The sequence below is a fragment of the Camelus dromedarius genome, chromosome 1 (genome assembly GCF_036321535.1).
Source record: "Camelus dromedarius isolate mCamDro1 chromosome 1, mCamDro1.pat, whole genome shotgun sequence".
NCBI classification, from domain to species: domain Eukaryota; kingdom Metazoa; phylum Chordata; class Mammalia; order Artiodactyla; family Camelidae; genus Camelus; species Camelus dromedarius.
Window position 1 is genome coordinate 63,939,532 of NC_087436.1, and position 1,153,433 is coordinate 65,092,964.

The following is a 1,153,433-nucleotide window of genomic DNA, read 5'->3' on the forward strand; positions in this document are numbered from 1 at the left end:
TCTTAGGAAAAGATAACATAATAAGACAAAAATTGCATCCTTGCTTCTTTGAATTATTCACCTACAGATTTATTTTTCTGCACTTAAATTTGATTCATTTTCCACCATCACTTGATGTGGATACCAGAGAAGAATTTAAATTCAACTTTGATTGTTCAAGCCTATCTCCTTTTTTGTTATAGGTTAAGAAGTGATAGATTTAACTCAATATATTAATCACTGACTAGACATTATAATAGACAGATGTTTCTTTGGGTCCAAATTCTGCATTGTTTTAAGTATAGAATAATTTCCCATGAGAAATATAAATTGGGAACTATAACAAAGAGGAATTTAATTGAGAATGTCTTAATCCTACCTTAAATGAATTTACCAGGCAAAGAGTAAGATATCTTTTTGAGTTTGGATTTAACCATCAATTCCTCCTTACCTAGGACACTGGAAAGTCTCTTCCCTCCAATTTTTTTCACTGTCCTCCTTTTGAAAATAAGTCTTGACTTATTGTTCTTTGCTTCTCTGCTCTTCTGTTTTCTTCATTGGTGCTACGGAGCGGATTTGCAGAGGCCCTTCACTGTGATGCATAGTTTAGTTAATCCAGAAACTGGGGCTTTGTGACCTTCCTAAGAATCCCAATAACCCCCATACCCACTCTCCTTCATACTCTCTCTCTTTCACACTCTTGCCCTCAATATGTGCAAGTAAGTGTTTGGTGAAAGTTTTGGTTGCCAATTTAAACTATTTATTGTCTTCACTGCTTCAGCTGCTGCTGGATTTCTGAACTTAATCTGCCGACAACTTCCATGTAACACATGCTCACTGCAGTTTTCATCGCAGTTGCCAGTTGCTGAACTCTTTGTACACATTCGCAATTCGTTGTGTTACCCCTTAGTGCTGCTGCTGGCATCTGCCTTAACTGCTGGATTTTCAAGTATAGAGAGGTTCAGCAATTCTCTTCACAAACTCTCAGCCCAGTGGGAGGTGCTATTATTTTACTTTATTTGGAGGAATTGGCTATTCCCCCAGAAATCAAACAAAACCCCTGTCTTTTATACGTCCTCATTTTCTCACATCTGACTAAAGTCAAAAGGTATTCCACCCAGGAGCATTTTCTGTTTATTTTATTTTAAATGCCAGACTTTCCACTCAACGAGGGTGTAAAATCCAACTTTACAGAGTTACGAGCTAGCTGGTAGCTAATGTTGCTTGAGCACGAAAGTGTCAAATCATATGCTAATTATTCACGAGATTTATTTCAACTAATTTCTACAACAAACATATGAAATACATACTGTTTTCCCCCTTACTCAGATAAGTAAACTAAAGTTTAGAAAGTTGAAGAAATTTCCCCTAGTTAACAAAATCTGACATTTAAATATAGGTAGGTATAGGTAGTAAAGAAACTAACAGATGGCAATTGCTTTACTTCTACAGTACATCACATCTCAGACCATCAACAACACTCAGAAAAGAATGATTTTAGAGTGAGAATGTGACCTCCTTGTTCATGACCATTAGTTTTTAAACAGACGGGCAGTGTAATGAGAGCCTAGGACAAGAAGAAAATTGCACTTCACATTATGCATATGCATTAATTAGAATAGATACAATCAGAACCAAGTTACCGCTGTGAATAGAACCAAGCCTAGCTCAAATGTAGTAGAAGTTCATTACTCATTCATGTAACGGTCCAGGGGAAGAGCAGGTTAGTTCTCCTTGACGCCATTAGTCAGGGACCCAGGCTGACAGGGCTTGATCGTTTATAATGTATGGTTTCTGGTGTCTCTCTAGACACCTTTGATTATCATTATTCCAGCACCCTCCACCCCCCCCAAAAAAAAGTTGAGAAAGAACCTGATTGGGCATGTCACAGAGTTTTCATAATCAGCCTCGGAAGTGGAACATGGCACACGTTACTCCTACTCATATAGGAGAACAGTGGAACCATTGGAAGAGCATAATCTCAGGACAGCACCTAATTAAGTGCAAAGAAACTTGGGAAACACGGCGTAGCTGGCTCGCCATATGTATCCCTCATTACAATGGAAGAAAGGGGGAGAAGGTTCTGAGGGGCAGACAGCCATCTCCACCACAGTCCACTTACTGACCAACAAAGATTTGTCAGTAGATAAAATAGACTCATTCCCTCCCCAAGGAGACAATTCAAAACCTTATCCAGTTGCTGCAACCAGTTCCAAGTCCAGTATCTCTGAAATGTGAAGTTTCTCCTCCAGGGCTGGATGTTTTGTTTTGTTTTGTTTTTAGTGGTATAGAGGCCAATAACAAATGTTATCTGCCATAGCCTCAGTCAATATATGTTGATGGAGCTGGATGACCACAACAAAAATACCTATTAAAAGGAGGAGAACACACAGAGAAATAGGAATGCTCTTTCATTACCTGTAGGCATGCAAAGTGGTTCAGCCATTTTGGAAGGCAGTTTGTCAGATTCTTACAAAAGTAAATATATTCTTACTGTATGATCCAGCAACAAAGCTTCTTGATATATACATAAATAAGCTTAAAACTTACATCTACATGAAAACCTACACATGAATAATCCGTAATTGCCAAACGCTGGAAGCAACCAAGATGTCCCTCAATAGATGAATGGCTAACCAAACTGTGGTACATCCATGCAATAGACTATTACCCAGTGAATTACAAAAGGAACTATCAAGCCATGAAAAGACATGGTAAAACCTGAAATGCAGATTGTTAAATGAAAGAAGCCAATCTGAAAAGGCTACATGCTGTATGACTACAACTATATCACATTCTGGAAAAGGCAAAACTATAATGACAGCAGTAAAAGTAGTGGTTGCCAGAAGCTAGGGTGGGACAAGGGTGGTGGTGGTGGTAAGGCTAGAGAACAAAGGGAGAGATAAATAGGTGGAGTACAGAGAATTTTTAGGGTAGAAATTATTCTATATGATATTATAATGGTGGATATATGTCATTAAACATTTGTCAAAACCCATAGAATATGTAAAGAGTGAGTCCCAATGTAAACTATGGAATTTGGTTAATAATGTAACAAAATTGACTCATGAGTTGTAAGAACTGTGCTACACTAATGGACAATGTTAACAGTAGGGCGAGTGGTGAGGGAATACATAGGAATTCTGTATTTTCTGCTTTTTCCATAAACCTAAAATTTCTAAAACAGAAAACAAAAAATGTCTATTTCTTTTAAAGAGAAGACTGGGGAAAATTCCACAACCATAGTTTGTTGAAACGATGCACTCCCACTGGGCTAGCATTGGGTGAGACATTGCCCTGGTGACAGAGAGGATGCTCTTATTAGGTGTGATTCTGCTCCCTGGGAGAAGCTCCCTTTTCTATCATCTGAAGCCTGTGGATTTGCCTTCTGAGAGGTTCTTTTCTCTCCACCATCTCCATGGCACATCTGTAATCAACTCTGAGTATGTGCCCTCCTTACAGGTCAGAGGATCAAAAGCTTTCTCAGGTGAGGCTTCTGGTTTCTTTGGCAGTACAATTCCCTCAAAAACTAAATAGGTCTTTGGTCTATTTATTTCTTGTCCCTTCCAAGAAGCAGGGACCACACCCCCAAAATTTCATCTGTTTTAATTTTCCTGTAAAGTGTGCAAAGTGTGTGTGTGTGTGTGTGTGTGTGTGTGTGTGTGTGTGCACGTGCATGCATGTGTGAATTTAACAACAGCTACCTTGAGGACATCTAAAACTATTGGGTGGGGAGATATCACTCTTCCCCTGATTTTTGCTGCAAAGTTAAGTGCCTTAATTCAACTTAGACATCTTATTGGGCCTTTGCATTTGAAGCCTTTTTATATCTTATTTCCTGTTTGGGTTTCAGAAGCAGTTAGCTTTTCCAGCTCCGTTAAGGCCCTTAATCTGTGAATTCTCTTTCTCCCCTTCAATCTCTATGCACAAACCAGCCAATTCCTGTAATATCTCACTTGAAGCAATGAATAGCAGCCAACACATATAAATATTCCAGCTCTTTCCAACCAGTACACCTAAAACTATACGAGCATGTGGACTACATTCCAAATTATAGTTGGAGATAGTTTTAATAAATGCCAATGTTTTGCCATGATATCATGTATCTCTCCAACTTTTCAGACTGTGACACCATAGCCCAAACTGGATTGGTTACTAGAGGCAAATTGGTTGAAACAAACACCAAAATTTCAGCAGTTTTAAAAACATATCTATAATCTTTCTCTCATAAAAGTCAGGATAGGAGTTCCAGGGCAACCCTGGCTTTTCTCCATGCCAACATACAGGGATTCGCCTGATGGCGACTCTGCCATCTTCAACACACATGAGTTCCAAGACCTCGCTGGTTATTGTCATGCAGGTTAGGCAGAAGGAGGAAAGAGCATAGCAAAATGCTCAGGAGGCTAACAGGCCAGGTCTGCAAGTGGGAAGTATCACTTCATCACATTACACTAGGGACATCTCAGTCATGAGGCAATATCTAACTGCAAAGAAGCTGGGAATGCAGTACAGCTTATCGATCATTTGCTCAACACTCCAATTCGAACGGAAAAAAAAGAATACATTTTCATAGGCAGCAAGATTGCCCAAATCACAATAGGCATTAGCCCCAACCTAATTTCATGGAATAGTGACTGACTTAGATTCCACATCACACAGGAGAATCTCGACTCAAGTCTACATCTAGACACCCAAAGAGTCAGTTAATCAGAGCAAAAAATCAATTCCTCTTCCACTTCACTTAAAAGCTTACCTTTTAATTTTCTGTGCCAGAATCTTCCTCTATTAAAGATTGTTGTGAGCAGAAAAGTCAATTCAAGAAAACCTCCATTCCAGGAACAGGCAGAGATGTCAGAGCACAGTAGTGCATATGACTGTCTCCATCTGGGTTAGTCATGTGTAGAATCAACAGCGGTTTCTGTGTTGCCCTTGCAGCCCTGTACTTTACATGTAGTCCTCCTGCAAGAGGCAAGGGTCAGCCTTGGAGTTCATTCTGCAGTCTTCTGTCCAAACAAAGGATGCACATCTTCATGAAGAACAAAAATTTGTTTACTGGCAAAGTGCAGTCCCAATCTAGACAGAGAAATAGTGTTTCTTTTAAAAGCAGTGATATTCTCAGAAACATACTCATCACTAATACTAAGCCACTTACCAGATATGAGACCGTACTGGAAGAGGTTTACTTGTATTACTTTACCTTATGAAATATTATGCCCCCATTTTACTGAGGAAAAAACTGAGGTTAGGAGAGGTTCACTAACTTGCATAAACAAAGGCAAAATCATACATTAGCAAACAGCCTACTTCGTTTCTCGGTCCACAACGTTTTCATTTGGGTGAACAATTACCTCAAATTTTTCTCCAAGAACAATGCATAATTCAAAAATGACTCCTACTTTACATTTGTGCAATTAAAGGTCCATTCAGGAGGTTTTCCCAGAGTGAAGGAACTTTCAGCTCCAGAGGAGTATTCAAGTCTTTACCCATTAAAGAAGCTACCTGTAGCTTCTGTATGATAGTTTTTACAGCTTTTACTTTTACAGCTTCAGAACACACAGTTAGAAAACCTTGTAAGTGTACAGTTGCTCAGAAGCAATCTTAGCCTCAACCCATTAAATATTTGAATCATCTAAAGCCATTTGTTCTAATTCCACACTTACCAAGCAAACTTCTGATTAGGAATTGGCTTCCCATGTGGTTCTGCAACAGGGAAAGAATGTGCTGATCAAAAGGATTTGAGATTATTTAGGGTTTCTGTGACAATAGCTTCTTATGGCAAATTAATAAGTGGTTTAGATTATAATATGACTTCCCATGACAATTACCAAGAAAGGAAAGTGCAATGATCATGCAAACTCAGGTGTTCTCACTATGCAATATATAAATTTATCACTGAAAATTAATAAGTTGATATTCTGGGACCTAGGAAAGATTGAACATAGAAACCAGAAGGCCTCACTGGCCACTTTGGTGCAAAGACTCTAGGCTAATAGTAAAAGATGAAGATAAGAAAAGATCAATGAAAAGACTAGAAATTAAATTTTGCAAAATTTTCAAATTTGATACACATGATGATAAGGAGGAACTATAGGATTTTATGTACAATGAGAACTTGCTTAAACTAACAAAGTGTATAATTTTACACCACATAAAGATAACCTTTAGAAATTAATCCAGAAGAAATTGATTTAAAATTTCCTGCATGATGTTATTCAGACTCAGACACTAAAAAGAATAAAGAAATCGAATTCAACTGAAATCACTGCAGGGGGAGAAACTATAAAAGCAAAGGCTCATATAAGATTCCATGTTTGAGAGCTATGAGAAATGGGTGTGTTTCCAAAAGTGATGTAAAAGTCAAATGGGAAACATGTTTTTGTTTTCTAAAAAGTTGTGTCTCACTCTTTTCAGATTTTGATGGAATTGATTCTGACAGATGCCTTTTGAACATCTGAATGATTCCAGTGCTATACTAGGTGCTGGATAAAATATGAGAGAAAAAATTAAAATGGGTTCAGTTTATATGAAGCTTTAAATGTTATTGAATAAATAAGACAAATATATATACATAGTTTCAAAACAAGACTGAATGAGTGATAGAGATTGCAAGCTCATTAGATATTCAGAAAAGAGAGACAATAAGGCAAACTAGAGCTGGGATAAGAATTCTTGAAGGAAAGAGCACTGGATATCATTACTTCCCAGAAGATTTTAGGCATCATCATCACAAGACACAAAAAGATAGCTAAGTGATGTAGCAGTCACAGAAGAAAGCTTTGGAACAATTATAGCCTGCTCCTCTCCCCTCCAAAATAAGATATATATATAAAACTCTTCTCAAAATTCTTGTGAGTTGAAAAGTTCTGTGACTAAGAAGTGGAGATAAGAGACTGAAGACTTGTTAGATATGCTCCGGTGACCCTTGATGATCAAAAGTTAGAGGATGGTCATACTGGCTTCCAAGTTTGTTAACACACACACACACACACACACACATTTTCAGAAAATCAAATAAAACTCTAGCCACATCTGGAGTTGTATCTCTTTTGCTTACTATCTGCAGCTACACTGGAGATAACTTTCATTTAGAAGAATGCACTATGAAAACCCCAACCAGATTCAGACACTACTCATTCTAAAGTACCTCTTTTGAATTACTATCTTAATTGTTATATTTGGGAGTGCAGAAAATCCTCACCTTACATCAGTTCCATGATCCAAGTTTGATGATCCTTCTGGAATTAATCAGGTTCATAGCATTTGACTAAGACAGATTTATCTAACATATTAGCACTATTCCACTTTAAGGCTGAAAGTGATAGGTACTCAGAGCAAAATAACAGTGTTTTAGAATTTTACTCCTTTAGTTAATAGAAGTTTTAATATCTTTAATAACCTACATAGCATGTAACAAATTATAAGGCAATAAATAATAGTAAAAAATTATAAACTAGAGTAATTTACAACATATTTGAAATCACATTAAACTTCCATTTATTCAATTAAAAAGAAATATTTATATATTTTATCATTAATAGAATTATATTAAGGTAGATAAAAATTTGAATAATATAAACACCTTGAAGTCATGTCCTAAAATGCTAATATTCTGACTAGAAATGAAATCAAGGTTAAAACACAAAGCAAAACACAACCTGAATGTTCTTGGAGAAAAATAAAATGCCTTTTGAAATTTGAATTTGCACACTAAGGCAGGCAATCATACACAATATTGGAAAATCAAAGCTATCAAGCAAGAAAAAAGCTTTCCATTTAGAAATAATACTTCAGAATGTAATAGACTTTAAAAGAATACTTTCAAGGTTGTTAGGCCATTTTTGTGTCCTCTCTCAAGAATTGTTATATTGTGAGACTCTTTTCCAAAGAAATACAGATATTTTATCCCCAATTCACTCTTCCTCTATAGAAAAACAGAGAGGAAAGAAAAGTAAGGTTGCCCTACAATTTTTTTCCAGAAGCACATCATTATACCTGTTCTCTAATTCTTTATTCCGATAGAAATATCTAGCAAGTAAGTTGATATTCTTTTTAAATCTGAAGGCATTCTTCATGGTCAATTCTTGCAGCAAAACTGAATTAGTGGATTCCCTACTTCCTGTTGTTCATGGCCTTGTATAACTCCTGCCACGTTGGATAGAACTGATATATGTAACTAATGCAGTATTAAGGCTAAGACAGTGTGAATTCCAAGACTAGATGAAGAAAGAAAGCAGCTTCTACTTCACACCCTGTTGGATTACTTTCTCTGTGAGAAGTTAGCTGTTACATGTTGAGGATATACATGGTCCCCCATGAAGAGGTCCATAGGAAGAAAAGTGAAGCACCCTGCCAATAGCCAGTAAGGAACGAAGACCTTCTCCAGACAGCAGTCATACTGAATGAACCATCCTGAAAGTGGTTCTCTCAGCCCTTGTCAAGCCTTCAGATGAATACCACCTCAGCTGACATCTTGCTTGCAAGAGATGAGAAAACTCAATTGCCAGAAACACCTAATTAAACTGACCCTCAGAACTCGAGATAATAAATGTTTATAGTTTTAATTAGCTAGTTTAGAGAGTAATTTGTTATAAAGTAATAGATAACTAATACAATACTGACAACTTTTTACCTTTTATTTTTTAAAATGCACATTGTCATCACTACCTTATCATACACACACACAAACATGCACCTGTACATATACAAATGAAAAACATATTCTAAAAATTATTTTTTACCCCAAATGCACACAGAAAATATTCAACTTCTCTAAATAATTCCTCATAGTTACTTTCATTACACATTAAAAATTGCTATAATTTTATGAATTTTTAAAATTATTGCATCTAAAAGTCAGGAATTAAATTTACTTTCTAAATATTTGTGTATTTACAAAATAAATTTAATGTAAAGCATCTACTTACTAAGAATAAACCCAACTCTATTACATAAGTATGTCATTAAAAAATAAACCATTTTCACTCAGACATTTGGTTTTCCCATGACTAACACAGTTTATGTTACCAACAAAGAGTTTCTATTTTCATGTACATAAAGGCATTCTCAGGAACCACAGAAAAGTTTGTACCTGACACTAAATACGGAAGTAAATTTGCCATTAACACACAGTGCTTCTTGGCTAAGATCTTTACCATAACACATAAGCAAATTCATAAAGGCTGATTGTTTTTCTGCTGGTTTGCCTACTTGCCATGAAGAACTCTAAAGTGCAACATCTTGAAGACATTCCTTATATTTAACACCACAGAAAACCACTTCTGCACTCACAATTTGTTGTGATTTTTTTTAAGTGGGGACACCACAGATTGGAAAAGCACGCAAGGGTTGTTTGTTTCCCATAAACTGGCCATCTTGCTGTGAGGAGAGGGTAGCTCCTATCAAAAGCTCCTGCAAAAATGCGCTGATTGGCATTCTGCTGACTCGTTGATCTTAAGCACAGCCAGCAGAAGCCTGATTGTAATTATTCCTGTTTCCAGTCTCTGTGTATACATCAGGTGCAGCAGGGCTCTCAGGGATGTGCTGTTTAGTATCAAAACCCAGCAGAGTCAGAGAGCTCCCCTTACTCATTCACGGTAGGCAAGGAAACACATTTAACATGGCTAAGTTGTTTGCAAGCCAAGTCAAACATAGCAGGACTCATGATTGGAGCCAAGCCAAGAGCTCATAGTGGGTGGTCAATGCACATTTGTCTAATTTAATTGAATGATCACAGAGAGCTTTAAACTAAACTGGAGCCTTAAAAAGTTTCCATTATAAGTGCCAGCTTTAAACCCTAAAATATGGTGGCAGATTCATATTCTCAGAACGTGATTATCAAGGTCTTCTGGAAACTTCCTGTGGCGTAGGCTAGAATTAGTATATGTGACCAGTGTGGTCACAATTGAAGCGTCTGCCATAATTTTCTGCCCTCCTTGAGAGGTAATGAAATATCCAATATCCCTTTAAAGAATTCATTCTCCTTTTCAAATGTTTTCTGTTTCTTACAACTGAGAATCTTGACTGATACAGGGAAGTTTTAAAGAATATATTCCAGAATGTGAAGCTTTTAGGGAACTAAAATAAAGAAACTAAATACTGATGGAACCAATATAGAGCTGGCAAACACATCATATTAAAATATGACATTTCAACATTATATTATTTTTAAGTGACATCATAACACTAAAAAGTAAGAGAAATAATTTCTGAATTTACAAGTCCTTTAGACTTATCATATGCAGCTTCAAGGCAAAGGTAGTAATTTTTCACAGTGAAAACAGTACTCCACAAGTATATGGAAATCACTACTCTAGAACAATCCACTGAATGCATTCTCCTAACCACTTTTCTCACCATGTCTTATAAACTGCCATCTTATGTTATCTTTCTTACCCCACAACCTGTCTCCTTGCATTCCTCTGTCATGACATTGTAATGGATTTAAATAATTTATCAGTCTACAGGATAAGCTAGGTTGGAAAAAAAAAAAAAAAGGCTTAAAAAGATGTAAAACCCAAAACTGATCTATAGAGGAAACACAATCTCTGTCAAAACCCCAAATGGCCTTTTTTATAGAAATTGACAAGCTGTACCTAAAATTTAAAAGGAAATACAAGAGACCTCGAATAACCAAAAAATATTGAAAAATGAAGAAAGCTGGGGAATTTCCACTTCTTGATTTCAAAACTTACTAGAAAGCTACAGTAAACAATACTGTGTGGCGTTAACATAAGTATATATATATAGAGGTTAACAAAATAAAATTGACAGTTCAGAAATAAACCCATACATTTAATGTCAACTGATTATCTACAAGGGAAGTCAATGAGAAAAGAATAGTTTTTTCCAACAAATGGTGCTGAGACAACTGCACAGCCATGTTCAAAAGAATGAAGTTGAACATGTATCTCACACCATATATAAAAATTAACTCCAAATAGATCAAAGACCTAAATGTAAGACCTAAAATTATAAAACTGTAGAAGAAAATATAGTCATAAATCTTTGAGACCTTAGATTAGGCAGTGATATTCTAAGGCATGTCACTCAACTACAGAAAAAATAAACAAACTGGATTTCATCAGGATTTGAAACTTTCATACTTCAAAGGATAATACAAGAAGGTGAAAAGAAAACACAAAGAATGGAAGAAAAATTTTGCAAAATATATATATATGATAATGGTCTATTAGCCAGAACATATTAAAAGCTATTATATTTCAACAATAAAAAGTGAAATAAACCAATTTAAAACATGGGCAAATGAACTGAATAAACATTTCTTCGAAGAAGATATCCAAATGGCCAATATGCATATGAAAAAGAGTCATCGGGGAAAATGTAAATCAAAACTAAAATAAGATACCACTTCACACCCATTAGAATGACTAAAATCAAAATAAAGGAAAATAAAAATGTTAGTGAGTATGGGAAGAAAGTGGAATCCATATACACTGCTTGTGAAAATGTAAAATGGTGCAGTCACTTTGAAAAACAGTTGGCCAGTTGCACAAAAGATTAAATATACAGTTACCTTATGACCCATTCTGGAAAAGGCAAAATTTTAGGAATGGAAAAAGATCAGTCATACCAGAGTTTGAGAGTACAAGGAGCAGTTGCCTGCAAAGGGTCTGCAGAAGAAAATTTTAAGGTGATGACATTTTCTACATAGTACTGGGGTGTCAGATACAAGACTATGCATTTGCCAAGATACACAGAATTATATACAAGATTGAACTCTCTTATTTGCAAATTTTTAAAAAATCAACCAGCATATCAGATTTCAGGATGGATGTAGACTGTGAACAAAAAGTCAAATTCATTACAAATATATGACACAACTTCACTGAAGGGGGTGAGGAAATAAACAAGCTGACTTAAATAACTTTAAAACAATGTTTTGACTGGATTCTATAAGGCTAAAGACAAAAAGAACCATATACAACCAGTAGTCTTACTGGTAAATTTATCTCTCAAAGAGGTATGGATTAGCAATTCTAAAACTACTTTACATGTATATAGGGTTAAACATATAATTAATTAAATTATACATAATTGGGGACCTAGTTTCTCACTGCCAGAAAATATAGTTACAAACAAGCAAGGAAGAAAGTCTATCATGAATGTCACAGTGCTGGTTTAGTTTCAGAGATGTCAATATGAACTTATTTTTATTTTAATATAGGTTCAGTAACATAGATACATATGTATACATGGGCTGGTACATATACATGTACTTCCTAGCTTTATCAGCTAAGGACCTAAAAACTGACATCTAGTAACAATAAGCACACCTCACACCTAGATCTGCTTTCTCAATACCTAATTCCGAAAAGAACTAGGGCTTTGAAGAAATGACTTATTCTAAGGCTGGAACTCAGAAAATACAAGATGAGTCTTGTGCATATTACAGTATAAGAAAGTAAGAAAGGCTGTGGAGAAAAGGGAACCCTCCTACACTGCTGGTGGGAATGAAGTTTGGTGCAGCCACCGTGGAAAACACTATGGAGATTCCTCAAAAGTTTAGGAATAGATTTACCATAGGACCCAGGAATTCCACTCCTGGGCATATATCCAGAAGGAATCCTACTTCAAAATGACACCTGCACCCCAATGTTCATAGCAGCACTAACTGCAATAGGCAAGACATGGAAACAGCCTAAATGCCCATTGACAGATGACTGAATAAAGAAGAGGTGGTGCATTTATACAATGGAATACTATTCAGCCATAAAAAATGACAACATAACGCCATTTGCAGCAACATGGATGTCCCTGGAGAATTTCATTCTAAGCGAAGTAAGCCAGAAAAAGAAAAATACTGTATGAGATCACTCATATGTGGAATCTTAAAAAAAAAAAAAGAAAGAAAGAAAAAGACAAATGAACATAAAACAAAACAGAAACAAGCTCATAGACATAGAATACAAACTTGTGGTTGCCAGAGGGAGGGGGGTGGAAAGGGACAGACTGGGAGTTTGAAATTTGTAGATATTGACAGGCATATGTAGAATAGATAAACAAGATTATACTGTATAGCACAGGGAAATATATCCAAGATCTTGTGTTAGCTCACAGTGAAAAAGAATGCAACAATGAATATATGTATGTTCATGTATAACTGCAAAATTGTGCTCTACACTGGAAATTGACACAACATTGTAAACTGATTATAATAACGCAATAAAAAAAGTTTAAAATTAATTAATTAATTAATTAATTAAATTTAATAGAATAAGCCCCCCACCCAAAGAAAAAAAAGGTCAGAGAAGAGAAACAGAAAGAGCTCCTATTGGCCAAAGCTGGAAAAATTTCCGTAATATAATAAATAAATATGTTGAATTATAAACCCAAAGAATATAATAAATATTTATACATCCATGGTAATATAAATATTGATTCAACAAATGGGGAGGAGGAACAAATTTCTTTATAGAAGAATTCCAGTGAATAAATGTAGAAGGAATGAGAGAAACAGAACACTACTAGTAATTGCTGTCCGCAAAGCCCACTGACTAATGCTAAAACTAGTAGGTAAAACCTTTAAGAGAAAAAGAATGTATGCAAATCTTCAAAGTATCTCCCAAAAATTATTTATTAATAATTTTTTCATGTGTCCACAAATTGTTGCTACTCTCCCGCTAGATATTAAAATTTAATTCCCTTCTCCTTGAACCTAGGTTGGGTTTAGTGACTTGCATGTAACAAGGAAAATACAGTAACTTTACAGTGGAGAAGCTTAGCAGACACCACCTTAAATGGCACCTGAAGTGGTAAATCAGTATTCTAAGACTATGGTAACAAAGTACCACAAACTCTGGCTTAACACAATAGAAAAGTATTTTCTCATAGGGAAGCTAACAGACTGAAATCAAATTGTTAGCAAGGCCATGCTTCTTTCTCTGAAGGCTCTAAAAAAGAATCCATTCTTCCCTCTTCTTGCTTTTGATGGTTACTGCCAATGCTTGGAAGGCCTTGACTTCGCTTCAGTCTCTGCCTTCTTACCTGCCTATCTGTGTTTATTTCCAAATTTCCCTCTAAGAGAAAAACAGTCACTGGATTTAGGGTCCAATATAATCTAGTATGACATCATCTAAACTGATTACATCTGCAAAGAACTTATTTACAAAAAAGGTCAAATTTTCATGTTCCAGGTGGACAAGAATTTGTGAGACAGTATTTAATCTGGTACAAGTGATCAAGATCAATACCAATAGTAAAAAGTCATATTGATATCATCTACCCACTGGTTTTAAAATAGCTGATTTAGTGTCTTTGTAGACAATTCCAACATCTTGAGGTTGGAGTCTGTTGATCGTCTTTTCTATGTGAGTTGTGATTTTCTTGATTCTTCATGTGCTGAGTATTTTTGGATTTTACCTTGGACAATCTCAATATTATGTTATGAGACTTTGGATCTTATTTAAACACTGTGGATATTCCTGATGATTTTGTTTTAGCAGGTCCGGGTTTCAAGATCAGTGGGTACAGGTTTCAAGATCTGACCAACATTCCATAGGTTGTTCTATTTTTAAAGCCTACACAGTATTATTTGGATCTGTCCTGTGTGTTTGTTGCTCATTGGTCAGCCTAGGACTTGAGTGAGTATCTACCCCTTAGTTCATTGCTCAAAGTTACTGGTATGCTATTTAGGATCACAGATATATATATCTCAGGGGTAATCCCAAGAGTTCATAATAAATTTATACAAGTTGCTTTTTTAAGCTCCTTCCTCTCCATGATTCCCCTGGTACTTTTCAGTTCACTGAGGCTCCCTTTTCCAGTCTTCCATGCAGAAATCTGGGCCTCTATTTACCTGACTATCTCACACACTTCCTGATGTGGAATAGAATCATAGTAGGATAGAGAGAGAGAACAGCAACCAGGGTTAACCCCACCCCCTTGGGAGCACAGCTCCTACCTCTCAGTTCTGGGCACTAGTTGGCCAGTGCTATCCCACTGTTACTACAAGATCTCTTTCCTGCCCATCACCATGTAATAGAGTGCTTCTCCTAGAGCTTTCTGTCTGTGCTGATGTCCATTTCTGAATTTCAGATTGCCTTGAGACTAGGCTAGGAAATAACTGGGAGAAAATTGTAAACTCACTACCAATCCAAATGTTACTAAAATTCTTGGTCTTTTTTTTTTTTTTTTTTTTTTTTTGCTTCTATTTAATTTTCAGAGTCTTCAGATCACTGCTTCATACACTGTGTCCAAGTTTTATAGTTCACTCAGGAGAAGAAACTGGGTAAAATATGCTTACTACTTTTACCTGGAACAAGAATCAACATAATGGAAATAAACTAGAAATAAACAATAAAAAGATATTAGAAAATTCTCCAAATATTTGGAAGTTAATAGCATACTCTAATTAAACAGAGTGTATCAAGGGATATTAGAATTTGTTTTAAACTAAATGAAAATGAAAATACAACGATTAAAATTTGAGGAAAAAAGCTAAGGTGTGAAAATTATGCCACCAGATATTCATACAGGAATGGAGGATATAAAAATCTGTAAACTAAACTTTGACAGGAAGCACAGTATACCTCCCCAAAATATGTCAGCTTTGGATACTGATTATTTTAAACTGTAGACACTTGAAATATAGCAAATACAGGGAGAGGCTTTTTCTGAACTCCCCTTATCTACCTAAAGACAGAACCTCCAAAAGGAACTCAGTTGTCATAAATTCTCTGCCCAAGAGTCTCATCAGCCATGGAAGATTGACATTTATCATAGGAGATGAGACTAAAAGTTGACACCACACCCAGAATAACTGTCATAAAATATCATACTTTCCATCTATTCTTCTAAGGGCCCATTCATCTCTCCTAAAAATTATCTACTCTTCCCTAAGAAACCTACAAACCACTACTGTTTCCCTATTAAGATGGTACTCAAGTTTGAATTCTAAACCACTTATTTAAGTTACTCATTTTTCCCTAGGTATCTCCCATGCTTCTGTTTGTTTTTCTCTTGTTAATCTGTTTTTTTTTTCTCTTATTAATCTGTTTTTTATTACAGGGATCTCAGCTAAGATTCATACAGCTATAGGGAAAATTATTTCCCCTACATTTTCTATCTCCAGAAATTGAATAAATAACAACTATATAAATATAAACAAGGGGAAGAAAAGACATAATAAAGACAAAAACAGAAATCAATAAAATTTAAAACAGAAGAGAAACAATAGAGAAAATCAAAAGATACACGTTGCTTGAATCAAGAGGATGATAGAGTAGACGTGATGAGAAGTAGTCAGATTCTAGATATGTTTTGATGGTAGAGCCTATAGGGTTTTCTACATACTAGTAGAAAGCTGTGAGAAAGAGTATCAGGGATGTCTTCAGGGGTTTGAGCATAAGAAACTGGGAAAGGAAAATTGCCATGTAAGAGAAAGACTAAAGAATGAGCAGGTTTGGGAGGTATATCAGTAGGAACTTGTTTTTGTCTGTACATAACAGAGGAACCAAAATATATAATCAAATTTAAAAATATGTAAGCTTATTTGTATCTCATACAAAACAATTCTGGAGGTAGATAATCAAAATATTATTGGGAGATTCAAGTTCACATATTTATGGTCTGCTATCCTGGCACGTGTTTTTCAGTCTCAATGTCACCTATTGTCCAGATGAGACCTAATCCAGCAAATACATGCAAATTCAAGCTAGAAATAAGAAAGTCAGGTTTTCATGAAAGGAGCTCTTTCACGTGTCAGTTCTCTTTAAGCTACACAGGAGGTCTCATGTAACAGATCCATTTATATCACATTAGTTAGAATTAGTTGCATGACAATCCCTATTGCAAGGAAAACTAGACAATATATTATCTTACTCTAGGCACTGATGTACCCAACTAAAATCAAGGCTCCAGAGGTCACAGTGTAAGTCTTTTGTGTGATGAAGAGAAAGAGATTAAGAGATATACAGAACCACATGGAAATGAAATATGGCAATGAGAGAATCACGGGAATTTGGTGATAGATGTACACAGTGATACAGGGCATAATGGCATTGAGAGCAGCATTAAAATACTAACCATTTGTAGTATGTGGCATATATGAAGGTGCTCCAATGGCAACATTTCTAAGATCTAGTCTATTGAAAAAGCCAGTCAGAAGGACACAAACATTTTGAAAGAAAAAATTCAGGTGTTACTGAACAGGATAGAAACAAGGAAAAACAAGCAAAAAGTGGTTCAAAGTGAAAGACAAGAGGCAGGATGCAGAAAAAAAATTATCTGAAGAGGATAGCAGCAAAGACTCTTCACAGAGTGCTTGTAAATACATTGGTTCAAAAGATTTTTGTCTAGTACATGAGACAGAAAATAAAAAATTACCTCTTTGAAGGCTAGCTCATTTCATCACACATACCAGTGATGAGGGAATGTCTAAGAGGAAATTCATATGGAAGTAGAAGAGTATAGAAGATAACTGGATGATCTTCTTCATGATTATTTCCCATCATTATTTAAATCCACCCATGTAAAATCATCAAAAAAACAAACCCACTCCTTTCCTTTCTCTTTTTAAAGACTCAATCTACAAGAAAAAAATCCAAAATATTTTTACTTGAGACTATATAATTTGACCCAACATTATAGAAATGCCTAAGTTTTCATTAACAGCTTCCTTGTCCTTCTATTCAAATTAAGTTGCTGGGGAAATTAATTCCTGTAAGCTTGAAAATGATTGCAAATATCAATAATTGATTCAGTAATTACTGGAATGGTTGTTTGATTTAAATCTATACTGTTTTATTGGTTCTAAATGAATCTATGATAGTCACTGTCTTATAAGAACAGAAACTTTAAAAGATAATTCTTCCATACTTTCATGGCCTTAAAACTGTCTGGAAGAAGCCTCCAACAATAGTGTTTCATCCCATGGTTATATGCCACTTTCTATAAACGAAGAAGTGAGACTCCATAATATAAACTAAAAGGAAACATGTAATAAAACTTGAGCAATGTATTAAAAGGGAAACTGCCCTTTAAAGATAATGGATCTATTCTCTACTCCATGCATGAATGCAACTCCCATTAACGCTAATGGAAGTTACACGTGAGCACCAAGGAAATATATCTGGCATAGCGAATTTCCAGAATGGGTAATGGCATCTAATCTATTCCTGGCATAGTTGTATCTTTATGCAGCCAAACAAAAGTACTCCTAAAATTTGGGGATAGAGAAAACCATTTAAGTAAAGAATTTGAAAGTAATAAGAAACTCTGAGAATGTGACAGTACCTTTGCATTTTTCTTCTCACTTAAAAACTCCTTTCAGTCACTGAAACTTCTCTCCTGCTATTGCATGGACTTTAAGAGACTGGTTTTAAAGCAATGATGTTGCCTAATCAATTAGCTAAGATAATTTATAATACAGCAATGTCTGACACAAAGTTAGTGCTCAGAAAAGTTCAGTTGCTTTCCTAATCTCGTTTGGATATTCTGTATTAAAAAAAATTGTCATAATAGTAGCTATCAACAGTCCAAAAATCTTTTTTCTCTGAATTCAAAGGTTCCTGATTATTGATTATTTGTTGAGTTTTTGGTAGCTTAAGTTAGCTTCCTGAAGCTTTTTTAGTGTGGAATTTTTAAAAATCAGATAATCACAACATTCAAGCAAATGGAATTTTTACTACACTAATTATAAAGATAATTTACCTAATTTACTGAAGAGTCAAAGTTAGGTATTAGTATAATGTTGAGATGTAATGTCAGAGTTGAACTTGTGTTCAGAAACTCTCCAGAATAGACTCTCTCTACAGCTGGTCTGTGTTCAACCATATGACAGATAATAGCTAATTGTTTTGAAATAAGCTACTTCACAGTTATTGATCTTGGTTTTTGTTTATGTAACTAATTACTCTCAGTACATCTAAGGAGAAATTCTTATCTATTTCATAGCGATATACTAAGAGTTTTCTCTCATCTTACCTCAGCAAATTCTTCCTGCTAAAATTCTCAAAAGCTTCCCAGTCAAATTTCTTGCTTCTTGTTCAATGAGAGGGATTACCGTGGTCAACAGGAAGATCTCTCTCTTTTCCCTCTCTCTTTTTCTTTCTCTCTCCCCATCTTACTTCTCTCCCTTTTGCCTTTTGCTTTCCTTTCTGTCAACTCTACATATTGCGTAAGCATCTCTCCTCCCTTTATCCCATCTAAAAGGGAGGAACAAGTTAGTTCCATTGAAGTTCTAAAGAATAGTGGGCAAGATAGGGAAATAGGGAAACTGGCTTAATCCTGACATAAACATCTTCATATTTTCCATGACAATCACTCATATAAGTATACCACTGAAATACTTTGAAAAAGATTGAAGCCATGCCTTTTGAGATCTATAATTTGAGTAAGAAGGGAAAAAGAGAAGGAAATTCTGGCCTAGAATCTGAAAACAGCATAGATCAAACAAGTAGTAAAGGGAACTGACAAGGATAGAATGAGCGTGATTGGAAATTTCCTATATGCCTAACACTTTAAACATTAAGTATTACTGCCATACATTTAGTATCATCCAAAGAGACGGAAGCTCTGAGAGATCTAGGTAATTTCCCAAAGACATACAGGTTGTAAATACATATATATTTGACTCCAGAGCTCCTGAACTTTCCACATCTAGGCAAGGCTGCCTCATTAATAAATGGAATGCTATTTAGCCAACATTCTCTGTCCCCTGAGTAGGTCATCCAAGTCATCAAATTAGAAAGCTTTTGGTCTCCCACAAAACTTCCAACTATATGTACCCCAAATCACATGACTTGTACAAATAGAAAACAACATCTTCCAATTTTCAGAAACCTCTAGTGGCCAAATTATTGGGATTCATTAGGAATGAATGTGCATTGTTCTTAATCTCAAATATAGTAATTTTTCAAGTGTATGTCCTTCCATTATGATTCAGAAGAACACTATTTTCCCCCAATTTCTTCATATAAAAAGGATAACCTGCCTTCCACCCTCACACAGTTGTTGAAGGACAAAATTTATGCAAAATAATTGTTGTTTTGTGTGAGCTATTTTGTAATTTTTCTGCTCCAAGACCTAAAATAATGCATAATAATTCTAAATAAATTTGAATGCATGACCTTTGATTTTTCAGTTCCAAATACAGCTCCAAAGAAGAAATACCATTTAACCATAACCTATTATTATATTACAATTAAAAGAATCCATTTTTAGTGTTCTAAAGACAAGACACTTTAGGCATGTAACTACTCTACCATTTTCTTCATTTACATCTGTTAACTTCGCATTTAAAGTCGAAAATGTGGTATAATAGAAAAAGCATGGGAAATCCCCCAAAGTATTTGATCAAATCCCTCAAAATTCTTGTTATAAGGTTTATAATTTTTATGAAAGATAAAATAATTTGTTTGTGCTTCTGTCTTTGCAAAATTAGAACTGAATATTTACCCCACTGATTTGTTAAGATGAAAAGGCACTATATCCATTACATATTACACACAAAATAAATCATTGTTAATTTATTATCATCACCATCAACAGTATTCAAGTCAATACGAGACTAAAAAGAATTACTTCATAATCTAGCATTTATATGCACAATTTACTAAAACGCGTTTTTTTAAGGTTGTGAACAATACTCGCTAATGATGGTCATTGAGTTAATTAGGGCACACAAAGCACTAATTGCAGGGAACAAAAAATATCCCCTAACACAAGTCTCACAATATAGAGAATGTTGGTGTATCATCTATTATAGTGTATGAGTTCCATCAGCACAACACCATACTTTTTTTCTCTACAAAATCTAAATTTGTATACTCAAATAATAAATCTGTGGCCTTGGAAGCATAAAATAACCAAAAAGTTTCCCTTTCTTCCTTCCTTCCTTCCTCCCTCCTTCCCTCTCATCCTCCTCTTTCTTTCTTTTTCTTTCTTTTTTTTCTTTCCCTTTCTTTTTCTCTTTTTTCTTCCTTCCTTTCTTTCATTCTTTTCTTCATTTCCAAAAATTTAAAGTTCATTCAATATTCAAAAAAAAAAAACCAATTTGCTGACTTTTGTTTATTTCATTGTTTTTGTCTTTCATCCCATTCCCCAAACTCTATTTTCCAGTCCCTTTACTTGTCTCAAAAACTCATTCACTCTAGAATAGAAAACATAAAGACCATATGATATCACTTATATGTGGAATCTAAAAAAGAGACAAAAAAACTTATTTACAAATCAGAAACAGACTAACAAACATAGAAAACAAACTTGTGGTTACCAGAGGGGAAAGCAGGAGGGAAGGGATAAATTGGGAGTTCAAGATTAGCAGATACTAACTACTATATATAAAATAGATAAACAATAAGGTTATACTGTATAGAACGGGGAACTATATTCAATATAGTAACCTATAATGAAAAATAATTTGAAAATGAGTATGTTGTGTATGTACATGTAGACTGAAACATTATGCTGTACACCAGAAATTGACACAACATTGTAGACTATACTTCAATAAAAGAAAAATAGATCAGACTTACAGTGTGACTAGCGAAAAGGAAAAAGGCGTTATTTTACATTCAGTTTATATCAAAGTACTAAGTCATCTAACAAGCACTATCAAATATGAAAAATTGGCTACCAAAATTCTAACCATCTCATGGATGGCCTCTTTAATGAATTTTCATAGCTGCACGTTTACAAATTCCCTAAATATTGTCTCAGCACTTAGAGAAAAAATGTAACTGTCAGATGCAAAATAGAAGCATGAAACACACAGAAAATCAGCTATCTACTTGTAAAGCACTCATTGTGATTTTATCCCAAACTTCTTATCAAGGTAAAGCATTGAATATTAATAATAGATTAGAAAAACCCTGAACACTAATTTGTGGAAAGATCTACCACTACCATATCCAAGTTATTTATGTCCCCTTTCCAACATTTTCTCTCCGTTAATGGTATACATATGCCTTCTAGAAACAACACTAGCTTTATTTGCTTAGGAATCAGTAAGGCATCCTTCCATCTTGGTCCATATTTACCAATGTATTACACCTTCATGTTTACTGTATCAAACAGTAGCATCCAGTCAACATCCTAGCCATATGCTCTCCAACCTTTGACAAGTATAATGAAATTCTGAGTATGCCTTACAGAATTGCCCTCTGTTCTATTCCGAATTCGCCTTATACTATGCCACGTTTCTTTTTAGGACTGAATAACAAAACCTTAAATTTGATGGATTCAAGCAATGCTTTTTTATTAAAAATATATACTGAGAAAAATAAACTTAAGAAAGAATCAAGATTGACTCTGTAAATTGGAACATATAAAGCTGAAAGCATAAAAGAAAGTGTAGTTCCATTAAAATAAGTATAATTTAAAAGTCAAATTTAAATATATGCAGAAAGCATATGAAATTGTATGTATTTTAGCCATCAAGAACAGACAATATTATTTGCCTCAAAATTTTTAAGATCTTTAATGAAATAATGTAATGTTTAAAATATGGGGAAAACCACTGTAAAAACTGTTACCATGACAACAGAAAACCATTCAACTAGTCTTAGGCTAAGAAAAGTGAAAATGGATTCTTACTTCATGAGAAATATTAAAAAAGGAATTGTAATGTACTAGTTACACTTTTGACTTAATAAATATTCCAGTAATATTTAAAAGCATGTTTCTTATAGATACATTATGAGTCTTTAGAAATAAATTTTTTAAAAAATTAAGAAAAAGTGGCCCTATTTCTGAAGAAACACGTGATGTCTCAGGATATAGATGAAAAAATTATTTTACATGAAAAAAATTTATTTTTTGCTTCATTTAACATATTTATTAGATTTCTACTATGTTCCAGCACTGTGACAGGTACTGTGGATAAACAACACAATCCCTATTATCTTGGAAAGAAAATGAAGTAGGAAAAAAGGCACTAATAATTTAATCATAACCATAAAATCTTTGTATATGTTGTGTCTGCTAGTGGAAAGGGAAGAGGGAAAGAATTCCTGACACAGGGAGAATGTATGGTCAATCCTCAAACTATTTTTAAAAATCCAGTAAAGGCCCAAACATACATGATTTTGTACCAATTAAGACTTTGATCTTGTCTAAAGCCAATAGAAAGCTATTGAAGTGCTAATCAGAAAAATGAAATGATCATATTTTCGTCTCAAAGAAAATTAAATTTCAGACTACACCGCTCACCTTTGTTACAGAAACAAACATCAAAAGCTTATGAAACAACAAAAGATTTGTATGTGAATGGTGCTGGTCAGCTGCAGCTCAGTTCTAGCTGTCAGTCTACACTTTTGCTCCCCGAGACTTCTTCATTTTCAGATCAGGCTGAAGGATCCAGCTCCAATCTGGCACACCTCTTCTCATGGCACATCAAAAAGAGCTCCCAGCAATGCACAATGTTCTTAAAGCCTCTGGGTAAAAGTGAAACAAGGTCTTTTTGGCTCCAATTTCATTGGCTCCCACAAGTTACTTGTCCATGACTGACCAAGTGGTCAGAATGTCTACTTAACTAAATGAAAGGATTGGCAAGCCATGTGGCAAGAAGGGAGGAAGGGAGATACGTAATCCTTCAATAGAGAAGGAATAGAAGAGTTAGGAACAATAAAACAACCTACCACAGAGAATTTTCAAAATTACCCATGTTAAAATACACTTTTATGACTCTAATGAATAGAAGTATAAGATCGAAGAGCAAGGTCACTGCATTCTTAAAATCACCTTGCTTGTTACTAGGTATGAGGAAGCATGTTGGTAGATTTATCACAAGTGAAACATTTAGAGGAGGTATTCAAGGGTGACTACTTAAGCAATATTTGAAGGCGCATTACAACTTCATAAAATGTGTATCCTCCAATAAAAAAAGAAAACAAAATTAAAAATCATCTCCACTAATAGATTTCAATGCCTGCATTTGTAACTCATGTGTATTTATTAGTTTATTTCATCTATATAAAACAATTTAATTTTAAAAATTTCAGAACTAGAGCATTAGGGCTTATCTCTAGTTATTTGTGCCCATATACATCAAAAATATACACAGCAATATCTCGTGTAAATAAGCATTAAAACTTAGCCAAGCACTTCCTATAAAATAAATGTAGTTAATTCATGACCACAGTGAGAGCAATAGTTCAGAACTTAAAAAATATGAATCATATTTCATTTGAGAATTGATAGTTTAACTTCATCGAAGAATGAATAGCCAAAATCATGTACTGACTAAGGTAGTAACTTACTCATTTTGCACTTTATAATGATGAGGGAATGTTTAAACACACAAACAATTATCCCTTGCCACTGAAATGTGTGCCTAGTGATGCGGCCTCCCAGAAGTTTCGTCAGTCTGTCTAGAAGTTTGAACACCTGCCTGATCAGAGCATCTCCAAGCACAGGATTTTTAATATTCCTTAAAAAGTACCTCTTTCATGCTAACAAATACTAATTTTCATAAGTATCATTCCATGAAAGTTTATTTTCATTAAATACTATGCCCTTTTTAAATGAACCGTTTGCAATGTATTAGCTTTCTATTGCTATATAACAAATTACTACAAACTTAACTTTTTACAACCATATAAATTTATCTTCTCACGTTTTCCTTGGGTCAAGAACTAAGCACAGGCCAGCTGGATTCTCTGCTCTGAATCTCACCAAGCTGAAATCAAAGTGTTAGCCAGAACTGCAATCTCATTTCAGGCTCAGAGTCTGCTTCCAAACTTACTGGTTGTCGGGAGAACTCGGTCCCTGAGGCTGTACAGCCTGAAGTCTCCATTTTCTTGCTAGTTGTAAAATGGAAAACTCTCAGCTCTTAGGGGCCACCCTCAGGAACCTGCCAAAGCCTCACCCCCACAGGCAGTTCACCATGTGGTAGTTTACTTCTTCAAGGACAGCAAAAGAATCTGCTGTTTGACTTGCTGACTTCATTTAAGGGCTCAAATGATTGCATCAGGCTCACACAGAAAATCTCCCTTTAGATGATTTCAAAGTCAGGTAATTGGGGACTTACTTATCTCTGCAGAATCTCTTCTACCACATAAGGTCACATAATCACAGTAATGATATACCATCACATTCACAGCTCCTTCCCATGCTTGAGGGGAATGAATGAAATCTTCAGGGTCATCTTAGAATCTGCCCACAAAACGTGGCTACACTTTTTTCTCGCCCTACTGTTTTCAACTTACCAATCTAAAATGGATAAATACAAATTCATCTCCACACAATTTGACACACAAGTGCAATTTGATAATTAATACAACTGGAAGATCCTTGGTGGGGGGAGATTTTGCCAACTATACCATGTTGAGAAAACTTTTCCAATTAAAAACTGATTTCACATAAACATATATTTAAACTTAAAATAATTTTACTGTAAACAATGAGTTAACCAGAGAGGTCCAAAGGGGTACTAAGATGGGTTTATTATCATTCCTCTCCCGCAAATTCCTCAAATTCAATCTTTTCCTTTCACTATTCCCTTTCCTCTAGGGATGATCCTGCACAAGCATCAACATGGAGAATTTATAATAGCAACTTCAAAAGATAGGAAATTAGTAAAAACCATCATCTCAGTATACTTTGGGCTCATGAAAATTGTAAGCTAGATTTTCAGTAAACAAGCAAACAAATCAATGAGAGAGAGAGAGAGAAACAGAGTATTGGCTGGCAACCTCAGTCTTGTCCTGAACAATGCAAATACTGAAATTTGTGTTTTAAACTGAATATTCAGCAAATTCCAAAATTACATTTATTTTTGTTTGTCTTAAATTCTTGGGGGAGCGTATAGTTCAAGTGGTAAATAAAGCACATGCTTAACATGCACAAGGTTCTGGGTTCAATCCCCAGTACCTCCTCTAAAAATAAATAAAACTAATTTTCCTCCCTCTGCCAAAATTAAATAATTAAATAATACAATAATAAATAAAAATATTTTGTGAGGGGAGGATATAGCTCAGTGGTAGAGTGCATGCCTAGCATGCACAAGGTCCCAGGTTCAACCCCTGGTACCTCCACCAAAAGTAATAAATAGATGAACCTAATTACCTCCCTTAAAAAATTAAATTCTTAAGGCAACCTATGCATTCAAAAATATACATATATTTCAAATGATTTTTTTCATTAGGAATTTATAAGAAACTGAATATCTGAGGGTGAAAATTAATAAATGCTAAATTATGAAGGAAATCATTATCTTTTAATATGAGTAGAAAAGCTCTAAGGCTAATAAGGAATAAAACCTAGACACCATTGGAGTTGCCATTTATTACTGAAAAAAATCATCTAATTTCAGCATGGTATAAATTACAGTATAAATATTTAATTGTTTATCAAAACTATTCTAGGGAGAGATGGGTTTTTAGGTACATTCTGCAGGCAGGCATAAGGAAGTGCTAAATAATCCAATTCAATTAGAACTTGAAAGCTTCCCACTTAGAGATAAGCTGCCCATTTTGAGATTCGCTGTCAGTTTGAGTGGACTGATATTTACCTCATTATTTTTCTGTGTTTTTTTTATTGTTTATAAGGTTCTTCCACTTCTAATATGTTTTATCCTATTATGAAATATGTGGTTCAGATTTGAGAATATGAAGATATAAACAATAAACTGTAGTTTTACCATGCTAAATAAGATGAACCCAGACATACAAGATAGAGAGATTAACCAAAACATAACTTTAAAATATAATAACTTTCTACCCTCCATACATACAAAAAGTATGAAAAATGGATGGCAAAATACACTGAAATCTCACTATACCACTTTAATCCTAAAAGGAATTCAGCAGATAGAAGCTTATCTTTCATTTTACCAGAGATGTTTGGAAGGTAAAAATAGAAAAAGGATCTTAACTCTAAGGTGATCCCTTGCTCTGATCCCTAGAGGACTATATTATAGAAAGACTTCACAGTATCTCTTAATTCAGCAATAAAATGAAAACGTATTTGAATATTCAGAACTTTATTAATAATTCTGAAAATATTTTTAATTGAAGTATAGTCAGTTTACAGTGTTGCATTAATTTCTGGTGTACAGCATAATGATTCAGTTTATATATATATATTCCTTTTCATGTTATTTTTCATCATAGGCTATAACGTGATATTGAATATAGTTCCCTGTGCTATACAGTAGGACCTTATTGTTCATTCTGAAAATATTTTTATCAGTGCTTCCTACAAAACATTAAAACATCATTCAAACATTTGGATAAGAGTGGAAATTAAGACAGTACTAAAAATCAAATCATCTTTTAAAAACTTTTTTACTTTGCAAATTTACTTCAGTAAACTTGACCCTTTCTGGTGTTCAGTTCAAGAAATCATAATACACATTCTTGTAGCTACCACAACAATCAGGGTCTAGAATAGTTTCATCACCCCCCCAAAAAAATTCCTTGGAACTACCTTTTATGATCACAGCATGCCCCAACCTCTATAAAGTACTGATTTGTTCTCCGGGCGATAGCTTTATCTCTTCCAGAATTTCACATAAATGAAATATGCAGTATGTCACCCTTAAATGTGGAATGTTGTATGTAGGTAGGTACAAAAAAGAGTAATCAAAAAAAAAAAAAAAAACCCAAACTCAGTACAATCATGCAGTGCTCATTAAAATAACCGTGGAAATACAGCTTAGAAGTCTGCCCACAGGCCTGGAACTGAAGATGAACCACTTCTAGATACGAGGTCAGAATGAAAGGATAGAAATAGCACCTTCTTTCACCAGAGTAGGACATGAAAATGTAAAGCTGTCCCCAAATTCACCTCTCAGAAGTATTTGGCTTTTAGATATGTTCTACAACTTTACGATTCTTTTAAGCTGGCTATTCCCACTTCCCTCTTTGGAATATGGAACTCTAACATACACCTGTTAGAGTCAATTAATTTGTGAAAGAGCTCCAAAAGCTGTAAGGAAAAGCTCCTTTCCATTTATTAAGGAATCACAGAACGGCCATATATTAATTGCTAATCCGTTTCTCACTTAGAATAGTGAGACAACACAAAGGCATTTAAATTACAGCTTTTTAAAAAAATATAAATGGATATTTCTGTAACAATAAGGATAAGCTTTCCTCTAAGAATTTATTCCTTATTTGTGAACTTATTTTTCTAGTCCAGATTTTGGAGGAAAAAATATGGACGGAGGAAAAAATATGGACAGCGGAAACAAGGTTTTTCAAATGATTTTTGATTCATCTTTATAAATGGATTGAAGAGCATGGATATAATAATTTATAATAAAGAACAACTCTATAAATATTAGCTTATGATGGAAAATGTATAACTTCATATCAATTAAGAGATTGTCTTGTTAGCTAGGCCTTTCAGATAGCAAAGTGATGGACTAGAGAACACTAAATAAAATTACTGCAACCTGATGGGGCTGCTGTATCTAGAAAGTGATAAAGAAAGCCTCGTATTCTCTTGTGAATTTACAATATTTTATTGGTTGTTGTATAGTCTGAATGACAACTTTGAATCTCTAACAATCAGAAAGGTTAAGGAGAAAACTTCCAAAGTATTTGATGGAGATAAGGATCCTTATCCATTACAGCAGTATATTAAAAAAAAATGCAGTGATTGGAGAAAAGGAATCAATATTTCAATGTATCCTTCCTATTACTTGCTATTTTCTCTTTTCTATTATAATATAGAACTTCAAAATCCATCATTTAGTCATATAGTTTTTATAAATTGCTGAGAACATACTGATTCACATATACTTCACCACCCTGGAAGTTTGCAAAATACTAACAATGAAAGTTGCTCTTATAAATAATAAAATAGCAAAGCTTTGTCTTGAAATACTGTGTTTTGATCATTGCAGATTAAAGAGCTATCACACAAGATTACAAAGGCTAAAATACAGCCCACAATTTGCAGGTCGTTGGGAAACGTCTATTTTCCAAATAAACCTCAAAATAATATTTTTATTTTGTTCTTGTGCACTACAAACTCATGCTACAGCTGGTTCATTACTCCACTGAGGACAATTAGACAATTCATGCATTTTCCTCTATAGGATATTCTCTTCCATAAGCTACTTAAGAAGTCATTGGCCTTGATTACCAACAATAAACATCTATTGAGCCTCAACTATGTGTCAGGTACTTTATTAGTCACACTTTTACAAGAAGAGAGTCACTCCGAAGCAAATATACCCAGTTAGTTTCCCTATTTCCAATCCCTCTGAGGACTGCATGTATCCAGCCACTTGGAGCATTCCTTCACATGAAACGGAATCTGCACCTGCTCAGTTGATGAATTTTGTACTTCTACAAATATGACACAGAAGAGTCTGTGTTATATCTGGGAAGCAGCTGAAGATTAGCAATCTGGATAGGCAATCAAGGAGAGGTCAAGAGTAAGGACTCTGGCTGAGGGCTTATAGGTCAGAAAGGTAACATTGGAATAGAACAGGAATATAACAAAGGGGGCCTTGATTTGATCCTGTGGAAACAAAAGAAGGATCAATTCCATGCCAAAGCATGAAGCAGCATATATTTAGTGTCTGCCACTCAACTTAGTATTGTCTTTGGCTCCATGGAAACGGTAGTTCCTTTTCACTTACCCAGTGTAACTAGTGTTTCTCTATCCACCCACAAAGAAAATTTGCTCTTGAAAAGGATATAGCTTCCTTCACTTTAAAGTGTAAAATATAGATCTTCAAATTCTACCCAATTTGTCAAGCACTGGAGAAGAGAGACTTAGCTAAAAGATAAGAGTCAGTGTATTTATTATGTAAACAGCACCTGCTGATCCTGCCACCTTAAGGTCTGCTTTTTCTCTTCCCTTAACAATAACAACAAAAAAAGTGTTTAACCTAACTCTGGGCAGGCCATTCTCCTTTTGGGGATTTGGAATCATGGGAAGCGGAAATAAGCAAGAGCTAACTACTCCAGGGACAAATGGAGAAAAATTTTAGATGTTTAATTATCCTTCTCCGGTTATTTCAGTTTTGTCCCTGACTTTATTTTTGGGTTTTGTCCCTATTAAGCTGACTTTGCATCTAGTCACTGTAAGCTCATAAAAGCACAATGACAGCTAAGCAATGATTCAGGACCTGAGCCCCTTTGTAAGCCCACACTCTTCCTCTTTTGTCAAATGAAAAGCAACATTCTATGCTTTTGGTTCCAAATTCATGATTCCTTATGGTAACTTCATACTTTCCTTCAAACTTCACCTCCCATGCTCTGGTTTGCTGATGATACAGGCTCGCATTTTGGACACAATTCTCTACTATTTCTGCAGTTTTCTATAGGCCTGAGTTTTTCAAACACTGCACATTCCGGAGAAAGAACTGTCTTCAGGACAGACCCTTGTCAGGCTTCTGTAAAATAATCTCAGATCCATCCCCCCAAAAGAGGTGCTTTTGTCAAAAGCAATGGATGGACAGACCAAAAATAAACATCCACATACTTGAGTGGCATTGAAGGGTTTTACAGTCAAATCTATGCCTAGATTTTGTGCTGTCTCCCACTACCCCTTGCTCTCCACCCAATTTCGCATCCGTCTTTAGTTATAGAAGGTTACTCACTATTGTACTATCACATGCTTCCCTGCCTCTACGTCTCTGGTCATGCTGTTGCCTGTGTTCAGTAGATCTTTCCCCCTCTTCTTTATCTTTTGAAATTTTATTTATTCATCAAGACTCAGTTCAAATGTAACATGTTTGGTGATACTTATTATAAGCCACTAATTAGAATCAATTTTTCACTCTGCTAATTTACACACTCAGTTTATACTTTTATTATAAATTCACTGTCTTAGAATTAGTTGTGGGCATCTATAGCCAGCAGAAGATTAAAGAACAGGAAAAAATGTGTCTTAATTATTTTTATCCCCTCTAATTTACATGAGTAGCTGGCTTTGTATCCCCTTCCATAATTTTTTCTCACTGCTCTCCATTCCCCTCATCTTCAGTTTATTTTTTGTTTGTTTGTTTGCTTTTATAGGGGGAGGTAATTGGGTTTATTTATTTATGTTTTTTAACAGGAGGTACTGGGAATTGAACCCAGGACCTTGTGTGAGTTAAGCATGCACTCTACCACTTGAGCTATACAGTCACTCCCTCCTCCTCATCCTCAGTTTATAATGTAAATACAGAGCATAATTGTTATGCAAAAATAGTGTCAAGACAAGTCTAACTTCACCTTTCCACCAGATTGCAACCAATAAACACAACCCATAATGAATATTCTGGAATCACTTCTAATCCTAGTGCTTTGATCTAAATAAACAGTAAATATATTAATTGAATTTGATTGAAGTAAAAAGCTACCGAGTTTCTCTTAAAATATTCTCATTGGCCCACAATGAATCATCCTACTAGTTAGATGACAAGCTATTGAATATTAAGGTTTTTAAGTAACAAATGTTTAAGCAAGACTGTAGGATGAGAGTACATGTAAGTATAAAAGTGGATTTAACTTGGATACATTACATAAAATAGTTATTTTATATGCATGTCTAAATATCAGAAAGAATTAATCATTACTCATGAATAAATGGATCATATATCATATACAAAGAAATTACAAAGGTCACTTTTTTAAAAATAGCACATTCATAATCAATATAATTAGTTCTATGACCATACCTATTGCTGCCTATTTTACAGGAGTATGACTCCTGGATCACAACCAAATTTATCAGCTGAATTTCAGCTGCAGAATTCATGTTTCTCATAACTACCTGAGAGGGAGAAGAAGCAGTTTCATTTTCAGCCCTAAGTTGAGACCACAGTGTCAGCTGGAAAATGACAAACTTTAACTTTCAAATGAACTCTTTTTATTGTGGAAATCACTTAGAAAGAATAAATATGAAAGCAGTGATAGTGTATTTTCTGATGCATTTCAGATTTTAGCCAAAGCCAGAAAGGGTGACTGTAGTGCTACAGAAAATATTTTCCTGCCTATGTCTTATAATGCATATAGCTGTCAAAAATAATCTCACTAGACCAATATATACATATATTATACAGATTCTCATAACATAAATAGTCAGTACAAAGCAATTAGCACATCAGAATTTTTAATTTAATGATTTAGATCATATTTTTTGGCCTTTACTTTCATACATTTTTTCCGAAAGCTGAAATTTATTATATGCCATAGTAAGAAATAATAGTTTCCAGTAAGTGTGCAATTGGGATTATATTTTAGTTTGTTTTTAATTTCTAGGTTCATTCCTAGAATTGAAGACATTTTGGTTTCACGTTATACATTTGTTCTTTCTTTTTATCTTCAGCTTGAAAAAATTAAACAAGAATAATGTTTGATATTTAAATATGTGGATGTAAAACATGGCATTTATGATCGTTAATCCGTGTGCCTACCATATCTTCCTAGCTAACCTTTCTTCTGCTATTGTACAATAACAGGATGATTTAGTTATGTTGACCCTCTCAGACAGCAGAATAGTCCAATAACAATATCTTTCACTTACTGATAGCATGTATTAGTCACAACACCAAAGACTGTATATACTATCATGAAAATAAGCATAGAATGGTTTAGACCTGCAAATATTTGGGTTCAAATACCAGACCAATCCCTGAGGACTTATGTAACTATGGGAAGCTACTCAAATCTCTTGTGACCCCTTTACTTCACGTATGATTTCATGATAATGACAGCCCTTAGCTTACAGAGTTTCTATGAGCATGAAATTAGTTAATATTTGAAAAGCTCTAGACAAATTGTAAGTACTCAAAAATTATTTATGTTCTAGTCCTAGCTTGGTCACTAAATAATGTCAAACATTATGCAAGTTACTTATTCTCTTTTGTCAAATGAAAATAAGACAGCTTCCTTAATTAGTTATTAGAGTTGCCATAGGTGCAAAGTTTTAAAATTTTAAGAATTTACATATTATGAAAGGATGTTTCCAATATGAGTGATCAATCTTAAAGGAAATGGAGCAGACTTAAAGATGTGCCATAAGTAGGTATAATGGTAAATGGACCAAAAGGGAAGAGAAAAGAGAGAAAGAAAACAAATAAACCAAAGTGTTGTGTATTCTTGAGTTAGGAATTCTACAAAAATTTAAAAGAACGTGTGACATATACAGACCAAAACTAATAATGTTTCTAAAACACAGAAACCTAGAAAATACTATAAACTTACAATAGAGCAATGGTTTTAGAATGTGCAATGTGATAAGTACTCAATAAATATTCATTATTATGAATAAATACCTTCAGAACACTTTTACAATGTATGTGTTTTTATTTCTGATTTACTAATTGTAAAATAAAAGTTAGAAATTTAAGTAAATTACCAAAGATTTGCAGCACAACTAAAGCTAGAGTTCAGGTTCAAATTGAAGTCCTAGGCAGGTAAAGACTGCATGCTTTAAGATAATAAACTGCCTCTCAATTCCATGAAATCATGTCTAAGTCTGTCTGAGGCAGTGATGGAAACCTCAGCTGAAATACCCAGTACATCTTACCAAACATTTTAGAAAAATTGTTTCTCTTCCATTTAAAAAAACATTGATTGACACTAAAAATACAGTAACATTGCATGAGTGAAAGGAATTAACATAATCTTCTAGAAGCTTGTATAAGGTAACTATGTATATTTTATATTGTACTATATTTTATACATAGAATTCTACAGGGAATTTCAAGGATAGTTTTGCTATGTGCAATTTTAACCTTTCACATGAGCTTTAGGACCTAACATTACACTTCCCATCCACTGGCAAGAAGCAAATTTAATCTGTTCTCCTTGTATGATACTCAGGCGTCTTATGCTCCCTACATTAATGAAGGTAGACTAACCGCTGCAATCCGCAAATGTCAAAATTTCAGTAGTTTACCACAGTAAACATTTCTTTCTTATTCAAAAATCCTTCAAATTGAGTTTTCCCAGTCTGTGGGTGGTTCCCCTTCAAGCTGTGACACAGGGACCTAGACCTCTTTCATACTGTGAATGTGATCTCTTATCCTTAGCACATGGCTTCTAAGATCTATGGACCGTCTTGCACAGGCAGAAGAGCAGAGAAAAAAAAAAAAAATTACCTGCGGGAGGTCCTGTAAGCCTGACCTGGAAGTCTGCAGACTTAATAGCATTTTTACTATATACATATTGTACATTATATACGTTACAATGTCTGTACAACATACATTCATTTGCCAGAACTCAGTCAAATGGTTAAGAAACTGAGGGTAGTCATCAGTCAGATCCATTAAACTATAACTTGCTTAATAAATAATAAACTATAACTTGCCTTCATTGACAAAGCTTGCTTTGTTTTCACAAAAACTGCACATCCTCCGAGCGACAGGTACGCTAAACAATAAGTTATTTTGCCAGAGTTGTTCGTCAGGAACTTGCAGTCAACTGTGTCCTGTTTGAGCTCAAGCCGGTTAAAGCCGGTTGAGACTGACAACCCTCCAACTGGGCATGCGCAAGTGTCTGCCGTGACCTTTTTACCTCAGAGGGCCGAAAGCTCCGCCTTCGCTCAGAAGGGCTCGCATCTGCCATTTTCTGAGCATGCGTCCCATGAAGAAGCCCGTAGTTCAGCTGCACCTGCACAGGACGATTACCTCATCTTTTTATTTCCAGTCCCCTTTCCCCACAACTCTACAGCTCAGACCACCCTGCTTCTCTATCCCATGAATGTCGGTCCCCTTATCTTCTGGGAGGCAGATTTGAGATTTGTTCTCCTTGCTTGTCTGCCTTGTGATGAACCCTTTCTCTGCTGCAAACTTCGGCGTCTCAGCATTTGGCTTGCTGCACTGCGGGCAAAGGAACCTGGTTCGGTAAGAGTTACACATATCTATAATAGAGGATGAGAAAAACAGGGTCACTCTATGCACAGGAAGGTTTGGTGACAAACTAGCTAGTTTGAGACATAGTCTCACTACCTGAAGACAATGTCTCGTTTTACAGTTCCAAATACTTTGAAGCCCAATCCAAATGCAACCTTCTTGGGAAGTTTTCTGGGTTCTTCCAACAAAGATGTGATTTCTGCCATAGGTGAACTGTTAAACATGTTTAGAGGGGTTTGGTTTGGTTTAGTTTAGTTTGGTTTTTATATTGCTCTTAAAGCATTTACCCTAGAGGCAAAATAGAGAGGTTAAGGCTGTGACTTAAGAGCCAAAGTCACAAGTTCAAATGTTTACTTATTAATTTCATGACGTTGGAAAGTTTCTTTAACCCTCTGTGACTTAGTTTACTTATCTGTAAAACAATACTCTCCTTAAAATGTAGTTAAAAGGTTGAATTGGTATGATATATATAATGCGCTTAGAAGAGTGTCTGGCTCATGATGAGTGTTTCAGTAAATGTTATCAGTTATCTTAAATCTGCCACTTATTATCCATTTACTTATCTCATTACTGTTACTAAACGGTGGACCTCCTGAGGGTCATGATCATGCCTTATTCACTTTGGGATCCTATGTATTCTTTCTATAGTAGCTTAAGAATATCAGGCAATTAGATATTTGTTGAATAAAACAAGTAATTTCTTTGTTAGTCTTTTATAAAGATTTTATATGCACTGTCATTATAATATGGTGGAAAAGTATGCATCAAAACAAAATACATAATGATGCTTCATATTTAGTTGCAAAATATTAAAAGATATTCATAATTTTCCCCATTACTTCATATAGTTTAGTACATAAACATCTACTTAAATGTATAGAATGGTATTTATTATTGAGTTTTACCCTGTGTGCCCTTTATATTAATGTAAACTCTTGAACAGTGACCAAAAATCATTACAGCTTGATGTCTTTTCAGTGGCCAAAATGAAATGAATTGGTCTCAGTCCAAGTCCTGGTGGACAAGTGTCTAAATCAAAAAACACCAGCACAATTAGCATTACTTAAGTTAATAGTTTTAACCACTGAGGTCAAGGATAAAATAAATAATAAAATTTGAACTAACCTTGCAATAGACATCGTAACTCCTTCCAAAATAGAGATTGGATGAGCTTAAAGGATGCCTGCTAACTAGTTAATTTATAGAATAAAAGGAAGAAAGGAACACCAATGAGACTGACTAGGAATTTATGTAATTTTGTGAAAGCAAATTTTCTATAATACTTATTCCTTTTCACAAATAGCCTTAAAGTTCTTAATGAAAAATTAAATTCCTACCAAAACTAACAAGAATTTTCAACCTACTATTAATTTTGCAAATAAAACTGAGTATTTAAATACACATGTATTTATTACATTCCCAAGTCCTCGCATAGAAGATTCACTGGTAAATTTATAGAAACTAGGAGGAACATAAATATTCCCTGGAGTCTTTACAGAAAAGTAGAAGAAATGAAATCTCTGGATCCAAAGAATTTCATCAAAGTATTTCAAAGTACAAAGGTTAAAAGTCTTTTTAGCAGCAGAACGGTAAAACCTGAATGTTCATCTCTTCATAGAATATTGGGATTCTCTGTATTTTAAGAGTCCAGACATTTCATTTTTACACATGAGGTAATTTAAAGTTTGATAAATTGAGTTGATTTACCTAGAGTAACACAGTGATCTTCGTGTTGTCCTTAATGCTTACCCTAAAAGATTATGCAATATTAAAAATTCTTATGTATGAATACAGTTGTATATGTGTGCATGTGTTTAACATTGTTCAAAGCTCTGAGAAAAACACCAGTGAACAAAATAGGCAAAACTCCCTGCTTTCATTGAAATTTGCATTCTAGGGATGAGAGAGAGAGAAAATAAATGAGAAATATATTTAATAATGCAACAGTACAAGTTTAGGGAGATCAGTTTGCAAGGTGATGTATTAGTTTGCTAGTGCTGTCATAACAATATACCACAGACAGGGTGGCCTAAACAGCAGAAGATTCTTGTTTCACAGTTCCGGAGGCTGAAGTCCAAGATGAAGGTATTGGCAGGATTGGTTTCTTCTGAGGACCTTAAGGGAAAGATCTGTTCCAGGCCTCTCTCCTTGGCTCCTGGCATCTTCACATTATCTTCCCTCCATGCCTGCATCTGTGTCCCAATTTCCTCTTCTTATGAGGACACCAGTCATACTAGAGTAGAACTCACCCAATGACCTCATTTTAACTCATTTACTTCTTCAAAGATCCTATCTGTAAATTGTAACATTCTGAGGTACTAGGGCTTAGGACGTTAATATATAAATTTTGAGGGGCTCACAATTCAGCCCACAACAGGAGGAGGAGTGATATTAGAATTTTAAATGGAGTGATCTAGTCTGGTTTCAATGAAAAGGTGATGTTTGAGCAAAGGCATGAAGGAGATAATTTACAGAACAAAACAACTCAAATTGCAATCTTATTTGTAATAAAAGCCAAATTTGCAATTAATAAAAACCAATTAAGGCTACTAAGATAAGAACAATGTGGTTTCACACAGGACCCAAGAAAAGGCCTTAGCTTGGCTTCAGGAAGGTTCTAAAATCAACAGCCAGAAAGCCTCCAAGAACTAGGTGGTGCTATGTTTCTCCCTGGCTTGTCTCTGCTTCTCTCTGCACGTCTCCTCCATTCTCTGTAGACCTCCTCTCTCTGCTTCTCAGTCCAGCGATTAACAAAGGCTCTCCATGGTTTGCATTTAATACATATCCCATTTTCAGCTGTTTGTAGAGATTTAATAGCCATTCCTGAATGCTAATTCCAAATTCCCAGGAGAGAAAGACCAATTGGCCCAGGTGACTGTGGACAAAGACCTAGGATCATGTAGAACAAAAATTCCTGCCTTTCTCTGTGGAAGGGCAGGATCCCTCTCCATGGAAGAAAGAGGAGGCTTGTGGGCAAAGTAAATGACTCCAAAATAGTCTATGACAGTAAAGTTTTGCTGTTCAGCTACTAGATACCATTTTTTAAAGAAATTATTGTAGTCCTTTTTCCACTCTTAAACTTTTCTCAACAAAATTTACCAACTCTTGTAAATTACTCTGTATATTTCTTCTCTGATGTGAAAAGGTAGAAAGAGCACAGGAAAAGGAGTCATAAAAATTAGGTGAAATCCTAGGTTTCACATTACATATCCCTGTGATCTTGAGCATGCTGCTTTACACCTCTCAACCAGAAAAGGCATCTCTTAAAGCTCTTATCACAATATAGTATAATTGCTTCTTTATTTAAATCTCCACTGACTTACTTAAAATTCATTTTTTAAAAAGTTTATTACTTTCTCACTGTGGTCCAGGCACTCTAATGAAGTATCCAATGGTTGTGAGGAGGTGGGGTCTGACCCATTATCTGCACTTAGGAATTACTATAGAGTGAGTATTTGTGCCTCCTGCACCCCAGCCCCCAAATTCATGTTAAAATCCTAACCCCCAAGAGATGGTGTTAGTAGGTGGGAGTCTTTGGGAGGTGATCAGTATCCTCATAAAAGAAGCCATGAAAACTCCCTCACTCCTTCCATCACCTGAGGTTACAGTGGAAAGATGATCAATGAGAAATGGGGAAATGGGTTCTCATGAGACACCAAATCTCCCAGCACCATGATCTTGGACTTCCTAGCTTCCAGACCTGTGAGAAATAAACGTATCCAGCAGTTACAGTATTTTTATTATAGCAGCCTGATCAGACTAAGGCAGAAATTATTTACAGTTTAAAATTCCAATCCACTTTATGCAAACCTTCATTTATCTGAGTAAAATTTGAAGCAAAGTCCGCCTATAAAAGGGAAGCAGGGAAAATGGAGATAGAAACAGTAAGTTTCCAGAGAACAGAAACTGAATTTTGCTACCTTAAATATTCAGGATTTCACATATTTTAAAAGACTAAGTAGTGATCTTTTGTAGACCATGCACCCCATTCTCATATCTTGCATCTCTAAGCAACTCTTAGGAGGGAAGTTTCAGGTGAGACAGATAACAGATGATTCCATGACAGACTAGTGAGTGATAAACACCTTGAAGATAAGACTATGAGAAAACTATGAAATAAAAGCTTTCTGTTTGTCACATACCATTTGTATCACAGAACCTTTTTAAATCTCAAAAGATGTTCAGCCTCCTTTTACCTCTAGATGGATTACTCAAAATTTCACATACAGTGATAGTTTTATTTTACCTCTAATTTCAGCCTCTAACCTTAACATTCATATTCCCAAATGTAAGCAATCTATGAATAGCTACACAATTTAGAGTTATTAATTAGAATAAAGTTGGCAGTTTGACTGCAGAGTTCAGCCTGTTTTCTTGTAATTCTTTAATGCGGTTGACTGCCTGCAAACATTTAAATGATTCCCCTGCCACTTGTCGATGTATTTAAGCAAATAGACTATTACAAGAACAAAGACCTACTTGGTTTTTCTAATTTGACAGACGATAAAAGAAGGCTTTCGCAGCTTTGTTTTATTTCTAAACTCATTTAGCACCAAGTGCATATCTACTTCGACTCTTTTGGAACTGGTTCATTATGAAAATGGTCTAATAAAGAGTAGTTGGACCTAGAGTTTTTATCCATCCCTTAAAGAGCCCAAGCTTGTTTCTCATTTCTTTATTTTGTAATTATGCTCTCTTTCAGCCCATTTTGTGGTCTCCTTCTAAACATGCTCTCTTTTATACTATGTTTCCTTTGATTTTGAATACCTCATTATATGTAGTAATTTCTATTACAGGTCTACAGTATAAAGTCATTAATTGAACTCTAGGTGTCTATTTTTCTCAAATAACCCACTGATAAATATAGATACTTGCTCAAAAATCTCATCACTGCATATTAGAGAAATATAAGTAAAGGAACCATTAAATAAATGAGAATATAAAATATAAACATTTTGTAACTCTGAGGTTGAGCAATGCCCAAGCCAGAGGCTTACATGCAGATTTTTTTTGGGAATGTGACTCCAGAAAGCAGATGTGGGGAGCAAGGACAGGAGAACGTAGATGGCGGGAAAGTAATGTAAGATTGCAGAATCTTAAAAATTGTGTCAGGACCCCAGCTCTTTTACTTCTCTGTAGGTGGGACTTTTTCTTATAGAATCCTGTAATTGTCTTGAATGGGCTCCTAAATGCTGACTGTTAATTTTCAGAAATTTTGAAAGTTGATTTTCAAACAATCGGAAACTGGCCGTGGTGGTGGTATTTATACCACAGAACTGAGCAAACACTCCTCATCAGGGCAATTATTTTTATCTTCAGAGACACCATTAATGGGTACTTTTATCTCTTCTATCAGGGTCTACAGACTATAGTAACATTTTTGTCAAGTTTTATTTGAACACAGCTGCACTCATTAATTTATGTATTACCTAAGACTGCTTTTGCACTACAAAGCCAGATTTGAGTAGTTGAGACACAGATCATATGGCCTACAAACCGTAAAATATTTACTATAGGGCTCTTTACAGAGTGACTTGCCAATTGCTGTGTTGAACTATGCTGAATGAAGAGAAGTTCTGCCTGGGTGAAACAGACTCCTACAGCTGGATTATTCCGTTTACCTCTTTGCCTTTGCTTATCGATATGATAAAGAGTGTACTCTCACTCTTCCCTCAGGAAAGTTCATGCATATCTGTCCCAGTCTTGTGCTTTGTTCCCCTTTTGTAGGTATACTTCTTGACTCCTTAAATATATCTGGCAACTCTAGAAAAATTTTAAACAGCATCAGATTTTAAGCTACTAGACCCTTGTATAACCACACCCTAGAAAAACAGTGTAACAAAATTGTCCTTTCTGTGGTGCTTTTCATCTTTATTTTCCTCTAGCACTGGACGTATAGTGTGTGTGTGTGTCTCCTTTGTGTAGCTGCTGGCTTAACCTTCTTGGTCTTCCCCTTGGCCTTCAGTTTTGCATGACCCAGGGTCCCCATTATTCCATCCACTGACTTCAGTATACCTCTGGTCCCTGAGAGCCAAGGGGCTACTTTGATATTTACACAGTGATCTTAAGATTCTGCTTCTACTTGTTTTCTGGATCTTCACTGAACTCCATTTCCCCCTCTCCTCTTTCTTATGCCCATCATCCCGCCTCTAAAATAAAATGTGCTTAGTTGATATGGACCTAAAGCAATATATAAAATTTCTCCTTGATTCTTGGGCTTTTCGTACATTTCAGTATTCTCAAGGATTTTTTTCTGTAATGTTATTTAATCCAATATTTACATAACTATATTTTTAAAGCACAGCTGCTCTTTTCCATATTTGACTGTTTCACTTATTAACTGCTAATCCCAATATTAATCATAATGGCTGATCAGAGTTTAATAAAATTTAAAAGCATGGGAAACTCCTTAAAGAATTAGATGCCAAATATAACTTATGCTCTGATTAAAATCTGTATTTTTTCAAAAGATTAAAGTCTATATTTTTTGAAATTATTTTGATCCAAAATGCAACCGTAAAGACCAAAAAGTAAAAACACACCACGTTTTTACTTCCTTTTCTAAGATTCTAAATATTAGAGGAGAGCCATCTTTTTATAATCACCAGGAAAATAAAAAGAGATGAGTTACTTCTCCTCCTTTCATCATCAAAGTATATTTTAGGTGTTATATTTGTCAAGAATCTTACAGTGAATGAAATACAGCTTCAACTAAATTAAGCAAAATGCAGTAGACTCAGAGATGAAAGTGGGATACACTTGGCTAGATTCAAGAGTTTCTCTCTCTCTCTCTCTCTCTACTTCTCTCCTCTGCTTCCCCCTCTGTTGGCTTTGTTCTCAGGCTGACTTTCTACATATAACAAAAACCGTGTTCTATAACAGTTTTAGCTTACATATTACCTGTTAGACACCAAAGAGAGGAAGAGCCTGTTTACCAATAGCTCAAGAAAAACTGTATCCTGGGGACTTTGATTGTCCCAACTAATAGGAACACATTTGTCTTTTCCTGACTTGATCAGTGTGCCTGGGGGCGGGAGAGAGGGGGATGATATACTGTGATTGGCCAGAGCTGGATCACATGATCACACTGTGGCATTTCAGAGAAAGCCATTTAAAAGCCTCAAAGAATAATAAATTCTCTTTTAAAAAGACAAAAACAGAGGAAGGGGGAAAAGTGTCATTGTATCTACCAATGTCTTCTCTACGGAGTATCAATAGCTGCTTATTTCTAATGGGAAAATTCCCATTATGATGGTGTGTACTGACAAGAAATATAACTAAACATTGAGTACCATGGCTCTTCTCTGAAAGGATTTGCTCCATTTCAGATGGAAGAATAATGAATGAGTGGATGAATGAATGAATGAGTGATGAAATCTGGACTCATTTTCTCTGCCCAGGGTAATTTCTACATTTAAGAACTTCAAGGTTAAACTGACCATTTGTCAGTTCTTAAAAGAGGTATAATCAATCAGGGTTGAAGTCATACTCCTGTGTGACTCCTGTATCCACATTCCTGAAACAGGTCTAGAACCAGAAAAGCTAACAGAGAAAGTTTAGGCCTGAGGAAATGGTCAAGTTTGAGCTCAGTGGCAAAGTTCTCAAGAACATGAATGTTAAAGTCTTTCTTCACATATCCATTTAAAGACAAGGAAGTTCTAATCTGATAGCTCTCTTGAAACTTACGAATAGCTGGATTTTGTAAATTCTCGCATGCTTCAATGACATAAAATTCCAATCACAACAGATATATTACAATAAAAATTCTATTTTTTTACCTTAATCAGCATAGAACAATCCCTGATTTATTTGCCCAATTTTTGCAATGTTGCTTTGAGCAAGTCACAAGTCACCTGTTTTCTGAACTATTCTCCACCCTTCCTCCCAATACTTAGCTCTTTACCTTCCCTATCCTCTCTTTGCCGTCTCCAAATTCCATCCAGAATGGATGAATCTATTTGCTTGCTAAACACAGCACTCAATTTTAGCATTTATTTCATTAATTTGTAATTATGAGTGTATGGGTGTGCATTTCCTCTAATAGATGGTAATTATTTTGAGAATGTGGCCTCATTAATAATTGTATCTCTAGTTCCAAATCCAGTGGAAGAAGAGCAATTATTCAATAAAATAATTTAGTTTATTTCCAAATTTTCACATGGAAGTATGTGTGTGTCATATTTGGAATAAAATAAATTTTAATTTAGAAAGAATAGGAAGCTTTCTTAAGTATTCTTATTGAGACCTCTTGGTACTTGAAAGGCCTTAGAGATTACTTTCTATAATTTCAAATTCAAACTGTAAGACTTTTCTTTCCCTAATATAAGAAGCCATGATTCTTTCATTCTCTCTCTGTCTCTCACTGTCTCTCTCTCTAAGACAAAAGAAAAAAATAGTATATTCTGTGGATAAAGGCAAAAGTGAAGGATGAGTAGAGAATGAGCAAGTAGAAGAGTAAAGAAAAGTAGAGAGATGGTCACACAAGCAAATATTTTACATTTGATGGATGTTTACATATTATCATTGTGGAGTGGGTTTGATCCTATGTGATGTGAGAAGGAAAACCATTGTTATCTTTACTTAACAAATCAGTAACTGGAAAATTAGAAAGTATGGAACTAGAGCAGGTTCATGAATCAAGTTAATACATAGTTCAGCCTGTAATGTGGAGCAGGATTATAATTACAGTGAAGTATTTCAATCTCCTTCACTTACTATTAAATTATATTTGATAAGCATCACCCCCTTATGCATCATTTTTTTTCATTTTGAAACAAGAATTAAATAGCACCCACCTGATAAAGTCCTGGTGAGGAAGAGGAAAGAATGCATGGGAAGCACTGCTCAGTAAGAAGTGTTGTTTTGTGGTGTGACCACTTCAGCAGCTTTATCTACTTTGCCATTCCAACCTGCCTTGTTTAAGAAAACGTTTGCTTGGAAAAGACAGAGCAAAAGTGGAAAATAACCATATGTTGAACTTGCAGAGACATAAAAGGAAAGGCACTAAAAAACCTGGTCTGACAATTCATTCTACAGACCAACAAGAAGTATCACTGGGTGAGAATGGATTGATCGCCATGGAAGAAGGGATGTGTGGCTCAGGTGGTGAAGCAGCCTCAGGGTCAGATGGGCAGGGAGAGAATTTATAAATATTGAATACCACATTTCCCTTGAAAAGGACAAGTGGAAAAATCAGGACCTATGCTAGCCAATGTGAGGAAATTTTGCAGCCTCATAAAAAATTTTCTATATTGAAATCTAGTTTTAAGGACTAGGACACTAAAGTACAAATTTTAAGAAAAAAATACTGGTAACATTGGTGCATTTTTCATATGCAAATTGCTTGATATTTATAGACCTCTAATATTTGAAACCGAAAAGTTACTATAGACATTTCTGTTAGGTGTGAGGTGTGAGGAGAAACTCTGTGTAAGCTAAGTGTTGTAAGGTCTGGGTTAGCAATTTACATAATCTGTCAGAGTCCTTCCAGACCCATAAGTATTACCACTTTCTATTTCATTTAATATTTAATGAATATTAACTTTAGATTCATTCTAGTTCTCATGAATCAACAATTCTTCCATTTTTAACAAAACATTTCTGATATTTATTTTTATCATAATTACTACTATTATTATTTGAAAGAAACTGTTGGTTCTCCCTTCCTTTATTTATCTATTATATGATGAATCCTAAGATGAATAATATGCAAATACTCCTAGTATCTTGCACACACCCAAGTCCTGTGATCACAAACAATGCTGTCTTTGCTCCTTCTGACTCTCCCCACCAAACATCCTACCTTGTGCAATCCAGTTCTTTTGAGCTGCAGAATCTAACACTGCGCAGAGAAAGAAAAGTTGTGAGAATGAGGGAAAAAAAAGTTGCCACAAGAGGCCAACTAGATACATATGATAAACCTGAGAAGGAAAGAGGAGGGAAGAAGCCACATGTGCTAGAGAAGCAGGAAGAGAGAGGGATATTTCTTGATGTTTGGGTGGTGAAGGTAAATGAAACCCAGAGTGAGAAAAGATTATGACTGTATATTGAGTTTTTATTAAAGTGACCTTTATCATTCAGACACTGGAGTTCTCTGGACACATGGGTCCAGGAGTCAAAAGAGATACATTTGAATGGCTCATCTAAGAGTTTGAAATAATCCTGGGATAGAAATCAGGACTGCTCAGAATTTAGCATGATAATACAATCAAGTTTAAGAAATTTGAGTCTTTATTAGAAGAAGAGTTCTAAGTTCACCCTTGTGTGGTAAGTGAGTGGCTTCTCCCCATTGCTCCATCATCAATACCAAATCTTTGAAGGGCTTGGTGTTAAAAAGGGACTTGTTTTTTTTTTTAGAATTTTGTTTTTAAGTTTTGAATTATGTATGTATGTCATTTGCCAAAAGAATTTGGAAAATAGGCAAGAGCTGCTCAGAATTTACAGAGAAATGCCATCATTTTTAATTAGTCTTCAAGTTTTGCATTGGGATTTAAAGCTTTAAAAACAGTGTATCTATAAAGGGACTAAGTCCCTTGAAGAGGGGTAGGCAAATAATGTCTCAGAAGCTAAAACCAGCCCACTACATGTTTGCTTATTTGTTTTTCTACCTCTCATGAGAATTGTTTTTATCTTAAGTGGTTAGAAAAAATACCAAAAGAAGAATTATATTTGGTGACATGGGAAAATTATATGAAATTTAAATTTCAGGGTCTGTTGTAAAGTTTTACGGTGACATAGTAACACTCATTCATTTACATATTATTTATGGTTGCTTTCATATCACAAGGCCAGAGTGGAGAATTTGGGACAGAGACCATATATGGCCTGTACCACTTAAAATGTTTATGAGCTGATCCTTTACAGAAAAAGTTTGCCAAGAGTAGGGAGGGTATAGCTCAAGTGGTAGAGCACATGCTTAGCATGCACAAAGGTCCTGGGTTCAATCCCCAGTACCACCTCTAAAAAAATAAACAAACCTAATTACCTGCCCCCAAATAAAATAATTAAATAATACAGTGGTAAATAAATAAAATTTTAAAAATAGCTAAGATGATATATTTTTAAAAAAAGAAAAACTTTGCCAACCACTGTACTGAAACAAGAATAGAGTAGATAGCACTTCTGCCTCTCCCAATTTCATAGATGTACATAAAGCCAGAGAAACGTATTTGGTTTCATGGATAGGCTGTATTAACTCTCGTGGATAATTCCACAAGGGACTGTGGAACAAGACATGAAGTCTCAGAAGTAAGTTAAAATGGAAGTGATTTAGAGTAAAGAAGTCATACATTCTATTGAAATTCCCTGCTCTTTCAAAATCTCCCAGATTCTCACTGTTGGTGAAGCAAATCAGAGCTAAAGAGGAAAATAAGGACAAATTAGAAGCTTTCAGGAAATCGGATCAACTAAAGAAATTCAAAATGAAGTAGAGAATAAATCTGATAAACCAGAAAGGATAAAAGTGTCTCCGCCTTTAAAAGTTAAAAAAGTCCAGAGGGCTGAAATAAACAGTTTCCCTAACCTTACTCAGTGGACTCTGCTAGTTACAAGCCAGGACTGGACCTAAGGAGAATACTGTGCTTGCATTCAGAATTCAGTTAGGATAAAATTGCATTCAGAACTCAGCTGGTTACACATTTGCTCTGGTTTTGGCAAAGAAAACTATCTTTCAGTGGTAAATAACAATATTGTTATAAAGTAAGCAGAATTAGTTTTTCAAACTACTGTTCAGTGACGTCTGGAAAGTGCAGGAAATTATTGGCAAGTGCCCTTCCCCCAGCCTAATGTGGAGAGTAGGGGAGACTGTGATAAACCCAACAAGGCTCTGCTTGGCGATGTTTCTGGATTTTCTCCAGGTAAATTACACAGTACTCGCCAAGTCCTCCTCCTCTGCCCCTGGTAAAAGAATGAAAAGAGGGAGTCAGTTTGTCAATACAAGGATCATCTAAATGTGCCATTTAAGTAACGGATTTGCCTTTGAAGGCAACTGTAAGGATGGACCAGGGTCAATATGTTACAAGGGTAAAAAATTTAATTCATAAATTTCCCCGTTCTTTTTATCTCATTAAAGAGAATGTACTCTTTCCCTATTTAGTTTCCCCCGATGAAGTATGTCTTTGTCAGAATATCATGATGCAGAATCAGATAATAGAAAGAAGAAAGAAGTAAATGTAGTAAGGAAAGCCTTTTATGAGGCACTAAAATTACCTACATAATAGAAGTAACTAGATACTCAAAAATAAATCAGGAAAAATCTGCATTGATTGGGAGGTATTGAAAAGGGGGATTTTATCACTTACTTATACTCAATATATTTTGATGTATTGGTTTTAGAGAAAGACAGACTCCAAAGCAATTTAGAGTAGAAGACAATTAGAGAGACAAGAAAAGGGGAAATGAAAAGTTCCAAAATTTGGATATCAGAAGTATCATTACATTTAGTTTTCTGCATACCTATTTGAATATGATCATGCATAAGATGGAATCTGGAGTTCTAGGATTCATAGTTTGTAATATACTTTTACCATGTAGAGCACTTATTCAGTAAGTAATTTCTGCATTAGATCTTTTATCTGGAATAGTATTTCATTCATGGGGTGAATCAAATTTAAGCCTAGGTGACTGGCCATAGAATTTCACTGCACCCTAAAGGTTTTTGGTTTACTGGCTTTAGGCATCTTGGGCATCACTTTGCTTTATATTAGTGTTAACATCATTTTTTCTATAAATGTTCACTCTAATTTGTAAACATTTAGCCATACATCCTCATTTTTTAGATGATGCAACACTATTCATTTTTCTTGATGGACAGTAGACTCTGTTTTCTCTGCTCTTGGAAATAACTTGACAGCATATTTCCCTCATGCTCTAAAAGGATGATAAATATAATCAGTGCACAGTGAAATATTTATGTGCATAACTCTGTTTCTAATGCATTGACAAAGTATCTGTTAGCACCACTTAAATAAAAGTTTAAAATGTTGTGTTTCTCTAATCAGACAAAGGGTATGTCACAAAATCTTTAAAATGTAAAGGACTCACACATTTTGGGTGGCATTTTGATGCACTGGTGCAGCAATCTGACAAAATTGTCTCCAATCAGACCTCCCACAAGTGAGGAAATAATTTATGCTCAAAGACTGAACACTACTTTTTTATTTCAACCTGGAAAATACTGTTTTAAAAAATGTCTTTTAGAGATATCCTGCTACTGAATAGGAGGGTGAATATAAGTGAAGAGCAAATATAGTCAAAAGAATGACTTTTGATGAGTGGCAATTACTTACTCCTCCACTGAAGAGAATTATGTCAAAGAATCAGTAAAACAGGGTCCATAGGCACTCATTGAACTCAACAGTCATTTATTAACTATCTTCTTCATGAAAGGCAATGTACTAGGTGGATGTAAAGATGAGAAAACCACAAGCTGATGTGAAATAAACATGCCAGTTTCTCCATTCTAATGCCAAACATGCTAGAGAGCTACAGTGTGCTATTAGAGAGGGAGAAAATTATGCCGACTGTGGGACTGAGGACAACTATATGCCACGTGTAGGTTTAAGTTGAGACTTCAAGGATTGTGACCAGTTGTGATATTGGGGGAATAAGTAATTGAGCAAAAGAGAAAAGGCACACAGGAAAGGAGGTAGGGAGGAAATGTATGAGTGAATTAATTAGAGGAACTAAGTCCAAAGACACTCCAGAGATTGAATTAATAGAACACAGGGCACAATGCTATAAGACTTGGGTAAGAGAGTTAAGGTTGGAAAGTCTTCATTTGGAACATCTTCCTGCAATGTTATGTCCCTAAGTGATACTGAAAATTCAGAATAAAAGGTAAGTTTTCAGGAAAAGTAAATTGATTCTGTTTTGAAGATGTTTTATTTGGGTTGACTATAGGACATTCAACTAGAAATAACCAGCAAGTAGTTTAAAATCCTAGTCTCTGGAACACATGAGAAGCTCCAGTTAATTATTCATTCAATGAATAGATATTGAGTATGTATAATATATCAGGCACTATGGTGGACACGGAAAGTATAAAAATTAATCAATATGACCCCACTCTTTTGAGGCTTCCAACCTAATGGTGGAGTTAGACCTGTAAACAGACAATTACAAATCAATATGACATGTGGTCTCCTTAAAAACAAAGGAGTTATATACAAAAGCCTGTAGAAGGAAAATGGAGGAAAGAGGGGACGTACAACTCCACCTGAGAAGGAGAAGGGAAAGCTGACTTCAGGATTAAGGCAGGGCTGACTGTAGGGAAGGCCAGCCCTGTCTTCTTACTCTTTTTGGCTAGAACTCCTCTCTATGGTTACATCCTGCTAAGAACTTGCATAGTGGTACCACATCAAGATAATTCTCCTGCATTTAATATATTTCTACATTCATCCTTATATGAACATCTGCACCTTCCACTTTGCAATGAAAAATTTTCTCATAGGACTGAAGTACGTAACAGGACATTTTGTGTATACACACACACACACACACACACACACACACATAGTTTCTGATAAAAACTTTTCTCCCCTTTAACTCCAAACTTACACATGTAATTGTCTATTTGTAATCTTCACTTGATCACAAACTTAGGATATTCAAAAAAAGTTTGCTGATAAACCTTCCTACCTCTCACTTGCATAACCATTTGCTTCTGCCTCAAGATTCCTCATCTCAGTAAATTGTGCCTTTGTTCTTCTGGTTGCTCAGCCAAAAAATATTGGGAGCTGTTTTTCTCACATGCTCACATCCGAAATGGTCTCTCTGATTCTGCCTTGGCTCTCAGGGCAGGATTTAGGGTGATTTAAAAAAATCTGATCTAGTTATTCTCCAACTATCTCAGAGTAAAAGCCAAAAGTCCTCACCATAATCTATAGGGCCCTAAAGATCTCTCTAATCTCTTCTCTTGAAACATTGCAGGCAGACACTCACACTCCCCTGCTACATCTCAAATACAACAAGCACATTCCCTTCTCAGGGCCTTTGTACTTACTGTTTCCTCTGCATCAAATGGTCTTTGCCCAGACATCCCTATACTTACTCTCTCCCCTCATTCGAGACTTTACTTAAATTTCTTGTTTTTAGCAGACAGAACCTACTGGGATCATACTCTCTAAAAGTTAATCTCCTTCCTCTCACATCCACACATACAATACACTTCCTCTATTTTTTCTTTATTTTGTTTTACTTTTTAATACATACCACTAGAATGTAACTTCCATGAGGTCAGAGTTTTATCCACTTTTTTTTCACTATTTTATCCTTTGTATCTAAAACAGTGCCAGAAACAGAGGAGGTGACCAATAAATACGTCAAAGTCATACTTTAAAGCTAAATGAAGTATAACCCTTGAATAACTGCTAAATGTATTCCTTTAATAGGAAGGAAGGAAGGAAGGAAGGGATTAGGAAATAAAGGAGGAATGAGAGGGAAGAGGGAGGGGAGAGAGGAAGAGGAAAAAAAGAAAAGAACAAAGAGAGGGAAAACATTTTTCAAGACAATTTACAGGATATCCATGCAAGACACTTGCTCACAGTACAAGAGTCTCACTCTCAGATCTTCCTGCCTTAAGCTCATCTAGAGCTTAAAATGAATGTAGGACCGAATTATCAGAGATGTTGAAATTAAAGAAAGAATGCACATATGAGAAAAAAAGGAATCCAAGAGGCAAATTTTGCTTAGGATCAGTTAGCTCCTCTGTAACATTTGACTTTTCCCAATTACCAAATTAGAAGTCATCACTCCATTTTTTTCATTTTTCTCAACATTATTCTGTGTATAAGCCTCTGACAGTACTGCTGGAAGCCAGAATAACTGATTTCATGTTTTCAATTACTTCTACCTGACTGTGAAATAGAAGGCCATGATAGAGTTTCACTTATCTTTGACCCTCCAGTCTAGCATGCCACTTATCACGTAATAAGTCATCAATAAATGTTGACTGATTTTAAGTGTGTGCGGAATAGAGAAATGTAAAGAACAACCTTAGAAGTACAAACTTACTCAACTTTAACATTAATAGACACCTCTAGCCCTCATTCCCCATCCTGTCCTTTTAATATGGTCAGATTTGAATGAGGTGAAAAACACACACATACATTTTTTTTCCTATGTAGCCGTGTCCCCAAGTTCTCAGTCTTCTATGTCACCCTTCAACCTACCCTGAAATTTAAACATTATTTACCTAGAGACTATTCCTTGATGACTACTAGATATCCGGTCCCTTCTACCAGTAGTTTTGGTATTTGCTGTTCATCTCTGATCAGTGCATGCCCATTGCTCAAAAAGTTGTGGGTCTCTTTGACTCACTTTCACTACAAAATACACATACCAACCTCTCCCTCTATCATTTAAATTACCACTCATCTAAGACCTTTGAATTGAACATTCTAAGTGTTAAGAAATAACATAACAATAAAACTAAAATTAATCCTCAAGTCTAGAAGATCTCCTCTTACTCTATGTCCCTGGTGGTTGTCCTTCCCCTTCACCACAATTTGTCACCATGATCCTAGAGCTTACCTCTTCAATTAGAGACCCCTTCCTAAATTCTCTCTTCATTAAGCCCCTGGACTCCACATCTGGTCTGAGTCCTCACATAACAATAATTACCTGTACAGAGATAGCCCTACTTGAAACAATTCCACTGTGAAACAGATTTGTTTAGCATCCTAGCCTGAAACATTTGCTTTCGGATTATTCTCAATTTGAGTGTCTCTATAGAAAAGTGGAATTATATTTTTGGTATTTACCTAACATCTGCATGACTAGAAATACTCTCAAAAGTGTTAGCTTCTAGGAACAAGGGAGAGTCTGTGATAAAAAATTATGGCTTCTATCCTTAGAGCTATTGAGAGTTCAGGAATATCAGAGTTCAGTCTCAACATATTCAACAAATTAATGTAAGCACAGCAATTGAAATTATGGCTCTATTTAAGTAGTAGTAAGCATTGACGACTCTACAACTTAGTGCCAAGGAAAGTAGGACCACTTATAAATATCCTCAAACATTCAGAAACTCATTCTGAGTCCTGGAGTTATTGCAGTGAGGTGCCAAAAACAATTTTTGATAATAAACGTTTCTGAGTACTTATAAGGATATAAACCTGATTGTCCAGTGAATGAATGGTGATAATTTTAAATTTGAACTGAAGTTACTTTCCTAAAATTTCCATTTACTGAAACTTTCCAATAAATAATAATTGCTTTGGGTTATATTTTGAGAATTGCACGCTGATACCAGTTGCTTTGCTTAAATGTGTTTGAATCTTCACAGCCCTTCAAGGTGGGTCTTTCCTGTTTTTTTCAGGCAAACACACATAAGAAAACATTTAATGGCTCTAAGGCTCATTCTCTGAGTCCACTATACTATACTGCTCCAAAGAGAGTGAACAGAATAAACCATTTACTAGACTGATCCATGAAACATTGAAGAATCCCATGAAGTTAAGAATAATACAAAGTGTAGCCTGAAGATAATTATTGCAGCTCAAACACATATTAATTATCACTGAGACATCTTTATCATTCATCAATGTTTCTCTTATCTTTGACATTGTGCTTATATATACTTCATAGGCAAGTGAATTCTAAAATTTTCTTCTAACCACATTCTGTCATATGAATGATCCATCTCTTGCCTAGTCTTTCAAATCACATTTACAAAACACATTATCTATACTTTTTTCGCAAATAAATTTTAAACATAATCTGTGTTCATCAAAAGTTCTTATTGCATTCTTACTACAAACAAAGAAGGCCTCTCATTTCTGCAAAGCTATTTGTGAAGGGTGAGGGGAAAAGGAGGGGTTAATTTGAAGAGTTTTACATCACAAAGGTCATCCACAGAGCAAAGATTAAGAACCTCTGTAAAACAAAATTCAAAATGAAATCTTTCTTGAGATCCAAGGCTAAGAAAATACCATTTGTTTTAACAATGTATTAAATAAAATACTTAACACATTAGTATGCACAGGTGGTACTTACTAAACACCATTTTAATACTATGATTTGTAATGAATTTAAACAAAGCTTGCCGCAGACTATGGTGAATTTTCACATATACCTGTTTTTAGCATTGTCATTTAAATGCATTACTTTAAGATTTATGAAACATCTTTTAAAAAAATATCTCTTCCTAAGTGTTGCTTCTATAGTGTGTTCAAGTGCTAACAGTATTAAATAATTAATTGATTTTTTTTTAATTGCCCAGATTCCTGTAGGCATTTCGCATATACTCCTATGAATAGTTAAGTGCAATCCAAACATCAGATACTTACATATTTTGCACCTAATTCAACTGAGCTAGAAAAAGAATTTAATTTTTCCCAATTTCTTCTCAAATTAATCGTATGTGTTTTAAAATGAAGTAAGGGGTCAACTTGGTTAAGACTACTTAAAAACTAAAATAAACACAAAGAATTCTAAATTTCAGTTAAAATGTTATAGGCTGCAGTAGAAATAATAAAACTTCCTCCTTTAATATTTAAAAAAATTAAATGTTTTTAAATATTAAAAAAATCTAAAGGCACACAGGAATTAGTGTTTTCTTAGTGTACTATAACTGCTGAATTTTACACATTTCCTTAAAGTATACTAATTTTTCTATTGACTGAGTTTTTTCAGAGACTTCATTTATCCTAGTGTGTACTCATTTTTTTTAAATTGAAGTATAGTCAGTTTACAATGTTGTGTCAATTTCTAGTGTACAGGGTAATAGTTCAGTCATACATATACATACATTTATTTGTTTTCATATTCTTTTTCATGATGAGTTACTACAATATATTAAATATAGTTCTCTGTGCTATGCAGTATAAACTTGTTGTTTATCTATTTTATATACAGTAGTTAGTATCTGCAAATCTTGAACTCCCAATTTATCACTTCCCATCCCCTTCCTGCCCTGGTGGCCATGTTAGTATGTGAATAGATTTTATTTCTGGTCTAGATCTTAAACTGTGCACTACAGACGTATCCTAAAAATGATTTAACAAAGCAAATAATATTGAGGGTTCCAGCTTTCCAGGTTTTAAATGCTGGATTGAAGAATGACTGATAAACACTAAATAAATGAGGGAAGATCCAAGAAATATACTACCCATATTTATCATGATTAAATATGCTTTATGGTTTATGCTTTATGAACCTCTTATATCTGAGATGCCTGGGGCTTGCAGTCTACTTTATTTTACAGTAGGCAAGGCAAAGAAAGAATGACATTTTCGTTGGCCTAAGCCCCCATTCAATACTAAGGGAAAAAGTATTCAACTTCATACAGATGAAAGAGACTGAGCTTTGGAACTGACAAATCTTTGTTCCAATCCTGCGCATGCCCTTTGTTAACTTTTGGAAATTAAATAAGTTCTTTAATTTATTTTAACCTGAGTTTCTTCATTCATGAAGTGATACACTTGTAGGTATTCCTACGTATATAGGAATTGTCAAGGAGGGGGAGATTTCTCCCTCTACCACTCTTGAGTGCTTGTGGCTGGACTAATAGAAAAACAATGACACAGGACAGATTCACAGGAGAAGAAGAAACAAATTTTAAATTCATGAACACAGAGTTCCCATTGAAATGGAGCTAAGAAGTGGCCAAAGCAGGCAGCTTTTATACGTTTTAGACAAATAATAAATTTGTGAGAAATTGACAGGACAAAGAAACTTGGGGTTTGGGTGCTCAGTTAGTGAAGAATCTAAACAGAGTTGGGGCTTGGGGTAGTAAAGTAACAAGGTTTGCTTATATAGGCTTTCCAGCTCTAAATTCCCTATCTTTGGTGATAAGAGTGTCCATCCACCTCCGGATGCAGAGAGTGCACCTTTCATATGAGATACTTATTTTTCCCTTTCCGGGGGACAGGGGAGGGTCATGGTTTCCTTCCTGCATAGGCTGCTTCTCAAGCAACTTCAATTCAAAGTAATCAGTATGCCATTGTGGCATATTTTGGGGTGGCCTGCCATGATCTCCAAGAGAATACAAATACGTATTTAAAACTCTTGGTCTATAGTAGGCATTCAATTCCTGGATAGCCTGACCCTCTATTGATAAATATTCTATTCAGCAAATCAAAACAGTTAATTAACAGCAAACAACGTTAACCAAATCTGAGGTATGTGTAAAATGACTAAAACTCATAGTGTGCTCTGCCTCTTGGAATCAAATCCCGCAATGAACGTTCCTCATTTAGCTAATACACAAGTGTTATGATAAATACCTCAAACAGTTGCTTTCATAGTGGGCTTTGCCAGGTCTTGTCCTGGATATGCCTCTTACTTAGATGCTGAAGACACTTTTGCTTGGAGCACATTTCAGCCTTAGATGAGGGGAGCCTCTATCTATTCATAACATTGCTAGTCCCTTTTCTTTGCTCTTTCTGAAGCAATTCTTGCTCATAAAAATTAGGAAGTGTGATGTGTGTGTAAGTGTATGTCTCCTTTCCAGCCTCTTCCATCAAAAATGCCAGTCCTTACCTTCCCTTTCAAGGAAAATTCTTGTTTTCCTTAATTTTCTTGTGCATGCTTTGAGGTATATGTGACTTTATTTTCTTGTGGTCTTTATATCCTGTTTGAAGTTCATTTTCCAGATTGAGGATTCATACAAAAGAAGTATAGAATTTCTAGGGGCACTCATGAATGCACTTAGTGAAATTATGTAAGATATGTGTCACTGCTAAATCTGACTCACTGAGATTCAGTTAAAAGGTCAACTCTACCATTAAAGTTTCCCTAATTAGCCGAGTCCTCCTCAGAACTCCAATGGCAATTTATAACACTCTCACCTCATATACTTGGCCTTATATTACAGTTTTGTATGTACATGGCTTCATTTTTTTTAAGCACCTGGGAACAGCATGAAGAAAAAAAGAACATGGACTTTGGTTATCACACAAGCTCAAGTTGAAATTCCAGTCTCACTATTACTGACTGTGTGGCCTTAAAAGTTACCTTAATCTTGGCTCAATTACTTACATACTGTTTGACACTTAATTTCTCTATGTCCAAATCTTCTCATCTATAAAATGCAGAAAACAACAGTTTTTAGTTAATATACAAATATTGTGGTGAATAAATAAGATATCTCATGTTAAGTGTTTAGAACAGTTACTGGTACATGGTAAATGCATTAAAATATTAACTTTTATAATAATAAGGATTATGTTATATAATTATTCTTATTATCAAAATCTCCAAATTTGATTTTTAAAATATGTATAACCATACTTTCTTTTCAGGGATACTGTATGAGTTAAATGTAATATTTTATGAATAGAATGTCTAGAATATTTTCTGACAACTGATGTATATTTTGTAAATATAGTACTATTTTCTACCTCAAACACTAGTTAAAATCTAATTTTCTTCAAAACAGATAGAATGTTTTACTCATTTTTGAAAGTCTTAAATCTTTTTGTACATAATTGGATCTCAATAAACATTTGTTGAATTAAATTAAATCAAACTGAGTCAAATAGAATTGACCCGAATAGCATTCTACGAAATAAATTTTTGTTGGTGGGCCTAGTTTTTATCAGCAATCTTCAGTGGTTTATCATTTCTGATTTTGAGAATTTGCAGTTTCTGACAAATAGTACTAACATTTGCTATTCAATTTTATCTTTTGTTGTTGTTGGGGGAGGTAATTAGGTGTATTTATTTATTTACTTATTTATTTTAAGTGGAGGTACTGGGGATTGAACCCTGGACCTTGTGCGTACTAGGCATACACTCTGTCACTGAGCTGTACCCTCACCCCTGCTATTCTCTTTTAAATAATTTAAAGATTTCCCCTCTTTCTCCAGTCTTGTGGAGAAATCTGTTTTTTTTTTCTTAAACCTAAAGAAAATAATCTGCTGAAATTCATAGAGAATTTAAATGAGAAGTATTCTATATACTCAACATCAAAATCCAGAAATACCTAAAGGAAAAATGATAAGTTTGTGAAACTATCAAGTGAAGACATTTGATTTAACAAACAATTGTTGAATGCATATTATATTTACTTCAAGGATGGACATTATGGGCAACAAAGACATTTAAGAAATAATAATTTTATATTTTTAATAGGTAACAATATTTTAAGTGAAACAAGGCATGTAACTGAATGAAAAAATTGTTGATTCTTATGGTATTCATGAAACAAAGTACTTCATGAATCCTGAAAATAAGAATATTTCCAGCTGAAAGTGAGAAAAGACTAAATGTAGTATCTGAGCTGTCTTAAAGGAGGTATAAATGTATTGACAAGTCAAGATGGAGAGAAGAGTACCAGCAGACTTTCCAGAGTGAAGAGAGTCTTAGTGGGTTGAATTATGTCCTGAAAAAGACAGGTTCCAGTCTTACCCTCTGGTACCTATGAATTGACCTTATTTGGAAATAGGATTTTTGCAGTTGTAATCAAATTAAGTTGAAGTCATCCTCGATTAGGGTGGGCATGCTATCCGATGGTTGGTGTCCTTATAAAGAGAAGGAGATTTGGAGATGCTTGGATACACACGGCAAATAAAGCTTATTCCCTCTGACTGGCAGAGACTGGAGAGATGCAGCTATAATCCAAGGAACACCAAGGATTGCTTGCACCCACCAGAAGGAAAGAAGAGGCAGAGTCTTCCCTAGAGTCTTCAGAGGGAGCCTGACCCTGCTGACAGCTGGATTTCAGACTTCAAACTGTGAGGCAAGTTTCTATTGTTTTTAAACCCCCGAGTTGTGATTATCTGTTATAAAAAGCCCTAAGAAACTAATGCAGTGGTCAAAAAGATGTCTTCAACAGTTTACCTCTTCTGTTGGAGTGGACTTTAATGAAGATAATTTGAGCTTTAATCCTAATTTAAATCCTGAATATGCCATTTTTACTAGATGTGTAGCTGTGGGTAAATTAATTAACTTCTCCTAGCCTCAACTTCACTATAAAGAGGATATGATGATTCCCACCTTACAAGTTTTTTTTAATTTTCTTGTAGATCAATTGAGATAAAGTGTATATGTTATCTGATACACAGCAGATATTCAATCAAGATTAACAGTGATAGTGTAATTAGTGATGACTTTTATACAGGAGCTATTGCTGATTGCAATTACCAAGAGCACTGATGGTGGCGTGATAATTAATAAAATAGATAACCTCAGAGTTTAAATTATGCCTCGTTTAAATTTACTTAAGATTTTGAAGATCTAAGATGTACCTGTGACTTTTTAAAATTTTTGAAGAGTCAAGTTTTTTTTTGGAAAACAGGTAAGTTTTAGTTACTAGATACACCAGAATTTTTTTTTCTCTTTTTTCATAGTCACAAGCGATACAACTGACTGTAACTATCATGTTTGATTGGCATTGGTAGTAGTCAGACAATATGATTAAATTAACACATGTTATTTTGTAGCCGGTTGGCAATATGTTGGCATTATATTAAATAGTATTAGATATGGTACAAGAAATGGACACATTTCTGGGTACTGCATATAATTGTGTAACTTAAGGAGTCACATAGTCCCAGCTTTATTCACTTTTGATAAATAGAAGACAACAGTACCACGTGCTTTGACCATGCTTCTCAAAATAAGGTTTAGAAGGTAGGTACAGCACTGTGCCAGGTGACACCTGGCAACTCTAGCAGATAAACAGTATAGATGTTTTAAGGCATATTTTAGGGAGACTTCTAAAAGGAATTAAGTGTGTAATACCAAAGCAAGCACAACAATGAACAGAGTTAACAGTGCAGGTTCTAAAGCCAAAGAGCCTCAGCTCATTTTCTTTGGCCATTCATTAACTTTGTGAACTTGGGCAAGTTTCCTAACCTAGGTATGCCTCAGTTTTCCTCATCTATAAAGTGGGGAGAATCATTAGTATCAAAGTATTTAATATGAATATTAACTAAGCTAATACATGTAAGCCACTTAAAAGTACAGTGCCTGACACCAGAGTTGAATTTACCATGAAGCTGTAAACCTTAGTGTTGGGTTTGTTTCTTTGCCTTGCTCATTTCAAGCCTTGGGAGGCACACTTGCAATGTTTCACAAGCTCACATCTTTTTATAAATATGCAAAAATAAAACATTTATCTATAATCTCTTAAGACATATGTCTGTTTCCATTCTGATTCCCTTTTCATCAGCTTTCTTTCATGTCGAATGAATTGGAGTGGCCCTGGTATTTCAGAACCAGCTATGGGTAAGCTGAGTTGGGGAGTAAAGGTGTTGTAGAATAGCTTGCATGTATAGTTAAGGTACTACTGACTATCCTGGTGAAGGAATATATTCCAGGATTACTCCTTGCATACTGTGCTGATTTGTCCAGTGTCATAACATGATGGTACAGGACAAAAGGATGAACTTATACTGAAGCACCTGGTGGTGGAAGTGTGTGGGTAGTTGAGAAGAAACAAGGTTTGAATGTATGCAGCCAGAATCTAGTTTCTAGAAAATTCTTCCAAGTCTTGTAGCTTATACATGAAATAAAGTCCATAAAGATTTCCCCAAATTTGAGCAGCCCCCAAAAATTGACATCAATAATGTCATAAATAATGAGTTGTGATGCTAAAGAAGTTTTTCTAATGTATTATTAAAAAATAATAACCAATCAGTTATGCTAGAGGGACACTACATTATCTTTCTATTCTCTCTGTAGTAAGTGACAGTTTACGATTCTTGCCATAAAAAGGCAAATCAAAGGGTATGAAGACAAAAGAAAAGGAAAAGAAAGTAGTTCAGAGGTATGTTATGCATTTAATTAATAAAGATGTTTTATTTTTCCTGGATTTTATGATCCTTGTGATATTTGCAGTGATTTCTCATTCTAAGTAAATGTTCCCTTACATACTTAATTTTATATACGTAATTTTATATTCATTTTCTTAATGAGCCAACAAAATTTTATAAGCTTCAGAATCTACAAAACCTGGATAGGGTGTATATTAAGTATTACGTAATAAAACCACAGAGCCATTAAAACCTGTGTGTGAATATATATAAACATAAACACATACATACATATACATACAAATGTTTCAAGTGCCTAATTTTTAAATATAACTCTGAGAGTCCAAAGAAATTTACAGCTCACAGAGAGAGAGCAAACTCTACCATGGAATTCTGAGATTGTCTGTTTTATTGAAACCATTCAGCAAACATTTATTGAGCTCCCATTAAGTGTTGACTGGAATACAAATTGAACACTTCACTGCCTTCATCTTCAAGGAGCAGAATATCTAGAGAGAGAGAGAATTGCTGTAAGATAAATGAATGAAAATGATGGAAGGAAGAAAGGAAGGAAGGTGGAAGGAAGGTAGAAGGAAGGAAAGAAGAAAGAAGGGAAAGAAAGAAGCAGGGAGGGAGGGAGGAAATGTGGCAACATTTCTACTTCATTTTGTTTTCTTGAGACCTTGGATTTTGTTATATCTCTTATTATTTTCTGAGTATTAGTCATCCTCATGTCATCCCCAAGAGAAATTTGTTAACAATAGTAAGCAAATAACTAGAATGCAAAATATTTCCAGATATTACTAAGTCAAAAGAGGGTTTCAGCAATAATGTTTGACAAGCAAAACATGGTTTAGAAGAAAAATTTGAAAAGAGAAAAACGGACATAGGTGTTTTCCCCTTTAGGTAACTGATATTACCCTGGAAACTCAAAATCCAAATTTTATAAAACCCCTGAGAGCTATTTCTCAACATAATATAGAAAACCTCTTTATAAAATGAAGATTAAATTTAATTATTTTTGAAATAAGCTAAAAAATAGCCAACTGACAAAAGTAGGGAATCAGCCTGAAGATACGGAAGCAAAGATAGTAAGTTACACAAATCAATGGAAAAGCTTTGGTGAATTAACATAAGGAAGTAAAAAAGAAGAGCACAGGAATCAATTGTAACATCTTTACTGGGTCCCTCATCAGGTAATGAGTTAAATAAAATCTTTGATGTGTTCATTTTATATTTCCATGAAAGTCTTAATTTTATCATCTTAAAACCCATCCACCAAGATGCCCAGTGGCTTCACATGACAGAGACTGATAAAATGTGCTGCCAGATGACTGCATGTAATAGATGGCAAGCCCAGGCATACTTTTCCTTGAGCTCCCAGAGATGAATCATAAATATCAATAGAACTTTTCTATTTCTCTAGCTTTTCTCTGCTAATTTTTTGTTTAGTTTTTGGTGCGCAGAGGGCAGATAAATTATTATCAATTGGTGGCATCAATGATTGACAATTTGGTTTTATGGTTTGATCACTTAGTGATTTCTGAAAATAGATTAATAAATTATAGAGATTTATTCTCTGTTGGGTGAGAGCTCATGGAGAATCTGGTTGATTTGTCTTCCTTTATTTATTTTGAGCTCAAATAATTCAAGAATGTTGTGTCCACCAGAAAGGATAACAAACAACTCTTTGTATATGGATTTCTGAGGTGTGTTTTTATGCCTCCTGTATTTCTTTATCTTAAAATTGTAGATTTTACCTTATAAGCTTATTGTATGTCTTCATTTCTATGTGTTGGCAATTCAAAAGGCCTTTATATGTTGATCCATTACTATGAAATGTTTTTCTATTTCCAGAGAGTATTAATAATTAGATTATAAGTTACTTAAGAGAGCTCTGCTCTGATTTGTTTTAGAGGTAAATAAATGAATATATAAATTAAATATTCCTAAAATTTCTGGAGAATAAGAAAATTTAACTTTAAATATTTTAAATATGCTAGACAAAAAAAAGTCTTCTTACAGAAACTAACTCAGAAATGTTTTAAGATTCCAAGTTCATATACTTAAGGCCTAATAAATTATATGAAGTTGGTAAATTTAAGGTCAGTCTCCAGCAAGGTTCTTAATCCTGTTACCATCTAAGAATTTTTTCTATGCTTTATTGTCACTTTAACTAAATGGTTAACCAAGTACTGTTTCTCAGGTATTCATGATCCTCTTTTTAAATCAAGTGTCCAAATTTCTCCTAAAAACGTTTTTCAATTTACCTTTCAAAAATCAGGACTTAAATGCAGAAAAATAAGATAAAATTTTCAAGTTATTTTTATATCTAAAATTATCAGACTATATCAGAGGGTCCCTGGAAAATCACAACGATTTGTTCTTTTATCTCTTAAAAAGAGATGCTAAAAGTATCTAACTGGGTTTGTTTGATGAATTGCATAGGCAGATTTGTCATATCAGAAGACACTCAGCTTTCCTTAGGTTAAATTGATATTGGTAAAATGTTATTAATATAAATATTCCAGAAATTTCACAATTTAGGGGAAGTCTTTGGGTATTTGTTAATGCCTTTGCTTCCAATAATATATCTTACCTCAGGGAAAACATTGATCAAAACGCTTATGAAATAGATTTTTCAAGTTTCTCTGAATTTTTCAGTTTCTGTTGGTATTTTATGTAATAATATTAGTCAATAACAGCATAATGTTATCAGTCATAATTTCAATTATTACTTAAAATGTTTACGGACCACCACCTTCTTTAATTTGGATTTACTAGCTTCTAGGCCAGTGATTCTAAATGGGATTCATATCAAACTAACCAATGTATAAGTCTTACTCCAGGGTTTACTTGGTATTTTTCATGTACCAAGGATATGTATGTTATGTTTCAGGATCATTATATGTTGTATCAAGATTTTTTTCTTCTATAAAAAATTCCATCCATTTTTTAAATAATCAGATAAAACAATCACTGACTTCCTTAAAAACAAAAAAGATCAGTCTCCTACAATGAAGGACAGTCCTAAGACTTGTGGGAAAAGACTGTTCTAGGTACTTCACACTATTGACACTTCAAGGAAAAGAATGTTGGATACATGCTTCTGACCTGACATCGTTTAGACCAGTTTTAGATTGTACCAATAGACTAAGTCAGGATTTCCAGAATTCTTCATTCAAGAAGCAGATGGCTTCATAAAAATGCTAACCCAATATCCAACAGAACAAGAATTAATTACAGAGGACTGAATGAGCTGATGAGGAAATTTTAATGTGTTTTTTTAAGGGAGGGGAATATTATTAATATGGCTTTAGTGTTCTATTTCCTGGATATAATGAAGTGTTTTCTCTTTTTGAAGCTCTCTGAAACTCAGAACAATTGAATAAACTCTGGTTTTGTAAATTGAAAGGAATTATTTTAAATGATACCTAATTCTCACTTACCAAATTCAGAAACTCTTACTATTTCTCTTTACTTTTATGCCAGTATAGTTATTTGTATGGGTTTGATAAGAATGTCTTCCTTTTTACCAGAGTATAATAGAACAAGATGATTGTACAACCATGGCCTTATCTCAAGACTGTCATATTTGAGAACAATGCTCATTTAATCAGATATGACAAGCTGCTTTTGAGAAACAAAAGCTAACTTTATTATGGAGACAATGCCTACAAACCTCTCCCAGGAAAACTGCCAGATACCTGGTTTAGAGGGCCCTGTCTTAGAGGTAATAAGGAAGGTTACTTCCTGATAGATCAAAAACATTAGAAAATCTGAGGAACTGTGAGAAGAGAGAAAAATCTCACCAATTTAGAGCTACTGCAGGTGGATGTGGTGGAGAGAGTATCTGGGGCTTCATTTCATCACCTTGAGCTAGTAAATAACACAAGATTTTATAAGTCAAATCTGAGATAATTTATGAAAATTTCCAAGCAGAAGTTAACCCTTTGGTGTTTGTAATTGTTAATTATTGTATGGTTCTCGATTTGCAAGAGGTTTAAAAAAGTCTGTGTAGTAAATTAATACTCTTACTGCACCTGTGTAAATAATCAGGCCAAACTACTGAGACCAGCCTTGTTTTGTAAGTAAAAAAATCTTTCTTTGGGGTTTTCGTGATTACAAGGTAAGGGGAAACTGTCAGGGAAAACTGTGAGAGACTTTGAAAGGTACCAGAAAGATTACTAGATGTCTTCAATGGAAAATCATGTATTGTCTAGAGCACACCTTTTCCAGGTTTTCTGACTCTAAGGGATTTGCACTTTTCATCACTTTGATTTATTTTATGATTTTTTAAATTGTAGCATATCAGTGTGAATGATTCTTGACCATGGAAGGGCAAATTAACTGTGCTTGGTGGAATGAAATTGATTATTGCTCTGTGAATATTGACCAATTTTGCCAGTTTTGCAATTTTTTTTGAATGTTCAACAAGAGCCTATGTAAGGTGTCTGCTCTTTAGATTTTACTGCAAACTGGTTATAACATCTTACTGGTTCCCTCATTACTCAATGAATTATATAGAATTTTTGGCATATGTTTTTAAAAATATAAAATGTAACCTATGATAAGTAGAATATTTGAATAAGTAACAAGAGGAAAATTATACATACCACCACAGGTTCAAGATTACACATCTTAAATTTAAAAGGTAAAAAGTGTAATTCAGCCTTCATTTTAATCTCACAAACACGATGAAGAGAGAAGCCATTAAAGAAAAAAGCTTAGATTTTAAAGTTTTATGTCAGCATATTTTATATATCTTTATTTTCTATAACACTGGTTGTTCTATCTCTTAGAAATGATTTTTATGAGCACTGTTCAATCACATCGTTTCATTGATTTAAATTGGTTAAAAGGCACGACGGTTGCATTTCTGAAGCAGTGCAAAAGTTCTGTCACCTAAAAAATGGTATATCTGAAATGAGAAAAACTAAACTGTATATATTGAATAGTGCACTCTTGAAGATAGATTTCTAAAAAATGACCATTTTTATCAGCCCATAAAATTCATATCCCTGCTCTTGCTTATCAGTGTCATGAAAATAAGGAATCCAAGGTAAAGACCATTAATGGTCCTCAGGAAACATACGCTAACACCATTTATGTAAGTAGTATAAGAAATACTAGTTTTAAGGAATGGTGATAAATATTTAAGGCATAAAGAATTCAGTGTCAATTAAAACTGCCAAAGAAGATTCTCAATGAAAATTAACATATTAGAAGTTCTGTGCAAACTCTTACTATTAAAAATCATTTCTGTGAAGCTTTAACTAAAGTGAAGTTTTACAAACATTTGTGAGCATTTATACCCAGAATACCTATTAACAGCACGTAGAATAATGTTCCTCAGAACAATGGTTTACAGTATGCTGTACTATCATGAATTGTTTATTAGATTGTCAAAAAACTCCTGATAAATCCTATAAAAATAAAGTATTTTAATGATAGCAATTATAAATGCTTATAATAGAAAGAAGTATAAACAAGAACAAATGGAAATATAAATCACTCATAGAGGTAACCACTTTTTAACACTATGTGTCATTTTTGTATCGATGTAAGTTCATTTTTATAAAAAAAGGAATCATACTGCATGTTCTCTTCTATAACCTCCAATTTTTCATTAGACATATTACAAACATATTTTAGGCTGTTAAATATTTGAAAGCAATTTTAATTGCTTCATGATATTCCATTTATAAATGTACCATGATTTTTTAGACAAATCTTATCAATGGGCATTTAAATTGGTTTGATTTCCACTATCATAAATTCCATCATGGATACCCTTATGGCTCTATTTTGGGTACATCTATAATTACTTCTTTAGGATAAATTTCTAATCCAAACACAGTAGATCAAGGAATATGCAAACTTCTAGTGCCCTTGGTCTTTATAAATGTTTGTCTTCCAACTTCTGTTTGGTCCTCTAAGCTGCAGACCTGTAATACGTGTGTATTTTACTATCAGTTCTCTTTCCAGTTTTTGAAGATGTTGAAAATCATGACCCCTCTCTTCAAACCTTCGTATTATTATCAGCCAGATGACTTTAGATCCTTCTTTTGAGAAAAAAATAGAACACACACTTCTTTACTTAATTTGCATCATTGTCTGTCCTTTTCACCTTCTCTCAGATTAAATATGTCCTTGTTCCACATGTTGGGTTCCATTTTTTCACATTTCTCAGAAGACCTTCAGATTTACTTAATTACCTGTTCTCTCTTCTGCATCATCAACCTCCCCATCTCTGCTGCTTCCTTCACAAAATATTCCTCCAAACTAAAACAAAAAACCAAAAAAAAAAAAAAAGCAAAAAACAAAAACAAAACCCTTAACGCCATAGTCCACTTCAGCTATTGACTTATACTTGTACCTCTGCAAACTTCTTTGAAATGTTGTCTCTACTCACTGTCTTCATTTCCTCACCTCTGCTTAAGGCTCACTGCACAAATCTGACCTGCCTCCATCGCTCACACTGCTCTTGCCAAAGGTATGTTTTTACTACTAATTCTAATGAAACTTCTCATTTGGTCCTTATTTTATTTGCTCTCTCTGCAATATTTAGCTCTCTTGATCACTCGGTCTTTGAAACATTCACTTTCCTAGGTTTCACTAAAGCGTACTCCTCTAAATTTTCCTCCCACCTTTCTGACTCCCTGATCACTCTCACTTTGACAGCTTCCTTTACTCTACCAGTGCTTTAACATAAGCTATTTCTCAAGAACTGCACCAGGCTCTTTTCTCTTTATTTTATTTTATTTATTTTTTCTTTTGGTTTTTCTCTCCCATACAACAGACTCTGTTGAGGAAATATCATCCATGGTCATAAGTTTACCATCAGTCTCATGTTTACCCTGTCCTACAGTGCTAAGTATCTAATAATTTCCATGTACCAGCTATATCTTTAACCAAAGTTACTTAAACTGTCTCAATCTTAGTTTTCTCATCTGTAAATGGATGTAAAATGTAAAATGGAGATAAGAATTGTATATCTGCTATGGGTCACGCTATAAAGCATCAGTGAGATAATATAAGTATTTTAGTAGCGTACCTGGCCAAAAAAACAAGTGCTTAACAACTATCCTTTATTCCTAATCTCTAGTATATACAAAATAATTTTGGACAAAATTCTGTAATACTTAAGTAATTCATGGAAAAAAGTCCTTGGTTAATAACAAAATAAAAACCAAAATGTACACATTGATATGTACATAAAAGACTGTATTAATTAAGGTGGTACTAACTGCAATAACAGACGAATCTGAATTTTTCAGTGGCTTAACACAATAGAATTTAATTTTTACACTCACTTAAAATACAATAGGTGGGGCAGAGGCTTTACCCCACCCATTTATTCAAGGACACAGATGGATGCAGATCTGGTATGCACATAGTCTGCCTTCTAGGATTTTCACAGACAGTATTTTTGCCAAATGTTTCGCCACTGCTTATCTTGGGTCTCAATCTTTCCAGCCCCTGACACAAATTTTCTTGCCATTCGCTGACTTCCTACTAAGTCATGATATATCTTTTAGGGTCTTTCTTTCCTTTTTTTTTTTTTTTTTTTTTTAATTTCCTCTTTGATTTCTTTAGTCACCAATTGATTAAGTTTTTTTCTTTTTTTAATTTTAATTTAATTTAATTTTTATTACGTTTTTTCTTTTTAATATTAAAAATTTTTTTTTTTACTAATTGGTTGTTTAGTAGCACATTGTTTAGCTTCCACATGTTTGTGTTTTTGCAGTTTCTCTTATGGTTCATTTCTAGTCTCATCGTGTTGTGATCAGAGTCGATGCTGAGTATGATTTCAATTTTCTAAAATTTATTGAGACTTGTTTTATGGCCTAATATATGATCTACCTAGGAGAATGTGCACTTCATTCATGTGTTTCAGCTGCACTTAAAAAGAATGAGTATTTTGCTGCTTTGGGTTGAAATGTTCCATATATATTTATTAAGTCTATCTGGTCTAATGTGTCATTTAAGGCATGAGTTTCCCTAGTGATTTTCTGTCTGGATGATCTGTCCATTGATGTAAATGGAGTGTTAAAATCCCCTACTATTATTGTGTTACTTTCAATGTCTCCCTTTATGTTTGTTAACATTTGCTTTATGTACTTAGGTGCTCCTATGTTGGTGCATATGTATCTACAATTGTTATCTCTTCTTGTTGGATTGATCCCTTCATCATTATGTAATATCATTCTTTGTCTCTTGTTGCAGTTTTGTTTTAAAGTCTATTTGGTCAAAGTGTTGCTACCCCAGCTTTCTTTTTGTTTCTATTTGCATCGAATACCTTTTTCTCTCCCCATCACTTTCAGGCTTTGCTTTAGATCTGAAGTAAGTCTCTTACAAGCAGCATATATGTGGGTCTTTTAAAAAAAATCTGTTCACCAACTTAATGTCTTTTGCTTGGAGAATTTGGTCTATTTACATTTAAAGTAATTATGAATAGGTGTTTACTTATTGCCATTTTGTTCATCATTTTGTGTGGAGTTTTTTGGTAATTCTTTTTTGTTCCTTTCTCAAGTTCAAATGCATTTTAACAACCTTGTATTTTCACTCCCTTCCCCAATGTTTAATGCTTTTGACATAACATTTTACATCTTTTTGTTTCTTGTATCCCTTAAATATCTATTGTGGATATAGATGATTTTACTACTTTTGTCTTTTAACCTTCCTACTAGCTTTATACATTGTTGACCTATTACCTTTAAAGCATGTTTGCTCTTACCAGTGAGATTTTTTTCCTTTCATAATTTTCATATTTCTAGTTGTGGCCTTTTCTTTTTTACTTAGAAGTTTCTTTAATATTTCTTGTTGAGCTGGTTCAGTGATGCCAAATGCTTTTAGCATTTGCTCATCCGTAAAATGCTTTCTCTCTCCTTCAAGTTTGAATAATAACCTTGCTGGGTAGAGTATTCATGGTTGTAGGTTTTTTTCCCCCCCTTTCATCACTTTGAATGTATCATGTTACTCTCTTCGGGCCTGCAAACTTTCTCCTGAAAAATCATGGGGTTTGGCAGCCAACTTCCCTTTGGTCACCAGAGCTAGTTGCTCTAGGGGTACCCCCTGTTTGGGCTCTTCTGCTGTGGTGGGTTGTCTGTTGTGGGCACAGTGGTAGACAGAGATGGCCCCAGCCCATTTGGTTGCCATGTTCTGCCTTATGCAGTGGCGGCCAGCCCATGATGGGCAGTAAGCCCTCAGCACTAATAGGCTAGAGGGAGGACTCCAAAACGGTGCTTGCCAACACCAGTGTCCTTGTGCTAGAACAAGCTTCCCAAAATGGCTGCCATCAGCATCTGTGTTCCCAGGGGCAGTCCTAGTTGCTTCCTCCTTTTCCAATAGACTCTCCAAGATCAGAAAGTAGACCTGACCCAGGCTTCTTTCAATTTACTGCCTCTGTGTTGAGACTTGGAACATATGAGATTTTTCACATGCCCTTTAAGAGCAGAATCTCTGTTTCCTAGAGCTCTCTAGCTCTCCTGTATGCTAGCCCCTCTGCCCATCAAAACCAGATGTTCTGGGGTCTCATCTTCCTGGTGCAGGAAGCCTGATGTGGGCCTCAGACCCCCACTCTTTGGGGAGAACCTATGCAGTTGTAATATCCTTCCAGTTGTGAATCACCTCCCTGGGGGCATAGGTCTTGTCTGTATTGGATCTCTACCCCACCTATCCACCCAGCTGTGGTTTTATCTTTAGTTGTGAAAAATCTTTTCTGCTAGTCTTCAGGTCATTCTCTTAGTTGTTCTGTAAATAGTCCTAATTTTGGTGTGCCTATAGGTGGAAGTGAGTTCAGGCTCTTCCTCCTACATCATCTTGGCTACACACAGTAAAATTCATATTGATCACAGAAAATTTACAAAATACAGATATATAGGAAAGGAAAAGAAAATTACTTGTAATCACATAACCCTGAGATCTGTCATTAACATTTTGATGTATATCCTTCAAGCAGCTACTTTATAATTAATAGGTACTCTGCATTTAAATAATTTAGGAATAATAGTGTGTGTATATGTGTGTGAATATATATATAGTGTATATGTATATATATAGTGTGTGTGTGTGTGTATATATATATATATGTAGTATATCTGTGTGTGCATATATAAATAGTGCTTTCTATGGGCTAAGTATTTTTCTAAGCACTTCACTGAACAAATAGTAACTTTTTAATCTTCACAAGGACTTTCTGTTATTGCCCCTGTGTACAGATAAGTAAGCTGAGGTCCACTATATCCATATTCACATTGTTTTTCTAGCTGAGTAAAACGGTTTAAAAGTTACTAGTTTATAATACCAAGTGTTGGCCAGGGTGAAGGGAAAAGGGAACCCTCCTACACTGTTGGTGGGAATGAAAATTCGTGTAGCCACTCTGGAAAAAGTACAAAGTTTACTCAAAAAACTAAAAATAGAACTACCTTATGATCCAGCAACTCCTTTTCTGAATAGTTATTTACCCAAAGAAAACAAAAACACTAATTAGAAAAGATATGTACCCTTATGCTCACTGCAGCATTATTTATAATAGCTAAGATACGTAAACAACCTAAGTGTTCATTGATATATGAATGGATAAAGATGTGATTTATATATATATATAATGGAATATTACTCAGCCATAAAAAAGAATGAAATCTTGCCATTTGTGACAACATGAACAAATCTGGAGGGCATTATGCTAAGTGAAATAAGTCAGACAGAGAAAGACAAATACTGCATAATCTCACTTATATGTGGAATCTAAAATTAAAAAAAAAAACAAAACAGTAACAGATTCATAAATACAGGGAACAAACTGGTTGTTGTCAGAGGGGAGGAGGATGGGGGGTTAGATAATATAGGTAAAGAGGATTAAGAGATAAATACTTCCAGTTGTAAAATAAATAAGCCTCAGGGAAGTAATAAACAGCATAAGGAATGTGGTCAATAATACTGTAATAACTTTGAATGGTGATAGATGGTTACTAGACTTATTGTAGTAAACACTTTATAACATATTTAAATGTTGAATCAGTATGTTGTACACCTGAAAATAATTTAATACTGTACATCAGCTGTACATCAATTTTAAAAAGTTTTAGGAAAAAATTTTAAGTTATTAGTTTGAAACATTTGAACACATTGTTAAGCATATCTCACTTGTTTACATTTTAACAAAAACCTTTCACTGTCATACTCATAGGTTTGAGTAAATGATGAAAGAACAGGAGAAAGCCTGACAAATCTTTAATCACTGCTTTTTACACACACACACACACACACACACACACACACACACATTTCTTCCATCTCTGCATAGAGCCAGTCCAGAGGTCAGTATTTCTCAGAAGTTACTCTGGGTTCCAGCTACTGGAGAAGCGTATAGATCTAGGTTGACATCTCATGTGCTATAATCAGGATGAAGGGGGCTGTTCTGAGGTATCTACTGACTCCTTTCTCCAACAACTTAGGTCACATCTCCCTACACTTTATGAGATCTGGAAAACACATGTCCTTATTAAGTTCAGGGAATAACAGAGGAGCCAGAGGTGATCTAAAACCTAAAATATAGCATATTGGGAACTTTGGTATTCCTCTCCACTGCCAGAGTCAAGAATCAGTGGAATGTCAAATCAAGCAGCATTTAATAATAACTGTGGTATCTCTGCATTGAGGGAAAGTTGCCGAATACGCTTACTATGTTGTATTCTCTTCCTTAAGATAAAACATTCAATATACATGATATATGTAACTCTTGGTGATTATATCTTTGCCACTTTGATTCCTGGGTGATGCAAGAAAAATTTCACTTTTTGTTACATGTAAACCTAAAGAAATATATAGGATACATTGAATAAATGATCTCCCAAATATGCTATAATAATGGCATAAAACATTACTATAATACACTATGTATTGTGTATGCAAGTATATGCTACTATAGTTTGATCAGTATGGATGTCCTTTCAAATTTAATCTTCATGAAATATCAACTTGGCTGTCTTGTACATGTACACCACTGTATCCCTTAGTGTGGCTTGAGGCCAGGCACATACATGTATTCATTCATTTAATAAATATATGCGACTACATATTATTAACAGGGAAATAAGTTACAGAGAGGCTAAGTAACTTGCCCAAGTTCACTTAACTAGCATACATTGGTTTGAATTCAAGATTATTCCTAAAACAGTCCACCATGACTGCTAAGGAAAAAAGGTCACAGTGACAGTACTCTGGAACTCACACCAATATGCGGGTCTACCCCAGATGTGTGCCACTAGGAAACATTTTCAGTCACAGATTTTGAATCACTGTCAAGATCCATATCTCTGTCTGCTTATATTACAGGTATGTTTGTCTCCAGGGTAGATTGTGACTCCGTAAAGAATGGACTTAATGTCTTATTCATATGTATTATATTGAGCTAGTATAGTGCCTTGTACTCAGTAGAGTTCTGATGAATTGAATTACAGGTACACAATATGTTAGTGGCACAACTAATTTATAGAAATGAATATCCTTTTTATTGGACAAGGCAGAATATAAATATATACTTATAAACATATGTATGTACATGCACACAGAATGATGTAATCTACAATCAACATAGCATCAAACTCCAAACCAAACTAGAGGGCTATGAAGTGAGGTTTCTTTCTAACTTTCTACAGAGATAAAAGAATTTAAAACCAAGCTAGATTTTCCAACAACAGAAGGAATACTTGGCACTGTGTTCAGCGGTCCTGCGGATCTGTCTCTTGCTTCAACAGTGTTTGGACCGAACAGACCCAGGGATGCCCCTTGCTCCAGCCTCCAACCACCCTTCAGCCTTTTTTCCAGTCACAACCTTTGGAACCAGCCACTCTGCTATCCTCAGCCTCTGGGACCAGACTTTTTTTTTTTTTGAGCTTAACTCCTTATTACTGATCAATCATGAGCACCCAGATTTCGTCAGAATTATTCCACCGAAGTGGAGGCTGCCTTCAACCGCCTGGTCAGCATGCATCTGTGGGCTTCCTACAGCTACCTCTCTCTGGGCTTCTATTTCGACTGCGAGGATGTGGCTCTGGAGGGTGTGGGCCACTTTTTCCACGAATTGGCTGAGGAGAAGCAAGAAGGCGATGACTGGCTCTTGAAATTGCAAAACCAGCACAGTGGCTGCACCCTCTTCCAGGACGTGCAGAAGCCACCTCATGACGAGTGGGATAAGACCCAGGACGCTACGGAAGCAACTGTGCTCCGAGAGAAGAACCTGAACCAGGCCCTTTTGGATCTGTGTGCCCTGGGTTCTGCCTGTGCAGACCCCCACCTCTGTGACTTCTGGGAGAGCCATTTCCTAGATGAGGAGGTGACACTCATCAAGAAGATAGGCGACCTCCTGACTAACCTCTGCAGGCTGTCTGGTCCCCAGGCTGGGCTGGGTGACTACCTCTTGGAAAGGCTCACCCTCAAGCACGACTATGAGCCTCTGCAACCCAGCAGCCTTTGATGTCAGGGCTTCTGCCTGACGCCTCTCTCTGCAGTCACCAGGCAGCTTTTTAACCATCCTGGAGCCCTCTCCCAAGCCATGGACCAAATGGAAACAATAAAGCTTTTAGCAGGAGAATAAAAAGGGAATACTTGACATGGGTTGAGGCTGGCAGTGTTGGGCATGAATCTCAAACTAGGCATAGATGCTAAGTTGTAAAAGACACCTTGAAAGACAAATAGTAGAGGAAAAGTCAACCAACTAAAATATGGGACAGATAACAGAAACGGCCTAGATAAGTGGTTAGCATTAATGTGAATAGACACCAGCACCTCCTATTGGACTCTTAATTCTATTAATATGCATGTATGTGCGTATATACACGTGTGTACACACAGGTATGTGTGCATACGTATATATAGCAACAGACAGATGGACAGAGAGGCTCCCATTCAGAATAGGGTCTACCTGGCCAAGGATAATAAGACTACCTATGTAGATCTGGCCTTTACAAGCAGGGCTTCCATCTGGGAAGAAGAGAGACTGTAGAAAAAATTTGTCATAAAGAAATGCTCCATTCCCAGAGGAAATGAAATATGAAGACATGTCGAGCACAAAAGAATAAAGCAGCCATCCCAGCGACACTGAGTTGGATACAGAGCAAGAACTTGTTCAGTGAATCAAGACAGAAATCATTAACTTAAACTGAAGAAAACAGGGCAGAACCAGACTTGCAGCAAAACTGATGAAGTGTTAAAATTGCCTACCTCTCCTTTCTCTTTCAGTCTCTTTCTCGTCTTTTCCTCTTTTTCTTCCTTATCTTCAACAGGAAAGGGAGGGATCTTACAAATTAAGGTCACACATAACAAAACTGTAACATCATTTGAACAATGACAACAGACAAGTAATGATGAGAACCATAATCATCCCAGACAACGAAGTCTAGGGGAACTATTGCTATTGTGCACAAAACCAAATGCTTATCTTTCTGGCATTCAAAGCAAAAGGGGAACATAATAGGATACATAGCCCTCAATAGCTAATAAGTAGAAAACCAAATTATCAGAAAAGAGATATTTCCCTGGCTCTGAAATCTGAGAAGAAACATTGCACAGATCTACATTGAAACTTTTTAAAGCCACATAGACAATATGGTAATAAGGTCTTTCAGGAGAACAACAAAAAAAAAGAAAAGATATAAAGAAACTTTGGATGAATGATGAATTCATAGAAATAAGGAAGAAAAAATCAGCAATAGAAGCAAAGATGGGACATCTAAGACTAAAGGAGACAGGCAGAAATACATAATCACAAAAGATAAAGAAGCACAAAGAAGATAAAAGTGGTAGAATCATTTTCACAATTGAACTGGACAAGAAAAAATATAGATTTTAAAATGATGTAAAATACTATGAACCAATATTTGTCACTGTAAATGTCTACATCTTCCCTAGAAATATATTCATCATTTTCATATAGGTCTCTCTGGCAAAAGTCATTATGTTTCAGAATTATTATTTTAATGTATTGGTTACTAAATTAAAATTTCAACTATTTTATAAAAGTTCATTATGTTATCTCTTAATATCTTGCTTAAAAAGATTGCTCTGTTCCAAAATGCCACAGTACTTTGTAGAGTTGATCTTTTGCAAATGTAAGAGAAGGAACAGGAATTAGTTTTGGAATTATTCAGGCTTAGGTTTGAATTGAGCTCTTCAACTTACTGCCTGTCTGACCTTGAGCAAGTTAGCCAGTCCTTGGCCTTTTTAATTTAGAATATGAAGTAAATAACTCCTGTATCTCTGAGTTGTTTTTATTATTAAATGAGATCATGTATATAATGTTCTCCACAAACTTCTAGGCAAGTATTAGATCAATATTACTGCTGTGCTTTGATGGGCTTGGAACTCCATATCTTAACTAGGCAAATGAACACATTTGTGTCGGGTAGTAAAAAAGAAACCTTCGAAGGAAAGAATTTCCTAAATATTTATATGGTAAAAATAACCTTAAGAAATAACCCTGTGTCTGTAGTTTTTAAATTGCTTCCTATTCAACAGTTCATTCATTAAATATCTATTCCATATGAAACGCATCATGCTGGGTAATATATGCGCTAAAATAAATTTTACCTGCTTCCTCAGCAGTCTAATGGTGGACAGACATGTGTAACTAAATTTTGAGGATTAGCCAAGTTCTGAGGAAAACACATGAGGCTGTGGAATGTAGAACAAATGGAAAAGTTTCTAGTCATTCTAGAAAGGGTAAAGAAATAATGATGTTTCCTAATTTTCTGTACGTTAAAATATTCTACATGTTAATAAATGTATGCAGCACTGTAATGATTTTTGCATCTCATGAAATGATATTTCTTCTCAAAAGGGTTTCAGTGATTTTTATCCCAAGAAATTTATAAGTACCAGGATTCTTCAGTACAAAATAAGCAATATTTATACCCCTGCAAGTTTAACTTCAGTTTTCCCAAATCAAATTGGAGGTCTGATCTCTCCTTTTCTAATAAAATACAAATCAAATTTAGTCATTCTTTTACCCTTGCTCCACCACCTGAGACCCACCAGTTTCATACAGTTTTTGTTTTTCCTTTTTTCATTAAAACAAATCTCTGTAATACGGCAACCACACTACTTTCGTTCTGTAAAATTATTTTAAGTTTTTTTTCATGATTTATTTTGTTACTTAGGAGATATTTCAAGATTATGGTTTAGCTCAAGGTACCAGCAAATTTTTTTTTGTAATTATTTAAGGAAGTTTTTTTTAATTTCAAAAAATGTTTCTCATAATATTTGTAATAATTCCCTGACAGAATAAGAACTCCCCAGTGCACCAAGGTGGGCTACAGAAAAGTAATTCCTCCGGCTCACCTACCATAAGCATCCCATGGTTCTCAAGAGTTGTGTAAGGCTAGAGACCTGCGGTTAGTTCAAAGCCTGGTTGGCCTATTGCAGAATTATTCTTGAAGTTTTAAGTGTTGAAGTGGAAGTAACAGCACATTCTAGGTTAAGCCACACAAACCAATTTCACTAAGGGAATGGAAAACTAAGTTTAATGGAAAACCAAAATGATATTTTTAGCCATTCATATGTTCAGCAAATATTTATTGAACATTGCTATATGGCAGGCCCTGTTTTACTTGCTGGGGAAATATCAATGAGCGAAACAGACAAAAGTTCTCATCCTCCAAGAGCTTACATTCTGATGGGGAAACAGCTACAAATCAGGGCCAACTTATCCATTACCTACAGGGCCTAAGCCCCACAGTACTATGAAGGGCCCACGAGAATGTTTTAATTTTAATGTGTTTTAAAACCAGAAGGAAAAATAGAATGTTACAATAATGCATCCATCTGAATTATATTTTTCTTCATACCGATGCAGTCATAAAATATAATTTAAAATATTTTTATGGAGGAAGGGGATCATTAAGGCAAAAGAGCCTTGAGGCCACAGAAGTCACATTGTAGGCCTGCAATAAACACAAGTGAATAAGTAAATTATGTGGTGTATTAGAAGGTGAGAAGTTCTGTGGAAGAAAAAAAGGAAGTGGGATAAGATTGTTTGTAATTTTAAGTGGAGTGTTAGAAAAAGCACCTGAGAAGCAACTTTTGTTCACAGACCTGAAGGAAGTTAGGCAAAGAGCGGTGTGAACCTCTGGGTGAAGAGCACTCGAGGTGCAAAGATTAGCAGATGCAGAGCCCTGAGACAGGGGTGTGCCTGGAATGTGGAAGGAGCAACAAGGAAGCTACTATGACTGCAGCAAAGTGATCTCTGGGGAGAGATGCTGAAGATCAGGCCATGGAGCTGGTGGGAGTCAGACTTTGCAGGGCTTTGCAGGCCACTTCAGATTTAGTCTGAGTGATAGAGGGCACAGCTGGAGGGTTTAAGGCAAGGCCATTGTTAGGAGCTGAACTGTGCACCCCCAAAAGGTATGTTGATGTCCTAACCCCAGGTACCTGTGAATTTGGCCTTATTTGGAAAAAGGGTTTTTGTAGATATCATCAAGTTAAGATGAGGTCATTAGGGTGACTCCTAATCCATTACGACCAGCCTCCTTATAAGAAAAGGAAAACACCATGCAAAGACAGACATACAGGGAGAGCACCATGTGATGAAGAGGCTGAATTTGGAGGGATGTAGCTGCCAACTGTGGAATGCCAAGGATTGACGGCCACTGTCAGAAGTTAGCAAGAAGCAAGGAAGGGCTTTATCTAGAGTCTCAGAGGGAGATTAGCTCTGCCAACATCTTGATTTCCAACTTCTAGAAAAACAGTGAGACAATAGAATTCTGTTGTTTTAAGTTACCCAGTTTGCAGTACTTTGTTACGTTAGCTCTAGGAAACTAACACAGTTATTTTGTTCTAACAGCATGTCTCTGGCTGAGTGTTGAGAAAAAACGATAGCAAAGGCAAGGTAGGAGCTAGGAGGCTACTGTAGGTCAAGGGTCCTAGGAAGCAGGTTCTAAGATGGGAATGCGCACAGATTTATCCAGAAGTGCTCTAAGGAACAATTCAGGGTGGGAATGGGGATGGACGGGGGTGTGGGATGAGGGACTCAGAACTGGCTAGAGGGAAGAGTGGGGCTCACGGAGCCACCATCAGTTCAGTGGGGGCTCCAGGAACATGAGATGGTCCTTCAGAGTCATCTAGAAGTAGGAAAGGAACCCACCATAATTACTGCTGTGAAGGACAGATGTTGAATTATGTTCCTAGGGAGGGAATATCATCTTGAGTAAGATATCTCCCTTCAACAGAGGGAGGGAATACTTGAGGAACTCATCTGTGAGCAGCTTACATTCTTCATGCTGTGGAATTAATACTTTGGTCCTGGGAAGAAGAAACATGCAGGTGCATCGTATCATCTCCAGAAGAGGATACAGCATTTATGGACAAGACATTCAAGCAGCATGGGAAAACATGAGAATCAGAGTATAGCACACGTAGTTCTATGCGTATAAATGGTGTAGTTGTGTGTGTGCGTGTGTGTGTGTGTGTCCTAGCAAGGATCTTCCATTTGCACAGTGCTCTAAATTTATAATATACACAATTTGGTGGCCACATTAACCTTGTAATGCAGGTAGGACAGATATTTTAAAATAACAATTCTTCCAACAGGGTAGATAAAATCTAGAAATATCAACTGACTTGCCCAATCCTCCGTGCATTAGTGGTAAGGACAAGACTGAAAATAGCATCTTCTGAATCCACGTCCTGAGTTCTTTGTACCATGACATACGGCCAGAATATTACTTCAGTTAAGTGGCAGTGATTATGCTGCACAATTCTGAATATTCTTTTATGCTTCATTATTTCAGAACTGCCAAGAGAGTATATGGCAAGAACAGCATAGTTATTTATCAAACTCACATCAATTTCTTCCTGGATCCAAAGGTAGATTACATTTGCCAGCCTCCTTTACAGTTAGTGTAGCCATATGACTGAGTTCTTGTGGGAATTTGAGTGGTGATAAGGATCATGCAGGCCCATAAATAAAATGCTAAGAAATCACCCCTCACCTCTCTTCCCCATGGTCTGCCCAGTGCAGTGGAGAAAGCCATGTGTTAAAGATGGCAGAATCGCCATTAACCGGGATCTCTGAATGTTTGAAAGCAACAAAGGTATCTTACCTGTATACCACACCCTCTTCAGTTTAGAGTCCTAATCCAAGATTTTCTTAACCATTAGAGAATCAGAAACACAGTATGCATACCTCAGTGTAAGAGGTACAGTATAGATTTGGAATTTTGTTTCATGACATTTCACGTAGACATAACTAATATATCTAATTAAAATCTAATATTAAATAACATAAGGTAAAGATATACCAAGCTGTTGACATGTGTACACTTAATCTTTTCACCATTTTGTGAGAAAATTATTATTTTATTTTTCTCATTGTTAAATACCTGAGAAGCGGCTTGAAATAATATAACTAATTAACTGATAATACATACATATATACATATATACTTCAGATATGCATAATTCCAACTTGAAAACACATCAGCGAAGGAGGTAAAATTTCTCTATTCCAGTGTTTATATTTTGCAAATCTCAGGGAATGCCTCTGAATAGTCTGGCTTAAGTCATCTGGCCATCTATAACAGATCACTGGGGTAGAGCTGGTTACAATATATGATTTGGCCTGCATCATCTGCCTTCCCTATGTGGGCTGGGTACTGCAATGGACAGATCATTACTAATATATAAAGCACAGAGGAAAATGACACCTACGGAAGAGGCATGCTATTTTCAAAAGTAGGAAGATGGAAATGGCCAGACAAAACTCATTAATAACTATGACAAAGTTATGCTGGCTTCCTCAAAAAGGAGAATATACTATAATACCTCAAGGGTTGTTCTTCAGAAACAAAGTACAGAAATGTAGCTGGATCGCAGGAGAGAAATAGAACCCTGGTCCAAAAAGCCATCCAAAAGCTCTCTCTCTGCATTTCATCTAGGCTCACTCTGCGCCCGTGTTTTATGCTCTTTCTGCAGAGTAGCGTTCTCTTCACTTCTTCTGCTGGGTGGCTAAAGGCAAGTTCAACTGATGATTGACTAGTCCAGGCCTCCTATCAAAAGTGAAACATCTCTTATTCTTGAATTAAAGTGGCAAGGAAAAGAGGGCCACACCACAGCTTGGTGACTTACATGGCCTATTCAGAGAACGAAGCAATGACTTTCTCAGCCCCGATTCCAATTTCCCCAGGAAGAAGGCTTGAGTAGCCAGCTGTTGATCAAGCAACTTAACTCCTCCCCTTCCTGATCGAAAGAACTGTAGCCAAGGAGGAAGGCTCTCATTGTAAAAACTTGCTTTTAGAATCTCTATCAGCGTACACAGAGGTTTAGTAAGACACACTTGTCCAGATGGCGTACTCTACTGAGTAATAATGATGTTAACGAAGTGGAGATAATACCTATGTTGCTGGTTTCTTGGGAGGATGAGGCCCCGCCCACAGAAGGTAAGGGTCATTACTTTAAAGGAGTTGTAGTCTAAAATTAATCCACACGAAAATTTAGTCATACTTTATATATTTTTGAACAAAAAAATATTTTCTCCTGGCTTGACAACTAATTAGATGACTTCCAAGCTCTTTTCCAGTTCTTTGATGCCAGTGATTTTTTTTTTCCTGTTGATTCTAAACCACTAGCCAAAAAAGTACTTTAAAAGCAAGAGATTTGCTGATATCTCAAGGCTATTCCAAAGCATGCCATAGCATAAAATGATTTCAAAAGGGTTCAATTTGTTTTGAACAACAGCAGCCTCCTTTACTCAAGGTGACTAATTTAAAGTTGATAGCGCTCATTTTGATATATAACATCTACTAATACGTAATCTTAATAAATGATAGATCTATTAATATAAATCATAGTTTAATAGATACATCTTATGTATTTTATAGCATATATCATATAACGCTTGCCTTGAATTATTTCATTCACGAAACATTTATTGACTTATCTTATTGAATATCTTATATGGTCCTGAGCACCGTATTTTTAAATAGGCAATATTTTTCCTACCACTCTTCATTTTGCTTTTATAAGAGGTGAGGTATATGATTAAAGCAGATACCAGAAATGAGAAAATCTTCTAACTGGGAGTACTACAAAGATAATGTGACTAATATTCTGAGAAGAATAATGCAATTTGCCTTCTGTGGGCTCAGCTTTCAGGAAAATCCAGCAGGCAATTTTACAGGAAACTTATTGTCCTGGGTATCACCCTCATACAGAGTGTATGTTAGCACAATACCTGCAAGTCCATACAGAATTTCCCCCTTGTTTGGCAGTTTAGATATAGATGCAAAAGAAGAAGGAATTTCTGATTAAGGCTAGCAATACTGTAAAAATCTGATGACATTCTTCAGGAACATATTGCACTAAGTCAGGTTTAGATAGCACCACATCGTAGAAAACATGGCCATGAATAGCTACTGAGCCTCCTCTACCATCAGGGATGTTGAAAGCCTTTGCATAATATAGTCTGAAAAGTCCTAGGGAAGGATGTTGATTAGCCAAGTTTGGGTCAGCTGCCCTTGGCCGGATCAAACACGGTCAAGGGACAGGGCCAAGTAGTATGGACAGAGCCTCATACACACGTATAGGAGCCATTCTCAGAGAAGGAGGAGTAATTATGAGTCAGGTATCTCCTCTTGGTGTCTAATATTAACTTAAAGGAACGAGGTTGAGAAGCAGAATCTAACAGGGTGGCAATATTTTATAAAGAAACAAAGAGTCTTTCCCTTCTGTTATAAGCCATGACAGTCATTATTAAACATCTGGTTGACCACGATATTTTCATTTGTAAAGTAAAAGCACCTTTGCCTTTATAAGAGGGAGACCCAAAAACTGTTTGAGTTTTTGAACATTTTCATATTTCTAGAGTCTCGAATCTAGAAACTGTGATGTGACATTTTTAAGGCAACTTTGTATGAATGCTGAGTACTTTTGCAAAAACCTGTGTTCTACTGCTAACATTGATAGTAAGTAGCTTAAAGCATTTGGAGTTAAACCTAATTTAAATTATGAAAGGTAATTTAATTGTATGATGTGAGACAAAGTAGCTAGGAAAGTTAACAGGGGAAAAAAAAAGAACCAGCAGCATATTGTTCCCTTCACAGTTGTCCAGAACTGGCATACATGTATGCAAACATTAGAGAAATTATGAAAAAACGGTTCTAAGGAGACTCTTCCATTGAGAAGAAAAAAGTCAGGATGTAAAAAATGTTAACCATTTAATTAGCAGAAGTTCTTTTTAAAAACATCTAGATGGTGGGGGGTGGTGTATAGCTCAGTGGTAGAGCGCTCACTTAGCATGCAGGAGGTCCTGGGTTCAATCCCTAGTAACTCCATTTAACTAACTAAATAAATAAACCTAATTACCCCCTTCCCCCACAAAAACACCAAAAAAAAATCTAGATCTTTATTTACTTTATCTAGATCTATAGGTAAGCTTCCAGGTCATTAAGATGTAGAACACACAGATCTTCTTTTGGAGTGAAAAAGAATAAGGGGGAATTGCTTGAATCAAGGAGAGAATAGAGGATATCAAATTAGCAAGGCTATATCACCCGGGTAAGAGTCTATAGTCTGGTCCTTTGCTGTACATTCCAGAGAACAGAGAGCATCACTGGATTCTTAGAATTAAACTATCCTGTCAGTCAGTCAAATACGTTCTGATAATATATATAATCTAAATTTGAGTCATTATTCTACTGAGCCCAAGACCCTTTAGAATTCTAATCATTACATGGCCTAGTAGGAGTCTGAGTACTGCTGCTTGCTTTGCAGATGTGATTTAACCCTGATTACCTTGATTTGTCAGTGTATCTAGGCCCAGTAGCATTTAAGAGAGTAACTGCAGATATTTGATTGAGTATTAGAGAGCATTTTTTCCAATGACAGAAGCTCAGGAATTTAAAATTCTGTGAAAGTTTATGTCAGGTTGAGGTAGAAGGTCATTTCAAGTGAAGGTGGCATTGTCTAGTGTCTGCAGTAGCTATTCATTCAGTTGCTGAAAACCTCAAGTATGGAAAGCTCAGCCTAGGGCAGTGCACAGTGTTAAGCCATCAGCTGAGGAAAAGACAAATCAGGAAAGAATTCCGATTTTCAACTGGACACATGACAGCCTGGAATAGTCAACTTTTCCTATTAGCCTTGCAGCTAAGCGTTACCAGCTCACCATTTCTGAGTAGGAAATGAAAGGGTAAATGGTGTGTGCAACTTTAGGAAAATGTCTGTGGGTGTGAGCCTGCCATCTTTTCCTCCTTTTCTTCTCTGCTCCTGGAATGTAGGCATGATTGCTAGAACTGGAATTGGGAATCATGGCCATGAGTGGCTGAGCAAGAAGATAAAGAAGGTATCTATTTCACGTTGCAATGCTTTGGAGGGCCACAACAGCCCAGGATCAAAACAGACATTCACCTGAAAAAGAGACTTTTATATCGTTTACTGTTATTTTGGTTTCTGTTGCTTGCAACCAAAATGAATCCTAATACAGAATACGTGGATCATTCAAAAAAATTTGTTTTTGCTTTACCAACTTTTTCTCCACTAGCTGAATAACTAGCAATTTCAATCAGATAAGAGGCCATTTACTGAGGGTGAAAAAACAAGATAACTTACATACTTACTTTCCTTATATAACAATTACAACTGAGATGTGTATCACTGTACAAAATCTTTGTTCATACCTTTGTTTATTTCTGTAGAAGTGATATCTGTAAATAGAAACAGTGGATTAATGATGTACATATATTCTATAAAGCAGTTGACATATATTGTCAACTTTCTTTCCAGAAAAATTGTGTCAATGTACATCACTAGCATAGAGGTAGGGCTGTCTCAGCACAGTTTTGTTAGAGTTTAGCAGTAGGACACTGCTACTTTTCAGCTAATTTCATGGGTGAAACATGAAACATAAGGGATGTGGTAATTGTGTACATTTTATGTATTGGACTTGTATAGGCAGAACATATTTCTTTAAATTTACTGGCCATTTACATTTATTTTGTGAACAGGTTATCCATGTTCTTTTTCTAACTTTCATGCTATTGGAGATCTTAGTGTATTTCTTATTAATCTGAAAAAGGTCTTTTGGTCAAGAAATTTTAAAAGTTATTAAAATATTTTAATTGTGGTTATCCTGTATGATTGGCCATTTGGCTTTTTAAAAAGATGTTAGGGAGGGGTTCTTTTCCATTTGGTAAATATTGATTTTTTTTTTTTCAGTTTTAATGGAATTGAAGCCAACAGTGCCATCTTTATCAAAAACAACTCTAGCACACAGAACTACTGAGTATAATAGCATCTTTGCTCAAACATCATCTGTTATATTATCTTGTCCCTGAGAAGAAGGTGTTAAATAGAATTGTGTAGCAAAGAGGGCACAGTGTTTCGCTTGATTTTATTTTTGTGGCAGGTTCATCTTAGAAAAATATTGGCAAGAGTCATGGATTTCCTGGCAATGGAATATTGACACTTTGTATCTTAAATCAAATATAGAAGACTATGCCCATCAGATTAAAAATGATTTGGAAACATGAAGTTTGAGCCTAAAATACAGGTAGCTGCTGTAAAAAAAAAAATGCTACCTTGACATTTGATTAAGTTGTATAAACAATTAACCTATTCTTTTCTCTCCACTGCTTTTCATTAACTATCAGTTTTTTTATTTACTTTTTTTTTCTTTCTTGGTTTTTTCTCCCTCATTATTCTGTTTGTAATTTTGCTTATTTGCAATCAACTCCTCTGCGGTGAATACTTTTCATCACTTTTTTAAATTAATATGCTTAGTTTTCAGTTAATGTGTTTCATATTTTGGTAAATACGTTAATTCTATTTTGAAATTTTATTCCTTTCACATGTCCTACCAGACCTGCCATATTGTGATGTCTGATTCTAAAAACTGGTCTATAGGTAATGCTTATTTATATTTCTGCTGCTATCACTAATAACATTGAATATCTATACATCACTTTTCATTTTACATTCTATTACTTTACTACTTTTCTACGCATATCCATTTGGGAGATGAATTGAGTACTTTCCATTTTGCCTCCTTTACAAATAAGATCCTCTTGTCACAATTGGTTAGAGTTAACTCTTTCCAAAATTATTTAAGTAACAAGGGACCCCAGACGTCAATTTATATATATATTTTTTGGTATTCGCGGGAGTTCATAGATGCCCCATATTAGGCAAATTCAATTAGCCTAACTTGAGCCTGTGAACATTTAATTGGTCAGAGATCAACAATATCAATATTGAATCCGCTTCCCATTAAAAAAAAACTTACAATATGCTGTGTATACAGTTACACTGATGATTAAAAGATGTAATTTGCATTCCAGAAAAAAAGCCTATAATGCTAGGAGGCATATAAACAAGGAACTAATAATTTTAAAAGAACAAGAAAAAAGCAGAATGAAATAGGTGTTCTTGTAGAGATACCATCAAAGTGCTATGGGAATATAATGGAAGGGGTGATTATTTTGAATGGGACTGGTGAAAAAAGGCTTTTTGGAGCAGTTGGTACTGGAGTTGAGCTTTGAAGAATGAATCAGATTTCTATAGTCACTTGTATTGGCTATGGTCTGTTAATTCTCAAGAGCTTTTTGGTTCTTCAGATGTGCTGTGGTTAACTTTACCTCCCTAAGAGCCGGGAGGGCATTAGATCATTCTGAATATATACACTCAAAAATAATTTGGATAAAATGTGCTTGTTGGATGCATATAATAAATTTTAGTTTCTCTTACAACTGTAACTCAAATGTACTGATACAGAAAATAACACTTTAGCTATTTCAAATCATGAAATTTTAGACTAGGAAAAGACCTTAGAAATTACCTACTTAACCTTCTCATTTACAAAGAAGGCAGAAAGGGGTTCAGTAATTGATCAGGGTCACTCAGTTAACTTGAGCAGACTTTCCCTCTATCAGAAGGCATTGCTTTGGAATAGGCACCTTTGTATATCCATTATGGTCATTTTTATTGATGTGAAATGAAATCATTGAATCCCCACATCGGATTATCAGAGAAGGATACTTTAAAGTCTGCAATGAATTTGCACGTAGATGTAAGTTTGAAGGAACATAAAATGGACCGAAGGCAGAAACCGCACTGGGACTCAGTACCTGCATAATGAAAATACGGAATAATCTACACCTGTAAAAAGAGACACTAGCCGTACTTTCAGTCTGACGTCGCTTACTCACCTAGGGTGGAGTGAAGGAAGAAAAGAAGGGAGAGAGGCGGAAAGAAAGAAAGAGGGGAGAGGGAGAGGGACGAGGGAAGGCGGGTTTGGGGGGGAAGGAGAGAGAGAGCGCGCGCGCGAGAGGGAGAGAGAGAGGGGAGAGAGATACAGAGAGAGTGAGAGAGCGCGAGCGAGCTTGCCTTAAAGCCGCGAAGAGAGGTACCCTTTGTTTGACAAACCCTGAAAGGAAAGCCTCTTGTAGCAGCTCTCCCGTTCCCACCTCCAGGCGTTTGTCGAGCTGCTAGGTGGAGCGCGCGCGGCGGAGCCCGAGCGCATTCCAGATCCGGGTTTTGCCTCCCGCCACCCCTTCCCCCGGCGCGAACCCCCTCCTCTGCTCTCGGCGCACTCGGCGCTCGCCCGCCCGCGGCTCATTTTGGCCTCGGCTCGGGCCCCGGCTGCGTCCGCCGCACGCAGGCTGCACGACCTCGGCGCGCCAGCGCTTCGGCCGGCTCTCGGCGCGTCGCCCGCTCTCCCGCTCTCCCGCTCTCCCGGCACTGCTCGCCCCAGTTCCCAGAAGCGGGGATGCAGATACTGCCGTTCGTCCGGGTGGGCGCCGCCGCTGCCGCTGCCGGCTTTTCCCGGACTGCTCCTTGCCTACACTCCCGCAGCTGCTGCTGCTGCCGCCTGTGACTCGCCCCCTCCCCTTTCTTTCTTCTCTTTTTGCCTCCGTCCTCTTTCTCCGGGTGTGCGCGCGCGCGGGTTGCACGGTTGGCTTTGGCAGGAGCTCGCTCGTGTGTGCGCGTGAGTGTGCGTGTCTGGAGAGCTCCAGAGCTTTGCTCGCTCTCGGGGAGTCGAAGAAGAGAAAGAACCGAGGAGGCGGCGGCGGCGCGGAGCCCGGGGCCGTGCGATGAAGCTCCCACATGCCCGCAGCTGCCCGGCCCGACCGGCTAGTTAATCAGCCACTCCTCGGGCTCGGGGCTCCGCGGCCCCCGGGACGCAGCCCTCGGAGGCAAAGCGCCCGCTCCGCCCGCGCGCCCCCGCTGTGCACCCGGGAAGGAGTTTGTTTGGCCCTCGCTCCAGCTCTCCGCGCAGGTTGCGGGCGTGAGAAGAGACCCTCGGCGAGGAGAGAACCTCGGGAGAAGGAGGGTTTGGCGGAGAAGAAGCCACCCCTGGCCCTCGCAGCTCCCCCTACCTATTCCATCGCTCCCGCTCTCAGGCGGAAAGGGGAGGACGAGGAAGAAGAAGAAAAAGAGAAGGGGGTGGGGTGGGAGAACTGGATATAAAAATCGGCTTGGGGGATGGTGGAAGATTTTTGGTCTCTTCAGCAGCGCCTTTTCTTAAGCGGCAGCAGCAGGAGGAGGAAAAGCAGCCCCAGCTATGACTGCCGCATGTTAATAGCTGCTGCTTGGGTCCCTTGGCTGCTGTTGGAGACAGAACCTGACTCCGAAGTTGTGCAACTGTGGACCGGGGGAGACATTTGAACCCTCCACTCTCTTTGCTCCGTTTTTACCCTCTTGGTGTGTGAAGCGAGGAAACGTAAAGGAAGACAAGCATTTGGTCCCCCCCTCCCCCCCGCTTCCCTTTTCTCCATGGCTGTGTAGCAGAAGAAAGGGGGAAGGAAAGACTTTTTGTTGTTTCCTTGGCTGGGGTCTCCACCTTCCTGCTGCCTTCTCTGCGCTTTGGTTATTCGTGGCTGCGTGTGGTGGGGGAGTCTTCGCTGGGGCCACTCGGTCTTTTGCCCCGGGCTCCATGGCTGGATTGTGGAAACTGCACTCGGCTGCAGGTTGTTGAACAACTGATGGGACGATCTCGGGGACCGGCGGTTACGAAAGGTAATTTATTCTTTTCACTCTTCCTAATAGTGGTGGCCCTGGCCCGGGTCGGGCAGCTGCGTCCGCCCGGCGGGCAACCGAGGGGGTGCAGGTCCATGCACACTCACCCTCCCACTCGCCCTCGCCCGCACACACTCGCCTGCACACACACTCATCCGGTCGTGATGTGGGGCGGGAAGAGAACCTCATGGCTGGTGGGCGCTGGGGGCTGGCATGGGTTTGAGGTTTTTCCAGCTATTGGGCGATTTGGCGGATGAGAGGGGAGAGTAGACAGGGCGCATTCGCAGTCCAACACTCTGGGGGATAGGAACGGTTTCCACCCTGGGGATCTTCCCTCCTCTCTCACCCCAGTGTCATCCCCTGGTGGGAGCTGAAGGCAGAACAGGGGGCGCCTTCTCTTCGCCGGCCCAGGGCCTGTGCCGCTGGAGGCGGGAGGGGGCTGGAGGACCGACAGGGACCGGGTGAGGAGCTGGGCTCAGGGGTAATAAAGACTGCGGGACGGTGAGCCCTACAAGATTCTCTCCAGACGCCTGCCGGCAGCATCCATGGTAGCCGCGTTTGGCCAGGTCGCTCCCCTGAGCCATGGAGTCGCGCTACCTCCCCGCATCCCGCCCGTTGTGTCCCCTTCACGGCAGTTTGGTTTAGACCTGCTTGCTCCGGCTTTGTTAGGCGGCTTTGGCTGGAGAAAGCTGGCACTTTCATGGGTGGCCCAGGGCGGCGAGGTGTTGGGAGTGGGCACGAGGTGGGGGGCGGTGTTGCACGAACGGGGTGGCCGGGGCGCCTGGGCGGGGTGGGCAGAGCATTGGCAGCCGCGGTGGGCTGGGTTACAGGTAGGAGGGCAGGCGCCCTGAATCTTCTTACGGGAGAAGGGGAGGCTCCGGGCTGCAGCGGAGCGTCGATGCCGCCGCGCCCCCGCGCCCCGTGGATGGTCCGACGTTGGAGCTCGGGGGCTAAACGTGTCAGGCCCCCTAGCAGTATAGGTGGGTGGGTGTGTATGTAGAGGGTAGAGGGTACCTCTGGTATCAGGGGCTAGTTGGCAGCAGGGTTGGCGTGTGCGTGTCTGTGTGCGCGTTCTTGCGCTCCAGGGATAGCCCGGAGATATTTGTGAGGATGGCAGAGCTGATGCTACTTGAGCTGAGCTTGCTTATCGAAATCGCTTGGGATCCGCTTAACTGGAAAATCTGGTTTGAGGAGGCCGCCGGGGCCCCATAGGGGTTGCGAGGAAGCCTCTCTGTGTCCCCTCTCTCCTCAGCGAGGAGCACAGCCGCGAGATGCGTGCGGCGCGTGAGAGTCTGTGGTGCAGCGCGCGATGCACCCCAAATTGGCCCTGATGAGGACTGAAGGATAGAGTAGTTGTCTCTCGGGCAGATTGAAATAACCGAGTCAGGCCAGCATAACCCCTGGTCCCTGGAATTCTCTGGCCACTTTCCGATAGAAACGTGAGCTGCTTTATTTATGGCCAGAGATACCTTAGCAATTGGGAGAACTCGAGGCTTGCGAGCCACCTCTGGGTGTCTCCTCCCTGTGCCTGTGTGTGATCTTGCCTGCAGTAGTTAGAGCACACTGTAAACAACTGTGTAAGCAGCCCTGCCACAGTCTCCTTTAGAGCTGAACCTGATGATGTCTGTTGTGTTTACTTTCCTGGGTAGATTACTCATTAGGAAGTAGCCTTCTTGCACCTCTGATTTTACATCCTTCCAGCCAGCTGCTGGGGAAATGAGGAGACGCATAGACTCTGGCAGGAAGGAAAAATTGCCTTCTGTTTTGCTCTGAAGTAAATAGGCGGTCTGCTAATTTAGTGTCATATGGGCTATCAACACTAGTTAAAGAATGTCATTGTAGAATCTACAAAGAAACAGTTCTTTTAGTAATTTTTCACTTGGAGAATGCTCTTTATTTTCCTGTGAGATTAAAGAGAATGTAGCTAGATTTCTCTGGTTTATTTTTCAATCGGTAATGGTGGTAAATGACCTGGAATTCTACCGCCCGTTTGTCAGAATATAGATTACAGTTAGAATTCTCAGTTCTTTTTTGGTATCACCAAAAGAAGTTTCCAAGTAATTTGTGTAGGAGTTAAAAGGATATTTGCATTGAAATATCCCTCACCCTTCTTTTACCGAGTCTTTTTTTTTTTTTTTGGGTAACCAAAGCAAGGGTTAAAATGTACAAAGATAAATAGTTTTTAAAAAAGTTGGAAAGCTAAACTGTTTTTCAGTTTCAATGATTAAAAAGACATTAAATTCCTTAGTTGGAGATTAGCTCAGATTGCTTTGGTTTTTGTTGCAAATGGCTGTGTTCTATTTTGTTGAAAAAAAAGTATGTAAAAGGATACTTTGTTTCTAGGTACCATTTCAATTTTAAGGTGCTGACTTCTTGAAAAAGCCTAGGTTGAGGAAAAAAGCAGGAATACTGAATCATTGGTGCCTGATTTTGATTAAGTGATATTTTTATGATAGTGCTAGTGGTAGTCATCTTAATAGGAAACTTAGGGACTTGTGATTTCATTCATGGGACTCTAGCTTCATATATTTCTTTCCTTTCTAGAACGTATATGTCAAAGTCTTTGAACTTGCAAATATTTCTGAAGATGAAAGGATACTTCTCCTCTAATTTTAGAAGATCTAATCACAATGATTCCCAGTCCTTACGTTACAAGTTTTGATCAGATCTGTTCTTTGTTTCCTAGCGGCATGTGTTTCCTAGCAGTCATACATTCCACAGGTCCTGATGTCATTAGGACTGTGTCAGTGTATTGTGCTGTCTCTAGCTGAAGGTGACTGTTTCAGAAGTGCTTGAATGCCATTCGCTAGCACTTCTTCATAATCAAATATTCAGTAACTTGCTCCATTGGTGCATATGGTTGACTGGACTCTTTCTATAAACTTGGGGTAGGAGGAGTGATTAGTATAAGGTTTTTGTGAACTATGTAAATTTTTCAGATGGGCATGTTAGGCTGCTCCAGGCATCCCTGGCCTCCAGAGTGATAAGCCAGCATGTGATTTGCTTGATGGGTAAATGCTTTTGATGTCACATTTTAAGTTGCTTCGTGTGATTATCCTTTAGGTTAAGAGCCCTCCAGGAAAATATGAAAGGAGGGTCTTTTAGAGGTGATTTCCTTAATGATGATCTTCTTGCTGTTTGGAAATTTAAATACTCCTTTCCACCGGGAATAATAGTGAGTATGAGACTTACTGGCTCCGGCTACTGTGCCTGGCATTGTTTCTAGTAATTAGAGGAGGCAAAATTCTTATGGACTTGTTTTCCTTATAGTCAAGTTAATCCTAAATAGACGGTTAAAAAAAAGGTTATCAAATGAAAAGAATCGAAGTTAGTCAAATAATATAATGCTAAACTGAATTGTTTTTCACATTTGATTTGGGCTGCTTTAACTGCTTGTTGAAGCTCTCTTTGAAAAGAGCTTCCAAATAGGAGTGACAGTTACTGTTAGAAGTAGGGCATTTTTGCCCAGAAATCAAGGAAAGCTGTGTATTTAAAAATGAAGAGTGATTTTGAGAAATGCCATGCAGCCTTACTTTAGCCTGGTGTCAAGGCTAGAGCAGTTGGAATTGGAGGGAGATGATCTTTCCTTAAGTTTTGCAAATGACTATTTCCCCTTTGATTTCTTAGATTTGCATCACATTCAAAATATGCAGTCGCTACATAGGGAGGAACCGTCAAGACCGAGGCTCTATTGTAATTTAACATTTGTTTGCCTTCAAGGACATATTTACCCTTAGATTACTGTTGCATTTATGTCTTTTTCTTTCATGCAAATACATTTCTTTGTAGAATATTTTATTATGAAATATAAGCTAAAACATTCAAATATGAATAAGGTCCTCCTGACATTTTTCCTTTCTTATCTGTGTGAATGCATGTGTGTGTGTGTGTGTGTGTGTGTGTGTGTGTGTGTGTGTGTGTTGTTAGGGAGCTGTTGATCAATGGGGAAAAATCCAGATTTTCCTTTGACTGTGATATGGATATTGATATTATTGGTCAGTTTGAGAGAAGAGTGCAGGCATGCCTGTGAATAGCATTGATGAGTTGAAATATATGCATATCCCCCCATCCTTTAATAACTTTACCCTAGTCTAAGTGTCTGTGTGGCCCAATAAAAGTAACTCTTCTACTGCAGAAGTAACCAGGTGTAATTTTTTTCTTAGAATTGTTAAGTGTGCTTGTGCACTCACAAATAAAAAATATGTAAAAAAAAATTAGCTGTCCTACTCTGAATTAATCGAAATTCTCCATTTGTTTTAGGGAATGGGTGAAAAGGGAGAGTTCTTCCTATGTTTGATCATAACAGATTCTATAGATCTTAATTTATCTTATGTCTTATTAAAACAATAATGTAGTTTAATAGTAACAGATTTCTTCATAAGAATGATTATAAGTATATATTAGAAGAAGTTAACATTTGGTCCACAATATTTAAGAATTTAAATGGAATATTGTTGGTGGTAATCCTAATTATTGTGAACATTATCTTGGGGATGGAAAATTAAATCAACCAACTGAATATTGTTGTCTGGTAAATCTTCTGTGTCAGTTATTTTGTAGAACAGACAGTCCTTTCTTCTTAAAGTGTGTTCTGGGGAAACCTGTGGGTCTTTGAGACCTTTTCAGAGGGTCTATGAAGAGAACAGCATTTTCATGATTATGCTAAGATGCTATTTGCCTTTCACACTCATACTTAACAAGTGTACAGTGGAGTTTTCCAGAAGGTAACATGATACGTGATGACATCATTGCTTTGATGGCATATGGCATGTGTGCTGGTGTATTCCTGTGTTTTAAAATTTTACCAGTTTAACTATTAATATGTAACTATTGATAGTTATAACCAACGTAATTAAAAGTTGCTGTAAGTCATCAATTTTCAAGTGTGTAAAAGGATCCTGGAATCAATCTGAGAACCGCTGATGTTGACTTTTCAAGATCTGCCTCCTTGTACTCAAAAGTGTCATCTCATTGGACCATATACAGGGCTATCTAGGCTGAGAAAACAAGTAGCTTCTTAAGCTTTAGAGACACAGCCAGATGGGTATTTTATTAATTATTTGACATTTTCACTTTTCTCTTTCTAAAGAAAGCTTGTTCTTAGTATTTTTGGTTCCCAGTTAGTGAAATGGCAACTTTAAAGCTGCAGGTCTCCAGCAGAGGAGCTACTGGGAAAATTTATTATGTAGGTCTTGATATTCTGATATCTGGAGAGGCAGAATGGTGTAGTCCTGAAGAGAAGGGACTCTGTGGTATATTTCCCTAGGCTTGGTAAATTATTTGACTTTGGACAGTATGCTGAGTCTATCTCTATTCCTCAATTTCCTGGTAACTTTCAGTGGGTAGGTACAACAACTGTACCTAATTCATAGGTTGTTGGGAAAATTTAATGGGAAAATATTTGCAAATTTCTTAATAGTTCCAGGTATGTAATATGGCATGCAACTATTTGCTATCATTATTATTATTTACTATGTCTCATGAATATCACAGGAAACTTAATCAGTTCCCCATGTGATTATGTGATTCAGACATGCAATTATGTTTTACCTTATTGCTTTAGAGTATGTCTTAAAATGCTATTAAATTTGACAATTTCATATAAATGATAATCTTGGCTTTATTTTACCCTTACACCTGAAAACTCATGAAGAGTTTTGGTTTTTTTTTTTTTTTGGTATAGTAAGAATTAATAAAACACCTTTTTTTAGCTTGGGCAAACTTTGAAATTCAGTAGAGGTTGAATATCCAATTAAAACTAGATTTCAAAGACCCTAATTGAATATTTATGTATCTTGGGAATTATTAGGGAAGAAATCACTTTTCTGAAGTGATATCTAGACTCACTATACTCCTAGTGTGTTAATCATTATCTAAGCATCACAATAGGACATTTTCAATGAAAAGGATCCTTGGGTAATTATATACTGCAGTTCAGTTTGTTGATAAGTGGGGATAGGCCCAGTGAGTTACAGAAGCCCTACATAGAGATTCATTTCACTAGATGCTAAGATTTAAAGAAGACCTGTAATACTTCTGAATGGCACTGACATTTATTTGAAAACTTCATAGATATATGTATCTTCATAGATACGTTTATTTATATATATATATTTGAGGAGGCATATTTCATGGCTAGTGTAATTCTTGACTCAGGCCTTCCACTATGAAATTAGTAGTGTAGCACTGACTTTCTGCAGCACTTTGGCTAATCCTGATTTAGTGTTGTTGAAACTACATTATGCTCCTTAGTGGGCATAGCTGGCCACTGTCTCTAATTATGAACTGCTCAGAAATGGCCTTTGGAATAAAAGACATTTGAATACAGTCCCAGTTCCACGACTTGCTAGCTCTGTCATCTCTGTTTGTAAAATAAAGGTGATAAAATCTACATTGCTGGTTTGGGGTGAGGAATAGGAAGTAAATAGAAAAGTACCTGACAGAAAGAGCATTTAATAAATGGTACCTATTATTATTAGTCATAGTATAATTAGAAATGTCCCTAACTACTAGTACTCAGCAAACTTCGTTAAATTAAGTATCATTTTCTTATTGAAGAATTCTGGATGAGCTATGAAAATCAATAGCATTTTCTTAGGCAGGAGAGAAAGGTTTCACATGTATCTTTTGTCTTTTCCGTGTTCTTTCCCTCTCTCCTTTTTAACCTTTAGTTAAGTACCTATTTCTGAGCTCTTCCTCTTAAACTTAAAATGTTATGCTGTGCTACTTATTCTCCCCCCAAATCATAATCCTGACAGGAAAATATTTTTGACAGCGACCAAGTGCCATGGCTGAAGATCGACTTTAAATCAGGTATAAAATGAAAGTAGCAATTTAACTTAAGACATTTTAAATTAAACTCCTGATCATCTTTTCACATGGTGTCAGCAGCTCTTTAAGCTTTAACTGCATCAGAATTTTCTACCATGTTGTAACTAAATCATCATAAACTTCCAAGATTGAAGAATTTCCCATACTTTTAAAAGATTTATAATCCCAAAGTTCAAGTCCTCATAAGATTGCTGTAAATGCAGATGAACCCTTAAAATTCAGATTCCAAAGTTGCTTTAAATGCTAGAAGTATGGAAAGGGTCATAATTAAGTCCATATTTTGGAATTCACATCTGTATTTCAGTGACAATTGCCAGTAAGGGAAGTTATTAAAATGTGTGTCTCTTAACATCTAATCATTTCGCGTTTATGTTGAGGCGGAAAGAGTACAACATGGCAGGTGGTAAAAATGAATGAAAAAATAAACTGCACATTGGACGGCTGACTTGCCGAATTGTACCAGACTTAAGTGTTTTAAAGTGTGACTCAAGAAAACCAAAGCCAAGTGGAAACGACACCCCCTCCTGTTTGATCAGCTTGTGTTGGTGTTTATGCACCCCGCAGAGGCAAAGTGTGTTACTATTCAAGACAGCCCCAGTGGCTGCACAGTAGCCTGGATCTGTGAGAATAGGGGAGAGACTCAAGCCCAGTTTTTGATGTTCTGCGTGGGTGGGTAACCTGAATACTAAAATGCATTCCATTGACAGCTGACCCTGTAAGAGGTTTTTCAACAGTCTCCTGTTTTGTTTTGGTTTGGTTAGGTTTTTTCCCCTTTTCCTTTCCTCAAAGCTCTTCCAAATACTTTTTGGATGAGAGCAAATGGTCCTGATGGATGGTCATCTTTTTGAATGAGATTTTATTTCTGGAATGAATGGAAGGGCTCAACGGTTTACATTTCTGTCTTTTGTTTTTTCATATTTTCAGTGTTCTTGATTTGTCAGTGGCTGATACTTGTTGTTTGAACCTTGACTCAGAATACTGATCATGACTCCCAGGAGTGGACAAAGAGTCTATTGAGAAATAGGTTTGTGTTAACATGAGGCATGTTTATATCTACAGACTGTCTTTATATTGGCTTTAACTCTTCAGTTGAATTTGTCTGTTGAATTTTAATCATTTCACTCAAAATTGACTTTGGAAGAAGAGCTGTAGCATCCATTGTCTTTTAAAATAATATAGTTTTTTGAATTTGAGGTATGTTCTGTTAAATTTTACTTTCATTTTCAATAAATTTTACATATTATTGTTAAATATTATTTTGTAATTATTCCAAAATGCTGCATATTTTATGATAATGCCTCAGTTGTCATATGGACTTAAATTCAACTTAAAAATTTTGATAGAATGGGTGTATTCATTATTTTTATTTTAATTGCAAAGACACCTCCAACTAGCTTTAGACCATAGTGATTAATTTATTGGGAAGTTATTGTGTTTCTCACTTAAAAAATCTTAGGGAAGGATCAGGGTTTACCTGGGTATCAGAAGAAATTAGCACCTTGAATACCACTAAGATTCTGTACCAGGTGCATGCCCCTATGCACACCACCACTGTTCCTTCTTCTAAACCTTTCACCACAGGCTGAATTAAGTACCCAGCTTTAAATTGGTCTACTGTTACCAGCTTAGTGGAGTCAGTAAGGATATTGCAGTTCCTCTGTGGAGGACAAATGGCTTGATGAAGGAAAGGCCTATTTAAGAGAGGGATCTTGTCTGTAGTAAAAGGTAGAGGGGCTGATAAAACCTGAATGTCCACTACAGTGATCCTTTGTTAACTCAGACAGACCAGGCTTTAGAAGGACTGGTTAGGAAAACCATTAAAAATGGGTTACTCTTTTCTTGTAAGCAGCCAAAATGATTGTGGAACATGGTTTCCTACTCACTTGACCCAGAAAACCCAACAAAAACATGCAAATCAAAGGATTCAAATTTTTGGATTTAAGAACACCTGTGAAACTGCCCAAGTTTTCAAGGCTATGCATATCTGAAAAGCCACCAAATATCTGAAAGCCGTCATTTACATAAACAACGTATGCCATTTCGTCATTCAGTGGTGGAGTTACCAGTGTTCAGTGCCAAACAGGGACACTGGAGACAGGTTCAGTGGTACATAGAGTGCTGAATTTTTGTTACTCATGCTTAAAAATGCCAGTTTAAATGTGAAAAAAAATTTTTTTTTCTGCTGCTGAAGTAAAAGATTTAAACTATGTATTTAAAACATGAGGCCCATGAAAAGGGCACGAACCGAGATAGAGGTATTTTCCATTTTCATCTTTTTCTGCCAGGTTTAAATAAAGATTGTTTAGGCACTGAGTACATCCAGGTGAAAAAGCCCCCAAAATGTGCCACTGGGCACAGAACTGATGGTTGAAATAACTTATGTATGAACTCCACCAGCTACACTGGGATGGTTCTTACTGAAAAGGAACACATTATACTTAAACCAGAAGTGGAAGTTTCACAGAAGAAAAAGATCCCAGGAGAAACTGAAGAAACAAAAACTTATGGCATGGGAATAAATATAGCATAAAGTAAATGCAAATAGAAGTAAAAGCAGAAAAAGTGGGTTTACAGATATGAATCCATCCATCTGTTTGAGACATTTAATTGTTTTACACTCGCTGGTGTACTCATTATGTCATACTACTGATGGGAATATATGTTTATTCAATAAACCTTATGTTTAGAGGCAGGATATTCAAAAGTACATCATGTAGAATATTTCAAATAACTGTGTGGATAACTTTATTAGCTACAGAATCCAATGGGAATTTACTTCAACCTATCCAATAATAATGTTATTGAAATGACAGACGTCTACTATGGATCCATTATTACAAAACCTAGAGTCTGGGTAGTGTTTAATGCTGCCTCTTGGCCAGCCGAAGTAAAATGGTGCTTTAAAGCCATCATTCATATAAGTTGGGAGAACCTCTTACATTTATTGGTTTTTATTATTTTTTTCTTTATTTGAAATGGAAAATTGTGTTGACTTTTCATTTTAAATTACCAACTATATATAAATAGTAATGTAAAATAATCTGGGAGAATTTTTAAAGGTAGGTAGATACCCTAATTAGAAGAACTCTTTCCTCATTGTTGCAAACCCTTGAAGAAGAAAGAGCCCTAAAAATTAGTAGGCTGTCAACATTGTATTTTTATGACTTGACATTATTAAGCAGACTTTGGGAGTATTTCTGTTTTTGGTGCATTTGATTAAATGTGTGATCATATCTGGGCGAAACAGCCTGCTGGGCTGCAGACAGTTGTGTTCAGAAATGAAATTTGCTTAGAGCCTCTAAGCAGACACTTATTCAATGAGACTCTTACTGAATAATGGATGATGGTGAAATTGCAGTAGTGTGTATGTGTGTTTTCTTCCTTGAAAATAGGGGTTGAGATAGAGCAACAACAAAAAAGTAATGGTGTATGAAAGAAAGCATTAGATTTATAAATGAGAAATTAACCTACATTATTACAAGTGAATGAACGCTCTGTGTGAAGGACTCATAGTGTCACTGTCAAAGGATGGTATGCTAAGCCATCTGCTTTGTTTTAGTAATCTTGCTGAGTTACTTCCTTTTCTGCAACTCTTAGCTTGGTAGATTTATTCTGGGATTTGTGCTACACTCATGTATATCATATATGTGTGCTCTTTTGATTCTACTTGGGTGCCAGTAATAGCTGAATTTTAATTCCTATTTATTCTTCCCAGTGCACCTTATTCCACATTCTCAATGATCATATTTTTAAAAGTTTTTTTTCTGATTATAGTAGATGCTCACATTGAATACTTGTGAAACACAGAGATACATAAAGTCAAAATGGAAAACAACCAGTATATCATAATATAATTGTTCATTGCAGTGTTCAGTGTGCAGAGGTTTTTTCACACGTTTTTGGCTTGATTATCCATGTATTTTATCCATGACTTATCTGTATTTTATGTGGGTGTGTGTTTGTTTTAGTAGAATTGAGGTTAAAATATGTATACAGTTTGTATAATTTTCTCCAGTTTCCCAATGCCACTAATTTTTGAGAGCACCATTTTTAATACTGTAAAATACTTCATAGTGTGGGCACACTATGATTTATTTAAACATTTCCTTATTCATGTGGGCTGTTAATATTTTGCTAGGATAAGTAACATAAAGCTTGGCCCATTGTCTGATGATTTCTGTAGCACAGATTCAAATTAGCACAAATGTACTACAAATGTCAAATTATTAGGACAAAGAATAAATAATGACTATTTGACTTTTATTGCTTGGTTACAATGATCCACATGTGTTACTGTCCTCTGTGCATACTCATCTTCTTTTGGGAAAATTTTTTTCCTTTTTTTTTCTAGCCTATCAGTTATTTCTTTAAAAAAACTGAAGTAGAGTCAGTTACAGTGTGTCAATTTCTGATCATACTGTTTCAGTCATACATATACATACATATATTTGTTTTCAAATTCTTGTTTGTTATAGGTTGTTACAAGGTATTGAATACAGTTCCCTGTGCTATACTGAAGGAATTTGTTTTTTATCTGTCTTATATATAGTAGTTAGTATTTGCACATCTTGAACTCCAAATTTATCCCTTTCCACACCCTTTCCCCCCAAGTAACCATAAGTTTGTTTAGGGAAATTTTTGAGAATTGTTAACTCTCAGTTGTATATAGTTAGTAGTTAATAATTCTTGGTTATTTATAGTTAATAAAGCTAGTATTTACCAATTGTTTGATAATTCTTAGGAATTACTAACTCATTTATATCAATGTATAAAATCTGAGGGCAACTAAATAGTAATAAAAATGAAATTTACTGACTATTAACATTTAAATAGGACTATGCCTAAAGTCTTTGATTTTAATCTAATATTAAAACAAAACCAAACGATGAAACTGATTTATGAAGAATTAAGAGGTCCAGCATCTACCTTATGTTCCCATAAACTTTCTTAGTTTTGTTCTCCACTCTGAGTGGACTTATCTCTTAAGTTCATCTAAAAAAAAAAATCAATTTAACAGAGCTCTTCTGTACCAAACCTCTAAGGGAACAAGAAAATCAGTGGGCTTGGTGTGGGCTACTCTAAAATTTAAGGATGAGAAGGAGGAGTAAATTGTCAGTAAACACATTTATAGTAATTGAAGTTTGTCTATAAAAGGAGAGAGAGAGAGATCAGTAAAGAAAAGTAACTAAACAGAACATTCTGGCTCATAATTAGTGAACAAGAACTCAAATTTTGCTAGATTTAAGTTCAGGTGGAGGTCTGTCTATAAGAATAAGAGTGAGGTACAAAATATGAGGTATTTAGTAGTGCTTAAGTCAAATAGAAGAGGAAAATAGTAGGCATATGATGCAACTTTTTATCATTTTTACAATAATGCCAATACCTACAGAATTTAATTTCATTAGTTCATTTTTCAGTAAGAGGGACTAACGAGTTCTACTTCAGGCAGCATTTTTGTGATTTCTGCTTCCAATCTGAAAGACATATATTTAAGGTACATTTCTAGCAGTCAAATTGGAAACCAATTCTTACTTCACTTTCTTTATTTTCTTTAAATCTGTATCAGAACATATTTATGAGACCAAGTTTAATGCTAGATTAATAATGAATGTATAACTGCATGAATGTGCTTTATGGACCTAGAAGAAACAATTGAACATGAAAGCAATTTTTGAAGTTACTGTTGCAAGATAAATTCAAGTGCCATTGAAAACTGCTCTGTACCTGCATGTGGAATAATAAAGGCATGGAAGGAATCTTAAAAGACACACTCTTGTACGCTCTGTTTGCTCAAAAAAATTAAATTGTTGATTAGCAATTCCCCATTTACTAATCAATGGGTATTTATACAAATAAAAATAAAAGTAACTAGTTGTCAGGAATTGAACTGTCTTGCCCAAAGTGACGTGGATGGTTTATAGCACTTGCTGCCTTTTATCAGTGGATTTCTCAGCCTTGCTCTAGAGAATTCTCATTTCTGACTTCAGGCATCATCTCTCGGTAGCTGCACCACATTGGTCATGTAACTTCTCAAGGTCTGTTTCCTTGTAGTTAGGGAGTAGGACTACGTGTTCTTTCTCTCCAAAACATCCACAAGGTAAAATAACATGGATAAAGTTCATTAGAATAGAATACCTTTGTTTACAAGTTAATCTTTCCAAAAACTTACCTTAATAGGTAGTTGATTTTATAAGAATTTTCACATTACATTCGTCTTAAAGAGCTGAGCTATGGTATTGTGGTATTAGCATATTTTCAAAAGATAAAATAGGTTATACATTCTTTTCTTGAAGGTTTAAAAGAAAGTGCATGGTGAAGATATTTTACATTCTTTACAAATGTTAAGGAATCTAGTACGTTTCTCTCCTATTTCTCTATATTTTATTTCCCTATTATTGAGGATACTAATAAGTTTTATTTAATAGTAAATCATTTGAGGATATGAAATAGGATTTGATAGCGTTTTTTATATCAGCTTTATTTCCCTTATGTTTATAGATAAAATAAATTCTACATCCAGAGCTTTGGGCTCACAGTACTATTACATTGTACAAAGGCAGTTTCACCATCTCTTCATTTATAAAGTGGAAGCGTATACATTGATACACTTAGTATATACTTAATGTTTCTCTTTGACTCCTTTTTTATTCACATGGCTGGATTTATTTACTTAAAAGTATTAAAATTATTTTAAGGCTTAAGCATTAACTTGCATGTGATGATCTTTACTGAAAGTAAATACGCATGGAGAGAAGTACAAAATGCAGCAATGTAACGTATGCTCATGAGAGAAGCAAAGAGGTAAAGTAGAAAAGAGACAGAAGGACATGATTTCCAACCCTCTCTCTGTATAGCATATGATGCTGGGAAAGTTACTCCCCCTCTCCAAGCCTTAGTTTTCTCATGTGCAAAATGGGGATAAAAATAATACTTACCTTTATTGTGAGGATTAAATGAGATGATGTACACAAAATGTATAGCATACCGACCGCTTTTATAGTTAATTTTAATAGGTTGTTGAATTGGCTATCTTCTTTTAAGTGGAACTCTAAATTGTTCTGCTTTCCTGCACTTCTCAAAAGGCCAGCTTTGTTAAGTTATTAATTTTGTCATTCACTATGTATTTGTTCGTACCAGATGTCTGCTGGGTGCCGGGACTGTGGAGCATAACATGGCAGAAAGAGCCTCTGCCTTTAGCACTTGCAAAATCATGGAAATGAAGTGTTAGGCGAGGTATCTATGATGCATTATTTGTTAAAATCTGGTAAGTGCTACAAAGGTTAAGCCCAGGATGCTGTGAGGTGGAGCAGGATCAGACCTTGTCTGAGTTGGAGGTGGGCTGGTCTGCAGAGACTTCCCAGAGCGGGCGACATTTGAGCTAAGATGTGAAGGTTGAGTAGGCAGCCCTGGAGAATGTGCTGGTTCACTGCTCCCTTCACATTCTGTCATCGGAAGAGCTCATCACAGACCCAGGCATGTTCTAGTGGAGGAGGTTAATAGAGGTGAGTAAAGGGAAGAAAATTAAGCATAGTTACCTTGATTTGGCAATAGGGACAGCACCCCCGAATTTTTCATTTTACAGAGGAACTGAGTGAACACAGAATGGTTTAATATCAGTTGTCTGCCTATAATATTAAATTTCAGAATATCATAAACTATCTGTTGACCATAAAGAATGGGCAAGGCACTGTAATTTGAGATGAGGAGGGTATGTCAAATCTATACAGATATTGAAACCAAGATTTCTTAGTTTATTTTTAGAGATATATAAATGTGTGTCTGTGACTAGGAGGGAGTTTTACTCCAGAAGGTTGGTTTCTGTTCATTTTTAGTCTAACTTCTCCCTGTCCCCACTGGCTTACGTCCACAGAAACTCTGTAGAAATGTAGGAACTAGCTTTAGGAATACCAGTGCTCAAGTTTGGCAGTGCTATGGTTATGACTCTTACTTGTCAAGGAACAGCAGTAAAACACCAATCTGGAAAACAGCTGTTAAGAGAGATTATCATTTAGTAAAGACAGTAGACTGTCATATCTCCACTGCTAGAATTAAACTTATCATTTAAATATTTGAAGGCTTTCCACAGTGTGTGATGATAAAACTGACTGTATTTTTATTTAGAACAAATCATCGAATATTAATAAAATAATGGTAAAGTATGTTCTAGAAAACAAATGATATTAGTTTAAGATATTGCTCATTAATTCTATGAGCAAAATGATAAATAAGTGTGGTTTAAGAAAATTATCTTAGCAGAATACAGTTTTTAATATAGGGAAAATAGTAAGAAGATAGTAAGTTTGGAACCATTTATCTTTTTCATCCATTTGTCAACGTTTATTGTGTGCTTCCTGTGTGACAAAATTAAGTATAATTGTGATAGAGATTAGAAAAGGGAAAATAATGAGTTTTACGGGAATATTTTCTCTAAGGATCTCAGGCCATCCAGATGAGAGATTTTCTCATCCTGCTGAGCCCTGGAGGATGTGAAGGAGTTGGTCAAGCAGACAGGCTTCCTGAAGAAGGGAATCAAAGCCTAGGGTGAGACAGAGCTCAGCTCATGTGAGAAACTGCGGGGAGGTCCTAGTAGCTGGAACACAGGATTGAGAGAGGAGGTGACGTGAAACGTGCTAGGAAAGTAAATGGGAGTCCATAATGTGTTGTCTGTTTTTTAAGTATTTTGGCCTTTATCTTAGGAGCAGTGGGCAGTCATTAAAGGTTTTAAGCCAGGTTGTAACAAGATGAGATTTTCGTTTGACAAAGATCACGTTGGCTGTTCTGTGTAGATGTAATTGGAGGAGGCATGAAGAGGGGAGGTGGAGAAACCAGTTAGATGCCAGTCTAAGCTTCTGCTACACCCCTTCCCAGCTGGGAAGTGTAGGCCAGAGCTTGCCTCTTTCTGGCTTCAGCTTATTGAGGTGCAAGGAAAGGGTTTGTATTAAATAATATCCCTTTCAACTTTAATATGCTGTACTCTCATTTTATTGTAAAAAGCTAAGTGATGTGATCATTATTTAAATTACCTTATAGGAACTTGTTATTAATTTTTACTCATCTTCCTGTTTATATATTGTTATAATGCTATATCCAATTATTTAGTTAGATTTTTTTTTTTTTTTTACCTAAAAGGTTAAGTCTATTCTTTGGAGACCTATACCCATAACTAGAATTTTTATATGTTTGTATTTTAAATGCTACACAAAAATCATAAAATCAGATGTTGGGACTACATTTAATTTAGTTAAGAGGGTTTATGTCACAAAATTCTTCTATTTTGAGCAAAGTGATTTATTTATTTGTAAATCCTCATTCCTGAAGTCATTAAATGGATTTCCTATTTTAACGATACCTGAAAAGACAGTAATACATTGTTTCTTGTAACACTACAGCGGTCTGATAGTCTGAGTGACAAATGCAAAAAAGTTGACTGTTTATTATGTAAGAATTTATAAGATGTTTTTCTACTTGTGTCTTTCATTAATAATGTAAATATTTTGTTTCCCCTTTGTGTTCTGTTTTCTAATTCCCCTAAACTCTTTTATATCTCTTTTATGGCATTTATGACATTCTGCCGTGGCGTTTGATTATTTCTCTTCTTGTTTCATACTTATGTGGAAATATAATTTCATTGAAGGCAGGGACTGGTTAGTCTCTTTTATCATAACCTGGAGTACCTGATTATGTCAGTGGAGATGGTGGTTTATGTTGATAGGTTGAGTTCTTCAAAGATGGAGATGTAGTATGTTAGCTAAGTGTCATATATGATATGTCTTTTTTGTTTAAAAAATTAATAGCACAGACTCTATAATTACTTGGCTGTGTCCATGAGCCTTAGTGACTTAGAAAATGGACTCTAGGATCACATGAACTTAAGCCTAAACCTGGAAACTGTGTACCCCATAATAGCTGTGTGACGTTGAGTCATTTTCTGAGCCTCAGTTTACTCTCTGTATTGTTGGGCTAATGATATGTATTTCATCGTGGGCTTATGAGAATTAAATTAGTTTCTGTCAGATAATGCATTGCATAAGGTCTGGTTATTGTATGTGAGAGCCGGATGGGGAAAATCGGGGCTGTCACCCTTGCACGTAGCAGGAAGGAGTGGAACATGGTGCTTCAAGCCATCTCTTTTTATCCTTTGTTCCCAAACTTTTTGCAAGATTGATATCACTTTATATCTGTTGTCTTCAATCCTCATGGCCTTCCATTTGGAATCATTTTGTCATGTTACTTCATGTACACTATACAGTTTTTTTTTTTTAAATCTCTGACTACAATCTTTTTTATCTCTGACTTATTCTGAAAGGAATGATTATCTCGCAATTTATGAGGTACAAATGGAATCCAGAACACTGGCAGGCACTGTCAGATAAGAATGTCAGAAATGCCTTTATTACTTATTTCTAATACATTCTATAGGCATATCTACCTAATACATTTAGGCTATAAAATGTAATTTGTATATGTCGTATTTCAGGGCAGACGTAGTCTTCCCCTGTCCCCAGTGTACATTTCCCTGAAATCAACTGTTTTTAGAATTTGAAGAACATTGCTTATTTTAAAAGTGACAATCTGAGAAAATAGGATTACTGTCACAAAGAATGAACTGTTAAGGAGGACAAGGTGTGAGATCAGAGTACTTCATCTTGAATAAACTTCTCTTGTGTTGGATGGAGTACAGCTTTATAAAACCTTGAAACAGTGAGGAATCATAATTGGGTAACATTCAGCAAAATTACTGGTAGTTTTGAGAAAAAAAAAGCATACAGTTGCATGCATAATGAAAATAGTGTAGTTTTGGAAAAATAATTTGAAGCCAGCTATTCTGAAAGCAATTGCAAATGTGTATGAACTGGGACATGGTGCCCTTTGTATGGCCTGTGAGAACTTGCTTTTCAAAGGTAGGCTTGTAGTATGATGTCAGTGTTTGTGTCCTCTTGAAGAACCGCTATTTCAATATAAGATATTCCCTGTTCTCTGATTATAGCATGTGGAAGAGATATAGTTTTAAACCTCTCAACAGCTGAAGGGACTGTTTCAAAGAACATTAAATTTTTTTTTTTGTTTGTAGGTTCGTTCGTTTATTTACATTTGGAGGAGGTACTGGGGATTGAAGCCGGGATCTTGTGTGTGTTAAGAGGCGCTCTAGCACTTGAGCTATACCCCTCACCCCCCATGAAAACTCCCCAGTTCTTGTCCTGGGCAATCAAATATCTGATATGACTTGTAATCCTGACTGCTCTAAAAGTGAATTAGTAATTTTTCTGTGAGTTTTTAAATCTCTTACTGGAAGTAATCATTTCTTCCATAATTAAGTTGTTTTATTATTTATTTTTTCTGAATGTTGTATTAAAAAGAACTCTTAAGCACAGTGTGACACAGTTAAGTGTATAAAAAAAAACTTTGTTTTGAATAATTTTGGGTAATTGTAGCAAACCAGATGTTGCTAAGTTCTAATTTAATCAGAGATAAAAAATATTCGCAATATAGTTTTGTCTAGCTGTCAACTTAGATAAATGAATCCATTTCAATCAGCATGCTCCTAGTGGAAAAAGGAGGGGATATCATAACATTTTTCTAGCTACATTTGTTGAAAATAAATATTAATCTTCTATGTGGTTAAAACCATGCTGTGCCAATTTTATCATAACCATAATTGCAGAGAAGCCTTTTAGATTTTTTATTTTGATGAAGTTTACTTCTTTTTATCCTCTGGAGGCATCGTGTTAGATTCTGATTTTCATTTCGGTTATATGACCGTGTAGGTTTGTGTTCATCTTTTATTATCTTGAGGCTACTTGTTAAAAGACACTGTTGGGTGGTTTTATTCTGCAAACATAAGGCTATGACATGGTCGAGATTTTTTTTTCCCCTCTCAAACCTAAGCCTCTGTCTTTAAAACCTACACTTCTGTTTTTACCTTTTTAAAAAATCTGTTGTAATTCATGGGAGAAACTTAAATAGTAGTATTTTATATATTCCCTGTTCTCTTTTGTTCTGTAGCATTACTTAAGACAGAATACTTCCAGAGCTCTGCCGACTTCTCAGAAAATGGTGCATAAAATAACACACTAAAGGAAAACAAAAAGCAAACTAACAAAACAAAATAAAGCAAGGCATAAGGCCAGGAAAAATAATGTTAATTTCAAGCTCCATTAGAAATGCCAGTGAGAAGAATGGCAGGAAAGGATGATAGGTACAGGGACCCAACTGGTAAAGAATGAGTTTATATGTTTGTATCTTCTTATTGTGTAGTTGGGAAAGGTGGAAAGGAAACCTCAGGCCATAAAGTGAATAATTACCTCTTAATACCCACAACATCACTTTTCTATACTAATAAAAGTTTTGAATTATTTGCTGTCTTAGGGGCCTTCAGTATTGCTGTATAGAAGGGCTGTGGTAAGGGGATTCAACATGGCTGTAACTGATGATTTTTGTCATATATATGGGAAGCTTGTAGGGAAAATTGTTAGTTCAGTAGAAAACCACTTTAGCTGTAATAATTACCAGAGCTAATTGATTGTTCCAGTTTATGTGGATGTTTGTCTAGGCTAGTCATCGAGGAAATACAGAAAGTGAAGATTGAAGTTGGAATTTTATTTCCATTTCTAAGAATAATTCTGAAACATGTGACTCAGATTTTTTTTTTCAGGTCAGACTCTCTTATCTCAGTTTTGTTCATGTCCTCTTCAGAAAGCAGGTTTTGAAAGTGTTCTTAATTGGTAGATAGAAAATTGGTTGGAAACATTTCACAAAATTCTCTTTGGAGAGAGACAGAGATGCCAAGAAAGAGGGGGGAAATCATACGTGTAGTTTTATCTCCTTTTGCTTTTATTACAGCATTTTGAGGAAAGAGTGGAAAGCACATTTAATGGTCTCTCTGCAGTTAGGATACTTTGTACAACATGAACAGCGAGAAGAAAGTGAAGCAGAATTTTCCTTTTATGGGTTTCTCATTGGTCTTCCTGCTTTGGTGACTTGACGCAAGAGAAATAAAACAATTCTCTTAAGATCTCCTGGAACACAGTGGTTTTGAATGTACGTGTAGAACCAGATTGGTGAGTGGTGGTGTCAGTCATATGCCTATACTTGGGTTTCAGATTTATGTGTCAACATTGTGGGTGTTTTGCCTACACACTATGGGGTAACAACCTGTATTTTGTTTTTATTTTTTTTCCTCTGTGCTGAGGGTGTGTGTCTGAATGTTTGTGACCTAGTGATTGTTTGGGCAGAAGAGGTAGGTGGTTTGGAGTCGCCTTGTCTTTCTTACATTGCCTAGTTTCTGTCTTCCCTGTGCCTCTGGAAGCACAATAGAAATGACAACCTAGAAGCAAGTGATCAGCTCCCAAGGGCAAAATATGAAAAGGTCCCAGACTTGAAAAGTGTTATTTGTGGAAGTCTCCAAATATTACATTCAGAAATGTGAGTTCACAGAGTACTAGGTAAGTGTCTTTATGTTTGTTAACCTTTCTTTCACTTGAAATTCTTGATGCATCCTTTAAATACATTTTCTACTCATAAAACTTCTATATTGGTAAGTTAGAACTTATTTTTGGAATAAAGTTTAAGAATCATACTTTATTTTTTTTTATTTCCAGAGAGGATCTTTGTGTGTACCTGAGTGGGGTTGCAAAGACAGATCTGATGTAAATTTCCTATCTAATGAAAGACCTTTATCATTGCTCTTTCTTCCAGCTTTCAGAAAGCTTTAAAGGTGTTTATTTTCCTTAGCTATAAGCTTTGGGTGGACTTACTCGTATCTCAGGTGTGTTTAGGTGCCTCTACTCAGGTGTTTACTGACATTAGAAAGTATGCTACATGAATGTGGAAGCCACTCTTTATTCTTTTAAGACTGGTTACAATTTTGATATAGTAGTGGCCAGAAACTTGAAATGTATGAATTTATTTTGATACACAAATGAAAGTTCCTCAGTGAAAGATTTATTGCTTCTTACTAAAGTCCTGTATGTTTGTAATTTTTTTTTTAACTGAAGGCCAAAAAAAAAAAAAAAAAAGAGAAAAGAAAAGAAAAATTGGACTGAGTCTTCCAGATTTTCTCTGGAGGAAGTAAAGAAAAGTCTTACATTTTTTTTAAGGTATGCCTAGTGTAATAGTGTATAAAATGTGTATGCCTAGGGAATGATGGTGTTTAAAATGTATGAGGAGAGGTTTAACAGTTCGTAGTGGTCACCTGGAGGTGTAGAAATGAGCACCCAGCTGCTCGTTTGAGGGCATCTCTTTGAATCCTTGGCAGACGCGGTCCAGGCTCAGCGGCTTGGCTAACTTGTGTGCACCCCTGGGCTCATCGACAATTAGAAATCCTTGGCAGGGCACCTGTGCAGGGAAGCGTCGACTCCAAGGGTGTGGAGGCACCAACCCACTGCCTTCTCCAGCTAGGTAGTGACACTTCACCATTTCTGTTGCCTCTGTATGGCCAGGGAACTTGAAACAATCTATAAAAGAAAGACAGTCTTTCTACACATTAAATGTCATCTTCCGCATAGAGCACCAGCCACCCCTGCTTGCAGGAGCATGCAGTCGTTGCGGAGGCTGGAGGGGGGCAGAGTGCCTCTCTCATGCTCCTTTAACTCTGCTCACCAGTCCTCTCACTGATGGCCTAAAATCTATGTGTATCGTATCCCTTTGCAAAAGGAGGGGGAGATTTTTATCATTTCATCCCAAAGTTATAAGCCATTCCTGGAATTAAGCAATTTGGCCTCTGGTGCTTTCAGTGTAGCTGCCTGGTAGAGCAGAAGGGCAGTCCAGTGACCCCAGGGAACTGGAAAAGCCGTGTTCCTTTGGCATCATACTGTGACATGTGCCATTTCCTGGGTGGTACTGTGGGCTGGTTAGCTCCCAATCAAACCCACCTTCTTGGAGTTGATGGTCCCACGATTGAAAGGCTATGTAAGACTGAACCTTGTCTTACATGTAGAAACATGCCCAGTTTTACATAGCTACTGTGCCAATGTCTGCCCTTCCCTTTTCTTCTCTTCCCATCTCCATTCTGACAGGGACATTATCCTTCCTGCCTTAACCTCTTCAACCTCAGTGTTGTCCTAGGACATAAATATAATGTCATTTAACTATCAAGTAATAGGGCAAGATAGTCCAGTGTTTATCTGTGCAGATAATTGCAAATACCACCTTGTTGTTCACTTCAGCAAAATATAGATTAATACATTTTAACAGGCATCTGTTTAATAGACATCTCTGTTTTTACTTCCTTCTGTTTGTTTAGTGACATCTAGTTTAATTCCAGAGCTGAGCTTACTTCATTCTTAGAGAAGCAAGGCCCTTTCTTCTGAGCCCCAGTCAACAGTCAGAACTGGTCTTTCAGCAACAACCTTGGCTCATCAAGTTCTTTGGGTTCAGTCCTATGTATCTCTTTTCTTTCCTGGCCCATGGTCAGAGTGAAAATCCAGTGACGTTCCCTACTTTCACTTATCTTTTCCATCACTGCTTTTTTCCCTTTTTGTTCTTAGAATTCTTTTGCTGAAGGCTCTCAAGTTCTCATTTTTCTGTAACAGCCTCTCAGAATGCTCCCCATCCCCAGTCTTTGTCTACCCAAGAATTACCATCTAGAATTTATGGTGACTCTTCGTGGGTGACAGGTGAGTCACTGTGCCAGACTTAGATTTAGTTTTCTGTTGTTCCTTTTCAGTTCACATATTAGCGTACACATGGTCATTTCTGAGCCGGTTATAATTACCATGCTCCCATCAGACGTTAGACGGCCCCTCACCTTGGCTCGGTGAGGGGCGTCTCGGAGCCTGTAAGTTACCCGAATGGCTGAGATTAATGATCACTTCTTTAAAAGAAAACACCACGAGTTCACTTTAGAGTTTATTTTGGCTATAACTAGAGAATCTTTAGAATTTGTAACAGTAAATAAATCATTTCATTTTGAAGTGTGCGAGACAAGAAAAATTTCCCTCTCTCTTTGTTTTTTCCTGAAATGTCATATTAGTTTCTTCATTGTCAGAAACCACTTGTTTTCTGTGCATGTGTGATTATTCTAACTCTAGGGTCGTTAATAGAGCTGAGATCTTGATATGGAGTGGCCAGCAGAAGACCATTCATTTCACGGGACTCTTTTTAGATTCTTGACCTTAGATGAAGTGCAAATACCACTGCTGAGGTGAATAATCTTTGAATTATAAAGTAGAATGTATTTGACCTTTGTTTACTGATCTCACTTTAAGGGAAAAAGGAGGAAGTGAAAATCCTGGGGGATTTTCTACTTCTGCTTCAATTTGCCTAGCAAACAACTTGAGGGGACAGCTCAGGTGGGACTGTGGCATGAAGTTGTAATTCCACCCCACTCTGGAGACATGTAGGTGTTAGCTGGAAAAAAAACGATGGAAAAGGGATGTTCTACAAAATCCAACTCTTGTCTACTACCCTTAGAATAAATAAAAGGTTTATGAAAGTGGAGCCTCATTATCTTCATAAATAGAGATTATTTAAACTCTTAACGAAGAAGGAATGGGAAATATATCCTACTGATAAATCATATTTGACCTCTTTAAGATACTTAGAACTTGATTATTTTACTAATCTGTGCTTTGGAAGCAAGTTATATATCTAAATGATCATAAAATCTTTTTTATTTACAGTTTTGTTTTCTGGAGCTCAGCATGAAATGCAGTGCCTGGCACATAATACATGCTTCATAAATGCAGATTGAGTGAATGAGGGGTAAAGCTTTGTCTTGCAGTTACAAAGATGTCTGCGAAAGATGGCTTAGGGAATTTTAACCTTTCCTTATGGCCACATATTTTCCTGTAAAGTGTTTCTTATCTTTCAGAATTATATTACAATCCTAATGGAAATGAATGATCTGGTTTTTTTTTTAATTCTTGCCTTGGCTGACTGGGCCTTGGAATTTTATGACTAATAAAATACAGTGTTTCCCTTTTCACTTTCAAATGTAGCACTTAGATTTTCATTTTTCATTCATGGGTCTATCTTTGTAAAACCATTCTGCTGTCAACAATCAGAGGGTAATAAGCCCTAATTGTTAAACACAGTCAGTAGAAGCTGTGATATGCTGATATTCTAAAGCTTTGAATATTTAAAATGGTCGTCATTTGACGTTCTGTGACATCTGGACTGCTCAGCAAGCTACTCTAAAAAAAGAACTGGGAATTTTCTTAAATGTTTTATTTTGGATCAATTTCAACTTAGAGGAAAGTCGTAAAAATAGTGTGAGGAGTTCTCATATACCTCTTAATCAGCGTGCCTTAATGTTACCATTTATGTAACTGTTACGGTCTGAATGTGTCCCCCTGAAATTTATATGTTGAAATCCCAATGTCCAATGTGACAGTATTAGGAGATAAGTCCTTTGGGAGGTCTTAGGTCATGAAGGTGGAGCCCTCATGAATGACATTAGTGCTCTTATAAAAGAGACCATACCGAGCTCCCTAGCCATCCCCTTCTACCCTGCGAAGACACAGTGAAAAGACTGACACCTATGAACCAGGAAACCCTACCAAACACTGAATCTGTGGCACCATGATTGCGGACTTTCAGCTTCCAGAACTGTGAGAAGTAAATTTCTATTATTAATAAGCTACCCAGCCTCTGGTATTTTGTTATAGCAGCCCAAACAGACTAAGACAGTAACTTTAGTTTGATTATGAACATCTGGAAATTAACTTTGGTAAAATACCATTTACTCAATTCTGAGTTGCAGATCTTGTTCAAATTTCATTAGTTTTTCCACTAATGTACTAGGAGAGTTTTAAAATGTCGATTAAGTTATAGTTGGAATTGTGTAAGACTGATAATTTTTGCCATTGTTTACTTTCTTAAAATAGTAATGACAGGTCATGCCTCTTTTAATACATGATGCTGTAATAATGGTGTTCCTTTTTTCTTATCCTGGAGTTCATATTCGAATGCTATCATATGAGAAAAGGAATACCATTATTATTTTAGGAATTCATTAAATGTTACTGATGTTAACGTTTTATTTGTATCACCATTTAAACGATCTTTTCCGTAGCATGATAAATTTTGCACTTCCGAGTCAGTGTGTCTATAGAATCAAGTTAAATATCCTAGTTTGATTTTAGATCTGTCATACTATAAAAGCTATATGTATACTTCATCAATCTCATCAATCATAAAAACCACTATTCTTATAGTAGAAGATAGTAAGTGGTAAAAAGTAAATGTTTCAGACTAAAACAGGACTGAGAGGAATTTAAGCATAGCAAACTGTGATAGAGGAAAAATTTGATTATTTGGTAAAAGGCCTTCCTTAGTCCTTAACGTATCTAACAGCCCGCTATGTGGGAAATTTTCCTGTGTGTCTAATTGTATGCTGCAGCATAGATTAAATCCCTCTTTGTCGGCAACCGATGATAACTGGTTGTCAGCTCATCGAGGGCAGGTTCAGCTCTTCTTTTTCGTTACGGGTTTCAGCGGAGCATGGTATCTGGCACACGTGCACAATCAGTGTCTGCTTACCTGAGGGAGATTTGGTCTAGAGGCAAAGCAAGGACTTGAGAGGCCTGCTCAGTTATCTTCCAGCTGGTAGGCCCAGGCTCTGAGCATTTTCAGGGAATCTTCTGGAACGTTCCTCCCTGTCACCTAGTCACACCACACAGCTAGTGGTCTGCCTGCTATGCACGGTATTTCGTGTGTTTGTGTCTTTGCTCCTGTGCTTGTTGAAGCCTCGTTTGTCTGTTTATGGGTAGTGAGCAGTAACGAAACAGCCTCTGCCACATAAGTTGTATATATAGTAAATTTTTGAAATAAAATCTTCCAAATAAGTATTAATAGGGCAATGAAAAGAAATACTCTGGTAGCCCATCTAGACATTATTTATTTCATAATGTTTTGAGAAAACTTGAATTTTTGGGTAGCAGGGTTTTTTTTTTAACATTTGAATTATAATGTACATATTAGACTTCTTGATTTTCAGGTTGACATTGGATATCTGACATTTTTTTACCTTAATTTTTTTCTTTTAACCATACATGTGGTAATTTTAATTTATTTTAATTTATAAATGTGTGAAAAGCCAGGCTAACTCAAATGACTTTATGAATCAAAAATCCAGAATGTACTTTAAAAGAACTTATTTCAGCATCTGTTGTTTAAGTGAGGGCTAAGTAAATTCTGGAAATCAGAGTGCCTAGAGTGTAGATTTTGGCTCTAGCAATTATATGATATTGGCACGTCCTGAGTCTCTTGCAAATTGGGGATCCTAAGTAGACTTATATCAGTAGTGTTAAGGTTCATGAGATAAGAGACCTAAATCACATAGTGCAGTGTTTGGACCACACGGAAGACTTAATAAATATTAATATAACTCTTTAAAGAAGGCATCATTTTAGTGTTTTAAATCACCGTATACCATATGATAATATTTTGAGAGAGGACTGAGGATAAATTAGTGTAACATATCATTGCTTGGGAATTAGAAGTTACACTATTTAAAGTTATATCATTTAATTTTGGTATGTGTTATTTTCCTTTTAGATAAAGAAGAGATTTGTTAATTTACTTTTGAATAAATTTAGAGATTATCATAACATGTAAGTGCTTTATCCGAGAATGGCAGATAATCAGGCAACTTTAAGAATAAAGAGCAGTGGAGAGATGGGAACAAGCGAGGAACAGTATGACAACAGGAGGAGAAGAGAGCTGTCAGATGATGGTGACTAGTAAATTTCCCCTTGCTACCATAGTAGTTACAGTGCTGCCACAGAGGCATTTTCATTTTACTGGGCTCCTTGAATAAGAATATTGCTAAATTCAACCAAGTGAAAATCTAAATGAGATAATGAAGACAAATATGCATAAAGAGATTTAACCAAATACAGCTTTGTCTTCTTTCTTGGTGCAAAAATCATTCCAAAGGGGAGTAGTCCCAAACTAGTGCAGCAGGTTGGTGATGACAGTCAGACCTGAAACTGCTACTGCTTTATAGCCCGGTCATGTTGCTCTTATGTCCTTTGGGCTCTCATGGGCCCACCATGGATGCTTTCCTTTCAGCCCCTTACATTCCAGGCGTTCATGTCAGCCATGGGAGGGAGGAGAAAGTTGTGCAAAAGTGTTGGAACTAGGATTGGGAGAGGAAAACCTCCCTAGAAAACACTCAGCCTGTATGTCTTTCATCAGTGGTGAGCTGCTGGGCCACTCCTAGCTACAAGGGCCTCAGGGGAATCAAGTAATTTTTTAAAAAGCACATTCTTACTCCAAACAATATGAAGTTTCTGTTACTTTGGAAAAGGCGGGTGAATGATAGGCCACTAGTCCTGTCTGCAGAAGCCCTCGGCACAGTTCTTGGCACACAATGAATCCTCCGTGTCTGGTAGCCATTCTGCTGTTGTCCTTATTGTTACTGTATTGGATTGCATTTCTTTTAGATCATCAGGATTGGTCCTAGTTTGGTTAAATGCAACAGTACTTAGTAGAACTTCCAAAAATTGCATATATTCCAAATATCGCAGCCCTTCTTATTTCTGAATTTGTAATGTGGGCTTAATTGCGTAAGTTGTTAAGAAAGTGTAATGAGATATTTTCCCCAATGTTTTTAAACCTTTTCACTCCCATTGTGTGTTTTTTTTTTAATTTGCACAGTTAGGTTTACAACAGATAACATATTTACTGTTTATTTGAACCACCTGTCACATGAGTTTTATAGTAGCATAGCTTTAGTTACCCATTCAACAAAATATTTACTGTGTGCCTATTAGAAATGTGTATCTTGATATGCATAATAATATCTTGAGGTTTATCAAGCTTGTCGATCACTCTCAAAGATTTTAGTCTTATATAAAAGTGAATTGTCTCCTGCGGGAAAGCACCGATAAGAATGGGGTGGTGTGGCTTGGGCTCAGCCAGGCAGGCTTCTGTCCCCTGCAGGCAGCCAGTCCACGCTGGTATTCATTGCGGTGGACAAGGAAACCGACGCAGCAGCCCAGCTGGGTGCAGTGGCCCAGGACAGTGAGGCTTGTTAGAAGGATCCCTAGGAGAAGACAGCCTCAGCAGTGCGCAGGGCTGGACCAGGCGTGCCGGATGAACCCTGTGCTGCAATGAAAGGAGATACGTGCGATGCCAGTGGGTGGACTGAAGCTGCTGTTGTGCCTGTAGTCTCCTCTGGCAGGTGGGTGGAGCAGAAACTGAAGCCGGAAGACATCCTGTGATTCCAGGAGAGAGGGTTTGAAGCAGGAAGAGGCCAGCAGCTGACTAGTGATTCACTCAGGGCAATACTTTATGGAGGTTGTTGGGAGGGGACAAAACACAAAAACAAACCGTCTCCCAGAATTAGGCCCTGGTCCTTTCCTTTCCTTGGGAATACTGTACTTTACCTCCATCTCACCATCCTTCCCTCTTCACCTGGCAATTTCAGGCATGTCATTTAGTGTCAGATTAGAAGTCACCCCCTCTTCCCCTTCCCCTGAATCTGGATAAGGTCGTCCTTCCTGAATTTCCTTAGCAACTGCACTCCCTTTGCTGTAGCAGTTCTCAGCGCTTCTGGTCACTGTCTACCTGCTTTGTTTCCCACAAACTGTACGTGTGCTCTTTGTTTTATCCTCTGGGGCTGTCTCACTGCCTGGCACATGGTAAATGCTAAGCGTAAGTTAATCAAAGGTATCCGTAATCTCATATACTGCATGGCAGTTTACAGTGCCTGCGTAGGAGTATATTTGAGCGTATAACACTGAGGAGTATGACTGCGCTGTGCTGTTTCAATGCCAGAATGAGACCATTAGCTCGGAATAAGGAGAGAAGCGTTCCTAGGCAGATAGATGAGGAAAATTCCAAGGTGTGAATTTGTGCAGGTGCTTTACCGCCCAGAGCCCCAGTTTCCTAATCTGAAAACCTTGGAGAGGATGGTGACAACTCCCAGCTGGGACTGTGTGAGGATTAAGTGTGGAGAAACCAGACTCAGGCTTGTTACAGGGTAGGTGATCAATTACTGTGATATATATTAGATTATACACTCTGATGTAGTCTTATCTGGATTTAAAGAGAATGTCGATTTTGGAGCCTGTTCACTTAGGTCTGAATTCCAGTTCTGCCAGTTACTAGTGATGTCACTTTGGAAAAGTAAGTTTATTCATCTTGAAAGTGGGCTAATGATAGCGGCTGCCTCACAGAGCTGTTCTGTGGACTAAATGGCTGAAGACATGTTTAGAACAGTGCCTGACCCTTGAACATGTGCTCTAAGATACTCAGTTATTAGTATAGGCAGAGACACTAAAAATACTGTGTGAAGAGGCAGGCCCTCAGCTTTCATCAGGGCAGTCTCCAGACTATGACCAAAGGAGGCCACGTCGTATGTGGAACTGCCCCCAGCACCACCACCCACCTGAGGTTGTCATCAGTCATGGTGAGTTTGTTCTTTGTGTAAGCTTGAATGTGGGTTGAGGTGGTGTCTCAGTAGTTCTATAATGTAGCTCTATTCCAGAATTAAGTGCTCGAGTAATTATTATTACTGCCTTTTAAAACAGATTTCTTTATTTTATAATTAGTACTAAAATCCATTATGAGAAAAGCCATCTAGTTTATTCTAATACATCAGTGAAAATGTAAATATCAAATATAATATATAAAATACCAAATATAATAATAATAAAATTTTGTATTCAGCATATTAAAATTACTTTTATTTGAGTTTTATTTAAGTGCTTCTGTACACATTTTTCACTTAGAACCATGTCATCTATTTACTTTTGAGTGTATGGAGTGATGTGAGTTAAATCCCTACAGTTCTTCCTTTTTAAATTAATCTCCTTTTCCTTTATTTTAGTTTCCTGAGCTTCTGCCTTCTTTCTTTTCAAGGCCATTGCTCTCAGCCCTTTTATAACAGATACACATTTTATATTTTTTCCTCCCTTCATCCCTTTAGTTGCAAGATGTGTTAGCTGTTCTTCCCAGGCTTTACTGCTAACATAATACAATGCTTGTACTTTTTGAGCTGGATGAAATATTGTATTTACCATCCAGATCCTCCATTTTATAGACCAAGAAGTTGAAGTTGTGAACAACAGTAATGAAGTTAGCCTGAAAGCCACTATGTCTCCTGGCTCAAGTAGCCCATGTGGCCGTGCTCTCTGTGCTGTGGGAGGTGGAGGCTCTTTAGATTGGAGCTGGGGAACTCTGGAGGGTCGTCCAGACAATACATGAGAAGATATAATGAGGTTAGTTCCTGCTGTGCTGACCATGGAAATGTTCCAGTGTTGCAATTAGAATTCATCATAGATTTGTGTAATGCTTATTAACCAGTTAATGAGACAAACAGGTGAATTTAAATTGTGTATTCAGCATGCAACAATTACATATTTGAGTACCTGTTAAAAACCGTTGGCGTTGGTCTGGTTACTAGGGATCATAAATTAACAACAGTGATTTTTGTCCTTGAAAATTTTTCTAGAGGGGAGTTTTCTAATGCATAATAAACTTAAAAAAGTGAGTAAATTACATTGCCTTTAGGAAGATACGTGCTGTAGAAAAAAAGACAGAGCAGGATAAGGAGATTAGAATGAAAGGTTGAGGAGAATGGAAGGCAGGTTGTCACATTAAATAGGGTAGGCTTCATTGAGAAGGTGACATTTGAATAAGACTTGAAGGATGTCACAACATATAAGGAAGTTTAATCCAAATTTCTATACAATTTCTAATTGTATGGAAGTTAGGAAATGAATAAAGAAAGGAGTGTGTATTTGTTATCTCTACTGTTTAGACATTGTTACATGTAATCCATAGCTATACCTATGAACCCTGCTCTAGAGGTGAAAAGTAGATTTCAAAGACACTTGTTAGGGAAAACTTCAGTTACTAATAAGGAGTGAGGCAAAATGTATTGATAGGATGAGGATGAAAGATAAAATGGCTTGCTCAGGTTAAGGATTTTGGCATTCTCCTTACTCCCACCATGGAAACAGCCTCTTTGAGAAGAGACGATTTTTTTTCCTTTTGAAATATTACACTTTTTTCACATTTATAGTAAGTTTATCATATCTTAAAATATGTTTGGTGAAATGGCTACTGGATTTCTAATGACATTTGCATCAATTTTGGTGTGGAGTTGCTTATGAAAGACTGTTAATGTTAATCTGAGCGAGTGCAGGGGCTGCCCTCCAGGTTCAGCATCAAATTTAACTTGTTTCTTGACACTGGAAGTCATTATAAATGTCAGAAGTGCTTGCCAATAACTCTAAGCTGTACACCCACATATTCAGTATTCCCAATCTAAGTAACATTAACAACATTTTATGAGGGTAGGGATTTTTCACCACGGTGAGCTCTAACTGCCAAGTAACTCACAAGTCCTAGTGTAGTAAAGTATGAGCCCTGTTAATACTGGAGGATGCGGGTAGAAAAGCTTCTTAACTTGTGACAGAGAAGAGTATTAGAATACACTTCCTTCAAAATTCCTGTTATGGTAGAAGCTGTGGTTTGGCAGTTGTGGTTTAGCACATCTAAGCTGCCAAAGTGCGAGTTGTATCTGTTATCACTTAACTGCAAGGAGAATGCTGCAATGTCAATAATCATGCTCTGGTTTTAAAACATATTGTGGATCAGGCCAGTCAACAGAGAAGTTGAAACTGGTTTCCTGAGACTGCATTTGATGTTGGATCAATGTGGCATTGACCTGAATATTGTGCTGAATGGTGTGGCAGAAAGAGGATGAGCTTTTGGAAATTTTGGGGGTGTGTGTGTGTGCATGGGTGTTGTGCTGATGGGGTTTTTAGGAGGAGTCAGGAATTCTGATGAGTAAAGCAAGAGAGGTGGGTGTCAGCCAGCTGCTGGGTGTTGACACCCTGATAAGGAGTTTGGACTTTCCTGCAGTTAGCAGGTGGAGGAAGCGAGGATATGTAGTTCTGTGAGGGAGGCTGGTTTAGAGATGCCTCTGGGAAAGGTGTTAAGGACCTAACCAGGCAGTAGCCATGGGGATGGTGAGAAGTGTACTGGTATAAGAGGTTCTAAGGAAGTAAAACATTTAGGAGTAAAGACTAAATCAAAGATGGATAGTAAAGGAGAATGAATCTAGGTTTATTTACATGTTGCTTTCCTGGGAGGTAGAGAGGATTGTGGTGTCATTTTATGGTCTTAGAAGACCATGAAAAAATTTTGTTGGGAAAGATTGCATTCACTGTAGGACATTTGTTTCCTTTCTACATGGGTATGGGCTGGATATAGATTTCTGGAGCTACAGGCGGGATTTGGGCTAGAGATTTAGATTTTGGCATCTTTGTGCAGAGGTTGAGGCCAAGGTTATGAATTAAATTACTAGGAAGAGTCATAAAGTGCAGGCGTAGGATATAGCCAAGGATAAGTTCGTGGGGAACTCTAACATTGAAGGATCAAAACTAGAAAAGGGAAATAAGAAGGAATGGTCAAAGAGCTTGGAGGAGAAACACTTTAGTTTAAAAATGGAACCAAAGACAGTGTTTCAGAAGTTCTTATTTCAATGTAATTAGTGACTTTTTTCCAGCGCAGTGTTACTGAAGGGTGCTGATGGCTGAAAGATGTTTGCGGGGGGTTGGTGATTGAATGAGGGGGTGAATAAGAACAGACAGCACGTGTAAATTATTTCCCCATTTATTGGAAAGAAGAAGAGAAAGCTTTGGCAGCCTCCAAAGTAGAACTGTAGACAGCTGTGAGGGTTGGTTTTTATGTGTTTGCTGCTCCGCTCACTTGCACTTTGGTGATAAGGGAGGCTGGAATGTGATGCTGAATGGTACAAGTCACTCAGGAAAGAAGATCTGAGTAAAAGCAGAACTTAACAGAGCGAGGTCCCAGAAGACATGGAAGGAGAGCCTTGGTTTGTTCTTCTGCACGTAGAGATAAAAATACATACTTTAAGGCTGTAAGGAATTATTGAGAGAGTATGTGCTCATTTGTCTAGTTAAATGCCTAGTGGTAAAAGGCACTCAGTAGATGTTAGGGCCACTCAGCCACCAAATCCTCACTCCCAAAATGTGCCTTGCTGACCTAGAGTTTGCACTAGCAGATACGTAGTAAATGAAAGTACTGAACTGCACTGTGTTTACTTTACCCTACATTTATGATAATATAAGAAGGGTTGAGCTGGTTGATCTGTAATTCTTAATTTGCCAAGTTTAAGCTTATGATTTGGCTAACTTTTTTAATTACCACATCTTTTCTGGTGATGTCACTGATTGTATAAAGCTTTACAAATATAATACTTGTAGTTCAGAATGATAGTGCAGCGTGCTAGAGTTTGTGGACCAAACTGTTGCTTATGAAATAGAGACAGAAGGGACATAAAGATTCCTCAAATGGTGAGAAGCACAGAATGGATAAAACATAGGTGTGTAAAACCATCTCAAAGTGACTGAATTGCTCCCTGGCCTGAAGCTCTTTGCTAGGACTGAGTTGAAGTATGACTAGATCTGGTGAAGTAGTGCGTCACTCAGGAGAAGAGCTGGGTAACTGTGAATATATAGAAAAGGGATTCTTTGCTCATTGGTGAGACCATCACTTTGCTGAGCTGGATAACTTGACCACCTGTGGAGGTCTTTAAATACTTGAATCAACTGATGCCTCTTGTTCTAATTTCTTGTTTGTCTGACTTGCCCTGAAGTCTGCCTTTGGGGACTGATGGATGAGAGACCTCTGATACCTGGGTCCCAGTGAAGGTCATTTCTTCTTGTAAATTAGTAAGTTGACATTCTGTTTATGTGTATCAGTCTCTGTGGGCTTGGGTATAGTGAAATCTGCTCTTGAGAAGCCTTTTTTCCCCTAAATGTGCAGCTTTCATCAGTGTATCTAAGCATGTGAGAGTGACTCCTTCTCTCTGCAATGTGGCAGTGAGGAGACACCTTGCAGCTTTTTCCTGGCCCCATCAGTCATTTTTCTACCCTGTGCACCATGGAGGTACAAAATTTATACCATTGAAACTCTTCTTGTTTATTCTTTGGTATTATATGAAGACAGTCTTTATTACATATGAATATTATTCTAATAAAGCTTTCTAGGGATTATACATATAAAATAAATTTTTGCGAGCATGCATCAATAATATGATAACAAACTATTTTTAGTGATTTTTAGCCTCTGTGAGTGGAGGTCAGTGTAAGATATATAGGTTTCTGCAGTCTGTCTTATTAAGTTTAAGAAAACCATGATAAATTCTAGTAATAATTCCTCTGAATTACAATTGTCACATGAAGTTGTTTTGGAAAAATATTATTTATTTCATAATTCAATAAAGTGAATTAGAACTAAGTTTCCTCAGTGGGGTATGTATCAAAACTCTTTTGTCTGCACAGTGAAATCATTACTGTAAATCTGTCTAGGCCGGCATTCTTCCTGTCCTTTTACACAAACAAGGCTATGAACTTGACTTTCTGGTTCAGATTTTACTACATTAAAATCTTTTGCTCCATGTGTGAATTTACATATAATTCTTCACTCATTTGTTTTCAAAATGAAAAGAAATGTATTTATTCATCTGTAGTTGTATTCCATCTGAGTTTATGGTTTTATATTTTACTTCATGATTGTTGCTGACTAGTAAGGAATCACTTGTTTATTTTCCTTAACGTGTTGTTGTTGTTGTTGTTTGTGAATGCATGAACAATACATTCTGAAAATGTTAGGACTCTTCACATTTTCCAAGTATACATTCATTTGGGCTGCTGGAAATTTTAGGTACCTTAAACTTTTCAGATTTAAGAGATTGAAAGCTTTATATAATGTGTTTTATGTATTTTACTATCTCTTACCTATACATATGTCATACTTTTTAGTTTCGTGGATAGGTTTCTGCTGAACGTTTGAGTATGTTTTGGCCATCAGTTCTGGGTTAGCTGCATTTTCCTCCACTGGGGGAAGGAGGGACAGAGGTATTAGACTCTCAGTTAGTCCGTTAGCCGCTCTATTCTTTGACACAGGGAGAAACACAAAATGAGACGGCAGAGATCACCAATAACAAAATCCTAGAGTTTTTTGTCTATGACAACTCCATGAGTGAAGCTGAGAAATGCCGTTTTTTTCTTTGACCTGAAGTGTAACCCTGTCTGCATTTTAGATGTTCTGAATATTGATAGAGATCATGAAAGATAGACCTAACCGTTAGCTTTAAGAAAGCAAAAAAAAAAAAAAAGCTGTAAGATAATAATTAATGCAGCTGAGCTTTTCTGCAGTTATTAGTGTTCTGGAAATACTTCACTAACTTGCATTAGCTTTTTGAAAACTGCAACATCTATTTTTAAAAATTGGTCAGTAATCACATCTCTAGTGCATTAAATGTTAAACAAGTTCTTAAAAGCCAGATGATATTGTGATATTGCATATGAAAACAATATGCAAGTGAATGGTCAGGATGAAATGCGGAAACACAATAAAAACATTTCGGAATACCTTTTGTAACAATGTGGATCTGAGGCACATACTTTGACACTAGCTCTTTTGCACTTCTGAGATTGTGCTGGTGTCAGTTCATTGGAGGCTGACAGCTTTCTCCTTTTAGCTGATTGATTTTGAATTTTTCAAGCTGATTAATGTTTTCATTTGAATGGTAATGCTGACTTTGCAGAAGATGTGATCTTTTAATTAGCAGATGCTGAGATTAGCATTAGGGCTGAACAGTAATTAGCATTTGTTCTTATAGTACAAGAGCACAAACTAAGTGCTAAAGCAGTAGAGCTACTGTGTCGACTTTTCATTGCCTCTTTAGATCTTCTTTATGGGAGAGGTTAATAATTATTGAAATACTTAATCACTGTGGTACTAAAAACATTTTAACAAATTGAGGATTCACTTGAGAGAAAATATCTATTCTTCAGTTCTTTTAGACTATCTGTATATATGTATGATTCTATTTTCAAGGTTTCCCTAAACTTTTACAAGGAAACTTAAACATTATTTTGTGAAAGTTTAAATTCTTATTTGTGTGTGTGTGTGTGTGTATACACACAATATGTAGTTATCTGAAATAGTCCCAAGTCTTGGTTTCCAGACTGACCATTTCAGTAGCACTCACTCTATTTCAAAAGCGGTCTTTAGAATCAGCTTAAAATTGATGAGTCCTAGTTACAGACAGTAGAGTGAAGGGGTGAAGGATTGGAGTTTGGGTTCAGGCAAACTTAGATTCAAATCCCTGCTATGCCACTTCCTAGGGCATATCACTTGACAGTTCAATTCTCAGTGTCCTCAACTGTAACATGAAGATTGTAATAGAATTGCTGTGAAGATTGAAACCGGCATTTTACATAAAGCATGTAGTGTACGTTAAATGACAAGTAACTGTTACTGTTTTTAAAAACATACCATGTATATTAAGTAAAACTCATTATGACCTATATTTTTAAAAATACAGAAAAAAGATTTAGCTTAGTTAAGCTTGGCAAAGAAGATAATTATTAAACACCTGTAGGGTAACTAAACCCTCTTTATTTTTTTTAATTTTATTTTTTATTGAAGTGTAGTTGATTTACAATGTTAGTTTCAGGTATACAGCAAAGCGATTCAGTTATACATATACATACATAGGTATATATATTTTTTCAGATTATTTTCCATTATATGTTGTTCCAAGAAATTGAATATAGTTCCCTGTGCTATACAGTAGGTCCCTGCTGTTGTTAAACCCCCTTTAAATAAATATATCTTCTTTTTCCAGATAGGTTTGCATTTCACACTGTTTTGTGAGCATCGTGTGTGCCTCCGCCTCCTCTCCAGACAGCCCTGTCCATTGTGTCCATTCAGCTCGTGTTCATTTAGGAATTTGACAGATCGGCGGAGGTGTCCTCTCCAGAACTGCTGCTGAGCAGGGGCTGTTTTTTTTTTTTTTTTTAAATGGTTTCTGCAACAAAAGATAGGGAAAAAAAATCAAAGTGTGAATGATGACATATAAATTCAAGTCCGTTTGGCCACATATACAATGTGGACTACATTTTTAGGTTGAAGGTAGAGGACAGGGTGATATTTTATATGGAATGCTAACCTTGTGGTTGACTCCTTAATGTATATCGAATTTCAGTGTAGTGAGACTTTAGCCACTGGTATTTAAAGAGGAAATTATTGCTAATTCCTAGTGCCTGAATTGGTAGGGTCCTAGGTAGAGTTTTTTTAAAACTAGCGATGGCATTTAGAACAGCCCTAAAGTAAGTGCTTGTACATCTGTTACTATGGATGTTACGCTCTCCCAGGAGACATCAAATAGAACACAGACTCTGAGTGAGCAGAATAATTGACAGTCTAAATCTCCATCCCGAGTGTTTGCTGCGTGCCCACTTAAACACAAACACAGGGGGAGAATAACAAATGAGTCAAAGTAGATGTCTAGAAAAAAAAAAAAAAAAGAGAGAGAGAAGAAGCTACAAGATATAATGCTTTATTTTTTTGAGAGGGTTTAAGTGGTACTTGAATGTAATGAAATTTTAACATGAAGAGAATAGGATTTTCTTTTAGAGTATCACTTCCACTGAAAATAGGTAAAACTAAATATGACATTGAAGTAGGACAGTTGTTACTTTAGACTTAAGAAACAGTTGAGAAAGGCATTCTTGAGAAAGAACTGGCTGCTGCAAGTTCATAAAGTTCATAAACTGAAATATGCGAGTGTGTATTTAGTGGAGTATCAAGATAATAACGCGGTTGATTACTTGGCAACCACTTCAGTTTTCAGATCTGACTCACTGGGGTGTTTTCCAAACTGATCTCAGAAGAGCTCCTTTTCTGCCTGTCTCCACAAGACCTTTGCTTTGCAAGCGCAGTATGAAGAAAAGTTCATTGTTTGAGTAAAGGAGAGCAAAGCAGAGCTTACTTTAATGTATATAAAATAGATGTAAAGGTCTTTGTCATTGTTTTCTTACTCTTTTAATGCTGAAATAAAATGTAGTTGAGTAGGTGATAGCTTTCTACATTTACTAATGGCACATTTTAGGGAAGTTCATGGGTATACAGAGCTCTATACAGATATTTTGATGGTGATATACTCATGAGCTACCGGCAGGTTCTTCGTAACCGCTCATTTCTTTCTCGATACTTGCCAAAGGATGTACTTTTTTTTTCATGCATTTACTTGTTTAGTGTTTAAGGTTTCATGAGAGATAAATTTATCTTGTTCATTACAATTTTCTGAATAGTACATCTTTGATAATTATTTGTTGAATGAATTGGTGAAAGATTTTGTTGAAGCTAATGGTGGTTACGATTTTAGTGGCTGTTGTATCTGCATAATATATAATACTTACTGAGCATTTACTGTTTGGTCTTTCATCCATTATTTTATTTAAATTATTGAATTGTGTTCTGTTATGATAATTATTTTAGATTAAAAAACTTTATACACGTATATTCATACGAAATGTGGTGAGATTTATACTGAAAGTATAAATCTTTGATAATTTCTAGACATAATCTGATAAATTAATTAATGGAACAAACATAGCACATGTTGGGCCTTAAAGGATAGAACCAATATAGCAATGAGATGAATAAGTAGAAGGACCATTCAATAAAGATGACAAAGACATTATGATAGTTTTCATAAATGTTTAGGGTAGAAGTTTCAGAAGCGGTTATGTGGTTCAGGATAGATTCCAGAAGATCTTCAGTGACAGGCATAGGATTTTTTACCTCATCAAGAAATTGGTAATACCTCATCAAGAAATACCATGTAGATTCTTGAATAAGGCATCAATATACTGAAACTACTTTCGTCAATACCCATTTTAGGCAGATTAATCTGTAAGTGACTTGGAAATGCTTTTGAAGGAAATTACTTTTCTTATTTTTAGGATGGGTATTGTAAAGAAATTTTTTTTATGAATGCATCTTTTTTTTTTAATTGAAGTACCGTCAGTTATAATATGTCAATTTCTGATGTACAGCACAGTGCCCCAGTCATGCATATACATACATATATTCCTTTTCATATTTTTAAGAATTTTTTAAATTGTGCTTTCTATATTTGGTTTTTGTAAAATATGTTAGTTACTTATATTTGAATTGGAAATGACCTGTCTTCCATTGTCCACTTTTAACCAGAATCTTTCTGAGATTTTAGTAAACATCACCATTATCTATTGCTTGGTTACAGAATAATGTAACTTTTTTTTACTCGTGAGCACAAAAATACATTCAGGTATGTCATTCCTTCTTAGTATAGTTTGAATTCTATATTTTGCTAGCAATATACTATTTGAGAGAAATATGTCTTGTGTTTCATTATATTTACATGTAAACATTAAAAATAACTAAATTTGCAGTTGCGTGTGGCTTGATTTGGGTTATCAGAATATATTTGGTCATGAAGCTCCTCGTTCACCTCTTTCACCTAACTCCTTTTTATCCTGGGCAACACTGAGTCACAGTTTTATTTGCTTGGTTATCTGTTTAACATCTGGGGCTTTGCACAGTTGTAACCTCAGTGAGGATGGGGACCGTGTCTGTCATGTTGCACTGCTGTGCTTCCAGTTCCTGCAGAGGACCCGCATGTAGTTGGTGTTCAGTAACTGTTCAATGAGGTGAATAAATGTCTTCCAGACCGATGAAATTGTGCTTCAATGTTTTTTAAACATGGAGGATTGTTGATTGCCACAAGGAAGCCTGTGAATAGCTATTTGAGTGCATCTGCAATTTTCCTTTCTTTTTTCTATTATTTCATACATTGATTTATATTTGAATCAAAGGACATTTGCATTATTTTAAGAACTAAATCTCTTCTGTATATATAAGCATAAAATTAGGATCAATGACTGAAATCTCAAGAAAAACTAGGGCCTGGGTTTATCAGTGAGGACCTTTCCAGTGAAAAAGTTGCCTACATTTTTCATGAGAACTAGCAGTGCAGAAAATACATAGGAATTCCCAGTACACAAGTTATCATTGCCTGAGGGCTGTTGGCTAACAGTTTTCCCTAAACTGTTTAGGAATGCGCTCTTATTTGTTGGGTAAATAGAATATATATGATGATTTCATTTTTGTAGACTATCCTCATCATACTTCATAAACACATTCTTAATTTCAATGTTTTAACATTAAGGAGTATATGCATTTTAGAATTTAATCTAGCAGTTTTTGAACAGTTCTATGCAAGACACTGTTCAAAGGGCATACCAATAATTTACTGTCTCTGGCTTTATTTGTAAGCTAGTGAGGAAATAGGACAAGTGCACTGCAAAGTGCCATGCGAACATTGAGGAGAAACAGTTTCAACAAGGGAATCAATTAAATGCTCACCAAAATAGGTAATATTAGACATGAACATTTAAAGACGAGTAGAATTTCAGGAGGTGATTTGGTAAGAACCCAGTGGCCCCACAGTGTGTTAGGAGTAGGGACTTCAATTTCAAACCAACGGGGAAATACACACAGGAATCAGATGGAAATCAAGCTATCTATATTATTGGTAGATCTCCATGAGAAACCATGGTCTGGACCTGCAGCCAGTGGTTTTTCAGATACTTCCCCCTCAAGCTTAAGTTAAACAGACCAAGTGAGAAAAGGCACCCACGTCATGGGCAGACTTTTTACACCTTTTTCTTGCTAAACTGAAGTATGTAGAATTCAGTAATAGACTCTCAAGGTCCTGCCCACCATGTAATCTCTGCTTCTCTCGTGAGGAGTGAAGATTAGATGGTCAAATGTGTTTTCCTTTTAGGAGTAGAAGTTTCTGCATGAGGGAGGGGATTAGGGTTTCCCCTAACAGTACATATCTTAATAGAAAATAGCTTTTAAAGTTTAAATGTTACTTGTAATATTTAAATAAGGCCTTGTTAGTTCTAATATTGGCTTCTCTTTACAGCTGTCATTTTGTTTTGAAGGAAAACTAATTGCCATTCTAGTTCCTCTTCCTTCAAAGACCTTTAAAGGGAAGTTATGTTTGTATTAGTGGAAATCTTTGGCAAATAATATTATAAGGCTGTTATGTCTGATTTGTGAATGAAACCCAAGGTTGATTTTAATACCATCACCATAAAATAAGTTAAAGGACTTTATTTCACTGTGCAGTCTAATAAAGCTAACCACGCTATTAAGATTGATTTAAATTCAGTTTTACTTTACGGCTAGAATATTTTGATGAAATACTATCCTTGGACTTGGGATATCTTTCTGTATTGAAGGTAAATTTGTGTTGGCAATTTTAAATACAATTCATGGATAGGATACAAAAATGAGGATCATTTGCTGCTATCCAGATCTACCCAACTTTCCCAACCTGTCATATTTTATAGAGCAAATATTTGTGGGTTATGGAGTTCAGCGTGAGACTTTGGCTGTGAAAGTTTATTAGCTGACTTCAGTTACAGTGATTTATACAGTAGTAAATATGATGAAAGGGGAGGAATTGTGTTTTACTGATCAGAAAACAGATTGGAAACTAAACTTGTATTTCAAGTCGTCTATTCTCTGGGGTATATTTTCCTTATAAAAATGCTTTAATAACATACATGTCCATTTGACAGAATAGAAATAAAAGTCTCTTAAATAGTATTATAAAAGAATTGCTGAATTTGGTTTTCTTTCTCTGTGGGGCCTAAATAACTAGAAGTAATAAACATAAAACCAATGTGTCATCTCTCCCTTAAAATAGACGTATGCATGTGTAACTGTAGGTATGGCATGTTCTCTTATATCATGTGAGTTTAAATCTATAATACTGAGAAAATAAAACTAGCATTTAATCTTTTAGGATTATTGTGCAATAACAAATTCATTTAAATATAGCCCCATAAAACCCATTCTTGGATTTCTTGCTCTGAGGCAAATGCACCCTGAGTTGGTAATTGGGAACACACAGATGGAATCATCGTTCATGAAAACCAGTTAGGAACTTGGTAGAAGCTATGGACTCTGGCAGAGATAGAATGGTATCAGGAACACTAAACAGTGACTGGAGAAGTAGGCAGCCTGATAATCTTCATCTCAGCGTTTGCCCTTTGCAGTGTGATGTGATTTCACTGGATGCCTCCTGTGCCAGCTTCCTGATCTGCTTTATATGCTATTATTTCCACCACTCATCTTGGCTTATTATACCTTATTCTGTTGCTGCTGTTTTTTTGATGAAAGGATGTTTGTTTAGAGGAAAGTGAAGGGTTTACTAAAGGGGGCCCTCTCCACGTAATCCCCCGGTTTCCCTGCTCTTATGCAGATACTGGTGTGAAGAACTAGGCTGAAACCCGGGGAGAGGGTTGGACCACGGGAGATGGAGAGACAGCATCCGGAGCATGGTCTTTCTCCCTTTCTCCTCCTCTTCTCTCTGAAGCACATTCAAGTTTGCTGTCCTTACCTTGGCTTTCTTTGCCAGGTTGTCAAGGCCAGCTGAAGAAAAATCGGATAGATTTGTGGATCAGTGCTATTACACGTGTAAGGCTTTTAGCCCCAGCCAAGCCTCAGCAAATCCTTTCACTTGTCTCTCAGCTTCCTTCTCCATCTATCATGGTCTTTATATTTGCATGTGCATGTGCTGTTTTTTCCCTGAAATACTTTTTTTAAAAAGTTCCTCTTCAGATAAACCCTAGTCATCCTTCAAGGCTAGCTGGAATGGTCCCTCAATTTCTGAAGCTTTGCAGCCTGCCCCTTCCCTCTACCCCCATCTTCTGCAGGTCTTGTCCTCAGTGGAGTTCTTGTCTTTCTTTTGCATGCTTTGAGCGGATCACAAGTAGCATCATCGTTGGTGTTGAAGCCTTTCTCTCCCACATGCAATTACTGGAGACCATGTCCGTGCCTCATGAGCTGTTGTCTGGCCCAGTCGGGGGCCCATGGTTGACATCAGTCTAGGTTTGCTGAGTAAATCAATGTCTGTGAATATGGCATCGGTCTCAAAACATGGACTGCTGGGGAAGTCGGAGTCATCATCTTCTTAATATTTGTCACAAATTTCTTCCTGTGTATAATTATCATACTTTATTTACAGTGCATCACTACATAGTCACAGCATTAAGCGGTAAACGGGTGGAAAGGTGAGGAGAAAGTTCAAATGATAATCCAGTTTTCCTACTTTCAGATAGGGTAATGAAATACCTTCCGGCACATATCTATCTGTTCTTTCTTCTTTTCAAACAAGGTTTCTCAGGTTGCAAGCTCCCATAATATCTATGAGTAGTTTCTGCCACAGTTCACTCGCACCAGGGTGCTGACCTTTTCTCTCATTCTTTTCTCTGTTTCTCTTCCACCCTGCTCTTTGCTACTCTCTGTTGCCTCCTGTGACTCTTTCACAACTCTGCATACAGTCTCCACCTCCTTTCAGAGCTCGTTTTCATCGACCACCTGCCAGCTGTTGAGGCAACAGCTGCTTTCTGTTATATGGTGAAAGGGTGGGGCTGCTGGTTCACAGCTGCCAAGCTTCTGGTTCTTTTCCCTCACCACCTTGAAAACCAAGTCCCTTATTACGTAAAGTAGCCCAGCTGCTAGCTGTCTTGTAACAGGTGACCAGGGAAGCCTTTCCTTAGATTGATTAATAGTGGGACTAGTTCTGGGGGAAGCTAGGTGGTGCCTAATAGAACTGAGAGCAGACATTAGCTTTGGGCTAAGTTTAGTCACTGCTCTTTTGCTGTGACTTGGGATTCCTAAAGGGTATTCTTCTATGAAGAACTTTACAAACCACCAGGACCTGATTATTTGCATGTATCCAGAGTTGTTTAGTTTCTCCATATATTTAACCTTAAATATGTATTTAGGTTGGAAGTTAGCAGTAGTGGCTTTGAAGATGTCCCAATTTGATGCAGATTTCACTTTCTTTCTTGTCTTATTTTTGTCATGTTATTATTTTAATATTGTTTTGTCCAGAACAAGTGAAGATTCACTGTGCTCTAAATAAAAGATTTATGATAATAGTCCTTTAACTATATAATATTTTAACTAAAATGAGGTTTCAGTTTTGGGGGGTAATGGATCAGAATTGGGGTGAATGCTTTTTTTACTAGGATAACCTATTGTGGGGCACCAAATTTCACCATCGGCTTACAGGAAGGAAACTCAATTTACAATATATAAGACAACACAATTGAGTGCTACTGCTGATTATCTTTCAAGCAAACACGACAATAATATAACAATCTGAGACTGAGAATTTTTTTAAAGAAAAAGAAACCCTTATTTTTTTTCTATAGGCCTTAGTTTCAGATATCTTTGTCATGAGCATATTGGCTTTTTAAAGCATGATGGAAAGCAATCACGTTTAGTTTTAGCTGAATTCGTTTAGCCGTTAATTTAGCATATAATTTCCCAGACACTGAACTACATCCTGTGGATAGAGAAATGAGTATGACACACAAAAAGCCTGCATCGTATTCTATTGCAATTCAGGAGTGCTTTCAGAAACAGAAATCTTGCCTGTATACTCCCTCCTGTAGGCAGACCAAGATGCATATGGCACTGTGTGTTGTAAATTCTATAAACTTTTTAGTTCTTTTGTAAAAGTTCACAGGACATTCAGTTTTTGATAGTACAGATTGTAAAACCAGGGTAGGTTTTTAAATACGCCATTTGCATTGTTTGTGATGGGAGTCAAAAATATTTCAAAGGGCTTATTTCCCACCATACTTCCCACCTAATGCCAGAGTTCACAGTTGTCCATTTCCCTGCCACAGAATGGTGTTTAAGTAATGACACTGTTTGGCAAATTTCAGTCAGTTGCAGGGGTTGAATAATAGAAGAAGAATTCTGCTGTCATTTATACCCTATAGCGTTTTATAGTTTTAATACATTTTCACCTAAAATACCTGATTTCATCCTCCCAACCTCCCTGAAATGTAGGTATACCAGAAATTATTGCTCCTTTTTTTCAGATAAGAAAATAATACTCAAAGATGTCCATCATATCATAATAATAACAACCTGTCATTTTAGATCAGGAACAAATATTTGTCAGAAACAGTACCAGGAACTATACAGCATGGTGCCTGTGGAAGTTATGCATTATTAACTTCTTTTTATAGTTGAGAAAATGGAAGGTTAGGGATGGTAAATGCCAAGCCTTGGCTACATCAGGATTTGAATCCAGATCTGCCTCTGAAACTTCCTTGGAGTGTCTTTCTGTCATACTGTTGTGTCCCCCTTGCATGAATTAACAATTCAATGAGATACCGGAGCTGGCATATCCAGATCTGATGGAACACAGTCTGGTGCATCATCATCCACTGACTCATTATTCATTCAGAAATTATTTATTGCATGCTGACTCTATTCCTGTGATTATTCCTTGCTCACAGAGTTAAGAGCAAAGAAACCAATTTGAATTTTCAGTTTATTAGTAATGCTTTAAAGAGACATGAAACCATTCAAAACAGAATTAGTGTGATTTATGCTTTAGAGCTTTTCTGTTTATTCCAGAAACCCCCTACAAGGAGAGGAGTAACTTAGTTTGAATCCCATTTAAAAGTTTCAGAGGAGCAAATTGCTGTATGTGTGAAATGCAGTGTTGACTCACTGAGTTGAAACATTCTCATTTGCTTGTCTTTGCTTCTTTAGCAGTTAGATCAGATGGTATTGGAGAGTAAATTTTTTGTCATTCTTATCGATTTTCAGATTATCTTCTAAAACAGACTCATGATGAGTTGTTGAAATGCTTCACTTTAGAAAGTTACATATGACTAAGCATCCTCTAAATTGAAAAGTTAAATTAAATTACTCCTTATGTAACATTTCTTTCCAAGTATATTGAGTTTGATTTCCATTACTTACTAAGCAACTCATCAGTGATTTTATTTTCACTGCCTTAGTCCATTTATTGTTTGTTTAAAGTCCTTTAAAAAAAATTCACTGCTGATTTTATAATCAGTTGACTAAACAGCAAATACTGTGTTAATACTAATAGATTGATTGTTTCACCTTTTTTGGTATAATTTGATATGCAGTTAAACCTAATCTGACATGATTTGTTTCTGGGTTGATGACACATGGGCAGAAATGGGTAATAGCTAAAGCATCCAAAATTAGCTGTCTTATATTTGTCTAAAATACTCTTTGAGACACCAACCAATTTTTCCTTTAACAGCACATCTAATCAATTTCAAAGTAAAATAAAGCCTGAGCCAGTTTTGAAAATTATTCCTCCTTGAAATGTTCTGAGTGCTGGAATTTATTTTACAGTTCCAGCTAAGCAGACTTCAAGACTGAAAAGAAGGGGATGAATAGTGTCTAAATCTGCTTTAGGAGAGAGCTTGTTTATCGAGCTACACCTCATTTTCTTTGATCTGTCACTGCGTAAACAATAGGTAGAATTTCTTGGTTGGTTGTGTTGTACGTGCACAGCATAAAGCTTAGAGTCAACTAACTGTAGCACTTCTGATTCTTTCTTAATCCATCTTTTACTTGCTAAGCTCCCTTCCCCATCTCACCTTCCTGCCTGCAATATGATCCAGGCAGAATTATGTCGTTTAGACAATGATAGTCTTCAGTGTCTATCTTTAAATTTGTACGTTTAGCCTTGAAATGGAAGTACAGCTCCTCTGCAGGATGAAATAGGAATTATAGTAAAGTAGACTCTGAGGTACAAATTGATTTTTTAATTGTTTTAGGAGCTTTCAGCATTTTGTTTGGCGATATTTTTCTGTAAAGGTAATACATTAGTAAGGATTAGTTGTGTCTCATAACATTTATCAGGAAACTCAACATATTAGAACTTAAACATTATAGAAATTTCTCTCTCTTGGGAAAAGAAGTCTATCAGTGGGTAATGTGGGCCCTAGGTCATGACTCCATGATCTTCAGAGACCAAGATTCCTGCCTCCTTCATCCTCATTTTGTTTCTGGCTTTCACTCCCAGGATCACCTCATGTCACAACGTGGCTTCTGGAGCTGAAGCTATCTCATCTCCATCCCCTGTTGCAGGAAGGAAAGATACAAAGCAGAGAACACAAAAGGAATACATTTTCAGCTGAATCAACAACCTTCTAGGAAAATCCACCCAATACTTATTTATCATTGGCCTGAATGTAATGACATGGCCAGCTGAACATGTGGTTGGGAAACCTAGTCTAACTGGGTGCTTTGCCCCCTTAAATGAAATAAAGAGAAAAAAGAGAATGGATTTTATATGCAATTGTCATTGTTCACATGTGCGATGGTTGCTTCTCCAGTTTGCAGTTTTCTCATCTGTCAAATGGGCAGAAGAGTATCCTCCCCGTGGTGTTTTTGTGACGGTTACAGGGGAATGCTGTATGAATGATACTTAGTCCTGGAACAGAGTAAACATTATCATGGTTGCTTTTCTTATTCTCATTTCCCTTGTCATTACTGCAACATAAGGCTTTATGGACACTTAAGATATGATATCCACATTAACTTGTGAATTACTTCACTTTCTGGACTAACATGTGCTTTGTTTGCAATTGGTGTCTCCTTGTATTGTCTGTCTTCTATAATGCCTAAGCGTGGGGACGTTATATCTTCATGCCCCAAATATTACCGAGAACTGGGGATTAGCCACTCTTTGAAGTGGAAAAGGATTAGCCACAGCAACGATTAATCTATTCTGAAATTTTGGGGACTACAGAGTTCGCTGAAATAGTTGGTCTTCTTAAAGAAGCAGCCTGCTCCTTAGTAAAGGGCACTGAATGGGAGTCAGAAAAGAAGGGCAGCCCTGGGCAAATCACATGACTGTTCTCCTTGTCAGAGGAGGGATTGGATTGGCTGATCTCTGAGGACCTTCTTCCTTTTCAGCAATATAATTGTAGGAATTCCACTCTCTTCAGATCTTTTAAGATCATGTAGGTCTTGTGGGTTTTGCTACCTTTCATATGAAGATGAATCGTGAGGGTGGGCTGATCTGGTAAGCTTTAAGAAGTGCTTTGCAATTTTATACCATTGAATTTTGCTGCCTGAGATATGGGCTTCTTTATTTTCTGCTCTTGAGTTCTAAGAATCTCAGAGTATTCAGATTTGAACTATTCCAAGTAAATACTATTGAGAATGAAATACTTAAGTGATACTTACATTAATACGTTTTTGTTGTTGTAAAAATGGCTATAGGTTTATACATTATTTTCCTTTATATTAATACATTTTTGACATGCACTTTTATGAAAGGAGCTGGACTTTTTTCCTCCCAAATGAGCAGTGCCTTACTATAACAACTAAATTCTTCCAAATAACTCCAAGTAAATAATGGTTCTGGTGTTTGCTCATTCTGTGGCTTTGGGACATCAGTTAAAATCTCATCTGTAGAAATGGGAATATTTATTATACTTGTTTTATAGGTCCAGGAGGGAGAGTTAAAGAAAACCATGAATGTGAAGTGTTAACCGTTTATCCAGAGCAAGAGATTATGACAATTATTATTTTATCACTAGTACTACTCCTGTTACTATTATGGACATGGACTTAGAGAGTTCGCTGATTTAACTAGGGTGACAGTGCATTTATTTATCTATTGGTACGTAACAAAGTGTCCATCACCATTTTATTATGCTCACAAATCATGTGGGCAGAATTCTGACAGGCACAGAGGGCTTGTGTCTGCGCCGCACTGGTCTGGGGCCTCAGTGGGGAGGATTCCGAAGGCTTCAGGGCCTCAGGCTGAGGCCTGGAATGTCTTGAGGCTCCCTCACTCACAGGCCTGGTTTCCCGGCTGTGGGACTTGAAGGCTGTGTCCAGCTGGACGGTCAGCTAGAGAACCTATACATGGCCTCTCCATGTGTCTTGGACTTCTCCCAGCATGACAGCTATGTTTGAAGGGGGGACGTTCAGAGATCAAGTGTTCCAGGCTACCCCAGGGGAAGCTGCATGGCACTTCATGACATTGCTTCAGAAGGCTCATAGCATCACTCCTGCCAAAGTCTATTAGTTCATGCGATCGCTAGCCCTCCCAGATCCCAGGAGAGGGGACATAATGTGTCATTGGAAGGGGTGTGAAAGGATGTGGGGCCCTCCTCCTTGCCCTCCTGTCCTTATAGAAGGGTGAAAGATGACAGGGAATAAACATAATTTGGTTTGCTAATAGTTTTTCTGTAAATCATTCTCAAAAGTAATGAAACTCTAATCTGTCAACATCTAATTTGAGCTGGCAGTTAAAGGTTTTCATCAAAGGCCTAAAGTCACTAAATGTAATCCTAGCTTTTAATCCTGCTAATATTGAACCTTTATACTCTCAACTCCAGGATAAACCTTTCTTTTTAAAAGCTTAAAATTAGTCATTGTGATTCTCAGGCAAGCACATTTTATTTTTCTCGTATAGAAGTTACCTCTTCCTAAGGTTTTTATGAAGTTTAAACTGCCTATTTTTAAGATGCCTGGAACAGTACCAGGTATATATACTGTAAGTCCAATATAAGTATTCATTACATTAAAAAAATGCCTATAAATCCCTTTTAAGGTGCCATAAGGAATAATAGGAAGTAAATTCTTTTTAAGTCAATATAATATTTACCAATATATTTTTATTTTATTTTATTTTATTTTATTTTATTTTATTTTATTTTATTTTATTTTTTAACATTTTTATTGATTTATAATCATTTTACAATGTTGTGTCAAATTCCAGTGTAGAGCACAATTTTTCAGTTATACATCAACATATATATTCATTGTCACATTTTTTTCTCTGTGAGCTACCATAAGATTTTGTATATATTTCCCTGTGCTATACAGTATAATCTTGTTTATTCTACAATTTTGAAATTCCGTCTATCCCTTCCCACCCTCCACCCCCTTGGCAACCACAAGTTTGTATTCTATGTCTATGAGTCTATTTCTGTTTTGTATTTATGCTTTGTTTTTTTGTTTTTGTTTTTTAGATTCCACATATAAACGATCTCATATGGTATTTTTCTTTCTCTTTCTGGCTTACTTCACTTAGAATGACATTCTCCAGGAGCATCCATGTTGCTGCAAATGGCATTATGTTGTTGGTTTTTATGGCTGAGTAGTATTCCATTGTATAAATATACCACATCTTCTTTAACCAGTCATCTGTTGATGGACATTTAGGCTGTTTCCATGTCTTGGCTCCAATATTATACCATTAAGATTATCACTACAATGTTTTCCCAAAAGATTTGAAAAAGAAACAGAAGTGACTTTGATAAATTTATTTTAAGGATCGAAATTTGTTGTCAACAAATTAGTGATTCAAATTTTAAAATTACAGTGAATGATGATTCTTTCTAAGGACTGTATCTACAGTTATATTTCAGATGTGATTGTCTCATTAATTTTCCAAATTGATCTTTGTTATTTATTTGGAAGCAAAAATATATCATCAAACTTGGTTAATAGCTCATTTGTTCACATTGTTTTATTTTGCATAATTTCTTATTTGTGCTTCAGTCATCTCAAATTTAAAGAACGTTTTTTTGAGGGACCCCAGTAGTTTGTTTCAGAACCTGAGGTTATAGCACCCAGTGGTTAATTATGCTGTTCTAAACTTACTAAAAGCGGAAAGGAAATATATTTACATCTAAATGACCATGCTGTCTTCTGCTTACTATCACGTGTACTATTTCATTTTTATTTATTGTGACCTCGTACTAGGAGTACCTTGCATAAGCAGGAGTCTAAAAATTTTTTGAACAGCCAGGGTACATTTATCTTTTCTTGATGCTTGATTTCTGAGTGAGGTGAGGACACTGAGGCTAAAGGGTGTCATGCATGATTTTTTAGTTACTCATTCTCAGTCTAAGCCAGGTATATGAGCAGTTCTGACAGTTAGCTTAGTAAATCATTCAGGAATCTTGACTGCTTTCTCAAAACATACCTGGGTCTTGAGGAAGGAGTCTAGGTGATTGCCCCTAGATGTTTGCCTAAAGATGATTTAGAAAATTGGTTGGGAGCTTTGCTCGTCCCCAGTGATCAAAAATTAACCTGCCAGAAATTCACAGGCGCAGCAACACTGTGTTAATGATTCTGTGACTCATGCACAAGACTTCTTTTTTTTTAAGCTGGCTTTTCCAAATTCCAGAGATACAGCATTTATTATTGCTAATTTACTTTTGTATTTGCTCTATGAATAGGACCTTCAGTATCAGGGTCCTTCACTGTCTCAGACCTCTAGGGCTTTGACTCAGTGTATGGATTGGAGGCAGATAACCGGTGTTCTCTTACTCCAGTGGTAAACACAGTTGGGAAAAAGGGAGGAAAATCTTTGAACCAAAGACTTAACTCCAAGAGGGACTGTTGTCTGACTTCCAAACAGGCCAGAATACACTGTGCTGCAGAATCCCCTCGGGTGTTCATTAAACCATCCTGACTGGCTCACAGGGGTGAGAGCCAAGAGGGGCCTGGTTTGGGACATGTGTACAACTCTGTTTACATGTTAAGTTTCACTCATATATGTGTCCACTGCAGAAACTGCACAGCTTAAAAATTGAGAATTACATTTCTTGGGGCAGATTTTCTGAGAACTTCAAGCCCAGGAGATAGCCTCTCAGGGAGCTCTGAGGGCCCTCTCTGAAGAGGTAAGAGAGGAGCCAGGATCTATAGGAGTTTTTGCAATTAAGACCAGGTAGTGGGAATATCAAAAGGTTACTATTAATTAAAGAAAACCAGGCATCTCAAGTTAAGGAACTTAGCACTTGGCTGTGTATGGGAAGATGCAAGAGTCTGGGCTCATAGAAAGCATTCCTTTGATAAGCATGATAGCTATCTAGGGCCTGTTCTTTCCCATCCTGAATGCCCTCTGGGTGGACCACTGGAGAGGCTGCAGGGGCTTGACACCAAGCAGGCTGCTTGTTGCCACCTGGAGTGCCCTCAAGGCTCACCATCAGGGCGACTGTAATGGCTTGATGGCTTCAACATCCTTTGCTTACTGATAGGGCAGGCAGCAGTTTTCATTCACACGTGAATGTATTTATGATTTAGTATATAGTCACAGCCTTTTGACAAAGTTATACATTACTAAGTTCATTTCTAGAATTATTATGTACTTTAAAATTAAAGGAAGCTTTAAATGCTTTGAGGTTTTACATATAAGTTAGTTAATTCTTTCATCTGTGAGGATTGACTTAGACAATCTGCAAAGGCTTTTGCCATTCTAAATCCCTATAATTCTGTGACCCTGATTATTTTTCTAGAATTGAGCCTCCACCTTTATTTCCCTTTGCTTAATTATGAGTGTAAACAGTAACGTGATCAAAGTGCTGCACAAGCCATCAAGCAGCGTTATCAGTATTAATGGTGGGAAGAGGAAAGCTTTCTACCTTCAGCTTTCTACCTTCAGCTTTTCCTACGTTAACCACTTCTCAACCTCATTGTGCATTTTTTCATTCCAGCTAAAGACTTCATTTACATTCAGAATCTTTGGATGTAGTCAAAGTGCTTAAGTGTTTACTGTTCCATCACCCATTAACTCCCCATCCTGTAGAGTGTAGTTCAGTCCTTTGAAATTTTGAAAACTAGGACCATAAACTCAGACATTTCAAGGGCTAACGGATATTCTGAATGAGTGAGGCACATATTGTGTAATTGCTGCTAGACCTTCAGATTATTTTTTCTAGAAACCAGAAACCTAGATTTTTATTGTTAAATATTCTGCCTTCTTGGTGCTATTTGAAATTATTTTGAAAAAAAGGAGTAAAGGTGCTATGACGCCACAAGATGGGGTCTACCAGTTCCATAACCTGTTTTAGCACCAGCCATGCCCTTCAGCTTCCTGCTGGTAGATGTTCTGTTGTGAATCATGCCCCCACATAGACCCCTCCCCCTGGGGATCTGCACTCTTCACTGCTCTGTTGTACAAGTGCAGACTTGCCTGGACACTATAATTAGCCCTGGATTTTGACACCAGTTCCTCAGTTAGTCATTACTGTGCTTGTTAAGTTCCTGGACAAATTTCTGTTTCTGCACTAACACCAGGCTCACAGGCATCCAGGATTGATGCCCATCCTTGGGTTATCCTTGCACCCAAAGCTCTTCCTTTTTACAAAAGTCACTTTTCTTTCTTTCTCCTGGATCTTTTTATGTGGTTTCCGTTTATTCTTCATCTGGTGGAGTCATCCCTGCTCTTGACTCTTGCTCATCTGAGCACCAGTGGTTTCTTTCATTCTTGTTATCTTTTCGTTTCTGTCACGGTGTGCTCCTTGTTACCACTTTTAACCCTCTTGCACTTTTCTGCATGAATGGACAGAATGGGGTGGATAATGTACACAAACTGATTTAAATTGTTGCAGGAATATGGTAACCACACATTAGACTCAAGAGCAGTGCTATGGGTTGATATTAGAATGACATTACCTGACTGCTGAGTCCATTCGTTGTTGGCAGTCAGGGTGGATATCCCCTCGCACTTGAACATAGACTTGCTCGCTTTGGGGAAATTTTTAAAGTGGCACGGTCTCAAGAAAAGGGCTTCTGTTCTGAGGTAGCTCTTCTGGTACGGAAGTGACAGTGTACACAGACTGGTGAGCTCCTGAAATGATTCACCTGGTCCTCTTATGAAAGGCTTTTTGGGTTCCTCTCATTAAACACTGGTTCGATTTTATTTCTGTATGTCCCATTGCGTGGACGAGACTGTCATGAGTGATCTTGCCAGTTGCCTTGCAGGACTAGTTAAACTCAGTCTTCTGCACTTCCCTTCTCTAGGTATCTGGTATGTTCAGAAAGGATGATCTTATAGTTAGAGATGACATTTTTGATTATTTACTCTGAGGAAGATGTTCATTATTGTCCTCATGTTGTAATGAAGACCTATTAAATACGTTTCATTTTCACAACAATATTATGAAGAGGTGCTATTATAACTATTTTGCAAATGGGAAGCCAAGTTGCGTGGAGTGGAAATTACTTGCTCAGATCACACGGGTGGTGACTAGTCCTGGGAGCTCTCACTATTAACCATTGCACTCCTCGGTCTGTCTCTCATCACTGCATTTCAGGTAACTCATACTTAGTGTAGCCAGGACGGCCCCTGACAAACAATAAATCCTGCTCTGGCACCATACAAATCAGTTCCTAATAAGTTGTCATGGAAGCTTTTTAAAGAATAATGAGAAACTCTTCTGTCGATATTTTGAAGAATTTACTCTTCTCCTCTTCTCCAAACTGAAAATGCATTCGTCTGAGCCTGCTTGATGTCTTCTGGCCCCTTGCCAGTCTTTTAAGTTCCTTCAAAGATCACTGCATTTGTTGGATCTATTTTGCAAGTCCTCTCAAAAAACCTGCTCTTTAATCAAATGGTCCAGGAGATTGGAACACTTTGCCAGCAGCAGAGTATTTCGCAAAACACATTTCTTATCTTCAGCTTCACCTTTCCTTCTGACCAGTTTTCCTTCTGCTCTTTCCAGTTGAGTGGTCCTTCTCTGATGGAGAATTCTAAGCCGGTATGATCATTAGTTGTTTGGCTGCCTTTTAATCATCCTTTTAATTATCTATTATTTTTTACACCATTAATTAAAAAATATATGCCTCTTCTGTCCTTGTTTGTGGGTGTTTCCTTATTGCTCTACACTCCTGCAGTGCATGTTTGGTACTTAGTTGGTAGAGAATTTAAAAGTAAATCAGAAATTACCTTTATGCCAAGCTGACTAGATTTTACTAAAACTCCAACAGTTTTCTCTGAGGTGGTATCAGTAATTACTAACATTTTTTTCCCCCTCTGTGTGAACCAATAAAAATACTTGGCATTTTTAGGAATATCATTCATATCTTTCAAGATAAATCTCCAAAATTTAGCTCCTTTTGTGTGTTTGTTTTGTGTGAAGAACTATTGTTGAGTTAATAAACAGGAAATCAAACACAGAAAGCACATTTTTACCCTGCTTTGTGGTTGCTTTACTTTATGTTAATTTTTGTTTTTCATTAAGTATGATCTAGAACAAACTGAGTTTCTAAACTCTTAGGATGATTGAGGACATCCAGGGAAGAATCCATGTTTAAAGGCAAAGCCAGTCAAATTTATAATGCATTTGACTACGTGTAGTTTCAGATCCTGTCATTTGTATTTGTGGAAAAAGAATCTGTGTCTTTGAAAAACTAAATTTAATATTTTCCTTTAAAAACTTTAACATTTTTGCAATTGCCATTCTTATTTCATATGTTTGGGATATTTTACACACACACATAATCAAATTTCAGGATGAATTGAAATGTGAAAATTAGAACACAGTATGCCCAGCTGAACACAGAAGCGTACAGAAAAAAGCTTCACGTACATTCCACAAAGCCAATGACAAATCTTACTCTTAGTCCTTAGAGGCAGTTTCATTGTAAAATGTATTCAGTGCATTTATTTCACCTTTCAATATCTTGAATTCCTCAGAATTGAAATGCAGTATGTCTATTTGATCCATATTGCCAAGTCTGTCTCTGACACATTGGCCCTCCTGTGAATAATATTGTAGTCCGTGATGGATCACAATGTCAAGAAGCTGATCTTGGTCCAATTTTTAACTCTGTTGGAAGAAATAAAAAATTTGATTTGCTTCCAGATTTTGAAGAGAAGAAAAAGTTATCTGAAACAATAGTTTTAATGTTTATTCATGGTTTCTAATTAATGCTGTTTATTATTGTTATTTTAAAAACCATAGTGATCCTTTGGTAGCAAGTTTATATTGTGTGGGCCTGTGAATCTCATAGGCCAGGTATGTATTTAAAATGATCAGTGTTCAGTGAATTGGACATACTAAATAGGACAACTCAGGAGCACTTTAAATGCATGCTGTGAGTGCTGGATTTAGATGAGGGAGGTAAGTATTAACATTCAGTTAAAAAACCTACTATTGATGATCGTTAACAGTCTTTTTTTTAACTGAACTATAGTTGATTTACAATGTTGTTTTTTTTTGTGTGTACAGCATAGTGATTCATATATACATATATATTCCTTTTCATATTCCTTTTATTGTAGGTTTTTACAAGATATTGGATATAGTTCTCTGTGCTGTACTGTAAGACCTTGTTGTTTATTTTATATATTTTATATATAGTATTTGGTATCTGTAAATCCTGAACTCCTAATTTATCCACCCACCCCGCCCAACCTGGTAACCATAAGTTTGTTTTCTGTGTCTGTGAGTCTGCTTCTGTTTTGTAAATAAGTTCATTTATGTCGTTTTTTTAAGATTCCACATGTAAGTGATATCATGTAGTATATGTCTTTCTCTTTATGGCCTGCTTCTCTCAATATGATAATCTCTAGGTCCATCCATGTTGCTGCAAATGGCATTATTTCATTCTTTTTCATGGCTGAGTAGTATTCCACTATATAATATATGTAATTATATATATATAATATACTATATATTATAATATAGTATACACGCACATATTTTATACACACACACACACACACATACACACACACACACATCTTCTTTATGCAGTCATCTATAGATGGGCATATAGGTTGCTTCCATGTCTTAGATATTGTAAATAGTGTTGTTGTGAACATTGAGATGCATGTATCTTTTTTGGGGGGGTTTCCTCTGGATATATGCCCAGGAGTGGGATTGCTGGATTATATGGTAACTCTATTAGTTTTTTAAGGAATCTTCATACCTTTTTTCATAGTGGTTGCACCATTATTACACCACAAATTACATTCCCACTAACAGTGTAGGAGGGTTCCCTTTTCTCCACACTCTCTCCAGCATTTATCATTTGTGGACTTCTGAATGATCGCCATTCTAACCAATGTGAGGTGATAACCTCACAGTAGTTTTGATTTGCATTTTTCTGATAATTAGTGATACTGAGCATCTTTTCATGTGCCATCTGTATGTTAACAGTCTTGACATAAAAATCAGATAAAATATTATAATGTTATTATGTTGTCATTGGTGTTCTGTATCAGTTTATATGAACTTATTAAAGATTATTTCACTTCATACCACTTTTTGTTCCACTTTGCTTACTTGAGGTAGAGCTGTGTGTGTGTCTGTGTGTGTGTATACATTGTGCAGGTGCACTTTTGGGCAGAAAGCACAGCCGTTGCTTTGTGAGGGAAATACGTATGTGGTCTCAACTGCCTGTTTATCCCCAGAGTAAGAAGAGATGAGTGAATAGGTACAGGTTAGGGTCCTTCAAGTTCCTCACGTTAGCTGCCAGCCCCCTTGTTGGACTAGTATTTTTTGTAAACCTTAGACTGAGTGTTAGCATTTGTACCCCACCAATACTAAAACACTGGTAACCCCAGGGACTCTTGTTAACACTGAATGGACTCATGGAACAGATCCCTTGATGACATTTAGTCTGGGTTCCAGTAAGAAAGACCTCCTTCTTGTAACATCAAAGAATCCCCAAATGAGGATGCTTTTTGCTCTACAAGCCACCACGAACCTGGCACTGATGATCATTTTCCCAACTGTACTAGAGTCCTTTCTGTATACAGCTCTTGCAATATTTAGAACCCACCAGGGATGCACAGGCGCATGGCATATGTTACATCCTCAAAGGGTAGTTCATGGGGCCTTAGGGGCAAGTTTTTGATCTCTTCTGGGATGTGTGACCTTGAGGATGTTATGTTACCTACCTTCCTGATCTCTTTTTTTTCCTTGTAGGAGGGCAATTCAGTTAGTATCTGCTTCCTGATTGTTATACTATTTAAATAACAGAATACATATGAAGTGCTTAGTTCTGTATCAAGCACATAGTAAAAGTTCAGTCAATGTTCTTGAAATCAATTAATAGTCATTGACATTCCTGAGACATCTAACCGGAGGAAAAGTAAAGTTAGAGTACTCTTCATAGCCATTCCTTTTTAGCCCTTAGACCTGTAACAACAGTGTGTCTGTAGACAGTAGATAAGTTTAACTACTTCAGCAATAATCACATATTATTCATATATATATACTAAAAAATAAAGTAACAGTTTTGGAAGTACAATTAGTTAATACTGAATATTGCAAGTGCAAAAATAGTCCTCATACACTTTGCTTCCTTTTATCTCATGTCCAAGGTAAGAATATACTAATGTGGCCTTTCCTCTCTGCATGCCAAGATTTTTAAGCACTCCGCTGTTTGCTTTGTTAGTTCTTAATATCACTTCATGCTTCTCCGTCAGTTGAGCTTATCTCAAAACTAATTCACGATATATTCCAATAAAATCTTCCACCAGCATCTTCCCATTGTCACTGTATTTAATTACTTTTAAATCAAGACAAACAGCATGACAACTTGACAATCAGAATTTGTCAGGCTTCTTCCTAAATCTAGGCAACACAGCAAAGCACTTTTTCTCTGAGCCTAGTGTTTTGTCCTCTCAGTGTTTTCTTGCATGAAGTGTCACTGAGCTGCAAGTCAGTCCTTGTCTCTCAGTGACATGGTGAGAGAAAGGAGGACGAGGATATTGTTGCCTTTTTGTGTCTTTCTTTTGTACCTTTTTTTTTTCTTTGAACATATTTATATTCTAAAACACATTCATTGGAAATCTATGAGATTCTATTATAAAATGATGCAAATCAGTGCAGATTCAAATAGATTACTGAGATATATGCCAGTGTCATATTAGATTTCCTCTTTTCTACAGTTTCAAAAATCATTACTTTATGATTCAATTTAGGAAACATTTGATAAGTGCTTAGTGTCTAACATGGTGCTAGAGGCTTCAGGGATTCCCAAAGAAGGATAAAGACGGTTCTTACAATCAAGGAACTTCAGTTTCATTGGTGTTTACGAGATGTGTATGATTAAATGTCAAAATGGGTGATGGACATAGTAGATATTATACCACAGGAGGCCAGAGTCAGAGGAGATTAAATTAATTCATATATTTGAAGATGGTTTCATCGAATATTAAACCTGTAAAGATGTGAAAGTTTTGAAGGGTACTGGGATCATAATAATGATTTGGTTATTTTATACTTTATGGATAAAAGGTAGACTAGATAAAGGCTCAAATGAACTGTATAAATTCTGTATCTCCTACCAAAGCACTTAGCCAACAGCTGTTTATAGAAAGAACCCAAAGTGTACATTTCTCTTCTTTTCCCTGGACATCGCTTGATTAACTTGTTAATAAATAATGAAAACACTAGAGCGTGTAGAGAAGTACAGCTCATGTCAGAAGTAGAGCGCAGTGGAGAGGACAGAGGCTTCAATGTCAACAGTGTGAATTTGCCTCTTATTTTTGATACTTATGTCCTTTCTGATTTTGGAAAAGTTATTTAATATTTTTTTATCCATAAATATGTACTTCATGGTGTTTGTGAGAATTAAGTAGAGTAAGTGAAACGTGCATACAAATTTAGCTATGACTTGGACTGAGAGACCTGTTTCGGACCTTTGAAATCTTCTGCAGCCAAATTGAGGTTCTTCATCTGCACTAAGAGAAAAATACCAATTTAACAAGATGATTTTAAGGATTTAATTGGTTACTATTTTGAAGTTGGCCCTGATGTGTGTGTGTGGGAGGGTGGAAGTTGGTGGGGTGTGATATTTTGCTAAGGAAATTGATAAACACCGCAAATCAGGGATCTTTATTTTTTCAAGAGCTGATTCACAAGCACAGTGCTGAATAAAAGAGACAAATGATTAAAGAATCATAGTAAATAGTAAAGTATGATACAAAGTACAATGCAGTGTTTCAATTTAGAATTTACAAGGACTTTGGAACCAGCCAGGGCTGTCAAGGATAACATCTTTGAAAAGAAGTAACATCCTGAACTGAGTTCTAAAAGATCGAGGATTTGCGGTGCAAAGCGTGGGGACAAAAGTATTTGAGACAGAAGGAACGATCTGAATCTAAGTGAGGACTGTTCTTTCAAACACCTGAATGGTGGAACTTGCCCTTAGACTTCTGTGGGAGGTATAGATGCGAGGGATGATAGATTGAAGAGATAAAACAGAGATCAGGGAAGGACTTAGCAAACCATGGTTAGAAGGTTCGACTTTCAACATTATTCCAGGTTGAAGTAATCCAGACTTACCTATGAGGGTCATCTTTAATATGAAATAGTTATGAAACTTATTATTTGTATTTTTTAGCAGTGCCAGAGATTCTGGGAAATCTGTGCTCATTCATAGCCATTGATGTGGTGTCATTTAACCATCTCTTAATTATGTAATTATAACATGATTTTCATTCTTTTGCATTATGCATTTTATTTTATTTTTTTTTAAATAAAGGCCTTTATGAAATTCAGCATACTGAGTATTAGAATTCTGCCTGATAGGAGTAACTCTCTCAAAATTAGAAAATAAAGTTGATTTGGCCTGACTTTCCTAGGAATCACCGCTTCCCCTGTAATTGCTAATTCTATTTCATATCTGTTCCAATTTTGCCAGGAAGAGCTATTAACTTTAGCCTTGTGTTTTATATAGATGTCATTCTTTTGAAAAAATTCAGGCAGTGCTGGTTTTCACATTTACTCAACAGTATATTAGTAATCACCACTGTCTGATCTTTGACTAAATTGGGCTGCTTCTTGCCTGGCCCTGAATTTTTAAAAAAATTTCCTTCTTGGTTTCTTTCCATTTTCTTCTCAATTTTGGGCCCTAATTTTCTCCTAGTCATACTTGTTATATAATAGTCAATATTAAGAGTATTTTACCTTGATAGAGAAAAGAGAAAAAAAAATGAGCAGAGGACTTCTCTCTTTTCTCTAATTTTGTCCTACTTTATACAATGCCCCCTGTTCGCCAAGAACTAGAGACTTTTTGTCTTTCTTAATTTTGAACAATAAAAAATCAGTTCATTATTTTTATCCTGTGATGCACTGCCACCACTCTTAAAGACTGCTGTGACTCAACCATAAGAGGGTATGTCTTTTAAAATACTTCTGGACAGACTGCCAGCACCTCAGCTTTCAAGTGGTAGTGCAAGGAACGCTTACTCAGTAGTGCCCAGGTGCGTTAGGAACTGTGCATATTTAGATGAGTTTAGACTCTAGCATAAAGGTGAACATTTCATATTTGAGGTTTCTGAAAATTGTTGAATGCAATGCACTAGAGAGATAATGAATAACTAAACTAAAATGTTAGGTAAATGTAAAGTTGTTGCAAAAACAATTTATCCTCGATTTGCTTTCTGCTATATTATTTCCTAGGTATACTATATGCCATTTTGTTAACATCATTAAATGAAAATAACAGGAATGAGATTGACAGTGTATAAAGTATTACTTACAAAAATTGAGCTTTGCAGTAAAGATACCACTAATTTTCCCAGAAAGAAGGGATTTAAAATAATTCGTTAATTCACTTTGGCATTTAAAAAAATGGGAAATTCCTAAGAGAAATAACCTGGTGATTGGGGTTTAATCCTTTTAATCTTAGCTGTAATTAAATATAAATTATAAAGCAGTTGTCTTTATAGCTAGTACAATTTTTAAAAGACTCTGGAAAAGTCTGATCTCTGAATTTCTATATGTAATTCTAGCCCTTCATGTTGCAGGAAGGAAAAATATTTCTAAACTTTCTCATTTGGATGGAGTGTCTGTCTACTGTAAGGTGCCAGAAAAAGCCTTATATGATACGTGATGTGCTGCAAGTCGTGTAATGAGGCATTCAGTGCAACGTGATTAGGACTATGGTACTCCGTCATTTCAAATTCTATCCATCAAAACTTGTGGGCACTAGTTTCTCAAACGAATCAAAAAGTTTCCAGGGCCAGGGAGACATAAGTACTGAAATACGAGAACCAAACTTGCCATAAAGTAGAGGTGACCGGCTAAGAGCAAACGTAATGTAGAGTGCATCATGATTGTGGATAAAATAGACTGTGCTTATTTATCCATTTTGAGTAGATTTTCCTCGTTTGTTCCAGGTTAATTTTGACTTTCTTTGAAACAAATGGAAATCATTTTGAGATAGACTTGTTGATATCCTTGATTATCTGTGTGGTGTCTGCATGAAAGAAAAAACAAGTAGATTTCAGGAAGCTTCCATTCTAGTTACGGATGCAATCAAACTGGCCAGTATTGGGAATCACTGCTCCATAAATCATTGTGGTTGGTTTCTAACTTTGATTTTGTTCAGGCTAATAACAAGTATTGCTCTAAAGATAATTGTTGACGGTTGCAGACACTGATTTCATTCAATTAAGCTGGTAACCTTTTTAAGAAACTGCCTGGGAGAAAGCCAAGAATTCCAGTCAACTGATTTCTAGGGGAGCTGAATTGAAATGGTCTTAGCCTAGAAAATGTTCTGTGTAGATCGCAGCTGTGTTAATTAACCTGTTTCTTAAACTACCTACTCCACACAGAACTCCAAATGGGCAACATAGCAGAGGATCATGTTATCTGGATTCAGATTTTGCTCAGCATGATTATATAGTTAGAAAGACATGACAAAATATGTTTGAGACATATCGTAAGATATGAAAGATATTCTGTCTTTCTAAATCCATTAAAATTCAGATTATCCCTCTCTCCTTTTTTTCCTTTCTAAAAGTCACTGATGTGTGTATTCAGCAAAAGCAAGACCAGTGGGTATTACATACAGGTTTGCTTTCTTTACATCAAATTTCAAATCCATAATGATAAATGCTGTGCTTGAAAGACATTGAAAACTTGGTCAAACATACTTCTTTCCTCATGAAATGCCAAATTATCAGTGGTATAATTGACCTATGACCGTTACTGCTAGGACTGAAAATGTGTTATGTTTTGTGCTCTCCAGAATGGGAGAGGGGGAAAAAACACACACTGTTGAAAGTATACATTATATCTGGAAAAAAAGTGTTTCTTTAAATAAACAAAGCCTTTTGAGTAAGTACCAATACAAGCTAGGAAGATTCAGGTCAGAGGTCCCAGGAGGGGTGTGTGTTAATAAAGGGCATCGTATGTGCCATCGCTACAGCCAGTCATCTGTGAAGTTGTATTGTTGATCATGCTAGTAAGAGGCAATTCAAGATATGCTCACATGAATGGTCAATAGATGTTATCTTTATACACATATATATTTGAGTGAAACTTTATTAATTGTATCAACTTGATTAATATGTTTTATATTTCTGAAAAAAATAGAATTTACCAAAGAGCAACTTGCTAAAAACTCTTCCTATCATGGCTATGGATACTGGATTTTAGTAAGTAATAGTTCATCAGCTGCTGATGGTGTTTACTTATCATGTTCACAGTTAAAAGGGTTATTTCTAAGCTGGTTTTGATTGACTCACTTTTCCCTGGCTCTGTGGCAGGGCTGCCGTATCCCTGAGGATTCTAGGCTGTATCTTCTTCATTTTATGTCTACCTCGTGACAGTGGCAGTTATTTCCTATCTTTCTGGTCTAATAAAAGGAGGAGAGTAGTTGATAAGGTGGCTTTGAACAGCGGCAGAAGATTGTAATGGGTACAACTCTTGTTGTAAACAACTTCTAATCTCTGTGAGCAAAAGCTCTAAGTAATATAAGATTAAAAAAAAAAAGTATAACACCAGGAGTTTTGCTAGGGGAGGAAAAAGGTAATTGTCTAAAATGGACAAGTTTTGAAATTTACTAGCCTTGAACAAGGATGAAAAGTGCTGAATCAAACTGACTTTTAAAATAAAAACAATATAACATACTGTGGAGGTCAGTCAGCTCTAGTCAGTGGGAGGTCCTGGCACACATAGGAAGATAATGTGAAAAATTAGCTTCAGGCTAAGATTTTTGACCTTCAGTACAATTTCAGTCAAAGTTAAAAGAGATTAACTTAAAATAATGAGTTTTAAAATTTGCATTTTGGAATTTGTCTTCTCCTTAGTCCTTGCAAAAAACAGATAGTGATGCACATAGATATTTGGGAAAATTATCCACAGTGGTGGGAATTTCATAAGGAATTCTGCCATATTAACTTTTGAATATTACATCTTTTGGTCTTGATATATTTTCCAGATTCTTATTCAGGCAGTTACAATTTGGTGGCAAACTCCACAGTAATTTGTACCATTTCAGGTTATAGTTTTGTTTTTGTAGTCAGTCTGACAGTGATGTCATGTTCAGAGAGATTCTCTGGGCTTCTCCCTCATGCCTCCTCCACCTGCACAACTGTATTCTCAGGGTCTTCCTGTCCTGGACTTGACTCTCCACTTCATGGTCTTTGTGACTTGGGACTGCTTTGGACGGAGCTCCATTCTCTAGGCTTTTTCTGCACTTCACTACAATATTAACTTTTGAATGCATGTAGGGATACTTTAGAAAGATTAATTTGTACTCATACGTATTCGTAAGGCAGAATAAAAAGTTCACTCTTTTATTTGGGGGAGATTTTGAGAGAGTAGGCATTCTAGACTCTTAAGAACATGCCATTCAATCTTAACATTTCTATTGGAAAAGGAGATTTGTCATATATTGCTTTGATTCACTCAATCCTTACTGGATGTTTTTGGACATCCTTGGACAAGAATTTATGGACAGGGAATGTTCTGCAGTGGATCCCATACTGAGATTTGTGGGACATACATTTTGATAGACTACTCTAAAAAATACAGGGATAAGGATTTTCAGGAAGTAATTTTTCTGCTCTAGTCATTCATTTTTGTAAAGTGAAAATGGTCTTATATGTCAGAAGAATCTAATCATTCCCAAAATATTTATGCCTGACTCAAACATTGTTTTGATCCAAATGATAGTAATCCAGTAATTAAAGTAAGCCATGGACTAGTGTCAGCGCCTTTGTTCTTTAACAATAAATTCACAGGAACATTATTGTAAGGCAGTGGAGAGTTAGTGTTCAGAATTGTACATTTAGTAATGAAAATGTGCTGGACTACTGCTAATAAATGAATTTTAATTTAGTTTGGATAGTATTTTATTATATTTTTCTAAGTATTATAATTCTGAGCTTAATTGCAATTTTGATGTGTTGAATGCCATATTTTAAAACGTATTGAAAAGATTTCAACAGACTCCAGTTGCATGCATGAAAGCAGTTACAGTTCTAGTTGGAAAATTAAGCTTTCAACTCTATTGGAATATATTTATAATAACCTTTTCTAAAAACAAAATTAACATCTTATAAAATAAATTGCTGGCATGTGATATTTAAGAGCCATCAACCAGTATTTATTTTCAGTAAGGGTCACAGCTGCAACTTAGCATGAATAAAAGTCTCGGCCCCCTCCTCTCCAAAAGATTTATATGTTTTAAGTAAGAGTTACACAGAGAGAGTACTTGTAATACCACTGTACCATCTCAGAGACTGGCCAACCTGAGACACCTTCCTCCTTTCTCCTGCTGCATCAGCCCTGGAGAACTGAGGCGGCCCAGATTTGATTCATTTGCACTGAGAGGGTCAGTTTTCTCATCTTTCTTTTGATCGTAGCTCACCTAAAAGCTACCCTCAACATTCCATCACAGACCAGGAAGAACATTTAAAGCGAGTTGATGTCAGCTTGGTAAATAAAGAGGCTATCCCTCTCCTAACATCACGGTTAACATCAAAAAGGATGTCTCTCCCTTTCAGGTCCTGGCTCACACAGTCTTTGAGCTACTCAATAAAAGGCAGGCTGTACATGGACTGAATCTCTGGATCTGTTTCAGTCAAGGCATCATCTGTCCCAGATCGGAATTGGGCATGGAATATTTCAGTTGTCTTCACATTTTTATTTTGATACTTTTGATTAAAGTATTGTATTTATATAATAAGCAGTGTACCAGTATCTACAGGGTGGTGTTGAAATGCTTTTGAAAATACAGAATCTTAATCAGGTAAGCTTTGTGGAAGCATATGAGCATGCTCTTAGTCCACAGTCTTGGCAAGAGAACATCGATAACTGATTTTTAAAGTTGTGAATATGTATAATTATCGGATTGGCCAATGTGCCATTTTTTATAATCCCATGTATGATTGTTTTCTTAAAACATAGGGATTCACTTTTTAGAGAGAGTCTATAAAATTTATTTTGCTTTTGTTATGAATCCAATTTATTAACTGATCAAAATGAAAAAAAGTCTAAGTAGTTTAGGGAGAAAACGGTATGTCTTAGTAAGTTAATATTGCTTCAGTTCTTTTGAAAAGTATCTATATTTTGAGTGAACAAAGTCAGCTTCTTAGTGTAAAATCACAGGCCTAATATTTCAATTTGAAATAACTGCAGGTTTTCTCTCCTGAATTCACTTTTTTCCCTCTTTGTAGATGCAGAAAAGAGAACTTTATCTCAAGAACAGTTATCCATTTTACTTGTTGACTAACCAAATTTACATCTTCTTACTATCAGTTATGTTTTAGTCTAGGGTCTAATAAAGTGTAGAAAAATTTATTAGGCTCAGCCATTTTTGGAGGTTAGTTCTGTGGTTTAAAGAAGATTTTCAGATATCATAATTTCCTATGGAAATGCCTTATGAAATATTTAACGTCGAGTTGCTGGCATACCTTTTTGGTGCTAATAACCTAGTCTAAAGGAAAAGAAATGGCCTTCTGTTTCATTTTATTCTAGTTATGTGCAACATATTAAAATTTGACACATATTTGGAAAAAGACATCATGTAAAATTAAGTGTTAGACCTGTAATACATCATTTATTAATTGGGCAAGACAATTTCTTGAGAAATAAACTGCTACTATCCTATTGAAAATACGACTGAGTTTTTCAGATGGCAAAAACTATATTAATTCTTTAAAACTAAGGACATTTATTTGGGGAGCGCTCTTGGGAAAATGAATAATTATTCATTATTTGCCCTTTACGCTTAGAGCTTTAAGAGGTGAATGCTAAGTGATAGTATATCCAGTGCTTCTTGGCCATTCAGATAGTACCTTGTTCAATTAAAAATTCTTGTTAGGTCAGACATAATGGATTCTTGTTGTTACTTTAGTATTTATTCAATGAAAGGAATCAATATTTTTGTCCCCAAGGGAGCTACACTGATAAGAGACTCTGCAGTAAGTCTCTCTGGTCATTATAAACTTTTGGCTGGCAGGTGCAGTGTCTGCTGTATGACTGATTTTAATTAGAAGATCAAGGTGGAGTAAGAATTCAGATGTTCTTTTTCTCCCTTTTTAGTAGCACATATGCTTTGTTAGTGCGTTTTACATTCTCCTCCCTGTTCTCTTGTGTGTGCTCTTTTTAGAAGGGATTTCTAAAAGAGACTTGGAGAACAATAGGTCTGATTTTGAGAAATTTAACTATCATGCACTTGAACTCTGTACAGAGCCCATTTGTTTCCAGTTTGAATAGATTAAATCTTATCATGTAATATACCGACTGGTGGTACCAGATAGGTAGAGAAATAGTCATTCATCATTAGCATAGTTACCTTTGCCAAGTGTTAAATGTATCTTTGCTTAGATTTAATGAAACTGATTTGTGATTTTTTCCAAAGCATGGCATTAAATAAAGCTATAGTAAAATCTATTTTGCTTTGCTACTTGAAGCACTTCCCAAATATGGCCGAATGCTCTATTCAAGTAATAATGTCATTTGCAGAACAAGCTGTCAGATTCGACTAGCTCTAAATTTGGCTAGAGGCATTATTTAACAAATTAAACCAAAATGCAAGTCTTTGCCGTTCCCCAGCAAAACCTTACTCAGACCATCACATTTAATCTAATAGATGATTTATTAACTTGCCGTTTAATTCATCTGAGTAAAAGATTTAAATGAGATCATCAATCTGAGAACTGGCAGGAAACTTTCCAAATTACTTACTTCTGCCCCCTTGTTTTACAGATGGAGAAACTGAGACCAAGAGAAATTAAGTGGCATACCCAAAGATACATATCAAATTGCTGCCAGAAAAATGAGTTCCCCCAACCCAGTCTTCTTTTCAAAGTATCATGTCAGAGAGACTGGTTACTATTTACAAGAAACAATAATTGTTTAAAATTTATTTATGTAAACAAGTTTGTTTTCAGATTCTGATTTACTTAGAATTCTCAGAGTACAAATAATTTAGACCTGTGCAGCTTGCAAAAACAATCACATTTAAAGGTCAGAATCTGTAAAGGTTAAATGTTAGAGGTCCAGAAAAGATAGATACAGCCTCCAAGCTTAAGCTTAAAATTGTAAGCTCCTGAGTGCAGGGACCCTGTTCACTTTTATGTTTCTATAAAAGAAAACTTATAGGGTTAAAAATTCTTACAGAATTTTGTTACATGACTGATTTAATACCTTAGAGGGAGGAGTTTGAGAGGATTTTATATGTTGCTAGCACCCAAATTTCCCACACCAGAATCATACTATTTGTATTACTTTTCAGTTAATATTCTTAATAAGAAAAAAATCCAAGTCTTATCTGAGATTAGACTTTCCTGGAAGCATGTATCTGTCTAATCATGAAGGTCCTAAGTATCTTGGGAGATTGGCAATTATAGTAGGTTAGATTTGCTTGTAAGATAACACTGGGTCAGAGGAAAAGTATAAAATGCAAAGGCAATTGGAGAGGTTGTCAGGAAATTAATATTATCTGAAGCGTGTTTTTACTATTGCTGCCAACAGGCAGACGAAATGTAAGAAGGCCAAGGAATGCAGAATGTCCTAAACACCTGCCATTTATGGCAGCTAATGAAGTAAGAAAGCAAGCATTTCCTTAAATATGGAGTCCAGCCCTTCTATGCCAGAAACACCTAATTTTATTTTTATAAACTTAACTAATCAGACTTTTCTGATTAATTCCTTCATTGACCACAGTTCTGTTGAGACTTAATTTTGGAAGACTTGATGCTGGTGGGTTCCAAACTTATTTCATATTGTGCATATAGGAAATGATAATATTTGTATGGTACATTCATTCCTAGAAAACTCTGTCTCGTAATAGACTGAGGAAATGTGTGGTTAAAGGAAACAACAGAAAGAAGTAGCAGTTACTGAGTACACCTTATATGAGAGGAATTTGAGACCTCTTAGAAAATGCTAAAGTTAAGTTTTAGTGGGTTTTTTTCCTATAAAACGAATGTTCAGGGAAATATAGCTAAGAAATAGTAGAACCAGAATTCAGATCCAGATTTTTAGAGTCCAAGTCAGGACTGTAAACTGAAATGCCTTTAGGAGCCAAGAAGGTAAAATGAAACTGAAATTTATATGTGTTGTAAATCTTTGCTCATCACTGTTGTATTAAATGTCTAAATCCTTGCCCTTCAAAGATTTGTTGGAATTGAATGTTACCTAGTTTTTCAAATATCTCATCTCATATGAGTTTATGCTATGACATTAAGAAATATAATTACCCTAGAGCTTTTGAGGGTTCAGAATAAGTATTGTTAAAGTTTTGTTAGTTTTTCAGATATTACAATAAATGGGAAAAATTTGCAAAATGAAATCTACCTCATGCCCCTAGCACTTTTGTGTACACGTCAGTGTAAAGTAGGTCTTTGTAGGATTGATTTTGTGGTATTTAAGGAAAAAAAAAAAGGTAAATTACTAAAGCCTGAAATGGGTAAGGCAACAGAGAAGCCTACTCCTCTTCTGAACTCTTGGCTGAAGGCAGCTGCTTCCCAGCTCACTAATTTATGGGAGAGTATTCACTGCTTTTGAGCTTCAGATTATTCAGAAGCAACATTCAAGGCCAGCCCAGAATTAATGTGTAAGTGACCTTTCCCAGAACTGGGGCAGAGGAAACCGTCACTTATCATTGGAGGAGGTAGATTTTTAGATGTCATGAACCTCTCGCGCTTCTATTTGAGCTAAATGGTGGAAGGGTTTCCTTTTCATAGACGTTCATTTTCATTAAAGAAGGAATGAGTTCCATCTAATATAGTATAGTTCCATGTAATTCTGGGTTCTTGCTCTTCATTTGTGTAATGTTTAAGGCAAAGCAAGAGGAAAGAAAGTGATGTGTCCCTTTAACAGAGAACCTTTCTGTATATGTTACATTTACCATCATAGGTGAAAATACATTGTTTTTTAAGTGATTGACCTTCCTGAGATCTTCAGATAACAAAATGAATTCATAATTCATAGTCAATTCCATGTAATTTGGATATTTGGGAATTATTTAGAACAACTGATTTCTCTAAGTAATGGTGTCTCGTAGGACACTATAAAACATTTTACTTTCTTAATATCAATTAGTGCTTGAGCTAAAATAGAGTTTCTATAGAGTTTCAAAAAAGTTGTGGCTTTCTGACAGTGAGGTTAAAATTTTTGTGTCTGTTTTTTGGATATCAGTGACAAACTTTTAAAATTTTAATGAAAAAAGTCAATGCTCATAAACGTAAGTATGCTCAGAAGTCATGTATTAAAATAACCAGAAAAACTGAATCTGAAAAAGGGAGAGATAGCATATCTTACATTTTTCAAACAAAATTAACATAATTTATTGGTAAGATTAATGTTGCATTCACTTATGTAAATCAAAATCTGTGTAAACCTTGCACTTTATGTAATGAGGGCTATAGATTAGGTTTTATTTTTTGAACAACCTTTTTAAATTAAAAAAAAAATGCAGTCATGATCTTCATTAAGTAGAAATACGCCGTTCTAACATTTCCCTGGACAGCTTCAGATACACTGCGAGTGAGAATCCTGCTGTGGCCTCCACGAGGCCTCCGTAATGTATGCTAACTAAAACTAACCCTGGTTCTGTTGGTTTTTTGACATGTGTAATAGAACGAAAAGTAGGTTTTGAATGACTTTAACTGTCCATAATATTGAATTTATTTTGGTATTTTTGAGAAAAGAATCTTCATTTAAAGTTGGGGAAATTCTGTATAATCAAATGCCCACTGAAGAGCATTCAGATTGCTGTATACGGTGTATTCTACCTAGATAGTGAGTTGAAGATAAATAAAATGTACTTTGAACTATTATGTGGTATTCTAGAGTGATGTGTATATATTATACTGTGGATTCGAATATCATACTGTCTAGATTTGCTTCTGTCCTCTACACGCTGGCTGTGTGGCTTGAAGGTCACTTACTATTATGTGTCAATATCCTCATCAATATACAGGGATGATGATAAAAACTGCTTTTTTTTCTGGGTCAGGGGGTGCGTGGAATGAGATGGCGCATGTAAATGTTTAGTACAATTTTTGGCATAAATGTTAGCCAAAACTTATTGTTGTTGTTTTTAACAGAGAGTAAAGACACATGTTGACTCACTCAGGACCAGATTTCAGCTTCCTGTGTTGAATTTATATGATTTGGAAAGGAACGTAAATATTTAAGTAAAACCACTCTCATTAGTCTGAAGCTCTCTTTTCCCAAGTATGATATTTGAAGGAAATTTGCCAGGTATTGCCTCTCTGCAGTTGGCAGGGACAAGTCACTGCTAAGATACCCTGTCCTGAGGGGGGTGGTTATAGCTTGGTGGTAGAGTGCATGCTAATCAGGCATGAGGTCCTGGGTTCAATCCCCAGTACTGCCATTAAAAAACAAATAAATAAAAATCCTAATAACTCTCCCCCCAGCCCCAGCAAAAAAAAAAAAAAAAAAAAAAATGTCCTGTCCTGGATTTGGAAAAAGCTAGCCTAGTGCCTTGGACTCCGTGTGAGTGGCAGGGCTGCCACTCTTGCTCCAAATGTGCCCATCCACCCAGCCATTTCTTCAGAGTCCTCCAGAGATCCTGTACTTGCTGAAAAACACGCTTGTGTGGAAAGGCCTTGTGGCATATTTTGTGGAATTGAATTACTACCATCTGTTTCTTAGTCAATGTTAAAAGACAAAGGAAAAATAAGAGGGAAGTGGTAGTAGAAAATGGAAGTGTAGTTTTATAAAAGCTGTGGTAAAATTTTTGTTTATGACCCATCCCCCACCGTCCACCATGCGGTGCATGAGAAGAGAATGGTTTCCACACTCACTGTTTCGAATTTACCAGTTCACAGCTGTGTATAATAAAAACATTTCGAGGTTTTAAAGAGTAGTTTCTCTGTTAACTAACATCTGTCCCCCCAAATAGAATTTGTGGTACAAGTCTTAATGGTTCTTTGTTATTTACCTAATATATATTTTAATGGGTATTTTAAAAATATTTCTTCCCACAAGGGTATCTGTTATTGGGCATAATGAGTGCCATTTTAAGAGAAATTGAGATAAGAAATATTAATGGTCTGAAAGACTGTGAAAATTCTGACTTTTCCAATAAATAATCTGTTGTCCTCAGCAATCTCGGTTATAATAAAGGATGCTAAAATGACCATCGTTTTATTAAAAGGTGAATCTGCATCAGCATAATAAATGAGCAAAGAATTAAGAAACCTTGAAGTGCCTATATGGCAGTATTAGAGGAAGAAGATGCTATAATTTGAATAGCTTTGGCAAGAAGAAGTTAGCTAAAGTGTGGAAGTCAGAGAAATGTTTGATGACAGAGTTCTGGCATGAGGAGTTCTTTCCTACCTTTCAACATGAAGAGTCTCTAACAGTTTAATGAGCAAATACAAAAATGATAAATGTTAACATTATTACATAAACCGCGGGAGAAACTGCCATCTCCAGTATGAAATCGAGGAGTTCTAAATTGTATCCCATTAGTGGAAGACAAGAAGGGAAAAATACGTTATGAGCCTTAAACTATGTTGGCCCCATGTTGCAGACAGCTCATTCCCCAGGGCACTGAATTTCCACGAGGACAGGACTCCTTACACTGTGTTTAGCAACTTATACCCCAGTGTCTAGCCTAGCTCTCTTCAGTAAATGTGCTGGATGAATGACTATATGTATTAGAATGAATGATTTAAAAATAACATGTTTAGGGTTTGTAATCTATCTCCGCTGGATGTTTCTTTGGTTATCAGAGGTAGAGTGCTGGTCAGTAAAGAATAGGAGATGGACACTTAGAAATCTGCTGCTGGCTTGGCCACTAACTAGTTTTATGACCTTGGACAAGTCACTTTCTTTTTATTCTACTTTTTGGAAAACAGTGGTCTAGAATTGCGGCTGAGAATTTAGCCTTCAGACTTTAACAGAGGTTAGGGGCAACTTTCTGTACTGTCCCAGACCATACATACTGTCCATACGGTGGGGACAAAGTAATTATTCTTTGCTGTCAGTATTGCCTGCTGTGCCATTTAAACCTGCATTCTTCTCTCTCTTGTATTATCAGATAACTATCTCCTCCATTACAAGTTTATAGAAGCTTATCGGAGGGTAGGCATCTTGCCCTTATCAACTTTGACTGCTGCCTGTCATAGTGCTTTTTTATACCTGACAAAATGCTTTCTTCACTAATAACAAAAAAGTGTTCCTATTGGTAATAACTGAATTTTTCCAAGAGCATCTGACCAGCATGGTAACTGAGGGGTATTTGCTTTTAATTTATCATGCCGCACATAACACCAGCTCCTGTTGATAAGGATATACCGTCCTGTCACTGTGTTGTCAGAAAGGAAGCACTGGGCCCCTGGTTCTTCTCTGTTCTCCAGGCGTCACGCCATGAATGTCCCTCACAATCTATCCCGTCTGCGAAGTTTCTCTCTCCGTGCTCTTTACAAACCTGAATTAGGTCCCTGTAGAGGAGCGTGCATTCTTTAGTTTACCATAACTCACTTCTTCCCGGTGCTTCAACCCAGCCCACTTGACTCATTTATGTAGCCTGCCTGGTTCCTGCAGGCCCTTGAGTTGGAACCATGTCTAGACAGATCGGGGTGGGCATTCAGTTACTTACATATCTAAAGTAAAAGTGATGTCTGTTGGCCTCAGGGGAGCTCCTGTTGGATCTATTTATTCTCTTAAAAATAGAAGTAGAAAACTAAATAAAGATTAAAGAAGTAGACATTTGTGATGCTACTTTTTTTTTTTTTCTTAAAGCATTAGGTCCGAGACTATACCACAAGCTAAAGGCAGATGTTAGGAAAAAGACAATAAGCAGGCATCAGAGTTCATGATATGAGAGTCTGGGCCCAAAACAAAAAGATGGGAGTTACTCTGCCAAATGAGGCGTTAGGAACCTGGGGGCAAAGGCTGTTAGACAAAAGAAGCTGATCATCCTATTCAGCAAACCAATCCATTTCAATAAAAGTCGTGCTGCTGGGCAGAGAGGAATCCATTGTATTATTTTCAGCATCTTCAAAATGTTGCTGTCCACAACAAAGAGGGCTCCTTCCCCATGTTAACCCTAGAGCTTCCCTGACTAACCCCATCAAAGGCATGTCACCGTAAGTCTGGAAGTTTTTAAGCCATTTATGGTTTCAATCTGTACAATTTCTTGGGTTCACATTTAATGGTTGCAGTATAGGAAATGTTTCTTTTTATTTGTTATATGTCTACCTCTTTCAAAGTTAAAAGAGCAGCACTCAGTTCTGCTATATATGGCTTTAGAGAATGTCTATTCTCACTAGTCATGATTTTACAGATTTTAATTGTATTTATTCTTTGTTTTTGGCTTTCTGGACTATAACGTACTTCATTCTTTAGTGGGGTTTCCACAGGTGTGTTTGAATAATCATTTTGTATTATAGATTTTGGAATTCTTGCTGTTTGTTTATAATTCCTTTTAGTCAACTTAGTTGGTGATGTGTAACTGAGTTTTGTTTAATGTTTACCTATTTTCCTTATTCAGGACAGTCTTCCCAGTTTTGCTTTTTTGCAAGCTGGTACATTAGTAAGAAGGAGGCTGAAATTTAGAAAAACTTGCATTTTAATTCTCTTTTTCTAAAAGTTTTAACCATGAAATCTTAAGCCTGTAACTTAACTTTCTTAAATTATAGTATACTTATTTTTAAAGTAGGAATATTATACATAATAGATACTGTTGTGAGATTGAAATGATTAATGATTGTGAACAGAAACTGGAAACTCTGAAGTACTAAATAAGTTTAAATTTTTATTTCTTTCTTATTGTAGCTATTAGAAGAGAAATCCCTCAGGTTTTTTTTTTTATTATTTAAAAAAATAATGTCTGGACATTCAGCAAGTGTTTTTTGTTGGATTCTGGCTCCTTATGGGTGAGGGTTATAATATATACATGATATTTCCTCAAACTTTACTAGGGCCAGCCACCTGATTTCAGTTTCTGACTTTTCCCAAAGTTGCACATCAATTCTATGGCAAATAAGTCATTTAACTTCTTGAGCCTCAAGTTCTATATTTTGTGGGTAATAATATAAGCCTGGCTGAGTTATATGGGCTTGAGTTATGCATGTGAATCATAGAATAGCACATGGATTCAAATACTTCAGTAAGGGGTTAATATTATTTTATCTTGATGAATGTAGGTAACATAAAGTAACTAGCATATGGCATGATCTGGATAGACATGTCGATACTAATTATTTTTCCCCTTATTAAGTTATGGCATATATATATATATATATATGTATTTTACTTTAAATGCTATATTTTGGTCAAAGTTTCAGTTACTTACGTAAGTGTCAACATCTTGGCATAGAACTTGACTAAAGTCCGGAATCTACAATCACAGGACTATCGTGGAAAGAAAGTTTGACTAGGGAGTCTCAAGATCTTAATTCCAGTCCCAGAGCCACACTTTACCAGCTGTGTTGTTCAGAACAACTTACTTAACCTTCCTGAAACCCACCACTTATTTATAAAAATAAGGTAATAATGTCTATGCTCTGTAACACCAGGAAAGACTATTGTGAGGATCAAATAAATGAATACATGTCAAAATGTATCATAAGCTTTACTGCACTATAAAAATAAATGAAGCTGTTGTCCAGATTAGGCGAGGCAACGCAAATACTATGAGGGGACACTTCAGGAGAAGACGGACCCTCAAACCTGGAGAAGAAGGAGTAATGGCCTAATCCTGGGAGGGAAGCCAGCCAAGAATTTCTACCTGCTGGGTAAATTCTCAATTGTAAGGCTTTGTGACTGAGCAGTCAACAGTTTCCGAGGGGGCTGGTCAGGAAATTAAGAGAGCAGATTAAAGTAAAATTGGGTAATGTTTCCCCTGGATCTTTAAACTTGAAATTGTTCAACTGAGACAGCTGATCCTTTCATTTTTAAATTTTTTAATTTTTTTATTTAACTATTGTAGCTGGGTTTGGCTGCCTGTAGTTATGGCATGAATCATGTTTATATTCTGAAAAGATGGTCTCTTTTATCTGCCCTTTTCTTGCCCCACAACATGCAGCTAAGATCTAAAAGTATTTTTTCTTCAAGGGAATTTTCTCCTTAGATCAAAACTCTGGCATTTTGAGCAAAGATAATTAATGAGCTAGTAACACAGTGAATTTTAGCTTTTCTAAGACTATTGAAATATTTCTTATGTTATTTCTAATAGTCTTCTGAATTGAAAATAAAAAATGTGATATCAAATTGAAAAACCTTAAACATTGCATTGGTATGTCACAGGAAAAAGAAACAGTTTGTTGGGAATAAATGGTTTTGCGTCTATATGTAAGTGGAACAGATATGCACATGTACAGTATCAAAGTCTGATTTATACCACAGGTTTAGGTATATTTTGCATACAGACATGCCAACTCTTAGTTCACATTGAACAAAACTCCTTTAATAATAAAGTCCTTATGTGGCTACAATTTAGTGCCTTAAGTATATTGCTTCTCCATGTCTGTTCGTGATCATAAAAGAGAAATATTTCAGACTCCAGCAGATTGTGTCTGTCTAGACTGGTTTCAAAAAGATATTGCATTATTTGATAATGGAAATTGTAAGATTTCAGCCTAGAGGCAGCTCCTTTTAAAATATAGATCTATTTGGACTGAGCCTTGAAGCCAAAAGGGTGTCACTTCTGAAACTTAGTTTATTGGTACATAACTAAACTGCTGTATCAAAAACTGGGTGTTCATTGACATTTCTGAGTGATGTTTTGTTTTGTGTTTATTAGGTGAAAATGTTTGTTTCCCTGAACTAGGTTCATTCATTGTCTTGTATCGGCAGACTGACTGTTTTCCGTTCATCCGTTCAGAGTACATTTACTGAGCACCTTATATAAATGATATGATAGGAGAGATTGTTGAGACTGTGACCAAGGAAAGTATCTTTAAAGGGATGACATTTAAGCTCAGGCCTAAAACGTTAGAGCTCGCCCTGTACCTCTGTAAGGCTGGCTTGGTGATATCTAAGGTCACCTCTGTGATTCTATGTGTACATGAGTAATATACTAACCTCCTATGACTGGCTTTACCATTGTTGTTCATGGTTTTATTTTACAGTTTGAGAACTCACTAGATTTCTGCAGCTGCTTTTTATTTAACCTACTTTCACATCTATTATTTATTTTATCCCGTCTCCCCCTGCCCCTCGACTTGTCTTTGCTTCATGACAGAAGCACTTGGCTTTAGGAGATTGATGTCAAAGGCATTGTTCTTATAATGGTTCTGTTAATAAATGTGTGGTTATGGCCAAGTCACTTAACCTCTTTGGGACAAAGTTTCCTCATCTGGAAAATGAAGATAATTATGTAACTACTTCAGAGTGCTAGGAGGTTATTAATATTTCAGTATTAAATGTTCATGTGAAAGTCTCTGAGAAGTATAAAATATGTTGGGAATATAATGTGTTCTGGTACCTTCACCTCAGGAGAGGCTAACACTATAAGAAACGATTTAACCCATTTGATTCATTTATCTCTAAAATAAGTACAGAGTATTTTTTTTAAGAAAAAAGATACATTTATGGAAGTAAAATATGTTTCTGTATAAAGTCCTGTTTGTTGTCTCTGATATGCCTATATACTATGTTGCCGCTAAATATACCATGTCACTTTGGGAGACATTAATAGGGGTTAAAATATTGGATGATGTTAAACTAAAATCCCTTCACCAAAGCACAGCTTTTAATTATCTGAGATTATTTTTCCTGAGAAGATTATTTCAGCGTAGATAGCCTTTCTAAATTACAAAGTTGTTATTGTTTAATGATTTAAAAGGTGTTACATACTTTTTAAAAAGGAAATAGACAATTAACCACAGAAGTCCATGAAAAGATATGTATTTTATTAGCAAGATATCAGAATCAATTTTTATGTCTAACAAAAAAGAGATTAATTAAATATATTGTGAGAGATTCACTTAGAATGCTTTGCAACAATTCAAACTGTTGATTCAAAATTTATACCTATTGACCTGGAGAATAGCTATGATATTTTACTGAATAAGAAAGATGGGTCACATAGTATGACTAAAACATATTGATATATATAATAATACAGAATGTTTTAAAATACTGTATATCAAAATGTTATTTTTAATTAAGGCTTCTGGTAATTTCTGCTATTTTTCATTTTAACATATACCTTTATATATATATATATATATAGTATATATATATATATTTGCAAGTTAGCAAATACTACTTTATTATCAGACAAAAGAATAAAGCTATTTTTAGTTCTTTTGGAAAAATATGGGATTCTTTGAATTTCCTAAATGGGGATGCTGTTCCAAAGACTAGTAAGATATGATATTCAAACCTGATTTTTAGTTATATTTGTTGCTGCAATAACTTTTAAGCTTTTCACATATAAGCTTCTATTTGTTATGAATCTGGCAATATTTCTCTGACCTAACCTTTTGACATTGGAAGAGTAGTGTCTTTTGCATGAGAAATTGTATCCTAATGAGGAGTAAATATTTTACGAGAACTTACAGATTTGGAGGTAGCTCTTTTTTTTTTTTTTTTTTTTTTTTTTGCAGTGAGGAATTGTTAAGCATTGAGAATACCTATGGGGACTTGATTCTTGGATGAAGCATTAAGTTATGGACAGATGTGGAAAAGAAGTCAGGATTTAGACTTCAGAGTCTTCAGGCTGAAACACTCCTTCCCTTTGATTCTTTCGAAATGCCTTAAGGCCAAGGGTGCAAAGGCAGGAGAGAATAGAGTGAAGTAATTCTGTAGAATTTCATTTTTAGATCTGGCCATGTTGGCTGACCTTGACCCAGCACTGGTTGTTTGTCTGGCTACAGTCTTCTTGTGCAGCATTCCATTTCTTTTAATTGACAAAACTGTAACATTGATTTGGGAAAAAGCATTTTTAATAGGAGTATTAGATTAGGAAAGTAGGTATTTTTCAAGGTTCAGAAAATCTTTTTAGTTTGTTATTGTCAGTATCATCTTTCCAGAGTCACCAGGGTGAATGTGTGTTCCAAACTACCCATTTTGTTTCCCTGGGCTGGTAAGGCACTTGACCCTTAGTCTCTAGGTCGTCTAACTCTGGGAACTGCATCTAACCTATTTTTTATTTTACTATCTAGACTCTAAAATGGGGAGGCACTGCTGCCTTTGCTTGCCTTCCAAATACGGAACATCACAATAGAACAGAATGTAATAAAATTTAAAAAATGATAACTTCAGTCTCCTCTAAGTGGGATGAAGCTTGGGAATAATTGCATATCTTGAAGTTCGAAGTAGTAGGCAGAGTAGTCTGTAGAGAATGCCATTTATATGTCTTCATTCTTTTCTCATAGTACTGGATTCTGATAATCAAAATTTTCAGTTAAAGAGGATTAAAAAAAGGTAAATCTCATGATTTTAAAGTGTGTTTAACAGCTACTTTCACAAGCTCAAATTCAGGACTGTATAAGGAAGTTTCACATCACATTTAAAAATCCACATTTGGTTACTAAATTGATTGGTAATCACTTTAATACTCTTTAAGATAATTTTGTGAGTTTTTTTTCTTTCTTTTTTTTTTTTTTTTTTGCACGTGTGGTAGTGTAGCAAGCATAGTGGAAAGTTGGCTGTGGGAGTGAGGAAGGTAGATTCATAGGGCTTTTAATTTTGTAATACCTTATGAGTTTTTGAGTAACTTTTGAATGATTTGTGGCTTCATTAAAGAGATCCCAACACCTTTTATGTGTAACATAGCAAATTCTTTTTTAGTTCTTATACTTATACATCTTTGTATCTTATCTGACACTGCCTAGAACTGTTTATTGAGGGTGATCGTTGGTGATAGATTTAAAATAAATAGCATTGATACAGATAAAATCTGAAATTCCACAGTAATTGAGATTTGATTTTGATCTTTAGACTCACGATTTAAACTTAAGGAATGGTTGGAATTTGTTGCCTGGAGTGTGACAAACGGTAGTGACTTCATTCACTTACAATTACTTGGCAGATCCAAAGATTTTATTATTCATTGAAAGACTGAATGTGAAGGACTTCCTCTTAATATGAAACATGAATTTTCACACTGGAGACTGTTTTATTTAATCATGGTCCAGCTACTTTTCATACTGGAGGTCAAATCTTTTTTTGTTTGTTTGCTTGTTTATTCATTGTCCAGCTACTTTTTCAAATCTACACCATTCTTCTTTTGTAATATGTTCTTATGCCAAAGACAGTCATAGTAGAAGGTTGCGTTTAGCTAAGTAGCCAGTCACACTTTGTTAGGGTCTTCTGTAAGGCCACCAATAATTTTATCACACATTACCTTATACAGTTTGGAAAAATAAAAGTATTCCTCTCTGTTTCCTTTGTGTTTATGTTTTCTTGCAAGTTAAGTGACAAATGTGTAGCTTGAATGTATAGAAATTGATTAGCCTTCCTGTTTGTGATTATAGCTCCCTCTGGCTTGATGGCTAAAATTTAGATTCCCCAGAAATTGCCAGTTAAGAATGAAGAGTTTTTCAGGCCTCTCTCTTGAGTGGTGCTCATGAACAGAACCTTCAGTTTCTTCACTTCCAGCTTCTTTCTTTTTTCACCTTTTCTTTTCTTTTACCCTCTCTTGATTTCTCTTTCTTTCTCTCTTTCTCTCTCTCTCTGTTTTGTTTGTTTGTTTGTTTCTATTTTGCAACAGCTGCTTCAGGTGCTGATTACCTTAGTGAGATTTGCCTTTGTCTGTCCCTTCAGCTTTGCTGATCACAAATTCTGTGACCTAGGAAATAAGAGACATTGCTCACCCTATTTGCAACTAATGTTCAGAAATGGTGCAGATTCTTTCTTCATTTCTCCAGAGTACAATGGAGATCAGAATATACTGGCAAAGTTCAAGGATAACAAAGGAAAAACACACACACACACACACACACACACACACACGCACACACACACACACACACACACAGTAATTCACAGATATTGTTAAAGAAATCTCAGATCTCAAAGGCTTATCTAGCTCCTTACCTGTTTCCAAAACTCTGGGATAGCTTACCCTACCAAGTACAGTACTTCAGGTGCAAACCTCAGTGCCTCTGCCTTCTGGTCTAATCAGAGGGGGCCATGCCCACGTCCTTAGCTCCCCTGATGTGGAAATGATTCAGAGTGTGAAGGTCCATACTCCAAAGCATCCTTTTCCATTTAGTCTTACAATTATGTATGTAACCATTCCTGCTGCATCCACAATTATAAGATTGTGGTCCTGTTCTCAATGCATAATCAAACCCAGTACATCTTGTCTTGTTTATCCTTGATAACAGAACTTGCCCATTTCAGTGTCTTTCCATGGCTTGTTAATTGATGTGAAGTGACATTTTAACTGGAGTCTTTACTCCAGATCTCCTGCAAACCACTTAAACAAGCACCAATTTTTAGTCATAGGGCTCTCTCCAGAAGTAACAAAACACCATAACATTGTAACACATTTACAGAGTATTAACTCATTTAAAAAATGTAACCAACTTCCTTAACCAGAGTCCACTGACTTCCCTTCTGAAATATCTTCACCAGGTGATTTTACTGTTTTTAGGTTTCCCACAAGAAAGAATTGGCAGTTATTTGCTTTATATTCCCCTAACAGGGCCAGAGTCTGCACCCATAGGTACAGAAAATTGTATGGCAAATACACGTTAAAGCTCAGCACCTAGTCTTTATCAAGCGTCTCACCGCATTGCTCATAAGCTGCAAATGAGTGATGGATCTGGAGATGTATCTTTTCTTTTTCTGAAAGTATGCCGAGTTTTTATTTATTAATCAGTGTTTTTGACTACCAAAAAAATTGGAGGTTTTTATTTATAAAAATATTTTGCTTTAATTAATATCAAAATTTTAGAAGTCCATAACTAATTGCTCTTAACTGAACTTTGCCTAGCTGCGAAAGTAATTGGAGGGATATATTCAAAATTTCAGGATTGGGATATTCATTAATCATATTGGGCAATGGAAGAATTCCCCTTGAAAGAATGTGTGCTTTCCTTAAAACACCTAAACAAATGGTGAAATTGTACCATATTGTGGTGTGGTGGGAAGTAAAACTGAAAAAGGCATCAGCATATGTGAACAGTTCGTGCTTCGTTTCCTTCCTCCCTTCTGTCCCTTCCTTCTTTCTCCTTCAAGTTAGCCTTCCTCTTTTAATTCTCTGTATTTTTTGTGTGCATTTTACCAATGGCTTTTTTAATGTTTCTATTATTATTTAATGATCTTAATGTTAAAAAATAGGAATTTGTGAGATGGTTAGCTACAGGTAGGTGGGTATGATTTCTAGCAATGAAAGAGAAAGTGCTTAATGTGTAGAGAAAGAAATATGACCCTGGCTTTATTTAATACAATGCTTTAACCAAGTGGGTACCACACAGAAAAAGACCACGTCTCTAGATGTTAATTACAACAGAATAATTTACCACCTGCATTGATTAAATCAACCTTTAAAAATTGAGCTTCTCTTACTAATTAAAAATGCAGAATATTGATCAATATATGGAAGAGCTGAGCTACATGGTTCTCATCCCTGAGGTAACTGCTGAGTTTCAGGTGAGATATATGTATCACTCACACACACACAGTGAGGGGTAGATGTGTATAAATTCTTACAATTTATTTGTCGGTAGCTAGAAATAAGTAATTTTTCTGATGTTAAACTTGACAAAATATATTTTCTAAAATAGAAAGTGTTTATCAGCACTTTTTTTTCAGTTTTCTTGACTATGCACCTAGGTTGCCCATAAGTCCATTGACTCAATCCTCAGGTATTTAGATTTTCATTGAGCAGCGTTGTCCCACAGTCACATTTTGCAAAACCAATGTCAGTGTCTTGCCAGGTGCTCTCCTGGGCCATTTGGTAAAGGGGTGGTGAAGCAGGACATTCACTGTTGTAAACAATGGAAAACATGTGTTCTCTAACCTCACTTTTAATCTATTCTTGCTTTAGTTAGAGGTTTAAAAGAAGCCAGTTTGGAGCCTGGTGCTATGCTAGAGATTGTTGCGGGTTCTGTGAAATGCTTTGTCCTTTTGGTGCTCCCCTTACCCTGCAGTGAACTTGAATTCATTAATATTGTACCATTAAGAATGGAGAGCGGGCTGGTCCCTCTTAGGAGATTAAAACAATCATTTGCTTTGCCTGCCTGACAGCTTTGACTTGGGCTTCTACTTTGCCTTTCCTTTTCCTTTTTCTTCTTTCCTCCAGCTCATGCATAGGAGAACTACAGAAGGGTGTTTAATTCCCTCAGAATCCTTAAAAAAAAAAAAAAAAAAAAAACAAAATCCTAAATATATTAAAATACTTTGATTTATTCTGCAGTAAAATTAATCTCCTTTGTGGTCAACTATTTCACAGCATCTTGGCATGGGGATATATAGTGTGTTTTTAAAAATACAGTTATTTGAAACTTGATTTATCTTTTTGGCTCAAATATGTGAACCCATGGAATATTTCACATGGATTGCATTGCCAAATTCATGTCATCCTCGTGAACAAAACAATGAAATTTGTTTTTTGATTGCAGTATAGAGTCCCTTATTTAGTGCTGCTTACAACAGTTAAGATTTTTCACTTTGTTATGAAAGCCAGCTGGCTTTGGCAATGAAATTTTTAAAGAATGTTTGATTTTTGACAATCATTTTCTTTTGGAAGTCAAATTGAAAAGTATTTTCTAGAATATTTTAGAGCATTTCAGATGATGACAAAAGTCATTAAATGAGAGAAGATAAATTCAGTCTGACACATAAGATGGTATCTGTATAACTAAGGCGATTGATTGAATTACATATTCAACAAATGAATTGGGAAACTATGCAAATAGAAAATAAAATACTCAGTGCAACATGAATTTTTCCCTCCTTTGTATGCCCAGATAAACCTTGCGGATGGTTGTAAATTCTTATGTAAATTCATCATATTCATTGATTTTTTTTTAAAGTGATATATTCTTTCTAGAAGTCCTAATTTGAATAACAAAAGGGGGAAAAAACCCGCCAAAATTCTATCCACACATACATACACACACTCTCTCTTTTAGGTGTCCAATGTTGGGGATAATATTTCTTTCAAAGTTATAAAATCCGTAATTTTTCTTTTTAAACAGAGGTCACTAGTTTTATGCACATTTCCTTCTTTTTAAATTTTATCCTCTTATTTTTATTAAACAAGATGTCTATATTCTTTAGTAATCATTAAAGTCAATTTATGAGAAGATAAACAGGTCCAACTTTACTTTCACTGACTCATGTTTAATGATTGAATATCACCAACAAATATGGGGCTCTTTTTAGTAGAGATTTTCCATATGTAGAAAAGACCATGTTTTCTGTCTTGAGTAGAAAATACATTTTAATGCACCAAGCACAAAACAGCCCAAGCACAAAATATTTGTGGATCTTGCAGTCATCCTGTGGAAGTGTAGTGGTATAGAAGTTGCATTTTGATGACCATTTGCCTTCTTGAACATCTTAGGATTTTAGTAATAGACAGCTACTAATGCAGTCATCTGTGCTATGGCCCTGCACCAAGAGTCTAAATATGTTTGATGATGTTGTTAAGGTGACACATCCTGTTCCAGTATATTGACATTTTCATTTTAATGCATTATACCTATCTGGTGAGGATAATTTTAATACTCTCTTGAAACATTAAAAAAATTACCTGGTAAGTAAAAATGTCCACTCTAACGGATTAGAGGCAACTTAACTTACTGTTTTATTCTGTATTATAGAAAAATGATTATTTGAATAAATATTACTGTTTTGTGTACATTCATTAAACGGCAATAATTCTATAAGCAGCTTTCTGAATGGTAATCAGAAGCAGAGAAATTTGGTGCCATGCTTGTGTGGCATTTTTTTCAAAGGTGCTCTTTATAGCTCTACCTCTACAGGAGAAATTGATATTATAGGATTTGGATTCAGATTTTTGGTAACTTGAGAAAAACCTATCCTTGAGGAATAATACCTATCTTACATAACTTTAGTAAGCTAGAATAAATTGTTTAAATGGTTAATGGTTGAGATATATTTTTATTGAAGTGTAGTTGATTTCCAATGTTTCATTTGTACAGCGAATCAGTTTAGTTACACATATGCAATATACTCATATATTTCAGATTATTTTCCATTACAGCTCATTACAAGGACAAATAATTTTTAAAGTTACCCAGCAAACCCCACTTACAAGTCTTTAACTAGAATTAGGGCACATAATAATTCCTAGCTGAAGACCGATGTGTAAATAAACATCAGGGTATTCACCACTCATAGCAGGGACTGTGCCAGGTAGAATGTGACTGAGAACAGCTGCATGGCCAATGTCTCCCACGATGTTGCTTAGAGTAAGTAAGAGACAGCTTCTTTTGTTTTATGTAGAATCATGGAAGTATGAGACTAATCCCATACTGAAGACTTTGTAATGAAACCCACTTTTTCTGCTTTAGTTCTTATGCTTTTTTGATTGCTCTGAATCTTTGGATAGTGTTATTTTAATAAAATATTTAATATAATGGAAGTTGGTTATGCTAAACTTGTTATCCTTGCTTCTTTCTTCAACCAAGGTGCTAATAATGAAAACAGGCTGGGTCAAAATAAATTATGCAAAAATTAAAGTAAAATGATCATATATATACACACAGAATAAGATACATACCTAGATATGTGTACATATTACCATGTGTTATGGAGGTATGCCTTTCCATGATGTAGCACAACTGAGGAAATTTAGTAATTTAAAATAGCCTCATCATATTTTCCTTTCATTTACTGATTTCCAAGCTTTTCTCCTTTCATAGGCTCAGATACCACTATCTTTCCATTCAAATTATATGACCAGTGCAGTCTATTAGCAAGAAATGCTTTAGATATGTTTTCACCCATAGAAAATATTAGTGTCTTCCCAGAGAGATGTTTGCTTATAACATTTCACCCACCTTTCTCTTTTTCTCATTGTATGTCTGGCTAATAAGATGCTTATCATTGTACCAGACTTAAATAATTATGACATAAATATTTTGTTTCACTGGTCACTTCCAACATTAGAAGACAATGAACATGTTGCATAGTCAATTCCAGAGATATACATTATGGCAATGATTGTCTTTATGGCATGGTCATAATTTATATGAGAGTAAGGCACCCATTTAGAGATAAGTTCTAACATAATAATTTTTTTTCTCATGCTATCAGAATCAGAACTTCTAAACCAATCTTTTTGAAACTTTTAAACAAGGCAAATATTTGGATGTTGCTATACCAAAGATTCTCTCCATGATTGTTATTTTTGGTTCAGGTTAGATAAATTAAAAAACAAAAACAAAAAAGGAATAAAGGCAAATTTAGTGGTTCTGCTATAATGTAAGATAGTAATAGGATACTTGAGGACAGGGTGTCCAGGCTAGTAACCCAGCTGACCACTTATGAGCTGTGTGACCCTGAGTCACTTGCTTTAGCTCTTTGTTCCTCAGATTACTTTTCTATAAAAATGAATGTTGTGAAGATTTAATGAAACTACCCATGTAAGCACTTAGCATACTGCTTGAAATATGGTAAGCACTTAGGAACTGTTAGTGGCTGTCATCATTTAATTTGTAAAACTTGTAGAAGTGATACTTAACATTACATTTTGAAAAATGGAGAACAAATAGACAAAACAAACCTCACCTCTGATTACTAAAGAAGCATTGTGGATCTTCATGTGTCCATGGAATATTAGATTATACTTATGAAAAGACTGAACACTCATTAGGCTCCATGACTATATCCATCCTAATCAGTCACAATTTTTGTAATTTCTCCTCAAAATTTAAAGGAGATTAATTTAGAATAGATGACCTCTTGGAGTTGTCATTCATGTATTATCGCAACATACAGCTGGTTTTGCCAATAAAAATTAAAATAGTTACCTGTCAAATTCAGCATTCTAATTATATGGCATTGTCATATAATTAAAACATGAATGTGTTGACATATTTTGTCTCCTTATTTATCTATGTTTACACGCACAGACATGCACACATAATGTTAAGGAACACAAGACTATAAAATTATTTTCATCCTCACATGTGATTTTATTTACAATGAGGTGGACCTTGATTGACCATTGATTAATTTCCTGTTTTCCCGGTTGTAAATCTGCAGCACATTATTATTTTTTTAGCTCCAAAAGTTAAATTTCTAAATAAAAATAATGCAACAAGTTGTAAGTGAATAAGCTTTTTAAAAATGTGAGTACTTGATTTCTTAAAAATGGACTGCTACCTTTCTTTTAAGTCACTTAGGGACACTAGTGAAAATACCAATCTTGACCAAAAGGGGAATTTAGAAGTTGTGAAAGAAAGATCATTGCCCATGCCACTGTGTTTCCTTGTAAATAGCAACTGTGGTGTAGTTATTTTGAATTTCAAAGGCTTAAAATTTTACCTGGGTTCATATACGTGTGTGTGTGTGTGTGTGTGTGTGTGTGTGTATTTGAGTAAATGAATGAATGGTTTAATACAGAGGTCAAACAATAACTTCTCATGAAAGATGTTACTTGCCCTTATATCATTTTCAGCATATAAAAAATCACTACTGTCAAGATAGGAATATAACATGAAGACATAATGAGAATAATATAATGACCGTTTTAAAATTATTTAGGAGAAGATTTTGTTTCCTTTACATCTAATTTGCATTCTGTAGGCTAAGTCTTTACACTGTTTATGGTAGGACAATTTTTTTTGCAAGTTGAAAATACACTGCTTTTCTTTGTTGAAAGCATCAGTTTTAGGCTCTGATATTAAAAATTGGAGTTTTAATCACTGTTAATTTTTGAATCATGCAATTAAGAAAGGAGGAGCAAATATTGCCCCCGTTAGAGTAGAGTAAATGAGATGGAAACGGTGTTTCTCCAGTGTCCGTTGACTGGTATGAAGTTTGTAGGGTCAAAAGTACAGAGCCACAGTTAATATTGAAGTCAGCATTGATCTCAATAAATAAACAGGTATAATGTATAGAGAAGCCAAAATCTCTTATAATTAAAACTACCTATGGGGCTTACTGAAATATTCTTATTTTTCATTGTGACTGAAGTATAAATTATCATTCTGGAATATGTAATCTAGTTTATTTAGTTCAAAGAGAAAGTCCTCTAAATTTGATGGCAAAAGGAATATAATAACACAAAACAATCTCTGGGAGTTTTGAGGTTATAGTTTATAAGACTATTAACATTGACTGTAGTTTTCTGGAAGGCACAGGTAGTGTTTGGGAATCAGATTATTGTTCAACTAGATGGCAATGTTGCATCATTGCCTGTAATTACCTTTTGTTTATATGGAAACATACATGTGTGTGTAACTGTGTATCCATAATTTGAAGATTAAAAAAAAATACCTGTGAATCCTAAGACTGCCTGTAGCATAGTCCCTTCATGACTGTGATAGCTCCAGTGAGTGCATGGTGCTATTGGAATGAAGAATCCAAGTGCAGAGGGTCAGCCTGGGGGCTTTTCTTTGTTAATAGCAAAATAAGAGACCTGGAGTCAAAGAGGGAAAATCCTGAAAGCCGGGAGGTAGGTGGAAGGGAGGAAATAATCTAGTTCACAAAGGTGGAGACCTTTGATGCTTTTCTGTATTCTCTTCGATGCCTTTTCTCAAAGTGCTCCTGGTCTTCAGATTGCACTGCTGGGAAGGCAAATAGAATCTTCTTGACTCACAACCAAGACTCATTTGAACAAAATGTGTACCTGAGTGACTTGACTTTATCTTCTGACCTGTCATTTCCTGGGATCACCTGTTCAATTTGAGGCCTCAACAGAACAGTAAGGAGGGATTTCACAGACTATTCCAGTGAACCTTCTCTGGTGCCTCTATTACAGTCCCAAATATAGCTAGTTCTCAGACACCGAACACTTGCTTCAGCAAAGCAAGGGATGAGCAGGAAACAGAGTTGGCGAACTGCTGAGACACATGATGTAGCAGCTGGAGTTCTGTGAAGTGGAAGACACCAAAGTCAAGCCCAAGCCCTACTTATACTGAGGGGATAAAACCATGGAGCTGACTCTGCAGAAGGAAGAGTGATGATATCTGGAGTGGAGGGAATAGTTGCATTCCCTTCCTCTTTTGTCTTTTAAACCATTAATTCCCCTTAATTACGTTGGTAATTAATTACTTTGGTAATCGAGGGATCTCCCTAAGACATGGTTTCTGCTATGTTTATCTTACATTTGATTGTTGAATAAAGCCTTCTTGATTCGCTTGCAAACCATATGATTTAAAGCATTGCTCAGACAGGTGAATTTATTTTCGTTTCCTCACAATGTTATCAAAACTCTACCTTTTCCTGTAAATGGAAGTATATAAATAGCTGAGGTGCTCAGAATTTAGACTTATGACTTACTTTACTTGTTATGATACACATACACAGTTGTGCTGTAGCAAACACCTTACCTATGTGTTTGCATCACATCTGCATTCATTAATCAGAAATTAATAGATTCAGATAAGAATGTTCTGATTAATGCTACACTGGGGATAATACTTAGAAGAAAGTGACAAAATAGGGAAGCATATTCTATTGGCCCCAAGTATTTGTTTACTCAGTGTTTAATAAGCAAATCTAATTTTAAGTCTGTTAATTAAGAATTCAGATCTAGCAAGTAGTAAGCATTGAGGAGGATTCAAACAACGTGGGATTAATTTTAATTCCTAGCTCTGATCTTCCTAGTTGTGTTACTGGAGCAAGTAACTAAATCTCTCTTTGCCAGTTTCTTCACTTTATAAGTATGAAAAGCTCTCTTGTGCTTTTTAGGGATAAGAACCTAAGATAAGGACTTAAGAGTTTTGCACAGCGACTGGGACACACTGTCACTTACCCACTCTAAGGCCTGTATTACATTCATATTTTAACATATCTGAAAATGGATGCATCACAGTATCTGATATTCTATCAGTTTAATTGGCAACATGCTTTTTTCCTTAATGGTACATAAAATTATGTTCTATCTTATAGTCAGAGGCATCTAATTTTTGTTTTGAAATATGATTCATAAAGTGGTATCTAAATAGTCTGCCCTTCAGTGAGAGGTATCTTAACATCTTACAGATATGGGAATAGGTGTTCCTTGTTAGCTCCTTTTCTTTTTCTGTGGAACCGCTATTTGGTGTCCTCGGCCACTGTTCAATACTAATGACCATCCAAGTCTCAATCTAGGCTCCTTTTTTGATTTTCAAATTAAATATATATACATGTATATATATAAATATAAATTATTTTTGATTAATAAAATGTAGACACAAATGTAAAGCAAATAAAGGTACTGAAATTTTTGTAACGAAGCAAGTTAGTAATTGCTATGATTTTGCTGCATATATTTTCACACCTCACAATTGATCTCTGCTTAATGCATAAGGGTGAAAAAAAGAAGACTCCATCCAGTCTGGACTTGACAGTGTATGTTATGTGTTCTTAAATGGACGTTTTCATAGCTTCTCATCTAAGGTAGACTGATTTTTGTGGCTGTATAGCATGGATGCGTGTAATTACTATGTGCAGTACACAAAGGATGCTGTGAAATAGGGGCTATTTAATTTTTCTGATAAGAAACAAAATCACAGTTACCTTCATAACACTGTTTCTTCTGTTGCTTTGGCAAACAATGTGATGAGGGAGGCTTGAGTGCCACAATGAAAAATCAGGATCAGAACGTGACAGGTTGAGAATCCCAGGAAATGAAACAGAAAGTAGACTGACTCTGCTGAGAAAACATCTCAGGTTCACTTCAAGTCTGGGGCTGGCAACAAAGACAAACTCATTGCCCTTTCATGTAAACCTGGTCACGAGGGAGCTTTTTATGCCCTGGTGTGCCTTTCAGCAGATTTGTAAATTCAGTTGTGTATGAAATAAAAATCAGTATTCGGGAGTGAGTGCCTTGCTTTATGCTTTGGTAGGTAAATTGCTTAAGGATTTACAGTCCATCCACAGTAAGGATGATATACACGGGATTAGAATTAAGGGATTTATTTGGTCTCCTTTTCCCAGAAAACCAAGATTACTTCATGTCAAAACAGTGTCTTGAGAAAGTGTAAATAGCAAAAGGCTTTACTTGAAACTTCATTTGGAAATGAAGATTGTCATATTTCCAAAATAAATTATCATTATAAGATAAGATTTTGTGTACCTGTATTTCTAAAGGTAAGTAGCTTGCTTTACACAAAGCAAAGCTTGTTAAATTATGTTTATAAAATATTACTTTGTCAAAGTAGCAGTGCTCAAATATGTAATTTATGTCTATTCTTTAGCTCATTACTTTAAAGTTACATTACTTATATTTATGTAGTTAGAGATGCATTAGGCTGGTATATTTGATACATTCATATGATTTGAAAACTATAGCCAAGGCATTTCAAAGAGGGAAGATTGGTTTGATAGCAGTTGACATTCCCCCGACGTCTCCTTAAGAGACCATAAGTAACATAGAAACAGTGGATCAGTGTGCAGCACTGTAATTGATGTTGCTTGTTGTGCTCTTTGACTGCATAGGTAACAGTTTGTTGTACAGTTATTCTATTTCCTGGATAAAATGGATAATTCTGACCTCTGAATGGCTACCTTGAAGACCATTACTGAAGAGATACCAGAGATGTGTTTGGTGTCCCTTCAATCGCACTGAGTCAGTTCATGAGTCTGGCTCTATGTCTTAGGTAATATATGCCAAATCACACGTTTCAAGCCTTTGTCAGTGGAATGGGGATGTTTATATGTACCTTGGAAACCTATAGGAAAAAACAAAAACACGGAAAGTTAACTTCTAATTTATTAATGGCGATGATAAAAGTCTGCTGCGTGTTTAGTTTCTACTTTGAATTTTTGTAGAGCGTTAGGGTATAGTTTTTATTCCCAACAGATGAATTTTCTTCCCTCTGTTTTTCACTGGAATCATACCCCTTTCATTGACGGCACAGGGAAAATGAGTCCTGGGGAAAAGGAGGGCTTTTGAGTGAGGCAGAACCTTGTCTTTCACCTCAGTCAGATGACTCCATTCTCTCATTTCTGATGTGAGGATACAGGGGAGAAAAAATATTTTTCCCTCTACCCTTCTGAGTTCTTAGCTGAGACCCCTGTAATGAAAGACAGGTTAACAAGACAAAAACAAAGGAAGTTTATTAACATGTATCCCTTGTGCATCCATGGGAGATACTTAGGAAGAATGAGTAGTAACTCCCTGAGGTGGCTTAGAATTCTGTCTTGAATACCACCCTCATAAAGAAAGGCTAGGGGTGCAGGCCTGCATGCTGGGGAGAGCAGGGGATTTTTAGGAGAGAAGAATGGGCCTTTAGAAGGACAGATGGAAGGAGGTATGATAGTTTGTGACAAAGAGTGTTTGGGTGTGGTGTCAACTTCTGGTCTCTTCTGTGACAAGTGTTGATCTTTCCTTATGAATCAAAGTCCCAGGAAGGGGTTTATGACACTGAGTTCTTCCTGGAGGGTCTGTCTTTTTGTAGATGAGGGAAGTTCAGAGAAAGCCTCTCCCTGCAGTGGCTGTTTTGCTGGGCCTGCAGCTCCCAGTAATCGGTGTTCCACGTGGGCACCCCACGTTCCACGGCAGCATCATTTGGGGTGAGATGTCCTGAACTCCTGTAGTCGTATTTTGAGGTGTATACTCTGCCACACTTCAAGGGTCTGCTTTAATTAACTTAGGAGTTTCTTGTGAGGGTTAAATAAGGTGATGCCCTCTGGAATGCTCCTTGGTACTCATACCACTATTCCCAGCAGCAGCAGCACCGTCCAGTGCTAGAAACCTTATCAGTTGCCAGGCCTTCTGCTATGTGTTTTGTTTGCAGAATCTTGTATAATCCTTCTGGTAGCCATTTTACACGTATGGAAACGTGTAAGAAGAACCAGCTCCTCAAGCTCACATAGTTGGTGCATATCAGAGCCAAGAACTCCAGCAATTCAAAAAAAATAAATTTTTGGTAATTTATGGCACTTTTGTTGCAGACGAATTTGAGTATGTGTTCTAATTCTTAAATATTCTGGAATTAATCATTAAGCTGTCTATGCAGAAGTTATTTAAATGGTTCCTACGTCTATGTGTTTTTTGGTTTTTTTTTTTGGCAAAAGCAAGAAGATATTAAGAAAGCTGTCGTGAGAATATCAATAATAACATTAAGGGGGATAGAATCAGATTAATTCCATTTATACCGTGTTAACCAGCTTGCATTTGTGAGCCATCTACTTGGGCGGACAAGCTGCTCACTGTATTGTGCTGGGAGAGATAACCCCTAATTCCTCTGTATCCTGTTTTTGAATCATTTCATTAAACAAAAGCCTTTGAGTCTTCTTTTGTTGTGGAGAACAAATGGTTAGATTTTAGGAACTGTAGCTACTTTTGTTATTCACGAATTCCAGAGCCTTTCAGAATTTATCATTCACATTCTCAGCTCTGCACACAATCAGTCATTATGTCAGCAGCTGCCCGGGGAGCCGTACTTCAGTTCATTCAGCCAAATAATAATCATCAGGACAACCATCGCTACATTAAAAATAATAATAAAATTAAATCCTTAAATAGCGGAGTTCTTTACTTCTGTAGTTAAAAATTAATTACTTGTATTCAGTAGATACCCCATTGTACATTTTGACAGGAAGGGAAAAGCAGTATCTGTGTTGAAAATTAAACTTATTAGATTGATATGTTTTAATAATAGGGAAGGTTATAAAGGGTTCCATTTCCAAATAAATGACTCCCAATGATTTATTATAGGCGACCATAACTTAATCAGATGTTGGCTTTTGTTTTTGTAGTTTATTGAGTGAGCAATCAAAAATCTGTAACCATTAGAGTAATCATATATTTTGAAATAACTTTAGTGCACACACATACTGGAGTCCACTTTTCTCCATTCATGATAATAAGCACATTACATATGGAACATTTAGCTTGCTTCTGAATATGTGATACAATTTATTTATGATTAAATTATTAAGAAAATGATTATTTTAAATTACAAATTACAAGTTCTTCGTCTTTCTCCCACTGTTTACAGCCTCCCTGTCTTTTTTTTCCCATTTTCTGTGATGTGTCACATTCCATAGTATATCACTGTTTAGAACATTAAAGTAACACTTCATATATTGCAATCAAAGCATAAGTATAAATATTAATTTATACAGCATCATTGTGAAACTGTGTCAGGGACACTCTCACAGAACTCATTTGTGTAATGTCAGGTTCTCCTTATTGAAATGTCCTTGATCGTGTTCTTCTCTGCTGGTGTCTTAAATGAAAACCCATGTTTTTGTCAGCATCCTCATTTAATTTCCTTCTTATTCTAGAAATAAAGGAAATGAGATGTAAGTGCTGACTCAGATGATCAGTTTGCTGGCAATTTGCTGTAAAGTCAGGTATGGAATTAGAGGCATCAATTTATACACAATATTGCCACCTTTTGCTGAAAACTTTACATCTTTGGAAAGATTTGTTTTACTTTCGGAGTCAGTATCAACTTGAGCAAATGAGGGGCGTTGGGTGTATTTAAATTCAGTTTTGGTTATATGAAAAAAAGCCGCCTGTGTCAGAGATGACCTGAAGACTCCTTTTTCTTTGATGTTTGTGAGGGCTATTGTTAAGAATCTGGATAACTTTCCTCAAAGATTTATGTTGTATATTTTCTCAATTATTGGCAAAAGCTTAATAATGAACAATTTCACTGTTCATTGGCAAATCCAGCATAATAGATGTGATTTCTTAAATGGTTACCAAGAAAATTTTAGTGTTTATAGTAGAAAATGTATATGGTATCCTTTATTATTAATAATATTATTATTATTATTACCTTTCAGGTTTTTGCTTATTGTCTTATCATCAAATATTGAGATCCAGCTTTCTTTTTTTTGACAAGCATAGCATCTTGTGGAAGAGTGGATTTTTTATAGGTTTAAGAATACATTCAGCTTATATTTATTAATACTGGATAGTTCTCTTACTTTATTTTAATGAAAGAAAATTTATTTAATTGAAATTTAACAACTTCTTAAAAGTCATGTTCACTGACTGAGTAGCTCATTCTCATGTATAATGCCAGTATTTTACCTCTATTTAATCTCAAGTTACCCGTGTCATGGTCTTCATTTAGTGTTTCAATGCATATGTTTCTAAAGGGTTACTATCATTTTGCAAATGCTTTAAAACCTGTAAAACAAATATACATGCTCTAAATGCATAAATCTTCTAAACAATCTGATACAGGATTAATATGAAACTGGAATGGGCCAGCCTAATGAATGCCAAGCTTAATGTACAATCTATTTTTTTGAATAAATCATACAGGAAAATTGCAGAAAGTGTAAATTACATGGCCATCATAAATCAATATCCTTAGATTGCTCTGCCTTAGATAAGGGGTAGCACTGCAGAGGCCATGACATACGAAGGTGAGTGAGAGGAAGGCAGTTAAAGTGAGAGAGGGACACCCATTAAGGAGAGGTAATGTTTAGAAAATGATTATAAAAGTTGAGTACACAAATCACACATCCCTGGGCACTGGTTATTTAATGCAGAGTGCACGGATGAATGAGATGGCTCATACTGGGTTTCATTCTGTGACTGTTACAGAATTCAGTTAAGATGTTTGGACTGATCCTGCACATTTGCCCTAATGCTTAAGAACAAGTTCTCAGATCTCAGCATTGTTAAGGTAGTTTCTTAATAAAGATTTTGTACTCATTGGTAAAGCCATAGATCCTGGTCTCTGTTCTAATCTCAACTTGGTGTAAGAAAATGAACTTTCATGGAGGATACTGATCATCTCTTAAAGATATTTCACTATGGACCATCTAATTATTTTCCTATAAAAACATACTTTGTCATTCACTTGGCATTTGTATTGACTAAATGAAGAACAGTATTAGCCAGCGATAAAAAGGTTGTGACGTGAAAATACTACTTTAAAAAATACTGTCTCTACTGGCAAAACAAGTTTTGTGAAGAGATGTGAACACTTTTTTTTTTTTTTAAAGCTTTTTCACAGGATCAAATTAACTGCCAGGAAGTTTTGCCAAACAGATTTTAAGGGGAAAATTAGGCTATCCTAACTGTCCAAATGTTTTCTCACGTTTCAAACGAGCAGCTGCTGGGAGTCCATGCCAGTCATAAACCTTTCAGGCAGAATGTGAACAGCTGCCAATCTTGTGTCAATATTTTAAATTCACTTACAACCTTCTTAACTGGTATAAAAATTTCTTTCTCCCCAAAGGGCCAGCAGATAACTCTTTTTGATTCTTTGTCTCCTCTTACTCCCCTAGTGGTGAAATAGCCAGATAAGCAACTTTGGTAGAGAAAGAGAGATTTCTTTGAATATTAGGAGTAAGAACAAATCTCAGTTTGTCTGTTGATGAGGACAAATCTGAAATAACAAAAACAATAACAACAATAGGAAAAGTGTCAAAAATTATAAGCCATGAATAGTTCTGCAAATACTTGTGTAATAAATTTATTTAGTTCTTACTGCTAGAGATTTTATTATTATTATTATTATTTTTTTGAAGAAGGAAAGTCCAGAATTTGACCTTCGGAAACTTAACAGATGAAGATTGGTAGAGGCAAGAAATACATGCCTAGAAATTTCTTTGAAGATAGCTATTAAGCTTAAACACTGGGGAGTAATTACCTACTTGACTCTTGGATTACAATATAAAGATTATATCATAATCTGTGGTCTAAAGGAGTTTTCTTTAAAGTAGATGACACTCAAAAGTGCTTGGAATTATTGCAGTTGTAAATTGAGAGAAAACAGTGGCAGAAGATTATGTTTGAGATAAGACTGGATGAATCTTTGTTTCCTAGAGTAGGAGGATTTTATTACAAGGGTGATGATGGGTAATAGTAGGGTGAGAATAATGAAGGGAAGAGATGAAGGAATAGCAAGAGGAGGCCACTTGTTTGCTTGGAGAGTGAGACTATCCAGAGCTCAAGACAGCAAAGTGAAGGCTAGTGAAGACTCTGAAGCAAACAGTTTAATTACATCCTGTCCTTGTGTGTTTTTATCTGACAAATATGTATAGGGGATGTTTTATTAAAAGTTGAACAGTTTGTGGAACTAAGCATTGTTTACTTCTTCTTGAACAACCTTATATTTTCTCTCTTTTTCTCTCTTTTCTCCTTCCTTCCTTCCTTTTCTTTCTTTTGCCTAGCACTGAAAAAAATTCCTTTAGTTACAGGTCTTTTTTATAAAATTTAATTCTACCTCTAATGTTTTGTTGAGTTTTTATTATTCAGGGCTTCAAAAACTGCTAGCATATATCATTATGCATTTTAATAATGGTTAAAAATATCCATAAAATAAAATTCCAACTTGTTATTCGTGTTCGATTATGAGATATAACTACAAGATAATGTGATTTTAAAAACCCAACTTCCAGAATTAGGACAATTAATGCAAATAAGGCAATTTTTGAAAATGGTCATTTTGGAAGACTTTACTCTTATTCTAGTGATCAGGATATTGCTAAATCATTTTTGAAACTTCTCATTGGAATTATCTTTATAACCAGTAATGGATAAGAGAGTACATCCCACTGTTTTGCCAAAAAAAAGTATGAACTATTTCTTTGTCACTTTATTCACCTGGCTTGGCTCAAAATAAATTTAACTTTTCAATGAATGAAATCTACTCTCCACAGATAGCAGTATACTATAACATGTAATATGAACCTCATAAGGACCCCGAAAACTTTAGTCTAACAGAGGTGCTAAATTGAAAGAGGGGTTCCAGTACCCTTTTTTAAATTAATTGAAATTGTGCTCTATTAGTATTGCATACATTTTTAAGGTGAGTTATAAGGACTCACATTCCCTAGATGTATAAATTCTAATAAGCGTTTAAAAAGTAAGTTAGTTTATTTTAGAATATCAACTCATGTAGCTATCCAAGTTTATAACTTTCCTGTATGGAGTTAACACATACGGTATTCACTTCTTGGGAGAGTAGTGTGGATACTAGTTGTGTGGTAGTTAGATTCTCAGAGCCTGGGAGATGGAATGCCTACTTTGAAAGGCCAGCTTCAGCTTTTACTAGCTCTGTGGTCCTAGGGGGGAAAAAATCACTTTGTCTTCCTGTAATAAACTTCCTCCTCTGAATATTGGGAATAATAATAGTGTCTCCTTTATAGGTTGTTTTAAAGATTAATAACTTACTGCATGTGAAGTGCTTAGAATGGTGCCCTGAACATGGTAAATGTTATCCAAATAGTGACAGTTATTAAGTTAATACTGATAAAGTTGAATTTATCCAGTCTTTTTTTTTTTTCCAGCACTGGTAAATTTAATGTTAAATGGTCCTATTTGTGATTTTCACCTGAAAATACTTGTGACAGAAACTGTTTCTAGAAAAGTACTGTTACATGACTAAATCTGTCATTTTCTTTGATTGTTTGGAGTCTTACACTTCTACAATAAAGACCAATTACTGAGATGTGTATATATTTTACATTTCAGGTTGCATCCTTAAATGTGTGAAATGTGGGATTTTTTAAGGTTAGCGCAGCTTTCGTTCTCAGGGTTTTAAAGTAAGGGATTTGTGGTGAATTTTATGAATGGTTCCACAGGCTATCTAGTGTAGTTTGATTCCCTCATTTTAGTTTAATAAATTTTAAAGAGTGCACACCAGTTTTGGATGGTTCCATAAAACATGGATGTGGTGGAAAAATAAAGATAATATTAAACCTTGCAAAAATCACAGTTCAACCACAGCACAGACTCTCTGCTGTATTAACAGGCATCATGTTCAGAATCAGCAGATGATAATAGATAGCTTGTTTTTTCAAGGGTGTGAACATGTTCATTCTGTGCTTGGGTAGCAGCTGTGGCTGCTGTGCACAGATGTGACAGGCTCTCCAGGTAAATAGAGCCACAATGTTGTTTGTGTAGCTGCTGCTGATAATTGTGGAATCTTTGTGCGGTAGCCCTCCTGCCTGGCTCTTCTGCTGCATTCATAGTGGTAAAGACCTCGTCATGGGATTGGTTTTTGCCTTCAGGTAATTGATTCAATCCTTGTTTCTCGTTTTGTAGTGCAATGCATTTGATTTTAATCCAATAGTCGTGCAGCTCTGCTGGGAATTCCCACTGCACTCTGGTAGATGAAACTCTCCCCTTGCACTGCAGGTCAGGGGGCTTCCCGCTTGTTTGTTTATGTTACTGGGTAAAGTGGTTAAATGCCCCACCCTCTTTGGGTTGTGCTACTGGAAGACTCTCCTGAATTGCTACAAACAGTGAGGAGGCCTTTTTTCAGAAATTTAATTTTGAAGCTTTGTGGCTGAGGCTTTTTACTTTGTGTTTGATCACACTTAGTAGTGTATGAACGTCTTCTGGCTTTTGTATGCTTGTTAGTGCTTTCTTCTTGTGCTTCTTCAGATTTTTGTTTTAGGTGAAGTTAATTGTGTGTGTGTGTGTGTGTGTGTGTGTGTTTGGCTTCTTTGTAATAACATGTTTCTGATAATGTCTGTTTTAACAAGCTCCATAGGACCTTGATACAACTTCTCTTGGGTGTCTTCTTATTGATTTAAATCTCATAAACAAGTATTACTGCTATAGTGAGTGCTTGCCGAAATCTCGGAGCGTCATGGACTTTTGATAGGACGGCTTTTCCCATCTTAGGAGTCACGTGAAGTGATCCTGACAGTCTTGGAAGTGAATCAGTTTCAACAGTGCAACACTGGTGCCAACCATAGAATCCTTTGTCTTTGGATTCTGCTCAAGTTGTAGGCAGAGAAAGCAGAGTTCCGGGTCAGATTTATTAAGTTACAAGACAAGATTAAATTATTAAATTCTGAAGACAGATTCTGTTATTCAAAATCAAACACCCAGTGTTTGTTACCAATCATAAGTCTTGTGTCTTGTGTAAACCATTTGCAGGAATGATTTGGAGCACTTAATTCTTTGAAACAGCAGATGTTGCAAATGCCTTTTTCAGCTATCTTACTTTAAGTCTATAATAAACAGGATATACTTTAGTTACAACACTTAAATTGTGTTTATCTTCCTTGGAAAAATGAGTTTTAATCTACATTTGGGTTTTCAGTGGTAGGATACGTGTAATAGAATTTCTACATTACTATATAGTTACAGAACTTATGTAGCATCTTGTACCCCTTCTGAGGAGAGCAAGTTTAAAGTAACAAAATACCTACATTATATATGGTGTCATAGAATGATTATAACATCGGTGAGGCTTCTGTTTACATAAGTATGTGTGGTTGGTGTAGGAAATGCTAGAGTTGATAAGGTCTGGGACAAACTTTCCAAAAGGTTAGCTTTTATTCACCTTTAATGATTGTTGCCTTGAGGAGATGTGCCTTCATCAGATCTTCTGATTTTTAGGAGAAATAGGGCATCTAGATTTCCATGTGCATTTTCCTAGATTTTCAATGTTGCCTACTAGTTCAAAATTTTTGATAAACATTTAATAATAAATGGTTCATGGAAGAAAACATGTATTGTTTTATAAAGTCTTTTGTTTTCTAACTCCTGGATTAGCCTGAGTTTTACAAAAAACTGAGGCATAATTAACATAAAATATGCAGACCTCTTAAGTGTTCTCTTCAGTTATTTTTGACAGTTATATACAACATGTGTGACCATCGTCTAAAACAAGATTTAGAACCTTCTCATCACCTAGACAGTTTCCTGGTGCCTCTTTCCAGTCAATTCCTCATCCCCCATGTGTGCATCTATTTTCTGGAGCTTTATTTTATTTTGTTTTATTATTATTTTTAATAGAGGTATTTGGGATTAAACCCAGGAACTTGTTCCTGCTAAGCACGCACTCTACCACTGAGCTGCTTCCCTCCCGTCAAGGACTTTATTTTAAAGGGCAAAGAAATTCTGTCTTCAGATCAGATGAAGTTTAAAGGCTACAACTACCATTGGCAATCTGCTGTAAAGAAAACAACTCATTCCTTTGGTCAAGGGAAGGGAGGATGGGAAATAATATCTGTTTAATGCTTACTCTGTGCTGACCACTTAATATTCATTATTGAATCCCTGTGTGCAAAATTCTGCAGGTTTTAAAGCATCAGTTTCTAGATGCAGGGACTGAGACTCAATGAAAAGATGACTTGCTGGATGTCAAACAATTAGTAGCCAAAGTGAGAAAGAAAAAAACAGAGTCATAGTTGTAAAGATTTTCTACCATAAGCCAGGAAATGTATTTTTGAATATTAATATAATAATGAAAAATGGTTATATATGATGATTACCATATGAAGATGACAATATCTAAAATATATTGGTCATTGATTAATTACCTGACACTATTCTGAGGTATTGTTTTCAACCTCACATTCAAATTTACTAGGTAGGATTTTTATTCTTATTTCACAGATTAGGAAAATAGGGATTAAGGATATTAAATACCTTGCCCAAATTCACATTTCAAATGAGTCGTCGAGCCGGAATTTAAACAGGAATCTTTAAAGATTGTGCTTTTTATAAAACTATTTTGTTATTTGCTATATTTTAATGTTTTAATATTAGTGACTTTTATATTGAAAGAAAACTGATGAGTTATTCATTCTGCGACAAATATGTTTATGGATATCAATGAATGGATATGAAATATGAAAGTATGCAAACAATATAGGTGTTACCAAAAGTATGGAAACAATATGGATGAAAAATGATATATTTTGTATATAAATGTAATATAATACTAAAAAATTTATAGTGCAATTAAGATATATACCATATTTTACTGAAGGGTGAGTTCTGTAGTCAAGAAATTGGATAATTAGCAATTTAATTTTTTATCCCATTGGTTGGGGTTGAGTAGTACACACTAATCACACCCTTTGCTCTGTCTCATTTAGAAACCAATTGGGAAATTAAGATCAAACTTTTTGGAATCATCGAAGCTAATTTAAGAGGATGCACCTTGAGTGAAAAAATAGTGTTTCAAACTATTCCCCTGAAATGGTCTCACCCACCCATTTGTAGAAGGATAAGCTGGAGAATCAAGATCTCTCTGAAAGCAAGCTCAAGGCTTGTCCTAGTGACTCTTCCTAGTGGGAAGGAAAAGGTGCTTGTGGGCCTTGTGGTCTGTGAAAAGGGAAGGAGCCCAGGCCGGGACCTACATAGGAGTGTGATCGTTAACATTTGTTACTATGCTCAGATTGAGTATATGACTCACCCAAGTCTTCCTCTCCTTTGAGGGGAACAGATACGGGATGGAGGGAGAGCAGAGTCTTCCACTCTGACACTGCTCCTGAGAGTGGAAGGATGACGGGAAGCACCAGCACTTCCCTGGAAGGGTGGCAGTGCAGAGAGGGCGGGAGGAAGGGTCCTATCTTAACTGTTGCTCGTTGTTCTCATGCACCTTGAAGTTTCACTGTAAATGACAGGAAAATGTTTGTGTATTCATACTTTAATGTTTTTAAGACTTCCTTAGGGGACCCTTACTGTGCTTAACCTGTTCATTCACCTCAGTCAGCTGCTAGTGTGTTAATTCATTCTGGCAACATAACTGCATTTGAAATTCCCAAGAAAATAGAAACCCTCAGTGAAGGTATCAGCCAGTAATACAAATAAGGTCTGCAAAACTAGTACTTTAATTAAAAATGGGGGCCGTTGAAAATGAGAGATTAATGGAGTCCGTAAAGTAGAAAAATGAAAACGCACATGTAAAACTGAATGGAAATAATAGTTCTGAAGATTTACCTTGTCTTAGAATGGTTTCTGAAACCTTCCTCTCTTCAATTAGATTGCAGTTCTGAAGGTCATGAAGCCAAGGAGGGAGGAATTTCCACAATCATTATTGGGTTGGCAACAGGGTATTACAGTTCACTATTTTATTTAAAAAGATAATACAGTAGAAAACAATACTATTTTGCCTTTCTGCTTTATTTTTCTTCCAAATAAAGTATGTATTTAGCAAGTTCTTTAATTATATTTTTGCTGCACATGTAGACAAAAGAATATTTCAAATTATATGGCCTCAAAGTAAATTAAGGTCCAAATATTTTGATTTGTGAAAATGTAAAGCTTTAAATGTTGCTCATTTCTAATTGATTTTACAGAGGGGAGGAAATAGGAAAGTCACATCTGTCAATTACTTTTCTGGAAATCTATTTGAATTCAGTAAATTAAGAGATGGCTTGGTCCACTATGTAGTTCAATATCTGAGGTCAGGACATCTGGTACCCTAATTTGGCTCTGCTACTGTTGTACAGTGGGGATTTGGGTCAGGTCATTTAAACACCTTTTTTTTTTTTTCCTTTTCTCCTCTACCAATCCTCTACAAATTAAAACGCTGGAAGTAAAGGCTGGAGTATGTTACTCGCACCTTATCTACTCCTTGTCTACGTGTGAAAATTAGCAAGACAATTGCCTCCACCATAATGCTTCCATATTGCTATGTAGCAATGATCATTTATCCTACTAAAAAAATCTCTTCCTTATTACAGAACTCTAATAAATCATGTTTAGCATAGCAGTGTCTTCAGATAAGAATAAAATCTCATGTTTTAATGATGTTAGAAGGAAAAGAAAGGTAGATTGCTGATAATTCATTGGTTCAGAGTATTGGCTTTTAGAAGTTGTCACCAGTGTACTTAGGCAGTATATGGACATTTTTCACTAAAACCTCACTACCACAATCTTCCATCGCCCCTCAAAATGAAAGCTATGGTTTGGTTGTCCCATAAATCATCTTTCCAAGAAAGCGAGCTGTTCTTGCAATTGGATGGCAGATGGAACAGCTTTTTACCAGTGGGGGGTTTTGTTCTCTGCTGCCAAGGATATTGAGGAAAGAACGAATTATGTTAATTTATCTGTTTTTCTCCTTTGCAAGCAGTTTTACATATATAAGGAGCTCATTCATTTTGGGATCTAAGTTATTATTTTTGGCACTTGGTACATAGCACAAATTGTATGCTGAATGTATATGCACTGGTTAACCTTTAATCAGATATAAATGCAATATATTGTGAAAGGGTCTTCTGCTTATTGAATATGAAAAAGTCAAGGGAAGGTTAAGGTCTATAAAACATTCCAGGTAGTCTGTCTTGCTGCCCAGTTACTAAGATGTGCAGAATTTGGGAGCTCTTACAGAAGTAGAGATTTTCTGTTCCTTAGCTAAAATTTGATTTAAAAAACACACAAAATGGACCAACTCTTATTCTGAGTAACCCTTCAGAGATTATTTATTAAATGACCAGATTTATAGAAGAATAGAATTCTTAGGCTCTTGGTAAACTTTACTCACGGTATTGACTACTGATATATGTACAGATAGTTTTACTGTCTCCCTGGACTTTACACAATGACTGCTTAAATCTGTTTTCTCTCTGTGAAAATAATACCGAGTTTCCATTCTTTGCCAAGGGCACGGGTTATTCCAGGGTGTAGTCAAGTGATCAGTCCATCGGGACACATAATTATATCCTGCTTTTGGTGCCTTCAAAGAGAATATTTTGAGAGAATTATTAGTTTTCTCAAGCAGTCACATGTGTATTGAAATTGCAAGATCAAATCCAAAGTCCTCTGAGCTCTTTTGGGATAAAGACATCATGTGAAAATGATGAGCAGCCTCATTACAATGACTGCTTTCTATGAAACCCTTTTTCCATGCCGAAGATCAGCTTATTTTTTTATTTTTTATTTTTTTTAGAGTTCCTTTCTTCCCTTTTCTTTCATCTGCTGTTTTTCACTTGTCCCACTTCAGGGGAAGATAATTGAATCACCTCAGGGTAAGTGCTTATAGACCCTCTGAATTCAATGCCTCTAAATAAATTAGGCATGCTATACTGCAGTTAGAAAGAATGAAATGGGTATATTCCTGTCTAAGGTTGTGAGTTCCCATGAGTGGTTAGTATCTTAGGTGTTTTGTGTTATTTCGATAGAGGGGGAATGAAAAAGGATATCTAGATCTTAGGGAAGGACATTCTACTTTGTGCCAAACTTCAACTTTAGGTAAAATAAGTCTTATGTGTTCTGAGTTTCTTATATTGACTAAATGATGCTGACCAAAAAACAAAACTAAAAAAGCATCCTACTCTTTTTAGTGTATAATTCAGGATAGTATAGGATATGTAGCGGTGACAGATAAAGATTGTAACGCTATATAGATTTGTTCCTTGCTTGTATCCATTTCACATCAGGTGGTTTTTCTTGGGCACTTCTCTAAGTCATAATTTGTAGACACAGGTTGCTTATATTTTGTTCTTATTCTTTATGGAATATATGGCTTCTAACATTGCTGTGGTCATACAAAAAGAGCTAGACCAGGAGCTGTATTTGAGGGCCAGGTCTGCCCACATTTCCTAAACCAGAACTTACCTGGCCTGCAACACCACTGCAAGGAGAACTGGGAAAAGCACTCTTTTCGTATATCTGGGAAGATGTAGCCGTGAGTGAATAGTCTCTGTTGGCTCTGCACCTAGGTAGGGCTCTTATAAACTCATATAACACAACCTATGCTTTTGCCATCAGAGACACTTTCAAATTCTGTTACTCATACCTAGATACATTATGTATCTTGATGTTCATAGAACATTAAGGGAAGACCAAAACTGAAGACTGACACTACCCGACTTCAATATTTGCTATAAAGCTACAGGAATTAAGTTACTATGGTGTTGGTGGAAGAGTAGACAAACTATTTTTGTCAAAAGATGAGTGGAACAGAAAAAATAATCCACAAATAGACCCACACAAATATAATTAACTCATCATCCACAAAGGAGCAAGGGCAATTTAATGGAGAACGGATAGTTTTTTTTAACAAATGGTACTGTGACAACTGTATATCCACATGCAAAAAATAGGAACAGCCCTTAAGCATCTCACAAAATTAGCTCAAAAATGGACCAAAGATGTAAATGTAAAACAAAAATCTTTAAAACTCCTAGAAGATAATAAAGGACAAAGTCTAGGTGACCATGTGTTTGGTGAATAAATTTTTATACAACAACTGAAGCACAGTCTTTGAAAGAAAAACATCAATAAGTAGGACTTCATTAAAATATAGAAATATCTGCTCTGTGAAAGACACTGTTAAGAGAAATGATAAGGGAAGTTATATCTGGGAGAAAAATCTACAAAACATATCTGATAAAAGACTGATATCCAGTATATACAAATAACTCTTAAAATACAATATAAAAATGAATAAACCAGCTAAAATGTGGGCAAGAGATCTGAACAGACAACTCACCAAAGATGACATACAGTTGGCAAATAAGCATATGAAAATATGCGGAGAATTATTTGTCATTGTGGAGTTGTAAATTGAAACAATGAGATACTACTATACATTTATTAGAATGACTAAAATCCAAAACACTTCACAACACCAATTGTTGACAAGGCTGTGGAGCAACAGGAACTCTCATTCATTGCTGATGAGAATATAAAATGATACAACTACTTTGGAAGACAGTTTGAGTTTTTTTTTTAGTAATACTGTTACTGTATGATTCAACAATCATGCTCCTTGGTATTTACCTTAATGAATGAAGCTTTTTATAAACTCTTATTCGTAGAAGCTTCATTCATTATTGCCAAAACGTGGAAGATGTCCTTCAACAGATGTGTGTATAGACAAACTGTGGTACATCCAGACAACAGAATATCATTCACAGATACAAAGAAATGAGCTATCAGGGCACAAAAGACATGGAGGAATCATAAATGCATTTTGCCTGGTAAAGAAGCCAGTCTGATTCCACACTGTATGATTCCAATAATATGACATTTTTGAAAAGGCAAAACTTTAGAAACAGTAAAAAGATCAGTAGTTGCCAGGGACTCAGGAGAATGAGAGAAGGATGAACAAATAGAGCACAGAGGATTTTTAGGGCAGTGAAACTGTTCTATAGGGTACTGCACTGTTGGGTACATGTATAGGTTCTAAGAGTGAACCTTCTGAGTTGAGATGGGGAAGAGTGTGGCAAGCGAACAGTATTCAAAGCAGAGCTGACATTCTTCAGAGACTGATAAGAATCAGGGCAGATTTCTCAAGAGAAGAAACTGCTCAATTCTAACCTAAGATCGTAACTCACAGATACCTTGTCCCTGTATTCCTTCCATTACTTCTGATCAGATATCTATCTAGTCCCTTGGTTGGCCATGGACAGTTAAGTGATTGATTTTCTACCCCAATTCCAGGACACAGAACTAATGGCTTTGTGTGTCCCTCCATACCACTCAGAGGAGTTGAGTGGAAGTTCTGATGTCTAACCTAGATTAGTCACAAGTCCCCTGGTGGCGAGCCTCAGGAGGTTAGGCACGAGCTCTGTATAAAGCCTTCTTCTGTGAGGCTAGGGACTAAATCTCCAATGACACTGTTAAAAGCGTAGCTCAAGTGATCTTAAAGGAAGAGCTTCAGAGGCAAAGAATTAGGCTGGTCTTGATTTTAAGTCTTGCATATATAGGTTTAACAGGTACCTTCCTCTTATCAGCAAATTCTGGAAACCGTGAAAGAAGGTTAAAAACCTTGGGTTTTGTGGGGTTTTAAATGCTGTTTTCTAAACTGCAGTAAAACTATTCTCAAATCTCAGCCTAGATGGTAAAGAGTCCTCAAGATGACACTACTTTTTGGCAGCAAGTTAAATGCCAAATGAACTTAAAGGATAAGTTTGTCTCATTTTCTCCCCATTTTCTAGCTATGTATCCTGTAAAAATACATCTTGGAAGTATCCTCATTTATATTCTTCATAGATATTTATTACCTCCTATGTACCAAGTTTGTTTGAGGCACTGGGATATAACAGTAAATGAAAATCTATCCCTGCTGTTATGAAACATAATTCTACTTGGGGGAGACAGACTATGAAAAAATGTAAAAATAGTCTAATTAGTAATTCCAGATAGTGTTGAACACAAATAAAATAGTACAAGGGAAAGGAACAGAGAGCGATCTGGGAATGAGGCTAACCTCGGCTTCGTTAGGGACTAAGATCTGAGATGAGACCAAGTGATAAAGAAGCTTTTTGTGGCTCTGAGGGAATAAAAGCAAAAGCCCCGAGATCCAAATAAATTCGGTTTATCTCAGGGGCAGAATGGCTGGCATTCAGTGTACCAGGCCAAGTGAGGTAAAATGTAAAATTAGAAGATGAGACAGGGTCTAAATTATGTAGGGTGCTGAAATCTGGATTTTCTCCTACTTTCTCACAAATCATTTTAGAGAGTTAGAAGGACGAATGCCAGTATCTGATTTACCTTGTAAATAATGAACTGGGAGTGAATTGAGGGTAATATGAGTAGAAGGCAGGAGATCAGTTACAAGCCCTTTGCAGTTTTTTTAGGTGAGAGATAATGGTAAGTTGCTAGAATTGTGCTAGTGAACTATAAAAGGAGCTAGTTTGATGCAGGAAATGACTTGGAATTGTTCCATTCGGTTCTGTGTTATTTTCCTGTTTTTAGGACTTTTCACCTTGGAATCGTTTAAAATAGTTTGGTACATTTTTGTCAAAATAACAAGTATTATATATATATATGTCTGTATATGTATGTACACATAGATATGTATATAAAATGTGGCCTCTTTTTCTCTTTTCTTTTTTATATTTCTGGGAACTATGGAAAGAGGAATAGGGAATTTTAGGCCATTTTCCTAATGTTTTTTCTTCAAGATGTTTTTTGTTAAAGATTGTAGTAAAATTCCTGACAATAGATAAATTGAGCGGTGTAAATTGATTTCTTTTGAAGTTTTTTCCTACGGCTTTGAAACTTCTAAGCGTCCACCCAGACTTACCTTTGGAGGGTATTTGTTTTACTATCTAGAAAGGTAGAAGAGGGGAGTAAACTCTGAAATTGTAGAAATGAAAGCACTACCAATTTCTAAATTCCCTTAGAGCTCTTTGGGCAATTTCTGCTTGTGTGACTGTTGTATGATAAACCATGAAGCTGGATTATGCGTTCTTCAAGCATGTTAGTACATTTCTTGGAGCTAAATCCGGGAGGGGATCTGGCAGACCAATATCCTAGCTACCAGCAGTATTGCTAAAGAAGTAGCAGTTATTTGCACTTTAAAAAATACAAAACAGATTTTTTGGTGGAACCACATTCAACTACCCTAGTAGGATGTAAAGCACTTTTGACCCAAAGATTAATGGGATCCTTACAAAGCTTTCACCATGTTGTAATTCTGCGAGTAGTTAGAGCACATTCATTATGTACAGCCAGGATCCTTAAGGGGTTTTCTGGATGGCTGGAAATGGATCTCCCTACATCAGAAGCTATTAACTTGTTTTTTTCCTTCTTGCATAAGTCATATATTAGAAGGCTTTCTTTATTCATTGGCTTTGGTACTGTTTTGAAGGGCACAGTAAGAATGAATTGTGAAATGTGAATGCAGATTAGTGGAGAGCCAAGTAGCTTATTTCGCAATCATATTTTTTGACTGGGGAAGAAAAGGCAAAAGTGAAAAATGTGGCTTCTATCTGCATTATAAAAAGAAAAAAGGATTTTATTGTAAATAAGTGCTGTTTTTTCAAATTCAATCTACTCAACTTTGGAAGACATTTGTTTGTTACAAACTACACTGCACAAGGAGACTCGAGATAAGGATTTTAGCTCTGGTTTTGCTAATGGGCCAAAATTTTACCTTCTTAGAAATACAGTTCCCCTAGCAGCAAAAGGGCAATAGTATTTGCCTTGTCTTCATGTCAGGACTGTTTTGAGGATCAAATGAGGTAATGCTTGGAAAAGTTAGTGAATTATGAAGTAGGACAATAGCATTATGGGTCCCATGATTTGAGTCATCGTCCGTTTTCAAAAGAATTAACTACGTACACCGTCTGCTGAACTGTCTTTTCACTGTGTTCTGTGGAGTTAACCCATGCTGGTCTACAAAATAACACAGGCACTATGAACGCAGTCTTTAGATGAGCCTCAGAGTCCCTCGTCAGGGTGATGGCCCGGCATCACCCCAGTACGCTGCAACTGCAATTACAGTGCACAATTTTGTCCAGTTACAAACCCTGTAAGATTTTGCAAACATGAAAACTCCCTGACTTAAATTGTCTGTGTTTTTTACCCTGGGCAAATTTACTATTCCAGAGAATTTAAAATATTTTAAGTAGAGGTATTTTGTTGACAGTCACAATGCTAATTAAATGTCTTATATATTTAGCATGTATTAGTTGTCAGATATTTGGCAAGGTCTAGAAATTCTCTAATCCTTACAATAGTCTTGCATTATCGTGCCCATTTTAGTTAAAAGAAATCTGAAACTTAGAGATAGTAAATATCTTGTCCAGGGTACAACTGGTAAATGGTGCAGTTGCAAACCAGGGTTCCCAATTTTAAAATATGTAGTGAAATGCTACCTTATACTACCCCCCCAGGGTCATTTTTGGTGAAAAATTTAAGAAAAATTTTAGATAGAAATGTAGCATTTTCAGAAACTCAAAAAAAAAAAAAAAAAAAAAAACAAAACAACCCACCACTTACTGAAAACATGACAGTCCTTCACTTTTATTTCATTCTGGGGAAAGAAAATTTGAAAATTTCAGTCTTTTCGAGAACCACTTGGAATAAATTACTAAGTAATTTGATAAAAAGTCTTCACATCAGTATTACTGTCTCTCCTGTATGTCCAAGATACTCAAAGTTTATCTTCTATTCTATTAAGAACCCTGGGTATATTTCTATGTTTATGCTTAGAGTTAAGGAAGGGATAGAAAAGTATGACTAATTTCTGAAAATTGACTTTAACATATTGTGTTAGTCTATAAATTCTTCCTCCTTCTTCCCTGCGTCACAGTTGATGAGCAGTTTTGAATATGCCAAGTCTGTAACATTTAGAATCAACAGATGTAGGTTCAATCCCAGCTCACTATTTGTGAGACTAAAGGATTGAGATTCAGTGTATCCCACTGAGGTCTAATTTGGTCATATAATAAAATGACAATAACTATTAATGTTTCTCTAATCTGTTTGAGAGTGTTTTAGAAACCATCAAATGCTATGTAAATAATTATATTATGTAATAAATTGTAGATCCCTAGCAGTTAAGCTAAGATGCTCATATCTGTCTGATTTTCTTAAGTTTTAAATATAAAAGCTACTAAAATATGTGCATGTGCTTTGAAGAATTGTTTTTCTTCTGCTTTGGGATGAATCCTCCCCCCACCCCATCTCCTGCGCCCATTCATATGTTGGAAGTCCTGACCCTAGTGTGACTGCATTTGGAGACAGGGCCTGTAAGGGAGTGATAAAGCTTACATGAGGTTATAAGTGTGGGGCCCTAATCAAATAGGACTAGTGTCCTTATAAGAAGGGAGAGAGACATCAGAGTTCTCTCTTCCATGTGAGGACACAGTGAGAGGCCAGCTGTCTGCAAGCCAGGAGGAGAGTGTCACAAGGAATCCATTTGGCTGGCACCTTGATCTTGGACTTCACAGCCTTCAGAACTGTGAGAAAAAAATTCCTGCTCTTTAAGCCACTCAGTCTGTGGTATTGTGTTCTGGCAGCCCCAACTCACTCATATACTTGCTTCAGTATACTAATGTCCCTAAGGGTAGTTGTAGTAAGTAAAGCTAGTAGCAAGTTATTAGTAGTAATTTATGCAGAGAGAGAGAAGGAGGGAGGGAAGGGAGATTGATTGATCCAGGTAAAAGTTGAAGTTACCGTCTTGAAACTGAAGGTGGTCACTCAGGATTTCTGTGTTGCAGCCTGGAGGTATATATTTTTATTCCTTGGGGAACCTTGATGTTTGCTCTAAAAGCCTTCAGCTTATTGTAGAAAGCCGACCCACGTTAGGAAGAGGAGTCTGCTTTATTTAAAGTCAACTGATTGTAAATGTAAATCACAATGAAATACCTTTACAGAAACATCTAGAGTAGTGTTTGGCCAAATGGTTGGTCATTGTTGTCTATCCAAGTTAATATAAAATTAACCATTACATTGCTATAACAAATTTAATTGTTAAAACAACATTAATTTATTCTCGCAGTCTGAAGGTCAGAAGTCTGAAATGGTTCTCAGTGGCCTATAGGCAAGATGTTGTCAAGACTGAGTTTCTAGGAGAAAATCCATTTCCTTGTCTTTTCCAGCTTCTAGAGGCTGCCCTCGTTTCTTGGCTCGTGGCCTTATTCCTCCATCTTCAAAGCCAAGTCCTCCTTATATTACCATCTCCCCAGTTCTCTCTCTTCTGTCTCCTTCTTCCATTTGTAAGGGCCCCTGTGGATACATTGGCCCCACACAGATAATCCAGGATACTCTCCCGTCTAAAGGTCAGCAGATTAGCATCCTTAATTCCATTTGCAATCTTAATTCCCCTTTGCCATGTAATATAAGTTATTGATGAGCTTCTGGGGCTTAGGACATGAACATCTTGAGGGTAGGGGACATTCTTCTGCATACTTCACTAGCTGATCTTTGTGGTCAGAGAAGCAGATGGTAATTGGTGAGACTAGACTTTTAAGTGAAACCACCTGAGTTGGCAGTCCCAGCTCTTCCTCTAATTAATTGAACTCACCGCTTCATTTTGTCCCAGTTTGCTCATCTATAAATTGAACTGATGGTTTCTGAAAGGATTCATTGTGCTGATACTTGTAAAGCACTCAGAAGAGTGATTAGCACATAATCAAGAAAACAGCTCACTTATCTGTTATTATTTTGTTTACAAGTTTCAATTGTGATTGTTTTAGAGAATTGAAAATGATACGAATTGGTTAGGGGAAGAAGAGAGTTATAATAATTAGCAGTTTGTTTCGTAGCTTTTCTTTAGGTTTTGTGCAACCCAAAGTAAGTTACGTTTTCTGTCTTAAGTTATCTTGAAATTTAGTGACACAGTGATATTTTTTACACTTGTACATCTATGTACTAAATAAAAGATACTTCATGCCTGGAAATAGAAAAAGCATCACCAAAATTGTTAATGAGCATATTAAAATAAGAACTTGACAGAGGGGTTGATTGTGTGCTGACTTTCTTCTGATTTGAAGGAGGGTGTGGGAGTTTTAGAAAAAGAAAGAGTTAAGGTATACTTGATTATTTTTAAGAATATATAACCTTATAATTAAATATTAAACATTCTCAGTAGAAAATCAAAAGCAAAGCCAGATTAGTTTACCAAATCAACTTGAGCCAACTTCAGGTGTAGATATGTGTTTGTGAATTTATTTATTAATTTTCTGATTTTTATTGAAGTATAGTTGATTTACAATGTTGTGTTAGATTCAGGTATACAGCATATTGATTCAGTTATACATTTACATATATATATATTCTTTTTCAGATTCTTTTCTTTTCTAGGTTACTATAAGATAGTTGATATAATTCCCTGTGCTATATAGTAGGTCCTTGTTGTTTATCTATTTTATATATATAGTGGTGTGTATATGTTAATCCCAGACTCCTAATTTATACCCCCCACCCCTTTCCTCTCTGGTAACCATAGTTTGTTTTCTATGTCTGCAAGTCTATTTCTGGTTTGTAAATAAGTTCATTTTGTGTTTGTGTTTTTTATTGTTGGAAATGAGAAGTAAGCTGCCAACTATTTCACCTCTTAGGACCTTGCAGCTCAACAGGAAAATATGGAAGCAGCGTAGATCATATATCTTTATATTGAATTTGAAAATATTTACAGAAAGTTTCTGCATACAGAAAGTAAGCACCTGGGTAATATAATCCATTAAATCATATATGAAATACGATGTTAAATTCTAAAAGCCTCAAATAATCACCTTATTGTCATAGTTGTAATACAGTTCTTATTGTGTGGAACTCTCATTTTACAGATTACTGAATACCTTGCTTAAGAATAGTCTATATACAGTTTTATCAAATTTTGTACTGTTATTTTATTTATGTTGTCATGCATTATTTGGATATTAACATGTGCTTAGGAACTAAGGCAGAAGTACTATTAAAATGTGAGTAGAAAGAATTTTTTCAGTAGCTCTGAAAGTTGCATGTGAATTCTCATTTAACAGGCTTTTGCTTTTAAAAATTTTTTCATTTAACAAATATTTAATCCAGCTAAGATTGTAGGTGTTGAGGGCAAGTTAACAAATTATAAAAGATTCTTTTCCTACACATCTCATATTCCAGACTTTTCTTTTTTACTAGTATGATATTTTTAAACTTTTCTGATAATTTTATGGTATTATTCTTTTGTACTGGATATATGAAATAAATTAGAGGAGTAAAAGTATATTTAATGTGATAAATCATTATGTCAAAAGTTAATTTAGAACTAATAGGATTAAATAGATTACTGTGAAATAGAAAGAGAAGGGGGTCATTGAGTGAATACAAAGTTCCTGATTACTTGCATATTGTAGAGAATCATGTTCCTTTGGCAATAATAGAACCTATTACACTGAGTAGCATAACTTCCTTATAGCAAATTAAGAAATAGGCCCAGATGGAAACTGGGACCTTAGAGAATGAAATTGTTTGCCTGTGATTGTACAGATGAGGAAGCAGGACCCTTAGCTGAGACTGGAAACGAGGTGTGTTTCATTCCAACATAAATACTCTTAACGCAAATGAAATGTGGCATCTTGGCTTGTAAGTTACTCGTTTTCTTGAGTGAGATGTTTCTAGTGTCTGCATGATATTCATATGTACTGTATTAGGAGGAATTTGAAGTCTCTAGGCCATGTTGTTTGTATGTATTAACTATCACAAGAAGGAATCCTCTAACCGCAAAACCGTCATAACCTATTGGAATCCACATGTAGGTAATAAAACAGACTCATTTGTCTGCGTCTTACTGGGAATTCTAGGAAATACATGATTTGCATATAAGTTTTAAATGTGCACTTAAATATTTCAGAATTGTTTAGCAAAATAAACATTACTTGTGTAATTGTAGAAAAAGAGACCCTTTGTAAACTTTTTTAATCAAGAAATTTAAGTTTGAATCTCTATAAGAATGAAATCATTTTCTGTAGATGAGATTTACCCGTTTTTTCTTAATTTTCACACACATGGAAAATGTTTGTCAATGTAATAAAAAGTTTATATTGTTAATATAAAAAATACTATATATTTAACAAAGTCTTAAAATAAGCATTTCTTGAGTAGTTACCATTTGCTGTGTGCTGGGTATAAGAGGGGGAATTTGCCAGTCTCTTTCCTTAAGAGCTAATATTTAGAGATCTATTCATGTCATTTAAATGCTGTCTGAGGCACATAAGGACATAGCTGGTTATTTGCTTTGTTTTATTAGATATTTTTAAGAGAGAAAGTATTCATAATCATACCTATTTTGTTATTTAAAACCATTGTAAAAGATAGAAATAAAAAAATTGGGGGAGCCAACTAATATTACTCCTAATAGTAGCTACAATTATTTGTTTAATATAGCAAAATCCACGAACATTTATTAGATTTTATTTAGAAGAATTAGATTTTAATTATTAATTGTTTTTGCAGTGTTATATTCAGCTAGCCAGTTATTCTAGTTTAAAAATGTTATTAGAAAAAAAGGAATTCAGAGTTTGATATTGGAATATATTTAGTCAAGAATTGTCTGAGAATTGATATTGTCAGAGAATGGTGTTTTTTCCCATCTATTTTCATATTTTATACAATATGCTCTAAATTCAAACATGAATTTAAATTTATGTAAGCCAAAACTTTGGAAAATGTTTAAAACAGAAATTTGAATAAATAAGGCACAAAAACATATTTAATGCTCTTCTTGTACTGAAAGTTATTCATAGTTAAAAGAAAGTCATATAAAGTAACATTTAAAAGTAAGCAGATCAAAAAAGCATATAAACATTTGCACAAGACTACTAAGCCAGCTAATAGTGAATTTTTGAGTGAAACTCTAATTGAAATATTTGGAAGACTTTCTCTTGGAGGTTAATCTTAATGGGGTAGAGCCCGTCATATTAAAACTTGCCACTCAACTGTTTTGTTTTTCCTTTGAAGGTAGAACAACTATTGTTAGGGGCAAGAATGTACTTTCTGAGTTTAAGAATGGTGAATGGGTAAATTATACCAAAAAAGATAGATTTGTGTTGGGAAACTTTAAGTCTCCTTTCTTTTGGGGAGCTTTTGCTGAGATGCTTTGGGGTAAATTTTCAACGCAGTGTGTGTTAAGATTGAACCATGCAACCCTCATTGACATTAATGGGAATCTCTAGGCTAAATCTGCTCATGCTGTGCTGAAAATGTATCCCCCCAGTGTTTGAGTAGTTTTTCAGCTATCAAAGATGCTAAAATAGAGTGATTATGGGCCACAATATAAATATATATTTTTATAGTTTTAAAATATTTTTGATATAGGGTTATGTGAATTGTTATATAGAGCTCCAATCTAATGTGCTACGGCTTAATATTGAAAACAGTGGTGTTCAGTGAACTGAACTATATATTTTACTCCAAACAGGACAAAGATGCTGTGCTTCATTTTGACTTCATTTTACTCCTTGCTATGATTCTGAAAAGAAGCCACTGTGGCACAGAGTGAGAGCACCCAGTGGATTTGTTAATGTAGTGCCATATGCTAGGAATATTCTTAGAGCTTCCCTCTTTTCCCTATTGTCCTTATTTTTAATCTGAGTACATCCAAGGCTTCAAAAACATTCTACCTAGTGTAAGCTACACATTGCGTTTTGCTCATTTTTTTCTTCATTTTGCTGGTTGAGGCAAAGTGCACTGCAAAAATGTGTTCCTAGCTTGTTTTCATATTCTATTTAACACTAAAATGCTTTATCATTAAAATACTTTGCCATTGCATCTTTTTAAAATGCTCTATTTTGGACCTAGAGATTATCATATTGAATGAAGTGAGTCACATAGAAAAAGACAGAATCTATATGTGGAATCTAAAAAAAAAATGATACAAATTCTATTTACAAGGCATGAACAGACCCACAGACAGAGAAAACAAACTATGGTTACCAAAGGGGAAAGGATGGGGAGGGATAAATTAGGGGTTGAGGATTAATAGACACTTACCGTATATAAAAGAGATAAGCAACAAGGACCTTACTATATAGAACAGGGAACTGTATCCAATTTCTTGTAATAACATAATGGAAAAGAATCTGAAAAGAAATATATATATTTGTGTGTATATGTATGTGTGTGTGTATATATATATTATATATATATATATAATGTATAACTGAATCACTTTGCTGTACATCTGAAACTAACATTGTCAACTACACTTCAAATAAAAAAAATGCTCTATTTCGAGAAATCAAACCTATTGTAAAGCTAACTTATCAGATATTTACTGTTTTATAAGCTGTTTTAGATGGTTATAGAACCTTGTGACTCTTTAAATAGTAAACCAAAAAATAATTTATTGATCACAGAAGAAAAACTATAGAACATTTCTTATCTAGTGCTTTTTGATTAGCAGAGTTCAAGTCAGAAACATACCAAGTTTTGCTCTGATTGCTAATGTTGTGGTAGTGGGTAGTAATGAAGGTATTTTTTGACTTTGGTAAAAGAATCATAGACTAATTTCACAACAGGCCTAACTTACTAAGTTTAGCTTTCCCCATGTCAAGAACACTTTCCTTTTGATTCACTTTACTGTGGGTATTGAATATTACCATCTCGCCTAAAGCACCATTAGATACACTCTCCAAGATAGAAAGATGAATAAAGCACTTGGGGTAGGAGAGAGATTGCACATTTAAAAGTGATGAAAACTTATTGGAACTTCCTGAGTTCATCATGCCTCTGGATGCCATAAAGAAGTGCCTTCCAGTCAGATCAAAACTGAAATTCTTAGGTTTGGGGGAGAAGTCAGTTCAAGGGACTGATTCTCCTGTCATGAACATAGAGGTGGTAGCTGAAATTCTAGGATTGGAGTAGATCACTAAAGAAAAGGAAGTAGTATAAGAGGTGAAAAGTCTGGAGAAATCATACAAATAAAGAGAAAGAGACAAAGAAAATTTCAAGAGTTAAAAAGATACTATAAAAATGATAAATAAGAAAGAAACAACTTTAAGAGAGATGAAATGATCAGATATCCAGTGTTTCTTTATGCTCTTGGCATATCAACTGAGAAAACACAATTTAATTTGTTAATTCATGAGTGTGTTTAGTAGTTTTTAAGAGACAGAACTTGGGCTCTAAAATATGGAGGCATAATTGGAAATGAAATGGAAGCTGCCATTAAAACTGTCAAAAATTATTTTAAGAAATTGTCCACGAGAAGAAGGAATCGAGTTTGATGGTTCTGTGAAATGGAGCAGGAGTTATAAGAGGTTATTCTGTTGTTGATTTGTGTCTTTTGCATGGGCAGGATTTGCATACTTTTTTCACTAGGAAGATGGATTAATTTATAGTCCAAACTGGGTCACCTCTGACAGTATATAGGGGCTATTAACATTTACTCCAGGATGATTGGCGTGCACTGGAACTGTGCCTAGCAAACTAGGATATAGTAGATACCCTATTTACAGTAGAGGGAATTAAGCTTTATAATTTTCAGTTCTAATTTGGACAGGCTGGGATAGCATAGAGAACTTCTAGGGTTCTGGGTGATACAGAAAGCAAAAACATGGTGACATTCGTTCCTAAGATAATTGGACCCAGTGACACTTTCCCAATGACTGACTATAAAGCAGAGGAAAAACTTATAAGGCCTATGCCAATTGTTTCATTATATACTAAAGAGTATCTTCCTTGCAATGAAATGGAAAGACAGAAACATAGCATACGACCTTCTAAACAAATTTTACTTAGGTGCGTATCCCCAGCCTGTAAAGGGACATGGCAAAGAGAACACCATTCATCACTAGAGAAAATAGCTAGATTTGAAGGTTTTCTGTTTTTAAATTTAGGTTAATTTACTTTGTGGAGATGTATTAAACAGAATTATATAAAATTTAGACGAAACTTTATTTGCTTATTTAAATCATTGTTTTTCTAAAGCAGAATATTTTCCTGATAAATATGGCAGGAATGTTAGGTGATATGATCGGCCTCTCTTTATACTAAGAGGATCTCATTTAGTTTGGTTTCTTACACTGTTGAATTCTCCTGGTCCTCCTCCTGCTTTATTGTGTACTGTTCTCCATAGTCCCTCAAGCTGAAAATTGATCTCCAGTCAATAGAGTGCAGTGATTCGACCTGCTCCGTAATCAGTCCCGCTCTGTGAATGAAATCCATCGTGGGAGACTTGATTACTATCTCTGTTTGGACTGACCTGGTTGAAAGCCCTGTCAAGCTGCCTGAAATTTGGATGCTTTGGATGTTAGCCGTAAGGAATTCTTTGCTCACCAAAGGAGCTAAATTGAGCAGAGATGAAGGACTGGTGTTTATTGATTTTTAACCCCCTTGCTTCTGAACAGCTTAGAGGACAGGATACAAATTTAAAAGCTATACTCTTAGCATTTAAGTAAAATACTTGTCTACTCTTGCAAGTCTTCCTGATATGGTTTCAAATAACTTTATAAAATAAAACAAGTCTTATAAAAAAATTTAGCTGGCTAATAGAAATTCAAAGAAATCTGACAACATTATATCATTGCTTGTACCTGCTCTTGAAAGCTGATAGTAATGTCAGCATTTCCTTCCTATAAGGATCAAACCATCCTTTGTAGGAAATGAAATGTTAGTCCTTTGATGTTTCCCTGAGCCTTTTCTTTCTGTTACTCATTTCTTTTATTTCTATTATGATTTGTTTCAAATGTAGCAATTTGATTTTTCCTGATTTATTAAAAAACGATAGGTGCTCAATGAAAAACTAACAATGCAGAAAATCATAGAGGAGAATAAAATCACCTGACATCTCTACAAAAATAAATTTCCCTAAATTTAGGTCGCTGTCTTTTCAGATATCTCTCTGTTTTCATAGATTGAATTGATGGTGTTCAGTAAACTTTTTTCTATACTCAATGTATGTTGTGACCATCTTCTAGGACAGTAAATATAGGTCTGTGTTCTCTTTGTGTGACTATACTGGGTTCAGATATTTAACTGATTTTCTAATGGTGGGCATAAAGAGGTGTTTCCAGTTTTCTAAAATCGTAAATAAAGCAGAGGAATTACTGTCTTACTCGTTGTTTGGTGTCAGGAGAGAGCTATTCAGGCTGTCTGAGCACATCAGGAGACAGGTGCACCTCAGAGCACCTCAGGATATTCAGTGCCTTTGGGTCTCCTTTAACGCCTGAATCAAGAAATAAATTGGGTTCACTTTGAGGCACATTTTGTTGTCTTAACTTGTCTTTGGCATCTGCTGGCTGACTTTACAACTGTGTATATGGTGGGAAATGGTTGTTCCACTCCTACATATGCTCATGATTTAAGACTGATGAAAGTTTTCATTTTTTATTTCCAAATTCTGTGGAGAGAAACAGTATTTGGTCAGCATGAGTCAAGTGGCTTCTGCTTTTCTGATTAGTTAGGTTAAAGCGGAGGGGTAATGCAGACTGTGCACTTAGCAGGGACAGTGGAGACAGTATATGTACCACTTTGCTAAAGAGAGGGTGTGATGGTGGAGAGAAGACTTTCCATGTACTTTGGTACTCGTCTAATTATAACCCTAGGATAAAAACCTCAAAGTAAAATTTCAAGAAAAAAGGTACATATTGTAGAGTTTAACATATCCAGCCAACATGATTATCAGAAAACTTGTTCTGGTAGACTTTCCTTCCAATAGTATCTAAAATGCTTCCCTTCCTTGATGCTTGGCAATGACACTGAATTCTCAATCTTTTAACTTTGAACTTTATGATAGCCAAAAAATTACGACCAATTATGTTTCAATAAATTGTATTTAGAAATGAAGTTAAAACTATTTTACATATTTTCCCAGTGTTTTTTCCTTCTCTTTACATTTTTATAGATGAGTTTTTTCTATGATCACCTTTTGCTAAGTTTATAAGAGCTTTTTCTTAACACTTGGGTTATTAAAACTTTGTCTATCATTGATTAGAAATTATTTTTCCATTTAGACTTTCAACCTTGTTTATGATGGTCCTGCTATATGGACATTTAAATTTTTATTTAGACAATTAAGCATTATGGAATTGGGGGTTAGAGAAACATACATACTAAATAAAACTAATTTCACCTATAAATAATAGTTTCTAACATTTCTAGATATAAATTGCTAGTATGGATTTTTAAATGTATGTAATTACTTGCAGAGTTTAGTCATTTTTCTAACTCAAATGCATACATTGCAATTTCAGACGAGTCTTTTCTTTCTTGACTTGGGAAAATAGGAGCATAAAATTTGAAGCTCCCTCATGCTATTGTTGCTTACAAAGGTGGGCACATTCACTGTTCCTTAGGAGTGAATAAGTCTCTTAGATGTTGTGGATGTTGTTTCAGCTGCTGTAAAGTAAGGCATTTCAAGTGTAATTTCTACAAATGTGTATTGAGCATCTATAATTTATCAGGCTATTTACATGTGCTCTTTATTTATTCATCGTTTCAACCCTGTAAGACAGTATTATTGCCTGCTTTTATGTGTGGAGAATCTGAGGTTTAGAGAAATGAACTGAACTTTCTTATCACTATGTAGTTAGTATATGATAGAACTGAAATGTGAATTTAGTTCTTTCTGAATTTAAAACCTGTCCTTTCTCTGATTATATCATATATTTATATTAAACTAATATAGACCCTGTGCTTTAGAAACTTGGTTTCTAACTTCTAACTGGGAAAAGGATATTTTAATGAGTATTTGTCATCCAGGCCAATAATTCTTCTCTAGAATGGTACCACACCTGCAGCATTTGAAAACATGCAAGAACATTTTCCTTTGTCACATTGACTGGGAGTTGCCATTGGCATTTAGTGACTGACACACAGGGATGTTGAACATTTTGCAATGCCTGCTTCAGGCTCCTAGAACAACGAATTTTCCCCCATATTTGCCCTTGGTACCCCATTGAGAAACACCGTTTTTTCCTGTGATATCCATGAGGGCAAGTGACATTTCTTCTTCTTATATTATTACTGCCTACTAGAAGGTATAATGCCTTTTAGCTTAAATCTCTTATTATGTGTACTGAAAACTTCCTAGAGTCATAGCCACAAATGGGAACAACCATATTAATAGGACAATAGTTATTGCCACCTTTTAGCATCCAACCGGGGTTTCAATATTGAGCACATTTGTTTACTAAGACAATATCCAAAGCCTTCATTGTGTTATAGACTGTGTATCACAATTGCTCCTATCATCTGACTTGTTCTCTGTCAGACTGTTTCACTGGTTACTTCCCTCCTCACACTTCTATTCATAATAAACAACCACAGGAGTCCTGCTCTCCGCTCTTCCGTGTTACTCTCTCTTGGGTCTTGTTCTTTCCTCTACTAGGAGTGCCATTCTCATGTTTCTTGACCTCAGCAGCTCAAACTCACTCTTCATTATTCAGTTCAGGTATATTCTCCTCCTGGGGGTCTTCCCTGAAGCCCGAGGTATAGGGGTAAGTGTTCCTCTTCTGAAATTCTAGAAAACCCTGTTCATATCGCTATTAAGGAGTTTACCTCAGTCTTGTATTTTAGTTTTCTGTTCTTGTTTTGCCTCTAGCTTGTAAGGTCCCTAAAGGTAAGGGACTATGTTTACTTCAGTAGATAAACAATTATAGAGTACTCCCTCTGTAAGTGAAGGTTAATTATTGTTTGATCTATTTTTAATGAAAATACCACCAAGGTAAGAACCTTGAGAGCAGTTTTAGAACAAACTGCCCTTCCACCAGTTTAAACTATACAAACATTGGATTATGTCTTGGCATTCTTTTCTCTGGAATGAATCTTGTAAAAATCTTAGTATATGTCCTCTTCACAGAAGAGATATTTATATAGGCTTTAAATCCATCATGGATTTCTAAATCTATCCTCCAGTTTGGCAGTAGACACATTTTTTTGGCTTAATTAGGCTAAATTTTTGTTAAAATTTACTCTCTGTAAAGACTTCATTCCAAAAAAATTTAAATCATTTACTTTAAATAAGCATTTGTTCAAAGTAGAAGATAATCACATGTACTTTGCAAGTGAAGTAGGAAGAGGAAGTAACACCTATGAATAGGAGAGAACACTTGGAAATCTATTATTTCTGTTTTGCACTAACATCACAAATTGACTTAAAAGCAGACTATATCTTGATTACATCCTAAAAAGGAAATCTTTAGTGAGCCTGTGCCACTATTAAGAATGCAAATATTTGATATTCAAACTTACAAGAAATCACTAATAAATGGAATTCTTGAGTAATTAAGTATCCTGATTTAAAGGAGCTTCAAATTTATAGTTTGAGCCAGTTACTTCAATTTTTCAGTTGTATTAAAATATTTCTAAAATGCTTTAGCACTTTAATTTTTAAGTAGGGCATTATAAAAATGATATATCCTCTTTGATAGAGATTCTTACAGAACCTGAGGACCTTTTTTATTTTTGAAATATGAAGCTTTTAATTGTAATTACAGGTTCTGGGTGAAATTAGTGACTTATCTCTTGAGTCCAGGACCTACACTAGGTGATAGTGTTTTAAGAATAATAATTTATAATATGCTTTGTTGTGATTTATTTTTCTCTTAAAAACTACATACAATAAGAAAGAGTTTAACATAGTTGGGGTTTTATTGATAATTATGGTTTTAATAAGTCTTAAATATAAGCTCTTTTGCTGATCGATGCTAATGACCAAAGTGAACAATAGAAACATTGTTTCAGATAAGTAAATGGTTAGGGTTTGAGAGAAAAAAAATAAAAATATCACTAAAATTAATCAGGTGCTCTTTCCTATTATGTTATATATCTGAAGTTGCTTTTAACTTATAAACATGCACACTTACATGTGAAGAAAGTTAAGCTGTTCCATAATTCTGTTAAAAGTAGTGTGTTATTTCATTCTACTTTTCATGTAATTCAATTGGAAAAAAGTGTATAAAGTAAGCTTCAATGAAAATAAAGCTGTCATCTCAAGCTCTGTGGATTTTGTCTTGAAAAACATGCTATTAACCTGTTAGATCAAGGTTAAAGAATTTATTGTCTTTGAAGACTCTGACAATTGGGTTGCTGGCATGGTGAAAGAATCTGTATTCCATTAATGGGTGAACTTCTCACCCATGTAATAAATAGTGTACTTTACAAATACATAAAATGATGTGATTTATTTCCTCTCCTTCAGGAACATGAGGCAAGGTACCTATGGCTATCTTGACTTAAAAAGCTGTCTCCTTGTCAATAAACCATAGATAAAAGTGGCTTGTTTGAGTCCAAGTTATAAGCACATGGAAATATTTAATGAAACTTTATTCTCTTTAGACTCATAGACTCTTGTAAATCAAATGAAAAATAATACATTGTGAAATTTTAACTCTGATGTAAATAATACTAATATTGCTGGCAGAACTAATTTATTTATTATAAACTAGGTGTGTAACATGTCTTTAGTACAAAGAGCTGTATTCACTCAGGGAACGTGATTTGAACCTGAAACTTTTGGATCCTTATAATTATGAACCAATGGGATTCTACTTTATTTTTTGTTCTGTTGTTCAGGACACAGGTAACACATCACAAAATATGTGGTATAATATCCTAAGGATATCCTAGATTAGAAGCTGTCTTAATTTTATTTCGGAATGCCACTTAAATGCATTTCATTTTATCTGAACATATTTAATTCTTATTTAACCTTTCAACTTTATTGAACCTCCTGATTATCAAAACATCCTTCAATATAAATTTCATTGGCAAAAACTTAAAATTTTTTTTTTCATGGTTTGCAGGTAATTGAAATTTATTTCTCTATTTCAGGATTGGAATAGATTTTCTTGAGCACTGGGGAGAGAAGTTCCACCCTTGGACCTTTTTGTAAATTGCTCCCCTTCCTCTGGTATAATCAGGAATGAAACTCTGAGAAACATAGCTGTGTTGTGGAGAGGTATTAATTATGTGCAGCAAAATGTAAAAAGGTATATTTGGCATGAAATGAAGGTAAAAGGAAGCATTTTAAACTTTAGATACGTAATGTTTTCAAAGAAAAAACCAGAGTGGTCACTATTAAGAGCCACCAGGAAATGTTTCAGGGACAACCTTCCTTTCCTTATATAAACTGTGAGCCATTCCCAGAGGTCTCTAACATGTGCCTTAGAAGCAAGGTTTTTCTAGTCACATTTTAGGACTCTGGGGAGACTTCTGCAGATGTCTCCACTTGTGTTTTACTATTTTAATCTCCTTTTTTTCTCCCTTTGTTAGAGACAACAAACATGAATAGAATGTTATATATTTTAACAGACTCTGAGACAAGACTGTAAAAGACATGTTTTTCAAATTCAGTTGAGTTAGATTTGTGAGACAGCTTTAGTTGGATTTTTCTATTCATCAAATTGGATTTAGAAAGAGATTTGTTACCCTAATCGGTTAAATGGGGACAAAATCTAGTCTTAAATTGTATCTATTGAATAAAATTTCCCAAATTTATATGGCAGATACAATATCTGCTTCCTCATTAAGCATAAAAGAATAACTTGTATAATCCACATGGATTAAATTCATAACTCTCTCTTTTAAAACTCTCTCTTTACATTTATAAACTAATTATTCCTGTGAAGAAAAGAATAATTTCTGATTTTCCTTGGAAAAGATTGCTTAAAATAATAAAACTGGTTTATTAAAAACTAATAAAATGTTCAGTTAATAACCAATTATCTATGTTTTGTTTGAAGAGGAGACATTTAAACAAATTTCATCTCTTAGTGGAGAATTTGCATCTGGGATTATGAGGACGGACTGGTCTCACATTTAGGGGGGATACTTAGAAAAGCAGTGCTAGTGCATAGATTCCTTTCATTCTGTTTTACTCTTAAAGTTATTCAGCTTTTAAAGAAATATCATTACTGTTTAAGATTATCCCTGTAATGAGAAATCACAGCGTGCATCTTGAAAAATGGTTCCTCTTCATCTTTTCTCATTCATCTCCTAGTGCAATAATAAATGCATGAGTGCAGTGTATGACTATTCAGGTCAAGTTCTCTTTCAGGGCTGATGTTCCTGTTATACAGTTTATCCATCTATTAACATGCTGAAATGTCAAAAGCTTCATTTTTGAAGAGTAGAATGGCAGCTTCTCTTTTACTTATAGCAATTTACCCAGCAAAAAAAGCAAGAGATTTGACAGTTGCAGGCATCAGGGCAAAGACTGGCTGATGATTTGAGGAAATAGGAGTAAATGTTCAGGTGTGTGTCAGGGTGCTCACAGTTTATGTGTTTCTAGGACAGTGCAGGAGGTAAAAGGGAAGCACTGATCAGAAAGATCCATGCATGTGGACATAAAAAGTTGCATCTGATTCCTACATTTCAGGGTTTGAGAAATACTTCTTCATTCCTATAAACTCTAAATATCAAACTCTTAAGTGACTTTTGTATTGCAACTCAGGGTGTCATTGTGATAGCATGAAAGTAAAGAAGTTATCAGTTAACTATTGTTTACATCTGAATATTTGAAACTATCATGAAATGCTTTTCATTGATTAGAATTTTATTTTATTGTGTGTATATTGATAAGGAAGAAACCAAGAATAGCATATGTACCTGGAAAAGAAGTTGAATAGAGAACAAAGATTCTATATATTAATATAGAATATATACAATATCTTCTATAAGTTCTTATATTGTAATATATGAAATTTGTAATGTACACCATTGCAATTGCTTTAAAATACTGTAAATATGAATGGTAGCTCAATTGCAGTGATCATTTCACAGTGTATGCATATATTAAATCATCACATTGTGCACCTTAAAAATTAAAAAGAGAATACAGTGAACAGTATTTGGATCAATGAAAGACTACCCAAGCACACAGTGTTCAAGTTGGCAATCAAATCCAAACAGTAAGCTTCTCAAATCTCTGAAAAGCCTCCTTTTATGAGAGAATGGATTGGGGTGGCTGTTTTTCTGGTCCGTTTCAAAAATGAGTCGGACCTGAGGTATGAGGTAGTTGTTACCCACATTCCAGGTGGATTGAAAATAACCTTCCTACACACCCATTTGTGTGGCTCGCGTAAGTCGACTCAGTCCTGTAAAGTCTTTAAGGCCGAGTCTCTGCTCCTTTCTTTTATTTTCATTCTCGGGATAGGACTGTGCTGTCTTAAAGAGGTCTATCTGTTTAGAGTTTTCGGCCTTAAAAAGCGAGTAGAGGGCATAGAGGGTAGCAGGTTATTTGGGTGGCTTTCTTGCCTCGCTGTGTAGTATGTGGGGAGGTGTGAGGGTGGAAATCCGGCTCATTATGCCTTTCAGTGTATTCGTTTGTTGGTCCCCTGTCACCCTGCCAGCCCTCTCTGTGGGATAACTGCCCTTTGTATCATAATCTGCTAACATCCATGGTGGTTGCATTCACTGTACCCATTCTTCTGTGGAACTTCATTACAACTGGGGTTTGAATGCAAAGCTTCATGATATCTGGGTCTGTAGACAGTGTGCTGAGCCACAAAGGCATCCTTTGTATTTCTTGGTCTTCTTATAATCCCTTAAAAACAAAACAAAACAAAACAAAACAAAACAAAACAAAAATCAAACTAGCTTTGAAGAGGAGATTTTCTGCAAATAGACAGGAAAATATATGCACTTACCAAGCTGTTCCATATGTTCATAATACAATGTTTAGGAAGTGGGGTAAGTTTCTAATTTTTAAAAACTGATGTGTCTCTGGCTCAAGTAGGCTACATTTTGAGGCTCGTTTTCTCCCTGTGGAGGTGTGGGTGAATTGGCCTTTGTTTTCTTGCTGTTACCTTGCCGGGCAGGTGGCTGCATTGATTATTCTTGGCATGTGCTTTAGAAGCGCCTCTCTGATCCGTGTAAGCTCTGGCTTTTGTCCACAGGAGTCCCGGAGAATTCTTAACCCTGAACTCCCTTCTCAGAGGAAGATGTGCCTCTGACCTCTTTATGGTTACCTCCTCCGAGTCTTGTTTATTATGTCTTGTCTCTGGGCGTGTGAAGTGGTTTTGAGAATAAGGAATGACAGAATCTTCTATCCGCAGACAAGTGACAATTACAAATGAAACCAGGAAGGCTTGTTTTCCTTCCCTTCACACCCCTACCCATTACTGTAGGGACAGAATTCGAGCCCTGAGTTACGAGGAGGAGCAGCATAGCTGGGATGCTACAGCAACTCAGAGAAATGCTGCCCTCCTGGCCCTCCCGGGGGCTGGCGCGGACTTGGTGAGGGTCGAGGTACTCTCCTCCTTCCTTCCTTTTGTCTGTCTTGTTTCTGTTGAAATGCTTGATTTGGGTGGAAATGATATATTTACTCTTCTTATGAAAAACCATTGTAAACTGATATTTAAATGATCACATAAAACTGTTGAGCACTTGCCCAGCAGTCTGCTTCATGTGTATTTTCTCATTTACCTGGTGAACTTATTTTATATGTGACCATGGAAGTCAGAGCTTCCTTTGGAGAGCCTTTGGTTTTTTAAGAATTGTAAGTCTGTTCATATTACTGTACCTTAGTTGTTTGAGCAGAGCACTGACTTGCATAAATTCATATATATGTAACACACATATGTATGTATATAATATATACGTACACACACGTACACATACTAACGATAGCAATGTATGCTAATGTCCTAGTAAGTACAGATGGATGCAAGGCAGGTCCTAGGCCTTTTAGCTACTGTAGTTAAAAGAAAAGTCCTTGTTATATGGTGGTCTCTCTAATGTTGACTTTTAATACATCTTTCGAGTAGTACCTTAAGGACTTTCATGACAACATAAAATGGAGGAAACTTATCTTCCTGTTTTTCATGTTTGTAGGAGGTTCTCAAAATTTTATGTGCATCTGATTCACTGGTGTTATGGTGTGTTTGACAGAGATTGAGAAGAGATTGATTTGATTTTGCAGGTATTTTGGTGGCACAGAGATACACGTATTAAAGAAACATTTTGATTTTCATACAAGAGGCTCAGAAACCATAGTTTGAGGACCACTGAGAAAAGTCATCTGGTGTGACCTCTAATATTTTAAAGGTATCATTCTTTGTTAGGCTCTGCATATCACCTGAGCTATTTTAGCTATGCATTTCTAAATTTGATCACCAGGAGAACAATTAATTTTATACAGAGTCATTTTTTTGTATATATGTATTGCAATGCTTTATAGATAACATATATTATTTTTCACTTGTAATTCAAAATACTTGAATAACAATTAAGTGAAAGTCAGTGTATAAATCATAATGAATATTTTATATGAACATGCATTATTGTAATCGTCTGACAAATTTTAGGTAAACTAAAAGAATATAACAGTATCATGAAAATGTATTTTACATTAGGTAGAGCTTATCAAGTAACTGTTTCCCTGTGTCTAACTTGACATGATAAATTCCACTTTGTGCATATATATTAATTCCTAATCCATGCCACCTCTTTCATTAATGAGTACTGATGGTAGTATTGGAAAGATTTTACTCTTATAGTCCACCAATATAGTATCTAAGTGCTTTCTTATCAGACTGACTCTAGCAATGATTGATCCAAGTTCACTCTTTTCTAGTCTTTGCTCAAGATACTTCTCAGTACTTCCTATTATACAGTTAGAAAAATAATTCTAATTCATGGGTTTATTTTGAAACTTGATGAAAACCTACATGCATAGCCCTTAGCACAATGCTTCACACACTAAACCTTCCATAATTGTTTAGTTAGTGGTCAAGAGTGTCAAGGAAACACAAAATCTCCAGATTTGTTGATTTTGGGTATCAGTACTTTTATTTAGATGTTTGTTAAACTGAACAATTCAGTAAGATTGGTTTATTTTACATTAAAAGAGGTCGTAGAGATTTTTAAGCAAACACCCGTGCCACCGTCTTTCATTTCATAAGCTGAGGAAATTCATACCGAATAATGAATGAGCTGGCATTGGAATAGGTTTACTTGCTCCAGCTATGGAATACATCTCTTCTAGCCTCACTCTATTTTTGAATATTAAATTATGGTGCCTTAACTTACAGAGGTTGAGTTATTATCATTGAATAGCAACCATTTGATAATCATTTACACTGTGTAAGATATTTCATATGTATTTGAAATATTAGCAGGAATATGAAACATTTTTATGCTAAATTTTTACTGGGTTTTTTTGAGTTGGATCTTGTAAAAACATATAGCTCCACAGATAGTTAAACACCCAGTAACTAAAATAGTCTTGCACTTTGTATATTAATATACATTGGCAGAGCTGGTTCTGTAGTTTGGCAGTGGTTCTGCATGATGACGGTGCCCAGGGGGGCAATCTTAGATCTCTTGGTCCTTGGGTTTGTGAAGCTCAGGTGTTTTGGAGCCAGTCTGCTGCCAGCTGGCTTATTCTCAGAGGAGGTGCTCTGGCAGTAACTCTCCAGGCAGATAGATACAAGCAGTCGGGTTGGTCAAAATAATTAAAAGGCAATGCTATTGGAATCCTTGTTCAGGATAATTCCTTTTCAGCTGGCGCCGGCTGCCATGTGAAGAGGAGCACGGATTGGGGTTGGGCGGCTAACTGCTTGTTCTGCACTTTCTAATGTAACTCCATCGGAGGATGCAGTGCTTTCATGTGGTAGCTGTGATGTGGTGATTAGGCTTGTACTTTAGACAGGACATGCATCAGAGCCATCATCCCTCAGATTCAAACTAAATTGGACATTTTGCTCTAGGGAATAATTCTGTTCTACTCACATCTGACTGCTTGCTGCTTACCAGAGGGTAGCCTGACTGGGCCGATTAATCCTCATTTGAAAGTCTAGTCTAGAATATTACCTTCTCAGTAAATCCTTTCTCACCTTCCTCTTTTCTGCCATATCTTCCTTGTTCTTCTGTATTATAGCAATTAGTGATTTCTGTTCTTTTTTTGCCCTCACTTTTGGAGGGCAGGGAGAGTGAGTTGGGCATTTTCATACACTTTATGTACAGCTTTAATGTTTCAAGGTCCTAATATAATGTCAGGCACATACTAAGTGCTTAATAAAAGTGGAACGAATGAACCTGTCATTTGGGTACCTCTTTGTAAGGTAGACCGTGGTAGACTGGTCCTGAGTGAACAATGTTCCTGTTGTCTGGTGTAACTAAATGTAATTTATACCAGTCCATTGCTCTTTTTTTTTTTTTCTTCCTTAATGGAGGCACGAGGGATTGAACCCAGGACTTCTTGCAAGCCGAGCATGCGCTCTCTCACTGAGCTATACACCCCACCCACCAGTCCATTGCTCTTAAGGTATTTATCTTGCTCTGGAATACTACCTCTCATCTGGAGAGTTCTGCTCAACTTTCTCCTTTAAAAACACTTTTGCAAAGCTGTTTTTCACTAGTGAATAACAGCAACTGTAATAATAAATAATACATTAAGAGCCAAAGGACTTTCTTCAGGTTTGTTTGTTGGTGTTTATAGTTTTCTTTTTCTCTCCCCTTTGAGATGTCTGTGTGTGAGAGGTGGGACGGGACACGCAGTGGTGGCAGCTGTATTAGTTTGAGGAACTAAGATGACTTTGAAGTGAAAGATTTAGTAATGATTTTTAAAAGAGTTTGCTTTAAATGCACCCTCTGGATGCAACTGTGGCAAAATAACATTGAGGTTTTTTTAAATGTATGTATGTTTTGTATTCTTATGTTTGGTATAATGAGTATTGTGTGGTATTTTTTGTTATTGTTGTTCTAGTTTTTATTGCAAAACCATTCTGTTAAATGTATAATCTATTGAAAACAACATAATTTTGAGGAATAGCTGCACTGCATATTTTCAAAACTGTTAATCTAGGGAGATGTTTGTTAATATGGGGATATTAGTTACTATTTTCCTTTGGGTAAATTTTATTTTAACATATTACAAAATAACTTATGAATAAAGTAATTTACGAATTCTTATTAAAAAAGTCAAAGACTACAGAGGTGTATCAAATTGAGTAAAAATTCCACCTCCTCCTATACGTATATACAGTCATATGTAGAATAGTGTATTTATGTATGTAATATATGTCTATACATATATAGTGTATGTACATCTAAAGCACATAAAATATCATTAAAAATAGAAATGTGACTTACGCAGAACTTTCTCAGATGTTTTTGTCACTTCAAAGCTCATCTTAGAAATCTTTTCCTATTAGTGTATGTATAATCTTTTTTTCTCCCATTTTTATCAGTTCTGTGGTGATTCATTATATACAAGTTCCACAATTCAGTCTCCTTTTCTTGGCCTTTCTCATTGTTTTCAGTTTTTTCCTACTTTGATTATTGCTGCAGTCACCGTGGGCATACTTACGGGTGCCTTGGTACAAGTGTTTGGGGAGATTATATTTATAGAACTGGAGTTATAGGGGAAATTATGAAATACGTAATACATGTTTTGCTAAATAATGCCAAAATACTCTCTAAAATGCAGGAGTACTTTCTTATCCACAGTTATTTTAAAACCAGGATTTTGGTATTTTAGAGAAAGTACGTTTTTTTCCTGATTATACAATAATGTATATTCATTGTAGAAAATTTAGAATTGTAGAAATGCTAAAGAATAAAAAGAAAAGCTTTATAATCCTACCATTTAGAAGCAGACACTGTTGCTCTTTTGATACATTTACTTCCAGTCCATATTTTCCTATGCATAATTTTTACTGTGTTGATACTCAGATTTTCTTATTTAGCATTATAGCATAGGCATGTATACCTGCATTGTTAGAAACACTGAAACACCCAAATACTTATTACCTCATTGTTTATTATATAGCACTAGCATTACTAAACTTTATGCCTCTGTTTTATTTTGACATTTAATGTCTCTATTTTAGCAGTCATAAATAACAAGAAGTATTTTTCATGTAAAGCTTTCTCTGTATTTCATATTAGTCTCAGCGCATATTAAAAGTTATATAAATATTAGGTTAAATATTAGTAATGTTATAATGCATTTTGTTGCTCTTTGCCGAATTATTTCCCCACAAAGATTGTGCCAATTACAGTCCCTTCTGTAGGATTTAAGTATGCATATTTCAGCATTCCCGTGCTGCTGCTGAAGGGTTTTTATGATGCTTGGAGGGCTACAGTCCATTTCACTTCTGTGAGTCTAAGAGTTTTAGTTCTTATTTGTTATAGGAACTTCAGTATACTTCTGGCTTAAAGTTTCAACTTGGCTTAAACCTCTTGAGCCTGTCAGTTCTAAAATTATTAGACCCTTCATGACTGTTTACTTGTGTAGTTTTATATGTGTTGCATGTGTGTGTGGTGGGGGTGGGCTAACCAGTGATAAACTATAGAATTATATAAATGTTTAATGGTGATAATGAAGACTTAGACTCTCTCCCCAGAGAAATGCCATCTACATAAAATTTCCTTTCAACTTTGTTTATTTCTGCGTGATCCCTGAGGAGACCGTGTCTTCTGCATTGATTCTTCATACACCCGGGGTACCTCAGAGAAGTAAAAGGTGGGGGGGTCAGTATCTTGTTTACTTGCCATTTCCTCTCTCATACTTACCTTCTTTTTGTGACAAGCCAAGATTCTTTTGAAGCTCTTGCTGCTAGGTTTTACCACCTTCTTTCCTCTTGTTGCTGCCTTGACTGATCTCATCACTTTCTCATTCAGGGAACCTTCCAGTCAGTCTCGTGGCTCTCCTCTCACCTAACCCTTAACTTCAGTCATGGTTTTCATACAGCTCAGTTTTGAAGCCTAACCATCTCTTACAATGTTACCTATCTGCCATGATTATCCTAAATCTTATCATGACCAGATATTTCAGCTTTCAAAACCACAGAAATCAGACCTACTTCTGACTACAGCCCTGTTCCTTCCAACCAGCTTTCTCAGGCACTCTCTTAGCATCAGCACCATTAAAGCATTGATTTTCGTCCTTATCCATGTTCGATTCCCCTGGATCATCATTTTTCTTACAGCCTTGTGCAGATACTCTTGAAAACCTTGCTCCTCTCTCTCCATCACACTAGCCTGGCAAGATGCCATACCCTGTGTCAAAAATGATGTGTTGGAAGGACCCTGGCCACGCCAGGCGTTAGTCCTTGCTCTCATGCTGACTAGTGGTATAACCTTGGCAAGTCACTCCACTAATCTAGGCTATATAAATGGTGATGTTTGGAATAGATGATCATTTTCTAAAACATAATAAACAATAGACCCAGATGTTACATGTTAACAACAACAGAAAAAGAGTTCCACATTCGAATGCATTCGGCAAACACAGCATATTATTCCCTTTTACAAATTCACAGTGCATAATAATATCTTAAAGGCTCTGAGAACTCCTATAGGGAGAAAAAAAGCAATTTAACATTATTCATTTCAGCATTTGTCAACTATTTGACTATGGGACTTCACACACTTAACTCATACCCACAGAACTTGGGTTGCATTGAACACACTTTGAGGAATGTTGGGCCAGATTATCTTTGGCATTATTTATTTATGATCTTTAATTTTATGATTCTGTACTTCATTTTATGTGCTTGTTCAGTCACTAAGCATATCTAGGATATTCAGCATCTTGGAAATTCAGTGAGATGGATTTATGCTACATATCACTCACCAATAACAGTGCATTGACAGTGGTCCTTCTTTAGGAAGTGTTCTTTTGAGCTCAGCAGTATTTTATATGCTGTATCAGAGAGAAAGAGAAACAATTCCTATGATTTATTAACTACAGTGTGGCAAGTAATCTTTATTCCACAGCCATCACTCATTGAAAATGAAGGTTTCTTTAAGACCTTCCTTCAAAGTCACTTAAATGAAAAAGTAGATACATTTGGAGGGAGAATTCATATATATAAGAATTGCCAATACTTGCTTTGCATAATTTAGTGATTCTGATAGGTTGCTTGAGTAAGTACAAGTTAAACAGATGCATGCAAGTACAGGATTGTAAAGTTCAAAGGAAATGCAAACTTGATTAACAAAAGTCACTGTCAGAGACTAATTGTAATTCTGCAGCATGTGAATCCTTGAAAAATGTCCCCTAAAAGGTCAGCCAAAAGTCCTGCTTCTGTCTGCTGTTCCCTTGAAGAGAATTTTCAAATTTAGATTTTTCTTGGCAGCATAAAAGACAAGAAAGCTATGAGACATTAAAAAAATCTTTTATAAGTTAAAACAACGTAAGATTGGTGAGAATGATAGTTGAGACTTTTCTGGTCATTAAGTAATAGAGATTTAGCCTTTAATTAAGTTAACTAAGGATACTACATGTGAATCAAAGCTCTAAGTTGTATACGTCCCCTTATTTATTGTTTCCTATTTCATTGTCTTAAATTTATTTTTTTGATCACATACTTCTAAATTTGACCCTTTTCATTATTAAGTTAGCATATTAAAGATTCATGAGGATGTTATTAGTTATGCATTTTAAAATAATTATGTTGGTTTTATTATAAATATAGGATATAATTCCCCAAGAGCATAGCAGAAATAATGAATTAGTGCTTAGATATTTTTCAAGCTCTAGTGATTAAATGATTGCTTTAGTAGTGTAATTTTTCGACTCTACATAATTAATGACTCTGAATAAGCAATTAAATTATGTTTAATTTTGATAACTGTTATGATTAAATAATTACATATTTTGTTATTTCTAAAAATGAATTGTTTTCTTGGCTGTGATGTTTAGTTCTTACTTAATTTACTGATTTTTGTTTTATAGGAAACATTTTCTAAGTCAAACAAAAAGTCCATGACACAGCATGGCAAAATCTCTATATGTTTATTACACAAAGAAGAATAAAAACTGTGGTCTAAAATACAAGATCAGTTACAAATATTACTAACTGATTCACAAACTATACCAAGAGGATGGTCATTGATACTTTCTGAAAAGAAGTTCTTAGTGACATACTACACTTTTCTGTCTCTTTTGTCCTGTTATAAAATGTTCAACACTTCATTAATAACTTGAAGAGGATATCAAAGGCAGTTTCTGCAGATTTGCACACAGCACTTACCTGGTAGCAAAATATTACATTTTAGAAATAAATTCCAAAATTGGTCTATAAGGCTGTAAAATTTGCATGAGTTATAGAAGAAGTTTATGGCATCTTATTTTCTTCATGAAACCATCTGAGGAAATACTACATCATGATGAAGTGGGTTAGGAGCTGCTTTGTGGGGTAGGACTGAGGAGTTTTTATTCATTTGTCAAACCTGAGGGCTGACCCAGGTTCAGCTGCTCCTGTGCCCCAAGGCACTTACAGTAACTGCTGGAATAGATATACACACATTCGTGATACTCAGTAGTAGAGGTGCTCTGTCAGAAGTAGCAGGTTTGCATAGAAACAGAATTAAAACCATTTTAACATAGGCATCACTTTGGAAGTTTGAGGTTTTAGTAACCTTACCACAATTTGACACTGCGGTGATGTCTTTAATGATAATTAATATTATCCAGAATAAGGCAGTTATATGTAGTACTGAAAGGAAAAAAGCTTAAGAATTAGGGCCATTCTTACAAATCCTAATTATGAAAAATTAACGGTGATGAAGAAGTTCCAGACCATATTATAGAAGAAATATTGAAAGACTATTTAGCCTAAGGAAGAGAGTACTTGGGGATATGACAGCTCTGTATTGATGCCTGCAGTTGCCATAATACATCTTTTTCCTATTCTGTGCCCTGCTGTAAGTGTCTAGAATATTTGTGAGAGTTAGTGCAACTTTCAGAATACCCTAAATTACAAACAGTGAGGGTATTAGGAATCTTAAAGCTTCTGCACTGGTATGTGAAACTTCCTTAGATTGGTCATAAGGAGAATTGCTTTAAACTCATTATGTGCCTTTGATTACACCAGAGGGGATATTTCCAGCTTTAGAAAGAAAAACATAAGTTATATTATATACGTATATGTACATATATAATTTATTTTCTTTCTACCAAGTAGGAAGAAGGTATATTCAACTTGATTCACCCTGGTAACTGAGTCACTTCCTAAAGCTGTGGGAAGGTGCATAAGCTCCTTCAGGCCAGGAGGTATCATTTAATGCATCCTCTAATTCATAGTGCCCATTGCCTTGTTAATATACCAATGTGTATACAACCCACAACTACTTAGATTGGTGTTTTGAACTACAGTCCTATAGTATGATGCCTGAATTCACCAAAGCAACACCAGCCAGTGTAATGTCTGCCTATGTTAACCTCCTGATTCATGTTTAAAGTCCCAGGGAGAGTAATGACTTGATTCAGATGAAAGGACCTATCACAGGTACTTGGAAATCTTGAATATTCTGTGAGAAAAAATGTTGAAGTTTTGTATTTGCAAAAACCAGAATCAAGAGGTGGTTTCAGTTTGCTCCATGGTATGTTTCTTCATTAACCCATATTTTGTACATCTTATATATGGAGAGTTGGCAGTTATGTTATGGTAAAAAAAGTCAGCTTGAGATACTTGCTACAATATTGTTAGAAAGCTTCTATCTTTATTCTTTCTGTAGCTATCTAAATAGGCTATATTCAGAATTTTTCTTCTTATTTCTCAAAAGGACTCTGCTAGTGAATTATTCTACCCCTAATGGACCATTTCTTGTCTCTCATTTATTACAGGCAGACAAGCTGACTTGTTAATATTTCATCATATAAAACTGCCGGAAAATACTCTTAGATAATTTTAGCACTTTTTTCTAAGCTTGTATTAAAAGCAAATATTATTGAGTAAATAGAAAATATGATTACCAAAGAGAAGAAACCAAATTAAATCAAATCCCCAACCCCAAAGACAGACACTTTTTGTTCTTTTATGTACATCTGAATGTTTAAATCAAAATGATTATAAAATGATTATTTTCCTATATTTTGCATATATTTATATCACATAGTTTGAAATTGCCAGAAGGGTGATATTTGAATATGCATTGAGACATGTGTTAATCTTTTTATTAAAAAAAAAGTCAGAGCTTGCTCTTTCAACATTTTGTAATTATTCTTTCCGGAGCACTTTAATGAGATCATGTAATAAATACTCTTTATTATTGCAAAGCAGAGTTATGGAAAAAAACATGGCATATTCAAATGAATATGCTAGTAGTACTGCCAGAATAAATGTATGTTCTTAAAATGTGTTAACAAAACTTATATTCTTTGGAACGTGGAAGCATAATTTTCAAATTAAACTTTTACAAGACAGAATTAAGGCTATTTAATGGGGGAAAATAAATTTCTATAATACAGAAAGCTTAAATATGAGAGAAGGACTAGTCAAAGGTGTAAAATATGGTAGATATAATAATGAATTTAAAAACCTTAGTAAATCATGACTGTGCCATTTTATTAGACATTGTTTCATAAACTGGAAGACCTGGCAATCTGATAAATCTGCCTTTTAATATTCAGTGGTTAATTTTTTAAATAAAGTATTCCTTTGTCTTCTACTGCAGTAGTTAGCTAAATCTGTCTTCAGGAATGTGGAAGTCTGCAGTCATGCCAAAGTAATAATACAAATGTAAGTACAAAATTCTGGACTTAAATCTAGAATTATTATTTTAACCAAGTTCTTGATATAATTTAAGAAGAGAATTTTGAAGCAAAGGTGGATGGGTTGGGAGGTTAGTCATTTAAGATATATACATTTCATTTATCTGCCTTAAAATATTTATCTTATTTCTGTAAGGGGTGATGATGATTGAACGCTAAGAAAATAAAGTTTTTATCAGAAGTTTCGAGTTTCATGTATATAATGGCAGTGCTATATTTAAAAATAACAGAACATTTTGAATCTTATGAAGTAGTGAAACTTGATGAATAAACAGGCTTTTATTTTGGTATTTAGAGATGTGTTCCATCAATATGTGGATTCCTTTCTTCTATTCTCTGAATAGCAGAAAACAGTAACAATTTACAAATATTTTCATTCTGTGGAGAAACATTTATGATACGTTTTTACTTGAAAGGTAATTAAGCATTTGGTTATTGCTTTTCTTTGAGTGATTAAAGAAAATACAACACAACGATAATAACCTATGGTTATTTTAGCCATAAATCTCTTCCTCTTCCCAATGTGCTTCGCCACGATTCTCTATATTCTATTTATATTACGCTCACCATACTATAAGATGTAGTGTCCCTTTATAAAGTTTGATCAAATCCAGTCTCCTTGCTGCATCTCACATAAGGCTGCAATGACCTAACCTCTTTTACCTTCTGTTAAATGGCATAGTATCAGTACTTGTCTTATAGTTTGTAGTGAGAATCAATGAAACAGTGCTTAACAAGTATGAGTACATTTATATAAATTCAAAAATGTTAGATATCATTATTTTCCATTAAACTATGAGGTCCATAGGGCTTTGTTCTCTGTAATACTTATCCATGGCTCCTAAAATTGTGCCTTCCCATAGTTGATATTTGTTAAATGAATCAGTAAATAAATGATTGAATGCTTTGTAGATTTTTACACTTACCTTGCTCCTACTTGTTTTTGAGTTAGCCATTGAAAATATAAAAACATGCATTCCTTCTTTCATTTATGCTACAAATATTTATTGAGTAATCACTCAGAACAAGGATGCTCTCTGAAATTGTTAGTAGGTTAGGATACATTTAGTTAAAGGGTCATTATTTTCACAAATATATGCTGAGTACTTCTTCTAGGTATGGGCCAGGTGTTGTAGAGAATGTTTCAGAAGGGACTCAGATTGGAAGCAGGGAAATGAGTTCAAACATAATACTGATAACAACCAGAGGAAATTATTTGAGATCTGACATCCATGGAGCAGGAATCCATACATGTAATATTTTTAGCTAATACAGCCCTTATTTTCCTTTTTGGATGTTGAATTCTATTCTGAAGAGTAATTATGAAGTAGAGGGTATAGTTTTTATGAAAAGGTATGCCTTCCCCCAAATATTCTCATAGAGTATTTCCTTTCTGCCTAGGCAAATTTAGACCTTCACAATAACTGTACTGTTAGAAGTATAAAATTAAAAGCAGTGATGCAGTGTCCTTTCTGTTATTCATCATTACTGCTTCTGTCCATTCAGGCATCCGATGATTTGAGTGATAAAGTTATGAATTGAAAATATTCAATGCCCGTTACTTCCCAGGCTTGTAGTTCAACATAACTGGAAAGGACCTGAGTCTCTCCATCACTTTGACTCCAGGTTTACAAATCCCAAGAGAGGAATCTGAGGTCTAGTTACCTGTAGCTTAGGGAGACTGGCCCTAGCACTTCTGAGATGAAGGAATTTGCTGATGTTTTGGACAAAGTGGTCCAGGTGATCTAAGCAGTCATTTATTTGTCTCCTGTTTTGAATAAGTAAATAAGTCTGCATATATGTCTATATATACAAGCAAACATTATTCATACATGCATATATTTATATGTGTACAAACGTATGTATGTGTATATATGTGATATGTGTGTATAGCTCTATACATATACATGTATAAAAATGTATTACACTGTGCCACTTTACTAAATTTCTATTTCTAATGTACTTTATGTTATGAATTGTTTCCACAGTAAACCTGGTAAAAAGCCCATTTAGTTGTTTAGAGATTTATATATATGTGGATTAAAAAAGATCAATGACCATTAGTATGTTGTCTGTTGCATCCCAAGGGGGTGTCTCAATAGGTAGCTTTACCTTTCAAACTGTTTTTGTATAAACGCCTATTTTAATTTACTTATGTATTTTTTAATCATTTTTGTATAATTATCTAAGTTAGTTACTGGCAACTTTGAGGATAAAAGGGAAGCAACTTATTTTGTTTTTCCATACATTATTTTAATGTTTACATTTAGGTTTTGATATTAAATTTGTTAAAAGATAATAGGTAAGGAAGAATTTGACCTGTGACATTACTGGATGTGATTAGTGAGGGTTACAAAATTTAAGTTGTAGGTAAAAATATGAACCTTCCAATTCTGTTTTGAGAAGTTGTGGTTCCTTTGGCAGGTTTATTGAAAGAAGTGGAAACCTTGGAAAATTTTGAAAAGTATTTATGATTAGATTAAGAAGTATGAACAAAATTTTGTATAGTTTAAAAATAATTGGTGGCTGTGGTGTATTAATAGTTAAAATTAACATAGGAAAGATGTAACTTAAAAATGTATCACAATGGGAGAAGTTCTCTTCTAGATTAAAGCATCATTAAGAACTATTATTTAAATACTGGATGTAAACCATTATTTGTTCCTTTTTGAAAAAATCAGCAAGTAAACCATGATAAATTGGATAGTGGGTGATATTAAATAGTGATTGTTAAATCAGGTGTGAAAGTAGAGTAGTGGTTAAATAGAAAACATTCTCATTTTTTAGTAATTGGAAATGAAAGGCATTTTGTGTATAGTTAATTTGAAAATAGTTCAGCCTCCACCCACCATCGCAAAAGAGATGAAGTGGGAAGATATTTAGCAGTTTCCAAAATGTAGATGATGGGTATAAGTGTGTGCTTTGCCTTTTTCTCTTTACTTTTCTGATTGGAATTAGTTTTTTGTGAAGTAATAAAGTTTATCACTATGGTTCTCTACTTTTCTTTCTAATACCACAAATGGGTTTAATAGCCCCATTTTTATTGTCTGGATAAAACCTACTCCCAGCCATATTTTGTATTTTTGTCTCTCTTCTTTTCTCTCAGAAACATATACCATATAAATAATAACTGTAATACCACATATTTATTGTTGCTTGCTGTTTGCCGTGTAGGGTCTAAGTGATTGACTTCTGGGAAACCTTTGAATCCTCACAGCGAGCCTATGATTTAAGTAATGGCGTATTGCCTTTTCATAGGGGAACAAACTGAGGTATAGAGAAGTCAAGTGGCTTGTCTTTGATCTCACAACTAGTCATTGGAGTACTGGGGATGGGATCCTTGGCTGTCTGTCTACATTGCTCATGCTACTAACCACTGCACTATGCTGCTTCTGTAGAATCATTTATTCCAAGTACTTGGATGTTCCAAGTATTACAGTACATATACCAAATTACAATATAAAATGGACTGAAACAAAATCTTCCAAGCAAAAATTATGTTCAGAGGAATATAAATAATTATAGAAATGAAGGAAGGGTTAATTTGAGAAGAAACTGTAATGGCTGAGATTGTTTATTTGGGAAATAAAGCATGATGGCATATATTACAGACTTTATAATAAAGTCCGCTCTTCCCCGAAGTTGGTAAGACTTTTCTTGATGCTTTAGTGACCCAAATAAAATTCAAACTTTGAACTCTGACTCAATAAGCTATTGTAAGATATATAAAATTTTCAAAATTATTAATCAGGAATGTGAATGATCTACCCATTACCTCTGGGTTCAGAGAGGCCAGGACAGTGGGTTCTGAAGAAATTAGCATGATTTATTAGTAGTTCCAAGTCGTATTCATTTCAATTTATCAGCACGACCTTGCTAAGACTCTTTAAAAAGCTTCCAGTGTTCACCTTGAGTCTCTGTTCTGCTTTGGTTTGAACAGTGGTATAGTTTTATGGCCTTTTTTCTCTTTTCAGTTTATACTTGCTAGAGCAGGTCAGTCTCTGGTTTCAACTTTTCCTTCTGTCACAGTCTGAATTGATCAGAATATTTAAGGTCAATGGACCAGAATAATTTGTCCTTGGCCCTTTCTGGAGTTTCTTAGAAGTAAAGATATAAAGACTAGATTCATTTTTTAAAAATAGGAGCATAGAAGTCTCCTTTCTGTTACCAATTCTTTAAAGGCCTGATGGGTAATATCAGACAAGACATGTAACTAGGTAAGTTTTGACGTTCTCATCTGAAAATTTGGTAAGATGAAATCTAACCTGTTTACTATTCAGAAAAGTAAAATCAAGTAAGATAAAACATTTTCTTAAGCTACAAATGGATCCCACATCTGTGTGCATTATATTATTATTATAATTGATTCTTATTAATATTCCTGTATTAATTTTAAGCCTCTTCCAAAAAGACTTCCTTTCAAGGATATGCATTTTGCTCTTAGAATATATATATATATATTCTGTATCTGTAACATATATTTTTTGATAATTTTGTAATCCTTAAATAATCATGAGGCGTTATTCACCACACAGAAATTGAGATGGCTCCTATTACAGAAGCACAGCGATTGTGCTTGGTTTAAAAGCATTTCCTAAGTCCTCAGATAAAGAAGGTACATATCAAAATCTGGACACCCCCGGTGGTAAAATAGAAAGGTAATAGGTAGGTAATATCTTTAGAAAAGTGGTAATTTGAAAATTAAATTGGGTGTTTTTAATTGGTGGATGGCATGCAGCTGAGCTCTTTGTGGCCATGTCTATCTGGACAAAATGTGCCTTGGCAGTCAGCGCAGACACTGGCCCACTCTCCTTAGGATATGTATGTATCTATGTAGTTTTTTGGTTGCTGGCCATTTCACCTATGAGTACCTAGCAGAGAAGAAAAGGAATGACACATTTTTAATAAATGTTGGTTAAATGAGTGAAGAATAAATTCCACAAGTTTTTGTTTCAAGGGTAGTCCTTTGGCTTCAGAGATAATGTTCATAGTGATATTCAAGTTTTGATGTGTAATCCTGAGTCTGTTAATGTGGTATTAATTTGTTTCTTTTTTAAAATTAGTAGTAATAATAATTTAATGATTCATTTTTTATTAGATCCACACAAAGATCTGTATACAGATGCTATTTCTGTAGGAAAGCTTTGATACTAGATCCTCATATGTAGAATGTGATATTTACAACTGGTGAATAGAGGACGTTATACACTTTTGACCACAATTTTGTTTCTTTTATCTGTGATAAATTCATTTTCTTTTCTCTAAAAATAGAAGAACATTTGGCACTCCTTAGGCAGATTACCCACCTATTAATATTCTCATTGATATGTAGGTAGATTTCTGCATTCCGAAACAATGATGTTGGAAACAAGTGCATTTAAGCCCCAAGAAATATTTTAAGTAGAATTTTCCTCTGCAAGATACTTAAGACTACATCAAATGTACTGTGTTCTGGCACCTCATTAGTGAAATGGTACATTGTTTCTGTTAATACAGTAAAAATGATTCCACACAGTAAGAGGAAGAATCCAAGATTATTTTTCTTCAAAGAGGAAAAAAATTCAGTTATGTAACTAATGACCATATACAGTAGCTTTTTTCATTTCCATAATTCTAATCATAGTTTTTATTCCATTTTGCAAGCATTTGTAGTACTCTAGTGAAGCAAACACAATTCATTCCATGTGATATTTGACAAGGTCACTGCATTAAATAGCTTCTTCAATTTTTGCTTCTTAATTTTCTTTGCTTAGTTTCAGTTTAAATTAAAAACAAACATTAAAATTTTCCTTGCAGTTTCTCTTCGTAAATAAAATGGCTTGCAAATGCATTTTATCATTAATCGTTAAGAAAGAAAAAGATAAGCGTGAAAAAACAACCAATTAAAGTACCATGACTGCAAAGGCTTGCCCTGAAAAGTTCTGTATTTTTCTGTTTGAAGCAGTTGGTGAGAACATTGGGCACTTTTTCCTCCCTGAACACTTTAAACTGAATCTGAACTTACTCATTGGTATTTGGCAACTTGCTATTACACTTTTGACAAAATATAGTAGTTTATATGTATTTTTTCAATAAAATGTTAGTGAGATTATATGTGCAAAGTGATTTAATCAGTCAATTAAAGTGGCATTGATTTTAAACATTGTCATCACACATTCAGTTCGTTACCCACTGGCATTAGGGAATTTTAAAGTTTATTTTATCATGTTGCTCTGGGGAAAGTAATGACCCATAGCTGCCTTTTGTCAAATAATTACGTTTTCTGATTTTACAATATGAGTATACTAAATTAACTGCTTATTAAAGGTTAGTATATATTTCTCTTTGTATATGAGGTTAATTAAAACAGTAGTATGAAATAAGAAAGCTTTTTTAAGGGCATGACTTTTGGTATAATTAGAATTAAAGCAGTAGAATTTTTTGAGTTAAACTGAATGATAATAGTAGAGCATGTTGCTGTTTTTCTGTTATCATATTAATGCATTTCTGTTAAGGAGCAAATAAGAAAAGAGGAAAATGAGAAATTTTGATTTACGAGGTCACCAATTTTTAAAATATTCAATATATTTTATTTTATCCTTTTTATAGCTACTTTTGAAACAACTTTAATAACTACATATTATATCTACCTTGGTTTCCTGCTTTATTTGGTTCACATTGTATTATAATTCTTAAGACTGTTTTACACTTTTCCTATTGAGAATGGTTTCATTTAAGCATCAAGACCCACATTTTTCATAGCTATGTAGCATTAGTACCTGGGGAGCCTCTTGGTGAATATACACAGTTATAACAGTTTTCAGATAAATGTGAAAGTTGTTTAAAATCAAAAAACACCGATCTGTTTGGGGAAAAGCAAAAATGAATGAAGAACCCAAAGAAATGATACTTAATATGTGCAAAATAGAACATTTCTATGACAAAAATTAAAATAAATCAGAAGCAGTTACTTACAAATGATATGTGAAGGAAACTTCAAGGTTTAAAGAAGAATATGGCCCAGTGGTTAAGGTACAGACTTTAGAACCAGAATGACCGATTACGGACAATTAGCTTCGGCATTCTCACAGGGCATTATAAGTCGTTGCGGTGATGAAAAGGGCTAGTAGAACTGTCCTGCTTCATCCTCTTTTAAACCCATTTCCATGTGGCTCTAATCCTGACTATTCTGCCAGAACACTGTTTCAGTATTCATGTTGTTAAATTGAGAGATAAATTCTAAGTTCTCATCTTACTTGATCTTTGATGCAGTTCATCTCTCCTCCTTGAAACACTTTTTTCAGCTATCTTCCAGGTCATCCCATTTTCCTAGTTTCCCTTGTATTTTTCTGCCATCTCCCTCAGTTTTCTTCAGTGGTTTCTTTTCATCCTCCGCAGTGTATAAATCTTGGAGATCCTCAGTCGTTGCTTCTTTTCTGTCTTCTGTTTACATTCACTCCCCTGGTGATCTTTTAGTTTAGCATTCAATATTATCTAAATCCTGATTACTCTTGAATTTTATCTCTAGCTCAAACATTTACACCAGCTCTAGGCTCAGATATGTGGCTACTTTCTCAAATATCTCCACTAAGATTTTTATTATATATCTCCAGCTTAATATATCCCAAACTAAACTTTCTTTCTTTCTTCACACCTAAAATGAATTTTTCTGAAGCCTTTTACAGTCTCAAAAATGGTGACACTTTACTTGCAGTTGCAAAAGTAAAAAACATTGACTTTTCTGTCTCTCATACTTCATAGGCAATTCACAGCCAAATCCTATTGGTTCTGCCTTATTTACAATTGAGAATCCTTCCACTTCTCACTGATTTCACTGCCACCACCTTGTAACCAAGTCAGCCTCCTCACTCACTTGGATTATTGTCATTTTTCTAGCTCATCCACCTGGCTCCCTATAATCTGGTCTCAACACAACATCCAGAGTCATCTTTTAAAAATATAAGTCATACCATTTTCCTCCTCTGCTCAGACTGTTAGAGAGGTATTTTACCTCACTGGGTACAAGCCAGAGTATGGGTAATAGCCTACACAGTCCCACCAGAATTAGTATGGAGGTCTCCCCGCCACTCAGCTGTCTGGTCCCTCCTGCCATTCTGCCCTCAGTCAGGCTGCTGCAGCCTTTTAGCCTTCCTGCTGGTATTTAAATGTCCTTTTTAGCTCTTGCCTGAGGGCCTTTGTACTTGTTCCCTCTGCCTAGAATGCTCTTGCTGTAGATACCCACGTAGCTTGCTGCCTTGGTTCCTTCAGGTCTTGTACTCAGATGTCATCTTCTCAGTGAAGGATTCTTTCATCATACTGTCGAAAAATGTGAAATCTTTAACCCCTCCACCCCCCAACTTTTTTTTTAATCACAGCACACTGTGAAACATACCCTGTACTTTACTTATGTTTTGTTTTTGTTTCATGGAGTTAGGAATATTGGTTTTGTTCATTACTATATTCTCATTACCTAGAAAAGATGCCTAGAACATAGGAAAAGCTCAGTACATGTGCTGAATTCATTAAATATTTTTTGAATGAATGAACTTTAAAACACTTAGTACATGTTCAATTTAGAATATATATTCTTATTATCATGTTCTTGTTTTCGTTATTATACCTAATACATAGTATTATGTATGGCATGGATTAGTCTTTATCTGCAGTATTGGCTTTTTAACTGATATTGCTTGGAACCTAGACAGTTTCATATTGTAATTTTAAAGATTGTAAATATTTCTAAGAAATATGAATACAGTTTATGATATTCAATCCAATGTAAAAGGGACAATTTATTAGGTGTCAAAATCCTAAAAAATGACCAAAATCATTATAAAAGATGATATATGTAAAATTTCTAAAGAATTTGAGATTAGTTAGCCTGAAGAAGAGAAATGGCAGGCTTTATGTATATGACAAAGGGTACTGACCAAAGAGTTTCAACAGCTAGCAAAAACAGAACAAAGAAAATTAAGAAGTGGTGTTTGGCCCAAGCTATAAAAATTTCCTGTCAGCTAGAGTTGTTAAATATCAGCATATGTTACTAATAAAATTTTCTTTCCATGATAATATTTTTTTAAAAGAAAGGCTTTTTCCTGAAAAGGATCTATAAACTCTAAGAGGGATTTGGGTTTTAGGTGAGTAAAAATAGCTCTTGGACACAACATCCTTCAGTGGACGTTTCTCTCTTACAGTAAAAAATACTGGAGGCTAAAATCCTTCAGACATTTAATGAGCATCTTTTTGTTGTATGCTCAAAACTAGAGATGCAACATTTTTGTGTATGCAGTGAACTTTCAAATAGCTCTTTCCCTGGTGGATGGCAATGTCACGTAAATAGCGATTATAATAATAGCAACTAAAATGTATGTATCAGTGTCACCAGTGAGCATGTGCCGGTGTTATTTCCTTTAGTTCTCCCAGCAGTACTGTGAAGTAGACACTATTTTTATATTAATATTCATACCAGTGAAGACAGAGAGAGTAGGAGGGACCACAACCCACCGAAGGCCATGAATCTGATAGGCAGGAGGCCCAGATGTGAGCCCACTGCTCCTCATCCTGTTCTGCTCTTCCCAGTAGACAGTAGAATGCCGTGAGCCCTGCATGATATGGGGAACACAGCTGCTTGGGTTGAGTTTTTACCAATCCTGTGACTTCCTGTGACTTTTTAAATGCTTTGGCCTTCATTTCTTACATTTACAAATTGGGGAGAATTATGTTACCTATATCATTTGTGAGGTGAACAGTGCCTAGCATTTAGTGAATATTAATAAGTGTCAGGGATCAGAGAAGAATAGCCACATGTGATGAGTAGAAAGAGGGAAGGTTCGTTTTGACTTGATGGCCTGATTGTCAAAAGCTTTATTGAAGTATCTGCTTTTGATTTGAGCCTTGGAGTGTAAATAGCATTAAGCCAGCCAGGGAAAGTAGAGAGCAAAATGAAATGGTTGAGAGAGTATGGGCTTTCGGGTTAAACGGCCTTGATTTCTAGCCCAGATCTTGTCAATTCCTAATAAATTTCTGTGTCTCTTAAAATCAGGACAGTAATGATAGCTGTCCTCATGACATTGGGAAGATGAGTGGCTGCATGCAGAAGGGCCTAGAACAGGGCCTAACATATGATAAAGTTAGCTGTTTTTATTATGGATTTACTTGTATTTTAGGACAAGTACTCTGGAAGCAATAAACAGTATAAATTGGCAGAAAGAGAACAGGAGATACAGAAAACTATGATTGATTTCTATAAATTAAAATTAGCAAAAATGTTATAAATGTTATTAAAAATACTACAGAGCTTAGTGTTTTTTAGAAATATGCATAAAGATTAAAACATACATATTCAGTCATAAAATTGAAGACAAATATACAGAAACAGTTAAAGGAGTTATAAAATTAACTGTGTGTCAGCTGAAGTACAGAAGTTCTCTGGGGATGGATGCAGTTTCTTTTATGCTACAAGGATATATTTTGAAATGCTATTTTATATATATATTTCTTACATAGATGTATGTAAGAAAAAAGTGATTGCTTCCTATATACTTCTACTATAATAAATCCCAATGTCTTTTGTTAATGTCTGTTTTTCAAAGCTTTGTATAGCCATTTACCAATGATATTCTCATCCTCCCATATTGTAATTCAGAGCATAACAGACTGACACCAGTGTGTCATGACTAGGACTTAACTACCTTTTCCCCGAGTTTGAATTCTGTATTGTAGATACAAATGTCTAGCTTGAGGAATTTAAAATATTTCCTTCAGAACTTTATATTGAAAGCCTGTGAGATTAGCATGGCTGCTTCTCTAGTTAAGCAGTTTGTTGGTATGAGTAGCATTTGTCCTAACTAACATTAGTCTTAGAGGAGATTATTGTGATAATCATCATGTAAGCCTAGTGGAACTCTTAGGGATGTTCTAGCTTCCTACTCCTGTGAGGGCAATTTCTCATTTCAGTTGTTGGAACAATGACTATATTCAAATTATTGTAATTATTCTTTCTAAGGCTATAGGAAAAAGTTATTAGTATTAATATAACTAGTAAACTAAATTAATGAATTACTTAAAGGATTAATATAAGCTTGATAAGAAAAAAAAAGTGCATAATTTTACCTAAAATGCCATGCATTTTTATATCTAAATGTTATATGGTATAGTCTTACTCCAAAAGACTTAAAGATGTAAGTTTCATTTAAGTACTTTATGATGGTGTAGTACAAAATATCATCAGAAGTGATTACTAAATGTTCTTTTTTATTTATTAAGAAAGAATGCATTGATATTTTGTCAGGATTCCTGAGACAAGGGTTTCAATTAAAAAAAATCAAAGTCAAATCAAAAGCTAGTAATATTTGGCTATGTAAGATTTTTTTTTTTAATGTTTGAAAAAATTTTGCCCTTTGTTTTTACTCTGGTAAGTTTTCTTCTTGTAGTGATACTCACTTATTTCTTGAATGGCTAGAATTGTGAGCACAGGTTATGATGCCCAGCATAATATTAGCATGTCATTTCCTTCTTTCCTTTTTGCATATTGTAGATATATATTGTCTTATAACTCTGCCCTTTAGTAACTTGTTCATGTTGTTTACATTCTCTATGCTGTAGATGCCTCCTCTGTTGAACAGTGATAATGTTATTTACTTTATAAGTTAAGATTTTAAAAAGCTTATGTATATAAACCATTAAATCTATTTAGACCTTAGTAGCTAAAAATGTTGTGCCTGTTATGTGCTAAAGATAGCTCTAGGTTTTTCATGGGGTTTACTTTCTAAAATCTCAGTAGTACTTTAAGATAGTTCATAATCCCAATTTTATAGATGAACAAGTTGAAGCACAAACAATTTAAGTAATTTAAGCTTGCACAGTTAGTGTCAGAGTTAAAATTTGTAATCAAGCAGCCTGTTTCCAGAGCACTTTGTTTTTTTTCATTATTATTATTTTATTTTTAGATATTATATTTATGTATATAATTTGTGATAAATGATTGGGGGAGTGGTCAAGCCATTCAATAAATGATATATTCTGCCTTCTACAGGTTTGTCATATGGTGGATGATACATGAATTTAGTTTGTAGGATAAATGAATGAACAAATAAATGAAGCCATTAACATGGATGGATACTCAAAGAAAGACATTCTAAACGTGGGTCACCATATGTACACACAGGTTGGAGTTAGAGATGAGGACAGGGCATTTGAGAGATCACCAAAATTTGGAAATAATAATGATTACTGTAATGTGACTTGCAGTACTTTTTCCAGTAGTAACCATACTTTAGTGGCATCATCAAATTTTGAACAGCTGTGTTTTGCACAGTATTATAATAGATGTAATAAACAATAATTCTGCGCTCATGTCCTTAAAACTGTTCTAGCAATTATGACAAACCTTACTTTAGCCTTAGATTGAATTTCTAGAGGGAACATTAAGCAGTAGGAGATTCCCTAAATGACAGCAGCACAAAATGCTTGTCTGGTCAAGAGAATGGAAGATGAGATGGGTATTATAGGCTAATATCATTATGCCCAAGCCGTAAGGCAATGGTTATGACATTATGATGATCATGCGGATACCATTGCGTAGGTGTCCTCCTAACTGAAGTTGGTTGCTCTAAACGGGGAAGGAAACAAAAGGTAAATTTTTACTGTTGACTTTACTTCACTATTTGACTTTGGAGATCACAATGCCAAAAAAAATCCAACTTCAATGCAGTCTACACTCAGAAGTTTAAGTGATTTTTGTAAAATGCAAAATCTACTTTTCTCTAGCTCTACAGAAACTGCTGAAGAGACCGATACTTTGGGAAATGGAAAAAGTGTAGAGGAGACTCTCAGCAAACACAGGCTACTTCATATTTGAGACCATTTGAGCTAAACTGTCTCAAAAAGAATTACATCCTCCACATACTGGAAGCAAGGGAAATGCATCCTTGGTGCCATTCCTGCTGTACGTTTTCATGTGGTCCAAGTGTAGTTCGCAGTGGTCCTGTTGCATGTCAGGACCTCAGTTTTCGAATCAACAGAAGTTTTGAGGGCATGCTTTATAGCAGCAAACCTAAAGTTGCTTTTGATTCAGCACTAAAAGCAATTCCTGGAACTCCTCAAGCTTTGCACCAAAATACTTTCTTAAGTGCATAGAACTGTAGAACACCAGTTAATATCTTAGAAGCTTCAAGTATTAACCAAAAACTCATTTTCCTTCTCTTTTCTCTCCCCTTCCCAAAAAACAGAAAACAAATGAGTATTTCTGGTTTGTACAGTCAAATTCTTATAATGCCTGCAACATTTTCAACAAAGGATGAATATAGATTTATGAGAATAATGATGAAAGGAAGAAAGATGATACTTGTTGAGCTTACAAAAGTTATTATCTGAATTCTGTTGTGAATTTCATTCACTTTCTCAACACATTAGACGACTTATTAAATAACTAATTTGACCTAGGGTTTAAAATTTACAATCTGATGAAATATCAGCTACTTTCCCTGAAAATAGGGTAGTACTTTGAGGGGGGAAAATTGACTTTTTTTTTTTTTAAAGAAATGATGCTACTTAATTGCTTTATTTTAAAACAACTCTTTTCCTTCCAATATGTATAGAGTCACTAGAGATGCTGAAAAGGTTCTAGATTTCTGTAAAGCCACAATTTTATGGAATATTTAAGTGGCAGTAATTTGGCTAACTTCATCATTAGCCACGTAAGCATCATTGTCTACTGACACATTATAAAGGCACAAGTGGAATGCAGCCTGGCATGCTGCTGTCTGTGCTGAGTTTTAATAGTGCATCTGCATCATTTTTCCCAGTGGAAAAAAACAGGATGTCGCCTTGTAGGGTTTTTTTTTTTTTAACTACTGTATAATAAAATATAGCCGTAATAAATAGAATCTAAATAAATAAAGCAGATTTGGACTGAATCCATTTTGCCTTCATCACTTAGTGTAGCCCAGGCTTTTAAGTAGTTGTGTATCCTAAATTGGCTTAATTAGATCAAGTTGCATTTGACTTTCTTTGACTGCAGTGAAGTAGAGAAAGATTTTATTTTTATTTGTCATTTAGGTAATATTTTCAGTATATTTTCCTTTGTACTTCACTATGCTATTAACATAGTTTGTCCAGATTGTAATCTAAATTGTGCTTTGATTAAGTTAGTTGACCTCTTAAGCAATTTTTAGTGTTGTTTTGTTGTTACTGTTATTATTTGTATCCCTAATATTGATAATTAAATAGCTCCAAACCAAGATGTTGTACATTGTGAAGAATTTTCACAATTGGCTCCGAGGGTCCTAGGAGCAGGAGTAATGTCTAATTCACTTTTGTAGCTCTGTTAGCTAACCCAGCTTCAGGTTTACTCTGGCTTTGTTTATTGGATTGATTATTGAATGAAAATGACTATGAAGTTTTCTTACTTGAAATCTAAATAGATACAGAAGTTTGCCTTTTTAATGTATTCTAAATTTTCATCCATTTTAGTAGAATGGAGGTTAAAATTACAAGTTGAAATATTAAAATTTAAAAGCTGTTGCCTATTAGTAGGAATTTTGCCAAGGATTAGAAGAAAAAAAAATCAATTTTGAAGGGTGAAAAAAGATTTCAGCCAAGTTTTTCAAACTTTTTCTCTCCTACTCTTCCAGAAATACCTTGTTCATCTTTGATCTTGATTTTTAACTGTAATATGTATAGCTTGCCATTCATACAGTTATAACAGGGATATAATAATCATGTAAGAGGGGATAGGTATATGACTTTTCTATAAAACATGGTCACTTAGATTTCAGTGCTGTCTTGAAGAAATATGCGATGTAAAACTTTATTTTCATTTATAGTTATAAATAAATTTATATTTGCATGCTTTATCTCATATGAATATGAGGATTTAACTTTATTTGTTAGAAGAAAAGTAGAAAAAAAATAGAAAATATTTTTATTTTAACAGTTAGTGTTTCCTTTTATCCCTCCTAAATCCATACTTCAAAGTAAATTCCTTCTATTCAGTAACAATGGACTCTAAATTCAATACCAAGTAAGTTTAAAAAAAACAATATTTTAATTCAGTGATCTCAGTTTTTTTGTGTTATGTTACGTTTTTCGACCTGTTATCTGTGAAAAATACTGTTTCAGTTTTATAGACCTTACTTTTTAAAGTTGTATTGATTGCTTAAGCAATGCTCATTACTTTTAAAATATCTGTGGATAAGTACTCTTCCTCCCCAAAAAAACCAATTAAAAAAAAATTCTAGTGGACATTATTTGGAAGGAATGATGTGAATTTTCCCCCACATGGGGACATGATATATAAATAGCTTAAAATGTGGGTTTATGTGTTTTTCTTTTTATGTACATAATTTATGGAAATAAAATAGATGTACTTAAAAGTAAGGTAATCCAGAGAGGTGTGTAAAGTGTATACATATGTATACGCATACTTTAAACTTTATCAAGGGTGTTAACTTTTAATTGTAATACCAGCATAATTTGACTTTATTGATTGATGACCGGTTTGAATTGTGCGTGTGTAAGAAATCAGTTATATAGAACCTTGTTTGGGCAAGGTGTTCTTTGCACACAGAAAACTTTCTGAAAAATTGAGGCAAATATGCACCCAATTAAAGTGGCCAAACTCCAGATGTTTGGTAGTTTGAATTAAACCATTTCCAATGTTTCTAGGTAGCTTTTGGTTTTCCTCAGAACTTTAGGTGTTTGTGGTGGTGGTTTGTCTGTCAGTATGTCAGTGTGCTGTCTCCCCTGATTTCTATTTGAAAGAACTCTATAGAAAATAAAGAATAACTAAGTGTTAATTGAGGGCCTCTCCATGAGTCAAGTTCATTGAAGTTTAGTGCAGTGTGACTTTTTTCTTTTTTCAATGTATTTCCTGATTAAGGATTGTACATTAGATTGATCTGATTTCCAATTGGTGGAGTCTCAAATAAGGCACTGATTACTGTGGCATATAATGCACATCAATTTGAAGATCTCAGTACTCCAGATTTTCTGCTTGAAATCTTATACAAAATGAGAAGTAAAGCTTCATGCAATGAACTACAGGCAGTGTAAGAATGGGACAGAAAAAAAAAAAAAAAGAGGAGAAAGCAAAGTAGCAGCGCAGTGGAAATCTGGTATTTGATATGTAAGCTAATCCCTTTTAGTCCTGCAGCCAGATTTTTTTTTTCACTTCTGCAAAAAGCATTTCTTTCTTTCTTTCTGGTTTTTGATCCCACACCCTGCCCCCTGCACAGCTGGAACGTGCCCAACAGACTTTGGCAGAGGTCACTTCTCAGAAGCTTTTTAAACTTTAGTTAGAATACATTTATTGATTTTTTTTTTTTTTTTAATGACCAGTGGAATGAGGATTTTTGGAAAAAGCTCATCTGAGATTCAGTGTCTGATTTGGCAATCCGAACTCTCTTAAACCTTTGAGAACACTTCATTAGACGCCAGGTCCTCATATTGAGTAAAACTCTGTGCGGATTCTGGCATATTGTATTTTCCTTGGGACTGATATCAGCTGACAATTTGGCCTCATAGACATGGGAGATGAAAATCATCTTTCTAGAACTGACAGTCAGAAACTCCTTAAGTATAAAAAATCCAGGAATTATGTTTTAAAAAATTCATTTGTTAGCCTGCTGAAAATATCTGGTAGTATGAGTTGGCACAATAAATTGTTCTTAGGGAATTTTCCTTATGTGTAATTGTTTGAGATTAATCTGTTTTATTTGTCTTAATCATCCGTGAAGGGAGAGTACATTTTTGTGAACAGAAAACCTGATAATTAAGGATAGGATAATGTTTAAAGAAAAATATCTTTTCAGTGCATTTTAAGGTTTCTTATTTAAATTTCAAACATGAAATAAACACAAGATTTCCTACATCCATAATTCTGAGATAATTCCCATATGGATCAGCAAGTGTACTCCCTGAGTTATTCTGGGTGATACTGTTCTAGCACCTGGATTTCAGGTTAGGTTCCGGTGTCTGTTTGGCTGGTGTCAAAGGAGAGGAGATGGATCGATGGTAGACTGTTTAAATAATACACATTGAGAGTTGATTATTATGCATTTTATTTCAAAATTACTTAGAGATCATTTAAATAGCAAATAATTCCATTACATTCAAAATAAATTAATTCATATGCAACTTTTCAAATATACATATGTATAAAGAAAAAGGTAACTATATCTTTTCTTTATGTAATCCATCTTAAAAAAAGAGGAAATACTATGAGTTTTAAAATGTATGTTCAAAGAAGCAGTAGCAATCAGTATCACTTGGTTGAGGTACATTTTAAAAATTAATTGTATATAATTTATGAATTGTAGTTTCCTATTTTAACAGGAATTCTGAGACCCCATTTTTCCTGACTCTTCTGTATTTAAAAAATACTTACTATTTAAAATTTGTAATATTGCTACTGAAGTTGAAACAAATGAACATTGATCTAAATAATCTTCATAAACAAAACTCCTTAAGTACTAAATTATTGTTATATTTTCATTACTTACAATGCAAACTGTTCAAATTATTTTAAACCATTCTGCCATAGACATGTAAACATGTTTTTTTTTAACAGTTAATACTATGTGTTGTAAGTAATAAGGTAGATTTCAGTGTGTTCCACCAGAGAATGTTTATTTTAAATTATAGAGTAGGCAAATTTTATTTTAAATGGAGGAAGCTAGATAACTCCTATTATCATAGAATTTGGAAACTACAATTAGGATGCAGGTATGTTATGTATCATTATAGTTAAAACATAGCCAGTTTTGAGGGTTAAAAACACAGGTTCAATTGGATGATTGCTTTTTATATTGAAAAGTTGAGAGCTGTTTCTCAGGCAGAGAAAGAAAAGAATGTACATTGTTGAGGAAATAATCTTCCTGGAGGCTCACCAACTCTTCTTGGGGTTAGAGCCACAGGCTGCTGACTACTTGTAATGCAGAAGTGTTAAAGGAGAGCGGGAAGCCCTTCTGCCCCCAGTCATTAATCCATCCTGCCCACACAGAGTCTCCATTATGAACAGTCTTTTTCTAGGTATTGGTTCTAACCTTCAGTAGTCACGCCTGTTGTATATTTGACCATCTTTTCTCCCATCATAGGAAGCTTCCTATTTTCCTGAGAATGACAGAATGCTTGAACTCTTTCTGATGCTGAATTATTCACAGCGGGTTGCATCGTCTCCCTTTTGATAGGGCAGTACCTGTGTGGTTCCTTATGTAGGAACAAGGTAAAGCATGTGAGTCAGTCCCAGGCAAAACCTGAAGAAGGAGGTGCTTGTGGGTATGAAAGCTTTGGCTAGTTTTGTATACTTGGGAGAGAATAATGTTCTTGCTTGTTAGTATCTTTATCAAGGCCAAAGAATACAGCAGAGACAGACCCGTGAAGGAATTGCCTCTTAATTACAGTGCCTTAACCAAGATGAGAGGTTTGGTGTTACAGATGCTGTGAACCTCTGACTAATCAGGACATTACCATTTCTGTGGGGCAAAAAATATCTTTGTGTAAATGAATTACAAACTAAGTAAAAGGCCCATTCTTTGGTTTTGATTTTAATAAATAAAGACTGTTCTCTCTGAGGGCGAGAACTTTGTGTGCGCTGTCCTAATCCTAGGTATTAACCACAGAGGCTGTGTATACAGTAGACACTAACTAAGGGTTCTTCCCTTCTCTTCCATTTGCCTACCCTACCCTGTCGTATTCTGCTTTATCTTACCCTATCCTAGCCAATCCTATCCTCTGTTTGCAGGCAACCAAACTGACTGTCACCTTAATACATTTCTTCCCTTATCTTGCATTAATTATAACATTTTGATATTCATCTCAACAAAATTTAGCCGTTTATAAGTCAAAATGTTGGGTAATATATTGATTGAGTTTTGAGGATTATTCTCAGTTTTGGATTGTCTGCAATCCTTTTCCCCTAATAAACTATCATTTGTTCATTTGTGTATTATTTATATCTTTTGTAGGTCTGTTGGCTGTTCCAAAAAACATGTTATATTTTTTCCATGGGGAGAAAGATTATGAGTAATTTATTCTAATTTATTCGTGTTAAAAATGAAAATACTAAGGGCTGAAAAAGGCACAGAATTTTTGATAATGTAAAATTAATAGTTAGTGGGAGTGCTTTCATTTTAACATTGGTCTTCTGGTCAACATTACACATTTTTTCCTTTATTATTCCCTTCTTTTAGATAATTTTGCATTTAGTTTGCTCTTTTCTTACTTCCATGTAAGGTATAAGCTTTAGTTATTTGTGTGGGAACATACTTCTTTTCTAATACAGGTATTTAAAATAAGGAATTTCTTTTGAACACTACTTTAGCTGTGTTCTGTAAAATTTGTTTTTTTGTGCTTTAGTTTTCCTTCGGTTGAAAATATCTTAAAATTTCTCTTGTGATTTTTTTTTCTTTGATGCATGGAATATTTAGAGAAAGTTTTTAAAATTTGCAAATATTTAGGGATTTCCAAAATTTGTCTTTTTTATTTTTAGTGTAATTCTATTTTGGTTAGACAACTCATTTTATATGATTTCAGTCCTTTTAAATGTATTAAGATTTGTTTTATGACCTAAGAGTCTAGCTGGAGATAGGGGGAGAGATGAGAAGATTTCTAGGCAAAAATGCCACAGCATCCCCACTGCTCTTTCCAAAATAGAGTAGTTCTTCTGGTGTAAGTACTCAACTTGTTGTATGACTAGTCAATTTCCATAGTCCTGAAACAGTTGTTTTTGGCGATTTTGTCCAAATGGCGATTTTATTGATTTAAAAGTCTTCCCCAAGGTACTCTTCTTTATACAATGGCATGCATTCTTGGGGCCCCAAAACTACCACATGTGGAAAATATGGCACATTTAGAACTAAACTTGGTATTCCTGATTTAAAACGTACCAGGAGTTCAGAGATGTGTTTATGCTCAAAATGTTGAGGATAATTTCATGGGAAGATTAGCCCTTAGCATAATATTAACATGGTAGTCAAAGCATGCAGTTAGAGAAAGTGCAGTAAGTGAGCATTCTTGGATCAAGGGTTTACATTAACAGGCTACCTGAGGAGCCAGTCAGGAACCCAAGCTGGCTGATGGGAAATTCTGTTTAATGAAGTAGTGTCAAAGAGATGTTTATAATGGAAAAAAGGGTATTCATTCTACAGAGGATCTTGAAAGCCAGACTCTATGGAAAGCAATAGGGTGGTTTTTTAGATTACTCAGCAGAAAACCATCATGAGGAAAATGAGGTCTCAGATTACTCTCGCAACTGTTTGCAAGGTAGATTTAAGAGGAGATAGAATAGTGCTCAGGATATCAAGGTGCTATTGCAATATGGCAGGCTGGGGGCCAGTGGTGGCAACATGTAACAGCAGGTGGCCAAACTAAGAGTCAAATACTTTGGATTCTTGCCTTGGCCCCATCACTTGATAACCATGAAAATCTTTATGAGATGCAGCTTTCTAATCTGTAAAGTAGAAATAATTCCCCTTTGCTTGCTTCACATGGCTGTGATGGTTATGGTATTGGGAATAGAGCTGAAAAACACATCTGAATACTCTACAGAGAGAGTAATATGGTAGTATATAATGATGGTTATAAATAAGGAATTAGGGTAGAAAAGATCTGAGGATAACTCATATAGACTAGTAGATGGAGAGCCTGAAGGGGAGTAGTCGGAAATGGCTTGAACATCGTAAGTAAAGAGACAACATTTGAAGGGCTAGTTGAAGTTATGGAGGTGGAATTTCATAAATGCCATTAATGTATCTATAGAGCTTTGTCTCATAAATTCTTAACTTCCAAATAATTTGAAATGATAGATGTGAAGGCCATATACTTCCTTTTACAGATAATTAATTGTGGGTACCCCATATTTGTTTAAGTCTAAAAGTGATTTAAGGACTAACACTCTTAGGCAAAAAAAAACCCCACAAAAAAACCTTATAATGATTTCTTCGATTCACTGTATTTCAAAAAAAAATCTCAGTTCTCATTGATCTTTTAAAAATATCACTGTCATCTTAGGCTGCAGACCATCTATTAACTGACACCAGAATGATCCTTTAAAAATATGTTTGTACATAGCACATCTTCATTGCCTCATGATCCTTTCCTGGACAGTTCAGTAGGAGATATCGTCAAATACTTTTGGAATTAAAGTCACACAGGCAAAGACAATAAAATGTCTTTTCATCTTAAGTCCAGACTAATTTTTACTGGGATTTCCTGGAATCTCATTTAAATATCAGAATGTGAAGTCACCTTCTAATAGTCATCAGTGTTAGGAAATTCTGAGGTGACTATTTCCTGAGAAATTCATATAAGGACGCTTATTTTCTGCCTTCCATTATGAACATCCGCTTAACATACATGAACAGTAATAATCAGTAAGAAACTATTTGAGAAACTCCAGGGTATAGGCTCTGAATTTGGACAACTTGTATTTGAATTCTGACTTTTCCACTTAGTGTCTCAGAGTATTTATTTATAAAATAAAGATAAAGTTCATACCAACCTCAGAAGATTTTTGTAAAGGTTAGGTGAGAATATAAATTAAGTGTTTAAGTTCTTTAATTTTTTTAATTTAAATGAGGATATAAATTGTTCAAAATTGTGTTTAAATTTTTCAAATATTTTTAATAAATCTTAAAAATATTAAGTCAGGCTTTCTCTTTTTCTTTCTCTCTTTTCCTCATTCATTTCTTATTCCCCATTGAGAATGTAAGTGTAAACTCTATAAGTGATGTTTTTTTCTGTTCAGTTCACTCCTGAATCCACAGTACCTAGGACAGTGCTTGGACAACTGAGTAAACTTGTAACTCTTAAGTGAGGGAAGGAAGGTAGGAAGGAAGGGAGTTACTCTACTTTTTTAACATGCTATCTCAGGATTAGAAAGTTTACCTTGAACATTCATCTTTATCATGTTTTTTTTTTTAACTAGAGAATCAAACCTTAATGTTAAAATATTTTCCATTTTTGATGTCTTATATATGTGTTTGTTTTCATTTTATCTAAAGCATGGTTTAATTTAACTTTTAATTAACGCAATCTAGCGTTCACACCCAAAGTATTTCCATCTAGTTTTCAAAAGCTAGAGTGAATTGCAATAATTTTGAGTGTTTTCTGGGTAACTTTTGAACAGTGATGAAAACATAAACACGCCAAATTTTTATATCCTCCACGAGTGCTTTTCTTCAAAGTAGTCACATCGCTCAAAAATAATTCTAGTAGCTCATTTTAAAAAGCCTTTTTAGACAGGGTTCCTAATTAGAAAAGAAACTCAGGCTTATTATTTCATAGTGATAGAACAATATCATTTGATATGATACCTTTCCTTGCCTTCTATTTGCTTTTCTGTTCCTCTTACCTGTCCACACCTCTTTCCCTTTCCTGTATTTTACCTTAGATCTGGACTTCTTCCTCTTGGGAGGCTCCATGACCCTATGTGTGCTTGTTTTCCTCCGAGCTGTCTACTAACTCTTAAGTGCCTTAAGTGGCTGTAATTGAATAAAGTACTGAGATGTTGAATAGAGAAACTAAACTGAAGAACCTCTGTTCTCCTGTATAAATAGAAAAAGAACCCATAAAGAATGTTATGTGAACAAAATCAGAGATACATATAATGGTGCATTTTTGTTCTTGGTCTCAATTTATGTGAGGCCAATACAAACAGTTTCCAATAAATAAATTTAAGTTCTTAACTAAAAAAAAAAAGTAATGTTTTGTTCACCCAGGCAGCATTTTTGAGGCCATATGAGGTGCTTAGTTCTTTAGGGAGGGGTAGTTTAAATTGAAAAAGTGGTCCCAGTCCCTGTTCTCAAGCAATCCACATTACAGTGTACGGTTCAGCAAAATAGAAGAATACACAAAGAGCTGTGGGAGCATCAGGGAAGGTATGACTGGTTCCTTCTGTGATGGAGTGGGTCTGGTGCAATCAGGGAGAACTTTGTGGAGTAAGTCTTGCTTGGGTCTCAGAACTTCCTAATGCGAGGAAATAAAGAAAGATCTAAAGGGTGAGGATGTTTGCAGGAGGACCTGTTCTGTCATTGTTCATGCTTGTTCAGATATGTAGAATATTGCAAAAGAGGATATGCTTTGTCTTCAAAAATCAGGAGAAAATACTTTATGTAACGAGCCAGTAGTTCTTAAAGGAACATATTTGATTTGTTGAAAGAATGGTTCTGCAGAAAAACTCAAGAGGTTGATTGAAAAATAGCTTTTAGTTTCCTGTTCAAGGAGTCAAATGTGCCATTCAAACGTGGACTTAGATTGCTCTTGTGGTACAAAACCTCAATAATTGGCCAGATATGGGTAGTCAAATCTCACAAAAAAAATAGTGATTTCCATTGCTTTAATATTTTAAAATTCTCAAACAAAATGTAATGCTTTTATCAGTGAATAGTTTTTCACTAGTTTGCTCACATAAATATCTGATGGTAATCAATAGTGATTCTGTAAAGGAGAATTCAATTTTAATTTTATGCTAATGACTTTCTGCCTGTATTTAATCCCTTATCCCATTTGGGGACAAGAGTCTAGAATAGATAATAGACACTTGTCATTGTTTCGGCACATATATGATTATTTAACCGTCTGCTAGTAGCATAATAATATGAATAGCATAATAAATACTAAGTATCGTATTAGTTAAAACAAGTGGTGTTTGTATAAAGCCCTTAAATAGACTCACTACAAAGTTCAAAAATTGATGTGGGCAATTGCAGAACACTTAGAAAACACTGAAATTCCAAACAAAATACTTTGAAATGCTACTCCTTTTTGAAATTTATTTTTATATATTTATTTTTTTAACATTACTCCTTTATTGTAAAATGTCTGGCATATTAATACTAGTTTAATCATAACAGACATAGAAAATATTATGGCAATTTAAAGAAAATGAAGACAAAAAACCTTATAAATTTACCATTTAAATAAACTGTTATCTTTTATTTTTTCTTAATGTTTCTAAAATATGAATTTGTTTAAATTATTGTAATCACAGTCTCAGTATTTATACATAAATACACAGAGCATGCATATTTTTTATGTTTGTGTTTGTGTATGTGTGTATGTATGTATATATAATATATAATAAAGTAGCAAGATGTACTAAGGTATTTCTCATTTTTTCCCCATAGCAGTTCTTGTAATAAAACTGATTAAACACATCCCAGAATCTTAGCTAGAAGTACCTGTTACAGGAAACTCGAAAATTTCTTGGAAATCTCAGAATTTATTTTAAAAACTTGTATGTTCTTTTAATTGGGAAAACATTTAAATTTCATACCTACCAAATTCATAAACTTTTCCCAGTGAACATTATAGTAAATTAGATGATATAAGAAGATGTGTCAGGTGGATTGAATTTTGTTTTCATAGGTCATTCTGCTGCTATGCCCTAAGCATTGTGGGAAAAAATGTACTTGACAAACAAAAGAAATTCATAAGTTACTCAAATAGTCTTACAGCTATAATCTTAAAGTATGTGTTTTTCTCATCTAATTAAATTTTTTTTTTTTTACAGAAATGCTTAAATGTTCAGTAAATTGGAGGAAAAAAACATGGATTTTTAGCAACTGAAGAGAAAATTAAGGTAATTATTAGTTTATTGCTGCCAGTCATGATTGTTAGTAACTTAAAAGTATATTTAATATATTTATATTCAAGTTAGTGTATGCTTTTATGAGTATAATATTGAAAATTCAGCATATTGTTTAATCAGTTACTAAAATGTAATTTTACATATTTTTAGAAATAACATTTCTTTTGAACTAATATGTAAAAATATTTCAAAGTATTTGCTATTGTAAGGAAATATACCATATCTATAAAATGAATGGGCTACTAAAGATAAATAATTTTAGTAGGATTATACCCCTTTCAAAAGGCAGTTTCTATCTTACTGTCTTAACTGTCTAATTATAGAATAACTATTCAGATTTTTAAAAATTAGTACATGTATACCAAGAAAATTAGTTAAATCATTCTTATTTAGTTCATTCTTTTGCTCTCAATTACATATCCATTATGGTGAATATGAATATTAGGAAATAAAATTATGCATTTTATAGACCAAGCAAATTCTTTTCAAAAGTAATGTTTTTATTTCAACATAAAAGACTTAAAGGAATATAATGTTAGGCCAGTATATGTATTTGCATCTTCTTCAGCAAATCACTTAATAGTAAGACAGGTCTTTATATTAGTCAATCAGAAGTAAAATTGGAATTTTCTTTCTTCTGGAATTTACTGAAGTTAATTTCTGCAAGGGGACTTTGTAATGTCTAGAATGTAAATTATTGTAGATATTCAGCTTGAAATTAGAAATATCAACTTTCTTATTATTTTCCTTCATATTAAAATAATTCATGTTTATTTGATTTTGAATTATTGCTGTAGTTTATATGCATTAAATTTTTTATAAATCTATATTCAACTATTCTGTATTTTTCTTTAACTCTAAGAGTACTGAGTGATTTAAGACTACCAAAACACTGCATTCTCACTATTGTAGGTACGAAATTTTCCAATCGATACTCCTTCTTTTTGAGATTTTTGCCTTAATTTCTTTGTCACAGCTTAGTTCTACACATTCATTCATTTATGCAGGAAAATAATATGATTTCTCTCTTCCAGAGTAGATATGATTGAATCTACTTTATTTGTATTTAATAGCTTATCCACACATTGACATAAGTTTTGCAGACATTCTTTTATTACTTGAGTGAAATGAATTTTTTGGTACTTAGTGCTATAAATACATTCAATTAACAAAAACTGGTTGGTTCAATCTTTTTTTTTTTTTTCCTTTAAATTAAGCCAAGTAAAACTTAGATGTGCCTGCTCAGGAGAAATTGAATTCTGGTGGGAAAGATATGAAACTCTATAGAAATTATTATATGCACTTTAAAAGAGTCTATGACAAGCTACTAAGGAAACAGTGGTGGGAGAAGTTCCCTTTTGTTGGAGGCTCTTGAAACCTTCATGGAGGCTGTGGAATTCACTGAGGGGGTTGCTCAGACCAGGAGGGTGAGGTCATTCATTCCAGGGCAATATAATAACTTGTGAAAGGGCACATCAAGGAACAGGGGATGGCCATTGATGGATTGATAGTTCCGTTGTGACTGATGGATTACACAGGTGGTGGAACAATGTCAAGAGATGAGTCTGGAAAAGTAGGTTTGGAGCAGTAGTATGTCATGTTTGCCAGATGAAAGCTTTATTTTCCAGCCTAGCTGTCTCTAGAGTGTTAAGGGTATCCCGAGTCTTGTGAGAAGAAATGTTCAGAACCTTTCCTGATACTTTTTTCATGAAAAAGTATAAGAAAAACGAAGAGCTTATAATATTCAATATAGTGAATACAACTGGACCCCCAAGTGTGAAGTTTAATTATAAGCATTTTTACGGTGTTAAATGATAGGCAGTGTTGGTGTCATAGTTTTTAAGTGAGATACAATTCATAAACCATAAATTCACCCTTTTAAAGTTTTTAGTATAGTCACAACGTTCTATAGCCATCACCACTATCTAATCTAGAACATTTTTATCATTCCTACATACAACCCCACATCCATGAGCAGTTGCTCTAAGTTTCTCCCTCATTCTGATGATTTACCATATACATGGAATCATACGGTATTTTTTTTGTATCTGCCCTTTTCATTTAATATAATGTTTTCAAGTTTTACTCTTGTTGTGTGAATTAGAACTTCATTCTTTTATGCATGAATAACAGTATGTTATATGGATAAATCACATTTTGCTCATCCATTCACTAGTTGATAGACATTGGAATTTTTACACTCTTTGGCTATTAATGAATAATGCTGCTATGGTCATTTATATACAAGTTTTTGTATAGGCATATGTATTCATTTCTCTTGGATACATACCTAAAGTGGAATTGCTGGCTTTTATGAGAACTGTGTGTTTTACCTTTTGAGAAACTTCCAAATTGCTTTCCAAAGTTGCTGTACCATTTTACATTCCCATCAGAAATGTATGAGTGTTTTAATTGTGTCATGTCCTTGCCAAAAGTTATTATTGTCATTTTGATTATAGCCATCCAAATGGATGTCAAGTGGTATCTCATTGGATTTTGATGGCAGTGTTTGTTTTTAAGAATATTTTAGTGTACTAATGTTACATGTGTTTGGATAAGTGCATTAAGTGGAATTACTGTCAATTTTAACTTGCCTGGTTCTCATATTTGGACAATATATTTTATGAAGTGTTAAATAAAATTTACAAAATGAAGATTATTTGATTGATACAAGCATAAGTCAATAAAAAATGATAGAGCTGGCATTTCTTCTATCCCTGTTAGAGAATATTTTCGGACTCATTATATAATTAAACAGTGCTAATCTCAGATTTAATAAGGATAGCAAAAACTTAAAACTACTGAAATGATTATGAAATAGGGATTTATCTCTTATATCATAAGTGATTAAACTCATCCTGAGAGCATATTTATCTTGAGGTATAATTTAATGATAGTGCATAGCATCATTAGTAGCAAGAATTTTAATAACTTAACATCTGGAACACAAATGCATATACCTCTTTAGGTTTTTCAGCAAAGTTTAAAGTCATACTGAATCTAGTCATCTACAAATTTCCGCTAAATTTATGATAAATGTTTATAAGCCTTATTTGAAATTTCCTGCAGGGAAAGAATGAAATCATTGGAGAAACCCTAGTTCTTCCTGCTGTGGTAAAAAAGGTCAAAATCACACAAGATAAATTATATGGCAGCAAGTAATATTGTATTACTCCATTAGCAAGTACCGTTGGAAGATGACATTAAACACATTACTTTAACCAGAAAAAAAGTATTAGAACAAATTATACACTATGATGTATTCACTTTACCTTTGGACAAAAATGTATGCATTTCCAGCATGCATCAGTTTATGCTATTTGCTGGATTATTTTTTTAAATCAGGTTTATTGATATATAATTTATGTATAGTGAAGTCACTTTTTAATGTATAATTCTGTTTTGACACATAAAGTCGTGTGAGGGTATCATCAAAATCAAGACAGAGACCATATCCTTCACCCTCAGAAGTTCTCTTGTGCAGTTTTGTAGTCATTCCCTTCCACCTCCATCAGCCCTGGGAACCTCTAGATTTTTCTTTAACAATAAAATATCCCCCAAAATAAATAAAACAAACACTTGAGAGGAAGAAGCAGATTAGAGAGGTCAAGTTTTGAAGACAAATTCTCTGTATGATCTTCTAAGTGTAACTTATGTAGACTGAAATAAAATCACACGAAGTGAGAGTTGTGGGTTAAGTTTTACTTGGGGCAAAATGAGGACTATAGCCCAGGAGACAGCATCTCAGATAGGCCTGAGGAACTGCTCTGAAGTGTTGGGGGGAGCTCAGTATATACGTGATTTTAGTGAAGGGGATACATGCAGTCAAGCACACATTTAGACAGAGTCTTGCTGCTGGTCATGAGGAGCAGATGTCACTGTTAATGCTTTTAGTGCTTTTCTAGATATGAGGAGATGCAAGAATTTGGGATCATAAAATCTTCCCCTGAAAATATCTAACTATCTGAAGGCCTGTTCAGCCAGTTCTCCCAGAGCATAGAGGGCCTCATTTCCTGATCTCCACCCTGAACTCCTTTCAGGGAGTGTTGGAGGTCAGTGGCTGCAGTGGCTTGTGATTTAATCCAAGATGAGGTAGGTGGCAAGTGCCAGCATGATCCAATCCTTATAGAGGCAGATGGCAAGTGTCAATTTCTAGTTGGCACTTATACTCTCTGCTTCATTTTCCTTCCTAGAAATAAGGGGTTTAACAAAATGCTCTACCATGTGTCATTTAGTATACAGCTAGATTTATCTAAGCACTTATAAACACTTAGTGTTTTTACAGTAAATTATAGTTTCTTGAACTTTGAAAAAAAGATATATTGGAGAAGATATATTTTCCACTGTAAATGACCTCTTAGAATAGATTCAACCACAAAGCATGAAATCAAAATTTTCAAAATAATAAAGCCAATTCAGAAACATCATGCTCACACAAGTTTTGGTTAATGGCTCCATTCTTCGAATTCCTTAGGCACAAATGCTTGGAGTGAATCTTGACTTTTCTTTCACATCCTTTGCACATTTGTCAGCACAATCTCTCTGACTACTGAGCACCTCCTTGTCTCCTCCCTCGGTCCAAATCACAGTCCCCTCTTGGCTGGACCGTTACAAGTCTCCTTTTTTCCTGCTCCACTGTTTTCACTGTGCAGCACTCAGAGCTCTGTTCTATCTTCAGCCTCCTGCACACTCCAGCTGCCCTGGCTTCATTGCCATTTGCTGAACACAGGAGGCCTCTCTCCACTGGAACCTTAGCCGGTGGTCCTTCCACCAATCACACTCTCCCTAGTTACTCCCATGGCTTATATCCTAGCCTTCAAATATCCTCTTCGCATGGTAGCCTTCCTTGAACAACCTGCTTGAAACTGAACTGCCTACGGGCACCCTCTTTCCTCCTCTCCTGCTTTATTTTTCTCTGGATCACATAATACCACATTATATACAATTCTGTTTATTGTCTCATTCCATCAGTTAATATATTCTAATTTTTTTCTCTTTAAAGCCTCCTTTTAATTTCTAATTTTATGTGTCTTTTTTATTGTACCACTGGTCCTGTGTATGGATTTGGACATTAGAAAGTTACTCTGGAGGCAGACAGTGTGGATGACTGTGTGACCAGAGGCAGGAGGATTATGTGGAAAATATTTACAATAACTCAGGTGAGGTATAATAAAGGTCTGGTTTAAAGCAACAACACTGGGGATTGAGTGTTAGTAACACATTTGAGACAGCGTTTAAAAGGTAAAATTGACACGTCTTAGTGACTGATTGTATTTGAATAGTGAGAGTTGAAGTCACAGTGGCACAAGTCTCAGGCTTGAAACTGGCAACCCCTTGGGTGGTGGCACCATGCACTGAGCCCTGGGTAGTTGGGGAGCAAGGGTTATTTGTGTTGTGTTTTTATATGGAATGATAATTAATGTTTTTACAGAAATAATAAGGATTTTTTTTTGCAGAAATAACATCCAAAATTGGGTGTTAATTTTTATCTCTATGTAGGAATGATCAGTACAAATACAACACCTTAAACTGAAGGTCATTAATTGTCTCACTTCTTTACCCATTTGTTTATAGAAATTAAGAAAAAATATTTTGGTTTTGTTCCGAATTATTTTTTCTAATTAATTTCAAAACCACAGTCAGAAAGTGTGGGATGTAAAAACTGGCCATAGGCAGAGTAAAAAGCACATTCATTATTCAGACAGTCATCCCTGCTTATTCCATTCTTGGAGATACAGTGGCTGTCAGAATCTGTCAGCTGTATAGTTAGTGCCCTTCGGAATTTACATGCATAAATGGTGACCTTTGCAAATTTGCATAAAGATAAGTCTGGCATTTGAATTGATAGCTGCCAGTCAGTTTTGCAAAGCAAAAGTTGTCAGCCACGATTTAAACCACAGAATGGGCTGTGAAACAGGAATAGCAAGTAGAGAATATACAAAACAACAGTAATACTTACTTCACCAAAACAAAAATGCAGCCTACTTTAATAGATTTGTACAATGGCTAAAAAAGGTATAACCAATTACTGAATATCCTTGGATCAGTATTTTTTTTTTTTTTTTTGGTATATAGCTTTTCTCTCATTTTTGGTTAAACTTTTTGTGTGTAAAAATATCAAAAATTTAAAATTCAGTCATTTAAATATTTATTAGATTTTATATTATAAAATCAATGTATACTCGCTCATTATAGAAAATTTAGAAATATTACAGAGTTAGAATATTAATATTATTCATAACCCTACACACAGAGAAAGCCATGGTTAATGTTTCAGTGTAAATTCTTAGTTATCTGTTTAAATAAATATTCATAGCTTCATATATGGGCATATTCTTACTAACATTGTACTGTTTTTTACTTATCGTAAATACTACTGAGATCAATATATATTTTGGCACATAAGCGATTATTTCCTTGAATAGATTTTTAGTGGTGGAATTATTGGGTTTCAGTTTATGACTGTAAAGCTTTTAATATACGTTGTTGAAATGTCCTTCCAAAAGGTTTCACTTTCATAAGCTGTCAAATTTACCTGAACACTCACCTTCTTCTTCTAATCATTTTCTCATGTTATATTTTAAATGTTTGATGAAAGCTTGCCATGTGGGGAGTGTTGTATTGAAATATATGTAAGGCAGAAAATCATTTTCAATTAAAATATCTTTTTCTTTGATTATTGTTACCAATTTCAATTACTGTGTGTAGTAGCATGTCATGACCATTTACCTCACCCATCACCCTAACTTCAGAACAGTGCTGAGTAACTAAAACTAAAGTAAAAAAAAAATTTTTTTAAATCTTCGAGCATTCAAAATAATTATACATAAATTGTTCAAAAGGACAGACACTATCAGAGGAAAAGTTTACCCTTCATCACCTGTCATTTTTTGCAGTACATCCCTGCCTATTTTAAACACCAATGTCTCTTCCTGCTTTGTCAGACAAGATAGTGACCACTGTAATATTGGAAAGCAACCAGACCTCCTTTAGTTTCTCCCATCTTGAAAATACCTGAACATGTTTCTTAACTCAGTACATTAAACGTAAAACAAAAAGATGAGTTGAGAATAAACTGTGAATGGATATGCAGTGTTTTCCTGACATAATAATAATAATTTGGACATATTATGGAAAGTATGCTACCCAAGTCAAACCTCTAAGATGATTGGATATTCACTTTCCATTATTTCTTATTTTTATGGATAAACCTGAACTAGCAGTGCCCTGGACAGAATCCTGTGTCCTGATCCTTGTTCTTGACCAGATCTTCTTTACCTTAAACTATCCAGTGCTCCTCTAATTTACAGCATTGAAAATACTATGACGGTTCAGAAAAGACTGCTCCTTTCTGCCAGAATCAAGGATGATCTGTTGAATATAGAGAGATCTGCTGCAGACCATAAATATTCATAGATTGAGGTTTGTGCCATAGCTGAAAACTAAAAATAGTTCATTATTGACTATTGATTTTATTTGTTTTTTGCAGGAGAGTGATTGGTTATACTTTTTTAATTGAGTATACACATTTAAAATTTTAAAATGTTTAAAATTACCCATTGTAAACACTTGAGGAATTTTATCAAATGTATATACCCATGCAACCATGACTTTTATTTTTCAGTCTGTATATCTGTCTGTATATCTGACTGTCTATCTATGCTTACAGCATTTGTTTTGTTTTTGGTATGCAACTCTGAGATTTAAGACTTGTATAGAATTGTGTTTTTATCACTACATGTAGGATACAAAAAGATTTTATCATCTGAAAATTCCCTCATGCTGCCCTTTGGTAGTCATTTTCTGCTTGTGTCCCTAACCCCTAGCAACCACTATTCTGTTCTGCATTTCTGTATTTTAAGATTTTTTTAGAGTATCATATAAATGAATTGTACAATAAGTAGCCTTTTGAAACTGACTCCTTTCACTCATTATAATGAGGATTATGAGATTCATCTTTGAGTATATCAGTAATTCACTCATTCTTTGTTATTGGGCAATATCCCATTGTATGGATGACTCACAGTCATTTATCCATCCAGTTGTTGAAGACATTTGGGTTGTTTCTAATTTTCAGTCAAAATAAAGTTGTTTTAAACATTCTTATGCAGGGTGTGTGTATTTGCGCGCGCGCGTGTGCGCGCGTGTGCGTGTGTGTGTGTTTATTTAAATAAATTTTTATTTCTCCAGAGTAAATACCTGAGAGTTGGGTTTCTGGGTCATGGTAAATGTATATATTATTTTTTTTATTGTCTCTGTTTTGTATTTCTAGCTGTATTTCCTGTTTCTATCTTATTTATATTTTAAGTGACATTGTTACTGTATAAATTTATGTTGTACAAAAAGTTTAATTCTTCAAGTGCTAGGTTAAGGTGTTAATTTTTTAACACTTTCTTAACTATGACAGGAACTGCTTTTATTAGTCTCTGAATTTAAGTAGAAAAAAATTACATCATCCAAGTGGAAAATGCTGCTCTCATGAATTTTCCTTCTGAGATATTTTTTGCTTATCTTTGAAAGTGTGCCTTATTTCCTTTAGTAAATGATTCCCAAACAACTAACCACAGGAACCACAGCCTAACTGTTTCTGCAGTTATACGGTATTAGCTGTTTTATCTAACTAAAGCACTTTTTACATAGAAAAGACCTTTATTGAGGAAAATCGTTTATAGTATGTTCTAACAGATTGGATCATCTAGCATTCAAGACCAGCAGATTAAAATCAGCAAATTATAAGAGTAGAAATACTAGAAACTAAATACGGATCTTACATTTCATATTAAGACTGGGGCCCAAATGAACATGGAAAGGCATCATAAAAAATTTAGTAAGTATAGCAGTCTGGATCTGTTTTATGTCAGAGCAAAGTTTCCTTATGTGTCTAAGAGCTTTTGAATTACACATATTTTACAAATGGGGTTCTGATTAGGAACAACTCTAGATCAGGTTACCTTCCCTCTAGGCCTGGCCTTGCTGTTAACTTGCTGTGAGATTTAGGGCACATCATATAATCTCTCTGGATTGTAGTATTCTCATTTGTCCAATTAGTGAGGATAGTACTAGATTATCCATAAAGGGCCTTCTTACTCTTAAAAAAAATAAGATGCTGCAATTCTGTCGTGATCTTGGGTCACTGAGAAGAAAAAGGCAGTTTGCATGTATTTAATATACTTTGTCAGAAGGCAAGGATATATACAATACATTTTAAAAGACTTAAAAAATATATATAACTTTGAAAAACAGTTTTGGTCTTTGGAAGAAATCCACTAAATTTTCAGAAAACTTGACTATTATGGGATCATTGATTACTCTGCTATTTTTCAAAATTTTAATAATTAAAAGAATTCTTAGATTTTGTTTCATATTAAGTATTTATATGAGTAGAGTAAGTATAAATTCATATCCCCATTTTTAGTATTATGTGTCTTTACTGAAAATTATATTTTTAATTTTTTCAGAATTCCTGATATCAATTAAAATGTGTTGGATTAACTTCTCACCTTAATTCTGAAACAAAGGGTTATAATAAACTCTCAATTTTTTTCAGAGTAAATATGATTTTTCTAAATAATTTTAATTATGAGAATAATCATAATCGTGAGAAGAGGCTTTGAAAGTATCATCTTTGGTTACATTGGCTTAATGCAGAATAACTATTTCTCCATTAGTAACACATTTCAAATGCTAAAGAATGTCATCATAAATCTTGACTAAAGATTGAAACAATTTTAATTTACTTTTTAAAAATTATGTATTTAATACCTATTATATTAGTTTCTGGTGCACAAAAGACCGCTGTTATGTTCTGGAGTGATGGTGCCCTGACCTCCAGAAAATCACAGGTCTAGTTGGGGACACAGAAACATGTAAAACTAGCTATGTTATAATGTGCTAAATACTATAAAAGAAACATTAGAAGAACGGAGTAATTAATTCTAAATAAAAAGCCTTAGGCAAGCTGTGCAGAATTGGTGGTATATGAAAAGGATTTTAATACTGGAGAACAGAGAATGGATATTCTAAGAGAATGGATATTCTGAGTATTCATTAGTGAATATCCTGTTCTGGGGGCATATAATTTCCCTGGGTGATAGAGTTTTAGGTAAAGGTGCTTGAGGAAATTTAAGAACATTAAAAGTCCCTTTTAATATTGTTATGTATTTCGGATAAATCCAATTGTACAGGTATTACTGCGATGTTTAAAGAACAGCATTTCTTGAAAGTGTGAGAGTTGCATTAAAGGTAGGAAATAACTATCAGATAAAAATCACGAAATAGCCAGAACCGATTCTGTATACTTTTTGCAAAAACCAGTACTCTTGAGCACTGATGAAATTTCAAATGCTGAACTCCCTCTGCTGAATTTTTACATAAACCTTTTAAATATATATCTTTAGAACTTATTTAGCTCAGGAGGACTATGGTTTTTTCTTCTTTAAAACATAAATTTTACACTCAAAGTTTCTTTTATAACTTTCTAATCAATCTAGTATACATTATATGCATTTTTTCTTGAGTCCTAAGATGTGTCTGTGGAAGTGAATTTTATTGCTTTAGAGAAAAAATGAAATAAAGAAATTGGATTTCTGGGTTTGGCTTAGTGCTGCCTTCAATGTTCTGAGAACAATAATGCAATTAGCTAAAATGTTTATCCACAAAATTTAATTCCTGGGGAGTAGCTTCTCAAATTGCTTCTTACAAGTGTAACGGAAGCAAGCAGTTGTTTGCTGGCTTTGTTGCCAAAAATTGTAAATGGCTAGATTTTTGTAAAACTTGGTGGTAATGCATATATAATCATGTAAACTCTCCATTGTCAGTTTGAAAGAGAAAACTGAATTTTGTAGATAAACACTTTTCGTTATATTGTATCTCTGTTCTCAGCCATGAGTGAAGAAATCTTTGATGTTATTAATTACTCCACAAATGAAGTTTTTAATAGACTTCTTTTTCATTTCAATTTAGTTTCATCCTTGATTAAATATATTGAATTAGCAAAATTTTTGGATTATCATTTTTATGGATATCTAGTGATAAGCAGTTGAAAATGGAAGTTTGATATTTATCCTGGGCATATGTAAATATCCAAAGAAGGTGAATGCTTCTTATCATTACACCTGTATCAGGAAACACTGTAGCAATAATTCCCTCTGATAGTACCTTTAAAAAGCATTGCTAATAGGAAAAGAACAACGTGTATTAGAAAACTTTTGCTGTAAATATAGCTTCTGAAAAGTTATCCCTGAGCAAAAGGCTATGCAGATCATTTCTAACAACTTTGCCTTACTGTACTGTTATTTCAGGTGCTTTCTATCTCAACTGAACTGTTTCCAAGCTGCAGTTAAAACATACCATTAGGTTAATCCTATATAATAAATATAATAAAAATATGAGGGTTATAATAGGTTATTAAATCCACTAAGCAAAATATCACAACAAATTAAAGCTTTCATTTAAAAAATAGTCAATTGCAGCCCATTTGTTATAGATAAGTTGTATGATAAGATAGCTAAGAATATTTGAACTGGCATGGACTTCAATATAATGCTAAGAAATAGATTTAATATAAAACAGTTTGCAAAACATTGATACTGGTATGGAGGTGGGTAGCTCAACTGTTATTTTAGAAAGAGTAACACTAATTGCCTTTTTATCCCATCTTCTGATGGGGCATCTTGTGCTATTAACAGACAAACAAGGAATAATGAGCTAATGGAGTCTCCACCAAACTATTCACCATCAGTTGAAGACCAAATCTGAATTGAGATCATTTCCAAATTGCATTTACTGTAGTCAATGTTAGCTAAAGAGAGAAAGGATTTATTGTGAAGTGCTACTTACATTATGCCTTTCACTCAGATGCCTGACACATTTCCTGTAGGTTTTGAGATCCAGTGACAAAGTTCTTTTAACTTTAGCTATAGCAGAAAGTAAACTTCTAACAAAGTTTCAATTAATGAAATAACATTAGATTTGTTCCTTATTATGTATATTCATCTTTAATATATTTAGAATGCAAACTCAATTATAATGCTGGCCCATTCTGCCATTAGTGATAATAAAGTCTTTAAAGTAAAAAAAAAAAAAAAAAAGCATTTTTTACTCTCTTTGATAGTGCCATGGATACTTTTAAACTTAAAAGAATGCACATATATCAAGTTACATGACAGTATTTTTATTATGTTACTCTGGAAGGAGAGATTCTTATTTTGACTTAGACTGGAAATTTGCTATTGCCATCTTGACTCATTTGAACTGAGTTCTTGAGTATTTTATTATTTGAAGGATTTTAATTTCTGATAAGATACTGTATAGTAAAAATACGAATGAAGAGTAACCAACATTCTTTTGGCTTTCCCAGCCACTGCCTTTTTCTGTCACATCAAAGTTTAACTCATCCAGGAGGAAAATCTTTATTGTTATATTGATGTATATTCTGGTTATTATAAATCTATGTGTTCTCCAGCTAATAAATTAGTTTATTAATTGACACCAATAACTTGTATGGTACAGGGCTTTGACTGGGGTTTTTGATATTTCTCACATTCAGATTCACAACTCTTGAGTGTGATGTCCCAGGTCCTTAGAAACATATTTTCATGTACTTTGTTTAATAATTCATTGACCTAGTAAGGAAGAGATTATTGAATTAACCACTGAGAGGAATGGAAATTTGATTTAGTAGAATAAAGTTTTACATTTCATAATCAGTTTCCTATAAATTAAGCCTGTTAAAACTGTGAAATAATATGTAACAACAATATTAATGCAGTTTCTAGGAGTTCAGTCATATAAAAATGTTATTAAATCATTACATCATCATTTAGTAATGATTACAGAATTATAGAAAGTTAGGATTTTTACACAACAAACTTTTTCTTTCTTGCATATTAATATAGCCTCTGCTTTTTTCCCCTCTAACAATTTTTCCTTCTTGTTATTCTCGTGGAACTTTCTGAATTTTAAATAATTTTGCTAAAGAAATTAAGGAGCAGAACAGATGTGACAGAAGCAGAGTGACCTTTTGTGTCTGTGGTCTGATCAGCAGTAAAAAACAAATAGTCAAAAGATACTTAAAAGGGAAATGGAGCAAATGCAGGGATATGAAAACATGAAAGTATGTGTGTGATCTTTGGAGGTTTTGCTTTTTAACTCCTTCAGGGACCACCTTAATCCTGCAGGGAATCGTGTATTTCACAGCATCTTTCTGCCTCTCAATTCCAGGTTAGCAGAGTTGTCTGTTTCCTCACCAAGTCTTCCTCCTTCTTTTGCACCAGTGTTTCTAAGATGCTGGTTGAGACTAGTCCTTTTCTGTTCCTTATATTTTCTAAGTGCTATGTGTGAGTATCTATCTTGGGAAAATTTGAATAATTGCAGGAGTTGCTAATCTCCAGTCAAAATTTTGAAAACAGTAACTGGTCTTTTCAGGTTCCAGAGGGGTATGTCGAATCTCTTATCTCTTAAGAATCATTTCTTCAAAGAAGAGATTATAAAGCTTAAAGATTCTACTTCTCTGTATTTTACTCTGAAGATGGTTTGAGTGTATAGTTTTAGAAACAGAATAGGTCAGTAATAAATCGGTCACTGGAGAGCAGTACCAAACCGTATTTTGAACTGTGAAGTAAGTAAATCTGAAACTTGAAAGTTCCGGAGTGAACCATTCTTCATACTATTTTAGAAGTCTTTATCACACCCATCAGGCTGGATTCTGAATGATGAGCAAAGTGATATCAGTTTTGAAGTATTTTATTTTGCCTTGAGAAAAAAATTCATTGAACAATGTTTCACTGAAACTGTAATCCTGAAAATTTGTCAGTGCCCTTTGTGAAATGTCTAAGAATTAAAATTAAGGAATAGTTGAAATGAGTGTGATAAAATATCATTTATTAAATAAGAAATCAACCTTTGAAATTCTAAAATTCCATACAAAATATGAGATTTTAGCTTTGAATTTTGGATTTTGATTGATTGAAAGTATCTGTATAAGCAGACCCTTCATTAGCTGTCAGGGGGTGAGAATTACTAGTCTCGGTAAATGTGTTGACAGTAAATGGTACCACAGTTCAGCTTGAACAGTATATTTTTTTAATTGAGATAAATTACCTTACCTTTTTTCTTATCTGTTAATACTGAAGACATGGCAAGAAATTTCATAAAGTCATCATCTGGACTTGGTTAGCAAGTTTAATTCATGATAATTCTATCCATCAACCTCACTTGGTTTCAGTAATACATAGTAAAATAACATCTTATTTTCTGCTTTTCCTGGCTTTCCTAGGTTTGCTGACCATTCCACCTTTATGGCTTTCTCTGTACCTTTGTCCTCTAACACCATATGTGGAACCTCTGGTATAGAACACTTTTTTAAAAATATGTTTGACTTCCTTGCTATACCCCTGAAATGAACTAACATATTCAAAGGATCTTTCAAAATCCAATATTTATTTAAATAAGAAAATCAGATCTGATGTAGAGAACATTTTAAAAAAGGAATCCTCTCTTCTTCTTTTTCACCTCTTCCCTTTGCCATGTGATTTTTCTCCTTCCACAACTGTCTCCTTAACCCCTGGTCCCCCTACACACACACACACACACAGACACAGACACACACACACAGACACAGACACACACACACACACACACACACACACACACACACACACAGAGTCCTCAGTCCTTTTCTCTCCTTTATTCTTTGTTACTGCAAGGAAAGAATAATGTATACTAGGGTTACTTAAATTTATTCACATATTCTAATTAGAAATAAAAGTACTGAATGGACCATTTATAGGACAGGACAATCCCTTACTTGTAAGAAGAAAGTATATGGAAATAGAAATTCTCCATAGAGTTAGACATCACTGAAATTATTATTCATTCAACTGTCAACATATTTGAAGATAAAACTGCTTATTTCAGTTAGTAGTCAGATTGTTACTAATAGACAAATAACATTAAATGAACTGTGTGAAACTTCCAGGAATAGATTTTTTTTTATATTTTTCATAATAGGAATTAATATTAATTAGTCAAGGACATTGCTGACTAATTTGGCACTGATTTTGAAAGTATGTTTTTATGGCTAAAGGAGAGTATCTTCCATATGAAATGAAAAATCATAGAAGTCATATATTAGACAATAATGTATAACAGAAATATTAATTTATCCCTATTTCATCTTTTGGGCCAATTCCATTAATTTTCAAGATCTATTTCATAGATATTATATAAACTTTATGTTTTTAAGGTATCTAAATTTGTAAATAAAAGTAGAAAAAAGGTATCTAAAGATAAGAGCAATATCACTCTTTACAGTGAATAAAATACTACATGTGTCCATAAAACTACCACTAATGGTTCTGTCACTAGACGTGTTAAAGGTGGGAATGAAGTTCCCTGGGCCTGAATTTCTACCCTGAAACTTGACAGCATTGGACTTTCTGACCAAGGTATCTTCCTGACTCTAAACGTTTAATATTTAAAGTCTTCCCTCTTGCTCTACAAACTTAAATTCTTTCTTTGGGATTTTGGAAGTGGGAAGGAATGTCATTCATGTTTGCTCTTTTATATGGTAAGGTAGACAAGAAGCTCAGTCAGAATGACAGGCTATGATTTCCAAATTTACACTGTTGTGTTGACAAATGCAGTAAATTTGTACTTCGTTATAAACAGAGGTGTTCAGTTATAAGTAGAGGACACATGATCAGTGCAAGTGTGCCCCTGAGACAATATAATTTTCTGCAAATCAAAATAATTAGCAAGAGAGCGTATATTTCCTTAATGGAGTACTGAGATTTTATCAGCTTCTATTAGAGTGTTCATTAAAAAAAAAATAAAGAAAAAAGAAGGATCCAGTTGAATTTTTAAACCTCAGTTAAAGAAGATGGTTTTGCATATGTGATATCTTAATGATTAACATATCTAGAAGAGATGATTCCATGTTGAAAGCAGTGTAATAATTATAGAAATGAATATAATTATTATAAAAAAAACTTGCTCCAGTCGAACAGTCAAGTGAAATAAATATGGAATTTAAAAAAGACTCTTAGAGTATAAAAAAGAGGGAAAATGATATACTTTATTTTGTAGAGGAGACTAGAGAGTCGGCTAGAAATCACTCCTGTTTAAACCTGGCATTTTGTAGAAGAGAATCATCACTATATATTGTCCATGAGATTCCCTGTGAATTACTGGCAATGTGAGGCTGTAGTAGTCAGAGCTCTTTATTCCTTCCAAACCAGTTATTGTGCTACTAATTAGAATTGGATATTGGTGGTAGTGGAAATGAGGGAGACTATCAATGTTACTTTGTGTTAAATTTTAATCACACAAGTTAGGACATTCAGAATTATGGTTTCCATGGTAACCACAACACTGAGCCCTGTGTGAAGGCATTACAGTGGGGGTCTTTGATTAAAAGAAAGTAAACCAGAAGTGAAACAAAATGCTCCATATGTGCCGCTAAAGTTACCAAAAATTAAAGAAAAGTCCAACTACCTTGTCCTTAATTATATTTGCTTAATAGTATGTCACGTGTCTGTGCAGTACACTGAAAAGTCTGTTGTAATTCTCGTGTGGATGCTTTGTTTTCATTAGATTTTAAATGATTATTTTTATAGCAGCTTTTGCATTTTAAAAATTTATTCAATTTATAATTTTCATTTTAACAGAATCTGACTTTAGAGAATTCAAGCTAATTCATATGGAAGGGGATTTTTTTTTTTCACTGAAAATTGTTTACAAAATGCATAGATTGAATTGTAGTACTGGATCTTTGTTTGTAAGCTTAGATTTTGAATATATGGGTTAAGATAACTACTTAAAGTTCCATTTTTACTGTTAATTTTTATCATCAACTTGAAAAGATTCCCAAGTAAGAAATGAGATTGTTGACTAATTCAGAGCATGTAGCAATTGGATTTATTAAGAGATTGATGCAATAAAAAGTAGTTGGAGATGCTGATCACTAAAGATAAAATGTATTTCGAGAAGATTTATTTTTGTAGAATGAATTTTAGTCAAATTGGAGATAATAATCATTACGCCTTTATGTTACATTCCTGTCTCATTTTTGATAGAAATGCAATGTTTAACATATATTGGAAAACAAATGTTTCGTGTGATTAAATATATATATATAGACATTTATATATATGTGTATATATAAATGTCTATATATATGTGTGTATAATGTGTATATATATATATATATAAAAGCATGACAGAGTAATATTTGTGCTGTAGAAACAGAATAGACCCACTCAGATAAGGAATTTCTCCTGTATTATAGTTGTGTTTTATTGAGCATCTATTATAAGCTGAGTTACGCTAAGTTCGTCATTATCTGAGTTTATATGCCTTAAGGAGCATATGATCTGGTGACATTTTTGACAAGAATAAGTAAAAATAATAACATATTTTTCTCCATTTTCATTTCTAAATAGAGAAAATGCTAATTCGGACTAATACTTCTCATTAAGTAGTTCAAAAACCTGTAATATATATTCAAATCAATAACATAGATTAAGTACTTTTCTATGAATACTTAGTCATGGAAGAATGCCAGTGAGTCAAACTTTAAAATCAAATACTGTTTTACAGACCATTAGTCTGTTGCAGATATCAGCAAACTTTTTTCTCTAAAGGGCCAGAGAGTAAACATCTTAGGCTTTGTAGGACATGTGTCTGTCCTCACTGCTGAACTCTGCTGTCATAGTGTGATGGCAGCTGTAGTCAGTATGGTAAAAATGAGCATAGCTGTGTTCCAATAAAACTTCAGTAGGCCCTGAACTTTGAGGTTCATGTAATTTTCACATCTTGAAATATTCTTTTTCTTTTAACTATTATAAAATATAAAAAAAAAATTCTGAGCTTGTGGGATGTACAAAGACAGGGAGTGCTGCAGATTAATCTTGTGGGCTGTAGTTTACCAAACCCTGGTCTTTTTATTCTCTGATTTTTTTGTTTTTTGGTTTGTTTTTTGGGGGTAAAGGGGTTGTTTATTTCTTTATTGACATTCAAAATATAATATCTACCTGCACGTCAAAAATGAGTACTTAAACACCAAACACTTGTTCAAAATTATGTTTCAAAATTCTACATCAATTTCCATGGATGATTTGAATATTCGATGAGACATTCTATTTTGAAACAGTAGTAACATCATCTACATGGATTTGATGGGCCCTAAAATTGCATGTTTCTTCCATATGTGAGGTTAAATCAGAGTGAGAGCTAGGCAAATATTTGGGTCGATGGAGATCACAATGTTAATAAAGTGATTGGAGAATGTGGCTCACACATACAGCTGCAATGGGCTCCCTAACGTTGCATCCCAGAATTAAGCAGCTTCAAGCTCAGAGGGATACATACAGGCCTCCTCATGTGAGGTGCTGCCACTATCAAGTTTATGGGATGGAACAAAATACCAGAATCTCTGTTTCCTGCTTGTGCCTGACTGTTCGCTGATGGGAGAGGGAAAGGACACTAGCCGGGTATGTCAGTTTCCTTTCCAAAACTCATCCGTTAGGTAAGTCACTTTTTTTCCCTTTAGCAGAGTGAACAAAGGCTGGCAAGTGCCAAAAAGTTACATTAAATCCTGTTCTTTCCCAAGGAAAAAAAAAAGAATTGAAAGGAAAGGTTTTTTGTTCCTGTTTTTCCTGTCTTTTATCCATTCATTTATTTAATCATTCAGCACTTTTTTTTTTTTTTTTTTTTAGTTGCCCACATCTTTTTAGTTGTTGGCTCAGACTGTCACAACAAAACACCATAGTCTGGGTGACTTAAACAATAAAAAATAATTTTCTCACAATTCTAGAGGTTAGAAGTCCCATCTCTCGGCACCTGTTTGGTTCCTGAGGTGGACTCCTTTCCTGGCTTTCAGCTGACTGTCTTCTTAATGTCCTCCCATGGCCTTTCCTGCGTACACCTTTGCAGAGAGAGAGAGGGAGTGAGCTCCTTGGTGTCTCTTTTTAAAGGGACGCTAATCCTGTCAGATCAGGGCTTCATCCTCATGATCTTATGTAACCTTAATTACTTTTTTTAGCAGCTCCATCTCCAAATACAATTATATATGAATTTTGGAGGGACACAACTTACACCTTAACAACTACTCTGTGCCAGGCTCTGTTCTAGTTACTGGATATATATTAGCGAGTTCCTGGTACCATGGTGTTTGTAGTCTATTGGCAGAGACAGGTATTACTTGAGAAATTTCACTAACTAATGTGTAATAGCAAACTGAAATAACCTCTCTAAGGGAAAGAACAATATTTTTGAGACCATTATAATAAGAAAGTCCATGTATGTAATATATAATAAAAAACCTAACTTAGGTTCAGAGAAGGCATCCCTGGGGACTGAAGAGGAATGTTCCAGAGAAAGGAAGCATCTTATGAAAAAAAGCCTTGTCACCGTAGGGAGCGTGGTTCTGTAGTCTTTCCTGCTCAGTTACTGTGAGAAGAATAGTATCTTTCTCTTTCAATTGCAGCTTACTTATTGGCCTGCAGAGGTACAAGAATAAATCCATGTTCCATCGAGATTATTTAATTGTATTTGAAACAACTTATCTGAAAAAGTTTAGAATCATATCATTTAACACTTCTTTATCCTGCCTTTACTGTTTATTAATAGAGAATGCCTCAGCTAGGTGTTACAGCTAAGAAGTGGAAACTTTCTTTCAATCCTATCAATTTTTTATTGCCACTCTGAAATATAAAAATCTTGATACTGTATATTCGTAGTTTAATATGAACTGTTCACGAGAATAACATAGAAAATGATGATAGACAAGTATACAGACAACTAAGATGTAAATAAGAGATGGTGAGTATGCTTACAGTGTACTCCACTTGACCTGTTTTTTTGCTAAACTATTTCCCAGACTTGAGTTTGGGTAGTTTTCGTAGTAACTCCTTCTGAAAGAGATGGAATTAACTGGGGAGGGAATGCAGACATCAGGTGTCTTTGGAACCACTGCTACTTGCACATTATTGGAGAATACAGAAATATTGGCAGATTAAAAACCAGTCATGATTTTACAGTGAATGAACAATTCCATTTGGAAAGGAAACATAAAATTTCATAGGCCTTGATGAATTTTTACATGTGTGTCAGAAACTCCGTCTTAACTGCACTCGGTATTACAGTAACTATTTACATTTCTTCTTACTGTATGTAAACGGGCACAGTTCTGGAAGAGGTGCTATTTGTAAACTCCTAGCACTTCATCTTAATTGAATTAGTTATGATCTACCTAGTCCAGATACATATCTATAGTAATACCCAAAAGATTATTTTTTTAATCTGAGATTTATAATGACAGTAAAAGCTTTCGTTAAGAGTGACTGAAGCGTTGCCATGGCATGAGAACTATTCATTAAGCCCAGTGGAACACCAGATTGTATTCTTGAAGATACCATTTATTTCAGTTGATTCAAATCCTTCCTAATTCTGAAGTAAAAAATATATGTAAAATTTTAAGTAAATATTAACACTATGTGAGACAGATTTATTGAAATTTAGGGATGCAGAGTGATATTTAGATTTTGACCCTAACTTTACCAAATTCTTATGTTGAGAGGCTTCTTTGTGTTAAATGAAAAACATGTTTTCCACATCGCCAAACACTAAGCTTTCTAAATAATTAACGTTACTCAGTGTTGTGGTCAGCCACAGCAGAAAAAGAATGCATTTTGATCTGTATAAATCAACATCTGCTTGACACTACAGTGCTAAGCCTACCAGAAATACTCTTTGCCAGATGTGACTTACGGTTACATCATATTTTATTTCATTCAACAAAATGTATTTGAAGAGAAGTCAAAAGATACTACCAGGAACAAACAAACCTAAACAGTTTTTTCTTTCATTCACTGAAATGGTAAAAACGATGAAAATAGTTAACATTTATTGAGAAGGACCTGCCCACCTTCTATTTGCATATATAACTTTGTTTAGTTTTAGCACCAGTTCTGTGAGAACAGATTCTATTTGTTCTTTCTGGTATGGATGAGAAAACTGAAGAGAAAATAGTTGTGAATGGTCCCACAGCTAACATGTGGGAAAGGCCAGCTTGAATCCAAGCTGAGACCAAAGTGCTACACAATACAACCTCCATCTATGCTGCTTTAGTTTCTAGTGTGACTTTTGACCCTACCTATAAGAGTAACGAGTGTTTAAATTTACAGGTCAGATGACTTAATTTCTATAATGTTAATGAGGGACTATATGCTGATCCTATGAACTACCAGTCCATTTTAAAGATGATGTATTATTATTAAGGGAGATAGAAAAGATAATATTACATTAAGATTATTTTCCTCTAGTGAGCATACAGATTTTTTTATTGAGTTTAAAATTATCTTTAATGTATCTGTGTTGATAGATAATCCATTTTTATTTTTAAAAAGTCATTTCCAGATTTGTCTTATGTTAGACTTAAGCCTCTTTTCGTTTTCTTACTTTTTAAACTATAATAGGATAGATAATGTGGCTGATGAATCATTGGAGTTAACAAACCTTTGCAATATTACACATTCATACTTGGAGAGGCAAGGGTATGGTTCAGATATTTTAACTATAATGTGTTTGTATAGGAAAATATTCTGTGCAACTTACTTGACATGCCAGGTTAGTAAAAATATAAAACACTGTTAGTATTGTTCTTTGATAGGTGAGCTTATCTCCTATAATGGCTAAATGATGTCATTGGTATTTCCTTTAGCTAATAACAGTATGCTGTATGCCACAAATCATTCCATGGAACCAACTGTCATAAAATAGTGTGTAAGGTTTTATATTACAACTAAGGTTAAAAATAACAAAACAATATTTTATGGATATGATTACTTCAGTCAGATCTGTATACGTTTTATTTCATTCCTATATCATTCTAAGTTAGGCGGGTAATTGTATACGTAATTCGCAGGATTTCTGTTCTTTGGTTTCAGTGGTAAAATTTATATTCAGTTCCTAAATCTGATACCAAAAAACTTCATAGTACTTCATTATAATTTTGCAGAATTAATAATAAAGAAAATATGACATAATCTTTTCTAACTAGAAGCCAAGATTAGAGCCACATGGAAAAAGCTACAGTGAAGAATTATACTAAAGTAATATGCATAAGAAATAATTTGCTTTGATATTGCAGAACAGGATATGTCACTTGTCTTTCACATATTAATTTTCTCTTTGCTCAAATTCATAATGAGAGTGTAGTCCCAGCCCTTTAAGATCTGGACAAAGCCTGAAAGCATAATTCAATAAATACAGTAATTCTTTAATTCCCTTCCTTTATATTCTATAAACACCTCAAATTTCAAGATTTGACGCTTTCACAATCTTTGTTAGTAACATCCTGATGTGTCTTACAGTTGTCCACAAGGAACAAAAGAAAATGCCAGCTGTGTAAACCAATACAATTTACAGTGCGTCTTGTTTTACCTTCCAAACAAAGCTCTATAACAATAGTTTCTCTGTCATCATTCTAGACCATCTTGAAGGATTGGGAAAAGGGAATAGAGAGTCAAATCTCAAGAGATGGAGGAGGCTGGATTAGCTCATATGTAATGTACATACTTTACCATTAATTTCACAAATGCTTACATTTAAAGTTATAAAAATTCTTTTGGCTTAGATTCTTGAGTATAAATGTGTGATTCTATAGCTGAATGAATGAATTCATTAGAGAATGAGTGAATAAATTAGTAAATGAAGGGATTCTTTTATAAATCATGAACTCAAAATATAAATTAGTTTCCCATAACAAACATTTTGTATATTCATGAGGAATGTATCTCGAAAAATAATTATCTAAATATACATGATGATGAGTCTATTAAATCATATTTTGAAAAAGAGGGTGAGGGAAGAAAGAAGAAGGAAAAGAAAGTAAGATAAAGACATGTTAAAATAAAGTGTCTGAGAACTATTTATAGGATAGATTTATGGTTCTCACAGAAATGTCACAAAATTTTAACATCCAGCAATATTCTTTGGAAGATTGCATTAAATTGACTTTTGTACTCTGCTGTATGTGTTCTTTTTTGTGTAGATTTTCCCTTCTCTTTGCCTACAATGAATTCCAAATATGCCAGGCATATTTTGGTTCTTTATTCCCTTGCTGGGCCCCAGTTGGCCAATGAGAAGTCTATTTTAAACTACTGACCCTGCACCTGCGTATTTGTAGCCCGTGGGGGTATTAGCTGCTGTCCATTTTCCCCCTTCTTTCCTGCTTGAAAAGACTTGCCTGGCTGTAGGCTCTACAGAGATTAATTTTGATCATCCTCTGCTTATGAGAATAGGTTACCAGAAGCCCTACATCTATTTTCCAGCTCTCACTGTTATGGGGACCAACTTTAGACTGAAGGCTGGTGTTCTGTCTTAAGCCTTGTGCAAATGTCCCCTGCTTACCAGTATTTAAGTTGGCAATTGATTTTTAACTTAGATTATTTTATTTATGGGAACTACAAAAGAATCAGCAATGATGAACTTTAAAATTCTGAAAACTAATATGTATGGTTTTAGATAGACTGAGGTTCAAACCTAAATTGAGTGATAGCCTGATTTTTTTTTTCCTGGAAATTCAGTAAGAAAAGACTGAGTTTATATGCTGCCAAAGTGTTTGTATTGCCTCTTGCTAAATCCAACATGCTATTCAGCTTATTTCTGAGCATATTGAAATTGTTTTTATAGATTGATTAATTTTTATAAATTAATTTAAAAGAATCATTAGTGAGGAAGAGAGTTGTTGATTCTTCTGCTTACATATATTGACTTTAAAGTCTAAATAATGCAATTTCTGTATTAACTTTGTCTTCTTGACTCTTAATGTGTCATAAGAACAATGATTTTGGCTGTGGGATTCTGATAATGGCATTCTGTGCCCCAAGACTAACTCTACCTGGTTTACTACTCTTTATTCAGCTATCTTTTAATAGAAACAAACATATACTTTGAGAAGAGTCACTGTCATTCCCATTTTGTTAAAGAATTTTATGACAACTATGTCTCTTCCCAAACTTTTCCTTGTCATATTTATCAAGCAGGACACATAGAATTTATTTTCTTTTTTGATATCTCTGGAATATTAGGCATTGTGATAACCTTAATTAAGTCACAGTCTTTTGACACAAATGAAAGAAAGGCATCCAAAAAATACAAATTGTGTAGAGGTCTAAATGTTTCAGTTATACGCAAAGTCACCTCATTCATTTTTTTTTTCTTGTCAGGCAATGCCCAAAAAAAAAGAATATTGCCATAAGCCCTTTTAACCAAAAATTGAACCAGAAAGTAAAATGCTATACTTCCTTTTTTTAAATGACTTGTAAACATGGAATCATATATCTTTACTAGGACTATAAAAATAACTGTACTGGTTTTCATGTTTGATTTTTATTATTAAAATAAAAATATTATTCATGATGTACTGCACCTTACTTTTAAAGATATCTTATCCTGATATTTTTAAATGAACTTTTTGAACATTTAACTTTTTATAGAATTCAAATTTATTCAGAATTTAATTAAGAGATCACAGAATGGGGGAAATAGAGATAACACATTATGGTTACATTTTTGTCCAAGAGTATAGATATACTAGATTTTACAACAGTTAACCAGATAAGTGTGTGTGGTTTCTGTCTGTGTATGTGTGGTGTAATATTCTTTTGTGGGGAAAAAAAAAGCCTAAATCAGGATTTTGGCCAATATAAGGGAAGAAAAAATTGAAACTCTAAAAGACACTTGTTTCTAGTCATTCATTGCTTTAAAAGATTTGGTGTTTACAATAACATTTTTTTCATAACTTAATATTGATAATCCATTAAGCCTGGATTATAAAAATGAGTAGTATTGAGAGGTGAGCTAAGTAGGATTTTCTTCTTCGTTTTATTTGACATACTGCATCTTGCAAATTATACAAAATTTTTCTGTCTATCCTTCAACTACATTCCCCCAAATATTAAAATTTTACTTGTTACTACAATTGCTAAAAAAAGACCACCATTTTTTAACACAGTGGAGATATGTGCTCTGTCATCCCACCAGGCTTCACACGCAAAATTACAAATGCAGAGATAAACCTGTGAAGCATTTCAAGATGACTACAGAAGAGCATTTAACTCCAAATGTTGATCTTTTTGAGCATGGGGCTTCTGTGACTGCACTGCTTGCATGCCCATGAAGCCAGCCTTGTTTATAGGTCTTGTTCAGTTGTTGTCAGTTGTCCTAATCGTGTCCATGATAGCAAAAGAAAATCCTTGATCATGCATTACATTCAGTGGTCATCCCTCTTTAGTTTCTTTTTTCTTTCTTTCTTTCTTTTTTTTTTTTTCCTGAGTGGTTTCTCAGTCTTTCTTTGCATCTCATGACATTGAAAATTATGAATAGTATAAGACAGTTATTTTATAGAATGTCCCTCAATTTGAGTTTTTCTGGTGTTTTCTCATGATTAGATTCATGTTAGGCGTTTTTGACAGGAACGTCACAGAAATGATACGGTGTTCTCAGTGCATTATATCAAGAGGCAAGTGATGTCAGTAATAATAATTTGTCAACTCTCCTTCCTCTGTAGAGATTATGCTGTAACAGAATAAGCAGGACTCTTTCTTAAATAGCTTGCCAAGTTTTTATTTGCCTCGTATATGGATGACTGACTGTTTCAAACATTGTATGACCCATGCTCCTGCTTAAGAGCAATATTTAACTTCTAGGATTGAATCGTTAATGATATTTCTGTACTTTTACATACAGTTTTGGCTAATAGCTCTTTCAGTCTTTATCTTTTGTTGGGAAAAGTATCAATATTCTTTACCTTATTTTTAAATTTTTTTTCTCCACAGTTTGTGACCTGTCAGAAATTTCAAGTACATCTTAAGCTGAGCTGTGGGAATGACTTCTTATATTTAACTTACTGGATGTCAGGAAATACTTGGGAGATTTGAGAGATTTCCCAAACACTTTCAAATGTAGTGATTTTACCAAGAAAAATCACATAAACTCAGCTAATGAAGTGATAATTCTATTTTAAAATGAGAACCACGTTTTGAAAGGATTTAAATACAAAGTTGTTAAAACTTTTCTTATTTTTTAGATTAAATATTATGAGTTTATTAACCCTTATTTATTCATTTAATAAACACTAATTGAGTTCTGGATAAGATATCTTCTCAAGGATAACTTCACCCCAGCTAACTAGATGCTATGATAGCTTGTCTCAGAAAGCTCACTGTTAAGCCAGAGATACTGATAGGTAACTGGATAATTTCCATTCACTGGGGCTAAGTCCTATGAAAGGGCCGTGTAGAGGATGTTCGGAGACCACTGATTTGGATGCCTGACTCAGCTTAGGAATTCATTGAAGTGTTATGTTTCCCAGTAAACTTGCCCTAGTATTTGATAAATTTTGAGTGGAGGCTCGGGACAGCATTCTAAATTTAAGAAATAAATTGTAGATATGGTGCTTACATCATCTTTTAACAGTTATAATGCTTTCTTAGTAAATTTGATTTAGTTTTGTTGATTCTCCAAAAGAGGTCTCATAACTCTCTGAAAGTATCCCCCCATGCCAGCCTCAAACAAGAGGTGACACATAGCATTAAGCATAGAATGGGCTGGAGAGGATATTCAGATACATTAATTGACCTGGAATGAATGATTGTTTAATTAAATTGAAGCTGTAACTAATGCCGCAATGAGCATGAGGGTGCATGTATCTCTTTGAGATAGCATTTTTGTATTCTGTGCTAAATAACCAGAGTGGAATTGTTGGACTATGTAGTAGTTCTGTTTTCACTTTTTTAAGGAAGGGCCTCCATTTTGTTTTCCGTAGTGGCCGCACCAATTTACATCCCACCATGGTTCCCTTTTCCCCACATCCTCGCCAACGCCTTTTTTATTCTTATCTTTTTGATAGTAGCCATTCGATTTGTGCGAGATGACATTTCACTGCAGTTTTGATTTGCATTTCCCTGATGATTAGTGAGATTTTACATTCTTATTTCACTCTAATATATATTAAGATGAAAGATTAGATTTTTTAAGGTAGTCTTTTTATTTATTCTGTTAATCTGAAATGCATTCTCTCAAATATTTTGGGTTTTCAAGGAAAATGATTTAAAGGGAGATATGACATTATTGCAACTAAACTTCTTTTTATTAGTAAGCTTTGTGATATTTGTGATATTTCAAACAAATTTTTCTTTAATATCTTGGGAAAAGATTCTCCATACATCTTAAGTGGTGTGTGAAATGTTTATCAGTGTATAATTTGAAAAAATATTTTATTGTTATATTACAAATTGCAACCTATGACAGGAGCTTTGGGTCTGATAATATTTTGTAAAATAATAAAAAAAAATAAAATATTATAAAATACCCACAGTAAAATATTCTTATATATTTATAATAATTTGATATATTAACTTCATTTTAAGAAATTTCAAATTCCTCAAATGTATTAAATATATGTACTAGCTTTTAATATTTCCATAGTATACAATGTTTAGAATCTAAAATGTACTAAAAAGTAAAATAGCTTTTTATTGAATTATATCACTTTCATAATTTTCATAGAATTTTTAGTAGTATGTAAAAAGGAAGAGACAAAAGTAGTTCTTGAAGTTGTATTTGCATTCTAAAAAATTGATACAAAACATTTTTACTTTTGCAGTTTACAAAACAATGGTTTGAAATTTGTCCATTCAAAATAATCTGCTAGAATTAGTTAAGTAATCACATAAGTATACAATTACTCTTATTTAACTTAAAATTAGAAAATATGAAATGTTTCCATTTTGAAATAGTGGTTAAGTTTTATATGCATAACTAATAAACAGTTGAGTATGTATGCAAAAAGTGCTGGGAATTAGGATACACAATTTCCCTAAGATTTACTTGACTAATCACTTTAGTAAATGTTTGAACATTTTATTATTTAGATCAAATTTTTGATGTCTTTTTGCAAATTATTTGGAAAACCTGATCACATTTGTATTAACTTACAAATTCACAAATACAAATAATTATAGTGTCTCATTATTCCATGTTACAATCCCTAACTAAGACCTTGTAGTAGAGGATTATAAGTGAAAATTGTTTCAAACAAACTTTAATATTTACTTTTTAATTTTATTTTGAATTAAATTTTTTATATATTAAATTTATAGCTAAATGTAGATTAACATATAAGAAATGCTACAGAGAGTTTTTTTTACCTTTTACTAAGTTTTCTCCACTGGTAATACTTAGCAAAACTACAGTAGAATATTATAAATAAGGTAAGACATTGATTACAGTCAGGATACAGAATGTTGTCATTACTCCAAGGATTTCTCCTGTTACCATTGTATAGCCACGTCTATTTCCCTCCAAACCTTACCCCATCCTTAACATACAGTATGTAATCTCTGGGGATTTTTTTTCCCACTCAGTTTAATTCTTTGGAGATTCATCTAGGTTGTTACATGTATCAATAGTTCATTCATTTCTATTACTGAATAGTACTCCGTGGTACCACAATTTGCTTAACTATTCACTTTTTTCAAAAGACAAGCCAGGTTTTGGTGATTATGAATAATACTGCTCTGAAAGTTTATGTATAGATTTTTATGTGAATATGTTTTTGTTCTCTGGGAAAAATAATATACATGAGTGCAATAGCTAAGTCATATAATAATTGTATATTTAATTTTTTTTGAGAAACTGCTAAATTGTTTCCACTGTACCATTTTATATTCCATTCAGCAATGTATGAGTGCTTGTGTCTGTGCTCATTCAGTAGTTGTCATTATTTTTTATTTTACCATTATGATATGTGTGAAATTATATTCTATTGCTGCTTTAAATTGCATTTCCTCAATAGCTAATATGGTGATCATTATTCATGTGCTTTTTTGCCACCTTTGTATCGTCTTTGGTAAAATGTGTCTGTTCATGTCTTTTGTCAGTATTTTAATGAGAAAATTTTTTTTTTTTTTGCTATTGAGTTTTTAGCATTCTTTATATATGCCAGATACCACTCCTTTTTCTGATATGTGGTGTAAATATTTTCCTCTCATCCAAAAATTTTAACTGTGGTGAAGTCTTAATTGATCAATGTTCCTCTGTGGATCACACATTTGGTGACAAGTGTAAGAAGTCTTTAGCCCTGGAGCCCAAAGATTTTCTCCTATGATTTTCCCTAAATTTTTTTTTATTGTTTTTTGTTTTATGTTTATATTTATATATTGTTTTATGTTTAAGTCTGTGATCTATTTTAATTTTTGTAAGATGTGAAATTAGATCAAGATTCATTGTTTGATTATGCATGTCCATTTGCTTCCATAACATTTGTTGAGAAGGCTCGCTCCTCAGTCGAATTGCATCTGGAGATTTATCAAAAACTAGTTGGGCATATTTGTCCTGGTCTGTTCTTTCTCAGTGACTGATGTGGTTATCCCTCTCCCTGTGGCATACAGACTTAATTATTCTAGCAACACAAGACTAGTGAGAATGGGCATTCATGATCTGAGGGGGAAATCATTTAGTCTTTCACTGTTCAGTATAATGTTAGTTATCATTTTAAAAAAAACCGCCCTTTGTTCAATTGGGGAATATCCCCTATATGCCTGTTTGTTTTCAGTGAGTTTTAACCATGAGTGGGTGATGGCTTTTGTAAAATCCTTTTTGTGCTCTGATCAATATGATCACATGTGATCTTCTTTTTTAGCATTTCTTAATTGATTATATTGATTGATTTGAATACTGAACCAATGCTGCATCAGTGGAATGAGCTCCTATTGGTCATGGTGTGTAATTCACTTATTTATATGAATTTTATTAGCTAATATTTTGTTAAGAATTTTTGTGTATATGTTCATGAGTGATGTTCAGCTGTATTCAACTATGGTATTCTGTTGGTTTTTTTTTTTTCTTTGTTAGTCTTGCTAGCAATTTGTCAGTTGTATTGATTATATCAAAGAACAAGATTATTTTTTGTTTCGTTGATTTTTCTGTTTTTTTTAATTTGTTTGCTTTAAATTTCATTGATTTCTGCTTTTATCTCTTATATCTTCCTCCTTCATGTTATGAGTTTGTTCTGCTCATTTTTTTTTGTAGATTCCAAAGGTGGGAGCTTAGATTATCCATTTACATTATTCTTTTTTTTTCTAATATATGCATTTAGTACTCAAAATTTGTCTCTTAGCACTGCTTTAGCTCTGTCCCACAAATTTTGGTGTGCTTTAAATTTTTAAATTTTTCTTGAAACTTGATTATTTAGAAGTATGTTGTTTATATTAGTGTTCAAAGATTTCCCATTTACATTTTTGTCATTGATTTTTAGTTTGATCCCATTTTGTCAGTATACTCTGCATGATTTCAATTGTTTTAAATTTGTTGATGCTTATTTTATATACCAGGGTATAGTCCACCTGTGTGTGTGTTCTGCAGGTCCTTAAAAAGAATATATATTCTGATGTTTTAGGGTTCAGTGTTCTACAGTATCATTCAGAGTCTGATGACTATTGTTGTTTTTGAGTTTTTCTATATCCCTGATTATTTGTTTGCTGTTTGTCTTTTCAATTATTGAGAATGAGATGTTGATGTCTTTAACTATAATTATGGATTTTTTTTTAATTTCTCTCTTTGGTTCTAACAGTTTTTCACATATTTTGCAGCTTTGTTGTTTGATGCACACACATTTAGGACTAATGTATCGTCTCACTGGATTGACCCTTTTATCTTTATAGTGTCCCTTTCTGCTTATGATAATTTCCTTTCTCTAGAGCCTTTTTTATATGACATTAATGTAGCCAGTCTTGCTTTTCCACTCTTTTACTTCAATTTGCCTATATCATTGTATTTGAAGTGAGATTCTTTTAGATACCATATACTAAATCTTTGTCTTTTATTTGGTGTGAATTTACATTTAATATTGATACTTAATACTTTAATATGTTAGGGCTTAAATTTTTGGTGCTTTTATATGGTAGATTTTAGGTATTACATTACATATAAATGGCTTATCCTAGTCTACTGTTGTCAACATGTCACAGTACAAATGAAGTGTGGAATCTTTATCTTCTTTATCATCCCCTTACCCTCCCTCATTTAGAATATTGTTGTCTTATTTTCTCTACATCCATTCAGAAACACATCAGTGTGAAAGTTTTGCTTCTAATGTCAAATACAATTTAGAAAACTCAAAAAAAAGAAGGAAAGTCTATCGTATTGACCCTTATTTTTTGTTACTGTATTCTTTTATCCTTCCTGATAATTGAGGATTTCTTCTTTTATTATTTCAGTTTAGAGAACTACTTTCTTTAGAATAGGTCTTGTGGCAACAGATTTTCTTAATTTTATTTCATCTGAGGATGTTTTTATTTCTCTGTGATTCCTGAAGGCTATTTTTCTTGACCTATAATGTAACATGTTCACAGATTTCAACAACTGGTATGTGGACATCTTTGTGGGTCTTTGATGGGGTCCATTTTGTGCCTGTCAGAGCAGGAGTGGTATATATTTTAGTATAGTTTCTGAGGTTCTTTTCAATTATTTTTAAAAATATTTTTCTCCTCTTTGGTTTAAATTCGGTAGTTCTATTGTTCAATGTAAAGTTAACTGATTCTATTCTCTGTCCTTTCCATTTGGCTCTTGAGGTTGTGACTTGAGTTTTTTTTACTTTGGTTGTTATATTTTTCTGCCCTAAATTTTCTCTTTGGCTCTTCTTTACATCTTAGGTTTATTTACTGAGACTTTCTATTTCGTTACTCAGATTGTTTTATCATTTGTTTCAGTAACTAAAGAATTACTGAGAAAAGGTAGTTTTTTTTCCTAAAGTAGTGTATCCAAAACAATTTTTGAAGAACATTAATACTAGATGGTTAGAGAAACTCCAAATCTAGAAATTGATCACAGGAAAGCAATAACAATTTAGAAGTTGTATCACCTAGCACATCATTGTTTCCTTAAGGTTGAGATTCTATTTTTATAAAGACAATAAACTTAACTTCTAATGAGTAATGGTAACACATTGATTTGAAGTGTTAGTCTTATTTTACTCTATTCTGTCTCTGCTCCACTTCCTTTTACCAATCATTTCTTCTTTCTCTCCTTTTTCTCATTTTCTACCTTTTCATTAAAAAAAAACTTTATTTAAAATCTCTCTCTTTTTTTTTTCAATATAGAGTATATTTTAGCTTTTCAAATACAATCACTTGATAGAGCCAGGAATACATTTCAATAACGTGTCTTGGGGTTTCTCATTGTAGGGAATCTAGATGAGGACATTTTTTCCAAGTTCTGACACTAACGTATTACTCTGGCCTTTGAGCTATTCTCCCAGTAAAGTGCTGTAGAGCTTAGTAGTGGTCTTTGCCTTTTGAAGGCTCTCTCTTCCCTGCATCTGTGGTTTAAATGTTCATCAATATTCCTCAGTTTCCATTGTTAAGAAGTATAGGTTAGCATAGAATGTGAATTTTAGAATATAAAAATACATTTTTCCTTTATCTTTTCTGTGTGCTCATTTTTAGAATAGGTAAAGATGTGTGAAATATTATAATGTGTTATTTGAAGCTATAGTTAATATATTTCCTCAAGCATAATATTGACTTGTTATCTATCTCAATTTTGCTGAAAACATATGATGGGAAATAAAAAGCTTTTAGTAAAAGCTAGGATTTCCAGTGTTTTTAATATTTCTATACCTATGAGAAAAAAATAACTTTTAAACTTTTAAAAGCCATTGAACTTGCCTTTTTTCTTGAACAAAAACTTCCACAGATTCCTCAAACTAATGTTACTTAATTCAACTTGTGGTAAAGAAAAAAGGATGGTTAAAATTGAGTTAGAGTATATAGGAAAAATATTTAGAAGAACGTATTTGCCTCCATATTTGAATTCCAACATAAATGACTTAGAAAAAGGGTAGAAAAGTATGGGCTGCAGATCAATACCCACGTGCTAATAACTGCTTGTTTCCAGAGTGCAGCAAAGCAAGGAAAGGTTGAGATTAAATTTTGGGAAACTTTTATAGCAATTTGATATCTGTTGCAACACCCAAACATATGATCAATGGGCTTGTTTTGCTGAGAGGGATGCATTTCATGAAAGAGTTAGTCTGTGACAGATTGCATTTAAATAACAAGTTCTTCACCACAGATAGTCTGTAAATCAGTGGGTAGAAAACACTCCTCTTGTCTGGTTTGATATCTTATGTATGGCTATTTTTGAGAAAATTTAGAAAAGTTTTCCTTAATGTTAAAAAAATGATAGTAGATGTTTTAAAATAGTTTAAGCCAAAATATTCTTTTCTTTTCACTTTGAAGGGAGATGTACATAAGTATAATGGAGGATCCAGTTTTGTGTTTAAATTGTGTCCACTCCATGAATGAGACATATGGGTTATGAACTTTGGTGAGGAAGAAAGTTTTGGGGGAAAAACCTTTGACTGCTGAAGTGATAGATCCAAGAGATCAGATTGATTGTAGGTTGGTGGTAGAGCAGTGAAGACTTCCAGTAAACATTTGCTGAATTTTGTTTTGCTTGTTATTTAATGATAGACACATTCTAGGTGAGTGTATCAGATAGCAGTCAAGCTTGGTACAAACTGATTAAATATAGGATTTTAAATTTTTCCAAAGATGAGTCCTCCTGACACAGGGAAGTAAGGCTGGTATAGTTCCATAGGACTCAGTTTTCCTGTTGTCGTTATGTGTAACTTTCATTTTCCCACTTTTGAAATGGTTACTAACTAGCATGTCCATCAACATGTTCTGGCTGGAACAGGAGGACAAGAAACAAAAGGCCCATTTTATCTATGACTGCCATTCATTTTGGAGATTTTCTAGATGTTGTGCGTAATAACTTTCTCTTATATTTCATTCGACAAAATGATGCCATGTATTTTTCCATGTTGAAAGAGTGGAAGTATAATTTCTTTTTAAGGTGACAACAGAGATTCTGCCAACAAAAATGAAATTCTGTTAGCATGGAAGAACGAAAGAATGGATATTGGGTAATCACCTAGTAGTCTTCTTATTGATACTTTTTTTTTTATCTCAGCAAGAGCTTTGTTTTTTGATAAAATGATACACATTAATAAATTCTGCAAAAGAAAACCGCACCTTGAATGAAAAGAGACCTTTTGAATGGGGAAACAGAATTCTGTTCAGAACATTGTCAGTAAAGCTCAATTTTTGTTTTGTTCAGTCTATTCATCATTCATATGTGTTAATGAATGTGATATGGCTCAGCACTTAATTTTATTAACTGTGTAGAATATTCATACATCTATGAAGGGAGTTTAAGAGGATATACTTAATTGGATATACAGGTAGCACAGAGCAAAATTTAAAGACTGTTATATATAGAATTTAAAAAGTATGTTAATTTAGTTATTTTTTATGTTTTATTGATTATAATTAGAAATCCTATGTCATACATTTCAATAGTTTACTTGATTTGGAGTGGTTTCCATGGATTTACAGTTTTCTAAATTCATAGATGGCAATTATTGTATTAAGAATGTGTGTATAATACATGTAGGATACATGCGAGTAGATTATTAGTGTCATTCTGACTATATTATTGTGGTTATTTCAGAGAAGTAAAATATATTTACGTGTTTTAAATAATCTATTTTTATAACTTTAGGTAGACTGGTTGTATTTGACTACAAACTTAAAAACTTTAAGGCATTCCTTTCTAATTCATTTTTCTCTAACACGATATCTTTTACATTAGGAAGTATCACTATGTGAATGGGCATTAGATTTACTAATCAGTAATAAATATTTTGGTTTCTGTAAATACACACATGGGTTAGTATTTCTTCACATATATTTTATCATGCTAAATTCTAGAATAAGAATAAAATATTTGCACTGGATAAAAGTTTAGATAGTAGTTCAAAGTCTCATTTTTGTAGATGAAGAAACTAAAGCATAGAGTAATTAAAAATCTTGCCCAAGGTCAAAAAGCCACTTAGTGAGTGAGGTGAATTACAACTTCATTCTCAAAATAGTTATTTTCCTATTACCTGTGTCAAGAGGAAGGTTGCACACCAGATGAGAAATCCTACTCTAGTTATTTTGGAGTACTAGTGGAAGACCTATATTCAAGTTTTAGCTCTGTCTCTTAAAAACTGCACAGCCTAGGGCAAAAAAACTTGTCTCTTATCAGTTTTCTATAAAACTGGCAAATGCCATCTTACTAACAAATTCACACAATTGCTGTGAAGGTCAAGTAAGATGCATGTGAATAACACTAGAGATCTAATAATGGTACCAAAAACAAAGATAATTTATGTCTCTATGGCACTTTTAGAAAGTGCTTTTTATTATTGTTCTAGTGCCTGATTCATTTGACCTGCTTATTTTTCTTAATTTCATGCAGAGAAATCATTTACAATATTTGTACATGCTGTGATACTAAATACAAGAAGGAAAATTTATCTTGTGATTTCAGCATGATTAAGTTAATTATTTATAAATTTTACAAATCAACTAAAATGAATTTCTGTAAATATCACAATCTGTATTATCAAATAACTAAATATTAGAAACTTCAGTAAAGTCAGCACATAATAGTTCCAGAGGTGTGATTGATACCCATGAGTCAAAACACCTTGATGGCACTGATGTTAGTATTTATGTTCAAACATAGGTACTCCTTGCTGGAAAACAGAAATACACCTTGCAACTGGATGAAGCGTCTCTCATACGTGTGTAGCTAAATACCATTTCAGTGTTTATAATTAGATGTGAATTTTCTTCAGGCATCCTTAATTTGTTGCATCAGCCTTTCTTGGCCTTGAAAACATGTATTCATCCTTCAGGTCCCAAATTGATACTACCACCTTTGTGAATAACTTTTCCTAACTTATCTTTTAGTTTATGTAACTTCTAACTTGTACAAAGGATGTGATAGAAACTTTGTCCCAACAAAGGCATGCAGAAAGTTACTGCTTTTCATTTTCATGTCTTTCCATGTTTTGAAGGGAACAGTTAACAGATTTCGATGTGTATATTTTGAGGATGGGAAGTCTTGAGATTCTTTCGTTTAAAGTAACCTTTAGAGCCTTAGAATTCAACTGGATGTATAACCCTTTTACGCAGGTAATAACTTTAGTGTCTCTGAAAAGGTTACCGACTAGAATATCCTCTTTAAAATGTCTTTCTTAGAACAGTCTTAACCATTTGAGCTTTCTAGATAAGAAGTAAGTTTCTTTGATTTCTAGCTTATTTGATTTCTCATCACATATTTGAGCTAAGATTGTGACAAGTGTGTCATTATTATGCTTGTCAATATATACTAACAGTCACAAACATATCATGTTTATGTGAACACACAGATAAGACAAAATTGAAGTATTATGGAGCATTTTATTTTTTATTCAATTATATTATGTACTAAGGTTTCCAAGATATTTTTTGTAAACATGATAACATCAAAATTGGTCCAAAATATTCTTCTATTAGTATATGCAGATAAGTATTTGAGCCTAATAAAAATGCTTCAGAATATCTAATTCATTGGTATTATAAATGTCAAGTTTGACATGGAGAGTATCACACTGTCTTATTAATTAATAAATTTTTGGTTATATGATTTTATTTTTTAATGAATAGGTTTTAAGAACTTTTATATTTTTAATATATAAACTATACATGTAAGAATACATATGCTTAAGAATAGGTACATTATGTAGATAGATAGATAGATAGATAGATAGATAGATAGATAGATAGATAGAAAGAAATTATAAATTGCTGCCTTGGTTTGGCCAAAAAGTATTATGCTAAACAGAGACCTGAAAAAGTAACAATTTTGATAGTGAAATTTTGATAAACATAAAATTAGATGAAACAGTAAGTCCTAGCCTTAATAGTATGAAGAGGTATTGCTGAGAGGTCTAAGGGGACTGTATTAAGTGGGTTTTGACATTAATTTTATGTGGGAGGGGAATGACTGAGACTTTTTAAAATTGAGATGAATTAGATTCTGTTTTCAGATAAAACTGTATCAGTTGTCTAAGTTGGTTATATTTTGATTACTCCTGAAGTTTTACAGTTTTGTTTATCTGGTTTACATAGTATTTCTATTGGAGCTAAACCTTGGAGGTGAGAGTGGACTACTCTAGTAAAACATCGTAAAGGCACTGATCCTACCACTAAGGAAACAGAGTTATTAAGGTTCTGCTAGGTAGAGAAGAAACAGGTGGGAACAGAACTCAGGGAACAGCATGGATACAAGAAGCTTTGAACTCTCATTATATCCTAGGGACTGTTGAATCCAGTGTGGAGAAGATTAGCAAGAGGTGAGCTGGAAAGCTATTTTTGAGGTTGAATTTCAGGAGTTACTGAACGGTATGGTAGGGACTTTGGATTTCATGCAACAGCAATGTGAAGTCATCTAATACTTGATGAAAAGATAGGGAAGGACCTTTTCAAATAAGTCCCGTCTGGCAGCAGTGTGGAAGGTAAGTTAGGAGTCAGATAAGAGTTCACGGGGCTCTGAACTTGTGGAATGACAGTAATGGAATGAAGGGGATAGTGTTAAGAGGTATTTTGGACTTGGTTTAAAGGAATTCACAGTCCTATATGAGGAGAAGAATGTCGAAGAGGGACGTCTCTACCATTATAGCAGGATTTGTAATGTGGCAATCTGGAAGGCCAATGATGATGTTTTAATAGATTGAAGTCACGGGAAGTGAAAGCACTGGATTACCCATAGAGGGTAATGATTGTGGGATGTTTCAGAATTGCAGGAAATCTTGGTTGTTTTGTTTATTATGCAGTTGGAAATGTACTGTTTTGGAACTTAGAAGCAAGGCCAAAGTTAAATCGAAATATAAAGAATTGGACACAATGTTTATAGTAGCCATAGCCAAGGAAGGAATGCAGGGTAGAAACATGTTTAAAAATGGGACTTTGATGAACAGCTCCATTTAAAGATGAAATAGAGGATGAGGAATCATGAAGGAAGCTGAGAATGGTTAACATTAGAGATTCAGATGGAAACCCAGAAGGGGAGGACAATGTTGTAGGAGTTATTATTAAAGAAAATTTCAAAGAAAACAATCAACAGTGTCAAAGGTTACAAAAGTTAGGTCTGAAAATACTCTGGGATCTGAAAATATAGTTTGTATTCAAATGTTGAGGAAGTATGTATACCATGTTGGGTGAGAGTCAGCTCAAGAGCACAGGAAATAAAGAGAATCGAAACTTGAAAAATTTAAAGTAAGATTTAGCAGAGGAAATTGTGTTGCCTAAAGAAGTATTTCCAGTAATGGCAAATTAAAGACTCACATCAGTATCTAAAGAATCATCGCCCTTAACGTTCTTTCCATCGCAGTCTGTTGTTCTTCTAGAAAAGAGAGCACTGGGTTGAATGCAAGCTGAAAAGTTAAAGGGGAAGGAAAATCGAGCATATATTAAGTAAATAGATGGGGAGAGAAGACACTTTGGATTGGAATCATCACAAGTATATGGGTTCATGTATCAAGTATCTTTTAATACAGTCTCAGTTACTACACAAGGTAATTTTACACTCAGTTGAATTGATTTTTACCCTCTCTGCTCTTTGTTTAGAGTAAGGGGAATGATTCGAGGTTTATCAACTTACTCTTTTTTACCTTTGAACGTAAGAAGTTGCTCTATAAAATCTCATGTACATATTTTAAAAAGGCCAATAAATGGTTGAAAAATGTTTCTGTTTTGTAGGCAGTATGATTTGAGAAATTAGGGCAATAGCTTGCCTACGTATTGGATATTCAGAGACTCTCAAGTTATTATGAATTATGATTCAGAAATATGAATGGGAAATAGTCATTTTAATTAGGAAGATACACTTAGAAATGAAGTAATTTTTTTAAGGTAATTTCCTTGGTGAGTGTTTTACTGATCACTTGAATTTATTTACTACACAGATGTCACTATAAAATAGGTATTTATGGGGTAGTTTTTAATTAGAAATAATGGCTTGTAGAGTTGAAGTGATGAATCATCTTCTCTGTATCTTGGCTCTAGTGGCCCTAGTGAAAGAGGATCCCATGGACAGTTTTGGAGTATCCTAACTGAATGCTTTGTCTTCTAAAACACAGCAAAGTCTGTCTTACATTGATACTCAGAAACTCTGCATCAACAGTGCAGTACAGAGATAATCACTTTGGAAACGAACAGGGAATTTTACCTTTCATCATCACTGAAGCACTTTATAAATTAATAGAAAAATAAGTTATAAGGCCACATATTTCTAAATGTAAATGGGATTGGAGGCAAATCAGCCAACCTTGTCAAATTTATGAGCATGAGTGCAATAGTGAAGCTGATGAGATGGCTTCACAGGTAGGAAGGAAATGTCATTCAGAAGGACACATTGATTCGAGTTAGTTCTTTTCTGTTTGTTTGCATTTAATTATGTCCTAAAAGGATTGGTATAGAGAATAAAATATACGTGAACTAGCACTTCTGATTTATAAAAGTATATTAATGACATTTCAATTTCAAGTGCAACCTCTGTAGGGAGAGTAAGACTGTACATGCAACCTGCATTAACAATATTGAAATCAAATGGAAATTTATTTCTCATTCTTCTTTTAGCCAAGATATTTTATTCCTACTGAAATGTACATTTTAACATTGCTAGTACTTAAAACCCACAATCCATAAAACTAAATAAGTAAAATTTGAAAAAAATATGTATTGAAGTTCATTCTTTGCTCATCCCTTGTAAACGTGGTGTTTCTCAATGCCCCTTAGGTAATAAGGAGTGAAGAAGTTGAATCTACCACTAACTGACTATGCAGAATTAAAATTTTTCTTGTGAATGCAGCACACATCTGAAATGTTGACATCAGAATATTTTGATGTTAGGGAGAGCAGAGGTTTAGTGGCAATGTCAGAACTGGAAAGTCAGGAAAGCCCCAGGGTGGTTATGAAAAGCAGTAGTTCAGACTGCGTCTTTGATGTGCACATAGTCATTGAATGCTACTAATATCCGTTCTCTTTCCATAAGTCTTGTTTTTTTTCTCAAAAATTTGAGCCACAGCCAGGGTAAGATAAACTGGCTCTCTCTTAATTTTTAATTACTTGTCATTGTAGTCATTATTATCATCACTTGTAACCAAAAGAAAGGAAAAAGGAAAAAGGTGGATTGGGGGCACCATCTCTGTATACTTTGTTTTTTGAAAGTATCTTTTGTATCTAATTGAAACTCTCCATCTTTGTGAGGAATCTGAGGTAAATTGCACCAGCCATGAAATAGGATCTTTAAGGTGCTTAAACAATTCCTCTATAAAACAAACCCAGTAGATGTGATGACCATCTGGCGGCAACAGCTGTCTTCCGTCGCCCTTCCTCGGTGGCTGCTCTCATTCCACAGTAGGCACCCCTTTCTGTGTCAGGGGAAGTTGTTGTCTCTTTAGAGACTGAACATTCAACAGAAGATGGCCTACTGAGATAGAGGACAACTATTTTTTGTCAGAGTACTCAGTCTCAGATAACTGGGGCTGTTTGTTACTACCTCTAACAAGTTCCATTGACATTTAACTGTTCTAATTTTTTTTTTTGCGTAGTACAGAGAGCAAACTAAATACTGTTGATGCTTGAACAACACCGGTTTGAACTGTTCAGGTCCACTTATATGTGGATATTTTTCAACAGTAAATACTGCATTACTACACGGTCCATGGTTAGTTGAAACCACAGATGCAGGGGAATGGAGGGTACCTGGACTGAATATAAATTATAAGAGGATTAGCTCCTGCATTGTTTGAAGGTTAACTGTATCAACAAGATGAACTGGAATATAGCAAAGTTCTGTTGTAAAATCACCTTTTAAGAAATGATTGGGAAAAAAATGAAAGCAAGAAAATCTGAAAAGACAGATTTTAATATTAAATCTCCCTCAGGAAGGAAGCTATTTTAAGCCATATTATGAATGTCAATAATAGCTGATAATAGCTTATATAAATCTATATATTAAACTTGTCTAATAGAATATTTTAAAAGTAACTTAAGCTCTTATTAAATTTATAGCAATAATATGTCCTGTCTAAGTGACCATAGGTAATTTAATGTATTTGTCTCTGTTTTAGTTTTCTCATAGGTAAAATGGGCATAATAATAGGTACTTTATAGTTTTGTTATAGTGATTGAGCCAGTATATGTTGAGTATTCAGAGGGTTCCAGCACAGAGTAAGTTAAATATTTGCTATCATTTTTTAATCATTAATAATAACAAACTGGACTTACTGGGCTTTCCTTTAGCCTTCTGGAGAATCACTTGCTTTGTCTGACATGTGTAAACCAATTGATCTTTTCCCCTGAAGAATTAGTATAAGACCAAGTTCTTGAAACGGGCTTATTTCAAGATATGATTGAAATTGCACTGCTGCTTTTATGATTCTGTAAATGTCATAAATTTTTGTTTGTAGTAATTGTACAGATAAAAAAGTTGACTCTTTTAAGTCAAATTATTATGTCATATTAACCTGGTTATGACTGTTCTACCATGACATATTTCTTCTAAGCTCATCCATTTTGAGTCCATTTCACATCAATATAGTACCCATTATGCAATAAGATTATAAAGCAGGCTTTAACTTTTAATAGACTAGAGAAGCCTGATAAGTAACAAGTACATTGGACTCTCTCCTAACCCTAAATTAGTGTTGCCAGTGTCTCATTAATTAGAATACTTTTCTTATTCGTGCTCAGTTTTTCCTGTTTCTGGTGCTTCATTTAGGCATGGAGTTACTAATTTCCTAAAACATAGGATCAGGGTGTGCTACAAAACAAATAGTCATTGAAGGGCTATTTTAACATTTAGAAATGGCATTTCTAGAGCAAAAATGAATAGAATGGAGAAATTAAATGATTATTTTTATGCATTCCAGTGACCCATATTTTTTCACTATGCACTGTTTATATCTGGTATTTTCAGTGTTTCCTATGTATATTTGTATTATTACGTTCATTGTTCATTATATATAAATATTACATCTTATGTATTATTCCCCTTTGAATTGTCAGTTCACAGTAGATTGCTTGTCACTTAGTGGAAATTTAATAGACAGTTGTTAAATTTAATTTATGAATGTGTATATTGTGTATAAGATGTTTAGATACTGTCTTAGATGGTGAAATGTTTACAAGGCATGACTTTTGGTAATTCTAGCTTCAGCATTGTGAAGAGTTTTTTTTTTTTTTCCCCCAGTTAACCTATCAGGCCACCTCACTCCCCAGTAATGCTGTCACTTCTGTGTTGCTAAATATGGTGGATAATTTCCAGTTTCATCTTACCTAAGTCTCCGTAGTATTCAGAGCACTTGATGACTCACTTTTTTCTGACACTTTTTTCTTTTAATGTGATGAACTAAATCACGTCTCTTGCACTTCCTTTTCAATTGGAGGCAGTACTGTTTATTTGCCTCCTTCCCCTCTTTCCTGAGTTCTTTTGGTTTTCTGTCCTCCTTGTCCTGCCACATTCCTATTCTGTAAATACTGACTCCATATCACTGACTCATAAATTTATATCTATATGGACTTGGTTCCAGACTCATCTGTTCAGCTGCCTCTTGACATCTCAACTTGGGTGTGTCATAGGCTTCTCAAAGTTAACATTTTCAAAAAGATTTAAAAACAGATCTGTCTCTGACATCCATAACTGCTCTACCCACCAATCTTCCCCATATCAATAAATAAGACTTCTGTCATGCCAGCAACTTTTGAATCATTTGTGATACTGTGTCTTTCTCACTCCAGAAGCTACTCCTTCATCAGGTCTTATTCATTGGACCCCAAAACATGTCTCAGATGGATCCAGATTTCATTATATTCCTAAATGCCATCTACTTAACCGAAGCCATTTAGTTTTCTGATTCAGTCTCCTTTACTAGAATGTATGCTTCTTAAGGGCAGTAATTAGATATGTCTTGGTTGTTATTTTTCAAGGGATTAAACCAGCACCTGGCTCACACTTGGTACTGGAAGACATTTGAGGAATGAATGGATTGATCTGGGTTATAGAGGAGCCTCTTCTATAACCACTGATAAATGATACCTTGAGAAAGAGGTCTGCCATAGTCATGGTGGGGAGACTGCTAGCAAATCTTGTGTTAATTGACACTGATATTATTTGAGGTGAATTCCAACACCTTTTTGATGAAATCTTTCTACAACTTTGACACAGTGGTAAGTTTTGAGTGACTCATGATTTAGATAAAAGCAGTGTTGTATATGCCATGTGCACATACATCTTTAACTCAAAATATATATCTGACTATGAAAGTCCATACATTTAAAGAATAATAAAATGAAATGATATTTTGACTTTAGTCCTTTGTTTGTAAGATCAGAATAGGTAATGGACACACACTGAATAGTTCCCTTTAATGTTAATGGAAATGAAAGCTTAATGATTATTCTGAATCGTACTGACTATTTTAAAACTGTTCTCAAATTTAAGATGTAATAATTTTGAATCAGAAAGAGCACTTTATACTGCTGTTTTTGGTGACTATTTAGCTTCTTATTCGTTGAGTAATTTTGAAATTAACCCAAGTACTTCAGATATGCCTTTTTTTTTAAATTTTTGATTAAGGCTGATTTTAAAACATACTCACAGCTTGGTTTCAACTGCCAGTACTTGTGAAAATGAAGATTTGAGAAATTAAAGATGTATGTGTCATTACTCTCATTTTTTAATTCAAATGGACTTTGCAAATATTTTAAAATATTAATTAATTGTAATTTATATTTATAAAACAAAACTGATTTGTATGGTAACATGACCACTGAAATTTAAAAATGACTTTATTCAAGTCCTGTGAGAAAGTTTTCAAACATTAAATTGCAGAACATAGAATTCATAATTCTGTATATTTTAAATGTTGTTGAAGTAAAAACAAAGTAACCCATATTTTTAAGTGCCAGAGCAATTTTGCTTTGCTATATATATATAAAAATTTTATCAGTAATATATATGATCATATGCAATTATCATATTTTTGATGAATTTTTGTGTGATGTGACCATTTAAATTTGATATCCTTTATGGAGACAGGACGACATTTTTTTTTATGGAGCTGTAGCCCCTGAAATTAATGATGAGTCAATGACTTTGCTATTTATTTGATTTTTTTATGATTTGACTTATTTTTATTGTTTCAAAAGGAAATAAAAGAAAAATGAAAATACTAATAAAAATAAACTATTAGAATACCAGTAAAAGATAAATAGTAAAATACTAATAAAAATAAAAGGAAAAAATAATAGCAAGTGTACAGAGCAAAAAGTAGAGGGCCCTTTCTAATCCTCTTCTTAAATTTCAACTCCTACCAGACATTTGTGGATTCATCCTAAATATCTTAATTTTCCCATGTCAGTGCATTTATTGGTGAATGCATATGTACCCGTTTTCATTGTGAAAATAGAAAGATCGGTTTAGGTTTCTATGTAGAGACTCTAGTTATTTTGTTTATAATCTGTTGTCTATATAATATTGTCTTATTCTAAAATATGTATTGATATGATTACTTTTCACTATCTCCTTTGATCAATGCATAATCCAAATGATTTATCCCTCACCTAGACAAATGTCATCAGTCTCCTGTCTGGTCTTCTACTTTTTTATTCCCCGACAGTCCATTTTCCAGAAAATGGCCAGTGAAATCATCCCAAAAGATAAACCAAATCTCATCACTTCTCTGTTGAAAACTTTCAGGTTAGACATGGTTATTTGATTATTTTAGGAGGTCTGAGTTAAAGTCATCAATGGGAAAATCTTAATTGTGTCAGTTTCTCTCTTAGAGTTAGTATTCCTACTGGACCTTTATTAGTAACACTTTTACTATAGTTACCGTTATAAAATGTTAAAGATCTCAAGGTAATCATTTTAATATTAGACTATGGCAAATATCTCTAGGAATATTTCAGAATACAAATTAAAATCCTTTGGAACACTGGACTATTTAGTATTTATTTCCATGTTTACATAACCATTTATTGCCTATATATTACAGATTTCCCTTTGCAGGTTTTTCTTATGTCTAAACTATAGTCTTATTCATATGTGATAGTAGTTGGTATATTGTAAAATGTTGAGTCTATTCCTAGGCCATTTATTTCTGAGGAGGTTATAAAATATTGTTTATACAAAATATAAGAAATATCTTTGCTAGATCAAAATTCAATCTGAGGCAAAATTAGAGGGGAGAAAAGCTCAAGAATTATTTGAAAAGATTCTTATTTACATTTGTGGCATGCTCACATAAAAAAAATGCACTTCGTGTCAGCTCACAAAAGGATATGGAGCGATTCCGGCTTCATAGTATCCATTCTTTTCTGCTAGTGCCTCTGTTTTCATAAGGACAAGGAGATTGAGTGGTGTTTGTGTATGTGTAGTGTGGGGGTTCATTCTTGTGCATCTACTCTTTTGATAATAAATATATAAAACTATATTTTGAGATTTTTTCACATATATTGATGAATATACATACTGTTTTAATTATTGGCTGTGGTGGTAAGTCAGTTAAGGAAGAGAGAGTGTAATTATTTTTAGGAGACATATAGTAGAATATGATCTATCAGATTGAGACAAATTTAGAGAATGCATCTAATTTTATGAACATTTGTATCCTTTCTAGTTCTAGTGTGTTTTCTTGTCCCTACTCATCACCTTGCTTTACTTCTCTCTCTACTCAGTGATTTTTATCCTATTTTCTTAAAATACAAAACCAAAAAAGGAACATCTCAGTTGTATATAATCTAGCATATTTAAAAATATGTATTAAAAAGTTAAAAGTAGTTCCTACTGTATAATGCATATACATAAATATGAACCTTGCATAATAGACACTTTTTACAAATTTGGAATTTACTCTAAACATTTAATTAGTATGTAAATACTTGCAGACTTGATACACCCTAAACAACTTCATAAGTATGAAAGGACAAAAAGAATTCATTTCCTTTGCATTGTAATTAAGAGTAACGGATGATGGGTACTGAATAAAGTTTGATTCCAAATGTGAGCAGTTTTTGTATAATAATACTTTTTTTCAGTACTAATTAGTACATTGTCTTTGGCATCTATTTATCGTTTGTTTAAAATTTACTTTTTGTTTTTTGGAAAAATTAAAGATGACAACTCTGATTCATTTCTTTACTTCTTTCTTAATTTTAAAGTGTTTCCACATTTTGATTTTATTTGTGGAATAAACATTTATTGATATGTAATTTGATTAGCACTTCACCCTAAAAAGACCATGATTAATAGACCACTTATTATGTGGATAATCCTGATTCTTATGTGCCTATTCCTTGATCCATCCATGAACAGTCACTGAGTGTCACTCTGTTTTCTGTCTTAGTACTTAGTACTGGCTGGACAGTTTCTACTCTTAAGGAGCTCAGAGTTCAATTATGTCATAGTTGATTTGGGAAGATCAACTTTTAAATAGAAAGTTACAGGAAAATGTAGAAAGTTTCTTAAGAGATGTATATGCAAGGGGCATTGCTGAAATTTAGGACAGCAATGAAATTTGCCAAAGTTCACAAAGGAAAGAAGCAAGACCTAGGAGTTTATAGCACTGGCAGCTGTTCTTTCCAGGCAGAGAGAATATGTTAAAAGGCCCAGCGGTGTAAAACAGTGTGGAGGTACCCAAAGTTAAGGTACAGCAGTAGAGCAGGCTCCCTGTAACTGTTGAGGGCAGTTTTTGGAAACTCTATTGGTAAGGTTTATAGATGAGAAAATGAAAACCTCATAGGAAATGCAGGGTGGGTACAAAGCCATTGTTCATATGTAAGAGTGTTTGAATAATGCTTTTGATTGGTCGGCATAAAGGTAATAGAGAAAATTTGGAATTGCCTAAAATTTCCAGGAACATTGAACTTGATAGATCTCTAGCACTTGCCAACTTCGTTTCTTGTTAATACACACATATCTAAAGATCACAAGTAATACTGCCTAAATAATGCTGGTAGACATCTAAAAGCAGGGAAATGGGAGATGAATACACAAAATGCTGTTACATGTGAACGTAGAAAAATCACGTTTGAAGTGAAGGGCATAATGACCATAAAACATACGCAACATATAATGAATACTTCAAAAAATCTTTAGGATTTGTGTTAAAAATGTGAAGACATCCCCCCAAAATATTGTGGTTTTGTTTTTTGTTTTGTGATTGCGAAGTTTATTCAACAGGAGTCTTTAATGTATCATAATATTACTGGCAGTAAGGCAGATACTTTGCATTGTTTTCCTGGCAGTGATAATAACCTTGACAGCTCCCTTTTTTCATACTTTTAGCCTCCTCGTCAGTCACGAAGTCTTGTCTGTGGGATCTGTAACAGTCTTAGATAGGTGCTTTCTTATTGCCACTGCTATTTCTGTTTACATTAAAGCTGTCACCTTCTAATTGTTTAAATTTCCTCTCTTCTTCCCTTTCAAACTGCATATTGGTCTCAGAATCGTCTTTGTAGAATACACTGTTACTGTATCATTCTCCTCAGAGATAACTGAATGACCTGATGTATCTAGATAAAACTTGATGAACAAGGTTCTCCTCAAGAAAACCTCCCTTTCAGTACAAGCGCCCCCTTCTATGTAGGCTCACCTCAGACAGATTTCCTCCATACTCAGTTCCTGTTCTTCTTCCAGCTTAGAATTTCTTGGTCCTTCTCCCTCCATTTCCAGTACTTGCTGTCACGTCAGAATTAAGATCAAATCCTATTCTCCTCCACTGGACGCCAGTGACACTTCTCTCTGAATTCTTTTGGAATGCTTCCACACTTGGAAATAACCCAGACTAATGGTTAACACCATTAACAGCTTTCCGTGTTGACTCCTCAGGCTTCCGTACCTTGTTTTCCCTAGGTCCCGGAAAACTCCACCCGGGCTGATTACACCTTTTGTACTTCTTGGAATTCCTTAGTCCTCAGCGTTGTGTTACTCAGATTACAGTCTTTCAGCATGTTTTGATGGAGTGATATAGCAGATGTGCCCTCAGTGAGGTGATGAATATGAGTATGACAGAGTGGAAAGGAGAGATGAATATTCCAATACCCTGCTTAGGAATTGCATGCTAAAATGCATACGGAAACATAAAACTGTCTGTATGTTTCTGAGTCACTCTGTCACTCTCTTTCACATTAACCTATTTCATTTCCTTCCTAGCACTAAGTATTTTCAGAAGTGAAGTGATTTATTTACTAATTTGGTTGCATTTTTGTCTCATTGATACATAGGCTAAGCTCCATCGGTAAAAGCCCAGCATCAGCATAGCACCTGGAACTTAGTTAATATTTGCTGAAATAATTAATTACCTTAGCAGAAACACACAATGTTCATACCCCAAATGGGGTCTACAGATAATAGGATAACTGGGTATTAAACTGAAGGAAAGAGAAACCCAGGAGAAAGATACTGATGTAAAAAATTGTACTGGACACCAAATTCAAGGTACTTGTGAAAACATGAGGATGTAGTGTTCTCTTCATTTAAAACCTCCAGCTTTGGGCTGAATTTGATAAGGAAGATTCTCTGTAAATCTATCTGAGATGTATTAACTCTGAAGTGACTATACTCAGAAATTATTGGAGGAGTCAAACACGCTAGGAGGTTGAAAGGCAGAATTTGATAAGAGCAACTTTTCCTTAGCTTACACTCCTGTCAAGATTTGGTCCCAAGTAATGCTGAGAGTGACCCACTTATAAATGAGTGATGATGTTTTTCTTCTGAAAGAAATGTAATAAATATCTTATTGGCTGAATTTTTATTTTGAATAGGTTTCTTTTTTTGATCTTAAAAAGATGATCCTTAGAAGTACACATTTCAGAAAAAACATACTGCTTTTTTTTCTACACTCATTCTATACCTCCATCTGCCTTTTTTCCATTTGAATACCTTTTTTACACCTGTACATATACATGCATATACACACAAATAGATTTAATATGTATTCATGTCATATGCAGTAAAATTATTGCAATCAGCAATTCCATCAATGATGTATCTGTGCTGTATTTCTTATAAAGCCTGTGGTTCTTGCATTTAGAATTTTTGTTCACACTTCATTTGGAAACTGACAAAGTTTAGAAGAAGGGCTTAGTAATCGGGCTGCTCAAGTCATATAACAGGTGATTCAAATTCTATTTATAAAACACCATCTGTTGTCTCAAGGGTCTCCTCCAATGTATCAGCCATGTCAGTAGATTTCTTATAGTTTGTGAAAAGTAGCTTTTCTTAAGAGAGCATGATGAGGATGATTTCATAAGAAGCTAACATCTGCGGATGGTTTCTACTGAGTCACTATTGGAAAATTTGAGATTGAAATTCATATAATGTATCAGAATATGTTGTTGACCCACAACGTTCCACTCATTTTTCCTACCATGATATATATTGTGCTGTTAGCCTGATTCTCACGGCTCCTTGCCTTTTCTCTTTCTTCCCCTAACAGTCATAGAGATGGCGATGCTGATGATAACAGCAGCAGGAGCAACAATAAAAAGAAAGATGAAATTAGTTAACTTACTCAAGTCCTGATATGTGGTAAATCATGTGCTATTCAATGTAAACATTATGCCAGTTGATCCTCATGATGGTCTGAGACTTAGGTTAAATTATTGGTTCAACATTGTGCAAGTAACAAATGACAGAACCGATGTCTGAATTCAGGTCTCTTTGAGAACTTGTTGAGTGCCTCTCTAAGTTTTATTTTTTCCTGCTATTCCTCTTCTTTTTGTACTTTATCTTTCTTACGAAGCTGATTCATTCTTGCTCTGTCAGTTTTCACCTCATTGTAGATAATTCTTAAATTGTTATCTATAACCCCATCCCTCTCTTTCTTCTGACTTCTAATCTATATCTCCAAATGCCTAATCAGTACCTCTACCTGAAAATACTCTGGAGATATTACCATCTTTCTGGCAATACTTACCCCATATTCTTCTTGTTTAAATCATTATTTTTTTAAAAACCCAGACTCAGAACATTCTGTCTCTGTTCTCTCTTTCAGTTGCTATCTACAAACAGGCAACACGTTTGTTGAGGTTTATCCTGTTCCCTTCTTTCCATCATTGTCCTATAGCTACAGTATCCCTGAGATACACAGCATTCTTTTAAATATTGTTGCTATTCAACATGTTCTAAAGCCTGCAAATAGCCATACAAATTACCCCTACATGTCGAATAATGCTGAATAACCTTTATGAAATAACTGTAAAGATTCTCTTTATTCTTTGAACAGTCTTCATTGCCTGCACATTTTCAAAAATAATTAGAGAGGGCACACTTGCCATATTTCTATCTTGATATTCACAGTCCTCCATAATTGCATGCCAACAAATACTGGTTACATCCAGAAATCTCTTCCACAAATCTTAAATGTCAGTCAAGCTAGGCACCTTTTCATTACTTATCAATGTGTCCAAGTCCTGGTTCCTGCCTCTTTTATCTCCCTGGAATATTCTGTTCTCCTCACGCCCTTATTAACTGCCTTCCTGAATTCTATCCTTCATTCTGATTAGATAACTTATCCAGTGGGAAGTAATCTCTTCCATGAACAAATTGACCATGCCTGGTTGAGCTTTATTTTTTCTGTTGTAGATGTTCAGTGAATGTTTATTGAATTGAATAAGCTTTGTCCAAATTCTAAGGTTGGCTGTTACAATATAGACAATTTTATAACTCTCAGTTCACATGATGTATTGTTGCTGGAATCATAATTGATTTCTGATTTTGGGCATATTGCTTGACTATGCTTTCATTCTTGACTAGATAATATGGTTCAAGATGATGTTCATAATACTCTTGTTTAGAAATTGAGAATATTTTTGAATTATGAATTATGAATTTTTTCTTTTTAAAGTATTACTTGACTCTGTAAAACGTATTAAGTCAATTATTTTGAATGGGGAAGATATTTAGAGCACCTAGTAGGTGCACTGTACTGGGTGTCTGGGAGATGAAAAAGACCTCGTGTCTGTGCTTAAAACAGAACGCTCAATATTAACAAAAATACTTTTATGATTACTATAATGCTAGTTCAAATAAAGTATTTGAGAACTGGAGTTGGTTATTTTACAGAAAGAGTTATAGCTGAGTATAGGAAAGATACTACAAGGGGAAAGTGTTGGACAATTTTTGAGAAATGACTATTGTGTTGTGCTCGGCGAAGAGTAAGCAGAGCTGATGAGGCTACAGTATCAGATCCATGGGAGACAATGACAAGAGGTTAGGCTTAAAAGTAAGCTGGAATAGGTGAAGGAGAGCCATTGGAGCCGTTGGATCCTTTTAAGTGGGGAGATGGCACAGTCGTATTTACGGCACTGTATCTGCTGGATTGGAGGGAAAAGAGCTGGTCAGAGAGATCATTTAGGAACCACTTCCAGCAATCTAGGAGAGAATATCATGCTTGCACTGCGGAAGGGAATAAGAATGGAGGGAGGTAAGTGTGAGAAGTGAAAGAAAATAGTACTCCACTGAGTGTGTGTTTAAAGGAGAGGGTTACTTAGATGTTTATCTTCAACACTGAGTGAGTGATAAAACTACCAATTTAATATAGAAAGCAGGAGAGTTTAGGAGAGGGAGCAAGCATAATGAATTTGTTTCAAGCTTATTAAATGCTTAATTTAAATTCCTTGAAGTCAAAACATGATTATGCATCTTAGTAATTCATATTTTAAAAAAACACAACATAAACATATATTTTTATTATAGTTCTCCATTCTCAAGCATGGAAGTTTTTTGTTTTTGTTTTTGTTTTTTTTTAATAGCCAGAAAGAGAAAGGAGGAAATGTAAAACATTCTTATTCAAGGCACTCACTGCTATGGGACATTGTTCATTTCAAATTCATTTTTGTCCTAAATTATGTTTAATATGATATATCTTGGAAACATAATATGGACTGTATAGCATTTTAAACAGAAGTTAAAAGACTCAGATACAAAATCGTTTTGTTCTAAATCCAGTGCACTTTTTCTGACCCTTTTTGTGCCAAACTGAGCCTGTTTTTTTTCTCAATGAAGTCATATAGTTTCCTCAACTAAAGGCCACTTAGTTTTTGTTTTATGCAGCACAGTCTGTTTACCAGCAAATGAAGTAATTTTCCAGTTCCCATTGGAGCATACACAACTACATTCTTTACAAATGCTCTTTATTTTTAAATGTTAAGTGAGGATTTACAGGAACTCGTGCTCTAAAGAATATTTCAGTACTTGATATTTAATCTTAAAATTTAAGTCTTATTTTTTCTTTTAAAGCAATTGGAGCCATTTCATTTTATGATTAACAAGGTTATTTATTCTATTACTGTTCAATTTTTTATGGTTATTATCTTATCTAAGAAAGCCTTTTAAATAATAAGTTTAGCATATAAACCTGCCAGCATTTAATTTTGTTTTTTTTCAATATTTCTTTTAATTTAAAGATATTACTGATCATATGCTATGAACACTTCATGTGATCATGGTTTTCCTTTACTTCAGACCAGTTATGTGTGAGCAAGATAAAAGTTTATTAATGTATTTTGGCCCTCTATACTCTGTATTTCTCATTGAAAAACCACCTTTCAATTTTTCAAAGGAAAAACAGAATGGGGATAAGCCATCACTAACTTCCAATATCAAAACCTTTCATTGTTTGTCAGTGAGAGTGATGATGGCTACAAGGACAAATTTCAGTATAAATTATGTGAGATTTATATGAAAAACTTAATAATTCACCAACACTAGGATTAGATGGTTTCATTCTCGGTGGGTGTCATTTTAAGTACATCGCAAATGTATTTGATTCTGATGCCTGAATCAGTGTGTGCTCTTAGATGAAAAACAATGGTGGGAATTTATTTTATATTATGCAGTATAGGCAAAGGGACTCTATTTGCTGGAATAAAAAGGCACCCCTTATTTACATTATCAGATCAGTTCTATGCATTTAATAATCATAACATTTAAGGACAGAATGACATTCCGTTCATGAAGGCATATTTGCATTACTCCTCGCTCGGTGTATTTGTTAGTTTAATGTGATTATTTCTTTCAGATGAGCAGCTTTTAGGAATATTGGAGCTCTGTCTGGGATCAGAGGCCTTTGATGCTGTTTTCCCAGCTTATCAGTTCTGGAGTTCTTAGGCTGTCTCCTTCCCAAACTCATGGATTGGCCTATGGACGCCCCCAGCCCCAACCTCCGGCACCTCCCGCCCCTGGCACCTCCCGCCCCTAGCAGCAGGCATCAGGTTTGATGAGTGGTTTTTGTCTTGCTATCTGGACCCAGCCTCTAATTTGAACTCCCTTTGCCTCAACCTGCTTTTTATTCCTTTACTTCAGTTTGTGTGTGACTAGATTTCTGTCTATCTCTTCTCTAATCTTCTAATAAATTCCAGGGATCTTGGTTCTGGGCGCTAGATCTCACTTTGTGGTGATCCTTGTGTCCTGCATATCATTTACTTTTGTAGTTTCATCTTTCATTATAGACATCTCTTTGGGTCACTATTTCTCAATTCACTCAAGTTGCACTTTGTTTTTATAATCTATTACTGGCTTTCAACCAACCCAGTGTGGCCTGTGATGTCACAGGCCACACCATGGTTGTAAGCTATTCATGGAACAGATTTCATAGTTTTTTTTTTTTTTCCCCTCAGTCATCCCTGGATTTTTAGAACAAACATTTTAGACTAGGTTTCTTAATCCTACCTACGAGATAAGATCAGCAGCTGACAGATTATTAAAATGTGCTACATCTGTGTGGGATTTCGTTTCATGTTTGCAGGTTCTGCATCTTGGAAGAAAATCCAGGCTCTAACCCAGGTTCAATGCTGGTAACACTCCCCGTAGGGAAAGATGTATTTTGCATGTCCTGCTTTTAGGGAAGTTGGAGAAAATACAGATGAGCATACCAAAAGTCAGAGCAGGTTTCTAGAAAGGCAAGGGCAATCTCATTTTTGTTAAATTCCCAGAATTTCCCTCAGTGGCATGCACAGTGTGCTGATAAAATCTTCCCCTGCTTCATTCTCAGTTGTTGGCAGCCAGGTGTGTATTTATTTAACTGCTTGTAGGCTTAGCCTAGAACAACAACAAAAAAATGTATTTGCTAGCAAATTGTTTGCTGCTACAAAGCTGAAAATATAACTATTAAGAGGAAGTGGTCATAGGGACAATATGAGAGATGAAAGACTTGGAGAAATAATTTTAAGCAACCTAGCTGTTAAGGATGAGCTTGTCTTGGGGAATTTGGAGTATGTGATTTTACTTGTCTGTGCATCAGTTTCTGCCCTTATTTGTGAATAACAAAAGTATTTCACAGATTATTGTGAGGTTTAAATGACAAAATGTATGTAAAGTGCTTAGAATACTTATCAGCATATGCATTATTTGATCAGTTAACACCTAATATCCTGAGGACTTTAAATAGTTAATTTGAAATATAATTCAAACATATATCACTAGCAGCTTTAAAGGGCAAGAATGACCATGGAGGTTATGTGTAGGGAAGTTGAAATTGGCAATAACATCTTTCTTTGTTCGACTGCCAAGGGTAGTTGGGATTCAGGGTTAACTGATCAATTCACTGAACATGCACTGATCATATAATTAATTGAAGTGTTCACATAGTCACTTAGTTTTTTCATTATAACTAGATTCTTAGCTCATCTTGATAAGTATTTAGTAAGACCCCTTAATGAATTATTTTTAGAATTTGGAGGGATACTGTTTGCATGTGTCAGACCAGAGAATAATGTACATGTAGGGAAAAATAATGTATTGTTTTTCCAGTCTTTTGTAGTCTTTGACCATGGGTGTTTATAATCTGTAAAGTGTATAGTTTCCTAAGAATAATAGTGTATGAACTGATAAGCTGCCTTTACTTTACTTAAAATGAAACAAAGAAGAAAGTATTTGAAGGAGGAGGGTATAGCTCAAGTGGTAGAGTGCATGGCTAGCATGCACAAGGTCCTGGGTTCTGTCTCCAGTATCTCCTCTAAAACTAAATAAATAAATGAACCTAATTACCACCCCCCCAATAAGTAAAAAATTTAAAAAAGGAAAGTAGTTTTTAAAAGCATTTGAACAAGCCTATAGAATAAATATTATTTTATTTTTTTCTGTTTCTCTCTGGTGATGTTCCATTAAATTTTTCTCATAGCAGTATAATTTCAAAGCCTATAAGCAAAATATTTAATCACATGATATTTTCGGACAACTTTTTCTTGTGCATTGCTTTCTAGGATTTACTGGTTGTCATGTATGATGTACAGTTTGTTTACTATACAAGTAAAGAAGCCAAAGAAAGCCTGAAAGCCAGACTCTGCTTTGCTTCTCAAGGCATATTCTCTAGAATGGGGTTGAGAGTGCAGAGATGGGATACCTTTTTTGAATAAATTTGCACAGAATTACCTTATGGGCTAAAAGCAGCCCCGAATATTTGGGTTTGACATTCATTTAATGTACAGTAAACATTAGATAATATAATTGACTCTGTCACAGTTCAGTTATATTTACTTTGCTGTTATTCCCCTTTTTTATGAAGCTAGAGAGCCACTGGGGAGTTTCACAGCTTACATTACTAGGTATATCATTTTTTATTCCTTATGTTAAATTCTTTGTGTCTTTATGTATAAATATGTTTCTTCTTTTAAACAAGATCTGTTTTTCTTATTACATAGCACAATTATAAGTGACAATGTATAGTTTAGTCTTATGTTTTATCCAACCTATCAATCTCTACCTATTTCATTGATATATTGTGTCTAATTATATTTAATATAATCATTTATGTATTTTGGTTTAAGACTATTATGTTCATGATTCACTTCTATTTGCCCCTTCTGCTTTTTGTTCTCTCAGCTCACTTTAAATGCAATTCTTTATTTTTGAAGTCTGTGTTTAATATCTGTTTAAAAATAAAGATAAAAGAGTTTTCTTTATACATAGCTTTTTTTATGTAAGCAAAATAAGTTTGTAATTTTGCTATGAAAATTTCCAAACATTACAGCCTTAAACATTTCAAACATCTATGAATAATCCTAATAAGAAATATTTGAGAACCATTTAATGAGCACTTATTGTTTACTGTTTCCTTCTTAATTATTATCTAACTTAATAGTTTAAATATTTTTAAAACAGTAAATTTGATACAAGAATAGTCAGTAAACCATTAGAATAGAATATAGATAGTCCAGAAACTGACTCTGATGTATATATAGGACCTGATTATAATAGAAGACCCAAACATACAAAAAAGAGGTTGAACTTTTTAAGAAGTGTTCCTCTGATATTTTGTTAGACATTTCTATAAAAGTGCATTTCCTCTCTTTCATACCATATCACTAATAACTTATAGATGGTTTAAAGACGTAAGTATTGAACATATAACATTTTAATGAAAAAAAGGCAAAGCAAAACTTATTCTGAATGGTGGAGATTTTATAGGCTTATAGGTAACGAAAAATATCACCAAGGCTGTACAACCACTGTGTTGAATATCGGTAGGTTCAACAATTTCCATATTGGTAGATAGACCAGCTCAGATATCACCAAGGTAAATAGAAAGGTTTACTTATATAATATATTTTTTAAGATCTCAGAGCAGTCTGGATACATGGCAGAGAGATTGGCAATATTTTCTAGTATAAATGGGCATGCAAACTTTGAGCTCAAGTTTCTCACCAAAGGATACAGAGATGCAGAAAATAACACTTGATTGAGTGAGGATTACATTATGCCTTCTGGAAACCCACATGTGATCCTCAGACTCTATGTATGTGTACAAATGTCTATTTGTTCAGAGTAGTCCAATATATATCCTAATCTGGATGTATCCTGGATACCACTTCAACTGGCAAGCAGCCCTCTTTAATCATTTCTGATCTGAGTAGAATAGAACAGGGGTCAGTTTCCCAGAAGTCACAGGAAGACATGGTAACAAGCAGACCAGCTGAAGAGTTTCTGCTATAGTAGACTAAGGTTAATACATACTGAACTCTGATTTTGCATGAGTCTATTTTCAAATCCCTTGCTTTCAACCTACACAAAAGAAATCACTAGTTGGTTATGGATATTTTATATACTGTTCAGATTCCCCCTCACCCTTTGAACTGATCTCCCTATTTGCCTGGAGTACGGCTGCTTTGGGCTGACAGCTGAATCTCTCTTGTAAGAATTTCCCTCAGGCAAGGAGTTCCCTTGCTCAGGGTTATGTCTCTGTCCAAAGAAAGTCTTCCTCCAATAAGTGAATGATACTAGGGTACCCATCCCCTCTCCATTGCCTTCTACGACTACCTCCAAGGGCCATTTTGCCTTGCAGTCTCCTTATTAAAAGGGTGAGGCCTCTGTACTTTGTAACACAGTTCACAGGTCTGCTCAGCTTTGCTTTCTTCACTCCTCCTGGGTATTGTTTCCAGTAATCCTCCTGCAAAAGTATCTTGGACTTAGGATTTGTTCTCAGGGAATTTGACCTAGAATACTAGTCATATTCATGATATCCCAAATCTTACAGATGTTATCTCAGTTTTTATTGATTCCTGGAACAGGAAGACAAGCTGTTGTTCTTAGTTGAACTTGTGGTGATAATGTTTGAGAATCTTTTAAGTGTATTTGCTTGGTGTTTGAAATTATATTAGCATCTTTTGAATCATTCACAGGGCTTTCAGGCACAAAACGTGTAAGTCTAATTCTGTATTATCCTCATTCTTACTAAAATTTTAGGCATAACTATAATGACTATGATATGTCCACATTCCATTTTGAGATTTGGAGAGTTTGTGATGTGAAATCTCATGATATACTTTCATTAGATAATGGGGAGCAAGTAAGACAACTCTTATTTCACAAAATGCCTGAAACAAAACGCCAGCATGTAATAAAGTAACTTGGCAATTATTATTTACCTGATTTTTAAAGTTCTGTTGTGTAGACTGCTTAGAAGACATTCATCAGAAACTTAATATTGATTTTTCAGTAACTCAAACATGGAGACATGCATAGATTACATTTTTAGGATTCATATACTAAGTGCTAATTAAGTGATATAGTCTGTAAGTGCCATTGTTTTCCTAAAGTATCATAGTGTGATTGGGAAGGATTCATAAAGTAGAAGAGGCTAGGTCAGTGACGATAGATTTAATGGGAGAGCATTCTGAGTATAAGGTCAGGTAAGATGGAGTAGGTTCTGAAAGGGTGTGAATGTTGGTCTGAGGACATTGAACTTTCTTTTTTAGGCTGGATGAAATTTTAAAGGATTTAAGGGATAGGGAACATGTGAGAAATATATTACAGATAAAAAAGTGATATGTGAAATGAATTGGTAGAGAAAGAGAATGATGGAAGGGCCCCATTTAGGAAGTGATCTCAATAATGTAGGACACATTATTGATTATCATGGTCTCAATTCCATTGTTCAAAAATCGTACAAATATATTTATGTTACATTTCCCTTGGGTTGATTCCTGGGGGTAGCTGTTAACACGATTACCTCAGATTATTTTGTAAATGTCAGTTCCCTTTTAAGCAGTGGGATATTGGTGCATTTAGTCACAAAATTATCGTTTGGGTTTGTAATGGATATTGTATCGATTAAAATCACAACAGTCGCTGAAGTCCACAGATTAAATATATTGCTTTCTCCTTATCTACATTGCCTCTAAGTTTATCCCAGGAGAGAACTAAATTGGTGTGGAAGCATTTATACTTTACAAAGCCTTGTTGGGACCTACCTCATGCTTGTGCAGATAATTGAAAATTGATTTGAATTTATAGGTATACATTAACCTATAACTCATAATTACTGTCCATTTCTTATACAGAGAACTGGTTTACCTCTAAGCTTCTGTTAGTCTCCACTAACTTCCTTATTTCATTTCAAAAACATTACAATAGGTAGTAGCCCTGGGAGTACTATCTAAAAGGTGCGTGAGTCCTGTACACAAAAACATTTGATCCATATATGTGCAAAAATATATATAGATATGCAGATATTTTGATATGTAAACAAGTATGCACATATATATTTGCTTTAATTACTTTCAAATTGCTGTCATTGTTCAGTTGTTCATTTTAATTGAATTAGTATTGGTGATTCAGATAGCCAGTATTTCAAATTGGAGCAAATTGTTTGGTATCTTCATTTATATTTCACTTGTTTTAGATTCTTTGAACTTCACATTTGCTAAAAATGTTCCTTGTTTCCCATGTAGCTGATGGAAATAAGAATTATTACCTTTCAAACTAAGATAAACATCATTCTGAAACAAACTTGTGTCTTCCTGATTTCCAGCTATTTCACTTAATTATAAATGTAAGATATTATTAAAAGCTATGTGACTTCTGTAAGCAAAACACCTGTTTATGTAAACAGAGGTTTCATTAAGAGTTAACTAAGAAGTAAAAACTTGAAGTGTGAAGTTGGCAGAACTAAAAATTCAGATATATCAAATTGTACCATTTTATTTTTAGGTTTATTATAGAGAAATAATCTCTGTTATATTCAGTACTATTCAGGAATTTTATAAACAGGTAGCAAAATTATGAAAAAAATATATAAAGTTATTTTCAAGAAAACTTACCATTTCATCTATTAATAACAATGACTTTTCTTGGTTTTATTCATATTGTGAAAGATACTATACATTACTAGTGTTATTAGTGTTTTTTAATTATTTTCTTGTCCCAGCTTTCCTTTTTATTTTTTTATATGTATTCCTGTTCTTTTCCCTGATAATATTCTTTAGGGCCATTGCTGTATATGTATCGTTAGATAAGAAAAAGTTGCATAGATGACCTTGGTAGAAATTACTATAAAATTAGTTTTCAGTGAGACATACGATTCTTATGTAGAACTCATAAAGGAAAGAATAAAACAAAATGTAAAGTTTATTTCTGCAGATAAATGAGTAGTGACTGTATATGCAACCTTTTGCCTTCATGTCTCTTATATTTATTTTTACTTTTAAATTTGTTGTATTTTTACCTTGAAAAATTAAATCGAATTGTTTCTGGCAGTTTGAATATTGTTTTCCCTTTACTGAGCATGTGTTTGATTCTGTGTTTGGTTAATGGGTATTTTAAATGAGCGGTGTTAATTTTCATTTAACTTTAAGTTTTAATCTAATGAACATATGCTATAGTAATAGATACACTATTTTCACACACATGACTATGGTAATATCTGTATACACAACTTACTCCTTCTACATAGAATTTTTAACAATTGTATACATATACTTAAATACATGATAATCTATATTATTTTCTAATGTGAATTTGTTATGCAGGCCAAATATTTAAATATAAGTGATAAAAAACTGTAAACAAAAGCACACACTTCTAAACCTTCAAGGCCAATTGAAACTGAATCATTCACTCTTCAATCTGTAAGTTAGATTTCTGTTTCTTTGTTTCTTAATTTATTGATGTGGCTTTTTGAAATAAACTTTCTCTGAAATTCTTTGAGATTTAAGAGATAATATTTATTTATACATATTGTTTATATTACAACATCTTGATAAATGATTTTGAATCTATTGGACAAACATGTGTCACATATTTTACTGTGAATCCATATAGTTGATGTTTATTTGTAAAATTTTATCTTGAATCCTTTCTTTCTCTGTTCCCCACCTGCAAGGCAGAGATGTTGCCACACATAGTGAAAATATTCACTGATGGAGTGCTATAATTACTGGATTTTTCTTCTCCTTTTAGTGAAATTTGGAATTTAAGGCTAGGTGAAACTGTATTTCTCTCTCTGAATGATCATTCCTAATAGCAAAAATAGAAAATGTAAGCGATGTTAATGCATTTTAAAATTGGTAACCTAAAACATATATAACTGGCCTGTTTTGCGAATCATGGTTTCTTTCCATCCAGGCCTTCCATGCACAGCCATTTCCAATTGTGAATGCATCCTCTGGAGGTACTGGTGTGGGCAGAGGGGCAGCTGTCAGGCTCACTGTGACTTCACAGCAGCTGGCCGTTTTCCACAGCTTCGCCTAAAAACAAAGCAGCATATTTTATACTATTTTTTCTGAACTGTCAGTTATGTTTCATTTTATGTATACAGCACCATGCTAACTAATACTTTGATCAGGAATACAAAGGTATTAATGCTCACCATTTTTTATAAAATATTTTAATCAGGAATTTTGATTTGACATGAATAGAGTTCTTAGGGAACTTATTTCCAGGATTTAAAATTGCTCTTAGAGATAGTGATAGCTTTCTCCTTGCAATTTATAGATCATTTTGGAATAGCAGCTGATATGTAGACTTTAAAATGTTTTGAAGCTTCTGCTGGTAAAAAATCTATTATTGCTACATTTTTCTGGGGAAGAAAGTAATTGGACATGAAGAGACCTAAAAACCTATGTCTAGACATTTCAATTCATTGTGAAGAACAATTAAAATAAGATATTCTTGAAAAGGAGCTGGATATGTAGGACAACACAAAGTTTAAACTCATATATATTTGGTAAGAAACATTTATGATGGAGAAATAAAATGTAGTGGTGAAGAGAATGGTTGTGGACCAGTTAGGTTTCAAGTTTTGGTGAGTGGCCTTGGGCAAGTCACTTACAGTCTCCGTTCCTTAGCTTATTTACAGACAGAGTAAAGGTACAAGAGTCCTTACTTTGTAAGGTTGTTGTGAATATTAAGTGGATTAGTTTAGTAAATTATTACTACACTTATTAAATTATTAAATACTTATATATTAAATTATTACTATTACTTATAAAATAATATTAGTGGATTAGTAAAGTGCTCAGCACAGTGCCTGGTAGAAAGGAAAGCTTCAATTATCTTGATTGTTTATCTTTGAATTATAATTCTTCCCGCAGCTCTGAATTGCCATGAGGTTTTAATTAAATAGCTCCTGTAACTAAGGTTCACCTTAATTTAGTGGCCTTAGCAAAGAAGTTAAGAAAATCTATACTTCTACTTTCTGAATACAAATTTTACTGAGAAAAATATAAGGGATCTTTAGGAAAAATAAGTGCTTTTCATCATTGATTTTTTTTTTTCTTTGCTTGAGTTGTTTTTCATTCCTACCTTTCTTTTAAGATAATATTTACATAAATCATAACATGACACAAATATTTTGCATTTAGATTTGCTTCAAAATAAAGGTTTATTTTTAAAACAGAACAATGAGAATGGATGCAAATAGGATTTTTTTTTGGTGATAAGTATGATGTATTATTACATTGTACTGGAGTGTAAAGGGCTTGATGTATAACTGTGGATAGTTAATGGATAAATCATACATTGTAACGGCGAGCTGCTTCTGAGATTTAGAAAACATTATTTTACACATTGAATGAATTTGGCTGAACAAGTGGTAGGTTTTAGTTTGTGTGCATGTGCTCATATATAGGCATGCCTGTATATAGGTATACACACCTATAGTCTTTAGTCTTTTGTCCATGTAGACTTATATACAAATATTTTTATAACAAACTAAATCATACAAATATATGGTTGAATGGAATGACCCCCCCCCCTTATTCTGTAAGTGAGACGAATATTTATCTTTGGAATTTCTTTTGTGTAGAGCTTACATTCTCAGGAAGGCATGAATGCATTTCACGTTGGAAATGTGACAATGTTATTATAAAAATGAGAAATGTCATTATATGACTAGTAATATATTTTACCTATTTGTAAAAGCAAAACAAAACAAAACTCTTAAAACAAACACTTTATAATCTTGAACTAAAATTTAGTTGGTTCTCCTTTTGTGTACCTAAATGTAATCAATCAAAAATAGTGGTGGTGGGTGGAGAAATATTTTAGATCTGAAACACTTCAAAGAGGTTTTTTTTAAAGTAATGATGACTACTGAGGCAGAAAGAAGATCCCACAAAGGCTGGAGTAGTGGACAAGGCAGTAGGAAAAGCATCAAAGCAGTATTATTAAAAATGAAACAGAAGAATTAATCATAACTTTGGTATATTTTCAAAGTTGAAAATGTTTTTCTATGACAGGGATTACAGATGAGGACACTTGTAACTAGAAGAATTAAAAATATGATGAGAGCTTAGCTATATCTTAAGGCTAGATGCTGAAGCCATAATATACTAAATAATTCATTTATTTATTCAACTGATTTACTGAGCATCAACCATGTGCCAGGTCCTGAGATTGTAGGTGTGAACAAAACAGGCAGAAAACATTGTTTACTTGGGATTTATATTTGATAGGGGAAGTAGATAATTAAATAAATATTTATATGTATAATAAAATAGCTTTATTATGTTAATAGTACTATTAACTGTTCTAAAACTATCCAACTCTACTGTTCTTCTCTATTCTACACTATTCCATTCCATTCCATTCTACTGTATTCTGTTCTGTTCCACTCCATTATAGTGTTTACTTGATTCTGAATTACAAAGAAATTTTTCCAGATAATAGCCCTATTCTACTTAAAGAAATACGTTCTTTTTACATCACTGAGATATTTGAAATTGAATAAACCTGTTACTTCAGAATTAGATGTAAAACACCTTTGATCAATAACAACATAGAGATGTATGTTTAGTTATTTGTTACATACACACACATACACACAAAAACAATTTTCACATAGATACTAGAAGTTATATCTGTTTTATTCACTTGATCTCTACCAAATTGTCTATTAGTTCCACATGTATTTATTAATAAAACAAAATAGATATTTGAACAAAATATTACAAAACAAATGCTAAAGGAATGCAATGACTTAGTTATTTAAACATCCTTTATTCTGTACCTATTGCCTGCCTTTGCTTTATAACATAGGCAGATCAAATGTAAAGTAAAACATGGTCCCTGGAGTTTGGGGAACAGGTAAGAAGAAACAAAATGATACATGGCTCAGATAAAACTATATAGGGATACTTTTGAGTCTAGAAGAGGTAAATTAGAGTTTTGAAATGTGGTGTATTGAGGTGAGTCTCGAAATATGCTTGAGAAGTTATCAGAAGGAGAAGATGGGAAATGACTTTTAATTTGTTGGTTAAAATTTTGTCATACAGATTTTATTATTTGGTAAAATGTAAGGAGTTATATAACTCAGTTTTTCTTCTAAATTCCTTTTTATGTTTTTCAACCAATGAATATCATTTATTCATAAATTTATACGCTTTTTTTAGTCTTTTGGAAAACTATGTACTTATGTTTTTTTCTTCTGATATAGTCTTTATGGACCAGACTGCATGTACAGTTTGTGTCTTTTACTTAAATTAATATATCATGAGGTACTCTCCTTGCCCTTAAGTATTTCTCAGAATGTGATTCAATGGCTGTTTTCATTGTTTCTAAAAAAACTGTATCCCTTTATTAAACCATGGTTTGAAAATATATAATTGCTTAAGTTAGTAGTTTTTCCAGATGTAAAAACAGTTAATTACTAGTTAAGAAAGTTATTTCACAGGTTGTATGTAGTAATCCTCAAATATTTATGGGTTGGCACCCAGTAGTAATAGTGATTAATGTGGAAGATTTTGGGAAATTGATGATTAAACATAAAGTAATAAAAAATATCATTTTTATTAAATCACTTACAATCTCATATACTAAGAAAACAGTAAAAAGAAATTTAAAATTCAGGAATTTCTGTCCATTACCCCTTTTTGTGAGTACAGGTGTGATAGCAGAGCTCTCAGGTTAAATCATGTAATAGTCATGTTCTGCAGTAGTTTAGTTTGAAAACCTCTGTTAAAATGCAAATTACATACAGTTGAATAATGGGAATTTAATCAAATAATGGGGCTTTAATTTACATCTTTAATCCCTTCTGACTTGTTTCTTGTTCTTTGTGACTGGTCAGATTTAGTATATTATTCTAGAATGAAACCTAAACTGGCAATTAAGATTCATGAATTTGCTTTTAAGGTCTGGTACTGTAAGTGTGAATATTATGAAAGTCATTTAACATGTCTTACTTTAGTGAGTTGACTTATAAAATGATTAGATTGGACAAAGTTGGAGTTTCTTATTTATTTCTGAAGATCTTGAGTTTCTATATAAAATCATACACACACACACACACACGCGCGTGCGCGCACACACACACACTCATGCATGCATGCGCAGGTTTTTGGCCTGGAGTTCTGAATCTCCAAAAATAAATTTAAAAAACATTGATTTTTAAGGTCTCTTGCAAATAAAGAATTCAGTCTTTTTGAAAGTCTTCACATATCATGAAATGCTTTTTGACACAAATTTATCAGAATGCTTTGTCAATGAGTTAACATCTTTGTAGATATTAACTATCTTAAAATAGATTGCCTGTGATAGTATTCTTTTTGTCATAATCAAGAGAATACTTTGCACTTTGCATTACTATGTTAGACTGCTGCTATTTGACTTATATTTGTTTTCTGAGATGTGAAAATAAATTATTGGATATGTCCATAGATAAAATAGTAATATTTTAGTTCATAAAAATATAATGAAACAATTGCTAAATATCTTTAGTTCACCTATAAAATTTCAAATTTTGAAAACTGAGTTAAATAAATTACTTTGCTTGGTTTTCCAAGGAAATTTCTGAAAAAACAATAAATAAAATCTTCATTAATAATTATTTATTCAGAAGGATTAATAAAATTTCAAAACTAGAAATATCACCTTCAGTGATGGTTCTTCATGTACTAAATATGTACTAGGTACATGTTTTGAAAATCTACTTAATATATGAGCATGATCTAATAATATTCTAGTTAGTTTTCAAGTAGTGATTTATCTTAGAAGAAACAAATTTGGAAAAATATAGGAATAGGTAAATTCCTAAAATTTGATCTTGAATATTAACTTATTCCAACTTTTAAATAAGACGGTATAATGCTTGCTTGCCAAAAAAAAAAAGAGTTTACCTCATAAAATTTTCCAATACAAATTGTTTAGGTTACCTAATGTTAGTGACCAAAATTCCTTTAAAATTGTACAGGAAATACATTTTTAATTAAGAAGTGTTTATTTATTTCCTTTTTGGAAGCCTGTTATCCATGAATGGACTCAAGATATTTTATTTTTTGAAATAGTGAAATCGTAATATGATTTGCATGACACTAGGATCTCAAACTTTCCATTCCACTTATTTTTCTAATTCCTGTTTGTCACATTTTCTTTTAAATAATTTGATACATTAAAAATATCACCAATAAGGTGTTTGTTCAAAAACAATATTTAATGACATAACTGATGGTGATTTTTTAAAGAGTTCTGTTGAATGTTAAATACAATGCCAAGGTTTAAAAAGTAGATTATTTTCTTTTAAATAATACAGAGGGTAAAAAGAAATAAAAAATGTATAGTCAGGTTTTTAAAATGTGTAGTCAAATTATTTTTGTGCAGAGATTGCATTTTAAACTATCCCTGTATTCCCATTCATTTATTATTTAGTTAACAGATGTTTAATGATATCTGATTAGATACTATTTTAGGTCCTTGGTTTATAATATGGCCGTAAAAAATAAAATAAAATCAATGTTCTCTTGGAATGTATGTTCTAGTTGGAAGGATAAACACAAGTACTATGTTAGAAATAGAATACTATGCCATTTATTAAAAACTGATATGGAGGAAACAGGTATAGAGCCTTATATGTAGGTTATTAATAAATGTGCACTTACTAAACTGAAACGATGAACTTTATATCACAGTCAAAAATAAATTTCAGTTTATTTTATTTAGCTCATATTTTATTATCTATGACTTATCTTTATAAATGTCTCATTAAGGACACACATTGAATCTTAAGTTTTAAATCCGTTTTCATTCATTGATGCTAAATTTTTAGGTACTTATCTTAAAAAACAAATAATTTTAGAAATCATTATGAACGGATTGTTTCATCTTTCTAAGTCACCAGCACAGATCTTAGTAGACATTATGTTGAGTAGATCTATATAAACACTGTATGGGAACAAATAAAAAGTAGACTGGATCAATGATTTACCTCAAGATTATAGCTAGTTCCAGTGCCGTGGAACCGGTGTGAGTCAGCTCACAAGTGCATCCTTTATTTTTTGTTATTCATCTGTTCAGAGAGGCTGCCTTTTCCTAATTAAAAAAGAAAATCAAACAAACAAAAACGTTATAAATGCCCAGACATGTATTATTAACTGGATAAGGTATAATACAATGTAATATTTATGTGTGTAATTAAGTAACATCTTGTTATAAAATTTAGATTTGACCTTTCATTTTTATAGCCTTTTTAGAAACATGGTTATCTCCGTTGAATGCATAGGTGGAGATAAGAAATATGATTTTGTCAAGTGGTTCTAATTTGAGCTGAATTTAAAAATAGGCATAGTCAATTGTTGTTTATATATTGTTATTTCAAGGGTGCCAGAAAGCGCCTGGATCCTCTAACCTCTTACTTTGTTGATGAATTAAATCTCCAGTAAGATCAATTCTTGGCTCTTATTGAAATGCAGATGCTCCTGGGAAGGATAACAACTTGAGCCCCAGTGGACCTTTACTCTTTAGGTAAAGGAGCTTCTTAGCACATTGTTTTCTGAGTAAGGTAGGTAAGAAGGAGTGAGAGTTTGGGAGAAGGGTGCCTCTGAAGGGAAAAGGAAACATTAGAGTGGGACAATAGCTTCAAAATAAAGGAGACTGGGCAGTTGTCTCCGGGATGCTTTGGGCTTGGTTTGGTCCAGTTCACTAAATCAGTAGAAAAATATATGTACTAAAACATAATTAGCAAAAGATATGATGACTTGATAGTGTTGTTATCCCTAGATAAACTATTTCTTAAATGTCAATTAACAGAAAAGAATAATAGAGTTGAGTATTTTAGAGAAGTAAAGAGAAAAGATAGTTCTGTTGAGTTCTGCTTTAACCTTGGCTGAGTATTTTGGGCCAGTCAGCCTAGCCAGGTCTCACCCAGGATAAACAGCCATTGTTTAATTAGTATAATGCTTGTACAGTACCTGCTTCTTGGCAAAAGATAGAGGGCCAAAGCCAAATAGCACAATTCCTGCACCAAAGAGATTAAGGGTTAGTCACATTCGGGCCTCATCAGAGCTGTTTCAATGGCCCCCTGCTTAGAAGCTCGCTTTTCCCACCCCCAGGGTGTTGGGTAGAAAATGTAAGCCTCAGTTAACAGAGCTCATATTCTTCCAAAGGTGGAATAGTTTAAAAGTAAAGTGGATGTAGAAAGGAAATGACAAAAGGAGCAGACATAGCTACTTTTAACTTCCCTTGTCCCTCGATGTGGTTAAAGGGGCAGGGAGAATACGTATAATGACTTGCAATACCCAAGACATACTGATCCTCCTCAAGTATTATCTGTTCATTTGAAATTCACGTTTCACCTAGCATACTGCATTTTTAAATTTTAATCTGGCAATCCTCATTTAGGGGCACAACACTCAAAAACTTCATCAGTGACACATTAAAAAGAAAAAAGGTATATAATAAATACAATATGTATGATGCTTTACCATGAAAAAGATTTCAAGTTTGTTATGGAAGTGGGTGTCAGTTTGAGAGTTATTGTGAGGAAGGAGTGGATATGAAGATTATCTGAAATGGATGGAAAGTTCCAACACCAGAGGTAGATCAACTGAAGTCACCAGCTGTCATTTAAATGTGTGTTTGTGTGTTTTGTGTCCTCTGCATCTGGGTTCAGTTGAGTGCAGCCATTTTACTAAAGTGCCAGAGATGAGCTGTTACAATTACTCAACTCTACCTTTGAAGCATGAAAGGAGTCATAGACAGTACATAAAAGGATGGGCATGGCTGTCTTCCAGTGAAACTGGCCACCTGCTGGTTTTGCATGGGTTTGCAGACCCATGGCTTAGTTTTTGCCTACAAAGTCTCACATAAGCAAATACAAAAGGTGCATTATACTCAAATAGTTTTCCAACCACATGAATTGCACAACAGGGTAAAAATTAAATAAAAAGTCATTAATGCCTGTCCTGGAAATATAAATATAAAAATATGTTAGCTGAGACATGCTAAGTCAGATTCACTTTATCTGCCCCAGAGTGTTTTCATTGTTCCATTTCTTAAATTTTATTTTTTTAATTTTACTTTTGGTTTGCCTTGTTTATATGTATGATTTTCAAATATCTGTTTACTACAGAAATCTCTATAGTTCCTTTTATATTTAATTTAGACTTTTGGAAAACATTTTAACTAAAGTTCTAAAATCAGAGCATTTAAAATGCATTTCTATTAATTTAAAATAATATGTAACTAATATTATAATTCCTAAAGAATTTACATTATATAATACACATTTTAATATTAGAACTAGGAATATGCATTGCTTATAATTGATATGGAAGGTGTTCTTTCTTGACCACTTAATTTAAAATGCTTTAAATTTTAGATAGAGCATTTATTAGTTCTATGTTCCCTAGAAAACTTATCAAGGTTTGGAGCATATAAATACATTCTTTACTGCCTTCTCTAACGCAGGCAACCTGTTTGTGTTTATGGTGTATATAGTTGGTGAATGCCTCAAGTAGTACCGTCGCCATATTTCTCTATAGAACAGTGTAACTATTCCTCTGATACCCATACCTTCTGAATCTCAAGCTGAACTAAAAGGCTTTGGGGTGTCCTTTAGAATTGTTCTTTATAAATTTTTGTTGTAAACTGATCTCAACACTGGGATCTTAATGTCAGTAATTAAACTAATAATTGAGAACATTTATTGTATAAAAACTAAGAAAGTGCACTTAAAATTTTACAGAACCCAGCTTGAACATCAGCTTTGGTGATTTTAGACCAGCTCCTTTTTTCTATTTGATGCCGAGTGGCCACATTAATAAAATATGGATGACAATACCTAATTACAAAACCATTATAAAGACCCAATGAGAAAAATGCACTTAAGGCACTTAGCACAATGCATAAAACATAGAAACCATGCATTTTAAAAGTAATTAATTAAAAAACTTTGTGTATGAACTGATACATTCATCAACTGTGTGATAATCACTTGCTGTACCAAGTTTTGGTTTAGATCCTGGGGATGAAGAAATGAATAAGAAGACACAGTCTAGAGATCTTCGAAGTAAAGCAGAAGCAACAGTTATAAAAATGAATAATTACAATAATAAATTTTTAATTTCCGTAATAGAGATATGAACAGTAAAGTGTTAATGGAGACATGCATTTTTGTCTTAGGTATCTTTTGTTCCAGTCTCTTTCACTATCAGTGTCAAAGCTTGATAGCTGGTTAAAGCATAGTCCTGTTACATTGACTTCCTTACTCTATTCTTGAAATTATTTTTATGATGTTTTAGATCATACATTTAGTTAAAGAATTTCAGTGTTTGCTACTCTATAAATAGTTGTTGAATGGATGAATGAATGAACACATTAATGAGAAGGTTGATTACATTTCAGGTGTGGACACATACATGTGGGAAATAAATGAATATTGAGGTAGATGTAGGTGGAGAACAATTCCTTTAAGAAATGTAGCAGTAAAATGCACTCTGATTTAAAGTTGAAACATTCTGGAGTGGAAGAGATCTCTAGTTTCCTTGTCACAGTTTGTGTGCATATAGCTAAATCACCTCCTAATTATTTGACACCTCATTATCCCATTTGTAATTTTGCAGATTTTTCTTTCCTTCAACAATTTGCCTTTTTCATTAAAACAATCTTTGATTAATTATCATTCTCTCTCTCTCTCTCACATACACACACAGATCTATTTTTGATTTTTTAAACATTGAAGATGTTTTGGAACATTGAAAATATTTATGACTACAACTATATAGTCTCTTCTCTATTCATGACTGTGACTGCATGTCTGTCTGCTTTTCTCTGTATTTTTAGTTACTTAATTGACATGTACAGCAGAGGAACATTTTGTAATTATTGTAGAAAATTATATCCTTGTTACCTAAATGTCGTTTGTCACACCTCTGGCCACTGTCAAAGGAAGAATGGATTACACCTTGGTTAAGGCATGATATCTCAGGTAACATAGATTGAAAAGGACATGGAGAAGAACAGGGGTGTCCAGAGGTGAGAACGTGTGTTTCTCTCTGTGTATTAGGCAGAAAGGGATGCGTTGGAGAACAGAGAAGTAGCCACCTTAGATGTGCTTCACCCAGCACTGGTCAGTAAACTAGTGTGAGACACACGCTGTATTTTAAACTTTGGACTAATTTAAGCTGGTCAAAGTGCCTCTTTCATAGGAGGAAGCTAGAGCTGTGGAAACAAGGCAACAAAAAACCTTGAGGAAGCTTTAAAATAGCAGCATGGAATATTGATGCAAAAGTTTTAAAGATATCAAGTTATTTGCCTTTGTTTCATTGAATGTCTGTTGCCATCCTCAGGAAATATTGCTTTGTAGAAGTCCACATATAATAGCTCTATGCTATGTACAATGTACAATAATTTAGGATGAAGTAATTTAACATATGTGAACCTATGTTCTGACATACTCATACACATATTGCTTTCCTTTACTTGTGTGCTAGGGAAGCAATAAATAGCCAGGCTCTAACAGTCTTTCCCCTGTAGTCTTTATAGTTATAAAAATCGCTTCAGGCTAACAGCTCTCTAAATCATCGCAGCATATATTGCAACAGGTGCTGCAAAGGAATGAAGCATAAAAGGGAATAAAACAAAGTAAAAAGCCCATTGTTGAAAAACAGTTACCATAGGCATAATTTCTTCCATCCCTTCTCCTAAACCCCTACCCATATAGCTGCCACCGTCACTTAAGCGATAGGTCGCTTTGTGAAACCGTGTCTGTGTTTTCCTGCCAGGCACATAAATACCAGGTAGGTCGGTTCCAGCGATTGTTTTCCTGACTTTGTGGCTATGGTGAATCATTATGAGGTGCAGCTGGGACCCCAGAGCTAGACGGTAGAGAGGGATCTCTTTTTGAAAACAGGTCTGCCTTTGTCCAGTCACCCTGAAAGGAACCATTTTTCTCTAAAAGACTTTTTCCGAGTGTCCTAAATATTCTGTAATATACAGGATGATTAGGGTTTAGACAAGATTTTACCTTATCAAAATCTTAATCTCAACTGAGTTAAAAATTCTTTCCCTTTTTTGTCCAGAATAATAGTGTCTTGCGAATCTGCATGTCGGAAATATTAGAGAGAGCAAACTGAGACTGGCAATAGAGGCTGGAAGTAGGACCAGGATACCTCTTAACAACTGTGAGAGGTCATTGTTTCTTGTTTAATGGCCTTAGGAAGCAGGGCTCTGTGACAGTGGCTGGCATAAGGGGGAATGCCATTCAGCAGAGCCTACATTGCAGACTCAACCAGGGAAAGAAGGGCACCTAACTTCCCTCCTTCAGTCATTGGCTGTCATCACAACCACCCTTGGTACTCCAGAGCTTCCCGTTTCTCAAGTAACTGGTAAAAACAAAAGATTAAATAGGTTACTAAAGTATATATAAAAAGTTATAATTAAACTCTTCCTACTTCCTTGTGTCCCTTGAACCAGACTCAGAGTTCTGGGCTGTTTGCTCTACTTGGCTGGGCTCGGTCATGTAACCCTGTCCTTACTCCAAGGACAATTTTTCTCTGTTCCTAATGGGAGGTTCAGCTACCTTTATACTGTGTGACTTCTGCTCAGCCCTCAGATCTTACAAGGAAGGGCAGCACAGTGCCTTGTGGTTTTGAGTTGAGCTCCTGAGGAGCTGCCTGGTTTGAACTCCTTTTTGGCTACTGTGGGGCTTTGTAAACAGTGATGTCTTCTTGGAAAATTATTTAATTGTTCTGTACCTCAGCTTCCTCATCGGGAAAAGTAATGACAATAATAGTGTATAACTTAAGTATTATGAGGATTAAATTAATTGAACTTTTCCAAGTGCTTTGATGTTTTAAATGAAGCTGAGCATATAGTAGGTATTTAGTACTAAGTAAAGACATCTGTTTATAAGATCTCACAGCCCCATGGATTTCTCTTTAGAAGCATTGGTCAGAGATGCAGTTTTACCTTTGTGTGTGTGTGTGTGTGTGTGTGAGTGTGTATGCGTGTGATTCAAGTCTGTCTCTTCATTTGATGGCTGTGCTCTTGGACATTTAAAAACTTGTTTTATATTAAAAAATCATTTTTACATCATCCTAATAACATTTTATTCCTTGTAAAATATTCTTGGTCACTCTTTTGAAGTTGAATTTGGATAGAAAAAGAGATAAATAGATTTTGCCATATGAATCTTCTAAATTCTAAGTGTTACCCACTTTCAAGGCCAGTTATAGTTTACAACATGAGAATATTGCACAGAATACAAATGTCAAGAGAATATATAATATGAAAGTGAATTTAGGATATGGTTATGTGTGAATTGTTTGAGAAGTCATGCACAACTCCAAAGGCCCTAACTATATGTGCCTGGGAAGGAAAAGAAGGCAGTATATTTTTTATTATGGTTGTACCCCCAGTAAGAATTAGTTTCACTCTGTCTTATCTGTTTAAAGAAAAAAAATACCTTGAAAGAATGGGGTATACTATCTACCAGCTGGATGTTTTATTTTACATTGACTATGCATACTGATTACATAAGGCTAACTTAAATTCAACTTTTCAATTCTAGTTACTTTGTCACATTTTTAGACAGTACATCATGGTAAGATGTGCAGCTGAGAGGAAATTCTTTTTTTCATATCATCAGAAAAACTATGATTTTGAAAGGGGCTGAGGAGAAAAATCTTGATCCTAAGTCCTTCTGAGGCAGATTCATTTAAAAAAACAAAAGAGAATATGTTGAATTTTAAGACCTGAAAATTTATTATCTTAAAATTACCTGAGATTCCCATACCTTTTAGAGAGTCTTTCCATATTCCCAGAGTAGACATACCCGAGTTTAAAAAATGCTGTATTAAAACCCTTAGGTAACAACTGAAAATAACAGGGTAACCAAAAAGACAGAGTAATTCTTATCTGATTTATGGAAGCATTTAGATAACAGTGATTTCTTAGAACTGTGGAAGTGGTCAATATAGATGTTCTTGGACAGAATTTTTGCTAATTTTGGACATTTTTATAATATTTTGATACCTACTCTAAGGTCACAGATGTTATGATCACAAACAGCAAAAAGAAACCATATTTGAGAAACAATAACCAAGGTAGCACAAAGTGGAAGATTGTGGTTGGCTTTGGATACTAGAGTCAGTATTTTTAGCATATACTTGATCTGTTACTATGTTTATGACATTACTTATTGATTAACAGAAAAACATGCTGTATGTAATGGTGTTGGGAGGATAATGGAGTAGAACAATACAAAATGCTTTGGGGTGAAGAGATACTTAAACTATTACAGTAGTATCAGACAAGATGTTATATTATCTTGGTGCATGAAAGAAATTACTCAAATTATTATCTTGAAACAAACATTATCTCGAGTTATGTGGGTTATGAATCTGAGTGTTACTTAGCTGAATGCCACTGGTTCTGTGTCTCTCATGAGATTGCAGTCAAGCTGTTGGCCTGGACTACAGTCTCATCTGTAGGCTTAAGTGTAGGAGAATCCTCTTCCAGGCTTACTCATGTGGGTCTCTCTACTGGGCTGCATCATGACATGGCAGCTGGGTTCCTCCAGAGTAAACCATATGAAATAGAGAGTGTCTAAGACGAAAGCCACAGTCTTTTTACTATCTAATCTTGGAAGTGACATCCTATCACTTCTACAATATCCTGTTTGGTAGAAGTGAGTCAGTAGGTTCAGTCCAGCCTCAAGGGGAATGGATTACATGTGGGTATAGATACTTGCAGGCAAGAATCACTGGGGTCCATTTTGAGGCTGCCCACCACAGATATTAAAGCCTGAGATATAGATTTGGTAGAAGTACAAAGAAAGATCTGCATTGCTTTGCAAAAGCTTTAAAGTTTAGTTAGGTCCTGTTTGTTTATTTTTATGGCCTGGATAGATTGCCCTAGGAGAACATTGCTAAGATTTATGCCAGAGAATGTTTTGCCTATGTTTTCTTTTAGGAGGTTTATAGTTTCTTGTCTTAGATTTAAGTCTTTAAGCCATTTTGAGTTTATTTTTGTGTATGGTGTGAGGGAGTGTCTAACCTTATTGATTTACATGTAGCTGTCCAGCTTTCCCAACACCACTTGCTGAAGAAACAGTTTTCTCCATTGTATATTCCTGTCTCCTTTGTGAAAGATTAATTGACCGTAGTGTGTTGGTTCATTTCTGGGCTCTCTATTCTGTTCCATTGATCCATATGTCTATTTTTGTGCCAATACTGTGCTATTTTGATTACTGTATTGTCTGAAGTTGGGGAGGGTTATTCCTTTAGCTTCATTGTTTTCTTCAGAATTGCTTTGGCAATTCTGGGTATTTTTGATTCCATTTAAATTTTAGGATTATTTGTTCTAGTTCTGTGAAAGATGTCCTAGATAATTTGATAGGGATCACATTAAATCTGTAGATTGCTTTGGGTAGTATGACCATTTTAACAATATCAATTCTTCCAATCCAAGAACATGGAATATTCTTCCATTTCTTTGAGTCATCTTTAATTTCCTTAATCAGTGTTTTATAATTCTCTCTGTATAAGTCTTTCACGTCCTTGGTCATGTTTATTCCTAAGTATTTTATTACTTTTTTTGATGTGATAGGAAACTATAAACAAAACAAAAAGACAACATGCAAAACAGGAAAAAATATTTGCAAATGATGTGACAGACAAGAGCTTGATTTACAGAATATACAAACAGCTCATACAACTCAATAACAAAAAGACAAACAACCCAATCAAAAAATGGGCAGAAGACCTAAACAAACATTTTTCTAATGAAGACATACCAGTGACCAATAGGCACATGAAAAAAATGCTCAATATAGCTAATTATCAGAGAAGTGCAAATTAAAACTACAATGAAGTGTCACCTCACACACATCAGAATGGCCATCATTAAAAGTCCAGAAGGCGTAAGTGTTGAAGAGGGTGTGGAGAAAAGGGAGCCCTCCTATACTATTGGTGGGAATGTTATTTGGTGCAGCCATTATGGAAAACAGTATGGAGATTCCTCAAAATACTAAAAACAGACTTACCCTGTGATCCAGCCATCCCTCTCCTGGGCTTATATCCACAGGAAACTCTAATTCAGAAGGACACATGCACTCCAGTGTTCATAGCAGCACTGTTTACAACAGCCAAGACATGGAAGCAACCTAAATATCCACGGACAGATGACTGGATAAAGAAGCTGTGATATATTTATACAATGGAATACTACTCAGCTATAAAAAATGAATAAAATAAGGCCATTTTCAGCAACATAGATGGACCTGGAGATTGTCATACTAAGTGAAGTAAGCCAGAGAGAGAAAGAAACCATATGATACCACTTATATGTGGAATCTAAAAAAAAATACGAATGAACTTACTTACAAAACAGAAACAGATTCACAGACATAGAAAACAAACTTATAGCTACCAGGGGGAAGAAGGAGGTGTGGAGGGATAAAGTGAGAGTTCAGGATTTGCAGATACTAACTACTATGTATAAAATAGGTAAACAGCAATGTCCTACTGTATAGTGCAGGAAACTGTATTCAGTATCTTGGAATAGCCTATAATGAAAAAGAAAATGAAAAGGAATATCTATATATCTATATCTATATCTATATCTATATCTATATCTATATCTATATCTGAATTGTTACGCTGTACACCAGAAACTAACACAAAATTGTAAACCAACTATACTTTAATTTTTTTTAAAAAGGAAAAATCTACACTGAAGAAAGTATTGATGGACTTTGGAAAGGTAGCCTCAGTTTTTAACCACAGCTCTGTGTCTAACTTAAGATACAACACTGAGATAATTTACTTATCTTCTTTAGGCCATAGGTTTCCCATTTGTATAGTGAGGTGTTAGGCTCAATTATACCTCAGGTTTTGTTATTTGGTGCTATTTCCGTTTCTCTTTTGCATACAATTGAATTTTAGGAGCCAAGAAATCTGATTAGTATAAGGGTCAACAGTGCTACAGATAAATTAAATAGATTGAAAACTATGAAGAGGTCTCGGGGTTTGAAAATTTTAATAAAGCAGTAGGGGATTTTTTGAGAGAATTTTCACTGAATGAGGGAGACAGAACCTGGGCTGGAAGTAATTAGAGGCTGATGTGGCTGTGAGGTTAATGGAGTTGACATTTACTGGCTGCTAAGGTGAAAATTTTGGCAGCGGTATGGACAGGACACCTCTTTGTATGTGTTTAAATGTATGTATATTTTTTAAGCATGAGAGACTTTCATATATTTCTGAGAAGGATGGAGACCAGGAGTAAAAAGGAGCCCTTTCCTTGTTCACCTTTGTACCCTAGATACTTTTTCAGTACCGGGAGCAAAGCAAACACAGGGCAAGGGTCTGGTGGGTGAATGAAAGCAGCTTTTCCATCTCCCATCATCAGAGGCTGGGGTATATGGCTAAGAGCAGGCACTACACTAAATCCTGGCTCTAGCACTTCTTATTTTGGTGACATGTATTTGAGCAAGTTCCTTAGATTTTTGGATGGCTCAGCTTTTCCATATGTAAAATGGGTGTATTTCCAGACTGTACAAGACATAAATGAAGGAAGAAACAAAGAGAAACCCAAAACATAAGTAATGTTTACAATAGGGCATAAGATGTGCTAAGAGCTTAATACGTATCAAACCTTATTATTAACTACTTTTATTTAAGAAGAAAAATTTTCAGTCATTTTCTGTTTGTCCTAACTTCTAATTCTCTGTTGTTTGGAACCTTAATCATTGGTTTGTTCAATTACAATTTAGTGAAGAAGAAATTTATTGACCTTCTATGAGTTGCCAAGCCTTGTGCCAGTCGATGGGAGTGTAAAAATAAATAAAATATGACATCGTCCTTTTGGGTCTTATTTTGAGCCAGGAGTTGCACACATGTGAACCAAGAGAGTAATAAAGTATTCTTGGCCTTGTGATAGAATCTTGAATAGGCATTTTGAGGAATTATCAAGGAAAGCAATCCATGAATGTTATAGGAGTAGGGCTTATTTTGTGATGAAGAGGTTAACAAATGGATTGACGATGTAGATGATTAGGGAACTCATGCTTAATTCTTTATTTTTACAATGTAGCCCACAGACAGTATTTTACAAGAGTGAGTTCTGGCATACAATAAGAATGTTAGGACAACTTGTACAAAGCCCATCTGAAATATTCAAGATGTAGTCTTGCCATTTAGGTGCAGTTGTCTTATATGAACACCTTCTAAATAGGGCAAACAAAAGAATGTGAAGATCCTATCACCTTTTGTGAATCACAGCAAGAAAAATACATCAGAGTCTTTTCTGTGGGAGGCGTTGTTCTGTCTTCCTGCCAGATGAGCTCTAAAAGTTAAGGACAAGTAACAAACACATCTCAGTGAGAGTTGTGTTAAGTAGCACTTTTAGGACACTGAGATAATTTATTTATTGACATTATTTGTTGCATACGGAGGTTTTATAGGATATTATTAGTTGCCAAATTCATAGAACCAATGTGATACCATTGCCCAAAACTGTTCATAATTTTTTGAGGGTGAACACGCTAAAATTTGTCTAACAAGAAGTATCAGTGAGAACACTTCAAATAGCAAAATAAACAAAAAATGAGAAATGTTCTTATTGTGTTTCTTATATAATTTTTTTTTTCACATAAACAGTAATGGATATGTTAACTTTAACTTCATCAACACCATAATAGATTTTATTAACAGGGAAAGACCTACGTATCTCAAAGCTTTAGCACTAAGGAATTACCAGCTCTTTAGTATCTAAAACATACATATATTTCACTTGAGTGCTATTGTAATTCATCTGTTTTACAAATGTAGTATATCTCCTCCAAAGGTCAATCATTTGCCCCCACAGATTTCGTTGCTGGTTAAATTAATGTAAATTACTGTCCAATTCTCATTAAATCACTATTGCCCAATTACACAAAGTTACGTTTTTAATTTAAAATGATAAATCTCTCACCAAAGAACTGTGGGCTTCATAAAGATCAATTAAACTATTTTAGATGAATCTAACAAACTATTTTAGAATGTGGTGGAAAATGTGAAATAAATATCTTTCCACTGTGCTGTAATTGAAGATTCTGAAAAGAATTTCCTTGTCCTTCTTTGTTTATTACTGATTTGTTCTATAGTACTATTTCTCGCATGTCACATGCCACAGGGTCCCTTAATCCTCTATGTAAAAAATAGTGATATTTGTTTGAATCATGAAATTTTAAGCATGCTTTATCGGAACTTGGAGGAGATGAAAAAAGTTGAGATACTGTTAACAAAACTGCTATGTTACCTCAGCCAAAAGAAAAAATTATGGTCGATTCTGATTGAATTCAGAGCTCGTTTCTGAAAGTGACAAAGATTTATAGTTTCTTTTCTTTCAGTCCCGCTTAGTCTCCATGGTACTAGATCTTTTTGGAAGTACATAAGAAACAGTGCTAACGGAAGATATTTTCTATAAAGGTGTATTTTAAAAGTGGATTTGGGAAATGTTAGCAAAGCCACTCTGATTTTTTTTTTTTTTTGGTAACAGTGATGAATTATGTCTACCAAGTGTGGGTCTTGATTAATATTCATAAAATATATCTTACATTTTCTTTGTTTTGTCGAAATACTTGCGAAGATCTTGTGTTAACTGCTACAACCATAGCAATTTCTAAGGAGCCTTGATAATATTTCAAGGATTTAAACTTTAATTCAAGAATATTAAATCAGGGATAAATGAAACTTCTAAATTCTATTACCTCAGTAGATTTATAGACTATGTGCATTTAGTGTTGAAATCTATAGACATCATCTTATTCATTGTGAAGCAAATCTGTAGATCATTCATTGATGAAAAAATGACAACCTTTAATTTCAAAAAGTACATGATGTTACACAAGTGTTTTAGTTAATAATTTAGACTTTGCTCTTAAAAGATTAAGTGGCTTCTCAGAAAAAATGTGGATGGATTAGCAACATTACAATTTGTCTTGGCCCAGGGGCACTTTTTCAGGCTGTGTTCAGTTGGGGTCATAACTTCTAATATTCATCATTGTATTTGTAAGTTAGATTTTCTCTTGCCCAATAGCTACTATTTTACCTTCGGGCTAATTCATCTCTAATTAAGTATTCTTTCTAACCTAAGCTACCATAATCAAGTATTCAGCAAATATTCTTCATATCAGTAGTTTATAAGGGTAATTGTTATTGTTAGCAATCTTCTGTCCCACCTTATACTTCCTATTTTATTTATTTATTCAATAAAAGACTTGAACTCAGTTCATGGAAAAACACCGAAGAAATATACAGAAATAAATGAAAAGATATTGTACCGAAACTTACTCTTTGTGGTTTGGAAAAAAAGAATTATATAGTAATACGTCTGATACATAATTTTAAAAAAATCTTTCTTTCATAGCTTTTCAGTAATTTTTGGTTCACTATATCTAAACTAATTTCGACTATAGTTTGGGTCTCCACACAAATAATATAAAGTCAAAAAAGTCAACTGCACTGGATAAATTAATGAGAGTCCTCATTGTTATGTTAGAATATTCATGGCCAGAATTTTTATCTGGCAGTATGGTCAAGCTTTGTTGTGGTGGTCATTTCTGTTTTGTTATTATTAAGCTGTGGTAGCATTTACTTTCTAAAAATAGTGATACTTTAAGATAGCAATAACCCACATCAAAAATTATAACAAAGAATTGAACCAAAAAGGCCTACTATCTTTTTTGTAAAGGTATTAATTTTCCATGAACCAGTGAATTCTCTGGACAAAACTGCCTGATACGAAAAATGTGTGAAATCAAAAGTTTGTACCCTTTCATTCCCTATGAGCAGAAATTTCCTTCCCAACAGTATTTTACATTTTCTTCAACTTCCCTAAGACATTTGGCAAATATGTCCCGGTACCAAGAGTGTGCAGGGGTAGGATGCTGAGAGCTTAGGTAAGTATACAACATTATCTCCTCCTTACTTGACCTAAGGCATTGAAAAGTCTATACATAATTTAAAATGTATCTTGGAGTATGTTTTGGGATTGGAGTTACTACTTTCTGCCTTAATATTATGGTCCTTTTTCTATTTTTTTTAAAGCTTTGATTATTTTGGTGCAAAAATATACTAGTAATAGAGTAGTCATAAAAAACTAGTCAGTTTTTAATATTTAATGCATTACTTTTCTCCTCTTAAAAAAGGCTTGAATTTGATGATTTTAAGAGTTTTCCTTAGTTCTGACATGCCATAATTACCCAAATATGGACTGTGTACTTTTTACATATATTAAACTATTTAATTAATTTCTTCATAAAATGTCTTGAGTCACATGTTTCAATTTTATTTCCTTATACATTTTCTTGGAGAATAGAGCATAAAATAATAATTACTTCATTTGGAATAGAATCTCCCAAAGCCAATAAAATGTTGATCTATGTCAGAGTAATTTTTATCAGTGTCTAGGATGAACTCTATGCTAAAAGGATTAATGCTACATTTCTTTCCAGATAACTTAGTATCTCCTAGGTAATTTTGAGATACACAGGCTCACATTGAGAAACCTGTTTGTATAAAAGCATCTGCACTGATAGCAGGGTGTTCTGGTAACGGTATTAGTGATCCTTTGCTTTCTTGGCTGGACCACTGTAAGTTAAAGCAAAAGAGAAGAAATAAGAAGGAAACATAGTGGAGTCACATCTGAGAGGAGCTAATGGATGCTTTTGTTTAATGATGTCTGAAATGTATTTTTTTTAATACTCCTTAGCATTCAAAGAAAATTTTCCATTACATTAACTGTTTTAATCCCTGGAAACACTGATGTTCTCCAGATTGCCAATCACATTTCATTTTGGTCTCTGCTATATATCTTCATTTCTGAATCTCCGAAAAATTTAGGGAATCAGTGTATTTGACTCTTTCTATTTGAGATAAAGAGAATCATTGCTATATCTCTATCTTGGATCTGGATGATGAAGACGTTTTACAGTTTGATGTTTACTGGCAGTCTTCAGCAAATTTGCCCTTAACTATTGATTTGTAATAATACATCCCTTTCTATCTAAAATTTTTAAATGTGCCTGTGTGTGCACGTGTGTATGGTTTATTTATGTTCATGTGTATTTTTTTATGTTCATGTGAAATAATAAAATAATTAAAGTAATACTATGTTTCCATGATGAAGGAAACAAATGTATAGACATACTTTTAAAAACCTCTTTTCTTTCTATAACATGTCACATAGGAAATAATGTATTTTTGTTGTTTGGTAGACACGGTTGCTGTATTTCAGCTGAACTGACAAAGGTTTTTCCTTTTTCTTTTTTTTTTTTTAATATTAGTTATTAGCAGATTAACTCTAGACAGAATTGTCAAGAAGATGCGTCTTTGACATCTTAATTCTTAACGTTTTTTTCCCCCTTCCTATGGAATTCCTTGGTGGATAGTACATTAGAACCATAAAGCATTCCTGAAATCTGTAAAAAATATAGAATGTAGGGTATCATTCTTTCTACTGACTGGATAGGCCTGAATCTTAAAGGGAGGTCTATGTTGGAAAGTTTTAAAAAATATTTTTATTATAAGTAACTATTAAAAAGTTTAGGACATTGGAGAAGATTTAAATCAAAAACTATTTACTGAGCCCACCACTGGGGAATATAACATGGTGCATAATTCTTCCTTAAGGTGATTAAGGAAATTTGAGGGGTAAAAAATAGTATAAATTCACTGGAAACGTGTATATCAGAGGTGAAATTACCATATCTGTTTACATAATATTTTAAAATTTGAGGTCCACATTAATATTGTTCCCAATGATATAATTTTTCCTTTTTAAAAAATTAACATTGTTACATTCCAAGAATGAAGATGTCTTAATTTTAAATTATAATGAATTACTTTGAAGTCATTAACTTTACACCTGAACAGTTTATAATGGTCAATATGGATACTTTATATACAATTAAAAAATTAAAATGTATTTAACACACCTCTAGTAGTATATTGACTTTGATAAGGCACATTTATTTCTGACAGCTAGAATCTGAAACTATATAATGGTCAGTGATCTGATTCATAAATAGTCGTAAGCTCAGTGATGAGATTTAATCAAATTAAAAGATTTCAGGCATTTCTTCATTCTGACAAAAGTGGCTTGGTGATTGCAAAGTTTTCTTTTTACAATGAATATATTAAAGAATAGCAATGAAAAAGGGAAGAAGAGGAAAAACAAGATAGCGTGTGCTGATCAGTGTTGCCACTGGGTAGACCTTGGTTTTCTCAGCTGCTTCAGGTGTGTTGAGGGACCTGGAGGAAGATGGACTTTGGCAATACTGAACTTCAGTAGGTGAATAACACCCACCAGAAATACTCATGCCCTGCATGTGGGCAAAACTGATGCAGTTATTAGAATTTTAAAAAATGACAAGATTATGGAAAGCCATTAAATAAAATTAATCCATTAAGACTTTCATGTTAGGAATACTTGGCATTTTATATATCAGTTAGGTTCCTTTGTCAAGACCATGGGGAAGTTTGAGAGAAAATACATTTATCTATGTTTATATTTTTTCCTTCCAGTTTTGTTGAGATATGATTGACATATAGTACCATATAAGTTTAAGGTGTGCAGTATAATGATTTGACTTACATACATCATGAAATAATTACCACATTAAATTAGTGAACACCTATCATCTTATACAGATACAAAATAAAAGAAAAAGAAAAATGTTTTCCTTGCAATGAAAAATCTTAGTATTTACTCTCTTAAAAACTTTCATATACAATACAGAGCAGTGTTAATTATATTGATCATGTTGTCCATTATATCCCTAGTATTTAGTTATCTTATAACTGGAAGTCTGTACCTTTTGACAACCTTTGTCACCATATAAAAACATTACATTGTTGTTGACTGTATTTCCCACTCTGTACATTTTATCCTTGTGACTCATTTATTTTGTAACTGGAAAAACCACATATTAGAGTATACATTTTCATTAAAGGTGAAAAATAAGACATATCATAAAAAAAAAGAAGAAATTCTTTTTAAAAGGACATTATTTTAGGTGATGAAATAATCTTATTCTTTCACAGAGAAAAATAATTATCTTTATTTTAACAGTTTTAAGGAAAAAAGTAAAGGATGTAATCTTTCTGTTTAAACTGTCATATTTATGCATAGCATTAAAAATTACTGTAATGGTATATCTTCATAAAAGCAAGACTATATTTCTTTGGGAATGCAATTTTTTGAGATATTTCAGGGAATACCTTACTTTGAAAAATCACTAAAAAATAAATCAATGTCTAAAATGCAAGGATAAATAATCTTTGGGATGCTTTCAACTGTATCTTGTTCAGTAATCACAGATATGCCAGAAAAAGCAAAACCAGAAAACATAAATAACTGTTGATTCTAAAAAAAGATGAAAGATTTGTAATTGTTGTAATTCACCCATAAAAAATTAACTCCTCCAAAATTAGCACAAATATAATTATTGCTTTAAAGAAATGTTTTTAACCTTAAGATGTTTTAGCATCTTCTACAGTAGGTAGTTAACTGTTTTGGCTTTTTATCTGCTATCATTGCAAAATATATTAGAATATTTAAATAAAATGTTAGTTAAAAGGATTCAGATATCGTTGTGTATAATAATCCACCAGCTTGGTTGTTTCTGATGGATTTTCCATCACAGTCGATCTGTGGTTCCCTTTACTATATTTCTAGTTAGAGCCAAGTGTTGAACAATGACACTATATATCTTTTTGTACAATTTGCCAGTTTTGGTTACTTTAAAACCTAGGTGCTCCTGAATTGTCCTTGTGAATCATCACTGTTCTGCAGAGAAAGGACTGAACAAAGAAATGATTTATGTACTGGAACGTCAATGCAATTTTTAAACTACATAACTCAAAGATATTTTTACCAAAGCCAGAGAAAAAGGACTTTTTTATGAGGATCAACACAGTGGTATCTCTAAACAAATAGCCATTAAACTACTTTAGATTCTTAATTATTAAGAAAATTAAATTTTATGAGAAAAGCTTCTAACAGGCATTTATCTTAAATAATAATCTTTGTCAAAATAATTTTGGACAGCCACTTTGTGCTGCTCTTTTTCAAGTTTTCTTTCCTTATGCTTTTCAGTTGCATAGTCTCTGTGTAGAATGGATTGCTGTTTGGCCTAAATTAATTTAAATATAACTTGGTGATAATTATGTTACATATCCTATTACTTAATGGGAAATTCTTTCAAAGTCACCTTATAGCTCCTTATAGAATAGTATCTTGCTCAAATCACTCAGATGATTTCATTGATGTATCCTTTTTTTTTTTTTAACACTTTTAAAAGTATAAATGCCCAGAGGGCACAGCATAAGGGCCTCCAGGTGCGATATGTGCCGCCCTGTGGTAGCTCTTCATACACGTTCACATTTCGTCATGAGGCTCTTCGTTTTCAACAACAAAAAATGACTTCGTTATTCTTCCCAGTAACCAAGAATCCTTTCTGTTTGCTTGTTTGTTTTACAGTTATCTTAGCTGTCACTGTTTTTTATTGGTTTAATTGTCTTTCTACATCAAAAACATGTACTATTATTTGTATAGATATCTTTAGGAGTTACTGAGTGTAATTTTTTAAATAAGTGCTTGACATTATATGATTTGAAGTGCCACTTATTTTTACCATTATAAAATATACCAAATATACCGAAGGTATACTGAAAAATAACAATTGATAACTTTAAATTACGTATTCATAAACATTCTCATGTTGTACTAGGTTAGTAAAATCACAAAAATTTTGAGCTGCAATATTTACTGGATAAAAATATGAATGGTATGATAAAAATGATCCATTATCATTGTAGTTATATGTACATTTATATAAATTATATATTGTATATGATTGAATAAATTAGTATATTAATAACTAAGTATAATAAGTGGTTATAAAATTCCTTAATTATAGGAATCCAAATAGGGCCTGACTTCTGTGTTCCTTCTCTAAATACATCCTTTATTATCCTGCATATAAATGTATTAGCCAAACCTGTTTAGCGATTCCTTTTCCATTCAGGTACTGTCATTAGAAAATTCTCTTTTTTCCTTTTTCTTTCTGTTTTCCTTATATTTCGTTTTCTCACAACCTTTCACTTACTTATTCACGGCCCTAATTGATGCTTTTTAGTTTTTTTGTTTGTTTGTTTGTTTTTTAATGGTACTCCAGGTCAGTTTCTATGGTGATAGGACTAACAGAAACAAGATGAATGGAGCAAAAAGATGGTTTTATTCTGATTTCACCTTACTTCAGGTTTGCCATTCTGCCTACCAGTTAAAACCCTAGAAGCTGAGATGTTTTTGATGTAAAAAGAGACATCTTTGTCCTACAGCAAGAATGCCAGTGTCTCTATGTTATACTTATTTTTATAGCTCCTGAAGAATAGATGTTATGATGCTTATTATTTCTACTAAATTATATACATTTTACTATAAAGATTAAATTTACTTTAGTATTTTTTTCTTCCCCATGAAGAATATCCTTTGGGGTCTAAGCAGCTATCTTTAAAGTTAAGTTTTATAAAATGACCCATTTCATAATTTGGTAGCTATCTATAAATGCTAATTATCAGAGCATTACTGTAAAGATGCATTGATACATTAATATTTTTAATCTGTATCTTTGGGTTATGCTAAACCTTACTGTGTTAGCTATTGATTTTAAAACTATAAAAAATGTATTTAAATAAACTCCCAGTCAGACTAAAGTTACAGCAGAAATATTGCATCATAAGCTACAACCTTAGAAACTCTCCCTTGGCAGTAATGGTCCCTGACTCCCTTTGGGTATTTTAGGCATTGATACTTCATAATGGGCCATTAAAGAAGATGTTTAATTTGAGACCTATCCAGGTGTACCCGATTGAGATGAGATAATTTCAAAACATGTGTATTTTCTCTCCTGCCTGGTTACTACCGATACACTAACTACAAGGAATGAAATATAGCAAAGTTATCTTGTGATACTTTATGAATCACAGAAATGTATTGTCTTTCATAATCTCAAGAACAAGATATTTAAAGTATGTAGATGTCCTTTGCAGGAGATTCTGAAAGAATTATTTTGAGACCTTGTCTGGTATGCATTTTTTAAAAATTACAGTATTTTATGGTAATCTTGTTCTTATTAATACTTGTTTAAACTTCTTTTGAAAAAGAGACTTATTGAATTTTTTTTTAAATGTGGATATCAAGGGTTTCAACTCAATTGTTTATATGAAAGAGATGAGTGGGACTGGCCAGTCATGATAACTAAACCATAGTGAAAGTCTGTAGAAGAACCTCACTCATAATGAGATTTAGCTTCCCCTGCATTCCTCTTGGTTTTGGATAGCCTTCAAAGAAAGTGCAAGTAGATGTGTGTTTTTCTTTTCCGCCTGAAGGAGTTGGAATAGAATGAATTTGACATTACTACCTCAATTTTTGTAGCTTTCCTATTCTAGGCTTTATTTTTAAGTCTGTTCTTAGTAACTGTCATAGTTTTCAGGGAACTAGTGTTAAGAAATGAGATTCTCCCCCTATCCCCAGTTCAGCCCCTAAACCCGTACTGTAGCTTAATATGATTCTGGCCATCTAATTTTTCGGGGAAAGTTCACTGTTCTCAGCTATGGAAATAACTTTTTCACCAGTCTCAATTGTAGTGCTATCTGCATTGATAATAATATATTTTAGAATTTTGTAGAAGACGTGATTATTTTGGCTTTATATCAAATTCTGGAACTTCACTTATAACACATACTTACACTAGATATAATATATTGTCATGGTTGTTAATCATGAAGTACTTAGTTAATTTCTATTATAAAATTGTCAAAAAGGAAGTAACACAATGTACTACTAGTCTACCACAGTCATACTACCTCTGTAGATAATAAAAATTGAACAAATATTAGAAATACTTGAGGTTAGCTTGGTTGATTATTAATTTGATTTTAAATTTAAAATAAGTATGATAAAGTCACAAATAATCCTGCTTTGAAGACATATTTGCTTCTTCTTGGTAACATTCCGAGTAGTCTGGGTTTCCTTTTTGGAAAAATTAGTAACAGAATTAAAGAGTTATGCTGTTTGAAATTAAATTGGTAGATATTGAAATCTTTTCAGAACTTTATTTGGCAGATAGCTTTTATTTTCTATGTTTTCCTGATTGTTTTCAACTTTTTATATAATTTAAGACGCACTTTCTTGGCTCCTAAGAACCTCCAAGATCATCATTCCTGGGTTACTTTGCCTGATGAAGTCTGGTGGTCCTACCCTTCACTCACTAAAAACAAGCATGAATAAAAATGGGTCATTTGTATCTATTCAGATATACCAAAAGATGTATGATGCCAGCTAGTAATTATGCAGAAGTGAAGATAATGAAGACCTTCTGTTAATACCATGATTCTCTCAATCTGAAGTCCCTTTGACCATTTCAATATATATATAGAGAGAGCCATATTCTAGAACTTCATCTCACTTCATTCAACCCATATCACCTTCATACTAGCGAAAGGTTCCTTACGTGTATATGAAGTATTGTCTTGTCACAGGGTGTGATAAGAAAAGTACCACAGGCTGGATATCTAAATAAACAACACACATTTACCTCTCACAGTTCCAGAGACTGGAAGTCCAAGATCAGGGACCAGCCTGGCTGAGTTCTAAAGAGAGCCCACTTCCTGGGTTACAGACAGCTGTCCTCTTGCTGTAACCTCACATGGAGGAAGCGACTGTAGAAAGCTGTCTGGGGTTTCTTTCCTAAGGCGCTGATCTCAGGAGGATTCGGTTCTCATGGGCGTATCACCTCTCAAAGGCTTCACCCACAAATGCCATCACATTGGGATCTGTATTCAACATATGAATTCTGAGGGGAACCAAGCATTCAGTTTATAGTAGGTATGCCATAGGATCAGTAGTCAATAGAAGCAATGAGAGACAGTAGGAACTAATGCATGAAAGCACAAAACATGGGTCTAGAGGGTTTAGGTGCAAATGTGAGCTCTTTTATTTTTAGCTATGTAACCTCAGTAAGGTCTTCAACCTCTTGGTCTCTCAGCTTCCTCATTTGCCACTTAGGAATAATAATAAATCTTTCCTTTGGAGTTGTTATAGGATTGACAATAATATTTATATTTAAAATCAATTAAGTGATTTAATATGTGGAAAGCTCTTACAACAATGCCTGATAGTAAGGGCTATTGTTATAAAGAGGACTATTATTTTGCCTGGTGCTCTAGATTTTGGAATAGATTCCCATGTTCCTGTTAGAAGTGGAATTATTTACTTTGAAGTAGAAACCTGTGATATTCTGCATGTTTTTACTGTAGCTTGTGTGCCTTTCCTAATTTCTACTTCCCTTGGAAAGAGAAATCTGTAATGATTATGATCATGAATGAAATATTGTAAAGCAATTGTTGATTTTTTTGAATAACCTTTTAAATAAGGGCTGTATTCATTCAGATTTATTTTTTGCAGTGAATATTGACGGTAAAAATTAGAAATTTTATGATTATTTTCATTTGTGAAGAGCAGAGAATCAATTTTAAAAATCATATACATGGAAAGAAATACGAGATCCAGTTTTCAGTTGTAATTCTCTCATTTCAAGCAATTGAGTTATTTTCCAAGCTAGTTGCATTAAAGTAATTATTTATACTTAGTTAAATTTCAAACTCTTTGATTATATTTCCTATTGAACATATCAGTGGGGAAAATTTTATCCTATTCAAAGCTTGTTGGAAGCACACTCCAATCAGATGCTTTGGGGGATCTCAAGGAAAAGGTTAACTCAAGGACACCTTGCAAGAAAATGATCCTCTGTAAAATATCAATCATGGTTAAATGATAGGCTGCCTTTAAGCCAAAAATAGCATTGTTCATTAAATCCAACTTTGTTCCTAAACTTTAATGGATACTTGTTAGATCGTAACACTATCTGAAAGACAGTTAAATGGTTCTTTTACTCTTGAGAACTTAGTAAATTTTTTTAACATTTTTTATTGATTTATAATCATTTACAATGTTGTGTCAAATTCCAGTGTAGAGCACAATTTTTCAGTTACACATGAACATATATATATATATATTCATTGTCACATTTTTTCTCTGTGAGCTACCATAAGATCTTGTATATATTTCCCTGTGCTATACAGTATAATCTTGTTTATCTATTCTACAATTTTGAAATCCCAGTCTATCTCTTCCCACCCCCTGCCCCCTTGGCAACCACAAGTTTGTATTCTATGTCTGTGAGTCTATTTCTGTTTTGCATTTGTGCTTTGTTTTTTTTTGTTTGTTTGTTTTTTTGTTTTTTTTACATTCCACATGTGAGCCATCTCATATGGTATTTTTCTTTCTCTTTCTGGCTTACTTCACTTAGAATGACATTCTCCAGGAGCATCCATGTTGCTGCAAACGGCATTACGTTGTCGGTTTTTATGGCTGAGTAGTATTCCATTGTATAAATATACCACATCTTCTTTATCCAGTCATCTGTTGATGGACATTTAGGCTGTTTCCATGTTTTGGCTATTGTAAATAATGCTGCTATGAACACTGGGGTGCAGATGTCATCCTGAAGTAGGGTTCCTTCTGGATATATGCCCAGGAATGGGATTCCTGGGTCATACGGTGAGAACTTAGTAAATTTACCTTCCTAGATTGCTTGTTTTCTAACATAGCACCAAATTATGTTTTAAATATAATTGTAAGGAAATATGTATTTTACTTAAGCAATAAAAAGTGTTGTTTGTTAGTGTTCAGACAGCGTATAGACATTGAGTGTTTCATTGCTTGAAAAGTGTGGTTAGTAACCTTCAGAATTTTTTCATTGAATACAAATAGGTGTTTCCTTGCTCTGATCTCTCTGAAACTTAACTTGTGGAGGAGACAGTAGGGAAAGAATGAAGGAAGAATGAAGACTTGAGTGAAAATTCTAGTGGAAATGTAGTTTTATTCCTGAACTAATCTCCATAATTCCAATCTGATTTAATTTTTCTTGTATCTTCTGTACCCATTTTCTGTTTTTTCCTTCTATTTTTCTCCTGATTTTTTCCCTTTCCACCCTGACAAAACATATAATTTAATAATTCTATAACTTGAAAAACTGCTGTCCTGACTTTTGTCAAATAATATATATTTTAAATCACAATTCTGCACTTGTAGGTCATTGTGAATTTCCAACATACTAACTAACTCTGGCTAATATTATTACTGATTCCATGAGCCTTTTTTTTTTTCCCCTCTCCATTTTTTCCTATATACCAAGACCAATTTAATCATTTAAAAGCATGATGTTTACAATGTACCTTCTGATTTTATCCCCTTTCCCATCCAACTACTCAAAAATTCCTATCAAATGTTCTTCTGTCCTACTCACCATTAAATGTAGTCTCATTTACCATTTATAACCCTACTTTTGAATATAAAACCCTTCATTAAATGAGAAAAAGGATTTTTCTCACTTATTGAATGCCTACTCTTGCCAGGAATCTTTATATGTAATATATATATGTATATGTGCGTATGTATATATATAAAACTTTTATTTAAGCCTTCTAACCATCTGGTGGAATAAGTATTAATTTTAGATGTGAACATTAGAGTATAGAAAATTTAAGTAATCTGCCTGTGGTCATACAGCTCACAGCTTGAAGAGAGAGGACTTAAATGCCTTTCTCACGCCAAAGCTCATATCTTGTCCTCTTTTCATGCTGCTTCTGATGGTGCTGACTTATGCAATGTTTAATACTTGATGACAGGAGCTTAGATTTTTTTTTAAATATGTGCAGAAAATTAAGGACTAAGAAAAGTATGACCACATCCACTTCTAGGTCAAGGCAAACACATACTTAGTGTATATGAAATTTCTTCCAGATTGTATTTGTCCTGAATGTGTTATAAAGGACACATCTGTACAGATAAGTCATATAGATACAGTGTGTTATTTGGTAGTAATACACTGCCAAATGCATACAATACCATTGTGTTTAAAAGTGTACTGTTCTGGAATCAGTATTTGATCTCAAATAGGATAATAGTTGCTTAGCAATGTTATGCAACTTTGGAATCCTGACAAAGTATCATATTAAGAAAATGCAAAGGCTGCTTTATTTTTGTGTGGTATTGTGTTAGGTACTATCTAAATACTAGTTTACTAATTTAATGATTCACTTAATACCTCTGTTTCGCTTAATATCTCCAGTAACTCAGGCTCTTTATTTCAAACCAAAGGTCATTTACAGAAATTAAATTCAGAGCAAAATGTTCAAGTGTCTAGGAGCAATACAGAGGATTATAGACATTTTTAGGATGTACTCACTATAAATATTTACCCTCAATCTTAAAAGACAATGCTTGCGGTGGTTTTTATTTACTTACGTAATTTGTGCTTTTAGAAAATAATAAGTATTGTTTAAATTTTGAAAACATCATGGTTGGAAACTAACCAAATTGAATCCAAATTTTTTTGTACAGATTTCAAAACCTGTCCCATTCTGCCCCAATTCATCATCTGTGTGGTCTTCTCTTACTTCTGATTTACTCGGTAAACTTGACAAAACAGATGACTTGCAGTTCGGTAATTTATGCTTTGTCTTTTACCTGCTCTTTACCTTTCTTTGTAACAACCCTTAACCCAGAATAATATTCTTCCAATCATTGTTCAGTGAAATTTTGCCTGTTCTTTATACTCCAGCACAAGTATCATTCTCTTCTTATAGGTCTTCCAGATCTTCCAAGCTGGGTTATCTCCTTTATTTTTTTACCTCTCTTTTTAAAAAATCAAATTTTTCGATTTACATTTTATTATTTTATGTTTTTGCATCATCTCTTTCCTCCTTTTTTCTGTCTCATTGTTGTCTTTTTGCTACTCCTTTTCCTCCTCTTCCTTCTTTAGTGCAAGAACTGTGTCATACATATCTCACATACCTCCCGTGATCACAGATTGTATTGTTTGTATCCAACAATGATCTCTTGGAACACATTGATGAATAAACACATATGTGGGTTGATTGAATTTAATATTTCTTGAAAATATTAAATGAGGTGACTGAGAATTTGTCCTCTATGAATCTCCAAGGGGATCTAGCACTATTTAAGAAAGTATTTACTGCTAAGAAGCATTCAGCACCTTACTGCTACCAAATAGGCTCCATAATTAAGTACTTTTCAATAGTTATTTAATATAAGGTTCTTTGACTCCATAAACATTGAAAGAAAGGAAAGATCCTTGAAACTTATTGTAGTGCTTTGGTTTTCAGAGCCAAAATGTTGAGAAAGTGTTTAATTGTTTTTAAAGTATGAACAATAGTAGGACCCAAAATAAAGTGCTTTACAATCCGTAGTACACTCACATGCACTCTCAGTTGAGAAGTAACGTTTTTAGCAAACAACAAGAAAACTTTTTTTAAAAGTATATTTTAGGTTTTAGACATTGTAAATTACATTTAACATTTAAAAAACAGTATCTAGTTTACTCAGTTTAGACTCCTTTAAAACTTGTTTGCTTTTACCTAGTGATCATTACACCAAAGATTTTAACATTTTATAGCATGATGATGCCAGGAAGTTGTGTTATAGTCATCTAATTTTTCATCTTGCTGCCCTACTTCTTTTCCCTAAGAATTAATATCACAGAACATCATTCACATCAGAAGGAGTCTTCCATGTTGAACCATTTCGGGAAGACATTTCTTTGGAGAATAGATGGCATCCATCATTTGATAGGGCATGGACTATGGAGCATTGATGTATATGTGCTTATGATTATGCAATATTAGTAAATCATGGAAATATTGCCATCTTAAATTTGAATACTGATCATTAAATCTCATCTAAGCATCTATGCATAGTTAAATACTCTAGATGAAATTTTTTTCAGCCTTATTAAATGAATATTTCTTAGAAATATTTGACACTTTTGGTTAATATGGATGACTCTTATTTATGGATGTAGTGAGCTTTGTGCACATAAATCATGTTTAACTAGATGTTCTGTTATGATAACAGATATTTGCTTTACTCGTTAAGTTAGTGACAAATGTTGAAATAACTGTTAAACTTTTTTGAAATTTACATCACTTTTCATGAGTTACCACATACCAGTTTTATATAGATAAAAAGTTAATATTTGGTTTGTTAATGAATGTAGTTTGAAATCATTTAAATTTCAAAATCCATCAAATAACCTGGTAGAATAGAGGTAACATTCAAGCAATATTTATAAATACTTCTAAAGTTGGAGGTTTTGTTTGTTGCTTTCTTGTGGTTTTTTTTTTTTTTTTTTTTTTTTTTTTTTTGAGGAAATGACTACAGTTTCCCTATTTTGAATGAGGGAAAAAATGCCAAATGGGAAAATGTGAAATTATAGTTAACAATGGGGTTATAAGACTATATACCAATTAATTATTTAAATAGTTCCACAAGGCATTTTATACATTTGACATGTGCCAAACATGTTTAAAAAAGCCCATTGAACTCTAAAAAGACTAATATGGCAAAAATATGTAAATATGCAAATTAAAATGTGGGTTAATAAAATTTTGTATGGTTGATAAAGAAGAAAATTTGGAGTTAGCAAAATTGCTAATAAGCGAACATTTAATAGGTGGCAAGATGTAAAAATATTATTGAAAAGTTATTATAGTATCTTGTCTAGGTTATTATGAGGGGGAAGGTATAATGATAACATGCAATTTACTTTGGGAAAAGATTGAGAGTAAGTTATCTAATAGACATGTGATTAAGAGCAGCTAAAATAGAAGTAACAATTCCAGGACGACTTGTAACTCAGATTCTAATACTAATCTTTAGAGTGTAGAAAGAAACCAAATATAAAAATGGAAGCTTTCAAATATGATTTGAGAAAGGTATATGAAAAAATTAAATGGGAAAAATGAATTAGACACCAGAATTTAAGGGAAGAGTTTCCACAAAGTAAAAAAATCAATGTTTTAAATTTAGAAGAAATTTTGTTTCAGCAATAAAAAAATTTAAATATGTTCTCAGAATTATTGTGCTAAATATGAATGGAATTTAGTCTAAATGTAACGTAAAGAATATTCCATGTGGTTTATGATCAAAGACTTTATTTACATAAAACATTTATAGATTATCTTTCCATGTTGTGATTTTTTTAACATTTAATGGAACTTGAGTCAAATTACACAGTTTCATAATTATAATCTTAAATATTAATAATATAAATTAGGATGCTTTAATCAACCTCACTTTTAAATTTTGAATATTGTGAAAAGTAGTGAAGTTAAGTTAGATAGTTTTGTTGGAGGACATATAAACTCCAAGTACCAAATCAAGGTCTACACTAGAAATACACTCCTTTCAAGTTTTAGACGGGGTAACATGCAAAAATGTTTCCCATATTGTGATAATCTTTGATAAAATTTAGAAACACCATCCTTCAATAATAATTTCTATATCATTTAATATGCTGATTTATTAATGGAAACTAGTAGCTTAAATAATAAAACATATTTTAAAGAAGAGAAGCATACAGGAAAATCCTTTTTTATAGAACATCACATTATTCTAGTATCCATCTTTCAGCCATTAGAATTCTCAAGGATAGTATGCATAGAATTCTCTAGGAGAGTGTTCATTTCTCTCAAGGAGAGTATGTTATTAGTTTCCTGAACTTGTAAGTGAGACGGATGGGAGTCAGGCAAATGGTCTATTTGTCATTATTGAGAGAATTAAGGAAACAAAGGAATTGGTGAATGAGAGACATGCATTAACAGGCATGTCCAATCGCATGACATCTCTGCATCAGACAATAATTTACGTTATCACTAATCCTCACAATCTACCTACAAGGGGAATATTATTCTCTCTTTTATAGTTGAAGAAACTGAGATTCAGAGAAGTTTGCAAACTTGACCAGCACCAGAATATTCAGTCTGCATGCTTTTAAATCTCTTGCTGTTACACACAAAAGAAAGTCTGGCAGTTTTTTACTGTGTGTTTCTAGAACATCTCATGGAACACATAACACATTTTGCACAGCACTATAATTATTGGTGACTATACCTTCTAGCGTCCATGTTTTACTGCACATTGTTTTAAAATGGTGATCCTATTTTAGACGTACAGCCACGCTTCCTCACTTGACCATAGTGTTAGTGCAGGGCTCGTACGTGGAGAAGGCTAAAGAAATTTTATTGGAAATGGAAACATGTTGAAATTGACTTGTTAAATGCTTTGTATCATTGGTATATCTTTTTATGAGTAATTATCTTGTCATATGTGACTTAATGAGTCCCTAATGTCTTTTCTTGTTTTTTTTTTCTTTATGTTTTGAAGAGCTATGTTTCAGAAATGAGTGAAAACTCCCTTTTGTATGAGAACCGATTGGTTTGGTGAAGTTAATGACAATACATAAATTGGAGAAAAATCATCCCAGAAACTTTTCTTTCTTTTTTTATGTTAACATTTAGAGAGTGGTGGTTTATCTTTCTGTAGGTTATGAACAATTTCATCTTACAAATTATTTATTAAAATGTATGTATTTTAATTATTGCAATTTTATTAAATATACCCCCGAGTTAGCACATTATTTTGGGGCTGTATAGGGTGAGAATTCGGGATAGGGATGAGGCTAGAATGTGAGGACATGTTACCCTCCTCATATAATAGCTTCTGTTCATCTGAATTCCTTTCCCCACCTCTGTTTCCAGTCATCATGAGAACAAACTTTTATGCCCAAATCAAATACAGAATAATCTTAGTACTGTGGTTTTATGCCCTGCTGTGCTATCTTAAAATAAGCCATTGTTATAAATAATAGATAAGCATTTTCTTATTCTTTCTTTAAAGTAACTTTCTCCCATTGCTTCATCAAGGTGAAAATATACTATATCATATGAGATAAACCGTTCTGGTTTTCTCTAAAGCCAGACTGAAGTTAACAATAGCAATACTCCTGTTTCACAGTGGAGATAATCTTTTGGCTCCTCCAAAGGTACAATGCTATAATTAGGCTGTTTTCCTTTTTGAACATGTATTTCTTTCGTTTCTCTTTGTCCCTTCACTCCTACCTCATATATCTGTGCTGTCCTCCTATTCTTCACTCTTCACGATCAAGTAACATATTTAAGCAAGGCCTAAGTCTTCCTTGGAAACTTGCTACCTTGTCCCCTTCCTTTGCACAATTAATACCCCTAGTTACTCTTTTACATTTTCTTGTTTGCTTCTACCATAGAGAAAGGAAAGAGCACTGATGTTGGAGTCAGACATTTGGTTTGAAATTCTTGCTGAGTATCATGTCTGATTTTCTTCTTTAGTAAACAGGAGACAATATTATCTGCCTTATAGATGTGTATGGAGAATTAAATCACATAATCGTATAATATCATCTAGAACATTGCTTGGCATATGATACGAAGTGAAAAAATGTTAATTCTTCTCTTTATATGGAGACTTCATTTACTGTGTTCTGTTTCTCCCATTACAGTGGGAGTTGTGAAAAAAAATTGTTCTAGTAATTTGCATTCTCAATAATACCCACCATGGTAGTTATTTAGTATATATTTTTGAAATGATGAATAAATAACTCACCTAGATGCCTGCCCTCAATTTTTTTTCAGTTGCAAAATAGTTCTGTATATATTTATCTGACATACATATGTGTCTGTGTTTGTGCATATGTTAGTGTGTATACACATTTCTTTTGATGCTGTAGTTACAGAGGAAAAAAAGGACAGTAACTGAGTGTTGAGGGATGGGGCAGTTCTTTACTTGTTGATGCATCAGTCATTTTAAGTATCTATCTTTAAGTATCTATTAATTGTTACATGCATGTTAAAGAATGCACTTTTAAATTAGCATCTGCTTTCAAATTTATTTTCAGAAAGAGTTTTACATATATAGCATTTGTGGCAATTAAGAATATGTTCTAAATGTTTTCTAGTAAGTCAGTGTGAATAAAGAAAATGAAAGGAAAATGCTGCTTATGAATCATTTTCACAGAATTTGTTTTATCTCAATCAGTTTTTTCTTGTCAATTCTTTCTCTATTTGTTAAGTGTTATGAAAGTGTCCATTATGAGCTTTTTTTTTTATAATATCTGTGAGATTAGGAAGAAAATTATTTGATTTGTTGTTTCCAAATTTAGTATTCTCTGAGCCGGTCTATACAATAGTGACTGAGTAAGTATTTTGGGATTGAATTATCTAGCTTCTTACACATCCATGTTAAAGAATATGAGTAGGATAAAAGTAAAAACTGATGAGATACATAATAATTGTTAAGACATATAGCACTTATCACATAGTAGACACTATTGTGGGCAGTGCATATTTTTACATATTTTATATAATTAAAATGACAAATTTTAGTTCATTTACTGTCCATATAATCATATGAATTAAGTAATATTACTCTCTCACCACTAACAGATAGGAAACCAAGGACTGAGGGTTTAAATGATTTGCCCAAGGTCATAGTACTAGTGCAGCTAATAACTGAAATTAGGTGGTCTTGCTTCAGAATGTGTGCTCTTAATTACCATGCTGTGAATAACAATGCCAGAAATTCAGATAAATCTGTGTAATTTTGTCTTATAATGAAGACAAGCAGTTAAATATTTTGGAATGTGTTTCTTTAGAACGTGGCTTATTAATATAATCCACAGTAAACTCTGTTCTGAATATCCCCTTCCAGAACAATTTTAAATTTGTGCCAAAATATGAAATTATTTTAAATATATGTAAGCCACCAGAAGAGAAAGGAGAGAGAAAGAGAAGAAAGGAAAGAAAAGGAAGGAAGTCCCAGTGTATAGTTGGTTGATCAGTTTTAAAGATACTGTGAAAGACAACATCTTCAAAAGTTGGGTCAGGTTCCTTCACTATTTTCACTTCGTAGGACAAGTCTGTACAGATTGTTTTGCAAGCGGCTCTATCAGTTTGGTTCAGTAAAACTGCTTTAATGCTGAAGGTTTTTAATGTGTTCCATATATATTCAACACTTTTAAGCAAGACTCCTCGTTTTAAGTTGTAGGATCCTGGATAATAGGTTGTGTGTTTTATTCTATATTCTATCCTATGTTCCTAGCCTGGTGCTTTGTATTGCAGTGGGCACTCAATAAACTTACGTTGAATGCATTGATTATGGTTGAGCATAATTAATCAACATAAATCTATGATATTCACAAGTGTAATTACAAAGATATTTAGAAAAGTAATATAATTAATATGTAGAATATTTTCTGAGTGATTATCAGGACCTGGAATGAAAGTAAGACTCATTTATTTAACTTTTTTTGTTTAAACACAGAGTAATGATACTGAATGATTTTTTTTTTTTACCTTCCTAATATTAGTAACAATTATATTTGGGAAAATGTTTACAGAATAAGTACCAGATTTATTTAAACATATTAATAAATTATAGAAATTAATTATTATTATATAAAATAATATTGGATAGTCATATTAATTTGTCCAGTATGACTGGATTATTCATTTCAGTCAGTGTGGGGACTGGGGAATAAGCACTGTAGTAATTCATGCATAAATAAATGTCCTTTAGGTTACTTACTCATTTTTGTATTTAATGCGTGTATTCGTTAAAATGAAGAAGAGAGGAGGTATAAAGATGCTCTAGTCAGGAAAGAAACTTTCAAGGTAATAAGAAAACTGCTGTAATTGATAACCCTTTTTTTTTTCTTGTTTATAGGATTCAGATTTGGGATATTGGTGTTTCTGTTTCTGAGGAATATTTCTTTTTGAGTTTTTTTTTTTAATCATCAGTCTTGGAACATAGAAGAAGAATCAGAAAGACATTTATTTCATTTCAAGTCTGGCACACTCTTGAGGCACTCATGCCCAAGTACACAACCATGTGGCCATCACAGCTACTAGTCTGCATGATGCTCTTAGCACCAACTGTTCACGGTAAGAACTTTAATTTGATTTTTGTGTGGTGCTTAATGTTGTCCCAGTTTTTCACACTAGACCCTTTCTTCTAAATCTTTGCTCTATGATTTTGCAGCTTTTGCCTACCATATATTAATAGCAGTAAGTTATATACCTTAAGCTGCAATAAATACGACTTTGATTTCTTAAAGTACCATTTGAAATGTATGTACAATGAAAGGCTTTTTAAAATAAATTTTACATGTTTTATTCTTTGTTTTACCACTTTTAAGGATCTAAATTAATCTAAATTATTAACCTTATCATTTATTATGAATTTTTTCTTTTACATATTTTTGTAGTTAAAAATCACTTTTAAGATAGTATGTGTGCACATTTGAAAGAAAACAGCCCAAAAATCTACATCAAATCAAGTAATCAAGAAATAACTCCTTTGGAAAATTTTATAGAATATATAATTATTCAATAAATAAGCAAGACAAATTACGTGCCACTTAGTATGGTACTCACTGAATCTCTCTAAAAGTTGGCAAATTAAAGTCTATATGTATGTTTCTTTTTCCCAATTAAAAATTTTCTACTAATTATTATTGGTTTTATACTAAGATGAAAATGGCATATTATAATCACTATCTCATATGTCAATGGTAATTAGAGCAAAGAAAAAGGGGCACAGGTGTATTTGCCACTGCTTAGAAGGTCTCAGAATATTATAGTGTATCAAGCAGCTGAAATGAATTTTTAGCCCTGTTAGCTCACTTTTGGTTTTTAATTGACTACAGAAATCTATTGTTGTTTTTCAGTGATGCGATTCTAAATTTGGCTCATATTCATAATTTCAACATGAATTGCATTCTGCTGTCAGTACAAAAAACTGGATAAAATTACTTGCCGCTTTTGACATTTCCCCTAAAGTTGCCCTGATTTTAACACGTTTATTTCTAACAAATCATTATAGGATAGTGCTTTAAAAAAATTAGTTACATTACCACCTAGTTTTACCAACAATGTAAATTTGTCAAAATTTCCCTTTAATTCTTATACCAGTGCAGCATTTATACATTCATGTACTTGGGCATGTATAATATTTTGTGGTATGGGACAATACAAGATTTCTGTCACTTTAAACAAGTGCTTTCTAATTATCAGTGTATCTCAAGATGATTCTAATTAGCTTTTTGATGTTATAGAAATGTCTCCCTCAAGGTTATTTTGAGGATTAAGTAAAAAGCATAAGTAAAGAATCTAGCACAGTGCATGACAGATATTAAGTGCTTGAACATGTTAATTTCATTCATTATACTGTCTACCTCTCCAGTTTATTTCTGTTCCAGTAAGTTTTAACAACCAGGAATTAGCTAATCATGAGAGCTATTTCATTTGATGTTGATATTCAGAAAAAATCTCCATGTATATGTACAATGCATGTTTAAAAAGTCAGTTTAAAATACACTATTAAAGCAAGGTAGGTTAAAAAATGGCAGAATCAGGCATTGTAAGAAAGACTCTTGTCAGAGGTGAAATTTCTGGTCTTCAAAAACTGACACCTGCTATGTATTTCAGTGGGCCCCAAACGTGGCTCAGCCTTAGATCATGGGTCTTGAGATCTGTATTAAACACACACACACACACACACACACACACTCCAAGCAACACTGAGAAGTATTTAAAAACTCCTAAGTGGGCACATACAATATTGACCTGGTATACAAAATATTTTTGGCTAAAAACAAAAGTATTTTTTTCCCATTTTACATGAACTACTTTATATTATCTTGACTTTGAACCATATGAGACTAAACAATATAGAAGCTTCTACTTATAAACTTTGTTTTTATTACTTTGTTGTAAATATTTTAACACTTTGCACTGGAGAAAATGCAACTCAGTTTTGTCTGCTTTCTATGGAAGGCTTTCTCCACTGCCTTTGTGATACCACTTTGGACTTATAAGGGCTTCACATGAACGGCTTTTCGGAACCCAGCTTGCTCATAAACAGGAATATGTGTACCTTTGATCAGTGCTGAAATCTAATAGGATAGACATTTTTGGAGTCCCCACTGGTCCTGGTTGAAAGGAATACCATGTAACTTGAAACTTTACAGGACTGAGTCAAAAGGGATGTCTTAGTTATAGAACTACTCTTGTTTCCAGATCATCCCTTGATAGTATCTCCTTGCCCTACTGTTGTTGAGATGCCCAGCTTCATTGGTCCTCCAATCCACAGAGAATTAACTTTCCTGGGTATGGCCTGAGTTGCTGGCCTTTTCTCCAGAGTAAATAATAATGATGACTACTAATTCTACAGCCATAAACTTTGGGTGTATTGGTACAACTAATTCTCACAATATTCTCCTAGTTTTAATATTATTTATTATGATCATCATCATTAACTTTTTATAGTAAAGTTATTGGGGTACCGAGTGGCAAAGGAACTTGACTAAAGTTACACATGAGACCCAGAGAGGCTTGAAAATGAAGAACCTAGCTTATTGAGCTCTAGTCTTAATGCCGCTGATCAATTCCTATCAAGGCCATTTTTCCCTACAGCAAATCCCACCTCAACTCTCCTGGGCATTGGGGAGCAGGTGAGGCAGAAAGCTAAAGCACCTGCCTCTTCTGTGTTCTGGACACAGACAGACTGGCCTTTGAGTCTGACAGACCTGAGATAAAATTTTAGCTCTGCCCTCTACCAGCTCTGTAACACTGTTACTTGGTAAACTAGTTGACACATATTTATCACCCACTATGAGCCAGAAAACTGTGCTAGCTGCTAAAGATATGGTAGTGAATAAAGAATCCTTAATTCTTTCCTCAAGGAGCTTACAGTAACTTAAAAATGTTTAAGCCTACTTTTCATCTGCACAGATGAACACTTACTCCATGCAGTTATTTTAAGAAATGGATGGAATAATACATGTACAGCTTCTAACATAGAGCTTGGCATTTGGTAAATCTTTATATTTTATTTTATCACCCTTACCTACCCTGAAATAGAACTAACATTCTCAGTTTTAGATAAGGAAAAATGCATAATTATCCTTGTTCTTACCCTGAGAATTGAAATGTTCCACTACTTGAACCTAAGCATTTAGGTTTTGCCAGAAATTTCTTAATACTAGTACCAAAAAAAAAAAAAAATTATCAAACTGGTATGTAGAAAGGCTTAGTATATAACATCAGTATATAATAGCATGGTATATAATTGTCAGTGATGAAAATATATAATTGTCAGTGGTAGTAGCACATAACTGGTAGCATATAATTATCAGTGATCCGTTTTTTGCATGATTTCTTTAAGGGTCAAATTAGAAACTAAGCTAAAGAATTAATTCTGAGTAACATTTATATTAGTTGAATAATCTCCCACATCATCCTAGAAAGTCTGGCCAGAAAACAAAATTAATTTGTACATCCACACTGTGTATATATATATATATATACACACACAATTTAAAAATTAGGAAATGTCTCTGGTTCTGTGTTTATCTGTCCATATTTTATGTCTCTGTGTACTTCTGTATTTCTCTTTTTCTGTTTTCCATGACTGTGCCCTCTTCCTGTACAGATATAAAACCCTTATCTATAATACGATGACACCTGGCAGAAGTAAAGAGAAGCAGCTAGAGCAGATGGCTAGTTCTTTGCTGTTAACTAATGTAGTGTTGCATGAAGATAAAAGATTTTTTCTTGTTCTATTGATGTGGTTGGGAACAAGGGAAGAAAAGGGAATTGGAGAACAAAAATCCAGTGATAACATGGGAACCTGGGACTCATCCTGATTGTCAGTAAACCGATACTGTGGTTCAATGTAGGATCTGGACTAGGAGATCTGATCCATGGTGGGGTTGGGGGAGTGGATGTCATCCAAGCCACAAAGGATTCAGAGTTGAAAAGATGATTGAGGTGCTCAGATATTTTAACTACATCTCATCTTAATTAAACTGTACGTATAAACTGTGTCACAATTAAAGATAGAAAACAGGATCATTGGAACTTACTGTGGGTAAAGGGGGACAGTATTTTTTATGGTACTTTTGCAGAAAAATACAGGATTTCAAAAAATTCTCCTATAACTACCACATGTGTACTTTTTCCAGCAAGTCTATTTTTTTTTTGTCAGAGTTGCATGTGTGTTCATACATATTCATGAACTTTATAGGCTAAACTGCCTTTTATTATGTTTAAGAAGTTAATTATTATAAATAGTTTTTAACAGGGACAAAACAATGATCAAATGCATATATATTTAGTACCATATGTTTTATGTAATTTGTATTTAATTATTCATCTATTTTTACAGTTATAATACTATTTAATGTGTCATTTTTAACCTTTTATAAGATATGAAGCTTGAGAAAGTACAAAATTACAACATAACATCTTATCACATAATTTTTTATGAAGTCATGTTTTATTAATTGTGAAAAAGACAAATTGACTTCTAAGCTCTACTTAACTTTGTTATTTTTAGAAATTAATCATCCTTTAAATGTTTATAATGTTTGCCAGCCCAGGTAATTTGTAATGCTTTCAGTAATATCACTATTTTTATGGTCAAAGATGTTATACAGAAAATCTTTGTCATTGTCATGATATATGAGGTTACTACGAACACATCTGATGCCATCTGCATTAGCATTTGGTACTAAAATTCAAAATATGTATTTCAAAAGTTAACTTTGTAGTCTCTAATATCACAATATATACTACAAATATGCCTGCTGGTAGCCTTCCTTTGTACGAATGTGTTTAGAAGTCTTCCCTACTCACTTGGTAAATAGGTTGGCAATTGGAAAAGAATTTTCTTTTTTGCCTTTGCACTTGCAAAACATGTTATATGTGACTTTTATTTTAGTGATACACTATGAGTAACAAGTGTATACCCTGAGAGTAAAATAGAGTTTTTTTTTTAATTTTGAGATTTTATATACTGTGACTATTTGAGCTATTTAAGATCATTTCTTATTTTTTTATATTTCTCGACCTTGGGCTGGACCATTACTGTAATAGGATAGCTGTTGTATACTTGATGTTGAGTGAATTTTAAAATATTTTGATATGTAAGATACAAATATCTAATTATCTATTTTCCTCTTCTTTGCATTGCTATTTACTTTCATTCTCAATGTCAGAATAGTGCTCTTGCATTTATAATTTCATGTAAATAGCCAGAGTACATTTTTCATGTATTTATTTCCTCCATTCTGATTGGGAAATGATTCCTTAAAGAACAGTCAAAAAAGTGAAATGCAACAGGAAAGAGTCTCGTTGATTTGTCGTGTAAATAAGAGACTAAATATTGTATTATGATCTATTTTAATATGACTGCTTAGAATAAGGCCTTGTTGAAAAATAGGGTTAATTAATTCTCTACTTTTTTTCAGGTTTCTAATTGATAAGTTGAAAATAAACTCTTTAAATTTTATTAATAATTGCATTTTATTTAATTTGAATCTGTATTTCCCCTATATTGCCATCATAGCAGATTGAGGGTTTTTTGTTTGTTTGTTGTTAGAATTAGATTCTTTAAATATAGAAAATTGTCTTTTTATCAGAAAAATTATATATAAAGGGTTTGATCAAATAAGCTAGGCTAGCTAAGGATTTGCAAGAGAAATATGCTGGTTGTTCTTACAAAAGTAATAGATATAGGTCTTTGTACAGAAATAGGCTCTCATAGTGACATTTGGTAAGTTTTCTGTGTTTATTTCATCTACACATACTAGAGTTTGTAGTGATCTGAATGTCCTGGAATCAAGGTTGTAGGTTACTGATAAAGTACAAGAACATAGTCTCATACATTTCTTCGTCATTAGCAGTGTCACCTACTTTATTGTCAAATATTTCTCCTCATACAAATTTAAGTCAGAAAGCAAAAATCCTATAATTCTATGACCCAGTGGTATAATTAATATTAATGTTTGTTAGATTTTTCTCACAGTTGTGTGTGCACATATTTTTAATTGTAATAACTTTAGAAATAAAATTTATATCTTTCATTTTGATTTAACATTAAAATAAAGACATTTCTAGCCTCTCATCAAAAAAATGATGCTAACATGTTATATGAATGAACCATTATTAGTGTAACCATTTGTTGATGGCTCAGCATTGAAGGTCATTGATACATTACCATTACAAATAGCACTATAAGAGAACATGGCTGTATATAAAATTTAAATGCATCTCTATATCCCTAGAAGAAAATCTCTTGAGATCTGGAAAGTAAAAGAATGATTTATATTTAGATTAATTAATAACTTTCTAAAATGAATCATAATAAATGATCAATACAACCTTGTTTATTATCACTACAATTTGTTTAAAAAAAGGTTCCATGAGTTTTGGCTACTATAATGATGAACAAAACATAAATAATAATAAATATTCAAATATTAAGATATAACTATTGCTTGTAGGGGTATAATGATGTATTCAGAAAATTCAAGAAATAGTAACTTTCTCAGTGTTAATGAGAGCACTGAGTTCAAGTATATGATTCACACATGCACATATGATTCTAGTCAGCAATGAAATACGTGAGTTACTTAGGAAATGTCATAACAGGAAATATATGGAACTTATGAGAAGAAAACTCTGAAACTAAATGGGAGTTATTAAAGAAGACATGCAATATACCATGTTCCTGGATGAAAAGACTAGGAATAGCAGAATTATAAGTTATTTCCAAGTTAATTTATATACACACACACACACACACATATACATATGTATACACAAATATTCACACAATTGCATTCAGAGTACTGATATGAGCTTTTCTATGTAAAAATTCAACAAAATTATTATAAAATATATGTTGAATATTAAGAGAAAATTTAATAAAAATGAAGTAATAATCATAATTTGAACATAAATTATGTATTATAAAAATACAGTAAGTAAGATAAAATATTAAAATTAGGCAGGTTGATCAATTATAAAAATGAAATCCCTGAAGCATCACTGTACTGTATATATTTGTGTGGTAATTTGATAGGAATGACTCTCCTCAGAAAATCAAATGTCTGACAGGAAGTAGCCAAATAGGGAACAAACCAATTATTGTGTGTGTGTGTGTGTATATGTTTCAAATTATATAATATGAAACTTCTGGAGAGAGAGTTCTTTGAGTTACTTCCTTTAATTTCCATTTTTGAACAATGTATTAGATAGAATAAACTTAGGGCCATAGTCACAATAGATACTAAAATTAATAATGACTTCTAGGGAATATTATCTTGTTTACTAAACATTCCAAGGCAAGTAGACAGTTAGACAGTGTGTGTATGGTTGGACAGTGTGTGTATGGGAGGGTTGGTAGGGGAGGCCATTCTCATGCCCTCACATTTATTCCAAGACCCAGTCTAATGGCACAAGGGTTCTAAAATCTTCCAGAGGGTCGTTGCCATTCATCTCCTCAGGAAGGAAGAAAAAGCATTGAGAAGACTCTAATGGGGAGTTTTTATGGCTATAGTAGTGCACATTACTTTTGCTTCCGTTTCCATTAATTAAAACTCAACCTCATTGCCACACCTATAAATGAGTCTGAAAAGTATAGTCCTCTTGTGATTAAGGAAGAAGAAAATATTTATGAAAGAAACCATGTAGTTCAAAAAAAAAAAAAAAGGCAGGATCTGATGCACCAATATCTTTTTTAATGTGTAAATGGAGATTAAAAAATACCTTTATTGAGGTTCATTTAACATAAAGCTCATCCATTTAAAGTGTTTAGTTCAGTGGACATTAGTGTATGTATAGTCTTACACCCATCACTGAAATCAATTTTAGAGTGTTATCAGTCCTCTAAAAAGAAACCCTATACCCATTAGAAGTCACACCCAGTTTCCTTTCTCTGAAGTGCCTGGCAGCCACTAATCTATGTCTCTATGGATTTGCCTATTGTGGACATTTTGTATAAATGGAATCATACAATTTTTGATCTTTTGTAACTTGCTTCTATCATTTAACATAATATTTTAAAAATTGATGTATATCATAGTATGTATCAGTAGCTAATTCTTTTTTGTTTTCAAATTATATTCTATTGTATGAATATACTATGTTATATATATCAGTTGATGGAACTTGGGATTATTCCTACTTTTTGGCCATTTTGCATAAAGCTAATATGAATATTCATGCACAAGTTTTTGTGTGGAAATGTTTCACTTTTCTTGGATACATACTTGAAATTACCGAGTCACATGATAGCTATGTTTAGCATTTTAAGGGACTGCTAAGTTATTTTCCAGCATGGTTACATGGTTATACATTCCAAACAGTAATATGAGGGTTCTCACATCCTCACCCACGCTTGTTACTGTCTTTTTTCTTTTAGCCATCCTAGTCAAGATGAAATAGTATCTCATTGTGGTTTTGAGTTGCATTTCTCTAATGCATAATGTTGGCTTTCTTTTCATGTACTCATTTGTATATCTTACTTGAAGGTGTATTATTCAGTCATTTCTCAATTTTTAAGCTTTTTGTTGTTGATTTCTAAGCATTCTTTATAGACATGCCTTTTTTAAAAAGACCACAGGATACCATTGTTAAAATACATTTAGATTTAAGAATCCTTTAGACCGCATTTTCTAAGAGAGGCTTTTTGCTTGGATTTACCCACTTAAACTTCATCTATTTTGAATTCACTTCAAAATTATTTATCATTTGTCTAGCCTCACTTCACTTCCTCTTTTGTTTATTTGATTTTAAAAATAAGTCATTAATTCACGTTTTTATTATGATGGCAAAAACTAGTAATTGGCCGTTTTTGAAACTTTATTCTGGTGTGTGAACCATACAGTGGTGACATAACAAAATAGCAAGGTTATTCATTGGGTTCTTCTAGTTAGTTTCTAACTACTCCTCCTTAAGAAAATGATAAAGGACTTTAAGCTTTATCATGGTGGCCAGAAATAGAAATGTCTCTATTTTTGCTGTAGTTTGTATTCTTGGACTTCCAGTGTCTGGAAATCCCTTTTTGACATTTTTGTATCTTTGCTCAAATTTTAAGTATTGAGCTATTTATTTCCATAGACTTTCTCTGTTATGTCCTACAAACAACTCAGTGCCTCTTTTGAGTCATCTCAAGAAATTTATGCAATTTACGTCTCTATCAAATTTATATATTTTATATTAGTGTCCTCTGTACTCACTCATATCACATTTTTACACAAACAAACAGAAAAAGATAAGAATCGAAAGAGAACCTGAGGTTTTATATGGGAAGGATCCTAGTAAATTTGTACTTCAGCCCATTGGACTCATCTGAAGTATTACTATTTCAGAAGAAAAGATTAAGAGAAAACTAAATAAAGATAATGAGTGATTTGTAAATATTAATATTGAACAGCTCCTGCAGTTTTAAAGAACCCTGAATAAAGGAGGATGTCACATATTTAGAAAGAAATACGTACACGAAGCCCAGAAACTGAAGTTTACAACATTGTCTAATCTAAACTGATTTAGAATCCTAATTTGCATGGTTCTGTTGAACAAAGTAGAAGGATTTCAAGCGTTAGAGTCTAATTCCAATTCTGTTACTTCTAAGAAACATGACCTTAACCAATTTGAATCACAGTTTCCTTATTTGTTAAAGGAGTAATTAGGCCTACTTTGTTATAGCATGAGGATTAAGTAAAACAATGTATAGAAAGACCCGAACACAAAGCCTCACACGTTTAATCTTGGGAAAATGTGGTCATTAAAACATACCTTCAGGAATTAGAACCAAAACCCAAATGACCTGGATAGCAAGCAAAATTTAAAATACATCACCATCTTGGGGTCACTTATTTTCCATAGTGTTTTTCAAAGACTGCATTGTATAGTCTTAATCCCCAAATGTGACAGTTTCTCTAATTATGAGCCTACACATTTGTACACACATTCCATCATTATATTCAGGACTCACCCACTGGACTGTAACTAAGTCTTTAATGAGTTACTAATGAACATCTTAGGCTTAGATCAGCAAAAAAAAAAAAAAAAAAGAAAGTTAGAGTGTTGAAAAGCTATTCACAGTTAAGCCTGTTGCTTTTAATTAGACTATAAGCCTAATAAAATTTCCTGTCTTCACTATTCTTCCCAGGTTTGACAAAACAATAATGAGTGACAGATGTATCCTCACTTTGATATTATCAGTTTAATGTGAAGTTAAAAGGGATAAATACATTGAGCTAAATTAGAGAAACTATTGTTTGGTTAAATACTAAGATATAATATGCATAATCAAAATAGTGTGTTTTACAGTGATTCATTTTTTTTTCTTGGACTCAGATGACTTCAAAACAGATTTTGTTGTTGCATTAGAAAATAACAGATGACATGAAGAAAAAAAAAAGATCCAGATATGACTTAGATCATGTAGATTAAAAAAAAAAAATAAACCTCTATGTTTATAAAAGAACAGTCAGCTTTCACACATTGCTGCTTCTCTCCAAGCTGTTAGAGATACCACGAAAGTAGTCATCATAGACACTACCTGAATTAGATCAAGACTATTCGTTTCTGTGCCTCTTGTTAAAAATCAACAATGGTGGTGACTATTTAGCAATGATCCTTTTTTTTATTATTATTATTATTCCTTTTGATAGTGAGGTTGGTGAAACCATGCAAGCCTTAAGGGCACATGATTTAATAATGAAGACAGATAATACATAAAATTCAAAGCAACAGGCTGGTATGATGCTCTCCCTCCAGGGAACACAACAGTTTTGCTTAAAAGGAAGCCTTTTATATTGGTCACAATGGCTCAGGACAGTTGGAAGAGCTGTGATAGCCCAGATGTTTAATGGGCTACAGGCTGTTGCTAGGAGGCAAACTTGATGTCGTGCCTCTGCACACAGATTAAAAACCACTATGTTGATTTTTAAAACTAGATGTCTGATAATAATCACGCTCGATGTATATACTGTCGATATATGTAATCAATCAGTTTGATACGTGAGCCCGTCAACATCTCTGCTTCCTTGTGAGCCAGCATTTAGGCATTCATTTTGTATGTGTTGAGGAGGGAATGAAGAGGTAAAAATCTCTTACTACCAGAAAAAAAATACATAAAAGTTTCCATTCCTCTCAACTATCTTCAGAAATGCTGGTTATGATTAACTTAGTATGGGGAGAAAGAACTCACTCACAAGACAGATCTCTGTCAAAATATGTATGGTTTTTGCCACTCCCACACACACATTAAATATAATTGACAGTGTCATTAGGGAAAAGTGCCCTATTACTATAGTTATAAAGGTTTTTAAAGAAATTATTTACTTACAGCATTCTGAAAGCACATTTTCTAGATCATTAAAATTTTAATATCCTTTAAGAGGGGATTAGAGGAAGGGAAATTAAAAGTCAGTATTCTCCAAAGAACAAATTCCAGGGTTTTAGTTTTGTTATCATTAATTTAAATCTATTTGAATTATATTTACAAAGAGGCAGGTGTTTTTAGTTGGAAAGGCTGTTAGTTATCACTTTTCTGATGAATGATATATACTATGCCTTTTATTTAAATTTAATGAAAATAATATCTTTTTGTTGGAAACTGATTTTTTTTTCATAAATTTATGTCACTAGCAGAAATTTTACTCTCTGCTTACTCATTTTAACAAATATTTAAGGTGTTTATATCACAATATTACAATCTAGACAACCATTACAATGAATCAGCCACACTCTTATTCTATTTTTTGGACATGGAAGATGCCACACTTGGAAGCTAATTAAAAATAATCTTTTAATGTTGTTTCTTTTATTATTGAACATTAGGAGTTAAATTTCCCTTTAGCTTTATTCATAACAAGTGTTTGGTTCTTCCACTATTCTCAGAATGTCTTTTACAGCTTTTATAACTTGACTGTTCAGTTTTCTGGTGAAAGTTTAGCATAATGTTTTATTTTACTGTAACAAGTTGTGTTGTAGAGAAGAACAAGGAACCCAGTTTGAAGGTAAAATTGCTTATCTTCATAGGGCATACCTACTCTGCATAGAGCAGTTCAGTCTAGAAAGTCTGTTGGGTTAAATTGAATAGTATCCATATATGCATGAAGTTGCTTCATCATACACAGGTGGACAACACATCACTATTGAGCCATTTTCTTACAAAACCCAGAGGTGAAACAGACTTTTCTCTGTGTTTGAACATCCATGGTGTAATTTCTGCCTGGTGGCGTCCTTAGTCAGGTGCTTGAATGGGAACTTTTATGATGATTGTTAGTGATGACTACCCAGCCTATAACGGAATTATGCAGCTGTCACATGCACTTTGGGGAGAAATCAGGAAAGAAGTAATTTATTTATATGAAGTAATTTATTTATATTTAGTAATATTAATATTAAGTAATTTATTTATATTTAAAATGAAGGTGCTGGGAGAAAGGTAGAGACTTTCAGGTATGTGTAAGGAAGCAGGATTGGAAAATGAGCCTTTACTTATAAGAAAAGAAATGAAAGTGGTCGTCTCTGTCCTCTCCACCTCTTTTCCCTTTTGTTCTCTCCCTCTGCTTCCCCCCTAAGATGGATGGATGGATGGATGGATGATAGATAGATAGATAGATAGATAGATAGATAGATAGACAGATAGATAGATAGATAGATAGATAGATAGATAGATAGATAGATAGATAGAGATGTTGATATACATATAGCCAGATGGATCTGTATATGTCACTCAGATTGGATTAGACATTTTGTATTAATCAACCATTTGTTGTTATAAGTTTTTCCATATAGTTTCTAGCATTTATGTAGCACTTCACAGCTGAACACTTTTGCGCACAATCGCTCAGTATGTACTCATGACAATCCCATGAATCACAGGTAGTAGTCTCAGTAATTTTAAGATAAAAAGAATAAACTTGGAACCATCAATCTAATGATGCAGTGACATTTCAAATAGATTAGAAGAGAAGCTCAAATCAAAATTTCCTTAACCAGCTCAAGGAGGCTTCTTTGAAAGGCATTTTAATCATCTACTGAACATTGGCCTTATTTTATAGACCAGTTATTTAAATTAGAAATAAACCAAGGAAAACAGCATCAAGAAGAATGAGCTAGAAACAAAAGAAGAAAACAAAAGAAGTAACACTGATAAAATTTTATTTAAGGACGAAGGCAATATTGTGTTTGCTTAAATCTTGGAAATAAAAAAGAAACCAAGACTTTAAGTATTTAGAAGATTTAATTTAAAAGTAGATTTAAAATTTTAGATTTAAGTACAGAATAGAGGGGAAGTAGTGTGAAACTTGTTGCTGATTATATACATTGTGAGCAGTTTAGAAAAAAATATGGGAATAATGATACTGAGAGTATCATTTGGAAGCCTGAGCTGTAAGGGAAAGAATTTCCTATTAAGAAGGATAATTTGAACAAAGGATTAGGCAGTTATGTATAGAGAACAAGTTTTGTATTCAAGAGATAATAGTGAAAGGCAGAATTTAATATGTAGGTTAGGGTCATAGCTGTAATTACACTACATTTAAAACTCTGTAAGGCTCATAATTAGCTAATTATTTTAAAAGCTATGGTAAAATATTACCCCAGTACACGAAAACAAATGATTTGTGAATATGAAAGTTAAACCACTTGTAACTCTGGCAGATGATGCTCCGATGATGTCTTGTTGTAAGCATTTCTCTCTCCTTACAAATATTTTAGTACTGCATCCCATTGTGGGGTCTAGATTCCAGGCTCATGATTATGATCAATAGATGTTTGGAGGAAGAAGCTGAGTAACTGACTGAATTATATAGCTGCTCATCTAAGGTGAACAAGAAATTAGTAGCAGTGGAAATTGTTTGAAAAAAATGCTTACTTAGTATCTTTTAAATTATTTATAAATCAGTTTTGATCTTTGAAAGCACATATCATTGAAATCTGATATATTTGATATTTATTTCAATTATAAGCTCCACAGGTAAGATGAAAACTCCAGTCCTACCATCACAAATACTTTACCTCTAAGGAATAATGTTCCTATTCTTCCTTTTCTTACATCTTGCCTCATATTTACCCACAACCAATATTCAGAAACTTGGATGCTCTGATGGCCTTTGATGTTTGTAGTCCACACATAAACGTAGGGGAAATATTTTGACTGTTTTAGTAGGTTGTGAAATATTAATTTTTATATTTCATGCTTGCCCACTAGGAAAGCAGAATCAAAGTGTTTAAATAGTAAAAACATCTGAATATGAAGTAAGTATATGGACAACTTAAGTATGGCAACAACTCACATTGCTTATGATGAATATTTAATATCATTTATGATTAAAGCAGTTCAGAATTTTAAAAAATAGTGAGTCCCTCTTTTTTTTTAAACGCAATTTTTAAAGAAGTTAAGAATGAAGTGTTTCTTCCTTTGAAGAAGGTCTGAAAGAAAGAAGAACAAGATGTATTAGCCTTATCATTGCTTCCTGCCCTAGAACTGAGATTCTTTCAGACATCTTAAAATTATATACAAAAAGTTTGAAAATGTGGTCTCAAAAGGAGATGGGTGTGGAGTATAAGGGGGCTGTCTTCCACCTACAGTTCATGTCACAACATTGTGGAGTACTTTTCATAGTTAATTTGAAAGAAACCTTTCCCTTTATGAATCTGGAGAAGAAAAGAGACATTTTTGATGTGAAGCCTTCAAATATCTGTGAAGCCCAGTGTTTTCTAGGAGTAGCTTATTGTGTTTTGCAAATAGCCCATTTTTTATAGAATTTAGACAAGTGAGAGGAGAATGCAAGAGTATAGATATTACACTTTTCTCAACATGGAGAAGAACTTGTTGCTTCAAATGGAATTGGGTGCCCTAAGAGCAGAGTGAGTTTGTGATCACTGTCTCTTCGTGTGAAATTGGGAGATTTTTAGCAGGAAAGCTCGAAGGGTTATTATCTATCGTGTGAGTTGAATGATTCTTTCCAGACTTGGGATTCCATGCTTCTAATGGAATACTAGAATTATAACTGTAATGTTTATCTTGAAGTTTATTTTTTAAATAGCTTCAGGAAGACAAATTAGATTTATATTTATAACTCAAATAAATATTCCCCCAGAAGTTACACAATACATTTAGTATAACATATACAATAATTTTAAAAACAAAAATGAAGATTTAGGCTCTGTTCTCACAGCCCTTCTCCACATGGGTAGTGTAACAGCTCCTCCACTTTCCCTTCCACTGATCGGTGACTCTGGATTCCATTTATCAAGATGTCAATTTGAAGGAGAGTCTGATCTATAGACACATAAGGTACTCCAGCTTCATGGAACACCTTGGAGTCTAATATCCTTCAATTTAAGAGTCAAAGTCTATGTAACTTCCTGGTATTTTTGTATTTCTCTGTCTCACTACATAAAATTATTTTATTCTCTGATCCAAACCCACTCTTTCTAGGTCACTAGACCTTGCTTTCTAGTTGTAATTTGAACATTAATTTTTTTTTTGTTTAAGCTGTGATTCTTTCATTTAATACAGACAGTATTATATTTTTCAGCTGATGGTGATTCCACTCGATATGCATTTTAAATCAGTTGTCACTCTCTGCCTAATCTAGAAATTGACCTTTCCCGAAATTGATCTCTTTCAGTAGAAATCATTATCCCTGTGCTTTCCCCCTATCCTGTCCTATTCTTTTTCTTCCCAGGAGCTGTATTCAGTATCCTAAATAGATGGTTGATTGTCCCCAAACTAAACTCCTTACCCTGCTTTACAAAGCTCAGGATCTGGCTGTTGCTTACTCCTCTGATCTCATTCCAGATCATTCATCTCCCAGCCCACTGTCCACAGCTTCATTGGCCATTGTGCTATTTCTTGAACAGACCATGGTAGTTCCAGCCTGAGGTCTTTGCAGCAGACTGAAATGTTCTTTACTCCTGGTTTTTGTATGCCTGGCAACTTCCAATATCATTGAGATCTCATTTTAACTTTTACTGCCATAGATAAGTCTTCCATAAAGTCCTAAACAGAATAGCATTTAATATTACCCTGTTTAAACTTTGTTTACTGCGATTTGTCTGTGTCTCCCCCCACCACCATCCCATTGTCATCTGGATGTGGTTCTACTTTTTATTGGTCTCTTCCCCCCTCTTCTCTCTAACCCCTCTGCTCCCGTCTCCCCAGTACCATTTGTCTCTTGCTCTTTCTTGGGCTCTGTACAGCTCAGCTTGTATACACTGTGTACACACAAACAGCCAAGCAAAAACCCAATGGCAAACACTTTAAAAAAAAAAAACTTTCTGTAGATTACATATCTATATGGAGTTTAAAAATGTCTATGAATTTGCATATTTTCTGTCTCCCACACAAGAATGGGTGATTCGTTAATGAATATAGTCTGTTTTGTTCACCAAAATCTCTAGCACCTAGAAAAGGACCTGATACATAATGGGAACTCAAAACATGTTTGTTGAATGAATGAACAAATAAATGCATGCTCCATCACTTCAGATGTCCTTATATGTTAATTTGGCTGAGTATGAGATTCAACATTATCATAACTGAAGCTTGCAAGATAAATAACAGCTTTATAATCTTTTCCTAATTTCCTTCCATAGAGTAGTTATAAAGATAGTAGGGAAAACATACCTGTACATAAGTCATATAAAAATAATAAAAAAAATTAGTCACATTGTCATTTTGGGTAACAAGGAGAGGGATATTTTAGAACTCAAAAGATCAAAAAAGATGCCACTAGTGGCAATTACTTAGAGATTTATTTTCACAAATTTTTTGGTCTTAAACCTTATTTTCTTCTTTGACACCCTTTTCGTTCACAAGAACTATCAAAATAGCATTCAGATTACCTTTTGCCTATATATTTTAGTATACATACATTATACTGAGTTTAAATAAAGATGTTTTTTCAGGGTGATGCCTTAAAGTTACATTCTAAATCTTTTCATCATAGATGGATTGTTTGACAAATTTCTTAATATCAGTTTGTTTCCTATAAGAGCTATATCATTTGTTGTGATTTGGAAGAGAACATGTTTTTCATTCTTAATTTGTGGAAATTTTATATATCAAGAGATTGTAGTGCTACTGTATAAACTTCCAGTATTAGAAAGACGATCATAAAATCCTCTTGCATGTTCACGTTTCTTATTTTCTCTCCTGCCTATGGAATGGTACCTATGCAGCATTATTATGCATGTTGTAGGATGTTAAATATAATTGTGTAAAGCAAAGTCTTTTCCCTTGTAAAGTCTGTTCCCTTCTGTTAGCAGGAACATTTTCAGTATCATTTCTATTTATTACACTAGTTGCAATTAGTGTAGAGAAATGTGTATCTATGTACCAATTCATCAGAAAAAAAAATCCTGTACTTAAATAGCTCTGTTTTTCATAGCATATAATGTATAACTGTTTTGTGAATATTAAAAAAGTCATGTGTGTACAATTTTATTTTTTTCATTATTGTCTTGGTCTTCCATATTTATTCATTTATGTACTATGTACCATTTGTCAGTAAAATCACTGTGTATATAAATGGCAAAAATGTATGTATATCTTTTTCACTTTAATGTCCATCACAGACTTAATACAGAATCTATCCTAAAATGTGAAATGACCTGAAACATATAAATAAACATAAAACAATCCATGTAAGTGTAATAATACAAGAACAAACAAAACTAATAAAAAAAAAAACCTCTCTGAAACTTTCTTCACCCATTACTTTATCAAGCTTTTTGTGTGTAAATATTTAGTTCAGTAACCAATGTTTTATTGACACGGATATTAGTGCCCATAAATTACAACAGAATACTGTAAATCTATTTAAAATATCAATAATATTTCTATTTTTTCAGGTAGTTTTCTCTGCTTTCAATAACTATGTTTAGTTTCCTAATCGTTGTTAGGAATTAGGATGAGGTTTTTGGCTTACTGAAGACAGTGTTTAACTAGGATGGAGTTACACAGTCAGCATCACAGTAGGGACCAGGAGCTGTGACCTCCTCAGCTCCAGGGTTGTGTGAGTGGGGCCAGGGGTGGCTGGAGTCCCGGGCCTACGGCCTGCATCAGAGAGCAGCCTTGGGAAGAGCCTCTAGCAGGGCTCCAGTGAGGCCGGCCTGAGCTGAGCGGAGTCTGATGGTGCGCCCTGCGGTCCCCGCAGGTGGCAAGCACAGTGAGCGACGTCCAGCCCTCGCTGTTCCACTGCGACACGCGGAGCGCAGCCCAGGAGGCGCTCTACCTCCCAGACATCTCCTTCAGCAGCCAGCTGCGGAGCGCGCCACTGCTCATCGCGGACCAGGGCCCCGTGGAGCTACCAGAGGAGTTCGTGGTCCAGGTGCCCAAGGAGCCCAGATCTCAGCCCAAGGTGCGGCCGGCGGTGGGGGAAGAGGGCTGGGGGTGGCTGGGCAGGGACTCCTGGGAGGCTCAGCCCCAGGCAGTAGCCCAAATTTGTCTTCCTTTGTCTCTAGCCTCTGCGTCCGCTCGCTGTGGCTGATGTTTGCACTTAGTGATATCCTGGCCTGTTTAACAATGCATGCTTGTTCTGCATTAGAGCCTCATCACTATTTCAAAATGTTTGACTTTCAATTTCTGATTGGGTTTGAAATATCTTTGCATTATCATAGGAAGTTTAAAATTACTTTTAGTGACACTGACAACTGTTGTAAAATTTGAATGGTTGTAAAAGACACAGTTTACCATTTCTGATCATCTATCTGCTTGTTTGGAAAAAAAAAATCGCATTAATGGATACTACCAAGATTTTTGAGAAGATTATGATGAAAACATATTGGTTAGGAATAGTATATAGTCATTTAAAGCATGAAACCTGATAGAAAAGTGTTAGTTACAGAAGCAACCTAATTTTCTTATGAAGATGTTGAAAAGTGCCTTATTTATATTATTTATAATATTGTCTCTGTAGCTGGCAAGTACAGTGAGTGACATCCAGCCCTTGAAGCTCCAGTGAGGAGCATTATGTCATATTTGCACAAAACTCAGTGATTTTTTTTCCTTAATACTTTAAAAATATGTATGTGTGTGTGTATATATATATATATATATATATATATATATATATATATTCATCTTTACTAATATTTAGGCAGTTTCTCACAAAATTCCATATAGACATTTATCCCTCTAATTTCCCATGGGGATTGTGTGTGTGTGTGTGTGTGTGTGTGTATATATATATACACACACACACACACACACGTATACATACATATACACACACATATATACTATATAATATATTATTTAGATATTTAATATACAAACTATTTATATTATATATTTATTAAGTATTTATGTATTATGTATTATTTATATAAATATTGTTTTATAATTTTCTTTGTGTGCCACAACTCGAAAAATGCTGGGAAGCACTTGGCAGGTGGAACCATAAATATCAATCCTTGTCCCAAAACACAGTCACCTCTCCTACCCCATAATTTCTTCAAGGGGATGCACATATGAGAAATACTGGCAAAGGAACATGAAATGCCACTATATTAGCTGAAGTTACCTTCTAAACCCCATTCCAGAACTCTCTGGTAAAATAAGTTGGAATACTGTTTTAGCTCAGGGACTAAGAGTGATGCATCATAAATCAACTTGAGATTTAAGAGACCTGTGAGTGTAAACCTAACTCTTCAGTTACTGTCACCACATGGAAAGAGTAAGTGTGGGGATGACTGTGGCACTCATAGAGGCGCTGTCCACTCAGGAACACTGTTCAGTCAATGGCCTAGAATGTTTCAATTCAAATAAGCATTTCTTCCTTGGTGGTGGTGACTTGGGGGCAATGGTGGTGGGTAATTGCATTTATTTCTACAGAAGCATGAAAAATTGACTCTTAAGTGTTTGGAAAAATCAGGGGAAGTGTAGAGTAAACATTATTTAAGAACTTGATTTTTTTTTTCTTTTTTCTTTTGTTTTGCATTACCATTTCAAACCTGAAATTCTCTAAATTGGGTGCACTTATGTTTTTACCAAAATAGACTTCAGAAATCACAAAGTTTTCATCAGGATGTTGACTTTTGAATGATATTGTAAAGTAGTAATATGAAATTAATATTATTTAATTTACACAAATGCATATATGTTCATCACAGTTTCTAGTACTACTGAGGAAATGAAATCCAGAAATAAAGTTTAATTTTTGAGTAGATGCTATAAATGTTTAAATCAGCAGCTAACATAAACACACACACACACATACACACACAAACACCTGCTGGCCATTCTGTCTTGTGAGAAAAATTCAGAATAGCAGTAATTAGAATAGTTTTTCGTATGGTACTTTTACTAAGATGTTGGCTGAATTTATACATCCCCTAACTTTTATAGCTTAATAAGATTTTTCTATATATCTAACCTTTACTTTTTGCCATGTATGTGGCAGGTGATTAAGTTATGTTTTTCTGTCAATTTACACATAGGAAAATTGCATAATATTCTGTTTTGGACAAAAAAGTAAGTGAAGGTACAGTCAACCCTTATGTGATCTCGTGAATGAAGACTGAAGTAAATGTCATTCAGTTTAAAAGGAGCCTGCAGAATCATGTTAATCTGTTATGATGAGGCAATGCTTTTCGAAAGTTGCTGTTGTGCAAAAGTAATTTTATCAGTGAGATACAGAGCAACTGAAGGTCATCTTCGAATGCTCCCTATAGAAAGAATAAAGAAGAAGAAGTAAATATTACAGGGGCATAATCTTTTTTGATACAGGAGATAGTACATACAGCTAGAGTGCTTGGACAGGTATTAAAAATGAAATTAAAATGAGATACCACATTACTTTGAGCTCTTCAGATTGAAAAGACATGGAAGAATTCAAACTAGAAATTATCAGTGAATTCCAGTTCCCTCCCTGCTTCCCTCCTCCACCTTTCTCAAAACAAAAACAAGAGTCTGTTATAGAAACAGTATACTTTGAGACATAGGAAACTCAGAAAAAATAAAAATAATAAAGATTAATATTAATGCAATATTTGATTGAAAAATAAAGTTGATATTACTTTTTTAAAAAGTTAACCTCTATTTGTTCTATAGATAGGCAAACAAGCAAATAGAAACCCAAGAAAAACAGCCTTAACCATATAACAAAAAGCCTTTTATTGGTTTGAAATTAAACTTTGGCCTTTTTTTTCCTCTTTACATTCATTTGACTCCAGATAGCTAATAGCAGTTCTTGAGAGTTAACGAGTGTTTGGATTCACAGGAATTAGGACTTCACAGTAGAGCAGCAAAGCATAAAGAATTAAAAAAACATTGTTCTCAGAAGACATGTTTCTCTTTAGCATATTAAGGCAGAAGGAAGTCTGAGGGCAGATTGCACAGCTAATGACTAGATATCAAGACTTTTCCTTGAAGCTAGAGGAATGTTAATGTGTTTTTAATCAGCATTTTCCTTGCTTTAATTGTGATTTTCAGGCAGATGCGTAAAAAGTTCATTGAGATGATCTACAAATAACCCTCCTGCAAGCCACATGTACCATGTGCAGAGTTCATACAGCTAAAGCATTTCAGTCCTGACCAGTCATAAAGACTCTACCTGGTGCTCATTTTTAAACTTTCCTTTTGCCAGAGCCAACATGCTTTTAGTGGGGCTTGTGTATTCTCTTAATCCTCTTAGTGAATCACAGCCAACCTGCCATCACTTTTTTTTCCCATTTTCTCCCATTCTTCGGTTTTTATGTTTATAGATGAGAATGCTTTTATGATAATTAAAGCAAGGAGAAAACTCCATTTAATTTTTTATTGCTTTAAACAAAAATCAGCCTTTAAAATTAGTCTGAATTATTAAAAATGGATGGCTCCTTCATTCATTCTTGCCCTCACGTATTTTTTCAACATTTAGTTCAGTGCAGATGCATGCCGGGTACTGCACTGAGTGGCAGGAAGGCAAAGATGGAAAACTCATAAACTTTGATCTCTCAGTGGGTATTGGGGCACAAAAATGGGACAGTGTGGTAAATGTTTGCTAGAGGGTATCTTCCCTCTGCACCCAAAAGGCAGGAACCTTGTTTGTAAAATGGTAATTAACGTAAGCCTTTGTGTGTGTGCAGGGTCGCATGTGTGTTTGCTTGAGTGGGAGTGCCAACTGCAGGAGCATGTTTTAAGCATCTATAATTCTTATGGAAATCTAAGAATTCTTGAGTACTGGACCTTGGTAATCAATAAATACCAGAATTTTCTTTTCTTTCCCATGGGCCTGGTTCTTTGGTTCGCCTCTGACTTTCCAGCGGCTTTCTTTGCTCATTAACATTGTTAAGTGACAACCCACATTGTACATCACTGCTTTTAGCCACAGCACTCACCACCAACTGGCACTTGTCTTGCGTTTTAGTTTGAATTTCCAAAAAGAGAATTTATTCCCCATCAGATTAGGTGAATATCCCTGATTTAATTATTCATGTTATTGGCTGTCTCATGATGTAGACCCATGTAGAAGCAATTGTGTAGCAAAGAGGCAGTACTGGGAATACCTATTACAAAGATGAGTATAATGTACTACGGAGCATGTAGAGGGAATATCCACCCAGTCTTAGACGAACAGAGAAGATGCTCCTGAAGAAAAGAGGCATTTAATCTGGGACCTGACAGAGAAGTAGTAGTAAGCCAAGGGCAGAGGTAGAAGAAGAAAGACACTACTATAGATGGAGGAAACAGTAACACAAAGGCATAGTTCAGTATGATTGGAACCATACGTGTCCAGAGGGTAATTTCTAGATTTTAGTCCAGAAATGATCTGGATCTGATCAGGATAGCATATTACATTATGAGGAGTTTGGAATTTTCCTGATGACAGTGAGGAAACTATTAATCTTAGAGGAATTAAGGGTGGCACCTGGCACCTGCATTTGAAGAATGAACCAGAGGCTTCAGGACTGGAAATGGAAGGTTATTCTATCAATTCAGATAAGAAATGATGGTGGGCCTAACTCTAGGAGTGAATGACATTAGTGATAATTAGGACCGGCTGATGTAGAGAAAGATTCATTGGATAGGTGAGTAAGAAGAGGGAAAATCCAAAGAGGACTACCGGATTTCTTGCCTGAAAGATTGTGTGATGAATGATTGTATCACTTATTGAGATAAGAAAGACAAAAGGAGACACAGAATGTTGGTAAGAAATGATGGTAACAAATGACTTCTTCAACATACTCTTTGGAATAGAAACCCAACTTTCTGGCCCCAAATATAAGAACCCTTAACTTATATATATATAATATATAAATCTGAAAAAAAGGTAATTTAAAGTGCTATTTGTTAAGCATGTTATTCTCATCAAAAAGAAAAAAAATGTTATCACTGTTAGACATTCTATTTTGGCTTAGGTGTGATAAGATTCTGCAACAAAGGAGCATCTGCTGGGATTTTCATTCAATCCTTCCTTCTACTTCCCAGTAATACCTAGCTGGCCCATGTTGGAGCAAAGATTAGATTGGATTTTGAGCTCCCCTGTGTTCTCATGAAACAGCTGAGAGAATTCTTACTGTATATGTTCTTTTGCAATATATACTTTTCATTACTGTGGCAAGGAGACAAATTGAATGACGTTAAGAGTGTTGATCTGCAGGCCTAAATATATTTGGCATTCATTCAGTTCTTAGTCCAATGTTCCATGTCAAAATCTGGAAAGAAGTGGGAGACTGATCTACTCATGTTTGTGTTCATTAACAGTGTAACATAGCACACAGTTTAATGAAGTAATAACAAAAAAATCTTCATGTGTCTTTTGAGAATGCCTCCGAAATGAATCTTGGTTTATACTCTTGCCTAATTAAAACTGAGTATTAAAATAGAATATCCCTTGATGACATTGTAAAGTGATGCTTTATCTTAAGGAAATGTTTAACGTTCTCATTGGTTAAGAGCCTAGCAAAATAAAAGCTGCGCTCCAAAAAATGAACACTTTTAAAGTCATAGATCCAAGACCATGGTTGAAGAGCTCATCTAATTTTACATAAGAAGGCTTTAAAATAAACTGATCGAGGCAGGGAAGGGGTGGCAAACCACTCATTTATTGAAATTATTGTAAGACAGTGATTTGGGAATGGAGCCAATTCTTTTGTGCACCATGAACTCACCAACATGATAGGGCAGGTCATAGACATTAGAATAAAGAGGGACAGGGAGACAAATGTGGGATGCTTTAAAACCTTTGAGCCAAAACACATGCAGCCAGTCAATAAGATTAGTTGGCAGCACATTTTCTCTTACCTCCGACCACATCCCCACACATATCTTTTCCTTCATCCCCATGGAAGTTCTAATAATTGACTAGACAAACCATGCCCCCTTCCTTCCACATCTTCAGCAAATGATATCATCTTTGCTGGTTGGAATGCCCTATACCTCCTGAGTCCTATTCAGCTCAGCTAAAAATTCAATGTTAGGTTAACTTGAATTGATTTTCCTCTGCCTTCACTCATCCCTAGCCCTTTTCTTCTCCAAACAATTCTTAGCGTTCCTCTGATTCTGAATTAGAGTGGCCTGAAAGTTGAGTGTATGCCTTTGATAAACAATTTCTCTTTACTTCCTTCTGGTTTTTATATTTTCATCTGATATAACTGATGATCATTGGAAAATTTGGGACTTTTTTACTCTGAATATGTTTTTAATTGTGTTATTTATATTGACTTTGATGAGTTAAGTTATCCTTCTGGTGTGTTCTCATGTTCTTACTCCCCTTACTCCCCAAGTTTTGGGAAAGCTGGTTCTAATTTTCTTGTTACATTATAGTCGGAAGGATATAGGTAAAGTCCAGGAATTCATGGGGCAGTGGGGAGATGAAAGAACTTGTAACAGAAGAACAGAGATTAATGCTGCTACAGGAATGGGAAACCCTCTGTTTTACAAGCTCAGCCTTTTGGATTTAACTGTTCCTGCAAGAGAATAATATAATGTGGCCTTCAAAGCGCTCTGTTAGCTTCTGGTTTTATATGACAATACAATATTATTTCAGATAAAAGAACTGGTTCACATTTATTTGTGTCCCTCAGTGAGGTTTGCCAGTTTAGACAAAATGTCAGGTCTAATTGATATGCAAAACACATTCTTCGGATATTAACTGTCTAGAATTCTTAGGTACATAGTATTATATTTTTATATGGAAAGAAGGATAACAGGCATCTAGGGAAATCGGTAAACTATTGAGGTTCAAAAATAATAATAAACTTTGCAACCCTAAACATGATTTCAAAGCATTTCTATGAATACCAGAATGATGTGTCCAAATGAAAATAAAATGTGTTGGTGAGTTTGGCCTTCAATTATTTCCAGGAAAATGTGAAAAACTCTTTTGTTTCTCTGACATAAATTTCAAATTATTTTCCTTTTCCATCTGAGAAGTAAAATTCGAGTAGCTTTCAAAATGCTTATGGAAATTATATTTTTCACCATTATATTTTTCTTGTTACAAAGAATATGAATAATGGAAAATAGATGCTAAACTTTGACATCTGGCCAAAACATGTTTTGTTTCTTCTATTTAATTAGGAAAATATTATAAATTATTTTATTAATTCATTAATTGAGTATCTGCCACATAATAATAATTGTGTATATATTCCAGCATATACCAGTAGGTGTTTGACTCATTGATTTGGTGAAATGTGGTGTCATATAAATGCTGTAGTATTTTAAAGAAAGAGGAGATGGCATCCCAGTTATGGGATGGAGGCAAAGAGAGTGAGGAAGAAGAAAGCTTCCTTTGATAATGTGTTATTTTAATGAACTCTTGAAAAATCCCTACGACCACTTGCAAGCTTAGATGGGAGGTGCTGGCAGAGGAAGAGTGTTTCAGAGAAGTGAATTATGTGAACAAAGTTATAGTTGGGGAAAATTGAGACATTTTTATCAAACAGTGAATAGTCTAATTTAACCAACAATAAGGATGTGAGGTAAGAAGTAGTGGGGCAGGAAGTTGAGAGGTGGGCTATAGTCATCTTGTGGAGGATCTGGGACTTTGTACATAATTTTGTCCATGGTGGGGATTCTTTAGAAGCTCTTGATCAGAGTTGCAGTTTAGAACCTATCAGAATTATGTGGGGAAAATGTAGGGTAGAGAGGAACTATACGTGGAGAGATCAGTTAGGGTGTTGCCATAGGGCAGAAGGTAATGAGTGTCTGGACTAGGGAGAGAGCAATGGGGATGGAAAGAGAGGAAGGATGTGAGAGATGCACAGAGGTTGGATCTGTAGTGCTTGGCTTCTAATTGGATGTCAGAGGTTAGGATGAGGGAAGAATCAAAGATGCCTAGGTGACTGGGTGGTTGCATTCACAGAATTAGGATCTCAAGAGGAAGCTTTGGTTTTCAGAGGAAAAAACGGTGAATCTGGTCTTAGAAATACCGAGTTTGAAGTGTAGATGTGAAGCAAAATCTGAAATATTAATCTAAATATTGAGAGAGAAGCTATTGCTAGTAATAGGAGTTAGACATTTTCAACATAAAGGTGATAGTTAAGGTCACCAGGGTTTATGAGATTGCTGAAGCAGAAAAGAGAATGGGCAAGGAGAGAAGCTGGGGGTATGCTTTCATCTAGAGAAGGGAAATTTATAAGCTGATGAAGGTGATCGAATCGTGTGGGTTGATACTACTGGTAAAAAAGCCACAAACTTTTCTTATGCTTTGCCCCTATGGCAGCCTCCACTAATGCTAAACCACAGAAAGCTCATAGATAGGTGATAAGATGATGACAGAGCATGAACTAAATGGATGAGAAAATAAAGTGTTTTTGATTCTCACTGATAAATTAGTGACGTGGTGATCTTTCTCAAATGCCCTATAGCAAGGAGAGCAAACAACAAAGGATTAGATTTATGAGGATATATGATGGAATTGGGGAAATGTGACTAAGTTTAATGATTTTCTTCTGTTTTGGAATTGCAGTTCCCTGTTCTTTTTTGATCATTGATTAACTGTAAATCATCAGGCTTAAGTAGTGCTGGAGTGAACACATATTCAAAGTATATAAAAGTTTTTAAATTTTTCATTTCTGGAATGTTGTAATACTGTTTGAAGTAATAGAAAAACACTGGGATATCTTTTGATGTGACTTGGAAATTAACAAACTGGATATTTTATATTGTAGTAAGTTTTAACTGGATTAATCTAAACATACTTATATATAGTCTATAGCAAAAAAAAAAAAAGCAAAGGCTTGTTTAGGTACTTAAATCACTTTAACATTTAAGAATTATACCATGGAAAAAATATTTGTCTTTAATGATATGTTTATCAAAACTAGCCTTGAATTTGCAAATATTTGCAACATGTTTTTCTTAGACATACAAAATATTTATATCCACCTTCATTTCTATATTAAAAAGTAAGCACATTATGACTTTCATTCTTTAAAAATCTTAGGAATTTAAAAACAGATTGACTTCTCAGTTTTATTTGAAATTACTGGTCTTATAAAAGTAATTTATTCCTACAGTTTCACATATGAAAGGAAAAAATGTACCATGTTGTTCATCTGGTATTTATAAGTTTGTTTTCATTCATATTAAGTAATGTGATTATTTATAGCATTAGAAAAACAATGTGGTTATTTCAATAGGAAGATATTCTAGCAGAATTATTGGAATGGCTTATGAAGATATGTTTTGTTGGTTTATTTATTTATTTATTACCTATATTTCATTGTTGAAAAGTTACTTGTATGGGATCTATTTTTGTATTTCTCACATTTTTCATTGCCAAATACACATACACACCTGCATATCCATAGGCTTACATATAATAATTACATTTGTGAAATTTAAACAAAATAGAAATGGATAGAACTCTAGATTAGATGCAAATTCTATTAAAATCTTTACTTGTATTGCATTGTAGTTCAGAGAATGTGGAATATTTCAATAAGATATTGCCACAAATTAAAAGAAAGCTATCATTAATTGAAAGTCTCAAGGCTTGTTTCAATTTTTGTGTTTCATGCTACATGATGTATTCATTTACTTTCCCCTTATAGGATTGTGAAGTAGACTTGAATTATGGGGCCATGTGAAAAGGGAGGTGAGAAGGTGTTTTGGTCAGGAATTTGATAAGCTCATATTCTGAGCCCAGCCTAATTTAACAGCTTCACTCTTACAGTTCCTCATACCTATGCCATGTTTTAACTTTGCTTAAGTATGGCTGTTATCTTGATTTGGGTTCTCACATTCCCATGCCCTTCTCTCCTTTATTTGCCTTTCTAACTCTCATTCATATTTTAGTTCTTGGCACCTGGGATATGAGGCAGTATACTTTAATGATTAAGAGGATGGTTTCTTGAGCCAGAATGTGTGGCATTCAATCCTGACTCCTCCACTTGCTAGACATGTGACCAATCTATGCCTTCCTTCTATTTTTCAGATAGGAATAATAACTCATAGGGATGTTGTGAGTATTAAATGAGTTAGAAAATGGTATAGCATGCAGTAAGCAATAAATGTTAGTGAGTCTTTTATTTCGATTCTGTTCTCTTTTATTTTGTCTTATTCTATATTCTTTGGTGTCATTTCCTCTGGGAAGCTTTCCTTGATCCCTGAAGGCTGGGATATGACAGTACTTTCATACCTTATCTGTTTACCCCTCTCTTTTCCTCCTTGGACTCTGTTTAAGAACAGAAGCTGTGTCTGTTATTTTTGTATCCCAAGCACCCAGAACTGAACATACTGTGTGGAAGGTACTCACGTTTGTTGAAAGAGTAAATAAATTAATGGGATTTTGGAGATATGTGGTATTGTGTGGGAATTTATATCAATGCAATAAAATCCTGTACATAAACTACCAGGCAAGCGATAACAGAGGTCATGACTGAAAGGCTCACAAACCAAGAAGCCAAGATTCTGGAATCACATGCCTTACTTATCTGTCATTGGAAGCCAAGGACAAAGCTCTAGGGTAGGTTTACACAGTTTTGGGATAGGGTTCCATTGGACAGTTGGAAGGATCATACTTTCTTAATTCTGTTTTATGCAGTGTTGCAATATCTCGATTCACTTTCTGCTTCGTCAGCTATTTCTGCTGATGGTGTGGTTACAAAGGCCAGATAAAGGTGGAAGCTCAGTAGTTGGAAGGTGCCTGCAGGTAACACAAGCCCGCTTTGTTGGAGAGATGCAGGGACTCGTACACCTGACCACAGCTGTAGCTCACTGTTTTAATGTATTGAGCTGCTATGACTTATATCTGTCTCTTTCAAGCTGAGAGCACATGGGGTCAGAAAGGGACCATAATGGTTGTCACCAGGGGAGGCAGATTTAGGGGTGAATATTTGTCAATCTAGAAGTCATATGATGTGGGATTCATGTATATTTAAGGTTTATGGGCTTTATATCCCTTTCTAAGTAACACACTATTTGTTCCATTCTCATAATTTTTCCATCAGTTCTATATTGTGTCTAAGGGTTTCTAGCTTTCTCTTCTTAGTACATCTTATGAATTCTGCCTGTGTCTCCCAAGTTACTTGCCTATACATTATGCATATTTAACACGTAAGTTTTATCTATCCCATTTGTTTCTTCATTTATATCTATAGCAGATTGAATATTCTCAATTAAAGCAGCAAATACACATTGAATGTGTTGTAGTTAGGCTAACCATATATCCTGGTTTCCCCAGAGAGACCAAGTTTATGACAGTTGTCCTCCGGTAATCCTTAACAGTGTCCTCGTACATTCTCAAAAGTGTCCTGATTTGGGTGATAATGTATATAGTCACCTTAGTATTAATCCGCCATCTGCTACTTGTATAACTATGTAAATTGAGGTAAATTATGTAATATCCATCTGTAAAATTAGTGGATTGGCTATTATTTGTCAAGTCCTTGCCAAATCCAAAAATCTTTCATATTTATAGAAAAAAATATAAAGCCTTTTACTCCATTGAGTCTATTCATATGACTGCTACCCTGAAGACAAGTGCATTTTTCCATTAAAACTGGATCTAAATGCAAGTTGCATATAAATGTATGCATTAACTACTTTGAAATGTGCAAAATTAATGTTTTAATTTATACTTGGGGCAAAATATTTCAGACATTGCGACCATAGACTTTAAAGCTGAAAAACTAAAAGCACTTTTATTAATTTCTTTAAAAATGGAGTATATTAAATAAAAGGTTTTGAAATATATGTGGATTTTAAAATACTTTATGGCTGTGAGTTCAACCTATGCTTATGTTCCTTATCTGTACTTTGAATTAAATAGTTGGCAAGGAATACTGGTTTCTGAGGAACATAATGATTTTAGTTTTCAATGTGATATATTTTCAGGTGTCCCTGGCCAGTTCTGTAGGGATTTTGAGAATAATGGGAATTAAAGTAAATCAGATCTTTAGCAACAGATTTGTATATCACCTACAGAAAGGAAATCACATAAATGTATGAATTGTCCCAGAAGGGTTAGTGTAGATGTAAAAGGGGAGTAAAGAACATCTGGATAGCATTTCCGACTTTTTTTTTGCTGATCGGTTAATTCTTGTTTTGGGGGACTTTGAAGACTGATAACTAAAAATCTTACCATTTAAGTAACTGGGTTTGCTCCCTGCTTTAGAAACAAACAAACAAACAAACAACTTCACAGAATTTATGGATATCTGAATTGTTTCATTTTAAAGCAACATTGCATATTTTAGTTTTTGTCATGGCTAGAAAATGCTATGGCCCAGCATGGAGTTTGGTGAATACAGACTATATGGAGATAGAGTTTGCCTTTTGGAATTTTGTACTTACATTGTTATCCAGTTTGAATGAGGTAGAAGTGTTACCCCAGAAGGGGAAGGGAAAAGACCCCAGTTCTTGTCTTACCCGAAAGATAAGATTACAGACAGGAGACAGCGCAGTGTATATCGAAAGATTTTAAAGGACTTATTTAGAAAAGGAAAAGTACACTTCCAGGAACAAGAGGCTGACTGCTCCAAGGGAGGAAAAAGCCACAGTCTTTGTTTGCCCCTTCTCCATACCCTCACTTAGAGGTGGTCTCTTGACTGATTGATGGCTTTTGCCCCTGGAATGCTTAGTCATGTTTGTCCCCTTTGTGCATGTCCTTACCCATGGTTAACACAGAAGACTCATGGCAAGGCCTAAACTGCAACGTTAATTATATTACAATGAGCATTGGGTCATGTCTGATTAAGTCCTTTCTGCTACCGAGCAGTTGCGGCTGTCGGGTTCTAACCGGTTTCTTCCTGGCACTCATTTAGAAGTAGTAAAGCCCCTTTGTGCTGGAGATGGGCATAACGCCATCTTCAGGCCATCCTCCCTCTCCTCCACCTTTCTGCCTGGTGCCCCCACTTATCTAAATGCTTAACAGAGGCGATACATTCATTTGTTATTCACACTTCCCTACATCCTGGCTTAGCTGATCTGACACCACTGAAAAAATTGTTCTATCAGCCTGCTGTGATATCACCTTAATTTTGAAAATCAAGAAATTTGATGGGTGATTAAATGATTTGGGCTTGGTGGAAACTTTCTCATTTTTGTAGGTGGATGGAGATGCAAGAGTGACGGAAACGTACTGATCTGTGTATTACTCGTGGTTTACAGGAATTAGTATAGGTGTGATGGTGACACTTGGCACTTAAATGTCATGGTAGATTCTATCACACTATCATAGTATAGTTATGTATATATGTGCCTTTTCCTCCTTACTTGATTATAAAATTATTGAGATAATTAACTATTTTGTTTATCATGTATTTGCCAGAGTTCTTAATATTATCTATGGCTTGTAATATTTACCCAATAAATATTTCTTTAACGGTATATTAATTATAAGGTAAATTGCAAAATATTTGTGATCAGTAGACTACCATATATGACAGTAGGAGGTAGCTGATAAAATATTGGCATGTTTGTATGACATATCACTGACGAGCCTATTAAGCAAATAAAAAAAATGAGTCTATGTGTTTGCACACATGTTCTTTCACAGGCTTGAATCTCACCAAAATAATTAGGTGCTTTGCTCCCACCTCTGCCCTGCAGGAGACACGTTTTTCTCCTAGTTTAACTTGTGTTATACTAACAGGCTGCAGTTCAGATTTCAGTTGTTTGCTTCTGGGCTTTGTAGAAACTGCTCATTAAGTCCTTTGGGGTTGTGGAGGGGAGGAAAGCTGAGTGCCTTGCATCATTCTGTGATAGCCTCAGGGGTTCATTCAGGAACCTTAGTGGCTTGCTGTGGTGAGAGCAATGAACAGCCTTCCAGTTGGAAAGACACTGTAATTAAAGCATTTCATTTCCTTCATGCAGTAAGCATTTACTATGAACCTACTGTGTGTAAATGCACGACTCTGTTTACCTAAGTAATAGGAATCTGGAGATTTAACTCCTGCTTGGGAAGAAATGGTAAGCCAATAGATAAATTGTAAAATGAAGCAGAGAACAGAGTGACCCTGACTTAAATCATCATTGAGGGCTAGGGGATAAACTGTTGGAATAGAATTTCCATGTGCGATGTGCTCTCTAATTTTCTAATAGTATATTGTGTTTCCTCATGTCTGCATTACTTTGCCTTTAGTAATTCTTAAGAAAAACAGACAGTTCTTTTTATCCTCTATTATACTGTTTGTTAGCCTGTGGAAGTATTATTTCTACCTCCCATAACCTAACTTGAAAGTATGTAATATAGTGTCTGTGTTTCAGATGAAGGTGATGTGTTTTCTACAACATGAATATATATGAAATAAGGAAAGGGTCATTTTAAGCCTCCGAGTAATTACTTACTTGATTTTATTCAGTCTGTTTTATAATACCAAATAGTTAACAAGCTAAAACAAAATATTTGGCAGAGCTGACTACCCCCTTCCTTAGGAGAGATCTTGGAATCAGAAGGCGTACCTCAATTTATAGAAAGGTCACCAGTTTATACTGAGTGTTTAGGAAGGGAGGCTGTCAGATATGCATGGCTGCATCTAGACGGGGAAAGTCTTGCATTTATAGCCACAGCAGCCCTTGCTTTATCTTCAAAGTTAGAATAAAAGCTTGTGTGACTTGGAGTGGGAAAAAAGTTTATCAGCAAGATCATTAATAACTTGGTACTCAGCTTTTCAAGTTACAATTAGCTGCTCAACAGCTGTGACCTTCAAGAACTACTCATTATTGTTGGTCCTGATTGTTCACTCCCACTCTAGAGCTCTTTTCAGAAATAGTTTCTCTGACATCATTGACCCCAGGGGTCAGAGTGAGAAATGAGTCTTCAAGCACTCATTTGTAAGTCTTGTTCCTGCAGGATGCTGTGTGTGTGTGTGTGTGTGTGTGTAAGGAATTAACCAATGGTTAATGCCTCATTGTAAATCCAGCTGTTTGGTCAGATCCCAATTAGGATGATGCCTCTTTGAAGAAGGGGCATTCCTGGGAGTAGCAAGATTTAGTGGCCTCAAAAACAGAGTGAAACTGATGGTAACATAAGCTCCATTTTATTTAGATGTTAAAAAAAAAAAAAGGTCTCAATGCACATGCTTGCCAAACTCTGTCATGCACTGTGTAGCATCTCAACGGATCAGCAGGGATTTTAAGCATGCTGTGTGTTTGGCATACAGTGTGACCCAAAGAGAAAGTGGGGATTAGAGAAACTGTAGTGAAGTATGAAATGAAAGCTCAGCTGGAAAAGGAGGACTGGATTATGTTCAGCTTCTTTGCCTCAGTTCCTTTGGATATTAAGAACATGGGGCTCCTAGGAAGAAGGGATTTGCTTTCTCAAGGTACAGTGAATAATCTCTGTGTTCTGAAAGGAGACTTAATTGGGGAAAAGCTATCTGTCATAAAACAAAGAATAAGCACACCGGCAGGAAGGTTGGTAGAATTTGTTATTGATGAGGACTTTTTTGGCCAATTAAGAATCAGAATTAAATGTTTTACTCTTTGGGGTGTCTGGTCAGTAAAATGTATCTATAATGAAGCTTGTGAACATGCAGCCTTGGCAGTTTCAACCTAAGATCTCAAACATATGAGGTCATTGTGACTCTGGATGGGAATCTCTGGGTAGGACAGGGTGGTCTGGTTTGTAGTTCTGACTCATTTCCTTCTAAACCATGTGATTCAGGACGGCACCTCTGATCTGTGTGCTTCTGAATTCTCATTTGAGAAAATGATGGGACCAGGTTAGATTTGGATGATATGTAAAGTTCTTGGGAAACTGTAATTCTTGGCATTGTAATCTCTCTGAAAGCATTTCTTTTTCTCCATCACTAGCTTCATTGGTTTCACAGTTTTAACTAGCTTCACTGGTTTCACAATTACTAGCTTGAGTGACTCAAAGAACCATTGAATAAAATCTCAATAAATCTTGGAGGTCTCTTCCTTTGCTCTTTGGACATTAGTCTCTCTATCACAGCATTGTTATTTCTTTGCCATGTCTAATGTCAAATGGTTAGGTTGTCTATATTCTATTTTTTGAAATATCCATATTCATGAATTTTCTAATACTAGGATTTCTAAAGCATAGCTTTGCACTCACATTTCTGATAAGGCTCCTCTAAGACATAACTTATTAATGATGAAATTGAAATTATGGTTAATACTTGCAGTGAAAAGAAGATACAGATGAACAATAACAGCAGTAGTAATATCTTACTCATTAAAAATGTGCTGTGTACCAGGCACTTTTTTAAGCACTTTGTGTATTAACTTATTTACTCTTCATAACCAACCTATGATGTAGGAACTATTATTATTCATTTTACAAATACAGAAATTGAGGCACAAAGAAATTAAATGACTGGTCCAAAGTCCTGGCAGAAGTAGGCTTTGAACTCAGGCAATCTGCCACAAAATCTGAAATCTTTACCTCTATTACCGCACTAATACTAAGTGAAATACAATAGACTTTGCAGATGTTTTAGACATTAGAATTCTTACACACATTCCTAAAACTGGATAAATATAGTAAAATCTTGAAGGAGATCTGAGAATACAGCACAATTGTGAAGTTTGAATTCATTGTGCTTAAAGATTAACCTGAACTGAATGTCCAGGTTGATATTTGAAAGGGACGTTTTAAAAAAGATCACATCTGTGCATATGGGAAATCCACCACTGATTATTATAACTGATTAGTGACAGAAAGAGGCATCTTTGTGTATAGAAAAGAAGTTAAAATATACAATGTTAATCTCACCAGACTTTAACAATGGTTTCGTTTGATAAAAAGTGAACTATTCCCCAAAAGGAAAAAAAATTAGCCACACACCTTTATTCATGATGTAATTAGGATCAGCTGGACTGACTGAGCTGGGGATTTAATGACCCAGAGGCTTGGTAAGCAGAACCTGCAAGGACATTGTTATCAGAGACAGAGTCAGAGAAGCATTCCAAAGTTCACAGAAAGCTGGCAGCCTGGAGAGTCGTAGGAAATGAAAGGTCCAGGGCAAGGTGGGCAGAAGGAGTTCATGGCCCAGGAGCCAAAAAAAAAAAAAAAAAAAAATACTGAAGCAGCTTGATTGCTCAGTCTTGACTGTTTTTATTTGCTTCACCCCTGGTGAGAGTTCGTCCCGAGAGAACCTGGCCAGCAGGTGAGAGTAACTGAAAACAGCTGGCTGTTAGTGAGGGCAAGGGTAGAGCAGATGCTATCTTCTGGTAGGTTTTTTTTTTTTTTTCTTCCCTAACTGGGCAAGTCACATGTAGTTTACTCTTTTAGCCAGACATTATAATGGTTCTTCTTATAATCCCATGCCCACAGGCCTGCCATTCTTACATGCTTGAAGGCTGATGTGTCTAAGGAAATATAAATAAAGGATTGGGAATGAAGCATTGATATTGTTCAGTAAGGTGGATTTGCTGCCATCTCATAGCTGAACTCCAAAGTCATCTTGACAGGAAAGCTGTCATTGGAAGGTGGAAGAGTGCTCCCAAGAAAGCCAGAAGGAATAAACATGAGCTCTGTTCAGCTGGATTACCTGGAGAGCAGTGCCTCTGCACATTTCCAGAGGGAGCTCTGTGCTAAAAGAACTACATGGTTAGCCAAAGTTCCCTTGAGCCTGGAAGTGTGTCCTTCCCATCTCTCTTATCAAACCAAATAATCTATAAAGAAAGGCAACCAACCAGGCAAATGGATATATTGAGCCTTAGACATACATACACTAGCATTTCAGTAGCAGCGCTGGTTGAGTTTTGAAACCATTCAAAATTGTTTCAGTCTGTCTGTGCTTGTGACAGTATTTAATGATATCTTGCTGTCGGGTTGTGACAAATGCATCAGGACCTTGACAAACTCTGATTACCAGAAGTAGTCTAAGAGAGTTTCTTTTTTCTGATCATTTTTGACCTAAGTAAATTATGTAGATTTTGATGTAAATAAAGGTGACTATGAAAGTAGGAATGCAATTCAAATCTGGATATTCTCATAAAATGTTTAAACTTGGAAGGAACATTCAAGATTATATCCACAATCCACTTATTTACAATTGAGGAAATTGTGGCCCAGAAATTTCAAGTGACTTCCCCATAGGTAATGGGCTGATGCCAGTTATGAACTGAGTTCCATTTCCAAACAGGTTTCACAGTTTCTTTATTGTAAACACATGTATATTTTTAAGTAAAATATTTATGTTTAGATTTTAGTTGTTCAAACAAAGACAATTTTGAGGGCTCTTACTGTGTCTAAACATTTACATTATGTCTGGGAATTAAAAATAATTCATGTTCATAATAGAATATTGGGAAAACAGGAAGTTTTTAAAGAAAAAAAAATAATGTATCAACCTGCTAAAGGCAATCACTATGCAGAGTTTCGTGTATTTTTAAAATCTTTTTATCTGTGTTATCTATTTTGCCTATATATCTATGTATTTTTGCAGTTGTGATTACAGTATAATTTTTATCTTTCTTTTTTTTGTAAGATTTTGGCTCTTTTAAAGTGTTTACAACAGTTGAATTTGCATGATATTCCATTAAGAGATAGAATAATTTATGTGCTCTATTTTGTGGCATTTCATTTTTACTATTAGATTTTTGTATACTACAAATACATTTTATAGAAGTGACATTGTGTTTTATCACCATTTCCTCACCTCACATTCTCTCCTCAATCCACTTTAATTCTACATTCTTTGCTTCCACTGTGCTCAGATTGCTTTGATTAAGGTCACCAAATATTTCCATTTTGCCAAGTTCAGTGTTTGCTTCTTCTATCCTTATCTTAGTTGACTTCTCAGCATCATTTAACACAGCTAACTCCCCAATCCTTTTCCTACGCTATTTTAGGACTTCAGGCACACAGAATTGAGTTGATTTCATTCCTCATTGGGTGTCACACTATCATCACTTTCCCAATTTGTTAAATCTTTGTTTTATTTACTTATTTTTATCTTTCTCTGTGGCAGAGAGAATAATGGCCTCCCAGAGATAGTCCTCATTCTAATCCCTGGAACCTGTGAATGTGTTACCTTGCAGGTTAAAAAGGACTTTGCAGGTGTGGTTAAGTACCTTGCAGTAGGCGGATCCAGTTTAATCACAAGGATTCTTAAAAGTGGAAGTGGGTGGCAAAAGGGAGAGGGAAGAAAGAAAGGCACAAAAGTATGCAACATTTGTTGGCTTTGGAAATGGACAAAGGGGACCTCTAGAAACTAGAATTCTCTCCTAGTGGCTCCAGAAAGGAACACAGCCCTCCTGACTTCTTGATTTTAGCCTACTGAGAACCACATCAAATTTCTGACCTATAGAACTGTAGAATAATAACATTTGTGTTGCCGTAAGCCACTTAGTTTGTGGCAATCTGTTAACAGCAGCAATAGAAAACTAACACATACCTTTCATCCTCCTTTCTCAAGCTTGTTCTCCTTCCCCTCTCTAGTGTATTTAATATACTCTTCCACTCATACTTTCAAAGTTTACTTAAATGTACTTACATCCTTAAAAAATTAGAAAATATTTTACGTTTTTAATACACATAACTGCATAGGTGGTATTGTGCTGTTCATCTTATCTGTTTATTACTTTTTTCACTCAGTGCTGTTACTGAACTCCATATTGATATGATGTTTGTTTAGTGATTCTAACTACATCATACTCCATTATTTGAGTATTCCACTGCTGTATCACATTTCATCATATGTATGTAGCACATTTTACCCATCCAGTCTTCTAGTGATTCTGTCTGCCCATCCTTGTCCATCATATGTGTGGTTCACATTTTACTTATCCAGTGATGGATACTGAGGATGCTTTTACTACTTTTTACAAAAACAATGTGCCAAACATTGCCTTAGATATCTCTTTGTGGATCAGTATGAGAGTTTCCTTGTGAATACCTTCCAGAGTAGATAACACACATAGCAAAAACTAACTTCACTAAGCACTGACAGGTTGCTCTTCAGAATGGCTGCAACAGTTTCCACTTGAACAAATAGGTCAGAACTCTTCTTTCTTTTTAGCTTTACCAAAGCTTAATGGTAGAAGCCAGCTTTTTTATTTTTGTCTACTGGATAGATATTAAGTGTTTTCTCATCCCTTGTTTTAATTTGCATTTCTCTGATTACTAGTGAGACTGAAGATCCTTCTTCAATACTAATTAACCAATTGGGTAGTTGATTCTGTAAATTGACTCTTCAGTCATTATTTTTCTCTTAGGTTGCCCCCCTCCCCCACGTTGTAAGAACTCTTGATCGGAAGCCTTTGCCATTTTCATTTGGGCAAATATCTTCTTCCTTTCTGTTGCCCTTTAAATAAGTTTGAGCAGGAATCATTCATTGAAATATAGTCGGAACATGCCATTTTCTCCCTTTTGGTTTGTGATTTGCAGGTGTTTCGGAAACCATTCTTCACCCAGTGTCATTAATATTTTATCTTACACATTTAGAATCACTCTTAGAATTCAAGTAGATTAACTTGAAGTTTTTATGTTATGAGTTAGGAATACAACACTTTTGGCTGTAGTTAGGCATTTTTTTTTAAATATACATCACAAATAATGCAAGCTCTCTTCAGTGGTTTGTGATTCTATTTCTGTATAACAAATTCCCATATACTCATAGACTCTTTGTTCTCTTTTACTGGTTCATTAGCCTGAATCTAATCCAGGATACCAGTATGGCTTTGCAGTATTCTTAATCCCTCCCTCTTTTTTACTCCTTTTCCAAAATTGTGTTAAATTTTTAAAAAAATAGATTGTCAAGTTCCTCCCAAATTTTATGATTGAATTTTGATTAAAAATTCATTGAATTTGGATTGATTTGTGGGAATTTGATAAAGTGAATCATGTTAACATCTAGTCTGAAATCTTGAAGCCTTCTTGCATTTCTTGTTTTTGTTTACGTCCCCCATTCTACTACATTACCTTTAATATTTAATATTTAATATATTTACTTAATTTATTAATAATTTATTTAATATTTTATATATATATATATATATATATATATATATATAAAAGAATTGCTGTGAATGTGATATGTGGGTTTTCTACGTCTGATCTATGGGCTGTGCTGCCTCCACCTGAATCCATCAATTAGTCTAGTCAAGCTACCTCTAAAACATCATTGCAACAAATACAACCTTTTCTAAGCCATCGTTCTTTCTCAACTAAGCTTTTACAGTAGCTTCTATCTGGTCTTCCTGCGTATGTTTTTCCTTTTTGGAATCAATTCTCTAGAGTACTGAGAAGGAACATTTTAAAACACAAATGAGTCATATCTCTCTCGTGATTTCTACCCTCTAGTGGTTTTTCTTTATTCTTTCAGTGAAATAAAAACTCGCTTCATTGGTTTACAAAACCCTTTCCTGCTATGTCCACGTTTACATCTGCAGCCTCATTTATGTCACTTTATATCCATATTGAACCAGCGTGCTGGAGTCAGCTTGCTTTGGACCTGTGGGAAGCAACTGGTAAATTTTCAGAAAATTAGCAAGCCAGTTGTTAAAACCAACTATTAAAAATACTATATAATCTTACAATTAAGTAAATTACATCACAATCAAATGCAGTAAATACTCCAAGATCATCACTTTCTAATCATTTTATTACATTTTACTATTATCTATAAAATATATAGATATTTGGGGGGTCTTTTCATGTGTACTGTATGTATATGATCAAAATACTATGTAATGGTTTGCTTTTGCACCTCTCTTCCCAATTTCATGTACAGTGAAGTTGTGTTGATAGCTTCAGATCAACTCTGGAGGGAGTGTTTAACCATAGAAATGGGAAAACATTATAAATCAGGGCTTACTTAATGTTTCATTGATTGTCTAGACGTGCGAAAGTATTGGAGAAAATTATTAGTGTAGATTTAACAGTGTGTCTGTGTAGCTGTCACATTATGAATGGCATAAAAATTCGAGGAGATATTCCAGAATTTAGAAACTATTGTGCAATATAGCAAAGAAATTACTCACATTACCCAGGAAATAGTGAAGTTTCAACATTTGTCTTTGTTGTTTTATTTTCATCTTGCTCATAAAAATAAACAGAAATATCAATCAGCATTCACTTAGGAACTACAGTTATATTAGTTACAGCCTAACTTTGGCTACAGATACAAGAATTCAGAAAGTCAGTGACAGCTTTCGGTGAGAATCAATTGGCTATATAGAATTTACAACATAGGCTATTGCATATTTTATTATTGTTTGCAAATTGTGTGTTATATATCTTTTATATCAGTAAAATTTATAATAAACTGAATGTATATTTCTATATACACATGTATTTTTCTAGAAAGCCTGTTAAACATTTATCAACACACCTCTGCTCACCCCCCTTACCCATGAAGCTCTCACTTCAGCGCCTTTGCCTTAGTTATGCCCTCTGCCTTGATTGTTCCTCCTCATTTTTACGTGAATATTTCCTCTGCAGTCCTCAGTTTGTCACCTTCGTAGAGACCTTCTTTGACAAAAAAGTAAAATAGTTACTCTTTACCACATCATCCTATTTTAATTCCCTGAAGAAGACTAGATACTTTCATTAATTATTTTCTGTTTATTATCTGCCTCCCAAGTTCTACCTTTATCCCTCTAAAATATAAGATGCCATGAGATTTGGTATCTGGCTTAATCACTGCTGTATTCACAGGGCCTTGAACAATATCTAGCATTTATTAAACACTAGAAAATATTTTTTAGCTAAATCAATTAGTATAATGAATCTATGCGATGATTAGTAAATGATGTGACTGTTTTAAGAAATTGGTGAAATTTTGTTTTTTCCAGCAACCTAATATAAACTTAAACTTTTCAATAAATTCGTATATTTAAGGAACTTAATTTAAGGAACTTTTTTCTTTTTAGATTATCACAGAAATTTTACATTTAAAGATTGCAATTTGATTTTTAATTACATTTACAATAAGTGTGGTGAAATGTTATCAAAACTGACATTGCTCTGACTTGAGGGTACTTGTTTGAAGAGTATAATTTTTTTTCATACTGCAATGATGCAGGAAGAAATCAAATTATTTACCTTTCTGGAAAAATACAGAAATAGCATGAAATATACCACTTGAAGGTTTATTCTGTCTTAATCTGCAGGTACTATCTAGTATATTTGTTGTGGAGGAAACCACTGCACTGAAGACTGATACTGCGTTTTAAATACATCAAATATGTTTGATTCTTAAAATTCATACAGTATCTTCATCTTTACAATTTTTTCTGATCAGAATAATTTTACTTTGCAATTCAGTTGAGGTGGAGAAGATAAGTAGAGTCATGGAACTAGATGGTGTTTTCTTCTGCTGTGTTTTCTGGGATAAGAAGACTAACTGGAGGGTCCTAAAAAGGATAATACATGATCAATTAAAATAATTCACTTCTCTTAGAGAATTTCCAACTTCTTTACTTTTGTTACCGACCTTCCTGGGTCAGTCCAAGGGTCAGGTCCTTGGGGCGGGTCCTTCTGCCCTGTGTAGTTCAGGCCAATAGAACAAGACTGAGTTGGGCTCAGAAGGATGGGAAGGCTTCATTCTCTGATCAGACCGTGGATTGGTGCCAGCTGGTGCTCTGGAGGCCACGCGCGCCAGGACAGGCATTGGGAGGGGCTGCTTTAGAGGGATCTGGTCAGCGGGTCGGGGAGCGGGAGCAGTTCTCGCGGGGCGGGCGCAGCCGTGCAGCTCGCGGGACTTCAGCGCTCGCTGGGCGCCCGCGCAGCGTCTCTGCACACCGGCCGCCGCCATCTTGCAGTGTCCCGCGCTGCGCTGCTGCACGCGCCCCCGTGAGGCGTCCGCCCGGCACTTCCCAAGAGGAGCTCCGGTCTGCACGGCCCTGTGAGCAAGTGAAAATAAGAGTAAGCACGATGGAAAGGAAAAGGGAAAAAAAATGGTTAGACTTTATTTTATTACCGACAGTCTGTTTTTATTTCCGGGGAGTTGTTAATGGGGTTTGCCAGAGACGCTTTCTGAGAAAGAGGCGGCCTTACCTGAACAGTAATTCAGGTATGCACGCACACGTGTGCACGTATTCTAATTGGATACGCCAATAAAGTATTATGGGAATACAGATTACTGCAATGTCCTGTAATCGTCATTGATTCACTTTATGAAGTAACAGACTAAATATTTTAAGTAATTTGCTGTGGTGAATGGTGAATCAGCGATAAAGACAGTAGTCAAGGGATAACAAAGGAAAGAATATAAATATTATTCCAGAAGTATTCTTCCTTGTGAGGCTGAATCATTTTGAGAGACTGGCTAAGGCATAGTTTTAAAGTTGTGTTATATTTATTAATTTATGGGTCATTAATCTAGGGAGCTGGCCAACTAAGTAGTTACCCTATTAAATAATGGCACTATAAATCCAGGTAATTCCTAAATATCTCACTATTTACATTCTAAATTGAGCTAGTCATAGGACCTTTCAGTGCTTGATTGTGAGTTTGTGTGTGTATGTGTGTGATTAGACACTTGTAAATTTTGACATTGACGATGTTAATCACACTGTAGCTACCTTGTCCTTTTTCGTATCAACTCGACTGTTAGTAGACTTTAGCTAAGCACCTGATCCAAGAGTCACTGTATATTTCTTTTAGATTAAGCTGAGGATTCTATGGATATTTTTTTCCAGTACTACGCCTTGAGGCAGGTGTAACTATTTCAAATCATATAATAAATCCTGACTCCTAAACTTAATTATTTAGAAACTTGCCTTTCAAATATTGGCAAATTCTAGTGATGTTTTGTGTAATTATAAAACCAGTCATGTGCCGGTAAGGGAATAAAAGAATTTACCCTCTTCCCTTCTAGGTTCTTTGGCTGGTCTAATAATTAAGCTGATATGAAACAGATTAACAGGAGAAGAACAAACAAAATTATGTATGTGCAGGAGCCCCATAAAGATGAAGACTCAAAAGGCAGCTGGGTAACTGAAGCTTATATAACATCCTAGCTAAGGAAAGGGGTGGAAGACCATACAGAGGAAGGCAGAGATGTTTAGAAAACAAAAGTTACTCTGTTACCTGATAAGTTTCTTAAGTAGAAAGGTATCTCTGGTAATAGCTCTTTTCCTTGTACAGGCCTCCTATCCAGTGGAAATTAAGGCTATTGAGGGAGAGGTAAAGAGCTGTCCCTGAATCGGTTGGGATTTTGATTACCTTTAGCTCAAAATTATCTTCATGCCAAAATGACATATTTGGGGGTGACAAAATCTGCTCCCCTTCATGCTCAGTGGAAAAAAATGGGTGTACCTCAAAGGTCATAATTAATCAGAATTCTTTTTTTAGCTAGAACAGAAAGTATTAAAAAAAATCATGACACTATGGATATTGTCATGTTAAAAATGTTTTGGTAATTTTCCTCTTCCTTATATTGCTTTCATCAAATATGAAAATTAAAAGTAATAACTCTGGAGGAGACTGAAGAAATGTAGAAGTTACCAGTCTATTAAGGGAAAAGGAAAACACCATTTTTTTGTTAGACAAGTTTCACTTATTTAACAGTTTTGGGCTAATTATTTTAAGTGTTTATGATACATATTGATTATAGGAATAAGCGCTTATTAGGGAACAGACTCAATAAATACAGGTACATCAGCCTAGTGACAATTACTGACCTGAATCAAATAGTACTGCCAGATACTCATCCAACAAAGATGAGTTTATTCAGGATCAGCAAAGAATTGCACCTGGGGTCTACAACCATGACAGGCCACTTGCAAGCCCTCACACAGCAAGGGACGGGGAGGGCTTTTAAAGAGAGGAAAAGGAAGTTGGGAGGGCTATAATAAAGAAAATCCCTGGCTTTTCATTGGCTGGATCCTTGCTAGGAAGAGTGAGTCCTCTTCTTATTGGGTTCTGCTATCAGCACAGGCCGCGAGAGCTCCCCTTTTGTTTTCCCAACTGTTTATTTCAGGTGTCTGGTTATTAGTTTTTTAAAATGATTAAAGGCTCATATATGTCATTTACACACTACCTCATTCAACCAAATTTATTGAACGCCTAATGTAGTATCAAATGAAGTACTGTTTGATCATAGTCTGCTGTCTCAGATTTTATTACCAATTGCTTTCTTTACTTTTTCTTTTTTAAATTGAAATATAGTTGATTGACACTACTTAGTTTCAGGTTGCTTTATTTTCTAATCTGTAGGTAACTGGTTTAGGTAACTGGTTACAGATACTTGATGTAGACTTTTTTTTTTTTAATTGAGTTATAGTCATTTTACAATGTTGTGTCAAGTTCCAGTGTAGAGCATAACTTTTCAGTTATACATGAACATACATATATTCATTGTCACTTTTTTTTTTCACTGTGAGCTACCACAAGATCTTGTATATATTTCCCTGTGCTATACAGTATAATCTTGTTTATCTATTCTATCTATGCCTGTCAGTATCTACAAATTTTGGTCCAGACTTTTTAATTTAAAAGTATTCATTTTTTACTTAATAAAAAAGGAAATCCTCAGAAGATTGCTTAACTTTGCATCACAGGGTAGTACTACTACACTGAGTCATATTTTCCTTTTATGTGTGGAAGGCCTTTTGTCAGTTGTCTTAGTTATATCAAGGCCAAGACTACATTATTGGACCTTGTATACTAAAAATATAAAAATTTACTTCTCCATTTAGCTTCTTTCCTTGTTTTCTCATTTATTCTTCATATTCTGTCCTACATTCAACTTCTTATCTGTTTCCATAAATATTTTGAAGAGCCTAAAATCTGTCCCATGCCATGCCAAGTTCTGGGAAAGATGTATACTTTCAGTCTTTGCCTAATGGGTGATGAAACACAAGGTAACAGGTAATTTCAGCATATGTAAAAGGTGTCGGCTTATTGCACCTTGCTGTTTAAATTATATGCTGCCTCCAGTCACTTTTAGAAATGGGGATGAGTTATAGGTGCATTTTTCACATTTGGAAATGTGAACTATGTTGGCTGGCCAGATTTCTCTTAATCAAGTTTTATACAAATAGTCTGTGACAAAAGTGAAACAGCTGTTACTTCTGTATTTCCACTCTCCTTTATCTTGAAATTCCAAAGCCAAAGAAAGCATGTCTATGTATATAAGCATCTCTGTACCTAAAATATAACTATAAAAATAAGCATAAATAAGTTTTCAATGCAGTAGATAAAATGGAAAAATATATTTAGATTTTTAGACAGAAGAGAAAGAGATTTCTTTTTTTCTGGATAAAATAGCACAACTATTAATTATGTTCCCACAAGCATACAATACTTCCCAGAAGGCTAACTAAGGAAAGTTAAACAGTGCAAATGATTTAGCATTAAAATAGATTCAGCCTCATCAGTTGATTACACAACTCGTCAGTTTGTGTGATTTTTAACCATTATTTAACTTTATTTTTTTCCCATATGGACTTGTTAGTTAATTAATTGATTTTTGGCTGACTCACAATATAATAAATTAGCTGACCTCACAATATAATAAAATGAATGATTATTTAAGTATTAAGAATAAAAGTAAGCATAAAAAGGAAATCACAATAATTTTAACTCATTGGGCATTTTTCTATCAAGTGCTTACCCTTGTTGACCTGAACTAAATCGACTGCTAGATATTTCTCCAACAAAGATGGATTTATTCAGGATCGGAAGAGAATTATTATTTGGAATCTGCAACTGTGGTGACCCACTTGCAAGTCCCCATGAGCACTTTTATAGGGGAAAAAGAAAGTTGGGAGGGCTCTAGTAAACAAAGAGTCCATGACTTTTCATTGGCCAGGTCTTTACTCGGAAAGAAGAGGAGTCTTCATGTTGGGCTCTGTTATCATCAAAGGGTGTGAGAGCTCCCCTTTCTGGTCTCACAATTCTGTTTAAGTGAGGTTTCCACTTACTAATTTTCCACACTGTCTTTTTCTAAGCGTCTCACCCAGTGGAAGTATTTGGTTAATTAGTGGCTAGGCAACAGGATGTTTTGTAGACTTGGTGGAAATTTCTAAACTCCTCAATTAACTTGTTCAATTGACATCTTTGGATTTTCCCATTCTCAAGCTCAAAACAAAGTTAGCAGCCCATTTTTAAATTAGCTTATGCAAATGAAGAGTATTTGAGCTGAGGCAATCAGAATTTACATATCAATGTTATGTGGAATTTTCTTTAGTTTAGTGCTAGGGCAATACCTCTACACATTGGTGGACCCAGGAGAAAGTTTTTGAGTAGAAGCTATTAAAAGGGGGGAAAATGAAACAAAACAAAAAAACAAAACAAAACAAAAAACAGTTCCCATTTTGCCAATCTTTGTTTTAGGAATTTATTGTAATCCTTATTAATTAATAAGATTATTAAGAAATACTTTTAGCCCAATTTGGAATGAAAGCTCTTTAATGAGAATATCAAAGTGTTAATTAGCTAGACTTTTATTGTTAAAGACTTGGACCTTTTTTTACATTTAAAATATGTGGTTGTATTTATTTATAAAAATTTTTCTCTTAATATTAGATGCTTAGTTCTGTCGTTTATATTTGTATTTTCTATGACCTATTTCCTAACCCGCCACCTCTGTGTGTGTGTTTGTGTATTTGTGAGAGAGAGAAACAAAGTAGGAGAGACAGAGACAAAGGGGGAAGAAAATTGATTCTGAATCTAAGTGTATAAAAAACAATTACTAAGTAATACAGATTTTTTATTTTATGACATTTACACTTTAATTTCAGGGGCACACTGAATTAAATTGTATGTTAGTGTAAAAGAGGTAAAACTTTCCTCTTTGCTTTCTTAGATTCAAAGTTTGGAGCCTCCACATTAAAGTGACGCGAGACAGATAAGCAGGGGAAAAGATTTATTTTGTATGCATGTGGGGGGCATCCCAGAGAAGAAGTGGAAACCCAGAAAGTGAGTTACATCTGGGGGCCTATGTACCATTTTAACAAAGCATAGAAGAGTATATATCAGAGACTTGATACAGAAAAATGTTTGGGGGCTTCTGGGAAAGGGAAGGAATTGTGGGAAATATGTGGGGAGCATGAGTAATAAGGATCATATAGTAAGGTTTGTTGTGCAGATTTCTTTCATCTCAGGAGATAAGAGTTGTCTCCAGAGTAGTTCTCTTAATCCTGGTACGGGGGAGGAGGATACCTCTACAAATGTAAATTTCCCTTCTATAAGGGAAATTTATATTCTGCTTTTAGGTAGAAAGTGGAAGGGCAAATAGCTCCTCTTGAGTTTGCTGTTTCTTAATTGCTTTTAGCTCAAAATAATCCTTAAACCAATGTGGCATATTCTGGGGTCACATAGTCTGATCCTTTTCATTCTCTTTAGAATGCCATTAATTGTCCAGCAAGAGAATTTTCTTCCAATTTGTATTGATGTATCTTAACTTTAACATACTGTATCCCTTACCTCAATATTTACTAACTAAAAGGTAGCAGAAATGTGTATCTTAAAGCATGCAAATGGCAAATGAGGCTATTCAAAAAATAAAGTCCAGGTTGTATGCTTTCCACCTTTTATCAGTAAGTATTAATTGACTACCAGTATGTTCTAGGAGTTGTTTAGATACTGAGAACACAGCAATGGGATAGAAATGAGCAACAGGCAGAATATTTTGCTTTCTTGGATAGGCAGTCTAGGAGGAGCAGATAGAGAAGAAAACAATGGAAATATAGTTCAGTGAAATACTGTACCAAAGAAGGTTTTCCTCTACCCTTCTAGCTTCTTCTGGTGTTACTGAACCTAATAAATTCAGCCTTCTCCCTTGATGCATAGCAAAGCCAAGTTACTAAAACTAGGTTGTAGTGAAGGAAAGTACAGCATTTATTTGCAGGGCAACAAGAAGGAAGAAGAGGCAGGTCTCCTCAGAAGACCTGAACTCCCTGATGACTTTCAGGGAAGAGTTTTTAAAGGCAACTTTTGGGATGAATGTTGCACAGTACATGACTTTCTTCTGATTGGTTGGTGGTGATGCAACATGTGGTATTTCAGGAATCTTAATCATCAACCTTCTGGTTCCAACCAGTCTGGGGTTGACATGCTTGTGGTCAGCATATAGTCACCGTCTTCCACCTGGGCAGAGGTCTTAGTTTCTGCCTAACAACTCAAAGATACGCATCAGGTTAATAACAATATATTTGAGGAGGAACTAGGACTTTGTTTTATGGCTGAACTGTTACTTAAGCTATCTTGCTTAACTGCTTTTCCTTTATTCTGCATTCCATCACTTTAACATGTCACTGCTTTAGTCTGATCTTTGGAACTCAGGGAAGACCTAGGAGACTAAAATCTTTTTCTACAAATGAGAAATGGGGCACATGGAGGGTATTCTGTATCTGGGAGGCTCTGCAGGGTTCTGTTTGGTTTCAATCCTTTCTTTGATACTCTTCAATTCTGAGGGGAATGGGGTGGGACAAGAAAGAGAATAAAGTTTTGAATAGAGAAATTAATCATAAACTTAGTTTTAGTGGGACTCTGTTTCACTGGCTGATTTAAAAATTATTCACATGGGACAGATTAAAATGAGAAAATTGAATTTAATTTTTTACATGTGCTATCCCCATATATATGAGAAGTTTAGAGACAGAAAAGGTAAAATGAGATCTATATGACATCCTGACCTAAGGAATGGGGTAAGGGCCTGGGGCACTCAAGGACAGGAGGGTCATTCACAGGACAATAAAAAGAACAGATAAGGGGTAATTTTTGTTCATCTGCCCTGTCATACAGATAAGACCACTTAGATTAAATTTATCTGATAATAAATAACTCTTTCTGTGGGGGGAAAAAGGGGGAGGGCAGTAATTTCTCTTGAACCTCAGGGTCTCCATTGCTTAACTTAGCTCAAAGTAATTCACATGCCAACGTGGCACATCTTGGAGAAGCCTGTTCTAACGTCCTATGATACCGTTTATCAAAACACATGGTGTATCATATGTCAAAAAGTGATACAAAGAAACATAAGGCAGGGTAGATGAAAAGGTTGCAGCTATAAAGAATACAGTCAGAAAGGATCACAGTGAAAAATGTGACTTCTGATCAGTATCTTGGGTAAGAGCATACCAAACAGAAGGAACCAGTAGTAAAAGAAGACTGTGAGACAGGTATTTGAAGAACAGCCAGGAAACTGGTGTAACCAAAGCAGAATGAGCAAGGGGGTGAGTATGAGAATGCGAGAGTTATGGAAGTGGGAGTTGTTGCTGGGAGGTTATTTGGGGCAGAGTAAGGGCTTTGGGTTTGAGGAAAACTAGAAGGCTTTGAGTAGCAAGATTTGACTTCTCTCTTTCCAAGATCATCTGGCCTACTGTACAGAGAACAATGGGGAAGGGCCTTCCTTATTTTGAAATGAAAGGTTTTGCTAAACACTTAAAGCTCCTCACTCAACAAACATAGATGCCTGCCAGGCTAGGAGACAATGTAGAAGAGTAAACTAAATATGGAAAGCAGCTTGTTGTTAGATAAATAGGTATTTGGCCTCAGTGATGAGAATTTTAGGGTGTGGTGAAGGCTGCGGCAAATCAGATTGAGGTACCCAAGATGAAGGAGCTCTTATTGCTAACCACCAGTTTTTACAATGTGATGACATGGGCCCAAGTGTTGCCAGGTCTTGAGATTTTTTAGTAGAAACCAAAAATACAGGTTTTTATGTTCAATCTTCTATCTTTAGAAGTATGGTTACTCACTCATATTTAAAACCCTTAATAGCCCAATACTGTCTGGATTGATTAAAGCATTTTTGAGCATAGGATTTAACAGAAAGTCTCCAGTTTGCATTCTCTAATCTATATACAGCAAGATAAAGCTCATAGGAGGTCCAACACTGGTAAATAAAAGGTGAGATGAAGATGAAAGGAGAGAGATCAGTATCTATATTCTGATCTTTTCAGGTAAAAGGCTTATCAACTTTTTCTTCTTAAAAATTATTTAGTCATAATCCAAAAGTGAATATAACCTAAATTATTGTGCCGTAATGATTTTTAATTTGCTTATCAGACTAAAATGATTCTTAACACAGACATACATTAGCAAACTCCATCCCTAAATGAGGATGAGAGGAACTCATACATACATATTATCTAACACAGATTTTTATTACGGATTTTAATGGATGCATGGTACAGTTTTTTTTTGTTGTTGTTGTTACTAATGTATCATTGATTCCCAAACATCAGGCATCAGGAATTGCTGGAATCCGTAGACTATGTGGTTTTATTAAAAATAAGGCAGTAAAAGTTGGTAACACATTTATTATCTGTGTGTACCCTCTAGAGAATTGGGTGTTTTAATGATAGCACTGCCTGTTCCAGTGGATAGAGCTCCCTAACAGTGGCATTTATAAGTCATTACTAATGTGAAATTACCCAACAGGCTGACTGCCTGTCTTTTACTCTGTAATGCTAAAGTGCTTTTGGTCCCCAGAGTTGCAATTAATAAGAGCACTCAAGAACTAACTTAAGGAATTTCTCACAGGGTGTGGTTTCTTTAGTATGAAAGTATGCATACACTTTGGCTATTTTGCTTTAAATCATTGATAAAAGTTTCAGTAGTTGTCTTCTTCTTCTTCTTCTTCTTCTTCTTCTTCTTCTTCTTCTTCTTCTTCTTCTTCTTCTTCTTCTTCTTCTTCTTCTTCTTCCTCTTCCTCTTCCTCTTCCTCTTCCTCCTCTTCTTCCTCCTCTTCTTCCTCTTCTTCCTCTTCTTCCTCTTCTTCTTCTCCTTCTCCTTCTCCTTCTCCTCCTTCTCCTTCTCCTCCTTCTCCTCCTTCTCCTTCTCCTCCTCCTTCTCCTTCTCCTCCTCCTCCTCCTTCTCCTCCTCCTTCTCCTCCTCCTCCTCCTCCTCCTTCTCCTCCTTCTTCTCCTTCTTCTCCTTCTTCTCCTTCTTCTCCTCCTTCTCCTCCTCCTCCTCCTCCTCCTCCCCCCTCCTCCTCCCCCCCCTCCTTCTTCTTCTTCTTCTTCTTCTTCTTCTTCCTCTTCCTCTTCTTTTTTAAAGAAATCATTACTGTGGTGGGAAGGGTATAGCTCAGTAGTAGAGTGTGTGCTTAGCATGCAGGAGGCCCTAGGTTCAATCCCCAGTACCTCTATTAAAATAAACAAACAAACAAACAAACAAAATTACCCTCAAAAAATTTATTAGAGAAAACATTAAAAAACTGTGATTGACTCCAGCAGTTTTTCATAAGGGAATAACAGGTTGTCTGGATAAGAATATTTACAAAACAGTTGAGGTAGCATGGATCTTTATCTGAAAACCCTGTTTCAAACTCTTGGATTAAAAAAAAAAGCAACCTTGATATGGTGGCTAGTGAAATATGATTTTAAAAGTGTCTCAAGTTTTGGGAATGTCATTATATATGTCTTACATTTTATTAAAGTACCCCTGTTGAGTTAGTTTGATTTTTAAAGTTTATATTTTTTCCCAACACAATATCTTTAATTATCTGGCTACAAAATCTGATGAAATCTGGAGTTTTGATAGAATTGTAATACTTTTTTTTTAAAGGATTTAAAATAAATTTGTGGATTATATATTGATCTCTGGTTAACATGGGAAACTTGTTGAATTATACCTGTTTTTTCCTTTTTTCAGTTTTATTAGGTAGAATTATTATATTTTGACTGCACATAGACATCATATTGCATGTAAACTCATATATACGATATACTGCACATTTTTTTAGTTACGTATATTTACTGATTATTGTTTCTAAGACCAGAGCTTTAGCTTTTTAAACTTAAAATAGTTATCAAAGGAATAAAGCCAACTACAAAGTAAGAATCAACAGAATGCAGTAATCCGATCATAAAGGACAGTCAAATATGTTTACACATATTCAAGAAATCAGTAATACTTTTAAGTCATTTTTGTTATGTGTTCCTGGCTCCTTTCCTTCTGGACTTTACCATTCTTCATTGGATGCCTATTTTACATGCTAGTTAAGAAAAGGTGGCACTTTGAAATTAGTATTTAGCCCTTTGATAAACCTCTAACCCATAAAATTGCTTTTGGTTCTCTTATCTTTTACCAGTACCAGAAATAAGATAGATCTCTCTTTTTCTTTCTAGATATATACCTGTCTACATATCTGTCTATTTACACATCTATCTATCCAAATTCACTGCTAGTAAGATTGCTTGAAGAACATTATTGCTATTATTCAATTGCTGTTCAAAAAATCTCTTAAGATTTCTACAATTGAACCATTTTATTTTAAAGAGGGATCCTATTATGCTTCTGGCAGAAATGGGTACTAGTTCTAGGTCATGAGGAACATATTAAACATACCCAGATCTCTTATACAATTTCAAAGTACTGTTGAACAGTAAGTGAATGACTTGAACTTTGTGAGCCTTCTTGTCTCATTGGTAAATCTGGATTATAATACCCCTTGGTTTATAAGGATTAAAGGAGAATGCTGTGGGTACACAATAGTTGTATTGAGGATTAAATGAGAATAATGCTTAGTACAGGTACTGGTGCAGAATAAATGCTTTGTTGTACTTAGAGATTATCATCATCATCATCATCATATATTGTGCTATGTAAAGAATAAATGGTGCAAGTTATGTTGCTACATCTAGGGCTGTCTGGCACAGAGTGAGCTCTCTGCAGTGGTAGCTTATTTGCATCATCACCACCATCACCATCCCTAACCGTTGGCACTTTCTCAGTACATAAAATTCCAAATTTTATTCTCTGAATCATAAATAAAATTATCTAAGTAGAGAAATAAGTCAGTGGCTACGCACTGATTTTTAGTTTCCTTTAATTTTTGCATGGTGACTTGAAAGTCTTCTGTCAATTGCCCTCCCTTTGCCAGTATAAGCTGCTTTTGTTTATGGCCTGTCTGGATACTTAAATAAAAATTAGAAAATGAAAAAGTTTAAAAATAAAAGCTTGGATTGCACCCACCATGGCATTTAGTGCAATGAGGCTGAATTTGGCTTCTACTTGTCTACTAATAGTCAGTGCATCTGACACATTGGCAGTAGGTTTTTCCAGCACAAATGTTCGTGCTTTGTAATATTTTGTACTTAGTGTGTGGACATATTTGTTATGTGTTACTTTTTTTTCTGGCAGTACCATAAGGGGATGAAAGTGTGACTAAAAATGTAGGAAACAAGGAAAGCATGAGTAAAATATTTGTGTCTTTCTTCGCTATTTGCTTATGTCCGTATTGTCCATATTAGTGTGTACAGTCCACTGACCTAAAGTGGAAATAATTGGGTGTTTATGCATAATCAAAATCATGTTGTTTTTAGTCTAGTGTTATATATGTTTTATAGAACAAAAATTAGCTTTGAAGGAATTGAATATGATACTCCATGCACTGTTACCCTGTGGACATGCCATCTTCAGTCATGCCTATTCCCTCTATATGAAATTCTTTTCTTTCTCTTTGATCTTTAATCATCTCCCTCTGATTCACATGACAAGCTCCTAATTATCTTTCAAGATTCAGCTTTAAGGCTCATTATATCCTAAAGAGGCCCTTCTGTGCTGTTACTCTTTGCCTGGCCAGGCAGAATTAGAGAGGCCCCTCTCTGCTCCTGTAGCCTACCTTCCACACTTCTATTTTGGCACTTAGCCTATTATATTGTTATTGATTATTTGCCTGAAGCAAAATAAAAGTATGAACTGGGGAGGAATGTTTCTTTTTGAATGTGTCTTTGTTGTTGTAGTATGGTGACTGGTTTGTGATGTACAATAAATAATTGTTTCGGGAAATAATGCATGCTAACTGTAATTGTTAATAAGGTATCTTTTGTGTATCCAGAAATCACTTGTAATGTAACATCATTTCCCTACATTTTAAACTAGTAATTGTAAAAACTAATGGTAATCTTACTATATTTGAACTTTAAGTCACTAGGAGATTAAATTTCCAAGGGTCAAATTATTATATCTTGAAATTGTTGTGATAGTTAGGTTTGTCTTCTGCGAAATGATGGGATAGTCTGAGCACCTAGTTATTAAGGTGGACACCTGCCTTTGGAGGTCACAGAGTGTTAGCAATAGAGAAACCCAGTCCTGCCAAATATGCCGGATATTCCAAATCTCATTGAATCTGCTTGATTTTTTTTAAACCTTACTTTGAAGAAGGGAGGGTAACCTACCTTTTTTATAATAACCTAAATAAGCCATTCATCTCCATCTGGCTGGTTTCATATGGCCCCCCAATTTAGGACCTGCTATCCATCAATCTCCCTTACTGTGACAGTAGGGCAGTGGGAAGGAGAAATGTCTATTTGCTTTCCAGTTATAGCTTTGTTTTCATTGTCAAAAAAATACAGATTCTCTGATTTGTTTATGGTAATAGCAATTTTCTTTTAGGGGAAATGTTTTCTTTTAGGGGAATGATAACTTAGGTCACTAATAACTTAAAAAAAGTTGAGAAGGCTATAGTATAATGTAGATAAATAAGCATGGTACCTTTATTTTGACTTTATCTCAAGGTGCTTAAGGAATGTAAGTATGCTTTATTAATAATGCTGATCACTACTTAAACATTCTAAGTTTTTTTATCTTTTTTTTTTTTTTTTTTGCCATCCAGGGAAAATTCTACCATTCAAGACTCATTTCTATTAGGATTCAGTACTTCATGGTGAATACCTTATTTGGTAGTAGATAAATTATTTAACAATGCTGTCTTAAAATAATTTTGAAAAAAGTATTTCATTTCCAATCTTCTGATTGAGGAAAATTGTTAAGAAGGTAATACATGTTTTGGATAAAGATAGACCTTTTAATTAACAAGATTTAGTTATTTCAGCCTGTATCTCTATAAATGATAATCTCATCTAACTCTAGTTACCTTAAGTTCCCGATACATCTTCTCTTCTCCAGGAAGAAAAATAAGTAGTTTACTGCTATTTTAAAACATCTGATTCAGGGACCTAGAAAAGATGAAAGACAAAAATCTCTTCAGGATATTGATTCTACTTTAGGACGCCTGAATTTTCCATAGCCTATGCTAAGTAAGTATTAGTCAAGTCCTTGTAGAGAAAGCAGATATTCTCTGCACATGTTTCTCTCTATTATGAAACACCCTAACATTTGTTCTAATTCTGTTTCATGGAAAATTAGGAATCACAACCTATAAGTCTCTTACAAGTCTGCCAATAAAATATGAATTATTATTTTAATTCTCACTGAGGTTGACTTTAGAAATTCTTTTTATCTGTATGTCATGTTTGTTCTTATCTTGCCATAGCACCTGTCCTGTGGTGTGCTAATTCTAAGCTGAGAGTTGCTATCTTGAGAGTTTATTTGCTGCTCATAAGATGACCCTAACTCTATATTAGTGTTTTGAGTAGACTTACAATTTATATTTAATCACATATCATTTTGGCATTGTCGATGAGGATATAGGGTAATAAATCTTGTCTAACTGTCACTACATTATTTCTAAAATAGAAGACAAAATCAATGGAACTTAGGTATATCAGTTTATGCATGTGGGCTTTTCAGTTTACTTTGATTTGAGGATCTATTTCAGCTATGATACTCTAAAATGGTCCTTTTTCCCCCTCCTTTGCTTGATTTTGTATGGATTTATAAACTGTTTACTTGAGATTTGTGATTTCCAAGTCATAGTTTTGAAGAGAAAAGTCTAAAAGTATATTGATTCTAGGAAAGGGAGATGAGAAGATTTGCCCAAGAACGTGGAACTGTAGGGAGTTTATTAGTTTATTAGGGCTGCTGTAATAAAGTACCAAAAACTAGGAGGCTTAGACAACAGAAACTTACTGTCTCTCCGTTCTGGAGACCACAAGTCCCAGATCAAGCTGTTGGGGTTTTTTTTTTTTTTATGATCTGTGAGGGAGCAGTTTGTTCCAGGACTTTCTCTTAGGCTAATTGATGGCTGTCTTTTCTCTGTGTCTCTTTCTGTAAATATCCCTTTATATTTTGTCTCTATCTCCAGATTTCCTCTTATAAGGATACCAGTCATATTGGATTTTGCTCTATCCTAATAACCTCATTTTAATTTGATTATCTTTGTAAAGATCCTATCTCCAAATAAGGTCACATTTTGAGGTACTAGGAGTTAAGACTTCAACAGAGAAATTTTGGTAGGGGACACAATTCAACACATAAAAGGAAGGAGAAGTTGCACTTCAGAAAAAGCAAACTAGACTTTTTTTCCCTAGTAAGGCTGTAGCTGCTATTTAAAGTTAATTTTTAAAATATGAATCATTTCTCTTGGTATCCATGGTACATTATAGGAGATTAATAAAATATATTTTGTCATAGGCTCAGTAGTTTTAATGTGTCTGAAGGTAAGACATGTATGATTAATAAATAAAATTGTTACATATATGTGCAATTTTGACAGTTCATGCAAGGAAGTTTGTTCTTAAAGAATATCTTTGAATAACTTAGTGTAAAAATTGTACCATTTTACTATCATAAGCAATATATGTGTGCCTTTGTTTCCTTTGACTGTTATTTAAAAAATTCCTTCTTTGATTAAATATGATCTATTTGCTCAACAAAAAACAAGACATTCTAACTTATATAACATGAAATTAGCCATGTTGTATCATCAATCACCTATTTAACTTGGACTGTGAGCTTGAAGAACATTATTAATCATTTACTTCCCACATTTTATAATAACGAAATAGGTGCCTGAAGCGGAGAAGAAGTTTACCAAATTACTATGCAATTAGTAGAAAATGTAGGACAAGAACTGAAAAATTACAGAAAAAAATTCAACAAATTTTACAACTTTAAATGACCTTTGAGTTCGTCAGCTCTGTAATTTTCCAGATAAGGAGCTAAGGCTCAGAGAAGTTTAATAGTTTGTCAAAGTCATATAGTTAGTTCAGTAGTAGAAAAAATGTTAAAATGCACACTTAACTGGTGCACTCATTTCTAAATCAAGTCCAGCAAGATTAGTGTCAAGGGATGTTTTAGGGGCCATTAGGTGTCCTACACTGATCTTCATCACCCCTTCTTAGAAATAACCCTACATATAACTACTAAAAAAAGTTAAGCAGATACATACATAGGTAGGAAAATTAGGGATAGTATCTACAATCTTTAGACTATTGAGGTCAAGCTCAATTTGTACTACTGTTGAAACAAGGAACCCAGCATTAGGAAGAGAAATACATTAAAATTTAAGGACAAGACCCTCTGTTCTGCTATCATCTAAATATCCAGTTAGACTGGTACTCCTCAGCCCCTCTGGAGCTCCTACTGAATTCACCAGTCTTCCAAACATCTTTCTTTTCAAGGCAGGAAGTAAATTAGGTTGAATTATTAACTTGTTCTATTGTGGTTTTTGTACTTACTATGGTGCCTTATATTTTTCCTCACTCAAGTTTCATTTATCTTTTAATCTACCTAGTTATATCATTAGTGTATTATCTGACTTTATTTGAAAACTTCCTTTTCTATCAGCATGTAATCTTCTCTCCTTTTATTTTTAATCTTTTTGCATGGTCCCATACAAAATCTTTATAAACATTTCTAAGACTTTTCCAGCAAAACATGCTCAAACAAGCAAACAACAAAATAAAATAATAACTATGATAATTTTAAAAAGTCTATATACTATCCTACCCTTCAGTCTATTGTCTTCTGATGCTTTTTTGTCAAATCATACTAACAATTTAGAACTAAATTTATTCTTCATCTTTAGTGGATTCCAATTCCTTTCTTTCCTACTATCGTGTAGAACAAATTTTTGATAAATTTGAAGCAGTAGAAGAAGGGCATTGTGAAATAATTGCTTACATTCATAGTTGAGGCTCTGAGGAATTGAGAAATTGTACAGTGGTTATACACTTAACAAGTGATGAAGTCAGAATTCTGTAACAAGGAATTTTTCCATTGTTTATGTTAGTCTCACTATAGTAAGTTAAGGCAAAGGCATTAAGTAAATGTCTTAGTCTGCTTGGGCTCATGTAGCAGTCATACCATAGACTGGGTGACTGATAAACAACAGAAGTTTATTTCTCTCAGTTCTGGCAGCTGAGGACTCCAAGATCAGGGTGCTGGCACATATGTTGTTTGATGAGGACCCGCTTCTTGGTTCATAGTGGGTCATATTTTTGCTGTATTCTCTCATGGTCGAAATGGAAGGTAATCTCTCTTAGGTCTTTTTTGTTAGAACACTAATCTCATTCACCAGGGCTCTGCTCTCATGATTTAATCACCCCAAAGGCCCCACCTCCAGATACGATCACATTGGTGATTGAGTTTCAACATTCGAATTTGGCTGGAAGAGGGACACAAACACTCAGTCTGGAGCACTATGTTTGCTGGTTCCTCCATGATCCCCTGCACTACATTCAATTCTGTAAAGAATAATCATTGTTCTCCTCTTCCTTCTTTAATTCTTTTTCTTTTCCCTTCATGTTTCCTTCTTCTATTTTTAACCCCTTCTCCCAAAAGTGAATCTAATCCTTAAGAAAGTCCTTGGCTACCTTATCTTCTCTAGAATAGTATTTTTGTCAATCTATAGATATGACTGATGATTGAGTCAGAAAAAACAATTTAATGGATTCAGACTAGAATTATTTTAATGAACTAGTATAGAATAGAGTGAGCTTCATATAGAGACCATTGGTATTATTTGGGGAGACTTCTGTTTCCATTGTGTGTAGGTGTGTGTATGTGTTTTGTATTGGGTTAGAGATAATAATGTATTTATTATTATGTGTCAAGGTCAAAAGAGTTTCAGAAACATTTCCCTGTTTAGATTGTCTTCCTTGGTAGTTTAAAAAAAAAAAGCTTTATTTATATGTAGTTTACATGCCATAAAATTTATCCTCATAAAATATACAGTTGAGTGGTTTTTCTATGTTTACAGAATTGTGCAACTGACACCACAATCCAGAACTGAGAATATTTTCATCATCACAAAAAGAAAAACTATACCTCTTAGCAGTCATTCACCATTTTCCTTTAAATTCCCAAGTGCTAGGCAATACTAATCTACCTTCTGTCTCTATAGATGTGCCTATCTAGATATTTAATATAAATAGAATAATACAATATGTTGTATTTTATGACTAGCTTCTTTTACTTGGCATAGGGTTTTCAAGGTCCGTGTAAGTTACAGAATGTAACAGAATTAAATTTTTTGTTTTAATTTTTCTGTAGAGGTGAAAGTCACATTGCATAAAATTAACCATTTAAAATTGTATACTTATATGTCATTTAATACATTCACAGTGATGTGCAGTGACCACATATATCAAGTTCTAAAATCTTTTTGTCACCTCCTTCATTCTATATTATTGCTGAAAGATCTTCAATTGTATGAGCATACCACATTTTGTTTATCATTCATCAGTTGATGGACATTTGGATTGTTTTCATTTTTGTGTATTATTGCTGCTATGAACACTTGTATACAAGATTTTGTTGGAAACCTTTTTAAACTCATGGACTTCATTTTTAATTCAGATGGTAATCAGTTATGTTCCCCAAGATTGATTTATATAAATACTTGAGGTTTAAGGGCTAGTTACTTAGTCTTTTTCTATGTAAAGACTTCCCTTAAAATGAACTTACCTTTGTCTCCCTCCCCACCAACTTGAATACTCCTGATTGTTTCTTTTTCTGCTACTAATACAGCTGTCCCTATCAACTTAGATACCATCCCATTCTTTCTTCTCACATCCTAAAAGTCAAAAGAATTTGAACTGATTTCTACAAGTCTCTTCGAGTTATACTCTCTATTCTTTATTAACATGGTCATTTCTTCTTATCCTGGTGGTTATAATTATCACCTTGTTATTCTTTCTTTTTCTCTGAATTCTCTGAAATCCATCTCACTCATCTCAAGCAGATTATATTTTCTAACATGCCGTTATAACCAAATCAAGACTCCCCTCAAAGATAACACTGCCTCATCTCTGAAACAGCTCCCTTTCTCTCATGGTCTGTGTCCCCTGTGTCCTACGCCTGTTGATGGTGGTGCTGTCAGCCAGGAACACTGGAGACATTCTATGGAACCTGTGTTATCTGTAGTGAGCCCCCCCACCCCCAGACATTTCTGCCACTGAGGCTGTTGTGGTAGCTGGACTGACCCTTGTAGGTTCTTACTATGATTTCAGGATACACTTCAGCAAAAACTGTCAAGGAACTTTAACGACAGGATTTTTTATTCACAGGTCCTGCAGGGTACACAGCATGCCGAAGGGCCACACAAGGAGGTTGTGGGTAGAAAGAGAGAAAAGGCATGGGCCTGGGGTTCTGCCTTTATTAGTATCTGAGGGCAGGGTGTCTGGGGTTTCTTGGGTTCACTCTTACTGGCTAAGTTGAAGTATAAAAGTAGGAATTAGGGCTCAGGAAGGGAGAATCAGGATAACTCCAGAGGTCAGTTTTCTAGGTTACCAAGGGCTTTGTGAAAGAGGGACCTTCCTGGTGGGGTGGCCTAGTGCCTTATCAGGTTGTTTTGCTATTAACTATGTCCCATAGCTGGCAGTGTTTATTCAAGGTAATGGGTACCTCGGCAATCAAGTTTAATATCAGGCACTTACACTACAGTTAGAAAGCTTAATGTCAGGACCTTACACTGCAGTCTATTAGATTTTTTGCCATAATACTTCCCCCTAATGGATACAACATAAATTTATGGTTCATTTTCTGTCTCTCCCATTCAGAAATTGAGCTGCATGTGGGTAGAGATTGTTTTCTGTTAGTTTACTGCTGTCCTCCAGGTTTTTGGATTACATGTAGGAGCTCAATAAGTATTCGTTGAATGAAGAAAAAAAAACTAACCCAGTACTCTTTTCAACATAACCTTATTCACTAGTAACATGTATTGTTTTTTGTCTTACACCTGTAGCTATAGCCAGACTAGACTGAATGAACATATGTTATCTTACCTCTGTGTTTATTTCAATTTAAACCAAATGGAGAAATGGGTAAGAATTAAAATGATTGAGGCTGCAGTGCAGTGACTCTGGATTATGGGGAAAGGTTGGTCAAAGTGATTCTGAAATGAAGGTTATCTCAAAAGACATCTTTCAGCAGTGAAGACACAAAAGGATGTAAGATATGATCTGAAAAAAAAGCATGAAAACCAAAAGAGATTTACATTGAAGCAGAGACCACAAACATAAAATACTACATTTGCAGACATCAAGGCAATTAGAGGACTCAGATCTGAGGAGTGTACAGGTTTGGGGCAGCATGGTGGCATATAGTTATTTTATTGGATGCCTGTGTGTACTTAGGGCCCCCAGATGGCTCTCTATGCCTTTATTTATACCCTTTCATCTACCAGAAATGATTTTGTATATATTTCTTACATTCACTTAAAACTCTGGCAGTATTGAAACATACTAGATATGTCATTTTGATGGAGTGCTTATTATGTGCCTGGCACTATGCTTGACAATTAATTTAATTCCTATGAAGGAGGTTCAAATTATTATCCTCATTTAATACAGAAGAAAACTACTGCTTAAAAAGTTTGAGAAAGTTGCTCATGAATAAATAGCTTTTGGATAGGAACCATAAATATTTATATTCATTACATTCATAGTCATCTCCCAGAGAATAAAGCTTATTTTTTGGCATATAATACAACTCAACAGCTGTTTGTTGAATGAATAGCTCAGTAGATAGATAAATAAATTGTATTAACTTACAAAAAAAAAATAAGAGGTTCACATCAGATGATTTTTCCCAAATAAACTGTTTGAGTTTTTTTGAAGATTTTAAAAATATTTAAGAGAGTTTTCAAAAATTCTCTTGGCTTGTTTTAAATCCTTTTTCTTGGCAAAACTTGCTTTAATACATTTAGTGTTACAGTAAACAAGCCCATAAACCATACAAAACACTATAATTATGCAATTCACCACTTTTTTAAAAGTGCAGATATTATTTCAGTGGGCTTACATTTTCTCTACAGAAACTGATCAGGGGACCACCAGTACAGAAGAGACTTCAGCTCTCCGTAGATCGTATCTGTGCAGTTACTCTTCCTCGTGTCATTTTTTTGCTTCAGTAAAAACCACAATTCATTCAGCTTTACATAGTCTTCTATTTCGTTTTGTGAACCAGTTTATAGTTTAGAATGTCCTTGGACTTAGAAGTTAAAATTCCTAGTTTATCCAGATGTTGTAGTGTGAGAAAAGAAATACAGTTTTAAATGCATATGCTTTTAAAAAGAGCAATTTATGAGACAATGTGAATTATCTAAAAGAATACAGATTAATCCCTTTTTTAATATAGACATTGAAAAATACATTTCCCAGTCATAGAAAATTTAAACCGTGTGACTTGTGATATTTATGGCAATGTGATATCTCAAAATACTATAAATTAAACAACATGCCAGCAACTTGCGATTAATAAAAACCTCACTTACTTATTTCACAGTTTTCCCCCATAAATTGCACTGCATTAATTTCTATCATGTGCAATTAAATAATGCAGAGATTTGTAAGTACTACAAATGTGAAAATTTTGTGTGCTCTCAAGGCTCCATTCTGTGATCTACTTCATCTTTGAGACCACCCAAACAGATGCTTGACTTTGAGTCTCTAAACATCTTTATGTAAATGATCATCTTTTGCCAAAAGTTCAGTTTTTTGTGGCAAATTCTTAGTGCATTTCTGAGATAAGAATATAGGACCAAAATAACAGTTATTTATTACTGAACAAACTAGAGATATAAAGGCACTTATTCAATAAGTGCATGCTAAGCATGGTGTTAGGTATTGGGATCTGGTGGGATCTGTTCTATTGTATCTGAAAAAATAACTTCATAAAATAAATTTAATGTATAATTTCAGTTGGCCCTAGTATTTTATAATCTTGAATATTCTAGGGTTTCAGATTTTCTCTCACTTTCTTCCAAATATGAGCTATTGATTAGTGAAATTGGATTTAAATGTTATCATTGTAGTACATAGATTTTAATTATATCTGCGTCCTGGCTCCCTGGAGAGGAAACATTTTATTTTTATTTTTAAATTTTCAAGTGCCTGAACGTATTCCGTACATGGTAAATAGACATTTAATACATATTGAATAAGTGAGTGATTGAATGAACATATATCTGTTTCTAGATTTTCCCTTTTCCCTACTCTTCTTTTCAGGAAAATTCCTTATATTCATAATATGTTATAAGAGTTTTTTCCTAAATTAATATTCATGTAATAGTAAATTATGTTTCTGTTAAATAGAAATCAAATCATTCATATTTTCCCACAAATTTCTGAACTAGAATAGAATCTCTTTTTGGAGTGACTTTGTATTAAAAAACTATTAAATTAAAATTGATAAATATAAAGAATTTTTAAAAATATCTCTACTGACTTGTATTCAATATATATCTATAGAAAATTTACTCAATTGCATTCACCTGACAGATGTAAAACATAACCAAAGAAAACATTAAGTGAGAAAGCTAGATATTATTCACACTTTATTATATAATTATAGTTGATTTTTTTTTTTAATAACCAATGGTATCTTTTTGTTAAAAGTTCATATGGGGTAAAAAACAGTACAAAACGTTGGCCAAATAAGTGTATAAATAAGAAAAATAAACACTTTAAAGTGCATTAATGGTATTTTTTAAACTCTTTAAAGTGAAATATATTCATTCTCAAGCCAAGTGACCTCTATCCTTCAACCTAACTCTATTTTATGACTAAGGCATTTACTGGTAACCAGTCACCTTGAAAGCATACTTCAGATCAAACCAAGAAAAATAGTGTAGCTTCATCAGACCTACACCATCAGCAGTACTAGAAAAATAACTTAAAAATTCACATTTTTATAAGGCAACCATATGTATGTGTGTGTGTGTCTGTGTGATTTGTGATCCTTGTATATATTGAGAAAGCAAGCATAAATAAATGTAATAATTGCAATAAGGTGTATGTGTATAGTCATTTGTCAATATCAGTGTCACTTTAGAACTTTAATAACTAACTTCAAATTTTAGCTTTTAAATAACTTGGCAGAGTGCCTTCTGAAATCATTGTATCAAGTCATTAAACAAGGTAATAAAAAAATCTTCCTTAAATATTAAGAACAGAATCTTGTTTAAAGAATAGTGAAATATATCAACATGAAAAAGAATATATACATGTGTGTGTATGGAACTGAATCACTCTGCTGTACATCAGAGACTAACACAGCATTGTAAATCGACTATACTTCAATTAGAAAAAAAAAATAGTGGAATATATCAACCATAGTCAACATTAAACGAGGATCTTGGAAGTACCAGAGGATACAAAGTGATAAATATGAAAATAGATGATCAGCTGGATATAATTAAAGTTTAATTCAGTGACTCCAGTATGGTTGACAAGAAGATAGGTCAACTTGGGAAATAATTTTGAATTTATATATTTTTAATGATGGATTTTTTTCTTGGAGTTTGGCAAATTTCTAGGTATTAAAAGGATTCTTTCATTAAAAACAACTTTCATTTTTTCTTGTAATCCTGAAGTCCTGAAATGACAATTTGGAGACTTAAAATCTGCAAGATATCTTTGCCCACATAAACTATTTTTAGAAATAGAGAGATTGGCAAATTTGTTATTAGTATAACTCCATATATTATTTGTTATTAATATTAGTAGTCTCCTCTATATTTTTGTTAAATTTGAATACATCTGGAGGGAGGGTGTAGCTCATGATAGAGTGCATGGTAGGGCACGTGCTTAGCATGCATGAGGTCCTGGGTTCAATCCCCAGTACTGCCATTAAATAAATAAACCAGTCAAACCTAATTACCCCCCCTCCACACACACACACACACACACACACAAAATATACAGTGCTGTATGTCAGTTATACCTCAGTAAACTGGAAGGCATTTTTTTTTAAAGTATTGAATACATCTTACAGCTGCATTCTCAACAATATGTATTACATTCTATGCCAATTAAATCAAAGATCTGAACACCTACTCTTTACAAATGTCAACATTTTCTTATTATCAATCTATTTAAACCTACTTGTAAAGTGGCAAGGTTTGATTGAAGTGGGAAAAATAATGCACTTTATTCCTTCATTCTTTTTTGGTATGAATCACAGAAAGCCATTTGTGAATGTAATCATTCTTTCTGCTCTCCCCTCCAACAACTTCTGATTCAAGTAATGTCTGTAATAATATGTTTTCAGAAGCTTCCTCTACTAAGAGTTTGAGCAAGACTTAATGAAATCATTTATTTTGAATAACATTGAACATTATAAGATTTTAAACTTGTGTTTTAGTAATTTTAAAAACAATCTTGCTAAAATCATTTTAGACATTCCCAACTTTCTTGGGTAAATCAGAGACAGATACATTGTTCAAGCTGCAGTTGGTGAAACTGTGCTGTTTTCTCTCATAGTATCATATTTTGTTTTGTTTTGTTTCCATCAGAGTTCTTATTATTATTTGTGGGTTATTTAATCATTTGTATATTTAATTGTTTTCGATGTTTATCCCTTTCTCCCATCTGCTTTGTAAATTCTGTAAGGTCATAGATCAATATTTTATTGGCCATTGAATACCCGTAACCTGGAATGGTGTCTGGCACTTTCTTTAATTCTTAATTTATATTTGCTGAATGAATAGAATTAAGTTCATCACTGATATGAAGGATTGATATTCATCATTCAGGCATATCAGAATATGTATTTCTCAACCATCATTTTGAAAATTCGTTTTTATTTCACAACTTATTTGTTTAATGATTTGAAGAAACATTGATGTAGATGTTTAGAACTTTGATTATAATCTCTTTCAAGAAACTTGCTGTGTGGCCCTGAAAATGTATTATATAAATGCATTCTATTAAATTTTTTTGTAGGTGGGAAAATTTTACTAACCTCAATGGTATATTTTGTGGTTGATTTGAACAAATATAGTAGAGTGCTATACATGCCCTCTGTCATTTCATGACATGTTTTCCACTTACACAAATAATCCTGAATATAACCTTTATCATCCATTTCCTGTGATTTTTAAAAATGTAGTGTTTGAATTCAATTCATATGGCTTTTGAAACTTAAGTGTGTGAGGTGCTTTTCTCTTTTTCAGAATATTTTTGTTGCTTTTATTTTTGTTAGAGAAGAGAAAAATCTATTCAGAATTTTTCTGGTGGGTTTGCTTCAAAGCTTGGAAGAGATGAGGGTTCACTTCTGAACCAGCCCAACATATTTCACTTTCAGTCGAAAGATCTTCATTAGTGTCCAGAATTAACCAGTGTATTCTTGGTTTTTTTTTGTTTGTTTGTTTTGTCTAGAATTTATGGTTTCATTTTGGCTAGCTTATTTCACATTCTGATCTTTTTTTTTCATGCTTTGGAGAAAAATTTGTCATTAAGTATTTACAAAAACAAGACAAAAAAACTGTCTGGCTAGTCTTCCTATCCTACAGTTTGTGTTTGGCAAATTTGGCAAACATCTAAAGTTTTCATAGGCTGAGGGATTTGGTTGGCTAATACAGTCCTCATTTACTGATATCACTAAATGGAGATTAACTGTATTTAAAGCCAGGACTTATATTCAGCATTTAGTGTTTAGTCAATTTCTTGATGAAAATGTATTTGTTTGAAAACATTGCTAATAACAATAATAATAAACATTGCTAATTATTTTATCCACCAGGAATAAAATAAAGAAGAAGCATTTCATTTTGCAAGCAGCACCATCAATTTGCAAACTTATTCCTAACAAATACATTCTAGTGGAATGAATGTTAACTTTTAGCTGCTATAAATAGGTAATAGGAAACTTTGGCTAGAAATCATATCAGTGTGGATTTGGTCTGGCTCTTTATGGTTAGATTTATTTTTCTAACCTCAGGTGCATTACTCAGACACTAATGTTCAACACTGATTGGGCGAGTTTATATATATGAAAGCTGTTGTAAAGCTTATGGATAAAGGATTTATAAACAGTGTTGTATATGTTTTTCAATATTGAAGATTACCAGAGAGGTTATTACGAGGTCTTTTCTGCAGAAGATTTATGCTGCTGAATTAGAAAGAGTCTTAACATTGCTTTCCTTAAGGATAAAACAAAACAAAAATTTGTAAGCCACTGAAAGCTCTTTATCCTTTCCAACGAGTAGAGTGTGTTTGGGAAGTGGGAGGAGGGAAAGGATGCAAGTGCTGCTGGTGTACTTCTCAGTAGTATGTTCAGTGCAGTAGAGAGTTTATTCACTGTTTAAGAATTCCTTCCCTTCAAAATTAAATATTGTTTAGTCTTAACCTGTGTCATTACTGTTTATTCAAAACTTATATTTATCCTCTCTAGATTTCCTGTATATCTCTTGTTAAAATCCCTATGACTACAGATTTTCTCTGTTGTATGACAAGAGTAACATAAACCTTAAATTCAGTGATTTGCAAAAAAGAAACCTATATATTTATATACTGCAATAAAGTATAATGACAGCATTTGAGAATTAATGCCACATTTTCAAATTAAAGTCTTGACTTTCCATCTTACTGCAGTAGATTTTCACACAAAGGAAATTTTCGTATTAGTTTTTCTGATATAATATTAAAGTGTATTAAAATGTTAGGAAATATACTTAAAATTCTCAAACTAATAATAGTATGCTATTATGGTTTGTGCTATTTAAAAGAAAAGCCCCTGTCAGACACGGTAAATGGAATATTTAACTTTCATTTCTTATTCAGAAATTAGACTTCATTTCACCAAAGGAATGGCAATCCATAGGCTTTATATTATTGATAATTAGTGTGATATTTTCATATTGCCTTATGTATATCCTGACAGAACCCCCCTTCCTTTGTTCTCTCTGTGTGACACACAAGGAGAGTCATTGCTTCTTTTTTCTCACCTATATGACTTTCTGGTTCATGCCTCCCAGTCTTACCACTTTGAGCTAAGCCATAGTTTCTTGGTATACTAAATGGGGGTGATAATATTAACAAGATTTATAGTTTGGAGTTTGAAATACAATGATACTTTTTAAAAACTGAAATGATACTTTTAAAGCACTAGATGTGTATAAGCAATTATCATCATCATATTACTGCAATATTTTTCTCATTAATTCCTAGACTCTGTTATCTTTCACTCCAATCTGAATAATATATTTTAAGCTTCTGAAGATTAATTTCATTAATATTATTATTATGTTATTCCATTATGCTGTAATCTTCCATTGCCCTGTATAAATTGGGCTATATTCTCAATCTGATTTTAAGGCTCTTTTTGATTTCACTACTATTTAATTCTTTCTGTGTACTCCTGCATCTCTTGGGAATATATCTTTTCCCCCATGTTTATTGAGATAATTGATGTGTAATATTGTATATTTTAAGGTGTATAACATGTTGATTTGATACACGTATATGTTGTGAAATGATTACTACAGTAGAGTTAGTTAACACCTTCATCACCTCAGATAATTGCCATTTATTTTTGTGGTAAGAACATTTAAGGTCAACTCTTGTAGCACCTTTCAAGTATATAATACAGTTTGGTTGACTGTAATCACCATGCTATATATTAGATCTCCAGAACTTATTAAGTGTATAACTACTAGACATTTATACCCTGTGACCAACATCTCCCCATTTACCTTATCCCGCAACCCCCACCAACCACTATTCTAATCTCTGTTTCTATGAGTTTGGCTATTTTAGATTCTATATAAAGTGATATCATACAGTATTTGTCTTTGACTTACATCGCTTAGCATAATGTCCTCAAGGTTCATCACTGTTGTTACAAATGGCAAGAATTCCTTCTTTCACATGACTAAATAATATTCCTGTGTGTGTGTGTGTGTGTGTGTGTGTGTGTGTGTGTATCTGCTCTATCCATTCATCCCTCGATGGGCACTTAGGTTCTTTCCATGTCTTGGCTATTGAGAACAATACAGTAATGAACACGAGGGTACAGATAATTCTTCAAGATCCTCACTCAAGATACTGAATATAACTTTCTTTACTCAGAATTTCTGCCTGGAATAGTTATTATCTTTTTGCCCATGTTCACATAGTATTTCATCTTTTAAGGCTATCTCAAGTTTGCTTCCTTCAAAAATCTTTCTTGAGCAATGAAACGTATAGCTTCATTACTTTTTCATCTGTTTTACACTTTCATCGTACTTCATGATGGTTAAGCTTTGCATAGGTGTGTGCGATCTCTCTGTGACTGTAAGCTTTTAGAGTGACATGGAGAGACTTAGGAAGAGTCTCAGTACTTTTGCTCTGGATCATCTGCCCGTCTACCCTCCCCTGTCATGAACTTTCACCCATCTGATCTTACTGTCGTTATTCTATAACCTTTGGTTTTAGGAATCATGGATACTGTCTTTTGGCTTTTGGGATTTTTGCCACACTCACATTGTTAGTCAGGGTTCTCCAGATTGTTTTCCAGTTTGGTTCACAAGGAATGAAAATTTCTAAAACTGTGTCATGTTTCCTTATCACAATTATCTATATGTAGATATATATATATATTTATACTGGAGTTAGTGAGAGATTAATATAAAAATATTTAATATGAGAGATTGACTTACCCAATTATAGAGGCTGAAAAGTCCCATGATTTGCTATCTGCAAGTTGGAGGCACAGGAAACAAGTGATGTTCCAGTCCAAACTCAAAAACCTGAAAACTCAGGGAGCCTATGGTGTATGTCCCCATTGGAGTTCAGAAGGCCACTGGTAAAAGTCCAAAGGCCTGAGAACCAGGAGCACAATGTCAGAGGGCAGAAAATAGATATCCCAGCTTAGGCAGAAAGAAAATTTACACTTCCTCTGCCTTTTTCTTGTATTCAGACCCTCAGCAGCCCACCTAAATTGGTGAGGTTGCTCTTTGTTAGTCTTACAGAAAGAATCAAATGCTAATAATCTTTGCTAATCTTTTCCAGAGACACTCTCAGGGACATACTCAGAAATGTTTTACCAGCTACCTGGGCATTTCTTAGCCCAGTCACATTGACACACAGAATTAAACATCACACACATGAATGTTTATCATTTTCTTGATTTTGTGTGATACCTCTGAAGCTCCTTCTGCCACACTCTTGGAATCCCATTCTGTACAGAATAACTCCTAGGTCTGAGATAATCCCAAAGTGGAGAGGGAATTTAAACAACAACCATGTCTTATGTTTAATAACTCCCAGCAGCCACATTGTAGCTGATAAATATGCATTTAGAAATTAAATTGCCATATCCCTTAAAATTTCTTTTGAATTGTATAATTCTTTTTACTGAATTCTTGTTTGTCTTGAAATTATAATTTTTACTCTTAGAACATTTTGAACAGCCAGTTTGGAGTTTCTGACATTTAGAAAAAGCCTGGGATAATTGCGGTATGTGAAACTTGACACAGTTTTAGAAATTTTATCCCTTATGAATATAATTGGAGGACAGTGTGGAATGTAATTTTATTAAATGTTGAAAACTTATAACAAGTAGATATGAATTGATTTATTCAGACACTTGCTATGTTTTTAGGCAATCTCCATGTGGACAATTTAATTTAAAGGTCACCACTTTGTATATGTATCCTCAAAAAGTGTGATTAATGTTACCCTCATGCCAAAGCTTCATAAGTCAAAAGGAATAGCTTTATATTAATTGTTTTATAATAGTCCACTCATTCTAACATTTTTTCCGCTGTAATTTTGGTAATTCTAAATTTCACGCTTTTCTTTTTGACCTCAGAACATAATTGCCTTTGGTTATTCCTCCAGGGTGTTAATTTTAATTGTCACTGTGTTACACTTAATTAAATACTAAGATATTTAAATTATATATATTCTTTGTTGAAATAGACTTGCTGAAATTCAGTTTATTAGATGTTTAACTCGTAGTAGATGTACTTTTAAAGAAAGTAGATGATAGATTGATATTTCATTGGGTTTCCAGTGTTATTTTTGCTTTCAAGTATTTCAGACTAGATTTTTGGGGCACATATTTTAAAACTTGGATAAGTGTTGGCATGTAAAAAGGCACAGAAAAATATGTACATTTAAAAATATCATGTCATAGGCTCTGCTGAAACTTAAAATTGGGAATATTTGCTTTTTGGCAGCATTTAAGTTATGAAGTATTTTTAAAAGTTATTGCTGATAATTTATTGTAGAAAAAAACCCACTTCCAGATATGTAAATGTCCTTCTCTATAATTAAGAAACTCCTTTAAAGTCATTAGCCTTGACTTAGAAATATTTTAATTTACTTCTTCTTCATAAGGAACCAGATCTGTTTCCTTTTTCACTTTAAAGTTTTCAAAAGAGCCTTTTTTCCTTCTTACGATCATTGGTAGATAGGAGAAAAAATTGTTTTTAATCCTACTGGTAATCTATTTATAGTGCTGAAAACTGAGTATTTTTATATTATATATAATGTATGAAATACATGATTAAATAATAAAATAAGATTAAAATATATTATATTAAGAAAAAAAAAACTAATGGCCTAAATAATGTTTAAGCAAGAGGATGGTAATAGACTATCAGTGTGGGTCCATTCATAATGTTTCTCTTTTACTAATTTGGTAATTCTTAAGTATCATCTAACAGTTTCAATGTCCACTCTTTAAACATTCTTTCAGACTTAATTAATTCTGCACTGTATTGGTAATATATAGCCCAAAACTTAGTAGCTTTAAACAAATACTTTACCCTCTATGGATTCTTTAGGTTAGCAATCTGGGAGTAGTTTAGCTTGTTGATTCTGACTCAAGGTTTCTCCTAAGGTTGTAGTTACCCAAAGGAAGAGTTTCTGGTAGCTGGACGGTCAGCCTCCAAGATGCCTCACTCTCCTCCTTGCCAGTTCATTCTGGCTGTCAGCAGAGTTCTTAGTTCCTTTTCTAAACTTCTCATGGGCTGCTTGTTAATAAACTGCTCTTGGAAATAAATAATACACTCTCATTTCTACTAGGCTATGTCCATTAGAAGTGAGTCACTTAGTAAAGCCCACATTCAGGGAGAAAGGGGATAAAAATGGAGAACTATCAAAGGATTGTAAACACATTTTAAAATTATATATGTCCAGTGATTAAGTAATATGCTCTTCATTTCTTCAGTGTCCGCTGATATTCCAACTTCTGCATTCATTCTCTTCCACTCTGTAGGCACTCCTTGAGCTACTTCATGTTTATTACCATGGTTTTAGCCTGAGTTCTAGACTCATGAATGCAAATGAGGACTGAACATTTCTGAGTATTATCCTGACACCTTAAATTCAACGTGTTTAAAAACTTAATTACACTGGGTTAATTCCGTCAACCAACTAGCTGGCTGCTTGCCTCCTAATCAGTGTTGAATCTTTCACTTATATTTATTTATATACTTTATCCTAGAATCCTATGTCTCAGATAGCACTTCCTTTTTGCATACTCCCTTCTAATGTCCTAGGGTTATCCTAGCAAGTCTCTGACCTCTGTTCCTTGGAATCCAGGAGGAATTTTTTTTTTTGCCTTACATTTAAATTTTTTTAATATAATTTTAAAGGTTACACTCTGTTTATGGTTATTACAAAATATTGACTATATTTCCCATGTTGTACAATACATCCTTGAAGCCTATCTTACATGCAGTAGTTTGTACCTCCCACTCCCCCACACTGTATTGCCCCTTCTCTGCCTCACTGGTAAACACTAATTTGTTATCTGTTATCTGTGAGTCTGATTTTTTTTGTTTCAATCATTTCTTGTATTTTTTAGATTTTGCATATTTGTGATATCATGCAGTATTTGTCTTTCTCTGTGTGACTTATTTCACTTAGCATAATGCTCTTCAGACCCATCCATGTTGCTGCAAATGGCAACATTTGTTCTTTTTTATGACTGAGAAATATTCCATTATATATATCACATCTTCTTTATCCCTTTATCTGTTGACAGGCACTTAGGTTGCTTCCATATCTTGGCAAATGTACATAATGCTGCTATGAACATTGGGGTGCATGTATTTTTTCAAATTTAGTGCTTTGGAGTTTTTTGGATATATATCCAGGAGTGAAATTGCTTTGTTACATGGTAGTTCTATTTTTAGTTTTCTGAGAAACCTCCATAATGTTTTCCACAGCAGCTGTACCAATTTACATTTCCACCAAGTGTAGGAAGATTCCCTTTTCTTCACATCCTCGCCAACGTTTGTTATTTTGATGATAGCCATTCTGACAGGTGTGGAATGATACCTCACTGGAGTTTTTATTTGCATTTCCCTGATGATTAGCAATGTTGAGCATCTTTCTATGTGCCTGTTGGCCATCTTCATTTCCTTTTTAGAAAAAAAGTCTATTCAGTTCTGCCCTTTTTTTTTATTTCACTTAGGAGATGGATCCAAAAAGATATTGCTGCTATTTTTGTCGATGAGTGTTCTGCCTATTTTTTCCCTCTAGGAGTTTTAGAGTATCCAGTCTTACATTTAGATCTTTAATCCATTTTGAGTTTATTTTTGTACACAGAGTTAGAGAATGTTCTAATTTCATTCTTTGCCTGTAGCTGTACAGGTTTCCCGGCATCACTTATTGAAAAGACTGTATTTTTCTATTGTATATTCTTGCCTCATTTGTCATAGATTAGTTGGCCAAAGGGCATGGGTTTATTTCTGGGCTCTCTATCCTGTTCCGTTGACCTCTATGTCTGTTTTTGTGCCATTGCCATACCTTTTTTATTACTGTAGCTTTTCATATAGTCTGAAGTCAGGGAGAGTGATTCTTCCAGCTCTGTTCTTGTTTCCAGAGACCATTTGGGGTATTTTGTGTTTCTATACAAATTTTAAAATTATTTGTTCTAGTTCTGTGAAAAATGCCATTGCTATTTTGGTATGGATTTCTTTGAATCTGTAGATTGCCTTCAGTAGTATGGTCATTTTAACAATACTGATTCTTCCAGTCTAAGAACACATTATATCTTTCTATCTGTTTGTGTGGTCTTCAGTTTCTTTCATCAGTGTCTTACAGTTTTTGGAGTATAGGTATTTTGCCTGTTTAGGTATTTTATTCTTTTTGATATGATGGTAAAAGAGATTGTTTCCTTAGTTTCTTTTTCTGATACCTCACTGTTAGTGTACAGAAATGTGATAGATTTTTCTGTATATTAATTTTGTATCCTGCAACTTTATCCTGCAGGAGTAATCATTTTCCTGTTTGGTCTCTAGCTTTTAGCCTCCTGTCTCCATCCTCCCCCCTCCATCTTTAGATTAGTCTCTTTAGTTAGCATAACTCACAATTCACCAAGAATTTATAGCATTTTGAGTCCGTTGTCACCAAGCAGGATTACAGTAAGAAAGCCCGAGGAAAGACTTAAAAAAACAAGAGGTTTCAGCAATATAATGGCTGATGTCTCAGAAAAGGAAAAATGAATCGGAGTGATTTATACTGAAACAGCTAATCATGAACAGGGAGCTATTTCTCTTGTTATTTAATCCTGGGTCAGGAGCGCTTTTAGTTAGGCATGTGTTTGACATGGAACTTGGACACATCCTGAGTTTCTGGCCATCTTTAGCAGAGAAGCTCAATTTTATTTGTGTCTCCATAGTCCCATGGTGAATGGGTAGTTCCAAAGTACAACATCTTACCAGAAGTCTACCAGATTCCACATCTAAAGCTTTTCCAATTTATTCAGCCAATGTATATCAGACACCCAATAGGTGACATTCTGTTCCTTGTTACAGAAGATTAATAACTCATGGGATAAAAGTGGGAAGGAGCTCAAGTCCCATATTATTTTTCCATAGTCACTTCACAGTGCCCTATGCAATATTACCCTGCTACAGAATACAACAGACTTCTTCATTGACTAACCTGAATTTGAATTGTTGACATTTTCCATATCTTAATCTTTTTCTCTAGTAACCAAAGTCTCTCCATTGTTAGCATGATAACTGAATAGTAAACAAAACAAAGACCATTTACCTTAAGCATATTTTTTCATTGAATGTTGGTTGTTGATTAAAGCATTTTGCAATATAATTAAAAGTAGTTTAAGTAGCTAATTAGATAATGTTATACAGTAATTTCCAGTAACACATTCCTTTAAAAGAAAGCATCCATCATTTAGGAATGCAATTTATCACTGAGTTACTGTTACAAATGCAATTATATATTAAATGGAAGAGAGCATCACAAATCAACTCTGGTATTCTGTAAAAATTTCCGTATCTATAACTTTTGAATAATTCTTAAGGGGTTGAAGAGATATGTGAGAAATTTGGGACTCCATATTTTAGTTGACCTTGCAATTGTCTGGGATCTGGTTCTAAATCATATTTTTGGCAGTTAAGACCCAGATTAAAGCTAAGTCTGTGTACACGTTTTGACAAAATTGACTGATGAGTTTAATCAACCAGATTGTCCACTTAGTCAAACAAATGCTTTGACTGTATGATTTGCTTATTTGTTTTTTTGTTAAACCAACTTGTTTTAAACAATTAACTTAATTGGTTAGGTTAACAAAATATAGCAAGATCATCTCAATGTTTGGAAGCAAGTTCAATGTGATTTTCTTTAAAATGGCTATACCAAAGTTAAGAAACAAATTGTCTCTTAGCATATGCTCTAAAGTTTACTGTAAAACATTCTGACAAATTCTGATTTCAAGAACCTTTTATAAAAAAGCAAACACAAAACATGTAGGTTCTATTTAAACTGATTAAAATCATGAAACTGGATTCCCAAATTGGAACATTTTTATTGTTCAATGATTTTATTATTTAAAATACTGTATATACTAATCAAAATATCTTTTTCCATTAAGATAGAATCTTGGTACTAACAAGGACTTCACGTTTAAACAGCAAACTAATTTCAGAATGATAAATAAACATGTATACTTATTTTAGAAACAATAGAAACACGTATTTCAGAAATTCAGTGTCTATTGTGAGACTGTCCTGTCAAAATGCTGACTCAACATCAAACTTCAGAAATAATGTTACAGCCAATTTCTGTTTATATTAATCTTCATAACATTTCTTTGATCAGTGGTGTGGATGTGCTAGTCTTGTGTGTGTGTGTCTGTGTGTGTGTCTGTGTCTGTCTGTCTGTCTGTCTGTCTGTCTGTCTCCCTGCCTGTGTTTGAAGAGAATAGGGGAGAAAACAGAACAGATGTTGAATGATAACCAGTCCAGAATGGAAATAACTGTGCAGTGCAGCTTGAGCACTTTAACCTGCTTTGAACTTATTCTGGGGTCTTTGGTACGTTTATAGTTTTTCCAAAATATTATAGAAATGAGGTAAAAACTAATCTCTTTCTCAATTTTGAAATAATACATGTGGTTCCACAACCAAATCAATATTTTCTGTAAGTTTCAAGGGAAAATATTTATAGTAAAAAAATTTCTCTTTCCTTATTCCCACTCTTTTAACATTTTCTCACTTCTCTCTACTTTACCTTTAACATTTCATGTTTAGTAAAAAAAAAAAGCCATAAGAAAAGTTGAATGTATTTATTTAAATATGTTTTATGTATGTGAACATTAGTGAGTTAATCAACTATCCATGCAAATTTATAGCTATCATGCATTTATCCCTATGATTAATTCTTTTATGTGAAAATCAACTTATTAGCTGGCTGGTAATCACAATTTTAGAATTTCAACTATGTGCTTTTAAAAGACGACTTGTTGAGTTTTTACAATAAAATATTTGACTGTCTTCCAACAATGTACTGATTATGTTCATAATCTAGGAATGTGAAACTCTTAAACCCGACATGAAAAGATAGACGATTTTCTGTATAAAAATGAAACATGTATGTTCAGCAAACATCTGAAAGCAGTAACAAACTGGAAAAACATATTTGCCATGAATATAAAGAACAAATTTTCAATTTTCTTTTTTGCCAAGAACTTTTGCAAAAACAAATTATGTGTAAATGTGAGCAAACAATTCACAAAAGAATTATGAAGGGTCAATAAATATATGAAAGTATATTGTGTAAGTAAAATAGTGAAAATTAAAGATATTGTGTCTATCACATTGTCAAAATATAAAGGAATTGTTAACATGTACTTTTGAAGAGGAAAGTACTGCTGGTGGAAATGTGCATTTGTAGTAAGGTTTTTGGACATCTTATTCATATTTGCCAAACTTCAAATATATATGCCTCTTCACCAATTTCATTTATAGAAGTATACCATAAAATGTATTTGGATAATTGTATTTTTCTATATTATCCAAGGTACACAGATATGTTTATTTTTCTTTGCAATATTATGGCACAAAAACACTGGGACATTTCTAAATGTCCATCAACATAAGACCAATTAAATTATGTTTTATATGTATATATAATGCAGCCATTAAAATGAGGGATATGGCATAGAAATGAAAATATTTCCATCATACACTGTTAAATTAATAAATAAAATACATCAAGGTCTCAATATGTGTAGTGTTATATTACCTGAGTAAGTTACTTAGGTAGGATTAAAAGAGGGGTAGGAAGAAACATAAAATGTTTTTTTTTTTTCCTATAGAAAATTCTAATACAAAGGTTACCACATTGTTAACTGGTTGTCTTTTGATACTGGAGGAAATATGTGGGGAGGGAGCTGAAGGAAAATTTAATTTGTCTCCATACAAATTTCTATTTTCTTAAATAAAGAACATTCACTATTTATATAATTAACTCATACCTGAAACAATAAAACAATTTAAAAATTGAAATAGACTATTTAAATCAGTATGTACAAACTCAAGAATAGTGCATTTTTTTGTAATGGTTTCCATATAAAACAAAACAAAACATGCACACGATATTCTTGAGGTTAATCTGACAGTTTGCTCTACAAACTGCATGATATTTCTGTATTGTCTTTAGCTCACATTCCAGCCAATATTTTAGAAAATCCATGGTGCTTTTTTCCATTTATAAGAAAAAATAACTTACATTTTTTATATACATATAAGGTTTTTAAGAAATAATTATTATTGTTAGCATTTTAAAAATCCTATGAAATTACTGAAGTGTGAGAAATCTATTTTTAGTTAAAATTATGAGTCACAACTGCTTTATTCCTTGTTTTAGCTTATTCTAAACACATACTTTTCCTTTGTAGATAAAAAAGATGATTTATTTTTCTTTCTCCTCCTTCTGGTAGCTTTCAGCCGTGCCCCAATTCCGATGGCTGTGGTCCGCAGAGAGCTCTCCTGTGAGAGCTACCCCATAGAGCTCCGCTGTCCAGGAACAGATGTCATTATGATCGAAAGTGCCAACTATGGGAGGACTGATGACAAAATTTGTGACTCTGACCCTGCTCAGATGGAGAATATACGATGCTATCTGCCTGACGCCTATAAGATTATGTCTCAAAGGTATGATATTTCTAATATTCTTTGTGCATTTAATATAAACTTTCAAAATGCATCTGTGACATATTGAGTGTAGGTAAGAACATAAAAAATTTGTGTATTTTAGGATTCTCTGAACTTCTTTTTCAGTATTAAACTATTCCCCATATCACTGAAATGCTACTTTTAAAATTGCAAGTACTTTTTGGAAAATATTAAAATGTATTAGATTATTTTTTCATGGTCTACTCTTTGTTCTCTCAAACTGGGCTCATTAGTTGAGAAACTAAATTTGTTTTTCAGTTTTCAAAAACAGAATTTTAGAATTTTCTCCATAAATTACAGAAAAACTGTTTTACTACTAGCAGTTATTTTCCATCAGTTTAGATAAAGAGAATAAAATTTAAATTGACAGGAAATATTTATAGTTATTAATCAAAATATAGTAAAAGACTATTGATTAATGACCATTTGACCTTGGAGAACAGTAAAGAAAGTATTACTTTGATAACTAGTATGTAAATTAATTCATTTAATATATTTAAGCTATCTGAAATATTACCGTATATTACCAAATAATATAAATTAAGGTACTATATAAAGTCCCTGGATAAGTAAAAGAAGATCTTTAATTCTAAAGAGACTGGTAAATAGGAATCCATATTATAAAATTTTTATACTAAAAATTCTTGATAAATTAGCTAAATATTAAATATATTTCAAATATGTGTTCACTATTACTACAATTTCTCAGAAATCAGTGACAAAATCGTATACTATAAGCCTACTATAAGCCTTCATACTTTCTGATTACTTGCTCACAAAGCAGTTCTTAAATAATAAATGATTTACTTAGTGAATTTGTTTTTCATTAGAATTTCTATTTAGGCATTTCTTTTGTTTAAGGATTTCTTAAAATATGCAGGAAATCATAGCATATGTAAAAATAAACAAATTGAAGTATAAAAGCAACAAGATTTAAAGAATTATCTTTCTTGTGCTTAAGAAAGCCTACCTTATTTTTAATCTTCTTGATACTGAAAATTTTGAGAGATACATATATATATGTATATATTTGTGTGTAATTAATACATTGATAGTCAATATTTTTAAAAAATTATGTGTATAAATTATTAAAAGAAATTATATCATGCCAAGATTTTGGTGATCAAAGCTTCTGAGGCATACTTGATGGATAGTGGTCTCTCTGGGGAAATCTGAGGGCTTTTATTTGTCTATTTCTAAAATGCTGACTCATGCTAAGGTGAATTTTAACAGAAAATAAGCCTTTAAAATTAGGGATTCTATTTGATACAAGTTTGGTTGCATTCAACTCTTCTTGTGTGTGTCTCTCATTGTTATATGTTTGACATATCTCTAACTATGGTTAAATTCTCCAATGTTATATCTAAAAGAAGTCTAAGCATTTCATTACATGTAAGTGTTGTAATCATCTTTCAAGAGTGTACTTTTCCATAAGTAGTATAGAATAGACACCATGACTAAATTGTCATTTTATTTGTATCAGTCAGATCATCAAACATAGGATTTTTTAGAATCCATTCTCGATGTGAGTTGAGGAGGATTTTCAGCTTTCCTGTGATTAGGTTTTCATTTAGAATGTAGCAGAAGCATTAACATCACTAGCTCTTTGATCTCTATACGATTTTCATTGAAATTGCCTTAATCCTTTCATTGATATTATTAATGGCTCCCAAAATAAGTCCTTAATCTTATAATTATTGCAAAAATTAGTTACAATGGATCCTCTGGAGCTACTGAATTATATAGGATGCATCTATGAAGTGACAAATCTGCTGAGTAAAACTGCTTCAGGCACCCTGAGTAAATCATTTGTAGAAGCCCTCCTGGGGGGTTCTCAAATAAAAATTGTCAGTTAGCTGAAATAGCTGTGGTTAATTCTCCATGGAGGCTAGTTCCTTGTTTGTATTTGAACTGTTAAATGTACTAAATTGACACTTGGCTGAAATAAATGCTTTGGCTCTTGGAGAGAAGAGATCGTCTTCCATCTTGTAAGCTCCCAAGAGATGGATGATCATGTCCACTTAAGCTGCTTTATAATGAACTTTCACTGTCATGCCAATGATAGCATGTTAAATAAGGCTAATAATAGCTAATTATGATATGGGCATATATATAAATTATGTTATGGATAGTTAAATGTGTTTGAATTAAAATCATAATAGAAAACATGTTTTTTAAAAGATATTTTAGATTTTTTAAACTTCTAGAATGACACTATGTCAGAGTCTAAAATTTCTAAGCATGTCTCTACATGGGAGGATTATCACTAAATACAAACAATTATTTATGTATCTTTACATAACCTTGTTAAAAAGCTTCATAACTTGCTTCAGCCTCAAAAATTAGACAGATGTCACAGGCAAGGACAGGCATGAAATGTTATTCACACAAATGTTTGAATACATATTCAACAAATACATAATTAAAACTGTATACTAAAATGTTAGTTCTAGGTGTGAAAAAAGGAAGACTTGAAACAAAAAGGGTATGACATGTGATTTCTGCATTTTTTTTCCCCAGTAGAACTATGCAGTTTGACATCTGCTCTAGAGAAGCCAGTTTCCTCATTGCCTTTCAGATTGAGCCTGGTATTCTCAAATCCAAGTGTGTTCTGTTGCTGTTCTGCCCCCAATCCCTGTGCTTTACCTCTTTTTCGTTATACTACTAGAAGCCTTGTTAAAATGTAGAAATGCTTTTATTATCCTTCTCAGAACTTCTAATTTCATTCACTGACTATCAACTACATCCATCTTTATTTCGTCTAAACAATAATCCTATATTGTCACATTTCAGTCAGTTGCCTCATCTTAAGTAAATTATAGACTTCTAGAGGGCAGACTTCTTTTGATTTTACTCAAAAATAACTTTTGATATGTAATGATACATAAGTGAGTGAATAAATATGCTCTCCAATTTTGTCATGCTGTTTGAAAGCTTCCCTAACACTATTATCTGAGTAATTTTTTGTTTCTTTTTATTTTGTCTTTACACACTTCAGAGTTTAAAAAAACAGTACATATAGCTTTGGAATCTAAATGTGAAATGACTGTTGGCAACTGATAACTGCAGAAAAAGTTTTGCATTTTGAATGCAGCTGAGGTTTCATGTTATCTTCAGTTATTAATGGAAATACTTACATTTTTTAATTCCACAAACACCTGAAAGTCCATGATTTGTAGTTCATTATGAGAGTTACTCTGGAGTTCAGTGGATGAATAAGCCAGGCCTGGTTCCTGCCCACAAAATTGTAGTTTTTTGGCTGATATAAAAACAAATAGCTATATCATTAGCTCAGTAATTTACTTTCATCTCATTTACATTTATTGAAGAGTTCACAACAAGTGGGAAATCTCTTCTACCTAGATAGTTTTATGGAATGTTCACTGAAGAGGAAATGTTAGGCTGGTCCTTGAAGGATTGGGCATAGGTAGAACCAGAATAACCAAAGTGTCTTTAGATATATAAATGGACAAACACCAAAAAAGAACACAAGGAAACAGTTTCCCTTCAGTGACCCTTCACCCATCCTTTTCTGGCAGGGCTTTACAAGCTTATTGGTGTCTGCCATGCACCATTTAATCTCTCTAGACCCTCTTCCAAACATGCCTGAGACCAGTCCCCCACCACCAACCATCCCTATAGATCCAGTGCACATGCTCATATGAAACCTTGATAATTCTATGGTAAATTAGTTTGGATACACTTCCCTTGTCAATAACCTCCTAATGGTGTCCATTTTTACAAATTGGACATAAATGCCATCTAAATGTGTGAAGTTTGAATATCATATGTTATGACATCCTCATGCCAGCTTTTTATGATAAATATTTTAAATATGTGATATAACAGCCTTACTTTACATAGAATTGCCCATATGTTTTAAACTAAAAAGGAATTTTGAATAAGCGTATATATGTATATATGACGTACATTTATTTATTGAGGTATAAGTTGTAAACATAAGTTTACAACTCACTGAATTTTCACAAACCAAGCTCATCCAATTAACCAACATGTGAAGACTGAGAACATTATGGGCACCTCAGACACCTGCCTTGTGCTCTGTACCAGCCATACTCCCCACCAAGAATTGCTGCTATTGAGCCTTCTATCACCTTAAATTAGTTTCGCCCATTTTGGAATTAAATAAATGGCTTCATATAGTACTTGCATTTTAGTATCTGGCTTTTCTCATTCAATGCATTCATTTTTTAATATAACTTTATTAAAATATTTTAATGTACCATATAATTCACCCATTTCAAGCGCACATTGATTTTTTTTTTTTTTTAGTAAATTTACCAAGTGGTGCAGTCATCACCATAAATCAGTTTTACAATATTTATATCACTACAGGAAGATTCTGCATGCCCATTGTTGTTAATCCCCATCTCCTTCCTCACCCCATGAGATGATTTGTCTATTTTCGTCTATCCTAAATGCATTATTTTTTAAGCTAAAACAATATTTGAAATCAAGCTAGGAGTAGTGGATGTTTCAGTGGGGTTGTTATCAAAGATATATTAACCGTTATTTCTGGAGGCATGGACATAAATATGTTCCCTGCCTTTTGATTTCTCTAGAATCAAAAGATTATGAATCTAGACATTTAAAAGATGCTCTAGAGTTTTCTGTCAAGGAGCGATGTTAAATGTATAAAGGAGTATTTTTTTTCCTATTTAAATGACATTTAAGTTTGACTTTTAATCTTCTAGCAGCATTTTAGCAATATTACATTTTCATGTGTCAGAGTCACATCAGAAACATGCAAAACAAAAAGAGGCAGAGAGGAAAGGAGAAAGAATTATTTCTCACTTTTCTTGAAAAGTTGTATTTCAGTTTATATCAGTACCACTGCAGGGGATTTTACAGCATACAAAAAGGTCTTGGTTTCTGTTGTATTCAATTCTGGTGAAGTTAAGAACCCCTTCAATAGCAGTAGAAGAAGAAATGCCAGTGGCAGTTTTTGTATGTACATAGCTGAGTAAATAATTCTGCAATAACCGTGTATAGACATGAGGGTTTCTTTTTTTCCAATTTGAGTATTCTCCTTTGCTCCTTTGACATATTTATTACATTATGTCTTATATTTCTTTTATGAATAATAACAGATCAAATACAATTCTTCATTTCAGGGACTTTCCCATGAATACAGTAAAATGAACAAAAGAACAGATAGGCATAGGAACTATAATATATGACTAATTGCCTTAAGTATTACTGTTTGTTTGCAAGTTTATTAAGAAAATAGAAAGAAAAAAAAGGAGGGAAGAAAATAAAGGAAGGAAGATAACTTCTATTCCCAAATCCCAAATGCAGAGACAATGGAAACACTGGAAAGTTTCTGTCTGGAAGATATTTATCTCTTCTTTTTTAATGTTTTGTCGCATTTCAATTCTGAGAATATGTATTTGATAATATTCTACTAAAATGCTTCCTGGTACAACTTACTATTAATTTAATTTTGAATGAAATTATATATAATATATGTAGTTCAAAATTTAAAAATTTAATGATTGAAATGTTTCTTGAAAGCTTAGTATAAAAGTGAAAGGGAGTTGTGTTGGTTGTCTTATAGACCTTGAGAAATATTCACACTTTGTGCTAGGCACAATTTGTGGAAACTTGGAATCCCTGAGTCCTCTATGGGGATTCCACATGGCCAGAACTATTTTCATAACAATATTAACATATTATTTTCCATTTTCATTGTCTTAGACATAGACACTGATGGTGCAAAAGCAATGGTAGCAAAATTGCCCACATCTTAGCAAGGATCGAGGTAGTAGCTACAATGTACTTTAAAAAAAGTCTTGAGTTATTTTAGTTCTAATATGATAAGTATTGATAAGATATAACTCACATAAACTGATAGACTTTGGGAATCTTAATAATTTTAAGAGTTAAAGAGATCATGAGACAAAACCTTATGAAAATCAATGATTTAATAAACAGTTATTTTTTCATTTCTACTTACTGGCTGAAAATTAATGATTAATGTTTTGTTTTTTATTATTTTTACATCACATAATACTCATTCTATTTGCTTTAAAGTCATTTAGACTTTTTCTATGAGTGAATTATTTTTGAAGGGAAGAATAGCTATACGTCATACAATAGCCCTTGCTAATAAAGAACCAAATAAGAATTAGACCCATTGCCTGAAAATTACTAGCATCATTTTCTGTTCAGAAACTCATGTGATAAATCTTTCTTAGAATTGTGAAAACCTGTTTAATTTAAAAGTAAAATGATTAAAACAATGGAAAATTAGAATAGCAAATTTTTAAAATAAAAATACTGCACAAATTAACAGTATGTTTTTATGGAGGGGAGAGAGAGTCCTGTCATGACATAATTCTAAAAACAAATATGTTGGAGGAACTAAATTTATAAGTATGTATACTGGAAAATATGTTTTTCATTTTAATGTATCATTGTCAATTTTCTTTTTTAAAAAGAATCAACCTTGTAAAGACAGAATTTAAAGAGTTTTGAGCAGCTCTTTCCTGGCACTCTAAATTTTCTGAGTTCTTTTTAATTTAGCAGTGTTAATGGTAACTCCAATGCCTGTAACCATTAGTAAATGCATTGGCAAACAAACTAAACCTGAAAAAAACTAAATTAGAGGTAGAGTGAGAATGGTAGATTTACCTGGAATTTTACCTGTTTCACATTTAATTTATAAAACATAAGAATCATAGTTTTTCATTCATAATAAATGATCACATAGTTGTTCCCATACCTCTAGCTTCTTAGTTGATTTTACACTCTATAGTCAGCCTATAGAACTTGGCATCTTGTGGAAAATATTTAGAAGATACTACCAAAGAAAGAAGATAAGAAGTTTTTGAAAATTTGAGGATATAGGATTAAAATGCTGAAGTAGTTATCTTGGATATAGCTTAAATCCTAATGGAAAAGAACTAAGCAGATTATGAGCATAAATTCTGTCACTGATTAATTAGACATCACTGGACTCTAGAGGAAAATATGTTACGATGATATCTAGCAGACATTTAGAATAAGAACCTCAGTTTCTCTATCATAATGACTTTAAAGATTGTTGAAGCTATTGGGGGAGGGGGTGGCTTTCAAAGTATTTTGACTGCATTGATGAGGCTGAGTTACATGGACGTAAGAAATTTACCTGAAATTACTTATTATTACTTATTATATGATGGTACAAACATGCCTGCTCTCTTTGGGTACAAAGTCCATGGTTTTTTTGCTGTGCCTTTTTTTTTCTTCTTCTTCTAAGACACTAGAAAAACTTTTTTTCATTTTTTACAAAGTTGAAGTATAGTTGATTCACAATATTATGTTAGTTTCAGGTGTACAGAAAAGTGATTCAGTTATATATACATATATTTTTCAGATTATTTTCCATTATTACAAGATATTGAATATTGTTCCCTGTGTTATACAGGAAATCTTTGTTGCTTATCTATTTTATGTATAGTAGTTTGTATCTGTTAATCCTATACTCCTAATTTTTCCCTCCCCTCAACCTTTCCCCTTTGGCAACCATAAATTTGTTTTCTGTGTCTGTGAATGTATTTCTGTTTTGTGTGTAGATTCATTTGTATTATTTTTTGAGATTCTTCATATAAGTGGTATCATATAATATTTGTCTTTCTCTGGCTTACTTCACTTAGTATGATATTCTCTATGTCCATTTATGTTGCTACAAATGGAAATATTTCTTTCTTTTTATGGCTGATTAATATTCCATTGTATATATTTATGTGGATATATATATACCTATAAACACACACCCCCCAACATCTTAAGCCAACCATCTGTTGATGGGCATATGGGTTGTTTCCATGTCTTGGCTATTGTAAATGGTGCTGCTCTGAATATTTGAGTGCATGTATCTTTTCAAATTAGAGTTTTCATCTTTTCCAGATATATGCCCAGAAGTGGGATTGCTGGATTATATGGTAGCTCTATTTTTAGTTTTTAAGGAACCTCTGTATTATCTTCCATACTAGGTGCACCAATGTACGTTGCCATCTACAATGTATGAGGATTCCTTTTTCTCCATACCCTCTCCGGTATTTATTATTTGTAGACTTTTTGATGATAGCCATTCTGACAAGTGTGAGGTGATAGCTCATTGTGGTTTTGATTTGTAATTCTCTAATAATTAGCAGTGCACTAAGAGTAATTTTTGTCACAAGGAAAGATCTTTTTACTTTTTTAGTAGATAAGAAAAAGCAAGTGAAATATTCAAATTGTTCACATTTTATATAATTCAATCTGTTGGTCAAATAAGAAGAGGATTTTAATGAAACCTGCCTTATAAAATTGATCAGTATAGCCATTTAGTTTTATCTTTGGGAAAATATCCTTTCCTTGCTTACTGATTTTACCTTTAGCTAGAATTTTACTATCTAGTATATTATGCTCTTGAATAAGTAGGAAGCATATTAAGTTGTTATTGTTTGCAATAATACCTGTTAACATTTATTGTGTGCTTTTTATTTACTGTAAACTCTGGTGATGAATTTACCTTTGGTTATCTCATTTATTCCTCTCAATAACACTGAGAAATATATATCATTATCACTCCCATTATATCAACACGGAATTAAAGCACATAGAAATTAACTTAGTGAAGAACTTATTTTAAAGCCAATATACTGCCTTATTTGAGGCGCTTGGAATTTTGTTTATTGTAGCAAGCATGATAAAATAATAAAGTGTTAAGATTAAGAACAGGGCTCCTGGGGGCGGGTATAGCTCAAGTGGTAGAGCGCATGCTTAGCATGCATGAGGTCCTGGGTTCAATCCCCAGTACCTCCCCTAAAATAAATAAATAAATAAACCTAATTATGTCCCTCCCCAGCCAAAAAAAAAAAATATTAAAATAAATAAATTAAAAAAAAAAAACAACAGGGCTCCTTATCATGATCATGATGGTGGGAAAAGAAACTCATTTCCTCTCATTGAAACACTCAACCATATATTGGGTTTGTTTGGCTCAAGTGTTATTAATATTCAACTATAGCTATACAAAATTTTTATTATTGAAATTTTTGATAGAAATAATTCGATTACTGTGAATCTTAAACTCTCCAGTCTTCAACTCCTTTTTTATTTGAATCAATTACGTTTATAAAGTGTTTCGGGTAATCAATGCTTCTTGAAAAAACATGCGTTGATAGAACAGAGCTGATTGTATTACTAAATGTTACCAGCTATAACCATATATAAGCAATATTAATTGAGAACTTTGTATGAGTGATACGGTGTTTTAGGGACTTTATATGAATTAACTCTTTAATTCTTCCCTCATTCCCATGAAATGGATACCACCGTCATTCCTTTCCTGATGGGGGAACTAAAGCATAGAGAGTTTAATTAACATATCCAAGTTACACAGTTAAATGGCAAAGCTGCAAATTTAACCTAGGCAATCCAGCTCCAAAATTCACAGTAACTACTACAGTCAATCACCTGGTGTCATTTGTCTAAAATATGCACTATTTTTAGTAAAAGGACTATCCCAGGAAACAAGTATGGATCAGTCACTATTACTGAAAAGAAAATACACACATGTGCATGTGTGCGTGCCAAGCCACACGCGTACATACACTATTAGTGACATAATGAAAACCTGGCATGAAGCTTATTAAATTATACGGCATTTATTTTCTGCCTTTGGATAAGTTTTCAGAAAAAAATCACTCAAGTACTTGTGGTAAAATTTACTGATTTACAGATTTTACTATTGCTTTTAACATTTTGGAGTTTATAGAGACACAATTATCTATTGGAATATTTCAGTAAAAGAGAAGTTACTGATAATATTGGAAAATAAGTTTAAATTTGCATGTTATATGGAAATAAAAGAAAACTGATAGCACTTAATGTGCAAACTTTAGACAGTGAGGGCTCATGAGTTAAAAACTTAATATATCACATGAATACTTTGAAATATTTGTAAATGAGAAAATGTATTATGCCAGCCTTTCTTAATCAAACTTGAATATAAATAACAGTGTGCTTCAAAATTTCTAATGCTTTATATAATGAGAAATTTAGACAGCATACATCTCCACAAAGCTATTGGTAATAGTTATAAAAATGAAAGTGGATCTTTATTTTTACCACATATGGTAACTTCATTTTAGTATAGATGTCAGTTTATTCTTGTTTAGTATTTTCCATTTCCTGCCAGATTATGCTGAAATATATTGTAAATTTGCTTCCCTGAATACTCTGTTAGACACAAGCTTTAACTGATTTATTATTTCTTTATTATTAAGACTATGACCAAATGAAGTATAGTTATGAAGTCACTCTATGTAAAGCATTTTGAACTTTCCCATGATGTGTTGATGTGATTATAGTTTCACTATAGGGAAAAAATGGTATTTCTCAAATTGTTGGGGGATAACCATTACTCTAATATTTGTTAATATGAAAAATTACATTAATTGATACCAGTTTCTATAAAATTAGATATTTACTTTGTCATATTTGTTGCAGAAAGATATGTAAATCATGTTTATTTGTAACTAGGTTTACCAAATGGTAAGAGCAAAACATGTTTTTTCATGCATATGGACTGATTTCGATTTATAAATATATGTTTCGGTACTTTGGCTCAAAAAGACTTGAGGTCTTTCCAAAACTGCTAGTACCCAGAGCTATTAGTACTATGAAAATAAACATTTGGAGCCGTTTCTTAGACTTGTTAGTGTATTGAGGAAGTAATATTTGGAAAAGAATTCAAGCCTACAAAAATATTAAAATATAAACAGAGAAAATATTTCAAAAGTAATAAAAAAAGATAAGAAGAGATGGAGATGATTGTTACAAAAGGAGGAACTTGATGGTTATGGGCTTGAAGGGAAGTAGGTGACAACTGAACTTAAAAAGAACCTTTTCAGATAGAATTGTTGATGTTGCTGAATTATTTAGAGATACTTTGATGTTCCCAGATCTTCACCACTGGTCATCTAAACAATGCTGTATGTTTTATATTTAATAAGTGTACTCCTGGAGATTTGAATTTACTCATCAAATATAGTGTAGTAATTTTATGTGAAAGATTTACAGCAGTCCTCTACCAATATGAACATCTTATTAAAGATAATATTCTAATATTATCTGTTGATTTATTAATACTTACTTTTTAATTTCATGGCAATAGTATTTTTTTGTTCTCTTTCATAATTATACCCATAAAGCCTACCTGGCCTAGCTGTGTGCTACATCCTTGGGCATTTCTGTTACATAAGAATATGTTATATATGTGACTCTGATATATGTTATATCTGCATGGTTCTAACTTTATTTAGATACTGTTTTTTACTATCTTAATTCTCCCCTCAAACCACAAATATTTGTCTTTTCTTTAGAGTATGGTGTAAAATATCTATGACTAGTTTTATCATTTATAACCATCTAGACAGTATGAATTATTTCTCTATGTATTTTAGAAATTAGGTTCACAAAAATGCACTCCTTTTTCACAAATTAGTCTCTGCAAAATTTGTCATAATAAAAGGCCTTTCACCTTACCAAGGAATTCAAGTAGATCATCCTTGCCTGAGGAGATAGGATTCTGAATTACTTTCCAAGTTCAATTCTTGGGGGGAAAAAAAGGGTAGAGTCCTTCAAATGACTTACATTAAATTATTTCCTCCAAGAGCACTTCCCTGCTGTGACATTTTAAAAAAAAACCCTACAACTATAACAAAAATTATGTGTAATCTTTCAGTGAAAGTTATAGAAGTGAAAAAGTATAAATTATTAAAAGCAGCACAAGCCCACATGGATATTGGAAAGGAATATGAGCTCCATCTGCAAACTAACAGGAAAAAAATTTGTCTCTGTAAGATGTGAAGTATATAACCTGTCTAAAATGTTGCATCATTACACATGAAGGAAAAGATAAGTATCCATGTGATGTAGTTGAATACATATTTGATATCAAGCTGTAATTGCATTATAAAATGATGTCAGCAACAAATGACAAAAAGAAGCTACAACATACATCTTACCTGCTAGAATCCTCTAGTCTGTTGTGTCACAATTTCTCGTGGGAAACAATGGAAGAACATGTTCTATAGCATGAACTCAGTGTACCCCTAGCGTGGCAGCTTTGAAACTATTTATGCCAGCAGTGTTGGTATACCTGTGTATACAACATGTATACAAATACAAATAAATGAGAATATCTGAGATATAAGTGTATAGAGCATTTATGATGTGTATTTCTAGGATGCTGATTAATTCCATTAAAAAATGTATTTACACTGGAATCATATAGTTATATTGTTATCTAATGGTTCAAGATTTCAAAAGGTTTACTTTTCCTCTCATTTATTAAGAAGTAGAGGAACATGTTTCTCATCCATTTATTTCATTGTTTTATTTTTAAAAATTTATTATTTATATCAGGAAGATAAGACATTTTATTTTAGTATTGATAGTAATGATGCTCAAACAGATAAAATGATTCATCCAAAGTTAAATGTGATCCTGAGCCTTTATATATTAATTAATCTATTTTCATAACTAGTTTATTTGGAAAGTGGACTGACTCATTTGATATTGTATGTCTTTCATTTATTGGCAACATGAAAAAACTTAGTTTAAATTCTTAGACTATAATTCAAAAATGAAATTTCCTGATTAAAGAGGAAACAAACTGGAAATGAGATATTCAACAGTGATATAGAGATTTTTTAAGGAAAACATGTCTTAGAGTTCCAAAATTATATTAGTTTTAGGAAGAGGTTTAGAAACCAACTCCTTCCTCCTTAGATACTTACATCTCCCCTTATAGGTTCAGAGCATGTGCTTTGCAATCTTTACAGCAGACTTTGATTTGAAATCCAAGCCATGTGTCCTGGTGCACATTGCTTCTATGAGCAAGTTAGAGGTAAAATACTTGCCTTGAAGGATCATACTGAGGATAGAAAAATCTGTTTTTTCACGTGTATAATAGCACAATGCTAAAGTAGTTACTATTATTATTACTAGAGATTCATATTTTTGTTTTATCCTCTGTTGTTGAATTAGAGGTGTCAATCAGGATTTTGGTGTTTGTTTTCCTATATAAGTCAAAAGTGAAGTATTTAAAGAATTTCTGTCTCAGAAAGAATCTCTCTCCATTATGTCTTTAGCAATACATCAACTTCTTTAGCAATATATCAACTTCATATTATGATCTTTGGATAGAGACTTTTGGTTCTGGGAAAAATCCTTAAAGCACATGAATTTTTCCTTTGAAACCAGGAAGTTTTTTTTAAAAAAATTTTTGTGGGGCTTTCATTTCTTTAAATTCTGGGACCTCAGGCCTCATTTCTGTAGTATGTATAGTCTCTTTTCCCTACCCCATTCCTTGTTGTATAGTCCTATGTAAGAATGTCATCACTCTTACTAAAGTTCTCTCTGAAGCTAAGAACTGTTCCAATTTCAGGTAAAGCACATGCCTCAAAATGATGGAACAATGCTCACCAAAGTTTTATATATATATATTCCTGATAGAAAATGAGTGAAATAGATACTGGGGAGATAATGAAAACTATCCACCCTTACTCCAAAGGCAATTCAAAATTTTATGTGGAATATCACAAAATAACTTACCCTTTAGAAAGAATCATGCCAAATGTAATACTGTATAATATATTACAGATACAAACAAAGCTATTATTATTTCTTGAAAGCATTTACTTCCCACTTAAAAGTTCATCTGTATACTTAAAGAGGCTATATTTTGAGCCATAAAAATGTCACTAACTTGACAAGAAGTGTGGCCTGGGAATGTATCCACAAACCATTCCTTTAGTCTTGAATTGAATGATATTGAATGATAAGATTTTGTAGATTTTCTCTCTTCTATTTATGTATGATATTTCAAGCAATAATCTTCATAAATTTTTTAAGGAAGGCCTATGCTTGTGAGTTTCATCTCACCAGTGTCATTTTATTCTGTCAGTGTTGTTTGAAACATCTAGATAGGCCACATAAGGAATAGTCACCCACACACTGTTTACGTTAGTAATTAACAGAGAATTTTCAGAAGGATTATAGGCAATGTCATCACTCCAGCATTTTCTTCTTAATGAAGTAACCAGCACAGTGGGAAGCCAGCTTCAGTTTTAAACCCAGCAGGCGAAATTGTGGAATAGAAACTATTAAGTGTCAGAAGGAAGGGTTTGAATACAAAGTTTGCTATTACTGAAAATGATAGGAAGTTCTCTTGTAAGGAAATACCTCTTGGAGAATCTAGTCTAGGAGCTTAGAAAACTTCAGGGCTCTTTTCAAATATACATTACGCATTTTCTTGTAGTTAGAAATTCCACAAACCTAAAGAGGATCAGATTTTGCCTTGGCTTGTGAAGACCCTCCCCCGTAAAACTAGGACAAGGATTGTTTAAGTAGGCTCTTTCACATATGCCCATAGGTTTGGGGATAAGTAGTCATCTCTCAGCACTTAGAATATTTTCAGAAGAAAAAACTGAACAGGAAACAGCAGCCGTTTGAAAAACGAATCTAACTCCCATTCCTCTTAGTCTCCCTTCCCGCCCCCTTTTGCCTGACCTCTGGCCTTTGGTTTAATGGCACTAATGACTAAGAATGGTTCTGATCCTGGGGGAGGCACATGCCTAAAAATAACAATGCTCAACAGAGGAAACTCTGTTCTTGACAGAAAACAAGAGAAATAAATGCAGGGAGATAATCAAAACTCTCCTTCCCTTACGAAAGTAATTCAGAATTTCATGTGGCATATCACAAACTGGTTTTCCCTTTACTGTAATTAACAATGCCAATCACAAAGACTCAGAATCTTTCAGGTCTCTGCAGTACCACTTCCCCTCAACAGAACCAAACCAAGCCAAAGAAGACAAACAGTGTTCCCACAGGGGAGCACTCCAATTTTGAAAGAAAAGCAGTGCCTCTGTTTCAGTCTCACAGCACATAGAGCACGGGAACGCCTTGTCATCTGATTGGAGGTCCTACATTAAAGAAGAGATATTTGGCAGGAATTAAAGTTGAATTCAAATTCTTTTTTGTTGTTGTTGTTGTTTTGTTACAAGTTTTACATAAGGCGTTTGCAAATTCTCCTCCTCTTTTTGTCACTGATCTGAGGAGCCTAGCAGTGAAGCCTTGGGCTGGTACTCACCCCTGAGTGTGTGCTGATGCTTCTAACCAAGACCTGGTCCCTCCTTTCTGTCACTGCCAGCTCTGCACTCCAGCTTGTTGGAGGTGCAACTAGAAAGAAACTGGATGTGGGAAGCACTGGCCAGGCTTCCTCCTAACTACAACCTCCAAGATTCCTTAAATTTAAAAAAAAAAATCAGTGGTATTTTTATTCTGAAATAAAATGTTCATAAAAGGTAAAAAGAGGAGAACCATCACATCGTACTCTTGGAATGAAATAACTAGTGAATTCCATATGGAAAAAATTAAATGTTTAAAATTGCATATTATGACTTACCAGGAAAAAAAAGTCTTAAAACAATGCAAAATATCAAATGAGCCTGTCTTCCCATTTGTCTACTTTAAATTACACTTTAAAATTTGATAGAACAATTCCATATGTTCATGACAATAATTGCTGCAGTTTTTACAGCATCCTAACATCTCTTAACACATGTACTAAATGAAACATTGCTAGATGTTTTATAGTAAATGGTATGATTCATTTGTAACAGAAAATAAATATATATTGCTTTTATCAGCAACCAAACATTTGAAAACTATTTTCCATTTCAGTCAGAATAGAAAAAAATAAATAAAAATTATATTATAAACACATGAAGCCCATTAATCTACCAAAAATTAGGAAACATTTTCATTATAGGAAAAAACTACTGTGCACTAAAATGGAAATCAAAAGTTAATTATTCAGGTTTTTGGGAAGCCTTTAAAGTTGTATTACTATGAAAAGACAAGAAAGGAGAGAGTCCAGATACTATAAAAAAGAAAAAAAGTATTTCTATCTAAAGCCCTGGCCTTCAAGAATGTTACTAATTAACCACTTCGAACTTGTCAGCCTTGTTACCTGGCTAAAGTGTCTAAGCCAGAAATGGAGGGAGATAATGGAGCTTTTCTCACCCTGAGGATAGAGTGTAGAAAAGGGTGGTGTGTATAGGGAAGGGTCAGATATGTAACTCCCTTTGGCCTGTGTGCATCTGGTCCAGAACTAGTGTTCACAAGAGCCAGTCTTTAGCTTATTTGTACCATCCTTCACTGTTGCCATGTCCCCTATCAGAGAATGTAAATCATTTTAATGTTAGGCCAAAATAAACAACCTTTAGGGTACACATGTTGTCAAAAAAGATAAAGTGATATATGCTAAACCAAATGAAAATGACTTGGATTATCTACTACTTGGGTCATCGGGTTCGCGGAAGATTAGTGCAAGAAACTACAGTTTATTGAGGGCATTTTAGTTTCTTCTACCACTTCAGCAAGACTTTGTCCAGACTTTTCTCTTAGCTTCTTGCCTTGACTGTGGTTCTTTGTGACAAGATGCTTTGGTTTGTAAAACATAATGTGGAATAAAGGATCCACTAAAGTCAGAGTGGGGGAGGAAGGAAACCAGGAAGTAAATTTTGCAGAATTTGGAGCTTCAGAAAGTAATCTTTTTCAGCTTCTGTGCATATGCATTGAGTAAAGAAGATTGTTAATTTTGTTTCGTAAGAGAAAACATTGTTTCATAAGAAATGTCGACAGCAAACCTGTGTCTGCAAGAATAAAACATACAGTGTGATGCTACTTCTTAGAAGTATCTGGCAGCTCCAGTTGAGTCAGTCATAATAAATGCAAGAATATATACTTTCGTTAATCATTCCATATTCTGTATCAAAACTGTGATGAACAAGTAGTTCTGCTTATAGTCTAGGGATATGGTTATATTATAGATAGTTTAAGACCCTTCATTTCAAAGTAAAAGCCTAAAAGAAACCAAAAGGCTGTTTGGTTTTGTCAGTAAAATTACTTTAATACAAAAGAATACGAGTTTTACTTTTCAAACAGCCAAAAAATACTCAGAGTCTCTATATTGCCATAGATCTTTATTGAAAGGTTATATATATGAAATGAGTATTGAGAGCTGATGCTGAGCAAAGTCCAGGCTTGACAGCATAAATGTACTTAAATTAACCGTAGAGATGAGCTATTACTAAAGATGCTTCCACTTACACTGCTGTGCCATGAGTCCTGCTAAGTTCCAGGAACTTAAACATGATGAATATGGTTCCTCACTATAAGGAGTTTTAATGGAGAGGATTACATAAGCAATTGCATTGAATAAAATGTAGTAGATGCAGTGAGAGTGATACAGATAACTAAATGACTAAATGAAAGGGCTCCTAATGTAGCCTGAAGTGGACCGGAAACATAAGGGGTGGAATCTTAGCTAAGTCTTGAAGTGTGCGTAACAAAGGCATCAGAAGGGCACTGAAGGCTAAGGAGTAAGCGTGGACTGAAAGGAGAGATTTGGGATTGCACGGAAGTGAGGGTACTAATGCAGTTCAGTGACACTGGAAGTTAAAGTATAGATCAAGGACTAGGAAAAGATGAGTTACATAGAGGAAAAATGATGACCTTGATGATCATATTCAGAATATTGGATTTTATAATAACTGTAGTAGTTTGCTAGGGCTTCCATAACAAAATGGCACAGACCATGTGACTTAAACAACAGATATTTAAGTTCTCACAGTTCTGGAAGCTAGAATTCTAAGATCGAGGTGTTGAGAGATTTGCTTTCTCTTGAGGTCTCTCTCCTTGACTTTTAGATGACTTTGTTTCCTTCATGGCCTTTTCTCTGTGGATGGGCAACCTTGGTCTCTTCCTTTTTGTATAAAAACACAGTCCTGTTAGATTAGGGCATACCTTATGGCTCATCTAATTTTTATTTATTGCAATGTAGTTTATTTACAATGTTTCAGGTATATAGCAAAGTGATTCAGTTATACAATATATATATATATTTATATATATCTTTTTTCATATTCTTTTCCATCATATGTTATTACAAAGTATTGAATATAGTACCCTGTGCTATACAGTGGTCCTTGTTGTTTATCTGTTTTCTGTATAGTAGGGTATATCTGTTAGTCCTCAATCCCTACATTATCCCTCCTATCCTTTCCCTTCATTTAATTTTAATTACTTCTTTAAAGCTCCTAACTCCAATACAGTCATTGGAGGTTAGGGCCTCAACATATGATTTGGAAGAACACAAATCTATCCATAGAAATAACTATGAAGAGGGCCCACTGAAGGGTTTTAAGTGAAGACGTATGGTAAATTCCTCCATTAGGAGAGTTTGTGTCTAGATGCATAATGAAGATTGATTTGAAGGGGAAAGATAACGGAGGCCTGCATGTGTATAATGGAGATACTGGAGGTAGACATGTGTAACAAGTTGTCCAGATGTGAGAGGCTTGATCTAGGGCAGTTGTAGAATAAACAAAGAATGAGAGACTGAGTTGAGTGAAATCTGTCATTAATTGAATGTGGTACATATGGGGTAAATAATAAAGTCCCAACTTCTGTCTTAGGAAAATAGTGGTTCTACCACATGAGTACAGGCCTACATAGAAAGGGAATAAATTGGACAATCTGCTTCCATTATGCACCTCCCACACTTGCCCACACAGGTTTTCCTCTCAGATCTTGTCTCTGTACTCCCAGTCTTACTCCTTCTGTTTCAGCTATGATGATGTCCTTGAACATAACAGACATAAACCACCTAACGATGCCCTTTGTTCTTCCACTGATCAAGTTAACAGCATAAACATTGTTCCCGTTACCTTGCTGTGGAAAGCTGTAGACAGTTTCACAAGTATAAACAGGAAAATAATAATAAGACCTCCTAGGCAGAGTCAGCATTATAAATAAACTGAGAAAACAAAACAAAACAAAAATCTGAAAACAAACAATAACTGAGGCAAAATTAGAAATGAAAATGGCAAAGAAAAATAGCATTTTACAGACTCACTCAGTGTTTGTGTATTGAGATGTAAAGACAAACTACTGTGGCTTTAGGGTAATAATGGTAAGAACTGTGTTAAACTAAAGTACACTGTCTAGAGGTTTGTTGTTTCAGTGCTAGCCATGTGCAGTTGGATCTTATTATTATTATTAAAGAGGAGAATAAATTAGATTTTTTAATAAAAATTCCATGAATTCAATTAGATCACTTAAAAATACACTATGTGAATTGAACAAATAATATCCGGAAAAAAAGAGAGTTAGCTTGTATTTGACTGGTGTCTTCTAGAATCTGGGATACAAATATGAATTATCATGAATGACAGTTATCACTTCAAGAGGTCAGTGAATGAGGCTGTATTTAATCTTCTGCTTAAAATGCATTTCAGTCATTCAAGGATCTTAATTAATGTAAGCAATCTCTCAAGTTCACAGACCCAACAATGTCAGGGTTTATCTCAGTTTACTTTTAAATTCATAGCATGCACTTATGTTCCAGTGTTCTTTTGGATGGTAATAATGAAAGGAGGAGCTGAAGACCATCGGGGTATAACTGTGCAACACAAACTGGAATTATGTCAAAGCTAGGTTTTCATAATTACATTTGGTCAGAGCCAGATAGTAAAATAATGAATGATTATAGGCTTATTAGAAATGTTTTCCCTCAGACATGATGTCATTAGGAATGGTATGCCTTCACTTATTTGTAATTTGAGAAGATGTTGCCTGAATGAACCAAATGAGCCAGGACAAATTATCTTTGATTTTCATAGTTGAAAAATATAGAAACATAACTGTTTATAAATTTCCAGCCAGGACAAATTATCTTTGATTTTCATAGTTGAAAAATATAGAAACATAACTGTTTATAAATTTCCAAGTGTAACTTAGTTATACAGGGGCCAAACACCTCAGATTTGTCACATAATTATTCTTTCATTTATCTGGCTCTTTCGTTGGCCTTTTCACATGTTTTACCATATGTGTATGAAGAGAAGGAGGTGAAATTTTTCATCCAATATCTTTTAAACATGTATCTGTCTTCTTTTCATGAGTTAAGTCTTTTATGGGAAACCCTACAAGATCATAGGTATATGGAGTTTACTATACCTTTTATTTATACTATTAATTGAGAATAATCTAAATCATTGATATATGCAGTAGCATAAAGATATGACTTAGATTTGAAATATACCTGAGGAAATTGTTAGTGATATACAATCAGCTCAACCATATGACAGTGTTTTAAAAACAAAATTATTATCTTTTTTGGAAAATTAATATTTCCCTGACTTACCCATAAACTCATTTGTAGTTTCTTGCTTAAGATTCAGAGGGAAAAAATTATTCTTTTGTGTTAAAATTGTCTCTTTCTTTTTGCATTTTACAGTTTAGCATTCTGTTTGAATGCTTATAATACTTACTTGTTTGTGTTTATGTAGATAAGCCTTATCAACTGTGACGCTGTTAACTGTATAGAGGAAGTCACAGCAAGGATGAGGCAGGAAAATCCTTCCAGCAATATTCTTATTGGTCAGTCTTTTTGCCAACTTTACGTGGAAAAAGATATCTGAGTTCCAAATCGTTTAATATTGAGATTAATTAAAATTTACTCATCAGGATTCCCAGAGAAATCTACACTCATGTGTTATTCCATACCTTCTGAAATAATAAATTCTAACTCTGCACAGTTGTGCAAATACCTCATTAATAAGCAAGGTACAATATGCTGTATATACTATTTTGGACTACACCCTAAAGACTATTTTAAAACTTTTACTAGGTTTCATAAAGTCATTTATGAGTAGGAATGTGCCTGATTAATTTTTGTAGATATTAATATTTAATAGCATAGCTCTTAAAATTATAAAAGTAAACATGGTTCATGGGGAAAACACCCAAAATGGGATTATTTTTAAAGAATTGTTTCATACTTTTACATATTATTTAGTTCAGTTTCTCTGTATTTTGAGTATTTTAGAATTCTTCCTTCTGAATTTTCTTTCCTGTATTTATTTGTACAATCCTGATTATGCAACGCAACTTCACCTAATATTGTTATATCTTAATCCTTCCTTCCCTTTGGCATGCCCTATGTTATTTTCAAATGTGTAATATTGTGATAACAAATATATCAAATTAGGACCCTCCAGCTTCTGATATGAATTTTAAATATTTCCTATGAGTGGCTGGTTTTAATATACAGAATAAAATTGGGATAAATTATACATGGCTATTTTTGGTACCATCAGTAAACTTTCCCCTCAAAAGAAACTGAAATATAACAAATATATAATAGTTACCAAAGATACGTCATATGTAGGGCAATATGTATTTTTGTCTAAGGAGAAACATTTTTGAAGGTCAAAGTAGGCAGTGTTAATATTATGTCAAAATTATAAGGGTATACCAGGAGAGTCCTAATTAGAACATATGTATGAAATCTACCTACCAGAATCAATTATATTTTTATGAGTATTTCATGTTAAAACAAGAGAAGTGATACTTAATACCTCTTTTTATAAAATTACTTGATTTAACTTTTCATGCAAGGAAATCTATTATGCAAACATTTAATTATAGATCCAATGACTCCTTAACTTAGTACTTTTCTTTAAGACAAGTGCCACATTCCTAAAATCCACTCTTAATTTTAAACTGATGTGAGTAGTGCATTGATTCTTCATCTCTAATGGATCCTATTTTCAAAGATTGCTCATGGGTAAGTCAACAAACTACAGTTTAAAAGATATGCAATTTCAAATTTAGACATGATAGGTCATCTTCTTATATCAGAACTGATCTTTAACAGATGTGATGGGCAGAGAAGCATTATTTCCAGCCTTGAAGAAATACCACTTAATGTTTGATACTGTAAGTGATCTGGCAGATTAAAAGAATAACCATAGTCTTAGTATTTGTTGAAAAGAAATCCTCTAGAAATAATTTCACAGAGGTAATAGTGAGATGGTCATGCGATTATAGCATATCATATTTTTTCTTGACTTTTAGCAAGAATATAGGGAAACATTCAAATGTTCTGTTTATTCTTCTAAGATGTTATTTGCTTGTCAATGGAAAGAAAAAGAAAGGTTTTAACCACAGGGAACAGAATACTACGTTAATACATTGAAAGAGAAAGTCTTTTATTTCTTTTAGATTACAAATTCATTTCTTAAGGGTCAAAAAATAAATACTAAAGAGATAGAGAGGTGAAGTATGCTTGCATATAATCAGCATTAGCAATTTCACTAAAAAGTGACAACTACTTATCAAAATCTTTTAATATTCTTAGGCATAGGGAAAATATTATTTTTCTTTTTGTTCCTCTCAAGTCCATTATGTCAAAATGTCAATATATGCAGGGCCATTCTATATTAAGGAAATGCTAGATGCTCTTTTAAATAAGCCCAGAATTTTAGTGGCTTAACACAGAGAAGTGTATTTCTTGTCCTTTTAAGACTTTGGAGTTGATACTTTGGCAGGTGATTTTCTTTCATATGGTTATCAGAGAACCTAGGATCCTTTTAACTTATGATTCCCATTTTCCCTAGGGCCTAGGAGTTCCTTGCATCCAGCTAGCAGGGGAGACAGTGTACAAGACTAGATACAGAGGAACCTTAACAGCTCCTCAAAACCCTAACCTGGAAAGGTCACCTACTGCTTTCAGTCATGATCCACTGGCAAGAACTAAAGCCACACCTGTTAAAGGTGTTCTGCCCATCTGTAGTTTCTATAGGTGGCTACTTCCCACACTCTGGAATAAAGAACACAAAATTTTGTTGACAAACTAGCTGTCTCTACCATAATAACTATGGTAAAATTAATTTGATAGTGAAAGTCCATTCAAAAGATGAGTATTAACAAGTCATCAGAGTGGTTTTTCTACGGAGGTGAGCTGGGTCCCTGAGGGGAAAAATATCTTCAGTTAATATCTTTTTTACATTTTGAATTAATACCATATCCATAAATTAACTGATTAAATATTAATTATATTTTAAATACTCGTATGTGTAGTTTTAATGGAAAGTAATTTTAGTAATCATTAACTTATCTACCCCAATGTTTTAGTGTAAACTGTATACATTATCTATTCCCTTAGCACATTACAAAATGAGGGAATTTGATTATTTAAAGAGAATAAAAATTGAAAAGATGAAAGAGGAGTTGTTTAATTTTCCTCTTGGAAAATGTTTCTGCTAATTCACATGATGAAAGAAAAAAAAATCCCTTTATCCTGTTTGGACTGAATGTGGCCAGTTAACCATACAGTGAGTACTTTAGAAATGAAAGCAGATAGGGCACAATATAACTGGCATGATTTGGGTATCATTCAATCTTTAAGCCACGAGGTTATTGTGAATTTTATTAATCGAAGCATTTACTGGTTGGAAGTCAGCTCTCTTCAGCTCTGAAAAATCTTCAAGTGATGTCATTCTGCTAAAAGACTCATGAGAAGACAGAAACAACAGTCAAAGCCTCACCAGATGCTAGATTGTGAAAGGAATCGTGATCATGCCTGTGTTTTGTCCTGCAAATATTTATCATTACTTATTTGTGGACCAACCAAAAATATGAAGAGTCTTTTATCTAGTTCTAAAGAGTTCACCTTACAACAATGACCTTTTCCTTACATTTACAAGATGGTTGTTACCCTTGGTAGAGATGGTAACACACCTTGAGAGAGAATTAAAAAATGAAGGCACTCAACACTGCAAACCCTATCCAATACTAAGCAAATTTTTTACAGAACTATAATTTTAAAATTTGTATAGAAACACAAAAGACCCTGAATAGCCAAAACAATCTTGAGAACAAAGAACAAAGCTGGAGGTATCACATTCTCTGATTTCAAACTAATACTACAAAGCTAGAGAGAGAGAAATAAGTCAGACTAGAGAAACACAAATACTGTATGGTTTCCCTTATATGTGGAACTTAAACAATAAATGAATAAACATAAAAAAGTGAAGGCACTCAAAAAACCCTTAAATGCAAAAATCAGTCCTTGGGAAAATGAATTATATTACTATCTACAAACAGGTGGTAGATTTAGGCTTTTGCAAACTAGTATCCAGAATAAAGGGCCATTAATAGATTTCACTACTCTGAGCACTGCTTAAATTTATTGTTATACATGGGATGTCTGGAATGATGTGCTCAACGGTTTAGTCTAGCCAATGTGAATGTGAAATTGGCAGTCCTTTGTTAAGTTTTAGTAGGTGAACTCTCAAGGGCATGGCTCAGGGCTGTTATCTACTTCTAGGGAGAAAGGGGAAAAGAAGAAATCGTAAAGCTTCTTTAAATCTTAAGAGGGTGAATGTATTTGTTTTATTTTTTTCATCCTAAATCATTGTATAGGACCTCTGTGTGCAATTTAGACAAAGTCCCTACCCTCATAGATCTGAGCTAATTTAACAAAAATGTTAAAGGAACATATTAGCCACTAAATAATCATATTGTGTGCCTTACCATGGTCTTCAAGGCTCAATATGATGGGAACCCCAACTCCCGTCTGACCTTATCTCCTACCATGTTTCCCATTCTCCCGAAATTCCACCTGACTGCTGTTCATGACTCTGGATCCATTCTTTTAAATTTTTCTTTATACTGGTCTTGGAAAACTTTGAAGCTGGCTTAAATAACAACATGATTTTTATTTCTCTTATCTATTTTTCTCCTTTTGAATATTTTACGACAAAGAATGATATTTATAAAGCCTAAGCATACAATTCTGTGTTCTGAAAATTTTCACTGATGTTTTCTAAGGATTGTTGTATGTTCAAAAACTTGGGCAAGAGTGGGTTCTGCAGATATGTTGCAGTAGTAGATTCAATTATGATAATACAAGTACAGTGTTAAATGACATATATAAACTGAGATGCAAATGTGCAAGTATATCTTGTAAAAAAATGAATAGTGTGGTAGCAATGCTGCAGTTTGACACTATGGAGTACAAGAGTCCAACTGTGAAGAAAGAGGCACCTGTTAAATTCCTAAATGGTATATTCATCAAAATTGTCAGTGTAAAGTTGTCCAGAATTTATTGCCAGGGATGTTTTATGGATAATGAATTTATTCCCCACAAGTTTAATTTGTCATGAAGTTGAAAAAAGTAGTATTTTTTACAAAGGAAATAAAATATTTAGAGCCCAAGAAATTATTACAAAGTAAAAAGTTACCACAGCTAACTATATTTGCAATATTCACAGTCACCAGCCAGCACAGAAATTGCCTTTGGAAGATTCAAAGGCTGCCAGCATGCCTCTCAATACAGTACTCTCACTAATAGCATTATTCATGCATACATTGAGAATGATCTCAAAAAAATTGAATTTATCCCAAGTGGCAAACTTCAGAAGGCTCTCTTTCTAAACTTTATAGTATGTAGTTCAGAAAGTGATTGATCTTATTAAGCAACTGTTGTTGTCTGCTATGAGGCAGCTGATGCTTAAGGTCACTACTTATTCTGTGTACCATTTATCCCTACTGTGAATATTTGCACTACAGGATGTGAGCAATCAGTTGGGATCCTGATGGCTAAAATATTAGAGCTAGCTTCTGTTAGTTTCAATAAGCTGTACTAGATTTAAAGTACCTTTTAGCATAGTAATCACCCTAGTGCTAAGAGAATTAAGATGAATTTGTCAAGTCTAATAGAGAAAGAAAAATCCAGGATGCCAAGAAATGACATACAGTACATGGAGTGATGCTCACTTTATTTAGTCTCTGCTTAAAACTTACCTCTGAAAGAATCTTTCCTGGTACTCCATGTCTCAAAGAACAGTTGAGACCCTGTCACCCCAGACCCACAGACACATTTATTTTGTCTCCTTCTCCTCATTTATTTTCCTTCAGACATGACTACAAGTCCATATAATCTATTTAAATTCATATATGTATATATGTGTGTATCTATTTATATATATATGTATGTATATCTCACTCAACTAGAATATCAGCTCTATGAGGGTAAGGACTGTTTTTTAACTCACTGCAATATGCCAGTGTCTAAAACAGTGCCTGGAATGTAAGTGACATTTAAAAAAAATAAACGAATGGTGTAGAGTGAAAAAGGAATGTATTATTCTTTTTTTCCCCACTGAAACCAAAGTGAGGAATTTTTAAAAACAATTTCAGAATACAGAGAGTTTTACAGAGAACCTTTTATAATGAAAAGGAAGCTATTAATTTATAAGATAATGATAATAAAAAGTACAGTTTGAAGGGAAACAAATTAATATTTATATGAGGTATGCATAGGGATGAAGATGTTAAGAAACCAAATGTTATCCTGAATTATGACTGCTATAAGTTTGTTTTTAATAATTATTAAATTATCCTTACTGTGCCTGACATTATACTAGATATTAGGCATAAAAAGATTAACAGAGCATATGTCTCACCCTTCAAAGGTTCACAGTTTGGAGAGAGTGGAAAGCAACTACAATATATTTAAATCAATAATGTATGTATTAAAATAAAAGCTAGTACAAGGTTTTGTGGGAACAAAGAAGGGAAATGTCTTACAATTTTATGGGAAAGTTTTGAGAAAGAGGTACTATTTAAATTGAATTTTGAAACATGACAGATATTTGTTGGTTGGTTAGACAAAGAGACAAAAAGGAGGAAAGACGTGAGAATTTGCATATTCTGATCAACACTGTGTGTAGGTGTGTGTGTTATGTGATGGCAGGAGACTGATAGAGAAAGAGGGAGCAAATTATGGTTTTGAATATCAGAGAAGAGAATACCTTTTAATTTTATTGGTGATAGGAAGCTGCCAAAAATTTTTAAGCAAAGGAATATAACTTGAACGCTTGTGTTTTAAATAAATGATTTTGACGTCCAAGGTAGGAGACTGATAACTTACCCCTCTGGTGTTTCCCAAGTATGTTAAATGTTTGAACACTGGTTTTAGGGGATGTCCATTGAGAGTATTTGAAAAAAGGATCATATGGTCCGTTATGTTTTGGAAATATTAAGTTAAGCAAAGATGAAATGTTTATTATTTGTATTGTCTTATTATTGTAATTATTATTATAAAACTTCTTAGCAAATTCAGTACATTTATTAGCATCATGAATCTCTAAGTTGGGAGAATGTTAAATCGTATTTACCGAACATAATTGACATGGAACCATGTACCTTCTCTCCTCCTGTCAATTGCCACCTGCCCCGTCCTATTATACATGACACTCTTGAATTATCCGTAGGGCTAGCTTTTAGGTGGGCTTTCTCAGCTGGGCTTCTGTGAGAAATTAAGCCCTCTAGAAAATTATTTGAATGAGTCTTCTGGCAATTCTCCCAAGCATGTTTCATAAGGAATACCGTTCTAGATGCATAAGGAAGCAGCTAATTCCTTACAGGAATGCTCTTGGACATTAGTAATTGATCCTTTAATAAGACTCTAATTGAGAGGAACACACTTTGAAGACTTGAGTTAAAGCTATAGGAGTGTTAATAAAGAAACGGCCTCCCCATTCTTTTGGGGAGGAATTTATGGTTTGTGTAGACAGCTGTTATCAAAGATTTTCTTTATTGAAGATATATAAATAATACAGCAAAAACTATTTCAAATTTGTATATATTTGAGTTTATGAATCTGACTTTTTTCTCCTCATAATTACATGAAATCAAGGCAGAGTCCTGATCAAAATGATTTAGAGACACCTTAATGTAAGGAACACACTTTCTATAGAACATAATGGGCAGGGAAAGTTTGCGTCTCAAAGAGTCTGGGAATATATGTTTCAACAAAACTGGCCATTTTGTTGAATCACAGAAAATACATTGAAAATACACTAAAGATCACATTGAACATTATGAGGAAATTTGATACTGAGAGAAAATGGTCCAAAATATTTATTTTTAAAGGTTGACAATACAAGTGGTAGGAAAAGAAAACATGGACTTAAGTTATTTGATCAGAATAATTAGTGGTTACATAATAGCTGTGACATAGGGATATGTTGAAAACTGAAACATTATTAGAAATAAAAAATTTTAAAAGCAGTTTGAGATTTGCAAATATTAACTATTATATGTAAAATAGATACACAACAAGTTTCTTCTGTATAGCACAGGGAACTGTAGTCAATACCTAATAGTAACCTATAATGAAAAAGAATATGAAAACAAATATATGTGTGTATATGTATGACTGAAATATTATTCTGTATACCAGAAATTGACACATTATGAACTAACTATACTTCAATTTAAAAATAGCAGTGTCTTACTGAAAATATGAAAATTTGCATGGTAGATGCCCAAACTTCATACAGTTAACATTTTAAAGTATGATTAAGTCCATTTATATTTTTATTTTGAGAGTGAAAGCTGTTGAACAGTTTAGTGGGCAGAACAATTTTATCCTACTGGAGATTAATTTTCACTTCAGTAATCAGAGAAAGGAATTAAAATTTTGCTGTCCTTAAAAGATGTCTTCTAGAATTTTAAGCAACACAAAGGCCACAAAAGAAGGCTTGTTTTTCACAAACAGCTTGATTGGTGGAAGATTTCTTTCTTTTTTTTAAGTAGTGCTATTTTGCCAGTTGGGTAGTTAGTCTCTATCCAGCTATTGACTACAACCTTCCTGTGTTGATAAAGATTTTTTCTTTCTGAATATTTTTTCTTTAAAATTTTGATCGACACCTGGAGAAGGAAAGGCTAGATTTTTATTACTATTTTGTGACTTTCAGTTCTGTTATCCAAAATATACAATGTGACTAGTGATAAAAATAACCTTTTATATTATAAGTATGTTATATTCTCTTATGTTGGTATCCAAAAGTAGAAAAATTATTAATGGATGGATTATTAATATTTAAACATGATACTACAATTTATGGTTTCTTCCTATAGTAAAATCTTATCTTTATGCTACAGTGAATATTTCTTTTGTTCTTATTTCATGAAAATCAAGACTTGCAAACGTACTTTCATAGGCATAGGATTCATTAATTTTGATTCCTAAGAGATTTAATCACAGATGTAAATGGTCTGCGTTGTTCATGTCAATGATATTTTCCCCATATTTTATACAGGTGTGAAAATACAACCTTACATGTAAACATATTGTAGTTTTACTTAATATGGTGCTTATCAGTTCTGATGTTTATGGTATTCAAGACAGATGCTAGCCTTTGGAATTTTAATAATTGATTGAGTACATTCATTTTTCCTTATTTTCTTTCTTCTTTTTAACTTTTTTTTCTATTGATACCATTTACATTTTCTTAAGATTCAAGATTCAAAAGCAATTACTTTCTCTACGCTGTTTCATGAGCACTTTCTTTCTAGGTGTTTAATTCCTCTCATTATTTTTGGTGATCACTAACTGGCTCCCCCACTTTTTGCTTTTTTCCCAAAATTACTTTGAGTGCTTCCAGTAAGGCCATCACCTCTGCTGCTCAATCAAAAAGACCTTTCTTCAAAGCTGCTCCATTTATAAAACGAGCAAGTAAGAGGCAGCCAAGAATTCAGTGTCTGCCCCCAGCTCAAGTCACTTCAGTGTTTCTTGTTCAACAACTCTAGTTTTTATTTCTTGAACTGTGGATCTGATTGATGTAGTTTGAATTCTGAAGACATGCTCAGTATTTTTTCCCTAAGCAAAAACCTTGACCTATCTATTCTGTAACTTTCGTTGCAGATCTTACTAAAGTATCTGTTTACTTCTGTTATCTACCTAAGGTCTCTCACTGCTCTGTATGATCCAAATCAGAGAACTTCTACTAGTAAATTCAGCTCAGCAACATAGTTGGGATGTCTACTGTTTTAAAATGTTTAATTGACCTGAGTATTAGGGCTTAACTGACAATGAGACATCTTCCTGACTTTGAAGAGTTAAAAGTGTAGTAATAGAAGAAGTCACATAAATAAGTAATTTCAGCCTAATATCTAAGTCCTGTAATTGAGGGTATGATCAAGATTCTGTTGGAATCCAGAGAGAAATTCTTGGCTTGATCTTGAAATTGAAGGATAACTTCCTGGGAAAAGATCTATCTTGAAGAAGTAAGCAGAGTAGTAAGATATTTGTAGTAGCAGAAGCTCAGATACGGAACAGAATGAATGTGAGAAAAACTAGAAATTTTATATTTTATTTGATAAAAACTGTTGTATTATTTTTAATACCTGTTTTAAATTGTTTTTTATCCTTGTGAATTTTAATCCAAATAAGATAGCACGTACAATTACTGTGTCATCTGTTTTTATTTAACAAATCACTTTACAACTTAAGGTCTTAAAACAATAAACATTTATCAGATTCACAGTTCTGTTGGTCAACTGTGTGATTTTTCTGATAAGATCTTAGCCAGCCAGGCTGAGGCTTGATGGCCCAGAATGGCCTCACACACATTTCTAGCGGTTTGCAGAGTGATTTGTTTGGTTAGAGGAGAGTTGAAGGGATCATGTGGGACTGATTTTCTGAGCTTTCCTTGATCTCTGATTCTCCAGGCTTTAAAAAGTGATCTCAAGCTTCCAAGGAGCCGCAAGCAAGAGCAACGTCCAATATGCTAGCACTTTTCAAATCTCAACTTCAGTCACTTTTTTTTTTTAATGAACCATTAGCCAAAGCAAGTCACGTGGCCAATCCAGAGGCAATCAGTAGAGAAAGAAGCTTCACGTCTTTAAAGGAATAGTTACAGTTCATGTTGCAAACATTTATATAGGGTAGGAAGAAACTTGTGGCCTTTTGTGCAATTTACCAGTCACTGTAGACTTTATAAATTTTCATCATCTGTTATTTTTTTCCTTCATTGTATTGTTTTCACATTGAAAAGCACATCCTAATTTGCCGTAGAGCCAATTATTAGTCATAAATTTACAAGAAGGGCTGATCTGTTTTTTGTTTGTTTGCTTTTGTTACTATTAAATAAATACATTTACATGTTCACAGATCTCCTTGTTCTTTCTGTTTGTACTTTTTTAATGTAATTTTCCATAAAGAAATTCCTCCAAATACTTTTTTTTCTAGAAATCAAAGCAAAAAAGTAATGATTTCTTTGGAAAGAGATACTGAAATTATTTTTAAAGACATTTCTATGCTACTCATTGTCCACATTTGAAATATTCTCTTTTCTTTTGGTAGCTTTATTGCTAGACTCTTTTTTTCCTGATTCACCCCCATCTTATTTAATTTTTTCTCTTCTGTTTTCTTTTTCCAGTCACATATATATACATATATTCATTTTCATACTCTTTTTCATTATAGGTTACTAGAAGATATTAAATATAGTCCCCTGTGCTATGCAGTATAAACTTGTTGTTTAATCTGTTTTATATATAGTAGATAGTATCTGTAAATCTTGATTTCCTAATTTATCCCTTCCCACTACCCCCATCCTTGTAACCATAAGTTTGTTTTCTGTCTGTGAGTCTGTTTCTGTTTTGTAAATAAGCTTATTTGTGTCTCTTTTTTAGATTCCACATGTAAGTGATATATGTTATTTTTCTTTCTCTTTCTGGCTTCGCTGAGAATGACAAACTCCATGTCCATCTATTTTGCTGCAAATGGCATTATTTGATTATTTTTATGAATGAATAGTATTCCATTACAAATAAATAAATAAATACATACACACACACACACACACACACACACACACACACAACTTCTTTATCCAGTCATCTGTCAATGGACATTTAGGTTGTTTCTATGTCTTGACTATTGTAAATAGTGCTGCTGTGAACATTGGGGTGCATGTATCTTTTCAAATTAGAGTTCCCTCTAGATAAATGCCCAGGAGTGAGATACATATGCTGTATCATATGGTAAGTCTATTTTTAGTTTTTTAAGGAATCTCCATACTGTTTTCCGTAATGGCTGCACCAGACTGCATTCCCACCAGCAATGTAGGAAAGTTCCCTTTTCTACACACCCTCTCTAGCATTTATCATTTGTGGACTTCTGAATGATGGCCAGACGTGTGAGGTGATACCTCATTGTAGTTTTGATTTGCATTTCTCTGATCTTAGCGCTACTGAGCATTTTTTTCATGTGCCTATGGGCCATTTATATGTCTTCACTGGAGAATTGCTTGTTTAGGTCTTCTGCCCCTTTTTGGATTGGGTTGTTTGATCTTTTTTATTATTAGGTTGTATGAGCTGTTTGTATATTATACAGGTTAAGCCCTTGTCAGTTGCATCGTTTGTAAGTATTTTTCCCATTCTGTAGGTTGTCTTTTTGTTTTGTTTATAATTTCCTTTACTGTGCAGAAGTTTGTAAGTTTAATTAGGTCCCATTTGTTTATTTTTACTTCTATTTCTGTTGCCTGGGTAGACTGCCCTAGAACATTGCTAGTATTGCTAGACATTTGCAGAATGTGTTGTAGATACATTTTTTGCTCATGCCTTTGGATGTATAGCAACTTTTATGATATTTTTGATCCAGTTTTTCCCTAGTGTCCAAAGTACTACTAGCTAGTAATTGAAACTCACAAGGCTCATTGCTGCTTTCTGGCCACCTGGGTGCTATTTAGAGCAGAGCCACTGTTGCCACTGCAGTTCACACATGAATGTTCTAGAGACTGAAACTTTGCTCACATTTTTCTTTCTTTCCTCACTTAAAATATGCCAACTGTTTCAAAAGAAGCATCCTACCAAAGGACTTTACGTTCTGGAGAGAGCAAATTTCATTTCAGAAAAGTACTGCTAAGTAAGCAAAAATGTGCTGCTACCCATTCTGATAGAAACAAATAGTTAAAATTTCTCTGCGTCAAGTTCCTGGTGGAGTTTTTACCAGTAGAAAGAGTAGAATGGAATAAAATTATTTTAAAAAGTTAAAATCTATTCTTAGATAATTTAGGATTTTTTTCCATATTGTAGGTACACATACACCTATATTTATATAGATGTATAATATTTATATATATGTAGATGTGTGTATATATATATAAATATAATAGTAAGAGAAGGGTGGATTTAGGCTTCTTACTTAAAAAACTGTTGAGGGGTTTCTTTAATAATATACGAAAGTACATACAAAAACACTTCTCAGTAAATGTAGCAGTTTTAACTCATAAAACTAATTTCCCTCCCTTATGAATACCATTCAAATGACAGTAAAAAGATTTTTAGGACATAAATTCTACAACAATGGAAAAAACGAAGGAAACAATAACGAGACAACTTTGGAAGCTGGAAGGTAGATGAATGAATGGTAACTGAGCTTAGCTGAGAAGTTTCAGTTCTAAACCACTGCAGAAAGCCTAAAACCAACCCCATACAAAAGTTGAAGGGGTTGATGGTATAAGGTCCTTCTGGAGGTGGAAAATAAAATAAAATACAACAGTTGTTTGATAAGCCACAGTCACAGAGAAGCCCAGGCCCTTGAATCTACACAAGTGTTTTTGGTGTGTCTTTTATTCTTTCCCACCTCTTATGCAGTAGTATACAGTTAGGCTAACTTATTTTCTGTTCTTGTATATAGTGTATGTAATGTAAATTATGCCTTCCTATAGGATAGTTCATTTCTGCAACTATTATAATTTTATGTATTTATTTTTTGTTTGTTTCCTTTTTGTTTTTTTGTTTTCAACAAAACCTTAGGACTATGGAGAATTACCCTCATTCAAAGAATGTATATTAATAATGAACAGTCTTACGGCTTTAATACTGATGTTTTTCAATCTTTTTTTCTTATTTTTCTAACTGTTTCCTAAGTTTTTCTTTACCCATATCCCTTCTCTATTATGTAGTTTATTTTAATAACATGTATGAATTGAAGCCTGAAGATTACAATTAAATTATCACAGATTAACTTCTAATCTGGAATTTAAATAATAACAATGATGACAAACACAGTAATTTCTAAGAAAGATGTTTCACCCTTCATTTCCCTAATGGACCTCAAGATGCGGTTGTAAATTTCTTAGTGTTTATGATTGTTAGAATACTTCCCTTGGTAAATTGGTAAAATTTGAATGGAAAAGATTTTAATTTTGAATCTTTTTTCATTTAAAAAAATCTTCAGTGTTGAAATCTTATTATATGTGTTAACATTTTGTTCCTCTTCACTCAACTGTTTAAAAATATTATGCTCTTAATGTTAGTAAAAATCTTTATACGTATATTAACTGTTTCCCAGTATAACCAACATTACCCTTTTTTCGCTCAGTGTGCTTAGTTAGTTCTTTCAAAATAGCTAATTTTCTTTTTACTTACTGTCACCAGGACAGCAGAGCTAATTAATTTGAGTACAAAATGGCAGTTTTTAGGGGTGTCTTTTGGTGCTTTTAATTTTTGCTGTGAAATTTGAAATTAAAGAAGAAAAAAATAGCTTTAACTCTTCTTTCCTGCCTTGCCAGTGGAGAAAGGCAATTTCTACCTCTATAATTTATTCAAGTGAAGACCAAGGGTAGAAGAAATTGCTGTTTTCATCTATGTCTTACTTGTAAGCAAAATTTTAGTCAGACAATTAGACTAAGTAGTTATTCATCAAGAGACTGCCTGTATGTCTGTCACTGCTGTTGGTATATTTATATCAAACCAGTGTTGATTTCAACATTTTTTTAAAGTTTACAGAAACAAGTTTGAGGCATGTGTACAAAACACTGGAACTGCATCTCTTTTATCCCTTGCAAAAAAAAAGTAGTCTTTTAAAGGAAAATTATATATAATCATTGACCTACATCAGAGCCAAAACTCTTCATTTTCATTGAAAACATTCCATAAATCCTTCTATATTCAGATTGAGGATAGTTTGTTAAACTAAAAGAATAATAATTCAAACCATAATTAATATTATGGCATGTGGGTTTAAAAATGTCCACATCATGTTCTCTCTGTGCATTATGAAGGATTCATTTCCTAGCATGCTCATCATTATTTCCCATTTCCCTTAAAATTCAGTCTGGTCTGTTAAGATATCTTTTTATACATATGGCAAGATAATAATAAAAATAGAAATAATAAAAATGAAAATAACACTAGTAATAATTTGATAATGATGGTGGAGAAGAGAACAGTTAGCATTTATTAAATATTTGCTATGTGTAGGCATTTTGGTGGGTCTTTATGTAGGTTATCTCATTTAATCTTCACTATTAAGTAGACTAAAAAAAATTGCTTCTAATTAAAGAACTGGAGCAGAGAGAATTTAAGAACTTTTCCCAAAGTCATACAGCTAGTAAGCAAAGGAGCTGAGATTGAAATCAAAACAGTCATTTTCAAGAACTCGCCCTCACCATGACATTCTACTGCCTCCTCCTCCTTAGTGGTCAGTTTAGTCATAAATTAAAGTAATTCTGATGATGCCATTCTTCTCAGGAATATTGAGAAAACCAGCTGTTCAGTTTCTAGTCTTTACATCTAAGAAGGAAAAAAGAAAGGTTGAAAAATAAATGTTTAGTATTTTTATTATTTTTATATGACCGTTATTATAATGGTCATATTAATAGGCCAGTGAATAAGAAATTGTTTTAAAAGCTAACTTGAAACTGGCTTTTTATCCAAGTATTGCTCTCTCCTGCTGTGGCCTAGAATTCCCCAAATTCAGGAAATGATGCGGTCTCACATTCTTCAGACCTTATTCTGCTGTCCTATTTCATCTTTGCCACATGTCTTCCCTAATTTAAAACCCTAACTTATTCTTCCCTGACTCATTTTATTTTTTCACATCTTCCCAATAAATGAATCTTTACTTAGCAGTTTTCGTTTTCCAAGAGGCCATCCTAGTCACTGTGTGTTAGCCCTTTCAAAACAAGATAACTTTAAAAAAATGAAAAAGAAGGGTTATTTTCAAGTAGAGCCATGTGGTCACAACTCTAGAATTTAAAGAGATTTTAACATGAATTGATTTGGCAACACAAAAATTTTCTATCATCTTTCATGAAGTTTGAATTTTAGGATGTAATACTTATAGAAATACTCTTTGTGGATTTTTCCAAAGATAAAATGATAAAACATTCATCCTTCAGGAACTGATACAGTCCCCTCCATCATTAACCTCTACTTATTTGCTAGTAATTGGTATTTGGCTTGCCCCGATCTTAATAATTTCAGCAAATATTTATTATGTTCCTAGCATGTGTTAGACATTATGCTAAGGGATAGGGAGAAGATATTGTCTAATGAAGAAGACAAACATTCAAATAATAACCCCAAGAAGAATATTACTCATCTGATAGAAGTGCTCTGAGCAATAGGAGCACAATTCTAAAGAGTGTTTAACAAAGGAATCTGAGCTAGTCTGGGTGGTTGGGGTGTGTCGGGAAGAATCACCCTAAAAGAAACCTGAGCTGAAATGCTGGAGAAGGCTCAGGAGGCATATGGAGGTGAGCTGGGAATAGGATTGAAGAGGAGGAAAAGTATGGCCAGTATCTCTTTCAAGGAACTTAAAAGACTTCATTTATAATATGTGGCTGGTGCTCACAGTATAAGGCAGTGAATGAGTCCACAGTGAGGCTAGAGATACAAGAATGTCACAGGTCATGCAGGGTCCTCCTGGTGACATTAGCACTTTGGTTTAAACCTAAAAACAAATGGATCTAAGCAATGATAAACTAATTTGTTAGATTTGCATTTTGAAAAGATCTAGCTTCAGAGTGGAGTTTGAGGGCAGAATATCAAGAGTCACTATCCAAATTGGAGTCAGGAAATAGCTCTTGTAGATGCCTAGAGTCTAAGAGAAGGACAGTAGCAGTTGTATAAGTAATGGTCGGTGAGATATAAAGTATGAGGCCATGAGATATGTTCAAAATGAGTCCTTTTTTTTTGGCTTGTATTACACAGTATATATATATTAATAGTAAAAAAGGAAAACTGGGAAGAGGTTCAGATTCAAGCAGAAGATTTATTCAGCAAATATTATTGAGTGCCTACTCAAGCCCTTCTCAACCTGGTTTTCTTGAAAGAGTTAAGCCCTAAGTACCTCTCAAGGCATCCATTGTATATATTGAATTACCTCTTTCCTATGTATCTAAAATGATACCGGTCTTGTGACATCCTTGGAAGAACTGAGGAAATAGTCATTCAAGTCACTTTATGTAGGGTTTCATTATCTTGGAGAATCCTGGTTGAGAAAGACTGTGCTTTATGCCAGATACTATTTTACCTGTGTCTTGAATATAATGAATATGAGACATCTTTAAGCATTTGAAGTAAAGAAAAATCATTGCCATGACAAAATTAACCATAACAACTTAACTGTGTTTAACAGTTAAGATACCACAGAAACAGCTTATATATTTTGTTATGTAGAGTTAAGAAATTCCTTTTAAAAACTTGTAAAACATCTCCTTAATAGTAGATATGTGCCATTAATGTACGCTTTCTCACATGCTTCAGAAATAAGGTTTTTGCTTCTTATGTACTTGCAGTTCTTTTTGAAGTATGCATAGCTTATTATTTTTGAAGTAGAAAACTAGGAATTATTTTGAAAAATTGCCTGTATGGTGATGAAGACCCAAAATGAAAATGTTGAAAATAAAATGTAGAAAATGAAACAGTGACATCTAAACTTTGAAATTTAAATGTAATTACATTAAGATAAAGTATTGTTTTTCATCCAGTCATTCAGTACTTATTTATTTAGTGTTTGGTATATGCCAAGTAGCATTTATGACACTGTCATAAAGCAGTGAACAAAGTAGATAAAATAAATGTTTGTGGGTAGGGTAGGTCAGATTGCTATTTATATAAGGTCTTCAGAAAAGTTCTCATTAAAAAATTACAAACAAGATTGATAGTATTTCTTACAAATAGTATATGAACTTTAATTTTAAAACTTTAGGTAATTTTTGCTATTATTTTGCTCTTTTTTATTAATAAACTTAAGTGTTAGAATGAATAAAGAATGTAGAGACCTGTATATTGGTTATAATATATATTTAAGTTTAAAAAATCTATTTATACCAACCCTAACTTAGATGTTTTACATTTTTAAAATTTGAGTATTTTTTAATTTGCGTATAGATCATTTGTCCCTTTGCAGACCTGAAAGCCCTAATGATGGTCAGCCAGATACATAAAGTTGCATAATACAAAGCTAAGAACTTGGATGGGGTCAACACAGGGTGATAAGAGATCACACTGGTAAAGTTCGTGGTTCAGCATAGGTGTGATGAAGGAGATGTTACAGAGAAGATATTAACTACTTGAGAGAGGAACACAGTTGAATATATTTGTGGCTGTGGGCACTCTTGTCATATCATTAAAACTGATTTTTAAGATAATGGGAAGTAAATACATAATGGGAAGCACTGCATCAAGTGACAATATTTTCTTTTGCTCTTTTATATATTTTTTGTATATGTATACCACAGAACAAAGATTAAGCAGTTCTGCAAATGGTAACTGTTTATTAAGTAGAACTCTAAGAATTTGCAGAGTAAATTAAGTGCCATTAAATTACAGTTGACTCCTGACCAACACAGGTTTGAACTGGGTGAGTCAACTTATACGTTGAATTTTTTCAATAAATATACACATATTTATTGTGGTTGAATTTATGTATGCAAACCCCATGGATATGGAGGGCCAACTATGGGACTTGAGCATCTGCAGATTTTGGTATCCATGAGGACCTGAAACCCATCCCCCATGGATACTGAGGGATGACTGTATATTTCCTAAGAATGTTATAGTTTTGAGTAGTTGTTTACAAAGCCTTTTATTTCACTTCATCTCAAATTAGAAAACTGGGTAGAGATACTAAATAATTTCTCACTTTAAAAATGTATAAGAATCAAGAACCCTTTTTTACATGATTTAATGATTTATTTTATTCAGAAATATTACTGTTTTAGTGATTAAATGAATGTTTTACACAGAGTAAGTTTTGTCTATGTCTTCAGCTCCATTTCCTCTCCTCTAAATACCTACTTATTTGGATTAAGTCACTTGTCATCAAGCATTTATATTTTCATACAATTCATGATTCAGCATATTTCTTCAAACACAACGGCTCACTAAGAACTAAGTTGGAGTCGTAGACTGTATGCTCTTATATTCTCCTCAGACTTTTTTAAAAGATAATGTCTCTTTTGCTCTCTGTGGCATTCTCCTGTTAGTATTGTCTACCCTCTAGCAAAGTTGAAGAAGTTAAAAATGTTCTTCCTCAAGAGGGATCAAGAACAACAACAAAAAAATTAGTCATTAATTAAAAATTGTATTTCAAGTCCAATGATGTTTCCTAATTTATGCTTATAAATGGTTTACTTTCTAATTCCATTTTCTGTTACACCTTTATGAAAGACAATTCTGGAAGTAGTTTGGTGCTGATGATCACAGGCTTTAAAGTGGTAGAAGCCTAAAGTTATTAACAATCTTTGTTTGTCAGTGAGATTACCTATATTTGATCTTCACAGTTACTATCTTAATCTCTAAAATTGGAACAATTATATTAGATGTATAGTTTTCATGAAAGTTAAATAAAACATTTACTAGTCACCCTGCAGTGTAACTGATGTAGAGGTAGTTCACAATTGTATTTCCTTCTGATTTTTGTCATTTATTAAATTAGACATCTACCATTATATTTGAGCACCTAAAACAGTAAATACTGCATCAATTTATGGTTTTAGTCGGGGTTTGCCCTTTTCCAAAGAAATTGGAAAACCCCTCTCTCCTGTGTTGCTTCTGATTAATATTAATATTTATATTGTTATTTCCCTCATATATCAAGGGGCATAGTCATTCTGGTATTCTGTAGAATTTTTCATCTTTACTAGACCCTGTATTCATTATACCTTATTTTAAATTTATCTTTTCTTCTTGTGCCTTGTGAAAAATAATAGTCATCTTTCCTTAAGTGTTCACACATTTTCCTTTAGAGCTGGTACATTGGTAACTATTAATAACAAATTCTAGCTCTTGGTATATTGGAATTATAATAACAGATTGCACAGAAAAAAAGTACAGAGTAAGCGGCAGCATTTGGCTACTTCAAAGTGAACAGTACCCTCCTTTAGCCCACTCTGCTGGCTTACTTATAGCCTTAATTTCCCAATCATTTAAACCTTTCTTTTTTGCATTAAAGTTTGTTTTAAAATATGAACACATTACTTTAAAGATTATCTTTGTGTCACTATCATATATTTTGTGATTGGGTGGGACAGAGCTGGAAGAGAGGAAAAGAGGAGATGCAAAAACAAGGGTATGTAGGTAGGAAGTAAACCTGGGTAACAGTGACTCTTCAACCAAATCTGCATATTTCATGGTGGCTGCCCTTGGAGTTAACTTGATAGCATGGTAGGAAGAATTACATAGCCTAATAATAATGAGGAAAATAATAGTAGCTAATGAACAGCATACCTATGCACAACTTAATGATTAGTAGGACAAAAATAATGCATGTTTCAGATTCTTTGACAAAGTATTTGTTTTAAAACAAAGGAGTTCTTGGAGAATAATGAGTATTTATAATGTGGTTTACTCATGACTGAGTTCATTAAGCAATTTCATATAACAATCTCACTGATGATAACTTCAGTTTAATTATAAGTGAACAGTAAGAGTTTAAGTCACATTTTGACATCTTAACCTGCCTACTTGGAAAATTTTGGTATGGTTCCCTATCATGAAAGATGGTCGGTTCTTTTCTCTCATGGATTATTCTTTCTATTTGTTGTTGTTGTTATTCTTTACGTTTCGAGGGCAGTGTTCCTTTCTCAAAGAGATGGCTGTTAAGGAGGTTGGGAACTGCTTTGCCAAAACTCAGCTTTTCCTGCTTCAAAATACAGCTTAGGGACAGCTAAGAATCCTCGTATTAAAGAATTTGAAATTGGACCTTGCTTTTTTTGATAGTATATAAAATGCCTGGAGAATAAGTGTTGCCACAGCATAGTAGTGGTTCTTTCTGTTTATATTAAGCCTCTTCCTACAAAGCAAATACAACCTTGTCTGCATGAAAGCCTCTGAGTCTTTGAAATGTGAGATCTTGCTACCTCACTCGGCTAACAAATCGATGCTGAAAAGACACATGAGACTTTGTGAGACTGATATGATTTGCAGATAAGCAAGGTGAGAATGAGTGAAACCTACTATATACAGATGGCGATTCTCTTAAGGAAACTTTTTGCCTTTAAAGTGCCATGGAGATAGAAAACATTCATTTTCATTTTCTGAAAGAACAGCTGGTAATGTTCACAAACGATTGATACTGGTATTATCAGAAATTGTAGGGTGAAATGTATATTTTCATAGTGATACAGTGAGGTTAGTTATTTCTATCTCCATTGTCACTTAATTTGTGAACTTGCAGTTCAACAACATATATCTTTCATAGTTTTTGGGGGCCATAAATTATTAGTATCTGAAGTTGTACTTCATGTTTCTCCTCCATCTTTAAAAAAATCGAAGTAATTTCAATTCATCCAAAAATCAAAATGTGGATTGCCAGAATCAGAGTCATTTGCATTGAACATGTGTCCTAATTGTATCCATGTGTTGGCATGATTTCTGTAGAGACTAATTCTAATCAATTCTGTCTAAACATTCTGGATTTCCCATAAATTACTATGCTAAGTCCTCGACAGAATTCCTGCCAATCTTTGGCAAATGCCTCCCAGTACTACCATTTTAACACCCAAGAGTGAGAGCAACATGACAAATCTTTTCATCTATGCATTTTGCATACCCACTTTATTTAAATGTGAAAGATATTACTCCTGTGAAATCTGTACTTTAAGGGTATTACACTTTTCATGGATTATGTTTTACTGTGTAGATTGGAACAGTATATTATCCCAATTTTCTGAACTGAATTGACAGTTGAATTATTAGAATATGTTTATACAAATGTAATATTCAAGCATACTTTAACCCTTCCAACAAATAACAATGCTTCTCAAAAAGTGAAGTAACTTTTTTACTGTTGACATTATTATAATTTCAGATATGTAATATTATTCATGACATTTCTGTTTTAAATATAGGTCTTTTTACTGCAAGAAATAAGATCTTAGTAAAAATAGCTTGATTGAAAAAGAAAATTTTTGTAAAATATATTGTGTCATCTACTGAATTCACATTTTCCTGGAACAAAGAACTGTATAAAGGCATTAGGGACTCAGTAAGCTGTGTGTCTTTCCCTGTTCCACTAACTTTCTCATTATTTTTTTTCCCTTATTCTCTTTATAATTCCTTTTTTCACTTATTTTTCTCAGTGTTAAATGTTTCTTACAGCTAATGTGTGGAAATGGCCAAAAAATCCCATTGAAATTCTGTTTACATGTCTGCAGTTCAAGAAACTAGCCAAAGCTGGCTAGCCAAGTACCCAGGAAAGAACATTTGAGTTAGATTATAAATCTTGATCACAAAGTAGATACATGAATATTTGAAAAGTGACTATATAAATATGGAGCTTTTTTTATGAACAGGGATGTAGGTGGTAGTTCACAAAGAATAAGTGGGCAGGCACTCTGAAAGATGTCTACTTATATTATCATTTAGAGGATTTAGAGGATATTGTTTTCAATCATTAAACTTTGATGGTTGAAATAGTATGATAGTTTTTTTCTTCATTAGCCACCTTCCTAGCCTAAATAATTCTGAATGCTAAGTAAATATTTATTGCATGATTAAATGAATGAAGTAATGGCAGGCATACCTATCAGTATCTCAGATTATGCTGATAATTCCATTGTTTTCCCATCTCCCAAGCTAAAAACTGTGACAGTAATCTTTGACTAGCCCTTATCTTTCATACTTCTTTAGTACACCCTCAGAGGTTTTACCTTCATCATGCTTAATGAATTTGTACCTTTCTCAAAATTTCCAGTGGCATCTTCCTACCTAAACCTGACTTCCCCTAAATCAGCACTTTCTAAATTCAGTTTTGTGGAATAGTCATATCCAGTGAGATATTAATGAGTGTTCTGGGGAAAAACAATAAAAAGTTTCCACTTTCAAATAAATTTAAGAAAGCTGCATACTCTGTCACCCCTTGGAGATTCACAGTGTACATTAGTGCTTTGAGAAGTTCTGTAATAAAGAAACCTGTTTAATGTTGATTAGCCTAGCACTTCTTTAAAGCATTTGACCATGAATTATTTATGTCATGTCATAGATCAGTGTTTGGGAAATGCTGAGGTGGAGTATTAGAAGGAATTCTTAACTGCTTTCTCTTAGTTTAGTGTCTTTCTGAGTCTGCATTCTATACATTACTGTTGAAATAATTGTTATGAACTAGAACCATGTAATGGTCATGTAGAAAGTGGTTACTAATCCTGTTGACTAGATTTACTACCTAGAGAAACAAGAAAATGAGTTTAATTAAAATCAGAAATTACTTGCTAGAATGTGACATTTGTTAGTTACTTAAAATAAGCTTAAGGTAATTTCAAAAAGAGTAATGTAACTAATATTGTTTTACTTAAAAGCTATTATTTACATCCTTATATCAACAAGGCACCTATAAGAAACTATGAAACAAAATACCTAGACAACTTCTTGTAACACACACCAACTCAAAGATATAATTGCTAATAGGACAAATCAAACTATTAATTTTGATCATTGCTTCTTTAATTTGCCCATATGTATATTATTTTATTTTAAATGAAGATACTGGGAAATATTTTCCAATTTTAAATTCCTACCAAGGAAAATATTTATTTATTTTGTGTACTAGAAATTTTAAGGCCATAATATTTATTCCACCTTAAATATCATGTTTATAGAAATATTGTGAAAGTCATACTAAGAATGAGAATGTGTTATTGAGTCTTTAAATCTTCATGAGTATTAGCTTGTTCTTTTAAGTTAATGAAAGGAAGCAGTAGTCATCATCAAAGCATGTATTGTTTAAAAATCAATGAGGGAACTGCCCTCTGTGTTGCTCTTGCCACTTTATTTTTTTTCCCCTCTGCCTAGAAGCTTAGGAAGGGTCTTTGTTCAGCCTTTCGATGTACAGTCTGGTGTCATGCCTGTTAAGTCCATAATAAAAATGGAATAGCATCCCAGTCTAACCTAGATACTGGCCCTTGATGCTTTATAACTGGAAGCTAATTATTGTTTCCCTTTTCAGAGCCTCATTACCCCCAAACAACTTTTCTGTTCTCATGCTTATTTTATTTCTCTGGCTAAGGATAATTGCATATAGTTCTTGTTGCTTTCCTTAAAGGTGTAAATATAAATTATCAATACAGTGTAATTGTTGGCTGAGGTAAATGACCTTTCTAGGTTTCCAGAGTGTTTTCACCTTAGTTGAGCTACCATATATATTGGGCATTAATGTATTGTATGTGAATTCACATTATTAACAATAATTTAAAAGGCTCATTCCTTTTTTTTGAGGGAGTAACATTGATAACTTTTAAAGTTTAGAGCTTCCCAGTAATAAAAATGATGCTCATATCTTGTATTTGAAAGTGATTTATAGGTTTGTAGGTGTGCCTTCACATATGTTACCTTATTTTGTCCTTACAGCAACCCTATGAAGATCATAGATATCACTATTCCATAAAATGTAGGAATGAACTGTATATTGGAAAGTCAATTACATTGTGTCCTCATACACATAGTAAGTTTTAGAGCTAGGACTGCAAAGCAGTTTTCCTTACTCTTTTATTCCTGAAGCAGTAACATGATAAAATTGGACCCATGTTGCAGTTTTTGGTTTTAAAGAATAGTTATATGGCACATACACGTAGCCTTAAGATCTACTTCATGTACAGTCCTAAGTTTATTTTATCTTTTGCATGCCCTTTTTATAATGCAAAAATAAAGTGAGCAGACTCCCAACATTAATGCTAATTGCAGATCACTTCCACAGTACTCTGTAAGCATACGATTTCACATATTCTAAAGGCACAGAAAAGAAACAAATATTAGTGTGTTGAAAAGTAAAAGCAATACACCAGACAAGAGCTCCTATAAAGTCAGACGACTTGGGTTTTAATTCACTACTTCCAAGCTCTGTGATCTGGTCCAACTTACTTAAGACTCATTTTTCTTATGTGTAAAGAGAGTACCATTTAAGTATTTTTCTTGTAGAATTGTTCTGAAAATTAAATGGCATAACGTGTAATGCCCTTAATATAGTGTGTCTATTTAGTAAACACTTGATAATTTTTAGCTATGAAAAAAAAATAATGGAGTGAAAACTTCACACCATATTGAGACCACTGAGATATCAGAATACACAGGCACTGAGAAAAGAGGGAAATGATGAGGAAGGGAAACCGTTAGGGGAATGAGATAGGGTAATTAAAAAGAAATGTGATGGGGCTACTGTTTCTGTTTAGGATGTACACTGTTGCAAGAGAATGCCCCTCCCAACCTGACAATAAAAATAAGCTGTGTAAACCATAAAATCAGTTATGTTAGCCCATTAAAGAGTCAGGCCCAAAGCAATTGAAATATATTAAAATCAAAAATTTGACAAGCATCTCCTAGGATATACAGTACTCAAAGCTGCTTTCATTTTTGAAATGTGGGAGGAGGAAGTCACTACAGATGCAGTGAAAATATAGCAGCTGAACTTTTAAATTTTAAATGCCGGATGTGGGCTGGTGTAGGAGTGTAGAATTCCTGGGAGTCCTCGCTACAAGGGGAATCGTTGCTCTCTCATCATCTTTGTTTTTCCATCAGCCTTCACTTGAGAGCTAATGAGAAAGGTTGGGGTGAGGGCAAGAGAACTTAGAAGTGCATCCTGTGAGGAGCAGGCACCGTGTGTGCAGTGGTCTGAGTATGAAGAATGAGAACTAAGAAATGCTCTGTATTCTGGGCCTTAGTTGAACAAGAGGCAGAAGCCACCTGCCACAGAAGGGGCAGGAAAGATCTCCACCACTCTCCATCTGAGGTGCAGTGGTGCAAGGCTGGACCCTAAGCAGAGGGTGGGAAAGTGTGTGTCGAGGGGTGACTAGCAGAGCAGAGACTTCGCATGCAGCATGCTGAAGTGTGAGGGCAGGAAGGACTGAGAGAAGCCCACAGACAGCGTCAGTGTCTGTCTCCCATTAGGGGAGGGAGAAGCCCTCTAGGTCCCAGGTGCAGATACCCTGTTGAATGAAGTCTGAAGATGGAGCAGGAATAGGTGCCGTCAGTGCGCTGGGGGTTGAGATCGGAACCGAGAGAAACCAGACAGGCATTCTGGGCCCTGTACCACCGGGACAGGAAAGGGATTGCTGAGATACACCTTGGGGGCATCTGAAGACAAAACCTGTCACTTAGATTCTAAAATGGAGTTTCTAATTTCACCCTCAGACTTTAAGCCTGTGGTGAACTGACTTTAACTAAAACCACAGCAGAGCCCCAGCCCATCGCATTAGTTTGGTAGGTATGCTGTGGTGAACAACTACAGACTGAGGGACTAGAACAACAGAAACTTATTTTCTCATGATTTTGGAGGCTAGAAGACTGAGATCAAGGTGTCATCCGAGTTGGTTTCATCTGAGACCTTTCTCCTTGGGTTGTAAATGAAGGTCTTCACACAGTTATCCTTCTGTGTGTTTCTCTGTAGAGACTTCCTCTTCATATAAGGATTTCAGTCATTGTGGATTAAGACCTACCCTAATGAGTACATATAACTTAACTATTTAAAGACCCTCTCTTCAATCACAGTCATATTCTGAGGTACTGGGAGTTAGGACTTAAGCATATGGATTTTTTTGAGGTGACACACTTGAGCTTATAAAACCTGTTTGAACTATACTAACATCTAGTCCAAATGAGAGATGTACCCTGTCTGTGTGTAAATATTATTTACCTCAGTCCTTATTGTTCTTTCCCACAATGTTCTCATTCAAGGAAAAGAGAATGAGAGAAGAAATACTTGAAAAATAATTAATAGTTTTCCAAAATTAATGAAAAACATTGATCTATAGATCAAAAAGCTAGAGAACTTCAAGCAGTATAAATACAAAGGAAAACATACCTAGTCATATCGTAAAAAAATCACATACTGAAAATCAAAGATAAAGAAAACTCAAGGAAGTAACCAGAGAAAAAAGACGTTAAATACGAGGGAAGTGATACAAGGGATGCCCCAGTTTCTCATCAGATGTAATGGAAGCCATGAGGCAATGGAATAACATCTTGAGGTTCTGACAGACAGATTTATCAACCTAGCATGAATACCCCGCAAAAATATTTTTCAAAAAAGAATATGAAATGAAGACATTTTTCTGAATTAAAATAGCTGAATTTTTCTAAGAATTCTCCACTATCGATATGTTAAAATAAAGAAAAAAATCCATCAGGCTGTAGGGAAATGTTACCAAATAAGTATCTGGTGATCTCTGAGGTAAAGAATACCTCAAAGAGTCATATGTAAATTAACATAAGAAATATATTTAAATATATGGAATATATACATATGAATATATATGTGTATATATAGAAATGTACCAATATATACATATATTTTATGTAATAAATACACACACATTAAATTTATTATCAACATAGTTAAAGATATTTGTCTGATTAAGGAAAAGTAATATGTTTATAGCATATTTAGAAGTAAAACATGATAAGAAGAGAAAAATGGGAGGCTAATCACTGGAAATGTATAATTATAAGGTTTTTATGTTTCTTATGAACTCATGGAATACTTTTTTAAAGTAGACTGTGATAAGGTAAAGATGCATATAGTAAGATTTTTAGCAATAACTGAAGTCAACAGAGAGAGACATTGTTATGGATTGGATTCTTTCCCCTCTCCCAAATTCATATGTGTAAATCCTAACCCCCAGTATCTTAGAATGTGCCCTTGTTTGAAACTAGTGTCACTGCAGTTAAGATGAGGTAATTAGTTAAGATGAGGTTATACTAGAGTGGTTTAGACCCCTAATTCAGTGTCACTGGTATCTTTATAAAAAGGGGAAATTTGAACACAGCCAAGAACCCAGGGAGAATGCCATGTGAAGATGAAGGCAGAGATCACAATGGTGTTTCAACAAGCCAAGTGACACCAAAAATTGCCAGCAAACCACCAGAAGGCTGGAGAAAGACATAGAACAGATTTCTCCTTCATAGCTCCCAGAAGGAACCAACCCTGCTGACATCTTGATCTCAAACTTTTAGCTTCTAAAACTGAGACGATTAACTTCTGTTGTTAAGCCATCCAATTTGTGGTACTTTGTTACAGCAGCCCTTGCAAATTAATGCAGACATAAATAAAAAGTCGGTAGGGAAGATAAAAAGGAATACCAAAAATACGAGGTTAACTCATGCCCAAAACAAGGCAGAAAGAAGGAAGAAAGAAACTAAATACAGACTGGATGAAACAAAATGAAGCACCTGGACAGTAGAATTAAATCCACACATTGCAATAATTGCTTGAATATAAATGGACCAGACACTCCAATTAGAAGGCAGAAATTGTCAGATTAGATAATAGCTGTTTGTCAGTTTCTCATAAAAATTAACATACATCAGTTTTATGACTCATTCCAATACTAAATATTTATCTATGAGAAATGAAAAAATACATCCACAAAAATACTTGTACAAGGATATTGATACTAGGTTTATTGATATTAGCCCAAACCAGGAAATAGCCTAGATGTTCATCCATAGGAGAGTAGATAAGCAAACTGTGGTGTATTGCTACAGTATGAAATCACTCACCAATGAAAAAGAACAAAGCACTAATGCCTGCCACAAAAAGGAAAACTCTCAAAAACATAGCTGAGTGAAGGAGAAACTAGGCACCACAAAGTATATACTGTTTAATTTCTTGGTAATAGAAATCAAATGAGTAGTTTTTTGTGTATGTGCCAGCAGAGTGGGGATCCAGAGGGAAAGGCATATGAAGTAAGTGGTAATGGGAATTACCTGTGCTTCACAAAATTGACTGAAACACATTTAGGGTCATTTTATGTGTGTAACTTGGAAAAATTGGACTATGAAACACATGTACTGGTGTGCAATTTTTTCAAATTTGAGTTTGTCTATATTTAGTGACCAAAGTATACTATGTTTTAATCTACTAGTATACTACTACCACAACTGTTTAATATTAACGTTTATACTGAGTCTCAGTTTACAAAGTAGTCTACGTACATAGTTTTTATTCAGGCTTCTAAATTACTCTGAGTTGAACAGGCTCAGTATGATTATCCCTACTTTATAGAGAGGATAATGTCACTCAGGTTTATTTATCCAGAATCACAGAGGTGATCAGTGGCCAAGACAGATCTTAAATGACAACACTTTGACTCTGGGTCATTTCAGTGAATTTCTTCTACTGAAAGTAGATGTGTAGGCAAATTTAATTCCCCCACCTCACGCCATCCCCTTCACTTAACCAGCTTGCTCACGACTCATTTATGTGAAGTAGTTCTCTCTGGGCATTAGGTGGCATAAGGCTTGGTGGTTTGTTGAATTGACCTTATGTCCTAAGCCAGTCGTATTTTACTTCCATGTCCCTGAATGAAATCTGGTTACTGAAAGCAGCCAGAACATCAATGATAAGAGTGAGATTATTTCCTTTGTGCATATAATAGATTTAGAAGTAGAAGAAATGCCAACTCAAGATGTCTTTGAACTCTAAAGTAGAAAACCCATTTGTTTTAACCATATTTTTCTGCGTCCTTCTTTCCCTACCTCCCCAAGGCTGTTAGACGTGTGATGATTATTGAAAAGCCTTAGATTGTTGAGGTGTTAGGTTTTTTCAACTTCTTAAGGGGAAGATAAGACTTTGGAATAGTGTTTAATGTAGTATGTGAATAATGCAGTATCTTAATAAATAAAATCATATACACAATTTTTTAATTAGATAATGTATCTCCAAAAATAGAATTAAACATTACTTCTGTGTTCTGAAATTGGTTGTCAAAGTTTATACACTTGTGAGATCTTAGAAAGGACATTTCAAGAGTTATATTTGCAACTCAAAATAGGAAAGGGTGAATATAAATTAGAATCTCTCTGGAAAGTAGGTTTATCATATGAAATAGGACTAATTCATTAGGGGGATTTATTTTACTCAATTAATAAAATATAATATCCTGCTGAAGACTCTACTGAAGCAAGTATAAACTGAAGTAGCAGAGAGGTCATAAAATCTCATTAAAAAGGATTTTAAAATTGTAATCTCAGTAGTGGGTTAAATTAAAGAAAATGAGTCCACATATTTCTCATTCAGAATTATGTTTTCATAACCATAATTTTTAAACTTCAATCATAGAGCCCCTATTAAGTTCTAATTAATATTGACCATCTTTTCAAATAATGTTAGTATCTATCTAGATTTTTACTTAGTCTTTCATGTTACAGATTACATGGAAAAATGATTGAGACCATCTCTATTTCATAGAGGCTAACCAATACTAACACTCATTAAAGGAAAATGGAATTTTCTGAATAAATTACTTCTGACTTTCCTGCTGACAGGTGGAATCTAGAGAACGGTTTAGAGTATAATGATATCCTTACCTCCCTAAGCAAGAAGTGGTCAGAATAGTTAACACCTCTTTTTACTTCCAGCAAACTGACTGCTTAGAATCATTTAAACTGCTGTGATAAAATAATCAGGTAGGATCATGCTGCTGCCACCAACTAAATCTGTTCAGAAAGCAGAATATGGCAAGAGGAAATAATTGAATAAATCTTCATTTTGAGTGGGGAAAAAAAGAAAACAAGAAAAGTAGTAATTACGTACAATACCATGTTTTTAACAAATATCATCGTTTCAAAGTAAGTTACCTAACAGATTGTTCTGCCTCTGACAACATCCACTGGAGGATACTTTTGCCCTCTGCAGGGTGAAAACTAAGAAGGTTAAAGGTGCCCCTCAGCTGTTACATAGTTAGCTGTAATTGCCTTTTTAGGGTTCACAGGCTGATTTTGTGGGCTTTTTGTGAGCAAATCCCTGCTCACTCTATCCTCCATGCAACCTTATAATGATACGTCTTCATCATACTTTTTGATTTTTTAGATCATATCCATCTCCTCTCAGTGGACTGACTCCATGTGTGTGACTAACTCCATGCATGTGAAACTGCTTTTCATTAATTTATCTATCAGTTCTAGTGATCCTTGTCAGGACTTGACACATAATAGACACTCATTAGGTAGTTTTTATTTGTAATACTTTTTTACTAAAAAAAAGGATTGATTTCTACCAGTCAGTACTTTGAAAAAGAGACTATTTTTTAAGTCATTCTTTACAGATCAGTGGGTCTCATTGTTATGCTTGAGTTTTGCTTGGATGGGCTTAATTTTTAAAGAAACAAAAGTGCTTTATTTTTCTAGGATAAGCTTGTTTTCCTTTGTGAATTAACTAGCATTTGACAAAATAGGCTTCTGTTTAATTTTCAAATGTCCAGTGTTATGTATTAATTGATACATCTTTCAAAGATTTTTCTTTAGAATTTAATTTTTAAAGCAGTTTGTGTGTGTGTGTGTGTGTGTGTGTCTTGTATTCTGCCCACCCCTTCTATTTATTTCTCTTTTTTTAAAATTTTTTTTTAAAAAATTGGGGGGAGTAATTAGGTTTATTTATTTATGTAAGAGGAGGTACTGGGGATTGAACCCAGGAACTCGTGCATGCTAAGCATGTGCTCTACCACGTGAGCTATAACCTCCCTCCTAAAACAGTTTTAGATTAACAAGCTTGAGAGGAAGGTATAGAGATTTCCCCTATAGCTCCTACTTCCCCACATACACAGCCTCCCCCATTATCAATATCATTCACCAGAATGATACATTTTTTAATCAAGCATGAACTTACGTTGACACATCATAAATACCCGAAGTCCATAATGTGTTTTAGAGTTAGTTTTTGGTGTTAACACTTTCTGAGTTTGGGTAAAATTATAGTGACATATATCCATCAGTAAAATATACAGAATATTTTCACTGCCCTGAAAATCCTCTGTAGCCTGTTCATACCCAGCCCCCACCAACACCCACACAACCACTCATCTTTTCTGTTGTCTTTATAGTTTTACCTTTTACAGAATGTCATATTGTTGGAACCATAGAGTATATAGCCTTTTTAGATTCACTTATTTGACTTCGTGACATAATATGCTTTTAAGGCTTAATAGCTCATTTCTTGTCAGAGCTGAATAACATCCATTGTCTGGATGCATTCACCTACTGAAGGCCATCTTAGTTGCTTCTAAGTCTTGGCAATTATGAATAAAGCTGCTCTAAACATCCGTGTGCAGCTTTTTGTGTGGACATGAGTTTTCAACTCCTTTTGATAAACATCAAGGAATACCATTGCTAGATCCTATGTTAAGATTATGTTGAGTTTTGTAAGAAACTGCCAAACTGTCTTCCAAAGTGCTTGTCCATTTTACATTCCTCCCAGCAGTGTATGAGAGTTCCTGTTGTTCAAATTTTCACCAGCATTTAGTGATGCATGTGTTCTGGTTTTTGGTCATTCCAGTGTGTATATGGTAGTATCTAGTTTTATTTTTCATTTCTCTAATAAAGTGATGTAAAGCATCTTTTCATATGCTTATTTGCCATCTGTGTATCTTCTTTAATGAGATGTCTGTTAAGGTCTTTGGCTCTTTTTTAAATTGTATTATTTTTAAGAGTTATTTTATATTTGGGATAACAGTCCTGTATCAGATGTTTCCTTTGTAAGTATTTTTTCCCAGTCCGTGGACTATCTTTTCCTTCTATTGATGTTGTTTTTCACAGAGCAGAAGTTTTTAATCTAGGGTTTCAGTGTGTTGCTTTTAAAAATTGGGGAATGAAATCTGAATGTATTTTTAAGTTGAAGACAGCTCTTAATGAGTGAGTTTCTGTTCTGCAATGTTGAAATGAGATGCATTTCTTTCTAGGTCACTAAGCTATCCAAGTTAAAGATTTGTCTCCATTGTCATTCCTATTGCTCACAGATATCATTTGTATTAGGAGGATTTAGGGTTTTTTCTTCTTTTCTTTTCCTCTTCTTTTTTTTGGGGAGGGGGGAGTTTAAAAAAGTCCTTCCATGCTGAGTAATCCTCTTTCAAGTCTGTGAAGCTACATGTCTATTATGCCACGTTTCTATTCTCTAATGAGAGGAGAAAGAATAGTCTAGAATATGAAACATCATTGCCTTTTATTAATGAACAAGGGAGGAAAATGAACAAACTGACATTTATTTAGTAGCTGCTATGTGCCAGGCACTGTGAAGTACCTAACGTATCATTTCAATTACTTCTCATCTAATTCAGACATTTAGATACTGTTTCAGTTTTATTGATGAGGAAATCAAGGCCTATTGGATGTGGTAATTTTCAAAAATAATTTTACACCTAAAAAGTACTAGGGATATGTAATAAGAACACAGTTTCCTATGACTTTAGTCATTCCTTCCCTGTATTCTATATACTATCTTTCTCCCTTTTGAGTTCTTTAAATTATAGGAATAATGTTTTCTAACAAAACCACATCATAGCCCTTTAAAGTAACCACTTTTAACAATTTTATTGCTGCATATAGTAACTATATAAGAAAGTGGGATCTTACTGTATTTATTGCTGTACATATAGAGCAGTTGAAATAGATATTTGTAGTTAAAATATATTTTGGAAATGAATGCTAGTAAATATACTGCTATCTCATTCTTTTTAATAGCTATATATGGAAGTATAATATTATTTACTAATTAATGAAAAAGTCAAACTCAAAAAAATTTATGATAATATGATTATAAGATATATATCCCTCTAGTATTTGGTATTTTATTAATAAGATGAAGGTTTGTAATTAATTCATCCTTAATAGCAGCAACATCTAAATTTGCCAAATTTTTAAGGCTTTGGGTCTATTTTTATTCTCTGATATGCTTATCTTTTATTTGTATGCCTTCATTTGTTAGTACATTTATAGGTTGAACTTTGCTTTGTCTTTTTATATTATCCTTTATTTTTTAGAGAGCCTTTATTTCTTTTGCTAGATCTACAGGTTATTCATATATTTTGTGCAAGGGTTTAACCTTTTGTCACATCTCTTTATTTGGATGATTTATTGTTTTTTTTTAAAGCACTTAGCAAAACACAGAATGCCTTTTGGGCTAACCTCAGTGATTGGTTATCTTATTATTTTACATCCTTTGTTGTTTCAAATAAAAGTTTTAGAGAGTCCAATTCCTATTTTACAGATAAGAAAATTAGTGTATCAATTCCAATGTTCTTTGACCTGTCAATAGCAAAATTAGAACCAGAACCAAGCACTTTCTAGTTAGTATCTTCAGAAGATACTGCTCTGTGGACTTGAGTCCACACTCAGTTTACTTTCCTGTTACAGTGATCTTTCATATTTTAGGAGGGAATTGTGATTCTTGTTCCAGTAAAGATGACAAAGATTTACTGATCTAAACTTGTTTAAGCTTCACTGTGACCTTTTTCAGAATGGGCAGTTGGAGTTGGAGCTGCAGCTATTGTAAGGTATCTTATCTGCTCTTTTTGAAGAGTACTGTATCCAGTTAACAATAACAACTTATATATTGTAACTAGCTAACAGTGTGAAAATAGAGAAGCAATTTAAATCTAACAAGGGAAATACTTTTATTACTTTGTCTTGAACAATAGTAAATTATTCATATGACTTCTTATGTTACCTGGATATACAATGAAAATTTATCAAGGAGTATATCAATAAAATAAAATGCCATTTTATAAACTATAATCAAAATTAGACTGATTCTATCTCAAAATACTTATTACTTTTTAAGAAGTAAGTTGTAACTATGGGTAACATGTACTCAGTAACATTAGAAAAAAGTTTATTGAATGAAAGTGTATTATAAGGCTTCCAAAATTTGACCAGGTTCAGTATGCAACGATATTATCAGCACTCTTAATCTTGGCTGAAGTTACTCCATTTTATATTTTTTGTAATGATATATTCCTAAAACTTAAATAGTAAGTTCCAATTTTAATGTTTATACCACAATGTTTATTTTAAGAGGTATGACTACTGGCTTTCATGTTTTTGTAATGTTTTGGTATTTTCATTTTAATATGTTTTCTGTGGGTTTTTTGTTGTTGTTGTTGTTGTTTTGTTTTGTTTTGTTTTGTTTTGTTTTGTTTTGTTTTGTTGTTTTGGAATTTTTTTGGTCATAAAGCTGACCACCAAGTGAACTAAATGAATAAATGGTATTAATTTGACCTGGATACTTATCAATTGAAGAAGACAACTTGACTTTTTAAATACAAGGTCATGATGGAGATCATACTTCACCTTAACCATAGTACATAAAATAATTAAAATAAAATAAAATGTGAAAATTAATTTGGACCCTATATATTTATATATGAAGTGGTAGTGAGTTGGTAAAAATCTATGCTTATTCTGGACACTGAATGATAAATAATTTTAAGAAAGGTATTTTTAAAATATGTTTGGTTGCTTAGGGAAAACAAAAAGGCATAATAGAAAAATACAGCCAGGGATCAACAAAAGGACAAAGATTTAAATAATATAATCAACCTCAATCATTGTGATTCTCAAACAAAATTTTTTTTTTTCTTACTAATTTGGTTGTTTTAAAATGTTGGGAGGAAAGGTTTTAACTTATGGAGGCACTTTCCATATGAGAATGAGGTTAGAAATCTTAGCAAATCATTATTAACAGTCCATTAGAAAGTAAAAATAATTCTTCTGGGGGATCATATTGCAAGGGTAATTGCAATCCCCAAACAACACAAATGGGATGATGAAAACTGATAAACAAACTGATACATGTGCACCAATGACTTAAATCCTTTTTACTGTTTCCTAAATCACTAAAATATCACTAAATATATGATATTCTTTATTAAATCAGTTAAAAAATAACTAAATTATTAACATTTCAGTGTCATTAATTGCTATATGAGAGCATTGCTAGTATACTATAGCTTTATCCAGCAGCTGCAATTTTGAAGATATATTTAAATGGTAATGCTTTTAAGATTTGGGATGAAAATTATTCATAGAGAGACTACTATTTTGGGGGGTAGTGCTTAAACCATTTATAAATAATGTTTTTAAAATAAATTACTTTTAAGATAATTTTAATAATGTTTTAAAAATAAAAATTTTATTAAAAATGAAAACATTTAAGTCAAAGAAGAAGAGGTAATTAATTATTACTTCTCAGACTTTCTGACAACATTTGTATATGCTCATTAAGAAGGAATTTAATACTCTAACAGAACTGGGAAATGTATAGGACAAAACATAATTTATTCTCTATGTTTTGCCAAGCATCTAAGGGATAGCCTTAGTAGAGATAATGTCATCAGAATATTGCAGAATATTGGAATGTTTTTCTTGGTGGTGGTGGTGATTTTGCTTTTTGTTGTTATTAATTTTGCTTAGTTTTGTTTTAGATACCAACATATGTGTGGAATGCAATGCTGTATTATTTTAAATTGGGGGAACTTTTACTATTAGTTAATCACAGAATGCATAGGATTTTAATAATTATTTTTCATTTTGTTTTTTACCCAGTCTGAAAGTTAATGATAGCTACTATTGTTGAAATCAAAATAGAGGGTTCTTCGGATTGATTGCTTGAATAAAGCAAGGGAGAGCAAGCAGTGGCCTTCATTCCAAACTATGCCTGTTGTAACACAGCTTATTTATTTGTTTATTGTTACTGGAAATTTTCTTGCTACAATGACAGAGTTGAATAGTTGTGACAGAGTCTGAAAGGGCCTAAAATTTTTACTATCTGACCTTTAAAGAAAACTTTTGCTGATTTCTCAAAGAAATACATACATATATATCATAAATAGGTCATCACCATATTATAGGATAGTAAAAATCATTATGTAGAAAAGTGTTTGGATATAGAACCTGTAAGTTCTTCTAAGATTATCTCTTTTTATGTTTCCCTGACTTATTTATATTTCTGTCATAATTATAATCACCCGTTTATTCTTCTAAGAGCATTTTTATATAATGGTAGCCAATAGAATAATTCATTAATGCATTAATCAATTACTTAGCACTTACTGTGCACAAAAAAAGTATTAATGATAAAAGTGAATGATGTTGTTCACAATCCAAAGAGAGAGTCACAGATAATATAAATAAGCACATGCGTTATATGCACTAGACAAGATGTAGTCAGGCTGAAGAAAACTCAGCAACTCTGAATTGCAAGGAGCTCAAGCGTAACTTAAAATGACTTACAGAGAAGGAATTTAGTCTTTTATCCGAAAGCCCCAGGTTTAATTGACTTTAGCTCTGTCTTCATCTAGGTGCCCAAGTGATGCAGTCAGATATCTGTCTTTTCCCACTTCTCTTGTCCTTTATGTTAGCTTCATTTTTAGGTATTAGCATATTGACTCCCAGCAGCACCAGACTTATGTGCTTGACCTTTCAATCTCAGTTTGAGTTTACCAGCAATCTCTTTTCCAGTGTGTTCAGCAGAAATTCCAAATTTGGATATTATAGACTTCTGTTGGATTGCAAGCCCATCCCTGATTGAATCACTGTGACCACAGAGATGCATTAGGCAGGCATTGGCTCACATGCCCAAATAGATTGAGAATATGAGCAAATGATTCTACAGAAGAATGTCCAGATGCACTTGTAGGAGTGGGTGCTAGGTGGATATTAGATAATGACTACATTCAGTTAACCAAAAAGCTCTTCTAGGGGTACTTTTCAATAATGTACTAATTCTGTATACTTAGGATTTTCTTCAGTAATCTTTCTTCGAGATATTTTGGGCTAAAAAGAATGTGGCTTTTTTCTTTGGTGATGTACAATGAAAACATGACAGAGGACTACATAACTATTTTTTTGGTAAAATTTTGAATTTCTCATGTTATATGCACCCTTGTAATTATTTAACTTAGAAATTTGAAACATTAAAAAAAAACTTCTGTTTCTTTTATATCCCTGATAATGAAAATTACTGTAATGAATGTGACTTTTTTCATTAAGAGAAAAACTAAGTTTAAACTTTCTCTTAGTACCCCCAAATTTAGGTATGAATACAAGTATGACATGATTATTATAGTAACTTTGGTTGTCTTTTTCATTATTGTTGATGAGGTGAGTTTTAAATATTTCCAGATGAATATATAAAACAGGATAATTGCTGTCTGACTTAAAATTTAAATATTAAAATGATTTTTGACAATTTTGTACTTCTTAGAATTCTGTTCCATTTCATATTCTATTGCTTCCTGAAATAAATATTGTTATGAAATTTGTATTACAGTAAATACCTATAGTAAAATACCTGTGAGTCTACTTTGGAGAGAATATTTTTTAATAATTGTGTACAAAAGTATATAAGGAGAAATGGAAAGGAAACAATGTTTTGATAATGTAGTTCTCCAAGAATCATCATCTTTCTGAATGAGCTGCCTTTCAGTATTTTTTGTGTGTGTGTCTCCTGTTATCAGCACTATTAATACCTAAAAGAAAGTAGTGTCTTTGTGAGCAGTATTGTACTTACGCACACTATATGACTTGCCTCTTTTAATTCATACAGGAACTCTATGAAGTGTGGGTACAATTATCTCCATTATATAGATGAAGTGTTTGAAGCTTAGAGAGGTTAAGTAATTTATATAAACTATAATAGCTAATTGACTGATTCAGGATTTATTCTCAAGTTTGCCTGATTTTAAGCAAATATTTTTAACATATGCAGGATTGCCTCTAAATTATTTCTTGTCATGTAATCTGAAGGTCATACATTTGAAAAGCATTATAATAAAAGCAATAGTGTATACATAAAATCTTCAAAACAAATCTTTTATGATTGCATTTAATAGTAATGTGCTTCCTCAGGTTTACCATTAAGTCAAGTCAGTGTTAACTAAGTTAAATAAAATTTAAAAATAATTAAACAGTTTATAAAAGCAAAAACATTTTTACAGTAGGAAAAAATAATTAACCTAAAGTTTGAGTTACTTTTATGCAAATGCCTGTCTTTTATGCAAATAGTTCGAGATTGAGGTTGTGGTTAGTAGCAACTGAGACTTTCATTTTTCTCTAGATTGTTAAGTTCATTCAAAAATTTTGTAATCAGTGATTTCTATTTGCTCACCACTATGGTAAATTATGGTATAAACTGACAAATTAGACCTCTGCATGAGTTAAGTTTCTCAATAAGATTTATTTTATTTTTCTTCTTATGGAACTCTAAGTATACAGTTGACTTGAATTTAATTCAAATAAAACAAATATAATGTTACCATAGCTTTAGGTTTTTAGTAAAAACATATATTTCCTTTGGATTTCTGAGATTCTGGATATATGTGGATTATTTTTTACTCACTGGTTTAAAAGAAAAATACCTGCTTCCTTGTCAATGTTAAAATTCAAGATTGATGATTGACTTCATCCCACCTGTTCGGTTTTCCCAGTGGCTTTTGATGTTATTTTCTAAATTACGTTTTTAATGTTGAAATAAAACATTAAAACATGTTCACTTTATTGCCCAAAGGGCATTTATTATTTTAATGAAGCATACATTTCATCTTTCAGCAGATAGCAATACAAATTTTATGAATATCTTAGTGTTCTCTTTTGGTATCACCTATATGTGTAGATCAACATCTTAAAAAGCCTTTAAAAGATTAGTATGTATCTTTAGTTTTTCTCCATGAAATTAAACATATATGACAATTTGCTGAATGAAATAAAAATTTTCAATAAATGTATATAAATTGGTTGAAACATACAAAAACATACAAAAATATGTATTCTGTTACACTTTTTTCCATTGATGCATGCAATGAACTCAAATTCTTGAAGATTAGGGTAAATATTTATTAGATCCTATATCCTTTAATTTTGGAATCTAAATTTTAAAACCACATATTACAATTACTGTGTAAATAAATTGTTTTGTTCCTAGGTAAAATACAAGTTGAGAGAAGGTTTTTCATATTTTTATCTTACTATTTTGTAAATTTTGGCAAGTTGAGATGTAGTAGTTATATGCTGCATTCCTAGAGTGGGTCTCCACTGAAGGTAAAAAAAAAAAAAAAAAAAAAAAAAAAAAAAGCCAATGCTCTGTTAGAGTTGAAAGAATGAATTTCCTAACTTTAGCTCTTGCTCATGCTTAGTTAGCCATTGCAGCTACTTAATTTCTATCCCCTGCTGTTTCTCTCTCTGCTAAACTTCCACTGGTTTTCTAAGCTGGCGTGCTATCAATGTCAGTCTCTCAGTATTCTTTTCCCCTTATAAAAGGAGCAAGCACACCCTTGAGTTTGCACACTCTTGCGAAATATCTATCCTTTTGATGCCTTATATTTGTAAAATGTGTTTACTTATCAAATGGATTGAAGTGCTTGAAATATGGTAACCAGTAAATAGCTTACGTGTTTTCTCATCTTTGCTTCTGTCCATTCTTGTACTTCCCTTTTAGGCTTCTCCATTTTTGTTCCATCATTTTTATGTAACTTGCTTTCAGCTGAGAAGCCACCAGAGTGGTAGAGTGGCTTTTCCTCAAGCTGATGCAAGTATTGCTCCATAATTAGACCATAGGGAATGCTACTAAAGGAAACGGCCACCTTCTTTCCCGCCTTTAGGGACTGCCTATCATCTATGCAAGACACTCAAACTCTATAACCCTCAAAAGCTAATTCTGTAAACATACAGATATGCCTTAGGTAAATAAATGTTTGTTCATAATTGCATATCTTCAAAGGTGCATTGCCAACTGATGGTAACTCAATATCTGACAGTATGGGAATTTTATTCACATAGCTGTTCTTCTCTCTAGAGACTCAGTTCTTTAAAATGTGTTATAAAAATTCCCATTTAACATAAAAGCCAAGAAACCAGGTTGTCCTTTTAATTCCACAGGTAGCCAACTACCTAAAGCATTTCTTGTATTTACTCTTCTGAGAAATTTGAAGTATAGTTGATATACAATATTGTGTTAGTTTCAGGTGTAGTGGGTCTTTCTGATTAATTTTGAAAATGTCTCTTTGGAGAAAGAACAAACAACAACAACAAAATCTGATTATACGAATGTGTGTGTACTGCATTGGAAATTGCTAAATATTACAGACTATGTATTAGAAAACCAAATGATGGATAACCAAGTTAATTATTTTAGCATATGAGATTTAGGCTTATATCTTAATCTCTTTAAGGACAACAGTAAACACTGGAGAGCAAAAGATGGGAATCCGTTTAACAGGGTGCTGCTGTCTGCCTCTCTGCCACGTTACAGCACAGTATAGCAGAGGAACAGTGCTTGTTGAAGGACACCAGAGCTTTATCAGCAGCCATTCAGAGCTCTTGTTGTGCACACATCAGTACTGAACCGGTGCTTCATGTGTCATTTTCCTAATGTAGATCAACTGTAACTTCTGCTCCTCTTATATTTTCTGTGGCTTTTGAGGTTCCACCACCAGACGTTCAATTCCCAAACCTAGAGTCTGCCATGGTTTCTCCCTCTTTTAATTCCCTCACATTCCAATTATCAAGACCTTCCAGTTTTACTACCTTAATTTTGTTTTTAATTCACCGATTTTTCTCCGTCTCTGCTATGCAATCCCTATGCCTGTAGGCCTGTACTTCACAGATTCATTTTCTACATGAATAGCAGATTAATCTCTATCAAAAGCAATGAGAACTTATTACTTCCTTGTTTATAACACATTCTATGATCCCACTTAACAAAACAGATCAAGTTTAGACTCATTTAATAACTAGCTGGATAACCCTTATATAAATCACAAATCCTCAAAGCCTTGTTTTTTCACATGTACATGTATATAGCCCTATTAGAGTCATTGTCATGATTAGACAAGATAATGCACAGAAAGCACGTTGCTCAATGCTGGGCAGAGAGGAAGCAATAAATACGTATTAGCCACTATCGTATGTTAACATGTTACATAAAATCTCACATTTGAGCCTTTGCTTGCCTCTCTGACCTCTTCTCTTGCCAGCCTGTGTCTCCTGCTCCAAGAATACCCAATGGCTTCTAGATCTCTGTATAACCATGCTGTTTCAATTTCCTTTCTCTTTTTATCTTCCTGAAATGCCTTCTCTGTTCTCCCATTAATTTCACCAAGATAACCATTACTCATCTCTTAACACTGAATTCTGATGTCATCTTGAGCAGGAAACTTGCCCTGAAAGCCCTTGTCCTATCTAGGTTAAACGACTGTATTAATTTCCTAGAGCTGCTGAAACAAAGCACCACAAACTAGGTGGCTTGAAACAACCAAATATATCCTATTGCAGTTCTGAGAGCCTGTAATGCTAAGATGTCATAAGGCCATGCTATCTTTGAAACTCCAGTTAGAATCCTTCCTTGCCCTCCTGGCTTCCTGGTACCATCAGTCCTTGGTACTCCTTGGTTTGCAGCTGCAGCACTCTATTCTCTGACTCTCGTGTTCTCCCTGTGTGTCCAGATCCCCCTCTTTTTATAAGGACACTCGTCGTATAGGATTAAGGGCCCACCTACATCCAGTCTGACCTCATTTTACCTAATTACATCTGCAACAAGTCTAATACCAAATGAGGTCACATTCTGAGATACTAAGGGTTAGCAGTTAAACATATCTTTTAGGGGGGACAGAATTCAACCCTTAACAGTGACCCTCAGGGGTCTTTTCATGTCACCTGTACATACAGGTATCATTGTACTTAACTAATTGTGTGTTAATAACCTGTTCATGTGTCTGCTCTAAAAGATTTCATGCTCTTTAGTGCATATGCCAAGTCTAATCTATCTTTGTCTTCCTAGCACAGGACACATAGTAAGCTTTTAAAACATGTCAATTAAATGAACAAATTATTGTTCACTATTCAAAAAACAGGTCGTGTGAAACAAAATATTACAAGAATTGATAATGTCACATAATGCCTAATAATATAATTTTTATTTTCCCTTTACTACAAAGAGAAAGGAAATAGAAATACCTTTCACTGAAAACAAAGAGAATTTAGCTCTTTTCCCAAGATCCTCATTGTTGGTGCAGCCTTGGGGAAACTACTTAATTTCTTTATGCTTATCTATAAAATATAAATGAAATAAGCATAACTTAGTGATTTATTTTCAGGTATTTATATTTTACACTTTCCATTCTAGAACCACTAGAGACTTAATTTAATCAGAAAGTAGCAGATACTTAAGAAGAGCCTGGTATGTCATGTTTAGTTTTTAATCTGTAGGAAATGAAGGGTCATGAAAATCAAGTGGGGATTATGAAAAAAGCTGAGTTAAAGCAGCAGTAGTGAAGCTGGTTAAGAAGGAATAGTGGAGATAAGAGAGAGCTCACACAGGGTATTGGGGCTGATTATATATTGGGAGGAAGTAGAAAGAGGTTCAGGAAGCAGTTTTTTTGTTTATTTTTTGTTTTTGAGAAAAATGTTGAAATGTTTATTTGGTCTTATGTATTGGTTATATAAGTTGTCCCAGAAATAGAAATGCAGATTATTCAAAGGTGATCAGGGGATCATTTTAGTTATAACCAAATGCTAAAACCTCACCTTTTTATAGCTCTTTATGATATATAGGGCTTCCACACACATTTTTTCATGTGCTCTCTTAACAATTCCAAGATAACTGTGTAGCAGCTTTTATCTTCAGGAAGCATTGTTGATTGAATCTTTGAACACTCTAACAAATGCCAGGAATGATCCTTATTGATGCTGGAATCTCAAATTTCAGAATTTGGTCGAATGATGTTTTTGAAAACATAGGAAGTTTTACCCGTCTTTCTTGTATATGTGTGCTTCAGTGACACCTCTGTTGAAGTTATTATACCTTGTAATTATAAAATATTTACATTTCCCTCATGTTCCCCAACTTTATATTACCTTTGAAGTAGGAAGGTGAAACTCTGCCACAGTTGTTTTACATATGAGTAGAGTAAAAGTCAGAGAGATAAATGGTTTGCTTGCACAGTTATTACTTTGAAAATGATCTTTTGATTCAGAATCTTCTTAAACTAAAGCGTATATGCGGTTTTAATCTTACTTTCTCTGGCTACATCTGCATGTATTCATTCCCTTAGCTACTAAAAATCAACAAATGTTTCTTAGTCACTATCTATCTTTAGGAAGGTCTATTATAATAGTTGAATATATCCTTCGTATTTGGAGATGGACATGATCTTAAAGTGCAGCACAATTCTCCTAAGCCCAAACTAAATAGTTTTCTATTTATGTCTCCATTAATCAAGAGTATTTTAATTAATGTATTCATGAATAAGATCTAATGGAATAGTGATATAAAGATCACCGTATATTAATAATTTTAGTTGATAACAATCTTGTGTAAAGGAAGGAAAGCATAGTGTACAGTCCAAAGTGGCTTCTTTATTCTGAGTAGCTTTTGTACATTTAACCCAGTCGTTCAAAAGTGAAACCGTGAGGTTTGGATGTAGAATGCTTTGCTTGATTTTCTGTGGAGTTGTTTCATTTTATCTGGAATTTCAAATTAAAGACTTTTTAGAAAAGATTCATTTTATTTTTACCTTTTCAATAATTTAACTCTTACTATCTTTTGGTATTAACTATCATTTGTCTTTGACTCAGTAACTCAGCATTTATTGAGTACTTATAACTGTCCTGGGTTATATGTTGTGTTATCCTGTATATTACTGTTTTTAAGTCTTAAAATAATGATAGATTAACAGAAATTGAGGCCCTGAGAGGTTACATATCTTGTCTTGTTCTTCACAATAGCATAAGTTCAAATACATGTTTCTAAGCTTAATTCTAGGATATTTTCTTTATCGCTAATGTTATCTAGTCTCTTAACTGTGGATTTTTAAGTACCTTAAAATGGGTTCACATTTCAAGCATTGTCAGTAACCTGAATACTACTTTTGCACATTTTGCATATTTTTAAAATATGTATAAAATTATTTGAATAATACAATATAAATCCATTTAAAAATAATAAGAATAAAATGACAACTTTGCATTGTAGACTTTTTCAATCAAAAAACAATAAAACTACAACTATTGTTCTACAGTAGAATGGTATTTTTCTTACAAAGGAGGCCTATGTTCTTGGAAACCATTGGCTTATATCAGAGCATTCTCCTAGTTAAGTGTTATGATATATATGAATAATGAAAAGTCTAGTACTTAGTGGACACATAAGTAGGTATCATAAAAAACTTTATTTTTTATTGTATGTTTATTAGTTGTTATAAATATGTATGAAACTTTCCTTTCTCTAAAGGAAACAGTTCTTAAAGGGCAATGTAATGACTGTTGAATTATACTGATATTTATTGATACTTTATTTCTCATGTTTAAGACATAAAGTAATGATTATATTTCATTATAAAATTTTCTGAAACAGTGTATTAGGCATTCTACTGCATATTTTACTTGTATTCCATATATGTGATTTCATAATCATAAAAGAAACTTTAATAAAACATAAAATTATTTAACTTTAGAGGATTCAGTAGTACAAAGTTCTTTCACTTAAAATTCAAACTGTGTAGACTATTCATTAAATATCTGTCTGCTTGTCTACCTATCTATCTATCATCTATCTACCTACCTACCTATCTACCTATCTGATTCTAAATGCAAAAAGAAACACCAAGTGCCAATCATTGAAAATAGCAATCTGACAACCAAGAAAATAAATGCATTGCATTTACCTAATGGCTGCTTATTCTCTTTAAAGGTGGGTTGTGATACCAGATTTTTTTCACTTTTCTTTTTTACCACAAACTTTAAATTATTGATGGCTTTTCCTAAACATGCATAAATTTTGAAGCATATATCTCAGATAATTCACTGTGTTATATGAGTATTATAATACCATTTGAATATTTTTCTTTAATATATGGAATAAGAACCACAACTTTGAAAAAGACAAATGTTAAACTATCCTTGAAGACAATTTCTGTTCTCATTATAAGATGTCATAAGTTGCCATCAGAGTCATTCTAAGATGGATCAACTAACACTGTTATCATCTTAAGGCCCTTAGCAACTGTAGAAGAGGTTATCCAGTTGTGAATGATATGTAGCAGGTTTCTGGACGTGTGGCATGCTAGATTTTCATTGTGCCAGGTTCCTAGGTGACCTACACCTGTACATTATCTCTAGAAAGAAGTTATTTCTCATCTCAATACTGAAAATAAATGTTTCTAGAGGCAGAGAGATGTGCAGTAAATACAGAAAAAACTTTGGGAAAGTTTTACAGAAAAATATCTTCTATGAAAGCTGTATTATATAGATGTTATTATGTAAAATGTTAAAAGAGTTAAAAGATTATCAGAATATGAAATAGTTAATACAGATAGTCCTGAAAGAATTATCATCTTCTTTAAATTTTAAATAATGCTTTGAGATGATCATGAAATAATAAATGTTCACTTTGTTTTAAAAAGGAGAAAAAGTACTAAGAAACTGAAAAATCATAACTATTCTACATCTCAGTGTTAATCACTGTTGCTACAAATCCTTCATAGCTATTCTTTACATTTATGCTTTCATACAGCATACATGTATGAACTACGTGTATTTTTTAATGCTTTTAAACTATTTTTTAATGCTTTTATTTTAAATTTCAATATGGAGGGGTTTTTTTTCAGGTTAATAAAGGAAGAGTTACATCACCATTTTTAAATGTCTGTCGAGTATCACATTGTAAGGATGAATTCTAATGTGTTTAACCAGACTCTCTATATCAGAATGCTTATACCATATACATACTTACAAATAAAATAGCTTTAAATTTGAAAAAAATACTTTTTTTAATATGTCCCAATTTGGGGGACACAATTGTTAAATATTCTCCAAATTTTATAATATCTTAAATATGGGGTGCTTTTCACTAGAGAAGGGAACTTAAGAGAATGGTATGTCAGGTACGGTTGTTTGCCTACCACAAACCCATCCTCTAACCACCCCTGCTTTCTTACTCACTAGCATAACCCTGATTTGTTCTCTCTCTTGTAATTGGCCATGTGCTTCAGAGAGGCCTAGGGGTGCCTCTCTGGCCCTGTGATGATGAACCTTCACTGAGTTAAACCAGTCATGAGGATGTCCTTTCCCTCTGGGATGGTTTTAGGCATATTCTTTGGCTCATTTTGGCCAATGCCCATTAAAGGTAGTTTGCTGAGTGGTTCATGTGTAGAACATCTGCATTCTTAAAATGAGGCATAAGATAGGAAGTTTACTTTTTCTGGATTTTACCTTTGCATAGCTTCTACAAATGTAGTGACTGTCTTAGGACCATAAGATAAAATCCAAGAAAATTTCAAAGAATCCAAGTCACAGCCATGACTTTGTTAAATCTCTGAATTAACCAACTTGAACCAGCCCATCTTCCAATTTTTTTTAATATGTAAGCTGACGTAACTCTTATTTTTAAGCCACTTTACTTTGTATTTGCTGGTTTTTTTTTTTCATCCTAAAGCATTCTGATACAAATAGAAATGTCCTTGCACTTCACTTGTACTTATTGCTTCCTGGTGATACCGTAATTCAAAGCAGTTAGAATATATGCTTGAAATGAGACTCTGTCTGAGGTCATGACTGAACTTAATTCAATAGAACCAACCCAACAAAGCCCTATAGCAGAAGTCAGTGCTGAAGTAGCTTAGAGGAGAGTGATGCATGAGAATTGTTGATCTTCAGTGTCTGGCATACTTGGGTTTTCTTTCATGGTTTGTTATGCTGCACCACATACCTTATGCTTACAAAGCATGAAGACAACTAAAATTATTTTTTATGTGATATAAAAACTTACTGCTTCACTCTTCAAAAAAATCTATGTATGAGGACAAAGTTAGATGCAAAAGTTCATTTGTCTCTGCTATATATTCTGCTTTGGAAGTTGTATGTATATAGTCTTCATATACACACAGAATTATTGATTTGCTTTCATTTAGCACTTTATTAAAAGCAAATGTGAGGAAGCCAAAGCCGTTTTCCTGGCTCATCTTATGTTGTTCCTCTTTTTGGCTTTCCTGTTAACTGACTTCAGTAGCCAGCATTAGTAAAATTCCTTTTTCTTTCCAATTCTCATTCTCAAGGTTTGATTTCATTACTTTTAATTTCTCTCATACATGAATAGTTTGATTTGGAAATATCACACATCATCAAAGAAAAACCTAACTAAATGACTCAGCATGGTATCTCTTGTCTTAGCCCTGTCATGGCAGGTAGGGAGCTTTTTAGCTTAGGGAAGAAAAGAACGCCTTGCAACATTCTTAAGAAGTGTAATGAATTATGTTTGTCTCTGACTTAAAAAAAAAAAAAAAAGTGGAACAACATAAGTAGTCCTGGAGAGTAAATTCATATATTAATATCTTATAAAACTGTCAGTGAAGTGAACATTGACTTCACTTAAGAAAAATACATATGTATAAAATATTGTTCCTTTATATTTAGGAGAAAACAAGTAATACCTCTATTTGCTATATTTTCACATAATGAATTCAGATGCACACTCTAATTTATTTAGTTAACCATACATTCAAGTAAGGAATGTCCAGCTCTGATATGCTGCCACAAGTAGACAATAATAAACTAATACAGATGCAATTCCAGTTACTTTTAAATGAAAAGATTTTCATAATTCTATATAGCCATTGTTATAGCATTCAACTCCCACCAGAAGATTACAACTTAGAAATCACTGATACGTAACTCAGGACTGAAATGCATTTCCAAGCAATATTTGTGAACATGTTAATTTTAAAAGCACATTTCCATTTATTTTAAACACATGCTGCTATGAATTGTATTCATGTCTGACATAGCTAATTATTTTATTTTTGGAATGGGCTCCATAAATATTCTTTGGATGCTGACTGACGATTATGATAATTTGTTCTGTCAAATATTACCCAGAGATGTGTGGAATATTTGGAAATTGGACTTCCTTGCAAGATTACCACATTTTCAAACACATTTCTATATTTTCAGGATATTATGAAGTTAATTTGAAAAATTCCTAAAATAAGCCTTTAAGGCTTATAAATTTATATTATAATAAGAAAATCTGGAAAGGTTTTTATTTTTTAAATTGCTACTGAAAAAGTTTAGAACGTAGGCAAATAATATCTTTTTAGTGCAGTGAAGAATTAGTATTTTAAATTAGACTTTGTCAAAATAAAATCATTTATTTAACTCTGCAGATACAAAATAATCACTTTTTGCTTATTAATAGAAAGGTGTGCTAACACTGAAACAAGTTCAATTTACTATGAATCAATCAGGTTTCATAATAATTTCTTAATACTTCATATTTCATATTTATGAAGTTTTATGTAAGTTCAAAATTGAAACAACATCCCAGTTTTTGTAAAATGTTTTAAAGTTACCTTTATTGGTCAGACAAATCTGACTCAGTTTCTCACATCTGTATCAATAAGCTTTATGCATTGAAAATTCCATTTTGATCAAACAATACAAATATATAATATGATATCTTTTAGCCAAACTATAATCAAAACATTTATTTGTACTGAAATATAATGTATATAAATGGAAGCTTATGTGTCCTTTTAATATATAAAACTGTAAGTTATAGAGGCATTAGACACCTTAGCCATTTTCCACTGCAATGATATACATCTTCCTATGTAAGATTTCTTCAGGGTGACCACCTCACGAGACACAGTATTAATATCTTTTTGCTTAAGTCCTTGTGGTAGGCTGAATGATGACCCCCCACAATGATATTGACATTGTTATCCGCATAACCTGTGAGTTCTACTTTATATGGCCAAGGTAACTTTACATATGTGACAATGTTAAGGCTCTTGAGATGGGCACATTATCCTGGATTATAGAGGTGGGCCTTAAGTGTAATCACAAGGGTCCTTTTAAGAGGGAGGCAAGAAGGTCAAAGAAGGAAATGTCACATTAGAATCAGGATGAAAAAAGGTGATGTGGGGCCACAAGCTAAGGAATGAGGACACAGCCTCTATAAAATGAGAAAAAAAAAAAGGCAAGAAGACATTTTCTCCAGAGCTTCCATGTGAAATCTACCCTGCCAACACCTTGGTCTTAGCCCTAAAAGACATGTTACGGACTTCTGCCTCCAAACCTATAAGAGAAAAGATTTGCATTGTTTTAAGCCACTAAATTTGTGGTAATTTGTTCCAGAAGCAACAAGAAAATTAATGTAGTATCCTGGTTTCTGTGGTCCTCCTCATTCTTCATCTCGGTTATGTTTTCACTTGCTTGTGTCAAATCATATTTTTCTAATATGAAGAGTGTTTGTAAAATTACATATAAAAGAATATAGAAAATGAAAGACATGAGGCTAGAGAATTACCTTATGAATTATGGAACTTGGTTTACATGCATTGTCACAATGTGTTCTGTAAGATCCTACAGTATTTTTAGTTTACAATTTAGAATCAATTTTCTCAAAAATTAAAACACCAAATTAGGGCCTTATAACTTTCGTTCCTCTTCTTAAATTGCCACTTAACTTGTATATGGACAGCACTGGCTTTGGCACATTCCTTTGTGAATGCTAGGTATATAATGACAATATAAGAATTACAGAAATTTTTTAATGTTTATGATGATCGATTTCTTTTTCTCTGAGTATTTAGTTCTTTTATTATTTGGGATCTGGATGATTCCTTTATGACGTATATATTCATATTCTACCATGAGATCCTTATCTTTTACAGGCTTCTAAATTCAAAATGAATGACATATTAGCAGTACTCAGAGTGACAGGCAGTGGAACATACAGAAAGTACAGTCTTGAGGAAAAGGAGTTATGTTTAGTGACAGTGAACAAAATACTGTTGTTATTACAAATGAATATACATTTTTTATATTGCTCCATTCCATTCCTGAGAATTAAAAACTCCTAGTTACCCTGATTAACCATTTTCAGATTTTAAACATTAATGTATTGTGATGATGGTGCCTTTTTTTTGCATAAAACATTTTCCTCTTACAACATAATGCCTTATTATATGATTCAAAGACTGTTTTCCCATATTTTAGATAATGTGAATTCATTAAGTATACTAAGTATAATATGTTTCTTCATCACACATGCTTTTGTATAAATGTCATCTGATAAGTACTAATGTAAATTCATATGACTAATTTTGCTAACAAAAAGACTCACAAAACTACCTTTTTTAAACACAATCATATCTTGTTATTCCAGTGATTTTAAATGGAGTTTTATGTATTTACACGGCTGAAGCAGTAATTGAGAAGTTTCTGAACATTCCCAGGATTTTTTTTTTGTACACACTGATTTTAGAGTGTAATAAAAATATGTAATTGGGTTTATTAATGGAGAACACTATGGATTACACTCCTAGCATATAAATATAACAATGTTTTATTTAAATTATTTTAATGGTACCATTTTAGATTACTAGAACAATGGAACCAACCAACACAATCCTTACATGTCTAGTATGTAAGAATGTTTTAAAATATAGTTATGTTTAAGATTCATTTTTGAATGCTTCATCTACAAATACATTGTAACCAAACAGGAGATAATGGGCTGATAATTTTTATATGGATAATGGAAGTTAAAACAAACATCACTTTATTAAATTTAGCAGAAAAGAGGCTGATTATTTTATATATAATGAGAACTTACTCAATAGTTGATGAAACCATAGCAATATCATTTTTATTATATGTTACAGTATGTTGTAGCAAATGGAGGAACTTTTTTGCCCCAGAGGTGACTTTTTCATTATCATACTTAACTAATTTTGTTCTTATACTGCTATGAACCATATTGGAATGAATAAGTTAGCAGCAAATGATTCTGTATCTGATTACTAATCCTGTGATGATGTGTATCTTCCCTGGCAGTCATCATAAGACATATTTTAAGTTAAACAATATTGCTTTAAAATTAATGCCAGTAACCAATAGCATTCAACATATTAAATGACATTTATTAAATAAAGTTGATCAGTAGATGGCAACTACACTTAAATTGGAGCTTGTATGTGGGTTTAATTAAAATGACATGTTTTTGGTTTTGTTTTTTTTTCTTTCAGAAGTCTATATAAAAATAAATATTCAGTTATCCTATTACTCCCTCTACCTTATGTTCAGAAATTTATCTTTCTGACGGCTGCATGCTATTCAAATTGAGAAGGCCTGGTTATGTAATGATAATTTAAATTCAGAGCTTCCTTGGAATGCTTGATTCACAGTACATCTGAATGAATTTTGGGCCATTTAGATGTATCAGATCATAGTACTTCTGAGAACCTGTAAGAGTGAATTAAATTAGTTTCCCAGAGTGACCATGAAATGCATGACTCACTGTCTCACAAGACATTGGGATCGTCAATTTCAGGTCCCTGTTCTGGAGTCCAGTGACTATTATTTGATTACTGAGAGCCTGAAAAGTTACTTAACATCACCACACCTGTTCCCTCCTCTGTAAAGTTGGGAGTAGTACCAGTCATTTCAAAAAAAAAATAAAAGTGACAAGTGGATATATGTGAACATGTTTGATAAAGTTTAAATAGTTACTATAAAACTCAAACATTTACTATCCCAGGTAAAATACTTCGCATACAACTAATTTACTTGGCTTACTTTTATTTTATTTTTTTTTAATGTGAATCTGTTTTTACCTCTTCCTACTCTGAACCCAAAGAATTTATGTGCTTTTCTGTGTGTCATTTCTTCTAGTTGTGGGTTTCTCTCAGAAGACTTAGTCTATCTGGAATGAAGTGTTATTAACCCATCTCCCAAACAAATAACTAATGTTGATATTAATAAGGATAACTACAGCAACAAATAGTATACGATATAGTATAACTTGTGCACTTATATGATACTTTACAATTGTTCATTGCATTTTTATAAGCACATCAACTTTGTGAGGTAGTAAAATAACTGGTATCCATGTTATATGTGTAAGAATTGAGTCTCCAAGAGATTTCTTTGAGAATTCTATCTGGTATTTGTTAGTGTCACCTGCTTTATTTATCAAATGCTTTATTTAAAAATTGTCCGTTCTTGGGGTAGAAAATTGTTATTGCATAAAATTTCTAATGAAAAAATATTGAAACTTTTATCAAAAGTTTAAGCCTTAACACTTTTATAAGAGTGTGGTATTTTCTCTGTGACTGTTAGTGGATTAGGATGCATTTGACCATATTATTGCAGCATTTTCTCATCCTTTATTGTGGTTTTAAGAATATCTTTAATATCAGGGATACTGAGAATTATTTTTTAATTTATATTTAAATTAAAAGTAAATACAAAGAAAATCTGAGTTTAAAGCACATGAGAACATTTAATTATTTTATTTCACTTTTATCATCAATAATATTTTAGAATGAAATTACTTTTAACAACTTTTATATAGCAAAGTATTCTTACTGGTATCAGTTGATCAATAATCTTTAATCTAATATAAAGTTAATTTAATTTTGACTCATAGAGCCTGAAATCATAAAAAAAGAAAGGACAGACTTTTAAATTCCTGTTTTGAAATGTAGCTGGTCTTTAAATAATCAGTATTACATCTTATACAGAAATAATATTCCAGAGGTTTTCTACCTTTCTCCTTTTGGTTTTTAAGGATTTTAACTTATAAAAAGCATTTGGTATAGAAATAGTAATAGAATATAAATTATTTTAAAAAGTAAATGTTGTAAAGCATTGTTGTTTTCTATAGAATAATGATGACAATGACTGCAATCTATTCCTGGTATAGCATGTTTTGGTTTCTGTACCTCTCACAAACACTATCTCATAAATTAGAAGACTTTCTTGATTCTTCTTTGGTTAACATTAAGTAAGATATTTGGGACTCAGAATGATGTCTAATGTCTATAACAAATGGTTACGTGTCTGAATTTTCTTACATATACATAATTAGTATTTTTGTAAATTATATATAATATGTAAAGTGGTGAGTGCACATATTTAAATAATTAGATGGATAAATGGATGTGTGTAACATCCTTATTGTATTTTTAAATCTGATTTATACAAATATAACTATTTGAAATTCTTTTTGATTCATATTTGAATAACTATAAATTTTAACTTTCATGCCCTACTCATAAAAGACTAGTAATTTGATTTGTTGATAACAGTGTTTAAATAATAAAAAACTTGTATTATATATGAAAATTACAAGAAGAGATACAGATTTTATATTAATTTCATTATTATTAGAACTGTAGTAATTAGAAAAAAAGTTGGTAATAGGGAATTAAAACAATAGGCCAAGAGAGAAAACATTATATATATATATACTATATTATGTATATGTGTATTTATTTCAAACTTACATAATTTAATGACTGGAGATCAGCAATAATGGTATATTTACAGAATATTCAAATATCAAATGTTACCATGTATACTTTCATTCTCCATCATTTCTACTTCAAATGAATTCCTGGTAATAGCTGATTGTTTTTGTAACAATTATAGGCTTAATTGAGTTTGTATAGCTGCTCATTGTATAAAATCCTGAGATAGACTTATGACTTTATGTTTTCAAAGTATGATGTGAAAATTGTATTTCTTTAACTGCAGAAAAATATGTCTTATAACTTGAGACAGCTTCTTCAAGTGGCTTTTCTATGTAATAGGAAAGTACTGCTATTTTTTGTTTAGTTTGAATACACTAAAATATCAAGCCACCTATTTCCAATGCATGTGTGAGGACAGCCACATTTACATTAATATTATTACACAGTTGTCTGATAATCATTCTTAGACACTTAAGTTTATGGAAGAGAACCTTAGAATGTGTTGATACTCAGGATTAGTTGTTATGCTAAATTACCTGATGAGTATGGAATAGTGGCTTTTATTAATCTTTCACTAATAACATAGGATATATTTTTCAGTTTAAGACATTCACTTATGAATCAATTTTTATTTAGGGTCTAAATAAAATCCTTATTAATCCTGACAAATGGTAGCCTTGAGTAAATACAAAGCATTTTTACTCTTAATCAAAATGAGTTCTGCCCTAAATACTCCTTATCCAGCAAGTATTCTAGCAAGGATTCAGAGGTATAGGTCATACTACAGGAAGAAGCACCTATTTAAGAAAGTAGCAGAAAAATCTAGCCTGAGATACTGTATTTCTGAAATGAATAAACAACGTAAAACAGGACAGCTAGAGTATCTTATTCTGTACACTTAGTGCCAGAATTTTAGGTGGGAAAAACCATTGTTTTTTCCACAGAAATGCCTACTTATTGATAAATTATTGAGACTAGAAAATTTCTGAGTAAACTGAGGCTACTGTGAACTTGCATATCTTTTTCAGAGTAAGAATCAATTTCATTGTATGTATATTTATCCATGAGTATATTTGGATAACCCAGATCTGTTTAGCCCAATTACCACAAAAGATGTCCAGTGTATGTTTCTATTTCAATAGTGATGTCTGATTATTCTCTTTGGAGATTTTAAGTTATCTTAAAGTATAGGATATTGGCATTTATGAATAGCAATCTGTAAGGTTAGTGTCGATATTTGGCTGAATATAAGAATCAGTTTTTAGAAATGGTTTTACTTATGAGGTTAGTTATTATTAATTTATATAGATTAAATTTTAGATATATTTTAATATTTAAATATTAACCATTTATTGACTTTATTTTTTAGGTTTGGCTAAAAGTTTTCAACACTATATGTTCACTGCCTTTAAAATAAATGGCATGATATTCAGTGAATTTATTTTACTACTGCCTAATAAAACTCTGTGGTTATATTTTCTAAATTTTTTTTTTTAACACTAGGAGTCTTTCCTACCAAAAATTCTGTCTTCACATGGCAGTATCCTTCAGTTAATGTTGCTTAAGAGTATTTAACTTCTAACTCAAAATCACGCTGTGTTCAATCAAATATTAAATTAGTTTAATATTAGTTTAATGTCTAATTTTAAAAAATGTAGTATAGATTTTTCCTTAATAAGTCTGAACCCTAAATTGACCAAAATCTTATTTAAATCTGTGAAATAGGAACTAGAAGTAGTATTGATGTTAATGATGATTTAACAGTGCACAAGCTTATTATTTTTTCTTTTCTTTTGACTTCAGGTGCAATAACAGAACCCAGTGTGCAGTGGTGGCAGGTCCTGATGTTTTTCCAGACCCATGTCCGGGAACCTATAAATACCTTGAAGTGCAGTATGAATGTGTCCCTTACAGTATGTATATTCCTGTCATTTTATTGTAAAAAGGAAAAAATATTAAGCTTTGTTTTGCATGCATTGACAAAATTTCTATGAAAACATATAAATCACATAAATTTTATGAAGAAAACTGACTAATTTTAATTGTTCAGGATCACAAAACTCTCCCCACTATTGAAAGAATTAGATGTTGCCTACATGATCCTGCAGCATTTAATTTTGAGTATACATTTCTGTACATCAGTATCTATTCTAAGACTTTTCTTAATGCAAGAATATAAAATATTTAGAAAAGGGATGAAAGAGTGGTATGTCAATACTGCATCCTTCCAGGTCCATGCAAACAGAAGTGAAAGTGAATAATATACTTGTATATATAGTAGTATAGAATTTGATAAATTTTGAATTTGATAGAAGCAATTATATCTAAGCTTTCTGGGCTGCCAGCATTTTGAGAATCAGAAATATATTCATCCAGAGGGAGCAGACTGGAAAGAAAATACAAGGATTACGTGAACTAAAGCACTCTTTAGAATGTGTATGTTTTACAGCTTTAAGAAATGTGTCTTTGCAACCTTTATGTCAGAGATGGTATAAGGCAACAACTTCTTTTTTTCTTAAGGAATAATGAAGAATCAAACAATCAAAACTGAAACTTGTTTTCTGATTTTTTTTTTATCCAAAGATAGAATCAGCATCTCAAAAATATTTTTCATGTGACTAGCTAATTATTCATGGGGTACCTTAGTGAAGATCACTCAGGAAATCCTGTATTCTCGTATTAGATATGCAGCTCATCCAAGAGGTAGAAAACTCCTGGGGTCACAAACAAATCCCAGGTTCCAACTTGCTTTAACATCTGAGATGAAGCAAAGTATCTAGGGATCAGCAAGTTTACTGTGCCAAGAGGTAATTCTAGGCTTGCCTCAGTTCTGTTTATTTTAAAAGCATCACATTGCTCATGAGCTCTAAGTGTGCATACTTCAATAATAGAGAGAAATTTGGCCAGCAAGAAATGAATTGAAATTTAAAATAATGAAAGCAATTAAGAGAAAATTTCATTTTTCCTTCATTTACAGTGTGATTGATAAGAGAAAGTTTATCTAGTGAAGTTTTATAGCTAATTTTCTTTGTTGTGAAAAAGCAGAAGTGTTTAGGTTTCACTGAAGCCTCAATTGAAGTTTTGTTTCTTATATTTTCATCTCTAGGGACCTTTCTATGAAAACACAAAGCTAAATGACCATTTATCATTTACTAGCAGTATTTTAAAGAAATAAAATCTGTAGTCCATTTTGGAACTGTGGCAGTTATACTTGGATTATATAATAAGATCTGAAATACATAGAATAGCTATATCCAAAGGCAATTTATTAAAGTATAAAATAAGGCATGCCTCATTTTTAAAGACAGTTTTAAGAAACTTGCAGTCATATTCCTGAAACGTGAAAGCTGAAGTAGGTTTGTCAAATTATAGGTTTTTTTCACAATTTTTTTCAAATTAAAGAATTTTACATTTTCTTCAATTTTCTGTATTTCTTCAACAATCCTTTGAAGATAACTACTCTAATATACTGTGCCAAACTCATTCTGAAAAATCATCTTCTTAAATCATTTCAATATAAGTAAGAACTTGCTCATACACTTTTGCATAAAAGGATTATGGTTTACCACAGATTTCTTTTCTATCTTATGTATTTTTAGAGATAGGTGATTTGAATTCCTAAATATCCTATAATTTATAGGTTTCTGGTAATCCTGAAAATGTACTGATTGCCTTAGAAGTATGTTCACATTCTATTTAAGTACTTATCTCATTGTTTCATTAAATAAGAATTATAAAATCAGGTGCAACCACTTGCTAGTTTATATACTGGTTTAATTTATATTTTATAGTATGATTGTTTTAATTTAAATTATCTTCAGTATGTTTCAGTTAAAAGTATAATGCATAACTGGGAATTCATTTTGTAAATTTAACATGATTTTAAAAGAAAATAATTCAAAAAAGTATAAACTATAAAATTAACTACAGTGACTCATTTGCAAGGTAGACTGGTTTAGTAGGAAAATGATCAGAGATCAGGAGGCCTGGGTTTAGAATATGATCTGATTACTTAACAAAAATGTGGATCCTTTAGCTCAGGTAAGCTATTAAAACTTTCTGGATATCACCTTAAAGACTTTCCTTGATCTATGAAGTACAGTAGTCCCCTGTTATCTGTGGTTTCACTTTCCTTGGTTTCAGTTACCCATGGTCAACCACAGTCTGAAAATATTAAATGGAAAATTACAGAAAAAGAAGAATTCATAAGTTTTAAATCATGTGCCATTCTGAGTAGCATGATGAAATCTCCTACTGTTCCACCCCAAAAATGAATCATCCCCGTGTCCGGCATATCTACTTAATGTGTGGCCCACCAGTTAGTCACTTGGTAGCCTTCTGGATTATCACTTTGACTGTCATGCTCTCACAGTGCTTGTGTTCAAGTAACCCATATTTTACTTAGTAATGGTCCCAACTGGCAAGACGAATGATGCTGGCAATTCAGATGATTTCTTAATGTGCCTAATTTATAAATTAAACTTTATCATAGGTATGTATGTATAGGAAGAAAAACAGTATATATAGGGTTCGGTATTATCCGCAGTTTCAGACCTCCACTGGGGAACTTAGAACATATCCTCGTTGGATAAAGGGGGCACTGCTATAAGTCCTGATTTAGACAACAGTAAGCTGTTTTTTTTCTCTCCAGCATAAAAAATACCAATTTTTTTCCCAACGCTGAGAAGATTCGCTTATTAAAGTAACAGTCATGTATCAATCCTTACTATATGTCATTTACTACATGGGTTATATGTATACACACGTTAGTGTATTTAGTTCTTACAGTAACCCCCCTGTTAGGTATGAGTATCACCATTTTACTGAACAGGAAACTGAAACTCAATAGGATAAGAAATGTCTCATGTTAAATGTGGAATAGCTAGAAAATGGCAGAGCCAAGAGCTGAGTCTGTCTGTAATACCTGTTCTTAAGGACCCAGCTGTAGTCCCCCCCACAGATTTTTCACTTTATATTTTCATGAGTTATTCAGTGCTGTTCAATATTTAACTTTTATCGGTACAGTAATGGCATGTGGTGAAAGCAAGTGCTTCAAGAGCTCAGACCCTTTTTTTTAGTTCTTTTGCTATTTACTTTTAAGCAGTTTGTATTTCTTTCTTAAAGCAGCTGAATCACTACAAAATTTTATTTTCCCAAACACCTAATGAAGCTTTATGGCAAAGACTAATTTGTGCTATAAAAATACCACCCACAATTTAGAATGAGGCTCTTATCTGAATAGTAACTTAAAAAGTTGTTTAAATTACCTGTGTTATAAGAGAAAATCCCTGTACTTAATTAATATGCTTGTTAAAAGTCCCTATTGTATTATTATATTAGTAAAAGGCAAACTTCATATTTAGGGTTCAGTATTAACATTTGAAAATGTTCTAACTGAATAACTGAATAAACAATCAACCAAATAAATAATGTTAGATTCTGTTCATTATACATTTCAGTAATATCCATTTTCATTTTGAGTTGAAGATGACAAACTGCAGTATACATGGTGATATAGGTAGTATTTTTTAATCTTTTCTTCTTAATATTGACATTTGTAAAATATTGATGTTTTCTTTATACATGCTCTATGTATGTGTATATGTATCTATGGTAATATTGATTTTTAAGGTGATACTTTTTTTGGACAATATAGAAAAAGTAAAAATATATAGAAAAACACATTGATATTAATGACATATAAGCATATTAGAGGTAATAGAGAAAACAATTCAGCAAAGTTTACTGTATCATACAAGAGAAGGAAAGTTAAAAACAACTAAGATATGATTGCACAGGGTTTTAGGAGTCCATAAATAGATACGTCATTGAGCAGTGATAGTTTTAGAAGAACCTTAACCAGAATCAACCAGATGGTATGACTTGTTTTTAAAAGATGCCAGTAGGAAAGAAAATAAGGAAAATTAGTAATTGTAAACAATTTAGTGAGGCCACTAAATTTTTCTTGTATTCAGTTTTTTTACTGTCTTGTACTTAGCTTTTTCCAAATCACTAAAGTTGTATTTAATCTTTTCTTCCTGCTGTCTGTATTTTCTTGTTTAGGTTCGCGGATACCCTGTTTGTGAGCAAATTTGAAACAGATGAATCAATACTTTTCTCTGTTCCTGTCACACTTTAGTTCCAGTGTGACTTTTATAGCCTATGTGTTTTATTTTGAGGTTTGATTTTTTTCCCCCTTAGTGATATTTCCTCCCCAGGAGATGACCCAAATATTCAAGAGGTTAAACCTCAGCATTTAAAATGCCACATTTTTGCTCTCAGTGTCTTCCTTCTTCTCATACCACCCCATCACTTCTAGCCTGATTTAGGATGGAAATTGTGGCTTCTTTATGTAGAGCTTCCTTCTTTTAGCCAGCTTACAGGGCTGACTTGTGTTAGGGACAAAACAATAAAACAACTAACCACCTACATAGTGTTTCTGAGCAAAAAATCTTTACTTTATATCCTGCTGACAGTTTGTCTTTCTTCCAAGGTATACAATTTCATGCACATTACCCTCAAAAAGTGCTTGTCTTCTTTCACGATCCAGCTTTTCCTTCAGGTCTTTGTTTCTTCTTTTCAAAAATACAAAGCACATACTCCTTATTCTAGCAATCTTCTCTCCTGATAGCTTTTTTTAGTAAATGGATGGGGGGACCACATAATTGGAGAGCTACGATAGAAATGAGTGATTAAATCAGTGTTACGTTATAGCACTTGCAGACTTTCCTCACCATTCGCATTAGCCATCTGAAGATACGTATGTGATTATCTTTATAGAAAGGCATACAAAATGAGTATTATTAGAAATTAGTATTTATAATTAATTATATAATCTGTTATTTAATCTTTTTTACTATGAGAAAAATATACTTTCTTTTAGCACTTAAAATGAACTAAAGTCTTTAAAATTTAATTATAAAGAAATAAAATTTGAATAACTAAATATTCAAATGAGTACATGCATTAATATTTGCATACTTTGGTTCCTTATATATAAATAATTACACATTCTAAAACTCATGGTGCTGAAATTAACACATATTTAACTTTTGAAGTATCACAGAATGCCAAGATACAATTTGATTCCCAGTGCCTCAGTGCCTTTCCCAGTTTCTCATAGGAGACATTCAGTGACTATGTATTGAATGAGTGAAAAAAAAAGAAATTTAGTCAAAATTTAATTCTCAGAAACTGTCATGGTCATTCCTAGAATGATAAACAAAAACTTTTGTCTACAAATAAGACCTTATTAATTCAAAGGAAAGATCTATGGTAAAAATATGATTATATGAATTTAGTTTATTCAGATTGCTTGATGATTGTGATTCTATTCCCCAGTAATGCTATTAGCAACCAGTTTGTCTCTTACATTATTCTTCCATATAACTCCATGTAATATATCAAGTATTATCCCTCTATAAGAGGAATGTCAGTTATCTGAATTCTCTTTTTTAGAATGATACTTATAATAACAAAATTATTCCTTTATTTGCTCCTTTTTTGTCACCACAGTTTCTCTCTTTCTCTCTTATAATTTCTTTTTACTTGATGGTGTCTTGCACCTAACATGTAATTCATAAATCTTTTGCACATGAATCAGTGATTACTTAATAGGTAATTTAAAGTTGCTTGTATTCCCCAAATAGGACATATTCATAAAAATTGCTAGTATCAGTTTGGAAAACAGGAAGCATAGGTGGACTACATATTTTCCTAGAAATCCTTATCCTAAGTTCTCTCATACCTTTGTCTAGCTGCTTCATTTGTTATGGAAATTATTCTCAACTAGATTATATCATTTGCTTTCAAGACTCCTGCCTTTTATCTTCCTTCCATTACTGAACATCTGTTGCAGACCCAGCATTATGCTAAAGGTTAGGTTTCTAGAAAGCTAAGACAAAGATTCAGCCCTAGAGGAATTTAGTCAAATGAGGCTCAAAGTCCCCAAAGTTACAGAGTTGCTAGTTCAGCAAAGCAGTTGAGAACATCATGTTAACATGCCCATCCCATAGTGGCTGCTGTGTGTATGGAGTGTGGGGGGATATATCTTCGTGGAAGGTTTTCTAGAGGAGATGACCCTTGAGCTGAGTCTTAAAGAATGAGTTGACTTTAGTGAGCAAGGCAATCATTTTTGGCAGATGGGACAATGGAAGATAGGAAACTGTTACTGTGACTATAAAACCAAAACAGTTTGGTGTTTGCATGAAGTACACAACACAAAAGAAATAAGAGATGAACCAGTAGGTGGGCAGGGTAGAAGTCATGACTTCTCTGTACACTGTGATTCTTCTGATACCTAATACCCATCACTGTGTGAAGCACAAAGATAATAAACTGTTTTTGAATGTAGTTAACTAATGTATTAATAAGAAATACTTGTGTACAAATCTGCAAAAACCAATTTAGACTAATTTAAGTTGAAGAAAGAAGCCTTTTGAGGGGGTAGGGGTTGGGAGGAATATAAAATAGTAGGTCCAGAATCAGAAGATAAAAAGATGTAAGCCAGGTCTGAAGAAAAATAAGATCCAGTGACCTAGAGAGCAAGGGGTAGTGGAAAGTCTCTTAAGGACTCCATGTTCGGATGAATCAGTTCCAAAAATGGTCTGTCTAAATCTAATTCCTGTAATGATTCAGGCTAGGACATCAGGATTGCATGAAATTCAGTATCAAGGTATTATTTCCAAGGAAAGACAATGGGGCTGGCAGAGAGCCTACTATATATGATTAGGAAGAATCAGATCCCTCAGTAGGCTTTAGAGGAAAGACTGCAGGTTAGTGGTCGTGTGCCAGATTCATCCTGCAGAGGGTTTCCTTAGGCCTCTCAAACACTGAAAAGTCAGATTTAACATAAAGTCTTCTGGAGAATAACTGGACCTGTATTTCCTTCGGCAACAATAGACAACAGCTGAGTAAGTGCTGCCCCTTTTAAATAGGGTCTGTTCATTCCTGTTTCCTGGTACTTACTGTATTGTCATCATTATAAATCTTTCAAAATATCTTCTGGCTTCTGAAGATACTTATATTTGCAACTGTTGTTCTAGGGTTTGGATCTAATCAATACTAATAGGTGTAAAAGCACTCTAAATTGTCACTATATTTTTTAACTTTGAAAATATATAGTATCAAGTTCTTGCACCAACAATACTATTAACAGAAGTTTATCAGTGCCTGTTATGGGTCAGTTACTGTGTTAATTACTGAAGAAAAGTAGGTTTTGGCCCTATGGATCTGGTGGGGGTAAAGCAAGTGATAAATACATGAACCAAGACATATAATCATCAATGATAGAATGCAAGAAGAAAATGAACACGATTGTACAATCGAAAACAATAAAAGGGCCAGCTTATATGAGTGTGATAAAAGACTGCTCTCAAGAGAGGATATTTGGACCTAAAGAATGAGAATGAGACAGTCAGGCAAAGAGCCTGGGAAAGCTTTCAAAGCAGAGAGATCATCATCTCCAAAGAACCTGAGATTGGGAAAAGTTTGGCCTGTCCTAATACCTGATAGAAAGTCAGCATAACTGATGGGGAAGAGTGACTTTGAGAGATATGACCCAGCAATTATTGCTTTAAGACTGCTAATAATGAAGCAGACATTTCTTTCAAGTTTCTAGGATTTATTAAGAATCAAAATATGTTTGCAGAATGAAATTGAATAAAGTGATATTTCCTTTAAAATATATATTGTTGAAAATATTACAGTCTACAGTAACATAAAGTAAACTTAATCAATTAAACCAAGTATCAAATGGCATCAACAGCTAGATTGGATTTTTATACATTTATAATGGTTTAATAATATTTAAATGTACACATTGATGCTGATTGTAAGGGAACAGGATGAGTTGAGAGTATTAAAAAGTTAATTGGATTGCCAGAGTTTGGAAAATATTTGATTTAGGAAGTAAAATGATATTATAGACAGAAATAAAATTTGAGGGATTAGCTTATCCGTACTCACTTGCTTTATTTAAAATAGTAAGCTTATAGAGCTAATGCACTTAAACTTAATTCAAAGGAATTTTTATAAGACCCTCAAATTGAATAATGTAAACAACATGGGATTTAAAGATGCGTGGAATATAACTTTTTTTTTATAGTATACTGCATAAAGGAAGATAAGTAGTGAAAACATTTGAAGGTGAGGTTTTTTCCGATGTGTTTATTACTAAAATGATCTTATAGCAAAAATCTTGATGTATGAGATCAATAGATTTAATTTTCAAGATAAAATTTTCCTAAATTCTTGTAAAATCAATTAAAATATTATGAAAGAGAATTGTTAATTTTCTTGTATTCCAATCATTAGTCTTACAAAACTAGAAAAAAATAACCAGTATACTTCATTCAAATATTTAAATTTTAACTTAATAGTACCTCATTAAAATGAGTAGTTAGTAAAGGATAAAATCTATGTAAGTTTTAATGTTTCTGTTTTATTTTTGAGGCATTTCTCAAATGGTAGGAGATCACAATTCCTGTGAATGCTGTAAAAATTTTTAATTGCTTGAAAATTTTCACAACTCTCCTACAAAACACAAATTCTTCTAAACAATGAAATACTTATATGGTAGATTCAGTAGTGGTCCCTCAAAGAAATCCATATCCTAATCCCCAGAACCTGTGGAATATGCTAAATAGCAAAGAGACTGTTGATTTGATTAAATTAAGGATCTTGTGCTGGGGAGATGATCCTGGATTATCCATGGGGACCCAGTCTAATCACCAGTGTCATTATAAAATGAAGCAAAATGGTTAATGTTGGAAAATGGAGTCACGACAACAGAAGCAGAGATTGGAGTGACACACATTGAAGATGGAGGAAGGGGTCAGTAGCCAAGGAATGCAGGTATCCTTTAAGAAGCTGGAACAAATAGGATGTGTGTTTTCTCTTAGAGCCTCCAGAATGAACTCTGCTGACCTCTTAATTTCAGCCCTTAAGACTCATTTTGAACTTCTGACAAATTGTCCTATTTCAAATCACTGTTTGTAGTAATTTACTATAGCAACAATAGAATACTAATACAGTCTGTCATAATATTAACTTTTTCCCCTAAAACAATTAATACAGTTTTAAAAAGTCATTGTTTACTTAGCACATGGATTAACAAAGACATATTTTTGTTTTCTAAATAAAGATTATTGCATATTTCTATAATGATATCTTACAAATTTAAACATATTAATCTTCTCTGTTATGGACTGGCTGGGTGTGGGATGTGCAGCATATTGTTTATAGACAAAAGTCATTTTGATTCTATGAATATATCAAATACAAGGCAAACTTAAGTCAAGTTAGTGTTTAGTAAAGTCAATTTTTCTATATTATACCTATCCACTGTTTATATGAGGCAGCAAAAATAATGAATGGGTAAATAAGGGGTTGGTTCTAAATATATGAGCTAGGTAGGATGAATAAATGTGAGTTTCCATTTAAATTTTCTCACACTTTAAACAGACAGGAATTTCTCACAATAGCGGACTTGTAATACTTGAAATAAATCCATATTTATGGACTTCCAAGTCTACTCTGTATGTATTAATTTAATTTATTTTTATCAGTAAGTAATGAAAACCTAGTTATTTTTAAAATATTGCACAATGTGAAAATGCCCCCAATAGTATAAATGTGGCTGTTTTCTAACTTCTAGGAATCCATAATTTTCTCATTATTCTGTCATCCTTACAGTAATCATATCATCATACAATCAGACTGGGAAGGGAACTCAATACTGCTTAGTTTTTATTAGTATATATTATAAATATTTTTCTACTCTCTGTGCTAATTGCTTTTCTAATTCAATTAGAACAGAACCCAACTAGAATAGAACAGCGAGTGATATGGAGACAAAAGAATTAGCTGTTTCCAAGTATTCTCCATGGCAGTGACATATTTCTAATTATTACTTAGGCAGGTGGCAGGTCCTACCACATTTTCCCTATCTTTGCCTTACCAAGTTCTCTGAAGCATGAGAGTATAATATAGTGGTTAAGAGTGAGAGTCTTAGAATTTATGTTCTGATTTTGCCAGTTAATAGCTATTTTCTAGTAAAGTTGTTTTAATGCTTTGTGAATGAGGCTCTTCACATTGAAAATAAGGATGATAATCAGTTCACACAGTTGACGTGAAAATTAACGTTAAATATACGTAAAAAGCTTTGCACAGTGATAGTCATATTAGAAATTTTTAGTATATCATAGCTATTCCAAGTCATGACTGTTGCATCTCATCCATTTTTGAAGTTTTTTGACAATCAGTACTATTGTGCCCTGGGGCTTAGAAATATGTAATGTTGTTAACTCATCGCAAGATTTGGGGAGCCCCAGGCATCATAGAGTTATAGCCTTCTCTGATGCTCTTAACTATTGGCATAACTTCACAGATAAGACTTTTGTCTTAATTCTTCATTTTTTTATTTCAGATCACCTCAGGATTTTGAGTCCTTCTCAGAACTGGTTACAAGGGGATCTGCCATATGATTTAGCTATTGAACCAGTTCTCTCTTATAGGGTTGCTCTCTTTAACCCACAAGTGATACTAAGACACATCAAGCAAATGTTCTGAATCCACACTCAGCTCACTGGGTCTCATGTGGGTTATTTATCAGTTAAATTCCTTGCTCTGCATTGCCTTTAGACTTTACCTGCTAGTGCTAGAAGTTGCATTAACCACACCCAAGCTTGCTATGGAATTTGGACATTGTGCCTTTTATTTTCATACTTTCCTCACTGGTGTTAGCTTTTAGTACTAGATTATTTTACTTTCAGACCCATTTCTCCCTGCAGATCACAAGAGATAAGGAGGTGCCAATGTTCTCAACTGCCTCCAGGCAGATCCTGGCATGTTCATTTAGTTCATCCCACAAATACTGGTTCAGCCCTTATTATATGAGTTTTCACATACTGTCTCTACGTAATAACAGTGGAATTCAATTACAAAGCAATCTAAACCCATCTTTTAACTTTTTTGTAGGTGAACAACATAAGACTCAAAATAAGTGAAATAGAGATTATATAGTTAGAACTCATTCTCTCTTAATTGTCAGTTGGATTGTCTTGCCATCATGCTACTTTGTTTCTTTAAATTTCAGTATAGTTTTCTACAGCCGAGAGATAGAAGTGATTAAAGCATACTCTCGAAAATATAAAATATTCAAATATATTCCCTTTAATTGAAACTTGGCATTATAATTCAATTCCTCATTTTAATTCAGATTCTTCCCAGAGATTTTCAGAATTCAAAATAGCCCTAATGTGACTGCTTGATTATTCTGTCTTTGTTTGCCTTCACTGTGGCCTATAATTAATACAATTAATGATGGCATATTGAGATATCAAAAAACCCAACTTTCTCAATATTATGGAAAAGCAATCTTTTGCTCCTACAGCTAGATTTCAAGCCTCATGGCCTTTCTCATAAATTTATTCCAGAATTGCCTGGAGAAAGCCAGTAAGTGAACATTTTTAGAGAAGGTTGGGTGTGCAGTTTACTTTTATGTTCACTACATGCTAACCATTACTTTTGGAAGCCTTTAAATATGCATCCAAATTTCTGTGGCAAATGTTTTCTCAGTTTAGTTTTTAAAGCAGCTTGAAGTAAGTTCAGTACTGAGTAACACTGAGATTTTATGGCTGCTGAAAACTGTCTGCAGTTAAACAAAAAGATAAACAAAAAGTAACTGATGTAATTACAGAAAGAAGAGAAGAATGAATTTCTCTCAAAAGTCAGAACGTTGTCTTTCGTTTACTCTGATTTTCCTTGACTTGCTCTCTCCCCTGTTCGCTTTACCTCTTAGAGAACTCACTGATGTGAAGTTTATCAAGATAACAGGAAAGACTCAGAAGGGGGGTCATATTCAAATTTATTGGAAATGAAATGCATTTATCTCTGAAAGTCTTCCTTTTTTTTTTTTTTTTTCTTCTGTATTCATCCTGTTTGCTCAAGAACCTAGAGAACTGGTAGCTGGCTATTTGTGTGTTTCAGTCTGACAGAAATTGTTTTTATGGCAGTATTTTGGCCATACCAAATACTTATGAGCTATTCACCCAGCCTCATCAAGCTTTACATTCAAGAAGAATGCTGGGCTAGTAAAAGAGTATTATTGGGAATATTATTGAGACAAAGTTCTAAGAATTCCTCATTCCACTTTAGCATGCGCTCACAAATACTCATATTAAATGGGTTCAGATATCAAGCTTGGATCTCATAAATTATGAATGACTGCCCTGCAACAGATGGCATGTGTTGCTCTTTTTAAGAATGAATAAGTGTAAAGTGAAAAAATATAAGCTATCCTTTGTCTTTAGGATCCAACAGTCCTTCAGTCATTTATCAGGATCGGGCTACATTTCTGATTAGAACTGATTCTAATACAAAATTCAAGAGTTTCCAATGAGTTCTGTTACTTGATTGAATCTTACCAGCTGCTGCTCCTTGGGGTATCAGACGGTATTTTTAAAACAGTAAAATACCTTCTCTTTATCCTCAGGCAGTAGCTTGAACACTAGTAGGAGACTTTTACTAAAAATCCCATTTATCACTGGTTCTAAAAGTGCTAAAGATTCAGAGCTAATAGGGACCAACCTATAAAGGCTATTTTATTTTACCTAAGTAGTGGAAAGCCAGGATCTTTTTTCCCTCACTGACTGATAACAGAGTCGAAGAGTCTCATTGTTTACCAGAAATATCCAAATGAATCTAATGCTTTTGAAATATTTTTTATTTCTTTAATGCAAGCACTTATGTCAAAGTTCTATTCAAGTAACTCATACACACAGAATTAGTTTCTAGCACACAAATAGTGCTTGATCAAAGTTTGCTATTATTATTTTAATAAGTCTTTCATACAATATGGGTAGAGTGTTTAGCTTATTGTTGAAAACACTAAATCATAAAGTTCTGAATACCAAGCTATAAATGATACTGTGCATTCTTGATGTAGGCTTTTGAGATATTCTATCTGGGTGTTGTTTTTAAGAGTTAAAATTCTGACATGGACTAGTATTCATCTATCTTTGAATCCTTTTAGTAGGCTGTAGGCTTTTACTGAAACTCAAATCTAATTTTATATTAGTGATGGTTGCTAGGTAACTATTTGATGCAAATAGTTCATTAAAGATTTAGCAGACAATTCTCTGATTGGAATGGAAACTGGAGTGACTTAGAACCTTATGGCCCAGGAAATGAGTGGGAAAGAATATCTTGGAGTGTTTAATAAAAATAGACTATAATGCCTCTACTTGATTTTCTTCTTCTTTATCAAAATTAAAATATAAAGAAGAGAAATTGCTAGAAGAAAACGAGAGTTTTTCCCTTCATTGTAGATATTGTTGTCTCAGCAATTACCAAGAGCTAACACTATGCTAAATACTTTGTATAGTATATCATTATATCTTCTTAGCAGTTTGTTTATTTATGTAGTATAGTTCCCATTTAAAAAATAAGGAACACAAGAATATAAATGAAGCCCTTAGTTTGTCCAAGTTCCCATGCCTAGTACATGAGTGGGGAGGGGGGATTTGAATACAGGTCCCTTTGCCTCATGTGATTTTTGTTCATTTTGCTAAAGACTGGTAAAAATATCTTCTTGTCTGAGAATTGAGAAGGCTAACCAGCTATTCTTTGCAAGACATTGTACTGCCCTATAGCCTGATGCCTAAAAATTAGGGTTGTGCATGCTAAAGTTAGCTGAAGTTAGCTTGACTTCAAAAGAATTTCCATCGGGAGGTAGGAAGTATTGTTAGGAACCTGTGTTAAAACAAGGAGGGAGAGAAACTGCAGTTAGTGAATGGGTGATCACTTTATAACTCTTGCTCTGAACTGAATCTGATCTATGTTTTGTTGCTGTTAATAATGGTTAAACTTTTGCATTGGTTTTCTACTGCTACTATATCAAATTACCACAACATGGTGGCTTAAAATAACACAATTTTATTCTCTTACAAGTGTAGAGGTCAGAAGTCTAAAATCAGGATATTGGTAGGAGTCCATTCCTTTTGGAATCTGTTTCCTTGTCCTTTCAATCTTCTAAAAGCCACCTGCATTCAGTGGCTCCTGGTCCCTTCTTCCATCTTCAGAGCACATCACTCCAACCTCTACTTCTGTCCTCAGGACTCTCCTCTGACCTTGACCCTCTTGCCTCCCTTTCATAGGGACCCATAATGGGCCCACCTGGATGATACAGGATTGTCTTATCTCAAAATCATTAATTTAGTCACATCTGCAAAAGTTCCTTTTGCCATGAAAGGTAAAATGTTCACAGGTTCTGGGGATTAGGGCATGGAAATTTTTTTTTGTAGGGCGGGGCATTATTCAGCCTTCTACAAATTTGTTTTAATTAAAGAGCAGATTTTTATTTTAAAAAGAGCACAATTCAGTATAGAACACATGTGAAGCTCTATTGCTCTATTTCTTACTGACCAAGTATACCTCATTATCAAGTATCAACATTGCAGAATGCTCATTATACCTAGGAGAAAATGGGCAGTCCATGGCTGATTTCAGACTGATGGATTAAATTGAAACCAGTCCACTTGTCTTTTTCTTCTGTGCTAAAATATCTTTTTTCTTCCTGGTTACATAATAAAGAATAAATAATCTAATAAAAATATTAAAAAATGTAAGTAAAAGTGAAAGTAAAGTTTACTTGCATTTCTATCACTGGAGATAAATACAACTGACTTTGTAATGACCATTGTTTTAGGTATTGCTTTATGCATATATGCACACATGCATAGTTTTACAAGGGTGAGATTTTTATATATATATATATATATAAGCACACACATATATTAAACATACAATTTAGTGTATGTACTTCACAGTTCTTTCTGTACACAGGTGTTCTTTTGAGATCTTTACATGAATATAGATTTATGTGTGTGTCTAGGTGTGTGTGTGTATGTGTATTTACAAAAACAGGATCATATCATATATACATCTTGCTTTTCTCATTATATGATACTTTGCGAAATTTGCCAGAGTCAGCTGGTATAACTTTGATTCTTTTCAAGGGCTTTATGTGTTCATGGGTTTATGTAGACAATGTATTGAGCCATTCCCCTGTTGATGGAAATTTTTGTTTTGCTTCGTATGTAATAAGGTGAATGATGTTTAAATCTTTACCAGTAAGATGATCTCATTTGATCTACCAAGAGTCATTTGTTTTGTCTTATTTTTCAAACAGCAGTAAGGCACTTGCCACTTGACACAAGAGAACCTGCCTGCTGACTGGAGTTTATGGTTCAAGCTATAGAGTCAAGCTGAATGGGACTGAACCTGTGACCCTTATTTCTCCATCAAAGTGACTGATCCAATACTGATCCAATACCATTGGCAATTCTTAGCCTTTTCTAATGCTTGAGGCATATGTTTTATGTATCTGTACAGTCACTTGATTTGGAGAGTCTTTATTAAATAAACTTTGGAAGTATCTCATAACATCTGTCACAGTTAGCACAGCTCATTTACTCAAACTACCTACGATAGGAGAAGCAAAGTAACTTTGAGCTACTCAGGAACAGAGGGACTATTACACATATGAGCTAATTTCTGTAGTGACAGCAAGGCTGGAAATTTTGTTTTTGTTTTTGTTTTTGTTTTTTACCTTAATGATACTCCTTAAGCATTTAGTAGTTACCTCCTTGCCATCTTTTTATTCCACCAATTTACTCGTAATATTTTATCAAAAACCATCTGAAACTTTCATTTGAGTCAAACTTTATTTTGTCAGAGCTCATTCTTCAATACTGATGCAATGGTTGTGACCATTTACCATCTCTTCCTTTACTAAGCTCTTTCTTTGACTTATATGAAAATACTATCTTTTACATAATATCTCTCTAATTCCATCCTCTCAGTTTCCTTCTTTAATTCATTTTGGCATTCCTTTCCTTCCCTCTTCTCTGCACGACTTTTCTTTCCCTGCTATTCTTCAAACTCTATTTGAAAAACTATACAAAGTACTGGGTGAGTTTTGTTTGCCTTCTATCTAACTATTAGTCATGTAGTCTTGTCTGTCTGTCTCTCACACATACATACACACATTGAGAGTGTCAATACTTCATTAAATTTTGAAGAACCCCTCCCCAATTCAGTCTCATATCACAGTTATTATTTTATTTTGTTAAATTTAATTTGAATTTACTTTGAAGAATTTAGTGATCCTAATCCTTCCACAAACGTGTAGAGGATAGCTTCAGTGGATTCCTGACTAGTCATGGAAAAAATGTGAGTTCTTAGCTTGAAAATTAAGATGCTTCAGTCCTTTTGCCCCTTAGTGATTTCTTCACATCCCCAAACTATGGTACAGTTTCATTTTTTATAAAGCTTCCCTGTGTGAAAGTAATTTAGAGCTCAGGGAAAAATGTCAAAGTCTATGAACAAAAATACTTAAAAGTTAAGGACAGTTTTGTTTTTTTTTCTTTCATTCTTAGGTTTGAAAGATTTAATGATCTTCACTATTGTGAAAAGAAAAGCAATAATTGGAATAATAACAGAAAAAGCATCCTTTTGTTTTATGTTCTTCTATTATTATGCTTTAATTCAATATTACCACTGTTTTTTTTAGTTTCTTATATAAAATAACCAGATTAATTTTAAACTGTCATGTGCACTTTTCCAGAGCTTTGAAGGAAAAGAACAACTTTAACTCCTATGAAAATTTATTGTATATTTTATGTGAGTTTTAGACAAACCAAAGATTTAGCCTGCCAGAATTATAACTGGCATGCCTAAAGCTTATAATGTTATACCCTTAAATTGAGTATTATTAAATCACCAAGAAGTTTCAAAGTGGTAGAATAAAGATTATGTTAAGTCTGAGATTAAGCTGTCACATCAGAGTAATTTGATTTTAAGTCTGGCTCCACCACCTGCATTAGTAATCACATCCTTGACAGAGACAAAGTTCATCCAATATGAGTTCTCACTGCAGATGAAGTATTGATGTTTTCGTGTTACTTTGGTCAGTCAATAAGGTTAAAAGGATAAAGTTTATTTAGTTTTCAACATTGCCTTCTTGAAGTCAAATGTCTATTTAATTAAATTTTCCAATATTTGGCAAGAAAGGACTGGTCATGTCAGCTTTCTTCAGCTTGGTATTAAATAGCATCTTGTGAAACTTGGTAGAGACTGTCTACAGTAACATGAAACAGATATACTTCCAGTCTGCTTAGAAGAGCATCAGGAAGTTCAAATTCTTTGTCAAGGTAGTTAATAACTTCTAAGAGTCTCCTAATGCTTAAAGTTTGAGTTACATCTACAAGTTATAAGTATGCTGTTAATTTTCTAACTGGCTTATAGAAATCTGTAGTATTCTGCTTCTTCAAATATTTAGCAAAAAAAAATATATAGTATATAATTCACAAACTTACTTCTGAACCAAGCAGATGATAATGACTTCAAAACAGTGCGTCTTCTCCACTTTATTTCTAATCCGGTCACCTATGGCCTGCCCTATTGAAAAATTTACAGTTGCTTTTTTAATATGCTGACTACATGTATAAAGAAGAAATAAATAGAAATTTAATTTATGAAAAACTTGACCAAATTTGAGCTATTAACATTTTATTTACTCAACAAGTTTGTATTTTTAGTTTAACTCAAAAAATTACAAAATTTATTTGACATTTGAATCTTGCACGCAGTAAATATAGGTGGTATGTTAAGGAGTCAATATGGACGAATGAATAAGATGGATAAGAGAGACACTTAAGCTGTTTTTTCCCCAATATAGCATATAGCTATTAAATACAACCAATACCTGCTTTTATAATAAATAACTATTACAAAAGAAACATCTAACAAAACATATGAGTCTGGTAGTAAATTTTTAAGGGTAGAATTTCTTGTTCATACTTATTTTATGTAGATTTCTATATCTACATCTGACTTGATCCGTCAAATCAGGAGAAGTATTCTATTCCAGAAAGGAGAGGGCTTCCCAGGACAGGATTTTGACTGACTATGAATCTTATCAGTTATCTGCAGGTGATACTTAATATTCGTGGTAATTTTCCTTCTGTAAGGAAGTAATAGATAAACTGTGATTTTAATTATCTACTTTATTTCTTTTTTATCACTATTGTCATAGATTTAAGTGATGATTTATTAATTTAATTAGATATTTGACATCCAACTAACTTATATTTTAATTACAGTTGCAGCAGATGTTGTATTTTAAAATCCCACCTTTCACAAAAAGAGTTTTCTCATGTACATTCAACAAATATTTATTGAATGCCTTCTATCTAAATGATAAGTGATATATTTCCCAAGTTCCATGTGGTCAGGAACTATGTATTTCTTGTCCATGTTCATATCCCATTATGTATCACCTTGCTCAATATATAGTAGACACTTAGTAGTATTTATTCAATGACCAACTGAAGATTACATACAAAGATAACCTCAATTCAATATCCTTAAAAAAGTGTATCACCAAATAGGTAATATAATACAAATTCACAAATAACCACTATAGTACTCTGTGTAAAATAAAAATTATCATGCCCAGGTTCTATAGAAGTAGAAAGAAATACTCAAAAACAAAAATAAGCAGAGATTTCCAGGTAGAAGAAATACTCATGGTGAAGTGGATTGAAAAATAAGCCTCCATAATATTTTAAATCAAACATATCTGATATTATTTAAAAATTGATAAAAACAGGTGGGAAAGTCCAAAAGTTCAGTGACACATCAGAGGTCCTATACAAGAGGTGTAAGTGACAGAGGTGTTTCCAAGAAAACACTATCAACTGTATTTCTGTCCACTTCTGAATTCTCCAGGAGCTGGCCTAATAAAGTATAGCACACTGTGCTTATGCTTAGGGAACTTGCTGTGTCTTTGAACTTGAGCCAGTGCCCTCTTTGGAAACCCACAAAGCTTCTGCACCAGTTCTTCCTGAGAGTGCAGTGGAACCTCACTTACTAGTCTTCAGTTAGCCTGTTATGTATATCACTTAACCACAGAGAAATTTCTGCCACATGAAGCCCAGGAAAGATCTTTGGACTACAGTAGATCATTCCTGATCTATACCATTATATCTCAGTTATGGAATAATATTTAGAATTGCTAAATACTATTCAAGGGGCTTCCTGCCATTAGGAATTGGGAATCAGAGAGGAGAATATCACTTATCTTAGTTTTGTCTGTTGGGTTTCTGACTCTTCCTTTGAGGCACTAGTATCAAAACTTATTTGGCTATATGAGATTATAAAGTATTAATGATGTGAACTTGATGATGTATTAAAAAAAAAAACATTTATTGAGCTTCAGTGCTATGTACTAGACACTGGCTGAAAAGCTGAGGCCAAAAGTGAAAAAAATAGTTGGTCGCTGACCTTACAGAGTGGAAAAAAAGGTTACACACATTCAAGTCCTTGTGACATTCTTAAATACTTAGTTTTAAAACCCCACTAATTATATATTAAATAAATTATCTATAGAAGTTTTCATAGTGTGTGAGATTATCTTAAAAGAAATGTGTCATTTAGTATTATAATCATTTTGGTGTGTAATTCTTCATTCCCAGTCACAGTATATTAACATCTTTGATTCCAGCCCCTGCTTATAAACTGAGATAATTGCATATTACATAGACTTCCAGAAAATCCACTTTAAAATTGTATCTTATGTAAATGGAAGACTGTTCTTTCACAATGGGTGGCATTATTTAATCCAGTTAAAATTACTTACTTTTTAACTCTGGAGCTTTGACTTAAATTAGTTTATCTTGAGGCTTCAGCATCTCACTTAAACCATTAGTATGTGCTTCTTCCTCTAGGGACTCCCATTTATACTTTCCCATTCAGAATGTAATCCTATCAGAAATGGTAATAATATGTTATACTTGGTAACATCTTTCATCCAAAGAAGTCTTGAGCACTTTTAAATATGACCTTGTTAATGTTTCCAACATCCCTGAGATGTAGCCACTAGCTGAGGATTTCTTCAGTTTTACATATGGAAAAATGGAGTGAAGGAGAAAAGCAGTGTTCTCCAAGCATGATTTTAAGAGAAAAAATCTGATACAGTGTAATAAGCATTTTTTTAAATTGATGATTTACAATGTTGTGCTAGTTTCTGGTGTACAGCAAAGTGATGCTATATATATATATATATATATTTATATATATTTCATATTTATTCTTGTTATTTTCCATTATACTTTATTACAGATTTTTTTCAGATTATTTTCAATTATACTTTATTACAAGATATTGAATATAGTTCCCTGTGCTATACAGTAGGACTTTGTTGTTTATCTATTTAATATATAATAATTTGTGTCTCCTAGTCCCAAACTCCTAATTTATCTCTCATGTAATGAGCATTTTTAAATGATGGAAAAACTGGGAGGAGTAAGTTAGGTATCAGAGGTACTCCAAAAGAATGTAAGACTTTTTTTAGAAATGCTACTTCTAACCTATTCTAATATTTAATTTTAATTTTTAAAATCAATTTTTAGTAATGATTTATTAATTGACTACTCTGGGCCCTCTGGTAAGCTAAGCACTGAGTACAGCAGGAAACAAAATAGAACCAGGTGAGGATGGAGAGGAAGACATGGCGTTCAGATGCTACAAGGCCTGTGGGCCAGGAAAAGGGTTTTGCACTTGGACTAAGTTTGTTGAAATGCTTAAAGCATGTTTTAGTTTTAAAAAAAGAAAATCACTCTCAGTAGAATATGAAATTAGGCATTTAAGAGAGGGAACAGAGAAAACCTATTAGGATTTTAATTTCTAACGTTGTATATTGGTTGTTTTTGCTCTTATCTCTTAACCACACACTCATGGTTCCTAAACCCATAATAATAATGTCTAGAAATCTGCAATTATGTAAGAATAAGTAATGTTGAATGGATTGAATTTTCTAGTAAAATAGGTTTTTTTTTTTTAAATTTAGGAACTACTTGAAAATTGCCTATCTTAGAAGAAAATATTGTAGATAAATCATACTTTTAAGAAATTATAGTCTGATAAGAAAGTTTAGATCTGTGCTCAGATAACAAGGATCGATCTGTTTATCTATCTACTTATCGTATAGAGTAGGTAAAGTATTGTAGATTTCTCAAAAGAAAACTATTGCTTGATAGGAATATGACCAACAAAGGAAAAGGAGGCTGTATATTATATGAGTCAGTTCATGAAAATGTATCTAAATAAATTTATAAATAATTATGTCATTTCCCCCAAACACTATGAAAATTATGAAGAGGATATAGATGTGAATAAGACATTGTATCTGTATTCAGAGTACCCGTAGTCTATTGGAAGAAAAAAATACTTGCATTAAAAACTCTAATGCTAGGCAGAGTGACGTTAAGTACCACAATATGGGAATATGAAAAAAGAAATTTAAGCGAACTACAGAACCCAAGGAGATTTTAAATTTGAGAATAGTAAAAAATAAAATAGCAAGTTTGACTCAAGAGAACAGATCTTTCCTTAAACACCAGTTTAAAAGAAGACAAATGCATCAGAGTATTTTAGAAAATACTATGGCAACTGTGTTCAAATACCTTAGACTCCAGACAGAATAGGTAAGGACGTGAATCCCACAGTTTAGCTGCTAAGTCATTCCAGCTGAACTAAGATGCAATGATAGTAATGGAGAGAAATGAGTTTGGGGTGAGGTGGTGAAGAAAACTTGACAGAAACTAACAAATCCGTAAAAGTGCTAAAAAGTCAAGAACTGAATTTTGAGCCATAGTGATTGTGCAAGAGGTAATACCATTGTTTACAATAGGAAAATGAAGAAATGTTGGCTTAGAGAGTTCAGTGATGTGGAATTGGAATTAAGTCTTAAACATATTAAGTTTGAGGTGCTAAAGAAATCTGCAAGGCCCAGCAGTGATGATAGCCCAGGGATCAAAAAGGAGCTTGGGATCAGAAAAAAAAATAAGAGTGAATAGTTAAGTATCTGAGGCATTTTTCCTGAAACCAAATTTAATTCTCAAAACTTGTTGAGCAAATACTACTAAAACCCAAGGTCACACAGGTAATAAGTAGACCTGAGATTTGAACTCCTTTAGAGTCATTTCACTGAACCAAACCACTATGCTGCCACTTAGGAAGGAACTAAACATTTGAGAATCATTTACAAAGAGGTACAAGTGGAATTTTGAGAGTCGTGTGAATATCTGAAACTAACCAAAGAAGAAAAGTTGTGAACAAAAATTTAGAAAATTTAGTGGGAAACTAACCAAAGAAGAGAAGGTAGGGAACAAAAATTTGCAGAGCAAGATGGAAATGTATATGGAGAAGGTATGTCAAAGTTTAGCAAAGCTAATCCAAAATCTAGGAAACAAGCTGTTGTCACAAAAACTTGAAAAAAAGTTTTTTAAAAAAAGAAACACATTAGCTTGTAGAATGCTGTAGAGCAGCATTTCTCAAAATATGTTCTGTGGAACATTAGCCATATAATATATTGGAGGTGGGTGGAGGGAAGACTCCCATCTATCATCAGGTAAATTTGTAAGATACAAAATAATAGGCTGTCACTATCACTACCCTCCTTCCTCTCATCTCCTAGAATCACAGTGTAAATTAACACATTAAAGAAAGGTACAGGGAAGTAATTAAAGGAAGATATTAACTTCATGGCAGCTTAGAAGGCATTTTCTTTGTTATTTTTTGAGTCTAGAAAATACAGATTTGAACATATTTTTAACAAAATCATCATATTTAGGGATAGGATGAAGATTCTAAAAGAGAGGGGCTCTTGAGTTATTTGGACTTGAGGAATGTGCAGAGATTAAAGAACACTTTAAATCTGGACATGAGGATTAAGGATAAAAAATGAAAGACAGTTGTTGACCTGTAAAATTGGATGAAAGGGTAAGGCCACTAGTTTAGTGACTGTGTTAGAATTATCCTGGAGCCAGCTTGGTTACAGAGCCTACTTACTACAGGGAATCTGGGATGTGCAAAGGATGACAGGAATACCAGACCCTGAATTATTTCATCCTGCTAATTACTCCAGCTTCTTTTTTCATGATTTCTAGATCCTGCTCCTTTCTGGTTTCAGTCTTTGAACTAGTCCACCTTGATGATGTTGCTCTCAAAATCTGTTGCTCAGAACTGAAACAGTAGTTCAGTTGCCTTTTCCGGGGCACTGTATGTTTTACGTCTTCTGACAACATGATCAGAGGGCTTATTCCCTTTGAATTTCAGTCAATTGTATTCAATTTAAATGAATTTTTAAAATTCTTCTAGTAACTATACAACTTTTGTACATGAATGAAACACCTTTTTAAGGTTATTTTAGAATTTTAGAATTTGTATTTGCATTTTATTACTACCAGCCCTTTATTCTTGCCTGGTATTTAAATGACTTTTTCAAATGTTCATCCTGACTTCCTTTTTGTTAGAGCCTCTAGCTTTGTGTGAATTGCAGATTTTACTTTTATTCCTTTGATTCCTCCAATTGAATATTAATATTAGAGTGATCAGTATGAAGGACAGAGCTTTGCTGAAAGCCACTAGAAAGCATTGTCTAACCTTACCTGACCCAGAATTCTCTCTGGGTACAGTTGTTACTTGTGTCTATCTCATTGGTTACAGTTTTGAGTCCTTTTAAATGAATTGTCACTTATTTTTATTTTTACATCCTATCCACTTATATGTCAGGATGAACTTTGTCAAAACCATAAATCTTTATTCCTGTATTTCCTGATTTTCTATAAAGAAAGGGATAAAGTAAATATTTCTGTATTTCCTGATTTTCAATAAAGAAAGTGGTATTAATTTGATATATTTGTAAGTGATTCCATATTTATGTTCAGGTCCTTAGGCGCCATCTGTTCAGTCATTCTAGAATCTTAGTTGTGCCCTAACTCAGTATCACTAATGTGTTTCTCCAAACATACATCTCCTCCCTTTTTACATAAGGCATGTGTCTTTCCTTTTGCTTCCCCACAACTCTCCTTTGTATTTTATTGTTTTGTTTGTGAAGTAGTTTTATAGTGGCTTTAGATTCTTGAGTTGTTTACTCAAATTCTTGTATATACCTCAGTTTCCACATCAATAGCATGAGACTAATTATAGTATTTACCTTGTAACATTGTGGGAATTAAATAATTTATATGTTGAGAACATATTTTACAGAAAGTAAATGCTCAGCAAGTCTTGGTGGTTATTTTCTCAGTACCCTAGTCTTGACTAAGAACCATGATCCATTTACAACCTTAGTGTGAGAGTACTTTTGGGAGCTGTAACTCGTTGAATAAATACATGAATTTCTTTCCATTACTAAGCTTGAGGAGTGCAAGGGTTATGCTGGGAACAGAGTCTTTAATTATTTCTACATAAACAGCTTGTGGGAGACATCCATCAGTTAAAAATATGTAATAATGGAGGGTTCTGTTTATATATTCAGCATCTGAAAATAACTTTCTGAATTTGGTGTTACAATGCCAAGTATCAGAAAAACAGGGTATGATTTTGGAAAAATGGATCAATCTGTAAAAGAGATAGACATCAAGACTGTTATTTCTATTGTTAGGGAGAGCAAATTAGGACCGTCTTGCTGGGCAGTGACTCAGAGACAGATGACAGAGAAAATGGGTGCTATAAAAAGACTGAACCCTGTCACCACAGAATCTACAACCCATTCCTCTACCAAGCTATAGGATGTTCCTTTATGATATATATCTTCTGTTATTTGCTTTGACGTTTATTTTAGCCATTTTTTTTTCTTTTTACATAAAAAGATTTGTTTAGAGGCCAGAATAGAGAAAAGGTGAGGAATAGTACCTGCACCCTAAGAGGTGGTCACGTGTCATTGGGGGCTCAAAATCACTTGATTTCAAAGTGCTGAGCAGGATACACTTTCTTTGGGTAGCACTGTGCTTTCCAGAAAAATGTGTTAGTCTTTAAAATCTAATTAACAGTGCTTCATGGGGCAACACTACTACTAGCTGAAAGATTTTAATGGAAACATAATTATAATTGCTAAAGAAGTCAAGCTTGTCCAGGCTTTGTTATTTGATATCACAGGAAATCAAGATTGATTGCAAAGAAAAAAAACTGTATCAGGGTCTCTCCACTTAGCAATATGTCAGTGTTTTCATAGGAAATGCCCTTATGTGAGTACAAATACTTGGAAAGAAAGGTAAAATATAGAGTGTGTGTTTTGGTTTAAAAAAAAAAATACCGGTTTGTTGATTTCTTTTTAATGTGTTAATATTGCTATCTTTTCAATGATTTTAAGTGGGTTTGCTTGACCTTGTTTTTTTAAAGGCCATGTTAGTTTAACTTTGTTTAAACACTTGAACATTTTTAGTTATCTAATCAGATGTTAGAAATAGTTTTCAGTATGTTTAAGTGTACTGAGAAATTTCTAAGCAAATGAAAAACTATGGAAAAGAAATGAAAACCCCAAGGTTTCATGTGCTTGTCTCTCTTCATATGTATCCCAGCACGCACTCCTTCGTATGTAAGATCATCTGCTTTTCTGAGACCCCCTGATGATAAGCCCATATTTGCTTGCATATCTGCTGTAAGTCTGATAGGACCCCAGTACAGGCCACCATATCACTGCCTGAATTACTTTATTTCAGACTCAGTGTGGGTCACCCCATCTTTTTATTCTTTCCCTTCTTTTGTTGCTATAATGTATAATTTAATTCTTCAGAATGCTACATTCACCCTCCCAAATTTCAGACATTCTTTTCTGAAATTCAAATTTCGTGGGTCATTTGGCACAGCTATTGGCTTTTTTCCAAACTCGCCATCTCCCTTTTGTTTAGTATTGCTGACATTTTCATGTTTATTCATGAAAAATATCATGTGAATATACAGTGGCACTGGGAGAAAGTAACCTCAGTGCCAACAGTGTCATTTTGGATGTAGAGGGATTTAGAGCCATAATAAATTGTTTCACTCTAAGTAAAGTAATGTATCAGAGTCATCAGTCTTACCTTTCAAATACCTTTCTCTAATTTCAGTTGCTGTTTTTTCTTCCTACACCACTGGCAAAAAAAGCTCTGATTATTCTTAATATTTTTAAAGAAAGTTTAAAACATGTTTTTAATATTCTTTTTTTTTTTTTTTACTAAGTTACTGGTTGTTTAAACTCTTAATGTCTTAGATTTATTTTAAATGTAAAATTTCCAGATTGAAAATTCAGAATTTCTTAGATTTATTTTTTTTTAACTAGGAATTGGAAAACTCAATAAAATTCAAAGAAACATGATGTTTTCTACTTATATTTTTTTCAGTTATGAAGTTAAAAGATCACCTATTCTGTTTTTAACAATTCTTAAACTTTTAGTTTCACCACACCCATACAAAATTTCATAGAGTCATACTGATCTTAATATTACAACCTTCTATTTATAGCACATTGTATCTACTTCTTAAATTTAGCCCATTATTTTAGCCCATTATATTTTAATCCAAATTGTATTTAATCTGGTACTTTATTTTATATTTAAATGTTACCTAATTGGTTCATTATTTAGTTTTCTAATTATTCAATCAGTAGATGTCATATCTTTTTTTCTCATTCTCTGCTCTTTATTTTTATATTTTAAAACAGCATGTTCACATTTGTTTCCTAAAATGTTGTCAAATCAATATTATTACCACACTTTAATAGAAAGGATGTGTTGAAATTTCCTGACTCCTTTTTACTTCCTTTGATACTTTATATTCCTTTATTTATTTGTTTGTTTGTTTTGACTTAACTATGGTAGATTTAAGAAGTCATATATTTAGCAAAATTATGAAGAACCATAAAAGCAAGTAAACCATGTGTTTGCTCGTTTTGTGTTTATCAGTGATACTTCTGTCATATTAGTCATTTTAATAACAATAATAAAAACAGTAGTAATAATAATACCTAGTAGTTGCCAAACATTTATTCTGTGCCAAGCCCTGTTTAAAGCTTCATGAAAAACCGAAAAGGTAGAGTCTTTTATTATGCTTATTTTCAACAACAAGGAAACTGATGCACAGAAACATTGCAACTCACCCAGGGATACATACCCAGGATACCATCTCCAGTGGTAGAGCCAGGATTTTAACCCATTTAAAACTATGTGATTCTAAGCTTGTTCTTGTCACCACTGCAATACTTTGCCCAATTGAAAAAAAAAAATACCATGCAATGAACTATTTGTTGAATAGGTTATTTTTATTTATCAATCTAAATTCTGTTAGTTATTGTTAGTATAAACTTTATTAATGATTGCAATAAAATTTCTGGTGTATTCAGGGGAGTTAATACTTGGTCTTGGAGGATTACACATGACATAATAAAACTGAAGTGGGCAAATGCATCTAATTTTCTGGAGTGACTTGTGAGTCCTAGTGACCTTTTTCAAGGTGTGGGCATGCTGTCTCCTAGGCAACAGTTAATCATAGAAGCATCGGTTTTTACTCTAGCAAAGTTGGCTTTTCTGTGGCTAAAGCTTTGGAATCATTAACCTAGAAGACATGCTTATTATTTCTCAAACTGAGCTTGGTTAATGGAAGCTACTCTTACAGATACTTAAAATGGGATGGAGTCTTCATCATACCCAGATATCCAAACAATGGCATTAAAAGCAGTTCTGAAGTCAGGTGACTGGACGGTTGATTTGCCCCAGGCTTTAGAGTCAAAGCTTTTATGAAATTCTAGATCTCTATATTTATAAAAGAAATATTATTAATGATTTCATGATTTAGAAAAATTTGGTAATATTTATAGAAAGAAAAGCTAATGGGTCAGTCTTGGGGAATGGCCATGGATCCAACCTTGAGCTTTAACATATCCTTAAATTTACATATGGGAGGTCTCTCTTCACAACATCCCCTTACTATCCTGGAGATCCTTACCTGCAGAATGCTACTACCTTTGCTCTGCATGGTGAATCCTTTGATTTTCTGTCCAGGTGGCAGGCCAACAGGAATAGAGCCGTTTTTGTTGAATTTCTGAATTCCCAAATAGTATTTTGAAAGGATTATACTGAGTAAAGTTAATGTAGATTATGCTTAGAATATACAGCAATGGACCTGAACTTGTTTGTGAACCTGTATGTATTTAAAACACATCTAAATACCAGAATCTTGGTGGTTCTCGTAAATGAATTAAATAATGCATTCACTAATTAACTTAGTGTGTTGCTCTCTCAACATAACTGTTTTCTGACCTATTATCCTTACATGCTTGTCAAGCAAAGTTCATACATTTCAAGTAAATATTACTGATTTGGGTTCTTTTAAATTTGTTTGTTTGGGAGGGTTTTTTTTAGCATTGGCTGTACTTTAAGTAAGTTGTACCCTACATGTTATCACATGACTCCACTCAATTTCAGATTCCATTCAGCAGACACTGTCCTCCTCTTTTGTGCTAATGATAGCTATTTCACATATTGATCAAGATTTGACACCACATCTGTCAAGGTTTTGTGGCATATTGTGAATTATGAATTACCTTTGCAGACAGTCCAGGACAGTCAGGCACAGGTGGCCATTATGTCTAGGAAAAGACCAATCCCAAGATTTCAGTCACCTGATTAGACATTTTTCTTATTAGATACAGCCTCTTCATATATCAGAGATGGCTTTGCTTATAAAACACATATTGTAGCACAACTGTCAGCATTCACAAACAATGTGAGCAATATTATTTGCCTGTTAACAATTTTAACAGGAAAATGTATTTCACTACACTAGAAGTAGATGATACCTAGTTTGAAATGTTGAATTCCTCTTAAATAAAGAGTCTGCAGTGATTGCTAGTGCTTCTTTCCATCCTCTTTGTCTGTTACTAAACTTAGGGTCCATTCAGCAACAGGGGATGCTACAAACCGAACAGTGCTGACTTAAAACATATGCTTCAGAAATTTTGCTGTAATAGTACAATGCTAGAACTAATTAATGTCATTGTTTCAGTGAGTCAATTAGAATACCACTGGCTTTAAGCAGTATCAGGGGGAAATGTTTTTGAGGGTTTTTGGAACCATTGCAAAGAAAATTATATTTTACATTTGCATTTCATTTTATACTCTATCATATCCACAAACAGTAGTATGACATTTTTGTTAAAATATAGGTTTTGTAATCTTATAAATATGGGTTGAAAGCCCAAGCTTGTCAGTCACAGTTGTGTGATTTGTTTCCTTAGACCGTTCAGTTCAGTGAGCCTCAGATTCCGTCATCTACAACGTGAAGGTAACTTACAAGATGGATACAGTGAGAAGTTGTATGTAAAGTGTTTAACACAATGCCTGTATGTAGTAATCACTCAGTTAAACCGAATTTTAAAATTGACAGGTGTAATTCACTACCATATATCCCAGTTCCTGCAAAAGGTTACAGGAGGAAAAATATTTTTCCTACTACCCTTGTAGTTTGTCTGGCTGGGGCCCTGCACACTGGATTGACAAAAGACAGAAATAAGAGAACAATATACAAATTGATGTTAAGTTCTACGTGACATGGGAGATTTCATAAGGAAATGAAGACCATATGAAATGGTTAAACCTGTGTGTTTTTATCTGAAGTTTGATAAAGAATAGGAAGTTGTGGGAAAACATGAGAGGACACAGGGTATGTGTGAAAGCTGGTAAATGGGAGAAACTTAGACCTGTTCTTTAGGATTCCTCTCAGCATCCCTCTGTCTTCAGAAATGAGGACACTCCTTTCTTTTGGGTTTAGGGAGAACATGTCTCACAAAAAGATTTTATGACCTATTTCAATGGATAAGAGGAAGATCAGAGAGTCCTTCCTGCACCTGCTGTTTTTCACATTCCTTCAGCTTAAAATATTTAATATGCCAAGGCACTGTATTCTGGTATCATATTCTGATCCCCTTCATGGGCCATACAGTTACATAGCTGATATCACTATGTGAACATACTTGCCACCTATTTAAATTCAAGAGATGGCTGCCACCTGCACGGAGGCAAATGATTTTTGGCTCCTTTTGTTCTTGATGTAGCACTCTCTGTATACACTTATTTCTGTGTTTATGCATTGAAATTTGCTGGTTTAAAATTAAACTTGCCCTTTTTGACAAAAGATGACTATCATATTCTTTCAAGATTGTCTATCCATTAAACCCAGGTTTCTGAGTTACGTAACACCCAGATATATGGAAAACGATGAGCACTCATATTGCAGCTACTTCCAAGTACCTTGCTCATTAAAAAGTGATTATATATACATGTGATGATAAGACCATATTATTATTTTAGTATGTAAGTGTGAATGCGTATTACTGTATTACTAGCTTGATTTTGGAGCTACTTGTACATTAATAAATATCCTGTCATTTTATATTAATTATACAAGTAGTAAATTTTCATTTGCTCATTTCCTCCAATGAGGAAACATTTTGGAGCCAATTATGCTAGTATGAGCATTGAGTGTACTCATTTTTTTCTATATGTTCTTCCTCCATCTAGAAATTAGTTCTTATTAACTCACCATTATGTTCATTAAGTTGATAAATCAGCACGTATTTATTGTGTACCCAGTGCTCACTAAAGCATACATTTTGTTGCCTTTAAATTGCTTCTAAATATTTCAGGTTGCTTGCTAATTTATTGTGTTAAATTGATTGACCTTGATCAGCTTCTAGGTTTAAACTGTGTTCTCTCAGAATCTTAAAAGTTGCAAGGGTCCACTTTTCCATATGTAAGTTAGTAAATGAAAATACATGAGTTAAAATTGCAAGCATTGCTCATCCTTTCATAATCTCTATTCAAGAATTTGGGACTACTTTTAAATATCCTGAACTACAGATGTTTTGTTAAAATAACTTTCTATGCTGTGTTTTAAAAGGTCGAGAAATAAGACCCCAAAAATGAACAATGAATTTTACATAGGAAGTATTTTAATAGTTTTGTATAATGAAGGTCTATTTAATCACATTTTCTCCTATCAAAATAGGAAGGGCTATCCAAATACTAAGTTTAAATGAATGTTATCATGTAAAGTAGTAGAAAAGAATCATTATTTCTGCTGATGCCCTACTTGTCAGCTGGATCTTTGCTGCTTGTGAACTTAGGGTATGTGAGCTAAGTGATTTCTCTTTCTCTTTCTCCATTCCCTGGATTGACATGAGAATAGACAGAATCAGCCACAACAAGTTCCATTTTTCTCCTTTCCAGTGCCGCAGTAGGAGTTCTGTGGAACGTGTAAATTTTAGACCCCTAGCTACAATTCTTTTCTGAACTTTACGCTCTCAGCTGCATGTAACTGGAAAGGACGTTGCAGAAATAAGCTAGTAATGTTACAGAAGTAAAAAAAGAGAGAGAGAGGGAGAAGAGAAAAACTCCTATGTAAAAAATTATGAGAGTAACAATATCGTTTCTTGTATCCAGTATTAAATGACTGCTAAATAAATGTAAAACTTAATATTATGAGAAAATAAAAGTTAAAGATTAAGGTCTAGGTACTGTTTTGTTTATGTGCATGCATACACACACACACACACTCACTCAGCATATGCCTCTGGCGCACATATAACATCACCTTAGCTCAACTCTGATTTTACCCAGACTGAAGTGAACTATTTTATGGGCATTCAGGCCTTCCTCAGTTACCTCATTCTCACCTCTAATGCCTTCCATTTGTCTTTTAGCATTCTGCCTTAAGAACTTCCCCATGGCCAGAAGCTTGTTTGGCTGACAGCCAGCCATTCACTTGCATGCAGGGGAGTTCTCCTGGTGAAGATTGTCCTCAAACACTGGGGAGGAAGGGCCTGTGTGTTGTAAACTGAAATAAAATCACACGAAGTGAGAGTTGCGGGTTAAGTTTTACTTGGGGCAAAATGAGGACTATAACCCAGGAGACAGCATCTCAGATAGGCCTGAGGAACTGCTCCAAAGAGGTGGAGGGGAACTCATTATTATCTATGATTTTAGTGAAGGGGGGCGTGCAGTCGAGCACACATTTAGACAGAGGCTTGCTGCTAGTCACAAGGAGCAGATGTCACTGTTTATGATTTGAGTGCTTTTCTAGGTATGAGGAGAGGCAAGAATTTGGGCTCACAAAATCTCCTGAAAATATCTAACTATCTGAATTCTGCCAGTGTTCCCAGAGCACAGAGTGCTTCATTCCTGATCTCCACCCTGAACTCCTTTCAGGGAATGTTGGAGGTCAGTGGCTGCAGCGGCTCATGATTTAATCCAAGCAGAGGCAGATGGCAAGTGCCAATTTTTAGTTAGCAGTATCATTACCCCAGATTTATATTTCTTAGAGGATTATCTCAAGGATCTGGGCAGCATTTGGTCTTCCCTGCCAACGGTGGCAATGGTAATAATAATGCATATTGTGACTTTTCTTCCTTTTTAGTTTCTCTCTCTCTGTTCCTTCACACTTTTTTTTTCCTGGGATTACCTCCCAAATAAAATACCTACATCAGAGTTATTTCAGGCTCCGCTTTCCCAGGATCCCAAACTAGGACACTATACCACATATGAATGTTTTAATTTATTATGTTTGAGTAACTAAAAGCATTTGTAGCCGTCATCAATCAATAAATATCTACCGTTATTTAATTATTTAGTCGTGTTATAAAAAATATTACATAGCATTCTGTAAATCTGATTTGACAAAATGTTAATCATCTTACCACCTCTTTTAACATTTAGCCTATTATCTACCTTCTTGGAAAGTAGCTGTAATCTTGTTAGTGAAGTAGGATTTACATGTGTGCAACAATTGTCGGTTTACTGAATTTCTTGTTAACATGCTAATTGGAGTGATGTCTTATTCCGGATCTCCCCAAATGATCAGTTTCAGCAAAACTTTCTTCCTAAGTCTTATCTTTCGAAAGCAGGCCTCTTGAAAGCTGTAATTCACATAGAAGTTGTTGAAAACTTATGAAAGAGGCGGGATTTCAGCCAGTCTTAGATAAATGTATTGGAGATTGTGAAAGTCAGTATTAAATTATAATTGGTATGTGCAAGGGCACAGTTATAGGAGAATTCCGAAAGAGGTGGATTGGGAGAGAGTGGCCCTACAACCAGCTTGCTTTTTCTTGTGTGAAAAGGGAAGTTTGTGTGCAAGAAAATAGTATGTGAGAGTGAAAGTAAGGCATTATTTCGCATACAGCTTTTCAGAAGAAAATCAAACATGTCATAATAAAAATTCTGGCATTTGTCTACTAAGACATATTTTGTACTTGTGGTAGATGCATGAAAGATGTAGTATAGCTCTCTTACAGCTATGGCATGATCTGATTTAATAAACATCAATATTTTTCTTCCATTGTGTTGCCATAACCAAAGATAAAGTGATTGCCACATAGGACTGGGAGAAAACTGGTTGTGTTCTCTGTGAGCTTCTATTCTGGCTGTTGCATGCTTGACCAGTTGGTGAGAATGGCTCTAGGGGATTGACTGCATAAGCTGTATTCATAACTATCTTCTGTGGGAGGTAAGGGACTGGAACAAGGAAAGAATTTGTCCTCAAAGTAAAAAATCTTTTTCTCTACAGTACTGTCAAGAAAAGTACTGACTATTTCCAACATTTTCTTTAGCCTTCAATTATCAGTTTAAGAATTTTGGACTAAATTTGCTTTAATTTGATTTTTATTTGTCCTAACGTAAATAAACTAGGATTGTTAGTAAGCTACTTCTCTGGTGACAAAGTTAAGAAAAACATCAAACTAAGGTTATAAAATTCAGTCAGTTAACTTAAGCTATCTTGCCTCTTTTCTATACTGAAGAATTGTATGGCGCTGGAAACAATAGAAAGAATCTTTGAAGTCTTAATATACCCCTCATTGACCCTTTTTCTATATATTTCCAAGTGCATATGAGAAAAATAGACCTGGTCTTATTAAACTGCCATTTATTAACATTAACGAAGTAGCATTGCTGCCATGGACAAAAAAGGAAAAATAACCTATTTTTCTGCCTTCTTGAAGTTTGCAAGATAAATATGTACTGATTCTAAATGAAAGGGAACATCAGTAAACTACACAGATTTATTGAGTTAGCTTGTAGCAAAATGAGCTTGCTCCATTTTCACATACTTTTTCTGGTAGTGAATGTTTTAATCTATTGATGCCATGGAGAAATGCTACATTAGCTATAAAACAGAAAAAGAGCACTGCTCAGTGACAGGACCAATAATATGTATAGTGCAGCAAATACTTTGTAAGATTTTAATGGCCCTGACTTAAAAAGACAATATATAGTTTACGAGGCTGAGGGAGAAGATTCATGAAAGACTGCTGAATTCTGCAAATGCATAAACTTAACTTTGACAAGAAATTAGGACATTAGTTTTACAGTAATAAAAGATCCTATTGTGATTCCAAAAAAAAAAAAAAAAATCCATTCTCATAGCACTCCTGCATGCCAGATTATTATACCCCATTCTCTCTATTGTAGTGTAAGCATTTGACTATTAGTTCTGTTGTTAAGGAGTTGTAATTTTCTATCACAAATCTCTCCTTTTTAAAATTGGTAGGCACAGTAGAGCATAGAACCCATGGCCTAATGACTCTATGCCACATGCGTAGCAAGTGAACTGATGCTAAGAGAAGATTTGTGAATTAAGATGCTATTGGTTGTGAATAGGAAATATCCACTTGAGAAATCTAAAAATCTAAACCTTATCACACACTGTCTCTGCAAATGTATATGTCATTTATTTGAAAGTAGATATCAGATTCTGTAGACTACATAGTTTTTTATATAAGTGGCAAATCAGCCAACATTCACAACTTGAGATTTTATTTAAAACATAATTTGAATCTATTTTTCAAATGTATTGACATTTAAAATGGGGCATCAAACTGTGGTGTTACTATATGTTCTGGGTGAGAAAAAAATTAGTCACTATAAACTGACAAGTAAAATCTTCTTGAGAAACTATGTAGACCATCTGATGAGCATAAACTTTAGAGCCAGGTTGTTGTCTTTTACCAAATCCTAGCTCTGTTTCTTACTAAATTTGTGACCTTAAGCAAGTAACTTAATTTCACCTCCTTACATTTTTCTTAATCTGTAATATGGTGATAATATGCTTACCTTAAAGAGTTGTCTTGATAATTAAATGAGTTAGTAGTAAGGGTTTCCAAGCAGTAAACATTCAGTAACTGCTAGCTATTGTTGCTATAAATGCTTCTTGTTTCAAAATTATGCATTTATTGTCAGGTGTTAAAATGCCAAAAATGCAAGTTATTTTGTTTTAAATGTTTATTATTTTTAATTGTAGCATGATGTAACAGAATATAGTAGTTTTTAAAAAGTAATTAGATATTAACCTAAACTGTCTAGTGGGTTTTTTAATTAAGTATTGTATGCAAAAAAATGTTTACTTCAGCATAGCAAGTATGCAATCCACATACATATATCATTAAAAATTTTTTGCCTTTTATTTTGCCTTTGGTAATATGAATAAAGTTATACCACTTATTTAAGAGCATCAAAGATAGAGACCCTTTATGCTGATTTAACAAATTCAAAATATTCTCAACTAGCTTTTATATTCCAGGCACTGTTCTAGTTGCTGGGACACAGGGGCAAATAAAATGGAGAGGGTCCTTGGATATATACAGCTAACTTCCTAGTAGATTAATAGAGTGTGTCATAATATGGGGGCTTCTGAGAAACTATAGTTTCTACCTGAAATTTATTTGGTCTTTAGTGGTGTATTTTTTTTTCATCTTACATGGTAGATGTAATAATAATACATATATAGCATTTACAGTTATACCTATAAACATGAAATTAAAAATTTAAATGAATACCATCTACAGTGAGTTTACTAGATATCAACTGCTTTTTTGTCTACATTAAGTTTTTTTATTAAAGAGTGAGAAAATTATACATAATAATGTTATATTGTTGATAGTTCCTTCCTCAGTGCTCTAACCAGTAAATTCATTTTTATGATCCTTCTACTAACAGAGCTTTTAAGGCAAAACTGATTAACAAACAGTTGGAGGCTAGTTAGTTTAAATAGACTGTAAAGCATGTTGCTAGTGGTCCTCTAGAGCAAAGAATAATGTGGTCATTTGTTTCATTCTCTAAAACTTGTTTTTCCTCTAATTTGATACATTTTACTAAAACAAACAAAAAATACATTTGGTGAATTACTGAGCAGATGTTGGCTGAGTATTATAAAGAATGGAAAGGGAAGCACAATTTATGTTGTTTGTTTTAAATTAATTTTAAATTTAATATCTCAGCTTTGGATGTTGTTCCACATTATATACATTTGAAGGGCTGCCTGCTTGTTATTTCCTTTCTCAGCTTTCACCTAGCTAATTTACAGTCATCTTTTAAGGAATATTTATTCCTTCTGTCACTGTCTCTCAAAGGAAGAACATAAATTCACAGGGAAAAGAGATAGGGAAGAATATGCTCCTGTTCTTATATCAAATAGTCTGACATTGCAGAGCTAGACTCCATTCTGAATGCCTTCAACTGCAAATGAGGAAAAAGTAGGAACTATTCACTCTGCAATTTACTATGTTTGGCCAGGCCAGTGGAATCTTGCTACTGAATTGTCACAGACAGGCTATGATGGACACTGAAGGATTAAAGAAGAAACAGGAGACTCCCTACTTCTACCATTTACTCTAAGATTCATAATTAACAAAACATGTGTGTTTCCTTCAAGTAGGAAAAAAAGTAGCAAATAGTTTATGTTTGCCACCTTTATTTTGGTGTACTTAATTCTGTTACCCCTGCCTTTCTTCCAAACCGTGTCAGACATTATGGACTTAAGTCACATGCTGCCTCCTGCCTTTACAGTTGACCAGTACAGGCATTGTAAGCCTAAAATGTGACACTGCCCAAAAGGTGTCAAAAAAGAAAGTCTCTTGTCTGAAAAGAGATTGTAAGTAGATGACTCTGAAAAGAGATTCTTTAGCAAAATTCAGTGTAAAGCTTTTTTCAAGGTAAGTTATTCCTAGTTATTAGTACTAACTTTGCAAAGTTTTGTTTGTTGAAATCAGGCTATCAAATCACTTTCTATATCTGATAAATATAACTTAGTGGATAAAGCACTGTCAAGATTTGGAAAGTAATAGGGGTAGCTGAGAACTATTCCTCTCTCAGTTGATGCGATTATTCCACAATAGTAGCTTGCACTTGAAAGATAGTGTCTACCACTTGTGTCCTTGTGTCAGAGGGCTGGCACTGGATGTGGGTCTTCCACTTCATATTTATTTAGCTTTTCTTTATCTAGTTTCCTTCTTTGTAATATCAAAATAATAATATTGTCTACTTCATAATGCTAATGTGAGTATTATGTGGATAAAATGTGTAAATTATTTTAAACAGTAGACCAGCTAGTAATTAGTAAGCACTCAAAAAATATTAGTTATCCTCCTTATTTTCATCATCATCACCTTCTTGTTTGCCAGAGAGCATAGCATTGAGGTTAAGAGTACAGGCTCAGAAGTTCAAATACCAGTGTTACCAAGTCCAAACTTGTTCTGCTTGCCACACGGCAGGCCAAATAATCGGGAGACCAGGTGTTGGGGCAAGGAATAGCGACTTTATTCAGAGAGCCGGCAGACTGAGAGGATGGCAGACTAATGTCTTGGAGAACCATCCTCCCCCAGTCAGAATATAGGCTCCTTTTATACAAAAAAAGAGGGAGTGCGGTTGGTTGTTGTAAACTTCTTGGTGTATGAATTCTTTGTTCTTGTAGCTGTCCACGTGGGCCAGCTCATGGTGCTCCTGCAAAACCTCCAACAAAACAAATGTTACTCTCTATTCTGCAACTTGTTATCTTTACATGAGTGTAGAGCTAGCAAGACTAAGCCTAGAAAACAGGGCACAGGGTTAAAGCCAAAGGAACAGATCTAATATGGAGTCATATTTGTTCTTTTCTATGATAGCAACTCTGCCAATTGCTAATTCTATGACCTCAGAACTCCTCACCTATATAACAGCAACAACATTCTCAACAGGATTATTGTGAGGTTTAAATAAGATAATACAGATAAAGTACTGGGCAAATAGACTGACATAGTAAATAAACAAATAAACAAACAAACCAGACTAAAAGCTAAATAAACTGGACTAAAAATAAGTTGTAATATGGTTTAAGGAGAAATTCCACAGCAATTACAAAATCTTACTTAGCAATTGATTGTAGAAGAAATATTTTGCAGTGTACGATTGTATAAGTAGATAGTGAGAGTTATAATGGACTCCATTATACAGAGATAAGAGGTGGTACCTAAGGAAGATTTTTATGTGCCTCTTTAGCAGCAGTACTTTGCCATCTGTAAGATTTGTCCCCTTCTCCTTTGTTCACATCATTGAACAAGCCATACCAAGTTCACATTTGGAGCCATTTGCCAGTGATTTTAAAAGCATGTCAGTGCCAACATTTATTGACCAGCAGTTATAACAAGACATTGAGATAAAACCTGATAATCCCTGAGTGAATGATACAGAGTCCCCTGCCTTCAAGAATCCGTCAGTATAGTTGGCATTTGAACAACTTGAGGGTTAATCTGAATATCACTTATAGTTGGCCCTCTGTATGCACAGATTCAACCAACCACAAACCATATAATACTGTAGTACTTACTATTGAAAAATATCCATGTATAAGTGGACCTGCATCATTCAAACTCACGTTGTTCAAGGGTCAACTGTGCTTCCAGAAGATAGAAGGTAAAAAAGCAAAACAAAACAACAACAACAACAACAACAAAAACCAAGGGCCGAGAGAATAATAAATGAGACGGTATGAGTGGAATAAACTGGAATAGATATTGGCAAACTATGGCCAAAGGATAAACATCCAGTGCATCATTTTTTTACTGGCCCATAAGCCAAGAATATCTTTCACATTTTTAAAGAATTGTTTAAAAAGAGAAGAAGAAGAAGGAGAAGGAGGAGAAGGGAAAGGGAGAGGAAGAGGAAGAGGGTGGGGGAAGGCGAAAGGGAAGGGGAAGAAGATAGCTATGTGACAAGGTTTGTATGTGGCACACAAAACCAAAATTATTTACTGTCTGGCCCTTTGCAGAAAGTTTGTCAATTCCCAAACTAGAACATTATGGAAACCTCTCCCCTATAACTATGTTAAAGTTATACACTTTTCAATATGGGGCTAGAAAATAAAGTAGTATTCATGAAGGAATATGTTAGAACCTAAAGACAGAGTTTGGATTAACTAGGGGATGAGGTATGAGGTTCTGAGCAGGCTACAGAGTGAGTAAAAGTTGAGAAATAAATATAGATGTGGAGTATATAAAGTAAAATAAGTAAACCACTGTGAAGAATATGGTTAGCATATAGGATCAGTAAGATACAAAATTAGAAAAGAACATTATAAAAAACACATTCTTGGAAAATTATAGCAATGAACATAAAGACCTGAAATTTATTCAGATAAATTGGTATTAACATCCTAATTTTATCGAACACCAAAAGCTAAATGAGTAAAGATCTTATATCCACTTTTCAAGAGATTCAATTGACATGTATGTGATATATTTGGTGTGTATTTTCAAACTAAAGAATTCTGTAAATAATTTTGTTTTTTAATAGTTCTAGAAATCATATTTATATTATTAACCATGCTATTACTGAATACAAAATATTTTCCTCTCTTTGGCTAGTGAATCTAGTCCAAGTTGGTTGGGGTATTTGGAAGAGTTCTACAAAGTGCCCGAGTATGCAGTAGCTCCTCAGATTCCTTAAGCTCTTCCTCAGAATGTTTTCTTCTTTCCATACTGAATGTCACCATGGATTTTGTTGTCCCATTCTCTTACACCACGTGATAATAAAAACTTAATTCTAAGAGTAATTCACAAGGTCCTAAGAGCTCTAGTGAAGACTGAACGAACAGTATTTAGTCAAAGTAACTTGACTTCTTTCAGCTTCTCTTGTTTTCTCATCAATAAAATTAGGATAACCATCCCTGCCCTTACAGTGTATACAATTGTGACTCAAAAAGTATTGCATCACCTAATAATTTGTTTTTAATACTGTTAAGGGTTAAAAAGTAAACTGTGGTTTGAGGCTAATATCCTAATTCTCTGTTTTCATTTTTCTTATCTGTAAAATATTGGCTGGAATTAAATATCTAAAAAAAAAAAAAAACTTTCAGCCCCTGAACCCTGGAAATATTAATTATAAGGTATTGACTAAATATTTGGAACTAGATCTAGATTCATTTTGAATGTCTTATTTTTGCAATATCCAGAGCTGGACCCATAGACTCTAGTCACAGGCATCAGTCAAAAATACACTTCTCAGGAGCAAATGTATGACATTTTCCACATGAAACTTGATTGTAGTCAAACTGTTATGCCTTGTGTTTCTAACTTCAGCTTCTCGTAACAAAACCCCCTCTTTTTGCCATTCATTGCTGTTGTCTATTTTTAATCTTTTTATACCCATTCCTTTGAAAGCATTTAAAAATAACATATTGTTGGTAAATAAGTTAATGAAAATCACCAGTTGTAAGCTTCCCTGAGGCAGAGATCAGTTCCTCCTTTGTAACATATTTGTCATAGTACCATCAACTCCAGTTTCTTTGAGGATTAAAAAAAAATGATCCACTGGATGACTATTCACATAGTACCTGTTCAGTAACTGTTAGGTATTATGATTATTAATATTTGTCTCTGTATGTACAGCTCTAAGAGCTTTGCACATGACAAACGCATGCAGTAGATCTAATACATAAACATGTAATTCTAGTACACTCTGAGGGGACTCTGCCTGTGTTTTTTGTTTAGCAATTCTAAATGCCACATGGTTGTTACATGGTGGTGACAAATCATTATGACAAGGGTACATCTTAGATGAACCAAATGTAATGTTCACTTAAACTGTTATCAGTGATAACTTTGAAAAATTATTATTTTTACTAGAAGCTATCACCAATAGATTCACAAAAAGAGGCAACTAATAGGACCATTTTCTTTTAAAAGGCTAAATTAATAGTGTGAAAGATTTTCCAGATCTATCCATGGAATGGAAAGTTAATACAAAATAAAAGAGTCTCAGTTTCTGCAGCATCTACAGATACTGTATTTAAGTGCTTAAATTAGAATGTGGCTAGTGAGAGCATTTTATGAATTGTTGACATTTTCAGTCTACACGCTCCAGGATAAAATTCATTGGGAGGTGATAATTTTGGAAACGCATTATATAAAGCCGTTGTAAGACAAGGTGCTTGAGCAGCACTTTTATTCACTGATGCATGGGTATCATTTGAAAAACACAACTTAGAAGCTGAGCTGCAGAGATTATTCTTGTCTTTCATTACATAAAAGATTAGCACTTTATTTACTGAGCAAGACAGATGTCTGTCAGAATTTTTGATGTGCAGTATACCAAAAAATTAATGAACTTCATAGATCTTTTTATTTATATTTACTGAAGCGCTTCTGTATTTTCCTGGTAGATGTGAAATGGAGAAGAGAGAATTTTCTCTGCCTCAGAATAATAATTAATAGGACATAAAGTATTCAGCACCGGTTTGTTTCTGGCGATAAGAAATATCTTGTTTCCTTGGCCAAGAAATAAGGAGCCCATTTTTTTCTATTATTTTATCTTCTCTAGAGAGGTGCTTTGCACTGCTATTCTCATGGCTGATAGTCCTGAAAAGTATGACATTCAATCCCTTTCTTTGAAAATACCACAGTTCAATTCATTATTGCATGGAGGCATAAGAAATATTAATTGAACTCTTTCTTTTTATGTGCTGGGCACTGAAGATGCACTCATGAATAAGATCAAAACTTGGATTTGAATTTCAGCTCTACCACTTACTAACCAAAAAAGTTAAGATAATGAGAACATCTGCCTCATAAGGTTGCTTGCGATGATTAAATTAGTATTGTATACAAAACGTTAGTGCAATATGTGGCACATGGTGCATGCTTAATTAATGTTAGTTTTTGTAACAGACACAGTGCCCTCCCTCAGGAAGATTCCATTTATGCTGTTGATCTCCTCTAAAGTGCACTCGTACTTGGATCTGGTGACAGAACAGAAATGGAGAGCAAGAGCACAACAAACTGTGTTTGATTTTACATGTTGTGAGAACCAGTGTATGCTATTACACAAATGACAGGACTCTGCCACCTGCCTGTGTTGACGCTGGTCAAATCCTTCAATCTTTTGAGTTTCAATTGACTCATCTTTGATATGGCAGTAACTTGCACCATATCACAGTGTTGTTTGAAGAATTAAATCAAGTGATTTCATGTGAAAACATTTTGTTAAGTTTGAAAGTACTATACAAATAGAAAGTATTATTGTGAACTTTTGGTTATCCACTTCTAGATAATTTTCTATGTAGATAATGCACTAGCAAATTTTCAGCTAAGACTGATTTTTTTATATTACTTATTTGCCTTACTGCCAGCTCCTTAACTGCCCAGCTGGCCTGTGACAAGTATACCCAAATGTATTTTTATAGTCTAAGCCAAATGTAACCAAGAAAATAATTATCTTTAAAGTACTACTACATTTCAATGATAAAAATATTTGATTATAAGTTATTTAATATTTTATAACTATCTTATGCTCCCCATAAGTGTCTTTTTATTTATATATTACAGAAATATAGAGGCATTATTGGATTATAACATTCTACTCATTTAGAACATTTAAATTGTAGATAGAAAATGTATGATTTGCAGTTTAAAAGAAAAGAAAATTTAAGCTACATTAGAATTAGATACAATTTCATAGTTCTTAGTTATGGCAATTTAGTTCTAACAATTTTTGGCAGGCAACAATTTTATTTCTCTGTAATTTGCAGTGCAATTTGAAAAAGCTTGGCAATGCATGCGTATGCTCTCTCATCCATACCTTTTCTAATTAAAGAACACAATTTAAAAGTGTTACATATGGTATGGATATGGATAGAACTAATAACATCTTATTTTTCTAAACAATAACATAACAGTATATTATGTCTATTTTATAAACTGTTGGGGAATGAAAGGAAAATTTACTAGTCTTTTTTTTTTTTTTTCCTATTTCTTCCTTTTATACAGAATCAGTTACCCTTCGTTTGAATTTGTCATTTACTCTAACCACAGGATATAGCTTATGATGTTAAGTTTGACAAAGGACAACAAAGAAATCACTTTAAGGAAATATATAAACATATTTATGGAGGTTGAATGGACAATAAAAGTAGTTTGGGGATTAAAAGTGAATAGAGAAAAGGAGAGAAACTAGTTCCAGAGAAGTTTGGAAATGAACAATGAGAGCTACAATGTCAGAGTTCAGGATATTGGACCAGACTAAAAGACAGGAGTCCCTGAGGAAGCCCTTGCAGAGTTGTCATCATACAATTCGTTTATTTATGACCTCATTACAGAGATGTGAGAAGGGAGTATTTTTGGCCTATGTTTTTAGATTGTCACAGACTATTTTAAAGCAAAAAATTTTTCTTCCCAATATGCCCCCAAGACCATTCATATGCTTTTTCTTCTTTTCCTTTTTTCCTCCAGTTTTACATTTAATGAGTTGGAGGTACAAACTGCTCATAATTTTTACTTTCCTCTCATCCCTTAAAATATCCAGACATTATGCAGATAATTCATTGCACGTGTGATACTGGATAACAAATCCAGATTCTCTTTTGCCACTTTTTTTTTCTTTTTACCACATGTTTAAATTATCTAGAAGCAGAATTAATCACCTTTATTTGGATTATGTATTAATTTAATAGTTGTTCATTGAGTATTATGTGCCAGGCACCATGAGGTTGTGAAGGATACAAGGGTAAGCATGTTTTCTTACATCCATGCAATTTGTTTCCTTATTTGTATTTTTTTTTTCAGGTGAGGGAAGCTTCTAGAATTAGAATTAGATGATGGACAGTGACTGGCTAATTCGGAATGTTACTAAGCTTATCAGTGACAAGTTATGTTTGCCTTGCCAGTTTTTGTTATGGGAATATAATTTGTGTGTGCTTCTTTCAATTTAAATTACAGGATTGTTTTACTTCAGTCTTGAAAATAGCGAATAAATGATGAATGAGCTACAGCCAGTCATGACATAGGCAAGACTGTAATAATTTTCTCTAGTAGTAGAACTACCTAATAAATCTTAATTTTGAGTCACTGGCAGTAACAAAGCAGACATTCTTTCCCCATGCTAGTTTATGCCAATTTCTCTTAAATTAGACCAGGACCAGAGAATTAAATGTAAAATTTTACCTAATGACATTTGGGCAAACAGAGGTAAAAGATCTTTGAAAAATAAAACTGTTCATTAAATTGTAGGATAGTATTTATAGAATATCGTAAGTGCCTTATCAATACTTTTTACTGCATATACGATCTTCCTTATTAAGTATTTGTTGAAGAGAGAAATACTAGTCACCAAGAAGTTGAGACAATTGTGCTTAAGAGTTAGACGAAGAATTTTATGTAGAACAAGACTAAAGTTGTGTGGGTACACTTTATGTTGTAGAATAGAAATACCTTCGTGTTTAACTAAAAGGATATATATTTGAGCGATTTCAAGGAATGAAATTAGTTATAGAAATTCCCTTGTAGGTTAGTCCTTGAAAAATACTAACTTTTATATAATATCCCACTCCCAACCTCCATCTTCATTGTAAAATGGGCTTCCAGTCCAAACTTTTGAGACTAATGGTTAAGTAATTTTTTAAAAGTCCTTAGTTATGCTTCTTCTAGTTGTCAGTCTGAACTCAGGCTTGTTAGTATTCTAGTCATAGCATGAAGTGCATCTCTTAGGTAAAGCTTTTCAATGACCTATAATGAGGCATACAGCCAGTGATGACTGCAGTTACTTCATAAAGATTAATTGAGGATGATGGTAAATTATAAGTGTAAGAGTATATAGAGTTTTTAAAACAGTCCTAGAAACCCTGTTAAAAATAAGATTTGTAAATTAATGAGATAAGCAATCTAAAAGAGATAACCCCACTTGCAACTTCCTAAGCATAACTTTTTATATATACCAGTTTTGTCTCTTTTGAGCTTTCAGAAAAGTCAGTGGAGACAAGTGAGTGTGATATTGACAATAATTGAAGACATGGGCTTAAATTAAAGCACAAAAATCTCACCCAAATGTAATTATCCCAAACGACATTATATTACTTATTGTACATGTAGTAGCTCAACTTATCCCTTCCACTGAAATTATCTTAGATTTATATCACTTGCAATCTGTGATTTTTTTAAGTTTGTGTTATGAACCCATTCTTCCCTGACTTTTCTGCCCTTTTTTCCCCCTAATGATCCCTTTTATCTTGTGATCTAGGCAAATTTTCTCTAATGAGATAAATGTTTATAAGAAAAAGAAGAGCCTGCTTGATGAGTTTCATGCGCGTGTTACAGTTTCCAAGAATTTTCCCTGATATGTATTGATCAGTACCTTAAAAAAAAAATGAAATCTAACTTGAGACATACATAACCATAACGGTTTTGAGGATTTCAATATATTCTTCTAAGAGTTTGCTGAAAGACTCAGTTAAGAATTTCAGAAAAGGCCAGGGCAGGTGGCTTATTATTTATATCAACTTTCAGATACAGATTTTTCTGAAAGACAGTATTTTTCCACAATTATATAAAATACTGATGAGTGGGAGGAAAAGGAGTTTCTTCAATAAGGATTCTAAACCCATTTATTCAGGTTGAGAGCATCCCTGTTAACGTGCCATCTCATGAGGTGCATTTCTCATAAGACTGACAAGCTATAGAAAATCTTAGACCTTAGGAAATTAGTTTCAGAGCAGTTTCTTCTGAAAAGATCAATCTTGAGTTGGGTAAAAAGCCAGACTATTATATTAAATAGCGGTATAAACTACAATATTTAATAAATGAAACTATCCAAACTATTTGAAAGCTTTCTGTGTATAAGTACCAACCTGTCTTCAAATGGAAAATACTGATGCTCTTATTATGAATATTGTGTTTCCTATGTTTATAGTTTGGAATGGTATGTTTATTCAGTCTTGACTTGATTAACTTTTGCCTTGTTTTTCCAAGTTTGTACTGTATTTTTAAGCATATAATGTGATTACTTCTTAAAAATAATTTCATAGAGAAATGAGGTTTTTAAAAAATAATTTTGTAGAGGAATAAGGTTTTTAAAAACACAATGTTCAATAAAGCAAGTATGAGTGAAATAAATTATTTACTTTCAGTTTGGAAGAGGTGAATAAAAGTGCTTGGCCAATATCGTACCATTAATCTATTCTCTTTTCTCCTTTCTCTCTTTACTTCTCTCTCTCCAATAGAAGTGGAACAAAAAGGTAATTAAATACCTTTCATAAATTATATACTATTTATAGGCTAAGTTACTTAACAGTTTAACATTTAGTTAAAATAATTTTGTTATTAATTCATATCTATTTTATGAAAATTTATTTACTACTTCTGCTGCTCAACTTCACTTTAATCTGTTGTACTGACCAGTGCTGGTTTGAATTTTTTAATCCTAAAACAGTTTAATAGTGTAAAATTTTCAACCGTGCATTTTATTCGTCTTTATTTTTAAGTAGTTAGAAATCCAGTAGATGGTGATGGATAGTGACTGCTTTAGATTTGTTTTTATTTCCATACTGGATAGTTTTCCATTGTTTTGGTGTGGTTCCCCTGTTCCTTTAATTTTTAGCTATTGGGGGGAAAGGGGAAATGGTTTTCTGAAATACCTTAAAATAAATTGCTTTAGTAACCAAAGGGTGATTATTAACCAACAAAACGTTTATATACTGTTTTGATGATAATACTTACCCATTCTTTATAATTATAGACATTATATTCGAATCCTGAGAAATTATTCTAATAATCAATTTTATTATTGAGTAAAAATTGATGATGGCCCTCTATCCTTGCTATGGAAGATTTTGATAGTCAGGTTTTCCCCTAAACTTTTCATTTTCCTAAAGTAAAACTTGGGGCATTTTCACAATGTATTTTCCTTTTTAATAACCTGAAAATCCTAGCTGAGTTTTATCTTAGATTGTTTTCCACTGGATGTAGGCTTATAATTGCTGTTAAAGAGTTAAGCACTAATATCAAGAGAATAATAATATAATCATTAAAGTACGGGTCAACATCCACATTTCTTGTGATTTCTTAATTTCTCCTCCCAGTACACTTCTAATAATTTAAAACATAACGGTGGACTGCATGATTATCTTTCAGTGTGTGTGCTCTGCAAAAAAATTAGAGCAGTGTTTCCCATAGCAGGTTCAGCAGAACACTACACTGCAGACAGGCTCTGTAGAAAGGGTTCCAGGATCAAATTCATTTGTGTAATTTGCTCACTCTTCCACTTCTGCCTTGGAGATCACTAATGCACCTAAGATATTTGAATCTCTGCCACAATTATGTGTAATATGATATTTCTTAAACACATATGGCTAGGGATCTCTGTTTTTTTCTGTGTGACACATAGCTATACCACTTACAACAGGTGCTTCAAGAACCTCCCTGTGGGAAACATTGCTTTATAGCCCCTTCATTACAGATGAATCAGCCAAGCTTTCTTACCACCACTCCCATGATGTGCTACTGAATCATACTAAAACTCGAGTGAATCAGATAATTCCTACCCATTTTCAGTCTGAAGTATGAGCAGCAAAATATTGTAGCAAGTAATCTTGTTTTTTAATGTTCTTCTCATGTAACAGTAAAAGGTACATGTTTTTAAGTTCCAATACTACTGTATTTAACAGGACATTTTTAACTGATTAAAATCTAGATCTTGGGTTCTTCTCTGTAACCTTTCACCTTTTCTTCTTTCCTTATTCCTTCTTTCCTTTCCTTTTCTTCCTTTCTCTTTTTCCTTCCAGTATCCATCCATCACTCATTTTTAATTGTGTGGGTTGCATGCTCTGTGTGTGCTATAGCAGCTTTAAGAGCTTTTTTTTTTTTCCTAGAAGATTCAGTGGCCTGATTTACAGGGCTTTTTCTTTTCCCTTATTATATATTTGAATTTGTATTAGATTTTCATTTGTTTCTTAATAAGTGTAGAACAGTTAATAGCACCAGAGTGAAAACAATATTTTTTAAATTTCCAAATAAGGTATATAAAACCATCACATATAAAAATTTATATTTGTTATATGTCTGTAGAATGCATAGACATGTCACATCTATATACATAGTATATCCAAAAACATTGTAACACATTTGCAAAGGTAAAAAATCGAAAGAAAGCACAGCTACTCATAAAAAGATCGGATTTTTTCAGCAAATGAGATCAAAATGATTCTGAACAAATGTCAATGTGGAAGACTGTTCTCAGAAGAATGAAGGAAAATAATTAAGTGGTTGTGGATATTCCTTGTTAGATTTACATTCTAGTTGGTGAAAAATAAGAATATATGACAAAATATTAATATATTTATTATTTTAACTCTTTCCCTTCTGACAGTTTTTCTTTGCCCTGGACTACTAAAAGGAGTATACCAGAGTGAACATTTGTTTGAGTCCGACCACCAATCTGGGGCATGGTGCAAAGACCCTCTTCAGGCTTCTGACAAGATTTATTATATGCCCTGGACCCCCTACAGAACTGATACCCTGACCGAATACTCATCCAAGGATGACTTCATTGCTGGAAGGCCAACTACAACCTACAAGCTCCCTCACAGGGTGGATGGCACAGGATTTGTAGTGTATGATGGAGCTCTGTTCTTCAATAAAGAGCGCACCAGGAACATAGTAAAGTTTGATTTACGGACTAGGATAAAGAGTGGAGAGGCTATCATAGCAAATGCCAATTACCATGATACCTCCCCTTACCGTTGGGGAGGCAAATCTGACATAGACCTGGCAGTGGATGAGAATGGGCTATGGGTAATCTATGCAACAGAACAAAACAATGGTAAAATTGTCATTAGTCAATTGAACCCTTACACCCTACGGATTGAAGGGACATGGGATACTGCATATGATAAAAGGTCAGCTTCCAACGCATTTATGATTTGTGGAATTCTGTATGTGGTCAAATCTGTATATGAGGATGATGACAATGAGGCTACGGGAAATAAGATTGACTACATATACAACACCGACCAAAGTAAGGATAGTTTGGTGGATGTACCCTTTCCCAATTCATACCAGTACATAGCAGCTGTGGATTACAACCCCAGGGACAACCTTCTTTACGTATGGAATAACTATCACGTCGTGAAATATTCTTTGGATTTTGGACCTCTGGATGGTAGATCAGGTAAGTTTGACTTGATGTACTTTCAGGGGAAATCAGTTTGTTCTCAGTAAGCTTACTGGATATTTCGATTAGACATCCTTTTGTGATCTTTCTTCTGGTCTCCATATCAAAAATTATGCATTGACTTTTCATCTGCACAAATACTACTGTTGATTACTTTCAACTGTAAAAATGTATAGGCATAAGAAACTGACTCTTTCTCCCCTGTGCAGCTAGTCTGTAATCGTCAGCCCTTTTTTGAAGGGCATTTTCATTATCAACTGGTTAGTTCGTTGTGTAGTGAAGTAAACAAAACCTTTGCAAAAATAGAATGCCATCCCATCTAATTAATTGTGGCATGCCCTGAGACATGCTCTTGACTTGAAAATGTCAAATGGTTGGCTTGATATAATGCTTCAGGAACCCTACACCAACATATTCCACTCACAGAGAGCATCATATATGACCACCTCTACTGCAAATATTGTCAGCTTGAGTGTACATATGTCTGAGTGTATCTAATAGATGTATACATAAAATGTTCATAACTGATAAAGAGAAAAAATAGAGCTCAATTTTATAAGAAACAGCAATGAAAAATACAGCTTTAAATACATTCGAGATGTTTTAATTCCCATTCTTTAAAAGTTTATTTTTCCTCTCTAGGACATACTGTTTGCTTTTAATGTTGTTTAAAGACAGTCAAATTGCTTTATCTTTTACAATTTTATTTACACAATTGAGCAGAATTATCTTAGTTTAGAAGTTAAATTATTTTAAGTAGCAGTAATATTGTTCCTCATGAAAAAGTATAATGGAAAAGTAAGATACAAGTGTCTTAATTTTGATAGTAACATAGGAATTCAAAGTTGACTTTTTTCCTTGAAGTTAATACTTCTTGTTTTTGGCATTACTTTTACTGTATTTTTACTAGCATGCCGTTCTGCTTACCAACATATTTCACTATATACGTATCTTCTTATACAACTAGATTCTAAGTGCAATGTAGCTAATAATCTTGCCTTACCCATCTTTTTGTTATTTTTCATCTGATTGTTATTTCTGCCTTCTTAAACACTAGTGTAATATATGGCATATAGAAAATAAAGGCTCAATAACTGTTGAATGAATGAATGAATGGATGGATGAATGAATGAATGAATGCTTTTCCACTTTTCACTGTGATAGAATGTCAAATTGGGTGGCATTTTTTTTCTAATCCCTGAGAGGCTTTTGTCAAAGTCACAGCAATTATTTTCATGGCCAGCAATGCTGATATTATGTTGAATTGCTTTTGTGGAAGGAGAAGCCTAAATATGCAACAGCAGCAAAAACAACTTCTCCTTAATAAGCCTTCAAAAATCTCCTAGACCAAGTGCAGTATCTGGCTCACCTCTGTACAGGTAAGGTTTCTCAATCCAGTACACCCTTCAGTTAAAACTCTAAGCAAGAGTAAATCATCTGGAGTATTTGGGGAACACAGTTCTTTCAGATCTGTGATATTGTTAAACCAAAATTCATATTTTGGTAGTGAAAATTCTATTGGTGAGTAGTTCTTAGCCTTTTTTGACTTTCAGTTGGAACTGGAGTAATTTCTTTGCTTTCCTTTTTTTTTTTTAAAGTATGGTTGATTTACAATATATGTTAGTTTCAGGTATACAGCAAGATGATTCAATTATATATATTTTTTCTCTTTTCCGTTATAGGTTATTACAAGACACTGAATATAGTTTCCTGTGCTATACAGTAAATCCTTGTTGTTTATTTGTTTTATGCAGAGTAGTGTGTATCTGTTACCATACTCCTAAACTTATCTCTTCCCCCCAACTTTTTCCCCTTTGGAAACCGTAAGTTTATTTTCTATGTCTGTGAGTCTTTCTGTTTTGTAAATAAGTTCATTTGTATTATAATTTTAGATTCCACATATAAGGGATATTACATAATACTTGTCTTCTCTGTCTAGCTTGCTCCACCCAATATGCTAATTCTTAGGTCCATCCATGTTGCTTACTGCAAATGGCAATAATTCATTCTTTTTTATGGTTAAGTAATAGTCCCTTGTATCAGCATACCACATTTTTTACCCAGTAATCTGCTGATGGACATTTAGGTTGCTTCCATATCTTGGCTAGTGTAAATAGTGCTGCTATTGGGGTGCGTGTATCTTTTTGAATTACATTTTCTGTCTTTTCTGAATATATGCCCAGGAGTGGGATTGCTGGATTATATGGTAAGTCTATTTTTAGTTTTTTAAGGATACTTTGTACTATTTTCCATAGTGGCTATACCAGTTTACATTTCCACCAACAGTGTAGGAGGAAGAGGGTTTCCTTTTTTCCACACTTTTTTTAGCATTTATTTGTAGACTTTTTCACGATGGCCATTCTGACTGGTGTGAAGTGATACCACATTGTAGTTTTGATTTGCATTTCTTTAATAATTAATGATGTTAAGCATTTGGGTTTTGTTTGTTTGTTTGTTTTGGTATTGAGCTGTATGAACTGTTTGTATATTTGGGAAATTAAGCTCTTGTGGATTGCATCATATACAATATTATTCTGCCAGTCTGTAGGTTGTATTTTCATTTGTTTATGGTTTCCTTTGTTGTGCAAAAGCTTTTAAGTTTGATTAGGTCCCATTTATTTTTTTGCTTTTATTTCTATTGCCTTGATAGAGTGCCCTAGGAAAACATTGCTACGATTTATGTCAGAGAATATTTTGCCTATGTTCTCTTCAAGTTTTATGGTGTCATTTCTTATATTTAAGTCTCTAAGCCATTTTGAGTTTATTTTTGTGTATAGTGTGAGGGAGTGTTCTAACTTTACTGATTTATATGTGGCTATCCAGCTTTCCCAACACCACTTGTTGAAGAGACTATCCTTTCTCCATTGTATATTCTTGCCTCCATTGTTGAAGATTAATTGACCATAAATGTGTGGGTTTCTTTCTGGGCTTTCTGTTCTGTCCCATTGATCTATATGTCTGGTTTTGTGCCAATACCATGCTGCTTAGATTATAATAGCTTTGCCTAACGTCTGGGAGGGTTATGCTTTCAGCTTTGTTCTTTTTCTTCAGGATTGCTTTGGCAATTTGGGGTCATTTGTGGATCCGGAGTAAATTCTAATTGCCTCCAAAGAAATAATACATAATAACTAATACCTTTTGATGTTAGTAAATAAGGAGCAGTAGCATTTTAATTTTTTTATTGGAAAGATCATGCATTATTTTTATTTAGGACAACAGATAGGTTAAAATCCGTTAGCATTCCAGGTTTTGATTTGATGGGCAAAGCAAATTCTTAGCTTAGTTTTTCTAAATTTTCCTTAAAGAAAAAGATGATACAATAGCCATATGTGTTTAGAGACTTGCCAAAAAATATTTCTAACATACATTAATAAAAGTATATGTGTGTAACATATATATGATACTCATTGTAATTGTGAACATAGGGAAATTATACCATTCATTTAATTTTGTTTATTTGTTTATGGGAGTTAAAATATGAGCCATCTTGCCCACTTGTCCTAGTGCCCATATTTGTTAAAAGGATGTTATTAAAGTGGCAAACACTGAGAAATAATAAAGTTCAGCTTTAGGAAACAAATTCCAAACATAAGCCAGGACATTCAGCTTTTACTCTTTTTAATTGAAAATGAAGAACCTTTCTGTTTTGCAAAGAGAGAGATTTCACCTGTATTAAATTTGTAGATATAATCTCAAGAAAAAGTATCAATTTTCATGCATGAATGCTCAGTTAGAAAGCTAGTACTTTGGCATGGTCTTACTGCAGTTTAGATTCCGTTTTGGATACCTGTATCAAAAATGCTTGTAAGCAATACCATCTGAGGTCAAAGTAAACGTGAACATGCTTCCTCTGTTTTTTTTTTTTTTTCCTGAGCAGAAACCTATCAAATCTAGAATTTTCTTCAAATGTACTTTTAACTGAGCCTTTCTCTTATCTTATAAAATATGATATAAACTATGGACACATTCTTCATTATCTTCAATTGACTATCTGTTGTAAAATATACATTAAAAACCTCCAATTAGCTCTTTTACAGATTATTTGAGTGATTCTTATGTTGGAATCATAATTCTAAAATTCTACCTGCTATCCTGATACATCTGGTGTAGGGGAATCAAATAGTTCCTTCACGTGCCTTTAGTGACTGGTATTGACTGACTTTCACTGTGGAGTCCTCTCTCACAAACCACCTGTGCTGAGTTCATTATTCATTAATAGATAGGAGATATGAGGTATTTTCTTTCACTTCCATTTTGTTTCTAAACTGTCCACTGAACAATGTAAACTTTCATTTTCAAATATACAGATATTTTCCACTATTTTCTACTGAAGGAAGAAGTAGGTTCAGGTTGATAATAAGAATATACAGAGAAGCCCAGCTCCAAAAATTTCCTTAAATTAATATGTCTTAACAGGCCTAAAAATCTATTGGTTGAGACTTAGAGAAACACATCAAGCAATCAGTATGAACAACAGATTATGAGAACACAGAGCTACCGTCTGCTGCCTGCTCTTCTGCTTCCCAAACACAATCCACATTTTCTTGAAAGCCATTTGAGATTATGTAAATGCAATCATTCTTATAAATGCTGAAGATAGTAGAATCTAAAACAACAATGAAAAGCCTACACATAACAGTTTAACAAGGCAGATAAGGTGAACCTTCTGTCCTTATAATATGCTAATTAAATGCATTTGTGGCTCCAGTAAAAGCTGTGGCTATGTAGTGATGAATAAGAACTTTAAACACACATGACACCTTGTTAAAGTGTAATTTTCACATCATATATCTGAGCCCTTTACTTTGACAGCTGAGTAATGTGAGTGCTGGGCAGAGAATCTTGAACATTTTGAAACTGTCACGTGTTTAATAGGTAGCCGAATTTGCTTCCTGAACGTTTTAGTTAAGTATGGTGCACCCTAGTCACAAAATAAATCCTGAAAGTAGTGGGATCTTAAATCAAACTTGTCCTCAGCCTTTGGGTTATGATTGCTTCACAGTTCCACTTGAGATGCCACATTATCTCTAAAGCTTAATTTACTTCTATCTTAGTAGCTGAGTGAACTTTACAAAAAGAAAAAATAGCTACTTGTTGCAAATTTCATCTAGGTCTGTATTTTTGTGCATCAGCTCTGCCTGTCTGCAGAGGCGCCCCCCTCTTTTTCTCTCTAGTGCTTCTTCATTGCCTGTAGTGACAGCTGCTGCCTGAAGGGCACTGTTGCTGGTGATTTTTCAGAGGGCACAGCCAAAACTTGGAAAATCTGCAGTAGCTATTCCATTGCCACTTAACATCAGCTGAATTCTCTGATGTTTGTTTTTATATTTCTTGTGTTTTTCTTCTTCATAATTGAAGGCTAAACATTTCCAGAATGGCACCTTCTGTTTTTCAGGGTTTGAATATCAAAATCACAGTCCTGTACAAGACAAAGCTGAACCTGGCGTTTTACAGTGAGCCCAGTGTTAGCCATTCATCCAACATCTCTAGGTGTCCTTCCTTACAAAGTAAACAAACTGCAAGGGATAAAAAGGTTCACTGCTACTGATTTATTCATTTTTGTTACAGAGTGATGTCCCAGATAAATTTACAATTATTAGAACAGTAATCAAAATTATTTCTACTTGTAGCTCACAGTCAAAAGATGACTTACTTGTGAATAAGCTTCCCACTTCCACCAGCTGTCCTTTCTGTAGCCACTTCACTGCTCATTAGCACATCCACCAGAGGGCAGGCAGGTGGAACTGAAATAGTTGAGCTGCTCATTATTAGCACATCTTGTCGGGGTTGGCGATACTGATTCAAATGAGATTTCTGGTTATCAAGGGGTTGCACTTTAGAATATGCTGCTTCTACCCGTATTGGCACAGATAAGTGAGAATTGACTTCATTATATAGCAAAGTCGGACATTTGCTTTATTTCTCTGTTAAAATTTTAGGCAGTGTTCAAATTCCTTAGAATAAAGTTGACAAGCAAAAGTATGAATTTAAGCACAAGGGTATTTCCCTCTTAGTAACTACTTTTCTGTCAGAAAGCCAAATTCTCAGATAATAATGATGAATGACCAAAAATTTAAGATACCTGAATGACAGGTAAAATCTACCATGCTGCATAATTTTAGAGGATGAGACGTGTTGTCAGATTTCCCTGAAAACAAGTGAAGAAATACCCTTTTTTGTTTACCAAATAAGCATTCTGCCTGTTTCTCTTCATGCCTTTCAATAGTACAAATTCATGGCCAAACTCTGTGCATCCACTTACCCCAGTGAAGATACAAATTAAAATTACCCAGCACTTTCTCTCTGAAGTGTCATGTGACTGAAATATTTAGCCTTAACATTTGGATTTTAGATTTAACATTTGGATTAAATTAATGTTAGAAAAAACAATTCTACAAAAAAGATACAAATGAAAGTAAAGAGGTATTTATGGGTTGTATGACAGAATTATATCTTATGCTTAAAGTATAGAAATTTATTTACAATCACTTAGTCCCAAAGCATTCCTACTTGCCCATCAGGTAATACCTAAAAACAATGAATTCCACAAGCCTAATCAGATTTACACATAGACCATGGTTATTAAGATAATCAGGTTTTGTACTTTTACACTTAATCCTAAATTGCTAAATTGAAAAAGATTTCTATATCGCTGTTACATGCACAATAGTCTCTACTATTTCCCAAAACTGCTATACAATGAAACACAGGTTGTGAATGTTAAAATGATAAATGCAGTAACTCTTATGATAATTTTTAAATAAGAAATGCCTTTGAAGATACTTTTGCCTTTGATAAAAAAAGCACTTTATTTAGAAACACTTAATTCAATAATAATAACTTTTTTAATTTTTAAAACTAACTTTTCAATATCTATGATAGTTTTGCTGTATAACAGACACATTTACATTTTAAGCAACAAAATTAGGCTTTTATATTTTGTAGAGAAGCCCACTGAGAGAAATAGTAGTAATGGTTAGTGGAGAGGAAGCTTAAAGGTAGAATTAGAAATATTAAAAAATGTCAAGATGAATAGTGAAATTCAGGCACAAAATCAGACATGCTGTAGAAAGCAGAAGCAAGGAGCCAAACTGGGCTTAAGTCAGAAGTCCAATGACTGAGAGATTCTTAACTTCCTCTTTCCCTCTGCTTCCTCCCTCCCTTTCTTCCTTTCATTACTCAGGACACAAGTCTTTGGGTAGCTGAGGCCAAGCACTGTGCTGTGCTCTGTAGTTACAACTATGGACAGGGCAGGCACTATTTATAGAATAGTGAAAAACCGGTAAGAAGAAACAGAAAGAGGAAAGAAGGGGGGCTGTCAAAAAATGGTAGCACTTATTAGCTACTGTTTATTGAATGTTTTCTTTTCTGGTCTTTTACATCAATTATCAAATTTAATCATAACAAAAATCATGCAAAGAATGCATTATCCTCATTTCCAGATAAAGAAATTTAGGATCAGAGAAGGAAAGTAACTCAAATGTCACATACATAGTCCAGAGTTACAGGTAGAATCTTCGTCTCTGACTTTCTGCTATCTCATATTGCCTCCATCAGTAATTAAAAGGAATACAGGTGCCATAGCTAAGGAGCTCAGGGAAATCAGGAAGGCAATGTGCATGTACTAGAATGTAAGTAAAGCCGTTAAAACGAAGTAGCAAATACAAGGCAGCAAGACCACATCAACCTTCCATTAGAGTAAGGACAAGCAAGCAGCTTCTGGTATTAAAAAGCACCTGCCATCCCTCTCAAATTGCACTAGGTTTCATATACATGCCTTAAACCTTAAAAAATACTATGACGTACAGATGTGGAAACTAAGACTCTGAAATATTAAGTCATCTGCCCAGAGAAACCCAGTTTATAAATGTAGATGTGAGCTTCAAAGAAGCCCAGGTTTATTTGATTATTCATGAAGCTGAAACACTGTTTATAATGGAAAAAATTATAATACACACAGACATACAATAGAATGTGATATAATGGTGCATGGATTTTATGTGGAGTATGTGTGTATGTGTGTGTGTGTTTTCTTAGAAATACTTGAATAAACAGATACAATTATTGGAGGACTTGAAGGCTTAGAAACTTGCAGAAATCCTCAGCAATTTGAAAGACTTTAGAGATTTGGAGACAGGATTTTTTTATTAGATTTAATTCTACTTAACTTGTATTATTTCCATTTTCTTAATCCAGATGTTTTGGATAGTTTTATGGTAACTATCTATGAGCAAGATTAGCAAAATGGTGAAAATGTAAAATGAATAAAGAAAAGAAAGGAGTTAGTGAGGTGAGAAATGAGAGAAATAATATTTTTTCCTAAAAATAAATGGACAAAAAATGAATGAGTTCTTTTTCTTCAAAGGGAAGGTGATGAAAGAACGTGCATTTAAAAATGTTACGTTATTTTCCAAGATTGATTTAAAGAATTACCACTGAGGTATCAAGTGATTAAAGATAAAATTAAGGACAAAGTGTGGAATACTTAATACCTTGCTGGTTGGAATGCAAATTATTGTCAGCCACTTTTGAGAGCAGCTTGGCAATATCTAGTAGATCCTATGTCTAGACGATTGGCATACCTTTTATACTAGTAAATCCACTTCTAGGTTTTCTTGCTGGAGAAACTTTCTTAACTTAAATTCATAGAGACTTGTAAAAGGGTGTTCACTATAGCAATGTTTACAGTAATGTGTAAGAGGAGTGGACTGAACTGTCCCTCAGGAGGTAGAAGGATACGGGATGGGGTAGGGAAGAAAGACAGAGCAAGGTCTGTGTGCTGTTGCCCAGGTGACTAATAATATTAGCAGCTGAAATAGGAGATATGAATGTGACAGCTATTTGCACTGGCACCAGAGTTTTAAAGTCCTGGTCAGTGCTGAAGGTAGAGGGAAACATTATGTGATCACTCAGCCCTTAGAAAGAAATACACCAAGTCAAGTACTGGTGCCCATGAAATGGTAAGTGAGAAAAGATCTCATACAGGAATTTGTCCTTTCTAGTAATATTACTTCATTTGGCCTCAAGCTGACTATAACAACTCAAAGAAGCCAGGATGACAATTTCCCAAAGCACTAACAATCTTTAACTCCTATAACTTTCTATGAAATCATTACATGGTTAGAAGAAGCCCTCTTTTGTCCTTAAAGGAAAATTTTAGTCTGAAATTTTCATCGAGTATAACCTGTAATAGTAACAATCGTGTGGTTCAGCTATGTACATATTAAACAATTCTTGAGAACCTCACTGAACTTTCACTGAATGTTCCCAAGGATAAATAGATTGACCTGCCATATATTCTGGATTCCTATGGCAGCTTTTAGTATAACGATAATTTTTAAGCTTTCAGGACCATGGCAAGGAACTTCAGGGAATAAACAGGCTTCTGAGTTGGCTGATCATATTCCAGAATTAAGGATTTACAATACCATGCAACAGGTTCGAGTGCCCAGTTTTTGCAAGTGTGGAAAAGCTAAAATTTTCTAAACCTAACAGTGAACAAGAAGGCTTATACATGAATGAAGTGAAGGTTTTAGTTCCGTGAGTTACAACTGAAAAAAATAAATCAATCAGAAGAGATATGTGCCATAAAAGCATTGAATTTCAGAATATCACATAAGGAATATAAAAATAATTGTCTAGTGAGTTGAATTGTATATTGGGGTTAGAGTCTGTAAAGTCATCTCTTAAAGTAAAAATTAAATATAATCAACTTACTTTGAAACTCCTTTAGGTTTATAAAATACAATGAGTTTTTTAAAGTGTATCCCTATAGAGTACAGAGATAGCATTATGTATTATTGTACAGTGTGTATTGTACATAATAAAAAGAACCTTTACAAAGTATAATTTTACAATATTCAATTATATAACAGAACTACTTGAATTCATGTAAATCGAATGTAATATCTGTGATACAACTCTGTATTAAAAAAGGAGAATTCTGTAGTTATTTGTCTAGATAAATTCTTTCCATGAGAACTTTTCCCCCAAACAACACACGTATTCTTCTTGAATATATTGATTTTTACTTTCCATTAAACTTGTACATACTACAATTATTAGATCACTTATTAAGTACCTCTGCAGTACAATTAAAGTAGTTCTGTGGTATAAGAATGTTTAATAATATGAGAAATATTCATTACATGTTGCTTTTTTTTTAAAAAAGCAGGTTTAAATAATTTAGAATTTAAGTCGTTATACATTTTCTCTACTCTTGTTTATGTTTGAAAATTTTTATAAAAACCTTTCAAAAAATGACTTACGTAGAATAGGCCTATTTATTATACCTAGTACATATTTTAACAAGCATAGGATCCAAGTTTTAGTGGTAGTTAATTTCTTAATGGTTCAGATTTGAGCTTTTCTGGGTTTTCCCAGATTTCTTTAGTGAATATGTTCAGTCTTTGAAATGGTGAAATAAAGTTCTGAAAATTATGCTACTATTCCAACATGACTAGAGTACTGATCACCTGTTTAGAATCCTGTGATGAAATGTATAAAGGCCTTCTAATTGTGTTCAGCAGTTATCCAACTCCCTAATTACCACCTCCTTGTGATCAGGACACAGAAATAAGAATGTGCCAAAGTCTTATTGAGAGAATGAAACTGTAAGAAGAGCCTTACTGTTTCTAGCTATTTTAACTTTGCTAAGGAAGAAAATTTGCTGTTCTTTAAAGGTATTGCATATTCGTAGAAAATTTGCTTCTATCCTTTGATTACAAAGCTATTGTATTGTTTGCTTTAGTGTTGCTTTCTGTTGATTTTGAGTTTTAAACACTTCAAACATCAGTTTTCACCAGTTTTTTGTAAGGATAAAAATTGAAAAGGGAAAAACATAAAAAGAAAACGATGACTTTAAATATGCTGGCATTTAATTTGAATGAAGGGAGAGTTATCCATTCTAATCAGAGAGGAAATTTAAATACTTCACTTTTAGCTTTGACAGTAAAAGAGGTAAATTTGCCCATCTGAAATATTCAATATTTTTTTATTCAACTCTGCATTTTTATGGTCATGCTTATATTTCCTAGAAAGGAGTAGGTATGGTTATTTAAACATTGAATATTAGCCATTAAAATAAGATATCTAATGAATACTTTTGATGAGAGAGAAGTTCTAATGGTCGTTATCCTGGTGTAATGGTATTAAAAACCATTCATAGAGAAAGTATTTGAGTATTTTGCTGCAATTTTATGTAATTACTTTAGGAGGCAAATAATTTTGTTCTAGCGATCAGTGGGTTTAAGTACTTTGGTGAATTAAAAGCTTCTTTTTATATTTCTTTGTATGGCAAACCTTAAGTATGTGCAAATAGGTTACAGGCAAGTGATTCCTAAGCTACATAGGATAATGGACCTCAAAGTGTAGTCCAACAGGAACTTGTTACAAATGCAAATTCTCATGTCCCACCTCAGATTAAATCAGAAACTGGGGGTGAATCTCAGTAATCTATTTTTAATAGGCTGCTAAATTTGGGAATTATTATGAAGGCCATAACCCCTAGGTTATGTATACGAGGCTAGTTAGTATACACTACAGAATGTAATAGCAGCATTAAGCTACTTTTTTGCACTCTGCATTTCTGTGATATTTATTGATTGCCTTTGTTTCCCAATCCCTTAGCTAATGTCTACTACACAGAGGTTTTATAAATCACTGAGGGGAGCATGTTAAAATGAAGGTTTTCTGTCTCTTTCAAATCACAGCCCTAAGATGTTGATTCAGTATATGAAGTTGAGGCCATTATATTTAAAATATATTAAATATTAAAAATATTTGTTAAATAATAGAAAGTTAATACATTCAGAATATTTTAGAAAACAGGTGATTCTTGGTTTGGAAAAAATCACTGTAGATTTTCAGACATTTAAATAAGATTATATCTTAGCATGAATATTGTCTTAATGCTTTAAGAATCTGTGGAGCCATACAACTATCTCCCTCCTCTCTGGGCTAAGGCTGTTCTGGCAGTGAATGCATCACTTTGTTTCATTAAATGACCCTGTTTTGTGTCCTCATAGAATTACTACCTGTGTGGTTGACAGAAAAGAACAGGAGCCTGATACAGGATGGACATATCCCCTCTCAGGGTGGTCCTGGCATGCAAGGTGTCGTTCATCTCCTTGAATAGCTGGAATAAATTAACACAGTGAGAAGAGCAAGGAGACGCTAGACAATCATGCAGTGTCTCACAACGGCTCATGGTCTCTTCATGTGTTGAGAAACAAACAAAAAAGGTGGAAAATGGGCAGGAAAACAAATTAGAACTTTCACTGTAATTGAAGGAATGTAGTCACCAGCAGAATCCCATGCTCACCATGAACCACCTCATACTTCCCTGCTTATAATTTAAGGCTAAGATATGTTTCATATTCAAAAGTGGGGGTAGGAAGAATTCTGAATTTTTAATATATGTGCATAATTTTCCAAGTATACTAGCATATAGTCTGCAATATGTGTTAGTTCCTTCTTCTGTCCATTCCTGCTGACTTTCCTAAACAAGGACAGATGACGAGCTGTTTTGAAATGCTGTTTTGCTGCCTGAGTCCAATCATTCTTTCCGAGTGTGTTCATTTGTTCTGGCTACTCAAGGCCAGCGTGAATGGCACTCAGCTCTGCCAGCTGAGATCTGAGTGGATGCAAAAAACATGCCCATCCTCAATCAGGCTGATGTGTAACCTTTGTTTGGTCCGGCCCCCTGCTGCTCTCACTATCCTCTTTTAAGACAAACATCTGGTGGCTTTGACCTAATAAGAATGTAAAATTTAAAAGCACGTTTTTCAAATGAGAATCTGCTGAATTAAATATGCAGATATACTTAAAGGGAACTCAAAAAATTTATATCATTTTGATTTCTAAATTAAAATTTTGCATGAAAGTGCTGACTCACTTAATGAAATAACTATTTTTAAGAGAAACTTTTCTTTATGTTAAGTTCTCCCTTCACCTTTTTAAAAAATATGTCATTAGAGTTATCCCTAGAAATATTTGGCTTAGTGATTAGGGTAAGTAGTACTTGTTTGTTCTAAAGATCTTTTGTTCTGTTTCCTCTAATTCTTTTAGTTTTATACTACACCATCTCTTCCCCCAATTTTGAGCAAAAAATGCAGTTATTCATTTTGCTGCATGAAGTTTTATTTATTTATTTACACTGTCCTTTGTTCCAATTAGGATGTAAGGCAATTCTCCTATTATTTCTGTTTAAAATATGAAATAGTAAAAGCAATAAAATAATATGAAGCCTCACTCAAGCCTTGGGAGTTTTTTGCATTTCTAAACTGTAGGAAAATGGAAAAATCTAAAAGATGGGAAATCTGAAAGTCTTGTTTCACTAATAGCCATCATAATTACCTATTTTAGATTCTAGGTATATTCTCTTTGAGATAATTCAGAGGCCTTTTAGTTTTCCTTAATTATTTTATATAATAAGGCTAAAAAATTTACATAATTTGTTCTGTTAACAAATACTTATTGAATTCTTTATTTTGTGTCTAGCTCTGTACTCAAGATCTTAAATTAATTAGAATGAATAAGTGATGGAATTGAGCCTTTTAAATTCCAAAGCAATTCATTTTAGTGTTAAAGTGGACTGATTATACTGCTTGAAATGGAATGAGTAGGACATAGTTATCATTTGGCAGAGTATCGATGGGCACTATAGATAGAGATGCGATGCTGGCTGCATCCTAAATATGTGAGCTCCCTGCTATTTTGACATGCTTTGCTTATACTAGTTTCCTTTCTTCCATTAACGAGGAGGAATAATATTCACTAATTCAGTGTGTAGCACTTGGCCATTATTTGCTGAGCTGTATAAACAATGAGCAGCTGTGTCATTGTTTATATTACATGATTTTGTTTATTCATTTAAAAATTTTATGACAGTAGTGTAGCTTAGCAGCATGCTTATGGTAATGAAGAAGTTAATTACAAATATTGAGCAAGACTTCAAGAGATGACTTTTAATAAGTAGTACTGAAAATATTACAGTAGTCATCCACAGATAAACATAATAAGCCTCAGACAAATGAGGAAAATGGTCAGATTACCAAAAAAATCACATTAGAATCTTTTAGCTTTCAGTTTAAAAAGAATAGTGCAGATGAACACATACTCATTCACATACCATAATTTCCCTGTTTTGTTTTGTTTTGGTTTTTTTCCTTAAAAGAAAACTACAGCATGGGTAGAAGACGGAAGATTACTTTAACAGAAAATAAGCAATCATCTTGTAATAATAAATTCACTCTCCTAGAAGAAGACTCTGCCAGTAAAAGAGTCAGACAGCTTACCAAGAATCCTGGAATTATATGAGCTTTCTAGTCCAGAAATATTGATAGACATAGTCTGAGTGTGTTAGTCTACTTTGTTTTAGAGCCAAACAAGTCTTAATTCAAGCACTAGGAAATCCATAATTGGAAAGAATCCTGCAGTCACTGCTGATATTTTTCTCTAATTATAAATGACTTTGTTACATCATAAGCCCACTTAAAAACTCTTAATTTTTGATAAGAAAAGTATTATCAGGATCCATTTACTAGACCTGATGTAAGAAATTCACTTCTTAGTGAGTGCATTGGAATGTCATGTAGTATTTGATAAAGTGATATAAAAACACTGATATTGGAGTATTTTAATATAGTATAAATTTTGCCTCAGGGTTAAACAGAGGTTAAACTTACATTTCTTGACATTACCAACTTAGTGGACACTATGACTCATTTCAGGAATTCATTATGATTGTGGCTGTTGACGTTCCTTTACTTTATTCTTTTGTCATGCCACCATCAGCACTGTCTCCATATCTGGGCCAAGTCGACTGGTTAAGTATATATTCAATTTCCATAGACCTGAAGAGGTTACTTTTAATGAGGAAAAGGGATTTTTTTTCTTTTTTATAAATGTCAGATATATGAGTCTCATATGAATGGGAAGTGCCAAAAGTTATTAAAGCCAAGAGAAGTTGGATTGGTGATAGGAGATATTTTGAAAAGAGATAGTTCCAGGAAATTGTACATAAAGCCTCTCAATGAAGGTATTCTGTTGGATGAGTGATGACCACACTCAACGTATTGGATTTTATTTATTCAATATTCAGTGAAAATTTATTACGTGCAAAATACTTTACCGAATGCTGTGGGAGATAAAGAGCCTTGGCTCCATAGATAAGAAACTTATAATTTAGTTAGGGAGGCAACACACTTGAACAAAGTTGATTCATGCCAAGTAACCAAATTGTTTAATTTTTAACAAAACTTAACAAATTAATAATAAAACATCTCAGTAAATAAAACAATTAATCTTACAAAAGTCATATTCAGCCTGGAGTTAGTTTTATGTAAATGAGGTATTTAGGATGATTTCATATGACACTCTTAAAAGAAGATGATGAAATGTGGATTGGATTAGATTAGGTTAAATTATATAGAATTACCAATGTTTGACAGTTTTGATTTACAAAAATACCAATTTCACATGACTTGATTTAATATGATGTAATGTCTTCATAAATGGCCTGATTTACTGAGAGTAAAGCAGTATGTTGATTTTTCAGAGTAAGCCTAGAAGGTGGTGTTCTGGGCATGTTGACAGTCTTTGTCATTGTCCCTCTCCTGCTCAATATTTTTAATCAGTAATTTTGATGAAGGTATAGAAGATGTGACAATTTGCATTGCTGGATGACAGATTATTGGGAGGGAATATAATGGACCAGATGATAAAATCAGGAATCAGATGTGTCTGGACAGCCTGTATCAGTGATCTAAAATGAAAAAGATGAAATCTGACACAGATAAATGTAAAGTCCTCTGTTTAGGTTGGTTGGTTAATTCGTGTATTATATAATTACCAAATGAGAAGACTCCTAGACAGTTGTTCGTGTGAAAAACAAATACACAAACTTTTAGTTCATTTTCATCCAGCAGGTAAAAATTAGTTGACTCACTCATTGCCAGTCACAGCATAGTATACTGGGGATCCAAACTGTCCATCTCAAGCTTACAGGATTTGTGGGACCACAGATTAAATTTGTATCAACAGTTTGGAATATGAGGTGGAAAAAAATGAATGCAGCCATCAGTTGTGTTGATGATAACAATAACAACAACAGCAACCGTGAACACCTAGAATAAAGAAGAAATTTTCATGCTACTCCCATTATGCATGGTCAGACCATTTCCTAAGAATTTGGTTCAGAACTTCTAGGCACTAGCTTTTAGGAGCAGTGTCACTATGTGATGGTAGAGTTTGTTCAGTGGAGAATATCTAGGTTGTTTATTCCGGGAACTATGGTCCATTTGATGGAGGGTTGAAGGATGAGGATATTTAGCTAAAGGCGATGAAATCTGATTGGATGAGTTCGAAAATGGCTCCTCCACTTAATACTTGTGTAACTTGGGCAAGTTACTTGGTCTCTCCTCACCTCAGTATCCTTATCTGTAAAATGGAAATTGTAATAGTACTGTTGACTGAAATAAATGCACAGCCTAAAAGTTGAGAGTTATGTGTTATTCGGTGGACAATTCTGAGGACTCAGCTCGGGATGACAGCCTCTCAGATTGCTCTGAGGGACTCCTCCGAAGAGGTAGGGGAGGAGCTAGGATATATAGGAGTTTTACAACAAAGACCTGGTCATTGGAACATTAAAAGATTACTTGTTAACTAAAGAAAACCAGGCATCTCAAGTTAAAGAATTCAGCGCTTTTCTATTTATGGGAGGAAGCAAACATTTGGGCTCACTGAATCCATTCCTTTGACAAGCACCTCGCTATCTAGGGCCTGTATCCTGTCCTTTCTTATTCTGAGTCCCCTCAGGGTGCACCATTGTGAATGGCTGCAGAGGCTGGGCTGCAGGCTTGTCTTCACTGGGGGGTGGCGGCAGCCGCTGATGACTTATTGGCTTTAACGTTCTTTGTTTACTGATAAGGCTTGCAGTATTTTTCGTTCACAGTACCTACATCTCAGGTTTGCTAAGAATAGTTAGTGAGTTAATATTTGTAAAGTACTTAAAACAATGAATGAAATATGTAAAGTGACATATATGTTCTAAAATTACATAAATGGCTAGAAAGGAAGAGAGGGATGGAAGGAGAGAGAGATTTTTGATAAATAAATAGAAGTGTTTAGAAAGAAAATCAAGAAGTGTCTTCAAAAATCTGAAGAGAAGTCTGTGGATGAAAAAGTATTCATACTTCATTCTTCCTACAAGAAGCATGATCAAGTGGTTAGAAACCATAGGGTGAAGACAAATCATATTTTTTAACAAAATATAATTTACAATTTTTAAATTTAGCCAGTTTTAATTCTGCAGTGCTCTCCTTTCTGAATTTTGGTAATTTTCAAAATGATTCAGGATTTGCAAAATTATGCAACAACTCTACTACTGGACCCCTCTCCTGTGAATCAGGTGGCAGTGGTTTTAATGTCTAAACAAATTTCAGAAATATTGTCAACTCCTAAAATGGAAACAAAATGTTTTCTAATAATGGTTTGGAACCTAACTGAGTACATGCCATGTTAGGCTTGACTGCCTATTGACTGAGAACATAGCTAACTTTCAGTGGTAAGCAGAGGTCATAGGGTCCCTATTTCAGCATCTCTTCTGCCAGAGATTATCTGAATAAACTCAAATAATTTTCTTAGTCTCTCTTCTTCTTTAACCAAATAAAATCTCATCAATGCAGTGCTATTACTAACATTACCCGAGCATTCTTGCAGTAACTGGTCATACTGCAGTGACTTCTTCCTCTGCACAGTGCTTGGTTATTTTTAACGGTTTTAGTGAAACCTCTGTTACTAACATTAATTTAATGTAATATTTTCAAAGTAAAACTGTGGTTATAAAGAGACAGTGGAGCTTTTGAAACAGTATTTTAAAGAATTTTAAAGAAATTGCTTTTTTCCCTTGGTGTGTTAAGCCAACAATATTTTTAGGCCATCCAAAAATAATTCAAAAAAATAAGAGTGTTAGCATAACTACTGTAGTTCACTGGTGTTAGCTGTGTAGTGTTATGTAATTGGGTAGCAGAGGTTTTCCCTTATAAACCTGAAGGCTGTATACCCGGTACAGTTGTATATATACTAGCTGTATTATTTACAACTTCATTTTCATAATGTTAGTTTTGTGTCTCTACTGATCTATCTAAATTCATGCTACTGTAGAGCCATTTAATGTTGTTTTGGCTGTTTTTAGAAGGGACATTTTCTCCTTATTAGAAATGTGGAAGGTTTGGGATGTAATTGGCAAGTAGTCAGTTTTTAGCATTCAGTAAAATAGTTCTCTTACTCATCTTCCTCCAGTTTAAACATCCACTTGTTCATTCTGTTCTATGTAAGGTTACTTGGTGGGCACTGTGTGTGGACTTAACATATATAAAAATATGTCTCTTGCCCAAAATGAGTACTGTCCAGTGCAGACACAGACCTTAAGTGAATAAAAGCAAATGGAAAAAAATAGGAAGAACATGCATAAAGTGATGAAATAATACTCAAAAAGACAAAAGACATGAGAAACCATGGGAAAAAGGAGATATAAGATATTATTTGATAAGGCACCATTACCTTAGTTGCTATTGCCATTAGCCAACAAAGTATTACACTCCCCAGAGTTGTTGTTTATTTTTACTTTCTAACAAGTAACCTATCTGAAAAGGATATTAGATAGTACAAGCATTGAATTAAAAAAAATTGCAGTTCTTCCTCACATATGAGCTTATGAACTAATAGGATTTTTTAACCCTAAATGAGTTTTTGGTCCAAAAAATATTTTATTTGCCCATTATGTTTTTACATGTTTATTGGAATATAACTCCTTAGTTTTCTGAAAAAAAAAAAATAGAATGGAATTCATCATGTTGTACCCTGAATAATTCTTATATTATGATTTTAATAAGCCACAATTCCAAAATAGACCTATTAATTTATTGATAAAAGCAAATGTTTTATATTAAATAAATCTTATTTTACAGTATCAGTAACAAAAATTAGATCTTTGTGAAGTCTTATTCTCTATAAACTCTATACTTTAGAGTTTTAGTATTAAAAAAAAGAAAGAAAATTTGTTACACAAAGTAATGTTAATTATTATGGCATTCACCAGTATACAAAACAAAGAGAAATCTGGAATAGAAATTAATTAATTAAAAATAAATGTATTAACATTGCTTAATTTCCTGTACTAGATATGCCCTGGGAGGTTGTTAGAGGCAAGGGAGTTGCTGTTATATGCTATAAGTAACAAAATTTGTGAATAACTCATTAACCTTACAGTGGAAGGTATCATTTCTCTTTGATTGATGTATCACATAGGACAAATTATTGTTTTTCACTAAGTGCGTATGCTATCCAGGATTGGACATCCTAGAATCCTGAAAAAATTTCTAATTATTCTTATATTATTTTTCAAACATTCCAGCATTTAGTAAACATTATGTGTTTTACAAAGAATGGGCACATATGACAGAGAATTTGGATTAAATAATATTTTGCCAGTTCATATCTAGCACTGTGTTCTTTGAAAATCCTCTTGTATGTTCCTTCAATATTATGAAGTAACACCATAAAGAGTGTTTTGGGAATTTTAATACTAGCTTATGCCTGGGAAGGGAGAAAGTAAGCCAGTGGAATTTAGTATCCAAAACAAACCCATTCAAAATAATTCTGTTTTTCTTGCAGTTTACTATTAATTGAAAGCTTGTGAGAAGTCTTTATATGTTATTTTCTTTATGCTATATTAAGATTCTACCTTATTTCAAAAAAAATTTTCTTCAATTTTTTAAAGAACAAATTAAATATATATATAAAATAGTAAAATTATATACATAAAATGTAAAATTCACCTATTTTAGTACAAGTTTCTGCAAATTTTGACAAATACAGTCATAAATTCACCACCACAATCAAGGTACAGAATAGTTTCCCAAAAATCTAGAAAAATTTTAAGATGTCTTACATTGATACATAAAATAGAGTAAGAGTACATAAATTAAAACTGAAAAAGATAAGAAAAACAATAAAGAAATACAGTGAAGAAAGTAATGGGGCTAAAAATGCATACTACATAACCTGTTATATGGCTACAATTTGACAGGCTCTATTTCTATAAATGAGAATATGATAAAATTTATATCTATATATACATATGTGTATATGTAACCAAGTTATCAAATATTGCAGTCAAAAATGATTAGATGTTACTATATGTATCTTCTCTCCCTATACAGAAGTCTGTTGTAACGTATGAGTAGATGGCCATCCTTTCTATGCTTTGTGTGGTATGGGTTCCATTTTGGGGAATGGATTCCACTGTTGAGAACTGATTCCATTGTTCCAGTGTAATAAGTTCTTCCTAACATGGCATCAGTATCTTTCTCTGTACATTTTACCCAGTTAAAAAAAAAAGTTTTCCACTTTACTTTGAAACAGGATGCAGTGAGTCAACTTTTCCTTAAATATAATGGCCCATCACAAATGTAATAATTGCCCTTTTTCTGCCTTTCTTCTCCACTCTGAGCATCCTTAGGGTTCAATCATGTATCATCATGATATTGTTCTCAAAACTCCCTATCTCTTTTTCTCTTTCTAGTCCCAAAGCTGGGCACAGCATAGAGATATAATGTGATCAGTGTAGAGGTGGTTTGGCTAGCATCCATAGTAACCACTAAAATTTATTGAACCTTTCCAATGAATTGTGAGGTTTTATTTCTCCTATTTTACAGGTAAAGAAACTGGGAGTTACAAATGTTAAACTGTATCTCCATGATCACGTAACTAGTAAGCTTAAGAGCAGGAATTTCAATCTACATCTGACTTTGTTCAGAATACAAAATATTTTAATATGGACTGAGAGTATATCAAAGTTTAAGCACCCATATTGTTCTCTTGATTCATGATGAGTTCAAGAAAACCAACTAAAGCTTTCCAATATGACTTCTTTATGTGAAATATTTTATATTTATCTCTTAAACCCTGTATATACAGGTACAATCCATATTTTAAAACTTAAATTCAGTCCAATTATGGGATCCTAAATGCAGTCATTCTTCACATTTAAGTAGAGAATAGGAAACATTTTAATAAATGTTAGCATTTAGAATCAGGATATTAGAAATATATATGTATTTATTGTAATAAACTCATGCATTAAAACTGTGCTATTATTTATCTAGATTGTTTTTTAAACTTTTTCAGAATATTTTTGCTAGAATATACCTCATGTTTTAGATCAAACCTATTATTGGAATGAAAAGTATATGTTTATATACTGAACTTATGTTTTCTTAGAATACTTTTCACTTAATTATACAAGTAAAAATTATGGATATAAGTTAATCTTTATTAACAAAAGAAGAAACTCTCAGAAGAAATGTCCTATGAGGGCTTAACATTTCACACTTAAACACAATGTAAGTGTTTACCAATTAATTACAAAATATGCTGGGTAAAGTAATTATTTTGTGACTTGCTAAGGGAAGATCTCAGTATCTGCCACTGCTGTTCCTAAGATATATCAGATATGTGGGAAAGTATTTTAAGAATTTTACTCATTAAGCTTAATTTTTTTCTTCAGAATTTAAAATGTATTAATGTTTGTTTAGGTTTTCTAATTATACTTGTGATAATATTGCTAATTAATAGTATACTAAGCTTCCTTTTAATTGACAAGTTTGAACTTTAAGTATGTAATTGGTACTTCATCATAAAAATGACCGATAGTCCACTTTCAGAGAATCCTCTAAGGAATAAAATAAATCTTCATTACTGGAAAGTGTAATTAATTTTAAATTATTTTCACTTTTGCAAAAATACTTTCATACATAAGACATACATTATGTAACTCCAATGGTAAAGGTTCCAAAAAGGCAGTGAAAAAGGGTTGCATAATCAAAACTGTAATGTACAAAGTGCAAATGCATAAATGAACCATGCCCTTTTCTCAGCACTTATTAAAAGTAGAATGAAAGTTTTCCTATTTGAATCCCTCAGAAAATGAGTCATTCTGAATAGCTGAATTTTCCATATAAATAAGAGTGTTTAAGCACTAAAACATTTAAAATACATTTTAATCATTTTGGAGAGGTTCTTTCTGTAATTTTTACATCACACTTTTCTACAGCAAAGCTAACTCAATTCAACTTTTAACTTTTTGGTTACAACAGGTTGTAATTATGCCTGTGCGTTTGGGCCTGTCTTCCATATATTTCATATTTAAACTCTTGGTTTTAAAATAAATAGGTTATTTTTACTACGACATTTTGGGAAATTAAGTGCCTATAACTTAAAACATATGTTCATTACAAACATTTATAGTTCTAAATTAAACTTTGACAGCTTCTATGACAATATTTGGCTGAACATTTATTTATGTAGATCATAAATTACTTGGATTACACTAACTGAATTTCTCCTGTTATTTAAAATAAGCAAGAACAGAAGCTAGAACAGTGCTGACAGTAAAATACCTCACTTGCATTCATTCTCTTCAGATTCTGGGATTCTAGTTTCATTTATATTTTTTAAAATCATATAACCTTGGAATCCCCCCTTTTGCCCGACTTTCATTGTTTTAGTTCAGTCCATTGATTTTCTATTCAGGTGGTGGGGTGGGGTGCAAATCATGTATTATAATCACCTAAACACACATCAAGATTCCAAAACCACCTCATCCTCAAGAGTTTCTCCTGTTGAGAATAACTTCAGGGTGAGTCACTGTTTCTGATGGAAATGTGTCTTTCCTTTACATGTTCGGAGGCTGAAAAGCAGAACTATTGGTTCAGGCTCCCAGTATCACTTACCGGTCCTCTTGTAGCAACTGATTTTACTCCCAGCCTCCAGTCTCAATATAATCCTCTCCACTCTCAGTCTGTCTTCGACACAGCTACCAGATATTTCTAAAACTCAAAACAATAATTTGAATCCTGTAATTTATTTTCTTGACTCCCTGTTGCTTTTATGATAAACTCTATGAAACCTGTCATGAGAAATATGACTTCAACAGAGTCTGCACTGTAAATGTACTGTCATAATTTCACCTATATTTATACTATGAATGAGAATGCATTTTAAATAATAATAATAATCATAATCATAATCATAATGATGATGATGATGATGATGTTAATTTAAGCCTAAATTTTAAAAAAGGATTTTAGGTACATTAAAGAGCTGGAAAAGGTGGAATAATTGCCTGTTAATGATCAGCATATTGAGTCATGGGAAACTGCTTTACAAGAAAGGGTGCTAGATGCTATCTCCATGATGTCATAACCTACTTTGCAAAATACAGCCATAGTTGATAAGGTTATATTGCCTTGAGAGAACCAGGTAGGGCACATTTATTTTTGTAGTTAAAAGAGTCTTAAACATGTGACCTACTTTAGTTGACAAAACTCAGACATACTGTAATTTAGCCACTTTTCGACTTGTAAGTTTGCTTAAAGGACAGGGAAGGGGCGGGAGTGCTCATTATCACCTGAACATTATTAACCAGGGGTAAATTTGTCTTCACAAGGTAAGGACACAGTGGATGGATTATTATGCCATGCTGTCTTTAGTATTTTTCCACTGTAGGAGTTCATACCTTTGTGATGTCCTTTACTAACATATTCAAAACAGGAAGGAAATTTTTGCCTGTGATACTTTCTGAAAAGACCAAATTGGTTGGTTTTTAAACCAATTAATCTAAAAAAGAGAACACCTATCTCTTCTTAACTAGTAAGTGTGATGTTTTCCTATGAATGCAGTTTAAGAGATAATGCAAATGTGAATAGCCATGATTCATCTCTAGTTGTCTATTTCTTCCAATTTGAAACAAATAAAAGCTTCCTGTTACTGAGGTTCCTGGAAAGGAAAGACAAGTGATTGTTCACTTGCCTGTGGAGATATTCTTAGTGAAGAGGAACTCAAATGCACTTGGCGATGATTGACTGACTTGAAGAATAGGGTAGCAGAGTTTAAGAGGCACTTGCTCATTTGTAAGTCATAGAGCCTAAATGAAGAAAACCATTAGATGATGGCTCCTTCAGTTTTCTGTCATGTTTGCTTGTGAACTAATGACCATTTTGAGCATAGATCTTAACCGCAAATTATTCTAAAGAAAGTCACTCATTGCTGTTGCATTCACAATTACTTCCACATGAATAACTTATCTCTTAACCTCTTTTCATGCCTAAGCAGCTCAAAAAATTCCTATGCAATAAATGCATTTTACATGAATGGCTTTATGTCAGGACACTGAGGAGAAATTGAAGAGCTATTCATTGGATTTTTCTGTATCTCAAATAGAAACAATAATAGCTATTTTCTAGAAAAATGAAAAAAAATCAGTTTGAGCTCAACTTAGTTTAAAAAAAAAGAGCAGATCAAGAATAATTAGAGAGCAACTACTGATCAAAATTCTTGAGTTTAATTCCTTTCAGTTTATATGTGACCTTGAGGAAATCCTGTGAACTTATACATGGTTAACTATGGCTAGAGAGTACATATATTATGCAAATTTTGAAAGTAATATAGAAATATAAAGAAAATGAGTCACTTTTCCAGCTTATCAACTACCATCTGCAAATGAATACTTTTCAGCTACTCATGATAAATATGAGTCATTTTTCCAGCTTATCAGCTAACCTCTGCAAAGGAACATTTTTCAACTATTCATGGGGGCTTCCATTGTTTTTTAGAAGTATGCTAAGTTCAGATGGAAACTCAGAAGAACTACTACTTTTTGAGAAAGGATCACTTTATTTCATTCCCTCAAAAGATTATTCTGCAACCATGTTGGAAAGCATATCCAGAATCTGATCCTGCTCCATCCCTTAGCTCATATCCCACTTCTTCCTCCTTACAGTTGGCGCCCAACACAATGGACTGTGTCCCTGTGCTATTTCATGCAAATTAACCTCTGCACATGTTGCTACCTTGATGCTGTCTCTCTCTACTCAGGAAGCAAACTCCTCCATATAAGACTGGGATGATCATAGAATTTATCAACCAACTGGGACACTTGAGAAGAAAAGGGAGCTAACTAGACAGGAGGTCTGAAAATAAGTGTCAACAGGGCCCCCTTAAGAGCCACCTAAAGCATTATCTCCTCTGTGATGTTTCTCCCAAAACAGAGGTGCTTGTTTCCTGTTTTTATTGCCGTTGTACGTCTGTTACGTCACTTGACACACTGTAAACTTACAGTTTGGTTACATGTCTCTGTCTTTGAAATGGGATCATTTAGGGCAGGTTCTTAATGCTGTGATCATTTCAAAGCCTCGTCTTACTTTCTTCACAGGGAGACTCAATTTTTTCCATTCTAGCATAGCTGAGGGACTTTCTCCTCTCATCAGTGTCTGTCTCATTACCAAAAAAAATCCTTGGCGGAGATAGAAAGGCTGTCTCCCTGAATTTAAGATAAACGGATCAAATCAGAAACAAGTCAGAGCTCTTATGAAATTTGGAAATTCTCTGATGGTGATTCTGAGGGAAACATGGCTAGAGAATCACTGGCTTAACACATTTCGTGGATTTAATAAAATAAATATTTATTGATGAATTAATGAAAGAGGTGCCTGTCCTAATAACAACACTTGATTAAATCTATTGTGACAGAAAAAAGCTTCACTGATTTTTTTTTTACCTCTGTTTTTCCAAATTGAATCTAAATGTATCTCCTTTTTTGTGTTTGTTGTTTTAGTTTATTGTTATTTACCAGACATGACTTAAAATTTTACTTAGAATACTTTGAACATTAATGAATTTCATTCTAACAAAGTGGAAACATTTCAAAAGCAACAAAGGGAAAAAGAAACCAGTTTGCACTGTATTTTGGGTTTTGTAATCAAACAGTTTGATTTTGTGGTGGGGTTGTTTTCCCTTTTTCTTTAGAGTCTTTAAAGGTCAGCACTTATAACCTTCGCTTTTCTTTTTTCTTCTCTGTAGCTCGCTTTACCTTTTCTTCTCAAACACAGCACGCCTTCACTCCTTCAAAGAATTAAAGAGATTTCTCAAAAGTTCTTGCCTTTTTTTTCCCTTAACATGACCAATTCAAATGAAATTTGGTGATATTTTCTTTCTTTCAGTTTTTTGAAAGCTTTTCATCCACAGGGAAGTTAAATTTATAACAGAAGAAAATCAGAGTATTGGTTAGGACTCTGGTATCTAAGAAGGATATTCAGAGTTTATAGTGCATAATGATGAACATTTCAAAACATCGGTTTAATTTTAGACCAATATGAATGTTAAATACCCTACAAAAGGTATTTCTAAATTAAAGCCCTTAGTATTAATTTGGGGGTCATATTTTCTCTGAAATTACTACATATTTGAGGCAGAGTATATGGTGAAAAACAAAACAATTTAAACTGAGACCTAGCTTCCTCATTTGTTAAACAGGCATAACTAGAACAACTGCCTCATTGATTGTTGTAAAGATAAAAATGAGATTATAAAATACTTAACAGAGAATGTAGCACAGAGTTAAATATTCAGGATAAACCAAGAAAAAGTCTAAATGTTTAATCAGATATTCATGCTGTTGGGGGAAAACCCCAAAACACATACTCCTTTTTAGATTAAATTTGACTATCATGTATATGAATTTTAAATTCTTAATGGGTGTATTAGTTTTCTCTTTCTTGTTCAACCTGCATATTAGAAGCCATGTCATTGTTAAAGTTAAATAGCTAATATATTGTCATTTAGATAAGGATACTATCCATAAAGTTTCCAACCTCAACAGAGATAAATGCAGGTATGGTCAGAAAAAGTTAATAACTGGCCATCGATATGTTGAAAATAAACTGGCTCAGAGGTAGAATACTGGGAGCAAAGTTTCAAAATAGAACTAGAAATCTTTTATGTTGTTTTAATAGGTAACCCACCAAAATCAAGACATCCCCCTGGAATTACCCTAAAATATAACTGAAGGTACTTGTTCGGACATTTCCGGTCACTTTCTAATAATGTATTTTATTTTAATGGTTATCAGTGAGCAGCTGGGTTTGGACTGAACTCCTCTAGAGCCTTCTCAATAATAGAGCCAGTTGTAGGTCATCAAGCGGAATCCTCAGGAGGATTTTCTAACTTAGCAAATAAATAACATAGAACAAGAGACACACACACACACACAGAAGTGCCCCCTCCATGTGTATCATGTCCAGATAATGTGATGACACTGTTTTGGAGTAACAACTTAATTTTTTCCTTTAAGAGTACACTTTATGGTATATGAGTCCAACTGCTTTTTTTGTGGCCAGCTTTTACTTCCTCAGCCATGTTCCGGTACTGATCTTCTCCTTCAGCACCTGGCTTATAGAGATAAATCTGCTGTCCTACACAGTTAACTGTTCAATTTGATCAAGTTAAATAGATATTTAAGAAGGTCCACTAGCCTCAAATCTTCCATGGAGTTAGCACAGTGTCACCCCTGATGTTCAGTTGTGGATGATTCAGCCATCAAGATTCAACATTGCTTTGCTGGCTTCACAACTGTAGGTAAGACCTCATGCTCTTCTGCATAGATAATCTACTTGAGAATATGCTTATTTTTAGAAATGAGGTTAGTGATGGGTACTTGGTAAAGCCATCACTAAAGTGGAGGCTATGGATAATGGCTTTTGAAAGGTTTATGTGATTTTTTTTTTTTTAGATAACATTTCTTTGAGCATCAGGCATTTAGAACATCAAGGCAATTTAAGTACAGCACCAGCATCTGATGTAAAATACTAATGATAAGAAACAGTGGTTTATGTACATCATAAAATGGAACAAATTTTGAATTAAATTAAGAAATGGTTTGAATTATATTCATTCTCTAGCTTTCTTTAAATAGAATCTTACATTCATTTCATGAAACTAAGTTGAGTAGTTGAATAAAGTGAAAAAAGCATTATCCTTTCATTGAAACCATAGCTTGTTACAAGCAGAACCTTTTATGCCACATTCTAAGTCACTGTAGCAGTGAAATACAAAAAAGAGGAAAGTAAAATTATTATGATGCCTCATGGTATCATGGTATAAGACATCAATTGCTCCTTCTGTACTGAAGGGAGAGACAGAAACAAGTCTAGCATTCCTATATAATACAGACAGCTCATAGTAGGATTTGTTAAGGGCATTAATTAATTAATGCCTAATGTCCCTAAAATGCATCAGTAAGATATAACAGCACTTTAAACATGTTGAATATTGACATAGTTAATTTCCAGAAATGAGTATCCTCCTTAATAGTTTAATGATTTCATGCTTTTCCCTCAAAACATATGAACAGATTCAACAAATTTCTCCCTTTTTTGTAGCTATTGCTGTCTAAAATTTATTGTCTCCCCATTATTGCTAATTAATAAGCCCTTTAGGAGCACTGATGATGAGTAATTTTAAAAAGAATCATATATTAGCCCTTTTAATATTCCCACTCAAAAAGTTATATATTAAGGTGTGTTAGTGAAATACTACTATCAAAACTTGTGCGATGCAGATAGAGCAGCAATTAGTTCATTTTAGGTTTAAATGATTATGTCAAAACAAAAACAGGTTAAAACTCAGTAAGTGATACATTCATCTGAAGATGATAGGAAAAGAACAGCAAAATAAACCCTAAGAAGCTGGAAAGAAGGAAATATGAAGACTCAGGCTAAAATTAATGTAATAAAAAGTAAGCATTAAATTAAAAAGATGAACAAAAACCAAAATTTGGTTGTTTGGGAAGAGTAATAAAATTGACAGATCTTTGGCAAGATTGATCAAGAAAAAATGAGCTGTCCCCACTAAACAATATGAGGAGTGAAAAGGGGTATAAATCTACCAGGATTAAGGAGATAATAAACAGATAGTATGAAACCTTGCATGCCAGTTAATTTGAAAATTTATATGAAGTGGACAAATTCCTAGAAAAATATTGCTTACTAAAACTGATTCAAAAAGAAACAGAACACATGAAAATTCATCTAACCATTAACAAAACTGGCAAGTAGTTAAAGATCTTCCCACAGAGAAAACGCTAGGCCTTGGATGGCTTTACCATGAAATCCAACCAAACATCCAAGGAACAAATCATTTCATTTCATAGAAACTATTCCAGAGTAGACTAATAGAGGGACTATTTCTCAACTCACCTTATAAGGCTGATGTAAAACCTAATGTGGACAAAACAAGACAGGAAATTGCAGGTGAATCTCATTCAGAGGCATGTGTACAACAGTCTTAAACAAAATATTAGCAAAGCCAACCCAGCAATGTCTAAAAGGAATACAACATACCCAAGTTGTGTTTATCTTAGAAATGCCAGGTTTTTAAAAAGCATTAGAAAAATCAATCTTATTCTCTACATTAACAGATCTAAGAAAAAAATATTGTCAGTAGATGCTGGAAAATAGTTTGATAGAACTCAACATCCATTCATGAAAATAACTCTTAGCATACTAGAAATAAAAGGGAGTTTGTTAACATGATAAAGAGCAAGTTAAAAAAGCTTAAAGCAGATATCAAATTTAATAGTGAAACAATGTTTCCCCTTCAATATTAGGAATAAGACAGGTGTGCCTGTTTTTACAATTCCATTCAATGTTATACTGAAGACTGTAGCACAGAAAGTAAAGTTGAAAAAAAAGTGGTGTTAGTTGAGTGACATGCAGCTGAATTAATTGAAGTGAAACTATTTTAGTAAATTTTTTAGTGGTCAAGGGAAATAAGCTAAAATGATCAGCCTCCTTTTATAGTGTACACTTATTAAAGGAAGAAAATACTTCTGCTTCTCAGATACACAAGCACATGTCTGGACACACAAGCTGCTTTTGTTTTAAAGTGAGAAAAACCCAACTCAAATTGGCTAAAACTAAGAGAAGGAATTAGATGTCTCAGATAATTGAATTTCCAGAGTGAGGCTCGCTTACAACCTACAAGGAGGTGTTGTGTTCCATCAAGGCTCTATCTCAAACGGTCCCTGAACTCTGCTTCTGCTTGGCATCTTTTTCAGATACAGTTCTTGCACATGGCAACAAGATGATCACTGGCAACTTCAGGCTTATGTTTTTCATGAAGCTTAGGTTCCCATTGGAGCAGTCCTTCTCCCTGTTAGCACTAGCAAGTTCCAGGGGAAAATCTGAGACGGTCTTCTGACAGGACCCTTTGAGTGACCCAACCTGGGTGATAAACTCACCTCTCAGATTTTAGAGGTATCAGAGAGGGTCAGCCCTATTGAATGTATTTAGAGCAGGATTAATTTTGAAAGCCATATATATCCTGAAACAAAGGAAACAAAGAAAATAGACATATAATTCTCACAACAAACAACCATTTTAATTTATACTAGTAGAGCTTTTTTTTAATAAGCATGTATTTCGAGTCGTGTTTATTGCTTCTGTTTGTTTCCCCAAATATAAATCTTAAAATCCTTTACGAATAAGAATCAAAACTATAATCTCACTTGAGGCATGCTTATCAGATGTTTCCTTAAAGTCTAGAGGGAAAAAATAAGACTATATTATGCAAATTTTTCACCAAAATTGAGACATAATAGAAGCTAAGAGATTCATTTAATCATATATTAAGTTGTAATAATGAAATAGGATGACCATTTTAGAAATGTGAATATATTATATCTGTCTCTTAAAGAGAAAGTGTAAAACCATGAAATAATATGGCATAACTGTGAAAAAGGTATTTCTATTAAAATGTAATATATCATATATTAAAATCAAACTCTATACTTATGTTATTTTATAAATATTTTCACTTCTATGATAATTTCTACTCTTTATAGATAACTATAATATAAATGCCTAGTACCTCCAAATTATACTAATGGTGCTTGCTATTCTTTGAGAGTAAAGCTAAATTCTAACTTTTCCAAATTTCTTTGATTAAGACTACAAACATAAAAGTAGGGTAAATCTGTCAGAAATGAACAATTTGCACAAAGAGTTCAAATTTTTCAGCTGACAGCATTTTAGCACACAGAGGGGAGTTGTCAAAATTTCACTACAGGCAGTTTCATTCTATGCTATGATATATTTTAGAGTTTATTGAAAAGAATTAGGTGGTAAAATTCACTGTCGTCATCCTGAGAGAATATCAATATCCTTTTATTTCTCTTTGTGCCAATCTTGTTCTATTGTGCTTGGGTCACTCTGATCCCACTTTTGTAAGTCTATGCATATAATTCCTTTGCATGTAATTTTCCCAGTTCAGGTCTTTTGGGGTATATATTGATCTCTGTCAACTAAGTGAACATGCTGGCAGGTCCTGCTGGGCTGTCTTAATGAGAGATCCTCTCACAGATCACATGGACTGATGAAAAGAAAGAAGGGATCTGCCCTGATTGTGGGGAAGATACACATCTCCCTGTCCCTTTTCTTTGAAAAAAAAAGTTAATTTCATAAATGAACCGTGTATATATCGTAAAAAATCTCCTCTGAGTCTTCATTATCTTGCCTAACTATATCATTATAAACATAAAGAACTTCCTTGAACGCTGGACCTATAATGAATATATTTGAATTTTTCTACTTGTCTCTGAAGTAAGTTGAGGCACATTTAGTTTGCTATGACTGTATTACCCAAAGATCTCCTTCTGATTCTTCTATAGATATACCTTCTCTAAGATTTACTGAAAGGAAAAATGCCTAATGGGCTTCATTTGAGAGTAACACATGATGAGTAGCTTTAACTTTGAGATCTGTTGTCACACTTCTCCATTGATCACATTTATTCAGTAAAATCCAGGACCATTTCCGTATCCTGGACCCTTCCTTGAGGGTGGGGGCTCAAAGCAAGGGGTTAGCATTTTTTTGCCATCTACCTGTGAACCTTGTTTCAGGTACCATTAACATGCTTTACCATTCCTCTTTTTGAGTTAGTGTTGCAGTGGATGTTTTCTGATCTATGGGCAGGGAGGACAAGAAAATTTAACATACTATGTTTTTCTTAGCATGCTAGGAAAGTCTTTGAAGCAAAACTTTAAAAACATAAACACAGCAGGCCAGCTTCCTGGCTCTGTGCTCTAGGGAACAAACCTCTTTGTTGTGAAGACCCTGGTCTATACTTTTCCCCTTTGCTGCTTGGCTTCTGTGGTTCTAGAAGCACATTTTCACCTGCGAATTCTCCTTTGAAGTAATTCTAATACCACTTTTCAGGCACCATAACCTTTTATCCTAAACACATAATTTCAGTCTTTTCCTTTATGGCATCAACTATTTTCAGTTCCATTATATACAGATAAATAATAGAAATATGGTGCCAATTTATCTAAGTTTTTTACAGTTTATCATAATAATGTAATTGCCACCTCCTTAATAATTATATTGGGGAAAATAAAACTAATAAAAGTACTTTAGAAGAGTATTTCTTAAAATAACTACTTTACATAAATGCACTGGGTTAAAGTCTGTATTGGGGGAATTGCCAGTTGAAATGGATATGCTGAGAGAGTTAACATAGTTATAAAATGTATAACACTTCTCAATTAATGAAAATTAGTTGCACTATGAATTTATTTCCATTTGTGAAAGAAATTTTCCCAGTTTTACTATTTACCTTGTTTATGATTTGAAGTGTAGCAATTTTAACATTTGTCTTAATTTGTCTTGTGTCAATGATGTGAATTTTCACCAGAAATGCCTTGAATTCTCACAGTGACTAAGACATTTGAGTGGGTCCTAGGTTGGAAGAGAAGACACAGAATCAGGAGTTCTTGGGCTTCCATCTCTCACGGAGTTGAGTATCTGAGTTGTCCTGTGTAAAGTCGTCACCAAATGTATTCATTTGGCTTACTCTTCCAATAAAGGCAGGTTAGAGAAGTGAAAGGGCGGTTCAGTTTTATTATTTATAAAGTTGTAGCAAATGTTAAAACAAGTTTAAGAAATCCTAGAAAACATTGAGGGTAGCCAAAATGTATGTCTTTGCACGAACGTGCGTGTAACTGTAAATATAAATATATGCACATACTTGCTATTCACATTTTTCGACATAGCACACAATTTCTGGAGAACACAAATTTTTGAGTATTTTATAAACTTTTATAACAGAAAATGAGTATAAAGCCTATTTCACCCTTTTTGTTTTCTTGGAATTTGATATATAGGCTGCATGTTGAAAAGGTTAAATAGTTGATACGTTCTTTTGATATTGTTTTGATAGGTGAATTTAATTGTAAGTATTTTTGTGGATTCAATAAATTAATAAACTATGCCCTTTATGCATTTTTGCCATAAATAAGAAACCCATGGGAACTCCTCATCTTTTTTTTTTCTCTCTTCAAGAGCACTTTATAATATGGTAAATCATATTTCCAAATATCACAAGATAATTAGGAGAGCAGACATGACAAATAACTTCAGTCTTACAGAGTCATAGTACCCACCTTGTGCTGGTTTCTCTGCTGGACTTTCCTGAGTCACCCAAGGAGATTTTACTCTTTAGTAATTAAAGTTATTTTTGTCTTTCTTATAGACAAAAAATAATTATTTATTGAAAACCTACTCTGAGTCACATACATATTTATTGGGATCCCTTTAACTTTAGCAAATGGGTTTTTTAACTATATCCCATAATTTTGTATCTCTAATTGTAAATTCCAAGAATAAGTAGTTCACTTATTTATTTCCAGCACCTGGTATCAGTCACTTAGTAGGCATTCATTAAATATCATCCTAATGAATAAATGACTAATTGAGGGAATTAATGAAAGCTCATTCACTGTTCCTTTCTCTTTTGCTGTTATTTAGGTTAAAGAGTTATTTTACCCAGTCTTTGCAAGTTCCAGGATGAATAACTGGTATAAAACTAACAATTGATAATTTATTTTAAAAATATACAATTTTAAAATGACTCACTTTGAACAAAGATATATCATCAAGAAGATCATATATACTTTTTATTACAATCCTGTGCAGAATATTCATTATATTCTTAAAATGCCATGAAGTATCTGAATATCAAGAAATGCAGCTGATACATAACAGAAATTTTGAGTCAGTATCCAAGCTGCCCACATTTTAATATCCCGTACCCAATCAGATTGTGTGTCAGCAAACGTGACAAAGAATGATCCCAGGTTGATCCAAAATTCTCATGTCTTAATTTCCTCCCTCCAAAAATTGGGTAATAAAAAAAAAAAACTTTTAAAAAGTAAGTTGTTTTTCATTACTTACATTTATCATTTTTGTTTGTTGATGAATAAGATGTCAGAAATGCACAACACAGCAATGAAATATCCCAAAAAGAAACATTTATTAAAAGGGTAGAAATGGTAGAGAAACTCATGTTTAATGAAACTTGATTCTGTACTAGACACTAGTAATCTTTGTCACTATTAATTTCATTTTCAGAGTAAATCTGTGACCTAGATAATTTCATACAAGTGTATTGACTTTTAAGTCTCCCTTTTATACAAAACTTTATTTTCCTTTAATACCCCATTGCTAGCCCTATTTTTCTAGCCAGCCAAGTTTCTACACTTTCTACATTTTCTCTCATAAAAAATTAGGGAAATAAAGGAGGAGAAGAGATGAATAAGCAGAGCACAGAGAATTTGTAATGTGGTGAAAATACTAGTATCATACCATAATCATGGACACGTGTCATACATTTATCCAAATCCATATAACACCAAGAGTGAGCCTTAATATTATATGGACTTTGGGTGATTATGATGTGTCAGTGTAGATTCATCAGTTGTAACAAATGTACCACTCTGATTGAGGGCACTGATAATGGCTTTAGTTGTATGGGGATAGAGCATAATACAGGAAATCTCTGTATCTTTTTAAATTTGCTGTGAATTTTTAAATACTCAAAAAATAACATCTTAATAATAAAAAAAGATAAAGAAATAGTAGTATACAAAAAGGACACATAGATATGAGTCCTATAACTATCATCCTATGTCTCCCTCTGCCCTTAACTAGAGCACGAGCTTGAGTGAATTCTGTCTTGCCCAGACCTGTTTCCTCCTCTGAATTACGGGAGTTGGGCTAGATGATTTCTAAGGAAACTATTTCATCTCTTTGATTTTTGTTTTGCCTAGTAAACTATCTCATTATATAAAGTTGTGTTTTATGCTTATCATTTAGTTGCAATCACCAAGTTACTACATTTCCTTGAAAAATAGTCTCCTCTTTCTGATTAAAGGAATTTCGTGTTATCTGTGCCATTGGTGATATTTTAGGTCATGGTACATTCTTAATCATGTGATACAAGAATCTATATGCATTAGAAAGGTGTGGTTAAACAGCTGATGTTCTAGAATTATACTTTAGAGCAGGCTTGACAAAATGCAGAATATCAATGTGTTTCGATAAGGAAACAATTCAAAAAAAATAAATATATGTTACAGTTGTGTGTACGTGTGTTATAAGGGGGGAGAATAACTCCAGAAAGAGATACAAGATACTGGAAAGAGAGACTGCCTATGGGAAGTCATCAGGTTGATTAGATGCTATCATTTTGTCCCAGTTGAAAATGTACCATATCCATGTATTAGATGTTCAAATAATTAGTATACTTAATAAGAACAGGGTATTTTTAGAATTAAAATAAATACCAGTTATTGAGTTGCATATTAGTTTTCTGTCACTGCTGGGACAAATTACCACAAACAGAGGCTTAAACAATGCTACTTTATTACTTTACATTTCTCTAGAACAGAAGTTTGACACAGGTCTCACCAGGCTAGAAGCAGTTCTTTATATAGACTCTGGGAAGGGTCCTTGTCTTTTCCAGCTTATAGAAGCAGCCCCTGTTCCTTGACTCTGGTCCCCTTCCTCCATCTTCAAAGGCAACAGTAGCTATCTAGTCTTTCTCACATTGCATCATTCTGACTTACTCTTCTGCCTCCCTTTTTGACTTTTAAGAACTGCTGTCACTACATAGGATAATCTCCTCGTCTCAACTGTAAGCAAGTCTGCAAAGTCGCTTCTGCCATAGAAGTTAACATGTTCACAGATTCTGGGAATTAGAAAGTGGGCATCTTTGGAGGACCATTGTTCTATCTACCATAAGCTGTAAGCAAAATATCTGAGGTAACTTTAATTCCTAAATCAGAATCGCTCTGACAGAGAAGGAGGTTTATGGATACCCTCTTGGATGTCCTGTGCCAACTGACCAACTGAAATTATTGACCCCTGTGTTCATGCTAACATCACAGTTTTGCTCATTACGTTTGCCTATGTTTTTTTTTTATAATCTAGCTTTTCACAACTCCCAACCCTGAACATTCACATCCTCAATCAAATAGGCCTGAATATTAACCACTCCTGTAGTAAAATATATTCCCCTTATTCTACTGTGTGCAAAACATGCACTAAGTACAAGGGTGATAAACAATAGCAGAGATGTGAGTGGGGGTGGGGGGTGTCAGGGAAGGACTGCTTCCAAGGTCTTTTTTCTTTTTGCCAGCTTTTGGAAATCACAGTGATTAAAGGAGAGCTGTATTATTGAACCCTACCATTTTTAATGCCTCTGTTAAAATAAAATTTAAAAAAAAAAGTTGCCAGAAGAAGGCTAATATTTTTAACCTTTTATTAAGTAGAACATAATGTTTTGCTCATTGTTTGAGAAAAGTAATTTTAGAATCCTGATTGTTCTGTAATTTAGTCTTTTAGTAATGTAAACACTTTGTTTTAGGTTAGCCTGGAAAAGAAGAACTAAAAATTTCTAATGTTTCAGAAAGTTAGTATATTTGCCTCTCCCCACCCCGGTAGGTGTATTTATAGGATGTGGGGGCAGTGAGCTATATAAGAACATGGTCTCTGGACTTGGAACCTGATTCCCACACACACTGTTGTGTAACCTTTGAAAATGCACTTAGCTTTAAAAGCTTTAGTTACTGTGTTTTTAAAATGGGAAGCAATATTTACCTCACATGGTGCCTCTTAGTATTAGGCTCTTAGAAAATAATCATTTTTATTCATGTGATCTTCAGTTTTCTAATGTCATTCCTCTTTATTTTTGAAGGATTATAAAAAACTCGAAGTATAGGAAAGATAAATGCTCTGATATCTTTCTTTTTTCTATTCTCTTTCTAGTTTATTGTTGTAATGCTTGCTACAATAGGTTTTTGATACTTCAAGGAATAATTTTGAAGCAGTGCTTCCAAAATTCAGTGTTTGTCATTTTAACTACCAGGTCTATTTCTTAAGCTTGTGAAAGAAAGAAAACCATTTGTATGGTTTTATTAAATAGATTCTCCTGTATATCTGTGAGCACCTGGAATTTCATCATCAGTATAAAACATTCCTCAGTCCAATACAATTTCAGCACTAAGGCCAGTGTGATTGAAAGGTTTCACTTTTTTTAGATTGACTGATTTCTTCCTGACAATTGCTTCATTGAATCTTACATTAAATTCATTTCACAATGTATCTTCTTAATTTTTAGGTATCATAATGGTATTGTGTTTTAAAGAACTCGTATTTTATAGATATATACTCATGTAATTTACGGAGGAAAGTATATGGTGTTTGAGATTCACTTCACCATATTCTGCGATGGTGGAAGAGGCATGGGCGGAGAAGGATGGAGCAGTATAGCCCTACATTGACCGTTGTGGAAGCTGGGTGATGGGCATGTGTAGAGGCAGAAAACCTTTCCCTTCTTTCCATCTAGGCTCTTTGGACTAATAATTAAATTGACTTGAGAAAGATTAACAGGAGAAAAACAAATTTGATTTCATGTGTACTGGAGCCCTGTAAAGTATAAGACTTAAAGAAGTGACCAAAGCAGGAAGCCTTTATACCTCTTAGACACAGAAGCAATACATTTGTGAAGAACTGTAAGACAAAAGGGTTTGGGCTTGGGGTAGTAAAATAGTAAAAAAAGTAACAAGGTCTGTTTATGCAGCTTCCTCAGCCTTGAAATTATCTGTCTCTGGGATAGTGATGCTTTCTACCCTCCTTCACCTGGGAGATTTATTTCCTGCTTTCAGCGGGACAAAGAAGGGTCAGTGTCTTCTTTGCGCCAGCTGTTTCTCAGGTAACTTTAATACAAAATAATCAATATGCCAAAGTGGCGTATTTGGGGGTGGCATATTCTGCTCCCCTATACATGTATTCTTTATCCTTTCTCTTTTGTACATTTTTGAAATGTTTTATTATTTCTTATCATCTTTGCTGCCCACCCTGCTTTGTGACTCCCTGCTCCCTATTCCTCTCACTCATCTGATCTGTAGGCTTCCTTCATATCCTCCCTTCTGCTGCCCCATGCCCACCACACTGTCACTGGACGACCACCTGCTGGTCCCTCAGTCTCTCTTCTCCCGGGTCCTGCTCTCCCCTCTCTTCACTTACCTCAGTTAGATGCTGTTGTTGCTCTCTTTTCTGTCACCTCTGTCAAGGTGCGTATCATACTTCACTGTAATTGCTGAACCCTGCATCTAGGCTGAGTCTCTCATTGGAGCATTATATTATCTTGCTCATGTGGTATTGGTAATACTGGCCACAGAGTGGGAGTGGGTACTGAAGAAATAATTGCTGAATGAAATACACACACACACACACACAAAACTCAAGAAAGTTACCTTTGCTTCAAATTACTCCATCCATTTTCTGTATGGCAAGTAATATCCACTGGGGAGAAGACCATCCGTGACCTTTGTGCCTCCATCAGTGACTTCATATACTCAATAAGTCAAGCATGTAGTTGTTTTTCTGTTACTTCATATTTTACTAAAGTCACTGAAAATAAGGATGAGTAATAAGATGAAGTGAGAAAAGGAAACCAGAGTGAAAAGGTAGGTATTGGCAATTTTATAACTCTTTTCTTTGATGATTACTTTTGATTGGTGTTTATATCTTCACCTGAAAGCTTACTTTTTAAATGTCAGATGGTTATAGTCGGACTAGGATTTGAAGACAAAAAAGCAAGCTGTTGTAAGGCTAGGCACACCCAGTTTTTCATCAGCACAAAACAACATGTTGACCTCTAGTATTTTTTTTATAGATAGCTGAGATTATTTCCAAGCAAAAAATTAAACTTTTTATGAGGAGGCGTAGCTGCTTTCAGAGTATTAGAAAAACTTAGAAAAATTCCATATGCCATTCTTAAATGTAATTAGTATATGTTCCCATATTCCACATGGAATCATTATTGTAGAAGGGCAGAGACATACAGAGATGTAACTTGCTATTATTCTAAAGCTTGTAAAAGGAAAATGATGATATTAAAAATCCAATGAGCAAAAATATGAGATTTATTTATTGTTTTTAAGAAAGGGGAGATGTCATATCTCTAGAGGAAGTAATCAAGATCAGAAGTTGAAAATTTAAAGCAAACAAACAAAAAAGAAGGCATAAAATCTGCCTAGAGAGCCGTAAACTATTAAAGTTGTTTACAGTACTGTATAGAAAATGAGGAGAATTTGAGTTGAAGTGTGGTATAACTGGAGAAACCAGTGGGGACTTTATGGTAATAAAATGTATTTTTACTTCAGGAGCAAAGTTGTGTTCATTTTCCCAATTATATATCACTGTATTTTATTTATGCCTTTTTTTACTCATTGGTCATTGGTGACATTATTAATAGGTCTATGACTATGTGTAAAATTTGAAATAAATGTATTAGGAAAAAGCATCTGATACCAGCACATTTCATTCTTTCATTCTTAATTACTAGAATTAGATTTGGGCTCTTATTTATACTTTTATCTTTTTACAGTTTCTCATAGAAGTCTGATACTATCTCCTGCCTTCTCTTGAACCCTTCAGATGCTATTCATGGAAATTAAATTAGGCCTTCCCTGCTTCACTCTATTTAAAATTTCAACCTGCCCCCTGCTTCCACCTCAAATACCCTTTAACCTGTTCTAATTTGTTTCCAATGCCCTCAGCATTTTACGTGTATAATATTATTGATGCATTTATTGTGTTAATTGCTTACTGTCTGCCTTCCCCTACTTAAGAGTGCGGGTTATCATTTATTTTCTTGTGTGGCGTATGCCAACAACCTAAAAAGGCACCTGTCATGTAGTAGGCACTCAAGGAATGTTGGTTGATGAATGAAAGAATGAATTACTAATAATAGCTAAAAATTAAGTACTCTACTGTATACCAGTTGCACATAGAAATTAAACAGCTTCATACTTGCTGGCTAATAACTTAGATGCCTAAATAGTTCTATGGCAGAAATGTGGCAGAGTTCGAATACCAGCACAGGCAGTCCTGTTTTCCAAGCGTGATCTTACCTGTTATGCTAAGCTTTCTAGACATGGCTCAATGGGGAAAAAGTACATATTTTTATAAATAAATAGTTTTCAACTCTTTTAATGTCTCAACACACTTGAAAAGTCATGCCCCACACACCTTGAAAACAGCGACTTGCTAGGTAAGGCTTCAGAGGTAAGAGAGGGTCAAGGGCAGTTTTCTGCAGGCTAGCTGCGTGCCCTTTCTTACTGTCCTCAGACGTCATTCTTGACAAACACCACCTTGATTTGACTTTTGAAAGTCACCAATTTCTCAAGATTTTAGGTTCCTTATTCTAAAATGTAAGTTTGGGACTATAAGCTAACAAATATCTTTCTCTCTCCAAATTCTGTGGTTCTAATTTCTGTGCTATGATGTACAAGTAAAGTATTGACAGTAGAAAGAGAAAAAAAAAGCCTTTTCCTGTACCTTATGCTGATCAAGCCTTTGCTATATTTGAACTTTAGTAGAAATTGCACCGGATTCCTCAGTGAAATAGAAATTAAATAAAAGTTCAAAAAGAGATTGAAGATAGAAAAATAATGGCTTTTCCAAAATCTGTAATGGCCTTTGGGTTTTGCAATAATGCTGGATTCTACTGGCAAGAACTCTTAAAAATTCTGCCTCTTTGGCATACCTAACACTGGATAGTTCACACATTGCCCCTTCAGAATGTGAGCTGCTCTTCCTTTGTTTTTGTTTTTTAGCCTAGATCATTTTTCTCCTACTTTCTTGATGTGGATGAACTATATAACTCCTGACCCAAACCCTCTGCTTTAGCTTTCTGTGTTCACTTGAGGAGATTGTTCCCTTCCCAGATTTTCACAGTTACCTTAATTATTTCAAAATCTCATCAATCCTGATTTAACTACACCATCATCTAAAAACAAACAAAGCAAACAAGCAAAAAAAAACTTTAAAAAAAAGTCTTTATGAAGCCCTCATACACTCCTAATGAAAAATAAAATGGTACAGCTTCTTTGGAAATCAGACTGGCAGTTTCTCAAAATTTTACATAGTGTTTACTATATGACCCAGTAATTCCACTTTTAGGTATATATATTCAAGAAAAATGTAACTTATGTCTGCACAAAAACTTGTATAGGAAGGTTCATAGCAGCATTATTCATAATAGTCAAAAGGTGGAAATGACCCTCAAAATCCATCAATTGATGAATGATACAAAAAATATGGTATTTTTAATGGAATATTATTTGGCAACATAAAAGAATGAAGTACTGATTTGTACTACCTGAAAAAATTAAATTGAATAAAGGAAGTTGAGCACAAAAGACTATGTTTTTTATTTACCTGAAATTTACCAAACAGGTAAATCTATAGAGATGAAAAGCAGATGAATAGTTGCCTAGAACTGGAGTTGGAATGAAATGGAGAGTGACTGCTATGCTAGTAAACAGGCTTCCAATTTCTAATGGTCTCAAGTTGATTGTGGTAGAAGTTGCACAGATCTGTAAATATACTAAAAATACTGAATTGTATACTTGAAATGGGTAAATTGTATGATAAGTAAATTACATATCAGTATAGATATTTCACATAAATGTAAACATATGTAGGTAGATATATGTACATATACAAATACATACAGTGACATCTTTGTGCAAATGTATCATTCACCTAGACTAAAATTTGAATAAAATCTAACTCATAAGCTTCCCACATTGCCATTATTCTTCTAGACTCCTAAGCAGTAAACCAAGAAACTTTTTTCCTCCCCCTTTTTAATTCTTTGTAATTATTTTTGAAATCTATCAGTAAACAGTGCTTATTTCTTTGGTAATTAGTTTGTAGGAAATTAAAGGTAAAATGACAGGTGAACAGTAGCACCAGGAAATTTTAGTGGCACCTAAAATGCATATCCTATAAATTCAATCTTTAAAATTTAAATTCTGCAACACAAAATAATTAAGAACAAGAGTATATAGATGAATTTTAACCTGGGGATATATTTCTTACAAGAAACAAAGATCACAGAACATAACTAAAGTGTTATTTTCAGTATATCTAGCTCTAAGGAGGTAGGAAAGTCAGAGTCAATAACTAATAATTACAACAATAACAGTCAAAAAAGTTTAATGACAGATATCAAGCAAGTTCAGAAATTTCATTCAAAATGGGGAAAATAGAATACTTAAACAATGAAATATCCTTACAACCAAAATATAGAAAACTTCAAAAAACATTTTTTTTTCCTATTTATTGAAAGGCAATTCAAACAAAAGGCAATTCATTTAAAACATATGAAGACAAACTATATTAGATGTTTATTCTGAAAATTATGGAAGTAATGTAGTTCTAATAAAATCTCAATATGACTGTTTTGCTTTAAAAATTAGAAAAGAATGCAATAAAATTCAGAAGGAAAAATGAGCAGGTATGTATCTTTTTAATTTGAAAAAGTAAGGGCAAAAATAAAAACAGCACATCACATATTTAGATACATAAAGCTGCAGTTACAAGGACCAGGCAAGACTAGTAGAAGACAATTATGGTGGAAAATGTGTCCGAATTTTAAAAATATGTGTTTGTGATGCTTTTTACCTCCCTATGCTCTTTTTGAACTGATTATATTTTTTATTGTTGAACATTATTCACCATAAAGTTTAAGAGAAATGTTTATGGAAGTTATTTATGGTTTTAACTGGAGTTTATTATTACTATTATTTTGCAGTTATTCATAATGTTCTTTCTTTATTTGCTGTCTGTGTGCTGCTAGGTGGGGCTGTGTACCCACCCAGTTGGTTGCTTGTCTGATGCCTTCCAGTACTGATACCTACAGGTTGGTGGGCGGGACCAGGTTTCAGTGCTAATAGGCTAGAGGGAAGGTTCCAAAATGGCACTTACCAACACCAGTGTCCACATAGTAGAACAAGCTCCTAAAAATGGCTGCCACCAATGTCTGTGTCTCCAAGGTGAGCTTCAGGTGCCTCCAGCCTCTTCTGCAGGCTTTCCAAGGTCAACTGATGGGTCTGACCCAGGCTCCTTTCAAATTACTCCTTCTGCCCTGGGTCCTGGAGCATGTGAGATCTTATATGCTCATTAAAAGTGGAGTCTCTATTTCCCACAGCCCTCTTGCTCTCCCTACAGTAAGCCCCTTTTGGCCTTCAAAGTCAAATGTGCTGGAGGTGTGTCTTCCCGGTACAGGTTGGGGAGCCTGAATGGGGGCTCAGGCCCCTCACTCCCTGGGGAGAACCTCTGTAGTTGTAATTATCCTCCCCCGTGTGGGTCATCCCCCAGGGGTATGGGTCTTGACTATATACCAGGACTCCACCCCTTCTACTGGTCTCATCGTGGTTCCTTTTTTATATCTTGAGTTGTGGAAGATTTTTCCTGCTGGGTTCCGGTCTTGGCTGTCAATAGTTTGCTCTGTAAGTAGTTGTAATTTTGGTATGCCCATGGGAGGAACTGAGCTTAGGGTCTTCCCACTCCACCATCTTGGCCAAACTCCTTTTTCAGTCATTCTTAAAGGGGAGAAGGTGGAACTTTGAGAGACACTGAGTATTTTTTCAAACTATGCAGACCTTTCCCCATATTCCCATATGCCCAACCTGATAAAGAGCAGTTACTGCCCTGAGAATTATTGCCTCATATTTATCTATTTGTTAGTTAGCCTTAGTTAGAAATAGTGCCTATTAAAGTAGGTTTTATTACCCTTCATGTATTTCTGTGGAGATAAATGTGTGCATACCACTGATCTAAAGTAAAGCAGAAATCTTTAAGGATTGGATTGGTGTAATCAATCAACAACATTCTCCATAATTCCTAGTTTTTATCCTGTGGGTCAGAAATTTCAGTCACCAAATTGAAATCCATTACTGCATTTCTCACCTTTCTCTAAGACTTAGAATCCGCGTCAGTTTTTACCACCGTGACTTTCCCTGCCACACCTCTTCCTGCAGTTTGGTGGATTTCTCCTTGGAGAGAGAATGGAAATGATTGCACACCAAGTTCAGGACGTGACTACCAATCCTCCCCACCCCATTCCACTGGCTCTTTGATATCCCCATTCCCCTCAAGGGACTGCACACTGGTCCTGTGCTGCCTACAGTATCTGTGTTGAACACTCTTGAAGTTACATGCTTATCCTAAGAAAAGAGACACGTGTGGCATTTAAAGGGACTGTTTACTTCATTCTGAATGTCGGGGTGACAGTTCTAAAAGCAGTTGCCTGTCAGAGTTTAATCACTAAATCTATACACATTATTTGCAAGTTTAGTGTACCTTCTTTGAGACAAATATTATGACAGATGAAAGCACTTCAAATTTGGAGTCAAATGCTAGCCTTGCTATGTACTAGCTGCAAGTTAGTTACATAAGCTCTGCTTGTTTCTTTGATTTTAAAATATGTAGACTAGCATAATACCTGCCTTTAAATTCTTATAGTGATATTGGCTGCATAAAAGGAGATGATGTATGTTTGAATGCATAGTGGTTATTATATATGGTGAAAGCCATGTTCCTTGATTAGACATGAAATCAATATTGTTTTATATGCTGAGATTCTTTTCAACCAGTGTAGAGTGAAAGATTCTTATTTGCATTTTACATGATTGATAAAGTTTCAAACCAATTCATTTGCAATGCAATGACACTGGACCTTAAAAATAAAAATGCATTTGCAACCAAGTTTGCAACATAGGTAAACATCAGGTGTTTTTGCAATTAAGATAATCTGAAGATTTTAATAAGCTATATTACACATGGACTGCTAACAATGCATAGTCACCGTCTTAACTTCTTTCGTAATGGTGCTTTTAGTATTCCACTGAAACATGGCCAGTGAATGCACAATATTCTTAGTTACCATTATGAGGGGCTCTGTGTATTACAGCCTCTCCACTGTGTCTGCTGTTAGCTAGAAAAATGCTGGGAGCAACAGCAGCTACTATCAACAGGGAGCCATATTAATTATTTGAAATGTGCCTCATAAGAGGAATCAGCAGAGTTTATTACAAGTCGAATATTACTTGAAACGGGAAGGTTACTCTAACTGTTATCATAATCTATGTGTCATTAACTTTCCTTGTTTAGGAAAAGAGATTAACACCCCTGTTAATTGCTATAGTAAATGTATAAAGTATAACTGCATATTCCCATTGTAGAAAGAAGGTAGTGTGTTTTCTACTTGTACCCAAACCTTTTTATATAAAGTAGGTTTAGAAATTGAACTCTAGTTATGCTTTCTTGCCTCAAAATCCTAATTGCTTACTGGATCATAGGTATACAAACTATATAGCTACTTTGAGCATTAGAAAATCTGTTTTTAAGCTGGCTTTTTTTTTTTTTTGCAGTCAGCATTTTGGCCTTCAAATCAATTTTAACACTTTTTTAACTCATAAGACAGAAAGTGTATTATTGCAGATATGTATGTGTGCTGGCAAAGTGCTTTGCAAAAAACAGAGGATGAATCCATCTACCTGTTTTTTATATTGTGGTTAGTTACTATTTTTTCATCAAATATAATCAGCAATAGGAGTAGTTTTCTTTTCAAATACAGGTAAAAAATACTTAAAAAGCAAAGTAAATCATAAAAATAAAGTGTAAATTCATTAGGATCGTAAAGTTGTCTAAGTGCTAATCATAGCGTTATCTGATGTAGAGGACAGTCTGCAGATTCTTTATTACTGATCTGCTGTGAAGTAAATGCAGAAAGGAAGAATGTTTACAAACACTTAAAGTAAATTGATTGAGTACTTAATTGCTGTTTAATCTGACAATGAAACCAAGGTTTTTTATTTGGCATGTCTTTGTTTTTAATTTTTCCACGTCATTTTTCGTGTCAGTCATTTTTATTGTATTTCTTAAAGTTTCACTCTACAATAAATTTGTGATTTAACAACAGCAACAACAAAACTAGATGGTTTGAGGACTGATTTAATTGGTTGATGTTTAGATGGCACACAATGATTCTATGTTTGGATAGATCTGCCTGCACTCTGTAATGGCTATTAATTCAGCGTGGAGAGAGATGATGTGACATCATAAAAAAAAAAGTAAAAGACATAATGTCTTCTTAACATTTATTTTTGGGTCCACAGGGCAGGCACATCATGGACAGGTATCGTACATCTCTCCACCAATTCACCTTGACTCTGAGCTAGAAAGACCCCCTGTTAGAGGTGAGTTGTTGTTTTCTTTTTTTACTTAAAGGAAAAGAAACTCTATTCATTCCTTGATGAAGGCCTTGATAAATGTGTATTTTACAATGCACTGCCTGTTTACAAAACAGGAGGAAAATGGTATGTCAGGACTATGATAACAGAAAGAGTAAGTCTTCTTTATAAACTAAGATGGGAAATGTTGTTCTGAGAAATGTTGGTAAACCAACAGAAGAAATAGGGATCCACAGTGGAAGACTAGTTGAAAATCAGCCTAGATTTAGAGATGACCAGATAATCATTCCTTTTTTTATTGGAACTGTCTTCTACTACTATCCTTTTATTTTATTTTTTAAAATAAATTGAAATATCTAAATCTAAGTCACACTGACAATTTCCTTGCAGAGTGATATTTTATATTATATTGTTATTCTATTTAAAAGTCATTTTAGTATTGATACGATAATTTAGCTTTAAAATATATAGATTAAAGTTATATATTTAAATTGATGCCATCTGTGTAAAGATTTTTAAAAATAGCCAGTCATACAAAATAGGAGTTAAAAGTAACATTTATTATCTCATAATCTAAATATAGAATGTATCTTTCTACTTTAAAAAATAGTGATTTTTTAAATGTTTTGTAATGTTCAGAGTGATGTAAAGTAGACACGACTTTTGATTTTATAAATACCAAATACCCTAATTTAAATTTGATTAAATTTAGTTAATTTTTTGGTTTAAAGTAATACAGTATATTTTCTTTAAAAGCTATTATATCTGACTTCCATGAGCATGTTTTCTGTACATGCTATTTCCTCTTCCAGGAGTCTCTTACCTTTTCTACCCAATAAGTTTCTGCCAGTGTTTCAACGCTCTGCTTATCTTCAGTTCCTCCATTAAGCCTTCCTAGACTATGTACTAGACAGGAGCTAAGTGCACGCTTCTATCCTCCAAATATCTCCGGTGCTTGCCTCAGTGATTACACCTAAAACATTGCATTTTATTTTTTAGTGTGCTTGTTTCCTTTTCTCTTCTGTAATGTCCTTGAGGGCAAAGAGGGCTATAATTATTATTTCTCCTCCAGCCACTGGTCTGTGCTTGGCCCATAATAGGAACTCACAATGATTTCTGTCTAAGTGACTGAAAGTGAAGGTGACAGCCTAGATTCTGAAGGATGCATCCTCATTTTCCAAGAAGAAAACAGCAGGGACAGTTAGAGAATCTCACAAAGAGGAAGCAGAAAAAACTATGGTTATATGAAGGTTGTGGTATTTTTCAGGAAATGTGCTGGGTGCGCAGTAAAATGGGCGTAGTTCTAGAGGAAGAGACTGGAAAGATGTAATGAGGTAGATTGTGGAAGATTCTGTATCACATGCCAAGGAGTTTGTATTTTATCCTCAGAAAAAATCATGAAATATTTTTAATTTTTAAAAAAATTTTCCCAAGTTAGTAGAGTATTACATCATAACATTATCAGTTCTTGATATGAGAAAAATACCTCTGAAGTCAGTGTAGATGATGAGAGATTGGCAGAGGGAAGCTGTTTCAGTAATCCAGGTAAAAGAAGAGTGGGAAATTAGTTAGAAGTGTGTTGGCAGCAATGTCAGGGCCTGAGAAATATTTTGAAGAGATGTGGCATTGACTGAACAGATACAGGGGAAAGAGCAGAAATGCTTCTAAGATTTCTATATTGATTAACTGCTTGGATGCTTATGACATAATTCCTCATCATGAGGAATAGATGAATTTTAAATGGATGCTTTGTTTTAGACATGTTAATGCTTAGTAGAATGTTGTTCCTGTCAAAGATTTATGCAAATTGATGGCTTTAATTTAATTCTTCACGTGATCCCAGTATGATTTGGAAAGAGTACTGTACAATCATGGATAGGATAGTGTAGTAATCTACTCTAAAAGTCAGTGGCTTAAAACAAGAAACATTTTTATAGTTCTCAGAATTCATTGAATTGCATCTGTGGTGACTTGACTGAGGTTGGATGTTTAGTAGTTAAGCAGGCTGATGGATTTTTCAGGGGAGGAAACTCACTTACATGTTTGGTTGGTAGTCACCTTGATGTCATCTGGGGTGATGGCCATATGGCTGTCACCTTCCAGCCCACTAGCCCCTGCTCATTCCCATTGTGACAGGATTCCTAGCAATAAATAGGAACATCCCAAAGTTCAAATATTGTTCAAGACTCTGCCTGTGTCTTGTTTGCTGTGTCCCATTAGCCAAAGCCAATCACACAGCCAACTCCAGACTTAAGAAATAGACTCCATCTCTTGATGGAGGAACCACAATCCAGAGGACCATGGATACAGGAAGGAGAGGAATTTGGGCCATTTCAACCAACCATAGCTAGGCAGACAAAGAGTAAAATAAATTTAGAATGAAATAAGACAAACACTGAATGATAAAATGAAGGGCTTTAGAGCCAATAAACTTAAACTGGGGAGTTCTAGACCTTTCTTACCTTTAGTTTCCTTAACTACTACACAGAAGATCAGAAATAAGAACTCCACAGTGTTTTTGTGAGGATTAGGGATAATATAGAGTCTGGCATCTGGTAGGCCCTAGATAAAATGTGGCTGTTACTATGTACTTGCAGGTTTGCGGCTGTGGCATATGGGAAGGAAGGCCTGCCAGGCAGCCAGGCAGCCCTGAATGACCTGAAGCAGCTTCTGTCTGTCACCTGTAAAACAAGGATAATGTCACCCTGGCATGTTTATAGGGATGATTAAGTGAAATAGTTAGTGTCAAGTTCCTGGCAAATACCTGACATAAAACTAGACCCTAAAGAGTTAGTAGGCAGGTAGGCATTATCACGAGCTTTGTTTTAAAATACCATCTTAGTAAAAGTAGTCATGGTATTGACCTGTGAAAAATGAGTCACTAGAATCCAACAATGATCCCTGCTTGATATTTGCCTCCAATTGTGCTCTCTATGTTAGAATGATTGTCTTGTTAACTTGTAGTTCTCACATTGTTCCTCTACATGCAGTGACCCAAAGACCCTTCTAAACGGTCTGTGATTAATACAATTGCAGTTATAGTTATTAGCTCGTGTGCCACAGTCCTGCAATTTTCAAAAAAATAAGGACATTTATTAGATAAATAAAAGTTTGTATAAATCACTGAAGTAACATTGCAGAAGACTTGCTTTTTTCCTTAAAATTATCTAATATTTCATTTAAAAACAAATATTGGAAATGGTATAGAGTTGGAAATATCATTACTTTGAAACTACAAAACATTTCCTTCGAACTTCCAACTATCACCTCCTCATCTTCATTTACTATTTTTAATTATACTGTACATTTTTTATATTTATAATGTAGTCAAATTACACAAATGACCCATACAAATATCTATATCTATATATAGAGAGGATCTGTCATGAGTATTACAAGTTTTTAATTGAATGTATGCAATATAAGATAAATTAGCTTCTTTAAATAATTTGGAATTCTATCTCTAACAATTTTTCACAAGATTATATAGTAGTGTCCTTTGTACTACCTGAAAACCAACATTAGTGAACTCTTTTAGCTTTCCTTTTTCTATTTTTCTACTATAATTTTATACATACTGAGAATATGAGAGCTATGTTGTGATATCCTCCTTTCCCCACTGACCTACAGCTCTCTGTATTCTCTTCCTTTCCCTTCCTGTACCAGTTTTCCCTAGTGTATATGCATGTTAATGTTTCAGGAATTATTGCTTAACTTAGTAATCCTGTGCATTTTTCAGACTTCATTACATTTTTATGGAAAAGTCACACTTAATTGTTTTATTGTCTTCAAGCTAGCAATACAAAACAATATTTCAAAATGTATTAATGTAGTTATCAATATTAGCACAGGGAATTTTTCAGTAGAAAGTATGAATTATCTAATATACAGTTGCACCGTCAGATTGCTTCAGATATTTTGCTGTTTTATTATGTTCTCATCTGAAATATTTTGGATTACTTGATAATCCAAGTAACAGTGATTGTGCTTTGAGTATTTGAGACAGTAAACTAAATATTGGTAACTCTGACATTGTGTTTTAAGCCTCTATTTTAAAAACTAATTACATAATTATTTTTCATATAGATAGATAGATGTAGATATAGATATATATTATATTTTCATTCCTTTTTTTGTCCCCTCAAGTTCTATATAACCTGTGAATCCACATGTCACCATGCTACCCTCCTTGCAATTCTTTCAATTTCTTTCACTTTTGCTCTCATCTTTTTTTTACGGAAAAAATATTTTGTGAAATTGATGCATTAGTTCGCCATAATATATTTCTTCTTTGGTATTGTGCATTTTAATTGTGACCAACATGCTTTTAGTAACCTTACAGAATAGCAGCAAGCTACCAAATAACTTTGAATAAAATGTTGAAATCTATATTTCAAAGTAGCTGAAGTATATAAATTCAGTGACACTTACTGATGTGTCACTGAATTTCTTTAAATCTAATGTGATCATACATGACATTTGGTCACATAATTTATGCTTCTGATAACTTTATATACATTCTTCAATTTACAGATTTTGCTACTGAATAAGGGTGTAAATTTCAATAGTTTACTAGTACATTAATGTCACAATACATTACAAGGTAATTAACCAGAGCTGCCACTATAAATAGAAAAATAGTCACAGCCCTCACTATAAACTACTTAATAAAAATAAGATCCTGAATCAGCATTCACCATTATAGTAATTTTTCTTGCCATACGTCTCATTAATCAGGACTTAAAAAAATTAGCTTCATCTAGAAGCACTATTATTTTTAAGCCTTTCATTATTAAAAGAAGTTTGTTACAATTTTGTACTTAATTTAATGGGATTGATTATATATTTCTGTATGCAAATAAACTCTACATGCTTTTCAGACGTATTTCCTAATTCTGTATATTATAATTGGAAATGAAAGCCTACTTTGGTAGTTTTGTAGTAGATTTGTAAATAAGCACCACAGATTTCTTAGCAGGGCTCATTAGGATTTGCAGTTCTGAAGGACACGTGTCCTCACCAAGGATCCTTTCTCCTCAACTTTTTGCTTCCTAATTTCTCACAAAATACCCTACCCAGGAATCATGTCTATATTACAGGCAGAATGACTCAATGAAGGTGTTTGGGTGGGATTTGTTTTGGAAGCTGAATCAGAACCCTAAGCAGAGGTGAATATTTAAATGCAGATATACCAGTCAAGGGCATACCTTCAGTTGAAACTGTGTTTTGTCTTGGTTTTGTTTCATTTCATTGTTTTTCTATACACTTTATTGACAGCCTCAGCAGTCAGTGATAGAGCACTACCTGTGAATTCTTCCCATCACTAGGAATTTAGATAAGTTCCTGTCAGTAACCAAGGAAAGACATTAACTTCTGAAAAATGTCTTCCATTTATATTGCTAAGGATGATATTTTGAATATTCTGCTAAATAAAAATTTGACAGTTATCAGATACACTTCACCTTCCAATATGGAAAATCACTCATAATAAAGCTGGTGAAAACTGTAGTGTATTTATTTTGTACAGTATTTTGTATAATCTTCTTTTAGGTAAGGTCTTATATTTGATCACAAATCTAATACTAAACACTAATTTATACATTTGCTAATTGTTGACAGTTACAGTTTCTACTCCAAGAAAAAGCTAAAATATTTGGGCACATTTGAAAAACTGCATCTATTTTTTAAGCTGTTTTTTCTATAATAATATGAGTAATATAAACATGATTCCATTGGCAGATAATCAGTGAACTAGAATAATGCCAGGCGTTATTCCATGTGCAAACTGAATTATATTCAGCAATCTACACACCAAAAATATTTTTTTTAGATCAAAATAAACATGATCCTGCCTGGGGCATCTGTATTAAAAATAGGCTATAGCCAAAGATTTAGCATCACAAATTTTAGACATTGACACACAATATTATTTAGTGAAATACAAAAACATTTTAAATTGATTAAAATGAAATAGGAGCAAGATACCTGGCATTCTTATTGAGGAGTCTCCAAGCTTATTCTTTAATATGCTATGGTGGTGGTTTTCTAACTTACCTAGTTAGTTAGCAGATATCATGTGGTGGAACATAATTCTATATCTTTATCCACTCTTAACCCGTGGTGATAAAAATTAAACTTGCATATAACAGAGTGCTTTGACCATGTTAAATAAACATCCTTTTCCTACACTTGCAAGTGCCAAACATTGTTTTGCTCTGTTTAAAATACTCTGTGAACACCTACAAGATAGAAGCTTAGTGTATAGCTTGTTATTATTAATGGTAAACACCACTCCCGTTCATTAAGTATTTATCTTGTGTCAGACACAGGAAAAAATATTTTATACACATTGTCTCCTTTAGTCTTACAAGAATCTTACCACTTTTTTCATTCAGACTTCCTTATCATTATTCCACTTCTAGCATCAAGCATACTACTATAATACTATATAGTAATAATTGAATTTGGGTTGAATTTAGTTGAAGCTAAATTCTAAACTTGATAGTAAAATGTACTCTTTATTCAGTATTGTTAGGAATATGCATGAAGATTTTGTAAATTGTAACATACTTAAAAAATATAAATTATTGTTTAAAAGCCAACATTTATTATTTGAAATAATTTAGCACATTCCTGCAGGCCCCTTGTGGAATATAAAATTCATGTGTTGAGAATAATTATTCCAGAGAGTAGTGTGATGTGGTAGTTTATCACATTAGGTTCCTAATCAGCTTGTCTTGGTGATCTCTCAGTGAGCCTGAATGAGAAGAGAGCTTGTCTGAATTCTGCTTCCCCACTGGCTGATGGAAAGATATTCTTAAAATTCAAAAGGTATTAAATAGAAGTGTGATCCTGTTGTAACCTGAACAGTCACCTTCAGATTCGGTGTGCTTGATGGCAGATCCAGTGAAAATGGTCCTTGACTAGAGTAGGATGGTTCCTCCGTGGAGCTGTCATTCAGGGAGTAGGGACGTCTCCAGGATTAGGATGTCTCTAAGAAGCTGTGACCAGGGCTCAGTTCTCTGTACTTCACACCTCCGTACAGCTCTCCACCGCCTAGCTCTCTGTGTCCCCTCCTAAGACTGCTCACTGGCCCAGCTCTCCACAGATTGCTGCCTTACATTCCAGTACTCCTCTTTGTCTTATTTTGGTTTTAGTCTCACTCAGACAAATGGGAGCATAGCTGCTTTAACTTGTTCAGGGAGAAAACATTTAGTATTTTCTAAATGCCACTACTTTTTTACAGTGAGGTATTGCTAGTCAATAATAATAACAAGAATAATAGCTAGCATTGATTACTCAAGTTAACTTTAAATCATGTGTTCAAACTAAAAATTACCTATATGATTCCCTCTCTCCCAGTTCCTAAAGAGAGCCAATCATAACATTCTTCAGGATAATTTCAATAATTACCACCTTTTTGAGTTGACATGATATGAACACTTACTATTTATACTTAAGACTTGTGCCGAGCTGTTAAGCACTTGACATGAATTATTTCATTAATTTCTTGAATCCCATGAATAAGTTAGTGTTATTTTGATAACTTGTGAATGAAAAAACTAAGACATCGAGAGTTTTTTTTAACTTCATAAAGTTCAGGCAAGTGTAAAGTATTGAAGCCAGGATTCAAACCCAAGCATCTATAAAATCTGGTTTGGCAGTTTTTCATTTGTACGAAAGAAACAGTGACTTAATTTCCAAAACTACATCCTATAGCAAGTAATTAGTAATGAAACATATTACCAGCAAAGGATGGGGCATATGACCGTCCAGAGTATAGTATTTTTTTTTAATTCCTCACTGTTTCCATTATTCATCTCAAGAACACAATATGGCACAAGCAGTGTGAACACTTATGTACACTACTGCCCAGTGACAGATTTTTTGTGTCTGTTGTCTTTTTTTATAAAAATAGGATATCTTTGTTCTACTACCATTCTGTTACCTTTTACTTTTTTCATAAAATGTCTTAATGGTTTTTCACAAAAGAGATACCTAAAATCATACCACAAAAAAGTAAGTCAGACATTCTTATAATGTTTCACAAATTGTGTATAAATTAATGTACTAAATTTTGTTATACTTTATTTGTGATAAAATGTCCTGTTTTTGTGTTTTTCAGTATTTTCTCTGCAAAATGGTTATTATTTATAGAATCACCAGAAAGTTGTTTTTATACCTGTATACTCAAAATAATTGCCTTACTGCCAGGAGCAGACAGCTGGCTGATAGCTGTGTGTCAGGCCACCACCAGAGCCTGAGATGGGGTGAAAAAGGAGTCGACTTGACCTCCAAATATAACTGTCACCTGCATCCCCACCTGCTGAATGCCCACAGCTGCAAGGTTCCGATTTTTTGATGCACCCACACAACACATGCATACACACACACACACACACACACACACACACACACACACACACACACCACTCAGGAGTAGTACCTTCTTTAATATAATTCTAACTTGACAATAGATTTAGAAGATAGGTATGATAAAAATAAAATGTACAGTAAATCCTCAATATTCAAAATATCTTTTAGAGTCAATTGCCTGAGATTAGATAAGATCTCTTTTCTCTAGATTCATCTTTTATATGTGGATGGAAGGAGTTGAGACTATTACAGATAAAACATCCTCCTACACATCACTATCACAAGAATGGGGAGAGTGAGGATCTTGTTTCCTTAAATTTAAAAGGCATATGCTTCTGTATGGGAAGCGCTGACTTTGAGTATTGTCCATCCCATAATACGCCAAACAGCATTGCCTTCTAAAAAGCACTTGGCTCCCTCAATACTAAGAAGCACTTTTCTCTTTGTTAGTTATAGCTCTGGGTCCAGCAATTATTTCCAGCTCTTAGGAGACCAGCAGAAAACTTCCCTCACTGAAACTAGGTTCTCCTATTAAGTTTGGCATCAGATTCTCTGGGATAGAATCACAAGGAAGTATGCAGCTGCAATTCTAATCCTTGGATTTAATCCTAGTAACCTGAAATTGCTAACTATATGATCATGGACAAATCCCATATCCACAGCAACAACCTCTTTCCCAAGATTGTTTAATTATCAAATCCCAGATATGCTACTATATGTGGATGTGCTTCAGACCCTATGGAATGCTATACAAATATTGTTTAGTATAATTTAGCAGCAACACTCTATTGCTCTAGTCTAAAACTCAGTGTAGCTCATACATAAGATCAAGAAAATGAGTCCTCAAGAGAGTTTGCAATGTTTTCATCCTCCTTAAATCCTATTGGCTTAATTATGATACTGTTTCATGTTTAAAATAATGATACTTTCCTTGTGAATGTCTGTATATTTAAAATTGTGAACATGTATCAGACAATAAGATTATTCCACAGCTTTTCTTTGTGCTCTCCTGAAAGAGTAACTTTCATTCAACGTTCAACAAATATTTTCTATACAGTTGCATTTTGTGCATGGGTTAGATTCTGAAGTTAGGGGGTAAAGCTGAAAAAACAAATAACAAAACCCACCTTGAAGAGCCCTCAAAATTATCTATAAAATAGAGTTTTTACAGTAATGGTTTATTCCTCAATATTAGAAAATATGAATAAAAAATACCCCAAACCTCTCTGGGTATGGAGGTACTTAGTGATGAGTGATGCAGGGAGGCTTAGAACCAAGGGAACATATCTCAGCAACCCTAGTCACTCTAGGTCATCAGCTCATTGGAAAATGGAAAATGAAATCCTCCCTCAAATTCTTTTTGAATATATATAGTAGAATTTAAGTCAAATTAATTTTAATGTAACTATACTATAGTGAGCGCTTACCATATGCCAAGCTTACTCTGCAGGTGACGGGCAATACAATGATGCACAAGAGAGAAAAGCTAGACTTTACCTAGGAGTGGAGGAGGTGAACAATAGATCAGGTATAGGTTGAACAATCAAGATTATGAATAGGTGATGATTAGAGGTATAAAGGAGATATGTAAGGTGGATGGTCAAGGAAAACCACTCTAGAGTGGTGACTATTTAGCTGAACAGTGAAGAATGAAAGTGAGTTAACCAAGATTAAAATTGAAGGATAGTATAATCAAAGGCCCTGAGGTACAAAAGTCATGGTGTGTTAATTCATTTGTTCACTAAGCAGATATGGATTAGGACCTAACCTGTGCCAGGTATTGAAGAAACTGTGCAGTTTACAAGTCTGTCAAGACTTCTTATGAAACATACGCTCCAGACAGGTGAGAAAAATAATAAATGAATAAAAAAATTAACACGTAAGTGGACATAATAATTCTGAAACATAGTGAGAGGCGGGACTGGAGATAGAGGTGGAGTATTTAGGCAGGATTCATCATGCAGGGCGTTTTTAAGGAAAAACCAGAGCTGGACAGTAGTTAAAGTGGTAAAAAGAGATTTTTGTTGTTGTTGTTCAGAGATACTGCAGTAGAGGAATAAAGACCTCAGTATAGAAGGGGCTCAACTCCAAATACAGCCCAAACCAGTGGAAATTTATAGCCAAGAAATAGGGCAGAGGTCACTGAATGTAAAATTACTAAAAGGAAACATTAGAGTGAGGGGGATTGGAGCCAACTCGATAGGATTCTTGCTGAAGTCTGGCCAGGGTGGTCAGACATCACCAAGGAAACAGTGGAAGGTGAGGAATCAGACCAGGTACGGAGATCAGATATTGAGGGTGGGGGATTCTGGTTACACTGACGTAGCAGGGTCCTTGCTAAAACTGGATGTTACAGGGACATGCACAAATGGACCTAAAAGGAGGTTCAGGAGTCTAATTAAAGTTTGGTCTAGCAAAGAATCTTTGTCAGCCTTGTAGGCCATGAAAGGATTTTGGGTATTATCTTAAGAGCTGTGAGGATCCCCGAAGAATTTTTACATGGAGTACTGCTGTTACCCCAGCAGGTAAAGACCCTAGTTCTTGTCATACCCAAAAGATGAGTTTACAGTCAGGAGACAGTGCATTGTGTAGTGAAAGACTTTAAAAGATGTATTTAAAAAAGGAGAAGTACACGTCCAGGAACGGGAGGCGGGCTGACCCAAGGGAAGAAAAGCAGGGGTTTCTGTCTCCCCTTCTCTTATAAACCTCACTTAGAGATGGTCTCTCTCTCTCTCTCTCTTTTTTTAAAATATATATGTATTTATTGAAGTATAGTCAGTTTACAATGTGTCAATTTCTAGTGTACAGCACAATACTTCAGTCATATAGGAACATGTGTATATTTGTTTTCATATTTTTTCACTATAAGTTACTACTAGATATTGAATATAGTTCCCTGTGCTATACAGTATGAATTTGTCTCTTGATTGATTGATGGCTCTTGACCCTGGAATGCTTAGTCATGTTTCTCCCCTTTTGCGCGTGTCGTTACCCATTCTGTACACGGGAAAACCCATGGTGGGTGGGGCTAAACCACAATGTTAATTATAGTACGATGAGCATTGGGTCATGTCCGGTTAAGTCCTTTCTGCTACCGCACAGTCGTGACTGTTGGGTTCTAACTGGTTTCTTGCTGGCACTCATTAAGAAGAAGTCAAGTCCCTTTATCCTGGAGGAGGGTATAACACCATCTTCTGGACCATCCTCCACCAGTCTGCCTGGTGCCTTCACTTATCTAACTACCTAACACTACATGATCTGATTTTGACTTTTAAAAGATGACTCTAGCTACAGAGTGGAAAATGGCATAGAAAGAGGTAACTTCAGTCATACTGGTGTGGCCTTTATTTAAATTTCATTAGAGAATGCCCTCCTGCCACTTAAATTTTCCGAAGATTCTCTTTCCTTCTTTCCCTTATGCTTTCCACATTACTGGCCTTTGGGTAATGTATGACTTCTCTGATCCAGAAGTAGCAGAAGAATTTGGAAACTGCCAAATTCAGATTACTGTGGGACTAAATGCTGAGCCCTTTAGAAGCAGTACCTGAGGGAACACATGCCTGGATTCCAACAAATGCTCGGGGGTTACAGTCCCCAAGGGAAGAAGGGCATTAGCTGCTATCAGATAACCAGTGAAAACACTGTGTTTGCTGTGTGCTTGCTGGGCACACTGCATACTGATTCTGTTAAAGAAGAATAGTCTTAGACTCTTCTTGGCTGTTGATTGCTAAGCTATTACTCTATTGATCAGGTTAGTCTGCGTTGCCTTTGGAACTGGGAAAGTTTTCAGTGCCCACAGTTGACATGGTGCGAACTGGGAAGAAAGAAGCTGGCAAAAGAGCTTGTTGCTGAGATCTTTGTGTACTAAACCTAGCAGTTCAGTTATCCTATAGAAACCACAAAGGACTTTGAGGACAGAAGGCGTTAATACTTACACTTTTTTACATAGAAATGTTGACTCCAGTGCTTAGGATGGATTGGGAGCAAAGAGAATTGGTGGTAGGCTATTTCAAGAAAGATTCTTGAGAGCACAAACTTAAATACAGTAGCAGTGGGAGTAAAGAAGACTTGATGGATTCATGGACATTGCAGTTAAAGCTTAATCCGACATGGTGATTGGTTGGATCTATTGAGAGAAAAAAAAAAGATAATGCCTTGGTCTCTATTTTGATAATTTGGGTAAATATTGATACTGTCCTGGAAGACAAGAGAAATTCATGCTCAACCATTATTAAGCCTTTGAAAATACATGTAACATGAAATATGATTGGAAATCATTTCCTTTCAGTCTGTGGGAGATGTGAAAAATAATTTCAGAGGTGTCTGAGACCTTTAGCCTTTTACAAGTAATTGAATTAGCCCTTTGGTCACCAGGTGGTTAGTTATCCCAAGATGTAATTTATTTAGAAGAGTATGACTAGTGGATTTATGTGATACTGTGTCTGATAAAGTTCTTTCCTGGGACCTGAAAGGCATGCCTGCCAGACTTTATTTAGGTTTTAATGAATGAATAAATGAAGCCAAGGCTACAGAGTGAAAACCACCTCTGGTCACCAAATGGTCCGTGCCTTTCCTTTGTTTCACTCTTTGAACATTTGTACTTCTTCATTTCAAATGCATGTGCTCATTTGAGAGGGCACCTCAGGGCATACTTGTTTTTTTGTTAGAAAAAAACATTCTTGAAGACAGAACACAGAGCATACAGGCTGCACTGCAAGTGCATAAAACCTGGAATACCAGATGGAAATGCCTTAGCCTTGTACTTCTGATTTTTTGAAGTTGAAAAAAAAAAAGGATACACAGTCAAATTTTCTTCAGTTGTTTTTTCCTGTTATATAAGAATGTGATGTTAATATCTCAAAGAACATGGGTTTTTAGAAGAAAATCCTCAGAATTTTAAAACCAACCCCCCCCAAAAAATTGGTAGTATATTTTTCTTTATAAAATCTACTCAGCTAAAATATTTTCTGGTAAGTTTAAATACATATGAATTAATGCTCTGGAGAATTTCTTAATTGAGTACTTTGTTTTACACTTTACTGAAATGTGTACTTTGAAAATATTGATGAAATTTGCCATTTCCCACCTTGCACCAGCAACAGCTGAAACCTGGACCCCGTCTGGTGGCCTACACTCAGGCAGCACTGATCTAAGGCAAATGCCACAGTAAAAGCTACCTCCCCGCCCCTTCTTCTGTTAAATGTATCGAAGGTAAAAGAAAGCATAGTATTTTATTTAAGCTCTAGTTATTTTCCTTTTTCTCCTCGTCTCTTTCCGTTCCTATTACTCTAAAACTATTACTAGTGGTCATACTCTTAACATTGAAATATTTATAGGAAAAAGAATTGTTTTGAATGAGCAGATGGGCCAGTTCTAAGACAAGCTGCTATATTAATAAACATGTGTGGTACTTTATCAGCAAAGGAGCAAATTTTGACATTTCTTCTGGATGATTTGTATAGCCTATCACTATCACACCTGGTGCCGGGACAATAAATGGGCACTTAATAGTCAAGCAGTGTGCGAACACCTTCATTATAACTTCATTATGTCAGATATAATCATCTATTACTGACTGTCAGGCATTTAATTTATGATCAGTTGCCCTACAGAATTAGTGGCCATACAAATGAATGGTCCATTCATGTCACTTTTACTGTAAATTTCTTTCTCCCAATACCAGCCCCCTTTTTAAACACATAGAATTAATTTGATATCCTTTTGGGATTTTAGAATATATGTATTGTTTATATTTATGAAATTTGAAAAGTGTAAATGAGAATCACACGTGATATAAAATTCCATATGTTAATGTGTATATCTGTTTAAAATAATAATACAATTCTTCAGTTTTCTTTACTTATGAACTTTAGTTTGATTTTGTTAAAGAAGTGACAATGCTCTTAGGAAAAATGAAAGTTTTCCTTAGAGATCTACAATGATACAACAATATGCATACAGTTAACAATACTATACTATGCATCTAAAAGTTCATTGAGGGTAAATTTTATCCTATATATATTTTTACCACAACAACAGCAATAATAAAATTCCATTGGACCATGTAGACAAAATACATAATCAACTGTGGCACTACCAGAAGGATCTGTTAACAAGAAACAGTAAAAAGAGAAGCTTAGGTTTGTGAGAGCATTGCTGAGGGAAATAAGAGCCAGGAAATTAGTACTTTTTACTTGTTTAGGATTGATGTTCCTACTGACATCTGCAGAACCCTCCAGCCCTCTTCTTTGAACTTAGGAAAATACAGAAGAAATGTTTTCAGGATCACTTTCAGAAAGAGCTTCAGTGCTTATGAAGACTCCTGATTGAAGTTACTGTCTATGAAAAAGTTCTTTGAGAGATGTCTCAACTGCTGTCCACTGAGGACCTTAGGAATGGGGAGATGGTAGGACCCAGTAAATGGGAAAAGAAATTGTAAAGACTATTAAGCAATCAGTATAATTATTGGACCTTCCAGATTAGGAAAAAAATGAATGGTACAGAAAGGAAAATACTAACAAACTGATGACAAAGTTGGATGGTATGAGATGAATCTGCATTAGTACCAACACCTTGTAACAATTACCTTTTGCAATTTGAAAGGCTGGAGCTGCCAAAAAGAAGGTTCCACCTGGAACATAATATTATGAACCTGCCTGCCTTCCACCCAGTTCCAGCTTTCAGTGCAATGAGCGGTAGCACTGAGACAGGAAACAAGGTGGCTGTAGATTATTAGCTTTTTCATTAAAGTTTTAAACTTAAAGAAACCACGCATTTTGGAAGGGATGTCTTCCACAACTGAAATATGTCATCAAGGACAAGTAAGTGGAAGATGCTAAGTGGGGGATATTTAATTCTAATATCTTAAAGAATTAACAAGCTCTGGTGGTGTGAAAGAATGCAACTGCAAAGGCTTACTACAATTACACATTTCTAATTGGCGTGGACATAGCTGCCTCAGATTTCCACTCTCTAAAGATTCCAGTGGTCAGTAGACATATTAGTCCATAGAATATTACATAGACTTGAACAACTAAAAAGCTCATTAAGGGACCCAGGCTGTATAAGATGATCTTTTAACCACCAAACCAAATAATATTGTTAAGGTTTATTTGGTGAAAACTCATGATAAAGTGACTTCAAATGATTCTGGCTGAGACACTTCAGGGATGCAAGCTTCCCAAATGAACTGATCAAGACTGCTGTCTTTTCCAGATGACCCTTGGGCAAGTGTAACCAGAATCAAGAGGAAGCTGGCAGTAAGGCTTAGCTGGCTGGCAAAAAAATTCTAAAACCTGCAGAGTAAGCTTCACATAGGAGAGCCCTGAGTCAGATCCAGCGCTAGATAGCTGACTAGACCTGAGCACCTATTTTATTTTATTTTATTTTATTTTATTTTATTTTATTTTATTTTATTTTATTTTTTACAGTGTTCTCTTTGTTTTATTTTTTTTACATACTGTGCTGAAAATGTATTAAGCAACTAATTTTATTGCAGTTTTTCTTAGTTTGAATTTATAGTTTTATAATCTTTTTTTAGTATTTCTTTTTTTAAACATTTTTTATTGATTTATAATCATTTTACAGTATTGTGTCAAATTCCAGTGTTCAGCACAATTTTTCAGTTATGCATGAACATGTATATGTTCATTGTCACATTTTTTTCTCTGTGAGCTACCATAAGATTTTGTGTATATTTCCCTGTGCTATACAGTATAATCTTGTTTATCTATTCTACATTTTTGAAATCCCATCTATCCCTTCCCACCCTCTGCCCCCTTGGCAACCACAAGTTTGTATTCTATGCCTGTGAGTCTATTTCTGTTTTGTATTTACGCTTTGTTTTTTTGTTTATTTGTTTCTGTTTTTGTTTTTTAGATTACACATAGGAGTGATCTCATATGGTATTTTTCTTTCTCTTTCTGGCTTACTTCACTTAGAATGACATTCTCCAGGAGCATCCATGTTGCTGCAAATGGCGTTATGTTGTCGGTTTTTATGGCTGAGTAGCATTCCATTGTATAAATATACCACCTCTTCTTTATCCAGTCACCTGTTGATGGACATTTAGGCTGTTTCCATGTTTTGCTGAGCACCTATTTTAAACCAATAGACTGGTACTTGGCAGGGACCTGTGTTCATTTACTTTTTTTTCCCCCCGTCGTCTCATACGTATTTTTCTCATAGCTTCATTGGATCCACCGTTTCAAAAATCTAGATCATCTGGAACCTTATTGGAAAACTTGGTTTTATAGTCACTTGACTGTCCAGAATCATTGTTTTTTTCACCTTTCTGATCATCATGTTTGTGTAGAGCTAAATATATTTCCTGCAGTGTCTTCAGGCAAGATCTTGAATGTTTTTGTGTGCAAAATGAAAACCATTAAGAGACATGACCATCTGGAAATTAAAAGGAAAAATGCATTTATTTGTATCTGTATCCTCAAATTTATTTTATTTTTGCTGGTTACGCCAAGACTAGTTGAGAATAGAAGCATGTATCATGATGTATAAGTGGTAGGAAAAATACGAGCTACCCTGCAATTTTATGTAGCATAACAAGCATAATTTTTACAAGGGTGCTTGGTTTATTCTATATAAAAAACGTGCAGAAGTGAACACTTTGCCTTTTTGTTTCTAGCTATAATTACAATCTTTAAAATCCATTTTAATAAGTAGCTTTAGTCTTCATACATACTGAAATGGGCTTAACTCAAGAAAATAATATGAACAACGCTTTTAAGTGTTTAACAAGAAAAGAGAAACTATCACAATGAAAAGACTATAAATGATATGTACAGATCTTACCTTGAACACCAGTCATTCGATAAACTTTTATTGACTTTAACGGAAAACTTTAAGGTACAGCATCTATTTTAGGCTGTGGGGCAACAAAATGTAAATCGCTTTCAGTCAGCAAGAAAGGGAATAATTCCAAAATGTAAGCAGCTTTCTTTTCCCTCTTGGGTATAATTAGAACCATTATTAAATCAGAGCCATTAAACTGCTGGGAATTTGGGGACAATAATTAGATTTGTTTGTAAAAATTGATTGAAAAATAGTTAATCTAAAGAAAAATGACATAATTTTTTGAGAATTCACACTTTAACTGATTTTATTCCTTTTTATGTTTTCACAAAGATTATGACTTAATCTCTTTTCATTTTCCAAACTAGAAAAACTACTCACTACATTAAAGCTCCAAAATTCTATGATCTCTGAGAAAAATATTCTATAACTCGGTTCCTATCAAACTATGTAAACCCATTATTGTATGTACTGCTGAATTATCTTTGCCGTGAAAATAATTGAAACCTTGGAGTCATAGAGTTCTAAAGGCCAAGTGGAAACAATTTAAGTGCATTGTTTCCTTTATAAAATCCACTGGAGAGTTTTCTTTTTTTATTATGTGATTCAGAATAGACAGTGTTAAATGATTGATATGAAATGTTATAGTCTCTTGTTCATTTTACCAATCAAATTTGAATGTGTGATATTCAGGACATTATGCATTTTAAAACTATATGAATCTGAAGTACCCATAATTTCAAATCAAAAGACATGTAAAACCCAAATGTCTTCCTTATGCTAATATTTTTCCTTGAATAAAAATATTATTCATGAATGCTTATTATACTAGTTATTAAGATTTCCTTTTTAAATTACTGTATTTATCATGAAACAGATTTACTTCTCTGGAACTTTTTGATGTGTTCTCGATTAAGAAAAAATTAGTAAGTGATTTCCATTTATTCTGTCATGTGAAATCTTTGCCTTTATAAACATGTAATTTAAAATATGACTTTACTCAGTTCTATCCAGCTGTAACTGTAGGAGTAATACTGAATAATAGAAACAAAATTGAAATCCAAGACTTAGGAAATATCTTTAGAAATGCTATTAGCAAATAAAATAAGAACAAGAACGGTCACCACTGACTGGATGGCAGCTTTAAGCCTGGTACACTTGTACTTCACATAGGTTATTTCTAATTCTTACGAAAACTTGGGAAGGTGGGTCTCTTTATCCTCATTATAGAAATTAGGAACTGAGACTTAGAGCAGATGAGGTAACTCATCCAGGGTTATGCAGCTATTAAGCGCTAGGGCTGGGACTCTGGAAAAGATGACAAACAGTAACCACATATTTTATAGTCAGTAAAAAATATGATAAAAGTAGCAAAATACTAGTACCTCTTAGGAAACAATTTTTAAAAATAACAATCATGATAGCCTTCTAGGAAGAACAGATCACACACTGTTACCATTTAATAGTTATTTCCCAGAGATGGGGGTTGGGAGGATGACATTGCATTATAATTTTAAAATTAAAGTGTATTGAATTTTATTTGTTACAATGTACTATAAGCAGTTAGGAGTAAGCTTTAGAACTGAGTTGTTTGTTGTTGATAAAATTTGTTTCTCATCAAATTCTCAGTACCATGGATCACATTACCCAGACCCCAAGCTGTAGCTAAATATAAACCACTCTGTGATGACATGTAGTAATAATTACACTTGCTGGATTCTATCATAAGGGAAAATGGAAAAAATGTCTTCATAAACCACTCTGAGCATCTCATTATATCTAAAGATAAATATCAAGTTTAAAACAAGAAATCTTATGAACAGTTTCTAAAAAATGCAGAGCTATTTTAAGTGTATGTACATATGTACAGTGGTTTAAAATTACTTGAATCTGAACCTAGCTCTTTAAAAAGGAGACAAACAAATTTTTATAGATTTCTCATGGTAGGTAAGTATTTGTCTTATTTAATGTAAGACTGTCATGCAGGTAAAACTCAGGACCATTCTTCTGTTCAAACTTCAAATTTTGTTTATATGAAGTAAATTAGAACATACATACGTATGAGCACATACAATTGAATTACTTTAGTTAAATATAGATATAGGTATCTAACATATAAATGTGTCCAATGTCTTACAGTAGAAAAATTGAAGAATTACCAATTCTGTTATATTGATGAATGAAGGTTTATCACAAGAAAAACTATAACTTCTCTGGTTGGAAGTTAAAGAAAAGTCTGTGCCTTTAATATGTAAGAAAAGGTCTAAAGATGCTGATTCATTTAATTTCTTCCTCTAGTTCTGTTCTACTGTGGAGGAGATAAGGGCGTTCATTCAATTTAATAAAAAAAAAAAAAGACTGTGTCTATGACTAACTCATTAGTATGTCTAAGTGTCTAGAGAAGATGGAAATGATCTTTTAAGAAATCTGAGTTGAATGCCAGTGAAACTAATACAAAATGATCTTCAGAATCACTTAACATAAAGGGTTGTGTTGACAGGGTGATTTTCTGTTAAGGAGACTTGGTAGGTAGCATGGAATGGGGCAGTGGGGCAGGAAGGAAGAGGGTATATGCTGGACTATTTTAAACTATCATGCTGTATGTAGTAGTTTTAAAATATGTTGCTACCCATGGTATTCTTTGTGTTTATATAACTGTAAAGTTTGTAGTTATATTGTGATTATTGAATTAATTAACAGTAAAATGTATTCTTATGGTAATTTTCTTTTTAATTGTCATAATTCTTCCAGGTTCTCTTTTTAATTGGTTGCTTTTGATTCAGTTACAGGTTTTGGAGATAAGTCACATGAAAAATTATTGTCTGTAAAAGCATGGTTCTCATATAATAGCACAGAATGATACTACCTTTTTTATTTAAAGGAATTAACCAGTAACTAGTTTGTGTCATTTAATTTTCACAGACACCTGAAGTGATACAAAATCCCATTTACACATGTTAAAAGATAAACTGAGGCATATTAAAAATTTAAAGAATTTATCCGAGCAAAAATTGGTTTGAAGTGGGCAGCATCCAATCTATCAGATAGAAAGGAGATCTAAGGAGCTGTACAAAATAAGAGACTTTTATAGGCAGAAGGGAGTTGAAGCAAGGAAGTTATATTAGGCAGAACTGCAGACTGGTTATTGCCAGGTTACTTTCCTTTAGGGGATGGAGGGGTCTATCAGGTAGATTGCCCAGCTGGTGCTGATCAGGTGATTCCTGATTGCCTGGTTTAAGATTCCATTTCTCAGAAAGCTGAAACTGTAATTAAGTCTCATTCTAGTGACCTGAGGCTTAAGCATAATCACTCCATTTTGGGCATGTTGTTTTATTTTTTAACACGTATAAGGAGAGGGAAGCTCTAACTGTGTGTGACTAGTAGTAATACGTTTTGAGTGTACCCTTTTGTGAGTCTGAGTCTGAACTCACTCTTCTGAAATCAGTATCTCCATCTTTTTAACTGACCAAACACTACTGAACTTCTCTATTTTTGCTTTTCTTTTTTCAGTGTTTATTTTGCTAGTTACTGTGCTAGGACCTTTGGGAGATTATAATAAAGGGATTTGTTGTTGTTTAGTTTTCTTGCTGTCCCTTCTCAAAATGAGACTTTTTCCCTAAAAGAATGAGTCAGATAATTTGGAAACCAGCCCAGGTTCCTGAGTTTATGTCTGGATTTGGAGGCAGGAAATTGTTAAAAGAATCTCTACTGCTTCTGAACAGTCTATCAAAATATGGTACTTCAGGGAACATTTCCTCTTCAACCAAAGAGAAGGAGACGGTTTTTGTCTGTTTTAGATTTTTTTCTTTAGAATTCTCCCTTCCCTTCTCCCTTCTCTTTATCTATTCCAAGACTAATAAAGATTTCCTTCTCAAGCTTCCTCTAATCTCAAGGGAGAGTAGTAACTAAATTCCAGGTGTATTTTATCAGTGTAAAACTAAAATGTACACTGGATAAGTTTTAAAGTCAAAATACTCCACATTTTCCCTAAAAGGCAGCCATGAGCTCGTCTTTCCACACCCCCTCCCCTTCCTTTCTTCACTAGGGCCTCTCCTTTTTCTCTCTCCTATTTTGCCTAAACAAAAACAACCATGACAACAATGAAAATCTTGGTTTGAACCTTTAAATATCTGAAAACTCAAAATATGAAAATCCTTAGGCATAACAGAATTGTTGGCCTCCATCAGGCCTTTCCAATATGCTAGAGGCTCACTTATGTATTTGCATATAAATTATGTAGTTTCTTAAATTTTCATATACATCCTTAGGCCTAACAGATATTCTCAGATGATTTTCAAGTCTAAATCAGGGTAGCCTATACCCTTAAGGAAATTCTTTTTCAAATATTCTGTTCTCCCTACCTCTTCATCTAACTGTTCATCTTAATTCACTCAGAACTTCATGTCAGCACTAGTCGACATGGGATTTTGAGAATGAAAGATGAGAAAAAAAAGTTAAAGAAGGCAAAACAGATTGGTTTCTAAGAATATTTCACACAAGGAGGACAAATTAACTTTGTGAAGAGGAAGGAACATCTCCATGGGATAATTTAAATCATAAGATCATTTTAAAATTGTAGAATGGAAGAAATTATTTTATTGGACAAAGTAAATAATTTGTCATGAGCAAAAAATAATTTCCATTGCTGAATATCATCTGAATAGTGAAATTATTCCTACCTGCTTGGTATTTTCATGAAAGTTTGAGTTCCTTGCTGCCTAAACTACTTTACTCTTATCTTTGCACACACTTCTATCATAGTACTACTTGTAGTGCCAGGAGGAGAGGGCATGTGAGGAAGCCAGCTTGTATGGAGATAGATGCCTGAAATTTGGCTTTAGCTGTCCCTGGTAAGAGCCAGCAAAGTTGACATTGGGGGTATTTTGCAATCATTTGTTTAATTAGCTGAAAACTCCTAAGGGAAAATTTTATGAAATGGCAAACTCCCAAAGCCTAATTTAAATCTGTTTTTCTATATATGACAGAATTTCATAACACAGTGATGCTAAAAAAAGGCACTAGTTGAAACCTTTTAATACCAAAAGCAACAACTTACAGAGAAATGTGAAAATAAATTATATAGGTTAAAATATTATTCATATGAGAGAACTGAGGTAAATGTTTGCAGGTGGCTAAGACAATCATATTTTGGTTAGGGGGATTTTTTTTGTTTTCTTTTACTCCCTCCACTTCCTCCTTTTCTTGTTTCCTTTGGATTTTTCTATATATGTAAGTATGTAATCAAGCTTACATTCTGTTCTTTTCCAATGGATTTTTAATCTACAAGATAACTCACTTCTGGAACAACAAAAGGGATGTCTCTAAAGGCTGAGAAGTCTTCATCATTCTGTTTTAGTGTTCTCAGAGTTTAGATTTAGGTAACTAGTTGATTGAAAAGGTTAGTGAGATAGATTTTCTTTTGCATTTGGTTATACAGCACAAAAACATTGTTGAGTCATCCTCCCATGGAAGAAAAAAGCAGCTGGCCAAAGAGCCATCTTCTCAGGTATTCTTGGTTTAAAAAAAAAAATCCACTGTGTTGTTTAGAAAATCAAAATCTTTTTAATGTATTGATCACAGATGAATAAAATGCATCAGTTTTGTCATAATCCTGAGGCTAGAAGATGACTTTATAAAACTCTAATTGAAAGCAGTTTGTGTTTTGTATGAAGCTGCATCATTTGCTGTTTTCAGTAGCTGATGAATTTTCTTGAAAGGACCAGCTAAACGGAGGCTTCTAATCATGAATGCGTGTAGCCTACACTGAAGCTGTACTTTATACATTGGAGATTGGAAACAGGTGTTCCAGCACTGGTTCTATAAGGGCTGTTACAAATTGCTTTCAGTAAGAGGCTATGAGGAAACACATGTAAGGAAAGAAAAAAAGCAACTTATAATTCTTATGATTATTACCTCATCTATACAAGCATTGAGTGACTGAAATGGAAAAAGGGAATAAAAAAGACCAGGGGATTAAATCTCTCAAAACATGGGCCTAGGTGGGAAGGGTGTGATAGGACAGACAGAGAGAGACAGAATCCTTTTTCATGCCATAAAATCGTTTCATTTTCCTTCACTCTCAGAAATCGGATCAAGGTGATGTCATTTCTAAATGTAAAGACATAAACTTATAGATATGCAAAATCCATATAGCAGAGACAACTAGATGTCCAGCATCTGTTCACCTTCTTCTTCTGCAATAATGGAGTCCTTGTTTTTAGCTGGACCCTTGGCTACTGGGATGAAGGAGATTTTCCCTTGCAGCTAAGGTATGTCTTAGCCAGTAGTACATAAATAGAGTGGGTGTATGAAATTTCTGGAAAGTGTTCTTGAATGAAGGTGGCATTCTCCTTCCCTTTTTTTAATCCTTTCTATTGGCTGGTTGCAATATGCTAGTGGAGCCATTGCAGATCACAGAGTAGACTTTATGTATTAAAGAAGCAAAGAACATGAAAGAAGATGCTTGCTTCCATATTAGCCCTGGAAACCTGTTTTCTCATGAGAGAGAAATAAAATGACTTCTTGAGTTAGCCACTCTTATGTTGGATTTCTGTCACCAACAGCTAAACCTCATCCTATTATACTCCAGTATGAGATCCAGTAATAACTTCATGTGTAGACTGTGCCTAAATCAATTCATGAGGGTCTGTGCCTCTCAAAAGTACATAAAAATGTGAAACATAGTTTTATGCATTTTCTAGTTCATCTTTGCTTTCTTTTTTTATTGTGTGCTAGTTTTACCGATAACAACTGCAGTCAAAAAAGATTTCAGGAAAAAAATATAATTAAAGGCTATATATTTACTTTATTCCTCCACAAACTGGGAAGACCCTGGCTAAAAGTGAATAATGGCAATACTCACCATTTTATAGTTTGAGCGTTACTGCTTTCAAGATCGCCACTTATGTAGCCTTTACATCCATTTCAACAGTCCTTGCCTGTTTGCAAAACCTCTTCATCGCTTGTTTGTGTTATTCCAAGAGACTCAAACTACATCCATTGCTTTTGAACTGTTTTCTTTGCCTTCTCTGACCGGCTTCCTTATTCTCTTGTGCTGCAGTGCATTTATATCTCTGTAACACTTAACCGCATTCTGTGCAGTTATTCCTTACATGTCAGTCAGAAACAACGGAACTGTTTGTTCCTGCAGGACATTTGTGTGTCTAGACTAATGGGCATATAGTAGCTACCCATGAAACATTAGAAAAGAAAAAGGAATGAGGGAGAGTAGGAAAGAAGGAAAGGAGAGAGTAAGCCAGCTTTCCTGTTTATATTCATTTTAAAAATTTTGTGTGGACAGGTGCAGTCATCATATACAGATGTACTATGTACCATAAACTATTAAAATTTTGTGTTTTGATAGTTTATTTCTTAGCATTTTCTTTTAGGCATCAGTTCTCCTGGAATTCCCCCTTACCTCTTCTTTTTTGGACATTTTTTATATTGAGATAAAGGAAGAAACTACTCATGACTACGTCCCGTGTCCCATTATACTTTTCTCTTCTCTTGTATTAACTAACGGTTATCACTCTCCACTCTATTTAATGCTGTATTTAATGACCCAGAATTTGCTCAGTGGTTTTATTAACCCTTAATGACAGAAGTCAGTAGCTTCTGTGGGAGATATGGCAGTTTGGGAGAAACTTGGAAGAGATTATAGGGATACAGTAACATAGTTAAACTGGGACAGTGTAGATATTTACATGATGATATGTAAACCAGTTCTTGCCAGCAATTGCCTCCAACAATACTATTTTATGTATGTATACTGTTCAGTATACTTTTATAGCATTTATTGGCATCATATCATTTTATCAATGATTCTTTAATTCTTTGGTTGCAAAATTTTATATCTATACAGAGTCTTTTCTATTAAAAGTGATATACTTGCTCATGTAGAACATCTTAGAAAGTAAAAAAGAATAAAATTAAACAATATTAATATATTCCCAGATATTACAAATGTTATTATTTTATTATTTATTACTTTATTTTATTATTTTAGTTCATAAACACCTAACCTTCTGTTCTGTTTATATTATACATTCTCTTTTACAGTACATTTTATTAATTGCAAAATAGGTTATGAAAAAAGTGTACATCAATAAATATTTTTCTATATTATTATTAATGCTGATACATTTCATTTGTATGTGTATAGATAATATATTCAATTAATCTCATACTATGGAGTATACTTAGTATAATTCCAGTTAGTTCATGTGATAAATAGCACTACAATGAATATTCTTGCAAATTGTCTGATTTATATATTTTATGCCTATCTATGATTATATCTTTAGACTAAATTCCTAAGTAATGAAATTCCTAAATTAATGAATAAGCAAAGTGCTGTCACATCTTTTTAAATATTCATTGACAATTGTCCTGCAGAAACATTATACTAATATAAAATTTAAGCAGGCCTTTCCCCAAAATCTCACCAATTCTTTAGGGCCATGTAGGAAAAGTGTTTACCAGTTTAAGGAGAGGTGTGTGTGTGTGTGACTTGAAAGTAGATATTACCCTTTTTCTGTGAAGAATCATTAAATTTTTATCATAGAATTCTGTTGCTTAAAAGTCCTGATTGGACTTTTGTGTTAAATGAAAATAATATATAAATAGTAATAGAAGAAGGGCAGAATGTTTTTAAAGCATCTACTGTGTCTAAAATTTTATCTTGTAAACCATCCCCTAATTTTGGTATTGAGATATAGTAGCTCTTACTTCTAATTCTGAAACCACATGTATTAGCTTCCTAAGGCTGCTGTAATAAATTGCCACATATTTTAATGGCTTCAAACAACAGAAATTTATTCTCTCCATAGTTCTGGAAGTTAGAAGTTCAAAGTGAAGATGTCAGCTGGACCATAATCTCTCCAAAGCCTCTAGGCCAAGTACCTTTCTTGCCTCTTCAAAATTCTGGTAGCCCCCAGAGTTCCTTAGCTAGAGGCAACATAGTTCCAATCTCTGCCTCCATCTTCTGTCTTCCCTGTGTGTCTCTGTCTCTAAACACCAGTCAAGCAGGGCCTGCCCTACTCCAGTATGACCTCATCTTAACTTGATTACGTCTGCAAAGATTCTTTTTTATAAAGTCAGGCTACATTCACACAGGGTCAGGACTTCAACCAGGCTCTTCAGAGGACACATTTTAACCCATAATTCTATACATCTTAAATTTTATTCAATAAATTTATTATCTATTTTGATAATGAGTGAATAGTAGTTTTTACTTGTAGGTCAATAATATTCATAGTATTACCTTATACAAGGAGAAATTAATTAAATTACCAAACTTTCTAAAAGGCCTAATTTAGCATCTTGTGACTGACTGTTCTAGAGACCCTTTTATATACAAATAATAGGAAAATTAAAATGCACTTAGGATTTTCTGACGTGCCTCTGATGTCACAGGTATCTAGATTATAACAGAATGCAGTGAACAAAGTTCCAGCCCATTCAGATCTCTGTTCATACCAATATTTAGAGAAATGCTTTATAAAGGTGTCTAAATACTTAAGAATAACTGAACCAACTAATAGGAAGTATATGCATTTAGCAAGTTTAGCTTTTAGCTATACGCAGTAAAATTATAGTAGTAACCCGTTTTTCATCTGGTAAAAAGTCTTAGCCAGTGTTGTAAAAGAATTATTCATTTTCAGCTGGTCTGTATGTCTTTTTTCTCTGCTTTATGTTCTACTGATCCTTTTTTCTTTTTGAATTTTTTTCCCCTCACAATAGTCTACCATGAGAAGTCACTTTCTTTTATTAGAGCACATACTACTATTTGTAAAAGTCCTGTCCACTTATAGAGATGCTCAAATTTCACTTTAAATCCAATGATATTTTAGCATTCCCTAACCAATGCAGTATTGCTTCCCAAGGGCACAAACTTCTGAATGCATTTTGCTGTCTTTCTTACCCAGCTCCACTGAGTGCTCAAGCTCTCTGTATCATTAGGATGGATTCTAATGCGTTTTCTGGATTTTACATAATTTCTGTGGGATGCAGTTCAAAAACTGTATCCCCCTTTTTTCACTCGGCACGAGCTGGTGTATCTTAATTCTTCCTACCCCATTAAATATTCTCTCTGCAGCACTTTTGGGGGTCTTTTTATCCATTTTATATGGAAGTTATATGTAACCTTTAGAAATAGTTCTGTATCTTTTATTTCTCATCTCTGATTTTAATTGTCTTTAGGTTAAATTTCCAATTCTTTCTGACAAATATTATTCTATTTTAATATCTAAATGCCAGCTGAGACTTTATTTCTTACAAACAAAGAGAAAATACAGTCAACATATCCAAACACATTTAGTTTACTCCTAATTTGAGGACTGCTTAAAATATTTTCATATTACAGTAAACATTGCCATGGGTATTTTAGGTATAAACACATCACTTGTAAACAGAATGCTTTTGTAAAACAGACTGACTTGAAAAATATTTACTTGAATCGTAATGGTATAATATAGCATATTCAGGCAGATTTTTGGCATTATTTTATTTTCCTAATTTCTCCTATTGTGCACATCAGTATCTTAACTCCTAATAGTATGTAGCGCCCTCTGATCCAGATCTTGATGAAAACAATAGCTAGAGGAATTCTTTAACTCAGAACATTGGATGATCAGTCCATATTCTCTTAATATTTACTGAACACATGCCATTGGCCACATGCACTCTGCTAAGAAACTTGTGCTTATTGTTTTCTTTTATTCTCATCACAATTCTGAATTATTATTATCAAATTTTTTCCATTTGAAAGATACAGACACTGAATCTTAGAGAAATTAAATGATTGAGTTTCCTGTCCTAGTTTTAAGTGCTATTATTCAGTTTACTATATACTTACCATTGTAAAATATAAAGAGTAGAATGGGTTCTTATATCAGACTTTAGCTTTTACCATTATTAGATGATAAACTTAACCTTAGTAACTAAGTGAACAGTCCTGATCTATTTTAGATCCTTTGCCCTAATACTGTTCTAGGCTAAAGAGTTTCAGACTATGCAGGAAAATTGTATTGTTAATTATAGAAAAACTGTCAACATAACAACACTGGTTCTCTGGGATCTTTCTAGACAGCATTTTCTTTGTAGCCTTTTTCACTTAGATACTCTGGGCAGGTCTATTACTTCTTCATAACAGCATTAAATGTCTTTTATATTATATAGGATTTTAGGCAGTGGAAATTTAAATATAGATGGAAAATCTAAAATTTTTTTCAATAGTCTATTTAGAAAGAATCCCCCGTGCAACGAAAGGGAAAAGGGGAAAAGATAACTTTAGATAGAGTAAAATATAAATTATTTCCTATCAAGATATACTGCTATTGAAAATTCTATCCCCAAATGGAATCATCTTCCCCAATGGCATTACCTTATTGAAATAAAGAAAAGCACATTTCCTAATAATGGAAGTGAGTTAAAAAGTGAGCCAAATGGCATTTTTAATCATTCAGCAGTAGAAATTTGAATTGAATACTTCATATCTTTTATTTTATAACACATGTAGTTTTATCTTCATCTACTATTTTTATCACATATATTACCTTAATATACAATTCTTTTATCTGTTTCTTTTTAAGTGTAGTGATTTATCCAAAAGTCATATTATGCAGAGAAATTATGACAATCTTTAGTATTAACTTAAATGAGCAAAGATGTATAGCTCAGAATAGTTTTTGTATATTCATTTCAAGAGCATTTATTAAATACCTATAATGTGAATAACAAATTAAGGGGCTTGAATCAATGCACTCAAGTGTCACTTTTTAGGGGACAGTTACTACACAGAAACTTTGGTAGAGATTTTGTTAAAATTTTTACTCTAAACTCATGTTTCCTGAAATTATATTTTAAAGAGTTTTTTTTTTTTCTTTGAGGTATTGGAGAGAATAAACCTCTCCAATGACATGTGAAACTGTTTATGTGCTTTTGATATAATGTAATAGATGCAGTGTGTTTACTTCTTTAAATCTTGAAAAACATTATCGATATACAATGGTAAAGACTTGTTTTGCTATACAATTAGAAAGAAGATCGACGTTTGTCCAGAACTGATTATGTAATTATGCATGTGTTTATGGAGAAAAAAAGGTCCTAGTAAAATATATATTGTTACTGTCTAAGTTTTGCCTAAGCAATTTAAAATTTAGATCTTTAAGTTTACATGTTGGGAGGTCTCCGGGATGGAAAATAACAAATTTGAGGGTGGCCATATTATTGTGGTTTTGTTTACTCATTAGAGCAGTTTTTTAAAAGATCTTTTTTAAAAAGGAAGTTTGTCTTGGTCTCTCTAAATTCTGCTTAGTTAACACTGATACTACATTGATGTATTATTTAGTACAATTTAAAAAGCACTGTTTGTGAAATGCAGATGCCATAGTTATTTAGTCTGTTTATTACATTTAGTTAGAATGTGTAAAATTGAATGTGGAAGAGTCTTTGAGTTAAGTCTCAAAATATGTGGAATTACCAGGTACCTGCACAGGTACCTTTTTGCCCAAAGAAGAATCCTGTTTTAGAACTCAGCTTCTTACTTTTCAAAACTGTGTCTAACTTCCTTCTTTTTCAAATCACCAACTACTACTGGCTGTAGAAGAAAGAAACTTTTGTGCCCTAGCGGTATGTCTCTGTCAGAGCTTGTCTCCCTTTGTACTCCTATTCTTAATTAGCACAATGTCTACCCTCTGGACTCACAGGGACAGGATTTAATAATCCAGTATCACTGATTGCCTTAAGCATCCACTATTTCTTAAAGAAATATAAACATATAGAATAAATGTAAACCAGTATCTCCTTAAGGCCCTGGTGGTTTTCACACTGTAATAGCCACGAGAATGACGTGGCATAAAGATTCCCAGGGCTTATCTCCCAGATTCTTAATGTTTTAGACTTGTGTTGATGAAACAGAATTTGCACTGTTAAGCAAATTTAGGAAATTTTGATAATTTATCTCTCTGATCTTGGTATATCCCCATGACACTACTGTTATTATTATTGACAGCCTGTGTTACTAATATTTATTAAACACTAGTCGTATGCTTGACAACTTTGCATACACTTTTAAAAATACTGTTTTTAAATCCTACAATAATTTTATGTAGTAAGCACTGTTTCTCCCCATTTTACAGGCAAGGTAACTAAAGCCCAGAGAGTGTGGTCACTTGCCCAGATACAAAGCTAGTAAGTTGATTTATGGAAATTCTTCACTTTAATTTTAACATTTATTTAACAATTAATCATGCCCCCAAGTGGTTTTTACAAGTTGGATGAAGAAAACAAAACAGTAAACCCAGACTGTTCTAACATAACACATTATACACATGCAGTCTGAGATCTACTAAACAATGAATCACTTTCCCGCATTAGAATAGCACTGTCAAAGATCGTCTTACTCAAGTTTCCCTTTAGGTCTCCGCCCTCAATGGCCTAAGTCAAGATCGCCTCTTATGTCAGTTTAACTGGTTCTTCACAGCCAAGGATGAGCACAGCCATCAACAGTCCTCACTGAGATTTAGCTGTTGTTAAGTAACTTCAAGAAATGGGATAAATGCATTGCTTTTCAATGATAAATAATGCAGGACATTTTTTATCCAGCTCTATGTTCCACCCTCCTTACCTAATTTGTTCTTATCTTCGGCACAGTTCACCCAAACTACCCTAATAATTCGGGCTACATGCCCTGAAGGGGCCTTTTTGTACTAGTAAAACTTAACCAGATAAATACTTATATGCATAAATAAGGGATGAGAAACACAAGATTGACAACTTTTTAAAACTTTTACCAACTAAGGATATTATATGCATATATAATTTTGTTTGTTAAAAGCTATTATTGGCATCATTTCATAAGAGGAAATAATATTTAAGACTATTCTCCAATGAGAAAAGGGAGAATAAAGGTCAAAACCTCAGAATAAATGATATTGTTTTGAGTTCTGGGGAAAAGTGAAAAGGATCAGTGGATGTTCCTGGGCTGGTATTTGGTGGCCACTATTTTCAGCAGTCACCTGTGGTGTCTTTTCAAGAGCTTCCTGATGACTTATTCCCTGCTTTTGTACTTATAAAATGCCCTCCTTCACATTTTCAACCATTTTGAAAGAATGCAATGTTTTAACATTCTGTTTAGAATTTAAAGTTTTGTAGCATCATACCAGCACCATTTCCTAAGTGATTAGCAATCTATAGTATTTTTTTAATTTCTGTAAAAATGTATTCCCAGCTTTTCTCTCTCATTTGCTACTTCCCTTTTTGCCTAAAAACTTAGAATGCTATTGATGCCTAATATTCTCTTTAAAAAAAGAAAAAAGTTCTCAGTTACAATTTCAAAATATTAGCAATATTTCTTTGTCTTTCTTACTACTGCATTGAAGGCACTATGAAAAGAAAGTCTGGGATTAAAGAACATTAAGGGACTCTATGGTATATCTTTCATTTGTTTGAGATATATTTTCATATTGTTTGTGTGTGTATTGTTTTCTGACACCAACTCGGTGTCTAACAGTTCAGTTCCATTCAATTCTGACAGTAACTCCCAGAGTAAGAGCAGACTCCACAGGTTAAAAGCTCAGTCCCAGGAAGACTGCCTCCACTCAGATGCCAGCCACAAATGGGTGCCCGGGTCCCCACACTTCTGCCCAGCTAGCTACAAATTCAGAGGGTTCCCATGACTCCTTCCCCGCACCTCAAGTTTAATCATTCTGTGGAACAAACCGTGGAACTCTGAACTCATGGGAGTGCTCTATTTAGGATTACAGCTTTATCTGCAACTCAAGAACTGCCAAATGGAAGTGATTTGTAAGATGGTGTGTGGGTTTCTGCACAGCTTCAGTGTCCTCTCTGGGTGTCACCTCCCAGCACATAAATGTGTTCAACTAACCCAGAAACTTTCAGAATCTTGTGGTTTAAAAAGGTTTATATAACCCATCCTCGCTCTCCACTCCCAGAAGCTTGGAGAATGAGGCCTAAATTTCCCATCCTCTAATCATATGTTTGGTCTTTCTGTTAACCAGCCCCCTCCAGAAGCCATCTAGAGGTCCCACCCTGAGCTATCTCATTAGCATAAACCCAGAACTTGTTATGAATAACAAAAGACATTCATATCACTCAGGAAATTCCAAGGATTTTAGGAGTTCTGTGCCAGGAACCTGGGACAAAGACCAGATAGATTTTTTATTATACCACAGTTTTATTTCTGAGGAGAGTGGAATATTATGACCAGATTTTCCTCTCCCAAACCATCAGTAAGCTTTCACAGTGTGTTTATTGTCTCATCATCTGCAAATTTTCTTATTTTTTACTACATAATTTTACTTTCAGCTGCAGCATAGTGGCTTTGAAAATACTTCAAAAAATTAAGAAGTACTTTCTACCATAAAGAAGTATTATTGCTTTAATTATTTTGAAGAACTTTTCTCTCCTAGAGACACTAAAGAAGCACATTTGTGTCCTTTAACTCAGACCTACCAAGAGTGTTATCTCAGAGCCACTTGCTGAAGCATTTTTTTACATGATTTGCATTCCTTAAATTGATGTTTATATTCGGTTCCTAATATTTGAGATTTACTCTTACTTTCCTGGAGTTCCAGTCACAGTACTAGGGAACAAGTTCATTTGTAAAACTCAACAAGGAGAAGCAGAAGTGGAGAGTATGAACTACAATGATTCCAGAACATAGTTGTTTTTTATTTATAGTCTCTTTTCTGTAGCCTGGACTTAAAAGATCTGTACTTGACATTGAAAGCATATCTATCTTTTTGAGTAGTTATGGATGCTGATATATTAGTTACCATTTGGTCTGGTTTATTTTTCTAGAAACCTTCTATTTTGGCATATTTATAAGCCAGAGTATCTGGGAATTTATTGCCTCTTTATTTGTAGAAATACACACATATGCATGTGAATATGATTGTATTATATTCATTAGAAAGATTGATGGAATTCTAATGGAGGGCATCCAGAAAGTTGACTGGTCAATACTTTCCTTGCAAAATGAAGCCAATATCAAAAGTAAAAGAAACCATCCAGCACCCAAGTCTTGGTTTCTAATACGATTCTCCAATCAAAGGAAAAACTCCTTGGAGAAATGTCTCACCATAGAGGAAGTATACAAAATGAGCCTGGAAAGTCTTGAGTGCCAGAAAATAAGAAAGGTCTCAAAAAATAAAACAATGGGGACTTGTCAATAAGAGATGAGAGCAACCAGTGGGAAAGAGCTCCCGTGGCCAAAGCTGAAATAATTTGTGCAACAGATTAAATAAATGATGTAGAATTGGATTACATCTAGAGTATAAAATAGATAGTCATGAGTCCATAGTGATACAAATAAATGATTAAGTAAATGAAGGAGAGACATCTCCTATAGAAAAAAATTCCAAATAACTTGTGTTATTGGAATTAAGAGTTTAATCAACAAGATGGAGCTTAATTCCCACACCTTTGGTGTAGGTTACACGTAATAGCATGTTATCAAAGAATACAACATGGAAGGGGGAAAACCAAAAAGTAAGTTTACAGTGGAGAAATAAGGGAAACAGTACCTCAGTCAGATGATCTTTGCTAATTTCATCATCAATCAGACATGTTAATAGCACATACACTAAAAGTTATGTGATTAAAATGGTACTTCACCTCTGTGGCCATCTTTCCCAAATCTACAATCACATTCTAACCATGAGAAAAGGACAAGAGACAACCATAAATTTAAGAGCATTGTACACGTTATCTAACTACCACTCCTCAAAACTGTCAAGATCTTCAAAAACAAAAAAATGTCAGAGAGTGTCACAGTCTAAAGAAAGCTAAGCAGACATGACAACTAAATGTAATGTGCTATCCTGGATGGGATCCTAGAACAGAAAAAAGACATTAGGGAAAAGCTAATAAATATGGCATTTGGTTAATAATAATTTATTAATATTTGTTTGTGTGACAAGTGTACTATAGTAATGGAAGATGTTAAAAATGGGGAAACTGAGTGCTAAGTATATAGGAAACCAGATTACTTTGCAAATTTCATGTAGTAAACTAGAAACCAGTTTATTTTAATTGTAAAATAAAAATTTAATTAAAAAAGAAAAAAAATTATGAAACCAAAAGTCTCTCAATTATAGAGTTGACTGAGTTTTTGTATTGAAGAATTTTCCAGAAGCAATAAAATCCAGAAACTTTGAAAAAAATGTTATTTGTTTGCTTGTCAACAGGTAGGAGTTCTGATTTAAAAGACATTGTTTAGTGAGTGAATTGACTATCAGTAAAGAATATTGAGCTAGTGATTGGGAATATCAATAAAGACTATTTTTCACTTTTAAAAATTTTCTTGAGGCTATTGAAAAGATCATGACAGATTTAATTTTGTTCCTTAGATATCAGCAACTTGTTACTAGTAAAATGCACAAGTGGCCCATTTTGGGACTTTAATGATTCACTTTAAATAATTTTAAAGTGGTTTTATGAGCGTTATGAGCTATCAATGAAGAAAATATTTGTCTAATAGTTTGTGAAAGGTGATAGATATAATTCCTTTAGTTTTTTCAGCCAACCAAAATCAAATGCCTACCAGTTGCTAGGCTGTGAAGATACAAACTTAGTCCCTAATTTCAAGGAAGTAACAGTCTAGTACAGGACATTGGGCAGATAATCAATAAGAGTAATTAAGTAAACTGTTGGCCTGGGTCCATTGAGAGCATTAAAGAAGGAATCATCAATTCCAGAGGATAGGGACAGTTTACAAAAGCCTTGCAGGACTAGTGATTCCAGAGCTTAATCATCTTTCATCATGACAAAAAAGTTGAGGAACCAAAGGCATAGTCAGATGACTGAAGCAGTATGTCAAATTCAGGCAAGTGCTAGTGTTCGAGAATTTCTCAATAATGTTGGGAGTAGAGAGTCTATATGAGAAAACCTTCTGTAAGAGTAAAGCTTAGAAATACGGGAAAACTCTGGGTTATAGGGGGCTAGAGTTTTAAATAAGGGAATAAGATGATCAGGTTATTCTAACAACTGTTGATCAAGGACAATGAAGGTGACTTGCCTGTCAGTAAGTCTTGGGGTTTTATTTTAACTTCCTACCACCTAAGCACTACCAGTTTCCTCCACTATGATGGAATAATAGACCTAAGAGAGGCATTGCAACAGCCCTTAAGTGTGTCAGGGCAGAATGCTGAAGAAAGCTTTGGAGGAACATAAGATTGTAGACAGCTGAGAAAGATGTTGAATAACTTTTAATAGGCCGCATGAAAGATGAATTAAGGTTTAGCAAAATGAGAGAGAGGAAGACAAATGTGAGATACTTCGATGAGGCAGAATCATTTGGAACTTAAGTCATTGATAAGTGGTAAGAGTAAATATGTCCCAAATGACTTCATTATTGAAAGGAACAGAAGTTGGTTTGTGAGGAAAGATAATGAGTTATGTTTTAGCATACTGAGTTTGAGATACCAATGGGTCGCAGAGGCGACACACCCAAAAGGTAGTAAATAAAATGATCTAGAGCAGGAGCTGGCAAACTTTTATTATGAAAGATCAAATAATAACTACTTTAGTCTATGAAGGCTGTAGAAGGTCTCTTTCACAGCTGCTCAGTTCTATTGTTGAAGCTGGGACGCAGCCATACACATTATGTAAACAAATGAGGCAGGCTGTGTTGCAGTAAAACTTTATGAACACTAATACACTAATACATGATTTCATATTATTCTCACATCATGAAGCATTCTTTTTTTTTCATAACTATTAAAAATGGGGAGAGAAAAAATATTCTGCACTTATGGACTATACAAAAACAGGCAATGGGGCAGATTTGGCCAAAGGTCCCTAATTTGCTGACCCTTGATCTATAAAAAGGTCTGGCTTAGAGATGGAAATTTTTTTGTCATCAACCTATGGAAAGAAGTCTGAAGTGATAGTTGTGAATACCATCATGTCTATGGATTGATGGAGAAAAGAATATAGGTAGGATATGGCTAGGGAATTAGAATTTACAGGATAGAAATCAATAAATTAAATTTGAGAAGTAAAATCAATGCTGTATTGCTATGAATACTTCCATAATCATTATTCTATACATATACTAGGTATGAAATATATGTATATATACTATACTGTTAGCATTTCTGGGCTCATTTACCTGTGTATTTTTCAGTGTTTAATGTACCACCTACAGTAGAGCTTGCATTTGAAAAATGTCTAATGGATGGATGGTTAGTAAAATTTTTAAATACCCTTATTTAGGACTGTTTGATTTAACATGGGCTGTATCTTTTTTTTCTACCTATTAATCCAGATAAGCAGAAAGGAAACTAGGTGAAATTCTTAGAACTCTGAAATAATTTACAGATCAAGTAATAATAAAAGTATTCTTAGTGGTAATATTGCAAATTAGTAACTACATTTAGTTTTTTCATACTGTAATCATGATGGTTTTTAATGTTTTTGTTAGTTTTTTCTAATTCCTTGATGTTGAAATGATTTAAAACATTTAGAAATGAAGTCCCTAATCATTATGTAGGTTTCAGTGAACCAGAATTCCACATTTTCTCAGTATATTATTGTTCTCTTTCCAATTTGTAAGTTGAAAAGCATGGCATAGAAACAGCAGTAACCTCATGCAGTTCTGTAAGAAGTACAAGAAATTCAAATTTAACAAAACATTATTAACAGGTATTTATAACTTCATTCTGATTAAGTGCTGGGAAGTAACTGTGATTACGGGTCTGCAATAATGATCTGTTTCTGTAGTATGTAGAATTAAAATGGCATTCTTACTAAAGAGGTGACTACCACTAAACAGAACCAGTTACCTCATCAGTGAAACCAATCTTAAAGGAAGTAAGTTAGTGCCTAATTATTCAAGTTAAAGAAATATGACATTATATTTTTCCTGTGCTTTATCTGAATTAGAGAAATACGGTCTCATTGCATTTAAGTTAATAAAATAACACCATGCTAAAAGCTATTTTTCAACGTTCAAATCCATATACTTACCTTTAAAAATAGAAATAAAGGTGTATATATGTTTATTGTTTTGGAACAAAGCCTCTCACTACAGGATATACTTGTGAACTACTACACAAGAACTACTTGTGGAGAGTTTTGATTCAGTAGCTTCAGGGTGGCAGGGCATTGGAATTTTTAAAAGCTCCCCAGTGGCTTTCTAACATGCAAATCAAAGAAGCACGGGTGTGTGTGTGTGTGTGTGTATAAGTGTGTGTGTTGTTTCCGTCCTTCCCTACCTCCAGCTTAGGACAACTTACCTGAGAACAGTCCCATTCTCTTCTCTTTTTGTTTTCTTCTTTAACAATATAGAGATGAACTTAAGCCCTTTTATTTACTGACATTGTCCAAAATCAAATTATCAGAGTTGGAGAGAAATGTGGAATTATGTGTGATGCTGGTAGGAAAGTGAACAAATTTGCCCACAAGCAGATATAGGATAACAGCAGTTGCCAACTAATCGTTTTATCTCTCTTGAATCTGGGTGGAGTAGAAGACTTCTGTGATGCTGGCATCAGTACAGTATGCTGATGCCAATATCTGGGCCTCTTTGATGATGCCAACGTTATACAAATCTTCTCATCCACTCTGCTCCATCTGCGGGATTTCCCCTGGGCGCAACAGCTAAGAGTTGTCACTGAATGCCCGATTCCAGTGCAGTCACCTCTCAGAGCTCCTGCGTGTCATTAATAGCTGCCTTGGGAGTGCCTGCCATGTGGCAACTACTCTTTGGGGCACTTTATGTCTTCTTATTTAATAATCATCACAATATTACAAGATATCATCATTATAATCATCATCATCATCCTTCTGTTACAAATAAAAAAATGGAGTGTCAGCGAGTGTAAAGTAACTTATCCAACCATAGGAAGTGATGGAGCCAGGATAAGAACCATGTTCAGCCTAATCCTTAAGCCTGCTTTTTTCCTTAAGTCACATTGTCAAATATTACTCTACTAAATCACTCATCATTTTGTGTTAAGTTGGCAAGTACTTCTACATATGAAATATTAAAACTTATTTTCTAGTATAGTGGGGACCCAGGGTGCCACTTTGTGTCAGAAAACACTATTTTGAAATAGGATAGGTGTACAAGGGTAGTTCTATCCTCTTGTTTAAAAAAAAAAAAAAGCAAAGTTCCAAATTAAGAAGACCATTTAGCATTATCAGAGAATGACTGGGGAGAAGTGGGAGCAGAAGAATATTGCATGATTGTTAAAAGCAAGGACTTTGGAATGAGGTGTGTATTTGAATTCATAATCCAGTGCTTACAAAACGTCAGCTTGGGCATCTGTGAAATGGGGATAATAACATTACAGTGTATCGCGAAGAAGACATAAAATAATATAGGTTGTCAATTTAGGGAAATGCCCAATGAATTGTTAGTGCTTATGAATGTTTGTTTAGAAAAAAATATTCTAAAAGACTAGATTAATAGGTTGGATTAAATCAAGAAATCAAAGGGACGGAAGATTAAATTCAGCTGAGAAGCAGCATGCTTAAGCAAGAGTCTTCAAAGAGCCAAGTAAATAGAAACAAGGTTGGTCCCTTTTTAATTAGATGGGATTGTGATTACCTAGTAGTACATAACTAACTACCCCAAATTAAGTAACTGTCATTTTATTCTACTCATGAATTCTGGGGTCCCTAGCATGGTAGAATTGGTTTGTTTTTGCTCCATGATTTCTATGGCCTCAGCTGAGAAGTTTTGAACAGGTGACTTAAATGACTGAGGATAGAATCATCTGGAAGCTTCTTTACTCACAACTCAACTGTTGGGGCTTGATTACCTGAAGCCCAAACCTACCTGGAACTTAGAACTGTAACATCTACATGTGTCTTTCCCATGTGGAATTGACTTTTCTCAGCATGGCATCTGCTGTCTGAAAGAGAGTGCCCCAAATTAAAGCTTCTGGACAGCAAATGTTCCAAGAGAACAGTAGAAGTTGCACAGCCTTTTCTGACCTAGCCCTGCAACTTGTGTACCATCACTTCAGGAACATTCTATTGGTACAAGGCTGTACTGGTACTAAGGAAAGCAAGGATTCAAGGAAGATGAATGAGACTCTTCCTTTTGATGGGGGAATGGCAAGGTAGAGTGGCCAACCTTTTTGGTTTCCCTAGGATTTAGATAGCTACCATGATGTGAGCCTTTCAATTTTAAAACTGAGAAAGTCCCAGGAAAGCCAGGACAAGTTAATGATATGCTCACATTCAGAAGAGCATTGGGAAGAAGATACTGTTGCTCAAAATAGTCTACACCAAAGTCAGAAACCATGGGGCAGAGCTGTAGCTATAAGCCAGAATCTAGATCAGCCAAAGTACAGGCATTTGCATGCTTCACCTTGGCCTGACCCACTTTTAGCTAGAGTTGTTGGTTGGCATTCTCAAGTGTGGGTTAGAAGAGAAGGAGACTGACCTATGATGGGATATTGAATCGTCTAGCCCTGGCTGAAAACAAGGCAGACCGTTGTCCCCACAGACATGGTCCTTGGTATTATGTGTAGCACCACTGCCAGCACTACTCTTGGGAAACCTCCCAAGTCTCTGCATATGCTAGTGGCCTTGCTCCCCATCACAGTGCAATTCAGAGTATGATCCCTGGACCACTAGCGTTAGCCTCGCCTGGGAGCTTGTTAGAATTACATGTTCCTGGACCCTATCTCAGACTGACTAACTCAGAATCATTGAGAGGTAACCTATCTCAGACTGACTAACTCAGAATCATTGAGAAATCTGTGTTTAAACTAGCTTTCCAAGTGATTCTGATGTTTGTGAAAGTGTGAGAAGCATGTTTCCAGCACAACACTACACAACTACTAGGTTAGTGGTTCTCTTCCTGGGAGTGCATCTGAACCAATTTTTATTTTTTATTTTGGTGGGGAGGGGGTGTATTTTTAAATCAGACTAAAATCGGCTTCCTAAGCTCCATCACCAAAATGATTCTGATTTAGTACAGTAGGGAAATAGTAGGTAGGCAAAAGAACACAGGACTTGGATTTCAGAAATGGTATTTGCAGTCCAGCTTTGCCACTTATATACTGTGTGACTCCTCTCTGAAGGGCAGTTTGAACCAAATGAACAGTATGACCTTTTTGTCTGTTCTGACATTCTGTGATATGCATGATATCTTGAACTCACTAACACAGACCAATACATTCTTTTTTTTTTATGGTGAATAGAGTTTTGTTTTTTTTGTTTTTTTTTTTTTTTAATTAAAGTACAGTCAATGACAATGCATCAGTTTCTGGTGTACAGCACAATGTCCCAGCCATGCATATATACACAGATATTCATTTTTATATTCTTTTTCATTAAAGGTTATTACAAGATATTGAATATAGTTCCCTGTGCTATACAGAGGAAACTTTTAAAAAATGTATTTATATATTTGTAGTGGCTAACATTTGCAACTCTCAAACTCCCAAATGTATCCCTTCCCACCCCCTTTCCCTGGTAACCATAAGATTTTTTACTATGTCTGGGAGTCTATTCCTGTTCTGTAGATGACATCATTAGTGTTGCCTTTTTTTCTTTTTTTTAGATTCCACATATGAGTGATATCATATGGTATTTTTCTTTCTCTTTCTGGCTTACTTCACTTAGAATGACAATCTCCATGTCCATCTATGTTGCTGCAAGTGACATTATTTTATTCTTTTTTATGGCCAAGTAGTATTCCATTGTATAGATATACCACAGCTTCTTTATCCAGTCCTCTGTCAATGGACATTTAGGTTGTTTCCATGTCTTGGCTATTGTTAACAGTGCTGCTAAGAACACTGGGGTGCGTGTTTCTTTTTGAATTAAAATTCCCCCTGGATATATGCCCAGGAGTGGGATTGCTGTATCTTAGGGTAAGTCTATTTTTAGTCTTTTGAGGAATCTCCATAATGGCTGCACCAAACTACATTCCCACCAACAGTGTAGGAGGGTTCCCTTTTCTCCACATCCTCTCCAGCATTTACCATTCACAGACTTTCAAATGATGGCCATTCTGACTGGTGTGAGGTGGTACTTCATTGTAGTTTTGGTTTACATTTCTCTGATAATTAGTGATATTGAGCATTTTTTCATGTGCCTGTTGATCATTTGTATTTCTTCCTTGGAGAATTGCTTGTTTAGGTCTTCCTCTCATCTTTGGCTTGGGTTGTTTGTTTTTTCTTTTTAAGTTGTATGAGCTGTTTATATATTCTGGGAATTAAGCCTTTGTCAATCACATCATTTGCAAATATTTTCTCCCATTCCATAGGTTGTCATTTTGTTTTGCTTATAAACTAATACTTTGTTGACTAGGAAATTTTCTACTTTACTTAGTGCTTAGGCATCAATCATTCTCAGTAATTCCAATCCCACATCTTTTAGAAAGGTGCGGTAAAGTGGATATTTATGTCGGTATCAGCATACAGACAGATACAGACATCCATACACATGAAATTACTTTATTTTCAAACATTATTTAACACATCTTACAAATATATCACATTAGTGGTGGAGGAATGTAGATTTTTTATAACTTCAGAGCTGTAATTTATTATTGGCAACAAAAGGCAAAAAAACCTCACAGTCATCATGAGGGCACAGTTTGAAGTGATTGAAATCACACAAGCATTGCTTTATAAACATTGATTTTTGAGTGACATATTTTCAGAAAAGACTGATTTTTAAAGGATATTTAATTATGCTCTAATAAGTGTCTGGAATGAAATACTATATTGCAGTTATCCATGTAAAGGTTTGGTCAGCATTGGTTCTTCTGAATGTCTAGCTTTGTAAGAGAGCAACAGGGAAAGCAGCTTTAAATGAACTCTTGTGGCATATATTTTATATGAGTAGTAGTTAGGTTGTCATCAAAACCTTGGTAATAGTCTCGATGTATTTAAGTGAAAGATGGTTGACACTAAGCTGTTATAGGAACAGATTATCTGTGTAGCTTATCCTTGGAAATTGCTACTGTATTAAAGGTCTTAGTTTTAAAAACATAATAATCCATTTATATCTTCCTTTCAAATCAGTTTACTTATGAATGACTCCCATGTATTCACTCTAATTTACCAAAAGATTGGCATGAAATAATGGAAATTGATCTATAAAAATAACTTTTCTAAACCAATAACGATTTCCTCACTGAATTCAAGCTCCTGATCAGAACAGGAAGGCTAACCAACTACTTTTCCCCTCAATGCAAAAGGCCTTTCATGAGCCTTAGTAAATATTGGCACGTCCAACTTAAAATCCTAGTTCTTACCTATCTTACATTTGATTTGAACATTTTAAAGCCCTGAAGTATCAAATACTTAATGTTAAACAGAGCTCACCAGAAAGCCAAGCTTTTAGATGTTATTGTGACAGTCACTTACTGCCTAAAACACATGCAGAAACTATAGTCATGTTGCTTTAGAAGGTCAGAATTCTGATCTACTGTTCCTTTTTATTTTTGGTTAGAATAACATTATACTGCTGAGGCAACAAAAAGCTAAGGTCACCAGCAGAAACTGGAGCAAATAATGGAATTTTCAAGCAAGATTCTTTTGAATCTGGTGTTGAACTGACTGAGGAGAAAAAAAATGTTAGGTTTACTGAACTGAGAAAGTTCTGTGCATAGTGCCCCAAAGAGACATAAAAGGAACAGCTTGGAAAAAACTGGTAGAATTTTAAAGCTGTTGAACTAAAATTCAATAATTAGAAGCATAGTATATGTCTCATTTAATTGTATTTTGTTGTTTTGTTTGGCCAACATACACTTATCACTTATTTGGTACTTTGATGCAAATATCTAAATAATGATGCAGAACCTAGTGATTTTTAGCCTGTTAGGATAAAATGTAGAAAGTATTATTTGTGTATGAATGTTTGTAATTTTCTAAATAGTTTACTTATGTCTCATTGAGGTTGGTTTAAACTAAGAATAAACTATGAAATAAAATTTTAGTCTAGAATAGAATGAATATTTTAGATGATAAATTTGAACCATCCTAGGTAAGGGGAAACAGAATTTAAGAAGCAGTTTCTTCAGGGCCTTGGTGTAACTCTCTTGTACCCTATTCTCACTTCACTTAAGATGCAGATTCCTGGGGAGTCTAGCTGGCGTAACTTGATTCACAGACTCACTCAGAACCAGAGAAGAGCAGGGCATCTTGAGTGGCATATTACAAGTTTATGGACATAGGCTGGAAAGTTTCTCAAAGCAAAATTGAGATGTTTTCCCAAGCAGAGGGAGTGACAGCCAGGGAAGCAAAAACAATAAATATTCAATGCAGAAAGCAAAGTGGAAATTTGTTTTTATTAGTCTTGCTAATGTTGGATAGTTTTTTTTTTGTTTTTTTTTTTTTTTACTGATTTGACATTTTTGCACTTCACCTAACAGATAGATTGCCAATATTCTTGAAACACACACACACTCTTTATTTCATACCAAAAATCAATCTAAAAACACTTCTTCCCTTTCCTTCTCCCCCTTGCCTACTTCACGGTTTCTCACCCTTCACACTTTGGGCAGGTGCCCGTTTGGTATTTTGACATCTGGGGCAGGATAATTCTGTCGTGGGGGTCTGTCTTGTGCAGTGTGGGATGTTGAGCAGCATGCCTTCTCTCTGTTGACTGGATATCATCCCTCTTAGTTGTTACAATCAAAACTGTCTAGATGTTGCCAAATGTCTTCTAGAGGACACATCATCCCCATGCAGACCTACTGAACTCCTAGACTATATTTGAGGAAAAAAAATCTTTTTTCTAATGAAAATAAATAATAAATCTGCTAATACATTTTAGCTATTTAAAATAATTCACATAGAGGAAGATTATCCAATATACTAATACATTTATTTTTGTAATGGTTGTTTCTTGATGTGATTCCTTTTATTCTGTCACATTATGGATAGTATGGACCATTATTTTTATAGTCAGTTTTCTCTGGACCTAAGCATTATCTGAGAGAGATATTTGATTGACTAATAACTGTATCTGTTAGCAGTTAGCAATTCCCTCCCCCCACAAAGCTACTTAAAAACAACAGCAGCAGCAATTCTAAATCTCAGATCTCAGTAGCTTCAAAAAATTATTAGGCTTTTACCTTCCACCAACATGGAACCAGTAGCACTGTACTTGAGACAGGATTTTTAAGATACGATGTGTATCTGGAAGGCTGTTGTGCAGCATTTCAATCTACCAAAATAACCAACTAGTTTGTAATCAATACATTACATTAAATAAGGATTGAGTCCAGTCATAAAACAGCTTTTTTCTCATCCTCCCGTGTTTCTTCCCTGCCCTTATAGCTCCCTTCGCCCCACAATCATCGTTTCAGTCCTAAGAAGAATCCAATTTTTGAAATTCCCTATGATAGGAAAATTTCCAAACTTCATTGACAGTAAAATTTCACACTTTCCCTCTCCTCATTGCTCTAAGTGGAAAGCTTGCCGTGCGAAGTGGATGCCAAGCCTGCTTCCTCTCCATTTCCCCACCTGATGCTTCCCCTTGTCTTCTGTGGGCTGGAATGCCTGTAGCTCCTAAATGGTTCAGCATTGGAGGTGAAGAGGGGACGACAGATAAGGCACAGGAAAGGTCTTATGTGACAGGTTTTAATGGAGTAAAGAATAAATTCTCCTCTGGAAGATGGATAAAGATGAATCTCTGTCTTGGGCAGATTTTTAAAAACTGAAAAGTCCCATTGAGAAATATCTGACTGTATTTCATGTGAAAACAAATGATGCATGTTCTCCCAGCTGGATGACTGCTTACATTTCCTCCTTGTACCCCTGGAAATTCAGTTGTATACCTCTTCTGCTGATATAATTTTTCACCTCTAAAAAGTCACCTTGGACTTCCAGACCTCACACTGTCTCTGAGAAACTTACACAGCCTTGCTTTCATCTTTAGAGTAGAACTGTAGCTAACACCCTATGCATCTTGATCTTTCTTCCTCTGCTTTTTCCCCAAACTCCAGGGCGTATATATTAACCCTCCCATTGTTATGGAAACGACAGGCCAGTCAAGAAACAAGCACCACTCGGAGGGTTGGAGTACTCAGATGTATTACGCCGGCGGGCTCAGAGGGGCTTCTGCTCCGAAGCTCTGAGCACCTTCAAGACGTGCACATGAGGTTTTATAGGGTAAAGTACAAGCATGGGGTATTCGGCCAATAGGCATGGAACAGCTTTAGCAGCATTATCATCACAAAAGTGGAGGCGGGGAGGCAGCAAACCAACATTCCAAAGCCAGATATGTATCTTTGAGAATCCAGCTGGCTAGCAAAAAACATAAACAGCAAACCAACACTAATTAACTTAGATTTACAACTTAGTCCAGCAGAACTCAGATTGGTATTCCAATACTTAGACTTGTTAGCCCAGCCCAGCCTCTCCTTCACATTCCTAGACCTGTGAGTTATCTTGTTAGACCAGCCCAGCTTTTCCTTCACATTCCCCCCTCTTGGTGCTTTCACAACTCTAGTTGGAGTAAGCATCATCACTTATCTGTTGCAGGGGCTCATAATTGGAGGCTAACATCTGAAGTTATATAACCTCTATCCACTCACTGACCAAGCGGGTCCAGAAGTTTAGGACACAGGGCCCAAATAGCAGAACTGCAAAAAATCAAGAGTAAGGGACCTATGAACGGTGCCAGCCAGGAGGTCCAGCCCCAGGGGCCTGTCCATGGGCTCTTATTTAAAATATGTTTTCTCTTTTTACTCGGTCTTGTAACTCTTGAACCATCTCTCTGACAATTTCTGATTGATTGGCATAAAAACAGCACTCTTCATTGTAGGAAGAGGCATAGTCCCCCCTCTTTGGCCATGAGTAAGTTACAGACCCCTCCTGTTTTGTAAAACCACCTCGGCCAGAGAGTCAATCTGATTTTGCAGAGTTCCCAGGGTTTCTGCTATTTGTTGGAGATCATGGCTGAATTCACTTGTAAGCTGGAAATACAGGTTGGTACATGGACCATTTGTCACCCGGTTCTGTGCAGGTGCATTGTACAGCCAAGGAGAGTGAGGGCATTAGCGTCAGTAACATCAGCCTTATGATTATCTTAGACATGATGCTGCAGTGATGGCACTAATTATAACAAGATATAAAATAGCTATCAGGATTCTATGGCCTATGTTCCAGTTAGGTGTGGCGGCGCTAGCTAGCCCCACTGCTAATACGCAGGCTAGTATGGCAAACAAGGAAATAGGCAAGGGAGCACAAAAGAAATACATTTAACAGCTGCGTTGAGCTTTCCTCAAGCTTCGGCCGTGTGTTGACTAGCCAGCTTCTGGATGTGGCTAGAGCAGGGCTTGTCGATCCTTTTCTGGTCCCTCTTGATCTTGATCTTGAGCGGGTCTCCCGGGACACACTCAATTTTCCAGGGACCCTCTGTCTGAGGTGAAGTCGCTCTCTTAACCCTGGAGTGGTGGATCCAAGGGATGACTCCTGCAACTTTAACAGCGGTAGGGGTGGTTAATACCACTAAATATGGTCCCTTACAGTGAATAATGGCATGTGTCACTAGATGGCCCCCTACTCGACAGGATTGTGGTTGGCAGAAATGGCGGGCAGTTGAGTCCCCAGTAGCCCCTATAATAGTCGCCTTTTTCTTGGTCAGGGGGGCTACAGGTTTGGTCACCACAGACAGAATACTCTGCTCCTGGGTCTACCATAAAAGTCATTGGTTGGCCCCCTATAAACATTTTGACCTTGGGCTCCCGGGGGCCCAGGGGCAGGGACCGCGGTCTCTCCTATTCTGAGTCGACTCCAGCCAGTCCGATGTGATTACTGGCTGGTGGCTCCAGCTGATAAGTAGGCCTTTTGAGGGGTGCTCTCTTTCCATCCTTTCTGTTTGGGCACTCGTTCTTCCAGTGTCCTGTCTCCCAGCAGTATGCGCACTGGTCTCGGCCCAGGGGCATCCGTGGTTGGGGTCCCCTCTTCCGGGGTGGTGCAGGATTCTGGCTGAAGCTTGTTTTTCCCAGGGCTGCTGAAAGGAGTGCGGCTTTCTGCTTCATTCTCTGGTCTGCTTCTCGTTGGGCTTCCCGTTCTCGGTTTACAAAAACTTTGCTACTTCCAGCAGCTGTGTAGCGTTCATCCCTGCGAATCCATCCAGTTTTTGGAGTTTCTGGCGTATATCTGGGTGTGATTGGGCTACGAAGGCAGCGTTGACCATCCGCTGGTTTTCTTGGGCCTCAGAATCAAAAGGAGTGTAGACTTGGAATGCTTCACATAGTCTCTCATAGAAGTCAGTGGGGGTCTCGTCTGGCCTCTGGGTCACCATGGTCGTTTTAGACATGTTAGTTGGCTTCTTGGCTCCTGCTCTTAGCCCTTGTAGGATGGCTTCCTGGTACTCACACAGCACTTCTCTTCCTTCTTGGGTGTTAAAGTCCCAATCTGGTCTGGTGTCAGGGGCATGTGTCATGGCCCACCCCTCAACATCCATTGTGTCCCCAGGGGCTCGGCCCTGCAGCCATTTTCGTGCTTCAGTGAGAATGCATCTCCTCTCCTCTGTATTGAAAAGAGTCAAAAGCACCTGGAGGACATCCTCCCAGGTGGGCTGGTGAGAATGGAAGATAGACTCTACGAGGTAAATCATAGCCTGCGGCTTGACAGCCTGATTACAGTCGTCACCACCAAGTAGAAATCATCGTGGGCTGGACAGAGACCAAATATTTGTATGACTTTGCAGCAGAGCCCAAGGCTGTCCCAGCATCGCTTCAGGACTGGGCAGGGGCCGGCGCTCCCCGACAGTTGCCATGGAGGCGGCGGCGGCTGAGGTGGAGGCGGTGCCGGGGCTGCGGGGGCTGCTGCTGCTGCTGTTGCTGGGCGGCTTTTCAGAGTAGGAAGGAGTATGATGGCACCAATTAAGAAGGGCTGTAGTGCTAAAGGATTGGTAGCAGAGTACGGGGTGCCCGGGCCGAACAGTCCCGTTTTCCCCAACTTGTTGCAGCCCTTGTGTCTCCTGCAGCGGCATTTGGAGGGCCGGTGGTGCTGGCTTCCCGGCTTGTGCTGAGCGGAGTCTCCTTCCTACCGGCTCAGGCTGGGGGCTGGGCTCTGCCTCTGGGTCCTCAGGCTGGGGAGGTGTTGGTGCCCCGGGGGCATACGGAGGGGGTAGACATATCTGTCTTCTGCATCTCCATGGAAAATAGGCTTTTTTCTCTCTGTCTTTTTGGCCTGGACTGGCTGGGCTGCTAATATCTTGCATTGTCCAGGTCCATTGGAGCAGAACCGAATCCATGGGGTAGAGTCTGGGCGATATTTAGCCAGGAGTCAATGTAAGGGAATTGATCTGGGTGGCCTGGGGTTCCAGTGATTATTTGATAGACTGCTCACACTGTTGCTAGGTCCAGAGTTCCTCCTGAGGGCCACTAGACTCCAAAGGCCGGCCATTCAAGCTCACACAAAGTGCGGAGCCTGCCAGGGGTCATTCAAATTCCACAGTCTCTTGAGAACCCCTTTTTGAAATTCTTAATCATGCAGTCTAGAGTGGTGGGTTTCGACTTAGAGCCTCCCATTTTTTAGATGTTTGGGAAGGTAGCCTTTATATCTTTTCTTTCTTCACTCCTCAAAACACTGAGTTCCCAGAGAGACTGCTCTCTTGCTGGGTCTCTGAGTTGTTTGAAGGCTAATTTGGCCAGGGAGTCTGGGTTCCAGTCACAGCTGATGTCTCTGGAGCTCAAGGCCTCAAGCAGTTCCAGGGACTTTCTTCATTAAATCCTGTCTATATCCTGAACTAACATATCAGGGGCGTGGGACTGACGGCAGATGGTAAAACAAATGGACTAGTAAAGGGACCTCCAAGGCCGGGTGAGCCCGGTCCTGAAGGAATTCATCTTCTAAACTTGAGTCCTGGGGGTCTGGGGCTAGGCAAAAGGGGCACTACTTGGGTCTGTTCTGTAGGGAAACACTAAGTCTCGGGTGTTCTGTAACAGAATCAGGTAGGAGACTTTTCAAAGAAATAGCATCCTAGCCTCCGAGGGCACAGGGGCGTTGACTCATTGGCTGTCTATGTCCTTTTCCCTCCCAGTGTGGCCACCCTGTGCCGGTGTCGCAGACAAGACAAGGGAGGGTTTTCGTTGCGTCCGCCTGGCCGCTCCCCTCGCGGGGACGAAGGTGCCTCTTAGCTTTGGCGGGTCAGTATAAGCTGCTGACTCCGATCGGGACCCTGAGGGACCGATACCGCCCTGAGCCGTATGAGGTCACCATGGAACCGCAGGTTGGGACTCACTCGAACTCCGTAGCAGAATGCCGTGGAGCTACAAACTCGAGCCTGATCGCACACTTCACAGGCCGCTCATTCACTCACACACACACACACAGAGGTTAACAACATTCTTCCCACCAATACCAATATCCTGTTTCCTGTAGGAGAGGATCAGCCTCCTCTTCTGTCCAATGGGACAGGACCTGATACCTCCCGGGGGTTCCTCCCTTGTCCGGATGGCCACCTGGTGAGTCTGTCCGTCCCTCCATGGAGTCTGGATCTGGTTGTAGCCCAGCCACCCGGGGGCCGAGTTGCTGTCATGAAAGAGAACCCGAAATACCGTCGGGCGGCGCCATCTCGTTCGCTGCCGGAATCCCGTCCCCCGGTCGGCCGGAGCCACCAGTCCGGCGGCTCAGGGGGCCGGCGTGGTTGTATATCACTGGGGCCTCCAGAAATGTTACGGAAACAACAGGCCAGTCAAGAAACAAGCACCACTCGGAGGGTTGGAGTACTCAGATGTATTACGCCGGCGGGCTCAGAGGGGCTTCTGCTCCGAAGCTCTGAGCACCTTCAAGATGTGCACATGAGGTTTTATAGGGTAAAGTACAAGCATGGGGTATTCGGCCAATAGGCATGGAACAGCTTTAGCAGCATTACCATCACAAAAGTGGAGGTGGGGAGACACCAAACCAACATTCCAAAGCCAGATATGTATCTTTGAGAATCCAGCTGGCTAGCAAAAAACATAAACAGCAAACCAACACTAATTAACTTAGATTTACAAGTTAGTCCAGCAGAACTCAGATCGGTATTCCAATACTTAGACTTGTTAGCCCAGCCCAGCCTCTCCTTCACATTCCTAGACCTGTGAGTTATCTTGTTAGACCAGCTCAGCTTTTCCTTCACACCATGAATCCTTTCTCAATAGGTTTAAATGAAAGGGAAGCAATGCCACAACTCTTCAGTACCTTAAATACACTTGACGGTGGCACAGCTCACCCTTCTCACTGTAGTGTGTTCTTCATGGTCTCATCACTTGTGCAAGCTCTTACTCAAGAACATCTGCAATCTACTGACATCAGATTTGTCTGCTCTGGAGCTAGTCAGTCTGAACTTAGCGTATATGTTCTCTCCGTCAGGAGGAACTCAGATGCTATTGGTACTGGCCTAAAGCTACTTCACTCACTTCCTTCCTGTCCATAGTAAGGCTGGAAAGCACTTATATTTCAAAATGCCTCCAACCTTTCCAGTATGCCTTTTGAAACATCATAATTAAGGAACTCCCTGTACAGCCAGACTTCACTGAAGAGTCCTTCCACGTCATGGCATTAACTAAAATGCATGTCTCCCCCGAGCACACCCTCAAGCCCACTTGAGGGAAGATTATGTTCTTAGTCTGTCGTAATTCTGTTTTAGGGATTAAAGGTAGTGTCACATTGATCAACCATCCACGTGCTTGCTGAATAACAAAATTAAACAAGGCTAAAGAAGAACCTTCTGAAGCTCTTGGCATTCAAGTATATTCCCTGAGGGTCAACTATAGGCACAGTAGATATTATATACAGACTCTATAAAAATCATTTTGACTTTGTTGCAGCTTCTTTTCATTACAACATAGAAAATTCTTGTGTACTTTGCCTTCAAATTCTATTTCCTAGATTTAAAAACATTGAGAAGGTAGTTTGATGTTAGCCAATATCTATTTTTTAACACATACACTAAAGAATATTTGCATTATAACTGGTTAGATTAAACCAAACAGAAACTTACTTCTAAATGTAAAATTTTTTGAGATAATCGTATCAACACCCAAAGGTAATTTAAAGAATTAAAAGGAGGAGGAAGACCATTATAAGGGGAAAGAGAGGCAGGAGGTGGAAAAGATAACTGTGTGGGAAGGTATTCAGCCAGGTGAACTAGGAGTAGGAATTGAGAAAGGTAGTAAGGAATGAAGCCAGAGCAAATTTCACTTGGTTAGGTAGAGATCCATCTTAGGAGTCAGACTTATTTTGACTCCCTGCAGTACTTCTGAGAAGTTGCTTTTGGTAGTTACTAGCATTGCCCTTGCAATGATGCAGTACTTTTTTTTTCTTCCAAACCATTACCAAACAAATGAATTTAACTGAAGTTGATTTTAAAGAGGATCTAATGTAGTCTAAGATCAGATACTGTGTATAGACTTCAAAGTAGGACTGTAAAATCAACTTGAATTGTGCATTAATGGTATACAGAGTCTGTTCAGCAACACATTAGACTAGTAAGTTTGTCAAATGTTTACCATAAAATATGAGCAAAGAGTTTTATTTTGCTGTTTGAAGTTGTTCCACTGAGAAAGAGCAGTATCATTTTTTAAAGTTATTTGAATAACCCTTATCTTAAAGTTTTACCAAATAACTTTGGAATACTGGTAATGGATTTTTGCCTTCATGATAAAGGTGAATTTATATACCTTTTCATCTTCATAGGAAATGTCACTTAATCAAAATGTTGCCATTGTGTGTTTTTGATGACAGTTACTTGAACATATACCATATTCCAAAAAAGAAATAAAACTAAAATTATTTTATAAAACGGTACAGCAGAGAACCTTTTAAAATTATTTTCACATTCTAGATGTCTTTCATAATACGCAGGTTGATATGAAATGTCAGTCTTTCATTAGGTCAGCATAATATATTACAGATTGATTTTTGTTGTTGTTAACAATTTTCTGATTAAATATATAGGATCATAAGTGGTAATATACTTAATATAAATAAGTTATTATTTTGATGTGATAAATGCAATATTATTCTTTTTTTTGTCTATGTATTTTTATTGAAGTATAGTTAGTTTACAATGTTGTGTCAATTTCTGGTATATACTATAATGCTTCAGTCATACATGAACATACTTATATTAGTTTTCATATTCTTTTTCACCATAAATTACTACGAGATATGGAATATAGTTCCCTACTGCTATACAGTATGGACTTGTTATTTATCTATTTTATAGATATTAGTATCTTCAAATCTCGAACTCCCAATTTATCCCTCCCACCCCCACTCCGTAACCATAAGTTTGTTTTCTATGTCTGTGAGTCTGTTTCTGTTTTGAAAATAAGTTCATTTGTCTTTTTTTTTTTTTTTTTTTAGATTACACATGTAAGTGATATCATATGATATTTTTCTTTCTCTTTCTGGCTTACTTCACTTAGAATGATGATCTCCAGGTCCATCCATATTGCTGCAAATGTCATTATTTTTGTCTGTTTTTATGGCTGAGTAGTATTCCATTGTATAAATATACTACAACTTCCTTATTCAGTCATCTGTTGATGGACATTTAGGTTGTTTCCATGTCTTGGCTATTGTAAATACTGCTGCTATGAACATTGGGGTGCATGTGTCTTTTTGACTTAAGTTTCCCTCTGGATATATGCCCAGGAGTGGGATTGCTGAATCATATGGTTAGTCTATTTTTAGTTTTTGAGGAATCTCCATACTGTTTCCATAATGGCTGCACCAAACTGAATTCCCACCAGTAATGTAGGAGTGTTCCCTTTTCTCCAGATCCTCTCCAGCATGATAAATGCAATATTATTCTTGATAACATTGCTATATAAGGTTTTATCTCAGTAAAATAAGAAATTTGAGACAAATATATAAGTCCCAATAAAATAAGAAATTTGAGACAAACTCAAAGAACATAAGATAGTCTGTATAGAACAATACGAGCAGAAGGGTTTTTTTCCCTCTCTGTTGATTACTTAGCAAATTTACATAATTCAATCCAGAAATGCAAGCTATACCTTTTAGCATGTATTAGTATTTATACTCCTTTCCAGTGCTATGCCAGTTACTCAATTTTTACATGGTTATAATAATTAGACACATATTGTTGGATCTTGTATGTTTTCTCTTTTTTGTCTTAGATCTTGTGTAAACTCTTAGATATATCTGTGTAGCTTATGTGTTTTTCACTTTTAGTAGCAATAATCTATGGCCATTTAAGCCATTCTCAAACTGTGTGTGTATGTCTCTTCATCTCCTCCCTAATATACAGCATGCTATACATCACTCTATATAAATATATGGATTTCTTTTGTAAAATTTCCTTGTGATATAGTCCCTTAAATGGAAATATGAAAAGAAAGGTTATAATTTTTTTCCATTAACAAACTAATAATAGGACTGCATTTTAAAATGCATACTACCTTTTCTATTACCAGTGCCATTATTACCCTATTGTCCTTTAACTCTACTATTTGTTATAACTTCCAAATTATTCTTTAAACCTCTTTCTTTTTTTCCTTTTATATTCTATATTCTATAGCCAAGTTATTCTCCTGAAAACAGCACTTCATTCTCTGCTCATAAACCTCAACAGAAGTTTTAATTTCTAATTTAGTAGGCAATTACAGTCCTTAGCAAGTCATTCAAATTTTTGGAAAGTATCACTTCACCCTACTTTTGTAGCTTTGCAACCCAAATTTAAATGCCTTCCATTGGTACTGTTAGTCATCAGAGTACTGCCAATCATTCAAGAACCATTTGAAAGGTCTGTCTTTAACTTACCAAACAGATACCAAGTGCCTACTGTGTAGAAGGCATTGAGAGATTCAAAAATGAAAGAAAAACAAAACACAACATAATTTCTGTTCTTGTGTTACTCACTGCACTGATTTGAGATTTAAAATGACACAGTACTATAATTGTTGACAGCCTAAGTAGAAATTGGTTTGTTTTGAATGATGAGTAGGGGCACACTAGAGATAAGAAGTTAGGGGCAAGACAATTTAGTGGGAAGAGAATAGTCGTCTTTTCATCAAATTGTGCTGGAACAGTTGGATATCTACATGCCAATGACTGGAGTTGGACTCATACCTTATACCATACATGGAAATTAACTCAAAATGGATCATAAACCTAAATATAAGAGCTGAACTAAAAATTAGAAGAAAGCATAGGAAAATATCTTTACAACTTTGGATTAGATAATGGTTTCTTGGATATGACATGAAAAGCAGAAGCAACACAGAAACAAATAGATCATTCTTCATCAAAATGAAAACCAACTATACTTTGAAGGGCACTGTCAAGAAAGTGAGAAGACACCAACATAATTGGATAAATTATTTGCAACTCATATCTGATAAGAGATGTTCAAAATATATAAAGAATTCTTACAGCTCAATAATAATAGTACAAATTCCCAATTAAAAATTAGACAAAGGATCTGAATAGACATTTCTCCAAGGAAGACATGCGAAAGTACAACGAATGCTTGCAAAGACCGTCAACATTATTAGCCATCAGGGAAATGCAAAACAAAACTACAGTTATATACAATTTCTGACTCCTAGACTGTAATGAAAGACAGATAACTAGAAGTGTTGGCAAGGATATGGAGAAATTGGAATGCTCACAGACTGCTGGTAGGATTGTAAAATCATGTGGCCACTTTGGAAAACAATCTGGTAATTTTTCAAATGGTTAAACATAGAGCCACCGTATGACTTGGCAGTTTCCCTTCTAGGTAATCTACCCAAGAAAACTCAAACATATGTTCACATTTTTAAAAAAGGTACACAAATGTTTATAGCATCATTTGTTTCTAATGGACAAAGAGTGGAAACAATCCAAATGTCCATCAACGAATGAATGGATAAATAAAATGTGATATACTCGTATGTAGAATATTATTTGGTGATAAAAAGGAGTCAAGTACTGATTCATTCTGTGACATAGATAAACGTTGAAAACATTATGCTAAAGAAAATAGTCACAAAATCCACATATTGTATGATTCCATTTATATGAAACGTCTGAAACAGGCAAACCTGTAGAGATAGAAAGTAAAGTAGTTGCTCCTAGAGCTAGAGAGTTGGGGAGAGAGGGGACCTACTTCTAATGGGTATTGGATTTCTTTTGGAGGTGATAAAATTATTCTAAAATAGATTGTGGTGATGGGACACACTTCTATGAATATACTAAAAACCATTGAATTGTGGACTCTGAATGGCTAAATTGTGTGATATGTGAAATGTATCTCAATAAAACTGTTACTTTTTAAAAGTTAAAGAAATAAGAATACAGAGAAGCATGTTCCCTTTACTTATGTTCCTTCTATTTGGAGTGATCTTCCTCAGTTATCTGTATGGCTCACTGCTTCACTGTCTTCAAATGTCACCTTTCAGTTGGGCCTGCCTTGACCACCAGTCTAAATTTCAAAATTTTTCTCCTTTGCACATGTTACTATCTAGCAGATATTTTATCTTGTTTATTATTTGCCTCCTCATGAAGGGAAGGATTTTTGCGTATTAATTTGTTGCTGTAGCTCTAGTCTCTAGCACATAATAGGTGTTCAATAAATGTTTGTTCAATGACTGAATTAGGTACTACATAAAAGAAGTGACAGGTAAACCCACATCTCAAACAGCCTAGTTTGTTTGGACACTACACTAGTTTTTAAATAGCTGGAGCCGAGGATAGCCAGTGGGGTGTGATTATAAATAAGACTGTAGAGGAAAGGAGAAGCCCCATGTCTGAGGATCTGATGTATATACACTAAAGAATTTAGTCTTATATCCCATAGGCAGGAGAGAAACTTGGAAAGGCAGTGAGCAGCAGGTTGTAATGATCTTTCGTAGTTAAGTTCCCTTCTTGGCGGCAGGGGATTCTCTCTCTCTCTAGTAAGAAGGGGTCTCTGAAACTGTTTTTCATTCTCCCACCCTTTCCATAATAGTATATATTGTTATGTACCTTGAAGTACTGATAACACTGAGGACATATAATTCATAAGATGATTTACATTTGTTTATTCATTATTTTATTTTAGACTTTTCTCTCATGGTTTAAGTCAGATACTTATTTAATCAGCCTCAAGTTAGTTTCTAGTCTCAATGTTAACCTTATTTTAAAAAGCAAGAGTAGAAATTCAGACAAAATAAAACATTTTCTCTTCTAGAAAAAAATGAACAAACAAACAAACAAACAAAAAAAGCCAGAATATTTTTCCAGTTAACCTTGTTAACTCTAAAATCAGGTAAATTAGACAATGTCCATGGGCAAGGTGAGTAGAGTAGTAATTTTTTGGTTCAGTTTTAAAATTATTACCAGTCCCAAAAATGTAAACATAAAATGACTAGAGTTTATTTTATTCTCTTAAGGCAAAAATCTATTTATCAGCCCATAAGGAAATCACAGGCCCTGCTTCCAGTTCTTTGTTTAAATTGCACTGTAGTGCAGTATGATTTGCATGTTAATGATGTGAATCCAACTGTATAATAAATGAGAAAGGGAAGATATAAACTAGTTTCAGAGAGCAGGTTTGTTTTTCGTGATTTCTTCCTTAAATGTTTAACTTGAGAACACATCTATGAGATATCCTTATGTGAAAGCTAATCATTTGTGATCATCAAATGCAGTGGCATTGAAGCAAGAAGTTTTATTCTCACATTTCTCATTCCGAAAGCAACTGAACACTAGAGGCATTTGAACATCTATGGACCGCAGATCTAATGTAGTAAACAAGAGGCTTGCAGAATTTATTCTGTGCAGTGTGATCTCTGAAATCAAAAAGCATGAAGTCACCACAGTTTCCCTTTTCTCTCAGCCACTTCCCCCGTCCTTGACCCAATTCAAGCATGCAATTGGGATGCTTTGTATTTTGTGCTTTTCATTAATTTCCTGGTATGCTGTTACGCATGTTCTCCTTAAGTAAAACAGCAAAATAAAACTGTTTTTAAATATTAATATGCAATTTGTGAAAATGTGTCTTAGAAGTGTAGAATCACTAGAAAGTGAAAGGCATAATCTATGTTTTTGAAAGCCATCCAATTTCCTTTTATTTACAGACTTTGAGCCATTTCACAAATTGAAAAGCAACCATCCAGCCATTTCATGTTTAGATTAATATATATTTACAAGATCCTAAAACCATTATCAGCATGCAGAAGCCTTCTCATTGAGCAAATACAGATTAGAGGTAAATGAAGAAATTCCACTACATCAGTGGCTCTCAAATATAGGTGATTTTCCCCTTAAAGGGCATTTGGCTGTTTCTAGAGGTATTTTGATTGTCACAACTCGAGGTAGGGAGTACTACTGGCATCCAGTACAGAAAGTCCAAGGATATTGGTAAACATCCTACAATGCACAAGACAACTATACACACACCACACCCACCCACCCCCCCACACACACACAACAAAGAATTGTCAATAGATTGGGAATTCCTGCCCTCTTGGTTGTGAAACCAAATCCTATCAAATTTTACATTCTAATTCACAAACGTTTACAAGTTATGAAATAGTTAGAACTTGTATTAGCTACTGCTGTATAACAGTACTACCACAAAGGCATAAAACATGCATGCTCATTATCTCAGAGATTCTGTGGGTCAGAAGTCCAGACGCAGATTAGATGGTTCTTTTACAAGGCTGAAATCGTACTGCCACACAGGGATGAGTTCTCATCTCAATGCTCAACTAGGGAAGAATCTGTTACCAAGCTTATGTGGTTGTTGGTAGCATTCAGTACCTTGCACACCATCAGACTGAGGGCTTCAGTTTCTTGCTGGCTGTTGTCTTCAGTTCCTTGTCCTATGGCTCCCCATAGACAGTTCACAACATGGCAACATACTTTGCAAAGCTGGATGGGAAAGTCTTCTCAGACTTTATGATTATATGTATGTATTTACATATATGCATGTAATTACATACATTCCACTACAGTTGCCTGTTTCTATAGGGTAGAATTAAGTACAGATCCTGACCCACACTTAAGGGTAAGTAAGGAATGACACAGAAGTGTGAAAGTGCCCACTCTTCTGTTTCATTTTCTTTCTCTGTATTAAAATTTTTCACATTATTTGGAACTTAGATGTTGGGGATTTGGAAAGTAGAAAGGCCATCTTGGGTTCTTCTTCATTGCTAGTTAATCTGCAGTTAAAATATACAATTGTAAATAGGGTAAATAGGATAACTAACAACTGAAAGTAATGTGAGTTACGTAATAAAAATAGGTATTATATCTCTCTCTACCATAAATTAAACTTGTTATAATAAATTTGTCATTTTATAATAAATTTTGTTTGCTAGATCCTCACTGGGGAACTTTCTCTGTTTACTTTAAGTATACACTGAATCTTAATTTTTAGATATGCAACTATGTTTTCCTTTGGTTTTAATACAAGCCAGATTAATTTCTACAGTATTAGAAATTAATTTCAGTGAAAATGTGATACTACACCGGTTTAATATTAAAGAGATTCATTGTTAAACAAGGAGGCACAAATATTAATGAGTAAGAGTTTTACGATTACAATGAATCTTTTGTGCATTTGTGTTCTTCTTAAAAATGTACAAATAAATATAAATAGATTTGGATACTGTTTGATCTATTAGATATACTGTAAGACATTCTGTTGTATTTAATACATATGTGATGACTGAGAAAATTGCATTATGGTAGATAGCAAGTATACTTTTCACTTTCAGAGGAGAATTCAGAATTTCTGTTTTATAGAATTGTACTCATTTCATAATTTGGGGGGACATGGAAATTATATAGTCATATAGATTTTTTGTTTCCTTCAAATAACTTCCTTTGATGTTTGCACTATTTGCATATCTTATACACATACACAAAATACTTCTTAAGTACCTATTATGTGTCAGAAATTGTGTACTATATATACAATATTGCATTCTCATTCATAAGTCTATTTTACCTAAATTTTTAAAGGAAACTAACATGTATTCTGTTTTAGAGATTTGCCCGAAGTTTCACAGCTAGAAAGTGCAAGAGCAGGAACTTGTAGCAGACACTCCTTCATGTGGCTCTGTGTAACTAGTGGTGCAAAAATTTATCACAAGAGCAGGAACTCATATGCAGACACTCCTTCATGTGGCTCTGTGTAACTAGTGGTGCAAAAATTCATCACTTCCAGAAAGAATGAAATCTTGAATTTTTAGCTGAGTAATATCCAAAAAATTGTAAACATATACTGAATACAATTATGAGTAATCCAAAATGGCAATTTCATTCATTCTTTTCCATTTTCTGTGTGCAATCACTATAAATCACAGCTATGGAAAAGATTAGTAACTCAGCCGAGTGAAAGGGGTGGGATGTGAGAGAGAAAATAGTTATGACTGAGAAGAGCATGTTCCGGAAAGAAACATTCATATCATTGAAGATGAGAGGGGCCTTTTTAAGACTCAGGAAATATATCCAGGATGGTTAGAAGGGAGAGAACAAAGGCAGGAAGGCATCAGTGGAGGCTTGAGAAGTAGGGAGGGTGAGGATTAGAAGGCTTTTAAAGCCATGTTTAAAAATTTTGAATTTATAATAAGATCAGTTGTGAGCTTTTAAACAGCAACAAGTCAGATGGCAGTTTTCAAAGATCATTCCAGGTACAAGGTGAAAGATGGAGTATAGGTATTCATGTGATGATTCAGGGGAATGATGTAGCTATTGATAGCTGCAACTGACTAGATGGACCTCAAAAGCATTATGCTCAGAGAAAAAAAGTCAATCTCAAAAGGTTTCATTCTTATGATTCTAATTGCATAACATTCTTGAAAGGATGAAACTGTAGAGGTGGAGAATAGAAGAGGTTGCCAGGAGATAGGAACAGGGTGTGTAGGTATGAATACAGAGAGGTGGCAGAGGTACTGCTGTAGTGATGGAACAGTTTTGTATCTTCCATGTGGTGGTGGTCACACACATCTACACGTAAGAAACAATTCCACAGAATTACACATACACATACACATAAATGAATGCAAGTTTAAAAATGGGGAAAACTAAATAAAGTCTGTAGTCAAATTAAGAGCTATGTACCAATGCCAGTTTCCTGGTTTTGATATTATACTATAGTCATGTAAGTTCTCACCATTGGTGGAAAGTAAAAGAAGAGACTCTTTGTAGTATTTTTGCAGCTTCCTGTGAGTCTATACTTATTTCAAAACAACAAAATTTTTAAAAGGCTATTGTAATAAAACAAGCTTAGGTTAGAGTGGGATTGGTGGTGAAGAATAAGAAAGACAATATTCCCTTGGCTCAACAAGGATCAAATCTGCAAGTCTTAATGCTAATATTTTGTGATGAATCAAGCTGGTTGTTGTTAGAGTGCCTTTATTGAACACATACTAATTGAGCAACCTCCTCTATGTCCCAGGCTGTTGAAGGCACTGAGGATCATTCTGAGCAAAAGAGCAAGAGTCTGTCTTTGTGGGGCTTCTGGGCTACCAAAAGAGTCTAAAACTTGCCATACAAATTTTTGATACTCTCCTATATGAAGACTAGGCTGTGCTTCTGAGAGATCAAATGATTGATAGACTTCTGTTACCACTTGTAGGCTCCTAAATTATGTGAGCTATCTGTAATTTTGAGTCCAAAATAGCTTAGTATTCTTCATAGTATATATTTCAATTTTCATTTAAAATGTCCCTGTCTTTCCCTGTCCCTCCCATTTTACTTTCAAAATTAAATATTGAATTTTTTTGGAAAAAAAAATTTTTATATCCTGTATACCCATAATTTTTTTTTCATTTCAAGTTTTGAAATACTATAGAGCAGAAAAGTTGTTTTGAAAAATATTTTTCTCTTTATTTACATTATTCTTACTTTAAAATTATTTCCCGTTGGAGTACAAGTGACAATAGCACATACCTTTCCCAAAGCTGGTTTGGATAACAGGGGGTAGATTACTAGTGGGGTTTTAAGTGCCCCTCAGAGATTGAAGTGAAAAAAATAAACTTTATACTTTTACTTCAGGCTAGTCTAACTTCAGTTCTTATTATATAAATTTAGGAAATAGTTCAACTTGTTAACTTAGATGGCCATTTGTAGCTCTCCTGAAACAGAGTCAAATGCATCTGAGAATAACCTGCATTTGATTGTAATAATGTTACTATTACTGAATGTCTTTTGTATGTCAGTATTATCAAAATAAATATAAGAATCCACATTTTTAAAATCCAGAGTTTTAAAGATGAGGAAATTCTGACTTTCGAGAAGATTAATTTTTTCCCAGATCCACACAGTTAGTAGATGATTACCTAACATTTGAACCTAAAATAAATGTTCTTTCCAGTATACCTCACTGTCCTTTATTGTATTATTAATACAGTAAATATACTGTTTTATGAAGCCTTCAAAGTCTCTGAAAATGAATCTAGTTCTGTTGAAGTAAAAGAGCTCAATATAACCAGTATGCATTTTATATACTTATTTTCCTAGCAATTTGAAATACTGCATGTGTGATGTGCATGTGTTTGTGTGTATATGTACATATATATCTGTGTATATAAATAAGTGTGTGTATGTGTGTGTATATATATATGTATGCTTTTAGTAGAAAAACTTGAAAATTATTATCCTGTGGGCAGATTTTTCCTGAGCAATTTGCTTCTCTGACCCATTTATTACTACTTATGGAATGTATCACCTCATCCTCTTATAAAGAAAAACATCAGTTGAAAGCAAAATGGTGAGGCTTTTATTATGCTATTAATTTAGAAGGTGATGAGCAGGCACAGTTGGCATGATGTTAGAAAGAAAATAAATTGTTTGGTGCATGTTTGAGTAAAGAGAAGTTACTAAATTCCCAACTTGAGGACTAGTCGAAAACATTTGCCTCAACAGATAATGTAAATTACATGACAAAAATGAAATGTTTACTGACCTCACCAGTGCTAGTGAGATGATGGGCACAGCCAGAATTTGACTTTCTACAGCTCATACCACAGTGAGCCTGCACACCCTGTACACTCCTTGAGGAGAGGAGCCCTGTTTTATTCAACCCAGTAGTCCCATTCTCGCAGCCGTTTGGCCCTCCCATTTGTGTTACTGTGTATGTTTTTGATTTTTTTAAAAGTTTGTGTTACTGTGTATGTTTTTAATTTTTTAAAGTTTGTTTTTAAGCAATATTTTGAAGTACTTAGAAAGCAATACAATGTCCTTCTTTTTACCAGACTCTAAACATAAACAACAAAACAAATAACCAAGAAAAGTAGCCACCTTGAAATAGGGCCTTACATTTTATCAGTTTCTTAGAAGCTTGTGCATATGTAACAGAGACAAGCACATACATATTTTTCAAGCATCTGCAGTAGATCAAAGTTACTAAAATTGCTTTCTTAAAAAAAAAACTTGGAGCTTAAATTATGAGCTCTTCTTTACTATTCACTTTGAGTATTTCATTTCCAAATACAGAGAATAATTTTATTTTTCTTGAATTTATTTTAACTTCATACCTATAAATAAATCACATATATCCCTTACATTTTGGTATCACTTTGTCTTCATAGGTAAACTACAATTCACAAGTTAATAATAAAACGTATGTCACTGGAAATATTAGGCAATGACTCCTGTAACTGGATAACAATGATGTCAAAACTAAGGGAATAAAATACAATATTGAGGCTGGGAGTAAGGAATTATTCTAAATCCTGTCATCAGTTCAACTACTTACACTCCTTGAGTGTTTTACTGGTTGTTGAAAAATCAGTAAACTCAGATTCAATTGAATTTATTCCCTCAGTTTTTTTGTTTGTTTGTGTGCTTTTGTCACCACCTAAATTTACTTAATATCCTCATAAATCAAAACTTCTAGAAATTTTACAGTAATGAGAACACCAACATAATTCTGTTGGTTATAAGTCAGGAATTCTCAGGAACATTTTCATACTGGTGAATTCAATTTGTCAGTGTGTTTGTTTCAATTTTGAATAAATGATAGTAATTGATATGGAGCTCAAGAAGAATTTACATGAGAAAGGCTAACTTCTTTTGTTAAAATGAAAAAGCAAACAGCTCAATTCCACCAACAGTTATTGAAGGCCTACTGTGTGCCAGTGAGGATCATAGTATATGTACTTAAAAGCCATGACCTCCCTCACACCCTTGTGCCCTTGTGTATATATGTATGTGATCCATAGGATTCTAGTCATCAGCACCACTGAAACCTCAGATGTATAGTCAAATATTGTTCTCCCTACTTCCATTCTTCTCCCATTCAGTCACTCTTAAACACAACAACCCAGGTGAACCTAAGTCTGACTGTGTCTTTTCTTTGTTCAGAACCTTACGTGGCTTCCCACACCAGACAGAGTAAATGCCATAGTCTTCACCATACCTGTGTGTATTGTACAATCACCCCAGTCACTCACCATCGCTCTGATATCATTTCATACTGGCTTTCCCTCATGTTGCTCCAGCCATTCTGGCCATCTCACTGAGTAGGGCTTTTGCAGATACTGTTCCTACTACCTGGAATGCTCCCCAGTTATTCACATCTCTGAGTCCTCCAGTTCCATCAGAGCTTCCTTGTCATCTTAACAGCATGGAAATGCCTGACACCCTATTAAAAATTGCAGTTCGCTTCTTCCAAGACTTCCTGTTACTTTCCCCGGTTTTATTTTTTTCTTCTTATCTTTAGCACTTTTTAATATCTAATATGCTATATATTTTAATTTTTGTCCTATTTATCCTACTAAAATGTAAGCTGTATGAGGTCAGGGCTTTTCATCTTTTGTTGTTTTTGTTATTTATTTCTGTATCCCCAACATTTAGAATAGCAATTGACACATGGTAAGCAATCAATAATCCTTGAATGTATTAGGGAATGACTAACAATATTAGTACTGATAGTAAACATTTATTAATCTGTTGGTCTTTGTCATTTACTTTGCTAAGTCTACTTTAAATCCATATTGCCACTTTTTTTCTCTCAAATAAGTATGTATATTATTATCTCCATTTAGTGAAAAACAAAAAAAACTAAAGCACAAAGAGATGTTATAATTTGTCCAAAGTCACATCTCTTTTAAACCATTATTTATCTCACTGTATTATGTGGAGACATTTCTGCTGTTATGGTATTTTAACAACTCTAAGAGTCTTATGATTTCATCTTTTAACATTTTATAAGTTGAAATGTTCCTAACGCTTGAAGGCATGTCAGAGTTTAATTGGCAGAGATTTTTTTTTTCCTTTCTAAGTGGCACAGAGAATAATTAATGCTTTTATACCTTCCCAAAATACAGTATATTAAAATCTAATTGAAGCAGCACTCTTTGCTTCATCTCTGAATTCCTGCTGTTTGGCACAATGTGTAATATAAAGCAAACAGCAATAAATACATATTGAATGAATAAATATATTAGTATGTTTCTCCTCTTCCTATTTCCTATCTTCTTCAGTAGCTTTTTCTATAAACGTTCTTAGGACTTCAATGAGGACAAGGAACATGATAATGATACTCACATTTTGTTCACAGTACTACGCCTGTAATATGATAGTTGATAAAGAAATATAGATGGGATGAATTAATGTTATAATTCCTAGAAATGAGCTCTTTTGTAGGCAGATAATATAGTCCAAACTTGATACTTTAAAAAATGACTTTAAATCTTTGTCAGATAATATGGATTACACATGGGTTTTAGAGTCAACTATCTGTATTAAAATCCTGGCTTTACCACTTCTTAACTATGTGAAGTTAGGAAATTCGCTTAGCCTCTCTGTACCTCAAGAATGCATGTAGAGCATTAGCACACTTCTAGGCACATAATATATGCTCCAGAAAAGCCAGCTGTATTTCACAGTATTGTTTGCCAGTTGTTTATTGCCTACTTGTATGCTGAATACGGTACTAAGTTTTCTGGATTTTATAATTTTTTGTTGTTGTTTTTGTTCTCCTCAAGGGTCCTTACTTTAGGAGAATTAAACATGCCATAAACAGAAATTAGCTCAAAGCGAATTACTTCCTCCAGTCTCAACAGCAGCAGCTTTCTTGTGGGTCAAGTTCAGGTTCTCAGTGTTCCATCTGGGTTAGTGTGGTTAAAAGTGTGCCCGGGTTGTTTCTCGTTATGAACTTTGAACCTTTGAAAAATTACTGAATCTCTTGGTGCTTCAGTTTCACCATCTGCAAATGATGATAATTAATAGTACAGCTTTGATGTCAGAATTGAATGGGCCAGTTTCTGGAGAGTGCTCGAAGTGGTGCCAGGTCCTTGATAAGTACTCAAGAACTACACAACAGGTCCAGGCCATAGCAACACCAGTTAAAGTATATGTGAGCAGTATTGGGGACGAATTATTCCAGGTTTACTAAGAGTTTTCACATATATGTTTCTGTGATTAAATTTTGTCTAAATTTTAAACAACAGCATCATCCTAATAGAAAGGGAGAGATTTTGATAGACTTGGGCTTAGAATACTTGTCCTATCACTTGCCAGCTATATAAGCTTGGGAGAATTACTTAATTTGACTTCTTTCATCTCCAAAATGAAGTATAGCCACCCTAAGCTTATTAAGAACACTAAGTTAGAGCACATATATAAAACATACAGCACAATTCTTGGCTTGGTAGAGGCTAAATACGTAGCAGATAATTTTAATAAGGTGCCCTCAAAGTCTTATATTTTACCTTATTACCTCACATGATAAGGTCATTACAAGTTCATGTTTATTTGAACAGATAGTTTCCTTTATTTACAGTAAGGATAATATCCTATGAGAGAATCAGATAATACAATGTATCAAATTACAAAAATAAATGTAACTCTACATGACTGATAGTATATGGAATTTCACTACTTTAAGGGACCGTAAAGCTAGGTATTATAGATGGATTCTGAAAAGAATTGGAAAATTTCATGATTGGTAATATTGATGTTTCTTTTTAAAAACTAGATGTAACCAGATCTTCTGCCACCTACTGATATCCATGGAGGTCAGGCAGAATTTCTTTATTCCACCAAGAGCACTGCGCAAGTAGCCAAAAGCCACTTGCAGCATTGTTATCGTTTGGTTTACTTATTTCCTCTGTCAGGCCCTTGAGAAGAGTTCATCAATAATTGACCTTGGATTTAAATAAATACTCTGGAAAGTAGGGAGAAGGAAATGTTCTGTAGTCAGCCAAAATGTTTTATGTTGGAATGAACACAGTTCTGATGGCCAAACGTTGAAGATCACGGTACCAGCGGGATTGGTTTTTCCTGAGGCCTCTCTCCTTAATTTAAGATGGTCACTCTCTCACCGTGTCCTCACGTGGCCTGTAACCTGCGCTCATGTTTCCCTGGAATCTCTGCTCTTACAAGGATGCCAGTTCTGTATATTAGGGCCCCACCCTTAGGAACTCATTGCATCTTAATACCTCTTTAAAGGCCTATCTCCAAATATAGTTACATGTGGAATGGGGCTTCAACATATGAATTTTGGGGGAAAACAAGTCCGTTAACAAAGTTAATCCCAAATAATAAATGTTTTGTGATCAAGAATAGTAATGTTTTATTATAATCATTTTAGTTCCTTCAGTCTATTCTTAAAGCGTCGGAAGACTTGTAGAATGCTTGAAATAATTCAGGCTGCCACTTTTGAAAGCATATTATGAAAAATATGGAATATGGAACTAGAGGGCACTGATTTACTTACTACTTATGATTATGATTCACTTACCAGTTGAGCCTATGTTTTCTCATTTGTAAAGTTATGATTTCATAGTTATAATTACTCTACACAGTTTTTAATCAGAATTCAATGAATACTAGAGATAAGGAAAAACATTGCAGGATGTAAAGCACTATACAGATGTTCATTATTTTCGCTGTTTTCCATTAGTGTCCTCCACAGAGTATAATCTGTAGTAACATTCAAAATAGTATTTATTCTTTTCAAGGCAGGCTGAACAAAAGAATTAAACAGAATAAATCAAATCATTAGAATGAAATAAGCCATGGTCAATACATTTCAGGGGACAGGAGAATTAAAAATTTCTTTTGGAAATAAGGTTAATTATGAGGGGAAAATGTTAACATGGAGGGCTTTTTTGGTTACTTTTATGAAAATACTATAAGAATGACAATATAAGGAAGATTGCACAATTTTGTTTAAGTGTTTTATATAAACAATCACTCAAGCTTATTTTCTTTTACATAGTAGCCTTTCCCTGATACACAACCTCAAGCATATGAGGTACTTAAAAACACATAGTTTTATGAAACTAGGTGTATCATCAGGTAAGACTCAATAACAGTATGCACTGGAAAAGTGTCAGATCCTTCCTGGAAGTAGAGAGAGACGGACTCTTGATGGCATATGATATAGGCCGGAACTTGGCCAACGTGTGTTGCTCTGACTCTTCAGTGAATCCAGATCTTTTTTCACAGTATCTAGCAATAAGACAGATTCTTTCCTGGGCACTGGTAACAACACGTTTATCAATAGTAGTGCTTATTCTGCCAAAAGCTAGCACTGAGCAGAGCCCTTGGGAGTCTTACATGGCAATAAATGGAAGGGAAGGGGTGGGAGATCAGGGACAGCTTTTAAAATTGACTTTTATTCTGTTTAAAGACGAATGGAATGATATGACCCTGCTTGTAGACATCTCTCTGCAGCACAGATCCAAGGAAATAAGTTCTATACTGACCCTTAACATTAGTGTTCCTTTATTAAGCCAAGTCCTTGTAATGTATTTCATAACAAATTGAACTTTAAAAAATATTTTATCAGTGTTATTGCTTCACAAAAGTATATTCAATTTAAGTATGATTGTTCTGAGATAAGGTCATCTGAGGAAAGAGGAGGCTTTATATTCTCCCTGCTTATTTTCTCTTTGAATTATCTCCTTGAATTTTCTTAATGTAGAGTGAAATGCATTTATGAAATAACTTTTTCAGCCCATCAACTGTGGAGACATATAGCTGCCCCATTTGCTGTTTCCTTCTATTTATCCTTTTCCATCTCTGTGAAATTTTACAACTGGACTCTCCTTTGCTTCCTTGACCTATCCCTGATATTCATCTATCTTGGCTGAGAGCTTATTAACTCTTAGTCAGACAACAAGGCTAAAAGTTAAGGAAATAGTCTTGACAAAACACACTTTAGTATATAACCCTGTCTTGTTAAATTTGGAAAGGTTCCCTGATGGAGATGGCATCCAATCTAAGCCCTAAAGAATACATAGGAATTACCAGGTAGAAATGGGGGCAGGACCGCTGCAGCATATGCAAATACCCTGAGGCCAAAAGAACAGGGGGCAGTTGGGAAACTACTGGTAATTTTGTGTGATTTAAGAGTACAGATACAAGATGGGAAAACGTTATAAATGAGCTGGAGAAAGAAACCCATAAGGGCTCTAGGCATGAAGAAAAGGAGTCCAGCCTTTGTTTGGATGGCAGATAGAAACCATTTAAGGATTTTAACCTGGGGAGTAACGCATTCCAATTTATAACCTACGAGATGCCTCTGGCAAAAGGTAGAGGATGGTTTGAATAGGGTAATTTTAGAGAAAAATAAAGAACATTGATTTTCATTATGTGCTGCTATCGTTAAATACATTTTGGTGGGATACTGTAGTCTTTTAAAATCTGAAATCTGGATCAAATAGAACACAATGATGTATCAAATCTATGCTAAAAGACATAATTCAAACTTGGCAAGTCTAGAATCACAGCAAGCAAACATCTTGTGATACTATGTCTTTGTTCCTTGTGCGTGATTTGTGTGATTGATACAACAGGCGGGCAAATCTTAGGACCACACACATGATAATGCAGTTTTATCAGAACAAAAATGATTACAGATCTCTTCTCTTCCCTGAGCGTTATATGCTAGATAAAATATCTAACTAAAGGAAGGTGCATTTATTTAGAAAACATTCTTTAGTACCTATATAATTCTCAAGAAGAGAAGGAAGACAATTAAAAATGGAGCCTCTATTTTAAAATTAATTTTTACTCTATTTCAAAAACTTCTTGAATAAGTAAATTTGACCATGAGATTATTTAACTAATACAGTTAAGTGCTATGAATCTTCATTTTTACATGATCAAACTAACGGACAAAGAAGAACTCAAAATGCTTTATTTGAAACAAAAACTATAGCTCATTATCAGTGAAAAGATTTAGAGTCCCCATTAAAAATTTAAGCTATTCAAAAAGTTCCCTTCAAAAGTACAAATGAGAGATGGCATTACTTAAACTCAAGGAGTCAGAGAAATACTTGGAGATAGCTTTTAACTATCACCTTACTACTCCACTGAGTAGTATGAAATCAAAGATAATTTCCCATCAGCTGGAAAAATCTGCACAAAAAAATGGGCTTATATCCCAGCAATGACTCTACTGACATATACTTTGTAAAGGCTAATGCTTAATATTAATAAAAAATATATTATTTAAATATTAATGTTAATAGATAATATTTAATTTTCAAATTATGAAATTTTCTTAATTTTTATGTTTCCTTTTTGGAACATTCTGTTAATTTTATATGCAAACTATATATTAGAATCATTTATGCTGTTTATAATTTTAAGAAATCAGTTCACCTTATATTTTAAAATATGGTGCTAAATTTTATATTTGAATTGCGTTAAATGCTTAGTGTCAATGATTTTATTTTATAAATCCTGAGTTTTTATTTTATCTGTCTCAATAGATATTGAAATACCAATATTCGCATTTTTCTCTGGTGTTGAGCTTTTATTAGGAAGAATGTTAAAAGGCCACTGTTTTCATTCACTGATGATAGGGGGCTGAACGTAGATAGTGGTGATTGGAGAGAGAGAAAAATTTTAACAATGAGACAGAATCAACCAGACTTGGCAATTTGGGAATATGGTGTATATAGAAAAAGAAGGGGAAAAAGAGGATACTTTGTCTTCTTATGTAAACGTAAATGTATTTATGAATATTGCATTCACATAGAAAAAGGAAGAAGAGGGGAAGAGGAAACAGAGGAAAAAGCAAGAAGACAATATAGCAAATAGCATCACTTCAGAAAAATGCCACAATTTCAATGATTAAATGAATGTTCAAAAAACTCATACCCTTCCCCTTGCTGTCTATATCCTGTTTCATATACACCAAACACACTGTGATGGATTTGGCATCTCTTCTGGGGCAGCGGAGTCTGGTTGATGACATGGTAAAGCAGACTGTGAATGATAGACAAAAGGAGGCTCATCACGGGACTCCCTGCATTTCCTCCAACCCGAGCTACTTGGAATCTGAGTAGAGCCAGTGCCCCTAGAGGTATTGCCAGTAAGTTAGGTCAAGAGTAGTCTCTGATCTTACAGTGTAGGTCTGCGGCGGATGTGATGTGGAGGCCTGGTGAACTCTTGCATTCCCAGGGTGGGAATATAAATATACTTTCCCAGAGAGAGGATTCTCTGCAGTGACTTGTTATAGTATTGTTGGGACATTCCTTTGGATACATTGTAGATTTAATAACCTGTTAATATCTGGTCAAGCAACTCAACCACTTTTATTTGGAACTTGGAATACATTGGGAAAAATGCCACTAAAAAAAATCTAGTTAGGAAATAATTTATGAACACATTAATTGGAAATAACTTATACTTTACATTAGTAAGTGTTAAGTTTGAAAGTTTTCATAGGATGGGTCAGTTCTAAGAGCATCAGAGTAAATCACCAAGCTACTCTAATTTGTATTAAGGAGATTATACTCAGAATAGTTCTTTATTTTTGAGCTTGTGAGCACTTCAGTTTCTATTTTTGGGGGGGGGGGGCTCTCCCCTGTATGCTGCATCTGCAGAGATTCACATTATACTTAATGTGGAAAGAATACTGTATACAGCTCTCTCTCTTTCTATACCAAGTTTGAAAATCCTAAGGAGAGGGTTTTAAGTTTTAGTCACCTAATTGTCATAAGGCCTGAAGAATTAAGAAGCTTACTGAAGAGTTGAATTGTGCTGTAACTTTGTTTCCTGTGATTGGAGTTGAGAAGAACCACAAACAAACCTACTTAGCATTACTCAGTGGCTGTCTTGTTACTCAAGTAACACTGGTATTTTAGTATTGGCTTATTTTTCCCATGTTGGCTACTTGAATTGTCAGATGAAAACGGCTTCTGAAGTATTAGGACATCTTTTGGTCCTACTCTGAACAAGCAATGGAGGTGTTTTCTTTTGAATTTTATTTCAGAAATCTCTACCACAGGACCTCTTGGCATGGGAAGCACCACCACCAGTACGACCCTTCGGACCACAACTTGGAGCCCAGGCAGGAGTACCACCCCATCAGTGGCAGGAAGAAGAAACCGGAGTACCAGCACCCCATCTCCAGCCATCGAGGTGCTTGACGACATTACCACACACCTTCCGTCAGCATCATCCCAGATCCCAGCTCTGGAAGAGAGCTGTGAGGCTGTGGAGGCTCGAGAAATCATGTGGTTTAAGACCCGTCAAGGACAGATGGCAAAGCAGCCATGCCCCGCAGGAACCATAGGTAAGTCTCTCCTACAGAGCTGAGCTAAAGGTGTACTGTTACGTTAGCTTGCTTTTATAGCATTTTTTGTTTTCCTTTCTTTTCTCCTTTCTTTCTTTTCTTTCTTTCTTGTATTTTGTTGTTGTTGTTGTTGTTGCAGTGTATTTTGGTTACTTTACATTTGATTAAATTCTGAACTGAATATTAAGTAATGCATTTTCAGAGTTTGAGAAAGCAATCTGAAGAAGTCACAGGTAAGAATTTGGTGGGAATACCTGTGAGATCCATACTGGTCACCCATAGTGTCAGGTCTCTGAGTCGAGTTACAGTGAAGCTGTGAATGTCCCAGAAACTCCCGAGAGCCAGCTCTTCTGTGCAACAGCCCAGAGTGAATCACTGGATTGGTGGGAGCTAGTTCTCGTGTTTGTCACCGATTGTCAAATGTTTATTGCAGAAAATTAGGTCAAGAACTTCTGTATTAGAAGATGATTATTGAAGCTATCCAACATTTAACAAAAGAGAAGATTTGACTATCTGTTTCTTTCCAAGCCATCATAGCTGTTCTTTATTAGTCAAAGGCTCTTGACGTTGTCAGGGATGGTGCTGGTGGGAGCCAACCTCCACTTACACACCATCCACTAGAGAGAACAGTCCTGCACTGTTTTCTCTAGGGGATAGTCAAGAACTAGATAGCTCTTCCCCCACCCCACCCTTTTTTTTTTTTAAATTGATGTGATTCATAATATCCCCAAAGGGATAAATCCCCATATTACTATTTACTATTTTAAGCCAGAAATAGTTTGATTTCTTATTGTTACCTGTACTGATCTTCATAAAACTGATACTTGATACCCTGCATAAAATTTACATTATTCCATAAAATGTGTAAATGAAATAAATGCACATAGATGTCACTGTACTAGCATTGTTAGGGACTGTGTCTTCGGGAATAATTGATTTGGTTACTTCAACAGGTTTGTCGTAGCGGGGAGGGTATAGCTCAGTGGTAGAGCACACACCTAACATGCACAAGGTCCAGAGTTCAATCCTCAGTACCTCCATCCAATAAATATATAAATATAATTCCCTTCTCCCCCTCCAAAAAAAAAATAAATTTTTTTTACAAACCAGTTGTCTTAAAAAAGTTCCAATATGGATATGTCCTTCTGAATGCCATGGTCTGCGAAGTGGTGGGAAGACCAGAAGATATGTTGATTTTTATAAAAGTGCATTTTGTTTTTCAGCAAAGTGTTTAAAAATATTCTGAAATTTTCCTTCCCTTTATGAAGGGGTGCAGTGTTTAGTTCTAAAGTTTTCTGTGGTATTGAAATTAGAAAACAGTTGAAACTTCTCTCTTAGCACTGTCCCCTTAGTTCTGGACCTCAGCATCCTCATCTCTGAAAGAGAAATGGTAACAGCCCCCCTTCTTCAGCTGTTCATTGTGAAGGTTAGTGAAATACTTTATTTGAAGACAGTTTGCAAACTACGAAGTGCTACAAAGTATTATTGTCCCATGAATATTAGGAAAGAAATTTGAAGGAAACCTTCTGAGGCCCTCCTTCCCAGGTGACTGGGCATACACTGCTGTCTTATTTTTACCCTTTCTCTGTCCCCTCTGCTGTGCCCCTGTTCAGGCCCACACAGTGTCTTCTCACTTGAATTATTACAATAGCTTCCACACAACCTCTGCATCACTCCCTAAAATCCATCTTCCATGCTGCTGCCACAGTTCTCTTTCTAAAACCGAAATCAGCCCATTGGTCTCCTCTGCTTAATGGTCATCGTTGATTCTCCAGCACCAACAGATGACAGACAAGGGCGTTTATGATCTGGCTCTGGTGGCCTTTCCAACTACATTAAATACAACTCCCCTACCCAGCAGACCTCAGTTCAAAACACTTGAAGATTCCCAAAGACAGCAAACTGATTCCTTTAAGACACAGCTGCTACCTTTACTCTGAAAACTCAAGCGGTAAGCCCCATGGAGGCAGGTACCACATCCATCTGATTAATGAAATTATTCCCTGTACCTGGTGTAGTTGCCAGCAAGTGCTTGAAAAATATATTTGTGGGGGAGGTGGTTATAGCCAAGTGGTAGAGCACATGGTTAGCATGCACAAGGTCCTAGATTCAATCCCTGGTACTTCCATTTAAAAAACATAAACAAATGAACCTAATTACCTCTCCCTCCCCCCACCCCCAAAAATTGAGTTTTTGTTTGTTGTGTTATATTTCTCTAATGCCTATTGCTAGCTAGGCACTGTACATGGTGTTTTAATAGACATTATAACAGTTTAATGATTACATTCTTACCTTTGCTCATATTTAAACATTGCATGGATATAAAGTCATTGTAAGAAAGATGGTTTGAATATTTGAAGGAGACCTATTTCTCTCATTATTTTAGGAGTATCAACATATCTGTGCCTGGCTCCTGATGGAATTTGGGATCCCCAAGGACCAGATCTTAGCAACTGTTCTTCTCCTTGGGTCAACCATATAACACAGAAGGTAAATCATATGACTGACAAGGAAGGATTTGCCAAATCTAGATCCTCTGCTAATTATAACTGCTAAAAACAAAATAGTCAGTTTTTTTAAATTAATGTGGAAAAAATTCTCCTACTTTAATTTAATTTAAGGTTTAATGACAGCCCTAATGTGCTATGAGCTAATCCTAGAATTTTGTTATTCTTAAAGGGCAAATCCATGTACTTCCTCTAAGCCAGACAGTATTGCTTATAATAATTTTATTATTAATAAAAATTTTATGGTATTGTGAACTATAGATATAAAAGTCCAAGAGGTATTATAAATCAAGCAAGTAAAAACTTCTGGCATACATACAAGTGGATTTTCCTGTGGAAATAATAATTATCCCCAAAAAAGGTCTACCTTTGGAATCTTAATCCATTTGATAAATGTTCTGTGACCTAATCATTTATCAGTGTTAAAAGTATACACATATGTGACAGAACCTTGCAAACTCAAATTTGCAGGGCTTATTTGGTTGCGCTATGTTGAACATTTTTATTATTAATGCACTGTGGGGCTTTGAATTGATTTCATTACAAACAGAGACCAGATGTGCATTTATGCCAAAAGGGCTATGGGATGAATCCTTATTATAGCAATTTGTGCGGATTTACGCACTTCTAAAATGAAGAGTCCTTCTATGGCACATTAGCTATGCTGAGGAATTTCTGAAAGAGATTTTTCCTGAGAAATATTACAAATGATGGCCTTACTAAAAGCCTGTCTGTACCATTTGCTCTCTTCTCTATTTGTTTTTAACCAGGTTGATCCTCAATAATTGACTGTATAATAATCCATAAAAATCTCCCTAGTAGATCACTTAGCAGATGAGCCGTAACTATCTATTTACCCTAAATCATGGAAGAACAGGTTATATTGACTCCAGTTACCCTCTTACATATGCATCTCCTTGCTTGTTGCTATTCATAATGCTGCTTCTCCAATTTCAGTACTGTTCCTGCCACAGTTTTTATGTCCTTTGATTTTATTACAATGTAGCCCAGGGCAAATAACTCTTGCTGGATGTGATCAGATTAAAAGATCAGTAGCATATCTCCTTACATTAGCAACTTTTAAAAAATATTCCCTATGTACTTAGCCCAGGGGTTAATATTAATTCAGCAATAATTCACCTAGAAAGCTGAGTGTTTTCATGGTAATTCCTGAATGTGGTTGGCCTATCTCATTACAGAAAATACTGATGATTTGAACTGATAATGATACTTAATTCTTTTCTTTCTTCTGCAGACCTGCTAATCTTAGGACAAAAGAGACTGTTCCTTGCAAAGACCAGACAGCTGTTGTCCATTTGATTTAGGGATGGAATGTTTTTGTTTTATGACAAATATGTTCCATTCTTCCAGAGCATTTCTATATAATCCTGTAGAGTCTGTAAAAATCATATTATAATTATATCAAGATTATACAATTTAGGTGGTTGGAATTTATGATGATACCTTGGTTTGATTATTTATAAATTGGTAGAATCTTCAAAAGTGTACCAGGAGGCTTTTCTGCCCTGTGAATCTGCTTGTGTAACCATCCCTGGGTCAGTGCTGATGCTGGCGTTTAGCTGGGTCTACCTTTCTCAAGACATCACGCTTAGTTACAGCACTGGTTACATGGTGAACAATTATGACAGCTCTTATATCCCACACCCACTCGCCTAATCTCTCTTCACTTCTCTCCCCTCTTTACCTGGTGTGTCCCTTATACCTCCAAATGTTTATGCTGTTCAGTAAACATAAACGATAGTTGAACAGGTTACCACAAAACTCCAACACTTTAAAATATTAACATTATAAACTTGAGAGAGTTTATATGCAATGTTCACAGTTATTTGCCCCTGTTTCCTCTCCCCTCCTCCCCAAAGCATCTTCCACAGGATTCATCTCTTTGCTCATTTCCTCCTTCAGTACCTGAGTCCCAACAACAAACAGGTAGAACCTTTGAAGAGGTTTTGTTTACAGTGGTATTGGGGGAGCAAAGATGAACTGCAAGGGATTGAGCAGGAACGCAGAGCTAGTAACAAGGATGGAGCTGTTCCCAACCTCAGGCCTGTGGATGCCAGATCAAAGGAATGATGAAAAATTGGAAGCAGGGTGTTCTTGAGAGGAAAGATGACCTATAGACAAGAGACACAACCTAGCCTCAGGCAGCTTTTCAGAAAAGATCTCGAGGAATAAGTACTCTGATCTCACCCACCCTCTTTCCTCCATCCACTTGTCCAGCCTCCCCACTGGCCAAACCCAAACAAAAGCCAGAGAAGAGTGGTGCTCTTAATAACAACATGTAAGTCCACCTTCTATGGCAGAGAGAAAGATGAAGGAGGATGGAAAGTGGCCTTGAATTAGCAAAAAGGGCCCAGCAAAAGTACCCAGCAGAGTTCACAGTTTTTGCTTCCCTTCTCTCACCTCTCCTCCCTTTCCTAACCCCCTCTCTTTCTCATTTTACTGCCTCTCTCTTCCCTCCTTACTTCCCTTTGTCCCATCCTCTTTCCTCTGCTCTGACCTCTCCACTTTTCTTTAATGTATTTTTTTATGCCATGTTGAAAAATTAAAGTGAAATAGGTTATTTACAATGATTCGGTCCTTCCCGCCTCCCCTCATTGTGGTTCTGTGAACTTCAGAGAGTTTTAAAGTAGAGGAACACTTTTTACCTCCAATAAAAGCAGAGATGAAAAAAGAAAGGAGGGGATGATTCTCTCATTTGAACAGTGTATTCAGTTTTCCCTCCCCAAGACTTTGTGGGTAAATGCCCCCTGGAATAAGAGGCCCCTGCCTCACAGCTTTATAGTGCCTGTGGGGAATTCCTGAGGGCTTTAAAGGAAAGGACCCTCTGGACCACAGTCTCTGCATCTTTCCCATGGGAAGGATCATTCATTTTGCTGTCAGTGCTGTTCACTCACTGGATGTCAGGCACCACTGTAGACAGCAAGTATACACAAATAAATGGATCGGGATGCTTACTTTAGTTGGAAAAAACAAACCTTAAATTTTCATTTTCATTAAGAAATGAGTTATGTTTTTTCCCCTGCAGTCAGGCCAGGAGGGAGAAAAAAAAAAAACAAAGAGTCTTGATGGATTCTGACTTACAAATGAATTCAGGCCACTTATATACTGGTAAAATTATAGGTTAAATTTTGAGTAGTCTTAGAGAGTAAATTACATTTCACTAGAGAAAATGTAAGCGTTTCAAGTCAGACTATCAGGAAGAAATTTGTAACATACTGGCCAGAATACTTTCATAATGATGAGATTTACTAAAAAGCATAATTTATACAGAAAAGGAAAAGCAAAAGTTGTACACAAAGGAATATTTATCTCAACAAAATTGGCGGGGTGTAGGGGCAGAGAGGGAGAGAGGTTGGTAGGATGGAGGGATGGGTGAACAGAAAGGTGGGTGCAAAGATAAATGGATGATTGGGTAGAAAGATAGGACAGATAGCAAGATAGGTATATATGTCTTCAAATTAATGTCTTTTTAAAAAGATTTTCCTATTTTTATTAGAAGCCAACAAATTAGAGCTCTACCTCGTCAAACATATGTGGTAAAATATTCTGTTTTCTCACCTTTCTTAATGATTGTTTACTGAAATCATCTCTGGCTTCAGCGTGATCTCTAACTTGGACTCAAATTTTCAAAGAGTTTCTATTTTCTATTTTGCATACATTTAAAGAATTCATTGCACTTTAGAATCCCGCCCATCTTTGTCAATTCAAAACTCTGTGAAATTATAGTTGTGAAGAGCTTTCATATTTATTTACATGTGAAGTAAGGTCTGCTTCCTACTTCATAACCTGGTCCAACCATCATATGAAATCAAAGAAATGCCTGAATTGTTACTAAGAAATAGTCTTTCTGTTTCTAGCATACTGAAGTATCTTTTCTTTTGTTTGCACACAAGCTACTAGCAGATTTTGAGATAATATAGGGTTCTTTCTGCATTTTCTAAAGAAGGGTGTGAAGATCTAGAAATGATATTGCTGTTTTACAGTATAAAATAAGCCAGCTATTTACTCTGGAAGACTGGTTGAACCCTGTCCCCAGATCTTACTTTCTCCATTTTTTTAGCCTCCATAGATCTAATATGGAATGAAAGTAAATTGCTTGTTGATTTTATCAGAGATTAATGGGATTTCCACATCTTCAGGCTCATTTAGCCTACATTCTATTGTAAGGTAGAAACATTTTATTGTTTATATACCCACTTGACTCAGATTTATAGAAAAATAGGTAGATCTTTCAAAGAAATAGTAGCTTTTGTACTTAAACACTGTGAGCAACTCGGAATTTTTTTGGCACCTGATTAATGTTTGATGTAACAAATCTCATAAAATGTCAAAGCTTATTTCAAAGAAAACTGTTTTCACTTGTGTCAAAATTTGAAATGTAAATAGTATCCATCTCTGTCATAATTATTATCCTTAACTAAAGCAGCAGGGTTTCCCCTCCCCTGTTCAAGCCCTAGATATAATCCCACCATTTCAATAAAGGCATGAATTTACTAATGTTCACAAAACTCATAAGATTTCTCACTGTGCATGTACTTATTTCTGAGAAATAATTTTAACAGAATTTAGTAAAATAAATGTTAGAGATAGACAATGTAATGAGATCCTTAAGCTAGGATATGTGGAATAACTATTTCAACCCTGCCTCTTTGCACAGATGACTTGAGGCAGATTCAAGATACTAATATATTTTTGTATTAAAATAAAATCTTTGTAGTTCATGCTAACTGTGGTGAGAAAAATAAATATGACAGTCAGAAAGAAGAGTGGCTTCTGGATGCCACTGGAAAGAAAATGGCCAATGAAGGCCTGGTCCAGAAAGGCAGCCTGCTTGAATGCTGACTTCATCACAGTGGCTGTGGGAGAATCCAGCTGAGGGCAACATGGCCACTAACAAGAAACTTGGAGATGGCTCTTGGTGCCTCCCTTTCCTTCTTCTCACACATCTAATCGACAGTAGGCCTGTGGGTGTACCTGTAACTCTCTCCCAAATCAGGCGGCTTGTCACTATTCTCTGCTGCCACTACCCCGATCCACAGCAGCTTCTTCACTGAGGTAGTCCCACAGCAGGCCACCTTTCATTCACTCCTGAACCCTCTAATTATTCTACTGAGTTTGATTTCAGATATAAACCTAACTGGGCCACCCTTGTTTAGACTCTTTAGTACCTTCTCTTTGCTCTTTACAGAATTTCCCCAAATCTTCATCATGACTTCCAAAGGGGGACTACATCATCTACTCCTTGCTCACCTCATCAGCTGTCCAGTTAAACCCCAGCCACAGTGCCCTTCATGCCACACCTTGAAGACTCCCTGCCCCTCTCTTCCTGGAAGCCCCCACCCTCATCCCAGCTGAATTCCCTCTTTTCTGTTTCATCTCAGATTAAACATTCTCAGAGAAGCGTTTCCTAAATTATTCCCTGACTTCAGACAGCAGGTTAAAATGCCTTTGAACTGTGCTACCACACGGGGATTCTGTATTGCACTCAAAAAAAAATTGAAATGAAGTAATTGTGCAATTATTTGTTGACAGCCTTTTCCATTGCTGGTATGTAAGGTCCTGTTATGGGGAACCATTTTATTAACCATTTTATCCCCAGACTTTAGCTTAGTGCTATTAGAAATTCAAATTTTAGTTAAAGAACAAATGAACAGATAGACTGAAGGAACAATTGTTGAAATTATACATAGAGGTAGAGATATTCATTCTATTTTTTTAAAAAATGGATATATATATATATATGTTTAATACATACATACACAATTTTTGCTATGTAGTTATCAGTATTGACTTCTGAAGGTAGAAAACTCTGCTTTTTCTTTCTGTTCTACCCTTGGTACCCTGTCTGTCTTCCCAAACCATGGTTATTCTAGACTTCACCTTTTATAGAGCATCCTCTTGGTTCTCTCACCACCAGTCCCCACCAGAATTTTCTCTTACCTGGTCACCCTTCACTTATCTTTTAACTTTGAACTTATTTGTTACTTTCTGTTGCCTTCCCACCTAATTTCCAGGCACTTATTACCCCCATACTATATTCCCACAACACCTCATATACATTTCTGTTATTATAATTGTATTGTTGAATTAATATTATCTACCTTTTTGCACCCCTTACTCTCCATACCAACTGGTAGAATGTGAGCTTCCTGAATGCAAGAGCTCTGCATAATATTTGTCTTTCCCTCCTTAGGAAATAATAAAAATCCAAATGATTGTTGAATGATTGATAAAGTATTACTACTGTTTCTTCAATTTTAAGAGAAAGGATCATACTGAATAATTAGTTATATCAATTTTTATTTAGCTTTAAAAACATACTTTTGCATTTGTATTATAAACATTAGAGTAACTTATTGGTACTTTAGTTTTTTCTTACAACTTTCTAGTTGGTGAACAGTGAGTTCCAGAGTTCTTTTGTGGGATTAATTAGATTTATTCTTCATAAATAAACACTTTTGAATGCTAAAATGCAGTTACTGTTTTTAAAATAACCACTAGTGATTTTCATATTTGAGTCATTGTTTTATAACACTACACTATCTGCTATTGACACATATATAGGCAGCATTAGTATCTTTTATGTTGAGAACAGTTATATTTTGACTTATTAGTCATCTACATTTTCAAATTTTCCATTACTTTACATAAAGAAAAAGTTAAAATTTTTGTATTAGGGGATTACATAGGCCTTCTTTTCCATTATCATGTCCCACCCCAATATTATAATAATATTGAAGACTGTTGGTACAATTACACAGAAAAGGAAATTGAATTACAATGTGAAAATACCAGTGCTATTTTTTTCCTGCTTCATAAATAATTTTGCTTTTCATAATGTTCCCTGATAAATGTGATGAAAGTCACTACTTGCATCTTTAGTTTTGAAGATAATGTGTTAAAGAATGACTATTACCTACTTCAGTAGATCTTAATCTTTTTTCAACAAGGCCCATTCAAGTGAATCAAAAGACTCCAGAGGTCCATGTGCTTTGACATTTTGTCATAGAAAAAGTATTATGCTGTAATAAAGACATAGAAGAAAACAATACAGTAATAATGATAATAATAATAATAGTAATAAAACAATTAAACAAGAATGCAGTAGTTAACAAAGTGAAACAATAGTAATTTCATAAATACATTCATTATTATAAGAATAGCATAGATGGAAAACTACCACAAATGCAAGACACTATGAATGGTACACTGATTAAAAAAATATCCCTTTGGAAAATTATAGGAATTCCAGCTATCTGTATACTCACATACACAGGAATTTTAAAAGTTGCCAATCAATTGTGTAAGGTGTTCAGACTTATTGATGGAATACTGAATTAGAATACTTCATGAATACCACCAGTATTTCACCAATTTGATTAATGAATGCTATGAATACTGATTACATAAATCATTAATCGATTTACTAGATTACTAGTAAGTATCCCTAAATTGTACATAATAATTAAAATGTATGGATTATAATCACGTTTGTGTCACTCTGTGACCACTTAAAAGTACTTTCATGTTCCATCAGTGGGGTCATGAATGCTACTTTGATCTACATTGACTGTTACATACTTTTTGATGAACCTTATAATGTATTCCATTTGGTTTTACAAGTATCTTAGGTTTGCAGCCCTGACCATATTTCACAAATTTATTAAACTTAGTGCAGATTTTTTTTTATTTTAAGAGTGTCTAAAAAGTACCAATTAACTATGTAATAATACTTTATAACATATTCTTCTTGTAATATATTAATATTTTCTTCTTATAAAATTTAAACATTGCAGAAAAGGATTTTCCTTTTGATTTTCATCTTTCAGATTTTGTCCTGTGTGTTTAAATATATACACATATATAAACACATAAAATATTTATATATAATATTTATTTTTCATAGGTAGCATGTTTATATACTAAAGTTATGTATTTATTCTTCATAAATAGCATGCCTATATATTAGCATATATATAATTTTTATATCTGCATTTATTTTGACTCCACATGTTGAAGATTGATGTTAACAACCTTGTTCTCCTTCATATTTTTAACTGTTCCATGATATTTATATATATTAACAGTTTTCCATAGTCATAACTCATTTTGTTTTCAGTTATAAGCAAGATGAAATGAACATCTTTTAACATTTCTTTTTTATATTTGTGAGATTATTTTTTATGGTTGATAGCATCAGAGAAATCTCTGCTTGTGCAGTCTTCACAGAGTTTAATAGCCACTGGTAATTTACTCTACATGGGCAGTATGCAAATATACACATCCAATAGTAGCTTATGATGGTAGTATACATTTTCACAAATTTTTGCAAACACTTTATGTTACTAAACTTATTTTTATACTTTTGAATTAGGAGTTTTCTATATACATGAGATTATGATTGTTAACAATTTAGATTTCCTGTTGCTCCAATTTATTCATTTGTTTCTTTAACATTCAGTCCTGCTATGAACATTTATTAAGCATCCCTGAGTAGATAGTGATAACCTGTTTGATTAAGAGTTTTTGTTGTGCCCCTTATAGCTTTCTGGATTTACATTAGGAAGATAATCTTACAAAGAGAAGACCTTTCTGTTTGTGATCCTGAGTCCTATACTGGATTGTGTTAAAAACAGAAAAAAAGAGAAGAAAATAAAATAATTTTCTAAATAATGACTCTATTATATATTTAAGTAATAATAGGGCAGGCTAAAGTTTGGAAAGCATACCAAACCAGTAACAGTCTCTGGGAAGTGAATATAGAGAGAGGCAAAAAAAAGAGGCATTCATTATTTTTGCATTGCGTACCCTATATCTGTACTGTGTAAATATGTTATATTTTAATTTATTAATTTGAAAATGGTATAAAACAAGATAACTTGAGAAATTACACTTACTTACTTTTTTTTTAAAGTTCCTCATGCCTTCCTTACAAACTAATATATATATTCCCATCTTATTACCCAAATTTGTTCAAGTAATCATAGATATTAGCCTTTATTTCTTCTAATATCTTTGGAGTATTGACAATTTGAAAAAATTCTTGTAGAATGTACTTGAAAAATCAGCATGTAGTTTCAGAAAAGGGAAGTGCTAGAAACTAGTTTGCTCTCTAGTACACTGGGAGCAAAATCTCTTATTTAGTTAGTAAGAAGATGAAGACCACTTTGAAAAGCAGGGATTTTATTTGGAATAAAATTTTTACAGAGTTCAGCAGCCAGTGAGCACTTAATTAGGCATGATGGGAAATCTGTACTTGCCTCTGAGAACCTAGAATATCTTTGGGATTCACAACACAAATTCATCAACATCCAATTTAGAAACTCACAGAGAAGAATCATAGGGCAAACCTTAGACTTAGCCACTCAGATGAATAATTAAAGTAAGAACAATTTCTGTAAGTTAGATTCAAGAGGAGCTTCCTAAAGTCATGAATTTCAAATCAGGTATTGAAGAAAAATGATAGATTAGCAGGAAAACTTGGGGAATGTATACCAAGTGAAGAGGGAGTTTAATAACTTTCTTGCCTCAATTATTATACGCAAAAACAATTACCCAAAGAGAGCAATAAAATTGCTTATTTAAGATCTCTTTCCTTTTTGTTCTGTTTTCAAAATTGTAGCTGAAATCTGGAGAGACAGCTGCCAATATTGCTAGAGAGCTGGCTGAACAGACAAGAAATCATTTGAATGCTGGAGACATCACTTATTCCGTCCGTGCCATGGATCAGCTGGTAGGCCTCCTAGATGTACAGCTGCGGAACTTGACCCCAGGTGGAAAAGATAGTGCTGCACGAAGTTTGAACAAGGTAAGGACCTTGGTGACATGTATCTTTAAAAGTGTAGTAAAATCAGTGAGACTTCCCTGTTTAATTTCTCTCTATAAAATCAGATCGTTCAAGAGAATTGCTAGCTATATTTAGTTCACTTCACTATTTCATTATAATAATGACCTTACTTGGCTTTCAATCTAAAGAACAATAGATGATAACCTCTCTATATATATTTTGAATTTACAATTCTGTTTCCCCATAGTACTCTTCTTTTGTACGCTAAATTCTGACACGATTAATATAAATGGCATTTCCTTGATTTCTTTTTTTTTCCTTTCAAACCTTTATATTAATGTAATTAACAATAAAACAAATAACTAATCAATAAGAAATTTAGAAAATGGCAACAGTTAGTAGGAATATTAATAATACATTACAGATTTTTAAAAATAATTTAACCTTATTAATATTACCTTTAAAAACTCACAGAGCAAGTATTTAAGTTTTTACTTTTATTTCCTTTTGCTTTTTAAATTACTGATTTTATATTACTACCATTATAACTTAAAAGGTTTAAATGTGATTCAGCAACTTTGTATTGTAAGTAATAAAAATAATTTATTTTTAAAATTTTAGGAGATTTTATGTATTTTATTTATATTTATAAATCTACAATATATATTTTTATACAATATATATTCATATATAAGCATTTTATATGTATATTGTATATAACCTATATACATTCAACCATTTTATTTTACATAAGCATGTAAAATATGTTTTGTGTATTTATAAGGAATATCATTTATTTATGTAACAAAATACCACATGGTGAAAAGATATTAGAATTGCTGCCATCAGATAACATGTATTCCCTGAATGGCGTTTTTGTAGTCAAGATGATCTGTTACTGAAACGAGATTTTAAGTTTCAATACTTAATACCTTGAATATCGATGATAGTCTAACTACTTAAAAAAGGAAGAATTTGACTGTGACAGACTAATGTATGGAATTCACTAAATGAACATTCCTCTTTAGAATGAAAGAAATGACTTTGCAGAGTGATCTTTATTATGTTTATTTCTTTTCTGTCTTATTAGACTGAAAGTCTCACTCATGAAGATGGAGACATTATTAAAACAATGATAGTTTTATATTCAAAAGCTAGATATTTTATCTGGCAGTTTTTCCTGCAATTTCCTCCTCAAAAAAATAGATTCAGTTTTATCAATTAGATATAAATTATTACCAAAGCTTTTATCCTGCTGAGCATAAAGGAGCTATTTTTATCACTCATATCACTGATAGAATCTCAACCAAACCCCTGACAGAATATAATCCACAGCTGCCTATGTAATCTGGGCATGCTGTGATTTTAATGTGGTATTGCCAGGCTGACTGGATGCTATTAATGAATATTGCTGCCAGCTATTGTTATTACAATGTATTGGAAGTAGTAATTTCTATAATGTTACATATCCATAACATTACTTGTTATAGCAATACTGTGTATCTTTATTTAAAAATGGTGTTGATGATGGTGTTGATGTCTGACAATATCAGGTAATGCTGGCGATTAATGTCACATTCTAACTGGCTACAGCTAATCAGCTTGCCTACTCTGAATATCAAATAACTAAGTAATGGGCAGATTTCCATTTTTGAAGCTTTTTAATGCTCTCTTTTGTTTCTTATTTGGCTCTTTTCAATTGTTTATGTAATGTGGTTTGTCATATGTTAATTTGCATGATGGGGTAAGGAGATGGGAGGGCAAAGGTTATTCACATGCTTGCTGGCTTGTTCTCATTTCCTGTGGTTCACACTGTTCCCAAAAGCAGTTATAGCCCATCAGATATGCAAAGTCAACTTGGTACAAATCAATTGCGCTCCACGTTGAAATTCTGGAGGGTTTAGAGACCTGCCAAACCATGATGCGAGTCAGTGATCCAAATGACAGAGCTGGCAATTTACTTGCACTCATTCCTCACTTAATTCTTTAGAGGAGTAACTGCTCTATGCTCTTTGAAGAATGCATGAATTAAAGTTGGGAGAGTATTAGCCACACAAAAGGCATCAGAGTAACTGCTTCTTAAAACAGGGTAATTTTCTCCTTCAACAATCAAGGCTACTGAAGGCAAAAAATAGGGAAGAGGAGGGAAACTACAATCTAATTTATAAAATTTGCAGTCATTTATTTAAACAGAGCAAATACATGTTAATTATTCATTTTAATCACTAGAAAAAAAATGTTTGGGACTGAATGTGAGTTGCTGTTAACCTTTTGCCCTGAAAAACATTGTTCTGTTTGCAAACAAACACACCAAAACAGGCTTTTTATCCCACAAAAATTTCTAAAAAGTATAGATTTTTTTGGTTAAAACCATCAAAAGAAATTCTTCAAGAAATAAAACAGATAAATCAGAAGATTGATCACATTCTTTGAATCAGGAGTTGCTTATCTCTTGGTATTTGTCCCTTGAATCAAATAGTCAAACTAGTGGGCATTTCTATTTTTCTCAATGCACAAAAGTTTCTTGTATGTGTAAACAAACGGTTTGTGGTTCATATTAAGCATGTATATAATCTGTAAACCACAGACAGTGTACTATCTTTGAAAAACGAGTTCTGAATTTTTGACATAATTTACTTCATACATCTTCATTTGTGGCCCATGAATTAATAACTAACCTCATGTGAAATGAATCATGTCAAATGAATGAAGTACATTGATTTCTACTAATTTCTGCTAAATTTATTTCAAGATTTCGTTCCATCATTAACAGCTTTGTACCATCCAGTTGTCACTTGGGTTCTAAACAGGCGTTGGTTACTATTTTTCGAGCCGTTGCTGATGTTTTGCTGCTGCTTAGCCTTTCATTCTCTTCTAGAAAGTAGTGCACAACAAAGTAAGGTGTTTGTGTAGATGTGTTCTTTTATTTTTCTTGTTTTCTCCTGTCACTAACTTGTTTTTTCTATTCTGTGTTTAATCTGCTGTCTTAATGGATTCAGCTTCAGAAAAGAGAGCGCTCTTGCAGAGCCTATGTCCAGGTACTTTCTGCGTTTTTATCAATGTGATAAGTTGTTGAATTGTCTCTGTTGGTGATACGGGCATCTGATAGAGAGATGATAATGTACCCTGTTGAACTAGAAGAGTTTCAGGGAGGGTACGGAGGGTGGGGATGGAAAGACATATGAAAGGGTGTGTGCTAAAAAGAAATTTGACAGTGCCAGTGTTCTGTCACCCAAAAGGAACACAGATTAACAAGGAGGTGCACCTTGGGGTGTGAGAATTCTGGTCATCACTGAAAGGTGAGTTGGGTATAATATATAAATCTCTAATTTCTTCAGAGAGATGGGTATGGATACATTTCATTCATATATTGGTCTAGCTGATATTTGAATAGTACATCATCCAGAAATGACACTCAGAGTCATATAAGACAACATATAGTCCAGGGTACTTGAAATATCATGCTTCTGTCAAATTGATCAGGACATGCTATGATGATCTTTCTCTTCCACTCATTATAAATACATGAATCCCAATGTAAATATAACTTTTCTCCAGTTAACATGTTGTAGTTTGTTTCTAAGCAAGGTAGAAAACATTTCTATGTTTATGGGTTCTTTGTGAAAAAGAATCCCAGAAGCAAGCTTCATAATTTTTTTTTACAAGAAGGGAAAGAAGGTAGGAAGGGAGAGGAGGGAGGAGAGGACAGGAAAAAAGGAAGGGACAGATGACAAAATGATTTAGTAATGACTTTGATGTGCTTTACTCAAGGGAAAACCATCCATGGACTGGGGGAATACAGTGCCTCACCATCAGTGGAGCACTCTTCCTGACGGATGTTGGGCAAGAGAGAGTTTTATAGACACAACTTGGAAGCAGGGCACACTTGGCTAGGAGGTTGGGGATTTCCTTAGAAGGCAGGCAGGTCCTGTGTTCTAGGGTAAGTTGAGCTACCTAAACTGAGTTGGAGGATTGTGATTGGTGTGTTAGGTACCCACGACAGGCACTTCCCGTACGTGCAGGTTTAGATTTGTGATATGGGTCAGGCCACTGGAGTGGCCTCCATTTCTGTGGGTCCCAATATACAAATTAACTTTATCAGAAGGAAGAAATAACATGAAACCGTGTGACTGTAAACTTTATTCCCTCTGTGTGTATATCATGGCATTTTTAAAGGTGAAGGCCAACTGTGTTTGTGAAGGGAGATGCCCTCAACGTCCCAGGTTACTGGTTCCCAAATTAGTAGTCCAGAAATTAAACTGTATCAGTTTATTCACAATAAGGGCATTTAGTGAGACAGTCATTTAAGAGGAAAAAAAATTTGAACATTAAACAAATATTAGGAAGAAAAGCTTTTAGTTTGCTTTTTACTTTAAAAGATAATGGTTCTTTGTATATAAGAAGCTGTTCAGGCTTATTTTTCTAAGATTTCAGGAAAGAAATTGCTTTGGGAAGTTTATGTATATATGTTGCATAATGTGTGCAACAGATATACAAATTGAAGTATTCTCCAGCATTGAAAGCTGAGGATCATTTTGGAGCAATATTAGGGTTGCTTTTGATTACAATCTATGCTATCTCTTGAATGGAGCCTTGGAGACAATTAGCCTTTCAGTATTTAAATCTATGAAATGCATGGTCATTCAAACATGAATCTCTGATGAGAAATTAATAGCACAGTTTATTCAATGGCTGATCTCCTGGTGTTATAATTGACTGGCTATGAATAAATATTTCAGCTATTGACTAAACATCTGATAAGACCAAATACAAACAGAACATTGGTGAAGCAGAAATACTCTGCTCACTAATATGTGACATTATTTCTGTTCCTTTTAATGTAGAGCATTATTCTGTGAAATTTTAGAGTGAATAATACCTTAAAATTTAGTCTCTTTCAGTTTTAAAGATTTATGTTCCCTATTATTACTATGTTCAGAGCACATTCTGAGCTACCTATGAAATATATATGAAATACACTTGAAATGCTATCTGCATTAAATTTGAAACAAGATAATTATTTAGTTATCTTGAAATTCTTAAACAAAAAATTTCCTTCCCATGGGCATAAGCAATGATTTTCTTATGTTTGATTTTGACCATCTAAATACATTAGCTTTTAATTATTTAAAAGTACAGTGTCTGTCTTATGAATTACCTAGATCCATTTTTTACTTCTTGCTTCCCACCTTTTGCTTATTTCACCAAAAACAACCCAAAAAACAAACAAGCAAAACCAGTGAAATCTGGACTGTCAGTAGTCAGCTGTGATAATTGATCTGTAGGTGAACAATTAAGATAGTTGCTTTGAATATTTAAATAATACATGAATCTCCTAAAAGTATGCTTTTGTCTCAAGAATTTTAATAAAAACAAACAAAAAAATGGGTCCTTATATTTTATTTTTCTTTATTTAGTTTGAAATTTTTACACTAAAATCCTCGTTGACTATTAAAAGGTAGAAATTGACATATGCCTTGGTAAAAATATCATGATCATATCTTGGGCATAATATATACCTTCATTTAGAAGAAGGTTTTAAGTTTTGTGCCAGAGAACATAAGGTTTGTGTTACATACGCATATTATGTAACTATTGTGATGGAATATTTCCAGCAGGGACGTTGGAGATGAAGATGAGTTCGTTGAGATCTGGAAAAAATGAAATGAGTTGCTCAAGGTCACATAACTAGCACCGATGGCACTCATGCTGCTATCCTAATGTGCATCCAGTGCTTCTTCAATACCATGACTAAGAATAACACTGATTTATTATTAGGAATAAGTACATGTATTAGGCACTGTTGCCATCACTGTGCAGAGCATTCTGTATAAATCCTCCTAACAACTCGGTGACATAACTAATGCTATTCTTAAGTTATAGTAGAGAAAATGGGGCAGAGGAAGGATTAAATGACTTTCTCAGAGTTATTCATATAGTAGTAATTAGGGGGCTCCTCAGTTACTAGGTCTTCCCAATTCAGGAGCTCATGCTCCCATTTGCCAAAATACTGCGATTGCAGAGCTGACCTCATTATTTGATGTTAGCAATCAAGATATATCATTTGGTCTATTTTTATTGATTTATTGTACTGTATTTCAGGAATGGCATAGAGTAAAACAATTTTTTTAATTTCTCTTTTTTTTTGAGATGGAGTTCAAATGGCTGTGTGGTGATTATTTTGTACTGCTATATTCAGGTCAAATACAAACATAATTTGCATTGAGGTCCTTTGGTTTTCAGAGAAGACTGCGATTAAAAAAAAATCATATTGAGAGAAAAAGAAAACAAAAAATAGTCTAACTCTGTGTTAAAGGAGGAACTATCAAACTGTTTTCCAAAGTGGCCACACCATCTTACATTTCCACCAGTGATAATGAGGACTCTAGTTTCTCCACATCCACAGCAACACTTGCTATTTTCGCTTTTTTTTTTAACATTTTTTACTGATTTATAATCTTTGCTTTTTGATTATAACCGCACCTGTGAATTGCACAAGTCCTTAACTGGTTGTGGTATGGGGGCAGGGGAGGATTTGGGAGGGTAATCCATGAACCAGTAAAACTCATAGGCTCCAAAGGGAAGTCTGTGGTTTTCATGAGAATCTGAGAGTAGAGTAGGACCTCAAACAGCTTAAGAACAACTGTCTTCATGTTCTGTAAATGTAACCAGAACTTAGATTTGCATTTTCTGCTCATTTTTCAATCTCAAGTTCCCATTTTTTAAATAGTAATGTTTGTTAGCATTGTTCTCTTCTTTAGCAGGAACTACTGAAATTACTGGCATTTTTTTTTTCTGCTTTAAAAGTAGGACATTATCCTAGTTAAGAAATATATTTTGATTTAATGAGCAGTTTCTTTTGTTCTCCAAATCTCAGAGATGGCATGGGCTCCCTAGAGAGTCCGCAGTTGATCTTGCTTAATGGGAAATATAAGTACATAGAGTTATTGATATGAATCTTTTCAGTCATTCTTTGAATTTTTGTGGAATAGTAAGCTATTATCTGCATAGTCAGTTGAAGACTGATCAGAAAAAAATTTGTAAATAAATGCGAATTTTTAAAAAATACACACATATACACATATGCCTGGTTTCCTCCCTTCTTCCCATCTTTCCTTCCATTTTTCTTTTCTTTTTATTTAAAGGCAACTGTTCTGTTGTTCTTTAAAGCTTATGAAGTATTTGAAACAAGCCCTCTTTTTATTTCAATTTCGATGCTTGTTTTATTTTACTTACTTATTTTGTTTGCTTGTGTTACCTTAATTATCCACTAGAAATCTGTTCCTAGGTACCATCAGTGTAAAAGCAATCTCTGTCTTCAACTAGAAAAAACATCACATAATAGTTAACAACAAAAATATTCAAAAATTACTAGTTGAGTACACGTGTCCAGTAATCTTATCAGTACTGGGAATATAGCAGTGTACATAACAGGCCAGAATCCCCACTGTCTCTCCTAGGATGAAATTTCTTGCAGCAGAAAAAAAACAGTCCCGTAAGTGTGTGAGATATGTGGTATATGAGATGATGATAAATGTTATGGAGAAAAATAAAGCAAGAAATGCATTACTAGGGTGATATTTGAGAAAAACTCTGAAGGAGTGAACTGTGCAGATATGCAGGGAAAAGCATTCCAGCAGAGAAAACAGAAAGTTTCTGAGGTGGAAATATGCCTTTGTTGTTCAGGAAGCCAATGCACCTGGAGCAGAATGAAAGAGAAGAGGGCGATAGGAAATGAATCCACCGGGCAGCAAGGACCCAGATCTGATAGACCATTGTAAAGACTTTGGCTTTTATTCATAGACACACAGGAAAGCACTGCAGGTTTCTGAGCAGAGGGATTACATGATCTGATATGGTTTTAAAGTGATGAATAGATTATAGCAGGAAAAGCAAGAGCTGAAACAGGGTGATCATTTGGGCAATAATGGTCACTTGGAACAAGATATGAGCACAGGATACTGAGATAATTCTTCAGGTTCAGGACTATTTTTAATGGAACAAACAAGATTTGCTAAGGGTTTGCATGTGAAGTGTCAGAGAAAGAGAGGACTTGAAACGACACAAAGTGTTTTGCCTGAGCAACTGGAAGGATGATGCCACCATTTACTGAGATGGTCTATCTGTGACCAGTTGGGGAGGGAGCACAACAAGAACTTGGCTTGGGGCATGTGAAGTTTGAGTTTCTTATTAGGTATACAATATCAATGTTAAATATGTAGTTAGATGTAGTTAGTTGAAATTCAGCTGAGAGGTCAAGCTAGAAATAAATATGTGGTAATGTTTCCCTTAGAGTGGCATTTAGTAGTCATTGTACTAGATGAATTCATCAAGGGAATGAGTGTGGAGAGAGAAGAGAATCTAGGGCTGACCCCAGGACACTGTAGTCTCATGAGGTCAGGGAGAGGAATGAGAGCCAACAGTAGAGACTACAGAGCAGCCTTAAGAAAGGATGACCTAGAGAGTATGGCATCCAGGACTCAACTCAAGTTCTTCTTTCACAGAGGAGGAAGTGACTTCAAGTGCTGCTGAATCTGCTCAGAAATACTGATAAAGCTTTTCAAGGAGAAAAGTAATGCCAACTTTCGATTATCTTTTTATCATTCCAGAGCCTGGATATCTGTATTATTATATGTACTATGTAAACATTTTTACCTATTGCTTCCACTTTTTTGTCTTTAATGTGGACTTTCTGTGTGCCATATTTACTACTTGCAGCTTTGACAAAGTGCAAATTGAATTATGCCAGTTTTACTTGTGTGCCTTTGGTGCATGAGACAAGAGAGATTCTAACCTACATTTATACTGCTAGGAAGAAATTAATGAGTATTTTCAAGTTCCTTGTTTGGTCACTTAATTGGCTGTGTGACAAAGAGCTCCGTGGTGCATGTCAAACAACTTTCCGGGTCCTCTAATGATTTGTGCTTTGCTTGACTTGTGATACTATTCTGTGTGGCCTGTCAGGCTGGATATCCTTGTTAAAGTGGCTAGAATAAATTGGCTAGTGGTGTGCATACAATGTAGTATATTAACTACAGCAACAGGGAGTACTTTTAGCAGCTCTTTCAAGAGATTTTGATGTTTGCCCATAAGCATCAAAGCCAACCGAAACTTTCATTTAATATAATTAAAAGGACATCTGAAAGTAGTTTAAATCACACCAGGTTCTTGAGGTTTGGTAACCCTTTGTTCAAACCCTGTGAACTTAATATATTTCACAGCTTGATAAATCTGCACTTGATTTGTGTCAGTAAGAGAGAAAATATAAATCTGCACCCTGCATGTTTCTGGTGCCCTGAACCTATTGCTAAAAGACATTGAGATCAAAGAAAGTGACGTCCATCTACAAAGCAGAGTAGTTTTCTTATAAAGAAGACACAAAAATTCTTTTTTTTTAAGTTGTAGTCATTAAATGCTCTTGTAAAGCAATTGTTGAATCACAAGACAGTAAAAATCATATGTAATGTAAGCAGAGTAAATTATACAGGTTATTATTTAAGAGCTTGGACAGGTCAGTTCATAAATTTAATGATTTAAAAACCTCTGAAGGACAGTAACAGATGTTGATGATGGAGATCCTGCTTTGACGTGCAAAGAACATCATTCTGGGAATCTCTCAAAATTCCCATGACTGATGTGCCAGGTCAGGCAGAGATGACCGCTTTACAAAGTCATTTGTGACTCTTCCATTTTGCACATTTCCTATAAATAAGCAAATATTCCAGCTGCTGTTTGTATATACATGGTTTTTGTAAGTCCTTCAAGAAGTAATTCTAATAAGGGTGAAAAAAAAGCCATTCTGTTTTTAGATAAAATGTTTTTATCTAACACAAAACTATTTCTCACTTCTTTTCACCAAGTTTTATCCTTTCTCTCTTACAGCTTCTTGATCAAGGCCTAGATTATCACTTAATTGTAAAATTGTTTATTTAAGTCCATTCTAACACATTGTTGCTTTCTGAACGTGAGTTTACCTTCAGAAAATTTTCATTACATAGAATATAAATAGATATTATTTCTATGCAAACACAAGAGAATACACATCAATTTACTTTGCTATTTCTTTAACGGTGTTATAATCACATAGCTAACCAGAAGAAAAAAATATATTTAAAATAGCACTACAGATTTAAGATCCTACTTTCTGGAAAGTAGGATCATTAGCTTTTCTGGTACAGGTCAGAAAAGAAATGGAAGTTTGAAGATATAATTTGCAGTCAAGTAGTTGCCTGATGGCCTGGAACCAAACAAATGATTTTTAATACTGTTCCAAACAGAGTTATAATTTTGATATTTTCCCTTACCTAATGTATAAATTTTGTTCATCTGGTAGTAACAGAAACTTAACTATGGTAACTTAAACCAAGGCTTTATTTTCAAAAATAAAAAGGAAATGCGGGGGAGGCAGTCCAGGATTATCATGAAAACTCCAAATCAGAGACCAAGTCTTCATATGTTTTTCTGCTCTATTATCTTTAGCACATGGGCTTTCAAAATGATAAGAGAGTTATTTTGGTTCCAATCGTCACTTTATGCTAATCTTTATATAGAAGGAAGAAAGGCAAGTAACTAAAATGTTCATCTCTGTTAGAACTTCCTGAAAGTCTTACCCAACTACAACTGACCATATCCCATACTTCTGACCATATCCTTTGAGCTACTCAGTTTTGCATAGCTCAATGCTTTATTAATAGGTATAGCTTTGCAGGTGGGCATAGTGATCAACGATTCTACATCTAAAAGAAGAGAATTATTGGGCAATTAATATTCTTAGATGCAACCAAAAATACTTTTTTCTAATTTAATATATGTATTGATATTTTCATCTAGTTTTGACGTAATAACCTACCATAGATTCATGGCAATACCTGTGGTTATTTTTAAACTAAATAGAAATTAAAATACTATTTTGATTGTTTTATTATAGTCTGAAGGCAATCATTTTAGTTAAAAGAAAAAAAGGTTATTTCAAATTATTTTCTGATGGCATTTTCTTCTCGTTAAGTAATTTTTTGAATAGCTAATATAGGCATATGGTTTAAAATTCAAAAAGTAGAATAATAAATATGTGTTCTCCTAATGGGGCCACTGCATTGCTAATGCCTGGTTGTATCACTGACATTGTGACCCCTTGGAGTTGTGTGGTGCAAGCTACCCTGCCTCTCCCGTGCCTCTGTCCCAGTCATTCAAATCTGCCTTCCTCAAAGCAACTTCTGTTATCAGCCTTTTAAATATTCTGCCAGAAAAGACTATTTGTACTCACATCCACATTTGTATAATGTTTCTTTGTAACTCTTGTCATACAATCACAAAACAGTGGTGTTCTCTTTGCCTACAGTAGGACTTTGGGAGTAGCTGTGGCACAATGTGGCAGCGTTCCACCACTGAAAAGAACAGACACGTAGAGATGATCACAAGGTAGACTTGTGTCATGGTTTATATCAACAAAACAACTGAATTTCATCACTAGAAAACTGGTTTAATAAAATGCTACACCAAATAGTGGAATACTCTTTAGTCACAGAAAGAATGAGATAGACCTTACATTGACTTAGAAAGATGAGTATAATACAGTATCAAGTAAAAAAAAAAAAAAGCAAGCAAAATCAAACAGATATCATTATTATAGTGATCACATTTATTTGCGTAGGTGTAAATATTTACAAGTCTGCAGAGGTTCACAGCTAACTGTCAAAGAGATTATTTTGGGATAATATCGATGTCATTCCATAAATAGACTTCCCAGTTTTAATTTATATACTTCTGTATTTTTCAATTGTTCACAAGCATATACTTTTTTTTTTAACTAGTAGGCATTATTTTCCAGACCAGTTTTAGATGTACAGAAAAGTTGGTCAGATATTACCGAATTCCCATATCTCCACCCTACACACACAGTTTCCATCATTATTATTACTATCTTGCATTAATATGATACATCAATTATAATAATGAACTAATACTGACATGTTATCATTAACTAAAGTATGTAGGTTGTTCAGATTTGCTAAGTTTTTACCTATGTCTTTTTCCTGTTTCAGGATCTTATCAGGATATGACACTGCGTTTAATCATCATGTCTCCTTAAGCCCCTGCAGGCTGACAGTTTTTCAGACTTTCCTATGAGATTGTCCCTTTTAGAGTCAGAAAATATATTTTCCACTCAAAATAATTAGCCTATATAGTTTAAGAATAGTATAGACTTATTCATTCACACTCACTCAGACGTATTTGTCGAGCTTTTGTGCCTCAGGCACTGTTCCAGGTGCAGGGATCCAGGGGTAAAGACGGACAGGATTACTAAGCTTATAGAGCTCACATCCTAGTTTAGCAGACTGGAGTCTGGGAAGGACATGCACAGTAAATCAATCAAAGTGATAAGATAATGGCAGAAGTACTATGCAGAGAATTAGAACAATCATGTGGATAAAAGTGACTGCTTAGTTACTTTAGATTGTGTGTATCAGGGAAGACTTTCTAAGGAGATGACTATAAAACTGACCCCTGGCAGTGTGAGATCAGCCACATGCCTATCTGGAGGAAAAGCACTCCAGGACCAGAGGTCACCCAGATCATGGCCAAGTGAGGCTGCAGAGTTCTGGAAATAGAAAGAAGGCCAATATTCCTGAAGAAATAGGTTTAAGGAGAATACAGGGGGCAGGAAGGCTGTGGAAAGGAGTGAATCCTGAATGTCATTAAAGAACTTAAACTAAGGCCGTGACATATTTTTGCAAGATTATTTTGGTTGCAAATTTAGTTTTCCTCTGATATCCATTCTTACAGCTTCAGCTATCACCTTTATGTAGGTGATTCTCAAAAAACCTTAACCAACTGCTTTACTCATTGAGAAATTCTGTTACTCTATTCTCACTACTGCCGATGCTGCTGAGCAGCTTCTCCCTAGCGTTTCTCTTTTATTGTACCACCATTCTACTAGTTACCCAGGAAAAAAAAGAGCTGGAGTTATTATTATTTCAGAAAGGGCTTTTTGGATACTTTTAGGATCAAGTTCATTTTGAAATTGATGGAAACCCCCTTCCCTTGACCTCTGTGATACCACACTCTTCTGGCTACTTACCCCTTCTTAGTCTCAGTTGTCGAACTATTCTTTCTCCATTTTCTCTTCTCTCGTTAATGTTTCTGCACCATCATTTCTTCTCCCTCTACTCAGATTATCTGGTTAATATCAGACATACTCAGTGAGCTACTTGAGTTTATGATGCCTAAACCTATATGCCAAGAGCAGATATTTGGGGAAACTGCGGACTGAAGAGATTAAGACATGCCATCCCAAAATCTGCCACTTTGGCACATTGATTATTTTGAGCTGAAGCCAATTGAGAAACAGCAGATGAGGAGGGGCTTTCTGATCTCTACCTGAGATCTACCTGAGAGCAAATCAGAAAATTTCCCGTGTGACAGGAAGAGAAGAACATTCTTATCACCAGAGTATAAGTCAATGCCAAAATGAATCTGTGCAAACAAATGTACTAAAATAACCCTTATTTTCCGCTGGTTTCCCCCACATGTTTCCTAGTCACTTTCCTGTAATGTACTGCTCTTAGTAGTTTAAACCCTTTTCCTTTGTCTTGTCACTTCATCACAAATTTATCCTTCTTTGTTTAAAAAAGCATATAAACTCTCAGTCCTAACTGCTTCTTCGGGTCTTCTTTTAATTTTTTTAAGATGGTTCCCTTGTGCACATAAAAATATTAAATAAAATGTGTATGCTTTTCTCCTGTTACTTTATCTTATGTCAGTTTAATTCTCAGGTCTAGTCACAGAACCTAACAGGGTAGTAGGTGGTTATTTTCCTCCCCTACAAGGATTCTCTAGACTTCTTAAATTAATGCCATTTAAGTACTTTGCATTCAAAATCGGCAAAACTGAATTCATCATGTTCCCCCCGACACATGTACTTACATCCTCCAGCTTTTAATGAACAAAAATTTGCTCCTCTTCCTTTATTACCATTTTAAGTGAGTACCACCTCATTTTCTACCCCCAAATTCTGTGCATTTCAACCTCTTTATTTCCCTTATCAACTGACTTTAATTAATCAACAAATAATTTTAAATATCTTTGGAATCTTATTTTCCTCCATCCCCAGTCAGAATGCATGGATTTGAGCCCTGATTTTGCCCTGTAAGCTAATAAGCCTTTTAGCAAGTTATTTAACTTCTCTGAGTCTCGATTTTCTCACCACAAGATGAAAATAACTATTTCTACCTCATTAGGTTATTGTCAAAATCAAAGGAGTTAATGCATATAAAGCTTTCAGATGACAGTCTGGGACATATTCAATAAATATTAACCATTATGATTTATATCACTCCCCTACTTTAAATTTTTCAGTGACTTCTTGTCACCTTTTGGAAGAATTGCAAATGTTTTCAGGTTTGCAAGCCTCTGAAAACTAGCTTTCATTTGCTTATCTTGCCACTGAACCCTTTGCACTCTGCTCTGCTATAAGGAATTGTTTTCAGTTCCTTTTAGATGCCTGTTCTCTTTTCACCTCTGTACATATAAGCACAAGCTCTACTCCTTGCCTTTTTGGTCTATGTTGTATTTAAGCTTGAAATTCTACTTCATAGAGCCTTTCAAAACACCAAACTTGAATCCTGTGTTTCCATTATTATAATGCTTGTCATATTGTATTTTAATTACTTGTTTAGTTATTTGTCTGGCCTCAATATATTGTCATAACTTTGAGGGAAAGGAGAATCTCTCTCTTGCAGTATCCTAGTTGAAGGTACTTAATTATTAATTGTTGAATGCATGTAGAGTTAGCAAGAAGATTAAGTTTATAGTTCCACCTAATTCCTGTAAAACAATATAGATTTATTTGATAGCATTCAATTACTTAATTCTAAATGGGTTTTAAAAATTAATACAGTCAAATACAGTTTGCTAAAAACAATACATTTTTAAACAATAAGAGGTCTCTTGAAGGGGCAGAGAGTTTCATCTTGTTTTTTTCTATTAAAGATTCTTATTATTATATTATAGGTTAGCTGTGTCATACAATCTAATTTTAATTAAGACTTGAAAATGCCAACACTTTACTATAATATAAAAGAGTTCAGAGATTAGTGGTTTTCATATGTTTAGTATGAAATGACAGTGATTATAAAAAGAACCTTAGGTTTATTGATCAGGTGTGTAAATATCAGTCACTCAACTTGACTTCTAATAAAAAACCTGCAAGTTTAAAACTGTTCTGAAGACCTTTCTAACATTTAACCTTTAAAATTTTGATTTGAATCAATGTCTAAACATAGATTGTAGTACAATGTGCCCTATTCAGTAATGATTTTAAATGTTTGCTTTATTTTATTCTCAACTGATAAACTTCCTATCAAGAAGTCAAAAATGAAGAATTAAAGAAAAGCTGTTTTTATTTTTTCAAATTACAAATCAATATAAACTATATTTATATGTAAAAATATAGTCAGAAAGCAAGAGCTGGGAGCAGAGAAGACCTAAAGACTTATTTCTATTTTTCTGCATGTCTTGAAATTTATATATGAAGAAATATATTTAAACATAACTGTAAATATAATACAGTAAAAGTAAAACAATAATGTATATATTGATAAAGAGATACTGCATTCAGGAGAATATATCAAAAAACAAAGATGTGAAAATAAAAAGTAAAATAAAAGTTTATATTACTAGGCAGTTTTTCAAAAGGATATCAGCAATTTACTAGTTTAAATTTATCTTCTAATAGGAAATAATTGCTCTTAACTTTCTAATGGTTCTACCTAATGATAATTTACATATTTATAATTTTTTGCATTATTGTAACAAAAGACTTTAAAAAATAATGAATGAACTTAAGAATTTAAGAACTTAAGACCTAAACATGTAACTGCTTTGCTTAGATATCTCTAATGGCTGTACATTTTCTAAACAATAAAGCCTAAACTTCTATCATACTGAAGACCTTCTAAGATCTGACTTCTGCTTACCATTTCTTTTGTTATATTCATCTTATAAATTATATTTTCATGCATCATACATTGTTCTCACCCCAGCCTAACACCTGCCTTAGTACCTTTTTTTTTATCATCAACTTCCTTATTATGTCCCTCAGCCTCAAATTTCCTTATCATAGTTAAAGAAAGTTTATTCATCTTTTAGTGTCCAACTCAAATCCAAACACCTTCTGGGATCTTTTCTTGATCCTCCTTAGCTAGAATGCATTATCTTTTGTCCCATGTGACATGCTTACCTTCTGTTTTGGAGTGTAGGCGAACTGAGAGAATACTCCATGTTTCCTTCTTTTCCTCAGCCTCACCCAACAGTAACTTCCCTAGTTCTTTGCATATCATACGTATTTAATAAAACCTCATTGAGTTACATTGAAAGTGCACTTTGGCACATTTGAAAACATTTTAGAAAGGTTTTTGTAGAATATAGTTTTCATTCATAGTGGTCTGCATTCACTACAAACTACAGTAGCCTGTGGTTCTACTTTCCTCCCTAAGTCCCTATTATTCACCCTGCCTTCCTTCCAAACCATGGTAATATCTGAGCACTCAGAAGACTTCTTGGGAGATAAGGCAAAAAGTTATAGAACTTAAAGATTTTTTTTAAATTTTTTTTTTATTGAGGTATAGAAGAAGATGTTTTCAGTTCCCTATTGTATTCATGATTTGATAGTAAAAGTAGGTTATTTTTGCTTAATGAGCGTTTACTGAGTACCCAAAATGTCTCAAGACACTAAAATTTACCCTGGAAAAACAAAAATGAGCATGATCTCTCCCCTGAGAAAATCATAATCTAGTGAGAAAGCCAGACCCAAATACAGATAACTCTCTTAAAAGTAACTAAGTGCTAAAATGGGAGCCCATTGTGACAGTGAATCTCTGAAATGATAATGATTTAGATAATATTGACTGGTTAATAAGTTTTTTTCATAGAAAAATTTTTTTCTGCTGGTGTGAAAATGGAGAAAATTCACTTAAGTGTGAATCTTCACTGGATGTCAATCATTCAGCAAAGAGTTGTTGAACACTAAGCAGAGTTTTTGGCACTTACAAATGAGACAGAGTCATCACCCTCATGAAGCTTACCTTTTCTTGAGTGAGAGCTCTGTAATAGTCATGTAGGTAAATAAATATCTGAGAGATACCTTATATAATGATAGCTAATACAAAGAGAACAAAACAGATAATGGATTTTCTCCCTGGAAAAGCTGATAATGGATTGAGCAGTAGATCCTGAACTAAAACCGGAATGAGATCCTGGTTAAAAAGCTTGCCAAAAAGATTCCCGGTGATTCTGCTTACTTAGTTTAAGATTTACTGCTCACCTGGGTGAGATGTGCCATTGATATGTTTCTCACCATTGATCCATTTATGTATTCTTGCTAAGGAATCCTAGCTATTTCATAAATACATTCTCCTGGAAGAATGACAGAAGTTGTTATTGGAAGGATATATAGCTGGTTTTCTCCAAAATTTTTCACAGTAGTTTTAACAAATAACTAACTCTTCCCTTTTGAAACATACAAAGTGTGATTGTACAGTTTATAACATGTTTCAACACACATAGTCCAAAGTATATGCTCTGAGTAAAATTAGTCGAATGAATATGCTTCAAATCTGAATTTAACAATAAGAAGTCCAATAATATTGTGTAATGCAAATATATGTTCAGAAGGTTATGGTATGTCCCTAATCCTGGTATGAATCTAAGTGATTTTTCACACTTCCTAACTTATATTTGATTTTTAGAAAGTTGAAAGTTACTTTAGAATCTAGTCTGTAAATTGTAAACTGTAAAATGAGAAGAGTAATATCTAATAGTAGAATGGCCCTTACTACCCTTGAATTGAAACATGATGCAATTTATTTTCTTCTGTAGTTCACCCTTTGTTGATTGGTTTCAAAACGCCAGTTTGTCCAAAGGTACACTTAAATTTAGTGGCAGAACTAGAATATGAATTCCAGGGCCCATCTCCTATTCAAGTTTCTAGCATTTTAAAAACGATAATGGAGCAAATTAACATTTAGTTTCTGGTGACGATATTGTTGATTAAATTAACTCTCAAAATTTTACATTATTTCAGTTTATACATGTTAAAACCATTAGATGTTTTGTTTTTGTTTTTGTCTTTCCTTCCTGGATTGAGGCATTGTGGTGAGAATACAATTTTTTTAAGATGAATTCAGGACCGATCTTATTTTCTTTCAACTTTAGAAAATAAGTTTTAGGTCAGAAAAAGGATTTATAGCAGAAAAGAGAAATCTGTGAGAGCTGTTGGACATTAAAATGATGTCCCAGTACCTCACTTTAATCCATTGTACATTTCCTGTCAACTTTGGTTCTAAGTATAGTTAAGCTCATTTCTTTGTAATCAAATAAAATGAAAATCAACCTGTTTTTAAAGAGATGTTGTTGAACTAACAAAAGAAATGCAAATAACTAGTTTGACCAAAAAAACCCAAAAAACTTTATTACCACATGTCATCATTTATACGTAAAATGTATAGTCATAAATGTATAGGGAAAATGAAATATAGATATTCTTTTACCGTTGAAGAATTGTGACTATTTTATTGGCCTTCACTGAACTGGTAACAGGGACATAACAATCTTTGGAAGGCTTACACAAATTATATTAATTTTAAAGCTGTTATGATGGACCTAATTGTGCTGTCTTGCTAGTAGAAAACTGGTTAGTTCCAGCGTCTAGAAAACACATTACGAACTATTTAATACCTGTTTCTCTCATTCATCAATAGTAGTTTAGTTATGTAACAGGTCTATATATGAAGATTGCATTCCCGAAGAGTTATTCTTTCCAGATCTCACTTCAGTGTGAGTATTTTGCAATTGTCAGGTATGACTTGTGCTCCATTCAATGAAGACCTCTCTTCTTCCCACACTGGACTTTGATATCCAGTGAAAATAAAGACAAGATTGCACCTTAAGCACTTCTTATGAGCCAAGCAACCTTATGAAATGATTATATTATCATCTCCAATTTACAGATGAATACAAAGAAGTAACTTGCCCAAAAGCACACAACTAGGAAAGCAGCAGAATCCAGTTACAAACTCAGCAGATGTAGTTGCAAACCCCACACTAATTTTAGCCTAGAGAATTCTGTCTCTCACTGCTTGTGTTGACATCTCCTTTCATTTATACTTAGGCAATCATAACAGGTGCTGTTTTAAGAATAAATAAATATTAGATTTGTGTCTTAACCCACCCAGGTTTTAGGGCCAAAATTTAAGTCTGTGGTTTCGGCAGTTAACTTGGAAATCATTTGGACTTTTTTTTTTTTTTTTTTTTTTTTTAAGTATAGTTGATTTGCAATGTTGTCTTAGTTTCTGGTGTACAGCAAAGAGATTCAGTTGTACATATATATGTATTCTTTTTCATAGTTTTTACATTATAGTTTATTACATGATACTGAATATAGTTCTCTGTGATATACAACTTTGTTGTTTATCTATTTTGTACATAGTAGTTTGTATCTATTAATCCCAAACTCCTAATTTATCCCTACCCCTATTTGGGCTTTAATAGAAAACTTCTCTAAAGACTGTCTAATTTGGGAAGATGTAGTTGTTAAAATGTACTCAAAAAGTATAACTATGAAAAAAAATTTCATCTTATACATTTTCAGTTGCAAAACTAAGATAATAATGGGTGTATTTGATTTATGTGCTGTCAACTTAATGACACTGTATTTTAGCTAAAGCAGACTGTTGTACATAGCTTCCTATTTACAACATTCTCAGAGTTGACCATAGTTACTTCTTTCTCTTTTTTCTTTTCTTTTTTTCTCCTTTTGCATTTTTAAAGAAATTAAAAGCAATAAAGGGCAGAACAGAAATATTGCATTATCCCCAATAAATTTTCCCAGAGGTAAGATTTAAATTAATCAGTGGAAGATTATTCACTAATGTTAAAAGGCTGCTCCTTAAAGAACAGGCATAATTTCTGTTGCATATGGGATTTTCAGAGCATTTCTAATGAATTCAGAGGATCATCTAATCCCAGAAAGAACAGTTCTTTGCAGTCAAGAGGTCTGTGTTCTCTGTTTGGCTTTGGAAAATACCTAAACTTTTTTTTATTTTTTTCTTTTTCTATCTGGCACTTCTTTTTTTGGCATATCCTGTTGGCATTACCCCTATGGAGAACTTCCTGGAAAGCAGATTATATTGTTGTGATCCAGAAATGCTTTTGTCTGGCTTCTAGGTCATGCTTTAAACCCAGAACAAATGACAGAGCTAAGCATCCTATGTGAAAATGCCCAGTCATTAAACTCATGAAAGAATTTTTTTTTAAATGATGCAAAGTACTCAAGTTGCAAGTAGGACTATTTTATGGAAAAGTCCAGTGATGTTGAATTTTGGCCAGAACTTGGAATAGCTGGGAAAAATATCAAGAAAAACAGCTTTTATCAAAAGGCAAATTAGTTTTTGAAGCTGGTGTTAATTGGCAGCCAAGGTGTTTCATTATGAAGCTGAATTTTTAACAGTTGTTACTTGGTTACTATGAAAACACCAGCCAGAAGAAAACACTGCAGTGTAATGGCTCTCCCAGCTCCTCTGCCAACGTGTCAGTAATGTGAGTCCTGTTTTAAAACACCTATGTGCTGCCTAGAAAGTCCCTGTGTTGGCTGTTTCTTCTATTTTATTTCTGGATTAGGTGCATATTTCATAATCAACAGGTTCAAGGATGATCACTTTCAAACTGCAGGAGTTGTGTTTTTTTGTTTTGCAATTCTGTATGTTTGAGTGAAACCTTAAGAAGACCCTATTGGAAGAGCTGTCTTTTCCTGTAACCTAGAGCATAAAGTTAACCACAGGAAATATATACATTGTAACTAGAGAGATGATTCTTTTGAATGATGCAAGGAGAAATGTGATGCTTTATCCCTACGTGTAAGTGTACCTACTGCTGATTTTTTTTTTTTTTTAAGGAAAAACACCTGAGGGCCACAGGTAGCTAGTTCCAACAGGCAGTTGTTCCAACTTGATATTTTCCCCATTCTGACATTTTGCTAGCTGGCTAAAAAAAAAATTGGTTTGCTCAGTGAGTCCTCAACCTATAAGCAACAAATTCTTATATTATCCTGTCTGTAGTCATCTTTCTGATTTCTGTGTTCAGCATCTAGTTTTATGGTGAGGTATAAAAAATCATTTTTTGTGGTGATGTGATAAAAGTGTTGGTTTAAATTACTTGCCAGTGGTTCCCTAGCCAAATCATTTAATTATGTGATTATAGTCTTATTGAAGCCTTTGCTGTTGATTTTAAGAAGCAAACATGGCTCTATTTGTTGTCCTTCAAAACAGAAGCAGGTTTTTCCATTGCCTTGCAAAGTCTCAGCTAGGGTTTTACAGAACAAAATAATGAATGCTTCCACTGCAGCATGTCACAGGGGAGGCTGGGACAATACTGAACTCATGCACACCGCTGATCCTTGCTTGCTGGGCAACATGTACACCTGGATTTCTGACAGCTCTGTGGGCTCACTAGAGACCTCTGTCATTCTGTTCATCCTCTTGTAGGCAATGGTTGAGACAGTTAACAACCTTCTCCAGCCACAAGCCTCAAATGCGTGGAGAGACCTGACTACAAGTGATCAACTACGTGCAGCCACCATGTTGCTTGACACTGTGGAGGAAAGTGCTTTTGTGCTGGCTGATAACCTTTTGAAGACTGACATCGTCAGGGAGAACACAGATAATATTCGTAAGTGGCCTTTGTTATACAGAAGGACCAGAGAGGTACAAGAAAAAAGTATCATCTTGTACAGCAGAAGAGGGAAAAGAAAAAAAGTGTCATCTATGGTGGACCAGATATTATGCACTGATACTTTGTTTCAGCAGAGATAGGTTATTATTTTTCTATAATTAGGGGGCTATCACCTGTCATTGGCTTAGAAGTATCCTCATAATCATGTATGTATCCTTCTTAGGATTTTCCAATATTGGATATATTAGCCTGAGGTCACTTACAGTAAGGTCCATTTATTTATTTATTTTTTAGTTTTTAATATATATATGTATTTTATGTGTATATATGTATGTTTATGTTTAGTAGTATTTAAAATTTTATCCTCATGGATCACTTCAATTATAAGAATGTCTCTTAATTATAAACTATAAAGAATTCAGTCATTTAAGTGAAGGTGATAAAACAATTTTTAGTAATTGTATTATTGGCTCATAAAGACTAAATATTTTTAGTGTATCTAAGGATGTAGCTGACAGTTTTATTTCAGAAGATTTTATAAAGCTATTTCAAACTGATTAGATTTAAAGATAGATCAGTATTGATATAATAGTATAGCTCTAGATTATAAAAGGATTTTCACTTAATTCATAAAATAAATATAACATTTTGGAAGAAAACTTGCAGTCAGTGACAAACTATAAGGATTTGAGCTTGAGTTTTAAATTCTAGGCTTTATAATTGTTATTTTTATATTCTTATTTACCTGATTTTAATAGCTTTTATTTGCTTTATTTAAAAAAATTAAAATACTAAAAAAAAAACCCTCTAAATAAAAGGCTGAACTATTATAAAGTATTGCAGATGGAACATTAATTCCAGTGTTTAGAGTTCAGAAATATTTCATTAATTAGATTATCTTAACTTTGGCATGTTTCTCAATGAGCACTGATTATCTCTCTTCCATTAACAGAATTGGAAGTTGCGAGGCTGAGCACAGAAGGAAACTTAGAAGACCTAAAGTTTCCAGAGAACATGGGCCATGGAAGCACTATCCAGCTTTCTGCAAATACCCTGAAACAAAATGGCCGAAACGGTAGGTTAGCGTTTATTTATTAAGCTTGATAAAATTGCACTTGCTGTGAATTCCTTGCGTCTTGGCTTAGAATTTTAGATCTGCTACCTAGAAGCTCTCCTCCTCTCACTCCACTATTCTCTTTCATCTCCTCCCCCCGCCCCTTTCTTATCTCCTGCACCAACAATACTGCAATATTTGCTCTACAGGATCCTCAGTTAGGTTTGGAAATTATTCTGTCACTTTTCAGTTGTAGAAAAATGCTAGAAACTTAAATGTGAGGGAAATTAATAAACAACAAAATCCAGATTTCTGACTTTTTTCCTTAAAAAGAATAACTCTCACTGAGTTGACAGATATAGTTTCTAAAATTTTTAATGGAAATTTTACTTGTAGTTTTAAAATTGTATGTTTTTTACATTATTCATTATTCTTTTAGAGGGTGTTTTTATGCTTTTCCTTTGCAAAGTATATAGGACATGTAACTGTAAGGAGATGGTTTTGGGGAATGGAATTGGCAGATAAAGGTCAACTTAGTACTAGGTTATGTTTACTGAATATCATTAAAATTAAATAAATAATCTCATAAAGTCTCAGTCCTAATATTAAATTTTTTTAAAACATGTATTTTGCTAAGGAAGTGAGAGCCTTTAACCTGTTAGGTGATAGGAAGATGACCTCAGGTTGCAGCAACCAACTCAAAGCAGTTGTTTCATATTACAAAGTGAATAGTCTGGAAAAAAGAAGAGCCCGTTAAATAATGGCAAGAAAAACAACAATTATGTTTGTTGCCAGCAGAGCAAAGTTTTTTTTTTCACAAGTGTTGGAAATCTTATAAGACTGAACTTATTGTTATGTTGCTTATTTGAATTTTGAGGCAGACAGTAAGATTTTCTGTAGAGCAAAATCAGATTCCTGCAGTAGCTTCCTAGATGGTTTCCCTTCTTTGACTCTTGCCCCCAAACAGTATATCCAGTTGACAGAGGGTTCTTCCTGAAACATAAATTTGACCAGTTCCCCTTCAGTTACACTTACAATGAAATCACATGGCTTAACAGTTCTTCCACATGCTATCTGGTCCCCTACCCTCCTGCCTTATCTGCTTCACTTCGCATCAGTCTTTAACATCTTCTCTGTGATCCAGGGAGCCTAGTCTTGATTCTTTATTTTTTAAACTGATACATAATTGACATAAAACATTATATAGTTTCAGGTGTACAGCATAATTAATTGATATTTGTGTGTATTGTGAAATGATCACCAAAGTAAGTCTAGTTAACATCCATCACCTCACATAGTTACAATTTCTTTTTCTTATGAGGAGAGCTTTTAAGATCTACTCACTTATCAGCTGTCGAAATAGAAAATTAACTATACTCACCACACCATACATTACATCCCTATTACTTACGTGTTTTATCAATGGAAGTTTTTCCATTTTACCCTCTCAACCCATTTTGCCTACACCATTCCTCGCCTCTAGCAACCAGCAGTCTGTTTTCTGTATTAGTTTGTTTGTTTTTAAGATTCCACATATAAGTGAGATCATACAATAAATGTCTATCTCTGTCTGACTTATTTCACTAAGCATAATGTCCTCAAGGTTCATCCATGTTGTAGCAAATGGCAAAATTTCCCTTTTTATGGCTGAATAATATTCCACTTTCCATTTGTATTTATGTATGTAATTATATGTATAACATTTTCTTTATCCATTCATCCATCGATGGATACTTAGGTTGTTTCTATTTCTTAGCTATTGTAAATAATTTTGCAATGGACATGGGAGTGCATAGATCTTTTTCCAGCTGGCGTTTTTGTTTGGTTCAGATAAATGCCCAGATAAATTGTTGGATCGTATGGTAGTTCTATTTTAAATTTTTTGAAGAATCTCTTACTGTTTTCCATAATGGCTGCATCAATTATATTTTCACCAACAGTACACAAGGGATCCCTAATTTAGTCTTAATTCTCTTTCTTGAATACACAAGTGTTCCTCCATAGATATTTTATATTTTTTCTTCTGGAGTGCAGTTTTTACATTTCTTTTATAGAAGCTTCTCTGTCATTCACTGCTCGGTGTAAATCTTTCAACTTTAGGCAAGATTTTCCCTATCTCCCCAAAGGTAGATTCTCTTTCCCAGTCACTCTTTTCCCATTAGCCATCTTATGCCAATGCTACTTCATAGCATCTATTTACTTACCATTATATAAAATTATAATATATGCACCCAATATAGGAGCACCTAAACACATAAAACAATTACTAACAGAGATAAAGGGGGATATTGATGGGAATCAATCATAGTTGGAGATTTTAACACCGCATTAACATCACTAGACAGATCTTCCACAAACAGAAAATAAATAAGGCACCAGAGAAACTAAAAAAAAATTAGATTTGGTGGATATTTTCAGAGCATCACACCCCTCAAAAATAGGATATACATTCTTTTCAAGTGCACATGGAACATTTTCTAGGATTGATCATGTAATTGGGCACAAAAGAAACCTCAACAATTTTAAGAAGATAGAAATTATCACAAGCATCTTTACTGACCACAATGCCATGAAACTAGAAATCAACAACAGAGAAACAAAGGAGAAAAAAAGGAAAGCATGGAGATTGAACAATATGCTATTAAAAAACCAGTGGGTCAATGAGGAAATCAAAGCTGAAATTAAAAAATACCTTGAGACAAATTTAAATGAAAGCACAACCACACAAAATTTATGGGACACAGCAAAGGCAGTGCTAAGAGGGAAGTTTATAGCGATACAGGCCTTCCTCAAAAAAGAAGGACAATCTCAAATAAACAATTTAACCCATCAACTAAAAGAACTAGAAAAAGAAGAACAAAAAACCCCTAAAGGCAGCAGAAGGAAGGAAATTATAAAGATCAGGGAGGAAATAAATAAAATAGAGATTTAAAAAACCATAGAAAATATCAGTCAAACCAAAAGCTGCTTTTTTGAAAAAGTAAATAAAATCGACAAACCTCTGGCCAAACTCACAAAGAAGAAAAAAGAGAGAACACAAATTAGCAAAATAAGAAAGGAAAATGGAGAAATTACAACAAATAAAATAGAAATATAGAATATCATACGAGAATATTATGAAAAACTATATGGAACCAAACTGGATAACCTAGAGGAGATGGACAAGTTTCTGGAAACATACAGTCCACTAAGACTGAATCAAGAAGAAACTGACCACTTGAACAAACAGATCACTAGAAATGAAATCGAAATAGTAATAAAAAAAAACCTCTCTACAAATAAAAGTCCAGGACCAGATGGCTTCACTGGGGAATTCTACCAAACATACAAAGAAGAACTCATACCAGTCCTTCTCAGACTCTTCCAGAAGACTGAAAGGAGGGAATACTCCCACACTCATTCTATGAAGCCACCATCACCCTGATACCAAAACCAGGCAAAGACACTACCAAAAAAGAGAATTATAGGCCAATATCACTGATGAACGTAGACACCAAAATCCTCACCAAAATATTAGCAAATAGAATCCAACAACACATAAAAAAGATTATACATCATGACCAAGTGGGGTTCATCCCAGGGACACAAGCATGGTTCAACATAGGCAAATCAATCAATGTAATACATCATATCAACAAGAGAAAGGACAAAAACCACATGATCATCTCAATAGATGCAGAAAAAGCATTTGATAAAATTCAACACCCGTTTATGATAAAAACTCTCACCAAAGTGGGTATAGAAGGAACATATCTCAACATCATAAAAGCTATATATGACAAACCTACAGCCAGCATAGTACTCAATGGTGAAAAACTCAAAAGCTTCCCACTAAAATCTGGGCCAAGACAAGGATGCCCGCTATCACCACTCCTATTCAACATAGCCTTGGAAGTCCTAGCCACAGCAATCAGGCAAGAGAGAGAAATAAAAGGGATCCAAATTGGAAAAGAAAAGGCAAAAGTGTCACTATATGCCGATGACATGTTACTATATATAGAAAACCCTAAAAGGTCCACACAAAAACTACTAGAGCTGATCAAAGAATTCAGCAAGATAGCAGGTTATAAGATTAACGTTCAAAAATCAGTTGCATTTCTTTACACTAACAATGAATCAACAGAAAAAGAAAGTAAAGAAACAATCCCCTTTAAAATAGCACCCAAAGTAATAAAATACATAGGAATAAATCTAACCAAGGAGGTGAAAGAATTATATACAGAAAACTATAAACCATTGATGAAGGAAATTAAAGAAGATTTTAAAAAATGGAAAGATATCCCATGCTCTTGGATTGGAAGAATCAATATTGTTAAAATGGTCACACTGCCCAAGGCAATCTACAGATTTATGCAATCCCTATCAAATTACCCAGGACATACTTCACAGAACTAGAAAAAATCATAATAAAATTTATATGGAACCATCAAAGACCTAGAATTGCCAAGGCATTACTGAAGAGAAAGAGGCTGGAGGAATAACTCTCCCAGACTTCAGACAATACTATAGAGCCACAGTCATCAAGGCAATATGGTATTGGTAGAAAAACAGACATATAGACCAATGAAACAGAATAGAGAGCCCAGAAATGAACCCGCAAACTTTTGATCAACTAATCTTCGACAAAGGAGGCAAGAATATACAATGGAATAAAGACAGTCTCATGAGCAAATGGTGTTGGAAAAACTGGATAGCAGCATGTAAAGCAATGAATCTAGAACACTCCCTTACACCATACACAAAAATAAACTCAAAATTGATCAAAGACTTAAACATAAGACAAGATACAATAAACCTCCTAGAAGAAAACATAGGCAAAACATTATCTGACATACATCTCAAAAATGTTCTCCTAGAACAGTCTACTCAAGCAATAGAAATAAAACCAAGAAGAAACAAATGGGACCTAGTGAAACTGACAAGCTTCTGCACAGCAAAGGAAACCAGAAATAAAACAAGAAGAAAACCTACGGAATGGGAGAAAATTTTTGCAAATGAAACCAACAAAGGCTTGATCTCCAGAATATATAAGCAGCTCATACGACTTAATAAGAAAAAAGCAAACAACCCAATCCAAAAATGGGCAAAAGACCTAAACAAGCGATTCTCCAAGGAAGACATACAAATGATCAATAGGCACATGAAAAAATGCTCAATATCACTAATTATCAGGGAAATGCAAGTCAAAAACTACAATGAGATATCACCTCACAGCAGTCAGAATGGCCGTCATTCAAAAATCCACAAATGACAAATGCTGGAGAGGCTGTGGTGAAAGGGGAACCCTCCTACACTGCTGGTGGGAATGCAGTTTGGTGCAGCCACTGTGGAAAACAATATGGAGATTCCTCAAAAGACTAGTAGGAATAGACTTACCGTATGACCCAGGAATCCCACTCCTGGGCATATATCCAGAAGGAACCCTACTTCAAAATGACACCTGCACCCCAATGTTCATAGCAGCACTATTTACAATAGTCAAGACATGGAGACAGCCTAAATGTCCATCAACAGATGACTGGATAAAGAAGAGGTGGCATATTTATACAATGGAATACTACTCAGCCATAAAAACCGACAACATACGCCATTTGCAGCAACATGGATGCTCCTGGAGAATGTCATTCTAAGTGAAGTAAGCCAGAAAGAGAAAGAAAAATACCATATGAGATCACTCATATGTGGAATCTAAAACAAACAAACAAACAAAGCATAAATACAAAACAGAAACAGAATCATAGACATAGAATACAAACTTGTGGTTGCCAAGGGGGCGGAGGGTGGTAAGGGATAGACAGGATTTCAAAAATGTAGAATAGATAAACAAGATTATACTGTATAGCACAGGGAAATATACACAAGATCTTATGGCAGCTCACAGCGAAAAAAAATGTGACAATGAATATATATATGTTCATGTATAACTGAAAAATTGTGCATTACACTGGAATTTGACACAACATTGTAAAATGATTATAAATCAATAAAAAATGTTAAAAAAATGAAATAAAATTATATTTTTATTATTATTACTTTTAAGTTGCCTGCTTATTGTCTAACTCTTTCTCTGGGAGGTGATCTCTATGAAAGCAAGGGTCGTTTCTAATTAGTTCACTGATATAACCCTCGTGCCTGACACGTGGATGCAATCACTAAGGGTTTATCAAATAAATCTATGAACTTCAAATACAAAGCTAATGAACATTGAAATATGTCTATATTAGTCATATTACGTTTGTGCTCATTTTATTTACTAAATTAATGTAGTGTGTGTATGTGTTAGGTCACACTTAAGCATGAATTTTGGAGTGAAGACTCTGTAACAATCACATGTGACCAATTGCACTGGTAAAACAAGGTGGGATGATATGACACCATCCCACAGGGGAAATTGGTATGAATTATCAGACAATTATAAACTAATTAAAATGAAAGTTGTTACTGTCAGTAAGAAAAATATAGTCATTCCTATGTTTAGCCTTCCAAAAATCAGCTTTTTTGTATTAAATCTAGAGAGAAAGAACTAAAATTAAACGCCATGTTCTAACAGTCAAGAAGCATTTCATGAATTACTATTGTTTGCTCAGTGCTATGTTAATAGATGTGAAATAGAAGTTTAAGAATGCCCTTTTCCTTTATGTAGCTCTTACCATAATCTCTTTGCTGGATTCCTGAAAGGATAGTAGATATCTTATAGAATCACTGAGCAGGCTGTAGAACCAGGCCCAGAAAATGTATGAGCGCAAGGAGGCTGACAGCAGCCTGTATCATCGCGCAGAATCAGTGCTCTGAGGTGTCACTGCTGCCACGAGGGAAGGCTGCTGCTGCTGCTGCTGCTGCTGCTGCTGCTGCTGCTGCTGCTGCTGCTGCTGCTGCACCACCTCCTGCTTTCTTGTGTCACTAGCTCCTCATCCGAAATCTGAGGCCAGTGCATCCAGCTGGGTGCATCTAACTGAGGTGCCCAGAGCAACCTCTTTGCAAGGCAGTCTAGGAAAGCAAGTATATGTCTATTTTGTGTCTATAAATCCCTACCAGTAGGGAATTTCCCACGTGTGGGAGCACAATTTAGACATTGGACAGCTCCCTCCTTCCTCAAAAAATGTATTAAAATTTTTTGTCTTTATTCCCACTTGGCTCTAAGCTTCAAGGACAAGGATTGGGAGTTCCTCATCTTAGTTACCACTGTGGTCAAGGCAGCGCCTATCTCTTGGTGAACCGAAATGAATTTATACTGAAAGTAAAACATAGGGCTTGATTTATTTTAAGGAAGGAAATGATAAAAATTTTTTTTAAAAACATGCTAAAAGAAAGTTAATTTTTCAGAGGATTTCATGTAAGAGATTGTCATAAGGGGAAAAATAAGCTAGAAGGATGTATGGAGACAGTGACTTTAAAAAAACAGGATAATTGAGTTTTAAGACAGATAAAGATTTTGAATCTTTGTTTTATTTTAATTGCAATTGCAATATAATTTACATACAATGATATGCACATTCCTTAAGTGTTTAGCTTGATAAATCTGACAGTTGTACATTCCTCTATGACATCGCATAAAACAAGGTAAAAATCTCTTCTATTACACAGAAGATGTCCCAGTGCCTCTTTCCAGTCTTCTCACCCCCTCTCCCCACCTGATTAAACTACGCTCTTCCCGTTACTATTTCTGTAGATAAATTGTACCTGTTCTTAGACTTTATGTAACTGGAATCATACCGTATGTACTTTTATGTCTGTATTCTTTAGCTCAGCATATTATTTTTGGGATTCAGTCATTATGCTTCATCTGTCAGTTTGTTCTTTATCAATGTATAGTAATTCTATTATCTTAGTAAGCCATAATTTATTTATTCACCTATTGATAGATTTTTTTGAGTTGTTTCCAGTTTGGGGCTGAAATGAATAAGGATGTTATAAACACTTTTATACGACTTTTTTCTTGTGGATGTCTGTTTTCATGTGTCTAGGAAGGGTAATATGTTTAACTTTATAAGAAATTGTCGAACATGTTTCCGAAGAGTTGAACCATTTCACATTCCCACCAGCAATATACAGAGTTCCATTTGTTCCACATTCTTACCAACATTAGTGTGGCTTATCTTTCGTAGTGTAGATTTTAGGCTTCCTAGTGGGTATGTAATAGTATCTCAGTATGATTTTAATTTTTAATTTGCCTAATTCTAATGATCTGATCATTTTTCATGTGTCTTTAGCTTTTTGTATATCTGTTTTTAAAGTCTGTGTTTATGTCTTTTGTCATTTTGGTGTGTTTATTATTTTACTGTTGAGTAGCAGAAATGCTTTACATGAGTCATATGCATATATATATTTCCTAGTCTGTGGCTTGCCTATGCATTTTCTTAATGCTACATTTTGATAGACACAAATTTTCAATTTTGATAAAGTTCAGTTTACCTTTTTTTTCTTTTATGGTTAGTGTTTTTTGGGTCCTGCCCGAGGCATTGTTGCCTTTCCCAAGATCACAAAGATATTCTATACTTTGTTCCAGAGGCTCTGTGGTTCTAATTTCTATGTTTAGGTCTGTGATCCATCCTGAATTAAGTTCTAAATATGGAGTGAAATAGGGATTGAGGTTCATTTTTTAAATACTGATATATCATTGTTTCAGCATCATTTGACTTTTCTTTCCTCATGAATGACTTGGCAGTTTGATTGAAATGAATGTTTGAATTTTGTTGTGAAAATATATATGTATTATATATAGATTTGATTACAACCTAATTAGAACTATCTAATTTAAGTAGAATATACAAGCTAATCAATTTCTTCCCAATTTACATGTACTTATTTTAGGAGAGATCAGAGTGGCCTTTGTCCTGTATAACAACTTGGGTCCTTATTTGTCCACGGAGAATGCCAGCATGAAGTTGGGAACAGAGGCTATGTCCACCAATCATTCTGTTATTGTCAATTCCCCGGTTATTACAGCAGCAATAAACAAAGAGTTTAGTAATAAGGTTTATTTGGCTGATCCTGTGGTGTTCACTGTTAAACATATCAAGGTAAGAAAATGACATTTAAAGTTTTGTTGTCCACATTATCTATATTTGTTATAACATAAGCATGAAGTGTCTGAATTTTCTTTTCTTTTTTCCTTATTATTTGATATAGTAATTCATTATTTAAAAAATTATTAGTGATTTTTTTTCCACAGTAAGGAAGGAGAGTAATTCTTGTATACATATATACTTAAAGTAAAAACATTTATGGATCTATAAATGTTTCTCTATAATTAAAAATAGCGAGCAATATGTTTAGTGGAAATGGACATGGCTTCACATCTGATATTACAAGTAATTATGTCTTTGTGTGTAGTTATATTTTTGTGTTTATGCAAAGATTGTATTGTAAATTGAACAGAGATTTTTAAAACCATCCTTTCAGAAGTTGATTATATAGAATAATTCTTTACTTTGCAGTATAAATTAATTGATATGACTCTGAGACATTGATACTAGTATTCTTTCAATATTAATTTTTTAAAAAAATGAATTCACCTCTAATCAAGAGGGGTAAACAACAGCATATATTCAAATTTGCTTAGATTTGATGAGCTCCACTTAATATGAAAACACTAGTAGACATCGCCACAAAAATTGGAACATAGTATGAACTTGTGTTCAATGTAAAGAAAATGCCTACCTAATATACGTGATCATAAGGTAGTTATTGGCTTTATTGATGTCTTTTTCCTGCAGCAGTCCGAGGAAAATTTCAATCCTAACTGTTCATTTTGGAGCTATTCCAAGCGCACAATGACAGGTTATTGGTCAACCCAAGGCTGTCGGCTCCTGACAACAAATAAGACACACACTACGTGCTCTTGTAACCACCTAACCAATTTTGCAGTACTGATGGCACATGTGGAAGTTAAGGTAAGATATATACCACAAAATAAAAATGTCTTAGCATACAGTTAAGACACTAACTGTATAAAGTCCTAACTCTCTGTCTAACTTGAGACATAATTCTAGTCAAGAACACTCTGGTGTTCAACTCCTATCCTCCTGGATGAGGCAAGGAACTCTTTTTTTCTATTTTCAATACAGTTTATAAAATTGAAATTTGCTTTTAAAGTAAAATTTTGCTAATAAAGCTTCCCCTATCTTCCCTGCTTTTACTTTGTATGAATAAATGTCCATATAAATGTCCAAATAAATGACCATATCCTTATGAGCAGGGCAAGATAGGACCCCAGCACCAAAGGCCAGTGTGATGGGGTTAGGAATCTGGGATCTGGTAGGCTGAAGACTAAGGAGCTTGCATGGGATTAAATGCTCTCAAAATGAGTCTTGGGGAAATAGCCATTAAGCACAAAACACAGAGCATGGTAATACCTAGAGCTTGGCAAATTTTAACATAATATAATGGTTCTTTCCATTCAAGAAGGCACTATTCTAAGGAAAAATCCAGGTGATAGATTGTTTCCAAAATCAAGTGTGACTAATGTGACTTCACCAGTCTCTTTCCAGTGTGACTGCTTTGTCATAGAAGGCAGGAAAAGGATTTAGATTTCTGATATATTTAGGACATAAAAATACAAGGGGCTTATTAACTTGGCTATATAGATTGATAGATGGGTTAGTTACAAGAAATTGTATACTTGTGAATTCTCTTCTTATCTTCTGATGTCAATAAAAATAGAGGAAGTATCACTATCCAGTACATTTTAAAACATGAAAACTGTGGTAAAAGTTTTATCTACCTGGTGTCATTGATCAGTAATTTCATCCAGAATTTTCTTTGACACAGTTGAGTTTAGAGATGATACAGGTATCCCAGAGGAAGACCACATTTCCACACCCAGTTAGCAGCTTAGGAGTAAATTACCTTAGCTGTGTCAACACAGTCAAATTTTGGTCTTTAAAGGAGTACAAACGCTATTCGATCAGAGCTTCACAAACTGATCGAGCTTAGCAAGATTGTCTGTACTAACAAATGTTACATTTAAACCTGGAATGTGTTAGTATGGCTCCAGGATTCTATCTTTCAGCTTAGGCGATAAATTCAAACATAGAGAAATGGATCATATTTCAAGCAACAACAAAATGTAATTTTTCGCTCAGTTCTATGCTTAACAGCCTCTCCCCAGTCCATTACACAAGAATCTTGACTGTGACCATTATTGTGTGTCAACAAGAGATAAAATAGATGGAAATCAATGTTTTCCTTCAGCAGTCAGTCACAGAGTAAGTATGCCCTGGATTTCTTGTATCACAGTCTCTTGCAGCTGCCTGAGTCAGTCCCATTTTGATTGCACAACATGATTTTGGCACTGGAAATATGGAAAACAAGCAGAGTGATCATCCCTGGAAGTTCAAAAAGAAACACACTAACCAAACTTACATTAGACTAGTATCTAGAACAGAATGCTAATTTATTCATGCACAGTGAGATGTACAATGGCCAGTTGTAACAGATACTTATGTTTGCTAGTTATCACTTTCTAACTCCACAAGAAAACCCTCTGCCAGAGGTATCACAGATTCCAGCATTCTGGTGAAGCTTCTGGTCCTCATGGACTCACATTTCTAAGGGCAAGGAGAGGGCAGAGAAGGGAACTGCAGTCATAATTGTGATGATTCTTATAACTGAGGCCTACACTGTGATATAGGGACACAGAGGAGGGTCATTGATCTAAGACAAAACTGCTCAGAGAGGGTTTAGCAAAAAAGGGTCCTGCTCTGAAGAATGAGTAGGGTATATTTAACAAGGTAACTCGTGGAAAATGTGCATCAACCACATTCTTGCCACATTTCTTCACTTTTCCTTGGAGTACACCATTCTCTCTTGCTTCTTTCCTTCCTCAGCAGCTGGTCCTTTTTCACTTCCTTTGCTGATTCCTCCTCATTTCCACAATCTCTCATTGTTGCTCTGGCCCTGAGTGTAATCCTAGATGTAGTCTAGACACCATCCATTCTTTCTCTGTATGTGATCTCATATAGTCAAATGACTCTAAACATCGTCTCATGATTCCCACATTTCTCTGTTCATGTCTTACCTCCAGGCTCCTAGATGCCACAGCTGGCTTCTAATAAGTCTCACAAATCTAAAACTACACTTCCCGTATTCTCCTGAGTCTTTCCTTCTGAGTAGATGGTTCCCCTGGCCTTGCAGGTAGTCCAGCCCTAAACCATACACTATCTTTGACTTGTTTCCTGTCACTCAATTCTATAAGCACATCCTACCAGATCCAGCATCTGACAATTTAGCATCTTCATCGCTACCACCTGAATTCAAGCCCCTGTCATCTCTCTTCTGCCCTTTTGTTATAGCCCTTTAATCGGTCTCCCTGCTTTCCTTCTTGTCCTTCCTAAGTTTATCCTCAGCATAATTGCCACAGGGATACTGTTAAAATGTGAGTCACTCCTCTGATTCATTCTTAAGAAGCAGTTCCGTAATCTCTTTAAAATGTAAATCAAGTACTTCATACCTTTGATCCAACCTGAAAGACTTCTTATCTCAGTAAGAGCAAAATCCCCAATCCTGGCCTCTTCAGCAGCTCTTGACCTCCTCTCACTACTTCTTGCTCACTTGGCTTCAGCCATGCCGGCCTCCTTGCCTTTCCACAAACACCTGGTGTGCTCTGGTTAGGCCTGAAAGTCTCCCTTCTCTAGCCCCCCAGATAGCCACGTGGTCAAATTTCTCATCTCCTTCAAGTCTTTGTTCCACTGTCACCTTCTCAAAGAGGCTTTCCCTGTCCCCCCTAACATTTCAGATTATTCCACCCCCACAAAATACTGCGGGCGGAAAGGCAAAACAATCCCTGGCCTCTGTGACTTTATAGTTTATCAACAGAGAGAAGTCTTAGGATTGATTTTTGAATGGGGTGCCAACAAAGGTTTCATAGCTAGGTCAGTTTAGGCAGAGAAAAGAAGGAAAGGGATGCTCCAAGGTGGCAACACCTCTGGTTGACTCCTGCATTTTCTCTGCTTCTCTTGTCTAAGGAAACATTCGATTGTCTTCTCTTTTAGATACAAAAGCAATCATTACAGAAATTCACATAATGTAATTTTATACCAAACTGGTAGTATTAATGTCATTTTTAAGCCTTTTTATTATGGAATTACCTGCAGGTTTATTTGTCTGTTGTTCATTAGAGTGTTAAATACACTAAATTCAAACGTCCGTTTCTTCTCTTACCTTAATTCTCTTTGTAAACACCCTTTGTAGGAGGAGTATTTTAGTTTACAGGATCATAAGTTTCAAACTCATTGGCTAATTAACATTTCTACTGTGGTTTTGTAGAGCATAGTAACAAATGCTTTAGAAAACAGTCTGACAACTTATATCACCTATAGCTTTTTCCTCTACTCAAATTATGATTCTTGGGGAGATAATTTTTTTTTTAATCTCCCTACTCTATCCTGTCTGTTCAATTTGACATTGATTTTTATTATCTTTAAAAGCTTTCGCTTTCCATAGTTTGATGCTTTCATCTCTCCTTCTCTCCTTCTTTTCTTTTTTACCTTAGTGTATCCTACTGCCCCCACTCCAGCTTTACCCCAGTCCACATATAGGCATTATTTTGCTATTTAATATCATTGTATTTCTTCTTTAATTTAGTGTTGATTTAAAACGTCCTAAAAATATCCTCCACTGCTTATAATGCTCTTAGTAGGAACTAGTTGATGTGTTTACTAACTGTACTCTATTTGTTTTGGATCACAAAATTTTATCCTTTTTTTTTTTAAACATTCAGACTATTCTGTGGTTGCTTTTCTTGTTTCCTCTATTTCATTCCACTGTGTCCAGTAAATAAAGTAATAGAGCTAGAGAACTACTGGGCTCTGAAGGAATTAGGCTAGGATTTTCCAAGCCGTTATTTATATGGCTTTCTAAGCTAGGCAATAAGGTCAACTTGTATATAAGATTTTAAAAGCATGTGAGCAAAAATATGGCTGAACTAAACCACTTTTCCTACCTTGTTATAGAGAATTCAAGGGATTGCCGGTTTACTTCGTATATCCTTACGGTGTGAGCATTACAGTTTAAAGATCTTCTATGGTTGGTTACTTGCTGATTTAAAAATCCGATCATGGAACTTTTAAGATATTAATTTTGTAAAAAATCAATGTTAGCTCAAGTTATTGAGTCGAGGCTGTGAGATAATTGTCTACAAGGTTATTATGTAGAAAACCCCTCCTCTGTTTAAATGCAATAAATTTACTCACGAGAATGGAAAAAAGAAATCCTAATAACCATCCTCTTTTTCTGTTTCCTGAAATTGTTTTAGCTAAGAAAACCAAATGATAATGGAATAATGGAGTAAAAATGGGATGTACATGCTTGTGTACATGAGGTTACATATTTGTATTTCCATTCTGTCTTATTCAGTACGTGACACATAGTAGGCAGCCAGCAAATACCGTTAGGATGTGCCAAATTTTATTAGGTGTTTTTGGCTTGGTGTAGTTTTTGTTTACTTGCTTTTTATAATCTAGTTATGCAAACTTACTTTCTTTGTTAAGCCTAATTCAATTTGTCTCTATTTTAACTTTTCTTTCTCATTGTGCTAAATGTATCTTTTCTTACATGTCAAAGGAAATGGCTGTAGGAGAATAATATATAAATGACAACAATAAACATATCTAGGTAATTCATTTCTGACATTTCTGTGGTTCCCTTTCGTCATATGTCAGCTCCTCTACCCTGTTCCCCACATGAACTAACTCCTTTAGAAGTGCTTTCAGAAATTGTGCGTGTTAATGAAAACAGTATTAGGAGAAGTTACCTATTTTGTCTGAGACTCAGGAAGTTTGCTGAATGATCCTTAGTAAATTATATTTTAACAAAACCACTGAGTTTAATCGTTGTATTCAAAGGATAGTCAAGAAATTTTCACCCATGAAAGCCTAGCTCTGTTTATTTCTTAGGAGCTTAGTATAAGTGGGTCAACAAAGAAAATTTAGGAGAGGATCTGTGGTCCTCTCCACTGTTAGTGATATTAAGAGCACAGAGTATTTGCTAGGTTAGGGTGATCAACTTCTTAGAGAGCCAACTGGGAAACAGCAGAACCAGATCAAAAAATAGACTTGGTATGTAGTAAGTGATTATGCCCCTGTAGCCTCTTCAGAGTTCATCGGACAGATTTGGAGAAACATATAAATGTGTTTTACTGTGATCTTTTTCTCCATTCTCATCTGTCATAATTTCAAAATTAGAGGAAGACATTTTTTTGTCTCACACTTTGGAAATAATGATTTTACAGAAGGTCAGTATTTGAATATCTTGCCTATGGCCAGCTCCAGTGCTAGCCATCTTCAAGGCACATGTCTTGGGAGACTGTCTCTTTCCATTTCTAGAAAGTTAAAAGGCTCATTAAGTATTTCTACGCATTTTGAGGAAACTGAAAAGGACCTCATAATTTCATTATGAAACTTCATTATCATAGGTAAGCAAATCACATCCGTTTTTAGCAGCCCTGTCTACAAGGTATACAGGACATTTCGTAGGTAAGAACTGCTCATTTTCTTTTGTAAGTTTATAAGCTGAATGTAACTTTCCGTAAGTTACATTTGCACTGTCAAATACGCAGATAGATGAGCAAAGTCTACTTTATCTGGACAAGATGTCAAAACAGTCTTTTGTCTTTTCTGAAGTTTCGTAAAAATCTTTATGGAAATCAAGAAGATGATTTGAAGCTTCATTTTTCATATCAAAATACATAAGAGTTGGGGAAACATTATTTCTTTGGTATTGTTCAACACATCACTTGATACACTGTGGAAAGCATGATGTGAAAGTAAGATCTGAGAGAATCAGTTCTATGCTATAAAGAGCCTACACTATAAAGAAAAAACATTGGTTATCAAAATTTCCCCTTTTGTTTACACACAGGACATTTGAGTTGCATCTTCTGAATCAAGAAAATTAACTTTACTCAGGTGCATAGGTAAATCAAGGGAATAAAACTGTAAGGCATGTTAATTCTTGTGGAATATTCAAACTTATTCCATGACCATTAATTTCAACTCAATACTGGTGCCTTTTGAGGGGAAATTAACCAAAAAAAGAAATCTTTTTATCTTACAAAAACTTATGTGTCATCCTAGATTTGTGAGATTCAGCCTCCATATGCACATTCACACAATCTTTTCTCTCATGCTTGTCCCAAATTCATTTCTTCATTTTGTCCAGTGTGTTCTCTTTTGGCTCTCTAATCTAATTTCATGTGTCCTTTCATGTAACTTTAAAATGACACAGTTGTTTAGCCTTCTCTTTCAGTATTGTCATGTTACTATATTACATTTGTTCTCAGTTTCATCAGTGAACACTTTAAAAAAATTGTCACAATATTCGCAGGGTTAAAAATTAAATTAGCCCAATTTTGATACAAAGTATAACAGTTAATCCAAAGTCAAAGAGGAACTCAGGATCACAAGGCACTGAAGTTGCATACTTAAGTTTCATCACTCAGAGTGATGCAATAATGGATGATCCTCCACTGGGAACTGCAAATCATGGTTGCCAAAACAGTAGTCAGGGGAAAGAACAGCGGGAGTCACTAAGGAAGGTAGATAATCAGTACAACAGACATTTGATGCTAAAAACAGTGTTGCTTCCAGCCTCTATTTCTAGCTTGTCATATGGATTTTGGAATTCTGAACCTATCTCTGGTCTCTGGAATTTTTCGTGTCTTGGAGAGGACTTTTCCAGGATGCAAAAATTTAGTGCTAAAATTAGGACACTCCTGAGCAAACCTAGACAGTTGGTCACCCTACCACTAATCCTATCATCTCTACTGCATACTAGTTGAACGATTTGACATAAATTACTTATTTTCTGTGCTTCAGTTTCTTCATTTGTAAATTGGAGATAATAATAGTACCATATCTTAGTGTTTTATAGGACTAAGTGACTACCCTAATAAACTAAATAAGCACTTCTAATAGAATCTGACATTTTAAAAGTTATGTCTTAGCTATCATCATCATCATCGTCACCATCTTCATCACTATACTTAACTCAGAGACACTAAGGACGAAATTTTCTGTCTACCTAGCTTCATTTCCCATTTCCTACCCTCACTCCAGACACTCCTAAAGTCTTTTTTCTTATACTGCATGATTATTTCATTTACTTAAAAAACTTCTAATTGGTCAATAATTCCTTTTTGTTTATCAACTTTAATCTACTTTTTTTAAACTTATATCTGCATTTAACTCTCAACTACTTATGAGAGACTTAATTTCCGCATTTCCTACAATTTCATTTTGTTTACTTCATTAAGGTAGTTGTGGATCTGGTTCACCAAATATGATGAGATTTATTTTTCTTAATTCAAAGTAAGAACATTTCAAATAAGAGTATATATGCTGTGCTTCTGAAACCAAAGAGATTTTCTGAACAAGTTCTATTGAATCCAAAGGACAGTTGGCTATGATTATTTTTGTGTGCTGTTACTTGCCAGTGTCTTAGCCATTAAAGCCTGAAAATATTTGGGTTTTTTTCAGTTTGATACAAATTTGAAAATTATTGCTGAGGGTTTTTTTTTTGGCTAATTTACTATAAAAATTGTAAGAAATGCAGTTATATCGTTCTTACTGTGTTACTCAACTTTGACCTTTACTCTATTCTGCAAAGGAAATCCTGATTTCCTCAGACCATTGAGCCCTTTATTTTTCCAAGCATTTGTGGGGTGACCTTTGTGTTTGATGATCTGTTAGAGCAATGTGAGGAGCTTATTTCACAGAGTTCTTACCACATTTATCAGAAAATAGGCCTTTCATTACCCTACTGGCTTCAGTGAAATCCATGAGTGAAAGCAATGCCTTATGCCGATGCGATACATTAGTACCAAAGCAAGTGCTCCTACATTTGCAAAAAAGAAAAAAAAAACTCATTTTAACTATGTTACAAGTATTTCAGAACAAGATATGTTTAAGAGGCAATTTAAAAATCATATCATTATGCCTTTAACTAATCTGATTCAACATTAAAATAGTACATTTTTATACAGAAAGTAAAACAGGTTCTTGAAAACTACTGACCTACAGTTAATAATTATTACAGGATGATTGTTCAAGCAGTGTCTGGAAAATGCAACAGTCTGAAAATATAAAAAAGAGAAAAAACATCAGAGGGGTTCAAAATTAATTCGTAAAGTTTGTGTCCCATCTGGAAGCACTTACACAATTAAAATGAAAAAAATTTCAAAATCTATTTCTCCATCTTGTTTGCTGACTTGCTTTTTGAACAATAAAGTTAGAAATATCAAGATTTCCATAAAGGTCTTATTGAGCTGTTTTTAAATCATAGGGCAAAAGTCACATTTCCCTATTCCATGAATTTGGACCTAGTTTCATTAAATGTACCTATTGGTATATTTGAGAGTTTTATATTGACAGAATGACTTTCACAAAACATCATTGCTTAAGCCATCTTTTTTCCTTCAGTGTAGTACGCTTCCCTTTTGTGGTATTTGAATTACTCGGTGACCCCCACATTGATAGGACAAAACAGATTTATTGAGGTAGAAATAAAAGGAAAAATTAGGAACTTTCTAATAGCTGGCATTTCATATATGAATATAATTTTTATAGAAAGCCCAAAAAACAATTATTGATTTCATAAAAATTTCTTTCTAGAGTGGACAGAATCAGTGAATTTCTTGAAAGTATATTCTGAGGAATCATTCTGTCATTCTGCTTCCAGATTTTTCTCTCACAGCTCCCCATGTTCTCTTAAGAAATTAATTTCCTTGAAGTTTTTGATACTTTTGTTTATTTTTTACTTTTGGTGAGTTTTTCAAGCATTCTTGATAACAAATAGTTTATGGTACACACAATGGGAAAATTAATATATATAAATATAATAAATATATAAATGTATGAATATAAATCTGTATAATTTAGTAAATATATATTTATATATGAGTATATATGAATAAAGAAATATATATAAATATATTTATATATCTTTCGTACATGATTTGTCTTTTTGTTACAACTTAAGGAAGAATATATAGGTGAAATTGAGTCCCTCTGTGTTTTATTATTTAAATGTCATAATCACAATTATACAATAATGAAGGTAGAATTCAGATTCTAAAGTTGAAATCTGCCCCCTTCAGATGCTATGGGCATATTGTGGCCTTAATTTATCAATAACACAAATATTATTAATAGTGTAAACTAAGCTGACTATGTTATAAAGCAAAATTAGGTAATTCATTAGTTGCTTGGAATAATGTTTGGTGTCCCTGGTTAAAATAACATTTTTTTTTTATTTTTGTTGCAGTCATTATTTTTCTAATCAACCCTGTAACATTCATACAGACTTCTGAGTATTTAAATGAAGTCTGTTCTTAAACATGAAAAAAATCCATAAATGTTTTTAGGTTAAAGTAGCCAATAACAAAGAAACATTGACTTTCATAGTTTCACATATATTGTCTTAATTATTCATCACAATAATCTGAAGCCACAGTTATTTTATCTCTATGTATATGAAGTTTCTGATACTCAGAAGGGTAAGTGGTTTGTTCAAGGTGACAATTACAAATTTGGAGTGACAAGGGTAAAGCCACATCTTTAGACTCTGAGACTTACTACAGTCCTCTTACTCCTCTGCATAGTTTTACCTCCATTGTCGTAATTGTTTGACATCTGCTGTTTCAACATATTTAAGACATTGTGGTATAGCAACCTTCGCAGTCTCCATCTCTAATTTTCTTTATCTTTTACTCAAGACTTTAGAGCAGGTGATTTATGAACCAAAGAGTCCCAAAGATTGAGGTGGGCAGCATGATACAACTTTTTGTTTATAATCTAAATCCATTTTATAATTCACAGTAATTAAAGAGAGATTCAGTCGACACCTTAATTGTACATCCACTCTATGATAGACAGCTTTCTAGGACCCAGGGGTACATTGGTGATCAGAAGAGATGAAACAACTTATTCTCTTGGAATGTACTTTCTGATAGGGGTCACAGACAATAAACAAAAAGTATTAATAAAATATATAGTCTGGGTAAATGTTAAAGAGAAAAATAATTCAGGAAAAGTAATAGAGAGTCAGAAAGAGTAAATGACATTTGCAATTTTAGATAGAGTGATTCAGAAAAACTCTGTAAGAGGGTGACATTTGAATGAAGTACTGAAGTTGGGTGGAAAGTAAGCCACGCAGCTATCTTTTGGAAGAGTATTCCAGACTGAGGGAATATCAAGCACAAAGCCTCTGAGGCTGGAATGTGCTTGACATATTCAAAGACCAGAGGAGGCCAACTGGGGCAGAGTGAACTGAATGAGGGGGAGAATAGGAAGTGCTTCCACAGGAGTGCGCATGTTAGACCTTTGTAAAGACTTTGGTTTTTACTTTCATTGAGATGGGAGACATTGGATACTTCCATCAGTGAGTCTTATTTTCTGGCTTATATTTAAAAAGAATCTCTCAGTCTTGTTGAATGTAGAGGAAAGGAGAATGAGCGTCAAAGTAGGGAAATTGATTAGGAGGCTATTGAAGAAAATCAGGTAGCTCTAACTAATTTGGTGCAATTGAGGTGACAAATAGCTCTCAGATAGAGGACAGGCCCTACAAGATTTCTTGATGGATTAACAGTAGTGTATGAAAGAGAGAATTCAATATGACTCTTACGTTCCTGGCCAGAACACTTCAAAGAATGAAGTTGCTGTTTACTGAAATGAAGAAACAGAAGGAAGAGTAGATTTTGGGGTGTGGGAAGAGAAACAGGATAAGATAAGGGGCTCAGTTTTGAAATGTAATATTTGACATTGATATTTTATAAAATCCAGTAAAGATTAAATAGATACTAAAGCAATACCGACATGAGAGGTTCAGCTCTAAAGCATTTGATCTAAGTGGAGCAGGATTATTATAACCATTCAAACACAGTTATTTATTTAGTATTTTTTATGTGTCAAGCCCAGTACTAAGAGCTGGGATATAATATTAATAAAACTTAAGATTGAGTCGCTCTCAAGTCACATGATGTTACACATGTTTATATCATAGGTAATTGAGTTACATAGTGATCACAGACATGGCACCTTGAAAACAGGAATACTTGATTCATTATCACATTGTTACAGCTATACCTAGGAGTTTTATTCAGTTGGCCGTCCTCTCGCAGGGGTTTGGTTTTTATCGTGGGTTGGCCTCCTGAAAGTTTGGTTATAACAGACTATTAAAAAGAAGGCTATCATCACAACTCTTACTGGCATTTAGTGTCCATTGTTCTTTTTCTCCATCTTATTGATGAAATTCAAGTGGTAAGTTATATTTGATTACAGTATAGCATATACAAGGTGATTGGTGTTTACGTTTTCTGAGCTAGACAATAATACCTGAAAGGTGATTACTAATTAATCATTAGACCTTTTGTTTTGTTGTTTGAGCAGTATGTACCTTTTGTACTGATGTTTTGACATTTGGTGTTCTTCTGTTAGTAACTCTGAATGGGGTTTTTAAAAGGCCTACAAAGGTATTGAGTAAAGTAGATACATTTCTTTGGGGGAGGGGTAGAGAAGGTGATTAGGTTTGTTTGTTTGTTTGTTTTAATGGGCGTACTGGGGATTGAACCCAGGATCTCATGCATGCTAAGCAGGCACGCTACCACTGAGCTATACCCTCCCTCACTAAATACATTTCTAATAATGCAACTACCAAAAAAGGCAGTTTTTTGGATTATTCTTCTTTTTCTTTTTTCTGTTCTTTTTTTCCTTTTTTTTTTTTTTTTTTTTTTAGTGCTTTAGGTCTTTAGCATACATTTGAGAATGTATTATACTTTGCCATTATGGAAAACTGCTGTGCTGAATGTTGGCGCTTGTTACTCAATTACAGCATCTTTCCTTTGAGTCAAAGAAGAGAGCAAATAGCCCTCTGTGCAGGGAACCGGGTAGCACTAACCCTCTCCACTCTCCACTAGTAAAAGTAATTTTAAGCTATCAGAGACCCAACACTACTTTAGCAGTATCCCCTGGAGAACAAAGCAGTTAAAACAAAATTTCATATAGTTTTCTTTCATGATTTGAGCTCCTTCTGAGAAATACTTGCAGAGTTATGCAGGAATATTTCAAAACTGATTCACTGACAGTGTCCTAGCAGAGCTCTTTATCAAATAACAGCTGTGAAGTCACATCTGGCAGTATGCGAAGTGCTGGGATTCAGGTTACAGCATGGTGGCTCACTTGTGAGAAGAATTTTCACATTCAGGATAATCTTTGTATGGAATTTGTATAAAACATAAAAGCACAAAGTTTGAATAAAAACAAAAATAGAAAACCTGGCTATTTATGTATTTTTTAAGGTGAGCTAACAGTGTGGAAGACAACTGTATGTAGTATACCTTCCATCCTAAAACAAAAATCAACATGTATGATCTACACAGTTGGAAAAGATGTCAATTAGAAACACGTCTCTTTGTTTTTAACTAAAAAATCTCCCTTGCACACATTACATTTTTACTACTCATGCCTATGTACCTAAAAATCAATGTCATTGATTTGTGTTTTTTACAATTTTACATAAGTAGATCATACTGTATAGATATATTTGCCACTTGCATTCTTTAAAAAAAATCTAAAAATAGATTTTTAAGAAGTATCTATGTGACTGTAAATCTAGAACACCAATTTTCTACTACTCTTTAGAAGATCATTCCATAATTCAACCATTATTTATTTATTCTTCTACTGATGGAAGTTAGGTCTTTAAGACTTTTCAAGAAACCTAGAAAGAAAAGAGGAATTGATAATCATAGACAATTTCTCACCTCTGCTACAACATCTTGGCACACCAATGTGTTGAGCCACCATAAATTCTAAAGCCTCAAAGAAGTGGTTTTAGATGGAGCCAAACTATCATAGGGTAGGAATAGAGTTTTGAATCTTAGGACAAAGACAGAAATGAGACAGGGGACAAACCAAGGAACATGGCAGGCATGGAACTCACGGTACTATTTTAACAGAACCAAAACATGCAGTTTCAGGACAGATGTTTTCTTGAGCATATTTCTTCTCCATAGCTCTCCTGTGTGTTTTATGCTGCTATAGGGTATAGAAATTCTGAATGCTTATCTTCTGTCTCTGTATAACAGGCTGTATTCATGCAGCACCCTTCAAGGGCCTCTCCTTAAGCCATTCAGTAGGAATATAAATCCAGTGAATATCTCCATTCTTTTAAATTGTCCACTAAATAAGTGATATAACATCTGTGGCTGTTCATCAGAATTAACTGAGCATCTTTATAAAATTAGGTCCTTTTATGAACTCAACCTTGAAAATTTTGATAAAGGATTCATAAGACAGAGGAACTGTAATTCTTTACAAAAATCCCTCAATGCTTCAAAAAGCATTTCAGTTGAGATACCATTCCTCTAATATATAGCTTAATTTTAAAAATAACGTATTCCCTAGTTGGAGTTGTCAAAAAATTGACCTAAGAAAGTGATATGGGGTAAAGAAACAAAAAGCTTTACCTTGAAGTTTTGACCAGAATTAAGGTGATTTGCTTCAACTATTTATATACTGAAAATGTACACAGCTAAAAAAGGTGCAAACACTACTGACAAACTGATTTATAACTCACAGAAAAGATAAAATGCTCTACCTGTAGACTAGAAAACCCAAATAATTAAGTTATTTATTGCACGTGTGGAGGATATTTAATACATTATTAAAATCATGCCTCACGAATCCAGGCCCTTATAAAACTTTGCAGTTGGTTACATATAATTGCAACTTAAGGCTTTTCTGTTGTGTTTCCAGCACAGTGATGCGGTCCATGACCTTCTTCTGGATGTGATCACATGGGTTGGAATTTTGCTGTCCCTTGTTTGTCTCCTGATTTGCATCTTCACATTCTGTTTCTTCCGTGGGCTCCAGAGTGACCGTAACACCATCCATAAGAACCTCTGCATCAGCCTTTTTGTAGCAGAACTGCTCTTCCTGATTGGGATCAACCGAACCGACCAACCAGTAAGCAGCCTACGTTAACATTAGAAAAAAATGTCTTCACTTTCAGCTTTCCAATCAAAATATTTTTACTTGAAAGATCTCTTCAAGTCATCTAAGATAGTTACTGAGTTTCAGATCTTAACTCAGTTTTCCCTTTTTCATGTCCCACTGTCATAAAGAAGTAGTGCCTTTGTGGATGTATGAATGCACATTTCTTCAGAAATTCTGTTCATAAGCTTGCCTTTCTAAAGAACTTGTTTCTTCATTAGTATTTTTTTCTTTAACTTTTAATCACAGAGCTGAATATTGAGGAAAGCTAAACAAATCATTTGGGGAATGGAGGAGTATCTTGTCTAACATGTAACTGCTATTTTCTGTAGTTTATAATATACTTTAAAAATGGATGTTATATTAAAAACTGCATTTTTAAAGTGAGTTTTTCTAACTGACATGTTTTGGAAAATCATTCAAACTGTATGTCATTTTTATAATTTGTAAACTCTTCCCAAATTTTATTTTACGCTTTATATTTTCTCAAGTTCTGTTCACATCTATAAGTGCCAACTTCACACTTACTACTAACTACGTTTAGCCATATCAGTAAAGGGAGGGAGGGAGAGAGAGAAGGGAGAGGGGAAAAGGGGAAAAAAGGAATAGCACTAGCCAATTGTTCTTGGTAAAACTGTACAGAAAATATTAATGGCAGATAGAATCTGATATATTAAACAGACTCTATGCCCACTTAGAATTTTTGTGAAGCTCTTTCTACTTACTTAAGATTCATGCAGATAGCACGAGTTTGTTCTCATGACTAAAACCGCAAATGAAAACTTTAATTTTTTAGAAGACTTGTAAGCATAATAAATAATTCATTCACTTAATGCTGTTCTCTGGTATGTGTCCATATGTATAAAGTACTTTACAATAAAAATGCAGTTGGATTCATGTTTATGATTACACATTCATGATTAATGGCTTTAAAGGGTACAATTATGGTGATTATACTTTTAATTGGTTATCATATACAAATGTGACAGCTTTTCCCATAAATGCTTACAGATGAATAAGCAATCAAAGTGCACATTCTTTCTCCAAAAAAGTAAAGCCTTCAGATAACAAAAATTAATAGCTGAAGTTCTAACGCAAGAAATGGAAAACTGTTATTTTCCAAGGAGAAAGCATTTCTTTTTTTTTTTTTTTTTAAGGAGAAATCATTTCATTCTCTTTTTAACCTGTGGTTCAAATGCTCTGTGATTTCTTTTCATTTAGGAACCTTATTCTTATTTCTGTTTCCTGATGTTGCATGTGGTATGGTGAGCTTCACCAAACATTGCAGACTGCGCAGAACCAATTTCTGACAAGTAGTAGAATAAAGAACAATGATTGGTAGGAAAAACTTGGGTAGAGCAGCCCAGCCCAACTTGTCTTTACTCTTACTGCTGGATGGGTGTCTTCCTGCCTCTTATATGGCTTTCTCTCTCTAGCCCCTTTGACACTTGACTTCCTCATCTCCCCTTCACTGTCATCTCTCTAACCCAAGGAAATAGACCTGCTCTTTGTCTCATTTCTCAAGGATCATACTCATCGCTGAATCCATACTAATCTGATAATTTCTATACATGTGTTACTATTTTCTAGTTTTAACTATAAAGTTTAGTTAGGACTTATTAAAAAAAAAAATGAAGACTCCCCCCACCCAGAGGAGTGAGAACTCCAGGAACTGACAAAAAAAAAATTAGTATGTGGTCAGCTGAAACTTGGAGTATCTTAGAAAATGTGCTGAAGTAAGGACTGGCTGCCTGTTTTGCCCAAGCTTGTCTAGACCAACATTTGGTACAATAACAAAAAATGAAAGAACGAAGGGACTTTTGGAATACTTTATTTTAACCAGATCTACTTTTACATCTATGAAGTGTGAACTTTCCAGTGCCACCTTAACTTCTTTCTGAAACAAGACAGGGAAGAAATAAACAAACAGTTAATAATAATGAATTAATAATCTCACTATAAAATACTGTAATTATTGTATGATTTAATTTTAAGTGCTTTTATTCTCCTTAATTTTAATGTTCCTCTTTCATTTACAGTTGAAGAACTTAAAATGTTAGTAAACACATGATTATGGCCAAGAAAAAAAATTCATGGGATCTATTTTAAAACTTTTAGACTAGGCTCAGTAATAATTATCAGTAGACTCTTATTAGAACTTTTTCCTAAATTTATTATAATGCTCTGCAGTTATCCATAGCCATTATTAATAAAATATTAAATATAGTTTTCAAAGATAGTTTATATTAAATTACTTTTTAATATCTGAATTTTGAGAATCTTGTCACAATTGTTCTTTCATAGACTTGTTTTATTACTGCAGACTTGATAAATGTTTACTTTAACGTTATGGTAATTGACAATATTTCACTTGGTAGTTATTTGACTAAGTCACGTGTTCCTTTCCCCAGATTGCCTGTGCAGTTTTTGCTGCCCTCTTACATTTCTTCTTCTTGGCGGCTTTCACCTGGATGTTCCTGGAGGGAGTGCAGCTCTATATCATGCTGGTGGAAGTTTTTGAGAGTGAACATTCACGGAGGAAATACTTTTACCTGGTCGGCTACGGGATGCCCGCGCTCATTGTGGCTGTGTCAGCTGCAGTAGACTACAGGAGTTACGGAACAGATAAAGTGTGAGTTTATGTTTTCCTTCCTTTTTTCCCTCTCTTTTTAAATCCAGTTGAAATAAAAGCTTTGGATTTTCTCAGAAGCTAAGGTCTTTATATCACCTCACAGCAATAAACTACAGAACTGGGAAAGCAAATAGGGATAATTCAGTTCATGAATTGTACTTCTGTTATGATGTAAAAAGAGAAAAAATATTCCTGATATTCCATATCTACATCACAGCCTTCAGTAATTATAAAGAGATGATAATTTTTATGTCTTTCAGAGCATTGAGACATTTGCCAAATGAAAAACTAGCTCTATTAAAGATGTGTAATCAGAGGACAATATAGTCCCTGATATTAATGGCTTCTCTTCTTCATGACATGTCAATTCTAGTCACTAGAAAGTAATTTATATCATTAACAGGAAGATAGACTCTTGCGGCAGGGGCAGCTTGTGTTTTCCTTTTTTTTCCCCCTAGGTGGCTATTGAAATATAATGATGAATTTTATTTTCAACATCCTTTCAAATTGGTGAGACACCCATAGGGATGTTCAGCATCCTGGAAAGGAATTCAGTGGAAAATATGTTTGTAATTCACATCAATATAACGATTGGGATCCCAAGAATGAATGAGAGTTGCAATAGAAGAAAAATTATAAAGAAGACCAAGATAGACCTTTGATGAATACTCCCATTTAGGACAGAGATTAAGCAGGGAAAATAAAAATAGAAAAAGAAAAGAGGTGACCAGAGCCTTAAAAGAGAACCAAGAGGAAAGTGAGAAGAAAGTTTAAAGACGGTGTTTTGTGTCCAGGATAATTCATGTAAGATAGGCAAGGAGGAAAAATCACTTGTCCTTTGCCACAACTTTTTGACAAAGTACTGGAAGCAGGAGCCCAATTGGAAGATGCAAAACAAAATCAGTGGCAAGAAAGTAGAGTCTTTAGCTATTATCCACAGCCTGAGAAAGTCTGATTGAGAAATAGTGAAAATATTATTAACTCATGGTAACAGTAATGAAGAAGGATGTCTTAAAATAAAGTCCCCAGAATGTCTAGGATAGGAAGAATCAAGTTGGTAAGTGGAGATTAGTAAAGAGAAAGTAGCTTCTGCCTCATTTGTATTCAGTATATATAGGCTGAATGAAAGGAAGAGGTCCTGGGGGATAGAAAGGCATAAGATTAGACGTAAGATGAAAAAAGCCTTGATTTAGTACTGAAAGTGGCCTTAGAATTCACCTAGTCCAAGGCATTAACTTTACAATGAAAAAAATCAAGGACCAGGTGAATTAATTGCCTTGCCCATGGTGATAGAGGTAGATAGTGGCATATGTGTGATAAAATAAGTCAGGCTTATTTCCACTAAACCAGGATATTTTTGAGATAGTAAAATGACCCCTGTTTTCTGAGGTGTGAAGGAAATAGCAGATAAGATAAATTTCGAAGTGGAGGAATTTTTCCATCGAGTAGGAGATGCTGATTTGTGCTGAGTGAATAGGTGAGGTCACGTTGAGAGGACAGGAGATTTGAAAAGCTTTGAAATGAGCACTGTGGAAAATGTGTTAAGGAGCCAATTAGACATTAATGAAAAGATTTCCAAGCTGTAGTGAAGGCTCAGATGAGGTTAGATAACATCAATTTGTACAGAAGTTAAGAAGCCAAATTTCATGACTTTCCACCACCAGCAATCAGCAGCCTGAATATGCTGGCAATAAAACAGCTCACTTCCCGGAAGAGCAGACTCATGAGGAGGGAATGACAAGAGGATTCCAGAGTTATCGGGAGCATAGTTACGGTAGATTATGCGTAGGTGTAGAAACACCAACAGTACAATTAAAAGAGGACTGTCTCACTTCTGTCAAATTTTTTTCTTGAGTACAGTGGCAGCCTGTATAAAGCCATTTGTCTAAATGAAACTAATAGCAAGTATTTTTTTAATCTAACCTTTGTGAATTGTGGTCAAATCTGAGGTCATTTTGTGGATCCCGGTGACAACCATAGACCAGATTAGGATTAGATAAAAATATTATCTGTATTTGCCTCTAAAGACATTTCGGTGGGGGGGGGGGATTAGATAGACTATAGGATTTTTTAAAAATACCTTTATTGATATAAATCACATACCATGACATTCACTCCTTAAAGGTATACACATAAATTGTTTTTAGTATGTTGTGTTAATAAGCATCCATCACCACTGTCTAATCTTAGAATGGTTTTACTGCTACCCAAAAAAACCCATTAGCAGTCACTGCCCTTAGAGTGTAGGATTTTACATTTTAATTCATGAATTTTCCCTCTAAGTTATTAAAGTGACTTATACAGTTATTTGTGAACTTACACTACTTCAAATATTGTTTTTATGTAGTTCAATTTTGCTCTCTTGCAGTTCTTGATATGCTTTTGTTTTTGTTTTTATCTGTATATATTTGCAAATTTTCCTGTCACTGAACTGACAACTTGTTTGCTTTGTGCTTTAGTCATTTATTTTGAGAGAGATGTCATTTTCTGGATAGCAAGAATCTATCTTTTCATAGAATCAATACTATGTAGTCTCTTGTGACTTTGTTAAAGCTTTGGCCATCATTGCTTTAATTTTCTGCACCATAACTGGAAGCTCACATTTACTGACATTACTTTGTGGGAATAGAGGCTAATTTATTTCCCAGGCACTGATTTAAAACAAGCCTTAGTAATAGTCCAGTTTCACTATTATGATTTTTCCCAACACAAAGAGAAGCAAAGCAGATACAGAGAAGGGGTAAATGAAAGAGGGAGAAAAAAGGATAGGGAAGATTGTACTAAAATTCTGTCACAGATGGGCATGAAGTATTTAGTGTCTCATTTGTACATTTTAAATAAATTGTCCAGAGAGAGATCTTCAGGGTACATGGAAAAAACGTTTAACTTCTCCCTTTGGGAATTCACCCAACCTGGTATCTCTACAGTGCTGTTTTGCCCCTTGAGGAAGCAAGTGTTGAAAAAGAAATATTATTCAGTCATTTGTATTTACTTGATAAGCTGAAATGAACAGATCAAGTTTCCATCGGGAGTTTAATCAATATAATTTCTCAAAGAAAAATATAGGCAATGTATTTTAATACAACTTGAAGGATTTCTGCTTATAGAATTATGTATCTCTGTCTTTGCTATCTGGTTTCCGTTACTATTGTTTCTTTTATTTTATTTCAAATGTTATTTCCTACTCTCTGTTCATCACGTTTAGGCTTTCATGTGTTTTGAGGGGGGATTTTTAAAATTTTTGCCGGTGTTACCTTCTTAAATGCTGCATTGTTTTTTTTTTTAAATGTAAATGTGTCAAGTCCACAGTCTTAAATAAACTGGAATTAGCCAGAATTCAGAGACAGATTGTCAGTCATTTTCTGTGAATTCTTATTAAGCTTAATACAGTAAATTTTTATGTCTTGATAGTCTGTTTTACTTACTTTTGGAAATTTGTTATTATTAAGTTTTTATTTCTCAGTCTCAACTACTTAGGTTACATCTAGAATAAAACCACTGCATACATATTACAGTAATCCAAATGATAGACATCTCTTCCATCTCTCTCCTCCTAATGTACTTAATGTATTTTATTATAATAACAATGAGGTTTTATTTCTGAAACCATTAATAATAATAATAATAATAGTAGTAGTAGCAACTTACATTTCTAAAAAGTAGAGAATCTTATCAATGGTAGGAGATAAAATTAGAGACAAAATTGTTTTTGTAGGTTAAGTAAGTGTTATTTTGAACCAGATAAAGGTAACTATCATATTCCATCTGGCTGATGGATTATGATTGTTTTCCTGTGAAATGTTATTAAAGCCGTTGAATTGATTATTACGTACAGAACACATACTCACACACAACGCATACATAATTTGATTTTGAGAAGTTTCTTAGTTTGCCATCAGTTTGCAATGTTTATGAGAGAATCTCATTATTTTCTGATGTTGTTTAATGAAATCTTTTGTTCTATAGTGACATTATTCTCAAGAGAATGTACTTAGAATTACATGCAGTCACAGTTATCAGACACTTTAAAAAATCAGAGTAAAAGACCAAGACAGTCATGAAAAAAAATAACTCAGTTAGTGGATCATAGGTTCAAACTGCACTAACTGTAGGTGTTTTCCATTTTCTCTGTTTTCCTAACTTGCTTTAGTCTCTCTTATACTGTTATTCATCATTCAGTGGAGCCATCCAATATGATTCTGTCAAAAGATAAAGGCTAGCATTGACTTAATGATTCAAACAGAACTGATTTGGAAATTTCGGTGCTAAATACATTGATTTTATGACCTGAAGTTAATCAGTTCATGTAAACTTTAATTACCTCAGTATCACCTGCAAAAACACAAACTGAACAGTTAATTTTTTTTATTTAAAGGAAAAAATAACACTTATAGTTTATAGCACTTTTCTTGAAATCTAAGTTTACAACAGAAAAAGCAGGGGTTAACATGATTGGTAGTTTGGAAAAAGACTGGGGTAGGTTCCAAGAGCACAGGGAGGGAGGGTGCTGGGAAGAAGCATAGCACAGGGTATAGCCCAGAATTAAAATGTGGGCTCGAAAACTAGCAAAGCCTTTTTGAAAGATGCCAATTAGGTCATGAACATTTATAATGGATTAGAACATCCTTGAGTTCTAGAACATAACCAAGCTCTTAAAAATAATTGAAATCAATTTTATGATCTGAAAATTACTATAAATCATCTATTAAGTCTTAGATTTGTCTCCCTAGCTCCCAATAGCTCTAAAAGGGGTGGTCTCTTCTTTGCTAGTTAAAAGCCCCTCCATTTCTTTATTTTCACTTCATTCTCTAACCAGCATAATCATTTGGGTAGGAAAGTGATTATCGATTTTTCAAATATTAGATTATAACATTATTCAAGAAACTACCTAGCCAAGGAACATTAAATTTGATAGTAACTGCAAGTCACATGCATGGTTTATTTAGTATATTTCACAATTTCTAAGCATTTCGTCCTACTCATAGAATACTATATATTCATTTGAAATATTTCTGTAAGCATATTATTATATGTTGTTGTAAAATCTTCCTACTTGTAACATTGCACTGACAAGAAGCACTTACTTTACTGAGTGTATCACCAGCTATATTTGACTTTAGGTTGCCCAGTAGGAATTAACACAGATAATGAAGTATTGGTCATTGATATACATCAAGATAACCATTCAATATGTGTGTGGGGAGTGCTCTGTATGTTATATGTGATGTTATTAAAGGCCAAGGGCATGTTTTGTGTGTATGTATGTTAGAGATTGAGGGCTTATTGTGTCATCATTTCATCACCAGGAACCATATGATTGGGCATAAAATTATCACCATATATAAGAATTTTGGATTGAGCATAATTTTTTTTGGTTAAGAGTTAGCTATACCAGAACTATATCAGAGAACATCAGGACTGCTGTCCTGTTCTTTACAAAATATGATTAAAGTCAAATGTAAGACTTAAGTTCTTACTAAAACCAAAGTATAATGACTTCCACATCTAGAGCTAACTTTATATCATAATTTCACCCACTAGAAGGTTACAATCAAAAAGACAGATAACACATATTGATGAGGATGTGGAAAAGTCAGAGTCCTCACATCTTGTTGGTGGCAATGTAAAATGGTGCAGCTACCTACTTTTGAAAACAGTTTGACAGATCTTCAAAATGCTAACCATGGTAATCATATATCCCAGTAATTCCACTCCTAGGGATTTACCCCAGAAAAAATGAAAATGTAGACTCATTCAAAAACTTCTACATGAGTGTTCATAGGCAGCATTATTTATGTTAGCCAAAAAGTGGAAACCCCCATGTCCATTAACTGATGAGAAAATAAACAAAAGATGGTATATCCATGTGGTAGAATATTATTTAGAAATGAAAATGAATGAAGTATTGACACATGCCACAAAATGAAATACTTTAAAAACATCATGTTAAATAAAATAACCCAGTCACAAAGACTACAAATATATGATCTCATTTATATGAAATGTCCAGAAGAGGCAAATCCTTAGAGACAAAATGAACCCGATCTACCAGGACTGGGTAGAGGGTAGGGAAGCCATTTCCATACCAAGGGAGTGAATTTGGTAGAGACAGCGAGGACTAGCTATAGATAGATAAAAGGTTTTATTCTAGCGCCATGAAAATACTCTTAAATTAGATTACATTTCACAACTTTTACATATACTAAAGACCATTGAATTGTGTACTTTAAATAGATGATTTATAGTATATGAATTATACTGTAATAAAGCTGTTTAAAAATACTAAAATTTTTGCTAACTTATCAAGAGATTTTTACTAACTTATCAAGACGTCACTTTAAGTTTGGAAAGGTTGAACATTTTTACTTGGGACATGTTTCAACAATCTGTGATTTATGTACAGCATATAAATTTCTCATCTCATTGAGAATTTATAATAGTCAACAAAACTATACCTTTTGTTTATTTTATAGCTTGTATGTTAATTCTTTTTGAGAAATTTATACTAGCTTCAGGGACTTTGAAGTCAGGTAGATTAGAATAAAATTTGGGCTCAACTAACTATTAGCCATGTGGCTGTGGGCAAAAAAATCAGTTTCTCTCACTTTCTAATCTGTCATGTGGGGGTTGTAAGTATCTTGCAAAACTATTGCAATATTTGAAACTGTGTGTGTATTTAAGTATGCATGTATGTAAAGTGTTAGGCATATATAAGCATTTATCAAATAAGAAATATTGTTATTATTACTAGGACTATTATTTAGCTGATACAAATGAAGGAATATAAACTTTATGACTAACAACATTATTTTAACTATAAAAATAAATTATATTAAAAGCATCCATTTATAAGAGTAGTGATTACAATTCTTATGCTACTAGCTTCTATTAATTTAAACAACATGGGACCATGAGAATTATTCCAGCATTTAGTGTTAATAAATTATAACAGACAGCACTTTTCTTACACCACCATAAAATATAGGATGCATTTTGCTAAATAAATAGTGATACACTTTTTTTCAAAAAACATATCAGGGACATGAAGACAACATAAACTATATATGATACATGAGATCTAGTTTTGTATTCTGAGATCCAAAACTATAGCTGAACTGTGGTTCTAGTCTTGAGTACCACTGATCATACTCCATTCCTGCATCGCTCTGTTGGTCTTTTCCAGTTCATGCACTTGCTCACAAAGTATTGCAAAGTTAGGTGCATGAGTGTGCTGTGAGGCAAATGACATTGAAAAAAAAAACGTAACACACATGCAGTAAGCTTAGAACTAGAGTTATTATGCTTGAAGTATGTATCTGTCTTTTTTCCTCTTCTCTTCCCTGTTTCTTGCCCCAGTTCTCCATATTCCTTCTTCTCTCAATCTTGCCAGATATATGTAGTACAAATATAAAGAGATCTGCATATGTTACAGAGAAAAGAAACTCTCGTAAACAACCTGATATAATTAAACCTTGTAAATGTAATCGTTTAACAGTAGCCAAAGATTGTTTACTGGTTGCATTTAATATTCACCAAGGATAGTTTAGTCTGTGACTGTAGAAAGTGAAGTAAACACCATTGTTAATTTACATTACTTCAAAAAACTGGTTAATAGTCAGATGTCTACTTTAGTAAGAGTGAATTAAACAGGCAACAAATTACAATGTCCTAAGGCATCGTAATGACACTTCATTAAACATACTAGCTTTGAATAAGGAACTGCACTCTGGTAGTGTTACTAGTATCTAAAAGCATTATAAAACATACATTTTAGGTGACATTTATATACATTGGTCAGTTGGTTTCACCATTTTTCTAAATACAGAGTCATGCCTTTTTAAAATGGTGATAAGTACAATGGTGAGGAGTATTTTAGTAGAAGAGACTAAGCTTTAGAAGTATGGCTTTCTGCTGTCCTGTTGTAGTTTTGAGAAATTAATTTGTTCCATTATTTTATTTTTCTATTTTCTGAGTAAACCTAAAGGTAGTACTTGCTGGATTGGTAATTGACAATTTTATGGGAGACTAATACAGATGTCAGCACCTTTATTATTTAATTTGCAATGATGTTTCTTATATTTTTGAAGAGAATAATTTTGGAAGAACATAGTAATTTATTCATGTGGATTAGTATCAGTTCTTTAGAGTATTAAACCAATAAACAAATTAATGTAGTAAGACGTTATCAAATATATAGCAATATGTGCTGGTTATATAATATTTTTAAATTGCTACAAAAGAATTTTAATGACATCTTAGTATAGGTAAATGGGAAAAAAAAGTCAAGGTTTACAGTATGTGACAAATTCTCCTTTGAATTCTGAATGTATTGATCTTGTAAGATTTTTCGATCTTGACTTTAAAATGTATGTAGTGAAATCAGAATGCAGTTCATCTGTCAACAGTGGGTTATGTCATTATAGTACTGCTATAAACATAATTTATAGATTTCATGTATGTGATAATTTCCTTTAAAAAAAAAGAATTGACATATCTGAAATATTAAACCTGAATGGCCTACTAAAATTAATGATTTCACAAATTAAATGATACTTTGTGGATAAAGGTAGTTTTCAGATAAATCATGTTTTTCAATGGCAGGTCTATCTGACCGTTTGCCTTTACTGGGCTTAGTGCAATCAGCTATTCCTTTAGCATTTGTCTCCCCTTAACCAGTGGTTTTGCACTGTATCCAAGTGACATTGAATATCCTAGACGTATAGAATAGTATGAGGTGGGATATATGTGCCCAGGCATGTACTAAACACCCATACAGTACAGTCAGCCCTCCATATCTATCTGTTCAGCATCTGTGGGAACAGAAGGCCAACTGTAAGGAACTTCAACAGCCATGAATTTTGGTATTCAGGGGGTCCTGGAACCAATCCCCCATGGATACTGAGGGATGTCCTTACTCTCCTTCACCTTAAAGCCTGGATTAATTGTTTCAGCATTGGCATAGAAAACAGGGCACAAACCACACAAAATTTTAGGGTAGTTAATGTGAAACAGAGGAAATACAGGAAGTTTTGAGAAAGCCTGCAGGTAGCCAAGAACAGCAGGTGCGGCCATATGGCAATTGAATTAGAAAAGGGATTCTTGCCACACTACCTTCCAGAAGATAGTTAAGCCCAGGCAGCTCTCACAGAGGGAAAATTCATGCCGTACATGCTAAGTGTTTCATATTGCCTCTTTCACTGTTCAGTTCCTCAGGGAATTTAAATCTATTGTACCAAATGCTATTGAAGAATTTTCTTAAAGAATAAGAAATAATAACTTCTAAAGTAATTTCACTTCCACATTTAGAGAGCACTATGCCAAAAGCACATTTATTTCCAAATAAAACATTTGCTAAGCAGAGACCATTTTCAAAAAGTATAAAACTTTCGTAAGACTAAAATTTAATGATATTATTTTAACAACACATTTGGTGAGATTATGTAAAATTTTTAAATTCCCTGCTTAATCCAAGACATTCTGTAATATTGTAATTAAAGTTATTTATATAAGAAGTTCTTAGCCTGTAGAATAAGTTTGCAGAAATTCTTGAAATACATTTTCCTTTGAAAAGAATTTGTTGAAAATGTGTTTTGGTTCTAAGACTAGCTCTCAGAAATTTGAGCTACAAAAGAACAGGGGCTGTACTATTAACAGTCATGTTAAATGTATCTTTAATATTGTATCTTGATGCCAGAACTTCAGCAACACTCTTGGACTGTGTGTTTGTGTGTTTGTGTGTGTGTGTGTGTGTGTACACTTGTGCATACTTTAATCTGAGAGAATGTCCATGTTCTCTGGTTTGTATCTGCTTATTGGCAACACGATACTCATTTTTCATAACTGAGTTTTTTGAACAACAGCACAACCAAAAAATAACTAATTACTCAAAGAAACTAATGGCTAATAGTTTAAGTATTGATTGCTTCCTAATAACATTTTTTTAAATAGGATTATTATGTTTATTTTGAATAAAGAGAAATTATCTATGTAAAAAATACAAACTTGTAGCCAGTTTCTTATTGGAGTACAAATATTATGCTTCAATTGAAATTAGTTTACATATATTAAACTTAATAGAAGAAGAGCAGATTTTCGTGTTTTGAAATTGATTTGGGGGGAGTTTGGGGTTTTATTTACCTAAAAATCTAGCTTTTTTATCTTTTTTAAAAACTTAAGTTACAGAAAAATTTAAAAAACATAATAGACATCACTGTTTCTATCACTCAAATATTGTAACTATTAGTATTTTTGCACATTGCTTTCAATAATTATTAAAATAAAACATATAGCTGAAGCCCCTTTTGTCCACTTCTAGTCCTCTCTGCTCTCATATGAGAGGGAATCACTAACATGAGTTTGATGATATTTTCCATTTCACTAAAAAAATTACATACACATATGTATCTGTCCAAAATATGAGTATTATAGTATATATCTATATATAGTAGTTCTAAGATAGGTATAGTTTTTGTCATTTTACTTTTTCACAAGACTTTGCGATTGTGATCTATCCTATTACCGTATAAGGATCTACTTCCTCCTTCTTAACTATTTGGTAACATTTCATCTGATGAAAAGGAAACATTTTATTTATTTATTCCTGTATCAATTGACATTTATAAAGTTATTTCTGGCATTCTGTCATTGCTGAGGTGTAAGTAATAGTTACATAATAATCACAGAAATATTTACGTACTTTAGATTTGCAGTTTTAGATCACTTAACAAGCCAGTCTTGACCGTTTTCCACTGGAGATGTTTTCTCTTTTAATTATGCTGCAAGTATAGCCAAATGGCAAATAATTCAAAATTTGGTTTTTAACATCAAATGTAATTTGTTCAAAATTTACATTAATCTTTCTCATAACTAGTCACTTCCATTTTGTCTTCCTGTCATCCTGAAGAATGAAAATGTAATTTCCCAGAGGCTTTAAGAATTGGGGGAGTATTAAATGTAACTGAAATTAAGTGATTAATAATTTACTTTTGGGTCATGAATCAACTTCATGGGATGCTAAGGATCATTTGCAACCCCAGAAGCACTAGCAGTAACAATGCACATTTTAAGACTCAAGAACTCTCAAAGGTTGGCTGCCCAACCTAATTAAACTTCAGTCTTCTGATACCAAATTTATTTCTTCTTTGTACTGAATTTACTCAGATCTTCTTGTCAGGAAAATGTCACTTTACCTGACAGCTGAAAGACAGGTTATGTAGCACCATAATTGGAGAGAAAATGATAGCTTAAAGCTACTCGATTTAATGGCTGTGTGTACAGCTTTTTCTTTCTTTTTCTTTTTTTTTTTTAGGTTTCTATGATGGACACAAAAGGCCTTAGCAAATAGGCCCAGTGCCATTTTTTTCCTACTTCCTCCAGGAGTAATTATCTTACTCTATCAATAGTGCTGTCAGAAATTGGGCACATAACTCAGCATTTAAATGAACAAGCAATGTAATATTTCCTGTCTCCCAGTGGAATGCTTTGCAGCTCACATTCTTCTCTGTCACTCGCTCACTCTTGATGTATGTCCCATATCCAGTCCTTGAATGCCTTCTCTCCCCTGTGTTTCATTGCAGATGTTGGCTCCGACTTGACACCTACTTCATTTGGAGTTTTATAGGACCAGCGACCTTGATAATTATGGTAAGAACTCCTAATTAACTATGTGTTTCCCAGGTCAAGAAGTAAAACTTTCACTATCCCTATGCTGACTATCTTTAATTTTCATAGATTAATTTGGGGAAAGCATGTACTCACTTGACCCTATGTAACTCAAGCAATTAGATACTCATTATAGTCTACTTTTGTGTTGTAAAATATTTAATCAAAACCCTTGGGAGAAGAAAACATGCATTTGCAAGAGTTTATGCAGTACTATGCTCCTCAGGAGCCCGATCCAGCATAATCCATTTGGTTTTATAGGTTTTTAACAGTGATGACTTTGTTTGACAACAGTGCATTTCCCTTCTTTTTCATTTGGATAATTTAAAATATGAATAGAATCATAAATTGGAAATGTGGCAAAATACCGTTTTGTTCTATCCAGTTTTGTTTTCATATAAATCTCAAAAAGTTTAAAATTTAAGAGGTTTTCACTTGAGAATGGCACAACTAGGTTAGGAAAACATTCTGAAATCATACTCCTTTTTTAAAAAATGCATAGTATCTTGATTTCAAATATGAATTATTTATCCTAATTTAGATACTATTGTTGATATCATTTACACACTTATTTTAAAGTACAAAAGTGCTGTCCATTTTTTTGAATAAATCAACACTGATTTTATATACAATATAGATCTATAATTCATTATCTGAAATCCTTTAGGCCAGGTATATTCTGGAATTCAGAAATTGTTCAGACTTCAGAAAAGTAGTTAAGGTATGTGTACTGCATATCACATAATACCCCTAGTGGAAAATTAGCAGGTGCCCAAAATCAAACACATCAGCCAATACTCACAGTAGGGGCTAACCAGGACTCTGACACCAAACACGGTAATAATTTGGAAGAAAAAAATTGAAAAAGTAAGAGCAAATAGAATAAAGATATGAAGAGCTTTGCATTAGCCCAAATCCAGTTTTCCCACCATATAGGTTTCAGTTGAGTTTAGTCTTTTTGGCCATTCAGTGAATTTTTCAAAACTTTCACTTTTCCATCTGATTTTTGGTCAAAAAGATTGACCAGATTACCTAAAAAAATGACTCTCCTGCAACTCAAAGAATGTTACGATGGAGAAATTCTAATATATGAATAGTTAATTCCAGGACATCCATTCCCATGTGAATGTCTTTGATTTTGAGGTACTGAAATTTTGTGTGTGTCTCATGATTATCCTGTATAAGATCAGTGAGTTTTATCTTAGCCATAAATGGCCTGTCTGGATTCCACTCTGTTATGTGTGAATTTTCTTCTTGATGTACCAAACCAAGTTTGACTTACTTGTATTTCCTAACAGAGGGGCAGATGATTCAACAGTATGTCTCTGTGTTGATATTGGGTTTCTGAGCTACTTTATAATCTTGAGTTAAATCCTGCCCATTTTATGCTATATGCCTTCCTAGTGGAAACATCTTTTCTTTTCCCAAGTCTCTTTGGGGAAGTAGAGCCCCTTTTGTGTATCCTAATCGAATGTATTACCTGTTGTTTTCTGATTCATTGTCAGAGTGTTTGCTCCATCTTAACTCATATTATTAGTTATTGCTTCTCAGTCTAGGCCTTGGGAAAACTGAGGGCAAGAATTGGTTATCCAAAGCAAATTGCAATGAAAAACTATGATATCTATCTAAATGTAAAAAAAAGGTCACTTTTGTGACTTATTGATTTGATTAAGGATTGTAGACCCATATTCCTGACAGAACTTCAATGGGGCTTATAATTGGACTTTCCTAGTTCCCACCAATCCCAAATTCTGTAATATAGAAACACTTTAGGTAACAAGGCCAATTCAGTATGTGATTTTCTATACAGTTCACATATCTGTAATACATGGAATTTACACTGAACTTTTGTTTTGTTTTGTTTTAAATGATATGCTCTCTCTGGGTGCAGTGATATAACAGTGTCATTGGGGGTTCCCTCTACTTTAATCCTAGTTTGTTGTAGCATCAGAATTTAACAGTATTTTATAATCCCTTTGACATAACTATTTAAAAATATATTGATTTTTATATTTATACTTTTGTAATGTAGTATTTGAAAACTATCCCTAAACAATAAATTAGGGACCATGTTCAGAGAGTAGAAATAGTAACACACCTGAACGAATTAGTTTTTTTTTTTTTTAACATATACTTTAGCTTTGCATTGTTTTGTAATTTCTACAGCATCTTTCCAAATGATGCTGATTTTTGTATTTGTGTGTATTTGGCATAACAGTACTTTGTAACTTATTAGTATCCCAAGTCCCCAAGTTTGGCCTTTTGTCTTCACTGAAATACTAGGCAACCATATGTGATACAATTCCTTTATAAGTGCAGGAGAGCTAATTTCCCAGAACAAGTCATCTGTTGTAGAGAATACATTACTTTTTTTCTACTCCAGTTATGCTACATAACAGTACCTTTTACATTCCAGCTTAATGTAATCTTCCTTGGGATTGCTTTATATAAAATGTTTCACCACACTGCCATTCTGAAACCTGAATCGGGCTGTCTTGATAATATCAAGTAAGTGATTTTTCTTTTCCTTCTCTTTAGTCTGCCTTTTATACACTGAACTGTCCCTACTTCTAATTATAGTGAAATCTTATGACAAAATGGTAAAGATCAATGTGTTGTCTTTGCTGAATAAGATCATTTATTGACAACTAAAGTGACTTGATCTGCTTGAAAATAAATCTAATGAAGCTCTGTTTTCAAAGAAACTTTTTCCCCTTAAATTCTTATTTACAACATGATACTTTTTAAATTATTATTACATACACTTATTTATTTTGTCCTGGAAGCGCATACGGAGTTTCTATATGTGGGCAGACTATTATTTCCTAGAGCAATGACCACATTCCTACTCAACACTCCATCTCCCCTTTCAGAGCAATGTGAAGAGAGCAAGACTGGGGCACCTGCAAGTACCAAAGGGGGATTTTACACCACAAAAGGGGAACCCCCAAATTATTGATCTGGGCGTTTGTAGAGGAGCTGTTACACAGCTGCCCTCCCCTCCTCCTGAGAGAGAAAGAGACAGCTCCTTAATGTAAACCCTATGGTATAGAAACATATACCATATGTGGTTCCAGGTTTTACCCCTTTGAAATCTTAACATTTACCTCTTAGAAAGTAAGCCCTTCAAAAGTTTCTAATTGTCTATTCAGTCATCTTTTAACTTCCAAGGTTTGTCCTTTAACCCAAATCCCACTTCTCTATGGTCAAAAACCCAAGCCATGCAGAGATACGAAAATATATACATTTCTTTCCACACTAGTAATATTTCCTTTATACAAAAAGAAGCCAATTTATATTTTCTGAAAAGAAAAATTGTTCCTCAGTATAACCAAAAATTTGTCTTATTCCTTTAGAGGCTGTGACATTTGAGAAAAAATAATGTGGATATATTCTTTAGAGATAAATATATATTCTATATTAAGTAGCATTTGTATGTAATTTGCCTATGCTATGTGTTAATTTGGTTAAACGTTTTTAAATGAATTACTTTTAGAAGTCTCATGAGGTCTCCTGTGACTTTCATGTGCTACTGACATTCTCCTTGAACTACCTCAGCTAGCAGCTACCTCACCCATTTTTCATCTTCCTACATTCAATGCCTGATGCAGCCTTGCCCATAGTAGGCCCTCAATGAATGTTTACAGAGTAAAGTAGTGACAAAAGTGTATTGCATTAAACGGTTAATTTTTGGTAAAGAATCATCTGTCTACATTAATTGAAAAGGTAGCTAAGGAATTAGAAAAGATAATAATACAATGGCACAAACTAGGAATTCTCTACTGTGAGTAACAGTCTTTTGGAATTCTTAATATTACTTGGCTGAGATAACAGTCATTACATTGTTGAATTATGTGCAACCTGACTGTCCTACAGTGTAGTATTAGTTCCTTGGACTATTTGTTCCTAATGAAGTTGAATTTGGATAAATTAAATAGGCACATAAGGTATAAATTCTTTTATCTTACCATACTTTTACTCACTTTAGTATAAATTACCTCCTTGTACCTATTCCTATGTACTATAAAACAAAATGCAAATAAAATTTATCATCATTTTTCTTATGTTTTTAAAGTACAATCAGAAATAAGTGAATAATACTTTGATATTTATGTAACAGCTTTTACTAGATTAAAAATTTTAAAAAGGTCTTGTACATAGTACAGTCGCATATTTTAAAAGATAGAATTGTCTCCTCGTTATTCATATGTATTTCTTCAGGTAATATGAGTTAAACGGATGTGATATTCCTATTTAGAAAAACAAACACGCAGAAGTCAGTAATTACATTTAGTGATATTGATGGCACCAAGGTTTATAATACTAAGTGCCTCAAGCTTTATGTTACAAAGTAAAATAAAGCCTTAAATGAGACTATCTTGATTTGAATTCTGTCTAAACTGCTTTATCATTTACAGCCTTTGGAAAGTTTACTTAACCTTGCTGAGCCTCCCTGTCCTCTTTAAAATGGGTTTAATAATGAAACATACCCTACCATCAAAAGAGCAGGGGAATGCAAACAGCCTTTGATGATACCTTTTAAGGAAAAATCAGTGCGGTACAAGGACAGAAATTAGTTGTTAAAGAACATAGAGGGTGGTTTTAAGATGGAAGAAATGTGAATATGGATATGCTGATAGGTACGAAGCAGTAAAAGTATGGTGAGAAACAGAGGAAAGGGCATTATGTTATAGTCATGACCTGAAGATCCAGAATAGACGTAGAGCAATTCCAGTCCGTTAGACTTCATGAAGGACACTTTTCTACTGAGGTAACAGAGGCCAGGGAGGAAGATCCTTTTCCACTCAGAATGGATGAAATACATAACAGGTTTGAGGTGGATATTTGGTGGAACCAGGGTAGAGCAGTAAATTGAGGGATTTCTGCCTACTCGCCTCTACAGTGTAGGAAAGATGATCACCTGCAGGATATAGGGGCATGTGGAAGAGAGACTATAAGAAAGAAATCTCGAGAAAATATTCCTTACAACTTTCCAGAATCTGAAGGACACTTTATTTTCTTTAAATATGTTGACTGTTTAATAAGTGCTTGTGAAAAATTCACCAGGTCATAATTGATAAGGAAAGAAGACTTTAAGAAAGGTTTCAGCGAAACACAAAATCTAGCATCCTTTTTGTTTTTAACAAGAATAAAGATCTGTACAATATGTATTTTTAAGTGCTGTGGGTGATGTGAGAGTATTTATTTCAAAGGCATAAGCATCCCTTATTTGGAAAGTTTTTGTTTGTTTCTTTGTTTTTTAGTACAGGGGAGAAGGCATGAATATTAATAGTGTTTTCTTGGTTTTTGTTTTTTTGTATTTTTATAAAGTAGTGAATAAGATGGGCCACCTTGCTCTGTTTATTGAGAAAATAACCGCACCATATAAGACCTTTTGGAAGTCAGAGTCTTTCTAAAACATTGTATTCATTCATTTATCAAATATTTATTACTTTTATCATACATGTTCTTTCACCTATAAATACCTCCTTTATCTAAAATGTGTTTGCTTCTCCCCATATTCGCTGCCATCACTTCCTTTCAAGCCACAATGAACCTCTGCAGAGCTGCTACAGTTGTCTCCTGACTCTCTCCCCTATACTGGTTCTTGCTCCTGCCTTCATCAGCTAGAGTGGTGTGCTGAGAAGTTCAGATCTAATCATGCAACTCTCTTGGGTAAAACTGCAGTGGTTTCGTGTTACTCTTACACCGAAGTCCCAGCCCCCTAACGTGGCTACCAAGCCTTCCTGATCTAGCTGGCCCTTTTTCCTTTAAGCGTCTTTTTAGGCCATGTGCTCCTCTGGCCGTTCTAGACGGCTCTCTTGTGCATCAGGTCTTGCCTACAGTTTCTCTGCAGACTTTCTTTTCCCTAACACTATGGCTGGCTGACTTCAGTTTACTCTAATGAATTTAATTATTATTTTTTAAATAATTTAATTATATTTTAATCCCAAGTTTACTTCATAGTCATCATAATAAACATATTTTGATGTTAGTATAGAACATTCATCTGGTTGGCTCATTATTATATTAATGATATACTCTGGGAAAAATAATAGAGTAAATTACTGTACTTAACATGATTACAGAGGAAATGAGGCACTCTAAGTCTCAGATTCAACTAAAAAAGTAATTAAAATGTTTCTATTTGCTGTTTCCTCACATGTCCTTTGTCTTCTTTTCATCAAAATAGGTAACTATTTGGAGGAAAAGAAATAATTCCAGTTATTTGAATTTTCTGATTAAATTTCAGACAAGTTGAAATTGGAGTTTACAGTAATCATAGCAAAAATCTAACCTAATTCTAAAAATACATATATAAATACAAAAAACAATTATTGAATTGTTATGTGCACAAATTAACATATAGTATTGCTGAAGTATTATGACCTGTAAAACTAATTCTTGAGCAGCATTTAGAGCACTCTTGACATTTACTTTCAAAATAAAGATTGATCATTTCTGTAGTTGTCAACTACTTCTTCTATTATTGAAAAGATATTTAACATCATCACAAGTACTTTGAAGAATAAAAATAAATAACAGAAGCTTTTAGGTCTAAGAAAGAAAGTTGGTGCCCATATGGAGAGACAAGGAATCTACTAGGCTTCCTTTTCCATAGTGCTATAGGGGAACAGCAACTCGTGTTTTACACAGTTTTGATTTGAATTTCAGTTCTGTCCTGTAATGGTTATATGACCTTGCAAGTAACATCATGGCCTCCATCTCAGTATCCTTTCTGAATCGGGGATAATTGATTCTACTTTGTAGAGTTTTGCGATAATCAAATATAATCATGTGTAAAGCATATAACACATAGTTTAGTGCCCATTCAGAATGGTTGGATTATTTTTAACCACTCTTTGTGGAAATATCCTGCTGCCTTCGTTTTTTGTGTTTTCCTTAGTGAAATTTGCTCAACCTCTTAACAAAATCCTATTTGTTTTTGGCTTTGTTTACCGTATGGTGTCATAAAGAACTTGCTTGATATGATCCTTTTTATTTTTTAAGCCAAATTTACTCTATTATGAGAGAATTGGCTCCAGGAGTGAAATGTTCATTTGATTAATAAATACCAAGTTTTGCAGTTAGTTCTAAAGGAAAATAAAAGAAGTGTCTCAGTGAACTTGGACACTTGCCATCCATAAAGAATCTAAGAAGGCTTCTGAATAGCTTCAGGGATGAATAGAAAAATGTTTTGCCTTACCAGTATCCATAATAACTTATTCTGTTTCTTAAGAAGGTAACTTTGATTTGGACTGCATTTCTAGACACTGGTAGAAACAGTTAAGTCAGAATTTCATTTAGCTTGACTAATATTACATTAGTACTTCATGGAGTGAAGGGAGTAGGGTTCTAAAAACTTGAAGGCAGAAAAGCAGAATGATATAATCTTGAAAAATGCAATGACAGCATAAAAATATTTCAATGCCTTAATTTTTCTTCTTTATAATATATTAAGATGGAATAACATATGTGTACATATATATAGCCTACTTTTCAAAAATGTTACTATTTTTATACCATAGTCAGAGCAATATCTTAAAAAAGAGTTTGATCCTCTATGAGAAGAGTAAATCTAGTTCTGAATTATATTTAATAAAAATATTCACACACTTCGATGTTTTCTGGATGAGTTTTTTTGGAAAATATTTTTAGTACTTTCACATTCTTCGTAAAATATCAGTTAGTGATGTAAAAAGGCTGAAATATTGATTGGGCTTTTAAAAAAGAAGCTCAGTGTACTCTATATAGTTCATGCAGACTTTCTAAAAAAAACTCATTATTTCCATTCAATTGATTTTATTCACTTGTTTACCTTCTGTCACCAAAACTGCTAAATTCAAATGCAAGCTTCATAGATTTCTAATTATTTTACATTTTTATAGATGCTGTGTTTAAAAACTGTCACCTCTTGTAAAAAGATTCATAGGCCAGCACACTATACTGAAGATGTATTTTTTCTGAATCTTTTTTATCAAATATATTTTTCAACATCCACATACACTATAACCACTTTAGTTCTTGAAAAGGTCAGAACCAGTCATTGATTTATTTTATTCATTGTAACAAGATAAAATAATTTCTAAGAAAATTCTGAAAGGAGTGTCATTTGTCTGATACCTCATTTCCCACACTCTTCCTCCATTTCCTTGGTCTGTGGGTAACATCACTGGAAATGTACCAAAATATGGTCATTCATGATCCAGATGTGTCTGAAGAATTAGACGATCCAAACACTACTGTTTGAAGCCCTGGGTTTGTTATGACACCACTAGATTTACTTCAAACAAATTAAGACCTTCCTTAAGAACTAGTCAGTCCTTTGCTGATTAACTTAATTTCAAGATTTAAGAGCCTTTAGCAATCACTTCTTTGGAATATGAATTTAGTTCACAAAACGGTGCATTCTGCAAATGTTGTTGCCAATCTTATTGTATCATGCATTTTATACAGTAGCTTTAAGTTTTCTGAAATGTTAAAAGGGTTAGTCTCTTTTTTCATGCTTTTTCTTTAAAATGCCTTCAAATCCCCATGTGATCGTTCCAGGAACCAGGTGTTTTATGCATCACTGTATTTGGCGTACTTCATACTCTGAAAGCTGACATTTGAGGAAAAAAAAAGTTTGAAGGATGACTGTCACGGGCACATTGGAACTGTTAAGCATTGTACCTTGAGATCAAATAATTGTTTCACTTTTCTCTAAAATAATTAGGTTTATGTCAGATTTAGGAGAATCAATTGCAGCCTAAGGATGAGAAAACCTGAAAGACTACCTAAGGGAAAAATAATTCTTCTTAATGATGAAAACATAAAAATTAGCAGCTTCTGTGTTCTTTATATGTGTGGCTTGAACTCAAATTTCCTTTGTATCCTATATGAAATTGCAGTCAGACTTTGGGAAACTTGGTAATCAGAATTTTTTTATAAAACTAACATTTCTGAAGTAGCTGTACACACAACAGCAGAATTAATCTAAAATAACTAGGCATAACAAGGCTATAGTTCTTTCCCCAGAATAGTTAAGAGCAAATAGCCACTTGAACTTTCATAAGAGAGGAAGAAATATGAGAATAATTGTAACTAATATTTGTTTTCCATATTATACACATATATTATTTAATTTTTAATGTGCAAACTTTCATTTTATCTTTATCCTTTAATCATTCATGAATTTACTCAATAAATGAGAAGTGCTAAAATTTTGTATATGTTTTGAAGCTATTACAGAATTGCTCATTTAATTTAGGCTATAAGAGAAAGTACTGGAGTGTGATTCTAAGGTTTTTGGCTTGGGTACTGAGATATGGAACTGTAGAAAAAACACATTAGGGGTAGATCAGGAGATTATGTGTGTGGGGTCGGAGGTTCTTTTTTGACAGTATAACTTTGAAAGATTTACTAACCATCACAGTGTAGATGTTGAGTAGGCAGTGAGAGTAATGAAAGCTGGAGATTTAAATTTAGCATCATCAGTATATAGATTTTATTTTTGTATTTAGTGTTTCTCAGGTTTCATTTATTTTTTAATATATCTTTATTACTCTCTATAATGGTAAATGTTTTTTTATTTATGACAGTGACATATTTCCTTTTAAAGCATTAAGCAAAGTGAGATGATTTGAAAAAAATAATAATATAAAGTAGTATACATATATGGCAAAAAATTGAGATAGTAATTTTCTAACCAGACTGGTTTCTGTCACTGTATGTTTCTGGTAGGATAGCCCAGGCTATGAGTATCAAATGCTGACCAATATAGTGGCCTAAATCATAATGATATTGATGATATACAGAAGTAAAATCCAGAGGTAGGTGGTTCCACAGTTGGTTTAATAGCTCAACAATGTTAGTAGACACCTAAACTCTTTCCATCTTTCATCATCCACAGCTGTTGTCATTGACAGTGTCAATTTGTGGTCCAAAGATGGCTGCTTCAGCTCCCAGCATCATATCCTTTAGCAGTTGTGTTCCAAAAGGGAAAAGAAGAAAGAAAAGAGGGCTTTCCTTAGAGGTCTTCCCTCCCATGGTCAGGGTAGAAGATATTTCCCAGAAGCACCTTGCTTGCATCACATGTCTGATCACATGACTACCTCTAAATACAAGGTAGTCTACGAAAACAGTGATCTGGCAAAGGGGACTAGCTCAGATTGCTGTGGGCAGGAACAGGCCAGTTTCAACATTTGCAGAGCTCAGAGCTAGAGTACAAAATGATAAATAAAACATATCATAACCTACTGCACTGACAGATATACCTTGAAAACCACCTGGAAGGCCAGAATTGAATTTAGAAACCTTAAGCTCCTTGGAGTTACATGCAGGATATGGCCCTTGGCTCACTACCCATCTTCCTTCTTCTCCTACCCTCACTTCTGTCCCATACCATATGGGGCCTCACATACACTGTAGCCAGCACATCCTAGTTGTGTCTGTCCCTCCCACAAACAGCCACTCCTCAAATGTAGGAGTGTGGGTACTGAGGACAATCTTGGGAGAATGGGTCAGGGTAGATTTTATTTTAAATCCAAGAGACTGTGTAAAATAATAAAGAGATTGATGGTAGACACATAAAAGAAGAGAAACAGAGACTGAAACTCTAGGTCACTCTAACTTTTGAGATCTTGGAAATGCAGTCTACAAAATTGATTTAGAAAGAACAGTGAGTGAGATAGGAAGAAAGCTGGAGATCTTGGAAGCTAGGTGAATTAAGCATTTCAACTCAGTTGGGGACTTAGACTTGACGACAGGATTGAGCAACATGGAGGTTCTTATGCCTTTGACAAAAGCTATTTTGGCAAAGTGATTGATGAAGCCTTTTTAAAGTGGGTTGAGGGGAGAATAGGAAGAGCAGGGTTAAAAACCACATGTAGAGACAATTCTTCTCAGGTCTTTTTCTATAAATAAGAGCTAAGAAATACAAGATCTGGAGAGAGATGTCGGGTCAAGGGCATTTGTTTTGTTTTGTTTTCCTGAGTGGTAAGTATTTAAACATGAGATTACAGCTTCCTTTTAATCTGGTAAAAATGGACAATTAGTTGATACAGGCAAGAGAGGGGAAAGTTGTGTGGTTTCTACATTTGAGTAGGCAAGGGAGGATGGTATCTAGTGTACAAGTGAAAGTAAGAAGATTATGGGCAAAACAGTTCATCATTTATATGATGAAATTATGACTCAGTTCTGTTAGCTTATTGACCAGCAGATATTTTCCTTAAAAGTAATGTGATAAATTATCATGACTCACAAGCAATAACTGCTCACTGTGTTCAGAAACATTCATCTACCTGAAAAGAAAGTTATATAATCTTGAAAAATACAACATGATTACAAGATTGCTTTAATTCTCTATTTTCCCTTTTATATTATTACATATTAATATATATACTGGTTATAAATGTAATATTCTGCTTACAAAATTTATTTATATCTATGGTACATATATGTGTGTGTATGCATATTATATAATATGCATATGATATATGTAACATATAGTTTATATAAAATGCAAATGCCCAAATACTTTATTAATAAGTAAAAATTTTATATTTTGAACATACTTAGTAACTTTTATGGGTAATTTCATGAATTTAAGGAACAAAGTTAATAGGTTATACAGTTTGGAGAGGATTAATGATCAATCAAATTACTTAAGCAACAAAATTCCTTTTCCTTCAAGAAATAATAAGGTACACATATTTATACCTTAGACAGTCTTTTATTTAGCTATCTTCCTGAAAATAAAATACAAAGCTCTATGTTATAAAATTTTATCAAACATACTTTATCAGATAGCCAAGTGCTAATATATCTTTTTGAATATAAAATGAGCATTCTTATTTCTCAATGAGTGGGCTGATTATACATGCAGAAAAAAACTGCATGTAAATGCACTAACAAGTTAATAATGGTCACCTTTAGTAGCAACATTATGTGTAATTTAAAATGTTCTTTCTATGGACTTGTGTGGGTGTTTTTCTGACACCACTTCTGACACCTGTTACATACTGTTTTTCCACACAACAGCTGATTGTTCAACACCAACTTAGTGTCCAGTAATTCAATTCAACTCTGACACTGACTCCTAGAATTAAAGCAGATCCCACTGGTTACAGGCTTGGTCTCACAGTGTGCCCCCCACTTTAGATGTGAGCCACAAATAGAGTGCTCAGGCTACTGACACTTCTGCCTGGTGAACGACAGATATAATACTTCCCAAGACCAGCCCCCTCCCCCGGTTCAGTAATTCAAAGTGCTCTACTTACAACTGCAGCTTTATTAAAAAGGGAAAAACTTGGGAAAAACCAAATAGAAGCGATGCATAGAGTAGGGGTGGGGGGCCTGAGATTCCAAGGCCTTGTTGCCAAAAGATCAGCCTCCATCCCTGATGAGGTGAACTGAAACTCAGAGACAGAATTGTAGAGCTTAGAAGAAAAGAGGCAGCTTTATTGCTTTGCCGGGCAAAGGAGACTCATAGCAGGTTAGTGCCTTCAAAACTGTGAACCCGTCTTGGGGATGGGGCAAGGTGAATATATAGCCATAGCTTAAACAGTAAAGCATCAATAACAATCAACAGAATTATTTTCTTCTCATAAGACTTAGAGTGGCGTCATGGTGTCTCCAGATGACCAGTCCTATAAAGGCTAGTGGTTGTCGCTCTCTCCGATCTCTTTACCTTATAAGCACGCCTGGCGTGGTCTTTTTGGTAATTCAGGCTATTTTGTAAGCTTAGAGCCTTATGACCTTCTCCCTGGAAAACGACTCAGAAACCAAGCATGCTTATTACTTTCGATTACTGGAATAAAGTAGAAACAATAAGTTAGTATATTAGCTTTAGTTTTAACAATGGGCCTGGAGTTGTGAGTAGCAACCGGTCAGTCTGGTTAGCTGGCCAGTTTAAGAGCAAGCATAAGAATAAGCAATCTATTAGCCCAAGTGCAGCCATTTTATTAATACTCCTTCAGCTTCCCTGGGCTCCACCCTCCTACCACTTCAAAGTGTTCGCCAACCTAGAAGCTCCTTGTTAGGGGTTTCAGAGGAGGTTTCATTACAAAGGCATGATTGATTAAATAATTGGACACTGGTGACTAAACTCAGTCTCCAGCCCCTATCCCCTCCCTAGTCAGGGGAGCAGGTAGGTAGGTGGGAGTGAGGCTGAAAGTTCCAGCTGTCTAATCATGGTTTTGTTTCTCTCAGACCACTTTCTACCTTTGTACCTTGATGAAGCTAGTTAGCCCCCATTACCCTCCTCCATTCCCTCTAGGCACCACCTCCCCATCATCTCATTAGCATACAAAAGACACTGTTACCACTGCAAAGATTTTGAGAGTTTTAGGAGCCAGCCTTGCACCAGGAACCAGGACAAAAGTCAAATATTTATTTTTTTATTATGCCATAGCAATCTTGAATTTTCAAAGTTGGTATAATGAATATATAGTACTCTTACAAAAAATTTTTCCTCAAAATGGCTTGCCCTACATTATGTTCATAAACATATAGTGATAGAATAATCTAAAAATGTCATTTTTCCGAGTCATTCTATATTCCTAACCTCTGAAAAATTTCCAAAAACTCATGTCTAATTGCCTATTATTAATTAATATGCTACTGTGGATATAGGCACATAATGAAAACTCAGTCAAGTCCTATGACAATGAGAGCATTAAATTAATTTATTCATCTCCAAATTCTTTGCCAAATACAACTCATTCTATTGTTTTTGATTGTTTTTTTTTTTTACACCATTGAAAAAATTCATACAAGAATCTAGTTATGATTTGGGGATTAAAAAATGTTTAAACTTACTCTGTTTTTATCTTTTTTGTTCATTTTTAAAAATGCAATTGCTATTTATCTTCCTTAGGTTTTAAACATTTGAATAAAGTTTCAAAAACAGGTGCATATATTTAGCAATATCTTGTTAAATTCTGTCTTATAAAAGTAAATCTTATGTACTATGGGTTAAACTCACAAATACTGTCCAAAAGTGATTTCATCCACTTTTAATATATTTATTCAATGTAGTTTCAGCTTATAAATAATTATACAAGGAATGAATAGATTTTGAACTGTAGATTCCAAATGTAAATAAAGGTATTTGAATCACTTTTGAATTATTTCCAAGCAGATCATTTTTCTTTTCAACATATAAGCCAATTTTTAATCTCAGTGATTATTTAAGGTCATAGTTCTTTGAAGTATTAAGTGGAAAATATGATTACTTCCAAAAACTGTATGAAGTACACATGAAATTTCATGGATATCATAATCTTGTGGCTTTCAAGAGTTGTCTTGGTTGCTATAATCAGAACCAACTAGCAATATGTTTTTTCCTAATACAGTTCTGTCTAAAATGACACAAATTATTTTAAATTGAACATTTTACTTAGTATAATGATTATATGTTTATAAATTTGCCAGAAAATTGAACAGAACTTAAAGTTTTAAAAATTTGTTGTGAGAAACTTTCAATAAGTAATATTAAGCTGAAAGATGTATAGCCTACAAATTCTAATCAACTCAAGTTTGAGATGCTTCTTGGAAATATTTAAAATAAAATTTTGTTGGTAATATTAAGTTAAATATTATATTTTATTTTAATCAAATACTATAGGTAAAAATTTAGTCATAGATTCTGAAATAAATGACCTGCACCCTCTGTTTCTGCTCTTAAATCGACTATAATTGTTGCACTTGATCCAACATCAATCTGAGATTTCATGTGTTGTGTCTATTTGAAACTATGTGCAAAATAATAAGACAGATGGTTAGTATATTGGAGTTTTGCTATGTGGTAGGCACAGTTCTACATTCTCTACATGTATAAATTTAATCTTTGCAATAACCCTTTGAGATTTCTAAAAGGGTAATTAACTCGCCTTAAAGCCCAACAGCTAGTTAGTGCCAAAACTTGGATTCCAACAGGCAGTCTGGCTTCAGAGTCCATTTGTTTAATCACTACCATATATTCTTTGTCATATCACATTGCACACCTAAAAATAAATTATACATCATTTAAGAGTTTTTTTCTTAGTATATATTATTTTAAATTGAATACATGTTTAAAGAAGCTTTAAATTCAGATATGTATTGGAATACATGATAACTAAGAGCCCCATTTTTAAAATCCTGATTATTTTAATATTTTAAATCATAAACTGCAAAATCAGGTTAGAAAATGCAATTTTCAGGAGTCTTAATGTCACAGCAGTCTTGTTAGGATTAGAGTTAGATATTTCAGAGTTACTAGTATTTAAAATCTATTTTTGAATGAAACCACCCAAGAAGAACATTGTTTCAGTAAAAGTGACTCAGAAAGTATAGTCAGCAAGGTAAGTAAAAAATTATGTCATGAAAGCCAAGAATAGAAGGGAGTCGTCAACTATAGATAATTACTGAGTGGTCAAGTATGATAAGATGCAAGAAGTTAACAATGGATTTGGTAATGACAGGGGCATTGTGGAGTTATGACTAAAGTGGGCTGAAATAGAAAACTCTTGATAAATTTTTCAGTAAAGGATAACACACAAGATTCTTGGAGAACTTCTGGGATCTAGCAGAAGGTGGGTTTTTTTTTGTTTTTTTCTTTTAAAGTAAAAAATACCAAAGGGTGTTTGTTGATGGGCATGAGCCAATAAGGAGGAGATACCAGTAAACCAGGAGGGATAATCATTGCAGGAGCACAGTTCTTGAGAAGCGTCAGAATGAGTGGACATGTTGGCTTTATAAGAACAAAGACACTTCTTTCATTATAATAAGGAAGGCAGTATGTGTGGGTACTGTTGAAAGTATTTGATAGATTTGATGTTGGAAAGATGAGAATATTTCTGTCAGTAGTCTTGGTTGAGTTCTCCCAGAAGGGGACTCTGAGCCAAGGATTTAGCACAAACAATTTATTAAGGAGTGCTTTCCGAGGAAATCAGTAAGAAAGTGAGGGAAAGCAACATAGATAAGAAGAAGAAGCTATGAAAGTTGTCATTTTGGGTGAAATCTCAGACTGACCCTTGATCCCAAGGGGAACTCTGGAGTGTAAGTCAGACTTTGGAATTGTCCATCCTTAACGCATAGGAGCTGGCATTGTGTAGCTCCACACTGTTAGTAGTTGACTATGGGCTTGCTGTGGGTTGAGAGTAGAGTATCAACTCCTAAGCACTTCTGGCTATACGGTCATAGTAGCCCTGGTGCCCCAGAACAATCATATGTAGGTCACGGGCAAGCTTTTAGCAGCTAAGCACACAGCAGCTGGGGGATAAACTCAGGACCTGTGCAGGGGATTCTGACAGCTGGACAGTGCACCAGTGCATTTGCAACTGTCAGATTGCTTTTTTTTAAGGAAGTAAGAGGCAATATTCAGCTGAAGGGGTTGGGATAAGGAAGGAAGTTAGAGGCTGAAGGAAGATACGAAATATTCCTTTTGGGACCTGGGAAAGCGTGTGTGCTAGGGGAGTTCAGTTGGCTTCTTGATATTGTTAAGTGCCATTAGACATTTGTTGTCATGAATTTAGCATGTCTAAATGGGGTTATATATAGTGAAAAAATGGAGGGAAAAAAATGAGAGATCTAGAGATGCTAGTAGGTAACAAAAACAACAAGAAATAAATGGTGGTAGTCAATATTTGATGGCAAGAGCCTCAGAGGAGCTGGGAGTTTTGACATAGGTGAAATCGTGGTTTGGCAGTGTCACTTCCACTGCTGGAGTTGTGAGAGAACCAATGTTTGTGTTTGTGTGGTCTTCAGGGAAAGCACTGTCAGCAGGCAGCAATTTCACTTAAAGCATGAAGGTGACAGAATCACCCAAGGATGACGATTAGAATGTAAGGAAACTTGTTGACATTGGACTATGAGTGTCAAAGGACAGGATGGAATTTGCAGGAAGGAAGGGAAATGATGGAAAGTTGGTTTGGATTAAGAGATATACAAAGAAATTTTAGAATAAATGGAAGGAATAAGCTCGTAACTTTTTTTTTTTTTTTTTTTTTGGTCCAAATTCATCACTTACTATCTCCTTGCAGTCACTTACCATCTTGGGCAATAGAGTTCCTACACAGTAGCAACGGAAAATTCCCCTAAATATATGAGAATACTGCTTACAGTCTGCCTTAGGTACATACATTTTCTCCCCAAATTCTAGAAAATTCTAAGATACATAATCTTAAGAATCACAGGTCAGGCTATTTAACTATATTCTAATTCATAAAAGGAGACTAAAATGCTCTATGATTAAAGTTAGTTAAATAGATGATCACTGATTGGCAAATTAAACATTCACAAAGGTTATGGACTACACAAATGGGCTGAAAAACTTATCGACATGCTCTGGGTATATATCAGTTTCCCCTAATTCCAAGGGACTACCTCTCATTTAAAAAAAAAAATTATTTTGTATTTCAGCTTTTCTCATTCTGTTTCCCAGGACTGCCTTTTACAGGAGTGTTACTTTGTTGTATTAAATATATATATTTATATATATACAACCTTATATTAAAAGTGGTGAAAGCATATAGGTCATAGTTATTTAAAATAAAGGACTATGTAGTAAATCATTGGATTTGTAATTAAAATGTGCAGACAGTATAGTGGAATGTTAAGTGTCTTGAGCTGCTCAGTCCACACTTGAAAATTTCCTAATCTAATTTTCTCTTGGTGGAGTCCCAGTTGTTGGATTTTTCCACTACATACACTTATGTATTTTTAAAAGGTCTGTCATCAAAGTCCCTGGCACTTTTATAAATGTGCTATTTGAGTTTGTATTCTAGAATACTCTGGAATGTTGTCTATAGAAGGTAGTATTTTCAATCAGACATTTAAATGTGCTAACACAAAAACTCTCTCAGTCCCAGAACCAAGATTGATAGTCTAAGGTTATAATTTCATACTGTTTAATTATAAGGAAAATAAACCATGAGTATGAAAAGTAATAATTTATCAACAAAAGTGTTGACCTAATTGGATATTAATATCTTACATATATAGCAAGATGTAAGTCCAAAAAATGGCACGTATCTTTGCGATAGTCATTGTCATTGCAATTCTCTCACTTTTCTGCCTTCTTTGAATTGACCATATCTTGCTCAGTTAGCTGTAGAAGGGTTCCTAAAATTGCCAGATCTCTTATTCAATAACTTTCATTAGTGCAGTGTAACAAAGCAATAAATACACAACATCTCAGTTAATACCTACAGGAAGCCTATTAGTAAAATAATTACGCTCATTTGTTTTACTAGTTTTTTTTTTTTAATGTTTTAATTTTTTTCCTTTTTTTTTTTTTCACTAGCCTTCCTGTACATTTTCTGTTACTTGCTGATATAAAATTTGAATGCTTTGGCTATTTCATGTATCTTCTCCCAGTCTATCATGTCGCTGTTGATTTTGCCTTTCTTACAGAGAAATATGTATATTTAAACCATTAACTTTTTCCTCTGTGGTGTGTACTTTTGAGGTCTTTGGACTACATTTTGGGTTCCTTATGTAATGAGCCAAGCTTCCAACATCATTTGCCAAATAATTCGTACTTTTCCTCCATATTAGTGCTGCTACACTGTCCTGTATCAAATCTCTGTTTCTGTGCTCTCTCCTCTATCCCGTGGACATTCACTTTGTTCCTACAACATTACTACATTATTAACAAAACTTGCTTAATATCTGGTACCGTCCTCCCATTTTGATCGTCACTTTCAAAACTACTTTAGCTACTCATAGACTTTCATTTTCCTGCCAAGTAAATTTCAGAATCAGTTTTTGAAGTTCTTCTGATACATTCCTTACTATTCTGGAACAAATCTTAATTGATCATGAAGTTTATGCACTGTTAGATTTTGTTATTTAACAGCTTATTTAGGGATTTTATGTAGGTTCTTAAAATGTTCTCATTTATTTCTTTATTCTCTTAAATTGCCCTTACCTGGTAAGTTATAGTAAAACTTTACTTCTCTTTTGTTTAGATCTGACCTATATGAGAAAAAGATTATGTTACTTGAATGTTATCTAAAACTTATTTGTAGAACATTTGGGGGCTTGAAGCTTTTTTGGAGATGTAACAACAGATGGATAATTATTCATGTGTATGTATGCATATTTTATTAGTTACTGATTTCTACTTTAATGTCATCATCATCAGAGAATACATTCTGATTGATGTTCATTCTTAGCACCTTATTGAGGCTGCCATTGGCCTAAAATGTGATTGATTTAAGAATTGTTATTTTAGTATATGGAGCTTTTTATATATCTCCAAAATTGGATTTATTTACTATAGTGCTTATATTTTCTTTAATATTTCTTTTTTTCTCATTGACATAGTTTTAAGAAGATCATTTTTAGATTTCTAGAATTTAATTAGGGACAGTAACATCTTACAGGGCTTCTGTATTAAGAGCAGAAATGTGGTAGAGATCTTGGATCATTAGGCCTCCTCACTGTCCTGTTAAGTAGCTAGGGGCATAGACTATTCTTTTCTTGGTTCCACTCAAATATAAAAACATCCCAGTAAGATTATTTTATTCACTGTGGAGGTGAGTGAACTGAGGCTTATGAAGGTTAAATTATTTGACCAAAAGTAAATAAAACTTGTCTGCTTCCTATTATTTCAGTGCCTCCTATAGTTCCATTTATTGGAATCTTTAGTAAGTACAAACATGTCTTAAATGTTTGGTTGTGCTCTTTTTATGTTTTAGTTATTCTTACAAGCCATTTATAATAAGGTGTTTATTCACAGAAGGGGTATGATGAATGTTTCTGTTGCAAGTTGTTGAAACAAGAGGTGATGATACCATATGGTATGAGAAAGAATGTAACAGCAGTTCAATCTGTCAAAACACATTTGGCAAGAATATCAAAAAGTTATTAATTTCCTGACTTATTTTACTTAACTTAAAAGTCTGTGTGTTTTCTAAGTTGAAAAAAGAAACCCTGAAAGTATGTAATATATATTCTTTAAAGTACTTAATCTCCTTGCATTCCAATGACCAAATTTTATCGGCTCTCTTCAAAAAAAGTCAGTGAATTCTGACTCACGTTAGTCTAAAAAACGTTAGCTCTTCAATAGTGAGCTGGAAAACGTGATTTTAACTATAAGTATTAATAAATAAAAGATGTCTATTTGTTGCTAATATTTTTTGGATCCTGAGATATTTCTGACTAGAGTCACAGTTTTCATTGATTACAAGATAAAATTTATTTTAAAATAAATACAAGTTTCTCTTTAGATAGGTATTTTTCCATTTATTTTATCTTTCCTATTCAAGGTTTCAACTTTTCAAAAAATTGTAAGAAAAATATTAATGAACAGTTTTAGAACATATATCTCAATTAATTTTCACAAACATTTCACATGATTCTTTGTCTTTTATTCCTTCCTTTTTGGTCAAATGATTGCGTTTAGTGAAACGTTACAGTTACTTAATGGACTTTTCAACACTTAAGATGCAATATATTTATGAATTAAATTTGATTTTTATGTAACCCAGAGAACTCTCTATTTTAATGTTTGTAAGGAATCTGGATATACTTCATTTGAAATGAGACTGTAAATATTCATAGCATTTATTTACTAAGCCTAAAGAAATCTTAAAATGAAACATTGGATAAACTGAAGCTTTTTAAACTTAACTATTAAATAAAGATCATGCCATAAAGAGGCAGTGACTCCCTCTTCCTCTTTGGATTTCTACTTAATATAAGAATTTCCAAAACACTTAAAATGAAAACTGTGTGGTTTTCCGTACAGTTCCTTTTTTGAGGTCAGAAGGTCAAAATACAACAGTGATTGTAATAGCAAATATTTATATAGTACTTTGATATATTAAGATTTTGTGTATTTTAGTGTTTCTGTGTATTAATTAAAGGTGCCACACCCTTTTATTTAATATGCACAACAGCCCTATGAACAAAGTTCTATATTTATCCCCATTTTGCCGATGAGCAATGTGAGACCGAGAGAGGTTGAATAATTAGCCTAGGGTTGCAGACTTAATAAAAGCTCAGCTGGCATTCAGACTCAGGCAGGCTGGTTCACAAATCCATGCTTTCAGGCGCTGTGATATACTACTGTATGTACGTTAATATTAAGAAGTAATCATATAGTGATCTTTTTTGCTACCAACATAAGATTCCAAAATTTTATATCTTACTTGCTTGAAACCTAACAATTGATTTTCATCAATCTGATGGATATACTAAATTGTCATAAGTTTGTAGCTATGTACAATATAATTTATTATTCATTCTCATAATTTATACCCTTAATTTCTTTAATATATAAGTTAGTTCTCACCTATATTAAATTATAAAAATTTGCATAACACTGAGTTGTGGAGATAATATAATTAAAGTTTTATCAGTCATTGATTTAATATTTATTGATCCTGATTTATTATACTCAATTCTGCCTAATTTCAGATTATCCAACTCATCATCAGTATGAAATCTGTGATTAAAAATTTAATATTGGTGTATGCTCTCAAATCTGCAATATTATTATAAGGACTTTGAAGCATGGGAATGAAAATGTTCATGATCTATTCAAAGCCATTTATTTTATTTATTTAGTTCATTTCATTTTCCTCTTAATATTTTTATATGAACAAAGTGTAGAAATATAGCTTTAGTAGTAATACTTTAATAGCAGTAAAATTCACAGTTGAAATAGAATCATATTCTCTTTTGTTCATAATTTTAATATTTACATTATAGGACTTTCGTATTTTTGAAGAATTTTTAATATCTTTAATACTTAGTGATTTAAACACATGATCATGATGAAACGTTTTTCATATTTTACTCAAATGTTGAATTACACCCTAAATGGCTTTTCCTTTTACTCTTCCTACAGTGGTTGAAGAAAAGGTGAGAATTGAATATAGTAATATAATTCTAGGATAGTATAGTCCTAATATAAAATACATTTGAATGAAATATAAAGCTTTTAGGATTTCTATCGTAAGTGTTACTAATTGATTGAGCATTTTCGATAAATATGGTGAGGCATAAACATGAAATGTTTAAATTTTTCTATGATCACTACTCTTCTAGGTATGGTATCTTAAATATCCCTTAACCACTTGGTAGAAGATACCTTAATGCCATCTTAGACAGATCTTGCTACTTTGTCAGGCTATTCTGGTTATTAAATATCTGACCAATTTAAAACTTGAATAACATATCCCATTTAAAACATCCTTCCTCCATTGCCTGCTAAGATTTGTGGCTGAGGGAGTGGTATAGATAAGGGTGTTTCTTTTCTCCCTCTCTCCACTGTTTTATATGTTCTGTAAACACTGCAATACTAAAAAGCCTTGTCTTTACTCTTCCAGTTTTAAAGACTGAGGACCCCTGGATTGATAGTATGGCAAAGCAGTGTCTCATAGATTACTCCTAAGTGAAGTCTGTTAGCTTGGGTTGCTAGAATGTGGGTAACTAAATCCTCTTTGTCCTCAGTTTGGGAGCCTCATTATTGGGCAACAGGGACAGCCCAGTCAACATACAGAAACATTAGTATTTATTACCCTTTTTTCTTCAATGAAAAATGAATACTTTTATCTTGAGAAATTCACTCACATTACCTTTATCATTCCTGCAATAAACAGCATGATCACTCTCCTTCTCACTGTTAAGTATACAGTTCACTCACCAACACCAGTTAGCTAATTCTCCAACAATTAATTCCAAAGGATCCCAGAATATATTAATCTTGAAATCGGTGAGATCAACAATTCTGCCTAAGCCATTCATTTCCCTTTACCTGTTGTGATTTATTAATGCCCAGATCTTTTGACTTGATGATTAAATTTTCAGATATGGCTCCCATCACTCCAACTTTCTTCACATCAAACCTTATCCATCCTGCTTTTTTAAAAAATTCTCTACCATCTGGTAAATAGAAAGGGAGGTTTTAAGTTACTTAAAGAATTAATCCTCTTTGTATCTTGAATTTTAGGTAATATTTCCTTCAAAAACTGTGTCAAAAATAATATTTTATTTTAAACTCTTAAAGTCAGAGAAAGACTATTCTACAAGAACTTGATTCATTCATATTGTTTCTATCCATTTATCATCTATCTCTACTGATATACTATATTATGTCTTTCCATCATAGTATTAATTTATAAGTTAATATTTTGGTTAAGAAGTCTGCCCTCTTGAAGATGTCTTTTGAGCTAAGTGTCCATGGGGCTAGATTTTAACAGCCTTTTTGAGTGCTTTGGGATTGTTACAGAATACATAAACATGCATAATTATTATCAATCTAAGCAGAGGCCCCTAAAATTCCAATCTTGATTCTAATGATCATGTGTAAAGATAATTTTATGACACTAATATTTAAATCAAGTTTTCAATTTTAGATATGAGCATAAAATGGTAAAATAAAATGACAAAAGAAAAATATATTTGCTAAGGAAAGGAGTATCTTTTTTCTTATTTGTGTGTTAAAAATTGTCTTACAAGGTATTTTACTTCATTTTCAATGTCTCTTATAAATTGTAATATAGCCTGTAAGTTCATATTAACATCTGCCAAGAGTATCTTAAGACTTTATGTCCATGTTTTCATAAAACCTTAAAATAACTGCAGTAAAATTATTTTAGTCTTACAACTTGGAATAAGGTTTCGTTTCAGTGGACTTTCGTTGGTAAATCAGAATGAAAGTTATTCAACTTTAGAAATATATGTTTTATAAAATTAAAAAGATTAATCAATAGCATATAGCTTTGTCACTATACCTATTATCAGCAATTTAGTTTGGATTTGATGGAGAGACATTCTAAAACTAGATTCTCTAAGCCAATAGAATATCTGACAAAATGATGGAAGACACTGACATATTATAGGTAATCTTCAGTGATCTTTGAATTTTGAACCATTGTATATTATTCATGTCATTCTGGAAGTAAAATTAATGAATGGTTCTTTGTCATTAGCATGAATTTATATATTGAATAAGAACTAGGAATTCTTCAGTTAAAAGATACTAATTAAATGCTTTATTATTACACAGGCTAAGACACTATAAAAAATTAAAATATAGTGGCTTAAACTTATGTGGGAGTCTAGAAATAGGTGGTCTAAATCTTATACAGCAGCTCTCCATCAATAAACAGCTTTCATTTCCAGGTCTAAGGCTTCACTGTCACTTTCTCCTTAGCAAAAGGGAAGGGAAAAAAATGGTCATGGAAAGCCCAGTTCTGACCCTCTAAGTGGCAAGACCCAGAAATGTCATAATTCACTTCTGTTCACATTCCAGTGGACACTACTTAAACACATAGCCATGTCTAATTCTAGGTACACATAGCTGTAGCTAACTCTAAGTAAAGCTGGAATTACAGTCTTTATTAATGAGTAGAGCAAATGGCTGATGCCCACAATTGCCAGCAGAAACTGCTGAACTGCACCTTCACTTTTTTGGTATTTCACATTAAAGGCAAACATTTTACTCCAGCAATTATAGTGCCAGTTTTGTATTTTATTTTTTGAAACATTTGGATAGCTTAATACAATTTTATAGGGCATTTTTGCATGTATTCCTAAATGGTAAACTCTGTAACTTTCTTTACTTCACATGGAACAATATAAATTACAATAGAGTCATTCCAGTCATGAACTTGGCATCACAGATAGAATATACTGATGAAACAGCAATGCATATAGTGAAATAAATATCATGTTATTATGTTCTATAACTTTCCAATGTTAATATAAGGATGAGATTTTCTTTCTAGGTACAGTTTACAGATGTTGAATATGATCAGTTCTTTGAAATTCTTCTCTATCTTTTCACACATCCATGGCATTATTTAAATATCTCTTGGAATTTCATTTTCTGGCTTAAAACTCTTTGATTGTGCTAGTCCAACACAGTCCGATAGAACTTTCTGTGAAGACAGAAATGTTCTAGAACTGCACTGTTCAGTATGGCAACTACTGAAGCTTTTGAGTACTTATAATGTAACTAGTGTGACTAAGGAACTGAATTTTAAACTTTATTTCATTTTAATGAATTTAAATAAACCCCTGTTGCCAGTAGTCTCCATATTAGACAGGAGAGTCACTTCCTGCTCCATCTACAAACTTGTTTCTGCCACATCTATTTTACTGCATAATATTACTCCTGAAACATCCGCAAATGAATTTATTCAACAGTTATTTTCTGGTATTTTATTCTGTGGCTGATAAATTCTGTATTTTTAGGATGAAGATTGTCTAATAATAACTATGTAATACTTACTGAATACAGTATGTCAGGCACTGTTCTGAGCACTTGATACAAAGTACATCATTTCATTATCACAAGAAACTTGCATTATAATTATCACCATTTTACAGATGTATAAACTGACACAATCACAGGTTAATTAGTTTTTGCCTAAGATCAAATAGTAAGTGACTGAACTAGGATGTAGACCTCAGGCAAACTGGCTTCAAATCGCAGACTCTGACTCCTTTCTTTACATTTTCATCACTCTGGAGAGTGAGATTTTTTTTATCAGTAGTTCTCTTTGTTCAAAATGCATCACAATTGGGCCTTTCTAAGAGCTTTATTTGTGTATGCATAGTAAGGGAAACTATTGCCTCTGGCAAGAGGTAAGAAAAAAGGAAACAGTTTTCTCTTCCTTTTTGGTCCTATCACAATTCAATGAGCAGCAGCAATGTTGGTTAAAAAAAAAAACAAAAACCAAAAAACAGAAAAACCCAAAATATTCCCCAAATTATCTTTACTGATTTAGCAGTGGGATCTTATTTTATCAAAATGATGCCAAATAAATGAGTAAATACAGTTGAAAATGAACAGGTGCTGTATGTTTGCTCCTATTACTACAAAAGAATATTCAAATTTTTTTTGCAGCGCGCTGTCAGAAGGAATTTTAAAGTAGTCAAGTTGATTATTTTCAAAGGGCTATAATGTTCAGTTTTAACTCAGGTCAATCATCTGCAAGTTAAAATTACTTAGAAACGTACTGTCCATAATTAAGTAATCTTACCTACTAATATTATAGAATAAGGAGACCTTTAGGTGACATGAAATCTGTCATGTTAAGTGTGCCCCTAAGCCTTTTCCAGATTGCTCATAAGATTTCTCATTCTCTAGAGAAATGTGATCTCTAAGAAATAAATGTCTCTGTCAAGTCACAAGTAATATGAGCACATGATGAAAAAATGGAATTTTTTTCCGTCTCATAAGGGATATTGCAGTATTGTAAAATTGATTTTATTCCTTGTTATTTAAGTTCTCATGGTCATTTTAAGATTTACCTTCTGCATATAAAGTGAAGGTTATGATGCTTTTTAGGGAGGTGGGGAACAGAGGCCTTTGGGGACCAGGAGAATATTTTTCATATGAAATTCTTTGTCATAAAATGCTAATGTTGGTGTTCTTGTCTTTATGTCTATGCATTCTTTAGCTATGAGGATAACAGACCCTTCATCAAGTAAGAATGACCTGAATGGCTGATAAATTCCATTTATCAGTGTGGTCCCATGAACCAGCTGTCAGATCAGTATTGAAAAATCATTAGAGCTTCTGTCATTCACATTGAGGCAGAAGAGCAAACTGTGCAGGAAAATGATCAGGCATACAACTTTTATGCAGAATAAATATGCTGCAGGTGTATTGCCAGAAAAAAATTCTGCTTCACCACTTTTAATTGGATATCACCTGAATTCAGTGCCACAGTAATAGCAACTTCATGTGGTACAGACTTGTTTCGCTTTTAGTAGCTTTCTCCTTTCATTGTGATGTGTTCCTCTGTGCAGCATATGTCCTCGTTACTGTTGTTTGTTTGGGCATCATTCATCTAAAATTATTTTGTGATTTAGTGCTATAGCTTCAAAATGATCTTATGGGATGCAACTACCCAGTTGCAATTGGTATTAATGAATTTCTACATTAAATATCCAAAAAGGAGAAAAACACCTTCAAAAGTTAAATTTTACATATACAAAATTATCTCTTTCAAATTTGACATATGTCACTTGATTCCTGATCTAACTGTTTATGAACGTACCTTTTAAATTTCTGAAACAAAGCTGCAAGTCTGTACTAATCTAATAAGAATAAACACAAATGTTAATATTTGGGCTCTTTTCTTTTGTACATTTTTAAATTACATGTCCTGCAACAAAACTTAAGATTGGCAACCGATGGGTGACCTTGCTATAGACTTTCAGTTTGTTCTTCTGGTGAAGAGTCCTTTGTTTTCATTTTCTCCAATACCATTTCACTTACTTCTTCATGCTCTTGCTTATTTTTTTCTTTAGGAATTGGGCTCATTGCTGTTTTATATCATTAACGTGGGCCCATCATGTCTTTTTTAGTGAATAATAACTGACTTGAGTATTTTATCCTATCATTTTATTTCTAAAACTGAATAACAATTTTGCCTTTATTTAATGGTGATTCTTCCCATTTTTCCTTTTTCCAATATCTGTAAGAAGCTGAGAGCATTATCTTGAAAGTTCTCATATTTCTGAATCTGCTTGTAGAATAAAATAGTAACATCCAAGATGTTTTCTAATTCATATAAGCAAACATGCCACACACAATAGCAAGCTTCCTTTAGGCGTTCTTTACTTAAGAATATTAATGTTTTAAATCAAACATGTTAAACTTAGCGGATATTTGCATCTGAAATACAGGGACTGATGGTTGTAGAAAAAAAACAGTAAATATTTGAGATTAATTTTAACAAGACGTTAATAATATTTGACTACTTCAGGACATATTTTTCTTAAGAGGTAACTTTCTCTGAAAAATTTATTAAACCCAGCTTCAAATTATATTAAACATACGTGATTTTTTTCCCTCTTCATTTTGCCAAGTTTCAATCCCCATAAATATTTCTTCCTTAGACAATTTAAGTGGAGGATATTAGTCTGCTGGAAAAAAAGTATTAGTTTACCCTGTTCAGATAAGATGTGCTGGGAAAGGAAAGGGTGGGTTCATTAGTGTGTAGGATCCATGCTGGCGTGGGATTATTCTCCTATATACTTAGAGAGGAGTCGAGAAGATTCCATTTTCAATTATTAGATTTCTATCGATTGAAAAGATTCATTTTATGTTGATGGTAAATACATAACACTTAACCACAAATATATGGGTGTCTCACCCACTAATTACTATTGTGAATGGCAGCTTGGAGGAAACTAAGGGAATGGAGTGAGAGTGAGAATTTGTCTTGCATTCTGGGCTCCTTTTTCATACCTCTCCATCCCCATTCTCAGCTTCATTTTCTCCCTTGAGTTTATAGACACTGCAGAGACATGAAGGTGCCCTGAGCCTATTTTTCAACAAAGCTGCCAACTGCCTGGTTTCCAAAGCCTAGTCCAGCATAACTCAGAAGACAGCAATCTAAAGGCTGAAAGAGAGTAGATGGTGATCTTGAGGGGAAAAAACTTTTTTTCCCACCCACTGTATCTCACACTTGTTCTATACTTAACTACAGAATCAGAAAAATAGAACTTTAAAAATTCATACGTGTATTCAATACACTGGTTCCTTCTGTTTTCGTCAGTAAACACTAAATATTTTATGGAAAAGAGGAAATTTGGGAAAATGGGGTAAAAGTGTATCAGATGAAGCAGTAATGAAAAGAATCCCATCAAACAAATGTTACCATACCAATGAGACCAGTGGAGACTAACATCGCTTTATAGACTTTTCTCCCTCGCCATTCACCATAATTACATCTCCATATCATTTGCATATGTGCTGCAAATATATGAATAATTTAATAGTTCAAATCTGCTTTTGCTTAAATGAATTTCTGTGTTCGTATCATTTTCATTCATATATATCTCCTCAAGCTTGAACACTTGTAAGTTCCCATTAAAATCTTCAAGTACTTAAACCACCTGTGTTACATTTTCTGTCAGTAAAACTTACTGTAACATTTTTTTCAGTGTCAGTACTGTTGATAAGATATGACTGTGTTAATTAAAGATGAATTATTTGATAACCCTTAACTTTCTCTTCTCTCTGCAGGTCATGGGTTATAGGTGCAATAGCTCTTCTCTGCCTGTTAGGATTGACCTGGGCCTTTGGACTCATGTATATTAATGAAAGCACAGTCATCATGGCGTATCTCTTCACCATTTTCAATTCTCTACAGGGAATGTTTATATTCATTTTCCATTGTGTTCTACAAAAGAAGGTAAGCTAGGATTCTCTATTCAAGAGTAAATGGCATATTCTATGATAGCAAAGCATTCATAACATAACTCATTATTGATGTGTTTGTCTCTAAGAAATAAATAACATTAGTTCATTGATTTTATTTTTATAATGTAAAAACAAACAGACATAAAATGCAAGCATGAAAGTTGGTGAATGTGTTTAACAGCAAAAACAGAATCAAAGTATTTTCTGATTTGGACAATACATGAAAATTATGTTCTTGCAGACTTGACCTTATAGTCTTTAATATTTTTATTAGTAACACATGGAATTTGTATATTAAGAAATAGCTTTTTTAAGATATTAAGGAGGCATAGGATATATGTGTGTGTATATATATATATGTACATATACCGCATGGTATAGGAAATGTATATTTTGTATTTTATTAAAAACTAGGTTGTATATAAATATCTATACATTTCACAATAAAAAAAAATTTTTTTTAATTAATGGTGGGAGTGCTTAGTAAAGGACTCTGTACTTCCTTTCTTTAAAAGCATCTTTTATAAAACCTATGATTTTGATGATTAGAAAGCAATATTTTTTATATTTTTTATTTATATTATATTTACATTTTTATATGGTCTATTTTTGTGATTTTTCTATATCTACAAGGACCTAAAATATTCATTTTCAAAGTTAATTTTAGCAACCGAACACTTCGTGTTTTTTAAAACTCAAGATTGATTTTCTCATCTGATACATTTAACTCTGTTAAAAATATGGTCTTTATAGTTATGTTCACATAGATCCCTCAACCAAGACTGGGTCTGAATCCTCCTTCCTCTACTTAAAGGCTTGTGTGACTTTGGGCCATTTAATTAACCTTTATATGCCCCAGTTTCCTCATGTGTGAAATGGATGTAATAAAAATAATTATGCAATATTGAGAGGTGGCTCTGAAAATGAAATGGTAAAATGTGAATTTGTTTCTTTCTAAGAAAGGGACTTGAAATTTTTCTTTGGAAAACAAAATAAAGAGTAAAAATATCTATCTGTATGATTTTTGGCTTGAGAGACTAATAGACCAAAAATAAAAATTTAGAAAGGTATCCATTTTTCAAGATGAGTCCAGTTTTATACTGTTTCAATTTTATGTGGTGGTAGGTATTAAAAATATATTGACATGATCTTAAATACAAGCTACAATGGTAATGATGACTCAGACCTATAAATGTAGGTTACAGAAAAGAAAAGAGATTATGATGTTGGAGAGGAGGGATTCTAATCTGATGGATTAGAATTAACTTTAGAAAAGAGCTTATGTTGGAATGGGTGATTCTTCCTTAGTATACATATGCGCTAAATTTCAGTTTTTAACCCAATAAACGTTTATCTTTTTTACTCATGGCCCAGTTGATAAGGGTGCCTCATGGAGGGACACAGGCTGATGAAGACTCAACCAGCCTCACTATATGACTTCCACAGTCACTTAGGGTGTTGATATCCAGCAGACAGTCTGAGAAAGAAAGGATCCTGTATAAAAGGTCTGGAAGTGGCTCACATCACTTCTACTCACCCTCCATCACCTAGGACACTATCAGTGGTACCACCTAAACTGCGAGGAAGACTGGGAAACATAGTCTACCTTTTTGACCCCAGGAAGATGAGGAATTGGGTATTACAAACAGCTAGCAGTCTACCATACTTGATGAGTGTTAAGAGTAGGAGACATGTGAATGATGAGAAAGAGTTAGAAATGGAAGGAAGGCGGTATCTGAGGAGAAGGATGAGAATCAAGATAATACACTGAGTTAAAGATAGGAGAAAATGTCCAGAAGTAGACAGTGGTCAGTATTATGAAACACTTCAGAGAAGTCAGAGAGACTAAGCGCTTGGAAAGATTTCTAGATTTTTGTAGAAGAAACCTGTAACTGATTGTCAGAGAAATACATGGAACGATGGGAGAAAAATCAGGAGATTAAGGAAAAGGTAGCATTTGTCCATGTAAATAAGGGAATATTGGGCCATCATGGTTATAACTTATTCAAATATAGTGAACCAGATTTACCAAGTATCTTTATTTTATATATTAACTGGAAATTGGACTAAGAAGTTTTAAGTTTTTAGAGTGAATATCGAAATTTTCTACAGGGCAGAAAAGATTTTTTGTATTTTATGCATGAATTACTTTGGTTGTGATTATTTTTTATTAGCCAATTTCTAATAGAGTTTTCCCAATTATTATTTTTATTTTTATTAGTCTTACAAATACACATCACTGGTATAACTAGGAATTGCATTTGATATCCAGGCAGAAATACTGAACGTCAGTATCTAAAAACAAGTCTAGAGTTTTTGGTATATTGAACATATTTAACAGAAGTGAAAATCTTTAAAATATATGTCATCAAGCTCAATTTTGTGATTCATTAGAACAGAGTTCAACAAATTCCAGCTTGTGGGCCACATTTGTCCATCTGCCTTTAATTTTTACAGTCAGTCAGCCAAGAATGGTTTTTACATTTTTAAATGGGTACATTTAAAATTCAAAATAAGTACAGTCACAGCATCCTTGGTTTTTCCTCTTGATTCACAAAGCCTAAATATTGACTGCCTGGCCCTTCATGAAAAAGAGTGCCAAGCCTTGATTTAGAAGCTTACTTTTATGATTTATAGTAACTGGTAGTAAGTGTATTATGCTTTCATCCATTCTGTATTTTGAATTTTTTTTATTTTGGTGACATTTTTATTGGATCAAGGCCCAAAATCAGAGAATATGGAGGACATGAAATTATTATTCACTTCTTTTTTCTATAAAAAAGTGAAAATATTTCTCTTTGAATCTGCAGAAACTTTCTTAGGAGATTTTATTTCATTTTTTAATTGAGCTATAATTGAGATATAGTATTGTGTAAGTTTAAGGTGTACAATGTATTGATTTGATACATTAATATATTGTGAAATCATTACCACCATAGTATTATCTAATACCTCTATCATCTAACATAATTACGTTTTCCTTTTTTTGTGGTGAGAATATTTACAATCTCTCTTAGCAACTTTCAAGTATATAATACAGTATTGTTACTGAAAATCACCTTATACATTAGATTCCTAGAACTTATTCATCTTATGGCTAATAGTTTGTACCCTTGGACCAACATCTCCCCATTTCCCCCACCCTCCAACCTCTGGTAGCCAATCTAATCTGTTTCTATGAGTTTGCCTGTTTTAGATTTGATATGTAAGTGATCCCATACAACATTCATCTTTCTCTGACTTACTTCACTAAGCATAATGCCCTCAAGGTCCTTCCAGTGTTGTTGCAAATGGCAGAATTTCCTTCTCCTTTATGACTGAATAATATTCCATTGTATATAGGTGCTATATTTTCTTCATCCATTCATTCATTGGTGGTAACTAAGATTGTTTCCATATCTTGGCTATTGTGACTAACACTGCAGTGAACATGGGAGTGCAGAAGTCTCTTTGAGATCCTGATTTCATTTCCTTTGGTTATAGACCCCGGTGTGGGATTGCTGGATCATATATTGTAGTTCTATTTTTAATTTTTTGAGGAACCTCCATACTGTTTTTCATAGTGGCTGCACAAATTTACATACCCACCAGCAGTGCACAAAGACTCTCTTTTCTCTATATCCTCACCAATACTTTTTATCTCTTGTCTTCTTGATGATAGCCATTCTCACACATGTGAAGTGATATCTCATTGTTACTTTGATTTCTATTTTTCTAATTAGTTATGTTGAGCATCTTTTCATGTTAAACATTTGTATGTCTTCTTAGGAAAAAAAATGCCCATTCATTTCTTTTGTCCATTTTTAAATTGGATTGTTCTCTTTTTTGCTTTTGAGTTGTATAAGTACTCTATATTTTTTAATGTTAAACCCTTATTAGATTTACAATTTACAAATATTTTATTTAATTCTTAGATTGCCATTTTATTTTGTTGTTTCTCTTGCTGTGCAGAAGCTTTAGTTTGATGTAGTGCAATTTATTACTTTTGCTTTGTTGCTTGTGTTTTTGATGTCATATCCAAAAAATTATCACCAAGACCAATGTCCAGGAGCTTTTCCCCTATGTTTTCTTCTAGGAGTTTCATGGTTTCAGGTCTTACATTTAAGTCTTTAATAGATTTTGAGTTAAATGTTGTGGGTGGTAGGGGTTCAATTTCATTCTTCTGCATGTGGTTATCCAGTTTCCCTAACACCATTTATAGAAGAGAATGCCTTTTTCCCATTAATTATTCATGACCCCCTTGTCAGATATTAGTTGACTGTTTATGCAAGGGTTTATTTCTTGACTCTTGAGCTGTTCCTTTATCTATGTGTTTATAATGTACCATACTGTTTTGATTACTATAGCTTTGTAGTATAGAGTGAAGTCAGAAAATGTGCTGTCTCCAGCTTTGTTCTTGCTCAGGGTTGCTCTGGCTATTTGGGGTCTTTGGTAGTTCTGTAGAAATTTTAGGATTGTTTTTTCTATATCTGTGAAAAATATCATTGGAATTTTTATAGAGATGCATTGAATCTATAGACAGCATTGGGTCATATGGACATTTTAACAATTTTACTTCTTGTAGGAGGTTTTTCTAAAGCCATCTGATTGAATTTCAATAATATACTCATTTTAAAGTAGTTGCTCCTATGATTAGAGAATTATGAAGTATTTTATTTTTGAGATATTTTGTTTTATTAGATTATTTGTTGATCAACTCAACTCATTAACAAAAATCAAACTTTGAGTTGTCACTCCTTTTTGAAATGTGGATTGCATGATTGTGTCACCAGTGTCTCCACTGGTGACATTAAAATTGTTACTTTTTCTTTTGTTATGCACTCAATTATGTGATATATCTCAGAGGGTTTCATAATTATTTTATTTCTGATCAGAGAGTATAAAACAAATATTCTATTGGTCAGGTGTATTTTCTTTCCTATCTTTATATATTCTAGGACAACCTCACATTAAAATAGTAAGATGCAGTATTTGATTGGGGTAAGATGGAGTATCATGTGAAATATTGGATTGCAATAGACAAATGATTGAGCAGTCAAATAGCTTTTATTGTAATCTAAAGAGAAATATCTCGTGGACATTGTCCATGTTATTTTGTTCTCTTCTTTTTAAAATACATGCTTACCATTTCAAATCATAGAAAAATAAAATCAGTAATGATTCAGTAAATAATCTAGCTAAATGTGGGACTTGGCTTCACCAGATATCTAGATTTACTGACTGTTTATATAATCAGTTCAGAACATTTAACTGCTGTTCATAAATGTAAATAGTCCATGATGAATTCCTGTGGATTATACACTATTGCTGCCTTTGTAAGTAACAGGAAGGCGGGTGGGTCTCTTTCTCTCCTCTCTTTCTGTCTCTCTCCCCCCCAAAATATATGTTTAGATTATTAGACCATTAGATCATTTCATTAGAAACCACGTTCTCTTCTAAGAAGAAAAATATCTCTTGCTGAGTATATTAGGAAAAAAGAAAGTGGGATGTAGGTTATGATCAAAGTTTAGGTTCTTGGAGAGGCATCATAAATTCAGTACAAGTTGTAATTGATAGTACTTATTTTCAGGTGGAGATTATTTTAAGCTTCTTCAAGTTCTAATTAAATGTTTGTCCTTATTTTTTCCAGAGACAAAGAGGGAGATCATCTCTTACTTTAATAATAATATTAATAAAATATAATGCCTTATGTTGGTCTTATGTAAATACTGGAAATGTGGCATTTTAGTAAGACTTTTCTGACCATACAGCATCTATGAGATTTGGATTTTTTCACATAAGGCACATCACTTAACCTTTTCAGTCTTTCAGTTCACTTTCATTACTTAATCTATTCAGTGTTCTTACCTATAAAACGAAGGTAATAATTATTTCCCAGAATCATTTAGAGGGAGGGGCCTAGCACAGTTCTTAGCAAATAGTGGTTTAAAAGCAGATGCTTCTTCATCTCACCCTCCCAAACTCACGTATCTTGGACACACACACAAGTTAACACGGACTTATTTCTTTTAAAAAATAAATAAAATATGAATTAGTAAACAGTGGATAAAAATAATTATTTCTAATTATTGATAAATGTAGCATAGAAGAGACTGATTGGAAAACACATTAATATAATTAAAATATATTTAAGAATATGTAATTTGGGCATTACCAATCAGAGAAAGGCCTCAAAGATTAGCACATCATGCCTCTCTGTTTTACTCATGCTGAATGCCTCTTTTTTCTTGTTTGTCCACTCTTTCAACTTCATCGTCTAAACTGACAAATTCCAACCTATCTTTTGAAGATTCCCTCAGAAGTCCTCTTCTCTGAGCCGCCTTCCTTGGCCCCCTACCTACTTCCAGTAGGCACTCCTCCTCCATGCTTTGATTCACCTGACTCTGTCTTTGTTCCTACCACATTATGTGCATTCAGTGAATGTGAGTTCTCCAGACAAATCTGAATATAGTTAATCTCTGATTTTGCTATATCTACAATAGAATGAACTTAATATGTTAAGATGTAATGTTTAATTTTAAATACTAATTTTAATGTAGCATTCATGCTTTTTTTTGCTTTTGACTCTAAATAGAGATTTCTCAAAAAAGCATATTTCTATAACTTTGTTTTAAATAGTATTACATTGTCACAATATATGGAAATATGAACTTAGGTGAAAGCAATAAAGAGCTAAGAATAACATATATATAGTCTTATTTCATAATTAATGTAAAATTTTGAATGTAAAACCAGTAAGTTGTCCTAGAATGTGTTTTTAGTTGATGAACATGTAATCAGTGATTATTTTTCTTGATGTTGATAGTGAAGGTGTGCTTTAGGGCAGTTACTTGTTTATTTCTATTATGTATTATTTGCCTAAATAGGCAGTAGTCAAAATTTTAAACATTATCCATGTTTTTTACTACAACCAGGATTAAGAATTTAATCACAGTGCTATAAAGAAAAGCAATCACATTTCTCTGTGGTTATTGACTAGAACTATTTTGAGGGAATAAATTTTAAATATTTTGAATTTTATATTCCCAAGTTGCAAATTTGACCTCCTTTAAGAGAAATGAATGTCTAAGAAATAGAAATTTAAAAGAAATGCTTGGCCGAACATGTTCTTTTTGCTCTGTTCTGTCTTAAAATTCTGTCTCCTTCTTCCTTTCCCTCTTGTTTCTTCATCACTCTCCTCTCTAACTTTCTCACTATATTTCTGCATAAAGAACAGCTGTACCCAATAGGTGACTTCATATCAAATCTACGAAGCTAAAAATAGTGTCTTGAAGAGTCTTAAGTTTTTTTTTTTTTCAACTAAGAGATTGTATCATTATGGTGTGATTGGACACGTATGTGTGCACATGTTTTGAAAGCCTCCAATTATGCAAAATTTCAATCTTGACAGGATGAATATTGTCTTATAAAATATACGTAAAATGTATGCTGAAAACAGTTTCTTGTAACTGTAGGGCAAAAAATTATTGTATTAATTATCTAAAAATAAAACTCACATAGATTTTATACCACATTTTCTAGCTGAAATGATTTACTTGCTAACAGAAGTTAATATTTTTGACTAGGTACGAAAAGAATATGGAAAATGCCTGCGAACACATTGTTGTAGTGGCAAAAGTACAGAGAGTTCCATTGGCTCAGGGAAAACATCTGGTTCTCGAACTCCTGGGCGCTACTCCACGGGCTCACAGGTAAACAATGTTTGTTCATTAAAATGAAATGTCTCTAAAAAAAAATAAAGTCTGTTACCTATATTATGTTATGAGTTTCTGTCCTTTCTTGATCAGATCTATTTTCTATCCCATGTTTAACAAATTTACTCTTTTTGTTTCAGTGTGTCTCAAATGAGAATGGTCATGACACGAAATTTAAGAAACCAAAATTGCAAAAAATTTGTGAAATGTATAGTCTAAGTTTGCATAATAATTAATAATTTCAGAATGTTCCTAGTCAACTGAGTATAGAAGATGAGGAAAGGAATTTGGCATTTCACCCAAAGTTCGAAGGAAGTAACATTTTATATGTATGATTCTTGAGTTAATTTTTTCTTTTAACTAGCATAGCAATTCTTTATCACACACTGAAAATCCTTACTGATTAAATGATATGTTTAGTAAAATAACAGTTATAACTGGTACCATATTGTATGCTGGTAAGTTGAAGAACAAGTCAGGGCAATGAGAATCCCATAACAGCATCATTGATTTAACTGGTCTAAGTGCTACTCCCATCAGTCCTACAATAGATTTAGCAGCTGCATCATCCCTTACCAGGGAAATTTGAAACTTTGAGGGAACTTGTCTGCCATTTATCCCAGGCCACAGTGTCAGTTCAAATACTATTATGTAGAAATTTCAGCAAATCTAGGATGCTAAAATAAGCCAGGTAAATAAAAGACATAAGATTATGTGTTATGCATGAGTTTGAGTTCAGACTAGCATTTTTAAGACTGCATGGTTTGGTGGGAAAAACAGTCATTTTTTTTTCTGTTGCTAACTGAAATTTTCTGAAGGAGACCTTAACTTCATAAATAAAATTATAATCAAGAACTTAGTTTTTTTAAAACTCTTTTAGCTCCACCTATAAATCTATTTTTTATTTTGATAATTTTATATATAAAATAAAAAAGATGACTTCATTTGTTCTTTAATTAATTCCTAATTGGCTTGTAAATTTAATAGATAAAATTCTCCTAAACAGTTCCACCATTCATATCCATAGAAAATTAAATATCCTTGTAACTTTCACATATTACTTACAAATCTAACATATCTGATTCATTCAAACATATCCACTGTCAGACTGGACAGTTGTACACATCTAACTAGCACTTGAAAAACCTATAAATCAAAAATAGTGAACAATGTTCTCATAAACAAACACTTTCCTCAAACTAAAGGAATTCTCTTTTAAAATCTTACAAATAAAATTGCATATCTAATGTCAATCTAATAATTCCAACTGAAAATTTTAAATCTAATATATAACTGTCAAACTTATCAGACTATCTTAACACGTAAGCTAATAACCACGAAATATAATGATCATGAAACTTATTCCTACCCATAATTTACAATCACTAATAATTTGTATTTGTTTTAGTATTTCTATACCTTACTGAGGTTGCACAGTTGCAAATTGGGGGAAGGAGTGTACCAGCTTAGGTGCACTGAGATTTCTGAATTTCAGACTACCAAATTTGCCAGTTCGGAATCTGACGTCTCACATAAGGTAGGGGGCGCACCTGAATGATGCTTCCAGCATGAGTTCCTTATAATCCACTCCTTAATTTTCAACCTGATGATTCTTATCTCTCTTCTTGTCTCTCTTTTTTGTAACAGTCTTTTCCACAACTTTTAAACTGAAATTTCCGAGATTCTGTATGTCATTTAACTTGATTAGTTTCTGCATGCTTTTCATAAAACTGAGCTTATCAACCATCATCCTGTAGTCATTTTATTGACATATGCCCTTGATGAACAATAATATTTTGGAGTTTCATTTATTATGTTAGAACAGAGTTTTGCAATGTTTAGCATTACTTCTAAACTACAAGATAGGACAGTGCAGCTTAATAAAATAATCATAAATTTAATGGGTAGATAGACCTTGGATTGAATTCTAGCCTTGCCATATACCAGCTGTGACACAAGTTACTAAACCTCACTCTCCCTCGGTTTTTTCATGTGTAAAGTGGTGGTAGTAATACTGACTTCTTACGTTGTTAGGAAGACTGAACTAATGTATACAAAACAAAACAAATTGTAAATGCTCAACAAATTGGAGCAGCTACCACTTACTAGTGTCATTATTACAGAAACTATTTCAGGTATATATTTTAAAGCTGTGTCATTTTTTCACTTTTATAGTTATAACACCATAATTCTAATGTTGGGGGAAAAAACTTACATTGTTTCTTTATGCTCATTATAATACTAATTCTGATTAACTATGACAATCCAACCTATATAAAGTAATCGTTACTTAAATTCAGTCTGTTTAGGTAAAAATAATAAATATTTCATATTAGCTGTGAACTTCCATGAACAAAGTCTAGAATACTCACTGATATTAAGGTAAAATTCTGGGAGTATAGATGCCTTTTTCACATCAGAGAACTTCTAAAATAACAATCCTGAAATTTTTTATTAAGAAATAGTTTCTCTTATATAATGCCAAGCAGTCTTCTAAGCTCTGGAGATAAAATATTAAAAGACAAATAACTTCCCCTATGATCTGGAGCTTTCATTCTAGTTGTAAAAGGCAAAAAATGCATTAGCAAACAAATAAACCAACAGAGAATATCAGATTATGAGAGCTGGTAGAGAACCAAATATCTGTATCCCAAATAATGGGATACAGAACGTCCAGGTGTTTACTTGGATTAAGTGCTGGACAAAGACTATTTGGGGAGATGACTGGAAGGAAGTTCAGGGAAAGAGAACTCCAGGTGAGAGAACATCTCATATAAAGCCCTTAAGTGGGCAGAACTTGCAAATTCAGGAATAGGAAGAATGTCATTGGCTAAAGCAGTGAGAGAGTAAATGGGAGATGAAGTCAAAGATATTAGGTATTTGTAAGGGTATGGAAGTTTAGAATTTATTTTGATTATTGTAGAAAGCCAATGGGTCCATTTAGAAAAGGAAGTGACAGGAAATCACTCATGTAATAAAGATCACATGGCTAGTATGTAGGTAATGGAGGGGTGTGATTGGCAAGACTAAAAAGTAAAAATCCTCTCCACTGTTGGTTCCCATACCTACTTCCTGGTACTAACCACTTATAAAAGGTTGATAATACCCCTAACCACACAAATGTATATTCACAGAGATATGTACAGGATTGGTGTGTGTTTGTGTATTTATAAAAACTATGGACTGAAGTATTGTCCTTTCCACTTTGACCTTTCATTAACTGTTCTGTCATTTATCTTTCATTTGTTTTACTGACTTTGTAGATGTATTTACTTTTATTATATGGTATTCAAAACATAAAATATGTAGCACATATTAAATTGTGAAGCATTGTAATAAAATCAACACCTGTGAACTCATCATCTACCTGAGGAAATAGAATGTTTTCCATTTGTTTTTCTCTTCCTGAAACCTCTCCCTAACTCATCCCTGTGCTTCCCTACCAGAGACACTCTACTAACTTTGTTCTTCATTTCCTTGACTTATTTGAATAGTTTATTCTTCTTCAAAAAAGATGTTGTTTACTCTGCCTTTTAAAAAATCTTTCTTTAAAATGATATCTTACTGTATATGTTCTTCTGTGACTTGCTTTTACTCACTCCCACATTCTAAGGCTTGTCTGGTTCATCCCATGAACATTTAAGTGCTGGCTCTGTGTCACACATACTATGTACTTTTCCTCTGCCTGTAATATTTTATCCTTTTCTCCTCTTCCTACTCAACAATTATTTGATATAGTGTGGGTACTTTTTAATCTCCTAGATTAGGAGCCAGATGACTGGATTCAGATATTGTTTATGCACTTACTTGAATCTGTGATATTGAACATCTTAACCTCTAAACCTCAGTTTTCTGATGAATAAAAGAATACCTACCTCAAGGAATTCTTGGGAGGTTTCAATGAGTGAATACATGAAAAATACATAGCATAGAACATAGAATTAATAGAAATATTTGAATATTATATATTTATATATATACTCATATATAATAATTACCATGTACTAGGCATTATTTCAGGTGTGTGATACATCAATGAACAAAAAAAGACAAAATTTCTGTTCTTCTAGACCCTCACACCTAATGCAGACATTGGACATTAAGTATTAGACATTAATGAGGGGAGTATAGCTCAGTGGTAGAGCACATGTTTAGAATGCACAAAGTCCTGGGTTCAATCCCCAGTACCTCCATCAAAAAAAATTGGACGTTAAATATAAATATAAGAATTAAGTACATTATAATAATACAGAGTATCATAGAAGATAGTAATGATTCTAGGGTCAGAAATTGTAAAATTGGGTGGATGGAGTACAATTCTAAATAGGGTGATCTAGTGAGGTCTCTTTAAGGAGAAAATATTTGAGTAAAAATTAAAAGAGATGAAGGAGTTATTCATATCAGTATCTGGGAAAGGAGCACCCGAGACAGAAGAAACAATTGTGCAAAGCCTAAGGCAGAAGCATGCTTGGCATGTTACGGAACAGCATGGAAACAGGTGTGGCTAGCCCAGGTAGGAGAGACTAACAGACGATAATAATAGAAGATAATAGAGGCAGTTCAAATAAATGTCACCTAACAACGATCATAATTCCATCAACTCTCAGTTGAGATGTCACTGCTTCAGTGCAGTGTTTGCAGATTTTCTAGACAAGGACATATTCCTTTATAATGTGTACTTAAGATGTCTCCAAAATTATGTAGTATAATAAACATTAACAGAAGCACACAAAATATAAATGTATGGCACTGTGATTTATCACCCTTCCTCAGGTCGAATTGGGAGTACCTCAGAAACCCTTTGACCTGTTCTCAATCATCCACCTCAAAACATAACCACTATCTTAACTTTGAACAGCAGTTCTTGTTTTGCATGTATTTGGTACTTTTTCAAATGAAATTATTCTGTACATATCCTTTTATGTTCTCCTTCTTTCCTTGGACATCTGTATTGCTTTTTAATTTTCATTGCTGTATATTATTTGATAATTTATTCATCTCTTCTGCCATTAATAGTTATTTGGGTTCTTCACAGTTTTCAGCGATAATAAGTAATGCTTCTGTGGAGATTTGTGGGTACATGGACTTCTGCATTATTTCTGTTAATTAATATTTGATTAATCTGTCACTTACTGGTCTAGCAGTCCCATGAAAGTAAAGGTGGTTTGTGTTTGCCTTTCCCCTTTGTAGTTCCTAGATTAGTATTTGGCATGTGGTAGAAAGGAATTAATATTTTTAATTAACTAACTAATACAACAAATATAAGAGATTTGTCTCCAGTATTTCAGTTTGAAGTGTTGGAATATTTTTCAGTAGAAACATTTTTCTAGTGCTCAAGGTCTAAATCCTGCAGTGGTTTTCTTATTGTACTCTCATTAGTTTTGCTGCTTATGTATGTGTTTGCTGACCTATGTAACAATGTAGACAATATTTCTGAAGAATAAACTTGTCCCAAAACTTATAAAAGTAGTTGTCTAATATTTTAAGGTTAGATACTCCTATTATTCAAAGAGTTCAAATATATTTGGACTATAACCCATTTGTGAGCTTGATTTCCCCATTGCTACTAGTAATAGTTGTTATAACTTTTTTATCTTTGGAAAAGCTTCTAAAAATATTTTGTTTCTTGGTCACAAGATTGTTAATACTCAATAAAATAGCAAAACAATAAACCAGAAAAAAAAAGCCCCCCAAAATGGAAAAATATTACACTGCTTTCTTGAATTATCCAACACTTAGAAAATTGAATTTGAGAATATATATAATGATGTAAGAATTTTCAGTTCTGTATAAAACTTCCTACTGTGAAGAAATGAATAAAGATGAATCGACTTCCTTTATCTCCTTCAAAAGAAAGAAAAGTCAAGATAGTATGTAACCTGTAAAATTACATTGGTCTTCTTACAAAATTTATGGAAAATGTTGAGTTTAGTAGCATTTGGGTAGTAGTCCGTGTTCTTTTCTTACAAAACTACTTCTCGCAAGATTCCGATTTCTTAAGCTAAATCTTTTGTTAATAAAACTGACAATTTAATGCATTAAGTATCCCATTCCCATAAAAGTTACAATGAAAATAATTAGTTTTACTTTAGAAATTACAATTATTAAATTCTGTCTAGGACACATTTTTATGTATCTTAAACATATTTAAAGAAGAATAGTACATTACATTTATTCCTTTTAAAGAGCTGTAATTATTTCTGGTATAAGCATTTAAGAATACTCTCAATGAGAACCAGTTATCATCATTAATTTAGTTTCTGATATTCTCATGCTACTCTATTACAAGCATGTAGAAGTTGTATATTTGCCATATGCCAGACATCTAGGTCTCCTCTAACTATAACAGAAACAAAAAAGAGTAATTTGTGTGAAAATTCACCACATGGTGAGTTCATTTCCTTTTTTCCCTTTCCCCATCCAGAGCCGAATTCGTAGAATGTGGAATGACACGGTCCGAAAGCAGTCAGAGTCTTCCTTCATTACTGGAGATATAAACAGTTCAGCATCACTCAACAGAGGTAATTAGAAATGATTGTTCCTACTTATTCTTTTTGTGATTATTTTAAGAAGTTCTTAAATGCATTGCTTTATTTTTAACTTCTGGACCTTGTTCCATGTGATAGGAATTTTGCAGGAGTATAAAACCTAGTTGAGTGTAGCAGTGAGTCTCATTATTCATAAGTCTTTCTTTTTCAATCCTGAATTTTCAGGAAATCTTTTCTAAAGAGAAGTGTAAAAACGAGCAACTTTTTTCTTTAGTCATCTGCCACCGCTATAAACCGGTGAGCTGTCAGGCCTCACTGAAAGCAGTGGAAGTGGGCAATTATGTGGCCGTATAGTCCGCTGAGCATCGTAGAGTTCCACATTGTCCCAGATACAGAGCAATTTCACAGTCTTTGTGGAAGCAAAATTATACTGTCTAGTACATACTTCAGGCAACCTGTGTATTGGGGGAAAAACCACATCTAATCTTAATATCAAAAAGACTTGTCCAGACAATATTGGATATTTAAAGATTCAGGAGAAGAAAACATATAAATGATTTTTTTGGTGTGTATGTACTTCTAGTTAAAATGCTTCTAGGGGCATCATTTAGATCTTGCAAATGAAATTTCCTGATGTACTGTTCTGTTTGTGGTTGATTTTTTTATTCTCTCTCTCTCCTCCCTTCCTCCAGCACCTACCAGCATGTGTGTGTGTGTGTGATTAGAATTAAATTGGCTGCTATAAAAATGAGTTGATAGAATATTTGTGGAAAGCTGGAGTACACTACAGTTAGTGCTCGGAAATCTTTAGAATACAGTTTTATCTGGAGGTGGGGGGTGGTGTTCGTATGAGCATATGCTAATCCCAGTGTCCTAAGAGAGAGTTTTTTAATGTATATATTCAGTGGTTACTTTTATGATCAATATCGTTTTTTTTTCTTACCTCCAAACTAGAATTATTTGTTTGTTTTAAACTTGTTTCTGTCAGCTTTTTGTTATACTGAATGCTACTTAGAAACAAATAATTTAACAATTACAACTTTGATACAGGGATTTGCCCACTTATCCATATTACGTATAATCTTGATTGACTTTCATACGTTATTTGTGGCAGTGATGTAGTAACTATAATCTAGTGTTGATGCTAAATTGTCTACATCACTTTTGCTTAAGTAAGGAGAGTGAGTGCAAATATTTCTCCACATATGAAGAAAATACATTAAAATAAAACAGTTACCTTCTTGTACTTTGTTTCATTTTTAGTTTGTTTTCAATAATTTCTCTCAAGTATTCTTCTCTTTTAAAGTATTTTTTAATGGTTAGTTTGTGAAAATTTATTTAAATATGAATACTCAACTTTTTTGACATACTTTCCAAATCATAGACAACAAATTGCTTACAAATGCTTCCAATGTTTAGGAATTCATTTTCTTTCACACTGACAGATTTTCTTTTTTCTTTAAATAATCTCATACATAGGAAATTTACAGTATGTTCCTAGAAAAACTTTTCTCATTAATAGGATTTATTATTGGAAGTATCTTGCATCTAATGATCACAGCAACCATAGAATAAGTGTTTAAACAAAAGATGAAAAAAATATGATTTTAATGATGCAGTTTATTTGCCTACTGTGAAGATGGAGAAAATATGTAAAATAACTACTTGGTCTAGCATTATGATTTATGTAAATTTATCTAAATTTATATAAACTTAGCAAGGTATGTAGCTTTATTAAAAACTATTTTAAATGAATAATTTTTATGACCTTGATTTTAAGGTCGGTCACATTATGTAACATTGCAGTGTTCTTTTTAGTTCCTTCTCAAAAATTTCATCAACTTGGAATATGTGATATGTGGATGAATAGGTCAGTTTGAAATAGATTTAAATAAAATAGTTATTTTATATTGTCTGATCATATGTTTAAATGCTTTTAAAAATCTTTAGCTTTAAAAGGTATTTCTTAAAGTTATTGAAGAAAGGGTATAAAAATTTCTTGGAACATCCAACAAGTTATTTTAATGATGGCTTAGGGGAGGGTTTAAATTGAATTTATGATTTGGAGTATGTCCATGCAGTGATCTTGTCCTTCAGGATACATATTCTTCCTTTCACATGGTGACTTTAATGGTGGTAGACATCACAGTGGTCTTCCTGATCTCCTACATTAATTTCCCAGTTCCCCCAAGTCAGTAACTCCTCGTTTTATTCTCATCTCATTATTTTTTATCTTAGATGAGTGCCGTACTTTAAAATTTTATTTCTTCATATTATATCTCTAAAACTAGCCTTTAACCTCCTTCTTTAATCTTGTCTTATTTCCCAGGGTCCTATCTTCCCTGCATTCAGGCGTGTGTATCATATTTAGGTAGGTGGCATCCAAGATTCACCTTTCCAGATAAACTTCAGTCACCTCAGCAACATAATTATTCACATCTATTTATTCAAAAGACTATATTGTCTATTATTCAAATAAAACCTTTAGGCATTGCATTTTTACATCATCATATGTTCTAACTTCCCATTCATTCTTAGTTTCTTACAGCTGGAATTATTTTATTTAATTCAAACTCCATTTTCTTTTTTTTGTAAGTTAGATATATTAAATCTCATGTTTGTCTTTGGAATACTTCCGGTCTTTGAAAACTATAAGAATTTGTCTAAAAATTAGTCCTATTTTCACTTTAGGGTTTCTTTCCTATTCATACCACTGCCTAATTCATCAAAAGAATAATTATTTTAAAATTCTGTATGTCTTATCATCTATTCTTCCAAATAAGAATCCATCATTATCATCTTTGGGATTCATTAAGAATAAATCATCCACCATACAGTGCAGAAATCTGTCTCAATAGTTTTTATTTTTTTTTAATCATCTCTAATATTCTGTTCTTGAACCAACTTGTTGCATCCTGTGTATCAGATTACTTGTTTAGATATCCCAGTGTGATTAACTTGGTTACTATTGAAATTTTTCTCCTTGGAATCAAGCAAGACCTTGGAAGATTTATCGATAATTTTCAACTCATGTAACCATTCTTACATATTCTCTTTGAGACTTTGTTATTTGATCACCTCATCTCTTTAAAACCTTTTATTACATTTGTCCTTTGAATATCTATAGTTATGAAGATGTTTCCAAGTGTTCCCTGTACATTTGAAAATATTTTTCTTCTGTTGACTTGCTTGCTCCAATGCTACACACCTATGCAAATCCAGAGTTCTTTGGAGCCAATACCCATAACCCCAGGACTACCAACCATCAAGTTTACTTCACCTGTGCCACTGTATACACAGGTAGGAGGTTTTTGAGAGCCTTAAGGTGATGGTTCATTACAGAGGGTTTCAAGGAAAGTTAACTCTAATTCAAACCCAAGTTTCACAAACGCCACAGAAAGATTTGTTTATTTAAATATACACTGTTTGCACATACCTTGATGTCAGTCCTCAATCCCCAAGCTCCTCCCAGGCCACTGGAAATCTAATCCAAATTTCTAGTAGCTTCAACTTCCTAGTGATAGTAGAAACAATTCATAGCTATAGTAATCTTTCCCACCTGTATCTCCTACCCATAATCCCTGCTGGCTAAACCACATTCTGAATCATTTAGATTAACGTTACCTGTAAAACTTGAGTTTGATCCCAAAATGAAGCATTTGGGGAGACATTTCTCTGGTGGTTCAGTTCATTGTTACACACATTTCCACTCTGTTTGCAGATTTATATAGAAATTGGGATACTTTCTGTAATTAAATTTTATTAGACTTTATCATCATGAATAATGTAATTGCATTTCCCATTTTTTTGAATTTAATAAATAGAACTGACATCAGAAATTTCAGTTTAAAATCAGATTTTGCTAGGTAGCTTCTACAAATATGGTATTGTTGTATGAATTGCAAAAAGATGCCCCTTCCCCCCCCCCCACCCCAAGCTGTGCATTGCAAAAATGTGCCCCATCTGAGTGGCAGAACTGGCAAAAAGGCACTTCTCCTTCTGAAACTATAACTTGGCTAGCATTGTGAGTTTTTATTTACCCCTGCCTCCAGTCCTCCTTCTCATCAACCTCCCACACAAATTAATGCAATAGAGATTTTTACACATGGAGAATTGATCTGCAAAGCTATATATATTTAAGCCAAATTTAAGTGTTACATGACAGAATAATGTCTGATTTGTAGGTGTGTAGCACTTATTTGTTAATACTGACAAATTCTCCTTTCAAGGTTCAGATTTATGTTAATCTACACATGCATTCTCAGTAAATTTAAATAATTAGCAAAATTATGATGGCCTATGGCAACCTTGTCATAATTTTTAAGGGTAAATTTTAGTTCTCAGTGGCACAACTGTCTACTGAAAGTTGACCTCAACTGTTAGCAGCGTTGTTGATACAAAGGAGAAAAGTGCCATCAAATAGACGTTTGCAAATAGTCGAGTTACTTGTTGCAGTTTTGCCTAGCAGTTTTGTGAATGGAGTTTGGTAAATTGCTCAACTTCTCAGTGTCTGTGCAATAGAGATGTAAATAGTACCCACTTCAGAGGGGCCTTGAGTGGGCTGAGTTAGTATATGTTAATTGCTTACAACAGTGCCAGGAATATAATAAGTACTATTATTATTATTATTATTATTATTATTATTATTATTATTATTATTTTATTAAGAAGTTCACTTATATTTTCTAACAAATGAAAACTGGTCCTTGGCAGTGATTTCAAGTAATCAGATATTAAAATTCATCTTTCATTACTGAAGATTTCCTTTCCTTTTTTATTTTCTACTAATAGGTGGGAGGAATGATGTGGTTACCTGAATGTCAAAAGAAATAATAATTTACCTAAGATGATGTTCCCCTTGAGGCTAACAAAAAGAAATAAACTAATAAGACTTGAATTGTCTCTTTTAAATTAGAAATTAAATGCAAATTACATCTGCCTAGTTGTACTTCCACTTTTGATTTATAACTATACTTCAGCATTGAAGAAATAAAAGTAAAATACTTCTTCTCCTTACCTGAGAGAACAATATAAGCAGACACTGGCTTCCTTTCCTCCAAGCCCCATCCTACCACTTCAGAAGCATAGCGAGCACTAGTTCAATTCAGACAACCGTGCTGAACACCCCGCTGTGTAGCAGAATAGGGATGTGATCCCTTCATTCCCTTTTTAAACTCATGTCTTCCCAGAGCCTGTATTGTCTTTCCCAGGAGGATGGTCACTGGGGCAGAAGAAACTTCACAGTAAATCACCTGCCATCTCATTGATATTCAGGCTACTAAACATAGTTTGATTTTATGTTTGTAAGGAAAAATACAAATGAAAAAGTGTAAGTGGTGTTTCACTGCAGTTAATGATTCTGTGAATTAAAGCTACTCATTCACTCCACCTTATTAATGCCAGTAAATATAATTTGACTTATATGCATAAAATATATCATATCTCCCCCAAAACCTTGCCGTTTTGAATGATTATAAAATCATTGGTTGTAAATAGAAACCAGATCCTGATATAATCTGACATCTATTTGTGGAATTTTAGAAACAGTTAATGATATGCCTAAGAATAGTTGCATGACTAACAAATTAGGGTAGCCTGTGTAACAAATTACTTTTTGTTATGAACAAATATTGCAATGATATGAGTGCAAATACAAGAAGTAGCCTATGGCACGGACATGTTTTGCATTTGAGATTCACCTTTGTGTTCTTTATATTCTTGATTGTAAATGAGGCAACAGTATTTTCTGTGTTAATTTCTTTCCTTTGATGTGTCCTCAATAAAGACATAATCAGAAAATGTACAATAAAATAAGGAACTCCTCTGTTTTAGGAAAATCAGTTTAATACACAAAAGCAAAATATGTACAGATTTTAAAAGTGAAATGCTGCATCAAATAGATAATTAAACACTGCTATTAATGTCCTGATTCCCAACTCAAGGAGACCAAATAATTTTCAGAATGAACTCTTCTTGCAAAATGAAATATATTAAACATTGATTTCTAGTCAGTCAGGGGCAAATGTTCTTACTATAAGTTATTAGCAAGAACTGAAAAAAAAAACTTAAAATGCTTGCCCTAGTAAGACCTTTTTATGTTTTGCTTTTAACTTTGTCTCTGTTACGAATTCTTCAAATCATTCAACCTCTGACAGCCAACTATACAATAGTAAACATTCTTTTAATTTATTACTATTATTATAGCTTTCAAAGATCCCTTCACAAAGAGGGCTATTTATGTAGAGTAGGTTCCTCACTTTTATGGTTTATTATTCTATTGCCCTTATTGCCTTGTATATAGTTAACTGTATCTCTTACCTCTTTATTAAAAATCAAACAAACCATAGTGAGATACTTTGATAACTTCTAAATATAGTGCTATAGAACATTTCCAGTTAGTTTTGGAATATTACTTTTGCTTTGTATAGGTTGCTGAGGATGTAATTCTAAACAGCATCTTTTTTTGAGAACTAAATGTGGATACTCCAGCTTATCTTCAGAAATGACTGGTATTCTTTTCTCTGATAGGACAATATGCCTCTTTATAATCTTGATCAGTTTGCGATGTCTGCTTTAGTGTGTATGGCTGTCATTTACCTATTTTACACTGCTCGTTATTTGTTATCCATTATCTTATGTCCATCAAGAACCTGGGTTTCTTGGTAGCTTGTCCAAAATCATATGGCTAATAAAGATGAAATCTAGATTCCGAACAAGATCTTTCTGATCAAAAAGCCCTACTTACAGTAATAAAAATGTTCACTCTTTTCTTATGATGATAGTTTTTCATGAAGCTTGCTGAAGATTAGAATTAAGATATTTTCCAAGAATGTATTTCAGAGTGATTTTTATCACCTTATATGGAAATAAGATATTCTTAAAGCACAATTATTCACATCTTTATTTCTTAATTTCCTTGATGTGCTGTTCATTTCTTTCTACTTTATTTTCTTCAAAGTATAGTTCTTTAGTGTGGATCCATCCTATTCATTTAGGGAAAGGAAAGCTTTAGAATATTCTGAATATATGGGGAGATAAATTGACCAGTTACATTTCTTTTACAAAGCTATTCATTATGGAATAGGCTGAATATACTATACATAACTGTCCAATTGTGGGACTTAAGTTGCAAGAATTTTATAATCCTTCTTCTCTCCTGGAAGTTCCCAAATACCAAAAAACTCAAGATGTTTTATTAGATACTTTTATCTTGAATTTTCCATTTTTTGTATTTTAGTAAAAGGATGAACATTTTGGTCAGAGCAAAGATTGTGTTAAAAAATCAGGTACATAGTTTTTGCCTGTAATCATTTAGTAATAGAACCAAAGATACAACTTTCCAAAATCTTTGTGCTCCTGAATTTCATATTCCTTGAAACTGTCCTCTCTCCGGACAATGTAATAATGCCTCGAACAAGTAGGAAATCTATTTGAGTTGACTTCAGATAGGTAGTGATAATATTATAAATTAAACTTATAACTTTTATATGCCACTTCCAGTTTTAATAAAAACTATGAAATGTCTTATATTCAAAATTTAGAAACAAGCAAAACCAGATTGTACCTCTCACTTGGAAAAATATTCCTACTGTATTATAAACATAAAGGTTGTGATGATATAAATACAGTATATAATATACAAAGTTGACTTACAGAGAAATCACTTTTTGAAATTATTTTTTTCTAAGAAATAGATTATATTAACCTGTATGTTGTATCTTGAAAGTGAAAGTGGCCCTATTAGGAAAAAAGGATACTTAAGTTGCCCTCACTGGTAATTGTGTAGTATCCAAGTAAAACAGCCCCTGCTGGAGGCTTGCACTTGCATAGTTCAACCTTACATACTGCACACCATGTAAAAGTAAGTGTTTATGTGATACCCTCCTATGATCTCCATAATAGGTTTTCCTCATAATTTATTATTAAGGAGTGTGGGTGCTTCAAAAACTAGGACAAGTTACCACCACATTCATAGAAAGTAATTTACAACCTCAGAAAATCACTGGAGAATTAAGAAGGATTTAGGATGATATACAGATTGAAGGAAGAGAATTAGTCTTGATGTAGAAAAATAGAAACAGTACGTTTCCTGAAACAACCTCAGTCTCAACAGAGCAGAGCTGATTATGATTATATGACAAAATAAGCCTTCTCTGAACAGCATCATCAAGACTTTTTATTCATAGATACCTTGTTTTAATTCATACCTACTTTTCTCAGGCATACTTTTTTCAAATAAAGTTTCGAATTTAAAATTCTGGTTTAAGCCAGGATAGACTTTCTGCATGTGAGCTCATATAATTTGCACGATATAAGAAAATACACCAATACAGAGCAGAGAATTATGCAGAAAGTTTTATTTTCTTCAAATTGGTAAAATATTTTATATTTTTAAATAGTTATTATAATTTATTTGTTCTGAGGTTTCTTTTATTCAGCAAAAGTGCAAACTAGTGTGTGATTTACAAATAAATACAGCTATGGGAATGCCTACATACCACGTACTACATACTAATTCTTACTGAAAAGAACTGTGGTTTACTTCCATTTATCCTGTGGTTAAGTGCATGGCCCATTATCTTTAGGCTCAGTATTCTTTGTTTTGAATACTATACCATTGTATTTAAAATGCCCAAGTTAAAAGCACACAGAAATACATGCCTTTGAACACAAAAGATGAGTTTTCCAGATGAATGACTGAGTAGTATAGTTCATCATTTCCACTGTAGACCAGCCACTTCCTATATTGTGAAGCAAAGATTCATCGAGAATTCTGAGTTGCAATCCACAGTCAGAAAACCAAAGATCTCTGAGCAGCTCTGTAATTATGGAAAAAAATAACAGTGAATATCTAATGGCATCAGTTTCTTCATACGCAATGCAACTGGGTTGTGTTGCATTTCATGGCAAAAAAAAAAAAATATGTGTTGTGTGTGTATGTATATATAAAATACTTTAAAGCTTAGAAGAAGATATATCTTAGATTTTAGGCTAAAGAAGGGATTCTTAAAAAACAAAATAACAAAATAAGAAAGATCATAAACTGTAAGAAAACTACAGAAAAGATTCTTATCTCAAAATTTAAACAGTACTCAAAACAGGTGAGCTACTGGAAGGAAGTAAAACAACACGTGTAATGTTAGTGACTACATTGTACAAAGAATGTCTACAAATCAATAAATAAAATTCAGTAACCTAAAATGTATCTGGGCAAAAGATAGGAACAGGCAATTCACAGAATGGGAAACCCTTACAGCCAATAAACAAACGAAAAGTTACACCATCTCTCTGGTAGTCAGGAAAATGCAAAGTGTAACAGTAATAAGAGATTTTTCATACTCAGTCAAATTGGCAAAATCAGTCTGACAATACCAAGCCCTAGCGAGAATTTAAGAAATATACAGTTTGTGGAAGTGTGAATTGATACAAACACATCTGATAGCATTTTGGCAATATATTGTAAATTGAAAACGTGGACAACATATGACCCAGTAATCTGACTTATAAGTATTGATTGTAGAAAAACTCATGTATCTGGGCAAGAAGACACGTATAAAGCTAATTAGTGCAAAATAAGAGAGACTAGAATAGGTAATTTCTAGGGTTCCCAATTCTAAAGCTCTGAATTTATATATTAAAATACGGGCAATACCTCTGCATCCAGAATACTTTGTTTTATACTGAGCTAACAATAATGCAGTCTGTACTCTGGAGAAAAGTTGTCATTGAAACCCATATTAATATATTCCCAGTGAATGAATTAGCTATTAAAAGAAGCTAAAGTATCTCTGAACCATTTGAAAGAAATTTAATAGGCAGGTTGATTAAAATTTAATAGCAAACTTGTTGGCTATTAAAAGTGCACAGTGTGATAAATCAAGATGTCAGCTCTTCAATTTATGACTTTAGAAAAAATGATGAAAGAGCTCTTGGCTTTCAATAAAACATTTTGTCTTTAACACTTTGTAATTTCATTAATTGTGTGGATAAAAGCAGTAAAAATATAAAAGTATGGTTTCTGTGGCTTTAAAATTTGTTTCATACAACTTTTAAGGATAGCATGCAGTTTTTTTAGTTTTATTTTTTATTATAAACAACTTGGTCCTGATTAATATGGCTGTCTCTGTTTTATAAAGTAGCCCTTTAAATTGAGCTAATCATTGCTTACACCCTCTGTAGATTGCGTGTGTGTTGAAATTGTTTTGTTACACAGAAAAGCAAAAAATAGGAAACAAAATATTTAAAATAGAAAATACCTATTGAATCAGTTCTCCATAGTTCTAGAAGTCTCTTTTCTCTATTTACTTTTATTTTTCTTTATTTATATTATGTAAATTAACACATGAATATGAAAATAAAATAATTGGGCATTACAGAAAAGCATATGAGAAAAAGTAATACAATTCTATTAAGCCTCTAGTAAAATTTTGCTTAAACATATTTTTGGAAGATGATTAAAAATATGTTTGAGAATCACTGATTTAAATGTGTTTAAGTAAAACTACCAAAGCCATGTGTGACATTGAATAAATTATGAGTGTCTCTGGACCTGTGTTTCTTTATGTATTGAGTGATGATGGTAGACAATTTTAGAATCTTATTTCGTTGTAAATTCTGAGCTATAGCCTTCCTCCATTGTGTTATATTGCAATTGATTAGGTGATACTTACATATCTAAGATATTTTGGCTACTTTTGATTCACTTTTTCCTCTTTTCTTATTTATATTATAATTACTTACTAAAGAAAGAGATACATCTTTTTCCTTTATACCACTTTTCTTAACTCTTTGAAAAAGAAATAAAAGCCACAGAATCCTTTCACCAGAAAGAAATGAAGGGGGGTGTGTGTGTCTGTGTGTGTCTGTGTGTCTGTGTTTGTGCACAACTGAGCGCACATAGACCTAAAGCATTTTACACACAATTTTAAGGGTTCCACAGTTTCATAGACACCATCTCCTGTGAAAGACTCCTTGCCTTATACTGAAGTTAGTATTCTAATTCTATAGAAAATACCATCGTACATGAAAGTATTTTTACTTGTACAAAATGAACTCTCCATTTGGGGCCAAAATTAATGTCTGAAGGCAGAAGCACAAAGGCATCACTCAGTTGTAACTCTGCTTTGTATATAACTCTGACTTGCATACATCAGCCAACATATATAGTGGAAATGACTTCATAAAAGAAAAATATGTCAAACCAAGGGAGAGAGAACGATGAGGGAATCGAATGGAGGATGAGGCACATTAAGGAAGAAAGAATCATCTGGGTAGAACTCTTTTTTGAAATAAAATAAACAGAACACTTACCATTCCATATATTTATACATTAGAATTTGAAAATTGAGGTGTATTGGCACATGACTGTTAAAGTATGCTTGTATTCAGTTGTTTCATTAGATCACCATTAGATCTTGAATTATAAAACATCACCCGTTCAATATGATCAAATAAGAATGTAAGTACATTTTTTAAAAAATGAAGTGTGGGGCAAAGCAGCATGACATTTCAGTTTATTTTAAGAGCTTTTCCGTATACTTTTGTTAGCCTGCTGTCAAGAAGAAATGGTGTTTGAATTAAGTTTCTGAATGATATAATATAGATTCAAGTGAGATCCAGCTCTCATCTTTTTCGAATCTGTTCTTCACAATTTCAAAGCACACAGATCTGCCGTAGATTTTCAGTCCTCAGTCACATGTATCACACTGAACTGGCCTGGGCAATGCTGTCATTCAGGGAGTCCCAATAGTCATAAACACCTGTTTGATTTTCAAAATGAAAGAAATGTAACAGTTTTGTGGTAAAACTGTACGTTTGAAAAGAGTATACTCATTATTCCATTCAAATTTCATTCATTCACAAATTTATATCAACCTCAATCTTCAGATGTAAGGTTAAAAAAAGAGAAAAAAACCCTCTTTTTAAAATGACTCTCTCTTTGATTTTATACTTAATCTTTTTCAGTAGCTTAAAAGTCTGATTTACAAAAATTTGTCAGAAAAACTTCCCTAAGTTTTTCAGTATGTAATATGAAAATTCTGTTTGTTTTCTATCACGCTTTCGCCAGAAATAAAGATTTTGTTCTTGGTCCTCTGTTGACAGCCTTGTTGATGATTCACATATGCTGAAATTCAATGTTAATTCTTTTTCCATGCTTTTTTTAAAGAGCTAACCCTTGTTTCTGATAGCAAGTAAGCAGGTTGACTAGACTGTAGCCAGGATTTTGAGAGTCAGGGAATTAGAGAACAGCTATTTTTACCTAGCCATCTTGAGCTTTTTTACCTTATTTGAGTTTTTTATTTTGAGTCATGGCAGGTTGTGTTGTTTTTTTCCCCTCTAATTTATTATCTGCAGCTAGTATTCAGGTAGCATTTTGTATTTCCAAATAGTTATATGAGTATTTATCTTTGCTTTAAAAGTTTCAGTGTTATGGTCCCTGGCATAGTGTTAAAAGAAAGTAAATCACGTTAGGTATTAGACAAATGGCACTCTTTAAAAATTTACTCAAATTATAAAACTGCTCATAATCGATAAAATAACTTGGTTTTAGTTTTCATACTTTCAAAATGCTGTAGATGTCACATAAATTTTTTATTAATTAAGCAAATAATTATTGAGCTCTAAGAACTGTTCTAGACATGTGGTATAGAACAGTGAAAAAATCCTATGTATTCCCTGTTTTCCTGGGGTTTACATCCCAGTGACATTGGTACATAAATGTTCTTTTCACATACATTGCACTGTAACTATCTTCCCCTTCTACTTACCCACCAACGTCAACTTATTTGTGTCTTCAAACTGACTAACCAGTAAGCTTAACTATTCAGCTGAAAAGCTGTGACAGATGGTCTGTAAACACTGATCTTCTGGGAAGTCTTCAGCAATTTCACAGCTATTAGAAGGGAACTTAACAAATCAGAAGTTAGTTGGAGGGAAGAGGAAGAGACAGGATGGACAGAACCTTGGAAAATCGTATCAGAATTCAAAGTGACCCGAGTAAATTGGAGAGACAACCAGAAGCAAACAGAATAGACTTGGGCAAACGACAAGTGAAATGCAGTGCAGCTACAGGGAAAAGACAAAAGTGTGCAATTAAAAGGTGAAGGAGGACAGGTTCTTTGCAGGTTTTAGGTAAGAAATCTAGGCATTGGCAACAATTGAGGTTTTTTTTAAGCACAGTCATTGCTATCTTTCAGAAGTATAACTGAAATGCCTAAATGTGAGTGGATACTGTAGGTAACACCTTCTAGGAAAATTGCACTTGTTTGGGATGGCGACAGGAAAAATGGCCTCTTGGGGTCACGCCAAGCCATGACTGTCCATGAAAAAGTATTAACTTTTTACACTAAGTGAATCAAAGGAGGGATAATTGTTCGATTATTCAGACATCTCCTTCATTCTTTCAAACCGGCAAACCCATAGAGCTTATTCATAACCTTATACTCTTGGCAAAATATTAATCAGCAAACTCCACATCCTATTCTGTAGTTCCTGTTACTGGGCCCTCACCTGTGTTATAAATCTCCACTTTTAGGACTAAAGTTAGTTTCAGTGTTGCTAGTTACATTGGTTTCAAATGGTGCAGGAGGAATAAAAGTGAATGATAGTAAGAAAGCAACTTAATTTAAATAGTGATTCTTTTTCTGTCATGAAAAATCATCCTTAATACCAAAGATAAAGAGGAAATTGGTTTTATTGTTATGTTTAAACAATTTTAGGTTTATATGTTTTTAGGTTTAACAGCAGGTGGTTCTCCAATCAGGTCACTCATTACAACTGTGTATTATTAGTACAGCCGCACTAATTCTGATACAAATGGCTGATTCTGGATTGCATGCGATCTGAGGAAGCAACTTACCAGAGCCACATGGCAGAGAGTGAATGTTGTTCCATTTCACCAATATTGTGTCATAATACAGCCATAACCTAATCCATTTCTATTGTTGCTGGCCTTTCCAGCCTAGCAGAAATTGATGATAAATAAGTGAACTTTAAAACTCTGTCTTCCTACATTAGTAGGTTTCACTGATTAAAGGGCTTTAAAGTGCATTCAAAAATTAGAAAAACACTAAGAAAAGCTGAAAAGGAACTTTATGTTAGGAAAGTATAACCACATAGATTATACAAATTTGGAAAGCTTCATTAGAATTCCATTGTGGAACTCCATTTTTGTATGATTAAACTTTTTTTTGTTCTTATATTATTTGCTTTTTAATAACCTAAATGCTAAGCAGAAACCAAAATATTGAATCACCTGCTTCTTGCTTACGCTTGATTCTTCCCAACTCAATTGTTTCCTTATGCTAAAGTATAGGTCATTTTTTAAGTTAAATTATTTTATCATTTATTTTTTAAATTGAGATAAATTGACGTATAACATTATGTTAGTTTTGGGTACATAGCATAACTCAGTATTTGTATATATTGTGAAATGGTCACCACAATGAGTCTAGTTAACATTCATCACCATAGCTAGTTATATATTTTTTTCTTTTGATGAGAACTTGTAAGCAGATCATCTTCTTCTACATCAGCATAGGAAAAAAACAAAAGAATATTTTCTTTGATAAGCTATATGAAGCAAGGAAGAATGTGGTTTGCCATCTTCCCAGCCTGCTGTTTGTTTTCCAATTAGTTTAAATTAAATAATGTGTAGAAATGAAGAAAAGTGTATGGAGATACAGTTATAAGTCCCAGCCATAAAGATCTTATCCTTACTTGGTCTGCGAGGGAGTGTAAAGAGTTTGAGCAATTTTATATTTTTAAGGTTTTACCCCAGTTCATTTTAAGTTGCTTACACCTTTCATTTTCTACTTAAATACTTATTTACAGTAACTTTAGAAAGGAATTACTTGTATTAGAAGACCAGCTTCCCTTTTTTACTTGAAAAAAGGCTACAGTAACAACTAGTAGGTAGCGAGTATGATTTACAGGTGTTTTGCTTTTTAAAAATGTTGTGCCAACCAAGTCCTGTCTCAAACAATTAATCTTAAAGATGTTCTATAACAACAATATCCATATTTAAGATTTACAGTGTTTGTTTCTTATCTGAAAGGCACTATAGCGAACTCTTTCTAGCTTTTGTTACTAATGTACTATATATTTAATTCATCAGTGGGAAATAATATCCTGATATACCCATTTATATGATAAATTCAAGTTCAGTCATGTCACCATGTAAAGACTTTTAAATATATATGATGTACAATTTCAGCAAATATTCATTGATCACATAGTAAGTGAAAACTTCTGTGATGGCTCTATGCTAGTTCTTTGCAGAATGTGTAGGATGAAAACATATATGGCATATTTCCTGAAAGAACTGAAACATTCTAGCTCTAGAGATCTGACAAGCTTTATTGTCCTTTAAACAAGTGTTCAGGTTCCCAAGTTTGAGGTTAAAATATTTATGACACTTAATTTAGAGCCATGATTAAGAAAAAATTTAAATTGCCATGGCAAAGTTTTCCCTTTTCATTTTTTTTAACATTTCTATGAGTCACTAAATGTTTCTGCTTTACTCATTCAATATAAATTACTTGTTACTTTGAAATAATTGTAGCTTCACTTGCAATTGTATGAAATCATGTACCTTTTACCCCATTTCCCTCAATAATATCTTGTAAAACTTCACTACAGTGTCACAGCCAGAATATTGACTTGATACAACCCACTAACTTTGTTCGTATCTTCAATTTTATTTATATTTAATTGTATTTGTGTTTGTTTGTGTTTATGTGTGTGTGTGTTTAGTTCAGTACAACTCTATCACAAGAGCAGGTTTGTGTATACAGCACCATAGACAAGATAAGAGTAGTTTCATCACAGGATGCCTCATGTTACCCTTTTATGACCATCCCACTCCCCTCCTCTTTGCATTTTTAAACCCTGGCAACCACTGATCTGTTCTCCATTCCCGTAATTCTGTCATTTCAAGAATGTTTTATATATATATATAATATATATATATATATATATATATATATTATATATATGGAATCATTCAGTATATAACCTTTTGAATTGTCTCTTTTACTCAGTATAATTCTCTAGAAATTCATCCAGGTTATTATGTGTATTGATAGTTGTTCCTTTTTATTGCTGAGTAGTATTCCATAGTATGGATGTGTCACAGGCTATTTAACCATCCACCAGTTGAAAGACATCTGTGCTTTTTCTCATTAGGGGCTATTATAAACAAAGCTGCCTTGAACATTCATGTATAGGCTTTTGTGTGATCATAAATTTCCAGTTCTCTGGGATAAATGTCCAAAAGTACAGTTGCTGGGTGGTATGGTAATTGCACACTTAGTTTTATAAGAAACGGATGAAGTGTTTTTCAGAGTAGCTGTACCATCTCATATTTCTAACAGCAAAGTATGAGTGATTTTGTTTCTCTTCATCCATGCCAGCATTTCATGTCATCATAATTTTTATTTTAAGTGTGTAATAATATCTCACTACGGTTTTAATCTGTATTTCCTTCATGGCTAATAATAGTTCTTTTCATGAGCTTATTTGCCACGTGTATACCCTCTTCCATGAAATGTCTGTTTATACCTTTGGCCCATTTTCTAATTGTTTTTTCTAATCGTTTTGTTTGTTGTTGATTGTCTCTTTTTTACTGTTGACTTTTGCGAGTTCTCCAAAGTCCCAAATATCCAAAATATTAGTCCTTTGTTTAATTGCAAAAATTTATAAATTTTTCTGCAAATATTTTCTCCTGTTATATATGTTATATTTTCATTCTCTAATATATATATTTAAATTAACATTACCTGCTATTTCAGTCTATCCCTATACAGTTTGTGTTTTCCTTTCTGCAGTCATTTTTCTTTTCTTTATTATCTAACAGAAATTCACATTCTGTCTATCATTTCCATACAATGCCTAGTTATATTTAATAGAGCTGTTTTTCTAAATGTTTCGGGGTTTTTTTTTTTATTAAATGGCTTTGGAGGGTGGGAGATTGTAATGCATACTGATAGTATGTTAGACACTAAATATATCTGTTCATAAGGAGATGAAAGAGTTAAATTTTGTTCCTTTGCTATGCCAAAGTTCAAACAGCCAGTTGGAAAATGGAAAATGGAATTATATATATTGCTTGATACCATGAAGTTAATATTTTACTTAAAATATTTAAAGGTAATATCCCCATGATTATTTTATCAGCCTTGTAAGTTCACCTAATTAGTATGCTTACTATGGTGTACTAATAAGAGTGATTATATTTTATTTCATTTCAATTTTAAAAATTTCCCTTCATAGAATTTTAAGAAATGTCAAAATCTTCTGTTGTGTCAACAACTGCTCTCCAAATGAGTGTTTTATCATAAATGTTGCCTTTTATTGTTTTAATTGAAAACAACCCAATGGTTTCTGTAATTGAGGGAATGTTTTGTTTAATCTTAGCTTTTCTTTTTGTGTTTTAAACTTTTTTTTCAGCTTTTGTTTTGTGCTTTGTGTTTTGTTTGTATGGGAGACTGTATCTTGCTTTTTTTTTTTTATTTTCATTTTTAGCAAGCATGGGAATATATTCTTGCTTACACTCTGGGAAAGAGAACACCCTAAATGTGGCTTAATCAACATTGTAAATCATTCTCTTTCTTTCCCATTGACTCAGATATGTGCATTGTTGGAAACGTGTGCTTTAGTAGCATATATTTTTGAGTCTAATTAGCTGCCTGCCTGTAATCAGGACTGTGTCAACTGTTGTCATTCTAAATGTTTCCTTTCTTTTCTTCAAACACATTTGCCTGATTGACCTTTTTTTTTTCTCTGTCTTTCTATGGGGCTGCTCCAGGAGCCATGGCTAATCATCTTATAAGCAATGCTCTGCTTCGTCCGCATGGTACTAACAATCCCTATAATACATTGCTTGGGGAACCGGCGGTCTGTAACAACCCTTCTGTCAGCATGTACAACGCACAAGGTGTGCTGGAGTTTATCTTAATTTTTTCAAGTGAGAGTCCCATTTATGTAGCTTTTATGGCCACATTCTATTTTTCTTTCTTACCTCCTGCCTCTTCTTCCTTTTGGAAGCAGACACACAGACTGTTTTCACCTTCCATCCCCCTTGGTGCTTTTATTTTCCATTTTCCTTAGTAAGAAATGGATTCCTTCCTTCTGATAAACAAATGCTTGATTCATCAATATGTGTTTGTTTCTCTGTAATGTTTTAAAATGTATTGTGGTTTGTCAGTAGTTTTCTTGTTGATTGATTTCTATATTAAATATCTATGTATTCATTTTGAGATATGAGATATTTGCCTAAGGTAAGTAAGATAAAGGAAGACTTGATTCAATAGTCTTAATGCTATAGGATCAAGAAAATAATCTTACTCTGTTATACCATCAAGCACTCTCTAGGCACAAAGCATCATTACTAATGAAAGCATTTAGATCAACTCCATGGAAAATTACATTGAAATAAGCCATAGAGAAAAGAACAGTGAGATCGGGCTGTATCCTAGGTTGATATTGTCTGTGTGAACTAGCTCAGGAAGGCCAAGAAATGCTCTTCCTACTGTGGCTACATGCTAAAAAAAACAAGGGTTTTGAATATGGTTCTTCTGTATAACCTCCAACTTTGAATGATTTAAAGATGTAATTGTATCTCAAACAAATAAGCATACATCTCTCTAAAATCACATTCAGTCTAAGCATTTGGACCTAGTTTTACCTTTTCTAAGATAAAAATTTATTAGGGGCACAAGAAGTTTAAAATATTCATATTATAAGTGAAGTGTCCACAGGAAAAAAATTATTCAAGTGGAAGTTTCATAATAGAAACATTTTAGTGAGTGATCCACCTATTTAACATTATATTTGAAAGAAAATTCACTCTAACACACAGACTTCAGTGGTTCCTTCAAGGTAGATGTGAGAGATTAGCAGTATTTAACTTTCCCAGGCAACTTTGAATGAAATTTCTGTTATCCTCTTTGGGGATCTTTGTGGTGTGTGTGTGTGTGTGTGTGTGTGTGTGTGTGTGTGTGTTTCCTTCAGAGGTAAAAGATTAGTGGCATGAGTGTGAAAAACTTGATGTGAATGCTTATCCCAGAAAAGCATGTTTGTTGCAACATGACCATTGGGTGTCTAAAACCATTTGAGTTTCCTGGTAACGCCTTGCCAAATATGAAGGATGATTTTAAATTATTTCAAAAATACCGAAGTGGGTAGTTCAGAATTGACTTCAGGAATCAAGTCAAGTTGTTTGTCAATGGGATTAAATAATTAAGCAAACTGTCAATTTTAACAAGTTTCTTAAGGCTTACACCTAAGATTCACAGACTTAGAATCAAAAGGAGGAATAGAGCTCATTGAATCCTCCTTAGTACATTGCTGGCATTCTGTCAACCTTGCTCAAGTATTTCCTCTAACAAGACCCCCTTCCTATCTCAGGATTTCATATGTTCAGTTGCTGAAATGCTCCATTTGTTATGTGTTTTTTCTTTCCATTGAGCCAAAATTTGCCTCTGGCCATGATGCTTAAGTTTGCCTTCTAGAACAAAGATAAGCAAAGCATTTTTCTGCTCTCAGTGGCAATCCTTTAAATACTTGAAAGCAGTTCATCTGACTTCTTTTAGTCCTCCATTTCCCTAGAAGTTCAACCTCAGTGCTATCAGGAGGCGAGAGCTTCTTCATGGTTATTCCCCTTTACATGGTCTGTCATTTCATTGTAGCACTTAATGATGTGTACATTACACAACGCACCAAATGTGGTTTGGCAGAACAATTTTGCAGACCTTATAGAGACTTGTTTGGGTTTTTTTCCCTTTATTTTCATTAGGCTAAGTGACAGATAATTGTGTCATTAGAAACATGTTAAAGTGTGCTGACATACTAATAAGTTTTGAATGATGTTACATGGAGATTTACATCATATCTGCAAATTAAATCTATTCTACATTGTTCACTTTACGCAAAGAGTTGTTAGGAATTGTTTTAAAATAAGTAAGAAATTTAGATCACGTTTTGTTTAGCTTTTTTTGATTATTCACATAGAATTTCTAATGTCTTATATAATAAAAAACTAGCAATTAGTAATCTATACATTTTCCCTTATTTGGTACCTGCCTTCTTGTCTTCTTTTATTACTGATATCCTAAATTAGGGGATTTTCTAAGGATGGACACTATTATAAACACTATCAAAGTGAAATTCTCAGGACAAGATTTAAAATCATGCCATACAGATCCAAAGTTCGATTCCTGTGGGGCCTCTTACTAAATATTGCTATTAAGGTTATCAGTAAATACACAAAGGATTCTTCTGAATGGATGTGTTGTTTATGCCAGGAAATTAAATAAATTCTTCTGACTTTTCTTAAAAACAAAAGTAAATAATTTTATTATTGGTTTTCAGAGTCAGAAATGGAATCGTTCAACTATTTTATGTTGTCAAATTTTTTAAGATGTTAAACTGTGGTAGTGCTTAAAATAGTTCTTTTTTTTAAAACACTGACCGAAAATAAAACTTGGTGATTGTCATATTGCTACTAATCTTATGCTTTCAGATGAATGCACTTATATTCTTACTGGCAAGGTGAAATCTTACATGAAATATAGGTGGCTCGGTATGTACTAGAGTGGTTTATGTTAACTTACCACTTGATTCTGTTCTGTTGATCCTTTAATTCTGCTGTACCAGTGCCATCCAAGCAAAGAAGCATTCAGATTTAATGTATCCATTTTTGTTTGTGATACCTTTATTGAAAATATGTAAAGATGTATTTATAATGTTACTGATGCATATAGAGTTAGGAATAAAGATGAATAATATGCTTTTGTTACGTTGGATTTGGATTCTCTTTATGGAAATATTTAAAACTTCATGCGTAGTATTTCTGGACCAGTATCTTCTCATCAGTATTGGAGAATTCAGTTTTTATAAGATAAGTCTCATTATAGATTAACCTGTCAACAAAATATAATATAGAGAAGCCATGCTTTTACAAGATAATTTACATTTTAAAGTAATTTAATTCAGTTATAAAACTTTAAAGAAAGATGTGTATCTTTAGGACGGGATATAGTTGAAAAGTACAGTATGGATGTCGAAGACACCAAGTTGTAGTGTAAAGTGCGTAAGTAAATATTCTGTTGCGGCTTCCAAACCTAAGGCAGATGTGACGAGACGGAGAGAGAGAGCAGTGCACTGAGTGTATCTAGAGGATTCCCTTTCTGATCCCAGTTCTGCCACTGTTAGCAGAGTGGTGTTAGATAAGGCTTAGCCTCTCTTGGCTGCAGTTTCCTCACCTTGAAAGACAGGAGTTGAATCAGTTATCTTTCAAATGTTATCATTTACAGAAGGAGCCGTAATAAGCCTACAAACAGGTTCCATCTGTTGCTATACTAGTTTGGCTCTTTATTTCAAAACTGATTTTGAAGCTTTAAAAGAAATTTCCTCTGCATTTTGAAATATTGTTGGTCTTTTGCTGAGAAGCAAATCAGTTTTTTAAAGTACAAAAACAGTATCTCTGAACCAGTGGTTAAATTATAACAGATTGGAATCTCTTGAAATGATCTAGCCCAGTGACTTCACTGGTTTTTACTTTGTGATGATTTAACTTTACTGTAAACAAAATCAGCAAAAGCAGTTTTTTTTTATCTGATTAAAATATGAGTTAAAATATGATTAAAAATGAGATTTTTAAAAAAATAATTTTGCTAGGAGTGTTTTAAAATGTTTGATTGCGTATGACTGTGCAACAATCTAGACGAAAACCTGAAATTGATGGTGGTATGTTTTCCCCTTCACATTTTCTTGATACAGAATAATGGTTGGATTTAACCTTTCTCTTTCTCCATAGTTATACAACTTCTGAATATGAGCTTTAGAAATGACAGTATTGATCCGTATTATTTACAAATAATAAAAGGCATTTGTATAGGTACAATGGGAGAGAAGTAACCTTTGTACATAAGACATAAGAGAAAAAACACAATTATGAAAAGCTCAAACTGTGTTTTTTTCCTCTATATATAAGCTAAAGATTTTATTTATAATCTTACTGAAATTTTTTAAAGTTAAATATCATTCCTTAGAAGCAAGTATGTCCTAACATACACACACAAATATGTAATATTGAAATATATTTGTGGAAATAGTCATGCCTTTACCCTCAAGATTTTACTCTCTTTGGTTGGTGTGGTAATTTTAACTTAAAAATAAATGTGTATTTGAAATTTACAAACTGAGAAAATGCTTATTAAAGACTTTATTAGCATGTGATAAGGGGGTTTCTAATTTTCTGACTAACATTTCAGTATTTTTAATTATGATAAACCATGTAACACAGACTCATGAATTTTGGGGCAGTGGAATTATTTCCTTTGACTCTTTTTTCTGCATATCATCAATTTGCTTTTTACTCATGTTTCTTCTACTGTCGCTGTAAGCTTACTTGTTGTTTTTTCTTTCCTTTTCTTCATGCTGTCGTTTAGAGCCCTACAGAGAGACAAGTATGGGAGTAAAGCTAAACATTGCATATCAAATGTAATTTTTTTTAGTTCACTTTTATTGCATCACATATAGATGATGTAGTTATTAAAAACAGTTCATCTCACAATTTCAAAACTAAAGAACCTATGAATTGACTTATACAAATATATGTTAATAGAGATTAGACGCTTTTGTTGTCTGATTCTTTTATTGTGTCACATAACATAGTTGTTAAGTCTCATGTAATGTTTGTGTGAGTTAAATTGTTTTTAAATTAAGCATTTATTTTTGCTAAGTAATTCATAAACTTTTAATTTTCATTACTACATTCCATCGTACAAATACATGTCACATGCAACATATCCACTTTATTTTACTATGGCTGTTTTCAACCTGTACCTAATGCATTGACAACAGAAATAATAAACACGTTTCAATGCATCAGTCACTCAACCATAATCATCAAGCATACCATGGCAGCCTCTGCAGCAGCAATCACCCATCACATATGGCCCTTTAAAAAGCATTTACTTTTATTTTTTCTTAACATTGTGGATTTGTCTACAGAATACCTATAACATGAAAATAAATCGCTTCACCCTATGTCTGTGATGGCTGCTTTTTAATGTACTTAATGCATTGCTGTTTTTGAAAACTGTGTTACTTGACTATAGAGTGTGCATCAGATGTCCATATAAAAATTGATATATTTGGGACGCTTTATTTAAACCAGCAATGAACTAGTTCAGTCTTGGTAAACATAACTGCATCACAGATATAGAATGAATGCTGTATTTTCACAATTTAGCCGTCTATTGAGAAGTTTAATAGAATTCTTCAATTAATGTTCCGTAAAGAAATACCCTTTCTTATTTAGCAGTATTGGTTAAATGTTTGTGTTTTATTTTCTTTTGTGGTTGCATTTGAGGTGATTTATGGAACTATTATAGAATCTTGGATTTCTGTTCATTCAAGAAAATGCAAAAAACTTGAAAAAGCGTGTGGTCAAATTATTTCACTGCAGCTGTTTTATCCCAGAATAAGATGTTTAATCTCTTTTAAACCCAAAGTTTAATATGCACACAAAGTCATCACTCATTATGAAATGGAACCTTTAATACTGACACTATGCTTTTAGGAATCACATCACCCAAATGTCTTTACACATTCTAATGACCCTAAGTAATAGTGGATTAATACATAATAGTAACTGAAGTGCTTATAACAGAAAAAAATTGGAAAGTAAATCCAAATATTTATGTTTTGAAAGCTCCTATGTGCAAATTATTTTGATGTGCCATTTATTTAACCAGACATTATTTTATGACTACATCATTCTGACAATAAATTTAACATAATCATTTAGTGGTTTTGTGTGTAGGGATTATTTTCAATCTTACAAAATTAAATTTCAAATTATTAGAAACTGCTTGATTCTTTTACTTGATAAATATACTTAAAGTACCACACATGAATTATGTGAATATTATACCTATTTCAATGTTAAGACAATATGTAAAATTAAAGGTAATGAATTATTGAATTGACTTTGATGTGTATAAATTGAAAGCTATGAATGACTACAGCAAAATTTTGCATTATTTTTCTCTAAGTTATAACCAAATATGTTCAGATACTGTCAGGCAATGTTTGTGTGGAAATTGCAAATTCACAGGGTGTTTTTTTTAATCCTCTTAAAGATTAACTTTAAATCCTTCTTTTCAGTTTATAAGATTTCTATCAATTGTCCAAGTATATATATGTAGGTAGATATGTACATATAGGTTTAATAGTATTTTTTATTTCCAAACATTTTATACTTAATTAAAATTGCTAGCAATTTATACATACTTCACAGTCAGATGGTTTTGCTTTTGTGTGTGTGTGTGTGTGTGTTCTCTGGCCAGTTGGATGTAAATGTCATAGTGTTTTGTAATCTTTTTCAGAGGGGCTTCTGAACAATGCCAGGGATACAAGTGTCATGGATACTCTACCACTGAATGGTAACCATGGCAATAGTTATAGCATTGCCAGTGGCGAATACCTGAGCAACTGTGTGCAAATCATAGACCGTGGCTATAACCATAATGAGACCACCCTAGAGAAAAAGATTCTGAAGGAACTCACTTCCAACTACATCCCGTCTTACCTGAACAACCATGAGCGCTCCAGCGAACAGAACAGGAATCTGATGAACAAGCTGGTGAACAACCTGGGCAGTGGGAGTGAAGATGATGCCATTGTCCTGGATGACGCCACCTCCTTTAACCACGAGGAGAGTCTGGGCCTGGAACTTATTCATGAGGAATCGGACGCTCCTTTGCTGCCCCCGAGAGTTTACTCCACAGAGAACCACCAGCCACACCTTTACACCAGAAGGCGGATCCCCCAAGACCACAGTGAGAGCTTTTTCCCTTTGCTAACCAACGAGCACACAGAAGATCTCCAGTCACCCCACAGGGACTCTCTCTACACCAGCATGCCGGCCCTGGCTGGTGTGCCTGCCACAGAGAGCGTTACTACCAGCACCCAGACCGAACCCCCACCGGCCAAATGTGGTGATGCCGAAGATGTTTACTACAAAAGCATGCCAAACCTAGGCTCCAGAAACCACGTCCATCAGCTGCACACCTACTACCAACTAGGTCGCGGTAGCAGTGATGGATTTATAGTTCCTCCAAACAAAGATGGGACCCCTCCAGAGGGAAGTTCAAAAGGACCTGCTCATTTGGTCACTAGCCTATAGAAGATGACAGAAATTTAAGCCAACAAAACTGCTAACACCTGATTGACTATTCTGAGTTGACATAAGCAGTGGTAATAATGTGTGTACTCCTAAATCTTTATGCTGTTCTTCAACGACAAACACAAACTCTCAGACTTCTTTCTTTTTTTTTTTTTTTTTAAACTGGGATTTTTAGGTCAGCCCAGGGGAGAAAGATAACTGCTGAAATCCCCCTGTGCTCTCTCCTTTCCTGTCCTTTTCCCCCTCAGATGGAGACTTCATTATGTTAATGAACAAGATATGAAGAAAATGGCGCTCATTGTGGCCTTGTTGAGTTATGTTGTTTGTTCTAACATCTCTGATGCTCTGTTACTATCATTACAAGGACCTGATTTTTAAAAGGCCAGAACAGTTGTTTGAAATTAGTAACAATGCTGCATCTAGATTGGAGTGCTGAGCAAACATAAAAGCAAAGCAAACTGTATCAATAGTGGTTTTTAGTCACTCACAACCTGAATTCACCACAGCAACAGTAGTTGTGGTGTACAAAAGAAAACAACAAAATCAGTAATGAAATGGAGGGGAATTCTAGAATTATATGCTAAATGCATATTTTATGATTTGCTGTATTAACTGATGATAAAACTAATGGCAGAAAAAAAATTGAACAATTTCTATGTAATGTACAGATACTAGCATTGCACATGTAGTCTGCTTTCTGTTCCTCCAGAATTTGAGTCCTGTTAACGTAGTGGAGAAAAAAAGAAATTTTCTTTTTCTTTCGTGCTGGTCTTGCAAGTTTGTCTGCCAGTAAGAGAGCAAGGTTACCTTCCTTTCTTCTTTCTTTTCTTTCTTCATTTTCCTTTCTTCTTTTTTTCCTTTCTTTTCTTTTTTTCTTTCTTTTTTTTTTTTTTTTGGCCTTTTTCTTTAAAATTTCACCTGGCAAAAAATAAATAAATAAATGAAGCTATCACTTTATAAGAATCATTTTCTAGTAATGCAAACAAATTATTTTTTACAAAAAATATAAAATAAATAAAATTAGACTTCCTTCCCTCACTATATATCTTTATTCAGTCAGAATATTTCCAAGAGCATTTTTGCAAATTAGAGCAGGAAGAACTTTTATGTTTACAGTGCACATCTGTTGTAATGCAAAGCATATTTGGCAAGCAGTTCATCACTAAGACAGTAGCTATGATTCTAGAAGTCAAGAGGTGTCAATAGAACTAGTGGGGCTTCTGCATGTGAAAAATGGGTATCCCATAGGCGTGAAAGTGCTGAATGTTCAGTCTGATCCCCAAGTGGGTGCCTGCACTACCAATTTTTAAAGGAAATTCACTCCCTTGTAGAAAGAATTGAAAGGTCAAGTTATTTTGAAGTGATTTTTTAAAAAAAAAACTCTTCTGTTTATTAACAGCAAAATTTATTTATTTGACAGGATTTTAAGTAATGTAGGAATACAAGAGGTAAATTAGCAGCACATATAATTTTTTTTTTAAACTTACAATCCATTTTGTATGGTCTCAAAGTTGGATGACCTCATTACTAATATTTGTTGTAAAAGTGAAACTTGTTTGCCAACCAATAAACAACTGATTGAGATTTAGAGGATATTGTATTGATGTATGTACTATATGATTAATTATTCCTTTTCATTTTTCTCGCCTTTCTTTCCTTCTGTTTTCAATATATAAGCTTTGCTAATCCTCTGTGGCCCAAATGAGCCATGCAAAAGAAATCAATCTGCCTAGATGAATAGACTAAGCACAAAATTATACAGTTTTTGCAGACAAAATAATCCAGAAAAAATGGGATGGGCATGTTTATGTTGGCTGAAATAAGATGCATAACTTACTTTCAAGCAGGTTAATGTATAGGTTACTATGTGCTTATTTATAAACCAGCTGCAGTCACACTGCTTATTATGAAAGTCAGCTTCAGTCATAGAAAAATTTGAGTATTGAATTGGGGAAGGGTGGATCATATGTTTTTCCTCCCTTATAAGCTTCACTTTGTTGTTGGAAATTTAAATTCACTCAATTGGCTAAAAGCTGCAAGAATCATGGCAAAGAGAATATTCATTTTATACAGATAGTATAAGACACTTCTATGATTATTTTTCTGTTGTTCTATATATGGATAAAATGGGAGGGAAAAAGTCCTTTCAAAGAAACTTTCTGGATCTCCAGTTACTGAAGAATCTTTACCAGCAGTGTCCAAGCATGGAGACCCTCATGGGGCAAAGTTAGAATGAATTTGCCAAATTATAATTTCTCTTATATTATGTGGGATCTTGGCAGTTTCTTTTTCTTTATTTTTTCTAAAAATCCAAACACCATCCATCTATAAATTAATTTCTTAAATTAAGATGAGAAGGAGTAGTTTAGAGAATAACCAGTAATCTACATAGACAGTTTTAAAATATTTGACAAAAGAAAAACTTCCAAGCAGGGCCAGAGTACATCATAACCTTAATATCACCGCAAAATATCTTATGTATCATTCCTTTTTAGTCACTTGACATAAGTATTTTTTAAGTCTACAGTGTTTGGGTTTTTTTTTTTTTTAAGTTACAGGAGAACCACAAGCTTTAATAGTAATAGGTTTTCTCATACTACATATGGCAATATTAGCGCTGAAAGGTGGGTTAGCCTGTCTGTTACATAGAAGACATTTGGTAATGAAAGAATCCTTTTTTAGACAAGTTTACGGTAACTTCAGAAACACAAACGTAGTCTGTGGATTATAAATACTTATATGCTTGTTTTGCCAATCCAACAGTAATCTGTATGGAAGCAGCTCCATCAATAAGAAGTTAGTTTCACAGAACAATGGGGAAACTACCTCAGTTCAGCTTGCTGATGCTGCCGATTCTGATTTTCTGATACTGCTACCTCCCTGCCCATTATCTTTTATGTTTCATTATATGGAAAGTTGAAGCAGATAGCGTCCCCAGCTCTCCATAGTCCACGCTGAAGAAAATCACCTGAATGCATAAACTGGTGCAGAAAGCCATTCAGTCCTGTCAATTACTACTACGGTCTTACATCAGGATGAAAGGGTGAGATTTTTTTTAACTCGCATGCATCATAATTGGTGTGCTTTCAGAGAGACTTATGATCCTAAAGATTTTCACAGGAAGAGATTGTTCCCCCAAGTTCAGTGTGACTATAATGAAAACAGAACAGTGGACAAAAAAGTTAATTAGGTATACATTTCAACAGAAATCTGTGCATACCTAACATGTATTGATGTCCTTTTTACACTAGCAAGGATTGATTTCCTGAACTTGAATCTGTTTCACATGCGTTTTCATGTGCAGCAATAGATAAACTAATAATTTAAAAATTTTCTTGTTTTTACCATCTTTGATTGACTATATTTTCAATACCCTGGGACATTGATGACTTACTTATTTGCATATTTCTGATGTGTTTATCTGATTTTCCGTTAAGAAGTAAACTTTCATCAAATATACTATTCATATATAGCACGTTATTTGAATAGAAAAGTTATGCCAATGAAACAAACAAGTTGTTATTTCCAAGTAAAATAATATTTTCATAACATTTTACACTTGAAACCTCTTTTCCTCTTTGAGGTCTATTTCACATGATACTTTATCAGGACACTAGCTAACAGACCTCATGTTTAGTTGATTCAGAAACTGCTGGATTGTTGCACAGCCCATGTTTCTAATTGATAGTATTTATGGAGAAAGCTAAATTTTGTGAAGGAGAAATAGGCTAGAATTTCAATTAATTTTTTTCAGCAGCCCTTTTTGTTTCTACTCTATTAAAATTAAAAATACTATAGTTGAATAATAAATTGCCATGCTAAAATAATCATAATGACAAAAAAGAACTGACATGAGAACAATTATCTTGAAATAAAAAGTCTGGAAAATGTAGTAATCAAATGCAGATAATGGAAACCCCTTAACTTCCTGTAATACAAATTCACAATGGCTCTTAAATTAAAATGTAGTTTTAAAAATCCCCATTAATCTAAAAATGTTGACGTAGTGATGAAAGGTCTTTAAGATTTTATTTTTTAATTTTTCAATATTAACTTGGTATGACAAAAGTTTCATAATAATGGAGATAAACATATAGTGAATTAGTAATATTTATGAAGGATCCGTAGACTTAAATTTAGGCACTATCTTCAGCTTTTTCCCCACATGTGTTCAAACCCATTGACTAGTTTGTTTACTTAAAAAAAAAAAAACATTAAAAACTTCAAGGTCCAATTTTCTGCTTTATTACTGAAACCAAAAGGGAGAGGGAAATATTCTTCTGGGTTGTCTAAAGATCAACTTCAAACTAATCAATTATTGCCTCCTATTAGTGAAAGAATAATTCACTTTTAGAAGCTGTCCGTCAGTATGGTACCAAAGTACCACTGCTGTGGGGCATTTTTCAAAAACCAAAAACTACTCTGCAGTCAATTCAAATAGAGAAATTTCGAGAGAGAGGAAAGAAAGAACCCAACCCCTAATTTGATTTTGAGCAATTCTGAAAATACTGTCAAGAATGTCTTCTTCTCTAACAAAAATATTTGAGATAAAATAACAATATATATTTCCTTCCCAGTATATCATAGTATCAAGCTCTTAAGAATTAATTAGTTCATGTTTAGTAATTCATAATTATAACTCACCACATAAATAATTATTATGCATTTTAAGTAATACTTTAAATATATCTTATGTTATATTTCTGCACATCAATACATCAGCAACATGGAAGCACAAGAGTGAAGCAGCAATGTTGCGAAATAGCTTATGGAAACATTCTTATGCTAATGGGTTCTACATGAGATGCTTCTTTGAGTTCATAAAATAGATTCGATGGATCCCAACTGTAAATTCAACTCTGTAATCAGCAAGTAGGTCCTTTACCCGTCTGAAAAATATTGCTAAATATCTAAATTTTCATGTCAGACTAGAAGCTAAAGTGTTGGTAGCTGCTTATTTCCTGCTTAGGCCGTAAGAGGAATATTTCCTATTTACTAGTTAACCTGACTACTTCCTCTCTGCTTTAAAAGGGAAATCAGTCTTCAGCTTTCACCTGTGCACAGACTCACATACCCCATTCTTTTCATTTACAGCTTACAGAGCAAATAGCTTGTTCACAATATTGCGAACTTTGTGATTTTTTTCAATAAAACCGGTAGTTATTATGATTTTGTGTATTCTCATTTGAAATAAAGTTACTGTTACTCCCTCTTTTCAAAAAAATTAAGTTAACCTTCTTTAACATCTAACACCTTTAAGTTCTTATTCAAATGTCTTGATTTCAGCTATTTTGATATTTCTTTTTCTCTCTAAACAGTATGTCATGCAAATTTTTCTTAGTTTGTGTCCCATTAGAAAACTTTAAAGGTAAATAGAAACTATGATGTTTAAGAAGGCATGTGAAAGGAGAACTTTTATATGAAGAAGTCAAGAAAGGCAATACAAGAAAAAAACCTCTAATGGGGTAATGAAGATTCCCATCATGATATGAACAGAAGAACAGAACCAAACTGGCAAATTTATGGTGAGGTAGCTGGACCTCAATTAGAGATACAGAGATAAATTATCCAGGAAAAATAATGAAATTACTTAGAGTGATAAAAACCTTACATATTGTACCAAATGCTATTGATGTGTTGAAAAAAATGAAATTGAAGTTTATCATATTATAATTTTAACCCGCTGTTTCCACAGGAAATACTGAACACTTTTAACATTCTTTATATATTTCTTGTCTAGCTACACCTTGTCTCAAGGAAACATGACTATTTTATAAATGTTTCTTAAATATTAGTATTTTTGCCTCAATTCACTTTCACGCTCTAACCTGCTTACTCTATTGTACGCCAACACAGTTAATGCTACGAGTAGATTTGTACCTTTTAGGGCTTTATTATGACTCTAATAAACATGAAATTAATATTAAATTGGAATTATGTACATTGTACAAAATAATTCATAACCAAACAATATTCATATTATAGGATAATTCATTATATATATGAATATTACTTTGAGACTGAACAAATAATTACACTGCTGAAAGTATTACTCTCAAGTTCTTCTCTCTCTTCAATTACTGTAGTCAATTCATAAAATTCTGCAGACAGTTGTACACATGACATGTTATCAAGGTACTCCATAATCCAAATGTGTCTACAAGTTTTCCCAATGCTTCTTTCATTCTAGAGTGCTAAAGGAAAGACCTTGAAAAGAAGAGGAAAGTAAAGCTGACTTCTAAGGATCTAACTTAGGTAAACATTGTCATTCAGTATGAATAATTTTGAAATGAGAAGGTCCCAACTCTGTGCTCTGAGGGAGAGGTTATTAAAGATTTACAGTTAGTCCAACATTGGAGGATTTTAAATTTTAAAGGAGTTAAGTTTGTCTCAATGGCCCAAGACTGCAGGATTTCACAATACACTGGCGAGGAAATATGTTCAAAATCCATACCCACACTAGCTTTTTAAAAGTGAAAATTTTCTCAGATTCTTCTGTAGGTGAAACTGGCAAAACAGTCCTGGCTTCAAAAGTGAAATGTATTGGTTGACCTCAAAAAGTGTTTGGCAAAATTCATGAATGTCAATTGACTCTTTAATAGTAGGTAGGGTCTTTGGGGATGGAACTCAGGCTATAGTGAGCAGGACAGTGTCCTCTCATGTTGACCGCTGCCTTGTCCTCTAGAGCATTGTTTAATGCCTTGGATTTCAACTTGTCACAGTGTCTTATGTTCTGAATGACATTATGAATCAGGAGAGATGAGGGAAAAACATTCAAAGTTGGTTTTCATGCCTCATTTGAAAAAGATTTTCTTTACCATCCTAAGTAATAAAAGGTGATTTGTCTTGAAACAGCCATGGACAATCAGAATGTATTCATTTATAAACAAGACTTCTTTGTATGTTCTAACACTGATCTTTGCCTATGAACGACAAAGTCAGAAACTGTAGAGTCAGCTTGACTTCCCTTAATGGCCTCTGTGAATGTGTTGGAAAGAGGAAACATAATTTGGAAAAGATTTTCATCCTGCTTTCCTACTTGCCAAGCATTAAATCTAATTCAAAATACATCTTTTTAAAAAAGGACAGTTTATTTTAAAAACCAACAACTAATTGAGCTATTTCTCATTGATAAGGAAAGTTACTTTTTAGGAACAAGAATATAGTTATCGCAGGTTTTGGGTTCTTACATTCTCATATATTTACACAAGGCATTGATCTTATCATATACCCACAAAAATTTAATCTATCGGATTTTTTTCCCTTGTACAACTTTTCCAACCTTTTTTTCCCCTTAAATGCTCTGTACAATCACGTGTAAAGTTATGAGCTACAAACCTCAATAAAAAATATCAGTAAACAATAAGTGATGTAGTCCCTCTTATTATATGGTAGTACCCAAACTTTGGTTTGGAGACAGTGTTTCAAACGGCAGGAAAATAATTGAAACATAGACACCTAATATATTTTCTTACTATCCCCATACCCTACATCCTCCTCTTCACATGTTGGAAGTAAAATGTGAGGCATTCTTCTTTATATTTTCAGAGAACTGCTGCCACCCCAGGTATCTGTAAGTCTACTTGTTCTTTCTAGGAAGAGAGGAAGTTAAATTAAGAACTTAATGTTTGCTTTTAAAGTTTGCCAGTGATGTGATATAATGTAGTCTTAAATCTGCTGCCTGATCAACTTACTTCTCCTCATCTCAAACTGGAAGTAGGAGAGTCAGTCACCAGTGGTCTAAAGGAGAGTTTGGGCTCTGCGCTGTGATGTGCATTCTTCTTTTGAATAAAGGGCCCAACAAATATTTGTTTATGTTGTAGATCACAAGGATAGACATTATATAATCATCATTCGGTACTTTCAAGGATTCTGATTATTTTACTAACTCTTAGCATCAGTAAAATGAGTACAAATATCAGCTGGAGAAATCTAACTTAGATGTCTCTACTCTATAATATTGAAAATACATTTTCATAAGAACTATTCTGAAAAGGAAATGGAGAGAAATCCCTAGCTCCTGAGTACCTCGTTTGTGTCTGACACTTTGCATTGCCTCATTGAATCTTTCCAGTCCTATGGTGAGATGGATTTTTTCATATTTGCTTTATGAAGGAAATGGAAGTTCAGATCTCATAGTCACAGAGCCAGTGAGTTCTGAACCAAAATCTCTCAGTCTAAAGTCCATTTTATTCTTTTTTAACCATGTTGCACTGCATCAACTAAATGATTAGTTGAAAAGAAGTTAACCCATCCCCTCTCATTTAAATAAAGGGAGTAAAAAAACATGGAGCCTGCTTTTAAGGAGCTCAAAGTGGATTCCATTTTTGCAGACAACTGAGAGAAAGAGAGAGAAGTGTCACTGATTCTATACCTTTGAACAAATTACTTTTCTAACAATAGGGCTTCTCATCTGTAAAGTAAATACAATACCTAATTTGCATGTGATACATAAGGTGCTATTTTGTGTGATACACACAAAATCCTCAAGAAAATTCTTAAACTGATTTTTAGTTAATACTAAATAGACTCCGTGTGTGTTGTTTTTCAGCAGGTCTCATTTAATGAAAAAAATGTTTTTGAGTTTAAATATATTTGGGAGATAAGCTAAACAAAGTAAAATAGCTTTTTTATTATAAGAATTCAGAGAATGCCCTGAAAAGTCTAAGAGAAGTATACATTGGGCTGTTTCCTAAATTTATTTGGCCCTGAAATCAAGAAATCTGAAGAGCAATAATTTAAAACTATTAACCCATGGAACTCAGTTTGGAAAGCACTGCCCAAAATATTTTTGTTACAACTGAGTTCCCCTGCCCGGCCCCCAAGTATTTTACGTCAATGAAATGCTGGAGGTATGACTCCTTCAATATTAATTGAGTTTATAATTCATGATAAAATGTTATAAAAGTATCTTTACTAAATGTCTAGTCCCAATCTTTAGGTGGACAAAGAGTAATTAATAATATGATGCCATTTCTGCCCTAATCATAGAATCCCTTTGTTTTAGTATAGCTTGCTGTCTTCTAATACCAAATAGCCATTTGGTTACAGCAACTGGAGACAAAGAGTTTTCACTCAACAATTATGTTTCTCACTTATAAAGTGCAATGTGTTACAGGAGGCCCTTGTTAAAATGCAAGTTTTGATTTGTTTAGTCTTGGGGTGGGTCTGAGAGTCTGCATTTCAGACAAGCTCTCAAGGCTGCCTGTGTGGCTGTGCCCCTAGTACCAAGGCCCTTAGACTGTCTGCCTCTTCTTCAGAAACACACTGTGCCTTGCTATCAGGATTTTTTCCCCCTAAGTGGTTCTTTTCAGATACTAGGGAATATATTATAGGAAAGAAGAAACAGATTTTTTAGATTGTGTTCAATTTTACCGAGAGAGAGATTTGTTCATATTTTTGGATATATATACAGAGTGGATTCTCAAAATTGGTAATAAATGCAGCAGTACTGAAGCTGGAGCCGTTACTTTTCTACTACACAACTTTAGGCTAAAAATGACACAGGAATGGGGGAGACTCTGTGTGTGTCTGTGTGTAACTGCATATATATGTGTAATTGCATATATATGTAAAACAAGACACATAGCCGTTGTTTATTATGAAAGATCTTAGTAAAGTGGTACTTTCCTCCTAAACACTTATCTGAAACACACTAGAAATAGTTATTAGAGAAATTTCAACTGAATTTTTTGAGTATGTAAAAGATCTATGTGTTGCAATTGGAGATACTTGCTAGTCTTCCATTTGTAGGTACAGTGGTGATTAATCACATGGTTGGTGGAAAATAGATATGGCAAAAGGTGGAAAATGAAGGAATGCCCAGAAAGTAACATCATTTTGAATTTTATACGTATATTTCTAAAAATATCAGTTATAATTTTTTATTTAATTGCAGTTCTAGAAAGTTTATTGCCAGTGAAGAATCTTCTCTGAGTAGAATATCTAATTAGAGAAAATTCAGCTCACTTTTCTCTATTTTCCTAAGATGCTTCACCAGGATTTACTGTCAGTCTCAGGAGCAGAAAATAATAAATAATAAATGTCTTATCTAGAAGTACCAAGGATGTTCATGTGTAATAAACTCTGAAGTATTTATTTGTAAATTGAAATTAAAAAATCTTGTTCCTATTGGTGATTGTATGTTAAGAGTGTCAAAACCCATGATGGTATTGAACAAAAATTTCTGAGTAATTATGAACTAGATAATCCTTATAATGAACATGATCTTTCAGATAATCACAGGTCTCCAAAAATAAGACTCATGTCTGAATCTCCAAAATATTAATTATCTTTATATTTCCAACTGGGGGAAAAAAGCTCACTAAACCCTTTTATTTTGATCTTGATAGCCATGATTTTCTTATATAGAATGTAAAAGCATGTATTTTATATGTAGTATATAACTTTAATCCCACCAAGGGAATCATATTCCAAAAGTAACAGTTGTTTTTAAATGTTGGGGAAAAAGATGTGGTCATGTTAAAATATAAGCCCCTTGTCTTGCACTTTATACATCTTAAAGCTAATAATTTCTCATGCTCTTAGAAAGTCTTTACCATTCTACTGTAACTGATGAAAATGGAATTTCATTAATTTTGTTATTGCAGAAAAACACACTAAGAAGAAATAGATTCAAACTGAAAAAAGAATACCAACTTTCTTTTTAAGCATGGTCTTTTGTTTTTAATTTTCATTCTGAAGTGTAACATGCCATTTTTCTAAAATCTGAAATTTTAAAATTAATTGTTTTATAATTGTAAACTATGTATACATAAATTGTCTAAAAGGTTAAAATAATAACTAATGATATTTGGTTTTGAATATGCAAGCTGGAATATATTCAAGATGAGGAGTCAAGACTAATTCAAATCCATATCAAACATAGTAATTGTGTTACATTTTATTTACTTAGTTTGAAGATGATTAAACTTATGTTGCTATTTTCATGTGTTCTTGTGAGGATCAGTATAATAGTTAACTTAGTATTTCTCAGCCCTGGCCTCAGTTAAAATCACCTAGGATGTATTTAAACAAATAAATAAATAAAAAGCCCATCCCTACCCCACTATATAGCAGTTACATCGGAATCTCTGGGTGATGTCCAGGTATAAGTTAGTCTTAAAAGCCCAAAGGTATATAATGTGTAGTTTGAACTGTGAATCACAAAGTAAACTTTAGTAAAAATTGGATAAGTATTTGCATTAATCATGTTTAAATATTCTCAAAATATTATAAAACTTTTCCTAAAGCAGGAAAGCTGTATAGGAATGACCAAAACAGAAAATTTATCTTTAGATGAGTCTAGTTAATCAACTGACTATGATGTTCTTCCCAGTTTATAAGATGAATCATATATTGTTTAAATAAAAATCAACTGGATTATTAAATCATATTTTTCATTATTTAAATCTAGAACCAAAATTCTTGTTCAGAATATCTGGGTTTCTATCACCATTTTCAGGGTCCATGAATATTATTATATAGAAAGAAGTCAATTATTCATTTTAAATCTTGCAGAATTCACAGATAAATATCAGGAATTATTTACATGGAACAAAAATCTCTTCAGATTTTCCCTGGAAATTTGACTATTGTCAGACCATAAATCTACTCGGTATTTAGTACAGTGTCACAGTTGTTCAAAACTCTACTCATTGTAAAAGCGTAATTCCACAGAATTAGCAGTAAATTGATGAAGGATATTCTTTTTTATTATATAAAATGCATAATAGATAGTAAACAAAGTGTCTTCAATATAATTCCCAGCTGATATTTAGCTTCTGTTGGCCACCCAATTTACATTCTTCTTTTTAAGTTTTAGTAAACAACTAATACTGATTCCTAAAAGTTTTCTTAAACAGGAACAGCATGGAGGACTCCATGGAAGGTAAGAGAGAAACCAGTAACCATTCATTAGACAGAAACAACCTCTTCTGTTGGGTTCTCACACCCACTAGTGTTCTCCTTCGATGGTTAGCAATAATGTGCAGAATGAATACATATAAATTACCTAGCTGCTTAACACATCACTTTAATGGATAAAGTAAAGAGGTGTCAAATAGTTTTTACTCTATGGCAACTGATCAAATCATAATGCCTGTTTGGAGCACTGTCTTCAGAGGGCTCCATCTAAGTTTACTAAGAAAGAATTCCATGATAAATCATTTATGTCTACTATGGTCAGGGAAATTTATATGCCATCTCTTATAGACAAGTTATTAATATAGATATTTGACACATTTTAGAAGAATCCAGAGCCCTAACTCCTTTTTGGTGGTAACTCAACTACCTGAGTTATGTAATGACAGAAAATATTTTACAAGGAGAGCAGAAAAATTATATCATTCATTCCACTTCTTTCTCATGTTTGCTCTATGTTACTACTGGGTTATGTTTAGAAAGGTTTTCTTTCCCATTATTTTTCACAGAGCTCTACCTAAGCCCTCCTCTCCTCTCTCTGACCAGCACCTTCATCTGACCACATCCCTGACCAGTCTCCCTCAGATGCGGACTTAACACCAACTAATCTCACAGAAATAAGAGATCTCTTTTCTTTTAAATTTTTCCTGTCCATTAATCTCATGTTGGTCTCCCTCTTTTCCCCCTTTTATTTCTACATTTCACAAAAGTCATTTCTATCTTTCTGATTCTTCATTGTACAAATCAATAGCATCGTCTCTCACGCAGTCTAGAGATTTACTCATCAGCCAGTCCTTACCTTATTTTCCTTCTTTCTTTCAGTATTTGCAGACCCACCTTTGTCTCAACCCTCAATCACATTTTTTTTTCAGGTCATTTTCACACATTTCTTGGACTTCTTTACTCATCACTCTAAGCCATTATGAATAGTGTAAATTCACAGAATTGCAGGCCTGCAAGAATCCTTGAAGTCATTTAGGTTCAATCCCTTTACTTCACAGATAAGTAAACTGAGGACTTTAGAGAACATGGGATTGTTTAATGTCATACCTCATTCATGTTGGAGCTAATTCTTAGACCAAGGTTTCCAGATCAGTACATTTTCTACTATGGTTTTTAAAAAATATTTTCCTGGTGAAGCCTTCCTACTGCAATATGTCTGCCTCACATGAGATCTAATTTCTCCTCTCTTACTAAAGTATTTTAGGATCCTTTGGTTTTAAATAATAGAACCATAACTCAAGCTTGCTTAAGCTAAACAAATAAAAAGCATCAAATATTTTAATGGAATTTGTTAACTCATCTAATCATGGAAAAAAAGGGTGAGGCCGAGGCTAATCAGGAACCAGGACAATGAACACAGTAAAGATTTTCTTTGTATCTTATTTCTGTTTTTCCCTGTGTGATTGATTTTTTTTTTTCCTACTAAGAGGCAGTATCTTATGGTGGTTGAGTTTCCTGACTTTGACTCTAGACTGCCTGAGTTAAAAACCTGCTTCCCCATTTTCTAGGCTTGTGATTATGAGCAAGTTCCTCTCTGCAGCTCAGTTCCCTCCTCTGTAAAAGGGGGAAAATCCACCCAGTAAGGTTACTGGGATAATAGAGTTACAGGTCGTAAGTTGTTAAAATGTTTAGAACAGTGCCTTACACATAATATATGCTTAAGAACTGTTCCCTATTCTTACTGTTGCAGCAGGACAGACGTTTTATAGGCAGACTCATGTTTGGCAGTGGCTTTGGACTGTCAATCAAAACAGTTGATGAAAATATGAAAGGGCATTTTAGTCAGAAAAGTCACAAGGAAGGAAGGATTCAGATTTACCATGCTTGGTTCTTACCCTTACCCTGGACTGATTTTGCTCAGGGGATTATGTATGATTGGAGCAGCCTACATTAACTGTTCATATATCCAAATAGGGCAGCAAAGCCTTACTGGAAGCTGATGTGAGGGGGATGCTGGACAAACACACTTGGAATGGAACCAGTTCTTACAACGCTGTGTCTTACCTAGTCCATCTGAGACAGGAGCCTTGTAAATGTCACACTTTCATATCTAAACCATGCTGCACAGCTGACTCACCTTCACTGTTCATGCTTACTCAGTTCTGTTTCTATCTAACCAGTGTAGTGCTCATCAAAAGGAGCTATTAAACCCATAACTCAATCAATATTACATTTCCATCAGTTACAATTCACTTCTCTCCTCTCCTTAATAACCCTTAATTGTAAACATTAGAAAAATCAGAAGTAAATGTTAAGTTCTTCTCACTCTTCTCTTATACCAACGTCCTGAATTTCACTCAGCAAGTCTGAAAATTTCAAGTAGAGAAATACTACTTTTTCTAAACACTTACGTGTCCTTGAAAAGATAATTAAATTGGTTTTGATGAAAACTCTTTCTCAATAAAGAGTAGAAATGAAAAAGCTATTAGGTTTAATCCGGGATTAGCAAGAGATAGCCAGAAAGCTGTTATTCTCACCAAGCCTTGAAGGCTTAGAGCTGAGGGATACACCCCTACCCCATATACACATCTGAATAAAAGAACAGTTACATTTCAAAGGAACGCTGCCACCAGTCAGAAACAGTCTTTCAGATAAAAATGTAGGGACTTTTACCAAGCTATACCTTGCATTAAAAGCATTTTATTTAAATATAAATTGCTGATCTTAACTTCCAACACACACACACAAACACACACACACAACTATTTGAAGGAAAACTAAGTGAAAAATATACAAATATACAATTACAGCAAATTAAAGCGAATCCTATCAGTTTTTCCCCAACTTCACAAAGGAGGAGTACGTATGATACAGGAAAAATGTGGGATGCGAGAGGATGACCATGTCTCAAATCCTAGGTGAGTCCCTGAGATGAGCGCCATCAAGTGACAGTTCTTGGTTTTGCACAGGAAAGAATTCAAGAGCGAGCCACAGTGGAGCAAAAGTAGACTTATTCAGAGAGATACAGACATGCTCTACAGACAGAATGTAGGCTACAGAGAGGCCGTGAAGCATGGGGGTAGGTGTTCAGTTTAAAGTAAAAGTGGGTACATACTCCATAGACAGATTGTGGGCCGTCTCAGAAGGCAAAAGAAAAGGAGAGGGAGAGAAGGAGGCTCTCCCACCCTACACAGGGTTGTTGGTTTTCATGGGTTGGGCAACTTCATATGCTGACAAGAGGGAGGATTATTCCAACTACACTGGGGAAGGGGCTGGGATTCCCAGGAATTGGGCCATCACCCACTTTTTGACTTTTTCATGGTCAGTCTCGGAACTGTCATGGCACCTGTGGAAGTGCCATTTAGCAGCTATTGTATGAGGGTGAGGATATGGAAGTTCAGGTTCTACTGGGAGTTGAATCCTTTGCCATCTTGGTGCTAACTGCTGTGTCATTCTTTTAATGGTTGTGCCCTGCCCCCTTCGCTCCTGTCTCATGTATGCAACATCCTCTGGGGTCCTCCACATTCTGAGTGAAAAAGAAGATCCAACTCCCTGTATAACGTCATAGGGTTTCCAGCTCTACCAAAAGAATGACAATTACAGTCCTGCCTCCTCTGCTCAGGGATCCATATGACTGTAGAGTTGTGTTTTATTTAATAGTATCTTGAGTTTTATCTCAGGTGGGGGTGGTTATTGAAATTTTTGTGACTAAACAAACTAGAAGTGCTACTAAATTTTCCTTTTTCTTTTGAAGCACTTCCAAAAATACTAAAAGCTAGACAAAAACAAAAACTAATTGAGTGATCTCATTAAAAAAAAAATAATAATTTGAAGTGCTGGATGGAAAACCTTGGCTATACATCAGAAGAAATTACTTACTATTTCCAGTAGATTTAATTTAAAACAGACTACAGGGGAGACCATCATAAGGAAATCATACAAATTTTTAATTAGAATAATTAAAGCCTAATTGTGATTTAATTACAAAGAAGATTAAATTTTGCCAAGTTTGAAAATAAAATTCAGTTGAATGATAATGCTTTACTGAAGGTTTGCTAGATTTAAAAGCCTAGATGTTGGAATTGTGGAACTTGATTACTTAAAAAGACCTATTCCTTTATCTACAGAGGCTTCACATTAAAGCAGTTGCATAATCTCAGGACACTAAAGTTTTTAAGATGATAGAGCGTTCAACAATTTCTTGTCTTCCTACATAAATGCTAAGGACATACAAAATCAACATATACTTTCACTTTTCTCAGAGGAATGCCAACTTCAAGAACAAACCAAAATACTGGGGATTAAGTCACACTTGGGGTTTATATAGTCGCATGCCCAAAGTGTTTGAAAATGCTTTCAAGAGAAAGGAGTGCTTAAAAGGATTATAACCCTCAAGACTATTGTAACTAAGGATATTGTGCTACAAATAAATCCTGATGTGACCGTTACGGAAAACAGGCGCTGTAAAGACCATCCTTTAGAGGGAAAATACAAGCTGTCTACACAAATAATAAACCCTTTTTGATTAAGTGAGTTGAAGCTCCAATATCTCCAGAGTTTTAGAATGCTATTCAGCAATTATGCCCCTACTGAGGTTTAATTATCCCTTTAGATACGTATTCACTACTACATACTAAGTTACAGCACACCATTAGAGTCAGTGGACTAATAAATACGTAACTCCTGCTGGATAGAAACAGCTTGGCTGAATAATTACTTCCAATTATTCCACAAACATTCAACACTATGCCCAGAACAATCCCTTGCCCAGAATAGGCATTTAATAAAGATTTTTGTAGTGAGAGGAGGATGGATGACCTGACTTGCACTTTATTTGGCTGCTATTACCAGATCTCCTTTGTGACAAACCTTATAGCGATACCCTTAGAACTTAAAGTTGAACCTCAAACTGCATTAAGCCAGCTTGGGGAAGGAAAGTAACAGAGAGAAACGGGAGAGGGTGGAGGGTCACTTACAAGTAACAGGAACTTTCAAAACACATTCTGCAAGGGTTATTTTCTCTGCCAAAACTACTGTAGCTTAGCAAGAGAATGTTTACTGTGTTAAAACTGAGACACAAAGGACTAGAGATAAAGCCTTTGAAAAATGATTTCCATTTTGTGGTTCTTCAGAAGAAATGAAAAAAAGATCTACTGATTTCAAAATAAGCTTAGTGGTTCTCCAGTAAATGAATGCTTACATTATACCTCTTAGTCAAAGAATTTGGAAAAATTATCAAACCCTCAAAATAATCTCTATCATGATGACATTTCTGCAGCAATGAAGCATAAGGAAGTTACCCTAAGACTTAAGTCAATGTTTCCCAAACTATTCTGATATATTTCTGTTCTTTGAGATATTGTGTGTGTGGGGTTGGGGGGCTTTCTGTAGGTCAAGTAAATTCAGGAAGACTAGATTAAATAAATTTAAACACATTTCTTAACCACAAGATTTGCAAAAGCTGGAATTTACTAACCAGTTGCTGGGAGTCTCCTCAAAGAGAGCATAAACTGAATATTAAGAGGATAAATCATAGGATACAAAAGAAGGAAATTAATATAGAAAGAACAGTAGAGATTCATTACTCAGTCCATGATCCGTTGATTTCTAAACCCAGTTCTCGATCAGTGGGATCTCGATCAACCTCTATTTGGTAAGAAGATATTGGAGAGGAGTGATAGGGTAGACTCATTCTTCGGTGAATAAACAACTGCATGTTACCTCCCCAGTCATCCTTGTCCTCTTAGAGTGGTTGGATAGCTATTCATGGGAGGTAAAGTATGGCCTGAAGCTATTACTGGAACACATTCATGCCCATTCCTCTAGTGTCATCTATGGCTACTTTTGAGTGACAAGAGTGGAGTTGAATAGGCATAGAGAAACCTTGTGGCTGGCAAGCCTAAAATATTGAATGTCTGGCCCTTTTTAAAAAAAGGTTGTTGAGCTCAGCATTAGCAATTAGGAGTACATGCTCAGAACCAGAAAGCAAGCTTAAAATCTCGGATGATTTTGACATAGGTGAGTTACTCAACATTTCAGTGCCTCGGTTCCTCATCGGCAAAACACAGTAACTTTGCCTACGTTATAGGGTTGTTATGAGAACTGAATAAGTTAATCTATGAAAAGCACTTAGAACTTGTGATACACGGCAGCCATCCTGGACTATTAGGCAACCTTGAAAAAGGAAGCATGTGCTTCAGTCAGTGGAGCTAGAGATTGAAGGAGCATATGTCCCTGGTGACTACTCTGTATGATCCTGAATTGTCCACCTTCAGACCTCTCTCACCTGAACAAAAATAAACTGCTCTCATATTGTAGTCATTGTTATTGAGACTTTTCTGTCATGTGCAGCTAAACTTAATTCCTAGCTGATAGAGCACTGAATCAATTTAAATTATTATTTTCTTTTTTTCATGGAGGTAAGAAAAGGTAATTATAATGCCATTTTTTTTAAACATAAGGAAAGCGTGACAGTGCTTTAAGCTTCACCGTTAGACTACAGCTTTGCATCAAGGTCTCCTTTTAGACTGCTTAAAACAGGACAATTTCATTTAATTCTAATCCTTCGTGGATTACGTATTATTGTGGGGGAAATCTCAGCTATCATTTAGCTCCAGCTCAGCATGATTTCTCATTACCAACTTGCAGTTATCAAAAGAGTTCCCTTTCAAGGTTGTAATCATTATGAAAATGGCAATGAAATACTTAGTCAAAAGATAATAAAGTACATTTCAGTTAAAACCTGATAGCAACACAAATCTTTCTCTTCTTCCTTGACTCATGCATAAAAGCTGTCTATACCAACACTTAACTACTCAATTAAAAGCTAGCACCAGATAAGGCTTAGCAAGGGCCAAAAGGGCAAACATGCCAAGAGATGGCTATTGAATGAATGCTGCTGTACCCTATTAGGGGGTGACGGCCACGTATGTGTCCATGCCATTTTACCCAAAGATGTCAGTCCCATAGAACTCTGTTCAAGTCACACAGGGCACACATGACTAGCATGATTTAATCACTTATAGATGGTAGGCAATTAGTTGGTAAAATCACTTGGTAAAATGTTGCTTAAATGGACATTTCTGGGTGTATCTGGGTTCTCCATCTTTTCTCCAAGTACAGGTACCTCCATTATTTGGAATTAAGAGGAGCAAAGAGCAAAAAGAGGAATATAATTAGATGGAGTAGCAGGTGAAGAAACTAGTTTCAGCAAGCGGTTATAGATAGTAAATAAAATAGTGCAGAGGTGAACACACAAGTATTTAAAAATGACTTAAGGTTTGATTTGATAGGTCCTCAAACAGATGACAGCCAGCTGGCAGCCAGGCTAATGCTCTCCTTTTCTGCAAATGGTCAGACTTCTAAACTGAACACAGACAACCTTGGAAGTATTTTTATAAGTATTTTCACGTGAAAATAATACAAACTTACAAAGCAAACAAAAGTCACATAAGAAAAACCCCCAAAGCTAGTATTTGCAAAAACAATCTGAAAATGCCTGATGGCCTCTCTCATCTCACTCAATGTCAGAAAGTAAGTCCTCACTAAGACCCACAAGGCCTTACGTGATCAGGCCCCCAGCTCCCCCTGAATTCGTCTCCTACATTCCTCATTCTCTCCCCTTAGCCACATGGCGCTCAGTGCGAGTCCTCAGAGACAGAAGGTGTGCTCCTGCGAAAGGCCCTGGACATGGCTGTTCCCTCTGCTGAGGTGCACCTTCCCAAGATCATCCCAGGTTACTTCCCGCACTTCCTTAGGGGGTGTTGCACAGGCCAAGTGATCTAAAAATTCAGCTGTCTCCCCCTCCCACTCTTTCTTAATTTTTCCCACGATGCACTGTAATTTTTACTTATTTATCTGGCATATTATCTGTCTGTCCAGATTTTATTTCCACGAGGGTAGTGATTTATGTCTGTGCTATTCATTAGTGTCATCTGGGTACCTGGAAGAGGACATAGCAGGCACTTGCTAGATAATTATTAAGTGAATAAGTAAATAAATGGATAAACAATAACAAAAGTTTTTTAAATATCATATTATGAAATTTGCCACTGACATCAGTTTGGTGCATATTCTTCTACAAACTTCCTAGGGAGATGCCAATGTGTATTTGTGTCTGTCTATACATCCACACACACGTGTATGTATGTTTCCATGAATCTATATACACACTTTATATAATTACATACTTTTCACTGACTTACATTTCTATATGCAGATTTAATATGTTACTTATGAGAAATAATTCTCTGCAAATGGCTTTTTTTTTTTTACATTATAAGTAGTCCAATGACAGCTTCCTATGCAGTACATACACATTTCTATTATTTTTTATAACAGTAAGTTTTCCAACCAGGTTCAACTTCCAATTTAAGTTAGTTCTAGCTTTCTGGTGTTCTTTTTACACATATTCTTTATACTCATGTTAGTGTGTCTGTAGATAAACTCCTAGAAGTAAAATTGCCAAGCCAAAGATGTGTGCATTTTTAACTTATTATGAACATTTTCAAACATACATTAAAATAGATGAACATAAAACTCCCATGTACTTACCGTCCTCCACCATTATCAACAATTAGCCAGTGTTATTTCATCTATATCCCCATCTATCTCCTCCCTTCTCTTTTTTATTTGAAGAAAATCATCTTTATGATTTACTTTCCTTTTTATGAAGCAAATCATGCCATTTTATCCATATATATTTCACTATGTCTCTCTGAGAGAGAACTGTTTTAATTTAAACATAACTGTGACATCATTTGCATGCCTTAAAATTAAAAATGATTCTTTTAAAATTCTCCAGTACCTAGTCAGTGTTCATATTTTCAATTGCCAATTGTTTTATAAGTTGTCAGAATCAGGAATCGGATAACTCACTCACTGAGACTGACTAGGTCTATTAAGCCCTTTTTTCCCCTTTATCATTTCCATCTTTTTTGAGTATGTCTGGCCTGCTTTCATGTCTGTAGGAAGTTCTGCTCCACATTTTTTCTCTTACTTCTGAAAACTTTGTATGGGTTTCAATCACTTTCTGTAGCCCATTTCTATCTGAAATTATTTTTCCTGAACTTTTAGAAAGGAGAAGTGGGTCAAAATATCTTTTTTAGATTCATAGTTCTACGGATCCTTCTTGTTTTCATAAGTGTTAAAAAAAAAAAAAAAAGGATATGGTTTTATGTATTCTGAACTCTCCTGATCCAGTGCCCCTCTTCTATTTTTATCCAGACCATCTATGTTCTTATAATGCCCTTGTCCTGCTCAGCTTGAATTCTATTCCCAACCATTTTTTCTCTCTGTGGGACTCTTTGTTGGAGGTGGAAGTTTTGGCTGGTTAGTTTCAAGTGTTTACAGTGACCCTACTGCCCCATCCTGTCAGACTTTACCGGGGAACTCTTGCTCCCCAGAGTTGGAATGTGCAGAAACTCTGCCGTGTTCAGCAGCTGGGCTTTCTGGTAAAAATCTTTTAGAATTCTGGCATTCCCCTTCTTTCAAGGAATTCAGATCCCCATCCACTTCATTCTTATCCCTCCAATGGGCACTATGAATTGCAGTTTTATAATTATTTGTCATCTTCCCCCATCTGCTTGTGTTTCGGAGTCCACGGAAAGACTGTCATTTTTATTGTAGTTGCTAGCTGTGAGATTTTGTTTTTTGCTATTCAGTTCCTGCATTTCTTTTTATGATGGGATTTTGGTAGATCCAACATTATACCACTACAACATCATTTCAGAATATTCTAGAAAAGAGGGTGTACAGATTCTTAATTTTGATAGGTAGGGGCAGATTTCCCTCAACAAGGGCTTAGTCATTGAGGTTTCACACACAGTTTAGGAAAGATTCTTCTCCCCGCCATGACTGACATTTGATATTATTACCTTTTATCTTCTGCACTCTAACAAGTGACCAGGTGTATATCACTGTTTTATGTTGCCTTTCATGAATGCAACTTAAGAAAAAGGGGTGATTTGAGCTGTTTTCATGAATATACTGGGCAATCATGTGTGTTTTCTACAAACTAATGCTTTATATCCTTTGATCGCATTTCTAACAGATTGGTTGTTATGCTTGTGTTGAATTATTATTTTAGTATGTTAACAAATTGGTTAGATTATTTAGAGAATTTTAATATAGTAATTCATATGTGTCATAACTATCCCATGTCATTTGTTTTTCATATACATCCTGCTGTTTAAACATTGCTATCCAAATATTGTTTTCTTCAATGACTTGAAACCTTACTTTTATCACTCTTAAATTACAAAAGTCTGCTTAGATTGATTAATGGACATTTAATTCTGATTCACTAAACTGTCTGCCTACTCTTTTTCTAATAATATCCGTTTAAAAATATCTTCACAATATATTTTAAAATCTGTAAGAACTATGTCCCTCTCAAAGCATTTTTTCTATTAGATGAAATTTTATTATAATTTTTACTTTCTAAGGAAGTAAGTGGCTTACCTGAAGACACACAACTAGGGTGGGCAGAGAAAGAAAATCTGGCTGGCTCCAAAATTTATGCTCTATATACATAGTTCTTCTTTTTAAATAATTCAATTCATTCAGCAAGAAAAACAAATCTGTGGTGTGTACTGTGTGCCAGAAACTGTGTTAACTGCTAAGTCTACAATGATAAACTACTTTGTTTTTGAACTTGAGAGCTTATTGCCTAATATCCTATTGTAATCCTTTTTTATTGCCATTTTCTCTCCAGAAAATCATATATAAATCTTTATAAAGCCTTTAAAAACCACTGAAATAGTCATTTTAAATATCATAAAGACATCAGTTGGGCACAGAGACAGTTTCTAAAATAATTTTTGTTTGGATTCATTTTTATTGGAGAAGAATACTTTAAAAGACAGAAGCAGGTTTATATTTTTAAAATAACAGAGCAAGTATAATCTTTTCTACAGAACAGCTGCTTTAGAGTTTATTCATAAAGCTCCTAATTCATGTTCCCTAATTCTTCTTTAAAGACTGTTTGATCTATTGGAAAACACAGCTCAGATTTCAAGTTGTTCCTCCTTATATTAGTTGTTTATAGCTGCATAAAATATTACCCTGAGACTGACTGCCTTAAAACAACAATATTTATTATCTCACAGTTTCAAGTGCTCTGTGTTCAAGTCACTCAAGATGTCAGCTGGGACAGCAGTCATTGTCAGGTTCAACTGACTAGAGTCCGCTTCCAAGCTCACTCACCAAATTGTGGCAGGATTCAGGGCCTCAGTTTTTCACTGGCTATTGGTCAGAGGCTTCCTTCACTTCCTTGCCACTTGGCCATCTCTGTAGCGCCACCCACAACGTGGCGCCTGGCTTCACCAGAGGAAGCAAGCTAGACAAGAGAAAGGTATGCTAGCAAAGGGTAGTCAGATTTGAGTCTAGTCTTGGTAGTACCATCCCAGTACCTTTGCTGGATTCAATTCATCCCACACACAACTGAAGGGGATCATAAAAGGACATGAGTAACAGGAGGCAATAGTCATTACAGGTTATCTTAGAAATCTGCCTACAGCTCTCCTCCTCTCTGTACTGATTCTGCTACCCTGACTTCCCTGTAGAATGGAGAGTCATAGAAGAAAAGAAACCAATTTATAAATTATTATCACTGAAATTAAATCTAGATAGTCACGGAATAAAATTTTGTTAGCATTTTCTTCATTTTTACTATTATGGATAATGGCTAACATTTATTAACCATTTATTGTATGACGAGTGCTGACTTAAATTTTGTACAAGTTTTATCTCCCTCGGTAATCATATATGGTTACTGGCACAATCTTAAATTTAGGTGATAACTATTTCCCCTTGTTTTATTTGATGAAAACGGGATAGAGACTCTAAGTAACTTGCCCCAGGTCATACAACTAGTGAAAACCTGCCAGTCTATCTCCAGCTCCACCAGGCCCACCTCTACATTGTAAACAAAAAGTTGCACTTTTTTTTTTTTTGTCTCTCTAAATATTGCAAACTAGAAACTCTTTACTTCATTGCAGGTAGCTAATTTGGGGACCAAAATTATCTTCCAAGTAGGACACTGGGTGTCCATTTGGAAAAAAAAATCAGCTATGAGTTAAACATCGTATAAATGTCATGCAGGGAGATTCTGCTGCAGTGCTTATTCCCCTGCGCTGTGAAAAAGCCTGAACAGACACAAACCGTTTGCAGATAATTGTCCTGACATTCCTACTTCATTACTTCTAATAGAATTGCATTTGTGGTGCTCACGCCAGGGAATGTGAGTGGTGCCTGCAGGAGGAAGATGTCACGTGTCCTCACTCTCAGTTGAATAAATGCTTTTGGCAGGAGGTTACCGTGCAGCATGAAGGGCACATTCATTTAACTTAAGGGACTAGCTTTATTAGAATGAAATAATTTTTAAATGATTTCAGATGACACTGTGCATCTAGCCTAACCGTAGGTAAAAGAGATGAGATGGTAGAAAGCAGTTAATAATGGAGCTCTCTGCCCAAATTTGGTATCCATTCCAAATGAATACCAAGCATCGACTAGATTAACCCACTCTTTTTAATCCTGAGGAGGAATGAAACTGGAGACAAACAAATGTATGTCGTCAAAGGTTACTTTTGTATTGAGTGATGAGATTAAGAAAACTAAAACATTTTATAGGAAACAAATTTAATTAATAAAACTAAACAGTTAAACATAGTATTCAGGTTCCTTTTTCTATCCATATGAATGTCTTCATAGCACTGAAACCAGTCCATTTCATCATTCAAGTCATTATTAATTGAATGAATATCTGTTGAAAATAGGTTGTATGTCACTGCTATTCCCTCACTCATTCAGCTAGTGATTTCATGTGCGCTCCTGACTCAGAGACTTTTCCTGACTAGTGCTATCCCACACATTATTATTTTTACACATTTTTAAAATTATGAAACATTTACATATATATGAATGTCTTCATATATTTGATTTTTTTCCTATCACATTTTTAAGTTTTACTTGCCTCACTGTGGATTGGTCTATTTTTCCCTAGTACATTTTAAGTTTTTGTTCTTACCTTAATATAAAAATTCTTTAGAATTAAGAAGGTTATATTTTCTGGGGAACTGAAACTACTGTCTTAATAACTATCTTTAACTGTACTTTTTGACTTAAAGTCTATTTTTCCTATTACTGATAACATCTACATCAGCTTCCTTTGATAAGAATATGGTGGGTTATAATTTTTTAAGAATTCTTCTATTTTCAGCTCTATTTTTCAAATCTAAATGTTTCTCTTACAAATAGCCAAATCCTTGGAAAGGCCTTAGGCAATGTATTCACTGGCCATACGTTTTGGTTAAATTTGCAGCATAAAGTATTTTGACTGTAATTGATTGCTACTTTTTTCCATTCAGTTTTTCCCGTCATACTTCTCTACCTGGTTGATGGCAGTAGACTGCCATAGAAATTTTGGAGATTCAGCTAAGGGGATAAATGCTTTAGGTGGAGAGAAATATGTTTCTGTGGTTTACAGAGCCACTTTCCAGCTATTTCATTCTTGTTTGCCATGTTGGTGTAGGAATGCCTTCCGGAAGTTCTCCATGCACGCATCGTGCCGTCTCACCTGCCATCACCACACAGAAACTTCCACCCTGAGGCTGAGCCACCATAGGAACTTGTCCTACAGGACCTGGCGACAAAAATATGTGTGGAATTGGAGGAGAAATAAGTTTTGAAAAGCATGAGTGCAAGAACTTACTTATGGAAAATTCTTACAGAGGTTTAAAATTGTAAGCAGAAGGAGTTCTTGATATTTATTGGAAACAGAAGCTCTCTCCTGTCTGATATACACTCAGTAACTCACATGTACACTTATAAACATACACTTAAAAAAATCTTACACAGTAGAATCTGTTACACCTTCAGTGTTTTGTAGGGCACAAACCTGTAGACATGCTGCAAATAGGTATATCAGCATGTTCAATCTCATTTTATGCATCTCAACATATAAGAGCACATCTTAGTCCTTTTAAGGCATTTGTCCTTTGAGTTTCAGATGTGTGGCTCATATAAAAAGAAAAAAAGTTTTCCAGCTGATGTGACCCAAAAATACTAACACTGATGAATATATCATAAAATATAACACAGTAAGGCTATCAATAATTTGGTTAATGACTATACAATTCTTAAGCATATTTCCCTGCACAAGAAAATTTTAAATGCCCTGCAATTTCATAGCTCATCTATGAAAAAAACTTGGAGAGGTTTTCTTAATATTGACAAAAATCTTTTAAAAAATCTAAATGATACTTCTACTACTAATTTCATAAAGCTGAAATTTTTATACACTCCCAATATTAGAAACAAATTTCAATCATGTTTAAAAATTGGAATTATCTTTCTATTCTGTTTCCTAAAAAATTTCCAAAATTATTATTTGAAGAGCAATACAAAAAATATGCAGCCAAAAATTTAGGGAAATACTGTTAAAAAGGTATGTCCAAAAGGAAATTTTTAAAAGTTTTGTCTATTTGTTTTGGTTTATGGTGTTTGTGGTATTTATCCACTTTTAAGACATAATACATTATGATTTCTTTCTTGTTCTGAATAAATGTTAAATTTTGTATCTAATTTCTTATTAGTTATTGTTTATGTCTTTTTCTTAGAGAGAGAACCCCAAATTAAGTCAACCCCCGGATTCTTACAAAACCTGGATTTGTGTCTATCTCTTCCTCTTGGAATGGTTAGTTATTTTAATTTTTGTCATTAAGTGCATATAAAATGGTATTTCACTGTGGAATTTTTGTTTGTTTGTTTGTTTTGTGTTTCCCTGGTCACTACTAAAGTTTTTATTGGTCATGGGCATTTTTTTCTTTGAAAAGTCTCCATCCTTTTTGACCATTTCTTTTATCATTTAAAAGTTTTTCATATTGTTTTGTTAGAGTTCTTTTTTTTAATAACATCTTTGTATTTTGTTATGTACATTGCAAATATTTTTTACCTTATCTTTTGATTAATAAGTGTTCTCAGTTGTAATCTAGTTAAATTTATGTCTTCTTACCTATGGTCAACTCTTTTCTTATTGCACTTGCCAAGACTTCTAATGCCATGTTGCATAAAAGTACTGGTATTGTACATCCTTTCTTAGTCTTGATTATAAAAAAAACTCTTGTAATATTTTCCCTGTCAAGATGATAATTACTTTAGGTCTATCCTCTTTGTAAGATTAAGGATGTTCTGCTCTATATTCCTTGTTTACTAATAATATTTATTATGATGGGTATTGGATTTTATTAAACTTTTTAAAAATCTAAATACATGATCACTTTTCCCCCTTTAATCTGTTAATGTGTTGAATTAAATGTATGAATTTGAAATTACTGACCTGATCTCACATAACTGGGATATGATTTTGGCCAACATATATTATTTGAAAACTACATTTGTATTCTATTTGCTAGTATTCTGTTTAGGATGTTGCATCTATATTAATGAGTGAAATGTTTTTGTAATTTTCCTTTCTTATAATATTTTTTGGGGGTTTAATATCATGTATTTCCATGAATAGTAGAATGAGTTTTGGAGGATTTTTTCTTTTTCAATTGTCTGTAATATTTGGCAGGATCTGTTCTTTGAAGATTTGATTGAATACTCCCATCTTCTAGATTTCATTTTTAATTATTAAAGCATTAACTGTCTAGTTTTCATTCCTTTGACAACAGCCTGTCTTTTTCTCTAACTTATTATATCTTTTTATTTGCTGTCTGCACTTTCATTAAAATGTTTCTTCTTTGCATGGATTTCTCTAATTTCTTCTATATATGACACATCAGACTTCTAGAATCTTTTGTTTGGCATCTTACATTAGTTATAGGATATTCTCAGCCACAGTCTTTACTAATTAATTCCTTTTTCTCTTTCTGGATCGGTAACTGAACTGTGTTAGACTTTCTCAGTTATTCCACCATCTGTTAACCTTTTTCATAGTTTCTACATTTTTCCTCTCTGCACTGCATTCTGTGTACTTTCTTCCTACCTATCTTTTGTTGCACTCTTTCCCTCTATTGTCTCTAATTTAATGTTATAACCACTCACTGAGCCTCTATTTTCAACTTCCATATTTTAAATGTATGTAAGTTCTCTTTGAGTTTTTTCAAGGCTCTTGTTTTCTTTGTTGTTTCCAGTTCCCTAAAGATAGACAAAAACAAACTATTTTGTTTCTTTAATTCTAGCCATCATAATTACTTTTTATTCTAATAATGTAAATATTTGATGAATTTATGGTCTATTTCTGTGGTCTGATTTTTTTTTTCTTTTTTACTAGTTCTTTCATATAATGGCTTATTTCCTTGAATACTTTTAGATTTATTTTTCTTAGAACTGCTTATATTTTGAGGGCAAATTATCCATGAGTATTTTTTGAGTCCTGAGATGAAGATTTGCTCCTCTAAAGAAGACTTTCATTTGCTTCTTTAAGACCCTGGAAGCACTAGCAATCTCCATCAATTTTACTGTAAATTTATGACATTTTTATGTATTAACTGTACAATGTGAATTTTTGGCTACAAATTCACCTTGGGACCAGTCTGAGTTACTACTTCACGAAATCAGTTCTACGTTATAGATTTACTCCTGAAATTTAATATTGGTGATTTATTCAAACAATGTTATTTGTTGTGTTTAGGATTAACAACCATACTTTGAGTTTGCACTGCAGTTAGCTGAAACACATGAGAAATAGGAAGTTTGATATTTCCTTCAGATCCTAGTTTCTGATAGCTTTATAACACTTGTGTTACTGAAATGATCTGATTGCTGTAAATGTGTGAATTCAGTTTCAGATTAAGGTTAGATGGGTTTATTAGCTATTCAGTTATAGAATTCATCATTGAATGTTTACAGGAAGTTGATTTGGCCAGAGCTCAAAATGTGGAGGTGTTTTTATAGCATTGCTTATTTATAAACATTTTGCTTAATCGGGCTAAACGTTTAAGCAGTTAAATATGAATAGATACTGTGAATAATAATATAAGCATCAGGGTAGTTTAAAATACCTTTATCTAAAGGAAAATACCATTCTGGGGCCTTTGTTAGAAATCAACATATGTATTTAATGTAAGATTTTTCAGCATCATGATTAACTACTGAGATTCTGAAAGGAGAAATGCACACTTTTTTTTTTAAAGCAATTTGTTTAGCTTATAGAGATATAATATTCACTCTTATGTGTCACTTAATAGATTTTTCTATCATTGCACATCTGCAAGTTTAACGACTGCTATCTTTATTTATTCAGAACCAAATTCTAAAGCAACAGATGTACTGAAATAACGTATTCGGTACAAAAATTCACTACAACAATGTGCATGTGTGTCATATATATTATTACTTAGATACTTTGAGCCTGTTCAGCACAGACTCTTAGCACCTCACATAAAGGAGATGGCTGTGATTATGATTCCCAAGCTCACGTGCATGTGGATATATAGACTATAAAGTTAGCACTGCTTAGGCTGTAAGAAAATGGAAACCCACTCAGCTTGAGAAAACAGGTAATTTATTAGGGCAGCAATGTATCTGAGCCTCTGGGATAGAATTAGAATGGAAACACACTAAAGAACCCACTAAGTTACTCTCTTGGTGCCTCTTATGTCTGTTTTTCTCTGAATACTATGCTTTATTTTTATCTCCATTGCAGGATAGTTTTTCTCTTTCCCTGTCTCCTAGGTAGAAAATTACCACTAACACTTGCTCTGGAATCTGTGTAAAGTTATGAGGTGATTGAGGAATACTAAGTTGACTTTCTCTGGGTCTCAATTCTCAATATTTGACAAAGCACTGATTGGTTGAGCTCAGGACTCACCCCTGGGTATGAAACAAGTATGATCTTGATGATTTCCACTCTACCAGTGTTGATGGAGAGAAACGGGAACATTCCTACAAAAGAGATTCTGGAAAACAATTTAGTAAGTGTCTCATATTTGGCCAGAGGCTGCATTCCCTTTGCCATTCAAAGTGTGGTTGATGGATCAACAACGCTGGTATTACCAGGGGGCTTGCTGGAAATTTAGAATCTCAGCCGCACCCTATCTCTTATGAATTAGGATTTGCATTTAAGAAGAACCTCAGGTGATCTGTGTGCAGGTTAAAAATTAAAATATGGTTCTATGTTAAAATGTCAGGACCAGGTGCGTGAAATTTGATTTTATTTCAAGGCCCATTTTACTCCTAACCAGACATAACCCTTTAGCTTCCCAAGTTAACCATTTACATCCTGGCAGAATCCCTATCAACTGATAAATGTATACACACACACACACACACACACACACACACACACACACACACGCACACACACACACACATATAAAAATTATAATATAAAGGTATACTTGTAAGTGAGTGTGTAGATCACTGCAAATTCATTTCCATTAATGGAAAAATTTTTCATATTATGGTTTATGGTTCAGATCCTAGTAATTTGGGTCAATAGCTTCAATTTTATATATGATGGATAGCATAATATATATATTGACAATTATTTCTAAATATTTTTAATTTTACTAGTATGACACATTTATATTAATTACCAAAAAATAATAACTGATTGGACAGCTCAGATGGAAACATGTAATCCAGGTAACTTTGATGAAGATATTTAAGATAATGGACATCCTCAGCTCATAGTTTATCATATACTTTAATTTTTATGTAAACATATTTAGTAGAGGAAAATACTATTAGCTGAATGTTATTAATGTTTATTACATGCCAACAACTTTTCTAAATGATTTACATTGATGTTCTGGTTTACGTATTCAGATCATGATCTACTATTAATTGCACTTTTACAAATGTAATTTTTTTAAACTAGGTTTTCTTTTGTTTTTATTACAGTAATATACATTGTCACTTGAGTTTGGGATATGGAGTTGGACTGACTTGGATTTGAATTTGTGTTCGACCTCTTACTCATTGCCTATGCTTGGGCTACCTACATCAACTCCCTTAGCTTCAGTTCCTCGTCTATAAAATGGAGATGATTTCCTTTATAGAGTCGTGAGGCTTGAAAGAGAAAGTGCCTATATTCCTGGCGTAGAGTTAGCATCATGTATGGTCAGGCCACTCAAAATAGCTGTTCTCTTGCTCTTTGTACATCCCCTGCTTCACCTACATCATGAACGTGCTTGGCTCCTGCCCCAGCTGGTGACTAGTCTAATCCTTAAGCCAAAATGGCTCCACCTGCTAGTTTGTTAAAGGGAAACACCTGCCCTTGTGATGGTGGCTAACCTAGGGGTCTGTGAGGCATGTGCCTCAGCTACTGGTTTCCTGGTAACCGATGAGCCAACCTGATGTCCATTCCCCCTATAAATGGCGGCCGCCTTCCCTCTGAGTAGGGAAAATGGCTGCCATGCCCTGCCTGCTGTCTGCTGTTCCCAGTGGGATGTTGCTCCAGGACTTTCTGCTGCAGGCATGTAAGATCTCCTATCCAGTAAGCCGTTGATGTCTCTGTCACTGTCTCTGAGCTCGCTCTTTGGTCTCTAAGCTGGGCTACTACTACAAGGCTTGCAGACCTGCAGGGCACAGCCTAACACATCAGTAAGGATTAGTTCTTATTATGATTATTTACCTGATGTGCTCACCCTCAATTTCATTTGGTTCCTGACAGCAAGATTTTTCATGTTGCTTTTGGAAAGATTTTTGCTCTATCTAACCACTAGGGAAAAGAAGCTTTCTTCTTTGGTCAGACTGTTTTTACTGAACCAAATGTGGCTAGTTTGGGTTAGCAAGATTTATTGCCATTAGTTCTCCTTTTTGAATGGGAACTTGAAAATAGTATGTGTTGCCTGTATTTGGTTATAAACTCCATTGGAGTTTTCAGCTTGATCCTTATTTAAGTTGATTCTGTAATTTTACACCATTGTATATATACTATGTCAGAAACAGGTAAGCAGAGAAAAGTCAACATGGAAGACATTGTTTGATGATGTTTATATACATTTAAAACATAAATAGAACTCTAGCTTCCTGACTTCCTGATTCAATATTAAATTTGCCACAGATAATTCATACAACATTTTAGAGGTTCGAACCTCCAGGTTAGAAATGTTGTGGTAAATTTATACTTTCCTATAATCATAAAGATAATTTTTGAACTCATAAAATTGATTTTAAAGAACTTTGCAAATATCCTTTAATGTGTCTGTCTGACACATGGTTAGGTGCAGTATTATTCTAATTCAGTATTGTTCCTTATTTCTTATATATTTTATAAGATGAAAAATTCAAGTAGAATATATCTCCCATAAAAACAGATTGAATTTTTCTTAAGGTTTATTCTTTTTTCAAGTTTGGAACCAACTGAAAGATCAAGTTAGAGGTCAAAGAACAAAATGTCACAGTCATTTCTCTCATGAATAATTGGAAAAGGTAAATTTAGATGTAAGGCTAAGTTGGCTTGTTAATAATCCATCTCTGTATTAGACTAACTCACCCCAATAATGGGAGAACTGCACAAACCCATAGTGAACATGCCAGACTTTTTTCCCTTATGAATAAGACAGCAAACAGACCAGAATACATTCCTCCTGCAGAAAATAGAAGCACAGAAGTTGCCAGATGACTTATGCTTAGTTCTTTCTTCCAGCAGCATCATCATCAGGGAAATCATTCCTCCTCCTGTGATCAAGCAATTTGAACTTTTATTTTTTTCAAGTTAATGTAGTGAAGTGACACAAAATTTTAATATTACTATGGAATTGAAGACATCTTAAGCACTGGTAAATAATAGCATTTTAACATTCTGGGTAGTTTTCAAAATCTAAGGATAGATTGCCTTGGACCACCTTAAATGTATTATCATTTTATATTTTATGCAAGATTAAATGGGGATTTGTGACACCCTCAGAAGAGTAAAATCTAGCCCAATCTTTGGAACTATGAATTCAAGCTTGTTTTAACTTTCGAATATTTAAAGTGCTGTAAATTTCCTGTTACCATTGACAAAGGGTGCACTTTCTCTACTAAACCTCTTTTAACTTCATGTATTTTCTTCTCCTCAACTTTTTTTCTAGTACTTTAATAGTTGCAGGGTGGGAAGAAGCTCACTGTGTAAGATCCAAGGCAAACCATTAATTATGATACAATTGCATTGATAAAAATCTCCAATATTTAATTTAAAATTTATTTTTATTTCTTCACTGGATCAACTCAATTTACTTTGATTCCTTCAGCTCCAACCTCAATTAAAGTCATTACATCATCATGAGGAGCTAGTCTCTCCCCATGATATTGTATATATGGAATGCATTAGAAAGCCACAGGGACAAGATTTATTTGTCTATGTGGAGCTCTAAGGTTTCATGAGTGGACAAAGAAGCTGAAGTTCTGCCTCTCCTTTCCTTTTTTGCCCCTATTTTCTTCTTTCCTGTTTACCTGTTTTCCCTCCAAACTTCTTTAGCAGTTTGTTTTCTTTTTGTTTTTAGACAAAAGGACATAAATTATAGCTGTTTATTTGTAGTATTGTACACATTTTCATGCTATTGACTTTTCAGTATGGTAACAGAATTGCTAGCTAGTATACAGAAATCTTATATCTTAATTGTAGTTTTCAAGACTATTATTTTCTGTTTTTTTTTTTTTTTTAAGTCTGAAACTTTTATCCTTTAATTGAGCATTGTCTGAAACTGACTTGGGGAGGACATCATTTTTTTTTCAATATAAACACTCATTTAAAAATACACATGTGGGGTATTAGAGACATTCTTAAAGATGATTAAACTATTCTCTCTGGACCATTTAACAGCATTCTTACTGCATTCACATTCAACCATCTGGTTTACCTATAGAGAATTTAAAGGATGATGTCACCAGAGTATCTCATCTACATTGAAATCACTACACTGCATACACAAGAGTGTTATTGGAAACATATGTTTGGTTTAAAAACGCCTTCCATTTCATCCACTGTGAGCCAGATCCTATCAGTGACAAAAATTTCTCAGGAAGTTAGCTAGCACTTGAATTTATTAAATTACCACTTAAAGGTACAACAGCTTAAAACCAGTTTCAAATACTCTTGCACCAATCAAAATACTTGACTTAGTCTAAGGAGAGCATTCTCCTCTTTAAAAACAAAACAAAAACAAACAAACAAACAAACAAAAAACTGTTCTATAGTTGAGAAGGTATAGCAAAGATTTAGAGAAGCTATATACCAGCATTATGTTGTTTCATGTTTAAAGAGAGGCAGGTCAACATTTAATCTCACAGTGAAATTATTGACCTATTTCCAATAGAGGGTTAAAAAAATTGAAAAACCATCTGGCTTCAGAGAGGAAATAGAAAAGATAAATTATAGGGGAATGTTTAAAAGAAATAATCAGGACACGGTTTTCTTTTTGGGTTGACCTAGTGTTTCAATGATTTAATTTTGTGTGTGTGTGCGTGTGTGTGTGTGTGGTGTTATTTTTTTTAAACATTTTTTTTTTTATGGAGTTATAGTTTTTTTACAATGTTGTGTCAAATTCCAGTGTAGAGCACAATTCTGCAGTTATACATGAACATACATATATTCATTGTCACTTCTTTTTTCGCTGTAAGCTACCACAAGATTTTGTATACATTTCCCTGTGCTATACAGTATAATCTTGTTTATCTATTCTACATATGCCTGTTAGTATCTACAAATTTTGAAACCCCATTCTGTCCCTTCCCACCCCCCGCCCCCTTGGCAACCACAAGTTTGTATTCTATGTCTATGAGTCTGTTTCTGTTTTGTATTTATGCTTTGGGTTTTTTTTGGTTTTTTTTGTTTGTTTGTTTTAGATTCCACATATGAGCGATCCCATATGGCATTTTTCTTTCTCTTTCTGGCTTACTTCACTTAGAATGACATTCTCTAGGAGCATCCATGTTGCTGCAAATGGCGTTATGTTGTTGGTTTTTATGGCTGAATAGTATTCCATTGTATAAAGATACTACCTCTTCTTTATCCAGTCATCCATTGATGGACATTTAGGCTGTCTCCATGTCTTGACTATTGTAAATAGTGCTTCTATGAACATTGGGGTGCAAGTGTCATTCTGAAGTAGGGTTCCTTCTGGATATATGCCCAGGAGCGGGATTTCTGGGTCATATAGTAAGTCTATTCCTAGTCTTTTGAGGAATCTCCATACTGTTTTCTGCAGTGGCTGCACCAAACTGCGTTCCCCACAGCAGTGTAGGAGGGTTCCCTTTTCTCCACAGCCTCTCCAGCATTTGTCATTTGTGGACTTTTGAATGATGGCCATTCAGACTGGTGTAGGAATACAAATACTGATTTGTATTTCTCTGATAATTAGTGATATTGAGCATTTTTTCATGTGCCTATTGATCATTTGTATGTCTTCCTTGGAGAATTGCTTGTTTAGGTCTTCTGCCCATTTTTGGATTGGGTGTTTGGTTGTTTCTTATTAAGTCATATGAGCTGCTTGTATATTCTGGAGATCAAGCCTTTGTCGGATTCATTTGCAAAAATTTTCTCCCATTCCATAGGTTGTCTTTTTGTTTTACTTATGGTTTTCTTTGCTGTGCAGAAGCTTGTAAGTTTCATTAGGTCCCGTTTGTTTATTCTTGCTTTTATTTCTATTGCTTGAGTAGACTGTTCTAGGAGAACATTTTTGAGATGTATGTCAGATAATGTTTTGCCTATATTTTCTTCAAGGAGGTTTATTGTATCTTGTCTTATGTTTAAGTCTTTGATCCATTTTGAGTTTATTTTTGTGTATGGTGTAAGGGAGTGTTCTAGCTTCATTGCTTTACATGCTGCTGTCCAGTTTTCCCAACACCATTTGCTGAAGAGACTGTCTTTATTCCATTGTATATTCTTGCCTCCTTTGTCAAAGATTAGTTGATCAAAAGTTTGCGGGTTCATTTCTGGGCTCTCTATTCTGTTTCATTGGTCTATATGTCTGTTTTTGTACCTGTACCATGCTGTCTTTATTACTGTAGCTCTATAGAATTGTCTGAAGTCCGGGAGAGTTATTCCTCCAGCCTCTTTCTTTTTCTTCAGTAATGCCTCGGCAATTCTAGGTCTTTGATGGTTCCATATAAATTTTATTATGATTTATTCTAGTTCTGTGAAATATGTCCTGGGTAATTTGATAGGGATTGCATTAAATCTGTAGATTGCCTTGGGCAGTGTGACCATTTTAACAATATTGATTTTTCCAATCCAAGAACATGTGATATCTTCCCATTTTTTAAAGACTTAATTTTTAAAAGAAAGAGCTATTGATATTACTGTAGAGCTTCCTCCTCCCAATTATCTTGTAATTTCTTTTAAAGATGTTTTTCCTGCAAGACAGAAAACTTTAGATTAGTGAAATTTATTTTACTTACTTTTAAAAATAGTTTAGCACCAGCCTGGAAAAGGCATGGTAAATATCAAACAAAATTAGATTTCTGAGAACAAGGATAAAGATGGAATATTTTGGGGGAGGCTGTCAACCACATCTGCTTCCAAGAGCCTATATGAAACCAGTTCTGATGTAGTCAGATTATTCAGTGTGCTTGGGTATCATGTTATTGTGTTATTCATTAATGTATTAATTGCTTGTGGAAGCTAAAACACTCAAAATTTAAAAAAAAAAACCCATATATTCCAAAGTAAAATGACAAAATAAAAATATACAATAATGAAACTGATATATGGGTACAAGATATAAATGACCTAAAAATAATGTAGTCCCCTGAAAGCTTTTGTTTATTTGTTGACAAAACAGATTACATATAGAGAATGGCCTTGGACTGATCAAATATCATAAATTTAATGTCATATTAAAAATGTGGTTTATTCTGTAGGCTAGTGAATATCCATAAAGTTCAACAACTTCCGAATTGGGATACTTTAGGAGATAATGTGGTAAAGTGAATGGGGCATAGGTTTTGGAAAAACAAAACAGACAAACCCCCAAAACGGCAGCCTGAGTTTTAATCCCAATGTATTTATATACTAACTGTGTGATCAGAGTGAGTCATGTAATCTATTTAAGCCTGTTTTCACTTTGGTAAAATGGGACATTTTTGAGGTGTTGTGTACGTGACATACACTTATTCTAGTTTCTAGGGCTTCCTGACCAATCACTGCAAAACTTACTGGTATAAAACTGTCCATGGGTTCTCTGGGTCCAGAATTCTGACAGGGCACTGTGGGGATGATTTTTAATCTCTGCAGTGTCCTTGGCCCTGGCAGGTACCTCTTCACATGAGCCTCCATATAAGGACTAGTTCAGGCTTTGTCACAGAATGGTGCTAGGTTTCAAGGGTGAGTGTCCTGAGAGGTTGCCAAGGGAAGCTGCATCCAATATGGCATTTGACCTCAGAAGTCAATAAATACTCTGTTGGTTAGAGCAGCTACAAGCCCCTGCCCAGACACCATGACACCCTACCTCTACATGAGAAAATTTTCAGTCACCTTGTAAGAACACGTGGGATGGGGTACACATATTGTGTGACCAGTTTTAGAAAGTAAAATCTCCCATGGCACTCAACATATAGAATCTATTACTACTTTTATATGATACAGTATGGAATTGTGGAAAAGGCAAGAATTTGGGATCAAGGATATTTTGCTACTTAAAAATCCATATTATTTAGAGTCTCTGACAAATTCTTCACCTATTAAATTAGTATGATACACTTATTTTGAAGGGTTATTGTGAGAATTAAAGAGCTAATATGCAAAAGTATCTGACAGATACTAAATGCTCAGTAAATGCTCCCCCAGTTTTGTGCCAGCAGATAATGGCACTTAAAATGTCTCCTCTTCCTACAAAATCAAAGAGTTCCCTGTAAGCCAAAGCAGTTGTTAATAGGCAGAAGCAATGGATTTCTGTATAGAATCAAACTTGGAGCAGTGTGTTCAGGACCAGCAAAATGTAACTTTTTTTAAGGAAAAATTCAGTGTCACCAACAAGCTTGAGGAACAAATTGAATCACAGACTCATGGAACCTTAGAGGAGGAAGGTGGCTGTTAGGGCAAACTCCACATTTTATAGATAATGGAATCAAGAAAGGTTAAATAGCTTGTTTAAAGTTATACACTAAGGAGCAAATTTGTGGCTGAAATTCATGTCTGCTAACTTGTAAGTTCAAATCTTTAATAGTCAACTATGCACATTATGAATTTTCTTTATACCTTTTCTCCCTCTGGAATGGAATCATGCATTAATTACAATTGAGCATATTATTTGTGTGAATACAATAATAATGTGAGTACAATAACTTATGAATTAATATGTCAAATGAGAGTTTTCCAAAATCTTTAATATAATAGAAGGAGTAATTATTTCATTATGGGAAACAATCAGGAAACTGAAGCTTAAAAATAGCTGAAAAAATTTCCAAAGTTCTCCAAAATGTGCATTTCTAGTTTAGGATTTTTGACATTGGTTAATCAAAAACCCAAATGTGGTTGGATTGACCTTAGATATGTCTACTGGGCAAGTCAATCAGTTTTCCTGCCTTGGAATACAGTGTAGCAGGTAAGGACAAAGGGACTTGGAGTCAGACTTCCCAGATTGGATCCTGCTTCTGTCCACTTGCTTAACTAGCCTGTACTTCTAATAATAGTTGGTACATTGAGTGCTTGTGAGAACTAAGTGGTGTAGTTTCCAGCTGCTGCTGTACCAAATTGCCCCAACTTAGTGGCATAAGATAACACAAACATATTCCTTCCAGTTCTAGATTCAGAAGTCCTAAATAAGTTTCATTTGGTTAAAGTCAAGCTGTTGGCAGATTCCTCTGGAGGCTTTGAGGGGGGAATCTGGGTTTGTTTGTTTGTTTGTTTGTTTGTTTGTTTTTGCTTTTCTCAGCCTCTAGTGGCCCCTTGGATTCCTTGTAGTTATATTTGAGGCCACACAGATAATCCAGACTCAACTTTCCATCTCAAGATATTTAAATTAATCACAGCCATAAAGTCCCTTTTGTCAGATTAGAAAACATTCATAGATCCTAGACTCAGAGAAATTTAGGAGCCGTTATTCAGCCTACCACAAGTGGGATGATGTATACAAAGTACTTTACATCTCGCCTGGTTCCAAGCAAATACTCAATAAATGCTTATGAATTATATTATTATATTATTATGAAATACAGCCGAACTATAGTCATACACATCATTTGCATGCCTCAAAGCCACACTATTGTGTGATGTGCTATTCAAAGAATGTGGGTGACAAAGACAATAAAGTTAAAAATCATCGTCTCCGAGCATCACCTAGTGAACTCACTGGAAACCCAGCACATTCCAGATCCCTTCCCCTCACATGATCATCAGGTGGCACCTCTATATTCTATGGCACTTTTAAATCTTCTCTTCCATGTATTTCCTGATTCTCACTCTTGATCTGCAGAGATGTCTACCTTTGCATTTTCCTGTATCACTGACATTTTGGCACTGCTGCTGATGCTTCCTGGCTCTGTCCCTGCCAGCTCACTGGGAATCCTCAACCATGGGTGAGACAACCCTTTTCTCTCTTCATCACTCTGATGATTCGATGCCATTTTTAAGCCCTTCTTCTCCCCTAGGTTTCTAGTTTTCTTTTATTTTACCAACTTGAATATTTTACACTCCTTTATTAATTGATCTGTAGGTCTTTCAGAGCCTCCTCTCACAAAGCACTTCAAGCAGACTCCCCTTCGCTGAAATGGAGAACGTTATCTTCAGCTGTCTCATTGACAGATGGTCAAGATGAAGCCTGTCTTTGTGCCAAACACTGAGTTTTCTGTTAAACTAGGACATGAATAATGATTAAAAATTTAGTATACATCAGGCCTGTGTTGATGAACATGAAAGCCACAATCTCTGCTCAAGAAGCTTATATTATTAAGCATGGGAAATTAAAAACACCAAAACATGAAACAGGTAATTGTAATCTGGAGTAATATGCTAGAAACTGTTAGACATTTTGAGTGCTCTGGGAGCATTAGGGGAGGCAACTAATCCTGATTTGGAGGGTCAGAGGATGGTTCCTGGAAAAAATGTTCACCCTGTAGGATGAGACTTGAAGGATCAACTCTCCTTAGAATAATGATGGGCAAGAGAGGCTAGGGCCAATGGCTTCGTGGAGAACACAGGTTTCAGAGAAGAAAGAAAAGCCTAAGGCGAAGACTTGAAGAACAAGAGGGTGTCATGTGTAAAGTTCCAAGTGAATTTCAGAATGGCTAGATCATTGGTATGACAGGAGAAAGGGAAAAGACTGGGGAGATTAGCCAGACTCTGAGGACCTTGAGGGTCATTTTAAGAAATTTAGATTTTTATGTAAAGGACAAAGAGGAATTCCTGAAGTGGAATGCTATTTTTTTAGGAGTGGTGTTCAGAAAGGTCATTCTCTGACTCATTGCCATGGTAAAAGGACAAATGGCAAGATTGGAGATGGATTGGCCAGGGCAGTATGGAGCCTATTATAGGAATACAGTTGCACTTCATTCTGGGATTTGTCATACAGTGGACACGTTTAAGAACTATTCATGAGGTAAATCTCACAGCATTTGATGCTTGTTTGAATGCGAATGTTGGTATGAAATGAGGGAGAGGAATTCCTGGTGCCTCTCATGTATAGATTCTTGGTTCTGAGGTTGACTATCAGACTTTAGGATCCTTTCAGAGTTTTTCTAAGGAGACCCTTCATTTTTGCATGAAAAGAAGTGACAAGTTAGAGTTTATAGTGGACTTACAGATTTTTGCCCTTCAATTAAGCCGCTGTTGCACATATAAGTTTTTTATTATAATCTTTATTGCTTAACCATTGCGTTGGATTTTTTTCTCCCACTCTCCCGTAGAATTAGATGGAACTGATTCTCACAAGCCTCACAGATCAAGAAAAAGATAGTAAACATATGGCTACAAATTAGTCAGCAAACCTTGTTATTTAAGAATGAAAGCATTTTGGTGAAGCCCCTGGGAATCTTTCAGCTGGGATGCCTTGACAGTTTACTTCTGCTACTTAGGAGGAATCAGAGGCGATGGTCTTGTTAGAGACAATGCGGCAGCATTTTCCTACTCAGCTTATGTCTTCAACTATTTTCAGAGTTGCTTTCTGGTGTGATTCCAGAATGTTGTAAGGTGCTGAATTATTAGTAAATCCAGAGAAGAAAAAGCCCGAGTAAAAGCTTTTATAACTAGGAGATGAGAGAAAATCTCTGTCCAATGGATGATTTCGTCTCCCTTCTGAAGAATGACCTTAGACTGTCAAATCATACCAAACACGACCACAACACACACCACAAGGTCATTAGGAATTCACCTCCTGTTACCACGGGAGTTGGTAAGATCTGAGGTTGCAAAGCTCTGCAGATGGCTAGTCCTTGCAAACATTGTGGGAGCAGCACAATTCTTGGGTTTCTAGAGTGTGACAGAATTCTTTAATTTTTTATTAAAGGATGTAAACAGTTTACACAGTTGCCTGCATTTTCTAACAGAGAAAACTAGGTAGGTCGAATTTCAGAAAGCTACTAAGTACTCTTTTGACATGCCAATGTGTTCTTTGTGTGTTCTGTGGAGAACCATGAACAAGTATAAAATTACTTTTCAAAAATAATACAAAACAAAACAATAAAAGAATAAATACCTGGATAACTTTTTGATTGCATTACAGGGAGGACTTTTAAAAGCACAAAATAAATGAAAGAAGTCACAAAAGATGGACAGTTTGTCTAAGAAACATTACACAAAAATTAATCAAATTGAATGTGGTGAAAAACTGGAAAGAAAAGATACGATTAAGAAATATGACAGAAAAATAGTTTAGAACCATAACCTTTTATTTTTAAAGAAACGAATCCACAAAGGAAATTTTAATATTTAGGGCAAAATTTGGAAATAGCTTACAGAGAAATACCAGTAGCCTGCAGGTATAGTGGGATGACCATATGTTTTTTCCTTGAACTCTCCAGCAGTTATTTCCTTCTCTTCTGACATCACTCCTTGAAATTCATCTGGGGACTCCACTGCAACCCCAGTGGGGAACCATGTAATCTAGGCTTGAGTCAATCAGTAGTTCAGGGCTGAACATGTGTCCTAAGAGGGTCCATTCAGATCTTAGACTCTTTCTGGCGGCTACTAGTATAGAGGCTTTCTCACTGAGCTTGAGCCCAAGAATGTATGAAGTTGGAGTAACTGTAGCCTTCTTGCCACTCTGGAGCCTGAGAATAAACTTTATATACAGAAAAAAGTTGAGCATAGCAGGTAAAGAAAGAGACTGGGGAAGGATGACATTGTTTGGAGCCTAGAAATCCAGCTGTGCTTGGAAAGTGGTTACAACCTTTCTGCAGAACAATATGTTAACTGTTAGCTCATGTGACCCAGAATATATAAATTAACACACTAAAAGAGTAACATACTCATATTGCATATATCTGCTTGATATAATTACTAATGATTTAATTTTCTTTTTTATCTCCTGAGTACTTCTAAAATGACATGTATTAATTTTTTAATTTTTATCTTTTTGTATTTTATAAATCAGAAAAATACACATTATAATGCATAGTAATGCTAATTAATTTGATCAATTGTGTGAACATGACAGTATATATGAATTCAGTTAGACTGAAAAAACATTAATTCTCACAAATGTATGAAATGTTACCAGAGTTAGCCAGATCGTGAGGACTGCAGATACAGGCCTCTAGACTGCCAAGTCTGCCCAAGATTTCTGACATCAGCTGCAAGTTTTGGAGGTTACCATAATCCCTCTGAATTTCAGCAATTAGCTAGAAGAACTCACAGAACTGGAAGTTAGTATACTCATGATTACAGATTATAACAGGATAAGACCACATATGAAAATATCAAGGGAAGAGATGCATAGGCAGAGTCTGGGAGGGTCCCAGAAGTGAATCTTCCACTGTCTTCTTGATGATTTACTCTCCTGGTGTTGATGTGTGACAATACACCAGAAGTCCTGCCAACCAGGGAAGTTTACCTGAGTCTCAGTGTCCAGGCTCAGGTAAACTTGAGGCTCCTCTACATAAGCATAATGGATTGACTGTTTGCCCTCGTGGGCTAACTCATTCACAATTAGATTACTCTATTAGGACTACCAGAACAAAATACCACAGACCGGATGACTCACACAACAGAAATTTATTTCTTATAATTCTGGAGGTGGGGATGTCCAAGATCAGTGTCTTGGTAAGACAGATTTCATTCTAAGGCCTCTTCTCTTGGTTTGTTGATGGCCACCACCTTGCTGTGGGCTCACAGAGAGAGAGCTGTCTGGTGTCTCTTAGAAAAGCACCAGCCTCATCAGACCAGGACCCCACCCTCATGAACTTATATAACCAAAATTACCTTCCCAAATGCCATCATATTGTGGGTTAGGGCTTCAACATATGAATTTGGAAGGACACAAACATTTAACCTATAATACCATGTCAACTGATACTATGTGATTCAAAGCCCCTACTCTAAACCGCATGGGTGGTCTTTCTAGTAGGACCAGCCGCACCCGAAGGTCCAGTGTGGCCAGAGCCCCCACATTTAAACAAAGACATAGATTACCTGGCAGAAGCTGAGGGCAAAGGCAGAATTCTCTTGGGGTAAGGTCAAATTCTTTACCACTCAGTTGCCACATATATGTGGCTATTTAAAAAAAAAAACAAAACAAAAAAAAACAGGTTTAATTTAGTAAAATACAATATAGGAACTTTATTTTTTACCCTTTTCTGTGTTCTGATAAGGGCTCTTTTTTCGCCACCTGATGACAATACCTCTGGCAGATCCTGTGGCTATATACAGTCAATGTCAAACTACAAAATGGTCTTATTTAATCTTATATAAATGTTAAAGCTTTTCCTCTCCCTTTCCTCACACCACATCTGCAGCCTGTTACCTGCAGTAGGGATGAGACCTCGTCTCTCTTTCTCTTTCCCTCCACCTCCTTCCCAATCCTTCTGATACTGCCAAGATAGGGTTTAGAGGCAATAGAGAAATAGAGCAAGTATTTTCATTCTTTGGATGCCAGTGTAAACTGGCTCTGAATACTGTCATGTCAGGCACGCGTGGGTTTATGTAGGTTCATACACCACAGATAATACTTTTGGGCTGGCCTCTTTTCACCCTTTTATTAGTTTTGTCTTCCCATTGGTTCTGTCCACAGCTCCAGTCAAGATACTTACCCACAGTGGCGTCCTCCTGACCTAAGGGAACTCATGCCTCCTGGCTCCACAAAATGCCAAATTTAGCAAAATTTTTCAAGTTGATAGGAAACGCCTCATTCAACATCCCATCAAATGGCCCATAACATATGACATATGCTACTCTGTTCATTTACTGCTCAGAAGAACCAAGGGATATGGCCACCTGCTTGCTGTGCCGTACCCTCCCTTCACTTTGTCATCAAGTGTTACCAAGGCTGGCACCATCCCCTCTGAATTTCCCAAGACCAGTGTGTACAGTTTTTCTTTTCACGTTACCCCCAAATCTGGAAAACTCAGATCAGTTTTTCTTAAGAATTCTCTCATGATTTATGTCATTAGATTTGTAGCTTTATAAGCATAAGGTCCAAATAGTGAGAGGGATGCTAGTCTTCCCTCTTACAGAAAACTCTTGTTTATGTGAATGATTTGGGGGGGGAACCTCTCTTCACTTGGCAGTGGTGGGACAGCAGAAACACTCTTTCCTTTCCATGGAGGAAGGAAAGAGTGAGGTACAGACTTCTGTACTCTTATGTATTTCCTTTAAGCAATTTCCTCACTAATCTTCCAGTCATTTTTAAGAAAGACTGAAAGTGGTTGATGGTGGTTGGTAGTCAACAAACCAATTTAAACGTGTTGTTAAGTTCTGTGGGAGTTTTCGTAGCTCTTTTTGAGTGTGGGAGTTATTTATCACCTACTGTCTGCAGCTTTTGGGGATTTAACCAAAATTTTCAAATTGATAGAAAAATGTCTTACTAAATATCCTATTACATATGGCCCATATTACTATGTTCATTTGCCATCCAGAGAAACCAAAATATTGAACTAACTTAGGTGAAAAATACTATTTCTGATTATTATTATTATTTTTTAATTGAAGTACGGTCAATTACAATGTGTCAGTTTCTGGTGTGCAGCACAATGTCCCAGTCATGCATATACATACATACATTCGTTTTCATATGATTGATAGATCTTATTCAAATCTAGCACTTCCTAATGCTGCTTTAGAGAAGGACTCTTCTGAAGGAGGGATCTGCAGGTTCCCAGCATAGAGGAGATGCTGAGAAATCACAACAATGATCTGCACCAAACCACCCGGAAATTCAGTGGATTAAAATAACACTCATTTATTCTTGTGCACCTGTTTGTCCTGTGGGGCTTGGCTGATCTCAGTTGAACTTGACTAGTGGTGCAGACAGTGGTGCCTCAGGTCCTGTTTCTAATTAAAGACTGAAGGCAGAGTGGGCATCTTCAGTGTCTATCATTTTCCTTGTGTCAGAGAGGTAGCTAGAGATGTCCTTTCCTCTCACAGCACTTTCAAGATAATAAGCACAAACAGGTGTGTCCTTTTAAGGTCCAGGCTTGACACTGGCACACTGTTACTTACCAAGGTCCCATAGGCCCTTAGTCAAAGGAAGTCATTTGACCAAGCCAAATTCAAGGAGTGGTGAAATACACCCATGAGGAGGCCACAGCAAGGTGTGAATGCAATGAGCACAGAAGAATCAGGGCAATAACTCAGTTCAGTCTAAAATAGCACTGTTTGATGAAGATTTTGCAAACTTTTTTTTAACCATGAAGTTTTTTTCTTTTTTTAAATGCAATACCTAATAAAATCGTAAATACTCTGGGAAATGTTATTCTAGACTATTCTCCAAAAGTGGACAATAAATTGCCTATTGGGTCAGAGATAAATTCTAATGGTTTACTTCAACAATAGGCAAACTTACTCCAAACAAGTAATGATGAAGTCATTAAACAGGCTTCAAATTTGGAGTCAGAGGCTATCTGTGCCACCATTTATCTGAGTGACCATGGATGAGACACTTCACTTCTCTAAAGTTTACCTTCCCCACATGCATATCTAAGATAAAGGATAATGAAATTCCACTTCAATGAAAAGCAGTGATGAGTAAAAGAGATAGTATGAATGATGAGCTAATTCTCAATTTTCTATATTGTCTTGTTTATTTTTCACCAGGGTCATCTGTGTATTAAATTTCACAGCCCCTAGGTCTTTTCTTAACTGAGTCAACCCCCTTTAGTTTCAGACAATAGCTGTGAACTTTTCAGTGCTTTATAACCTGTATCCTGCAACTTTTTTTCTTCCTCACCACCTCCTGCTCCATTCCGGTTGCAGTCATCTCAGACTTGGACAATCCCAGTAGTTTCCTAACCTGGCTCCTCATATCTCCTGTTGCCTTACCATCCACCAACCCATTCTCCAGAAAGTACTCATGTAGTACCATAAATAGAAATCTCACGTTCATACATATGTGCAGATACACACACGTGCATGCACACACGTCTCACTGTTCTTAAAAAAGTCAAAATCCTTAACATGAGATACAAGATACAAGGTCTTGCATTGTATTTGATCCCTATTTTTCTCCATTTCTTGCAACAGCCTTCTCAATGTTTTTACAACAGCCACATCAATCCAACATTTCCCTTAAAGTGCCAAACTATCACCTGTCCTAGAGTTTCCCCTCCCAGGAGTCCTCTCTCCCCTTCACTAATTAGCTCTCCCTCTCTTCCACATCTCAGTCAATCACCCCTTCCTTGGTCAAGCCTCTCAGGACTTCTTACTTTGATCAATTCCTCCAGTATGCATTCTCAGAATCACCATGTGCCTTCCTGACATGTTTGTAGGATAAGAAAAATTTCTTTTCCTCTGTTCATTTTAGGTTCTCTAGCTAGGGCTTTGTAAATTAGACTGGCCAAAGACAGATTAACAAGAGAAAAAAAGTTTATATACATGCGTCACATGTGCACACATAAAAATGCCCAGTGATGAGTAAGCCAAAGGGCTGTTTAGAATTTTAATTTACATAACATCTTAAGAAACCAATGGAAAATAAGTTTAAGGCTTCCAGGCAGAGAGGGTTACCAGGAAAAGTATAGGAAGCAAGGGTTTAGTAAGGTTATTTTTGCAAATTAAGTCAGTAGCTGCCTTCTCCATTGACAAGAGGTATTAAAAGTCCTACTCTTCCTGGTATGGGAGAGGGAGACATTTTTACACATGGAAATTTCCTTTATAAATGTGTGTTTCCTTCACAGTAGGAAAACTTGTGCCCTGTTTTTAGCACTTTTTCTGCATCTGCTGGTTCTCTTTGCCCTTTAGCTCAAAATAATCCATACACAGAGGTGTATTTTCAGGTGGCATATTCTTGTATCCTTCACCTTACTTATTACAATGGCAGTGTTATACTTCTTTGTGCAATCATTTAATTAATGTCTCTCTTACCAACTTGAATATAGGCTCCAAGAGGACAGGAAACATGCTATATTTAGTCACCATGATAGAATTAATGTCTTGCAAAGCATCTCCCCCAAAATTAGGAAATAACGTTTAGTGAATTATTTTAATTATTATTTCCTATAGTATAATATAAGAATAATTTATAATATCTAGGGTTATATTATTGTAGCACAAGGAGAAAAAAGTAAATATCTTGTATAGATATTTCTTTCTTATCATAGAATGATTCCAACTTTCTTCCTTAGAGTCTGATTCTTTTTTTAATTCAAATTTTCCCTTAAATTATGCCTCAGTAAGAAAGGTCTACTATTACTGAACAAAAGTTCATGTGCCTGATGCACACTGAGGTCAAACAAACTGAAACGTTGGAGTTTGGAGCAGAGACAGGTTCATTGCAGCACCAACCAAGAAGAATGAGTGGCTCATGCTTAAAATAATCCAAACTCCCTGATGGCTTTCAGGGAGAAGTTTTTATAGGCAACACTGGTGTAAGGGCTGCAGGGCAGTGACCTCCTTCTGATTGGTTGGTGGTGAGGTAACAGGGCAGTGTTCCAAAAATCTTGTGCTTAACCTGAAGTTGCCATCCTGCACTGGGTGGGGGCCTTAGTTCCTGCAGAAGAACTCAAAGATACTGTTATGCATACACCTTGAACAGGCACTGGGATCCTGCTTTAATAGCAGCGCTATAGTTTCTTGATTGCTCCTCCTGTGTTTCTGCATTCCTTTACTTCCCTGATTAGCAATTGTTTGAATCTGCTCTTTGGAACTCAGGGAGGGCGAGGAGGCTGAAACCTTTGTCCTACAAGTAAGAAATAGGAGACATGGAAAGACTTTTGTGCCCAGGAGGGTCCCACTCGACTGAAGGTCCTGTTTGGTTTCACTATCTTTGTTAGAGGATAGAGAGACCCCTAAATGAGGAGGCCCACCTAAATGTGGGTCCTTGCCACTGGCTGTGAAAGGATTCACAGGAAAGATAGAGGGACAAAGTGAATGGCTGCTTTATTGCTCAGAAGAGGAAAAAGGAAAAAATGGTGCTCAGGCAGGGAACAGGAAAGAGAGGTAAACAGAGAACAGGCGCGCGAGCGGGGAGCCGCCAGCCAGGATGGCCGGTCGGGCAGCTCTAGCTCCGGGGAGGGCCGCGTGGACTTTTCTGGGACACTTCTGCCGTCATGTTCTCCTTCTGGGTGTGCTGGAGCCAGTCACCTTTTTTTTCATCCTTGTATGAGCTTTTCTGGTTGTTATCATGGCAATCATCAACTGTCATGGTGCTGGTGGGTGTGTCATTTAGCATGCAAGTACATTATAATAAGTGTATAATGAGGCTCAAGGTCTGCTGGAAGTCAAATACTCTGCCATCTTGGGTTCAGCTGGTTCTAACCAGTTCTTATTTCTTCTCTCTGCAGCTGCCTCCTGAGAATTAGATAAGAGTAATTGGCTTCTATTCATTGTGGGGTGGGAGTGGCAAGGGTATGATGGGGGCAAACAGCCTTAGTTACAAAAAGGAAAGTTGCTTTTGATCAGAATGCTGGCAATCTGGTGGACCCAGTGTCCTCTTGGGGGCAGGGATGCATCTCTAAAGATTCTGCTCAGCCATAAACAGGAGTCAGGAGTTGAGGGGGTGGGGTTAGTTCCTGCAGAAGAACTTAAAGGTATTATTAAATATACTCCTTGAGGAGGAACCAGGACCCTGCCCCAAGGCTGCCCTATTGTTTCTTGGCTACTCCTCCCTCCTTCCTGCATTCCCTCCCCTCCTTAATTAGCAACTGCTTGAATCTGACCTTTGGAACTCAGGGAAGGTCCAGGAGGCTAAATGAAGCCTATTTCCTACAAACAAGAAATGGGGAACATGGAAAGAATTGTATCAGGAATGCCCCATTGGGTCCTGCTCAGTATCATCTTTTTTTATGGCTTCCTTTTCTTCCTTCTTTCACATCACTCTGTTCTTTCATCATTAAAACCTCTCTTTTAACACTGAACCCTAAGCTAAACTGATTCCATATCCCCAAATCCTGAATTTTGATAAATCCCAAGGGCTTCCCCGCCAATCTAAAAAAACTCACTAATTTACATGAATGGATGAAGTCTTTACCATCTTAAATTCCTGTTTAATTAGTTTCAGAAGAACAGACCCATGTTATGTCTATTTCTGTTCCTTTCCTCATCTGTGACAGGGGAATGAGTCATTAGAATTTTAATATCTGCATTACATGCCAACAGTGGTCTGTTATGCTTTAACTACTTAAATATTCTGAATTCTTACTGGCTAATCTATTCTACCTTTTATTGTAAGAAAACGGGAATGGTTTCTGCTAATCAAACAAGAGAGCATGGAAAAGGTGAAATGAGTGCAAAATCATCTGTCGATCACTAAATGGTGACAGAATTAGAAGGCTTGCTTTTGTGACTGAGATTGAAATTGGAACATAGAATGTCACCACATGAATCCTATAGATTGACAATGAATGTAGCTGGAGTAGGAATGGTGAAGAAGTACCTATTTTTAAACAATTATGCTGCATATGAAAATTCTAAAAGAACAAACACATTATTTAGCCACACGAAAGTGTTCAAATGATAAAAGGGTGGTGATCTTATGCTGTTTTGAACTCATCTGAATGCATTTTTTTTTTTTTTTGGCTAAACGCTTAAAAAGAAGTCAAGTCCTATTCTTGAAGCAATTTATAAATTTCACTACTAAGGTAGTATATCCTTTCAATTTGATCATGAGCTTATATTTTTAAATTCAGAAATACTTGATCTGAGTTTGTAAATTGTAAAGTGCTATTTTTAGAAATGAATTTGTCTCTATTTTATTTATTGTTTGGCTACATTTTAGTCCACACACTCTTTTCTCCCAGAAGGGCTGCCAAATAACACTCCTTCAGACTTCTAATTTATCATGTATTTAAATGGACTTTCAAATAAATCATTCTACAGGTTCTCATTTCCTTTGCTGGGGATTAGTTCAAATTTGCTTTTAACTTATTTCTCATTGTTTTTAAAAGTCACAACAATGGATCTCTGCCATCATTTCAGGACTGAAAGCTATATATACCAGCCACCAAATTAGATTTTTTTTTTAAAAAAAAGACATTCGTGTTATCTGTGGACAATCAGAATGATTGTTTTTCCTTCTACTGTCTACTGCAGAATTCCTTTTCCTGTTGTACTGTGTTTCAGAACCTTCATTGTAGAAAAAGGAGAGGAGATGAAACTGCAAGAGTGAGGTTCAATATAATGACTCAATGAAGTCTGTGGTGTTATCTATGTTACTGAGCTCAGTTTCAGCTGCTCATCGCTCAGCAATCCAATACTGAGAGACAAGTGTTGAGCAACGTAAAAATAGCTTTATTGAGGAAGCCAGCAATTCTAGAGAAAAGGTAGATTCATGTCTCAAAGAACCAACTCCCAGCTTTTACTCAGAGATTATATAGGGAAAAGAGGAAGGGACTACCTACTAGGGAGGAGTCATCATCCATTTCCAGAGAAGATTGTCTCAATCACGTGGTTCCAAAGAGCTGTGCCTTAAATCTCTGTTCAGCTATTTCTGTAGAACAGGGAACAAGGGTGAAGCCTATAGGACAACTAATCTTCAGTCTCAATAACCAGCAACAGCCTTCTCCATCAGCAGCAAGCTAAGCTAAGTTAATGGTAGAAGTCAGGCATGGTAAGCGTAAGATTATAGCTGTATCATAACAAAGAAGTAGAGTTGGAATAATGCTGAGGATCTGAGAATACCTAGTTAGTCTCACTGCCTCAGTTACAGCTGTGTGGTTCAGTCTCCTTTGCCCCCTTTATCTTCCTAAGTCTTTGGCAATTAAATTTATTTATTCCTTTGCCAGGTGTTGAGACCCCTCCAAGGTCATCTGAAGGGTTCTTTGTTTTATATGGATAGCAACTCTAATGCAGTTGACCATTTATCACAAGTTGGATTCTTTGTGATAGCACTTGCTTTGTAGCCAGCAGGCTCAGGGAAAAGTTTTTTGATCATTGTTGTTGTCTATAGCTATGCAATCTGTAACAGCAATAGAAATCTTGCAAGTTGAGAAGCCACTGTGGACAGAAGTACCAGATAAATTATTGTTACTCTCATAACAAAAGTGAAGAGCTAAATTAGGTGATCCAGAAGAAAATCAGAGCACTGTGCTTAAGGATATAATTTTGCATTTCATGGAAGTTGAGAGGTAAACAAAACCTATGTGCAAAGTAATAGAAAAATAGAGAACTCCCAGAAAATAGAAGTCAGTATTAAAGCATGTGATTTATAGGTCTGCCAGAAGAGACTCTAAGAGTCTCAATTTCAGTGAACTTATTTGAAAAATCTATTCAGAGATGTGCAATGTAGAGGGCAAGGGAAGAGTGGAATAAAATTGATAGAATCCTTCACCTTCATATGCACAACACATGACTTTAAGGCTCAGTAAAAGTGTAGCTGGCATTATTTTAAGTCCATGATATATAAATGAGGCTGTGTTATTGTCATGAGTCCTTATTAAAACTGACTAAAATTCACAGTCAGATTAGGTAATTTCAGTTGTTCAATATGAATGCATATTGATTATAGCACCCTTTTTGTCATTGCAGAGGGGAAAAACAATTGGACTTGGAGAATGTCCTGGACCTAGGACCTTATGTTTATAAATCCAATTTTCTGTTCATTATGTCCTTCTACATTGTTTTAGTCTTGAACTAGCAGATAAATGGGTCAAATAAAGGAATGCTTTGTGAGTATATGGATTATGGGAAAAAAATTGTGAGAGAATGAAAAACAAAATCTGACATGGGCAATATATATGATGTGGTAATAGAGTGTGGCTCAAATATGACAACACATCATAAGATCTCTGATAATTGCAAATACCTAATTTAGTGTGCTGTTTCAGCCTTGTTGTGTTTGAAATATGCATAAGAGCATCTTACAAGGTTGACTGTGGTTGGAGGAGCCTAGGTCATCTTTGTCAGTTGCATCTTTTTAATGATATTAAATTCATTAGTTCACCAAGACTGATGTGAGAATAAGAAATAATCACAAAATATACTATTTTTATGGTCTGAGATTTTTAGAAGGCTCTTACAGGTGGCTGAAGAAGCAATCTGTCAAAAGAACTGAGTATTTACTATACTAGAGGCAGTGCGCCACATGAGGAAGTGGGCTACAAACAAAACATATGACCCAGTTAAGACTCTGAAACAACAACCTATCCTGCTTGAGAAATAAAATCTGAAGCAATAATCAAGAACAATTCAATCTGTGAGATTCAGCCTAGCAGTGCCTAGAATATATTGGCCATCATTAAATGTTGAATAGGATTCATTCATTCATTCAAAGAGTGGAGACACCACTAGAGTGGGCACATTAGTACATGCCTCCTTTCTTCAGTCTCTCTTGACACCACCACATCCTTCTAAATATTGGAACACAGGCAGTGAGAATAAGAGGTGGGAGTGTTACGGAAACGACAGGCCAGTCAAGAAACAAGCACCACTCGGAGGGTTGGAGTACTCAGATGTATTACGCCGGCGGGCTCAGAGGGGCTTCTGCTCCGAAGCTCTGAGCACCTTCAAGATGTGCACATGAGGTTTTATAGGGTAAATACAAGCTTGGGGTATTCGGCCAATAGGCATGGAACAGCTTTAGCAGCATCATCATCACAAAAGTGGAGGTGGGGAGGCAGCAAACCAACATTCCAAAGCCAGATATGTATCTTTGAAAATCCAGCTGGCTAGCAAAAAAACATGAACAGCAAACCAACACTAATTAACCTAGATTTACAAGTTAGTCCAGCAGAACTCAGATCAGTATTCCAATACTTAGACTTGTTAGCCCAGCCCAGCCTCTCCTTCACATTCCTAAACTTATAAGTTATCTTGTCAGACCAGCCCAGTTTTTCCTTCACAGGAGAGGTTGCATAGGAGTTGGTGAAGGTGACCTTTTAATAACTCCTCTTTAACTCATTTGTTCTTGGATATATTTCAGTAGAAAATGAAGAATATAGATGGAGGGGAGGAAAGTGTTGATGGAAAATTAATCAATTTATCTATAAAAGAAATGGAAAGTTTTATTTGAGTCAAATTTGAAGATAATAACCTGGGAAGAGCATCTCAGAAAACTCTGAGTATTCTTCTGCTCATTAGATGTCAAGGCACAGTTATATAAGGTTTTTGAGACAGAGGGCTGTATGTTAAATGATGTATTATTGACAGTTTGCACAATCCAGATCTAACTGTCACCATGGCCCCTTACAAGATAAAGAAGAAATGTTATTTTTTTAAGGCGTTGTCTTGTTGATGCTAGGAGAATATTGTTCCTTATGGTTTAGCAGGTATTTCTGCTGATGGTGTAGGTTTAGTTGATGCCTAATACAGATACACAATGCCCAGGAGTGGGGAGACAGGAGGCCAAAGGACATAGAAAATTTTTTATATTTAAATTTCTCTTGTCTTGCCATAAAATATGAATTTTATTTCACAAAAGATAATTTTCCCTCTACCCTGCTGTTCTTGGCTGAGACCCTTGTATTAAAAGACAGATTAACAAAAGAAAACCAGAGGTTTATTAATACGTACAACTCAGGTACGCCTGTAAGATACCCAGGAAAAAGTGAGTAACTCTCTGAGGTGGCTTTGAACTCAAGATTGAGTATAATTTTCACCTAAAAATAAAAGAAATGCATGTGTTTGGGGGAGGTCAAATATGGAGAGATTAACAGAAAATCTCAGTAAATAAAGATAACATTTGTTATGAAGATTTAAGTAGGTGTCTTCTCCATTGAAAAGATTCTCTTGTGACTTAGAGTCATCCTTCTCTTCCTGGTGTAGAGAGAGACACCCATACAAATGGAGATTTCCTATATAAATGCAAATTTCTCTTTCAAAAGGGTGCCTTCTATTATTTTTCAGAGCTTTTCCTGTATCTGCTGTTTCCCAAAATAATTAGCTCAAAATAATGCTTATACCAAAGAGGTATAATTTGGGGTGGCATATTCTGCTATCCTTTATATAAGAATAATTTGCTTACATAATTATAGAAGAAAATTTAAAATTGCACTTATCTTAATTTCATGAATTTTGTGTATTTTGGGGAATATACAGGAAAGGTGTATGAAAGGTATCAGGCAGTTAATTGATACAAATACTTCCCCCCTCAATTTTATGTATGGGCTACAATCAACTTTTTGAAAGTTGCTAGTTTATTTTTCTTAAATAGAGTCCCCCAAATTATATGAGTTCAGGTCTCATAAAACTTTTATCCATCCCTGATAAATATTTAGCAATAATAATTTAAAAAATAAACATGAACTCTTAGTCACTTGATCAGATATAAGTTATAATAGTATTTCTGGCATAGTTTTCTATCAGGCTTGTGATAATGAGCCTATAAGTATTAACTGACTCACAAATGACAAAAGGGGCCACTGAAGCTAGCAGGGAAGTTATTTGCTAGGGTCATGAGATAGGACAAATGCCATAAAAATAGAAGTGTTATGAATATCATGTGGGTAATGATAACCTATACAAAATTTTTACATATTGTATGGGAAAATCTTAGTATAGGACAGATACACTGGTATCTATAAAAATAGAATTATTTGAATTCTTAGACATCATCTTATTTGGAAAAAATGACTTTCATATTTTTTCTTCATAAGGGTTCATCAATGCTCAAAGGTCAGAGCCTTTGAAATTGCTCAGCAGATTTGTTAATGGAAATTCTCTCATACTTACAATATTTTTCCAAAAGAATATTTCAAAAACAAAAAAATTCTGTAAGAACGTTCCTGGATAGAGTATGGTGTGATGTGTACATGTTTTAGTAGTGGTAAACACATCAGACTCTTAAAATGAGACAAATATAATATCAAGGTATTTATATTTTTAATTTGCATTTCTAAATACTGTAATTTTTGATTAACGTGATATTTTGAAATATGAATCTGCATCTACAGATGTGATTGTCTCACCTGACATTGCCTCCCAATGATAGTTCTTCAACTTCCATTTCTTCAAAGAAGACTTTCTGACTGACCCTCTTTAACTTTCTCTCCTCTGAAATCTTATGTTACTTATTGTTTTACAAATACTCTTTATAAATTATTCAACACTGCTATCTAAATTCTTCATTTTTCAACTCTAATCTCCCCAGTTAGCTTTTAATTTCTATCAAGACACGATCTGTGTCTTTTGACTTCTTGGTACTGCTCACAGTAATATGTGAAGTAATTAAGATTTAATGTGATTGAATTTAATTTACTTTGATGTAGAGTCCAATGGATTTTTTTCCAACCAGATGATATGAGATTTTTATCCATTAAAAATATGCAATTATTACTAATTTCAGCCCTTTACACTTATCTAAAGGAGGAATTAAGACATGTTATATTTTGGAGTCTTGAGATACATTTCATATGCTCTTCATCTAATTACTTTTCATATTCTACAAATTCCAGCCATAAAATACCATATGCAATTGTCTCAGCTCAGATTTACTATAAATCCTTGCTCCACAAGAAACCATGTATTTATATATTCATGAAAAACATATCAATAGATATAGGAGAAAGGACATACTAATAAACTTTTATTACTTAAGCAAGAGATGATAATGTTATCAGGCCAGATTTCAGTACTGAATAAATGTGATAACTCCAGATAAAGGGGCTCTGACTCCTGGTGTACTGCCCCTTCTAGCCATAATTCAGCTACTCTCTTCAAGCATTTAAAAATACATACACATTTAAAACAGTTTAAGGTTTATGTAACCAGTTTGTTGAGCTGTTTTTTAACAATTCAATTGTTAAAAAAAAAAAACAGTCTTATTTTCTTCATTCACATCTTTAGCTGTGCTCTAACATATCTCCATTTCCATTCCCTTAAATAATATTTGAAAAAAAGAGTCTCTATTCCCAGTCACTCTCACTTACTATAACCAACCCAGTTAGAAAATTGAATCTTAAACTCTTTTTAAATCTCATCTGCCCACCTCTGCTTAGAGCAATCCAAATTCCTGGCTCTAGCACCTGAAGGGGGCACTGAGGAGCAATGTCTGACTCTGGGACATGTCCTCCACCTCTCTCTTTCAGGTCCGCATTTTTTTTCTGTCAGGACTTGATTGTACAGCTTAGGGGACAAGATTAATCTGATTATTTCAGAGGGAAGTGATAAAATCCTCTCTTTTTGGCTATAAAGTTTCTCAGCCAGATGGCACTGGATTGAGTAGTGACCCCCCAAAATGTGTCCAATTCCTAGCCGCTGGTAACTGTGAATGTGACCATATTTGGATATAGGGTGCTTGCAGATGTAATTAATTTCAGGATCTCGAGATGAGATCATTCTGCATTTATAGGATGGTCACTAAATCCAATGATGAGCATCCTTACAAAGAAAAGAAAAGAAAAAGAAAAACGCACAGATATATACAGAGAGGTCATGTGAAGATGAAGACAGAGATTGGAGTTCTATGTCTACAAGCCAAGGAACATCGAGTTGTTGAGAGCCACCAGATACTAGAGAGAGGCATGGAATGAATCCTTCCTCAAAGCCTCCAGAAGGAACCAACACTTTAGACACCTTGATTTTGGACTTGTAGACTCCAGAACTGTGTGGTAATGAATTTCTAATGTTTTAAACCACCTAATTTGTTGTAATATACCATGACAGCCGTAGGAAACTACTACAGACTTGTTCTTGAAGTCTGTGTGAGGCAGACGTCCACACGTTTGCCCTGTTGGTTTGTATATGCGAGTTCTTAAGAGAACCCTCTGCAGTCTCCCACTGAAATTTCCCTGATCTGAAAGGTCAGCCTTGAGCTCAAATTTCCCTCCTCCTCTTAACCCCTGTAGCAGGTAGTATATCCAAAAGTTTGTGCTGCTGTCATCCTCTTGCTTTGAGGTCAGTCCTCATTTATTGTTTATTGGCAAGATAACTCTGACATTCTGTTGTGTTCCCCTGATCTCTGGGAAACTCACAGATTCTCAACATGATAAATGTTGATAAATACTGAAAACAGGTCACTGTATTCCTTTCACTTTTGTACCTTTCTCTAATTTTCTTGTCCTGCTCTGAGGAGTCTGGTGCCTAACAGACAACTAACTTAGAGAATGATATGCCAGCCCTCTTTCCTGCAGGAATTCCATTTCTAAGAGTACTGCATGGTTTCAGATTTTTTGAGGAGCAGCACCCCTTTCCCTGCTCAGAGGGAGGTTAATTTTTCTCCAAGAGCTTACAGCTTCTACAAGAAAAAGAGCCTAGTGTCTTTCTCTCTCACTCCACATTGACCCACACTCTTTCTCAGATTGGGAAAGAAGATGGAATGGAAGCTGGTGGTAGAGGTGAGGCTGGTTCCCCAACCCATAATTACTTCAGGAGTAGGTAACCATGTTTGCCCTCAGCTGATGACCTACTTTCCTTAAAATGTTGGGTAGTTAGTACCTCTTTGTCTTCAACTTTAGATGCTGGTCACTGATTTGGGGGCATTGAAAGACATTTCACTCAATGACTTTACACATTCTTTACATGAAATTCCTCCACTAGTTATTAAATGTTTATGGGTTTGAATCTGTAATGAGAAAAAGCAATGAGCAAGATTTGATTTTACTATTTGATCTCTAACTGAACTTTTCAATTTACTTTTTTGTTAAATAAGAGAACTAGACTAAAATCAGATGTTCAAATGATTTTAGGAGCTAGAAGGGAAAATAAAGGTATAAAGCAGTCATTGGAAATGAGGGGCTGTGACCAACTTGAGTGACAATACATACCTGAGATGTTGACATTGTTTGCTAAGCCAATTATAGCAGGTCTTCTGGAAGCCAGTTATTGACCTCTGCTAGATGAACTTTAATGTCCATTTCACTTATAATTGTCCAGCCATCTGTTCTCTATGCCATTGAGACAATATATGAGGCCATTTTTTCTCTTGTCACAATGATTGGGAGGGGGTGCTACTAGTCTTTCTAGTGAGAAGGGACCAAAAATATTATATAGGCAGTTCTCCTTTGTTCCGCATGATTTTCAAATGGCACATGAGGCATTTATGCAGGAAAAAAATTCTGTCCATGTTTATTTGATTAGAAACTCTGTTCTGTTTTTTAAAGACAGACATATAGATAAATATAGATTTCTTGCATAGTTTTATAGATATGTTTTCCCAGAAATATATGTTACTGTGTCTATTGAGGGATTATTGTATTTTGTTTAAACTTTTACACAGCACTATCTAGTACTCTTTCGGAAAATAATTTCAGCAATAGCAAGTTGATTATAGAATTTGAGTTCCCAGTGCTTCACACCTGAGTCAGGTAGCATTTGTAGTCCTGCATTTGTGTAATGTGTGCAATTATGCAGACAGAGGCCAGCATTGGACTATTTCACAAAATCGTCTCATGTAGCTGTGCCTGAGAGTGTACATATCGAACTTCAGATTTTCATCCTAAGAAATTGCTTTTTTATTATTTATACTTAAATAGTGGATAGGGCATTATATAAATTTTTTTTTAAAAAGCTATGTGTTGGTGGATCTTCATAACGATGATCTTTTTTGGGGGGTGAGAGAGCATGTATTACAAAATGTTTGCTATAAAAATGGAAAGTTGGTTTGATAGCACTGATATATACCTACTTCTCGAGATCAATAAAATCCTAAAGGTCATCAAAATTCTGGAGTTCAAAAATTTCAGGTTTAAAAAAGCCTGGTATTAAATGTAACACAGTAAAAACATCAACAAAACAGTGACTTCTGAAGACATTATTCATTTGTTGGTTCCCTAAATAGATGTTTTCAGCTCTGGATTTAATATGAGAGAAGTACAGCACCCTAAATATTGCCTACAGCTATTTTTGGATATTTCCAAAGTCATTTTTTGTCATGATTAAATTATTTATGAGCCTGAGGATGTTTTAAAATTCAAGCTATTAAGTTGGCTAAACTCAGTGTTAAATGGCAAAGCATCTTCAACACTGTAAAGAGAATGGATCATTTAATTTTCAAATGTTTTATCTTTCTAGTTGAATTTTTAATTAGTCGGCACACACTGAAAAAGGTGAAAATATTAATGAGATAGCAATAGATTTTTAATAGAATGAGGTCAAATATCATCATATATACATGTACATATGTTACAGAGAAAATTCTCATTAGGCAAGATAATTTTCACTTGTCACAGAAATTTCCCAAAGAAACCATAAATGTGGCATAAAATTGCAGGAAGCCACTTATCTGATCATTCCACTATCTGTTTTTTACTCCCTTTGGTCTATAAAGGAATCTCACTTTTTGCATCTTTAAGTCCCTTTAATTACAACTGAAAAATAAAGAGAGTGAGAGTAGTTTCTACTACAACTTTTAAACTTAAAGTCTGCTTATTCTAGAAACATAGGGTGAGCACTTGATACAGTCAAAGGACGTGTAGATGTTGCTAGGGATAGAAAGTGTGGGACAGGGTTTATACCTGTTATTTTTCCCCATTATTCTGCGATGATAGAAAATAGTTAATTTGCATTTAAAAAATTTACATATTCTTTACTTTGTTACATTTACTGAGTTGGGCAACAAAATTAAGGTGACTTTTAGGATAGGCATTTCTGTATCTTCTTTCTCCCTGTTTTGTAATTTTGTTATTTTGATTTTCATTTCCTTCATAAAGTTATGTATCTGTGATATAAATGTCTAAATTTGGAGACTGAAATAAAACCCAGGTTGATACTACATATGAGCAGGAGAACAATCCAGAAGAAATACCTTTGTATTGTTCATAACTGTTTCTGATCTGGACTATAATTATTAAGGGGATCTACTAACAGAAGGTTGTTTGGCAGAGGATGTAACCACAGTGTTCTAGAACACACAAATTGCTCCTCAAGGTAGCAACCTAGCTTGAAGAAACTTACAACTGTCATGTCACTGAGAGGTGCTAACCCTAAAGTTTAGAGCCGAAATTGTATGCAATGTTTTAAGCATTTTTTCTGCGTGTGTGTGTATATGTGTCTGTATGTGTTTGTGATTTTTGAGGGGAGGGATTTGGCCCTCCAGATTCTAAAATATGATGATCTCTGACCCTCTAAACCTTAAGATTGCCTGAAACCTCAGCTGCCTGCCTCTAGCTAATTCTATAAGAAAAGATTTGGTTTCCTCTCTACTTTAAATATTTCACCGAATAAATGAATTATCCTACCCTTTAACTGATAGAGGCAATACCTTGTTTTGGTCATGAAATCCACTAACACTATTGGCTTTGACAGGCTCTGCTCAAATAAAGACTAGTTCCACTTCATTTTTAAAGCCATTCAATTTCATCCAAGTGACATTCCTGAAAGCTGTACATTTCATTTGTGCATTCTAGTGAGTTAATTTGGTAAGCTTAATTAGCTTATCTGTAGTCAAAGATAACATGACATTTATATGACTCTAGACTGTGGAGTAGGATTGGGTTCTTCCTGCCTGGGTTACAACCTGGACTTTATTTGAATGACATCAGATACCAAATTGAGTGTGAGACAAATCTACCCTTGGAGATTTAAAAGAAACTGATTAAGAATCTACTCTTTTATTTCTGGAACACCCTCACATACTTAGGGACTACACAGGAGGATCACGTGTGCAGAGAGGATTTTATGGAAGGGATTAGTAAAGATATTCCTCTGGAGAGAGCTGTTGCCCTGCTTGGCTGTTTTGAGGGAGAGGCATTAGGAGGGGAGTTTCTTTCCAACCCCAAGCCTGAAGAGGGTGAGCATCTAGGCTCACAGTTGGAAATCTTTGAAAGAGTCAGGAAACTTTGATTACTTGTGCCTGACCCAAACAAAGCAAGGAAAAGGAGAATGAGTTCTGAAATCTTTCCTGTACAGGAAATCCAGAGGAAGAGAGAAGCACTGTGGAACAGCTTTGGTGGCTGCATTGGGATAGGCTCACCATCTTTAAGACTGTCAAAGAAAAAGAGGTGTGATTGTTTCTGGTGAACCAGGTGTGGACTGTGCTATGATGACTTGTGGGGAGGGGCTTTCCATTAGGGATCTTGGGAGGAATCCATGAGGGCTGAAGTGTACTCTGGGTGCCCTGAGACTAGGGCAGGGTCAGAAGGGTCCATGTGTAGCAGAGACAGATCAACCTAGGACAAGGGCATTTCAGGTAAGGTGAAGGAGCATAGAATCATTTTGAAAATCATAAAATCAAGATCAAGAGAGAAATAGTCACCTTTGATATCTGCTAGGCACACTGAAGGCACCCAGATGTTTACCCATCTACTCTGCCCAGATAGCACAAAGCCACCTGGTCAGGTAAATCTGGTAAGAAGTCAAGCCGAAACGGCAGCTTGCAAGCATAGGAAGAGAAGCTAATGGAGAGAAGTACCAGGCAGCACACTCATCCCCCTCCTTGAGCTTTTAACTGGGGGGAAGAGAGATTTCAAACAACAAGATTGGAGTGTTTGAAGGTCTTATAGAAGATATTCTAATTACTGAAATGAAATATTATTTGCAAATTAAAGTGATTGTATTATGATCTATTCCCTAGGAATGTGCAAAAAAAAAAAAAAAAAAAAAGCCTTGGGACCTACCTGAGCTTCCATTCAGGGCTACAGGAAGGTAGTATGTTTAAAGGGATGGTGGGCGAGTGGAAGAAAGTTGTGTTTTATTCAGGTCTCAAGTTCTGTTTGTTCATCATACTAGTTACACTACTTAAATGGAATCCAGGCAATTAGTACTCGTATTGAAAACTGACTCTTTTCTTATGCAACATACTTTTTTTTTTTTTTTTTTTTTTACAGTACCATAGATGACTAGATGGGTAGAGTCAAATAGTACTTAGCTTTCAAGGGACACATTTTAGTCTCCATCATTTCCACTATTAAAGAAATTAAGTCATGTGTGCTTAATCCTTGATGTGTGTGCTATCCTGTTTCAGGTTATGATATAGTCCATTTAGAAACTTAGTGATTCTCAGAAGAATTTGGGTACCACTTCTGTTACTGAGAGTGTTTCATCCGGCGTCAATATTCATGACTCCACACCATTATGTTTCCCATGTCACTCACTGGAGATGAGAAAACTCTGATTTTTCGAGACAGACTGTCTGAAAGTCATAATGTGAAACTGCCTTCTAAATGAGTTCACCTAAATCATTCACTATCAGATTTTAGTGATTTTCTCATGACTGTTTATCAGGCTCTCTGAACTCCCAAATGACACTTTAATTAATTGTTCCTCCTTTAGTGGCTCGTTTTCTGTCAGGTCTCTTTCCTTAGAGTACTATTTCAGCCCTGTATGGCAGAAAGGCTGTCTGAGAGTTCAGTATTGTTCAGTGTAGCCTGGGATTATTTAAGAACGTTACCTTGATGATGATGATGTCACTCAGGTACTTGGCCTACAAGGAACTAGCCCAATTTCACTTATTTCATTTTAATGGGTCCCCTTGGCTTTGAGACTATAAACTAAAATACCATCACAGTCTCCTCCAGCCATCTCAAACTTAATTATTCCACTCCAGGAAACTGTCTGATGGCCCTGCAGAGACCTACTTTTGCTCTAAAATGCAATCCCTTATTGTGTGACAAAATTACCTTCGTTTCACATTCTTTTTCTTTTTTTAATTTATTTACAAACAACATGGAAAAACTGCTCTCAGCACAACTTAATAGGTGATTACCACAAATTCGATTTCAACGATTTAGATTGGCTGTTTGGTGGGGTTTTCTTTTGATTCTTTCCTATGGAATCACGATGACTTTGTAAATACCATGCCAAGCACTAGGCCTGGTGGGTAATGTGGTGTAAATTGTGAGGATCGCTGACTCAAATCTTTTCCCCTACTGAGTTTTGATATTATTTATTAGATTTCGTAGCTTAGATGACACATCTTATATGCCCATCTCTACCAATATCTTTTTTGCTGCTTCGAGCAAATTTAGTTTGCTAAACTAAAATTTCTATGTGATTTCACAGAAAGCAGGAGAGCAGCAGAGACACATAGTAAGAGAAAGAGCCAGAGAGATCAGAGATTTACAGATGTCATTTGCAATACACAGGTATCTATGAAAATGAGGATGGTCACTAACACACTTGATGGGTGAAATTTTTTGTTTTGAATTTTCTGTTTACCATATGAAATAATAATAATGTGAATATTTTTGCAATTTGAATAATAACCAAGAAAAATTCAGTTTATAGTCAAAAAGAAGGTGGAACTGAAAGCCAGAAACTCTGTAATATTATATAGAATATTTGGGCACTATTCAGCAGTGTGGTCTACAGGGACTAACAGGAAACTTATTTCTTGCTTCTGTCTCAAAAGCAAAGACAAAGAGGTAGCCCATGCATGTGCTGTGTTTCCTATTAATAACATTTTCTTCCTGTTGCTAGTCTTAAGCTTCAGAAAAAAAAATAGTGAGGTGAGAGAAAGAAAGTGGGAGAGCGTGGCTTTATTATACTTTATGCATGCAAGTAGTTTTAAATTTCGTCCTTTTCAGTCTAATGCTCTCATCTCTGCAAGAACATAAATGCATGAGAATCAATATGCTCCAGTCAACAGATGAAGTGATGAAATATAACTGAAGAAAAGGGACCCCCATCATGCACAAGCTTTATAGACATTTAATTCCCTACGTGGATGGGATGTTTACTTCCCTGGACCGCCACTTCACACACAACAAGAATTAGATTTTCCTCAGTCTGAGCTTGCAATCCTACTTCACTTAACAACTGTGGAATTGAGAAAGACAAACAGATGCAGGGACAGACGACATTTGCAAAAAGAGCCAGAATGAAGGTGAATTCTACTTGTTTATTTTGGGTTTGAGAGAATGTGGAGGCAAAGAGATTGAATTTACACACACAAAAACCACAAACACTTTTTTCTAAAACTCATTTTAGTTTATCCTCCTTAAACAAACTGAAAATATTTAGCAAAGCTCTGTCTTAGTCCCAGTGACCACTTTTAAATTGCCAGATGGTCAGGGGAGAATTGGTGAGCATGGCAAAGACTGACAAGTCACTACAGACAGAGCAGATAGATGCAGGTTTCATATAATCTATTGCCTCGACATGAAAGTTACCTCATAAAATGAGTTACTATACTTTACAGGCACATGGAAAAGCATATAAGTATTCATAGATGTTATTTGATTAGCCTTAGAGATAAACAAAATCTAACATTAAGATCGCATGAAGTAATGCTGATTTAAATTATCTTCCTAATTGAAGGCTAATGTACCAAAACATAAAGCCTATATATTGTTACTACATATGTAAAGAATATAGCTCCTATTCAAAGGGAACTAAATGTAAAAATGAGACAATAGTCCTGAAAGAAATTTGAAAATGTTTAGAAAGCTATGTAAACCTATAGTTTTGTTTTTTTGTTTTGATCATAATAAATTTTATCCTCTTACTACTCTTCCAAAGAGATTATTTTCCATATTCAACAAAGTAAAAATTATATTTTTAAGCAAGTGCCTTTCTATTATGAGGACTGATTTATTCAACAAATACTAATTAATGGCACTTAGTGCTGTGTGACTAGGTTTGCTTTATTCCTTGTCTGTCAAATGGAAGACTTTTAGGCAGGGCAGATACAGATTTTGTGGTATCTGAAGTTTCTAAAATTTTTAAAGAAATGATGTACAAAATTAAAAACAGAACTACAGGGACCCTTCCCAGGGTTCTGGAAGGGGTGTGGTCTAATGAGGACCCTAAAATTTAAGCTGTTAGCTTCAGAGTTATTCTTACCATGGCCTCTTATAATCTTATGGAAAGCATTACTCTCCTATCCTTTGAATTGGAAACAAATGGCACCAACCTGAGAAAACAAAGAAAAAAGAATGCAATCTATGCTGCTTTTTAATACGATACTGAACAAGATTTTTCCTCAACTTTCTAGCATCAAATGGTTATAAATACACCTTCCCCTACCTCCTTAGTGGTATTATAATATGGACACAGTGTTTGGGGGCCAGTTGATCTAAATGACACATATCAGGAATCCCACAGCAAAAGGAAGTATGTCATGGAGATATGGTCCAATACAAGCTACCTAAGATCCCATAAATATTAAGAGGTAGTCTGGAGCCCAAACCAAGAATGAACCACAAGGGGTCAGAGTGAGGGTTCAAGCTAGGGACGCTGAGGTCGTGACAACTATTTGCATACTAACTGAGGCTGGGTTTTGGTAACACATTTAGGGAGCACCCACCTGTTGGCCATGCATGATGCTAAACCCTAGGGATATACATGGGAATGAAACCTACCATCAGGGAATTAAAAACTTTGTGGGAGAGGTATCTCCTTCAACAGGTAGCACTGAAGGATTTCTAAATTTAAAAAGCCTATATAAATCAGGAAGCACCTTGAGTGATTATAATTTGTTTACTTAATCAATTCGGAAATCATGCCGCTCCTCCACTCTACCTGCGATGTATGCCCATGATTCGGGAGGCATGCCCTTGATTACCTCCACTGCCATTTCATCCCATCTCTGTGCCATTTCAGCTTTTCACAGATGCTGGAATTTGGCTAGCTCTCTGAAGGTGCACCTGGAGCAGGACTTGCTTTGCATGGTAAAGTTAGTTGTCCATGTTTGGATGTGAGAAGAATTAAAGAATAGACAAACAGATCCTTTTATTGCCATGCTTCCTTCACTATGGATGGAAAGGAACATCTTGCTTCATGATCTCAGGAAAGGAGGGGCTCCTGGCTTCTTCCTTCGTATGAGATAACCCTTCCCTAGAAGTCACTACATAGTCTCCAGAGAGAAGTTGCCCTCTAGCATTTTGTGCACCAGGCAGTTTTGAATAATATTAGTAACTTCCCTGTGGTCAGATGCAGACTTTACCCATCAGCAGTGCAGGGGTGGAAAAAATGTTCCCTAGTCCTCTTCTGGTACCTGGCTGGGCCTGAAAGTTAAACTGACAAAAAACAATGAGCAGAAGAAAAATATACAAATTAATATAAATTTTATGTAACATGGGAGCCTTCATTAAGGAAATGAAGACCCAGAGAAACACACCTGAGTATTTTAATGCTAGGTAGATTTGATGAAGGATGCCCAGGGGTGTAGACATACTATAGACATACTCAGAGAGTATGAGGTAAGTATAACAAACTGGGGAAACTTAACAAGACCTATTTGTGCAGATTCTTCTTGGCATCCTTTATCTTTGGAGGTGAAGATATTCCTTTCCTCCAGGTGTAGGGAGGGCACCTCTCACGTAGGGATTTCATGGACTGTTTCAGGAAAGAAGGGCAAGGGTGGCAGGTGGAGGTCAGAGTGACCTTCCTGTTTCTGCCATTTTCTTAAGCTCCTTCAGCTTAAAATATTCAATATGCCAAGGTGACATATTTTAGGGTAGCATGTCCTGAACCCCATCAGCAGCATTTAAAACATTTGATTATTCCCTTCTCCATAAAACACTTTCTTCTCCTGACTTCCAGGATAGAATGCTCTCTTGGTTCTCCTCTACCTTACGAGCTGTTCCTCCTGAGCCTGCTCTGTTGATTTCATTCTTCCTAATGTCTACGAGTTAAAGTGCTCAGGGCTCAGTCTTGAAGCTTGTATCCTGTCAGCCTATCTACTTGCTTACAGTGATCTCATGAAATCACATACACGGATGGCCTCAAATAACATTTGATATCGCGATGACTCTAAATTGGTATCTCCAGCCTGATCTGTTTCCATGAAATACAGGCATGTACACATGCATAGACATCTCCACTTAGATTCGCAAATGAATACATCAAAAACCATGTTCCTGATTTCTCTTCTTAAACTTAGTTTTCTCATCTATAATTGTCCCTCCTAGTAAAAGTCAGTTCCATTATTCTAGCTGCTCAGCCAAAAACTGTGAAGTATCATTGATGTCTCTCTATAGTTCCCACCCTACATTCAAACCAATAGTAATGTTGAGCATCTTTTCATTTACATGCTCACCATTTGGATGTCTTTTTTGGAGAAATGTCTATTCAGATCCTATGCCCATTTTAAAATCAGATTGTTTTTTGCTGTTGAGTTGTATAAGTTCCATATATATTTTGGATGTTAGCCCTTTATCAGATGTATGATTTGCAAATATTTTCTTCTGTTACATAAATAACAATAATATAACAATAAGCCTTTTAATTTTGTTGGTTGTCTCATTTGCTGTGCAGAAGTTTTTTAGTTTGATGTAGTCTCAATTATTTTTGCTTTTGTTGCTTGTGCCTTTTGTGTCAGATTCAAAAACTTGTCTCCAAGACCAAAATCAAGGAGCTTCTCCCCTATGCTTTCTTCTGCTTTCCAGTGTAATGTTTAAATCTTTAATCAATATTGAGTTAATTTTTGTGCATGGTGTAAGTAGAGGTTTGATTTCATTTCATGAGACTATCCAGTTTTCTCAACACCATTTATTGAAGAGATTATCCTTTCCTCACTGATTATTCTTGACTCCTTTTCAAATATTAGTTGACTGTATATGTGAAGGTCTATTTCTGTGCTCATGAATTTGTTCCATTGTCTATGAATCTATTTTTATGCCAGTTCCATACTGTTTTGATTACTGTAGCATTCCAGTATAGTTTGAAATTAGGAAGTGTGATGTTTCCAGCTTTGTTCTTTCTCAGGATTGCTTTGGCTATTTTGGGTCTTCTGTGGTTCCACAAAAATTTTAGGGTTGTATTTTCTATTACTGTGAAAACTGCCATTAGAATTTTGACAGGAATTTCACTGAATCTATAGATACTTTTGAGTAGCATGGATATTTTAACAATATTAACAACAATATTTGTTACCAATATGTAGAATTATTAATAATATTTGTTAAATTGTCTTAAGATATGCTTGAAAAGATTTAGAAAAAGAATTCTAATTCTAATTCTAATTCTAATTCTAATTCTAATTCCTACTACATAAAACTGAGTGCTAATCTATTTTCAGAAAAAAGATTTCTTAAAAAAATCTACCTCAAGTGAAAGGGGCTCTTTCCTGGACAGTGTAGATCATGGGATGCAGAACAGTTTCTTGGCCACCTGGCTCTTCCATCTTCTACAGGTTGCACGAGGAAGACTCATGTCAATTTGGTTAGTCACTGTGTTATGGTTGGTGTATTTCCTTTTTAACTTTAACAGATTGTATTTGAATAAATGACAAGCAAACATATTTCTGTGATGGCCTGGTGTTGCTCACCTGGTTTACAAACACCCAGGGATGTTGAGTTTAGGAGCTGCCAAGACTTTCAGCACCCCCGAGGCTCTTTTTGGTCTGTGTCAGCTGTGCTTCTCAGGTGGGGTTGATGACTGTTCTTTCTAGAACTTGACAATTATATTTCTAGTATGTGAGGAGTGTTTCTAACTGCTCTCAGTGATAGGCTTAATCTAGGAGTAACAAAAATTTTTATTTTTGTTCCCCCGGGGCCTTCAGCACTTCAACATGTGGGACCAGAAACTGTCTTTTTTAAGAAGTGAGAGAAATTGCAAGTATGTCTAAACAATTTGGGGGAAATATAATCTGTGAAAACAGTTTCATTATTCAACACTTCTGCAATGTGAAAATGAAATAAACAAAACAAAACCAAAGCACCATGGGACCAAGTAGTTTGTAAAATAGATGGAAGAACTAAAGCCTGCATGTTTTTGGTGGTTTCAGATACTTATCGTGAAGTCAATAGGGAAGAGAATGTAAGCAAATGATTTCATGCCTATATGCCAGGAAAATAACCCTAGAGGTACTGAATTATCTGTGTCTAAACAATATGCAGAATTTGTCCAGTTTCTTAAACTTATATTTGTAAGAAATATCTAAAGAAGGGTTGCTTGGCTTTCTTAACTTTTAATTCCTTGTTAGATACAGTTTTACATGTTTTGATGGAGTTGAAAGGCAGTTCAATTATGCTTTATAATTACAAAATATTTTTGCTGGAGAAAATGTCACACCCTAAAGTTCAGAAAGATTGTAAAAAGGTAAAAAAAATCTTGAAAGATCTGTCTAAGGAAGTGAATATTCAGATTAATTTATCAGTGAAATGATTGAAAGTCTAGGTCCCAGTTTTAGTTATCTTTAAGTCTTTAACATATATTTTAATAGTTTTATTGAGTACAAATTAACCTTTTAAAATATCTTAAACACCTTTTAAAAAATTCTGGTTCTCTCTACTATAATTTAGATTAAATATTAGGTAAAGCTAGACATAGATGATAAACCCTTTAAGGAAAATATATTTACTTCATGTATGTTTTCTATTTTCTAAAATAATCCCAAATTTATATAGATTTTTAACATAATTTGACAGTGTTTGGCATAACACTTGGCATATAGTGGTTACATCAGTTTGGATTCTGGGTTGCAAGCCACAAAACAATACCTGGCTAACTTATCAGAAAAGAAGCTTCTTGGAATTGTATCAGGCCATCACTCACAGACTTGATGGGACAACTGGAGAATCAGGCTCAGAGAATGAACAGGAAACAAGGAAGCATCAGTATCAAGATTTCCAGCTTTGATCACATTGCAAAGTTGCCTGACTGGGTCTCTGTGACAAAACATGGCTGCAGCTGAAATTTGCTCCCCCAGGAATATATTAAAACCATGCCTTTGTTTTCACACCACAAGTTTTCACGACCATCCTAATATTCAGTGTCCTAGGTAGCAGCATTAAGTTGACTGGTACTAGGTCGGGTGCCCGGTCCCTGACTGCCAAGGTCAAGGAGAGACAGAATTTGGGCCCTTCAGCTAACCAATTTACATTCCAACTGAGACTCCAACAATGGAACAATCCCTTCCACCAAATAAGAAACTTTGAATAACTGGAAACAAAAGACAAACAAATGTTCTCTAAACCTGGCATTCTCTAATATAGACAGTTGATTATTTTTATTCATGGTAGTTATGTTCTAAAACTCTCCTTGAACACTGAGTTAGACAACACTAAGCATTGCATTTAGGGAAGAACACAGGGTTCATTTCCTGTGAGCCTCTGCTTACAACATTTTCATCAGCTGATCAACATGTAACTTTGTTTTATTTGTGTTTATGTGTAAAGACACCCTATTTAACATATATTGTTGATTCATTAACCTCGGACCTGTGGCCAACAGCACTGTAACTGATGCCTGCATGAAGCTTGTCTGACACACATATTTTCTCCATAAGGAACATCACAACCTTCTTGCCTTTAGTAACACCAGATAGCACTTTGGCACTATGCTTGGGGGTATTTAAAAACATCAAAATCATCAACAAAAAGCACAAAAATGCAAAAAGAAAAAAGTTTGGTGTTAAATAAACTGTGAAAATGACACTTGCTTGCAGTATGAGAGCTAAAACAAGAATAGAGTGTTGCCTTGTTCAGTTTCCGAAGGGAATGTGAGTGCCGGCAACTGAAATGTTTTTCTGCTCTGTGCTTGAGAATATCTCCAAATGGCAGTGAAAGTGCCATGAGTATTGATTTTGAGGTTACAAATAAATTTTAGCAAGTAGATGAATAAACAAATGTGAAATTACTGAATAATGAGGATAGGCTGTATATATGTGTGTATATATGTATGTATGTATATTTAATAAATTGTGCTGTGATTTTGCAAACTAAAAAGCATACACATACATATAAAAACAAATTGTAAGTCAGTGATCTAACATATCTAAAAATTCTGTATTGGCATTGACACCTTTTAACATTTAAAATTCTTAGTATATTTCTATTATTAGATAAATGTGATAATGTGGAAAGTTATATGTCTCTTCTCTGTTTGGTTGTCCAGGTTAATTGCTAATACTTTGAAAACGTTTTTATATCTTTAATTTTGCTCTGTTATGTCAAAATCTCTTAGCCTTCATTAAGGTATTCATTACAAAAAGCTAGTACCCAAGACTTGTATACTATTTTCAATTTCTAAACTACATTTAAAGGTAATTATCTAACTAATTAATTGCTTTCCTTTGTTCAAGGATACTCAGATTGAAATAATTTTTTTTTTTTTTATTTACACATCTGATGGGTTGGATAGATCTCATCAGTTAAATGAGTTCCCAGAACATCTGGCAAATTAAAGATATCCAACCATAAATAAACCTGATTCCTGTCAATGTTCCCACCTTTGGTTTCTTTCTGGGCATTAGCAGCAAGTCAATATGGCTTAGTGTTCTCAATACTTTAATGTTTTCAGTCTTTTTCAGCTTTTTCTTGGATCACGAACTTTTGACCTTTGGTTTGTGTCAATGAAGATAATAATATGAGATATATTTTATGATGAAATGAGGAGAAAGAACTATCAGGCCCCAAAACCATGTTCCAGATGGAACACCTTGCCTGCCCTACAGTTAACGTTGGTTTTGTTGACAACTCTGACAAAGGTGGATCAGAAGGATAGTGCCAGGACTGATTTGAAGCAAAGGTTTGGATCAAGGATAAAGTGGGTCTTTACATCAACATGAAGCTGGACCAAAAAATCACAGTAGGTAGAAGCGGTCTGGCAGACACCTCTAGATTCTGAAGAGAGCCTGCTGAAATACATATCAGAAGGTAGAATTCAACAGCTAAGAAATCAGAGAACGAATATGAATTATTTGAGAAATTGCAGGATGCTTGGCCTCTGCTTCATTTTATACTACCTCCTACAGTGTGGGCTCAGGTCTGGAGATAGAATTTAAAGCAAGAAAGAGGTCGGAAGTTTGCAGGATAAGGTCAGACATGTTAAAATAATCTTTTGAAAATAATAGCTCTACAATAAAATTAGGTACAAGTGTATGAATTTCTGAAGAAAAGTGAATTCAGTTCTTGGAAAATAATAAAGAAAAATGGCAAAGACTCTAAGACCTAATATTTCATATATTGATTTATCTGAAGTAAAAGCAATTTCTCATTTCTAAAATAAAAAAGGAATACCAGACTTCATTGATTTTAAGATGCATTTTTTTTTCACATTTTTAACAACTCTGAAACCTGGAAGCATCTTACAGTTAATGGGATCCTTCAATTAAAACTGAGTATTTTTTTTCTTCATGAAACATAAAATAATGAGACACATTATAATCAAAGGTAACATAGTTTTGATTAAATACAGTAATATGTCTTAAATTTAGAAACAGTAATTCTTTAGTAAAAGTAAGATTAATAAACTATACAACATTAACATTTAAAAATAAATTTAATATAATACGTTATAATTTAAATCTAGAGATTGGTGGACCCCGTTCAAGGGTTAACTTTCTGTTATTTTGCACACAATTCTTTTTTTATATGTGTGTGTATATTTTTCTCCATAAAGAGTCTTTAGATTTCATCCACTTCTAAATCAGTATTCAAAAACTGAAAAACATCTTAAATATTTAAGATGGTTAATTTTAATATTCCAAATAATAATTATATAGTAGGTATTTCCTAATTATTACATTAAAGAATTTATATAGTTAGTATTTTTTTTTTGATTCTTCATTACTCTACTAACAGATGTAAGTCCACCTAAATTTATAGTTGACTCTATCACTTATACTCAAGAAGTAAAAGTAGAAAGGACCTTCTGCTGTTCGACTTCTCAAATATATCCCTATATTACCTTTTAGTGTCTAGAAAACAGTGTCAATTTGCATATTGACATTTTAAAAAGATAAGGATAAATCTAACTTTGTAATTTAGAATAACTTCCTCTAATTTAAAAACAATTTTTTTTTCTAAAATACATACAATGGGAGAAAAAATATCAAACAAAATTGAACCATATTCATACCCTCATTTTAGGTGGGGGAAGAAGCATTGGTCGGGGTAGATAAATTTTTTTAAGAAGCAAACTTAGAATAATAGAGCATTTGGTTATGAAGTTCAAAGGCCAGGCTTCTTTGGAAAGGTGACAAAAAAGATATTCTTCAAAACAGTAGCAGGAAATTTGAGTTGTTCTTTGTCTATTAAAGACTCGAGAGGGAGGACTTTGGTTGGCTTCATAAGATTCAAAGCAGAGAGGAAATGGGAAAGGTGGCCCTAAAAGAGGAATAACAATGTGAGAAACTGGGGGACAAAGAAAGGAAGGTAAGAGATTCTTTGTGGCAGTGATGGCTAGGAATATAGGAACAATAATGGCCACAGTTCAATTTCTAATCTTTATTTTTTTTGTTATGCAGTAATGATGCTCCAGTATATTTTGGATTTGGTAGAAATTTTACGCAACAGCCTTATGCTAGTTACACGTTGGGGAACAAAACAGAGGCAGTGCAGACATGTTTAGGGGCATAGCCTATGTAGCCAGGCCTGCCTGGGCTCAAATCCCAGCCTCTCCGTGCCAGGTTTATTTTAGCTCCAAAACGGGAGTAAAGTGTGCTTAATCCACAGAGTTGTTTCCAGGATTAAATCAGTTAATGCACATGAAGTTCTTACATCACTGGTAGGCATAGTATAAAAATTAAATACAAAGTTGAAGGTAAAATCATACATAGAGAAGGGGAGAAACCGGAGGTAGCATTAGGTTTTACTAAGTAATTTAAAATTGAACCGAGAACAGGGACATAGTGTAAAGCATCCATGCAGGTCTGAGTCCCTTCTGCAAATGTCCCTTCTCATTCTCGTGGTACCTCAGGAAGACTTAGAAATAGCAGGAAGACGAATGAATCTGCTCCCATGGAATGGAGGCTTGAGTTGTGTTAATAAAGGGTATTAAAAAAGGGTAAACTCTAGAAGGCTGCATGACTTCAGAATGTTCTGGTTATGTCTGCAACATAGAAAGTAAAATATTTCAGTCATCTTGTTCCTCAGAAATACCCTTTATTGAGAATTTAATGTCCAGAATGTACTTTTTTTTTCCTTCATAGTCCTAATAAAATTATGTTACTTTTGAGGAAGATAAATACGTGACCAACAGTCATTTTCATTACCCTGAATGACTAGCATGAAAATACTTGTCCATTATTATCGTAGTTGAGGGAAGATGCTGCTCTGAATATTGGGAGACATAGGTCTTCTGGCTTTAACTTGTGGTATCCTATGTAAATTGCTTTATATCTCAAGAATTTAATTTCATCATATTCTGAATGAAAATATCTAGCTAAATTATCCCTAAAGCACTTTCTGCATCTAAAATTACATAATTTTAGGTGTTCAATAGCAATCTGGTTGATTGAATTATAACAAAAGTAGTTTTATTTCTAAAGGCAAGTCTTTTTCTTTTTCTTTTTTGACAATGGTTATTCAGTCGCCCATACCCGACAACGTCTAGGTTTCATCAAACAAGTCGCAAGTCTAAACACTTCAGGTCACCTGAGAATATGATTCTTAATGATTTTTTTCTGTATTAGATAGTATTAACATCTCAATTGTATTGATTTACATACCTCTTCATTCTTTTAATCATGAAAGATTGGATGAGGGGCTGAGTTTTTAACCTAATAGCTGTACTTGGCTACGGGCACTCCTGACAATCTCAGTAGACAGGAGGACATTTGATGGAGGTAGACTGACTTACCCTACCTATTTCTGAAGAGTCTTCAATCAGAACAATCAATCAGTAACAATTGGTGTTATAACTGGTGGTGGCAGTGGAAAACGAAGCAGGAAGATCTATAACAAAATCTGGGGAAAATAAAATGAAAAGAAAGGGTTGGCCAGAGATAAAACCAGGCAAAGCATTAATTTCTAGAATTTTTCTTCTCCAACTTCCTAAAGATTTTGCCTCTGTTATCCTTTACCACCCAATCCACAGCACCCAATTGCTGTAGATAGATGTTCCTTAGAAAGAGTAGGACATAAAGGCATTATTTGTTTAACTATTGGTGTTTAAGCCATCATGTTTGTTTCTGGCATCAGGACCAGAGGCCACTTTGGGGAATATTGTGGGAATCTAGAGTTGGGAGAGCCCATGGCATGCAGTTAACTGAGTGAGAATTATAGACACATGGGTGGGTGGCAGAGTTGGTAGAAGAGAATGGTTCATGGAGGGAAGAGGAGCTAATACGTGAGTTCTCTGAAAACTTCCTTTGAGTCTTATATTCTTCCTGAAAGCTGGTCCCCAATCAAAGTTCCTAAGGAAACTGGGCTAATCCAAATGTAGATGCTCTAATCTGAGATGATGCTTTGAATTTATTTATTCAGCTGAAGACATTTACTCTTGATATATGTTATTTTAGGATTATGATGCCAGATGTTTCTTGTGCAGGATGCTGGCAATGAAATTCTTCACATATTTACCTTTTGATATTTATCTGGGAGGCTTTGCCTGAATGCCACATGACCGGAATCAAAATAAATATACAATCCAACTTTTTGAAACTTAAAATTTAGTAACTCTTTTCACAGAGGTACGTTTATTTAACTTAATATAATTGATAGTAAGCAGTTTTGTCAATTTTTGTTGATTTTATCCTGTCTGCTTCATACCCTGTGAAATAAAATTAAAAATATATAATTACAGTCCTCTTGGTAGGCTGTTGACTATTTTGAGTTAAAAAGCATTCTGTGCTGGCAGCAGAAACACAGCAGCAGTGGTCTAATTTCCTCTAATCCACTAGGTGCCTGCTTAATTACAACCTTCCATTTACTGGCTCTTTGGCTGTATTCCATCTTTGCTTGTATATTTTTTTCATTCGGTTTATTGTCCATTTCTATTTCATCGAATAACAGACTGTGCCTGTTTTGCTCCCTAGCTTGCACACATTCAGTTGAGCCATTTCTATATTTTGTTATAGAATTGATTTTAACTTTTTTTTGACTCAGAGAAGAAAGACATTTATAATAAAGTTTAGTCTTTAAAAGGTTTTTTTTTTTTAAATATCAGAACATAATGGGAAATAACAGAGGAGTTTAAAATTATTTTGACTGTCAAATTGATGAGTTAGGTGGTAGATACTGGGGGAAAAAATAAAGAGTTGCTGGTAGAAGAGTTTTGCTGCCATATAATGTATTTTGCTAATTAGTTTTAATGAAAGACTCAGAACTAGTTTTCAGAACTATCTTATGTATGTATATAGATCATATAATTCTTCAGACCAACCAAATAGTGGATGAAGTCAATAAATGAAAAATAAAATATTTATTCATTCAGTATGCATTGATTATTTGTTTAAGTACTTATTGATTATATGCATGTAATTATATGCATATAAAATATATGGAATTTACAGCTGAAACAGTGTTGTCATTTTTATGGTGCTAAAATTATACAGGATGTGTTAGATTCAATAGAATTAATGATATTGGGTTTGGTTTACAGTAAATTTCAGTAAATTTATTCAACTTACTTAGATTGTAATCCATATGAAGGCAGGGGTCTTGTTTAACGTTTTTAGCACCATAGTCTGAGACTCATGCTAAATATAATGCCTGGCAATCGATATGAGGATTTAAGTGAATTTTTCCTATACAGACATAAAAAAGATAAACACTTACTGATTTAACAATACGCAGCTGGATATACACAATGAATTCTGGCCAAATGCAGGATGAGTTTAACCTTGTGAAGGTTGTTGTCGGCTGTTATGAGAAGACAAAAATCAGGAAGGTTAGAGAGAAGCAGAGACAGAGAAAGTTCTACCTAGAAGCTAATAATTCAAATGTTAGCTTTTTAGATTAAAAAATTTATAACACAAATGTAAGCTTTCTTAGCTTAAAAAAGAAGATGCTAGGAGTTGGGGGAGGTATCATTTGGAAAGGGGAACAAAGGATTACTTTAGAGTGATGAACACGTTCTATAGCTTGATTGTGGTGGTGGTTATATGAGTACATAACATTTGCTGAAACCCACAGAACTAGTCACTCATAATGGATGCTTTATACTGTTTGTAAGTTATATTCCTCAATATGTTTGATTTTTAAATAAATAAGGCCTGATAATGTGCCTTTTTAAAAAACTTTAGCTGGAGAAACATTTTACAACCTGACTGGAAGCCTGACCTGGAAATAATTTGTCAACTTGGAACTTGTTGACTAGAAAATCAACGACTCTTGTCATTTTCATTTTATTCTTTCACCTTTTCTGGCTCTCAGCCACTGTGGAAAACAGTAGAGGCTAGAAAGGACCAAGTTATCTCAAGACAGAGTAATTAAGCTCTTTAATTACTGTTAGAGAATGAATTAGACATTAGGGTCATTCAATATAACTCATTGCGTTTCTGGAAAAAAAACATTTTTACAATGACATCAAAATTCCATTTCTGTTTAAGAGAGTTTTTAATCTCTAATTTTGCTGTCATGTCTCACTTTCATTCAGTCAACAACAGACCTTCCTCATTTGCTCGGACTATGCTTTGAGGGTCTGATCATAAAGCTCTGTCTGCCTTCAAGTTGTATGATTCTTTCAGTTTTCCCACTGGAATGCAAACTCACTGTTCTAACTTTAGCAATGAAGTCACCATGAAGCAATGAAGTCACCATGTCATCTCCTGTAAATAAATAAGTGACTTACTCTCTCCAGTGGATATTTTGAACTTCCTTTGAGATAGTCTAGATCAGACAATTTGGGATTTGTTTCATTTTGTTTGCTACTATGTTCTATAAAAAAGCATGTAATATGTTCTCATTTAATTCTTGGCCTCCATTGTCTTACATTAGAATGCCAATTCTATTTGTATCTAGGATCTATGGGTATATTACAATGATCATTTTTCATACTTGGTGGTTGTCCACCACATCTTGAATACTCCTCTTCATAGTCGAGGGAAAATTTCCTTCCATATAAATCCTGTCTTCTCAAGCAAAATACCAGGAATATACTTTCCCAACCTTCCTTGAAACTAGGCCATGGAATCAGGGGGCTCTTCCAATTAGAAGCATTCATTCAAGAGTTTGATTTGGAAGAGGAGCTACCATATGTGTTGGGTGTTACTTGGTGTTCTAAGCCATACCTTTAGACATATCAAGTAACCCTCCATCATCATGTGAATTCATCCATTCCTTTAATTCATACCTATGATTTCATGAGAAATTCCCAATGACTAATTAACAGAGGAGGAAAAAAATTGAGCTTGATTGGTTTGTAGACCATCCTGCATGGTATATCAGAAATGTGGACCTCTGCATTATTAGGATAGTACTCAGGGATATTTCTAAAAGACAGTGGGGGAAGAATTAATATCCTGATGGGCAGAATTTTGGGCTATACCTCTCATATTCCATTTGTCTTAGAAGGAAAAAAGACATTAGGTATCTTTCACACCCATTCATATACACTGATTAATAGTTAGGCTGGATTGGCATGGACTTGAAAGGAATGGAGAACTGCTGGCAAGGCACTTTGAGGAAGAAGTATTTAGATAGAAAACAAAATACACCTAGAGTGTGGGATTATTTGTTTCCCATGTGAATGAGAAGCTGAAGGTTCTCACTGTGAAGATTATTAATATTTAGAGTCAAAGGATGACCCAGCTAATAAAAATGTCAGTAGCCATGCCAACACTGAATGGGTTCATTCGTGTTTTCAGTGAGGAGGATATGCATTGAATCAACATGTCCTTCCTTTAACACACTCTGACTAGTTACTGATTATATTAGATTTCCAGTTTTCCAATGGTAGAACCTCACAGGGCAAATCCTTCATCCAGCCATACCCAGGGGAGAGTATGAACTAGCCAGGAAGGGTTAGATAACTTACCATGAACTGGACAATGATTTGTCTTACTAGAATAAACTACTATTTTGAATTTGGATATTTAGGTTTACCTTTTCTCATTTTCATGAATAATGTCTGTGGACTAACTGAATGCCTTGTCTTCTATTATGATAGCCATGTACCAGTGCCTCTGATGCTGGAACAAAATTTAAAGGTTCAGAATTAAGGCACAGATGTATACTCACTGGATTTAGACGGTTAGCTACATCCTCTGTCACCCAAAAGTTGCTGATCTTGTTGTGTATAAGATTATCAAAGACACATTATGGCACCAATCTTATGAAGCTCGAAGACATCTTGCAGAATGTGGCACATGTTATATACCACTCAGTAATATACAGTGCTTTTTCTTTCAAAGATCTGGGAACCAAGAGATTGGGGGTCAGAATGTAACCTTTCACTCTTATATCTTCTGACCTTTTGACAAAATTATAGTTCATGGCCCATGATTTTTGGCTTTGTTGGTTTGATAGTCCTAGTACCCAGAAGAAGATGGCTCCCACACTGGCACACAACTGTATTCCCATAAAACTGGGACCTGAGACTGCTTCATGACTATTACAAACTTCTTATGAACAGGCCAAGAGGAATGGGAGTTAAATTGTGGCTAGCATGATTGACTCTGATTATCAAAGATAATAGGGGGCTACATAATGGGTCCAGGAATTAATATTTAAAATATAAGGGATATCCTGGTCTTCACAGTGCTATTATAACTGGTGGTAAAGTGAACAGAAGACTACCGCAGATAGGTACACACAGGAAGGACCACCAAGGCCTCTGTTTCTAAGGAATAAACTGTGGTATACCATGCCAAGTAACAACCCTGAGCAGTTGAGGAATTGGTCGAAGGAAAAAGAAGCCTAGAATACATTGTAGAGAAAGAAAATCAAAATGACATAATGAACCATTCTAGAAATAAGGAATATAGTATCCCCTCATATTCCCTGCAGTGTCTTACACATATTTACATATTTTAAAATATTCTTCTCTTTCTAAGTCTGCTATTATTTTACTTTACAGTTTAGTAAATAAGAGAACACAAAGCCAGAAATATAATAGCCTTAGAAGAATAATGACTATCATCTAGATACCTTGGAATTGGAGGTAGAAACCTTATAAAGCTTTGGATTTGCCACTTGTTTGGAGTGAGGGCACTTGTATTTTCATTTGTGTTAATAATAGTTGCAATATGTTAGCCTGAGACATTTTCTTACTGGAAATTTAAATATGGAAGGAAAATATGTGATGAGGTTGGGATACAAAGAAATGGATAGTAAGAGATATTTGTCATCTATTGTGGCCATCAGTATGTTTTGAACCCTCCTTCTCTGTTGTTGAATTTCCAATGTTATGAATCCCAACATTCCAAGATGGAAGTCCCCTTCCCCAGATTCTCTTAGAACTAAAGTACAGATATGTGATCTAAGTGCTACCAATTAGACACACCACTTAAGAATTCTGTTTGGAAGAGAGTGACATGAGGAAGGAGGTCCTCATATGACCACTCTGGCACTTGTGGCAGAGCCTGGTGAAGAGATTTTAGATTTCATCTTACTTATTTATTATTTTTAGAGTATAAGTAACAGAGACCATAATGGCTGTGTCCACAATCAGCTTCTAGTTTCTTCCTGAAAAATGTCTCTGGCTCTGTAGCTTCCAAGCATGATTTCAGAGAATCTGGGGGCCACTTGTTAATAAACTCATTTTTTTACCTAACCTGCTAAAATGAGTTCTATTGTTTGTGATCTTGACTGAAAGATACATATAAATGAATGGCTCCTGAGTGTGTGTATTGTGTGCGTGTGTGTACACGTATGGACGTACATTTAGACACATACATAATACACATTTTCCCCATATGTGTCTATTTATTTATAATATGCTTCCTAAGCACAGTGGAACTCAAAAGACAAATAATCTCGATGAATAATTGATATACATTTTGGTGTGTGTATATGTCACAGAAGTAATTCAATTTGAATATTTGTTTTTAGAACTTCTAGTATGTAAGTTTTCAGACTGTCTTTCATTTTTATATTTATTTGATGAAATAAATTATCCATTTTCCAAGTACCTTTATTATAGAAAAAATAGATTATGAGAATCACAGTATCACACAACTGAACTTTTGAAATAGTATCACAGTATTCTTTTTTTTTAATTTCAAGGTATTTCTACTCATACAAATCCAACAGCAAGAGAAAATCCACAATTTCACTAAACAATATGAAAGGGTATTACACATGTGTAACTTATAGAACATTATTTCTTACTTAAAATAATTTTTAATAGTTTGAAGCTAATATTTTTATTCTTTGCTCAGTGATTTGGAACATCCCAACACTTACTGATTCGGTTTTTGGGGTTTTTTTGTTTTTTTTGTTTTTTTTGGTATTTCAATCATGCATATACATTTTATGAAAATAAATTCATACTTAAAAAAATACCCTGGTAAAGGCTTACTATGATTTCTTACTGCTAATCAAGCCCAAGTTACTCAGTAACTAAACTGACATTTTGAGTGAATTAAGGAGCATCTAAAATAATTGGTTTTTAAGTAAGCAACTAGATTATGTCAAGGACAATCTTTTTATTTGTTCGGATGGCCCATGCTAATAAACAGGCCCTTTCCAGGGTGGTGCTTGTCTCTGAATGGCCAGGTTCTCATTCAGGACGTTCTTCTTTAGCCTTTACTAGGCTCTCACACCTGAGTTAGGAATCTGAGAGGCACAAGTCTGTGCAGGTTTATAAGCTTAAGGTGCTATTGTATTTCTCTTGCAGTTTAGGGTGGAATTTATTCACAATTAAAGAAGAATAAAAAACTCCAAACAATAAAGAGGTCTTCCAAAATGTCTGCTTTCAGGCCTTTTCCCATTGAAATATTTCTTCTGGGCTTTCTGCCTTTATTGCCTTTGGTTTCTAGTGCTTTCTTTTATTGAAGCATTTAAAGAGGCAGTACTTAAATAGACCAAAGGAATCCTGTTCTAGGTGGATGGATCCAAGAGCCCAGTTCTCATGTCTTCAGGGCACACAGAGCAGAACCAACAACTAAGCCTGGAAAGGTTTGGAGGAGGCCTAAGGAGACTGGAAACAATCCAGTTTTTGTCATCAGAGTTTGTGTATACTCCTGTCATCAGAAAGGATTACATATGAAAGAAAAGAAATTCTCTACTCTGTTCACTGGCTGCTCAACAAGCAAAGCATTAAATCTCCTAGTCCCTTCTACTTGTGAATTTTAATTGATGGGGCTCATACACAGAATAAAGCCATTTTGGCACAAATGGCATGTGTTGGCATTTAAACAAGAATGGCAATTTTAATTTTATCTTCATTCCAAATTAGAAAGGCAAAAAAAAAAAAAAAAAAAAGAAGAAGAAAGAAAAACTCTATTGTTTTTTCAAACAAAAGGTTTTTTTAATTTGGTTTCCAGGAATAAAAAAAAAATAATTAAAACAAAACTTGCCTATGTCCTTTTAAAGCAGTTGGTTAACAAGCTTTGGCTTACAATTTCAATCTGGAATTTCCCTAGACTACCCTGTTTATGATAGAGGCTGGGTTTTACAGTGGCAGTTTATATGCCTAGTCTACATTTTAAAGCCCAGCCCTGTTGTTTAGGACCAGAAATGGACGCAATTTAATTCTGTTTATTATAGAAATCAAGTGCTTTTGGAGAGAGACTTGTGAGCAGCTGTTTAATATTGTCTTTCTGCTAATATAGAGGTTCATTTCTCTTGCCCTCTGAGGAAATAGCAATTCATGAGATTTCTGGAGGCTGTCTTCTACAGAAATACAGGTCTGCTGCCAGGATTTAGCAGCAGAAAAGATTTGCTGTTAATTGGTGGGGCAGGCTTTCTCTGACAGGTGTTAATTTTAAGACCTGTATTCCAGTAGGATTTCGGAGGATTTTGCAAAGAAGATATCAGTAATCAAGATAGAAAAAGAAAACATCATTTTTATTATACAATTTCTCAGCAAGTTTTAAACTTTTTGTAGCTAAAGTCAATATGAAGGAAGTTTTTGAAATGAAGTTGGGCAAGAATTATCTGCCTTCCCCAGAGACTGTGTTCAATAGTTAAGGATATATAAAAGTTTTCTTTTGAAAACAATATAGTTAAAATCACTGAGCAAGTTTTAAAGTGAGATGATTGTTTAAATCATTGTTTACAGTGGTAAATAACTGAAACTCAGAGTCTCTTGGTTATCAAACCAAACGTGCATGGATCCTCTCGCTTGCACGCAGTCAACCCAATCTACTGACACCCAGTTGTGCTGAAGCAAAGTGCAGCGTTTATTGTAGGGTACTCTGCAAGGTGTCTGGGACACTAGTGCTCAAAAAACCCCAACTCCTTGATGGGTTTCAGGACCGCATTTTTAAAGGCAATTTGAGGGAGGGGAGTCGCCGGGTATGTGATCAGCTGGTGCACGATTTGCTGATTGGTTGCTGGTGAGGTAACAGGGCAGTGTCACAGGGGTTAACATCATCAGTCCTCAGGCTCCAGTTGGCCTGCGGGCTCTGTGCTCACAATCGTCAAGTCATTAACATCTTCCTTTTGGTGGGGGTTTTCACATCTGTAAAACAACTCAGGAAATAGGCAGCAGATACTGTCATCTAGGTACTTCAGAGAGGAACTAAAGCAAAGGACAGAGGGGAAGGGTCTGTCCCGGGAAGGCCCCATAGGGTCCTACCCAGTTACATTTTGGAGCAGGGCCTTGAATATAGCATTTGATGCATGATTTAAAGAATTATTTAGCAATGATGTAAAGGAGACTCTTAGGCTTGATGGAAAGTTGAAATGGCATTTGGCCCTTAGGCCATTTCTTTATTTTTGGTATTGATATGAGTAAAAACGTACCTCCAGGATGAGACATTCTCATATTCTCTTAAGAGCCAATTCTGGCTCTATATCCACTATCTCAAATTTTAGAGTCCTTTTTGTTAGTGTTAAGAGAGGGACAGCCAACTGTGTATCTAAGAATTTCTGCGATGCTGAGTCAAAGAATAACAATATCCAGATAATTGCCTATTCTTAAGTGAACTTAATGAATATAAACAAAATGTGAACTACTTTGACAGTTGGAATAACACTGAGGAATTATTAAACGGAGTAGAATTTGTACTACACATAAATTGTGGGCCAAATGCCCATTTAAAATATGCCTTGAGAACATACCCAGGTGGATTTCTAAAAGCACGCTGGTGGTCTCCTAGGTAAAGTGTGCTTTCTGCGTTACGACTACATGGAGTGAGGTTATTTCTCTTTGTGTTCCATGATTACTTTGGGTGTTCTGTTGTTGTACATGATTTTGGAAAAACTAGTCCGGATTTCTTCTTTCATTGGTTTTTGCCTTCTGCAGAAAAAAAAAGAAAAAAAAGAAAGAAAGAAAGAAAGAAAGAAAGAAAGAAAGAAAGAAAGAAAGAAAGAAAGAAAGAAAGAAAGAAAGAAAGAAAGAAAAGTACTAAACTTAAAATTTATTATAGATATGTCACATTTTGACTGAGTTGTGTAAAATGATTTAAAAGCAAGTTGTTTAAGAGTCAGATAGTATTTGCCACCTGCCTGCTTAAGATGCTGAAGTAACAGAGTGCAGATTTTATTTCTTCCTGTTGGGAGCACCTTGTGAATCTGCATTCCAGGATTCTGTTTTTAGTTTCCAACTCAATTAAGTATTACTGAATTAGGTGGTAATCAAAATATCCAGGATGGTACTTTGAAAACTTGGCTTGTGAGGAAATAGCTTTGAAATAAAAGCTAATAAATATATACTTATATTCTTTTGTGGAAAATAAAAAAATTAATAAGAAATTTTAAACCCTGAGACTTTTTAGATTTCAAGGAAGCATGCAACCTCAAGATCTCAGTAACAAGGGTGTTAGAATAAATAAAAGGGAGAAGAAACTGATGATGAATGAAATAATATGAGAAGACAAAACCTGAAACAGAGTGGCTATCAAAAAAATGTTATTTGTTCTTTCTTTTTCCTTGAGAAAATGAGGCAATGATAGAGTTCACAGAGATCACATAGGGATTGGGAGCACTTTTTCGGGTTTTTGAAGGTTGTGTTATTCTTGTAGTTGTTTTAAAATGAAATTACTGGTAGTAACATGTTTTATGCTGTAGAGAACACTATTTGGGTAGAGGAGGAAATTAAATTTAGAGCCTACATTTGCAAGAACATTGTTTTCAGTTGAATGGAAATAAGAATCAAATTAGCTGATGACTCTTAAAAATTAGTACAATTTCTATTTTCAACAATTCTATAATTTTTGACCAAGCTGATCTCCATCAGCCTATAAGAAGACTAGTACTCCTCACATACATATAGATTGGGAAAATATATATACATATAAAATACTCTTCAGTATTTTACATGGAGAATGACAATTCTTGTTTTCCTGTATGTGAAGAAATTCGTGGCTTTCTTAATTTGGCTATTTGTACAATTTAGGGGAAAACTATCACCTGAACCATTCACTTTTTACCCCCTTAAACTGCCACATGGGAACACATTTAACAAACAACTTGAACTTTGTACATGAGCCTGATCCAACTTTAGTCTTGTCCTATATTTCAGAAAAATGTTGGTAATTTTCATCAATTACTTTTACATATGTTTCTAGTCCTCTGTTATGGCTATATCAAGAGGCAAAACTTGTGGAAATAGTACCAGACAGTGATCCTGTTTTAATAAGATTTTCAGTCTAATTATATGTTCTCTAAAGGTTCAAATAACATTTGGATCAACTGCCAAATTTGGGGAATGCTTAGCTGAACTGAACTTCTGAACTTCTGAACAAGTTCACTTTTCAGTGCTTGAAAGACTCTTCTAGTGAAAGCAAATCCTTGGTCTGGTCAGGATTTATTTATAATTTTTTACATTTTTTTTTACTAGCCTGCTACGTCTGACCTGTATATATCTTTTCTACTTAGTTTATGACTAAGGAAGTATGACCATCAATTTCAGAAAATGGCTGATATTTTTTTTCCTAAGGTGGTGAATACATATTTTGAATTGTGTCCTGTTATGTTCAGATTGGGAAAGATAAAATATTATTTTTTCATGTTTGTAATTTACATATAATTAATCTGATGGCTAGATGATGTCATCTCTGACTATAAAAGATAATGTTTTCCAGTTAATAATAACAACCAAGCTTTATATAAATTTTATAATGCTCTCTCCATTTGTTTTAATACACATATGATCCTAAACAACTCCCTGTGAAATTTCTTATTATTGTCATTTTACAGGAAAAGAGAGTCTTAGAGGTATAATGACTGACTGAGAATTTGAATTTGTTCTCAACTTGAGATCTTCTGACTTTTGGTTCATTATTCATTCCACTGTGCCACAACTACTTCATGTGATTAGTCTTTTTCAAGAGACAGGAAAACACAATGAGTCATATTGATATAGGAAAGTTGCAGTACAAAAGGATGGCCACGTCTCAGGTCCCAGGGAGTCCCAGGGATGTGCCTCATTAAGTGAGGGTCCTTGGCTTCTCATAGGAAAGAATTCAAGAGTGAGCATAGTTGAGTAAAAGTAGATTTATTCAGAGAGATTCACACTTCATAGACAGAGTGTGGGCCATCTCAAAAGGCAAAAGAAAAGGCCATGAGGTGTGGCGATATTAGTTTTTATGAGCTCAGCTATTTCATATGCTAACAAGTGGGAGAATTATTGCAACAACTTGGGGAAGGGGCTGGGATTCTCAGGAACTGAGAATAATTCTAAAATATTTGAATGATTTAAGCTGAATCTAGAAAATAACCATTCAAATCATGTCATAGATCCAGTTAATATATTATGAATTACTGCAGTATTTTGAAGAACATCTCTCTGGCTGAATTCAACCATTTAAAGGAGTCTCTCTGAATACTAAGCTCAGGGAACTATTTCCTCTCCTCTGAGGATTCTACTGAAATTACAGAAAAACCTTAACAAAAACGACAAAGATGCAATATTGTCATTAAAAATCAGGAAACATTTCTGCCAGAGCAACAAAGGGTTAAAGGGATTCCTGGAAGATAGAAAACAAGTGATAAGATTGAAGGAGAAAAGAAAATTGTGGCCCTGAGCACTAGACAGAAGCATAGATCTTCTCTAAAAATTCCAAGGTCAAAGTCAAAGTATGAGAGGGAGTGGGCCAGGGAGGCATCAGCACAGTGATTCATTAAAGAACTGCCTCTTTCTCATGTAAATAAATAGGCTGGCAGTAATAACTTTCCCCTTAGGCTCAAGCCAGGGAACTGTTCTAGGAGGAGCTTATAATTGGCCTCAGATGTGAAATTACTGGGTCCTGAAAGAGAAGCACAGTGGAATTTGAGGTAAACAGACTTGAACAACAGATGCTGGAAAAAAGACTTCTTTACCACTACCACCCTCCCAAAAAACGAAACAAAAAAACCCACAACTGTATACCCTCCTTAATTTGTAAAAGTTGTTGGGAGGAAGGGGAGTTTCCAGTTTCCTACCTAGTGGTTCTTTACCCATATACCCTATTGGTAAAATTGTCAGTAGTCCCAGCCCAGTAACCTAAACCCACCAGTTAGTGTTCCCCATTCAAGGACTGTGGTCACTGAGGGGGAAAAATCAGTCTCTCTCTCTGTCCATCTATCTTTATCATCTCTACCGTCTCTGTCTTTCTCTAGCTCATCATCACCTATGTACAGAAGAAATCCATGCAAGCCAACTTCACTGATTGATTCCATGTGTAGTGGGTACATGGTACAGTAAACAAGAAAAATTCGCAGGGTATAATCATAAAAGCAACTTTATTTTTGTCTTCCCCTGTCCTTTTTATTCTACTGGTCAGGCAGAATAGATTGCCGTTAATTTTTGATAAAAACTCATGACTTTTCTATTCACTCTTTGTTGACAGAAAAATATTTTGTTTCCTCTAAATAATCTGGATTCATGCCTTCAAGTCTCTGGTTCAGTGTATTAATTGACTCTTCAATATTTGTTCAAAAATAAGACTTTTCCCGGATCTCTCAGTGTCTGTCGGGGGGGGGGGGGGCTGTCTTCTTGTAGAGAAGGGGTTATTTTGATTCTTTTCTCTTTCTCTCTCACCTCTTTCTCTTCTAATAAACTTCTCTTTCTCACTTTTCAAAGGTTTGAGATGAAAGATAATGGGAAAATATTACTTATTTCATAAGACTGTTGTGAGAAATGAACTAATAAACCATATTTAATAGAATCTAAGACTAATGATTGTAAACCACATTTATTTTATGTACCACTAAAAAAGGAAAAACAGAAGTTGCTAATAAACTATGACGTAATACTTTTAAAACTACTCATACTATTTGTTTTTTAATTATTGAAAGAATTCCTTTTAATTTATTTATGCATAGTTTTTTTACCATTCCATTTACATAACAAAGGAAGCTCTAAGTGACATAAATTTATTGATACATTTTAAAACTTCTTCACATTCAGTCTAACAGGTTTTGAATCATTTTTTGACTCAGTGTCATTGATGTCTGTATTTTTCTACATGCTTTCCTCTCTGTGCCATGAATGTCACTAGTGACAGGGCATTTCTCAAAAGAATGTTTCATTACTGTTTATGGTATTTTCTTCCAAGTGACTGACATTCTTCCTACAAGTTTTGATAAAGGTGCCTTCTTAATCTTATCAGAAGATATCAACAAAAGATTATTTAGACAACAATCAGAGATTGTATTTTTCCTCAAAATATCCTTAAATAGTTCCTTGATTAAAGTATTTAGAGGGGCAGTTGTCCAGATATGCCCCAGGAGCAACCAAAGAACGGTATGACAGACAATGACAACTGCGACAGCACTGGCTAATTAAGAATGAGTCATAAAACTCTACTGATTATCAGAGGCATCTAGATTTCAGAAGTGTTGCAATGTGAGAAAGTAGACATCTCGAAATTGATGAAATTCAATATGTATACACGTGTATGTGTGTGTATGTGTGAACAGTATCTGGCAAGTATTAAGTCCTCTATATATGTTAGCTACACAATTACATGATTATTATTACAACTTGAATATATGCTAGAAGAATGATTTTGTGCACTCTGTGATTGGTGGTGTGTTTAAAACTAACTTTTTCTATTGTAGGAAACCTTGAAAGTATTTTAAAGATTCTTTTTTTTCGATAACTTGACTATATGTCTGTGATATGGTTAATGCATTTTTCTTTAGGGGCTAACTGTCCACTTTTTGGTCAGTCTACTCCACAGATATTCTTTCTTGTAGGCTCATAGCACCCTCCCAGGTGGTCCTCTTGGGAAGGATTTAAAATACCTCTCTCTTATGTATACTACACATCTGGTCAATGTGAAACCCTCAGGAATCCTGTACCCAACCATGTCTGAAATCAGAATGACCTTAAGGCAATATCTACTCTCCCTTTTCCCCTTTACAAAGCAGCTGATCAATCTGACCCTCTACATCTATATTTGCAGATTATGAGTCATATCCTGTACACTGTCCCCTATACCCACCTTTCTATTTCTACTCCCTCATCTTAGAAACATCCTATAGACAAAGCTTGAATGGCTTAATTAGAATTACTGTAATGTCACTGTCATAAAACTTGACAGTCAAAATGCTAACAATGGTAACATCTGTGAATTGGGACTTAAGGCACATGTGGCACAGGTACGGAAACTTTTATGTTTTATTTTAAATTCCCCCATGTAATTTGGAGAAACAATGCCAAATGGAATGAATGCCTTTTTTAAAAAAAGTACAGTTGCATCTACGAACATATCTCTGATTCATCTCTTGTCAGTATTTTGGTAAAGGATATAATTGCCTAGTTTCACTCTGATCTTAGTTGTATGGATGCAGTCTCCCTGGCTCATTCTTACCTTAATGTTCCATGTTTTTCCCCCACATCCCTGGCTTCACGCATGCTATTCTTTCTGCATGAGACGTATAATCTCTACTAGTCTACTCCTTCTTCACGAATAAATTATTGTACCACCTCCTTTAGAAGCTTCTCTTCCCTTCACCTCTGTGCTTTTCTTTCTTTTTTTATTGGAGTACAGTCAGTTACAATGTGTCAATTTCTGGTGTACAGCACAATGTCCCAGTCATGCATATACATACATATATTCATTTTCATATACTTTTTCATTAAAGGTTATTACAAGATATTGAACATAGTCCCCTGTGCTATACAGAAGAAACTTTTTAAAAGACCTATTTTTATATATAGTGGCTAACATTTGTAAACCTCAAACTCCCAGATTCATCCCTTCCCACTCCCTTTCCTGGTAACCATAAGATTGTTTACTAACCATAAGATTGTCTGTGAGTCTGTTTCTGTTCTGTAGATGAGTTCATAGCGTCCTTTTTTTCTTTTTTTTTGATTCCACATATGAGTGATATGATATGGTATTTTTCTTCCTCTTTCTGGCTTATTTCACTTAGAATGATGATCTCTAGGTCCATCCATGTTGCTGCAAATGGCATTATTTTATTATTTTTTATGGCTGAATAGTATTTCATTGTATAAATATACCACAGCTTCCTTATCCAGTCATCTGTTGATGGATATTTAGATGCTTCCATGTGTTGGTTATTGTAAATAGTGCTGCTATGAACATTGGAGTGCATGTGTCTTTTTGAATTAGAGTTCTCTCTGGATATATGCCCAGGAGTGGGATTGCTGGGTCGTATGGTAAGACTATTTTTAGTTTTTTGAGGAATCTCCATACTATTTTCCATAATGGCTGCAACAAACTACATTCCCACCAGCAGGAGTGTTCCCTTTTCTCCACACCCTCTCTAGCATTTATTGTTTGTGGACTTTTGAATGATGGCCATTCTAACTGGTGTGAGGTGATAGTTCACTGTAGTTTTGATTTGCATTTCTCTGACAATTAGTGATACTGAGCATTTTTTCATGTGCCTATTGGCCATTTGTATGTCTTCATTGGAGAATTGCTCGTTTAGGTCTTCTGCCCATTTTTGGATTGGGTTCTTTGTTTTTTTGTTATTAAGTTGTACGAACTGTTTATATACTCTGGAAATTAAGCCTTTGTCAGTTCTCTGTGCTTTTCTTAATAATAGCTTTTAACAAACTATATTAAACACATAGAAAAGAATTACAATAATAATTATACCTATAAAATACTGAATTGGTTAAAGAAGCTTTTGAGCTTTCAGGTTGTTCAGCCATCTCCTCTTAATAGAAGGCTAGTACTGGTTATTATTCACTTTTCCAAATCCAGTTCCAAGCAGAAAACCTGGAAAATAGAAATTATATAATGCATATTTATTGAGAAAATTTGAATGGATATAGCCTTGTTAAGAATACAGAATCATGTATAATTCATAATTTCCCAACATGTGGAAAAGTAAACAGAGATATCTTCCCTATTACTCATTTGATCAAGCCTGTCTTATAAATTAAACCCTAAAATTATATGAGGTGTATATTGTGTGGCTTTTTTTCTGTAGTTTTTCTGAATGCAACATTAGTCCTCTAAAACAAAGTTATGCTAAGTTAATTTATATGACTACAACTTCCCAAACAGAATGCAGATTAGAGTCCATGTATTTAAATACTTCTCTGTAGAATATCATATTTGATCTGCTATCTCATAGTTGAGGAAAAAAATAAATTTTTTTTTTTTTTGTTTTTAGTTTTTTCTTAATGTTTGTTTCTAGTTTTTGTTTTCATTGAGAGTCAGATTTCTTTAGGAATTATTTGAAGAAACATTTTGAGAATTTGAAGACCTTTGAGCATCATTTAAGTAGCAGAAACCTTAACTGAGCAAGTCTCATCTTTACACTAAATTTACAAATTTAAATTCACACCTTTTTCTGACAGGCCAAGACCTTTCTTGTGCAAACATCATAACTTTTCTTGCATTGGCTTCAACTCCTTGAGCTCATGTGTGCTCTTTCTGAAATGTGCTTCCCTCACCTCATCAAGTGGATAACCCTCTGCATCATTTGGTTCCTTCCTCAGTGCCACTTTTGCCAGGAAGCCTTCCTCACCTGCATATGATACAGGCTTCCTATTATTCCTTTCATGGTTTCTATTGACTTTCCTTTTTTTTTTTTAACTTTTCCTTATGATTTTATCAAAATTGACATGTACTCATTCAATCATTCACTCACTTATCAAAGCAATTGTATATTTGATATTTCTCTTTTCTTCTCTAGAACACAGATTCTCTTAGGGCAGGAGAATATATAGGTCTTATTCTTTACTGTGTCCAGTGCTTAGCTGAGCACCTTACACACTATAGGTTCTCAATAATACCTAGTAAGTGAATGAATTAGAAGAATCAGGGACATTAGGAAGGAAATTTGCAGGTAACTGAACAAAGTGGGAGGGATAGATGGGTTGCCTGCATGAGCAAATGCAAATTCTTTCGGCTGTAGACCTACTTCCATTAAAAAAAGAAGTTATTAACGTTTCACTTTTACTTTTAAAAGACATGCAGGCAGGAGGGTAAATTTCAGTGGTAGAGTGTGCGCTTAGAATGCATGAGATCCTGGGTTCAATCCCCAGTACCTCCGTTAAAATAAAAAAATAAATAAACCTAATTACCTCCCCCCAAAACACAAAACATAAGACTTGCAGAAACTTGATCACATCAGCATGTCTCAAATAAGTGAGCAATTAAAAAGTGCGTTGTATGCCGTAAAATTGTCTACAGCTCACATCTAACTATTTAGGACCTTTTGACCGTTAAAACACATTCTGATCCTATCAGTAAGTTATGCCTTAAATGCACATTCCTTCTTTTAGAGGAATGGCAGTTGTTTGTTTCTGGCTATTCCTGTGGCCAAAACTTTTTTCTATTGATACTTTGAAATTTTTTATTTTAACAGATGTGAATGATTCATCAAAGGGGAGAAAGTTTTAGAAATGAAAATGCTGTAAATAATTTATAATTTTAGAAAATTTTTTTCTCTCTCCCTCCTTTTACATTAGTATAAAGAATAAGAATCCTCATGTCCTAAACTTGCAGTTTCTGTGGGTCGACTAGGCAGCTACATTTAGAAACAAACCAAATCCCAACAAGTGAAAAATTATTTGATTTTTCCTGAAAATGAATAATAAATCTCCCAACTTCTCAATTCCAAACAGATTCTTTTAAGGTATTGCTAATCTAGACACAGGATAGAGCATTGGACAAAACAGACAAGTCCTTGCTCTCAGGGATGTTACATTCTTAAGGGATTTTAGCTTAAGTGGTATTTGTTATATGCCTTCCTGTGTGATGTGGAAAAGTGATTTTTTCCTTGGAGTTGGCTTAGGGTTTGAGTGAGACCAAGGTGTGGAAGGGTGGTATAATCTTGTTCTCCAGGCAACAGGTAATTATAAATAGGTTGGTTTTCAAACTGGGGTCACTTGAGGTCACTCTTAGAAACGGAAGTGGTGAGTGAGCTAAGCACCTAGTTGCTAGCACTAATACCACACTTGGGAGATTTTGCTGCGGCAGCTGAATCAACAGCTGGGATTCTAAAATCCCTCACTTGCACATAGGATTTAGCTTTCTCACCCACAAAATTACGGTCCTATATTTACCATCTGTGTGTCAATTTATATTTATGAAATTATAAAAATAAGGGTTTATTGGGAAAGAAATACTTCAGAAAATAATTTAAAAGCTCAAATCTGTGGCTTTGAAATGCAGTCCTTGATAAAACACGGTCCATTAGACATAACAATAGCTCATTAACAAAGAGTTGCTATTAGCTAATAAGTTTTGAAGGGAATCATTGCTAATTTAGAAAAAAATCATGAGCTATTGAAAAGACTATCTATCCCCTTTCCCAGTAATAGCAGAAAGCCTTCTAAATCGCTACAAAGTTTATCCAATGCTTTCTTTTTCTTAAGTATGTCAATTTCAATATACAATGGAAAGAACAATGAAAGCTAATCTGTGGCACCTTTGAAGGTCTTCAGTTTTTTGCCTTGTATTCAAAGGGCATTTGCTTTTTGCTAGAGGGTTTGAAATGAAGGAACGACTGCCAAAATTGCAGGTCACTTTGTCAGGTGGAGGACAGTCTGAGGAACAAGGAAACATGATTCTACCAGGCAAATGTACACAGGTGAGATGCAAATCTTCTACCAACTGTTCCCATCGGTGTCATTAGCCCTCTTGTTCATAAATAAATAGCTACTCTGAGAAAGAGCTTCAAGGTATTATGCTGCTCCTTCTGAGCCTGCAAACAAGAAAAGAGTGATCAGAGAGCAAGTGTTCCCCGAACAGGCTATCACCATAGACTGAGGCATTGTGCTGGTCAGGGCAACAAAGGGCATGAATTCCATGTGCTTCTATAGAATAGTGTGTCAGTTCTCATATACACTCTTTCCTGATAAGTAACCAGTGAGTTGTTTTTACATCTCTGCTGTACTGTCATCTTAAGTTCACTGTTTATATATTTCCTAGCTATAAGGAACCTTAGAGTTGGACCTCTTACAGAGAAACATTTTCACATTTGCCTTTTTCGAGAACTCTAGAGTCACATACTTCTTCTTATTGCACATGAATGAGTTCAAGTTGGGGTGAAGGAATTTTTTAAAATTTGAGTTTGGTGAATTATCAATTTAAATATACTGCTTAGTTTGGGGAAGAGAAAACGCAAGTGGAGTTTGGCTTGAAATGTTTGGTTACTCTTTCTCCGGATTTTGAATATGACTTAACATTAACTTTTATAAAGACACATTTTTTTGTTTCAAAGTCGCTTTAGGTTTTTAATCTGATGTTAAAGTTTCTAATGGGAGGTGATTTTGTTTGTTTTTCATAAAAGATTTCCAGTGTCAGTTATTCCATAAGGGTATGGTCCTTATTTAACATAATTGTTCTAAAGTAAAAATAAGCAACTCTGTCATTGTGGGGCTTTAAAAATAAGGGCAGTCTTCCAAGTGAATTAAAAACAAATTGACCCTCTTAAGATTTTCATTCTTATCTAAAAACTCACTCTTTGCCAGTAAGCCTCATGATTTTTTGTGGCTAGGAAAGCACAGTTCTTAATGGTCCATTATCCTCAGCCTTCCTGATCCAGACAAGTAAGTGCAAGCCCATGTCTCATGACGAGTGATTGATTTAGTTACAAGAGCATAATTGTTCTGTTAGGAAGAATCAGTTCATTAAAGCTTTAGGGGAATGAGTAAGTTAGAGGTGAGGTTGGCTAGACTTACCTTGACATGGAGACAACCAAGTGAGGAGAAGTCAATTGGCATCTATTTAATACTCTATGATGTGTAACAACTATTCCAAGAAGTTAAATTTCTTTTTCCTTTTTTTTAACTTACAAGGAAGAATCAGTACTTTTAGTTAAAATGTACATTCTATTTATAAATAAAGGTAAGATCATTTCAAGGTATATGAAGCTTCTTGAGAAACAGAACTTCATTCTAATATATATATATATATATATATATATATATATATATATATATATATATAAAAATATTGCCAGAACACTCTCCTCTTTGTAGATAAGAATCTTTTACTTAGGCTTACAAGGGACAGAGGAGCATTTTATAGAAACACGTCGAGTAGGAGTAAAGAAATTTATATACAGACATAAATAATATATACGCATATATAAAAATTACATTGTTCTCTGGGCAATATGATATACCACTAATAAATCCATAGAGTTATAGGACTGTAATAATAACAATACATTGAATTCACGGTTTTCACAAGGATATGCTTTTTTGCACAGATACGGCATATTAGCCACTTCTTGGTAATCCTGATTACTCAAGGTCATCTTGTTTGTGGATGCCTGGGCTTGATTCTAGGCTTTGTGTACCTGGAGGATATCTAGGTGATTCTGTTATTTTCTATATAATAAAATAAATATTTTGAGATTTCTGAATTGCTCACAGTCATAGCTTTGAGTCATATTAAAATAAACTTTATTGAATTATTTAAGAATTTATTAGTACATTTTGTCATAAAGAAATTAAACCATATAATGCAAAATTAAAATTTCTACTCTATCTATAACCTTTGTCAGATTGCAGTGAATCATTTCAGACACAGCTGTATAGATTTAACCACAAGGGAACATGTATACATACCTATCGATACCCTCTCCCTGACACAGTGTCTGATTCATTTATTTATAAAATTAATGATAATTTTCATCTTTTTCTCTGCAACCAGATTTTTAAACTTAATACATGCAGAGGTACTCATATTTAGAATAGCTTTCCTATTCTTTTAAATTACTACATAGTATTGCTTAATATATAAACTCCTTAATTTATGTAACCATTTACATGTTTTGATGGGCACTTACATAGTTTCCAATTTATTTTCTTTAAACAAGTGGATATCCTGTACATATTTTTGTAAATATGTAGGACTATTTAAAAGGATAAATTGCCTTTCATGAAGGTTCTACAAACATTTACTCAATAAATTGTTGGAGGAGGCCATCAAGAGGTCATGATTGTTGGCTGACCTGCAAGCTGGACCCCGGCAGTCAGAGGCACCTCACCTTCTTTCTGTCTTTGGAATGTACCTTCCACCCACCCAGTGTTCCCACAGCCTTAGCCATTTCAAGGATATAGCCTCGAGAGAGCACTGTGTTGTTGAGACCATATGGACTGGAATAAATGGTTAAGGTCTCCATATAAACTTTAAAGATTCTAGTGTGTGATTGCAGAGATCTCCATGTCCTGCCGCTGCTGAAGACAAGCCTGTAAGCAAGTTCCCTTGCTTGTTAATCAGCCATCTACCAGTCTGAATCCATCTGCCTCTTCCTTCCATCTCTCTTTGCCAAGTTCCCTGCCACCCCCACAACCAACCATGACCCGAGGCCAGTTTCAGATATCACTCCAAATTCCTAAGTTTTCAAACCAACATAAATCTACCAACTTAGTATTTTAAAATATATATAGTAAAAAATTTCATTGGTGCAAGGAAAATGGGTATCTATTTTTAAAAAATAAGTGTGACTGAGCAACTTTTCATTTGCTATAAATAGGTCTTCAGTAATGTGGCGGTGAGGTGTGGGCAGAAGCGAAGAGTGAAGTCCTATGATTGGGCTCAGTCTTTTAGTGAGCCTCTGCCTCTGGACTGTGCACCTCACAAGAGTGTCTCAGTGCTTTTTCTTCTCCATCAGGTGGGACAGGATGGCTGGAGTGGGCTGGAGTTGGGTATTTCCTTTCTTTCACATGGAAAGCTTCGAGCTGCTGGAGTTAGAAATTTCCCTTGCCCAGGTCAATCAGACTCTGATCATACAAAGCAAGTTACGATTTGGTTAACTAGTTTCCCCTGAGGGCAGGCAGGCCTTGTTAAGAAGAACAGAGTGCTCTGGTGTGTTTCAGAATGAACCCCTTCCCCCTCCTCTGCCGGAAGTTCACGGGTCTTTTCCTCAAATATATACTATGGGAACCTGGTCCAGCTCCTGGAGGTAAAACTCACAGTATTGCCCACCGCCTACCCCCATGACAGGATCCCCTTGAAGTTTTTAGCTGTCAATTGTCTGCACTAATTTCCCACAGTTTGTCAGCTACAGTTCAGGCTTTCCTACCAGGGCCCTGCTCCCTACAGCATGAGTGTTGTGTTCAAGGAAGCAGCCATTTCCTGTATTCACCTGCCTGCCTGTCTCTCTGATCTTAGGGGCTGCAGATTGCCCTGTGTCCTCCCTTCTCATAAGAATCTTAGAAGAGTTGTTGATTTTTTGGCCTGTTCAGCTTTTTATTTATTGTTGTGATAGTGTGAAAACTTCCAAGCTGACAGTTATTATTATTTTTTAAATTTCAGGTTATTGTTGTTTGTAGGGAGACTATTGATGCCACTACTATTAGCATATGGCAAACTCTATAATTAGCAGATCTGGCAGTGCTTCTGTTTGCATCTTTATTAGGTGGAAAATATATGGTCTTCAAAAACGATAATTTTCATTTTCTTTTAAGTACATATACTTATTTTTATTAGTTAGAGAGTCAATTTGGTTTTATTGTCTTCTTTTGTTTAGTTTGCTTGCTTTATTTTCTAGTTTAAGAATTTGTACTTTAAGATTTGTTAATTTTTGTGTGTGTCTTTTGCTTCCTTTTCGTGTACGTCTGAAAACGTCTCAGTGTTGGGGGTTGTTTTGACTGAATTCAAAGTTCAAAAAAAAAAGTTCCCTTTGTGGTATTATGTCCCAGGACTCAATTTTATTGATGAAAAGATGCTAATATGATTCTCACTATTTCTAACTATTCTGTGTTAAAAGAAAAAAATTGCACACACCCCCCCAAAGGCCAAGTTATAACAGAATAGAAGATTGGGAAACAGACATGAATTTATTGCACTTCAGTTTATGACACAAGTGACATGATCATTTAGTGATCTGATGAATGGAGGGACAATTAATAAAATTGTAAAAATGCTTATTGACGTGGAAATACCAAAGGAGGGGGTACACTATGTGTCCACCAAAAAAGGAAAAATAGAATATTCATAAGCATCCTAATTATTGTTACAATTGTTTTCTAAATAATCAGACGCAGAGTCTTAAGTACTTTTAAGAGTAGTTTAAGATAAAATTAAATTTCCAATTGGTTAGATACTTTCGTTTCTAAATTTTAAAACTTTTCAGAATGATTATATAGTTAGCTAATAGAATCTGTAGTTTAAAAGATATTTTGCAAATTACTGAGGATTTGATATGACCAATTTGTTTAAATTACCGTCATCTGTTGAAATGGAAATATAATTTCTATTATCAAAGTAATATATTTATGTTCTATATGTATAATGTGTCATACTTTTGTCATTTATATTTTGTTTTAGTGCTTTGTTTATGGATTTTCATATTTAGTTTTAAATTTTTTGTTTGTTTTTTAATAAATTTTTTCTATTTCTGCTATTTTGAAAGGTTTATACTTTTATTTTGGTACTTATTGAAGGTAACTATACATTTATATAATATGCTTAAACATCTATTTACTGATTCATAGACTTTAGAAAGTGTCTTCTATTGACTCTCTACTATAATGGTTATAGTAGTACATTTATTATCCCTTCTACCTCTCTTTATGGCCATCCAATTATTTCATAGGTTTGTTGGTTTTCATAGATATTAATGAATAAATACAAACTAGAATAATTTTAGATCTGTTTTTCTGTTGTTATACAGTCTCCCCTCCTCAGTTCTTCTTTTCAGACAGGGTTATGGGAAAACTATTACCGATTTGATCTCTGCTGTTATCCCCTTGTAATTTTGTTAACAGTTTTATTCTGAGGTTCAGTTCAAATGCCTAAGGATATATAAATTCATGATCTTTAAAATGCCTTTATATTGTCTTTATTTTTTTCCCCACTCAATTCATTGGCTTCATTGAATGTATCACTTTTTCCAGGCAGAAGATGCAAAATAGCAAAACTTGAGGTCTCTGGCCAAGGAGCTCCTAGCAGAGGACATACGAAATGGAGTGTTTCCTGAAACTTTTCACCTGGCCATTCAGTTCCTTACAGCTTCTACATTATTTTCTCTTTTGGTTTCTGTTTTGATTAAATGTGACTTTCAAGACGCAGGCAAATGTTTACTTTATTAAACAAATTTTTAGCATTGTAAATTTTTTAATAAAAAAATTCAAAAGAAAGAAAATTGCATATCTCCATATATTCATCACCCAGCTTCCATAATTATCAACTATGTCTCTTGGGTTCATCTATGCTCCTATCCTGTTGGTCTTCCTTTCTCCAGAATTATTTTGGAGAAGACACCACATGTCATACTACATTATCTATATGTATTTTTGATGTAGTACTAAAAGATGACTCATTAAGAAATATAGCCTCTATTATTACATAAAAGACTAAGAAGGATTCCTTAATATAATTGCACATAAAAAGATTGTTTAAATTCCCACAATTATCTCTTACTTTCTTTCTGACAATTTAGTTCTCCAAATCACAATCCAAGTAAATTCCATGTACAGCAATTGGTGGGTGTCTTAAGTCTTCTTTAGTCTATAGCTTGTACCTCCGTCTCACTATTATTTTTCTCACAGTTACCTGTTGAAGAAACCTTATAGTTTGTTTTGCAGAATTTCCTACAGTCTGAATTTTGTTGATTGCATCCTCTATTATTTCTAAGTGGGTCCTCTATTCTTTTTCCTATAAATTAATCAGATCAAGGCTTGATTATTTTTTGAACAAAGCTATTTGATAGGTGGTCCTATATTTCAATAGGAAGGTCATTAGATCTGCTGTCTCTCTTTTTGTGAATTTAGCAGATGATCACTGCTAGATCGATTATTTCATAAAAGGTTGCAAAAGGGTGAGATTCTAATTCAGTCATTCCTTTTCAATTATTATATGAAATACTTAGATGAATTAAAAAATTCTCCCCCATCAACTCTGTTTATCTGAGTTCAGAGCATTATAGGGATAGAAAATACAGGATAGATACTTGAGTCTTTTCCTTTTTGATCAGATTTCAAGATAAGTTGGCTTTCTGGCACCCTTGCAAAATCATGAATTAGTTTTTTAGTTTTTCAAAATATATTTCTAAGAGCTTATGAATTTAAACATCTGATGTGTCTTAAGCGATTAAATGCATTATTCTTATTCATGACCAAATTTTCCTAGATTTGGATGGTAGGTGTGTTTCCCAGGTGGCTCCTGAGGCCTTTTGACATGATTCCAATCATGTTTGCTTCCTTGCTGTCTGATCTGACAACATGTTCTAGGTTCAACTTGCATCTTTTCGACCCTAGCTTGAAATCTAAACATTTTTTGAGATGCTCCAGTTTCCTTTGTGAGAAATGGTATTTGGAGACCAAAATCTGCTTAAAAGGGATATTTATTTTTCCTATGTAGCCTTTTTTAGTGAAAAGAAATAGGACATTTAAAAAAATCATATATTCATGTTTGCACTCCAATTCAAATTTAACAAATTTAGGAATTCAGAATTTTTCCTTAACCAAATTCCTTTTACTTGTGGGTCTCCTTTCCTCTTGACCAAAATTCCAGTTTTCAATGACATCACTCATTTTGTCCTGTACAGCATACTCAGGGAAACAATACTAGCTCTCAAAAAACTGGTGGAAAATAGTTTGAGAACTTTTTTCTCTTTCAGTTTTCTTTTTTTCCTTTTAGTGTATATCCCATTAAGAATGAATTGATTTACTGTGTTTTAAAAATTGCTTGAAACAAAGAGTTCCTCTCAGTGTAGTTATTTTTACCAACTCTACAAGGCTGTGCTCATTTTTTATTAATCTTCTGTTGGGATTTTAAGATTTTTAAAAAGCTCTTTTTTCTATTTATGGAAAATACTTGTCATTTTATCAACTCTGTTTTCTATTTTCACAAACTTTTTTGTTTGTTTTTGGTTATTTCTCCACTTTAAAAAAATGTAAAAGAATATGCTCTTTTTTCCTTTCTTAGATCAATGGCAGGATTTAAAGCATCTTTAAAGATAAATAACATCTGTGTGTATGTGTGTGTGTGCATGAAACAGCAAGAGGGAGAGAGAGAAAGAAAGAGAGAAATAACAGGTTCAAGAATGTGTGCTAAATTTTGGCAGGGCAAGTAAATTTGTTTGAATTTGTGGAAACTTCCCAAGTTGATTTCAATGTAGGTATTTATAACTAAGAGTCTGTTTAATTTGACTGTTAATAGGCTAAGGTTTATAATTTACATGACTTGCTTTTCTAACGTATCCTCTGAGGTTATTTTTACAGTCTATGAAGATTCCACTGAGTTTATTTGAATAATTGTGAATATGGTTTTCATTTATATTCCAATGTGTAAAGGTATCTTTGACCAATACAAGGTCATTTGGAAATATTCTTTTTATTAAACATTGAGATTTAGTAATGAGTTGAATGTGACTTGATAATATTCACTTTCAACTGAAAATGAAATAAGCCTATTAATATTATATATTAATGTTGCTATATTGATTCTTCAAATTTAATAGCTCTGATCTTTGAGAATAATTTTTCTATTTTGGTTATTTTGCCAATGATCCTTGTCTCCTAGTGTTTATGCCCTTGTGTTGTCTCCTCTCACCTTGGACCCAGCTTAATTCAGTAAACTTTTCTCCAGTATTTTCCATTGATTTTATTACTTCTTATAGTATTTACATATATCGACAACTGTCAAATCAATGACATAAAAAGAAGACTTTATTTATGGGGATTCTAGGCAAAATGCTCATCTCAAGAAATGCAGTTAATGGATGATGGATGACACTTTCCGACTGACTAGTCATGGTTGAAAATATGTCAAGATTTGGAGGAAATGTAGTGAAGAGTGAGCAGTATGACAGTGGAGCAGTGTTGGGACAAAGTAGAAGGAAGGGAGGTTCTTAATGCCCTGAAAATAAAACTTGGGAGCATGAGGATCTAAAAGGGATTTAGATTTAAAAAAATACTTACCAGGATGATGGCACAGTTTATGATATTCTTGGCCACATTTTCAAGAAAATCTAGGGTCAAACTCTTCTGACTGGTCTGTGTATAAAGAAGTAGGTTCATATTTCTTTGTAGTGAATCCCAGGTTTTACACCTAGATCCTGCTTGCCTAGTTTTACATGGATTTTATCTATTGCTTCATTTCTCTTCTTTCCTGAATGCACCCTACCCATGGTCCATATCTGTTCTTCTGACTCTCTGTATCAATTCACGGAAATGCCATCCAACTTTTGACTCAAGATAGAAACAAGAGAGTCATCTTTAACATTTGCCTGCCCCTTAATTTTCATAATCATTCACTGAGCCTTGTCAAGATTCTTCCTGAAATATCTCTCAAATTTGTCCTCTCTGATCACAACCTCACTGACATAGCTTTAAGTTAGAAACTCCACAGCTGTGTTCTGATCTATTAAAATAGCTTTCTGACTCTTGTGCCTATCTTCAGAATCTGTCTAACTCTAAACTCTTCTCTCTACTTCCATTAATGTTTGTTGCAAAACACATATATAAAACCTGAAAATTTTAGATAGAAGACCTTAAATGGCACTGAATTACCAACTGTCAGGAGTCCAGATTCCTCAGGAAGGCATGCAAGTTTCATCCCATTGACCTAATATATCTTTGGGGATTACACCAGCATCTAAAAGGATTCCTTTAACTGTAAAGAGAATCCATTAATGAGGTTCTTGGGAGCATTTGGTTGGCCTGGGGATGGGCAAAGGAGAATTCAAAAGCAATTCAAAACTTTTGGTGGGGGACAGTGGGAGAAATTGGGCGTTGGGTTAGAGAAATTGAGAGAGAGAAAAATAGAGATTAAAATTTGGTCTCTTCTCCACGTGACTGAATCTTTTTCTTGTAAATTTAAGGGACTGTTGGCAGCCATCTTTCTTATTTCATGTGGTCTGAGTGGTAGAGATAGTAGATACGTTGAGAAAAATCATTTAAACAGGTTATCTGAAAGAGGCAGGTATGAAAGATTATAGAGCTTGCTCCTCAGATCCCTTGAAATCTTCTAGTTGCTGATTTTCTGAGACATGTTTTTCTGCTTCTCTAAAGAAAAAAAAAGGAAAAATAAAAGAAAAAAAGAAAAACTTAAGCCAGTGATTCTCATTATATTGTGGAAAAATAGAAGATACAAGTACTTCTACTAATTACTAAGTGACAAGGATAATTTTATTAAAATTTGTTCAATTTTGACACACTTAAGAGTTATTACAGAGGTATCACCTCACACTGGTCAGAATGGCCATCATCAAAAAGTCTACAAAAAAAAAATAGTGGAGATGATATGCGGAAAAGGTAACATTCCTACACTGTTGGTGGGAATGTAAATTGGTACAGCCACTATGGAGAACAGTATAGAGGTTCCTCAAAAAATTAAAAATAGTTACCATACAATCAAGCAATCCCATTCCTGGGCTTTTATCTGGAAGAGATGAAAACTAATTTGAAAAGATACATGCATCCCAATGTTCATGGCAGCACTCTTTACAATAGTCAAGATATGGAAGCAATTTAAATGTCCATTGACAGATGAATGGATAAAGAAGATGTGTGTATGTGTATGTGTATATATACATATACATAAACTTACAATGGAATATTACTAAGTCTTAAAAAAGAATGAAATAATGCCACTTGCAACAACATGAATGGACATACAGACTATTGTACTAAGTGAAGTAAGTCAGACAGAGAAAGACAAATATCATATATCACTCATATGTAGAATCTAAATGATACAAATGAACTTATTTACAAAATAGAAATAGACTCACAAAACCTACTTATGTTTACCAAAGGGGAAAGGGAATAGAAGGATAAACTAGGAATTTGGGATTAACAGACACATGCTACTGTATATAAAATATATAAATAACAAGGACTGACTGTATAGCATAGGGAACTATATTCAATATTTTGTGATAACCTATAATGGAAAAGAACCTGAAAAAGAATATATATATTCTTTTATAATATATATTTATATATATATATATATAAACTGAATCATTTTGCTATACATCAGAAATATTGTAAGTCAACTATACTTTAATTTAAAAAAAGAAGTTCTAAGAAAAAAAGAATTATCAGAGCTTTTAAAATTTGTTATATCTATATAAAAAGCTATATATAAGTACACACATGTATATATATGTTTATAATATTGAACATTAAAGTTACATGAGGAAACTATTAACAGGATAGTAACACAATTATTCATTTGTCTTTTAGATATTCTGAAAATTCGATCTTTGCCATTAGTTAAGAAAAAATTTTCTCTGCTAACAGTAATAATGTGTAATTGGAATGAGATGCCTTTTCTCAGGAAGGTGTAAATTGAGGAAACCTATGCCCTGTACTCCCTCTCTAGCTCACTTATTCATGATTGCAGAATAGATTCTTGTTAAATAACAACATCAGTGTAAGCTATGTGGAACTTCTCTGTTGTCCCAAAATTGAATATAAGGCTTAAAGCTAAAGATAAATGGGCTTTAAGCATGCAATTTCTAAAAAAGACCACCAGCAATTAAGTCTAGAATCTTCCCACACTTCCCACTCTAATCCCTGGATATGAATCTTCAGACATGTCTCCTGTACTGGCTAGACTGTATTGGAGATAAATATAAACATGTAACTAGTGATTTAAGAAAGGTGAGTTCTGAGAGCAGTAAGTGCTCTGAGGGCTATAAACACTGTCATGTGACAGAATGTGACTGAGGCAGGGCCTGGATGGGGCTCATCAGAGGACTCTGAGAAGATGGCAGTTGGGCTGAGATCTGAAGGATGCGATGGATTCAGCAACCTGAACACTCACAGGAGGACTATACCATCCAAGAGATCAAGTGCAAAGATTAGGAAGTAGGAACAGGTCTGAGATGATTGTAGAACAGAAACAAGGTCAGCGGGCATCTGAGAGGCATAGAACATAATCGTTAATATTATGACTTTTAATGTATTTTCTAGAATAAGTCTGGCTATAATAATATAAACAATTTGGCCTTTTCAGTTTTTCAATATTTAATAACAATGAAATATATCTTAATTTTATATTGTGTTTTCTTTATTTGAATTATTATAACAAATTGGAAAAATTATGAATTATTCTTAGCTACTCTTTGCAAGATCAAGTCATATGTTCTAAATGCAGGATGACGCTTGTTTTCCTAAGAAATATTATTCATTACAGATATGAATATCCAGAAATTGTATATAAAGTTCAGTCAGCACCATGGAGCAAGAAATTCAGTCAGTATCATTCAAATACTTTTGTTTGAATGTTAAAGGAAAAATGAGCTATTCCTCATGTTAGCTTTCCTGGACAATTTGAACTTGCTCACCTAATGCGGCTATCAGGTTGGATTTGTCTTTTTGGAGGGTCAAATTACAGGTCTCTTTTCCTTTACCCAGAGGAATTGGGAAGTATTTTTACCTTACTGTAAAATTTTAAAAAGTCATCACTTTGATCAGATCTTTATTTGAAGATCTTTAAGAAGACTATCAGTAACCAATGGAGTACTGCAGATTTTAATCCACTGATGACTTGCAGGGAGTTATTGTGAGTCAATATAGAAGGTTCATCAGCGCAGTGGCTAAAGCAGCAGAAATTGACTTGCAGGCATAGGTGTACTTCAGTACTGTAGTTATTAGCTCCATTTGTCAATATGAAGAAATGAAGGCTGAGAAAGATTAATTGGGTTTGCCAAGGTTACAAAACATTGGAGTGTCAGAACCAGAAAAAGAGCCTATGTTGTCTGACACCCAAATCTCAGCTCAGAGTCCTACATAATTTTGCCTCTAGCTAAATGCTACCAGTTTAGTGGATAACAGGCTCAATGCAATGCTTTTTATTGTGACTTTTTGGTAATTAATGACTAGGGATGCCTTCTCTGTTCTTTCTAAGATGTTAAACTGTTTCTCAGTGAGTTCTCGGTCATGAATCTTTGTTCTGTACTTGCCTATATTTCTCGCCTCATTGACTTCACAGCGAGATGGAATACAGGAAAGATGTAAAGCCTCTGCCCTTTTTCCCATTAGTGACAATATTTTTCCAGTTCAGTTACAGGTTTAAGCATAGGCTCTTTGTTAGCCAATTCATCAAACACCTCACTCACACAGAGCCGAAAACATACAAATTGTTTCTAAATCTTTATGTTTTATTCTATTAATTTCAGAGACAAAATAATGATATTCCCCCCTATTTTTTACTTTATATCATGACATATATATGAGTCCTACAATAACTTATTGATAGGATATGTTACCCAAGATTATTGATTTAGTCCTACTCATTTGTGAATAACCACACTTTAACCCCATTTCAGATTTGCCTTGGTGAAATGTAGCAATATTTTGAGAAATGTAGATAATGACATTGAAATCTTCCAGTCAATAATATGATATAATACCCTTAATTAGTTTTCTTACCACATCCCAAAGACAACTGAAAATGGAAGATTTTTTCTCTTCAAAATGTGCTGAGCCCATTTGCAATAGTATATCTTGATGAAAAAGTCTACAGCAAGATGCAAAGGAAATAAAATGCAATAAAACATCTCATTGCTCTGGAAGCAGAAGTATCTGGATTATAAATTGCCAGACAATTGAGATTTCACCCCAGATAACAGAACAAGATATTAGTAACACCAAATTAGTAGAGAATATACCTAATGCTGATTCCTAGTTTGTGATCTGTAAAATATTTTGATGATTTATTTATCATTTATATATTTTCATTTAAACACACGTGTTACAAATCTGTATACATTAAAAAATTAGAAGTGAAGGTTTTCAGGATGAGTATAGTTAACAATACCATATTGTATAGTTGAAAGTTTCTAAGAGAGTAAATATTAAAACTTACCACACACGCACAAAATGGTAACTATATGAGATGATGGATGTTTTAACTAATCTTACTGTGGTAATCATTTTACAATATGTATTCATATCAAGTCATCACTTTGTATGCCAGAAATCTACACAATGATAACGTTAATTATATCTCCATAAAGCTGGATGGGGGGATAAACACATTTTTAAAATGTGAAGGGTTTTTTTTTTCCAAAAGATTTCACACATTTTGCCATTTCAGTTAACCAAGATGATTTAAAATTGTAGTTAACATAACAGTTTCCATATAGTTTCATTTTATTACATATAATTTATTAACAGTATTTTAACAAAAGTGAATAAAACTCATTAAGTTTTTCGGAGTATGCCCTTGTGATTATTACAATTCCTGGGCTCTTCTTACATGGAGAATACCTGGCATAACCATATGCATCTGTTAAAAGAGTTAACATCTAATCAAGAATTTTTTTCTCCTTTGATTGATGGACAATTTTTAAAGAATGTAGTTTGTCAAGAAGCCTTTCCCTTTTCCTTCCTGAAATCCCTGCTTCAAATAAGTGCTAGCAATTTCCTGTCTGTGATGGCATTCGAGACATGAGATATCCTTGTCTTTGACAGCAAAGGACATTTGTTTTGTTTGAGCTGTACTCTTATTACTGACAACAATAAAATTGTCAAGTGTGTTATTTGAAACATCAAATTCAATAAGAACTTTAGTGTAAATAAGGGAAATTGGATATAATAATGTTTTCTTTCTTAACCATTGGAGCACACAGCTAGACTTTGGAATATTTGTGGATTAAATGACAAATACAATATAATTACAAAAGAATGTAATTATAAGGAACCAAGGAGGACATTTTTGTAAATGATAGAGTAGAATGTAAGCTATTTGTTGAATTATACATTTAGAATTAAGGGGACTATGACAACAAATAGTTTAAAAATATAAATACATTTTAGTTCTCAACAAAGATTTGAAGCTAAATATATGAGTTGTCACTAAAGTGAAGGAATGAAATAAGATAAAAATTAGGCTTCTATATATGTTTATTTAGAAAAACTCACTGTCAAATGTAAATAATAATATTCATTCATTCATTCATTTTCCATGTTGTTTGAATTCATGCCCTTCCGACCCAACTTAGACCCATATTTCTGAATGGATTCAGTCTTTGTAAGTGAAAGGAAATTTACCTACCTTGTGACTTGCTTAGGTAACTTAGATGAAAAGAAGTTTAAGGCTTAAATTTAAGATTCACACTTTTAAAATCTTACAGTTTATTCTATTCCTGGAAAAATTATAATTATACCAAATCTTAGAAAAATTTTCAGTTAGAATGAAATTCATAGTCCTACGAACATATAGCTATATTCTACTAAATTAAAATAGTGATGAATCTGTCACAATATAAGGTCTTACACACAGTATAATAATTATGGAATTATTAAAACAGTCACTAGCAATTTTTATTTTTAGCATTGTGAAGCAACTCTAATTTACATTAATAATTATAATTAGATCATATTTTCATTTTACAAGTACAGAAATATCTGAGTCTTTAATTTCTTGGTTTCCTGTTTTGCAAGATTCCTAAAATATAAATTTAGACATGTACCTTGAAACATAAAATCAGTAAACATATATGATAGGGATAAGACTATATTATAATATTTTCTTATTTTAAATATATTGCATTTTCTTGGAACACATATAGAGCCAAAGGGGGAAAAATATACGGTATTGCAGTCCTTACCAACAAAATTCTAGGTAAGATTTCTCATATCACTTTTTTTCTTAAGTATAACTAAAAAAGTATCCTCTGAAGTTCTAGTCCTTCTGAAGTAATATATAAACTACACGGGTCCAAGAAGATATCACTTATTTTTAATAGATGGGGAATATCATATGTTAATTTATTTTCTACATGCAAATACATCTAAAGCAGTGTGCAAAGTAGAATCTATTAATGCTTAAAATGCACCTAGAGTTGCACTGGTGTCTAAAATGCAGAAAAGGAGAAGGGGAAGATTATTATATTATTTTTATATAATTTTATATAATTCTTTCTCTTTTTTCATTTTATTTCCTCTTTGCTTCTTGTCTTCCTCCCGCACTTGCTTACCTAGGTATGCTTCTGATTCACACACACTCCAAGACTGATGACCAGATGCATTTCTCAATTTGCTGCTGAGTTGAATCAGTTTCCCTGCCACTGAATGAGCAAACTGCAGGAAACCATTTGGGCATTTGGGAAATAATAATTTTTACTTTTAAAGATTTAACTGAGAGAAACCATTAGCCCCGAATTAGAGTACTTTTTAGAAGTTGAAATTAATAGATGAATGTGAAATTAAAGTTACTTAGTTTGAGAACTATATAACCTTCACATTTTTTCAAGCCGTGTAGTATTTAATTGGTAAAGTGCACCAAAATGAAAGTGTCTTGGGCCCATTTACTCTTTCTAAAACATGTTAATATATATTCATAATATATATAGTTATTATGTATGTAGTATTACTAATCTAATGGTAATGCTAGCCAAATACCCTAGAATTCAGTTGACAGTAAGTCACATGATTTTTCCCTGTAATGAATAGTATACATATAGCTGGAATTCCACTTGCCTATGTTACGTCCAGGCTTTTACCAGATTACCCTACTAGAGAACTTCTGGCAGTCTCCAGGGAATGCATATGCATCTGTTCTGGTCACTGCTCATCCAGCAGCCCTCTGGCTCTAGAATCCTGCTCTCCACTCTACTCCATTGACCATGTGCTCTGTAGCATGTCATCTCACCCTTTGTCTTCAGACTAACTTCTCTCAGGTGACTATTGCTGGTCCAAACTGCTTCATTTTAAGTTTGGGCAGAGAGCCGGCTTTTCAGTTCCCCCCAGGAATCACTGGGAACAGGTTGTCATGTTTAACAAGGTTTTACTGAAGACTTGGGAACAATAGAAGGAAATATAATATGAACAGCTTTACAAGGAAACACCATTGAACCACTTTCAGTGCAAGCCAGCATCAGCACAGTTCTTCCTGCACCCACCAGAGCCTGAGAAATAAAGGTGCCAGGTCAGTATTTTTTTGTGAATTAATTAATGCAATTAAATGTTTGTAAGATCTACCTATTCAAATATATTCACAGAGTTTTGAACTAGGAGGCTCTTGACCTCCAACCTGCCAACGTGCGTCAGGGTTCAATTCATCTTTCCTTGAAGATTGTGACTTTGAGAAGTACTCTGATCCAGGTCCCATCTCTTCAAAGTTAGCACAAACTATTTTCTTCTCCTTATCCAAATATGAGGATTATTTCAGGAGTAGTGATTGTTATAATACTTTCATTATTCTAGTATCTGCTGTACCATGCTACTTTTAAATACAAAAATACCACTGCTTTAGTTGGTATGATAACAGGCAGCAACTCCATCCTCTTTTTGAATTTCTTCCCCACCCCACCCTTCGCTTTTTGTTTTTCTGAGTCTCTCACCCTTGAAACTCTCTTCAATACCTTGTAATAGCTTATAATATAAAAGAATATGAAAAGGAATATGAAATTTCTGGTGGACTACACTGTCCACCAGAAGTTAACACAACATTGTAAATTGACTATACTTTAATTTAAAAGGAAAAAAAAAGAAAAGAAAGAAACTTGGTACTCTCACTGCAAGGCACTTAACCACTTGTTTCCACTTAGTTCCTGCAAGCTCCTTCTCACCCATTCCATTTCTGTATGACCTCCTCCTGTCTGGCAACCCTACCAGTTATCCAAGTTCACATCTTTCTTCCTAGGAAGGGGAGAAGTTAGATCAAAAGAAGGGACACTCTGTAATCAAATGTTCTGCAAAATTGCCCTTAGGAAATCTCCTGAGAACTCTGGTCAGGGTAAATAAACGTGTTGAGGAATTCTGAAGCCTAATGAGCCCAAGCTCTCTGAGAGACAGGACTTCATTCCTAGTCTGCCTTGGGTATGCTGGACTAAAGTTAAAAGGGAGCAACTGAGCCCAGAGCAGCTATCAACTTAAATTAGCATGATGACAACTGATACACAGGCACATATCTGCATTTACATCTTACCCGATGCTTTGTTTAAAGCTAAATTATCTGTGTTTTCATAATTTCTAATATTATATTAGTACACAGTTAAATGCAAGCAATGTTTTTGTATTAAGCTTTTTCTTTAAGAAGTTTTGAGCTTATACATTTGTTTTAATCTTTCTATAATCATGTAACTTAAAAAAGATTAGAGAATTATAATATTTATTATTAATAATATTTCTTGATTTGCTTATTCACTCCTCTTTGAAAAAGCATATCACTTACACATGTGGGTTATCAAAGGAGTGATGTTTGTGTCCTTTGAGAAGGTAGTTCTGACATTCAAAAAGTGAAGTGGAATGCTAGTCAAAATCAGAGGTGGAAGAGAACTTATTTTTATTATTATTTTAATTGAAGTATAGTTATTTACAGTGTTACATTAGTTTCAGGTATGTAACAGAGTGATTCAATATTATTATAGAGCATACTCCATTTAAAGTATTATAAAATATTGGTTATATTCCCTGTGATATCCATTACATCCTTGTGTCTTGTTTATTTTATAGCTAGTACTTTGTACCTCTTACCCTCCGCCTCCCCATCTCCCCACTGGTAACCTCTAGCTTGTTCTCTGTATATGTGAGTCTGTTCTGTTTTATTATACTCTTTTTTTTTTTTTAGGTTCTACATATAAGTGAAAACATACAGTATTTGTCTTTCTCTGTCTGACTTACTTTACTAAGCTTAATACTCTGTAGGCCCATCCATATTGTTGCAAATGGCAAAATTTCATTTTTTTTATGGCTGAGTAATATTCTCTCTCTCTCTCCACACACACACACACACACGTGTATATTACATCATACCTTATTTATCCAGTCATCTGTTGATGGACACTTAGGTTGCTTCCATATCTCAGCTATTGTAAATATCACTGCTATGGACATTGGGGTGAATGTATCTTTTCAAATTAATACTTTCTTTCTTTTTTTTTTTTTTTTACCAGAGCAATAAAGTATTTATTTTTATCACAAGAGTTACTGAGAAACGTGATTGTCATTATTTCAATTCCACCCCTCACTCTTGCTTTCAGCCCCATCTTCGCTCCCTTTTACACAAGCGCTACAAGAAAGCAGAGCTCGAGGCCGCTAACTTACTGCGCAAGCGCTCTGAGGCAGCCTCCAGTCCGGGGAGCGCAGGCGCACTTACTGCAGAACCAGTGCCTCATCGCCTTCCTGGAACCCGCCGCAGTGCGCAAGCGCGCAACACCTCCCTTTCCCTCCCCCTAGTCCCTCACCCCTGCCTCCTTTCCCCTTCAAGAAGTCGGCTTCGCGGCGCGCTCCTCAGTGAGGAGGCCGGTGGCCTGACACCGGAGGTGCTCTCTCGACTCCCGGAAGATCATGCACCAGCCCGGCCGAGGGGGCGGCCCGGCGGCTGGGCCCCTGCCTCCGTGCCTACCAGGCTTGTCCCAGGTGAGAGCAGACGGGCTTAACGCTTTCTTTTGAAGAGAACTTATTTTAGTGAAAGCAAAGTAAAGTTACTTAGCTAAGGCAGCAGTGGGTATTGGAGAGTAATGGGAGGTGCATTTGGGTTGATAGGCGAATTCTTACTTTAAAGTCAGCAAAGAAATTTTGCGCTGAGGGAAGCAGGAAATAATTGAGTTCAAAAAATTTTAATTTGTTAAAGGAATCACAGAAATTGTACAGCTTTTGATTTAATGTGTTGATACTACAGCTGGACATATTATCTAACAAAATGGCAACATTGTATATTATGCTATCAGAATGAAAGGAATAAAAGAATAAAAATGTATGCCTTCTATCCATTCTAGAGTTGAAATTGTAGTGGCACACCCTATTACTCACATAAAATCCAAATGTTCTCTCTTTATTTAAAAACAATAAATTTGGAAAAAATGTCCACACCTCTGAAGTAAAACTCAAGTGACAATTATTTAGGAAACAAATCTCAAGTGCAGAATTTTCTTGTGAAGGAAAATATTCTGAATCATTTTCAAACATTTGATAGATGCTGTGAACCTCCTTTGTGAATCTATGGGGAAAATCCACTTAAACAGTGAAAGCAATGGAAAGTTAGCATCTACTGAAGAAAACAAAAATATTCCTTTGTATGTATTGTGTGTCGTGTGTATGTATGTGTGTGTGTGTTTCTGTGTGTATGTACTAGATCTTGTATTGATTTTGTTACTGACGTAGGAAGCATCACAAAGACAAGCATCCCCATGCCAGCTAGAGAGATACAAACTAAGAGCATATTGTTGTTTGAACTTTGTGACAAATGTTGCAGATGCCAAGATAGGTGCAAAATTTTCAAATTATCACCTGGTTTGTTTTCAAGAAGGAAAAGCATCATGCTGCTTAGCGGAAATGTTGTACCATTGTGATTCTAACACCTACTCTCTGTTCAAGACAAACCCTTAAACTCTTACATCTGTGATGGTGTCACATTTCATTGAGAAGAATCTATGCCAATTGTACAGCTGTGTGATGGCAACTTAAAGAGCTTTTGTAGCTCAAGGATTGCAACCTATTAAAATATCTTCATTTTAGAAACTAAGGATGCATTTTGGTTTCTTTAGGTCATGTTTTTGATGGATTTCTAAAAAAACCCACAGTGGAATTAGAGAATGCAATATTCATCCCTCCAATACTAAATTGAACATATATACAAGAGTAGGAAGAGAACACCATTGCCATGCTATTATTATTATCTTTTTAATGGAGGTGCTGGGAATTGACCCCAGGACCTCATGTGTGCTCAGTATGTGTTCTACCACTGAGCTATACCCACCCCCAACATGTTAGTTTTTTACATGAATGTATTCTGCTGACTTATCCTAGATACTCATGTGATGGTTAATCAGCTATCTGTAACACTATTTTAGCACACTAACTGCTGGCATTGAAAGTGTTACCTGTTGTCATTTGCTTGTGTGGCACTGTTCTTGTGAGCTACTAATACGCATAAAAGACAAATAAATATGATGCATTTAGATGTTGGAAGATCTTATGCATTGTGTAATATCCAATTGTAACAATAAGAGTGAATGTTGATAAGGGCCTGTCAACTGGTTGTTCCAATAGCCTGCTCATTTTAGAAATAAAACCACAAATTCATTTTACATCAGTGTAAAGCTTCTGTGAATTGCTACAAGAAGTAGTCTGCAAGTTAAAATGGTTATAGAAGATGTCTGTCCAGATTGGTGGGAGCTGGAAGAATTTGGTATTTAAAAGTCCATATAATCTGTAGAGTGGCTGGCTGCCCATGAGCTGTCTCCTAGTTCTATAACTTTGATTTTGCTTTCTGTTCTCCTGGCCCCTTGAAACACTTTTTTACACACTTCTTCATAGTAATAAACTCAATGTCGATATAGTCCTTTCTCTTTAATGAAAATCCCTCAAGCTTCTCTGTGGCTTGGGTCTGTGAGTTGCTCTCATTAACCTCATTTGTTACCCTTCTTGTGCTCCATTTCATGCAAGCCCCAGCTCTTTCTCTATTTTATGTCATCTCCCTCTAACTGAATATGCAGGACCACAGAAACCTGGCATCTGGATGTGTCAGGGACAATATTTGAGAGTCTGCTCTGTATTTTAGGATTAAATTCCATCAACCGGATAAGTCGTAAGTTGATTGACATGCTGTTTATATTATGATTTGCATATTAAATATCTATAAATATAGTATTTTGAATATTTTGAACATGTTGTCAGACAACTGTCACATTAACAGTAAAATAAGTTTCGCATCTTTATCTTTTTGCCTTGTGACCCATTTTTATTTCCACCACCATTTTGTACACACACACACACACACACACACACACACAGAGGCACATCCGCCAAACCCCTTAGTGGATTAGACATGGGGAAGGATCCTGTATAGACCTTGTATAGAGGGATGCTAATATGATGTGGTATAGAAGAGAATAGAAATTCCTACCACCACTGAACTATAGGTTGGAGGCTGAGTTTATTTTCTAGGAGCCTCTTGAACCACTAATTTCGAAAAATGATAGATTATTTAATGCCAGCAGCTTTTGACCATTTTTGCTTTAGACTTTTTGAATGTTATTACATTTTCAGTTGCATTGGTTTTATAAATTGATCCCTGTGAAACTATCTTTTCCAAAGGTTCTGTGCCTTCTTTCAAGCTGGATTAATGCCACTGAGTTTGCCCTTTGATGTTAATAATTAAAAAAAGAATAAATACTCCTTGTGGATTTTTTCTTCAATGTAGTTTAAGCTTAGTTTCTTTCTCAGTAGCAGCTATCTGATAAGATTTACATCAATGATGAAGACTAGTTGGAGTTCGTGGTTCATTTTTGAACTGTCAGGAAGAATACTAAGTATGTTTCTGTAGTCTCTCTGAAATTATCATGCTTTATACAGAAAATCTTTTGATTTTCAGTGAGTATATATATCTGAGTATATTTGGTTTCATTCAATCCAGAAGTATTTATTGTGCATGAGCCATTTTGAATGATACTATGTAGGAATCCAAACAATATAAGGTAACGTTTTAAAGTTACCATTATGTATTAGTGAAAACAAGACAATTACAAATAACTGTATTAAAAATAAAACATGGAAAATGTTCTAAAAGTGGTAAAATGCATTGTAGGAATACAGAGAGAGTAGTTTTTTCCATTGTTATTCTATTTCCATTTATTACACTATAACCCTAAAATTTTTGAGGATTTGATATGGCAATGCATTTTAGTCACCTTCTTCAAATTTTACTAAATAGCCACATTCTTATTTTTAAAATATTCTTGGAGAGAATCTATTTGTAAATTCAGTGCTTCTGATTTGAAATAACTTTTGTTACTGTTACTTGATTTTAGTAAAAGTATTGTAGAATATCCTACAGTATATAACTCTGAAAAAAATTCTAATATGTGAGCTTTAATCCCATATAAATTATTATAAATTTGTGAAGGTAGAAATCATTAGTGTAAATTATTTCAGCACACTGGAGAATAGTATGAATGTTTCATAAAATTCTGGACCATTTGTTTATTTTCAGAAACCCCAAGGTATTGAAACTGCTACAGCTACCAGGAAACTAAGAAAAATTTAAAAGCCTGCAGGAGATTCACAGTGGTACTAGAAGTTTTATTAGGTAGAATCTTAGGCTCAGAAATCTGGTTAGTGGGCTCACCTTGTAGCTGTGTTTATTTAGGAAGCCCATTATTTTCCTTAGAGTATAGCTATGTTGGGGTAACTACGGGGCTGATAGAGACCAGGGGGTAGGGAGCCCCATCTTCACAACAACTCATGTTATAACCACTGTATGAGATCATTAATTGAAAGATTTTACTGTGTTCAGTAACCTAATTACTTGTGATTTGTTTCTTGGGGGAATTTTCCATTGTCCTGAATGGCTGATATTACATGCAATGGCCTTAACTGAGAAAGAATATTTTTTTACAACATAGTATTTGCTATTCTTCTTTAACAGGTATGTTTTTAACATGTGTATCTCACCTGGACTGTAACATGATCTCTGATAAATATGATACACACTCTGTATGTATATGGTGAATTTGCTCTTGAGATGAATGCTCATTTGGGGCGTGTATTAGTTTGCTAGGTCTGCTGTAACAAAGGACACAGACTGGGTGTCTTAAACAGCAGATACTCATTTTCCTACAGTTCTGGAGGATGGAAGTCCAAGACCAGGATGGCAGAAGTTTTGGTTTCTCATAAGCCCTCTTTTCTTGGCTTGCTGTCTTCTCGCAGTGTCCTCACAAGGCCTTTTCCCTGGTGTCTCTCTCCTGTTTTTATAAGGACACCAGTCATAATGAACCCTATGACCCCATTTAACTGTAATTCCCTCTTTAAAAGGCCTATCTCTAAATACAGGCACGTTGAGGATTAGGGCTGCAACACGTGAATTTGAGGGGACACAGTTTAGTCCAAAATAGACAGTTACGGGGTTTAGATTTGCTGAACAATAAGAAGCTCTAAAAAGTACCCTGAGTAACTAGGAAAATTGCATATGCTATGAGAAGATGCTTTGGCTGATATTTACTGGCTGCTTGTGTTACTCATCCAGAATGGCAACACTTGTTCAAGTCAAGAATCTGGGAACCATTCATTATTCTTCACTCCCCTGATATTTAATGAGTTGCCTGGGAGGATGAGATCTGTGTACTCTCCTGAAGATCATCAACTTTTCTCCAGTCTCAGTATGACTATGTTAACTTATATCTTGGTTGGATTACTATAGAAATTTCCTAATTAGTATTTCTGCCATTCTCCCAATTTTAAATCCTTCCAATTTGTTCCAAATTCAACATCCAGAGTGATCTTTGCATAGACTCTTCAGTGCTTCCCCTCAACCACAGGACTCAGTGAAATTCCCTGCATGATTGAATAAGCTTCTTGCCTACTTCTGTACCCTCGTCCCCTGTCTCCTCCACTCTTTTCTTTTTATGCTCACCTCTTAAGAGCTTTCTATGCTTTAGCCAGAATAAGCTTGCATTTCTTGATAAAGATCATGTTTCCTCTTGCCTCTGGTACTTTGTACATGAGGAAATTTTAGCCTGGAGCCCTTTCTGCCAAGAATCTTGTTTGTATTTAAAGTCTTAGTTTAGATACCACTTTGGCCAGGAAGCCTTTATTGACGTTCAAATCTGGGTCAGATACTCTTTTAAGGTACCACTCCAAACTTCTATGGTATTTAATTAATCCATTCTTCTCCCATGATAATAGTTCTCTCATTACATTAGAATTACATGTTTTACCAGTGTATGTACTACTAAAATAGAAGCTCCTTGACAAAGAGCAGTCCTGTCCTACTCACTGCTCCAGTGCCAGCACTAGTGTTGAGCCTGGCACACGGTTGGCCTTCAACAGGATGGAGTTACTGAATGAATGATTAGGTTACAGAATCTCTGCTAACACAGAACAGTTTTTGATAGGTTAGGGATGAATGGCAGGGTAATTATTCCAAAATTATAAGTTTTCTTTAATTATATTATTTTGCTGACTTCAATATTTTCTTCTGCTGTGTCTATAATTTTCTACACTGGAGAGTTTTCTATACTTTTAATCCCAAGTATCAGGTCATCACTTTTATTTTTGTTTTCACCTTATATGATACAAAGAGAAGCTTGAAAGATGCTGATATAGTATATAAGCTGACAACTGGGATGAAGCGAAAAGCTGAAGCCCGCGACCAAATTAACCAAGAGGAAGAAAGTAAAAGGGCTGTCTCTGTGACACGGGGACGCTTCAGGGCAGCTGAGGCTGCTGCTGTCAAGTTTCTGACTGATAACTGAGCTGGTAGCTCTTATTACTAGATTGCTTTCCAAAGACAGGAGACTCTGCAGCAGTGTGTGCGTGTGCATGTGCATTTTAAGAGAGGAAATGTCCACCCAAACATCAGTGTCGTAAATTGTATGTGGCAATGAATTAGAGCTTTATTCTTCAAACAATGAAACTGAAGTGTGATTGAAAGAGAGTGAAGCATGAAAAAGGAACTCACATGCAAAACACCCCAGGCAGAAAGAATGCCTGTGTAATGACTGTGCTAAAAACGTATCATTTCTAAATAGATGCTATCAGTTTCACCGGGAATTGGGTCCAAGTTTGTAAACATTTAGTCGAATAATACATTGCAGAATAAAATTACCCTTTACTTCAGATAAAGTCTTTGACTATATGATTCTTATGAGAAATGCTTGTAGGTTTTATTTCTTATGTCTTACATGTGCTCAGTTCTTTAGAAATCTTTATAATATATGACTATTTTGTCCCTTTGAGTAAAATATACATTGAGCATATCAAGTCCTCTGGATTGTGAGTGAAAGGATTAGAAAATCATACTTACGAATCTTGCTGCTTCTGTGAATATAAAGAAACTGCCTGGTTGCCCCTGAGAGGACCTTTTGTACTATGTGGGCTGAGGTAATGCCCTGTTACTGGAGTTTTACTCCCAGAAAGGGAAATCTTGGGTAAACAGAATGTAGGTGACTAGAGAATATAATTTGCCCAGTGAGAAAATAACAGACCAAGAGTTTAAATCTTTCCCCAAAGAACTAGAACACTACCAGGAGTAGATTTAAGGTTACCTTCTGTGTATTGTTTTTATAACTACTTTGATATCAGTAATTAAACACACATTTATTGAGTGATTACCATGATGTCTAAGACAGTACTGGGCAATGGAGATGCAAAAATAAAGATTCTAGATGTTATTCTTGACATCAACTTGCTCACAACCCCTTGGAAAGCTCATGGTTTTTCTCAATAATGTGATCTTTCAGGAATTTTAATCTCATCATGATACTTTTCTTGCTTAAAGTCTTCAATGTGTTCCCTTTGCACCTAAAATGAACTAAAACTGAACACCGTGATTCACTAGAGTCCAGCTGATCTGGTCTAAATTTCTGTTGTCTTCCGCCACCTCCTTGTCCCTCACTGTGCTTTTTCAGAACTTTGCACAATCGCTCCTTCTTCCAGTTCTATTCTCTGTTCTGTGTTTCTTCCTCAGGGAGGCTGCCTCAGACCACGATATTTAACAGTCACTTCACAGTCCATACCTCTAAGTCAGTCTCTATCCCTTTTCACTGCTTAATATTTTTTTAATTGAAGTACAGTTGATTTACAATATTGTGTTAGTTTCTGATGTGCAGCAAAGTGATTCATATATATATATTTTAAATATTCTTGTCCATTATAGTTTATTACAAAATATTGAATATAGTTCCCTGTGCTATACAGTAGGACCTTGTGGCTTATCTGTTTTATATATAGTAGCTTGTGTCTACTAGTCCCAAACTCCTAATGTATCCCTCCCCTCACCCTTCCTCCCCGGTAACCATAAGTTTATTTTCTATGTTTTTGAGTCTGTTTCTGTTTTGCAGATAAGTTCATTTGTGCCATTTCTTTAGATTCCACATATAAGTGATATCATATATTCTTCTTTCTCTGACTTATTTCACTTAGTATGATCATCTCTAGGTCCATCCATGTTGCTAAAAATGGCACTTTCTTTTTTTATAGCTGAGTAGTATTCCATTGTATATGTATACTGCATCTTTATCCAGTCATTTGTTGATGGACATTTCTCTGCTTAATATTCTTTATAACACTTGTCACTATCTGAAATATTTGTTTACATTAAGAAAATCTCAATGAAATTAAGTTCCATGAGGAAGAGACTGTTTCTGGTAACTGCTGAATTCCTGTCACATAAATGTGTGGCTCTTGGAAGGTACTTGATGAGTGCATGTCACATGAGTGGATGACGTTCTGGGGAGGCCTTGGCTGTTCTGTATATGGTGTCATGGTCCTCCACAAAGCCACATTCCCCACACAACCGGAATGGTGGAGAAAGCTCAGGAAGTCAATCAAAACGTTTTTGTAAAATGTTTTGTCCATTCTCCCATTAAATGCACGTTTATAAAATATAACTTGGCACTTTAAACATACAAAGAAATGTAGCATTTACCCTCAGTGAAGACCTCAACACTGAAAGATTCGTGGTAACATGAGATTTTTACCATGAACTTACATGGTCAGATGAAATCCTTTACCTTCATTTCTTGAAAATGAATATATTCCTAAAAACTTGGTTATAAAGTCAATTTTCACACAAAAAAGAACATTTTGGGAAAAAATAGGAAGTTTTAGTAAATAGATCTTGCATTAAATGATTTTTATAAAATATATATTCAGAAAGTGTGTTTTCATGTAAGAACTTCTTAATATAGAATATATTTGGAAGAGGTATATGTTGTAAAATCAAAGTAGCACTTCTGGTTATCTTAAAGCATTACTAGGTTTCAAACTTTACAGATGCTTTACTACAGTGGGCCAAGAAAGAGCTGATTTCAAAAAATAGTTTGGACTTAATGTCCACATGTGTTAGGCACCGCACCCCATGTGTGTAAACAGCACCCCTCTTATTTTAAAGCCTGCACTTGCAAATACTAAGGGTGCACTGAGAATGTTTATTATCTACCAATTTCCTTTTTATCTTGAGAGACAGTCCTCAATATGATAAATTACCTTTTTGCTAGAAAATCCATTCCAGAAAAGCCCTCTGAAGTGAATACCTGTTAAACTAGGAAATCTTTAAAATGAGTCCATTTTATAATGAGAAAAAGAAATTGAAAGGCAAAGCACTGAAGTAAAATGCCTGATGCTTAGAGAAAAAAAATGAAACTGGACACCATGTAAAATTTACCTTTTTCAGTCATGCCTCATTAAAGATATAACCGTAGAGGTAACATGAAATGGCAAATGTCATGCTCAGGATAGGTTTTGCTGTATGTGATTATGTTCTTTGAGTTCATACAATTACACTGTAGTATTGTAGATTGCTTTGAGTTAACTTAAAAAAAATCTAATATTGTAAACTGAATTTTTGGGAGGACATGATTCATGGATAAATTTCAAGTTGTACCACTGGGCAACCTTTAGATTGAATTCTTCCATTTCCCATCTACCTTTCAGGTTCCCCAGATAATGTATTGTTGAAGACCATGCCCCAGTAATATTTCCTTAGAAACACAGATGCTTCTGGGTAGAAAAATATATGCAACTTATAACACCTAAATCAAGTGCTTTTGTATAAACCTCTCCTGTTCCCTTCTCCACTGCCTTACCTCCCACCACCTTCCCTCAAGTCTGTCTCTCTCCTCAGATTTCCTTCCTGACAGGTTTCCTTTAAAGTGACTCAATGACTGTTTTCTCATTCAAGTCTCAAGTCAAATGCAGTGGAGTTTGTCAGAAGGAAGTCGCTCCTGAGCTGCTATAATAAGAGAAGCTCTCCTAACTTGAAGTTTGCAACATAAAAGCTCTCTAGGAAGAATGAAATGGCAGCTGGGAATGTCACTTTAGGCATTGGAAGTAATACAGCAGCTGCTGGTGGACAGCATTCCTCTTATAGACGTCTGTGTGATTTTCTTAGCCAGGGACACATCTGCGGGGCATTATGAATCTGCCAGAAGATTAAAAAATTCATTTACACTTATCGAAATGTCTGAGGGAACTATTTGAAGTGTGAGAGTCCTTTGTAGCTTTTACGAGGAGGACTTTTTGGAAGCAAGAAGAGTCGTATTGGAAAGGCCAGTTTTAAATTTAAACTAAAAAAAAAAATCTTATTTGAGGACCAGAATAGTAAAGTGAATGTTAAAAAGTGGGGAAAAAAAAGGTAGCATTTTTTTAAGAGCTAACAATATGGTTATTAGTAGGAAATTATCAGTAGACTAAATTCTTCTAATGTTCCAACTCATGTTATCATTAATATATTAAGTTCTCTCTCTGAATATATACGTGTATGTATACATATATGTACATATACATACATAGACATATTTATTCTAAAACAGCATGCACCTGAGACATCTGCTTAGATGAAGATAATTATGTAAATGATATTTACATAGTGCTTTTATGTTTTTCAAAATAATTATAATTTAAATTTTGAACTTCAAAATAGGAAGGTAACAGGGCAAATATTTTTGTGTTTGTAATACAGACTGGGAAAACTGACAGCCTGAGAATTTGTCTCTGGTTCTTCAAAACCACCGCAGTAATTGAATGCAGTACTTCCAGCTCTAAGTTAACACGATACTTAGTACAGTACCTAACACAGAGTAGATGTTCATTTCTTTTACAGTAACGAGAAATATATTTAATGTTAAAAATTTCAAGTAGTATATTGAATTAAAATTATAACATGAAGAATGTAGTTTAGTAACATTAATTATGTAGTAACATTATTATGTAGATATGAAGGGATTTATCTTGTTCTTGGCCCAAAATAGATAAATGGCCATAGATCACTGCTTAATAAATATAATTAGAGATAAAGAATGGGCAAACAGAAGTGGGGGTCACCTGCCCCACTAGAAAGTCAAAATCTCTTGCTTAGTTCCTAGGTGTGAGCCAATTCTCAGACCCAGAAATCATGGATTGAACAGCAGTGGTCTCCTTACCCACCCCACCCTCCCCAAAAAAGGACTTATCACCACTTATTTGGGTAATCATACACTAGGAGATGGGGAATAATAGATGTTTAGAAGACTCTTGGATGCAGGATCTGAGTGGACACTGGTATTTGGGACCCAGAGTGTTGTCATGCCCCCCCCCCCCCCCCCGTTAGAGGAGGAACATACGTGATCAGGTAATAAAAAGAGCTCAGGTCCATTTCACAGTGCATCCACTGGATCACTCTTGGCCCAGCCTATGCTCGTTTCCCTGGGACTTTTATGGATATTCTTAGCTGTTGGCACAACTCTCATTCTTCTTCCTTGGCCTGTAGAGTAAGGGCTGGAAGGAAAGGACTAGCTGTCTTGAAATTTACCCTTTCCTCAAGATAGTAATTTGAAAAGCACTGGCCATTCACTAACCAGCAGGGAGATGGGGCCAACTCTGCGTGGCGATGATACCCTCAAGCTTCCCTATGGGATCGGATTGAATCTAGTCTCCAGCTGAGACCACATTCTTTCTGTGCTTTTTGCCTCTGCTCTTTCCACTGTGAGTTCTCCCTTTCTCCTGAGAACACTTGCCCAGTGAGATATTTGACATTAATTCCAGACTTTGGCTCTTCTTTAGGGAACCTATAATATATGAAATAGCACCTTCCACTCTCTTCCACCTTTTGTTTTCTATCTTCTCACTGATTTTGTTTTACTTTTTACATACCTCAAAACTACTGCACATTATATTTCTAAATAAGTATTTTTAAATTTATTCAAATGAACTCCCTAATTAGAGTCTAAGCCATTTTGAGATACTTTGTATTCTTTACTACTTTAGCCCAGACAGAATAGAGTGTAAGCAATAGTAGATACTCCAAAAAATTGTTCAATGAATGAACAATGTTCATTCAATGAATGTTCAATGTGTAAGGAAATGAATTTGAAATAGTTGGGTTTTCATTTACCTTTAAATTTTGTTGTTATTTAGTGGGTCATTTGCTAACATCCCTAAAAGGGAAATTTAGTAGCTCAATTTAACATATACTTTTTTCTATCCTTATTTTATATGTAGATTCAAATAGGATCAAGAAAAATTTTTAAATAAAATTAAATAAACTCATAATTAAGAATTCAGTTCTCTAAGAATTTAGTTTATATTAATATAAGTTTAAGCTAATTTTAAACTTATTTTTCCATATTTATAAAATGAGTTCTTTCCTTTTTATGTTGATAACCTACGTCTTGTGTGTTCTAACCTTAAGTGCTATGACATACCTACACTTTGAAGCATAGCATGTCCCTAATTTCTCCTTACTGGTTAACAGTCATTTTATAAATGGGGCAGTATAATCTTTAACTATCCCAAGATGCCATCAATCTAAAGAATGTCAATTTTTTTCACATTTAAGTTTCTGAAACTTAGTTTAAGGTAGTGGATATATTTTACTATACCCTGTAAGTTATAAAACCCCTATAAGTTTTGGAATTGAGTAGATTTTTTAAATCATTTTAGTCTTTATAGCAATATTAACTTATATAAAGGTTTCCTTTTTTCATTTAAACTAATTGATTGAGTTATTTCACTACAGATTTTATAGTCACCTTTAAAATATAGTGAGATAACTAAAAAGTGTAGCACATTTAATCAAGAAGTTGACATACACTGAGAAAAAGGAGCATTCTGAGTTTAATCTCAAGCTGTGCTGCATTTTACAAAGTCCAGAGATTTAAAATCTTGAAACAATATTATTTGTTGGAAATTTGAAGGCAACAACAACCAGAACAAAAACAAGACAATTCAATGCTTTTAAAAGTACTACGAAAAAATTATGTCCAATATAGGAGGCATTAGGAGACCTGATTCTTCGTCCCAACTTGCTTTATCTAACTATGTGATCTGAGATAGAAGGATTGTCATTGATAAAGTGATTTTATTTGATTAATGTTAAGTGAATGATAATATAAATTACTGCTATGTTTTTGCTCCACTCTGCTCTTCCCTTTAATCCCATACATGAGCCCATTTGAGTCACAAGGTCACAGTTACTCACTTGGTCATAGTTGCCAAACCAGTGAATAGAAACTGCACATGCTTGACTTTTAAGTAACAGTCATGTATGAAATTAAGAGATATGGAAGAATACTTCCTGGATACTACAGACTGAGTGTTTTTAATCCCTCAAATTCATTTACTAAATCCTGACTCTAAATATGATGGTATTGGGAGATGAGACCTTTGTGAGGTGATTAGGTCCTGGGAGGGGAGCCCTCATAGTGGGGTTAGTGGCCTTAATAAAGAGACCCCAGAGAGCTCCTTTGCCTCTTCCGCCATGTGAGCTTACAGCTGAAAGGAGCTGTCTGTGAACCAAGAAGTGGCTTTCACCAGATACTGAATTTGCTTTGACCTTGGACTTCCCAGCCTCTGGACCTTTGAGAAATAAATTTCTGTTAGTTATAAGCCACCAGCCTGTGCTATTTGTTACAGTATCCCAAACACTCTAAGGCTCCGGGTAAGTTGCTCCCACACTGGAAAAGATTACCCAACTAGAAGAGATTAAAATTCTGGGCTGGATTTTAGACTTGACAATGAAAGGAAACAAAAGTAGGCTCTAGTGAAGGAAGAGGCTCTGTACCCTAACCCCTTAACCCATGAGTGTTACCATTCAAGTTTGGGGTAATAAAACTGCCAGATAAATTTGGGCATCTGAGAGTTCAAAGGAGCCATGCTCTCCAAATTTGTCTGTAAAACTGGAAAACGGCAGCCTTGCAGGCATTCACTGTACCATTATGGCAGGAGAACAAGAGAAGATAGATGGTTATCAGAGTTGGACACAGGATAATTACAGAGCCTGGTTTGCCCAGGACAGTCCTGATTTACATCTGCTTTTCAATAGCCTTTGTCTCAGACAACATGTCCCAGTTTCAGATGATAAATTAGATGATCACTCTAGTTGTAAGTGGCAAATAGGGTTTGAAGTAACCCTACGAAGTTTCCCATAGCACTAGATTGGAAGAAGAGTGTAGCTCCTTTTTCCTGTGTCCCAGTCAATTTAAGGAGGCACAACAGTTGAAAGAGGCATACACACATAGACTGCATTTAACTTGGGACACCTAGATGAATGGAAAGGGGCTTATGACCATGTAAAAATTTGTGCTACAACTGGCAGCTTAGTAAACAATACAACAAATTATTACCCCTCTCCACTAATGTCACCATGGCACTGTCCTTGGGTAAATGAAGACTAAATTGACGGCTTATAACCTGAAATGACTTGATCTGAGATTGAATAAGATTATGTTTTGGGCCATATTTTGAAACTAAGTTCAGTTATAGTTAAAAAGGAAAAGGCGTATGTAGGTTGAGGACTGAGTTACTGACTACAAGTGTTTTTCAAGCTCTTCTGTGCCACGTTCTGTAGGTCCTCAGAGTGAGAACAGGGGCCATGGAGTATCTTGGGGGAGGAATCTGAGCTCACAACCCCTGCTTTGATTCTGCTTCTACTTGTTAAAAAATGTTTAATTAGAAAAAAGATTTTGCTACTCATATAATGATAGTAGAGTCACCTTTATTCCTCTATTTTTTTCTCACAGCCCATATCTAATACAAGTTTCACTGCTTCTGTTTTCAAAAGTCTAATCATTTCCTGCTCTCCCCACTGTTAATCACCATGTTCAAAACCGTTATCAACTCTCACCTGGAGTAATGTGATAACCTCCCAACTGGTTCCCTGTCGCTACCTTTGATACCTGATAGTCTGTTCTCAACAAAGCAGCTGGAATAATCCTTTTAAAAAGATAAGTCAAATCAGGTCGTTTCTGTGCTCATGACTCTTCAATGGTATCCCATATCACTTGTGCCCTACATGACCTGCCCTACATGGTACCTCATCTCACAAGATCCTATTTGAGCTGCCCTCTTCGATCTACTATCTCTCTGATCTCATCTTTTTCCACTCTTCTCTTACTCTCTGTTCTATTTGGCTTCTGTGCATCACTGTGTACACACACATGCTAATTATTCATCCACGTCAGGGTTTTTTTCATTTTCTGTTCACTGTGACTAGCCCACCTTCCCCCAGAGCAGGCAGTAAAGAATAAGTTTAATAACCACTAAACCCAATGATTTCTAAGAAATAATTTTTATGACTTTAATTCTGTAATTATAAAAAGTTCATGCACTTGAATGCCTGGAATTGAACCAGATATTCTCTTAAAATTCTCTAAAGGTGATGAACTCTCTGTTATGATTCTACAGTGTCAATTTCCAAAATGTCCATTTGTCTTCTGATAGTGGAATTTTGGACCATTGATGTCAATCCCAAAGAAATTACAAATAGCATACATTCAGCTACCAATATTTATAGGGTAAGGATACCATTGCTATCTTATGCCATGTAGCAAAGAATGTAATAATTGAATTTGTTGTTAAAATGTACAAACATAATTTTCACGATAATAAATTCAAAGAGTCCTGTCTTGTGTTCATTATAGTCTTGCTTGTAGTCTTCACTTAGTTAGGTGTTACTTATAAAATTAATTTTATATTCATTCCCACAGTCTTCATGTATTTAGATATTGCTTGTAAAATTAGTTTTAAGATCAAGCCAACAAATACTGTCCAAAAATGTTGAGCAGCCATACATTATTCCTAGAAATAGACACTTGAATACAAACTTGTCAAGAGAACTGAATTCTAATGATCAAGTCAGTTACTTTCTGAGGACCCAGTTACTTCATTTTTCTCACATGGTAGGCAGCCACTGGCCTCAATTGTCCTCACCTTCTAATTTCACACCCATGTGTAATCTTGCCCCCTTGACTGTGAGATGAACTTAAATTGCCTTGTTTCTGATGAAAAGACTATGAGAAGTGATGAGTAGTCATTTTTGAAGTTAGGTTATAAAGAGTCTATGGCTTCCATCTTGGGTGCTTTCCCTCACTTTCTGTTACCTTGCCGGTTCTGGGGTGATGTCCTAGAGCAGCCCTGTGGAGGATCCCACATGAGTGAGCTTGGAAGCATATCTTCTGAGCCCTGCCAAGAGCTATGTGAGTAATTGGAACATAGACCTTCTGAAGGCTAAGAGCCACGTGAGTGGACTTGGAAACAGTTCTCCCCAGTTAACCCTTGAGTGACAGCAGCCGTGGCTGCTATATTGATTGCAGCCTTGGAAGAGATGCTGAGGCTCAGTTAAGCTACTGTTGAGTCTCTAACCATTAGAAACTACGATGTCATAAATGTTTGTTATCATGTGATATCATGGGAATGTCATGCCTAGGGTATGTTACCTAAGGATAACATCATTGATTACTATAAAGTTCTTTCCTCTGTCTCTTAAATCCTTCCCTGCTTTTCTAGGGATAATCAAATTGGAATATAAGAATTGTCATTCTCACTAGTCAGAGAGTAAAAATAACTAACTTGAGAAGAACTGTGATTTGACTTTGCATTGTGATAGATCTCTTAAATAGCCAGTTGGAAATAAAATATGTTAATGTACATTAATTTTTTTGAAAACTCCAGACTTTTAAAAAGTAGATTTCCTAAATCACTTGCCCAACTTTGGTCTAAAGTAATAAAATTAAGGCAATGAAGTCAAGATGATTGCTCTAATCTGCTTGCATAAGAAAGGTCACCTAGAGGAGACTTAGTTCTGTTCAGATCTGGGCTGCCTCAAAAGGCCAGCAGTAGAAAGGCTGGTCAGAAGGCAGCAGCATCCTTGATCTCCATGACTCCTGTCCTTCCATTCCAAGCATACACCAATGCCCTTTGAAGTAACATATTTTGATCCTTCCGGTTCATCCACATTGGGATGGTTTTAATTGGTCAGGGTCCATTGATATCAATCCATCACTTATGTCCTTGCTATATTATGGCTCTGGTACCAGGAACCTCTAGCATCAGTGATCCTTTTATTTGTATAAAAGGAGAAATCTTTCAACGTTATTTATATAACTAGCACCTCGATAGCTCAAAGCAGCAGCCTGCAGCCTCAGCTTTCTCCCAATCTTTTACAGCCTTTTATGTGTATATAGGAGCTTCAGTATTTTTATCTCTACCATTTTCTCCCAGCTAAACTTCAATGTGCATTGACATATATAGATACATGCAGAAAAATATATGTGATCATAGATACATACACACAAATAGAAGAATTTTTATGTAGACCCCTTTAAAATAACTGTCATTTTTGTCTTACTAAAATGAGACAATATTAGAATACTTTATTATATAAAAAACATTTTACTACAAAAAAAATCCACTTGATGATATAAGATTCCTTGAATATGTTCTTGGGGGTGATTATTGATAGATATACAAAACATGATCACTAAATAGTTGTTTAATATAAATGACTGGAATCTTGAAAGTGTTCCTATATTTCTTTCTCTGTTGAGCCTGTCTCTTAAATACTTCCCTAGTCTTAGCACCGTCTCCATTGGCCAATCTCATAACTTCCTTATTTCCCACTTAGACTCTTGTCCCTATCTCATCTTCCTACATGCAGCTTTATCCTTCTATAACCATTTTCTAATTATCACCAGAATTTTTTCTAAAATGAAATCTGGTCCTGTCACTCCAATGCTTCTCTACAGTGGCTCTCTTTACCTACAGGGATAAGTCCAAACGGTTATGTTGTGTATATATGTTATTGTAATAGTTCAAAGATTTCATAACTTTATATTTTTATACCTGCTCTTCCCTCATCTAAAATGCCCCCTCTAGTTCTGTGTACTTGGCAGGTTTCTATAACTATTTAAAGAAATCAATATTTCTAGAACTGTAATGGGCAAAAAAAAATTTTTTTTTAAAAAACACCTTTACTGCGGTATGGTTCTGGTACAGTAAACTACACTTATTTCAGGTATACAATTTGATGCATTTTAATAGATGTATACAGCCATGAAACCACCACCACAATCAAGATTCCTAACATTTCCATCACTCCTCAAGAGGTGCAGTTTTCAAATTCCCAATTTATCTGTTCCAATCCCTTTTAACCCCTGGTAACCATAAAACTCTTTAAGGTATACATGTAACCTTTTAAACAGGCTTGTTTATAGCATGAACCCTTATTTAAATTACTAAAGACATCTTCATTTCCTTTTGGTTCTTGGGAGAAAGCTTTAAATCATATCAATGAACTTCAATTATAAATAGCCCTCACGCTTCTAGGAAATAAAATGAAAATATTATTAAGCAATTCTCCCATCTGAGAGACATGGGAGAGTTAGAAGAGAGCAAGGACTACAAGTGTTTAATGAAGATATGAAATGTGAAATACCTAGTTAAGTAGTTCTCAATAATAATTATGACCAACAGAGTATGATACCAATTGACATTTTATTGTGCTATAAATCTTGCATCCACTTTCCTGCATAAATATTAAAGTGTGCAGTTTAAACTATTTGCTGAAAGGACTTGCCTGATCTGAAGCTACACAAAGAAAAAACAAAAACCAAAAGCCAAACAAATAATTACTTTCGTAGTCAGAGGAACCCCTCCTGATACCTCACTTCCCTATTCAGCTAGCACAGCATAGGTTCATTTTCTTCTCCTGAGCTGGTTAAAATACACATGCACATAGTATTTGTGAATGAGTTAATCAAGAGGAGGGGTAGTGGCACATAAAGGGTGATGATTTGGAATTGTAAGAATGTCAGTCACCTGGAGGTACCACAATGACTGTATATAATGTTAAATGGATGGTAATCCTAAATTACATCAGTCAAAAGATACAGTCAGATCTATAAAGGCCACGTTTATGATTGTCTTGTGCAGACAAGAGCTTTGGGTTTCATTTTGACATCTTTGCTTGGCCTGTCTTCCCTAAGTGTGGCATCTCATGGCTACATTTCCATGAGCTGCCCCTCAAAATTACAGTGAAACAGTAAGTACTTTTTAAAATTTGTATTAAAACATTGGACTCTTTTAGCTGGGAACTGCCATCTAAATGACTAACCCAAAGAGAAAGAGGAGAGGCACCTGCTATATGTTTTCTAGGCCTTTTAGAAAACATGGAGGTGTTCTTTTGGCAACATACACGCAAACCTACAAGAAAGGTGATTCTGTAGACCTCAAGGCTGGGCACTGCTCAAAAGGAATAACCAACAAATGTTACCAGGGCAAAACCGGAAGAGTCCAGAGTATACTTAGCAGACTTGTTGGCATCACTGTAAACAAACACGTTAAGGGCAAGATTCTTGCCAAGGGGACTGATGCTCATACAATCTATAGCAGCAGAAATAGCTTCCTGAAACTTGTGAAGGAAAATGATCAGTAAAGAAGGAAGCCTAAGAGAAAGGGACCTGGGTTCACCTGAAGCCCCAGCCTGCTCCCCGCAGAGAAGCACACTTTGTGAGAACCAGTGGAAAGGAGCCTGAGCTGCTGGAATCTGTTCCTTATGAATTCCTGGCATAATGGGTTTTAAACAAACAAAACAACCACAAACCTGGATTGTAAAAGTTGGGACTTCGTTTTCTCGCTTAATTGAATAGAATGTAGTATCACTTCCCCCAAAGAAGTATTTAAAGCAAACTTTAATTGTGTTCTAGTTCATTAGGTAATGTTAAAATGTTTACTGTTAAAATGTACTGTTTGGCTTGCTAAAAGCCAGTTTGAGCTAATCTCTGGTCTGCATAGACTGGTATGATTCAAACATTCTGCTGCGCTTCTGGCTGAACAAGCACCGTGAAACAACAGTGTGTATTGAATGGGACAGATACAGTTTTCTTACAATCATTTTGCTCTTCCGTATTCATGGAAAACCTCCCATGTTTGTCAGATCTGTCTATTTCCTTTTCTCATTTTTTAATTAATTTTTAGTAAGATCCATTTTCCTCCCTAATCTCTTTCCTCCTGATATTACTTTAGATTGGATCAACTCCACTCTTACATTATTTACTGCTCCTGGAGGTGAGGAAGAGATAAGCAAACATAATTGGAGAGATTAAAAAGATAAACTGGAGAGCTAGAGGTAGGGCTAACCAGGCGAGAGTTATAATGGGGACCGAATTGTTGAGATACAGCTAAACATTTTTCTCTCTGAAGGAAACAAAATTTAGTCTATCAGTGAGTAACCTGTTCTCCCTTCTGCCTGGTGCACACTCTTCTAGATCGATGCCTGCTCAACTTTTTCTCCTAAGTTAGGACTCAGCTCACAAGTCACTTTCTTTGAAAGGCTTTTCTTAATTTCCAAATATAAAATAATGCCTCTTCATCACTTCCGTCACATCACTGTGTTTTCATTTCTGTATGTCACCTGAGATGCTCTGAATATATTTTATTTCATTACATGTTGTTTGTCTCCTTCAAATAAAAAGTAACTGCTGTGTGAACAGGTGTCTTGTTTTTCTTTGAACTAAGAAGAGTATCTAAAGAAAAGACATTAACAATGTTTTTACAAAGGTAATTCTTTCTTTTCATAGAAGTTATCATTTAATTAGAGAGTGAAATAACTAGAAAAAGACTGAATAGTACAGTGTACTTTGTAGATCATCAGACTAGGTTCAAGGATGAGAGAAATACAGAAACAACAAGGACCTACTGTATAGCACAGGGAACTATATTTGATATCTTGTAATAGCCTATTATGAAAAAGAACATCTATATATGTATAGCTGAATCACTGTGCTGTGTACCAGAAACTAACACAACATTGTAAATCAACTATACTTCAATAAAGAAGAAAAAAAAAGGGCGAGAGAATTCAACATGGTTAAAAACATTTGGGGAAGACTTCATGGAGGATGTGAGCTTCATAATGGCTCCAAAGAACAAACAAAGAGGTGAAAGGGCATTCATTACAGGGAGGGAAACAACACACATGAAGATATTGGGGTACGAATTAACCTTAAAAGATATTAAATGGTCTATTTCATACCACCTGCTTCTAATTTCTTGATGCAAGAGTATCATTTGAAATTACCCTCCTGAATTTTGTTATAAACATGAAGCCAGATACTTAACACCAGGCTTCCTGAAGGAATGGGGTGTAAAGGCATCACTTGTCTTTGTGCTCAAGTGTAGCACTCAATAAGCCCATGTTCAATGAGGGGCCGTCTTTCTGACAAGACAGATGAGGCAGCGACATTGTGAGCAGCGACCGTAGACTGTGTGGGCTGTGGCTTTCACAGCAGGGATTTGTCAGGCTAGTCGGAATTTCATTTGGAAAACCTTAAGCACATTTTCATGAGGGTGTCTGCATGGACTGGCATAAGAGTTTCTCACTCTTGCCCTAGGCCAGCAGATACACACTGTCCTCTCTCACCTTTTGATTTAGAAGCCGACTGTCAATTTATTACCTTCTCCATCTGATAGAAACTCTGCCTAAGGATCATTTTATCCCACGGGGTACTTAGTTAGTTGGAAGGAAGACAGCTAAGCAGGAAATTTTTAATACTGGGGAGGGGAAAAGTGGCACAACTGAATTTTTTTCTCGTGACTACCTTGGATATTGTCTTGTTGAGTTTGTGACTCTGTGTGGATGTGTGTATGTTTCTGGCATGTGTGTGTGTATGTGTGTGTGTGTGTTTTCCTGCTTCTTTTCTTCCTTTTATTGCCATATTGACAGGAATGTGCCCTTCTGGACTGTACAATGTTGAAATAGCAATCCGTTTTGAAATGGCTGTTTTAAAGAATAATTGACTGACAGAGATGGAAACCACTAGTAAGAAAGAAAAAGGGCATACAGACAGTAAATGACTAGAGACATGAGTGTTAACATAGAAATGTTGAGATACACACATGACAAGAAGGTTTTGATTTGCTAAATTAACAAGGAAAACCTTAATTGGAGGCATCGTATTCTTAATTTCTAGTGAGACCATATCTACAGCCAAAGACTACAGCTGATGGACGGAGGCTGAGGGCGCCATTGTATTCAGAACAGATCATCTTATCTTTGAAAGTTTCTATAGTTACAAATGACATTTTTGTGGCCATTAGTGATGTCAAAATTTCTATAAAACACTGCTATAAAGTATGATGATAAACTGAATATTGAGTTCATAGTTATTTAAAATTTTTTCTCGACATGTGTGTAATCTTATATGTGTACAGGCATATATTATTGAGGCATATTTCTATAAGTGTACCATGGAGATTATGAAAGGTTACTATCTATGGTGAATACTGGATGACATTAAAAAAGTTGAAATAATTTTTAGCAATACTTGAAACTTATTAGAAATATTTTCCTTTAAAAGAAGACATTGTAGAGGAGGAGGATATAGCTTAGTGGTATAGTGTGTGCTTAGCTCGCGCAAGGTCCTGGGTTCAATCCCCAGTACCTCTGATAAATAAATAAATAAATAAATAAATAAATAAATAAATAAACAAACAAACAAACAAACTGAATTACCTCCCCTTCCCCCCCCCAAAAAATTAAAAGAAGACATTGTAGAAAAGGGTAACTTGAGCAATGATACTTTGGGTTTGCATTACATGTAAATAATAAAGCAGGATAAAACAAATAACCAACCTAATGTTCCTGGTTAATAAGCTCATAACTTGGAAATGTGTCACTGGTGCCTTCAAAATTAACCCAATGTATTTGGGGTGAACATTTAAAGAAATTATGGAACAATGGCTTAATTATAAAATTTAAAAAAGTCAGCCATCAATTATCTATACTTACTTTGAAATATTATATAATTACTTCAAATCTACTGGACTTGATAAAACATAGTAAGTAAGTATACTAAAAAGATTTCTAGCCTTCAAATAGAGATATAAGCACATCTTCCCAACTGTGATAAAAGATTGACACGCCAAAGTACAGTACTGTATTTAATTGTCTATTTGTTTATTCATTTATTCGATCCTTCATTCATTTACAATTTCATTGTGCTGATTAACAGAGCATTTGGTTAGCTGATTGAATTAATTATTCATTCTGAGTTAGGAATTTCCTGATTGTTCCCGGTTGGATTTGGACCAAAATTTTCCATGGCTTCCTTTCCAAAAGAGGTTATGTGTCTGGTTACTAGTTTAGGCTCATGTAAATGCTAAGCTGAAAAATAAAATACATTTGTCCCTTGTGACTACAGTTTCACTTTCTGAGTATTTTCTCACTGTTTGTCCATATTCCCTTCATTTACAGATGCACTTGCCTCCTCAAACCTACCTATTCTGTTCATTAGTACCTTATAGAGGGCAAGTATTTGACTTATTAGCAATATATATAATTTTGAAATGCAGTATCTGCCCCTGTTAAGAGAAAGTAAACTTTTAAGCAGCTAGTGTGTATAGAGTTTGGGGAGTTAGGGTGTGGCATTTGGGGAGTGTCTATTTCACAGGGGAAAATATGAAAGGATAAAGGAAAACTAACATTTATTAAAGACTATTATTATTGTGCCAGTTATCCTGCACATACACTTACACATTTTATCTTATTTTTGTTTTTTATTGAAGTATAGTCAGTTACAACATGTTAATTTCTGGTGTATAGCATAATGTCCCAGGTACATTTTATCTTATTTGATGCTTATTGTGTTATAAGTGATACACATTTTTGGTAATGAGATCCAAAAATTGCTGATCTGAGATGGCTGCCAATTATAAAAGATTCAGGCTCCAGGAACTCAGTGTTCCTCTATGATCATGCACCCCACTATGTGAATAGGTGTCATATGAGCCTCTTTATGTTGCACTATGGGAATTGGCAAGTGGGGAATTGGCACAAGAAAGCTGATACTCCGCTTATTGCTAATGTTGTGAGTAGCAAACTGTTCTTCATCTCTGTCCCAGGAGTTTCATGTCTTCTATCAGTATTCATGAAACTGTGGAAAGCTAACTTGTTAGGTTCCCAGGTGAGTAAAATCATGGACCCTTTGTAATTCTTGAAAATGATGTTATGCTTTAACTGGTAGCTTTATTTTCTTAGTGGTATGTGAAATAATAATATATTTAAATTTAATGCCTTCTTAGATTCACTGACATGTATCTGAATATATATACTTCATTTATCAAGTATAGAATCAGTGGCATTTGTACTTTCTAAGAATCTTGTCAAAATTTCAAGTTCTTACAGCACAGAGCTGATGTATACCAGAACATGGTGTAATCCCAATGTTTTTATTTAAAATTAGAGCTAGAGAGAAGCCTCACATTAGCTTTAAAGGTGAGCTCTACCTAATCTTTTCTCAAATTCTATTTTGGAGAGCATTTGATAGCAGCCCACCTAATCAACTCATAGTTTTATTTTCACTTTCTATTCCTACCTTGTGTATAGCCTCCTGGGAAACTTCTTTGGAGGAGGTTTGTTTGAGAAAGCTTGCTTTAGAAATTTTTGATTGTGACACGATCTTCCTTACCCTTTCTTAATGAGATCAACAAGCTAACTTATTACCTTAGAGTGAAGAATAACTCTGAAAGGGCCAAGGCATTTCTGTCTTGTACATGAATTCTCCCTTGCGACAAGCAACATGAGAAGACAAATTATCATTACAGATTTTGCGGTAGGCACAGAATTAAAGTAAACAATATAAATGTCGTTATGTTGTTTACTAGAGTCTCACTGGAAAAAAAAAAAAGCAACAAAAACCACGCATGTCCTTTCCCTGGGATGCCAGTGCCCAGTATAGCATTTGCCCCATTGGCTTAAGCCTCATGTTGATGGTTTCATTCTTCAGGATAAGTGCTTTAGCTTTGGACATAAGAAAAAAATCAGGCTGTTTAAATATGAGAGGAAGGAGACAGAAGTCTTCTGCAAAAGAGACAACATTTCCTGTGGGTATTGTTTGGAATAGGCATTTGAAGATAGCTGAAAATGTGGTAGCTATCTTCAACTCTATGCAGAACTCACCTGCAGACAAGGACAAAATACTGAGAGAGAGCAAGATGGAAAAATTAAATCTCCAGATCATCAGATGCCAACTCTGTCACTCTGTACTCAGCAGATCACTTTCCTGGGCTCTTTTTTGCCTGCCTTCCCTGGCAGGAGGTGAGGGCGGTAGTGGGATAGAGTAGATTTGAACAAAAGACAGCTTTACATGGGTTCTCACTTATTTCTTATCTCAGCTCTTCTCATTAATTTTCAGCCTAGTTTAATTCTTCCCTAGCTGAGAAGAGAGAAATCAGTTTTCTTAATTCATGTATAATCACTGGTCTTTTTTTCTTTCTTTCTGACACCAGGTTTAGAATTATTTTAATATGGAAGGTTACCATATAGTCTTCTTTTTCACCAGTGTCCTTATGAAGGACAGGAAAAGAGTACTGAATGAGAAATGAAAATAAGCCAGTTTTTGATATAACAAATTTCTGATGGTCACAAATGAATAATATGTGTATCGTATTTCTAGATATATCATTAGCCATTATACTTTCTTATTATTTAGAGCCTTTTAATCATTATTGCTCTAAACAAACTATGGCTTCATGCATATCTTACTCTGTTTTATGTAATTTGTTAGTTCTTATAAATTTTATCATTCTTCTTTACTTTCATAAAATTATTATTACATTTAATTTATGGCAGTTGATTGAGAGTTTCAATACATCAGATACTGAAATTCATATTTTTCAGACCATTGCTCTTAATGGACTGATTATCAGATTGAGTATTTTTTTTCTGTTTTGCTCCTTAATATTTGCTCTTATTGATAATCATAGAAAAACCTACATGTAAAAATAATTTTCCCATCTCAGCCATGCTCGGTACATTGTTCTGTAGGGAATAATTCTCTTTCATAATAACAAAGGTGCCTCCAAAGATGCTTTTGTACTATTTCTTTTGAAAGGGTCTTTTAAAATACAATATTTTTATGACCACATATAATTTCCTGAAATCTCTTACAAAAGGCTAAATGGTAGCTTTTATCTCACTTACTGGATAGAATTCTCCACATTTCTATCACAGGTTTTAATTTTCTTTCTGCAACTTTATTTTTAAGCTTCAAATAGTACTAGAATTCTATGCAGCTTCCTAATCATTGATTGGACTATTTTAAGTAATACTTCGTTCTCCATCATGATCCTCTGTTACTTTCCTTCCCACTTGCTGCAAATACAAATAAAAGAAGGGTCATGAGATCATTGCAGTTGCTTTGAGTATGAATGAATAATGACCTCTGCAAGGTGGAGCCAAAGCTTGGGATTTGAGTGTGGCAACAAATACAAGGACCTGCTAATTCCAAGGATGCTCACCAAAATGTGAACCAGAATATGTTAAATATTGAGGATCAGCATATAGGCCAGTAAGATTCAAATAGATTTGGAAATATTTTTGAACTGAATTCTAGACGCAAGTAACTGTCACCATTATTGTTTAACATAGTCTGTAAAGTCCTGCCAGTATAATAAGATTGTATACAATAAGCAATTAAAAAAACTTGTCATTATTACAAATAATATAGCTATTATATTTGTTTGAAATTGCATCTCACCTGAGAGCCCAAAAAACAGTGGCTTACACAAAATGAGAATTTATTATTCTTACTTTTGCACATAAAGGATTCTAGGGGTAGGAACTTCACTATTGATATGAGTTTTCATGACATCATCAGTGAATGAGGCTTCTTCTAGTTTTTGTTCCATCTTCCTTGGGGTGTGATTGTTGTTTATATTTTCAAGATAGCTACTGGAGCCCAATTATAATTATGTACCCTTGGCAAAAGGGATCAGGAGAAAGGGAAAGGGAAAAAAAAAAAAAAAGAAAGATCATGGCTAGGTGAGTCTGTCTTGCTATTTAAATATCTTTTCCTGGAAAGTCCATTTAAGAATTTCCACTTGTATAGACTATATCCCATGATATCTCTACTGTCCAAGTAAGGCTGAAAGTCAGTTTTTAAAGCTGCATTGATAGATCAAATAACAAATAGTAGGGGTTTCTTAGTAAGATAGGCTAGGATGACCTCTATATAGGAAAAAATATAGCCTCTGCCACAATGATATACTAGAAAAACCAAAGATCAACTGAAAGTTCTTGGAAATAATGAGAACATTTGCTGTGTTGATTATGTTTAAGACAGATGCACAAAATCCAAATACACTTTTGTATGCCAGGTATACTCAGAAGTTGAAATGTAGAAACAGTAACAGGAATTACCCCCAAATGAACTATACTTAGAAATTACTCTAAAAATTTCATGATACTTATTTGAAGCTCTTCACACAACTCTCTTGAGAAATGTAAGAAAAGATTTTAATAATTGGAAACACATGCCATATTCTTGGACGACGAATAGAATGTTTTTAAAATATCAGTTGTTTCCAAATTAATTTATTGGCTTAGTGTAAAGATAATGAAATGCCAACTTTTTTTCCCCTCTTCAACTCAATTCTCAAAATTACTAGGACAGATAATAAGAACAGAATAATAAGATGTTTTTTAAGTTGTAACAAGGGTAGATTTGCCCTACCAGACATGAAGTCATGTTATCACATTATAAAAACAATACAATTAGGAAAATGGCATAGTAGTGAGCAAGGTTTAGAAACCAGATCAATAGAAAAGAACAAACTGTCACAAAACAAAATACAATACATACATGTATTGTATTTATCATATCTCTGTATATAATAAAGATATCATTACAAACTACCAGGAATAAAGTAGAATTTTCAACAAAAACATGAAAAAGTGACCATTGTTTTAGAACACCCAAATTCCAGATAAAGTATTGAAAGTAAAACACATAAACAAACTAATAAATGAATTTCTAAAATCTAGAAAACACTGGTAATTAGCTGATCTCGCATCAGGAAGGGCTTTTTGAGCCTTCTAAATGAAAGTTATATCACAAGGAAAAGACTGATAAATCTGCTAGATTCAAGTTTTAAAAGTATCTTAATGTTAAAATACCATAGAAAACACTTGAACATTCAGAAACATATTTAAAATAAAAATGTCAACTAAAGAGGACATACAAGCATGAACTTAAGCCCAGTCACTAGGCAGTGGAGGACAAGTCACAGGGACTGGGAAGTATTTTGTTGACAGTATAGTGTAACTAAGCACCGGGATTTCTAGAAAAGCCTTAATTTCAATTTATGTAGGACTTACATTTGGCAGGTTTTTACACAATATTGATAGGTTTTCTCAATATGCTGACATCTATGACCTGGGTGCAATTTCATCACCCTGATTACTATTATATCATGGCTTAAATCCCGTGAATTCTGATGGATCAATCCAGTAGTATTTGTCCTGAGGTACATATAAAATGTAAGGTATACCAACTTGTTCATTTGCTTTACAGTCTCTCAAGTTGTGTTACTATGTTCTTCCCAATAGTGTTTCAGCTTAATATATTTATTGCTTTGTTGCCATTTAAGAGATTGCTACAGTTCTCATGTTTCTATTCTGCAAATGCCTATGTGAATATATTTTATTTCAACAACTATAAAATGTCTGCTTGCTACTTAGAAATCATTAGATTTCGGAAAAGAAAACTACCTTTAAATCAACTTGAATATGCATGGATCTTTAAAAGATCTGACCTTACTTAAACAAATGTTACCTTACCAAAGAAATTGATCTCAAAAAGGATCAATTATGAACATCACTAACTTCAGAAGTCTTGTCTTTAGAAATGAACATGAAATGATTTCTTTGAATTCTAATATGTATGCCATTAGAAATATGAAATGCCTTTACCACAGAGAAGATATGGAAATGTGTGTGTGAGAGAATCGATTATGTAATAATTAGTTCCTCACTCTTTAACTTCATTAGTATTACTCATGGAATAAATAGACCTTATATTCCAGAGCTAGGTCTCTTCCCTAATTCTGTGAACTATTTTAAAGTAATAATTGCCTTTATTGTTAGGGAAAAAATTTAGTAAGACTTTTCTTGGCTCAGATAATCGCTTTATTTTGGATAATGTTAATTCAAGACCTACACTGATGACTTTGCTGAATATATTATCTTTGAACATATTAGGAAATGAAATACTTCTTTCAGATAAGAGAACTACTTGTTGTTATAAATTATTTATCCACAATTTATCTTTACTATTATTTAAAGTGGCAAAAATTCTGATTTACCCTATTATCTTACTTGTTGAAAGTAAAGATGAGGCATGTCCACACAAACCAACATATTTAAGTGAACAATAAAAGTTCATTTTGATCTGTGTAAACATTTGTAATTAATCAAATATGTGGAATTAAGAAAACAGATCTTTACTTACCTCATTGTTCGCATATTACACAAAATTTAAGAGCAGTTAAACCTCTGTTCCCTTCTTACACATTTCTAGCTTGAATAACTTTTACACAAATACTTTAAATTTAACAGAATTTTAATAGGTTAAATTATTTTGCCTTTATGAAAATATACCTTGTTCGTAATAAAATGTCTCTCTTTTTCTTTAAAGGAAGATATTGGTACTTGTAAGTACTCACTGCTTGTGATACAGAGACAGTCAGAGCTTTATGACAGTGAGTCTGAAATGATTAAATAAAAGCCCTTCCTGAGTTGCTGTAGTATGAAGACTGAGAAAGAAGGCAATTTTAATGGGCTTGCAAAAGAAATATCATGATGTCCCTCCCTGTTTGGCCAGTGTGGATATGTTTTCCGCTTGGATCTTGTATTGGTTTGCTAGGGCTGCCATAACAAAATACTGCGTGGCTTAAACAACAGAAATTTATTGTCTCACAGTTTTGGAGGCTAGAAGTCCAAGATCAAGGTGTCAGAAGGGCTGATTTATTTTGAGCCCTCTCCCTTTAGCTTATAGATACCCATCTTTGTGTCTTCAACATGGTCTTTCCTCTGTGCCTGTCTGTGTTCTAAATCTTCTCTTCTTATAAGGACACGAGTCACAATGAATTAGGGCCAACCCAAATGACCTCATTTAACTTTAATTACTTCTTTAACAGCTCTATCTGCAATATAGTCACATTCTGAGGTACTAAGGGGTTAGTACTTCAACATAAGAATTTTGGAGTGACATAACTCAGCTCATAACATACCTCAAGCAAGAAATGAATCTTTCTGCCAAAGGAATTTAAACATCTCTATCATCATCACAGTAGGCAAAACTATGATGATGATGATGATAATGCTGACTAGGGAAGACAGAATATAGCTTGTGATAAACACAAACAGATAATGAAAGCTGAAATTAAAGACTGCAGTAATACTTGGCCATTTTTTCAGTGAAAGAAGCTGGCAGCCACCATTTTGGATAACATATCACAAGGAAGGAAACTGATATGACTAGTTCTACTAACTTAAGGTGTGAGTGCCATTGTACTTAGTTATTTGTCTGCATTACAGAATGCCCAAATGGTCCCAGAAGACCAAGTATAAAATAATTAGGTGGCAAGTGCTCTGGCCTTCCAAAGTGGAGTGGTGCTATACACTTATGCCAGGCATACAAATGAAAAGGGCAAATCTCAATTTTGTAATTCTTGGTTCATCATCTACCTCAACCTCAAAGGTTGAGCTTGGGAGTTGGAAGATTTTTTTCAGGAGAGGCTTATACAAGTTTAAAAAGGGGTAGGAGAGATTGTGCTTTACCTCATTTCAAGTCAAGGGTGATGGTCTTGATTTATGCTGCCTACAGTTCAGGAGCATAGTGAACTGGTATTAAATGCATATCTAAACACTTACCCCTCATATTTTCCTCTCAAAAAGTTTAGAGGCAAGAGGCTGATGAAAGTGGCCAACAGCAGCAGAACAGAGTGCTGCATTAGGACAAGAACTGCATTCTGACTCCCAACACAATAGACCAAACCTGCATGTTTCCTGTTGACCAAATCAGGGCCACATGCACAAGAGAAAGCTGGCTGTGGCCTGAACTTAGACATGATCTAAGGACACAGGACATCTCAAGTCATGGGAAAGAACCCAGAGACCATAACATTACTCCCTGAAGGAAAGTGATAGCTTGAGATATCTCCCTGGTCCAGAATGTACTGTGACCCTCATGACAGTACTAGCCATATATGACCTTCCTATTACCATAATGTGCAAGTTAGGAAAGAAGAGAAACTTATACTCAAAATGTAATTTAGAGTTCTGACTATTACATGTAATGGATATTTTAATTATATAAATGAGATTAGGCTCATAACTAAAAGTGAACAGAGAACTTTTATTTTCTGAATCTGGAGGTAAGTTTCAAGGCCTGCCCAAGATTTCACTCAGTGACAGCAAAGAACCAGGCTTAAAGGGTGGGTTTGAATGAGCACTGAGAAGGAAAGAATAATATTGGTTTCTGAATTACGTATAAGTCTTATTTGTTTAATTAATGCTTAAATACAATTAAATTCTGCTCAAGTCTCTAGAATTATAGAAGTAGTTGTGTAGGGCTCCCTTCTTGCCTGATTGTCCAAGAAACCTCAAGGGCTTTCAAAATGTGAGAAGTTAGTCCACCTTCCACATTCTTATGAATTCACTTTGTTGTGTTTTTCTGAGTTCTCGTCACAACTTCTACATGTTGCCATAGGTGAGCCTTCGTTATCTTCAGTGCATGAAATCTGTCTAGGCTCTAGTTCCCAGGAGAAGCTAGCATGGTCTTTTGAAGATAAAGAATTGTACCTTGTTTATGCTAGGTTCCCCTAGAGATAGTGTCAGGTAGATTGCAACCTTGGGTCTTCTGAGGTTTTTAACAACATACATAGACATCATCTTTATAAGCCCTGCCAACTTTTATGTGCTATACCAGAGAATCCACCAAGATGCCTTAACTGATGCAATTCATCCCAAGAGATCAGACAAGGTTTCACTTGGCTACCATTCAAGGATGGCATTCAATACCGCTGATTCCTCTCTGTAGAGGCACAGTCATATCAGACCTGCCCAACCTTTCCCATCCCCACTCACTGCTGGGAAAAGGTGCAGAATGACATGCTCTCTTAGTCCTCAACAAGGACTCTACTACATCAGCTTTTTAAGAACTGGCACTTGATTTCTTTCCTTTCAACAAATAAGTTTGCAAATTGTAATAAGGTCCTTAAAATAATAAATACACATCCTATTACAAACAGAAAACTATACGCTGTAACAGAAGTGATGCCTTGAAACTTTTATAGAGAAATCCATTCCAGATCAGAATAGAGAGAATGATTTTAACACCGGTTAAGGATCATCAAGTTTCCTTACTGAGAAAGTGAAAATGGATTGGAGAATTTTGTAAGTATCACACACACACACACAACTATGGCATAGTACTCTAAACTGTAAGCTTTTCTCATGACATGACTATAATCCATTCAATTTCAGTAAATCCTTTTATCATCTTTGTAAAGTTAAAAAATAATTGATTTAGGTGGAATTTCTCTGTTAGCATCAGACATTTGTACCTTAAATGGGAAAAAACAGGGAAACAATAGATATTATAGAATAACGTCTTGAGGAGGTTAAATTCCATCTGGCGTCAACATAATAGAGGAATACTTTTCATGGTTATAACTGTATATTTTAAACTAGAGAGCTCAGCTATGACTGAGATGAGTTTTTCCCCTGAAGCAAGTATATTTGTAAAAATATTAAAAATGCTAGGGAAGGTAGACAGCTATCTAAATTTGCATCCCATTTGATATTAAATAGTTAAGAAAGATGGGATGAATTAGCACTAAGATCTAATTGATCTTGATTAAACACATGAAAGTCTTCACCATTGATAAAATTGATTTGAGGAGTTAGAACCAGGACCAGTACATAAAAATACTGGTAAGGAATATTCTCTAAACAACAATTACCTTTCCAGCCCCTGTGGTAGTTGCTGTATTATAATAAACTCAACTTGAGAATTAGGAGTAAAGAAAACAGAAACTAATTAAGCAAAAGTGAACATGAACAATTTATAAGGAAACTATTGGGGTTGGAGTGCCTGAAGTGCATCTTGGGTATTACATAGACAACAGGATTTTCTTTGTTTATTAGAATTCTCATAGCTTTTAAAAGGAAACAAAATATTAAAGTTTAGATAGGAAAAAACCTAAGAAGAAGTTGTATCATGTTCTCTTCTCTACATTTTCAGATACATTCCAGAAACACATGACAACCAAAACAACAAAACACATTTACCAAACGTCAATGTTCCTTACACTGTAGACACTGAGGTAGAGAAAATAATAAACAGGTAAAGCAGGATATATTAGAAGACAATATCTAAAAGGGGAAGTAAGCAAACAGAACAGTATTCTTGAAATATTGCATGCCATGCTCACATTTTTTTCTTTATTCAAAATTTTTATGCACCGAGAACCTCTTATAAAATTCATCACGTTATTTTTGTGATGGAGACAGCAGAACAGCAATCACGTGATTGCATTTTGACAGACGTCACTAGCACACAAATAGCATTAGCACACCACCCTTGGTCTAAGGCAGCCAACTATGATGTACCAGACAACACTAATCAATCAGAATTTGAGTTCCCTTTATTCTGACAAGGCTTGCTAATATAAGCTATCAAAAGTAGTTTAAAACTTGATAGTCCTGCTACCCTGTTTTTAATAGAACATGTACATACCTCGGCTGCTGTCTTTTCCTTTATTGAAAAACTGACAAAGCATTACAAAATGCATCTGCCTTAAATATTGGAGGCCAACTATAAGACATCAAGCTATGTGGTAATAAATGCATCTGTGATGATGTGGTGTGAAAAGCAATATGCATAAAACTGTCAAAAGGCCAATAAGACAACAAAACAAAGCCCAAAAAACTTGAAGAGCTGGACTGAAGTTAGAAAAATAATTTGCTAAGAAGGCAAGAAATGTAGTGGAAAGAAGCCTGGAGTTAGTGGTCAGGAGACCTGACTTCTAGTGTTTCCGTGGGCGCTAAAACCTGAGTAATGTAGGCAAGTTGCTAAGTCTCTCCAGGCTTCACTGCACGCATTTAGAAAATAAGGAGGCAGACTGGATGCTTTCCAAGGTTCCTTCCAAAACCAAAATCTGATTTTTTTTAAAAAGTGATTTAGAACTGTTAGAAAGCAGATAAGAAAATGCAAATTCTTGCTTAACAATTTTCAGATGAGAATAAAACTATTTTATTTTTTAACTTGTAGAAATTGTAACTGAAATACAAATGGCCACAACTCCCTATAGATGTTGCTTATTTTTCTAACATTTGGCTTGATATTTGTCATGATCTCCTTTTACAAATGAAGTATTTAGTAAATTGGGAGTTTGAAAATTGCACCTTTTGGGGAGTGATGGAAATGTTAGCTATCTTGATTGTGATAATGGTTTCACTGGTGTACATATCTATCAAAATTCACCGAAGTATACATCTGAAATATGTGTAGTTTTCTGTACAAGAACCATACCACAGTAAAGGTGTTTAAAAATTAATTATCTAGTACATCAAAATTACTATCAGATATTTATCAAATACTTACATGGCCATGAAGCAAATGTGTATGGAGTTCATAACCAGTTCTTTCCTTGGACCTAATTAATAGCCCTAAAGGAGGTTCTGTAAATATTTATGGAGCTTATATTCTGTGCAAGGAGCTGTTCTAGATTTTAATATTAAAGTGGTAAACAAGACAAACAACACATTTGATCTGACCTATCTTACATTCTGGATGAGGGTGATAAAGAATAGATTAGTAAATTTGTATACAGATGAAGGAATAAGATCATTTCACATGATGGTAACTTCTATGAAGAAAGTAAAATGAGCTAAGTGTATGCATTTCAGAGGTTATTTATTTCTATCAGTTCCTAATTTCCTTTCTCATAGGGAGGTATTACATGATTAACAGTCACCAGTTTAAAACAAATGTTCAACCTGGACAACTAGACACCTGTTCCCACACCCCACACAGAAACCAGTTTAACCCAATGGATGTAACTTCCATGTTGTCCTCCATGTCCTAGTATTTTCCATTTCTATTTAAAGCTGGAATTTAAGATATCAAAGTGAATCTCTAGGGAAAAATCTGGAGATAAAATTTACCATTTAAATTAATGTACTAGATGATGAAATATTTAACATGCATGAGGGAGGCTGATTAATATTAATTTGAAGGGTTTTTCTTTTTTCTTCCCATAAAGACTTGTATTGAGATGGGGTGAGTTTTGAGGTAATACTATCCCTTACTTTTTATTATTTGGGTTTTCTTTATTAGATACTTTTTCTTTTGGAGATACATTATCTGAAAATGTATGATTAATGGAGAGGGAGGACTACTGGGTTAGGTACTCTCCTGAGTGTACCTTTAGTTTCAAGGGGAATTACCACCTTATACAATGACGTAGAGAAAAGAAAATTATTAGTGGTCAGAACCGGAAATTGAATCCCGATTCCAAACAGTTCTAATACTACTGTTACCAAAAATAAAAATCATGATAATAAGAGCTAATATGAATAGTGTTTTAGGGAAGTGCAAGCTGCTTTACACGTTATTTCAGTTAGTATTTGTAACAACCCATGGAGGTAAGGACAATTGTCCCTTGGTATCTGTAGGGGAATTGGTTCCAGGCCCCCTGCGGATACTCAAATCCGGTTGCTCAAATCTCTTGCATAAAATGGTGTAGTGGAGTTGGAAATCCATATCGATGGACATGGAACCCCAGCATATGGGAGGACCAACTGTATCATTATTAGCACAGAGAGATTAAATAATATGTTCAAGTTGAGAGTTGTCATTTAAATGTAAAATTTTAACTTAAATCCTCTTGTTCTTAGCCACTATGTGTGACAGTGTTACTTTGTTTGCTTTAGAGTCGTAGATTTAGTTTCCTCATGTAAAATAGGAATAATAGTGTTTCTCTACCCTCATATATGAAAATTTTATATATATTCATACAGACGTATCTATCTCTGTCTCTTGTCTCTGGCCCCTTCTCTATCTCTCTTTTGCTATCTCTGTCTCTATCTCGTCATTTAGCACAAAGCCTGACCAATGCTAGGTTCTTAGTAAACACCAGCTCACCTTTTCTTTGCTAGTGCAAGGGCCTACTATCAGGTTGAATTGAGCCCAGAGAGGAAAGCAAGAAGTTGGTGTGCATCAGTGACAGATACTTTTGGTTTACTTTAGGTTTGACAAATTCAGTGAATTTACTTAAGACAAAGCTCTGATCCTTTCTGATTCCTCACACAATGGCTAGAGGATAAAAATGTCATTACCAGCCATTCATGAATTCCTACACATTCATAACTTTTAATTCATACTGATCACAATGGCTGGTTATCACTTCCTTTTTATAGATAAAGAGATTGAGGGTTAAAGAGGTGAAATGATTTGTCTTATGTCACACAGATAGTGACAATAAGCATTGTGTTTGTGTAACTACAAGCTTATGTTTTTTTTGTAAATCAGATCACCTCTGTGGCAGACAGATTCTAGGGTAGCCCCCATGATTCCTGCCCTCTAATGTTCATATCCCTTGAGTGTAGGTGGGACCTGTGATTTGCTACTAGTCGATAGAATATGGCAAAGGTTAAGGAATTTTGCAGATGTAATTAAGGCCCTTAATCAGTTGATGTTGCATTAATCAAAAGAGAGATAATCTTGAGTGGGCCTGACTTAATCATACAAAAATGCTTAAAATGACTGGGCTCTCCTGGGGGTGAAAGATTCTCCTTTAGAACTTCATGAAGTAAGCATCCATGTTAGAGAAGCCTATATGGTAAGGACCTGTGGACATCATCTAGGACCTGAGTTCAGTCTCTAACCAACAGTCAGGAAAAAGCTGAGGCCCTCAACTCATACGGCTGCAAGGAAAAATAGCTTGCAGGTGGATTCTTCACCAGTCAAGCCTCCAGATGAGGACATAGTCTTGCAGAAACATTGATTTGTAGCCATGTGAAATGCTGACTAGAGGACTGATCTAAACTGTGCCCAGATTCCTAGGCTATAGAAATTGTGAGATAATGATGTATGTTGTTTTATGATGCTACGTTTGCAGTAATTTGTTATGAAGGAATAGAAAACTAGTGCAAAATTAAAAGTATTCAATTATTATTTGTAGAGTATTTTTCATGTGTAAAGTACTGTGCCATCTTAAATTCAAATAAGGCTATTTTCTAGAATCCTTGTCCTCAAGAAAATCATAGCTACACTAGTAGAATCATGTAAGCATTTGGTACCCTTTGGCTTCTTCTAGGACATGTTTTTTTAGCCTTTATTCACAGTCCTTAGTTAATCAAAATGTGACAGCCAGGTAGTAGTATTTATTTCCTGAATTCTGACAAGGATTGGTCTAAGGAAACTATTTTCAAATACAGGGATATTAACTTGGATATGAGTTCTTTCCTAAGATCATATGAAAACATGATATGCAAAGATAGCCAAATTAAATAGATATTTTTATGATAACTCCAGGTTTGGTTCTATTTGAAGATTATGGATTCTGGACTAAAGTATCTCTTGAATTCCTTTTTAATTTAAAAAGATATATCAATATTTATGACTGTGTTAAGTCCTATTGTCCCTTGAATTTAAACAATATAGTCCCTAAATTAAGGGAATAAAAACAAATTATAAAAATATAATTTACACAGTTATACTAGAAGAAATGTTCTTTGGATTCCAATCATGGAAATCTTGGGGGAAAGGAGATTTTCTTATTCAGTTCAAAAGCATACAATATTACATAAGTGTGTTCTTATTGTGATCTAATTTGTGCTTCTTAGCTACCATAGGATTTTCAACATTGACTTTCATTCAAATTTGTTTGCATACTATAAAAATCAATTAAGCTGCATAGGTCATTCTTATGTTGTAAGGCATATCAATTTAAACTGTAGAGGAAACCTTCTAATTCCTGTATGGGAGTGATTTTAGATCATGGGTTTCAAGCAAGAATGACAGAAGATATTTCCTTATACTTTGTTGACCTCAAAATAAATAGCTTTTATTTTGGTATTTTCTGAAATCTAGGTACCGTCCAGATAATATTAAACATCAGGATGCTTAAATTGTTTACAAATTAAGCATGCTAACATAAAAAAAAAGTGAATCAGCATGATAAATTATCAATGAGGTGAATATTTTGAAATGAAATTATGCAAAAGTGGTTACCCTAAATACAAGATCTCAGAATAAGTAAGATTGGGATTAATTATAGTAAACAGAAGAACAGGTTTAAATTTTGTCTTCTTTTAAATCTAACTTTTCTTTTAATTCCTACCTTATATATTTTTAAAAAACAAACAAGCAAAAACAACCTTCGTGGAATATCTTACTTTAGGGAAAAATATGCTTCCTTAATCTTAATTTCTCAGAGAAAACTCTTTTTCCCCACTTCTTTGCTCGATTTGCATTAAAAATACAAAGCAAAAGAAGAAAAAAATTTTACTCTTAGAAAACCTAAGAAACTGGTAGAAAGCTTTGAAATATCGATATAAAATTTTGTTCTATCAAGCCAATCTTAATGCAAAAAACAAACACACACAAATAAAAAAAATATTAAAAAAAAAAAGACCCTATCCATCAGTAGGTCCTGTTCTCTTTTTTTCTGAGTCTGTCACTCCTGCTAGAAGTAGCTGCTAAGCTTGATTTCCTCCATTAATGAGATCTGTTCAAGAAGACTGTAATTTTCCCAGTAACACTCTTGGAGAGCTTTATGACTCAACAACCCCATGCTTCAAAATCTCAAAGTTGCAGTCCATGTGTACAAACATGTACCATCAAGAGATTTCATATCCCATCAGTTCTAGTAGTAGTAGTGTCTGTAGTCTCTGTTAATATATCACACAGAATGAAATAAAGGAAAATAAAGGGAGCATTGAAGTAAATATCCTTTCCCTTTCAGTTTATCTTCATTCAAAAAGCCTCTCTTTCTGTGAAAAATACGCAAGAGAAAATATGATTGTTTGGCTGCTATCTGCATTTCATTATCTTTTCAAGTTTTTATTTTTTGCTTGCTTTATCTTTTTTTTAAATCATTATGAAAGTCTTTCTCTGGGTCTCTGAGTTACTGTGTTTAGCCAGTTAAATCAATAAAACCTTTTATTTGAAGAGAGAATTGCATTACAGTATTGTCAATAATGAATGGTTATTGCAAGAAGGGGCTCAGAGAAAATAATTAAGAGGTGGAAATCTCTTAAGAAACGTTTGCAAACCAATTGTAGATGTAATCTATTTATGTAAATGATGGGTTTACGTTTGTATAGCACCTTTCATCCAAATAGATTACTAGGTACTTAACAACTGTGACTATTATATTCATGAATGCATGGTGTGTTCTTTCCTTTCTGTTAAGTTATTTTCATGATGCAATATTGGATCTGTTTAATAAAGTTTGGTAGGGATTATTTATGCAAGAAATATAAAAGAATGGATGATCCATTTGAGAAAATTAAATTATATCATCATGGTTTAATATGCACATCTCTGAAACTTTTGTATCTGCAAAGGCTATAACTAGGTCTAGGGGACAAAAATAACTGCCTTCCCTCTGTTATAGCTCCTGTCTTGTAACCTGACTTGACATATTTACCTACTACCACTACCTCACCTTTTTTTCCCTTCAAGAACAATTCCCTTCACTCAACATTGCTTGATCAGAAGTGTGAGAACTTCTATTTGATATGTTATTGTAACTTTCTCCTCCCCCAAATGCTGTTGTTTCCAGTTATTTGGCGGCAAGGGGGGGTGCTCTTGTCCTATATCTTATAAAACCCAGCTTTTCTAAAATCCCACTTTGGTCCTTCATCCTCCCTATTAGTAGCATGCAAATCTCTTCGCTCATTTTCTTCAGTGAAAAAATAAATTTTTCTACAGTTGTCAAACATAGAAACTTACATAGTGGCTGTGCATTCAAACCAAGGTGGATTTTTAATTAAAAATAACTTCAATATGTTAAACCAAAAGGTAAAGACCTCAGTTCTTGTCATACCTGAGATAAGTTTATAGTTGGGAGATGGTGCGTTGTGTAGCAAAAGATTTTAAAAGATGTATTTAAAAAAGGAAAAGTACGCCTCCAAGAACGGGAGGCAGGTGATCCAAGGGAGGAAAAGCTGCGGCTTTTGTCTCCCCTTCTCTTACACCCTTGCTTAGAGGTGGTCTCTTGATTGACGGCTCTTGTCCCTGGAATGCTTAGTCATGTTTGGCCCCTTTTGCACATGTCCTTACCCATGGTGTTCACAGAAAAACCAATAATGAGAGGGGCCTAAACTGCAGTTCTGATTATAATACAGTGAACATTGGGTCGTGTCCAGTTAAGTCCTTTCTGCTGCCACGCAGCTGTGGCTGTCAGGTTCTAACCAGTTTCTCGCTGAGACTCATTTAGAAGTCAAGTCCTCTTATGCCGAAGGCAGGCATAACGTCGTCTTCCGGACCATCCTCCCTCTCCTCCACCTATCTGCCCGATGCCCCCACTTATCTAACTGCCCAGAAGAGGTATGTCATTGCTGTGTGGACATCAACTAGTGGCAAATGAGATTGGGGAAATAAACTGAAAATATGTGAAAGAGGTATATTATTCAGAGGATGATTTGTTCAGAACAGTGGGAGAAAGCATGCGGAAACAAGTGCTGCTCTCTACAAAGAATATTAAGAGACGAGAAGTTACTGAAATGTTCTCTGGGATAAACCAGTAAATGAAGTGTGGAAACTAACTGGCTTCTCAAAAACTGACCCCAGCAGCATTTTTGTTTGAGTATTGACAGAGTGAGAGTAGAGTATGCAGTGGCCTGGTCACTGAGGGCTGGCTGTCTTCTGGACACTGTGGATAAAAACAGGAGCAGAGCACAGCCTTTGCTTCTGATTAATTAGAGCATCTGAGTTTATATGGCTAATTGCAACAATAAAGAAAATGAAGAGAAGTTCTTTATGGTTTGCAGTCACACAAAATAAAAGCCTATTACCAAGGATTAGGCAAGGAGAGGTAAATAGTACTATCATTTTCCTGGCTAATTTATAGTGTGTGACTTTAAATATATTTTGATAGCAGTGCCAGCATACCTTTGATTCTCACCGTGGAACCTTCTCTAAGGCAGAGTAGAGTAATAAACAAAATTCTCAGGGCAGATACATGCCTATTTTATATCTTTCTGACTTTAAAAATTAATTGGCTTTTAAAGCATGACATTGGATATATCTCCTTACCAGAGTGGTTAAAAGGAATGATTTAAGGATAACTTGAAATTACAAAGGGCTTCACAAATTAAGTTAATTCTCCCTTGCAATAGCCTTTCTAGATGGAAAAATACTGTCCTCCTATAAATGGCAGTTAAAATGGTAGTTAAAATAAATAAGTTAACATAGAAAAAAAATCAGGATTCCCATTATATTGGCCTTATAGCCTCATGATAAAAATCTCTTCTCTGTTAAAGGTGATGCCCTTTAGGGTTACGGCTTTCTCAGGGCATGTGTCTTTTTACACCATCATCATCACCATCATCAACAACAACATTATTATCCTCAACATTTTCATTCTAATTACAACACTAGCCCCATTAGCATTTCATGCTGAAATATTCTTAATAACTCTCTCCGGATACTGGATACTGACAGTCTGTGACAGGCTACTTCTAAATAGCTGCAGTTCAGGCTTTCTCTGTTCTGGTCTATGTGTGAAAACACAGTAGAAAAAGAGAGGTCTGGAAGGCAAAAGGACCACCATTTCTTTGAGATATCTCACCGAAGCTGAGCTAGGGAGGCAGTAGGTAAAATAGCTCCTTGTTGACCTCTGCACTTTATCTTCTCTTTTTTTTCTTGGCTCTCATTCTGGATCTGTTTTCTTACATTGTTTTTTGCATGAGCAATGTTAGGATTTGTCCTGAGTTCCAAGCACTATGGGATCCTTTAGCTTAGAGTCCTTTTGGTTAAAATCTGGTATAAAAAGATGCTTTTATATGAAAGCCAGATTGTATAATTTTGTTGTTCTTGCTTTTCCTTTTCTCTTATGTTTTTCAAACCGTAAGGGTCAAGTAATTTGAAACGGGGTCCTGGTGCTTATTCCAATTTAAAGAATTTTATATATGCTTACTAGGAAGAATTAGGACAAGTGATTAGCTTGGTTTACTTGTTTATTATAGAAACAGTCCTGAAAAGGATAATATTTTCCAAACAGATCAGTAGTGACGATATTGAACCAGCCTTGTGATCCTGGAAGAGTGAAAGTTAAAGAACTCCCCTAACTGTTAGAGCAGGCAGATAGCTAGATATGAGCAGAGAAAGGGGGACACAAACCAAGTGGCAGGAATTGGCAGAAAGGAGGGGCACAGGCCAAATGCAAGAAAACATACATCATGTAAGCACCAGGAGTCCCTGGGCAGAGAAAGAAAAGCAGGAGCCTTTGGGCTGATAAGGGGCCACACCTTTTGGCCTGGAGACCAGCAAAGAAAGGTGAGAAAAGGCAGGAATTTCCAGTGTCCGAATGTAACCTTTTGCTCATTATGCTTTCATTTCAATAAAATTAGCTTTGCAGATCAGAAGTACCCATCATACACCAACACCATGACACTTCTGATCCAGACTAAATAAGGACAAAATCCCTGCTCCCTTTGGGAAGGTGGAGTTGGGATGATAATCAGGAAATATGACCCCAAGCCCTTCCCTCCTCAGTGAATATTCTGCCCATTCATTTTTACACCCTATGTAGCTAACTTGCCAAAGAAACACAGGACAGCCACTCACCTGAGCCTGCCCGCTCTCCCCTTGAGGGTGTACTATCATCCATCCTTTGATAAATCCTCACTTTACTTAACTTTTTTAACCACTACGTCTTATCTCTGAATTCTTCCTGGGATGGGACAAGAACCTGGAACACTAGTTGCATCTGCTGATGACACAGCCATTTTGTGTTCCTGAAAAGGCTTTAATTGGAAGAACCTTCCATCCCACGTGGGATGCCTCCTGGTTTACCCGTGATGAGCCAGGCACAGACTCTCCAAATGCCCCTTTTTGCCTTTGATGATTAGCTGAACTGTGTGCCTCACTGATCTATTGGAACAAAATGCTTGTTAAGCAGACTTTGGTTAAGCTTCTCTTCTTCTCTTAGGCCCCTAAACATAGACATACCCTCAGCCTGAGTAGCATACAACTTCCTTAATAGCCTCCCCTAAGCTATTTTTAAGGCATCAGGATAAAATATTTTCTTATCTACTATCTACTAACTTTCCCACCCATTTTAGCCTTATTTACTCCTTATAAAAGAAAACCCTTTTCTGCCTGACCTCTGGGACACTGGCAGATCTCAGGGTCAGAGCTTTTTTCCTCTTGCAATAGTCTCCCCCAGTCACAATACCCTTTCCCTCTCTTGCAATGTTTTTTTCTAACAAAGTCTTTCCTTAGCAATGTCTAGAGTTGTTATGTGAAATAGGTAAATAGTTAATGCTAGCATTATATTCAGCTAGTACCTTAAATATGGTGGATTAAACAAGGTAACCAATATACCTACAGTTGACTATTATCAAAGAACTAACACATAAATGACTGTGCCAATTATCAATTTATTGTCTTTCAGCTCCAAATCTATCTTGTTTACCTTGCCTTGGGACTCTGGAGCTGGGCTCTGTAAACTCCTTTCCTAGCTGGCAGAATGTTAAACTTCATCAGTAGAGGGCACTGGAGTGACTCCGTAAGCTGATAGCAGTAGGAAGACACTTCCTTTCCAGGGTCAAAGTCTCCATTTATGTAATTGAGCCTGAGACTCCAGGGGGCCTTGCAGACAAGCTCAGCTGTGCCCTCAGGCCATGTTCTCTTCACCAGCAGCCTGTCTGAAGGCTCCTGTCTGCCCACGCCCCAACGGTTGGTTGCTTCTACCAACTCTTACCAGCCAAGCCCTCCAACAAGTTTTTTCATCACTGACAGGCTGTGAGTCTCTGTGGCGGCCATGCTCTCTTTGCTGAAGTCGGAATCAAGCATTGGCTGGACAGGGGTCTTTCCTGGTTTTCAGTTCCTTTACTGTTTCTCATCCTCAGTCTAGAGATATAGTTGCCCTTTTGCACCTACTGCTTCTAGATCCATTAAAGTCTATTTTATTTAGTCTTAGAAGTTAAAACTTTTTTTTTTTAACTGGTTAACAAATCTTCATGTTGACATTTCTCTCTTCAAATAACCAGTGAAGTTTCTGTCTCCTAACTGCCTCAACTCAGTGAGTGAGTAATCGGATTTTCTATACGTATTTCTGGTCTCAGTGTTCAGTATTAGTGACTCTAGTCTTAACCATTTCTCCAACCATATCCATCTTAGTAAAACATGCCCATGTAATAAATCACACCCAACTGTTCTGTCTAGAAATCTGGGAGTCATCCTTGACACTTGCCTTTTTCTCTCCTCTTAAATTCAATTTACCATCAAGTCCTAGAGATTCTACCTCCAAATGTATCCCAAATTGTATACTTTTCCCAATCTCTACTCTACTCCTCCATCCTACATTCCTAATAAGCTCTTAAATGGTTCCCCTTCTGGTATTGTTTCTCAATTAGCTTTCACAATTCAGGTAGACTGATCTTTTAGAATACAAACTAGATTATGTTATTTACCTGATTAAAATATGTCAATAATTTACTATTGCACTTTGGATAAAATTAAAATTCACTCTTATAGCCTATAGGCTACTATCATGATTTAGCTCCTACCTCTTCCCTCATATCACATTTGCCTTACCCCGTTTTTCTCTCTCTTTCTCTCTCTCTCTCTTTTTTTTAATAAAAAATAACATTTTAAATTTCAGGACAAATCAGAATGTTATCTTTTGGAAGCATTTAAAATGTCACTGAAATTCACCAGTGTGTTTCCAACAATACACATCATTCAACTTAAGTGACAACAATGGACAGCTTGGTCGTATGTTGGCAATGACAACTACATAATGAGTGCTTGCCTGGTTTTCAGAGATTATAAAACACCACTGATTGTAAGATACAATAGAATGTGAAAGAAAACACACCAAAACTGTGTTTTAAAACTGATGAAATGCTGTTTCTAATTGTTTTTTATTTATTTAATGTCTGCCTCTTGACTAGACTGAAAGCCATGTGGCATCTGCGGACTACTATTTGATTTCTAGAATCTTATGTACTTTCAGGCATTTGGGATGTGTTTCATAAATATCAATTAGATAAATAAACACACTCAGCATCTCTAAGTACTACGTGATAAAATTCAAGATAAATTTTTTCAGAGGGAGGGAAAATGGTGGCTGATTTTAGCTTGCATGACTATTTACATCTTGGAGACTGACCTTGGATAGCAGCTATAACCTAAGTAGGTACCACCAAGCCAGGGATTAGAGAACAAAGAAAAGAGTGTCTTTGGTCTCACTGAAGCTTAACCTCAAAAGGAGCGGAATACAGGCTTTATACACACTGGTTGTTGGGAGCTCTTTTCCTCCTTGTAATTTCTCAACAGAGTCTACAGGCTGTGACTTTAAACCTCAAAGACAAGCTACATGTCACATGGGCTACAGAGCATTAGAGCATGAGGTTTTTGCCTTCTAATTTTAGTGTTGATCGTTAGTTGGCATATTAAATCAACAGCCCAAATCATTGTTCTACTTTATTTTATTAGTTCTATTCAGGACTAAAGAAAAAACACTGTATAGTTGATAACTTACTGTATTTATGTGGCCTAACCATTAGTTGGAGGGCCACTTCCGCCTCCCCTCTAACACATGGTTTCAAATCATGTTTGTTTTATTGGTTATATAAGCTCTGACTGTGAACGTTGACTTCAGGAGCCAGTCAGCATATTCAACCACAGAGGAGTGGTGAATATTTATTGAAAAATAGATAAATAGAGAGGGGCATCTGTTTTAATGGTACTATCGATTCTTTTTGAAAGGGATAGAAGAAACTTTGAATGAGATTACTACACATCCCAAGGTCAAAGTATGTGGGGTGCTTTGTTGTAGAAAATCTGTTGGCACCAAAGGAGTATAAGAACTTCAGACATCAGAGGAATTTCAAGATGTTAGATGAATGAGGCTCAAGAAATTATTTTAATTCTGGAAAAAGCTGCAAGCACACTGGGGAAGTATCAAGGAGTATTGGAGAAACATACTTAAAAGGAGGCAAGTTCACTGAAGACAAACTAGATCTATATGAAAGACTAAAAATCTAGATGTATTTATTTGTTGAAAAAAATACTTAAGCACTTGATATACTGTACAGAAGAAAAAAAAAAGACAAAAATCCCTGCCCTCTAGAGAGCTCACGTTTTAGCAGATATACTCAGAACTTATTGCTGATAAAATACTATTAAAAGGGCAACTATATGTGAGTTATTACTAGGTTGACTTGGGTCAGAGAAACCTATCAGAAATGAAGTGGCATGACTTCATGGAGTAAACTGGAGTGATGCCCCAGAGAAAGCCTGGATCCAAAGAAGTACACTCTTAAGAGGTTCCCTATTAAACTTCAGACATGAAATCAGTAATTAAAAGAACTTGAGTTAATCATTGAGGAATGGGACACAACGCGGTAAGAAAAGAAGAAATAGGATAGATACAAAAGGAGCCTGACTTGAGAAGACAAGGATAAACTTCATATATTTTATCATTTTTAGATTAGTTTCAGTAGGACACTTATCCTTAGATAGCCCACCAGGGAAAGGTATGTAGTTAGGACTCAAAGGAAAGACATAGGGAACATGAAATCTACTAAAGGGAAACCCAGCAGGACATTAACAGATAGGGTCTAATTAATATCTTGACCCAAAAGTAAAGTGAAAAAAGAAAAAGGTAAAAAAGTACACTTAGGAGAGAGGAAAAGGGACAGACAATTTAAGAGTAAAATCTACTGAGCCTGCCTGAAAGAAGAAACAGAAGAAAACAGAACACTAGAGGGAAATCCCATTAAAGGATAAAAACATACTTGGTAAAACAAAATGTTTCTGCTACTGTCGAGTACAATTACTCAGGTTATGGAAAATGCGAAGGTTGTGAAAAGGACAATTTTTGAGGTAGGTTTATGGTCTGCTGCAGAATTTCAAGACATGTGTTTCGAAAGGATCAGCTGTACTTTTGATTCAAGATTCTGCTGAGGATAATTCTCCAGCTGGGGGAAAAAATGTGGTGTGAGGCTTTGCTTTTAGTAGGCAGATTTCATAGGGCTAAGGCAATTTTCAGAGCAAGAGGCAAAAGGTAAGTAAGTGGGTTAAAATGCCAGAAGTAGGAAGCTTACCAGGTCAGTCCCAGGGACTGTGGGGGTCGCCACTGAAGACGTCTGCATTTTACATGAAAACGGGTTATTATTCACCAGGAAATAAGGCAGAAAGAATAGGTTGGTCCTGCTCCACCTTCCTTCCCCACTTCCTGAGATAGAGTAAAGATGGTGACATAATGAATCACTTGTTTTATTCATTGATGTTAAACTTAACAGGTTGTGCACTACATCAGTCTGCACAGCCTAGCTGGCACCCTGCTGAGGTGAAACCAAGAGGATTTTTCCTTTATTCTCACAGCATCTTGGTAGTCTGAACCTTCCTTCAGGTAATAGGAGCCTTCGACAACATTAGTATGGAGACTGATAACACTGAGAATGTAAGATTGCTTATGGACACTTGGGAATTTCTTGTGTTCTCTTAATTTTGTGGGTATATGGCCAGTTTTGCAATAATAAGACATGTCCTTGAATTTATTAAGGGTGCTTTAAATACAACCATACATACATACAATAATAATAGTAATTTTATTGCTCACTCTTAGTATGTGCTGGGCATTGTCTTTTTAAGGTCTTTATCAATAATTTAAAATATAAGTAGATTTAGGGTTTAATTAATTCAACTTTGAAGCCTAAAAGAGCTTTTTAAAAAAATTCCTGGGAAAACCAAGTCAAGAGAATAATTACCTGGGATTCCATGAGACCACTCTGGCTGAGAGTGAGCAGTGTAAGAAATCAAGGATGGTAATATGGTAATTGAGGACTTTATTTCTTGAGATTTTAGTAATTTTGAAGTAGAATTAAATTTTGGACTTTAATTTCTTTCTGGACTTTGATAAATGGGAGAGGAATGAATAGTATTTAAATGTCAGACATTTAAATATTTGTATTCTTTGAGGTATATTTCTGCCATCATGAAGCTGATTACCAAATTACTGGTAATCTATATGTGTCCTTGGAACAAGATACAGTATTTAGGGTAGGAATTCTTTTAGGAAGCGATTTTGTTTTATTTTATTTTATTTGCCTGTGGTGTGGCCTTGAAATTAATTTTGTGGAATATTTTGACTTAACTTAATATTTTCTTGAGGCAAAAGCTAAACCCACATCCAGTGGTCCCAAGATGATACACCAAAAATAATGTATTTGTTAAAGGGCAATTATATTAGGAAGTGGGAGTAGGACTGGCCTGAGAGAATAATGGTCTTCTCCACCCAGGAGCACAGCCACATCCCTGCTTTTAATTATTAAGGGTTAATTGTTAAGACCCATAGGTTAAGAGAATAAAATCTGGGGAGTGATAGAGTGCAACTTATTTCCTTATAAATCTGTTTCCTGGAGAAATCATTTATTCCAGTTCCTGGGAGAGAACAGTATTGTGAAGTTAACTTTTGCAGCCCTCCCAATCTCCCAACTTCTTCCCTTGCTAATTGCCTAAGGCAGTTTAAGAGAAAACAAATTGATCAACATAATAATTATTGTTGAGAACAGAGTCTCAGTTGCTGGTGTTTTGAGCATTTGCAATTTTGATGCATCGTTATGGTTTTTGTAAATTATTATGGATCTCTGCTTAGTTTATTTTTAGATTTCTGTCAATTTTGTACTTTTTCTAATTAATTTTAAGTCAACTATACATACATATCACTACTCATAACATAAAAAACTTGTGCCAATTTTAATACCAAACAGGAGGACATTAGTTGGAAAAGCAAGAATATCTACTCTAATATACTGAGTGGAGCAACTTTAACAAGAATCTCTTAGTTGGAACCCTTTAAAAGTTCCACGATTAATGGGATGCTTATGTAAAATACAGTGTGCCTTAAGTAAATAAAACTTACCTAAGCATAGACTAGGCTTTGGAAATATAAACGTCAAGATTTTATCTTTGGTGGTATCTGGATACATGAAAGTATCTGGATTTTTCCTTACACTTTTTAAACTTAATTATACCTTAATTATTCTATAGTAGTAGGTATTGCACTTATAATAAGGAATACTTAAAATTAATCTAAAAATAAAATTTACTGTAAAAGGAAAATAAGTAGGTTTGAGGGATCTTGGTGATTAAAAATTATAATCCATTATAAACCAATTATTTCACTTCTGTGGTTTGCTGTGTTTTAATTTTATGCTTAGGTGTGAAAAACACTTAGTTTGTTCCAATTAATTCCTCTCATGGGACATTTAATTTTACTTCCCAATTAAATCCATATTATTGGATATTGAAATTATGCCAAATTATTTTCAGTTAACTCACTGGGCAGTTGCAATGTATGACTCTTTAATTGAAACTAAAGGTTTTAAATGAATTAGACTATAATTAAATATAGCTTAAAAATCTGTGATGCTTGTATCTTAGCTCTGAGGAATGCAACTTTATCTTTTTGTTATTTTAGGAATTTATGTTCCAGAGTCATGAATAATATTGATTATAGTAATAATTTTTGTATATTTGTCCCAAATCAATTGGCTTTTCGTAAAAACACTTGTGTTTAATACTGTTGACATCTCATAACTCTCCATTACTTCACTATAGCCTACTATATTGTGCTTCTTTTTCAATATCTTTACTGTGTTTCACTCAGTTGTTATTGTCTTCTGTGTCCCCCACTTCTATTTGTCCTTTTTCATTTCCCAATTTGTTCTCTCTCTGCCTGCTGTTTCCTTTCCCTTCTTTCTCCTTATCTCTACTCTTACATTTTTACTTTCTCTCTCTTTTTTTTTTTTCTGGCTTTTTAATTTTCTGCTATCATGCTCTTCTCCTCGTATTTTTGTTCTTTTCCCTTCCAAATGAAGGCAGTCCTTTAATTCCTAATCTTAATTCTTTCGAATTTCCTCCACACCAGTGAATTTTAAAATGTGGTCCAAGGTTGTCTCGGGGGTCTCCCTCCTCTAATGACGTATTTGTGTGAGGCCAGGTCTTTTGCATATACTTCAACCAAAACAACATATCACAGCAGATTTCACTTTGGCCAGATGAGCATATCCTAATCCTTGAAACCTGTGGATGTTTTACTTTAAGTGGGCCAAAGACTTGCAGGTATGATTAGGTTAAGGATTTTAGGATGGAGAGATTATTCAGGTGGCTCCAATCTAGTCACAAGTATCTTTATTAAGATGGAGGTCAGCATCAAAGAAGTGAGGGCGGAATCAGAGGTCAGTCTGATTTGCCTGAGAGCTCAGGAATCTCGGCACCTCTAGAAGCTGGAAAAGACAAAGAATGTGTTCTCTTCCAGAGCCCAGAAAGAAAGCAACCTTGATTTGCTTCAGACCTGTTTCAGACTTCTGACCACCAGAACTGTAAGATGATACATTTTTATTGCTCTAAGTCACCAAATTATTAGTAACTTGTTGTAATAGCAACAGGAAACTAACACAGGATTTGTGTTAGGGTGTCTGTGTCAGGCTGTTTGTTGAAAAGCTTTAAAAATTGTAGGTTCATACCCTCAGAGAGTCAGTTTTTCAGATATGGAAGAGGAATTGGAAATTATTATTATTATCATTATTATTGGTTTTTTCCCCCAGTAATTTGAGATGTCACCTTTATCACATACAAGATTTTCATATGCACTTGAGTCTATTTCTGGGCTTTCTATTCAATTATACTAGTATGTTTTCTATTCGTACTCCAGTACTGCACTGTTTTAATTATAGAGGTCTTAAAGTATGTTTTAATTTCTGAGAGGGCTAGTCACCTCTTCTAGGTTTTCTTGTTAGTATTTTTCTGGCTATTTTTGCATATTTCTCTTTTCACTTTAGGACAAACTTTTAATCTCAATAAATTATTTTTAAAAGTTCCCCAGCTGACTCTGGAAATCAGAGAGGTGTAAGAACTGCTGATAAAGAGCACAGATGGGAATTTAAAGGGTAGTATATTCTGACTGTTTAGGTAAAGGTAGACTGGATGTGACAGTTGCAAGTTGAAAATATCAGTAAATAATTATTTGTAATCCACATGGTGATAATGATTTTTAAAATCCACTGTAGGCCAGTTGCCTTAGGAAATCTAACCTTAATAATCTGTACTGAAATTGAGTAGCTATCGCCATAGTAATTTCCTAGGTTGATATGTGGGGAAAAATACAAAAGTTAATCCTTTTCAGTAATCTACTTGTTGTTAATTTTCTATAACTACCATCTTTTTTGTATCTTTGAACTCTAATTTTTAAAGGACTACTGATTAATAATATTAGTTGACATTAGTTTATTTAACTTGCATGGGTAAGGAAACCATAGCAGATGTAAAGTGATTTTTAAAAAGCATAATCATCGGAGTTAAAAGGAATGCAACTCATTTAAATTAACTCTCATGCTCAAAATTCTCCAGTGGCTTCTGGTAACATTCAGAAAAACTCCAGTTTCTCAACATGGCCTGAATAGTCTGGAGCCTGGCTAACGCTCTGATTGAATGTCCCATAAATTTTCTTCCTTACTTCCCACCAACCACAAAGGCCTCCTTGCCTCCCTAAAATAAATCAGTCATAAGATATCATCAGGTTTCTCATATTTGCTTTTCCTTCTACCTCCTGTCTACGTGATTAGCTTTTCTCTTCATTCATGCCTCTGCTCAAATGTTAATTCCTCAGATAAGCTGTTATTTTTCAGAGTGTTGTGTAGCAAACGGATGGGAGAAAGCCAATTGTTGGGGAAAGGAGACCAGTTAGGAGATGATTATAGGTAGTTCAGGAAGGATATTGTGGCAGTTTCATAGATACATGTACATACACTGATGTTGAGTATAAACTGGCATGACCACCTGGGAAAACTCTTGGCAATATTTACTAAAGCCAAATATATGCATGTTTTATAACCCAGCCATTGCACTCCTAATTACCTACCCAAGAGAAATAAATGTATTGAACATCAAAAGAGTTCAGCAGGAGTGTAATTAGCAGCTTTATTCATAAAGCTTCCAAACTGGAAATAGCCCAACAGCCCATCAATAGAAACAATAAATACATTGTGGTGTTATTTCCAAAGTGGAATTTTGGAATATGATTTTATTTTTTTTAATTTTGGAAAAAAATAAAATTATATATAACAACATGTATGAATCTCATAGACATGAGTGAAAGGAGCTAGCTACCAGTATCCATGTTGTATAATATCAGTTATATTAAGTACAAGAATAAGCAAAACATTATCTGTAATTATAGAATAGGCAATACATTTGGAGGTATATTCACTGGGTGGGATCTGAGGGAGTCTGCAGAGGTGCTAGAAATGTTCTATATCTTGATTTAAATGGTATCTATATAGACTTATATTTTACATAATTTGTATTCACAAAGATGTATACATACAATGTCTGCATATGTAGAAATCAGTCATGCTGTAAATTTAAGATCTGTACACTTTACCATATATAAATAATACATTTTAAAAGGTAAATTAAACAGACTATCTGGGCTTGGATCAGTGTGATTTTTTGATGAGATGCTGCAGTCCAGGATGTATTTTGGAGATAGGGTTAACAATATTTGCTGAAGGGGAGTCTGTAAGAGAAAGAGAGCCATTGAAAAGGATTCCATTGATTTTTGTTTTTTGAATGAGCACATTCATGAGCTGAAATGGGGACGATTTTAGAGGAGCAAAGGAGATTCAAGGACGTCATTGTCTTTTGCTTGTAATAAATACACATTTCTGTTAAACACACTCACACATACATGAAAGCAGAATATATAAAGTGGTATAAATGGTTAAAACTAAATACTATACATGTTAAAAAGATAGAAGAATAAGTACACTCCTCATCCAGACAGCTGTTACTGAGTTACAGTTGGCACATCAGTTTTGCTTGTTTGTTTTCGATGTTTTTTTGTTGGGTTAGGGTATAAGGTTTATTTATTTATTTAATGCAGGTACTGGGGATTGAACCCAGGACCTTGTGCATGCTAAGCATGTGTTCTACTGCTGAGCTATACTCACCCCCTACATCAGGTTTTTAATGATTAACTAGAGTCAAGAATAATTTCAGCTATTAGGCTAGTTTCAAGAATGCAAATAACTTACAAGTACTATAGAGCTTTGCTAATGAGGAGTCTTCATGGGAGCATGTCTAATAGAGCCTTCTTCACAATGAAAGAATTTCTGTGCTGTCGAATAGAGTAGCCACTAGATAGGTGAGTCTACCGAGTACATGTAATGTGGCTAGTGCAAGTAAAGAATATAATTTTTAATGTTATTAAAGTTTAGTTAACTTAAATTTTTGTTTAAAGTGACACAGACCTAGTGACTACGTACTATCATTATAACCTCAAAAATCTTATTCAGGCTTCTTTGTTAAAAATTATAGTCGAGTATCGAAGGTACATGGAGTATATTTGTCTCTATCAGGGTAACCAGCCCCCTTTCTTTGGCCCGTTGCCAGCTGAGTGCTATACAGATAGATATGCCTGCTTGTAATGTTTATCAGCTATTTACAAGAGTCATTTACTACACCTCTTTAATGGTCTAGTGGACTTCATGATTTCCTATAACAAAATAACTGTGAAACAATGCTAGTCTCAAGCAATCTATACCAACTTGTTCTCCAGTAACAATGCAAAGATGCAACTAAATTCTGTAAATTTAGGTTGCACGCTCTATTAGAGCTCATTAGGAATAAAAGTCAATGGCATGCCACCAGCCTTGCTTTACTGCTATTTAATCTACTTTAGTTATTCTAATATTTTCCTGTGCTTTACAGGAGAGACTATAAAACAAAATCTTCATCCTTTGTATGGTATTTCCTAGGTTGCTGAAGATTCTCAATTTCCAAAGGGTTCTTTATGTCTCATATTCTATCACACAATTTCTCTCATCATAGATATTTGGTGAAGACTGAATACTCAGTACTGTTCATTTATTCCTCATAGGGTATTTGTGAATTATTTCATGGGTATGGGATTTTTGATACCAAACTAGGGGGAAAAAACTAATAAACCAAAAAATTCCCAACTTTTTGAAATATATTGTACTTTTTTAAATAGAACAATAAAAGGGGATTATGAGAAACATTTTGGAGTTGCATATATATTTAGGGATAAGATAAAATAATTTATTATTATAGAAAATTTGAAACATATGTAATATTTAAGATAATAGTAAAAAGAATATGAAATACCCATCATCCAGTTTCAAGGAGTATCAAGACAGATCCAATTTTGTTTTATTTATAGCCCCATCCTTAGTCTCCCACATGCTTATTTTGAAGCAAATACCAGACATTATATTGGCTCATCTGTAAGCATTTCAATATGATCTTTAAAATACAAAGTCTCTTTTAAAGTAATAATGACAAATCAAGTATCACATCTAAGTCATTTTAATATCATCAAATATCCAGTTAGTATTCACATTTCCTCAGTGTTTGAGAACACACAATTTGTCTGTTTAAATCAAGATCAGAATAAGGTCCATGCATATAGATGAATGGTTGATATTCCTTGAGTCTTTTTGATGAATAGGTTTAATCTCCATTTAAAATTTTTTCTTTAGAATTTTTCTATTAAAAGGACCAGGAGTTTTGTCCTGTAGAATTACCTGCAGCCTGAATTTTGCTGATTTCAGAGCATAAACCATACTCTGAGTAATACTGCCGTGTTTTACTGAGTGAATTTGCAGTAGATAGACTTTTGTTTGGTTTGCAGTCTCTACTGTTTTGATAATGCTGTAATAAACAGCTCCATGGATACTTGGTTTGTATTTATGCCAGTGTGTTTTTTTTATAGATACCTAGACACGGGATTATAGGGTCAAAGGGCAAAGCATATGAAATTTTGCCAGATGTTGCCAAACTCTCTGCCATTCAGATTGTTCCACATTGCATTTCCACCAGCAGTATTTTAGGTTGCTTGTTTCCTTACAACTTTGCCAACAGAGTAGATTGCCGAACTTTTGGATTCTAGTCTAATAGTTGAGAAATGACATCAAAGTGTTTTTTTTTTCTTTTTTTTGCATTTGTCTTATTATAAGTTAGGATGAATGTATAGATTAGGTAACTTTACACCGTCAAGGCATTAAGCAATGGTTTTTGACTAAAAAAATTTATATATATATATATGCAGTGGTTAGAAAAGTTAGTTTTAGAGCTGCTGGTTTATTGAGATATTAAAAGTTAAGATAACTTTAATAAAATATTGTGAAAATAACAATGTAATATAAACATTTCAATTTAATCAATTATAGTATATCTTAAAATATTTTGTAGAATGATTTTTCACCTGATGACCATAGATAGAAAAAAATCTGATGGTACACTTAGAGTCTACATATTTTTACATATAGACAAATATTTTTGCCTTGGAAAAGGTAGAACTTAGCATTTAAAAAAATCCTTGATATTTTAAGATGGCCTGTGAACTAAATTTGCAAACTTGTTAATTATCTAGTAATAGTGGATCATTTTAAAATCTAGGACATGAGAAAGCAAAGTGTTTCTCTTTCTCTCATCTCAAGAATGAAAGGCTAAATGGGCAAGATTGAGTACTTAATATACACAGTGGGCCTGAGATTTAAGAGGCCAGAGACAGAGGGGAAGCTAAGAAGTTAAAAGCACTCTCTTCCAAAAGAAATATCTTTTTGGTATTTCTTTGTATGTCTGAAAGACTTTGTTTTGTAACATTACCCTTTTTGGATTTTGCTTTCTTTCTTCTTCCCTTTTCTATGTGTGGCATGGGTAGACTGTACTTCCCCTTCATCAGGAGGTCCCATGAAAGCCTGGAGAAGCCAGGTGAGGTCTAATAGAAATCAGATACAGAATTGGCAACTTAAGGAAATTTTGTTCAAGTATGTTATAGTAAATACTAATGTAGGAGATCCCAGAGCCTGGCTTTGACCTAGGAGAGAGAAGACAGGGCTATTGGCTTGATTTACTTTAATTTGGAAACTCAGTAGGTCAAAAAGAATCCTTGAAGATCACAAGGCTAAAATATTACATGTCACTCTGAAGCCAAAGGACTGTCTGGTGTTGCTCCTTTGAAGACTTGAAAATGTATTAGGCTGCTGGCTTCGACTTTGGGTTTCCCAACTGTTGTTTCTCAACAGAAGCAAAATTAATGTCTTCCATGTGCCTATCACATGCTTGCTTATGAACCAGCTTCTGAGGATATGAAATGACAAGACCTCTGTGCTAAAAAAGTTGTAATTTACTCAAAGAGGCAGTAAAGCACAGTAGTTAAACATATGAATTCTGTTCTGGAACTAGACTTAAGTCTGGGTGACTTTTGGGCAAGTTATTTAACCTCACTGTAACTCAGTAACTTCATCTGAAAATTGTTACTATTAACTGACAATATTTGTGAAATGCTTAAAATAGCACCTTACATGTAGTGAATATTTAATATTAGTCATGATTATAGTTATTTGAAACAGACCACATCTGTGACTTGCCCCTGTAATAAATGCATCTGCTCTTCATTTTTCTAATATTCCCAGTTCAATCCCTAAGTCCAGGTGCAGAAAATCTTCCTTGATCATTCTGCTAAGGGCCCAGGGTCATATACTCCTATTTTTCTTGGTAGATGAAGTCAGTACTTAGTGGAATACCACTTTTCTAGCTATGCAGTCTTTTCTGTGCCATGAATTAGCTGTGCATCCAGAATAAATGACTTACTATCTGGAGATCTTAGCTTATTCATTTATGAAATATAGTTTATCTTTAAAGTCCATCATACCTGTGAAACATCATCATCAATGCCTAGTCTTGACACACACAAAAAAATGCTTTATTTTAAGCAGCTATCTGAGAAATGAGAAAAATTGTCAAATATAGCCACATATACTCTGCCTACTGAAAATTTTACAGTCAGTTATTGCTAATTCTTGGGCTGGAAGGAAGTTTTAGATCTCAAGCTTATAGTCCACTGAGCTTAAATTTAATCACAGAGTGTTTTAAGATTAAGTGCTCTATTTACAGAACTAACAATTCTCCTTAGGAAACATACCCCAATTGAGTTTGCCACACATGCCAATCTCTTCCAAACTCACAGATATGGAAGGCTGGCTGTACTCTGCCATTTTATATGAGGGATTTGAACATCCATGGATTTTGGTCCCCGCAGAGGGTTCCTGGAACCAGTCCCCCATGAATACGGAGGGATGACTGATTTAGAAAATATGCCATGACTGGTACTACTTCTCCATTTGGGGTGTGTGTGTGTATAAAATATGTATGTGTGTATATATAATTATGTGTATATGATGTACACGTATATGAACATACAATGTACATGTGTGCATGTGCTGTGTATGTTCATACACACACGTGTGTGTATATATCTATACACACACATACATATATGGCATACATAGAGGGATGGGTACAATGATGGCAACTCTGTGTGTGTGTGTGGGTATGGGTGTATGTGTATCCTTAGATCATTGGAATGACTCACGTCATTGCAGATTTCTGATTTACAGTAACTTAACTTGAGTTTTAATCCTTGTAAAAATTAAGATAATTAAGTTCAAATATTTTAATTATAGTTACTTATAAAACAAATGACTCAAAATTGTATTAAGTAGTTTCTAACATTCTAACATTCTAACGTGCTGTACTGAGGTAAAATACAAAGAGTTTTTGATATTAATACTAACAAACTGCTACAAAAATGAAAAATTCAAACTGTTGATAGGGGTTGATTCGTGTCCATAAAAGGAGAAGTTTCCACCAGAGATGATAGGGTTTGAGGCATGTGAGGCATATGGTTTGAGGATAAGAGCTCTGGAGAAGGGTTGCCTGTGCAAAACTGGCTTTGTCATTTATTAGCAGTGTGACCTTGGGTACTCCGTAATTTCACCTGTCAAGTACATGGAAGGGCCATGGGACAGTGCCTGGCACAGTTAATATAACCATAATTGTAATGAAATAACTGAGATCCTTCCAGGTCTCTAATTCTATGAAATAGTAATCAAATCTGTTTAAGAAGAGGTACTGAGAGTTTCTTTAGCCATATGGTACTGAAGAAGAATATGAGCTCTTAATGAAATAAACACTTCAATTCTTTTTTACAGTATGCATTTGTGATATAAAGGAAGAGCTTACAGAACTTAGCCTGGAACTTGCAACAGTTGGGGGTGATTTGAGAAGGGCAATGTATTTGTTAGAGTCCTCTAGAGAAACAGAATCCTGTTCTGAGAGGGGAAAGAGGGCAGGAGGGAGAGGAGAGCAGGATTATGAGGAACTGGCTCATGAGATTTTGAATGTTGTGAATTTCCCCAGTCTACCATCTGTAGACTCAAGATCCCTAAAAGCCAGTGGCATAATTCAGTCTGAGTCTGAAGGCCTGAAAACCAAGAGAGCTGATGTTTATAAATGCCAGTCCAAGGGCCGGAAGAGATGAGATGTGATGTCCTAGCTCAAGCAGGGGTCTAGAAAAAAGGGCAAATTCCTTCTTCCTTCACCTTTTGTTTTGTTTAGGCCCTTAATGGTTTGGAGGTTGCTGACCTACACAGGAGAGGGCAGTCTATTGAATCCACAATTTCAAATGCTAATCTCACTCAGAAACACTCTCACAGACACACCCAGAAATAATGTTTAATCTGGCACACCATAGCCAGTCAAATTAACACATAAAATTAGCCGTCACAGGTGAATATGGTGATTATTGAAAGAATTGTCCCAGTTTATATTTCTAATCCTGATATATGAAGTTAAGGACTCGCGTAAAAGGCACTCATGTTTAGTAGACTATTAATTTATCTTCACACTGACTCAGACTCAAAGAATGAGTAGCTATTTGTTAAGTCTGAACTCTTTATAAGGAGAATTTAAAACTTGAGCATCAATCAACAATATATTCAGGGAATGTACTTGGTGGAAAAGAGAAAGCCAGTGCTTACACATCTGGCCTCTCTTCTCCCCTGTGGAGAGTTTAGACAGTATTACTTTATAAATTGCTGGGGAATTGAGATAGAACTTGATGATTTTAATGGTACTGGCTATTCTTTCCTTAAAGTAATTCAGTTAAAGTTGCCCTATGTTAATTGTCAATGAAACAATTTCTCTTTCCTCTTAAAGTTCATTCTGTACAGAGTTAAATAGGAAAAAAGTACATTCCAGATCATTTTTACAAGGCCAAAATTTTATGGCCAATGTTTGAACATTGCAAAGAGTTGTGTAAGTAAAGATTATTCATTTAGACAGTGTTCTCATTTCAACAATAGCTCATTTCTAGTGTTTAATTACATGATGTTCCAAATGATACCATATCATTCCAGTAGAATAGGAAAGCTTTCTCAATCACTGTTTTGAATATTTCATCTAATTAGAGAACAGCGTTTTTATGCTATGAATATAATCTAATGTTGTAGAATACAATTTCTATTTTATTATTTGGATAAAGAAGATGGGAGAGTGATCAAGAAAATGTTTGAATAAATATTTAAAATAAGTTCCAATGCTCAAATGTACTTTTTATTAATGGTAAACAGGTTATATTAGAAAGTAATGGTATAAAATGCAGACACTAAAAACTTTTACCAGAGTAACAAAACTAGTGGGAAAATTAATACCAATTCCAGTAATTTATTTAAAAGAACTTTAGACCCAGAAATAGACCCCTGCAAATGCTGATTTTAATGTTTAAGAAAAGTGCAATAGCAATTCAGTGGAGAAAGGCTAGTCTTTTCAACAAATGGTGCTGAAGTAATTAAACCTCTATAGACAAAAATAATAAAGGTTGATCCGTACCTCACACCTTATCCAAAAACTAACTCAAAATAGTTAACTCAAAACTCTTAAACCTTTAGAAGATAACACAGGGGGAAAACTGTAACTTGATCATGTGTTCTTGGTCATAGCAGAAGCATGATAAGACAAAAGAAATCGATAATTAGACTTCATCAGAATTAAAACCATTTGCTCTGAGAAAGGCTGTTTAAGATTACAAGGCAAGCTACAGACAGAGAAGAGAGTTGTAAACCATGAATCTGATGAAGATTCATATTCAGAACATACACAGACCTCTTAAAACTCAACAGTAAACAAACAAAAAACCTGCAAGCCATGCCAAATAGAAAGTGGGCAAAGAGCATAAAGAAACACTTCACTGAAAAGGGTATAAAGATGGCAAATAAGTAAATGAAAAAATGTTCAACATCACTGACCATTAGGGAAATAAAAATTTAAACCAAAATGACATACTTATTGGAAGAGCTAAAACAAAAAATAGTGACAATTGCAAATACTGATGAGGATGCAGAGAAACAATCTCTCACGCATTGCTGGTGGGACTGTAGGATCCTGAGTTCTTGTGATATTCCAAAACAAGAGATAAAATTCTTAAAATTCTTTTAGCTTAGTCAGACAACTTAGTATCTTCTCCCTGATTTACCACCATATCTTAGCACAGTATTTTATTTGGACATGCCTTGAGTTTAATTTCTTATGAGTTAAACATGCAAAAATTTTATATTGTATTATGTAACATTATACTATATATTATATATAAAATATGAGTTGAGCTGTCTGTTTTAATATTACAGACAGACAGTTTTACTTAACTAAAATAACTTGTAATAATGAGTAACTGTTAAAAGTGGTTAAACCATTGAATACTTATATTCTTAGTGATATATATATTACCAGTGATATAGTATTCACTTAATTTCTAAACTGTTACTTAAGGTCTTAGACTAATAGTTTATTGAGTTTATAATTTAACCTTTGGATACTTGAATAATTTCTAAGAAGAAAAAGATGCAAAACACTGGTCATGAGTTCTTTCTTATATCTATCCTTTATTTTTATATATTGTAGAATGCTTTTATAGTAAAAGTATATGCAATTGCCTTTAAGTGATCTACCTTAAAACTTACTAATCTGGTAGATTTATGCTTATGAAATAATATTTTTGGCTTTCTGCTTTTATTACTTTTGGAAAAATAAAATTGGCTTACTTTGGATAAAGATAGTAAGAATAAACTATATTTAGAGAACAGTTGGTTCAAGAGTTGCAAGAAAAATATCAATGTATTAGTTTGCTAGGGCTGCTGTAATAAGCTATTACATACTGGGTGGTTTAAATAACGTAAATTTATTTTCTCACAATTCTGGAAGCAAAAGTTCCAAGATCAAGGTGTCAGTAGGGATGATTTCTTCTGAGGCCTCTCTTGTTGGCTTATAGATGGCCATCTTTTCCCTGTGTCCTCACATGATCTTTCCTCTGTGTTTATGTTCAAATCTCCTCTTCTTACAAGGACGCCATTTTTATTAGGGCCCACTCTAATGATTTATTTGTTTAATATTTGCCTTTTTAATTTCAAAATTTGCCTTTTTAATGTCAAGATTTGCCAATTTCACTTCCGAAAGAATTTTTTAAACTGTAAAAAGTATTCAACAGATGCAGAAATAGAAAGCATTTTGAAATTAGTTGAGGTCAATGTACTTTGGCTCTGTTATCAGTTTAGCTAAAAGAATCTAGTGCTCTTATTGAATAAGAGTAGTTGATAAGTATATAAGCAAGAGGTGCTCATTATGCTTGGATTTGGAGTAGATTCCAACCCATCAGTGCCCTGGCACATATTGATTACTATATATAAAGTCAAATGCAATGTCAAATCCAGATCCTCAGAGGAAAGAGCTCAGTTCCCAAGAAAACAGTGATAGCTTAATGTAAAATTTTATCTAGAGTAGATTGTCATTACATTAGTACTGCTGAAATGATGCATTGAGGATTTACAGTAACACCTGAAAGTTCCTTCTCATGTATATATAAATAGAATCATGGAAGCTCTTTCTGTATTAATTATTGTTATGGCCTTATAAATTTAATGAACCAAATGAAAACTGAATCACTGTTCCACATTCCATTCTTTATCTCTAAGGGAGATAAAATCTTTTCTCATTTTCAAAGTAGAGTTTAATGTGTCCGTACTTTTTAAACCACATTTAAGTAAATCATCTCAACTAATTTTAGCCATTGTCTCTCCATCTTGTACAGGAAACTCCAACAGACTTAATATTGGCATTCATCATCTAGTTAATTCCTTCACATGCTCTTCAAACCAATCAAATCTGGCATCCTTAACATTTTCTGTCAATAAAATAAGGGGTGGAATCAGCAGATTCATTCAACGAAGACCTGTTTTTTTCTTGTCACACTGGTCAACTAGATGCCATCTGAATTGGGTTTAGAAGACGGGAAAATATAGGTTTCTTGGCCTGCATCTGTTAATAGTAGTGATGTGGAAGGGAGACCGAGATCATGAAGAGACTGGCAGTTGACTGCAGAGCACTGTCACTTGCTTTGGTGGTGACATTAGCTGGATTTGCTGTGGCCGAGGTATGCTGGGAGGAGTTACTTGAGAGTGTTAAAATAATAATTACTTTATTTGAATAGATCTGTGTAGGTAAGAGCAATGCCAGAAGCAACAGTCCCAGTCCGAGCCTGGCCACCATTGCTCTGCCTAGGTCCGCTCCTCTGGTGCCTGGAGCATCTCATTGGATGCCTAGTGCATGAAGGATAGCTGGCAGGGGGAGTGGGGCTGATGGGAGTGGCACTGGCAATGTCTAATGATCTCATTTTAACCTAATTACCACTTTTAAGACCCTGTGTCTAATCATAGTCACATTTTGAGGTACTAAGGGTCAGGACCTCAATATATGAATTTTGTGGAGACACAATTCAGCCCATAACATTCATACATACATATATATTTATATACACAAAGATAATACACATGTACACACATAAGATGATAACTGTGCTTTTGTAAATACCCTGATATCTCATTCTATGGGCTTTTTAGATTGGTCAAAGGATATATTCCCTTGGTTTAATTTGGGTATTCTTACCCCCTGGCCTAGAAGAAAACCTGAACTCTAATCATGACCTTTTCTTAGTATTCACTATGTTGTAGGACTCAAATGTATGATCTCCAGAGTTTTAAATACTGTTATACAGCCACTGTCCCCAAACAATCATATACCGAAAAGAATGGGAAAATCTAACTTTTCAGAGATTGAAATGACCACAACCAGAAACTTGCTATGTACTCATGATCCACAAAGAGTGGTCCAGTCTTGGGTTGATGATATCCCTAGATGATATTGATTTGTTGTTCAGTACAGGTGTAAGAATTACAAGGGCAGATAGAGAACTGAGGCTATATATGATAATATGACACAATTCCCCAAAAGCTCTTGTGTAGGATGGTAAGAGTGTAAACTGAAAAATGACTCCACTATTTACTTGAGGAAATTGCTGTAAACCAATTTATCCAGGCAAACAGTTTGCTCCTCTGGGCAAATAGCTCTCGTGTCAGGAAAATAGAATGATCACTGGTGTAAAAAGCTCACATGTCATATAGGTGTTTACTCATCAAAACCCACACTGTGCTATATCCACCAATTCTAAATTGTTACATCACATTCTATGCTCAATACCAATCAATTTCTTGTCTTGAACTTTGAACCTGGTCTCCCAAATTTTGTAAGTATCCATCTTTGAGTTCTCTCTTTTGATGTGCAGTTAGGACTGTCAAAGTGGCATTGTCTCTTACAGTCAAAACTCTAAGAAACTTAACTTGGCTAGGATGACAGGGTTTTGATGTTTTGGGGGATATGACAGTTGATACATTTTGTACTTAAACTATAAAGGTTAATGTTACTGAATAATCTATTTGATTATATATACATATGATTTCAAGCAAGTTTTTACTTCCTCAGAATTAAACTTTTGCTTTCAAAGAAACTAAGTAAAACCCCATAGAATCTATATTTTGATAGATTCAACATTTAATCCATTATATTATTTGGTTAACCTAAAAATTTGATTAAGTTCTATAATTTGATGAGATAATGAAACAGTGACACTGTGCCTTGACAATCTAACCATTTCCTTTCTCTATTTTTACTTCCTGCCAAAGTTTGCCTCTCGTTATAAAGAGTACAAGTGTCAGATCTCATTTTCTGGCCTCCCTTGCAGTAAAGCTAGGCCATAGTGCTGGCCAAAAAGATAAAAAAGCAGAACTGTGTGCGTGCGTGTGCATGCACGCATTCTTCTGATACTCTCCTTGGTAAAAAAAAAAAAAAAAAAAAAAAATAGTGCTATGAGGATAGAACCCTAACTTACTTTCTTTGGGTGTTGTTGCTCAAGCATGTGATACAAAGACATGCAGTGTCAATCTTGGAACCACAAAGCCACAGCCTGAAAACAGCATCCAGCTCTGTGTCTTAGTGACATTGAAACACAGAACCAACCTTTATACTACCTACCTTTAGACTTGTTATTTACAATAAATACTTATTTAATTGTTTGAATAGTTTATTCCATAACTTACAGCCAACAGCAGCTCTGATTCAAATATTGGACCCATTAATTTTTTTTTTTTGAGTAATAGGTTATTTGCTAAAAACAATGTCTATTGTTTTGGGTGGTAAATTAAGGGTCTGCCCATAGTACATTGCATTACAGAGTAATAATTGTCCCATAATCACAACATAGGAAAATAATATTTTGAGTTGTTAGGAATATGAATGGATCCATTAATTAGTTTTTAGTGTTGTAGGTTTTATTTTGTTTTTTGCCTATTTCTGATCATTTGCATAGGAAACTCAGAGGAAGGTAGACATTTGTGTCCATTTCAACCTCTTACAAGGAAATCTCATAGCTTTTATGTCTAAAATTTTGTATTTGGGAGTTTTCTTAAGAAAACATGGTAAGTATTCAGATAAGTTAAAAGCACTGAAGCATTATCACATTATTTTCAGTCCTCTGTGAGTACTTTTCTTCTTTCCTATTTTTCCCTTTATGTATTTGAGCAGATTTGGATTTGAGCAGATCTTTCACCTTGATGAAAGGTAGACAAAATGGGTTTTTGCTTATGATTGTGTCCTTCAAATAAAGGAAAGTGTTCTGACCCATTTTTGAAAATGATAGCAATGATAGCATTCAATCCTAACTCCATGACTCCATGTAGGACAGGTTTAATGAGCTGGCCTATCTCTTTTTGTTATTAGCAGCATTATACACTGAGCTATACTGAATACTTTTCATTGCATTATATGGAAAAAAAATTTCACTAGTCTTTGTAAGCTTTGCAATTTATTTTTGCATTTAAATTTGAAATTTAAATGCATACATGGATATAAGTAGAACTAATTTGAAAATATAGTCACAATTTATATTTTTAAATGTTTTCTTTAAGCAGAGGGGAAATCTTAACTATCTGTAATTACTAAGGGTACTTCAAGCTTAATAAAGGGGCATTGTCTAAGAATGGCTCAGAAGAGTCTGTATTTTGTTTTTTCTTAACAATTATCCAGTGTATTTTTAAGTATTATCTTTTTATTTGGCCTGTGAATGCATACAGATATGTGACCCTCTTCACCCTTTGTGTGACAATTTATTTGGTTTAGAGACTTTGACTATTCTGCATATATACTTCTAGAAGGCAAAATGAGCAGACTACAGAGATCTTGTGGGGAAAAACATATTTTCCTAGTTGTTCTTGCGGGTGAATCTAACAAAGATTCTAAGATAAATAAATTCTTAGTCAAATATAGCACTCTAACAGTGACCTTAAAAGAAATCAACAAGAGACAAACTCCAGTCAATTGAGAGACAAACGAAAATAAAAATTGTTGTATGAAAGGACTTATAGTAGGTAACGAACAGATAAATAGATTTAAATCAATGGTTAGTAAATGTATTTATTATAAAAATGGTAACAGAGTTAATATTTTGATGTTGTATTTTTTGCTCCTGGAATTTACATTTCTATGTGTTACTTATGTCCTGCTTTCTAGAAAATTCTTGAGTACCGAGGCCTCTGTGAAGGAAAGGCACATAGAAAGAGCAAACTATCAGATTTTTTATTTTGAGATTTCTCATTTTCAGATGGACTTTTGAAATTTCTGGCGTAGGTGACAGTTTGACTTCAGGGTATCTAGAGTCAAAATATATACCTTAATAATAGATTTGGGAGAAAAAATTTATGAATAACAAGGTTTCTTGCTGTAAATGCAATAAAGAAAGGGGACAAACTGGGGAAGAGAGCAAACATTAGAAGTCTGCATCCTCAACCAGGCCAAGGGCTGAGGTTTGTGATAGCAGCTTTGAGATGATGGGGATTTGAGAACAGGGGGGAGACACCTCCTCATTTCTCAGGTGGTGCCCAGAAAGTGAACAGTCTTCTGGGGTCAAGTTACGTTGCTCTAGCATGGTGCCCTCAGAGAATAAAAATGGTAGCATGTGTTTTTGTTATAGAAAAGGTCTGATGTCAACCAAAAATGGATTTCAGTGACTCCCAAGGGCAGCTTGCTCCTGATGCAGTGATGCCGTATAAACCTGCTGCCCTCCTCAAATTCTACTCCTAGATGCCTTCACAGGGAAAAGGAAGAGTAAAGCCACTTCTCTAACAACATATTTTAAAGTTGAAATTATTAGTAAACCTCAAAAGTCACTGAGTTTACTTTTAAATGTCTAGATTCAGTTTTTTTTGCAATGGCATGAACTGGGAGTTTGAAGTATAGACTAATTCTTGTTACACAGATATTTTTACTTTATTTTTATTTTATTTTTTCAGATATTTTAAAAATAACATTTTTGTGTGTATCACTTTGTTATGAGGAAACAGTAATCTGCTAAAAACTAAAACAGTAATCTGTCAAAAAATTTCAAAAACTATAATTATTGAGATGGAACTACATAAATGTAAAATGTTAAAAATAAAATCCTAAATATACACAGAAAACAAGAAGTAGCTATGAATTTCTTTGTAATTCCCAGGGAATCAGGATACTTTTTCATCTGGATGATGATTTGAGAATTATAAGTCTAAATATAAATTTAATACTTTAACATCCTTTAAAAAGTAAAAATAGTATGTATATTATATAAGAATGAAAAAATCTAAGAACATTGTGCACAGAATAAAAAATGAAATGAACAAAGAGCAAGGAAGCCCCAAATACAGCAAGTACAATAGAATATAAAAGAAAAAGAAATACATCAACTTTGACAGTAACTGTAAAAAGTTAAACTTGTTTATGCAACAAAGAGTTTCTTGGAATGGGTTCCAAATCCAAATCTGTCTATGTGATACTTGCAGACATACATTGAAGATGATACAGAAAGCTAAAATGCAAAGAATGCATAAAGCAAATCCAAAATGAAAACTAAAGAAAAAACTTTATAAAAGCAGATGTCAGTATATTCTTAGGAGACAAAGTAGAATTTAAAATAGAAAACATTAAATTGGAAAAAGACAGCCATTCATATTTATAAAAGTACCATCCACAAATCAGCTGTATCTCTCATGAAACTGAACCACTATGCAACACATAATAGAATATAAAAATGTATAAAGGGAAAGAGAAATACTAGGAAGAGAGGCAGAAACTATCCTACTAAGAAATGTTACTCAGTCTTTTATGGCTTGTGGAGGTGAAATTTTAACATTGAATGTCCTATATACCATGTACTGTTTCGAGTGCTTAGCATGTCATTTATTTAATGCTCACAACATCTCTGTTGGTTAGGTCATATTATCCCAATTTTTCATGTAAGAAAACTAAGATAGAAATAGTTGAAATAACTTCCTTCAGGTCACACTGTTCATAGTCACGAAGCTTGAATTTGAACCTAGGCAACTGAACTCCAGAATTCACACTCCCATCCACTACATTATAAAAATCATGGGTAACATAATTAAAATTTAATAATCTCAAGTATGATCTTCAGACATTTAAATGTACCTAAGTATCAACAGATATATTTCAATAAATTAAAAAACTACCGGTTACTAGTGGGGAGAGAGAAGGTGGGAGGGGCAATATAGAGAGGGGAGTAGGAGGTACAAAGGTAGGTATAAAACTTAGGTATATTATATCTATTAGGTGTAAAATAAGCTACAAGGATATACTGTACAACACAGGAAATATAGCCAGTTTTTTTATAATAACTATAAATGGAGCATAACCTTTAAAAATTGAGACTCACTACATTGTATACCTGTAACACATTAAAAAAAAAAAAAAAAGTTCCAGGTGAGAGAGGGAGATCGAAGTAAACATATATGTAGTAAGAGCATGGGAACAGAGGTACTCTGGCCCAGCCAGGAGCGATGGACAAGGAATCAGGTGAAAGAAGAGGTCAGGGAAGGATTCCTGGGGAAGGTAGTATCAGATCAGAGTTCCTTCTTCAGAACTACACACGTGCCTGGATCTAGGAAGAGGCCTATGAAGATGAAACGAGAGGGAGCTCCTTCCGGTCCTCTAAAAAACTGACAATATTAGAAAGGAGATAGTATTAATTTAGCTGGTCCCAGTGACTATTAATTTTAGCTGTAATTGAAATCCACCTACCATTAACCTCTAGGTCTGATGGTTTAGAGTTGTCCAGGTTCCTCTCTGCTGGAGAAGGCAGTTCATTTCTTCCATGATGATGAGTTCCTTGTGCCTGTATTTCTAGTTGCCATCCAGGTCTTCTGAGCTATTTATAAAGTGGTTCTCCTGCCAAAATCCCAAATTCACAGAATAAAAGCCAAATAAGAACTGTGAAATCTTTAAAGGTATCCTTCAGTTCCCAAACAAGGTTTCCTCATAGAACGGTCAGAGTTTTAAGATGACTCAGATGTTCCTCATTAATTGAAACTGTAATGATTCCATTATTCAGTCAATCAGTCAACTCGGTATTTAATGATTGCACAATACCAAGCTCTGATTTAGGCATGGAGGATCCTTTGTAAATTAGGAGTCAATGTCCCTTCATCCACAGCGTTGCTTACAGCCTGGTTAAGAATATGAACAAATAAGCAAATTAATTCGTGGTGATGAGTGCTTTAATGAGATCAGTTCAAAGTTCAAGTTTAAACCGGGTGTGTCAGGGAAGACTTTCCAGAAGAAATGATAGATAAGTTTGGACCTGAAGGAGTAGGCTGATCAAGTAAAGATGCCACAGACCCAAAGAGATGAAGGAGGGGAATGATGAAAAATGTTCTTGTTGACTGAGCATGTGAGACTGTGAGGGGCAAGAGGAAACTTGACTTGTTTCAGAGGAACTGAATATTCAGTGCGGCTGAAAAACAAAGTAGAAGAGAGGAATGTGAGAGAGGAGGCTGGAGTGGTAGCAGAGGCCCAGTCAGCGGAGGTCTAATTGATGATGTTACAGACCTTATACTGTATTGTTGATCAGTGAGGACCCACTGCAGTATTAAAGCCGTGATTGTGTTACGGAAGTAACATAATCAGATTTGCATTTTTGAAAGCTCACTCAGGATGTTTATTGTGTGGGTGAGTAGACTGGAGTAGAGCAAGAGGTGGACAGGGAAACCAGTGGGAGATTTTTGATCAGCAAGACCTCCTGGACTTGGGGATTGTCCTTTCCACTGATATCCAAATCTAGGTGAAGTAAAATAAGGTGAACGCCATCCCAGGTAACTCAGAGTAAGGTTACATTTTCCTCGTAGTATTCTGTTCAGGACTGACTATTATGAGGACAATTCCTGCTTCTGGGTCAGTTCTTAATCCCTTCATTCCCTGTCATCCCCTGGAGCTGATGATCTTTCTCTAAAGTGCTTTGCCCCAAGCACTTGAAAACAAAACAAAACAACAGAAATAGCCATTTCCTGACAAAGGTAAAAAAATATTAATAAGTTACATAAATTCAACATAATGTGATAAATATGCCCATGTGGTGGGCATAGAGGACACATAGGTGGGCAAGTTCACTGCACAGTTCACAGTTGAGAGGAAATGAAATCTAAGTTGTGTCCAGCCTACGGAGCAGGATTCAGAGGAAGGAGAAAGTGTAGGGCAGAGGGAGTATGAATGTGTGGGGAAAAAATGGCCTGGGAAAAGCCATACAGACACAAGAAGACAGATTTTGGGAAACTGCATATAATTTAATACTGCTGGGACACTGGTGGAAGATGTGAAGTTTGAAGAGATGTTGAAAAAGATAATCAAAGTCAACCTTTTCTTTAATGGGTTTAATTCTGAAGGACCTATTAAAAATATAAGTATTACTTGCCTCCAAATAATACATATATCAAGTTTAAAAAGTAAGAGTCATCCTATAAGGATTATAAAAATAGCTGTCCCCATCTTGTTCCACCTGGAAGCTTCCACTTTATGGTGGTTTTTTTTTTTTTTTTGCCGACATTTATTTCTATATTCTAAATAGCACATGTATACCAATACTTTTTTCATTCTTTTTGAAATTTGTGAATTTGATTTTTTGGTCATGTTTAAAAACTATTTCTCCAAGTCTGGGTTGCATATTCCCCCACCTTGTCTTACAGAACTAAAGACATAAAGTTTAAATCATTTACTTAAAGTTGGAACAAATCTTTTAGGCCAGGTAACTTTCCACACAAAGCAAATGGGAGATAGTATGATAAGAACTAGGAGATCCACACCATCATTGGGTTTATTGTCTTTTTTGTGTTTGTTTGTCTTTCTGCAGGACAATAGTGCCATTTGTATTTCATGATGAATCCTATATAAACTTGCAAGTAGGATATGTTGCATCTAATAATGAACTCCTTCTTAAAGGAACAAAGTATCAAAGATTTTGCACAGGAATTTATTTGAAATTAATTTTAATTTGGTGAGTTTATATAGAGTATCAGGTATCTGGGATTAGATTCCACAGTGGAGTTCAGGAGGGTTTGAGGAATGTGCTTATATGGTTCCAACTATTTGTTACAATTTTATTTATGATTTTTAAAAAAGTTTGACATTGATATTCTGTAATGAAATAAATCTTTATCTGCCTTTCTCCCTCCCTTTCTCATATATACAAATTTACTTCCTTCTATTGTTCAAGTATACTTAAAATACAATTTTTGGTTAATAGTAAAAAAAAAAAAACTGTGACTATGTTTTAAACCAAGACATACCATGTACTATGATTATTTTTCTCTTTGTTTTACAACTTTTTTTTTAATATACTCAATAATACATTTTAATTTGCTTAGCTTTCTGTCCACCCTATCAGTCATTTATCCCTAAGTTCTCTGATAGAATTGGAAATAACTCCTGGATGTGTTCAATGTTCAAACACATTGGATATTCTACCCATTTAACTTCCTTCTAGCAGACAGGACTCTCAGAACACTTTGTCCTGCTGCTCTAGTTTCAACTGTTTGCTCTTGAACTTGTTTCTCACATGATCGCTTTGAAAATCTCTTTCTTTGACCAGCATTGCATCTATTGTTTTTTGAATTCTGTACTGACCGATTCCCTCATTTTGGTGGACTACCTTCACCATTAGCTTTCTGAAGAGAATTTCTGAGTTAGGGAGGCATGGCTTAGCTTCTGTTTGACTTTATCTCCTATAGGTTTAGGTTTTAGGTTTCTCTGAGTTACTAAAGCATCTTAAGAGTTTAAGTTGTGGCTTTTTCTGAGCTATTAAATCATATACTATTAGTCTGGTTACTTTCTCGGTTTCTTGTCAGTTGTTGCTTTTCCCATTCACTTTGTTCTTGTGGCTTAATTCCTGTTTCATCCTTTTACTATTGATTTAAAGGGTTTGGTAGGCAGTCTCTGAAATGGCCTCTGGTAATCACTGCCTCCTGGCATTCATGCTGTTGTGTAACCTCCTCCCTTTAAATATGGGCTGGACCTAGTGACTGACTTCTAGGGAGTAAGGTATGACATGTCTGATAGGATGTCGCCTCTGAGATTAGGTTACAAAGATACCTTGACTTTGATCTTACTTTCTGTCTTTCTTGCTCTCACTCTCATTCTTGCTCTCTCATTAGCTCCGAGGGAAGCAAAAGTTTCTGTATTGTGAGCTGCCCTATATAGGAGCCCACCTGGCAAAAAGCAAAGGAGGCCTCTGGACAATAATCAGCAAGGAATGTGGGTCCTCAGTGCAGTAGGCTGGGGGCAACTGAGTTCTGCCACATGAATGAACTTAGAAGCAGATCCTCTCCCATTTCAAGTCTGCAGCAGCCCCACTGGTTGCTCAGATAAGCTGCACTCAAGTTTCTGACTTCTATAGACTGAAAGTATGTGTCCCTCCCACCCACCAAATTTATATGTTGAAATCTTAACTCCCAAGGTAATGGTATTAGGAGTTGGGGCCTTTGGAAGGTGATTAGATCATGAGGACAGAGCCCTCGTGAGTGGTATTAGTGCCCTTAAAAAAGAAATCCCAGGGAGAGCCCTTGACCCCTTCCATCAAGTGAGGATACAGCAAAAAAGTGTATGTGAACCAGGAAGCAAGCTTTCATGAGACACAGAATCTGCTGCTGTCTTGATCTTGGATTTCTTGACCTCCAGAACTATGAGAAATACATTTCTGTAGTTTACCAGTTTATGTAATTTTTTTTATAGCAGCCTGAGTGGACTAAGATACTGACCCACAGAAACTGGGAGATAATAAATGTTTGTTGTCTTAAGCTGCTAAATTGGGATTATTTATTTCATAACCATGGGTAACAAATATAGAAAGATTTTAGTAAGGAATAGAGGTTATCACATGTGTTTGATTTGTCATGTCTGAACAAAAACCCAAAGGCTCTTCTTTAGAAGTCATGGTACGATTTTCTAAAAGAAAGTAAAATGATAGTTATTTTAAAGAGTTACTATATGGAAGCCTTGTGGGGAACATACTGGAGTGAGCCAGACTGGAAGAAATGAGATATTGCAGTGATCAGATGAGAAATGACGAGGGCCCGAATTAAGTTGGTATCAGAGGATACGGAGGAGAGAAGGCAGATTTGTGAGCTATTAGTCATTGATCCAGTGTGATTGCTGAATAGATATTGTGATGAAATAAGAAGCAGATTTCTCCTGGAGTCCAGTCTTGAAGGAATGCAGTGGATCATGGTTCTGTTAATTAGGATAAAGACTAGAGAAGAAGGAGCAAAAGTGGACAGGATAAGGATAAGTTTGGTTTTGGACATTGTGAGTTTGAGATGCCCTGATAAGTCTACATGAAAATAATGGTAATGAGGATTCTCATGAAGCAGTAAGTGCTTAATTATCAGTGGGCCCTGTTTGATGCGTCCTACACGAGTCATTTTGTTTGATCCCCATGACAATATTATCTAATAGTTGCTATCATTATTTCCATTTAACAATGAATAACTTAAGATTTAGAGAGGTCAAATAAATTTCCCAAGGGCATAGAGTGATTTTTGAGATAATAATTTAAACACAAGCCAGGCTGTTTCCGTAGCTCAAGCTTCTTATCTTCATTCCACGCTGTTCTTACAGGACCAGCTCTCAAAAGGAAATAATTGGGCCTTGTCTTCAGAATTTCTGGATTTCTTTGGGTTGCCCTAAACATTTTCATACCCAGACAATTCTGGTTCTAATTACATGACTGGGCCTACAGCCTAGAGGGAAATTACAGGCATTTAAAATTTTCTGGTGAATTATTATATTTTATGAATCAATTACATGTAAGATATGTTGTTGATAGATATGAAAAAAGACAGGCCTGGTTTTTGTGTTAAATTTAATCATTATAGTGCATGCCTCCTGGGTGATGTATCTCACATTCATTTAAATAGATTATGATAGTGACTTTAAATCCAGGATCTTTAGTAATAAGAGGCTACACAGGATAAAGGCCACTTTATCTTAATTATGCTATGGAAAAATTATGACCCAAATAGTATTATGTAAATATCATTGAATTTAGTTTATTTTAACTTTGATTTACTTAAAAAAATACATTCTGCAAATGGCTGCTTGGATTGAATAGAAAAGTTCATTGTAATTTCTGAAATAATCATCAGTTTGGCAGAACATGTAAACTGTAAAGCTATATAGGAAAGAAAAAAAGAGATGTACTCTGGTATTTCTCTTAGGACCACTAGAAGATGATTTTTATTATTGAAATGAGTAAGTGAATGTTTATGACAATTGCAGATGCCTAAGGAGAGTGTAGGAAGATACTTAGATAATCAAAGCTATAGAGATGAATGATAAAGGCCAAGGACATTAAGGGAAGACTTGCACATAGGCATTAATTCAAAGAATTTCAATTCATCCCATGACCTCTTCTCTATACTCTTTGCATTCTGCCGTTTATTATTTTTACATCCGTGTCCTGCCTGAACTCATCTCAATGTTATCACCTTATGAAGTTTGAGTGCTTCTTTTAGACCAGCTTTTTATTATAAAAATATTAAAAGATACAGCAAAGAAATAATGCAATAAACGCCTGATACTTTTCATGTAGGCTCAGCAATTGTTAAGGTTTGCCATATCAGCGTGCGTGCGTTGCGCGTGCGTGTGCGCGTGCGTGCGTGCGTGTGTCTGCGTGTGTGTGCGTGCACGTGTGCGTGCGTGTGTGTGTGTGTGCGTGTGTGTGTGTGTGTGTTCATTCAAACTTACCCTTGAATATATCAGCCTGAATGTTTAGGAATAGGGATTCCTTAGGGTCTCTTCAATGCCAATAAAAAGAGTTTGATGCAATGATTAAGAACGAAAATACTAGAGAACTAAATTTGGATCCTGACCCTGCCAGCTCACTAGCTGTGTACAATTGCTTTACCTCTTATGACCCCAGTTTTGTCTTACATAAATGGGGATAAAATACTTTTCAACCTGACAGGATTACTGTAAGATCAAACAAGGGAGTATAAGCAAAATACCTCAGCCTAATGCTTTGTACAAAGTGAACACTCAGTAAAAAGTGAAGTTTATAGTAGGTACTTGTCATCTCTTTCCCTCCTGCCCCACTCCTCCCCTATTACTAACTGTTCAGGCATTACATACTCACAGCCAAGAGGAGATCAAATTAAGACTGAAAATGGAAATCTGAAGAAAAGTTTGGAGAAGGCATAATCCTGTTGGTTAACATATTTTTACTTAATTCAATATAAAACTACTCTGAAAAGGAAAAAGAATTCAACAAAGTCTCGCTCGCCTACGTTGCCCTTTGCTGAGAATGAACAAATCTGAGTTTCCTTGTGCTCAAGTTAATTTTGCATTGTTTAGAAGGCTTTGAAAGATAGGCGGGGTTTGAGAACTTTTAAACAGACCACCTTCAAATGAGTTTATAGCCAGTGATCAGTGTTTGTCATTAGAAAGAAACCTTTTATCATTTGGTTATTTTTACACAGAACTTAATAAGAATAATTGGGAGGCAGCTGGAGCCCTTTGACAGCTCTTAGAGAAAGAAGAAGGATTACTAGTACTATATTTAAGAGACAGAGCACCTATCTTGGGCTTGAGTCAGTGATACTGGCTTTGCTGTTGCTCAGAGTGGAAAGGTTGCTGTTCCTTTGTGAAGAGACCAGCTGAGCTGGGAAGAATAGAGAAAAGAGGGAAGAAAGAAAGTGAACATTCATAGAACACTTCTTTTAGTCAGATACTGGGCTAATGTCATGTGTGTGTTTCTCATTTTACTTGAATCCTCACACTATCCCTAAGTAGTACTGATTGCCATCTTTCATGAATGCAAGTGAGGATTCTAAAGATTTAAGGTACCAATTTTTTTTGCACACTGTCACACAGCTAGCAAAGAAAGCAATTGTGATTCAGAATCAAGTTTCTGCTTCTAACGTTGGTGCTCCTTCCACTACAACGTGGGTCTCAAAGTGTGGTTGTCAGCCTAGCAGCATTGATATAACTTGTAAGATGTGCAAATTTTCAGACCCCAACCTAGAGCTACTGAATCAGAATCTCTGAGGATGAGGTCTGGCAATCTGTGTATTACACATTCTCCAGGTGATTTTGAGGCACACAAAAAAGTCAGATCCCTGGCACTATATTATCTCTGTATCCTATTATATTAGCATTTGAAAATTTGAGAAGGAAATAAGTGTTACGGATATGCTGTTCCAACTTGGAACTTGCTAATCTGATGACACTTCTCTGAAGGCATTGTAATCATAGGCTAGATCAAAAAGAGAACTAGGAGATTCCCAGGCTAGTATCTGTGAAACCACTACACAGCTGAGGTGAGGAGAATCCAATGAACTAGGACTCTCGGCAGAGGAGCCCATGTGAGGAGGGGAAAGGTGGACCATCCCCAGTCGGGAGATCATATTTTAGATATTTAGCTGACCCTCTGGGAATTGTCAATTCTAATGCTCATTAGCAAAGGATTCTTCAGAGACTACTTTGGAAAATATTTGACATACAGGGCACTGTGGTAACTGTGATTTGCAAAATGCGAAGTATTTGTTTCTTTTATTTTATCAACTTTAAATAGAATTTGCTTCTAACCCACTGTGGCCAGCATCTTGCAAGTTGGGCTACATACAGATGCCTGCCTACTACACTATAAATACTATTTCACAAGTGCATATTGAAGGTCTACACTAGACTAGGCAGTGGATAAGCAGTATACATTTCCTATTTGGGAAGGAAGAAAGAAGGAAGACACATATATGAAAAGAATTTAAGTTTAGTGTGGCCCTAGAATCTTAGACAATGGCAGAAGGGTAATATTTTGATTCTTGATTTTGCATACTAACTCCAAACTGTAAGCTGAAGGGTTAGGCATGAAATTGTCATTTATCACAAATCAATTTAAAATAAAGATGGTAAGCAGATGTGACATTATAACTGGAGGAAACAGAAGCAAAACTTAGATAATTTTACTTAAATGAACAGATGCATGGAAGAAAACAAAACCAGCAAAACAAACAAACATTCAAAATCAGAATTTTTGTAGTAAAAAATGAAGTAGAAAGGAACTGTGTTCCTAAATTGAGATGTCTATTGTGGTGAAGTGTTTTCTATTAGCTTCCTTGGCAAATATGTTTGTAGGCATCTGTGATCAGCGTAAAGGCTACTAGGTTCCAGCTCTGAGCTTTTCCCACATTTAGAACTCATTCATGCCTGGGTGTGGAAGGAATATTGCTACCCATTTCAAGTTTCTGGACATTTACTATTCAAGATGGCAAGTGAATGTAGCAAATCTTGGAATGTAGCCACTGTGGCCATGTTTGTGGTTTCCACACTCCCGGAGTCTTTGGACGGCCAGAAAAAATTTGGCAGGACCAAGGTGGGTTCCCGCCAGTACTAGGGTTAAGCCTTGTTTGGACCAATTTTCTGAATATCTGGTTGATTCAGAATTTCCTTTTTATCACTAGTGTACAGTGTAGGGAAAATAGAGAAACAAATTAAAAAAGTTGGAAAAGAAAAGTTGTAGAGAAGCTTTCTTAGAGGTTTCCCATAAGTAGAACTGTAGAATTACAGAGTTGAATAAGTGCCCATTTAACCTCTTTTTACCATCTTTGGGCAATCTGTGTATTCGTAAGTCTCCCAGGTAATTCCAATACACATTAAAGTGTGAGAACCATGTGGATAGATTTAACCCTATTCACATATCTGCTCTTTCTCCTGTAATAGCATCTCTGCAATATTGAATTTTAAAATCTTGATTATAGCTCTCCAGCAAAATGACATTTTTACAGAGAAATGTATAGTACACTATACATGAATGCTATAAGGCTGGACAATAGAGCAGAGAAAGTACTGAGTTTGTAGCCAAAAGATCCAAGTTTGAATCCTGCCTGGGTCATTGATTACCTCTGCTACATTGGAAAACTCATTTAATATTTCTTAAACTCAGTTTTCATGGTTGCAAAGTGGGATAATAATTTCTTCTAACTCACAGCGATTGTGTTACTGATGAAAAAAATTAATGTAGTCAACTGATATTTCTTGACCACCTACTGTGTATCTGGACTGGTACAAGAGCTGGAGTGAACAAGACATTGTCTTTCCCTCTAAGAAACAATAGGCAATACTAATAATATCCTTGGGTAAGCTGAGGAGAGAACCCATTCTGTGTACATAGTGATGGGCAAGAATCAGGAAGACTTCTCAAAGAGATGTTCTGTTGAGAGAAAGATGCAGATAGAGTAGGAATAAAAATTTGATAATAGAAGTGGGTGGTGGGTGGGGCCTTCTAGGTGAGGGAATAACATGAAAAAATTTGGCGTCAAGAAAGAGCATTGGGTGTTAATGGTACTGCACATAGTTGTTGTGCTCACTGAGGCAAAGGTAGAGTCCTGAATGAATATGTAAATAGCAGCCCAGTCAGTAAGGGCTTTATATACCATAACGTTTGGCATGTCAAGCCAGCAGTGAGGAATTTTAAAAAGACAGTGGCATAATGGGATAGACATTTTATTAGATCTTTTGGCAATATTAAAATAGGATGGGGAGGGATTCCATCTAGGTGGTTGTTGTGATAAATGAGGCAAAAGATAGCACTGACCTAAACTAAGACATTGACAATGGATAAGGCATGAAGTAGACATCTGAGGTGATAAAGATACAGCCTAAATGTCATTTGGAAACTAATAGGATATGACTGAGAAAATGTTATATTACTACCAGTTTCCCAGACCTTGCCAACCTATCATTACAAAATTATTTTTAATGCCCAGATTATCATGGGTTGAGCTCTCACTGGCCTAATTGTTAGCAATCCAACCTCTTCACAATGACTTTCACCCAAAGGAGATTTCCAGGGGGCTGCCTCATGTGTGATCAAAAATAAGTCCCTGAAGTCCTTCTGGTCTGTTGCTGTCCGTCACCTTATGATTGCCTGTTTTGCAGGTCATCCGATAGTCTCAGTCTTTGGACACACAGGTTTTCTACTGGGTTGGTTGTTGCGTTCCCCATCTAGTCCATGGTTCAGACCTCTGCTACTATAACAGATGCATGGGACATCATCTGATTTGGGGATGCTAATGATACTACAAAGTGCAGATGAGACCAGTTTTAAGAATATTTTTCAGAAGATCTAGGGAACTAGGTTCTAGGGAAATACAACACAGAAATTGATTTTTACAATATGAGGGTTCCAACTTATTTTAGGATTCCTTATCCTGCCTTCTTGCCCACTGTTCTTCATGTGGTCAGGAGTATCTGAACTCCTGAAATTTACCAGGATCTCCACATCTTGTATTCAGACTACATCTATAGAGAGATATAAGTGTTCCTCTCACCCTCAATTCAGGCTTGCACCCTCACTCGTGATTTATTTCTGGAGCCTGAATGATAGCATGTACATTTTCCCTTAGGAGAAACCTCATCTCCATTCCCAGTTTTATGTTTTGTTCCCATGGCCTCAACAAGACAACATAACATAATAGTAAAACATCATTCTATTTCTCAGAGTCTAGATTGTTTGGTTTTAAACATGAACAGTCTTATCCTGTGGGCTAAGAAAGCAGACATAGTTTAGTTTCCTTTTTGCCTCATTTCACCAGTGATTTAATAACCTTGGGGGTTAAAACTCATTCATGGTCCTCTTGTTGCTTATATATAAGTACTTTTGTTAACTGTAATACACTATATAAACATAAACGCTATTAGTTTGATGTAAAAACCAAAGTCTAAATTATTTACTACAATTCAGTGGATACTAAAACAGGTTATTGCTTATACAGAGTATGATGATGTAAGATTTGATTTTATAAGACACCAGAAATAACAATATCTGAAACACAATCTGTTTATGACAGCTTGCCTCACTAAGTCACCAAAATCCTAAGCAGACATGATTTTCACTGAAATTACCTGATAATAAATTTTCAGTAAGGTGAAATGAAAAGGAATTATAATACCTTTGTCAGACTCATTCTTATTCTTTTTATCTTTTTACAGAATGAGCACTACTCTTTTCCTGAAGCTAAAAAGAATTTGTGTATCCATTTTTCTCAAAATTAGCACCAAAAATACTTACATATCAGGGTCCTAAAATCTGTACGGTATGAGTCACATGGCAAACATTTCTAGCTTCTAGAAACTGATCATTTAAGCTAAGTAATACTAATACAGGCAGATAAAATAATTTATTAAAAACAATCAGAATAAAGAATAATACATCATTTGGTAAGTAAGGATATAAACACTTCAAAATGAATACAGAGGCTCTGCAGTGGGAAAGAGAAAAGAAATTCCTTTATCTGGGGTTCAAATGAAAAAGCATTATCCATAAAGTCCACGGAATGTTGGAGGTGGGGGAGGACTTCTTTACACAAAAAAGCATTCCCACACCACCAGCCCCACCAGGCCCATTTTCTCCATAAAACTTAGGACGTTAGCTCTTTACCTTCAAACCTACTTGGCCGTACCTTCCTAGTGAGTGAAACTCCTTTATTCTAGATCCCTTTTTCCTCTCTTGCCCTATTAGTTCTCAGCCCACTGAAATGATTTTCTGTCCTTCTGAGAATCTTTTTTCTGGTGCTCAACTTTCTGTTTCTATATCAAGTCACTTGGGTCCCTCTACTTCCGGTACTGATTGGCGATAACAGGTGGAAGGGAGGTTGGAAGTGGTTCGCTGACCATGGACTGGCCTCAGGGTAACAGATAAGAGATGATCCAATTTTTCTCAGTGTCCAGAAAGTTCCTGCTTTCTTGTTGTCTCTATGGTATTGAAAATGATGTCTTTCTCCTTCTGTGCTCAAGAAGGGGGCAGGAAGATGGACCAAAAGCTGCTCTACCTGCCCAGGGAGAGTTCCTTCAGTCTTTACCACTCCTTCTCTCCATAGTAGATAAAAAGGAACTCACTGGAACCACTGCTTGCAGCATGGCAGGGAGTTTCCCTGCCCACCTAGCTAGCTGTCTGTGGGACTGTGGAAACCTGTTATTTCTTGCTTTGCTTTATAAATTGCTACTTTATAAATTCTCCTTTGAATATACTCATTCTTCTGCCATGGTCTTGGATTCTTAATTTGTCTTCCTTGAGATACAGTGATTACATTAAAGCTTCCTACTTGCTTCACTGAATATATTCTACCAATGAGGGCTTGTCCTGGCACAAATGAGATGGAAAATGTTCCATTGCCATCCATGCTTGAGGGAATGTAGGGCCTCTCTCAGGTTTCTACGCTCCTCATTCCCTTCCTTCTCAGTATCCACACTGCACTACCTGTTGCGTATACTGTAGTTATTGCCAGATTGAGAGGCGGTGGACATTCCTCTCTGAACTAATTTGTGAATGCGTAGTAGAAGGATACACAGCCTTAGCAGCCCTGATTATGGCTTCAGACTTTACATTATAAACTAGTAAGAATTCTCTAACTGTTCTAATATGAAACGTGGGTCTTCTTGCATTTGTCTGCTAAAATTCTTTTGTGAGACTCACTGTCCTTTTGCAGCTTCTGATCCTGCATCTGCACATCACAGAATTTTTTTCTGTTACATATATAACCAAAACCAGATGTATTTGCTGGCATATCTCCTACACATTTTTAGGTTAAAAGAGTATCTTTCTCTGCATTACTCAAGACTCTTAATGCCTTGTAAATGACAGACTCCCAATCAAAATTGGCTTAAGCAAAATTAAACTTACTGGGTCTCCTAGCTAGGAAGTCCAGTGGCTTCACAATGCAAACAGTGTCATTAGAACTCATTGTATCTTCCATCATTTCTTGGCTTGCTTTTACATTTTTCATTCCAAGTAGTAACAAGATGATTGTAGGATCTCCAGTTCTTACATAACCTCAGGCCTCACAGAAAAGAATAGGAATATCATTTCCAGAAATGAGAGCAAAATCTCCTTCCATCTCATAAGCTCAGTTTGGGTTATATGTTTATCTCTTAACCATTACTGTGGCCAGGCAAATGCAATTTGAAATTTCCAGGTCTGTCCCACAGTATTGGAAGATGGACTCAACTCTAACAGAAGCAAATGGACTGAGAAGAAAATTGGGGTGTAGTTATCAGAAAGTGCTGGACAACAGAAAACAATAGATGTTCACTGGCGTCTCCCTTACCTTGTATGTAGCAGGATCCAGGAAAGAAATGGGTTGAAAAAATATAATGACCCAAATTAAGAAAAAAAAAAAAAAAAAGATGGCACCATAGGGAATATTTAGTTTAGCAAATATTTGAAAAGAAGCTAACTGGCATAGAATGGTCTTCTGGACATTAAGATTTTGAGAAAGACAAAAATGTAGCAAGAAGTTGTTGGGTGTTCAATACATGATACATTTTTAAAGCTCAGCAACTGTCCTAAGCAAAAAAGATTTCCAACATCAAGAAGGAAATGTTTGACTACGATGTAGCAATTACAGTTCTTCCAGGAGTTATCACCTTTAAATGGTCCAGACATTCTCCTTTGTATTGACATGGGTAACATTTTAAAATGCCATTGCCTATTAACTACAGTCTATGTATTCATTAAAAAAATACCTTTGACATATACTCTAAAGTACTGCTACAAACGGTAAATGAAAAGAACAGATTGTCTACATTTTACTTTATTTAAAACAATTTTAAAACAGTTCCAGAGGGAGCAAGTAAAATAATAAGAAAATATATCCATTAATAAAATTTGGATTATAGAATTTTGGCAAATAAAAACCTTCCAAAGCTCAGTAATTCAGACAGACATAAAAGATAACATTTTCCCTCCACATATATATTTTTTAATAAATTATTTTCTAGCAGATGAGCAATTTTTCATCCAATGTCTGTACTTTTAACAGTGAGTGTATAAACTGAGAAGAAAATTATGACACATGAGTAGTGAAATATCCTAGATTAGGGTTACCTTTCTTGATGGGAGGAACCCAAATCTTCATAATCAAGAGTGCAAAAGTTGAATTTTGAAGTGTTATGGCCAAGTTTATTATGGGTTAAATTGCATGCCCCTCCAAATTCATATTTTGAAGTCCTAATCCCTAGTACCTTAGAATGTAACCATATTTGGAGATTAAGTCTTTAAAAAGGGTGATTAAATTAAAATGAAGTCTTTATGGTGGACCCGAATCCAGTATGACTGATCTTATAAGAAGAGGAAATTTGGACACAGAGACTGACACCAGAAGAAGATCACGTCTCCTCAGAAGGAGAAGGCCATCTATAGGGCAAGGAAAAAGACCTCAGAAGAACTAAACATGCTGTTATCTTGATCTCAGACTTCAGATTTATGAGATAATAAATTTCTTTTCTTTAAGCTACCTAAGTGGGTTATTTTGTTATGACAGCTCTAACAAACTAATACAAGGCTTAAAAACACTGGAGTCCCTGATAGAATAATAAATAATTGATAAGTATTTCCCTGATCTAGATAGTGTATCACCATTCATTGAGTAAGCATTGCGACTGGCCCATAATAAACAAAAGGAAAATTCTGTGAGATGGAACAGTAGAGTAAATAACATCTAGAGTGTGTAGAGCTTTGTTAGTTCTTGAACTTGATCCAAAAAATGATAAAAATTTATTGAAGGGAGTGACAAAATTAGACATGCCTTTTAGGAAGTTCAGTCGATGGTAGTAAGGATGGATTAGATACGATCAAGAGTGGATTCATGGAAACCTGAAAGGAATACATTTTAGGTAAGAAATCAGCCTTCTCTCCACAAGAAGTAATGGGAATGGAAAGAAATGGAGACATTTAGGTAATATGTCAGAGTACTTAACAAGACTTAGCTAGAGGATATAAATAAGAAATGTTAGGGAGGAATCAAGGACAATGATCAGGTTCTAATTGAAGAACTTATTTGACATATAGCGAAATGGGAAAACTGGAATAGGAGCAAGTTTTAGGGGATGATTATACCTCTAAGTCAAAGAATATTAATTACTGATAGAGTTGTTAAATGTCCTTGAGGGTGAAGAGCCAGTAAGATAGGAGAAAAAATAAGAAAATCTTTTGTTATTGAAGCTAAGGAAAGGAAGTGTTCAAAGCATTAGTTAGTGGTAAATCATGTCAGATAACACTGGGCGTTTGGTGGGAGGGTCAAATGAGATGTGGCCTGAAAGATGACCATTAGATGAATTGGCATGAAGGTCTCAAGAGATACAGTGAGAAATTTCTGGCAAGAATTGAAGAGTCATAGAAGGGGAAGAAATGTAGACAAGAAAGAAGTTAACTTGGTCATTTGAACCTCTCTTTCCTTATTCTGCCTCTATGCATGTCTTTCCTATTTTCCCCATCTCCACCTCCAAGTAAAGAAGCGTCGTTCATATGATTGGTTAGAGCCCAGGGCACTAATTGAGTTACATTTTATTGGAGTGGGGGCTGATTTGCTGTGTTTTAAAGTTTAGCATCTCTGTACAGAGGCTTGTTTTTCTACTGTCAATCCTAGGTAGGATCTAAATACTAGGACAAATCATGCTGAGTCTCTATTTGTTCTCTATATTCTGACCACTGAAAATGGGTATAAGTACAGTGCCCATTCTCCAGTTCTGCTTTTTCTTATTGAGCAGAGAAGAAGAACATGGCCTCACATAGGTCTTCAGAGATAAAGCTAATTCTTCAAGCTAATTTGGAGCATGTGAGTTAAGTAGGCTATCAAATTCTTGCCTACTCTTAATAAAGTGATATACTTTCTGTTGAGACCTTGCTGCAGAGAGTTAATAGATTAGGATTTAAGCAATCCTGGTTCCCTTGTTCTGAATACTGTGTAATTCCAACCAAACCTCACACTTCAACTTTTAACAAAGGGCAGGGGATAGAAGACAGTAACCCCATGAGGAAATGTGATCAAATGATTTTTTTAAGGTGGATATAAAGGAGGTAATAGACAGGAGAGGTTAATAATATAGGAGAGATGATGAGTAAATATATTATTTTCTTAGTGGAATGAGATTAGGATACAGCTGGAGGGGTTGCACACATACTCCGTTATAAAAAGACAAAGGTTAACAAAGAGCAGCTACAAATACAGATAAGAGGTTAAGAATTGTTCAGATCTGGTAATTTCTAGCTTCTTGGTGAAATAGGGTCATCCATTGAGAGTGACAAATGAAGGCTTGTCAGAGGATGGAGGAGAGTAGAGAAGCTTTTTTTTTTAACTAAATTAATAAAAATTTTGGTGTAAATGTAAAAAAAAAGTCATTAAACAGAAGATTCTCTTGTATTTTGAAAATTAAAAGCTGTCACTTCAGTGTGTAATAGTATGCTCATCCCAGGATTTTTAAAAGAACCCAATACTTGGAATAGTCTTTTAATTCTTAGATGTTCTTAAATCTCATATAATCTTTTCATTTTTGGCCCAAACTTTTCCCAGATGATGTCAGGACTTCTCAATAATATATTGCCAATGTTTCCCAATGTCTGGACTTAATAAAAAACATAACTGAACATCCAAATGTGCCATATATGAGTAAGTTGGGTCTATATTTTCTTTTTTTTATTTAAAAATGTTTCTTTACCAAATTAGGTTCTATAGTATAGCTTTGGTTACATAAATATGGAAAAATATGTTCAGTGACAAATTTTGGTGTAACCCAAGGTCATAGAAAATTTAATGTAGGAAGATCTTAAGAATGTATTAAATTATTATTATTATTTTTTGCTTTATAAGAACCAGATTAAATATCCTTAGGGGTTGGGGGACCACTGCATTGTTTTGTAGTAACTATGATATCTACATATATATATGTGTGTGTAAATGTATATATGTATATGTGTGTAAATGTATGTGTGTATGTTAAATTAGGCCTGATATATACATATGTAAATATATATACAAATTAAATAATAATTCTGACTGCTATTGCTATCAAGTTGATTAAAAAAAGAAAGAGAAAACCTTAAATTCTGTTTTTGCTAAAGTTTGCTCAGCTTTTCCTGGGATAGTGCCACCATTTCAGGCCTGGGGCTGAACAGGAGTTAAATGGTGCATAGGCATACATTAACATGTCTCGCAAGTCCAGTATTCCTTGTTTCTCTCTTCATGCCCTCTTCCACTTTTTCTGTGCTAGGATTGAGGAGCTTCTGTTCTTTACGTGGATGCCTCTCCTTCCTGGTGACTTGATGGAGCATGTAGCTATTTCTATTTGATACATCACTCTTAAAGGGCTGAAGGATAAATAAAAGAAAAAAATGACTACATAATTTTTGAGCCCTGGAGAAGAGATCAATCATGTTTGAGTTTATATTTGTTCATTAAGGAAAATTTTTCTTCAGACAGGGAAGGCTGTGGAGTGCTAGTAAGAAGAATGGTGCACTAACCACTATGCCTGTAGAAACAAGGTTTTGACCAGTTTGGAAAGAGGGGACTGGAAGGGAGCATATTCTCTTCCTAGGACTAGTTGCCGGTGAATATACCATGTGGACAATGAATAGCATCAACAGATACTAGGAGAGATTAATGAATGGAGGCTGCCTCTGATATTTATTTTCTGGGCTATGAAACCACTGAGTTCTGGATCACTGGAAAGAAAAAAAACTCACAATGACTAGTAAGTGGAGGTCTGGTATGTAGACCATATTTGTTTTGGCAAAAGAAAATGTCAGTACCTGCACATTGAGTGCTATGAGGCAATTCATATGTGTTAGGACTTACTGCTAAGCACTTACTTAATTTTAAGCAATGTTCTAAGTATTGTGGATTGAATGTTGAACAAGACAAAATTCATTCTCTTACGGAATTTATATTCTGATGGGGTAGCCAGACTGTAAGCAAATAAATGGGTATATAGCATTATGTCAAGTAACAGTAAGTTGTTATGAAAAAAAAGTAAAGTAAAAGTATATATGTGTTGGGGAGAGTGACTATTTTAAATACTATATATACACATACAATATATTTATAATATATAGTATTTTTTTAAGTTGAGGTGAAGTTACACAGGGTGAAACTTGTGATTTGAGTTTGGCAAACATAAAACCTGTGTAACTAATATCCCAGTAAAGATATTGAGTATTACGATCACCTCAAAATATTTCCACCTGTGTCTCTGCAGTCACTCTTCACCCATAAAGGCAAAGATGATCTGATTTTCATCAACATAGATCAGTTTTGCCTCCTGTTGAATTTCATACAAATGAAGTCATACTCTTGTTTGCTTCCGTTGATCAGCCTAAATGTTACTGAGATTTATGCAAGTTGCATATTAACATTTCATTCTTTTTTCATTGTTAAATAGTAATCCATTGATGTATACTTCAGAATTTGTTTGTCCAGTCTCATTTTGATGGGAATTTTCCAAGTAGGGTTGTTTCCAAGTAGGGGCTCTTATGAATTAAGCTGTTATGACATTCTTATATAATTCTTTTTGTAGACATATGTTTTCCATGCTTTTGGGTGAATGCTTAGAATTTTAATTATATTTAAATTTATAAGAAACTATCAAACTATTTTTCAAAGTAGTTGTATCATTTTACATTCCCACTGGGGATAGCAATGTATCAGAGCCCTTGTTTCTCCAAATCCTCTCCAACATTCATTGTTATCAGTCTTTTGAACTTTAGCCATTCTTGTGGGTGTAAAGTGATACCTCATCATGATTTCAATTTTCATTTTCCTTCAGGCAAATGATTTTTAAACCTCGTATGCTTATTAACACACATTATATTCTTCTCTTGTGAAGTATCTGATCAAGTTCTCTGTCAATTTTTTTAAGCCTTTTAGGGTTGTTTTATTATGTATTTATAAACATTCTTTATACATTCTGGATATAAATCCTTTGTCAGATACATGCATTTTCAGCATTGAGTATGTATACATTAGGTGTTTTTGTTATCATTAATTTTTCCCATTTCTCTGTGCTTTTCATTCTTTTTTTATTTTCTCCTTGTTTTCCTGCATCATTGATTTCTGCTCTTACCTTATTATTTCATTATTCCACTTAGTTTGGGTTTAATTTTCTTCTATTAATGTAGATTTTTAAATGAGAAGCTTAGCCTATTGATATTATTTAAGTTATGGTTCTAATAGAAGCATTTTAAAGCTGTAAATCCACAGGTGGTACTTTTTAAACTGCACTGTATTTCATTGTGTTTTCACAATCATTCCGTTTGAAAAAATTTGCTCATATGACCCATGCCTTATTTAGCAGTGTTGTTTACTTTCAAAATATGGGTTTTTAAGATGTTTGACTGTTAACTGATTTTGAATATGTTTTAGTTATGGTCACAAAACACTATGGACATTTTCAGTCTTTTGAAATTTATTGAGACCTTTTATATAGCTCAGTATATTGTTTGTCTTGGTAAATGTTACATGTGCAGATAGAAGGTGTGTGAATGTGTATCCTGTAGTTTTGGGCTGAAGTGTTCTATAAATATTAGTTAACTCATGTTGGTTGATAATTCAAATCTTCTATATCCTTACTGAATTTTTTTGTCTAGTTGATCTACCAATTATTAGAAAATGAAAATGCTTCCAATAAAGATTTTAATTTTTCCTCTCTCTCAGTAGCACTGTGAGCTTTTCCTTCAAGTGTTTTGAAGCTCTATTTTTTAGGTCTGTATATTTAAAAGATTATGTTTTTCAGATGATAGTTACCTTTTATAGTCTGAAATATACTTATTTATCTCTGAAAATATTTCCTGTCTTCAAGTGTGTTTTGATATTAATTTAGCTAAACAAAATGGGTGGTATTTTTTTTTTTTTGTCATACTTTTTTCTTTCTACACTTCATCTCATATTTCAAATGCATTTGTTGACAACAGAATATAGTAGGGTCTTCTTTCCTTTTAATCCAATCTGACAACCTCTCAAAATAGTAGTGTTTAATAGATTTATATTTAATGCAATTATTCCTATGATTGGGATTTTGATATATCACCATAGTGTTTATTTTCCATTTGTTCCATCTTTTAAAATGTAATTTTTGTTGTTTCTTCCTTCCTTTTTTTCTGTGTTCATTATTTCAAATTAACCACTCCTCCTCTTTTTTGGATTCCATTTTAACTCGTTTAAAGCCTTTATAATTGTAACTCTTTAATTTCTTTTTTCTAGTAGTTGTTCTAGTTATTACAATGTGCATCTTTAACATACTAAAGTCTGCTTTTAGTTAACATTGTACCACTTTATGTGAAATGTAAGAACCTCGTAAAAGTATAATTCCATTTATGCCTTTCAACCTTTTTGCTACTTTTATCATAAATAATTTCACTTCTGTGTGCAGTATTACCGTATAGGATACTGTTATCTTTTTTTTTCATTGACCAGTCTTAAAAGAGGAAAACAATTTTTATATTTGTCTGTATATTTATATTTCCTGTATTTTTTAGTTTCATTTGATAAAATTTCTTTAGCATTTATATTCATTTAAGGCCCTTTGGCAATGTGTTTTTTTCAGTTTTTGTTTATCTCAAAATGTTTTCATTTGTATTGGGTATAGAATCCTGCATTGGCACACTTTAAAGCAGTTTTTCCATTATCTTTGATAAGGAGTCAGTCATATTTTGTATATAATGTGTTTCTCCTTTGGCTGTTTTTATTCTGTCTGCTTTATCATACGTCTTCGGCAATTTGCCTATGATACACCTAGGTGTGGTTTTCTTTTTATCATGCTTAGATTTTAGGATCTGTAGTTTAGATTTTCTACACAAATTTTGAAACTTTTTGACAAGTACTTCAAGTTTTTTCCATCTAATTTTGGATCCCTCTTTTTTAGAGATGCAAACTATATATATGGTTAGATCACTTGAGATTATCCAACAAATCACTTAGAACCTGTTCATTTTTTTTCCCCAATCTTTTTTTTCTCTCCTTTAGAATAATTCTATGGCTCTGACTTCATATTAACTGACCATTTCTTTTATTGTTTTCAATATGCTGCTAAATCCATCCAGTGCAGTTTTTCATCTTAGATAATACACTTTCCATCTTTGATATTTCCTATAGGTTCTTTTTTTTACATTTTCCATGTTTTTGCTTAAATTCTGCTTATTCATATATTCTTTTTTTCCTTTAATTTTTTTACACATAATGATAATTGCCATTCAAAATCCTTGTTTATCAGTTCCAATATCTGGGTCTTCTGGCATATTTCTCTTGGCTGCTTCCTCCCACCATCCCCCATTCATATGTTATATTTTCATTCTTTTCTGCTCTTCAGTGATTTGTTATAGGCTATATATTGTCAATGCTATGATATAGGGAATTTTGCTTATTTTGTCTTCTCCTAAGGGTGTTAAACTTGTTCTAGTAGGCAGTTGTTTATAGGGGGATCTTTTGGTATCATCAGAAATGACTTTATTTTTTTGTGAATGATAATTTCATTTTTGTCCTAAAGCATGCCCATTAGCGTAGAAAGCATTTATCATTCTTGATGTGTGACCATCCCGGGGTTTCAACTGAAACTAGGTACTTAGGGAGTTCTCTGGCTGGGCCAGAACTTCAGTACTTCACAGCACTGCATGACCTCTGGTATCTTAGATCTGTTCTTACTTAGTCTCTTACTTAGTGTTCTTAGTGCTCGCAGGATCTTATTCTGTTGTTAAGCACCTGTCCAAAGACTTACAGTAAATCTCCACACAGATTTGGATGTCTTCTTCTAATAATCAGATCACTGGGAGAATTTAGTTTTTTGCAACTGTAGGACTGAGGTCCCTGCTTCCTTGTTGACCATCAGCCAGGGACCACTCAACTCCTAGAAGCTGCTTATATTCCTTACCAGGTTCCCACAAAAGACATTTTACAACATGGCTGTGGCTTTTCTTTTCAGCTAGAAGGACTATCTCTTTGCTTCCTCTGTGGCTAGCTAGAGAAAACTGAGGAACTCGCCTAACCAGGTCAGGTTCATCCCAGGTAATCTTTCTTTTTCAAAGTTAAATGTGCTATGTAACAACCTGATCTTGTGAGTAAAATATATTATATTCACAATCCTAATGCCTACGAAAACATTTATACCAAGAGACAGGGACCATGGCGTCATTTTAGGGTTTTGCCTACCACACCCTCAATGTATCTCCCTTCTCTCTGATACTGTACCCTGCAAATTCTATCCTCTTCTGCTGTCCAACTTGCTTAGCTTACTGAGAATCCCATGCTGTGCTTAGACTCCATCTCTCTGCACTGTGGTGTGGGACACACCCCTAGGCAGAAAGCTGATGCAAATGTAGGGTTTACCTTATATGTTTTCTTCCTTCAAAGATTACTTTACTGTACTGCCTTTTACCCCATGCTTGAAAACAGTTGACTCATGAATTTTGTTTAGCTTTTTAGTTCTTTACCTCAGGAGGGCAAGTCTGATTCCAATTATTACACCATAACTTAAAGAACAATGGGAAATACTTTTTCAAAGAGATGAAAAATGCAAATGTCTGAGAAAATGCATACCAGGGACAAGTAACAAGAAGTATATACTTGTTGCATATTATCCAATACGTTATCCAAATAGGATTAAACACACACACCCCATTATAGAAGAGATGATATCCCTTTGGGAATGTAATTTGTATAAGGAAGTTGAATCACTTGGGAAACTTTATTTTCCAAGTGCAATCTTAGTGGGTATCAACCACAAGAGATATTTCTGAATATATACACTATCAGATAGAACACAAACACCCCTCTCTTTGTTACTTGTGTGCACTGCTTAGGTAATCCATTCAGTCCTATGGCTCAGACATTATCTTATGCTCAAAGGTAAATCTTATTAAATACATTTCTTCAACCTTCTTTTTTCTCTATGACTTTTTGGCTAATAGATCTGACTCTCTACTCAACATATTATCTTGCTCAACTGAGAGGCAAATCAAAATTAACATGTGCAAAGTCAACTTTTGATAATCTCCACCCAGCCACCTCAAAAAAGAATTTATCCTCCCTAAGTCGTCCATATTTTAGTAAATAATCCATTCTCTCTGTTGCTCAGACTAAGAACCTGGAGAAATCCTTGACTTCTTTCTTTCACAATTCATCATGCTAATAAGCAAATCTTACTATCTTTGCTTTCAATCTTGAATCCTTTGAAGCAGCAAGATTTGTTAGCTCTATTTCAAAATGTATTCCAAAATTTTACCACTTCTGATCCCCTCCAGAGCTACCTCTCTGGAGCAAAATCACCAAACTCTCTTACCTTTATTACTACAATAGACTCCAAACAAGATGACTGTTTATAGTCTAGACCCTAGCCCCAACAGTCTCTTCTTACAACAGTCAGATGATCCCTTAAAAAAATAAATCATAATTCCCCTGCTCCAAACCCTCCTCTGTTTCCCTATCACACCTAGAAAAAAGCATGCCAATCCTTAGTAAGATTTACAACAACCCAAGTGGTTCACTCAGATCTACTTTTCTAACCTTAACATCTACCAGTTTCCCTCTGCCTTGCTCTGTTATAGGCACACTGATCTCCTCACTGTTCCATCCATAGCACCTTTACATCTGATACTTACTTTCTTTGGAAAGTTCTTCCCAGAAATTCATACAGTTTTCTCCCTCACATCCCTAAGGTTTCTGCTCTATAAATAGGCTTATCATGACACCCTTCCTAAAGTAGCAGTCCTTCCACTGCTTTATTTTTCTCCTGCTATTTGTCACCCATTTTTTCTCATTTTTTTAAAAATTGAAGTATAGTTAGTTTACAATGTTGGGCCAATTTCTTGTGTAAAGCATAATAGTTCAGTCATACATATACCTACCTATTTGTTTTCATATTCTAGTCACCTGTTTGACATCCAGTTATACCTCAATTGATTATCTGTCTATTATCTTCCTTTCCCACCACCATGTAAGGTCACTGAAGGCAGGGACCTTGTCTGTCTTGTTTGGTTTTGCATCTCAAGCAACTTTACCACTGTCTGTTGGTATTAGGCAGTCAGTAAATAACTTAGCACGTGAATGACTAAATGTTTTGCTGCTACAGAAACTATCTTCTCACTTATGTGACCATTGAGAATCAGATAACTTACTCTCTGACAAATTGGGGTTAGTTTCTAGGTCAAAGAGCAATGATCGAGCTTGATGTTTAAATAAAGAAGCCTTTAAAAAAGAATTTGTAGACACTGCATTTTTCTTTCCCTCTTTGTTGCAGACATGCAATATATCACTTGGAAAGAGCACACATAGCTGTTTTATTTTGTTTAACATAATAGGTACAGACTAGTAATGCCATATGTTTCATGAGAATGGTGGTGCCATGATTTTTAAGACCTATATAAAGAATTTTCTAGAAAGTTTTCCAGCAACTATTCCCAATCAGGGAATGGCTGCTCTCCAATATTATCTCTCTCTCTTTAATTAATAAACTTGAACTATTATTGCTACTGTCAAACACAGATATGTATATCTGGCATGTTCTTTAAATAACAAAATGTTGATCCCCAGGAGAGTTCATGAGATACAAGACAGATCTGGAGTCACCATAGGTTAAATTATCTCTTAGAGAGAGCTTCCTGTTTGTAAGATCAAGTCTTAAGTGGTGAAGTGAGTACAATTTAAATTTATTAATTTTTCCTACTGTTGGCATTATTACATTTTTCTTTTTTCCCAAATGAAACACTTCACTAAGTTTATTGCATTTGCTAATTAGGTTAGCAATCACCAATTAAGTTAAATTTCAAAGTACCAATCAAATTTTATGTCTTAATTTGTCACATTATCATTTATTAGAATAGCAGTTTTTACTTAATAGATTATGTATAAATTAAGATATTCAGCCCATTTTTTAAAGCCTACATATATTTTACTAATTGACATAGTAATAATTAGCTTATATTTAAATTTAATATGTCAAATTAGTAAAAAGTCATGTAACAGTTCAAGTCTGTGTGAAATACAGGAAAGATGATTAGGATAAACAAGAGTTAATTGAATTCAAAATTGCCCACTTTCATCCAAATTTGAGTTGAGATGAGCAATGCTTTGGAAAACATATGTCATCATGGTTTTGAAGACAGATATACTAAGTCCTTTAATAAGAATAAGAACAAACAGAGCTTCAAACATATTAATAATACTCACAGAACGCTTTTTAGGAATATGGTCCTTTTATCTGGCAGTTAGTGATTTATATACTTTTGGTGGACAGTAAGTGAGGGTGCATTGGCTCTGCCAGAGGCATGTTAATGAGATTACAGTTTTTAAAGTTTTCATTGGATTTTGACATCTGGACTTTGAAAATTGTTCAAATATCGATTTCTTTTTACTAACTTTTAATAACATTGTGAACAATTCTACTGCCAGATGTTTTCTTACTATCATATTAGAGATATATCAAAGAAAACAAACAAAATCTTACTAGTGTGATAAAATAGATGTGTATCTGTAGTAAAGACAATATTCTATGAAATGACTATAAAGTGCCTCATTATTTTAACAACTTAACTACATTTACCACATTAACTACATTAATTAAGGTTAATATGCTTTTGTCTGACTATACTTAGCCACATTTAATGATTATTTTAGTCAGGCACGAAAGTTTGTATTGTTGAGCATAGTTCTCTAGTCCTGTGCCAAAGAGGAGAAGGTAGAAAGAAATACTTTAGTCAATTATAAACTTGTATAAATTCTGAAATTGCATTCTGGCGCACAAGACTGTTAGTTAATGCACTCTAGCTCTTTGGTCTTGGTTATGACCCCAGTACAGTAAAAGATGATGCAAATTTATAAATTAGGAAGTCCATGTATTTTAAGGAGCTAATAATTAAAAAGGAGGCCTACTAACCAATTTGGGTAGCATGAATAACTCTCTGTTCTCTGTCTCAAACCACTTATTGTGTATATCTAGTCCTGAGTTGTTGATATTTGCATATCTGTGTTTTTGCAGAGGGGTCTTTTATGAAATCCATCTAAAAATCTGACTTGCAAATGGATAAGCAGTAAGTCTGCAATCAACTCTCTCCTTTTAAGGGAAACTTTCCCTGAGAAAGAAAGAAGTTGACCCAGTCTAACCTTTTAAGTATGTGAATGACAAAACTTTTGACAAACAAACCAGTGATACTTGCTAATGGGATAGTTCATTTCCACAGGATACTTTTAGCAGGTTGGACCAGGTTGACTATAACAGGTTATGGTAAAACAAACAAACAAACAAACAAGCGAAACCAAAAAAAAAAAAAAAAAAACCCCAAAAACCCAGAGTTTTTAATTTATGGGGAAGTTCTCTGGAAGGAAAAGGTCCTGTAAGCTATGTAGCTGTCTGAATAGAAAGTGCAGATGTTTTATGGCCAGACAGTTCTACTGTGTATGGTATATAGTTGTATACATTATCCTGGGGCTCTCCTTGGTGGCCTGTGCCTTGAGATTATTCTTTACATCAAAACTATTAGTAAAGCTATATTACTGGGTCAGATCTCTAATTCATGGGAGTGAGATTTGACAATCTGACTTTTTGTGTTACCATAGTATACATCTAATACTTTAGTTTAAATACACGACAGACTAAGTATTAAAAAAACTATGGTTGGATGAAAAATACAAGTCACAGCCACTGAAAGTGGCTATTATGTAAGCATACGGGAGAGTGATAGGATCCTGGTCTTGGGCACGAATAGTCCTAAAAATTTATCCTTTATTTCTTACGAATCTAATAGTTAATGCAATCTAGAAATTCTTTGTCTATTAAACCTAAATACAGATTAGTTCAATTTTTATTAGAATTTGTGAAAGATGGATTATAATAAAAAAGCCATTAGCCTTTTTATTTTTTCACTTTGTTTGGACAGAGGGTAAAGAAGTAAGAAAGGAAAAACTCAAAAGTATTAATTTGCACTCAACTATTTCAATACTGTTATAACATACTCCCATCTGCTTTAGGTTTTGATCTTCTCTTTAATTTTACTTTTATTATTTTATGGCCTTCTAGTTTTTTCTTGTACTTTTAGTCATAGACTGTTTTCTCTTAATCATATTCACCTGCATATTTCTCTCCCTACAAATAGCTTATGTTACATTTCTGCATGTGTCTTTCTAGATGTTTATGTCTCTACACATGCAGAAACTTTTACATTTCTTTATTTCTTCTTTATTTTTTCTAAAGCCCAAAATGTGCCATTTTATTAAGTAAAATGCTTTTTTCCTTTTAACAAATTATATTTACTATCAATAAATATGAGCTCTTTAAAAAAATAGCTTAATATTCAGGAAAATTCCACAATTTTGATTTTGATGATTTTCCTTAAAATCATGACTACTTTCCAGTCTCTTTCCTTCTGCCTTCCTCCCACCCCTGCCTAGCTCTCCCCAACAGAAGGATCTATCTGATAGGTAAAACTGGGAAAAACCCAGCAGGCTCCCGAGAATGTGGAGTCATTTTCTATTTCTTCTTGCTCTAAGTGTTCATAGTATGTCTCTTAAGCCTTCAGGGAGAAGTTTGCCTGAGACTAGTTATCAAATAGTTGACTGATATGTCTAACTCTGGGATTCACTGTTGGATTGAATATGTTACTCTCAAGTTAGGGCATATAGCCTAATTTATTCCTTATTGATGTTAATGATAATAATATTGCACTGAAATATCAATCTTTTCAGGAATAAAGTGTGGAAAAGGGTGAGGAATCTTATTACTAGATTCCTTGAAAGACCTCAATGAATCATTATTTAACCTATCAGTTGACAATTAGGTTGGTTCTAGATTTCTATGTTTATAGTAAGTTGATAATAAACATATTTGTAGCTATATTTTTGTGTATTTGTATGATTTTTATCTCTAGGCTAATTTTCTAAAATTGAAATTGCTGAGCCAAATATTTTTCCACATTAAAAATTTAATAGATATTTCCAAGGTATGTCTAGAATTTTCACTAATTTATATTCACAGCAATGTATGAAATGATTTTTTCTACTGTGACATCTGAAAAGTTGATTATTCATTTTATTTTCATAGGGTTGAGCAAAATACCATACATTTATCATTATCTGTTTATTTTTCTGTAAATTTCATATTTATATCCTATAACATATTTTTCTTTGGAAAAATTTATTTGTAAAGGCTTCTTTTATATTAAAGAAATTTATTCTTTCTCATCATATATATGCAAATAGTATTTTTTTGAGTTGTCATTTATTTTTTACTTATTCTTTATGTGTGTCTTTAATATGCATATGTTCTTCGTTTCTCTGTAGTTAAAATTCTTACTATTTTCTTTTATGGCTTCAGAACATCAGATTAGAAAATCCTTTATTCTATCCACTTTAAAATTATACAATAGCTACCATTTTCTTAACTTCCACAATTTTATCTGCATTGAATGGGAAAATGGGGTGATGTGGTGAACCTGGCTGTTTTCAAATTTACCTTCCTATAGAAGTTGAATAGTATTTGAGAATGGACCAGAGATAGCAGAAAGTGAAGTAGGTTGAGCCATATTAAGCTGCTAAAAAAGCCAAAAACAAATGCAGGAGATAGTGCATAAAAAAAGAAATCTTGGAAGAACACAGGGGTCAGAAGTATCTGTGATAGGGAGGAGTTGATAAGCTTCTCTGAAAAAGGGTGATTCAAAAGATTGAGTGTTTCCTGCTCTGTAATGTAGCTCCAGAAGGAAAAGGCCGGTAATAGGTGGTATTTTCCTTAACACTGAATGATGGGAAGATTGTATCTATTTTCATGTCTATTTGCTCTGATTTCCAAAACAGCTTTAAACATAATGCTCTACTTTACTTGTAGCTCACTTACCAATACTTCAGACTTATTCAAGCATAAGGAATACCTTAACATCCCACATGTTCTTAGTCCCTGCTAGTAAATAATGCAGTAAATGTTATTTTCAAATATGGAATACTAAAGTCTGATCTGTAATCTATCATTGAAACTTTAAGTTGGAGTTAGCTCTAGAGTCAAAATAGATTATAATTTTTAAAATTTTTAATCAATTTAATACTTTTTATTGACAATAAAATGAGTTAACATTAAAATTTATAATTTTAAAGTCAGGTGTTTTGCATTCATTGAACTAAAGGTTTAAATATATTTATTAAATATCTTTATCAAGCTCTAGGAGTTTTAGAGGGAAATTTGTATGACTTTGGTGAGTGACAGGAATCAATATAGAAAAATCAAAAGCAGTTTAGGGAAGGTAGACATCATTAGCTATTTAGAACTAATTTTATCATTTTTTTAACGTTATTTTATTTTGGTATCAGAAACCACAAAGTGTTACATAACAAGAAACAGAATAAATATTTTAAATGTATATGACAACTAGAGGATTCATATCCCTAGTACAGAGAATATCTCAAAGTGATAAGAAAAAGGCCAGTCCCTTCCTAAACTGGCAAAATATTTCAGTAATCAATTGAAATTAGTGGGCAACCTAATAGCCAAAAAGGGTGTGACAGGAATGTAAAATATTTTTGATTAATGTCTATATTAATGAGATTTATTTTATTTTATTTTACACGTCATTTTGAAAAACAAAACAAAACTACAGCCTCTGATTCTGGTGACTGAATAATTGACACTCGCACATTGCTAATAGCAATAATAATTGCTATAGCTTTTATGAAATATAAATTGCCTCTACCTTTAACATTTAAAAAAAAAAAAAAAGAGCTAACACCTACCATTTTCCCTAGAAACTCTACTTTTGGAGACCTATCACATAGAAGTAAGAACATATATGGATACATGTTAGATTAAGAGAGAGAAAGATGTATATGTATACATATACACATAAACATATATATACATATGTACACGTATATGGTGATAAATAGACATATAGAAATATATTGCAACATTGGTTTCCGGAAAAGATACTGGCAAATAATTGGACGTCTATCAGTGCTTACCGAGACAGGAATCATTAGTGTCATGTAAAGATATTGCATAATATTGTGAACCTACTACCAAAAAAGAGGTAGCTCTGTATCTATTGACCTGCTACACTGTAAATTTAAAAAAGCAAACAATTTGAGAATAATTGAAAAGTAGGATTACAGAAACAAAATGTCTTAAGTGTGTGTGTATGTATTAGTGTTATGGAAGGAAATACATCAACCTGTTTATATTTTTTAGAAAGTAGGTGGAGAGGAGATTTAAAGTTAGGAATTCTAGAGCAGCTACCTGCATTATGCATAGCTTAAATGTTTACGGAGAATGGATTTCTACTATTGTAAATATTAAATAAAAATCTAATATGAGAAATGTGGTTATAAAAGATCATTGTTATAAAGTAAATAATTAAGAATGTTAAAACAAAAATTTTTAAAAAACCATCACCATTATTACAAATGGTTTTGGGTCCCTAACTTTATATCTTTTATTTTAAAAATTTCACTCAGAAAATAAGAAGTTAATAAATAATTCTATCATGAACTGGCCATTACCATCGACTATTTGAGTTATAAAAATTTAAACATGTATGCTGCTATTGTGAATTACAAGACAAAAATACGTTTAACTTACATAGAATTGTTTCCCAATCTGTGGTGGAATGCATCCATCCTCACATTATTTTTCAAATTAAATGTAAAATGTATATATAGTTAATGAGTTAACAAGGTGCTGCTTGCTAAGATCAACTCAAACAAATTAGGGAACAAATGTATATATAAACAGATTATCATTTTGAACTAGATTTTCTTCTAGTTAGGATGATTTTAAGTGATAAATAATTCTCTGAAATGAAAGTATATATCTAGACATTATTGATATTCTAGTTTAGTAGTATAAAGTATTTTTAAAGCAAATGGAATCCTTCCTTCCCTGGGGCATCATTAGTCACAGTCTCGATTCAGATAGGTCTCAAGCTGGCTCAGTTGAGAACACTACCTAGAGATACTGGGGCTTCTGCCACTACTGCCACCTGCTCCGACACTTTTACTAAGTACTATGACCCTAAGGGGACAGAGGAAAGAGGAAATATAGTAAAACATAGATACAGCAAAAGTTTATCCCAGTCACATCCAATCTGAATGACAGATAAAAGTAGAACTGATTTGCTGTTCTCCAGAGCACCTTTCCCCAAAGTGCCACATATCAGCACTTTCAAAAGTAATATGTTGACAGGATAGTTATTAAAACTATAAAAGTAGAGGAAGTGTGTAAAAGTAAAACCTGGGGGCTGTCAGAGGATTATGCTGTTCATACTGGCCTCTTCCCAACCAGCTGAGACCTGCCCCTTGGCTTGGTTCCTCTGATGATGAAACCCCGTCTCTCCTAAATCCTCCCACCTCTCCCCAACACAAACACAACAAAGGAATCTGGGGCTCCACGGAGCTCAGTTAAAAAAACAAAGCACAAAAATCAGAGTTTAATTTTTAGGCCCAACAAATAATAGTTTGTAAAGTTTTTTGATTTAGAGAAATCTGAAATTGCAAATGGAGTTTGGAGAAATGTGAAATTACAAATGTTTACATGGGAAATCCCCCTTTATTATTAACTGCTTTCAACTCACATTCTCTGTAGCTTATTAGATTGATGACTGACTTACTGACTTATTCATTCATTCATTTATTTATTCATTAGATAAAAGTTCACTGTATATATTAACCAAGAATTCTCCAGAAAAACAGAACCAATAGGACACACACACACACACATTAATGTGTGTTTATATGCATATCTGTATCTGTATCTATATCTATCTGTAGCTGTCTCTGTCTCTATATCTATCCATCCATCCATCCACTCATCCACCCATCCATCTTTCTATCAAGAGAGATTTTAAGGAAGTGTCTCATGCAATTGTGAACTCTAGCAAGTCTGAAATATTTTTGGCATCCTGGCACGCTGGAGACCCAGGAAAGAGTTGATGTTTCAGCTCCAGTCTGAAGACAGGCTGGACTCAGGCTTCCTTCCTGTTTGAAGGACCTCAGTCTTTTTTTTCTTAAGGCCTTCAACTGATGGGATGAGATTCACACAGATTATGGAAGGTAATCTGCTTTAGTCAAAGTCTACTGATTTAAATGGTAATCATATCTAAAAAATTACCTTCACAGCAACATCAAGACTGGCATTTGACCAAACATCTGGGCGCTGTAGCCTAGTCAAGTTGACACAGACATTTAACCATCACACTGAGTTTCAAATACAAAAAGCCTAAAAATATGAGTACATAACCTTGTGGTAGAGATGGAAAATGAAGAAAGTGGAGGTGAGGGACAGAAACAAGGTTAACTAACTAGACTGCAATAGGAGAAGCAAAGTAACAGATACTTACAAATGTCAAGAGAGCTGAGCTTAGGAAGTGAATAATTTTGCCTGAGTGAAAAAGAGGTGCATTGATGCTCAAGATGCCTTCCTCTTGTCCAGAAAATTTGGCCCAGAAGAGCAGTTGCTCTAGTCAAAAAGAAATTTAAGGAGATGTGTGAATCTCCACCTTGGGGCTCATGTGGATCTTGCTCTAGGCTCAGTTCCAAAATATTTGCAAACTTAAGCTGGGATTCAGTTTTACAGTGAAACTTAATATGCATTGGGATCTTTCTTAGTTTGAGGCATTGTCTTTAAAAATCTAATTCTCCCAGGTAGATTTTACTTTATAAGCATTGTATATGACTATTTGTTTGAATAATGTGCAGAGTCTTTGGAAGTCTGTTTTTAACTGCTTTAGACAGTGAGCTATGCAGTTTTTCCATCTGAAATTCTCATAGCAGTATCTTTGCTTCAGCAAATTGCAGTTTTTTGTTTCAGAGTTTTGGCAGTTAAACTCACTCTGAGCACAGTGGGTTGTCTTCCTCCAGCACACTGCATTAGAGAAAGAGTTCTACACCCTGAGGGTTTTTAGAGTTTCTTTGTTCAGCAAAGAATTGAATCATATTCCTAAAAGGGGATCTATTTCTTTTAAGGCTTAATTTAAATGATCATTGACAAATCAAGCTAGACACTAATTAGCTCTCCTATTGAAATTAATGTATTTTATATGTATTAATGTGAATATCACAGGAGACACACTGTCGATCTAGATCTCATAAAGGAATGTTACATACCTTCCAAATAATTTGTACTGGCAAAGTGTCTAGAATCCTATCTCATCCTGAACTAATCTCCTTGCTATTTTGTTTTGGAAACATTGGCCTTCTAGTTCCCTGATCTCTTCAAGACTTTTCTTGTCTTGAGGTCTTCCTATTTCCTGTTCCACTGGACCTGGAAAACTGATTTCCTGCTTCTCCCATGACCTGCATTTCCTCATCCTTCAAGTCTTAACTTCTATTTTTACCTCCTAAGGGAATCTGTCTTTGGCCATCCCTGCAGTGGGAGTCCCCACTACCCATTCTCATCTGTGGTCTATTTTTCTCTATCACAGTACATTGTTTATTTCTATCAGGGCCTGTAAGTAATCTTAAATTATTCTGCATATTTATTTATTTACTCAAATCGAGTCTGTTTTCCCTGCTAAGAAGTATGCTTTATTAGAATAAGGAACTTGCCTGCCTTTTTTTTCACAGCTGCATCCTTTGCCCAAAATGTGAACATATTTATGTTTCCTGATGAAATACTGGAAGCAGAACATGACAAAGTTCATAACAGTCAAACAAAATGTTATTGAAAGTAAGTTTCTTAGGAAAAAGTTGGGTATGTAATAAAAGCATCCTTCCTGCTTTATTTTAAATGAAATGTCAATAATGATGCACATCAGACTCCTAAGTATATGTGAAATAAATGGTCGTACACAGAATTTACAAAAAGAAATGGACATCTTGGATCTGTTGGCCATATTAAGGATACCAAAAGGGTCCTATTGTACGGAAGCAAGAAGACTTGGTGAAGTTTTCTTTGGGGAAATTTGTTGCTCTACTGGCCACCTGGCCTCTCACTTCATACACCCCTTTCAAACCTAGAGAGTGGACTCAAATAAGACCAGTCTGAGTCTTAGAGACTATATAAATCTGGAGCTGACTCAGCCTGGGAAATCCAGTCTCCTGGGCAGCAGGATAAAAATGGTAGCTGTGGGAATGACTTACATTCTCAGAAACTTTCATTGCTGGAGGCGAAAACATGTTCCTAGGAGCCACAAACAGTCGTCCAGAAATAGAGTAGGGACACCTGCACCCAGGTCACAGAATTGGCAGGAGAAGAGCCCCTAAACATGGGACTCTCTGAGGACCTAAAAAAAAACCCCACAAGAGAAGGCATTAGCTTTAAACATCCACCAAGCCGAGAGAGCATAAAGCCACTCATACATGTGATGAGGATGAAGTAAGAATTGCCTTTTCCATCCTTTACCTTTTCTTCCCCTCCCCTTTAGTCTCCCACCATCCTCCCTTCCATGCTTCCTTCAACTTTAACCAAGGTCCAGAGCAGTGGTTAGGAAGAGGTGGAGCAGTAGAGCAGGGAGAGAATGGAGATGCTGACCTCACACCTTTTGTCAAAGGCAGGAAGTGTCTGTTATAAATCTTAGTTCAGAAAGTGTTGAACAGTTCTAATTGTGAATGGAGAGTAAAGCTTTTGAGTCATAGCTGAGTCATATTGCAATGAGAGAGAATTGCTTATTGACTCAGATGAAGCAGAAATTCTTGGAATCTGACTAAATGTGCATCCATGGAGGGAGATTACCCCAGTGAATGAGTTTTAAAGGGTCAGAGAGAGAAATAAATCTGTGTGTTGATCTCATCTCATGAATCAGGTATTCCAACATACCAGTTACAGGAAATTTTGTTACCCTAGTTATTCTTTTAAAATTTATGGCTAAAATGGGTCTCTTTCAATCCATTCTCTGTAGAGCAGCCATATTTTAAAAGCTTAAATAAGATTATGACAATCCCCTACTTAAAACTATCCAATTGCCCTTTAATGCCTTTAGAATAGAATTTAATCTCCTTGACCATAGCCTACAGGATCTATATGTTTTGGCTACTGCCCAATTCACTGACACATTTTCTTCTACTCAACCCTGCAATTCCTGTTCCTTAAACACATTGCCTTATTTTTAATTCTTGGAATATGCTAGGTTCATTCCTGCTGGGAGTACCATTTCTCCAGCCTGATATGCTCTGGTCCCGGATTTCATGGCTGCTTCCTTAGACGCATAGGTCTTAGCACACATCTTCCCTTTTCAATTAGAACTTCTCTGACATCATAAGTTAAATTAGACTTTTTACCGCTGGCCCATTGTGGGCCCATTCTACCATTCTCTACTTCATCAACTAGTTTTACTTTCTTCATATGATTTATCATCATGTGAGATTATTTATTTGTTTGCTTGTTGTTATCCGTGATTTGCATCACATTATAAACGGCATGAGAGTAGTGAGTAAGTTGGTTGTTTGCCACTGAATTCTTTGGGACATAGTAAGTGCTCAGTATATTTGGTTGAATGAAGAATTAAAATCAAAACATTTCTTTAATCAACTGTGAAACTGTCATATATCTGAATTTATTTTTCTTTTAAAACAAATTGATTGTGACCTTAAAAAATGCATGACATGTAACTCAGGATTTTTATGCCATAGTAGCTATCAATTTGTGCCTTTATTTTTGAGATAGCTCAATTAGACACATACAGTCTATGTCAAACATACTGACATAGAAAAATCAAGCATCACCAATTTTTTACATAGTGTCAAACATTTAAGTATTTTTAGACAGAGTAGATTCATGCTTATCCAGAACAGTTGGCCAATAGGATGGTCCAGTTCACAGAGTATTTTGATTGTGTTATCAAATAGAACAGGCATTGATGAGTTACTTCTTTGGAATCATTAAAGAAATCAAATAAAAACTGAAGGTAGATTTTTCTGTGGTTGGGATGACTAAATGCACTCTAGAATTTTGCTGGACATTGTTAGGAATGTTGTAGAATGACAAGTATTGGTGCTTGGTAGGGTTTTAAGATCCTCTGCATCCCTAAGGGTCCACTTGTTCCTACCTCTCAGATTCTATTAAGTAAAACAGTATTCACAGAGGGTGGGAGGCGGGACATAGGTAGTGCTGAATTCCATGTTTCTTGTCTTCACATTGAAAATGCCATGTAATCTTAACAAAACAGTTTAAGAATAGAAATTATTCTGTATTGACAAATCTTATTTCATTCTCCTGGTATCTTGATAGAAATTACTTAATTTTAGCGTTCTTTTCCTCCAAGTCTGTAAACTTCTAGAGCTGGATTAGTCCACCGTGTAACTGGAAGGACGAGATACAAATGTGCCTAGCAAGCATCTAAGCAGAAATGCTGCTAGAGTTCTTACTTGCACTTGTCATTCATTAAATGTTAATCTCAAAAATCGCTGTATGTTTATAACTGTCCTCTTCATATCTCCCAAATCATGTGGCAGAAAACATCACAAAATGGTACAGTAGCTCTTTACCTACCACTTGATAGTTTTTTTTTTTAAATGAACTAAAACTTGATCTGATTTGATCATCAGTGAAAACAGGGAAAAGAAAGCATCAACCTCCAAGAGAATTTTGCATGAGAATCAAATGGGATGTAATGTCTGTAATAGTGTTCTGTTCCTATAGGATGTTGTATTTTCATTTAGTATACCTTGTACTACATGGCATTCCAGTTAAATTTGTTTACTTCAGGATTCTTACAGTGGTGAGTGTCAGGTTATTAGGTAAGGAAAAAGGTTTAATTAATAAAAGATTTTATTATTAATAAAAGGTTTTGTTAGTTCTGTGTATCTAGTCCAACTTTTAACAGTGGTTTTGGTCTGATATTTGAGAGGCGAGAGAGAGAGAGAGCTGAAAAAGGAATGACAATACATCCAGAGAATTCTTTGAAAAGATACAATTTATGTATAGGTGATAAAATATGAGTAGTTCAATACTTTGAAAGTATTTTTTTAAGGGTAATTTACTTTCTTAGGAAGTTGGACTGTGGAAAAGAGTTCTGCCTGTCACAGGCTATAATGCCCCCAGAAGAAGTGTATGTATATGCCACCACCAGAAGGAAGGGCAGGGCTTGGCCAGGGGGGAAGACAGAGCAAAAAACCAGCAATATTCAACCTTCTAATTGTAGGAAGAATTGGATAGAGAGAAGAAGCACCCTGTGAGACTTTTTTGTCATGCTCCTTCTGCTCTGGGCCCATGTGGGGAAGAGACCAGCTCTCATTGTTTTCCGATAAAGGCTGGAGCCTTGGAGGTAGCCAGCTATCGGGCAGACATAGGATTCCTAAGCCCCCCTTAGATTCCGCCAAGTGTGAAGGAACTTGGAGATTCGTCTCCACTCCAAGGAGAGTTGAGGCAATCACTGCGTCTGAGTGGGTAGCCAGCCCAAGGGAATCACTAACAGGTGGGGAGTAATCCTGCTCTTGAGGCCTTCAGGGATGACCAGTTTGGCTTGGGGGAAAAAAAAAAAACTTATAGCCAGGACTCAAATTGTGGCAACAAGTACTGAATCAAGGGGCGTGAAGGGTGCTGACAACCACGTGTCCCTCTTGTTAACCAGCCTCAGATTTCAGCATTAAAAGCCAGCCCCACACCTAATGTCCAGGTGACAAGAGGCATCATCATGGGAATCAGAGAAGCCAGAGTAATGGACAAGGTCTCATCCATGTAGATGTGGTGCATGCACTCCCTACATAGAAAGATATTTAAGGTCCTACTTTCTGTATATGCTGCAGATGCCATCTGGTAGTAATATAGAGATGGAAAGGAAACTTCAAAGATTAAAAATTTATCAAGAAAAAAAAAACCCAAGTTATCCAAAGTGACTCTTTATGTTATTGGATAAGACTAAGTTTACTAGATTGGAGTATCCCTATCTGTCTGTCTGTCTGTCTGTCTATCTATCTACCTACCTACCTACCTACCTACATACCTATTTTTTCCCACACATCTCTTCCCCAGTGCCCAGTATGGTAGATTAATATTAGCAAAAAGAAATATAATTGAAGATTGTCTTTGATTATCTGAATGCTTCCCTGAAAAGTGCACTATAATAGATTCATAGTCTATTAACTTAGTGTAGTCTTACAAACACACAAAAAATACTTCTGTTCATATCACTGACAATTTCTTCATATGAACTTTCAAGTTAAAATTAGAATGGTTTGAGGAAAAGAGCATTTTAAGAGGTGGTTTTTAAAGAGAACATGTAAAATTGTATGTAATCTGACCATTTATAGAACCCTTCATCATCTCTTCTACTTATTTAATTTTTAAATTAGTAAATGCTATTTGTCATGTATTTTGCTTTATTTTTTGATATTTGTATATATTGTAAAAATGATCACACAGTAAGTCTGGTTAACATTTGTGACCAAACATAGCTACAAAATAATTTTTTTCTTGCGTTGAGGACTTTTAAGATTTACTTTAAAATATACACTACAGTATTATTAACTATACTTGTTCAATTTTCAAATATTAGTTTACTTTTTAAAAATTTTCTGCAGAATAGGAAGTTATATTTGCAGTATACTTTTATCATTGTCCAATTATGATTGCAAGTGGAAATTATTTAGTCTTATTCAGCAGTCTACTTGCCTCTACTATCAAAAAGACCTAGAATTTTTTATTAAAAGATGTCTCCCAGAATTGTATGCTTTGTGGATTTATGGGTTTATTGGTAAATTCGACAATGTAAAGCTCGACATTTAAAAATTTTTCTGTCCTTTCCTTGCTCGGGCAGTTCCTTCCCACAGCACATGCTGCAGTATTTGTGATTCTTTCCCGAACAATTGAGCAAAATATTGTTATCCTGTTAATTTGCATGTCCCCCTCTCCTTCCATCTCAGATTGTTCATCTGATAGTTTCAATTCAACTTGCTATGGAAACTAGGATGGTGGTATGCATATTTGAAATCCACAGACACATGAATTAATATCTTTATTTAATAATTCAGTTTCCTTTTTGATGAAGTCATTTGCTAGAGATGCTAATGGAGTAACTTTGAATTTCGTCCCTAAGCACCTAATGTAGGTACTAATACGTAAATAAGCAAAAGAGCAGTTCCCAAAGGAGAGCAGCAGCGACAGCTGACGGGAAGATGCATCCATGCATAGTGAAGAGCTGACTGCATCTCATTTTAGTTGTTGGACAGAAAAGCATGTCATAGGACTGTGAGGATGAGGCATAGGAAATGTTAATCCTCATCAGCTCATCTTTCTCCATACCAATTGATTAATAATGAGATTCATTAGAATTATTTAGCTTATAGATACATGAAATTTCAATTTTGTATTTATCCTATATTTTGAGAATAATCCTATAGATGACAGGTAGAACTAGTCTACACAAAGGTACTTAATTTAAATGAAGATATTATATTTAAATTAAATCAACTCTCGTTAATGACTTTTCTCAAATGTAGATCAGCATTTTAAATGCTTGAGAGGAGAGAACAATGGAGAAAAAGAAGATTCAGTGGAAAAGATAAGAAATTACAAAAAAAAATTGCTTGTATGTTGGCTGCAGTGAATTCTTAATACTTGTTATGAAGTCAGATCATAGATATAAATAGCACACAGCCCAAAGATGATCTTGATGGCAACTTTCAATTTTGTGGGGGTATTAGATTCATCAGTGAAGCAAACATTTATTTAGAACCCACTGTGTGTCAAACACTACAAAAAAGAGGTTGGAAATAAAGGTCAATGAGACAAAGGCACAGAGTTTGAGGAACTAGAGGAGGAGGGAGACACTCTTAATAATGTTTACCCAGCATCAAGTATTTTCTTAGAGGTTTACCTAAATTATTAGATTTGACTCTCACCCTTACTCTTATGAGAATAGGTATTTTACTCCAGTTTTACAGGTGAGAAACTGTGAATGCTGATCACTGAGGTTAACTTGCCCAGGGCTGTGTGATAATTCTATTAACCAGGAGAGTTGAAGCCATGCTACATACCAAAGAAATACCAGAATTGTTAGAGTTTAACGGAATAAAGGTCTGTCGGGTCTATTGCTCATGTCCTAGTCTCATATGGTATAGGGAATCTCCTCAAAGTGGTGATCCAGTGATCTAAGTTTCTTCCATGTTGCAACTATAATACTACAGCCATAACATCCAGAACACCTAGCTGTCAAGGTCATCATGGAGGGGTCAAGGGGAGTAAGGAATGGCTCAAGGGGGATTATGACCAACCCTCAAAATGACAGACATTGTGTATCCATTGGCCATACCAGTCACATGGTTCCAACTTAGTACAAAGAAACCTGGACTGTCTAGTTGTCTTATGTGCTCACAGAAGGAAATGGATTAGGGAACATCTGACAAGTTTCTACCACAGTTACTGAATAGCACAGTCAAGATTTCAACTTTGATGCATAGGGCCCACTGTCTTAATCACTAAGTGTTTCTTATGAAGAAATAGTTGTAAGACAATGTGATAACTAAAGCTAAGCAGGAAAAAAAGAAAACATGGGAGAGTAGAAGGAGGGTACTTTGTATTTAGCAAGTCCTCATCAAACTCATACTAAAACTGCATGTAACACTGAAGTTTGGCATTCATCCTTCTCAGTGAAAAGATGACATGCCAACACTGCACTCTGTTCTAATGCAGCATTTCTTTGTAAAGGAAAAAAATATTCTCATGGCTTACCAGTCTCAGTGCAGAGTTTTATTATACTGTTGTTTATATATTGCACCTAAAAGGGGGGATAAACTCTTCATGCTTTTCTCTCGTAAGGAACTTTAAAACTAAAATAAAATTTACACATGAAATATAAGCATGTCTGCAAACCCAATAAAGTTCAAATTGACATTAATTTAATATGACAGACAAGATTGTTTTGCTGAATCTAAATTGCTGTTCCTATTGTGACTGATTGTGATGACTGTGTTGCTGTTCCTTTGATTTTTGGCACAACTCAACTTCTGGTTGCCCTCTGTGGCCTCACATTTCCTACCATTTTTTCCTCCTTAAATTAAGTGGAATACATTTGTTCATTAGCACTTTCTAATGTCATTTGGTCTTCACTTGGCTTTGGTGCCAAGTACAGTGTTTACATGTTAAGCTGGGCTCTGTCTTGTTTTTATTTGCCTGTGACTTCTAAAGTAGGATTGACTGGAGACAGCTTAATTGTGAATCCAAATGCAAACATGGGCACAAAAACCGTCTAACAGAACTCAAAGTGTAGTGCATACCTTTTTAGTATAGAACTTACAGATTTCTAAAAATACCTGGGGATATATAAGGAGCTGTCCACAAACTGATAAGCAATGTCTTAGGCTCTTTAAAATCAGAGAAATACAGTTGTACCTTGTTTTATTGTGCTTAGCTTTATTGCACTTCGTAGATACTGCATTTTTTTTTTTTTCTAATTGTTTGTGGCAACTCTGTGTTGAGCAAGTCTATTGGTGCCATTTTTCAAACAGCATTTGCTCACCTTTGTCTCTATGTCACATTTTGGTAATTCTCACAATATTTTAAACTCTTTCGTTATTAAATTTGTTATGAAGATCTGTGATCAGTGAGCTTCAGTGTTACTATTGCAAAAAGATTACAACTCACTTTTTAGCAATAAAGTATTTTTTAATTAAGGTATGTACATTTTTTCAGTATGTTATTATTCACTTAATAGACTACGGTATAGTGTAAACATAACTTTTATATGCACTGGGAAAGCAAAAAACTTGTGTGACTCACTTCATTGCAATATTTACTTTATTGCAGTGGTCTGGAACCAAACCCACAATGTCTCAGAGGTATGCTTGTAGCTCACTTGTGGGTTTTTTTTTTTTTTTTTTAAGAAATAATGAGTAAAAGTCTCCATAGAAGATAAGGAACAGAGCTCTATTCTTTGATCCATGAAAGCTACATGTAACCTCAGCTAGCTTGGAATTCTGTTCTTCATTTCCATGTCCTGGAACTTTATGGCATCTGATTTGTAATCTTTATGCTTATTTGATATGAAATATTTTCTGAAATACATATGAAAAAGTGAAAAGCAGGTTAGTTGAGCAGGCATTGTTAAATTTATGTTACAATTGATGCCAAAACCTGGAATTCTGATGGACACCTGCACTAGGAGAAATTTCTATTCTAATAAAAGTCCATGGACACTTATTTTTAGACATCTGAATTATCTGAGAGCAAAATAATATATTATTCAATGAAACAGGAATCCGAGCCCAAATGAGAACTTAAACACCTCCATTTTAGTCTTTTCTTTCCTCATTTCCTTTTCTACTTTTCTACTTTTTTTTGATATCACCCCGACCTCTTCCTCCTATTTCTCACTTTCTTTGTCTTCATTTGCTTTATCAATAAACAAGGATTATGGAATGCATAGTATTTGACAGGCATTATGCTCAATACAGGTGATTCACAGATGCCTAGGAAGCAGCCTTGAATTTGAAGGGGATTTCAGTTTATTAGAGGAAGTAGATAAAAAAACAATCACTAATATTGAGGTGATGGGCTGCATGCTATAAATGCCTAGTGATGGAAACAGCTAAATTTAAATGGAGAGGGTTAAATGAGGGTCAAGGAAAGTCCTGAGGCTAGAGGACAGTCAAAAGGGTAGCTAAGAGACCTCTTTTAGGCTAAGTCTACAAGGATGGGTAGGCTTCTCAGGTGGTCATTGAGACCTTGGGGAGAATGACATTACAGCACACAATACAGAGGAGGAAATTACATGCACAAACGAGGATTATCTTTCAAATAGCTAGCCTGTTAGTTCTGTCTGTTATTGATGGTATCACACTTTCATGTCCATTAAAAACACCTGCAGTGTCTGCAGTGTTTCATAAGCAAGGAGGTATCTAGATCCTCTCCCCAAATATGCTAATTAGATCTGTATCAGGAATGAGGAATCGGCATTTTAAACAACCCCGGTTGTTTCAGGACTGTAGTTTTATAAACTCTTTCATATTTGCTTTTCAAATACAATGATAGGCTGGCAGTTGTTTTGGGGTGTAGGCATCAAATCCAGTTAAATAACTCTTCATAAGTGAGTGAGAAGGATTGTTGAGGGTGCAATGTTTAGGGGCTGTGAGAATACATTTATAGAAATAAAACTGGGAGAAGAGAAATCTGAATACGAGAAGTGGGAGTGTTTCCTGAGGTGAAATTAAAAAAAAAGTGAAAGTCATAGTAGTGCAGAGGATGAAGAATTTCGAAGAATAGTAATATAGAACGGTTGATTTGGAGCTTTTGTGTTTTAATAAAAAACTGCGACTGCTCCACCAAACCTTTGGTGGAGACCACTGGACAGGCATAGTGTGTTTTGTGTGAGTGATTTTAAAGAAACTGAGCAAGGTGCTCTGTCAGTGATGTACTGGAGCCAGACTGGACCGGCTGGACAAAACCAGTTTTTAAAATTTCAGGGATTTTATGAGATAGTTGTTAAACACAGCCATTATTTAAAAAATTATCTTATATCAACTTATAAGCAAATAAATCACATTAAAAACAAACTTAATAAGCGCTGAAAACATATCACTTTTTAATTATTTACTACAGAATACTATTGGTTTTGCCTTTGAGGTTATTCTCTACCCAACTCTGCATTCAGTGACTTGATATCTTAAAAAATTTTTTTAATTTATTTTTAATTGAAGTACAGTCAGTTACAATGTGTCAATTCCTGGTGTACAGCACAATGTTCCAGAGTGACCTGATATCTTGAAATCATCACAGTGGGAGAATTTGCAGCATAAAAATGGTCAAACATGACAAAGAAAGTCATATTTTGTTTTTGTTTTTTGCCTTTGCTTTTTTTTGGAAAGCTGATTGTTTAACATTTATTTACATACTGCTATTTTAGTGGACTATTTTCTATCTTTTTTCCTTTCCTCCCTCCTTCCTTCTTTCTCATTTGGCCTTCCTTTTCCCTTCCTCCCTCCCCCTTCCTTCTTTCTTTTCTCTCTCTGTTCTTCAATTCCTTCTTTCCTTCTTTTTTGCCCATGCAGCATTCATTCTCCTTTCTTAGGGCTATAATATGTTCACTTTGCTTTTGGGAACCACCTAGTGGCCCTCACAGCCTGTCTACTTTGGATGCATGACTCAGTGGAGCATAAGATTTAGGGTAAACCTATCCAGACATCTGCAAGTTCCAACCTCAGCCTCAGCTGATGCAGGGAAGTATCCTTGACTCCAGTCAGGCTAGATCACTGTTAGAATTTCTGCTTGAAATTCCAGGGTTTCTGTTTTAAAGGCCTAGGAAACAATTTCTTTTCCTCTGGATGTGAATCCCCAGGGTAATAACTTGGGGATTGCTGGAAGTAATTTCGTGGCTAAGAGGAAAAATGGCTTATGAATGAAGCCAACACTGAAGAAGGAACTAAGAACATAGGGAAGTAAAGTGGTCCCTGGTCGTATCATTTGAGCCCTAGATTAAGCTACATCTGGACTATTCACCTGCTTGAGCCAATAAATTGCTTTTTTCCCCCTTACGTACATTTGGGGGGACTTTTCTACATAGTTATATAAAACTTTCTAACTGAAACAGATTGAGTCTTGCATCTTGGTCAGATAGTACAGAACAGATCATCTCTATGGGCTGGTGATATAATTTACAAACTGGAAAAGCAAGAGTCCAAAGAACCTGTGGTGACAGCAAGGACACACCTGTGAAAAAGAGAAACAGCTCTGAAACTTGGCACTGGTGCTGATTACATTACTTACTGTTTAACTTTGCTATCCATTAGTACCTGGCCTTTCAATAGTAGTTACTTGTCATTCTATTCTTACACATTGCAGAATCTGTATTTCTTCGTTTGTTTTTGGTATTTTGTTTGTAGAGTTAACTGAAATAGAAATTTCTTGAGGTCAAAGACTGTATATTTTTGTTCAGTTTTTGACATCACATCACCTGATGCCTTTACTTTGAAATATTGTGTTCAATAAATACTATTGACTAACTCCATCTTATTGCATCTTACAAGTATTTTAATTTGCAAATTTTCCTATATTTCCCCTATGTATTATATGACTTTTTTGAAAATTATGTTACTAAAAATTGCTTCACTGAAAAAAATGGATAGTAAATTGGGCAAATTAGATCAATAACCAAGGAGATAGGGGAAATGATAGAAAATAAACTTTCCTGTTAAGAAATTCATACATTAAGTAGGACTTTAAGTAGTTTATTTTTAGGGTGACCGTACATTCTAGTTTGCCTCTCATTCTGGTAAACTTATTAATAGCACTCTCTAATTCTCAACCATATCCCAGATTGGATGATAAATTACATTGCTCAAGCATTATTCCAATAGTTCTCCATCATGGATGGTGATCTGAATTACCTGGAGACAGTATTTTTTTTAAATTATAAAATATTTTAAATATATAAAACATAACATAAAATAACAGTAATGTATATACCCAAAATCAAAATTTGACAGTTAACATTTTGCCATTGTTTTAACTTTTCCTTTTTAAGGAAAAACACTATCACAGAGTTAAAGAATTCTCTCTCCCAGTCCCATTTTCTTCCCTACCTCCCCAGAGGTAACCATTAAAAAGTTAGCATATGTCCTGCCAATATATGAATTTATATTTTGATTGTGTGTATTAAAAAATTGGACTGTAGCAACTCCCATATAGTTTAGAATAATTTATGTAAATATTATTAAAACAAACATATGAAAAGTATATGTTCTTATGGGAACATTTAAAAAGTACAGGTTTCTGAACACCTTTCCAGTCTATTAACTCAGAATGTTTTGAGGTTGGGACAAGGAATATATATCGTTTCCCAAATGATTCTGATATTCCAACAGACTTGGGAAATTTGATTAATGTCAGATCCCAAACTAACTTACAATGTTTATTTACATTTAAATCATCTGGTTTGATGGGCTGTAGGTTCAAAATTGAATATGAGCAGTAAACATCTCTGGATCAAATATGACAACCTAAACAGGTCAGTGTTCCAGTGATCTTTTAAAATATAGCCTGGTATATTTTTCCTTTATAATACTAGTATCTTAGTTTCACATTGGTTTTCAGGGGTGAGAGAACTATGGAATTTGCATCTATTATTTCAATTTCCTAATGAAATTGCGCCAATTAAATTGTGATGGCTGCATAACACAATATGTTAAAAATTAAATTTAAGGAACACTTACATGAATAAAAGACAATGCTGATATGTAATAGGACTTCAGGAAAGGCCAAAACATTTTGGAAACCATTATTGGGTTCAGAGACTAAATGGGGAGAATATGCTCTTTACTGTACTGAATGAAGACGGGACGATATGGAAAGTACCAACAATGGGCTTTCAGAGTAGAAATAATTAAAGTAGAATATAAAGTTATAAATCTAAGTAAATGGCTGATTCCTGGAATGCACTGAAAGGTATCTAATTTCAAAGAGTTTGCTAAACTTACTGAAATCCTTACTGTATTGTATATTTAACTTCCTTAATCATTGAATGTTTGGTCTCTCTTTAACCAAAACCAACTGATTCAGTGCGCTTTGATTATCTGAGTGTTTATACAGTTGTTCTTGAGCCCTAAAGCAAATTGTGGATTCATTTCATACAATGGTGCTAATGATAGAAATCAATTTAGAAGATCAACTTTGAGACACTGCCAGAAAATTTCAAGTGACATATCTTAAACACTTACACGTGTATTTACATGAGACTTCATTGACAGATTCTCACCACCATCCTTCATCAATCAGGCATCAATCAGAGTTAATTGGAAAGACAGAGATACATTCCCAAAATTTCATCAGAAAATTTAACAACATCACTCTGTTTCTGAAAGTTACAGTGAATTTGGCACCTCATCTTTTTATGCAGTCTTTTGGAGTCTCAAGATAATAGAAAGGGAATAATAGAATGGATAGGATAATTTGGGAATAAATTGTGTTTGCAGTGAGCTATCAAATAAATCATCCTCTAAGAGAGATAACAATAGAAAAAATTTTGGCTCTAGCAATTGGTTATAGATAAGCATTCAAAATGAGACAACTGGGGCTAGGATTGATAATAGCTTGTCCATCAGGGGCAATGTTGCCAATTAATGCTAATAGAAGCATATAGAGTTTCACAATATTGCTGCTAGGCATGCTTAGAATATTGTTAACATTAACATGTGTATTCTTTATTAAACACCTAGAATGAAAAAGTGGGGAAAAATTGAATCAAATCTTCTTTATTTCAGATAAGGAAAGTTTTAACTGAGAATCATTTTTTCAAAAAGTGTTTTAGAAGAAAAATAAAGTGGTTTCACATTGCCTTTTATTCTGCAGATGGTTCTTCGTTGTGGACTGATAAAAGTTTTGACCTCATTAATCTACTAATTAAATATTACAAGTGCTGGTATCTGTACGAAGCACTGGAGACTGGGTAAAACAGTTGAGGCCATTGCCCATTATAGTATTTCACGGTGAGGGTGATGGAGGGGAATTATAGGGAGCTATGGCAACACATAAGAAAATTACTTAACTAGGTCTTGAGAGTCAGGAAATGCCTGCCAAGAAAGTTACTTAACTCTGACTTGAGGGTCAGGAAATGCTTGCCGGTAAGAGATAGCTAAATGAAGAACTGAAAGAAAGCTGAGTTAAGCTAAAAGAGTAGGGACCAAAGGTTTAAAGTTCCTAATAAAATTAACAGCATGGGCAAAGACCTTTAATAAGGGTAATAGGCTTAAATAACTAAAGGAAATTTGCTTTGATATAATTCTAAGAGAAACAGGGAGTAAGATCAGTTAGAAACATAGCCTATGTATCATGCAATGATAGACACTTGAATTTTATTATAGAAACTGTGAGTAGTTACTGAAGACCAGGCATGGGAGTTAGACTTGGGATTTAGAGATCCAGCTTTGATTCATTGTGGGAAATGGGTTGGATGGAAGCACAAATGAAGGCAGGGGTACTATCAGTCGTCCAGGGAAGTCTAGCCAAGGACAGTGACCCACTAGTGAGGTAGGCAGTTTTGACAGATTTCACGGCTGTTACTGACAGATCTTGGTGATGAACTGGATGAGGCTGTTGGTGAGGGAGTTAGAAGAATTCAGAGTAACATCCAGGTTGAATATTGCCGTCGTTAAGTGGAAATACAGTATTGTGATGCCCTTGAGGTAAAAATCATTGGAGCAGAAGATTATGAAAGAAGATAAAAAATTGAATATAAGGCAAATGTTTATGATAGGAGCTAAGCATTTGCATCTAAGATCTGATGTTTATTGGAGTTTCTTGGGCTGGGTTTATGTTTTTGAAAGACATTAACATTTAAATACTAACTAGGATTATAGGAATGAGAGTTCTTAGTCTATAGGAAGAAGAGATGAAAGTTCAGCATGAGATTTCCTTGAGAAAACATTTAACTTAGAAAAGCATATCTCCAAAAGGAGAAGCCAGGGATGGGGAATAAAAAGTGTAAGACAGAAAATTCCAGAAAAATTAAATTAGGACATGTAGAGAAGTTTTTTATGGGGTGGGGCTTCTACAGAATGCAACAGATGGCACAGACAGGGAGGGATCTGTTAGATGCAGGAAGAAGCGGAATTCTGCCAGCTTAGTTTGTGTATGTGATGCTAAGATCAGAACAGGAGGCATGTAGTGATTACCTAAACTTAGGTTTTAAAAGAATTAATTCTGGTGGCTCTCTGTCAGATGAGTTTGATGTTCTGCTTTCCCACAGGTACTATATTTTCACAAACTATGTAGAATTTTGATAAATACTAAATCTGGAGGTCTCATATGACAGAATCAATTTCATACCTCCACTGATGTGGCTGCAATATTTCAATAGCCAAAGTCTAAAGAATTTGTGCCTTTTTAAAAGATAGAGCATCATAGCAAACCCATCAGGCATCAGATTTCAGAGATTCAGATTTCGGATTTCAGAAGTCAGTCCTATCAATTTTTAAATATAAGGGATTAAATGATTTTCTTAAAAGCTATGCCCACCAATATTTTCGTATTTTTCCCTCTTATCTGGCCATAATGTTGTAAAATAGAGATTGGGCTTTTTGCTCTTTACTCTTAGCATCGTTGCTAAAATTCTATATGATATGTGAATTTAAAAATCATTATTCTTCAGTAACATGTTTTTTAAAAAAATTAATAATAATTATCACCCAAGAATTTTTTTGTGTGTGTTATCTTTTGAGAATAATGCTGTTAGGAAATATATTGGAACTTGTTTTCCAATGAAAGTCCCATTTCCCAAAATACGTTATGCTTGAAGATGAGATCTGCTTTAACATACAAAAGAAGAAAAGCAAAGTCTTTCAAAGAGTTTTTAAATTTTAATTTACACTTTGATCTTACATTTTCAGTTTATATTTTGAAATGTGCATGGTGGTTGACAACAAACTATACTGTAATAGCTTAAATCAAAGAACTTATTATTTCTACTATCTGAGAATTAGGCATGAATTTTTCATTTCTTGTAAGTATATAATAAGGAGATGAAGACATTTGTATCTCCAGTTTAGTTGGTACAGCAGCAAGATTATTTAGAACTCATCTGTGAAAGTAATGAGATTCTGACAAGTATTTTCACTGAAAATTAATACTTTGTTTTGTTCTTTAGACTATTTTTATTTCCTTAAATATATTAAAAAAAAAAACAAAACTCTCCTGTCCTTGCAAGCAGCAGTCAGGGACCACATAAAACAAGATTATATACTCATATTTAGACCCAACAAATTTATTATTTTTCTTTTTTGGTCCGTAAATTAGGGCAGACACCCACTCTGGCTTTCCAAATAAAAATTAAACTGCAAAGTCTCAGTTGCTTATTTTTTCTTATGCTAAGTTAGAGACAAGTTGAGCAGCCTTTTTTCATCTTAGACTACACTATATGGAACACTTGGCAGCCAGGATACTGTAAAAAGGAAGAAAAGGAATACCACTGGTGAACTGCCTAGGTCAGGAAAGAACATTCATTACTTCTACTTATGGTTCATTGACCGAAACAGGTTAAACAACTGCCACTTAATTACAAAAGAGTGGGGAAAGCAGAAGAAGGCATGAAATACTGAGCACTAATTGCCTCGGCCACATTATGTATGGAGTTCACAGAGTAGAGGATTGAAGACCAGACTCCAGAAGGCCTGGAACCAGAGGATCTCGGGAACCAGTCATCTCAGAGGAAAGGACTAAGTTCTTAGAGAGTGCACACCCGTCTTCTTTTTGTCTTGTTTCTTTCTTGTTTAGATCATTCGGTAACTTATTTTGAATACTGTTTCCTACATTAGAATGTGAAGATATTTTTAATATTACTTTTCGGAAGGCTTTTATTTGTCTCTTTCATATTTATGCCTATAAACTCTATGAAACTTATTTTTTGTTGACTGTGTGGTAAATGTCCAATTAATTTTTTCCTATTTAAGAATATGAGTTTCCCAGCGTCATACATTAAAAAAACTATACTGTCTCCATTGCTCTGCAGTTCTGCTGTTAAAAAAAACCCAAGTGTTCATTTAAATATGCATAGGGCTTTTTCTAGGCTCTTTCTATTCTGTTCTGTTCCATTCCATTCCATTCCATTCTTCTATCCTTGTGCTAATAGCACACACAGTTGTACAGCTTTATAAATGTCTTAAACTCTGGCAATGTAATTTTTACTACTTGTTTGATTTTTTTTCAAGAGTTTCTTGTCTGTATTTGGCCCTCAGACTTTCTATTTAGATGTCAGATTCAGCTTGTTCTATTCCACAAACACAGGCATACACATTATGTTACAATGATTAAGAGTGTATTAAATCTGTAAAACCTAGGGGGGAAATCTTAAAAAATTAAATCTAATATACATGAACATAGTATATCTGGATGTTTTATTTCTATCAATAAAGGTTTACAGTTTTCTTAAAAATAAAAAAAACTTACTTATTTTTCTCATTTTATTTTACTTCTTATAACCCTTAAACCTAAGTTAAATGGAGGTGGTAATAAAGATTAGCCTTGCCTTTTACCAGCTCTCAAGAGGAACACTACTAATTTTTATGATTTTCTATATTTTTGTAGGATCTTATTTTTAGAGATATTCTATCAGATTAAGAAAGCTTCCTTTTATGTCAGTTTTCTATGATTTGAATGTTATCGAGTATTTCTACTTGAATTGAGATGATATATGATTTTCCTGTTTAACCTATTAATGAAGGAAAATGGATTACAGATTCAACTTAACATTCTTGGAATTAACTGAACTTGGTTGTGATATATTGTAATATTTTATATTACTGTTTTCAGTTTGATAATATTTTGTTTAGAATTTTTATCTTGGGATAACTTCCTCATTATCTTTTAATGACTATAAGATCTGTGGTGATGAGTTTTCCAAGCCCAATACTGTACTGTATTTGGACCTTCTCTCTTTTTCTTGTTCTCCAGTCTTACTAGAGATTTATCAATTTTGTGTTTAGTGGCTTATCTTCTTTTTCAAATAAGCTACTTTTTGCTTTGTAGATCCTATAATGTATTTGTTTTCTATTTGATTAATTTCTACTATATTCTTTTCTATTTATTTCAGTCTATTTTATTCATTTTATAATTTTGAGATGGATATCTAACTCATATTTCTCAATCTTTCCTTTTTCCTAATGTATGCAATTAAAACTATGAGTTGTCTTCTATGTATTGCTTTGGTTCATCTTATGATTTTGATATGTAGTCTGTTCATTTTCAATAACTGCAAAGTATGTTTTAATTTTCCTATTATGATTTCCAAACATTTGGACATTTTTTAGTTAACTTTTTGTTATTGATGTCTAGCAAAAGTACATTATAGCCAGAAAATAAACTCTATTTCAATCCTTTAAAATATTTTGAGACTTGATTTATAGCTCAGTACATAGTCAATTAAAAAAAAAAGATTTCATGTGTGCTTTCACAGCAGATATATTCTGCAGTTGTTCCATTATTATGTTCTTCAAATAATCTACTTTTCTCCAGTTCTTCTGTTATGTACCTAGAGAGGAACTTTGAAAGTGACTACTGTGATTATGGATTTTTCCATTTATTCTTGTAGTTAATACCAATATTTACTTTTTAATACTCAAGGATAGTTATTGGATTTTAAAAAAATGTTTATATAGTCTTGATGAATTAAACTATTATCATTATGAAGTAATCCTCTTGATTTCTACTAATGCCTTTGCCTTAATACAGACATTTACTGATATTAATGTATCTATTCCAGCTTTGTGCTATTTGTTGTTCTTTGTACAATAAATCTTTTTCTAGCATTTATCATACAACTCTATATCCCTTATGTTTACATTAATTTAATACTTTTAGTATAATTTCTTCTCTAAACAACAGGGATTTAAAAAATACAACTGACAATCTTAAAAATTAGAATATTTAGTTCTTATAATAAATATAATTTTTGGTAGCAGACTTTACAGCTTTTTGTTACAATATGATTCTGTTTGTTCTGCCTTTTATTTCTATTCTTCTTCTTTTTTAAATTATTTTTTTCCTGCTGTAGTAAAGTTATATAGTCGTTTTCTCTTTAGTTGTTTGTTATCATGCATATTATATGCTCTGTAACTTACCAAAACTTTAGTCTAATCAATTATTTTATTTTCCTCCTAGTATAGAAACTTTATAAATCCCTCTGCACATGATTATACTATATTTACTATTCTCTCTCTCACACACGTATAGCTTGTTTTCCTCCCATAAAACTTCCTCTGTTATTTTGTGATGTTTGGATCTGTTGGTGATAAATTCACTGAGTACTTTTAAAAAAAATTTTAAGTATCTTCATCTTTTCCTCATCCTTGAAAGTATCTTCCCCATATATGAAAGTTTAGGTTGTACTTATTTTATTTCACTTGCTTGGATATATCATTTGACTATCTTTGGTTCCCATTGTTGCTTTTGAGAAGTCAGTTAGAATTCTGTTTTATTTTGGAGGTAATCTTTTTTTCTCTAATTGTTGTTAACATTATTGTCTTTTTTTTTTTTTTCTGTAGTTTTACTGCAGTGTGGTAGGTATAGATTTTGTTTCATTTACCTGCTTGAGATGCAGTACACTTCTCACCCATAATCTCATCATAAATTGCATACTGTATTTTATTCTGATATTCTAGTTAAATTCTTATTCTAGATTTTTCTCTTTATCCTGTGTGTTTCTGTCTCTTTTTAATTTCCTTGTTCTAGATTTTCTCTTTATCCTGTGTGTTTCTCTTTTTAATTGCCTAGTCGTTTTTTTTTTTGGTCTCTTGGTGCTTGTTTTTAGTTAATTTCTCATTTTTCCTACTAAATTCAGTGTGTCTTCTCAGTTATTTCAATCTCTTGATAATAGTATTTATCAATTCTAGAAATTCTGTTTGATCTTTTTTTAGATCTGTCCAATCACTTTATTTATTGAATTATAATTAACATACAGTAATACGTAGTTTCAGGTGTACAACATAATGATTCAATAATGATATATATTATGAAATGATCACCACAATAAGTTTCATTACTATTAGTCACCATACAAAGTTATTAAAATATTACTGAATATACTCCCTATGCTATGCATTACATCCTGTGACATTTATTTTACAACTGGAAGTTTTACCTATTAGCTCCCTTCACCTACTTCATTCATCCCCCTGTCCAACTGCCCTCTGGCAACTACCAGTTTGTCTCTGTATCTGAGTCTGTTTTGTTTTGTTTATTTTGTTTTTTAGATTCCACATTTAAGTGAAATCATATGGCATTTGTCTTTCTCTGTCTGACTTCTTTCACTTTGCATAATACCCTTCAGTTTCTTCCATGTTGCTGCAAATAGCAAGACTTCTCTTTTGATGGCTGAGTAATATTCCTTTGTATATATATACACCACATATTCTTTATCCATTAATCTATTGATGGACACAGGCTGCTCCCATGTCTTGGCTATTGTGATAGTGTTGTAGTGAACAGAGAAGTATGTATATCTTTTTGAATTAGTATTTTCATTTTTTTCAGATAAATATTCTGAAGTGCAATTGCTGCATTGTATGGGTAGTTCTGTTTTTAGGTTTTTTAAAAGGAAAACTCCATAGTATTTTCCATAATAGCTGCACCAGTTTCCATTTCACAAGATAATGCATGAGGGTTACTTTTTCTCCATATCCTCACCACCACTTGGTTTCTTGTCTTTTTGGTAATAGCCATTCTGAGAGGTGTGAAATGGTATGTCATTGTGATTTTGATTTGCATTTCCCTGTTGATCAGTGATGTTGAGCATCTTTTCCTGTGCCTGTTGACCATCTGTATGTTTTTTCTTTGGAAAAATGTCTATTCAAGTTCTCTGCCCATTTTTAAATCAGGTTGTTTTTTGATATTGAGTTGTATGAGTTCTTTATATATTTTGGATATCAACCCTTTATCAGATATATTATTTACAAATATCTTCTCATATTTAATATGCTGCCTTTTAATTTTGTTGGTGATTTCTATCACTGTGTAAAAGCTCTTTTGCTTATTTTTGTTTTTATTGCTTTTATTGCTTTAGCCTGAGGGGAGATAATCAAAAAATATTGGCAAGATTGGTGTTAAAGAGTATTCTGAGTATGTCTTCTTTTAGGAATGTTATGGGTCTAGGTATTATATTCAAATCTTTAATCCATTTGGGGTTCATTTTTTATATGGCATAAGAATGTAATCTAGTTTGATTTTTTTTTGCACATAGCTACCCAGCTTTCCCCACATAACATATTTAAGAGGCTGTCTTTTTCCTGTTGGATATTTTTACCACCTTTTTGTAGATTAATTGCCCATAAGTGTCTGAGTTTGTTTCTAGGCTCTCTATTCTGTTCCATTGATCTATTTGTCTGTTTTTATGCTAGTACCACACCATTTCTATTACTGTCACTTCATGGGATAGTTTAAATCAAGGTGCTTGATAACTGTAGCTTTGTTCTTTTTTCTCAAGATTGCTTTCACTATTAGAGATATTTTGTGGTTTCATATAAATTTTCAAATTATTTCTTCTAGTTCTGTGAAAAATGCCATTGGTATTTTGCATTGACTCTGTAGACTGCTTTGGTAGTATGGACATTTTAACAATATCGATTCTTCCAATCCATGAACACAATATATATTTCCATTTATTTGTGTCATCTTCTTTCCTTCCTTAGTATCTGTATAGTCTTCAGAGTACAGATCTTTCACCTCACTGGTTAAATTTATTTCTAGGTATTTTATTCTTTCTGATGCAATTATAAATGGGATTGTTTGTTTTTTTCATTTCTCTTTCTGATAGTTTATTAGTGTATAGAAATGCAACAGATTTCTGTATATTAATTTTGTGTTCTGCAACTATAAATAAATAAAATATTTAATAAAACATTATTTAAATAAAAATTTATTAGTTCTAATAGATTTTGGTGGAAACTTTGGGGTTTTCTATTCATAGTATCATATCTGCACAGAGTGCAGTTTTACTTCTTCCTTTCCATTTTAGATGCCTTTTATTATTTTTTTCTTACCTTATTGCTGTGGCTAGATCTTCCAATACAATGTTGAATAAAAGTGGTGAGAGTGGCATCCTTGTCTTGTTTTTGATCTTAGAAGAAAAAGTTTCAGCTTTTCGCCATTGATATGATGTTAGCTGTGGAGTTTTCATATATGGCCTTTATCATTTTGAAGTATGTTTCCTCTCTTCCCACTTTGTTGAGAATTTTTGTTATAAATGGATGTTGAGTTTTGTCAAAAGCTTTCTCAGCATCTATTGAGATGATCATTTGATTTTAATTCTTTGCTTTGTTAATGTGGTATTTCATATTGATTGATTACAGATGTCAAACTATCATTGTATCCCTAGAATGACTCCCACTTGATCATGGTGTATGAACCTTTTAATGTATTGTTAGATTTGGTTTGCTAATATTTTGATAAGGATTTTTGCAACTATGTTCATCAGGATATTAGCTTGCAATTTTCTTTTTTGATGATGTGTTTGTATAATTTTGATATCAGAGTAATACTGGCCTCTTAAAATGAGTTTGGAAGTACTCCTTCCTTTTCAGTTTTTTGGAATACTTTGTGAAGGATAGATATGAGATGTTCTTTAAATATTTGAAAGAATTCATCTGTGAAGCTGTTTAGACCTGGACTCTTGTTGGTTGGGAGTTTTTCATTACTGATTTAATTTTGTTACTTGTAATTGATCTACTTAGATTTTCTATTTCTTCATGATTCGGTCTTGGAAGATTTTATATTTCTAGAAATTTATTGATTTCTTCTAGATTGTCTAGTTAGTTGGCATATATTTGTTCACAGTATTCTCTTACAATTCTTTGTATTTCTTTGATATCAGTTTTAATTTCTCTTCATTTCTGGTTTTATTTATTTGTCCCCTCTCTCTTTTTACCTTGATAAATCTGGCTAAATGCTAGTCAATTTTATTTATCTTTTCAAAGAACCAACTTTTAGTTTCATTGACTTTTTTTCCTATTGTCTCTATTTATTTCTTTTCTGATATTTTTAATTTCCTTCTTTATACTCCTTCTGGGCTTTTATTATTCTTCCTAGTTCCATTAAATGCAAATTTAGATTTTTGTTGTTGTTACTTGGGGTAGGCTTGTATTGCTGTGAACTTCCCTGTTAAAATTGGTTTTGCTGCATCCCATAGAGTTTGAAAATTTGTGTTTCCATTTGTCTTGAGGTATTTTTTGACTTCCTCCTTGATCTCTTTGTTACTCATTGATTGTTTAGTAGTGTGCTGTTCACTATCTGCATGTTTGTGTTTTTTCCAGTTTTCTTCTTGTTATTGAGTTCTGGTTTTATACCTTTGTGGTCAGAAAAAATGCTTGATGCAATTTCAGTCTTTTAAGTTTATTGAGACTTGTTTTGTGGCCTAATACGTGATCTATACAGGGAAATATTCCATATGTACTTGAAACAGATATATGTTTTGCTGCTTTTGGATAAAATGTTCTGTATATATCTCCATCTTGTCTAATGTGTTATTTAAAACTGGTGTTTCCTTACTGAATTTCTCTAAGTGATATATCCACTGATGTAAGTGGGGTATTAAAGTTTCCTAGTACTATTTTATTGCTATTTCTTCCTTTAAGTCTGCTAATATTTGCTTTATATATTTAGATACTCCTATGTTGGGTGCATAAATGTTTACAAATACTATATCCTTTTATTGGATTGACCTCATCATCATTATGTGATGTCTTTGTCTTTTATTACAGTCTTTGTTTTAAAATCTATTTTGTCTGGTATGAGTATTACTACTCTAGCTGTCTTTTCCTTTTTAAATGCATAGAATATCTTTTTTCATTCTTTCACTTTCAGTCTTTGTGTGTCTTTAGATCTGAAGTATGTCTCTTGTTGGCAGCATATGGATGAGTCTTTTTAAGAATCCATTCAGTCACCCTTTGTCTTTTGATTGGAGTATTTAGTCCATTTACATTTAAAGTAATTATTGATAGGTGTGTACTATTGCCATTTTCTTCATTTTTTTCATGGTGTTTTTGTAGTTATTCTCTGTTCCTGTCTTCTTTTCTTGGTTTCTCCCCTTGTGATTTGGTGAGTTCCTATAGTATTTGGATTCCTTTATGTTTATATTTTGTGTGTCCATTGCAGGTTTTTGATTTGTAGTTACCATGAGGTCATATCTATCTATATCTATATATCTATATCTATTTCTATATCTGAAGTCTATTTTACACTGATAAATTTAGAATGCATTCCAAAAGCACTACATTTTTACTCCACCCTCTCCACATTTTATGTTTTGACATCATATTTTATATCTGTATTTTGTGTATCCCTTAACTACTTATTTTAGTTAAACTTGATTGTACTACTTTTGTCCTTTAACCTTCATACTAGTATTTTAAGTAGCTGATCCACTGCCTTAGCTATATATTTATCTTTATCAGTGAGATTTTTCACTCATATATTTTCTTATTTCTAGTTGTGACCTTTCCTTTTCCCTTTAAAGAAGACACTTTAACATTTCTTCTAAGGCCAGTATAGTGGTGATGAACTACTCTAGTTTTTGCTTGTATGGGAAATTCTTTATCTCTCCTTTAATTCTGAATGATAACCTTGATGGATAGAGTTTCCTAGGTTATAAGTTTTTTTTTTTTTCCTTCTAGCATTCCTGCCACTCCCTTCTGGTCTTTAAAGTTTCTGCTGGAAAAATCAGCTGATAGCCTTAAGAGGGTTGCCTTATATGTGACTCATTGATTTCTCCTTACTGCTTTTAAAATCATTCTTTAGCTTTAATTTTTGCCGTTTTAATTTTACTATATTTGGTGTGCATCTCTTTGGATTAATCTTGTTTGAAACTTTGTTTTTCTTGGAGCTGCATGCTGCTTGCTTCTACAGGTAGAATGTTCTCAGCCATTATTTCTTCAATTAAGTTATCTGTCACTTTCTCTCTTCTCTTTCAAGGACCCCTTACGGTACAAATGCTAGTATGTTTGATGTTGTTTCAGAGGTTCATTAAACTATCCTCATTATTTTTTTTTTCTTTTTGCTGTTCTGATTTGGTTGATTTTCACTATCTTTCTGTTTGATTTTCCATTCTTCTGCATAATCTAATCTGCTGTTGATTTGTTCTAGTGTATTTTAAAATTTAAGTTATTATGTTTTTCATCTCTTATTGGTTCTTTCTTATATTTTCTAATACTTTATTGAAGTTCTCACAAGTACATCCATTCTTCTCCCAAATTCAGTCAACATCTTTATGACCCTTACTTTAGACTCTTTAATCAGAAAAATTACTTATCTCTGTTTTATTAGAGTTTTATCTTTCTTTTTTCTTTGGAACATATTTCTCTGTCTCTTCACTTTGCCCTTCTGTGAGTTTTTTTTTTCCCCTATGAATTAGGTTTAACAGCTACATTTTCCAATCTTGAAAGAGTGGCTTTGTGTGAGAGTGTCCATGAAGCTGTGTGCACTGGGCATGTTTGATAGGGTGCCTGGAACTGGAGCAAGCTGTGAGCTGTGGGAGTCTCAGAGTACTTCAGGTTGAAGGCACCTTTGAAATAGGGCTGGAGCTGGAACAGGCATAGGCTGGAAGGAATCCTGGGGCATGCTGTGCCATGACTGCCTTGGTGGGTTGGCTGGGCCTGGAGCAGGTGTGAGCCAGGATCTGTCCTGGGGTACACTGCACTGGGGCTCTCATGGCAGAATGGCTGAAGCTGGAGTGTGGGCTGAAGGGAAGTGAAGGCTGTTCTAGAGGGACTCAAACATTGGTGCTTACCAGTGCCTCTGACCCCAGAGAGTTACAGCAGTTCCTCTCCCATTTGGCAGATCCTCTAAGGCTAGTGATTAGATTTCCTTCTGTATAGTTTAAATTCTGTTTAAACTGCTAGTTTTTTGCTGTGTCCCAGGGTGGGTGAGTCTGTGTTTAGGTTCTTCAATAATATCCCTTTCTACTGCAGATAGGGGATGGAATTTCCATGGATATCATCAATCCATCTTTCCTACTCATTTCTATGTGGTCTCCCTATACACAGAAATTGTTAAATCAGCCCTCAGGTCTTCTTCAGGAGGAACTGCTCTATGTATAGGCTGCGATTCACTGTGTCAGTGGGAGGAGGTGGCCTCAGGATCTTCCTATGCTATCATCTTAGACCCCTCCTATCCAATCACTTTCTATAATTTCAAATTTCCACGCTTGGCATTCATTTTTATTTATGAACATAACAAGCATAACTGTTTTATAGTTTAGTTACTTGTAACTTTAGTGTCTATATTCCTTCTGTGTCTTTTGTATTTCTGTGTCTTTCTGTGTGCCCACTGCTTATTTGAAAAAAAAATTTTGTAGTAATTATTTAATGATAGGCTATATTTTTTTACCTTTAAAGAATTATGCTAGACATGTGGGACATTAGCAATTCAATTTTTCCTTAATTTAACTTTAATTTTCAAAATTTTCTGACCTATCCAAATGATTTGAAGACTGGTAACAATAGAGTTAGTCTCACTTAATCTTATTCCTAGGGTATAACCATTTCACAATCAGCCCAAAGTAGTAGGAATGATTTAGCATTTATCCATCTTTGTGAACCCTAAAGACAGTGGATCCAAATGTTTGTTCTCCTAGTCCTTTGAGGCTATAAAATTTTCAACACAGACTTCCCATCTTACCTTCTGAAAAGGAGAATGATCTTAGAGCAAAAGCAAGCTAAATGTAGCACTCACTCCACTTATCTGAATTCCAAAGTATTCAGTCTCACTTAGCCTGCTAATTCTTCTGTTTTTATTTTTGTCCAGTAAACCTAAGAATTTCTGTTTGTAATTTGTCCAGCTTGTAAAGTTGCTTTCAATGGGAGAGTTGGTAAAAAAAAATACTTGAACAATTATTACTGAAAATAAAGTTATTTTGGAAATTTTAATTTTCTCTTTTTAGAGTGATCAAATATTACAGGGAGCCAGTTAGATCTGGGGATCTTAGCTTAATTTAACTATAGTTCCTATCCTTACAAGGACCCAAATACCTTAATTTCTGCCTCCATGAGCCATTGAAATTTATCCTTACAAGGACCATTGAGTCAAGATCAGATTTTGATATCCTTAAGGTACAATGGCATCGCTGAGTTAATTTATCTCTCTTGCTTTATATTCCTTCCTTCCTTATTCACAGTGGAGTTTTCTTTCCTTTTCTCCCTCCCTCCTTTCTTCTCTCTCTTCCCTCCTTCCTCCCTTCTCTTCTTCTTTCCTTCCTTCTTTTCTTCTTTTTCCTTGTTACTCAACTCAACCATTGCTTTTGTTGTTGTTGTCCAGAACATCTATGTTTGCCCAGAAGAGAACTATGGTAGCTCAATATGCCATGTTGCCAATATCAGAAGTGTCAGTGTAAGAATAAAACAATACTTTAAAAATTTTTTTACATTTGGTCTATTAACTACATAAGTCTCTACAAATTATACTCATTTTTCAGATGTTTATTTAGCAGTGTGATATCAAGATGGCAAACTGGCATGAGCTGTTGGATTCCTCCATCAAAATCACTGTGGAAACTAAAGAAGTGAAAGAGATATGTAGACTCTGGGAATTAAAATCTACAACAGAAATAACTATGAGAAACCTCTGTAGAAACCGAAGGTTGACATGAGTTTTTGAGACAGTAACTGATAGATGGAGGAAATGAGTTGAGAGCAATCTGTTCCAAAACTAAGAATTCTGTTCTTCTCTCTCTACTCACACAACTTCTTTTAGATGGTCAGTGGTCATTGACTGTGCTTTCATTTCCTTAAGTTCTACCACTGGTTCACATGACCAAGTGTAATGTCAGGATAGCACAAAAAAGTCCTGCAGTTGTAAGGAGTTGATGAAAGCAGTACAATTGCAACAGTGTTCCTAGGAATTTACTCTTCAATCTTTCTCCCTTGATTTCCATTATTGGTGAATTATAACCTAAGGAGGTTTCTTCTTCTCAAAGCTGCTTTTTCCTAAACACTTAATAGAGAGTTTTTGAATACAGGAGTTGCCTCATGAGTGCCAGCCAAAGGCAGTGATCAGTGTTGTTTTTTAGGGCCTAGGGCTCTCTGCTCTGAGTGCATCCCTTCTATTTGTTTTTGTTTGTTTGTTTTTTGTTTGTTTTATTTAGGATGGGAGGTAATTAGATTTATTTATTTTTTAATGGAAGTTCTGGGAATAGAACCGAGGACCTCATGTATGCTAGGCATGCAGTCTACCACTGAGCTATACCCTCCCACCTTCTCTCTTTCTAAACTCCTCAGTACTAATAAATACTGGTCTGGCCTTTGGACCTTCCCCAATATACATCACCAGACAAAATAATTCATACCCTGGGGAAGTATGTCCTCACAGGACAAAACAACTAGACAATTGATGAATACAACACACTCAGGAGAAAAACAGCAAATCATTGTATTCTTATCCCATCAAAAGAATAATTTTTGTATTTGAAGGCTGATGTATGATATCATTTAGTTAGAAGATTGGTCTTTCTTGTAAGTCTTTTCTTTTTCAGTGTAAATTTAATGTTTTGTAGATTTGCTATAGGATGTAATGCCAGAGAGCATTATGTGTAGGAAGGAAGTTATAATCAGTTTGATTAGAGTGAGTTACCGCTAAAGATATGTCTTGAACCACAAGTACCATTATTATCATAAAATTACGTGTGGTGGTGATAAAAATAGTTACCATATATGGAGTGCTCATACACTGGACACTGTTAGGCAGATGTTACACATTATTTTAATCCTTGGGTAAGTACTATTTTTTCAAACAAGGAACTTGGGGTTTAGAAGTTTAAGTGACTTGTCCAGGTCCAAATTAAGAAGGAATTTTTCACTTCTCAACCTGGTCAAAGCAGTCCTTCGGGAATCATCTCATGCTAAAAATTCAGTTTTGTGTGGTGAAGAAGGTACTATTTTTACTATTATCTGACAGTGATGGGAAAAGGAGGAAAAAGGAGATTTCCAAACAGTTGGTGCTAATAAAGCAGAAGACATAAAGTACATGCAATGAGGACTGATCCATAAATATTTTCTCTGTATTCTCAAGCCAAGTCTCCATCTGACCTGAAGTCATTATGTTCCATTTTGTGAGTTTTCTCACTCTTCCAGACTTGCCTTCAATAGTGTTTAAACTTGCATCCACCCCAGAGTGGAATTTTTCTGGGCTCTGTATCTAGCTGGAGACAACTAGGAATTTCTAGTTTGTTCATGGCAGGTTCAGAACTGCTGTTACGCAGCCTAATGCTTGGAGCAATGGGTGTAAAGAAACAGTACCAACTAACAATATGAAAATCTGAGTAGTCCTGGGTAATAATTTTACACATCTTCCCCTCTGGCTGCTATAAAGTGAGGAGGGTAGGCCTTAGGAACCAGGATGGGTTCTCATCTGTCTTAATCCTCTTTGACAGCACAATATGTGCTCCTCTAGGCTATATACCCCTTATGTTACCAAAAGTTGATTTCATGCCAGGAGGTAAATATGGTGAACAAAAGCAAGGTGTTACTAGTTTCATATATTTTATTTAAATAAAATTATAATTCTTAGTGCCACCAAAATCAGCTTGCAAAGTTTAAACTTTTCTTTGTAAACTTAGAATTCTTCTTTAAAAGACTTCTAGATGGAATTGTGATGGTTGTCTCAAGGTGGGAGGGTGTTGTGATAATACGCTGAAGTCCACTCCCAGCTGTTTGTAATTGTTTTATGAGTTACATCTTGATTTTCATGATTTAGCCTCTTGGAAATTAAACATTTATTTTAACAGTTACATATCAATCACAGTATGATCTGTAAGTTTGTGGGAAAAGAAAAACAATGTAAGGTGAGAAATATTGGAATATTTATCTTAGACATTCAAAGTTTTGCCAAGAAATCTCTGAAGACTGCATCCCTGAAACAATCTTATTCTGTCATCCTGGGGGTTTATTTGTTCTACAACTTCAGGATTTAAGGGAGGACAGCTTCTTTGGTAAACATCCTCTAGCAGTTGATGTTTTGGGGAATAATAAACCTAATTCTTCTGTGTTGCTTTATTTTAGTCCCAGGAATATACTAAATATTATTATAACAATGCCTTTCTTTGGCATCAAATCTTTGCTTATATTATACCATAACATTTGTATTAATAACTTCTAAAAGTGTTATTATAGTAAACTATTTGTTTCAAACTGAATTTCTCTACAGTTTTACTATTGTTCGGGTTTTGATACATACAAGATAGAATAGTCTCAAGCAAACCATTGGCAGATGTTGCTAATTTCATTGCTGGGATTGTTTCATTGAACGTTTCAAGGAAAATGCTCACACCATTTAATCATGAGTTGTTTATCTCAGTAGCCCAAAACTGTAAAGCCAATTGATTAGTTTCTATCAGCAGAGGGAGGCAAATAATTGTATCAGAGTGACGTAATATAAGGACTTGACCAGCTTTTATTAGTTTTGAAGATAGAAATGGGCCAGGAACCAAGAAATGTGGACAGCTTCTAGGAACTACAAAGGCAAGAAATCAGATTCATCGCTACAGCCTCCAGAAAAGTATGACGTCCTACAGACATCCTGATTTTAGCCCAATCATACCTATTTCAGACTTGTGACTTCCAGAACTATGTGTTTGTGTAACTTGTTACAGTAGCAATAGAAATGTAATATAGAGCCTGAGTCAAATAAATCCTGAAAAATCTGGACATTTCTCTTTCCCAAGTGCACAGTTATCTTGGTTAAAAGCAGCAAATTCTTTTGTGAAAGAAAATTTATAGCAAGGACTCGTGATCTTATTGCTTATTTCTTTTTTAAGGGTACTCAATCTCCTCTTCATTCAAGGCACTCTGGATCTTTGAAATGAGTTAAAGGTTCTTGGTCTCTGTTTTGATACCTGAAGTCAGGCCTTGTTCATCTGAACTAGAAGTCTTTCATATATATTGATATAGTGGGACCTTCTTAGGCTTTTTATCAAGATTGATTTTAGAAACCACTAAACACATCTGCATGCCAAACAATTCTGATTACTACTCTGCCCTTGTTTTCTACTATGGTACCAGTACCCTCCTTGTCTTGCCATTAAATGTTGCTATTTGGCATCATCCTGAACTTCACAATACTCGTGGAACTCACTGCAATGATATTATCTCCTGTATTTATCTATGGTCTACACTGGAGAGCCACCATGGTGGTTTTTTTTTTTTTTTCAAGAATACCATCAATGTAATTCTTAATGAAGTTTTGAAACAAAATCTTATGCAATCTGTCATATGTCTTAGTTCAGGATGCTATAATAAAATACTATACACTGAGTGGTTTAAACTACACATATTTATTTCTCATAGTTCTGGAGGCCAGGAAGTCTAAGATCAAGATGCTGGCAGATTCACTGTCTGGGAGGGCTCTCTTCCTGGTTTGCAGGCAGCTCCCATCTTGCTGTATGCTCACATGGGGACAGGAAGGCAGGGGAATGAGAGAGAGAGAGAGGGAGAGAGAGAGAACACTCTCTGATCTCTTCTTATAAGGGCACTGTCCTCATGACCTCACCTAAACCCACTTATCTCCCAAAGGTCCCACTTCTCAATCCCATCACGTTGGGGTGTAGGGTCTCAACATATGAATTTTGGGGAACAAAAACTTTCAGCCCAAAACACAGCCTTTCTGGAGAAAGGATAAGGGCTGTCTGTGTGTGTTGTTCATTATGCATCTACTCCAGCAACACTATATTACTAAAGCTTAGGGTCTAGCAAAGATTTGGGTGCATTCAATTTCATTTACAATAGAGCTAAAAGGTATCAACTAACTGTCCAAGCAAGAGATAGAATCCTACTTCTTGAGTTTATGTATTGAATTTAGTCAGAAGCAGCCTGCCTCTCCAGGGTTCTTTAATTCATTGTGTTTCTCTTAGTCATCTGTCATGACGGCCATCATTCTGCCAAAGCTTTCTTTAGATCATTTTATTTCATGTGCCTACAGTTTTAATGCAACTAAACCACTATGTCTTATATACCATTGGTTAATAGTCCCATCTTCTAATGTCAACTGGATTCAGTGATCTCAATTAGGTTAGAAAAATAATCCAAGTTTTCTCATTGCTTGATGATCTGTTGTTGACCATAACTTTTGTCCCTAACTTGCTTCTTAGTTAGAATTTTTACTTTCAGGCAACTGTATCCACCGTAGCTAGTTTTGTGGGTAGGGATTTATCAGAAAACATGAGTTATCTGATAAAATTTCTAGGAGAATCAGGGACCCAGGTTTTCATGATGCAAAAGAAGTATAGATATGATAATGCATCCAACTGTCATATGGTTAGTTAGACAAAATCTTTCTGTTATTACTGCCTACCTTAAGAGACTCATAAAGGAGAGGAAAAATGGAAAGGGTCAGGAGGAGGAAGGAACCTCTGTTACAGCTGTTGCAAAATAATTAAATGCCTCTCTACAGTGATCGTCAGGAGAGCCACTCATGATTGACTTATCTTACTCTTTTTGCTTTCCAATTCCCATGTAGATATATTTGCTTAGTAGAACCTAAGTCATCTGGGGATCCTGAGCTACAAAATAGTCTTAGGAAATTTAATCTTTTTCTTTTTTTGCAAAATAACGTGGTTTATTTACAGTTGTCTGTTACAGCAGCATAACCTATTTTATCCTGACTATAATGGAGTAGTATATGTATGTGTGTGTACACATTTATACACATACACACAGAGATACACTCACACAAATGAAATACATATTGGCATATATTCTTTTGTGATTTCTTTTTGCTAAGAAATATGTTTATTGTTCAAAAGTTGTTGAACACCAGCTATATCTTTGCACTTTTCTAGATGTTGATGCTACATTAATGAATAAAACAGAAAAAAGCCCACTTTCAGTGGAATTAATTTATATGGATTTTTTCCATGTGTATATGTATATATTTACCATATTATTTTTTCTTTCTCTACCGTCTTAACCATTTTTGAGTCTATAGTTTCATAGTGCTAAGTATATTCACATTTTTATGAAATAGAGCCCCAGAACTTTACCATCTTGCAAAATGGAAACTCTGTATCTATGAAACAATTCTTTCTCTTCTCTTCCCAGCACCTGATAAACCACCATTCTATTTTCTGTTTCTATGAATTTGACTACATTAATTACCTCATATAAGTGGAATTACATATTTGTCATTCTATGACTGGGTTACTGAAAATTTAGTCTTAGTTTTCTAATCTCCAGTATACAGCAAGGTATAGTAGAAGAAGATTGGAGGATTTTATTGAGTTAATCTCCAGTGTTTTCCATGGTTATTCTTTTAACTTTTCTTCATTGAAATAGAAAGTGAAATCAAATGCAATTTTTTTTTTTAAAAAGGGGAGCTAAAGAGGGCTACTTTAGTTTGGGTTCTCCAAAAGTGGACCATGAGAAAGAGGTTGTTGTACAAGGGATTAATCCAGGAAGTTCTCTTAAGAGAACTATGTAGGATTATAATGAAAGCAGGCTAGAGCAGAGGAATAAGGTGGGCAAAGATGACTATCAGAGATGTATAGCCTCAGCCTGATTTCATAGTAGTTGTGGAATGTGATCCCACCAACACTTCATCATGGGAGTAGGGCTGCTATAGCTCCACATCAGTGAGTCACTGGCTGGTAAAGACCCAGGGGATGGGAATTCCTATCAATTAAAGACGATGTGATTCAAAAGGAAAAGATGCAAGTCTGAGTCGAAAGGAAGGAAAGAAGGAAGGAAGGAAGGAAGAGAAAGATTCATGGGAATACACACATACATACACCGCACACACATACATACATATAACTTAGAAAGAGATGATGGGTATGTATTTATTTCGCAGCAATGCTTAAATAATGTGATAAGGATCAGTGACAATCTAGGAGGAAAATTGAAATGGTATATCTTAAATAATTTTCTGTAAATAGTTTTAGCCAGGACTACAGTTGTAAGCTATTGTTCTATAGGAACACAACTAGGCGGGAAAGATAATACAAGTGTTAGAAACAATATGTAAAATTATTTCATTCATTCAGTATAAGTCTAGGAATTTTGTTGGTGAATCCTAGGCATTATGATACATGTTGAGAAAAAGTTATAATCAATATAAGCAGTGGTCTAATACCAATAAAATGAAATGTAGCAAGGTAAATGTAGAGCCCTGCATTCACATTTTAAAAATAAATTGGGCTAAACACTTTTCATAACCATGTTCTCTAGGAAATTCCTAGAGATAACAATAAGTTCTGGACAAAATACAAGAATGTGGAGAAAAGGAAATCCTCAAACACTGTTGGTGGAACTATAAATCGGTGGAGACACTGAAAAACAGTATAAAGATTCCTCAAAAAATTAAGAATAAAAGTACCATATGGCCCAGCTTTTCTATTTTTGAATATTTTTCAAAAGAATAAGAAAACACTTATTTGAAAAGATAAATGCACCTATGTGTTCATTGCGGCATTTTTAACACAGGCAAGATATGGAAACAACCTAACTATCCATCAGTGGATGAATGCATAAAGAAGATGTGATACACACACACACACACACACACACACACACACACACACACACACACACAATAGAATACTACTCAGTCACAAAAAGCAATGAAATCCAACCATTGTGGACAACATGGATAGACTTGAAATGTATTAGGCTAAGTGAAATAAGTCAGATGGAGAAACATAAATACCATATTATTTCACTCATATGTGGAATATAAAAAAAGCAAATAAATTCATAGATACAGAGAACAGCTTAGTGGTTACCAGAGGGGAAGGAGTTGGGGGTTGGGCATAATGGGTAAAGGGGGTCAACTGCATGGGGATAGATAGTAACTAATCTTATGGTCAGGATCATTTTGTGGTACATACAGATGTCAAATTACAATGCTGTACACTTGAAACTTCTATAATGAAAATAAATAATTTCAAATCATATAGAGTATGTTTTCTTATCACAGGAATTAAATTGGAAATCAGTAACAATAAGATGCCTAGGAAAACCTCAAAACACTTAGAAATTAAATAACACATTTAATTCTAAATAATACATAGGTCAAGGAAAGCATCACATATGAATTTATAAAATATTCCAAACTTGTATAAATGTGTATACAACATAAGAAAATCTGATCCACTGCCTAGTGATTGGAACACAGCCCACCTGTTTGTATTGACTGGCTGCTTCCCTTCTACCATGGCAGGATAGAGTAGTTGGGACAAAGACCATACAGAGTGGCCACAAAATCTAAAGTAGTTCTTATCTGGTCCTTTACAGAAGCAGTTTGCCAACTTCTGTCTTACGCTATCATTCAGAACATTTACCTCTTTTGGTAATGGGGGTAGTGGATTTTAACACTAATTATCTGGTTTCAACACCTATACTAATTAAAAGTCACAAATGTCACCATCAAAATTTCATGAAAGCTGTGGGTTTCAGGCTTAGGACACCAAAAGGGTTATTAATGTGCACCAAGTACTATAATGATACTGATTGGGTGCTGACTGCAGACAGCATTGCTACACAGGACAGTAATTGAGTTCAGGGTTGTGGCCATATCCTATGTAAATGTTTTTGTTAATACACATACAATTCCAGTGTATTTTTTTAAAAACACAAAATATATGTAACTATTAAAATATCTCCTTTGAAAATGGCTGAAAAAAAGGAAAGAAAGAGAACTTGGAAAGAAAACTCTAAACTATGTTGGAAAATATAATTCCAAATGTAATTATGCATTAGAACTTGAAGAGAAAGTCGATTTCTTTTTTGTTTGAGTTTAATTTCCTCCTAATTGATAAGACAGTTGAGACTGAAGTCCCAAAGCCAAAGCAAAATTTGGTTTTAAAACGTAGATGTAACTAATTAACATTCAATACATAGAGGAATCCAATCTATACAAATTTATATATCAACTACCTTTACATGAGTTTTGTAAGACTTTTAGATGATTGCATACCTCTCATGTACCTGTGCCTGGCACATGATAGACATTCGATAATTATAGTAGTATTTTTTATCATAATTATTTTCTAACACCATGAATTCTTTTCTAACATCCCCACTACTGTTACTGTGAGATAGTCTCTGTGACATAGACTACATCAGAGAGTCTAGGATGGTGCTTGGTATATATTAGGTGTGAGATCTACCTCTGTGGTTTTTGTCCTTCTTGTGCTTATCTTTGAGAACAATAAGATAATTGTGAAACCCTAATAAAGATGCTTTATATTGACCCAATAGTGAACTGTCATAGGAAGAATTACACACATGCATGTATGTGTACGGCAGACTCATGATTCTTCAATATTAGAAGTGCTTTTATGGGAAAGATGGTAAACAACTCTTTGTGAAAGTCACAGGGTTTTAAGAAGACAGATGGATTTTTTTTTTATCCTACTATAAGGGCTAATGTATGTGTCGGTGACATTCTACGAACAAATGAACGATGCTTCTTCCGAGGCTGCTGAATTTGAAATCAGAAAAGAGGTGATATGTAGCACTCATCATGTAGCTAAATTAGGCTTACTAGCTACTAGATGATAAGATTTAGTTTAGGCAAGCAATCAATTTTGCAGCATATTTTTAATTTCTCCAGGTATTTGTAGGGATTGATTGCTTTTGTTCCACTAGGTAACATCACTGCATTATTTTAAATTTGCTATCATTAGCCGCAGGCACATGGAAAATATAAGAACTAAATGTTAAAAGAAAAGGTGACCTTTCATCTTAGAACACAGATAAATAGTAAATGAGCTTTCTAACCTCCAATATTGATGTTTCAAGGTAATTTAATAACAAGACCCTTAACTAAAATACTGAAGTGTGGTACTATATATCACAGTTAGAGGCATTCACAGACTGTAAGGGCAATTAGTTACAGTGACTTTTCCAATCCCACCATATTAAATTCAATTAATCTATCATTGATTGAAAGATGCTTTGGTTTCATTAGACATTTCTAGGCATTGCAGTCTTTTATAAAACTTGTATATTCATTATTGTAGCCTGGAGAAACAGGTGTTTGTTTATTTATTTCCCAGACAAAAGTTCAGATATTATGTTTAGATTTTACAAAGGTTGTCTACTGGTCAAGTTCGTGTGTGTGTGTGTGTGTGTGTGTGTGTGTGTGTGTGTGTGTGTGTGTGTGTGTGTGTAGAGGGGGCAGAGAGAGAGAGAGAGAGAAAGAGAGAGAATTTTATCGCTAAGTTTGTTTTTTCATTTTGACTTTGAAAACAAAAACCTTCACCCTACCCGCCTCCACCCTGCTGGCTTTTCACATTAGACTATTGTCTTCAAGAACGCAGAAACTAGATTTTGGTATTTCTGATAACATGCAGTACTTTGCACAGCATTATGTTCCCATAGATATTAATTCTGATTCCAAAGAAGCAGCAGTTGATATTAAAACTGTTACAAAGTAAAGATGGGAAATGCATGGAACAAGAATTCATCTCAGTCATTCTAAGTGGCAGTCCTCCGGTGACATTTAGGTCATGTATCTTAGACATTAAGAATCCCAGCTTTGGAGTCACAGAAACATGAACTTGAGTCTCAGCTACTCTCAGTTTCTCTGCTGAGATTGCTGATATGTGCTCTTATTGGGCGAGGTAATTAAATCTTATTTTCTTCATCGATGAATGGGAAAAACAATAATACCTATTACATTTGCTTGTGTGAATTATTACTATCATTGTTATGTAATTTTTCATGATATCTGCATAAGCAATTGCATTGTTGAAAATGGGTTCCATCTCTTAAGCTGTTTGAAACATGTCCAGCGCTCTGGCTAGTATGTGGCAGACAGAGAGAACTAAGGAAAGGGCACCTGCTTCTGCTAGCTGCCTACCAATTAGCCATTTGTCCTCTTATTTTTGCAAACAGGATGCTGATTTTATTCACGTTTAGGGGAAGAATTATGCTCTGCACAGGGCGTGACTATTGAATGACGCAGTCAATTATATTAATCCTATACCTTTTCACCTGGTGGAGGATTGAGCATATGACCCTGTTGTGGCTATAAAGACAGAGGAGTAACGCTGCTGAGGGACTTTGGGGTAAAGTTTCCTCTCTAATTAAAAGAGAGAGGTGCATAAGGGAAGAGGGTCCTTCATTTCCTTCCCACCTTCGCCTTTCAACACAGTTACGTGTGACTGAGGCTTGTGGCAGCGGCAGGCAATTGTAAGTGAAGAGTCAGGAGAATCATAAATGATGAAGAGGTCTGACATGGTTGAGCTGCTGAATTAACCTCTGGACTTCTTGTCATTCAAGATTTATTAATAGAACCGTGTGTTTCAGTCACTAATGGTAGGTATGTTGTTTCTTGAAGCCAAAAGCATTACAAGGTTGCTGCTACATTTGAAATGCATGATTCTATTCAATTCTTTCTTTGGAAGATTTCAAATGAAAAATTTTATAATTAATCTAATAATATATTTCATGTATTCACTTATTCAACACATGTTTATTAAACTCTAAAAGTGAAACAGGCATTTATTAGGTACTGGGTGGGAGGAATACCGATCAAATTAGGATAGTTAATGAGCAACAACACCTTGTGCTGAAATCTGCTGGGCTTTGAAGTACAACAGAACAGAGTTCAATCTGCGTGTTACAACAGCAAGCTCTATGACCTTCAGGACCATACTTAGGGATCATTTTTCCTCATTTTTCAGAGATTCTATCTCTAATATTGCTTCAAAGATTGGCAATTAAAGTTTGTTGTTAAAAATTAATCAGTCAATCTAAGAAAGAAATGGAAAATTGTATTTAAGCCAAATTTGAGGATTATAACTCAGGAAGAGCATCCAAAAAAGTTCTGAGAACTGTCCTGTCTCTTAGAAGTCAAAGCATAGTTATGTAAGATTTTTGAGACAGAGGGCTGTGTATTAAATGATGTATTATTGACAGTTTGCACAATCCAGATCTAAGCGTCATCATGGCCCCTTACCGGATCAAGAAGGAATGTTGTCTTTTAAGGAGTTGTCTTGATGCTAGGAGAATGTTGCTCTTATGGTTGAGCAGGTATTTCTGTGGATGGGGGAGGTTTGGTCAATGTATAGTGCAGATACACAGTGCACAGTGCAGGGAGAGAGGAGGCCAAAGGGCAGAGAAAATTTTTTGTTTAAATTTTTCTTTTCTTATCATAAAATAAATTTTATTTCACACTTGTCACTTAACTATTTAGATACTATCTCTAACCTCAATAAATAATAGTTGAATGAATGAGGAAGTGGTATGTTTTCTCATTGGGTCTAATAATGATATAGTTTGCTTAAAATTTAGTTTTCTAGAAAGATGAAACAAAATTCATTTTAGAAAATATCACTTAAAAACCAATGATTAGAATTTAAATAAGGCTGTTAAAGTGTTCATGAACCTAAGACCCTTGAGTTGATACCGTCAGTGCTCCTTTTACTTTCTTATGAATTTTCTGTGCTGCATTATATTATAGCACTAGTTACATCCCTTTTGCTTTAATGATTTAGGCCAAAATAAAATGTATGTATACTCACTTATTTTGTTTGAATAGCAGTCTAGGATCATCAAGTAAAATATTCTCACTTTAAAAGATTTAGATTAAGTATAGCTTCTCATACAAACTATAATTAATGCACACAGGACATTTTATTGAAATAAAATTAAGTGTATATAATAATGACTATTAAAGTATCAATATATATGTGGCTTCTATTAATTTTCACCTATATTTTACTGGCATACACACAGAAATATAGGGGAAAATTACATACAGCTAAAGAATTTGGAGCCTTATTGAATATAACCTAGAAATAGGATATTTTCTCAAATCACTTAAACAGTATTAATAATAGAAATCAAAGTTAGTGTTTACTGAGCACCTATTATGTGTTAGACATTGTTCGAAGCACTCAATGTGTATTAACTCTCTTAAACCATGGTATTATTGTTACTCCTGTTTTACAGAGAAGAAAACTGACACAAAGGTGTTCATTAACTTGCTTAAAGGTGTACAGCTATCAAGTGACAGATCTGGGATATCATCTAGGTACTCTGCTGTAGAATCCATGCTTTTAACTCTCACATACATTACTTTGAGGAGGTGAGATTTACATTAGTCAATCATTAAAAAATGCTAATGGCTTAGTTCTGAAATGTTTAGAGATTCTGTGAAATAAGAAAATCAATAATATTTTGAGTAAATATTGGTGTTTACTTTAAGAAGAAGGATCTTCCTAGAAACCAGAAAACAGATGATGCTTTGAATAGGCAATACATTTAAAAAAAAAAAAGAGGTTTGCTTTGAGCAGGGCAAAGGGTATAAGATACTAGTATAGGAATGAGCTTGTAGTATGTAAGAGACATTAAGGACATGAATGTAAATAGTCTCAGAAAAAAAAATTTTAATCTCTATTGCCATTCCTTTTCTTTGCTGTCTCCACGCTTCCCTATTCCCTTCAGAGCCTCTTCTCAGTTAAACTATGTGACAGGCTTAATAATCACTCCCCAAAGATGCCCACATCCTTGTCTCTGGAACCTTTGAGTAGGTTATGTTTAATGGCGAAAGAAACTTTGCAAACGTAATTTAAATTATGCTTTTCAGAATAGGCAAATGGTCTTGGATTATCTGAGTGGTCCCAATCTTATCACATGAGCTCCTGGGGACAGAAAACTTTATCTGGCTGGAATCAGGGAGATGCAATAGCAACATTAGGCAGACAGGATGCAGTACAAGGGGAAATCTGAGAGATGCCTAGCCTGAGAGGGACTCAGTATGCTGTTGCTGGTTCTGAGACGTGGGGGTCCCTTTAGTGAGGATGAGAGGCTCCTAGGAGTGCAGGTGTACCTGGCTGACAGCAAGTGAAGAAAGGGAATTAATCCTACAACTTTATGGAACTGAAACGCCAATGATGTGAATGAGCTTAGACTGGTTTCTTTCCCAGAGCCTGAGTAAGGAGTGCAGCCTTATAGACACTTGACTTTTCATCCAGTGAGACCCATCTCAGGTTTCTGACCTACAGAAACTATGAGGAAATAATTGTGTGTTGTAAACCACCAAGTTTGTGGTAATCTGTTAAAGCAGTAACAGAAAACTAATAGAGATGATGGGTAAAAGATTGTATTTGGAGTATCGGGGAGGCAAGGGTGAGTAGTTGTAAAATTTCCATCACTTTTCCTTACTCCCAACTTCAAATCCTGACAATAATGAGAATATATACAACTACTCCCCAAATCCTTTTCTCATATTACTCATGAGCCTGATACTAAAAATTTTACACTTCTATTTTTTCTGTCTAGATTTTTTTAACTAAAAGAGTTATCGTTCCTTCAAGTGCTTTAAAAATGATAAATTAAATTGATACTCTACACAATTTTCTCTCTCTCCACAGCAGAAGTTTTCATTTATCTAGGATATTTTTATCCTAGTCAATACTTAAAGAAAAACAGGAGGACAAGAATTTTGCTTACTTTGAGACTTTTATGAGATTAGATCCATTATGGATTTGTATAGGGAGGGAAGAGAGAAAACAGCTTTTTCCTGCCGGTATGTTGGAATAAAAAAAGAAAAGATTTATTTGTCACAAGAAGGATACTGGTAACTCACGTTAGTTGCGGTTTCTAAAATACGAGGCCATTTTTCTTGCCAAGGGAAAGGATTCAAGAATTGAATATGCTTTTCCTTTTGATGTGTTTTTGTGCTACTTTTCATATTCCAGTCTTTTCCGTGGTCTACTGCCCTCATGTGGATCTGTTTGTGAGGATTGACAACTGCTTAGTTATAGACAATACTTACGTAAATACTCCATCTTTTTTCTTTTTAACCGTTAATCTGTTTAGTTTGTAGTTATGAGCATGAAAACAATTTTTGAATAGTTACTTTTTAACCTCAGAGATGCAAATTTTATCTAAAAGAAGTATTCTATTCTAAACAAAGTTTTATCAGAAATTTAGGAAACTAACAAGCAAACTTACTGAGCTTAGGGCAGAGGGTATATTTTCTTTCCTTGCTTTAATTTAAATTCAAGATTTTTGTTGATTATTTATATTTGTCATTGTTTTTGCATTGAAATAACTAAAGCTATGTTGAATAGAAATGTCTTTTTTTTGGTGATCATACTTCTAACATGACTTGACGTCAAGAGGGATGACCATAGAATCTAAAGTGCTACAGTCTTGACCTTAAGTAAAAACAGTTATAGGGATTGTTAGGTTGAGCTGAATTCTAATGATTTAGGTTATGTTTATCTAATTTCTTTGGAGAAAAACTGTCATGTTTTAATGTATTTTATATCATGTTGATTCCAGAACTTAGACCATTGATTATCTCAGTGTATAAAGGAGAAAAAAGTATAAATAAATAACGTATTATTCTGTTTAATTGTTCTATTGTCAGGACAAATTGTTTAGACTTTCCCCGCCCTAACTGGAGCTAGTGCTTCCTTGTTTTGACTCCATGGTTCAGGCTATTAGAAACCAAGCACTTTGCCCCACACAGATACTAAATAGTTATGATTTGGGTTTTTAGATTTTTAAAGTGTTTTTTAACACTGTTAATCTGGTTATAAGTATAATACATCACCCTTCTAAAATGTTTGGGGAAAATTTTATGAAGAAGGCAATAAAAAGATCTATGACTTTACTATGAAAATACTAACATTTTGGGCAATGTTTATTTTAAGACTTTATTAGGCATATGTAGTGAGATAACATTGGAAAGAAAATTGATACTTTTTTTTTTTTTTATGATTTTCTTATCACAAAATCTTCTTCTTAGTTTGACCCAAGACATTTCACTTGGGGGAACTATATGGATTGTTACAGAAGATATACAGAAAAAGGAAGAATGATAATAAACTTTTGACATTCAAAATAAGATTTTCCAGAAAGTCTTCAAAGCCAGTCTTCATAAAAAGTAACAATTTTTTTCTAAATTTATTTTAGCTCATGTTTAACCTATCAAGGGGCAGACTGTAGAGTTTCTAATAATTGAGAGGAAATACTCTATCTTCCATTAAGACTTAAGATGTTAGAATTGGGGAGAATTTGGGAATGTGACCAAGGAAATGTGGAGACATGAAAAGGACATGGAAGAAAGCAAAAGAGAAAAATAACTGAATTGGTTAGAATCTAAGGATAATTGTGTCCCCTTATTTCCGGGTCCCCAGTTCAAGCCAAGGGCGAAACCCAAAATGGGTCAGACCAGAGAGTAGGAGGGAAAGGGAAGGCATTGATTTAAAACTACAGTCAACCCTTGAACAATGCCAGAGATAGGGGCCTACCCCCACACATTCAAAAATCCACATATTATGTTTGACTTTCCAAAACTTAACTACCGCCTACTGCTGACTGGAAGCACTATCGATAACATGAATAGTTGGTTATCATATATTTTTTGTTAAATGTATTATTACAATAAAATAAGCTAGAGAAAAGAAAATGATACTAAGAAAACTGGAAGGAGAACATACCTTTACAGGCCTGTACTGTACTAGTTGATACTGTGGATTTCTGTTGTCTGTTTACAGATGAATCCTCTGCCAGTACCTGCATCAACTATGTCTCATGATACAGAACACTGTAGATGCTGGATATGTTATTAGCAGTTGACATCAAAAATGAAAAGATAATGTGAACAAATTCACTTTTATTTACAGGTATATGATTCATGCATTAATAATGAAGAAGCAACAATATGATTGCTTTATGGTAACTTAGTGTAATCGACACAATTGTTTCATGATAACCCAGCCTATAGACTAATGAATGAATCATTGTAAAATTTTTATGGCATACATTATTCTAGTCATATTCATAGTACAGCGTTGGAAACACTGCTACATTAAAAAAAGTACTTGTGATGATAGGCTGATACTCAGATTCTCCAATTATGAAAGAGAGAGAGAGAGACATACTGTATAGTGATATATACTTCTTTGAAAGCAAAGTTCAAAACAGTAAGAAACTAACACATTATTTTAATATTACATATCACTCACCTTATGCCTATGACAGGATAGACTAGTTCTACATGCATTTTATGCATTCATGCCATACCTACGTTTTTCTTATTTTTTTCTTTATTTCTAGGCTATGCACAATTCATGTGAGTTTTTGCAAATTGTCAGAACTTTCCAGAAAAATTTCCAATACATTTATTTAAAAAAACCCACACGTAAATGAATCTGTGAGGTTGAAACCCATATTGTTCAAGAGTCAACTATAATACAAAGTTGAGGGCAGAATGGAATTGAACTAAAATGGGGTGGTCATTTAAGGGGACAGACCTGTGAGCTTAGGCAGAGAGAAGGAGAGGGAATGTATTTGATGCGTAAGATTCATTTGGTTTCTATATGGTACCATGCTGAATTGAGTTCCACTGTGCCAACAGGGCCAGACCATTGTAGGGATGGACTGGACTTATATATAGCGGAGGCTTCAGGTGGGTCAGAAGGTGGAAGGAAATTGTAGTATAGCTTCAAAAATTATTTTAGCCAGTGAGAGTTATGTGGAGGCCATGCCAGTAGGAAGGGCTACTGAGAGAGGACTGAAAGGGTGAAAGGGTCTTGAGTTGAGTTGAGTTGTCTGCTGACTTTAACCTTAAATGGCAACTGGAAGAGCCAGGCAGACAAGGGGGTGTTGCTGTAGAGCTCAGAGCAGCCACTGGCCCTCTTGCTGATGTCAGAACAGCCACTGGCCCTCTTGCTGATGCAATAACCTGCTTCTTGTATCCAACAAGTTCCCTGAGCTTTTTGCCCACATTGATCCTAAACATTATCTTGAATAGGAGCAGAAATTTGGTGAGAAACGGAAATAAGAGAAACTGAATCCTTATCTCAAAAGACAGACTCACTACATTTTAAAAATACTTGGTTTGACTAAGGATTAAGTCAGAGTTAAGTAAATAAAGTTCTCCCTGCTACCTTAAGGATAGGGACTTGGGAAGAAGATCACATTCATTACCAAAGACTTATAGTATTTCTGATCACTTAAATTTTAGTATAAGTACATTTTAAGCCCATTACACAGCCAGGTTTAAAACACGTGCATAAATATAGATCTATTGAAATGTAATTATTTAAGTATATATGTGAATGCACACACAGACACATGCATACAAAGGGTATTCTGCTATTCTAGTATTATAACATAGTTATTTTCTCCTTCAAGAATTGTTCCAAATTCTGCATTTAAAAGCATTATGTTTATATTGTGAAATATAACATAAATAATTATAAAACAAATAATTATGGAACAAATTCACACTTCAGAAGCCTACTATATATTCCTTCCCAGTCATAATCGTCTCCCTACTCCAAGAAGTCTTTATTAACATGCTTATTCTCTTACTGCTGTATACACTTTACCACCTATATGTATTTCCCTAAACCATATGGTATAGCTTTGCTTTTTGGGATCTTTACATAATGAAATCATACTATAAGTATGATTTCATATCCCACTTTTTAAACCCAACTATGTCTTAAATATGTAATCCATTCTATGCATGAAGCTTGTTAGTATTTTTATAGGTACCCAGTAATGTCATGTGACTAGATTACAAATGTTTTATTCACTCTATTGTAGATAACATGTGGGTTGTTTTTAGTACTTTACTGTCACAAACCACACTGCTCTGGTAATTCTTGTACATACGTATTTATTATGCAGAACTGTGAATTTCTCTAGAGTATATAACATGGGTAGAATTGCTGTATCACAGAGAATGCGTATTTTCCACTTAATTAGAAATGCCGAACTATTTTCCAGGTGGATTAGACAAACCGAATCATGCTCAGTCGTCCTTGGAAATTTTTCACTTGAATGAATTCTCTATTCAAGTTTGTGGTTTGTGTGTCCGTTTTTTTTTTTTAGCTTGGAATGTATATTTTCCTTTTATGATTATGTAAAATGAATTTCTTTGTGTACTTTACATACTGTGTCAAAGTTTCTATTTAGTCTCCTATAATCAATTCTTAGATTTGAAATTATTTTGATCAATAATTGATAATTTTTGTAGTTCTTGATATAATTTTTATGCTTAAATACACTATTATTGGGACAGTTTGCATATATCTTTATTCCTTGGTCACTTTGTGAAGTATAGTGCTGTTACTGAAAGTCAATTGTACAAGGACACTGAAAAAGAGATTTGGCAGAATCAAGTATACTACTTACATCTTTTCTTATGTGTATCAGCTATTTCTTATAAACGGGTGTTTCCTAGTTTCCTAGAATAGTAGAAATGCTTTTCCTACTCAAGTTTTTTTCTTTCATTAGGACCTTGGAATTATGTTATTGAAAACACTTTTTATAAAAGCATTCATGGTTTCTGGGAATGTCTTTTGTTCAAGAAAAAAGTCTCAATGTAAAAACTTCTGAGCATCTAATTCTGAAGTATGAAAGAGTCATGCATTTTTGTTACCACTAGAGCCAAGCAAAGCAATATATGTAAAATATATTTGTATAAATAATCACAGCATTTCTAGGTGAATTTTTAGGGCTGCCAAGTATACCTGGAAAAAAAAATGAAAGCTCAAATATTTCTAAAAACGTCCTCAAATATATATTAAACCTGCAATTGTTCCATGTTGATTTAAAATGGCATTGGCTATTGTTAAACATACTTAAATGACTTTTTAATATCCACATATTTTCTATGAAATTCCCTGATTTTATTTCAAAATACATTTTGTTTTGGGTGCACACTTAATTTTAAAGAGTTAACCACTCAGAGAAGTAAGTTGTGACTCCAGGAAAACCATGCTGGGGATTAACCTCCAAGGGGAAGGTACATCTACTGAGACTGTACAAGACAGAACTGCACTAATGCCAGTCTATTTTTATTTGGATTGAATTGCCTACAACTGGAGCTAAGTTAACCAGAGCCCTCAATTTCTTTTTTTCCTTTTAGAAGTGGCCTGACTGATTTGATTTCAAGTCTCCTGGGGTTTTAAGAAACCAAATCCTCCTCCATTAAAACTGCATGGTGTTTATGACCACCACAGGGATGGTTTAAAAAACAATGAAAAAAGTTGACTTATGAAAAATAAAGCTGGTTAATTACAGCAAATGGGCTTAATTTATAAACCACAGGTGCCTCTTTTATAAGCTTTTGTTGAGCTCTTGCCCGTAGCATGTTTATATGACATGGATGGAGCTGAAATCTTTGCCGTGGCCAGCTTTAAATGGGAAACATTTGGTTCACCTCTGTTTATGGTTCAGACCATGTGTGATGTCATAGGAATGATAAAACCTATGAAAGCTTGTATCTGGCTTGAGGAATATTGCATCTGCTTCATTATTTATGGAATTTAAGTAAAAAGATATCAATTAATGCCCCAGCAGAGAACCTATTTGCTGTATATTTTAGTTTAAGTAGAAATATATGAGATCTCCTCTATAGTTCATGTTATTTTACTTTTAGAAATCTGTGATTTCAGAAGCATGAAGCTATGATTAGTAAAAATATTTTTTGGCTAAAATAACTTTAATTACAGTGAATACCATAAGCTTATCAATAAGATGGTGTGATGTTATATTTTAGGGCCTAAAATGTTTCCTCAAGTATATGTATACATATTTCACTCTTACATTTGTTTGCAAGTTAACTTTATTTAATTTGTTTATTTTAGGGATGTTCATCTCTTACAAGTGTAATATACTCTATTTAGAAGACCTTGTAATCTAAGAAGGAATGAGAATTTCTGTTTTTCTCTTTGCCTGACTCCTGACACATATATTTTCTTGATATATTTTTCATAGATGCGATAAGCTTTCAAATCTCCTTACTCTAGGTGCTTAGAGTTTATGCTAGTTCCTTGGGGTCCTTGTGTTTCTAAATCAAGCTGGCATCTAATCTCTTCTTGTCCTTGAGTAGTTAGAACGTCTGGGATGTAATCAGATTTAGAATAGAATCACTTAGGATCAAGGAGGAAGCCAATGAACCCCTCAGACTGCCATGTTGAAAGTAACCCAAAGCAGCAGAGAGAACAGCAGAGCATATGTATTAAATGTTGCTTTTTAATACAATGTTACATTATAAACAAATCACCTAAATTCACTAAGTAACACCATTTCAGGTACCATATTGAACCTGTGCAAAGGTTATAATGAACATATATAATTATAGGTCTGCATCAGTAGTACACTTTTTGTATTTATCAGGAAAAAATCTGAGCAAGCTATTTCAGTTTGATTATCTTTTATATTAGTTTTATGGTTATGTTTGGAAAGCATATGTTATGTCACAAAATGAGACCCTCAGGTTCTTCATCTGTTAAATCAAGCTGACAAATCCTCTCTTGCAGAGTTCTTGGTGGAATTGCAGGAACTCAGTAAATAGTAGAATTATGTTGTCATTGTTAGACCATTTTTTACCTGAAAATCTCACTGTTTTGTAAAACTATTTTCTTTATTGAAAATTACTAATGACATGAGCTTTGAGATTTATTGTCATGTGCCAGTCAAGCATGTGCATTTATCAATAGCAATTACTATAACCCAGATTTTACTATATTTTAAGCAAAATTCTGCAAAACTTTATTTCCATCAAAAGATATTTCCACTCTCATCATTATTTATATTTTTAAAAGTGCAATCCTGATTATTGAAGAAAGAGAAAAATGGAATTTCCCCATTATCACAATTAATCATTGTCTTAACAGCAGATAATTTATTTAGCACCTGTTAACTGCAAATGCTATTCTACACATAGTAAACCCATTATTACTAACCCTTACAGCATAAATATTATATCTTTTTTGATATGATAAAAGTGAGAGTTGAGGAGGTTATGTAATCTGTCCAAGAGACCAAAACATAAACTGAAAACAGGTTTGTCTGACTTCCTGCTTTCCCAGTTTTTCTAGAAATGCGGTCATTATCTTTCACTGAGGTTGGCTCAACTAGACAATTAATATGTATAGACTTCTAAGCCTAGTTCCAGATTACATGCACCTGGAAAGTTTAACTAGAAGTAACTTAATATTGATTAATCTGTTCTGTGCTACTGTTGCTACAAGAATATTCAATTGACTCAGTTTTCCTTCTCTTAGGATTTTGCTGACAACAGTAGAGCTTAAATGCTTTGCTCAGCAACAACAAATTTTTCCAGCCATAGCTATATAAGATATATTGATATTTCTGAATTCTCCTTTAAAGAGTAAGACTGTAGAAAATTGAGCTACACAAACACTATAGCAGAGCTAAGACTTTAAATATAAATACATATATATATATGTATATATATAAAATGAGACTGGTATTTGATATTTCATTTGCCACAGAATTATAGAACTTTAGAAGTCAAAGGGTCACCATAAATTAGCTCAAACTCAAAACAATCCCAGAGAATTTGCAAAGCACTAGGGCTGGAATACAGGTCTTACACACGTAAATGGTGTCCACCTAGGAAGTTGAGAGAAATGTCTGAATGTGTGAAAATTCAGGATGAATTTAAGTTCTTTTTTTTTTTTTTTTTTAGTACTTATAAAATACCTTCCATGAGTCAGGTGTTGTTTCAGGCACTGGAAGCCCAGTGGTGAAGAAAATAGGTAAAGTCCCTGCCCTTATGCAGCTTATTCTTTAGTGGAAGAGAAAACAATGCGAAAGTCAGAGAATAAATAAATAAAAATATGTTTCAGGTTTTGATAAGTCCAGTGATGAAGAAGAGGGCTGGAGACTGAGGTGTATACGTGTGTGTGTGGAATACATTACGGAAGACCCACCCAGAGGATATGATATGTACCTGAGACCTCTGTGAAAAAATAATATTTGAGATTCGAATAATAACAACAAGCACGCTATGTGAAAATCTGGTATTAGAGTGTTTCAGAAAATGCAAAAGCCCTGAGGTCTGTAAAAGTTTGGAAAGTTTGAGTAAATCGAATTAAGACCAGTAGGTTAAAAGATAGTGAAGAATGGGGCTTAAAAATTTTCTACACAGAAGAAATCTGAGGAGTAAGTCTGTTTTGAAGTAGAGACTTGGAGGTTGTCATGAGCATTCCAAGGACATTGTTTTTACTTTGACTACAGATTTCTTTGGGACAACTTGGGAAAGTCAGATGGACATTACAGGGATCTTAAAGCCCCGACTTTGACATTCACAAGCTACCCCCTGGTGTCTGTGTGAGGGTGCTGCAGACAGAGGTCAGATCACGTATGTCTGATCAGATCATGTGCGTGTTAGGTAGTTTAAATGGGTTCTAAGTGTAGTCTTAAGTGATTCGATTTCTATATTTTCAAGGATTAGTCTAACTTCTCTGTAAAGAATTTGAGGGGAAATCTTTCTGTTAAGAGATCAGTTTTCTATGATTTATTCAATCATTTATTCAACATCGAGTTCCTACTATGGGCCAAGCACTCTTCTAGGCACTGAGGAAATAGCAGTGAATACTACAAAGTGAAGGCAAGAATATAAAGTAAGTAAACACAAAAATCAGGTGGTGATAAGTGCTTCATTCCAAACATAAAGCGGGATGATAAGACACAAAGTGGTGGGTCTTGCTAACCTACACAAGTGATTGGGCCGAGAATTTTCTAATTATATGGCATTTGAGCACAAACTAAAAGGCAATAAGGGAGTAAGTAAGTAAATATTTATCAGAGGGACATTTCAGGCAGAGGGCTACTGACAGTACAAATGCAGTGAGTCAGGTGTAATCTTTATATATTTTTTCTTCTTTGATTTTGCTGGAAAATATGAAAGTAGAGTTAGAATTTTGGCTTTCTTTTCCTGGCATATCTATTGATTAAATATATAAACCTACATTTATGTATTAATAATTACATCTGTAATATAAATTAAAACCATATTGCAAAATCTTTAGTCACTATATATTACAGCATCTAGTATTCTTTGAAAAGACACTACCATTCAAAAAGTGGAAGAATGAGAAACCTACAGCAGTAATTCCCAAATCCCAAGGGGTAAATACTATGCTGTGCCTCTACCCTGGAGATAGGAAATATTCCTTGTTTAGGACACAGTTCTGCATCTGCTCCAGCTCTCCAGTCCATTGTTTTCCATGGCTCTTAGTTTTTCCTTCTGGGAATTCTTCCCTTTTCTGTTATTGCCCTTGGACTCATCTAAGGAGTTTACTAAAGAATATGCCCTCTTTAAAGGCTGAAAAATATCCTGCCCATAAATGTGTGAGGTTTCAAACTTCTTCTTCAAAGAGTAAATATTTGACAGTAATAATTGAGTTTTGCCATATTGGATGATAAATGACATTATGGTTTTATTATTCATACATTAATTTGTGATTTGTGATTTTCTGATTTTATTACAGACTAAAAGCTTCTTTCTCCATAAATGTTTCAGATTAACTAAAGCTATGAGGCATAGTGGACACAAAGAATAAGACATTTCATGTCCCCAAAAATTTCCATGAAGGAGATTAATAAGAATAACAAAAAATATAACGTTGTATACTGAGTGCTGTAATATTGGTTGTGTTGTGCAAGGAGGAGAACAGAGATAGGTTTTTACATATGGTATTTTTTTATGAGCCCAAGTAATAAAGAGTAATTATCCAGAGAAAGAAGGATGTCCCAACAGAAAATGTAGAAAAGCAGAGAGCCCTGAGAAACTGACATTCATTTGGGAAAAGGTATATGACCTTTCATATTGGGAAGTGACAGGAGAGTTGGATTGACACAGGCATGTTAAGCAATTTTTATTTTACCATGATGATAACAGGGGAGACAATGATGTGTTAAAATAAGTGTCAAGTTTAGGAATGAATAAAGAATTTGCAGGTAGTAAAGAAAGGAGGGAGAGGTGATATTGGAGGCTGAAGGAAATGTAAATCAAGACATTTCGATGGACTGAAATTGAATGGTGGTAACAGAGCAGTGTGGAAAGAGACTGAGAATGTATAGTTGAGAGCTTTTTGACTGAGGGTGAGGGAGAGAGGACTGGAGAATAATTCTCAGCTTTTTTATTTCACAAAGAATATTTGAAGAAAAGGAACTGGTTTTGTATATGTGATAAGATTATCTATGCTGAGACTGAGTGGTCTATTTTTTATCCAAGTAGATAGGTAAGTATAAATGTGGAAACAAATGTTTGGGGCTCAAAAGAAAGAGAACCACCTGTATACAGGTGATCTGAATCCATGGAAGAGTTAGAGGAAAAGATACTGGTAGAGAACCAGAAAATGATCGAAAGGTAGCAGAAGTGAGAAAAGCATTTTCATGGACATGAAGAGAGGAAGTGTTATTAATGGAGAAGACCATGCCTGGTATTACAGTCAAAGAGAAGTCAACCAAGGAAAAGCTTCAGTGGACTCAACCATTTGGAAATAATTGATGATCTTAGGGGAAACAATGCCAGGATAACGTACCCATATAGATTTCTGAGGATTGAGATGGAAATGTAAGGCAAGGAAGTGAAGATAATGAACTTGGGACTAATATTTATTCTTGATAAAGAAAGGAGGGCATTAGGGCAACAGTAAGATTGTCTGTTTTCTTAGCGCCTAGGGAGACCCTAGCATTCTGTTTGGCAGGTGTTGGGAGGTAGCAGGGTGGTGGGGAGAAAGATAATGAATTGAGAAATGGACTTGTTTGATCAAGGGCCTAAGGAGGTGGCATGGATTGAAGAGGGAGAAATTGGAACCAGATAAAGAAGCAAAGATGCTTCATCTTTTAGAAAGGAAGGACACAGAGATATTTTTGGGATTATACTTCACAATTATTTCTGAGTTTCTAAGTGGTAAAATTAAACTTTTATCGCTTTCAATTTATCAAAGTATTTTGCTTTTCATTTAATATGCAAAGATTTGCACCATTGAGCTAAATAGCAATCTGAATTCTCTTAAAAAAATCCACAATCAGAAAAAACAGAAACAAATGCGTATTGATTAGAAATATTAAATCAATTATCCTGTCTCAGAATAGAGCTAGAAAATAATTACTGTGGGGAATTACACTCTGACCTCATAGGGTACAATGTGACTGTCACATCTAGCCCACAGTTCTGTATTTTATGTATGTCAGGCTAATCTCCTTGAGGTTGGTTATAACTTTTTGGTTATGATTTATGAAAGACAATAATTTGATCTGTTTTAATAACTCATCTCTAAGTATGAAGTACAAAGTGACACTTCAGCATGAAATAGAAATCTTACTTTTGCCGTATATTAAAATCTACATCCAGGAAAAAAGTCGTAATTTGATTTTTGGGATGACTGTTCTTAGAAGCAGCATTGCTTAGTAGATGAGACAGAAATAATGACACTATTGATAAAGACTGTGTACCTGTCTAGGCTGCTGCTATATTTATTCACTATAACCCTCATAACCAATTGTTAATAGAAAACATGGAAATCAATCATAATTATTATATGATTGATTATAAATTGTATTTATACGTATTATAAATTGTCACACCGTTTAAAAAATTATCAAATGAACCAAAGAACTTAATCTGTATACCTGGGCTTCTTATTACCTAAAGATGTGTGGTTGGGTTAAGAGAAAGACTTAGAAAGGAAAGCTGCAGGGAAGGGACAGGTGCCAGGGCTGTGCAGTGTAGACACCGGATGCGGGAGTGAACGGGTTCCACCAACCTGCATCACTCTGAAGATAGAAGTCTAGATAGTGCCTGGGTCATTCCTCACGACAGGGTTTCTGCATGGTCATATCCACTCGTCTTATTCTAAAATGAGTAACTGGAGGAATAACATGGCTTATTCTCCTCTCTGAAGTATGTCCTGTTTCCTTATAATGTAAAACAAAATTCTTTCCCAGAAGAAAAGTTGAAAGTCTTTTGTTGTAAATCAGGGTTAACAGGCTTAAAATGTATATGTGCTCGGGAAAGACAGCATTTTTATATAACTTGGTTTTATCAACAATATTAACCACAAGTATTGGTTGGTGTTAAATTTATTTTTGTTTCAAAGCTTAAGGTAAATGAGGCTGAGGGACAGACATATTGGATTCACGAAATGAGGAATAATTGTATAAAGGAAGAGTTTGGGCTTACAGAAGACAAGAGTCACACTCAATTGTACCTGAGTTCCTATAGAAATTCAACAGACCACTGAAAAGCACCCTCCTCCTTCTTTATTTTTTTTAAATGGAGGTATTGGGGATTGAACCCAGGACCTTGTGCACATTAAGCACGTGCTCTACCACTGAACTCTTACCCTCTCCCGCTTCAGAAAGTCAAATTTGAAGGTATTTTTTGCCTTGTAGAAACAGAACAGGTCTATTAGATATAACTTTTTTTGGCTTACTTTTAACAAGTCTCACTTCATATAATGACATTTTTATACCAAAGATTTGTCAGTGTACAAAAGAATTTGTCAAAAGAATCTCATCCTAAAACCATATTTTGTTTTGCATATCTAATGAAATAAATATAAGTCATAAATACATTAGCCCTTTTGTCCCTCTGTCAGCCTAACAGGCCTTTTTATATTTTCTAAACCTTCACACACTGACTACAATAATAGTTATTTGTAAGTGAAGAACACACTATCCCAAATGACCACAATTTGAAATGCAAATATAATCCCCTAAGGTATGATAGCACACTTTAGTATTAGAAAGGGTTTTCTCTGAATTCCATTTCCACCTCTTACTAGTTTTTAGACTTTGAGTAACTTAGGGTTTCTAAGCCTGTTTCCACAGATACTTAGTAGCCACTTCATGCAGTTTTCATGAATATTAATTAAGATGCATACATAGCACATAGTAAATAATTAGTAAATGTTAGTGAAGAGGAAGAATCCTACCAATAATAGAGCAGTGAGTTGCTTGCCTTTAATAGTAGGATAGGAGGGAGGATAATAGCTCAGTGGTAGAGCACATGCTTAGCATACATGTGATCATGGGCTCAATCCCCAGTACCTCCATTAAAAAAAAAATAGAATAGGCAACAACAACTATTAGCGTCATTTGGAAAATGGCCTATTTGTTGAACTTAAAATAGGTTTGAAAGAATAACTACAAAGTCAGAATTTTTTTTACTGTATACATGCATAACATACATAATTGGCACAAATTTGTTAGTAATAGAACACCCTCAGTTTTTACTTGTTTCAAGATCTTACTTAACTAAGGTGACATCTTTGCCATAAAACTCTTATTTTCTGCTTGCTATTTTATTTTCTAATAAATAGTAGTAAATGAGTGGAAAAAGTCCACAGAACTGGGCTTCTGGAAAAGGGTGAGGTTAGTGACAAGGGCCCTTGAGAGTATTGGGTAGACAGTGTCTGCATCAGGCAGACTGACTAGGTGGGAGCTGAGGGTAAGCATGCCTGACATCCTCTGTGTCTGAGGTTAGCTCTGGACCTTCATTTCTGTCCAGGAAACTGATAATGCTAATTTTTAGGTATTAGAAGTGAAAAGACCTCAAGATATTATTGATTACTGCTTTCATAGAATCTACCTACTCAGACACAAAAACCGGACCTATACATCTTACAGAAATGAAAACATGTTATTTTGCAATACCTTTAAACCATAAGTTAATTTTTTTATGAGTTAATTTGTTGATAAACACAACTGCAAGAAAAGCAGTTTTCCTATATAACCAATGTATTTTATAACTAACCATTTATTGTTTAACTACTACATTCTGTGCATTTTTGTATTACGATCCATTAGATCCTTACAGCAAATTTCTTTTTTTTTTTAAGTTGAAGTACAGTTGACTTACAATATTGGTTTCAGTTGTACAACATAGTAATTTGATATTTTTGTAGAGTATATTCCATACAAGTTACTATAAAACATTGACTATATTCCCTGTGCTATACTTGTTACTTATTTATGCTACACCTAGTAGTTGTACCTCTTCATTCCCTTCACCTATCTTGCCCTTTCCCCCTCACCCTCTCCCAACTGGTAACCACGAATTTGTTCTCTATACCCGTTAGTCTGTTTCTGTATTGTTATGTTCATTCCTTTGTTTTATTTTTTAGATTCCACATATAAGTGAAAAATACAGTATTTGTCTTTTTCTGTCTGACTTATTTCACTAAGCATAATACCCTCCAGGTCAATCAGTGTTGTTGCAAATGGCAAAATTTTCATTCTTTTTTAAGACTGAGTAATATTCCATTGTGTGTGTGTGTGTGTGTGTGTGTGTGTGTGTGTGTGTGTATCTATCTATCTATTATCTATCTATCTATCTATAATCTATCTATCACATTTTCTTTATTCATCTATCTGTTGATAGGTTGTTTATATTTCTTGGCTATTGCAAATAGTGCTGCTATGAACATTGGAATGCAAATTTCTTAGTCTTGTTTTAATGATGAAGAGTCTGAAGCTCAGACAGTTTAACAGTTTTGGCTAAGAGAGCGCAACTGGTAGATGGCAAAGCAGAGTTACACTGCTGATGAGTTACCATGATTTTATATTCTTTTTTCTGTTCTCAGTGACAGTAGACAACTGGTTGTATAAAGCCAGTTAATGAATCTTCCTATATGAACTATGCTCCTAGCCATTTTTCCTTCTTATCAGGGAAAATGCTTGCAATGCAAATAAATAAATACATATGCATACCTTTTAAAAAAAAATGTTTCCATGAACTCCTTCTCAGTGGGACATTCAATTTGAATGTATTTCCTAGTATTGGTAATGCATATTGATAAGCTGCTTCAGTGTTCAGGATCAAAGTACAACAATTTAACCAGGTTGTTAAGAGTTAGCTCTGGAATTCAACAGACTTTAAATTAAGTATGAGTCATGTCACATCGTTCCCTAGGTAAATTACTAGGTAAATTTTGCTGTTTCCTAATCTATGTAAATCACACTAAACTCACATGTAAAAGAACTATAATAATACCTTGGTTATTATTAAAGTTTTTATTAAAGGAGACACTGCATATAGAGCAAAAGGTAAACATTTAACAAATGTTAATATTAGTATTATTTTTAAACTTGTTTGGAAGCATTGTTGATCTAGTCAAAGGCCAAGCTACACTTGTTTTTCTCTTATACATCTCATTTTTTAACAACAAAATAAAATATATCACATTTTTCCAAACTCACCATCATTTCTTCCCAGACTATCCAAATGCTCAAATCTAGTAGCCAGTGAGTTATAGTATTTGTCTAATTCAGGAGTCAGCAAGCTTTCTGTAAAGTTCAGAAGTAAATCTTTTAGACTGTTAGCCATTTGGTCAGTTGCAACTACTCAGGTCTGCCATCATAGCATAAAGATAGCCACATATAATACATAAACAAAAAAATACATAAACAAAAAGTATGACTGTGCTCCAATAAAACTTTATTTTCAAAAACATGCTGTGGGTATATTTGTCCTGTGGGTCATAATTGGCTACCCCTGGTATAAATTTTTGATAAATAATCACTGATATTTACTGATTCATCATATATACATATAATCACTTGTACTTAAGCACAATTAAACATTTAAAAGTCATACATACATTAATTATTTACCTAAAGAGGATTTCCTGTTTTATCAATTGACACTGTTGCATTCTTTAGTGTATCTCTCTCTTCTTTAACGTAACTCTGGATTTGGAGTAAAGGAAAGGAAGAAGCTACAAAAATTATGAAAAATATAATTGTTAGATAGCTTTCAAAACTTTTCACAGGTCTCACAGTAAAAAAATACCTTTAACAGCATGACCCACTATTCATTTACACACACACACACCCCACATGTACACATGCACACACATGTATGTGTGTTTCATTCTGATCTGGCCTATGCCATGCCATTTTATTATGTTCTACTTCAAGCAAACATAACATAAAAGTAGACTCACTAAAATGACTTCATGAACTACTAATGAACTGTAAACCACAGTTTACAGATCGTTGGCATAGGGATCTTGGAAACTCAAAGGACAAGCCTCTAGTGGATTCCTATCCCAAACATCTTCTCTCATAATGTCTAAATAAAATGAGTTGTCATAAAATTAGAACTTAATTTGGATCAAAACCATCACTAAACATCAAATACATGACTTTGCATGAAATATTAAAAAATAACAAAATTTTATAATGAATTTATGCTATCCTCCACTCAGTTCTCATTTCCAAGTTCTACTTTAAAAAGGCAATCACTTTGAACTGTTTTTGCTTTGGTTGTTACGTCCATGTCTCTAACTTTATACTGCTATTTCTTAACTTATTGATTTTGGACATTATCTAATTGCTTCCTGCATGGATATGACTATTATTATCTTCCCTGACTCCTTCTCTATAGCCTTTTATCCAAATTAGTATAAATGAAAATAGATGTTGGGAGATGGGTTTCTCCCACATTTAGTTTTTTGTTTTATCCTGAGATTTCCAGTTGTCTTTCTTCTTGTACTTCTGTTTCCTTATTTCTTTCCTTATGTGTGTGTGTGTGTGTGTGTGTGTGTGTGTGTGTGTGTCTGTGTGTCTGTGTGTGTGTCTGTGTGTCTGTGTGTGTGTGTTAGTCTTGACCATATTATATCAATATTTGAGTTTTTTTTTTTTTTCTGAAGTCCTCCTTCCTAGAGCCTCCATCCTCTGGGTCATCTGCATCTACTTTAGGCAGTTTGCTCTATAGTGGATCTTGAGTTCCTTACCATTCTCTCCTGAGCAACAAAGACTGTTTTCTGATCTCATGTCCTCCCTTTCTTTTATACCTCCTTATTTTGCTGTAGCACAGCGTGGGTAGGAGAGTGATTCCTGCAGATCTGAACATGTTTCCTCCCATCCTTACTGCTTTCTTAAAACTTTAAAGACATTTTGGAAACAATTACAAGCTTGCAGAAAAGTTCCCAGTACAAACAACTTTCTACCTCCCTCTCTATCTCTTCCTTGTCCTCTCTCACTCTCCATTTCCTGCTCTCTTACCTCCCTCTCTCCTTCCCTCTCCCTCTTTTTCTTCAAATAACTCCTGAAAACCTTCAGAGTAGCCTGCTGACATTTACTACATTACTCCTAAATACTTTATTGTGTATTTCCTGCAGACCAGCACATTCTCATACATAGTCTCATACATGATCAAAATCAGGAAATTACTACCATTTAATCCTCAGATCTTAATTTTCCTCACACAAGTTTCAGCAACTGTCTGAATCATTTTCTTTGTAGCTGAAGTATCTCATCCAGAAGTTCTCATTGCTTTGAGTTGGCATATGTACTCTTTATATTCCTTCAGCCTGAAGAATTCCTGCTTCTTCATGACTTTCATGGACTTGACCCTTGAAGTTTACAGACCAGGAATATAGGCCAGTTATTTTATAGAATGTACTGTAATTTGCATTGATCTGATATTCACTCGTGCTTAGGTTCAGTTTTGCATCTTTGGCAAGAAAATCACACACAGGATGCTATGCTCTTAATGCATATGATTGGGCAGCAGTTTTGATTTATCCTATTAGTGGTGAGGGTAACTGATAACTTGATTGAAGTGGTGTCTGCTAAGCTCCTGTTGTAAGTTTTCCCCCCTTTATAATTGTTAATTATGGATCTTCCTCACCTTATGATGGGGTTTAAAATAAGTTCAAAATATCATTAAGACAAAAATATGTTTAATACACCTAACTGACCAAACATCACAGCTTAGACTAACCTAGCTTAAATGTGCTCACAGCAGTTACGTTAGCCTATAGTTTGGCAAAAACATGTAACATAAAGTCTATTTTATAGTAAAGTGTTGAACACCTCATGTATTTTACTGAATTCTTTACTGAAAGTGAAAGACAGAATGGTTGTATGGGTCCAGATGGTTGTAAGTGTATGGGTTGTTTATCCCCGTGGTAGTGTGGCTGACTGGGAGCTGCTGCCCAGCACCATGAGAGAGGATATTACTATGTATCAGTTCCACAGGAGAAGATCAAAATTCAAAATTTGAAGATTGGTTATAGCTGAATGTGTTTCACTTTAGTACCATTGTAAAGCTGAAAAATTGTAAGTTGAACCATCTGGACTGTCTGTATTTTATTGAGAAGTATTTTAATACTTATTTTATTCAATGAGTTATAATTGATTACTACCATTATTTAACTAAATACTCAATTACTCCATATTTGGCTTGTTGAAGCCTCTTCAATTTGAGCTTCCATATCTTTTTTGACATGTCTGTCTTCATGATTCCTTGAGCAGTTACTTACTCTGTGGCATAAGATATTTCAGACTCATCTTGTTCTTTCCCTTACCTGGCTCTGAAATCAGACATTTCTCCAAGAATCCTAGCTTTATTTTAGTGGAGAATACCACTTATAAGTAAAAATCTGGATGCTAAGTTTGCTCATTGCTATTGGGGTGTCACTGCTTGCTGGCCTTCACTGTTTTTAGGATTATGGAACTAAGGAATATATGTGTGTATATGTACATAGATACTGAAACTGAAACTTCTACATCAATGTGGCTTACTTGTTTTGATTTATTGATGTCATCTCCTGGTATTTTGGCGTGTCCACCTGCACAAATGCATACATACATTTACATCTATACTAATTTCCCTATCTAATTATTTATTATCTCTCTATATCTATATTAATATTTGTACCTGTATCCAAATCCACATGTATATATGTGTGTATGTATGTATATATTATTATGATATATCTATATCTATCTATATAAATAAATAAATTATGAGAATTCCTAAGGACTTAGAAGTGTAGGTATTCTAACCAAATTATTTCTGGGGAAGTGACTCCTATATCAGACTTTTATACACCCATTAAGCACTAGGAAAACTGAAGCACAGATGACCTATTCCTATAGGTCCATCTAGTACCAAGATACCAGAGGCACTTTGCAAGCAAAGGACATAAGGTATTAACACAGATACTCCTGTTTTTAATTTTTACATTGATTATTAAAGTATTATTAAATGAATGTTTCAAACAACATAGTAAAATGTATATACATTGCATAAAATACATAAAAGTATATAACTATACTTTATTTGTTTAACGTGTACTAGTATATTCACTTATGAAATTATGTATTCATTTGTTTAATGTGTACTAGTGTATTCATTTATTCCTACTTTGCTTGTCTTAGGACAAGTAATGTTTCTATTCCACAAATAAGGAAACTAAGCTATTGGATGCTGAGTAACTCTTAGCAAGAAAGTGATATAATTAGGAAAATTATCTAGATCAAATGCATTCTTTTTAATCATGGTGTCATTTTCTGTAATACTGGGCTGAATACTTTATTCTATCATTCTTTTATGGATAGACATTCAAAATTTATCCTGTTTTGTTTTGTTTGTTTAGATTCCAAGAACTATAAATACCCCATCAAAGTTTAGAAGAATTAAATTTTAATAAGTTTTGTTGATGTATTTATACACCAAATTTTAAAGATTTTCTCATAATCTATGTTATGAATATACAGAAAATGATGTCACCTCCCAGTGGTTCAAAACTGACTGCCTTACATTCTTTGCACTTGTAAAGTGCTATGGGGCCTAAAAATAGTAAAATTCAAGAACTCTATTCTCTAGAAAACTGCAAGTGGAATAAAGATTTAATATTATTTGCAAAGATACATTTAATTTAATTCATATTATGGCTATACAAATAATGAGTAAAAAGGTAGGATCAAAGGGAGTTTTGAGAGGGTTACTTAGCCAAGACTTTTTGAAGGAGATAAGTTTTCAGTTGCTTTTAGTAGGAGAGAAAGAGAAAACACAGTTAGAAATCAGTAGTTTCCAACTGTTTTTTGTTATCTGCCAACTAAGGCAAAATCCCACCAGGCATTAGAAATACCTTCCTCATGTACATTTTTCTCAACATTTATGATAAATTTAATTTTGAAAAGTTATTATTTATTACCATGAAAGTAATTTCCCACAGACTTTTTGAGCAAAGCCTTCATAGATAAATTTAATCTTAGTACAGTAGCCCTTTCTCCTAGGCTATATTTGGACCTTCCACTCATTTAAAGCATATAATTTTTTATAAAAGATTGCAGTTATGAAATAGCCTCCTGTTATAAGCAAATCATAATGATGAAAAATATCACCTCTATTTCAGTACCTGTATGAAATTACCAGCAGTATTTCATATAGATGAAAAAGTATACATTAACATTTAAATCTATTATATATTATGCCCCTTTCTATATTTTTGATTTGGTAGTGTAAATCTTCATAGAAATTTGTTTTTTAAGCTACATATTATAATTAGAGGGAATAAATTTTGTAGTATAAATTGAGCCCTTGGGGAAATTTTATTACTGGAAACATCTTTTTCTGGGGGAGAAAAAAGATTACATATTCTCATAAGCACATAGAAAGATTCCAAGTTTTCAATTGCTCTGTCTTGTAATAGACAACACTTCTTCAAAAACAAAAAAATAATAATAATGGGTACTTTGGGCCAAGCAAATGTTATATTCAGAGTGGCTGTGTTTAAATTCAGGCTTTGAGTGTCATCTATAGTTATAACCCGAACAATTCCTGCACTTCTGTTGTCTAAGTGTCCAAATGAAAGTACTTTTTGGTTCTCTATGATTTTCTTTGTGATAAAGGGGTCAACTTCACCTTTAGATCTAACCTTCTGTGTGGCCATACTTGTTATGTACACTTTGGGAATAGATTTGTTTCCTTATAGAATGCTTAGGGTCTGCCATTGAATTAAAGAAAAGGAAAGAAATATTATTTTTCAGTAGAAGCTGTGTTTGTGTGTAGAATAGGATAGGAGTTGGCCTTCTATGTGGTTTTTCTCCTTTGAGGCTTTTTTACCTGACTCCTGTTTCTACTTTTTGAAGTAGGCTGTGAAAGTTTAATAAGCAGTTTGTGGAATCCTTAAGGAATGCAAGCCTTTTCGTGTTCTGCTGTTGAAATATAGAACTGATTCTCACTTGATGTCAGAAGTGCTACCTCTATTAATAAGCTGACAACTGTTTCAAAGTACATCTTTTTGGAGAACATTTTTGAATTAGAGAAATCAACTAGAATAGAAATATAAACAAAACAAAAAGTAGAATATTAGCCATTTAAAAATTTTTCTCCTTTTGCCTGGTGGCAATACAACACAAGGCAGTGAATTTCTTTTAAACATACCTTTCCCAAACTCTTTTTTTTTTTTTTTTTTTTTTTAGTTTATAGAATTTATTTGTTAGAGCAGTTTTGGGTTTACAGAAAAAAATGAGCTCTAAATACAGGGTTCTTAAATATTTCCTTCTTCTTCCTGCCTACCTCTCCCTCAACAATTTCTCTATTATTAACCTCTTGCATTGGTGTGGTACAATTATTATAGTTGATAAACCAATACAAATACATTATAATTAACTAAAGTCAATAGTTTACATTAGGATTCACTCTTCGTGTTGTACAGTTCAACGGGTTTTGACAAATGCATTATGTCAGTATCATACAGAATAAGTCCACTGTCCTAAAAATGCCCTGTGCTCCACCAATACATTCTTTCCTCCACAGCTCCTGGCAAATACTGATCTTTTTACTGTCTCTGTAGTACTGCCTTTTTCAATATGTCATATAGTTAGAATCATGTAGCATTTAGCTTTTTCAGACTGGCTTCTTTCACTGGGCAATATGCATTTAAGGATCCTTAATATCTTTTCCTGGTTTAATAGGTCACTTATTTTTATCACAGAATAACATTGCATTGTATGGATTTATCAGAGTTTATTCATTCACCCACTGAAAGTCATCTTGGTTGCATCTGATTTTTGGCAATTATGAGTAAAATTGTTATAAACATTTGAATGCAGAATTTTATGTGGATGTAAGTTTTCAGCTTATTTGGGTAAATATTTTTAAGTGTGATTACTCAGTTGTATGGTAAAACTGTGTTTAATTTTGTTGACAAAATCCCTGCCAAACTATTTTCCAAAGTGGCTGTATCATTTTGCATTCCACCAGCAAGGAATGAGAGTTCCTGTTAGTCTACATCCTTGTCAACACTTGGTGTTGTCAGTGTTTTGGAATTTAGCCATTCTGTAGGTGTGTAGTGCCATCTCGTTATTTTAATCTGCAATTCCTTAATGACATGGTTTTGAGCATCATTTCATGTGCTTATTTGCCTCTGTATATCGTCTTTTGTGAGGTGATTGTTCAGATTGTTCAGATTCAGAAAAATGTCTAATCAGGTCTTTTGCACATTTTTTAATCAAGCTGTTTTTGTTTGTTATTGAGTTGTGTGAACTGTTTACATATTTCGATCACATAATTTGCAAATATTTTCTCCCATTCAGTAGGCTGTCTTTTCATTTGTCAGTGATTTCCTTTGGTTTGCAAAAGTTTTTAAGTTTAACAAGATCCCATTTGTTTACTTTTGCTTTTGTTTCCTTTGCCTTAGAAGAGAGATCGAAAAAAAATACTACTATTTATGTCAAAGGGTGTTCTGCCTATGTTCTCTTTAAGGAGTTTTACAGATTCTGGTCTTAAACTTAGGTCTTTAATCCATTTGGAATTTATTTTTGTATATGGTGTGAGAAAATGTTCTAATTTCATTCCTTTCCATGCAGCTGTCCCGTTTTCCCAGCACCACTTATTGAAGAAACTATCTTTTTTTTCCATTTTTCTCCATTGTATGTTCCTGTCTCCTTTGTTGTGGATAAATTGACCATAAATGTATGAGTTTATTCCTGGCTCTCTATTCTGTTTGATCTATGTGTTGATTTTTGTGGTAGTACCATAGTGTTTTGATTACTGTAGCTTTGTAGTATAGTCTGAAGTCAAGAAGCATGATACCTCCACTTCTGTTCTTCTTTGTCAATATTGTTTTGGCTGTTAGGGGTCTTTTATGTTTCCATACACATTTTAAAATTAGTTGTTCTAGTTCTGTGAAAAATGCCATTGGTATTTTGATAGGAATTGCATTGAATCTGTAAGTTGCCTTTGGTGGTATGTTCCTTTTAACAATATCAAATTTTCCAGTCCTTGAACATATTATATCTTTCCATCTGTTTTTATTGTTTTCAATTGCTTTCAGCAGTTTCTTATATTTTCTGAGTATAGGTCTTTACCTCTTGAGGTAGCTATTATTCCTACTATTCTCTTTTTCTTATTTTATTCTTTTTGATGTACTTGTAAGTGGGACTGTTTCATTAATTTCTCTTCTGATAGTTCATTGTTAGTGTATAGAAATTCAACAGACATCTGTGTATTAGTTTTGTATCCTGCAACTGCACTGAATTCCCTGATGCACTCTCATAGCTTTTTGGTGGCGTCTGTAGGATTTTATATGTAGACTATCATGCCATCTGCAAACAGTGACCAGTTTTAACTCTTACTTTTCAATTAGGATTCCTTTCATTTATTTTACTTGTCTGATTGCTGTGTCTATGACTTGCTGTGTTGAATAAAAGTGGAAAGAGTGGACATCCTTGTCTTTTTCCTCATTTTGGGGGAAAAGCTATCAGTTTTTCACCATTAAGTATGATGCCAGGTGTGGGCTTATCATACATGCCCTTTATTATTTTGAGGTATGCTCTCTCTGTACCTACTCTCTGGAGAGTTTTAATCATAAATAGATGTTGAATTTTATTAAAGGTTTTTATGCATCTGTTGAGATGATCATATGCATTTTATTCTTTAATTTGTTACTGTGGTGTATCATATTGATTGAGTTGCAAATATTGAACCATCCTTGTATCCTTGGGATAAATTGTACTTGATCATGATGTATGATCCTTTTAACATATTGTTGGATGCAGTTTGCTAATATTTGGTTGAGGATTTTTGCATCTATGTTCATTTTTCATATTGGCCTGTAATTTTCTTTTTCTGTGATATCTCTGTCTGGTTTTGGTATTAGGGTGTTGCTGGCCTAAAGAGTTAGGAAGCATTCCTTCCTCTGCAAATTTTTGGAACAGTTTGAGGATAGGTGTTAACTCTTCTCTAAATGTTTGGTATGATTCACTTGTGAAGCATCTGTCTTGGACTTTTGTTGGGAGTTTTTTAAAGTAATGATTCTGTTTCATTACTGGTAATGGTCTGTTCATATTTTCTGTTACTTCCTGGTTCAGTCTTGGGAGATTGTACATTTCTAGTAATTTGTCCTTTTCTTCTAAGTTTTCCATTTTGTTGCCTTATGGCTGTTCATAGTGATCTCTTCTGATCCTTTGTATTTGTGGTGCCAGTTTTGGTTTCTCCTTTTTCATTTTTAATTTTTTTCATTTTGATCCTTTATTTATTTTTCTTGATGGGTCTTGTTAAAGGTTCATCAATTTTGTTTATCTTTTTAAAGAACCAGCTCTATTTTCATTGATCTTCTCTATTTTTTTTTTAAGTTTCTATTTCAGTCTTTTTTGCTTTGATCCTGATGATTTCTTTCCTTCTATTGACTTCAGGTTTTGCCATTTCTTCTTTCCATTAACTGTAAGGATAAGTTATCATTTGAGATTTTCTTCTGTTCTGAGGAAAGCTTGTATTACTATGAACATCCCTCATTGAACTGTTTTTGCTGTGTCCCATGGATTTTGGATTACTGTACTTTTCATTTATCTCCAGGTATTTTGTTAATTTCTTATTTGATTTCTTCAGTAATCTGTTGGTTGTTTAGCAGATATTGTGTAGCCTCCATGTGTTTGTGGGTTTTTTTTTTTTTTCCAGTTTTTCCCATGTAGTTGATTTTTACTCTTAGTATTGTGGCCAGAAAAGACATTTGATATAATTTCAATTTTCTTAAGTTTACTGGGGCTTGTTTTATGGCCTAGCAGGTGCTATATCCTGGAGAATGTCTGTGTTTACTTGAAAAGAATGTGTTCTACTGTTTTTGTGTGGAAAATTCTATATATATCTGTTAAGTCAACTGGTCTAATTTGTCATTTAAGGCAAGTGTTTGTATTGATTTTTCATCCAGATGATCTGTCCATTGATATAAGTGGGGTGTTAAAGTTCCCTAATATTATTATATTACTGTAGATTTCTCCCTTTATGTTTGTTAATATTTGCTTTATGTATTTAGATGGTCCCATGTTGTGTACATATATATTTACAATTGTTTTATCTTCTTGTTGGATTGATCCCTTGATCATTATGTGATATTCTATTTTTCTCATGTAACAGTCTTTATTTCACTATTTTGTCTGATATAAGTATTGCTACTCCAGCCTTCTTTTGAGTTCCATTTGCATGAAATAGCTTTTACCATCTCCTTACTTTCATTTTGTTTTTCTATAATTCTGAAGTAAATCTCTTATAGACAGCATGTACATGCATCATTTTTTTGTATCCATTCAGCTATTTTGTATCTTTTGATTGGAGCGGTAAGTCCATTTACACTTAAAGTAATTATTGATATCTATGTACTTATTTCCATTTTATTCATTGTTTGTCTTTTTTTTTGTAGTTCTTTTTTGTTCCTGTCTTCTTTTGTTCTCTTTCCTTGTGATTTGGTGACTATTCTTAGGGTAATATTTGGATTCCTTTCTATTTGTTTTATGTGTATCTATCATAGATTTTTGATTTGTGGTTACCATGAGATTTACATAGAGCTATCTATCTATCTATCTATCTATCTATCTATCTAACCATCTAACCAACTATCTATCTATATGATTATACATATGTGTATTTGCATTTATATATATGATAATTTTAAGTGCTGGTCTCTTAATTTCAAATGCATTTTAGCAACTCTACATTTTCAGTCTCCTAGCCTGATGATTATGGTTTTTGATAACATATTTTACATCTATTTGTTTCTTGTATCCCTTAACTGCTTAGTGTGGTATAGGTAATTTTACTGATTTTGTCTTTTAACATGATCATGTTTGTACATGGTCGATTTACTACCTTTACTGTTTATTAGTCTTTATCAATGAGCTTTTTTATTATTTAATTTTATTGTTTCTAGTTGTGCCCTTTCTTTTTCATTTAGACATCTGCCTTTAACTTTTCTTGTAAAGCTGGTTGGTGGAGCTGAACTCTTTTAGCTTTGCTTATCTGTAAAAACTTTTGATTTCTCCATCAAATCTGAATGAGAGCCTTGCTGAATAGAGTATTCTTAATTGTAAGTTTTTCCCTTTCACTTTAAATATATCATGCCACTCCCTTCTGGCCTTCAGAGTTTCTGCTGAAAAGTCAGCTGATAGCCTTATGGGAGTTCCCTTGTATGTAACTTATGGCTTTTACCTTGCTGCTTTTAATAATTTATCATTAATTTTTTGCCATTTTATGTGCCATTTAATTTACAATGTGTCTTGGTGTGTTCCTCTTTGGGCTAATCCTGTATGGGATTCTCTCAGTTTTCTGGACTTGGATGTCTTTCCTGTCCCAGGTTAGGGAAGTTTTCAGTTATTACATCTTCAGTTATGTTCTCTGTCCCTTTGTCTCTCTCTCTTCTCCTTCTGGAACCCCTATAATGTAAATGTTAGTACACTTAATATTGTCGTAGATGTCTCTTATACTGACCTCATTTATTTTTATTCTTTTTTAATTTTCTTTTCTGCTTTAATGATTTCCACTACTCTGTGTTCCAGCTCACTGATCTGGTTCTTCTGTATCATTTAGTTTTCTGTTGATTCCTGCTAGTGTATTTGTCATTTCAGTGATTACACTCTTTATCTCTGTTCGGTTGTTCTTTATTTTTTTCTAATTCTTTAAAAAAAATTCTAACTTCTCTCTCTGTTTATCCATTCTTAGCCAGAGTTCTTTGATCGTCTTTAAGATATTTACCTTGAACTCTTTGTTGAGTAGATTGCCTATTTCCCACTTTACTAACTTCTTCTGGGCTTTTATCTCATTCCTTTGAAATGTGTTCCTCTGTCACCTCATTTTGCCTAACTTGTTTTTATTTCTGTGTATCTGATAGGTTGATTATGTTTCCCAATTTTGGAGAAGTGACCTTTTGTAAGAGATATCTGATACGTCCCAGGAGTGCACCCCTCTGGTCACCAGAGCTGTATGCTCTAGGATTTCCCCTTATTTGGGCTTCATGAGTCCTTTTGTTGTGGTAGGCTGACTGCTCTGGGAGCCTGGTAGGTGTGCCTGGTCCCAAGTCTATTGATTGCCAAGCTCTGCCTTGTGCAGAGGCTGCTGGCTATTGGTTGGTGGGCTGGGTCTTGAGGTGGCTGTCTGTGGAAGCCTGGGAGGCCTTGGGGCTAGTGCTGGCTCACTGTTGGCCTGAGTCAGGGGCCAAGAGATCCCAGGACTGGTGCCTGCCCACCAATGAATGAAGCTAGGTCCTGGGGCTAGTGCTGGCCCACTGGCAGGCAGAGCTGTGTCCTGGGCTCTGGCTGCAGGGACTAGGGTTCCCAGAGCTGATGTTGAACCACTGGAGGGTGAGGCCAGTTCCTGACACAATTGACTTTGAGGTCCAGGGTGTCCCAAAGCTTATGTTGGCCTGATGGTAGCTGGAGCTGGGGCCCAGCCAGACATAGGCTGGTGCTAGCTAGACTGAAGGGAGGCAATTGTCCTAGGGCTGGTGCTTGCCCACTGGTGGATGAAGCTGGTCCCAGTGCTAGAGTGGGCTCATCAGTGTGCATGCCCAAAGCCTAGGGGATTTGAGGGATAGTGCCTGTTCACCGGTGGGCAAACCCGTGTCCTGGTTTCTCTGGTTGTTGAGTCCCAGGTCTAGTACCTGCCCACTGGTGTGTGACGCCATGTCCTGGGGTCTCTGGTGGTCAGGACTATGTCCAGGGGTGGCTCAAGGGGTCTAATGGCAGCTTGTCTGCTGTTGGATGGGGCTGTGTCCCCACCCACTTAGATGGTTGGCCTGAGGCATCCCAGCATTGGTGCCTACAGGCTTGTGGGCAGAGGTGGGGCTAGATGCTGAGGCTAAGAAGCTAGATGGGGGATTTCAAAATGGTGCTTGCCCCTACCAGTGACCATATGGTGGAATGAGCTCACAGTAATGGCTGCTGCCAGTATCTATGTCCTCAGAGTGAACTGTAGTTGCTGCCTGCCTCTCCTGGACACGTGCCAAGATCAGCAGGTAGGTCTGATCAAAGCTCCTTTCATATTTTTGCTTCTTCCTTGGGTCCTAAACGCGTGTGATATTTTGTATGTTCCCTTTAAGAATGGAATCTCTATTTCCTTCAGGCCTCTGAGGTTCCAGAAAGTAGGCCCTGCTGGTCTTCAAAGCCAAAAGTTCTTGGGTGGTCATCTTCCTAGTGCAGGAGCCCCAGGCTGGGAGCCCTCTGTGGCTCAGACATTTCATTTCTTGGGGACAATTTCTGTAATTGCAATTGCAATTCTCCTGTTTGTTGGTTGCCCACCTGGGGGTATGGGTCTTGACTGTACTGTGACTCTGCCCTTCCTACCTGTCTTGTTGTGGTTTCTTCTTTATATCTTTAGTTGCAGAAGATGTTTTCTGGTAGGTTTTGGTCTTTTTCTTCTAGAATTGTATTGTAAATAGTTGTAATTTTGACGTGCCAGTGAGAAAAAGTGGATTCAGGGCCTTTCTACTCTGCCATCTTGGGAACTTCTCCTTGATACCTTTTTTTATCTCAATGGAGCTTACAAGTCACAAAAATATTTAATTATAATATGGAGTAGATTTAATGGAGATAAGATTATACTAATTTAACTGTGGAACTGGTCTGATTGGGGAAGGACTGATGATAGTGATGATGGTGGTGGAGGTTAGGAACAGTTTAGGCTTTTACAAGAATATAATAAGATGATACTTCAAGTTTGGGAGCTGTTTCAAGCAGAGAGAACAGCATATATAGAGGCCCTGGGAAAGGGAAAATGTTCTAGGAACTGAAAGAAGATCTGAGTGGCTAAGTATGGAAAAGAAGGAGAATGGTATGGAATGGGACTTTAGAGGTAGGCAAGGGCTAGATCTCAGAGGTTCTCACTGGTAACTGTGGTTTTAAGCAGTGAATTAGCATGATTTTATCTAGGTTTCAAAAAGAATCACCAAAGTTGTATTTCTCTTTTAAAAAAACTTGATAGCTCCTTGCAGCCTATTCTACAATAATTTTTCATACCGCCTTCTGTAGATCCCTACTATTAAGATTTTTATCTTGATTTATTGCTAGCAGTCTGTTTTTATTTTAAGTAAGCATTAACTTTTCAAATTCTCCTTGAAGAAAAGTTGATTGAAGATGGAATTTTAAGTAGAAGGGGAGGAGAGTGTTAGACGCTTCACTTCTCTGTGCAAACCCCTCTTGCACCCCTTGTTGCTTTGTGTTGAACTTATCAGTTTATCAGTTTTCCCAAATTGACTGCAAAGAGGTCAGAGAAGGGGCTTCAGTCATGTTTGTAAACTGAATTACCAGGGACTCAGCAGCTGTTAAATGCATTTATATTAAATAGACATATTTAATCCAATTAAAGATGTTACAGGAAGACTATTTGCTTACAATTAATGCAGGGAGCTACAACATTTCACACAGAGAAATGGAATTTTACCAAGAAGAACTGAGGCATTTGTTCTCTTTTTTATTGCCATAGTAACAATGCACTTTTCGGTGTGTCCTTATAATATTCACCAGTTCTCCACTTTGCTGTCTTTAAAAATAGGAAGAAAACACACTGTCCATCTGGAAGGAAAAGAAAATAAGGAAGATAATATTAAATATAATTTGAAATAACATATGCAGTCATTTTTACTGGGTGCCACCATGTTCAAAAATAGTAAGAGATATATTTTACAGTATAATATCATTAGTCTGAAAACTCATGGGAAAATTCATGATGTCTCACATGTATACACCATTCAAAATGCTGATTTTGAGGGTTTATGACTATATTTCTATAAGAAACCATGGCAACTTAAGTATTGGACCTCTTTTTTTACAGTCTCAGAAACCACAGGGTATCTGTAGATGGTAAGCATCCTTTTTATAATATCCTGCCTCACTAATAGTGCCAGACCAATGCAGCTGTTTTCCTCAGGACACTTCCACCAAATATGTTAATTAATGTTAGCTTGTTTGTTGCATCTCATTTGCTATGTGTTTGATTTGAAAACCTACTTTTTATCTTAATAACATACATAAGATGACAAACAAGTAAATTTAGGATCTATAAGAGCTTGATCTAGCACTATATTTCACAAAGAGAAAAAACTGGAAGTGTCACCAAGGGTAGTGAAGGAAGGGAATGAATGTTAAGTGTGTGTATAAGTATGTGTGTGTGTGTGTATACATGTTTATATGTTTATATACACATATGTAAGTTATGGTGTACATGTCTATATATACACACAAAATAACAAACATACAAATTAATAGTATAAGAGTTAATGTGTTAAGCATCTACATAAACAAGTATCCACCTTCCCCGTAGGGCAAATATTGTCCTATTTTGGTGAAGGCAAAAAGAAAAAAATAAGCAATTATTTTATGCTTATTTATATTATAATGAAGAGTAACTTCTTTCAATAACTTTGCCTCAGATTCATTGACTAACCAAGGTCAAAGAAAGGTATAAGTATATGATAGAAAGCCCAAAAATTATGGAGCCAGGCATAGAACATTTGACCTTGTGCACGTCTCATGAATGCTTTATAAAATAAAGTGTGCATGGTGATAATTGTTACCTTGTAGCATTATTTGTTATGAAGATTTAATGGAAAATGTTTCTATAATGATCAGAGGATACTGTTCCTCTCAAAATTGAGATAAGGAACAAAGAGATAAGAGTTACTTGAGAATAAATCCTAATCTCCAATACTCCTGTGGCTTTATATTAATGCCACTTTAAATATAGATGCAAAGGGAAGTTGTAGGCCTGGCCCATGTGAGACCTGAGATATGAACTCAATCCTTCTAAGTCCAAAGGGCATGAGCAGTGGTCTTTTCACAATGCCACAGCTGACTGAAAATGATATCTGGGAAGGTTTCCTCCCATGAACAATTTAAGGCAAATTAAATTAGTTTCTATCAGCAAATATATACCCCAAGGTAAATGGACACAGGGAGATTATGATGGGAAGTTGCATCAAGAAAATTCCACATTACATGAGTGATCTTATAGACATGAAGGCTCTGAACCTCATTTCAGGGGTAAAAAGGAAGAGATTCCATATGGCATTCTGGAGTAGAGAAATTTTAGAGCAATGAAAATATTTTTTATGACATTTTAACGATGGATATCTATGTCATTATATTTTTGTCCAAACTAAGGTGAACTGTGGACTTTGGTGATTATGATGTGTCAAAGTACGCTCATCCTTAATTAAAAAAAATAACAAAAACAGTACCACTCTGGTAAATAAAAATAATGACGATGCTTATGTGTGGAGAGGTATTATATGGGAAATTTCTTTAACCTTCCTGTCAATTTTTTTGTAAACCTAAAACTACTCAAGAAAAAACGTCTTAAAAACAAGAAAACTCAGGGTAGATGTTTCTGGCAAAACTTTGGTTTCAGTTGTATACATATATGTGTCTGTTTGTTGGATTGTGATATAAAATATATTTTTTAGGTCAGAAAAGTTAGCAAGCCATTATAGTTATGTTACACTGGCAAATATAAGCAAAAATTTAAAAAAAAATTGCACATTACAAGGACAAGTTCTCGAGGGCAAATGTGAATAAGAGTGTAACTTATTATCTATGTTCTCACCAGATATCCCAGAGCTGGAATGGCCTAAAGGAGAAAAAATAGTACAAGAAGTGCCACTAAGAAACACTTAAATATACTTTGTGATCTGGTTCCATTCCAAATTCACATTTCTTTGTTCCTTGACTTGCAAATCATAAAGTAAATGTTCAACCAACAGTTACTGTGTGTCAGACACTGTTCTAGATACTGGGAATGCCTGTCTGAACAAAAAAGATGAATAGTCCTGTTCCAATGAAGATTAAGGTGTAGTTGGAAATATTAAAGTGCTTCTGGGCCTCTCACAAATGGTTGTTTTCACCTATGACCCTTCTACTTGCAGTTCTCTTTCCCTCCTCTTCAACGAGGTCATCTTCCATAGTCTGCTTAGTTCTCGTGTCTTTCAGGAAGCCTTCTGGAATCTTGTCATATGGATGCTATTCTCATAACTTATGTGCCTCTAATATTGCACTTAACATAGTTCTTTATTGGTATCTGCTTTTTTTTTATTTGCTTGAAGGCAGGATCTTGGTCTTCTTTGTATGTATGTCACCTGTGCAATACAAGTTTTCTGAATAAAAGAATAAACTTCCTTTTCAAATAACTTCCTCTCCAAGAGCTATCCTTGTTTTATTATATATATATAATATATAAAATATATTATATATAATATATAAATATACTTATAATTAAGTAAAATTAATTATAAATAATAATGATAATATCTATAATAAGTAATAATAAATTATATATGTGTCTATTGTATATATCTGTTCGCTGCTTGAATTTTGGTAAATGTTTAGTTAAATTTTCCCAGTATGTTGTTCTTTATTGATCAAATGACTAGGTCTCTGCCAAATTTCTGCATCAACTTGGAATCATGTACACCTGTTTTTCCCTGTCCTTGAAGATCCCTTGAAATAAACAAAAGAATATGTAAAATAATTATATAATAGAAACATAAGAAAGCATAATATTCACAGTTAATATAACTAGCACTAAATAACTGTTCTGTCGATATCCTTAAATTCCCTGTATATTAATAGTAAGGTAATATTTTGTGAATTAAATGCACTCACACATACATACACAGAGATAATGACTGATATTCTTAGCACCATTTTCAAAGATTTTGAGTAGCACATTAGCCCAAAGACGATAATAATTTAAAAAGGAACAAATTCCAAACCCATTAGGGAGAAAAATTACCAATGGAGCTGGAGTCGATCTGATATATCCAGCAAAATTGGGTATAGCAACTTGAATAATGATCCGGAAGACTGGCAGAGTGATTGATAGACTCCTATTAACCCATGGGGTTCGGAGAGGATTTCTTTGCTCTCTTTCTGGAGTTGCAGCAACTGGCATGGTTCCTTTAATCTGCAGCTGAAGTGTATGAGAATATATGATGAATTAACATGGAGTGTTCTTCCTTTCTCACTGTCAGTTTTATTAAAATAGGAAAAATACACTATTAGACATACACATTAGACAATCTTGGATTTAATAATTATCCATTTCCTCTGTGATTTGTTTACTAATTATCTCTGATTCCTCATCAGCTTAGTTTTTTGTTCTGCTAAATGAGCAGATGCTTAAATAGTTGCTGATAGCATCTCTTAGCCTATCCTTCCCCCTTCCCTTCATAATTCTTGCTTTAAGATTAAATAGTCCTTCCCTCTTACTAATAACCTTAGTTCTTCAGAAGCCATGTGTGGAGAAGGGAGGTGAGCATTACCTGGACTGACTTTGCTGCTCTGTGACTTAACAATTGAGTGATCTTGGCCAACCCTGGGCCACTTACCCTTTCTGCATTTTCTTACTTGTGAAATAAAGAAGTATCTCACAGCATTATAATGAGATTGAATGATACTACAGGCAAATCATCTAGTACACTGTAAGCACCCAGAAGGGTTAATTCCTTCTCTGTCCATGAGTATTGCTCTTTTTGTGACTACATTGTCACCTTATTTTTCTTTATTACAACAACAAACTGAAAGGAAACAAAGCATATATTTAAACCCTAATTTTACACAGAAAGAAACATAGTTACTAGCCCAGGTTCACTTAACTAGAAAGGTCTAGAGACAATAACCTTTAGGTTATAACCTAGGTAATCTGGTTCCTATCAACCATAGAATTTTTATTAATAAAGAGAAATAGGTGGTTTTGGTGCCAACTACAATACCAGGTTCTGTGCCAAGCATTTAATTTTCATTGTTTTATATAACCCTACCCCCTATAGTCCTGAAAGGTGGATACTTATTTTAAGAGTAAACTTAGACTCAGAAAAGTGAATTAACTTGCCATTGCCTGCCCAGCCAATATGTAGTGAATTTGAGAATAAAATCCAGGCAATAATGACCTTAAAATCTATACTTTGTCTCATCATGCTGCCTTCCATACTTGGAGGAATCTTAGGAATAATGTCTGTCAACCTTCTCTATTTAGAAGTTTGGTCTAAGGAAATCAATTTACACAAGGCAAAGCCAAAAATTACCTTCTCAAACTTTGTCTCATATAGGTTCATTAGATTTTTCTAACCTTTATTTGACTTACTGGTTTCTTATAACCATATTTACGTATTTCAACAATTTTTTTTGGTCTCTAAAATCTCCCATTCTTTTTGAGTCTACATGTCCTTGAATCAGACTTTCTATCAAGAAGAGATCACTTCAGCTGACCTCCAGTGTGGTGTTTGGTAGCATGTAACTCAGCGTTTCATCTCCTTCTTCTATTGGTGTCTGTTGTAAAGGAGGCAAGTGAATAATTTTGAAGTATCTACCAAATATTAGGTGACAAAAGTGATCATAGCTGCATATACCTAATAAAAGCCTTGACAGAACCACTTAAAGTTATTTCAAGTGTATTACATGAAGAAATATAATGATTTTTTAAAAAATGTAATGCATCTTTTTTATCAGAGTGTCTGTATTTGTCAGAGAGTCTGTATTTTAGTTCCCCTATAAAAAAAGCACCCCTGTTTTTCCTTCTATGTTATGTTTTTGAAGTTCCAAAAATTATCCACCTTTTCAGTTCATCTACTCTTTGGCCTGACTGCCTGAGGATTCCTCTAGTTCTTCAAAATAATAGCCAAGAAGTTTTAAACAGGGCCTTCTTCTCAGGTATGTGAAATAGAGTTGTCATAATGTCTGACTCTTAACATGACATCGTTTTAACATCATAATAGTACTGAGAATTCTTATTTCTGTCAATAGAAAAAAAGCTCTGAAAAGTTCATTGTTTAGTTTTATCCATTTTAGGCCTGGTATAAACACACTAACAAGCTTATGATAGATCTTAGGATCAATGACTTTTTTGGTAATCTCTCTTTATAATTATATTTTGTAAAAATATACGTGGCTATGAGTAGAAAGCAAGTTTTGCTTAGGAATAGTCTGCCATTCAGACCGGAAACTATTAGCATCGTTTTCTATATGTAGTAACTCAAGACTCACTACACCATTTCTGCTGTAATGGCAACTCTTGTAAAATTCTTGATCCTTTGTCCCATTCAGTTTCACAGTATATAACTGATCTTCCCATAAACTCTACTAGATAAAGTATCTCACTCAACATGACTTTTAAAATTAATGATAAAATACAAACTGAAATGCTGAGGACTCGGTTAATACTGTCTTTTCCTCTGCTTCTATAAAGTTTATTACAATGACTGTTTCAGCAGCACATGCACCAATGCCCCAGCACACAGTGACGGCGGGAGTCAAGACTAAATATTATTCTTCTAGAATTGGTCTCACTCAAAGTATGAGTTCAGAACATGCTGATTGAATCTGTGTACAGTTATATTGCTTTATTCATGCATATGTGCCTATGTAAAGATCTAGCATGATTAATGTCAGTGCTACTGAAATACTTGTATATGCTTCCTTCAACATATATTTAAACTTACTCTAAAAATAATAAATTATGGGTTAATTAGGGTTATCACTGTGATTTTCAACTATGATTTGTTCATTTTATTTGAACAGAGGTCTGTTTATATAAAAAAAACTTTATATTTGTGTAGATGCTTTTAGGTTATAAATTAATTTCACAAACATTTTCCTATTTGATTTTTAGTGTATCTGAAAAGGGGAAGTTAAGTATTACTATTCCTATGTTGCAAGTAAGGAGAAGTAGAATGAAGTTAATTTGAACTGGTTTATTGGTGCTATTGGTTTATTTTTGCAATAAAATTAATTTACCAAATACATATGTTTAGAAAATTCTTCTAAGTATTTTTTGTACATAAACACATATACTTATTCACCATAGCATTGAGTGTGTGTCAGAGAAGTAAACTTGGATCTTTCCAGGAGGTTTTTTTCTAAATAGATATGCAATATCATTATTGCTGTGTAATCAGCAATGTTTTTTTGCTTCCCCACTGTGATATCAGTCTCTTTCCTTCAGATTCTTTGTACCCCGGAGATTACACAGAATCCCTCTTGAATAAGGATGCAGTCATTGCATATTCTGTGGAGAAGATGTAAGCTGTAGACAAATGAAAGCCACTGCTGTGTTTTACCTGGCTTCTTAGAGATAAGCACTCTAAGGTCAAGATAAGTTTTTATGCTCCTGTGCTCTTTATTAATTGCTTTAAATTATGGTAAGAGGTCAAAACACAGGAGTTCTTCTAATTTATTTCATAATTACTATGTGTGTGTGTGTGTGTACACATATGGTGTCTCAGAAGGAAAAGGCAAAAAAAAAAGTAATATGGAACAAATTTAGAAACAAGAAATGTGAAGAGAGAAATAATGCTTTGATAGAGCAGTATTTTTAAAGCAGGGTTTGTGGCCATGTTAGAGGCAGTTTGTAGGTTTGAAGAGGAAAAATCCAAAATCCACAAAACTATTTTGTTCATAGCCTTAAAAGCATCTGAAATGTAAGATTAATTTTTATTTGCATAGAAATCTCATTACTCATACAATTAATAATAATTATATTCTCTAAAATTATACACGTCCTTTTAAGGATTGCACTGGTTTGTCTGCAAATATCTAGCTAATAGGATACAGTTTGTCTCACCTAATATATTTTCACGCCATCTTCATGCTACTGTTAACATGATTAAATTTGTAATTTTGTTTTTCTGCTTGTGCTGTGTTATCTCCTCAATTCTCAAAAATGGACCCATGACTAAAATGTGGTTCACTGAAGCATAAAAAGTGATGAAAAGGGTTACATGAATAGTACAACCCAAAATACCATCATAAACAAAGAGTGAATTGCTCTCCAGTGCTGAATATGGAATGCAAATCCATCTATGCTGGGACATATAAATCTGCAAGCATCATGATTTCACATGTGCAGCAGGAAGAGAAAAGTGCAATTAGGGCATACATTTATGAATATCTTTTAAAAGTGGAATTATGTTTGACCAGAGATTAATTTACCACTCTCCCCCAGTTGATTTTCCATTATAAAGCCTTGCCAGACAGGGGCATAAATGTCTGGCAAGACCACTTCGTAAAGGATTAAGTGATACATTCTTGCTACTCCCTTGTGAAGTCACCAGCTGGGACCCTGAGAAACAGTCCACTCTCCTTGACTCCAGGAGTAAGGAAATCACCCACTTCAGAATCATCCACAGAAAGCCTAACATCATATAGGAAGGGGAGAAAAGAGAAAAGAAAGGGAAGAAAGGGAAGAAAGGGAGATGGGAGATGAGAGGAAGGAAGGGGCAGGCAGAGAAGGGAAAGAGGAAAGAGAGCAGTAAAGGAAGGGCTTATTTTGTGGGAGGAGCAGGTGGAAAATTCCTTCACTTTTAGGCACCAGAGTCCTAAATTGATCCTTTCTAACTGTGGATTGACTGTGTTTCTTTCCCATGGAGTGATCTATTAATGGATAAACTGCAGCCTTTTTTTTTTTTTATAACATCTTTACTGTGGTATGATTCCTGCACAGTAAACTACACATATTTCAGATGTACAATTTGATGAATTTTGATAGATGTATACACCAATGAAACCACCACCACAATCAAGATAGTTAACTTTTCCATTACTCCCCAAGAGGAGCAAAATTCAAATTCCTAGTTTATTTCTTCCCACAGCTTTTCCCCTCTGGTAACCATAAGTTTGTTCTCCATGTCTGTAAGTCTGTTTCTGTTTTGTGGATAAGTTCATTTGTGCCTCCCCCACCCCCCTTTTTTTTTCAGATTCCTCATATAAGCAATATCATATATTATTTTTCTTTCTCTTACTGACTTCACTTATCGTATGAACACCCAGTTGCAATAAAACTGTCCTGTAATAGAGACTCTAGCTTCATTTTCCAACTCCCAGATGTCTCATTATCTGTGACTGACCCACCATCCTGTAGTCTGGGACACTTTCTAGACTTCCCCAGTAGAGGGAAACCCAAACACCTGGTGGGCTGATGGTGGTAGTGGTGGTAATGATACTCACTCATTGCAGGAGTCAGGGAGAGAGAACTGAAAATAATAAGTTGAAAATTGTCATTGATTCTTTTATTCTTGATCCAGTAAACTAAGGGAGATTAAAAAAAAACAACACGCATAAAATAATTTCTATGCAGTAAAATTGATTAATTTTTTGCTGAAGTACACAAGAGGCCAAAAGTAGGGGAAGCATTTAAGGTTTCACACTTTACTGAAAAAACACTTAAAAAAAACTATATAGCAACTGCAGTATTAATGACAAATACTACACACAAAGAGAAAGCAGAGGAAGTTTTGTCAAAAATCTTACTGAATGATATTTTAAGGTGATGCATAATATTAGCTATGTATTAAAGGAAGAATAATAATTACCATGTGTAAGTGCCTACAGGTATTTTGCTAACCAGTTGAATGAAACCAAATGTGCAGATTGTGAATAAATTCTTGGCCCATGCACCTTATAGATATGAGGGATTCATAGTTGATGACTTTTTTATCAATGTATTAATGAGGAACTTATGCTACAAGAAAAGAGATTTTTTTACTTGGTTACCACTTATTTTGTGTCTTTGGCCTTCGTGGCTGTGACATTGTCAGTGGAGTTAGGAGGAAGGAGAGGAATTACTTTGTGGACCTGTTTGAATATACTTTAATACTAATCTACATACAACTTCATTCATGGTACATGTTTTGTGAACATTGATGTGCTTCCTGACTTTGATCTCATGTATCAAGAAATAGTAAAAATGTTAATTCACTCCCACTGTGGCCACTAAATCTGTTGTTTAGTGAAGAAGTGAGTACTGAGTTCAAGAATCTGCTTTTCCATGTTAATGTACTCTCTCTGTGCCTGCATGACTTTTTAAAAATCTTGTTGATGTTAGTATGCTCTGCCCACACACCAATATTGTCCCTAAATAATATTTATGTATTTCAAATAATTTCTTCAGTAGCATATCAACCATATATATTGACTATGTTTAAGTACTTAAGCCTATCTTTCAGAGCTGAAATAACAAAATGTTTAATGTTGAAGATTAAAGATTAAATATTAGGATTTCAACTTAAGTTGACTGTGCAGCAAATTCTGTACTATTGATATTTTGATTAATTTCCAATTAGTTATATTTTTCACCTGTTGAAGAAATACATTAAAGAGATGATATCAAGTGAACTTAAAAATCACATTAAAACATGGTAAGAGAACATGAAAAAAGAAACTCTAGAAATGAATCTAATCTAGAGTGGATTAGAAATTTATCCATTGATCTTCAAAGATACAAGGAACATACCCATTTCTCTTATCTTTAAAATTAATTTAGAAAATTAATATTTTATTTATATTTAATAATTTTTAAAATTGAAGTATAGTCAGTTTACAATGTTGTATCAATTTCTGGTGTGCAGCACAATGTTTCAGTCATACATAAAAATACATATATTTGTTTTCATATTCTTTTTCACCATAAGCTACTACAAGATATTGAATACAGCTCCCTGTGCTAAATGGTGTAAACTTGTTTATCTATTTTATATATACCACTCAGTATCTGCAAATCTTGAACTCCCAAGGAAATCAATATTTTAAAATTGGGTAGTCCTTAGCTAATTTTATTTAGCCATATTGAAACTAGGAATACTTTTATTATTCAGTCTTAATGCTGACATCTTATCCACTGACTTCCTGTCTTATTGAAAGCTCCACACTTTGTAGAGAGGAATAGGAGAATAGAGGAAAAACTGAACAATAGGGAGCTTTTATTCCAAAATCCAACCGTTGTTGCAATAGGTGACAAAATTATCTCTAGCACTAGGAACTATCTTAGAACCAAACCCCAAAGCCTATGAATTCATAGTGTTATTAAACCCATGGCCTGCAGAATTGACCTGCAAAATATGTGTTACTACTACCTGAAAAGATAAATATAGAAATTAAGAAGAGTAGTTGGAATTTTTAAAACAGTAATTTGACAACCTACTGCATACTAGTAAGTGATCAGTTGACTTGTATCATGTAGCAGGTTTGGACTAGTTTTGGTGAAGTTCATCTTGAGAAATAAGTTGATGTAGAGTGAGATGCTTATATGTGGTAGAATCACAATATAACATGTGGTGTTTTAAAGTTAGTTTGTAAAGTATAACTGAAAATGACATATAATTGGAGAAAACATGTCATTTGTTTTTTTATGCCTCATTATTTCGACATCGTTTTGTCTTTTGATTAAGCCTGTTTTTAACTTATAGTTTAACAGTACTTGGTAAAATAGGGAAAGTGACATTTATATTATTTGTTGTCACTTCTAATGTACAGATTCTAAAACGTTTTTCACTGAAATACTTTTTCAAGAAAAGATAAAACTTTTCTGATTGTTGCAGAATGATAGTATAAAAAAAATCTTAGGTAAAGAGAAGCTTTATTAAAAAGGACAATTGTAATAGAAGGAAGGGCACTATTGCCATAGGGTGAGGGAGACTCTTAAAATAGGGAGAATCCTCTGACCATACATAAGATCTGCAAGTCTCTTCAATGTCAGGCAAAAAGGAATTTTCTTGTTTAGGATGAGTAACAAGGTTAGATGATTGGGTGATGTCATCAAACAGTTGATCAGAAAAATGTCTTTCCTTATGGTCAGCTGATTCTTGATTCTCCAGAGGAGTTTTTATGAAAGTTGGTTCATATTCCAATGCTGGTTAGTTTGGACATGGGTCAAAATTCAGTTTCCTGTGTTCAGAAGGGAGGAAAAAAATTTAAACTTTGCTCAAGGAAGGTTGGCAGGTAGGTTGTCTGGATTAGTCAGTGAGTTTAAACAGTTTAGCTACTCATGGATGAGACAAAGAATGGGAATTTGGTCTGTGTCTAGCCTTGTCATTGGTAAATAAGGTGGGAAGCATCCTTGACTTTTATCTATGTCATATGAGGAAGAGTGGTTCTTTGCAGTAAGTTGTTTTACGGAACACAAAAGGATCAAGAGGGAATTTCTTATCTGTAGCTGTTTTCCAGGAGCACAGGGCTCAGGTAGAGTTTAACTTTGTCAGTTCCCCCATCTGCTTAAGCCGAGTGATTATCAGTCATTGCTGAATTACTCAGAGGGGATTGTAAACCAGACTGGGGCAAAGTGGGTTCTAAGAAGTAGGCTCCTGGGGACTCCTGTTGGCATTGGTCTTGGAAAATCAGTTAAATCATCTGTTGAGAGATTGTAGCAAAGGTCAGTTTTGTTAGGTTCAATCATCTTAAAAGAAGAATGCTTCTAATGGAAGTGCAAAATATTAATGTAAAAGACCATATTAAAGCCAAGAGCCAGAAGTTGAACCCCAGACAATATTCAGTCCTGTGAATTCTGAGGGTTTATGGATGACAATCTTTCAGTTATACAGCACAGCTTGTTGAGTTTCATGAAGCTGATAAGATGTTGATGTTCCAGTTCTCTCTCCTCTAAGAGCTTGCAAGACCAGAGCATTTTATAAGACTTCTTGATGACTCAGACAGCAGATTGCCCAGGAAGGACCCTGTCCTATGTCTAAACTACTGCAGTGATGAGTCCTTCAAGGTCATCAGGTCTTCAGACTTTAGTTCACAGTGCTTCTTCAGACGTTGGGGAAAAAGTTCTGCCACATGGCAACCTAGAGTCCGCGTAAGAGTCTGTTTAGTCAGGTTTTAGCTCTTGGTAATTCCAAGGATGGAAGGAAGGGGAAAAGTTGGAAGCATCAGTTGGGGGTATAGTCAGATATTGAAGGAAACCAGAAGAATTGAAAATATTGTAATGGTTGAGAATACATGCCAGATGAAAGGTTCTAGTCTAATAGAAATGTAAGTAATAAAACTAATTTTTCATATCCATTGGTTACTTAACATTTGCAAAGTGGTACAAAATAGCTCAAAAAACAATTAATAGGGCCAGAATATGATAACCTGCATGGATATGTTACAATTGTCCATTGAAACACAAAATTTCTTTCTGTAGTCACCTTTCCTTTGATCAAAGATAATGTCAACTAAAGGTTATTCTACATCATAAATTAAAGCTTCTCTCACTAGATTTGGCCTCATTATTTACATAGGTAGAGTAAGAATAGTGATATACCCTTACAGATCTTTTAAAATTTGCCAGGCTGAAAATTTTCATAAGGAATCTCAGATAGGGCTTCAAAAACCTCTTAAAGCTAGGAAGCCACACCATGAACTCATCATTATATTTCACCTGCAGTACCTATAACTTTGGGTGAGTTTCTCTCTTCTAGAGGTCCACAAAATATCCTAAGCTCCCTGTGCCTTCAGAGAAATGCTGATCTTCACCAACTGTAAGTCTGGAAGCTCTGTAAAGCTAGGTACTTCATTAGTTTTCCTTATAGGGCTTTGTGAATTTTGATTTCATGAAGTCAACTTGAACTCCTTAACAGTGTCCAGTCATATGTGATTAAAAGCATCATTCTCAAATATAACATTCCAGTGAAAGTATTGGTTTATTACCAATGTTTTCAATTATGTCTTGCTAACAAAGGAAGACAGAAACTTATTTAACCTAAGCCAAAATTATACTGCCATAAAATAAGAACATTCAATCAATAAGAGTCTCTACAATCTGAGTGGATCAGGATCAGTGTTTCATTTCTGTTTGCCAGAATCAAGTCTACAAAATTGTTAGGAGTTACAGAGAGAATAAGAGAAAAGAGAAAGGGGTTGGTTATATCCAGAAAATAGGATATTAAATCAGTAATATTCTAAGCAAAACTTATAATCATCTTTTCTTAGTTCTTTTTAATGATTAATTCTTGTTCTGATTGATTTGGGGTTATGAACCCATTTGCTTCTACATTAGGGTTCTGGCACTCTTGACTTGGTCCAGTGGTACGGTCTCAAAGTTATTTAAGCAATGCCATCTGAAACCTATGCCCAGGGGGACCCAGCAGAGTCATTTTCTAAGGGTCTCTGAAACAGTCATTTTTTGAAGACAGAATTCTAGTCTGTAGCTGATTTGTAAGTGTTTTTAAGGAAGCATGAGAATAAAACAAAAGCTATGTGTAGAGTATGCAAGATTTTAAGATAGTTAAGATTACCATGGATAATTTTAAAAAATGAAGGCTCTGATGGAAATTCTTTCAGAAAAAAAAATTCAGCTGACAAGGAAATTGCTTTTCTGTGGCACACAAAACAAAGTCAATCAAAAATCAAAGTGACAATAAGCGATTTTCAAAGTATACATAAGGTGTAATAAGAACTTAGCTCAAAAGTAAGAAAACTATTTTCTTAACTAATTAAGGTCATGATAAAGTCAAAATAAAGCACAGAAACAATTCTGATATGACACAAAATTTTTGCCTTCTAGGCAGTTTATTTAGAAGGTAAAGACACACCTTTTACAACTTCTTATCAATAACAAACCAATAATTTAAGAAAATTTATCACTTTAACAGAGGGAAAACCAGATTCTAGTTTTGCATCAGTATATTGTTTTATACAAAAGCACTTTTCAAACGGTTTTTATAAACAAATTCATCAAACTTTTGATAGCTTTGAACACAACAAATAAAATTTCTTTTCTGTGGAACTTTACAACTTTCTACATCCTTTCAGGTTTTCTTCTACATTTTCCTCCTTCTTATAGGGAACAACTAATCATTTTACATTGGGACAAAACTACTCCTTTTTTTTCCCTAACAAAAGTATTTCCTGAATACCTTGTATAGAAATTTGCTTTTCTCTGCCACTTTCTTCTGGTAGTGTCTCATTAACATATATTGTTATAAATTTTAAATATATTAACTTCTTATTCACAGAGAAAACTATAAAGTGGATAATTGTGAACTGTCTGTTAGAAACCAGAATTTTGTAGTAGAGATTAAGAATAGACATATCCTAATTTTCAGAACCATTTATGTCCTTGTAATATAACTTGTAAATGTGGCCAAAAATGAATAACATTCATCAACAGACTCAAATACATAGAGCCTTAAAATTGGGCCTAGTAATTTATATGTCAGTATTTTATCTTACTTAGAAATGATTTAGGCATTTTAAAAAGTCATTAATTAACCTAATGCAACCTAAGTCTGAGATTTTAAGTTACCAAAAGATCTTAGAAATTATATCTTTAATTTCTATAAAACATAATTACTATACTATAAAACATAATTACTGTTGAAATAAAGTTTGTCAAAATAATTGTTCAGTTTGATTAATCACAAATTTACGTTTTCATATTCTTAAACACCAGTAGATGTAATGTAAGCATACTCAGTCAGTAACATAAGTTTAGGAGGAACATAGCCAAATAGAAAAAAATATATATTAGCCTTAATTTCTGGCAATTTTGGGAACATTTAATTTACATAAAGATTTATTTATCTCTAAACCAATTGGAATAGAACTCTTTTAAGGAATTTTATAATTTAATTTGGTAAAACCAGCCAGAGGTAGGAAAACACTACACATACATAACTTACATATATACAATCATACTGTATTAGTCTGCTCGAGCTAGCCAAGAAAAATACTCTTTGTGGCTCTTTGTGACGGCCCCTTCCACAGGGCTCTCTGTAGGGGCCTTGCCCTGTGGCTCTTTACAAGGACAACCTGACCCAGTGAAACTGAGGAGGTGGTTCTACCCTGTGAAATCAAGGCGGAAACAGCCTTACCTTCTGGGTCTGTGGTGGGAGAGGCAGCGCTGATGTCTGAGTTGCCTTTGGAGTTGCTCTTCCCTTTTCTTGAGGATAACACATGCATTATCACAACTGAACAGATTTATGATCCTGCCCTGTAGAACCCCAGAAGTCTGACAGCTTTCCTTCATTCTGTCCTGTTTTCTCTCCCCTTTAGTTCCAGCTGGCAGTGTTTCTGCTGGTGTAATCCCATCTCTGTTTCTGGCTTCTGCTGAGATGGCTGATTAAATCCATGAATTGCACCCATTGTTTCTTTATCAGACAGTTGTTCAGCCACACTCTTAGTGTTCTCTTCAGAACATACTTCCCCATTTTTTTTTTTTTTTTACAATATAGATAGGCTGAAGGTTTTCCAAATCTTCAAGTTCTGGTTCATTTTTCCTTCAGTTTATCTCTCCTTTTGCATCTTACTGTAAGTGATAAAGAGAAACTAAACCTCTCCTTCAATACTTTGGTTAGAAATCTCAGCTAAATTACCAATCTGTCGTTCCCAAGTTCTGCCTTCCACAGAACACTAGAACAGAGCCAAATTCTTTGCCTCTTTATAAAATTCATCTTTCCTCTTGTTTCCAAAACCTATTTCTCATTTCCATCTGAACCCTCACCAAAATCACCTTCAGTGTCCACATTTGTATCAATAGTCCTTTCAAAGATGGTCTAGGCTATTTCTAGCATGAACCTCAAAGCTTGTCTGGCCTTTACCCATTGCTAAGTTCTGAAAACACTTCCACATTATGAAGTGTTTATTACAACAGGATCCCACTTCACAGTACCAAAATCTGTCTATTAATTGATTGGGGCTGGCATAAGAAAATAGCATAGACTGAGTGGCTTAAACAGCAGAAATTTATTTTCTCACAGTTTTGAATGCTAGAAGTCCAAGTTCAAGGTGGCATGGTTGGGTTCTGGTGAGCGTTTTCTTGCTGGCTCGCAGATGGCTGCCTCTCACATAGCCTTTCTTCTGTGTGTGGAGAGAGAGGGGGAGAGACAGATAGAATTCTCTAGTGTCTCTTCCTCTTCTTGTAAGCACATCAGCCTTATCAGATTAGAGCTCTACCCTTTGGCTTTATTTAACCATAATTACCTCCCTAAAGACCCTGTCTCCAAATACAGTCATTTTAGGGGTTAGAAATTCAATATATAAATTGAGGGAGGGTCATAATTAGTTGATAAGCATATACATATGCATATGTGTACTTATATATACAGACCAAACAGACCCAAATCCAGAGCTTATAGGTTCAGTTCTACAATTTCAGCTATGAGTCTGACATAAACACAGAAATACAAAACTCACTGGTTTGTAGAAACGGTCTGGCTCTCATCTCCTCATTTACATTTCTACCCAGATTGTGTTGCTGGCAGATGGGAAAATTTGAGGCTACCTGTTTAATATGAAATTTAAAGAATACCCAGTAACATCTGTGGGAGAGAGCTTAAGCCTTTTTTTCCCCTCTGGTATGTAATTTTATTTAGCCTGTAGATAAAATTTTGGACAAGGGATGAGGCGGGAAGCAAGTACCCATCTTGGTGTCTCCAAGCATGTATGAGTGATATGATATCCACCCTCTTTCCAGGTTGCTTTTTCATTCTTAAGTGGTTGACTTTAGGGTTCCTGAGCCCTTTGAGACCCCTAGTGAAACTGGAGTTTGAAGTTACTATAGGGATCAGAATGAGAAGGGAAAGATCTGCAGAGGTGGACAGAGGGATGGAGGAGTTGCAAACATTGAAAGGGTGCAGATAAAAGATTCACAGAAGCTGAAGGAAGACCAAAGATGGTACAAAGAAAGAAAGAGAAGTGGGTGATGGGAAAGGGGGGCTCTAAATGGTCCAGTTTTGGGCAGTCCCAAATTTTCCAAAAAGTCAAGAACATTTTAAATGGTTCTATAGTGAATTTTTCCATTTCTTAAGACATTGAACAATATTAATGCCTGAATGTGTGTGCCCTGCCCCCAGATTCATGTGTTGAAGCCCTTACCCCCAATGTGATGATATCTAAGGGTGGAGCATTTAGGCGGGAATGAGAGTTAGATGAGGTCATGAGGGTCCATGGGCTTAGTGCTTATATAAGTAGAGACACAAGAGAGCTTTCTCTCATTCTCGCCATGTGTGTGCACTGAGAAGAGCCATGGGACTACATAGTGAGAAGGCAGGTGTTTACAAACATGGAAAGAGTTCTCATCAGAACCTATTTTTGATAGTATCATCATCCCAGACTTCCAGAACTGTGAGAAAATAAATTTCAGGTTACAATTTCCCCAGTCTATAGCATTTTGTTATGGCAGCCCAAGAAGACTAAGTGCCCTAACAGAAGTAATCCTGAAGAAGTCCCAAAGACATACTACTGCTTTAATCTAGACGCATGATCTCTTGTGTACCAGGTTCAGTTTTGTAGCCATAATTGATGGAGGAATGTAAAGGATAGTACCTTGTTTGTGGAGTTATAATGTGGCTAATGAAGCAACAAAGCTATCAAAACCTGAGCAGAAATTATGAGCAAATTATAAAAAAAAATTTCAAAACAAAAAAAAATTGAACTAGCAAGTATTGAATTAAAGGCTGTTAGAAACAGATGTTTCATAGTTTTCCTATGAACATTAGTGCTTTGTAGGATTCTAATAAAGTAACGTTAGCCAACGTGAAAAATATACAACAGCCATGCCATTCTATTTGCTTAGAAATGTTGGGTGAATTTATAGTAGAGAAGGTAGTAAAAATACCACCTTGCTCTGATATGATAATGATATATTCCAGAATAGACTAATGATAAGAAGGACTATCTCAGAGAACAAAGCTATCAAAGTAGTTTTCATCGCAACTTGGTAAATGCCCAGATATGGCTAACGTGATCATTTAAAAAATGTATGTATGGTATGATAGTAGTGATGGGAAGGAGGAATAGTTTTTTTTTTTTTTTTAGCTTCATTGCTGGAAATACAACTAAATCTTTGTATTTTATAAACATACAAAATATTATATAGTTTGAAAATGTAGTTTGGAGTTGACATTTTGTAGGAGTGTGTTTTGAAGAAACAGATATGATATCAGAAAACCTTCTGCAGTAATTATGTAGATTAATTACAAAAGGCTAAAACATTAAAGTTGTGATTATTATTATATAGTAATGTGGAAGCTGATCGTAAACAACTATTAATGCATGCTAGGAATGAAACGTTCTCTTCAAACAGCTGTAATTACTGAACATTTAGTATTTCTACAATAAAAATAAGTTTGATTCCACTTTTATAGCTATAAATTGGGCAGCTCATTTTCATATTGCTTATATTCAGTATTTGCAATGTTTTTAATTTTTGCATGCAAAGGACCAAATGCAACCTGGCTTTCAAAAGCAGATGAGATCAAAGAACAAAAGCCAAAGTTAGAAAGTCTAGGAGAACCATTTCCACAGATTCTTGAACTTATTTGTTAATTTAAGAATTATAAACAGTTAAGTAGAGGATGTTCATATTACAGATCTATGAAAAGTTATCACTGAATAACTTAAGAATTTTATAGAAAATTATTATTTGAGTTTTTTAACAGAATAAGACTCACATATGAGAAATCTGTGAATATGTAATTCATTTATTTGATCATAAAATGATTTAAATTTAATCACAATTGTACAGAATAGTTGGAATTGCTACTGATGAGTAACTGAAAATGAATTTTGAACAGCAGCGTAACTTGCTACATTTGGGCAACAGTTAAAAATAAACATTCTGAGATTGACAGAAATCACTTTAAATTTCATCTTTCATTCAGTTTAACAAACCTCTCTGAGACTAACTTCTCTACCCATATTATTAAAACAAAATATAAACACCATGTAGCTATATGTTATCCCCAGCAAGTACCGCTATAATTTATCTCACCTGGATTAGGAAATCTCCCAAGCAAGAAGCAAGCTCATTTGTCACGTTAAATACTTTAAGTACTGACATGCATAGTAGTCATCAAAATGTTTGTAAAGAGACTTAACATGGAAAATAGCCATTTCACTGATAACTTTTCATTACTGTACAGTTTGAAAAGACAGAAGGTGGGAGTGTAATAGTAATTCTCTACACAACAAAATTTGAACATTCAATAAAAAACATGTATGGTTTTTGTAACTCTTTTCCCTTATGTCTGTGATATTTGGTCTTACATTTTTTTCACTTCATTTTTTCTAGTAATTTATTATATTTTATAAAGCTCTCTAACTATGACAGAGTATTAATTTAAAAATGATAAAACTAGTCCTTTATTAAGTATTGCTTAAAAAGCACTGTTCTAGAGCATTCTCTGATATTCTGTCCTAGTTCTGGACTCTAGCCTTTAACTTTACTCTCATCAACTTCTATGAATTAAACGATAATGTTGAATATTGCAATGCAGGCCACTTTAGTCTCCCTCGGTGAAGAAAAAAATCACTCCCAACTTAGAATCCTCCTTGATAACTTGTACCTTCTTTTCGTCTCGTTCAGATAGACAAGGCTCTACCTACTTGCTTTCTCTCAGAGATTAGCTTCAAAAGGTAGGTACAAATCTGCATGTTTGAAAGTGGCAAGGGTTATCCTGGACACAGGTATCAGAAAATATACCTAAAAGTGTTTATTTTTGCCATATGAAAATATTTTCAAGACTTCAAAATATAGAAATCTTAGTTGTCCAAAAATATCCACTATTTTACACTAAACATATATATTTTTTTCAATGCCCTTGTAAAGAATCCAGCCAAGAAGGAAAAGTAAGTATTAAACATGTTGTTACAAATAAATAATTTTGATTCTGCAAAGACATACAAGATGTTTTTAATTATGAAAATACTTCCAAGGTATGTATGAAGTACAGGATGTGACAGGATGTGTAATGGCCCCTTAAAGATGTTCACATCCTAATCCCCAGAACCTATGAATATTACCTTTTATGGCAGAGTGGGTTGGGGCATGATTAAATTAAGAATTTTAAAATGGGAAGATTATCCTGTATTATGCTGCTAAATCTGAGGTAATCATAAGGACCCTTTTAAGAGGAGATCAGAGTTAATAGCAGGAGATATGACCATGGAAGCAAGAGGTTAAAGTGTAGGGAGGAATGAGCCAGGAGCCAAGTAAGTACGTGGCTTTTAGAAACTGGGAAAATCAAGGAAACTGTCCCTGGAGCCTCTAGCTGGAACTAGCCCTGACAACACCTTGATTTTAGCCCATTGAAAGTGATTTTGGACTTCTGACCTTCAGAACAGGAAAAATAATAAATGTGTGTTTTTTTAAGCCACTAAGTGTACACTAAATAGGAAACAAATACAGGCACCTAATGTTTGTAGGTAAGAAGCAGAGAAGGTTTTCCATAGGAAATGATATTTAATCTGAGGCATAAAGAAAGAGCAAAAATTAGCCAGGTGAGGAAGAGCAGACATTTCCAGGTAAGGGGCATAGAGTACATGTAAAGAATTTGAGGCCAAAAAGAACATGGTGAGTGTATTAGTTACCTACTGCTTCTGTAACAGAGTTCACATACCTAATGATTTAACACACATTTATTATGTAACAGTTCTGGAGGTCAAAGTGCAAAATCAGTCTCACTAGGCTAAAATCGAGGTGTTGATAGAGCTGTGTTCCTTTTGGAGACTCTGAGGAAGAACTATTTGCTTGCTTTTTGCCACTTCTAGAATTTGCCTATATTTATCTTGGCTTATGGGTCCCTCCTAGCCAGCAGTCACATCACCCCAAACTCTCTTCTGACTCTTCTGTCTCCTACTTTTACTTATTTATAAGGACTCTTGTGATTGCATTGGGTGAACTGGGATACTGTGGGAGTACCTCCTCCTCTCAAGATCCTTAACTTAGTCACATTTGTGAAGTAACTTTTACCGTGTAGGATAACATATTCACAGGTTTCTGGGGTTAAGATGTGATCATTTAGAAAGCAGGTGAATTATTTTGCCTACCACAGTGAGTGTAAGAAATGGCGATACTTGTAGTGTCTCAAGAACAAGAGTATGAAGACAGAGTAGTAAAATACAGTCTTAAAACAAGCAACTATGAAAGGCATCTTAAACCATGTGAAAGGTTTCAAATTTTGTCCAAAGCGAAGTCATTTTAGTCTATCCTAGCACACCTAGAAGACTTCCTAGAAATTCATTGGTTTTTTTTTTTTTTAAGTGTAAAGTTGATTTTGACCTCTCTGTGAGGAACCAGCTAGATGTAAGTCAAGAGGAGATAACTTCAGAGGCTAGAAGAGGTGGTGGGACTAAGGTGGTGGAATAGAGATGGAAATAAGTGAGTAGATTCAAGAAAATTTTCCAAGAAAAAATTGAAAAGAATTGGTGAATGATTAGAAAGATAATTGACAAGCAAGCTTGGGCAACATGATTTCTATAACACCCTGGCATGCATGTAGGCCATACACTGAGAAGAGAAACTGGATGAGGGGCAAATTGGGAGTGGGGACATCTTAAGTTTAATTATAGAAATGCTGTGTTTTGATATAATAGACACATTCAGCTGAAGATAATTGTTCTTACAGTTTAGGAGCACAGATATGAGGAGTAAACTGGTTTTGCTGCATCTCACATATTTTGTATATAGTGTTTTCACTGAGTGAAATGTAGTTCAAAAATATTTTCCAAATTCTGTTGTGATTTGTTCTTTCCTCATGGATTATTTGGAAGTATAACGACAAATTTCCAGCTATTTGGGGGATATTTCTATTTCAGTTATTGCTATGATACTGAATTCTAATTCACAGAACGTAGTTTAATTTCAACCCTTTAACATTCATTGAGATTTGTTTTATGGTCCAGATTATTATCTGTATTGGTCAAGGTTTCATGTACAATTGAAAAGAATTTTGTATACTCCTATTATTGAGGAGTCTTTTTTTCTCCTTCATCGTCTCTGTCTCCATTTTTCTTCCTCACCTCCCCTCCCTTCTTTATTTTTTCACTTCCTTCCCTCCTTCCTTCTTTCCCTACTTTCTTCTCTTCTGCTTCTTGCTAAAATTTTCTTTTTGTTTTCGCTTTCTGTCATTTGACTATGGTGTATCCTGGTGCAATTTTCCTTGTATTCATGTATTCTGCTTGGAGTTCTGTGAGTTTCTTGAGTTTGTGGTTTGTTTTCATTTCTTAATTTAGGAAATTCTTAGCCATTATGTTGTCATATATTTCTGCTTTATTTTCTCTTTCCTGTATTCCAATCATACATACATTTTAGGCTCTTTGATATTTTCCCAGGTTTTTGATGCTCTTTCCTTTTTAAAATATTTTTGTTACTGTTTGTTTGTTTTCAGTATTTCAGTTTGGATAATTTCTATTGGCATATCTCAAGTTAAATGATTCAAAGTTAGTGATTCTTTCCACTGCTATCCTCAGCTTTTCATAGTCCTGTTAATAGATTTCTTCATCTCTGGTATTTTTCTCCCCCTAGCATTTCCACTTGACTCTTTTTTTCTAATAGTTTGTATTTCTCTGCTGAAATTCCCCACCTGTTCATGGACTTGCTCACTTTTTCCATTAGATTATTTAACTATTAATGATAGTTATTTTAATGTCCCTGTTTGATAGTTTCAATACCTGAGCTCTCCCATCTGGTTCTATAGACCATTTTCTTTTTTGACAATTGATTCTTTTTTTGCTTTTTTATGTGTCTCATAAGATTTGATTGAATACTGGGTAATATGTGTAAAAGAACAGTAGAATCTGAGGTAAAAATATATAAGGCTGCAAACAAGTTCCCTTCTTCTGGTCAGGTCCTTACAATGCTTAGCTGTCAATCCAGTCAGTAGTTGAGCTGGGTTAGTGTTTCTGTTGTTGGTATAAGTACCTTTAATGCACTGTGGGATTCAAATGCCTCCAGCAGCGGGGTATTGCTACCTTGTTTATCCTGTGGATGTAATAGTTGGCTCGGGCTTCTGTAACAGTCCCACAAATTGAGTGACTCAAAAACAGAATTTTATTGTCTCATAATTCTGGAGGCTGGAGGTCTCAGACCAAGGTGTCAGCAGCGTACTTTAGCTCTCTTTCTTAGTTTCTGGTAGTCCTTTGACTTTTGGCAGCATGATTCCTATCTTCACGTGGCATTTTCTTTGTGTGGAATGTCTGTCTCCAAATCCCCCCCTTTTATAAGAACACCAGGCACATGGGATTAGGGGTCCACCCTACTCTAGTATGAATTCATATTAACTAAATATATCTGTAATGACCCTATTTCAAATAAGGTCAACTTCTGAGATAGTGCGGATTATCTTTTCAACATATGAATTTTGAAGGGGACATGATTCAACACATGACAGTAAATAGGAAAGTGCTGGACAGTTCGGCTCAGTGCTCCCTCCTCTCCTTTCACCAGATCCTGCGCAGCTGTATCACAGAGGGATCACTTGCCCGGCTCTGCAGTGTGACAGATTGCTGTTGCTTGTTATTTACTGCAAGGCTTCTCTGGGGGTCACATGTCCCCTCTGTCCGTGTTAAGCAGGCCGTGTGTCTCTGAGACTCAGGAGGGGGCTTTCTCTAAAAGCCATCTGGGCGGGGCAGACACATCGTCTCCCATGTATGGTGCAGTCCCTGCAGCCTGTGTGTTCCTGCTCCTCCCGCCCTGGTAGCCAGACTCTTCCTTGTGTTGGTCAGGAGTCTTGGTTGTGAGTTAATGCTCTGCTCTTACTACCATGGCACTAGGGTTTGGTTTTGTGTCAGTGCAGAGACTGGGCCTGGGCAGATTTCCTGCCTTTGCGTATGGCTTTGGTCTGCTGTTACTTCAGAGCGGAATTGGAAGTGGCAGGTTTTCTATCCGTCCCTCAGAGGCATCCAGCCTTTGCTGGAATTGGGAGTGGAAGAGGACTCTGTCCCATTCCCACCGAGAGAGAGCTCTTCACTTCTGCTAACAGCCCGTCTTTTCCTTGGACCTGGTGAAGGGAAGATTCCCTTCCCCTCTCAATGGCAGTCAACTCTTCCTGTCAAAACAGGGTTAGGTTCCAGGCAAGAGTGGACTTTTTGCCACTCCCCCAGCAGCAGCTGTTCACCATCCTGCATTCATGCACAGCCTGAGTCACTGATGCACTTCTCTAAGTATGAATACTCCACTCTCCAAGGCTGTGCCACAAGGGGAACTTCAGTTCTCTTGCCCTGTCCCCAGTCTTTCTCATGAACACCTTGCAAAGGTCCATAGAAAAGAGCTTCAGGATAGGGGCAAACTCAATTTGTGTAAGAGGCTCCCATGTAATCTACATAGTCACTCTGACCCACGGAAGCCATTATCACTTTGTTTAAAACTGACATTTGCCCTCAGGAAGCATGTGTGTGATCTATAGTTTTGCTAAGTGTTCTTTGTAGTCTTTGGTAGATTTGCTGTCTCATTCCTGTGACTGGAAGGCAAATTGTATTATGCAAATTCTAGCATAATTTTGACAAGATTCTAATAATAGGAAATGAGAGTGACATATTCTAGGCAACACCAAAAAGCCTTCACACTGATGAGTCCAGGTCTATTGCCTTTTGCTCAAGAAACTGATTGTGGATTGGAGCCACTTTCTACCTACTTTCAAGAATGGTAAATGTACTTTGTTTCACAGGATGGAGCAGCAAATATGGTTTAATTAATTGGGTCTGCCAGTGTATCTCCAAGGCTTTTGTTACTTAAATTTCCTCTTTACTTTTGGCAGTAAGTTTATGGGTTGCTTTTTTATTTTATTTTATTTTTTATTGAAGTGTAGTTGATTTACAATGTTAGCTTCAGGTGTACAGCAAAGCGATAGAGTTATACATAAATGTGCATTTATATACACATATATTTTCAGATTCTCTTCCATTATAGCTTATTACAAGAAATTTAATATAGTTCCTTGTGCTATACAGTAGGTCCTTGTTGTTTATCTATTGGCATTATTATATACAACTCTTTTCTCCTTTCCATTTATGGGCACCTGGAGGAAAGTTAAAAAAGTTGGATCAGAGACTATCACTAGTCAGATTCCATTTTTAAACTGAAAACTTAACATGAAATTTTCAGATAATGACATATTCTATGGCCATCATGTTGATGCTGAAGTTGGTGATTCTTGACAAAGCAAATAAACAGCTGTTTGTTACTGATACATCATAAGAGGTGTGTGGTACTCAATCATTAAACTGCATCTATGGTGTAATCAATTGTTGTCATATATTTATTGAGTGCCTAGCAGGTGGTCTGAGCTATCAGACCTCCACTGTGGCATCACACTATGAATTTCAGAACTTTGAAACTGGATGAAGCTTTCTTAAAGCAGCCCTACTTAAATTTGGCTTCAGGCTGCTACCTAGTTAGATAAAACACAACTTTTGTCAATTTTAATCTGTGCTAGGAAAGAACATCTAAATTAAAATCAAACAAAAATGGTGTGCTCATTTCCCTTTCAGTTTTTCTCCCATTTTAATGGATACTTTACCTCTAAGTCTGGAAGATACCTCGCATAGCTCTGTGCTGTGTTACCTAGGTTATCTTTTCTGCATTTCTAGGAACAGAACTGAGTTCTTTGATTTTGATTGTGGTTTGCTGCAGATAGCAATGGGGTATTGACATCTTGGTGAAAAGCAGTTCTGGAAAAAATTAACATTCTAGGAGAAGGGTATAGCTCAGTGGTAGAGTGTGTGCTTAGCATGCATGAGGCCCTGGGTTCAATTCCCAGTATCTCCATTATATAAACAAACAAACAAACCTAATTATCCCCCCCCCCCAAAAAAAGCCAGAACAAAACCAAAAAAATTTCCACAAATCTCATAAAAAAAAAACTAGACTCTTAATCATAAATTGGAGCAATATGGTAGATATGGGGGCTCCCAGAATAGACCTGTTGTGTGAAAACTTTCATGTTTTAGAATATGAGGTCAGTGAAATGGGATTGGTAACTAAGAGCTGTTAAGCAAATACCTTGTCCCAAATGTATTAGGTATTAGGTATTAATACTTACACACCCACTCCCCCCACTTCCCATGCTTTCAAACATGATTAATCTACAGTATGGAGAGCTTAGTAACATATACTGTCATAGTGTCCATTGGTAGAGTCATATTTTGCACTTAGGTCTATGGGGGCAGATCCTGTGCTCTTTCTTCTCTAACATTCTGCCTACAATATGTAGGGTACCCTTTAGTTTTTGGAGTTACAAATGACTGGTTTGACTCTTCCAGGTTTACTGTCTAGCTAGGGGATTTGGATATATCCATTTAAAAATAAAATTTATATAAAAGACAGCACATGAAAAGAATCAATCCAATATGGGAGAAAACTTCAAAGGAGGAGATACTCATGACTGGGACAGTTGAGCATATAGTTATGATTTGGGATTTGGAGGAAGCAACTAAGATACATAGTAAGTTTCAAGCTGGCCTGAGAATCTCAAGAGTGGGTTCAAACACTGAGAAACAACAACAAAAAAACTCTTTAAAATTGTAAGTCAAAACAAGCAAATAATATCATATTGACTTATCAGGGCTAAGGAAAAATTAAGTCTTCATCTTCCTTCTGATTTCTGTTTGCACTTGAGATGTATATCCATTTGATTGCTTTTTAAATATTTAGTTAACATGGTAAACACAGTCAAGATAATAGTGTCTATCTGGAGCAGCTTAAAAGTGCCATGTATGTGGAAGCTATTTAAACCACCAAAAAGTCACTCAGCATTTGTGGCTTAAAGGACTTCAGGAGTGAAGGGCAGAGTGTACCATCTTCACCTGACCTTTATGTGGACATCAACAGCCTAATCTTTCTACAAGACTACAAAATACCTTTGATGTTCCCCACAAGAGGCAACTATTATTTATAAATATGTTAAAGCTTTCAAATATTTGTTGCTCATGAAAGAGGATAAGAAGAGAGGAGGTGAGTAATGAGCTACAGGGAAAACCAGGAAATAGATGATAAATGCTTTTGTAGCCATGGATTCATCAGTGTGCAGGAATGAATAGGTTCATTTTTAGGTGTATTTGAAGTCAGGAAAAGTAAGTAGTAGCCAGGTTGTGAACGATCAAGTTAAAATGTTGGGATTTTTCTTTAGGTGATGGGGAACAATAAAACATTTGAGCCGTAAAAAGGTGAATTCCAGTAGTATTATAGAGGTTAAAACTGGCAGCAGTGCATTCTATCAAACAGAGGAAAGAGAGCCTAAAGGCTGGATATTAGTCAGTTTTTGTTGTACAGCAGAGAGCCGCAAAATATCAGTGGCCCACAACAGTGGGCATTTATAGCTTCTCTTTCATAGTTTTGCAGATCAGCCGAAGCACTTTGCCTTCAGGTTGCCAGTTGTCTAGGCTTGCTATAGATTGCAGGTTGGGTTCAGGTCTGCCCCACAGTGTTCTATCCTGCATCAGGGTCTACCAGGGACATTCCTCTTAGCAATGAAACAAGCAGAAGCAGAAACACCTGCTGACTCTTAGAGCTTCAGCTCAGAACTAGTCATTGTCACTCCCTTCCATTCCATTGGCCAAAGCAAGTCAGTGGCTGAAGTCAGCGTCAATGGGGTAGAAAAATACATTGTGCATTCTAGTAGTACCACAATGGTGCAGGGCAAAGGGTGTGGCAGTACAGCTGCGATTTAGGGAGGGAGCAAAGAACTGGGACCAAAGACTAAATCTACCGTGTAGAAAGAGACTGGGTACTTACTTGAATAATCCAGACTTATGATGACAAGAATCTTGACTAGTGGAGTAATAGAAAAAAATTCTAATTATATTATGGGAAGAATTGAAGAGACATTCCTAATGAAGAAGGGAATTTGCTGACTGATCTGATGTTGGGAATCCTGGGGAAAGAGTCAAGTCAATACAGAGCACTCGGTGGATGACACAGGATATGTAATTTTTTCTTAAAGATGTGAAATTTTAAAGTTGTGATGACCTTGAAAACCAAGTAGGTGCCACTCAAGAATTCATAATCACAGCTACCAGGCTGTATTGCTGTCAATCATATTATTTCCAGAAATAAAGCGCAGTATGGGTTGAATGTGTGGGGAATTGGTCACCGTTGCTCTTAACTGGATCCATTGCTTCAGCTCCTCCCTCTTCACATTGGGCTCTGAACACGTAAATCTAAATTTTTAAGAACAAATTCACACATTCAGATCAGAGATAGTGCCAAATAGCTGGCAGTTATGAGAGCTTCTCCCAAGAAAATTTAGGCTTGATCTCTTATGGTCCAATTTTATGGGATTCATTTAGAATTAGACAATTGACTCGTTTGTTGGCTGTGTGGGTTATTCTTTACTTAGAGCTTCCTTATACTGTGGCTTTTGGGTGTATCAGTTTTTTCATGATTCTAAGCTAATTTCTTCATGTTTATAAATAAGAAAAAAAAATAAGGGAAGTGAAAATATGTGGTAAAAAACTTATTGAAGGGATGAATGCAAACATGAAGTTTTTTATTCAAATGGATCTTAGAATATGACCATGATGAGTATTTAAAATAGACTGTGTAAGTTTTTTAAATATTAAATAGATCTTTAGACTTTATAATAATGTTTGATAAAATTTTAAAAATAAGATTGATTTGACTGAGTAAAATTTAGTTGTATTTAGGTATAATTATTAGTTAAGTAAATTTATACCAGGTCATTATAAATAGAGGTCTAGTATGCCTATGAACCAGAAAACAGATAATTTAGCAAAAAAAATTTATCAATATTATCATTTGACATCATGTGGAGATTTTGATAGATTTCTCACATGTGGTTGTCCATACTTATTTTGGTGTTATATTGCAAGCAGTGTAGCAAAAACTCTTCTGTGTATTTTTCTCCTCTCTTTCAAGCTATCAAGCACCTATTGCTCTGTTTTCAAATTATAAAATGTAATAAAAGAAAAGGGGGGAAATCATTACATTTTCCCACAATATCACATCTATAACCTTTTTAAATTTACCTTTTTCTATCTCACATTAGGGAAGACTGCATATGTGATAAGCATATATAAACCATCAGAAATTTTAAATATACATTGGAATAAAACTGCTTAAATGCGAACATACAAAAACTTATAAGAAAAGATCAGCATAATTTAGCAGTAGTCACACAGAATTAAGCAAAATTAAGGTCTTGCCAGTCACTGCTTACATGACTATGGGTTGGTTACCATCCTCCCGAAGCTTAATTTTCATATTCCTTAAATGAAGGAAATTAAAAAACAACTTCATGGATTTAATCTGCATTTGAAATAGATCATATGTACAGATAGCTTAACTTTAGAGCAAAATGCTTGGCATGTAGTAACTAAATAAATGATCTTATTGTTATCGTTGCTATGTTATTCTCATTGAAGAAATATACTGAGTGTCAATACCTAACACCTGAGGCCTAGTAATTTGCAGACCATAGCATTAATTTTGATGATTTAGTGCTATTATTCTATGTAACTTTTCTTAGCTACTTAAAAAAATTAACTTAATTACACTGCATGTCTGGATGATTTTATTTATAATCTGTGCTAATGCTTTTGTATTTTTATCTCTGGGCTAGTTTTCCTTGAATTCCAAACTCACATCCAACTGCATATTTGACATATCAACTTGCATATCTTTTCGGTACATGTTCAAAATTGAGCTCTTAATTGGGTGCATAAACTGCCTCCCCTCCAAAAGCACATGGATGCACACATGAACACACACACAAGCAACAAAAACCAAGTAACCGTTCCAGTTTTTGTGGCTGCAAAACAATAACTGCAAAACTGGTGGGTTAAAGCACAATGACATTTATTTTGCTCACAAGTTTGCCTTTTGGGCAGGGCTTGGTGGTGATAGCTTGTCACTGTCACACTTGGTGTCAGCTGGGATGTGGAATTACCTGAAGGCCCCTTCACTCTCATGTCAAGTGATTAATGCTGGCTTTCAGCTAAAACCTGGGGCTGTGGGTTTGAGCAGCTTCCTTTGCGTGTAGCCTTGGCTTCCGAGGACAAGCCTCCCGAGAGTGAGATTGCCTTTTATGAGGTAGCCTCAGAAGTCATGCAGCATCCTTTACCTTGTGTTCTACTTGTTAATGCAGCCAAAATGATCTAACTGGGTTCAAAGGAGGGGAAATAGTCTCTCCACATATATGTGTTACCTTTAATAACAAATTAGCTAATGTCATTTCCTTGCTTAAAAAAGTCCCGGGTATGCATGGAATATTTTTCATAATTTTCTTACATGGAAATATGATACGGATATTTAATCATTCTGATCATGAGAGTTGTGTATGATGGAAAAGAGTAGCAAAAACATCTCAAGCACCTTTGATTGCTTAAAGATTAGCAGAGTTTATATTCAGTTGCTTTCTGCCTTGGAATGATGTAAAGGAAGATTAGCTGTGTTTTTTTTTTTTAACATTTTTTATTGATTTATAATCATTTTACAATGTTGTGTCAAATTCCAGTGTTCAGCACAATTTTTCAGTTATTCATGGACATATACACACTCATTGTCACATTTTTTTCTCTGTGAGTTATCATAACATTTTGTGTATATTTCCCTATGCTATACAGTGTAATCTATTCTACAATTTTGAAATCCCAGTCTATCCCTTCCCACCCTCCAACCCCCTGGTAACCACAAGTCTGTATTCTCTGTCTGTGAGTCTATTTCTGTCCTTTATTTACGCTTTGTTTTTGTTTGTTTGTTTGTTTTTGTTTTTGTTTTTTAGATTCCACATATGAGCGATCTCATATGGTATTTTTCTTTCTCTTTCTGGCTTACTTCACTTAGAATGACATTCTCCAGGAGCATCCATGTTGCTGCAAATGGCATTATGTTGTCAGTTTTTATGGCTGAGTAGTATTCCATTGTATAAATATACCACATCTTCTTTATCCAGTCACCTGTTGATGGACATTTAGGCTGTTTCCATGTTTTGGCTATTGTAAATAGTGCTGCTATGAACATTGGGGTGCAGGTGTCATCCTGAAGTAGATTTCCTTCTGGATACAAGCCCAGGAGTGGGATTCCTGGGTCATACGGTAAGTCTATTCCTAGTCTTTTGAGGAATCTCCACACTGTTTTCCATAGTGGCTGCACCAAACTGCATTCCCACCAGCAGTGTAGGAGGGTTCCCCTTTCTCCACAGCCTCTCCAGCATTTGTCATTTGTGGATTTTTGAATGACGGCCATTCTGACTGGTGTGAGGTGATACCTCATTGTAGTTTTGATTTGCATTTCTCTGATAATTAGTGATATTGAGCATTTTTTCATGTGCTTTTTGATCATTTGTATGTCTTCCTTGGAGAATTGCTTGTTTAGGTCTTCTGCCCATTTTTGGATTGGGTTGTTTATTTTTTTCTTATTGAGTCGTATGAGCTGCTTATATATTCTGGAGATCAAGCCTTTGTCGGTTTCACTTGCAAAAATTTTCTCCCATTCCGTAGGTTGTCTTCTTGTTTTACTTCTGGTTTCCTTTGCTGTGCAGAAGCTTGTAAGTTTCATTAGGTCCCATTTGTTTATTCTTGCTTTTATTTCTTCTAGGAGAAAAATTTTTAAATGTATGTCAGATAATGTTTTGCCTATGTTTTCCTCTAGGAGGTTTATTGTATCTTGTCTTATGTTTAAGTCTTTAATCCATTTTGAGTTGATTTTTGTATATGGTGTAAGGGAGTGTTCTAGCTTCATTGTTTTACATGCTGCTGTCCAGTTTTCCCAACACCATTTGCTGAAGAGACTGTCTTTATTCCAATGTATATTCTTGCTTCCTTTGTCAAAGATGAGTTGACCAAAAGTTTGTGGGTTCATTTCTGGGCTCTCTATTCTGTTCCATTGGTCTATATGTCTGTTTTGGTACCAATACCATGCTGTCCTGATGACTGTAGCTCTATAGTATTGTCTGAAGTCTGGGAGAGTTATTCCTCCAGCCTCTTTCTTTCTCTTCAGTAATGCTTTGGCAATTCTAGGTCTTTGATGGTTCCATATGAATAGATTAGCTGTGTTTTTAAAACCCCCAGTGCATCATGTTTTATTATTATTTCTCAGAAAGTATCTTATTGTTTTCTCCTAGAAATAAATACACAGGCCATAATCTTTTTCCTTTCTTTCTCTAACCATCATTTTGGATTAGGTCCTAGAGCTCTAGTTTTCTGTAGTTTCCTGTGTGTAACTTCACAAGGCAAATAGCCGTCTTGAAAAGACAGACAGTTTATACGTTAGTTACTGTTTCTGTTGTGCTGCTTCATGTTCATGTAAAAATACATTCATTTTTATATCAACTGAGGATAAAAAGTAATAAGATTTTAGATCAGTTAAAAGCATATTTCTCAACATCCTTTGTATTTTATCTGCTTTTCATGCTTGATTTTCCTTGTGCTCAATCGTGCATTTACACAGTGAAAATGATCTCTTCAAATATAGTCAATAATCTGTAATCTATAATACAAAATATGTGACATTCACATATATATTTATCCATATGCTTCTTTGGCAAAAGTTTTAAATTGTTACTTTTTTTCTTTGGCCATTGCATATTTTATGTAATAATATTCATACAAGGAGCTTGAAAACAGTGTAATTTATATTTTATAAAGGCTATTTTTCTTTTATTTTTCCTTTGCTAGTGGCGATCTTCACAGTGACAGTTTTTATTTTTCTTCCAAACTTTGAAATAGTATGGTTTGTGTATGCCTCAGGCATACGTGTATGCCTTTAAGCCATATGTGGATAGTTTTGCTTGATCAAAAACTGGACAGATATGTTAAATTTACTGGTAGGATTTTTACCTCTTTTCAATTCACAATCTTCTAATAATTCTTTAGCAACTTCATGAGTTTGTGTATTATTGTAGCTTAATAGGAGGCATTTTACATTTAAGTGATCAATATACTAAACAAGCTCTAGGGAAAAGTTCTTACCTCAGTAAAAGTTGAGACTGTGTTAAAAAAAGTAGTTATTTAAAAAAAAATCAGATGTGTCTCACCCAGTGTTTTTACAGATTTTTTTCTTATTATCTCAATTCTGAAACATTATTTTTAAAATTAGTTTGCATTTACAAATGATCTTAGCAAAACCTTACATTTTATAGAAACTTTATTAAAAGTGAGAAATATTCTCCCAAGAGATAACATCCCTAATTTATTAGCAAAAATGCTCATCTACAGGACAGAGTTCACACTGTGTAGTAATGTATGTGACAAAACTTTCACTAATTAAATTATCCAGTATCTGTACTTCAGATTTTTCTTGTAATTGATATAACTGACATATAACATTATATAAGTTTCAGCTGTACATCATGATTCAGTATTTGTGTATACTGCAAAATAAGTCATCCATCACCACACACAATGTTTTTTCCTTGTAATGAGAATTTTTAAGATCTACTCTCTTAGCAATTTGCAAATATACAATGCAGTACCATGTACTCTGGATTTTGGGGTCATGGTGTTATCTATTGCTTAGTAACAAATTACCACAGACTTAATTGCTTAAAATAACACATAGTAATCAATATAATAATCATCTCACTGTTTCTAGGTGTTGGAAATGAATCATAGCTTACCTGGGTCCTCTCTTTCAGAATATCTCACAAGGCTACATCGAGGTTTTGGCCAGGGCTAGAGAAGGTTTGAAGGTTTGTTTCTAAGCTCATGTAGTTTTGATAAAATTCAATTTTTTACAGCCTGTTGGACCTCAGTTCCAAGCTGACTGTTGCCTGGAGAGTTTCCTCTGTTGCTTGCTTCATCAAAACATGCAAGCTGAGAAAGCGACAGAGAATATCAGCAAGATGGAAGTTACAATCTTATATAAGTGTTGGATTATTCATCTTTACTGATTTCATCTTAAATGCCCACTTAAGGTGTTCTGAATTAGGGACAGATTTGTTTATTGTAAAAAGATCAAGGAAGGGGCACTGAAAACAATTTTTTTCAGAAATATATATTTTTCACATTAATATTTTTTCCCCTTCCTTTCATCCTTCCTCCTTCGCGCCCCTCCTCCCTCCTCCTCTCCCTCATTTTTCTTCCTTATTTCAATAAAGTAATCTTCCTAAATCTATGAAAAATTAACTTCTTGTGAAAACCATGTTACTTTATTCTTAATATTGATAGTTTTATTTATTAGCCTCTTTTCTTAAAACTACCAAGTATGTGCTCGAAAATGAAAATTTTATTGAGGACTGTCTTTAAATTATTAAGGTGAAAAGTAGTGCACAGAGATGATCACATGTTTAATCAGGCCAGGCATGTACTTCTGTATAAGTTGTCTCGTTTGGTTATTGAGAGTCCACTTGGGAACTCTTCCAAATGTAGAAGTGAGTCTGGTTGACCACAGTGTAAACAGACAAGTAAAGCAAGAACCCGATATTTAAAACTGAAGCACAGTTTATTGAAAAGCTGCAGTCCATAGAATGACATCAGATTTTGCCACCAGCATTCCTGTGGTCAAAGAATGAAAATCAGAAAAGAGCAGCCCTGCTTAGTAAACTAGTAAATTCCAGTCACCTGAGCTGGCTGTAAAATTTCTCTGAAATGTGAAAAAGTATGTATTTTTTACTTTGTAGTCTAATAGGTAATTAGGTAACTGTTCCCTGTGCTAGACCAATTTTGAAATCAGCATTCTAGGAATTGTTTCAGATAGCAGTTACTTTTCATGTTTATTTTTAGAAAAGTCTAATTTCTGAGTAATGTTATTATTAATATTTACTGAATTCAGGGGACTTTTTTTTTTTACTAGAATAGCACAGATAATTTTATATTTGCAATATTCTGGACTAAGAAGCTGTTCTTTATGGTGGTTTAATTTCCTTATCTGTTAAGTTTGGGGTAAACTTCAAAATGTCTGAAGTCCCTTTAGTTCAAATATTTATTGGCTTTCATTTTGCTGACCTTTTGAAATGAGTATTTGTCAGATTCATGTTATCCTTTTTTCTTCTCCTCTAAGATTACTGGAATACTGATAATCGTGTTTTCCAGGAGTAATTAAATGGCAATGCAAAACGAAAAAGTAGATTGTATTTTAAAATACGATATTACGCATACATTTTAGGAAAAGTAAACCAACTGGATTCTAATTTTAATTGATTTGTTAAGTAAGAAATTACTTTGAACTTCTTTATATACATAAAAATACATTATTCATTTGTTTCCATTTGTTCCTGTAAGGTAACTCTGGGATAGTAGGTTGATTTATCCAGACAGCTCCTTCTCTTCATCGGAAAATATCACAAGTTTTATTGGCTCCAGTTCCATCTTGTCCTCTGCTCATGTGACAGTCACCAGTGACCTCTATGTTGTCAAACCCATGGGCATTTCTCATTGTTTGTCTTACTTGACTTCTCCGCATTATTTGATTTATTTTGGATTTGGTTAAAAATAGTCTTGAATTCAATTTCATGATACTGTGTTCTTTCGGCTGTGTGTTTCCTTTCCTCATTATGTTTTCTTCTATGTCTCCTTTGTTGGCTATTTCTCTTTTTCATACAACCTCAGGTCTTTGCATTGTGCCTTTTCTCTCTCTCTCTCTCATGCTAAATACACTTACTTTGGCTAACTCATATCATTTCCATACCTTTGAAAACCATTTGTATGCTTACCTCTCCCAAAAATATATCACCAGTCTTGGGTTCCCTTTTGAGTTTCAGGACCCATCAGTAATAATCGACTGTACCTGTACATCTACATTTGGAGATCTTGCAATCATCACAGTCCTAACAGGTCCAAAATTAATTCTGTCTTAACTCTTCAAATAAGCTAGCTCCTCCTGTAGTCTTCATTATTTCAGTAAATGACACCACCATCCACTAGTTGCTCAAGGAAGAAAGCAGAGCAACCTTCGTATATAATTGAACACCACATCCTGCAATTTTGCCTCAAAAACGACAATTATCTCCATCTCTACCCCCGACACTTTCTTAGTCATCTTGCTTTATCTTCTATAACAAATGCTCTTCCACTGTTGGTCCCAACCGATCCAATCTGCTAATAGCAGCCAAAATTATCATAAACTATAGATCGGATGGTGTCATATGTATCTGACTAAATTTTTCAATAGCTTTGCATTGCATTCAAGATAAAATTAAAAAATTATGACCTTGCTCTCCTGATGCCTATCCCACTTTATCTTCCACCACTCCTGTTATCACTTACTCTTAACACCCTGGCTTTCAGTCAGGGTCTGGAAAATTCTTTTAGGCCTTTAAAATTTCATCTCTCTTTGTTTGAAGCACACCTCTGTTTAGTTGACTCCCTCCACTCTGTGCTCCAAATACTTTTGCCAAGCTATTCATAGTCATTAATGAGGTTTTGGCTTGAAAGTCAATTTCTCAAAAAAACCCTTCCATGAATCTTTAAAATAAATAATTTCCTTCTTTAATAATCTCAGAGCATCAGTTTCCTTTACTTCATAGACAGTATCACTTTGTAAGCATGACTGTTTATTTTTGTGGTTATCTATTTGCTTTCTTTTTTTACTGGACAACAAATAGTAAACTTTGTTTCTCTTTTGCTTACATTTTATTGCTGAAGTTTACTACAGTAAATAGTACATAATGATCATTTTGATGTAATAGCTCTCAAAATTTCATTTTTTTTAAACTCCAAATAATAGTGTATGTTTATTTGCCTTATTCTTGATAACTTTTGGATTGTCTCTTTTACCTCCTATTGTTCTGAAGCCCATCTTACCTCACCAGAATGTGCTTATCAGTTCTTCTTCTAAGTACTTCAAATCAGTTTGGTGACCATTTGTTGTGGAGACATGCAATGCCTTTGAAATATCATTGTCAAGCTTTATTACTTTATAGTGTATTTTTCCACCTTAATTTTCCTTACCTTACCTACCTACAATAAATTTTTCTAAATAAATTCAAATATGTATACTCAACTCTTCCATAATTTCTTCCTAGACTTTTTTTTATAAACTTACATTCCCATGGTTTTCTAATTTATCTAGTAATTATTCTTTACTTTTGAGTAATTTCAATTTAATAACAGCTATAATAGCACAATAGTACTATAAAATTTCTATGATAGCTTTCTATTGCAATAACTCCTTTAATCATACATAAAGAGAATGCTTCTCTTTTCTAAAACTGCAGGAGATCCTCACTCAGTTGGTATGTATCATTTTGTTAGGAAAGGAGAGCAAAAGTGGTTAGAGGATCACAACCTCACTTTGCCTGAGTGGGAACTTACTGCAGTAAGAGTTTCTATAGAAAGTTGACTACCAGAGCTGAACACTAAGCTTGATTTTCTTCCCTACAACAAGAAAAAATGTATTTTGGGGGTAGAGGGTGGGACAGAGCATTTAATTGAACCCATTAAATGCTAGATGTGCATCAGATTTTTTTTATTGATACAACATTATTTCCTCCCAGGAAGGTATCAGAAATGCTAGTTATCAAAACATTACTTTTTATGGGCAAGAATGAAAAGATAGTCAAGTACGATGGAAAGTGAATTATTTGCTTCATATCACATAACAATTCATTTGGCCAGTTTGTATTTGATGGCTTTGTCAATAGTTATTCGAAAAGAGCTAATTCACAACCTTAGAAGGCAGATTTCTTAAATTTTTTTTTCTTTTCACAGTTTTTTAATAATGTGGTATTACTTGAAAAATCAATTTGGAGAGACTCCATAGGAAGAAGGAGAAAAATACAATTACTTTGGTGAGGGGCAGATAAAAAATAATTATATTTGAGTATAACTATACTTTTTTATTTTTATATATATTTTTTATTGAAGTGTAACCAGTTACAATGTGTCAATTTCTGGTGTACAGCATAATGCTTCAGTCATACATATACATACATATATTCATTTTCATATTCATTTTTATTATAGGTTACCACAGGATACTGAGTATAGTTCCTTGTGCTATACAGAAGAAATATTTTTATCTGTTTTTATATATAGTAGTTAATATTTGCAAGTCTTGGACTTCCAATTTATCTCTTCCCACTCCCTTTCCTTCTGGTAACCAGAAGATTATCCACTATGTCTATGAGTCTGAAGTGTAACCATGCTTTTTATTGTCAATGTCTATATACATTTCCCCTTCCATTTATTTACACAGTATTTCTTTCACCAAAATTAATCACACTTTTTAAAATAGAAGCTCTAAGGGACCCAAACAGAAGTTGGTCTTACAGTGACAGGATTTTAAAAGTCATACCACATTTCTTTCTGCTCACTTGACTAAAGCTCATGATAAATTTAATCCAAGTACCTGTATATTAAATACTTGTAAGAAAAAAAATCATTTGTCTTGTTTCTAACAGATTTATAGAGAATAACGAATCATACTCTATGATGGGAAATACACTTATTTAATGTACATTATACAAGAATAAATATGCAAAATAAATAAAATCATTGTTCACTATATTCTGATAGTAGACTTATAATTGTTAGTAAAGGTAGGAAAACAGTCTTTATTCTGTTTTAGTCAAGATTTTCAATGTTTTTCCCAGATATCTTTCAATCATGACCAGTTGTGCTGCACTGATACAATCAATTGCTTGCTATTATCTCAGTCTTGATGCACTTCTGCATAATTTAGTCTAGTGGGGCCTCTCGAGCCTACTCTGTCCACTATGCTCTGCACAGCTCTGTGCTTGATGCATCCTTGGGAGTATCACTATTGTCAAATACATTAATCCTTGGGAGTGTCAATACGATAAAATATCTTATCATTTTGTTTCCATACCGTGAATTCTCTTTGTTTTTCTATGCTGGGCTCTTCTTTCTGGCCATAGTAACAGTCTTCTTTTTGCCACCAAGGGCAGAACACCTAAAATCTCCCTGAATATAAGCATTAACATCTTACTTGGATTTTAGGCTGAAAAAGAATCACATATACTGCTGACGTTATCACTCTGTTTATATCTTCCTACTGGAAGCAATGCCCCGGTGTTAACTGTTGAGTCATTTCTTACCCATTATAATGAAGGCAACAGATACATGCCTTGTCTGTTTTCTTTAAATTTATGAAAATCTGTGCTTTTATGATTGAGATGATATGACAAAACCTTTGACAATTCCCAATTGGTAGCAGACAAATAAAATTTTAGTTCTGGTTTAACTTTTTAATTTGCTTATATATTCTATAAAAATGACAGTTACTTATAAAATACATATGTATGTGTTTATATATGATATATAGTTGATTAAACTTCATAGAAAATTGAACAATTTAATACCATAGAACAATCAAATAATAAAACTTTCTTAAAAATAAGGTCATGATGATTTCAAATGTTATTTAAATTAAATATTTCTAAATAAATACCAAATATTAGGAATTAATTTCAATAGATAACAGTAGTCTTAACCAGAGTAATGTTTTAATACCTCATGCCCCAAAATGCGCAGTACGGTAGTTTACACACTTATGCAACAAAAAAATCTTAAACTAGAAAAATAGATCAATGTCCATTTTTATTTAATTATATTTTTCCTTAATAAATTAAGAAGAATGTGAATTGTAGTGAAAATTCACCAAATATTTGATATTTACATACCTTATTTTGAAGAAGAAAATTACCCTAAGAGAAGATGGAAATATAATATTAACTGATGTTAGAACAGTTCATATTTTTAATGTTTAGTTCTTTGTAATCTCAATTTTATTAGCAAATACATGTTCAGTATTGACATTACAGATATCGTCAGGTGGAACTCAGAATACCTGGAAACATATGTAACTGAAATAATAAATAAAATAATTCATCTATTTAAGAAGATTATAGTTAACAGCTAAGGGAACTCATTTTCCTGGTCTTGAACCCCAGGGCTGTGGTGCCCAAAATGTGGTTCAAATGGCTCACTCACCAGGGAGGATGTCCATGCCTATGTAATCCTCCTCCTCTTCTGTATCCCCTCCTAAAGAGTCCAAGTCCTGACCTGATTACTTCTTCCCTTCCTGCCTGACTCCGTGTGGTTCTTTCTTTACAGCCTTGGTTGTATAACAGTTTTTCTGGCACCTCCAGTTTGTTTTTAGTGAGATTTGCTCCACGTGTAGATATTTTTCTGATGTGTTCGTGGGGGGAGGTGAGCTCAGTATCCTCCTTCTCCGTATCCTGATCTCCTCTTCTCACCTCCTTCTGCTTTGTCAAGGCCTGTTTTGTGTTACTTTTTGAATTCCTGTAATATACCTGATTATTGGATTCCCATACCAAAAAAGAAAGAAAGAAAGAAAAAGAAAAAGAAAAAGAAAAAGAAAAAGAAAAAGAAAAAGAAAAAAGAGTGTACAGAAAGCAAATGAAACACATGTCCTAGTTTTGGAGAGAAAGTAATTATGAATGATATATCAACATAATTTTATAAAGTAATGTATTTTATCAGCACTAACAGGGAAAAATAGTCAAATGGAACAATAATATGTGAATGTGATAGTTAATTTTATGTATCAACTTGACTGGGTCATGAGGTGTCCAGATATTTGGTTAACCATCATTTCTGAGTGTGTCTGAGGTTGTTTGTGGATGAGATTAACATTTGAATTGGTAGACTGAATAAAATAGATTGCCCTCCCCAATGTGAGTGGGTATCCTCTAATTCACTGAGGGCCTGAATTGAACACAATGTGGAAAAAGAGAGAATTTGCTCTCTTTTCCTGAGAGGTCAGCTGAGACATCAGTGTTTTCCTGCCCTTGGACTGAGTTTTGTACCATCAGCTCTCTTGCTTCTGAGGTCTTTGGACTTGAATTGGAACTACACCACCAAATTTCTTGAGTCTCCAGCTTGCAGACAACAGATTGAGGGCTTAGCCTCTATAATTGTGTGAGCCAATCCTTATAATAAATTTCTTTAGATAGGTAGATATATAGAGAGAGATAGATGTAAAGATATATATGTATATATATATATATGTATACACATATGTGTGTAAATGTGTATATGTGTGTGTGTGAATATATATGTATGTGTGTGTATATATATGTGTGTGTGTGTGTGTATATATATATATATATCTCTTATTGGTTTTATTTCTCTGGTGACCCCTGACTAATACAGTGGGTAAAATTAAAGTGTAACTATTACAGTTCATCCATATTATCCATATTATTCTTACACAAAAATGCTATTTACTTGAAGAAATATAAAAGGATTCACTGAGGATATACAAATAGGAGAAAGTATTTTCACATGAAGTTACTAAATTAATATTTAGTGAACTAGAATATGATGCAATTATTTATTGCTTCTCTGAGGATTTTGTGGAAGGAACGAATGAAAGAAAAAGAAAAGAAGGGAAAAGGAACAGGAATCTATAAACTCTAACTCCATTTGGAAAAAAAAGTAGAGCTTTTTTATTCTTACAGAAGAAAATTGTTTTTTCAAGTGTCCAAATGCCTAAAATATCCATACAAAGAAGTCATGATAAAATGAATTATAAAAATAATAATTATTAAAAAGTCACATTAATGAGGAAAGAACTCTGCAGTTCAAGATGTACTGTGATGGTGTCAACAGCAATGTTGCCATTTAAAAGGTCCATGCTGTCACAGTGGCTGTATTAAAAAAAATGGACAGAGAGGTATAGATCATAGTGGTTCATGGTGATGTAGGGATTGTGAGCATTCTTAACTTTATATGATTTGGCAGATAACAGTTTTAGAATGCTGAATTGGAAAACAAATATCTTATTCTTGTATCTGTAAAACCAAAAGGAAGAAGAAGGTATTCATAACATTCATTCATGTTAGAGAAAAATCAAGAGATAGAAAAAGAAAATTCTCTGTTGTGAATATCTAATTTCCAGACATTATTAATCCAAAAAAAAGTTTATAAAAGAAGTTTCAAATGAACTTTGAACTATTGAACATTTTTATATAATGGAAATAGTTACTAAAGGATAATTTTTTTTTTCACACCAGAATATAATTTTACTAGCCTAACAAAAAGCCACTGTTACTTGCTTAAGTGGCAGAAAGCCAACCGGAGCAGCATCATTATATAACATTTTCTAGCTGTGTTATTTTTCTTTAGTTAAGAGTGACGCATACAATATCAATATTAGTTTGAGCTCATTGACCCAAGCAGTGATTCAAAATTGATTTTATGTAGTATTTTTCTTTAGTAATATATTATTTTACTTCTAGCACCAATTAAGACCATTTCATTGAAATCATAGTTTGATATGTTTCTGTTTAAGCTGAATGCATTTTTTAAAAAAATACACAATTTATTAGAATTGCCTCATAATGAATATTTTGGTCATTTTATTGCTAAATCTGTTGATAATTCTTTCAACTGTGCTGCAAGGAAACTTAAGGAAAACCATTAGCCCTACAAAACGTGTGTTTGCTTTGACCCTCTCACTGATGTCAATGACATTAACACACTGAAAGAGTATTTAAGACACTGCTTTATACCTTGTTATTGCAGTATCCTAGAAAAGAGAGATTGGGTCTATCTAGACTTTCAATAATCAAAGATTATTAGTTTCATATTGAAAATGACTTTCCTGATCATTTATAGTATGGTAATTATTCTCTGTGCCATCACTAGTGAGGAGTGTATTAAAACAACCACTGTATAGAAATCGGTTAATAAATCAAGGAGACTGGAATCTGCAGGAAATCCTTACCGCTCTCTTTCATGAACAGGCTTCACCGAATGCAGTGGGGATGAATGCAAAGCAGGCCTGAAGTACCAAGCACAGCGGCAGCAATGTAGGGAGACGCTGCTGCTGCACTGGACAGGCCTGGCTGTTTTTCCATATCCAGGGAATCATTAAGTCTGTAGAAGTATCTAGCATTAGATTTTACAGAAGCCAGCCAAATAATCCAAATATTAACCTTTTTTGGAAGCACAGGTCAGAGAAGCAAGATAAAGGCACATTCTAAATTATTTCTGTATTTGAGATTTTTGGAGAAGAAGTAATATTCCTCGCTTTTCGCTAGAAAGTAAAAGCCATCCTCAAACAGACTTGTTCTTTTCTCTCTGGGTGCCCTTTATAATTATTATCATGTTTGTATTTTCACCATTTATCAGTGTTTCATGATATTAATACTGAATCTACATTATTTTATTATACTGCAGACAGACATTTTGGAAGATTCTTCTCTGTTTCCTGTGAAAGCCTGAAAGCAATGGGAAACAGAGACATACATATCGTGTGCTGTTTTTTGTGAAGTGCCCACTACGGCCTTTATTAGTTACCAGTTGACTCAGCTGCCAGAGTGTCTGGCCCCTTTCACTGGGATCTGAGACCAGGACATGGGTTTCTGTTTTTACAGTGAGAGGATCATTATGAGGGATAAGGGCTGATGGTTCCTCAGGGTGGTACTATTTGCTGATGGACAAAGTTGAGCAGAGTTATTGAATTATTGAAAAGATGTGAAATCATGACCGAAGATCGAAATTATAGCTATGTTTCTACAAGTTTTTACAGAAGTATCTCTAATGGCATAAGATCATAAACTAAGGACACCTAATGAATTGCTTGGTGTCCCGTTGCCCTATTCTTAAAAGTTCATGGAAATTTTACATTCAACTGTAAAGCATCAATATTTTACCATAAAGATGATGTTTTACATTACCTACCATGTGAGATTTTTTTATTTCTCTTTTGCTTAATGGCTAAAATAAATGTTTATTTATGAAAAATCTAGGTTGAATGGAGAAACATCACTGCATATCAGCTTCCTTGTCTGATCAATTTCCTTTTGTAAAGAAAAAAACAATATATATGTATATGTGTGTGCGTATATATATATATATATATATATACGCACACACACACACAGAGAGAGAGAGAGAGAGAGAGAGAGAGAGAGAGAGAGAGAGAGAGAGAAAGAGAGAAATGTAAACCAATATTCCCCAGCTTACTGAGCTATGTCAGCGGAACCCCTATACAGAAGTGCTAGGCTAATGTTCCCAAAGAGGTGGCACCATTCAGTGCTGAAATTTTCAGTAAATGTATTATTCAGTACATTCAGTATTATTAGGGAATTTAGTTAATTGTGTCATATGCTAATGAAAGGTACACTGACTTACACATCTTTTTTTTTTTTAACCAGGCATGTTCAGTGAAGGAAGATAACTCATGCATTCTTTTTAACCATTAACACTACAATTTTTGTCATGTATAATGAAAAGTCAAAAACTACTTAATAATGCCAATGATCAAGTCTCTTTTTTCCACCTGATCAATGGTATTTCTATTATATGGATATCATCAGTTGTTGAACATGAATGCTCAGGCTAGAAAGATAGCTGCTAAATAATCTGAATTTGTGAGCAACTTATTAAGTAAACAATGAATCTTTCCCCCTCATCCTCATGTTTATACTTTACCAAGACATCATTATGTTTCTCATTTTAAGAAAAGCAGCAAATAAATTTTGGCTAATGTATTCTACATGCCAAGTAAAGATTTATCTCTATATCTGAAGAAAGCTTACAAGTCACTTCAAATTCCATTATAAATCTTGCCAAAAGGGTTTAAATTATTACTTTAATTTACCACTTAAGGACCCAGTGAAGATACTGAGAAAACCAGGATGCAAATAATTTTAAGCTGAGAAATCTCAGTGAAAGGTGTTTGGGCTCAGAATGGGCCAACTGGGAACCCTGACTCTTGCATTTTACTTATTATAGTTCTTGTCCCATATAAGCATTTATCTCTATTTCTTCCCGGTTGAAAAAATACTAATACTTGAAAAATTCTTTACAAGTAATTTCACAATTAAAACTGTCTTCAAACATATAATTTTTAATGTGGGAAAACAAACTAGAACAAAACAACAAAAGAACTAAAATGCAACTATCCATGCATAAAGGTTCAAGGTAACATTCTGGTTGATTTCAGTCTTTCAATCAATTATTCGGAAAATTATATAAGCTTTACATTTTTTCCAGCTTGGCTTCTTTTTACCAAAAATAGACTCATTCATGTCTTTGGTACAGTACTTCATAAAATTTCCCATAGCATGAGCTTATTGTTCTGTTATGAGTCGAAAACTCGTAAGAAGCTTCAACTATTTTTGTTTGCTAAGTCACAGATAGAAATCTCATTTTACTAATTCATATAGGTAATAAATAGAAATTTATTTTTATAAACTATATTTATTTTTTATTTGTAGCCCTATTCCATCACAGTGTCAAAGCTTGTAATCCAAATTATTTCACAGGCTCCCTTTTCCTATTCTAGGTACTGTGTCAAGATTCCATGGTCCCTACATAGTCCCAAGACACTGGAGGGTAAGTCGGACATCTAGTCCTAAGTGTGTTTTGTCCACGTTGACTTCTTTTGAATCTTTTGTCTTGCTGGATTCTCAGTGGTCAGTCTATATAGATGCCTACTAAGTTATTACTGGTTCTCATCTGGTCCATTCAGTTCGGCAAAGCTCTTTTCTTCTGTAGTGCCATGTTCAGGCAGAGAGAAATTCTTCTGTTTTTTGCCAACTTTTTGAGCCTGACAAAGCCCCAATCTGCCTAAAAATTCCATACAATTGTTTTTACTTTTTGCCCCATTTTAAGTTGCATAGATATTATCCTGCTGTTGCTGTGTGCTCTGGGACCTAAGGAGCTCTGTGACATTTTTGAAGGCTCTATCTGCATAACACACAATTTAGTCATCTTTCCCTGGAGACTCACTGCTTTGCTGAGGTGTTACTAGGAGATAAGATACAATTACATCGTGGTCTCAGTTGCCTCAAACATGTCCAAGATGAATGGACTATATAAAAATAACAAAATGTAATACAAAATAAACTCAACTGACCATTTACCTGCTTCTGATTGCCTGTTTTTTTTTCTTTTTCTTTTTTAATAGAAAGATAGTTTTTCTTCTACCAGTTGTAGAGTTTTCTTCTTACCTAGGCTTTGTACTCATATCTTACTTTCTTTAGGCATTTATTTCTATATTTAATGGATTCTGATTTTCTGACTCATTGTGATGGCGATGATGATGATGACAGCTATATCAATCAGGCAAAGTCAAGAAGAGAGAACCCATGCCAGGTGGTATAATAGAGGGAATATAACATTGGAAACTAGTTGGAGAAATGATAAAAGACATGAAAAACCAATTGGGTGATAGTAAGACACCCAGAACTTAGAACAAGTGAAAGCTGCTATCATCCAAAATGATATAGTGGGACAGTGTATCAAGTCCAGTGGGAGAAGATGGTGCTGTGAGAGTTCAGGGACTGAGAGTCTCCAAGGGAACTCACACAGTGAAGGATAGGCAGCTCCTGCTGAGGCCTGACTTGGACCCAAGTCAAAGAGAAAGGTTAGTATCCTGACTTCTTTCTGTTCTCTCCTCTAGTATTCTGCTAGTGCATCCAGGATCTTGAAACTAATTAGAAGCCAAGAGATAAAGGAGCCCAGGAAATGGAGGAGCCTCGCATCTGTGGTGTAGAGCAGAGCAAGGGGTATCAGGGAAGGGATCTGAAAGTAGGGAAACCAATCACAGGTTCAGCTGCCAAAGAATAATAGCAAATGTGGTATTTACCAACCTTTGATGCTGGCAGTATTATCCCCACTTTACAGGAGAGAAAATTGAAACAATATTGTGTTAAAAATGATAATAAACTAAAAATAGACATGCCATATGATCAAGCAATCCCACTTCTGGGCATATGTCTGGAGGGAACTCTAATTTGAAAAGATCCATACACCCCAGTGTTCATAGCATCACTATTTACAATAGACAAGACATGGAAACAACCTAAATATCCACTGACAGATGACTGAGTAAAGAAGTTTTGATATATTTATACAATGACTACTCAGCCATAAAAAGAAATAAAATAATGCCATTTGCAGCAACATGGATGGACCTGGAGATTGTCATTCTAAGCGAAGTAAGCCAGTGGAAAGGGATAAATTGGGAGTTTGAGATTTGCAGATACTAACTACTATGCATAAAATAAATAAACAACAATTTTCTTCTGTATAGCACAGGGAACTGTATTCAATATTTTATAGTAACCTATGATGAAAAAGAATATGAAAATGAATATATGTATGTATATATATGACTGAACTATTATGCTGTACACCAGAAATTGACACAACATTTTAAACTGACTGTACTTCAATTAAAAATAAAATAGTAATAAGGACAAAGAACAGGTTGTTGAGGGGGCTAGAACAGGAGAGATGTGGAGAAAATATTAATCCTTCTTTTAGTCAACTTTATATTGATAAACTTGTTAAAATCACCATATTCCCCTTTAGTAAATTTTTTAAAAATATGAAAATAATCATGCACCTCTCTTTAAAAAAAAAAAACTTAATTTATATTTCTTCCTCAATTTTCTTTTCCATCTCTCTTATCTCTTTCATAAGCAAACTTCTTGAAAGATTTTTATAGGTTGTCTCTTATTCCTACCTTTCATTCAGTTTCCTGCAGTGTTTTCTAATTCTCCCATTCCCCGAAGCAGTAATTGACAAAGCCCCCAAATGATCTTTTACCTTGACATGCAGTGAGTCTTCTTCATTCTTTTTACTTGACCCTTTTCTCTTTTTCTCAAAAAAGGTTCTGCCTTTTAGCATAAAAGTCACCACAATTATTTTTAGTTTCTAGGCAGTAAGTTGGAGAGAGTGAAAAAATAAAAAAAGGGGCCACATCCATACCTTCTAATGAACTTTATGAAAATGTCATACATTTCTATTTACATCTCCTTGGCTGGAAGTAAGTCATAGGGCCATACCCAACTTCAAGGAATTCGGGGATATAAAATCTTTTAGCCAGTGGCAATATGGAAAGAATTGAGTTCTGTTATTTAAAAAACAGAAAGATTGAATGGATATTTTGAGGTGCCTAGCAGTTTCTGCCAAAGAGGTTATGTTTGATGTCTTCAGTTCTCTCAATAAAATATTAAGTAGATCATTTAACACAATGGAGTTGAGAATGTAGAGAAATGATGTGATAACTTATCTCAATGATGGAAAACAAATGCACTGAGGAAACATCATAGGAGTTCTAGGAGTTACTGATTTTGTGCTCATTTGAGAAATGTGATTATGACTTTACTGTGAAATATGCCATTGTATGATTTTCCTTGCCCTGGAAATGTTCATATACTCAATTACAGGCAGTGAAATGGTGTAGGTTAGCATTCAACAAGAGTTCTCTTAGGGTGAAAAATGGAGGAAAAAAGGGACAAAAGGGTTGAGGGTATGCGCAAATGAGTGATTTTAGTGGCATACTGTGTAATCAAGCTGGACAAAAAAGAAAAAACCTGGGAAAGTGCTAATAAAATGATAGTTATACCAAGAGGGCTGGAGAGGGGTTAGGAATTGAACTGTCTGAAGTCCACATTTCACATGTAGTTGGATTTCTAATGAAGTCAAAAGTAAATATGGGAATGGGTGTCTAAGTTACAGAAGGGATAAGAATTCAGGGACCAAAGAGATTGGGTGAGGCTAATTTCTCAATGTCCATGTTGAAGTAACAGAGAATGGTAATGAGGTAGGGAGAAATTCTTTGCCCTGAGAGATGTCTTCAACAAATAGTAGGGAGTAGTTCAGTAGATGGTATCAGGACCCAAGAGGGTGGCCCAGGAAGAGAACATAAACATTCATTCTCTCAGAAGAAAGTGGAGGGATTAATTACCTGAATATAGCATTAAAGAAGAAAGTGAACACCTATCTCATCTGTTGGTTCTAAAGTATGTGGACCAAAAAAGAATAAAAAAAAGACTTTCTATTAAGAGCAGTTCAGTGGAAGAGTTTTCATAAGAGAGAGCCAGGTTTTAATGAAGATCAGCCAGTCATGAGAACATTCTGGGAAGTCATGGCAGCTATAGGGGAGTTTAATGATCATAAGTTAGAAGGTTGAAATGCATGAAGGAGAGTGGAGGACAATTTGGTAGGTAAGTGTGTGTAGACAGCAATGTGGAAACTGGTGATTTTAGCATAAATAAGCATGTGAGGGATCAAGGTATCAGGGTGAGGCAAACACCTGTTTCCCTGGGCCTTTGTGCTTTTCCAATGATTAACTAAAAGGTAGATCCTTAAAGTTTCCATTTTTCTACTGGTTAAGGAGGGAACCTTACTGCAATTGCTTGTTTAACTTTATTAGAATTCTTAATAGTTTTCTCCCTGTTAGACTATACGCTCTATGAAATCAAGGACATACTCGATATTGCAAACAATTATATCTATGGAAACAGCATAGAGCCTGGCTTGTTTACCTAGGGCTTCTGGTGCCAAAGTTTTCAGGGGCCACAATGATAGTATTACATAATTGAAAATGTATTGGGTTTTGTCTTTTTTTTTTTTTTTTTTTTTTTTTTTTTTTTTTTTTTTGCTTTTTGATTATAGCGACGGTTTGCATATTTCATTGTGGAAATAGTCTTATTTCCACAAGTAAATATATTTTCCCCTTTTCTTAAAATGTGATATTTTACTGGTCTACCTTTTTATTTTCAATTCTGTATAGAGGCATGGATAGGAGGAAATGTTTCTCTATGGGTAGCAAGGTGGCAGGGCTCTGATAAAGGAAAAGTGAGGGAGATAGAGTTTGAGTGGGGAGTGGTCTGGACTCAGACATATCCTGTCTAAAGAAGGGAGCCTCTTCTCTCTTCCAGCTGGTTGCTAGCCTGTGAAAATACAACACCGTGTTGTTTAAGGGAAGATAGAAATCTAGATTTCGGTATGAAATGTCCTGATTTTTAAAATGTTGGTTCAACTTTTTAAAACAATGCAGGCAGAGTATATGATGTCAGATGACCCTATGTGAGCTCTTCTCAATCTAGATTCCTAGGTAGTCAACAAGTACTTGTTGAAAAAGTGAATGAATGATTTGAAGAAGATAATTTTCTTTAACTTATTGTAGATATTTGGTTATATTTAAAGGAAAATACACTTAAATCAAGCAATTTAATATTATAAACTTTTTTTTATAATTTTCTTATTCAGAGGTGTTTTTTTTCAAGTTCTTAAAAGTAACATGCTGCCGTATTCAGAAGCTTTGTTTTACCCAGAATAAAGCTTTTCTATTGTGAAATTATTTTTATACATGCTTTATGATTGTTGTGACCTCTTCATAAAGATAGCAATAATTTATTCATCTAACAAAATTGCTTTCAAAGACCTTGTAGAGTTAATAAATTATTTTACATATCAGATTTAATTATTTCCAGTGAAAAAGCAATTTCACAGTCAGATTACTCTTCTCTCAGGGCTGTAATCAATGAATGAAGAACACTGATAGTAGGTTATCATAATTCTGTTCTGGTGGTCTAGAAAGAATTTCCATCTTGGTTTTTATAAATGTCCTTAAAATGTCACCAATTCAAAGTAGCAGAATTGAGATTCTTCCTAAAACAAACTAACAGAAAACCTAAGTCAATATAAATATGTCTGTCTATTTTACATAGGAATCTGTATACAGATGTTTTCAAAAGCATAATTTATTTCCAGTGTAGAAACATATTTTTTTACTTTTTTATTGAGTAATTGTTATTTTACAATGTTGTGTCAAATTCTTGGCGGCGCAAGTTCTCTGAGGTGCCAGGACAGAAAGATCCTATCTGTCTTGGGCTATAAACAAGTCTCAGTTCTGCCTAGGAGGTTGTGGAGCCCCCGGGTGCAGATTCAGGTCTCGGTCTTGACCCCGCCCAGGCACTGTGCACAGGAGGAGATGGTGGCTGTGGCTGATCCCCGCCTCTCTTCCCACGAGATGTGCCAGTAATGGCGGTGCAGGTCTGAGGAGACAAAGGCTATGGCACCCCCGCCCACCCCCCCGCCCAGGGCACACCAGCCATGTTGCTTTGCTTTTTTTGCAATTTATGGGGAACCGAGGTTGTTCTGCTTCATATCCCCTCCCAGCCAGGGCCGCAGCATCCTGCAGTCCCCTGGGGCTGCCTCAGTGCAGCCGCCCCAGTCCTCCGCCTGGCTCGGGTGGCCTGTCCCCGCCCCAGCTGCAGGCTTGCATCTCGGACTGGGTGTTGTGGGGACCCTTTGTGCCCATTTAACTCAGTTCTGTCAGTCAAGGGGTGCTCAGGGCAGATCTGAACCTCGGGAGCTCCCCCTCTGTCCCGCTGGCCTCTCCGTTGGAGGGGGGAGACCCAGCGAACAAGTGCCTGTCCTCCTTTGCCGCTCCCTCTTGGTAGGATCGGTCCCTCGCTGTTTTGCTTTTTCTTCTTTATTTTTTTCCTTTTCTCCTACCAGATTTTTGGTGTCTTTGTCTTTCGAAGAGGGCTATATTCTGTTGGAGTTCGGTGGGTGCTCTGGTTGGCTGAGTAGGTCCGTAGATGTGAGTTTTGGTGTATTTGTGGGAAAGGGTGAGCTACAGGCGTCCTTCTCCACCATCTTGCTTCCCAGTGTAGAAATGTATTTTTGAGTATATAAACTTACTATGAAACTCACTTCTATAAGAGTAGATTAGCATGAAAAGAAAATCTTTAGTATTTTGAGGGGTCCTCTGTGTATAGCACAAAGGGAAAAAGAGACTGAATATGCAAAGGGCAAATGCCCAGACCATGTTTAAAAATAAAACTCTAATCCACAAACTCTGCAGCAACCATTCCAGGAAGCCAAACCACAACTTCTATACCAATTGTCCCTGAATGATAATAACTTGATCAATAAATGACAGCTTCCCTAATTTTGCCCCCACTCCCAGTTTAGGACCAACCAGAACAAGAGAAGTATGCTCCCCTAACCAATCACACAGGATGCCCCTAACCAATCAAACTAAGTGCTCTGCTGCTTTTAGCTTGCCTCCAGAGTCCGTGTGCCAGCAACCTCCAATCAGAGCCTTCCCTGTTTTTCACTATAAAGCTTTCCCACTCCTTTGTCTGCCTTGAGTCTCTGCCAAATTCAAGTGATAGCAGCTCACTCCCAAGCTTTACAATAAGCTCTGGATAGTCTTTGCTCATTCCCATTTGAGTGGTCTACATTTATTTCCACAGGAGTTATATAAAATTTTGTTTTTCTCAAATGAATACAAGTAAGCAAATGGACAATGAATACGTTATACCAGAAAAGCTTTGAGATAAAATATGGTGATATTTTACAAATGATAATATGTTAGTATTCTTTAAGATCATGAAAGAATAATCTCAGCCCTTTCCTAGACAAAAAGGGAAGAAATATTTTCTAAGTGGGCCAGTCCTTTGACTACATATCTCGATAGAAATTTTAAGTCCTAGAGAAGGGCTTAGATTTCAGGACGAAAAAGATAGTTTCCATTGTCAGTACCAAAAGGGGAGGAGGAGTATTGTTTTAAGAGGAAAAAGAATTCACAATAACTGTTTAAAATTCATGCATGACTACTGAAATTTGACCTTTTACTTGCCAGAGTTTAAAAATTTAAATTTACTTCTAGAAACAATATTGACTATGGTAGAGTGTAAACTCCAGGAAGGCTTATGTTGATAGTAATAATGATGATAATATTAAAAAACAATAAAAGGTAATAGCTATTATTTACTGAGTATCTACTATGTATTAGCTTGCTTTAAATTCTTCTCATTTAAGTTTTACAAAAGTTCTATGAAATAGGACTTTGCTTTAAAGATGAGGAAAATAAATCTTGGAATGTATAGTGACTTCCAAAATTCACAAGACTAGTGACAAAGGTGAAATTCAAACCTAACTTTCAATGACCGAAAACATATGTCCTTTGCTTAACAGTTTCAAGATTTTTTACTTCCTTTTTGAATAACCATCTTGGCAAATATATTAAAATGTCTTTAAAATATATTAAAATGAAACAGATCCTTAACAAGCCCTTCTTTTTCAATATTATATTGCTATTTATTTGTTTTTGTTTTTAATTGTGTTAGGCATTGTAGCAGTAGGAATTTTAATATTTTTGTTGCTTCATTTAATATGTATTTTCTACAATGTACTCTGCTAGACGTAGGAGATAAGAGGTGAAAAAATCCCTTGCATGCCAATTACTTGCAATCTAATAGAAGGTGTATCCACAAAGAAAGCAAGCAATAGAGTGCTGCATGCCTGATGGAGAATGGGGCAGTGGTATAGGGAAGATTTCAGAGAAAAAGTGATAATCCTTCCTTCTTTCCTTTCCTTTCCTTTAACAAGTGTTTGCTAAACACTGTTTATTAGAACCTATTCTAAATGCTGGAGATATAAAGGTGAATAAGGTCAATAACGCATAATTTCTGAGAGTAGGTTGCTTAGATTCTAAAAAAGGAAACCAATGTGTGTACAAATAATGGCATTGTTAATGTTTATAATATACATACTTAAAATTGCTGGGGGTTGTAGAGAAAGGATCTTTACTCTGCATAGAGTGCCAAGAAAAACTAAGATGTAAAAAACCACTCCATATCAATTATTTATTTCTGCATAGTAAATTCGCCCCAAAATTCTGGCTTAAAGCAATAAAATTTTATTAATTTTCATGGTTCTTCCATTTTGCTGGCTATTCTGATGATCTAGACCAAGTTCAGCAGATCTTATCTGGACTCCTTTATGCATCTGCAGTCAGCTGGTGGGTCTATGGGCTCTGACTTGTCTAGGATGGCCTCAGCTAGAATGACTTCATTCTCCTCCACATTCTCCTCCAGCAGGCTGCGCTAGGTATGTCATCATAGGGGTAGCATAGTTCCATGAGAAAAAGCAGAAACATTCAAGACTTTTTCAAGTCTCCACACTCATCAAAATTGCACCTGTGCTTTGGCCAAAGCAAGTCGTATAATGAGCCAAGTGTCAGTGTGAGAATGCTCTGTAAAAAGAATGGAGACAGTGAGACATGGAAATTGACACCAATAATAAAGCCAGTCTACTTCAGGTACCAATGTGTTTGAGTTCAATTAGGAAAAAAAAAAAAAAAAACAATTACTATGAGTTATTTTGGAAGTTAGAAGTTTAATAGGAATCAAAGTTACACAAATGTGGAAGACACTGGGGAAGTGATGGTCTGGGAGGGGTCAGCAGGAGGATAAGAGAATAATCACTCATCATATCAGCCTGGATTACTTGTGTGGGTGGACAGGTGAACAGCTAGAGCCTGGAGGAATGTCTGAGAAAGTAGGATCATCAGGCTATGAAGGTGAGACCATGAAGAAGGTGATCATGGTCATGTTTGGGAACTTCCACCTCTGTGGAAGGTGCTGCCAAACACGTGATGGTGGGTTTGAGGCTCATTTTGTTTGGTAAGGTCAGCAGCTGGGGAGACTCATTGGACACAGAGTAAGAGAGGACTTAGGATAACCTTGGGCCCACCATTTCCCTCATTTCAGTATTCAAAAGAATATAAAACAGTCTACCATTTATTTCTTTTCAACATTGTGTGTTTCAACACAGTGAGCACATTAGTAATGGAGGTTCCTTTCCAGATTTACCAAGTTAACCCACTTCTTATTTGTTCACTAAACATGCCATTCTCCCCTCTAGTCTCCTCAATACTCTCCTCTCCATCTTTCCCTTGCCTCTTTCTCTCAAAATTTTTACTCTAATTTCTTAGATTCTGTGCCCTGCACTTTTTGGACAGCTCCCTTTCCTCAAATTGTGTCATTATTTTTGTTTCCAAAAAATCCTTACCTGAGCTATGGCCAATTCTATTAGACCACTTTTCTCTGTAAATTAGATACAAATCAGTTAATGAATGGAGGCTGCCATCATTGAGTGGCTTTATGATCAATTGAGTGCCTTTATGGAGATTCCATATCCTATAACATAAGACTGATACTAATTGGGGCATATAGACCCTATTGAACATCAGAGAAAAATTTTGGTGCAAGAAGAACACTTGCATTTGTTGAGTAGCACGATACATATAACCACTGGCCTCATAAATGGATAAGTCTTCTAAGAAAACTACCTGTTGTATTTTTAAAAATTAATAGGCTGCTATGACAGGGAGTGACATCCTAAGGAATAACTCTTAGAAGCCAGTGATGCATGCTTGTACTTCATGTACGGCTTCAAAGACTGGTGAAGTCACGGATGTGGCTGGTGTTACACGGTCTTGTGGCAGCAAAGGAGTGGAATATAAAAGAATTCTCCTTTTGATATCTCCCTTTGATTTTTCAAAAGTCTGTTTTCTATGATGCAAGACACAGAATGAGGCATTTGTGACACACATATTTCACACTGGGAATGTATAATGTGAATTGACATAACACACTTCTCTGCTACAAAGCTTAATGCATTTATTAATGATGGATATATATGTTGTTGTGTTTCAAAAAAGCACTCACATTTGTGCTTTATTTTTTTACTCACTCAGGTATTATATGAATTTATGTAACAGTATTAAGTGATTAAGCTACAAAATTTACTTTATAATAAT

The 1,153,433-nt window shown here is 34.5% G+C and overlaps 2 protein-coding genes and 1 pseudogene across 15 annotated transcripts; all 3 read left to right on the forward strand.

Moving 5' to 3' along the window:
• The first annotated feature begins 68,633 nt into the window (after nt 1–68,633).
• On the forward strand, nt 68,634–75,175 carry LOC105091810 (ferritin light chain-like; annotated as a pseudogene).
• Nucleotides 75,176–86,076: 10,901 nt separating this feature from the next.
• On the forward strand, nt 86,077–912,495 carry ADGRL3 (adhesion G protein-coupled receptor L3). Of its 14 annotated transcripts, none has more exons than XM_064484960.1 (26): nt 86,077–87,447; nt 249,810–249,878; nt 349,557–349,774; nt 367,864–368,067; nt 428,045–428,258; nt 504,095–504,204; nt 552,607–553,407; nt 599,621–599,701; nt 671,021–671,308; nt 673,695–673,798; nt 683,459–683,644; nt 686,623–686,661; nt 705,160–705,343; nt 706,299–706,421; nt 715,212–715,420; nt 716,117–716,293; nt 730,151–730,360; nt 732,799–733,019; nt 744,596–744,662; nt 747,097–747,188; nt 771,068–771,094; nt 773,647–773,815; nt 781,389–781,514; nt 787,942–788,038; nt 810,457–810,508; nt 812,401–812,546. In XM_064484960.1, exons 3-26 carry the CDS (start codon nt 349,702–349,704, stop codon nt 812,459–812,461), a joined length of 3,915 nt encoding a protein of 1,304 aa, XP_064341030.1. In that variant the 5' UTR covers nt 86,077–87,447; nt 249,810–249,878; nt 349,557–349,701; the 3' UTR covers nt 812,462–812,546. The 14 variants fall into 14 exon arrangements, with proteins under 14 accessions (XP_064341030.1, XP_064340997.1, XP_064340998.1 ...); XM_064484927.1 differs by lacking the exon at nt 810,457–810,508 and adding an exon at nt 805,812–805,940 and having other exon boundaries at nt 86,078–87,447; nt 671,006–671,308; nt 812,401–819,134; XM_064484928.1 differs by having other exon boundaries at nt 86,078–87,447; nt 671,006–671,308; nt 810,457–810,474; nt 812,401–819,134.
• A 31,696-nt stretch (nt 912,496–944,191) lies between these two features.
• On the forward strand, nt 944,192–944,658 carry LOC105091808 (large ribosomal subunit protein eL21-like). Its single transcript, XM_064489804.1, is given in 2 exon segments — nt 944,192–944,516; nt 944,519–944,658. Coding segments are annotated over 2 exon segments (465 nt in total).
• The last annotated feature ends 208,775 nt before the right edge of the window (nt 944,659–1,153,433 follow it).

Excerpts from the sequence above, each read along its gene's own strand:
- ADGRL3 (XM_064484927.1), top strand. The coding sequence starts at position 349,702 with ATGCCCAAGTACACAACCATGTGGCCATCACAGCTACTAGTCTGCATG. Across the intron at positions 686,662-705,159 it reads CTTGCAGAGCCTATGTCCAG|GCAATGGTTGAGACAGTTAA; the intron begins GTACTTTCTGCG and ends ATCCTCTTGTAG. Across the intron at positions 781,515-787,941 it reads GCTACTCCACGGGCTCACAG|AGCCGAATTCGTAGAATGTG; the intron begins GTAAACAATGTT and ends TTCCCCATCCAG.